The sequence below is a fragment of the Simochromis diagramma genome, unplaced genomic scaffold (assembly GCF_900408965.1).
Source record: "Simochromis diagramma unplaced genomic scaffold, fSimDia1.1 OVJJ01000685.1, whole genome shotgun sequence".
In the NCBI taxonomy this organism is placed as follows: domain Eukaryota; kingdom Metazoa; phylum Chordata; class Actinopteri; order Cichliformes; family Cichlidae; genus Simochromis; species Simochromis diagramma.
Window position 1 is genome coordinate 1,411,515 of NW_024387477.1, and position 1,087,621 is coordinate 2,499,135.

Sequence of the window (1,087,621 nt, forward strand, 5' to 3'; positions counted from 1 at the left end):
ATCCACAATTATAGAAGCGCCCGACCCTTTCGATAAAAACACCATTGTATTTAGCCTTAGGCTAATATTCTGCTTACAAATATGATATTTTTCATTCAAAGGAGCTGAGAGCATTCTCCTTTTGCTTGCATTTAATTCAGCAAGTCAAATAACTCCCACAGCCTGCAGTGCTGCCATCCATGACCTCTGACCTCACCGTGGAGTGCTCCTGCAGTCACCAGTGAAGAGCAACACTGATATATAATGTTTTTTTCCTCTGTTTGTTTTTCTGACTTGCAAACAACTGTGACAGGAGGGTTTACGTATTCTCAACAGTGATAATTTGTATGTATCATTTTTAAACAACCACTGTTCATTTTCTTTTTTCTCTACATATTTAATGGACATCTGCATTAAATAAATATGTCTATCAGATGCAGAACATGCCGAAGAGAGCGGCAATGATAAATTATTCACAGCAAACAGAAACCTCCATCCGAAAATTAGATGCGAGAGCGTTTTTGTTCTGGCTCTCCTCCTCTCTTTACCTCTCTTTTTCGCTCTAATGCTCTCTCGCTCTTTCGCTCTCTCGCTCTCTTCTGCTCTGCATTTCTCTCTCTCTCTCTCTCCCTGCCCACTCTCTATCTTTGGAGTACCTGCCAAATTCTCTATGATATTTCCCTTTGAGAGGGATAAAGAGAGATGAGAGGGAGGCAGGGAAGCAGAAAGGGATGGATGGATGGAGGGAGATTTGGGGAGTGAGGGAGAGAGCAGAGGGACCGAGGGAAGAAGGTGATGGAGGGAGTGGAGAAAGGAGGAGAGGGTGTAGGCAGGTAGAAGAGACAGACTGACTGGGGGAAATAGTAAATTAAGGAAGGAGTAAAGGGAGAGAGAGAGCGAGAGTAGTTCAGTATATCTGTCACTATGTTTTATTACCTGGAAGGGACCCACATAGAGGAGCAGGGAGTTTAGCTTAAGTTTTCAACAAGCCCACAGAAGTCCATCTCTTTGTCTCTCTACAGACCTCGTGCCCCCCCCCCCCCCAGCATTTACCTAATCTCAGAAATCACCGCTTGAATTAAAATGAAAAAGGTTCCCGTTCCCTACTTGCGACTGTACAGAAATTGTAACGTTGATCAAACAAAAAAAGTCTAATTGCTTTTCTCATTTAGGCTCTTTTCAGGGACAATATGAAGAAAACGAGAGCCAAATTTGGGAGGAATGGTGGGCGGTATGTCGTGGGCTACGAGAACACAGAACTGCAGACAGAGTCAGAGGTGAATAAACTTCAGGTGAACTTGTGTTCAGCTGCACTGAAACCTGTGATTAAAAGAGAAGTCACAAACTGCATAGTGCACTGTTTTTCTTTTTTGCTTCAGTGTCCAGGGCTTTCTTATATCATATATAATCTCAAAACTCATGATTTCCCCCCCAAAATAAATAAATAAATAGGAACAAAATTGAAAAAACAGCAAACAAAAAATATCAATTTTATTCCTTAAATGCCTAAAGTTTGGGTGTACGATTTGTAATTTGTGGCTGCCTTAGTTTTGGATGACCATCTTGCAATGTGCAAAAAAACAGAATAAATCAAGAATGCTCAAAATGAAATGTTTGGTAGTACAATAAGCAAAAGTGTAACTGAGTTGACCCAGTTGAAGTGTTTGGTACAGCATGTTCTCGAGCTATTTTCACCATGAGAAGAAACATTTCAGTCTACCTACATCAAACATACTCAACTGCTGTATACCCAACTGTTTACTTTCCAAAGCTTCCCAGCTGCTTTCTCATTAGCACGCTCTTTGGTCAACCCCTAGAAAACTAAATGAGGACACTTTGGTTAACAACACATTCCTTGTAGATGTGAGTTGCTAAGGACATGTTCTTTTTACAGTCTAGACTAACCTGCAGAGCTTTATGTCTGTGAAATTAGTCATACACAATGAGTACTTTCATACCGCAAAGGAGAGACTACTGGCATGCTACAGAAACCTTTCAGTCAAGCACACTAAATCTGGAAAACATTTATTTTAGCTTCAGGTTTTTTAAAATTTCATGCTTGCTAGGTGGTGCTCGGTGAGGTCATCTATCTGCAAAAGGCCTTGTTGCTTCAGTGTTCCTTTGAAAGTGGCTTGCGATAAATTCATACAGTTGTTGAAACATCAGTCTGTAGGCACCTTAAACACTGTTTGATTTCACCTCTTTAACAGAACAGATTCAGTCAGCCTTGGTCTGATATGAGAAGGCTAAAACTGAAAAAAGAACCTCACCTTTGATTAAATTGTGTGTTAAATATGATGTCCAGCTACACGGTTTCTCAACCTTTTTTTCTCTTATGACATAAAACTGGACTTCTTGATACTTAGTTACACTTAGTAGGTAATATTTGAAAAGTGGGCTTTGTGCCACTGCCGATTCAATCTTTGGTATATTAATATGATAGGGGAACTCCACCTTAGCACCACTTAAGTCACCTAGAGAAAACCCCCAAATGCTTAAGCTGAGCTGGAGATAGTAATTAGCAGATCTGTTTGTGGTCACAATGGTTTGCTTCCAGGTCTTAGTGTGGATAAGTGTCTCTGTGTTAGGATACTGACACATCATATGAGTTTATTCACTAAGCATCAGAGCCCAACAATGTTTCATCGACTTAAACAACAGTTTCACTAATGCTGACTAACAGCACCTAAATGAAACTAACAGCAGCTAACACCGGCAAAACTACACCGCTTACTGTCAGAAGAGTTACGGGTATCGTCGACAACTCACCTCAGTATCACTGTCATCCATCAGAAATGAGCTTCGCTGACTCTTCGACTCGTATTGTACTCCTTTCTCAGAGTTTTACAGCTTTGGCCAGAGTAACTAGATGAGTATGCTTTTCACCGCTTTTCAGATAGTGAAAAACTCCAGGGCAGATCATGTCTGGAGTCACTTTGCTATCTCTGTAAACTTGTTACTGATAGAAGACTTTTTAAGGTAATTTGGGAATAAAAACATAAAATACTGCAAAATATTTAATTGACATGTATCAATTTTTTATTCGTGGTGTATTGCATTTTTTTTTCCATAGTGTTCAAATATGTTAAAATGTAGTTTGCACATTTGTTTTTTTAAACAAACAGCTGTTATGGACTATGGCTGAATTTAATGGCCGCTTGCCCCTCCCTTTCTTCCCTCCCCATCCTCAGCTGCCTCCCTCTTCCCGCTCCACCACACCCACACACACTCACGCAGGGCTTGGGGTGCAGGTGTGTCACCAGGGTGCAGGGGAGGCACTCCCCCTCTGTCCCCTTCTGGTCGCCTGTGCCTCAATTTTGTATCGCAACCTAGACATCCACATTACTCACACTCTCATAACACATACATATAGGGCCTTGGGGGTGGGCACGTTACACAGCATCCAGAGGATGGTCTGTGTATTCAACCCACCTCTGGCGCTGGTGCCCTACCCTCAATTTTAAATGCATATAGAGACTAAGGGTTTTCGGGAGGAGCCGAGCTGCTCTCTGGCAGGAAGCACCATGCCCTCCTGTGTTTTATATGCACTTTAGAACAGCAGGCAGCATCACTACATATGAGCAGGCGGAGGGAGGTTTGGGGGTCTTCACTAACCCCCGTTCTGTTAACCGTCGGGGCTGGGAGGCTGGGAGGAGGTGCTGGCCGTCAGATTGGGGTCTGGGATCCGGGGCCTGCCTGCTACTGCAGATAAGGAGGCGGTCTGCTTTCCTCCACCCCAGAGAGAAGGGTTACATCTCCTGGGTCCGGGTTCAGTTTGCCCCTCTGGGGTCAGGGGTACCCGAACCTGGGATATAGAGTATGTTTGGGGAGTGTGATTGTCTGTGCAGTGTCTATTTGTGTCTGTCTCCACGTCGGGTGAGTGCTGAGTATTTGTTTATGTTTATGGGAGTGGGAATGCACATTTGTGTCTGTGTGCACCTGTTCGTCTGTGTCTATATGTCAGCTTGGGTCTTAGGCTCCACCTCTCTGGGAACATCTCAGGCTCTCCGAGGTATGGAGGCCTATCTCCCCTCACCACACTCCCTGCCGGTGGCTGATGTCCTCAGACGTTGGTGGGTTGGTGGTTCTTGGTGTCTGGGACTGGGCACTCATCTGGGCCTGGCGCCTGTGGCCCGACTGGGCCCCTTCCGAGGGGTGGGGTGCCCTCAGGCCTCTGGCCTCTGGGTCTGAGGTTCGGTCCTCTCTGGCACAGCTGGCTGCCAGCAGAGCCCGCAGGCGCGTCACTGCAAACCCCTCTGGCCTCTGCTCCGTGGTTGCTGGGTGACCTCTCGTTTGGGGCTCTCCTCCGCTCTTCCCAGGAGGGTGGCACTGTTGCCCCTGTGGTGATCCTCCTTGGGTCCTCATACTCTGGGGCCTCTGGATGTCTGCCAAAACCCCCAGAAAAAATAAATGAAAGCATACACAAGGTTTGAGCCGCATGTAGATGGAGCTGGGCGTTGCTTCAGCAATGGAACTAATAAACTGTGCCGGCCATTCAGTGTCGTACTTTCCCTTCAGTGTCCCATAAGAATGCAGCTCCGTATGAATCTGCACAGGTGCAGTTTCCACGTCAATTGTAAATGGGTTGTGAAGCAGCTCGAAATTCTCATTTTGTGCTTCAAAGTCACCAAAGCGCCGAACTCAGTGCGCTCCGTTTATCAGCAAAGTGCGCATTTGGGAACACTGTTGCGCTGACTTGGTTCAACATTACTTGGCAACAGGGAAAGTGAGGCAAGTTGCACTGGTGCATTTGTGACAGCTTCACTTGAAATGCCTTCACCGCATCATACATGCCATGTCCATGAACTGACAGATTTCCTTGCTGAGGTCAAAAGCCCTATTGAGAATTTTTGTGTGAGTGTGTGTGTGAATGGGTGGATGACTGGATGTGTAAAGGGCTTTGGGGTCCTTAGGGACTAGTAAAGCGCTGTACAAATACAGGCCATTTACCATTTACCATTTTTTCCCCAACCCAGACAACGGACCTCTGTATGATAAGGAATGTCGGCAAACTCTGAATCTATTTCCCACATAAAAGACTGAAATTGAAGGTGATTTAAACTTTTAGCTCAGATAAAATTTACGGTTTGCGTCACGGTGATCATTACATGCTCCATTTTTAGGACTTTACCACACAGCGTTTCCTGATGCAGTATGCTGTTAACTCACCGGTACAATTCTCCTGCATCTTTACTCTCATCCTGCTGACTAGTCCACTTTTTTTCACGACACAACACCGGTGTTCCATCTGTTGTAAGTCCAACAAGTTTGTCCCAGGGCAGTTTCATGTCAGCTACACTTTGGAATACGTTTCTGCTCAGGCTCACATTGCCAAAATCAGTTTTGTCTGGACACAAGGCGTCGCACGCCTTCATCATGCAGCTCTTCAGAGTGGTACCGGGCTGATTTGGCTCCTCTGCTGCAATAAAACTTGCTTTCACAACAGCGTCACTTTGTGATTTTGCTCTGGTGAAAAACGTCTGCTGAAATGTCAGATTCTTCTTTAGCTCTTCTACTTTCTGTAGTTTCTAATCTGCATTTAGGTTTTTCAGCTTATCCTGATGTTTTGTCTCGTAGTGCCGTCTTAAATTAAATTCCTTAATTACAGCCACATTAGCTCCACTAATAAGACACACGGGTTTACCAGCAATGTCTGTAAACATATATTCAGTCTCCCACTGGTGCTGAAAGCCTCTGCTTTCAGAATCAACTTTTCCCTCCACCATTGTGAGCAGCTAGCTTCTCAATAACAGAAGTTTGACTTGATTGACGTGGGAATGTTCTCAGCTAGCCTAGCATTCGGAAAGGAGGCTGCAGCGCTGCATTTTGGGATCTGTAGTTTGTGTGTTATTAGCGCCTCATTTCGCCAGGCCATTCATAACAATAAATAATAAATCTATATAAAATGATCTCACGGGCCAGATATAAATGTCGGGCCTTGAGTTTGACACATGTGCTCTAGCAGATCGTTACATGGAGAAACCTTTTGAATACAAGCGTGCTGATGCACACAGGTGTGCACATAGGTCTTCACAGACACCAACTACACCTTTCTTGGCTGCTACCTCAAAGCACATTGTGCGCTGTCGATCTTGCGTGCTGCACAATAACATGTTATATTTAGTATCAACTGTCATCTACTGTTAGCTAGTTTATTGTGATCGTGTTGTATTTATTATGTTGCTCTTTCTTGTTTGTTTTCTCTTCTGTTTTTTCTTATCTCCATACAGGTGATCCAGGTGTTTTGTTTGTTTTTCTTTTTTTCTTCTCCCCTTTCTCACCATCTCTTCTCCCCTCTATTTTTATTTTTCTCCCTCTCTTTCTTCATTCTTTCTCCCTGTCCTATCCCCCAGTCATGTCTGTCCTGTCTGTAACAACCGAAAATCAAATCAAATCAAGTTCCTTTCACTGTAACTAAGGGAGTTAGCCCAGCTCCTGAAAAACAACCCCACTGTTCTTGAGTTTTTGAAGGCCACATAAAGTTTGTAACTCTGTAGAGATAGACTGCAGAAAGTGGACAATCTCTGTGAAACTTGCACCTTGTTGACCCTGCTTTGTGATTTTATGTGGCCTTCCACTTGGTGTCTGAGCTGTTTTCATTTCCAATCGCTTCCACTTTGTTATAATTACACTTAACAGCTAACTCTGGAATATTTAGTAGACTCTCTGCACAGGCGATATCCTATCACGTTACCATGCTTGAATTCGCTGAGCTCCTGAGAGGGACCCATTCTTTTCGTAGAAGCAGTCTGCATGTCTAGGTGCTGGATTTTATACAGGTGTGAACATGTAAACAATTGGAACACCTAATTTAAATGATTTGCATACATGAGTGAATACTTCTGGCAACATAGTGTAGTTTGTAGCATGTGAAAAGGTTAATTATTATCACAAAAGTCTTGGACATGGGGCTAAAGTAAAAGTGCATACCTTCAGGCAGAATTTGCTCAAATTTCACCCCTTGTGGTAAATAATTACATTACATTAAGGTACACATAAGTCATCTGGTACAAGCTGTTATGTTTCTTTAGAAAGAACTTGATTTTCTGAGACTATGGGAGTGGGCTTGAACAGCCACAACGTTAACTGCTAGATGAACTCCAGAATGAAATGACATTACATTTGGCTCACATATCCAGCACATCAATTCAGGAAAAACTGGCCTCCATAGGATCATAAATGCTCCCCATTAAGGATTTCCCATGGGTACTGTGTGCTGAAAATGGTTTGTGTGTCTGTGTGAGTGCTGTACTCACTAATGATGAATGATTTTGAGTCTGGGACACTTTGCATTCATTGCTCATCATTTTGCTGCCCGCAAGGCTAAAAATGTTTTTTTTTTCCATAAACAAGAGAGAAATACTGATGTACAAACCAACGATGCCCAATGATCTATTCCCATTTTTATGGCTGTTCTCTGTTTAATTGGATAATATGCATTTGTGTGTCCAAGATAAAAAAAAAAAACCCAACAAAAAACAAAAACAAAACATCATCTTAGGGGACTTTGGGACTGCTGCACCACTTCAGAAGCATCAGTTTAGTCGTTTATAGAAGGTTTTAAGGTTTGCTTAAGATTCAGATCTTTTCCAAAGACAAAAGCCTCTTTTCAGTTTCAATTTCTAGACTGACTGCTTGACATTTGCATCCAGAAATTGTTGGTATTTAGTGGAATCCAGTCCCAGCTATTCATTTCATTAATCCTGCAGATTTCTAACTATATGCTTCACTATTCCAAAAGTGTTCTTTTAATCAACTGCTCCCCCCAAAAAAGAAAAAAGACAGAGTAAGAGAGCTCAATTCTGGCTTTATCTGCCCACAGCGCTTGTTTCCAAAATGACTTTGGTTTTCCAGATGTTGCTTTGCAGACTTCAAAGGCACACTTCACCTGCAACCGCTTCACCAGTGTCAATGTCTGATGACTAATGTAGACCCTGCTGTGCATCAGTGCTGCACAGAAATGTGCATCAACATTTCTGATAAACCTTCCAGTAGATCCTCTGGAGTCATATTTGGGCTTTGCTTGGCTTTCTGCCTGCTTTTACTGCTTTTAAAGCTCTTGCCACGACTCCCATAGCTGCCTTTAACTGCCATTTATTAATGTTATTTCACAATGTGGGAACTGAAAACTCTTTGATTTCTTTTTAGAGCTATGCTCTGGTTTTTCGGTCTAAATTAGCTTCATTTAAATCCTCAGCCAGTTGCTGAGATTACTACATAAATATTTTAGCTCAGAAACTGTCAAGAGGTGAGGATTTTCTGACCTGCTGTAATGAGTTAATGGACTACTAATACTTTACAAGCATATTTCACAATTACTGTTAAATACTGTATTTTTAATGTTTTAAGTCCATGAAAGAAAAAGTAAAAATGTATTACCATATGCAGAAATATGCATTTTTAATGCCCTCCATGTTTTTTTTTACAAGAAGTATATAGGTTTCAAAAATTACCAATTTGTAAAGTCTTAAAATATATATTCATATTTTAGATGCAATTCTTATGAACTTGTAAACTGTACTGTACTTTAATCATGTCTCAAATGTGTACATTTCACAAAGATTTTCCTACTACCTGGTAAAAAGTAAGAATATCCAGGTTTTCACCTGAATACGCAGGTTTTGTTGTTGCACATGGCATTGTTCGTTCTGCTGTACAGTGTGATTAACATCTATATATAAGAGCAGTGAAATGTACGCATATTCACACACATGGAGAACACATGAAATCCTGGACAGCTGGTTGAATGTAGTTGAAAAATTGTGCCAGAGGATTTTTTATAGACATGAATTACACAATGCACAAACAAGCAGTTATGTTTTCATGACTTCAGAACACATTATATTATATAATGAAGAAGACATTATTTATTATAACTACTGACTTTAAAAAATGCCTTTTGATCAAGTCATCAAGACTGCTTTGACACATGTGTCTTCTTCTGCTTGGGAGTACCAAATAGAGTGTCTGTCTCTCTCAAACACATTCATGCACTTTCACCAAAACAGAGCGCGTTTGATCACATTATGTAAATTTGGTAAAGCGTTTACTTGTGGCATTACAGTTCCACTGTTACATAAACAGCTTCATTTAAAGGAGGAGGTCGAGACGGAGAGTGAAACGGGAGTGGGAAGGATTGAGAGCCTGTGAGTGTAGAGAGAGAAGGACGGACACGTACCTAGAAAACAGGAGTCATTGGAGAGCTTCGAGAGAAATCCCAAACAAACAGAAAGCTGTTGGCTGTTCTTATTATTCATTTTATAATTTTTATTTACTAGAACCTCTATTTTACCAAAACCATAATTGGTTCAGGCGTACCTTTTTACTCAGTGTGGACAGTGAGGATTTTAAAATGACTTCTATTAACAATCAAAAAGACATGACAGTGTTACTTCAGAATTTCTTACTTAACTCACATCATCTGCCCGGCTATACCAAACATTTGAACATTACCTCCATCTGTCTGTCTGTGTTCTCACTGATATATTTTACATTTGTGATGACTTGGTCAGGCCTGGATGCCTTTGAAAACACCAAGATTGCTACATGATATGTACATTTAATGAATAATACAGAATTACTGTGGGCGTTTTACTTGTCACATGAATGTGGCACCATACTACAGTATAGATATATAGCATAATATAATGTAGTCTACTATAGTATATAGCTTATAATGTATAGTTAAGTAAATTTATAGGATTGTAGAATATTAAAATATTATAGAATATTATAGAAAGTTACAGGAAACAGGCCGGAGGAAAAAAGATGCAATCAAAGATGGGTTTGCTACTTCAGCACCATGGACAGCACCATGGATTTTTCAATACATAGCACAATTAGGCTACAGATATTTCTGAGCCATTGTTCGGGGTCATGGATTGTATCTTGTAAAAACCAAAAAGCCAAATGAAAGATCCATGAGTCAGACCTCTCAGACACAATGCGAAAACAGCAGTGCATGCTGAAATCCATTATTTCCAAAGGGTTGCGTCATGCAGCAACACTTCCTCACTGCACTGAGCTAAGTGTGCTACTCAGCAAACCCCATGTCTATGTTCAGAGTTCAAATTAATTTAACTTATTTAACACAAGTTTGAGTTTGTGTTTCTTCCAAGCAGGCATGTCAGATGATTTAGTGGTATTTTTTTTTTGTGTGTGTGTGTGGGGGGGGGGTAACGTGTAAGCTACATTTCTAATGAGTCAATAAAGTCTACAGTTTTGTAGAAAGCTGTTTGACCCCTTCCTGATTTCTTCTTTTTCCCGATTTTTTCACACTTGCATGTTTCAAATCACCAAACCTGCCAAAGCACATTCTGCTTGGCCTTCAGCTGCCTGCTGCAGGTTAACCACTCGGTTTCCACAATTTGCTTCAGTAATTACAACTATGACAGACACCAACCATCTTGCAGCTGCAGCCTCAACAATAGAGGAGTGGAACACGGTCCATTAGGAATCAGTGTCCTCAGTCTCCCTCAGACAGTTGGAGACATTCTGCCAAAGGTGTGAGTTGAAGATCTAGCAGACAGGGTCTTTTGCTAGGCATCCAAGGTGTCAGGGAAGGTGCAGGGAAAACAGCCCTCTAACAGCCTCTGCCCTTGGCTGTCTCGACTGTCCTGCTACATAACCCTTGTGTGCTTCCGCTTCAGAACGTGACCTGATGGCTGCACATTCTCCTTCAGGATTTTCTGGTGGAGAATAATTTATGGTTACATCAATTACAGCTATTTGTCCAGATCCAGATCCAGAAGCAGCAGACCGTCACACTACCACCACCATGTTTGACTCTATGATGTTTTAGTTTTGTTTTTGTTTTTTAAAATGAAATGCTGTGTTAGTTTTATGCCAAATGTAACGGGACTCAAAACTTCCAAAATCTTCAGCCTTTGTTTCATCATTCAACAGAATATTTTCCCCAAAGTCTTTGGGATCATCAAATGGCAGCTGTGAGCCGAGCCTTTGTTTTCTTTTTGGTCAGCAGTGGTTTTTTCCTTGGAACTGTCCCATGCTGACATTTTTGCCCAGTCTATTTCTTATTGTTGGATCATGAACACTGACCTTTCTGGGTTCTTTTTTCACCTCCTTGAGGAGTCATTGATTACTCTTGTAATAAATTTGATTGATTCCAAGTTTTCTCCATTTGTAGCTCTCACTGCAGTTCACTGGAGCCCTAAAACCTTAGAAATGGCTTTGTGGCCCTTTCCAGTCTGATAGATGCCAATAACTTTGCTTCTAGTCTGTTCTTGAGGTTTCATGTTTAAGCCTACCAAAATAGGCTAAAAACTTCAAATAGTTGATATTATGATAATAATGACATGAAACACATAGGTGGTTTGAGTAGCTGCATTCTGACTGAAAAGCCCATATCATATCTAACTAAACAACTCCTCAGCTCCTGCTGCTGCTTGTATAGATGGGGAATGGGAGGCTAACAAATGGGGATGATACCAGTTACATGTCTGCAACATTAAAAGGCATCACAAAATCTCTCTGTGACACCACAGTTGTGTCTTTCCAACCAATACCACTCTCTAATGCTCAGCTAATTTATACAAATTTCATTACATAAGAATCCTTGAAAATGAGCAGCAATTTGAGAGGAACCAGAAGCAACAGAGTAAAAATGAGCGGTCAGGATGAATTACAGGATATCAACAACAAGCATCAGTTTATCTGAGTGAAGATGTATACATTTTGAGGAGTTCAAATCTGAGCATTTGAGGTCAAGGGCATGGTTTTGAGGGAATGCACTGCATTATCTGATTGTGAAGAACCGAATCCAAGAACTGTTCCCAAAGACGACTTGAAGAAATTACAAGAAAGCTTCCTAAGAGAGTTCATGATGGGTTGAACAATAAAGACGGTCATGCCAAATACTGACTCATTCAAATTGTACACTGTGTAAACTATATACAGTATATGAAACAGACACCGTTTGTTTGCATTTTCCTAGCAGTATATGAAGAAAAGACGGGTCGCTTAAGATTTTGCTGTAATTGGTTAGAAATTCTACATTTGTAAGAGGAAAATGGTTGGCTTAAACTCTAAACCTACAGAAACACCATCTCACTTTAGTTTTACACATCCTTCTTTGACTTCAAACACAAACCAGTGTAGTGTTAAAGATTTGGTTTTTTAGGCTTGAATAGTTACACCATTAGTTTAACAGAAACCAGCAGAGTGAGGCTGTCAGCCTTGGAGGTCTGGGGGCTGGAGCAGTTAGGCCATTGTTTTTGAAACCTGGGTTCTCTGGCCATTCAGAGATGATTAAGTACACCCAGTTATTATAATCCTTTTGAATTTACAGTGCCACTTTTTTCCTTTCCTTTTTAATTTTCTGTTATTCAGTCACTGTCAATGCTTAAGTGATAGGTCAATGTTGGAGTCATTACAAACTCTTTCTGTCTACTATTTCTCAGCCCTGGAGAAAATAGTCCTTTAACAGGTTGACTTTTAAGCATTCATGGTATCAAAAGTCATGTAAACAGCTAAAGAATAACACTTTAACCAGAACGTGGCCTTGAGCCCAATTACTCACTGCAAGTCATCTTACGCTTAACTCAGCACTGTTATCACTCTGTGTACAGCACAGACAGTCTGTGTGCACCCCTGGGGAAAAGTATCTCCTCGAGCACGGGTCTAATACTGAGAATCAAGTGCTCAGATCCATGACATTAAGAAATGTTCACAACTAAAAGGCTTGTGAGAACATAAAGCACATTAAAAGAAATCCAACACTGTAAGTACAAAATGGCACAGACTGGTTACACAAGTGTACAGCTGCTAAGTGGCTGTGCAAGCGAGGCGGAGAAAATCAAACGGCTTTGGATCAAAAGACAAAATATAATTTTTCCTCTGTCTCAGATCTGTGTGTGTGTGTGTGTGTGTGTGTGTGTGTGTGTGTGTGTGTGTGTGTGTGTGTGTGTGTGTGTGTGCGCGTGTAGGTTTATCCACACACAGGAAACAGTGTGGGCTGCATGCACTCCGGGCGATTCCGTTTTTTTGTGTGAGTGTGTGTTTGTGTGTGTGTGTCTGTGTATGAGAGACAGAAAGTGAGCATGTAAGAGAAAAAGAGGAATTGGGAGTGGGTGTATGCAGTGTTTTGCAAGTGTGTATGTGCATGTGTGGGTGTGTGTCAGAGAGAGAGAGAGAGAAAGAGGGGGGGCGAGCAGGTCTTTTCTAAATGAGGGGGAGACTAAGAGATCAGTAGAGAATTAGTCACAGAGAGAGATCTCCTGCGCCTCCAATATCCAGTATTTCCTCCACTTTCTTTCTTCCCTTCTTCACGCCGTATCCTCTCCTCTTTTCTCCTCTCTGTGATTTTGCTGCACAGGCTTTATTTTCTCTTTTTATTGCACAAGAAATCAGGTTTGAAGTGTATATATGCGTGTTTATACATAGGCCTAATTATATACTCAAAACAATTTAGCTATATGAATATTCCATTTATGAGAAACCTGTTTAACATGCGTAGCTTTCATCCATATTTAGCCAGTCAACATAGGAATGTATACTATGCGGAGCATAGCAGCAGTTCCTATTAATCTCTTTCCGCTGCATTAAACATAAGCTACTGTTGCTGAGTCAAATAGGAAGAAGGAAATGTTGTGTTACATTAGCTGGTTTATTAATGACAGCTGGGACGGTCAGGAGCAGTGCGTCAGGGCTGCGTTGTGAACGTAATCTAAGGGAGATTTGAACTCTTGTATGAACACTTTGCATCTGAGCCCTCAAATCTTTCCCAGTCAAGTTTACTTTGCGGTGCTTATTTCATGAAGGAGTTACAGCTGTGCAGCACCGGAGCCAACAGGTAATCAGAGCATTGTTCAGCAGCTATGTTTGCAGTTTTAGAGTAGATTTGAACCAAAAGCTGCGGTAATAGTTGAAACATTGGTCATTGCTTGCACGGACTGTGATGTCAGCACAACCCATTTACATTTTCACTTGAGGCGCATTGGACTCGCCGCAGTCTTTTCCTAAACGATAGGTGTCCCAACTCAGAAAACTCATAGCATCAGCACCGGTACAGGAAGAATTTAAAACAGGAAATTAAATGATTGCTGAGGTTTTTCTATCTACAGTCTTTTTTTTTCTTTTAAATAGAAGGACTCATCTTTTCCAGCTGATGCAGCAATCTTCCTCCAGGAATCTCTGTGCTGCTACATTGATTTATATATTAGTGAAATGGCAGGAAAGACTGACCCACTCATACACTCATGTACACTCAAACCTGGCTGCACTGGCTCCATGTCCCGGGTTACAAAAGTCCAGAGGTGCACGAAGAGTCGAAATGATGCCAAAGTGTGCTGTGGGCTCGCAGCTTTGATGTCACTTTTGGCATACGCCTCCTTTCACAAAGGTGACAACAACGACCATATCTCTGAAAGTTGATTCTGTTCATGTGGACGTAGCGTTTTTGTGGGAGAAACGTTTTGTCATCATCCAAGTGACTTCTTCAGTCTCAGCTGACTGCAGGTTTCAATCTTATAAACAGTACATTTGCATAATGACTGAAACCAGCCCACTGAAGGAACAATGGGCTGGGAGGTCAGTTCCTTAATCTTAATTATGCAAATTCTCATGACTATTGATCAACAACCACTGACCAAAACCCACTGATCAAAGACCCACTGATCAATGTCCATGAGTCCCATTCACAGAGCTGGGGAATGGCTGCAATCACAGCATTGTAAGATGGTGACAGATGTACTCTTAGGCACCCTCCTCGATTCAGAGATGGTCTTTCCCTTTTCACGTAAATGGCCTCCTTGACTCCGCCCTCAAACCAGCGTTCCTCCCTGTCCAGGATGTGTACATCCTCATCTTTGAAAGAGTGTCCACTGGCCTGTAGGTGTAAATAGACTGCAGAGTCCTGACCTGATGAGGTAGCTCTTCTGTGTTGTGCCATCCTCTTAGTCAGAGGTTGTTTGGTTTCCCCGATGTATAAATCCTGCCAATCCTCCTGGCACTTAACTTAGGTTTGCGGTACACATCAGCTTTTAGATGTCCCCCATTACTGATGGTAATCTCACAGTCTAAGAAGGCTAACCTGCCACTTTTCATATCCTCCCTGGTGAACTTGATGTGTCGGTCCACTGAGTTAATGCGATCCGTGAAATGTGGAACGTCCTGAGATTTGATTTTCACCCAGGTGTCATCCACATACCTGAACCAATGACTTGGTGGTGTTCCAGGGTAGGATAACAAAGCCCTCTTTTCGAGAGAGAAGGATGCAACACCGAGGATGTGTACAAGTGGGTGAAGAATTTGTCTGACCCCATACCACAGGCTGTACCCAAGAGAACCTACACCAGGTCTGTATGGTTTACTGAAGATACATAAACAGGGTGCACCTTTAAGACCGATTGTCTGCATGATCAACTCGGTCACCTATAACATCTCCAAGTTTCTGGCTTCGATCCTCAACCCGCTGGTCTGAACACCACATCCAGAACACTTTGGATTTTGTTGAGAAGGTGAGAGGTGTCATTATGGAGGCAGATGAAACCATGGTCTCGTACGACGTTACATATCTCTTCACTTGCATCCCAGTCATGGAAGCGTTGGAGGTAGTGTGTAAGAGATTACAGGATGACCCCAACCTCAGCAACAGGACCACTCTCAGCACCGACCAAGTGTGTTTGAACTGTGTCTTTGCTATCCTACCCTGGATAACAAAGCCACCAAGTCATTGGTTTCAGACATGTGGATGACACCTGGGTGAAAATCAAATCTCAGGACGTTCCACATTTCACAGATCACAGTAACTCGGTGGACCGACACATCAAATTAACCAGGGAGGATATGAAAAGTGGCAGGTTAGCCTTCTTAGACTGTGAGATTTCCATCAGTAATAGGGGACATCTAAAAGCTGACGTGTACCGTAAACCTACACATACGGATCAATATTTAAGGTTTGACTCTCATCATCCACTGGAGCACAAACTGGGTGTCATTAGGACGCTACAACACAGAGCGAACACCATCCCCACTGACACAGCGGCCAGGGAGGCAGAAGAACAGCACATCAAGAAGGCCCTGAGTAAATGTGGTTATCCCAGCTGGACTTTTTCAAAGTTTGTCACACTCTTTCAAGATGAGGATGTACACATCCTGGACAGGGAGGAACGCTGGTTTGAGGGCGGAGTCAAGGAGGCCATTTACGTGAAAAGGGAAAGACCATCTCTGAATCGAGGAGGGGGCCTGAGGGTACATCTGTCACCATCTTACAATGCTGTGATTGCAGCCATTCCCCAGCTCTCTGTGAATGGGACTCATGGACATTGATCAGTGGGTTTTGGTCAGTGGTTGTTGATCAATGGTCATGAGAATTTGCATAATTAAGATTAAGGAACTGACCTCCCAGCCCATTGGTTTCAGTCATTATGCAAATGTACTGTTTATAAGATTGAAACCTGCAGTCAGCTGAGACTGAAGAAGTCACTTGGATGATGACGAAACGTTTCTCCCACAAAAACGCTACGTCTACATGAACATCAACTTTTGGAGATTTACTTACCTGGATGATTGAGAATGCATCAAACAACAACCATAAACTCAGTCTAAGGGTAACCTGTTTGTGTGTGTTATGTCAGATGATGCATTGTGTTCTGGCATATAAATAAGAGGCAGGAGACAGCACTGGATCTCTGGACTCTTTACTGTAAATCACTTAAATATCTGCAATATATAATACATATACAGAACCATGAGCTATGTGTGTTGTGCGTCTGCTAGGCCAGCCCTCCTGGGGGCCCTCCAGAGTCACAACACATAGCCAGGAGATTAAAACACAAAATGAAATATTTAATAAAAAGGGTGTTTTGGGGAAATTCAGATGCATTTAACACATATGCTACGTATGGCCTAATCAAGTCATCCATGGCTCCTTTAGTTCTATAATCCAAAACCTTTTGCTTATTTTAGAAGCACGTTTCACCAGACTGATATTAGACAGCAGGAATAGAAGACCTTGCAAAACGCAAGAAAAGCATTTATCCAGGCAGAGAAGCCACCTGCCAATCACAGACGGTGGTCATGTGCTAGACCACGTTAATGTCATCCATAACAGGTCTGAGACATGTTAACTGCATATTCTTCAGTCCAGCTTTGAACATGCCTGTAGGCTTATTACTGTCCACAACATCAGGAAGAGAAAATTATGTTCCAGTTAGAATTCTAAACTGTAACTTTGTGCATTAAAAGAACCCCCCCCCCCCCCACACCCACACACACACACTGCTTATTCTTCTCATAGCATATGACATATATCAGAATTTTCTGTCTGCAGCCCCAGCAACCACATGTAGGGTCTCAGGACATTTTAACAGATCTAGCCCCAAATTCTATATGTAACTTGTATGGAAGGAGTGTTGTCCTCACATCCTAGGCACGAAATTCAAACTATTTTCTGGTGTAATAAACAGAATAGAATAAGCTATGAGACTAAATTATCATCATCAGTGTATCTAATGACATTTCAAATCAACTTTCTGTGCTCCGGTGCTGTTGCAGTAAAATCCCTGAGTGAATTCAACTGATTAATTTAGTGTTTCTTTGCCGAGGAATTCATTCAAGTACAGTGTATCGTTTCATTTTCAAAAGTTAGTCTCTTGCTCGTACTCATTTAATTCAAGTACCACTTTAGTTGTGTCTCATGAAGAACAGGCAAACCTGGTTGTCTGATCTGCATGCAAAGTTTAACATGGCAAGGTGAGACCTGCGCCAGGACGCCCAAAAGTGGAAAGCGCATGATGAAATTACACGCAATCCAATTTGGTTGTGATGAGAATTTGTTTTGGTCCCTGTTGACTTGTTTCAACACTGTTAATGAATGCTAACAAGAGATTTTGCTACCTATGAATCAAATACCCGTCACACTGGCACTCAGAGTTTTGGAGCGCTTCTTTAAAGAGCCAAAGCCTACGATCAGTCTGCTGGACGTTTTAAAGATGTCGAGTCTGCCCTCATGTTCAGATGAAGCTTGCGGAAATCAGACAGATCAATTTAAGTGAGGACAGGAGATGGAAACCACAGAGGAATGCTTCAAAAGAAAATGAGGATTAGACAGACTTGAGGAGAACATTGAGGATGAGTGGACTTGAAAGAGGGCAATGAAGAGAAAACAGGAGATGGATATTTAGGAATGAATGGGAAGGATGTGGAAATAAACGATGAAAGCAATGAAATATGAAGAGACTAAAAAAAACGGGGTACAAGAATAGTGTAAACTGCCAACCTTTAGAAAATGAAACAGATAGGAGAAGAAGGATGACGAGAGAAATGCAAATCGAAAGAAGAGCCGAGCTGAGGACAAACAAGGGGGAAAACAGGCCGTATAAGAGAGGCAGTGGATTTGGAGTTGGATGGAGGGATGCATGCATGGAGAGTCTGTTGGCAGAGTTTAGGTTTTTGAGGTAAAGAAAAAGCCTTTAGAAGAGTTGTTAGGGGAGCTACAAAGAGATCCTTGCTAAGCAACGGAGGACGAATGAGTAGGAGAAGCATGTTGCACTTCAAAGTATCTACTCACCTGGGAGGTTTGTGAGTATGCGAATGTATGTAGCATATGTCATCAAAGGTGCCATTTGAAGTCAAGGGCATAAAGCTATAGCTCACTTAATTAGCATCGCCCCTGCATTAAAGGTGGTTGTAATGGTTGGTAGTCACACAATTAAAAGAAAGAAACAGGTCTGAGTGGCTTACATTCGTGGCAGATGGAATGGATTTTAATAGTACCCGAAAACACCGGTGTACCACAAGGCTGTGTGATGAGCCCTTTCCTCTACTCCCTCTTCACCCACGACTGCAGACCTGCTGATGGTTCCAACACCATCATTAAGTTTGCAGATGACACCACGGTGATTGGCCTCATCAGTGACAACGATGAGGCCGCCTACAGGGAGGAGGTGGATCGTCTGGCTGAGTGGTGCGACAGAAACAACCTGCTGCTTAACACAGAGAAGACCAAGGAGCTCATCGTGGACTACAGGAGGAATGCTGACCCACATCCACCCATCCACATTAAGGGGACGGCTGTGGAGCGTGTGAGCAGCTTCAAGTTCCTGGGAGTCCACATCTCCGAGGATCTCACCTGGACGACCAACTGCTCCAAGCTGGTCAAGAAGGCTCACCAGCGCCTCTTCTTCTTGAGGACTCTGAGGAAGAACCACCTGTCCTCAGACATCCTGGTGAACTTCTATCGCTGCACCATCGAGAGCATCCTGACCAACTGTATAACAGTCTGGTACGGGAACTGCTCTGCCTCGGACCGGAAGGCGTTGCAGAGGGTCGTGAAAACTGCCCAGCGCATCGCCGGAGCACCACTTCCTGCCATAAAAGACATCTACAGGAAGCGGTGTCTGAAAAGGGCTGGGAAAATCATCAAAGACCCCAGTCACCCATCACATGGACTCTTCACCCTCCTGCCCTCTGGGAGGCGCTACAGGAGCCTCCGGACTAAAACCACCAGGTACCGGAACAGCTTCTTCCCCACAGCTGTCAGACTCCTGAACTCTGCCTCCTGACATCTGACCCACGTTAAACTCATGGACTGAACATACACACACCCACAATGGACAACTGTACCCTCAAACACACAATAATAACATGGACTGAACCACCACTCACAACCACTAGCACTTTATATAGCCTCTGTAGAAACTATCTACACCCTCACTTATCTTAACTGCACTACTGTATAGCTCTGTGTAAATAATCATTCTGTACATTCGATAATCTTTAATCCTACAACTGTTTACAACTTGCATAGTTCCCATTTCTGTATAGCTGTATATCTCAGATTCTGTAAAGTTATTTATTTCATATTCTGTATAGTTTTTCATATTTATATCCTGTTCATATCCTGTACATAGCTTGTACTCACTACAGCCTGTACATACTTATAGTTATAGAATATTCACAACATACTTCATACCGTGTACATTATAACATACCATAATAGACCCATTTCTGTAATATACTCACATATCTATATTATTGCTAATATATATTGTAATATATCTATATCACTAAAGCACTTCTGGATGGATGCAAACTGCATTTCGTTGCCCTGTACCTGTGCATGTGCAATGACAATAAAGTTGAATTCTATTCTATTCTATTCTAAACACAATTTCATTTCAAATCTTCTTCTAATGTTCATTTGACAAAAAATCTGGTGGTTCATTCTGTTAAAGCGGAACATGCAAAACGTACTTAAGTGTAAATTGTACCTTTGGAGGACCTGTGGAAGGACCCCAGGCTATATCGTGGAGCACGTTGGTTAATGCAGTGAATTACCCTTGGTAAGCTGAGGACAAGGAACACAGCGCAGGTTAGGTTAAAGGTCCACAAACCACCGAACTGAAAGACTCAAAATGCAGAGATGTTCATTATTTAGTCAAGACATGTTTTTGCTACATATGTGTGTTTTTTTCTAAAGTTTTCTTTGTATACATTTTCTTTGCAATCAAGTAGCTTTTTCTTTTGTAATGATACAAACAGATGCACACATTCAGGCTGTGCAGGAATGCTGCTGTGCTACAAGTACAGGGAGTCATTTAGTCTGCTGGTTCAGGGCTGGATTAGAACATTGCTTAGCAGTGCTGTGACTTATTCTTGATGATAAAACCAAGAAAGCACAATTAACTTTATCTCTGGGTGTACGAAAAATGGAATCACCTGCTTCTAATCCACCCACATATCCCAACGAGATGCAATTAGTGTTCTACCAAATGCTCTTGTCACTGTGAATAAAAGGATGACAGAGGAGGTACATGGCATCCCAGATGGGTGGATATGTTTTATACTGAAGAACCAGCTCGACCTCAAAGTTAAGACATAAGCCAAAAAAACCAAACAAAAAACAAATGTAATAAATGCAAAATTATTAATAAAATTGTTTTCTGAAAAAAGGACTATGAAACATGTTACTGGTTTCATAATTCTCGAGGTATAATAAGTCTCTCAGCTCTCCTTTGTGCTGCTTTCATTTAGATCACCGGTGGCCCACACAGTGCTTGTGCTTCCTTGTTCTTCACCTGTGATCAAAGCCAGTGGAGAGCACATGTGGGTTTCAGCACTGCAGGCAGAGAGCAACAAAAGTTGACTGCCAACAAACTGAACAGGTTTTGATTATCTGCTTTGATCCTGTTTGGTCACAAGATTAACTTTCTAATGTTTAGAGAGATACCGATGTCAAATTTAGGACTACGGAAAGCAAAAAAAATAATAACTAAAAACCAAAAATCACAAACGTGAAAAAATTATTTACAGAAGTGTAATGAAGTGTGGTGTTTGCGTGTGGGTTCTCTATGTGATCTCCTGCAGATCATCTGCAGATTTTTTTCATAAAAAAATTCTTTAATTCAGAAAAAATGGGACACACTATTTAAAATAACTGTAAGTATTCAAGTGTCTTGCATAACCCTGATATTGACATCCTGTCCTCTTCAATGTTCATTCATTTGGTATTTTTGGCCTCAGACCAACTTTCTTTTCAGCTTTATTCTGTTCTCCACTATGCTGATAGTGCCTGTGATTTACTTGCTTGTTGGCTGGGTTGTTAAGATCTAAATGTCTTTTATTAAAGTTTTAACTCAGAGATATTATTTCACATCGTGGGTCACATATGGCTCACTTTGAATTTAAACTGGACCAGCGAAACTCTTCTTTTTGTCAGTGTAAATAAGAGAAAAAAGTCAGTTTTTCTGCATGATAAAGAGATGCTGCTGTAGTAACAGAGCAGGGCTCTTAAATTGTCCAAAGTCTTTGGACTTAAATTGTAAGAAATACATTTGTGAAATGACAGAAAAAGTTCTGGTATGCCATTACCAAAACCTGTTTTTTTATTTATTTATTGTGAAGCTACAGTATAAATGCACATCTTTATAGTCACATTGAAAAACAGGAACATTCTGTAATTTCATTGTTTATCTATTATGTATTTACTTTGGTGTGGTATGAATGGCCAAGAGAAAATGTCACAGAGTTTAGCCTCCTTCACATTTTCCAAATCTGCCCCTGCTTTAACTGTCAGCTTTATCTGTAATAATTTCCGTTATTTCACTTTTGTAAATACAACCTAATGATAAACTCTTTGAACCTTTTTACCTTTCTCAAAAATAATAATAATAAAAAAACTCTCTTTCTTTATAAGGTGCACTGTCTATTTCCATAAGAAATGGACTGAATGGATATTACTTATAATTATTATTAAGTTGTACACCCTTCACCCTCCTTATCCATCTCATGTTTCACACCAGCTCTCCAACATCTTCATACCTACAGCATAAAGAAACTACAGTACATAAGTACAGTATGTAAAATGCATTTTACAGACAAAAAGGGGGTGGGAGTGGGCGACGGGTAACTATAAAATAGCACATTTAATTAATATAGGAAATGCATAAAAAATGTGGAGCATCTCTATTTTGAGAAACCTAGACTAAATTCATATTAATAATAATTAGGAAATGCCCATAATGCTGAACTGATAGATCAAATATCCACTCGTTGACAGCTTCACATGGCTGAAATATTAAGACAGGAGTCCCTGACGGCATACCTGTTCACAGTATGAAAATGCTCCTCACTCAGCAAGCTAATTGTGACAACATGGCTCGTTTAGACTTGGCACATTAGTGCAGCGACACAGACAAATCTGCTTACTTTTTTATGTGTTGATGTTTCAAGCACAGCTGCTGTCACTGTGGCGGCAGATGAAATTGAACTAATTTACACACAGAGCGAGAACACAGAGTAGTTCTCGAGAACAGGTGGAGGCAGTTCGTGGTAATGTGCAATTAATTGTGAGAAAAGGTTTGAAGAAACTACGACTTTTGTAGGATAATCAGAGTCTGGATTTGAAAGTGAGCATAGAGGAGGAACACACCCGTTTTTTTGCACCATTTATAAAAATCTGAACCACACAGTACTATAAAATGTTTTATATTTTTTATATTTTTATATTTCAAAACACATGCACACTGAAAAAAATCCAATGAAAACACAACACAATGTACGGCTTTAGATGAAGATACATTAAGATATTGTCTGTATTTTTACAGATATTTTTCTGTATTATTTAACCAGGTATATATAAAATGTAATTTTTCAAAAGTGTGGGTGACCCACTGAGCCCTGTCCCATCTGAGCAGATTGCTTGGTGTGTAGCAGTGGTTTGTATTTGAAACATGGAGAGTAAATACTGAAGATTTAGGAATGAAACGCTGGTTTGTTGACGAGCTTTTTCAGAGCAAACTGAATAAGATTTTGTGAAAAGGTTTTGTGGATTATTACGGAGCCCCGCAGGGGACATGGGAGAAAAAAAAAATTAGGGAGAAAAAAAAAAAATTAAGACGGACTTTTGCGAGATCTCGCAAAACAAACTCGGGATCTCGCAAAAGTATTGCGAGATCTCGCAAAACAAACTCGGGATCTCGCAAAAGTATTGCGAGATCTCGCAAAACAAACTCGGGATCTCGCAAAAGTATTGCGAGATCTCGCAAAAGTTTTAGCCGCATTCTTCGGAGGCCGCCAGCTCGAAGCCGACTGGGAGGTCGAGGCACGATGTGCCGGGAAAGCGGTGTTCCTCCCGGCTGTAGTAGGTCTCGACCTCCCGTTAGCTTCGAGCTCCAAAAACGTCGGAGCACTTTTGCAAATATGTGATGTCTTGTAAACCGAGCAGGTATCTGACGTTTACACAACTACATTCACGCCTCAAAATATCTTAAAAGTGTATTTTGTGACCCAGAAAGAGTAATATTACAACTAAGTAGCTGCCGCCATTGTTGGAATTCAACTTTCGCGAGAAAGTTTTGCGAGATCCCGAGTTAGTTTTGCGAGATCCCGAGTTTGTTTTGCGAGATCTCGCAAAAGTCCGTCTTAATTTTTTTTTTCTCCCTAATTTTTTTTTCTCCCATGTCCCCTGCGGGGCTCCATAGATTATAACCTTTATTTTTGTGGGATTTATAGATGTGTGCTCAAAAGTCCAGTGGATTTAATCCATGGACAATGGCACCTGGGGGCGAACGACAGTGAAACAGCAAGAAGAACTCCACACAGTGGAGTGAACTGCAAACTCAGGATGATGTAATAGTTACAGATAAAACCGTCAGCTTCATGTACTGGTGAGCGACTTCACAGACAAACATAATAAAAAAGCTTTGACAACATTGCATTGGTGTCATTCTGACTGTTCATTCAGGAGATTTCTGCTCTTTTCCTTGACACCAACATGTGGGGAAAGATGATGTATATGATATAAAACATGACATTTGGAGACATGACGGAGTTAAATGCAAATAAAATGATGTCAGATTTTCATATCCCTGCACATTGAAAGGTCACTGCAAACTCCGTCTAGCTGCCTATGTCACGTAAAGGAAGAAGAAATGAGATGAGAATCTGATAATAGAACCATGAAAATTAGAGTGACAGACACACACAAAGAGGCCGAGTTATACAGCTATACAAATGAAATGTAGTTTCAGAATTACCATATTACATTTCCTCACATAGCCCTTAATAGCATGCTTCTCTTTACACATTTTACAAAAAGCTTTGCTTGGACAAACGTGGCAGAGGAAATGAGGAAAGTGCTGGACAATCAATCAAAAAAATGAGAGAAAGAACAGATCAGGAGTCAAAGTCTTACCAAGCTGCAGGAGTGTGTGGGGTAGGGAAATAGATTTTTTGAAATGCCTCCGAAAATGAATCAATGGCAGTCTGAATAGGAAGGAATTTAATAAAGCAGCTTCTTATCTATTGAAGTTAAAGGGAGAGGTTTAATAGGAGCCCCAGCTCACTATTGTAAGTGAAATATCACTGTGTGTGTGTGTGAGAGAGAGAGAAAATGAGTAGGAGAACGCTTTTCCTTTTGTGAAACACTATGTGTTCATCCCAAAATGTTGGCGTGCTAATACTTTTATTTCCCAATATATTTGAATATATTTGTAATCACCGACCAGTGTAGCTGCGTAAACTTCATCTGCACATGCAAGATGTGTGTTAGCACAAAGTTTCAGTACAATATAGATCCATTACTAATTTACTAACATGGCTGCTGCATTTGATTTAGATTATTTTAAATCTATACTGGTATAACACATCCTCACTTGGTGTTAGGTAATCATTTTCAGTCCAGTCCTTGTACCCGACCATTTTCCAAGTAATGTTACACAACTTAGCTAACAACCCATTTTAAATTGTCACCTTAGACACTTTGTTACTAGCAGCTTATTGAAAAAACAAAACACACTATTTGATCTTATCTGCTCCTGAAAAATGCCAAAAGTTTGTTTGACAGCAATAACATGGTAACACCAACGAAGGTGATTCCCAAAGTGCTATATGATGTGGATAAACTGCATCTGAAAGTCATTCCTCAAGAGATTCCAGAAAGAAAAAAATCCAGCACCTGATACAGAACCTGAGAGATGGATCTGGTCCTTTAGTTTACCAGGTCACTTTTCAGCATGACCATTATCACAAACACATATCCATCTGCCCATGCTATCAGTCACAAAATGATGTCTCCAGAGCTCAGGGTGCCACATTACCAACACTTGTCCGTCCATCCATCCATCCATCCATCCATCCATCCATCCATCCATCCATCTTCTTCTCCAGGGCCGGGTCGCGGGGGCAGCAGCCTAAGCAGAGAAGCCCAGACCTCCTTCTCCCCAGCCACCTCCTCCAGGTTGTAAGGGGAAACACCCAGGCGTTCCCAGGCCAGCTGAGAGATATAATCTCTCCAGGATGTCCTGGGTCTTCCCCGAGGCCTCCTCCCCATGCCTGGAAAACGTCACCCAGGAGGCGCCCAGGAGGCATCCTCGTCAGATGCCCGAACCACAAACGCTTGTTTTTAAATTAAAGGCTGTCGCAGCAAACACTGACTTTCAAGCTCATTCGACTTGTACAAACTCTGTTTTTATTTTTCATCCTGTCTTTCTGTTTGTATTTGTAGATGTTTTGTTAAATCGCCAACATTTTACTAACTGAAAAAAACGAACCACAAAAAATTCTCGACTGCTAGAAGCACAGTCAAGAGGTGAAGATCAGTGAGTTGAATCAGCTGTGGCGATGCCAACCACACAGCTATCTGAAACGCTTAAAGGAGACTGTAAACATTATTATTTCTGCCATAAAATTAGGTATTTTCACACAGGGATTTTTAAAGCCAGCCAAAGTAGACCAATAACTTCTTGGCAAACTAATGATTACTTTTTTCAACTTTGGGAAATGTCTGCTTATTTTATATCCACCTATTCTGGCTTTCTAGTACACCAAGCCACTTTACTGTCTGGCTGAAGTGAAATATATACACTTTCCCTTTAAAGGGAAGTCTGATTGTATAAATTCTGCATACTGTTAGCTCTTTCCAAAGAAGAGCCATTAATCTACAGATGTACCTCCTCGGGCACTTGATTATAAATGCAAAACCAGACCTATAGGACTCAGAAAGGTGTGTGTTAAACTAATACTGCATTTCTGTGCAGCACATGGAGCTAGTGAACATGTGAGTGAGTATTCTGTTTTAAATCACTTCAGATTAAGCATACATGTGCTACGTTAGTTGGTTTTTATATATAAGGGCTGAGGCATGGCAGGGTCATCAAATGACTTATACACTATGTGGCATGTCATGCATTTTTCTTTGAAGATTTTTTTCCCTAAAAATCTCAAACTCATTTACAGTTCTAAAGTGAATGCAACACGGGTCACCAAATATGGCTTTCATCACGCTCTCTTTGAGGTCAGCTTTAATCCCTTATGGAACCTCAAAGTAACACATGTCTAAATGGATTTGTCTGAATCTGATGATGGGTCTGGCCTGTGCAAGTTTTAACTCCTTCTGTGTGACAGCCAGAAAAAAAATGGCAAATACAAGCTTATGAAGTGAAGGCGATTTTTGCCATCAAGTAGAACATTATGAAATAAGTTAATCATTCTTCTGATTCCAGGTATGATGTCCACCAAGAATAGCTTAGAAAATAAAGCCAAATAAGTTCAGTATTTATTGAGTACTGTCAGTTATTTTGTATTATGACCCCCCCCCCCCCCCCTTCCCCCAAGATAAGTGTGCTCCAAACCTAGAAGCAGGTAGATCTTTATGTCCAAATTTATGTCCAAGTGGTTTTGTGCTTGCATGAAATTACTGGCAAATATTAAATGCCTGCAAAAGTTATATAACCTTTCAGGAAGTGCTGTGTGTATGAGCATGCCGAACAAAGTCTCAAAACACTTGCACCAAATATCCTTAACCTCAGAGTCTCAGGGTGTAAATGCTGTGATAGCATCAGTAGAATTTTTGCTATATATGTATTTAACATTATAAAAAACATACATACATAGCAGCTTTTTCATGTTCTTCCATTCACGGGTACAACAGAGCACTGGATAGTAATGTTATCCCATTGCATAAATCCCTGTAACGCGCCCCCCCCCAGTAGTTTAAAACATGCAAAACTGATTATGGAGGTTTTAATGACTTTGGTGCTCTTTTGGAACAAACTGGAACTTTGTGCTCCTTTCTGGAGTTTCCCCTTTTATTTAAGTCTTCTAATGGCTTGCTGTAAGGTGGACACACAGAGTTATCTCTAACCTCGCTGGTTAGCGCTGCAATTAAATGCTTGCTTAAGGTCAGTCAGGGAGCTTAATAAATATGAAAGGGGAGAAAACTAGAAAATGGATGACAAGGCAAAGTGAGGCGGTAGCTAAAACAGCAAGTCACCCTACTGGACAGCTGAGCTAGCACTGAAAAGAAAGACCGAGGCTCTGTAGAGAAAGAGAGAGATGGAATTGGAAGATTTCGGGTGAATGAAAGGGGGAAGGAAGAAACAGAGAGAGAGAGAGAGAGAGAGATGTAGGGAGAAAAATCAAGTGAGTGTGTCAGAGCAGAAGTGTGTGTGTGCGTGTGTGTGTGTGAGAAACAGAAATAGGTGTACCTAAAGATGCTGACTATGTAATAAAACTCCAGTTGATGGGTAAGTGGATTTCTGTACTTGACTATTCAGTAGAACATGGCTCACACACTGTAAAAAGTAACACACACCAGCCTGTTTTGCCCTGTGTCTAGAGCGATTGAGATTATTATAGTACTATTCTATATATCCGTTTGTATTCTACTACAGTCTGCTGTCTACTGAACCTGACAGTCTTCATGGGGATAAAGAACTATCTAGATCAAACACTGGACCACTCGAACCACCTGAATGCCACATAGTGTTGATGCAGAGTTTTACAACGCTTATAAACCGTTCAAGCAGCTTGTTTTTCTTTTCAAACGTTTTTGAATCAAATGTGTTTTATCTTCAAACTGACATTTCTGCTTTCAGGACCTTGAGACCTGATAGTATGATGATCACAACAGCAAGGCTTAGTTAGAGTGGATGGTGCTGCAAGTAAAAAACATTTCCAAAGTTTTCACTTTTTGCAGTGTGTGCTTTTAGCTGTAAGTGGTGCAGGGGGAACTATCCTCAAATCATCAACTTTCCTACATGAGAGGGTTAGGAGAGCTAATGCAGACATGAGCAAAAATATACCTACAAAAAGCTACAAATATGCAACTCCACAGTGGTTGATTTAATGACACTGAAAAAGTGTCAAGAGGAAACAAGTCACATGATTGAAGTCAGATTGAAGAGTAACTTGTGTTACATAAAAGGTAAAAAGGAAAAGTACTGTAAATTAATTTGGATCAGTAGAGTTGTGATTTGTGTTGTAATCACTGTGTCCACGCATCTGTCTGCTGAGTCAGGCTAGTGTACTCTTCGGGCCAGTCCTAAGCCCACTTATACGGGGAGGACTGCACCATGATGGGCATCAGGAGTAAAATCTTTTGCTAAATCAAACATTCAGATCTGATCAATCAGTTAATAATGACTCCTTCTGGTGCTGTTGGCCAACAGGGTGCTGATGGAAACTTATTGTTGGCTGAAGACACTCTAGGAGGCAGTGGAGAAATGGAGAGAGCTGGTTGATATGATGGAGGGAAGGAAGGCAGATATCTATTTGAAGGGAAGCAAGGCCAGGAGCACCGAAGGTGGATTCAAACTGTTCTACCCTGGTGCAGAAAGGAAGAGAAATGGAGCAGCAGAGTATGTGTATTGTTGGGGTGAAGAGAGCATCAGACAGGATCAAGATTTTGAAGCTGGTAATCAAAGGGCTGTTACTGAATGTTGTCAGTGCATACACCCCACAGGTTGACTGTCAGAATACAAAGTTGTATTGGAGTAATGGAGATGGTAGTGATTGGACTTTAATGGGCACGTAGGTGAAGAGCAAAGGGTGATGAGGAGGTACTGGGTGGGTATGGTGTTAATGAGAGAAATGGAGGATGGATGGTGGTAGATTTTATGGAAATGGCTGTGATGAGCGCAAATTTCAGGAAGACGCAGGAACACTGAATGTCGTATAAGAATGTAGGAAGGTGCACACAGGTGGACTACACTTTATGCAGACAGTGCAATCTCAAGGAGATTGCAAAACAGTGTTCTTTTTTTGGGGGGGGGGGTATTCTGTAGGATGACTTTGGAAAAAAAGTACAAGAAGTGAAGGCAGAGGCAAGGATTAAGGTGTGTAAATTAAAAAAGGAAGAATGTTGCACAGAGTTCAGGAAGGAGGTGAGACAGGCTCTGGCTGGTGGGAAAGAGATAGCAGATGAGTGGGAAAGTACAGCTGCAGTTGGTTTTTGCTTTATCACACTCTACACAGCATCAGATCTAAATACAAATAAATATGAATAACTATAATACTACAGTGCTTACCTCCAGAGTAATTCTATGACTGAGCTTAACCTTCTTGTGACCTGCTTGTGAGTCCTGGTGGAGTCATAGGAAGCTCTGGTGCAGAAGACGGAACTGTAACCTTCAAAGGAAAAGAATGAACCTCAGACTCACAGAGCTAACACACATACATAATGGCAGCATCATCTCAATGACTGCACACTGATTGTCCCATGGATCAGTGAACAAAGACACAGGACAAATGTTCATTGTGAGTACATACTATATCCAGCATAAAAGCTTTAAACTCAAAAGTTCTAAGAAGTCAGTCACATGAGGGGACTTTCTTCAACTGGTTGTAAAACATCAGCTTTGCTTTGGTTTAGTAAGCTACCACAAGTTTGTCTCTCATAGTTATAGTGGAGCTGGAGCTGATATACAGTTATGTAGTTTTCGCAGGAGTACGCCATTACTGCTTCCATAGGAGCTAAGGGAGTAAGTAGCAGTCATGTGTTGCTGATTAAATGTATTTGCAGCTTTGGCAACCACTCCTGGGAAGATTGTGGCTCTGTTCACATGCACGTGAATGCTGCAAACTAGCAAACAGCTAAAATTGCAAATTCATCCCAAGGTCAGACCATGCAATGCTTAGAGAACTTCTCTAAGAAAAATAATATAATAATAATAATAATAATTTTATTTATAAAGTGCTTTCAAACAAAGTGCTGTACAACTAAAGGGATAAATAAAATAAAAGTGATACATAGCAATACAGGTAAGAGACACAATACAAGTTAAAAACAATAAAAATTTAAAAACTAAAAGCCATAGAATTAAGACATGTAGGATAAGGTGAACAAATGTGTCTTCAACTTAGCTTTAAAAACCTCCACAGAGCATGCCTGCCAAACATCTTGAGGGAGATTGTTCCACAGAAACGGGGCATGAAAAGAAAAAGCACGCTCTCCAATTGTCTTTTTTCTGGCTCTAGGAACTTTTAGAAGGCCAGAGTCCTGAAATCGGAGAGCATGAGATGGAACATAAAGGTGTAAAAGGTCAGAGAGGTATGTAGGTGCCAATCCATTTAAAGCCTTGTAGGTGAGCAGCAGGACCTTAAAATCTGCTCGAACCTGACAAGGTAGCCAATGCAGAGATCTCAGAACAGGGGTAATGTAATCAAATTTCCCAGTTCTTGTTAAAATGCGAGCAGCTGCATTTTGTACCATCTGTAGACCTCTAAAACTTTTCTTTGGTAGGCCAGAAAGAAGAGCAGTGCAATAATCAATACGGGAAGACACAAATGCATGGACAAGAACCTCTGCAGTGTCGCTTGACAAAACTTGTCTGATTTTGGCTGATGTTCCTCTAATGATAAAAGGCGGTCTTTGTTATCTCTTTTACATGAGATTCAAAGGAGAGCACCATGTCGAACCACACACCCACGTTTTTTACCTTGTTCCTGCAATTTATGGCACTGTCATCAATTTTCAAGATGAAATTTGTGTGGCCATGATTACAATGACCATCAACTCTGTCTTATCAGTATTTAGGAGCAAGAAATTATCTGATAACCAGCCCTTAATTGCAGATAAACAACATTCTAGTTTAGAGACTTCAGCACAATTTCCAATGGTTAAAGGAACATAAAGCTGCAGGTCATCAGCGTAACAATGAAAGGTTACATTAAAAGAACGTAAAAGAACACCAAGAGGCAGCAGGTACATAGAAAACAGCAATGGTCCAAGTACGGAGCCCTGAGGGACCCCATGCCTCATTGCACAAGTCTCGGACAGATCATTTTTAAAACTAACAGTCTGAGATCTCCCAAGCAGGTAAGATCTCAGCCATGAGCCAGCCAACCCTAAGAGATACATCTCAGACTCTGCAGGCTTCATTCAGTGTGTCAAATGTTAACCCTTTATAGTGCTTGTCACACTTTGACTCTGTTTGCATAATGTAACATTGATCAGCTGTACGGTTCGGTTTCTCTGAGTTTCTTTTGGACTCGGCCTCTCTGAATTCGGATTCAGCTTGGCTCTGCAGTTGTGCTCTGGCCTCTCACTATGCAGTAGTTTAGACATCAAAGGAGCTGGTGAAGATTAAATTTACAATAGAAGACCATATGCTTTAGTTGGAAGGAAACAACCCTTTCACTTGTGATCATACCCACAGGCATGCCAGATGTATGAAATTCCATATTTGAATAACATCGGGGATAGTCTTCTCCCAGTTTGTGTCATTGTCATTTCAGACAGGTGTCCTGGAAACTCTTGTGTACATTCTTGACTCGGCTTGTTTACAACGTTGATTTTATGCCAAAATTAGTTACCAGGCTAATTAAGAGAGAGACCCTTTTTCATCACATTGATTTTAGCTCCATGTCGTTCTTGATTTTTATCAAATGTTACTTATAAATCTCATGGATTTATGTTTATTTGTACCACAAATATTAATGTCACATTTCAGATCTTCAAGGTTACTGAGTTCAGCTTTGCGCTTTGCCCTGATTCCCTTCATTCTAAATTGTCTTTTAGTTGGTCAACAAGTTTGTACAGATCTTAGGACTGATTTTGGCCCAATCCTCATTACAGACACTCCTTTAGGTTTTCTGACAACTCAAAACTTCAGATTCAGAATCATAGATTTTCTGTACGATTGAGGTCTGGAGACTGGCTCGGCCAATCCATGACTTTAATGTGCTTCTTCTTTTAGCCACTCCTTCATTGCTTTGCTGGTAGGTTTTGGGTCATTGTCATGCTGGAAGACCCATCCACAACCCGACTTCAGTGTTATGGCTGAGAAAAGGAAGCTCTCGTCCAAGATTGTACAGTAAATGGCTCCGCCCATTAGCCTCTCAGTGTACCCTTAGCAGAAAAAGAGCTTTAAAGCATAATGATTCCACCTTCTTGCTTAAGTGTGGGAATGATGCAGGATAATCCATTACAGTGTAGGGTGTTGCCAGTGGTGTTCTTGATTCCTGTGATCCAAACTGCTTTCAGATCATTAGGAAGCTTCTTCCATATAAGAAGCTCCTTCTTGCCTCATGAGGCAAGATCTTGCTTTTCACCAAACTTCTTGCTGATGATCTTGTAGCTCGTTCTAGCCTTGTGCAGGTCTTCAGTCCTGTCCCTTATGTACTTTGACAGCTCTTTGGTCTCACCCGTGGTGATGGAGCGGTTGGAATAAACTGATTCTGTGGACAAGTATATCTGTAATTGACTGATTGATTATAATCTGGGTACCACAATCATAATAAATTAACACCAGAATCAGAATCAGAATACTTTATTAATCCCTAGGGAAATTATGTGGGTTACGGTTACTCCCCCGGGGCAGACCCAGGACACGCTGGAGAGATTATATCTCTCGGCTGGCCTGGGAACGCCTGGGTGTTCCCCCGGATAAGCTGGAGGAGGTGGCTGGGGAGAGGGAGGTCTGGGCCTCTTTGCTTAGGCTGCTGCCCCCGCGACCCGGCCTCGGATAAAGCGGATGAAGATGGATGGACGGTTACTCCAGTCTATGATTCGATGAAGCACATCAAGCTACACTCCCGGTATTCCGTACCAGCGCTGTCAGATCATCGATTTTATTGGATAACGACCGAACATGTAGCATGTTACAGCAATGCAGTAACATATCTTATTATCTTTCTTGCTTTATTGTGGCCTTTGACATCCTATATAACTATTTCTTTGAGGGATTTCTTAAATTCAGGAGAGTATTATAAAATTTGAAAACATTTGCTGTACTGTAGCTTCTTTTTTCTCCTAAATTATGTTTCTTCCAAACAGGCTGGTGTTGTTACTCTTCCAGAGGTAAAATAAATCATTTACTGTGCTGCAGAGGATTTTCTAGGAAAAATGAACCACCTCATGGGTGTCTAAACAACAAACATGGCTTTCATGAAGTGGGTAAAGGTTAAATCACTATTGTATGGTATAAAGACAGAGCGAAGCAGCAGAAATTGCAGGTTATTACTTTAAGCTTCTCTCATAAAGAAGAAAAGTGAAAAAGTAATACGTTTGCCCTGCTGGCCCGTTTCTTAAAAAGCGATACTGTGTTTTACTTTTTATAAAGACTTCCATACCAATACACAGACCGCTGAGATGGAAGCATCAATGTGAAAACAGCTCACACAGCAGACGAACAAGAGCAAGATCTCTTGATATATGAGGGCTATCAGGGTTGATGAAATCAGCCATGCAGGTTAGTGAAGTCAGAACAAAGACAGGGTTACTGTAAAGACACAAGGACACACACGCACGCTGTAAGATAAGGGTATTTCCTAAATCCTTTCCCAAAGGTACTTGAACGTCCCTCAAATACAGAGTATGCTCCCTAAACGGATTACATCGGTTTGGAGACAGTGTGTGTGCGTGCGCGGGCGTGCGTGTTATCCTCCATTAGATTGACTGAGATCACTATCTCTCAATTCTCCGGCATCTCGGAATAACCTCCTAGCAGGACACACAAACACACTCATGCACAACACTCACCTGCACATGACTTATTGCCCGTGTGATGACAAGGACAAAGATAGACAGGAAGTGAAAGGGAGCGCAATAAGAAATGACAGTATGGCAAAAGGGAGGCAGAGGAGAGTCACCAAACACTGCAGACCCACATGGTGATATAACCATATCCCGAGTTTATGGTGTGTGATATCCAGGTTATCTCGCCTCCTCAGTATATCTGTGCTATCTGTGCATTTAGTTGTATTTGTATGTCTGTGTGGCTGTGTTTGCATGCTTGTGTGTTGATAGTGCAGTAATGGGTTTTAGCGCAGTGCTGAAGAGGGTTTTTAAATGGAATCAGAAAGAAGCAGGGAGGACAGGACAGACTGCTGATGTCAACACGGAGAGATGAGATAAAGTCAGTTTAGAGGTAAAAGGCGGGGGGTGGTAACAGCGCAGGACTGGACCCACAGGAGAGGCTGTTGATGCCAACGATAAGACTGAACTGGAGATGCTCAAATCCCATCAGCATCAGGAAGAGGCTGAATACCAGCTGACGGGCTCACAGAGCGAACAACTGTGTGGCTGCCCGGTTTCCTGAATACTAATGGAGATATTTGAGTCACCCACATGGTGATTGGCTTTCTGTCAAATAGTAACTAAGTAACAAAACACAGGAAACAAAGAAGATGTGATTTGTTGAATTTGCAGTAGTTCGGTGTAGACATTTGATATTTATTGTTTATTTCTAAGCAGACATGAAGTAATCCAAAGGTAGATTAACACCATTTGAAAAGGCAAATCAGCTTTCAGGCCCCTCTTCTGTGGAACCAGGTCCCAGTTTGGATTCTGGAGGCAGACACTATCTCTACTTCTAAGATTAGGCTTCAAACTTTTCTTTTTGATAAAGCTTATAGTCTGTTTGTGGATACATCATTCTCATATTTATCATTAGTTATTAATATCCAGCTCTCTTCCACAATTTGTCTGTGGAAGTTTCTCTGTTTCCTGTCAAAAAAAGGACGTTTCTTCTTCCCACTGTTGCCAAGTGTTTGCTCATGGGGGAGTCGTCTGATAGTTGGGGTTTCCCTTTATTATTGTAGGGTTTTTTGGTTAATATGCTTAATTATTTTATTTTAAAATATGTAATTTTTTAAAACCATTGTTGGTTTTAATCAAGTTTAAACCAAACCAATCCACTGGATTTAGCTACATTCTGGACTGTGTTTCTGGAATGCAGTAGCTAGCGAGCTGATTGGAGACCGTATTAGCCAATCAAAATTTTTGCATCCAAGTCTGTGATTGGTTGGTTTTGTGGCACAGTTATAACGACGTACAGAAAGAGTTGAGCGTGCACGGAGCAGAGATGTTGAGAGCGCGAGTGACACACTGAGAGCAGGTCTGCAGATGTCTGTGAGCGCACAGAGCAGAGATCTGAGTGAGAGGGGCTGTTGTTGTGTGTGTATTTGGATATTAGCAAACACTGAAATAGACTTCCTGAATGCAGCAATGAATTTTATTTGCTCAAATTAAACTTTTCTTAGCTCAAAATAACTTTCTCCTCAAAATGCAACATTTGCACTTGCAAATATTTTTATGTGCGCTCAGAATAGAGGCACTAAAATAACGCCATAGTTTCTAGGAACAATGCTGTGAAGCATGTTCTCTTCTTTTTTAGAAAAAAAAACAACAGGAGGGCAAACTAGCGTTAGGTGGCATATCTTCTATCGAGGGAAACCACTTGGAAAGGCTGTGTCATCCTGAAGTCATCTGTCCCTGCACAACCTTTTGAGATACTCACTGTACTTGCCCTTTCTCCCTCTCGGTCACAGTACCCTGCCTATCTCTTCTCTCTATCATTCTGTCCCACTCTCTATTATCTTGCTCCTATTCTACACCCTCTGTCCATCTCTCTCCTGCTATCTGTTCTCAATTTCACCCTCCCTCTCCACTTTTTTTCCCCATCCTCTTCTATATCGCTTGTTCTGTCACCCGCCACTTCTCTGCTATGTGCTCCTGTGTCTTTATATCTACAGGGAGATGGTTAAATGCTCAAAAATAGGGTGTTTTGATGCTGACTGTGTTATTCAAAACAGACTGATATCTACCATTTAATGTCCCTCCACCTCTGAAATTTGGTGTGAGCTTAAGATGCCACCTCTGCCGCTCTGTCTCCTGAAACACCACTCGTGTTTCATTGTGTGGGTGGAAGGTCGACCGTCTATTACGTGTAATCGAGCAACCTGATATGAAGCTGTTTTCTCTGTTTAGGTCTACAGCGGACTGTCTGTACATTTCAGTGAGTAAAATTCAAAGATGTAATAACCCTGTGAGATGGCCGCAGTAGTAAATATTTTTAAAAGTGGCATTTGAAAGTTCACCCAGCGGTTGGTGACTGTGAGAAGCTTTGCAGAGTGTTTTGATCTGAATGACTTTCTCATATTTTTTATCCTTTAATGCAGAGCAGATCTTTTGGAATCATAAATTAAAGGCCAATTCGCTTTTTATTTTACACTTTAAACAAACATGCTCCTCTATTTAGTTTGGAGTCTTCTCTCACCCCCGTTCTCTGCGACCTGCTGGAGCGGGGGGGCTAGGAGGAGTTGGCCGTCCGACTGCGGTCTGGAGTGTGGGGCCTCCCTGCTGCTACGGAGTCGGGGCGGTCTGCCTCTCCCCACCGCAGGGAAAAGGGTAACACCACCTGGGTCTGGGTGCAGTTCCCCCCTCCAGGGGCAAGGGTACCTAGACCCGGTTCGTAGAGTACGCTTGGGGAGTGTGATTGTGTGTACAGCGTCTCTGTCTCCACGTTGGTTGAGTGTGGAGTAAGTGCATATGAGAGCATGAGGGTGGGAATGGATGTTTGTGTCTGTGTGTGCCTGTATGTCTGTGTCTATATGTCAGGTTGGGTATCAGGCGCCACCTCTCTGGGGACATCTCAGGCCCTCCAAGGTTTGGAGGCCTATCTCCACCCACCACCACTTCCCCTGCCAGTGGCGGACTCCCTCAGGTGTCGGTGCGTTGGTGGTTCTTTGTGTCTGGGGGTGGGCGTCCGGGTACACACCGGCTCACTCCTTGGCGGCCGCTTATCGGGGCCTGGAGCCTGGGGCTCGCTCGGGCCACTTCGGACGTGGGGTGCCCCCGGCCTCTCGGCCTGGGGCTCGGTCACTCAGGCACAGCTGGCTGCCGGCGGAGCTCACGGGCGCGTCACTGCAACCAGGGGGGGTTGCTTCTGCTCCGCGGCTGCTGAGTGAGCCCTCATCTGGGACTCTCCTCAGCTCTTACTGGGACAGTGGCGCGGCTGCCCCTCTGTTGGTCTTCCTTGGTCTCTTGTGTTCTGGGGGCCTCTGGATGTCTGGAGTTTTGATCTCCTCCATACCTGCTTCATACCCTGGAGGACGGGGCTGTGGCCCCCCCACACCCTCTAGCAGATCGTTACATGGAGAAACCTTTGGAATGCAAGCATGCTGATCCACACAGGTATGCACACAGGTGTACACACAGGTATTCACAGACGCGGACTACAGCTTTCTTGGCTGCTGCCTCAAAGCACATTGTGCGCTGTCTATCTTGCGTGCTGCACAATATCGTTTATTATTTAGTATCTACTGATATCTACTGCTAGCTAGTTTATTGTGATGGTGCTGTTTTTTTTTTTATTATGTTGCTCTTTGTTGTTTGCTTTCTCTTCTGTTTTTTTTCTCCATACAGGTGACCCAGGTGTTTTGTTTGTTTGTTTGTTTTTTTTCTTTCTTCCCCCCCTTCTCACCGTCTCTTCTCCCCTTTGGTTTTCTCTCTCTCCCTCTCTTTCTTTCATTCTTTCTCCCTGTCCTATCCCCCAGTCATGTCTGTCCCGTTTGTAGCAACTGAAAATAAAATAAATTCATAATTATAATAAAGGTCAATCAAATGGACCAATATGGCAAGGCCATGATGATCCACTTGGTAAAATAAATCCGCTTGGCATCTTTCTTGGCCTTAAGACAACAATTCTGATGGCTAAAGATCCAAACGGGACAAAAAAAAAAAAAACATGCTCCTCTATGCATGCTAGCAATCTGTCCAGTGTCCATAATCAACAGCTGTATAAACTAATGTCATAATACCCTTTAAAATCAGGAGTGTTGAACATGAGGCCCGATGCCTACAATCAGCCCCACAAAGACTCCAATCTGGCCCATCTGGGTTTTTTTACGGCTGAAGATCTCTGCTGAAGATGGCTGTTCTTACCGTACCAAAGTAATTAAGTTACATTTTAACAATTCAATGACAGAAAGTTCCTGTTTTTTGGACAGTGGCATGCCAGTACTTTTTCTTGGATCTTACACATTTATTTCTTACTACTTAAGCCCAAAGAGTCATGCCACCAGTGGCGGCTCCTGAAAAAAATCTCAGGGGGGGCAATTTTTATGATATCGACTAAAATGACCCATTTAATGAGTACATCAAACAACACAATTTTAATTTGTTGCTAGGTGATTAACTCATACAGTGATACCTCATGCCCACTAGATGGCAACACACAACAGAAAGCTTTCCTCTAGCTACATAAGTTACAGGTAGAAAGCGAAAGAAATTAGCATCCAGTAGCCTTTAAGCAAAAATGAATGTGTCCACTTACTCATTACTTAGGCTACATCAATCCAATGTTGTGTGGTGTAATCAAGCAACAATATAAAGCCGGCTGCATCATATAAATCAATATGCAACAGCCTGTCAGCCACGACTTGCGCTGGAACCAACTCCGACAAAAAGTCCTGTTGTATGCTTTTGACTTCTCCTTCGTTGCCTGGGTTAGTTGAATTTCGGGCTTGTCAGGTCCCAACTCTTTAACTTGCAGTTTTTCTGCCATTGTCCTTCTGGCAAAAGGGTAGGTTAGAAGCGATCTAACCGAATTTGGGGGAGGCTGTGCCTCAACCGTTAACAATACCGCTGCCATCGTCTCTCTCTGACCTTATAGCTCACTTAGGCTACTGACTGAGGTAAAATTCTAGAACAGCAAATCTTCGCGCGTTTTCTGCAGGGGCGCAATTTTAAGCGCCCCCAAACCATTTAATTCAGCGACGCTGATAGGTCAATATTTATTATTTTCCCCTGGCAACCATTTAATGATAGGCTATTTCGCTGCATATCAAGGGCGCTTTGACGAGCGCCCCAGAAGAAGAAAAACACCGTTTGTTGGTTGAACTTTAATGAGTCAGCTGGTGAAAATGTTAAAATACGCCTGGCTGTATATGGGCACACACATAGTAAAACTATCATTGATGAATTTTTTAAAAATATATATTTTTACTCCTCCACATTTGGGGGGGCGGAGCCCGAGCGCCCCCTATGGGCCAGCCGCCACTGTCATGCCACAGATTTCTTTCATTTAGTACAGCAGCATTTGTTTATCATGTACAAAAACTGAGACATACTGAAAACAGAGACCTCTTTTACTTCTCTTAAAATATCTCTGAAAAGGATTATATGTGTAGTTAAACTTCTTTACACTGACAGAAAGGGGGGTTCCACCAGCCCAGCCCACTGAAGATTAAAGTGGGATGTGTGTGGTTTGACATTTCAGCTAAAGGTCCATCAGTAGTGGACTCATGTATTAAAGATGCCATTTGGAGTCACAGCGTGTTTACGCGGACTATTAAAAAGAAAAAAATGTCTGACTATTGAGTCAGTTTCCTAAGTGAATACAGAAGTCCACGCAGGATGTTTCACTTCTGATCTTGTGCCTTTTCTAAACATCTACAGTGACAGTATTTACTCCTCATTAGATACTGTAGGCAGCTCATCTCTTACACATGTACTAAACTGTGTATATAAAGAAGATGTAGCGTGAACATCAACTCCATGTGCATCAGGTACAGGTGGTCAGGTACACAGTCACTGTGATTATGCACATCAAAGTAGACTTGAAGTGTGAAAAACACACTGTGAGCCTTAACAAGTGATAGACAGAAAAGGTGCTTCAAAGGGCATCTCCAACACTTTCTGTGTAGATTTATTTATTTATTAACCTTTATTTAACCAGGAAGATCCCATTGAGATTAAAAACCTCTTTTTCAAGGGAGACCTGGCCAAGATAGGCAGCAGCAAGTGTCTCACAGTTACAGAAATGCAGCTTCTCGATGCAGCTTGTGCTTTCTTCTAGTTCCTAGTATGTGGTGCTATATCTGGCTAAGCATTATATTAAATGGGTCGTATTTTGCTAATTTCCTGCTTCATAACATTGCTACTGTAAAAGATTACAAGGTGGCAAAGGTAGTACAAGAAAAACAGTGGCGGTGTCTGGAAGATATCACATCAAAGGTCACTCTCTCCTGCATGTATGACCATCATAATTTAACTTGTTACCGTGAACACGCCCTGATCACTTCTTAATGTTCACAGTCATTAGCACTGTTAGTGTGGCTAATCAGTTAGCTGTATCCCAGATGTTCTGTGGATCCAGGGGTCATTCTGGCTCCAAGCTGCTTTAGTCTGTCTGTTTCCTCTTAAACAGCTCCAAAACTGGCCCACTTCAAGTGTGTTAAATAGATTTTAAAGAGGCAGGTGTGTGTGTGCTTCTCTGGGTTCAGAAATAATAGAGAGAGAAAAACCAGTCTGTGTGTTTGTGTCTATGTGTGTATACATTAAAAATGTATGTAGCAAAATGTAGGTGGATCAATATTAACTAAAAGGTCAGTGATTGGCCATCTGCTCTTCAGTACTTTTGGGGCACAGCCAGCTGCTCGGTGTCTCTCCAGAAAGCAATGGGCCAGATGAGTTGTTGTTTGACCTGACAGTTACTTAATAGTAGGAAATTACTTGGAAACCCACCAACGCCTCAGTTCAACAAGCAGTTGGTGAAGCAGCAAAACTCTTCTGACAGTAAAAAGGAAATTTCTGCCACTGCAAATCACCACAAAGGTATTCCAGTGAGTGTTTGACAGATGGTAGCATGCAGGAGATGGCCAAGTTCCACTCAAAGGCATCCACTCAAATGAGCACAAAACTTTCCCAAAATGAGATTATGTCACAGCATTGCTTTAGTTTAGTTTAAAAAGAATCGTGTGCAAGCTGTGATCATCTTCTACAGCAACCTCTGTAGCTCAGACACATGTGTTTTCTCACGTGGACTCTTCAGAAAGTGGTAAAAATCTCTCAGACACGGTCAAAGTTGGGGTGTATTCAGCAGACTTCTTGAAACAGACAATGAATCTCAGTTTTTGAAAATGCTTACTTATAAATTGCTGGCACATTTGCATCACATTATGAAGTGCAAATCACTAAACAGCTTTAAAAAAATGTGTACAAACAATTTGTGTTGCCACATAAACAAGCTCAGGCTCAGATCCTCTACATTCACATGCAGAGGCCCAATAAAGCAGAGTCAGTGATTTTCTCTGACACGAGGATGCCTTTGAACCCTTTTGTATTTAAAGTATGATGTCTGTCAGTAATTGTACTGTACATAGGTTTCCTATAATGGGTACTACAGCAACATATAGCTGGGCAGTGAGGTAAAAGGGCTTTTATTGTTCATAACCAGCAAATATATTTGATACCTCTGTGCTGTTGCTATCCAAAGCTAATGCCATTTAGATGTTGAAAAAACATTCTTGTGTGAATGAGACATGGGATCTAAAGCTCTTTGAAGCAGAAAGTAGAAGTGTGCAATACAAGAACCAGTCCATTTACAACACAAAGCAGCATAGGGTGCTGCTGCTAATATGTTGCTAAAACCCAAAGTATTTGGCATCTTTGGACCAAATAGTGATCTGACCCATTGATAACGCCTGTAAGGGGGCTGCAGGTGTGATGGAGGAAACACACTTGGAGGCAGGAGCTCTCTTCACCAGACGTGCAGTTCATTTCCAAAATACCAATAACCAGGCAGCTCAGGTTGGTGGAATGAACAACAAAAGAAGAAACTTGTGCAAACTCCCCAAAATGGTTAAAAAAACAAAACAAAAGGAAACAAAGGAAACTTATAATCAAACCCCCCCAAAGAGGATTGGAATTTGCTGTTTCCTGTTTGGAGTCTGGACTTCCAAAATGGTGGCAACATGGAAAAGCGCAACTTTCAAACATTCTGGTAATACTGATAATTTCACTTTAAAACAATTACCCAGGAGACCCACACATTCAAAACCATTTATTGCATAGTATGAAAATGATGACTTAGGACAATTACCAGAAATATATATTTTATTTAAGCTAAAACTAACCAGTGAAGTATTGGTCCACAGCAACAATAGCCTCACATTCACAACTAAGATAATAAATATATAATAAAACAATAGAAATGACCATTCTAGTGTGCTGCGGGTCAGATAAACTCTTAGTCCTCCAGAGGGCACGGCTTACCCTGTAACAATGCCATAATAATATATTATGATTTCTTGTTCACTGTCCGGTGCTTTTTGAGTGATGCCTGTCTGTTATTGTAAAGATCCTATCCCAGCCTTCATTCTGAAGTCTGAATAACGACTTAAATGACAAGCTGGAACCAACAGCTGACCTATAACATGCATAGATGGAATGTATTGTATTCATGCAAACAGAGGAACTATCCTACCTACTTAAATAATGTGAGAGCAAGCTGTAGTTTGACTCAACCACATGACAATTAGACAAATTTTACAAAAGGTTAAGTTAGTTACTGCCCACCATAGAACCATTTCTGCATGTTCTAATGTTCTCCAACATGTGTTATGGTCAGGAGCCGGACTGGGCCAGGGAAAACAACAGACAGTGTTCTCACACGCCTAAATGCCTCAAACACAAAAACAAAGAGAGAACTGTGTGTACAAAGCCACACAAAACACGTAAAAAACCCAACACATGCACACTCAGACAATCCTGCTCCCTAGCAAAGCAGAAGTGACGCCTCCGCCTGTGCATGCCAGGAACATGCAGAGAGTGCGCAGGAGAGTGAGAGAGGAGGATTGGGAGAGAGACACTGTGTCTGTACAGGATGTGACATGCCTGCCAGTGCATGCCAAGATCATATGGTGCCAATCCCAAGCGCAAAAGCACATAAAGAGAAATGGGATTCAAGCAGCAGCGAGTCCAAGTGAGTGGGATACTGGAGCAAGATATAGAGCATTTATTCACATTAAACGTGCATGTGTTTCCACTGCGACACACCAAGTGATGCTCTCACAGGTGTAAGAGAGCGCTATTGCACACAGAACGTGCAGACAAATCCTCTTACAGGGAGTACAGAATTATTAGGCAAGTTGTATTTTTGAGGAATAATTTTATTATTGAACAACAACCATGTTGTCAATGAACCCAAAAAACTCATTAATATCAAAGCTGAATGTTTTTGGAAGTAGTTTTTAGTTTGTTTTTAGTTTTAGCTATTTTAGGGGGATATCTGTGTGTGCAGGTGACTATTACTGTGCATAATTATTAGGCAACTTAACAAAAAACAAATATATACCCATTTCAATTATTTATTTTTACCAGTGAAACCAATATAACATCTCCACATTCACAAATATACATTTCTGACATTCAAAAACAAAACAAAAACAAATCAGCGACCAATATAGCCACCTTTCTTTGCAAGGACACTCAAAAGCCTGCCATCCATGGATTCTGTCAGTGTTTTGATCTGTTCACCATCAACATTGCATGCAGCAGCAACCACAGCCTCCCAGACACTGTTCAGAGAGGTGTACTGTTTTCCCTCCTTGTAAATCTCACATTTGATGATGGACCACAGGTTCTCAATGGGGTTCAGATCAGGTGAACAAGGTAGGCCATGTCATTAGTTTTTCTTCTTTTATACCCTTTCTTGCCAGCCACGCTGTGGAGTACTTGGACGCGTGTGATGGAGCATTGTCCTGCATGAAAATCATGTTTTTCTTGAAGGATGCAGACTTCTTCCTGTACCACTGCTTGAAGAAGGTGTCTTCCAGAAACTGGCAGTAGGACTGGGAGTTGAGCTTGACTCCATCCTCAACCCGAAAAGGCCCCACAAGCTCATCTTTGATGATACCAGCCCAAACCAGTACTCCACCTCCACCTTGCTGGCGTCTGAGTCGGACTGGAGCTCTCTGCCCTTTACCAATCCAGCCACGGGCCCATCCATCTGGCCCATCAAGACTCACTCTCATTTCATCAGTCCATAAAACCTTAGAAAAATCAGTCTTGAGATACTTCTTGGCCCAGTCTTGACGTTTCAGCTTGTGTGTCTTGTTCAGTGGTGGTCGTCTTTCAGCCTTTCTTACCTTGGCCATGTCTCTGAGTATTGCACACCTTGTGCTTTTGGGCACTCCAGTGATGTTGCAGCTCTGAAATATGGCCAAACTGGTGGCAAGTGGCATCTTGGCAGCTGCACGCTTGACTTTTCTCAGTTCATGGGCAGTTATTTTGCTCCTTGGTTTTTCCACACGCTTCTTGCGACCCTGTTGACTATCTTGAATGAAACGCTTGATTGTTCGATGATCACACTTCAGAAGCTTTGCAATTTTGAGACTGCTGCATCCCTCTGCAAGATATCTCACTATTTTTGACTTTTCTGAGCCTGTCAAGTCCTTCTTTTGACCCATTTTGCCAAAGGAAAGGAAGTTGCCTAATAATTATGCACACCTGATATAGGGTGTTGATGTCATTAGACCACACCCCTTCTCATTACAGAGATGCACATAACCTAATATGCTTAATTGGTAGTAGGCTTTCGAGCCTATACAGCTTGGAGTAAGACAACATGCATGAAGAGGATGATGTGGACAAAATACTCATTTGCCTAATAATTCTGCACTCCCTGTAATGACGGAACTACACATTTATTTGACAAAAGTCATTATCAGAGAAGATGAAACAGAGAAGCAAAGGGAGGAGATTTCAGGGAGATTCTCACGTTCATGTAATCCACGACAACTTTTCAATCTTTAACTGTTAAAAAGAAATGAGTGTATACATGGAAAGCGGGCTTCCACGGATTGTGTTTTTGTTCGCATGTGCTTGTTCACGCAGGCGATCGTGTCATTGTTCATGCATCCTCAAAAGAAGTGCTAACTGAAGCGTAAAGAAACTGGAATATGAGTAATAACTGTAGCATAAACACTGAGGAATTTTAGGAGCTCCCAGGCTTAAATGTCACTATCTGTGAGTCAAAGCTTTACTTAACTGCTTATTAGGTGTAGTAGAAACTATAAGGTGGCTTTGTAGTGAGTCAAAATTACCTCAAGCAATAACCCGAGCAGACAAAAGCACTCCAGCATCATTCCCTGTGGGCCAGTCATACGTGTTTAATCAGAAATCAAACACAGGCCGAGGCTGAATTAGAAAGGCTCTACAGCAGTAATATATTTTGCTTTCAGAAGAACAAGGGTTTTTGTTTCTCGAACAGGTAATGCTGAATTTCCATTTAGCAAAGCAACACTGTGTATTCCAACTGAAGATAGCTGTCATCAAGTAAATTGCTCGAGTTCCTGCAGCTTAACAGCAGTTTTTCATTCCATTTCATGGAAAATGCTTTTGTAGGAAGCTTTATGAGTCCAGGTATCTCCAGATTTGTCATAAATGTGTCACTATATTCAAAACACTGCAGGTATTAGCATCTCAGCATCTCAAAACCCATTTCAGAGACATACATTTACTGAAAAATTGCCTTCATGATGTCTCACTATTGCTTCTTCACGATATAGCTGTTCAGATGAAAGTCCTAATGCAGGTAAAGTGAAGGGAACATTTTGTTTCTTTCCAGCAGCTCATGGTGGACTAATATATCGTATTGCTACCTGCAGAACAGGAGTGAACATCGGTCAAAGTATTTCAAAAATACACCTGCATAGACACGGGAAATATAATCATCAGAAATAGGAAAAGAATAAAAATGTAAAAAAACTAAATGCACTGATTTAATCTCAACTTGACTAAACACATTTTCACAATTAGATTTAATGGGGCAGTTGCATCAAGTTACTCCGAAGAAAGAGATCCTAAAATGATGACTTAAAAAAGAGTTATTAGGAAAATCAGCTGAAAACAAGAAGCCCTCAGTTACATTCAGATATACCGTGAGGCCTTGGGTCTAAGGGAACCAAGAGCCTTACAGTGTGGTTAGATTTATGACGACTAGAATAAATCCAGCTGAATTATTTGTTACCCATCAACACAGATATGAGACTTAACACTGAAATGCAAATAAGAATGGCGATGGTGGCAGGATGTAAACGGTGTGGAAGTGAGCGCTTACTGACTGGCTAACAATGCTAGACGATCAGTCTCAGCTTTTCCAGCAGTGCCCACTACTCTGGAAAAGTGAAAGCCGAATGGCTTTTATCTACTATGCTGCCCACTGCTAGAAGGATACTACTACTACTACTATTATTACTATTACTACTAAAACAACTGGTACTTCTACAACTAGTACTGCTAGAGGAGAAAATGAGCTTGCTTCTTTCTGCTAACCTCATGCTGGAGTAGACTTTTCAGTCCTCACCTGGTTGTGATTCTGGAGGGTTTCTACAGTCAGACATGACGTGTCAATCAGGCATAACATCATGACCACTGAGAGGAGACGTAGGTAACACTGATTATTTCTTCATCGTGCCACCTGTTAATAGGTGGGATACTTTTAGGAGAACTTGAACATTTTGTCCTCAAAACTGATGTTTGAAACAGGAAAAATGTACAAGGGTAAGGATCTGAGTGAGTTTGACAAAAGCCAAATTGTGATGGCTGGATGACTGGGTCAGAGCATCTCCAACACTGCAGCTCTCGTGGGCTATTCCCAGTCTGCAGTGGTCACACTGCTCTGATAGAAAGATGTCAGAATACGTAGTGCATCACAGACCAACACAGAGCTGTTGAGCTAATCAGAGTAGCTTCACCTGTTGTTTCCAAAGGAGACACAAAGAATATCTTGAGGGCCAAAGACTGTTGCAATATTCAGACTTTTACACCAAAAATCTAACTGATGAAACAGTTGTGATAAATCCACCTGCGCGGATTCATCTAAGCAAAACTGACAGCAGTGCAGTGGTATTTAAAGAAAAGTGACCCAAGGTGGCTCAAGGACTTTTTAGATAGAATCTAAATATGTATAGTAATGTTGAAATGAGTTAAATTTTCACGAAAGAGCAAGAAGGAAGCGACAAAGAAAACAGCAGCAAGTCAGAGTAGGAAAAGTCTATTGACTCAGAAAAGAGGCGGGACAATAGGGGACAAAATCAGCCTGAGAACAATGGTGTAAGCTTCACTTTCTGTATGTTTGATCTTCTTTGTTTAATCAGTACAGAAACAGATGATGATGATAGCAATTTCTTGGCAAACAGTTGGCAACAGTGTATTATTACGGGCTTGTTGTCATAGTAATAACACAAAGATCTTCACAAAAATGGTGCCAACCAACTGCATCTTACAACCCTACACTCCAGACAGTGAGCCTATTTTAGACAAGCTGTTGTTCACTGAGAAATAGTTGTCACATGACGCTAGTTAGAAGAAGTTTGAAATAAATAAATAAATAGATGAATAAATAAGATGGAGCTTTAAGTTGTTTGGAAAGATGGCTGGTTTCTGTAACCTCTCTGGGTCCATACTCATTGTACAGGTGAACAGTAAGAGGACAGGATGCTCTGTAATCAACAAACTCACGTATTCTACAACAATTTTAGTGTCTAGTGTGTGATAATCTCTCAGTTATGTACCAGAATGATTACCTGGAACCATATGCAAATATTTCCTTTATACAAGTAAAGCCAAATGGAAGTGACTTTGGTGGGCATCAGAGAGATCGTCTGCATGCCGATACTTAAACGACAGAGAAAGAGGAACATTTTTAGTGTTTGTGGGATATTGACTGAAATTTGCTCCGTCAGCTGCTGACTACAGTGGGAACGCACACAGATGGATGTTCACACACCTTCCTACGCATGCACACACACAGCTACACACACAACCCGCACACAGACAAAAAACACACAGTGTTCAGCGTAGAGCTAATCAGCTGTCTAATCGTCTGTCAGTTCTCATATTCATCATCAGGTTCCGGACATATGGCTCTGCTTTGATCAGGAGACTGTGTGTATTTTTGTATGCGTGTGTGTAGATTCTGATACTAGACTCCATGGAGGGAAATAATCAAGAGGTAAAACATAAATAAATAAATAAATAAATAAATAAATAAATAAATTGATCTGTCTGGTTAAATATGCCCAGTGGCAAGATTAAGTGTTTTCTGATCTGTGTGCCAGATTAGCAGGAAGATTTTTTTTAAACAGACCATTTCTAGTTATTTATTCTTTAAATAATGCAGTTAGTGTGTACGTATCTATGATGCTCATTTTCAGTTCCATTTTTTAAGCTCTGCTAAAGTAGATTTGCATAATTAACAGTTCAAAATATTTGCTCCTTTACATTATACTGGTCTTGGTGCACACTATCAGTTTATTATAAGCGTCCACCGTAATTCAAAATATATGCAAAATATATGCAGAAAAGCCCCATAAGAGTTTTTTAAGACAGAGAAAACATCTAAATCAATTTGGGCTAAAAATATATCCATGGGACCTTTGCAAAGTTTTAAAAAACACCATTAAATCATATGTGGAATAAGAAAATAACAAAAAACTTCTCTTGCTGAGTGTTTTATAAACTTTAACTTCTATAGTAACATTATTTGGCTTTTCTTTTTTGCCAATAGAATTATAAGGCAAATTAAACCTGGCTGAAACTGCTTTTTCCAAAAATCTATAGTATAAAGATAGAGCAATGACAAACAACATAGTAAGCCTAGGTAAACTCTACAGTTAAACCACTGTTGGTAAGAATGCTCAGCGATCCCACACTGCCACATAAAAGATCATCATCAACACAAACAGAGGAGGAGCTTCAAATAGTTGACGATCACTGACACAAAGACGCTCAGGTTAATATCCTACACTGTAGGATAGGATTGTGTAGGACCTACACAATCTAATTGCCCTATAAGGTGGCGTACATGGAAGCAGTCCAGGATATGTCAAATATAACACAGCGTTAGGATGTTAGTCAAACGTAATAGGAAGAATTTCAGTTTTGCATTACGACAAATCTATCGTGGTTACCTTAAAGGAAGTTCCTCATTCACAATACTGATAATCAATACTCAAACACATCTTGTCTGCATAAACTGGGATTTCATTTTGTGTATTTAAACATTTTTACAGATTCTTGCTTTCCATCTATGAATCCAGACCCTAACCATGGATGAGCAGCTGGTGAATCTTAAGAGGTAAGGCTGGTAAAAACTGAGTCTTGGTGAACTTGCTTTAACAGGGAAGCTCAAAGGAACCAGAGCCACTGCCCCTGTAGAGGTGATTTAGACACCCCATGAGGATGAACACCAGCTGCCTTCCTCTGGAGGTTCTCCTGGTACGTCTACCTGGTAGGAGATTCTTGAGCAGACCTACCACACTGGGGAGATTATATATCTAATCCACACCTTGGGAGCTGGAAGATGTTACTGTGGAGAGGGACATCTGGACTTCCTTGCTTAGCCTGCTGTCTGCACAGCATGACAACATGATTAGACAATGATCATGAATCTGCTGCACCGTTCAAATCTGTTGTGACAGTCATGGTCTGTGACCGAGTTAGGGGAACGTTCTGCCATCAGTGCTGATGGGTGGATCAGTTTAACAGTGAATTTGTCAGAACGTTTCTGTTTGACTGTAGCATTTGTTTTAAATGATGCCCACGATATTATATTGTATTTATAGATGCAAACAAAGACGCGCATACACAGCTTTTATGCTTCTAAGCCCCACACCAGCCTGCAAAAAACAGTCAGTGTCGTGAACATATGAACTCATATGTTATACTTTTCATACTGAATCCATCTGTGTGACAAATCTTACAGATCTCAAAGTGCGCATGTGTGTCTGTGTGTGTGTGGGGTGGAGGGTGGGGGGATCACTGTTCAAGGGAGCAATTAAAGTCTTTCAAAATGTGTATCTTTCTTGTCATGTTCCTTCCTCTTCCCCCTAAAACCCCCAATCCCCTTCATTTTTAACAGTTTCTTTGAATACTAATTGGACAGCCATCTTTAGAAATCTAATTACAATGTTTTCAAAATATAGACAGCAAGTGTGCATATTTAGTATTTGTAGTCCTACAGTCTTTGAGCAGCCTCAAAAACTGTAGATTGAGATTTTTGAAGTATCAGGATACTTTATGATTAACAAATGCCAACAAAAAGATTGTTTTGACTTACTAGAGCTAACTTTCCAAAAGAATAATGTGGACTGAGACATTCTGAGACATTCAACAACTGGACACCATTTTTTTAATATTTAACATTTTGAGCTGCGTTTACTGGGTTAGGCTTCAGGTGTCTGTTCTGTATGCTGCACGTACACTGCTACTATTCGTTCTCTGTCCTGTAGAGCGTGGAAAACATAATGAAAGAGCAAGTATCACTTTTTTACTGACTTATTTTAACAACCTTATTAGAATTATTTATTAGTTTGCAGTATTCTTTATGCACTTTTATTTGCTTAAATTATAGTTATGTATGAACGGTGATTAAGGAGAACAGCAGTGAACTATGCAGTCTCTCTCTGGTGTTTTAATAAAAAGTGAATGGGTCATTATGTTTTTACATTCATGGCCAGCAGTACATGTCATTCTACTTTTCACTCGCTGGGCCCACGTCCTCATTTTAGGTCTGACAGTGTTTTAGTAGATAAAGGTGAAAGGCTTGGACGTGAATTGAGCTGCGGTTTGGGGAAGGCCTCAAAGGGGACTGGCAGCAGCTCCCAGGCCCGTCAGATCCCTGTGTACTAAATAGAAGTGAAGAAGTGAAAGAACTGAAAAGGGAGGGAGGGTGGGGCACATAAACAGGAACGAACAGCTTGTAGAACTGGGGGGACATATGTAGATGAAGGAGCGTGTTTGGAGTCGTGGTCCCGCTCCTGAAACTCTGATACTTTATCTCCAATTGTGGCTCGTTGTCTGCGATTCTCTGGTTATAAAGAGATGGACATGGTCAGCAACAATACTCAGGTGGGCTGTGCTGTTTACGCAATACTCAGTTGGTACTACTGGGCCCAAAATGTGCCAAGAAAATGCTCTTGCACCACCATCACCTTGAACTGTTGATATAAGAAAGGATGGCTCTGTTTGGTTGTTTAAACCAAATTCTCACCCTACCATATGAATGATGCAGCAGAAATCGAGACTCATTAGACTGGGCAACATTTTTCCAATATTTTACAATCTTACTTTGCAAAATGTATCCTCAGTTTCCTGTCATTAGCTGAGAGGCATACAGTTTGGTCTTCTGCTGCTGCAGCCCATTTGTTTCAAGGTTGAACGGTTGTTACAAGTAGTACAACTGTTTTTTGAGTTACTGTTGGCCTCCTATCTAACCTCTAACATCAATGAGGAATCTTTGCCCAGAGAACTGCTGCTCACTGGATATTTTCTCTTTTTCATGCCCTGCAATTGGTTGATAACATATTTCCATTAGCAAGAAACTGAAGAGGTGTACCTAATAAAATGTCTGTTGAGTATATGTTATATGTCCTTTTAAAAGACCAAAGTACCCTGTATAAGCAAAACAACTGGGGATCACAAACATTTCATGCTAATGAAACCATCACTGCTGCTTGGGTTCAATTAAATGTACACGAGCGTGGAGCCAGTCTTTAAAACTGTACCAGAAAGACAGTTAAGCTGAACTGAAACCACATTGTACGGTTAAACATTTTTAAGAAACACAACTAGTTCCAAGAATGCAAAACCTTTTCTCGTCTGTTTCCTCCGTTAACTTCACCATCTTGGTCTTGGTCTACCAATTTCTTGCCTGTGAGTTACAGTTTTCTTCTTCCTGAATACTAGTTCACACTCTGCCTGGTGGCTTTTATCCATACTTCTGAGCTCTCCCTTGGACATATTAACCAACAGCTGCTGATGATATGCAGATTCCTTCCCCCAGCTCTGAATAATTGGAGCCTTGAGAAAGAGAAAACATAGTGAAGTGCATCACTGCTGAAGGAGACAAAGGTTCCTGTGCTGTCTTTCCTCGAGTATGCTCTCCACACAAAATGGATAAAATAGCAGTGCTGACCAGGACTAATAATAGCATCACTTGAGCAGTTTAGTTTTGGGGAAAACTGGTTCTCCCTTAAGCCTGAGCTGTGGAAGTTTATGCTGATTCAGATGAACTGTGGTACACAAGTCAGGACCAAAACAAAAAGGAGGAGATGCTGTTTTAATATCAGAAACAAATGGTGCACAGTTGTGCCTCAAATCAAGACTCGGCTATCTCATACAGGAAACGCTCCTTCTTCTCTGAGTTTGCTTCAGTCGTTTTTACCTCTGGGCACAAAGCAAAGGGCATGGCCTGCCTTCTATCAGAACAGATGATAAAAATGAAAGCCAAACATCCCAACTCTGCAGTCTTGATTCATGGCAAGCGGAGGAATGAATTCCCCTCACTTCTACGGGAGAGAATTCAAAATACAGAGGAGCCTCATTTACTCAACCAATAAAGGTTCAGACCCTTCACTTGTTGCAGCCCTTCATGGCTTTTATTCAAGGCCCAGATGGTTGCAACATACTGATGCTGAAGACAGATCTACACTTCAGTTTGAAAGTAGGCCCTAGACACTGTCTGAGAGTGCAGTGACTGCATCATCACTACAGAGTGGGTGTCTCTTTGGTATTTGCCAAAGACTGTCTTTGGAGCCCAACTGCTAAGCACTCAAATCTTGGAGCCGATTTGTGTGTGAAGCCACAGGTCTGCTCACATTCCCTGAGAGACCAAGAGCTCAACTGTCGAGCCGATTGAGCCATAGCAATTTTCAAAGAAAGCCTTCACTGACAACTTTAAGTGGGATGAAAACATTTCCCACAGAGTCATTCTTCTAAGTGAACGTCTGTATTCATGACTTCCTTTGTCTCAAATGTGCCTCGAAGTCAATAGAGCCATTAAACACATATTGTACCAGGCAATATTTTACTCAATGTGTGTGTATTTTCTGTATTTTCCTCACACAAACATTAACAAAAAACAAAAAAAACATCAAACCATGAAACATAAACATTCCATTATTTGTAAGTTTATTGTGGTGTTTTTAGTCATTCGTTGAATTTTCACTAGGAATGGGAACTGATAGGAATTAAGCACCATCACTTATCCATTCGATTCCTCATCGATTCTCATTGGCTCCACTTTGAGACTCACCACCATCTCTAAGCAGAATATCAAATACATTACATTCATGCAAATTTATTACATGCTGCTGGTCAAATGTTTGTGTATGTTAGAGGTCTTTCTCCTCTTTGTTGTGATCATTTCTGGGATCATTACTCACAAAAAGTAATGTATTACACATACTACACACAACACGTTTCTTAAAAGTAACAAAGTAGGTTATTTAATTACACACAGGAGAAACACATTCGTTATATTACTCATAACATCACTTTCATGTTACTCTGTAAAATTATCTGAAATAAACTGTCTCATAATTACCAGTTAACAATATAAACCTGCAGACTACAGCCCCACACACCAGCACAAATCACATCCTAGCGATTTTTCTCTTAGTATTTAGATATGAACACAAAGCCGACAGCACAAATTAAAAATGAAAACCAGCACAAAAGGACTTTTTTGATTCTACTGCAGAAACATGAGCAGGTAGAAACACGCAGCCTGACTGCTTGTCAGTTTGTGACCTGTTGAATTTCAGCAGTGGCTCACTTTAACACGGTGCTGGTCTGGGGTCAGCATCCACTCAGCTTTATTCCATAATAAAGCTCAACATGCTAATGCAAATGTATGCTATCGCTAAGCTAGCCAAAAACCCAAAGTTGTGTTAACTGTATAACTGAGTTGTTTCTGTCCTGGAGCAGTCTCCACTTTACCATCGCGCTCTCATCCTTTAACACAATACAAATAAAAGTAATGTTCATATCCACACTGGATACTGCGCCACTATTTTCCTAATCCGACACACAAACTGAAATCAGCTGATCATAGTGAGAGTGCAAGAACCGATTAGCAGGATCAACAGGCAGGCAGGCTAATGATCCCAAAAACTGGACCACTCGATTCCCATCTCTAATTTTCACCCCATTTAAATTCTTGATTTTTGCTACCAGAAACATCTGCTGATGTTTGCACGGCACAGGATTGTCTCCAGTTTTCTAAATCATAATGGGTAGTGTCTTTTTGGGGCTGCAAGAAATCAGCTAAAACTAACCCATTCTTATAAATCTCAATAAACTAATAAGGAATCTCTGTATGTGTGTGAGTTCTCTGAGATTAGCTTTAATCTACTTCAAAAACAGTGTATTTGGGGGACTTGAGTAAGTGCAGTTCTTGACTTAAAAAAAAGTCTCATCCTCGGGGCTTTCTTCCTGTAGCTACGTGAATAATGGTTGGAGCCCGTTGCCTTCACTTACTGGGACAACTGTGCCTATAACACCAAGCAATGAATAAAAAGTGAATAGAAAAGAGAATTCACTGGAAAGCCCTTTTTTTTTTACGCTTCACAGGTAAAATATATTTTACAGATTATTAGCCAATCCAAAATTGAAAGTACTCTTTTCTACTTTAAATATTACTGAGAATGAAGTGTATTTAAAATCTTCAAAAGACTACAAAAGCATAATAAAATATCTAAAGTAGGGCTAAAGCAGTAATCAACCCAGCCTCATATATATTTTAACAGTTTTTAGAGAAAGTCCACACAGACTAAGACGTGTAGTGCATAAAAAAAAGAAGTGCATAAATGATTTTTTTATTCTGGTTTGAATTTTTCCTGGAGGGTAGAGCATGATTGTATCCCTAACTGTGGCCACATATGATGTCTCTTTACCCAATTTTAGGCATCCCTTGTTGACACGATCCTCGCATCGTACACCAAAGCTAAAACAGGCAGTCTCCTTTCCAGGGACAAGGTCCAGCATATTTTCCGCACTGGTAGGTGCCTTGCTGGCTGTCTGCTCCGCTCCATCTAGGAACCGCATGACACTAGGGTGAGGAAAAGGGCAGCTAGGATTGCCAGTGACCCTAAACATCTAGTTAACCATCTGTTCCAAAGCTTTGCATTCTGAGATGGTTCGCAGTACCCCGACTCACCTGTCCGTACCTCCAGCCTCTATGCACAAGCTATCAGTCAACATAATATGTTTTAGCAAGACTCAACTCTGTGCATGGAAGAATTGTCTCTCTTATGTCTATTAATATTTAAGCATTTTAAATTTGCATGATAATCACAATATTTACTGTCTGTATAACCCGGTGTGAGTGCATGCTATGGCACATTTTAGCCTCATAGTCTCCGATGGGGATAATTCACTCCGTGTATCTCTCTCTCTTCAGTGTAACTTATTCTGGACTTACCTTGAAATAATGCATTCTCATTACACTCGCTCCCAAAGCTACAACTGCACTGTTTGTAAGAGTTCCCAAATGTACATTTGTAAGAGTTTCTCATTGTATATGTTGTCCCATGTTTTCTTTTTGAATGTCTCTCCTCTCTGTTTCACGTGCATTCTGTTGCCACATCCTGTTCACATTGTTTCTGTATGTAATTGTACTCAACTTAAACAGGTGAGGCATAAGGATCCAGAGACTCCTCCCCTCTCACCTCTGTAATTTCTGCCTAAGATCATGGGCCAATTAGCCAGGCAGCATGTGGAGGTTTAACTGCAGTCACAGTTTCTCATTTAGCCATGAAACTTTCAGTCCCTGACCAGAGGAAAATGGTCATTGGTGACTGAAGCATGAACTTAATGATATAGTTTCTGTTTTAACTGATATTGTTTCTCAGAATTGAACTCGTGCTGTACTCTCTGGAAAAGCATTACAGATAAGAAAAACACTACCGCCCCCCCCGGATTTTAAAATAGAAGTGTAACAACAGTGTTTCCCCTCCTCAAATTAAAGCCTATAGACCCTGTTTAAAAAAGAAAAAAAAATCTAATTCCTGATAATTCTACTAAGCATCCTTCCTTCACCATTAAATGTTTTTTCCCCATTTCGCCCCCTCAGATATTTTCCCTTAGTGGCCAAAAGGGGGCAACAATGTGGCACTGTTCACCCTCCTGACGCAACAAAACCCCAGCAGCAACACTTGACTATCCTCGCTGTCTCCTTCGCACGCACTCCCTCTGTTACGAGCCTCCCTTATATATTTTTTCTTCTAAAACTTTCTCTTTTTACCCCTTTGTGTTTTTCCCTCTAAAAATAAAGATCTGTAGCGTTAAAATGCAGGTAAGATGATATGAACACGCCAACTCACAAACACCAAGAGGGAAAAATAAAACAAAAACTAACTAACTACATAAAAAGTCCAGTTTAATGTAAGAAAATCGCATCTGTGCACCTTCACCTCGTTTCTTTCTGTTCGCCACTCTGGCTGTGTTTGTGTGTTTGTGTGTCTGTGTAGTGCTGAAGGAACAGCGCCGTTCGCGTGGGGAGCGAGAGCAGCCCGGTGCAGTCTGTCCCAGTCATTTCTATCAATTTCTCATCTCAACAACACAAACCCTCCGTGTTACCCACGACAGTAAACCAGCTGACATGGGCACGGGTTTAAACATCAGCACACGCAAAAACACAGAAACAAGAAGAAGGATATTCCTTTAATTTCTTTTTTTCTTTTTTTTTCTTTTTTTTCTGCCCAAAGCTCTCTCTCTCTCTCTCTCTCTCTCTCTCTCTCTCTCTGGCTTCTCTGCGCTCTCTTGTGGACTCTCTTAAGGCACTTTGGATAAAAGCCTCCGCGAGAAATGGCAGATTTCATGTCTCTTATCTGCCTTTCTGTGGGCAGGTGGTAAAGTATCTGAGGGAAACGGATGAGCAGGGTAAGTATTTCTGGAAGAGAGGGGGGAAAAGAGGCGCTGTTTCAGCCACCGAATCAAAAGTGGTGTTCCTCCTTTGTGGTTTAATCAGAGGAGCAGACACTTTCCTCCTTCCAGTCTCCTCTTCTTCTGGTCCCTTCATCGTTCTGCCCATTCCCGTAGCTTAAAAAAGGGAGGAGATACTGCTCCCCCTGTTCCTCCTCCCCATCTCCTCATTCCTCTTCATCGGGTTGGTGGACGACCCAGAAGAAGCGGCTGAAGGCTTCGCGCTCTCCCCTCCTCTCCCTTTTCTCCCAGCGCTACGAGAAGGATTTCCAAAAGTCATTTCAAGTGGACTTTTTTTGTGATTTTGGCAGCAAAGCACATTCCGGGATTGTGTCCAGGAAAGAAAAAAGGTTGGTTTAACACTCTGACCTGTAAGGGACACATTCCTGGAGAGGAAGAAAAGTAAGAAAAAGGGGAGAGCAAAGAGGAGACAGCAGAGAGAAATGGAGAACACGCGCAAGCTATTATTTCCAAAAAGGTCTTTTGGGGAAAATTAGGGGAAAGCGGAAGCCTGTTCCTGAATTACTGCGCTGTAAGTAATCGACCGCTGATTGAGTATGGACTCATTGTTTTTATGAGCTGATAGACTGGCTGATTGACTTCTGGAGATTTTTAACGGACAAACTTTGAGCTGTTGGAGTGGATGTGAGGAGAAAGGTGAACGGTGCACTGCAGCTTGATTCTCATGCCTCTCCAGCAGCCCCTCTGGATCTACTTATTGATGAATCGATATACTGACGATATCAACCCACAAAGCTGGAACCTGCAGATTATTACTTGGTCATTAAGGACACATTTCCTGTCATTCCCTTCAGCTGTCTTGCAAGCAGTGAAACTTGGAATGAACCTTATATAAAGGAATTATACATGACTTTTAGAGAGATCATAAATCATAAAATATTAAGTACCTCAACATTTCTGTGGGCACACATTGACTGCTGCTGGCGCGTTAAATCCCCTGTAGAAATATTATAGGGACAGAGAAAAACCTCCACAAAGTGCAACAAGGACGAACATAAAGGCGTCATTTCTACTACAGCGCCACAGTATGAATATTGTAAGAATTTAATAGAGATTATTTGAGTGCCAGCGCTTCTCGGGATTCCAGTTTGGAGATTGGAAGTTATTTTTGGCTGCGCAAAGTAGAGCGACTCTTCCACACCATTGCCCGGACAGAGTCAGAGAAAAGACTGAACACAGAGGTCTGTACCTGCTTTTTCTTTGTCTTCCTACCCGTCCTGGAAGAAAGGAGCGGGATACACGGAGGGCGGAGGAAAGGAAAGGAAAGCTAGAGAGAAAGAGAGGGAGAGCGGGGGAGATGCCTAACTGCGGTTAATTGGTGGAGACTTTATCCTACCAACATCTCGGAGAAAGAAGGAGAGAAGAGGAAAAGGGATTTTATTCCTTTTTATAGCCAGAGAGGCTGTCTGTCTGAGGGTCTACATCTCATTTTTGGGGGGCAGAGGAGAGAAGAAAACAACCTTCTTCGGCTGTTTATTTACGCTTATATCGTCCCGTCACTTTGGAGAGGAGGAAAGAAAAGAGAGCCAGTGCTGGGATTATTTTTTAACATTTGTGTCTGGTCAAGATTCCGTTATCTGCTTGGATTCAGGATTAGTTCCTCTGAAACACCAGGTAAGAGGATGTCACGCTCCGATGTAACGCCTATGTGCGCGTGATGAGTGCGGGTGATGAGTTTACTTCTCGAGCTGAGTGTGTGTGTGTGCGCGCGCTGGCCGAGTGTACGAGATAGCGAGGGCACGAGTCACAGAGAGAGAAAGAGCGAGAGAGCAGGGAGTGCGCCTGATCCTCGCGTGTGTGTGTTTGTCAGAGGTGAGAGACTCAGGTGAAGAAGAGCATTTTTACGCGCGAGGAAAGGGGGAGAGAACACGGGTGTCGTTTATTTAGGACGTGCGTCCATTCGTTAGTTACAATCGTTTTGATTGGATACAAATTCAGGCTTTGACACTTTGATTGGACAGTTTTGGTTTTTAAACTCACTGCAAGGCCAACAGGCTGTCTGCTATTCATGCATCAGCGTACACGTGGGCGGATAAAATAACACGAGTGTGCTAAAAGCTGGACATCGCGGGTGAATCGCATTTCCTCCAGGGAAGCTCAGGGACTCTCAGCCAGAGTTGTAGTGCGATATAAAGAGTCGGCATCCACGCAGGAAATATTGTTCATTCTGAACTCACATCCGTGTCTCTGAGGTTGCAGAGGACTCAGCGGTCTCTTTGCGGTCGTTATTCTGCGTCGCTTGTCTCCTTCTTTCCTTCCCACCTCAGTCTTGTTGCACACGCGCTTGTCATTTGTGTCCCTTTCTTTGTATGTTTGCGTGACCTGGCAGTTTGTCTCGCTCTGGTCCCTTTGGGGTCATTTTTTTATGTCTTATGATCTTTAAGTTTTGCATCTTATTGTGTCTCTCTGGTTATTTCACTTCTTTAGCAGCTCCAGTACGTATTTCTGAAGTCCTAGTTTATTTACCTTCTGTTGCTTCTGCTCAGGTATACTCATCATATGCTCTTAACAAATACAGGCATTAAATGTCTCCTCGGCTGCATCTTTGGGTGAAAGAGTGTCGTTTAGGTTCCACTGTATAATTTTCCCATTTGTTCAAGTCTTCCCAAACACAGACGACCGTTTGTCTGAGTGCTTTACAACCAAGCAGGTGCTCTCTCACTCCCCATTCCCTCTCTCTCTCTCTCTGTGAGGATGAACAGAGAGAGACTGTGTGCGTGTGCGTGTGTAAGTGTATGTAAAAAAGATGTGTAGTGCCAGAAGGCAGTGGCAGAAAGTGTGAGTTTATAGTTTTAACACTTTGTGTGAGAGGAAAAAGGAAGAACCGATGTGTATTCAAATTGTGCATGTGAGTGCATTACAATGCACCAGCAGGACACACACACACACACACACACACACACACACACACACACACACACACACACGTGCGCGCACACACACGGGGTGGGATGTTGGGAGTTTAATTATATTGGGCGTTTAGCAATAAGGTGCGCATCAATCGTCAGAATGGACGGAGGCCGTGCACCCACCAGAAACTGCAGGTGTGTGCGCGCTGATTTATTGTGTGAAGCTGATGTCATATAGATCTGATCAGCAGGTAGATGAACCGGCGGCAGGACGACTCTGTCACACTGACCAGCATCAGCCATCTATTACTAAGATGGAGAAGGGGGTGGGAGTAATTTACAGCAGGGGCGCAGAGATGGGAGATTGAAGGTACTGGAAAAACATCGGGGCAACAGAAGAGCAGTGGTGAGAATGTTCAGATCCATTACAGCGATGTGTCAGAACAGTCCTGCAAGCGAAGCTGTCAAAGTAAAAGAACTCATTACGCAGTAAATGGCCCTCGTGATTATTAATGTTAGTAATGTTATTGAGACTTTTCTCTTGTGATATTTTAGATTATTTGAGCCGTGTAACCCTCAAACTGTTCCAGCTGCAACAACAACTACCCTGTCCCTGCACACTTTCACTCTGTTTGTGTGTTGGTGTGGAGCCTCTGACACATTAAGTGGTATTCCAAACCATCTTGCATTAAGTGGACGTAACTTGGCCTTAATAGATCCATCCAATGGTAGCAGAATAAATGCTGATTGGAGTATTATGTTTCCATCAGAGAAAGGTGAAAACATAATAAAAAGTCCCATATTTTCCATCTCACTCAACGCCTGACTGTGCTCAGTCTATTGGCCTGTCGTAGAAAATACCCTTAAAAAGTTGGAAGTGTGTAGACATGCCCGAAGCTGGAAGGTATTTATAAAGATTTTCATCACATGTAAATTTTCCGTCTGAATAAAACATTCCCACATTTGGCAACAGCTTCACAGCTGTAAAGCCGAACGACCGTGGGCTATATGGATTAGAAAGACTTGGGAGAATTTTCAAAAGCGTCATGTATCCTTATCCTCATCAGCAGGTCACAGCCCGATTAGAGAAACTTTCTGCTTTGTTTTATCTCACCATAACTGCAAACTTGAGATCCTGGAGAAAATATAAGTCAGAAATTGATTTATTTGAACCTGTTGAGTCCAATTAAACTGCAACTTTACCAAGTTTGACACCAAACAATGCTGGATACATTTGAAATATGTAAATGTTGAACCGCACACTTCTATGTACATGCGTAAAAATGATCAAGATACCTGAAAAGTGCGCTTTTCTGCGACGCTTCATTCAGTGCGTTTAGCTGCCCTCAGATTCTAGAGACAGCAGTGAGAGAAGACTTAGACACAGAAAAGAGAAAAAAAGGATGAAACTAAAGATCAGTAGCAAGAAGTACAACGCGCTCACAGCGGGCGGAACCACGGAAAGTTGGAAGAGGAGCAGAAAAGAGGGGCAATGAGGAAGAAGGGGAGAGGAGGAGTATAGCGCAGAGGGAATTGCTGCTGTTTCTTCCATTATAATTGTTTCGAGGCAAAGCTAATTCAGTTCAGCACCTGTTATATATTGAATCCTTGTTAAAACGATGCAATAAACTGTACAAACTGAAAAAAGACTTTTAACGTCAACATTGAGCTATAATAGCTCTGCACTTACAAAAAAGAGAAGTTTTGCCATAAGGGAAAAAATGATTTGCAAAAGAGCTGAGGAGGAAGGAGACCCGTACAAGGAGGGAAGAGGAGATAAAGTGAAATAAGAAGAGAGAACAGATTTAAAGACATGAAGCAAGAAGAGAAGAGAGAGAGAGAGTCATAAATTGTGGAGGGGATGATGAGGCACGAAGAGATGCTGGAAATATATGGGAGGAGGAAGATTGGCTGGAACGACAGCGGGATGAATGAGAGCGAGTGTGAGACAGATATACAGAGGATGAGGTTGAGGACACTATATATTCTATGCTATACATTTATGCATTATCTTCTCAGATTTAAGTTGGAAAAGATGTTGATTTCAAACTTCATAACTTCTTTCCAGGCACTTTCCTAAACAGCAGTGAGGAAGGATTTCCTTTAAGACAAAGACAGTGTCACTTACCATCACTTTAGGCCTGTTGTCCCGCTGTGAAGCATTAGACTCTCTAACACATAGGTGTCAAACTCTGGCCCGCGGGCCAAATTTGGCCCGCAGCCTAATTACATTTGGCCCGCGAAGCCATACCAAATTACTATTCGAGCTGGCCTACTGGTATTATACAGCTAATATATATATTGTTTAGTATTAAGCTTTGCTTGTTCCATATTCACTTTTTCAGCAAAACGTGTTTGAGTCCATAAGAAGCTATAGCTATAAGATTCATTCTTATATCTGGAGGAATAAATATATTTCAATAAATATTAACGTTAGCCCGCGACTTTGTTCCAGTTTTGAATTTTGGCCCACTGTGTATTTGAGTTTGACACCCCTGCTCTAACATAAACAAAAGTCACCTCAAGCTATTGCTGTGGGAGCACTACAGTGCAAAAATGAAAACTCACAACATGCGTTGAAGGTTAAGACATTTTTTATACTAGAATATCCACTTTTTTTATATTTGTACACACCTGATGATTCCATGCCTGTTTTTATATCTGTGTTTAAGCATTAACCCGGGGACGTGGAAACATTTATTGTCTGATTTAAAACCGGAAAACGTGATCTTTCCCCAACCTTAAGCAAAGGTCTTGTGCTGCCTGAACCTACATGTGAACCCAGCCTTGGGTGTGAGCCGAGCAGTTTGAAGCCGCTCACAAGTGTTACCTCTGCAATTACACAACATTTAAAGATAACTTGGAAAGCCACTATATAGAAATGCCTTTTATTTTTACAGGCAAGCTTGGTATACAGCATATTGTATATGCTGGATTTATTACATCTTAATCAGGCAGTTTCAAATAAGTAAAATTCTCCTTTATGAGGGAGACTCGAGAACAAGAAACAAAACATTTTAGGACAGTTTGGAGTCCTTACCATTTGTATGTGTAGACTACATCAAGCCACTTCTAGCAAGCTTTGTATGTACATATGAAATATGTAAAGTTAGGGTTTTACTGGATCTTGAATTTCATTTTCAAGATTTAAATGGGAGATGCAATGCTTTAGAAGCTTAAGCAGAGACGTTTTATATATGAATACTGTTAGAGTTCTTCTTGACTGTAAAGCCTGTTCATATAGAGAACTGGGGGGGGGTGTTGTGCACAATGCAGGGCAACCTTCATAACTCAGTCATTCTCTACACAAAGCCTAGCTTAAGTTTACAATATAAATGTTAAATGAAAGTCTGCTGCATATATACTTCTAAGACATTGTGTGTGCTGGTCAGCTTTAATTGCAGGAAAGGCACAGGCACATATGCAGGATACCATGAACCCACTCTTTTCTGTATTCAGAACGAGTGTGGGATTAGGGACCGCTAGCTGAATGGTGTTTAAATGAGAATGAGTGTGAGCCAGGGCCTTGGCTGGGGTGGGTGCGCTGGACCTACTGCTGCGGACGACGTTTCCAGTGTGAAGAATGAAATTTAGATTTCAGCAATTAAAAGTTGATGTTTATTCATGTGTAACATGTACGCAATGACGAACTCTTCTAATCCAGAAAGGTCCCAGTACAAGAACCAGGCTATATCAGTTACTAATATGCAACTCACTGAAAAGGCTGTGACTTGAACAGGTATAGCATTGTAGCATATAGCATAGTATAGAAGCTTCTCGGAGGTAAGAAGGTTTATAAAACTTCTGAAAAACAATTGTTATCAGGTTGATTAATCAGGTTGCAAACTCGTCGTTTAGATCTCACCTTTCGTGGGAACGCAGCTACACCTACGAATGTTCACTTTTGACCTTAAAGTTGTGAATTTAGGATGCTCAACCTCTTCAGGGGGAAATTAAAAATCAGTCAAAGACTTAAAGGGTTCATCTAAAATCGAATTATTTGTTTAACTCTTCTTTCTCTTTACCCGCTTCACGGAGCTTGATTTATTTGGAGCTCTGCTCTTCTCCACTCTGGATTTGTCTCTTCTGTTTTACATCGAACCCTCTGATCAGTCGTATGCCGCATGGCATGTGCGATATTATTATGACTTGTGTATTGCAACATTTCAAAGAGCAGCTTTGATCAAAGTATTGTCATACAATGTGGGAATCCTTATTCTTCAGTGAAAATCTGGCATAATTTAATCTCATGCAAGATAAAATGATCAAGGAGCCTATTTTGTGTCATATGAAAGAACTCGTTCAGTGGCAAGAAGCAGTTATACATCAGACTCGTGGTTAATTCTTTATTGAATATATGAAAAACATTAGAACACTTTTTTGCGATAAAAGAAGTGGAAACTCCCATGTAGCATGTGTATACTTGCATATTCTGTGTATTGCAGTTCTACTTAAAAATAGCTCACCTTTTCTGAGTTTTTGTAATGTTTTTTCAGAGACAGCCATCTTGTCTAAATAAAATGCTTTTGGATTGTATTACAAGAAAACTCAGGGAGTTTAATCTGCAGTGGTCATCTCCACTGCCTGAATGATCAGACTTAGGCTACATTCACTCTGCAGGTCTTAATGCTCAATTCCGATTTTTTGATCAAATCCAATTTTTTTGTCTGCTTGTTCACACTACAAATAAAATGTGACAGCAAACGCGCTCTAGTGTGAACGCTCAAAGCGGCCGCATGCACAAAAGACGACGTCACACACAACGCGCTCTGTTTAGACCCAGAGCAAACAGTATTGTTTGACTGATGGCCTTAATATAAAGACTTGTTTCGGATTTTACATTTCCCAATTTTGCTTTAAGTTATAAAGTTATTTTGTTATTTACATAATAATGTAGATAACCTAATAATTATCCTTATTGCTGTTTTAGAGGAGCGGTGCTTCAAAGGATAGTTGCAGATTTGTCAGAATCTGTAGATTATACTTTACAAAATAAACTGTTGTCTTCCCAACAGTTTCACTGGATGTCCAGGAAGCGTTCGTGATGTCTTCTCCGGCGCTGATAATTGGCGTCTGTCTTGTGTCAGTGACGTAAAAGACGGATTTAATGCGACTTGACCATTCAAACAGCAGTCGCTTTCTAAAACATCAGATATGTATCAGATTCAGGACCACATACGAAAGTAACCCAGATCGGATTTGAAAATATCGGATTTGTGCTGTTCACACTGTCATACCATGATCGGATATGGGTCGCATAGGGTCAGAAAAGTCGGATTTGATGCGCTTTCGCCTGCAGTGTGAACGTAGCCTAAAAGAACATTTCAACATATGAGTTACATTTTTCTGCTTTATAAAAACAGTGATTAAAACTTTCAGGGTAACCGAAATGAAGAGTTTACAGATTTGAGTAATATTCTATTTGCAGAAATGTTAGACAAGGAGATCAATGCTACTCTCATATGTCTAAATATAAAGCTTTAAAAATGTAAAATGTTTCTGTGTCTTTACTCTGGCCTGGCATGTTAGCCAACTCTACAGTGAGTAGCGGGTAGAAGAGAGAGACACTGCTGTAATTTTGCTGTTGCTAGTTTGCTCTGGTTTTGCCTTTCCCCTGGCAAACATCATTCAAATCAAACAGCTAAATAAAAGTGATAGACTAGAATAGTTCTTCAAAAGTTCAAACTGTGGGTGTGTATTTATGCTAGCCTAGTTTGCTAGCCAGCAATCTTTAGTGCTTGGACCAGCTCTGCAGTGAGACGTAGGAGAAACATCTCATCTCAGACTGCACAAGTAAAAACCAACTTACATAGCACCACCGAGTTTCTGCCATAGTCCCCTACTCTAAAGTCTATTTGCATGTAACCTATGTAAACCCAGTTTCTAATGAGCTACCACAGAGCCCATCCTTACAGCGGGAATAATGATGCATTTCTGCAAACCGAGTTATCAGTAAAATCTGCTTCAGAAACAGGAACGTCACATTTTCAGGATTATTACACCCACCACCAGAGATGGAAGGCGCTAAGTATTAAAGTGGACTCCAGCTACATAGCACATGGTCTGTTCTCATTTCTTTTCTTAGGAAAACACCTACAGAGCATCAGAGCTAAGACTAGCCACCTCAAAGTTTTTACCCCCAGGCAGGAGCATTTTACATAACCCATCCTCTCTCTATATATCTATGTATCCCCTACAAATGTTTTTACCTACTTCTGCTGCTGTAGCTCATCTGCCTCCAGGTTTAACAATGCATACCTCGACTGGTTACTTAGTAGTTATTTGAGTTACTTACTTTTGGATCAAAACAGTCTGGCCATTCTTATCTAACCTCTGACATCATCTGGATATTCTCTGTTTTTCTCTGTAAACCCTAGAAATGGTTGTGGAGCAACCAGCCACATTCAAATTTGCCTATTTTTTCTTTCTTCCCAAATGTAATGCTCGGGTTGAGCTTCAGCAGGCCACTTTGACCATGTTAACATGACTAAATGCATTGGGTTGCTGCCATGTGATTGGCTGATTAGACATTTGCTTTAACAAGTTTTTTAAGCAAAGTTAAGTTTAATTCTGAAAATTTCAGCAAATGTTTTAAAGAAGTAAAAAACTCTTCCTGTATCAGACAAATATCTAATAGCCAGCATATCCATCTGACTCTGAAGTACTTTCATGCCATGCCAAAGTACTATCCCAGAACAACATGGTCATAGCCTTGGGCAGGCGAGAAACCAGCAAGCACTGGTCATTTGAAATATCCCTGTTTCAGCGCACAGCTTGATAGCAATCGACAACAGCTTGACAGCTGTTTTAATCCTACTCATGGTGCTAATGGCTAATTGTTAGTCTTCCCACTGTGTTTATTAGACCATTTTTTTTAAGTTCGAACACACTGTTTCAGAGAAATTATTGGAGTGGGTAGATTTCAAGTGTGGATCCAGGCAAGCGCTGGCAAACTACTCTACACTTCTGCTGTATTTAAGATGTAACAATTTGCTGCTCATCAGGCCTTTTAGTTCATTAGACATATTTTTTCACATTTGTCTTTAAATAATAAATGTGCAATATCAATTTAAACCTACTTTATGTGTTTCCTCATTAATTTGTAAATTTATACAGCGAGGTCCTCCAAAATCTAATCAGATCATTTCTCCACCCGTGGTGTAACTTTAAGATATCATGCGTACAGAATCACAGATGCCAGCATGATGCATGATGGTTCACTTCCCATGTGCCACGCGAGGAGGGTTTGGGTGAGATTAAATTGAACTTCTCCTCATTCTGGCTTTCAGAGAGGAGTCAACCTCTGCCCATAGGGACAAACTGCAAAACATTCAGACTAAGCTCTCAAAGCGGCCACCTCTAGCACTACATCCACTTCTGCTACTATGAATAATAGTAAAGCACATTGTTATGAAACTATTATGTTGCCGGCAGGCCATTTCACATGTCTCTGGAGGTCAGCCTCAGCTCAGACTGGCGCCCTACAGTTGATAAAGATTCGGTGACTCAGAGTCTTACTCATCATTGACAGGGTGGGGGCCTGCTGACGTGAAGGTTTAAATCAAGATGATCCAGTTGAATGTTGGTGTGCTCTACGTGATGACCTCAAAGTGCTGTTGAAGTGAGAGCGCTGACTTTCACTAACTAACCTCAGCAGAAAGACTGACATAGATATTTGTGGGGCAACGTACGTTCTGTCCATCAGGGTTAGAAAGCAGAAATACCTTTTGCTGGTGTAGAAAGTTGAGTGTTTCCAGAAAGTACACACAGTTATTAACTCTCTTTGTGGAAGACATTCTGGTCACCGGCCTCTTTCTGGCACGGAGTCACTTGATAAAAGAGGCATTATGCTTTAATGAGACTGGATCCCAGAGTGAGACTGCATTTTTCTTCTTTGTCCTAAGTGGAGAAAAAAGGTTGAAGACACCTTGGCACCAGAGCAACAGCAGAGTATTTTATTTTGCTGCTGTGCTGTTTCACGTTACATTTGTTCTGGTAGAAGATAAACGACATCCTGCATTTAAACCCCTCTGTCTAAACAAGCAATAGACTTTAACCGTAAATGATCAGTATAAAGGAGATTTAGTTGTCACAATGAGTACGGTATAAGTTTTCCATTTTTTTGTGTGTGTACGTGTTGACGAGTTTATAGTTAAGCCTTAAATGTACGAATCCCAAGCAAGCAGCAAGTGCTTTAGAAATCATGAAATAAATGTAGGGAATTCCAAGAAACTCCATGTATGGCTTAAAGGCATTTACTCTAAAGAACTGGGACACAAATGATTGTTTTTATTCACGTTACATCATTCCCTGTCTCCAAGAAATAGGGATATGGTTAAATAGGGTTTCTGTAGAAATAGAAAGTGTGCGTGTGTGTGTTCACTTCATGAATTTCTAATGTTTCTCTTCTGTGTAAATGAAAAGAGATCCATTGGGGTTAAACAGAGCTGATTACACAAAACCCTAATCTGTAATAATAATTAATTCGATGTTTGTTTGCTGTGTGTGTGTGTGTGTTCGCTGAATGATGGTGATGATGTTGGTGGGCTTGTAGTGGTAAAGCATCCAGAGGTAAATCTGCTAAACCTCAGTGCTAGCCGGTCTGGGTTGTAGACGCCCCTCCCTACAAATAAAGCCACAGGTTTTGGCTGAATAGTCAAAAACACGACATCCTTCTTAAACACAGTCTTGACCTTATAGCAAATGTCAGTGAAAGAACTAAAGGAGAATTCATTAGGAGTTAGGAAACGACAATCACAACGGAATCTAACCGCACTTAGATAATCTGTCCTGTAGAAGTGGATAACCATGTCAGAAGTATTTAATGAAAGAATAAAAACTGTTAGTGAAATTATTGCTCACCCACCTGTTTAGTTATATTTTCTCCCAACATTTTGATGGGAGCCAGATATTTTCTTTTTTAAAGCCTGAACCATGAAAAAATTGCCAAAAAATTCAAAGAGTTTTAAAAAATTGTTTTTATTGAACCTCCTGACAATTTTTTTACTCTTAAAAATGTGTGATTTAGAATTCATTTTGGTTTTTCAGGGAGACTAAAAATCACACTGATGATGTAGAAGTCTCGAAAAGTCATGTATTGAAAATGATATGCTTGGTTTTAAAGGGTGAAGGCTTTCAGCACTCATGATGATGATGATAGTGCGTAATATCGTTTTCCAACAAACAGGCACATTGTCATAAACCTAATTAATCCAGAGTGGGCGCAAGATTACTCCTGAAGACAGTGGCCAGGATGGACATCGGCATTCTACCCAGTTACGTTTTATGTATGTTGCTAGAGTACATAGTACACCTCATAAGTTACTTTTAGTTATAGATCACAAATAGCTCTTTCAAACTGTGTATGATTATCTGATATTTCTACGTGTACATTTTCATTAGGTCTTTGTCCTTCTCCACCACTGCTCTCATTTCCACACCATCCTCCTCAAACCTCATCTCCTGAAATGAAGTCAGGGCTCTAACACATGAAAACGTGCATAAACATGCTTATTTATTTACAACTATGTCGCACTTGACTGACAACACATCAGTTAAACAGCAACAACAGCTGGTTACAAGCTAATGTTAGGCTTGAAAGTTCTAAAAATCCCCTGTTAAATGACATTCTCACATCATGAGAGCTGTTTTTGCTGTGTGTCCCACAGTGTTAGATAAATTTCGAAGATGATTTTATTAATGCCAGCTAACAGCAGCTATCAGCGCCAACGTTTTACAGCCTCCTGTAAACTCCTCCTACTCCTAGAGAGTAAATAGAAGTGGACGCCCAGTATGCACAATTATTAGGCAAAAGAGTATTTTGGCCATATCATAATTTTTATGCATATTTTCCAACTTCAAGCTGTATAAACTTGAGTGCTTATTGGATTTAAGCATATCAGGTGATGTGTATTTGCATGATGAATGAGGGTGTGGCCTAAGGAGATGAACACTCTATATATACTCTCTTCCTCAGGCAAAATGTTATTGAAAAAAAGGGTTTGCGATATTGGTCACTGATGTCAGAAATGTTAATATGTACATTATGAGTATTTTTATTATTCTCATTTTCACAGATGAAAATAAACTAGTGAGATGGGAAAATGTTTGTTTTTTCAGTTTGTTGCATAAAACTTCTGCACATTAATAGTTGCCTAATAATTGTGCTCATATATACATTCTCTTAAGAAAGACAAAACCTCACTTTTACTTTCCTAAACATTCAGGTTTAGGTTCATTAACATTTTGGATTGACCGAGAGCACTGGAGTTGTTCAATAATAAAAATAATCCTCAAAAATACAACTTGATTAGTATTTTTGAGGATTACACTGTGTGCACAATTATTTGTGCACACAGTGTATGGACACCCAAGTTAAACAGCAGACTGGCAGCCTACAGTCACTACAGGTGAACGGCAGCCAGAGCTGTTTGTCCTACAGGAGCCACCATAGCTAGGACTGAATTGGGAGGGGTAAACAGAATTTAGTTGACCACAGTATACAATCTACTGACATATAGTGGTGATTTTACTCTGTAATTTATCATTTATGATGATGTGCACAAGTTATCTTATGATGATCATTTAATTTCATGGCCAGTAATATGGTGCACTGCTCTGATTTATAGCATTACCTCCTTTCACCAAGCATGATCTATTGTATCCTGTATGCTATAGGAGGTAATTTGCATTTAAATTCAATTAGATTCAAACTGCCCTTATCAAGGCTGCCTCTCAGATAATTCTGGGTCAATTGATTTACTTCGTAAGGAAGGTAAATATCACTGAGGTGTTGATCAAATATGACAATCTTACCAGAACCATAGTAAACGTGAGCTCCACTCAATAACGAATGGTTGGTGCGATGCACGCCACCATCACAGCATTCACAGGAGCATTATACAGAGAGCTGAAGATTGAAAAGGTGTTAAAAAACAAGGACATTCGGCACTGGTAAATTTATCTTGTGAGTTAAATGCGTTTGGCTAATTTGGTAGTTTTTAAGGTCAATGATCTGCATTGATTTTATAATTAATTTTATTGTGCAATAAGATGACCTAACCCAATCCTTTTTTGTACATTTAAATGCCTGCACATTTGTTAAAATTAGTGACAGCTTTCTGTATAACTGTATTTGAGTGAGCTGACTGCCATAATAAACAGATGAACTTATTTTAAAGGGAAACACATCACTTTTACGAAGATCACTTTGAAGACTGGAGGTTATGTTGACACAATTCTACAAGTGTTCACTGCTGCTTTTCTCACCCTCCTACCTCTGCTCTATTTTATCTTTGCTGTCAGCATCATCTTCTCCCCCTCAGTCAGTATTTCTACTATTCACTTGCCTCCACCCTGGTACGTGTCAAATCTCTGAGTTCAGCTGAATCTGAATGCTGTATAGGGGTTGTAAATGCTGCATATGTAAGTGAAATAATATTAAAAATATAAAGGATAGGAAATGGAACTATTTCATAGCCCTTTCATCCCTTTATGTGTTATTTCATTTGCCTTATCATCTAGACCCTCACTCCTCCTCCTCCTCCTTCTCACTGTGACTCTCCAGTTCAGCCTTCAGCACATCTACTAGTGTGTGTAGCCTCCCCTTAGTTGACTTAACATGGTCTGACAGGCCAATCCCTATGGATTCTGATCAAATAGAGGAATAGTGTACACAGCAGCAACAGTGCAGCTCCAGCCTGCTAAAGCAGCAGCCATAATATGGCAAAGATCAGCGTCGTGCAGAACTGATTCGACATGTTTATCTGCTGATTCTACTTTGTTGCACACGCAATTTTAAAGGCTGTTATTAAGCTCATGGCATCTGTTTGAGCACACTGCAGAGCTTTCCTTGGTCTCCAGTCAATTACTGTACTTTACATATTTTACCTGTGCTTCAGATGTTTGATACTGCTGTCATTCATGTTCCAACAATTTGCAGAATTCATTGGTGCCTGAGCTTTTATGCAGAAAGTGTAATCGCTCAACTGGTGTGTTAAGCTTAATGCAGCTGTAAGTGAATGGTGCAGTCAAAGGTGTCCGGGCATAGGAGAGCTCCAACTTGTTGATATCCGGTTGTTCAGTCTGACGTCACTAGCCGTGTCTGGACCTAAACTCTGCTGCAGGTCCATATATCAAACGATCACTATGGCATTACTGAGAGTTGAAAAACTGTCTAAAGTCTTTCATCTTTAATAAAATGATCAGCGTTCTGCTCTACCAGGTGTAACAATTGAGTTTAAGATCCAGGCATCCATAAAAACGGAATTTATGACATTTAACGGAGTTAGAAGTTAGCAGGGAGTTAGCTCGCTAGCTTCTATCTAAATAGAATAGAATAGAATAGAATTCAACTTTATTGTCATTGCACATGCACAGGTACAGGGCAACGAAATGCAGTTTGCATCCATCCAGAAGTGCTTTAGTGATACAATACAATAAATACAAAACAAATACAATATAGCATGTCCTGACTGCGGGGTTTTGGAAACAAATTCAAACGTACAAATCTGTTATCACTTCCAGCATAAATGAAGACAGGAAACTAAACAGCAGTGACGTTTGTAGGGTTACTGAAGTTTGGATAGCTGTAGCTAATGATGTGCTACGTGACCGCTAGCGACATAGCTATGTTAGCATAATATAAACAAGCTAACTTTTTTCCACTCGATAAAAGTTAACGTGAGTGTTCTCGGTGGTCAGGAACAAATGTAATCACATGGCAGGATGCTGTAAAAGGACCAAACTTCAGCCAGGAGAACAACTGAGATAATCCATCCACAATATGAGGTTAGTCATTCATATACTGCTGCATGGGCTGGGCTGTAGTTACATCCTAAGGTTTTAAAAACTGAGCTTAAATAAATGATTAGCGGTAATAAAAGCCGAGGTAGGTCAACAGTGATCACTGACTGTTTTAGGAGCTTTTTGAGATTAAATAGAAGAAAATACAAAACATTAAACATGTTAACAACACAAAGGCCATATTAAACGCAGACTACTTTAGGCCCGGAAGTAGGATTCGTCACGTCATCACTTAACAATCGGATTGCTACTACTGCATACGGCTCTGTGAGATGAAATACAGGAAAATGTGTTATTTTAAGAATTTAAAGAAGATCTCATCCTTTCCCAAATTCTTAGCCTTAACCTTATCATTCCCCTACTACTACTGCTTCTATAAGTAAAATCACATAGTTTTGTGATAATGTAAAAAATAGAAATAAATACAGTGCTTGCTGGACATGTACAGCAAACACAGACAGTTAAAAATAATTTAGCCAAAAATAATATGAAAAAATGTTAAAAAAAAAAAAAGTAAAATATTGAAAAGTTACAAAATAGCTTACAATGTAGCAAATCAATGTTGCCTTGTAATTTGTTCCAGTGGCTCAGTGGTGCAGTCATTTACATATTTGCCCATCAAGCAAAATGTCTCTGGTTAGATTCCTTTGCATCAGGAAGGACGCAAAAGAATCAAAGTGGTTTATTTTTTGTTTTTTACCAAACTAACTTTCAAATATCATTTATATATAATGTTTTACTGCCCTAGAAAAGACATCCATCTGTGCTTCTAACATCAGAATAAATCACTGCAGATGCTGGCTGCACAGTCCTGTGTTTTCTGGACTAACTTGAGGGCTTTTTAAAAGTGTGCTGAAGTAATATAGCCTTGGGATGAACTCTTCCCAGTGACTAATGCTGTCATGTAGTGGGAGAGTGGAGGTGATTGAATTGTGAAAGTGTCTCAAACCAAATTTATTTGAAAGTGGATTTTCTCACTGTGAGCTTTTCTATAATTTTATGTAAAATGTTGTAAAATGGGCTAAAATGTGCAGCACCACAGATGTGGGCTCTGCTTCCTCGTAAGTGAAGGACAGTAAGTTATCCGAGTTTTTACGCCCTGGTTTCACTGGTTGGAATACAAAGTCAACCCCGTTTTAGAATCTGACATGAATCATGTTTTCTAAAGAAACCACTGTACATTCAAAAATCCCAAATGAAGACGGGCCTCTGGTGTTCTTATCTTTCAGCAGCTGAACTGGTTGCTTTAAGCATGATGGGCTGCACAACTTCAGCAGTCTTCTCATCCTGCACCAACAGCGGTTTTCATGTGCTGATAATGATGATCACCTGGATTGAACCGGGCTAAGTTAGCATGTGAACCTTAGACAAGGTTAAATATATACTTCTTAGCAGTTTCAAACGAAAGTGTCAAGGCCTGGCTGTGATCAAAGAGAGCTACAACTAAATTTAAATCAGCAGGGATTATAGATGTCACAGCCAGTTTGAAAAGCTTCAAATCAACAGTGGAGCAATTGAAGCTAACAGGCACGACACAGTCACAGCCTGCTAAGTGCCAGCGTTAGTACATTTACTTATTCAGAAATCAAGCCCCACATTTAACTTTATCATTGCATTTGGATGCAGGTTCTCAGGTTTTTATTTGATTTTTTATTTAGTTTAGAGAGCTTATTTACATATTAGCTACTGTAAATATATAGAAAATCTTTAAAATTCCTACATATTTTATCCTCACAACGATTCACAAGATGTTCAGTAGAGTACTAGCCTGAGTATAAATGTGTACGAGTGCATGCAGACTTTAAAACGACAGGTTAACCTTGCTGTCCTCTGGGACTCTTGGTTTTCATTCCTCTCAGCTTACCAGAAAATAGAAACGGAGTATGTGCACCAGCGAAAATAACAAACAATGGATGCTTCTTCCATCCCCAAGTGTCCTGCTCTTGAGCTCTCTTTTCTTTCCCTCCCTCGCACTTTCCTTCTTCTCACCCTCCATTTATCTCCGTCAGCCTCTCTTCATAGCAGCCATGGCTTTATTAATGGAGAGAAGGAGGGAGACGCAACACATTTCTAGTTTCACTTGGCTAGATTGCAGACTATCAGAAGGATTTATGAGTGTTATGGTTTTAGACAACTTCAAAAAATATGGATCTCTGAATTTAAGTTTAGGTAGAAGCGGCTGCAACTGGTAGTCTGGAGGGAGATACGATTTGAAAAAAGCTGCGTGGCCACACTGTGTTGACTGCAGCTGGAACATTATAATGCTAAGCTGCACCTCCTCCTTGGCCAGTGGGTCCACACTGGCATGAGCTCTGGTGAGTCAGACGGTCTGAATGAAGCTATACAGTTCAAATTGTCTCTTTTTATGCCAAGAGCTGCTCTTTGTCTTTTTCGTTTTGTTTTTTGGTAGATTCTGATTTTTTGGGTTAACATTTCTCAGATCAGATTATAGAATTGAATGTATGCCTCGTACCGTGCAAAATGCGATTAAAGGGCTTTTAAAACAAAAGACTGACTCTACAGTCAATGTTATCAGAGCAGGATGCGTATAACATCACGTTTACTGGAATAGTTGGAGTGTCAAGTGACTCTTTTAGGTCTTTTAAAGCTAATACAGTCAACATTTTGGTTTCCAGCAGGCAGGAAACTGACTGAATGTCTTGGTCTGGTAACTTCATCCATTAAGAACCACAGTCGACTCGTCTCACAGAAAGGAGCATGTCACACACGGCCTTTATGTAAGGTTTACATGGTTAAAAGCTCCACTTTCCTCCCACAGTGCAGACAAGAAGATTTGGTTAGTAAACGATGTAGGTGGTATAGCCCTGTGAGCAGTATGCAGTAGGACAGCCTGTAGTCACCAGCATCCCTGCAAAAGATAAGCAGGTGTAGGTTGTAGCACACTAATGCAGAAATGCACTGCCATAAATTTGACTAATCTTTCTAAAAGTTCTCAGTATTGTGAGAAGATCTTTATTAATGAGGTCATGTTGTGGGTGGTGTAGTTGGCTGCATTAAACCGAAATTCCTGTGTGCTGACACAGAGGACAAAATGTTGAAATGTATTAATATGATGCCATCAGAAACTAGGAGGAAAAGTAGAACTTTTTATGCTATCTGTATAAAAAGAGGGACGTTTTCTGAAAGTGATTATGTTGGATAACAATAAAAATAATAAGAAACAATAAATAAACAATGAATACTGTGTTGAAGGCCAGACTAACCAAATTAATGTTCAGAATCTGGTTGAAAAATGTGATGCCACCTCTAAATTATTATCAAAAAACATAATTATAAAACATGAATTAGTTTTTAAAATTAAGCCGGTAAATTCTAAATGAATTTTGATATGAAGTTGACTAAGTCAAGTGGAATAAATAAAGAGGATGTACCGACCTTAACCCAAACAATGGAGCAACATTGTTCTAGTAGAACTAAAGCAGTCATGTAAAACGTAACATAAGTATTTGGACAAAGAAATGTTTTCAGTAATCTCTGGCCTGGGTGTTTAAACAATGAACCTGACTTGGTTAATTGTTGTGAGGAAACACAGCAAAGTTTTACAAATAACAGCACATGCATGTTTTTTTTCTTCAGCCATCCATATAATCAAACTAAGTGTGCAATGAACTTTAACTAAAGAGAGAGCTGGGCATAGCAGAAAAATCAATGCAACACTTTTTCCCACTCTTTCAGGACTTTTTTGTCAGAAATTCTGCTTGAGCAGAGCCACCAGCATTATCAGAGAGGCCTTACACCCCTCACACAGACTATTCACCCGTCTGCCCTCAGCAAACAATACAGTGCTGCCAGGATCTGTAAGGGCTTTTTTCCCACGGGCTATTAAACTCCTCAACTCCCTTTAAATACACCACTTCTACACTATCGGAGATTCATTTACTTTATTTTTCCTTCTCACTCAAACTCATCTAGGAAGCAAGATACCTATGAGTGTGTGTGTGTGTGAGATTGACACACACTGAAACAAAAGCATCCTGGAAGTGATGACAAGGAGAAAGAGAGAGAGACTTAAGAAAGAGAAACTGGCAACTGAGCCCAAACCTGTTTATGTAAACATTCATCTTGGCTAAACTGCAGATAGATTGGCTTTACAAACACATGCACAGCAGTGCGAGGTAATAGCTTCAATCTCACCTTTCTCAGTAGATACACTCCCGTGAATACAACACACAGAAAGAAACGAGGCCGCTTGTAATTAAGTTCTACATGTGCAAATCCAGTTGTGAAGCATTGCTTATGAGATCGGCTGTATAATCGCATCGCCCCAAAAGGGAGAGACCGCTTACTTAGCATTTAAATAGCTTCCTTTGCCCCTGCAACCGTGTACGCGCGTGTGTGTGTATATGACACTAATATTGCACTACACTGTATTCCCCTGTGTGTGTGTGTGTGTGTGTGTGTGTGTGTGTGTGTGTGTGTTTGTCCCTGCGTGAAACGGGAAAGAGCGTACATATGATCGAGAGAGGTTTTGTCTGCATGATAAGCACTGCTAGGTATGTGTGTGTGTGTGTGTGTGTGTGTGTGTGCAAATCTTGCCTTTAGATTATTTCCTAGCAGTCCCAGTGGAGCATTGTAGTGTCAATAGAGCAGGTTTTAAATGGCATGTAGTGGGAATATCAGAGAAAATTAACTGCGTGTGTATTAAATCTTTGTAAGGTTGCGTGCTTATGTTAAATTCATGCTAGGGGTTTTATGATTTACGGTTGGGGAATTAATTCCTGTTGATTAACTATGCATAAAAGCAAAGAGACCCATCGTGTTGTTTGTTTTAGCGTGTATGTGTGTGTGTTTTCCATTGGGAGATATTGCCAAGGCAGTCGACTTTGCAGAGGCATTGTTATTGAAATAAAACATAATGTCAAGTTGTGTCCTGAAGCTCATCTAGTCTGCTCATGCTCAGGGATTTGGCCTTGTGAAATGCAACAGTTGTTCTATTTTCTTCTGTCTCTCTTTATTTCACTGAGTCTGCAGCACAAAATGAGTTGGCACCGTTCCCTTCTGAAGAGGGGCGAGCTTTAGAAATGGATTACTTAATGGGTTTTACACTGTTGCACAGTGCTTAGTCTTGTCAAAAAGTTAAACGTGTCCTGTTGGATATTCTTAAAGTGGATTGCAGTCAGAACAGTCCATGTTATTTTGCAGCATGATGACCTCAGTGGAAGCACCACTCACTGGCCTCTAAAGCATCCAATGATGTCTCTATAAATTCATCCTTAAAAAAGAAAAAAGAATAAACTCTGAAAATGTCTGTTAGAATCAAAGACGTTATATGAATTTGCTTGAGTAAAATCATCTCCAAGTAAAAGCTGAACTTTCTTGTATCATGTAAGTGTATCTCCAGCAACTCTGCAAACACTGAAATGTCTTTTAATCATAGGACCCATTTTGTTTGTGTTAGATTGTCATGGGCAGTGTTCAACAACATAGCAATGTTTTATTGCTTAAAATGAATGGATTTAGTATTGTTATAATTTTGTGTTCTGTTATTTTTACCTCCTGTGTTTCCTCAGTCTCCACTGTTTCATCTGGATTTGTTTTTCATATCGCTTTCAGGTCACTTCCTGTTTTATTTTGAAGATCAGGTCCTTCCTTAGCTTTCTATATTTTTCTTGTTATCTTTCCTGCTCCAGTTATTGTCTTGATTGGGTCTCTGCCATTGTGTGCATTTGTTACAGGTTTTATTTAGATACTAAAAAAATCTCTCTCCTGTTGTCAAGCCTCTCTTTTTGTTTTTTGGGGTTTTTTTGGCAATTTTTTTAAAAATAATTTTACCATCAGTTTGTACAGTACCTTTTTTTAAAAACCCACTTTACCCACAACCAGTCAAATTAGTGTCTGGATATCGTAACTTCAACTGGCAACAGCCAGTGGTACCCCTCAGCCTCCTAGTAGATGCAGGTATTGTATGAACTCTGATCTTAAGATCAAGGTCAGTCAGAGTCAAAACCTTTAGTAGATACAGCTATGTTATCAATTATCAGATACACCAATACTCCTGCGTTGCGTCCACCTGTCTGCCCAGAAGGGTGACGACTATACTGAATCAACCTTTAACAGCTGAAGAGTAAAAAGTAAGAAATATTTGTCAGATCTCAAGTGTAGAATGACATTTGTGATACATAATGTCGTCATAATGTGGTCAACAAACAGAGGTGTCAGTTAGATGTTAAAAAAAAAACCCTGCTTTTCATATGAAACTGGGTCTTGGTTGGTTGTAGTACAGGACACTGTGTGAGAGGCGTCAGGAGATTGTCTCCCAAATGATAAATAATCCCTCCGTGATGTCAGGTTAGCTCAAAAAACAGAAATCAACCCTTCACCTCATTGTAAAGGTGTCATCACATCATTAAAAGGTAGCACCACCATCATCAACAGCATCATGGAAGAAAACCTCACAGTCTTTTCTCTTTCTTTTTTTTTTTTTTTTTTTTTTTTTTTTTTGTGCTGCAGGTTAAGATGCACTCACACAGAAAACTGACCACTGTTCATTTTCAGCAACATTTAGCAGCAGCTGACAGGTGATGACTGGAGTGCCGCAGGTTCACTGATAGAGCTGATCAGATCTAAATGAGCTCTTGTGAGTCTCGACTGATGCTGTGTTCCTCTAAAGTTGGGATGTCAGACATGGGGGTGATGTGACTCCCCGGTTCAGCGTGTTCCAGTAATAAAGTCAGAAGTTTGCTCATTAGCAAGGTAGAGCCATTCACGCATCATTAGCAATCTAGCACAGTGCTTAAAAACAGCTCAGTCATAGCCTGGTCAGTGGTATTTTTGAAAACGCAAATTTTTCTGTGCGTATACACCTTTCGTCCACACGTAAACGCCGTTTTTGGTCACTGAAAAGGGAGATTTTTAAGAACTCCGGTCAGGGTGGATATTTTTGAAAACTCAGCGTCAAAGGTGTGCGCATTTTTTGACGTCACACTGTGCGCCACGTTATTGTTTCGGTGAAATGAATTTTTACAATACTATTACTGTTAATTGTACTTTCTGCAGTGTTTAAATGCTTACATATACACACACAGTTACTGTCCCTCCACACATACGACTGGGTTCTGCTTATGCCCCAGCTTTGTTTACTTTTTCCCACCGAGGCTTCTAGACTTCTGATTGGCCAACATTTCTGCACGGTTAGGAATATATCGCCACCTGTTGCTTTGGCATGTTCCTAGCAGCGTTTTCCTTCATTTCTGCCTTTACGTGTTGACGGGATTATTTTTTAAAACGAAAACGGAAAATCTCCGTTTTCAAAAATACCCGTGTACGTGTGGACGTAGCCTTAGTGAGTCACAAATACACAGCAGGGTATTACAAAGTGATGTCAGCTCTCAGTGACATCACTTTGCAGCTTTATGTGGTAGGCCACTTTGTAGCTAACTTGTTGTAGTTCCAAAAGTCTTTGACTCTGTACAGTAATAGCATGAAATGCACAAATTTAAACAGTAGTCACAGCAAGTCAGTACTACTCTTAAATTCAATGAGCTCTTTAACCTCCTAGGACCTGGCGTCCCCATATGTGGACATCACATTTTGGGTTATTTAGACCAAAATAATCAATTCTACTCTACAAGGGCCTGATATCCACTTACGAGGACATTATACTGCTACTGTTCTATCAAAATTTTAAACGAATATCCTCATATGTGGCTCTTATTTTTCTTAAAAACAAAAATAAGGTAAAAAAAAAAATCTTTGTTTTTACATTAATTGGGCCCCAATATGCCCAAATGTCAAAGAGAAATTAAAAATGCATACTGTGGAAGAGTTCGGGTCTTAGGAGGTTAAAATGATCTATACAGAATCGAAAGTTTTATGACGACTCTGTGGTGGTTGGATGCATCCATGTGGGTGATGAGACAGTATCAGGCTTTGGTCACGTGGTGCGAGCAGAATCATCTGCAGCTCAATGTGACAAGGAAATGATTTTGGACTTCAGGAGGACCAGGAAACCTGTGACCCCTGTTTCAATCCAGTGGGTCAACGTGGACATACTGAAGGACTATGACTAACTCGGAACCTGCATTAACAATAAGTTAGACCGAGTTAAAAACACCACTGCACTCTACAGGAAGAGTCGTCTTTATTTCCTGAGGCGGCTGAGGTCTTTTGACGTCTGTCGGACAATGCTCAGGATTTTCTGTCTGTTGTGGCCAGTGCCATCCTCTGTGCTGTTGCATCCTGGGGCAGCAGGTTGTGGATGCAACAGCCTCCATGAACCGATCTGCAAGACCAGCGACACTGTGGGGATGAAGCTGGTCTCTCTAAAGGTGGTGTTTGAGAGGCGGACGTTGCCTTAGTTAAGCACAATGCTGGACAGCACCTCCCACCCACTCAATGACGTGCTGGCCACTCACAGGGAAAAAAAAAGAAAAGATAAACCATTCATGTCAAATCAAACTATATTAGATTAGATTAGAAGTCTTTGTGTCTAAAACATCTTAATACTAAAGCTACTAAAATCATAATTATTGAATAGTCATTTTAGTTCTAGACAATTTTTAAACAGGTTCGATGTGCTTCACATTTTAAATGTAATTTGATTCATTTCTGAAAAATATAATTTCCTCTCAATTTGTTTTATTATTCCACAGCTTCTGGATACCAAGTGGCAACTGACATTTATACACTTTGTACAAAACTGGAATGATGCGGCAATTTACTAAACCTACAAATACTGTGACCATTTAAAACCTCGAGCTAAGGTCATTCATTGTCATTCATTCATTATTAAACTCAGTGTAATCATAATTTTAAATGACAATTTGACAAATGAGAATTTGATCAGTGGATAAAAATAGATTACTGAGGGTCAGAAACTGGGAAAAGAGAATATTAACAGGTAATAAGTCATTGATGACAACCCACATGCCCTTATATAGTATCTGACACCCTCACTGCAATGATGATAAAAATAAATAATATTATCATAACATTCCTTTCATTACACATGTCTGTGTTCTTGGAACAATGTATGTTTGTTCTCTATGAATTGTGCTGAGAAGCATATTGTTAAATGAAAGAAGAGTTTAAGGGACAAATCAGCTATTACTATTGAAACATAATATACCATATTGTTCATACACGCTCAGCTGTTTAAAATAACTTATTCCTGTTTCTACAAAACAAGCTAGAGAAAATCTACAGTTAGTGCTGGAATAGAAACCTCCCAGCTTGCTTTGAAAATAAAACAAACGCACACTTACGAAAGGGGAATACGATATGATCGCACCAAACACCCTGCCAGGGCTTTTTATCCCCTTCATTTATTCCAGTATGACATAAGATGTCAATAAGTAATAGGGAGAGGGAGCACATGCATTTATTATTCATAAATGTCTTGTGTTATCAGAGAAACATGCTGGGACGTTGATTTACGACAGCTTAACATTGTACGAGAACAGAGGAAGAGACAAAGGGAGCACATGACAGGGGAGTAAAGGGTGGGGAAGCGAGTTGGGGGGACATGCTGAAATCAGTGTGATTACAAATAGCATTCTTTATAAGGTCTGGAAAGAACAACAAAAAAGAAAGTTTAAGGTAACAGGGGAAAGGACACAAAGAAAATAAAGGGAAAAAGGCCGTGGAGTTATTTTCTTAAACTACAAAACAGAATTTAGTGCAATGGTCATTTACAGTAAAGTAACAGTGATGTGAATATACAGTGGGGCAAAAAAGTATTTAGTCAGCCATTGTGCAAGTTCCCCCACCTAAAATGATGACAGAGGTCAGTAATTTGCACCAGAGGTACACTTCAACTGTGAGAGACAGAATGTGAAAAAAAAAATCCATGAATTCACATGGTAGGATTTGTAAAGAATTTATTCGTAAATCATGGTGGAAAATAAGTATTTGGTCAATAACAAAAATACAACTCAATACTTTGTAACATAACCTTTGTTGGCAATAACAGAGGTCAAACGTTTACTATAGGTCTTTACCAGGTTTGCACACACAGTAGCTGGTATTTTGGCCCATTCCTCCATACAGATCTTCTCGAGAGCAGTGATGTTTTGGGGCTGTCGCCGAGCAACACGGACTTTCAACTCCCGCCACAGATTTTCTATGGGGTTGAGGTCTGGAGACTGGCTAGGCCACTCCAGGACTTTCAAATGCTTCTTACGGAGCCACTCCTTTGTTGCCCGGGCGGTGTGTTTTGGATCATTGTCATGTTGGAAGACCCAGCCTCGTTTCATCTTCAAAGTTCTCACTGATGGAAGGAGGTTTTGGCTCAAAATCTCACGATACATGGCCCCATTCATTCTGTCCTTAACACGGATCAGTCGTCCTGTCCCCTTGGCAGAAAAACAGCCCCATAGCATGATGTTTCCACCCCCATGCTTCACAGTAGGTATGGTGTTCTTGGGATGCAACTCAGTATTCTTCTTCCTCCAAACACGACGAGTTGAGTTTATACCAAAAAGTTCTACTTTGGTTTCATCTGACCACATGACATTCTCCCAATCCTCTGCTGTATCATCCATGTGCTCTCTGGCAAACTTCAGACGGGCCTGGACATGCACTGGCTTCAGCAGCGGAACACGTCTGGCACTGCAGGATTTGATTCCCTGCCGTTGTAGTGTGTTACTGATGGTGACCTTTGTTACTTTGGTCCCAGCTCTCTGCAGGTCATTCACCAGGTCCCCCCGTGTGGTTCTGGGATCTTTGCTCACCGTTCTCATGATCATTTTGACCCCACGGGATGAGATCTTGCGTGGAGCCTCAGATCGAGGGAGATTATCATTGGTCTTGTATGTCTTCCATTTTCTGATGATTGCTCCCACAGTTGATTTTTTCACACCAAGCTGCTTGCCTATTGTAGATTCACTCTTCCCAGTCTGGTGCAGGTCTACAATACTTTTCCTGGTGTCCTTCGAAAGCTCTTTGGTCTTGGCCATGGCGGAGTTTGGAGTCTGACTGTTTGAGGCTGTGGACAGGTGTCTTTTATACAGATGATGAGTTCAAACAGGTGCCATTCATACAGGCAACGAGTGGGGGACAGAAAAGCTTCTTACAGAAGACGTTACAGGTCTGTGAGAGCCAGAGATTTTCCTTGTTTGAGGTGACCAAATACTTATTTTCCACCCTAATTTACGAATAAATTCTTTACAAATCCTACCATGTGAATTCATGGATTTTTTTTTCACATTCTGTCTCTCACAGTTGAAGTGTACCTCTGGTGCAAATTACTGACCTCTGTCATCATTTTAAGTGGGGGAACTTGCACAATCGGTGGCTGACTAAATACTTTTTTGCCCCACTGTAACTGCACATGTCAAACTATGACAATCTAGGTTAAAAAGTCTGTATCTGTCTGGTCATGGCAGATGGCCCCGCCCCTCACTGAGCCTGGTCCTGTCGGAGGTTTCTTCCTGCTAAAAGGGAGTTTTTACTTCCTACTGTTGCCAAGTGCCTGCTTATAGGGAATCGTCTGACTGTTGGGGTTTTCTTTCTTCTTGTAGGTTCTTTCCCTGGTGGATATCACGTGCCTGGCGGTGACAGTTTCTGTAATTTCTATCTATAAAAATGAAACTGGATTAAATTGAAATGAATCCACATCTTTCCTTGAAGGTTTAGGTTTAGGGTGGCCAATAATGGACTATTCATATGTCATATTTAACAAAGATCTATGACATTACCATAAGTCTGACCAGTTTGAACCTCAACAGCCTCAGTCTGCTGGAGTCGGCAGGATGAGCCATTAATTTATGGTTGCCTGTAAATGCTTTTCTGTGGTGCTTTACTTTCTTCATTTTATTATTTTCGAATTACCTCAGAAAAAAAGCTTAAAAAGCAATCTGAGTTTTCTAACATATTTTCGACGCTCTCTACCTCGTCCTCCTCCTTCACACCACCCTCAGGGCAACCTTCATTTTCCTGTCTCTTCGCTTCCATCATCTTCTACCACATTCACTATCTGTGACACAGACAAGCTCCTCCACAAGCATGAAGCACGCAGCCTGTAATATACTGGTTCTCAATCTTTCTGTTGCCAAGCCACATCAGAGGCTAAAATCATGAAATATCTTTATATTTGTTAAAATTTAAATATGTGTCCAGCTGTTTAACACTAAAATGATAGTAATGCATTAGAAAAAATAGGTTTATGCTATGTGCAATGATCATACTGCTCAGTTTCTTTTGATGTTATCAAACACAGATGTCATATATAGTACATGTTGCGGATGTACTGGGTGGTTACATGAAAACATTCGTGAGTGTAGGCACATGTGTTTGTGTGTTGCCAGATGGTGCTTCATTAGAACTAGCAAAAGTTAAATAAATACATACGTTGCCATGTAAGTGATGGCCTGCAAATGTTTTTCTTTTCTTTTTGTTTTCTAACAATTAAGAAGCAGTGTCATCATAGGAAGTCAATGCTTCTTGCATTTAGTTGCCACTGTGCAGCTATTATGTGATTATGTATAAAACCTGCTTCCTGGTCCAAGCTGTCTTTAAAAAGGCTTTTGTCTTTTTAACGAGTTGTAATGTGTTGTATCTTGTTTTGTTATAAACGAGCCCCCCAAGATAATAGCCACTCATTGTGAGCCTCTCTGGCTTCTTATTAGCACGATCCATGTGCAGCACACGTTTCAGTTTTTAAAACCTTTCAATGTAACTACAACCCACAGACTTCCAGTTTGCCAGACACCAAATACTTCAGAAAATAATCACTCTAAGGCGAACTACGATTTGAATGGATACATGATGATCCGAACTATGCAGCAGCATATCAATGACTAACCTCGTGTTGTCATTTCAGGTCTTCTTCTCAGTTTGATCCTCTTTCATCGCCTTTTCCCTGCCATATGATTTCATTTGTCTCTGCCCATCAGGGACCCTCATATTAACTTTTACTGAGGGGGAAAAAGCTAACCTTTATCCTCCATCTTCACTGTGCTGATGTGTTTATAATCATCAAAAACCATAGCTATGTAGGCAGCCGCCAGGTCGATCCACCCCCGTCATTTGTTTATAACTCTCAGGAATGACACAGTCTTTGTTTGAGTTTGGGAACCAAATAAGTTTGGACCCAGAAATGGCTAATGACATCAGCTTAGATATAAGCTTACCTTGTGTCTCATCAATTAAAACAATAATAAAAATTAATAAATAAATAAAAAGCAACTTTTAAGACCCCTTCCACCACTCAGGTCTTGGGTAGTGAGTTCCACTTTCCCAACATTACACTCATAAAAGTTATTGTGTGTTTCATTGTAAATCCTGGTGTAAATTGATTAAAAAAGGTTGCTCTGTATCATACTGTATTACTAAGTGAGAGAACTGTGAGCAGCAACTTTTCCCACGAATGGCTCATCGGCTTTAAGATAAAGACTGACACGATGGGAGAAGAGACAAAGTAAATGTTATACAGGAGATGAAGTGAACATAGCATCCGTGACAACAGCATTACTCAAGCCACTGTGGATATTTAGCCCTGAAGAAGAAACTACTCAAAAAGGAGGGATATGAAACAAATGCAAATTTAAAACTGAGTCTTCAGTGCTGTGAGTTTTAAATGAGGGTTTAAAGGGCAAGGTAGATTTTAAAGTATGCGAACTGTAAAATGCAAAATGAGAATCATGAATTCGCACAACTTTAACACCGATTAAATGAATTGTTATTCACGAAGAGTTGAGTGTTGTTCTCTTGTTAAAGGTAATTTCGACTTTTTCGTGAAGATTTGTCTTAACATTTACAGTTCAGATATATTTGAAGGGAGGAAACAGGACTGTTTGAAGTGATGCCGTCAGAGAGACTGAGAGAGGATCAGTGCTACTACCAGTGTGTGTGTGCAGGCGATAAATCATATCACCATTCAGCTTCTTTTACCCAACTCTTATTTCATTGCTCTTTTCCTTTCGGTTCACTCTTACCTGACCCTGATCTTTTCCACTTTTTTTCCCCTGTCTTCCATTCTTTACCTCCTATTTTTCACTCCTACCGTCTCATTCTCATTATTGCCAGTGTGCGACCTTAGCTGACATCTAGTTGAAAGTTCAAGCAGGTCCAAAGGTCTAGAAGGTAGAGCACAGGCACACCATCCCACATCAGCACATACACTCAGCGTTGCTTAAGCTCTGGCGTGTTACTTTTAAAGTTACTCATGTGTGTTTGTGTGCATGTGTGTATTTGTGTGAAAACAGGTGCACATTTATTTGTAGGCTGACAACTTGATTGCTTGCCAGCTTCTTGGTCCCTGTATGTCTGAATGTGTCGTGCCAGGGTCAAAGTACAGCTTACACAATGATGCCAATTAAGAGTGCATTTAGTGTAGCATTGCCTTTTGACCTCAGTGCAGTTTAAACTACGTGCAGCAACTTCACGCAGTACTGCTGCACACAGGCACCATCAGTGGCAGCTCAAACTGGTTTCTTGAACATGACAATGACTTTATTATCCTCAGATGGTCTCCTCAGTCAACCAGATCTCAATGTGAGCACATTTGGGATGTGACAGAACTGGACATTGGCATGATGGATGTGTGAAGCAACTATGTGACGCTATTATGTCAATATGGACCAGAATCTCTGAGGAATGTTTCCAGCGCCCGTTTGAATCTATGCCAAGACGAATTCAAGGCTGTGGGATCCAGTACTAGCAAGGCACACTATACATAATAAAGTGGTCAGTGGGCGTATTTTGATACACTAAGCCATTTTATTTTATTTTATTCTATTCTATTGTTTACAGTATCTATCTAGTGTTGGTATCTTATTCCAGTGTTTTTCTCTAATTTTTCTATGCAACTTTACACTGACCACTGCTGTAACAAAACAAATTTCCTACGCGTGGGGCTAATAACGGTTATCTTATCTTATCTTATTATTTTAATATCCATACCTTTGAAAACATTCAGTATTTTAAGAACATTAAAATCAGTATTTTCACACTGACATCACCACTATGTCATTTTAAAATACAATGTGCACGTCATTCCAGACAAAACAACACACTTTTGTGCCTGATTTCCGGGTTACAACTCCATTTTCCAGGTGAAACTACACGACTCACTATGATAGACAAACAGAACTGTAAATTATAATGGCAGCGCAGACTTGTGGTAATAATAATGTTCTCGCCTTAGCAGTAGTTACATATGCTTTATCATTTATTAAAGGTATCTTTTCCCTGCTCACCTGCTGGATACACATTGCTCATACAGTATGTTCTTTACGTTTTTATTTGTTGTAATGATGAAAATGAAACCAGGAGCCTGATCTCTCAGCATGAAGTCGCCATCATTCTCTTCAGACCGGCTCCTGTTTGACAGTGACACAGCAGAAAGTACAGGCTGTCATCGCCTGATCATCCCTCAAGAAGAGCAAGAAGGGAAAATATACAAGCAACATGACTGAAAAGATAATGCAGGAAGATGTTTTCGCTTGTTGTAAAGGTGCTTATTATTATTATTATTATTATTATTTTGATTAGAATTTACTTCTTTAAACACTGATGCAACAATGGCAGATACTGAAAAAAATAAACGAAGCTGCTTCTGCGTATGCCAGTGTTAAGCAGATAGTGACGAGAGAGGAGAATGGGAGGAGAGAGAGACATGACAACACTGCACTGGAACAGGATAGGCGTAGGATAGGGTGTAAGTGCTAAAGAGGATCTGGCCTCCCCTGTTTGCTCACTGTGTCAGGGAGAAAATTACTAACATCCCTACTACAAGTCTTCATTTGCTAAACAGATGCTGCTCAATGCCAAATGGGTCATTACACCAACTAAACTGTGTGTGAGTGTGCTTATGTGTGCATGCAGTGCATGTGTCTGTGTGTGTCTGTGTGTGTGTTACAGTTGTCTGCTGCTTGTGTCATTTTGCAGAAAGTGTCTGCGTATGTATTATGAATTTGTATGTTACTGATGAGAACATATGGTGTTTCCATATGGAAATGTGATGGTTTATGAAGTCATAGTACAGAGTGACCGCTAGTCACGCTGTTTCATCTCCTGTCTATATTAAACTCCACATCATAGATTGTTGTTTTCTTATTACTTCAGAGGATAATAGGATCTTAAATTTAACGTTAAATTCACCTTTGTTATCTGAGAATAACTGCGATCAGTTTTCTTTCTTATTCATCTTTTTTTATTTATGTCAGTGCAGATACAAAGTTTTTTTTTCTGAGTGGTGACTGCTTTTGATCAGGAGAATAGTGCAACTACTTCTAACATTCTTCCACTAGGTGTTAGTGGAAGAATGTCCCAAGAAAAGGGACGCTATTGTGGAAAAAGTTAATGCAATACGAGGTAAGTCACGTTCACGTGAGTTACGTATTGACAGGGACAAACTCAAACAAATTTATGATGCTGTCTTTGGAGACAGTGATGACTTTGATTGCCTTTCACAGCTCTTCAACAGCTCTGGGAGAACAGTATGTGCAAACTGCTACTGTAAGATAAACACTGTCCAACTTGCACAGATGAACTTGGGGCCAAATCTGCATATGGACACCCCGCATAGGTCGCCAGTCAGTCAGAGGGCTAATACAGAGAGACAGACAACCAATCACATTAGGGTCACACTACCAATTTTAATCACCAGTTAACCTAATCCCATGTATTTCATTAGACCGTCGGAGAAAGCTAGGTACAGGTACAAAGGACTAACGAGGGAAAAAACAACTTTATTTAATACATACTCTATTTTTGATGTTTCCATATTGTTTCTAATTAGGATTAAGTAATTCTTATGACTCAGTTGTCAGCTGCAAACATTTTGACGCTGCTGGTGATCGAGCTGTTTCATCAGCCTCTTTTATTTTCCTGAAACAAGCCGTCAGTTATGAAGCTACAGTCATGTGGACATCACAAATAAGGATGCACGTCATCCTAAAAATGTGAGAAACATGCTGTTTAACTAGGAGTCTTATGTCCTGCAATGTAAATGTTAAAAAAATATGTATATGGTTTATATTTATGAAACATGAAATGCACAGTGCCGCTCCATTACCTATTTGATGTATAGTTTTTTTCAATTCCTTGTTCTTAAAAGAAGAATAGAAAGAGAACAGGATAGAGAAGGTTAAACATGTGCATTTGAAATCTTGTAAATACAGCTGCATGTGTTTCTTTCATTAAATCATTTATTTTTTTCTGCATTATTTCTGGAGTTGGGATGAAAACAGACAGAACATTACAAAGCTAACTTCTGGCAGATTATATCTAAAACAGGTTTGTGACTGATGAGATCACTCCCCTTGTTAATGAAGGTAATTTCCTGATGCCAGTTTTAAATTTTAATTTCTGGGATCAGGTTAAACTCATTTGACTGTTTTGTCAGCTCAGACATTTCTTTATCATTTCACAGCTTTGTGACGTGCTCACACCCGCAGGACCAGAACAGACTTTTAATGAGAAAGGGAACATTTCATTTTGCTAACCCTAACCCTCATTAACTCCTATTATGTGCTACCCTTAAGGAGAAAACAGATTTGTTACCAACCTGAAATAAAGTTATTTCTTCAATTTCAAAACCTGCTCATTCTTTTTTTTTTTATTTGATTTTTTTTTAGCCCTTCGAGTTGATGCTCTTAAACTAAAGTTCAAGATAAGAAAGTTCAGGCCTAGAAATTAAATTCTTAATAACAGGTCTTCTTGTCAAAGCCATAATCATAAACAGGAGTGCTGTTATAGGACATAATGGATAGAAAGGATATAAACATGAAGAAGGAAACATAATGACAAATATTCCATGAAGGTTCTTGAAGTCTCTTGAAATAGTTTGTGTCCAGGGTGCACTCGGGAATAAAAGCACAGTTCTGGCCAAATGTCAAATTGATACATTTGTATATATCTTAATAGAGATTTATGTCGTGTAACTTATTCGGTACTTTAATGCTACTAAATAGGAACAGAAGCTATACTAATACAGGTCTGCTGTATATCTGTACTCAGTGCACCGATACAGAAACTTTACACTTCATATAAATCTTGTGTAAATCACAGCATAATGTCCACAAACCCACTCACACACATGAAGGAATAAAGGAAAACCAAGTGTACTAACATACAGGCATGGATCACATACCGTACATATTGACCTGCAGCAAGGCGCAGCTACAACACACACCTACACAAAGGCATTTACAAGATGAAGCTGCATACACAAAATCATTAAGCCAGGCATGCACAGGGACCACTGTGGTCTTGGAGGCTCCATGCTGAATGTGATGTTATTAGAAGTGGCTTAATGGTGCCATATTGTGTCCCTTCGCAGCCACTCACACACACGTGCATGCACACACACAGACTCAAGACACAGACCATACACTTTCCTGTGACCACGAGTGTACTCATACAGACACTGCAGGGGTTCAGTGGCGTCGATGTCTTTCTGCTCGCTTTTGTTCATATATTTCCCAATAGAATTACATGTTCATAAGCATCATGACGTAAACTGTACTCCCATCACAGTTTTTACATTTTAATTTGCTGCTCCCGGTTACTTTAGCTCTAAGAAGTTTAAAAAAATGTTTTTAAAAAATCTACATTTTTATGAATATATTTTTAATATTGCATGCAGTTTTGTAACAACATGGAATAAACGATCATGTATAATGTGAAACAGTAGACTTTTCATTTTGTCATCCCATACAGATGGTCATATTGCCCAGAGTCCTAATGATCCTATTTATTTATTTAAGTTGGTGGTTGAAAATCAGTGTATATCTCTAAAATGATTGCATGATACAGTCAGGTCTCTGTCAATTAAAACCAAATGAATGAACTAGCAGAACTACAAAGTAACACAGTAGAGAACTCTGACTAGGTCAGCTCTGTGACTTAGTATCTAACTAGCGGATAGTTGGCTGACTTGTTGACAAGACTACGAGTCTTAAGTTACCGGTTCATGTGACGATGACTCAAGGTAACCAAATGACTGGAGAACAAGGTCACTAGTTGGGTAATTTCTATACATTCATGTATCCATCCTGTAGGAGCCATAATTGAATGTATTGAATTTTGATGATCACTGGGTTTTTTATTTGTTTGGTTGTTATGGGAGTCACGTGGGTGCTAGCGGTGACATAAATGGGCGTTGTCAGTCTGTCATTCACTGGTTTTGATTTTGACAGCGAGGAGGGCTGGGTAGCCGTAGTTTTTGTTGACCGCTGCATTATATGTTCGCTTCGTTATATTAGAGCCTGTGATGTTGTAAGTAAAAATCGCAAAGCACTTTAATTAAACGAGCAAACAATTCCATCTCTCGCATTATTGCGTAACTTTGTCAGCGCGTCAGGCAAACAGGCAGGCTCCATCCCCGGCCTGTAGCGACTGTGGAAGTCGCTACATCTTTAGTCAACAAAAAACGGCATTCTGGAGAAGCCAGCCGCAAGCAGGATCAAAGAAATCAGATCAAGGAACCTGAAAGACGCCAAGTAAGTGCAGCGCATCTGAATGAGTGAGCCCAGCAGCACCGACACACCTGACGCAATTCTGAGGAGCGCAGGTAAGAATACCTGTGCATGTCTGGTTGTGGAAAAGGAAGCCACATTGGATTAGCGCTGAGATGTTTCAAGAAGAGACACTGAATGGAATGAATGTTGGTTAAATGTGCAACGTTTTTGGCTGCGCTCTTGGAATGATGTCTGCGCTGCGTCTTATTAATTATGCTGCTTGGATGACGTTCAAATGGACAATTAAAGTGCCGTTACGTTGAAAGGATTTTATGGTCAAAGTCTATTGTGGATTCCAGTGGATATATGTTTTAATGGATGATCACTGAAGATTAAAATAAATAAAAAATCGAACAAACAAACGGGAAAATCATGAGTCAAACAGGTGGTGATGATTGTTCCTCTAATCATTTGGGGGGAAAGAGAGAAAGAAAAATGACTGGAAAGGCATTGTTGAATAAAATCGAAAAATTACAAAATGAATGCAAAATATATGTCAATAAAATGAAAGGACTAATACAAAAAATGAAAGCGCTCATGCAACACAATGAAAATCTTTCTCAAATTAAGCAGTATTTGGTGGATTTAAAGGCACTGTGTGAAAAGGCTTCAAGTTCACATGTTGAGGTGTTGTCTTTGGTGCCAGAGGAAGAAGTAATAAAACAAGAGGAATGGTTTTCAAGTATCATGAAATACACCAATGTGTTTTTAAATGAAATTCAGAACTGGATAAATCAAAGAGAACAAAATCCTGCTGTTTGTCCAAAGCAAATCAATTTATTGGAAAACAATGTTGCATCAAATACTGAGACAGAAGTGGAGGATGATATCAAGCCAAGTGATAGTGTTTCAAATGTTGAAAGCCACAAAACTTCTTCATCAAGATCTTCAACTTCATCTGTTCGTATGAAAGTTGAGGCAGAGTTGGCAGCTTTAATGATAAAGCAGAAATTATTGGATGAGAAACATGTACTGGAAGAAGAGGAGGAACGTCTTCGTAAAAGAAAGGAAAGGCTAAAATTGGACACTGAAATTGCTGAAAAAATGGCTACAATAAATGTCCTTAAAGCTCAAAGTATAACAAGCAAAAAAGGATCTTTAAAAGTTTCAGATGGAATGAATTCATACATTTCCCATGAAAGATCTAAACAAACCTTTAATGTTGATGCATTGGAATTTAGACCTCACATTTCTGCAAAACAAAATTCATTGACTAATGCTGAAACTCAAAACAGGAGAAAAGATCAAACCCAGGAATGTGTCATGCAACAAGCCGTGCTGACTGAATCTTCTCAAAATAAGCATCCTCGACAATATTCAGTTATTCTTTCAAACCCATCTGATGCAAATGGACAAAATGACTGTCATACAAATGGTATGGTGGAACTGGAACCACAAAATGATGTTATTGGAATAATGACTAAACAAAATGAAATAACAACACTCTTAATCCAACAACAAAGCCTCTTTTCTTTACCAAAGAGAGAAATACCTCATTTTGATGGAGATCCACTTCAATATTATTCATTTATTAAAGCATTTGAGAATGCAGTTGAGTGCAATACGAAAAATAACAGCGATCGTTTATATTTTTTGGAACAGTACACAAGAGGCCATGCAAAGGAATTGGTGAGAAGCTGTCAACAAATGAACTCAGATCGTGGTTATCGCAAGGCAAAATCACTGTTAAAGGAGCACTATGGCGATGAACAGAAGGTCGCAGCTGCATATCTGGACAAGGCACTTTCATGGCCATCAATTAAAACAGAGGAAGTAAAAGCTCTTCAGAACTACAGTTTGTTCCTCAGGGGATGCTGTAATGCAATGGAGGAGGTGCAGCATCTGAGTGATTTGGACATGCCTTCTAGTATGGTGAACATTATTAAAAAATTGCCGTATAAATTTAGGGACAAATGGAGAAGCCATGTTTGTGACCTGCAAGAAAGGCATAAAAGAAGAGCCAAATTTATGGATATTGCAGACTTTTTGGAGAAACAAATAAGAATATTAACTGATCCTGTATTCGGTAATATTCAAGATTCTCCGCTTTCTTTACCAACAAAAGGAATGAGTAAAGCCAAGTATCAAGGCAGACCTGGAAATAAAGGAACAAGCTTTGCCACCACTATGCAAGTTGTGGAGAGTACACCTAAGCCTGCGGAAATGGAAATGAAAAATAATCAGGTTGGAAGGAACGTCTGTATTTGTTGTGGAGGAAGACACATGTTGGACGTCTGTGCACAGTTGGGAAAAATGGCTCATGAGAAGAAGATAACCTTCTTAAAGGAAAATGGCATCTGTTTTGGCTGCTTGTGTATAGGACACATCAGTAAAGATTGCCGTAAGAGGATTTCCTGTTCCAAATGCAGCCGGAAACATCCCACCATCCTGCACAAAGAAAGTTCACCTTCTGAAAGGACCGATAGGAACATGCAGCCGCATGTGAGCACACTGGTGTCGAGTGGTCTTACAGGGGCTGGAGACCAGGACTGTAAACTGCCCATTGTGCCTGTCCAAGTAAAGTCAAAGAAAGGAAGCAACATTATTACAACGTATGCTTTTTTGGACCAAGGGAGCACAGCAGTTTTCTGCACTGAGAGTCTGATGCGCAGACTTCACCTTGAGGGAAGGAAAGGAAACATCCTCCTCAGAACCATGGGCCAGGAAAGAGTTGTTAGCAGCAACACTTTATCAGGACTGGAGGTTGCCGCTCTTTGTGGTGACGAATTTCTGGAACTGCCAAAAGTGTACACACAGGAGTCCATGCCTGTACATAAAGGAAATATTACAACACCAAGAGATATTGAAGGATGGGCACATTTAAAACGCATAACCTTGCCTCAAATAAATGCAGGAATCGAACTTCTGATTGGAACAAACATTCCCAAAGCCTTGGAACCTCTGGAAGTGGTGTGTAGTGTTGATGGAGGACCGTATGCCGTAAGAACAAGGCTTGGCTGGACCATCAATGGACCACTTTCAGGAAACTGTGAAGCTACAGGTGATCAGAAGCATCCACAAGTTACAGTCAACAGAATTTCTGTTGTCACGCTGGAGGAGCTTTGGCAGCAACAGTTCAAGAATGACTTTCCTGAGAGCAAAGTTGATGAGCAGGTTGGATTGTCAAGAGAGGATCAGAGATTTCTGGAAATAGTGACTAACTCTGCCAAATATGTGGGTGGTCATATCCAGATAGCATTACCTTTTCGGAATGCCAGTATCAGTATGCCAAACAATAAGAAAGTTGTTCAACAACGTCTGCGCTTTCTACAAAAGAGATTTGAGAGAGACACAGTGTTTCATACTGAGTACAAAGTCTTCATGAATGAGCTTCTGGCTAAAGGTTATGCTGAAAAGGTCCCGGAAGAGGAGATCAATCGCAATGATGGCAAGCTGTGGTATATACCACACCATGGTGTTTACCATCCGACCAAGAAGAAACTCAGAGTTGTGTTTGACTGTGGAGTGAGTTATCATGGAACATCTTTAAACTCCCAACTCTTACAAGGCCCTGATCTTACAAGCTCTTTAATAGGAGTGATCACAAGATTCAGGAAGGAGCCAGTTGTAATTATGGGAGATATTGAATCCATGTTCCATCAAGTCATGGTTCCAGCTGAAGATAAAGATCTATTGAGATTTCTCTGGTGGCCTAAAGGTGATCTGGAACAACCAACATCTGAATACAGGATGAATGTACATCTCTTCGGGGCAACTTCGTCACCAAGTTGTGCCAAGTTTGCACTCAGAAAGTGTGCGGATGACTTTGGACATCTCTACAGTGAGGAAGCTGTGAAGAAGTTGTTGCACTGTTTTTATGTGGACGATTGTCTTGTGTCCGTTGAAACTGATGAGGAAGCAGTGTTAATGTACCACGAGTTGGTTTCTTTGTGTGCCAAAGGAGGATTTCAGCTCAAAAAGTGGATCACCAACAAGCCTGGAGTGCTGGAATCAATTCCTGAAAGTCACAGAGCCACAGGAATGAAAGAGTTGAACATGGAATTGGATTCCTCAATGACAGAGCGAGTTTTGGGCGTGGAGTGGTGCATAAAATCAGACTCTTTTAAGTTCAAGATTGTGCTCAAGGACAGACCACTCACCAGAAGAGGAATCCTTTCAATTGTCAGTTCTATCTATGATCCTCTTGGAATGCTAAGTCCTGTGGTCTTAACTGCTAAGAAAATCCTAAGAGATCTATGCCAGGAAGGAATCGGCTGGGACGATAATGTACTAGAGCTGTTTTCCAAGAGATGGTTAACATGGCTCCAGCACCTCCAGCTATTGAGCAAGTTTGAAGTGAGTCGTTGTCTGAAACCTGATGGATTTGGAGAAATCACGAGTGCTCAGTTGCACCATTTCTGTGATGCCAGTGAGGATGGGTATGGAACAGTGACCTACCTGCTGATTGAAAACATTTGTTCAGAACGACACTGTGCGTTTGTTATGGGGAAAGCTCGTGTCGCTCCTCTTAAATCCTTTACCGTCCCGAGGATGGAGCTCATTGCAGCAACCATGGCCAGTCGATTGGATGTACTCTGGAGGAAAGAGCTGCAGATGGAACTTCTGGATTCTGTGTTTTGGACAGACAGTGCTTCTGTTCTTAAATACATCAGGAGTGAGACTTCAAGATTCAAGGTTTTTGTGGCCAACAGAGTTTCACAAATCTTAAGAGTTTCATCTTCCTCGCAATGGAGATATGTGGACACTGCCAGTAATCCAGCAGATATGGCCTCAAGAGGAGTGAAAGTCGATGTTTTTATGAAGAATACAAAATGGTTGTCTGGGCCTCAGTATCTTCTACAATCTAGAAGTGAATGGCCTGTCTACCCAGATGACATCAGTCTGCTTGCATCTGATGATCCTGAGGTAAAAACAGTTGCCACAGTGAGTGTTGAGCAAGCTGGAGAAAATTCTGTTACTCGCATGTTTAAACATTTTTCCACCTGGACACGTCTTAAGAAGTCAGTGGCATGGCTGTTAAAATTTAAGGACTTGCTTCTGTCCTTTGCGAAGAAAAGGAGAGAATTGTGTTCAAGCTTACCACAGTCAGAGGTCACCAAAGAGCAACAGAAATCATTTGTGGAAGAAAGGCTGAGGAACTTTAAGAGGACATCTGTGATTAAGAATCTTACAGTGGAAGATCTGGACAAAGCTGAGGTTGTCATTATCAAGTTCTGTCAGAGGAGGAGATTTTCCTTGGAGCTTGTGAATCTGGAGAAGGGACAACCCATTATAAAATCAAGTCCTCTAAGAAGACTCTGCCCACAGCTGCAAGATGGAATTCTCAGTGAATCAACAGATGGCGGATTTGCCCAATGAAAGAATCATTCCAGATGAACCTCCATTCACGCGGGTGGGAGTGGATTACTTCGGACCCTTCAGTGTAAAAAGTAGGAGGAGCGTGGTGAAGAGATACGGTGTTATGTTCACCTGCCTTGCTATCCGTGCTGTTCACATTGAGGTTGCTCCATCATTGGATACTGACTCTTTCATTAATGCGTTCAGACGTTTCAATGCAAGAAGAGGTCAGGTTCGAGAACTGCGTTCTGACAACGGAACCAATTTTGTAGGTGCTGAACGTGAACTTAGAACTGCCATTGAACATTGGAACCAGGTAAAAATCAATGACGTCTTTCTGCAAAAGGGAGTTAAATGGACCTTTAATCCACCTGGAGGTTCACATCACGGAGGAACCTGGGAGCGACTGATAAGACTGGTTCGCAAAGTACTTAATTCCATAATGAAAGTACAAAACCTGGATGAAGAAGGTCTTCATACAGTACTTTGTGAGGTTGAAGCCATCATTAACAGCCGCCCAATTACCAAAGCCGCAATGGATCCTAACGACCTGGAAGCTTTGACCCCTAATCATCTTCTTCTGTTAAAGACCTCACCGATATTACCACCAGGAGTATTCCATTCCACTGATATGTACACACACAGAAGATGGAAACAAGTCCAATACATGTCTGACTTGTTTTGGAAAAGATGGGTGAAGGAATACCTACTACAGCAACAGGAACGTCAGCGATGGATTGGAGTAAAAAGGAACCTCATCGTGGGAGATCTGGTTCTCATCATGGACAGTTCGGCACCTCGAAACTCTTGGCCAATGGGACGTGTGATAAAGACTTTTCCTGACCGAAGAGGATTCGTTCGTCAAGTTCGGATTAAAACTCAGACTAGTTGCCTGGATCTACCTATTACCAAACTGTGTCTACTGCTGGAAGCAGATCACAGTTAAAGACTTCTGGGTCCAATTATCAGACTTTGATTGTATTTGGATATAAAATGTCTCTCATTTTTCTTTATAGATAGACTTTAAGATTACCTATAGGATTCCTGCGGGTAATATTGAAATACAGTAAATGCTTGACTTTTTTCTGCATGTTTTATGTCTCCTACTTGGTTAATTATGGGTAATTATTAGAAGGGATCCTAATAATTAGGGGCTGGTGTGTAGGAGCCATAATTGAATGTATTGAATTTTGATGATCACTGGGTTTTTTATTTGTTTGGTTGTTATGGGAGTCACGTGGGTGCTAGCGGTGACATAAATGGGCGTTGTCAGTCTGTCATTCACTGGGTTTGATTTTGACAGAGAGGAGGGCTGGGTAGCCGTAGTTTTTGTTGACCGCTGCATTATATGTTCGCTTCGTTATATTAGAGCCTGTGATGTTGTAAGTAAAAATCGCAAAGCACTTTAATTAAACGAGCAAACTATTCCATCTCTCGCATTATTGCGTAACTTTGTCAGCGCGTCAGGCAAACAGGCAGGCTCCATCCCCGGCCTGTAGCGACTGTGGAAGTCGCTACACATCCTCTTCCACTTATCCTTATCAGGGTGGTGGGGGGCTGGAGCTTATCTCAGCTCCCGTAGGGCAAGAGTTTCACCCTAAAACAGGGGCTAAGACAGAATAAGCACCGATGAGGAAGCTGGAGGAAGCAGGAGCAAACCCACTCAAACAGGAGAGAACATGCGTGTGAACTCCACACGGGAAGGTCAGACTTTGATTTCTTGCAAGTAAACAGTCTGAGTCGATTGTAAATGAACGATTCCTCCAATGCAATCTAAAAGCCAGCGGCTATGACAGTGATTTAGCTTGTATTAGCATGTTTTTCAATTTTATTTGCATTTATAATCATGTTCCTCAGCACAAAGAACAGAAAGGATTCTATCTATTATCTGTATATCCTGGCTACACTGCAAGCCTAGAAATAAAATGAGCAAGAGAGTCATGTGATTGCGAGCAGCAGCCAAGCAAGGAACTCCAACGCTTGCTCAGTGACAGCTGCCTCCGTGAAAATTGCAGCATTAAAACAACCAACAAATCTATAAGGCACGTGAGAGGGCAGCGCGTGACTGCTTCCAAAAACTGTCGCAATTAAGCCGCAAAATGCATGAAATCATGAAAATGATTATACTTGTGATTTTCAAATGCATGTTTGTGCATAAAGAAAGCAAAAGTAAGCAGTGAGAGTGGCATTGAGATGCTGCTGAGACATGCTGAAGCATTCTCGAGCTTGGATCATTAGACACAGCGAGAGTACAGGCCGGTAGGGGAGGGTGGACGGTCGTGCTTGGGCACGGTTACAGCAGCAATGCCCAGTGTGAATACACCCAAAGACACGTGGGCCTGGATGACAGAATGGCTGTCTCAGTAACTGCCTGGCCTTTGCTTCAGGTAAATAGCTGATGTTAAAATGGCTACTACTCCAGGTGACTGTGTCTGAGTAGATTAACTTGATGCTAATAAGACAACCTAACGTCAAAAAAGGGAATGATGAAATCTGATGATTGGAACAACACTGCAAGAAGTGACTCACCATCTCGGTGTGTGTGTGTGTGTGTGTGTACTTGTGTTTACGTGTGCATCCAGTTTGGTCTATAGTGAAATAATTGTAAACTTGTTCCTGTAATCTGTACTGACTAGCAATCAAGTGACTAATGCTGTGGTGAATGCTGAGAAATAGCCATTGATTTGTGCCTGCCTCCCCCCAGCGTGGGTCTAACTATGTCCCAGTCTCTGGCCTTGTAGGTCTTTTCTCCACTCCCTCTCTTCCATTCCTCTCCCTCCATATCTCTGTGTCCTTTTTGCGTTGCCTCCCATACGCACAAATCCTTTTTCTTTCGTTTTTCTGATGCTCTGCCTCCTCCTCTGTCTTTCACCACCCCTCACAGAGCCATGAGCATTTTAAGGAAAAATCCATTTCTCTTTACCCAGATTATCACATTGCTCCTCTTAGTAATAGAACCGGCCTGCCTAGTCAATAGGATTGTATTGGAATACAATACCCTGCTGAATGGAGCAGGGGTGGATCACGGATAGCCACTAAAACTGTCTCGGTGTTGTCCTGTGCAGTAAAAGAAACATTCCTCAATTTTCTTTAAACAAAGTCTCAATAGAAAGTAATTACTTTCCAAAGGCAAGTTTCCCTGATTTTCTTGCCTGTTTAAGCTTTTACCTTCTCTTCAATTAGCCTGAAATGTGTGGCCCTGCTATAGAAGCCATATTATTTTGCATGCATTGTTTTCCTAAAACACAAATCTGAGTTTTAATAATAGCTCTGTGACAAGTTAAAGCGCTCGTGTTCCAAGTGAAACTGCAGCAGAAATAGTAAAAGTCAGCCATGAGTTTTACAACAAAGTCATAGCTGTTTCTGCAATTGGCTGCTTGACTGGAAAAGGTTTTTTTTTTCACACCTATTTTGCTAAATGCAGTGTTTATTACACAACAAATCTTTGCTCGCCTCTCGGCGGTGGTAAACCCGTTAGCCAGGGGACTGTTGTTTGTCTTTTTAGCTGTTTTTCTTCACATTTTTAGACTTTTGTCCTTCTCGCAAGGAGATGGAGAGAATGTTTAGTTGTTTTGTGCTCGCTGGCGACTTCTATCCTTAGTTTATGTCAGCCATGGTGTGTCTGTACCCCAGATGCTGGGAAACAAGTAGCTGAAAATCATCTAGGGGAGACACCGACTGGGGTACAGAGCACAAAAAATTTGGCATCTGTCTGCCTGGTTTTGCCACAGATGGTGTGTGTGTGTGTGTGTGTGTGTGTGTGTGTGTGTGTGTGTGTGTGTGTGTGTCTTACCCTGGACTTTCGACCAGCTCAGCAGCTGCTGATTACACCGACAGAAAAATCTCTCTGTTTCTTCTCCCATCAATACTCACCTTCTTTCTCTTTATTTGACTTTCTCTCTGTCAGAGCTTGTTCTTCTCCTTCCTCTATTTCATTATTTTACCCTCATCACTCATTTCCATTATCCCTCCAACTTTTTTCTGTCTTTGTCCTTTCGACATTCCTGTATAATACCTACAGCTTCTTTCTCCGTGTGTCTTTTCTTCTCTCTTTTTCATTCAGCGGTAGATATCAGCACTATTTGGAATGGAAGCACACCTCTTTCTGTCCACCTCTAAACACGCCTTCGGCTCCATTTACTATTTGTACTCTTTTTTTTTTTTTTTGGACATCATTCCCTCCCATTACTCCCATTTGTTTCGGCTTTTTCTCTGAACCTTTAGGTCCATTTTGTTGCTATCTGCAGAAATTAAAAATGCATGCAGGGGAATTTTCAGGCACAAGAGTGAAAGTGCACATGACCAAAAACAAACCACTCATTGCTTTCCTGCTGCTCCTCTTCCTGTGTCTGTCAGGCTGTAGTTTTCTTACCTTCTCTCACGCCATCCCCTCCTTTGTCGATCTGATATGTGACATCATATTTAGAATCAAACTATAATGTGATATTTAAAAATCCCCATATACCAGTTTCTTTTCCTAAATGTTGCCAATACAAACACAGGCAGTAGAACTTTAAGCAAAGTTTTAAAGATACAATACATTTTATGAAATTTTGACCTTATTTGACCTTGAAGGAGAGGTTAGAGGTCAAATCCCACATGTATTGTAAATCTTAATACGGTACTTTCTACATGTTGACAACACACATGTAGGATCATAGCTTCAAAGTTCTTTTTTGTTTAAAGTCAGAATGACACCCAGACTAAACGCTACCAGAACCAGAACCTCCTTAGGGCAGGTAATTGAATAGAGGGTGTGTCTTGATGCATTCTTGATCATCCAGGTAAGGAAATCCCAGAAAGCTGATTCTGTTCAATAGATAACACTGTGGCTATTTTGGAGCCAGAGGTGATCATATTTGGCTGACAGGGTGGCTTTGTGTGGCCATCACAGACATACAGATCCCTGCTGATTAGAGTTAACATATGAATAAAATGATAAAAGTGTAATCACTGAATAAAATGGAGCATAGACTTCTTGGACAGGCTTTTAGTACAAATAATCAAACATCAGCTCATAATATTTGACAGAAAATTGCCTAAAAATGTTTAATAGGACATCAACACTATAAACACTATCTAGCAAAAATCCTACAGCTGCAGGAGCCTGACACTCAAAGAGGCCAAATATTGAAAATGGTAAAAATAATAATAATGATATTAATAGTCTGAATTAATTAGATCTTTATTGACTCTGACTCCTTAACTAAATGTTTTCAGCTTTTGCTTTCTGTCTAACAGCAGTCTAAGCTCATCTTTCACATGAGATAAGAAGCCTGGAACTTTGAGACAAAGCCTAATTAATGTTCACAACCTGCAGCTGGAAGCAGCATGAGATACAAAACACTGATTAAATATGTATATTACACTAAGGCCACAGTGAAGACAAATCAAAGAGTTTATTTTACCTCTGGCTTTTTTAGAAAACAGAAAATAACTATTTTACAAGGAGGGGTGAAAACTAAATGCTCCTTTTCTGCTCAGAGCTACAACTTCAATGCTGACTACTACGGACGCTACAGGCCTTTGTAATGTTTGACTTACAGTAAATGCAAATACCATCAGTCTTAGAGGTTTAAGTGACACATTAAGCTGTTTATTGAGAAACAATCAGAGTAGTAAAGAGTGAACTGAATCTCACACTCACTGCTGACCTATAGCTTAAAATAGCAGCTAAGAAACATGTCAAAAACACTAGTTTCCTCAGAGTTCCCTCATGTTACCCCCCAAAGGCTATGTCTTTACAGGGAATATGTATACTCATTCTGCTCGATGTTCCCATGAACTCATCATGACCTTCAATTTAAGACTACAGAAGTAGTAGGAAATTATATCTTACTTATATGTATCCCATGCCCCTACAATCAGATACGATAGATCACTATCTGCAGATGCTGGATTGTTATGTCCAGTGAGATGCTGCCATGTTATCCCTATAATGTTGTTTTGTTTAAACCCAGTATTCTTTTTTAGCTCTACTTTGGTCTCCACCATCTCCTCTAGCTTTATATCGGCTAAATCCTTTACTGCATTAACCAGCTAGTTGCTAACTTCACCTGCTCTTATGTGTTTAGTGCGTAGAATTGGGCTTTAAAAACCCTTTAAAATGGCTGCATTCTAAGACAACCAAAACAGCACCGTTCAGGTCCGTGAAAGCCCAAACATTTGGCTAAAACATGCTAAAACACAAAGAGCTCCCAGAAAATGATTCAGTTCATTTCATTGAGAGAAATGGATTATCGCTCATCCAAGTGACTTCTTTAGTATCAGTAGACCTCAGATTCGTGAAAACGACCAGTGGCATTGCATAACAACAGGCTACTTAGCTGACAGCAACTTGCAGTCAGCTAAGACTGACAAAGTTTCTCCCACTGAAAATATTACATCCAGAAGAACTGAATTAACTTTCTGGGATTTCTGGGAATTATTGAGCACGCATCAGGACACTTTGTATATTTTAGTCGACTGCTGTCAGATGGGACCGTAGCAACACATTTTAATTTACATACATGTATTTGTCTTCACAATGTTTTTCACCAATGTAATGAAGAAATGACAGGCGTTAGAGGAAATTCTTTTAAAGGCTGTTGTAAATCAGGTCATATTAAGTAAACAAAATAGAAGAAGAGTTGAGACACATTAGCTCCAGAGATTTTGTACTAGCACTCAAAACTTCCAGCCTCCAAATGGTTTTGTCATCTGTCACCAATTTTTTTTTTTTATCATAGTGTCATGTTGAGGCTATATTCAGGATCTGTAGCTCAATCTTGGATATCACATTAACCCAAAGTCTAGGTGCAGTTGCCTCTTATACACTGTTATGCATCAAATACACACTGAGCCCTATCCTCATCTTTTCTGAATCCAGATGAAGAAGCGATTTGCCAACTGCTTCTCAGATAGAACCTCAGAAAAAGGAGGTGAGAGTGAGGAGGAGGCGTGATATGCAGGCAGAGTCTTCTCTCTGTTCTTTCACCCTTGTGGGGGGAGAAGGGGGGGGGGGGTCCAATGTTCCGCTCTATTCTCCTCCTTTGACGCAACAGGAGTACGAAGAGAAATGAAGGGAAGGAGCAAGAGGAGGTGCCGTCTTGGCACACACTCACCCCCTCTCCTCTCCTCTCCTCCTGGCAGACAAGCTATCTGACACTACTGATTACTCATCTCATTACAGTCTGCACTTAACCTCTAAGTGTACGTGTATGTGTGTGTGTTTATGAATCACCTCGTAGCCACACTCGATTGTGTAAACATGCATCCACGCCTGCTCCCGTGTGACCTTTTTTATACATTTGAACGTGGCCCCAGTCGACTAAACAGACTCCAGGAAATACTTGAGGATGCCGTTTGATCAAATAGCATTTGATCTGATACATGTGCGTTTAGTGTGTTCAAGCGTGTGCTTACCAGCTGTGTTTGGCATGTGTCATATGATCATGTCATGCTAGCAGGAATACCTCAGGCTTATCAGTACTGTGAACTCAGCGGTACTTGTGTGTTTTTAGAGTTCATTTCTTTAGCATGGTGAGTTGAATGTCCTCAAGCTCTTGGCAGCAATAGTAAAAGAAACCCACTATCTGAATTTGGTGGGTAAACACCTCCAGGTCTTCTTGAGGAAACAGTGGAGTGTTTCCATGATAAAGGCTTAAGTCAGTAGGTTATGTTGTCTGTTCATATACACTGTGAAAAAGTCTTGAGCCACATCTTATGTCTTTATGTTTTGGTTTTAAGAAGTTAGACTTTGAAAGACCCTCTATGCCCAAGCAACTGTTTCTCAAAACTACTTTAAATAAACACTAGCAAGAAAGTCTGTCTTTGGACATTGGCTGCTTTTTCACTCGCTAGCAGTTCAGTCCTTGTACCCGACTGTTTTCAGAGGAATGTTTTGCTTCTTTAGTCAATTAATATTGATCTTTGAATCATCCCACATAGCACACAGGTCTGGCCCGGATCTGGTGTCAAGCCGGGACTTCTGACTGACTGGTGTCATGGCAGAGTGTATGTCAACCAGATGTGGGCCAGGTCTGGCAATAACAGCACTGTCTATTTTCCTATTTTAGTTAGAAGACCCAAATGCCATTTTGCAACACTATACTGCTATGGTAGCCAACGTTTCAAATGCAGGTTTGACAGGTTTGTGAGTGTACACTTTATCCAAAGCCTAGTGACGGTTTACTCATGTTTACCACTGGGTGGCTGTAGCTCAGGAGGTAGAGCAGGTCACCTACTGATCGGAAGATTAGCGATTCGATCCCTGGCTCCTCTAGTCTGCATGGCAAGAGTGTGAATGTGTATGAATGCAGTTAGGAAGCACTCAGTGTGTGATTGGGTGAATGTGGCATGTTGTACAGAGCACTGTGAGTGATTTGGGAGAGTAGAAAAGCGCTGTATAAGAATCTGTCCAGTCACTGTCTGAACAGAGATTCGCCATGTTAGTTTTGCACTATTATGTTCCGGCACATGTTGTTATTACATGGCTTGATTAGGGTACACATTAGGCTGACATCTGGGGCCAGAGCTGAAACTATTCTGGGCCAGCACAGGACCAGCAGTGTATCTGCAACTGGCCTTGTGCTGGCCCATGTGTGGGCCACCTCTGGCAAACCAGATCTGGGCCAGAACAGGGCCGTCATTCTTTGCGATATGTGGGCCATGTGTAAGCACATTGTGTGGGCCAGATCCGGGCCATACCAATTTTGCTATGTGGGATTCAGCATGAAAATTAGCCAAGTAGTGTGGTTTTAAATGATCCCAAATACTGTTAATGCTGTAAAAGCATAACTGAATAGAAAAACACCAGTGAAATGCTATCAGCCATAGACAGAGCCCGAACCTCAACAGTGTGGGAGCACGATCAGATATCAACAGAGAATGGAAGAAAAGTCAGCCAACATCCAAAGAACAGCTTTGAATATCCTTCAAGAAGCCTGGAACACCGGAGAGTTCAGGCTGTGTGGAAAACTAAAAGTGATCATACTTAACGTCGACTTTTAAGCTTGTTAAAATTTTACTATCTCTGTTTTTACATTCCAAATTTATATTAACTACATTGGACTATAAATTATATAGATTTGTATTAAATATTCTTATATATTTTTGTATACTCCAACTTTGTGGAAAACCCATGTTATCCCAGTGTGAACTGATTGTTTCAAAGAGCTCCTTATCATGTCCGGTGTTGTTTGCTCTTTTACATCCATCATTACTGTTCAAATAGATTGTGGTCAGTTTATTCTGATGTTTGGGGAATTTTATTTGGTTTTCAAATAGTTCTTGATACTTCTTCTTGTTAGGTAAACTTAATTTGGTCTAAATGTCCAACTTAGGTGTTAGGAAAACATTGTGAGATTTTAATATCCAACCGCTGTGTCTGATATAATCCGGTAGCATTATATTTACTGTCCATCCACTGACATTCTTCTGTTCTGAAATCAATCTAATTTTGGATTAATACTTGGGACAAAGACTTTATGATCTATTCAGTGAGTATATGGTCACTTTATAGCTGTCAAAATAATAAAATAAGTATGCTTGCAACATTATGAATGGTGGTTATGTAAACTTTGAAAAACAACCATGTCCCTATATGAATTGAAGGTCCACTTCAATTCGTTAACAGAAGTGACTCCTCTCCTGCTATCACCCTACTGTAAATGAGACATTTTCTATGTTTTGGGTAACACTGCCCAGTCAAATTACCAAACCCAAAAGAAAAACAATATTCTGTCGACCTGGTTGCACAAATTCTCTGTATGTGGACATGATATTTTGTCCTTCAGCTGAACTAGAATCTCGCCATCCCTCTCATCGTCAGCCAGAAGGTCACTTTCTACCTGCAGCCAGACAACATAATAATCTGAATCTGACATAGAAGCCTTGTGTGTGGATTTCTGAGTTTGTGTCTCTTTTGCACTACTTGTATGTTTGCATTTGTGTGCGCAGCTCGCAAAATTCAATTCAGGGAACCTAGATGGCCTGAATCTTGTTCAAACCAAATGTGAGTTTCCTCTTAGCCTTCGGTAGTAGATACCTCGGATTTGGCACTGGGAGCAGAAGCTGGTCTTTTTTGGCTCTAGCTGTCATTACAATGTTCCCTGATCCCCCCTAAATCCCCATGGGTTCTTCCATACAGTCGGCTCCACCATCTTTTCCAGTCCCATCACTAGGAGGCTGTACACTGACGTGACATTACAGATAAAGGGACGAGGCAAAACTCTCCTTTTGTTCGTGGCCAGGGGACACAATGTTAAATGTTCAGTTTTATCAAATCTGACTGCTGCAGTCATGTAGCGAGTGGCTGTAAAACACCTGCTAAATGCACAGCTCGTACTGCATTGTTGATTTGTATGTTAATGCCATAACTGGGGGTTAGGCTGATGGGAGAGGGAATAGGTGGATGCACAATAGCAGTGAATTGATATAAAGAGGCAAATGGATACAAGTGAACATTTTGTCCTTAAAATTGATGTGTTAGAAGTAGGAAAAATAGGCAAGCTTAAGGACTTGAGTAAGTCTGACTTGGCCTCGAAAGTTCAATCCAATGAGGCTCTGTTTTTAACATCTTGGTCCCAGATACCACAGCACAACTTCAGAGGTGCAAGCCTGGACCGATCAGGGTGTTTTGGCAGTAAAATTAGTCACAATATTCGTCAGCTGGTCAAAACTTTTCAGCCTGTGCTGTTTTGTTAGTCTAAATGAGCTAATTCTCAAACTTAGCTTTGGCACCTTCACAGGTCCTTTAGGTATTCAGTTTATTTGTGCTACTGCTGTTTAGAATAACTTTGTTTTTTACAGGATAATAGTAACATTAAACACAAAACACTATAGATGAGTCATCATTGGCTTCCACTTTTTTTTTTCTTAAGCCATTCATATGAATATTTTCTTATATGTGGCTGTACTGGTGAAAGGAGACAGACACCAAGTGAAAGACATCCACCACCTTTACACCCTACAGCCTTAACTGTGCTCCAAAATAGTCCCCCAGCAAATGCACATCTTTCAGCAAATCACTTGGCCTTTTATTTCAAAATCACATTTCCATGGCCCATCACAACCAAATGACCTGAGACTGAACACATTTTTACTGGATTTGTTGATATACTCATCAGGTTCACCTTCAAATAGTGTAATGAACGGAACTGAAATCTCTGTTTACATTGTTTGCATCTGTTTTTACTATATCCAGTCTTGGGGCTTCACCTTAACTAAGGCTAAAAACACTCAGGGATGGAAAAAGTGCCACCTCCTTTTAGATGGATGTGTTGAATCTTTAAACAACAAACCTTGGTTGCATGCAGGTAAAAGGTTTGTGCAAAGAGCAGTGGAGGGACTGAATCTGATAAAATACAGCCTTTTAACCATCGGCAATAGTCTGATGATGACTTCACTTTTCATGAGCTTTTCTTAAACTTTATTTAACAGAACAGGAAACCTTGGCTCACTACGGCATGTGTGTTCCCCGAATCTGTGATGCATAACTTTAATTATCTAACTATGGACCTAAATGTGAGTTTAAAGAAGAGTGAATTTATAATTTATCAAGCTCTTCACAAGTATTTTGGAAAGTAGGTCTGTGTGTTTAGTAAAAAATAGATGTGTGAATGAATACCTTGCATCAATTAGTTCCCCTCACTGTTTAAAACCACACTGGTGCTTGACTAATTTTCATTATTTAGAGTCTCAAAGCTATTTTAATGTGATTGTAATTCACTGTTGGAGCCTGCTGGGACATGGCTACTTTCTCTTTCCTGTGGCTGGACGGTTCAATGGCTGGTTGGCTCTGTGTTTCCGCTGTTGCTCATGTGTGGTGAAGTCTCACTTGGGACTTCTCAGCTACTTTCCGGAGGGTGGTTTTGGAGTTTGGAAAGCTAACTCTGCGTGGCTTAGAGCTATAACAGTAATTGAGTTGTTCTAAGGCACAGGAAAGACATATTAGAGAGCTGGAATTGTGTGGCATTCTCCTTTTGAGTTCTGCATGAACAGCCCTTTGCCATCATTTCTTTATTGATCGTCTTTTAACGCTCTAAGGAAGAATATTGACTGCTGAGTTAGCCTCTGATTTGTGTAACTCGGAACATAATGCGCCTGTGTGTGGGTGTGTGTATTAGTTGTGATTGCATCTCTGCCTGTGGCCACGCTGCATCCTAAATAAGACCAAATACATACAAAAAATGACTGCCTCAAAATTGTGTTGAATATAAAAGCTGCAGGTCTGCATAGGAATCAGTAAGATAGCGCGAGAACACGGAGAACGGGCTCGCCTGGAAATGCTTCAGAGCACACTTTTGTCTGCTTGGTACCTACACAACAAGTCAAACTCAGCAGTTCACAAGAGGTAACGTGTTCCTCTGTTGTGATTTCACTCTCCATTCTTCTCTCAGGTGTTTGAAAAATGTCTCAGATAAATATTAGATGAGCAAACATCAGCACAACAACTTCAAATGATTGGAAAGGGGTATTCAAACAAGCAACTGTGGCATTTTGGGTTGTTTCTGTTTCCCCATTTAAAAGCAGTAAATGGGGCTTGCCCCTAAAAGTACACTCCTGTTTTAGCTTTCGGAGCACTTGAAAGAAAATGCGAGCACTTCTATTTATTGTCACACACTCTGTTTTGTCCTTTGAATTTTGCAGTATTCACAGAGAGGGCTTTTTCCAGCAAAAAGTTTGTTTCACTGTTGACAGGAGAATGTGAAAGAAAGGCATGATGAAGCTTTCTCTCTGCTCTCATTAATTCACTTTAACTGTATGCACATTTGAAAGGCAAAGGAGGAAAAAGCTGAAGCTATAAAAACAGACAGGATAGGAACACTCAAAGAGAGAATTATTGTACAGCTGTTCTGAGTTCTCCCCTGTGCAAAGTACAACTATGGCAGCTTTGAAGCTGGACTTAAGCAGCAATATGTCTAAAAAACAAGTGTAGAGACTTGCTTGTCTCAGTTTACAAGGATGCCCAGTAGAAGTATCTGCAAATATCGGGGTTTTAAGCCAACAAAAGATTTGTTGAGACTGTGATTTTTCAACAGAAAAAAAAGAGATCTTAGGTCATAGTTATAACAGTATACGTCGACCAGGTGTAAAATTATGACCACCTGCCTAATATTGTGTTGGTCCCACTTTTACTGCCAAAACAGCCCTGACCCATCAAAGCTTGGACACCACTAGACCACAGCCATGAGGGAGTACTGTTTCGAAGAAAGGGTGTCCATGTCTGCAACAATGCTTATGTAGATGGTACGTGTCAAAGGAACATCCACATGGATGGAAAGACCCAAAGTTTCATCAGAACATTTCCCAAAGCATCACACTTCCTCTGCCGGCTTGCCTTTTTTTTTTTTTCTCATAATGCATCCTGGTAGCAGTTGTTCCCCAGGCAAGTGGCACAGACTCACCCAGCCATCCACAGGATGTAGAAGCAAAGATAATTCCTCAGACCAGGTCACCTTCTTCCATTGCTCCATGGTCCAGTTCTGATGCTGCTGGGTTCACTGTTGGTGCTTTCGGTGGTGGACATGGATCACCATGGGGACCCTGACTGGTCTGCAGCACCGAACACAACAAACTGTGATGCTCTGTGTATTCTGACACCTTTCTATCAGAACCAGCATTAACCTTTTCAGCAATTTGAGCTACAGTAGCTGGTCTGGATTGAACCACACAGGCCAGCCTTTGTTCGTCATGTGTCTTGGTTGTCCGTGAGGATGGTACAGTGGCTGGTTCACCAATGTTTCTTCCTTGGATCACTTTTGATACATACTGACTGCTACAGACTGGGAATACCACACAAAAGCTGCAGCTTGGAAATGTTCAGACCCAGCTGTCTGGTCGTTGCAGTTTGGCCCTTGTCAAACACGTCCGTATCCGTATGCTTGCATTTTTTACTTCCTTCTAACACATAAACTTTGACAACAAAATGTTCTTGCTCCCTTATATATCCGACCCACTGCAGGTGCCATGATGAAGAGATAATCCTTGTTATTCACTTAACTCCTCAGTGCTCATAATGTTGTGTCTGATCATTCTTTCTAAATCTGATAAGTTCTGAAAAAAAGATGCTGATAGTAAAAAAACAAAAAAAAAAGTTATTTATGATTTGAGCCTGTTTTCTTTGTTTCTTATGTTCTTTTTGAAAACAGTAACCTTTTACTCAGCACACATGTCAGCACATCAGCTTCTCATGCTGGTAGAAACTAGCTGGACCGATCGATATTCGATCGGTACGTCGATATGACCTAAATATGATCGGCTATCGAGAAAATAAAAATGTAATCCGATCATTAATATCACGAAACACTCACAAAACTTGCAACACGCCGTAACTCACTCAGCTAGCACGTCGAGAGTATGCATCACGGGATAGAGCGGCGTGGCATGGGGCTGTCGTGTTGGATGAGTGAGCTTGCTAGCACCCGCATTTCATCTCCGACAAAGTTATCCCGAGAGAAGTAAAGCAAGTGTGTAAGTCCATCTCTGAATGTTTGTAAAGCATTCCTGCGTTAAGCTTAACAAGCGACTGCCTCTTCTCGCTGCTACTTCAATCATGAAACTGCTTAACGATCAGCTGATCGGCTTTTCTGTCGGGACTCCGTCTCTCTTCTTTGCTTTTGGCCCACTTTGCACCAGAAAGAGGAAACCAGCGGCTGAACAACAGCAGCACGTTTAAGCTTGATCAGCTGTTGTTAGAATTTATTTAATATTACTTTCTACTCGAGGATCTTTTTCTACGTAGCTGACGGCTGGTAACTGTGCAGGGGCGGATCTAGCAAAGTTTAGCCAGGGGGGCCGATAGGGCATGAACAGGGAAAAGGGGGCACAAAGACATACTTTTCTTTCTTATTCTCATTTAAAATGTCTAGCTTTTAATAAATAATTATCCAAATCTTACACCCAAAGTTTTAATCTGATGTAAAATGAATAGAAGTCAATTACTGTATATAGTGACTATTAAGTCTAATATACCCTAGTAAGCTATAGTACTTTTTCCTTTGGGAAGGTACCATCTGTGCAGTCTGCAATTTTGTTGAAGAAAGATGTTGAGTCTATTTAATATTTCTTGAAAAATAATTGATTTCTGTGCATTTTTTTTCACACTGCATCAAATTAAGGTTGATTACGTCGATTAAGCATCATGAGGTGGAGCGTGAGGGGTGGTTCCCTATTTTTTATTTATTTATTTTTATTGTTGCTGGGAGTTGGAACCCTATTAGTTAGGTTGCTTAATATTTACGCTAAGTACTCTTTAAAATACCAGAATAGGGAGGATGGTGTAGGTTTAAGTTTATTAGATTGATCAGTATTGCTGAACTATGAAATTTTTTTTTTGCATACAGGTTTAAGAGAATAGCTTTAGTGTAGTTGTTGTTTTAAACTTGAGTATGAACTTATACAAAATGCAGCAAGATATTTAAAAAAACAGTTAACTGATGATGGATCTGTAAAAGTCCCTTACACTGCATGATTTTTGGCTGAGATGAAAGTTAACAGTCGTGACTGAAACATGGTAAAATCTTTAGGCATCATCCCAAAACAGTGGTCCTATGAGACTGTGAGACACATTATCAGAGACTTTAGAGCTTTGGTGACCAGCAGCAACATTCAAACACAAATTTAGGAATAAATTCTAACAATGTAACAACCAAGTAGAAAGAAAATGACAACATGTTCATATATAAAATGCATCTTGTGGAGGTGCATTGCCAAAACATACTAGTGACATGTCTAATGATGGACCTCTATACAACTACACTGTACCACCTTTAAAGACCTGAAGGAAAAGGCACTCCACTGCAGGTGCAGGTTTTTGATTGTGTGTATGAATCAATTTTATATTACACTATCTTCATCCATTTTCTTGGAACAGAAGCTACTGCAGAACCAGGACTGCCATTCAGCTCAAACTGCATCAATTTCTGATTGTTTAAAAGAGAACAGTGAAGCAAATGTAAGAACACAAAAAATCCAGACATTTCTTTGGGAGTGATTGATGCTTCTGGTTATTGTATCCTCTATCTGAGACAAAGGTAAATGCAGCATAATGAATATGAACACCATATATATACTGTTATTATCCTGTTATTGCGTGTCTGTCTTTGGCATGACTCTCACCACATTAACACAGCGTGTGCGGAAATGTGTGAGTGTGTCAGTTTGTCATGTTGAAGACTGAATACATAGTTTCTTTGATCACATCATATTGGCTTATGCAAATATTTGAAGCACAAAATCACACTCGTAATGAATAATTTCCCCTGGCGTCAGTGTGAAGTTTCTCATTCATATTTGTTTTGTTATTTCATCTTGGTATGAAGGCAAAGGGGAAGATTTTTGTGTCAAGAGGGTTGCTTTCATTTGTTGTGTATGGTTTCATTTCAGCGACTTGTTTTACATGTCTAATCATCAACAGGCAGACTCAGAGAGGCAGAAGCTGAGAGAAATGTACCGATGGTTCATTAATTCTATTGCAATAATGACAGTGGAGCATTAATAGGTTCAACACTCTAACATAGATGGGTACAACCTGACTACATCACCAGGTAAAAGCTCAATTAGCAGGTGTATAGCCACCAACACTCACACCACTCTCATGAGATTCTGCTCCGTGTTCACATGATTACATGACATAATTTCTTCTGATTAAATGCTGTCAATTGACTGTTCTACCATTTCCCAAAGGTCTTCTAATGGATTCAGCTGAACCAGTTTGAGCATCAGAGTCATTATAAGATGTTAAATGACCATAAAGACATGAACATTCACAGCAGCAACTCTCATGTTGCTGCATTCAAAGCACTGTTAAGAGCCCAAAATTGATCACAATAAAAAAACAGAAACATACTTTACAGCTTTACACCACTACTTACACTCTGGATATTAAATATAAGGCAGGTTAGGTCCATGGATGCATGCTGTTGAATCCAAGATCCTACCATCTACAGAAAATTTCATTTGTTAGGAAATATTATTCTAGTTTACCGTGTCCAGTTTTGTTGAGGCTGTCCTCAAACGTTTCTGCTTTTTCTTTGGAAGGAGTGGAAGATGGTACACACCATCAACTTGGTTGTTATAAATGTTTTGCATTGTGAGACACTTTTGTTCTTACTATAGTTGTAAAAAGTGATTATGTTGCAGATTCTAGTCTAGTTCAACTGAAACTGTTCTCTGTGACGATCCAATATCAAAGTTGGTGGGATTACATTGTAACTTAATGCTGTTGCAGTATCGGTTGTCCTGATTGAGATTGTGGGAATTTGTGTATTTACAAAGGACACCTACTTTAAAGTCAGATGATAATTTCTTTTTCATATTTGTCACACTTAAATGTTTCAGATCATAAACAGATTTTAATATTAAACAAATATGACTGTAGTAAATACAAAAGGAGATCCAAACCTGCCATACTCTTTGTGAAGAATCTGGTCTTAAAGCTGATTGAGATGCTGTGGCATGACCTTAAACAGGCCGGCGATGCTTGAAAACTCTCCACTATGGCTGAATTACAATAAATTTGCAAGAAGAGTTGGTCAAAAATTCCTCCACCTCTTGCTGCCAAGTGTGGCAGGAGCAGTTATTCGGTTTAGGAATAACTTAATTTAAAGTTATATTTTATATTTACTCAGGTTATCTTTGTCTAATATTGAAATTTGTTTAATGATCTGAGACAAAATCTGAAAAAAGGATGGGGGCACTTTATGTATATCCCTCAGGAAGTAAAAGGGAACAAAAAAAACACACACACAGAAAAAACGAATTGCACATTGATATCAAACAACATAGATTCAAGAGTAAGCTAACTATGGTAAAAGCCACGCATAGCTGTTGTGGGAGGTTTTTTGAAAAAAAAAAATTACAGTACAAGTTTTGGAATGTCTTAAACTTATAGCCGAGGCTGAGAAAAATCAATTGGCACACATACAGTATACAAGGCTTTCAGCTTTTAAGAGAGAAACCCCTTTGATCTCTGATTTCTTTTATGGCAGATGCTTCACATCTGCCTACACAAACACAGCACTGGATGTGTCTTCTGTATATTCATACAGTGTTTTCAGAAGACTGTATCTGTGCTTAAAGTGTGTTTCCTTGCCTGTTCCTTTGTATGATGTGTGTAGCGTGTATGCATGTGTGTGTGATTGTCAGTGGTGGGTCGAATCAGCGTGGCTGGTGCTTTGTGTGGGCGGACAGGCAGACAGCACCCTACTTCCAACCTGACAGCGAGTATCTAGAGAGAGAAGGAGAGCGATATGGAGGAGGTTGGGTTGGAGAAAGGTTCTCAAAATACTACAAAAAATCTTTAATGTAGTGTAAATTGTTTCATTCTAAATCAATCTGTAAATCTAATCAATATTTATCATTTTTCTTTCCTTCTTCTCTTCATCGTGTTTACTACAAGTGTTTGCAATCGACCTTTAATTACTACTACATGAAAACTTAACATTCCCTTGCACAATTATTTCACAATAACAGTCTCATTGACACATAAAGAGACCTTATTGGCCAGGCTTTTAATGTGACAGCTGAAGACTACAAATGGATTAAACATCTTTTTATACAATATCATCTGCAAATTATAGTCACTCATGCAGACGTGAGAGAGCATTATCACTATTATAACTATTAATAATAACTACAACTATTTATTATTACTAACTAACAACTATTATAATATTAAATTATTAGATGGCCATCTGCTGGTCACCGCAGATGGCCCCGCCCCTCCCTGAGCCTGGTTCTGTTGGAGGTTTCTTCCTGTTAAAAGGGAGTTTTTCCTTCCAACTGTCGCCAAAGAGCTTGCTCATAGGGGGTCATATGATTGTTGGGTTTTTCTCTGTATGTATTATTGTAGGGTCTACCTTATAATATAAAGCGCCTTGAGGCGACTGCTGTTGTGATTTGGCGCTGTATAAATAAAACTGAGTTGAACTGAATTGAATAGATGTAATATTACCAAAGCGGTTATGGTTACATTTTATATATTTTATTATATGCATTTTAATCCAGACTATATTAGACTTTTTAGCTTGAGTTTGATTTAATAACCTTTAAAGTGTAAGTATTGTGAAGTTCAAATAATTGTTTAAAAGCTCATTTTGAACTGGTGGAAAAAAAGTGCACTGATAGTCAGTAATAGAGTGAAGTGGTCTTCTGTGTTATTGCTTACTGTTACTATTATACTGCCTTTTTACACTGTTGGTGATTTTTTTTTTGTCTGGATGTGGTGATGTGACCCATGGAAGAAAAACAGGGATAAAAGGAGAGTGCATGGTTTCCTGGAGAGAGAAAGACAGTAGGAGGGAAAAATGGACGATGAAAATATTAAAGATGAAATGAGAGACCGAGCCAGAGAGAGAGGGGGGCTGCATTCGGCTTTGACAGCCCATATTGTATCACTCTGATCCCGGCTTGGCTCTGATTGATGGCATAATTACAATATGGATATGAGATATTTACATAAGGCAGCCACAGTTATTCACAGCCAAATACTTTTCGCTGAACACATGACCCCACAGCTCTACATAAACCATGTTGTCGGAACAAGAACGCTGTAAAGAGGCACTTGGTGTTAACATCAAAACACTTCCACTGAAAATATATGCTGTGCTTCTGTATAAGAGAGTATACAGGATCCTGTATACTCGCTACAGTACGTGTACATGTGATAAACACATGGAATTTTTCCTTGACTTCATGGCAACACTGTTTGGCATTTCCAAGATCATTGGCATTTTGCTGAGACGTTTTATGTCAAAACATGGAAAGATGCTGGGTATCCTGATTTGTATGTTTTTATATGCTGTCAGTGTGTCAACCTGGTTTTCGCTTTGAAGGAAGAATCTGGTAATAGCCACACTGGGGAAATACTGCAGCACCTTCTCAAAGCAACATTTTCATGTCTTAAAAGTGAGAGGATATTGTTTTATAACTTGATATCTTTTAACATGTTTCTTTAAAAAAGCAGTAGACAGGCAGTAATGACAAGTATTGGCAAATATCTACATGCTGACAGAAAATGCTAAGTTTATATGCCAAATATTAGAACAACTGTGCATTTTGGAAATTGCGCCGAATTGTTTTTGATCCATGATAACAAGACACCCTGCATACAAAGGGCTGTGTGCTTTCAGTTTGAGTATAAAGTGAAAAATGTCAAATATCCAAATGTCAGAGTTATCAGGGAAGGTTAGCAAGGAGCAGCAGCATGTTATTCCTACAGTCTTGGACAGGTCCAGTGGTATTTGTGTACATGAAGAAGCCTATCTTGGCCCGGTGCTATTTCAGGGAAGGTACCATGACAATAACTACTTATTTCTGTCATTTTACATTCTACAGACCTTCCTCCCGAGTCACACATTAGGAAAAAGGAATTGATGTGTCCGTAAAATAACACCCTGCTGCTGAACCTGACTAATATAGCCCCTAATTGTCCCACTGTTGCATCACTCATCATATTTCAGGAATGTAAAATGTTACCAATTACTCATCTTTAGTCATCCATCCATTTTTAAATGCTTTCTTAGCTGCTTCCAACTAGAGCTGAAACCTGGAAATGTATGTGTGTTAAGGCCTTTATACTGAACTCCAACGGCCAGGAGGCTGAAGAATATAGAATATACTCTGGCACTAGAGAGCAGCGTGTTTATCCGGTATCCCAGGTAGCTGAAATGGCAGCAGATATTGTCATCTCCTGGCCTTAATGAGGAGCTTTGAGTTGCCCAAGAAACTAGGGACATGGACACTGATATGTCCATGTCCCTATATGGCCATGTCACTGATATAATTAATTAAGTTAATTGCTCTTGCTCTTGACAAAGGCGGTCACACTTTTTCTCCTCCCCTCCTCCTCCTCTCCCTTAGCTTCCCTGCTTAGCCCTTGTCTAGTCTCGTGTTTTTTGTATTACTTTTCCCTGGAACACTCTCTCACAGTCTGTTCTCTAAAACCTAAAAGAGGAATTGTGGATTTGATCAACTGGTCCCTAAATGCAATTGACACCCTTTTCTCAACGAGAAGTCTGGGCTTGGGTGAGCCTGAGTGCTGAAGACATCTACCTATTCGGAACCATGATAACAGGGTTCTGGCTGATCGCAGCTGGCTTGGCCCTGGCTTATCGAAGATTTAAGGAAGCGGAACCGGCTGTTCAAACCCCCACAAGGCTGCCCGCTGGGATTGAAATGATGGGACGAGGCGTGAGTTTCTCAAAATGGGCTCATTGAGTGTAGCACGGAGAAGATCTTGGAGAAGCTTGCGGCTGCTGTGAATACTCAGAATAAGACCTCTGAGTGCAAACTGGATACATCTTGGAAGGGCTCGCTCGGAATAACACCTTTGAGCGCAAATTGATGACATCTTGGAGAAGCTCACTGCGGTCATGAGTTCTCAGAAATCGGCTCTTTGAGCACAAGAAGGACAACATCACAGAGCGCAAGTTTGATAACATCATGGAGAAGCTCACTGCTCTCCAACGGGAGATTGAGAGACCAGTGTCAGAACAGCTTTGAAATTCATATGAGTTGTTTGCACTAAAGTAAAAAACCACCATCCCTTCATGCGGATACCCCGTTTGGCGCCAGCTGCGGTCTCAAGGCTGGAGCTGAACAACAACACCCTGATAACGACTGTGTTTAGTCTGTTCTTCCCATTCTATGCAAGGCCACCTGGGTTGGCTGGAAGACTGTTTACTTAGCCTGGCAGGGCGAAGGACACTGTCTCAGCTGAACTCTGGACACACACACACACGCACACACAGACATATATACACATGCAGACATACACTCATCCCCCCTCCCTTTCCAAACGCCCTCGACGCTTATTCCCTTCTGATGCTGACAGTGGATCAAAGAGACCAGCGCACAGGCTGCAGGCCCGGATGTACTGTCTAAATTGGCTGTCTCTCACCCTTTACCCACCCCTGTTGCTTGTCATGTGTTTCTTTGGTGTATTAAGAGTTTTTGCAGAGGTGTTTTTTTTTCTGTTCTCAAACTGATCTCCCTGTTGGAGCTCAGTCTGGGGGGAGTTATTTTTTTCTCCTTATCTTTCCTCATGTGGTGCATTTTCCATTGTTATACCTCTCTGACCTGTCTTCCCCATGTGATGTTTGTGTCATGTATGTATGGTCGGAGGGTAAGATGGCGCCGCCATTGCGTGCAATAGGTCAGCAGCCTTATGAAATTTCCCCTTGTGGGACTAATAAAGGTATATCAAATCAAATCAAATCAAAGTTCAACTGATTTTAGCACTGTATAGTGCAGCGGTAGCACACATGCATGTGAAAAGGAAAGTATTCACACCCTAGATCAGCCTCAGCACAGCCTTACTGCTTCCAAAGAAATTAAGATGGTAAGTAGCAGTCAGGTGCTGACAATCAAACACCATTTAATTAACTGGTAATCAGTAAATGCAAGCACCTCTATAAAAGCAGAACTTTTGGGAGTTTGCTGATCTGGAGCATTTAGTTCAGGAGCTCTCCCAGACTCCACAGGCCTCAGTTAGCATGGTAACGGTTACAGTTCAAGATAGTAAAATTAGAAAAAGACTGGTTTGTTTAACAACTTTGGCTAGTTTGGAAGGGTTGCCAGATAAAAAAGCCTTTTCATTCCAAAAAGAACGTGGCAGCACAGCTTCGTTTTGCAAAGACGAATCTGAACAAACTGCAAGACTTCTGGAACAATCTCCTTTGGACAGACAAGATGTTTAGCAATAATTCACAGTGGCACCTCATACCAGCTATCAAGCATAGTGGTTTATGGACGATGATTTGGGCTTGTTTTGCAGCCACGGGACCGGGACACCTTGGAGTCATTGGCTCGACCGTGAACTACTCTTTATACCAAAATATTCTGGAGACAAATGTGAGGCCATCTGTCCCACAGCTAAAGCTTGGCTCAAATTCAGTTCTGTGATAAGAAAATGATCCCAAGCACAGCAGCAAATCTACAGCAGAATGGCTAAAAAAAATAAGAAGAGACACAACGTGTTGCAGTGGCTTAGTCAAAGTCCAGACTTCAACGCAACTCCAATATAGAGAGCTGTGCTTAAATAAATGCCCAGAAACCTGAATGAGCTAAAGCAACTTCCTAAAGAAGACTGGGACAGAATTCTTCCACAGTGATGCACAGTGTTGGGAAGGTTACTTTTAAAATGTATTCCACTACAGATTACAGATTACATGCCCCAAAATGTATTTTGTAACGTATTCCGTTACGTTACTCAATGAGAGTAACGTATTCTGAATACTTTGGATTAATTAATATATTTTCATGCTTTTTACAACTACATGAATGTACTATTGCTGTGTGATTTATTACTATTACTGAAGATCCACAGCTCCGAACCGTAGTAAAGGGACCTCTGTCTAATACGTCGGGTTCGTGTCGGGCTCGTAGCTGAAAACTATCTTTACTTGGTTGTCTGGGTCGACTTTGCTAGCGAGAGACAGAGAGAGGCGCTGAAAGGCTGCTCCAACGGAACTTATTGAAAACACGAACACGGTGTACAGTCGAGTCTTAATAGCTTACTTACAACTGGGCTCGTCAGGCACTCTTCTTGGCTGCAGTGGTTATTATTATATTTACATGCTTCCAGCTCCCATTTCTGCTCAATGACAACTCGTACTTTTCCACTCTCCTTTTTCTCCCTCCTCGCGCTCACAGACCCATAACGTGTATGGCAGTCCATTCTCCCTGCAGCACGGACTACACTGCCAATGAGGCTACATTCTTTAGGGCTATGCTTGTAGCATTCTGCCTATTAGCTTAGCACAACAACAACAACAAAATGGCGCTCTCTCACCCAGGAAACACACAGTCGCAGAGAGCGTCACCCTGTAACCATGGCAACCGTAACGCTGCCACCTGGAACAACAGAACGTAGCTGTCAAACAAAACCCAAGCAGTCCTGACCCGCCACAATATGAAACAGGAAAATACCGCCGTGTAATCCATTTATTTCAACAAAGTAACTGTATTCTAAATACCACCTTTTTAAACAGTAACTGTAACGGAATACAGTTACTCATATTTTGTATTTTAAATACGTAACGGTGGTACATGTATTCCGTTACTCCCCAACACTGGTGATGCAAGAGACTGTTAAAATCATACAGAAAATGATTATTTCAAGTTTTTGTTGTAAACGTGGTGCTACAAGTTCTACAAGAACTATACTTGACTTCACATAGCGCAGTGACACAATTAACTTTACGTTTCTTTATCCTATGGATTTTACTAACAAGTATGTTTTTGTGTATCCAAATTCTTCATCTCCATTACATCATTAACATCATTTTTTTTCTCATAGTTATACACAATGCAGCTCTATGGCAAATCAGTCAAAGTTTGAATACACCAACAATTCTTGTCATGCTGATGTTTTTGGGATTTATTGATAAGAAAAATATTATAGAAATATTTTTCAATTAAAAATGTAATTTATGGACCTTCGTTCTCATGCTGCATGTAGCTTGCCTGTGCATCCACCTTCGCCGTATTTTCTTTGATATATTTTATTTTCCCTCATACCTTTTTAGTTTCATTTTTCTACATTTCTTATCCACGTACTTCCTACCCCATGTGAAAGAGCAGCCGGTGCCCTCTGATGCGATGGGAGGTGCTGCTAAATGGCAAATCGGTAGTGTAATGGTGAGGGTGCCTCTCTGCAGCAACCTTTCTTACCTGCTAAATGGTGCTGTTAAACAGCGCAATAGTGAGGAAATGGGGATCTGCTGAGAGCAATTAGATCATTCACTGAACAGGTGGTGCTGCATTCATTAGCACACACCCTGTGCTGTGCATGTGTGGGTGCGTGCAGTCAGGCGTATGTGTTTCTGTCCTGCAACCTTACGATCAGGCATCACAACAGACATTGATTTATTTTTATTTATTTATTTTTTTGCATTTCTAAAAATCCTCCAGACAAACCAAAAACTCTGCTCTACTTCCCCACTCAAATAATTTGTAAATATTTATACTAATTTATTATTAAGTGTCCCTTTCCCACTAAAACTGGCCGCCACAGGAGACTCTTGTTCCCAGTGTGTTGACTAGAAGGCAGCTGCCTCCTCTGGTACCATCAGCATCGTATTAATAACCATGAGAAGTGGATTGAGCCTCATCTTTACATAAATTGTAGGCAAAAGTCAGTTGGAATCAATTCATAAAGATCTCGAGTTACTCCCGACGCAATTTATTCACCAATTTAAATTACAAAATGTGCTGTAGTAGTTACACATGCAAAAAAGTAACTAATATCCAAATGTGGAGTTTATTCATCGTATCATTCATTCATTCATGAGACTCATGTGGCTCAAAAGGATTAGTTTGCAAGCCGATGTGCATTTTTATTTCAAAGGGAAAGAACATAGACTACATAGCTGTCATGTACAGTGTCCAGTCACTTGTTACTAAATCAGTAATTTTATTAGTAAGCATAACAGTAAGTTGATTTTAAACTACATCTCACTGTTGGTGAAACATTTTAAAACTGTGTGACTGCAGTTCCTCTTTAGCTTTTCACATGGTTGATGTCATTCAGCCTGATGCATGGTTTTCACATGTTTTAAAAGCTTTGCATGCATATGAAGTACATGCTTTGCAAAAATGATGATGATGTTTAGAACATTTAAAACTGACACTTAAAATAGCTCCCAGTTTTTGTTTTATTAACACTTGAATGTTTGAGACATGGTTTTTCACAGAGGTGCTTTGTGATACGTGAGTTTTTTGCACTTATGAAGTTTATATGCATGCAATGCCATCAAAGAGGTCTCTGATTAGTCCCGAATTCATTCTGCATCATGACAATACGATATACAGTACGGAAGAACAAAGAACTTCATCGCTTTTCACTTGGGACAATTTCTTTGAAGCAGCTTTCTGTACCCAAAACACAGCAGCGAACACAAGGAACAAACAAGTAAGCTCAGTTTAAAATAAATCTAAATGTGGAATAAATTCCCTAACAGTCTGTTCATGCACATTTATTGGCAAATGGTAAGATCAAATAATAACATGTCAAGTGTCCTTGAGTGTTTTGAAAGGTGCTTTTAAATAAAATGTATTATTATTATTATTATTATTATTATTATTATTATTATTGTTGTTAAGAAGATAAAGTTCAGTACTGAAAACTTTTTATGCAGCCTGGAGTCAAAGTAGAGAGGGAATTATTAAACTAAATTAAAAATAACTAAATAAAAAAATCGTTAAAAAGAAGGTAAGACATGGTGACATCCTAATGGCAACACCAAGTATTCTAACAGGAAGTTAGAATACTTGGTGATTTCTGGGGGATTTGTTGGTTGCAAAAAGAATTCATATCTTTTCGCTTTACTCTGATGATCTTTAACAATGCAGATCAGACTGCTTTTAACTGTAAGGCTGTGGAACCAGCAGCTCAACAACAACAACAAAAAGCTCGGGAGACTTAATAAAAGATTGATAAACGTGAGAGAGGATGACAGAACTGACAGAAAAGGAATTTGCCAAGGAAGTGAATTCTCTTTTGCATCTGCTTAAAAAATAATCTCAGATTTCACATTAAATTCTCATCAGAGGTGATCACAGAAAAAAAAAGTATTTGTATGATCTAACCTTTTCCACCTTTGCATTATATGTGACGTACTTTGACCATTCAGCTCTTTGGTTTCAGATGCATTTTAGATACAGAAGAATTTTGTGGTCTGAATCCAGAGAAGGGTCATTAAGTGGTGGACAATCAGCTCAGTCACCCAGTCACAGTCAAAGAGACCTACCCCCACAGAGCCTTTCACCATCATGGATTTAGGCTGAAGTTACCGTACATGAACAGAGAGAAGACCCTGAAACAGCCAAAGATAATGGCTGCTGATTTAAATGCAAATGGACTCTCAAAGGATGTTTACTGCAGCTTTTATTTAACAGACCAATAAAAACCTGACATTTTGAAAGCATTTTCATTTTATGTTTATGTCAGGTGAATCAGAGAAAAAACATCCCCCAAAAATAAGCTGAGTAACAGTTTACTGTCATATTTTACAGTAAGACAGTGTCCTCGCAGATTACAGCAGGTGCGCCGTAAAAGAACGGCATCATCCTGGCAAATCTAATCTGCCAAAAACTGGCAGATTTTTGGCAGATAGCAGGTGCGACAGGTGCTGCAAGGTTCTTCATCTACCAACGCATTCACCCAGCAGCCTCACCCTTATCTACATAATTCCCGGTGTGATAAAATCAACCACACTTAAACCAGGTTTTTTCTTCTATAAACCATCGATGGCAGGTTACGTCCTCTGCCCCTCCATCAGAGTGAGAAGTTTAATTTACTAAGGAATCTAACTTCCCTGATTCTGAAGGCCATTTCTGGTGTCAGACATGCCAGTGTGAGGATATCAGAAATAGCTGCCGTTCTTGCTCTGCAATGTTTGGAATTTCCAGGGACTGGCGTGATAAGCATTTGCAGGCCTGAGGGCACAACTTGCTATGCTGATAAAGTAGAGAGAGTGACAAGAGCGAGAGAGTACAAATAAAACAACCCAACAGTGATGAGCAAAAACCGCAGCTGTCAGACCTCGAAGCGAACAGGTTCCAGCAGTAAAACATGATGCCGGCCTCTGGTCCTGTTAGTTTGATACAGACGACTACATGATCCTCATCCATTGAGAACAGACTGGAACGGGCTGCCTGGTCTTCCTGTAGCTACAGCTGATGATGAGGTTAGAAACTGGCATAAACTGCATAAATGATTCCAACCTTCCTGCTGTCAAACTCACAGGTTAATATTCTGGATCTATGTTTTAGGTAGTTCTTTACATCACTAACATTGGATATGTACTGCATTTAGTTCAAGACAATGGTATATATTATCGTAGTTTTTGGTATTGATGACCATAGATGACAAAATGCCATCTATGGTCTGTCTACAGAGGCTGGTAAGGAGGGAGCTGATGTAGAGTTTACATTTTTAAAGGCAGCCTGCAGAGTTTGTGACCATTGGTGGTGCTGTAGAGTAATGAGTGGATTTTTGTTTTGTATTACACACAATTACTGATAGATATTTGTCCAACATAACATCATTGCTGTGATTCACTTGATGGCAGTAATACACCAGAAGCTGCAGGCTTTAAGAAAGAATTTATAAAATGTATTTAATTTTTAAAAATGGTTTAATTTGAAAGAAAAGTCCATCATCCATCCATTCATCTTTTTCTGCTTTATCCGGGGCCGGGTCGCGGGGGCAGCAGCCTAAGCAGACGTGTCAGTGGGATTAAGGAGGTCCTCAAGTATTCCTTCCTTCCAGACCCTCGCCCTCGAGCACCCTTCCCGGGCCTGGCTCCAGGGCGGGGCCCCGGTAACCCTATCCCAGGCAGGGTAAACTTTTCCCTTGATGTTTTCCTCATAAGGGTCTTCTGAATCGCTCTTTGTCTGGTCCCTCACCCAGGACCAATTTGCCATGGGAGACCCTACCAGAGGGCAAAAGCCCTCGGACAACATAGCCCCTGGGATCCCTGGGACACACAAACCCCTCCACCACGATAAGGTAGTGATTCATGTAGTCATTCAGCGTAATTATTAAACCTCAAGTCATGTTCTCTTTGATTTCAAAGAATATCAACAGATTGCTGTAGTGTGATTATACACTTAAAGCTGGTCCACATATTCTGAACTACTATGTAAATACATAAGTCGGATTAGTCTTTAAAACTAGCTAGTCAAAAGCGTACTGAAGTACTGATGTCATACCAGCATGGTGAGTTATGTGCGTAAAATCTTTAGTGTCCATCTGTTAATTTTATCCTGTTCTAAGTTTAGAAAAAGCTTGCCGAGTTATAAACAACCAGCTTGCAGCACACACAAGCCACAGATGTTCCTGTGCTTTTTGTGTGTCAGAGCCTAGTGCTGCTTGTGCAAGATTTAATCAAGGTACTCACATTAGAAGAGGCGTGCATAATTGCACGGGGCTTGATGACTGTGCACCACATCTCTCAAATTAGGGACTGCAGATGGAACGGTCATACCTTTCACGCCTCATCCCGCTGCAGTTGAATGGATGTAGAGAGTTTTTCAACTAGAATGTATCCTAAAAGCATTTGTGAGTGGCAGATGGTGGTCAGAAGCAGTACCTGAGCTTGTTCTGTGGAGACTGTGGTTCATTTCTAGCTCCATGTAGCGTTCGAAAATGAATGCAGTCTGTGAGTGTATGTATATAGAGAAGCGTAGTGAATGTAAAAACTTGTGTGAAGTATATGTTTATAATTATGATACGCAGCAGTTGTAATATAATTAAACTTTTCATCACATTAACATAATGACAGCATCGTGTTTTCATGGCCCCTGCTCTAATCACAGTTTTAATTATAATCAAATAGTTTTTTACATGCATTTAAATATTGCAACAACTTCAGTTTGCACCATCTAAGCACGCGTCATCATGAAAAGCTAATGTTTATCATTTTAGATCTATTCTGCTCAGCTCTTTTCCTCAGACCGCTCAGAGTTTCTGTTCTGTTAGGAAATCGATTTATCTTTGGTATTTCAAATGTTACATTGTTGATAAGAGATGGCGATAGCAATTAAAAGGAAACAAATTTGTATTCATTTGCCTTCCATGACAGCATGTAGTGACAGACAGTGACAAGACAATTTGCTCCAGTGGCTTTGGATGAGAGTGGCACTTAGGCTGCAGTGGTTATCACTGTGGCCTCACCTGGCTGGCTGAGACCTTTCGATCTCCAGTCTGTGTTCTCTCGGAGAATATAAAAAACATCAGAGTCCATCAATCCAAATACAGGCTTGTTAGGTTAGCTGTTAATCCTAACTTGGCTGTAGGCAGGAATTTGGCCATAAATGTAACCATAAATGATTGTCTGTCTCCATGTGTTGGTTCTATGACGGATCCACCTCTCAACAAATGACAGCTGGGATGGGCTACAGGCCTAGTGCCAGTTCTGAATGGGTGCTAGATAGCCTCCCAGTTTTTAACATCTGGAGTTGTTGGAATGAATTGGCGCACATTCCACATATTGACCAAAATGCTTCCTGCTCCTGACCTTAAATGACTTCTTCCTCCTTGGAAGTTGCAAACTCTTCCACTGCAGTTAGTTTTTTTTCTCAGGGCTATAGTTAGTCATCAGTCCAACTCCAGTAACCAGTGATGGTTCTTAGCATGAAGGTTAGGTCATCCTGGTCTCATACACCGAGATTCTACCTTCATGACACAAATTAGGTGGACCTGCAAGTCGTTCCAAAGCTGTACATTTCATGGGAATCCTGACTAAAAAAGATACCAACACCTGATAATGTGTACTGATTGTGGACATACGTTTTAAATGGTTTACTGCACATATCCAATATTTTATGAGCTTGTCACCAAAAAGAAAGACGTTATTCATTATTACTGTTAGCTTTTATGGGGCTCTCACTAGACTTAAAAAAAGCTCTATTATATGGAGGAACTAAAACTCCAGGCAGAGTGGCTGCAGTTGTTATTAAATGGGAAATGGCTTTAAAAGTCAGTGCAAATCTGGTTTAGTGTGCACGGTTTCAAACAAAACAACAACATCAGTTGCTTTAAAAGAACCAGATCTGATCTGCAGACATATACTAACATTCATCACTGGAATGCAATAACAGTGGTGAGTCATTGGCTTGTTCTGTCTTCACATTTATTCACATTCCTTTTGTTTCTTTGTGCCATTCCTGTTTTCAGTGATTTCAGGACTGCCACAAAATTTGAGTTGAGGTCACACTCAACAGCTGAAACGCTTTTGTGTCACAGAATAAACTGCTTTGCTCAAGAATACTTTGGTGAAATGGGTACTTGACACAAAGATAAAGAACATGTTAAAAAAAAAAGTGTGTGTATATATATATATATATAATGTTCTAGTGTGTTTTGTGTGATTGCTGTAGAATGTTTTCTTTCACACATGCAATTATTTTCTCATATTATAAGAATTTTTTGGAAGCTGTATGAAAGAAAAACCCTGAAAAAAAGTGTAACAGACTCCAATAAGAGTGCACGACACCAGACTGAAACCAATTACACCTCCTCTAGCAGAGATTAAAAGGACGGATATCAAATCTTTCATAATGATGACGAGGCGGCTTATGTTTCCATGTAAAACACAGACTGCCTCTGTAACCAAACAGCATGACTCATGCACTTTGGGAGAGAGAGATAGTGTGACAGAATAGAGCTGCAGGCTGTCTTTAATATTGGATGTGTGGCTGAAGCGGCCTAATGGCTTAACACTAGCCTGTTTGGGACAAGAATAACCTCTTATCGGTGTGTGTGTGTATGTGGGCTGGGCTTAGCGGTGGAGGTCTGCAGTGTGTTTGTGTGTATTTTCATGCCTGTCCATCTAGTACTTTTAAGTTAATTAGGATTTGCATGTTGTTTACAATTAGACAAATACACAAAAAATGGACAAAATCTTGTCCGGATGAGATTATTATAATGACACACCTCTTGGTTTTGCAGGCATCACCTTTAAGCAAACGGAATATGGGCTCTACATTAAGAGCAGTATGTTTTTGGGACCTTTGGGTTGAAAGTTAAACACTTCTATCGCACACGTTTTATCCCCACAAAAGCACTTTAATATGCAACCTGCCTGAGTGCCGTGCAATGTGTGCCTCTGCATTATACACACACACTGACCCTGCTGAGAGCTCCCCGGGCTCCCGTGTTCGGATATCATTATCAGAGACAGACAGACAGAAAAGCAAAGCGACAGAGAGGATGAAAGATACGAGTAATGCTTTAATAGTGTTTGTTCTGCGCTGCACCCTCTCCTCTCTGTTTGTGCATTGATAGAGCTCACATTCACTTAACCCATCGCTGATGACAACTTTTTTTTTAAACAATTTCTTTTTTTCTCTCCCTCTCTGTCTTTTCATTTGCTTATTTATGGTCTAATTGTTTTCTTGATCACTGGGGCTTTGTTTAAATATCCTTACCTTCTTATCCTTGCTACCGTGCACACATGCATGGCATCAGCTTCCAGTGATGTGCTTGCATTCACGATGGATCAGACCTGAAAACGAGCTGCTGCCGTTCCTGCCTGAACAAATGTGTCAGGGTTCATGTGTGAAAGAGCAGAGAGACAGAAATTGACCTTGGTGAGGCAGTGTGTGTGTGTGTGTGTGTGTGTGTGTGTGTGTGTGTGTGTGTTTGTGTGTGAGAGATGGAGAGAGTGTTTGGTGATTGGGGGGTGGGGGGTTGGGTATGTGAGAAAAGGAGTGTTAGGCGAAGACTGCACCCTCTATGAGTCAAAGAAGGTTAGCTATGACGCGCTACCTTCTGGGGTAAGCAAGGCATCAAGTTATGAAATTATGCATGATAAGATTAAAACAGCTGTTTCTAAATTTTGAACTTCTTGATCAAAGCCTGATGGACTACAAACTGGAAATCAATCAATAAATAAATTGGATAATATTTGTTGTTTGTAATTCTTTATAAATACTGTGGTACCGTTTAGCCTCCTCGTAGATACAATGGTGTGAAAACATTTTGCCCCCTGCCTGATTTCCTAATGAGGTACCAGGATTCAATGGTACTCCAAAAGTCAGAAATGTGATGTCCATTTCAAGTTTACCAGGAACTGCTTCCTGAACATCCACACAGAATAAGGTATAAGGTATAAAAACACTGCGTGTGTAAATATGAATATATGAAGTTGATGATTGTTAAGATAGAACATTTTAATCCATTTCGTGTTTTCTCCCAAATCAACGCTATGACTATATACAGAAAAGCTTGACATGGTGCAGGGACAAGCAGTAAGGCATAGAGGACACAGGTGTTTAATTCAACAATTGGGTTTTATTGACCCCAAAATATGAAAGATAATTAACAAAGCCAAAATACTTAAACAGGCAGACCAATAAAAGAGGTCAGCTCAATAAACTAAATTCAAAATAACAACTAAAAAAACCTCAGACAAACAGACCTCCTGAAATGACACATGAGGAACTGGCTTAGCCAAACCAAATGACACACAAGGGGGACAATTTCAACCACCCCCCAGCTAATCAAGCATGTGGTTTAGTCCAATGAGGTTGTCAGCAGTATTTCAGATCCCCCAGCCCTTTGTCACACCTTTTGCCAACCAGGAAGGAGAAGCCAACCCCCAGGTAACTCAAACAAAGAAAGATGTATTCATATAACATAAAACAGAACTTTGACCTTGTAGTGTTGTTATGTGTGCACGCCATATAAACACTGGAAGGTGTGATGGAAAAAAGAATGAAAGTAGTGACTGCAAAGTAAAGTGAAGCAACTAGTGGTGAGGTGTGGAGCTTGCAAGAAAAGTATGCAAAATAAAAAATAAATGACTACACAAACAAAAAGTTTTCATCTAATTGCACAAATCTATTTTCCAGTATTTACTTATTTATCAGTATAGACTGTGTTATTGATATTAGCTTCCCTACTCTGAAGTTTAATGTGGTATTAACACAAAATATAATAGGCTGTACAACCCAGGGGGAATTGCCCAGATATTTTGAAAATTTAAGACTAGCATCATTTTTAAGCAACATTCATCATTATTCCAATACTCCTCTAGGACTCAGTGCTAGATTTCTCAGGTTTTTTAAGTCACGAGCGTTATACCCAGCACTCACAGGACTTATCTAAGTTTGTGTGGATTTTGATGTAGGTTTATAATCTAGATAACACCGTAGAAAATAATGCCTAATCAATTTGTCAGAATGTTGCCTTTTAGGTTTAAACTTGTCAAAGACTAAAAACACACAAAATCCAAAGCGTGGGTTTAACACTGGGACTATTTTGCATTCCTAAACTATGAGTAATTAATTAATTAATTTGTTTCATATTAAAAGTAGGTGTTCCCACATCTGAGAAAACGCAGCACGCTTCTGTTTTAAGTAAAAAAGCTGTCACAGTTTACTCTTCCATATTGTTAATGCTACGATGTCGGCGTGTTGGTGATGTAAAAGTCTTCAACATCTTTTATATCCATATCTTGTTGCAATAACATAAATTGTGAACAATAATAATGTAATGCCTAAATGTAAAATGAGTGCTATTGGTCATGAATTTCAGAATATATTTTATGGTTTGTCATCTTTAAATATTATAACAAACTCTTGAAATGTTGTCTTAAACTCTCAGTTAGGCTTTGGCAACAGTTTTGTCTGCTGAATTGTCCTGTAGCAGGACTGAGTAGCTTCAGGTTTTTTGCGTAGCTGATTCTCTAATCTTCCTCCTCTGGAAGGCAAAGGTAAAAGCTATCCTACAACTATTTGTTGAAGTTTATGTCTCAACAGTGTAATGCCTTGATGCCAGGCTCTATTGGGATTCCTCGTCTCCTTCTTTTTATGTTTTTTCTTTATCAGATAAAACTCACAAATACGTCTCACTTGTCAGCGCATGCCTTCTCTTCTCTGTCTTTACCTGAAGACAACAGCTCAATTTAGCTTCTCTGTTATAATAGAACATAACCTTCCAAACTATCTTCTTCAGGCTATGTTGCCTCTTCTTCACCCTAACAGGGTCAGGAAGAGACAGATTTATTCCATAAGTCCTGCTTGGTCTGTTCCTCACGTGTGCATGTAAATTTTAACGTTATGAGTTGAATGCTTTTGATTAAAAAAAAAAACACAAATAAGGATTCAACTTTATTGTCTTTTACACGTGTATAAATATGGGTAATGAAATACAGATTGCATCTCATCAGAAGTGCAAGAGCAGTAAGTGCAGTAGGAGCAGATAAGGAACATATAAGGGTAGTATAAAAGGTGAGAATAGTTATGAACAGATTATATGCAAGTAAGTTGAGAATACAGATGTTTATATTGATATACAGACAGCAAATATACAGATGTACTGATGTATACATATGTACAGATATACAGATATTCTATATTGCTGTACAGACGGGTAGATGTACAAATGTGCTATGAACAAATATACAGATGTGCTGCACATATACAGATGTATCGACATGTGGTAAACAGATCTACAGAGTGCTATAAATATATCTACAGTAGTGGAGGCGTAGCGCTTTGAACAGACTATAATAGTGAACAGTGTACGTTGTATTACAGAGACTATGCTATGTCAGTGTCCTTAACTATAGCAGTAACAAGTATCAATCACTTTAAAATGTCACCGTGAACTTGAGAAGTTCTCTGTGCAAGGTCACCGTAGTTTTGGTTGTGCTGTGGACTCTAGCATGACCAAAGCATAATAGAACATATATCACGTAGTGGAAAAAATGAAAGAATTTAAGACATGCAGTGTAATTGGACACAAAAAATAAAATGTTAAAATAAAGAACAAGTTTGCATTCGTACGGTGTGAGGAGAATTGGTGCTTTCATTATTTATTAGCACCACACTTTATATTTGCATAAATTGAAAATGTTCATTAAGTTTATTTTGGGCTTTTAAATAAATAACTGAATTAATTTGTTCCCCCAAGCAGTACAGCGTTGGACTAGAAGTCAGACAACATGGTTACAGAAGCAGCCACTCTGACTTGTTCAGCACAGGTGCACCCAGTGTTCATAATAATGGTACCACTCCAATTAGCTGTTTCAGTAGCTTGCCCTGGTACTGTTTGTGCTGGCTTATTGGAGCACTCCATATAACGTAGCCATCATTAGCATTATTAGATGCACCTGTGCTCTTCTTAGTGTGACAAATGTGTCAAAATGTTTGCTGTGAGAAACAATTATTGTATGTTGTTGTGTCCTTTTTAGACCTTCTTCTTTTCTAAAGTCAAAAAACAAAATTATGCTAGAGAGACTTTGTAATATCATGATAACTCCTTGAAATAAAGTAGAGCTGAGGAATTTCTAATTTACACACACACACACACACACACACACACACACACACACACACACACACACACACTCTTCATCTTATATGTGTTCACTTGGATTTGTTCCCATGGCTTTAGAGCTCATATGATATGACACACACATATCAGCAATATTCACGTGTCTCCTCAGCAGCTGCTTCATTGTTCAGGTGATTTCAAACTACAGTCATGATTCAGTTAATTCCAGCATCAAATGGATGAAAAGCACAACAGAATGAGTGCTGGTTTAGCTAATCTTCTATTTCAGTCTTACCCTCATTTACTCTGTATGTGGTAGGCACTGCAGTTTATGGGGGAAAAAAGAAATAAATAAATGTAAGAATTAAATATTGAAGTGATCTGAGCCCATATCTAAATCTAAATCAGTCTCAGTATTTTGAAATTGATATTTTGATTGATTTTTTTTATCATTTTTCATCAATAGAACATTTCATGAAGAAATTCATTCATCCAGCTCACAGTCACAACAATTTGCCTCTTTATATTGTAATGGAAAGACCTCACAATAATACAGAGAAAACTCCAACAACCAGACGAGCCCCTTTGAGCATGCACTTGGGGACAATGAAGGAAAAACTTTTAAGAAACCTCTGGCAGAACCGGGGCAGCCATCTGTTGATTGGTCCACACACGTCGTTTTTGTTGTTACTTTAACCCTAAATACATTCAAAATGTTGTCATGTAGCCTATAGAAGAAAGAGTAGACTAGAAACAGCATTTCTTTTCACTGTTGCTCTCTATAGATGTGGCAGATAAATCTAAAAACACTATTTGACTATTTACCGTTGTTTGAATCGACCTGTGACCAACATGCTTTTGATGATGATGGAATGGGAAACATTTTGAAAATCTGGAAATGTTTGTATTTTTGTAAATGGCCTTGCTGATTTCAATTCATTGTTGCGTGTGATTTTGATCAAAACACCAGTATTATTGATGAGAAACATGCTGGCCTGCAGGTTACTAACCAGTAACCCAAACCTCAGCACGGTGCTCACTCCCGCACAAAGTATGAACTTGTTCTGACGGTCTCTCTTTCTCACATTCCAAACAAATTAACACTCCTAGTGTCAAGTGTCGTACAGCACACCAGGAGCAACATTTTGCATAATTTGGTGTAAATTACTGTAAATTAGTATGATGCATTTAATTACTCTCCTCCCAAAATGTTGCACTTTGAAAATGCCCACCAATACATGTCTCGAGGGCAGCTGCAGAAATACCTGCGTGCACGCTTTTAGACACTGCAACGCTTTGATGAATCCCAGCAGTCTATTTCTAACCTCAAATTAGGATTTTGCACTTGTGCAGGCTGTTTGTAAAAACTACAGGCGTTTCTTATTTCCATACTCCATACTGTTTCCCACCTTGTCTTTCTCCATACTCCTGGTTGTGAACCAGAAATCAGTTTCAGTATGTCTGCTGTCCTCCACGTGCATTTCAGGAACTGAGACGTCCTACATCATGGCAGAGCACAGGACACAACACGTGACTTTGCAATTACACTGGGTGCTTGTTAGTGCCGGGTTTTAATGACAATGTTGCCTCCTGCGCTGTCTCTTACTCTTTCTCTCTGTCCTGTTTCCCAAAGGTGCCAGTGGAGAACAGAGAGATGAAGACTTTATCTCTCCTCTTCCTCCTCCTCCTCGCCTCGGGAGCCTGTGACGACGTCAAGTACATCTCCAAGAGGAACTCAGGTAGGATGAAGAGCCTCGGTGTTTGTTGTCTTGTGGCGTACTCTGCTTTGTTGAAAACGAGCCTTTCTCTCTTGAACATTCTCAGGCTTTTTATTTTTGGAGCTTATTGTTGCTTTGTTTTTCTTGCTTTGTTTCACTGCCAGCACTCTACAGTCTTCTCGCGATAATGCTAACTCTTGTCTTTTGTCATTATACTCCACCTCACTCTTATTCTCCTTTTTGCTGTCAAATATAGGGTGTCTCTCAATGTTCCCTTGCAATCTGCTCTGCTCTCATCCTTTATGATGTATTGACATCTCTTAAGTTGATGCAACGGACACTCACTCCCACAGCTTTTCCCCCTCATCCACAATCACCACCTCTGCCTTTCTTAGATAACACTCCTCTCCAAACTCTATCTCAAAGCTCAGAATGGCTGTCTCTCCATTTCTATCCCTCTCCTTTTTCTGCTGAGGGGGTGTAATGATCAGCCTGTCTGACTGCAGCTGTCATTGTTGCTGCTGCTGTGCTCATTTGTGTATCGGCAGGCCCGGTGATGACAGATCTGCTGATAGTCTTTTATTCATAATCGATTTGTTGTGTCACGCTAATCGTCTTGACAGAAGGAGCTTGATTGGGATATTGATGTATGGCATCAATAGTTTTGTGTGATACTATTCGGTGATCTTGGTACAGTGCCTTGCAGAAGTCTTGAGTAATGCCCCATTTCTTTATATTTTGCTCCCAAGGAGCCAGACTCTCTTATCATTTTTAAAATGGAGCAAAAGTTCTGCAGGTTTTCTCAAAGTTTTTCTTAGACAGCATTTGTTACCATTTCTTTAGCTGAATATAAAAGAAAGTGCCCAAAACTTGGCATATCTCACTTTCCAGTGTGTTCCTAAAAACAATTTCAGGAAACTGGACACGTTGAGGACAAACAAGTGGCAGGTCTTAAAACTATCTAAAGCAAATGAACAGTATCTGAAAGTAAAGGAAAAAAAATCCAGCAAATACCTGACCCCGATCCTGAAAGACATGCATCTGATCCTTCAACCGATCCATCTACTGTACACTAAAGCTTCATCAGACAGGGCCTCAGTGGAAGAGTGGCTGCCAAATGCCATTTTTAAGGAAGGAAAACTGGGAGAAAACGCTGAGGTATGTCCGATTACACAGGAACTGGACTGAAAATCAGTCCTAACAAGTTTGAACATTTTGGTTCAAATTATCATCAATATTTACAGATGAGCTCAGGAGATAGTCAAAACAGCGAGTGTCTGCAGGCATCTGTAAAATCATATCAGCTGGTGGTGTTTGAGATTTTGTCATAACTGAATGCAAAAAAGTAAGGTCAGATTTTGCATCCATAACATCTGGAAAGCATCAATGATCCCAAAGTAAAATCACACCTGGACTGAAAAACACACAGTTGAACACTATCAGTCATGGATTGGCCTCCCCAGAGCCGGACCTCAAATGTATTGATACTGTGTGGGATCATCTTGAACAGAACAACAACAGCCAAAGAAGAGCTTTGAACGTCTGCAGAAATAATCCTGAAGCAGCCTGAGAGAGAAGAAAGCGGTCTGAGAGAGTTCAGACTGTGCTGAAGAATAAAAGACTAACTAACTGTACAAACTCTGTTTTTGCCTTCCATACTATGTTTCTATTTATGTTTCCAAGTTTCCTAGTAACATATAAAGAAATGAGGAGTAACTCAAGACTTTTGCAGTATTGTATGTGTGACATAGAGGTGAGCTGTTTAGCATTTTGATTCACTTTCATGTTGCCTTCATACTTGAATGGAGCATTTCACCTGCGGTGTTACACTCAGAGAATCTTTCATTATAAATATTACCTACAGCATCTGTAATTTTATTCTCACACGCTCCTGCCAGATCCTGAAAGTGATAAAAACACAGAAAATTACCCAGCGATTTTTAGCAAGCTCAGGTCATCTAATTATAACAATCCAGTTAGAATTGATTCCCCTTTAATGTAATCCTGTCTCACTGTTTTGCTTGCTTATAAGTGAGTGTGTTGGTCCTGGTGCTTTAATCGAGGGGATACGAGGGCAAGCATAACAATACTTCAGAGATTCTTTGTAATTACACACACTCAGCATCTGAGAATTGCATTACAGCACTTCACCCAACCACTGTAAGAATAACACAATTGTGGTTTGTGTCTGCTTGCTATACTTGATGGAATATTGCAGGCAACACACTTCAATCATTTTCCTGGGAGACTTCATACCTGGTGGAGGACAGAACTGCATGGTGAAAGCATATGGTTTATGAGGTGCTGTTACACTACTATTATTACACACTGTGCATGCAACATTTACTTATATAAACAAAAAAAATCATATGACTATCAAATAGCTATTTTTGCCTTGGTTGCATAGTTTAACATAATTAAGCTGAAATGAAATCTGGGCAGAAAAATGCAGGACATGACAAAACTTGCAGGGAAACCCCAACCCCACCCTTACCCACTTTCTTCATCTGAGGTTGACTTTCTCTAAAAGGAGCTCAAAGGTCGAGGTCACCCACAGAACAGACCCTGCAGCTGGCAGCCAGTCACTGAGAGTTAACCTGAAAAGACGCTTGCCAAAATGCTTTCCAGCCCACCCTGAGATCCGCATAAAGTGCTTCTTCCTGGATACAATTTTATGGAATAAAAAAATAATCAAAAGCTTTTTGACAACAGCAACAAAAGAAATATCACAGTTTCTCAACGTTTGCTTCTTCGCGAGAATCAAACTTGGTGAAGATGTTTTTAAAACTAGTTAAATTGTTTTCTCTCCACGTCTGTCTTTGGCACGCTCGCCCCTCAGCCTGCTGACTGTGTGTGGGTAGGTGAGTTGGTGGGAGTCTTTGTTTGGTGTTTGCCATGTATGTGAGCGTGTGCGCGTGAATAGACCACTTCTTGACATACCAAACTGTGACTGTGTGTGTGCTGTATATATCCAGGTTCTAAGTGTATGTGTGTACAAACTCCCCGAGTGTGCTTCAGTGTATCCTTTCTGGATGTGTGCTCTACTTCTGTGCATGTGTGTGAGTGGGAGAGGTGTGCACAGAGCAATTATGTGATCAGAGCAGAGCCAAGCGGACATTTATGTGGGCGAGCGCTACAGTTGGCCAAAGATAGTCTGTTAGATTTTGTTTCTCTTTTGTTGTGTGTGTGTGTGTGTGTGTGTGTGTGTGCGTGTGCGTGTGTGTGTGTGCGTGTGTATAACTGGACACCATATGGATGGGAACTACCGTTTCCTTGTATCAGTCTCTGCATTGCTCTGATGCAGCACCTGCTGCAGTTAGAAGAGACACAATGTGATTGGAGAAAGCTCTACATCAAGGTTGTTTTTATACAAATCAACACATTCATGTAAAAATGGCAGTGTGAGACTTTATGATCCTTACACAGAAATCCTTGCCTAATTGTGCATAATGACAGGACATTAAATCATCCTCATTATTCCCATGAATCAGCTGATGGTGCCGCTGATTCATCTCTACTCACTGACTTGGTAAATCTCACACAGGGTGCACATTTAAACTGCTTTAGCCTGCACGAAGTTCTTGCAATTCTGCAAGCCACTCTGCAGCCCAGTCCACTGCAGTTCCTCTTTCATCGTGTAAACAATTTAGCCAGTGTCATGCATGTTGTTACTGCCTGCTCTGTTCTGATGGCTGATGCTCTCAGAGCTCATAAAAGCCAAATATAAATCACTACAGCTGGAAATAACAATCATCGTTTGATTATATTGGTCCTGACTGAACTGCAGTTAAATCCTCATGTACAGAAGCTGACACCTGACTGCCACTCAGAGGTCAGGTGTCAGCTAGTATATGCATCATCAGCGCTCAAGGTGCTCAGGTTCGGTCCTTGGCTGAGAACGCTTCAACGGGTCTGATATTTGCTGACAAGAAGATTTTTCACTCCAATATTATATAAATAGAAAAGTACAGGAGAGACTGACGGACATCTTTCTGCCCGCCGAGAGAGCTCAAATATGTTGGCAACCATCCATATGGGCAACTCTTTGAATGGAAGCTGCATTTTAAAGAATGATTATTACAATTTGGAGTAAATAAGCTGAAATACAATATGAGGAAAATGAGACTGAAATACAGAGAAGCTAAACAAGGAATCCTCATGTGAAGGGACAAACCTGACATACTTTGGCTCTACCAAGATTTAAAATGTCCTTTGTAACCTGTTACAGAGCCTGTTTAGAAATAACACAAATTTAGAATTCATATATTTTTTTTCTCAGTCTAGACTTGTTTTCACTGAGTCAGAACAGCAATTTCTAATTACAGCCACTTCTTTGGGTTATTGCACAGCTGAATGACAACGTTCGCCATGAAGGAGGTTGATTTGAAGTTTTTGGTAATAAGAAACTAAACCATTTGGGCACTTTTTGGAGCTGAGTCAATGCAGGCTAGCGAATGTGAATCCCTTACTAGCGGTAACTTCTATGGCTGTCAGCTGAGTGTATTTGACCTCTGTGCTTTTAAATGACCCGATTCATGAATATCAATGAGAACTATTCACCAAAGAAGATGCTGATCTGAATGAAAACTACTATAACAAACAGCTAAACAGAAAAACTGTCTGATTTTAGACAGACACTGAGACAACACTGCCACAATGCGGTCAAATAAAAATGACAACATTGCCGTCTGCAACATTGTTACAAGTATCTAATCATGAAATCACCAAAAAACAGTAATAATTTCGCACCACGAGACTGTTTACAAAACAGTTTAAGGAAGCTAAGTGAATATTTGAGGCAAAAAGGTAATTGTAGGGCTGCTCTTCACTTACTAACAGCTTGAGGTGTGCATGCAGATTCAAATCTTCCCTCGTAAGCTTTTCTGTAATCTTGTTTATTCTGCTGTACAGACTGTATGCACTTTGTGAAGCGGTGTACATTTAATATATCATCAGATGAAATCTTTCAGCACTTTGCTCTGGCTCCTCAGTCATTTCAGTATTTGATCTTACAATTCAATCATTCCTTATTTATCTGAAAGGCTATGCTATGAAAATCTATAAATCTGATAAAAGTTCTGTCTACAGCTCTGTTCACTTTGAAAAGTTTGAATTAGCTGCACATCTTCAAAGCTCTGTATGACTGAATCTGGGGGATAAATGCACTCGCAAAGTTACCTAAAAAGATCTTACATAATTTCATATGTTAGAGTTAGACCCAAAAAATATTTTATGTATAAATTAAACTTTATAATTTATATATTTTTTAATTATAATGTCAAATCTAGTTTATATTAATTGGTGAGTCAGTCGTTTCAAGCTTTAATTATGTTACATGTGCAGTTATTACTTTTTCAGAGGTTTAATGTTTTGTTAATTCGATTTTTTTCTAGATTTCATCTGAGCACCTGAAATTAAAATTAAACTGAGAGGTTCCAAACTAAATTTGCCTGTGATGTCACGTTCTATTAATAAGATAAGCACCTCGTGACTCAGAGATGGTTGGATCAAAACCTGAATATCTAAACAAGCTAACTACATACAGTATGTGATGCTATGTAGTTACTTATAGCACTTTTCATAGAGTCACAGCCAGTTTATCGTATACATCAGTGGAAATTAAACAATACAAAACCCTAAAAAGTAATGAGAACAAAAAGATTTGTATAAATACCATTTATAATTTCTAAGAATGAAAATAACAACACAGAACAACAATGAACCAAATGCAAATGTAAGGACTTTATGATTTAATGCTCTAAGCACAGATGCATAGATGGATGGGTTTATGCATCCATGGATACATTAAATATTAGGAGTGCGTATAAAAATGTGGATAATCTCAGAATGAAAACCTGTGAAGTAAAGTTGAAAGCAAAGTTCAAAATCAATCAAATATTGATTGTGGTGGTGAAATGAAGGAACTTTACAAAAAAATGTGTCATCATCCAAAATCTTTAAAACTGTATGCTTTACGTTTTTTACCAGCTCACCTAAAAGCTACGGTACCAGTGTTTTTGCATTTTAATACCTTCATTAGTAACACTTTAAAAATATATATATTTAAGTCTCTACCTTTCTAAATGATCTGTTCCTTACTTTTACTCCTAAGCTCTTTCTCTGCTGGGCTCATTCTGGCAGAGCCTCAGGAGTACCGCATGCATGTATGATTCATTTTCATATTCAACTTTTCAGTGACCTTGCTTTTTCATCTACCTGCACTTTTATTTCTAAAAATACATATTCAGGTACAGGACAGCTTTCCTTTACACAGCAGACATGCTGAATTGTTAAGGGAAATATCAGAGTGCAGCTAATGATGTTGAAGTAACTGCATTTATACACAGGCAGAAGTGCTTCTTAGATTAGCCCGTTTTGCTGAAAGTGCTAATGAGCTCGACAGTTGCTGCACAGGCATGACAATGCTGGAAACAATGCCTGGAAGTCATGAAGGCAGCTGCATAAACACACACGCAGTCACATGCACTGTTTTCATTCAAGCAGAATTTTGCATATAGCACGAGCCAAAACCACAGAACACACACACACAGCAGGAATGTCTACACAATAACACACTCACACAATAACACACATTATGTGCTTTAATGTGTTAAGCTGAATGCTGATCATTAACATCCTCCTCTCTTCATCATCCACATGTTATTTTAGGAAAACCCCACCAAACCAAGGGTAAACTATTAACCCAGATGGCGAACGGAAATACGATTACAACTCTATACATATTTTTATCCTACCTTTCTTATTTTGGAATTAGATGGAATGTATATGTCAAATCCAGGAAAGAAAAAGAAACCTTGCTTATACTGTTTATGCCTTACACTCTATATTCTACATCCATTCTCATTTACATGATACTCTTTAAAGACTCTTCATGGCTGGCCCCTTTATGAAGTGCAGTTACAGATGTTTTGCAGTGTTGCAGTGAGTGAATGTTTGTTTGTGTGTGTAGAGGTGACTGAATGCCCTTGTGTGCTTGCGTGTGTGTGTGTGTGTGTGTGTGTATGTGCGCCTGACGCAGCTAAAAGCTGAGATCAAAGAGTGATTAGATCTCAGAATGGTCTAATCTCAAATCATCTCCCATGCATGCAAAGCAGAGCAAAGACATTTTAGATGTGTGCTGGTGTGTGAGACAGACGATGCTTACTTCACTTTGGTGTGTAACATATCTGCATTGTACAGATTCAAAACACATGCTGCCCTTTGCTCTGAGAGCGCACTGCAGCTGATTTTGCACTAGGAAGCATCTGAAGTTGAGCAGAGTTTTAACTTCTGCTGCAGACAATTTTTCCACAGTGAAATGTTGACGCACGTGGTTTTCACACTTGGCTGTGATCGACTTTGCTGCACAATGAAGATGAATGTCAAACTCTGTAAAACAGCAACTTCTATGAAAAGAGACGTTGCCAGAAAAACAAAACGATACCACTTACTGATATTGTCCCATTTGCTTTATTAGCTCAAATGAATGGGTTTGTTTGCGGCAAATAAATCATTTATGGATGCTTTAAACATCTGCTGTGCAGTATTAAGAACTGGCATTGGCTCGTCAGAAAAGTCCTCCTCTAGTGCACCTACATTTAATAAAATAAAAAAGTTCAGTGAGCTGTTGATGTGATTGTTGTTGTTTCAGTTCCAGCCAGTCACACAAATCCGTTGGGCTTGTTTCAGGAATGGCACAAACCATTGGATGACATGAATGGCATCTAATAGCTTTCTTTGTTGTGAAGAGGCAGGCCACTATTAAACAGCAGCTACTGTATGTGTAGCTCAGGAGTATGTGTGAGCTGGGGAAATGCTGCAGGGCCCACGAGGCACAGTAGGAGGTGTCCAGCTCACGTGACATCATACCAGAGGTGTCAAACATAAGGCCTGGTGGCCAGAAAAAACCACCAAAGACTCCAATTTGGCCCACTGGACAGCTCCTGAAAGTGTCCAGTGTTGGTGAAGGAAGGCATCAATTTTGGACTTTTAACTGTTTGTCTCAGAAACAAAACTTAGGTAAAAAAAAAAAAAAATCTGGTAATTCTTTGTTTTTACATTCCTCAGGTCCCAATCAACCCAAATAGCAAAGAAAATTTTAAAATGCATGCCATGAAAGAGTTCGGGTCTTAGGAGGTTAAGGCTAACTGGGAGCCAATGCAAAGGAACCAGTGAAATGCGGTCTTGTGTGTGTGTGCCAGTTACAATGTGGAATAGAGATCATCAATGGACTGTTCTGGGAAAGAGCTGTGAAGACATGCATAAACAATTTAGAAAATTTAGAAAGAACTCAGAAAGTTGTGGAGAGTGTAACATCCACATCACAGTGCCTGGTAGAAGCCTAATCTTCTCCTGTGTGGTTGTTTAAGAAGCACTGTGAACGTCATTGCCACTTGTGTAGGCAGAAAAAATTCAAATGACTTATTCACCACTCTGGAGAGTGCAGACAGACAAAGAGAACAGGAGACGGAGCAATATTCAACATTTATTACATATTCTACTATAAGAGCTGGAGAGAGCCAAAAACAATGCTGTTAGCTCGAGACGCAAATATGAGACGAGTAACAAAATATCGTGATATCATTGCTGTTTTAGCTCCATCTCAGTTAGCAGACAAATGAATGCGTTTCACTAATCATCTGAAGTATTGACAGTGTCGACAACAGCAGGATAAAGGTTTAAAAGGCTGCATTTCAATGTTCAGACTTTCTCAGCTTCACATATTTTGGAATGATTAAATGAAAAGAAATGACATAACAGCTCGCTGCAAACATCTAATGAGGAGCAAAATGAACAGTAGCGGCTCATTTTCCACTGTGATCTGTCAGTGAAGGCCAGGTATTATAATATAGCAGAATATGTAGAAATTGTCTGTTTTTATAGAACGCTGCAACATCAGTTACCGTGTGCAGCCATGGCAAGCTGCAGCACAAAAGACACAGGTAATTACTGGTTGGCCAGTTTCCTTCCCTGACTTAAATGCCACATGCTCAGTTTATAAACTGTACATCTTGGGCGTTCAAGAAGCACCAGAAAGGGACTGAAATTCTATTGGTCAAACACCTTTGGGAGATGGATCCTGATGCTTTCTTGCCAAATGTAACAAAAAAAAAAAGTAATATGAAAATGAGTTCTCCAAAGTGTAACTAAGTCAGTCAGCATCCTGTAAAAGCTAAAGAATCTGAAGCCTGGTTAAACCAAGACAGATGCAAACTTTAACGGAGACGAGGAAGATGGACTAAGCTACATATAAAGCGACTTGAAGTGCAAATCAAGTATTCTGAAAAGTCTGCAGGTTCTCATGTGGATATGAAACACAGTGACTGTGTAAGATTTGAGTGATATTTAAACTTGTAAGATCGGCTCTTACAATGTGCTGATTGGGCATGCAGTACTTTTTAATAATCACAGAGATTGGGATATTTTTTTTAAATGTCAAATAACTCTTCAACCTGAATAAACATAAAGTGAAAAATATAAAATGTAAGGTTTATGTATCGAATTAATGAATAACTAAGGAAGTGTTTCCAAGTAAATTTCACTTGACCAGATTCCATCAAAAGTAACATTTTACATTATACTTACTGTATGTAACAAAATTATATGAAAAATTTTACATGTAATTAAATTAGTTAAAGTTAAGATTGGGCAGATTTTTATTTTATTTTATTTTTATTGGAAGAATGCAGAACTGGCAACAAATACGAAGAAAAGAAAAAAAATACAAGTAACAGTTTTTCAATCATCATTCTTAATATAAAGTATAAATCATGGATGAAGTTCTATGCCCTCATAAATATGAAGCAATATTTTTTAGTAAAATGCTACTGAAAAACTGAATGTATAACAATCATCATTAAATTGTATATTTTATATTATACTCATGTAGCAAATTACATGGAATATGCACATGTAATCAAATGACTTAAAATCAGTATTTTGGGTATAAATATTTTGTAAGTGTAAATCTGTTTGGTTAAATCAGTGGTTCCCAAACTTTTTTTGCTGCCCCCCCCCCCCCCGCGCACGCACACGCACAAACACATCCTCCAACCACACGCACCCATATTTTGCTCCATTGCGGTTTATTTCACACCTCAAACATTTAGTAAACAATTAGGCAAATACAAGTAATCTGCAATAAATTACAGGTAGTAAGAAAATAAACTACTAACTTTTTTATGCTACGTCCACACCTACACGGGTATTTTTGAAAACACAGCTGTTTCTATGTGTTTGGGCCTTTTGTCCACACGTAAACGGCGTTTCGAATCACCGAAAATGGAGTTTTTTTAAAACTCCTTTTTTGCATTTACATGTGGACAAGGAATACAGAGTTCGTCACACAATGTCAAAGATATGTGCCTTTTATCACGTTACGCTGTGCGCCACGTTATTGTTTACATGAGATGAATAGCAGAATGGCAGATAGAGACAAAATACTGTTAATCTGACTATCTGCAGTATTTACAGGCTTACACACACACACACACAGTTACTGTCTCTCCATTTACAAAGGCAGAGGCATCACGGTGTAATTATTTTACATGTAGTTGTTTTTTTCCTGTGTAATAATATTCAACATTGCTATCAATACATTTTTCAAAAAATGTCTCTCTGTGCAAAATGGGTTTAAAAACATAAACAGCTGTGGGATCCTGTTTGTCCGTGATTTGAACCGGGGGAACAAATCGTGGCAGGATCAGCCTGATGTTATTTGTATCCCACTGTAACTTTACTGTATAAAGAGCTAATATCTCCAAAATGTCAGGAGTAGTTAGTCATTACAACAAGTGTTTGTGAACTAAAAATCAAGAATGTGGGATCCTGTTTGTCCGTGATTTGAAGAGCCCGGCGCTGCTCCCGACGAAGGGAAAACCAATTCTGCAGGGAGACCTACCTTGGCACTTGTGCAGGTGAAGCCAAAGGGAAGATATGCTTCACCATATTTTCTAGTCTTTGGCTTAGAATGAAGTTGGTTTGGAAACATATTCAGCGATGCTTCATCTCCTGCTTTGCGTTTGTGTGGGAGCCCTGTGCTAGCAGTGTCCAAGTGTTGTTTTGTTTTTTCCCTTTTCATACCGCGTCCCCCCTGCAATGGCTCTGCGCCCCCCCTAGTGGGCGGGCCCCACACTTTGGGAAGGTCTGGGTTAAATGGGTAGAAGAGGTCCTGCGACAGTCTGCCTTCAGTTTTCACATTGCTCCCTTAGCTTTGGTTCATGTGAAGTAAAAGGCTCAAGTATTAACGGATTAGTTAATAAACAAAAATCTCAATTTTTACATATAGAAATGCAACAGGACATTTTGGGAACACAGCCCAAAAAGTATTAGTAACTACTTTGACCTTTACTCTTGTTACTGTGGAATTACTGAAGTGTGCAGTGTTAAATAAGTGCAGTGTGTATGTAAATATGTGTAGTTACCACTGGTTAAGTATAGATATGAAACAGAACATAATTGTCTTGTATGTGATTAAAAACATGATATTTAGTATAAAATGTTTTTACCTCAACACTGCTACCTAACATCTCTCCACAGCATGACTAATTAAGACGAGTGGCTTTGTCAGAGAAACGCGTCCACTTGACTTTTCTCCACTTTGCTTTCAGCTCTGCCTGTGTGTGTGTGTTTCTGCTCACACAATAACCACAATACTCTCTTCATGTCCTCTCACTACTTTCTCTCCCTCAGTTTCAGACGCACACAGACGCACACAGACACACACAGACACACACTCACACGAATTTGCCTCATATTTGCCCTTCTTAAATTAAAGATATCACACTCTTTGTGTGGCTTTTGTGTCATCGTGTGTGGCTTCTCTCTCTGTAGTGTCTCTGTCTACAGTCTACATTCATTTTAACTCAAATATATAACAATTAAGAACTGTACTTAACATCTGTCTCTGTTTCTAACATCGGTTTTGTTTCTCTGCCGTACTTGAATTCTAACTGCATCATATGTGTTTGACAACAGGTCTTCTTAGACCGGAGCAATATGATAACCAAATGTGTTCTGTCTTCCCACAATGGAGCTGGTGCTGTTTTCACACTGTTCCTGAACAAGGGCATGGGTTTTCTCTCAGGAGAAGCTTTTATTGCAAAGCCTGTCTGCCTGTGTGCTCTGGAGCACAGGAGAGGGAAAAAAGCTGCTTTGATTGGTGACTGACTCTAACCCCCTCCACATCCACACATAATGTGTTTCCAAACTTTTTTCTATTTGTACCAGAGGTATAAAAAGCCCAAAATATAACCAAAAGCCATCCCCACAGCCTGCTGTAACACTTCGTACCACTAAACTAGATGTCAAAACTTCTCTGGATATAACAGTAGTGGTTATATATACATAGTTAATTTAAGAAAAAATTAACATCTTGATACTGGTGAAAAAAAATGAAAATATTAAGACTCGTGGAAAGTACATTGACTAAGTGTTGGTACAATACTAAATACAATTCAATTAACTTTTATTTATACAGCGCCAAATCACAATAACAGTCGCCTCAAGGTGCTTTATGTTGTAAGGTAGACCCTACAATGATACATACAGAGAAAAACCCAACAATCATATGACCCCCTATGAACAAGCACATTGACGACAGTGAGAAGGAAAAACTCCCTTTTAACAGGAAGAAACCTCCAACAGAACCAGGCTCACGGAGGGGCGTGGCCATCTGCTGCGATTGGTAAATTATACTGTGCAGTCAATTATCAATCATAACATCCTAATCCAGAGATTCAGAAACTTTACATTTTTCCCAGTCTTCCCAATTATACCTTAAGGATTTCTGTCATCTTTGTCTCTCTCTGTTTATTATATTTTATTCCAGCATAGTTGGTGTGGAGCACCCACAATTTTGTTGTACATGTACAATGTCAACATAGAGCTATTTGATTCTATTCGATTCTATTTGATTCTATTTGATTCTATTCTTTCTTTGTCATTGTGTCACCGTCACAGTGAGAAACATGAGGTCCTCCTCATTGGTACAAAACCAGCACTATCCAAAATTGAAAGCTTTTCCTTAGTCATTGACAGTTCCTCTGTCAGCTCCTGCTCACAGGTTAAGATTCTGGGTGTCATCCCATTCCCAATTTAATAATATTTCCAGGTCAGCATATTTCTATTTCTATCTCTATCTTCTATTTCCATCTACATAAATTCAACCACCTTCCCCCTCACTCCCCATGCCACTGCTATCCTTGTTCATAGCCTTGTTACTTCTCAATGGATTATTGTAACTTCCTCCTCTTTGGTCTTCTTCACAAATCCCTTCTTCCCTTCTCAAGCTTCAGCTGATCCAGGATTCAGCTGCCCCTATTATACTTTCTACAGGCCACATCACTCCTTTTCTGCAACAGCTTCACTGACTCCCAGTTAAATTCCGAATTAACTTCAACACCATCTATGACCTCGTCCCCCCACATCTGTCTGATATCAGAAATACTGATTCACTGTCACTTTTCAAATCTAAGCTCATGATCACATTTGCACTAATTACAACTTTTTTGTTCTCTTTTACTTGTTTTTTGTTCATTTATTATACAAATATTATCATTATTGTCTGATTGGCTTCTTTGGGTCATTTAGTAACTGATAAGTAAAATTGTGAAAATAAAGTTCAGTTAGAATGATGAGAGCCTTTGTGGCTTTTCTCCCCACCCGACCCCACTGCATCCTCCGTATCTTCACCATGTCTTTGTTGTGCTCCAAGGTCATATTAAAGATTCATCCATTCGCTGGATCCACAGTCAAATATTGATAAAGGCTGACACCACTTTGACTCTGTACACCTAACGGTTCCCATTCTGCATGCACACCTATATTTGTATGCACATACAGACACACACAGCCTTGAATGTACTTATAGGGCACACAAATAGCAAAATGACTGCTACTGAAACAGGAGAGGCTAGTGTGATACCCCAACCTTTGCTGAATATATCATACATTAACACCCATTTTGCCCATTTCCTGCATCATAAAATGCTTTCATTTAGACCTTATCCACACTTGAGGATAATGTCACATTATAATGTAGGCAGAAATACAAACAAACAGCCAGAGAATAGGACGAACGTGAGCAATGGCTCAACACATTATCGAACAACTTGATAACACTGACCTGACACAAGTTTAAAGGCTGTTCTTAGAATCATTTTCAAGCAAAAAGCGTAATCCTTGCAAAACAACAAAATCCTCAAATTGAAGGCACCAGAAATGAAGTGCAATGATGCTACACTAATTTTAGCAATAGTGCATATTGCAAAAACTCTATATTGTATTTGTATTGTGGTGTTCTGCTACCACATCTGCAGTTGAATTCAGCATATTTTCATTCTATAAGTCTTTCTTAAGAGTGAAGTGCCCAGTCCAGGTCAGGGACCAGTTCCTGCCCCAAGTGCAGGAGTTTAAGTATCTCGTGGTCATGAGTGATGGGAGAAGGGAGGTTGATAGACGGATTGGTACTGTTGCTGCAGTGAAACCTGCGCTGTACTGGTCCATTGTGGTCAAGAGAGAGCTGAGTGTAAAAGCGAAGCTCTCAATTTCCCGGTTGAGCAATGTTCCTACCCTCACCTATGGTCACAAGGTTTGGGTAGTGACCGAAAGAACAAGATCACGGATACAAGCAGCAGAAATGAGCTTCCTCCGCAGGGTGGCTGGCCTCTCCCTTAGAGACAGGGTGAGAAGTTTGGCCATTCGGGAGGGGCTCAGAGTAGAACTGCTGCTCCTCCACATTGAAAGGAGCCAGTTGAGGTGGTTCGGGCATCTGACACGGATGGAATAACACCTGGGTGAGGTGTTCCTGGCATGTCCCACAGGGTGGAGGTCCCAGGCCAGACCGAGGACACTCTGGAGAGATTATGTCTCTCGGCTGGCCTGGGAACACCTTGGTAGCTGGGGAAAGGGAGGTCTCTTAGGCTCCTGCCCCCACGACCCGGCCCTGGATAACTGGAAGAAAATGGATGGATGGAGTCTTTATGTGTCTGGTCTACAAAGTCTTCAGACCCATGTTCCACACTCACAAAACTTATGATCTTGTTCCAGTATTTCTAAATAAGAAATGAGGTTCGTATGGAAGGTTTTAAAGGATAAACAAGTGTGACATCACAAGTATGGGAATTCAGTCAGTGAATGGAGACTTGGGGCAGGTAGAATATGTGCTGTATAGGCTATTTGGATCAGTAGTTTACTGAACTCTTTAGTTGGGAAACAATGGTTTTACAGTTTTCAGCTGTCCATGTTGTCCTTTTCTGGGACAAGAATACTAAACTTTGAATGACGTTATGATAATTTTCCTTTTTCATTTTGTGGCTCAGTTAAATAAAGCTACTACAATTCATGATAGATTTATTAGACGACCGCTTTATGTAAGGTTTATATCAAACCTGAAGCCCCCACACAGTCTGACCTGGCAACACTGTAAATGTTAAAGGAATGTTAACAGCCAGCTGACAGTTTGGCCATACTTGCATCATCATGCAATCTAGTTTTCTATTCAGCTTATCTGCCTCTTCTGTACTCTTCGCCCCTCTCGTCTCTTCCATACTTTTCCTTCTCCTCTCTCCCTTCTGTTTCTGTCACCTCTGCTCACATTTTAGTGTTTTTCTGTTTCTACTCCCCCTCCTCACCCATTCCTTCACCTTTTTCTTGCTAATTTCTCTTGAGTCATCTCCCCCGATAAAACTTCTAGCCCATCTCCTCTTCTTCCACCCTCACCGCGTTTCCTTCACTCTCTCCCTCCCCTCTTCTGTCCTGCTGTCCCTGCTCTCCCCTCCTCTGATCTGCTCTCCTGGCTCAGGCCCAGCTAAATTACCAGTTCTACAGAGCGATGGTGACAGAGTGCAGAACTTAATTACACACTGGCTGACAGCAAGGACTACGTGTTAGATTTTCTCTGTCTCCTTCTTCTCTCCTTTGTGCTCTTCCCCACCCCCACTGCCTCATCTCTTCCTTTCTCTTTGTGTCTTGTGTTTCCATTTTATTTCCATACTTGTTTTTTTTCTTTGCTTGACTCTTTTTTGTCTCTTCCGCTTATTAATTGCTGGTTAAGGCACTGTGCTCCATGTTGTCTCAGTGTGCTTATTATTGTGCGGCAGCCTTTGGGGGGAAACCAGCTAGCAGCATCTAGAATATGTGAGTAATAGTGTAATACGTGGTAATAGTCTAAGTTTCTATCTAAGATTTTGACGCTGAAACACAAAAGTTGCTTTATTTGAGTTTTTTTACTCTTTAAAATTTGACACCAAATTTTTTTTATATGAAACACACATATTTTTTTTCAGAATTAAAGAAAGAAGCAATCATTTTCACTTGGTGGAAGAATTTGCAGATGCTCTTAAGCAGACCTTCCTCCTGGGCGTGGAGTTAACATCACCCAGATCATGAGGCCTAATTTCAGCTGCAGCTTCACGCTCAACCAGCACCAGCTGAAGCTCTTCATGCATATAGAGAAGTGCCAATCAGCAAAACAGTAATTTCTGTGTTTCCAAAATTGGAAGCATCTGACCTTTCATGGTTAACCGTCACTGTTTTTGGTTCATCAGCAAGACAGCGGTAAATAAACCAACATCTTTATGTGACAATCCTGAATACAAATCCAAGGGAGAATTGCGTGATAATAGAGATGGCAGATGTCACCCCCACGCCTGCCTCCATAAAGCCAACCACGAAACATATGAGCAAATCCCAGAAAGTTGATTCTGTTCATCTGGATGTAGCGTTGTCACTCATCCAAGTGACTTCTTCAGTCTCAGCTGACTACAGGCTTCCCCAGCCTTATAAACCGTACATTTGCATAACAACTGAAACTACCACCATTGACTAACAATGAGCCATGGGCTCCATTTCATGATTGTTAATATGCAAATTGTCACAACCATGAGAAAATCACGTTGTTGCATTACTTTGTGCACAGCAGATGTTCACCACAGTTTCAACTGTGTGGTTGCAGCCACAGCAACTCATTGTTGTAGTACCATACCATACCATACCATACCACCTTTATTTATAAAGCACTTTAACATAAAACCAGAGTTCACAAAGTGCTGTACATGCTAAAAGCATAAGTAAAGAAAATTAAAATGAGATAAGATAAAATAAATAACTAAAAAACTAAAATAAATTGAAACATGTTAAAACAAATTGAGTCAACCCCTCTAATCAATGCCAAAGGCTTCAGCGAATAAATATGTTTTAAGAAGACTTTTAAATTCAGAGAGAGAAGAGGCCTGCCTAACATGCAAGGGTAGATCATTCCACAACTTTGGAGCAACTACAGCAAAAGCACGATCACCTTTAGATTTATACTTAGTTTTCGGTACCTTAAGGAGCTGCTGATTGGCGGACCTAAGGGAACGGGCAGGTGTATATGGTTGTAGTAGCTCCGAGAGGTAGGGGGGGGGCCAGGCCATTAAGAGATTTAAAAGCAAATAAGAGAATTTTAAAAACAATCCTAAAATGTACAGGTAGCCAGTGGAGTGAAATTAAAATTGGGGTAATGTGCTCAAACTTTTTTGTTCCAGTTAAAAGACGTGCTGCAGCATTTTGCACAACCTGCAGGCGCCTAATGGACGCATCACTAACCCCAAAATAAAGTGCGTTACAATAATCCAGCCTAGAAGTAACAAAGGCATGGATTACTGTCTCAAAATGCTGTTTCGATAAGATAGGCTTTATTTTGGCTAATTCCCTCAAATGAAAAAAGCTAGCTCTTACAACAGCTCTGACCTGGCTTTCAAGTTTAAGATTTGCCTGTATTTTAACTCCCAGATTAGTGATGACTGGTTTAACATACTGTGCCAGTGAACCAAGATCTATAATAGTGGCCTCAGAAGCGCCACCAAAAAACAGCACTTCTGTTTTCTGTTCATTAAAATGTAAAAAGTTCAAAGCCATCCAGGCCCTTATTTCATCAAGGCATCTGAGCAGCGGGTCTACTGAGAAGCCATTTATCTTTTTAAGTGGGAAATAAATCTGGGAGTCATCGGCGTAGCAGTGGAAAGAAATCCCATGTTTCCTGAAAATAGACCCAAGGGGTAGGAGATATAGAGAGAAAAGAAGCGGGCCTAAAACTGAACCCTGTGGGACCCCACATTGAAGAGAAGCAGCAGAGGATACAAACTCCCCTAGTTTCACAGAGAAAGTTTGCTCTGCCAAATAGGATCTGAGCCACTGCAGTGCGGTACTCCGCATACCCACCAACTGCTCTAAACGGGAAATTTATATATTATGATCCACTGTATCAAAAGCAGCAGTTAAATCTAACAGCACGATAATAACACAGTCACCTGAGTCATTTGCCAAAAATACATCATTAAAAACTCTTAAAAGGGCAGGTACTATGTAAAGCTTTAAAACCAGATTGGAAAACTTCTAAAATACCGTGTTCTTCTAGGAAGGACATTAATTGCTTGTAAACTACCCTTTCAAGAATCTTTGAGATAAAAGGCAGTTTGGAAATAGGTCTGTAATTCGCAATAATATCAGTAGTAGTAGTACAGATGTAGATGAGTGTATCTATGAAATCAGTTTTCCTCAATGCAAACGCAAAAGAAAGGCCTGAAGCCTCTAACTTCCCCCCAATGCATCCGTGTGTGTGTCTGTGTGAATGTTAGATACAAGTGTTTAGGTATAGATAAAAGCTCTGTGTGTGTGTGTGTGTGTTGTTGGCGGAATGAAATGTGTGGTAGAAAACACTTTGAGTGTTCAAATTAGAGGTGAAAGGTGCTATAAGTACCAATCTATTCACCAAATAGAACTATTATTATATTAAAGAACATTTTTTAAGTCATCCAACATAAACTTAAAGGTGATTCCGTACGTGTACTTTTATGACCTGAATTAACATCTCTTACATATTCAGTCACACTAAGGAAAACTGCAGTTGGAGACCTCAGAATAACCAAACTGTGCACAATGGATTTAGGAACTTGTTGCCTTTGAAATGGTTGCTTCACAGGCTGGGACCATATATGCAACCATATATGGGTGCATTGTCATAAAACAGTAATAAGAGGAAGTCAGTCTGCTATCAATCGCCATAAAATGTGGTCAAGCTGGCAATTACATGTAATCTATTTGGGAGAATAAAGCTATAAACTAGAAAGATTGGGAAAATTCACAACTCTGTAGTTTATTGCAAATATGTTTCTATTTACATGCACAGAGATTCATATTAAAAAGAAATTAACATTTACATTCAGAGTCCAGTTAGGTCACTAATTATAAACAAAAATTTAGAAATTCTTCCACAATAGTGACGTAGTCGCTGCAGGACTACATCATGTCTTGTGGAGACATAGGCACTTTGTTTTATATAGACATACAACCACAATACAACTAACAGAGTGGAGTTCCCTATTGCAAAGAGCTGCACTGCAGTTGTGTTGTGCTCACTGACAACAACTCAGATTGGTTGTAGTAATCATTGCAATAATTTGCAACTGGTCACCACATGGGAAAAAAATTCAGTCACTGGGCATTAACCAGTTTATATCAGTGAAAAGGGTGTTCTCATCCTATTTTTACTGTAGTGTAACGGAGAAATTAAATAAAGCCTTCATGGTAACTTCCCAAACAACTGCCCAAAGATACCAAGATGACTGCCAAGTGGCAAGATTTTCTTATATGTAGACTTTAATGCAAATATTACAGTGTGCAATGAGCACGATCAGAATTCAAGAATAGAATAGTTAGCAGCCTGATTTCAAGCAAAACAGAAGAAACCAAAGACATCAGCAATCAGAAAAGCTGAAGGATAGGAGAGCGATGTTTTAACTTAAGAAAACATAGAGAGAGAGAAATTAATAATCTTTCTCTGTGTGTGTGTGTATTTGTACTGGTATCTGTGGGTGTGACATTGTGAGAGTGTTTTTGGACATACTTGCATCTTTCTGCACATCTTAGCTGCGTGTGCGAGTTATGCTGGTAATTAATGGGGGCTGCGTATAGTCTGTTTCCCTTGGGCATCCTGTCAAAATTAATCATTGTCAAACGCATGCACACACACGCACACACACACACACACACATTCCAAGTGTTTCCTAAAATAGTCTTTATCCTAATTTTATGTGTGTTCTGCACATAAATACACAAAGATTCCCGTGTACGTTATATCATGATGTCAGCCTATAATCAGCCTGTGAGAAAGAATTACACACAGTGTTCACATAGTGCACACACAAACACACACACACGCACATGCACACACGCGTTTTCATATCTTAGTGAGGACATCTCATTGACATAATGCCTTCCCTAGCTGCTAACCCTAACTCTCAGCCTAAACCTAACCAAAACCTAATTGTTACCCTGACACCAAAACTTGTGGGGACGGGCATTTTGTCCACATAGGTGACTGCTGTTCCCCACAGGAATAGTAGCCTACCAATTTTCTGTCCTCACAAAGATGTCTAAATATGTGAATGCAGAGATCTTCCAGGTACAAGTTGGGATACAATCAAATGTTTATCCATACATTGAAAGTTAAATTAAAAACAAGTTAAAAACAGTTCTGCGTTCTCTTGCATTTAAAATTCTGAATTGTCTTGAATGTGCTCGTACATATTGTAGTTTTACACTTCAATTGTAAGGCTTTAATCATCTTTAGTTTAAGATATGGATGATTTATGACTTCAGAATGTGTGAGCCCTGGGACTGATTGTTGACCTGCTCATGGTACACCCTGCCTTTCGCCTTATGGCATCTGGGATAGACTCCAGGTTCAGATAAATATCATGATTTGAGTTATAATACAACTGTTGCCACGCCTCTTGAAACTTTGTTTTTTGTTTGCCATGTTGATGCATCCCCACTAGACAAAGTACTGGCTGTGCATGTGAAATATACCTCGATTAGGCATCACATACTGACCACTGACAGGTGAAGTGAGTAGCACTGATTATGTCCTCATCGTGGTACCTGTTTAGTACCATGGCACCCTGCCCACTGGCAAAAGTGTGGACCATGAAGCAGGGGATAAAGGTGGCCCAGTTTGTCTGCGTTTCTTACGTGGGAGCACCTGGCACTACAATGCACTATGGGAAGAAGGCACGCTGGCACAAGCAGTGTGATGCTTTGGGCAATGTTATTCTGGGAGAACATTGCAGACAACATATACCCTTTTAATGGAAACAGTTTTCACTGATCGCTGTGGCCTCTTTCAGCAAAATAATGTGATATTCCACAAAGTGGAATGGTTTGAGGAGCACAACAAGAAGTTTGAGGTGTTGACTTCTTCAAATTCTCCAGATCTCAATCCAATCGAGTATCCTATGGGATGTGCTGAACAAACAGGTCCGATTCATGGAGGCCGCACCTCGCAGCTTACAGAACTTAAAGGGTCTGTTGCTTACATCTTGGTGCCAGATACCACAGCACTAGTGATGTGTGGATCGATCCTGAAATATCGATTCCTCCGATACCAGTCATTTATGTTCTAGAATCGATTCTCACATTAAAATATCGATATTTTTAGTAATTTAGGGTTAATTTGTAGTTTATCATTAACAGCAACACAGTGGAAAGAAACTATAACATTCGGATTGTCTACATTCAAAGGAACTACTTCTTCTTCCGCCTTTCATAGTCATGTGCGAAATACGGCTGTATAAATGTCTCGCAGCCCCTTGGCGCGCGCACTCACAACAATGGCTGAGCGTAATTGTGCGGACGTATTTTACCTCCACAAACAGCTGAGACATGGTTTACGATACATGTGGCAAAAAAGTGAGGTGTTGTGGCCATACTTTCCCAACCTTGAGACCTCAGAATTAGGGAGACATTCAAAAGGGCTGTTGGAGGGGGGGGGGGTCATAAATACATTTTACAGTGTTTATTTATCGGATAAAATACGTTAAATGTCACCGTTATTATTAGCCGGTCCGGAAACAGCGGGGGTGTCCAAATTCAGAGGCTGCTTCCACCTGAGGACCCGGCCTTCACGGTCTAAACAAAGCCGGGTAGTACGGCACGAGCTCCCTCAGTGTAGTGAAACTTAGCCGTCTGCTCCTTGCTATCTAAAATATAACTGGGCGCTGGCGTAAACTCTCGACCGTCTCACACTTTCTTTAATTAGTTTTCTGTTTGATGTTTATTCAGCTGTGTGAAAACCCCGGAGGAACCCACCCGAGGGATTAATAAAGTTAAATTTCATTTAATCTAATCTAATAACTTTAATCTCAGCCAAACCGATTTACTCACGAACAAATAAAACACTGAAAAAGCCAAACAATAACATTTTTAAGTTATCAAAGTGACTTATATATCATGTTTAACCCGAGTAGCGAAAGGCAGCGGGGGTTTGAAAACGATGTGTCGATCGGCTCAGATATTTGAAGTTTACACAGCTACATTCTCACCTGAAAACATGTTAGAATAGAATAGAATAGAATTCAACTTTATTGTCATTGCACATGCACAGGTACAGGGCAACGAAATGCAGTTTGCATCCATCCAGAAGTGCTTTAGTGATATAGATATATTACAATATATATTAGCAATAATATAGATATGTGAGTATATTACAGAAATGGGTCTATTATGGTATGTTATAATGTACACGGTATGAAGTATGTTGTGAATATTCTATAACTATAAGTATGTACAGGCTGTAGTGAGTACAAGCTATGTACAGGCTATGAACAGGATATAAATATGAAAAACTATACAGAATATGAAATAAATAACTTTACAGAATCTGAGATATACAGCTATATAGAAATGGGAACTATGCAAGTTGTAAACAGTTGTAGGGTTAAAGATTATCGAATGTACAGAATGATTATTTACACAGAGCTATACAGTAGTGCAGTTAAGATAAGTGAGGGTGTAGATAGTTTCTACAGAGGCTAGCTTAGTGCTAGTGGTTGTGAGTGGTGGTTCAGTCCATGTTATTATTGTGTGTTTGAGGGTACAGTTGTCCATTGTGGGTGTGTGTATGTTCAGTCCATGAGTTAACGTGGGTCAGATGTCAGGAGGCAGAGTTCAGGAGTCTGACAGCTGTGGGGAAGAAGCTGTTCCGGTATGTTAAAAGTTGTTGTTGTTTTTTTGCGACCCAGAAAGAGAAATAAGAGTAATATTAAAACTAAGTAGCTGCCGCCATTGTTGGAAACTGGAATTGGCTCGGCTGCGCTATGAATTCTGCAATATGGTTTTTCAATTTTGTTGTCCGGGTGGAAATTCGGGAGAATGGTGGCTCCGGGATTCTCCCTGAGAAATCGCGAGGGTTGGCATGTATGGTTGTGGCAACATCACTAACCTTGTCAAACACCTCAGAGTAAATCATATCACAGAATATGAGGCGCGTATGTTGAGACGAACTGAAGAGGAGGATAGGGACAGGTGCTGCTAGGGCGAGACACACCTCTCTCATGGAGTCCTTTAGTGCTGCAGGCAGGCAAGGTGTTCAAATAGCGCACAACTTCAGTTTTTTTTATTTCTATATGATGAACTCTGCATTATTAAGTGATAAGAACAAGTAATCTGATGTCCTGTAATCATTATGACGCTATAATTTGAGATACAATAAATAAAATACGTTTTTGTATAAAGTATCGTATCAGATCAGTATCGTCGATACCACCCTGAATATTACTTGGTATCGGATCGGAAAGGAAATCAGTGGTATTTTTTGTGCCACTTATTCAAACTCTTTCTTTTCTTTTCTTCTGGTCTGCTTTCACTGCTCTGAAATCAGTTACAATCTATGTGGAAAGGTGTTTTTATATTTTTTTATTCTTTCTTTTCCTAAAGGAATGATTTGATAAATTAATCTACCAATTCTCATTTTCATCTAATAACAAGTTTTTTGTAATGTAGTAAATGTTTATTTAACTATAGTAGTATAAATGTTTTACAGTGTGCAGAAAGGTGAAGATGTTCGTGTAGAGTAAAGGCAAGCAGCACAAATGGTATGTTTTAAAATGCAACTTGTTGAACTGGTGGAGGAAGATGTTTTTGTTTGTGTGGCATCGTCTCTGCTTGCCTTTCTGTAAAAGTCACTGCATTAGATGCATGAACAACATAATTGGTCATGCATCAGTAACAGAATACATTTACAGTTACAGAACAAAAGAACATAAAATGCGACATTGTGCAGAACAACTAGCCGTTCCCCTGACACCACAATAAGTACAGCGCCTATCTCAGTTTAAATTAGACAGAATGAAGAACAAATAGCACATAATAGCCTGTAGCACATATTCACGCCTCTATGTTTTAGTCCCATTTGTCTCCATTCCATTGCTAATTTCATTGTCCTCGTGTTTCTTTAATGGGTTAAATCGCAGAGAAGTGATTACTGTAATAGACTGTCCAGAGAGTGAAGTCAGATGGCACATTAGAGCCAGCATGGTCAATGGCATCAAAAAGCAAAGGATAAGGAAAAATGAAGATGATAAACAGAAGGCAGGGAGAGAGCAGCAACCAGCAAGAAAGCGTGAATAAAGATCAGAGTAAGAGCTGTAGTTAAATGGTCGAGTAAATGACTTTTCAATGTGAGAGTCTCCAAGGACGAGACAGAGAACGATGTGAGATAATAATGAACTCTCAACAAAGCCTGTGACCTTGCGTGCAAGCCTATATGTACATGTGTGTGTGCTGGTGTGTTTCAAAAACACAGTACGAGGGTGGCAAGAGTATGGCAGATTGACTCCATAGGGAGTCTGAATGGACGAATGCACAAGTGGGACTGTGTGTGTGAAAGTAAGTGCTAAAGCATTTGAATGAAGGGCAATTAAAGGTTGGCGTAAAAGTCCCTGTTTAAATGATGGCTGTAGTGTGAGGCCACACTGCTGTGTAGCTCTGTATTGACATTGTAATTACCAGTGAATAATGTGGGTCTTATGTGTGCATTAATGCATGTGTGTGTTAGCATGTGTATCAAGTATATTCACTTGGGGAAGCCTGCTATTGGCATTCTAATTAGACTGAATGATATACTCTCCCTCTTAACACCAACGCAGAGCTGTAGATAGTGCTGGTTAGGCTGTATTGCAGAGCCATTTGGTTCCAATGCAATGCCTATGGCTGTTACTGGATTATTATATAAAAGAGTAAACTACTCTTATACCTTTACAAATTCTTTTTCGCAGTGAACTGTAAAAAAGCCAAACGTTCTCTCTCTAAGTTATCACTTTACTTTATTATTGCACTTTATCATGAATGCACTTGATACCCATTATGTAAAATTTTTAAATGTTTCAGGTAGTCAGATATGTCATTTGTTGTGTCAGTATCTTAAATGCAACATCAATTAAAAAAATGGGACACTTAGCAAATATGTTTAAATATAACCATTAGCACTGTGGTTAGCACTGTCTGGTTAGCACTGCAGTTGCCGCAATTCCACCATCAGGCCGAGGCATTTCTGTGTGGAGTTTGCACGTTCTCCCGCTTTGCGTGGGTTCTCTCCGGGTACTTCGGCTTCCTCCCACAGTCCAAACACATGCAGTTTGTTGGGTTAGGTTAATTGATTCATCTAAATTGTCCATAGGTGTGAATGTGAGCGCAAATGGTTGTCTGTCTCTGTGTGTTGGCCCTGCGACAGCCTGGCGACCTGTCCAGGGTGTACCCTGCCTCTCGCCCTATGCCAGCTGGGATAGGCTCCAGCAACCCCCGCGACCCTGAAAAGGATAAGTGGAAGCGAATGGATGGACGGATGGATATAAACATATTTCTGTTTAAATATAAACAGAAAGCAAAAATTTGCCCATTCAAAAAATCCATATTTCATTCACAATGGAAAATAGAAAACATATCAAATGTTTAAACGGTGAAAACGCAGCTTTTTAAGAAAAAGAAAGGTAATTTTGAATTTGATGGCAGCAACTTGTCTCAGAGAAGTTGGGATAGACCCATGTTTACCATCTTCTTTTCACTACAGTCCATAAAAGGCAGGCAGACTCAACCGTTTTAATACTTGCAGTATGAGGTTTAGCCTCATCTCTCTGAAATATGCAAAGCCTTCTCTGAAAAAGGCATGGGAGGACAGAAAAATATGTCGCTTTAAAAGCGATACATATCTTTCAGCATTCATAGTGCTTTTCCAGATGTGCAAACTGCCAGTTCTGTAGGCACTAATCAGCCCCCGTACCGTCAGAGGTGGAGGTTTTTGAACTGAGCGCTGATAACAAGCTGGATGGTCCCTCTTCCCTTAAGTTTGGGGGACGTGGTGTCCATGTTTTCCAAAAAAGAATGTCAAATTTTGATTCATCTGACCATAGAACAGTTTTCCTTTGGCCCAGAGAAGACAGAAATGTTTCTAGATCATGCTCATGGCTTCTTCTTCATGCATTTGTGGAGGTTACAGTGAACTGTGTTCACACCAAATTATTTTGTGTGGGTTTATGAAATTTGCAAATCATTCCATTTTATTTTTATTTGCATTTTATACAGGATCCCAGCTTTTTGAGAACTTGGGTTATAGTTGCCACAAGACTGCATGCAAATTTTCTGTGCTCGTTATGCCACTGTCATGGGAGTGAAGTTTCTTGCACACAGCCAAAATAATGTGTAAAATGCTTATGCCTTCTTCGACAGAAATCTGGATATGAACTCCCAGGTTACATTCCAAACGGAAGAAAATGCAATGCAAAAACCAAATCCAAATTACTAATGCAAGTTACCAGAGACCCTGAGAGACTTTAGTGTTGGTTATAGATGCCTAGAAATGTGACATAAGGATTTTGTTGAGCTTGTGCAGCTTTTGACTGAAACTCATCGGCAACAAAATGAAACATTCTGTTTCTTCCCCTCTGCTGTTGAACACATGAACAATAACCGTATGACTGTTCCCACCACTAACACATGACCCTACGCTGTGTTCACTGCATCATTCCATGTTTGCACTGATCACCACCTGCACTCATGTATATATCATGTATATATCTATCTACTTAGCACTTTTAATTCTTATTCTCATTTTTATTTTCATGTCTATTTAAGCTTAATTTATAACAGTATGTTTGCACTGAAGCACCGCAGCAATTTCCTAATGTTGTAAACCCGCTCAACATTTGGCAATAAAACCCTTTCTGATTCTGATTCTGAAATTCAAATTCAAATTTGGAAAAGCAAATGCTGGTCTTTTGGGTTCTTTAATTCAGAAAAGTTGTATGGATTAACCAGGACACAGTTACACCTTCATCTTGGAAGTGAGCCTGTATCCTTTTATTTGCTCTTTCCACTATTTGAACCTTTCTTCTTAATCTTGGTTCAGAGTTGGCTTTGGTCCCGTGGACTTTAACCTTGTTGATAAGGTTAACAACTATGGTGAAAGGAGCATCAGGCTGTTTGTGGGTCGTCCTCTAGCATTTATGTTGATAAAGCTTTGCAATAGTTTTTCTTTCTTATTTGCTGCGCACATTGATACCAGATGGCACTTATCTCTGTTTATAAAAGCTGAATGACATTTTTGAAACATCACCACTTCTCTAATTTTGTCCAGGAAAGATGAAAAGAATCCAACTCGACTCAAAGCATCTTTGCTTCATGTTTTGGCAAACAACCAAGCATGCAGGTACAACTGACAATATTGCTTTTAATTTCAACATTTTTCCAAATAGATGTGAGTCTTGGATTGTAAGGGCGCTGAATACTTTTGCTCATGTTTTTGATGTTATCTTCCTCGCGCACCCTCTTTCTCTGTCTCTCCTTTGTGTCTTCCCGTCTCTGCCCTCCCACTCTCTTTCTTTGCCCCTCGTTCATTTTCAATAGAACTTGACAGGGAATCATTAGCTGCATAATGAAAAGCAGCAGACCAGTAATATATACCGTCACTGTCTATTACAGCCTCCTTAGCCTAAAGACCCTGACTGTTAATGAGGCTATATTATGGTCTTTTAAAGTCAGAGTGGAGGGTATAAGTATCTCAGAAATGCTTTTAGATTGGAACACAGACAGTAATTGTTGTTGCCTAGAAAGTGATGAAAAAGCTGTGTGATATATGCAGCAATGTGCTGGCTCCTGAAAATGGTTTAATAATTATTGTCCCCTTTGTACGCTAATGAATGGATTGGTAATGCAGGTTTGGGTGAGTCAAGGAAAAAGTTCTATTAAGGTAAAAGCACTTCATTTAATCACAAATTCAATCAAATAGATCTGTGCACTTTATTTCAACCCAGCTTTTAAATATCTAAATAATTTAAGTACAAATCTCTTAACTTTGTCCCTTTTCAAAGCTCACATAAATGAAATACTCTCAACCTGTTTAGCTAAAGCTCAAAATGTGAATTTTTTTTTTTTACCTGTGCTGTTTTATAGTTTTCCAAAAACTTCCCAAACAAGTCCCCGGTGTTTGCTTGATAATGTTGGGAGGTTCTGTTAGCGCATGCATCCATATGAGTGCAATGCATAGAAATAATTACCTGCTAATGAATACCAAAAGGACCAACACCACAAACACTGGTCAGTAAAAGTGTCCTAAAAAGTTTAAGCCTAAAAAAATTCCCAAAAATATTCACATAATCCAAATCAGCTTTAATGCCTAATTTTTGTACTTAGCTGGAAACATGCTCATTTATTTGCTAAAGCTGGTCATTTTAACTTAACAGTCTGGGAGTCTGCATTGTTAAACACAAGAAAACAAGCTTATTTTTCTTTGTCACTAAGATGCAATAACATGTGACATTTTATACCATAATGTGTAAAAATGAACGATAACAGCGCTGTATCTTGAAAGCATGCTTTGCCTTGCTAGCAGGGTGTTTTCATTTGCATAGTACACTGTTTTCATCCTACCAGAAAAAAAGCAAACCACAGTTCTTTTTGCACCTAAACATAAGGGGACACATGCACCATAAATCCACTGACAGTTACACAAAATCTCCAAGAAGCCTCAAATCTTAGCTTTAAGTCCTCAATCAAAATACAAGTCACATAACGGGCCACAGGTTAAGTTGAATGTCTGTTTGTGCAAAATGTTCCTCTCCAAACAATTTCACAATCTCTAGCATAATATCAGTGTGCATGGGTCCAGTTGCATTAAAAAAAATTAAACTGTTTCCATTTCTGTGTCCATTTGGATTTATTCTTCAGTAATTCACCAAAATTGAAAGATAACCAAAATTCAAAGACCCGAGTACAATCTGTACTTTTCCTTGGCTGAGTGAATGGTAAAGTCCAAGTAAAGTCACAAGCTGCTGGTACTGAATTTAGTGTCCAGTTTTCGAAAGTCACCACATTCATGACTCAAGTCTAGGTCATGTGATTACTGGTAGGAATTCTGCAAAAACAAGGGTAGAAGTTATTAAAAGGAAGTCAGATTTTCTACTTATAGAACAATGTTTGCCTGTTAGCCAAGTTAGAACCACCAGCTTTTACCACCCACGGTATTTCCAGTTCCACCTGCTGAGTCTATATCTTCTTGCCAATTCTGCTTGGAACAAAACTTTAAGGCAAAGTTCAGATTAACTTAAAAAGCAATTGTTTAAAATTAAACTTGCGCATTTAGGACGCCCCACACCACCAACTGTTCTTTCAAGATTTAGACTGTGTAAATTTACAGCATCTTTGAATTATGTAAAGGATCATGTTGTTACATGTAGCCAAATGTGTGCCTGATTAGCTCCAGAAAGAACTAAAAATGTCCTTACATGCAAACCGTAGTCAAGATCTTGGTGTATATAGTCTTATTTGTACAGATGCCTATGTGTGTGAAGAAGATACACACTGGACCCAGAAAAGTGGGGACGGAGGAACAGATAACTTTTCACAGCTGACAACAGTTGGAGATTGGAAACGTAATAGAGATATCAGCAAAAGCTATCATGTTCACTGTAGTGGAATACACATTCACATAGATGCATGGACTGCTATATTGCATGTGTGTGTGCAGATACACATTGAGTGGACTGAACTGGTGCCGGAGAAAGAAAGATTGGAAAACTATTAGCTGAAATGTGATTTTAGTGTCTCCAAACGCATTGCAATCTTTTTCTCTGTGGTTCTGCACTCCCTCTTGCAATCTTTCTGCATGCACACATATGTTCACATTGACATACACACTCACACGTGTGCACAAACAAATTCTTTTTTCTTCCTCTGAACATCCCCGTATTACAGGGCTGCTATTGAGATGCCAACGGCCTTGGGGAAAGTGAGACTGAAGAGGTTGGTGGGTTGAGAGAGGTGGCGATCACATTTAACAGAGAGCAGAGTGTGACAGGTTTTTGATTTGGGACTTTCATACAGATGTAACATTACATCTAGGGCCTGGGAACAGAAAACAGCAGCCAACATGTACCCATCTGTTTGCTGAGGACTCAGGTCAATAGACGATAACTTCTCAGGAATCACAGTTGCTCCAGAAACAGCCACTGAAAAATCATTTTGTATGGGGAAAAAAATCCTAAGAGGCATCAGTAGAGTGTTTGGTGTTCACTTTAGAGAGTGTTTATGGCTTATATGGAGGGAACTATTCTTGGGGTAGGTATAAGAGTCAAGTTTAAGAGCTAAATTCAGCTTGAGCAACTGGAAGTGAGACTCTTCACTCCTCCATACTTGGTTGTTATGAAACCTCATCATTGTGTAATAGACTAAAAATAGTTTTGTATAAAACTCTGTCTGCATATGGCAGCTTTGAAATATCTAAACAAAAAATGTATCTGAAAAGTTTAGCTTGTAGAGCTGGAGCGCTGATTATTTCTGAGAAACCCAAGCTAAGCACATTCACCACTGGGTCCAGACTGAGGGTTAAAAAACATTTTAAGACACACATTCCGAGATATACAGTTAAAGGAGACCATTATCAGATATTGCCTAGAACCCAGGTGCCACAGGGTTTTAAACATTTTACGGTGACACATTTTAATACCCAGATAACAGGATGTCTCTGTTTAGTTTTTGTCATACTATAACAGAACAGCTGTACTCCTGCCTTTGCTACTGAAAAGCCATTATTATTATTATTGGCATTGCTGTAAATCACATTTCTTTGGACTTTGGACTGAGCTGTGTCACGTTCAGTTTCACTGATGACCACACTGGGAAAAAAGAGTCACATGGAGGATCAGAACCTATACTGTGTAGTGGCATGGCAATGCAAAATAAATGCCTCTCAGAGCTTTGTCAAGTATAATTGGGCCTACAATACAGCCAGCTCAAAACATCCTAGGCCACATATTCAAACAGCTGACAGCTAAAGGTAGTGAGGAGCAGTGTTGGGACTAACGCGTTATTAAGTAACGCGTTACAGTAACTACGTTATTATTGTGGTAACGAGCACGGTAACTAGTTATTATGCCAAAACCGGGAACGCGTTACTCGTTACTGGGATTTAGATAGGCTCGTTATTCGTTACTTCGTGTGGTGGCCTATCGCGGAGCTTCTACAGATTCAATAACATTAGCAAGTGGTGGAAGCCAGCAGGTGGATGAAGGAAAAGGGAGGCAAGAGGAGAGACCCGAAGCGGCTGCTGGTCCGAGAGTGTCAGGTGAACTGAACTTCAGGTAAGAAGTTATAACCTGCAGTCCATCTGGGTCAGATATGAACCAAGTTTAGGTGGAGTTTATTCTCGTTATGCTGACTTTTTCGTACTGCGTGCTAGCTAGCATGACAGAGTTTCTATACAGCTGGGTGGTGCTATGTTACTGATGTTGAACTTTATTTTGTTCATAAGGTTAATTATTAGAGTTGCCAACCGTCCCGTAAAAAACGGAATCGTCTCGTATTCAGAGGTTTCGTATTGAGGTGAAAAGAAACACAGTTTGTCCCAGACTTCAACTAGAATGGAAAAAGACACAAAGCTGGAGTTTTTCTGCGTCTTTACGCTATCAGCTGCCTCTTCTCCTCTCATCCTCTCCTCCCTCTCCCGTTTCTACTTCAATCATGAAACTGATCAATGATCAGCTGATTGGCTTTTCTCTCTCATTTATTTATCGCCCACTTTGCGCCAGAAAGAGGAAACCAGCGGATGTCGCGCTAAACAACAGCAGCACTTTTAAGCTTGATCAGCTGTTGTTAGAATTTATTTAATATTAATTTCTAGTACAGCTGATGTTGGCTGGAGCCACAGCTGTAAAGCTGCTGGTCATGATGTCGGTTTGGTTATGTGGTGAGAGGGAAACATGAAGATGAAACCAGGAGATGTCCTTACTGAATCATCAGAGCTGTGATGGAGAAACAGGTTTACCTTTTAGGTGACATGAATGAGTTGAAGGGAAGTTATGAACTGTTTCTGAGAGACAAATAACACCAGGATCCTTTTCTAAGTAGCTGACAGCTGGTAACTGTGCAGGGGCGGGTCTAGCAAAGTGTTGCCAGGGGTCCATGTAGGGCATTAAAAGGGAAAGGGGGGCACAAGGAAATACTTTGTTATTCTCATTTAAAATGTCTCACTTTTAAAAAAATAATTATCTGAGTCTTACGACAAACAATTGATAGATTGATACATATATACCATCAGAACAGTGTACATCACTGTCACAACAGTGTTTATTTTCATTCAAAGGCTTTATGATTTTTCCTATAATGGTGGGCCGGTCTCTAGTCAAAATGCCCGGGACGATTTTTTTGTCCCAGTCCAGCTCTGCATGCAGCTCATCTGCAGTCTGGTGTTACCTACATCTTCCTATTCAGAAGGCAGAATTTCCGAGTTCTGAGTACAATCGAAAGCACCACGACTGCAGTTTTTGTGTTGGATGTAAAAAGCAGGCTAGGATAGAATCAGGCGTGGGATTTCTCTTGTGGAAATGTGCACATTATTTTTTCCTTTCTATAGGTGGCACAGTGCACTTGTGGCAAGTAAGCAAGCTAGAAGACTAGCACTCTTGCTGGGTATCCAGTTACGGAAGCAACACATTAAAATTCTGAGTAAAACCAAAGATACTTTCCCTCGTAACTAGTTACTCTGAAAGTAACGAGTAACTTGAAGTAACTGAGTTACTTTTGATAGAAGTAACTAGTAATGTAACTAAGTTACTAATTTAAAGTAACTTACCCAACACTGGTGAGGAGCAAAATAAATCCTCATGTTTGTTCTTCTCACGTGAGTCTCAAATAACCAGTGTTACACCCTCAACATCACAACACAGTGGCATGAATGACAGTGAAAAGTTGATCACATGAAACAAAAAAAGAAACAAATATTTCTGTCTCTGTTTCCTGTCACTGTCATTTTAGAGTTTTGATGGTTTTGTGGATTCAAAATTATGATGCGAATTATTACTTCTTTACAACAATTACCATCTCATGTGCAAATGGATACACAGGCCTGTCTTTATGATCCATAAAGGCATCATCATCATTGTTAGGTTGCTTTCTAGCTTGTATGTACAATGAAGGTTGGAATTTTGAATTTAGCACATGCACTGGGCAAACCTTGATGCACTTGGCTAGCCAAACTAAACTAGGTGGATCAAACTTCATGAAAACCTACAATAACAGGGATAAGGGTGTGGTAATAATATTTGCACAACAGTCAAAGTCAACAGGACACTGTCAAAGTTCAAGATTTCATTAACATCAGCATCTCTTTGAACCCGTCAAACAAGTCGGATAAATGACAAACAAACAAAAAGTTTCTATGCAGTTTAGACGTTTACTGATCAGTTTTAAATATTAGCAGGACACTATTTTTCTCTGCCTTTCAAAATTGTTATTTTGGCAACAAAAATGATGAAATTAGAGATATCCCCTTGAAGTGGTGATGTTTCAAATGGTTAAGTTTTGTTGTTACATTTACATTTTTGTTGTTTACACACTCCTCACATTTACAAGAAAATAATGAATTGTGCTCTAATTTTAGGTAAGCACTGAGTGAAAGTTGTATCAAAAGGATAATGCTAACATTATTTTGGTTGTAATGAACACTGGGGCATTTTTTAAATTTTCAACCTCTTCAGCTCAAAAAAATGTCAACATTCACGTTACACTGGTCCCTCAGTTCAAGCTCAGCTTCGTCCAGTGGCCATGCTCATTTCCAGCTCGTCAGCTTCTGAAAACTGTCCTTCTACGGATGTAACGGTGTTCCAGAGCAAGCATGTGTTGAGAAGGACTGGATATCTAACTTAAAAATTTCTCAGGCTTACCTGAATAAAAGTTGTCCATCTGGCATATGAGCGCCAAAACAGTTTTCTAGCCCCAGGTTTTCTTCCATCTTGTACAAGCGAATGCACTGTGAAGGATCTTTTTGTAAGATGGAATCTAAAGGGGTCTGTGCTGGGGTCCCACAGAGGCCACTTGCTAGTGTGACTCACCAGTGTTCCTTACCTTTAGAGTGTATGCAAGGATGACTCAGCATCAGTCTGTGTACGTGGCACTGAACACGAACTATTTTAAGCTATCTAAGCATTGTTGTACGTGCTGTGTTTAAACCTTATGGCTACACGAGTACAGATTGAGAATTAACACACTTTGCTAGAATGGGAGAGGGGTTTATGTCAGCTCGTATTGCTGTTTTGTATCCCTCTTGGGTGAGCTTATCTTGCACATGCTGACTCGGTCACACTGAAATGGCATCATATTTTAGAAGCACTGGAGAAATTTTTTAAACATAAAACCTTCCTTGTTTTTAGTTGGGGTCATCTTGTCTCATTTGATAATCGTATTACAAGATAAAAAAAAAATTACTTTGGAGTAAAAATGATAATTCCTCTGCCATTCATTCATCTGGGCTTCAACAGCTTGAAAGCTAACAAAATAGTTGCTACCTTACCGTTGCCTCTTGGAAATCAACATTTAATCAAAATATCGACTTTACGATAAATTTACATGTTTATGTTGAAAAGCTTCCTTAACACTCTTGGGAGAAATGCTAGCAACAACGGCTAAAAGGGAAGTTTAGCTAACACTGAAACTGTGGCTGTAAAATCAGGCTGGAACCGAGGTTTGAACTTGCAAACAGAATTTTTAAATATGTTCACCTCAAGCTTTGGAATACTAATAAAGTAAAATGTGCATGTACAGACAGTGAACGTCATTATTAGTTTGTGATCAATTTGGATTGTTTTTCAAAGTGATTTCTTACCATTAGATTGGTCAGTTATTCTGTTTTGTTTCTCAGTTCATCAAGTTCTCCTGGTTTTGTGTAGCAAACAAGAAGCCTGATAGATTCATTTATATTTAAAAACCTTTGTAAGTAACCTTTAGTCCATTTCAAGTTGGTGGTTGAACATGTCACAGCAATATATCATGACAGTGACACAAAAGTAAGGACTCTCTGTCAGCCTCTGTTAATATGTTTTTACTTTTTTTTTCTGGTCAATGTTTTAAAACAATCTGTTTGATGATGAAGCATTATCTTCTTAAGACCTAAAGGTCCATGGGTCACACGGAGCTGAATATCTTTTAGTTGTTTTGCTCTTCTATTATTATGGAAACACAGTGGAATAAACTCGCATCATTAGAAGACTAGGCAGCCATGTTTCTGCTGAAACTTGCATATGGTGTCTGTATTTTGGCTTTTGGTTGTCCAACCAGTCCAGTCCTGTTAAAGGAGGAAACACTTTGATGACTGCACAGTTAAATCTTCTACGATCGCTCAAGTAGAGGTTTATAAGAATTATTGCTATGAGGTGATGCTCTGAGGTGGCTATGCTTCACTGTGTGTGTGTTTATTAAGCTGTTTCCTGGCTATTTTCTCCTTCTTTGTGTCAGGGCCTCCCAGGCAGCATCAGACTGTTGCTGGTCTTCAGTTCTGATTACACACTTCCTTAATCAAGGCTTCACATGCTCTTTGAACCACTTCTTTCTTCCTTGGGCATCACACACTCATCGACAAACAGTCGGTGAGGCCATTTTTAGCTAGATACCTTGCACTTTAAGAGAAAAGTAGAAAACGCACATTCCTATTTCCCATGTAGAAATGAAAGATGCGCACAAAATGATGTTGATAGAACATATTATACTGGCAAGACCCCACCAGAGCCACGATGCTGGTGTTGCCGGTGATAACCACCAAAAACGTACATGTGTAAGCTGTCATTTTAAAAAGAGAGATAGGAACATTTAAGGGACATCGTACATGTAGTGATTTCTATGGTTAATAACACATTTTGATTTACATTGTATCCAGTTGGATTCACATCTTGACTAATGATCCAATTTACCAGCGGTAACAGCTGACTTCTTAGTACTTAATTGAGAGAGATCTTCACAACATCTATAAGCCTAGGATATTTAATTTGAGATTGGGTTAAAGAGGAAATCGAGTACATAAAGACATTTATTCATACAAATCAATATAGTAAGATTAACAATGGAATAGAATAGACACATAGGTGGGAAATAATAGGGGTGATCAAGCTTTAGCTTTTTTTAAATTTAAGCTGGGCATATGTCGAACCTGTGGTTGCTGCAAACCAACAAATGCTAGCTTTACAAGTGCAACAACTTTAGAAGAACAATCGTAGTAAACCTTCACGTTTTACCATAGGTTGAAACCTTGTCCTGAAAATTACATTGATATACAGTAATATTCCCACTAGCTTATGAAATTTAGTGATAAATGTAATGCTGTTCAGATCATATACTGAACATAACAGCTTGTATAAACAGGTGGTGTTTGTGCTCATGACGGTTTTATATTTCACTCTTGCTTTATGTGGATAAACATATCCAAGAGCACTCCAGTCTATTTTCTTCCATTGTAGGCATACACTTTTAATTATTTTGTTTTGGTATCTAAGTGCTGCCAAAACACAGGTGACCTATGCAGCGATACTGCTCCTGAATGCATATTGTGTTGACACTGACAGAGGGGCTGCTGCTTCTGCACTGCTTTCACTTCGCAGCATGTGTCTGTGTCTTTGTTAACAAATCAGCAAAGCAAATAATCTTAAGATATTTTCTTTGTTTTCTTTACAGTGTCCACGCCTGGCAACTAAAGCATAATTGACATTCATGTAGTTTAGGCAACACAGCACATGGTAAAGTCAGCCTCTTGAATGCATATGAACAGAAGGATAGATGCATTGTCAAGGACTCTAAACTGTCAGCCAACGATAAAGTAAATTAAAACTGAGGCATGAACTTAGTTTCATTGTGATTCAGTATGTTATCAGTAGCCCTGTGCAGTGTGTGTAATTGTTCTGTCTCCTAATACTTGCAGTTAATACATCTAATATATGTCCTGATTTGAATTGTATATCTGGATAAATAGTGTTTACCCCTTTGTGTACTTTGTGTGTGGGTGTGTGCAAATGCTCTGTCTTGCTTTTCCCTTCTGACCATTTTTCAATTAAAAAACACTAATATCCCCAAGACTGCTCTGCCCTAGTTATTAGACAGATGCGCACACACACACACACACACACACACACACACACACACACACACACACACACACACACACACACACACACACACACACACACACACACTTTCCAGTTTTTCTGAGTCCTGCCTACAGCATCATCCCCCACTCATCTTGATTGTATAAGAGCACTAAGTCTGTGTTTGTATGTCCCTGTCTGTGTGTGTGTGTTTTCATTTTTTGTTTGATATATTTCCACCTGTGTGCATTTGCTACATAGTAACTTGATGATTTTGAACTCCTGAACCCTGCAGTCAGGATCTAGTAGCTCTTGTATCATGTGTGGAGGGTTTTGCTTGCATGGTTTTTATCCACTTGTTACCTTAGACATAAGGGTCACTGCAAATCCAAATAAAATTGTTACGATGAGCTTTATCCTATGATGAAACGTTTTTATCCTGATAAAAATGGTCTATTCCATCCATGAGGGATGGTGTACTGAGAATTTTCTGGTTGTATTTGATAGCCCATCACCCGTCAAGAGAAAGCTAGAGACAGAGTGATGTCTGTATGTTGCCTGAATATGTTTCATTGCAGGTTCCTTGCATTTACTGGGACACGAATCTCAAAATGTTCCTGAAGTCAGACTTGTTCTTAAATTGTAGCTCTCTAAATGAGAAAGGCCCTATGAAAGATCTTAACTATATACTGAACCTCAGCATTTTTTCACTGCTATGCAGATGACACCCAGCTCTTCCTGTCCATGAAGCCAGATAACACACACCAATTAGTTAAACTGCAGGAATGTCTTAAAGACATAAAGACCTGGATGGCCGCTAACTTTCTGCTTCTAAATTCAGATCAAACTGACGTTATTGTACTCAGTGCTAAAAATCTTAGAAATATGGTATCTAACCAGATTCTCACTCTGGATGGCATTACCTTGGCCTCCAGTAACACTGTGAGGAACCTTGGAGTCATTTTTGACCAGGACATGTCCTTCAATGCACATATTATTGTCCTTCAATATTCAAATTCAGGTAATATTTTAAATAGTAGAATTGCTTAGTTATAACATCTGATATGTTTACTATGTTCTATGGAAAAATGGATTACGAGATTTCCAAATCACTGCTTTATAGTTTGATTTAAGTTCTACACTATAACCTAGATACCAAGAAAATAGTGTTTGAACACTTAGTGAAACAATTGCTCAATTGTAGGTAGTACTTGATAATGAGAAGAATAAAGATGGATGCATAGTATCGGTGGTAGGAGCATCCTTTTTCTAAAGATGTTAGAGTTTCATAAAGTGCCTCCTACTTCTACTCTCTGCAATATTACAAAGCAGTTATGGTGTCCTTAAAAACACCAAGTTCCATTGGCTTGAACCCTTTTTGTTTGTTTTCAAAGGAAATTTAACAAAAACTGAAACCCCACAGTTAGAACAAGTTACAAATAGTAAAACAAAATAACTTTATCAAGTATAAAGAATATTCATGCAATGAAAAGCAAATAAGTTCTTGTCACCTTTTCGCTCCCAGTACTGCTGCCTGGTCAGGTATCAGAAAAAAATAAGATAAGAGCAAAATATAAATGGTTAATGCAAAGCTTATACGAGGACACTTACAAACACCAACCCAGTCCCATTCACTATCAGTCAACAGTCATCTACATATGAGTCACAACCTCTTTTATTGAGTAAAGTGACAAATTCCGATTGAGTGAAACTAACTAACTCCAAGTCTGCCCCTGCTGTTTTCATTTCTGAGCGGGTGCTGTTTGGCAGATGAAAAGGAAAACAAAATCCCACACTTTTGAAAAAGACTGATTGACTGGGAAGGAGGATTATTAATCTTTTCAAGTGCCAAACTGGATTCAGAACATTATGTCTTTTCTGCCAAACGATCTGCTCAAATCTAATTAGCATCACAGAACCAGACAGCACTTGGGATTTCTTTTTTTTCCCCTGCCTTTCAAAGTGTTTACGAGAAATAAACTGATGGTTTTCTGTCCAGATGAGTGATAAAGTAGACAGCAGAAAACAGTTTATTTCTCGATCTCCCCATCGCTCTCTCTGTCTTTCTCAGTAATGAGGTTCTCCTTAATTACATTTTAATGGGCTGGAAACAGCTGCTGCTGGTTTATATCTCCACTCACTCCTCGCTCCTCCTTCATCTCTCGCTCTTCTTCATCCCTTTGCTCAGTCATCTCCACCTTCTGTCAGCTTCCTTGCTCACCTCTGCCTTTGCTCGATGTCACTTTGTGTTTGTACACTCAGATCCAGGCAGATTAAAAGTCTAAGTGTTTGGAAACACTCTTTAACTTTTATATTATCTACAAACACTACATTAGAATAAACAAAAAGATATTAGGTTTTAGCAGCATTGGGTCTCAAATACTGAATGAGTAAATCCTCTAAGCTAATTTGATTGGGAGGGAAAAAAAACAACAATCAAAGGTAAAATTGGATCAAATGAGTGACTCATAAGCTAAGCACGGTGAGTGAAAAAGAGACTAATTATTTTAAAGGTCTTTAAAAAAAAGCTCTTTGGAAACTATTTAATTATTTTTCCAATACAATTTAGTGGAGTTAAAAAAATGAAAGGCCTAAACACTCCACTGCTGACAGACACACACAAACTCTGTGTTCGATGAATGTAAGAAGTGAGGGAATATTCAGAAACTGTGGGCATCAGCTACAGTTTGGATTCCTGATACACGAGCATTAGTAAGTGTTTCCTCGGGCTACTGGTGAATAATTGGACATTTAGGCTGTACTGACACCACTAATAATACTGCTCCTTATGAAATGTGTCAAAAGCTTTGATGTTTTTAACAGATGACATCCTAGCAGTGACTTGAGCTCTTGACATGGATGACTTTTTAATGTTCCAGTCGGTTATCTCTTAGTTTTCTAACTGAACAGAGTGGAGGATTGGGGAGAACAACAAGAGGTCGCAGATTGTGACTGAAGGTTATGTTTGGATCCTTGAAAGAAAGACTTTTGTCTTGTTCATACCATGATTCAGTAGCTTGTGGAACCGCCTTTAGCAGCAAGAGCTTGAATTAATTGCTTTCTGTATGGTTTTATCAGTCACATCGTTGTAAAGGGTTAGAGTTATAATCATTTTCCTGTTGTATGACCCAATTTACCATTGGCTGTCAGAAAGATGGCCTTATATTTGTCTCTAGAATACCATCATCGCCCTTCACGACCCACTCCACTCGTGCCCACCCACCTCACCAATTTGAGCCAGCGTGTGAGTACCTTCATCAGTCAGGCCACACACATACAGACTTTATATTCAGCCCAAGTCCTTTTGCACTGCTTCCAAGCACTTTGCTCTCCAATGTGTTCTGTTGTTTTGAATATATTCCACTAGAATGTATATATTTCTTTTGCTTGCTATTTATTGCTGATGTCTTTGCTATTTATATTTTTTTTACTCGTGCACAGCTGGTGTGCAGGACCCATAATTTCATTATACATGTACAATAACAATAAAGAGCTTTTCCATTCACGTTAAGATTGTGAGTCACGTGGACATGATTACATCACAACATGTATCAGCTATGCTTTCACCCTTCCACATCCCAGTGGCCTTCCTTTGGCTGAACTGCACAGCAAATCCAGCATATCCAAATTAACACTGTCAGATTTGATTTCAACACTATTAAAGTGTCTATAGGGCTTTGGAGTTGACGTCACGCCGCAATGCATTGTGGGAGCGCAGCGCCATTTTCGGGGTCTACGAATCAAAACAAACACACTGTGTTGGAACGATGACTACAAGAAAGATGCTTAAAAGCAGCTCAAAAGAGAATGAACTGTATAGAGACCGATTGCGTCCAGAGGCGAAGCAGCTGTACTTGCAGAAAATAGCATGCATTGGAAATGTGGACCTGTATGAAATACGGCCGTGGAGTAGAAACCCTGAAGACCAACCGCTATTGACGTAGCCTGACATATTTTCGTACCTTGTCTGTGGAGTCAGCGCGTACAAGTCGTCATTCAAACAAAGGTAAGTCAGCTCGAGTACTGCGAGTGAAATGCGTTTGATTTCCCTGCAAACATTCAGATTAGTGCAGCATAAATTCATTCATGAGGGGAAATTACAGTGAGAACATGTGGAGGCTGTTAGGTGGATAACATAGTGAGTTCAGTGCATTGATGTGACATTGTCCTGAAGGATTTAGTTATTCTTTATGGTTAAAGAAATTGCACTAATTTATTCATATTTATTATAAATAATCCTAATTATACATCTTGCTTCTATGTTTGTATCTTGTGTCACTAAAAATACATTTTATTTTAGTTTTATACATTGATTAATGACCTGCAGAATCTCCTTATCATATTAAGTGATTCATAATTGTCACTTTATGCTTTCTCCATCTTGAAAGTGATGACATCCTTGCATTACATACTTTAGGTTCATTTTCTGCAGGCATGTTTCTAACAGAACAGACAGATTTAGAATATAACATGCAGCGTTCTATAGATGGACACATAAAGGAATGAAAAATTACATGTATATGCTAACTTTCTAAACACTTTGTTACATTTATGATAAAGTAGATAAAACACATTTACGTCGGCCTTGGCTCATAGTTCTTGTCTTTAAATTAACTTTGTCTGTGTGTGTTTCAGGTACTGCACTCTCAAAGACTGAATGAACCAGCATTGCAGCCATGAGTCACTGTGAGCATCACAGGGAAGGTTGAAGCCGCCCACTGCACCTATATGGCCGGAGTCGCAGAGACCTGCAGCCATGTCGCTGCTCTTCTGTTTAATGTAGAAGCAACAGTGTTGATCTGTGGCACAAGGACTGTTACAGATGAACCTGCATACTGGGTTTTGCTGGGTAATATGACCAAGATACAGCCAGAGGTTGGCCATAAGATAGACTTCTCCTCTTCAGCTGCCCAAAAAAAGGCTCTTGATCAAAACATAAACAGACCATACATATTGCAAGGTAAAAGGAGCCGTCCTCAAAACAGAAAAATCCCACCTGCTACATCGGAGGAGTTGTCACTGCTATTGGATACTTTGCTGGAACACAGTAAAGCTGTGGGTTGTGGGAATGACCCATAATGTTTTATCTAGGGGTCTAGATTTATGCCTGTTGTGCACTGCCATGTAAATAATTTGCATTTACTGAATATGTACTGACTGAGTACCACTGTTCAAAAGTTGAATAAAGAAACAAACTAATTTTTGCCTCTTTTGTTTTTTTTATTAAAACCACCTTATAGAACATCACATCAGTTACAATGTAGAATCCATATCAGTTTACAAATGACAAAATGTTTACACAAAATCATGAGTGTTTACATGATATCACCCACTACTAACATTACTTTATTTACTGTATCTTTTGAAAAAATACAGCAATTTTAACAGCACAAGACTTAAGAATATTTAACAAGAGCAGGTTTCATTCTTCCCTGGTTTTATTATCACACTGTTCACCAAAACGCAGCAAACCTTCACCATCTTATCCAGGAGGGTCACCTCTTCACCCTCACATGGAAGAAGTATTCTGATTGGCATGGTGGTATGTTTGAAGCAGGTCCCTTGTGTAGCGCTGGAACTCAGTCACGATGTGTTTCATCCATTTCATAGGCTGGTTTGCTGCAATAATGCCAAATAATTAGCAACTCTATAAATAGAAGGTAGTTCTGCAAAATCAGTCAGTAGGATGTTTGTTCTAATTTGCTATGAGCTCAGAGCGCATAGAAAATAAAACTAATAGGCTATAAAGAGTGATAGGAACATATTTAGAACTTACCGGAATGAAAATGTCTGGAGCACCAACAGATATCTGGAGATGGAAGAGAACTGCAGGTCAGCTCGTCTCACAGCTGCTATCCAGGCTAGACGCCTTCGTTTGGTAACATCCGATACACGAGCTGCCTCATGTCGCTTCCAGGTTGGGAAAGAATGAAAAGACAAACAATTTTCAAGCTTATTCTGTTGCCGGTTGTGTGATCGAACATTGCAGCCGACCACACGTCAAATACGAACCATGGCTGTTGTGTGTGCCTTCGCTCCCTTTTCACTTGCGCTAGACCCCCAAAATGGCGGATCGGGCCAAAATCCTTTCCACGCCCACCCCCGTGACATCACGCTCCAAAGCGCTATATGGGTCCACACCAGAGAGTGTTAATTTAACTCTTTTTGGAGAGTTGGTACGTTAACTCTGATTTAGTGTTAAACACCAAATCTGTCTGGAGTTGATAATTTAACACTTACTAATGCTAACTAGGTGTTAAGAGTAGGGATGGGTACCGGTGTCCGGTGCCATGATGGCACCGGTTCTGACATAAACGGTAGTAACCAGACCGAAAAGCAGCACACATTTCGGTGCTTTTTTTTCCTGAGCTGTGATACACTTTAGATTCTAGCCAATCATTTTATGTTTCCGAGGATAGTAGGCGGGTCCAGGTACGTACGTTCTTTCAGAGCAGAGCTACAGATTAAAAATGCCCAAGGCGAAGCGGTCAAAAGTCTGGCTGTACTTCACAGCAAAAGATGAAAACTCAGCAGCAACAAGTGCTTTAAGGTGATACTGTCAAAGGAGGTAACACCTCAATTCCGATGAAACACCTGGCGACGCATAGCGTTTTTTTTTAAAAGCCGAGAAATGCACCGTATTTGATAGCTTGCTGCGAGACCTCACACCGAGCGCATCTACTGCGGGTGGGTTGCCTGTTATCTGACCCGGAGCAACATCCCCCAAAAACCCGAAGAGGAGAGTCCTGGCCCCTAGCCCTGCCAGTGTAGCAGAAATGATGACGGATGGTGATGGCAGCAGCAGCCGTTCTTCTCTGCGTGAGTAGCTTAATGTTGTTCGTGTGTAATTTACGTTTAGTAGGCTAACCACGTTATTACATTAATGCATGTAAGGTGAACTAGCAAACATCATCATAGCTGCATGCGGCTGTCCTCTTGTTTGATGGCAGATACTCCCTTCACCCTGGCTAAAAAGGCTAAAATGACCAAAGAAGAAGTGGAAAACAGTTAAACATGAGAGGTTTTTGGACAAAGTTTGTGTTTTTTCCATTGTTTAAGCACTGCTTCCAGCCAAGAGTGATGCCATATATGACCCATAGCTGCAGAAAAGGCTAACATTGTTATCTTTTTACAAAAAAACAGCTGAACATGAGAGGTTTTTGGACCAATTTTGTGTTCTCCATTCTTTAAGCACCGGTTTGAGCACCGTTTAAGCACCGGCACCGTTTCAAAAGTACCGGTTTGGCACCGGTATCGGATAAAACCTAAACGATACCCATCCCTAGTTAAGAGTTTATATATTAACTCTCAAAGAGTATTTTAGTTTAACTACGTAAGAGTTATCTTCTACTTAATTCTAAAAAGCGGGAATTTTCCTGTTCTGAACTTCTAGAAATTTCTTTTGGAAATAAACATTTACTAAAAAGACGCAATGGTTTTTGAAAAACATTTATTCTGAACTGTGCACCACAATTTCAAAACATTTTCTGAAAGATGTAACAGTGTACATGTTCTCACTTTCATTGGAATTTTGTTTATCAAAAGGTCTGACATAGGTGAGCTGGTAAATGCAAATAACAGCATTCTCATCACTTATTTCTTCAATACAATATGCATGTCCTTCATTCATCACTTTGTGGAACTTCAACGCACTTCTGCTCTCCCCCATATTCCATCTTCATATTCACAGCATATTCTGTGTGGAGATTGATTAAAAATTGATTAAAAATTAGTTGACACTAATTAATTGCACAAATAATCTGGTAATCAATTGCAGCACAGTAAAAAAAAAAAGGAAACATTTTTGAGCCATTACTTGTGTAAAGTATTTTCCCAAAAGACAAAGACACAGGCAACAGGTAATACTGAACTAAATGTAAAACCTCAACCTTTTTCATTTTTACCTAAACCATGTGCACAAAACTCTGGAGGGATCTAAATACTAACGTAGAACCCAGTCAGGACATCTGCTACTGCTGTTTGCTCGTTTGTTTTTTAATGGGAGATCATTTTCAGGCTTCAAGTATAGCACCATTATACCAACATTTCACATTCTAGACATTGTTTTAGGTGTATTTGACCAAAAATTTGACTGAAAATTCACATGCAAGCTTTTTTTCAAGGCTGTGGTATTTGCCCGCAAACAATACCTTTCAGCTAGCTAAAACAGAATATTATGCTATCACCGAGCAACATGGCTAATGCCTTTCACACAGCTTTGTCTCAACTCCAAAGAGCCACAGGAGTAAAAGCTCATAATAATAATTGAAACAATCTTTGAAAAAATGACTTACCAAGCATGGCAAACAACTCAAATATGTAGAGCAAAATGTTCTGAAACGGCTTCACTTCAGCTTCGATTGGAGCCTATGGTGCTGGGGGCGGAGTCTGTGAATTTACTCTATTGGTGTCATAGCCCCTGTAGGAGTTCAGAGTTGAGTGGTCAAGAGTTAATGTTTCCATTGTAACACCTCCAGATTTGACATAGAAACACTCATTTTTAACGCTCGGTTTTAACTACTATCATTTTACACCTCAGAGTTACATTAAAAGAATGTGACTCTGCTTAGAGTAAAATTAACTCTACTTTTGCAAGAAGACTACTAACACCAAAACATTTAACACTTTTGAATTTGCTGTGTGGATATGGTCTTTTGCTGTAGCAACAAATCCGTCCCTATGTTCAACAAGTGCTCACCACAGTTGCAAAAAATGATTATGTGTGTAACTGTAACACTGTAACCTTTAATGTCAGCTCCTACTAGTCTGACCTTTCTCATCTGACTTCTTGAGTTTGTTCTTATTGAACACAGACAGTGAAAAATACCAAGGAATACAGCGGCAAGTTGAAGAAAGGACCAGAGTGTCTCCCCAACAAAAACGGCATATAGTATAATCACTCAAATCCTTTTCAGTAACTGAAACCAATTTGACTCCCATGAAAGTTTTTATTTTATTTTATCCTACTTATTTACTTATATTGATTGACAACTTCTGTACATTCATTAATAGTGACTTTCTGGCTTGTCTCTCTAATTATCTGGTGAGAAAATTAGAAGACTTATGTACTGTATATACACCATATATATAATTTTGAAAGGGTTGTGATGTCTCAAAACAAACACAGCAAACTGTGCAGTTATCGGAAGTGGTGATTTAAGGATTTGACTGTGATTATCACACTTGATCCACTGTTTTGTGAAAATTTTTAACTTGTACAGAAATGCTTTCTTCAATTCAACACACATGACAACCAACCAACATTTAATCCAGAGCCTAAAAATAACCTTCAGCTGGTTGCTAGCTATAATTCACATTACTCTTGGTGATGGTGATGTTTTTTTAACCTATCCGAGATGCTGTCCAGCAGGTGTGAGAACTTTCATAAAATCATTGACTGTTGTGGATACTCCATCATTGTAGAGCTCTTTATGTCAGTGTGAATGAACTTTTAATTCAAAATAGCAAATGTGGTATGGAGTTAGTCTCTACATAATTTATTTAGAGACTAACTCCATACATAAGTAAAAAAATAGCAGTAATAGGGGATGACCCATTTTCCCGGACACATAGTAAAATATAAAATAAACAAGACTTCACCCAGTCGATGATTTTGCTATTCATTTATAACTGGGACATTTTTTGGCAATAAAATGCTAAATGGGTGTACTTAGGAGGTAAGTACTAAAATTCTGCATCTTCTGACTCTCCCTTTGTCCCAACACACACACACTGGAGCAGTTTTTCTAACTTCTTAAACTTTTTTTTTTTTTTTGTAGTTGCATGTTTATGGGTGATGGTCAGGCAAAAGAAGACCAATAGTAGGAACAGGGGGAAACTGTAGTGGGATACATACAAGATTATGAGCAAAAGCTAAATAAGAAAAGACACTCAACATGTTTATTCCTTAATGAAGAGAAAACTTCAGCCTGTTGTGATTAAATGGATGCATTTCTGGTCCAAAAAAACCCTAAAAAACCCAAAACAAAAAAGGGTGTATACACACACACAGACACACACACACACACACACACACACACACACACACACACACACACACACACACAAAGCAGGAAGAGCAAGTTTGATGGTCTTAATTAGGGACTCCAGGGAAAAGAAGACAGAAGTCTCTGATGCTCCGTAGCAATTAGCCTGTATCGATCTACCAAAGGAGAGAGAAAGGGTTGGAAAAGTGACAAATCAGGAAGAAGACTACATAAATGCTCATTTGAGATAAATGACAAACAACTAAAGAGAAAGGAAAGGGGATAATAGGTGGTACAGAATAAATGAAAAGGAGGGAAAGGGGAAAAAATGCCACATAAAGACACTCAGTAGTCCATAGACATTAACATCGTCAGCTCTTACTGTCTCTTTCAGCAGATTAGCTGATTAGCTTCATGATAACAACTATGAACTGCATCAAATCGTCTCATATCCACACACACACAAACAAATCAAGTGAAAATCCCTTTTTCTTTTTAATTGTCCAACTCTACAAACTTTTCTCCAGCTCATATCTCATAAAGTGACTCTCCACTTTAGAAACTCTTCACTTTTATCTTGTTGTTCTTCAAGTATTAAGAGACGATTTTGCCCAATTAGATTTAATTATGCTCTTAATCCATCCCCACTATGTGCGTGTCTTCCCTGTTCCTTTGAAATGGACCGTACAGAAACATCACAGACAGAATAATTTTCCCTCGGCAATGATGTGATAACCTTTAAGTGTCACTTTAAATGGACTAATCTGAACTAAGCTGCTAATCTTAAAATGAGGGGATAATCTCTGACTGTCTGATAATCCAATATTAGGATTAGCACTTCGTGCCAATTCAAGTGGAGGCCTGGGTCACAGTGGACTGATAAATATGGTGTGTGTGTCTGAGAGCGTTTGTAGAGGAGGTGAGCGTGTGTGCACGCATACGAATGGGTCACTTCTTTTTCCGTGTGTGTGGGTGTGCCAGTGTTTCTTTGTGTGCGAGAGGGAGTGAGTCAAGGTGACTGTCTGGGGGTTAATAACTACTGACCCATAGATGGGACCAGAATGAGGGGCTTAAAATACACACGCTCAGAAAGTCTTGCTTAATTCCTGTATTTTGTGTTTCTCCTCAGTCGTATCGTCATGGCCTGTCCAAATTGACTTGACAATATTCTCACCAGGAATTAACACAGATGTGTGTGATTTAAGGGGCATCAACACAGAAAGTGGTGTGACGGCCAGAGATGATAGAAAGGCAGTGGCAATCAGCAACTACAACTGGTGATGGGGGAAATAACCACAAGGAATATAATGTGGGCGGGCAACCTGTCAAACTTTTCTCAACCTTGTCCTGAGTGATTAAAGTGAAAGATAACAGTGAAAGATATTGCTGATTGACATATGAGAAGAGACCAAATGGAGGCCACTCGCCCATCGGTCACCAACAGGTGTTTAGGCCTGCACGCATCGGGCTTTAGGAGGTGATTTCACATCTACTCTCAGCAGCCTCTGACAACCATTCGCAACCAGTTTGGGAATACATTTTTCCTTTGAGACCATTTGTTGCCAGATGGTTGCCAGCTCCTCCAGCTTATCCGGGGGAACACCAAGGCGTTCCCAGGCCAGCCGAGAGATATAATCTCTCCAGAGTGTCCTGGGTCTGCCCCGGGGCCTCCTCCCGGTGGGACATGCCCGGAACACCTCACCCAGGAGGCATCCATGTCAGATGCCCGAACCACCTCAACTGGCTCCTTTCGATGTAGAGGAGCAGCGGCTCTACTCTGAGCCCCTCCTGGATGGCTGAACTTCTCACCCTATCTCTAAGGGAGGAAGCTCATTTCTGTCGCTTGTATTCGTGATCTCGTTCTTTCGGTCACTACCCACAGCTTGTGGCCATAGGTGAGGGTAGGGACGTAGATCAAGGTTCAAGGTTCTTTATTTGTCACATGCATAGTTATACAAGTATAACACACAGTGAAATGTAGCCTGACACGCTCCTCGACGTGTGCAAAAATGGGGGAGGGGGGGGGGGGTAGAGGAAGAACATTATATATATATGTATATGTAGTATATACATTGGGTGAATGTGCAGTAGTAGCAGCAAGCAGGTGAATTCTGTACATTAATATGAATATACATCTGACTATTTTACAGAATAGACAATATAAACATATTTAAAATTAAAGGAATTTGGAATGTACATTGTGCCTGGGTTTAGAGTGTCTGGAAGTCAATTATAGATGATGTGAGAGGGCGGGTGTGTGTGTTTAGGGCCCGGATGGCTTAGGGATAGAAGCTCCTCTTGAGTCTCTCTGTCCTTGCCCGGATGATGCGGAACCTTCTACCAGATTGCAGAAGTTGGAACAGTTTGTTGCCAGGATGGGACGGGTCCTTCAGTATCTGCGCTGCTCTAGTCCGGCATCTTCTGGTGTAGGTGTCCTGAAGCGGGGGGAGAGCAATCCTGCAGCAGCGTTCTGCTGTACGGATCACTCTCTGGAGAGCTTTTTGGTCCTTCACACAGCTGTTCCCAAACCACGATGTCATGTTCTGTGTGAGGATGCTCTCCACAGCGCCTGTATAGAAAATCCTGAGGATCTTTGGAGAGACCCTGAACTTCCTCAGTTGTCGTAGGTGATACAGGCGCTGCATAGCCTTTTTGGTCTGGACATGAATGTGGGCAGCCCATGTCAGGTCTGAGGAGATGTGGACACCAAGATACTTGAAGGACTGCACCCTCTCCACTGGAGCTCCATTGATGATAATGGGCTTGTAGTCTCTCTGCTGACTCCTTCTGAAGTCCACCACCAGCTCCTTGGTCTTGCCGACGTTCAGCTGGAGGTGGTCGACCGGTAAATTGAGAGCTTTGCTTTTGCACTCAGCGTCTGCATCACTGCGGCCGCTGCACCAATCCGTCTGTCGATCTCCAGTCCCAGGAGATTTTTTTCTCCACTTTTTTTAAACATGGGAAATCAGTATTGTATGTTATCGTGGACCTTGATGTGTGTGTGTGTGTGTGTGTGTGTGTGTGTGTGTGTGTTGAGAGGGGGTTTGCACCATGAAAAGCATACACACATGCGCACAGAAGCAGTGCAATTAGGTACATGCCATAGTACAAGCTTTTTCATCAGAAACCCCAGAGTCCATTTAACACTGGAAAACGCTGCAGGTTACAGAGCTAAAACATGAGCTTAGATGTGTGGGTTTGTGTATATTTGTGTGCTTTTGTGAGTGTGTGTTGGTAGGTTCTGCCCCCCAGTCTAATTGAGTTTTCAAGGAGCTCTTATCCTTTAAAAGAATAGTGGTGTGTGCTTGTTTGTGTGAGTGGGGCATGGTTGGAGGTTATCATTTTCATGGTGTATGTGTTTGTGTGTCCGTCTTTCCATACAAATATGCCATTGTGTGTATTTGTACCCTATATAATTTTGTACCCATAGCTCATAATCTTAATGACTTACATAGTTACTTTAAATCAAATTGTCACGCGTTACCATTTTGCTTTTTCTCTCTTCATATCTCTGCAGTGTCTTTTACTCAAAATGGTTCAAATACCTCATTGCAAACCTGTATGTTTATAAAAACGCACAATTCAAATCTTAATTATGATCACAATCTTACAATCCTGGGGTGTTTTGGTGTAGCTATCCTAAAGAGTCATATGTTTAGTGTTTGAGGAGAATGTGCGATTTTTGTAGCACCGTGGTTTGAATGTCATTCTTGCTATGACTTGGCCACGGGCACCTGCTAAACTGAGTGTCCTGTGTGGATGACTGTAGCAGACCCGCACGCACAAACTCTTAGACACTCAAAGGTCATTGTCTACCCCCAATTGTTCTACTGGCAAACACTCCTCCCACTGTTTTCTAGTATCATCTTGTGGCCCCTCTGAATAGTAACTGACACTAAAGCAGACTCCATTTGCTCGTCACCGTCCTCGGCTACCAAATAAGCACCTCAAATTTCAAGAAAAACTCTGGAAGCCATACTACATTTGGTCTAGATTTCATTTTGTAAAGTTATACAAACAAAAGTTTTGTGAGACTAAACACTGACACAGCGAAAAAAGCTATAAAACTATGAATAAAATTGTAGAAATGCTTTCATGAAAATGATGATGATCATCATCATCTCTTAAAATATTTTCTCTTCAACAGCCATATATAATATGACCAGTGAGTGCAACATGGTATATTCTAATCTTTGCCTAAATAAAATCCATCCATCCATCTTCTTCCTCTTATTAGGGGCCGGGTCGTAGGGACAGCAGCCTAAGCAGAGAAGCCCAGACCTTGCCCTCTTCAGAGCCACCTCCTCTAGCTTGTATAGGGTGAACGCCAAGGCGTTCCCAGGCCAACCGAGAGATATAATCTTTCCACCGTGTCCTGGGTCTGCCCTGGGGCCTGCTACCTGTAAGATATGCCCAGAACACCTCACCCAGGAGGCATCCTTATCAGATGCCTGAACCACCTTAAGTGGTTCCTTTCATTGTGAAGGAGCAGCGGTTCTACTCTGAGCCCCTCCCGGATGGCTGAATTCTTCACCCTATCCTATCTCCAAGGGAGAGGCCTCTTTCTTTCGGTCACTACCCACAGCTCGTGACTGTAGGCGAGGATGGGGACATAGATCGACTGATAAATTGACACCACGACGGAGCAGTACAGTGTTCGCATCACTGCACCCGCAGCACCAATCCGTCTCTCAATCTCCTGCTTCCTTCTCCAATCACTCGTGAATAGGGATGGGTATTGATAAGATTTTCACGATTCCGATTCCATTTTTGATTCTGTTTAACGATCCGATTCTTTATCGATTCTCTTATCGATTCTTTTTAAAAAAGGAGAACACTAAAGTCGATTAGCTTAGAACTTTGTTTTATATCTTCTCTTTGAACAAGATAGAAATTTAGGAGTAACATGGCCTTACAAACCCAACAGTGAGATCTTAAGAGATCCACAGCCTACGGCTCTTCAATGGGGTGTCACAGGGTCCCCGGGGAAAAAAAATTGTAAATGTAAAATAATAAAATAAATATTCTTCTGTTGCAATAACAAAGTATAACATAAATTATTCTGTAGCAATTACACAAGAATATCCAGTAATGTCCCTGCCTACAATTAAACACATTCACTTACCGAAAATCGGGGGCATCTGCTGTGGCAAATGGGTGCAAGCCTTTGACCACAAACTTAGTCACTGCTCGGTGACATTCGTCTATCCTGGCCTGAAAGGAGATGCTACCGGTAGACTGCAGCGAGAACTGCCAGCATCTGAGCCAGACTCTGTCTGTCTCTCTCATCATGGTCACCTAAATGCACAGTAATGGCAGGTTTTGTAATAAGGCAGATCGCGCTAACATAATATGCACTGTTAGTTGATTATTTACCTGCCGCATTAACGGGAGAGGACGTGCAAACGTTACCGCTGCTGCTGGGTTGAGATTCACGAGTCCGGAGCGGAATTAAAAACACGACATTCATTTAAGGTCATCGTGTGTTTTGTGAGCAAATGCTTTTGCATATTCGTAGTGTTTCCTCCCTTAAATGAAATATCTACTTTGCAAGTATTGCAAGTTGCCCTGTTGTCATCAGTTCTCGTAAAGTATAACCAAACTTTTGAGCGTTTGATCCGCCATGTTTCCTGCCAGGTAAATGACGCTCCGCAACGTGGTGATGTCATTCGGGGCGACTGGAATCGATAAGGGAATCGTTTGCAAAAATGGCAAACAATTCCAAGGAATTGAAACAGTGGGAACCGGTTCTCAACAAGAACCGGTTTTCGATACCCATCCCTACTTGTGAACAAGTAAAATTCATTTTTAAAATTATATTTTCCATAAGGAACACTTTTGTTTAAAAAATAGAGCTGCTGTGTTATTTTAAAAATGAAATATAATCAGAAGGTACCAAGAAAATGCCCTTGATTAACTGATCACCAGTAAGTGTGAGCACCTCTGTAACAACAGGGATGTTGGCAGTTTGCTGGTTTGGAGCATCCTGGTGTGTGTTAACACAATGCCACCATCTTCCCAGTAGTTGATGTCTCAGAAAATTCACACCAACCATCAGACCGTGCAAAAACAAAACAAAAACAGAAGCTAGAGTTAGCCATCTAAACGAGCACGACACTGAACAAACGTGTCTTGCTTGAAATGTCCCGTCTCTTCCCTCTAAGAAGAACATTGTGGAGCAACTTAGGTTCATACAGTTGAATCTGAACACACCACACAATTTCCTTTGGACATACAAGACCAAAGTGGAGAAGCATGACCGTAATGCAGAGAACCATGGCACCAGGACAAACACTGCACATTAACTTTCAAGCACGGTGGGGGAAGGCTAATGATTTGAGCTCTTTTTGCAGCCACAGGACCTGGATACCAAGTCAAATATGAGGCCATCTGTCATCCAAAATGATCCAAATTGATCAGAAAATTTACGGAAGAATCACAGCGCTGCAACAACCCAGTCAAAGTCCAGACCTCAGCCGAGTCCAGGCTTTAAAAGAGCTCTACATAAAAAAAATGTTCAGCGCTTCTCCACACCAACGTGAGAAACTGATAAAGTCATACAGAAAATCTTTATGCCAAGTTATTGCTTCTTAAAGGTGTTCTACAAGGTACTGAATCGTGGGGTGTAATTAGTTGTTCACATGGCTGCATACAGTCTTGTATAAAGTTTCATTTTCATAGGGCTGTATTTTGTCCTCCTGGATGTAGCTTTGGGTGGGTCGGGGGGAGGAGAAGAAAGGAGAGCAGGCATTTTCTGGGATGATTCATTACCATGCTGGATTACTGTTTTATCAAATCAAAGTCCTTTCTAAGCCCCTTTTATTCACCCATTATTTAGCTCACATTAAATCACCCCTGCTGTAAGTCCGGTTGATGGGAAACATATTAACTTACTAGCTTCTACACCCCTGTTGGCTATTGATCAACAGCATTCAATTAATCTGATTAATTAGACCGCCGTGGCAACACAGAGGAGCGGTCAGCAAGTCTTTATGTCTGCTCAGAGGGTCGTTAAGATACACACCTGTGCACATAATTGGAGCTGGTTTAGATTTTGCTCAGCATGCAAATATCCAACACAAAAGCACAGTCCACATAAAAACAGAGCACACACACACACACACACACACACACACACACACACACACACACAAAGAGAACCAATCACACATAGCAAGAGAAAACATATTTAGAAGTTAAATAATGACTGGAAACTACTTTGATTCAGGATTTGAGAAGAAAAAAGCGAGCTCTCAGTGCAGCCGTTTGTTTTATGGCTTTGACACTACTAATAATCTGACACCATTAACAAGATGTGGATGAGCTGCTAAGTGCCTCCTGACATCTGCTGACATCTAACTCTGCCTCCTGACATCTGACCCACGTTAAACTCATGGACTGAACATACACACACCCACAATGGACAACTGTACCCTCAAACACACAATAATAACATGGACTGAACCACCACTCACACCACCAGCACTTTATAGCCTCTGTAGAAACTATCTACACCCTCACTTATCTTAACTGCACTACTGTATAGCTCTGTGTAAATAATCATTCTGTACATTCGATAATCTTTAATCCTACAACTGTTTACAACTTGCATAGTTCCCATTTCTGTATAGCTGTATATCTCAGATTCTGTAAAGTTATTTATTTCATATTCTGTATAGTTTTTCATATTTATATCCTGTTCATATCCGTACATAGCTTGTACTCACTACAGCCTGTACATACTTATAGTTATAGAATATTCACAACATACTTCATACCGTGTACATTTAACATACCATAATAGACCCATTTCTGTATATACTCACATATCTATATTATTGCTAATATATATTGTAATATATCTATATCACTAAAGCACTTCTGGATGGATGCAAACTGCATTTCGTTGCCCTGTACCTGTGCATGTGCAATGACAATAAAGTTGAATTCTATTCTATTCTAAGTGTTTGGGGGAGTGAGGTTAACTGAACTAATAAGCTGAAGTCTTTGATTTTGTAATACTCGTGCTAATGCTATGCCCTCCCCAGCTTTAAGTCGTTGTAGATATGTTCATCAGTAAATTGTGCCAAATAATGAAAGCTTTCCAAAAAGTTTGGATTATTAAAGTAAAATAAATCTTATTTCACTAACTTTTAACGAAGCTTTTGATTTGCCTTAGTAGAAGCAGCTGTCAGATAGTCTGTTAGGTTTTATATTTCATCTGTATGTTCAGTTTTGGGGGATTTGAGCAAATTTCATTGTCATTGTTTTCAAGGAAACTGTGAGAAAACTCTGGAGGGAAGCACAATTAGAGCATCATTTAAATGAGTTCATCTAATAATACAATCAAAAGGAACAAACAAAGAAAACAAAAATACTTGAAAAAAAAAATAAATCAGTTGATATTACCACCATAAACTGAAAGTGAAGTAAAATGTGCTTTTAACCGATAGAGCCCAAAGTAAAAGAACAAAAAATAAACCAAGGCCAAAATCTAATCAGGAGAACTTAAAGGCAAAATGCAAAAACAAAAATTTTAAATACATAACATCAAAAAAAAAACCCCAAAACAAACAAACCCAAAAAGTAATAAAAGAAAGGATTATCAATAAACTGGGAGCTGTTTTATTATCACACTGGGAAATACTGTACATGTTTTAATGAAAGAATACAGAGAAGGATAAATAACTTGGGGTTAAAATTGGTTAGTTTAGTTACATTAAACATGGCATGGAAGTCAAAACTGGAACACTGAACATATCAAGAACAAAAAGGAAACAAATAAAAAGAAATGACAATTGACTGAGAAGTACAGAAAGAGTTCAGGAACATCAAAGAAAACTGCATGAACAAAGACTCACAATGTAACAAAATAAAGATGTGAGGATTCAGACAAACAAATGGAAGCAACAAAGAAGTAAGAGCAGATTCCCACAGTGGAGTCACAATAATCAGTCTAGGACTACACATTTACTTGGTTTCTCACTGTTTAATGGGCTGTTGTATTTACCAGAAGAGTTACACTGTAACTGCCTTTTTCTTTGTACATATGGAATTAACTGTCACTCCTGTCCACTGAAAACAAGAAGCTGAGGCTACAGTTTGCATTGGCTCACCAAAAGTAGACAGTAGAAGTTTGGTCACCACTACTCCGAGGTTTTGTAAGGATTTTTGTAAGGATGTAACCTGTCCTTACACACCATGTCACAAAGCTCAAATCATACCGGTTTCTTGAACAAGACAATGGATTCATTGTGCTCAATAGGTCCCCACAGTCACCAGATCACTTGGATTTGGTGAAAATGGAGATTCTCAACATGGAATCCGGAGTAGCTAAAAGTTATACTGTCAACGCGGACCAAAATATTTGAAGATTGTGTTAAAGATTTAACAAGTTGCTGTGAACAAAGGATTAACATGGTTAATCATGGTTAACATGATTAACATTTTGAATCCTCTGAATTATTATTGTTTCAATGAGAAACTGAGTCATCATAGTTCCTCCACACCTCTCACATCTTCAAAACATGGGCTGACTAAACCATATAAACTTTTATCTGGTTGCCATTATTAACACTTGCATGTTTGGGGTTGTTCTGTCGAGTCGGTGCTTTGAGTGACTGATTATTTCATCTCCTGTTTCCTTTCAAGACACTGCCTTGATCATTTTGGCTGCTGTCACTTCTCTTACAGTTTCCTATTTGAATCTCAGTGGCGCTCCACATTAGTGTACCATCACTGTACAGTTTTCTGGGAAAAAGCAACAACCCTGCGCAGGTATAGACCTTAATGGATTTCAAAGGGGTTTTTTTCTTACCTGTATTATTTCATTTTCAAACTACAGAGGTAACCGAGCGCAGCAGGAATGCTTGTTGCTATAAAATGAAATGTCACACTGTGGCATCAAAAGAGCTTTGGACATAGTGCCATCTACAAAAATCTAAGAAAGATCAGAAGTCTGAAGAACATGCAGTGAGCTGTGTGACACAGTCACCACACAGGTACAAGAAGTCATTAAAAGAGCAATCGTGTTCCGTGTCAGAGGGATGAGTGCACGCACACACACACACGCACACACACACACACACAGGAAGTTATAATGAGGGCAGGAGATTGTGTGTGCAGAAAACTCCCACTAACACACATGCTGCAAAGTGGCGCACACATGTAAATGCCTAAAAACTATTTACATTTTGGCTACGCCACATGACCACCACCATGTCATTCATATGCTTGCACACAGGCACTGATGCATGGCGGGTTTTGAAATGCAGCCTCCAGCTATGAGACGGGAATACGAGTCAGACATCGCTGAAAACTGTGAACAGAGTTTAACCCCCTGCTGTTAATAGAGAGAAAGCCAAAGAAATAGAAACATTGCTCCAGCTGGGAGAGGTAAGAAAGTGAGACAAGAACTCAAACTCCGGGAAGGGGAAATAAAATGAAGAAAATTAGAAAGAAGGAAAGTTGCAGGCAGTGTCTGACAGGTGTGATGTCATTGATTGAGAGAAATGAATGGAAAAAGAAGAAGAGGCACAGAAAGAGAGAGAGGGCCAAAGGGAGTAGGTGTTCTTTTGGCGGCAAATATTTCTCATGAACACACACACACACACACACCTACAGTACACACATGCACACAAGACCACTTAAAGACACATACAAACCTTGGGTCATTCTGACACCCAGCGAGGTGTTATTTTGGCATCTAAATCTTGGTCAGAGAAAAGAGATAAAAAGATTAAGGTCACATTTGTGCCTCCCTCAGGTGTTTTAGAGGGAAAAGTTACAGTAAGACCAGTTCAGACATGCATTCTATTCTGTTAATCTGAGGGAATCTGAGTGTGTCGCCTTCATGTTTGAATGCACCCTGATCACGCTTCCTCACAAGCCAGGTTGGGAGTCTTACTATCTGGGTTAAACCCAGTCACAGGGCAAGAACAGCAGCAAAAAACGGAATATTTGGGGACTCAAACTGGGATTGAAAACTGTTTTCAAAATGTTATATATCACTGATATCATTATTATCATTATTTACATATTATCATCAAATTGTTAAAATCAATGACCAATTAATACAAGCTACTGTGCAAAAGTCTTTATGAAAGTCTTTCAAAGTTTTGCTTTGGACACGGGGTGTCAAGTGTTAGCTGAAAACTTGTCATATCTCATAAATTCTGACCAGGACAGATGGACTACAAAAAAGGGAAGTGTGGCAGGCCTATGAACAGCAGCATCAGTAACAGAAACAGTATTTGAAAGTCATGTCCTTAAGAAATAGAAAAGAAGGACCTTACACAGGGCGTGAGAAATGCATCTCATCCTTCAGTTGATCTAGCAAATGTTCTCTGTGGCTATCAAGAAGCCATTTTTAAGGAAGGGAACCAATAAGAGAGTATGCCAAGTTAAAGACAAACTGAACTGATAACCAGCAGAGACTAGTCTTATGGATCAACAATACAAATGTGATTTTTCTGGCTCGAAAAACACCTGCATTCATATGTACATCAAAACTGATGTACTGTCACAGCGGCCACAGGCCGATAACAAAACTGGACTCAAACACACTCAAGACCCACAACAGAGACAGTACGTCCATTTAACAGTTTTTTATTGAGAAAACAGCTCAATAGCAGGGTGGTGGGTGAAGGACTCTTAGGAAGGGTGAGTATGACTGATATTGCTTACTGGTAGCCAGGATGAGCTTGGCTTTGAAGGAGAGGATCCGGGTGAGTAATGGCAAAGACTGGCTGACCTGAGTTCCACTGTGTCCGAGATGGTGAGAGATAGCTGGAGGGCAGGCAGGTGAGTTATTTGTATTTTCCAGAATGTAGCGATAATCGTTGAAGTTGAAGGTAAGTGGCAAGGAAGGTCCAAGGGAACTGTGGTACAGGAAAGGAGAGTCTGAGTGGAGATTAAATCCTCAACCTGCTTACCCAGGATCAGCTTCAGGTGTGCAGGACTGCAGGATAGATGATGGCTCCGCCCGGGGGTGGAGACCAAGGGAACTCAGGTGCCTGGTGGAATTTTCCAGTCATACCTCCAGATGTATATATGCAGTATAGTAGTGTCATATTTTGATCCACCATACGATATCATCTGGAAAGCATCTGATTGGCAGCAGCTCCATTTTTCGGGATGAAAATGTTCCCAAACATACTTCCAATGCAGTAAAAGCATACTTGGACAGAAGAGCATGCAGTGGAACACTATAAACGATGGACTGGCCTCCCCAGACCCCAGGACTTAACATTATTGAAGCTGTGTGGGATCAAGTTGATAGGGAAGAGAGCAAAAGGAGGCAACATCCAAAGAAGAACTTTGAATGTTCTTCAAGAAGCCGTGAGAGCTATTCCTGAAAACCAGATCTGTAATTAATATAAGATTTTAATAAGATTTTCTCCCCATGATGGAGCAAAACAGTTTGACTTGTTTTAAAACTCAACAATTTTTAGATGCTAAATGTTGTAACTATTGTTTTAGTTTAGTTAACTGCAATCTTAGCTTCTTTTCAACATGCATTATTCAGAGTATTCACTTGGAAAATTCAGTAGTTTTGAGTTTTTAAAGAAAAAGCACCTACGATCAAAGACAGGTTTATGTTAAGGCTCACAATATAACATCCGCCCACTGAATGCAGCTGTGATTTAACAGGTCAAACAAGTTCCTCCAGCTGGAGGAAAATCACCAGTTACCACTAGCTACCAAAGCACTCACATGTATGCTTTTGTTCTTTCGCCAGAATCACTCCCGGGATGTGTAATTTAACAGAAAATTTATTTTGATATAAAATGTCATTACTAAGAGAACCATTTAAACCATTTAAAAGGGCAGCCTCAACACCCACTACATCAGTTTAGCTTCTGTATGCCTGAGGCTAAATGAGATTGTCAAACTGGAGGCAGATTGTGGCCACAAATTGTTGGAGTTAAGAGGCCAGCAGCCACAGATGATATGGGAGGTGGTGCGTGGCAGCAAATGAAAGAGGCAAAATCACAGCCGAAGGGCTGAAAAAGTGACAACACTGTAGCATTTTTACATTTTAAGCAGCTTTCATATATTCACATTGTTTGTTATAACAAGTAAAATTAGCATAAACCATGTTAAAAGGAGGGCTGCTACTACATAAAATCATGGCTGTAATCACAAATATGCATAATATTGTTTCAGTTTAGACACATGTGTTTTTCCTTTCTTTCCTTTTTTGCAGATCTTACATGAGCGACACATTTTTGGAAAACTGCTGGAGAAACTACTGTTGTTTTTTTGTTTTGTTTTTTTACAGCTTTATCGTTTATATCTGCAGATATGGCTTTTAAACATCAAACTGTATAAGATTTCAACTTAAATTTAGGCTGAGGCTAAAAATAACTTTTATCAGAAGAACCCTCTTTGACATGAGCTCGAAGGACTACAGTGTATCTGTCACTGTACGTCTGTGTTTGTTGGTGAAAAAGTTAAGCGTGCATGTTTGAGTGAACAACGTAATCACTAAAAACTGAAGAATTTTAATCTAGATACGAATTCTCGGGCGCGAGGGCTGCATTTGAAGGCACGAGTAGTGCTATGAGTAGTCCTAGCAGAGAGTCAGCGACGGAGCAGACTCTGAGTTAAAAATGGAAGCTGTTCATTCCTGTGAGACCTTATATACTGTATGTGCGTGTAGTCATCCACGGTATCAGTGTGAAGTACACCTCTACAGATCCATTAGAGAACTGAGGAGTATATTTTCAACCTCTCTTGCATACAGTATATGGTCAGCACTGAGAGTGTATACACATATACATATAGGTTATCAGTGAGTGCGCTTACAGCTGCAAGCTAGTCCTACTTGCTGCTCTTACACAGCATCCTTCACAAGCAAAAACACTGATATAAAACACAATACATTACATAATAATTCAATGTGATAAACAAACTTGAGTGGAAAATGTTGGGATCAATAAAGAAAAAATGGGGCAAAAGCTCAGCAGTCGAACTTACATACATGTTAGGCCAACTTTAACTCTAAAGCTACAAACAGATATCACTGACAATGGCTGACATCGTGGCAAACTCGACTGATTGTTAATGCGTTCATGAAAATATTGACATATTGCATTTTAACTAACATTACCTTACAATCTGTTCAGAACAAATACAAAGTATTTCTACAGCACCATTACACACAGTGTCTATGCAAACCAGCAGAATGTTGTGCCATGCACCTCGAAGAGTGAACTCGCATCAGTTTGAGTCGTAACATGTTTCACTTTCAACAAATGCTTTTGACACCTCATCAGCTGACCTTCTCCTACACTGCCTCCTAAGCTCCTGTACTGTAGGTGACAGAAATAGAAGACTAGTGTATTGGAGAGACGTGTGAACAGCTGGAGGTGTATTAATAAACTCTCCATAAGGCCTTGGAGAAAATTAATCAAAGTCACTTCATAGGTAAGTAATAAAAGCATTGTAGTGTTAGTTCCATCTATTGGAAGTTGATGTTGGGGGTGAATGATCCAAGTACATTCCAACAACTGAAGTCCATATTTTAGAGATCCATTGCTGTAATCTTTGGATGAAGTTAGCGTCTTTCTTGATGTCGAGTCTAGGACTTCATAGAAGCTTTTTATGTTAATGCTGAATTGAAAAATGTGTGTATGTTAATATGTTTTCAGATTATGTCTCATAGTGTTTCTCTGTCTGCTCATATTTCTCCCACAAAAATGCAAATATGAAACAAACAACAGCATGACAAGAGCAACAAGAGCATCAACAGCCAAGCAAATTTACAAATGTGTGCACTGTAATAATTGTATTGGAAACAGAAGACTCTCTGAATGACAGCTGGTTTGTTCTAAATAAAAGACTAGACTGTATTGATTTCTGAAAAACACTTGATAAAGCATTGAAGTTAGACAAAAGCACAGCCATGGGCTAATGTTGCATGTCTGTGGCATTCAATTATACTACAGCCAGTGGATATTTATTCTGAGCATCTTCCAGAAAAACCTCTAATACCCCGCCTGCTTCAGCGTATCAGCCAGTGTTGTGTGCAGAGTTGGCAGTTTTCTGTACAAAACCAACACGATGCCTTTAAGAGACCAAGCTGTAGGAAGTAAGTTATCAGCAGTGTGTACAGGGTTGGAGGAAGAATTGTATTTTATTTGGAGTCCAGTGACTGATGGAGCTCCTGCAAAAATAACTGATTTATATAGATTTTTTTTATACGGATACTGAAAGGAAGAAGGCTGATAATTTGTCATTATTATCAGAATGTGTTGGCATCCATGCAAAGGTACAATCAGACACTTAATGGACACAGCTAAGAGACGGGAAGATATGCTGGGAAGTATTGAACAGTATTTTGATGCCTTTACATATCTCACAACCTCAACTTGGATCACACAGGCAGAGAGTGGAAGGTGGGTGGACAAATTACACTACTCAAGATTCAATGTTGCTACTCAAAGTGTAGCAACACACTAACACGTGGCTAAAAGAAACTTTGATGTTGAATTCAATTGGCTGTTTTGTGCTAATAATTTAAAAAATTCTGTTCAATTTTACCACAGTACAATGCACTCACCACACCTAATTTGTATCCCTACTTTATTTCACTTAGGGAAGCAAAGTGCTCTGTGTGGAGGTAACCTAATTCATCTGCAGTTTAACATATGCCAGTAGCTTATCCCTCTCTCACACACACACACACACACACACACACACACACACACACACACACACACACACACACACACACACACACACACACACATATGCACAAGCTCCAGTAAAAGATAAATTGGATGCATATAAATTTATGGGGAAGACAATAAGTCTTTGTTTCACAATATTCTGGCATGGGCTACACATGCACACAAATACCCACAGAGCAGCATTAAAGCCCTGATGCTTACACACACACACACACACACACACACACACATATATACATCCACATGTACGCAGAATGATTTGTCTACTGCCAGATTCACATTCAAAGTTAATTTGTTACAAGGGAAATCCTGATCCCTAATGCGCGTGTTTGTCTGATTTAAACATTTGATGGACGCGTTTCAAAGCAACCTCTGACCTCAAACTTCCCCACACATGCAACGTGTGTTTTTCAAAATTAAAACTGCAATTGCATGTGTTTTAACAGTAGTAATACAACTCTTGTTACTAGCATTTTAAAGTTGGATTTAATTTACTCTTTGCTACCATGGCAATTTCATGGAACTGTGTATGGACAAGCTAGTGGAAAGAAATCAACACGTTCCACAAAACATAATCAGGAATAAGAGGATGTGTAGCTAAAAATGAGAGAGTGGCTCATCTGCCCAACACGTTGTAACAGACGTTTGAGTCACGCACGTTTTTGTGCAAATTTAACTTTCTTTAAATTTGCAGTTGTTGATCAGATGTTTCCATGGTAGTCACAAGCATTCAAACACTCAAAGCAGATGTTTAAATTGAGGTCATTGGTTAGCTGCTCTACTCATATTTCATAAAGAAGTAATAGCTCCAGAGAGTTCAGGGTGTAAAATTTAAGCAGCTATCTTCAGGGATGAGCTCGTCTGATGGCTTTTCTGCCAATTTGGAGCAGCCTGAGAAATCTCAACATCTCTTGGATGGATTAATATGAAGGCCTGTACAGAAATTCATGGTCTCTGGATGATTTATCTTAATGGCTGAAGCCTTTGTCCTTTTGTCCAGCAGGCAATTTAGCAAAAGGAAGACAAATTTAAGTCTAAACATGTAGATAGATTGGAAAAAGATGGCGACTGTCACAGTTATTTATTTCACCTTAGTGATGAATTCTGGTCAGTTTTCTGTCTAGCAGTAGTTACCAGACATTTACCATTTCATCTGTTTATCTGTCCATCCATCCATCCATCCATCCATCTTCATCTGCTTTATCCGGGGCCGGGTCGCGGGGGCAGCAGCCTAAGCAAAGAGGCCCAGACCTCCCTCTCCCCAGCCACCTCCTCCAGCTTATCCGGGGGAATACCAAGACGTTCCCAGGCCAGCCGAGAGATATAATCTCTCCAGCGTGTCCTGGGTCTGCCCCGGGGCCTCCTCCCGGTGGGACATGCCTGGAACACCTCACCCAGGAGGCGCCCAGGGGGCATCTTTGTCAGATGCCCGAACCACCTCAGCTGGCTCCTTTCGATGTGGAGCAGCAGCTGCTCTACTCTGAGCCCCTCCCGGATGGCCGAACTTCTCACCCTATCTCTAAGGGAGAGGCCAGCCACCCTTCGGAGGAAGCTCATTTCTGCCGCTTGTATCCGCGATCTCGTTCTTTCGGTCACTACCCACAGCTCGTGGCCATAGGTGAGGGTAGGGACGTAGATCGACCGGTAAATTGAGAGCTTCGCTTTTACACTCAGCTCCCTCTTCACCACGACAGACCGGTGCAGCGTCCGCATTACTGCAGCTGCAGCCCCAATCCGTCTTTCGATCTCCGGCTCCCTTCTCCCATCACTCGCGAACAAGACCCCGAGATACTTGAACTCCTCCACTTGGGGCAGGAACTCATCCCCGACCCGGAGTGGGCACTCCACCCTTTTCCGGCTGAGAACCATGGCCTCAGATTTGGAGGTGCTGATCCTCATTCCCGCTGCTTCACACTCGGCTGCGAACCGTTCCAGTGCGAGCTGGAGGCCCTCACCCGATGAAGCCAACAGAACCACATCATCTGCAAAAATCAGAGATGAGATTCTGAGGCCACCAAAGCGAAAGCCCTCCGCCACTTGGCTGCGCCTAGAAATTCTGTCCATAAAAATTATGAACAGAACCGGAGACAAAGGGCAGCCCTGTCCATCCATATTTTCAAATGATCTAATTCAGGGCCACGGGGACGCAGCTGCCATGGGGTGAGAGGCGGGGTAGACCCTAGTCAAGTCTATGAGGCTAAAGGCTAACAAAGTGGGACAGACAACCATTCATATTTATATTTACACCTACATCCAATTTAGAATAAGAAGTTAACCAAACCCTGTGAATGTCTTTAGACTGGAAGTACTCAGAGTAGCCCACACAGATAAGCTCCATACAGAAAAGCCCCAGGCTTGATTCAAACCCTGGGTCTTCTTGCTGTGAGGTGATCATCAGTGGCGGCTGGCCCATAGGGGGCGCTCGGGCTCCGCCCCCCCAAATGTGGAGGAGTAAAAATATATATTTTTAAAAAATTCATCAATGATAGTTTTACTATGTGTGTGCCCATATACAGCCAGGCGTATTTTAACATTTTCACCAGCTGACTCATTAAAGTTCAACCAACAAACGGTGTTTTTCTTCTTCTGGGGCGCTCGTCAAAGCGCCCTTGATATGCAGCGAAATAGCCTATCATTAAATGGTTGCCAGGGGAAAATAATAAATATTTGACCTATCAGCGTCGCTGAATTAAATGGTTTGGGGGCGCTTAAAATTGCGCCCCTGCAGAAAACGCGCGAAGATTTGCTGTTCTAGAATTTTACCTCAGTCAGTAGCCTAAGTGAGCTATAAGGTCAGAGAGAGACGATGGCAGCGGTATTGTTAACGGTTGAGGCACAGCCTCCCCCAAATTCGGTTAGATCGCTTCTAACCTACCCTTTTGCCAGAAGGACAATGGCAGAAAAACTGCAAGTTAAAGAGTTGGGACCTGACAAGCCCGAAATTCAACTAACCCAGGCAACGAAGGAGAAGTCAAAAGCATACAACAGGACTTTTTGTCGGAGTTGGTTCCAGCGCAAGTCGTGGCTGACAGGCTGTGCATATTGATTTATATGATGCAGCCGGCTTTATATTGTTGCTTGATTACACCACACAACATTGGATTGATGTAGCCTAAGTAATGAGTAAGTGGACACATTCATTTTTGCTTAAAGGCTACTGGATGCTAATTTCTTTCGCTTTCTACCTGTAACTTATGTAGCTAGAGGAAAGCTTTCTGTTGTGTGTTGCCATCTAGTGGGCATGAGGTATCACTGTATGAGTTAATCACCTAGCAACAAATTAAAATTGTGTTGTTTGATGTACTCATTAAATGGGTCATTTTAGTCGATATCATAAAAATTGCCCCCCCTGAGATTTTTTTCAGGAGCCGCCACTGGTGATCATGCTAGTTTTTCTCTTTTGTTCCATTATTCATGAGGCCTTTTTGACTCAAACTGAGATTTATATATTTGTAGGACTTTTTTTCATTCAGTTATAGCATCACCAGAATCTGTAGGTAAGAATTCTGACCATAATTATTAACCTTACAGTGTAAACTGAACTATCAGCTTGTTAGAACTGTTAATGTGAGCCTGCTAGTACCCAACTCAAAGCACTGCTGTGCAACTTAACAGCAGCACTAGCATGGCTCAAGACTTGAATTTGAATGTTATTTACTTTTTGTCACAAATTAAGAGAAAAACAAGACACAACATGACCGCTGCTTTTCTGAATAAGGCTATCCGTTCATCTCTATCATATTATGTGCATTAATACTGGTATTAAATATGATGTGATATAAAATTGTCACGGCAAAACATCAGTGATATACTGATGCCATGCATTGGGTTAGACAGCCAGCGATAGCCATGTCAGGGAATGATGATCATTTACAGTAGTACAAAGAGAGCTCTGTCATTTACCTACAATGCTTTGCAAAATATAGAAGAAAAAAATATTTTCCTGCTAAAGATGGAAAATACCAACTTGTTTCATAACTTGAGGCACAAGCACACCATCGAGTATAGCCAGGCCATGAAGGCAGTGGAAGGAGGGGACACTAGCAGCTGGTGATGTGGGATGCAGAACTAAACAAATGACTCCACTGAGCATCGCTGGAACACTCGTTAGTTGAACTCCATATGACAGGAAGAGGAAGCGATAAATGAAAATTACTGATGCAGTTACATGGTGGAAAAGCAGGCCTTTAAGCAGCTGGTTAAAAATGCTCAACCCCAGTTACAACATCCCATTTTGAAAATATGTTTCACTTTTACTGTGCAGGCTCCTGGTGAAGTCATTATTGTTGTTAAAGTGTCACGCAGCTATGTTATAGCTTCACTTCAAATTCCTGGGGAAAATACAGCCCAGGTTACTTGTGTGCTGTGACTTGTGCTGTGTCACTGGATACATTGCTGTGTCACTACTATTGCACTGTATTGCCACTTCTGCTGGCCTGGCAGCAGCATTGTGACAACAGAGTCACACTTTGAATTAGGTGATCTGTCATCAGTGACAGTTGCTCATTGGAAAAGAAGGCTGGGAAATGTTCTTGATTTTTTTTGCACTAATAAATGCTGCTGTCTGCACGCTGCAATCACAGATAACATGTTGTTTAGTATTATTTTTTCCTATATTGTCAGAAATGTTATTTTCCAAATTTCCAAGAGATATTGTGATACAACTTTAGAGCCCTATCGCCCACCTTTTTTCTTCACAGTGGTTTTGTTCTTCTGCCTTAAAATTCCCTTAAATCATAAATAAGGCATAACTGGAATAATATGATTGCATGCACTTTATGTACATCTAGTGGCAGCAAGAGGTGATTTGTGTGAGTGTGTGTGCGTGCATGCATGCGTGTGTGTGTGTGTGTGTGTGTTCATTGCATCTGAAGTTGTAAACATAAACAGGGAACCTGCCAAAAAAGAACTTCATTACAAAAAACAGTCTGGGTGGGGAGGTCAAAACATTGCTAATATCTCAAAAAAATTGCTTTAAAAGTTACTATTTAGTTTCTGCTTGAAGTCACAGAAGTGAAAAAATGATCCTTTCCAAGTTTTCTTGGAAGTTTTTTTTCTTTTTCACAGAATAAAGAGTGCAGAGTGAGTCGTCGCTGCTAGTGGAAGCCAACTGCTTTGCTAACGTTCTATACGTTTTCAGCAGCCAACTTTTCCTGTGAAACCAAACACAAAGATACTTTTGGATCTGTGTGTGTGTGAGTGCATGTTTAATACTTCAAAGGCTTCTGTGGCTGCATTTTTGAGTGCTGGGTGTGTAGCATATGAGTGTGCGTGCACGCTTGGACGCAGCATGGAAACAATGACGTCAGCTCAATTAGCTGTATCTCTTTCAGCCCTTACACACGTGTGTGTTAAAGCATGGATATGGAGGTAACACACCGTGCAGTGAGAGAATTGCAAAGTCAGGCAGGTGTGCGTTCCCTCTCACACTTTCACACACGCACAATGTGCGCTCAGTCACCCTCGGTTACATTTGGTCAGAGCTGAGTACATCTAACAGCCGAATGGAAGATTTTTTGTGAGGTGTGTGTGCATGTGAGTGTGTTTGATTATGTCTGGTGTGAAACACAATGTTTGGCCCACGGCCTGGCAGATTTTAGCGGAAGCCTTGGATCCAGATCACACTCACGCTGGGAGTGAGAACAATTCTATGAGGACACACCCACACAAACACACATAGACTACACACATGCACATGTAACAGTGTGGGAGGAACACTTTTGTCTTTGTCTTACCCTTTCCTACTCATACCGCAAAGCATTGTCCTTCCTTCCTTCCTTCCTTCCTTCCTTCCTTGTCTCCAATTTAACTCTACTTTTTCATGCACATCTGTAAAACTAAATCCTTTGCCAATCTGAGAATATTAGAAGGAACCTTTGTGTTAATTAAAATGAGGACTCAGGCTACACAGCAATTTAAAGAACTAACAAACTACCAGTGGTCATTTTTATATCCCAGAGTATGCATCCAATTAAAAACAACCTCAATATCAATGACAGAAAATGCATACACACTCATTAGGTGAAAAGAAATGTTGTATTTAAGCCACACATAAACTGGAAATTCTGCATTCAAACATTGCAGTTAAATGCCTGGAAAGGTCATGACAGAGAGAGGAAAATGGTTTCACGTGCCTGTGTCTGTAGGAGGAGGATATTCAATGACCACATCAACAAATAATTAAGCTCCTTAAGTGTTAGATGCCTTAGTCTTTGAAGACTGACTGCGTGGTTGCCACTTGGATGAAGCTTTGAAACATTAAGAGGGTTTATTTGAAAATACTGGTGCACGTGCATCTTCATGCATGCCTTTGATTTCAGTCTCACTGTACTGTAATGACTGGTACACTCCTGCTGCTGTCTTTTAAAACAGTGATTGGTAGGAACTTGTGGTTTTTCCAATAGTGGTCCCAACAGTTCGCTACAGTGTTTTCTACAAGCTTCAGCATTGCATTAGTATGCACTTCAGTAAAACCCATTAGTACTGAGAAAATTTCCACTGAAAAATTCACAGATTGGTCTCTAAGGTCCATCTTTGTGTCAAAGTTTCATGCCAGGAATGTGCCAGGGAATGTCAGCCCATCTATTAGTTTGGTGCAGGTCTTTTTTTACTTCTGTTTTTCTTTAAAACTTCTGTTGTTTTGGGCAACACCTAAAAAAAATCTTTACCTGATTTAAATTTGGCCAAACTTACATTAATTGTTATGGTCTTGGCAACACTATTGTATCACCATCTAAGGCTACATTCACACTGCAGGTGAAAGCGCATCAAATCTGATTTTTTTGACCCTATGCGACCCATATTCGATCATGGTATGACAGTGTAAACGGCACAAATCCGATATTTTCAAATCCGATCTGGGTCACTTTCGTATGTGGTACTGAATCCGATACATATCCGATGTTTCAGAAAGCGACTGCTGTTTGAATGGTCAAGTCGCATTAAATCCGTCTTTTACGTCACTGACACAAGACAGACGCCAATTATCAGCGCCGGAGAAGCTCCCGAGAAGACATCGCGAACGCTTCCTGGCCATCCAGCGTAGATGTCAGTGAAACTGTTGGGAAGACAACGTTGGAGAAACGTGAACATTTTATTTGTACTGTATAATCTGCAGATTCTGACAGAAATCTGCAACTATCCTTTGACGCACCGCTCCCCTAAAACAGCAATGAGGATAATTATTAGGTTATCTACATTATTATGTAAATAACAAAATAACTTAAAGCAAAAATTGGGAAACGTGAAGTCCGAAGTCTTTATATTAACAGCCATCAGTCAAACAATATTGTTTGCTCTGGGTCTAAACAGAGCGCGTTGTGTGTGACATCTTCTTTTGCGCATGCGGGCCGCTTTGAGCGTTCACACTAGAGCGGCGTTTGCTGTCGCATTTTATTTGTAGTGTGAACGAGCAGACAAAAAAATCGGATTTGATCAAAAAATCGGAATCGGTCACACATTAAGACCTGCAGTGTGAACGTAGCCTAAAAGTTCTGTTGGAACCACGTTCTCATGTTCTCTGCAGTGTCTCAGTATTTTCAAGCACAAAGTACTTTCCACAGGGAGAATGACTGTCATTGCTGTATTCCTTTCAGTGAGTTGATTTAAGGCATTAACATTTAGATGTGTCTAGGAGAGAACATTCAGAGGAACTATAGTGAGTGCCAGTGTACCATCTTTTCAGAGCACAATCACAATGTGGCACAATTTTGTGCCACAAAATTTAAAAAGTGTATAGATCTTTTCTCACTATCTGGGCCACTCGCCAGATTTGCCTCATTGCAAGTAGAAGATCACTATTTTGATACACTGCAAAGACACAAGTTCATGGGGACATAACACGACTTCCACTAAGGGATCTACACCAGTCAGGATGTCCATCATAACCCTTGTCCACTGCTGAAAGCACCAACACATAAGCAGAACTGGACCATGGAACAATGGAAGAAGGTGAGCTGATCTGATGAATCATACTTTCTTTTACTTCACATGGAAGAGGGTGTGCATCTCTTACCTGAGGAACACCTAGCACACCTGGATAACATCTTGGTGCCAGATACAAAGCACATCTTCAGGGGTCTAGTGGAGGTCAGGGCTGTGGGACCAACACAATATTAGACAGGTTCTCCTGTTATATCTGATCAGTGTGGGTTAGTTTTAGTCCATATGTTGGTCCCCAATAAAATGACTGTAATGAGTCTTTAATGCCTTTAATGCCATGACAATGGATTATCATGGCTTTTTTTTTTTTTGCTCATGTTGGCCAGAGGCTCTATCGTAATGATGCTGTCTGAAGAAAAACTGATTAACTTTTGTAGTTAGTCTTTCACCATGAGGTCCGTCCACTGACTTTCACAGTGGTTGCCAGGCTCTACACAACCTTTCCTGTCTTCCACACACAAGTTTTTTCCTTCAGTATACATCCAGGCAAGCATGTCAGTGTCTTGGTCTACATGTGTCTGTGTGCGTGCGGAATGAGCCGCTGCTGTTAGTAGCAGCCAACTGCTTTGCTAATGTTCTATATGTTTTCTGCAGCCAACTTTTGCTGTGAAACCATACACAAAGACACGTTTGTATATGCGTGTGCGTGTGTGTGTCTGTGTGTGTGCAGAGCTGTCTTTTCCTTTGCAGACAGGTGCACCAATTATCTCACTATCTTTCTCTTCCTCAGTCTTCCTCTCTCGCTTTCTCCCTCTGCCGCTTCCTGCCCGATACCCTCTATTCACACCTGCTAATTATCCCTGCACGGCTATGGGTATGTGTGCGTTTGCATGTGCACATGCGTGACATTCTGCCTCCCGCTGAAGCAACCTGTTAGGTCCAGCAGTAACAATATATCCACTGCCACATCCACACGTGCACGCGTGCATATACCAGATACATTTATTCTTCTGGTGTCACCGCAGGATCGATGCAAGATGTTAATTAGGAAAAGCTGTTTTCACACCACTGGTAGCTCGAAGCTCATACCCTCCTGATTGCAGCGCACAAACATTTACCAGCATATTCATTGCAAATTAAACAAGAGAAAACACTGCAAAGGGTCATGCCGCTCGCCACACAGTGACAAACATCTCTCAGTGAAGAAGTACATCAAAGACAGCCTGTTTGAGTTCTCTAGAAAGGAGCGGCTTGATTCATTTGTTTTTGCAATGGGTTAGTGTTTTCTGTCAGTTGTGGCTGGGGTCAGGTTCACACACTCTATATGTTATTCTTGATGGTGGGGTGTTTTGTGCCGGAGAAACAGAAAAACACCATCTGATGTTGTTCACTTTGTCACGAGCTGAGCAGATGGACAAACAGAACAGTCAACTAGTGTTTTTTCAGACACTTGAAATATCGAGCACACGGACGTGGGTGACAAATTAAATACAAGCGCTGGATAAGTAAGGTAGAGAGGCGCAGAAGAAGCTACTTTCAGCTGCTCCCTTACTCAGTGAATGTAATTTAAAGATAACAAAACTGTTATCCTTTTATACAGATAACGGGGAAACAGTTACAAGACCTCAAGCAAAAGAGTCGTGTGCTCAGACTGCGAGCGTGTACGAACTAACCAGCACCACCATTTTTAATGATTAAGTGTTTGCACCGTTGTGTGATGGCTGAAGGCCTTTAGACGTTTTAAATATTGTGTATTATCTGTGCCTACACCTTCACTTTTTTACAACTATAAATAGCCACATATCTGAAGCTGAAGCAAGGCTTTTAATTCATCACCACCTCCGCCTCCCGAAAAATCCTGACAATAGGTTGGAGCTTCTGTACAGGTGTTCACCTTCCCTCAAAAGGTTGTCCTTCCTTTTGGGTGGGAATTCATTTACAGCCCCACCCTCCTCCCATTATCAAGTGCAGTTTCAGCATTATAATTAGAGGGTTTTGAATTAATTTCTGAGCACTGTCGTACAGCAGGTTGCCTGTACTGCAAAATAATGTCCCTGAAAGCATCTCTGTGCAGATACGGCTGCTAACAGGCTGCTAACAGGCTGCTTGTGCTGCGCCGTTAGTACCAATAAATAAATCATTCTTTTTTTAAGAGATGTATATTTCATTCAACAAAATAGAGTATTAAAGTTCTTGTATTGTGGGATTAGATTTGACTCATAGGAGAAATAATTGATAAATAAATGTGTCAGCACTGCGACAAACAGGAGACCTGTCCATGCTGTACTCTCTCTTTCCCTAAGACTGCTGGGAATTGAATCTTGGATAAGTGAAAGAGAGTGGATGGATGCATTGTAACTGAGGAACAAATAGTTAATTCCCTAAAATAATTTAAAGAGAAAAACTTCATCAGTCGGGGTGCTATCAGCGATCCAGGAGTGTGATATCTCTGAAGTAGGCAGAGTTAAACCGAATGTGACGGTCAGTTTGAAAACTAAATGTCAGCGACTGAAAATGTGTTGAATGACATACAAAAACACACACAAGTCATACCATCTCCTCTCGCCCTCTTCATCTTTTCCCTCCATCTCCGAGGTGCCACCTTGTCCTCCTCATTAGATCATCACTGTCTTTTTCTCTCATTAAAGGTCACTGTGAATAAGAGCGGTTGGTAAATAAGTTCAGTCTTTGCTGACTGCGAGCAAATGCTTACAAGTCTGAATGTTTTCTGCAAAAAGAAGAAAGAAGGATTAGAAAAGTGGTGTGTGTGTGTGTGTGTGTGTGTGTGTGTGTGTGTGTGTGTGTGTGTGTGTGTGTGTGTGTGTGTGTGTGTGTTTGGGGGGGTAATGAAATAAAAAAAAAGATTGGCATTTTCATTTTCTTGCAGAGACATACGGGGGACAGAAAGACGCAATTACAGACAACAACCAGACCGTGTGTGTGTGCACGCAGACACACACACACCCTTAGTCACAGAGAGATATGGCATTTAGCAGCCATTGTCTTTTATAAGCAGAGTAAATCTAATTCATGGACTGGAGTGCGACGCCGAGCAATGTTAGTTTGTCATCCAAATGTCAGCTGTTGGAACGCAGTATGCAAATTCTGAAGATCGGAAGATAGACAGAAAGGCAGAAAGCAGTTTAAGTCTCTTAAGGTCTGTCCCACTCCCAGCTGGGGGTGGGGAAGGGAGGAAAATGAGGGGCTTGGTTACCGCAGTACACCGAGCCTCATGTTTATGTCCAACCCTTCCCAAACCCGGCGTGGAGCAGGAGGGCCAAAGAGCGTCACAAATCAAACCTGCAGCGGCGGCGAGACGGAGAGACGGAGCGGGTCACAAATCAAACGCGCTCTATTGCGGGGACAGAGGGTCAGTGCACGTTACAAATCAAAGCAGCTCCGTCAGTGGGATGGCGGGTGAAACAAATCACGGTGACCCCATCTCGTCTGCTGCTTGTCCGAGTGTGAGAAGGGAAAAAATAAAAAGTTGGGCCGTCGTTGAGCCTGACATTAAAAAGACAGAACGAAAGATCAAATGACAGACAGCGAGAGTCGAGTGTAGCGTGACTGCTGACAGTAACAGAGAGGAAGAGCTCAGAGACACACATGCTTAGTCTTGTTACCGTTATTACAGACATGTTTGTCATTTTCTGTGTATGGGCTGATGTCGGTGTGTGCACCTCCATGCGTGAGGTTGACTGTAATAGTATTCCAATTGGGGGGCAGTCATGCAGAGCCGGCACATAACTGTGTGGAGATTCTCAACCCAACGAGCTGTCGATTACCCAAAGAAAGCGTTTGTTGATTTTTACATGCGGACGAAATTCTTCCACCCGCTTCCCTTTCTCGCTCACCCTTCACATTTCCCTCGAGGCTCAGTGTGTGTGTGTGTGTGTGTGTGTGTGTGTGTGTGTGTGTGTGTGTGTGTGTGTGTGTGTGTGTGTGTGTGTGTGTGTGTTTGTTTGAGAGTGTATTCACCTGTGAAATACCTTCTATGTACCCACCACCATGCTTGACATGCTGCAGAGATAGCACAGCCCTGCTGACCCCTTCATCCATGCTGGTTTGTGCTTCTCCAGCACACACAGAGAAGTTAAATCATCTTTATATGGAGACGGGGATCGTTAACAAGAATAAATCTTTCCTGAAAAGAAAAAATATTAAAAAGGATGATAGAAGGTAGAAATAGCTGTAAAGTTCATGAATTTCAATTTTAGTCGTGGTAAATGTAGGAATCTTTATTGTTGACATAATGGACTGTAATTTTTCACTTGTCTTCAGCGGGACAAACGCAGGTGAATCAAATTTCAGTTTAACAATGGCCCTATTCCATCACATGTCTCACTGAGCCATAACAGAAAGTGAACATACGCCAGGAACGAGGATTGCTGGCCTTAATGGAATCCATTAGATTTTAGTTCAATCATTTGAAGTGGAAAGGCTCTATCGGACTGAAAGAACAGAGATCTAAAGGGGCCAAAATGGATACACAAATCCTATGACTATAAACCCTTAAGAAAAGAGGGAAGGCAGACTAAAGTAGGAGATACAAATGTATATTTGAAAAGCAAAAATCATTATTATTACTTCATTGGGTAACCAAATAATAAGCACACTTGCTGAATAGCTTGGTCTAAGTGCTCTGTTTTTAAAATATCGTATTGTAGAATAATAAGTGCCAAACCTTCAAGTTTGACCAGCAGACTGCTTAAATATGGCAGACAAATGTCAATGTTGGGTTGAAACAATTTTTTTTTTTTTTTTTTTTTTTTTTTTTTTTTGTGCAGATGTAGCAGGTATTCTCCATGTGTGAGTACCACTAACATGTTTCTGGCCTTGATCCCAAAGCAGAACAAGATAATCCCACATGAAATGAATAAATGAAAGGGTAGGGATAACATGATGAGATTATCAAGCTTACCAGTCTACTCTGAGTGGACCACCAGATGACCATATGTCCAAGAGTGCTGAGGCTTATCAGCTGCCTGTTAAGTCTACGGAAATTGTAACAGTGCAGATTTGATATCTAAGAAGGAATCGCTGAATGGACGTTTTCATTACTCCTATCTATAGAAAAGAAGTGTGTGTGCATGTGTGTCTTTGGTTTGGAGCCATGCCTTAACAAATCCCCCGTCATTACATCCAGTCAATACAGCAGATAATTGGGCCAAATCATATCCATATAAAAGCTTGAATCAGAATTGTTGCATCACTGACACTAACCAGGGTGCTGGACTCTATTTTATTCTTTCTCTATTTATTTTTTATCTGCTTGTGACCCAAAAGAGAATTTTCTCGTCTCCGTGGTTGGGCATTTCAATTTCGTTCTAATATACTATATATCTGACTGTGCACTGGACTCACTTATTTACGAGGATCCAAATTAGTTTGAATGTAGTTCATGCTTTCTTTGAACACATTTTAAACGGTCTTTCAAAGCTAAGCTCATGCTGCTACTCAGATCTCAACCTAATAAGCGGTGACATGAATGTGGTGGAAATTAATTCAGCTTACTCCTCTTTTTAAGAACATTTACTCATCAGTTTTGTTTGAAATGCACCCTATTAGTACAAAGTCATAATAAACAGAGTGAAACTCATCGAAATTAAAGGAGTTCGGGCTCTTGATGAGCACCAACTTCTGATTTATTTCCAAGCTGATTTTGTAGCAGAGCTTGATGTTCTCTTCTATTGGAGTGCAGTTTAGTCCAAAACAAACAATCAGGGCAGTCAGTTAGTTTTTGAGTTTATTTAATAGAAAAAAATATTATACTTATAAATCAAATCAAATCAAATCAAATCACTTTTATTGTCACATCACATGTGCAGGTACATTGGTACAGCACATGTGAGTGAAATTCTTGTGTGCGAGCTTCACAAGCAACAGAGTTGTGCAAAATACAATAATGTAAACAAGCAAAATACAAGAATGGCTACATCTGAAACTAATAAATATATGTACAATATATAATAGTATATGCATTTCTGGATGTGTATACTAAATATTTTTCTACGTGTGTGTGTGTACACATATTTTACAAATTAAATAGAGTAAACAATAAATAAAATATATAAAAATATACAGAGTTGAGACATGTGCAAAACAGTGGCATTACTGTACAGTATGGAGTGCATAATGTTAAAGTTCCAGTAGTGAAGCTGAGGTGTCTATGACGTGTTCAGCAGTCTGATGGCCTGATGGAAGAAGCTGTCTCTCAGTCTGCTGGTACGGGACCGGATGCTGCAGAACCTCCTTCCTGATGGAAGTAGTCTGAACAGTTTATGGCTGGGGTGACTGGAGTCCTTGATGATCCTCCCCGCTTTCCTCAGGCACCGCTTCCTGTAGATGTCTTGGAGGGAGGGAAGCTCACCTCCAATTATCCGTTCAGAGCACCGCACTACTCGCTGGAGAGCTTTGCAGTTGTAGGCGGTGCTGTTGCCATACCAGGTGGTGATGCATCCAGTGAGGATGCTCTCAATGGCACAGTGATAGAAGGTCCTGAGGATGCTGGGGCTCATGCCGAATCTTTTCAGTCTCCTGAGAAAGAAGAGGCGCTGCTGCGCCTTCTTCACTGTTTTGTTTGTGTGTACTGACCACGTAAGATCCTCAGCCAGATGTACACCAAGGAACCGGAAGCTGCTCACTCTCTCCACAGCAGCGCCGTTGATGGTGATGGGGGTGTGTACTTCTCTGCACCTCCGGAAGTCCACTATCAACTCCTTTGTCTTTGCGACGTTGAGGGTGAGATGGTTGTCTTGACACCAGTGGGTCAGGGCGCTGACCTCCTCCCTGTAAGCTGTCTCATCACTGTTGGTGATAAGACCCACCACTGTAGTGTCGTCCGCAAACTTCACAATGATGTTGGAGTTGTTAGTGGCCGTGCAGTCGTAGGTGTAGAGTGAGTACAGGAGAGGGCTCAGTACACACCCCTGTGGAGCACCAGTGTTCAGTGTGATGGGGGATGAGGTGATGCTGCCCAGTCTGACCACTTGGCGTCTGTCAGACAGGAAGCTAAGGATCCAGCTGCAGAGGGAGCTGCTCAGTCCTAGATCCTGCAGTTTCCTGTCCAGCTTCGAGGGAACGATGGTATTGAATGCTGAGCTGTAATCTACAAACAGCATTCTCACATACGTGTCTCTCTTCTCCAGGTGTGACAGGGCAGTGTGTAGTGTCAGGGCTATGGCATCATCAGTGGACCTGTTGTGGTGGTATGCGAACTGTAGAGGGTCCAGTGAGTCGGGTAGTGCAGAGCAGATGAAGTCCCTGACCAGCTTCTCGAAGCATTTGCTTACGATGGGGGTCAGGGCTACAGGTCGCCAGTCGTTCAATGAGGAGATGGTGGAGGATTTGGGTACAGGGACGATGGTGGCCATTTTGAAGCAGGCTGGGACTACAGACAGAGAGAGGGAAAGGTTGAAGATGTGCGTGAACACTCCAGCCAGCTGAGCCGCGCATGATTTGAGGACGCGGCCGGGAATCCCGTCCGGACCAGTAGCTTTGCGTGCATTCACCTTCCTGAAGCACCTCCGCACATCCTCCTCAGACACAGTGTGCGCACTGACGTCATCCGCGGTGCGCACACTGTCCGGTCTCATGGTGTTTGCTGTGTCGAATCTAGCGTAGAATACGTTTAGATCCTCACACAGAGAGGCCGTGGTCTGCGGTGTGCTGGTTTTCCCTCTAAAGTCTGTGATCGTGTTTAGTCCCTGCCACATACTCCGAGGGTTGTCAAACTGTTGCTCCACCCTGTCCCTGTACTCACGTTTGGCTGCTTTGATCGTCTTCCGGAGTTGGTAATGTGCGTGTTTGTAGTCCAATGTGTTCGCGGAGGCAAAGGCGGTGCTCCGTGCCGCGCGAACATCTCCGTTAATCCAGGGTTTTTGATTTGGGAAGGATTTAACTGTTCTGGATGGGACGACATCTTCCACGCATTTCCTGATAAATCCACAGACTGAGTCTGTGTACTCGTCAATGTCCCTAGCAGCCACGTGAAACATTTCCCAGTCCGCGTGATCAAAACAGTCCCGCAGCGCAGACTCCGATTGGTCCGTCCAACAGTGCACCGCCCTCCGGGTTGGAGCTTCCTGTTTCAGCTTCTGCCTGTAGGCGGGCAGGAGCAGGATGGAGCGGTGATCTGATTGGCCGAATGGGGCGCGGGGGAGGGCTTTGTACGCATCCCGGAAAGAGGTGTAGCAGTGGTCGAGTAGCCGATCTCCACGCGTGTTAAAATGGATGTGTTGGTGGAGTTTGGGTGAGACTTTCTTCAGGTTTCCCTTATTAAAGTCTCCGGCTGTGATAAACGCTGCCTCTGGGTGTGCGGTTTCCTCGCTGCTGATCGCGCTGTACAGTTCCCTGAGTGCTCGGTCAGTGTCGGCTTGTGGGGGAATGTAAACAGCCGTAATAATCACTGCTGTAAATTCCCTCGGTAGCCAGAATGGCCGGCACTTAATCATCAGGTACTCCAGGTCCGGTGAGCAGAAGGATTTGACCGGGTGCACGTTCGCATAATCACACCAGCTGTTGTTGATCATGAAACACACACCACCGCCTCTGCTTTTCCCAGTAAGATCCTGTGACCTGTCCGCGCGATGCACGGAGAACCCCGGTAGTTGTATTGCGGAGTCCGGTACCTTGTCCGATAGCCAGGTTTCTGTGAGGCAGATCACGCAGCAGTCCCGCATCTCTCACTGGAATGAGATCCGTGCCCGAAGCTCGCACAGCTTGTTCTCCAGAGACTGCACATTAGCCAGTAATAAACTGGGTAACGGTGGTCTGTTAGTGCGCCGTCTCAGTCGAACCAGAACGCCAGATCTTCTCCCTCTGCGTCGGCGTTTGCGGCCTCCAGGGCCAGAGAACAAAGGTGTCTCAGGTGAGATGAATGGGGGGTCTGCAAACGGAGCGTCCGTGTTGCAAAACTTGAACTCCGGAAAGTTATAAGAAAGACCGTCTTTTATGTCCAGTAAGGTTTGTCGGTCGTACACAAGGAGACATGTGCTACTCGCGAAAAAATGAAGGAAAAGTAAAATTAAACACAGAAAAAAGCTGTTGCTTGGGGGAGCTCGCGACGAGGCTGCCATACTCGGCGCCATCTTGAGGTCATGCCAAATATACATATGTTATTATTTAATAGTGTGTTTGATTACATCTTTCAAAAATGTATTCATTCTCATAAATGAATAACAAGTTATTAAAAGAAATATAGAAGCAGGTGTGAGTTTCTGAAAACTGCCATGTTCTCCCACCTTGTTTCAATACAATCACTGTGAAGGACGTCTCCCTTCTGACTAATGTAGTTTTATATTACTCACTATGTGCAGCCAGATACGGGCATATATGTAGTACACCAAATGTGGGGGAGAGGTGATTTTGTAGGTGTTTTTGTCCATGGGGGGACATTGAAATTCATGCTTTCACCTTCATAAGCAAGACACAGTATGAAGGTTCATACCTATGTTTTATCACCGGAGAAGGAGTGCTCTTTACTAAAAAACAATGCAATGGAAAGGACAGACACAACACGACCGACATCTTAATAAGATGTCATTCTCTTCCTAGCTAGAGAACACTTACAGCTGATCAAGTTCAGCTGCTAAAGAATTATGAAACTTTCAGTGTGAGCAAATAAAATATCTGCATTATCGCAGAGAATTATGCTTAATTTATAATTTATACCTATAATTTGACATTTTTTATGTATATTTATCTGAAATATGGCAAAATTTACTACCAGGAACTTTGTGGAAGTGGTTTTGGGCTTTAGGAGCCAATTACTCAACCTTAAAAGAAACTTAGTAATGCTGCTTGGTTCAGCTGGTACTGAACTTAGTGGGATAAATGCACTTTAATAGTTGTACCAACAGCAGAGATAGTAATAACTAGAGGATTATTTGCAATTTGTAAATCAGTAAAGCACACGTGAGCCATATTACATAACTCTGATGTAAGCGTCGTGCTTAACTCTCTGAACCTTCTTAAACTGTTTCTCATGGACAGATGGACACAAACGGCACACACCGGCCAACATCAGTCACAGTGAGGTGTACATGTGCACATGGTTAGCTGCCATGGCTAAACTATTACTGAATAAAGAGGGCCGCTATGCCTCTTACTCTTCTGCATTACACACCCAGTCCATCACTGAGTGCAATAAATAACATCTTTGAACAGAGGCGGTGGTTTACGACACCAACTCTCTGCCATCTATAATCCAGTTTTGAGATCCCTTCCCAGACGCCTTAACGCCCACTCACATCCTGGGCCATCTGATCTCAGGAATTCGCATGATAAGGTGGGGCCAGGTTTCATAATGAACTCACCCGAAACTCTGGCTGACTGGGACCCACACCCAGTTTCACACCTTGGCTCAGGCGATTAGAGGATCATCAGGGGTCCTTTTGTCCCTCTGTGGGGGGTTACTCCCACTAGGTTTATATCTGGGACTCTCCACCATTTAACCTTAGAACTGAAGAAGCTTCTCGGATGAGAGGTGAAACGTCTTCAAGCAACTTAAAGAAGTCCAGACGCTTTTCTTTGCAAGCTCCTTTGACTACGATGACCTGGATGACTGAGAACCTTCACAGACAAATAAATAACATGTTCACCAATTGGGATATTATGCGCCTACTAGGGGTGCAACAATACTCGTATCGATATTGAACCGTTCGATACAGTGCTTTCGGTTCGGTACGCATATGTATCGAACAATACAAATTTTTAAATTTATTTTATCAACTTTCCTTCTGACGATGCTGTCTGTGTTGAGTGCTCAGTGGATCTGCGCTCGACAGTGCAGCCTAGGCGGAGTAGTTGAACGCAGATTCACTGAGCGCAGGGCAAGCTAGCGAGACAGAAGTTAAGCTCTCCTTGCAACATGGCAAATTGAACCTCCCCCACCCTAATTCAGATCTGGCGTTTGGAACTATTTTGGTTTTCATGTGACGTATGACCCTGAAGGTAAGCGCGTCATGGACAAAAGTAAAACAGTATGTTGGATTTGCCACGCAATGCTCAATTACATTGGTGGGAACTAGTGCGTTAGCTTAGTTTGCTCATTAACGTGTTGGCCGTCCAGCCCCACGCATGGGGGGATCCGCGGTAGCTCGTTAACGGAGATATGCCGTGTTGTGGCGTTAACGTCATTTCAGATTAACGCTGACAGCACTAGTGGGAACAAAATGAATATGACTGCACATTTACTCCGACATCATCCTAGTGCAAAGACAAGTGGAAGCAGACAAAAACAACAAGCACGCATGCTACAAACTTTACCCGACTCATTTAGACAGCCGTTAGCACATGATTCTCCTCATGGGGACCTGATATGTTTAATAAGCTGCTGAGAATATAGCCCAGAAGAAGCGTATAGTATAGCTTTTAGTTTGGAAAGAGACATTTCTCTGTAATAAACTCTTTTCCAAAGATGAGTGATTTCTCCATCAGATTAATTTTTTTTATTACTTTGTTGTTTCAGCAACATTACATTTAAAAATTGTACGTTTGAGTTAAAATATATATTTATAATTTTAATAAATGACAAATTAAAAAAGCATGAAAAATTTTTTTTGTATCGAAAAAATATCGAACCGTGAATTTTGTGTATCGTTGCACCCCTAGCGCCTACTGTTAATTACTTTGTACCCTCAATATAAAGTTTGGACCATTTAATTGAATTTACCGGGCCATAATCTTAATGCCTCTTTCCTCCCATTCAGTCATTCATTCATCCGTCTTCTAGTCACTTATCTTGGCCTGTGTGAAAACAGCAAGCAGAGCATAAAAACTGAGATAGGAGACGTAAGCCCTCCAGCATATCCAGGGTCTGCCCTCAGCCGTTCCTGCCTGTAACACAGAACCACCTATATGACTCCTCTCAACATGATGTAGCTGCGGCTCGATAACTAAGCTTCTCCCAAATTGCTGAGCTATTCAGCCTTTTCCACAGAGCGTGACCAGCTGCCCCATGGAGTATCCTCATCCCTGCTGCTTGTTTCTGCCATCAGATTTGTTTATGATTACTAAAATCCTGTGTTCCACAGAAAAGTGTTGGAGCTACAGATTCTAAATCCTCTCTTACCTTTTGTGTTTTGTGTGCGCAAAGACAAAGATGTGTCTGATGCTACAGTAAATATTCCATCCACCCATTTTTTTTCACTTATGCTAACCTCACTAATTGCATGTGCTTAAGAGTACCTGGTGAGAACCTGCAAACTACACACAGGAAGGTCCTGGCCAGATTTGAACCTATAGGACCTTGTTGATGTGAAGCAGCAGTGCTAATCACTGCATCACTGTGCATGCTATGCAGCATTTAATACCAATGAAAGAAGAAAAATGCTATACTTGAACCTTTAAGTTTAGCTTTTGTTTCTTAGTCGATCAGCATTACACTTTGCTTATAAAGTTCAATCTTTAGAAAAGTTCATGATTTATTTTCTGAGGGCTAGGTGAAACTTGACTCTGGAGGTGATCAGAAGGAGTAGAGCTCAGAGGGAAAAACTTACTCTATCAAGAAACTACAAACTGTGCCTGCCAGTGCCTTTAGAGCTTACTAAGTAGTTGACTTATTCATTGTTCCTGCAAAGAGCTGCAGGTGCCAGTAACGTCTGTCAGCTTTGATTATACTGTGATATGAATATTGCCCTCCCACTAGTGGACAAAACACGATACATTTTCTAAAAGGAAATGGATATCGAGACTGCTATCTGCTGACTTGACTGATTCAGATGAAAAATACATTTCATTTGCTATATGGTGTGTACCATAAAGCTGTATGCAGTATGACAACTTAACAGTGGCAAATTCATGAAAGTTTAAATGAAGAGGGACTAATCTTTTACTTTTATACTTTTAGGATCAATAATTTGTGGTGACATTGTCATAAGAAATGAAAGAAATATGCGTACCATATTGCATAAAACATGTTCTCCCCGTGTTTGCGTGGGTTCCCTCCGGGTACTCCGGCTTCCTCCCACCGTCCAAAGACATGCAGCTTGTGGGGATAGGTTAATTGGAAAATCCAAATTGTCACTAGGTGTGAATGTGAGTATGAATGGTTGTCTGTCCTTGTGTGTTAGCCCTGTGACAGACTGGCGACCTGTCCAGGGTGTATATGCATAAAACAAACTATGGGTCAGACATCTGCTTACCTTCAGATTGGACAGGCTGCCTGTTACTTAATAAATGATGAGATATGACAAATAATACATGTACTGTAATTGTTGGCGTGAGATGACTGGCACAATATAAATGTGCTCATTATTCCTCAAGACACAGTTGTGATAGAGTTGAATTAGCATGTGCATCTCACCTCTCCCTGTGTGCTTCATCTTCCTGTTTCCATTCATGTCCGCTTTTGTCTCTCCCTCCCTCCATCCCTTTATTTTACCACCACTCTACCTCACTCCCATCACTTCTTCTCAGCCCCTCTCTCTCATCCCTGCTGTTTGGTAAAGATGACTGAGTGTGAAGATATGATGAAATATTTCCTGTCATCATTATGAATTAGCCTTTGCACGAACCAGCACGCACACACTCCTGCAGATGTGCATACACGCATGTATGCACACACACAGCAAGGCCCATGTATCATATCAAGGTCTCTTGAGACAGTTTAACAGTGATGTCATTGATCTCAGCTGGCTATCATCACAGAAGCTGACACATACTGCAACAAAGCACAGCCAGGATACTTTCATGAGGCCATATCTGGGTCTAAGAACATACATTTGAGCTGAAGTGAAGAAACTGATGACTAATGCAAATGGCTTAAACACCTGCTGCATATATAAGCTATGGCTGACATGTAGTACAGAAGACGTATTTTTTTTTTCTTCTTTTAAAAAAAAGCTATTTATACTGTAGTACCTTTGTGCCATTGCTGGAAGAACTAGATAGCCTGTCTCTGTAGGTTTGTGATATTGATGTAAACCTACACAGAGGCTCAGGAGGTGGAGCAGGTCATCTACTGATTGGAAGGTTGGTGGTTTGATCCCTGGCTCCTCCATTGCTGTCTCCAACACGCTCTCATCCCAAAACGTAACATATTACGCTATGTGACAAATCATCAGTATGTTACGCTTTCAGCCACTCCACACATCTCTATGTTATGCGTTCGGAAACATGAGAACCGTTTGGACTTAATCTACACATGTACATTTATTTTACTATCATGAATCGCTTTGGAAAACACTAACTAACACGATTAAGGTTGAGGCTGGAACGTGTGTTACTGCTGAGAGCGTCATTCTATTGGATTCCAACCACAATCCGGCACATATCACGTGGACGTGGAAGGTTACCTTTCACGTTCTACTTGAATACAAATAATCTGAACATTTAAACCTTGAACCTTTCACTTTGCATTTGTTCATACTTAAAATTTATATTTTAATCATTGAAGTTAAAAATGGAAAAGAAAATTTGACACATAATCTGCTGCTAGAAAATAAATGCCTTTTAAAATATCAAAATATAATAAAACAGGTTTGATTAAATCTGGGAGTCTGTAATCATTTGCCCCTTAAGTGCAAACAGGCGTGGATGGTTCGGATGGTTCAAGGTAACCTGGACAACAGTTAGTCTTCACAAGCCAGGGCATGTATCGTGTGTTACATGAAACTGATCTAGGCACTGTTATCTGTACAAGTTTAACCAACAACTGGCAAATGAATAATACCAGATAGCACACAATAACACAATATAACAATAACACAATATTCTTATCTAAAAGCCTTAAACATCTCAGGGCAGAATTTCAATGTGATTCTGGTTCGACGGTCAAGTCAAAGTAAACATAGCTGAGACGTCTCCATAGCTGACACAGGGAAGCGGGCTACTTCAGAACCCTCTGAAAGAGTAATACACTCTGACTTGTACCATCTGCTGCTGTCTACCAGCCCCCCGCCAAAGCTGAGCACACTGCAATGAAGGAAAGTGGAGCAACTCAAGAGAAAAGCAATCGTCATGATGGAGAAAATGTCTTTCTGGTTACTATGCTGTTATTTTACTTCAGTGCTGAGCAATGCTCCTCTCATTTCCAAATGAAGAGGCTGTGTTGTGTTATCCTTAAATATAGATGAGAAAAAAAACTATAATAGCCTCACAAATCAATATTATTTTGTCATTTTGGAGAATAATGGATATATTAATATGGATCCCGAACAGAACTGGACACAAATCCAGCTACAGGCAGAGGCAGATTCTTTATAAACTCCAAAGCAAAAACTCAAATTATTCAGGCCACTCTAGAGGCTGGCTCTAAAAGCCACAACACAATAGCTCATTCACTCATGCATGCTTTGTTAGCCACAACATGCAACGCCTTTGGCATGCAACAACTGCTGCACTGCAATACACACAGTTGTGATTTTGAAGCAGAGGCCTTAGTTTTCGACAAGAAAACAGGATCTTGTCATGCAACGTCTGGGCGTTTGCTCGGGGTCGATTGAGTTTAGACTGGAAATGGAGGGAATAAAAAAATGGGAATAATAAATGCTTTGTTTTGTGTGATTAGAACTTCTTTTGCACTGAGCGTTGACTTAAATGTTAAATCTAGATCTCTTGAGGCAAAGTGATACAAACCTGCTGCATTGTAAATTAGATTGTTAACTGTAATGTCATTTCGGGTGGTTACTATGCAGTCCTCTTTGTCTGCCAAACCAAGTCAACATGAGAGAAATGTCTACATTTGCAATGTAACAAAAATATACTACGTGAATGACCAATAATAAATGAGTAATATGTGAATAAGTCAATAATGTGGAACTTAAACTGGGCTTTTGTTTAAGCACTGACAGACTGTTAACTTCAGTGTTAGCAGCAAGTATGACTGAAATAAATCCCATTTCTTGTTTATAGATATTTGTTATTTCATTGCAACACTTTCTAAAACTAACATTTCTCTGTTAGTTATGGACGAACTCATATTCATTGCAAATGATATCATATCATTACATAACAAAGCTTTCCTATAGGACAGTAGCACATAGAGGAAGTCTATACTGTCTCTGCAGGTGTTGTGTACTACTTTCAACATGACCTGACAATTGGTTCTTATCACATATACAGGGAGTGCAGAATTATTAGGCAAATGAGTATTTTGTCCACATCATCCTCTTCATGCATGTTGTCTTACTCCAAGCTGTATAGGCTCGAAAGCCTACTACCAATTAAGCATATTAGGTGATGTGCATCTCTGTAATGAGAAGGGGTGTGGTCTAATGACATCAACACCCTATATCAGGTGTGCATAATTATTAGGCAACGTCCTTTCCTTTGGCAAAATGGGTCAAAAGAAGGACTTGACAGGCTCAGAAAAGTCAAAAATAGTGAGATATCTTGCAGAGGGATGCAGCAGTCTCAAAATTGCAAAGCTTCTGAAGCGTGATCATCGAACAATCAAGCGTTTCATTCAAAATAGTCAACAGGGTTGCAAGAAGCGTGTGGAAAAACCAAGGCGCAAAATGACTGCCCATGAACTGAGAAAAGTCAAGCGTGCAGCTGCCAAGATGCCACTTGCCACCAGTTTGGCCATATTTCAGAGCTGCAACATCACTGGAGTGCCCAAAAGCACAAGGTGTGCAATACTCAGAGACATGGCCAAGGTAAGAAAGGCTGAAAGACGACCACCACTGAACAAGACACACAAGCTGAAACGTCAAGACTGGGCCAAGAAATATCTCAAGACTGATTTTTCTAAGGTTTTATGGACTGATGAAATGAGAGTGAGTCTTGATGGGCCAGATGGATGGGCCCGTGGCTGGATTGGTAAAGGGCAGAGACTGGACCCCATTGAGAACCTGTGGTCCATCATCAAATGTGAGATTTACAAGGAGGGAAAACAGTACACCTCTCTGAACAGTGTCTGGGAGGCTGTGGTTGCTGCTGCACGCAATGTTGATGGTGAACAGATCAAAACACTGACAGAATCCATGGATGGCAGGCTTTTGAGTGTCCTTGCAAAGAAAGGTGGCTATATTGGTCGCTGATTTGTTTTTGTTTTGTTTTTGAATGTCAGAAATGTATATTTGTGAATGTGGAGATGTTATATTGGTGTCACTGGTAAAAATAAATAATTGAAATGGGTATATATTTGTTTTTTGTTAAGTTGCCAAATAATTATGCACAGTAATAGTCACCTGCACACACAGATATCCCCCTAAAATAGCTAAAACTAAAAACTACTTCCAAAAACATTCAGCTTTGATATTAATGAGTTTTTTGGGTTCATTGAGAACATGGTTGTTGTTCAATAATAAAATTATTCCTCAAAAATACAACTTGCCTAATAATTCTGCACTCCCTGTACGGTCTTATGTTACAATATTTTATGAAGTCACACCATTTACAGTCTTTAACCGAGTGAGTTCACTGACCTATACATGGACTATTAGCCTCTACAGAAGAAATGTCAGAATTTCTAACCTTAGGCATACAACAGAGCAACAATTTTCACACAGTTCATTGGATAAACATTGTCCTTTGCATATATCCATATATTGAACTTTTTTGAAGACGTCTTTCTGACTAAATTTCCTTCCTATACTTGTACATTTTTATGAAAATGGGCATCTTTCAACACATCTTTTCTAAACAGCTGCTCAACACTGGTAGGATCTCATGTGATGTTCAGCATTGTTTTGTGCTGAAAAAAATATCTCATTACTTTCAGAGAGTCGAAAGATGAGTTTAAACTCTGAATCTTAGAACACATGACTGAGCATCACCAGAATCTCTGCACGACCCCGTTTTCCACATCACTTGGTTATAAAACAGAAGTTAAAAGTCAGCGCTATCGATGGACACGGCTCCACAAAACAAGAAAAAGTTTTAAAAAAATCCCAACAGATTAGATAATAGAAATGCACGAGAGCTAGAAAGCTCTTAGGGTCAGTGGTTATGTTAATGTCAGCTGTCAGAACCAATCCATATGTCTGTCCGATAAGCAGTGATGTTGATGGAGGGTATGCATGTGACATACCCAGATAGCAAAAATTATGACAACGCTTCACTGCCTTATTCCTAGAAACTGAAAGCTTGTATACATATAGTCAATACATGCTGCAGGATAATCTGCAGCATATGCTGTTTTTTAAGCAATGGTAGATTTGCAACAATATTTGGAAGTACACATCCTGGTTCAATATAAAAGCACCAGTTTGAGTTGTGTGGTTTTTTTGTTCTGTTTTTTTGTTTTGTTATTGGCATTAACAGATCAATTCTAATTTGTCAATGCTTAGAAGCCTAAAAGGCTTTGTTCCAGTAGGGAACTGCAAAACTGTGACTACGTCCAATGAGGTCAATCAGATAATAAGCTGTCTAAGGTGAACTTTCATTTTTAACTCGGTATTTGTTTCAAGATGAGTTGGTTGGATGATGGGTTAGAGCATGGCTATTCAACTACGAAGTTAGTTGGGCCAGATTTTCAAACCGAGGAATTTATCTGGGCCAGATATTTTTTTTGAAGCCAGTAAGCAGCAGATCATGATCAATTTCAAACCCACACAACTGTATTGAAAAACAAGTAATTTTTTTATTCCTTTTCCCCTGTAAATCTGGTGACCTCTCACAAATGCACACCAAAAGGTCCATTTAAAAAAAGGGAGCTATAACTAAACTATTTTTTGCACATTTGAAATAATAATAATAATAACAAAAAACAGTTTGATCATTCCCTTTCAAATTAAAATAAATATTTTGCTGACCACTCACTTTTCCTGCCATGGATGGAGCCCCATCCGTCACAAGTATACAGACACGCTTCATATCCAGACCATTTTCCTCAAAAAGAGCTTAAATCTTCTCAAACATTATTTTGCCAGCTGTGTGTCCCTCTAACGGTAGTAAACCGAGCAATTTCCCATCCAAAAAACGGACATATACGCACAACTGTGCATTATCAGTTCTGTCTGTGATCTCCTGCTATAGACATTACATCAGTTTTCTTCAGGTCATCTAACAGCATTTCAAACTCGTCTGACGCCAGAACTTCAACTCTACGAATATTTGAACTGTCCTACAGGGGTACGTTTTTAATAGCAGATGTCACACTCACTTTTCCCCGCATCCACCACGGCCAGCATGCAGTATTTCATTGTTTCAGAATCTGTGAAAGGCCTTTTCTTCTTCGCCAAGAAGCAAACACGAAGGGAAGATGCTGCAGCTCTCTCTTGGGCTGTACAGGACCCTCACCATGGTAGTACAACTCCGGTTGTAAGATTATTAAACTCGGTAAAATGAATAAGTATTTGTCAGTCCAGGCAGGGTTAAACCGACAGTTTTCATTGTCAATTTTGCGCTTTTGGAGTGAGAAAGACTTGCTGTTGTCGCATCATATATTACTATGATTGTTTAATATGTTTACATCACGGTGCATTGTGGGTTAAATATTGCTAGCCTACTAGGAGTGTTCCATTCACAGTCTACACTACGCTGTAGGAATTTTTAATTTTTTTTAAATTAATGAATGAATCAATTTTTTGCTTTTTCTCTGTGTTTCTGCCAGGACCACAGGCAGGGCCACTCGCAGGTTGCTTCTGGGCCGCATTTGGCCCGCAGGCCGCCATTTGAATAGGCTTGGGTTAGAGTATCTTCTCTCTGATAAAGCGTAGTATAATAACAGCAAACATCCTCACATGAAGGCCTTGCATGAAGACCAAGTCATTTATCTATAAGACACTAAAGTTTAGAACCGCTGACATAGAGCCGCTCACATGAGCAAGTTTGGCTATGTCTCGGTGCTTTCTATTTACCATTCACCGTCCAATGAGTGCATCAGGAGCAACTTGAGGGTCAATATCTTACCTACATATACTTGGACTTAGACTCTGGAGGAGCCAGGGATTGAACCTCCAACCGTCTGATTAGTAGATTCAATTCAATTCAATTCAATTTTATTTATATAGCGCCAAATCACAACAAAAGTTGCCTCAAGGCGCTTCATAGGTACAGAGAAAAACCCAACAATCATATGACCCCCTATGAGCAAGCACTTTGGCGACAGTGGGAAGGAAAAACTCCCTTTTAACAGGAAGAAACCTCCAGCAGAACCAGGCTCAGGGAGGGGCGGGGCCATCTGCTGCGACCAGTTGGGGTGAGAGAAGGAAGACAGGATAAAAGACATGCTGTGGAAGAGAGACAGAGATTAATAACAGATATGATTCGATGCAGAGAGGTCTGTTAACACATAGTGAGTGAGAAAGGTGACTGGAAAGGAAAAACTCAATGCATCATGGGAATCCCCAGCAGCCTACGTCTATTGCAGCATAACTAAGGGAGGATTCAGGGTCACCTGGTCCAGCCCTAACTATATGCTTTAGCAAAAAGGAAAGTTTGAAGCCTAATCTTAAAAGTAGAGATAGTGTCTGTCTCCTGAGTCCAAACTGGAAGCTGGTTCCACAGAAGAGGGGCCTGAAAACTGAAGGCTCTGCCTCCCATTCTACTTTTAAATACTCTAGGAACAACAAGTAAGCCTGCAGTGTGAGAGCGACCTAGATGACCTGTTTGACCTACTAAGCCCTCTTCAAGATACTTGACCTGAAGACAATAGTTTGAGACATGACTGGGGCAGTGTTTTGTTTATTTTTATATTGATGATAAGCTGGCTCTGCTCAGTGGTTAGCACTGTCACTTTACAGTAAGAAGGTTATTCAGTCAAACCTTCTGGTTTGTTTGGTCCTTTTTTGGAGGGAGTTTGCATCTTCCCCCATAACCTGCCGTGGTTTCCTCCAGGTTCTCCAGTTTATTCACACAGTCAAAAGGTTTGTTTGAGTGATTTGACTTTAAGTTGGTTATGGACATGAATATGAACATCTAATGTTGTCCGTGTAAACTTTTTGATGAACTGGTGACCTGTCCATGTTTAAGAACAATGCACATTAAGGTTTCTCCCACACGAGCACAGCAGATGTCCCAGATGTTGAAGGAACCCTGCTGAAATGACTAAGGTGCAGTTGCACTAAAATGGTACTCAACACATGATAATGTGAAGTTTATCTGACCTGATGTGTCAGTTTGTATGGACTGTCAGCGTCCTGAGATTCCCTATAGAAAATCTGTCAAGCTAAGGAGAATTTATTTAAGAAAGACTGGAAGCTCAACACACTACCAATACAACCCATTTTCAAAAGACTTTTATCCTGGTTTGAGTCTTAATAACACTAAAATGTTTTCTTGATTGCTGTAATATAACAAGTGAAGCATTCTACCAAATTATACTTTGTTTATACAACAGCTGCCAAAATGTGGTTGATTTTTCAAGTTCCAAAAAGATGGAGTACCATATTGTAATGACTAAAGTACCTTGTAATAATAAATCAAGCCTCTGTCTTCTTTCTAGTTCCTATTTTGCTGGATGAAATTGTCAAAACACAGAAGGTTTCTCTGGGAGGAAACTCTAAGCAAAGTGACACAGTATGTTTTGACGTCACTGAGGGTGTGTGACCTAGCCTGACCTGAAGGTATGGGGCTTAAAATTAGAGCAGGAAGCAGATGATCTGTATTTCAGGCTGACCCCACGAGAGCTACACAATCTGCCACTACAGGAGAGTTTGTCATTTCAGCTATCATTTGTACCTGATTTGGACTTTTGCATGGCATCGTGACTGTTTCTGAATTTAATAACGTACTCACAAACAATGTGCAGAAAGTAGCGGGTCACAGCGACATTTTGATTCACCACTAAGAGTAATACTGTAGGTACAGCCGTTTACTACAGCGCCACCCAGAGTTTGGACTGAAAAGCACCAAATGTAGAGCAAGCATCTGAATGTGCAAAGTGACTATACCTTGAAAGTGGATATATCAGAGGCTATGCTCTTGGTGCAGCAAAATGTATACATGTTTTTTCCAGTGGTTGATTGTCCATTTTAGTCATATTTTTATTATTTAAAAGAAATATAAAAATATAAAAATCCTTTCCTATGTGCAGCTGAGCTGAATCAGTTGTCTTTGTTGTCCTGCATTTATAAGAAAAAAACCCATTACAATATTTTATGTATCAAAATGTCTACACACTCCTAATAGTGACCTGCACTGTAACAGTGAATCACCTTTTAGCCGTTCTTTATTTATGTAGCTTCATAACTCCTCCTCCTCATCATCACCGAGGTATTTTCAGAGATAAGGCACCACTGCCAACGTTCCTCTGACTCTTTCTAATGACTTTGTAGTTGTTGCCGTTTTCCGCAAACTTTGAAAGACTTTGAAAGACCAAACAACACGTACGTCCAAACTTGAATTTAATTAGGGTCACAAACGCTCTATTGAACCATGTAATTTTTCAAGCGTTGTGTGACAGGACCAAAAGACAAACAGAAGTTATTGTGAGGGCAAAGCATCACAGAGATGGCTCTTTTTTCATACAACCCTGACTACTTGTTTTACGAATGTCAAACATGTATTTTTATTCCAACTGTCCACTCATCTGCAGTTGATACAGATGTTGTCTGTATTATTGTAGGGTTTTACAGTGCAGTATAACGACTGTGAGGTGGCTGTTGTTGTAATTTGGCACTATATGAATAAGACTGGATTGAATTGAATTATGTGTATATCTTGGGTTTTTTAAATTTGCAGAGTGAGTTTTTGCTTTCATCTTCAGTGGTGCTGTTTCTGACAAATGGACACAACAATGGAGCCATTTTGGTCAAGAGTAGCTCCCGTGGCTTGCGTCCCATCTCTTTTAAGCCTCAGGCAGAAATCTAAAAGCTGTTGTACCGTGGTTTGATAACCTACCAGGGAGCAAGTGGGCTGAAGGTGGGTGAGGTAGAAAAAACACTGTCACACTGTCATCAGCAGGCCAGCTTGGCTCTTTTGCAGAAATCTGAATGCTTTCTCATAATACCAGACAACACACCAACACATACAGTGAAAAGTTCCTTAGTGTTGCTGATCATAAGGAGCAGTCACATGCTGCTGTATGATCTGTGATTTATGCTCTCATCTGATTTGCTCCAAGCAGAGTCAGCAGATACAGAATGAAGCACACGTTCAGGTACCACACTTCTTTGATATGACAGCAGAAACAACACGTATGTGACTGGACAACTGGAAATAGATAGGAAAGAGAAAATGTACAATATCATTCAGAGGTTTAAGGAACTTTATAAGTTCATATATTTATTCATCATTGTGTCTTATTGGGCAGCACGGTGGTTAGCACTGTTGCCGCACAGCAAGAAGGTCCTGAGTTCAATTCCACCATCAGGCCGGGGTCTTTCTGTGAGGAGTTTGCATGTTCTCCCCGTGTTTGCGTGGGTTCCCTCCGGGTACTCCGGCTTCCTCCCACCGTCCAAAGACATGCAGCTTGTGGGGATAGGTTAATTGGATAATCCAAATTGTCACTAGGTGTGAATGTGCGAATGAATGTGAGTGCGAATGGTTGTCTGTCCCTGTGTGTTGGCCCTGCGACAGACTGGCGACCTGTCCAGGGTGTACCCCGCCTCTCGCCCTATGACAGCTGGGATAGGCTCCAGCGCCCCCCGCGACCCTGAAAAGGATAAGCGGAAGCGAATGGATGGATGGTGTCTTATTGGTTGAAAACTCAACTTTTTCATAACCCTTGGAGACCAAACTAAAAAGAAGTGAAAGTTCTAATTTCCATAGGTGTGTCCCAGATTGAGGTTTTTTTTGGATGAGCCCTTCCTACTAATATAAGGACACGGAGGTCACATACAGTTTCTTTGCACTCACACTGTCACAGACCCACACCATGCCATGCCCTTTCAGAGAGATTAATGTTTACCTGCACACATCTAGATCAAGTTTAGACACACACACACAACAATCACTAAACACTTACTCTGGTTTTACTTTACCTATTTTTATTGTGTCTCATGTTTATTTTTTCTTTCTTTGTTCTTTTTGAAGAATGCATTGACCTTCCTACCTACCCATCTCCTCCGTCTGACTAAAAGAGATCTTTTTCTTTTTGGCTGTCATCTACGAATAAAGCTCTTAGCTGTATTTCATGATGTGTTTACATGAATATAATAAATTCCCCATTTGACACGTCTTCCCAGATTATCTGTTGTTTGCTAGAGGCTTATCAGAAGTGACACAGGAGGGTTGGTGACTGTGGCAATCAAGCCCAGAACCCTGGCAGCATGAATATCGAGCAGTGTGTGCTGAAATGCACCTCTAAGCGTTACAGTGTGGCTCTCCACTCTTTCACTTCTTTTGTTTTCGCTGTGAACTGATGAGTTGTGTCAAAGTCCAGTTTGTGTTGTTTATTTTGTCATGTGTGACGCTGAGTAGCATTGACTGCTGTCTGTCTGTGGGCGACTCTTGTCCAGACCTCATGACGTCCTCGCTAATGGACCCCTATCAGCTTCGGTCACATCACAGCAGACTGGCTGTGCACTTCAGCATTCAGCTTTTCCTCTCTCTGCTCCTCCAGGGGAGAGTAGGTTTGGATTTAGCAGTGGTACGTGGATAAACTCACATGTACAGACGAACCTCGTGACAGAATGCCTAATGACATTATAACCATGCCCCTGTTTTAATCACAGCACTGTAATATATGAACCTACTTGTTGCATATGTAAAAGAATAGAAGCAGAACCGCTGACTTTTTCAAATCACTAATTGTGTTCACTCTGTTTTTTAACATTCACTATATAATTGGCACTTAATTAAGAGATTTCTGGCTTTTTGTCATTATTTTGCAACACTGCTATCAGCTGACTCATATTTTTTTTTTCTTCATCAGTAATTACACACCTGGCTTTTGGAGTCTGGTAGCTTGAAAGCAGTGTACTTGCCATGCACACTTTCAGTCACTTTGACTTGCAATTAAAAGCATCGGGTACTCCAGAGTCTGTTTAATCTAATGTGTACGGGGGCTGTATTTAACACAAGTCACAGTCTTCTCCAAAAACCTGAGTGTAAAACTCAAAGTTTCCACCAAGCAACATTTGGGGCTAAAAAAATGAAGCCAATGATTGGCCATCAAGTTGATGCCATTAAAGGCAACTCAAGGCAGTCCCCATAGGGTCCAAATGTCCAAACGACTTTAAATAATTAACAGCATGTTTACAGCCTGGTACCAAAAACAATTGCATGTTTAGATAGTTTTCTCATTCATAACACAACACAACCAAGTCATTACAATTGTAGTTCATTACTCAGAATGAACAAGCAGATATACTGTTTATATGTCTGTGCATTGCACCTGTTCAGCCTTTCAATGCAGCTTGCTAACCAACCTTTGCTTTCTCTATTAACCAAATATAGTAACTTCTGCCACCGAGAAACCAGTGTGGTGGATGGAGTTCAATATGTTAATGTGTAGACTTCAAAATGTAAAATCCAGAAACTAATGGGTGGTGTTTAGACAGGACATGAGTCCATGTTCTGACTTGTCATTTCTGCCTGCTGCTTCTGCCTTCATATGCAGATGCAGATCTTTAAAAAGGGACAGTTAGCAACTACATGCAACTTTTCCACAGAGAGCACACTGTTGTACCAACTCCAAAAAACAACTTCAGATGTTTCTGTGACGCCAGGGACTTTTAGCAAATTGTTAGTTTAAACTTTTGATGCACCTAACATCCACTATAATGTTTTATTTAATCTGAAGTAAAAGATGGAATGTTTAGTTTTGCTGTTAGATTTCTGGTTTCCTGCAAAAGAAAAAAAAAACCCGGAGATCCAAATTTTAAAGGAAATGACAGCACTTACCTGCAGGATAATAGCATGTGTTGAAGTCATTTACAGTGAACACCTAGGTGATGGCTTTAAAACCTAATGCTCTCAGTTATACTGTATTGCTTATATAGCTAGCTGAACCTTTATTGAAGGCCAAAGGAAATGAAAAGTTGAAGGAAGAAATTTAGGTTTGATTTGCTGATGAAAGCAGCAAGTCCTTACTGGCATAAGGATGATTTTTTTTATAGACAAACTGTTGGTAGAAGAAAGTAGAGCATATAAAAGTAACAATTTCTCACTTTATTTTCATTGTTCGCTGGGTGTTCGATTGATGATATGTGCTGTGAATATCGTTTAGTCCGTCAGTCTCCTGAAGTGGGTTATTACTTTTTTTTACTCCAATTGTAAAACACGCACAAAAGGTGTATCAGTCATTTTTGCCACAGTTTGTCATTTTGTCTTTCATGCTCATCAAATGTCTTATGATCTTTAGATGCTTCGAAGTGGAAAAAATGCCGTCCCAGTAATGTTATGCAGCTCTATATGCTTTTCTTCCTGAGAGGCTGTAATAAAATTTGCAGTCAGGCTGTGAAAACGTCTGACTGAAGTCATTTTCCAAACGCTGGTTCATATTTTTCTTAAGCCTTGTTGTACTGCAAAGTTTTGAGAGAACAGTAAGAAGACGTTGGTGGGGCTGCATTTTGATTCTGATTCAGGGAGTTAATGAATCAGAGTGGATTGATTGGGTGCATGTTAGACGAGAATGGTTTTGACACCAGGGTTTTCAATGGAGGTGATTTGTAAGATGCTACTCTGTTTCCATAACTCTGGTATAACACATAAAATAAAAAAAATTAAAAAAAAGCACCAATTAGTGCACTTTGTTGAAGCCGGGTGTCTTTTGGTGTCTGTGCCCAGAGGCACTGGAGTACAGTATCAGTGAAAGGAATCTATCACTCCTAATGTGTCATTTGTCACTGAGCAGGGTTATCCTTGTGATGTTTGAACCCAAACCACAATCTTTTCCTAAACCCAGCCGAGTATCCTAGTTTTCAGCACCTCAACCTAAAAAGCAGCTGAAGCGAAATTCAAAATTGATTCCACAGCAAAACAAATCAGCAAGTGGGGAAAAAAAGAGTCAAACTGTGAAACACAAACGTCTCAACTGCATGCAACCCACCTGCTCCCACCTGAAAAACTGGTAGTTTATGCCTCTGGCACTCCATCCCTACTAATGCAGACTTTGGGGTCTCTAAAAAGAAGCTTTTATCTTGTGGCAGCTGATGTTGCAACTGCTGCAGCCTCAGTGAGATACTGTACTGGACCTATAATGGGGGATGCAGGGTGAGAATGCTGTGGGATAAACAGTGGATGTATCAAAGTACTAGAATGCTATGTGTGGTCAGCACTGCTAACAGTTACTGTATCAAGTAATTAGGCTGAACAAAAATATCTTCTTTGTGTGGATGTAAGACCTCTGAATTGAGATTATTTAGCTGGGAAAGTTTCACAAGTGGTGCAGTTATTGTTATCCCTGATTTTTACAATGTGTAATTCTTCATGAGTAATTGATTACATTTTTTTATTACCCTCATCGGTACACAGCAAAATCTCCAGTGTTAAATTAACACTGGAGAGTGTCTATATGGGTCCACACCTCTGAGTGTTAAATACAACACTGTTGAGTGTTAAATTAACACTTTTGACAGTGTTATATGTTTAAAAGTAACCTAGTCAGTTTTGAAGATTAACAATGGCTAACACTGAGCAGTGCTGATTTTCTAACACTGGAATATTTCTAACATTTTGAGTTATTTTCCAGTGTTAGAAAATCAGCACTGCTCAGTGTTAGCCATTGTTAATCTTCAAAACTGACTAGGTTACTTTTAAACATATAACACTGTCAAAAGTGTTAATTTAACACTCAACAGTGTTGTATTTAACACTCAGAGGTGTGGACCCATATAGACACTCTCCAGTGTTAATTTAACACTGGAGATTTTGCTGTGTAGTGTTTGCATTTAAAAAGGATCTTTCTACATATTCTACTCTATCCTACATCAGTTTCACAACAAGGACTCAAATCATTTCACATTCGTTTAATGTGCAGTCATTGTAAGGCAGCTCCTCACTCAGATCACGGGCTGGAACCCACTAAGAGGTTACCCTGTGATCTGACATATCGTATACATGTGTGGAGCATATTATCAGGTTATTATGCATATGAATCCGTTTCATACATGAACCAATTACCCACCAAGCTGTCACTGGGAAAGGAAGAAAAAAGAAGACTGGGGAAGAGAGGAGGAAAAAAGGTAAGATGAAGGAAAGCAGGAAAATGTGCTGTTGGCTAAGCGAGCATATAGAGGAAAAGTGGCAGAAGAGGAAGCAATATATGAGAAAAAGGCAAGAGTAGGCAAAAGAGGAGAGAACTATAGTAAATGGGAAGAAAGGTAAAAAGAGTACAGGGATTAAAAGACGGAGATGGAATAGAGGGAACAGGGAATGAAGAAGGGCATGAAGATGGACAGTGAAGGAGAAATGGAAAGTGGAGCGTGCACAATTTCTTGTCTGCTCCACATTATTTAAATAACAGCATTGATCTGCTGAGACCACAGCACCCCTATGTTAGCTTCATATGAACACACACACACAAACATTTACACGGGAGGACAGATGTGATCAGTGGAGTGCACTCGTGGCCGTGTCAAACCAATGAGCACAGCAGTGTATTTGTGTGTTTGTGTGTGACCCCAGAGGAAGAGGGCAGCCTCAGGGCAAACTGATATCCATCTAATGAATGATACAGACCTGTGTCAGCATTTAGACAGGGGCACACAGACACGACAAGCACATGTAGGGCAGCGTTTGTGTTTTGAAGCACATGTGGGATGGAATGAGGAGTGTATTTGTAACTGTGTCAGTGTTACTGCTCATTCATCAAGACCTATTAGAAGCACCAGGATGAAATGTGCAGACAATCATGCCCCCCAAAATCCTTACAGTGACTTTTAATCCCGCACCATGAGCAGATCAATTGTTTCATTCATTTGGAATTTTTTTTTTTTTATTAAAAAATAAAAAATATAAATAAATACATGTGATAAGTAGTTTGGACTGTACTCTGGATAAATACTGGATGGATTGTCTCAATTTTGACACAGAAATCTTCCTCTTGCTGTGAATGTTGATGACATTAGTACTGTAACTTTTCAGATTCTGCCATCATAATGCTGGTTTACGAAAATAGCTCCAGCAAAGAATTGCACTGCAGTTGCCCCGTCCAAGCCAGGGTAATCCAGCCACTGAGGAGGCTAGGACTAGGATGTGTGTGTGCGAGGCCCCGGGTAGACCCAGGAGATACTAGAAAGATGACATCTTTTGGATGTTAACATCTCGGTGAGCTGGAGGAGGTGGCTGGGGGATTGGCTTCGCTGTTTAGGCCACTGAGCCCACATCACAGCCTTGAGTAAGCAGAAGGAAATGCACGGATGGATCCATTCATTCGTTTTTGATGACTGGATTAGCTTTAGTTGGTCATTGTGTCTTTGTAAGTTCCATTTCAATTTAACTGTGAAAGCAAAAAACACATGTAAAACATTTTTGTTATTCATTTTTTAGGAAGTAATTATTCAGCAGCGTCTATAGGGCCTACATCTTCAGTTATATAAAACTATAACTGGGCAAAAATAACCATTGCAACATTCAGGGTGAACTTCTGTTGAGCAGAGAAGTCATGGGTTCGTAACATGCGTGAAGGCTGATTGGAACATGTTGTACAAGTTGACACACAGTGCAAAAATAATAAAAACAGACAAAAGAGAACCTTGAAAAGACAGCCGCAGGCTGGTAAGCATGGCTTAGATGTGTAATTCAGTCTTTATTACAGTTTAAAGGTGATGCGTGTAACAGAATTCCTTTATAAATGCGTCCCTTTCCTTTTGTTCTTTGTTTGGTTCAATTTCTCCTTAATTGCTTGTTAATGTATTATATATTCTTTATGAATGTAAAAACTTAAAAACAAGCGCTCTGGATACAGTAGAGACTTGATCGTTGGTTACTTATTGCGTGAATGTAGTTATGATTTTATTCTGAAAAGTGAAAATTGGAACTTGCATTGAAATGTTTCAACATGTTGTGATTTAGAAATGTCTACTTGTTCCACTCTGTTAAAAAAATAAAGGCAAAAAAACTCAACAACAGTAGAGGTTTCTGGACCGAGCCAATATCTTGCGAGTGTGTGCTTTTGTCACAGAGAGACAGTGTCAATCTTACGGGAAGATAGCGTCTCCCTAAAAGATTGACACAATCTCTTGTCAAAATATATCTGGCTCTCTTCTGTGTCAGTTTTGGTTTATCTCCCCCAAACACAGAGTGTGCTTCTGCACAGAAATGAAGAGCTCCATGTCAGACATCTTTCCACTGTTCATCAGTTTAACCTCCATTACTGTGATATGACCAAGACATGCAAGATACACACAGACACACACGCACCAACAACCAGAAAGCTACTGAAAGACACATGCATCCACTCTGAAACATTATCTTTCTTTTGTCTCTGCTGCACACACACACACACACACACACACACACACACACAACACACACACACACACACACACACACAGAGAGAGAGAGAGAGAGATATGAACCCACTAAGTCTAGTGGGAGGCTGGTTGACTGGTAGAGATTCTGTCAGGGCTGTCTTTACCAATCAGGATCAAACTCCGCCCCCAAACCTCTGACCTCATCATCTTCGTGGGGCTGTCAGACAAGTCTGCTGAGACAGCAACTTTACTGAGGCGTGGACTTGTGGGTGTGGGTGTTTGCATTTATGCGTATTTGTGTGTGTGAATAAAAGTACGAGTGTGAACCAGGAAAAAAGCTAAATATATGTATTTATCTCAGTATTGTCTCTAAATGGTTTTAAGAACTGCAGTGGTGTAATTTGTGATCATGAATCATTCGGACTCAAGTTTTTTTCTTAGTTTTGTTCAATCAAGCGTGTCATTTCAGCATTTAACCTGTCTTGATTTGAAGTATGTCGCTCTACAGAAAGTTAATCTCACACAGTGTCCATCCAAGTTTTTATTGGCAAGTGTGCTGTTGTAAATTCTTAACAGTCTAACTTGAAAACATTGGCAGAATGCTAGGTTGGTTTTTTTTTTTAGCAAAACACTATTTCATTACAATTTGAATACATTATTGTATCAACGACAAGACAAAGAGAAAACAATGTGTTGGAATTTTTGGCTATAAGGTAGAAATAATTACTGTAGAATAAGATTAACATAAAGTAGAATTGCTCTTCTCTTGTTTTCAGGTAGTCAAAGATTATCCCTGAATCAGGAGATACTTATGTTGAAAAGATGAGCATTTTCTTATATAATTAAAAAACCAAGCTGCCTGACACATGTGTGCCGTAGCTGTCCTCAGTTCTGTGACCTACTGTACCTCACTGCAGTATTTCAGTGGGTCTTTAGAACTGTTCCAGTAGCATTCAGGTTTTGCAAAAAAAAAAAAAAAAATGCAAATAATTTGTCTCGTGTTGTTGTCAAGTTGGTCTCAGGCTCTGAGTGACCTTTGAATTGGCCCCGTGCACCACTGCTATCTCTGCCTTAGTATGAAAAACAATAATTAAAGGGGTATTTCTCGTATTTCCTGGGAGCTTTGGCACTACATTACCCAGACATGTCATGTTATGCAATCAGCACTTTTGCAACACCGCGTATTTTGTTCTCTTTGTCTTTGTACATTTCTCCTGTTGTCTTCAAATTAGATTTTCTATCTTCTTCTTTTTGTTGTAAGATCTGTTGTATTTTGTCTTTTGCCTCCTTTTTTATTATTTCCTACATCGCTCTGAGCTCACCTATTAAAATACATGATGGCACCATTGCAGATCACATTGTCTTCTCACGTGTTTACTCTGAATAACCTTAGGCCAGATAGCTGTGTTTGAACCACCATGTGACCTACAGTATTTTTAGCACTACTAAGTTTTTTACATATGAATAGCTAATGTGATGCTGTTAATCTGTGCTTATGCCTCTTGTTGACTGGTTGTTTCATGTTAACGGGCTAGCATGCTCCCTCTTTATATTTGTGTGGCAGGAAAGCAAGCTGTGTTTTCAATGCTAGCATGAAACAGAAACACAAAACTGGGCCTGGTTTTCTGTTGAGCCCCCTAGGCAAAAACTCTGAGTCAGTGTGAGCCCTTTTTTTTTTCTTCCTCCAAACATCTTTGCATCAAATACCATCATGCTTCTTTTAAATGTTGCGCTTAACGAGCATGCCAAATTCTTATGTACCCTGACGGTGTTAGAACAATTGAAAACAACATGTCATGTGTGGTGATCTTAGGCTTCTTTTGTTCCACTTTGTCTTCAGATAGGTTAAATGAGCTACCCTATTTCATAATTCAGTGCTCCAAAGGCCAAATTATGAGTAACTCCTTCAACCTAGTTTCTAAAAGCATCACAGCCCTAAAGGCCTTGTTACACCGGCAGTTTTATCCTGTTCAATGAAACTGCTCAGTAGCCAACAGCAGAGGAGTGTGACTGTGGAGCTTTGATTAGACAACAGTAAAAGACTAGCTAGCCACTTACTGTCTCCCATGGATGAATTAATGCATATGACTGTGAGGCAGGATGCTGTATTTGTCACCTATATGGGGCATTTTCTTGAACAAGCTGGGTGGAAAATAAAGTTTTGATAGCAATGTGGAAATCCATAGATGTGTGGGTCAATTTTACTTTGATAGGGGTTTTGATGCAGTGAGTATTTGGTATTCCATTTGAATCCATTTCTACTTTGAATGCCAAGAAATCTGATGGGGTTAGTATGAGATCAGCTATGACAAGGGAGATGAGTTCTAGATGCTGGCAATGCTTTATCTCAGCTTAACAAAATGGGCAAGCAACCAGATCTGAGTTAAATCAAATTACCAAGTGACAAAGCTGACCTGTAATACTCCAGCTGCCATGTGGAATCTACTCAGTGTACCGAACGTACTGAGTTTCTTGAAGGTGAAATGGTGCATACAAAAGACTGTGTGTTCAGTAGGGGCCTGTAGTTCATTTCTGGCTTACCATGCCCTCATGAGTTAATCCTGCCACGTTCACTAGAGAGCGTCTGGCCTGTTAGATACAGTTTGTCTTGGAGCGGAAAGCCACAGGGGACACAGCAGCATCACACCCAGACACTCTTTACATGCTTAACTTAAGATTAATTTAAGAGGTAATCTTATTTTGACGTTAATATAAAAATCTGCACGGCTTAACATTGTACCTCCTATTATTCATCTTAATAGCCACTAGATGTAATTAGTTAATTGATGTGTTTATTTGTGATTGTAATGAAAGTCAAAGACTTTGTGGTAAATCAGTGACCTACACTGTAAAAGGAAGCCTGCTCAGAATACTAACACATAAACACACCACAGTCCAGGCTGTGGGAATGACTGTATGTACTACACCTGTTTGCTTATCTTGCTAAATTTTACCATTGACCACAAGCGATATGGTTGAAGTCTCGGTGCACGCTCAATCATCCAGGTATGTAAATCCCAAAAAGGTTGATTCTGTTCATCTGGATGATTTCAGTGGCAGAAACGTTTCGTCACTCATCCCAGTGACGTCTCAGCTGACTGCAGGTCTTTGATGAGCTTTGATCAGTGGTTGCTGATCAATAGTCATGACAATTTGTATATTAATGATCAAGGAAGTGAGGAAATTGTTCATTCAGTGGGCTGGTTTCAGTTATTGTGCAAATGTACTGTTTATGAGGTTGGAAACCTGCAGTCAGCTGAGACTGAAGACGTCGCTGGGTTTCCTTACATTTGTAATGTCTTAGTAATTTACCTTTTTATTTGTTACACATTGCAAGTATTTACTCAGCTATCTGTTTGTCTAACAAATGTTTTTCTGAAATTCGTACATGGTACAGCCGGGTACCAAACGTAGTCGTTTGGCACCGGGCCGCATGAGTTGAGGCTCGGGTGTGAAATTTATGGTTTTCAGGGTTTTTATCGTTATTTTTTTAATCGTTTTTATTGTTAACTTGGTTTCCCTGGGTCTTTTCCTGTGTGTTACTAATGAATCTTATATTCTTTGGTACCAGTACTGGTTTTATTTTGTTGTATTTATCCGCGACACCTTAAAGGCTGGTCCGTGAAAATATTGTCGGACATAAACTGGTCTGTGGCGCAAAAAAGTTTGGGGACCGCTGGTCTAGCCCATATACCTGTCTCACACATTTCCATGTGAACATTACGCTCAACGTCTTATGACGCAATTTACAACGCTCAGGCCATAGCTGAACCTCGCAGATGTGGAGGATAATCAATCCTTAAGGAAACAGTGCGCTTGAATCTTGTCTACACTTTTGCAAAGATACTCAGATTCAACAGCACTGACTTCATACATTATAGATTAACTATTCTGGTAGTCTTGACACTTGCTTCCTTTCTTTAATGACCTTTCTCGCTGCACAAGGGATTGTACCTAACTTTTTAGAGTTGTGCTATATATATTCTTCACTTCACTTGCTTACACAGTCACGTACACATGCATGTGTATGTGTACGCACACACAAACATAACATACAGTTAGCTCTGTGTCTACCCTCTCATCCTCATGTTTCCCAAAAGGCAGAGTTGAGTAAAACTGAAAAATCCCACAGATGCAGTGGTGTGCCAGGCTGGATGGTAGACACTCCAGGGATATGTACGCACACACACACACACACACGCACACACACACACATCAACCCAGAGTGCCGAGGTAAGCGGGTATTTGACAGTAGACCTTCAGGGAGATGGAAGAGCTTTCACTGTCCGGAGGGAGGAAGCGATGGTGAGGGGGAAAGATAAAGATGAGGGAAAGAAAATGACAGAGAAGCAGGAAGTGAAAGGATGAAAGCTGTACAATTAAGAGGAGAGTTACAGTGACTCAGTGAAACAGTTGCCCTGTTTTACGCAAATTTTCATCATACCCAGAGAGAGGCTTTTTTTTTTTTTAGATTTTTACCATGTTTCTGTCCCAGTGTAACAGTACTGTTGGTTACATTCTCTTGTTTGTCTTCAGTACTACGTCAAGCAAAAGCTCAGGAAATGATTTGATTGACGAGTGTTCTGTGTTGTATTTTTTGTCTGGGACCATGTGTTCAGAAACATACTTAACAAGCTGAACACTTCGAATGTTAAAGAGTCCTTGAGGCAAAGTGTGGAGTAGTTACCAAAATGAATGAAACAGATTGGGTATGTTATTTGTTCTCAAGGTTTTACAATCACTACTATTGTACCATCACTGCCTGAAGTTATGATTATATTTCATTAATGAACCAGTGAAAAACTCTTTTCCTGTTAGATTCACATTTTAAAACAGATCAGATTTATTTTTATATTTGAATTTAAAAAAAGAACATCATCATCATTTTAACTTACCACATCCAGACCTGATTGCTGCAGACCTGAAGGACCCAAAAATCACCTTAATGACAAAGTGAAAAAGGCTAAAAGATCTCAAGGAGAAACACATCATGCCATGATTTAAAGAAACTTAAGAGTAGATGAGAAACACATCTATCAGTCAAAGACGTTCCAGTCTGGAAAGGTTTAAAAAGCCATTTCTAAGGTTTGATCAGTGAACCACAGTAAAAAGCCACAAATGGAGAAAACTTGGAAAATGGGGGAAGCTTCCCATGAGTGGGTACTTCAACCAAAACAACTCATCCATGTGGTCTCAAAAGAACCCAGAACAACATCTAAAGAACTCACATGACTCAGTTAAGGTCAGAGTTCATAATTCAACAATAAGAAAGATGCCTGGCATGGTGGTGGCAGTGTGCTGGTGCTTCAAGACCTGGGCGGCCTGGCATGAATTTTGAAGTACAATCTCTGGCCGTCATTCGTGTCTTGAAGCTCAAACACATTTGGGTTATGCAGCAGAACAATGATTCGAAACACATCAGCAAATCCACCTCTGAGTGGCTCAAAGAGAGAGAGAGTCAGAATACTGTACTGAAAACAAGCTGAAACTGTACTGAAAAACCATGAGAGCTGCTACTGTTGTGTTGATGAAAGCGGGACTTAGAAATGGGGTTCAAGGAGGAAGCGAGTCATAGTGTGTGTGTGTCTGTGTGTGTGCGCTTTACACCCCCACAGTGTCAGGCTTCTGTCCTCCACCTGTGTCCTGAATATAAATGAGAAGCTGAGCGCTGACTCTGTCTGGGTTGTTGATTTGGCTCTTTTTTTAATGATGTTCTTTCTAGTTTTTGTGTTTGAGCCACTGAATCAGGAGCCAGGTGATGGTTGAAACGTGTCATCAGTAACTAAAACCACACAATCTACTTTATACAAGTGGCAAATTAAATGACTGACAATTTCTTTATTTTCAGGTTTCATTCGTGCAGACATCCACTTTCACTATTTGGAAAGTAATTTGACCAAACATTCATGCTACCATGCTTATGTTTTTTTAATTAGTTACATGTTATTCAAACATGTCTAAAAATTTGTTATTTATTCTCTGGTTTTTGGTTGCTTTCCAAATGTAAATATGCACAAGGAGTCCTTTGATATCTGCGTCTATGCAGTGATGTCCAGCTTAGCATGAAGTCTACATGAGGAGGCTTTTTTTAAAATTTACATTAAATGTATTACACAAGTCTGGTCTGCTGTAGCATTTTTTAATGTAGAAAAATGTATACCTGTGGAATGTAGTTTGTTGCAAACATACAAAGAAAAAATTCTCATATGCCAGCACATAAAAAATCATTATCGACATGGTGAATAAGCACAGAAATAAATACATGTTTTTTGATCTGGGCACAGTGGAGTGGTATTTAACACTCATAACAGGAAGGTCCTGGTCCTCTCTTTAATTAGCCCTGTGAGCTTTCCAGGGTCTGCGCCGCCTCTTGCCCCACAGCAGCTGGGATAGGCTCCAGCCCTCTCAAGATAAGTGGAAGACGATGAATGGATTTTATGGTCTCCCCCTTAAAATATGATGCTGTACCACCCATAGTGACAATTGTTGTGTAAAAATATATATGCTTGTTGTGACCATTTCAATTTCAGTCCCTTGAATGTTTACTAATCTCAGGCTGTTTAGATGACAACGCTGTCCTATTTGAGAATGACGTGAATTTGGATTTCCCTGCATTTAACACAATCTAACAACGTGAGGACCCCTAACCTTGACATGACAGGCTTAAGACAAAAAATCTAAGATAGATAGTTGGTTACTGAGTGATGTTAAAGCCTGTAGGGGTAACAAAGCATTTAGAACAGGAGCCCTCAAACCAATTGACTCTGTTACCACCATGATCAATCCAAAAGCTGAATGCTTACATTATTATTGTGACTACAGCATATAGTTGGCCTAAACACTGCCTGAACCGAAAAGTAAATCCCTCACAGATAAGCAGGAGTTGGTCATTACATAAGAACATTTAAGAAATAGATGGAGGAACAGGCTTTTAACCAAAGTTGAAACAAAAGCAAAAAAAAGTCTGGAGAGAGGGAGAGAGAGAGGGTGAGACTCCATCCTGTCTTTATGAACCTCGTAGCTTTTCTTTCCCTCCTTCCTCTCCTTCTTCTCCTTCCGCTCCTTCTTTCCGTTTGCCATTTAACCTTGCAGTATTGTGTGACTTTTATCCCCGGAAACTTTATAGGTTCATAAACTCTGTCCGACCATGTGAAGTGAACACACACGCACACACCCCACCAACTGCCAAGTTGAGACGCACACATACACACAAACAAATACACACACATTGGTCTGGGCTGAAAATCTCTGTCTTTATGGAGCTATCTATCGGTCTGTCCAGTGGCAATAAAAGACTCTACATCTCTCATCTCTGTGAGGAATGGATAGGAAGTTAACTTCCAGTGGGTGGAGGTGTTAGAGAGGCCAGTCAGACTGGCATGTTGTTACAATTTACTACTTCATCACGCATTACTCTTGCAAAGTGTGGCCCTGCTACTATTGAGTAGGAGAGCAGAAGAACAGTGAGGACAATCCATTCTGAGATTTTGTCAGAGCAGTTACTGCTAGCGTGTGATACGCTGACTCTCAACGTCACATCTGCCATTTATTTGATTGTAGAATTTACTTGCTTTGCAATTCTCAAAACTTGTGATGTGATGAACTGAAATTTAGCCTAAACAGTAGCAAACAGTCATTTGTCAGCATATTATATGCGCACATAAGATAAGATAAGATAAGATAACCTTTATTAGTCCCACACGTGGGAAATTTGTTTTGTCACAGCAGGAAGTGGACAGTGCAAAAGTTATGAGGCAAAAATTAGAATACAATAAGAATAAATACAGTACACAACTGTACAGAATAGAATAAAATACTATATACAGTAGAATAAAATAAAATAAATATACAATAAGATAAAAATAGAATACAAATACAAATACTATATACAACTGAGTAAAAAATACAACGATGACAGAAAGGATTATTGCACTTAGTATTATTGCATATGTATGGATGTGTGTGCTTGATCAGTTAAAGTCTTTATTATGGAGTCTGACAGCAGTGGGGAGGAAAGACCTGCGAAATCTCTCCGTCCCACACCGTGGGTGCCGCAGCCTGCCACTGAAGGAGCTGCTCAGTGCTGTCACAGTCTGCTGCATGGGGTGGGAGATGTTGTCCAACAGGGATGACAGCTTAGCCGCCGTTCTCCTGTCACTCACCACCTCCACTGGGTCCAGAGGGCATCCTAGAACAGAGCTGGCCCTTCGGATCACCCTGTTCAGTCTCTTCCTGTCCCCAGCAGAGATGCTGCCGCCCCAGCAGACCACGCCATAAAAGATAGCAGAAGCCACAACAGAGTCATAGAAGGTCTTCAGGAGTGGGCCCTCCACTCCAAACGACCTGAGTCTCCGCAGCAGGTACAGCCTGCTCTGCCCTTTCCTGTAGAGGGCGTCTGAGTTATGAGTCCAGTCCACATGTTGTTCTAAATCCATATGCTTCTATAACTTGCACTGCAAGAGTCCAAATTACAAAGAATCATATTTACTCTCCTGCCTCTTGTGGATCTATCTGTGCAAATATCCATCTCTCCACTCACAGGAAATAATGTCAATATTGGGAAATTGTGCAAACACAGAATTATGTTCACCATGCTGAATGAACAAAGAGGTTTTTTTTCCCCTCCAGCACTTACTGCTGTCATAACCCTATTATGTAATTATGCCTTTAAATGATGATAGTTGTGGTTGCTCGTGGCAGGGCTCAATATTCTTCTGCTTGGTTCAAATTGACTCTGGATTCAGAGGAAAGTTTGTGACGATAAAATTTTAGTCACTGGCAACCTCATGTGGTCTGTCACTAACTGAATCTCCAAAAGTTGATTCTGTTCATCTGGACGTAACGTTTTCAGTGGGAGAAACATTTCGTCACTCATCCAAGTGACTTCTTCAATCATAAGCAGCAATAGATGTTTGATGCGTCTTCAGCTTCAAATATATTTGTTATGGTTGTAGGACAGACAACAGTAACCACTGTGGCTGCTCAATCCATCACAATAAAATCACAAATTACAATATATGTTTAAATGCATGAATAGTGGTCAAACTGCAATGTATACAGCAGTACAAATGTTGACAAAGATGAATAAAGGAAACATTACAGAAATATCATGATTTTTCTGTTTCTAAGCAACATTTCAAATTCAGTATTGTTCTCATTAATAGAATACAAAATCTTTTCCCTGGGCACCAACAAAAACAAACAATCTCGGCACTGAATGAAACTTTTACAATCAGATTGTTCCCTGGACCAAAGGACATTTTATTTTCTTAATATGAGTTGCTCGCACATTTAACACTATCTGCTGTGGCTTGATGATAAAATCATGCCAGACCACAGAATTGTCTTTTTTTTCTCATGTGCTGTTTGTGTCCAGTTGGTTTGTTAAAGCCTCACAGTGAGTTGTCTGGTCCAAGCAGCCCGTGTGTGTTTGTGTGTTTGTGTGTGTTTTGGCGGCAGCCATTAGACCACTCTGAAACAAGAACTAGAAGAGGCCAGAGGCTCTCTCACTATCCTTTGTTTCTATCTTTGCTCTCCCCTGTCCCTCTCTTCCATGTTTTATTTATGCTTGCTCTCTCCCCCTTTCCCTCTCTTTCTGTATTCCCTCCCACTTCTCATTCACATATCCATCCGCTCCCTACATCAACTCGCTCTTCCCCGCTCCACCCTTCAAGCTATTTCCAGAAGAGTGACACAAGACAAAAGTGCCTCGCCGAGTTCATGTATTTTTAGAGCACGCACACAAGCACGAGTCAATTGTGGTGCCGGAACAGGACTTATGAGAAGCCTTTCACTTAGTTTGACATGATTTCACCTCAAAGCCTCATAAACCTCTCTCTCACACACGTTGCATTCAGGTGCTGCGGGATAGGTGACAATTACATAGGCATTACATGAAACTGAAGAATAATGGGGTGTAATAATTTACAGTGAAACATCCTCTGCATGAATCCTGCATCACAGCATTCCGGAGCATTTGGATTTCCAATGGATAATGGCTTCCTGCACATATGTCCATCACAGGAGGAGAAAATAAATAAATGAATAAATAGAAGCTCTACTGGTGGCCGGGACCTTCAGTTGGGATTATGTTGTGAAGCTTCACAAATGCTGTTTTATTAATTTCAGGTGTTTTTAGCTGTCAGGAGGAAACCACACATGCAAACGTTGCCTTCTTTATTTAAATAACCTGCACACGCTTCAGTCTGCAGTGGTTGACCTCACTGACTGTAGGGCGGCTTCCAAAGTCAAGACAGATTATTTCTACTAAATGCATTTTAGCACACCTCCCCCCATCCCGTAACAACCTTCCTAATTCTGATGAACCTGTGAACCTGAACAAGAGAGTGGGAAGAGCTGCTTACGTCTCCTCCCATTTGTTGTTTGTTCTCACCACCGGGTTAAGCCTTGTTAGCATTGTAATAATATTTAGTGTATTTATGCATAACTGGGATATGGAAATTCATATGTAAACAGATTAGCTTGTGCAGGACTCTAGAGGAATATTAGCTTTTATGTGAAAGTGTGCGCTCGCTGAAACTAACTGCATGCTAATGTTTTACAGACGTTTGTTGTTGTGGGAAAAGCCATTTCCTTAGTGACTATAACGAAGTCTGCTGTATATCCTCTGGCCTATCACTATATGTAATCCAACCCCCCCACCCCCTGCACAAACCGGCCCACAGCCATCCGAAGTTAAAGCCTTACTGGTTGTTGGGGCCGTCAGATAGCATTATGTACTGAGTCCTTTATACCGGATGTTTTATTCACTAAAGGTGTTTTTAGCTGTCAGAGAAAACACGGCCGAGAGAGGAGGTCACACACATCTACGTGCCTACACTTAAAACCACAAAGGTAGACAAGATGTTCTTACCTTTATCAAATTATTAGTACACACACACACACACACACACACACACACAAGAGAACAAGCTGCTCGATCACTTTAAAAATCATTTAAAATGCAGGCGAAGAGTGGACCCCATTTCAAATGGAGCAAGCTGAAAAGCGGAGGATGCCAAGTTGAAAGAAGCAAACGCACATACGTACACACAAATCATAAAAGCAGCAGCAGCATGAGAACAACTTCACAGTCAAGTGCAGAGCATGATGTTATTTGGCTGTCAGGGAAATGTGTGATGTAGAAGTAAATATTAGCTGATTTAAGAGAATTCCACTCTGGTTGCAACATATTTAGAATAAATGCCTGTTTTCATATAGGAGTCTGATCTTGTTTGCTTTCAGAAAACTTTGTAGTTGCAAAGTTGGCAACAAAAATCAGATGGAAATAGTTTGTAACAGTGGTCTAACAGCATTAGGTCTCTGGTTCAGTTCTAACTTGACTGCTCTCTTTGGCCACATTTCCCCTCTGTGTGCATTGCACTGTCTGAATAAGATGCAACATAAATGCCAAATAATAAACTTCAGTGTTAGAGGACGGATTATTTGGGAAGGCTCACTGACAATAAGCTTAGAATAAGGTGCTGTGGCTTTGTGCCACTGGGGAATGGATCTTTGCAGCTGTGATCATTCTGTCAGAATCAACCATTTCAGCAGCGGCACTGTAAATAAAACCTGCTTTATTGCTTGCTCAGCACTTCCTTTATTGGAACCAAAGCTGACTAGAAGTTTTATTTGAACTTAATCACCCTCCTCCGCCCTTTGTTTGGACGTTGCTTGGTAGGATATCGCAGCTTTATTGTAACTGATGGAATTTAATGAAGGTGCTCCGTTACTGTTTGTTACGTGTTTATTCAATTTAGATGACAGCCTTTGTATAAGATTCAAGAGTGTGCTCCTATTATAGATGAATCCCCATTTCACTCATATCATGGAAATATCACTTATACAGACTTACAGACAGGGGACATACAGTTGTGTAAAAAGCTAACTTTTATTCTGTTAGGTTTAATCAAAAATCTACCTGAGATTAAAAAAAATCAAATATGACACAGAATTTGTTTTTTTTTCTTCAGTTTAGTCAAAGTGCATACTTTTCCTCTACAACATTATATTAGGGGATATTCTTCTAGCCTCCCAACGTTACCTGAGGCACTAGCTTTCCTTTCAAAATATCACCAGCTTGTTGTCTCACTGGATTTGTGGGGACCTATAGATAAAGGTAAATGACCTTTAGTGTGGCTCTTAGCTGGTAACCAGTTTTTCTGTCAACAATTAGATTAAGCGACTAATACATCTGGTACCAAGTAGTGAGAATAGCGACAATTAGTTGTCTAGCTGCACACATCCCTGATCGTTGTTCCTTTGTAGAAGTGGTCAGTAACTGCCTCAGTAATAACTGGACTATCCAGACACATTTTCAGCTGCTGTAGTTACTCATGTTGGCATACACTTCCACAGGGCTCAGACGACATGCTGCTACTGTTGCTCTCACTCACACACCAAACAGGGGGGCATCCCTCACTTCTACAACAGTGGACCTATGTCTCACACATGTTTTCCATCAGGGTACTTTCACAAAGAAAAAGACTCTGCCCGAAGTAAAAAAGTACTAAACACTGAATATAATTTTTGTTTTAAATGTAACTGAGAATGTGTTTTTCTTTAAGTGTGCGTACTTGAGGAAATAATTGATTTTTTGCCACACGAGGTTTATATGGAGTACCTCTCAGTACTTCTTTCACTGCTTTGAGCAGCACCTGTTAAAACCACCACCTTCCATGTGCACAAACAGGCACCATACACTTTGAATATTTAAGGCTGTCTTTCCCGTCAAAGCCACACTTCATTACTCCTATTCTTTTCCTGAGGCAAACTGATAAGGCATCCCTCTGCTAATGGATTAGGGTTTAGAAAGTATGCGTGCAGGTATTTGCCGAGCAGACGCTTGTGGACATACTGACCAATACAACCTAATGATGTATTCAAATTAAACCTTTGGTCTGTGGGCTTGGTATTGAGTATGTGCAAATTACAGAGGGGATCTGCTGTATATACATGCATTCTGAGCCATGGATATGTCTAAGGAAAGCGGAAAAGGGGTGTACTCTGTCAAGAGGTTGGGGTTTATATGCAGAGCCTGTCAGGATTAAATTTATGGGACTCTGTTCTTTTAATTGATTCATGTTTGCTTTCAGGTGAAGCCCTTACCTCTTGTGTTGTGTTTAAACTTTAGCTTTAGTCTGGACCTTTGCATTGCCCAAAGGCCCATGAACCTATGTAAAACCTGTGTAAAAGCTCTTGCGCGTCTAGGCCGTATTTGTGTTGATGCTTATTTTTGTGCGTCAGAATACTTTAAGTTGATTGTAGTGGCGTGCAGGACCTCTCTCATAATAATTAGCATTGCAAATCTCTGAGCTTGTTTAGGAAAATCAGCTCATTTTGTTGCTTTTAATTTGATGTGTCATGCTCTCTACCCCTTCCTCCCCGCCTCATCTTCCTCTTCCTCCTCCTCCATTACCACTTCTGCTTTTGAATTAGCTGGTGTCCAATTCCAAAGGCAGGGTTTGTTTAGCTAATCGGATCATTTAGCTGTTTTAATTTCAAACCTCAAAACGAATTTACCCACTCCTCTCCATTCTTTTCTTTTATCCGGGGCTGTCTTCTTCCCTCTGGGCATTCAGTTACTCCCTCTCCCCTCACTCTGTGTTTTCCTCTCAAATTTCAAAGCTTATTTATATAATCAGCTCATTTAGCTGGTTTTATTTTAACAGCATTTGGAGACCTTTTTTTTTTTCGCTCTCTATCTGGATGTTTCCTCAGTCTTTTCCTTTCATGAGTCACAATGTAGTAGCCATTTTCTGTTCCTCTATTTCTGTCCTCTCTGCTTTCTTGTTTTCCCTGCTTCTCCTCTCTTTGCATCTGTGGGTCTCTTGTCATATTGAATAATGCACCAAAGGATCCGCATCGTTACGACAGTCTGTTTAGCTTCGATAGGGTCTAATTACGTACATTACATACGTAACACTCATCTCTGATGTCGCTTTTAAGCTGTCAGATGTGTTTCATCTCGGGGCAGTGAGAGATGCTTTTTGTGGTTAGGATTATGTTGTCATCAAGGGAGAGAGACTGCATGGAACAAATCCCAATCATGACAAAGTAATGCTTTTACCCAAGCGAAAGAAGATTAACAGGTATAAAGACGACTTTTAGAATTTCGAACATCGGGATCATTTTACTGATCGTAGAAAGTACTAAACAGGCAACAAAATTAGTTGTGTCACAACTTTTGTTAGCTGTCGAGATTTCCTGAAAAAAGAACTCCAGCGATATCACAGAGATGCCATCATGACTCTGGGATTCATTTAGAAAAAAAATCCTGCCTTACAAAAGCAGGGGCATGAAATTTTGAAAAGTTTGGACATTTGGAGGCAGAGATGTTTTAACAAAAGTCCACAGACTGTATGTAAAAGAGAAATGTATCCCCTGTGACGCCATCAGATTGTTGTCTTCTGTTTTTGAAGCATCGGCTTTTGTTGTTCTGACACATTTGTGTCATTCTGGTTCTTGACAACTGGAAAAGACAAAACTAAAGAAGCAAGGACAATGCACAGTCTCAATTACAAAATAACCACGCCCTGAAGGACACATGACTGTGACTGTCTCAACCCAGTCCCCAATGTCTTAAGAGGAAAAGAGCAGCACATGAACCAGCTCTCAGCCAGCGTCAGGTTCTGGTTGGACTCACAGATGAGTCTCATAACACCCGATGAGTTCTGTTCATGTTCTGTTGGTTTTCTATACAGTCTGAGGTCTTTTTGCAATTTGCCCCCTGCTGGCTATTCAAAAGAATACAGCTTTAAGCTACAAGCATCGGCTGGACTTTTCATACCCAGAGGCTACATACATCTTTTATGTACAGCCTGTGGAAAATTCTGAAATATTGAATTGTATCTTGGGAAGTGCAGTATCCAGGCACTTTGGAAGTCATTCTAGATTAGGTTAGGGTAAAAATGCAGATATTCTGGCTTGTGTTATGTTGATATTCTCCATTCTTTTGCTAATCCATGTGGACACTATCACAATCTTAACACACACATACACAATCTTTTCAGGAAGTTAATATGAATGTAAATCAAATTCAGTCTTATCATCTAAAGCTGAGGAGATTTGCAGTTTGCATTTCTTAATATACTGAGACTACTGAAAAATACTTCAAGACCACTTACACGGGCAATTTCAGGAACTATGAACAAGCTCTTATTCCGTTGGAGGGCTTACTGGTCAGTCATCATCAGCTGTATTTTACTGGCAGTTTGAAACATCTGTTTCAGTTACAAAGAATTATTCTAATGAGCTCTGCCTATAAGAGCCTTGAGAAAACTAAGTGCCATGGATAGTTCCCTCTTGTTCAGCACCTTGGACAGCAGCCCTTACACACTTTGTACAGCTGTGCTGCACTTTTTCTACATTCGCTAACAGAGTGTTGTACTTCTTGATCCTTGTGAGGATGAAAAAAAACAGAGATGTCCTAATGCCATTATCTGTAATTTAATTTAAAAATATTGGAAGTCATTCACATTAAACTTAATAGTTAAAATCTCTACAGGAATCTCTGATGGAGAGGAGGAGCTGCTCTAGCTCAGCCTAAAAGCTTGCATGATTTCAACAGGCCTTTATATGCATTCATAATTAGTATTTGTTTCTGGTTCACAGAATTTAGCACAACACACACACTCACGCAGCTCTAGATGTTTTGTTGTTACAGAGCCAGAAGTGTATTTTATTCTGTCTGCTGCTTGTAAAAAGCCTAGCTCATCCACAGGGTCGAAACCATCTATGAGGCTATAGAATTTGATCTGACCCACTGCCCGTTCCTCACTTTTATTTTTGTGACATACAAACACGCTTTTGAGGGTCTAAATACTCTTTACCATTAAGAAAACTACATTTTCTTAAGATTCCACATGCAGCTGCTTTACTATGGGCATCTAATAGGAACAAGATGGTACAAAATAATACACTGCCAGTATCCTAATCCCTCCAATCTGTGGATGTAGCCCAGACTGCCAAGTATGACAAATTCTGTCCAAGCTGTGACACAGTATTTAGCTCCCAATGCTGTCCAGTGTAGCTAAGACTGAGAATTCATGCTGGCTTTTCTTCAAGATTTCTATTACATATCTGTTCTCTAAGTCTTAAGCCCTGCTGTATTTCCACACACACACGCACACACACACACACACACACACACACCTTATTGCATCTTAGGTCACAGTAGCTATGCACATGCTGAGGTCATGCAAGTGGCTGAGGTCAGGGTCATACTTGGCCTTAAGCAATTCAAACGCGCACACACTCAGTCTGTCTACATATGGCATACACACAGAAATACACACATTGTCTGTCTCATGCACACACACACACCTATTGTCTGCATCCATTAGCTTTGCTTTGCTGCACTGACCTAGCACAGGCTAGACCTACTTTGTTTTTTGTGTGTGTGTGTGTGTGTATGTGTGTGTGTGTCTCCTTTGGTCTGCTTCCCAAGTGGAGCATATCTGAAGGTATAAGGCACTGTTACTTCCTGCACATGCACAGACCCACCTCTCCTGGTTAGATAATTGTCTGTTTCGATAAAGAAATGCTGTACCTGAAGGGAAGCATCGCTCTGTGTGTGTGTGTGTGTGTGTGTGTGTGTGTGTGTGTGTGTGTGTGTGTGTGTGTGTGTTGTTGGTGAAGTGGCTTTGAGAGCGGAGAAACTTGCTCTAGTTAAAAGCTTTTCTTAACCTCTGATGCTGTTGTTTAACTGTGGTGAGAACACATGAGCTGATTAAAAGATGTCTGTAAGTCTGATTAGCCAAAGGTGCCAAAGGTGGACAGGTTGTATTTTGCCTCCATGTTCCTCCAGCCCGTGTATGCACACACTAAATGTAGCTGCAGCTATCAGGAGGCTCTTAACAAGCAGCTATTATTTTTTTATTGCAACAGCTTTGGGAGCTTTTGTGCAGGAAAAGCTGCAAAGAGATCCTCAATAGAATACACTTGTGTCACTTAAGTGTTTGCTGTTTGAAGTTTTAGCATCTTGGCAAGCTGTAAATATCTTTAGATTGCATATCTGTGGCATTTTGAATGCCTGTGCTAAGCCGGATTAGATCTTTTGATGCAAATGGTTTTCACATGAACTGTCAGGCATGGGGAAAGTTTTGCTGTTTTGGATGGCGACTAATTCCTGGTTCTAGCCAGCTTCCTGTGGGAGCCTAAACCTAATATGTCTACAGAGTTCACTGGATCTTACATTGTAAATAAGCTGTACATTTCATCTTCAATAGTCAATATGTATATCTTCATAATAGATGTTCTATTATTCAATTGTCCTTTTATGTTACCAATATAAATGTGATAAGGACTGTTCTCGCTTACCAATTTACAAGAAGAAGAAACCAAATACCAAATACCTTATAGTGATGGAGCCAAGTCTAAATTGTTTTTTTTTTCTTTTTAAAGTCACTGTTTAAATATAACTTTCAAAATTATTGTACAGGAAAAGAATGTCTGCTTCCTTGTAAAGTGCCTGAAAATTAGGCAAGGTTAATAGACTCCAAAATGTAGCCCGCACCCCAAAAGGTACTTACAGTATAAGATGGGGAAATCTTTGTTTTTCTGTAAAATTACCAAGTAAATAAAATTACTTATAGTATAATTTGTGTCTCCTTTCATCTAAAATATATGAAGTTATCCATTTCTTAAAATTAGTCATAAACTACCTAAAATTACTTAGATGCTATTTAACTTTACTGACAGTTTAATTGTTACCGCTCGTTATTCTTGTTATTCTAGTGGACCTAAGTATTTGTACATACATTTATCTGCATATATTTACGTTGTACTTCCAAATAAAATACACTGAAATTTCACTCGATTCATTATGCCCTTAGTCGTGTTACCAAAAAGTCATTCTTGTGTCACTCCTGTCGTGTTGTGCGACAAATTCAATTTACAGATTATCCTCCTAACAAACAGTCGGTGTTCCAATGGCTGCTTCACCTGTCAAGCATCCCAACGTTTCCACAGGGGCAAAGCAGAGGAAGCAATCATGAATCATTTTGGTTATTCAAAATCACTCCATTCACTTCTCTTCAAAGATTCATAATTGCTTATTAAGTTGTTCATTCACTTCTTCCCCTGAGCTAAGCCTTTACAGCACTGTTTAAACGCACTTCAGTGAACACATCGGTGCTCACATGGTCCTAACACTGATTCACAATGTCTTCAAATCCTTTGGTGTGGTGCTAGTTGCAGTTATCTTCATTCAAGTACAAAAATCTAGCAGCCAGAGATCCAGTAGTATATGTACTAAACACTGAGCTTCACTGAAAAAGCAGAATGAGATATCGCTATCTGGTATGTTATCATTTTTTTTTGTATTGTGGAAGAAGACAGCTTTGACCGAGCATGAGACCTGTTTGTCCTTCCTTATCAGACACAATGCAATGCACACTGTCACAGCCTCTGATTCAGATCCAACACTTGATCAAAGTTTCCTCTTAGAAGTGATGTTTGGTTCAGGTGTTCAAGACAGGAAACACTCACCAAACTGTTCCTCCCGTGTACAGGCTGTGGGTCATCATTTCCCCTCACACTGTCTCATAATTCCTTCAATACGGCACTTTATTCTTTCATTTATCGTCCCCGATAAAGAACAGCTACACGATGTCTGCCCCCCCTCCCCCCTCCCGTGGTTAGTGACACGTTAGGGACAAAATGATACACACACCTTCACTTTATTCATCAATGCTGCGGTTAATGCAACACTGCTCTGAGGTGAGTCTCATCTCCAGAGATCATACACTCGTTGATTGGATTATTAATGGTATAGATTAGTTTATAGCTGTAATCTGAATGCAGGATTGATTCCAAAATAACTTTAATGGGAATAGCATTATTGATTACTTAATAACCCTGACTGTCCCCACGGGAGGAATGCATTGATTGTGCATACATTGGAAGAAGCACTGTGTTCCAGCCACCGGACAGAAGAAGACGAATATCACCGTTTTGCATGCCTGATCCAGCTGATTTCTGCAGATCGAGTAATGTCTTTAGTGCCACCGATTACGCGGGTTAAAGCTAAAGGAAACGCGACACAGGCTGAACGAAGCAGCTCTCACAGGAGCTTGTGGTCTTTCCCCAAATGAGCCACAGTAAGCCAGGGCCTGAGAGTGAGGAATGAAACCTGGGATGTTTTACGGGGTCTAACATTTTAGCGTGAATTAATGTTCGACTTTCACACTAGCGCTGTTTCAGGGCGCCACTGAAATGCGGAGCGGGACTTTGCGAATGCAATTAAAGTCAAGGAAGTTAAGAGCTGTGAACCTCTTCTGCTCCCCTGAGAGAACAAGACAACAATACCCAGTGAGCTAGCAGACAGACAGAAATTTACACACACAGGCTCAACGTGCCATAAAAGTATTATTGTTCTTTGGTTTATTGTTACTTTGACATTTATCTCTTCACTTTGCTCTCTTACCTTTTTTCTGTCCTACCTTACTTATTGTTGGCTTTACTTCTGCATTCCTAGTACTGACATTACACATACCATTACATTTACTTCTGCTGTAGAAAAAAGGCTTCCTTGAATGACACCGAGGTGAAATGAAGGAAGCAAGAAAACTGAGAGAGGAGAAAGGCAAGGCAGGCTGAATGAGACATAATAGGAAATAGATGGGGTATGGCAACAGACACAAGGGTAAGGGAAGAAAGCTTCAAGGAGAAAATGGGAAATGAAGTATAAAAGAAGAGGAAAAAAGTTTTAATATTGGTGCCTATATCTATCCGGCCCTGGGAGGAGAGGAAGGATCGGCACTTCAGAGAGTTACGAAGGTAAATGAGGAGCTGCTGTCGATACAGTCGATATAGTTAAATCCTTTTAAATAACATACACTGAGTCAAGCCAAGAATTTGGGGAGCATCAAATACTCCTTGCACAGCTAGTTTGTTAGAAATACACTATAAAATTAACACAGCTGGTGTATCTGCGTATGCTAGGCAGTTAAGGTATTAGAACAAAACAAAAGTCTCCTGACTGTTCCAATAACTATTCTGTTCATTTTATTTTCTGTATCCATAATGTGGATAAACAACAACTGTCCACTTTGCCCTTGATGACAAAGTCCCAGTTGCATTGTCACAAAATAGTAAGGGTGATACAAACAATGACACTTGTTTATGTAAAGGTTATCTGCAGCACGGGGTGAGAATAGTATGTTACTATTCGTTAAACAAATCCACAGAACAATTATTGTCCAAACATTTCATGAACATCATGTTTTTACCTTACAGCAAGACATCTGTTTATATAAGTTGGTGGTCAAGTTTTTCTTTCAGGCGTCTTCAGGATTTCTCTTCATTGCAAACGGTATTGAAAAAAAAGATGCAATGCTTGGATCCAGACAGACACACCCTGTGAGCTCGTGCACTTCTGTGGAGACGTAAAAAAAGAGAAATGCTCTTATTAAACTGAAATGAGAAGATGCCAACTTTCCTCAGCTTTAACGTTTTCCTTTCACTTAACAGCTTAAATTAATCAGGATACTTTACACACCTTTTCATGCTGTAGACTTTTTATTATTTTACTACTGAATTGAAATGAATAATGTTACCTTTTCTTTGTGTTTCCTGCAGATATAGCCAGAATGATTGAAATGTTCTGTTATTCAGCCGGTTTGATTCTTGTCTGTAAAATTACACCAACTCCCAAAGACAAAACTAAATAAGAGGAAGAACTAAGTGCTTTAAGCTCTTCTAAAAAACTAATTAGTCGGTCATTCTGAAAAGCTTTTGACATTTAAAATTGAGTTGGATTTGTGTTAGTCAGCATCTGCAGTCAAGATGAAATAAATTGTTGGAAATGGTTGAGTAACATGCACGTCCACAGAACTTTAGTCCCTAACTAGTTAAACCAAATGTGGCATAAATAGTGTTTGAGCCAGAGGACCACAGTCACTACCCTCATCTGAGAACACTCCTCTGATCCCTTTCTCTCTAATATCAAACTATTATTTAAAAAAAAACTACAAAACTCACAAACACACTATTCCTAATTAAATTATTTGATTTAATGGAACCGAAAACAATGTAAATGCTTTTAGCAAGACTCCATATGTACTTTTAATCAAGAAAAAAAGTCTAGCAAATTTGAAAACATAGCTGTATGTTATAGTAAAAATGTATTATATAGTATTATATTATATTTTGTTTATATTATATATAGTTTCAGTATATATTGTAATATATAGTATTATACCAGAAATGCTAGCATGGATAGCCCTTTAGCTGAAGTTAAATAGCAATTAGTGTCTCTTTGTCTTTGCTGGTTTAGCGTTAGCTAACTGCACCTATGTGTGATTAACACCCTTATTAGTAGGTACATAATTAATTAGTTAGTTTTTTACATTATTTTAATTCTTAACTTGGATTGGTGAAAATCACAGATCACCTTGTAAAGTCCATCTGTGTAACTTCAGCTATCTTCTTCTTCTTCTTTTTTCTTTTTTTTTTTAGCTCAGCAGTAAAAAAAGACCTAGTCCTCCCAGCCACGCCTCCTTAATTAACACTTACTGGTCTGAATGCAGGCTCAGTGAAAATTGTTGTCTTGTAGTTTGTCTTCAAATTTAAAAACATAAAACTGAACAATTCAAATGAGGCAAGTTTAAATAGCATTCACAAAAGCCACAACAACAATAGCAGGAACAATAGTTCTAGCTACTTGTTTCACATCCAGTGAACAAAATGCTTTTCAGCTAAAAGCATGTTGAATGCTATATGCTATACATGAATTACCAAAAGGTAAAGTAACAAGAAAAGTGTTCAAGATAAAGTTGTTTACATCCCCCATCAAACTTAGTTTGATATTTATTTACCTTATTTGGTTAAAGAGTTTATAATTTTCTAAAGTGTGTTAGTGCCATCAAACATCAATCTTCCTTCCTTTTACCACTTTTATTGCAGTCAGTGGGCACAGTAGTGACTCTCTGGAAAAGGCCAACTGGGCTAATTTGACCTTGCTCCTGGTCAGTCCTGGCTCAGAAATTGTCTGTTTCTTATTGCCAATGTTATTTGGAAAATAACAATCTTGATTGGAATTTGAAGTTTGCCTTTATGAATCTGAGAATACTTTGCTGCATATCCAGACCTCAGGGCTCTGCGGCTGTTTAAAAAATAGACTCATAGCTCTGTTTGGAGAAGTGTAAGTGACAGTAGCCTTGAAACTTTAGGACTTACATGTTTGCTTGGATTGGCTTGTGTTACTGATCTTATATTGCTGCTCTCGCTGTTTTTGTCACTGTGACACACACAAAACGACACAAATAACAGAGGTTGTCTCTTTTTCAACCCCCCTGCTCTCTGGCTCATTATCACTCTCTCTCTCTCTCTCTGCTTTGCTTTGGATAGAAATCGTTGTGTCTTTCCTGTCAATACGTTGTCTACCCACGCTCACCGCTATATATAGGAGCTGCCATCTTCCCACAGTCCCCACATCCTCTCCTCCTCCACCTCTTCTATTCAGCTTCCCATCAAACACACTCATTTCACTTCAAAACAAACGTGGAGTGATAAGGAAAAATGAAGGGAAAGAGAAAAAGAAGGAAGAAAAGGAGAAGGATTTGAGAAGAGAGATGAAATGGAACAATATGTAATAAAACTGAAGAGACAAGGTGAAAATGAGAGCGACTTAATGAGATTTTTATGGAAAGGGTTAAAATAGTGAGTTACCTGGAGTGAACAAAAGCAAACGCTCTGACAGGATCATACCACAGTCACCTCAGGCCTTCCAGCTTTTGACTGCCTGCACTGTTGCTGATCAAGGAGCTAAAACATAGCCGACTCGTATGTGTGTTGTAACTGTATCTGCATGTGCAGCACCATGTGAATGACTTCAGAAGACGACAGAGCAGAGCTGTTAGCTGTTAGATGCTGGGAGATTGCTGAAGCGCAGGAGCGTAGCATGTAATTAAGAACCTCGGTTCAAACCCTGGTGCTGGCAAACATCTGACTTGCTGAAGTGTCCTTGAGCAACAATCTCTCGCCTCTCCAGGGTGCTGTTCTGTAGCTCAGTGGTTCCTAAATGGTGGGCTGTGAAACAAGTCCAGATGTGACATTTTTACATATCATTATGATGTACAACTGCACAAAGAGGTGATTTCAGTCCCTCATTTTCTTCTTGCTAATACAGGATGGTTTGAATTAGAAGAGCTTGACATATGACAGAAGTCCCTGGGAACTTTCTTCAACTACTACCGACACAAAATCTACCCAGATTTTGGGTTTGTGCAGACCTAGTATGTCAGCTGTGCTAAGCAAACGAAACAGGTGCTTGGAAACAGAGCATCCCTTCTGAGAGACATTTGCTTCAGCAGGTTGCATATTTGGAGTAGGCATTGTAATACAGCAGTAGAGTTGCAACATTTTTACATAAACTTAATCGCAGGTGCTTCAAATGGAGCATCCAATAAAAAGAAACACTTTTGATTGCATGAATGAAAGCAGACATGCCTTTTGATTTTAGCTTACCTCTTTTTTTAAATCCACAGTTATAACTGAAGCCAAACTCCTCCTGTGCTTTTAATTAGTGAGATCCCTGCAGAAGCTATCATGGATCAGATGTGACTGTGGCTATTTTAGCTTGTGGTGTCTCAAAGGCACCAGGGCTTCAACTTCTGCATTGTACAACAACCTAATTATGAAAGAAAGAAATAAAATAATTGCATGAACAGGACAGCTTGGTTGTGCATTGGTTAACACTGTTGTCTCACAACAAGAAGGTCCTGGGTTTGAGTCACTAGCTTGTTGCTTCTGTCCTGCCTGTGCTTTCATGGGTTCTTTCTGAGTACTCCAACTTTCTTCCTTAGTCCAAAGACATGCATGTCTATTAGGGGTGCAACGATACTCGTATTGAACCGTTTGATACAGTGCTTTCGGTTCGGTACGCATATGTATCGAACAATACAAAATTTTTAATTTATTTTATCAACTTTCCTTCTGATGATGCTGACTGTGTTGAGAGCTCAGTGGATCTGCGCTCGACAGTGCAGCCTAGGCGGAGTAGTCGAACGCAGATTCACTGAGCGCAGGGCAAGCTAGCGAGACAGAAGTTAAGCTCTCCTTGCAACATGGCAAATTGAGCCTCCCCCACCCTCATTCAGATCTGGCGTTTGGAACTATTTTGGTTTTCATGTGACGTATGACCCTGAAGGTAAGCGCATCATGGACAAAAGTAAAACAGTATGTTGGATGTGCCACGCAATGCTCAGTTACATTGGTGGGAACTAGTGTGTTAGCGCAGTAAGCTCGTTAACGTGTTGGCCGTCCAGCTCCACGCACGGGGCGATCCGCAGTAGCTCGTTAACGGAGATTTGCGTATAGTATAGCTTTTATTTTGGAAAGAGCCATTTCTCTGTAATAAACTCTCTTTTCCAAAGATGAGTGATTTCTCCATCAGATAGATTTATTTTTTTTATTACTTTGTTGTATCAGCAAGTTAAATTTAAAAACTGTACTTTTGAGTTAAAATAGATATTTATAATTTTAATAAATGACAAATTAAAAAGGAATGAACATTTTTTTGTATCGGAAAAATATCGAACCGTGACACCAAAGTATCGTACCGAACCGTGAATTTTGTGTATCGTTGCACCCCTAATGTCTATCTCTCTGTGTCAGCTCTATGTGTACCCCGCCTTTCGCCTTATGACAGCAGGGGTAACTTGACAAGCAAATGAAAATAGAATCACAAAATAGAATCACTTTGCAGCGTTCTTTGCAGGAACTCTCTGTTGCTTCGGCACTAACTTTATTTTATATTAGAATCAGGTTGATTGGCCACGAACATGTTCTGTTCCATTCCTTTCAAGTGTTCATATATTATATAAGTATGTGCGTCATCTGAAACATCGGTGGTTGGACGAGGTACCAGAAGGTGCCAAATCTTCATTACGTCAGCCCAGTGCTGGGATCCCTGCAGAAAGACATAATAAGACAAGGAGGATTAAGAGACAAGGAGTGGGAAGTGAGGAAAGGAATCAAGGATGTACAAACTAAGATATAAGAAGAAGTAAAATCTGGTGCATAAAATGATATTTGGCCACAGTGTGTCACATTTAGTCTTTTTGGTTAACCAGTCTATTGGAAGAGATTAAAATAAAAGGTCAGTGTATGAGACTGTTTAAATAAACCACTCGTGGATGTGGATCAAGATGTATTTGCATATATAAAACAAATCTACTGAAAAATACAGAAAAAAAAGAATTGTAAATGTGCACCAGAGCTGAAGAAATCCAAATGGACATGTAAATGCATTTCAGGAGAAGAATAAACATAACAATGACAGCCATATGCTCGACTGGATAACAGGAGTTAAATGTCAGGACAGGAAAAAAGATGCGGCACAATGCAAAACTGTTAGAACGCGGCATGTAGTGGTGGTATAGTTTATGCTTGAGTGAAATATTCAGCGATTTTTTAAATCCTTCTTTTACCGAAGCAGCTGTGTGGGACACTGGGCTCAATGTGGGAGTGCTTTTTATTCCCGGTGATTTTTTCTAGTGTAGAACCAGAGAAAACTTCTAGAGTGTGATTTCTATAATTAACGTGGGAGGTTAAAGTAACCCTGGAAGTACAGTGTGTTAACCTCTCTCAATAATGAACACACCAAGACCGGTGTCTGCTGCTGTTTGTGTGTGGAGCCATGTGCAGGCTCGAACACTCTGTGTTCTTATGTTTATTCTTAGGTCACAAACGCCACTCTGTTACCGGGGTGTAGCTGCTCGTCCACCACATGTTTCTGTAAATGAGAGGAGCAGGGATGATGTTAGGGCGGAAAACTTGTACACACAGTAACACATGCACCTGCTTTCTGTACTGACATACTGAAACTGCTTCCACTAACTTTGGTATAAAAACAGCTGCTTTTTCGTATCCACTGTATTACATAACTTTAATATTCATAATGTGTCCGGAGCTCTTGGCTTTGTGTTGTGAATCTAAAGCAAGAACATGTTGCTATTTTTAAGCAAGGTCTGGTAATTTAATATAGAGTTGTAACATCAGTTCACTGACCAAGTGATCACAGAACCTGAAAGGATAAAAAAAGATTAAAAAGATAACGTTTTTCTGATTGCAATGCATTTAACAAGTTTAAATTAGCAATATTTGAACTTACTGCATTCATTTTTCAAAAAGCGCTACACGTCTTTGTTCGATTGCTCTTTAAATTATTTGTATTTTTTGTTGCCACATTCTGTTTCTTCATGTATCACACGCAGCATCTCAGCTTTTCTAGAAACTGGGTTTTACTCTGAGGGGAAAATTGATATTTTCGGTGGGTTTACAGAGACGCCCACAACATTTAATGCACCACACACTTTTATGGCACTTTGAAATGTGTGTATGACATGCCAGTCTCACAAATACAATCACACAAAAGCTTATATTAACTAAATAGTGACTCAGTAAACCACTTGTCTGAACAGTCTGTGCGTAGCTGAAACGTGCAAGCTATAACCTGTATCATGTTAGCTCTAGCTAACTAGCTGTTTTTTTTGTACAATCTGAAGCAAAAATGTACTCATTGAGTTTCTTTATGGAGAAATATATTTTTATATTTCGATTTATTTTATTTATTTATTTTAAATAAGAAAACACCTCCTAAGATTTGTTTTAACTAGTTCTAAAATTGTCCCGTATCATGCTGGACATGGAAACAGGAACAATTTGAGTTGACATGAATACTGTTTACATATGACCTTAGTTAATATTAAATCTATCAGAACCTATGAAACATGTATGCAGCGTTCACTTTAATAAAACAGAAGAGGGGTCAGTACGGTGCACTTGAATACTCACCTACATATATGTGTGGAAAAGCTGAGAGTGATGCTAAAGTGGTTAAATATTGAGAGGGAAGCCTCTAAGAAACAGCCTTGTTTCTCCACTTGAATCTCAATAAGCAGCGGAGCTCCTTGAAAGGATTTTGCTCTCTGATATTTTCTTTTTACACCACGTAACACTTGAACCAGTCTGAGTGATATACCAGATCCCTAATGATACATCTCTATAATTAGTGGAGCTTAAGCGATTCTAAATGACATAATGATAAACGTTTTCACCTGAATCATGTGATGAACACACTTATGATCAATTCTAGATGTTGAGGGAAACTCAATATAGGATGGCTGAAGTAATTCAGCACGTCAGAATATGTATGACGGACCAAACTGTCATGATGTGTGTGAGACAAGATTTCTGTATAAACCAATCACATCAAGGGCAAAATCTCTTTTGAATGACAATACAGCAGAAAAATAAAGGAACCAAAGGAATCCACTCAGGCACAGGTAGACTTAAAGTCAGTTTCAATTAACTGGGAAGGACAATTTCTCAAATAACAGCATATCTTTGATATGGACACTTTGTAAGAACTATTTGAAACAAGGTGATCACAAAAATGACACAGAGCTCTGAGCTCAGCTAGAGACTTGCTTTGACTTTTGCTGTTTTCTACCTAAAGAGCTCACTACAAAACAGAGGGCAAAGTGAATGAAAACCAGCTCTGAGGAGATAGCAGGCCTCACAGGCAAGTGACATTTAAACACAGACTAGACTGTCTGTGTTTTAGTTTAATATTCACGACTGAGATTTGTTTCTTGGACATAACGTTCATGAACTCAACCCTGAGGTGAACGGATGACCCAGAAAACCTGACCAGATGCACAGTCAGCTCTCCACTCAGCCTGAAGATGTGATGTGAGTGATGTACATTCAAAAAGGTAATGCTTCCTAAAAGGTCTCCAGTGGTACTGCATGATATTTAAAGGGCCTGAAACATTTACCAAGTGCTGTACATGACAAACATCTGGGATTTATTCAAGCATGGATCCATATTTAACTATAAGCTCACGTCAAAGCCTCTGGTTATCTTTTCTAATCTGCCTTTTATTTTGATAGTGGGTTATGATTGAAAAGTCTTTACCCTTACAGCTAAAGCTATTTAACTGGGTCACAGAGAAAGACGGCTAGGAAAATGAAGAAAGTAAAAGAAATCCCACTGTATTTCTAACTTTTTTCCTGGGTGCCAGTTGTTTAGCGTATTTCCTCTTTTTTTCTGCAGTGACGTGCAAGTGCACTTTGGGTTGTGGCAGCTGTTGCATCACTGTTGGTTAAAGGGGGGCATCGTTCTGACCATGACAAGCCTACCTGGAGGTGCAACACATTGGAAAGAATTGTCTAAATAGCTAAAGTTGCATTTCTTATCTTTTTTTTTTTTTTTTGTAGCTTCCAGCTTCAAGTGTGTTTCTCTCAGACAGTATGCTGTACATGTGCAATCTTCTGCTGTTAAATACTTCACTACATTCACTGGCTGTTTGCTAACTTACGGTAGATCAACAGTTAAACAGAACAGAGCTTGTGGAGGAGGCGATAACCTGCACACTGCAGACATTTAGCTGAGGGTTTCAGTGAATATTTACTGGTTACCAATTGGATCCACTGCTAAAGACAGATAAGTTGAGCTATCTATGCTAAGATAGTTCTAGACTAGTAGATTCGACACTTAGTTGCATCTGACTCTGCAACCTTAAAGATAACACCACTTGTATTATCTCAGCTTTAGCTACCTTTTTTGCTAGGACTGAGTGTATACTAAAATATGTGTTGAAGGACATATATAAAGTCCAAATCTAGGCCATCTGTGATATCAGCACAGCTCACCTATTGGTTTGAAGATGCATAGACAGATGCGGATTTTGATTCCCTGGAAGGCATCTACTTAAAGTTATTGAAGAGCAGTCACTGGACTTGCAGTTTGTAGCAGAGCACAACCCAGTGAGTGCTTTCCATTTCAAGCTTGACTTTGCTGACATGACACATTGCTAAATTACCCACTAGCTTGTTAGCATGCATAACCCTCCCAGCTAAAAAAAATGTTATAGCTTGAATATTATTAGCCACAGAAGCTGGGATGAAATGACCCACAGGAGAATTTTGGTTCTCGTTCGTTTCTTAAGGACTGTGCTCAAAGCAGTTGCAATATTAAGAAGCTGAAACATTGTTCGGTTTATTAAAACGTGTCCAGAAAATAATTCTGCAAGTCACAATATGGTATCTCTGCAGATTTAAAATCACTGCAGAGCTGCAGGCTGGCGCAGGGTAGAGTGGAAGTAAATATGACACAAAAATGCTTTTGTGTGTTTTAAAGAGACGATGCTCGAGTCGACACCTTATTACATCATGAAAGTGTGAACTTGTGTATGACGATGTCAAAATGTTCAAATGTTTCCACAGCTTTTTGCCTCGACGGTGGAAACGGGTTCATCCGAGGATTTCATACACAGATTGTTCCAGCGTAGATTTCTGAGAGTGATCACCAATATGTGTGTGTGTGTGCGCACCCACACACACACACACACTCACGCTGTGTAAAACAATAGAAAACATAATGCCTCAGTGGAGGGGAGAGTGAAATGAATAGAGAAAATAGATTGGGGTTGAACAGGGATAACATTTCTCTCTCTGTGTGTGTGTGTGTGTGTGTGTGTGTGTGTGTGTGCGCGCGCATGTGTGTGCGTGTGTGTGTGTGTGCACAGTCCTGCTGGATGGGCTGATATATTTATTTAAAATAGACCAGCTAGTTGTTAGATTCCTTTGGAGCTTAATGACATCAAATGAGCAAAACATATTGACCAAGCCTTTCCTCCCTCTCTCTGTTTCTCCATCTGTTAGTTGTTTTTCCTCTCCTTTAATAGTATCTCTCTACAAATCCCTGGCTGCCTCTCTTATTATCTTTTCCCTCCTTGTCTCATGCCCTTTCACTCGAGGTTTCCTCTTCTTGTGTCCCTGCTGCCGTCCAGTGTTGCTTAAAAGAAAGCAGCTTCTTGAAAAGCAGCGACTATTTCTTTTTTGTGTAAATGCTGAACAAATATTGACCTCTTCTGTGATTTTTTTTAGTCATCCTTCTTTGAGTATGCACACGTGAGGTAGAGTGAATGTGTGTTACTCTGCATAAGTGTTAGCTCCCCTGTGTTTGTGTGTCTGTGTATTCTTTCACTTGTTGTGTGGGTGTATGCACATCTGAATCTGTGTGCAAATGTGTGTGCCTGCTTCGATTGCTGGGGAGAATCACTCCTTGGAAACAGAGACAGTAATCACTCGCACACACACACACACACACGCACACACAGACAAGCCTATTCTCTCTGTTCACAGTGTAATGAGGCAGAAATCAGAGTCAAGCTGTGAACTTATGAAAAAAGATGTAGATGAATGGAGGCCTTGCCAAGACTAGAAGGCCATCAAGCTGTTCTGTTTATTGCTGTCTCATCCCACTCACATATACACGACTGTATTGTCAGTGAAATGGCTGTTAGTCTTTAAAGGCGCAATCTGGAGAGCCTTTGGATTGAAGTATTTCCCACTTGGATTTCTTCATTTTGGGTTGCACTCAGAAAATGAGCTTTTGGAAACTTTCCTGTCCATTGTGACTGAAGCTGTCAGTTTAATCCATACTGCAAGCACAAGGGAACATTTCTCAGCCACAGGATGAGTGAACAGTGAAAATGTCTCGCAGCGTGGATGAATGATGAGCTGTATATGTGGCCATCATCATAACGCATCATAAGAAATAGCTAATTGTAGAGCAGTGGTTCTCAAACTGTGGAGTAGGCCCTCTAGTGGGGCGTTGAGTCAATGTGGTTCTTCTGGTATTACAATTTTATTTGAATACCATAGGAAGGATATGGACGGAGCATGGGTGTGTGAAGCAGGAGTTGCTCCACTATCCTCAGGCAAGGAAAAGATGAAGAAGAAAGAGGCACCTCATGAAGACACAAAGGCTGTGAGGATAAGCATGTTCATGGTCCAATACTGAATGAATCGCACATCGGTGTGACGGAGGACCGTGATGATTCTGAGCTGTGACAATCTGAGCTATCGATAGAGTGTGAAGCTTGAACTTGCAGTCTCCCCATCACAGGGAGTCCTGTGCAACCATATATACAAACCATATGAGAAAGTGAGTGTAGACTGGTGGAGCTCCTACGGGCGTCGTAGTTCGGTCCCTCTCACAAAATAAAGCAGGGTTAGAATAACATGCAAACTCCTGTGAGTGAAGAGTCCCAGTCAGCAAAATTAAAAATGAGGAATTTCACATGCTGGATATTAAATGCATTAATGATATAAACTCATCATTATACTAACAAATCTACACGAATAAATTACATTTAAAAAACATCTCCAGTACCAGCACAATGAGGTCCATGTAATTATACTGATAATAATACAACAAGTACAGCAAACAGAAACTTTGTTTTACTGTGAATATTATAGCCTAACTATACTGGTTACACTAAATCTGATTATATTTACATAAACATTACAAACTTAACACAAAAAGGAAGGAAATTTGTGTTTGGTCAATTAATTCTTTTTTGTAACAATGCTTCTTCGCAATAAATCTTATACTGGTGGAAAGCCTGTTTATTGCACCTTAAATGGTGCCACATTTGTAAAGAAAAGACATTTGTGGGTTGAGCAGCAGAGTTCAGTTTGTGGGCTGAACTGCTTGTTCCACTATTGACTCTGACAATCAGGAGCATGATTAGCAGGAAATGGTTGGCGTCTGTTCCAAGCATGCCACATTTGACCGAGCAGGATACGGCAATGCAGCAACTTCAAGCTGATGCTCCACACAACCAAGTTGCAGTGTTATGTGGAGTGAGCCCTTGTACTATCTCCAAATTGAAGGCCAGGTTCCATATAATATATAACAGCAGATGTCAAAGACAGTCTTCTTGTGGTGTCGTCCTCTTGGGAGGCCCATTTTGCAGCCTGTTTTCCTCACCTTCTCAGAACTTAGGAGCTGTATGTAGTCTTCTACAGATTTGCAGGACAATATGGCTGATGGCTTTCCACCTAGACAATCCAGAACAGAGTGCACACACCAATTTCTTGTCTGACAGGGCTGCCAGGAGGCCTGCAAACTTCATGCTTCAATCATCCAATCCAACAAAAAAAAAAAAACACCCAACAAGAGTCAATAGCATAGTAAGCTGTTTGGCAATGGCAGAACTGATTTGTTTTTTCATGGGTGCAACCCACATACTCAACTTTGCTGCTCAACCCACAAATGCATTTTTCTTACAAACGTGGTTCCATTTAAGGGGGAATTACAGGCTTTCCAACAATATAAGATTTACTGTCAAGAAGCATTGCTACATGTAATGGACCAAGCACAAATTTCCTTACTTCATTATGCTAAGTTTATATAAAAGTCCAACCCTATACAATCAAACTACAAGAACAATAGTGTCTTGTGTTTTCTTTTTTTCTTTAAGTTGGAGATTAACACTGCTTTTAACTGCATGAGCAGTTTTTTTTGTTTGTTTTTGCATAAGGAAAAAGAATGATTCAAAAAGGAAAATCAAGCAAAAAGTTTTAGATTATAATACTCTGTAGACTTGCTGTTATTTTGCACGTGAAGCCTAAATGTGTGTTGTTTCAGCCTGCCCATTTTTTCTCTTTATTCCTTTTAGAATTTCTGCAACACGCACACTGTAAATCAAGTAAAGGCTAAATGCCAAGGTAAATAAATAAATAATCAAAAAAACAAGAAAAAGCAAAAAATCAAAAAACTTTCAGCCAGTCAATTTCAACTACCACTGTGCTATCTGAGTAAAAAAATAACAGAAACTGTAAACAGCTAGCCTCTGAGGTATAAACTCTTGAAATTATACACTGCAGACTCATCTCCCCCACTGTTCTCACCATGGCTACTTATGTGAGCAACATGACTAGTGCCTGTCAAAGTGAGTCATAATGATTAGTTCTCTGCTTCCAGCTTCAGTGGTAACAGGAGCTGTTAAAACACAGAGATGATTAAAACATTTCTACAGAACTATATGAGGCATTTATTTGGTGTTTAGGAGGACAGGAGATCCATATCTAGTTACATTTTTAAGAAAATAATATATAATAAAAAAATAATATGTATAATCCATAATGAGTTTCACAGTTACATGTATCCCATCTTTACAAATATGCACTGTTGTACTCATTTAAAAAAAAAAACTCAAATTGGACATTTTTAGGTACCTTAAACGAGGTCAATGAATCACTACTTGTCGATGATGCTTAAACTATGTTATTAATATCTAATAACTAATAACTGATAACTTATGTTATTTAAAAATTCTGTTAATGTCTCTCTTTTGGTGATGTTTCTTCAGTACACAGGATTTAAAATTCCACTGCAGGTTCCTCAGCTAAAGGTCCTCATGTATGGTTGTAGAATCATTTATACAACATATACTAGGCAATAACTAAAAAGGCTTTCCTTCTCTCTACGCCTCTGTTTTCCCGCGCCTCCAGAGCAAGTGTTTCATGACCCTCTAGCAGACTGCAAAGCTGGATCAATGCTCACAGCGTGTGTGCGCTCAATAGCCAATCTGATTATAATTAATGTGTGACTGAGTGGGGTTCGAGTATACACATATATGTATATATATGCAGGATAGTGTAAAATATGATTTGGTAAGAAAGAAGGAGGGGGTGCAAGCTATGAGCAAATCTATATCTTTCCTTTCATCCCTCTTCTGATGCTGGTTGTGGGCAGATCTCACACAGTTCTTTATTTTTTTAAATTTTTTATTTAAGCCACAAATACGTATACAGCACATTTACCCTCCCTACACCTGCCTTGTTCACCAAGCGAGAAATAGGAACTCATCATAATGATGAAACAATTGTGCAATAATTTCCCAAATTGCCCTCATGAAACTCCACAGTTTTGCTGGACAGCTAACTTGTTCAATATGTATCATCTTTATTTGCAACACTGCAAAGCAAATGACACATTTCACTTCGTTCCATAACTAAAAGAAGATTGCAATCTCATGAGTTATATTTATATTCAGGGAGCTCTACGAATGTACACGTGTGCCCATGAAAAGGATAATAGCTTTCCTCTTGAGGTGTGCAGCAGGGAATGATAGCAAAGGGGTGTAAGTGAATAGATCATCCATGACAGCAGATATATTCTTCATGCATCAACGGGACTGAGGTGAAGGTGGATTGCAAAGCAGCTTGCAGAGGAGGCAGCGAGTGCAGAACAAGCTAAAGCTACTTAAAAGCATGCCCTATATCAAACTGAGATCAGCTGGTCTGCAAAAATAACACCCAGCTGATGTAAAGTGGCATTTTCTTATATACAAAACATAAAAAGAAGTGTTAAATTATGTTCCTGCTCGCAGTTTATAGTAAGCGTAGTAAATTGTCCTTTTTCAAACAATATTACAGTTGCATGACTTACTAAGTTACAGAGTTGAGAGGCCACAGTTACTGCACAGGAAAATGGGAAAGCCTGAACCCAGAGCTATGGGAGTCGTGATAGTTGAGGGTTCATAACTGGTTTAAATGGTTAATGTATTTTATACTTCTGGGAGAAGAGAAAAGGTCACGACTGATTAAAGAATCATAGGACTGATCAATAAAGCATGGAGGGGAGAGAGGGGAAGAATTAAAAAAGGAATGGTGAAGATGAGAAGTAGAGGTCATAATTTAATCCTTAGGGAAGGATGGACTTCTGTTGAACGTTACAGGACATGAGTGTGTGTGTGTGTGAGAGAGAGATGGAGGGAGGGAGAGATTTACCAAACATGGGTTAAACATGTGCATCTTTCCTTAATGTTGCAGAATTTCATGATAACACTCACACAAGCGCTTCCACACAGTCAAAGTCAGCAAAGCAGCCTGTGAAACGGTCGCTTTTCTAGTTTTTTTTTTTACTTCCATTTTCTTCCCCTTTGCTTTTAATCCATCTTTTTTCTTTCTTTTTTTTGGTGAGTGTTCATTCTTTCTCATCTTCATTTTTTCTTCTTTTTGTCCCCCAGAGGCTTTTCCCCATTTCCTTCTCACCTCTTTTTTTCCCCCTCAACAGACATAAAGTATTTCTTTTCTCTTGCTTTTCTTGTGCCAGTCTGTCTCATATTGCCAGAGAAAAGTATGTTAGAAAAGAACCGACAGCCTATAAGATATTTTCTGTACTCAGAGCCAAATCCAGCCCATGTCGGTACTTATGTTAACATTTCCTTCAGGTCACAGCTAAGACAGCTGAAGTCTTCTAAGGAAATGTTAATATTATACGGAAGAGAAACAAAGACCTTTCCTTGTTAAATACTAAAGATCAAATAATTCCAGATTTCTCAGATGTTTCTCATATGTCATACATGTTTGCAAATTCTTTCCCACCATCTCTTCTTTGAGGGATGACGTTTTTATTTGGATGCACAACAATGGAGGACACAAGAAGAACTGGTAAGTCTAAAAACCATCTACAGCAGATGGACATTGTGTGAAAGTTTGTCCTTAAGAAACAGGAAAACACCCAGCAAAGACCAGACAGAGTTTCAGTATCGATATATCAATATAGAAGACGGGCGTATCTTCTGACCACCCATTGGTTTGGGGACTGGCATTCTGAAGGAGTTAAGCATTTTCTATTTCTATCATATGGAAAGTAGCACTATGGCATCACGGATTGGTTTTGAATCTTCACCATTACTATTATACAAAAACATCTGTCACGTGTTAATCGATTTAGGAGTTAATGACCAGATGATTTTCCACTTTTAACAAAACTGACTGACTTTAGGAAGATTACAGTAAAACACATGGATAATGTAGAGTAAGCATTCAGAAACAAAAATGAAATGTGAAGGATTTATTTGATACTTAACACAACATATCCCAAAAGTTGATTCTGTTCATCTGGGCGCTTTCACTGAGAGAAACTTGTCGTGACTTCTTCAGTCTCCGCTGACTGCAGGTTTCCCCAACCTCATAAACCGTACATTTGCACAATGTCAGAAACCTGCACCACTGAATGAACAATGGCTGACCTTTGGATACCCTGGCTGAGGCTGAAATATTGTTTCATGCATCTTTAAGCTGACATCTTCAAATTGCTGCTCATGTAAGACACGAAGGATCTTTGTGATGTTTATGTTTTAATTTCAGCCGTTGGATCGTGTCATGTGGCTGACAAATAACATACATTCAATCAAATCTTATCAAACCTATTTACATTCTCTGAATATTCCTCATAACTCACCATTAACTTAAAATTGGGGACTATTTTCTTTTTGATTTGTGAGAACAGACCATTTTGATGATGTGATAGTTTCTCTTGTCATCTTTCTCATTACTTTCTTTCTTTTGTCTGTTATGTGCAGCACTTTCTGTCTGAGAACAAACAACCTCCTTCATCACGTTTGCCTCGCAATCTGTCAGCAGGTCATTTATCTAAGTGTGTGTGTGTGTGTGTGTGTGTGTGTGGTAGTTTTTGTGTCCCAGCATTTGTGTGCCCTTGCTGCTGATATAGGTGAGACATTTTTTGGTCCTTACAGTGTCTGGGGATACGATATGTGTTATCACCTATAAAAATGTACAAATGTTTAGTTTAATGTGTTTGTTATCTCTTAGCATGTTATTGCAGTACGCTCTTGACATAACTCCAGAAATTCCGCTCGCCCCTCTTTTTCCAGAGCAAGTTTAAAATTAAGCACCATTGGATTCAATTACAAGGCAGATCGCACACAAAGCTTGTGAGAATAAATATGCTAACTTTCACATACTGACACACGGGCACAAAAACCACACACACATGCACTGACATATGCTCTTAACAATAAAGAGCACATCTTTGCAGCTGGGGTAAAAATAAACACACACTGTTTGAGTGTGTGGTGCATATCTTAAAATATATTTTGTGTTCCAAGTGAAAAGCTTCCAAACACCAGTTTCAGCACAACACATATAAACAGCTTCCAAATGCATATGTATGTGTTTGTGTCATACCACTATGTGAATATGTTTACCCCTCCAATCCTTTAAAATCTGCAGAAATCTTTTTCTGTTGCATAATTATTTCTTTATTTTTGGAAGATTTTCTATCAGCACTAAGACTCTAAAATCAATGAGAATGATTTAATTATTGATGTTTATGCAAAATAACTGGTTTGTCCCAGTAGCCGAGGTTTCCTCTGAGCAGCGAAACCAACATAACGATAACAACATTTATCTAAATAAACAACAAATGAAGATAGTGGTGGGACTTCATAAAATATCTGTGCACATGGGGTTAAATGGCTATAAGGTATAAGAAAAAAACTGACTTTTAAATGCTATTAATGGGGATGTTAAATAATAAAATACAACAATCCCGAGTATCTTAAGAGGTTTCCACTCTCAAATGGAAATGATATATTTCCTACCAACAAGCTGGGAGAATTCATCATGGTTTCTTCATAGCTGAATATCAGTCCTGCCAACGGGCATCCTAGTTAGATGTAACTAATTGGCTGTTCCACTTTAATCTCCTCCCCACTGCTCGAGCTTCTCACCCTGTCCTTGAGGGTAAATGAAGGAAACTCCTTCCTTACACATATATCTTATAATCTTATTCTTTCTGGACTGAACAGCCTGTGCAAACGTGCCCAGGTGTCCTTTAGCATCAGTTTCTGTTACACACCAGGTTATGGCAATAATACAATGACTTTCACTCCCAATTCATTACATACGGAGCTTTGTCAGGACTACTTTGCTTCATAAGGAGCTGGGAAAGAAAACGATTGGAGATGTTTCATCTCTCATCCAAGAGGTTTCTTCTGTTCAACCTAAAGCTGGAGGAGATTGCCGGGTATTTAAACATAGTAGGATTTGTCCCTTAAGAAGGTCATTGACCCACTATTAATCATGTGGCTTGAAACGAAGTGGTTTTTAAAAAAAAAAAAAAAAAAAAATAGTTAGGGCATGTATCATTACCACCAGAGATTTCATGTGGAGTCACAGAGAGATCTCGTCCCACCCTGTCATGTGACATGTTTCTCTGACAAGTTTCTCCCTAGTTGGTGTCTAACTTTCTCTCCTTTGCATCTTCACTGATCTGATGAAGACCTAGCAAATAGCAACCAGATAATGCTTGTTTTTAGTATCACTTATGTGTTGATAGAAGACCGGTGTATCCCTTGAGTTAGCCTTTTTTATTTAATGCTTTAATGATGATACATAGCTGAAAAAAACACATTCCTGTGAAAATGATCTGATTGGTGGACTGAACTTAGGATGAATGATGAAGCAGAATACCTTCAGAAAGCCTTGATCAAAGACATTGAAGAAGACACCTTAAAATGACAAAGGGCTCCTAGAAGCTTCATTTCTTGTCTTCTAGGAAGCCAAGAAATGAGGAGTGGCTCAAGACTTTAGTTTGGTACTTTATGAAGCCTTTATCCAACCTGTGTCCTAATGTAGAGTTCTCTGAAAATGGATATCTCTTGGCATAAGGCACTGGATGATGTGTCGAGCCACTGACAGTAAAGGACACCTTGTGTGTATCTTTGTGCAGCAGCATCTGAAATTAAGTCTGACGTCTAAGTAGGAACGTATCCCCCCAAAAATTCATAAACATATTGCTCCTGGTGTTCTCCTCTATTATAGGACCACTCAGTGCCTCTGCTCCTACACTGGAAGATATTTTTCATGGGAACTAACTTTGAGCTACCTTAGTTTTTTTTATTCCACTTACATGTCTCTCTGCTGTCTAACATTTTCTTTGACATTCAGTCTCCTCTGGCCTGCTGTTATTAAATGCCTGTCTGAACTAGACTGTTACATCTTCAACCTAAGACTGAGACCACTCACTGCAGAAGTATAGTCCACCACCTGCATTAGCTGAATTTAAGTAGGTTTCAAATTATGTGTGTCTGCACAGTGACAAAGATTGTGCAAGAACAACTAAAATGAGCGTGAAAGCGTGAAAGTCTGAACAAAGAATAAAAATAAACTTCTCAGAAATCTGCTGTCTTTGTTCATGGTGGACGTTTGGGCTGAAGAGAACTGGAAGCAAAGGTTTTCTTCAGGCCAGTGGTGTTTCTTTTTGTCAGTTACACAAGCAGCAGCTGCCAGATTTAGCCCCCAGTTTGTCTGCTGCTCACTTGAGAAGCAGTGTTGTTGTATAACCACAGCTAGGCCTTTTCAACTATTTAAGTGTATTTCTAGTGTACGTACACACTCAACTGTACCTCCATAAGGCAACTACCCAAGTCAAGGGCCTTTTTCACCTGCATGGCCACTGTTCTCCCCTCTTCTTCTTCTCACCAACCTACACTTTGTAGCACAAGGGACTATAACAATCCTTACAGGAAACACAAAAGTCCACACTTTATGTTTAGATGCAGGTTTGTTTTTCTTCTCATTTCTAATTCAAGAGCATTATGATGTACTGTGGTGGATGCACCATGCTAGAACTTTTGTTTGCTGCACTTGGGGTAAGATTCAAAGTAGAACTGCGAAAGGATACCAGATGGCCACAGGGTACAAGTGAGAGGTGTCACTTTATTCAATGGTTTTTATGTCTCAATTTGTGAATATTAAAACTTCAGTAGCATAGAATAATACATTCAACATGATCTTTAGCCATCACAAATGCATAGTTCCAGATTTATAACTGAGGAGTTTTGCTATCATGATCCCTCACGAGTGATGTCAGGAAAACAGTGAATGAATCTCAGATAAAAAAAGAGAAGAGGGAAAGAAATGAGAGTCATCCACAGTAATTTTGTCCCCTGAGAGGCCAGCGTCTTCTTTGTGAAAAGATGAGTCAAGGGTTTAAACAGTGGAGGCTGTGAAAAAAGAGCGGTCGGCAAGTGGAGAAAGAAATTTGAGTGGAGCCATAACGTGAGTCAGAGATGGATGATATGTGGGTCATGACTCCATGGTTTTCTGTGAATCTGTCTCTTCCTCTTCATTACTCACATGACCTGATCCGACTGGTTGTTTCAACCAGACTCGGCACTCGCTGACTGGATGGATGGATGGCTAATTGACTGGCTAACTGATGAATGGATGACCGATCCAGTGTCTGAATGAGTTTATTCTGGGTGGATGGATGATGATGATGGATGATAGACTGATGAATAATCAGGGATGCACAGATTAATGGTTAATGAAGAACTTAGCATAAGGTCAACACACATCAATAAATGAATCACCAGATAGTCTCTGCTGATATCCAGCATCATCCAGCATCTAGTGTTGTAATTTGTCTCTTGTTTAGTCAAAGATAAACATTTTGTGTTAATTCAATTACAAACTTCTCTCATTAATTTGCTACAGCTTCATCTGCAATACCCTTCACACCAGTGATTTTAAGGATGAAAAGTAATATTTTCAGGTAACACCTTTTCCTAATAGGACAAAAGTCATTGCCTACACAAATTCGCTCCAGTCACAGTACTCTGATCTAACTGATCTAACTGTCCATGCAGACAGTTTAAATAGTTAAACAGCTAAAGGTCTATATTAATTTTGTTCTGTAGCAGTTTCACTGATACAATGAACTCTATGAAAAAGATGGAAGTAGTCAGTTTCTTCACTTCATATTGTAAGACCTTAATGTTAGCATTTTGATTTAGTTCATCTTAGCATGTTAGCTAATGTTAATTTTAGCTGCTGCTGGCATGTTGATTAGCAAGCTGCATCCATGAAATAAAATAAGACAGATTTTCACTCACCAAGTCAAGGATTTTAAAATTGTGTTAAATTCAGAAAGTGCGGATCCTGGCAAATTTCCTTTTTCCCTGATTAGATGGAGTGGTAATTTTTTTCAAACAAGTTAAAGCCAAAACACATAACTCCTGAGAACCACGACAAACCACGACAAATGATTTTGCTCCGTTAGACCCAAAGTGCACTTTGGGTCTAACGGAGCAAAATCATTTGTTTATATTATATTTATTTGTTACCTGTAAAGTTGGCATTTTTAATATGGGGGTTGATTAGGATTCACTTGTGGGTCTAGCTTCACCTGGGACTTTGGGGAGCTGCTTTTCATACTTGGCCTTGGCCTCATATTTCAGCATCAGATGTTGCTGCGTTAGAACCCAATCCTCAGACTGAACAATCAAACTGATTAACATGTTGGATAAAGTTCAGTCTCTACATGCTATAACATTCCCATTCCCACCTGAATCCCATTATAATATAATTGTTTCTATAATAATGGTGCATTACTTTTATGGTAAAGTTATTGTTAAAAGATTACGATTATCAGCTGAATCACCTGAGCATCAAAGACAGAAGCCTTTAAAGCCCAGGAGTCTCTCTCTGTGACCAGTTTTTTATGAAATCTTACGTATATAAAGGGTTCTTATTTTAATACCTAATCTTGTGGCTTCATTTTGGGATTATATGATAAGATATGCATTGTACCTGTGTCGATAGCACATACTGTTAGAAAAGGAAAGTATCGTTTGGAGTACTGGCTGAATTCTGCATCTTTGTATAAAGTTCCCGTGACGTGTGGTTAATGGGTACTTGGCTATAGCAGGCCCCTAATTGTCACCATTAATGCGGCCATAATGGCTAATGACTGAAAAGTATGGTTATGATATAGCTAGGGTATGGGAATTACTGGGGTCGTGGTTATAAAATTAGACCTCAACCCTCCAGTCTACATAGAGGATTCTCAATGAAAAATCTTATTATAGTATAGTACTTATAGTACTTGGCAGTAGCTACAAAGTGGAGAATATCACTTCTGTTCAAATAAAAACATGCTGTAGTGCATCAGCTTTTTACAGAGGAACAGAGGTAAATGCCAAATTACAAAGTGCTGTGATTTCCCTTTCTATTTGTTGATGTGCTCTCTTTTGCTTGCTTAAGATAAATAATTTCCCTCCAGTCAAGCCTTTCCTGCTACAGGAGTTTACTCAGGTATTGTAATGATTCAATCTGTGCCGTATTTCTCAGCAGTACTACGATACCTCACCGCACAGTCTGTTGGGGCTTCCATCCAAGTGTTAATGTAAATGCCACGAATTGGCAGAATGAAAAACAAATTTCAACTGCAAAACAAAAAACATTTGCTTCAGTTTCAAATGTTTGGTGTTTTTGTTAAATAAAGTCAGAGACATAGGCTACTGTAAGACTTGCCCATCATACCTTCCTAAGATGATGGCTGTTCATCTCTACCATTGCTTGTATCATATTTCTTGTGTGCATTAGACTGTAAGCAGTGTCAGAGTTCACTTCAAGTCTGCCTGGCAGTTGGATGGAAACTTGCTTTGTGCCAGTTTGCTGCAATGGCTAAAGGGGGGGGGGGGATTAGTGGGCTGCTGTCCCTGGCTGTGAGGCCCTGACCTGTGTGAGGACAGCAGCCCTGTCCCCTCTCTGCCCTTCACCATGAAAGAAAACAGGCTACTAAAGAGGTAGAGGGATAGCTCATTAGCAAGGCACTGCACACATTTCTCTTTATTCCCTATCTTCCTACATCGCTCCCTCGTTTGCCTCTGGCCCCACATTTCTCTGGGCATCTCCTGATCCTGGCCTATTATCAGACACCCGCGATCAGTAAGTTCATCCAGACAGGTAGCCACAAGTGTATCAATTTCTCATCAGGGAAATAAACACTATGATTTGTCCACATGTGGCACTCAGGCGGGTACAAACACCTGAACCCAGGGTGACTAAAGCGGCCGTCTCTGTGTGGCTGTGAAACAGTAAAGTGAAAACACTGTGGCAGGATGGTTGGCATTGCTGGAGATCAGTCAACCGCATCAGCAAATTGCTTTCTATTTGCCTGAAGGTGATTTTGATACACAAGGGCAAGAAGAAGGACAAAATAATGGGGGAAATGTTTTGAGCAGTAAAGGTGGGACATTTGGTTGAGGAGTAAATGACAATGGTAAAATACATGCTGACAGCACAGTCAAGATGTTTTTAGGAACCTTTTTTTAAAACTCAATTAGACTTTGTTTGTGTTAGCTTATTTATAGCCACGTAGTCCTCAGAGTATTTAGTTAACACAGAGATGGCAGCAGAGATTTTAGCTTCTATAAGTTGCAAGTTGGAGTCATTGTGGATCAGTTTTGATCCAAAACAACTCCCATCATCCCAGCTGATGTGAGTCCTCTTTAACTGATAAGGACTGAATTGTACTGATGGTGCTCTTTCCCAGTCATTTGGTGTGAAAGTATTAGTTACTGCTATTTTTTCATGCTTACACTGCTACTTTAAAACTTGATATTCATAAAACTGATAGCTACATGGTACTAGAGATTTAAGGGTATAAGAGTTTATTTGCTAACAACGCTAGATCCGCTTTACAGAAGTTTTCTGGATGAAGTTAGTTTCACTGACTCATCGACTCGTATTGGATTACTTTTAAGTTTTACAGTTTTCAACAGAGGAAATAGACATGGACACATTGACAGAAGAGGTAAATAACGGACTAACAGCCTAAATTTATTGCATATGAACAGCAGCCAGTTGTTTGTCCTACAGCAGCCACCGTGGCTTGAATTATGCACTCGAATTGAGCTGGTAAGAAAACAGAAGTTGGCTGTAATCTACTGACATGAAAGTCATGAGATTTTACACACTGTACCTTTGAGTCCAAGCTTGTGGTAACTGGTTTTTCTAAATTTTGTATTTACTGAGATCCCCCTGTTGTCACTGGTCATGTTTTTCTTCAATGAGACAATTAGGACATTTTTTTAGTTGCTCAAAAATCTACCCAAAGCAGATTTAAGCAGACTCTGTTTTCATTTTCACACATGAGTTACAGCATTAACTTTGGTCACCGACTTTTCTACTCTGCATTTAGTGCAAAAATTGTGGTCCACCCCTGAATTAATTTAGGTTGTGCACCAAACAGAACAAGCAAACATTATGCTGTTAGCTCAATAATGGCTAAAAAGGATGCAGTATGTAAAATTCAAAGTCATATCCCTCACTCGTACTCATTGGATCACCTAAACTTTCGGACTGAATCTACCCAACAAGTCTTATTTCTTAAATAATAAAAACAAGAAATTATGTAGCATTAGTTTATCATACTTAAAGTCATATTTAAAGTTGGCATGTATTTTTAAATCTATTCCTTTAACCCTGAGGTTTCTAATGCAATCATTTCAAAACATTTCAAATAAGACTTCCTCCGTCTTCCCCAGTGTATTGTGTATTTCTTCTCCGGTCTCTCCTAGTTTCATCCCATTTTTACACAAATCCTTTTGTAAAAGGCCCATTGAAGCCGTGTCATCAGCATATTTAAAAAGACTGTACTGAGACTTTTAATCTAGAGTTCATTAAGCTACAGGGGAAATAAAGCTGTAGATAACGGGGATCCCCGCGGAGCTCCTTCTGCTAACGAGGCTTTGTTCAGACATACTGTAGATCCGCTGAAACAGACACTTTGTGCTCAGTTTAACAGAAGATCTGTGATCTACACAATGAAGCATCTGTTAAAAGCCAGGTGTGCAAAATGTCACTTTTTTAATTTAAGAATGAAACTTGTGGGTGTTAACAGGTAAACATTGTCACAGCTGCATAATTTGTAACATGATGAGAAATACTCACATGCCATGGGGAATACTTAAGTATCTGGTTACATTTAGGTTGAAGGTTTTTTTGAGGTTTTTCAGGATAAACCTGATAAACTGAAATGATCAGAGAAAGAGGAAAAAAGGAGAGATTGTTCAGCCTGTCGGACACAGACACTTTTTATCTTTACTTGCAAAAATGAAAACTGTTATCTTGTTTGCTTTTTTCTTATTATTTAAATCTTGGTTGTTTTACCTCTGCAAAGTCTCCATTACACCATTTCAAATGAATTACTGGAAAAAAGAGAGATGGAAATAAATAGATAGCAACGCAAAGGGATATAATAAAGGTAGCAACGCAGTCAGAAAAAGGCAGGAAATGAAGGCAATATTTTCCCTTCCTGGACGACATAATGATGTTGTATTAAATCTGAAGGCAGAAGCCAGAAATTTCCAACCTGTTTTTTTTTTTCCAGAGGAGAAACAGTATTGCACCGTTTATCACACTGCTTAGAGTTTTTGTTGATTACTAGAGTAATAAAATGACAGTAACAATTAATACTGAAGCATTTTCAAAGCCAAAATAATCAGCGATGTGTTGGGTTTATTTTGGTTTTTATTTTGCAGAGACACAAAATGCCAAACGCAGAGTGCATCGTGCACAATGAAGAAGTGTGGGATGTTCATTCACAAGATACAGCGAATGAACATAGCTGGTAAATAGCTGGTATTTTGTTTGAATAATAATAAATCAGCATTTGCACTGAGAACAGATGTCAGAAGCACATTTGTTTCTGTCACAGTGTCGATCTGCTGCCATCTAATAATTTCCTCAACAAACAGAATGCATAAAAGCTCGTACACAGTAATAACAGCAATGCTTAGGGAGATAAATTAATGCTCTCAAATGCACGGCTACAAATTTAAATGATGATCAACTAGTTTTCTTGTGGCCAAAGCAATAACACCAGCAAATCAGTCTCTCAGAGCCATAAAATCTAATAGAAAAAAACAATTCAGTGAATCTGATTAGAAATCAATACAATATGACATATTTTTAAAGATCACAAACAGTAATTTCTTATACAATTTAGATCTATTAATTGTTATAAGTGATTGGAAAGGCACAGTTTATTCTTCTGGTTTCTTTCTTTGTGAAGTCCTACTTTCAAACTTCACTGTTTTGCAGCTATAGTAATTAACTGTGATATAATTTAAGTTTTTGGTTGTTAAAAATGGCAATAGGTGCAAAACTGTTGCTAATATTACTGCAGCACATTCAAAGCAACAAGTCAGAAAATTTAAGCAGCCACAAATTTTACATCTGCACCATTTGTTGTCTTCATCGTCGATAAAACGCACACAGAGGACATCAAGCTGCTACAAACAAGACCAAGCTCATCAAATCTGTGCCACACAGTCTGGTGCAGTTTAAACGCCCATGTATTCTGTATGTTTTTTTGATTTTGATTTTTTTGATTTTGATTGTATGTTTTGGATGGGGAGACACATATTTCGGATTAAATACCTCTCTTTTATAACACTAAAGCTTAAATTCCATTTGTTGAAGCCTAATACTGTAAAATGTTATGTAACATTTAGGCTAGAGATCTTCTCTCACTACATTTGGGTTGATTGGCAATTATGCTGCACATTAGGAAGAAGCTAAAACGAATTGCCATCCAAAAAAAAAAAAACTTTTACATTTCTTGCCCTCACTCTCCAGCCCCCTGTTCCCCCTTTCACACAGAAATAGCTGAAATTTAATTAAAGGTCCAGGTGAACATTTGTGTTTATAATACTGCGTTAGCTTCTGCCTGTCTGGCCCGCCAGCAAAAATTCCATTAATTTGGCGACTTCTTATCCCCAGCTTGCATATTATATGCACGCATACACACACACACACACACACACACACACATACACACACACATATCCAGTATCACTTCCGAAAGGACAGAAGGTACGATTATTTTAGGGTAATCATGCACATTAAAGGATTCATGCATGAAAACTGTTTTCACATAAACTAAAAACCGTCATCTTTCATAAACTCTTGTGAGACTTACATGAGTCTGAACTGAAGAGCAGACTTTGAAATATTTGGATACCAGAATGTGACTCAACTCAGCAAATAATATAGATATAAGAGTTTACTCTGTGAGACGTTTCTTTTAAATATAGAATCAGGTAATGTGCTGCTGCTACAGTGCCTAAAGATAACACATTTAAAAAGATATGAAGTAGCTTATTGGGAAACATGTAGACCTGCTTTCTGTCCGAGCAAAGATTTTCCTCAGATGGTAATTTAGTTTCCTTTAGCCTTTCCACGTTGTCAGTCAGAGTTTTGCACTAAAAAGAGCAGAAATAATAACGTCATCCTGGTGACCTGGTGAAAGCTGAACAGATGAAGACCAGAAGTTTGGGAAAACCAGATTCAATGTTCATTGAAACTGGGCCCACTGTTCCTTGTTTCCAGCACTTTGGGGTGGTCACCTGATGTCCCCAACCAATGAATCCTATCCTCTCCCCACATCCTTTTTATGTTAGCAGTGCAAAGGTGTAGTTGTGAAGTTTTGAGGGCATAAATAAGTGATATCTGCTCATCTATTGAAGAAGCCTGCCATTGTCGGAAGTGAGGGTTATTCACCTGCGTCTGTGTGAGTGTCCTTAGGCACTTAAAGAACCACCATGTGGAAAGTAATTACAGACACAGAGAAATAAAAGGTAGGAAGGAGATAAAGAGAGAATAAACGATGTTGTGGCAGAGAAAATTTTCAAGGATGATGCATAAAAGAAAAAAAGCTAAATAAAAGAAACAATTGAAGTAAAGAGCAGGAGATACAAATGAGCTGAATGACACATCACAGAGAGAGCGTGTGATTCTCTGCCTGCACATTAAACTGTAATGCATGTAAATGATTTTGCAGCATTATGATCAGGAGATTGTGTAGAACCTTTTGCAAGATGTTACATTATCATCTAAAACAGCTTTAAATGATCAAAATCACCTTAATTATAAGCCTTGCAAGTCTTAGCTCATGTTCTTCCTCCTACAACAAAATCATCAGCAAGTGTTTCTGCTGTCTTTGTTCCACTTTCCACGTTTCCTCTCCAAAATCTGAAATATTCATGGATTTTGAATTTCCCGCAAGCTCACAAAGTAGCTACCAATGCTGCTGAGGGTTTGTCAGCATTGTCAAAAACCTGTTGTAAATGTTTGAGAAAAAAATATTTAAGCCTGTGTCATAACCAATTTCACCCCTGCCCTCTGAGAGTGAATGATTTCCACATTCAGATATGCTACCTTCATCTGCTGCGAGAGGCGACTGCTGACCGTAATCAACCCGACAATCGCTGCTCTCACCGTCAGTGCAAATGTGTTCTGTTGAACTTTGACACCTGCTGTAATGGCAAAATCAGACAATACATCAGTATTACACAGTGACTGTTGTATAAATGGTGCTTTGCTTGTTGACTTTATATCAGTAAAATATAAACACATTCATCATAGATTCATTATAGAGTGGATGGAGTTCTTAAAAAGGCAGAAATAGTCTCACTTTAAGGCTTTAAATGGGATGACTGAGTCTTAAAAATCCCCATTATCCAAGTTATTGTCATAAATTTCCAATTTGGTTTCTTCCTGGTTTACTCTCAGATGAAGACAGAGTTGGTTGCATTACACACCCTGTTTGTCTTGTGGTGCCTCAATTTTGTCCCAGGATTTTGAACTTTGTTAGATGTTGGACGTTTAGTCTGTTAGTGTTTCATAGAGTTTGGTATTTATACTTACCGGGCATTTTATTGGCTACATCTTTCTAAAGGTTGGAGCCCCTTCAGAACCACATTAATTCTTGTGGCTGAAACATGTCTCTGAGATTTTAGTCTGTATTGACATGATAGCATCACACAGCTGTACATTCCAAAAGCTTTACCACATCCCAAAAGTGCCCTGTTGGATTGAAATCTGGTTTCAGTACAATGAACTGTCATGTCCAAGAAACCTGGTAAGCAACAATACTCAAACAGGTTGCTCAGTTGGTACTAAGGGGTCCAAAGTGTGCAAGAAAATGTTCACTTATCATTACCTGAACACCTGCAGCATGAACCAATCACACAAGGCAGGACAGATCCCTGCTTTCATGTTTTCGTTCAGAAATCGAGATTTTTCTCGTCTCCAGTTTTGGTGATTCTGTGTAAATCCTCTGTTTCCTATTCTAAGCTGACAGGAGTGACACTTACTGGGATCTTCTGCTGCTATAAACCATCCACTTAGAAGGATTATGTGTTGTTCATTGAGAGGCTGCTGATTTTAACTGCTTTTTGAGCTTTTTAGCAGTCATTCATGTCTGCCCTCCGCTCACTGTATATTTTGTCTTTTTTGGACCATTCTCTTGGTCCTACAGATGATTGTGTGGGGAAATCCCAGTAGATCAGCAGTTTCTGAAATACAAGCCTGTCCTCCAAATTCAAATTCACTTTTGGACCATGGCTGCATGACTGCATTGAGTTGCTGCCATGCGATTGATTAGATATTTGCATTAACAGCTGAACAGGTATATCTGATTGTGTGTTGTTTCTTATTTCCTTATATCCCTATGATATTATTTCATATATGTGTTTCCTTGCTGGTGTAGCCCGTGTGTCCCTAATTTTGTGCTTTCTGTATTTTGTTAATTGTGCTTTCCTCAGGAGAAAAATGTTGGACTTTGTGACAACAACCAGCCGAAAACGCTAAACGGTCGTCAAAAAAGAACCGCACTCCACGCAGCAGATTGTGACACAGTTTGTTTCACTGCAGAAACTTCATCTCCAGAAAAGTTTGTTTCTTTGTGTCTTTTAACACAAATTTAATTAGCTAAGCTCAGAGGGGAAAAAAGTGTTTTCTATTTACAAAACGTATTTTCATATAAAAATGGACTAATTAAAATTTAAGAAATGATTAATGCGATTTATAAAAGTTTTGAAAATGGCATTCTAGCTCAGACTCGGCGTTGGGACGTGAACAAAGTAAAAAAAGAGACGACCTGACTGATCTGCTTTCTTTTGTCTATGTACACCTTAAATATTTCAGCTGGCATGAACTACACATGCTGACAGAACAACAGTCTTCAATTTCTAGTTGAAATTTATACATGATATTGAATTCATTACATCATCAGTCAAGATAACCAGAGATTGATGAAGAAGCGTGTCAAAGCTCAGAGCAAACCCCCTGAGCTCTAATGAGTTTTCCATACCATTGAACCCTGCAGATGTGAGTTTGCGTTGATGTGAGATTAGTGTGTTTAATTTCAGAACCAGCAGAGAAGAAAACATGAAGAAATGAGCAATTAATCAAATCTATTATTTTGCCTTTTATTCATCTGCTGATGTGAAATCCATATTTGACTGAAAACAAGCAGCCAGAAAAGACAGACGGCAAAAATACTGATGTGAAAAGTTTGTGCGTATCATTACACAACTTCAGACGTTTCTTATAAGATGGATAATAATCGAGTGTTACGCATGCAGATAGAAGTGCATTATCAGTTTGTGTATCTAAAGGACTGAAGGCACAGTAGATCTGAGTATTTAAACTACATTTTGACAAGTTCGCACTAAATGTCTGAGTCCCCTTCTAAAACATACATTTCATTTCTTTAATATCTGTGTTTAGTGATGCACATTACTAAACATAACTAGCTAATCAAACAGTTATCAGCACATAAACAACACAGGACTTTGGGGACCTTTGTGATAAGCAGTGTTGGTCAAGTTACTTGAAAAAAGTAATCAGTAACTAATTACTAATTACTTCCCCAAAAAAGTAATCCCGTTACTTTACTGATTACTTATTTTCAAAAGTAATTAATTACTTAGTTACTTAGTTACTTTTTAAAAACACGATTTACAACCTGAATAGGTGATAAAGTGATAGATCTTTCAGCCCAATTCTACTTTTCCTACATAATCCATCATACAAAATGTAATCAAATGGAAAAGTCTCTTTTTAAAACTTGTTTTATTAGTTTTAATCTTTTAACTTTATGCATCAAGCAAAAATTAAATTATATGCAACATTCTCTGACTGGAAGAAATTTGTTTAACATTTAAACCTATTTTCTGCACATTCCAGCACATAAAATAAAATATTTTTTGTGTTTACACTCAGTCTTTCAAATAGATGCAAGTAAAACACAGCAGAAAATAAATTAAGTCAAAGACTAGCGGTCCTTTTGCTCTATTTTCACCTGTAAAGCAGGAGTGGGGTAGGCGGAGGTTTACCCTGGTGCAGGTGTGCCGCAGCGCTCAGTGGAAGAATCCGTGAGTTTCTCTGTGAATTCCCCATTACGTCGTTGCGCACTCGGTGCTTGCTTGGAAGTTTAGGGTTTTTTTTCGCTGTAAAAAGAAGTTTTCTTCCCACGCACAACGGACACTAATGTTTTTGTCACTTTTTATGGAATCAAACTCAAAGTAAGGTCAGTACTTCCACGCTTTAAACGCTGCACGCTCATACTCTCTCCTGCACTCGATATATGATCCACTGTTGATCTGCACACAGCTGTTGTCACGAACGTCGCACTCGCCTACGTCACTGTCATCAAATCACGGTTTTAGTAACGCAATAACGCAGCGTTCCTACGGGAAAGTAACGGTAATCTAATTACCGTTTTTGCAATAGTAATCCCTTACTTTACTAGTTACTTGGAAAAAGTAATCAGATTACAGTAACGCGTTACAAGTAACGCGTTACTGCCCATCTCTGGTGATAAGGTGGGCTGGCTTGCATTGTGTGGTTCCCTGATTAAGGCCTGAAACAATGAATGTTTTATACTCACAATAAATCAAAACCAAGAGGCTGATGCTTGTTGTGATGAATCTGCAAATAATTATCACCTTAGCATTGTAGCGCTTTCAACATTTAGAGCAAAGGCATGGCCCATAAAACCAGAACGCAAGCTAACTGTTTTCATCAGCACCGTTTCTGCCTGCGTCCTGGAGCTATTTACAATGAGAACACACTGATGAGCCAACTCTGCACTGCCTCAGCCCCAAATGGGAGAAAGACAAAGTTAGCCTCTAGATGTTAAACGTGTTTCCTTAACTTCTTTCCTCATGAAGACGACATGTGATGACCTCCCCTGTACCCTTAATGATACATTTTGATACCTGAGTGTATATTAAATAAAGATGCAGTGTGACAACCATCACAATCCTTTCCAAAGATCACTGCTTAGGCAGAGACCACCCTCACTAACTTGTGGTGCAAACCAGTCCTTTTCTTCTATAAGCAGGCCTGAAATATGACAGAAATCACTCAGTTCAGAAAAAAAGTTCAAGAGTTGATCCTAGTAGACTGTCAAGCTGTAAAGAGTTAAAGAATAGGTGACAGCTGAAAACAGGGCAACTGCATCGGATCTAAAATCAGATATGTCAGGTTTAAATACTGACGGCTGATGATGACGTCTTTAGTAATGGTGAATTAATTGGTTCTGTAAATCCTTTGAAGTTGTTGACATGGTTACTACATTGCATATGTTTTGCAAACCTCAGAGGTGGGAAGTAACAAAGTACAAATACTTTGTTACTGCGCTTAGTAGAATTTTCACGTAACTGTACTTTACAGTTATTTTTCTGACAAGGTTTTACTTTTTCTCCCTACATTTTTAAACCAATATCAATACTTTCTACTTTTAAATCATATTTGTTACTTTTGGTTCAAGATGTTTTAGGACATTAAGACATTAGCATTCCTAGTCACCACAGGTGGAAAGATTGGTGAAACTATAAGTTATTGCAGCTGCTTAGTCTCTGTGGGCTGAACTATTTTGTTATCATTTCTTTAAGCTAAAGACAGTTGTGCATTCACGTGTCAGGACACCAGCAGTTTTAGGAATACCCAGATAATGCATTAACAACCATGCCACAATCAAAGTCAGTCGAGCTGCACACCTGCATCTGCAGGATTTTATGCATTGGACTGCAGCCGTGTGATTTGCTGATTGGATAATTGCGTGAATAAGAAGGTGTACAGGTGTGCAATCTAAAGTTCTTGGTGATGTTTTTTGCAGTGAAACAATCAATGAGTTCCCAGTGTTAACATTGCAGTGGACGAGCAGTTGTAGCCTTACGGTTGGAGAAAAAAGCGACAGATTTAGACACGATACAGACAGGCAGTCAAAAAGATAGACAGGAAGTTAAAGAGACGAAAAAGCTCACCGCCTCTGAGTGATTTTCACTCTCTCCTCAGCTGTATAATTTAGGCCATCTGCCACAGCCACACAGACACAAACACCTCAAAGACACCACGTGTGTGTGTGTGTGTGTGTGTGGTGTGTGTGTGTGTGTGTGTGTGTGTGTGTACCTGGATAATGATGGCAACAATGGTTTTTTTTTTCTGTTGCATCTGTGTCCTACACATACACCTGTGTGACTCAGTATTCTTTGCTAATGATGACTCTGATGTGCTGTGAACAGACACACACACACACACACACACACACACACACACACACACACACACAGATTTTCGTTGTATTTGTTTGGTGAAGGCATTTTAATTTTACTGTGATTTAATTTCACAAGTGTAGCCAGCTCTAACAAGCAACGGATTATTAACTCAGCTCATCTTATTCCAGGTTTTTTTATAGGGATTTTTGTGATGAACACCTGCCGCTGGATTCTTATTGACACATGAAGCAAAGTGAAAGCCTGTGAACTGTAAATATGTGTCAAAAATACCACAGCAATGCAGCCAAATAAGTTTTACTTGCTCTGGTTTTGAAACACACTCAGTAATGAATGCCTCTGGAGCTCAGCTATTGATTCTAGTGTGAATCTTTTAAGTTGTTATTTACAGGACTCTTTTTTTTCATAGCATAAAATTTGCAGGTTGGACCTGCATACACTTTAAAAGACAACTCTAGCAAAATGCTTCAGACATCACCAGTATCTCACTTTGAGGTTTACTAGCAAACAATTTTAGCTATTTTTCACATTAGGCACCAAAATGAAGAAAATTCTTTAGCACACATCTCCTGTCCAATGCAGCAAAAAATGCTGGAAGTAAGCATCAGGAACTATCAGAGTAAGAACATGCAGCACATGAATTTCAGGTTGCAAGGATGTGAGTTTTTGTTCCACACATACGTTTGCTTATACATTTGGAATGGCTGTAGCTCAGGAGATAGAGAAGGTCATCTTGGTGCTACAGTTTACATGCCAGAGCAACATAATGAACCCAAAGTTGCTCTCTGGTGTGCTCATCAGAGTCAATGTAGGCAGGAAACACTAGAAAACAGGGCTTGTATGAACTGGTGAATGAGGTGTGTTGTATAAAGTGCTCTACATGCACAAGCTGGGTTGAAAAGTGCTATGCAAGAACCCGTTCATTACCCATTTAGTGTAGACAATGTCTTAGCTCTTTAACTGTACTATGCTATGTTATACATATTATTTACTATGAAATAGCAGTGTAATTGACAAGGAAGGATCCAGGACTGTGCGAAAAGGTCATTTTGCCAGGAAGGGGATGGCTTTTCAAGGAAAATGGGAAACAGATGCACTGATTCATTGAATATGTGCAAGCATACATGGAAATACAGCATGTAAGGCATGGTATCTTTACTCTTCAACACAGCATGAACTCTCTTACTCCAAAGTAGTCTTCTGGAGAAGTTCTCTAGGCTTCTTGAACAACATTCAAAGCTTTTCATTGGATGTTGCTGCTTTTTGTTTTGTTCTCTGTCAAGTTGATCCCACACTGCTTCAAGGTTGCAATGAGAGATCCAGGGAGGCCTATCTATGGCTAATAGTGTTTTGGCAGTGTGCTTACTGAAACATGAAGCCAATGCAAAACAGATGCTGTTTACATCTGTCTGTTCAAAGTTCCACAGTGAACAGATTCATGTCAGTCCACTAAAAATTGTTTTTTGATTTGGACACAGGAAAGCAAGTTAGAGTAGAAAAAGTAAAATGTAATTTCTGGAGTTTCAACATAAACACATAAAAACATCCATCATGCATTTTCCTAAGTACATTGTGTGTATCATTTTGATCAGCATTTTCAAACTATGTTTACATGTCTGTTCATCAGCTTGCTATCTTCTGCCTGTGCAGGAACACTGCAGAGCTTCCTTGTGAGTTCCCACCACCTGCAGATCAATGGAATGAGGTGAAATCATTAGTGTAAAATGGGAGCTCCACATTGTGAATACAGTTGTGATGTGGGGGTCAAGTGGTGACATGTGATGTGAAAACAGTGTCCTGTTTTGCCTTTTTTGTAATGTTTAGGTGCAGCCAGATTCACACAGACTGCTGGAATTACTAGCTCTGCCTTATAAGATTTATGAGTTATGGACTCGCTTTAATCTCAGTAACCTCTTTTTTGCTTTGCACGGCTCACAATTACCGAGTGCATCTTGAGAATCATTCAGTTAAATTATGCATCAATAACTACGATGGGAGTAATTACCTTAAGCTAATTCATGCTTTCAGGCTTGAATTTTGCAAATACACGGGTCACTTAACACATCAGCGTTTCTCAAAGAAGAGTTGTTTTTTTTAATTGGTGTCTGAGGGAACGGCTTGCAAAAGAAAGAATGAATTACTAAACCTTACTTAGAGCTTAGACATCAGCACCTTATGATTACAATAAAAGTCATTTCAGTGTGCTCACTATGGCCAACTTGATTCACACCTGTCCAAACACACAAAAACATACATGAACACAGCATATCTTTGTCACTCTATGTCATGTCTCACGTGCACACACACACACACACACACACACACACACACACACACACACACACACACACACGTGCATTCAGGCAGTGGTGGTTAAGTAGATAGTGCAGTGTCAGCAGTAGTGACATGTTATTAGCTGGAAGAGGAGTGCCTTTTGACATGTGGCTGTGTGTGTGCTTTTCATTTGTTTGGGTTCCATTGCAAGCAGACTGCTGACACTTCATTAGGGCTCCACTACAGTGTGTGTGTGTGTGTGTGTGTGTGTGTGTGTGTGTGTGTGTGTGTGTGTGTGTGTGTGTGTGTGGTTGGCTGTGAGAGAGAGAGACTGACAACTGCAGGCTCTGTAATCACAATATAATGGCAAAGCTGCACAGAATCAATGATTACACATAATTAAAATGGACAGAAGAAGAGGGCAGGCAGGTATACAAGTAAGAAAGATGGAGAATAAAAGAAGCCTGTGAGGAAGCAGTCACAGCCAGAGAGAGAGAGAGAGAGAGAAATAATGGATGCTGAGCGATCATTACTGCTTCCATAAATGTAAAGTACTACAGTTAGACTAGTGGGCTATCACCCATACTGATGTAAATTCTAAGTGCTTCAGTCATGCTAATTTGATTGCACTGACAGCCATGACAGAGACGCAGATGCAGAGAACATTATCCATATGATAACCGACTTGGCTGACACCCTGTGGGCTTATTAAAGTGCTCCCCGTACAATTAGCAGCGATAGGCGGCGAATGGCAGGTTGATATTTGCTGCAGAGCCCCAACATGGCTGCCACACAGTTTCATTAAGGTTGTGACAATCAGTGTTATACATGTCGTTTGCATAGACAGCCAGTGTCAGCGATAATGTTACTGTTAAGTGGTGCTGCAACGTGCAGGTTATCAACGCGATGGTCATGTCAGTGGCTGATGCTCAGGCCATTAGGACGGTGCTTTACAGAATTAGACGATGCAACAGGCAGCTTGTTACGGTGAGCGCAGGCACTTGTAGCAGGTCGAAGAGGAAGAGATGCGAGCTATGGTACTATTCATGTTTAGAGTGAAAAAACTGACACATTGACATCTGAAAAGGTGAAGATAGAGTGGGCGTTTCAAATCTTTGGCTTATCCAACATGTCAACCCAAAGTCAAAAAAAAAAAAAAGTAACGGTACATTTCAATTAAATGAGAACAAAACTATGCACTGATTTCACCTTGGTTTGAGTAAGACTGGTAAACCTAAAATATCTAATTATTGATGATCTGATGAACACAGACTTTTCTCCCACCTGCTCCAGGATGGCGAGAGAGGCCTTGGTGTCCTTCTATAATCTGTTCTGTGAAACCAGCTCCCAGTTTGGATTCAGGAAACAGACACTCTTTCTGAGATTATGTCACAGTGGTGGGTCTGCGACCTGGTATTTCTGTTTCAGGGTTTGAATTAATATTCTTTGATTATTGTTATTCATGGTTTTGGCTTTTAAACTCTCAGTGATCTTAGTTCTCCCTCCTTCAGTGTTAATCTGTGTTTTAGTCTCTGTTCCCATGTCTACTCTGTGCCTTTCCTCCATGTTTCATGCCTCTATGTTCCTGATGTCTCTGCAGTCACTGTGTTAAGCTTGAGTGTCTTGAATCTGGGTTTTGGTCTTTGTGTTTCCTGTTTTATTTTGATAGGGCCTTTTCCTGTGTTCAGTGTATTCAATTTTGCTTCCTCCTGGTCTCGTTATGTCAGATCAGTCCCAGCTGTGTTTCCGTCCTGTTTCCCATTTCCTCGTTACTCCCTTGTGTATTTAAGCCCTGTGTTTTCCTCTGTCCGTTGTCCCATTGTACCCTCTCAATGCTGTGTGGTTTCCTCTGTGCTCCTGACAAATTCCTAGTTCCCTGTTCCTGGTTATTTTTCTAGTTTGAGTTTCATGTTTCTATTGGTGTTTTTTTGTATTCAGTGTTAAAGTCTTTCCCAGCATATAAAGCCGTCGCTCTAAGTTTACCTTTCCGTCTATGGGTCCTACATTTGGGTCCCTCATCCTGCCTGCCACAGCACAGACCTTGACAGATTAGGCTTAAAACTTTCCTTTTTGCTAAATCTTATAGTTAGGGCTGGATCAGGTGACCCTGCTACCTTAGTTATGTTGCAAAGGGACTAGGCTGCTGGAGAAGTTCCCATGTTTCTTCTTCACTCTGGCTCTCTTCCGCAGTGTGTCTTTTGTCCTGTCTCCCACCCCTCACCCCCAACCAGTCATGCTGGCCCCTCCCTGAGCCTGGATCTACTGGAGGTTTCTTCCTGTTAAAAGGGAGTTTTTCCTTCCCACTGTCACCAAGTGTTTGCGCATAGTGGGTCATGTGATTGTTGGCTTTTTTTTTTCTTTTTTCTTTTTTTTATAATAGTAGGGCCTAACCTTACAATAATGGAGCGGAGTGAATTGAAGTGAAATGGAGCTCCCACAGTTAACTTGCACTAGAAATTAAACCCACAAATGTAGCCTATGTGTACTATGAGTGTAGAATTTGTGTTGTTATTTAGTGTTTAGAGCTTTGGAGCTTTCAGGATTTATCGTCTGTTATTGCTACAACAAATACCATACACAACAGTTTATATAGCAGTCAAGCTGACCGTATTTATTCATTTATTTTTACATTAAATAATTAAATAGGGTGTGCAGCAGAGTGGTGCCGTGGTTAACACTGTCACCTCACAGAAAGAGGCTCTTTAGCTTGAATTCACAGCTGTATGTTGTGAACATTGTGACGTCCTCCCACTGTCCAAAGATGTGTGCGTTATGGTGATTCTGAAACAGCTGTAGGTGTGAATGGTTATCTGTCTGTGTTAGAGTTACTACAGACTGACGATCTGTCCAGAGTGTACCTGGACTCTTGCTAAACGACAGCTAGGAATTTAATTTTCATTCATTTTAGTTTCACGTGGCTACCAAATAAGGACTTGTAATGCAGAGTTACAGTTGTGTCATTTCAGTCACTGTAACCTGACACTTCAACCACAGCAGAGGTTTTAAGCACATTTGCATTTGCTCACAAGGTGCAAAAGAACAGGGAAAAGCCTGTAAGGCCACAACTAAACCAACATGTGTTTTGTGTTCTTCAAGGTCCAGACAACATTTTAAATGGGTGTAAGTTATATGTGGATGGGTCTTTCATAAAATGTCTTTCAAAATGTGCTTGAGGATTATAAATATCAAAATTATAATTTGCATCCAAATACCATCTCACATTTAACTTCTTACATTGCTTTTACATTTCACATCTGCCTTTCTTTCAAGTTGACCCCAAATTGTGTTAGTTAGTTAGAAATATGCATATATAAGCTTCCATTTGATTGATTTATGGCATGCAGCTTAAAAACTTGTTGTTAGACTAGAAGAAATATTGTTAAAGATTTTACCACCAGTGGATTTTTCTTAAGCTTTTCTCATGCAGTCTGAGCTGTAAGCTGCCTTGTTAAATCAGACGGGCGTGAATTTGCTCAGTCTCGTGCCTTTTCATGTGTCGTTGTTGTGTTTTTCTTGTTTGCGAAAGAATGATGCTCCCTTCTTTGAAAGTGCTGCATGAATACAGAACATTTCCAATGAATGTACTTTAATGTTTTGTTGTAAGAGAGCAGAATGCTGTTTGTAGTTCTCGGGTTTGGTTTGGAAACAAAAAATACAATTTTTGATGCTTGATGCTGATGTGTGTGGTGTGTCAGTGAAATGCAGTCCAGGAAGAGGGAGCAGTCGTCTTCTTCTTTAGTGTCGCCATGAGGGATCATCGGCCTCCATATCAATATATCCCCAGTATCCTACTCCTGTACCAACCATGTCTTAACCTCTTGAAGTCTTCCACCTCTTCTTGTTATTCCCACAGTCTCCAAATTATCTTGCCTGCACGCTCTTCTTCACGTCTCCTGTGTAGTTTCAGTTTCATTAACCAGGTATTTGAACACATCCACCTTCACTACATCGGTTCCTTGTGGCTTCACTCAGGAACTGGACAGAGTGATGAGATCCCTGAAGGTTAAACCTTGATCCAGCGTTTCCTTCCGTTTTTTGCTTTTGGTTTTTTTTTTTTTGGTTTTTTGGAGTGGTGTATCCCAGAGTCAGCCTGTGGCAATTCATAAGCAGCAAACAGGACTTAATCATTAACATGTATTCCAAAAAATCCCAGTTCCTCTTTCACAGAGGATGTGCTTGTGCTTTTATTTTTTATGCTTTTGGATTGGGGTGGCTTCATTAAAAACTCTGTTAAACATGAAAAAAAAAAAAAGAAATATGCAGTTATATAATGAGCTCAAGTTATTCAGCTTCTCACCTGTTGTCCAGGACCTAGACCTACATCATCTTTACTTATGAAAAAACAATACTATTCCCTTCAAACTAAATACTGAGCTGCCACGGTGAAGGTTTGCACTCGCAGAGTACTTCTCGTTTCCCACATCACTGTTACAGACATTTTATCTTCCATTGTTAACCAGTAGAAATACATTGGGAATACAGTGTCAGTACAGCAACAGCAACATAGTCATTCAACAGGGCTCTTTTGCCATGACTCAATCTGAACTTCCGTGTGACGTCACATTCAGTTGAAACAAAGAGCCTCCTCCACAAGCTCCTTCAAACAGGTATTTTCCTACAACCATAGACTAGAAATGGCTCGTTCTTCGATGCAAGTGCCATTAAAAAGGAATTGTTGACACATGGGCTAATGTACCATTATACAGCCGTTCAGTTTGCAGTGCACAGATGAGTATTGTACAAAGAAGCAAGTAGACATTATATGACTGTCTCGCTTACCTTGCTGTCCTCAAGTATGACCGGGCTGCCTTGTTTGTTGCTATGAAAATGCTCAGAGCGTCTAACACGACACAATTTCAAACTGCAGACAGAACAATCGCTCCTCAGTCACAATTCATTATCTTACCATTACTTGAAGCCACTGTCAACACCAGTGGGGTTTACTCTCTTTTGTTTTATTTTTGTTATTGCAGTATGTGAAACCTTGTATCACTGAAAGTAATATCTTAATGGTGCTTTTATGACAGTTTTAGTGTGTACATGATGTTTACTGCTGTACTACTGCAGCAGCCTGAGGCCACAGGGCCATACGCATTAGGCCAGCAAACAGGTGTTTAATGGAGTCTGGACAAATACACTAAGACCTCTGCACTCACACGTATCTATCACACATACACCAAGACACACACACACTCAGTAAACAGAGGGGAATGAGAAAGAGAGGTCTGCCTGTTACATGTATCAATCATTTCTTACAGATGCGCACACCTCAGCGAGTGACTGCTGAACACACACATGCAGGCCTGCACACAGACTTGCCAGTCAGTGTTTGTGTGTGCATGTCTCACAGAGGGAGGTCCCGTAATGAACAACAATATGTTCCGTCCCAAATTATCTCCCCTGTTCACTCCATTAAAATGTCATAGGTCCAAATGTTAATCTCTTCCCCTTGCGGTTTAGCAGAGTGACATTTCACAACTGTCCCCTAATTTGTTCTTCAAGTGCACACAAATTACCGTCTTTTCTGTTCTAATTCTTTAAAGTCCTCCTATTTAGAAATATCTTTTTTTAAATGTAGCACTTCTTTCAACTTTTTTTTCTTTCAAGATTTTTTTCGCATATTCAACCACTAGAAGCCATTAAATCCCATGTGCTGGTCCTTTAGATCTAAGAAATTTCACAGGGAAATCCTTTATTTCCAACGGAATCAAAACAATCACAGGCTTTACCTGGAAGGGGGGACTAAATCACTTTTACTTTGGCTAATTTTGACATATAAATTTTGACAAAGGCTGTCTCCAAGGAAACAGAGTCCATGACAAGGAGCACCACTCACTTTTGTTTAACCTCCTCAGTTGAATTACTCAAGAGGAAAGGTTGGCGTACAAAGGCAAAGATAATGTCGAGTCAGAAGAAGGCCCTCTTTCTTTGATGAAAAAAATATGTGGATCAAACAGGCTTTCTGTGCTTATAGGATATAATCAAGCATGACACATCCTGTGTGACTTTACTTGACAGACTTGGCAATGCAAAATTTGTTTTCAGTACTCTGTCACTAGAGTTCTGCATCATTTCTTTTCCTCCACAGTTGTGTCACTCTTTCAGAGATGTCAATTTCTTGTATTAAAAACACAACTGCACACAACAGATGAGATTAAAAAGACACATCCATAATGAATTTAGCCTGTGACCATTCGTTATTAGTACCCACTTACTGCCTAAAACGTTTAATTAGAAATGAATGAAGTGAAATTATTACACATCTGCGATGTTCATACAAATCAGCCATCCTCAAGTTGTGTCCTGTGAGTCCTGCATTTGGGTCTTTCATCCTGCGTTTCACCTCAACAGTGAAATATAGAACTGAAGGGTGAACTAAAAGAGGCAGTTTTATTGCACTGTAGCAAAAAAACATACTAGGAACCAAAAACCCAAAAACAGAAAACTAGAAACTAATGACGAGGAACTAAGACACTGGGAAGCTAGACAACTAAACTGGGACCAGAGCTAGAAAAGTACGATGACCACAGAGGAGGGGGGGGGAGACACACAGCATGGTGAGAGTACGACAACAACAAGGAAAACACAGGGCTTAAAAACACTGAGGGATAACGAGGGAATGAGACAAGGGAGGAGAACACAGCTGGGAGTAATCCAACATGACGGGACCGAGGGGAAGCAAAACTAAAAACACTGACATGAGACAAGGGAACGTCAAAGTAAAACAGGAAGTATGACACAGAGACGTGGACTTGACATTGAACAAAGGGAACACGGAGCACAGAGACTGGAGTGACATAACACACGATTGACTGGGGAACAAAATAATAAACATGAACCTGAACCTAAACACGAGGACAAAGGAACAAAACCTAAGAACAGAATTTAAAGAGCAGAGAAGAATCTGAGAACTAGAAACACAAACCAAAACACTAGAAGTCATAAACATGATGAATTCACAGATTAACATCAACAACAACATCAAAACACTGGGTCACCGACCCAGGACCGTGACATTCACAGCCATTGGTATCATATGGATGCCAGTATTTGGTGATTTAAAAGTCTGATGTATCCTCTATTTTTTCACAAATGAAACATAAACAGAACTTTGGTTATGTGCAATTATTTATGATAACTTATTAAGACAATCTGACAATGCAGCTGTCTCAAAACCTGAGTTGCCAACAAGGAACTCGCAGCATGCCCTCTGGTGGAAAACATATGCAACATCAACACTACTAAAGGGTGTTTCTTACATTTTAATGTTTTGATTTATCGGCCATTATAAACAGCAATAACAAAATATCTGCAAATAGTGAATATTGGCCAATGTATCGGTCCGGTTTTCGTTGAAATATTTTTCTATCTCTGTTTAGCAGGAGCCACTTATCTGTTATACTGAATGTATTATCGTAGAGATTTTTCCTGTTTACAACCTCAGAGCAAGTTGATTTACAATATGAAATTATTTTGTGTATGGATGTATTCGGGAAAGTATGAAAATAAGGCTAGAGGTTGCCTAGCAACAACAGGAAAATTATGGAATCATAAGTTGTTATAGTTAGATTATTTGTTATTCAATGTGAGATTTTAAAAATATAAATAAATTAAAATATGCTGTCAGGTACACATTCAGCAGCTATTAGTGTTAATTATTTATTGAGAATATTAGTGCATTATGAAACCTCATGGGGGATGTTTTCCTGTTAAGTATACCATAGCTCCTCTTTTAATGAATGTAAAGAGTGTGCTTACCCAAATTGCTGTTAGTTTACTATTAGTACTTAAGTAAAAGTCTTTATCACCAAGCTTCCAGAACTAAATATTTTGCAGTGAAGCCTGGGCAAATGTTGCTGTGCCTCTTACTGGTGTACTGAGGCCTTTTCGGCTGATTTATTTGCAGTCTGAACTACAGAACTGTATGCTACAGATAAAGTAGCAAAATACCAGCACAGCGTGTGTCGAGGGGTGCAGAAGAAACTCCTTTCATGCCAGCTGTGGTAGCAGCGCTTTCTAAAGACTGACCTAAATATTTTTCAGAGGAGAGATTGTGTTTTTGAAGAACCAATTTGCGTTTCTGAATAAACATGTAGTCGCATAACGAGAGGGTGAGATTATGAGGGGGAAAAAAGAGAGGAATGATAAGTGTGAGGTCTGAGCTTAAGATACTGAGGAGTGTATTTGCACATGCAACATTTTGATACTATGAGAGAAATCATTACAGATTAAGCACTGTGGGATCTTTGATTTTGTAGTGTATGGATTGGAATGGGGATAAAATACAAGGTTTGAAGGAACATTAGCAGAAGCCAAAAACACAATAACATAAAGTGTAATGGAGGAGAAAATGTTCCATCTTTGAGTTCAAAGGAGGACTATGTGAAGTAATAGGCTGGAATCAGGACCTGAAATGAACACTAAGCTGCGACTCTATTGCTGGGTGAAAAGATGGGTTACAAAAGTGCCTTCACACCACCATGCTACAGTTTTGAAGAACATTTATTTATTACTTCAATTCAAATCAGTGATGATGAATGGCTTATGTATACGAGTAGAGTCAGTGGTTGTTTTTCAGGAGTTGAGTTCTGCCTCTTAGTTCCAACTTTGCTTCAGATACAAAGACATTTTGGATAATTTCATGCTCCCAACTTTGTGGGACCATTTTGGGGATGGCCCCTTCCTGTTCTAACATGACTGCACAACAGGGCACAATGCAAGGTCTATCAAGACAAGGATGAGCAGCTTGGTGTGGAAGAACTTGACTGGTCAGGCCTTCTCATTCAACATCAGTGTCTGACCTCAAAAACGCACTTCTAAAAGAACAGTCAAAAATTCCCATAAACAGACTCCTGAACCTTGTTTAGTTGAAGCTGTTATAGCTGCAAATGATGACATCATATTAAATAAACCCTGTAGATTAAGAATGGAAAATCACTCATTGTTATATGTGTGTGAAGGTAGTTACTTGTGGCAATATGCTGTATGACCAGTGTAGGGTTATTGCTTTTTTTTTTCATCATCGTCAGTTTAAAAGTGAAATGTAACAGTTACTGGGGCTGTGAAGTCAAAGTTAACTGCATCATTGTCACTTTTATGACATTTTCCCTTCTGCCACTGTTTTACCTCCATAACCTCAATCACAAAAACCCTTTTTAATTTCACTTGATTTGCAATTTCCCCAAAAAACTCAATATAATCAATCGAAATTTTCATGTGTACCTAATGCACTTGTATGTTGGTTTTGAAGTGTTTGCAGGTCCAGTTAAGGAATAGAGACCAATAATGTACATTATTATTATTGGAAATAAAAAGTAAATTTCACAAGATAGAAAATACCTTTCAATTTAAATACTTAACGCTGTTTTTTCTTTGGGGTCAAAAGTTAAAAATATGGGCTTTGTTTCATGAAGCAGTAGCAGTAGAAACGTTAACAGTTACACTCTAAGAGTAACTTAAGTATAAAATACCTGCTCTGACAATTCAAAGATACAGATGAGGACTGATGTTTTATGTTTCCAGTAAAATAGGTGCTGTTTTCATAGTTCCATATATCAACGGAAAATGAATGTTAACACAGTTATTTTAGTTATTTATCAAATAATTAGAAACACAATAATACATTATTATTCTGTATATATTATATTATTATAAAAGGGTTAGATGTCATGATTATGTAAGTAATAATATCAATCAAGGCAGCTGCTCTGAAATCAATAAACGGCTGTCGCAATAAATCAACTAAAATGAAAAGGGAAAAAAAATCATTATATTTGCCCCAGGGTTAGCTTAAGAGATAAACATCACCAGCACATTATAATGTAATTCTCTGGAAATTGTCTTTGTCCATTCTAACAATGACAATGTTAATTAACTAAATGCATTTAGTGAAAGAAATCTTGCACTCTTCTCTGTTTCAGTGTTGCCAACTCCTCAGTAAGGAAAATCGCTATTGGTTGTCCTAAAAGTCGCTAGAAGTTGCTAAATGACGTCATCGCCTAATTTGCATAATTGGTCATGCTAATCTAATTGTAACCTATGTTGTTGGAGAGAGAAATAACATCGTGGAAGATACATAAAGTGAGTAAAAAACGTCCTAAATGCATTTAGAGTTTATTTAGAACTACAAATTAAATTTCTTTTAGCAATTATTGTTTTTTTTAATGTCACAATTCCAACCCTGCTCCTTTACCCGGGCTTGGACCGGCAAAAGTGACCCGAAATAGGCACTCTGGTGGAGTTACTTTGTGTGTGTGTGTTTATAAGTAGTTTTAAACCTTGTGATACACAAAACAGAGTAAAAGAGTAAAAGAAGAACTGACTGCGTTACAGCACCTGCTGCTTGTTGAGAGTAAAAGCAATACACGCTTTCACGTCTTTTTTTAGCGAATTTTTTTAGAAAAAAAGTCGCTAAGGGGTCTGAAAACTCGCTAAATATAGCGACAAAGTCGCTAAGTTGGCAACACTGCTCTGTTTGCTTCTCTTTCTCTCTCTACTTTTGATGTGCGTTTAAGAAAGGACTAAACTGACTTTTAACACTTTTAACATAAACTAACTCCTGATCTAGCAAAAAGAAAAAAGTGAAAGAATTTGAAAAAAAGACTGTGTAATATTAAGGTACAGGTACACTCTTAATTTTCAGACAGTTTGAATGGAACACAAATCTTCTCAAACACAGGAGGAACTGGCTTTAAATATTCTGTTATACATAACATATTACCTTGGAAATAAGTTTCAGTACTCTTTTACACAAAACAGGAAATATATATGCTTCTTGACATGGCTTCTTAATGATAAACCAGTGTTTTCTTATGGATTATTAATTCATCTATGAAGCTTTAGTACAGGGGTCAGCAACCTTTAACACCCAAAGAGCCATTTGGACCCGGTTTCCACGCAAAAGAAAACACTGGGAGCCGCAAATACTTTTTGACATCTAAAATGAAGATAACACTGTATATATTGTTTTTTACCTTTATGCTTTGTGTGAACAACTAAGGTGTGTTGCTTATGAAATCCATGTGTGATCCAAGTGCTACAGAGAAAATTACATTTTATTTATGTAATAAACACATTTTGAACTCTTAAAGAAATATAACAAAAGGAAAGACACCCAGCTGAACTAAAATGATCCAACAAACAAAAACTGTTGTGAGCCACGACCCTTATATCGCCTTTGGGCTTTTGGAGCCTTGACCTGACTTTTAAAAAATAACTGGGAAAAAAGCACTATGCTGCTAAAAAATGAAAAATAGATATTTGCTAAATTCTGCCTAAATATGTATTTTACCTGGTTAAGGTGTGTGGCGGGGCGTGGTCTGTAGCGCCACTGCAGGGGAGGCGGGCACACCTGACCGGGACCCGCAATCACACCTCGCCGCCTTTACGTCTGTGCTATCTATGCTGTTGTGTTGGTATGTGTCGGGCTGTGAGCTGAAAAGCTACAGCCGGCTGTATGCGTACAGCAACCGTGTGTGAAAAGTGGTCAATAAAGAGATGCTGAAAAGCGTTTTCATACAAACATCGTCGGGTCTGCTGTAATATGTTTACAATGGAACTTCTGCTCCTGAACCTCTGCGCACAGCGTCTGCAAATCGGGGCTGTACGAAGTCACTTTCATCTTTACGCAGGACTGTAAGCTGTCGTCTGTGAGGCGTGAGCGGGGTTTGTTTTTAACATAGTTTACGGTGGAGAACAGCTGCTGACATAATGTGGATCCGAAGATCCATAATTGACCTACCTGGGGTTAAAAGTCTCGCACGGCGTTTCGGCGGGTACACCGGCTTCCGCGAGTGTTACGCTTATTTTGAGCGATGAAAAAATAATAGAATATAATTTTATTTTTATATTTCAATATCACAATAATCTTCCAATTTAGAACTGCAAGTTAAAAAAAAAACTAACATAAATAAAATACACTTCAACTAAATACTTATAATTTATTTTCCCAAACCACGCGGAGCCACACTATAAGGACTAAAGAGCCGCATGCGGCTCCGGAGCCGCAGGTTGCCAACCCCTGCATTAGTAGAAGTCACAAAGTACAGACCTGTTGTAAATGAACACTTCTTGGGTTTTCAAAGTCATGCTAACAGCTTTTTATTTTTAGGAATCCATTGGCTCGTGGCTTTATGACGGATATGAGTATTTGTCAATGTTAATGGAGTTTTCAGTTATATTTCGTTACAACTGCAATGTTTAACAGTTAATGATAGCATGCTAAACCTCTGAGCCACTTACTGAGTATAACAGTTCCCTCATTTGAGGCACCATCTCAAGGTTTGCTTTTTGTTTCATAAGTAAATTGTGACCTTGTTTTGTGTACAAACCTGTTCTCCTGTTCTCTTTATTTACTGTTAAATTTCCAAGATGGCGGCGCGTGAACAACGCGAGGCTCAGTGTCTCTCCAGAATCTGCTATTTAGCGGTTTTTTATCTACTTTTAACCGGATTATTCGTCCAGAATTGCTGTGCGTTGCTGACCTACAGCAGACAAGAGCTTCTGGACATCTGGACTCACAACTCCAACAGTTTTATCGCCGATCTCCGACTCATCCCAGAGATCTCCAGAACACCGGAGGCTGCCCACTCTCCCCGGCTGGGCGGAAGTGCACGCAGACGGCGCCGAGATCGTAAACAAAGGCGAGGTAGGCGCGGAGGGCTACGGGCTAAGCTAAAGCTAACACCACACCGGCTGCCTTTACCCAGTATTTTTCTCGCCAATGTCCGTTCTCTGGCAAACAAAATGGATGAGATACGGCTCTCCATCACTAACAACAGATGGATTATGGACTCAAATGTCATGTTTTTCACCGAAACATGGCTGAACAACAGCTGCCCGGACAATGCTATCGAGTTAGCAGGACGCCACACACACCGAGCCGACAGGCTAGCAGATGACTCCGGCAAGACCAGAGGTGGAGGTTTGTGCATTTATATTAACAATGCTTGGTGCATGAACTCCACTACTACTGAGAGTCACTGCTCACCTAATGCGGAGTTTTTAATGGTCAAATGCAGACCTTATTATCTCCCCAGAGAACTCACTTCGATCATACTCACTGCCGTGTATATCCCCCCCGACGCTAATGCTAGGTTGGCCATGAAAGAACTTTCTGCAGCCATTAACAAACACCAGAATAAACAACCCGAGGCTGCTTTTATTGTTGCTGGCGACTTCAACCACACCAACTTAAAGACAGTCCTCCCCAGATTCCACCAACATGTCTCCTGCCACACCAGAGGAGACAAGACTTTAGACCATGTGTATTCCAACCTGGCTGGAGCCTACAAAGCCACACCCCTCCCCCACATTGGACAATCGGACCATCTCTCCCTGTTCCTCACACTTCGGTATTCACCACTCATCCAACGTGTGAAACCTGCTGTGAGGACAATTAAAGTGTGGCCAGAGGGGACAGACGCAGTGCTCCAGGACAGATTTAAAAACACAGACTGGAATATGTTCACCCACACAGACCTGGACCAGTACGCCTCATCTGTACTGGATTACATCTCCGAAACCACAGACAGTGTCACCACCCAGAAACTGGATCACCATGTACCCCAACCAGAAGCCTTGGATGAACCGGGATGTTCGTCTCCTCCTGAAGGCCCGCAACACCGCCTTTAGGTCAGGAGATGCACACGCCTACAGCACAGCCAGGGCTAATCTAAAGAAGGGCATCAAAAAAGCCAAACACCATTACAAAAAGAAGGTAGAAGAACACTTCTCCAACTCCAACCCCCAACGCATGTGGCAAGGACTCCAGACCATTACAGACTACAGGACCACCAAACCCTCCCCCGCATCCTCTGATGTCTCCTTCCTCAACGAGCTCAACAATTTTTATGCTCGTTTTGAGCGAGGGAACCCCACAACCACAACCAAAGCAGACATGACACCAGACCACCAACCTCTGACTCTCTCCCCTACCGATGTAAGAGCGGTGCTGAGCAGGATCAATGTCCACAAGGCTGCAGGCCCTGATGGCATCCCCGGGCGTGTTCTCAGAGCGTGTTCTGGGGAGCTTGCAGGAGTGCTCACAGACATATTCAATCTGTCCTTGGCCCACGCTGTGGTACCGGCCTGCTTCAAATCCACCTCCATCGTCCCGATACCCAAAAACTCCAACCCATCTTGCCTCAATGATTACCGCCCAGTAGCACTCACCCCCATCATCACTAAGTGCTTAGAGCAGCTGGTCCTAGCACACTTCAAATCCTGTCTCCCCCCCACCCTGGACCCCCACCAATTCGCATACCGCCAGAGCAGGAGCACAGAGGATGCAGTCTCCATCGCACTGCACTCTGTCCTCTCACACCTGGACAACAACAACACCTACGCCAGAATGCTGTTTATAGACTTCAGTTCAGCGTTCAATACAATCCACCCCTCACAACTCATCAGGAAACTGACAGACCTGGGCATCAGCTCCCTCATCTGCAAATGGTTACTGGACTTCCTGACCAACCGCCCCCAACATGTCCGGCTGGATAACCGCTGCTCATCTACAATCACGATGAACACCGGTGTACCACAAGGCTGTGTGATGAGCCCTTTCCTCTACTCCCTCTTCACCCACGACTGCAGACCTGCGATGGTTCCAACACCATCATTAAGTTTGCAGATGACACCACGGTGATTGGCCTCATCAGTGACAACGATGAGGCCGCCTACAGGGAGGAGGTGGATCGTCTGGCTGAGTGGTGCGACAGAAACAACCTGCTGCTTAACACTGAGAAGACCAAGGAGCTCATCGTGGACTACAGGAGGAATGCTGACCCACATCCACCCATCCACATTAAGGGGACGGCTGTGGAGCGTGTGAGCAGCTTCAAGTTCCTGGGAGTCCACATCTCCGAGGATCTCACCTGGACGACCAACTGCTCCAAGCTGGTCAAGAAGGCTCACCAGCGCCTCTCTTCTTGAGGACTCTGAGGAAGAACCACCTGTCCTCAGACATCCTGGTGAACTTCTATCGTTGCACCATCGAGAGCATCCTGACCAACTGTATAACAGTCTGGTACGGGAACTGCTCTGCCTCAGACCGGAAGGCGCAGCGCATCACCGGAGCACCACTTCCTGCCATAAAGGACATCTACAGGAAGCGGTGTCTGAAAAGGGCTGGGAAAATCATCAAAGACCCCAGTCACCCATCACATGGACTCTTCACCCTCCTGCCCTCTGGGAGGCGCTACAGGAGCCTCCGGACTAAGACCACCAGGTACCGGAACAGCTTCTTCCCCACAGCTGTCAGACTCCTGAACTCTGCCTCCTGACATCTGACCCACGTTAAACTCATGGACTGAACATACACACACCCACAATGGACAACTGTACCCTCAAACACACAATAATAACATGGACTGAACCACCACTCACAACCACTAGCACTTTATATAGCCTCTGTAGAAACTATCTACACCCTCACTTATCTTAACTGCACTACTGTATAGCTCTGTGTAAATAATCATTCTGTACATACGATAATTTTTAACCCTACAACTGTTTACAACTTGCATAGTTCCCATTTCTGTATAGCTGTATATCTCAGATTCTGTAAAGTTATTTATTTCATATTCTGTATAGTTTTTCATATTTATATCCTGTTCATAGCCTGTACATAGCTTGTACTCACTACAGCCTGTACATACTTATAGTTATAGAATATTCACAACATACTTCATACCGTGTACATTATAACATACCATAATAGACCCATTTCTGTAATATACTCACGAACTATTCTATTCTATTCTATTCTAAACAGCAAGAGTTAGCATGCTAGCACACCAAAGGTAGTAACCTCAGCAAACCGTATATCTGCTCAATGTGAAACTGTCACAATGTCACAGTGAATAAATCAGTTACTGTATGCTAAAGCTGCTTATTAATGTTTACAGAATACTGCTACATATTAGTATTTGTTGAGGCAAATCAACAAACTTTTACAACAAGCTAATAAAGTCATGCAGCGCTTCGTGAAATTGCCTCTTTGTTAGATTAACGGCTACTTTGGGATCCTCTTCCAAAAGGAATTATGATTCTGTATGTATGCAAAGCCACCGTGGATAATAAAAGGAAGAGAAGTACCATGAAAACTTTTGGTATGATAGATGCTGAGAATATTGCCAATCTGACGAGTCTCAAAGTGCGCCAGTGTGTTGGGACCCAAAAATCCAGCTGATAAATCTCAGCACAATGGAGAAATGTTGACAGGCAAACAGAGGAGCATTCTCTTCCACAGCTGGATGTACTGGAGCTGTTATGGGACTGACAAATTTTGAGTTTCTGCTTTGCGTGTGCGTCAGCTGGGCTTTAGCAGTGTAAGCCAGGTTTTGAGGCTGTCAATGTCTCTATAGCCTCTAATCCATGTGTGGAGTGAAGGGTGACCATCTCTCCTTGCTTTCTCTCTCTCTCACTCAGTCTCTATAGCGCTACCTAAGCCTCTTTTCACCCCAATTTAACACCAATCGTCCTTTTCACAATGCTGCCCATAGCCCTAACATAACCTCTACATGCATGCACGCACACCCACACACATACTGCAGCTTCCCCCCGTCATTCCTTACAATTGTAGAAGCATCATTCTCCTTCACTATAATCTCCTTTTCTACCATTTTCTCTAGCTGTTAGTATCTCTCCATCACTAGAAATTTATCTCAGTCTTTCGTTCCGCGTCAATCATAGTTGGTCTTTTATTTGTCTTTCTATCAGAGAAATGATGAAGGTATGACTGAAGTAAGAGTTAAGAGGAAAGGTAGGAGATTTAAGGATAGAGCCAATTTAGATGAATTTCAAAGTCTTTGTAGGAATTTAGACTCAGGCCATTCTCATTAGAAGAAGCCAAATTGGAGAAATCAGGTACCCAAAGTTAGTTTGATTTTATCTTTAATAAACTTGGCAAACCTCCTGGGCTTATATAGCTCGTATCAGGTTTGACTCTATTAATGAAAAAAAAAAATGTCTGTGTCCTGCGGTGCATCCAAATGGCAAAAGCAAAGTCTGTGTTTAGCTTGCTGAGATTTCTAGTCACCGGCTACAGACCCAACATTTCTATTTATAGACTGTGACAAAACTGTTGAACATGCTAAAAGACAGCAAAGTGTTCTGTACTGAATGCTGGTCTTTATCCATCCCACTATCCTTTGAGATTTCGATCTTGTGGTGGATTTCACCTTGCTCTCTGCAGATGGAGCTCCGTGCTGTATAGCAAAATGCACGCAACACTCATTTATAATCGGAAGAAAAGAAGCACGAGAAAGGTGCAGATATAACAGAAGCCCTGCAAAGATTTGCATGGGATTCAATCACAGACCGATGATGGATGCATAAAGGATTAAGAGCACAGACAACATGTGACATAAATACAATTCACTAGAGATTCACATATAATAACAGACCTGTGCAAAATGGGTTTTGGTTAACACGGCTTGGCAATGCTCAGAGCTCTTCCAAAATATAGAACTTTGAGAGGTGAACAAAGAACTTATTGGAAGTCTGAGTGTCAGAATTTTCTGGATTTGTTGATACAGTAGAGTGTGTGTCCCTGATAAGACATGAAAGCATTTTACAACAGATTTTTGCACAGCGCTGTCTACTGGAAATACAACGAAATGCAAATAAACAGTGAACCTCACATTTACAAACAAGGAAATCAGATTATTATTCAAATGTTCCAGTGTAATAAATCTATACAGTAAGTAAAATTCCACTTTAAAAGACTAATCATAATTCCAAGTATATAGAAAAGCCTGTTTTTAAATGAATTGTACCTAAATTATTCAAAGATCACGTTGAGGTTAATGTAAGAAGGAACCTTTAGCTTGGTGCATGCACAGAGTTTTGAGAAGCTATGAAACACTACAAATGCAGATTATGCAAAGACCACTTTAATGTGTCTCTGTAGAATACTTCACATATTTCACCTCCCAGAATGCCTGAGCAGAGAGAGGTCCCAGGTTCGATGAAAAATGCAGACAGTGTTGACCTTCCTACAGAATGCATGAATTGGAAAAGGAGGAGACGAGGTGAAAAGAGCATGACTGGAGGTTGTGCAGAAATGTTTTCTTCTATTTCAGACCCTCGTCTCTTTCTCCTTCAGGTTGCTGGGAGGAGGTATCTTTGGCGGCTCAGAGAGAGGAGTATTTAAAAAAATAGTGTACTGACGCAAATAAGGGGGAAAAAAGGTGTACAGATTAAGAAAGCGAGACAGCAAGAGGTACCACAGAACAAATATGCAGGATGTAAGGGAAGATGTTTTATATTTCAAAGCTGGCCTCTGTGTGCAGTTAGGAGGAAGAAACTCTGATGCCTCCCACTCAGTTTGGCCTCAAGCCTCAGTATCCATGTGAACATGCCTCTGTTCTAACTCAGTCAGATCTGCCCCGGTGCTGCAAAGGATTGCAGTCTCTGGCTGGAGACGCTGGGTGGGTGAGAACATCTCTCTGTGCTTGAAGTATGTATGAGACACTCCTGTACAGGCTCTCTGGATGGAGCCCAAATGGAACTTTTCACTCAGTTAGTCATACTCTGTTGTGGTATAACATGAATGTGCATGGATACACAGAGGAGATTTAGGGCACTCACGGGGAGATGCTTTTGTGACTACACACCAGGTATATTAACTTACAAATGTGGCTACAGCTGAATCCATCTTTTTAAAGCAGCAGGGCTCTTGGAATCCAGTTTTCACTTGGTTAGGCAAGATTCCTTCTAGCATAAGAAGATACTTGGACAAAAAGAATGTGTCGGTCGCAGAAAACTAAAAGGTCTTCCCTGGTGCTTCTCAGCTTATTAGAGACATGAGGCGAGTCGTAATTTGGCATGTATGAAGCTCCAGATGTTAGAAGAGGGGGAACTGAAATCATCCATTGATATCAGTTCTTCTGCTGCTCTGGGGGCAAAACATTGTAGCAACAAATGGTTATCAAATATGGGATTAAATGTTACAATTCAGAAGCATGCAAAGGGTTCATCAACAAAGCATTCAGAGGGAGGAACCATGCAACGCTGCTGAGGAGGCATGTGCTTAAAGGAAAACAACTCTTTCATGGCCAGTAGGAGAAAGCAGACCAAGCTACAAACACAGCAATAAAAACTATATAAAATACGCCCTAAAGTTCAACAGTTAAACACTTCGACAGAACCTCTGGTTTAACATGATCATGCCATTATAATAAAAACAGGTTCACGGATTTTTTCTTTCTAGTGGTGGCAGTTGGATGAGGGTACTTTAGTGTGTGGAGGATATTTTGGCACTGAGCGACAAAGGTAGTGTACTCTGATTGTTGGGGTTTGCTCTGTATTATTGCAGGGTCGCTGTCTTTCAATATAAAGGCAACATTTCATGCTATATAAATAAGACTGAATAAATTTGGGGCGCAGGGCTAATAAAGATAAGCAGAGGAGAATGGATATATAAATCAAATTGAATTGTACAAAATATTTGACAAACTAAAGTAAATGGCTAAAAGCGAGCATGTATCTTCAGTATTATATGACTCATGCAATTAAAACACACATTACCCTGCATCTTTTTCTACCTCCCAAATGCAAATCCCAAATCAGTTTCTCAGTGCAAACCTTCACACGTCTTGGTTTCTGTCACAGTCACAGCTGGTCCGTCCCATTATCGTCTCCCCAAACTCACTTTCATTGTGTTTTGTGAGATTTTGAGGTTTTATTTCTACTTTCATTGTGTTTCATACAGATTTCATTGGATTCTGTGTGCTTCTGCAGAGTTTTTCTACTTGCTGGCGTTTTCTTAAGTAGTCCATTTGACCTGTCAGGGCGACCATAAATTTGACCCCCATGAGACCTTAGATTGATCAGGTCCTATAGGCAGCAGACAGGAAGGAAGGAGCATGAAGACCCCCGGATGGTAATTGGATCCTCACAGTCTGGAAAATCAAGAAACAAAGGGTGCAAGACGGACAAACAGTATAGATTAAAAAAAAAAGAGGAAATGCCATGAAATAGATTGTTGAATGAAAAATGTTGTTTTGATGGTCACATATTGGCCAGACATTAGTTGCAAAGCCCACTAATAGCGAATGTGTGTATGTGGCGAGCATCCGTGTGTGGCCTCTAATTGGTGGCTGTAACTGGGTTTCCTGCAGTGATTCAAGCTGACTGCGGGGACAGCGATACACATTTGCGCGTGCACGTACGCGTGCAGAATCACAGACGGGGCTACAATTAATGATGGCAATAATGTCAACACAGAGCTGAGGCCAGTGACAGAAAATGGGAGGGAAACGAGATGAGATGGGGAAAGAGGAAAACAACGGCAGAAAGAATCTAATGATTTGCTACTGTATCTTAAAGCGTCTCTCCCTCAAACTTTTTATTTGAGCAGACAGGAAAGAACACAGGAAATGGGAGACGAGATCACAAATTAATGCTTTGAAATAACCAGTGACATTTTAAGGGACACTAAAACCTGAGTAAATCCATTAATGATCATTGATTTTGAGAAGTGCCTCTTATAATGTGCTGACACAATCCTTTATCAATAAAACTGAAGTGTCTACTTCACCAATCGACACTGCAATCTATATCCACTGTAGAACTGCAAGTCCTCATATTTTGCCTAATAATAAGGGCTGCTGTCAGTGAGTGGCTTTACAAAATAAAAGCACACTTATTTCTTAAAAAGTTAAATAAAAAGTCCAAAAACCTTGGACTTTGGAATCCTTAAGAAACACCAAATCCACTGAAGCGCCAATAAATGTGATTGGTCGATTAATACCATCATACAGTGTGAGTTCTTGTTTTGTGCGCTGCATCCTGGAGTTGCTTCCAGCCGACAGCATGAAGATGCTTTCCTCAGCAATAAGGAAATAACATCCCAAAGTCTGACTTACATCCTAAATGCGTCCCTTTTTTTCCTTCCCTGTAATGCATTCATGGTGCAGGTTTCAAATGTGCATTTGCTGAACTTTAGCATCTTGCTAGCGCCACAGAAGAGGAGTGAGCATAAATGGTGTAATGATTTTTAAATGGCAGGTCATTTCAGATGTAACTTTTCAATCAGCTCAACAAACATCAGCAAAAACAAAGTGTCGCTGTGTCTGCTGGGTAAATGTGCAGCTGCTGTACTTCCCAGGCAGAGGAAAATAAACTTTAACATGTTAATATGTGGCACTCAGAGATGGAGAATTATGTAAAGAGAGGACAGGAGAGACAGATTAGAGATTATTTTTAAAGTTAAGAACTGTTCAGAAGGAAAAGGGAGCTTTCTAAAGCAGAATGCAATAACTTGCAAATCTCACAAACCCAAATTTTATTCACAATTAAACACAGAAACCACGTCAAATGTTTAAGCTGAGACATTTTACTATTTCATGATAAATATTAGCTCATTTTCAATTTGATGACAGAAACGTTTCCCCAAAAAGTTAGGACAACCCATTTTAAAACATCTGGCACATCATGGTACAAGAACAAGAACACCTGCCTAGAACTGATATTGTCCAGATGTAAAGGTGTCCAATCAGAGTCTATTTTTCTTTTGCAAAGTTCGCTCCAGGTTTTTAAAGTTAACAATTGAGTCCAGTCTTGCCTCATTTATTTAGGCTTTATCATCCACTAGTACTAGGATTTGGATAACATTTGGCTCAGACGTTAATGTTTCCCAGGCATTTCATGTAACACTGTTACCTGTAAAAGTTTATTTGTTTAGCAAATACTAACAAACTGACACCATCAGAGTTCGTAGAACTGCTGAGTCTCAAAGCTGGCTCCTGACGACTGTCGCTTTTAGCATATGGGGAAAACATTCCTGCTTATTTCCTTTTTTTTTTTTTAAACCATCACAATGTTCTTGTCACAAAGTCATAAATTCCTGGATACAGCAGCAGTGTCCCTGTAAAGTTGTGTAAGGGGAACCTAGTCGCCACATATAGACTATGTATGAGCCTACCACTGGCTCTTTCATGCAACACTTTCACTGAAACATTTGTTACCATTTTTAAAATCCAGGAAACGACCACAATGAAACAAAGGGGATTTTGAAAACGGTAACATGTTGCCAATGGCGAAGCTTATACAAGCACATCACATCCAGTGAGTCAGACTAGGTTGGCTGAAGACTTGTGGGCTTTACCCAGTTAAAGTCAACACTATTTCTTCAACTGTTTTACAATGATTCCTCGTGTAATGATTTTCTGATACAAACTCTAATGTGCTCTGCTCCCCTGTGAGATCAACAGGGCAGAGGAATCAAAACCGTGTTCCTTATGGAGGATAAACCTCTGCTGCAGTAATGCAGCATCCTGCGGTATTAGAATTTCCTCGTGTCTGCAATCCTTTACATAACTCATTTTTTGGCCTTACATCCAAACAAAGACACACAAAGTACATGCTCATTCATGAACACGAGCGTCCTCAGCCGACCTATTTGCCTGATTAAAACAAATCCTGCTGACGAGTGAGGGTTTATAGTGCACCTGAGGATTCAGTGAGTGTGTTGTTGTGGTCAGGGTGAGTGAGCACTACAGTAACTCAGAGTTCACTCCTAATTTAGAAAGTCGGGGAACTCTTCCTGTGTATGTATTTGTACATGTGCTGCTCAATAGCTGTACTTACAGATGTAGGTGTGTGTGTGTGTGTGTGTGTGTTGGTACCTGGTATTTAATTCTCTCCCTCAGCAAAGTTACATTTGCTCCCAGGAAACAAGATTTGGTTTTAAGCTGTAGGTCTATGTTCAAACCTGTGTGTGTGTGTGTGTGTGTGTGTGTAGTACATGTGGTACCGGTGTAAAGACGTGACTTTTTCGATGTACACTGTTGTCGTCAGTCTTTAGCATTTCATGGGACTGAGGAGATTTTCTGCTCCTCATAAACCAATTAAGAGTGTAAATGGGAAGTCTTCTTCTTCTTCCTGTTCTTCTTCTTCTGCTCTTTTCTTGTCTTCTCTTCTCCTCCCTCTTTCTTGTTTGTTTCACTGTCTTTTTTTTAATCACCTAGCAGTCTTTATCTTCATTTCTTTTCTGCTTTCCATCTTTCCTCTCCACTTTTGTCCTGCTTCCCTCTGTCCACCTCTCCTTGAATCCCCCTTTATTCTCCCCTCCACTTTATCCCCCTCCCCATCCCTCACTTCCTCCCTCTTCTCTCTGTTTTAGATTAATTTGATCTTCTCTGTATTATGTTGTAGCCATAGGGGAGAGTGTGTGCGATAGTAATCTCAGCTGTCCGATTATATCTTGTTGCTCTGGTGCTGAACCATGAGATGGTTTATTGATATTTTGTACGGGAAGATATTTTCTGAAGATGAGTGTGTCTTGGTTTTTATCCCTGATCTAACTAGGCAACTTGGGGATTAAAAGCTCCTTTCAACTAAAACATGCTTCAGGGCTCTTTGTTCAAAAAAATTCAAACACTTAAACTACAAGTGGGTTTTCATTTTCTGAATTATTTGTGGATCACATACCAAAAGCTCTCAGGATGCATTAACGTTGGAAAGATAAAGATTATAATAGTTTCTAGTGTGATCAAGTTAATCCAAAAGGCAGGCAGGATATAGATGAGTGTATAGTGAATTGCATATTTAAGGATTCACAAGGACCCAGAAAGAGAGGAGTAGCCTTGTAATTAGCACCTTTTATATGTCAGCAACATAAGCTAAGCAGCTGTTGCGTTGCCATTTAGCTCAAAGCTTTACAAAGCACAGCCTGACTCGTTGATGGAGAAGACAGACTTTTACTATAAAGTTATCTCATATTTTCAATGAAAAGTGTCCTTATCTTGCAAAAGACTATCTTGAAAATCGAATGGCACGTGTGTATATTTGCCTCACGCGTTGTCTAAATGGACTTTTACACAGGATATAACATGAGTGGTGTTTCACTGCGCTGCTTCACAGATCTGCCAAGGTCAGAGCAAAAAAAGTGTTTTTCAAAACTAACCCAAGAAAAATGTTTGTTTCTCAAGTAATCAAGAATCTGTAAAAACCTGGAAAAAAAACATTTTTCACTTTTTGTTAACTCTGTGGTGTAAAAATAAAGCCACCTCTGAGAGACGTATAATATTGTGTACTTTGTTTGGGACCAATGGAAAGACAGCTTTGGTGTAAAGAAGTAAAAAAATGAACTGAATGAATAAAAATGTATTAGAAAACTCCACCAAGCTATATCGTCTGCCAACAGCAAGCTTAAAATACAAAGCTGACATTTCAACTTGGATAGAAACTGGTTTTCAAGAAAGGAATAAAAGAACTCACCAGTTCTCAGTACAAATGCAGATGTGTGTGGTATAATTCAGGGATTTTAAATACACAATACTACCGTAGTCTTTGTTTTCTCTTCTGTATTTGCTGGATAGCTTTTTTTCTGTTGGCTGAACAGACAGAAAGTGCACAGCAAACTTTAACCAAACAGAACAAGTTTCAGAAATATTGTGCAGCGATGCCATTATTGTGCCCTCTGTCACGGCCCCTTAAGTTCAATTTGAAATCTCAGTGTCTCAGAGATTGCAGCTTATTTTTAAGGACTTTTTCACTTTTTATTAACTCTGGGAGGAAAAGTAAACCCACCTCTGACAGAAGTATAATATAGTGTACTTTTGGGGGGCCTAATGCAAAACTTTGGCATGAAGAAGTTGGAAATGAGCAGACTGAAAAACTGTAGTAAAACACACTACAAGTACTATGGCATACCATCTTGAAGTAAATGTAAAGTTGTCTCACATTGAGTGTTTTGGCGATCACCATGAGTGATGATGGTGTGAAAGTGTTTGTGTGTCTCTCTGAGATACACTCTCCAGTCTGTGCCACGCCTTTGTAGCAGCTGGGATGGGTTCTCGGATTGGTCCTACATACAGTAAATATCTGGGTGACAACCAGGCTGACTGAAAAACTACTGATGTAAAGATGCATTTTTAATACATCTCCTCTTGATTGTGTGTTTCCTACGCACAAAAGCATAAATCTGTTTCTCGTCTTCTAAAATCTTAAATTCTAATGTGCTGAAAAAAATAATCCCTAAGTTACTTAGGCTGCATTTGATTGTGTGTGTCCCACCCCGCCACCTGGAACCAGTGGGTTTGTTCCCAAATGTCTTTCCATCCACCTGGTGTGCAGCAAGGAGTAAATGAGGCGCTCCCAAAGTGAGGGAGTTTTTTAAAAAAGTTATCATATTTTGACCTCAGAACTCACATCCCCTTAATGCCCAGCTTTCTCTCTGTGGCCTGAGCCCACTGTTTCAGTCTGCTCATTCTTGGTTTCTTTCCTCTCGCTGTCAACACGCACGCAGACATACACGCTGGGGAAGACATGTCAGTCAAGATGGATGTTTAAGTTGGACCAACATCCCATATGGCAGCGTGTCGTTTATGTGCGTGCGTGCATGTGTGTGTGGAGAGCTCGTCCCATGGGCTGTGCCATAGAATTTGGCACCGTTCAGCTCTGCTGCATCCAGTCTGCTGTTGAGATGGTTAAAATATTCTCTCTCACACACACAAACACACACACACTCACTCAGTCAAACATCTCCATCTCGCTGCTCAACAGCTCTGAAACTTTTTCAGACACTGTGCAGGATGTTCATGACTCAGAATTGTGATTGAAGATGTTTACTTGCTGAAAAGCTGCCATAACTGTTGAAGAATACTGACTTTAATATTATCATTTGCCTCAATAAGATTATTAGAAATACTGAGCAAGACGAGCCCGCCTCTCATAAATGCTGAACAAAGCAGTGCATGCGCTTTTAAGATGTGAGTTCATCACAGCTATGAGAAATAAATGAAGAGTGAGCCTTTTTCGCTCGCTTCCACCCATTTCCTGTTCATACCTGAAATAATAATGGCACTTACTTTAACCTGACATCCGACATGGTTGCACTTCGCATCCTATTAGTTCATCCAAGTATGTTTCCCCTGACCTTGACAGCATCTCGGAGTTGAACATGTTCCAGACTCCTGGTTTGTTCTCTAATTTCGCTGCAGAATCCGTCATTTTGCAGATCTGATCTTACACATTCATAAATTATTCAAAATATGCTTGCTGTGTGTCAGCACTGATTCGACAGCTTCCATCTTACACACATAGCACACGTGCTAAAGCATCCACATCGGAGCAGAATGACATCCTACACATCCAGAAGTAGGGCCGCCCTGCACAGACTGTACTCGTACACATACTCACACATTTCTTTCCTTGTGAATGCGCACACACACACACACACACACACACACACACACACACACACACACACACACACACACATGCATTGAGTCTAAACCTTGATGACTGGGTCTTTTCCTATCTGATTGGAAGTGCAGTGTCTGCAACTCTTCCTCTGTCCTTCACAAGCAGAGAGAAAGAATCACTCCTGCTCCTTTCCTTCCTTTTCTCTCTCTCTCGATATATTTTCTTCAGCTCTTTTACTCCTCGTATTTCCACTGCATTTTCCTCCACCAACAGTGACTTTTCCCCATATTTAGACCTGAGCCAGGCAAAGGAAAAGTAGCAGAGTTCTACTTGAAATGTCATGCTGTCTCTTTAATATAGAAGTTGGTAGCTTGTGAGGAAACTGTCATCTGAAAGCGTTTTTTCCCTGATGCATCATACTGGCACCTAATGATGCGTGGAAAAACACATCGTTACTAAAGTGAACTACTGTGAATTTGGTTGAAGAAGGCAATTTTTAGGTGACAATGAACAAGTGAGGTTAAAGGTCGGAGTCTTAACGAGAGGAGGGACACCCTACTGTGTAAAAGTTTTGAGCTACCCCTCTTTTCTTTATATATTCCTTCGGAGAAGCCAGACTTGAAATATTTCAGAGGTCTTGAGAAACAGGGTTTTTGAAGGTCTTTCAGGGTTTTTCTTTGGATTAAATGCTTTTCACTCATTTTTAGTTAAGCTGCTGTACCTCATGTAACAACACTTACTTGTTACTTTTTTTAGAAGGAATGTATTACCTTACTTTATTATTCACTGGAGAAAGGAATTTGTTACACTAATTACGTTACTTTTGCGTTATTCTGTGAAATGATCTGAAAGGCATGTGTAAATAGCAGTAAACAATATGAACCTCAGACTACAGTTTAAGACACCAACACAAATCTTCATCCTAATGAAAACACACAAATTTCTAGTTTTTAATTAGAAAAATTGACAAAATAACACTACACTGAACATTGAAGCAATATTAAAAAATGGTCCAAAGAGACAGTAATGCTATTGCACAAACATGCACAGGCAGAAATGAAGGCCACACATTATCTCTTTTCCCACTTCGTCGAACAAAAATGACAACAAGTTGAGAGGCAACAATGAGCTATTGACCTACAACTTGGTATATTTCAACAAAGTGTACAGTATGTATCTAAAAACTTGAGGAAACTGGACAAGAAGCTGGATATTATCAAAGTCTGTACTTAAGAAGGAATTAAGAAAAAAAAAATCCAGCTAAGATCTGACACAGCACCTAAGAGGCACCTCTAGTCCTTCAATTGATTCATCAGATGTTTGCAGAAGACTGAAGCCTCATCACGAATGATCCTACTGGAAGGTGGTGGTCAAGGCGGTGGATACTGGGAAATAGCAAAATATAAAAAAATAAGGGGAAACTCTCTTTCTTTGCATAGTTCTGTAAATTCACAGAACACGGTGGAACCACTAAAGAGCAAGAAACATCCACTAGGTTGAAGAGGGAAAAACTAAGAGTAAAAGTTGTTGGCTCAGAGTTGTACAACCAACAAAGTTCAAAGTAGCAGTTTGCAAGTCTTCCATGCAAACTAACCCAGAAACCTGCTAGGTTGGCAGCACTACTGTATGTACCTCTATACTGTAGCAGCAACCTCCAGCAGCCACACTCCAACTGGTTGCAGAATAAACACCATTTGCTAGTGACTGGGGGTTACTGGGAGTCACTGGCTAATCTCTAGGCCTGTGTGACTGGGTGTGAGTGCTTACTGCCAGTCACTGTGAAATTGACTGCTAAAATCCCAATCATGAAAATCACATTTTTCCATCCTTACATCTGCACTTTACATCCAGCACGTGCTCAGAGGGACTTCAACTTACTGATAATGTTACTCCATAAACTGTTTGATGTGTGCAAATGGGGAACAGTTATTAGTTACCTAAAAGCAGTAACTGATATTAATAGCTTAATTCGCTCTTCTTTTAATGTGTTTTTTACTACTATATCACTATTAAATCACAGCTCTGTGCTCGCAAAGGTATTATCTTGATTTTTACATAAGGATATAATAATGTGACCTATGTCATCTCACACATGATGGTTAAATTTAATGTGCCTAAATTATATGACATTACCACAAAACAGGCATTCGTTCCTGAGACCGCTTGACATTTGTGTCCCGAATCACTTTTTTTTTTGTCGTGTCGCTCAGAGCTGAGATCCTCAAATATAACTATCGGCCCTCGACAACTTGGCAAAATAACATGTTTTCAGCAAACAATCTGCACCAAAAATCTCTGATTGCACCTTATACCATGTCACATGGAGAAAAACACAATTTTAATGTAGGGGAAAGTGCTTTTTCAGTGTCTCGCTAAGACTGCTAGTGTCTAAAAGCACCGTGGCTGTCTAAAAAAGAAAAGGACGATGTGTTTTCCCCTGACAGGCATCATTTCAGGAGCAATCTGAGCATCATTTTTGTGGTTAAAATTTTACCAAAATGCAAAGGTAATGCTTTGTTGTTCATCACTTTCACTTTATCTGCAAGTTAAATTCTGAAAGAATGATAGAAAGCGCTTTTGTTGAATCACAGCTAATAAATACAAGTACAAATAAAATGAGTGCTAATTACAGACTTGATGAAGACGATTTCAATTTTTTAACAGCCTCTGTGAACCTTTTTGTGCTCTGGAGTATAAATGTCCTTGGACAACTTGCTACTTTTCACAGCTCACCGTTAAGACAAGCTGTCGCTCCCTCTCTGTCTTGCTTCTTTCTCACTCCTCTTCCTCCTGCCACTCTTCTCTATCTTCTCATCTGTCTTTCTACCAAGCGCCCCTGTCTGTCATCTCCCATTTCCTCTCCTCACTCCCCACCCTCCTCTTTGCTGAGAAGTCATACATCTCTCAACCTCTATTTAGCCCCCTCCATTTTCATTGCTTTCTGTCTCTTTTTCTTTGCTTACTGTGCGGGACACTTTGTCTGTCTCTGACACATGCTGTCTGTTAATCAGCAGCGTATTGGACACCCATTCACTTGGCCATTATAAAAGCCTATTTCTGACCAGCGTGACACACAATATTATAAACTCTCTCAGCTGTCTGGCTAGTTCTGCCTCCCTCTTTGCATTATTAAGATTGACACACACAGTGACAGCCATTTACAGCTGTGGAGCCAGATTCGAGGCTGAAGGTGCCAAAAATTGCTGAAAAATACTGAACACTTCTCGGATGAGAGGTGAAACGTCTTCTAGCAACTTAAAGAAGTCCAGACGCCTTTCTTTGCAAGCTCCTTTGACTACGATGACCTGGATGACTGAAAACCTTCACAGACACTGAACACTTCTGCTCAAACCTCAAAGTAATCGGGGGTTTTAAATGCTTTTTGGACCTCAGCCTGATTAGCATAATTATGATATTTCATTACATGCCTTTTCACAGCTTCCCACAGATCATCTGTCAATCAAACAGTGTGTGTACCACAGAGACACTTTCCCTTGGACAGCTCAGTATGGCATGCATTTGTGGCACTCTTTTCTGTATTTGATGATTTGTTCAGCCTTGAGGTCCATCACTGACCATGTTTACAACGCTTTATTCGTTTATTGGTCAGGACGAAGCCTCTTGGTGTTCATCAGCTCCTGAAAGGTCTGTGATGGGTCCGACCTGTAGTACAAACAGGGGCTAGATGACGCAGTAAGATGTGTCCATTTACTGCTGCTAATGCATTTCCCTGAACACCTAAAAAGCACCAGTGCTGCTTTTCCAAGGAAATAATTCTGCCTACAACCACAAACACATCACCTTGTAAGTGCCAGAACACAGAATGTGCTCAAAATTTGCTCTGCTCTTTTTCCCTTTTTGCTGTTTTCTATGTAAAGGCTGGAGGAATGCTAAAACAGAGCATTGAACTACTTGGGACATTTTTTCCAGATGAAACTATAGGATCTCTCTATAATCTCACCCACTTTTTATTGATGTGTTGAAGCTTTTTACCCCCATTGTTTATTTTAACAGCACATTTTGATTTAGTTTTAGTCACAGTCACAGATTGAAACATCATTTAGTTTTACTTATAATTTAGTCATCTTAAGTGTTTTAGTTTCAGTCGACTTAATATAAGATTATCATAGAATAAATCTAAAATTGATTCAGTTCAATTTAGTTTTATTTATACAGCGCCAAATCACAGCAAAAGTCAACAATAATAAATACAGAGAAAAAACAACAATCATATGACCCCCTATGAGCAAGCACTTTGGCGACAGTGGGAAGGAAAAACTCCCTTTTAACAGGAAGAAACTTTGACTAAACTTTGACATTGTGACAACAATACTTTCAGAGGAAAACACACTGAGATGGAAAATACAAAATAATATATATAAAATAAAATCCCCACTTGCCCTGCAGGTGGTTTTTATCCTTCAAGATCAGGTCCTCTACCAGAGGCCTGGGAGCTTGAGGCTCCTGGTCAGTATCTTAGCTGTTCCTAGGACTGCGCTCTTCTGGACAGAGATCTCGAGTGTTATTCCTGGGATCTGCTAGAGCCACTCGTCCAGCTTGGGGTCACTGCACTATGTGCTCCGATTACCACTGGGACATCTGTTACCTTCATCCTTCACAACTTCTTTTTGCTCTTCTGGCAGGAACTTCCATTTGATACTGAGCAGCTGATTGCATGGGACTAGTCCCTGCTGTGGATCTTTGGGGGGTCAGGACTGTCCGACCTTCAGCTAGCCATTCTGGGTGTATCTCATCTAATAGTAGTAATAGTAATAGTAGTAATTTGCACTGCCAGACGCTCAACTTCTTCAGCCAGTATGCGTGAAACATGTCCGGGCATGGTGCTGTCCATCTCTTTATACTGCAGACCTGTTCTTGGATGTCTGCCACTGTGATGGTTACTGAATCCTGTTCAGGGAGGTTGCTGTGGTCTGCTCTTAGATCCAGTAACTACTGAGAATTGGTGTTATGGGTTGCATCCTCCTTCCAGATGCTCTTCCAGTATTGCCCCATCTCCAGTCTTAGTGGGGCTGTCCTCATATTGCCCCCCTGCCACTGAGAGTACACCTTGGGTGGTTAAGAGAATTACAGCTGTTTTGCTCTCCTGCCTTCTGTCTCTCTCGTGTACCTCTTCAATCGACTGGCCAGGCTATGAATCTGTGCTTGGTTTTCTAAGTTTATAAGGCCTCAGGTATGGAAAGCTTGGTGTAGTTCTTAGGCACCCTATTCTTCATCGCACCTTTCAGTCTCGGGCAACTGCTCTGTCTACCAGCTCTGATAGTGCAGAGGGAAGTTGGCCAGCTGATCTTGGCCTCTAGGCCCGTTTTCCATGGAGGGTACTGCTCCTTGTGGCTGTTCAGCTTGTAGTCAAGCATTACAGCAATTGTGGTTCAGATCAGCTCATTTGTTTTGGTGATAGTCGCAGTAGGGATTGTCTGTAATGCTGCATTCAAATCTTCTAGTAGACCTTCAGAGAGTACTTCAAGTAATCTTGATAATCAGCCACGGAGGGTCCAGGTTTCCAGCTTCACCATGATCCTTTGTCTTAGGTCAGCAGAAACCCAAGAAAGAAGAGGAAGGACATTGAAGGACAGGCCCCTGCATGCATGGTATGTACCACCGGTAGATGTAGAGGAAGTGGCTGACATCCAGAAATCATACTAGTAGCTGGACAAAGCTGGACAGAATGACGGCACAGAGGAACTAATCATGGCAACACAGGAACAAGCTCTGAGTACAATATCTATAGCAGCGGCGACCAGGCAAGACCCCAGGTACAGGCTGTGTAAAGAGAATCAAGCATGTAACAGCAGGCAGGGCATACATGGAACACCATTTCCAAGTAACTGGCATAGTATATATGGAAAAATCTGGGCCGAGTATGGCCTGGAAGTAGGAAGAAGGAACGTGAGAAGCTGGAGAAGTACCAAGGACTCCAAGAAGACCTCAAGAAGATGTGGAAGGTGAAGGTAACAGTGGTCCCGGTGGTAATCGGCGCACTCGGTGCAATGACCCCCAAACTAGGTGAGTGGCTCCAGCAGATCCCAGGAACGACATCGGGGATGTCTGTCCAGAAGAGTGCAGTCCTAGGAACAGCTAAGATACTGCACAGGGCCCTCAAGCTGCCAGGCCTCTGGTAGAGGACCTGATCTTTAAGGAAACTTCTAAATAAATATTTTTTTGTTAGACAGTGTTTTCAGGGGACATGATACAAGTTAATAACCTGTCCTGAAAGTGTGCCCTTAAAAATAATTTGAAACAGTCCTAAGCAAAATTAGCTGTACTCTCACATCCTAGTCGATATGTCTCCTAAGAGTTTGAAATCATAGAAGATTATTAACTTTGACAAGAAGTGTTAAGTTTTGATTTAAAGAGATAGGGATGAGACCAGAAAGCCAAGGCCAGTAAATTAATCAGACTGACTGCAATTATGTCTAACCCTTTATTTATTTATTGGCAAGCTCCTCAAATCCTGGTTCTTTTATCATAGAAATTCAAGGTAGTTTCATTGAGATATCCTTAAGACATTATCGAACTCATGGCTCCTGCTGTATCACACATCCCTCACCCAGCCCCTTTAAATGGTAAATGGTAAATGGTCTGTATTTGTATAGCGCTTTTACTTAGTCGCTAAGGACCCCTAAGCGCTTTACACATCCAGTCATCCACCCATTCACACACACACCTTTAATTACATCACTTGTCATAGTAATTATATCAAAAACACATGCAGACAAACAAACACAGTCTATAATGAGCACATGAGTTATTAAATATTTGCACTGTTAATTACATGCACCTCATTAACTAACAATGATAATTTGTGCAACAATTCACTGAACAAAACGCTTGTGACAGCAACTCTGCTATTTATGGAACAGTTTGATGATTTTATCTAAATGTGGGATAAATTGTCAGTGCTGAATGCAGAGTGATTTTCCCATTTGATGGCATGACAGTGAGCAGTGGTAGAAAGTAATTACAGATCGTTTCCATAATTAGGCTAAAAATGCATTTATATGAACTCCATTATAACACAAAAGACCTGCAAACAAAATACTGCATATTTCAAAGTACTTTGAAGAAATGGGGGCTTTCGAGCTACCCCTCCTGTTTTTATATTTTGCTGGGAAAATGGGAAATAGGCGCCGCGATTTATTGAAGCATCTGCAAACATAAATGGAAATACAGTATATTAGGTGAAAATTGAGTACTATCACCTTTATTCTTCAAAACAGCCTGACCACACGTCACACTTGGCCACACTTCTTCAATAATTCAATTATATTCGATTTGAAAAGCCAGATTTCAAAGGTGTGTTTTAGGAGTTTTTCAAAATTGCTTGTAGTTTGCTTCCCTAATATCTTCAGTCTGGTTTTTTAGTAATTTGTCGTTCATCCGCGTATTTTTCCTTTTCCTGAGGATGGCTTCTTAACAGTAACCCTTCCACTGAGACCCTGTCTGATGAAGCTCTGACCAACAGCACACGGCCCAACTGAAAATCCAGATGTATCTTTCAGGCCCCCTGCCAGGTCTTTGCAAGATTTTTATTTCACTAATTTAAGGAAAGACTTCAAAATACTGTCCATCTGCTGCTGATAGCTTTTTGGTCTGCAACCTCTTCTTTTGTCTCCAGTTGTCCATTTTCTTCATGGGACAGAGTATAAAGAGATATGCCATGTTTTCAGCTAATAGCTCTTCTTGAATCACCTTCTTGGTGCAAATACTATTTTATGTCTGTCAAACTGTATTATCCTTTCTCCCATTTCCTTAGTTGAATCTACAAAAAAGCCCAAATGCATTATTCACATACTGCTAGTAACAAAGGGCCCAAATGTCTGTGAAGGTTCTCAGTCATCCAGGTCATCGTAGTCTAAGGAGCTTGGAACGACCCTCTTTGAAGAGAGGCGGTGGCTTACAACACCAACTGTCTGCCATCTATAATCTGGTTCTGAGATCCCTTCCCAGACACCTTAATGCCCACTCACATCCTGGGCCATCTGACCTCAGGAAATCACATGATAGGGTGGGGCTAGGTTTAACAGCGGGTTTACCCAAAACCCTGGCTGATTGTGACCTACAACCGTTTTTACACCTTGGTTCATGTGATTAGGTAGAGGATCATCAGTGGGTCCTTTGTCCCTCTTAAGGGGGATACTCCCACAGGGCTTAACTTCTTGGGTGAGAGGTGAAACATCTTCAAGCAACTTAATTCCAGTCCAGACTGGACTTAAGTTGCTTGAAGATGTCCAGATGCTTTTCTTTCCAAGCTCCTTAGACAAAGGCCCAAATATTACATTTAAAATTGGTTCTTTGCTAAGTTTCCTGTTATGCACAGACAGTGTTGGGGAGTAACGGAATACATGTACCGCCGTTACGTATTTAAAATACAAAATATGAGTAACTGTATTCCGTTACAGTTACCGTTTAAAAAGGTGGTATTTAGAATACAGTTACTTTGTTGAAATAAATGGATTACACGGCGGTACTTCCCTGTTTCATATTGTGGCGGGTCAGGACTGTTTGGGTTTTGTTTGACAGCTACGTTCTGTTGTTCCAGGCGGCAGCGTTACGGTTGCCATGGTTACAGGGTGACGCTCTCTCTCTGCGTGTTTCCTGGGTGAGAGAGCGCCTTTTTGTTGTTGTTATGCTAAGCTAATAAGCAGAATGCTCTAAAGAATGTAGCATCATAGGCAGTGTAGTCCGTGCTGCAGGGAGAATGGACTGTCATACCCGTTATGTGTCTGTGAGCGAGGGAGGGAGAAAAAGGAAAAGTACGAGTTGTCATCGAGCAAAAACGGGAGCTGGAAGCATGTAAATATAATAATAACCACTGCAGCCAAGAAGAGTGCCTGACGAGCCCAGTTGTAAGTAAGCTATTAAGACTCGACAGTACGCTGTGTTCGTGTTTTCCTCCGAAACAATAAGCTCCATTGGAGCAGTCTTTCAACGGCTCTCTCTGTCTCTTGCAAGCAAAGTTGACCCAGACAACAAAGTAAAGCTATTTTTCAGCTACGAGCCCGACACGAACCCCACGTATTAGCCAGAGGTCCCTTTACTACGGTTCGGTAACAGTAATAAATCACAGCAATAGTACAGTTCACGTAGTTGTAAACAGCATGATAATATATTAAGTAATCCAAAGTATTCAGAATACGTTACTCTCACGTAACGGAATACGTTACAGAATACATTTTGGGGCATGTATTCTGTAATCTGTAATGGAATACATTTTAAAAGTAACCTTCCCAACACTGTGCATAGACTCAATACAACAATTCTTGAATCATACATAGGTCAGTATTGTGGTTTAAAAAAACAACAAAAAATAAAAACCCTCTAAAAGTGATCAGGTGGAACTGGACTGAGAATTCGTGAAAAACTGTTCAAAGAAAAACTTTGAAAGGCGTTCAGAGAGAAAAAAAAGTCTGGCTCCTTGGAAGAAAAACATAAAGAAAAGAGCAGTGACTCAAGATTTTTGCACAGTACTCAATGCTTTTAAAGTCAAATGTTACCCAAAGTAACCAGTAATAACAGCTGTTGTACAATAATGTGAACTTTATTTGAGTACATATTTCATTTTTTTTACACCGATGTCGTCTATCTGTCGGTGTGCGTGTGTGTGTGTATTGGGGGTGGGGCGTGGGTTCTTAGTACAAGGGGTGACTGTTGGGGTAGCAGCAGGTAAGCAAGGTGACCCTGGACAAGGGTTAGGGTGCCAGGTTTGGTGACAGTATCCCACTCCTGTACATTCTCTTCAGAAGGACTGGCATAAACATACTTGCACAGGAATCCCACAGTCAGCTGATGCTGCCAAATTTGTCTTTAGGCAGAGTAAGTTTTCTGCACTCGTGTTTTTTTCTCTGCTGTTTTCAAATAGCTTGTTCAAATGAGTATTTTTAAATTCACTGACAGAATTTGTTTTGCAGAATTTCAGTATCTTGCAAAGACACTCGGTTAGAAGCACACACACCGAAGTCACCACAGTCGTTTCCAACTTCACAAAAAGACCTTGATGTGTTTTAGGTCCTGCTCAACTAACCTCTGTTCCTCTTTCTCTTTCTCACAATATTTCCATCCAATATCTCTTTCCTACACTCTTCACCTCTTTCTGTCCAGGAAAATAAACCCTGTGGCCTTTACGGACACAACACACCATCCCTGTGGTTATTCCACAGTTTTCAGAGTTTTGTCTACTTCAACCTTAAATTTGATCTCACACTTTCAAGAACAATTTGCCTCCTTCGACTCCGATTTTGTTTAGATGTTTATTTAAAGGTGCTGACAGCTGATATGTGCTGTACTGTTGCATCAGATTAAGATATGCACTGAACCTGTTTCTGCTGCTGTTCAGCAGTTTCACCATCAAACTGCGCAGCTCCACCGTGCTTCGTTTAAAATATTCAGCACAGTTGCTGGGTGACACACAGAGAGATGGGAATACAAAGTGATTTTGGAGAATGAGAGATAGGTGGGTAAAGTAGGTGGAGTGCGGGGAAGATACAGTGAACAGATTTGGAAACTGAAAGAAGAACAGAAAGGTAGAGGGAGGTGGGAAGTGCCAGAAAAGAGATTTTTTTATTTGATGTTGTTTTTTACTGTACTGGTTTTCATGAAGTGTCATTTTCTCCACATGGCCCATTGCCCACTTGTGTTGCCTTCATGCGTGTGTTAGTGAGTCTTTTTTCTCTCTTTGGCTAAAGGTTGCTAATTCCTCCTTTCAGCCATAACCTCTGTCCGCTCCTAAGACATCATTTATGACTGCAATGCAAACAGTCTTGCAGACACAGTGTAGAAGCTTCATATGAGACTCATATTAAAGATCAGAATGGGGAAAATGTTGCCTCGGGCTGATTTTGGATGTCACATGATTGTTGGTTTCATGCAGAGTTCTTTTAATATTTGTAACTGCTCATTTGTGTCTGACTTGTATCCACAAAGCTGGAGCTTTGTTTGTTTTGTTTTTAGTGCACATTGGGGGAAATGTGATAGTGATTTTCAGCTTTTTTTAAGTTTACAATGCACTGACGTAGCTTTTCATAATTACATATGTTATACTAGTCCTTGGTCCACCCCTTCAGTTCCCCTGTAGGTCAGCTGATTGGTTTCCCCTTTAGAAGCAAAGGGTGTTCAAACATCTGGTGGGTGGGGCTACTGTAGTCAGTCAGACCTGTGTGGCTGACATGATTGTATATCTGCAGGCAAGCACTGAGAACAGAGCATAGAAGAAAACTGACTAAGCCAAGCTTTGAAGCCCAAAACTGACTTTAGACTGGTCTAAAAGTTTGACACTTGGCAATATTTAACATGAAAATCCACCACTGAGTACATGCATGACAGAAAATAGTAATAATTTCAAAACTGAATTTAAACCAATCAGTGGTCCCAGTGCCAGAACATATCTGAGTATAGTTGATTTGCATCTCTTTATGACCACAGTTCACCACCGTCACCATGATAACGTAGAATACCACAAAGCTAAATTATCATGAACACACTGAGATCAGACTCTGAAAGAACACAGTTAGAATACTGTAAAAATAAAAAGAGTTTAGGTTCCACTGCTATAGTGAGCGCCGTGGTGCAACTGTTGTTGTGATTTGGCCCTATATAAATAAAATAAAATTGAATAGTGGCATGCAATGATCTGTGGAGAACATTATTTATTATATCTACTACACAGCTGTGCTTTTTGCTCTCTTTTAGTCTCCACTACCTCCACAGTGAAATATCCTCTTCTTTAGCCTCTACGATCACCAACAACAGCTGCTAATTTGTCTCCTGGGTTGCTGCTGGGAAGATAGCAGTATCGTATCGTACTGTATAGCTTACTCTGAGGTCACCCTTTAAACTAGTGTATTATGACCTGGCTCAAAAGTCACAACCTAAAGAGAAGAATGATGTGGGAGCACGATGAGGTCTGGCAAGAAAAGGCATTTTCCCCATGCTGACCGCAGGTGTGCCTTTTTCCACACCTCATTAGATGTAGATAATCCACAATCAAGCCCAAGCAACACCCCGAGACTCTTACAATGTCAATGCAAAGAGGGGGTAGGGGTTATAGGGGGCATAACAGAGGGGCTTGGGCAAGATGTGGACCTGGGACCTTTCATGAGCTATCAAATATCAAGAACATACCTGCTTACAATGACTTTTCACATTTTCTATTATTGTTTGAATATGAAAGGTCAGCCAAAGGGGGGAAAACAAAATCTTGCATAATTAATGCACAAATAGCTCTTAAACCCATATTCCATTTCCCTAGTAACTGCATTCCTTGGTTGCATTTGGACTATTTACTTCTTTTTTTTTTTTTTTAATGGACACGCTAGTTGTTTTCAGAATCAAGGATTACCAGTGAAAATGAAGAGGTACAGAGCACATTTCATTTGTGAAACTGCAGGACTAAGTGCAGCTCGTATGAGAGGAAAAACCAAGGGAAAAGGTCTAAAGGTCATCTTTCCAAGCACACAGTGAGAGCTCTACTCAACTCGGAAATACTAGAAAAATAATCAAAAAATGTTAATAATATGTATGAATTCTTCCCACTGGTGTGAAATCTCCAATAAAACATAAAATAAAGTGGTTGAAGACAGATGGTTTCATTGTGAGAGAACATGCATGTGCAGTGAACGTGGAGCCCAAGTAATAATGTCTGAAACTGATGGAGTCGGAGCCAGCAAGTTCAAGACTAATGCAGAGCTGTGCATCATTGAGAAAGACAGAGTCAGGGGAAAAAGAGATTATATTTTCAAAGCAAAGCTAGGTCTGACTTTGGAAGCCAGGGCTAAAGACAAGCATGCAGCGCCTGAGCTGTGGTCAAGCAGTGAACTATTGAATGTGCGATGGATTCATTGTTTTAATAAGTGCTTTTAAACAAAGAAAAGAAGAGGTCTGAAACTCACTGAAACCGACCCTCCTTTCCCTTTTTTAAAATCCTTGTCACACTTTTGCCCATCTCCCCCTCTGTCACTCTGTAGGGTGCTGTCAGTGAACAGGTGTGCAGCTACTTCTTTTTATTAATGACGGGCAGGAGGAGAGCAAAGGGGACCCTGTGTGTGTGGAGGTGTGTGTTAACACACAAGAGAGCTGACAAATACGGGAGTGACTGTGCTGCACGCTCCATCGACACAGTGATAAATTGGACGGGCTGCAGACGTGTATATATAAATTCACACAACAACACAAAGAAGCAATTTGATGGAGGACAGTGCTTTTAGAGCTTCTTGTCGTTTGGTTCACACACTTCACAAAAATTTACCGAAAGCTTAATTTTCCAGTGTCTTTGTTAACCTGGCAAGTAATGCTGGAAAGTTCCTTAAAGAAACGTTGCTTTTTAAATCCTCATTTTTTAAACAGAACCCTCACATAGGATGTGCCTAAAACACTACAGCCTCCCCCACCAACAGGCTGGGGAGGGTAATCAGAAACAAAGGAGTGTCTTTGATCATGCTGCTTGAACTAAGACTTACAAATTTAAGTAACACAATGACAACATTTAACAATTTGACTCCAACAGCGTGTGTGTCAGTCTTACTGTCTATAAACATAAGTGCTTCTTGTTGTTTGAAAATGTTACATTTTTATTAGTTTCCATCTTTTTAATTATTAATATTGTATCGAGGGTATATGTCTGAGGCAAGACTTCAAGAAATCAGTAAATCAGGTATTACAACGATAGAATCACAGAAGGTTTTGAAAGTAGTTGACTCACAGTCTTGTTGGCATCCAGTCTCAATAAAAATGTCAATCAATGCCTCATCAGGCAAGCTGCAATCAAATTTTAACTTTAATTTCAAACTAAAAAATACAAAAACTAAATGTTTTACACATCTAGTTTTAGTTAACTATAACAACATTAGTCTGTGGCTTTAATTCACAGAGCAGCCTGCAGTTTCTGTGGATCACAATTGTATCCAAGCACATATTATAATTACCACACCTTCCTTTCTGTAATGCTGAGTAACCAATGGTTCTCAAATCTGTAGAAATGAAGGCAGATCTGCCTCTTAAGGCACTATATTGGTAGAAAGAGATATCTGCATGTATATATGCTAAATCCCAAAGCAGGGTGAGATTTTTGATACCCAGAAGATTTCTGGTTTCTGTTTGTAGTCTGCTTTAGTCTGAATCTTACTGAAGGGTTACTTTGGAGGTTTTGGTTGCATGAAGCTAAAGAGTGCATGTAGAGATTAAAAGAGGGAGCGCACTGCCCAAGCATGTTGTGTGACTGACACTGATATCCACTGGCTATACTAGGAATCACACATTATTATCTAGTCACCAGAGGCTAAGTTGTTGGCAGTGAGTGGGTTGCCAGATTGAGGAAAAAGAGATCCCGATATAATGAATGAAAGCATTAGATGATTAACAGAGTATGCATCAGTTTAAGTGTGGGTGGTTTTACTAAAAGGTAGTCAGAGCAAAGGTCACGTTGACCTGTATTTTTTAGGAATAGATTGTATGGCTGAATTTAAAAGCTCGATTCCAGAATGCACATTAAGGGGATAAGTGTAAAAAGTAAAAATAAGACTGTGCATTTTACAAGCACACAGATCACCTCCTTTATCCCGCTGCTTTAAAAAGATAATAAACCCGATAAAGACACTGGGGACTTTTCATTAACCCTGAGATTCACCAGTGAGATCAAAAAGTAATAAAAGCAATCATTTTCTGAATAAACATGAAATATATCACTGTTTTATGCTCACGAGCCTGCACAGCCAGGCGAGATTAGATTTTAATGATCAACAAGGGGAAAGTGGGCTGTTGTGGAACCAAATAATGAAATGATACAGCAAACAGAAATGTGATGCAAGCAACGCTGTGGTAAACACAGAGAGATGCATAAAGTGGAAGCAGATGAAATCTGAACATTGTAACTTGGATGCAGGTAGCTGATGACTTCCAACATGCTGCTTTTATTTTCATTGCCCCCTTTTTTTTCTCTTCTTACATCACCTCCCGCTTTTTCATCCCCACTTTGCCTTTTTTCATCTTGCACAAAAAAGTCTTTTGTATCATTTTCTATTGATCTGATCTCCCAGGTGTCGTCCAGTTGGTTGGGTCTGTTTACATTTCTGTTTTTCTAGTTTTTCCGTTCTGTCTCTGTTCTCCATCTAATCCTTTGAAGGACTTTTTTCAATTACCCAACAGGTTCCCCACCCTAAAAAAGATTTCCTGTCATTTTCACCATTAATGATTTGGGAATCTAATTTCCACTCCACTAAGCATGAGATCGAACACTGAGTCCGGAATTCCTACTATGGCATCCTGGCACGTTCCTTTCTTCAGATTTTCCATTTTATAAGGGTAGATTTCTACACACACCAACAAGAGGGTAATGATTTTCCTGGGTAATAGCCTCCATGCATAGCAGATGGAGTGGCTGACTGTAGGATATCAAGAGTGAGTGGCTGTTTGGTTGAGTGGGAAATATGGTCTTAGTATTCAGCAAACACTAACATTAGCTCTAGTGTGAGATATGTCATCAATCATCCCAACCCTGATCACATTTATTGGTGTAATTATACCAGGCTACCACGTGTAATTTGGCATTGATTTATCTATGTTGCAGATGCTACAAACTATCTTCTGTTTCTCATCTTCCTCTTTTTTTACCTTTTGTTTCTGCTGTCATTACTCATTGAGGAGTAGCCTGATAGGGAAACATTATCTACCTTCTTATTATCTTTCCTGATAAGATCCTTTATCTGTCATCCACAGGTGCTTCCTTTGTGTTTCCTCTCCATCTTCCCTCTATGTTTCCACTTCTCCTTTCCTTCATCTATCCATATATACCTCTTCGAGAGTCATTATAGTTAATAGGAAGGCCAATGTGTTGTACTTCCCAGGGAAATGGGACTCATTGTTTCTCATTAAGTACTTCCTATCAAAACTACTCCTTCATCCTCAATCTTTCCCTCTGCCGCCCATCCTTTTTTTTTTGTTTTCTTTTCAGCGTTTTCTCAAATTATTTGGGCCTACTTCTCTTTCTGGTTCATGACCTGATTTGCAAAACTCAAGTCAACATTTTGAAGATATTTCAGACTGCGCTATGCTTTATTTCCAAGAATCAGTTGCACATGGCACAAGCAGTGGCTGAGTCAACAAGCCCGTGGCAGAACTGTAACTCAGCTGGAAATGTTAAAGAGTCTTGCCTCCAGCCTGACCAATCAAATCACATTTTCCCTCCTCTTTAAGATAGCGCAATCTGTTACAGGGCACTCTGACCATTTGGTGATAGGAAAGTCCAAAGCAGTTCAAAAGCAAAAGCTCCTTCTGGGAGAAAACAGATGTTGTCAGTTTACTAATGGAAGGCTCATTTTCACTGAGATGGGAAAGTCGTTTCTGTTTAATAAACCAGTCAGTTTATAATTGTAGTAGAAGTGTACAGCACTGTATTTTGTTAGTACCTATAAACCTTGTACTGTCCTATGAAGGCTTTCATCCAGGAAAAAAAAAAAGCAAAGTGGGGCACAGTGTGTGTCCGTGTGTGTGTGTGTAGAGGACTAAACACACTTTCAAGTGGTTTGACCTGTTTCTGGTTAACCAAATTACCAAACTGGAAAAGGAAGGAAGGAAGACGTCCACAGCAATTCAGGGCGATCTAACACTTGGATCAGTACCTTCAGTAAATATGTTACCTGGATGATATGGGTCTTTGCATTCACATTGGTAGAAAAATAAAATGTGACAACAATGTGATCCCCTGGACAGGTCGCCAGTCTGTCGCAGGGCTAACACATAGACACAGACAACTGTTCGCACCTACGGACAATTAAAAGTTTTCCAATTAACCTATCCCCACTAACTGCATGTCTTTGGACTGTGAGAGGAAGCCGGAGTACCTGGGGAGAACCCACGCAAACACAGGGAGAACATGCAAACTCCACACAGAAATTGAATGGAATTGAACTCAGGACCTTCTTGCTGTGAGGCAATAGTGCTAACCATGCTGCCTGATCTGATCTCAACATGTAAGATCTACCATATTGCACAGAAACTTGAGGCAACGTAGGGAAATTCAGTCTGGACATGTCCAAAGCTGCCTTTTCGCACAAAAATACACAAGTGAGTTTTTTCCTGTTAGACATTGGTTGGACACATGCATTTCTCTCATTCAGAAAAAAAGTTATCTGGATACAGATCATGAAGGTTTAAATAGTGTCATTTTTTATCTTCATTCAGCCTGATTTCAGCAGAGGCGATAGCGCCTTCTCAGTGGTGCCTCAGCTAATCTTTGGAACAACTTACCTTTTCACATAAGAGCTGCCCAGTCTCTCGATCATCCCCAATCAACATTTTTAAAATCCTATTTGTCCCAGTAGAGTACCCTGGCTTCTAATATGCAAACACAGTCATGTTCACTTGTTCTATTTGATTGTTGGTGTGTACTTCTCGTTGGTTTAGTCAGTGTTATGCATATTTCATGTAACTTCTACAACACCTTTGCCAGCTGTTTAAAATGTACCATAGAAATAAACTTTGACTAGACTTGGGTTCACCAAGCAGTCACAGAAATCTGGCTTTACTTTGAAATAAGATCAGACTAAGAGGCACATCAAATATAATCATCCTCCAATCATCACCCACCCAGCCTTTTAGGATAAATTTAGGTGTCAGCCATACTTTGTATCCAAGGTGGACAAATTTGTGCAGTCATAATAGATCTCTGACTACATTATCTCTGAATGTACTCCATACCCCGCATTTCTGATCCACGTTTAACCTGAAAACCAATTTTAACAAAATATGCAATTTCTATTCTTATCTCTTTTTCTCGTGCACTTTCATCACAGGCTAGTCTTTGAACAATAAGACTAGCCTAAACACAGGAGTATTCTTATAGAATTTTATTTTCATTGAAATTCACAGCTTATAATGGCTTTATTGATTAACAGTGACATTAATGATGACGGTGCTCTACTACAGTCTGTTTTAGGTCAAATAACACTAAATGCAGGCTTTGGTGTCTGATTTGTTTACATCTTCTTCAAGTAATGTAGAAATAAATGTGTCAGTGTGCAGACGTACTGCTCCAAGTATTAATTGTTCTTTCTAGTGCCAGAATAACTAATCCACTTTCTAGGCGAATGTAGACGAGCTTAAACAGATTTATAAAGACAACTTAAGAGGTTTTTTACCTACAAGCTAAATAAGCCAGCTAGATCTTAGAAATATATTATTTATTTATATTTTATGACACTGTTATTCTGCCAGTCACATCAGGGTTTCTTATTATCTTTATTAGTGATAGTTCAACTCAGTCCACTCAAACATGCACTCATTCATCAGTAGAATCCACAGGTTAACTCAGATGATGCTTTCAGTTTTCACAGCTGCAGTTTTCTTATCAGTACATGTCACTTTTTTCCCTTTGTTTTTTGTGGGCATGTGCGTCCCTGTGTGTGCTTTCTCCTGTGAGAGTGAATAAATTTCAGTCTGTTCGGTAGCATTAGACAGAGGGCAGATTGTGGTCAACTCCATTTATTCAGCCCGATGCATGTGCGTGAAAATGTGTGTGTCTGTTAATATGAGGTTGAGTGTTTTACTGTGTGTCTTGGTTGTAATATGTGTGTGTACGTGTATGTGCGTGTGTGTGTGTGCTGTAGCACTACAAGCCTCGTATGCTGATAGATGCTGTTGTAACTCCGTTGCAATGAATGAAGGCTATAACCCAGACATGTATTACCATATTCATACGGCTCACAAAATAGATTGCTTTGGTTTGTGTGTGTATGGATGTGCGTGTGGGTTGTTGCCCAGCTAACACTGTGAGAATCAGTTTGAGTCTTTAGTCCACTGGAGTGGGAACGATTTTGAGGATACCTTTAAAGGGTTAAAATTTGAATTGGGTTTAAGTTACAGCTTGGGTGAGGGCTGTTGTTAGGCCCTTAGTTTTGATGGCTGAGTTGAAGGTAAGTGGCTAGGAATGGATTATGTATGTGAATGCCCTCACAGTTACACCCATACATAAATCTATGCGAGTGTGTGTGTGTGTGTGTGTGGCATAGATTCACAATTTGAGCCGGAGTGCAACTTATTCTGAGAGTCATTTTGAAAATGGCAAACACGCGCAATGTCACGCTTCTCCTCGCTCTGCGGTGCCCGCACACAAATGCAGCATGTCCTCGAGGCGTACATATAAAGCTCTATCTAGGCTAAAGCCTATTCTCATAAAATGTGTTCAGAGAAAATAAGTAACCATCAAGTTGGCCGTGCGCTGAAATTGAACATCAGCAAAAACCACTGGGCCAAATGGCAGGTACACTCTGTCTCTCTCCCCCTCGCTCTTTCGCCTTCTAATCTTGCTCTCTCTCTCTCTCTCTCTGTCTCTCTCTCCTTTCTTTTCTCTTTCTCTCTTTCCTCACCCATGGTGTAAATTGCCCTCCAGTGGTGATAGACTGTTGTGTGTGTGTGTGTGTGTGTGTGTGTGACTTCATACTGCTTTTTTGTGTGTGTGTTTGTCCCTGTTTGTGAATATGGGGATCATTACCTGTGTGTGCGTGCGTGCGTGCGTGCGTGCGTGTGGGTGGGTCAGGTCAAGCTATTATTATGGCAGCAGCTGTAGTGGTATTGCAGGGGATTGTGGGAGGCGTGCAGACAGCCTGGAGGCTCTGAGGGGCTTTACGTTTGAGTGACAGGCCTGGACTGAATATTCGGCTCCCAGCACAAACTACATAACTTGCATAGCTCTTAAATTAAATAAAGCATACATGCCCAGTATTGTCAGTGTTATTGTTAAACTATAGTCATGTTGTCTAATGTGTGCTCTCTAAGGAAGACTGAAACTTATGGAGTAAATTTAAAGTTTAAACTTGCGGGCAGCTTATTGAAGCACTTTTATAGTCTTCTCTGGTGTCTAGTAGAAACAACCCATCAGGATCACCAGTATAAGATGACTACTGCAGGTATAGCTAAAAACCGCCAGAGTAAAAGGTACCTCCATGCACACATTTATATGGGCTGTGATAGTGTAGCTGGTATTGTGTTCGTGTTGTGTGTGTGTTATGGTGAAAAAATCTGGCAGGTGTTTCAATATTTCGCCATCTGTCTGTAGACAGATATTGTCAAAACTCAAGATCTCATAGGCATGCAAAACACCATCATTAATCTTTGCAGTACACGGTGGTCTCTAATGGCCTCAAAACAAAAAGACGAAAGGATTTTTTAAAGATTTGTCCAGGAAGCGTGCCTCACCAAACTATGTACTCATGGCACATCAGCAAAGAGTCGTTAGCTCAAAGAGATAATAATAATAATGGATTGGATTTATATAGCGCTTTTCAAGGCACCCAAAGCGCTTTACAATACCACTATTCATTCACTCACTGGTGGAAGCAGCTACAGTTGTAGCCACAGCTGCCGTTGTAGTGTGTTACTGATGGTGACCTTTGTTACTTTGGTCCCAGCTCTCTGCAGGTCATTCACCAGGTCCCCCCGTGTGGTTCTGGGATCTTTGCTCACCGTTCTCATGATCATTTTGACCCCACGGGATGAGATCTTGCGTGGAGCCCCAGATCGAGGGAGATTATCAGTGGTCTTGTATGTCTTCCATTTTCTGATGATTGCTCCCACAGTTGATTTTTTCACACCAAGCTGCTTGCCTATTGTAGATTCACTCTTCCCAGTCTGGTGCAGGTCTACAATACTTTTCCTGGTGTCCTTCGAAAGCTCTTTGGTCTTGGCCATGGTGGAGTTTGGAGTCTGACTGTTTGAGGCTGTGGACAGGTGTCTTTTATACAGATGATGAGTTCAAACAGGTGCCATTCATACAGGTAACGAGTGGGGGACAGAAAAGCTTCTTACAGAAGACGTTACAGGTCTGTGAGAGCCAGAGATTTTCCTTGTTTGAGGTGACCAAATACTTATTTTCCACCCTGATTTACGAATAAATTCTTTACAAATCCTACCATGTGAATTCATGGATTTTTTTTCACATTCTGTCTCTCACAGTTGAAGTGTACCTCTGGTGCAAATTACTGACCTCTGTCATCATTTTAAGTGGGGGAACTTCCACAATCGGTGGCTGACTAAATACTTTTTTGCCCCACTGTATTTATGGTAAATTACCCTGTTGCAGTTTAGTTCAGTGGGAAATATATTTGATGTTTTGTATTTTTTGTTGTTGAACATGATTGTTTCTGCCAAAGGGAAAAAAGTGCAGCCTGTATATAGGTTTGTGTCACGGTTCTGGGTCGGTTCAACCCAGTATTTTGAGTTCTGATGTTTTGGTTATTTTTGAATGATTGTTGTGTTTTTCGGATGCTATTATTATTATTATTATTATTAGAGTTCCATGTTTCTGTTTATTCGTGTTTCAGGATTTGTGTCTCATGTTTAGCATTGAGTTCCGTGTGTTATATTCTGTCTGTCTCTCAGTGTCGGGTCTGCGTCCTTGTGTAGTGAGCTCTTGTTTCCTGTTTTATTGTGAAGGTCTGCGTCTCATGTGAGTGTATTCAGTTTTACCTCCCTTGTCTCGTCTCGTTAATTACTCCCACCTGTGCGTAATCTCCCTGTGTTTCTCTGAGTGTATTTAAGTTGTGTCTTCTGTTGTTGTAGTCGCTGGTCCGTTTGTGTATCCATCGTATGTCATCCGTGTGTTCTTCCTGCTGTCTGCCATCACTTACCTCCGCCCATCCTTCTTCATGTTCATGTCCTGGTTCGTGTTTTGTAGTTTAGTTGTTCCCAGTTCAGTCCAGTTTACCGTTTTTCTATTTTGTACTTTACTTTCAATAAACCACCTTCACACCTTTACAAGTGCCTGCGTTTGGATCCTACTTCATTATCTCCACACGGCTCACTTCACTCGCCATGACAGTTTGGGACTCTGTCCATGCGTGTGTGTGTGTGTGTGCGTGTGTGTCTATGTGAGTATATTTGCCCAAAACTCTCTCCACTTTTCCAGACTCTGAAACTTTGCCATTTATTCAGGGTTATTTTCATTCTGCCGTTTGGGAGCATCCGTATGCAGATACAACTGACGGGAATGATATATCTGCCCATGCTAACACCTCGCCCACACATTTAATATGTCTACAGACACACACAGCTGCACTCCCCCATTCACACACACACACTCTCTCTTCTGGCTTTTATATATATATATATATATATATATATATATACACACACCCACACATGCACATATACACACAGACACATATTAACACATATGCATAAGCACATGTACACGCTAAGATAAATGGATTATTGGAATTTTTCTTTGGTTATGACCTGAAACACAGGTCTCACCTTTCTCATGTGTTAGTGTGTGTGTGTGTGTGTGTGTGTCTGACCTGTGTTAAACATTGTCTCAAACAAAAGGCATTAGTCCAGCCGACCAAACTAATGTGATTTTTCTATTAATGTGATGCCCTGGGTGCATCCTGTGTGTGTGTTAGGTGTTGAGTGGACTACACTAACATCTTCAGTTCGTGTCAGCTCATTAATTTACAACCACCAAGTCTGACTGGCCAATTCATTACTTAATTCTTTTACACACACATTTGCGCAGACACACACACACACACACTCGCACAGAATTTCAGGCCTTTTTACCTTTCTCATGAAAAAAATGTTGTTTTAGTCTGTGAAGCTGTGTGTTTCATGACAGATTGGCACAGTTTTTATGATTATCTGTCAAGCTTGTCACTGATTAAATGACTGCTGTTGGTGCATGTGTAGTGGGAGATGAGGACGAGCACTAATTTGAGAAGGTGAATGAGTGATCGTGTGTGTAATAAATCTGCCGTGTGTCTGTACATGAGTGTGTGTGCAGCGATGCTGAATCTCTCCTGCCACAGTATGACTTAATGCATATTGCTAAATCTATAAATGTACCAATTAAGTATGTGGCTGTAATTTTAAACCGCAAACTGGTGCAAATAAAGTCGTTAAATCTTTGGTAGTGACTTAACTCAACACAAATTACACCTGACACATCATACAGAGTGCTAAAACATGTTTACATTGACTTATAGAGCTAGCCAATGTAACGATCCACAACCTGTATCCTGTGTCCAAAAAGCACAGACCCGGCAAATTTTGCCAACAATGGCCCAATGCCAGCGAATATGCTACTGAGCCATGATTATATATATTCCTGTTATGACAAGCTGCTGGGACAGACATGTGTTTGTATTTGATTCAGTTGTATTTTTGACGTGGGATACTTTGTATCACAAGTAAGTTGGAGTTAGACCAGACCAGTGGTTCCCAAACTTTTTTTGCTAGGCTTACCTTTGTTTTACAAGAAAATCTTCGCAGGTGAAGTCAAAGGCAAGATATCATCATATCTTCTAGTCTTTGGCTTGGAAGGAAGTTGGTTTGGAAGCACATTTGACGATGCTTTTGTGTGGGAGGTGGGAGCCCCATCAAAAACCTGTCCATTATGCTAGCAGTGTTAGCTAAGCTAAAGCCAAACCTTAAACCCAGATGTGCATATTAACATATACCCACATAATAAAATTGGTAAGACTTGGATCAGGCCCACTCAATGTGCTTACACATGGCCCACATACCGCAAAGAATGATGACCCTTTGGTGGCCCAGATTTGGTTTGCCAGAGGTGGCCCACACATGGGCCAGCACAAGGCAAGTTGCAGACACACTGGTGGTCCTGTCCTGGCCCATGTGTGGATTACCTCTGGCAAACCTGATCTGGGCCACCAAAGGGCCGTCATTCTTTGCAGTATGTGGGCCATGTGTAAGTTGTGTGCAGCCACGGGCCAGTTGTAGACACACTGCTGGCCCTGTGCTGGCCCAGAACAGTTTCAGCTCTGGCCCCAGATGTCAGCCTAATGTGTACCTTAATCAAGCCATGTAATAACAACATAATAGTGCAAAAGTAACATGACGAAACTCTGTTTAGACAGTGAATGGACTGACTCTTATACAGCGCTTTTCTACTCTCCCAGATTACTTAAAGTGCTATACACAACACATTCACAATATCACACACTTTCTCTAAACTGAGTGCTTCCTAGCTACATTCATACACATTGACACTCTTGACATGCAGACTGGAAGAGCCAGGGATCGAACTACTAACCTTGCGATCAGTAGGTGACTTGCTCCAACTCCTGAGCTACAGTCACCCACTGGCAACGATGAGTAAACCGTCACTAGGCTTTGGATAAAGTGTACACTCACAAACCTGCATTTGAAACATTGGCTACCATAGCAGTATAGTATTCCAACATGGCATTTGGGTCTTCTAACTAAAATAGGAAAACAGGAACATAAATAGTGCTTGCCAGACCTGGTACACATATGGTTGACATACACCCTGCCATGACACCAGTCAGTCAGAAGTGCCAGCTTGATGCCAGATCCGGGCCAGACCTCCTTGGTATGTGGGTAGAGGACATGTTCATCTGAACAACTTTCCTCCAGATTCCATTTTCCTTACTTAAGTCATGCTGTGATATTGTGGTCAACGGTATCGTTCCACTGCTGGGGGGGAAAAAGATGATATCACAGCCAAATTTTAGATGCCATTCAGAGCTTATGGTCTGTTCTAATCCAACTAGCATACATACGCTATTTATGACAACACTAATAAACAAGAGGGGGAGAGTACAGATGAGAGACAGAAGAGGTATTTTGAAGTGGATGACAGAACCAGAGGCTTTATTGCTACAGGCTGTAATTCAGAGGGAAGGCCTTGTGGCAAGTGCCCGAGGGTGACAGTTAAAACAGAGCACAGCTATCTGAGGCTCAGACCACAAGGAAAACTAAAAGAAGTGAGAGGAATGAGGGACAAAGAGGAAAGGAAAAAAACAGAAGGGCAAGCTTTTTGTCTTTTTTTTCGACCTCTAACATCTCGCCATCTCAAACTTGTCTCACATCTACAAGTTGTTTTCTGTTTGTTCTTGTTGACCTGGACTCACCCCAACACTACCCCAGCACACTTCCTCTTTCATCTGTTCCTTTGGTCATGACCTCTCCCTCCATGTTTCATTTTCTGAATTTCTGTCTTTTTATCTCACACACATTTTCTCCAATTACTAAAGCAATACTTAGTAAGCAGTCCATACTTTTTTTTTCATACTTGGTGTATGAAAAAAAACTCCATACAAATAACAGTGAAGAGAAACATTTGGTCGTAGGGATGAAATCAAAAGAAAATAGAATGAACTTTGTTCGTCTGTTCTCACAAGAAGTTTATTTCTGACACCCTCCTGTGTTTGTACCTTCAACATTTAAGAAAAAAATGCTACACTTTTTTTTTGTAACTCGTTTAATCTCCCACTATGTTGCCCCCCCTCCCTCCCCTGAAACAAAAGAACAGACTAACTGTTAAAAAATTTACATTCAATGTTCTATTGCTTTGAAGGTAAAGAATAATATTACCAAAGAAATGAGATAAAACAATATCCCTGTCACTCACACTCTCTGGCTCTCTCACATCCTCGTTTCTTTCTCCTGTCAAGCATTTTTCTTTATGTTTTTACTTATACATATCTTATATAAACCCTTGGCTGAGTGAGGATTTTTGTTTTTGCTGTTTATGTTCGTGTTTCGCTTCCTGTGTTGTTTGAGTTTTAATCAGTGTTTCTCTCTCCTGCAGTATTTGGTGTATAATGGTGTATGTCCTCAATATTTCTCTTCTCTGTGTTCCCCCTCGCAGTGGATGGATGCATTGACTGGTCTGTGGATCTGAAGGAGTACCACGTATTGGCTGGTGAGCCTGTTCGAGTTAAATGTGCCTTGTTCTACAGCTACATCCGAACCAACTACACCATGGCCACAAACGCCAAGCTGCGCCTCATCTGGTACAAGAACAAAGGCGATGCAGAGGTGAGCGTCACTGGTCTGAACTACAACTGATGTGGAAGGAAAGATGAGGCAGGGAAGAAGAGTCATGAATTTCAAGGAAGACACCATGAAATGGAAATTTAAAAAGTTAATTACCAAAAAGCATTAATTTAACCTAACCATAACCTGAGCAGCCCTGAGACTGCTTAGAACACGGATGTGACCTCTGGGTCGTTGGTTTTTGGAGTCTGCAATTTTGAAGCCTCGGTATTAGCGATTTTTTGTTTTGTTTTTTTAACACCACGTGCCATGGGTTATCAAATAATGCCAGTAAGCTCGGTTAGCGTGCTGTTGCCATAAACTTTATTGGTGCAGCTCACACAAATATCTGCTCATTAGTGCTACATACAAGAATTTTACACTTCAAACCTTCATGTTTGGTCTGTACCACGCAGCAACAGATTTTCAGTCAGCACCTGAATTTGCAAAGTTAACAAACCAAGACCATGATTTTTTTTTTTTTTTTTTTTTTTTTTATTACACCAACTGGAATAAATAAAAAGATTTTCCCCCCATTAACCATCTGGTTGAGTGGAAACGCTCCACAAATTGAAGTGTAGTTTTTCATGTTTAAATTTCTTTCCAAAAAGGTAACAGAGGTCCTTCAAGCTGTAAAAAACTCAAAAACATTCAAGCATTATTTTTAAAGAATAATTTGCTTTCTCTAATTATTATAATAACTGTAATTATTATATAAGTATAGGTATATGTAAGCATAAATTTGAAAGTACAGGTATATTTCTTACTTATCTTTTATTTTATTTATATAGCACCGAATCACAATCAAACAACTCCCTATGAGCAAGCACTTGGCCACAGTGGGAAAGAGAGACTCCCTTATAACAGGAAGAAACCTCCCGGAGAAACAGGTTCAGGGAGGGGCGGCCAATCTGCTGCGACGAGTTGGGAGTGAGGGAAGGAGACAGGACAAAGATTAATAACAACTAATGATTAAATGCAGAGTGGTGTATAAACATGTAGTGAGGGACAAATGTGAGTGAAGAAGAAATCAAAGAAGTGCACTCATTTGTGTTTATCACTAACTTCCTTAAGCCTGTGTATATTAAAATGTCTCAAATTATGAACAGCATATCTGAGTAGCAAGGTAATACTTGGTATATTATTAAAATGTATAACATTTTTTCATAGCAACCACATTACCGTTGTCAATTCTTGGTCAAGAGGAAGTCGTTACAGATTATAGATACATGCTCTGTATCGTTGATTCCATTAATACATATTATAAGAGTCCTGTTATATTAGATTGGATAATCTTCTACTTATTGTATCTTTTAGGAGCCCATCATCTTCTCGGGTCACAGGCTGAGTAAAGAAGATGACTCCATCTGGTTCAGATCTGCTGAATTGGAAGACAGTGGATTCTACACATGCGTTTTAAGGTAATGTGGATGCATGTCAGTGCACAGGCCTGTCTGACTCCATTCTGACCAGTATCCTGGCACTGTAATGCATCAACCCTGAAGTAAAATAACTACAACCTAGTTTCTCTTACAAAGTAGGATTCAGAATTATTTCTGGTTCAGATGGGTGCATTGTTTGTGAGAATCACATAAACACAGCTCTTCTCCCCAGACGGGAGCTGGGTCAACGTGAACACACTCAACAAAACACAGGCTTTATTTTGAAGTTTCACTTGCAGCCCCAGCACATTTGTTTCATAAGACTAAATAAACAGAGTAAGGATTTCAGCAGCATGCAAACAAAATATCGTTGGCCCGACTCTGACCTGCAGCAGGGTTCACGAGGTTGCCGCTGCATTGTGGATTTCATGGGAACAAACTGGGAATAAATTTCTGACTGACTCTCTCTACACATGTGGTCCATTTGCATAGCGAGGGCAAGAAGCAGCACTGTTTCCTGTCTGAATGAAAAAAAATAAACACTATTTTATTTTATGATTAAAAGCCCCCTGTTCTTACTAATCAATCAATCAATATTCAAAACACAGATGACCGATGGATTACAAAACGTTTCATCATATCTTAAGCTGCTATTTTATTATTTGACAATTAGTCAATTAGTAGGAAATTAGCATTTTTTGAGGTGTGTTTGCAGTATCAGAACATTAGTTTTATGCCTTGCAGGTGAGTGTGTGCGCCTGTGTGGACATTTGGTGTGAGATGGTGCACCTGTGCTTGCCAGTTGAGTGGCATGCTGCCAGTTTATTCAATTGAAAATGTAGAATATGACAGTTGGCACTACATCAGAAACTGAGCCCTGTAAGGCCCTCTAAAAATATGTGTTTATGTGTAAATTTGTAATGACAGCGTAGTATAGTGGAGCGGGAGGAAACAAACAGAAACAAATCTACACAACTGCTTCAGTTATTGTAGCATAAATTCAAATTCAAATTTTTATTTGTCACACACACACAACCATACACAGTATGACATGGGGGTGAAATGCTTGTAGCTGTGCAATGCCCGACCATTAAATGACAGTGGTTTTGCAGTATTTACAATTTACAGGTTACTACAAAAATTTACAAATTAACTTATAAATTTACAGTAAAAAAATGTGCAAATAGCAGAAAGAGATTATAAAGATTATAAATTATAGGAAGCGTTCATAAAGAAAAAACAGCGTGCGTGTGGTGATGTGATGTGTGTGTGAGAGTCCAGTCTTATAGTGACGTGTGTGTGAGAGTCCAGTCCTACACCTGGTTCAGGGCCCGAATAGCCTGGGGGAAGAAGCTCCTCCTCATTCTCTCTGTTTTGGCCTTAAGCCAAAGCCTTAAGCGCTTCCCAGACCTCAACAGTGAGAAGAGTCCATTGTTGGGATGGGACAGGTCCATCATAATCTTCCTAGCTTTGGTCTTGCACCGCTTGGTGTAGATGGACAGCAGGTCAGGGAGCTCTGATTGAATGATGCGTTCGGCCGAGCGCACCACTCTTTGCAGATCTCGTCTGTCGTGTTTGGTGCTGTTCCCAAACCAGGTGCAGATGTTTGCCGTCAGGACGCTCTCGATGGTGCAGGAGTAAAAGTTCTTGAGCACCTTCAGTGGCAGATGGAAGTCTCTAAGTCTTCTGAGGAAGAAAAGACGCTGACGAGCTTTCTTAACCAGGGTGTTGATGTGACAAGACCATGACAGGTCCTGAGTGATGTGGACACCCAGGTATCGGATATATATACATTATATATATATTACACTTATAAACTGTAAAATGTATTAATAAAGACGTTTTGTGGAAAAAGTTAATTATATTACACTAATATCTATTTTTCCTACAATATTTTTCCCAAGGTGGTGCAAAGATAGCTCGACACTGCAGATAACCAAAATAAACACACTTATGAACACAGAATGACACCTAAAGATTACAAAAGATTTTTCTTCCTTGATGTCATTTAATAGACCAAACTTAGAGCACGCTGGAATTCTTATGGAAGTAGCTCACAATGAGAGGAAGTGACACGCAGCATTGTTTAAGTAAAGACGGATCAACTGGAATGGTATCACAGTATTTGTTGAAATTAGTGAGGAAAAAAACAAAACAGTAAAAAAAAAAGGTTAATGGCAGTCAGGCTTCCATCAGTGAACACAGAACTTCAATATCAGAATGTCATGCAGAGTTAAATGTTGGAAGTAGCCTCGGAAGAAGGTTCTTCATCGAGAATGTCCTGGAGGCCTTACAGTGGCACAATCACAGGGTAGCTCTTATAGCTTTTGTAGAGAACCAACAAGATGGTCTGACGTCAGAGCTGCAAATATAGGGACTTTGACAGCGTGGAAAAGTGGAAGCGACAGAGAAAAACAGAAGTGGAAGAAAATCATGACTTCAACCATATCTGGCAGAAGATGAGAGCAACCACAGATTCTAAAGCTTTGAAACACATATCGTATATAATGACAGCTTAACTTAATCTGCCGATGTGGACCATGAGATGTGGTCGTATTTATTTTTTTATCTTTTCCCACAAAGAAGAATTAACTGGATTGATTAAATAAACATGCATTCAGATGTTTGGGGTTTTCTGTAACAGCTTTTTATTACTTCCATATTTTTTAACACAACAATGTTGCAAACGAAGGGTGACAAGGTGAGAAAGTGAAGCAGGCAGACAACATGAAAGAAACTCTACATTTCTAAGTGGAAATTGAGGTAAACAGTAACATATTGACCAACTGTCATTGCCATTTCAGATTTAACGTTACCATACGGTGGTTAGTTAAATGCTGTCACGTTTGGTTTAACCTCCAAAAGCTACACTGTGATGGATTTTTTTTTTACCACCCTTTGAAAAATCTGACTTGCCATGTGCTTATATCCCAGTTAGCCACAATTAGCCAGTGTTTCATTTGGAAAAAAGGAAGCTTTGGTTGCACCAGCAGCACTGCTCTCCTCTTGTTTTATTCCATAAATCACTCGACCTGCTTTGTGCTTGATCCTGTTTGTCTTCCTTCTCTGCATCTGATACCTTCTCTACCTCAGCTTTCTCCTTTCTGTTTCCATCTTTTCCCCTTCCTCTTCCTAGCTGTTTTTATTCCCTCCTACACCTCCTCTTCCCTTCATCCTGCCAGCAGCTTCTGTCCTCTACACCTGAACCACCTGTTTCTCTTTCCTCACTCCTACATACCATGTTCCATTGTTTCCCATTCCCACTCCTTTTCTTTCCCCACATCAGCGTCCGATTCCTTCTACCCCTTCATTGCCCTCATCCTCCCCCTTATTTGCTCTCCTCCCACCTCTTTTTTTCTGCCAGAACTTGACACCTATCCTCCTTAATAAGCTCTCTCTCCCCCTCTCTCTCTCTCTTCCTGTCTTTCCCTTGCTCTCTCAGCATGACAACCTAATTAGGGCTTGGTGTCTGTCATTGTCTCAGGGTTTCTTATTAGCAAGCACACATATACACGCACACATTCACACACATAGACACATACACACAAAGAGGCACAGTCCCCCCTATCCTAATGGTGAGCCACCAACTGGATCCTATTATACTGCTGAAGGTTGTATCTAGAATTTGTAACCATGTACAGAAACTGCAACACAGGAGCAAGACAAACTCTACTTTCAAATGTGCTTATTGCCCTCTTACACATGTTTTTGTTGCTATAATAAAGAACAGGCGATATGTGGCCTGTTGCATACAGTCAAAAAAAACATTTTCATGATTAATTTAAATTTTACTCTTGGAATTCAATCCTGGCATTAAGTGCAGTTCAGTTTACAAAAGTGAAATTAAATTTGATTTGATATTTGATTATTTTCAGCTGGATTGACATAAAAAACCAATAAAACTGTGTAATAGCTGACATATCTTCGTACGATAACATGAATCCTCTTTCCAGTATATCAGCGTTTCAGGATACTGGGATATCTTTTGCAGATGGTTGCACATTGTTTGCCATGGTAACATGAATTTATTTATTTATTTTGAACAAATATGGATAAGTATATGAACATATAACAGTTTTCAGTGTAGTTTTCATGTAGTGTGTTCCTGTAATGTGTGCCCATTTAAATAATCTTTGAAGAATATTTAATGTATTAAAGAAATCTTAGTGTTAGCACAAAATAACTAATGCAAAGAGCTAAAGGTTAAGCTATTAATTATCCAGTAAGAGCATGGACTGTTTGTAAAAAAGAGTATATACAGCGGTGCCTCATTTATCGCGGGAGTTACGTTCTAAAAATAATCCGTGATAGGTTTATTTTTTACAATTTTCATAGATGTTTTAAGGCTGTAACACCCCTCACTACACGCTTTGAACACTTCTCAGACAGGCATGAACATTTTCACACTTCTCTCATTTAAACACTCTCAAACCTTCATAGAAAAATAAGTCCATATTGAATGAAACCAAAGATCAAATCCTGTTTTCAGGTCCACAACATGGGAATAGAGCAGCTGCCAGAGAATTCAACATTAGTGAATCAATGGTACGGAAGTAGAGGAAGCAAGAAGAATGAGCTGAGGAATGTTTGACTTATCTGACTGTTTTGTTTCACTTAATGCACCTTTTTATCCGAAAAATACAGTCACTTCTACCTTCCTTTAGCATGTCCAGAATTCCAACATTTTGTGCGATGGTTAGCATCTTCCTCTGCCTTCTGGGAGCTACCACAGGTTTCTTTGATGGTGCAAAACGTTTCGTCGACATTGTTGTGTTTGTTGGGGCGAAAACTTACAAACAAACAGTACAGCACTTCAGAGTCACTGTTACGCCCCTAGTCTAAGCGTGTAGGGACGCACATAAGGTTGGAGGAGAGAGAGACAAATCCCCGCCCTGGTTCCCAAGCCAAACATCCAAACCAGTTGTGAGTAAAAAGGTGATTTTATTTAAGGAAAAGAAGCATAGCTCCAGGGTGAGCCCAGGCCAAAATAATAAACAAAACCAACTAAGTCCCACCAGAGAAAAACTAACTAAACCCTAGGAAAGAAACAGAACAAACAAATGACAGAGCTATCCCTCGCTCCCTACCCGGAAAACAGGAGAAAACGGTTCCAAAAGAAAAGGCGGCTCACCCCTTCCGCTTCAGCCCAAGAGTGCCTACTGGGAAAACCAGGGTCAGGGCCGCGTCAGCTGTCAAGCTACTCGCTCGCTCCACTCTCTCTCCCTCTCTCTGTGGATCTGTCAGAGCGGCTATATGAAGGAAGTCACCTGCTCCATGGTCCAATCAGCCGCTCACTACTCTTCATTAGGGGAGGGACCTGGAAAGAGTCTTAAGCACAGTACAGAAACACAGACAGAAAACAGCCCACACAATGGACATTAAATTTCTTGGAGAAATAGCCGATTGGGTGGTCCACACCATGATGGTCTTCCTGTAGCAGTATGGCACCTGCCCCGTTTGCACTAGCATCAACCTCTAATTTAAAAGGGCGTGCAAAATCAGGGGCAGCCAGCACTGGCGCACTGCACAGGAGAGTCTTAACGGACAGAAACGCACTCTGACACGCAGAGGACCACACAAAGGGTTTCAACACACTAGTGAGGCTAGTGAGGGGTGCGACCACTTCCGCGAAATTTTGACAGAAACCCCGGTAGTAGCCCACCATGCCGAGGAAACGGCGAAGCTCACGCCTAGTCTGAGGGGCAGGAAAGTCCAGTATGGCCTGGATTTTGGCCGAGATAGGGCGCACTTGCCCCTGACCCACCTGCTTTCCTAAGTACGTCACCATGGCTTTACCAAAATCACACTTGGCGAGGTTGAGGGTGAGGGATGCCCTTTCCAAGCGATGGAACACATCAGTGAGTGTCTCCATATGCTCTGACCAGGTGTCTGAATAGACGACAATGTCATCCAAATACACTTCACACTTGCAGACGCCGCCCAGCACGATATTCATGAGCCATTGAAATGTGGCGGGAGCGTTGCGCAACCCGAAAGGCATGACAGTGTACTGGAGAAAATGGTCAGGAGTAACAAAAGCAGAGATTTCGGCCGTACGTGATGTTAGGGGAACTTGCCAATAGCCCTTTAACAAGTCCAGCTTAGTAACGAACGTCGCAGAACCGACCCTATCGACACAATCCTCCATTCTGGGAAGAGGATAGGAGTCAGGTTTGGTCACGCTGTTCACCTTCCGAAAATCTGTACAGAACCGTGGGCTCTTATCCGCTTTAGGCACTAGGAGACACGGGGAACTCCACGCACTAGAGCTAGGGACAGCAAGACAATTCTCCAACAGATAAGAGACATCTGTCTGGAAAAGAGCACGCTTAGTGGGATTCACCCGGTAGGCATGCTGTTTGATTGGAGGATGGTCCCCCACATCGATATCATGCTCCAACACGGTGGTACAGGATGGAGTGTCCGAGAAAAGATTAGGATGGTTCTCAATCAACCGACACACGTCATTTCGGACATCATCGTCTACCCCAGTTAAATGTGACCTTAAATCACGTAGAATTTCAGAATTCCTAAGTTGTGCGCAGCCCACAGCACAACCGAAAACCAAATCGTCACCTGCTGGGTCATACCGAGTTTCAAAAACTGGCACCACAGTCGCAACTGTTGACACACCACCAGCAAAGTAGGGCTTCATCATATTAATATGACACACACGACACTTTTTCCTTCGCTCTGGGGTGTCGATGACATAATCCGTGTCACTCAATTTCGCCTGCACTGTATACGGACCACTGAACTTGGCCTGGAGGGAAGATCCAGGGACCGGTAAAAGTGTTAAAACTTTATTACCAACCTCAAATTTTCGCTGCACAGCCTTCACATCAAACTTCCTCTTCATCCTACCTTGTGTTGCAATGAGAGCATCACGTGCAATTGCGCATGCTTCATGCAAACGCTCTCTGAAAGAGCTCACATAGTCTAACACATTTTCCTTAGGAGCAACAGTGTCGGACAGGAAGTTCTCCTTAAGCAATCGCAACGGGCCACGCACTGTGTGACCGAACACCAGCTCAGCAGGGCTAAATCCTAACGACTCCTGCACACTTTCCCTCACTGCTAAAAGAAGCAGCGGCAACCCCTCATCCCACTCCTTTTGAGACTCAAGGCAAAATTTCCGCATCATCGATTTCAATGTCTGATGAAACCGCTCGAGCGCACCTTGCGACTCCGGATGGTAGGCACTAGATTTCCGATGTTTAATGCCAAGTGACTGCAAAACCTGAGCAAAAATCCTAGACATGAAATTAGAGCCCTGGTCGGTTTGAACAACTTTTGGTAACCCAAAAATAGAGAAGAAGTTCACCAACGCCTTAACAACTGGTTTAACCTTAAGGGTGCGCAATGGAATTGCCTCGGGAAAACGGGTAGCAACACACATCAGAGTCAAGAGGTACTGGTGACCCGATTTTGTTTTAGGGAGTGGACCAACGCAGTCGATGAGTATGTGTTCAAAAGGATCCCATAAAACTGGAATAGGGTGTAAGGGAACGGGTGGAATGACTTGGTTAGGCTTACCACTAATCTGACAGGTGTGACAAGAACGACAATACTTAGCAACGTCATTCTTCAATCCTGGCCAAAAGAAATGGCGCAGATTGCGGTGATAGGTTTTCCTAATACCTAAATGTCCAGAAAAACTGTCATGGGCAAGACTAAGAACGTTGGGTCGGTACTGTTGAGGCACCAGAACCTGTTTAAACACATTCCAACCCAAATCACCAGCTGTAGGCGGATACCAAGTACGCATCAACACATCATCCTCGACACTATAAACACGAGGGTACTGGTCGCTAGAGTTGGCAGCGAAAAAACAACTCACAAGAGTCGGGTCACTCTGCTGTGCCAAAACCAAATCCTTTTTGTTGATTCCCAAAGACAGTTGAGGTGTCACTGATGGGCTAACAGGCAGCATCGCCTCAGAGTCGCCCGTCAGCGGGACACGGGTTTCAGATTCAGACTCCGGCCCACCACCAGCACAGAGAAAAGAATCAGATAAGTCCACGTCATCGTACTTGCGCCTATGCGTACGAGTTACAGCGCAAGCAGGAAAAACAGAGGAGGAACGCTCCTCAGCGACAGGGTTAGGTAATGAAGTATCAGGCACCGGCATCTCAACCACCCTCGGGGTAGAAAACACTTTTCCGTTAGCCAAATCATTCCCCAGAATCATCGCAACTCCGGGCACTGGCAACTGGTCGCGCACGCCAACCGGTACCGAACCCGAAACGAGCGGTGATTGAAGAAACACATTGTGCAGTGGCACACACAGTACATCCATTTTTACTCCCCAGACAAGAGCATCCGAACCACAAAAAGAGTCATCAGAAAAAGGTAGAATACCCTTCAAAATAAGAGTCTGCGCGGCCCCAGTGTCACGCAGAATCATGATCGGCACCCGATCCTCCTCTTTTTCATTCAACGAAACAAACCCCTCCGACACAAAAGGGCGGTAGCTCTCATCAAAACTTTCACTTCCCACTCCATTGCTAGGTGAAGTGGAAGCAGACATAGAGCGAACGAAACCCACACTTTTCGGCTTCCTCACCGTGTTGGCCTGCTCCCTGCGCTGTAGTGATGGGCAAACAGCAACGAGGTGCCCGATTTCATGACAATAAAAACATTTGCGATCCGACACAGGAATAGCAGCAGAACGTATCTGGCGCTTAGGGGAAACCCTATAACTTCTGACAGGACGAGGTGAGGAAGTGTACTCACGGCGCTCTGTCGAAAGTGCAGCACGATGAGTTAACACAAACTCGTCGGCAAGGACCGCGGCTTTAGACAGTAACCCCACCTTCTGCTCATTAAGATACACCACAATGTTTTCAGGGAGACATGTCTTGAACTCTTCCAGCAGGATCAACTCCTTTAGCTGAGTAAAGTCCTCCGCGTGACTGGCAGCCAACCACTTGTCAAATAAGACAGTTTTCTCACGTGCAAATTCCACAAACGTTTGACTATCAAACTTGCGACAGGCACGGAACTTCTGTCGATACGCCTCCGGGACTAGTTCATAAGCCCGCAAAATAGTGGATTTGACAACCTCATAATCCAAGCTGTCAGCAATGGAAAGACTCGCACAGACCTCCTGCGCTCTTCCTATAAATTTGCATTGCAGCAACAGACTCCAGACGTCCTTTGGCCATTTTAAAGTGGTTGCGATGCGCTCAAAAGCAGTGAAATATGAGTCAACCTCCCCCTCCCTAAAAGGAGGTACCAAAACAATCTGTTTGCTAGCGTTAAACTGGTCTATAGTGGGAGTGTCGGGGAGTGTACTTACAGGAACGGGAGCAGCGTCTCTCACTCGAGAATGATCAAGCTCCATAGCACGTATGCGGAGATGCATGAGCTCGACTTCCTTAGCCTTAGCTGCCAGCTCCACCTCCTTCAAGCAAAGGGCAAGCCTGAGATCCTCCGTCACCAAACCCGCCTCACCCTGGCCAGCCGGGTCAAATTCAGGAGACTGAACGGCGACAGGAGCTTCCGCCCCCGACGGCATCCGCCCCTTGGAAGGCTTCGGGACGGCCCCAGCAGCTTCCGCCCCCACTGCCGTCTCCAAACTCCCAGACCCACTCGGCGAGGTTTTCTGCCCCCCAAACACTCCCCTGTCCACCAGTCTCTCCACCAAACATTGTTTAATTTCCGCCTTCTTAGCATGCAACGGAACATCCACCCTGAATAAGTTAGCCACTACCAACAAATCCGCTTTGGTGCACCGCTCCAACTTTTCAATGGAGGGACGTTGCGCAAAATCATCCATGTCAAACGACATCACGAGCAAAGCAGCAAAGAAAAACACAACTCTGCAGACAACCAACCACATCCGCGCACCGCAGAGCCGCAAAACTCGCACCCACCACACAGACAAACGAAACTCTCCGCCGGTCCACACCCACCACGACGTTTCCCCCCACCGCAAAGTCAAAAAGGAAACGAACCAATCACACGAACGAAAAGGGACGAGCCCCCATTTATGTTACGCCCCTAGTCTAGGCGTGTAGGGACGCACATAAGGTTGGAGGAGAGAGAGACAAATCCCCGCCCTGGTTCCCAAGCCAAACATCCAAACCAGTTGTGAGTAAAAAGGTGATTTTATTTAAGGAAAAGAAGCATAGCTCCAGGGTGAGCCCAGGCCAAAATAATAAACAAAACCAATTAAGTCCCACCAGAGAAAAACGAACTAAACCCTAGGAAAGAAACAGAACAAACAAATGACAGAGCTATCCCTCGCTCCCTACCCGGAAAACAGGAGAAAACGGTTCCAAAAGAAAAGGCGGCTCACCCCTTCCGCTTCAGCCCAAGAGTGCCTACGCTCTCAGCTAATGCACTAGGAGCGGCTTTCACAATTCACGCTCACACAAATACACAATAAAAATACAGGCTGGGAAAACCAGGGTCAGGGCCGCGTCGGCTGTCAAGCTACTCGCTCGCTCCACTCTCTCTCCCTCTTTCTGTGGATCTGTCAGAGCGGCTTTTTGAAGGAAGTCACCTGCTCCATGGTCCAATCAGCCGCTCACTACTCTTCATTAGGGGAGGGACCTGGAAAGAGTCTTAAACACAGTACAGAAACACAGACAGAAAACAGCCCACACAGTCTTCTCATGGCCACAGCCGTAACAGTCACTCTGCTAGCGATCCAAGATTTATGTAAATTTGAAAAGCTGGACGCTTTCTGTACTGTACAGGAGACACGGAGGAGATTGATTGACACTGGTCTACAGCCAAACAGGACGCAGAAGATAATGCGCTGTTAAAAAAAAAAGCGGAAGGTGAACCGCGTTATAGCGAGGGATCACTGCATAGGTTTTGTGCTCTGCATTTTAACATCTTGGTGTTAGTATTTTGGCCACCCACCACATTTGGACATGCTGACAAATCGCCTAACCCTAACCTGTATACACACGACTTTTCACCTACCTTAATTTTTTAACCTACCTTAATGTTGTTTTGTAGGGGAAACCAACTGACGTAGGCCAAAGCCTTTCTTGACTCGAAGTTAAACATTTAAACATGTGAGTCTGCAGAAACTTTGAACATTTGAATTCAGTCTTCTGGGTAGTCTCATAAATGTTTTGTGATAATGTACAGATGATAAATAATAATTACACAATTAAAAGCTATTTAATCAGTATTTAGTGTGAACACTAACCTAAAATGTGGCAGATATTCTATGTTTTAAAAATGTTATAGAAAATTAAACATGCATAATGTGCTTTGCACGTCTGTGTCGGCTTTATTACAGTTTCTAATTGCTGCTTCGTACTCGTCTTGTTCGTCAGAGCTGACAAATGTATCGAGTGGATTATATAAGGTTTAGAAATGCAAAGGTAAACCATTAATCATCTTAATATTAAAATCTCGTATCACTAGCTTCAAGCAGTTTAAAAAAATCTTTGAAAACAGAACATATTTAAGCTGAGACCATGGCATTACAACATCTATGTTTTAGCAATGTATCGTATATAAATAAGAAACCTGTTTAGTCTCTGTCTCCTGCATATTTGACCATTCATCTATACCCCTCCCTTCTCTCAACAATCCACCCCTCCATTAATCTTTCTAAACCCTGGGCTTGTCAGCAGTGATAGATGTGTGTGATAAGATATCTATATCATCTTTAGTGAATTAACAAGCCGTGACAGAGAGGGTCAAGGGGAAAATGGGGAGCTTTTCTAGGAAACTTTTTTGTTTTCCTTTTGGGTTTCTCTATTCTAACCCTGCTGCTGCGGTGCGGCACAGTGCACCGTATATGCAGACTGGTAACAAATTAAAGAAAAAGAAAACCTGAACTCTTAATCTCTACAGTGAGGGGGATCCTGTGGGTTGTGAAAATATGTTTTCGAATAGCAGACCTAATGGCGTTGTGCTTGTTCGTAGCAAAAGGGTGTCTCTTCTTTCCCAGTCAATTCTCACTGGTGTAATGTGATCTTCTCATGAGTTCACACAGGAGCTGGTCCAAATACAAGCTACAAGAAAAGAAAAAAATCAAACTACTTGTCCTGTCTTGTTTTAAAAAGTGAAAACTAAGTTGAATTCTCAAATACAAGATAACATTCTGTTGGCCTAAGGCAAAATAATTGGGATTCAAAGTCCACAGTGATCCTTTTGATAACCTTTTCAAAGAGGCTGGCCTTCTTTAATTCATGGAGTACGTCCTGAGCCTGCACCGCGCTTTACAGCCGGCTGCATTATGTGTTCATACTTGTTGTTGAAAGACCTCAAATTATTTTAGCAATTTATTAAATGAATGCGAGGAAACAATGTGACAGTGTGAATGATTCATCTGTTGTGAACTGTCACCAAAGTGTGCTGCTTCTGTAGCTTCACTTTCAGTACAGTCAGACTCTCAGCTTCAGCTGTAATGCTTTGGTTCATTCTCACAGCTGCTGCAGAGAGAAAAAACAAAACACAAAAAGAGGAAAATCCACTGTTTTAGTACCTCGTCATCAAGGTACAAGTCAGTGACATCGTGCTGAACGGGGAGGAGGATTTATCTGCTGTAAGTATTTTCCTGATACTGAAATATTGGGAAAAACTACACTGAATCTAAGTGTTGCCTCCAAAGGGAGGAAGTATGTCATTGGCTCTGTTTGGTTATTTGCGGTCTAGTATCCACAGATATCATTTTCAAATGTTGTGTGATGGTAGACAGAAATAAAAGATCAAGTTAATTTGATTATTTAAGTTTGGTAAAAATTCGAATCAAGGTCACACCAAATGACTATATACACTATATGTTAGCCGTATTCTATGGATCATCAAACTTCACAATAATATACAGTATACTAGTTTTTATTGACAGTTTAATTCTTTTTTGTAAAATTCATTTTCAATTTGAAGTATTTATTAAAGGATTAATAATTCATTTTGAAATATTGATTTATAAATAGTGTTTTTGTCTTAAATTAAATAAATAATAAATTACTTTAGTAATTAAAAAATAAGCGAATAATTATAAGAGAATTCATAAATGAATTTACAAATGCATATTTTATTGCACAATTCATTATTTATGTGCAGAATCCTTTATTTCGATGCGTGTGACTCTTAGGACATGAGTACGTTGGTCGGCAAAGCATTTGACCTTGACATTCACTGCTGGTGCCCAAGGTCAAATCAGACCTTGAAAAATAATCTTCAAGAAACCGTATGTAGTGATATATCATTTGAAAGGGCATAGAGAGAGCTCTACAATACGTTTTTATTTTTTCCAATACAATGCCCTGCAGCAACACAACACGCTGACGTCATCATTTTGTAATAAAAACATCATAAAGCATCCAAGTTTTAGTACAGCCTCTGCCCTTTGGGGAAAGCTGTGCTCTGTGAGCACTGTTGTTCGATGTCTGCGTTAATAAGCTTGCCATATGAATGTAAAAGGCTATATGTCAGTATAAAAAGCATTTGATATATTATTTTGCAACTTTTTTTCACTTTGCTTACAATAAATGGAACAAAGTACATGAGTAATTACACCAGTTTCACTCAGGTCTCCCTGAATTTGTGTTGCTCTCTGCTGCAAGTGACAAGCCAAACAAATCCAATTACAAATGAAATTAGTTTCTTTTGATGTGATGACTGGTTATCGTGGTTATACCTTACAGAAAAATATTTCTGTATTAATACATAAATATGGCCTAAACACCACTGAGTTTTGTGAAACCCAGTTAAACAAGTTCAGTTAAACTAAACTGTGCTGAACGTCTTCTGAAGGCTCTCCTTCAGAGATGGCTAATACTCCACATATCAAGGATCAAGTTAAGGTAGTTAACTGGGACGCCTCCTGGATGCCTGCTACGTGAGTCGTTTAAGCATGTCAAAGGTCAAATGTGTAGAGATTTAAAATGTTCCAGTGTTTGTGCAGGTCTAATATTTAGAGGCAGACTAATCCAGAGTCTGGAACCTGCAACAGACAAGGCCACCATGAGATTTAAGCTTAGACCTTGGAACGGATATGAATCATTTTGAACCAGACTTCATGTTTTTTTTCTGGAGAATGAAGAGATAAGAGCTCAGATGGGTAGGAAGGGGCTCCACCGTTTAATGATTTAAAATCAAAAAGTAACATTTTAAATTGGATCCTGTAAGTAACATGAAATCGGTGTGAAGGATTTCCATGTGATTAAATTGTTTTACTTTAGCATTATGCAAGTTTTTTATTCCAACTTAATTTAATTGAGTTGATCTATGATTACATAGTCCAGCTACTTAATGCTAACAGAAAGTAATTTATTAATATGGAAATCTGTTCTATGATTATTTTAACTTCATTTAAAGAGTTGTTGGAGTGTTCAACAACGTCTAGAGTCCGGTTAACATAAAACTTGAATGGATATTTAACAACTTTCACACAGCTGTCACTCCATCCATCCTCTTTCGCTTATACTCATTAGGGTTGTGGGGGGACTGGAGCCTGTCCCAATTATTATCATTGTTTCAAGTACATCCATGATATTTCTTAAAACAGGCCCATATTTCACAGATCGGATGAGCTGCTAATGCTGGATTGTAGTGGTGTTCCTTCAGGAGAGCAATGGTTGTTGGTCAGCATCCTCTTGGCAAATTTCTGAACACAAACATCAGCAGATGTATGTGGCCTCTCACAATATTACATGCTTTACTCTTGGAGTGATCTTTGTTGGTCGACCTCCTCTGTGGAGGGTGATGAATTTCTTTCACGATATGTCTGACTGACTGATGAAGTCAACACTCTTTAGAAATGGTTCTCTAACCTTTGCCAGCCTGGACAAGTCTTTTTTGTGAAGCTCTCAGAAATGTTGTCATCACATACGTCCAGCTGTTCTATCATTCGATTATCCAATTCTAGGTTGTGGGAAGCTGGAGCCCCAGTTGTCATATATAGGGCAAGAAGTGGCATCTGGTCAGAATGCCCAAGTAACACACACAGGCATGCAATCATCCACGCTCACATTTACAACTACACGTTCCGTCCCACTGATAGAAATTCTGAGTAATTTCACCCCTGAATTAACTGCTATTATTGGTCACATTTATACAGAAATTTAGAAAACCTCAAAGGGTTTACACACATTTAAAGGTTTAGTAAAGTCCCTTGTGTGTGTTGTAGTGGGTGGGTTTGCGAGAGGGGTGCAGCCTAAAGACACTGTTAAAAAAAGTCTAGGTGAACAAAAGTAGAGTGACATTCCTTCTCAGGAGACCGTAACTGGAAAATAACATTGTCCAAGTGAAGCAGAGAAACAGAGATGTGCACAGGGAGGGAGCAGAAGAAATGGAGGCAGGTGGGTGGGAAGGAGAGAGAGAGAGAGAGAGAAAAGAAGGTTAAAAAAAAAAAGAGTCAAGGAGAAAGTAGTTAAATTGGAGGGGTGGGGAGAGAGGGCAAATACACGGAGAGAAAAACACAGGACAGTTGATAGAGAGAAGATGGAATTATACAGAGAGATGAAGGAGAGAGTTGGAAGAGATGGAGAAATGAGTAGAGGAGAAAAGAAAAGCAAAATCCATTTTCTCTGCAGGTATAAGGACCTCAGTAGGGAGAGAGAGCATGCGGCGACTGCCCAAGACCCTCCATACGCACACTATGATTAGGACTATGGCACACACACACACATATACACACAGACATCATGTAGAAAGAAATTGATACACCCAGCAAGAGGTCTCACTTTACTTTTGAGGCTGTAGCGCTGCAGGAAAGACATTGCACCAAACTTCTATCCTGCAACACTCGGTTTTCTCTCAGACTGAAGCAGAAAAGGAATCAAAAAGTAGATGGAGACACACACACTCACACACACAGATGAAGGTGAAGAATGAGAATGGCGGAGGACAAAATGATGGAGAGGACGACTCCGAATGAACAAAATAAGTGTTAGATAGTGAACGAGGTAGCATGAGATGAAAGATTTCATGCCTCTGGCTTTTCCCATTCTTCACTTCAACACGGCACATTAGATGGAAATGCAACGTGTTCTCTGGGAAAATGAGTAACTAGACTGGTTGAAATGCTGGCTGGCTGCTCTCTAAGGTTAAAAAAGAGAATTGTGGTTGGCTAGCTGAGCAGTTAGGCGGATGAAAGGTTGTTTCAATTGGTGACATCTTGGCAGGACAGGCCATTTGGCTAGGTAGGGTCATTGGTGGGTCAGTCGGGTGGCACAGTGACAGGCTGATCGGCTAGCTGGTGTTTTAGCCGACTGACTGAGAACTCTGTCCAGTGCTCTGAGTTTCTGATTGCGTGGTTAAATGCTGGATTGGCTGTAGGGACACTTGATTTGATGGCCAACATGCTGGCCGTCTTTGGCTGTTAACTGTCTGTCTGTCTGCTGATCAGGCATTGTTCTTGGTGTCCAGAAGTCCATTCTGTAGAACTTCCTGATGACTCAAAAACTAGCACGATTGCAATGTTGTAGATTGATAATTGATCAAACACAGAACTCGAGGTTACTGGAGCCCACGTACCACCACACAAAAAGCCAACAGTGGTTCCCCTTTAGAGTGAAGAGTGGGTATTTTTTGCTAAGACTGACTACAGACAGTGAAATCGCTGTGTGGATAGAAATTTATATTCAAATCAGTTCCGTTTTATTTATACTGTATAGTGCCAAATCACAACAGTTGCCTCGAGGTGCTTTATATTGTAAGGTCCTAGAATAATACAGAGTAACCTCTCTGGTAGGACCAGACTCAGGGAGGTGCAGCCACAAGACGGGGAACAGACACAGGTTGCATGCAAATGTATGTGCAAGTTCCCAGGACCGTAGTTTCTGGGTTAGTTTTTACCAATACTGCCATCCATCAAATCAAGAGTTGCAGTGTGGCTGACATCTATCACAGCTGCCATCGGAATGATTGCACCAAATAATGCTGTTAATGAAATCCCACTTTCATTGCCACGGGTGATTAGATATACATCGCAACAGTGAATATTTTTGGACAGCAGTTGAAATGTGAAACATAACACTGACATTTCAAGTTGTCAGTGAATATTTTGCTCAAATCATATGAGCATAATCTGAAGAAGGCAGGGTTGAACTATCGAGACAAAAAGGGCCCAGGTTGACATTTCTCCTGACAGACGACTTTTTGTGGTCTCCAAACCAAAAAACAAAAAAACAACAACCCAACAACCCCAAAACCCTTAGAGAGGAGTTCAGGGTGAGTAACTGGGCATGCAATCTGTTTGATTTTAACAATGCAGCCCTCAGCCTGAAACCCCTCTGTGACCAAACGAATGTGTACGTTTTTCTTAACCATGGCAACTTTCTTTAACTCTTTAACAAACTTTAATACAGGTGGCAGATCAATAAACACTTAGACTTGTAATTTTGGAAGGCAGTAAGTAATTCTGTGTATCTTTTTTGACATATTTTTCCTGATGCCATAGTTAATGGCTGCACAAAATAAATTGCTGTTTTTCTGCTGAAATTTCACCGCCATTACCCTACCTCACATCCCATCAAGCGCTATCACCTATCTGCGGTTGCTGGTGAAGTCAAATAAAAGACCAGATTCTCATTTGCAATTTCATTTTTAAATTTCTGTCTTTATGCGCACCTCTCCCTGCCACACTTTCTCTCTCAGCTATTTCCCTGTGGTAAGGCACACACACAAGAAATACACACAACATTGTCACAAGGGTGTTTTCTAATGCCAGCCAAATGTTTAACCTTTCTCTTCATCAGATTACCAGACTCCAAGCAGGAGATAAAGACAGTGAGTGGAAGAGGAAGAAACAAAGAGATGGAGAGAGACAGAGAGGGAGGTAAAACAACGATGGCAGTAACAAAGTAAAACAGAGAGGAGTGGGGAGTGAAATAGGTGCAGAGAAGGAGAGAACGGTCATTTGAAGTTTCTTTGGCAGTCCTCAGTGACTTGGCAGCCACTGAGTCGGCACCAGTCATTTGCCAATATGGGCTAATGTGTGCCAGTGCATGCCACGTTGAGCCAATGCCTGCTGCCCTGGCCAGTTTTTTGAAAAAAAAGAAGAAAAAAAACGAAGTAAAGCCTTGGTTTTGACACTTTGATGTTCAAGGGGTTTTAAGGATGCTCTGAAATACGATGTGACTCAGTAGATTTAGAGAGGAAGGGGCTAAAGCAGGGTGAAAGGAAGGGCAGAGGAGAAATTGTGAAAACCAAGCCACCGCTCCAATGTTAGCAACACAACTCTGTAAAGTCTGATCCTCACAGATTCTACAACTCTTGCTTGAGTGTCCTTCAAGTACACTTAGACTGTGATCTGCAAAGTCACTCGTTTAAGCCTTATTGAAATGATTTCAGGTCGTGGAAGTGGAAGTTTTCCTAAGATGGTACATCTGAATTATCCATTGTGCTGTGTGAGTTTAAATTTAACATGCAAAGTAAAAAGGAAGCACAATCAGGACCTCGCCTTATACATGTGATCACACAGAACTACCTCGCACAAACTGTACATGAAGTGCACATGTGTAAACTACCCTTTTATTCCATCTATTATGTATTTTTATGTTCCTATTTAGTTATATAATAATAATAATAATAATAATGAATTGCATTTATATAGCGCTTTTCAAGGCCCTCAAAGCACTTTACAATTCCACTATTCATTCACTCTCACATTCATACACTGGTGGAGGCAGCTACAGTTGTAGCCACAGCTGCCCTGGGGCAGACTGACAGAAGTGAGGCTGCCATATCGCGTCATCGGCCTCTCTGGCCATCACCAGTAGGCAGTAGGTAAAGTGTCTTGCCCAAGGACACAACGACTGAGACTGTCCGAGCCAATTACAAGACGAACACCCAACTCTTGAGCCACGATCGCCCATATATATGATTTACCTCTAGACCTCTGGAGCTCAGCCCAGTTAAGGACAGTTTCATGCATAAGTCACTTCAAATCAGCACTGGACACAAATTTAATGGTACTTTAGCTCGTTTTGAGACCCTACAGAACACCAAAGTCCGTATGGTATGGCACAATTTAATTACTGTCAACATGAAGTGCACCAGTGTACAGTATTAAAAGCAAAAATTCCCTAAAATATTTGCCCAAAGCCCTGCAGTCTCTTTGATCAGCAGGTTTTTTGTACAAATGGGAACAATAAGTACTCCAAGAGTCCAAACCTCCTCCGGGTAATTAATTTGGAAGGAATAGTTTTTTATTTACATATATTCAGTTTTGTTCTTTTAAGTGTGCTTTAAGTTTGTAGTGCAGTAAAAATAAGAGAAGAGTAGTGTGAAAGACGCTTACTGTGATTATACCAACATGTAGGAGTAGGTCATGGATAACAGGCACTGATGTGTAAACAACAGACATGAATAACTTGAGCTTATTACATAATATTATACTACAGTATATTTCTAACTAACCAAACAGCTCATTCTCTTAACAATGTAAAAGTAAAAAGCGTAAAAGTGAGGTCAGAGGTCAACTGTGACATAATATTTGGATCCAAACTATAATGTGATATTTAGAATTCCCTATACGCTTACATGTTATTACAAGCAATGGCAGTTAAATAGCTCTATATAGCATTACTCTATTGACCTTGAAGGAGAGGTCAGAGGTCAAATGTGAGGTCAGAAGTTAAATGTGACATATTTACTTTCTATATGTTCACAGACTGCACTTGTAAGTTTTAAAACTTTTAGCCCATTTTTAACCAATAAATCACTGAGTTGACCTTGAACGCCTGAGTGGATGTAAGCCAGATTTGAATGGATCATTAACATGAGGCCACTCTGCACCCCTACAAAGCTGAACGACAATTCATTTAAAACTTTTCAAGCTATCGTGTCTACAGACAGAACGTCATGCAAACGCTACCAGAAACACAACCTCCTTGATGGACCCACCTGACATTTAACTGGGTGAGAAGATGAAGAAAAAATATTTTCTTAGCTCATGGCAAAAAAAAAAATAGTATGGTTAAATATTTGAGTCATTGTTTCCATTTAAATCCCACAAAAGACCAACATGCTGCCCTGAGATGTCCAACAACCAACAGCTTGTTGATTTATTGGGAATCTAAAAAGTCTTTACCGATCATGAGCGTTAACCCGGCCTAAATTAACACTATATTTCATTGGCTGACATTGCTGCAAGTAAAGCCTCACAGTAAAGTTTGGTTCAGCAAGAGTGACTGTGTATATCATGAAGAATGCATTACTGCCACCTGTTGATCACTGAAAACAATGTAAAAAAACGTGTTAATAAAGTTTTTTTAAAGATGCATACAAACTACACGTACATAAGAATCGAGTGCAGTATTCTGTAAATGACAGTGGAAGCGTATACACATCCAGATACTGTGTATTTACATCATGTTCACATAAACATGAACATGAACCTGAATGTGACCAGGATCAGTACATCACATGAATAATTAGAACATCATGCTTGCATAACAAACTCATTTCACAAACATGCCGAGGGATAAAAGGACTTAGTTCTGCACACAAATAATGTACATAAGCACACACACACACACACACTCAGTGGAGTCACCTTGCCTAGGAGACTGCAGACACTGTTCAAACACACATCAGCTCTCATGCTGGGTCTATAACACAAGCTAATCCCCACACTACAGTAATAGTAGTTGTACTTTTTACTTCCTCACTTATTTAATAACATGAAAGAACTGCAACATTTGGAACATTCAGGGGAAAAAAGGGAGACAATCGTTTTTAGGCACACAAAATTTCCTCCCTTTCTGTTTGTAAGTGAAAACGTTGCACATGTGAACCTATAATCCAACGTTGTTGTTAAAGCTTTATTGGTATTTCAGCGCACAGTGGACTTGTGTTTATGATGAATTTGGCAAAATAAATCTGTAATAAAAAAAAAAATTGCAACATTACAGAACACAAAAATCAAAAGATGTTTTTCATGGGTTAGTGCAAGTGTAAAAATCCACTGGGAAAAAACCCAAAACAATGAAACATTACAATTATGTACCTTGTTTGTTATGTTTTTTTTGGTTTTTTTTATCTAGATTGGAAAACAGTGCAGTGATGATTTCAATCAGTATTTTTTCCTCTCATATACATTGTGTGAACAAAGGCAAGATTGTTGCTTATCAGCAGTGACAGGTATTGATCTGTGCTTCACAAGTTGGGGTTGCTGACCTTTCATATCAAAGAATATTAGCGCTCCAGTGAAACACACAGATGCGCACATGCTAACACAAAAATGATGGAGAGCATAAAAAGGTGCAGCTTTACTTTACAAATCACACAGCAGCCGACACGGGTACAGCGCACACACAAAGCCAGCATGGAGCAAACACTGTACCTCAAACAATTTCTGTGTGTCAGCAAGCCGACAGAGGCTGCTGCGCATCTCTGGCAGCGTGTTTGTGTCTTCTGTTTAGCAAGTGCTATCAGAGTGAAATGAGTTTTTAATGAGGTTCCAGTTTGTTTTGATGCATTGCAGATTTTTTTTAAAATCATAAAATGTCCTAAAAGGTCTTAAGAACATGTAATGGTTAAAAATGACTCACATTTGCATCTATTCTTATTAATGAAAAGCTGTGGCTTAAAAAATTATAATTTTCTTACAGTGTCATTAAAAAAATCTGCGTTAAACACTTTCTACACACAGTATTTAAGACCTCATTAAAATATAGCTTGTTGTGGCGTATGGATCCATATATAACCATATGAGATGCACAGAAATGTGTCGGCCCATGCGTGTGTATGTGTGACTGTCTCAGCGTGCAGCAGTGTCCACGCTTCCTCTCTCTCGGCCTGTTCGTTAGATTGATAGTCAAATTAATCTGCAGCTCCGTGCAGGTATAAACACGCTGCCTGCTGGCCAGGATACATCCCCCTCTATTAGCTCCATAATTCAAAGCACCCTCCAGCAGCCTGCCCTGATCATAGGAGGGTAATTGCAGGAAGGGTGCGCCTGATTTATTGACGAGTTGGATATGGTGGATTACAATTTGATTTGGAGATTCATTAACGGCTCATTTAGCATTTTGTGGAACTGGAATTTGTGTCTTTTTGGGGGGGGTTCGAGACTGCTCCACAACAAGAACAAAACACAAATTCTGCACAAATATGAAATATTAGCGGTCAGCCAAAGTGCAGTATGCCTGCAATTGTTGTAGAAGTGATGCTGCCTTGCTTGAGGACACTCAAGCAAGTCGCTTCAAATTAAGATCAGCGTGACAATTAAGAAAAAAAGAAAAATCATTGTAGCCTAAGAACGTGCTGTCTCTTTGCCAGTATCATAGCCTCAAACCAGCATGAACATTAAGTCTTACTGTAACTGCGACTCTACTACTTGGTAGTGTGTTGTAAAATAAAGGAAAAAACAAGCAGTATAGATTTCAGTGCATAATTTTGATTTTGAACGATCATTTTTCAAGCAGTCTGAAGTGCTTTTATTTGCAGCTGATTTGTCAGCTGTGTTTCAAGTTGAAAGAGGTTTTCAGCTCACACCTGGTATCTGTTTCATCATGACAGCACATTCCTCATTTGCTTTAATAAATGCACATAGGCACTCATAAAACCACACATCCCCACATGTGTAAAAGTGAAATCCTATGCTTTATTCATAGCAACTGTACACTTTCCTTTGCCATGTGACAAAATAACAAGCCGCACTCAGCAGACGGTGAACACGTACACATACACACACATGCAGGCACATATGCAGATGCTGTGTGTTACGTGAGCTTAATGCAAAAAATTGCTGATAACCAAAGTGTTATGAATGTCGGCTAATCACATTAGATGCAAAATGGCAGCCACAAATCTTTCCTTTCACCTTTGAAATCTCTTTTTTCACCTCATTCACTGCCAGTAAGACAAGAGGCAGCTTTGCTGGACAGATTTTGCTGGCATTAAATTGTCGGGTCGAGCCTAATTTATTTGTAAGCCATGTTTGCTGAAACAGGTTTGCTGCGAAAAGGCCTACACAGAGCAGCAAAGGACACACTTTTAGAAAATCAGAGATGAAACTGTAGTTAAAGGGACCTATTATGTGTTTCCTTATTATCTGTCATATGCATGCTGTATAGTGGCTGCATAGTGTAGTGGTTTGCACATCCACCTAGCATGTAAAATACTCCACAGTGCACTCCAGAGACTCGGATCACTTGGGCGGTGTGTCAGGAATCCAGTGTAAAAGTTCAGGAGCGAATGTTTTAAATAATGAGATCCGTGAATGTAGGTGGGTTTTTTGTTGGTTGGAATAACAAAGAGAGTGGGTACCCCCTAATATGGCCATCACAGCCACACACAACTATGGCTGTAACACATCCTTCTATTCACAAATTGTGTTTGGCTTTAAGAGAGAAAGAGGGGGTGTTTTACGGACAAATGATGAACTTCAGTGCTCCCGGGTTCCTGTAAGATAGATAATAAGGATTTTGAACTGTTAATCCAAGATTAAAATGTATGGCATTGGAAAAGAGCAGAACAGGTCACCTTTCATTTCACAGTATAAAGCATGTATGTCATAAAGTCACCCAGAGATATATTCTATAAAAAAATAATGAGATGATGTGTTTGCTGCCCTCCTGATGTATATTTCCAACAGGACCAAACTTGTGGTTAAAAATATTTAACTTTTATTTTAAAAATTAAATAGACTTAACTGCCATCTTACTGAGAATGACATGGGAAGGTGTTACATGCTGAATGTTAAGCTTATCAGCTATGGTTTGAACTTTTGGTCCATATCCACATATAAAAGTGCCTCTGAGTATAAACTCTGATCCAGCTAAGCAGGACTATTTATGACAGCTCTGGAAATACAAGTGTGTAAATATGGAAATAACGACGCTAAAATTATAAAGCTGTTTGTTGATTAATGCAGAAAAATGTTTTGCGAAAGCAGACCATTCACCTTAGTGTTAAGCCTGGAAATGGTGGAAAAACAGCACCTTCATGAAAAAAATAAGTATTCCAAGATATCAGAGACATTGTCAGACAGTTTGTTTAATTACACTTCATCCTGATCACAGTACAATGCAAACTGTACTAAAAACACATCAAATTATTGAGCGATTTTTGTTTTGCTGACTCTTTAATGTCTCCTATTCTTACAGGCTAAGAAGTAATGTCTTTATTTGTTTAGATAAAATAATTCTGTCAGTAACGCCAAATTGCACACTGAGACTAGCACGTACAGCACAGGTATGGTTAATACGTCAAAAACAAATTGGGCTGCCAACATCGTGATCACTCATCCCAAAAATGATCCCAATAAACACCAGTGGTCTTATTGCTGCTTTGTCGGCCTGGAGCATGTGCACATCTCATAAAAATGAAATGACCTAAGGCTATGAAATGCAAACATATCTCTAATAAGATCTAGATGAACCTTAAATACCATCTCTGGAATCTAATCTGTAGCACTCTATTGCCTCTGTTACTCAGTGTTTCAAAATCTTTTCTCATTTCTGTGTCTGAAAGCAATTTTCTTGTCTCCTTAATAAAGTCAGAAATGTTCTTAACTCTTGACACATACTCACATTAGCAGCTATCTATAGGGCTGAGATGTGCCATTAACATCAATTATTTAGTAATATTTAGTGTGTGTAATGGGTAGAAAGAAGCTTTCTACACAATGGTAAAGAGCTTTAGTGTACACTAGGAAATATATTTTATTATAATGTGTTTGCATTTATTTGGATATTTTCTGTCTCACTATGGCAAGGTCTGCTATGGAGGAAATGCTAGATAGATAGAAAGAGAGGTCTATCTATCTATCAACTACTGGTCATGTGATAAAAAATTGTAAATACATTAAAAAATGTATTTCTGGCCAGTGGTGAAAGCCTGCTTGTGACTGATTTGGTTAGTTGTTTGCCAGGAACACACTGACTGTTCTGCAAACACTTGCCAGCTATTCTCTTAACTGTAATAAACTAAAACAGTGAAACACAAACTGGAAATGGAGAGTGGTAATTATGGTAATTATGTTGTTCTTGTCCTCCTTGACCTAACAGCTGCTTTTGTAGACCATAACATTTTACTGTCTCGCTTGCACCATCTTGCAGGCATTCGTGGTACTGCTTTGAAATGGTTTAGGGCTTATGTTTCTGACAGAACTTTTAGTGTTAACTTTTTAGGGTATGAGTCCTCCTCTGCCGCTTTTCAGTTTGGGGTCCTGCAGGGCTCAATTTTAGGGCCTCTGCTCTTTTTCATTATATCTACAGCCCCTGGGAACCATCCTCAGAAAGCATGGAATATCCTTCCACTGCTATGCTGACGAATGTCAGATTTATCTGCCTCTGAAGCAGAAAGATGCCTTCTCTATTAAACCACTTCTAACATAAATTGCTTGCTTGCTTGAGTGTCATCTGTCAAACAACAGGGGTGGCTGTAGCTCAGGTGGAGCACGTCACCTACTAACCGGAAGGTTGTTGGTTCAATCCTAGTCTGTTCCAGTCTGCATGCCAAATATCCTTTGACAAGATACTAACCCCAGGTTGCTCTCCGATGCATCCATCAGAGTGTGAATGTGTGTATGAATGTTAGATAACAATAAAAACTTAGAAAAATAGCTTGTGTGATTGGGTAAATGAATGAGTTGTGTAAAGCACTTTGAGTGCTAAGAGTAGAAAAGCGCTATATAAGAACGAGTCCATTTACCATTCAAGCAGAAGAACTTTCACCTTACAGCAAGATGATTTGGGTTTGGACCTCCTGGTCAGTCTTCCTTATTCCTGTGTGACCACACGTTGGATAACCAGTTAAGAAAATGGATGAAGTTCTGGTATGTTCACACACTGGTAGCATGACATTTGCTGGAAATTCTTAATAAAGAAATTTGTTTTAGTAATTTTAGGTGATTTGCTTTGTTTGCCACTGATCTGTGATGTGCGAACCTTTGCAAAGTTTATGTCAATGTTCAAACAGAATGCAGGCATATGTGTGGCTTCTTCGATCTGGGTAGTTTGGAGCTGCCTTTGAACAGTTTGTCCTATACTGGATATTTTGGCAATAACACTATTTTACCATTACCTGAAATAACGGATCATTCCTGGGAAGCTAGTGATGTAGTCTTTTCTTTGTAAAAGTATCATTACTGAGAATTTAATCAGATGAAACCGGAAAATCAAATAGCAGACGCTGATAATATCCCTTATGTTCTGTATGTATATTTAGGAAGAAAAAGTATTAAATTGATCTGAAGGATGTTTGATTTCCAGGTTCTTGGAATTCTTTTTGAAAGAATACAATTAATTGACACAAGAAATGACTATACCTGTTCACGAATATACGCTATTATTTTATCTTTTTTTGGTTCATCCCTCTATTTTTTCTACTTCATCTCCTTCTGCTTTAATTTGTAATTTCCTAGACATCTTGTAATTTCTTGAACAAAGGCCATGGACACATTTTAATTAGATGTGGATTATAATGAGGTTTTCCTGAACGTGTTGGATATTCATTTCATATAGTAGAGCATGTTCGTTCTCCTCTAATAATCCCAAATACAGTATATTCACGGTTGGTTATTACTTATTTGCCCTGCAGGTAAATGGCAATGGAAAAAAAAAACCTACCCCCTGAATATCTAATTATGATAACTTCATCATTCCAGCTGCAGTGACTTTTTTTTTTGTTGGTACAGCAAACCAAAAACGTGTACGACTCTAACTTGTAGCACATTAAATAGACAAATGTCTTTAACTTCAGGGGCATTTTTACTAACAAAGCAATTTAAATGTATTCACATAGCGCCAGATATGAACACACACCCACACACGTACCAACAATTTGCATTTATAAGAGGCGCACAGCATGTGCTAAATGCTTCTGACACAGCGTTTGCATTGCGGTCTAATTGAATCATCATGTTTACAGTGCGATATGCATAATACATTCTTCTTTACATAGTTGTTGTTTTCACAGTTTAGTGCCAGGCTTCCGGTGTTCAGGTTGAAAGGGGAATGGGGGAGAGCTTTTGACAAAGCCCGATAGAAAAACAAAAAACAGGGAAATGTGGAAAGACAGCAAAGAGAGACAGAGGACAGTTCTGCTTCAGTTCATCTCAATCCAATATGCATTACTGGCATGAATGTATAGAACCAAATCATCAAAGCTACAAGGTTAAAACATGTTTTTAACATAAAATCCATTTGTGGGAAGTGTTTATAAAAGTATATATGTGAGGAAGAGCGTGTGTGTGTGTGTGTGTGTATATATATATATACATATAGATATTTAATTCAAGTATTTTGCCACACATTGATATTGCCCTTGGTAATAATGGATTGCATTTATATACCGCTTTTCTAGGCACCCAAAGCGCTTTACAATTCCACTATTCATTCACACACTGGTGCAGACAAACCACAGTTGTAGCCACAGCTGCCCTGGGGAAGACTGACAGAAGCGAGGCTGCCATCGGGCCCTCTGGCCAACACCAGTAGGCGGTAGGGATAAAGTGTTTTGCCCAAGGACACAACGACCAGGACAGAGAGAGCTTGGGAATCAAACCGGCAACCTTCCAGTTACAAATCAGCTTCCCAACCCCTGAACCACGGTCGCCCTGGTAGTGCACATGAGCCGCAATCCTCGTTTGTTGTGCAATTATGTACAATAAATGAGGATTGCGGCTCGTGCGCACTACCACAGGCTGGGACATAGCGACAGAGAGTTATCGATGATGCAAGAAGGCAGCAAACAGTGCCGTTTTGCTAGCAGCAGCTGGCAACACAGAAACGTACGAGGTGTTTTTGATGTCAGTGCTGTGACATTCCAGCTCCATATTCGCCCCGCTTTTCGGGATCTCTATGACATCATATTTAAATGTACTGGGTGACATTATGCATCGTGACTGAGAGTCATCAACATCAACGTTTGTGTTGATGACTCTAAGCTACGATGCACGGGTGTATTTTAAAGGGAACCTGTTATGCTCATTTCCAGCTCGGTATTTTGCTTCTTCGACTCTTGGCAGATTATCCTCTGTCGGAAGTTTTAACCCCACATCTCTAAAACTGTAATTTCTTCATTTTGGTTGTCTCAAGGCCATCAAACAGAACACTTTAATCAGTTCAGCTGTCTAAACAGTTGGTCAACAGCTCACATTTTTCTCAAGCTGTACTCCTGTAAAGACAGTCTGAAACATGTGTTTACACTTCAAGTCTATTTCTGTCATGTATGGGCTCAAATACAGGTGACCTGGAGCTTGCCTTGCCGGAAACGCATCCTTTTTAGGGACATATGGAGCTCTGGGATTACTGCTGCTCTCCTACTGACGTGCTCCTGTCTTGCACCTGTTGATACAGTGCTGGTGTGGAAATCATTTGGGCTGATACGGTCCATATCTTTCTTTCTATTTAGCTATTTGGTCTTTTTTTATTTATGCATAAAGGGTGATTAAGTAGCTAATATGAAAGTGAAAACAAATCCCAAAAAATAAGAAGGGTTAGTAAAAGACTGAATTATATCTGATTGAGAGAAAAAGACAGAGAGGGACAGAAAAGTCAGAGAAGCGTATAGGATAAGGTAACCAAATCACTGGAGGAGAAAACAAGATGCTGTAGGCTGGAGATAGATTGATGAGGAGTAGAAAAAACTGGGGGATGGATGGATAAAAAGCTTTCCAGGCCTCTAGTTCAATGCTCAGTGGTCTTGGTAAGGTCAATGACAAAAATCCAGGGTACCCTGTAAGACACACACACACACACACACACACACACACACACAGAGCATTGATGGGATAAGTGGTTTAGATCCACTTAGATGAGAGGTTAAGGGACAATGGGTGTGTGTGTGTGTGTGTGTGTTGGGCGGGGTATGTGCATGAGGGAGTAAGACTAAGAGATCAATGCGCTGTTTTGTGTTTGGAGGTGAACTTGGGAGAGCACACATAGCAAAGTCTGCCCACACACAACCACAAAACCACACACACACCAACAATTACAATCACCTTGAGCAGATATTAAGACTTCAAATCGAAAACGATGTTGAAAGCGTGTTGCATCATGCACATGAAAGCAAACTTCAAAGTTTGCTTGTTTTGTTTCATTAGAAAAATTTGGCTCAAGGACACGCTGTCACACATGGCGTTATGACGGCAGCATGTAACTGTGAGCTGTAACCTCCGATGTCTCGCTAGCACAAATAACAACACCCATTTTATCAACACAGTCCACAGAGCCTACCTGTCTTCGAGGTAATTGCTTCGGCTCTGTTTTTGCACATCTGCTGCAACAGGGAGCTGCATGCTAATTGCAGCAGATGCAAAAAGGCAGGGCAGGGGTAAACCTTATTTAGTGGACGGGCTTCTGGACTGAGCTGAGAAACATTTTATGTGTCTTGAAACTACTGTACGAAGTGGGCTGAGGTTTATCCCTTTGGGGCAGAGCAGCAAGCTTTTGCAGTCCCTCTGGCTTCTATTACTTTTCACTTGTTTCTAATGTTATTCTCTTCTTCCCTTCCTCTTACTTTTGTGTCCCCCTGTATCTTACATTCTAGTCTAACGCTGGTCTTTATCTCTTTGTCTAACTTACTTCTATTTTGGTTAATTCCTGTTTTACTCTGACAGTTAGTTTTCTCATATCTTCTTTTTGCTTTAGTTCCCTTACCTCATTGTTATTGTTTGCTGTCCTCATTAGCTTCACCTGTGTTTGACTGCTTTCACCTCCACCCAACCAGGCCCCTGTGTAGTCTTGCGTTTCCCTTTGTCCTTGGCAGATTGTATATTTTCCTCCCACGTGCTTCAGTGTTTCTCATCTTAATCTTCAGTCACGTGGACCATCTGGATTTTAGTTTATCAGCTTTTTATTAAAACTTGCACTATCTATGTCCACAAAGCCTGCGTCTAAAACTCCTTTACAATTACTTTAGGCACTAGTAGACTGTCAATTTTAGTTGTACCGGCACAAGTTCTACTTTGAAGGTGAACGGAGATTACATCGAAGGCATTAACTTGCAAACTGTGGCAATCTGGTAACAACCAAAGCAACTGCAAGGAGGTTATTAGTGTAGTACTGTATAACTGTCTGTAACTATTGTTACACTGTTAACCTTTTGGAACGTCACAGAGTGCACACTCTTCTCTAGCAACCAGTGTTTATCAGGCTGACACAATTCACTCTCTAGATCAACATTAAAGGGCTTTAGTAGTTGATTTCACAGTAACTACTAGCTTCTAGCAATTTCCAGTGACTAATCACATCATACTTATAAAAATGACCAGTGCCTGATTGTCAGCAACTCGTCTCTATGCCTGTGTCAGTATGACCTCACTTGTCCTTTAGGTGTTTTGTATTGAAACAAGTAACATGCTGCTTTTGGAAATGAAGGCATTCGAGGTTTTAAAACCCCAAACGAGTATCAGCAATGCTAAATGCTAATAGCTATTCTCTGTGCTCGCTTTTAAACAACGTCTTTTGCGTGCTAACCAAAATGTAGCTTCTAGAGAGGCTGTTCCCTGATATTGTTGCCATAAAGATAAAAGTTAATATGTGCAGGAGTGCTCTGGATCCGATTAATATCTTTGTACAAACACCCCAAGCAGTCAGTTTTGATTCAGTTTCATAAATACACGCAGTGGTACATTTTTACATATTCATTGCCAGTTTTGTCCACTGTGCAGTGGTATTATGGGCTATTTGTTAATAATAATTTTAAAAAAAAGGATTTATGTAATTCAAACTCATTAGTCATGTAAAATGCCACGTCAGGAGAAGGAAATTCAACATAATCATCATTAATCACAGGCTCTGGTCACTTATCGTACCTTATTGAAATATTAATGTGGAGAACAGCTACAGGTGTGAATATCGTGCTGCTTCAGGCCTCTGAACAATAATCCACTTGTGGGCTCTAAATGCAGCTCTGTCTCTGCGCTACTCATCAGTTGTTGTGTGAAGTGACTGACGTGACAGTTTTCTTTAAAAGCAAAGCTGTTGCAGTTCGCTTGTTTTGCTCCTTGGTTGACAGTAGAATGCCAGTAACCACAAAGACTGATACTTTGTTTCTTAGTGACTCTATTTGTCATTCAGTAGCACTAAACATTACCATTTACCCTTTGTTGTCAAGGATGGATCCTAACAGTTTAATCTCATAATTGGTTTATATAATTAAGTCAAATTTTTCTAATTTCTTTCCTTTAAAATGTTTGATTTCAATCAAAGTGTATTTTATTTTTAGAGCACCAGTTCTCAAGTACAGTTATCTTTGCTCACTGCGATCTGCAAGAATGAAGCCAATGTATAGCAATGCTTTTTATGAAATCTTTTGTTTATGATGGCGTTTGTAAAACCTCTTATTTATTGCCAGTTCCTTGAATGGTGTCAGTGAAAAGCTGGGATGTCAATGGGCCTATAATTTCACCAGAAATAACCAGAACAGAGCCAAAGGGTCCACCCTGCATTTTCACCAGAAAATAGCTCTGTTTGACACAGATTATAAGACTTTGACAGTTTGAGTCTCGGTGTTGAACAAATGGTTGAATAACTCATGTCACTGTTGTAGCTAACTTTTGAATGGATAAACAAATCAGCTAAAAACAAACCCACTCAGACTGATTTCAGGGTGCTTGAATTGGCTTAGAAACAACTGCATAGATGGGTTATATTTGTGATGTCAAGTGGTTTCTTTTCTCAACAACTCCGAGAAAGATGTCAACATGCAGTGATACAGAATACCTTTTTATGTATATTTTTAATCTGTTTAGGAACTCCACATACTGCATGAAAGTGTCCATGTCGATGACCGTGGAAGAGAGCGACGAGGGAAAATGCTTCAGTAGCAAAATCCGCCATCTGGAGAAAGCTGAGATAACCCACAGCAAAATGATCCACTGTCCTGATATAGAAGACTATTTGGCTCCATATAAACAACCGCAGATGACCTGGTACAAGGTATGGCATGAACGCAGAAAAGTTTTTATGAGTCTTCTGTTTAAGGTTGCGACTGATCTATTCTGCCTATGTCTCCTGTTAGGAGTGTGAGCTGGTTGAATGGAGAAGCTCCATCATTGTTAATACCACACATATTTGGATACCTGAGATAGAGGAGGGAGACGGGGGAAATTACACCTGTGAATTGCAGTATGGATCCAGATTGGTGCGAAGGACAACGCAACTCAAAGTCACAGGTAGGAGATAATGAATGGATGGAGATGGGATACAGTCCAAGAGACTGGTCACTAGTCCACTGGCAACGTTCGGTTGCTTTTGGTGTATTGCCAAGCAGTTGGCACTTGATTTCTAGAGGTTGCTGTTGTTGAGGATACTGCACTTAAAACTGTTATTCTGTTATTGCTTTGCTAACACATAGCTGCGGTTGCCTGTATTTTCCATAGAAGACCACGCACTAACTGCTGAGCAACGGGAAAACTGAAAAAGTGCAACACAAACTGGAAAAGGAGAATGTTCATAAAAATGGCGCCTTACTCTGAAACCAACATAGTTTAAAAGACACACCTTTTACTTTAAAGGCAAGGGTCTCCATTTCAGGTTTGCATTGCTCTTTTCATAGTTTCACTACAACTAGGGGCAATGGCAGCCATGGACCCCCAGAAACTACTTGTCAATGGGTCAGGAAATAAACTGATTTGTAATTACAAGAGAGTCACTGACTGACCTCAGGTGTACTTGGCTAGGGCTTTAGCAACTGAGGCACTGCCAACAACCTCCAGCATCCACTGACAACATTCACTCATTTTTCCCTTGTGACCAGTGGCTGTCTGGCAATCACCAGTTAGCCTCTAGGCTTTAGGGTTAGGCCTCTAGCTCTAAAGGCCTGGGCATATATAGGGAGTGCAGAATTATTAGGCAAGTTGTATTTTTGAGGAATAATTTTATTATTGAACAACAACCATGTTCTCAATGAACCCAAAAAACTCATTAATAGCAAAGCTGAATGTTTTTGGAAGTAGTTTTTAGTTTGTTTTTAGTTTTAGCTATTTTAGGGGGATATCTGTGTGTGCAGGTGACTATTACTGTGCATAATTATTAGGCAACTTAACAAAAAACAAATATATACCCATTTCAATTATTTATTTTTACCAGTGACACCAATATAACATCTCCACATTCACAAATATACATTTCTGACATTCAAAAACAAAACAAAAACAAATCAGCGACCAATATAGCCACCTTTCTTTGCAAGGACACTCAAAAGCCTGCCATCCATGGATTCTGTCAGTGTTTTGATCTGTTCACCATCAACATTGCGTGCAGCAGCAACCACAGCCTTCCAGACACTGTTCAGAGAGGTGTACTGTTTTCCCTCCTTGTAAATCTCACATTTGATGATGGACCACAGGTTCTCAATGGGGTTCAGATCAGGTGAACAAGGTGGCCATGTCATTAGTTTTTCTTCTTTTATACCCTTTCTTGCCAGCCACGCTGTGGAGTACTTGGACGCGTGTGATGGAGCATTGTCCTGCATGAAAATCATGTTTTTCTTGAAGGATGCAGACTTCTTCCTGTACCACTGCTTGAAGAAGGTGTCTTCCAGAAACTGGCAGTAGGACTGGGAGTTGAGCTTGACTCCATCCTCAACCCGAAAAGGCCCCACAAGCTCATCTTTGATGATACCAGCCCAAACCAGTACTCCACCTCCACCTTGCTGGCGTCTGAGTCGGACTGGAGCTCTCTGCCCTTTACCAATCCAGCCACGGGCCCATCCATCTGGCCCACCAAGACTCACTCTCATTTCATCAGTCCATAAAACCTTAGAATAATCAGTCTTGAGATATTTCTTGGCCCAGTCTTGACGTTTCAGCTTGTGTGTCTTGTTCAGTGGTGGTCGTCTTTCAGCCTTTCTTACCTTGGCCATGTCTCTGAGTATTGCACACCTTGTGCTTTTGGGCACTCCAGTGATGTTGCAGCTCTGAAATATGGCCAAACTGGTGGCAAGTGGCATCTTGGCAGCTGCACGCTTGACTTTTCTCAGTTCATGGGCAGTTATTTTGCGCCTTGGTTTTTCCACATGCTTCTTGCAACCCTGTTGACTATTTTGAATGAAATGCTTGATTGTTCGATGATCACGCTTCAGAAGCTTTGCAATTTTGAGACTGCTGCATCCCTCTGCAAGATATCTCACTATTTTTGACTTTTCTGAGCCTGTCAAGTCCTTCTTTTGACCCATTTTGCCAAAGGAAAGGACGTTGCCTAATAATTATGCACACCTGATATAGGGTGTTGATGTCATTAGACCACACCCCTTCTCATTACAGAGATGCACATCACCTAATATGCTTAATTGGTAGTAGGCTTTCGAGCCTATACAGCTTGGAGTAAGACAACATGCATGAAGAGGATGATGTGGACAAAATACTCATTTGCCTAATAATTCTGCACTCCCTGTAGAGTTAAGAATATGCATCAAATTCTGTCAAGAAGACTCCTGCCTGGAACGACTGCAATGAGAGAATGGACAAGAGTCAAGAACGCAGCTACTGGGTATCACAATCATTTTCCAACCTCTAACAAGTATAAAGCTGATTTGTTAAGTGTATCCTCCTGAATATGTTCTCCTGACTGAAGTTTGGTCCGTTTACAGCATCCTGCCATTGATTGCATTTGTCCCTAACCATCAGGAACCCTCACGTTAACTTTTATCGAGTAAAAAAGATGAGGGTTCATCCTCCAGCTTCAATGTGTTTATGTAGTGCTGACATAGCTGTGTCGCTAGTGATCACGTAGCACATCATTATATACCAGCTAGCCCAACTTCAGTAACCCTACAAATGTTGGAAGTGATAGCAGAGCTGTACGTTTGAATTCCATTCAGAAATCTCTCAGTCAGAACATGCTATATCATGTTTAGGTGGAAACTAGCGAGCTAACTTCCTGCTAACGTCTAACTCCGTTAAATTTAATAAATTCTGTTTTCATGGATGCCTGGATGTTAAACTTAATTGTTACTAGAACTGAGCATGGTAGAGCATCACACATTAAATGAGCAACAGTGGGTGAGAAATAATCAAAAGCAATATGGACTATTGAATTTGGTTGTAGAGAATATAACGGATGGAACAGGCAGGGATATATATCACTAAAGCTTTGCCAGCTACTGCTTTGCAGTGCCAACATGTGACTGGAAAGGCACCGTGTGCCCGTTGGGTCAGGAATACATAGTATTTGGTATTCTACTGGACATATTTTCTATTGCATTTTTTTTTTAAGAATTGTAGAATTGATGAATTACCGTTCCATGGATTAGGGGTCAGCTGACTACCATCAGAGAAAGCAAGTGGACTTAAAATATGGTCAGAATATGTACTCTGCTTCCTTTTAATATACAATGGATCCCTCAGTGACTCCAGAGCATCCATTACTTTGACAGATCCCTCGACTCAGCAATACATCATTCATCATTACTACAGCACTTTTAAAGTTTCTTTGAATGCACATTTCAGATCTACGCTAAAACAACGGGGTACATTCCTGGTATCATTTTGTATATTTGCATTAAACTTTGAATATTTAAAGCTTCAGTGGCTTTTGACTTAACTTTCACTCAGCAGAAACATCTGCTCCGTGCTGTTATGTCTTTAAGCTTACTTCCATCTGTGCTTTTGTTATGTTTGTGTGTGTGTGTGTGTGTGTGTGAGCGAGTGTTTTGGGAGGAGGGTTGCAGTCCTGCTTGTGTTTTGCTGTTGTGTCATGTACCATGTGCAGTCGGTCTTTATGAGCGACACACTGTGCTACTTTTGTCCTAGCACACATTCTTAAACGTGCGCCTTGATTTGCTTCGTACATTGTGATATTATTTGCATTCTGACACTCGTATACACACGAAGGAAACAGTCTAGAACACTTACTGCTCCATTTTACTCATATTTTGAATCCCAGAACCAAATTCAGTGTCCTTCTCAACTCGCACTTCTTGCTATAGTTCAGATGCACAGCTTCCTCTTGCAGTGTAGGGCTGAACAGGCAGTACTACATTTCTTGTGTTTGGTGTTGTTGAACGGGTTAGTTTCTATTGCACCCCCTTGTTGAATTGTCACATTGGACCATATCTTAGGTTTTGACAAACAGAGTTTAAAGGTGAAATCAGATACGAGCCTTTTACTCCAGCTTGAAGAAAAAGAGTCATATCTGTGTTGCAAGACCTCAACATATGTTAAACAAAGGAAGTTAAAATTTCATATTTTTGATGTGTTGTCTGAAACCCAAATAAAACATACAAGAAGAAGGATGTTAAAAATGATGCTAGTGAGTATTTTTCACTGTATTAAAATTACAGAGCCATGGCGAAAGATTTCTTTCAAAACTATCTATACTTTCCCAAAACATTATGATGCTTTTTTTTAATTAGCTCACAGTAAATGAAGTTTGGTGCACATTGGTAAGATATTTCGCGTTCCCCGATACACATTAGAGTAGTCATCAAAGGAATCGGACTTTCTTTGTATACTGGCTGTTTTCACTGTCATTTTCAGTCCAGTTCCTGCACTTGATATTTGTTTGCTAAGCCTTTTAACACTATCCTATGAATAATTCAAGCATAAAAAGGTAACTTAAGGGATGAACCAATGTTGTGTCTACACATAACATACAACCAATCACTCTGTCAGAGAACCAATTTTAGGTTGTACATTTAGATAATTTGTTATTAGCATCCTGTTAGAAAAATAATTCTTTAGTTGAAACTTTGAAAATTTCCAAAGATAACACAGTCTGACATAAAATATTATGTTTTGGATCAACAAGATGATTACCAAAGAGCTATTAGCTAGAAACATGTCTTTATGATGTGCAGTGTGTAATTACAAAATTAATGAAACTGGACAAAAGAGAAACTGTCTACAGCACATGAACAACATCTGATGGTCATGTCCTTTAGAAATAAGAATGAATCCAGCAAAGACCCGACACAGGACCTGAGAGATGCATCTGGCACTTCAGTTGATCCATCTAATGTTCACAAAATTGGTCGTAACTTAAAATATTGATAAAACTGAAAAACTCTTGTTGGCTTATATAATGTATTTAACTATATTTTTACATGTTTCAGTAAATCTCTGCATCTATTTGCAAATTTTTCTAGCAAAGCATAAAAATAAATGAGGGTTGGCCAAAGGCGTTCTCGTATATCCTGGTTACACAGTGTAGACAGAAAGGTAAAACAGCTTTGATTATTTCCCCCAGATTCTGATCGAGCAGACGTGAGACAGCCTCGTGTGAGAGTGGTCTGACTGTGGCCATAACCAGGGATGGCCTATATAAGATATACTACTATATTGTTGTGGTAAAAGCAGGCTCACTCATGCAGAAAGAGCATTCAGGAGACATCTTGCGTAGAAGCATTTATTGCAGCATGCTCAGCCGAGGAGAACAGAATGCAGTATTATGGGTTGATGTAAAGGACCTGTCCACTGTAGGAGCTATCCTGATAAAAGGGCGCATGTACTTTCATTTTTATTTATTCACTTCTTGACACAGACAGTGCCCATTGATAAACTGAAAAAAATCACATATAATAAAAATGAGTTAGTAGTCCTATAACCTCGACTTCATTGTCCCTGGCCAGTTCTTCAAACTGCAACCTGAAATTGGAATAAATTTGGGTGCATTGCTCAGTCCTCTCTGCCTTTGTCACTCTCACAGACGCAGCTATGTGGCAGAGAAGACATGCTAACGCCAGGTTTTTTTTCCTAACAGGCTCTTTGGTGTCTCCAGACAGATGCTGAGTCATTACACCGTTCCTCTATAACCCTGCCTGAGAGATCATTTCTCCACATATACCATAAGACAGCTCAGGTTTTCTCTATGGATGAAAGTAAATACAAAGCTTACTGTGAAGTTTTCAAATATTTCAAGGAAACGTAAAGTAAGTTCTGAAAAAGAAACCTATTGCTAACACAACACAGTTTATGAAGAATATCAGAGAATTCCAGCTTGACTGAAGTTTAGTTAGAATGAACGACGTGTTTATTTGTTTATTTGTTTATTTATAAGGAACCCCATTAGCTTCCACAACAGTGGTTGCTAGTCTTCCTGGGGCCCAAACCATCAAATACCACCAAATAAAATGTTACACAATGAGTTGGATGCAAATTGTCCACATAATTTGGCTCTTAGATCCACAATAAGGTTTTACAATTCTGAAAATGTAAACATGTGAATATTAAAAATTATATAAAAAAGCAAAAAAACCCAAAACAAAACACTCAAACAAAATACACAATTTCCATTACAAGTGACATTACCCTCTACAATTTTTACAAATAAATTAAAAACTGCCTAAATAGGCTTTTAGGTGATTTTTAAAATTATGAATAGAAGCCAATTCTCTAATTGCATAAGGCAACTTATTCCACTGAAAAGATGCTCTAAATATAACAGAGTTTTTCAAAAAGTTACTTTTAACTCGAGGAATTACTAAATTGTGGTTAGTTGAGAATCGTGTAGCATGATTATGTATTTCATCTGGATACTGCAACTGAGCATAAAAAAAAAAGTGTGGTGTGTTTACCAGTATTGCTTTCTTTAAAAATACAAGTAAGCCATAGTATAATTTAGCTTGTACAGAAAGCCAAGAAAGTTTATCGTGCATTTTATCAATACTTGTATAATATGAACACCTTAACACTAATCTGGCCGCCCTATTTTGGACTAACTGAAGTCTGTTCAGATCTGTCTTATTAGCTGCTGACCAAATGATTGAGCAGTACTCTAGATGAGATAATACTAGTGCATTAATGACATCTTTCATAATTGAAGAAGTGATATAAAAAGAGCATTTCCTAGCTATAGCTATGCCCCGTCCCATTTTCTTAATAACAGAGTTGATGTGCTGAGACCATGAAAGGTGGTGGTTTATGGTAACACCAAGTAAATTAATCTGGGTGACCTGTTCTAATACCGATCCAGCTATGGAAAGATTTAGTTGTGGGCTGTTGACTAAGCGTACTCTACTTCCTATTAACATGGATTTGGATTTAGACACGTTTAAAATCATGTTGTTTTTACTTATCCAATCAAACACGTTCAGCAAATCTAGTTGTAATACGCTTGTCAATTCAGAGTGGCTACTGGCTGAATAAAACATGGTGGAATCATCAGCCAGTCTTGGCAGCCGGGGGTCAGTCCGCCAGGGCCTCCGCTCCTGGCCGCCACCCGGCACACAAGTTCCTGCCCCAAGTGGAGGAGTTCAAGTATCTCGGGGTCTTGTTCGCGAGTGATGGGAGAAGGGAGCCGGAGATCGACAGACGGATTGGGGCTGCAGCTGCAGTAATGCAGACGCTGCACCGGTCCGTCGTGGTGAAGAGGGAGCTGAGTGTAAAAGCGAAGCTCTCAATTTACCGGTCGATCTACGTCCCTACCCTCACCTATGGCCACGAGCTGTGGGTAGTGACTGAAAGAACGAGATTGCGGATACAAGCGGCAGAAATGAGCTTCCTCCGAAGGGTGGCTGGCCTCTCCCTTAGAGATAGGGTGAGAAGTTCGGCCATCCGGGAGGGGCTCAGAGTAGAGCAGCTGCTGCTCCACATCGAAAGGAGCCAGCTGAGGTGGTTCGGGCATCTGACAAGGATGCCCCCTGGGCGCCTCCTGGGTGAGGTGTTCCAGGCATGTCCCACCGGGAGGAGGCCCCGGGGCAGACCCAGGACACACTGGAGAGATTATATCTCTCGGCTGGCCTGGGAACGCCTTGGTATTCCCCCGGATAAGCTGGAGGAGGTGGCTGGGGAGAGGGAGGTCTGGGCCTCTTTGCTTAGGCTGCTGCCCCCGCGACCCGGCCTCGGATAAAGCGGATGAAGATGGATGGATGGATGGAATCATCAGCATACATTACAAGATGAGATTTCTCCAGGACATACGGCAAATCATTTGTAAAGACTGAGTAGAGAAGTGGACCGAGGCAGCTGCCTTGGGGTAGACCACAGTTCATTTCACAGCCCTCCGAGAAATAACCATTATAATAAACCTTTTGCCTTCTTCCAGACAAATAACTTTCCATCCAGCACAAAGCAGCTGGTGAAAATCCATAACATTTTAGTTTATCTATCAAAAGATCATGATTTATCAAATCAAATGCAGCACTAAAATCCAAAAATACCACCCCGGCCAAATTCCCATTATCTAGATATTTGTACCAGTTATCTGTCATGTGAATGAGAGCTGAACTGGTGGAATAACCAGGTTTGTAGGCATGTTGAAACTGAGTGAGTAACTGATTTTCTGTTAGGTAATGTTGAATTTGTTCATAGACAATCCTCTCCATAATTTTACTTAGAACGGGGAGTAGACTAATAGGTCTGCTATTGACACCATTAAAAACGTCATTCTGACCACAATCGGCCTGGCTCGTCCATTTTCCTTGTGTGGACCGACTCTGTGAGCGCGTTCAATTTGAATGCTGTCACTATCCAGGCCCAGCTTGTTCTTCAGCATATGTCGGACTTTCTCCTCTGACCCTTCCCACGTTTCTGCTTTTTCATCTGTTAATCCATCCACCACAATGTTGTTCCTTCTCGATTGATTTTCTAAATAATCCATCTTGGTTGTTAATTCTCTGTGTTCCTCGCGTATGCTGCTGACCGCCGATTCAAACTCTTTTAGTTTGCTTTTAATGCACCTCTCTTCAGTTTGCAGCTCGGTGACAACCCCATCCGTGAATTGCAGGCTGGATTTAACATCCTGTACATCCCTTAGAATGCTGTCCAACCTTTTGTTAGTTCCATCCATGATTAATTGGACAAATGTCTTAAAGTTATCTTGCTGTTGATGAATCAGATCTTTGTAAAATTCCCGTTGCTGTTCCAGCATAGCTTTCAGCGTGCTAACACTGACATAGCTGTCATCCTCTGCCGGTAGCGCCTTGACGGCCTTCGGGGGCATATCGACCAAATCGTTTTGCCCCCCCACCCGTGAAGATCGCTTCGTGTACAATGGAGTTCACAAAAACGCTCCAAGTTGTGTTCTCTGAGGAAAGTGTTCTCTGAGGAAAGCGTCACCACCTTTCCTCTGTCTGGGTGTGTAAAGGAAAATTGAGACCTACCACTGTTGCAAGGGATTTTTTTAAAATATAAATGGTGAGATTTAGTTAATTAGCTAATATATAAACAATCAAATAACAGTGAGTCCACAGGAGCAAAACAAAAAAAATTACCAGAACGTTTGCTGTAAGTAACATCATGTAGTTTCACTGCTCTGGGACAATAAAGGTCAAAATGGGCTTTATGTGGCCCACGATGTAAAAACAATCGTAAATATGTAAATATGTTGTTTTGTGTCACTAATTTAACACAGTTTCCTAAAAGAGGATGAGGCTACAGCTCGTGTAAATATATGCAAAACATGTCATTTCATTATTCTGAAAGCACATAGTGAGGTACATTATTATTATTTAATAACTGTGACATTTCTCATAAGAAATATGACAGGTCCTGCTGGAAGAATTGTTCATAAAGAATTTTTCTTTATTACGTTTCATGCCAGCTAAGGCTGCATGCTGTTTAGATTTTACCAGCTGTTTGGTTTTATTTTTGCCTGCATCAGATAAGTTACCTAAATGAGCAGGGAGGCAGACTAACGTATGGGGATAGACAAACTCAGTGATGCAATGTGAGCATGAAGCTTTGTGGGTTTATATATGTGTCAGCTGCATGCTGCACATGCCAACTGCTATCAGGCCAATTTATCTTGCCCCATTTAGGAGGTTAGAGTAACTCTTTGACACTTATTTCATTTTATTCATCTGCTTATATCTATGACTATTTCTCACTGCCTCCAGGGCTTAGGGACACATTTCTGGCCTTTCCAAGCCGATGCCCATGACCTACTGCAAGTTTGTGCACTTAAATTCATACTCTATCTTGTATTATGTAATGAAAATTCAACATTTGAGAAGTAGTATTCAACAACACTGTAATGATCTGGTTTTCGAGGATTCTTGGAAATCAGCATCTGCAGTGGACACTTACATTAATGTTCAGACGTGTGCTGATGTGTGCCCGGGCCTCATCTAAACGTCTCTGTCCTTGATCCTGTAGGTGGGTCTGTGTCTCTTGGCAACAGGCTTTCTCATCATCCTTTCCACATGAAATTGAGATTAAAGTAAAGAGTCGGGCAGAGCCGGCAGATCGACTTTTCCCTTCGATGTTGAATCCAGGTATTGGAAAAAAATGCAATAAGAAGAAACATTTTAAATGTCACACTCTCAGCAACTCGTTTAAAGCGCCTTTCTGTTACTGCTCTCGTTTAAATATTTAAATAGTGTGATTAATTGCTGTCTCTAAGAAAAGTGTACATTTTATAAAGGAAGAGAATGTCTTGTGTTAAAGACGCGATTCTCTTATTGGAAACTGGAATATTTTTCCAGACTGTAACATTTGGGATTACTTTGCATTATAGCCGTTACCAACTACTTGCTTGTCAATCCAGTTTCCTAGAAATGACGTTTGTAAGCATTCATATTGTTTTCCCAGTTTATCTACCCCAACTCATCGCCCCCAACCAGTCACAGCCGATGGTGGCCCCTCCCCTAAACCTGGTTCGGTCAGAGGTTTCTTCCTGTTAAAAATGAGTGTTTTGTTCCCACTGTTTCCAAGTGCTTGCTCAAAGTTGTTGGGTTTTACTCTGTCTGTATTATTGTAGGGTCGACCTTGCAATATACAGATTATAAATAAAACTGAAATGAATTGAATTAAATTGAAATAACAGGGGACAGTGTTATTGCTGGATGGAAGATCTTTGAAATAATGCTTTTTGCATGGAGATGTTTAGAAGAGTAGGTCGGTTTTCTTCAAATCAACTCAACTAATGTTTATATTTCAGTTTATTATACAAGTGCATATTTGGATGTTAAGAAGTGAATGGAAAATTGTGGGTGAGGAGGCAGAAAGAAACTGTCCATGAACAGAAAGTGCAGCATGGTGTACAGACATAAAGCCCTTTGAGGAACTCTAGGTTTTGTGACAGTGGGCTATATAAATAAGACTTTTCTTACATAAGCAGGGCCCAATTATGAAGAAATACTGTCTGTGAGCATGAGAAATATATCAGAATATACCGCTGCTCTGACATGAGCGGCGCCTGCAGTTGAGGAGAAAAAAAAATCCAAATGCAAACATTGCCTCTCTGCGCCTGTGACACCCTTTCAGAGGGAGATTCTTCATCTTAAGAGTTTCACTTCTTCTTTAAGTGCAGGATAATAATCATTATTGTTGGAAGAAGAACAGGTATGCTATAGCAGAGCATATTTTGTGTACAACTAAATGTGACAAAAAGCTGTTAATATGGTCTATCCAAGCAGCTGAACGGCAAAATTTGCACAGTTGGTGTAAATACATTACTTAATATGCATTTTCTGCAGATGTATTGTGGCTTATACAAAGCATATTCTTACCCTGCCTAAATACAACAGGCATCACAGGCAGTTAGCTGAATAGCATTACTAATGATGGCATGCATGTGCTATCTGCTGCACATACTGAAGCTGTGTGCTGTATGTCAGTAGCCTCTGGTTACACTTTGGGGCTGAGGATCAAGGTTTGTTTTTAGTTCCTTTAGTTCTGTGTTCCTAAAGTATTGTGCATGTGTGTGTATGTGTGTGTCTGTCTACATATCACAGAGTCCAGAGTCATATAGCATTACAATTGTTGTCTAAGGACCCTGCATACACACAAATGCTTAAGGAAATATGTACCCACAGAGAAACAGATGAAGCAAATCCATGGTCCGCTGGGTAGAACAAATCTGACCTGGTCACATCAGAGATAATTCAGGGTCAATGGAGCATTCAGAGAGAGGAAAGATAAATAACAAGGAGAAAGTGAATTACAAGAAGAGGGAAAGAGCAACAAAAAATAATAACAGTAATGACCTGTCTGATCAATGCAGTCATTGCAGCAAATTGTAACAAGAAAATAGACTCAATCGCTTGAAATTAGCATATTTGATGTAAAACCACAGGATAAATGTGTAATAGAGCACACTGTGATGTCTAAAATAAAAACATTTATTAATAAAGATGTAAAATGCAGCCAAAACTATACTTTCGTTATAAAGACATAATGGATTTAAGTAAGTAGAGTGACAGCTTGGCCATGCTGTGCCCTCTGTTCTGTTGGGATTTTTTTCTTTATTTCGAGCATTTAAGTATTCTGATGTTGGCGTTTGTGCGTAGTTGTGCTTTGAACTAATCTAGAGCACCATCTGACATAAAGCTGTTTACAATTCAATCGCTCTACATGATCATCCAAAGGATTTTTTGTTAGTTGCTGAAATGACAAAGTGAGTGATTCTTGGAGGAAGTGAAACACATTTTTGAAAGGATGTTTCTGCAGGCAGACAGAGGCAAAGCTATAGCAGGCTGAACTCTCTAATTTGTTTTTGTATCTGTCGAGTCCCACGGTGAAGAGCTCCAACAGCCCTGAGCTGCCTTCAAGGGCAATCTGCTAGCTAGCACAGCATAGCTGTGTGTGTGTGTGTGTGTGTGTGTGTGTGTGTGTGTGCGTGCGTGGGTGCGCGTGTGTGTGTTCTGGCCTGTGAGTAAGCACAAACAAAGAAAAGTAGTATATCTGATGCAGCCTGTGCTCTATTTTCATGTGTGTGATACGGAGAGAAAATCAATAAATGTGGACACCTGCTCTGAAATTGGCAATAAAAGCAAATCAAGGGAAACATTATCAGATATGTGACAGATCACAACTATTTCCCATCACATAATTACCAGCGCTGTGTTTCTTTAATATTTACACATTGCTGATTTGAAATGAACACTGCCATTACAGAGATTATAGGATTTTGCTGACAGCTCCACAATCACATTAGTATTACATGATGTCAAAATAAAGAAAGAAGTGAAGACATATTAATATTGCTGTGGTGACTGACCACATATAGTTCTAATGATTTACTTAAATTATGTACAGTGTAAGGTCAAAAACCAAACAAAAACAAAAATCACCATCTATCTATTTTTTACCTCATGTGGGGTCGGGTAACTTTGGCAGCTGCCCACGCAGAGATAAGAAACCAGCCTGCCCACTGTGTTTCATCGAGGGTGTCTCCTTTTTGGAACAGAGTCCAGAAAATGAAACTAAGAAAGTCTTCCAAAGAAATGACTCTCGTCGTTCCAGAGCTCACTGAGGCAAGCCCGACTATATCTAGTCGGTATCTCTACACCTCACAAATCAACACCCCCTGCAGGTGGTGATCCCACAGGAGTGAGGGCCTATGACTCCTCTTTGGTCTGTGCCCAGCTGGGCTCAACGGGCTAAGGCCCAGGCACCAGGCCTCCCATGAGCGCCCTCCTCAGGGCCCTGATAACCCTTTTCTGGACAGGGTAAACTGGCCTATTGATCTTTCCTCGTTCATTGGCGTCATAAAAGAAAACCTCAGACTCTAATATTTTGTTTGAGTTTAGTGTTGATGACGTAGCATCGCTTTATGTCACAACACTTACTTTGATCCCGTGTTGTCGGGCTGGTTCCTATCCCAGCTGCCACAGGACGAGAGGTGGGGTACACTGTGGTCAGCCTATCACAGTGTTTCTTATTATTTGATTGTGCCGGCCGTAGCATTTCTGTAACCCATCTTTTCTTTTTGTTTCATGCTCTGAGCTAATCTGTTAACATTTGCTCAAATAAACAACTTCTACATTTTTAAGCCGCCCTCTCACTGTTTTCGGCTTTTCCTCACGCTCTTCCCATGCATAGCCGTTTTTCAAGAAAAAAACTCATCCATATTTCAGAGGCAAAGTAAAATGTGTGTTAGCAAAGTACACAGCATTCAGGCTAAATTTAACTGCAGAGGATTTCTCCATTGAGGTGCGTCTTATGTGTGTGTGAGAGCAGGACAGAAGCAGCGAGAGCAACAAAGAGTCAGAGACAGAGAGGTAATTTATTGTGGCGCAAAAATATTTGGAACCTCACTGGAATAATGTCAAGACTAACGCAAAATTATTTCCCCTGCATCCCAGTTTTTCTCTTCCACACACACTCACACACTCACAGAGACAGAGATGCTTTTAAAAGTCTCTCTTCTGTTAAACCCACTCTGTGCACATCTATTACTCTTACACATATAACACACATGTACTGTGTGAACGTTTTGTTCATGCATGCATGTCTGTTTTCCTCTGTGTGGCGAACAGGCTCGTGACCTAGTTAGATACTCACCTTCTAATTCATTGTGAAATTGACTGTGTTCTCCAAAGACAGAAGGCGAAATTGAAGTAGAGACAGGCTGCAATAGATACAAGGAAAAGGCATAAGAACATGTCATTCCACCGTTCTTTTGGGCTGATTTTGAGGGGGAATTCATTATTTAAAAGTTAGAGCTCACGGCTTGTTTGCTGTAATATTAAAAAAGATAGATGAAGCCAATTTGAGCCTCCATCTTCTGTTCACTGTAACCAGTTCACAGTATTTAGGCTCAGGGCACAGTTGTATTTGTCAAAATGTTACATCAAGGTGCCTTTGGCTTTCCTCTCCAGCCAGTGATGTGGATGACTGAGCCTTGCTTACTGTAAATGAAACTACTCTCCACAATAAAAAAAATGACTCTGTGGGATTTGAAAGATCATTTTATAAAAACAATTTATTTAACATACCTTTGATTTAATTCCAAGTCTTGTTTTAGAAACATATCATGATGAGCGGTAATTTTAGCAGTTGCACAGCTTGAGGAAATCAGAACACTAATATCTAACTAGGAGATATCAGACATGTGGATACTAGAAAAACTATTTGTTTTAGTGTAATTAACAAGTTGAAAACAGAGCTATTGAATGTTTTCCACAGGAAACGTCATCGTGATTATTGGAAAATGGTAATAGGGCTGTGTGAAAATTCACACTGAAGGTGCGAAGGCGGTTAAAGTTGAGTTTTAGAGAAAACAAATTCTGAAATGCTGCACACTGTAATGAAGTTTGATGGATACAGACGAGTAATTTTTAAAAATCAAACATGTGGAATGAGTCCGCTACAAAACGTAACCACTGCCTCTTAATGAAGGGTTCAGTTTTTAATGAAGTGGTCTTTGCATCCAGCAAATAATTGAAGGTCACTCAGCAAAAATACGCACATATAACACTTCTGGTGTTTGTGATGTGTGTGCTGACTGGAAACGCTGTATGTTGGTACATAATTGTCCTTTTCTGTGTTTAATTGTTGTTCAACCATCTAAACTGCACAGTGGTGGGCAGGTTTCGTCTGTGGTGACAATTAGAGAGTGTTGGACTAAAGATGATGGTGCATGCATCAGACCAAGTTAGTTCATAAGAACAACAGAGCTCCTGCACACCATCTCACTTTAATATCTGGAACATGCAGCTACAGCCTGCTCCCTATTGACTTGTGTGTCTGTCCCACTGTGCCTTCTGCTTTACTGGGATAAATGACTTCTATCCAAATATTGGCCATTTTAAGGCATGTGCTAGACTGAATTGTTTTTCTTTGGAAGACTTTCTTAGTTTGAAAAAAGTAAACAAGATTTTTGCCCTGTGTTACATCAAATTCATGTGTTTTTATAAAAAAGCAGAGCAGTGGTTATGCTTGAATGTATCTGTTTTTCTTCACAGTAGGTTTATATTACCTAGACAATTGCTTTATTATAAAACATAATCATTCAGTTGTGGGTTTTGCATCTGCTGCCAGGGTTACAGCCCACATCTTCAGTACATGCAGAGCAGCTGTGGGTGTTTTATACAAACTGTATAAAATATGATTTACTCTCGTTCACTCTTTAAAAATATTATTATAACTGAAAAATCCTTGTTGAAAAGACACACACATAGTGTCATATTTGTGTAGTAATTAATGTCAATGTGTTTAAAAACTGTCTTCAAACTACCTACAATATTAATTCCATAATGATGCTAATTTATGCTAGCAATACCAAAATCACAGAGTGCTTTTATTACATAAAAACAGCTTAATGATAAAATTGTAAACAAAATTCCAGCAGGCTTCAACAAACTTGTTTTTTCAGTACTGTTTTTCAAGACCGTATTAAAAATATTTTTATGTCTATTTTCTTTTAAAAAATAAAACCATGTAGATAATTATTTACATCTCAGGCTCCAGTGGTGTGGCGACTGACGCATGTGCTTGGTAAGTTAAAAGACACAAATCCCAAGCAAACATCGGTGGACTACCTGCTGTAGTGCCCCCTTGTGCCAAGGAAGCAGCCAAAAGTAAAACCAACTGATATTTGGTTGGGTTTTTTTTGTTACTTTTATGGTCTTTTTCAGGTTAGTCTTTTGAGGTTGATGTTACCCTATTAACTATCAAAATACCAACTGTCATAGTTGATGTTTACTTTATGTTGAATAATAGTTTTTCACATCAAATGGTATCACTTTAATCATTAAGATCTGTTAGCTTAGCTACACAGATGGTGTTTTATGACAGAACAGTTTTCATGCAACAACATCAACGCAATGTTTAGAGAAGAAAAGCCAGAGAATTCCTTCAGTCAGTAGAATTCATTAAAGAGGAATAACAGATTGTCAGTTTCCTCCAAATCCATCTGAAAGATGTTGACTGATGACTGAAATACTGCACCATGAGCTAGCCAGCTAACCTGCTTATTTGTAGCTGGAACTTTCCTGTGATAGGTGCATACTGCAAACATCCCAAAGAGATAAGTGAGTAGTATACTCTTGATCTATTTTTTGATCACTTTTCAGTTTATATCACTAGGTATAATATTTCTCTTGCACTCTCCTTGCCCTGCTAACAGTAAGAAGTCAACCTGATAATGTTTAGTTAGTTATTAGTTTATTAGTTAATTTCAGCCGAAAAAACTTACTTTGACTTGTGATTTCTATTTTTGTAGTGATTTAATTCAGATGTTAGACTTAAATGTATCTTTTGGAGACATTTTTTTATACCCTGCTTTTGGTGTGTACATAATAATGCATGTGTGTGCATTTTGCTTTAGTGATTTAATATCCTTTGTTCTTTTCCACTTGAAACAAGATTCAACATGATTCAATCACTGGTCTGGAAAATAAGGGAGTGAGGAGCTCTATCATGTATACACATATAGTTGCACGTACAAGATTAATTTGTCCACTGTTGCTGAAGGAAGGCAAAAACACATGTTCTTTACCTACACACACAGTTCCTTGGAAAAAGGACACAAAACACCGTGGATGTTAACTTTGTCTCCGAGTGTCTGCTTTTCCCTCTCTCACAAACACACATAAGATAACCCAGTGGTCAAGTTAATTGCATTAGACCACCTTAAGATGCAGACCCTTCTGTGTCTCACACATCGATACCTCTGACAGAGGAAAACAACAAAACAACAAAAAGGAAAAAACAGGAAAAAAAGCACATGAAAAATGCAAAAAAAAAAAAAAGAAGATAAAAAAAACCTATTTGAAGAGGGAACAAGTGGAACAATTATGCTAATTGGTTTACACCAGGTTACCCACTCCAGGACATCTGTAGCAAACTTTGTTTGGCCTCCGTTGGTTTGACAAATATTATCCGTTGCATTATTATCTGTGAGCTTTGGAAAACGGCATCTCATCTGTTTCCTCTCTCAGAAAAGCAATCTGCGCTAAAATAAAATCTGTGATAATTAACATTTGTTTACCAAGCAGAGAGCTCTCTGAAACTACTTTTAAAAACAAGTCTTATATCAAGTAGGCTCAACCTATTGCAACTGAGGTAGATCCTGTTCTGTGAGATTTTGCTCTGTGATTCTGCGATGAACATGTCTGCGTAAACATGTTTTGTTTTCTGTATAGCATTAGCATAAGAGTGCAAATGAAATATTTTAAGACTCACTTCAGTTTTATTTATACAGAATCATAAATCACAACAACAGTCGCGTCAAGGCGCTTTATATTGTAAGGCAGACCCTACAATAAGACAAAAACAAAAGCACTTTGGCGAGTCAAGTCGGTGCTCCTGTTAATTTTGCTGACCAATAAACTTCGTCATAGTTTTCATCAGTGACCAGGACAAAGTTATGAGCCAAGATTAGCTAACTTTGTTAGCAAGATTCAGCCATAAAGAAGGTGAAGTTCAACAAAGTGGTAACCTCCAGGACTGCTAAAAACACAGCTTGCAGCAATTGTGTGATCTGCTTTATGGGATAAAATTATAGACTTTTATGAGTTTGTCACTTAGCAATAATGAGCTTAACTAAGCTAGCTAGCAGTAGCTGACAACTTAGCTTATCTTTCATCCACATGTCGATACTTCTGCTTTCAAAAAAACAAACTTAGTAGCTAAACGTTAATGATTTGAATCTGGCGTCTAAATCCAGGTTAACACATGGTGGCCAGCTTTTACACTGAAGAGGGTCTAACTATTTATATGAGCTAACCATAAACTTAAATAAATAAATGAGCACATTTCCTTGAATTTTATGTTAATAAATATGTTAATATGTTAATATTTAACCTCATTTCTTTGAAATGAGGTTAAATATTAACATATTGAAAGATCGCCCTGTAAATGCATGAGCACACTGTACATCAGAGAAAAGTGAACACAGTGAAAAGTGGAGAGGACATTTAGGAATATGTCTTCAAAGTGAGTTGGTCAAAAAATGATGTCTGAAACTGTCTGCTGACTTTACAGTACCGCTCCTCTGTGATAGCAGCCGGTGTACACTGACCTCAGGTAGGAGGAAGAAATGAGGAGCATATGGGCCTTCTATGCTGCACATCTTTGACACACATACCAGAAAAAAGGACAGGTCTAATGGAGAGCATTTATTATTTGCAGTCCATTCGTTTAGATGCTCCAGGTCACTTACTTCTCTGCTTTATTTAAAACAGAGATAATGTTAATGAAATTATATCAATTTGTGTGTGTGTGTGTGTGTGTGTGTGTGTGTGTGTGTGTGTGTGTGTGTGTGTGTGTGTGTTTGTTTGTTTCTTGTAAAAAATAGTAGGAAACATTATTTTTATAATAAGTCATTTCCTATCACATCTCTGGCCTTGTTTGAGCAGAAGAGTGATGCTACTGTCTCCATATACAGTAACAGTATCACATAACATATTTTCATTACTAAGTGATGGTTTGTAGTACTTTTTAAGAGCCCACCAGTGGGTTATAGTCACAGCATAAGCGCACAAGCCAGTCACCCACCTTCACACCATAGTTCTTACCAAGGTTATTATCGTTAACGAAAACTAACGAAATAACAAAAACTAGAAGTGAAAAAACATTTTCATTAACGTAAATAAAAATAAAAACAGAAAAAGGAAAACTAACTAAAACTGTAATGAGTGTTCACAAAACTAACTAAAATTAACTGAATTTATAGCAAAAATGTGTTTAGTTTTCATTGATGTGTGCGTGTCATACAATAGTCAAAGGTGAAAATGAAGTTTAGTTTCCAGATTTTTTTCTTGCTGTCTAATTATGCCAGCAGGTGGCAGTACGTTAGTCGAGTCGTCTGTGTCGCTGCTCCGTCCACGCGCAGAATCATGTCAGGAAAAGTCGGGAGAAAGCGCCAGAGTCCAATTTGGGATTACTTTGAATATGACTGTGTTTTGGATAAAGCAAGTGTCTTGTAGTGGCAAGAGACAAATTATGAGAGACATTTCTAAAGGGAAAAAAATCCCACAAACCTTAAAGTGCACTTGAAAAGCTCACACAAGAAGGCTAACCTAGCTTACCTTGAGAAGGTAAGGGAGCACACTCAACCCTCATCCCCAGAAAACAGAAGCTAACCCCAGGCAAGGCAGCGTGATGCATCCCGAGACAACAGGACTGGGATATCTACACAACTGTGTGAGTCAATTGCCTTCAAAACGTTTATCAATTCACTTGAACCAAAATTACGAACACCCGGTGCTGCAAGAGTTAATAGTCTCATTGGGGCCAAGATATACATTTTATAGTTGCCTGGTATCAATGGTTGTTCATCTGCCTTTATTTATTTATTTATTTATTTATTTAAAGAACCCATAGGTGGGAATGTGAGTTGTCTGTCTCTGCGTGTTAGCTCTGCGACAGACAGGCGACCTGTGCAGGGTGCAGGGTATGGTAGCTGGAATAGCAACATACCCAAGGATAAGCAGAAGAGAATGACTGATATGATGAAACTGGGATTTTGTTACACTTAATTATTGCAAACACAACTAAAACTATAACTGAAACTAATCAAAACTAAACCGAAACTAAGGATTTTCAAAAAAAATAAAAACTAAACTAGCAAACAATTGGTAAAAACTAATTAAAACTGATATAAAATTGAAAATCTGAAGTCAAAACTAAATAAAAATAAAAACTAATGAAAATTGCAAAACTATTAAAACCCTGGTTCTTACTAAGAATGTAGTGACTATTGTCAGAATCATTAAGTGCATTCATAAACTAAATAGCCTAATATTAAATCCATCAAGTCTTCCAAAACATTCATTCCATGTTTTCTTTTTAAATTCATTACCCAAAACCCAGAAACAATTATTGATAAAAAGTGGAAATGCAGGGAGACTGAAGTGCTTCTTTTCAGAGCTTCTAACTCACAGCAGTTTATTATTTCTCCTTTTATCTGACATTCACATCATTTTATTTAATCAGTTAGTTGTCCTTTTTTTGTTCTTTCAGTTCCTTCCCATCTTTTTTCTGCACGTTGAAACATTTCCCCTGCTTTTCCAACCTCATGGCAAAAATGAATCTCTTAGTTCTCTCTCCTGTGGCTCATTTTGTGGCCTTTTTCTTTACTATCGTACTACTTACTTATTGCTTCTTCTGTATCTTCATCACTGCTTCTGTTCTCTTTCCACCAGCTCTTTCCTGTCCTTCATTTCTTTTTACTCTTACATTCAATGCATTCAGAAACAGGGATAGTATTTAATAAGGCTTAACACTAGGGATGCAACGATACCGATACTGGTATCGGGTATCGGGGCCGATACTGTAAAATGTGTGTGTCCTCATACTCGTAAAAGTTAACCGATACCATGAACCGATACTAACTTATTTCATTAATCAGAGGGTGGTATGTCATTTCTGTTGTAGTTTTTTAGATTGGCCACTAGGGGGACATTCCGCGCTAAACAGGCACAGGGTTAGGCGAGTGAGACTGGCGGCTCCAGATAAAAAAGAGAAACTGGAGGCTGCTCTAGCTAGGCTAAACAAAATGTCAACTTTAACTCAGGTTTTGGAAAAGCGATGAAAAATGTCAAGAGAAAATCCACGGGCAGTTAAAATAACAGAGACTCTGATTCATTTTATCGCTCTGGATGACCAGCTAATGCCGGTCGTGGAAAACAGAGGATTGCACCGTCTTCTCAGCATACTCGAGCTGCGATATGAAATTGCGATAATGGTGCCAAAACTTTCTGAAGAGGTAAAGACAAGTAGTGTGTGCGCGATGTCAGTCCTTGGTTTAACGGCACAGTGGACTGATGATCCACGTGCAGATGGGGAGTTCGTTCGTCAATGCCAAATACTTTCGTTATTTTGTTTGTTTGTTTACAATATGGACACATAAAGTTTATTTTATTTTCAAACCTAATTTGTATTTATTTTATTCCAAACAGAAGTGTTCATTTATTATTCTGACAGCTTGAGTTAGTGCCAATAGTTCAGTGATATTTTGTTAAATTACAATGTGGAGACTCTGCAATAATTTAACAGAAGTGCTTATTTTTCACTTGAAATTTTTTTGTGGTCATTTTTAATAAGATTTTATTTTTTATCAGCAGAGAATAAAATAAAACCTGTCTTCCAATTCATTGCATTTGTGTGTGTGTGTGTGTGTGTGTGTGTGTGTGTGTGTGTGTGTGTGTGTGTGTGGTAGAAGTAACGGTTTTTGTACTCTGTATCAGCAAGTACTCAGATCCAAGTATCGGTATCGTATCGGTTTGAAAAAATTGGTATCGTTGCATCCCTACTTAACACTGACCATTATAATAATGAGAAGAAGAGAAAAAAAGAGTTCTCATAAATGATGTCATAAAAAGAGAGAAAGATGCATAAAGGTTGGAAAAGGACGAGGTAATGGCAAGAAAAGTGGAACTAAATTTATTATAAAGCATGTCAGCGTAACCTTTTAGTGACCTGAATCTCCTTTGTGCTGTATGTAATCTGACTCAGAGTAATTTGTATCTTTGTAACAAGGGAAACAGGACAGGAGAATCTCTCTGAGAAGGTTATTTCCACCTCAGCCAGACAAATTCATCATGTGTGCTCTGGCTCTGTGTATGTGGGTTGCCTTTTTGGAGATATGCACACATAGCGCGCACTCACCTCTGTGTGTTTCCTGTCGTTGTTGTGTGATTGTGAGCATCAGATCTGATTTGGCCAGACAGTCTGACCTCCGGTGACTTCCCTCTCTGTGAATATTTATGTAGTCCTTTGCCTACAAATCCTTCTGCATCACCCTCATTGTGTGATTCACTAAAATTGCTTTATTTGCTAATGTACTTGCAAATGTTTCAGGTGGAATAATTTTACATGTCTTTATAGGAGTTTCAATTAAAAGTTTATCTGAAGATTACAGTTTGCAATTTGGTTGCAACTTATTATCTTTACTATTTCAAACACATGATTCTTGCTAATATTGTGTTGGTCCCTCTTTTGCTGACAAAACAGCCGTGACCAGTCGAGGCTTGGACTTCACAGCTGAAGGTGCTCTCTGGTATTTGGCACCATGTTGATGTTAACAGCAGATCCTTTAAGTCCTGCAAACTGCAAGGTGGGGCTCCATAGATCGGACTTGTTTGTCCAGTACATCCCACAGATGCTCGCCTGGATTGAGATCTGGGGAATTTGGAGGTCAAGTCTACACTTCAAATTCATTGATGCGCTCCTCAAACCATTCCTAAACCATTCCAGCTTTGTGAGAGGATCATTTACCCTCTTGGAAGAGGCTACAGCTATCATGGAATACCGTTTCTATGAAAGCGCCCACATGATCTGCAGCTTACATCCACACAGACCCTTGTCCAAAACATCACACTGCCTCTACTGGCTTGTTCTCATAGTGCATCCTGGTGCCAGGTGTTCACCGGCTAAGCAACACACACGCATCGAGCCATGCGTGCCACGTGTGGTAAAGGAAAACATGATTCATTTGACCAGGCCACCTCCTCCTGATGCTCACGTCCCCTTTATTGACCCTTTCTGTTATTTAGAGGGGCCAGCATGGGCACCCCGACTGGTCTGAGTCTATGCAGCCCGATACACAACAACATGTCAGGCACTGTGTGTTCTTACACGTTTCTCTTTTCAGCAGTTTGAGTTAAAGTAGCTCATCTGTTGGATCAGAGCACATGGGCTAACCTTCATGCCCCACCGCCGTTCCTTCCTTGGACCACTTTTGATAGATACTGACCTCTGCACACTGAGAAAAGTCCACAAGAGCTGCAGTTTTGGAGATGCTCTGACACAGTCGTCTAGCCATCGCAATATGGACCTTGTCAAAGTAGCTCAAATCCCACTTTTCCTACTTCCAGCATCTTTGAGGACAAAATGTTCGCTTATTCCCTAATATATCCCATGCACTAACATGTCCCATGATGAACAGATAATGGTTCATCAATACTGTCCAACAGTGCATGCCTGCATCTTAGATATATTCAACTGCCGTGTCTTGCTGTTATTTTGTATGATGCAGGAGAAAATAATTAGCAACAGATAGATAATAGCATAGATATAAAGGTCTGAACAAATTCTGATGAGGGCCGTGTTGTCTTCACCAGAGAATTGGTTTAGAGATGTCCAAAAGGCAGGAGATGTTCCTGATCAGCAGTGTTGAGGACCAGTGGTGCGAGCAGGGGCAAACAACAAACTGGCAACAAGGTGTTAAGGGATGTGCTGGGAGAACATCCCTCTAGCCTCGCAGGTATCCTGTAGCACCTACGCATCGTTGAATTGGAGCTTTTTTGGTGACCGACATCGTATTAGGCAGGTGGTTATAATGTTTTGGCTCATCAGTGTATAATCAGCTCTGGAGAGCTGATGAGGTGTTTTTGATGTCTTCTGTTTCCACAGTTTGAAAGCAGAAGTAGCCCGCTGACATCATGTAAACATATCTTCACTAAAAAAGCGTTTTTACACAAAAAGGCTGTAATATTTTAAGACGGTATATTCTCTTTTCCACGACAGTTTCCTCAGAGGGAGAACTGCACCAAATGTAATTTCAGTGTAATTTTCCTTTACGTACTGTGTGCTAAGTGGAAGGAAGGACAGAGAAAGAGAGCCAAGAGACACAGAGAGAGAGCGAGGATGAGATGAAATGTGACACAGGTCATTACACTGGACTTAATGAACCCTGTTTGCCTTGATAACCACCCTTTTCATTAACTGCTGCTACACAACACCCTGTTTGCTCGTGACATACACCCTCCACTCACTGCCTGCCCATTGTCTGGGACTACAGAGTGAGACATTGGGTTAGATGAGAATGTGATTAATGAGACATCAATTAATTAGAGACAATTACAAGTAGCTCTCACTCCCTTTGCCTCGTCTTTCTCTTTTGAGCCTCAGGTTGCTTTTATTTATGTTCAACAAAGCTACGTGACCTTAACAAACCAACATTATTCCAGATATTCTGGTCTCATAGAAAAATACTCAGCGTACTGACTCTTGTAGCATTTATTCCACTGACAATAAAAGATGTGCTTGAGGAGGTGCAGCTGAAGGATATCGTCATGTGTGTCTTTTCCATTACTTACTGACCACACGTAAGTAATGCTTGATTTCCTTCACATACAGTATAAATTACAGACAAAGGGCCGCTGATCAAACTCAATGAAGGGAAATATTATCTTTTTATTTGCTCGTGTGATTTTTGTGTACCCGGGCAGGATCTGGAATGAAGCAGACATACTGTAAATTTACTGGACAAGGTCACTAATTATTATGACTATTTACAGTCAGCACTCTCAGACTGTGAAATGCTTTTAATACTTGCTTTGATTTTGTATAACAACGCTGTTTGTACTTCTGTTGTGATTTGACTTCCCAGTGCATGACTCAGACCCTGTTATTTCAATAGGGTACTCGTTTTCATCATGGCCATCTCTCTCCTTCTCTCTTTCTATTATTTTTCAATCTACCTTTCCACCCTCCCCAGTGCTTGTTATTTAACAGGCTGTTGCATGACTCAGAGCACACTGTTACAACAAGGCTGGTGCTATTTTTTACTAGGATGAGGTTCCTCACCGCATAAATCATTCAACCAAGAGACACAGACAGTGTCTACCTCTTGTCTTTCTTCTCCTTTTCTTGCTGCTCACTGCTTCACTACATTCATGTTTTCTTTTTCTTTCCTTCCATCCCTCTATCTCCTCTCCAGCCTAATCAGAGGCAGAGGTAAATGAAGAGTAGATGAGCAGAATGGGATATTGGGAAGAGAATGGAGCTGCAATTAAGGGTGTCTCCAGCAACAGAACATCATCAGAAAATCAAAAGACCTGATTGGATCCTTCAAACTGCTTTAACTGAACTGAAGAAGTTTGATGCTGTATTCAGTGCATACTTTCTTAGGAGGAAAAGTCACGGTTAATTTATCAGGGAGTCATGTTGATTTACGCAATTGATGAAGCTGATGTAAATGAAGCTTGCCTGGTAATGTCTTCATTTAACAGCAGTACTGCTGAAGACTCACTGATGCACGTGGACAGCGAATGTTGGCCAATTTGGTTCAGTCCAACAGATGAGTTGCTGCAGCGTAAACTGCTGAAAAAGGTTCTGAGAGAAAGGTGTCAGAATACACAGTGCATCACAGTTTGCTTTGTGTGGGACTGTGTCGCCTATACTGACCCCTCTGTACTGCCAACAAAGGGCACTTGAGCATCAGAACTGGACCATGGAGCAATGGAAAAAGATTACCTGGTCTGATGAATCACCTTTTCTTTTAGATCACGTGGGTGACCAGATGCATGTGGTTTGGTTACCTGGGGAACACTTGGTACTATGAGAAGAAGGCAAATCAGTAGAAGCAGTCTGTTTTGTGCAGTGTTCTGCTTAGAAACCTTGGGTCCTGCCATTGCTGCAGATCATGTGCACCCTTTCATAGAAACAGTATTCCCTGATGCCTGTAGCCTATTCCAGAAGGATAAAGCGCCCTGCCACAAAGCAGAAATGGTTCAAGAATGCTTTGAGGAGCACAACAAGTTTGATGTGTAGACTTGGCCTTCAAGTCCCCCAAATCTAAATCCAGTTGAGCATCTGTGGGATGTACTGGACAAACAAGTCCGATCCATGGAGGCCCCACCTTGTAACTTACCAGTCAGTTGTTAACATCTTGGTGCTAAATACCAGAGCACGCCTTCAGAGGTCCCGTGAAGTCATATAAGACATAAAACAAGCAAGCTGCTGATCCTAAATTCTGACAGGGTGATATGATACACAGTGGTCCTTCACTGCAACGTCTACTCTGCCAACACTGTTTGAATGAACATAAAGTTACATAAAAGGTAACAATGTAACATGTCTGCGGAGAAACACCTGCAGCTTAACAGCTGGCAGCAGCCCACAGTACAACTTTCTTGCATCCCGGCATTTTTAAAAGGATTTTAGTGGTCACATCTGCTGCTGCTCTGTAAATTATTTATAGGATAATATTTATTATTTTAGTTATTTTACTGTGACTCCCACCACTGATGTATACAACTTAAACGTTTTATGTGGGCGTGTGTGTCTTATCAGTGTTTCTTATTTCTCTTTGTCACTTCTCAGCATGTATTGATCCGTGCTGCTCAGATTCAAGAGAGAAAGAATAATAAGAGTGGAAGAAAACAAGAGGCCCACACTGAAAAACAGACTGAAAGAGAGCGAGTCCACGTGTGTGTCTGCGGACGGTCTTTTCACCTGCACTCATCCACGTGTTGTTTCCCATCATTATCCCAGACACAGCCAGCGAGAAATTCTGACATCTATTCAATAAACTGTCAGCACAATCAGCATCGATATGTTAGAAGTTTGACGAGCAATACTGCAAACACAGCAGAGACAGAGGCAGCTGTTTATCTGACACAACCCCTGAAATATTCCACTACAGTGTACAGAGCGCTGAACTGGCTGCAGCTTTCCCTGCAGACAGTTTCATTTCTCCAAGGTTTCTTTTTTCTCCTCTTCTTATTCTCTTTTTTTAATCAATCATATCATCTGATGCTGAACCAAACTTTACTCTCAGTTTTATTCTAGTAATTTAACATTAAGGAAAAAGATTAGTTAGGAGTCTCAGTGCTCTTTTTCTTTGTCAGATACAATTAATCTGTACATTTTCTACTTACCCAGCATGCTTTTTTTGGTCAGAGGATAAACGTTAAAGCTTAGATTGAGCAGTCACAAGGTGTATTCAAAGTAACTGCTATGAGCTACGTAATTGAGCGTAATTGGTCCCATGCTCTTGCAGCATAAACCCAAACATGACTTTATCAGTCTTATAAATAACTAAATTCGAGTTGACAGCATCTATAAAAACTAGAGAACAGAGGAGAAAGGAAACCAAATTAAATCTACGCTAATGTGGGACTAAATCCATCCTCCCTGTGTTATCATTTCAGCTGTGGTGAAAATGTTAAGGGTCCACATTTAGAAATTTGGCATATTTGTTCATGTCTCCAGAATGTCTTATGCTCAGTAGGGCCAGGCTTTCTAAATCAAGTTGCATCTTTAGTAAATAAGGTATTTATTTGTTTTTAAACAGTAAAGGAAAAAGTTTAACAATGCAAGGATACAAAATACACAAAACAAGCGGGAGAGGAATAAAACACATAATAATAAGAATAAAACAATCAAATTAAAAATGCACAAGTCAAAGGTAAATAAATTATAAATAAACCTTATCAGTAAAGTTAAAGATGAATAAATTTCAATTAATGCATTGTGACAGGAAACAAGAAACCAAGTTATAACTAACAGACAAGAGATGGTGAAACTAAGACTAAAGGAAAAAAATATGAATATGAATAAAAGAAACTGAGTGGAATACGAAATAAAAATAAAAAAATCATGAGCTGAGGAAAAAACATGCGGAAAACGTCAAAAATACAAAAACAGTGAACTTGACAAAAACAGTGAGGCAGTAGCTTTGCATACTGTTGTTTCTCTTCTGCCATCAGCGTCAGAGCTGGATCATTTTCACTGCAATCACCAGGCTTGGACAATGGCTAATACCCGGGTGTCTCGGGGTTTTTTTTCTACATCACGGATTGCTGTAACACATCCTCAGGGCTCATGTGTAATGATCTTTTCACTTACTCTCAGGTGAAATGTAAAAAGAAAATGTGGAAGAGTGAGTAAAGTTTTAACAGACTTTGCCATTAGTGCTCAGTCTTCTGTCTGTGGTTGCTGTGGCCACCCCTGGCCAGCTCTTGGCTCCGCCCCTGCATATGAACATCTTCTAAACATGTGAATAAGTTTCACATCTAGTTTTCACTGAGTGCAGCTGCACCTCAGCCTCCTTCACAGATTCTCTTGTAAAAATCTTTTTTTCATTTTCAAAATATTCCAATCCTGTATCTGTAACTGGTTTGATGAATTGTGGATGACTAGAAATGTTTTACCACATTTATTCTATCTTTCTTCCATCTGGAAGTCAGGAAGAATAAAGTACAAACCTGCTGTGTGAAGTGAGGATCCAATGGTCTGTGACTGATCCAAAGCTTACATTTCACTTCAAACAATAAAAAGAAAACGAACGAAAAGCTGAAACTGAGATCTTATTTGTCTTGTGCTTCTCTGCATCTAGACATAGGTGATAGATAGGTGTTTCATGATTTGGTTCAGTGTATGAGCTACCACTAAGTATTTCCCTGTATATTAGCCTGAAATGTACAAGTGAAGATAAAGGCAGATGGGACAGGACTTGCTCTCCACCAGACTTATAGTCATGTGAAAAAGAAAGTTTGTTTCAAAGGAAACTGTGCAGTCTTGTGTTTTGGCAGTTTCCTGGTCTGGAGTGTTCAGGTGTGTGTACACACAATGCCACAATCTTCCCAGGTGTGGAAATCCTTGCACAGCCACATATTGTTGTTTGAGCAGTAATGGGCACTGTGTAGTAGCGGTATGATTCAGCTATCTCTCACTCATGTTAAGAAGCATGGGTAGGATTTGTTCATTTAATATATGTCAGGGACTTCATGAGTGGCTACACAGAAGGTCCGGGCTTTTAAATAACAGCTGGTAACACAAATAATTAAGAAAATATGGCAATTTATTGGTTAATTATATAAATCTGTCCCACACACAAAATAAGCTCGTGACCAGTGTTGGTCAAGTAACTAATTACTGATTACTTCCCCCAAAAAGTAATCCCGTTACTTTACTGATTACTTATTTTCAAAAGTAATTAATTACTTAGTTACTTAGTTACTTTTTAAAAACATGATTTACAACATGAATAGGTGATAAAGCGATAGATCTTTCAGCCCAATTCTACTTTTTCCTACATAATCCATCATACAAAATGTAATCAAATGGAAAAGTCCCTTTTTAAAACTTGTTTTATTAGTTTTAATCTTTTAACTTTATGCATCAAGCAAAAATGTAATTATATGCAACATTCTCTGACTGGAAGAAATTTGTTTAATATTTAAACCTATTTTCTGCACATTCCAGCACATAAAATATATTTTTTGTGTGTGTGTTTACACTCAGTCTTTCAAATAGATGCAAGTAAAACACAGCAGAAAATAAATAACTTCAAAGACTAGCGGTCCTTTTGCTCTATTTTCACCTGTAAAGCAGGAGTAGGGTAGGCGGAGGTTTACCCTGGTGCACGTGTGCCGCAGCGGTCAGTGGAAGAATCCGCGAGTTTCTCTGTGTGTTTCCCATTACGTCGTTGCGCACTCGGTGCTTGCTTGGAAGTTTAGGGGTTTTTTTCGCTGTAAAAAGAAGTTTTCTTCCCACGCACAACGGACACTAATGTTTTTGTCATCTTTTATGGAATCAAACTTAAAGTAAGGTCAGTACCTCCACGCTTTAAACGCTGCATGCTCATACTCTCTCCCGCACTCGATATATGATCCATTGTTAATCTGCACACAGCTGTTGTCACAAACGTCGCACTCGCTTACGTCACTGTCATGAGACATTCTCGCAAAAAAATCACGGTTTTAGTAACGCAGTAACACAGCGTTCCTACGGGAAAGTAACGGTAATCTAATTACCGTTTTTGCAATAGTAATCCCTTACTTTACTCGTTACTTGAAAAAAGTAATCGGATTACAGTAACGCTCGTGACATATTGAGTAAGTGATGAGAGAAAATAGTGTCACATTACAGATATACACACACTAATGCAAACAAAAAGTCACACAAGCTTGTGACATTTCAGAGACTGGCCTTTCTGACCGTGTGTGATATACAAAGTGTCATGAGTGTTTAAGAGTGTGCTAAATCCAGGGTAGCATATTGCATTAATAAGTGTCAGCATAAAGAGCTAGTCGGGCCTCTGGCTTGGTTTTACTATTCGTTCTGAAAGAGAAAACAGTCTTCAAAGGTTACACTCAGACAGCTGAACTCGTATGAGCATTATTACAGCATTTTCAGCTGTATTTGTGAGGATTTCTATGAATGTGGGTGGGCAGCACAGAACTTTCTCATGTTTTTATTTGAGGAAAGGTGCATGAATGCTTCAACACATACAGAAACTTATTTACACAACCACTTTAACTGCTTATATTAATCATGGATCAAAGAATATCCATACTGCTTGGCACTGACAGAAGGCAATAACTCGAATAACCACTTGTTGTAACTAAGATGAGCAGGTGAGCCTCTGTGAATCCAAAACATCCTGCAGATGGGCTACAGCAGCAGAAGAGCACACCTAGTGCTGATCCTGTCAGATAAGAAAGGAAACAGAGGCTAAAGTTCACACAGACTCACCAACATCGGGCAATGGAAGATTAAGAAAAAGTTGCCTGAAATGATGAATCTTGATTTATGCTGTGACGTCATATTCATAGGGTCAGATTGATGCAGAAGACTTCTATGCGTAGCCAAGTGGCAGAAGCCTTTCACTTGGGTGGTCTCAGAATCTCATCTCTGCTTTTCACGGATGATGTGGTTCTGTTGGCTTCATTGGGTGATGGCCTCCAGCTTACACTGGAACGGTTCACAGTGGAGTGTGAAGCAGTGGGAATGAGAATCAGCACTGTCCCCACTCTGGGTCAGGGACGAGTTCCTGCCTCAAGTGGAGGAGTTTAAGTATCTCGGGGTCTTGAGCAGGAGATTGACAGACAGATTGGTGCTGCAGCCACAGCGATGCAGACGCTGTACCGGTCTGTTGTGGTGAAGAGAGAGCTGAGTGTAAAAGTAAAGCTCTCAATTTACTGGTTGATCTACGCCCCTACCCTCACCTATGGTCATGAGCTGTGGGTATTGACCAAAAGAATGAAATTGCGGAAACAAGCAGCGGAAATGAGCTTCCTCCAAAGGGTGGCTGGCCTCTCCCTTAGAGATAGGGTGAGAAGTTCAGCCATCTGGGAGGGGCTCAGAGTAGAGCCGCTGCTCCTCCACATCAAATGGAGCCAGTTGAGGTGGTTTGGGCATCTGACAAGGATGCTCCCTGGGCGCCTCTCGGGTGAGGTGTCCCAGGCATGTCCCCCCGGGAGGAGGCCCCGGGGCAGACCCAGGACACGCTGGAGAGATTATATCTCTCGATTGGCCTGGGAACGCATTGGTTCCCCCGGACAAGCTGGAGGAGGTGGCTGGGGAAAGGGAGGTCTGGGCTTCTCCGCTTGGGCTGCTGCCCCCGCGACCCGGCCCCGGACACAAGAAAGAAAATGGACGGATAGATTTGTCTCTTTTAATTGTCAGTTTCAGCTGACAACGTCTGGACTTTGGGTTATATGTGTTAGCTTTATTCCTTTCACATGGCTACTCTTCTCTCATCCTGTCCTAGAAGCCAGAGGGAAAGATGTTAATTCATTCATATAGCATAATTGGAAGATCTGAGCAATCACATGCTTGTGTTCATGTTTAAGGAATGTGTGTATGAACTCACAAAGAAGTTCACTAAACAGCCAAGATTTTCCCGAAGCATTCGATTTTAAAGACCATAAGCAAACAAGCCTTCCCACAGACTGCTTAACATCCGCACAAGCAGATTATTAATTCATCACAGTAACCCCTTAGCAGTCGGACGTACCGCCCACGGTACGTCCGACTCCTAACCCTTTTAGGCAAAATTTGTAGGACTGCTAAGGGGTTAATGTCATAATATTCACTTCTTTTTCCAACCTTGGCACTAGCGCAGCGGCCTTCATGTTTTGAGGCAGTTTACCAACAATCCTACAATCCTTCTGTCCAAACGAGCTGTGCGAAGTGTCACAGATGATTGACTGTTTTCACTGAGCCTTTCTATAAAGAGCAGACCTGAAAGAAATAACTTCATAACATCCTCCCTTAATCCTTCAAGGTGAAGTTACTGTAAACTCTACTGCAAATAATGAGACAAATCAGAGGAAAACTAAGAAAAAATACTCTTTTGTTAAAAAATGGAGTAAACCTCTCGGAAAATGTAGGGATCCAGGAATTCATATAAAAAATAAAAAGCTTGTTTCCAAACTAGCAGAGCAAGAAATTCATTATTTGAGGGAGAAATTGGCTCCAAGAGTACAGCCAGTTTTATAGTTTCTTAACCAAATCTCACAATAGTCTCAATTTCTTTCATTTTTATGCCTTTTTTTTTACCCTGTTTCCCATCTTATGTCCTGAACTTTTACTTCCTTCTTTTTCTCTCTTATCATTCTTTTTATTCTTTTTTTCCTATCATCCACCCTTCTCTCTCTTCTTCCATCATTTCCTTCACCCTTTCTCCTCACCCGCATCCTTTGTGTATTTTCCTCCATCCTCATTTTCCTCTTCCTCTCTCCCCTCCTCCTCCATCTCATCTGTCTCTTGCTGAGAGTCTGCGTCAGGGCAGATAAATGTTGGACAGATGTTATGTAGAAGTCTCGCCCTAGGTGGCTTTACTAAATAAGAGTGTGTGTGTGTGTGTGTGTGTGTGTGTGTGTGTGTCGCCTTGGTTGTCCTCAGCTAAATAAGAGGAGAAAAAAAATGCCTCGAGTTGTTTCCAGTACATCCCCCATGCCAGCCTCAGCGCTGTGTGTCTGTGACACTTAGAGGCTGTTTTCTAGTCTTTAGCGGTGTGATGCTCAGATTTAAAAAAAAAAAAAAAAAAGCATTACCTTCAGAGTTCACAACAGATTTCCTAATGCTCTTCTGACATTGCATACATTTGGGAACAGGAACATTTGGGGTTTGTTTTGTTTTTTCTTTCTTCGATTGCTTCACTTGATTTCTTTTTACTTTTTATGTTTCTTCCCCCGTGGACAGCAGGACAGAAAAAAAGAGAAAAACAATGAATGAAGAGGAAGATGGGTTTTCCTTCCTGCTCCAGCTCTGCTGGTGGTCAACTTTTCGCACTCTCTTTTTATCTGTTAGAGCAACATTTAGCACTTTGGTATGATTAGCATTGCTAAGGACAAACATCCATGTAGAGTAATGGAAATGGATTTGGTAAGTGGACTGGCTGATTGAATGGCTCGGTCAGTGACTGACAAGCTGAGAAAATGAGAGACTGACTAATTGAGTAAATTGCTAAATGACTGAGTCACTGACCAGCTGTTTGTTTACTTACTGACTAAGAGGCTGAGTAACCGATAGACTGACTAAAGCTTCCATCCAGCACTGCCTGCTGCAGAAGAGTGGGAAGATTTCAGTATCTGGGATTGACACATGCTTATTGACAGTAGAGTAAATCGTTATTCACAAGCACCTTTCTAACCTTACTGAGCACTTCAATCAATGTTACACTGCAGTTGTCATTCAGCCTTTTGCTCTATTTTCTGAAAAAGCTAATAGTTAATTACATATGAAGTTCTGTACACACACACACACACACACACACACACACACACACACACACACACACACACACACACACACACACACTCTATTCATATAGAATTTTATTTCGAACATGCAAATATAATTTAAATAACAAGAGAAAAAAACAAAACTTAAAAATCATCAAGTTTTCATGTATATATCTATGTCAACAGCATGTGTGTGCTCGAAAGGATGAAGTTTACATTTTTCCTGTTCCTACCACCTTATTTCAAATTTCATTGCTTACAAATCCATATCCAGAATTTAACATTATTTGCTTCATATATGTTTAACTATGTACAGGTTTAACACACTGAACATACACAAATAAAACTAATAAATAAAATTTTCAGCACGTAAACCAAAACAACAACAAACTACATTTTTACATAAACTAATCACCCTGTGTTTAACACCCGTTTAATCTCTGAGCTTATTTAATATCTATGTAAACACCTTAATGAACACTTAAGCTTGGGTTACTCTGGCCTTGATATTATTGTGGGGACATCTCAGCGACATAATGCTTTCCCTAGCCGCTTACCCTAATCAAAAACGAACGCCTAACCCTAACCTAAACCTAACCATAACCATAACTAAAACCACATTTTGAGTCTCAGAAATGCCTTCAAACTTCTGGGGAACAGGATTTTTGTCCCCATAAGGGCTGTTGGTCCCCACAAGGATAGTAAACCACTACAGCAGTCCCCAACCTTTTTTGCGCCATGGACCAGTTTATGGCCGATGATATTTTCACAGACTGGCCTTTAAGGTGTCGTAGATAAATACAACAAATCAAAACCAGTACTGGTCCCCCCAAAAAAGAAGATGTATTCATAGCGCACGGGAAAAGACCCAGGGAAACAGAGTTAACGATAAAAACGATTTAAAAAAACGATAAAAACCGACAAACCAACCGCTGAACTACTATACAAAAATATTAATACATGTACACACAACACACCAAATCCATATCACTCTAAATCTAAAAAAAATTTAAATTACCAGTTACCTTGAACCTCGATGAAGTCGACCCACCTTCTAATTAGTTGATGAAGCCTCTGTGTTTGCTATTCAGAGAGACAGCCTTGCTTTATGTTGATTGATTGTATTTAATGAATAAGTGAGCTGTTATTTTGTATTATTTATGAACTGAAGCAAATGATTGGCTGATAGAAGAACTGGAAAGTGTAAGGATGTTATTTTGATGCATACCACCTACCTAAGCATTTTTTGCAGACCATGTACACCTTTTCTTGGAAACAGTATTCCCTGATAGCTGTGCTCGCTTTCAGGAATGCTTTGAAGAGCGTAACAATAAATTTGAGGTGCAGACTTGGCCTCTGAATTCCCCAAATCTCAATCTAATGGAGCATCTGTTGAATGTGATGGATAAACAAGTCCAATCCATGGAGGCCCCACCTCTGAACTTACAGGACTGTCGCTAACATCTCGGTGGCAGATACCACAGCACACCTGCAGGGGTCTAGTGGAGTCCAAGCCTCGATGGGTCAGGGGGGACTAACACCATATTAGACTGGTGGTCTTATTCATGCACCCACTTTTGGCCTGTTTTATCATTTCCTTCACATCGTATCTTTTCTTGAATACCTTTCACATCAGTCTGCATTAACCCCTGGGTGAAAACAGTCCCCGGCAAATGCACAGTTGTTCCCTGTTTAATTGTTTACTCATGGTTCTCAGCTGTTTAAGCACATCCCCCCCCCAATAAATCAGGACAACACTTGGAGAAGAACAAGCGTGTTGCTGGGATTTTCATGGGATTTACCCACACTGACAGAAGCATCTGAGTTCTGCAGGTGTTTTTGATCACCATGTTAAATTACTGGGTGTTACTGCACAGAATTGCAAGATGCATATGACTTACTGCATGACTACATGAAGGAGTAAGAAGCTGAACATGTCTACTTCTTATTAGGTTTAGTTTTCACATCTTCATGAAGCAGATGATGATGATTTTATGGCTAGATTTGACAGTACTGAAATTATAAACATCTCTTTTCCTCCACCTGTTTCCTGATAATAAAATGTGATCGTGTTAAAGAAAAATTGGAGATAGAACGACTTTAAATTTGCTCTCTCTAGTGATTTTCTAGTAGCTCCTCTTTAGAAGTAAAGTCTGGTAGAGGCCTATTTTCTTGCAAAAATATGCACCGCAATATCAATACCTTTTTGAAATTCATTCCAGCACTATCTTTATATGGCCTTCACACAGCCTTGAGTTTCTGCCGGTAATGCAAAACACCGCTGTTTGATTGATGAACTCTGGACAGTGTGTAAGCCTGCCTCTTTTTCCTGTCTCCATGTCTGCCATCACTGCAGTGCACAGAAAAATAAGCTGTTGTGTTTGGGAAAAAGTGAGTGACAGCAGGCAGCAAACAGCCAGACACCAGCTGAGATCTGATTCACTGAGATCAACAAACTCTGCCTCTGCTGCTGTAATGTGCTCTGTTTCACACTGTCAGAGAGTGACAGCTTTACTGACTGACTGGCTGACAGATTGGCTGAGTGACCGTTTAACTTTCTTTTCTTTACTTTGCTCTCTTTTTCTTTCTTTGAGCAACATTTAGCCTTACTGGCCTGCATAAACACAACCAGGCTGTCTATACTCAAACAGCGTTAAGTAATAGTAGAAAAAAGGCCTTTAGGGCTATCATACGTAATATTGTAACACTAATTTCCCCAAACACCCCGACTTTAAAAAAAAGGTAATTCATTTGCCCACAAACACACATACAGAGAGAACTCGCAGAGGAAGACCCGCCCCCACAAACTAACAGTGTATGAACAGAGAATACACGCTTCTATACATACACATAGACACAGCAATATGAGCATGGAAACACACATATGCAATAAGGGCTATTATGAGTTAATTACTTTCCTTAACCTAAATCAATCACTCCTAAAGAAGTAGTGCGTGTGCTTGTGTGCCTGCAAGCTATTAGAGCCAAGACACGAGAATCTGAGCATCTATGTGTGCACCTTCCCTGTGGCACAGCAGCATTGACCCTTATTAAAGTGTATTAATAGGCAAGCTAACTGTTCAGCATTAGAATCTAAGAACTTATAGCCAAGATAATATTGTATTAAGACTGCATGTTTGTGTATATGTACACATTTGCACAGGCAAGGTTATCTGAGCTAGCTTCAGGCTGAAATGGAGATTTCCTTGTCAAGAATTCGTGATTCATTTTCTTTCTCATTACCCTGCACTGTAACGCTGTTATGCAGATGGAGTTACCTTCTGGGTCCAACATTTGAAAGTTTTTACTTTAAGTTTCCTGTATATTATAAAGCATCACACAAATTTGCTCGTGTTTTACATCACCAGCTTTTACTGATACACAGCTAACCCGTGGAAGAGGGTCTGCTATTTTACCTCTATTTGAAAAAAGGCAAAAACACTGAGCCTGTACCTGAAGCTAGTAGACATGTCATTTTACAAAACACCCAACACCTCTGCAGGTGGACAGGTTCATTATGTCAGTGGAAACTTATTACAAAGCTGTCAAAAGATCGGAACAAGAACAAAAAGTACCCTTTAGTGTGTATATATATATATGTATATATATATATATATATAATGTCAGTATGGACCATGAATAATTGAGGGGCAGTTCTAAAGGCAAAAGAATCAACCCAGCACTGGCCACGTGTACCTAATTATGTGGCAGGTGCGAATGCTAAAGTAGGTTAGGATAGTGAACATACAAAATATGACACCTGCAGATTCCACAAACACACATTTATATCCAAACCAGAACTGGGGCATGGAATAGGTCATTGATCACAGACTATGAGACTTCAGCATTACATACTGTGTTTATTGCACCACAGAACATGCAGCGTTTAATAGTCTGATGAAGAGCAGGTGTTCTCGAAGCATTATACTTTGAGCAGTGCAGTAGATGAGCAGCATGCAGCCGCAGGGTTTGGGATTTTTTTGCATAACATTTTTATTGCAAACCAGGTAAAAATATCAATCCTTTAAATTGAATCTTTTTCACATTTTGTAGGAAAACAAAGAGAAACTACAGTTTATCATAGAGACGAAATTACAGCTACAGCCATTAAATATACTTAATGGGGACTCACTTTACTGACTAGGCAATACATTTTATATATATAACAGTAGTAATAAATGCCTATTATTTATTTTGTTGCATACATTTGTCACCCTTCCAGTTTTACAGGGTGAAAATATGCCTGCAATCTGGGAAAATCCATCTCGCTTTTAAAGTAATGCAATTATTAGGTTTCTCCTAATTCAAAAAATTGAGGTTGTTCTTAGATTACCAGAAACCCAACAAATTGTGCAGTATTTGTGTCGTGTACATGTAATAATTTACCAGCATGTTTTCATTGTTTGCCAGCATGCTGAAACAGTGTTTCACTCTCCAGGTCAAAGTGACACAAAAACCATGAAAAATAGACAATATATAGTGTGTTGGCACGGTAACATTTTTACCTAGGTATTTATTTATTATTAGCTACAATGGCACCTACTCAGATTATTAATATAATTAATGTTTGAATATCAACTTTTATATTTTCTGTCAATAAGTCACATTTCATTCAGTGTCACAAACTTTGAATCTGCATATTGAAATGCACAATATTCTATTTATTTTATTATGTTTCTTGCTTCTGGTGTGGACTAAGCATGGCCTGAATTGCCGTTGCTCCAAGTAATATATTAGGAATGTAGATAAGTGATTAATCTTTAATCATAAATCACAATATCAGTTTTTAATTATCAAAATTGAGAATAAAATCTTTATATGATCTTTATATTTTACTGATACTGCTGAAGTTCTTTTCTGTTCTGCCATTTTTTCATTTATCATATTACCTTAAATATTTCCACTAAATTTATGATCAATAGTCATTAATAGTGAAAGGAATCTCAGGCGTGTTATTACTTAGACCAAAAACACTGGAAGCCAAATTACACATCCACAAGAATCAACATGTAAACACAACGCATCTGAAATAATGAGCACAACAACGCTGAATGAGGAATTTGAAGGTGAACAGCGAGACTCAGACGCTTGCTCTGTCAAACTCTGAGCTACGAGTTAGTCTTTTACTTTTTCTTTCTTTTCTTGTGAGCTGAACGTCTTTGTTATCCGTCCCCCAGTGGCGATGGAGGCACATTGTTGCCAAATGATCGCTTAGGCCCCCTCCACCTCCCTAATCTGCAATATGTTCAGTTTGGCATGTCTGCTAATATTTGATACCTCTGGGGCACCTCAAAGACACACACACGTACACACGTACACACAGATCTGCAATATGCTCCATTTGGCAGATTGCCTCATAATTGGTACCTTTTGCACTTGTCGCTCGTACGCACAAACAAATGCAGACACACAGGTGTATGAGGAACGCTGTGAATTTCATTCATAAAAAAGAAGTAGCATGTAAGGATCGTTATATTGGTGGAAAACCAAATTCCGTTTCTGAGCTTTGATGAGAATTTGCTTCATTCAAATTTGATCTTGGGGACAGGGACGATCCCTCACATCGACACAAACACCTCGGCTTTCTGCTTGGCAGAGCGAGACACAGGCAGGCGGGCAGGCGGGCGGGCAGGTGTAATGTGCCATATGTTGACTTGGTTAAAAGTGCAGCCCTCTTGTGGTCTCATTATAGTATCCAGGTAGATTTTCTTAGAGTCTTGCTGTTTCTCACACACATTAATACACACATTATTTGTATCAACACAATGTGTGTCAGGAGGCGTTTAGCTGCATATCACCACTGAAAGACTGACTGGAAACAGAGCGTGCAAGCAACATCGGGGATGCAGTCTGTGAGTTGTATTTCTCATTGACAGGATCTGTAAAGTGCAACTTTGCTGCTGAGTCAGCACACACACACACACACACACACAAGTACACACTGCATCTTTTGGGTGAGCAGACAAGTATGCACATAAGCGCATACACATTAAAACAGTGCAACTCGGGTTTTCTTTTTGATTATCTTTAAATGAATTCAACAAGCATCCACAGCTACACGATATCCTTTGTCAAAGTAACTTTCATATTTTTGAGAAGGCAATAAAACAGGCAGGACATGTTTGGCTCCCATTAGGTGAGTTCACTCTGGCAGGTTAGCTGTTTGATGGTCAGGTTTGGTTTGGATACCCATTGATCCAAACCAGCCAGCAGCAGGATCTGAAAATAATGAGACCACTAACGCTGTGACATTATTTTTCCAGTATTTAGTTTCTCACAGCACTAGTTTTAATATACTAGACGGCACAGAATATATAGAATGTGAAAGCCACACTGTCAGCGCTTAGTTGATAAGGATGAAAATGTGAATTCAGACATGGCATGAATGGGGCCCTGCATAATTGTTAAAGAGAGAAATGGTCCCCTCATTATCTGATGAGGCTGTGGTTAGCTTTGACCAGACTGTGCATGACTTTGGCTCTGTTACACTCAGCCAGGTTTGGCCTCTGTGTAAAGACAATACAAACACTGGTGGGAAGCCAGCAGCTCAAAAGACTGTGTCTCAGTGCCACTTGTATATTAGGCCATGGCAAAGTTTTACCTGTTTTCCAGCCAGTAAAGTCAACTCAAACTTTGTGTGGCACAATTACAAGTCAACATTGTAAAAGGCAGATAAGCGAGACACAATGTGACGCCTGAAACCAACAACACACAAACTTTTGGAAACTGGCAAACCTCAGTATGAGGATGTAGACACGCTCTCTGTGGTGGAATAAGGCAAAAGTATTTTGCACTGTAGCTGTAAATGTCACTTCCTCTGCTTTTGTTAACCAAAACAAAACGAGGTCAACAAGAAACCCTGTAACGCTGATTTGACTTTTCAGTCGTGCTGAGATAAGCAAAAAATCACTGTAATTTGGATTAGTCTCGCAATACATCATCATTCAAACTATATGATATCTGACATGTTGCACAATGTTTTATTTAAATGAATTAATTAATTTAAAGTTAAACAACAAAGAGAAACTGCCTCCCATTGTCATGCTTCTGAGTCTTTGACCCAGTATTTTGTGTTTATTGGTTAATTTATATTCTCAGCAAAAAAAAAATTTCTGGCACAACTTCACCTGCTTCCAAGGTGCACGAAGAGGATGAAGGAATTCACAAAGCAGGAACTCCAGCAACACTTGAGGGAAGATGAACAACTTTAATAACTTTAATAATTCTCATGGCCCTGATGAAGGCCACAAGCCGAAACGCGTTGGTCAATTATTAAAGTTGTTCATCTTCCCTCAAGTGTTGCTGGAGTTCCTGCTTTGTTAATTTATATTCTTGCAGTGTTGTCATTCGTGGGTTTCTGCTCGTGTTTATTCTTAGTTAGTTTAGGTTTCTGTTACTTTGCCTTCCCTGTGTTCCTCGTCTAATCACTCTTGTCTCCATGTACCCTCTGTCTCCTCGGTCAGTTATGTCTCATGTCTCAGTGTCAAGTCTGCGTCTTTGTGAATGTCTCCTGTTTCACTTCAACGGTCCCTGTGCCAGTGTATCTAGTTTTGCCTCCCTTATCTCATTATGTCTTGATTAGTTCCAGCTGTGTTTCCCTTTTCCTCATTACTTCCTTGTGTATTTAAGCCCCGTGTCTTCCTTTGCCCTTTGTCACTTACATTGCATAAAATTGTTTATATAATCTGCACAGTAATATAGCATTTTTTTCATATAATAGCCCAGCAGAACTTATTCAAATAGATCATCTTGAAGTAGTGAAAAAACCATACACTGACTTTTTTAAAAGCAAGTTTTCCCATTATTGTATGCAGTGGAAGAGTGGTGAACCTTCCCAGGATTGGCCAGCTAATCAAAAATAATGATTGGACGATCCCCACGACTTTTGTGAAAAAGTTCTCTGGACTGACAACTTTTTGGATGGTTTCTGTCCCGTTACATCTGGTGTAAAACTAACACTAGATTTCATATAAAGAACATCATATCATATCATGCAAAGAGGAGTGATCCAAAGTTCTTCCACAGTGATGTGAAAGACTCATTGGCAATAATCACCAACACTTGATTGCAGTAGTTTCCGCCAACGGTGGCTCAAGCAGTTATTAGGTTTAGGGGGCAATTATTTTTCACATAGGGCCGCTGAAATGCACTTCATTAATTGAATTGAATCATTTTATAGAAGTTTGTCTGGCTTGTTGTTCCGGAAGATTAAGAAGTGTGTGTGGATAAAATATTTCCAGGAGTGGGCGCCCGAGTACGGAGCCTCGCAAGGGACATGGGAGAAAAAAAAATTAAGATGAACTTTTGCGAGATCTCGCAAAATAGACTGCAACCTTCGCAGATCGCATTTGAAGGCCGAGTCGGTGTATCCTTCGTGACGCGACCTATCCCAGAATTCATAGTGCAGCCCAGCCGATTCGTTTCCAACAATGGCGGCAGCGACTTAATTTTAATATTACTCTTTCTGGGTCACAAAATGAACTTTTAAGACATTTTCAGCCGTGAATGTAGCTGTGTAAACTTCAAATATCTGCTTGGTTTATCAAGACATCACATATTTGCAAAAGTGCTCTGACGTTTTCTGAAAAGTCTGTTACCCACCATCTCGAAGCTAACAACAACAACAACAACAAACATTATTTATATAGCACATTTAAAAACCAGTGGTGTAACAAATTGCTTAACATGCAAGAGAGTAGGATGAAGTAACAGGGAAGGATGAGGGCTATGGCAAGGTACCAAAACATGCTAGCAGGTTGAATGGCATTAAAACACAAAAGCAAAAGAATTGCATATAAAAGCATAAAAGAAAACTAAGTGTAAAGGATAAAACAGCCAAAAAATGAAAAATGATTAAAAGTAATTAAGACTAATCCGAGATAAGAATAAGCATTAAGCTAACTAACAAGCAAGCGTTAACTGCTAGAAAAGGCGAGGCTAAATAAGTGGGTTTTTAACTGCGATTTGAAGGATTGAATGGAGTCGATGGGGAGGTTATTCCATAAATCCGGTGCAGCCAAGGCAAACGCGCAGTCACCTCTAGTCTTCAGCCGAGATCTCGGCAGTACCAAGAGTGACTGGGAAGATGATCTTAATGCTCTAGTAGGGGTGTATGATCTAAGCAGCTCAATGGGGTAGCTTGGCGCTATATTGTTAATAATTCGGAAGGTAAGCAGCAGGATTTTGAATTGAATGTGATAATTAAAGGGAAGCCAGTGCAGATCAGCAAGGACAGGGGTAATAGAGACACGGCGCCCACTACCAGTAAGGAGACGAGCAGCCACGTTCTGAACAATTTGGAGTCTATGGAGAAGAGTAGAGTTAAGACCGAAGTAAAGGGAGTTGCAATAATCCAACCTAGATGTCACAAAGGCGTTGATAAGCTTTTTAAGGTCCCTATGCGGGACATAATGTCTGGCCTTGCTAATAAGACGCAATTGATGGAAGCAAGATTTAACAACAGAAGACACTTGTTTGTTGAATTTAAAAGAGCTATCCAAAAATACACCCAGGTCACTAACAGTGTCGGTGAGGAAACTGTTAAAGGAACCGAGGGCGTCACGGAGTTGGCCACTGGAGGTCCAGGCTCACTACAGCCCGGGGGGAACGCCGCACTCCCGGCACATTGTACCTTGACCTCCCAGTTTGATATTCCCACCAGGTGGCCTCCGAAGGATGCGGCCAAAACATTTGCAAGATCTCGCAAAACTTTTGCCTCAATTAGCATGCTTAATATTGAAGTTCATGACAGTAAAATTTGAAAAAATTGAACAAATATGTTTTTTTGGGGGGAAAGGATGCCGAGAGAAAGCATCTTTGCTCTGAAAAGGGCGCGTGAGAGAGAGAGATATTATTTTAATATTATTATTTATTTTGCACATAAATATCTGAAATCAGAGTGTCAGTCAGAGTGATGCTTCATTAGTTTATTTGCTCACGGCTTCATAGCTAGTAAACACACTGCAGCAGTCCTGAGGGCAGCAGCCACACAAAGCCTGAACAAACAAGTCCTACATCTCCTGCTAAGTACCAGCGTCTCTCTCAGGCATCGCAGTGGTCCTCAGACCTCCTTGTCCTGGAGCTGTGGAGCAATACGGGGACTGAGCCCTAGAGAAGAGGCTCACTTTAGAGCTAATCCACTGAGGCAAAATCCAGTGGGGAGGTTTCTCTGGTGCTAATGGGATGTTGGAACGATGAGCGTGCTGCCTGTCACTTCATTTCCTCAGCAACATCATCATCTGTGTTCACTGGAGCATGGTGAAAATTGGCACCCTAAAGGCAGAATATAAAGCTTGACAGAGAGTCATCTTTTGTCCTTCTCGTATTGTTTAAGGGCAAAACATAATCTCAAGTGTCTTTACCTCAGAGGCAGTTGAGATTAGTCCTAAACAGACAATCTTGCTTTTGTTGTTTGTTTGTTTTACTTCAATCACGGCGTTGTGGTTCGCCAGTTTAGGACTGACCAGCAAACAAATGGACAAAGAAAGAGTAAAGCAGTACTGGGTCCAGGAAGCTTTGTGTTAGAGCGTGTGGAAGATCTTTTTGAAGTGTGTGCCGTGCAGCGATTCCTTCTTTGTGTGTCTGCTGCTTCCAGCATCACAGTTACAAAAAACTGCAAAAACTGCTTTCACAGTGTCACATGTGTATGCAAAGATGTGTGTCTGATACAGTGTGAGGATGGGACGCTATTACTTCCAGTATAACATGCTAACCAGTCATATGCCTCCCTTAGAACATTTTTAACTGGAATAACTCCCACTGTTGGAACTTCAGGTTCAGGTGATGGTTATGATACCATGTTCTCGACTGCAGTGATCGGGTTTTCTGTCAGAAGTTCAGCTTCAAATTAACATAAATTATCAAATTAAACAATCACATGGACTCAATGCAGTTAGGCATGTACAAATGTCAGGATGAGCTGCTGACGTTCAAAGTGAGCATCACTTTGGTAGCACTTTGGTGCTACATGCAACTACATTTGTTGCATGTAGCACCTTGGTCCTGGAGGAACATTGTTTCGCTTCACTGTGTACTAACTGTATATGGTTGAAGTGACAATAAAGCCGACTTGACTTGACTTGAGAATGTGGAAGAAAGGTGACCATTTTCAACATGATTTGGTTTTTGGAACCAGAGTATTTCAGAAACTGCTGATCTGCTGGGATTTTCCTGCAGAACCATATTTAGAGTTTACAGAGAGCAGTCTTAAACTGAGAAAACACTGAGTGAGCAGCACTTCTCTGGGGGGAAATGACATGTTGATGCAGAGGTCAGAGGAGAATGACCCGTCTGCTTCCAGCTGATAGGGAGCCAATTATTCAAACAACCACTCATTATACCCAAGGTATGCAGAAGATCAGATGAGATAGAACTGCAGGAGACCTAAATGGAGGAAATTGAGGATACTTGTGCTCAGAAAAATCTGAGATAAGTGGAAAAACATTCCCATGGTCTGGTTTTCTGCTGCTACATTCAGATGGTAAGGTCTGAATTTGGTGCAAGTAAATATGAAAGACTGCATTCATCATGGCTTCTATCAATGGTTCAGACTGCTGTTGGTGGTGCAATGGTGGCCTTAGTACCAACTTAGCATCATCTTTATGCTACAGCCTAACAAAGTGTTGGTGCAATCCAATGGAACACCGTGAGGATGTGATGGGACAGGAGATTTTCATCATATTGTAGATTTGCAGCTGACTAACCTGTGTGGTGCTATCATCTCAATATGAACCAAAACTTCTGAGGATTGTTTCTATCAGCTTGTTGAAGCTATTAAAATGAAACCAGTTCTGGAGGTACAAGCAGGTCCAACCTGGTACTAACAAAGTGTGACGACAGATCTAAGACCCCTGTCATTGTGTCCTTAGTGGTCTTTTCATGGAGTTAAAGCTATCCAATAAAGCTGCCAGAATCTATGTTACACCACCTTAGAGCCTTTTAATAAAACTCTTTCATAATTTCTGTCTGCTTGTAATGAATATTGTTAGATTATTTGCCCATGTCTTGCCTCTGTCTATTCTTTTTTTTTTACATAACTGCTTTCTTTCTCCCTGTAGCATCTTTCTCCATTTCTTTCTTTCTCTGAGCATACAGATAAGTGAATATGAAACAGACATCATTATATTTCCCAGTCCTTTGCAAACACAAATCTTACACCCCTCGGCTAAGCAATGAATATTTTCTCTGTGTTTTACACTTCTTGTTTTTGAGCACACACACACACATCTACACACACACACACACACACACACACACACACACACACACACACACACACACACACACACACACACACACATCTATGCACTATTCAATTCCATTACAAAGAGCACTGTCATCAGTTCTCACTTTCGCAGTAGTGATTCCTTCATATTGTTTTAGGAGCATTATTTAGATTTTTTATAAACATCTTCAGAAAACTTCTCTTTTGCACCTCAGCTACTTCTTACTTGAAGTTGTTTGTAATGTTTAGCACTTTTTGCCACGCAGATGCTGGAGGATCTGGGATGTACTGTAATGACTCTAAGGTTAAACAGTTTGTAGAAAGTACTGTGCAAGCTCATTTACATTACAGGTGCTGTAGTCAGCACACACTGGCTTAGCTACTGACTACACATGCTAATTATCCAGAGATTTCTATTAACAATTCCTGTGAATCAACTCTGAGTCATGACCTCCTCTTTAACATGTTTGTTGTTCCAAGCTGCACAAAACTCTCCAAGGGATTTTTCTTCAGTCAGTACTGACAAACTGGACAAACTAGTAGATTTCTTTTTAAAGGCAAAACATGTTTTTTATTAAATATTTCAACCAGTTAATCAGCTTTCTTGAAATTTGATTCATATGTCCAGGGGCTAAGGTGATAATGTGTGAAGTATTTCTGCTGGTGAGGTTCCCCAGTCTGCCATTCAATCCAGTGTATGCCGTGGAGATAAACACTCAGCATGTCAGGTAGTAATATTACCACATGGCCCTGCCCCCACAAATTAATGCTTGTCCATTCAAAGAAACATGATCCTGCGTGGTCCAAAAGAGAAGAATTACTAGTTTTAAACAGAGAGATCTGAGTTCTTTGTGAAACTTCATGAGCATACTGAAGCAATAATTACATGGGCAGCAGTACAGCAGTAACAGTAACAAGATCCTGGGTTTGAATCCATCAACTGGCTCGGCCTTCCAACGTGGAGTTTGCATGTTCTCCCCGTGTTTGCGTTGGTTCCCTCTGGGTACTCCACAGTCCAAACACATGCAGTTAGTGTGGTTAGGTAAGCTGGTGATTCTAAATTGCCCACAGGTGCGAATGGTTGGATGTCTTTCTGTTCCAGCCCTGTGACAAACTGTAACCTGAAAGAAAGAAGGAAAGACTGACCGTTTTAGCTGCCTATTCTCAAACTGCCAACTTTCACAATCTATTCATTGGAGCCATTGGAACAGAAAAACACTGCTTGTTTTTTTAACAAAGTTAAAAGGACTGTCACTTAAGTAGCAGTGCTCATGTGAATAAATGCATGTAAAGTATCTGTCGTTTTCATCAGTGTTGATCCTTTTGATGCTGCAGGACTTTTTGTAGACGCTCATCTATTGAACACCATGCATAAGCACGCACTGTATGTGTGGTAAGGTTTTTTAACTGATCATCAGCAAATGGGTGTACACAACATGTTTCACAGAACTGAGAAAATAAGAGCCAAACAGTAAAAACATACTGCAAGTTACTTCAGTGCTGATACTTTACTTAGTTTAGAATACAAGCGAACAAACTGCAGATACAGTAATAATACATCAATAGCAAATTATGGACTTAGCTAAACTGAACGGGAGCCACACAAAGTCCCAGATTCATATCACACGATTAAATGTAGGTAGTCATCAGAATAAACTATTTATGCTCCAAAATAATAACTTTAATTCATTTCAGTATTTATATTTTTCCATTTTGTGACATGGAAAATTTACATTGTAAAATGTCAGATTTGATTAAATTTGGTCCAATGACATATACATGATTGATATACATTCAGTTTATACCAAGCAAAATTTCCTTAATGAATAATTATTTGAAATAATGAAAATAAAATACATTTTCATATATTTCACTTACATTTCACTCCAAATTATTGCTTCATGTTTACGAGTGCAAATGCATTTTTTTCAGTGTATGGAGCATTAAAGTAGTTTTAGTTCAATCTTAATAAATATTGCAGGACTTTAAACTTAATACTAAAAAACTAAGCAAAGCTCGAGTTCCATAAATACAAAGAAATTTCTCATGCTTTATTATTTACCCTGAAAAGGTGTAGTGTTGCAATAATGAAAAAATATTGTGTATATATTATCGCCTGTATCTCTTAACCTCTCTAAATTTGTCTCTTTTAGATGAGTCATAAATAAATGTAAAAAGAAGGCGATTAAGTAGAATTAGAAGCAGCAAAACAGGAAAAACAGTTTAGTGAACAAAATGAAATTTTATAAAAGACATGCACGAATATAATTCCCAGGAAAAGGTTTGATTTTAAAGCAGAGATTATGATGGTGACAAGTAATTTAATTTGATATTATTTGACATGGATTAATTGGGTCAATATTACAAAGAGCTGCTAAACGTTAAACTGTGGCTACACGTCTCTCTTTGTACGTCCCTCTCATGGGTTACAGGTCTGGTTAAATGACTCTGAAATGACAGAACCAATTAATTTAAAGAATTTATACACGGACAACCATAATGAAAGGCTCTCCTATAACTCTTATCTAATTTGTGCATGTGGAAACAGCTACCATACAAGATGAACGCAACTGTCACACCTGTGAGAAACAACAGACGTTGTTGCCTTTGTTTTATTAGACCATTTATAGTGCTGAGAAAATAAGGCAGAAGTATGACTCTTACATGGCACTCAGTTCTTCTGGAGTGTGAACACGACACTTTCCTGAATATTTCATGCAGCACTTTTATACCTGTGTAAGCACTCCTCGAGATGTGTCTTTGAGTGTCTGTGACTCATCTGCTGTATGATGTGAAGATGAAACCCAAGAGGAGCTGGTCTCCACTCAGGAAGTATCTGTACTGTGCAGACACGGTGTAGCCTCAGTTATTGTTGTTGGTCTGTGATGCCCTGTGTTCCATGGCCCTTAAGTGGCTGAGACGAGCACAATGAGTGCATGGTTGTGTCAAAAAACACACAGCAATCCACGAACAGTGTTTACACAATTTCCAGGAAAGGCAAACTCGCAATGAAAAGAATCAACCGGCAGTTTTCCGTTAAATCTCTGCTGCTCATTTAGCATTTCATTTCACCCTCTGCAAATCTGACTGCATGAGAGTCTTTTGGCTGCTCTTTTATCTTTTCCTTATGGCACAGGATCACTGCTAGTAACACTTCTCATTTTAGATTACCCGAGCCTTCAAAGCCACGAGCTTCAACCTTGCTTGTCAGCGTGGCGACTCCCACGTGGATCTCCTCGTTTGATGGCATAACCACTCATTTAAACAATTTGTTGTTGGCGTTAGCTCAAGGCTAAATAAAAAGGGTCTGTTGGTGCCACAGTGCTGGTATGAATTTGCACAAGGTAACACACAAACATTTAATGAAAGGTATTCAGACATCAGCAGCAGTAAACACAGCTAGAACCACTTGGACACAGTTCAAACCCCCCTCTGTACCGAGCATGTGTGTGTGCTATCAGCAGATGGGGACAGCGGCAGGTTGTATGTGCGGCTGTGCCCACATATGTGTGTTGTAGGAGGTCCTCAGTGCTTCCTCAGTGCTCTTCATAAAATGACCTCGGGAGTTGTGGGTGTTGACATTTTGGAGCCTAGCCAGCCTAAGAGCTCTCTAAACAGACATAACATATCGCTGCAAAAGCCCTTTGTGACCTGTAAGGTATCCATGTGTGGGTGGGGGAGTTTCCATTCAAGCATCCCCTGAGAGCCTTTGAGCTTCTTCTAAAAACTTTTCAAGCTTCAGGTTAGTGAACTTACTGGAGCAACGTAGTTGTTAAAATGTAGCATGTTCCTCGTAGGAGTTTGTGGAGCGCCAAAAGGGGCTGAAAGACTGGATGTAGTCAAAGGAAGGGGGGGAAAAGCTTGAGATGAATAGCATTATCACGTCATGGCTTGCTAAAAGTTTGACATTTTGTGTACAGCTTGCTCTACAACGCCCAAGTGGCCACTTGGCCTTCTCAGTATTACAGATAACTGTGGTCACTAAAAACAAACAGTCAAAGTGAGAAAACTTGGGAACTTTTGTTCTCAGAATTTGTCTCAATAGTCTGACTATCCAGTTGTTAAGTGATGATGTATGAAACCTGCTTCCAGGTCCGAACTACTCTGTGTTTATTAAGGGTGTTGTGTTTTTAACATGTTTTAATGCTTTGTATCTTGTTCTATTTAATCTCAACAAGCCCCTAAAAACAGTCAGTGATCACTGTCGGCCTCTCTCGGTTTTTATCATCACTGTTCATTTTAAAGCTCAGTCTTTAACTACAGCCCAGCCCATGCAGCAGTATATTAATGACTAACCTCGTATTGTGGATGGATTATCTCAGTTGTTCTCCTGACTGAAGTTTGGTCCGTTTACAGCATCCTGCCATGCAATTGCATTTGTCCCTAACCATCAGGAACCCTCACGTTAACTTTTATCAAGTGTGGAAAAAAAGTCACAACACTGATGAATCCTTGTCTCAGTGCAATTCTTCACATCCTTTGGTTTCTATCACTTCTGCAGCTGTTGTCATTGCTAATGTATTTGCTTAGATTTTGTGTTTAAAATATTGCATTTTTCTATTTGGTGATGTTTTTAAGCTGTAGCATGTTTGACATCTCAGGCTCACCAGAGAATTCTGGTAGAAAGAAAAAACAAAGTCATGACCTAAAAGCATTTTTCAGTGGCACTAACCCCTCTATACAATATTGATACATCACAACTTTCATTAAAACTGAATAACGTGTAGCACTGCTTGAATAAAAATACATGCTACAGACACATTTATATACACAATAAAAGTTGCCTGGTTGCTGTAGCTAAAGACTAAAAGACAAAGTTATTTAAATCCTCTACACTAGTGTCATTGATTTTCATAGATAATGGTATTCATTCTCCTGGTCTGCCCAGGTGGCATCAATAGTGACTTAACAATATTCAGCTTTTATATTCAGATCAATACATCCTAATCCCCAACATTGATTTTACATGCTGAATATGTATGCCAGTGAAATGTGCCCCTTGTCACTTTCTGTTTGTTGTCCATTTGTTCCCTGTGCATGTGGAACACACAGAAGATTATACCAGATCAATACATGAGCATTTATTGGTATGGATGTGGGAGGCATGATACTGGGGTAGGACACACATTCTAAGTGTTAAGTGTGTTTACATTGTTCTTTGGTACCCAGTCTTGTGTGTGGTGCGAACAAAAAACCCTCTGTAATAACTTTGGATGGTGAACAAACATAAGTTAGAATAAATCAAGAAATGTCAGGGTTCAGATTCCCGGTCATAGAAAGTCCTCTGACGGGATAGAACCGCGACTATGTGTCTCTGTTAGGCAGCACCTACATGTTATCTCCCAAACTGCTCGTCGACCTCCTGCCTCAGTCGCCCTCTCGGGCTCGCAGCTTATGTACCAAACCTGAGGAAGACGTTAAACTGAGCTGGATTAAAATGACTTTTGTTCAAATCACAAATGCATTGTGAGTCATCAGGATTCTGCATTTACGAGCTTATCAAGCTTGTTTTTTATTTTTCCACTTGAAAGACACAAGCTGAAGATTCATATAATTTTTTGTAAATGATGACATATGTGTGCACGTGATGTATGTAGACGTATAGTTAAAGGTTAGGTATGACCTCTCTGCTGACAAAATATGTGAGTGAGAGACAGAGAAAAGGAGATTTTGTCACTGTCTGGACCCCACTCACCACTCTCACTGTTCATTGGCTCTCTCCCCTCCTGTTAATGTCTATGTGTATAAAAATGAAAAATGCATTAATGGCTGAATACGGCCTAGAGAGTGACAGTGCATTGACTGATGACGGAATGAACAAGCTCATTATTAAAGGTCTTATCACCCCTCTGCAGATGCACTTACACACATGCGCACACACACATGCGCACACACACATGCGCTCACACAGAGTGTGAGAGAGAGACCTCAGTTGTTCAATGTCATGAATGCGTTTGTCATCATAATCAACACTTTGGCCTAAAATCACCTTTTTGAAAAGTTTTAAAAGGACCTTTTGTAGGTCAGTGTTGTCCAAAGTACAAAAGCTCAGACGTTATTTCTCTGTAAACACGTAGAGACACACATAATGGTGCGAGTGGTCCAGTGTTGGCGCTGCTAGTTTAAGCGAAAAAGACGTGGAAAGACAGTCGAGGAAGTCATCTTAATGACTGAATGTTGAAAAACTAAATGTGCTTGATGTATTTTCATCAGCTGTAATCAGTGTTGGGTAAGTTACTTTAAATTAGTAACTTAGTTACATTACTAGTTACTTCTATCAAAAGTAACTCCATTACTTCAAGTTACTCGTTACTTTCAGAGTAACTAGTTACTAGGGAAAGTAACTTTTACTCAGAATTCTCTTGTTAATGTGTTGCTTCCGTAACTGGATACCCAGCAAGACTGCCAGTCTTCTAGCTTGCTTACTTGCCACAAGTGCACTGTGCCACCTACCAATAGAAAGGAAAAAAATAATGTGCACATTTCCACGAGAGAAATCCCACGCCTGATTCTATCCTAGCCTGCTTTTTACATCCAACACAAAAACTGCAGTCGTGGTGCTTTCGACTGTACTCAGAACTCGGAAATTCTGCCTTCTGAATAGGAAGATGTAGGTAACACCAGACTGCAGATGAGCTGCATACAGGGCTGGACTGGGACAAAAAAATCAGCCCAGTCATTTTGACTAGAGACTGGCCCACCATTATAGGAAAAATCATAAAGCCTTTGAATGAAAATAAACACTGTTGTGACAGTGATGTACACTGTTCTGATGGTATATATGTATCAATCTATCAATTGTTTGTTGCAAGATTCAGATAATTATTTTTTTTAAAAGTGAGACATTTTAAATGAGAATAAGAAAGTGTTTCCTTGTGCCCCCCTTTCCCTTTTAATGCCCTACATGGACCCCTGGCAACACTTTGCTAGACCCGCCCCTGCACAGTTACCAGCTGTCAGCTACTTAGAAAAGGATCCTGGTGTTATTTGTCTCTCAGAAACAGTTCATAACTTCCCTTCAACTCATTCATGTCACCTAAAAGGTAAACCTGTTTCTCCATCACAGCTCTGATGATTCAGTAAGGACATCTCCTGGTTTCATCTTCATGTTTCCCTCTCACCACATATTCAAACCGATATCATGGCCAGCAGGTTTACAGCTGTGGCTCCAGCAAACATCAGCTGATACTAGAAATTAATATTAAATAAATTCTAACAACAGCTGATCAAGCTTAAAAGTGCTGCTGTTGTTTACCGCGACATCCGCTGGTTTCCTCTTTCTGGCGCAAAGTGGGCGATAAATAAACAAGAGAGAAAAGCCGATCAGCTGATCATTGATCAGTTTCATGATTGAGTAGATACAGGAGAGAGATGGTGAGAGGATGAGAGAAGAAGAGGCAGCTGTGCAGCGTAAACACAGAATAACTCCAGCTTTGTGTCTTTTTCATTGTAGCTGAAGTCCGGGACAAACTGTTCCTTTTCACCTCAATACGAAACGCGTAATATTTTCACTGAATATGAGACGATTCCGTTTTTTACGGGACGGTTGGCAACTCTAATAATTAACCTTATGAACAAAATAAAGTTCAACATCAGTAACATAGCACCACCCAGCTGTATAGAAACTCCTTCATGCTAGCTAGCACGCAGTACGAAAAAGTCAGCATAACGAAAATAAACTCCACCTAAACTTGGTTCATATCTGACCCAGATGGACTGCAGGTTATAACTTCTTACCTGAAGTTCAGTTCACCTGACACTCTCGGACCAGCGGCCGCTTCGGGTCTCTCCTCCTGCCTCCCTTTTCCTTCATCCACCTGCTGGCCTCCACCACTTGCTAATGTTATTGAATCTGTGGAAGCTCCGCGATAGCCACCACACGAAGTAACGAATAACGAGCCTATCTAAATCCCAGTAACGAGTAACGCGTTCCCGGTTTTGGCATAATAACTAGTTACCGTGCTCGTTACCACAATAATAACGTAGTTATTGTAACGCGTTACTTAATAATGCGTTAGTCCCAACACTGGCTGTAATACAAACAAACAATCATACGTTCATCTGCGATTATCAGAATCATCATTCAGGGTGTTACATTTTCGAACACCATCATGCTTTCCCAGTTTACAGAAAGATGAATCTGCCAGCTCATACCAAACCTTCATGACAAACTTTATAGTCAGAGGCTGTTTATCTGTTTTTAAGGTGGTTACATCCTCGTATCCCTTAAACATTCATGATGTTGTGATTATATAACCTGTAGGTAACTCAGAGTCATGTAGAAAATGGCAATTTAGATATTTATCTAATTACCAGGAAAATGGACACAGTCTAACAAGGTGCATGGATACAACACTAATGCAGCAGATATGAGGATAATTCTGCTCCATTTAAATTCAGACCTTCACATAGTTTTTCCAATTATTAATAATCAGTATTGACTGGTAATTATATATAACAGCTGGGGGAACTGCTTCCATAACAGTAATGGTATTAGCCAGACTCATTCATTATGATGCGCATAAAGTATAAATAAATATAACCAAATGCAGCTTAGTCTGTTTTTTTTTTTTTCTTACCAAGCAGAGGGACCAAACTAGACTGGACCCAAAATGCAATAGAAAATTATACATTTTTAATACATTTTGAAGCAGTTACAGTAATGAAAATACATCAAAGGTGTCACTTTAGCTCATCGTGCTATTTATTCCCCCCCCCCTTTTTTTCTTTTTTTTACCACGATTAACCAGATTGGACCAAAGATGTACGATGTAAATGTCTAAAATATAATATATTAGTTTTCTTTTTAATTTGTACCATCCTGAATGTTTTCAGAAAACACATATTGCCAGCCAGACACCAGATAATCAATTTTGCACATCCTTAAAGTTCGTTTTAGTGTCATTATTTAACTGTGGTAATGTTACTGATTGTCATTTTGTTAGCTAATGCTATAGTGAAATCAGAAAACAGGAATATAAAAGTAAGAATTTATAATAATGGAAAATGGAAAAGCTTTAGGGCGCCGGCCCTTTGAGATGCCTGCACTAGACTTACCGCTCAATCTTTATCCCCACCCTCACCTGCGATCACGAGCTTTGGGCAGTGGCTGCTCCTCCCTTAAAGAGGCTGAGGAGTTCAGCCACATGTTTTTAAAGAAGTGGAAAACTTTGTTACTGATAGCAAAGCAAATAGTAAATCCTCCCTTTTTATGCTTCCCTTAACTTTATTTTATCGAGCTACCTTCCACCAACCGATTTCTGATTTCCTTATATAAACTGTTCAGTCATTATGTTTTTTTATTTTCTTCTACTTAATCGATTGCTACTTGACTTGCTTTTATTGTGTGTCTAATAGGTGAAAATAATTCAAGAAGCTGATGCTTTACTTTCCACTTCAGCATCTTGACGGTTATTCAACCTGTTTAATACGAGCCATTGTGAGAGATTGAGAGCACTTTAGCGTACAGATAGCAGAAAGATAATTAGCTTAATCTCCATGGGTGGCTGAGTCCCCTTCAGCCACTATGATGGAAATAGTGTGCGTTCCCATCCATGCTGTCGGTGGGACCAGCGGCAGTTAGGTAACAGTCCCTTAACTGATTTGAATCAACTAATTAGAATCACTAACTACACTTCCTCCCTCCCTCTCTCTATCACACACAGATACACATGTCTGTGTTTCAAACTGGAGCTGCAGCAGCCAGCTGTGCTCGTCGATAGCTTCTCGTTATTCATATGCCGCTTATTATCTGTATAGTGTTCAGCTCTAAGTCATCGCGATTCTTTCTCTTTCAATAATTGTCTTATATTTCCTGCTCTCGCAGTTCTTAGGTATCATTTTTTGCAACTAGCCACAAGAGATCAAAAATCTCTGGGGGTCACAGTCTAATTGGTCTTCGTTGTGATCCTCAGAAGAGAATTTTACCTTCGACTGAGGCTCATCGGCAGGCTTCAGTCACAGTTCCTGCATTAACGCCTGTTACAATTACATTTTAAATAAAAGGATGTATTTCATGGTATTTCTAAACCTTCCCAGAGAGATGATGTGTTAGTGAAAATGTGAATATAAGTTTTAAAGTTCCCTGAAAAGGTTTTGTAAAAAGTCGTTTTTACAGTTCACTGTATGTTTTTGTGTCGGGTGGCAATTCTAACACTGCAAAACAAACTATTTGAATAAAATGGAATTGAAATGAAATGTTCAATTTCCTTTCTGCAAAATGCAAAAGACAAAACGCCTAACCAGTCGGTTTTATAAGATGGAGAAAAGTAAAGTGACACTCTCTACACTTTCTGCCAGTTAAAACTGTTCACCTTGTACCTGTCATATCCAAGCTCGTCTGTGTTTTTCTTTTCATCTGCAAACCTCTCTCTCCCCTCCAGAGCCCTTCATTTTTAATTTATGCCTTTAATCATTCAGCTCAATGTGCAGCGTTAAGGGAGAGCGCTTGTTTCCTCCATCAGGGTGTCCCTCCAGTGTGGCACTGCTCCTGAGCAGATGGTATCTGTGATAAGGACCTACAATGAATATGCATCCCTCACCTCGGCACTTGCACCAGGGTCACATTAAAGCCCATCGATCTCACACACACACTTGCTTTACACTGCGTCCTCCACCTTCGGGCCCCCTCCAAAGAGTGCTTGTTGCGTCAGAAATTGGCCTGGGTATATTTCACACAGCAGCAGATCATCACACTGACATTACAATAAAGCTAAACTTGCTGAGAGGTAGTTTTCTGTTACTACAAGGCTTTTTTTTTCCTTGCTCCTGATGATGATTCACGCTTCACATTTTCTTGGAAGATCTTAAAAAGGTCTAAGAATGTGTATGTTTGGAACAACACTTAAAGCAGTGCAACACACTTAAGCAAACCAGATAGTTTGTTTATAAAAACATGTTTTTTATTTAGCCGTCCCTCTGATATACCGTAATTCCCGGACTACAGAGCGCACCTGATTAAAAGCCGCATGCTCTAATTTTAGAAAGAAAATCAATTTTGTACTTGTACAGGCCGCACCGGATTTTAAGCCGTATGCGTTTCATTTGTAATATGAGATATTTACACAGAAATATTACACGTGAGGATTTTTAACGTTTAATTTAATCCGTAAGGTAACATAAACATGGTAACATAAACATTATGGTAACATACAAAAATGCATACTGCAAATGCTTCTTTTCCTCGAACAGCGGCTGTAACACGGCTACCTGTAAGTATACGTACGTATCAGTAACACAACAATTACGTTGCTTATGGTTTTTTTACGTAACAGTGCACAAACAACATTACAACTCTTAACAACCGGTAAAAATATATACCGTGCACAAAAAAATGCATTAGCCGCACGTCAGTATAAGCCGCAGCGTTCACAGTGTGGGAAAAAAGTAGCGGCTTATGACCCGAAAACTACAGTAGTCATTTCAAATCCCGTCCATCCTGGTCAGTCTGTTGCTTTAGATCAGGGCTGTCCAACTCCAGCCTCTGCCTGACCAATTGATATATGTCCTCTTCGTCTCAGCCACCTCTCTCAGCACTCCTGTCTGCTTTCTTCATCTCATTTCACCATCTCATTTTTCTTTGCTAACCTCTGTATCTGAAAAAAAGCCTATCCTTCCTCATTCCACCACCAAGTCTCATCTTCTTGGCGCTGTCCCTCACCAAACTCTGAACTAGTTATCTGGAATCTCTTCTCTACCACCAGGAGCCTGATTCAACTCTGTGCAACATTGTTTCATCTTCAACTAACACCATTTAATCCTTGCAGCTTTCTCAATTTACCAGTCATAGTCCCTACATTAACATTTAACGTCCCTACTCTCACCTCTGCTTTCCGGGCTTTCCTTCATTCCTGCTGCTTCTGAACACCCTGTCATAGAACCACGGCCGACCCGGCGGCATTTCCATGCTTTCCAGGATCTTTTATTCTTTCCAGTTGCTGTACAAACACTCGGCTGCAGCTTTGCAGCTCCCAGCCGGACACATACCACCAACAACAACCACCATTCAGGAGCTGGCTCACCCTTTAAGCCGGTGAGGCGTGATTGCGGATGCCGCGAAAAAAGTGATCTGAGTAACTCTGAATGCTACCAGTCAGGCTGCTCTGAGTATTTCACAAACTGCTGATCTGCTGGGATTTTCCAACACAACTATCTCTCGGGTTTATAGAGAATGATTCGAGGAAGAGAAAAACAGATATAGAAAAGTGAAAATATCCAGTGAACAGCAAAGAAAATGCCTTGATGATTTTAGAGGTCAGTAGAGAATAACCAGACTGCTTTGAACTGACAGGAAGGCGACATTAACTCAAATAACCACCGATTACATCCAATGAATGCAGACACGCATCAGATGTCTCAATTTCTACTGAGACATTCTTGTGGTAGGGTCAGACTTGGATCCATCCGTCCTCGTATCAATGGTTCACGCTGCTGCTGCTGTAATAGTGTGGGGGATATTTTCTTGGTACACTTGGCTCCTTAGTACCAACTGAACATCGTTTTAATGGCACAGCCTGCTCGGGTATTGCTGCTAATCATGTCCATCCCTTTATGAGACAGTGTGCCCATTTTTAAGGCGTTTTCTATCAGGATAACACAACAACGGCAACTGTGTGATCCTGATACGTCAATTCAGACCAAAATCTTTGAGTAATGTTACCCACACTTGTAGTTTAATTTATGCAACAAAGTATTATGGGAGTTCTAAAGGATAAAGGGGTCCAACCCACTTCTAGCAACGTCTATCTAATGAAGTGTCCAATGACTGTACATCAACTGTTTCTGCTGACTGACTAAGGCAACTCTTTATCAAATCTAACTGATTGTAAAGTTAAAGATTTTAAACACCAGTAAGTACATTTTCTCTTTGGTACGGTCACCTCGAGTTTTGGCAGCTTGTAATGAAAACACCAGCGTCAGTACGTCATTATGAATCTGATGTCTTTGTTTGTGTTCAATATCTCTGTCAAATGAACAAACTTGCAAACATTGCTGACGTAAATTGACATCATTTCTGAAAGGTACCAGCTGACTCACAAGTCACACTCAAAGTATCCCAGCATAAAATGAATATGCATGTGTGACTCATGTACACACAGACACACTAGCAAATAAATAAATGCTCATGCATGCTCATGCATGGAAATTCACACTCATTTTTCACTAACATGTTCACACACCCACACAAGCTTATTTGCATATCAGTGGGTACGTTCGTGTCTGGCCTACATTCACAACAGTAACGCTGAATGCAAAGCTTACACGCATATATGAACACACAAGTGCACACACTCTCTTTCTCGCTGAAAGTGTTCACTCCATCCACTGAGACAACACGGATAATTCACAGATAAACATGCATACATTTGTTGCAGTTGTGCACAGGTGGCAGTTTTATTTTTACTTGGTTTATAATTATTTTCACGCACGTCTCTGGAGGAACCCCAGCCTGTCCTTCTCTGGCAAACCTCTCCAGATCCTCCAGATTTAACTGCCTTCTAGCGAGGACCCCGGTCTTTGGTTCACCCGACAGATTTTAAAGTCAGGACGTTGTGCAGGCCAGTCAGCAACGCTCACTTTGAACTTCTGGAGGTCGTTCTTCACCAGGACGTGTGTTTTGGGTCATTGTCATGGAAGACGACAAAGCTATGTGCCACGCCCAGTTTTGCTGCTGACCGCTTTTGGTTTTCTTTCAGAATCTTCACACATCCTTCATGGTTTCTTCCACCTTGATGAGATTCCCAGTTCCAGACACACTGAAGTGTTCCCACAGCATAATACTCCCACCACCGTGCTTCCCTGTGGTCTCTCTCTTCCTGCTTTCTCCAAACATCTTAGTTTAGTCTTATCGGACCAAAGGACACTTTGAGTGCAGAATCTTTCTCCAGGTTGTTCTTAGTGTACTTCACACGTGTTTGTTGTGATTGTAGAGCTCTTTTTCATCCCTGTTGTTGTTTTTATGGTACTCTACTCCAGTCTGGCTCTAAGATGTTTTTCTTGGTCTGCAGCATCACAGTCATTCCTGTGCACAGTTCTAGTGACTGTTAACTTTGATACTACATTTCCTGACTTGGCTAAGTTAATCTCTTGTGTCTAAGCAGTTGTTCTGAGCTCTTTAGAAACATCTCTCACTATTTGTCTTTGAAATCTTTCTCATCCTACCTCAGTCAGGCGTGTTCTGTCCTGGGAGTCTCTCTTTGAATTTCTTAATGATACTTCTCACTCCATTTCTTGGCATTTGGAAACATTATGATGACTTTGTATACAAATAATTGATGCTCTCCAAAGAAAACTCATCCTTAGAACATCTACTTGGCCTTTAATCCTTTTCTGCTTTATATTTCACAGGGGCTAATAATTTAATCCTCAACCATGCTTTTGAAATGAAGTGGAAGAGAAGTACAAGAAGTATGTCTGTGTCCCTCTTTGTAAAGCTTTGCTAACATCTGGTTAAAAAAAATCCCAGTAATGTTTCACTTTACTGTGAATAGGGCATGACATACATCCTCGATGTATCCACACCCAGCATAAATGTCTCCCGTGTCTCTGCCCATTCCCTGCTTGGACATTTTACAATTTCCCAAAAGGTCAAATCAATTTGATATACAGAATGTAGAATCTGATTATGCACACTTAACAGCACAAAATGTGCGCCTTTTTTTCTGTTGCCTTTTGAGAAGAGGAGGAATGACAGAGTGGATCGGTCCACAGCAAGCGCTTTGGCTGAGATTACATTAACAGTCATTCACAGCCAGTTAATATACAGTCAACCAGGCCAAAGGTAGACAAAAGCGCTTTTGTCTACCTTCTGGCCTGAACATATGATAATTCATTATTTGATGTTTCCGAGCATTTACCGCCCACAGAATATTTAATGAGGAATGAAAATTAAACATTTATTGGATCTCAAATCTTTAATTTTGAGAATCACCGAATGTAAACCTAGTATGTGTGCAAGAACAGGGTGCCTTTTTTCAACCAGTTGGTTTCAGTTTTTTTCTTATTCTTTTTCTTTGCAGAAGAAAAAAAACAACATTACTGTGGACATGAACATTCAAAAGGTCAAAAATCAAGCAACCCTTGAAATGCTGAAGCAATTCCATTTGCAGTCCCAAATATTACGGGCGAGGCAGCAGGAATAATGATCATTATGTTGAGAAAATGGCACTGATTTGTAATATTGTTTTTAATGCTAACAGGAGAGCTATGTCTCAAAAATTTCAAATTCGAGTAGAAGTTCACATTAAGTTTGATGACATAAACAGTTTTTCTTCCATCCAAGATTCAAGCTGAAGGAAAGCAATGGTTTAATCTATGTGAGCACCTGCAGAGCTAAAATGATCAGAGCTGGGTGATTCTTATTGACAGACATGTTGCTCAAATTACTTGGAAATGCTCTAAGGTTCTGACCCTCAGGCACAGTAATATATGACAACAGGGATGTGCACGCATTTACAGCTTCCTTGAATTGAACAAAAATGCCAAAGTTTATACAGCATCCTCTGTAAAAACTGCTCTAAAATAAACTTTGTCTACTTTATGTGGGGTCTAGCACGTGATTATTACTGTGCTCTGCTGAATGTGCCACACTGCAGTGAACTGTGTAACTATAAAAGGTCTTATTTGAAACCCAAAGTGCAGCAGAAACAGCACACCACTGAGACAGATGCCATTTGTGTCCTTGTGATTTCTTCTTGGTAATTAGTTTTTTTAGTTACAGTGCTGGCTAATAAAAAAGAAGAGAAAAGTCATATATGCATACAGAAATATACTAAAACTGCTATAATAATATTAGCAACCATAATGAAATATTATGACAGATGTCTGCTTTGATCACACAAACATTATGTTCAAGTAAGTAAAGAATCATTTTCAATTCAGTCCTATTTTATTTATACAGCACCAAATCACAACAACAGTCGTCTCGAGGTGCTTCATATTGTAAGGTCGACCCTACAATACTACATACAGAGAAAAACAACAATCATATGACCCCCTATGAGCAAGCTCTTTGGTGACAGTGGGAAGGAAAAACTCCCTTTTAACAGGAAGAAACCTCCAGCGGTCAGTAATACATTCAATTTTCTACAGTATATTTCTAACTAGGCGGCTCATTTTCTTTCTCTTGATGATACTTTCTTTAAAGTCACAACACATTTTGGGGTCAAGTTGAAAGGAAGGCAGATGTAAAAGTGAGGTCAGAGGTCAAATGCGATGCAGTGCGGTATTTTGAATCTTTGTATGGTACATTCAACGTGTCGATAATACACACCACACATGTAAGAGTCGTGGTTTCTAAGTTTAAGGGTTTTTGGCAGTTTTTGACTGATAAATCATTAAGTCGGCCTTGAAAACCTCAAAGGATGTTCAGTCAAAACTTGTCAACTTCCCGTGCTTACAGACAGAAGGACATGCAAATATGACCACAAACATAATCTCCTTGGTGGAGGAAAGAAGAAGAAGAATTAGTTGTAGGTATGTCAGCAGTTAAACTGCACCATGTGTCTAACTTCTAGAGCAGTCCTAATGAAAACAAGCAGCAATTTGTGCAGTCAGCAGAGTCACCTCACAGCATGCAGACTCTGGGTTTGAACCTCCTAACCTCCCGGCCTTTGGTAGTGCCTGCAGGGCTTTTCTCTGAGTGCCTCTGTTTCCTACCACAATCCAAACAGAAGCGTGTCAGGTTCAGTGGTGAGTCTAAATTGGTTATGGTTGTGAATAAAAGGTCAATTAAGTGTATAGAATAAAGTGCTTTATGAATAAATGAGTCAAATTAGACCAAATGTGGCTAAAAAGCTCTTTGAGTTGTCAGTAAGTGCGAAGTAGATGGCAAACCATTTCACGCCACTTATTCCACAATCAGTTTTCACCCAGTAGATCAAATTGCTGCTGTCCTCCATCGTCAAACTCAGACTGAAAAGTGTTGGAATTCAATTTTCTATCTTTGATTGTTGTTTAGTTTTAGTTCAGCCCCAGTCCTGTTCTCAACAACCTCATTTCCAGCAGCAACTGTTTTTAGTTTTGATAAACCAAATGTTTGCTACTACTTCTCGCTGATGACTGAAATTTACATTTATTTTCTACACAGTACAGCCAAAAAAACAAATCCCAAGCATATTCATTCAGCAGGTCCTCTTTGCTTTCATTTTCTGGTATTTTCAGTCTCCATTTGTGTCCTCACACCTCTCCATTTCATCATCGATTTAAACAATTACACAACCGCAAAGCAGCGAGTTACAATGAATTGTGGAAACACAGTGTTGTTGTTCTGTCCTATGAATTTTTTATGCGTTCATCGCTTCTTAGATGGTAAAGAAGTACAAAAACAAAGACTGAAATTAGCCATTGTGGATCACTGCTGCGTGGTGGAAATTAATCATGTGACGCATCTGTTGGCGCCGTCCTAGCACGCACGTAGGCACCGACAAAACACAACCTCTGCATCACTGGTGTCCTGTAATTTTCAACACAAGCAACCATTTTCAAAAGTTCAGCGATCTCTAATTCCTGCTGCTGCGTTTCTATGAGCCTGGCTGATACACGTAAACAGCAACCCCATCATTAACATCTATTTGAAGCAGACCTTTGATTTTAATTCAAGTTAGCACAGACTCAGAACACTCACATACACAATTTTTAGTCTTTTTCATAGAGAACTGACACATGCATGTACTGTTGATTTTCTAACCACATGACACATGGAAGCAAAGTCCAAACTCAAAATGGGAGATTATGGAAATATTATATTCAAAAGGACAGTTTACCGCACATAAAGATATATAGACGATTAAAACATGGATACAGCACCATTGTTTTTTCACAAAGCGACACATGAGCTCCCAAATGAAATTGTGAGCCATGAAATTTGAAACACAATAAGCCAGAAAGACTTACAACTGTAAATGGGGGAGGATCTGTGCAGCGGTCGTATAGATGTGTATAGCGAAATTATGGGAAGATTGTGAAAAGAGGAGAGGAAAGTAAAAGAGGAGTGGAGCACAGAAGAGAGGAGAACAAGAGTAGGTCTAGGTGAAGGGTTGTCTCATTAATCTTAAAAGGGCACAGCGGCACCTTCAGAATGCAAATGAAACTATCAGTCTTGTCACAGAAACACGAGGATGGAGCGATGGAGAGATTGACAGTGTTACTGAAGGGAAAGGAAGAAGTAGAGGAAGAAGTAGAGAAAGAAAAGAAAGAAGAAAAAGAGACGGAAAGAGAAACCCGTGTTGAGTGCTTCTGCCATGCTGCAAAAGTCACATAAAGAGCATTTAATCCAACGTGGGAAACTATCTGTTTCCTAAAAGTCAAAGTAATTAAGGCGTCGTAGGTGAGCGAGTGCTTTTCGACTCTATATTTACTCCTGATATTAAGCCTCAGCTTTGTTCTTGCGCTTGTTTGTGTCTAATGGATGCTGAAAAAAATGTATCAAATGAACCAAGTGTTGATTTTCACACATAACACTTACAATCTTTATTTTTCTGCTCGAGCAAATCTCGCACCACCAAACATTTGGCAATAAAATAAAGTTGGATAAAGCTAGAAAAGAACCAAACCACTATAATCTGAAAAATATATATCGCTCTGCTGTAATGCACGTGTGCATATGATCATATGGATTAAAATCTACGTTTGTTTGGCTTCATGCAGGATTGTAACCCCACACTTCCTGGTAGAAGTTCAGTGATGTGCTTGTGATATTGTACCATTGTGCCTAATCGCCTATGCTGCACCAGATCTGGTCTGAAAGACACGTAATTGGCCAAAGTCTCTTGTCATGGCCTAGATTTTGTAAAGCTTAAAAACAGAGCTCACAGGTGGTGCAGGAGTCTGGTCTCCTCTGAGGCTGTTTGAATTACAATCTGCTGAACAGCTCTTAAATGTAAGAAGCTTTAATAGCTCTACAACCCAGCTGACTGATGGTTGATGTTAATTCTCACCTCCTCCTGTATGACAGGGCATTTTATGCAAGACACTGAACCCTGAATTGTTTCCAGTATAAGCCAAGACTTTGAATAGTAACTCATTTTTAATGGTCACAATATGAGTTAATCATGGGGCTCAGGGGGTTGGGAAGCGCATCTGTAACAGGAAGGTCGCCGGTTCGATCCCCAGGCTCTCTGTCCTGGTCGTTGTGTCCTTGGGCAAGACACTTCACCTACCGCCTACTGGTGTTGGCCAGAGGGGCCGATGGCGCGATATGGCAGCCTCGCTTCTGTCAGTCTGCCCCAGGGCAGCTGTGGCTACAACTGTAGCTGCCTCCACCAGTGTGTGAATGTGAGAGTGAATGAATAGTGGCATTGTAAAGCGCTTTGGGTGCCTTGAAAAGCGCTATATAAATCCAATCCATTATTATTATTATAATCAGCTGGTGCTTAGTTAACTCCGGAAACCACCTTCATGTGCTCAGACACAGAATAAATTACGTGTGGAATAGGACAGGCTTTTAAGGGAGGACAGCAGTATTGAGGATTGTTAGACACTTGGAGGTGGTGAGGGGGGGGAAGGTGTCGGGCAGCATGGCGCGCTGGCTTTTCAGAGTCAGTGAGGTAAAATGGGAAGGTGGTAGGAGTGGAAGCAGAGAGCGCTGCTGGTCATCAGAGGACAAAGGCAGATCATCAACAGGTTCACCTGCACAGGGACAAGAAGGAATCATTAGGTGAGAAAAGTTGTGTTGTGAGCTGTCTCTGTGACTGAGGCAGCATCTAGTTGGTGTGACAGCTGGGTAGCTCCATTCTCTTTATATTTGGCTTTGTGATACTGCAGGCCGTTAATCAATTGATGGGGGCAAAGGTCAGCTCTCCCTCGGGGCTCTTCCTGACAAAACACTGCACTTTCGGGCTCTACGCCTGCAGTACAGCTGTGGTTTTCCATTGTTTTTCTATCAACAGCATAATGTTGTAAAATGAATGTTTCTTTCTAAAAATGGCAACTCTGTAAAGTGATAATATATGTTATGTCCAAAGCCCAGCACACTTCTAATGATGATCTCCTTCCTCTCTTTTCTCTCTTTCAGCTCTCCAGACCACACAACCTCCCAAGGTCCTTTTCCCCCCAGACAGACAAGACACAGTGATAGAAGTCACACCTGGTGAGGAACAGCAATTCCTCTCTATTTCTTTATCCTTGGTTTCGGGTGATGATCCTCTAGGTCCGTATTTTTAGAATGGCATCTCCATTCTGGGTGCAAAGTGCTCATCACTTTGGTGTCTCTTCGTGGAATGGCGTGCTCCATCAGGGCGTTTCCACGAACACTTTGGTTTCAGCCTGTGGCAGCGCATGTGATCCGTTTCACTTTACTGTGGCCTTTCAGGCATGCGTGAACTTTAGCGATGGAAGTCTACTTGAATGTGTTAACGGTTCTGCATCTTGATGATGAAAGATGCAGCTAAGCGTACAAACAGCTGATTGATTGATTCTGCAGATCTGTCATTTACATTTAGCAGTCATTGTCTTTTTTTAACTACTGCAAATAAAATAGTTAGGGTCGCCTCACAGGAGTTAAGTTAGTGGAGATTATTAGCTGTGTCCCAAAACCTAGGCCGCATCCTTCTGAGGACCCGGCCTTCGCGGTCTACGTGGGCCAAAGACCGAGAAGACTGAGAAGGCCGGAAGTGCGAGGCTGTGAAATTGGACGGTCTAGCCTTCAGATTTGCGTCACTGCTGTCTCGGTGGAGTTTAATAAACTCGGTGTAAATTCTCGATGTCTCACACTTCTGTTTAATCAGTTTTTTGTTTGACGTTTATTCAGCGGTGTGAAAAAAAACGGAGGAACCCACCCGATGGATTAATAAAGTTTTATTTAATCTAATCTAATAATTTTAATCTCAGCCAAACTGATTTACTCACAAACAAATAAAATACAGAAAAAAGCCAAACAATAAGATTTTTAGGTTATCTAACTGATTAACCTGAGTAGTGAAAGACCGCGGGGATCTGAAAACATTTTGTGGCGAGAGTCCGGTGTTCTCGCCGGCTCTGGTGGGTAACAGACGTCTCCGAAAATGTCGGAGCACTTTTGTAAATATGTGGTGTCTTGATAAACCGAGCAGATATTTGAAGTTTACACAGCTACATTCTCGCCTGAAAATATGTTAAAAGTTTATTTTGTGACCCAGAAAGAGTAATAAGAGTAATATTAAAACTTAGTAGCTGCCACCATTGTTGGTCCGTTTATCGTTGGGGTTTTCTCTGTATTATTATGGGGTCTTTACCTTATAATACAAAGTGCTTTCTGGTGACTGTTGTTGTGATTTGGCATTTGGATATGATTGGCAGTACTGTGATGGGATCCTGCCCAAAACCACATCCATGACCTTGACTTCTACTCTTTCTTCCTGTACATGTATGTGAAGGGAACACTACTTCAGCATTTGAATTTCTCCATTGTCATAAATCATGACTTGAGAAATTTCCCATATACATTTCAGTCAGTGTGTTTTTATATGAGCAAACTTCTTCTAAGTTTAGCCTGGTTTGTGAATCAGACTGAAGCCAATTGGCCAAAATAATCACATCAGCTGGTATAGCTCCTAGGGGCTTTGTAAAAGGATACTTTACTGAACCCTGAAGGGTCATTGGCTCCATCGGTTAGAAAGCTAGAGGTCAGCTTTGACCACTGAACAGCAGGCCGAGATTTAGAGTCTCGTGTGAGATAATGCAGAGACGGTGGCTCGGTGAGCCTGTCAGCGTGCACTTTATCCATTGCAGTCCCGTCGCGTCTGTGTTCTTTTATCTCCTCCAGTCAATGACTAACAATGACTTATGTGCAGATATGTTCTCAAACCAATTTACTCTGCGCTTAAATATTTGCAGCACCCACACGGCACTCGCCGCAGAGCTGTCTTATCTACTGATGCGACCTGGCAGAGAGTCAAAACCGTGACATTTAAAAAATTCCCGTCCTTTCACTTCGACTCATCTTCAGTAGATGATTTTCAGATGAGAGTAAGTTTGTTTGGATTGGCAAATTATATCAACCTCAAAAAAAATGACATTTAAGTGCCGTCGCCGTAGCAATATAACGAAAGCAACAGGAAACGTGACGTCTAACGGGAAGGTGAAGGAAAAATCTATAAGCTGCTCATGAAAAAACAAGACAGGTGAGGTGAAGAATCTATGAGAGAAACATGAAAAATTCAGCGCTGAAAGGATCTCATTAAGATTTGCTTGTGTACCAATCAGTGTGCGCTGTGCTCTGAGGATGGCCCAGTTGGCTGCCTTCATTCCCAGCTGCACGTGTGTTGTGTATGTTTAAGTGTATAAACCCGTCATGCATGCGCGTGTGTGTGTGTCTGCCCTGCTGTTTGGCGGTCTTTCTGACAATGTTAGCACTGTAGGCAGAAATGTGTTTGGATGTGTGCACAAGTCTGCGCATTTGTGTGTTTCCATTAACTCCAGATTGATGTAGTAACAAATAGGCCCTAAGGCCTCTGTACACTGATTGCAGCAGGGACACCTTTTAATGGGCACTGCATTCTCACCCCTACCAAACACAAACATACACACACACACACACACGGCCACAGTGTGACCCTGTGGTACATTTTTAATTATCATCTTGTTTTAACCTGGGGGAGATTTACATCAGCAACCACAGTTATGTTCTTCATTTTCCTCCACCCCCCTCTCTCCTCCACTCGTCTGCTCCACTCTTCTTCTTTATATTTACACTTTCACTCATTTTTTTCCTCTTCTTTCCATCCTTTTATTCTTTCTGTCTCATTTCATCTTCGGTACCTTCACTTTCTATTTCCTTTAATATCGGTTTTATTTACTTTTTCCTTCTCTCTGCCGTCCTGCTCGCCACCGCTTTTGTCATTATTCCATAATGCCTTGGGTTATACATGCGATTTGTTTCACTTCCTGTTACTATGCCGACATGGTCTAGAGGCAACAAACAGACAAAAATAACTATTAAACATAAATTTGTGATATTTGTGTTAAAAGAAATCAAAAGTAAAATCAGAAAAGCTAACAGTGTTTGAGGAGTTCTACACACGTCCCGGATATCCTGGAAATTCATCCTTACTCTGAATGTGCAGCTTTGTGATAAATGTTAAGTACTACTGCTAAGGATGAGCAACTTAAATATGTGAAAGAGATGAGAATAAATGAGTTATTGGAAGACTTGCTGTGTTTTTATCTAATCAATAGTAATACTTTGGATGGAGTCCAAAGAATAAAATATGTTTTCTGCCTCTTTAAACACATTCAGAGTTTCCATCTCTTAATACATTTTTGTTGCCAATTAAACTCTTTGATTGTTACCAAACTGTCACAGTCAGAAATATATTCAAATTGGAAGTCAAAAACAAACATTTCCAAAACTGGGCATGTTTAACTGAGTATTCAGGAAACGATCAGTTCCCATTATTTTTCCCAGCATAACAGAGAAATGGAAGTGACAACGCAGCCTGACAAACGGAGCATAAAGATTGAGAACCAATGTGAGTATAAGATCAGTGTTGCTGAAATTATGAGACACCGCGATATGACTCGCAGTTTAATTTAACACTGTAAAATGTGCTTTCTGCTCATCAAATTAAGGCTCATCATTTAATTCAATAATCATTGTTCTCAGATCGATATTTAAAACCGGTGAAGCTCAGCTAATTGTTGGACTGTCACACGCCTCTGACGTCTGTCCATCCATCTTTCTCAGACATCCACCCTAACGGCCTCCAACTCTTTGATTCCTGTTTCCATCTATCTGTCAACTCCTCACAGCAAAGTGTTGCTATTCTGATGACCAAGCTGGATCTATGATCCAAACACAACCTGCCAGCTCATTTCAAATCTATCGCATGTGACGCATTTGGTGCAGAGGGTGCCGCTGTAACGCTGTCATGCTTCATGTCTTTGGCATCAGTTTGGGATTAGTTGTTGTTGGGATACTTTGGAACCATTTCATTGATTTAAGGCTGTTATTTATTGCCTGATTTGCATTGAATGGGCAGAGGAAGAACTAAACAGTTCAAAATCTCTCTGCGGGCTGGTGACTGGGACGGTCATTTTGAAAGTAGTCGCAGTTCTACAACTTTTCCTGAGTAACAGCCCCATCGGAGATTTTAACATGCACTCATTCACGCGACCACTAGAGGTCTACTACACAATCAAACTCAGCCATTCATAAAATTCAGAGCAAGCTTTTTAAGGTATCTAAATGCTTCACTTCTTTTTCAGTTTTCTCCTTTATTGAGATTCTTTTAAGTGATTCTCTGTTTTATGGATGTTTTTCTTGTTTTTGGCTGCTGTGAGACAAAAATAACATAATAGCAAAATAATATCTAAATAAAGTACATCTGACCTTATATTTAGATTTTATAACACAACGAAATTAATTTGCTTCCAAACTTTTTGTTTTAAGACAGAAATATTGCTAACATCCAGATTATAAAACAACCAAAGTTGGCTTAAAGTTGGTCCATCTCCCCTTAGCTGTGCTGCTGCTGCTTTTAAATCCCCACTTTGTGTTAGACTCACCCAACCTTCATGTCAGGGACCGTCACCGAAGATGAGAGTCGGGTCTCCAGCTGTGACCCAGAGACCAAAAAGCAGTGTTTAGTAGTAACGTGTCCAAGCCCGAAGGTGGCCGATCTGACCGGCAGCGTTTTTTGTGTTTTTTACTGACACTCTCTGTGTTTTGTTCCATAAATTATCCTTCAATTAGACCTCAGCTGCTGATGTTCATTTCCCAATGACACGCCAAGCACTCTGGGAAATTAAATAGCCTTCATGGAAATCACCTAAGCACACACAGGCACACAACCTGTGCTTTTTAGCATTATGCAGATGAATTAGCCACGTGGACGTCAGGCGCACATTCGCCAAATTTATTCTTGATTTTGATAAACATTTGAAGTCGTTGCACAGATTGATGTTTTCATTTCAGTTTCATTAGCTGCTGCCTGAGTTTAGACACCACACAAACAAGTCACGCTCTCTGATACTTTCACACATAGAGCAGTATTAGATGCTGCTGTGAGGTTTGCTGTGAAAGGCAGAGGAAGATAAGGAGGTAAGCTTTCTTCTCTTTACTGCCCCCCCCCCCCCCCCTTGTCTTCTCTTTCTCCGTCTGTCTCTGTCTTTTTCGTATTTATCTCTCTACGTCTGTCTCCCTCTGTGCTGTGTCTGCCTCTATCTCACCTTCCTTCCATCTGTATATCTTCCCTCCATCACACTCTCTATATCTCTGACTGTCCTTTTGTCTTTCTCTTTAAGGCTCATTCAGCCTTTTATTTTTTCTTCAAATGCTTTAAAACTGTGAGGCGCTATATCAATATTCCCCTTCAACCTGTCACAGACAGATAATGTGAGGTAAGAGCGGGATAAAATGAATGCAAGAAAGGTCTTAATGTTTCTGACATCCATCCTTCAGAGAGACTCTGGAGTCACCATGCTGCATCATTCTGCACCGAATTCCATCAAATGATCGGCAGCAGAAACATACAGTGGCAAAACAGGAATGTTATTGCTGTAGTACCACCTAAAAAGTAAAGGACAGAAGGTGAGGAAGGAAAAAATGCATGAAAAGGAAGGATAGAAGGAAGCAAGGAAAAACAAAGTACATAGGAATGAGGGTAAAAGCTTCTGACAACTGACAATAACAATACGTAAAGCAGTTTTATGTGCAATAGTGCATAGCGCATAGTTGATTGAACAAATTATGAAAAAATGGGGGGTTGATAACTTGTCAGGATGGATGCACAAAAAAGTTGGAAAGAGGGGCATAAAAACAGCTCAGAAATTAAAGAAAAGTAAAGCAAAAATTGGCAAGAGAAGAAAAAAAAAGTTTAAAAAGGCAGCCGAGATATAAAAAAAGGAAAGAAAATGAGGACGCGATAGAAACAATGGAACAACAACGGAGGAGATGGGAAGTGATAAAATAAGAAGTGCAGTATGTAGATAGAATCAAAGGGAAGAAGTGAGGAGCAAACAATGATGAAAAGGAAATAAGGAAAGGAGAAATGTAACTCTATGAATGTTCAAAAGACTCTCGTGTTTCCATTACAGATTCAGAAGAAGAAGCCGATCACAGTAAGATCAGTGGGAGTCAAGTTTATTTGTGCAGTGCAGTTTACTTAAATATAATCAGTGTGCTTCAGGTTGAACTGCATTAAAATTAAAACAATTATGTAAGCTAATCGATTAGACCTGTTGATTAGGTATTTGCTTGACTGACCTTCTCAACGTGTCCTTGCCATGTTCTGACTTTTTCATATGGATGCTGAGAAAAAGATAAAAGTGTCTTTGCAGGCAGTTCAAAGGGAGGACACAACTGTACAATAACAACGAGGCAGAGAGGCAGGGTCCAAAAAGAAGGTGTTACAGCTGTGGAAGAGTAACGGAAGGAAATTTGTAGACTGAGTTGAACTAAAGTCCAAAACACACACACACACATACTAAAGAAGTCCTTTAAACACAGAAAAACAGGAACAACAGGAGTAAACTCAAAATGCAGACATGCGACAATATAGAGTCCAAAGGTTTTTGGACGGAGGTGCAGTTTTTGTATTTCTTCTGCATCACAGTGGATTTGAAATGAAACAATTAAGATGTGATTAAAGTGCAAACTTTCAGCTTCAATTCAAAGGTTATGACAAAAAAATATGAACAATAAATGTTACATTACAGACAGCTTTACACACAGTCCCAATTTTAATTAAACAATTCTAAGAATTGTTTTTAATTCTGTATAGACATGACAAAATAGTGAGAGCACGAGGACACAATCAGTAAATTATAGTGAGGGACAGAACGCAGACAAGGTGAGAGGGAGCAGGAACAAAAGCAGGCAGGAAATACAGTGGAAACCCGGCTTACTAAGTCCCCATTTAACCAAAACAGTTACAAAGGCACTTAACGGCAATATGTCTGCCCGTGGTACGGCAAAATGCCCACGTAAATAGATAAAATAGAAAATTTAAAAAAATTAAATTCCATAATGTTATGTACATGTACATGTACATATGTATGTATGCATACGCATGCTTTCTTCAACCTCCGCCACATCCTCCTCCACCAAGAACTTCATCTTCAGCCAGCATCGCCTCACTCAAAAGACGATGGAAAAAGGTGCTTCGACTTACGAAAATTTTGACTTACAAAAGACCCTCTGGAATGAATTAATTGCGTAAGTCGGGGTTCCACTGTAAAACCAAAGTGAAAGAGGACGACAAGAGAAGCTCATGCAGAGAGGAAGATGCTGATGGCCGATATGGGAGAAGGTAATAATACATTAAAAAACACACTCAAACTGAATACTGTGGCCTAGTTAGCTGAAGGAATTCAGGCTCTACATGTGGACAAATCCAGAACTTGTCAGACTTGTGGCCTGTACTCCAAAGCAGGATTTGGCAGATAATTTAGGGGTAACTGGGTTTTCAGTATCACAGAGACGGTGCTTACAGGGGAGGTATACAAAACCACTGATAACCACACAATTCTTCAGAAACGAGACTCACCATTTCCAAAAGACTCTGCGGACCTCTGTGCATGTAAGAAAGTTTAAAGTTTTTAGAGACTATCAAGTTTTCATTATTCCCTTACAAGCATCAATAGGAAATACAGTTATTCGGGAGCAAACAAGCCTTAATATGGAGATCTTGTAAAACAGAGAACCTCATACTTAATGGAATCATAAAAATTTCCAGGTAGGCTAAATATACTTGGCAGTTTGAATTCTGTTTTCATATTTGTTTGTTATTTGCTCACGCACCATTTAACTGCGATGCTGATTGAGGCTGATTACACACAGTTGGCATTTTTTAGTGGCTTTCTCTCCTGGCGTCAATTACACTTTCCTACAAAGCACTTCTCCACTTTGATAAACAGTACACACACACACACACACACACACACATATATATATATATATTTTTTTGTTTTATTTTTTTTAAATCCTTTTCCACACACTCACACGCTTTAGCTATAGCAAGTGCTTGTGCAGTGCATTGTGTTTTTAATCTCTCTGTATTCTTTCGAACTCCTTTTTTGGTAATATCAGTTAACCCCTCCTGTTTCTGATTGGTCACCACTCTTGTCATGTGAAAGCCTCATAGCTAATTTGGAGAACCCTGGCTCGACTTAGGGAGCTGCGCTGCTGCGACCTCTTGACTGATTGCCAACGTTCTTGTAAGCAATGCCAGAGCATCAAAAGGATTTCCTGGATATGTTGAACTCGCTTCATAATCAGTGTTACACATTACCCATTACTTTTCTTAAAGTAATGCAGTGCATTACTTAATTACTCACCAGAGAAAGTAATTCAGGACACTACTCATTGTATTACTTTCTCATTACTCCAACAAATGACCTGAAACACACTGTCTCATAATTACCAGTTAACAACAGAAACCTACAGGCTACAGTCCCACACACCAACACAAATCCCAATCCTAATCAGGACAAATGTGATCTCTTACTGTTTAGGTGTGAAAACAAAGCTGAGGACATGAAGCAAAAATGAAAACCAGCTCTAAGAGTCTTCAAAGCCATCGTCACAGCGATTCTACTTTAGAAACATGAACAGGTAGAAACAAAGGGTGCAAGCCTGACTGCTCATCACTCACTTCAGGCTCTGACTGTTGGACTGGGGTCAGCATACAGTCGGCTTTAGCATCACTCTGGCTCTTTGGAAGCATCTGCACAGACAGCATGCTAACACAAATCTAGCAAAAAACCCAAAGTTCTGTAAGCAGTATAATGTGGAGTAATGTTTTTGTTCTGTACTGTAGTGTACTTGTATTGTTTTTTTAATGAAAATATCTCCACTACTGCTCGCCGCTCCACCATTGTCCTCCTCTAGCAGCTAAACAGCTAATGTTAGCGCTAGCAAGCAGGAGGAAAAAAGGACGTTTGATTGATTTTTTCCCCCCTCTCTATCACACGTAGGACACACGGTACATCGCATTACATAAGCTAGTACAAGGTGTTTAGCCTTTCCATCAGCGTCATAATGTTCACATGGACAGTTCTCTCCCTCGATCTAAACGGGCTTTTGACAGACAGGAGAGCGAAAATAGAGTGAAAATCAAAGTTGTGAGGGTGGAGTAAGAGCATCAAAGGGATTGAGAAAATAATTGCAGTTGAAAGGATGATCAATATGCGATGGACAGGCAATAAAGAATGGGTTTTGTTCTTTCTTTTACTCCTGCTTTCATTTGTCATCGGGGGGCTCATGAATATGGTAATCGGCTTTTGTTTGCTACCTTGATGGAGAAGGAGGGACTTGCAGAGAGAGAAAGAGAGATAGAAAACAAAGAGGGTGAGAAATGTCTGCAGTGGAGCTGAGATGGTGAAAACACCTGTATCCATCTGTTTTTACAGGAAAAAAATAACGGCAAGAAAAGAAAGAAGTGGGCTCCAAGGTCACAGGTGTCTGTCGCTGGGACAGAGGATAGTTAGGAAGAAAAGTGAACCATTTGTAGCCCAAGGTCAAATAGTGGTTAAGCCTGTCTACGTGTATGTGTAAGGCTTACTGTGTTGGGCGTACGAGGCAAATTGCTGCATTTGAACAGAATACGATAAAAAAGCATTAAACCATCTTCCATGTCATGTTTCAAAAATGAATGAAAGACTCAGGTTTCAACCTGCAAGCCTGCAATATTATAATTACATGATGCAGGAAATGAGGCCATTACTGGGTAATAATTACATGTTTTTCAGTGCAATGACAATGAAAATACAGCATTAGATACTGTATATAAGAGGTAAGAAATTTACATTGAAACCACATATCATTCACAGGTTTTTTCACCAGTGGATGCCGGCTAGGCTCAGAATGTTTCATCACAGTTTGACAATAGATTTCTTTCTTTCTTTTTTATTTGGACAGTATAAGAATCAGTTATCACACAATAATGCCACATTATTAGCTTTTAAAGTGGTTGTAGAAGTCATTCTAGGAAACAGATAACTTTTAATAATTCATCCAGGCAGTAAGGGAAACTGTATACCTTCAAAGTAAAGGTTGTGCTTTACCACTGCAAATAATCAAAAGGCTCACTTCATACTTTGGAGGTGGATTGTCTAACTTTTCCAGATTGCATGTCACTGTATGCACACACATGTATGCACATCTTCTGTACAAACTATGGTTGACCATGGAAACATGCAAACCTCTTTGTGATCAAGGCGATTACAAGTGTTTTGGTGTAACATTGTATATCTCTTTTCGATTAATTTCATGCAGTGCCTACAAGCAACCTCTTGAAACCCAGCTGGAGAATACACGTTTTTCCCTAACACCTGTGGTTGTCAGATACTGACCAGTCTCTAGGCTTATGTGGTCGGGGCCTTAAATAGTCATTTGAACACCTGTTAATACTAGGATTGTATTTAATGCAACTTTAAAGTACGATTTGGACGTTAAAAGCTGTATTTTGCACATATGAGGGAGGAGTGTTTTTGCACTGGTGACATTTGTATAATTATTAATTAGTCTAGATTACACTGGGTGCTAAAGTAGTTCTCCAAATCTGCAAATCATCAGATGTTGTACTTCCATAATTTTGAAGCTGGGGTGAGTACTATGTGTGTTTGATGTAGCATCAACATACAGCTGAGAAGTGGATCATGTCGGAGATGTTTAAAAATGTTTCTAAGGACAGAAAGGTAAATCACATTGCTGTGAAGTCACATGTCTTCCCTAATGGGGAGAGCCTCCAACTTTAAAGAACCACCTGTCAAGCTTCAGGGATGAGGATTTGAAACCCAAACGACATCATCGGAATCTTCCTTTTTTCTCTTGGTTGGCACACTGACTTGAGTCAGTTGATGTGACTTCAAAGCTGCATTTTAGAAAGCAAATACCTTAAAGCCTCAGACCCCGAAGCTATAGCTCAGCGTTTAAGTGTGTTCCTTGATCTCCGGTGTGAGACAGACTCTGATTGATTGAAAATCAAGTGCCCTGGTTATTTAACATCATTACACAGAAAGGCAACAGTGTGGCATTAACCTCGATTAATTATTGCATAATTTGATGCCTGGAGGCTGTAAATATTTATTATTCACAACAACATTCATTCTTTCAAGTTAGTTTGTCTGTTTAGTGAATTACATAAATATCACTTCATGCCTTTAGCAGGCAAATAACTTTACAAGGAGGTAAGATTATATAGAAAAACATATCTACAGCATGAATTTGGTAGGTTATATATTTTTTTCTGTTATTTAAACCAGATGTGTCAGAAAAATCCGAAAAGATTTGGCTTTTGTTAAAAAGTCATATTTTACATGTCTTTGGTTTTATGATTTCAAAAACCTACCACTGAAACTCAAACCTCAGTGAGTTCGTTTTTGGAGTCAAGACAAACAACCTGGTAATAATACACGTAGTCCAGTAGTTTGTCCATCAAATGGACTAAAAGTTGTCAATAAAATCAATGCAAAAACAAGCATGCAGGCATACAAGTGAGGATTTGGAGGGACACAGTTTTCCTTGTAAGTTTGCCTCTGTGCAGCATCACAGTGAATTTTAAATAAAACAATCTTGATGTGATTGAAGCACAGCTTTAATTTGATAAAGTTGGCACTTCAATTATGTCTTGATTCTTTGTACACAACCACAATGGATTGTAAATCAGAGGATGTTTTATTTTTTTAACTTATGTCGTTGCCCAAGGGCGGCAGGGTGGTGCAGTGGTTAGAAATGTCTCCTCACAGCAACTGGTCCTGCGTCCTGCTCGTGTCTTCGTGGATTCTCTCTGGGTACAGTCCAAAGACATGGGGGTTAGGTTAACTGGTGATTCTAAATTGGTTGTAGGTGTGAATGGTTTTCTGTCTCTACACTGTAAAATATAACTTGTTGTTTCAACTTAAAAATACCAGGTAAAGGGCTGCCTTAAAATTTTAAGTTAAGTCAAGAAATAGAGTTTGTTCTTGTAACACAACCAAATGTTATGTTGATGAAAAATCACATTGTCTAAACTTTCATCTTAGTTTAGTTGACTGAGATTTGTTAGTCAGTTCAACTCCTTTAACTGTCATTTTTACTTGGGAAAACCCTTTCAGCTAAATTAAAATAATCTATTGTTTAAACTCTTGTCCTAGTTCAGTTGACTTGGGTTTTTTAGTTAATTCAAATACTTTAGTAGTTCTTTTAACTTAGGAATCTATTTTAGCTTAACTAACATAATCTGTTAGCTAAATTGATTTAAGTTTATTAATTAACTGAGCTCCTTAAGGTAGCTGAGTGAACTAAATCAGTTTCATTTTAATTATCAGAGTTGATTGACTGGATGTAAAGAAAAATGTGTATTGAACATCTTAAGTTTTTTTTTAAGCTTTCTAACATCCATTTCAGCAAAACTACCTGTTAGGTTTATCTTAGATCTCAGGTTTAAATATCTACATTCCTTTAAATTAATTTTCTGTTGTTTACAGAAAAAAAATAAAAACTCACAGATTCCATTAAAGTGTATCTGTTCATTTCAGGCAGAAAGTTTATTTTAAGAACATGACAAGACAATTACTCATGAGCACCCAACATTCACCATTTATTGTGCCATCTTAGTCATCTGAGAAACAGAAAAATCAGTGACGTAGCTCATCAGGCTCACAATCCATCAAAACTCAAAAGTTGCTCCCTGTGAAACAATAAATTTGAACTTGGTCTTGAGCCCAGTTTGGGTGAAGATTAAATTCTGACCAATACTCTAGGAGCAGTAGTGATTCTTGCGAAGTAACAACATAAAGTCTGCATTAATGTAATGTATCAAAGAGAGACTTGCTATTTTAGAAAAGTTATTCTTTACATTTGCAAAATTTTTAAACTTCATTGTGCTCAGTCACACCTGTTAGCATAAAACTTGAAATATTAAAATAGTACAAAACCTTTGATAAGTGACAGTAAAGATCAGTTTATAACAACTAAGACATCAAACTCTTGTATTTGTCTTCGTTTACAATTGCAACAAATTCCACAGAACCAATATCTCTGAAAATGAGTGCATGCTTCTGAAACATTTGATAATATGAATATTTCAGAAACATTAGTTTGAGTCTGCTCAATTGCAAAACAAAGGAAAAACTACTGACTTGCATGAGATAAGCATCTGCAGAGTCCACCATTATATTGTTGTTCACATAAGTTTCTTAAACCATGAACAAATGAGTAATTGTCTAATCTGGAATGTAAAGTGTAGTCATTTAGTGACATACAAAAGTGAGAATGAGAACTTGCAAGAATAAAAACAAACAAACAGTAAAATAAAAACTGTCCTTAACACTAAGGCAATTGTATGCTGTGAGCATACTATTACAGTTCTGCTTGGCGTTCTGCAAGAGTCTGTTTCTTAGACCATGCACTAGTGAGATGCACTGCCTTCCACCAATGTTCATTAGGACGTTCTGAATGACTTCAAAGATGCCCTTAAGTTCCTTTGGATAGTCTATGCTGAGGGCAAAAAGAAGGCCCATCAGCATGGAAATGGCACTTGAGACATCCCTCAGATTAGACAGGATTACTGCCGCCTCAAGGACAACCAACACATCGATGATGTCTTCTTCTTTCACCATCACAATGCCAACTTTCATCCCCTTAGAAAACGTGTCTTCAATACCTGTCGGCTATAAAAGGGTTCAAAGACAAAAATAAATAAAATTACACAATTACACAATATCCCTCGTGCTTAAGAATTCATGTCTTTCCAAAGAAGAGCCATACTGATGCCTTGGATGATGGTGATTGGCTTTGAGTAACACTTATTAGTTGTTAAAGTTTTTTCAGAATGAGATATGCACCAACATGTTACAAATCAATTTCTTGCGTTAAACAAAGACCATGTTGATAAATAACTGAGCATGTCTTCAATTGCAGAATTCAAACAAAATTTTCAATTTAAATGGTAAATGGCCTGTATTTGTATAGCGCTTTTATTAGTACCCCAAGGACTCCAAAGCGCTTTATACATTCAGTCATTCACACACATGGGCAGATGACTGAATCGTGACTCAAGAGTTGACAGTTCGTCTTATAATCGGAAGGTTGCCGGTTCGAGCCCCGGCTCCGACAGTTTCAGTCATTGTGTCCTTGGGAAAGACACTTCACCTGTTGCCTACTGGTGGTGGTCAGAGGGCCCGGTGGTGCCAGTGTCCGGCAGCCTCGCCTCTGTCAGTGCGCCCCAGGGTGGCTGTGGCTACAATGTAGCTGCCATCATCAGTGTGTGTAAATTTAAATCTACTTATGCTAAATATTGGCTGTGCTCTGAACCAAATCTGGCTGAGAATACATGAAATGTGCAAACTGCAGCTACACTACAGGATCAGATTGTGGCTCCATCAACAATGCTTCTTTAATCAGTTTATTGATTAAAGTTTATTCCCCCCCCCCTATATTAACAGCATAAAAAAGAGCATATAGACATGGCTGAACAGGTTGCATAATTGGCATTGAATATCAACATCCACCTTTACCCAGCTGCCCAATGACTCTGGGCCAGTAACCTTTAATTGCTTACCCAGTCTACACAGTCTCTTTCCCAGGGTCCAAGACATTTCACCAAAGTATTGCCCCCCACAGCTGTAGCAGCCACTGCAGGCCCTTAAATATCCTAATATCTCTGCCATTACAATATACAATGTGAGAAATCAAACGTAAAGCTGAAGTGAACAGTACAGCAGCGAAATGTCAAAGACCCTGGTGAAGACATGAATAAACACAAGACACTAATAATATCAATGCTAGCTTGCCAATTAGTTTCTCTGAAACCTAGACCAAATCCAGTGTCAAAGATTTTGTAATAATACATTTGGTGAGGAAAAAGTACACATGTTATCATGTGGCGTCTATTGTTTCATATATGCCACATGTTTAATTTAAAATCCACTGTGGTGCTGTCATTATTAAATGTACTAAAAGAAACAATGCTAACCTTCACAGTCTTGAAAGTGTGTGAGGGATCTTCCTTTAGAAAATGAGGTCCTCTGTCCTCTTCCTTTGTGTAGGGCTCTGGTCAAAGAAGTCAAAAAGAAAATAAAACCACTTTTTAAACAGTGTTTATGAAGCATGTAGACAGCTCCAAATTCACAGCTTTTTGATACATAATTCCATCAATATATGATTATCATTGGAGATTTTGAATCAGGCTTATCAGGACATTCAAGTAGAATATGATATCCAACCTACCACCAATATACACAGTAAAAGTTACCACACTAAATGTCCAGTTGTGAAATATGATGACAGACTTCACTTATCAGCTTTCTTTCAATGAGTTCATCAGTTGAACTGGATAACCTAAAACTTAAACAAAGGATTAGATTTCGCAGTTGAACACTTACATCATCACCGAAGCATTTTATGAGCCTAGTTAGCCCTCCTATGCCGCTCTTAATTTTGTACAGCTCCACGAACCTCTCCATAATGGTCAAGCACAGCAAAAAGGAACCCTTTCAGGTCAACAGATGTAAGACGGGCAAATTCTGCTTCAACCTGAGCAACAGAAGAAGAGGGGTGGAGAGTAAAGGGCAGAATAAAAAAAAAAAGATTCTTTGAGACCCAAATTTAAGCAAACCGTCATCTGAGGCCCATTAGAGAAAACACAAACACACAAAAGCAAACAAACAAAAAGATGCACTTTACCTGAAAGGAAAGGAAGTTCAGAGAACAATAAGCTCTGTCTTGAAATCTTTTAAAGTAGAATGATTGTGTGATGTAAAACTTTAGTAAACGTGCGATTAAAAGAACACTGAGTAAAAGGACAAGTAACAATTTCCTTATTCCTCAGATGTTTAGCTTGATGAGCAATACTGTTTTAGTCCAACTGCCTCATTAAAGTTACACAACAGGCTTTTTACATTAAAGCCAGCAAGTCCATTACATACTCCCTTTTTATATCTGAAATACTGTGCACATTCTGTGTATATGTAGTGGACAGCAATTTACCCAAAAGAGTGCAAAGTTTGCAAGTCCACCTCATTTAAATGACAAAGTCAGATGTGATCATCTAGACCTGTGAAAATAAATTAATGACAAAACTGCAGGTATGGATGTTATTACAACCACAAGAACCTAAACGGTCTGCTCCATTGCTTTTGTTAATGAATCATTTGTTGGTAGCACGTCTGAATATTTAGTTTATGCCACCTGCATGCGATCATCAATAGTGCCATATTACTTCTTAAGAAGTACCCTGACACTACAATCTTTATATCATTTGTTCTACAGAGCTATTAAGTTACAATATAATCTGTGGTGTTTCCAATATGACAAAATGCACAAATTGTAACTTACCATTTGACTCCACTGACAAAAATAAATCCCCAGCATCAAGTTTGGCTTCACAGACCTAAAATAAGTAAAATAAAAATATAAGTTATAATTATATTGTTTTCGCCATTTATTCATGTTTGCTAATTTTCTGATATATTAACAATGTTAGTTTTGTTACAATACAGGGAATTGCAGTTAAATTAAAAGGTAAATTATGCAAAAAAAACAAACATAAATAACTTCTGCAGTATACCATGCCAAAAATCAGTGTCTCTCATGCCAATTATTTTATCACTACAGCTCTTTTAGTATGGAAACTCACACAATCTAGTCATACTGATCACAAGAGTTCAAAAATAAGTTAAAATAGTGAGCTGTTGTTAAGCATAAAGTATTTCAGGGTAACAAATAACTGCACAAAGCAAAAACTGGAGGACTATCTGATAAAAACTAATATAATGCTGGTTTGTAGACCATATTTTGTCTCAATCCTCAGTGCACTCTTGCAGCTTAGCATGCAGCAGTTAATAACAACTTAAGTGATTACATAGGGGTAAACAGATGACAACAAGCATGCCAAAAAGTTCTTTTTGAACCCAGTCAGTTATTGGAAATATTGCCAAAATGAACTTCCACCAAAATACAACAGCCTGTGAACTTGAAAGAAATTTACAAGTACAGAGACAATATGAAATAAGCTTTATTAATTAGCTGAGTTAGCTTGCTAATATCGCAACAGTGGTTGAGTGCACAACCTTAAAGCTAGCGGCACAATACTTGTGATTTGGTCAGTGCCACATTAAACCCATAAAAAAGGCCATATATCAGTTTATTAGGTCAAGTTTGGTCCTGACACACAAGCTGGATCTTGTCGGCTAAAGTTACATTAGCTAAAGCAAACATTTCGGTAAAAGAGAAAACCCACGTTATGCCATAAATTCAAAACATGTTCCAACTTTTGTAGCTCTCTTTCCTTATAGTTATAACCAATGTTACTCACCTTGAAAGCATATTCCAAAGAAGACGATTAGAAAACGTCCAAGTAAAGTGAGCATGTCGTTAACCGCCAATTCCCCATGATGCACCTCGATAGCAGTCACGTGGGACAGTTTTGAATCCTGCTGTGCTCAACTTACCCACATTGTCAAGTTCACATAAGTTGCTGATTTAGCTGGACATGAGTTTTCAAGTTAGCTTTTTTTGGTGTAATTGGGACGTTTTTAACTTGTAATTCTATGTTATAACAACAACTTCAGTCATCTATCATCAAACTGATATAGAATAATATGTTGAAATAACAAACATCTAGAATTACATTTTACAGTGTACGTGTTAATCTGGTGACAGATTGACGACCTGCCCGGGACGTATCCTGCCTCCCGTCCTGTGACAGCTGAGATAAATTCCTGCAACTCTAAAGTGGATACGTTGAAGAGAACGGATGAATGGATGGCATTATCCAAATACTGATGGGCCTAAATTTATGGAGATACAGATTCCCTCTGTCATAGTTAGATTTGTAGAGAGTGTGTACCTTTTTCTAGTGAGTCCAGATTTTGACCAGTGTTAATTTTGTTTCTTGAAGTCTGACTTTTTGTCACACAGACATATTTTTACCATAACCACACAGTGTTATACTTTATCCATCATCCAATGCATGCTGATCTGCTGAATAATGTGTATAATGGTTGTGTACAGAGTTTCTTACAGCCAGTAAGATGAAGTTTTCTAGTTAAATGGACTATTTTTGCCTTTCTGGTTTCACCAGGCAGTGACCTTCAGCCCTCACTGAGAAAGATGGTGCTAGGTGGCTACATATGAGAATTAACGCACACATAGGTCTGAGATTAACCTTCCATTTCAGTAAAGGGTGGGCCATCCACTCTGGGTTAGGGCTACGTTGCTTCCCCAAGTGGAAGGGTTTAAGTATCTGGAGGTATTGCTCCTGAGTGAGGGAGGAAAGCAGTGAGAGCTTGACAGATGGATTGGTGCGTCTGTAGAGATGTAGAAATTGTACTGGGATGTTGTGGGGAGGAGAGACTTGGGCATGGAGCTGAAAATATTGATTTATTGGTCAGTGTTCCTACTTTCATTTATGGTGAGCTGTGTCTAGTGACTGAAAGAGTAGGATCATCAATACAAGAGGCAGAAATGAGCATCCCCTAAAGGTGTCTGAGGTTAGCCTTAACGGATTAGGTACAAGTCTAAGCCACCTTTGCTACACTGCTGGGTACAATATGAGTTTTCATTCCGTAACAAAAGCCCACCCTTATCTTATTAGCTGGGTGGGTTAAGTCAAGGTTCGGGAGGAGCAGTTGTCCTCGGAGTGCCTTCTACTTCGGGTGATTCAAACATGTTTGACTGGGGTGGATGGATTAATGCAACACAGTTTACAGTAAGCTAATTAAAGTGCCTTAAATTATAACTCAATAGTTAGGAAGCTGCTGTCTTAAAAAAAAAAGAGAGAGAGAGATCCTGGCTGTTGTTGTACAGTCTTTTCTGTGTTTCCATCACTGTCCGTTTAATTCTGCTGCAGTATTCCCACTCCTCCTCTGTCTTCTTCAAACCCCCACTCTCTCAGCGGGATAAGGATCCTGTGGAGTCAGAATTGGATTTTTATTAAGAACAAATCCCCTTTGAAAATCCACATAAAGTACACCACTGAGTGTGTGTGCATGATATGTGTGAATGAAACTGAAAGGATTAATGACTGGAGTGAGACTGGATTTCCACCATGCAGTATCTGCAGTACCTACAGTGTCTGTTGCTTTACAATATCAGAGGTGTGCTGACACATAATATGGTTTCATGAACTTAAGATGTTTCTTTTTTTAATCTTAAAGCAACCAATGTATCAAATTGTGGTTCATATCTGTCATTGTTCAAAATGTTACCACATTTAATAGTAACAAACCAAACAGAATGTGGGTAAAAGGTTATTTCTATTTGCTAGCCAATTTGAAAAACGTTTATCAATAAACTTCTATCTGTATCTGATCTGTCCACCCATAATGGACTTACCATTATATAGCTGGTACTGGTTGTCAGATGCTGTGAAGTAAACAGCTACAATTTGGACGTTTAGCAGTGATGGTTATATTTCTTTTGGTAATGGTTCTTTTTGGCATCAATCAACAATCAATCAGTACAACTGACCTCCTTCTATTGGTCTAATTTGATAGAAAATAATAATTATATCCATCCATCCATCTTCTTACGCTTATCCGGGGCCGGGTCGCGGGGGCAGCAGCCTAAGCAGAGAGGCCCAGACCTCCCTCTCCCCAGCCACCTCCTCCAGCTTGTCCGAGGGAACACCAAGGCGTTCCCAGGCCAGCCGAGAGATATAATCTCTCCAGCATGTCCTGGGTCCGCCCCGGGGCCTCCTCCCGGTGGGACATGCCTGGAACACCTCACCCGGGAGGCGCCCAGGAGGCATCCTTGTCAGATACCCGAACCACCTCAACTGGCTCCTTTCGATGTGGAGGGGCAGCGACTCTACTCTGAGCCCCTCCTGGATGGCTGAACTTCTCACCCTATCTCTGAGGGAGAGGCCAGTCACCCTTCGGAAGAATCCCATTTCCACCACTTCCGCCACAGGGAAGGTGATCTCGTTCTTTCGGTCACTTCCCACAGCTCGTAACCATAGGTGAGGGTAGCGACGTAGACTGGTAAATTGAGAGCTTCTCTTTTACATTCAGCTCTCTCTTCACCATGACGAACCGGTACAGTGTCCGCATCAGTACAGCTGCAGCACCAATCCGTCTGTCGATCTCCCACTCCCTTCTCCCATCACTCGTGAACAAGACCCCGAGATACTTAAACTATAACCCAAATGTTTCAGGAGTGACATCTCGTCTACATAGTTTCAGTCCACTCAACATCAAAGATAGTCTTTGAGATTACATGTTAATGTTCTATGTCATATATGTTGTTCTATCCACCGGACACCCAAGCTCTTTTCTTAGGATGCAGCAGATCTATGATGAGCAGAAGATTCAAATCTAAGGACCAGCACCTACACTCTCTGTACTTACCCATTTCTACCACAGACTTTTAAGCTGTTGATTTACTGAGCTGAACATTTGATGGTTATTTTACTCAAAGATAGTAATGGATCTTTAAAACTGCCATGTATAGGTATTAAAATAACAAATTCCATCAGAAATAACAGAATAATTGATGCATGTTACCATTACATATTCCTCTACAAATTTATTGTGTTTACAGACGTAGCCTGACGGCCATAAACTAAACTAAAGTGCTCTGCAGACCTGAAATGTGCTTCAGGCTTTCTGGGGGACTCTTCTGGATTACAGTTTTTAGAGAAAACTGATATTTCTTTGCAATGTTTATTCAGCTGTAGAGAAAACAATTGCAAGTCAGTCAGTCCAATGAATGTATAAACAAAGCTTTAAACATATCGTGTGGTGTATTTGTTACTTATTTGCATTATCTTCAACTTCCCCTTGAGAGTTTCTCAAATATGTTGACTTGCATTGGTTCTGGGTGAATTCTTACCCCATAGGTCCTGATCATGAAAGAGCATTCATTCAAACAATTGTTTGTTAATTTAGGAAAAAGCACTTGTTTACAACATGAGTTTTCATTCCCTAACAAAAGCCCGCACTTATCTAATTAAATTTGGTTTGTTGTTGTTCTTACTGGGGGGGAAAGATGTGTTCCCTATAGCTAATTTTACAACAGGGAAAGAAATCATTGTATGCTAGACACAGAGAGTAGAATGAAAGATGACAGCAGTGCTTGTTTTACATGACAAATATGCGTTTTCTCATTTATTGTAGAAAAAAATCATGGATTCTTCAGTCTCCATGTCGGTGCATTGATTTATTACATTACATGCATGTCTGTGGCTTCATTTTGTTTGCCCGTGTGTGTGCATGCTCTCACAGGGCACCACTCTTTTTTCCCTTTTTTTTTAATCCCTCTTAACATTTTCACACCTTTAACAGCTGTGGGAGCAAGAGCAAGAGGAGAGAAATCATAGAGGAATCTTAAGTGGAATAGTTTGTTTCTATCACTTTTAGATGTGTAATGGGGGTCAAAGGGTCTCTTACGCTCACTCTCCCGCCACAATAGGCACAGCTGCTCATCTCACTAGCCGTAAAATGGGTTTTTATGACCTCAAGATAGTGATACACAGTATGTTTTTGACAACTTTGAAGGACAGTAATGCTCATAGCGTTTCAAAACAAGGCATTTCAAACCCTCAGTATTTTTGTCTGTGGTGCTTTTTCATTTTTTTGGAGCCGCACATGAAAATATTAAGATAAGAGGGTGGAAAAAAGATGGGTGAGGATAGTACCAGACTTTATAACAATAACATTCTTGGATAGCAAGCTACATTCATTGTAACTCTATAGATGCAACGATAAAAACATACATGCCTGCTACTTATTGCTAAACAGAGATGGGCAGTAACGCGTAATCTGATTACTTTTTTCAAGTAACGAGTAATGTAAGGGATTACTATTGAAAAATAAGTAATTAGATTACTGTTACTTTCCCGTATGTACGCTGCATAACTGCGTTACTAAACCGTCGTGATTTTGTTTGTGAGAGTGTCTCATGACAATGACGTAAGCGTGTGCGACGCCCGTGGCAGTCACAGACGTGTGCAGATCAAAAGTGGATAATATGGAGTGAGAGAGAGCACGACCATGCAGCGTTTAAAGTGTGGAAGTAATCACATTACTTTAATTTTTAGTCCGTAAAAAGTGACAAAAACATTAGCGTCTGCTGTCCACTCTGTGTGAGAAGAAAACTTCTTTCTAGAGCGAAAAATTTAACTTCAAATCTGAGCGAGCAGCGAGCACGCTGCCACGGGAATGTGACATTCACAGAGAAACCCCCGGATCCCCCCACTGACATGACTGCTGTGGGCAAACCTCCACCCGCCCCACTCCTGATAAACAGGTGACAATAGATTTAAGAGCTGCTGAGTCTTTGATTTTATTTATTTTCCGCTGTGTTTTACTTGCATCTATTTGAAAAAGCGTAAACACAAAACATTATTTTATATGCTGGAATATGCAGACAGTAGATTTAAATGTTAAACAATTTCTTCATGTCAGAGAATCTTGCATATAATTAAATTTTTGCTTGATACAACGTGCATAAAGTTAAAAGATTAAAACAACGATTAAAACAATTTTTAAAAAGAGACTTTTCCATTTGATTCAATTTTATATGATGGATTATGGATAAAAAATAAAATAGGGCCTAAAAGTCTGTTGCTTTATTATGTATTCAGGTGTGTATCATGTTTTTTTTAAAGTAACTAAATAATAAGTAACTAATTACTTTTGAAAATAAGTAATCAGTAATGTAACGGGATTACTTCTTTGGAGAAGTAATCAGTAATAAGTAACTAATTACTTTTTTCATGTAACTTGAACAACACTGTTGCTAAATAACACTGCAATCTTTCAATCACCAAAACAAGCTTGTTGTACCATTTCCACTACCACAGTGGTTGTGTTGGCTAGTGGCTCGTTGTCATTAGCTGTCTGCTATGCCTCAACATACCAGAACGCTAGCATCTAAAACCACCTGTGTTGATATATAACTGTCAAATCAGCGTGGCCATCTGTGTAAATAACTGTGTTATTTACATGACAAAACTTTTCAACATGTAAATCTATAAGGACTGACTCTCTTCTGGAGGTTCTCTCTGCCATTGCTTCACATTTGTAATGCTGGGATCTTACAACAGCAGTCATTTAAAAACTTGCAAATTTCTACTGGCCCAGAGCATTAAACAAATAAAAAAAAACACAAAAATACAGAGCACTCTACTTTTGTTTTTGTTTTTTCTTTTTATTTCTAGTCAAAATGACCGAGGGAATTCACAGCATTTCTGTCCATAAGAAAAGAGAAAGCAGTTTGAAGGTAATTTCCAAAAGTCCTACGACTATTTTCTTTGCACTCCTCTCCTGATGTAGCTGATGTATTAAGTTGAATAAAAGAGCTCACAAATGTGGCTAGTTATAAATATGAGTAAAACCAAATGACATGCCTACAATTTTCTCCTACAAGGAGTGTAAATGCCCTTGGATATTGAGTTAAAATTGCTTTGAGAATACAGTAAAGACTGCTCTCCTGGTAGACCATCAACTGACTTTCATGGCGGCTGCCAACTCACAAATAGCTTAGATTGATTCTGTTTTAGCATTTTTAACCACTGCATGCTTGTTATTGTCCTCAAAAATTTAACAGAGGTTGCAAGCGATTCTGAATGTGAGGTGTCAGAATACACGGTGCATCACAGTTGTTTGGTTTTGGCAACAAAAAGCAGATGGTCACATTGTTCTGTACATATGCATACATTTATTGCATGCTACTTTGAGTCTTAATTTTGTTATTCATTCAAATAATGGGCTGATCTCACAACCATGCACTCTCATAATTTGGTTTGCAGCTGAATAATGACTAAGGCAACAGTTGGAGCTCAGATGACACTGTTTTCTTTTTGCACTGCTTGTACTCTGAATCTGGCTCTCAGATAGTGCTGGCAGTTCATTTGAGCCCAACATCCGCCAATAAGAGAATGTGACAAGAGTGAACATTAGGTCAGTACAGACACTGCCACAGCAGACTGCTTTGACACTGAGCTGATGATAAAACTGTCTTTGTTGGGATAATGCTAACGAGTCTGATCTGACTCATGTAACGTTTATTTATTTGTGTAATGTTTAGCTTTCTTTGTACTGCTTTGTGTCTAACCTACTTCTCAACAGGAGCTAAACCGACAAATCAGGTTGATTGACATTCAGACCGGCACAGCATGTTCCTAAGACTATGTAGTGTCATCATCCTCGCTGTAGGATGCCAAGGTGTATCTAGAGATGCAGAGATAATTCCAGCATTAGTGGTAGGTAATAATATCCAAACAGCCCTTTTCCAAATCACCCAAGATTGTTTTTGCTAAAACTAACAAATGTTTAACCGTGACTCAGGTTTCAACTGAGGATATTCAGTACAGATGAATAAATCATTTTAGAGGCTTGATGAGTGATAAATTAAGTCAACTGTGAACGCTTTAGAGTGTTTAGAGAAAACAACACACTCACAGAAACACACCAGCACCTAATTGAAAGTCACCAGTTAACCTAGGAAAGCTGAACCTGTTATCCATCCGTTCATCTTATTCTGCTTGTCTAAATTGGGATTTTGGGGCCTCAGGGAAGGTGAAGCCCCACCCGACTATCATAGGGTGAGAAGAAGGGTATACCATAGACATTTTGCCAGTCCATTACAATGAACCTTCAGTACCTTTGTTTACTACTACTCAGTCTCTCTCTCTCTCTCTCTCTCTCTATATATATATATATATATATATATATATGTATATATACTTTTATATTGGAGCATGCCCTTATTGAACATTTCAGATATTGAAACCATTGAATGTAATAGTATTGCCTGCACTGTAGTCCCTGCTGTTCACACCTTTTTGAAACCAGGTAATACGAGGAAATTGAAGTTTGGCCAAAAAGAGATAAGAACTCAATAGTTTTTGTTTGTTTGTTATTATTCAAAACAAGGCTGTGTATGATCTGAATGTGTATTATTTTGAAGTAAATAATGTGTAATATATATTTTACATGTATATCTACTTTAGTTCGAGGATTAAAGTTGGACTGAAGGAACAGGTCTCCTTTAAACGACAAACCAAACTTTCTCTCTAGTCTATGAGGATCTGCTCAACTGGGAATGCTGCAATAGCTGCAGCCTAAAACTATTTACAAAATTAAATCTGTCCAGTCATTTGAAGGCCTACAGCTGTTCAAACCACAAATGACTCACACAAATCAGGGACCAAATTTAATTTTCAGCGCTATCCTGTTTTAGTTTACTTTGTTCACCATTGGCTCTAAGCTAGAGAAGTAGAACACTCTTGGATGATTTGGGACTCTCGGGTAACAGCTGTCAGTCAGCCATCACCTCCCACCCAGTTCTGTCATGAAAACCCCTCAACACACACACAGTTTCACCACTGAGACCAAAACTATTAGTACTCCTAACCTCATGTGGGTTTTCTTGATTTTTCTTTTCTTCATCCTTTATTTTACTTCCCCTCCTGATTCCTGTTTCTTTATTCAGCTCACAGCCAACCACCCCAAAGGCTAAAACCATCTGTTCATTCCTATTATCATTTTTATTCATCTTTTCTGTCCTTATTTCCAGTGGTGGCTTGGGACATACCTGGGTTGGACTGCAGGCTTACACACATCTTCTGGCTTAATATGAAGCAAAATTGTCCAAACTCTAGACATTGATGTTTATTTATTAAGATGGACAAATTGTTCAAAATCCCTCAGTATGTCTCCCCCAACTTCCAGACAGACCTCTCCCAGAAGCAGTATAGAAATCCCTCCTGCCTTACAAGAAAACTCTATTGCTTCCATAACCTTGTCAGCAATTGATAAGAAACTGAAAAGCATGGGGGATTTTTTTTTTTTAAAAATTGATCATTTTAAATGGGACATGTTTGTTACAGTGTTGCAGTTCAGTCTTTAAGTCATTAGCCGTTTCCGGGTCCAAACTCCGCTTCAGTCAAACGAACACTGCGGCCTCACTGAGAGTTAAAACCTGTCTAAATTCTTTCATCTGTAATAAAATGATCAGCATTGCTGCTTTACCAGGTGTAACAATTAAGTTTAACATCCAGGCATCCATGAAAACAGAATTTATTCAATTAACAGAGTTAGAAGTTAGCAGGAAGTTAGCTCGCTAGTTTCCACCTAAACATGATATACCATGTTCTGACTGAGAGATTTCTGAAAAAATTCAAACGTACAGCTCTGCTATCACTTCCAACATAAATGAAGACAGAAAACTAAACAGCAGTGATGTTTGTAGGGTTACTGAATTTGGACTAGCTGGTATATATGATGTGCTTCGTGGTGGCTAGCTACACAGCTGTGTTAGCATAACATAAACACAATGAAGTTGGAGGATGAACGCTAACTTTTTTCCACTCAATAAAAGTTAACGTGAGGGTTCCCGATGGTTAGGGACAAATGCAATTGCATGGCAGGATGCTGTAAACGGACCAAACTTCAGTCAGGAGAACAACTGAGATAATCCATCCACAATACGAGGTTAGTCATTAATATACTGCTGGATGTGCTGGGCTGTAGTTACATTGTAAGGTTTTAAAAACTGAGCTTTAAAATGACAAGGTCACAAGGTCATCTGCTAAACAAAGGTTAGCCTGTTCGATCGCTAGCTGCTCCAGTCTACATGGCAAAGTATCCTTAGGCAGGATACTGAACCCCACGTTGCCCCTGGTGCGTTCATGTGAATAGAACACACTTAGACATATGAAAATGGGGTTGTATAAAGCTCTTTGAGTAGAAAGTTGAGTAGAAAAACACTATATATAAACCAGTCCATTTACCGTTCCAGTTTGGCGTGTCTTGCCCTATTGAAACTGCAACTAATATAGCTCACAAACCATACCATTAACCACCAATGATGCCTTCACCCATGTGCAGTTGTGTGTACTCATACCATCAAGTTGCTACCCTTTGAAATTCACGCTGGATACAGTGACCACTTCGGTTTCCTGATAGTAATTTTCAGAAGTGTTCCTCAGCCCATACCACTGAGCCCAGTCCATTTTAGGACCACATTCCAGATACTTGGAGTCTGTCAATATTATAAACTATCCACCATTTGCTGTTTGCATTAACTTTTCCAGTCCTAAAGTATCATTAATCTGTATAGCTGTTTTATTTATATTTGACAGTGTCTTAACTTTTTGTACTTTGCTGTAATTTAGAATCAGGAACGAAACTATATCAGTTCTGAATCTGTTGGAGATGTTGGATTTAACACACTCCCCTTGTGGCTGGTCATTTAATTAACCTTGTCAAGCATATCTGATGTAATCTCCAATCTAATTTCATCTGTTAATTTAAAAGCGTTCTTAACGAGGCCAGCCCCCCAGCTAATCAAGTGTCAGGTATAGATGCATTAAGGACTTGGTTAATTAGAGCTGTCAGAAAATGGCCAAATATGGACAGAGAAGGAGGCTGGATTTCCCTTTATTACTTTCCTGGGAGAGTTATTATTTTCATGGGAATCACCTCACGTGGTATCACTGTGTGACTGGGAGTGTTTGTTTGTGGGGATGAATCGAGACGAAGAGGACGATGAAGGAAGAGTGATAAAGTCAGATATGAAGAAATATTTAGTTTATTCACAATAATCAAATATGACTCTTTCCAACTTTGTGGCAGCTTCATTTCCTGTTAGACAGGAAATTGGGCCTTTGCATTTCAAGGAATGATTCCCCATCTCATATTTATCAAATAATATGCAGTTTCTCTCGAAGGAGTGTAATGTCAAATTATATTGAAAATCTGCAGGAGGCTTTCAAACAGTTCCATATCACTGGAAACATGTTAAAAATGGACTTCTGTGAAATTACTCGCAATACTTTCATTAACTTTTGAACTTTTGGATTCATTTTCTTTTTTTTATCCAACTTTCTCTGATTTTCCATCAGTATTAAAAATGTTTAATTGCAATGATAATTTAAAAATAAACCATTTGTTTTTTAATTGCCAGCTACCTTATTAAACTGTCTGTGTGAGTGTGTATACATGTGCATGAGTATTTCAGTACATAAAAGGGGTTTAATAGGCTCAAATCCCCATCAGAACCAGCTCATAATGGTTAGTGATGGAACCTCGTTTATGGGTTCTAAAACTGTATGGCTGATCAAAACTAAATTAGCTTGGCCTCTGCACTCTAACACCATCTGTTGAAGATACTATGTTAATGTGTTAATTAAACATAAATTTTACATCTAAAAACAACACCGTTGCATATTATAGTATTTTACTTCTGTCTCTGTTCTTTTATTGTAATTTAGAATCAATAAAATTGTAACTATTCAAGTTCAGGGATGCTAGAAAAATGTTACTGTAGAACTTGTAGAGCAGTTCAAGTGGTCAGCTCATTAATGCAAATGTCTAATTAGCCAGTCACATTGGCAGCAACTAAGTGCATTTAGGCATGTAGACATGGTCTTGACGACAGTCTGAAGTTCAAAGAGTGAGCCAGAACTGTCAAGAAAGGTGATTTTAGTGGCTTTGTATGCTGCATGGTTGTTGGTGCTAGGCCGGCCTGTCTTGAGTATTCAGAAACTTTTCTCACACAACCTTCTCTGGGGTTTAGAGAGAATGTTCTGAAAAAGAGAACATATCCAGTAAGCAGTAGCTCTCTGGGTAAAAATGTCTTTTTGGTCCCAGAAGTCAAAGGAGAAGGACCAGATTGCTGAAAGAGTTGAGTTGATTAGCTTAGTGTGAATTAGCTTAGCAAAAAGACTGGAAGCACTGGGAAATACAGATAGCTCAAACTATTCTAAAACAACAAACACTCATTTTAAATTCTATTTTGTGCAGAATTTAAAGATATGGACAGAAATGTATTTTAACTTTGGACGAGCAATAGCTGTGGCAACCATAGCTGCTCCCACTGTTAAGCTAATCGAAACAGAGCTCCTGCTCCAGTGCACAGACATAGGGCTGTTTGATATAACGATTTATATCAGATGACGATATTAAAACGTCTATTGGTTCATATTACGCTGTCGTTTGTTTCGTGGTGTCGTAAAATAAACTGTTTAGGGCAATATTTTTTCATCGTGTTGATGGTCACCGTAGTGGCTATATTAATTTCTTAGTTCTCTCTTTCTCTAATATATTTAATATAACCACACTACAGTCGGACAAGCAACTGTTTTTTGTCGTTAGCAACAACGACAGTAAAACCAGCGTGTGGCTCCGCCGTCCACTTGTTTATTTTCCACATATTCCTTTCACAATAAAGCTGAAGATCCTGTTGAGGTTTTCAAAATAAACTGAATTTATGACAAAATACATTATTCTCAAACATCAAATTTCAGAAAATGGTGGCTGTTAAAACTTATATCTAAAATATATAGTTTAATGCATTGGTCAAAACACTAGCCATCACAAAACACAGCTGAAAACACTTATGGAAATTCAAGTTAGGGAGAAGGAAATGCAGCATATAATAAAAGAAATAGAGAAATTACAGCATTGACCGCTTGGCAACAAACAACAGTGACTTTCCCCTAAAAATGTATCTGGCACAAAGGATGGCGTTTCTGAGCAGAGTCGGTGCGGCGTAGAGCCTCCCTAAAAATAGAAAGGATTGAAAATTAAAATGGAATAATTTGTTAGAGGCAGGATGTCTGGAAATAGAAGAAATGAAAGCATGAACAGCCTCCCAGGTTACAGCTGAGCTGCCCACTTACTTACACGTGGCTGTGTGTGTGTGTTTGTGTGTGTTTGTGTGTGTATGTGCGCTTGGCCTAAGTGTGTGAACATGCATTTCTGTATGTGAGCATTCAGCTTGTGTGTGTGTGTGTGTGTGTGTGTGTGCGCGTGCCTGTGTCTGAGGCACCATCTGTGTTGCCATGTGCAGCTGCGTTCCCTTGGAGCCCAAGACCCGAAACTCAGCTGTTACCAAGACAACCCCCACACACCCCATACCTGGTCTACACACAGACACACGTACACACACCCACAGCATTTCAAAATCACCTTAAGGTCTTACACTGTGTGTGCTTTTAAATGAACAGATGGACTGAGATGGATCATTCCTCAGAAAGTGTGTGTGCGCGTGTCTAAGAGGGAGACAGAAACACGCAGTGGCAAGCAGATGGGAAGTCTATGTTTCGTTTCTGGATGACTTTCTCTTTTACTTGAGAACGTGCGACATGTGTGATGTGAGGCTGATCTTAGTCTGTCTCTGGCTAAAATATATATATATACAAGACTTTTGTTTTGGAAAGAATTTCATCATGTTCATCTTTTTCTGTTTGTTAGGTCTATTCTGCTCGGAGCATTTAGAAAGTTCCTGTAGTAGCTTTTGCTTTGAGAATATTGAGTCATCGGCAGGGCTGTGTGCACAAAGAGCTCCCCTTTCTGAACAAAGTGCATAAAATCTGAGCAAGTGTCTTGGAATATAAAGTCACGGGTGTACCCATGTAATGTCAAGACCATTAAGTGTACCATAAACTGTTAAGAGAAACATAAAGTATATATAAACTTATAATAATGACTTGTGCTCTGGAACATATTATCACCAAGGTTCAGCTGCCGCGATTCATCCATGCACCTAACTGCATTCCCTTCAGCACTTCCCTTCTTTCCTTTAGACGGATAATTTAATTTTATGCTGCGTGTTATCAGGGCCCCTAACCTGGGAATAGACATGATAATTAACCTCTTAGCCACAGTGCATAATCCCTATAGATTATGCAACGTTCCCATCAAATATACAAGTACACTATTTGTAAATCCAGTATTTATGTTCTTCCTGTCACTGGAGTCTTTTCACTGCTTCACAAATCCAGGCTATTTAGCAAGCCCCTGAAGGTCCAGACCTCTACGATGAGAACCAGTGGTATGTGACAAGAGTTTTTAGCAATATTTGACAATTGGTGCTCCTAAATTAAGGCCAGAGTACAATCTGGCTCCAGAGGAGCTGTCTGGACTTGTTAAGAGTATGAGTGTTTTTCCAGCCGTGTGCAGTTCTTGCAGATTTTTTTTTAACTCTCTAGCACAGAGGCAAGATTTATGTGGAAAGGATCAGTGCGTTGGTTAAATCAGTGTCACTGAAGCATGCTGCTGCCAGAATTAAACAATGTGCTTATGCAAGCCTTGTCTAACTGTGGCTAGCTGTCAGAAGTGGCTAGGGTCTTTGCTGCAACATCTGCTGGGTCCTAAAAAGGCAGCATGCAGAGGGCGGACAGAGAGGCAGAGAAATATGTTTACTGTCTACCTGGAATAAGATATAATGGCTCTCCATATTTCAAGCTGGCATATAAATAGTACAATATCGTCAATATCATCATGTCGTATTCAATATGACATGAAAATTAGTGACTGAGGCTGTAATCACACAGTAAAGTCAATGATATCAAAGACACCTCTGTGTGCACTTCACTTTACAAACTGAGAGGCCACCTCCATCTTTTAGATACAGTCTATGACTGCAACCTGTCTAAACACAGTCAAAATAACTAAAAGCCAAACTGGACTGTGTCATGCTACTCCTCAAATAAATGTGCCACCTTAAGATTGTTCTAACCTACTGAGGAAACTAAGGGAAGATTATTACACCCCCTTACAGTCCAGAGGTCAAATAAGCTAGCTATGTGACACAGGATGACACAGGGGTACAACAGATCAAATCCAGGCAGTTTTTTGAAAGCCTCTATTAAAATCAATAGGGAGAGAGCAATAACAATAGGGTTTTTAAACACATATGAACAGTTGCTGTTCTAAGTTGGTTTTATTTACTGGCTCACAGGAGCTTCACAGTTCTCCCACAGAGTTCTGTTCGGTCCTTCATATCCACCAGAACTCGTATTGGTCCAATATAATTTTATTGAATCATTCGGTCTGTCTTCACTCTTAGAAACCTGCCAGAGTAGAAACAGTTGAATCAATCATTGGATAAAAACCATCCAGTAATTCAGTGGAATGACTTAATTGAAACTTAAGTATGTGCTCTGAAACACAGCCAGGTTTCCCCTGACAACCATAAATATCCAGGGGAGAAGGGACAATTCAATCCAATAATATGTATTTAACATTAATCTTGGTGTTAAGTAGGCCAAGGTTTAATAAAAAGGGTGAATCGCAGATGATGGGGGAATATAAAAATATATGACAGTCAAAGTAATTCTGGGTCTGTTAAGTGATTTTTTTTCTTTTTTTACCATACTTGTCAAGTCAAGTGATGGAGGATTCTCTCAGTGTGTGTGTGTGTGTGTGTGTGTGTGTGTGTGTGTGTGTGTGTGTGTGTGTGTGTGAAGGTAGTTTTCAATGATTCATTTCCCTCGTTAAGAGTTGTCCTACTTCTCTCCTACAATCCTTTACCTGAATGTTTTCTGCTCTTTTGTCATTTCCTTTAGACACATGCACACACACACACACACACGTGTTTTGTATGCTGTCCAGAAAAATAATCTCATTGACATGTACTGTTTCAGAAGTACTTTGATTATTCTGCCTGTCGTACTCTTTGCAACAGTTCTCATGTAAGGTGCATAAAATCACCTGGATTTGCAAAATAAAATATGCATTTGTCCGCACATAGAAAGCACGCTGCAGGTGAAAGATTTCTATAAAAGGAAAGAGGGAGAGCAAGCAAATGAAAAGACAGACGAGGGACAGCATGACGACAAAAACATCCTGACGCACAGAGGGAAAAGGCTGGGAGGCGAGGAGATTTGAGCGAGGATCTATTTTAGTGATAAAATGTGAAAAGCAAAGAACAGGGAACCCCAAAGAGTGACAAGTGAAACAGACTAATGATGCGAATACCAGCTATAAGATTTACAGGAAGTGAGTAAGACAGACACCAGATTTATATGAATCTCCCATCTAATCGTGTCCCTTTTCCTCACTTTTCATCTATATGAAATATTGCTGGCATCGCAATTCAGTTCATCCTGGAATTTGGGATATTGCTGTCAAAACAAATGACATAATTCAGAACAGGCGGGTGTTCAGTGACTCTGCTGTTCATTTGAGACCGATTTTAAATGTCAATTTTAAAACAAACAAGAGCTGATTTGTACATCCACCAAATATGGGGTAACAGTAAGATTCATATTAAATGTAATATTGCATGCCACTATGTGCCTATGTGTAGTGGTTTGCTCATTTACTTGACAAGCCAAAGCCCGCTAGTTCAATTCCCGCAGGAGATGCAAACCTCCTTTGGGGTTATGTCACTACATCACCACTGCTACCTGGTTTTAGACAAAGATATCCTGAGAAAATACAAAATTCTTTCTTTTTAAAGACAGATTGTCATCATCCACACTGAGGGGTTTAAGTGTGGACACCTGTTTAATGTTTTGGCAAAGCCAATCTGCAGTCACTTGCCGTCTTCGGAACAGCTTTGGTGCATCGAGGAGGCAATAAAACGGCAACAAAACAGATTCAGTCTGCTGTCGGTTAGTGATTCACAAATCTGTTGCCATTTACATGCACAGAGATTCACATTAACTTCTTACTTTCAGAGTTCAGCGAGAATCTCATAGATTTGAAACTGAAAGTTCGTCCACTCGATGTAACTAGAATACAACCAGTTGACAACCACCTGAGTCGAGCCGTTTGTTGCATATTGACACAAAGCAGATGAGTTGTCCTGATTGGTGCAACCTGACTTTCATTGATTACAATGTGTTAGCAATCTGTCAGCATTCATAAATTAGTTGGTAATTATTTGCAAACTCTCACCAATCTGGCTGAGAGTGACTGCAATCAGTCTGAGTCACAGTGCAAGTGTTTGCAGGCAGATTGCCTCCCACCAAGCAACCTGTGCATCTGCCTTTGAAAGAGGTCCGTCAGCGATTGGTCAACTACTTGCAATGGGTCTCGGACAGAAAAATAAATCAATGCAATCACGGAGGAACCATTGATGTTTACTAGTTGCAAGGAGGTTGGCATCCTATTATTACTCTAGTTTGAGCAATAATGGGTCAACATACAAATTTGTCCACACAGGCTGTACACTAAAGTTCAACAGTTACACATCTTGATTGCAAATTTTTAATGGCTTGTGTTGCTAGAAACATTTGTCTGCTTTGGTAGTTTTAGTGATCTAAAACAAAATTATGTGGAGCTGAAACTGAAACTGTGAAAGGCAACAAAGTGCTCTAAACTGCGAAGGACAGCAGCACTGCTCACTGCGTGAACCACCAGGATAAAATCCAGGTTTTGCATTAACACCTCTGAGTTTGTGAAAGTTCTCTGTGTTGCCTACAGTTTACTGTGGACACTCATTAACCTGCACTTCGATAGCAGTTTACAGTGCTGCTTACTTCACACACAGACGCTATCCTGATGAGGATGCTAAGTGCATTCCCACAACCTTCAAATTCAGAGTGGTTTCCTTCAGTTCAAGATTAAATTAATTTGTTCATTTCTTTAGATGTATCTGAAATGAATAAACCCAGTGTAATAAATGAACAGCAATGAGAACTTTTCACTGTTAGAATGCAGTACGAGCCTTTGACAGGAAAGGACCTCAAAACGCACAAGACGGGCCGAAGGAAACAGATGTTGATGTCTGATACCAGCAGCTCCTTTTGCTTGGATAAAAAATGAATTTAAAAAACTAAACCAAGGGCAAAGCAAAGTCTGGACCGATTCTCATATTCAGCTGCTTCTTTATGTGCATCTCTAAATGCCAGCGACGCTACACTGAGGAGTACAGACAAGGCTGTCGGGCTACAATAACGATACAAAGAGGTGGAATCAGATTGAATTTGACTTTGTGGTCACATGACTTCTGTTTGCAAACTCACTTGTGATCGGGGAGAGTGAGTCCTTCCTCTGTTTGTCACACCAAAGAAAACAGAACATAGTTGTGATCACACAGAGGAGCAGTGTGAAACGGTGATGCACCAACTTGAGAAAATTCCTGTCAGTCTTTCTTATTAATGACAACAATACAGCACCAGCCCTCATTTTTCCTCAGCTTCTCACAAATATCCTGCCGCTACAGCCACAAATAGGAACGATGACTCGACTCAGCTGTATTAAATGCAGGCTGCGTTTCTATTTACTGGAGAGATACGCACACACAAACTCACTCGCCCACACTGACACACACCCTCACGCCACACAAGTGCAAACAAAGTTGATGATTTTAATCACCATAGCATGCTGAGAACACAAACACACCCTCAGGGTGCTAATCAATTACTGCAGAGCTCAAATACACACACCTACTTACTCGCACAAACACACACACACACACACACACACACACACAATCAAGCTAAACTAATTTCACTCCAAGCCAGATTTTTTTTTCTTTTTTAACTGATTTCTAAAGTGTGTTTGTATTTTTACGCCTGTACTGCAGGATGATGTCTGACTAGGCTCAAAGGTAAAAAAAGAAAAATCCCACCGCAAGCCCACCAACACACACACACACACACAAGACATGTGAGGCTTCAGTGGGCACTTTTTCTCTGAGTTTGTTAGAAATTCTAATTTCGAGACTGGCAGAAGTCAAAGCCTCCTCGTCCTTTTCCATCAATCAAAATAAGCAGCGCAGTGACACCAAACATAAAGACATTTCCATATGAAAACAGTTGCGTTTTGGCATTGACCAACTGAAGGAAACCTCATGTTTATTCAACCTGTAACCAGTTTGTGAAGATTTTTACTTTTGCTGCTCTAAATGTTTTGAATTTCTTCTGAAAAAGATAATTACCCCCCAAAGCTTGAAAGGAAGAAGCTGCTTTTCCCACTCATGGAAAAACAACACCTTAAGTGTTAACTTTAAGTCAAAACTGACAACAAACACACAGACATACACCGAATGTTAACATTCACTGTTGGTTCATGACTGTGCTGACAGAGCTATCATTATGATAATACCAAGGTCTATCATAATTATCTGCTAATTGACTGCCTAACGAGGTAGCGCTCATTAGAATGCTCATTAATACTCCATCATCACCACTGATAGCTGTAATCATAGAGTGATGGGGGTTTCAAGGTCTTACATGAGTGTGTGTGGATACTGTCTGCCCATAGATGTGTATTTACATGTGATTTCATAGTATTGCTGATTGATTCTTCCAGCAGTAATACATTAAAGGTACACATCTGTTGAATATGGAGCTCTGCAGAATCAAAGCTTCATGGCTCAAACTAATTAAGCTGCAAGAACACTATGCAACTGAATTTAATGAAATACTTTTGTTAAACCCCTTGAATTAAAGCTGAAAATTTGCACTTCAGTCGCAATTCGGTTTTATTTATATAGCTCCAAATCACCGTCACCTCAAGGCACTTTACACTGGAATGTAAAAATCATACAATACAGAGAAAACCCCAACAATCAGACAGCCTCCTCTGAGCTAGCCCTCTGTGAAAGTGGGAAGGAAAAACACGCTTTTAACAGGAAAACCAGAGGCTCAGGGAGGGGGGGCCATCTGCCACAAGCGGCATATTAGTGAATATGAATCGACTCGAAACATTTTCTGTTCTGTCAGTAAATGTGTGGCTAATTTAAACTTTAATATCATGGCGCTATAAACCTGAAATGATGAAGTTATCAATGCGATCAATCAATGCGATATTTGATGGGATAAGTTAGCGAGGACAGGGGTGATGTGCTCATGCCTTCTAGTGCCGGTTAAGAGGTGTGCTGCCACATAATGTGAATGTGAATATAAACAATAGTTGTTGTTTTTTACAGTAATTACATAAACAAACACAATTGTGTCTGAGAGTCAAATTGAGTCACTTAAAATCCAGTGAACTGTTCAAGTTTGTCAGAAAACTTGTCCAAGCATACAGTTAGCTCTATAAACAAATAACTTCTTGTAACAGCCCCTTTCATTGAGTACAGAGCTGCCAGGTATGTAGTGGTCTGTGTCACATCGCTCTCCTCCAGAGCTGCTGAGAAAAAGAAAACTGTTCACTTTGCTTTTCAACAAAAGCTCCAGATTCATTTGAAAAGTGACTGTTTTACAGTTCAAGCACATTCTTCTTTTTTCTCAGGTCATATTAGGAGTCCATCGACATTCTTTCTTACTCACTATCACAGAAAATTTCACAGTTTTTGTGATTTGGAGGAAAATCATCCCTGAATTTGTAAAGCTTGAAAACAGTCCTCATTGCTTTTGCAGCTTTGCTAGCAAAGGTTCTGATGTCCAATCCCACTTTGCATCAGTCAGTTTCTCGTATTTCTCTCTGTGTTTAGTTTCATAATGATGATTCAAATTTTAACCCTTAAACATACCAATCTGCTCTCCACAAACTAAGCACACAGCTTTTCCTTTGACTTCAGGAAATAAGCACTTGAAGGTCCAGGTCTTGGACTCTGCATTCATATTTTGGGGCTAGCAAAATCAAGGGGACTGTACAGGAGGATCTTATGAAGTAGATTTGTAGATCCTTAGGAAAATCATATATTTACCATGTAAAATAAAAAGAAATCCACTGGTGCTGACACGTGTTTGCCTCACTAACACTACATTTCCTGTGTATGCCACCTGTTGCCACAGACACATTTGCTCAGGTGAAAGGTTGGCAGTGCTGCAGCTTATGATACACAGCAGTATTTTACCTAGTGTGATTTTTTTTTTCCTCTCATGATTTCAGAAATGTGTTTGCACACTTCTCTTTAAAGTGATATTACTGTCACCAGGAGGAGGCAGCAATTATTTCAGGTTCTCATTTCAAAGGGACCCTGCAGGCACCCAGCTACACACCTCGAATAGTTTTCTGCACTGGCTCCCTGTGGTGGCAGCCTTCCTACTATCATCCGGACACCTCTTTGGAGAAATGAGAAAGGATATAAACCAAAATGTGCCAGATTTGTTTAATGACTCCTTCTGTGCTCAACTTTCAGTGTGGTGTCATCTTTAATGTGTGTTTTACCTTCAGCCTGGACTGCAGCTGGTTTAAAGATTCAGCTGCAAAACAGTGCAAATTCATCCTCCGTGTGGCACCGTGTGGCGTCTAACATTGCTGTGCTGTGTGTTGCAGGTATGCCTCTCAGTCTGGACTGCAAGGCATTTTTTGGCTACAGTGGAGAAAACAGAAAGCCCATCATCTACTGGATGAAAGGAGAAAAATTTGTTGAAGAACTTGCAGGGCATATTAAGGAAACTGAAATGAAGTAAGTAAACTATTTTCTAGAGAAGCACTGATTCAGTAACATACTCAAAATGATCCTGAAATCAGTGTCCTGAGGGTGGGGGGCAAGTAAATTCTAAGTACATCTACTGCAAGACAGTATCAATTACATTCTCTCAAGTTTACAGGTTTCTATTGTTAATTAATTTCTGAATAGGCTCGACTCCAGCTGCTCTCCTCACACTGTCAGGATCTAATTTGGTCTCTCGTGATTTATGACTCATTGAGGGTTTTCTGACAGCTTTCTTCTCAACTTTTCTAAAAAAAAAAAAATTATGAATACTAATAATAAAGTTAAATTGAATTCATTTTCTCCCCTATTGGGACCAATTACATTGGAGTCTATTGGGAAAAGCCTGATTGTCTGCGGGGCATCAAATATCATTAGAACAACCTGCTGGATCGCTATGGTAACCATCAGAGAATTTACATTGTCTCACACATGTGCACACACACACACACACTCGATGTGAGTTAAGAGAATTATGTCTAACATCTATTAATTACACATAAAACAGTTTATCGTCAAAATCTATAAAAGATGAAGTTGAAAGCAAAAAATGTTATTTAATTAATCTCCGTTGTTCAGTCGGGAGGCGGGAATGATGGCGGTCTTGTTGCTTTCTCCAGTGGGTCAATGCAAAAGGTGTAAAATGAGGTAGAGACTTGACTTGCTACACCCCTGCGTGTTGCACTGAAACAGTCCTCAAGTCTGTGAGTCCTAAACCTGTCCCAAAAGAACCAATCAACAACTGAAACCGGAGACATATTAGCCAATCACGTTGCAGTGCATGTGCACAGTACAGGGGGAAAATGTTTTAGCTTAATTCAGGTAAAGTTTGCTGACTTTGCTTAAAATCTTTTTTCCCTGTATGTTGTATTTGTATACATTAATATGGCTTCATATTTCAAGTATATCCCACCAGAGCACAGAGAACAAATGATCAGAGTTATCCAACATAGATTTTTGGTTTTTATACTTACTGAGATAACAAGTAGAGCAATACGCCTGACGTCACACACCTGAAACAGTCAGGACCTGAAGTATGCACACGCATCAGTGCGAATACTTGATTTGTTAATCTGTTACAGTTACAGCTACTGATTAGATCTTTAGGGGCGGGACCAGGACAACCACAGATATCAGAGTATACCTGAAATTTAGAGTGCTATAAAACACCACACTGCTTTTCTGTGTTTTTTCTTTTTTCAGTGGGTGATCTCATATAACTCGCCTCATTTCAAAGCATTTGCCCTTTTTCACTCTGCAAAGTGAAGAAGCTAGAAAGTTACTTCAAATCTTAGTGGAGATCACAAGAAGTTCAGACAGACTTTCCCAGCGCATCTAAGACAGCAAAGTATTTCAAACAGCCTGCAGCATGGTGGTCGTCTTTTCTGTAAATAAATGAGCCCGTGAAAGGCCTCTGGAAGTGGTCTTTGAAAGTAAGATGGGATAAGGTAGGCAGGATTAGACCAGACAAATCCAGCCTGACTCTTAACTCACCTGTTAATACTCATGTGCATGAGTGCTGCAGACTCATGAATCATAATATTTAATTTGTGTATGGATTTAGCTACTTCAGTTATAGCTACAGCTGCATCATCTCCTCTAAGCAACAGTAGTCAAGCTAAATGATGTGCTACTACCTGAGTTCATGTTGGAGACGTAACTGCAAAGTTTAGGTCCGATGGGGTTCAATGTTTAGTAGATGAGCACTAAATGCTACTGACTGCTGTTGCAAATTCAGCACCTGTGTTTTAACTGAGCAAAACATTTAGTCCATGGGTCATTCCAACTACACATCGTGCCAACTCCAATCTGAAGGTCCAAAGTTTGAACATATATATTGAGTGCTGGGAAGTTTTAGCTTCACATATCAAATAGTTTTTAAGATACACTTTTTTGAAAAATAATCCATCGGCCCACTACCATGCACTGAAATATGAGTCAACATTTGAACATGAATATGTCAAAGACTATTAAAGATAAAAGCCTGAAATTTGCACCGGTCTTTCTTAACATCAAAATAAATCAGGATCTTTAATGTGGACCAGATATATTTCAAATGGTCTGAAAATTTTACATTTAAAAAAAAATCACACACTAACAAAGAAACTTTACATTGCAAAAGACAACCAGTAACAATTTCTGAATGGTGTGTTGTTGAATTTTACAGTAATACAAAAAGAAAGCTGGATTTTCACGATGGTACTGTAACTGTAACTCACAGGTCCTGGAAATGAAAAATATGAAAATATTTCACAATATTTCACACAGCAAAGGGTGACGGGTTGGACTCAAACCCGAGCCTTTGCGGGAGTATTCTTGATGATCAGGCAGAGTGCATGTGGTGATTTGAGATGGACAAACGTTTCATTCAGTTCACACAGGTAGGGCTGTGGTGGTCTGCAGTTTTGCTTCTACCTTCATTATATCTTTAAAATGATTTAAACTGACAAATATTTGGTTTGGTTTTCATCCTGCACTGTGACCTGGCCAATCATGGCCTCTTTAGATTATCACATCAGCTTATTAATTTTAGACATAATAAGCAGTCGTATGAGAAGCAAAGGCCTGTTTTGTTTTCTTTAAGCGCACTACTTAAACTCAGTTAATAGCAGGTTGGAAAGATCCTGGCAATGATTAATGTACCATCTACACTGTGTGTGTCATTGTTTTTCCCCTATTCAGGTTAATGCTGCTCCCTTTTGAGCAATACTTCAGCACCATCACGTTAAAGAAAAAGTGCAACGTAGTAATGTAATCTAAATGTTCAAACTGCAGCACGTGGGCATTAGTGTGTTTAACTGACACACTAAGAGCTGTAATCAAAGCTTTAATATTAGAAAGTAAAATGCTCACTTCTGCTCAAAGAGCCTTCACAGATCATGTTATCAGCCGAGCACAGCAATACTGATATGAATGTTTATCTCCCCTAAAGGGAAATCCTCTTGCCCTCCTCCCTTCAAGGGGGAGGTCACAGGTCAGAGTCAGCATAGCAACAGTGGCTCTGAAGCCAGGTGACCTTCAGTGTCTTGCTGGAGGACACTCCAGCAGCAGAGCTGTTTACCAATCCAAGACTGGAACCTCAAGAATGTATCTGCGACTGCTAATCCACCTCCTGCCCTCTGAAAATGTTCTCTCCCGGGAAAATGATGTTGTAGAGAGCAGCACGGTACATGAGTAGGAGTGTTTAAAGTTGAAACTAATCATGCCCCGTAGTATTAAATTAACCTTTGCCTGATGAGTTCTCAATCTTTCAGTCCAGTCCTCTGGCCACCTCTGATCCAATCATACTGCTATTCCAAGTTCCACAATCGCACTCCAGCAGGTCGACTCCTGCTGTGATGCCCATTAATCTGTCCACTTTAAGCTCCCTTCCCCACGTCCTGCAGCACTGGCCCGAGAACTTTGTCTATGTCTGTTTGCATAGTGTCAAACACAGTCTCGTAGCCTCTGTGATAATGGGAATACCTGTAATTACCAAGGCTTGCTCTCTTACTGACACACTCACACCCTGCAGCACCCAAGAGGATGTGATAAAGCTGCGAGTATGTGGAGAAAAAACTCCTGCCGACAAGTGCCTCTCTTTGTGAAACCTTACTTCTTTTTCTAGAAAATGTAAATCCATAGTCTAAGTAGTTTAAGTATGTTGGGTTAAAATAGCAGGCGAGACAATATATATGAGCAGTATCATCAGTTTTACTCCAGCTGTTGGCTGAGCTCAGCTTCACCGCTGTCCAGCTTCTTCACGTTTCTGCAACTCAGCTATCACAGTCCGCAGCTCGTTCATGTGCAATGAATTGGTAATTACAGTATTTCCACTTGGGCCAGTGCTTGCTTCATATTTTCACTTGAAGGCAGCCCATATGTCTACTGATGCAGAGAGGCCTTTTTTTACCTGCTTGAAATTCACATCTGTTGTCCAGTCCAACTGCTGTCAAAGCCTCACTGCTTCACTGTTCACAACCTCATCATCAACCATTATTTTACCTTATATTTTCTTTGTCATGAAGCATGGTAGTAAGCCCGTTCTAGGTGCTAAAGTAGGAGGGAAGCAGGGTTTTTATGTTAAAAAGTTGAGGTCTGCATTGCAATTGGGAACACCTTGAAACAGAAAGGTTTATTTTATGCTTCCTGTCGGCAGTGACAAGTACAACGGTCTGAGGAGACAAAGCATCAATAATACAGAAACGAGTTGTTTGATCCACGATGGGTCCAGCTCGCAGCTTAGAAGACTGAATGATGTACTGCAAACATCTTGCTACTACATACTGTACAACAGGGTACCTTCAGAGGTCTGACCTGTGTTATCGCTACACTCCAGTGGAGAAGTTCAGGGAGGTACAGAAGGAGGAGAAGGGCACTGTTGACATGAAGTGAAGAGTTGTAGGATTGGAAACCTGGGAATCTGTTTGAGGAGGAGAGTAGTACCAGATTTTTGGGATAGTGGGAAAATAGGATAAGGCCACAAACAGACTGTCAAATATTGCCAGCCCATTCCTCTGGTGGATCTGCTATCAATAATATTCCATAGCTGACTTGATTTCTTGATTTATAAGCTGTGAGACCTTCTACTCTGGGCTTATTCCTTCTTGCAGCTACCTGGATTCAATTCTGCCCTAGGCCCTTTGCTGCATGTCATCCCACCCATCTATCCTTCTGGCTGTCCTCAGTATCTGTGTCAAAGAGAATGCTAAAAAACCACACACACACACACACACACACACACACACACACACACACACACACACACACACACATATATATATATATATATATATATATATATATATATATATACTACTGTAGTTGGGTCTGGGTGTATCTAAGGTATCAGTTTCAATAACAAAGACTGATTTATTGTTTAAAGAAAAGTGCAATTGTTGTGATGTGTTTTATTTTCAAATCAAAGTTGCACATCCATCAAAGCCTTCGGACATGAGCGGAGAAAGAGAAGAGCAGAGATGATAGATATGATAGAAGAGCACAGTGTGTGATTTTTGTTCGACTTTTGGGACCAGCGACGATGACCTTCTTAGATCTAAGTTCAGTTAAGCAAACTTGGCCTGATTCCATTTGGTGAGTCAGTTCATTTGGTTGAAGTGAGCTGTGTGGTCACATCCACAACAGCAGTCATCTCAAGGCACTTCATATTTGAGAGGGAACCCAGCTGATCAGACAACCACCCCTATGAGCAAGCACTTCACATTGGCAGGGAGGAACAACTCCTTTTCAGCAAGAAGAGACCTGGGGAGGGGAAGCCATCTGCTGGGACTGGCTGTGGGTGATTGGAAAGCCACAACAAGAGATGTAGGCCTTGATATCATCAGAACAGCAACACAAGTGGAGGCAAAGATGATACAAATGATGAGCATGCACACAGTGCTGACCTTTGAGATACAGCTTGGCACATACATGCAGCTGAACTCAGGGAGGAAGGATACTTTGGCTGATGGTGTCACGTTCATCAAGATGTGCAGATTATGAGGAGAAAAACTTGTGCTTTTAACAGTGACTTTTATTTTGAAATGTACCCATTTAATCACCGGAGGACAGAAAGAGGAGAAGGAAAGGAGATGTAGGATATAGATAGCTAATGGCTAGAAGGTGAGAAAAAGGGAGAGGAGTGATGTGTTTTAAACTAAGCATTTTAGCAAGTCTCATCTTTTGACAGCAACCCCTGATGCACTGTCCTAGGAGACTTCAAAGTGATGCACACACTGAAAATCTCTGACACGGAGCAAGGAAAAAAAAGACGTACATGCAGAGATGGTGGTAGTCATTTTGCTGTATGTCTTCCGGCACATTTGACATTTTGAGTCTCATAACCCTTTCTGTAATGTTATCCATCATTATTAACCTGCATTGAGACTTCACTGCTCTTTCTGTGCCTCTGGTGCCACGAGGGAAGAGGAAAGCATGAATATTTAGGAGGTTAGAAGTTCAATTCCCAATGGGAATGCCTGTGCTGAAAGTTTGCGTGTCAATTTTCTTTGCATGCAGCCACTTGGATACAAGCCTCAAGTGACAGATACAGCGCATTTCTGTGGTGAATTACAAACAGAGCTGCAGGAAAATGACTACACGGTGTCTCATCGCTGCTTGTCATGGTTGGACTGTGCCAACTCCCATGTGGTTCAACCCCTGTGTGTATTACAATGTGGCCAGTCTGGATTACTGTACTGTATGCTGAGTCAATGCAGCACATACTGTACAGAAGAAGGATAACAAAATCCTGTGGACCATCTCGCCTGTTTCTGACAAGAGTGCTGATTCTGCACTGAAAACGCTCATTATTTCCAAAATCCTGCTGCCTGCTTGTGTGGTTGAACCAATTACTAGAAATCCAAACCAACCCACCCCAACATGCAACTAAACCAAGACAGGCTAAACATCAACAATATTACTTTTAATTTATTTTTCATTTTTTTTAAGTAATCTGATGCTGCATTGCGGTAAAATTTGTTTTCTACACTTAACATTGTATTGTCTTTATTTTTCATATAAAAGAGCTCATAACACTCATGAAGTATAACTCACCACATAGTAAAGATGTTCCTGGACTGTGATCACAGCTTAATGTAAAAATAATGACTTTTTAAAGACTTCTAGTGTCATTACCCATGTGAAACTTTGAAAGCTTGTTTAGGTGCGACTTAACACTTCTGGTGCTGTCCCAGTCCCAGATAATTTGCTCTGAGGTTCAATTACTCAAGTATTAAAAGCTGACTGAGGGTTCAGTTCACAGCATGTTTGTTACATAATTATCTTCCTCCTGAAACGCTGAAAGATTTCGTTAATAGATCTGCTGGGGCACGTAAAAATGTCAGTTTGATAAAATCCTCATTCATACAATCACAGCTTCCACAGTTTTCTAGGGTCTATGATTTAACAACTGGACAATCAAGCTTTGGGTTTTTCTACATCAAGAGGTGAAGAAGTGCACATGGACGCCAAAGCATCTGGAAGGGTTTTTGTTTGTTTGTTTGTTTGTTTGTTTGTTTGTTTTTGCTTTGTTTTCTTGTATTGACTTTCCAAAAAATGATAAGCTATTTATGCACAACATGTTTATTTGATGTCAGCCATTAATGTGAGTAAGCCAGGATAATTAGTTTTCTGCTTTCAAGTCCAAGAATAAGCAGTCGTTAGCTACATGTTGTTTTGGGGGTTTTCCACATAACAACATTAGCTAGCTAATGAATCGCTAGATTCCTCACTCTGAATTTAGTGGTGACTCGAATAAAAGCTTCTGCTTCAAATTTTTGAGGATGCTGACTTTTTGATTTGCACCTTCTCCTTTCACCCTCTTTCCCGTCTTTTCCAACGACTCCAGCAGAAACATTGAACAGATATCAGCCAGCCAGTTCTTCTTAATGAGCTAACTCTACCACAATTGTGACTGTAAACGTCATAATGTCTTGGAATTAAAAGACAGGCATACCTGCAATAACATACAACAGCTGTGAACAGAAATGAATAGAATAAATAAATGCAATAAATGCATAACGGTGTCAATTACATGAAACTAGCTTTTATTAAATAAATGTTCAAATGTACCCAACCTATGTGGCTGAACCATCTGTGCCACTGCTCTGAATCTGCCACCTGAGCTAAGATCTCACTGGTTATGGCTGAACCTCACCAGGTTTAAAGGTGCACTCTGTGACCCTGACATCAGTTCAGTCTCCTCCTCCAGCCCCTCTTCCTCACAGCCTCACAGGCTTAAAAGGAGTATGACCTCACCATAAGGAGAGAGCTTTTTCCAGCTGTCGCCAGTGTTTTCCAGACATGGCTCCTTGCTTCTTCTGCCCTCATTTTTTTTTCTTTTCGCTCTCTCTTTCTTTTAAAATCTGCCCTATATACTGTGCTCTATAGCGCCATGTTCCTTGTGCTTCTTCATCTTTAATGGAACAGATTAAGAGGCAAGGAGATTCTCTCATCTTTAAAATTTACATGTGTTTACTTCCCTCCTGATGCAATTTGCACAAGTAGAAATTCCAAGTTAAAGTCTTGAGTGTATTACAGTAAATCACAATAAAAGATTTAATATCACTGCTTTGTGAATCCACTTCTTGCATGTTTCTTTTCCAGGGTGGTGAGGGAGCATTTAGGAGAGAAGGAAGTGCAGCTGTCCCTAACATTTGATGCCGTGGAGGACGGAGATTTGGCCAACTATACCTGTTACGTGGAGAACCACATAGGGAGGCGCAGCGGTAGCGCTATACTGCAAAAGAAAGGTAGAGCTTTCCCTTTTCTTCGCTCCTGATTTACTGGTTTCTGTTAAACTTGTTAGGCAAAAAAGAAATCGACAAATATTGGCCTCTAGTGTCTTTAAGAATGACAAATGATCACATGCTGGTCCATTCACTATCAAAGCAAAAATGTGTTATCTATACAATCTGCTTCCTTCTATCAAACTATTAAAAAGTAACACAAATAATTACCTTGCATTATAAAACAACACAGTTTTTGTTATATGAAAGAGGACATAGGATGTTTGATGGTGACACGGACCGAGCGCTGAGCCACCAGAAACCAGCTTTCTGTCACAAAACAAGTTACGATGCAGATGATTTTGTTGGTAACACCAAGATTTCTGAAGTAACATTAATGCTTCACAAAGGAGGACACAGACATCTTAGATGGTGCTTAGGATGGAACCTTGAGGCACCCAAAAATATGTTTTCGATTACAAAACATGCTGAGGAAACATAGATTCTATTGAATAGAACAAGTTTACCCAGAGTAAGGTTGTGGATTTTAAATGTATTTTAATATGAAGTCAGGTTAGTGAAGCAGCATTGAAGCAGAGTGCAACAATGAGCGAGGTAATCGAGTTCTGTCGTCTGATACATACCCATCAACTCATTGTTTGTTTGTTAACAGAAATGCAAAAACCTTTAACATTTCAGTCAGTGCTAAAATCTGATAGGGACATTTCCTTCTCTGGGATGTTACATGTGACATTAGTAAACATGGTCACCCCTCCCTGAGCCTGGTTCTGCCAGTTTTCTTCCTGTTAAAAAGGGAGTTTTTTCTTCCCACCATCACTGAGTGCTTGCTCATAGGAGGTCGACCTAAATGAATTAAATTGATTGAAATAAATTTTCAAGCTGTTGGTAATATTTTCCATAATTACAGGAATGGGATGACATTGGCCTTAACCGTCAGTAAGAAAACAAACATGTGAGATTCTCTAAAGATCAGAAGATTTCATTAAGTGCATTTAATCCTTAAGCAATGTTTGTTTTAAATGACGGGTTTCTGAGGTGCATTCATTCAAAGAAGCATCATTTTTTGCTTCCACGTTAGTTTTACGTTGTTTTTTGTACTCTGGCTTGCTAAATATAAGACCATGTCTGCTCCAGTTACCTGGGACTATTCCAGTCTCTTGTTATGATTCTGTTAACAAGGAAAACCCATCCTGCTCAGTATTTTCATTGGGTAATAAATATTTGTGGATGTGAACAGCTTCTGAGATAATTAAGACTTAAGCCCATGGCGCAGCCATGTTTTTGTCTGTAGAAACCCTCGTTGTATTTGAAATATGTAGTGGTGAGACATATTTGAAATATGTCCATGGGCTCCCCCGTGTCACCTATTGTAGCCAACCTTTACATGGAGGAAGTGGAAAGGAAGGCTCTTGGCTCTTTCAAAGGAAGAGTACCCAGCCACTGGTACAGATATGTAGACGACACCTGGGTCAAAATCAAGACACATGAAGTGGAATCTTTCACTGCGCACATTAACGCTGTGGATAAAAACATCAAGTTCACCAGGGAAGACACAAAGGACAACTGTTTGCCTTTCCTGGACTGCGCTGTGCACATTGAAGAGAATGGCAACCTCAACATTGAAGTTTACCAGAAGCCCAAACACACGGACCAGTACCTCCTCTTTGACTCCCATCACCCTCTAGGACACAAACTTGGAGTAATTAGGAACCTACACCACCGGGCAGAACATGTTCCCTCTAAGCCTGAAGGGAAAAAGAAGGAACACACACATGTAAAGGAAGCACTCAAAACATGCGGTTATCCTAATTGGGCGTTTATAAAGTCAGCAAAGAGGCACAGAAAAGAAGATCAGAGACCAGCGAGGGAGGATAAGAAAGACAGACGCAACAACATTGTCATCCCCTATGTAGCCGGTGTATCAGAGAAACTCAGGAGAGTTTTCTCCAAGCACGACATCCCAGTGTACTTCAGACCCAGCAACACGCTCAGACAGAAACTGGTTCATCCCAAAGACAAAACTCCTAAACACAAACTTAACAATGTGGTGTATGCTGTACAGTGCAGTGAGGCATGCCCAGACCTCTACATCGGAGAGACCAAACAGCCACTTCACAAGTGCATGGCACAACATAGAAGAGCCACCTCCACAGGACAAGACTCAGCAGTCCATCTGCATCTGAAGGACAAAGGTCACTCTTTCGAGGATGCCAACGTTCACATTTTCGACAGAGAGGACAGATGGTTTGAAAGAGTGAAAGAAGCCATTTACGTCCACTGTGAGCGACCATCTTTGAACAGAGGCGGTGGTTTACGACACCAACTGTCTGCCATCTATAATCCAGTTTTGAGATCCCTTCCCAGACGCCTTAACACCCACTCACATCCTGGGCCATCTGACCTCAGGAAATCACATGATAGGGTGGGTCCAGGTTTCACAATGAGCTCACCCGAAACCCTGGCTGATTGTGACCCACACCCGCTTTCACACCTTGGCTCATGTGATTAGGTAGAGGATCATCAGGGGGTCCTTTTGTCCCTCTTTGGGGGGAAACTCCCACTGGGTTTAAATCTGGGACTCTCTACCATTTGACCCTTAGAACTGAAGAAGCTTCTCGGATGAGAGATGAAACGTCTTCGAGCAACTTAAAGAAGTCCAGACGCTTTTCTTTCCAAGCTCCTTAGACTACCCTACAATAATACACACAGAGAAAAACCCAACAATCATATGAGTAAGCCTGCAGTGTGAGAGCGAAATGCTCTAATAGGGTGATATGGTACTACAAGGTCATTAAGATAAGATGGGGCCTGATTATTTAAGACCTTGTATGTGAGGAGCAGGATTTTGAATTCAATTCTGGATTTAACAGGAAGCCAATGAAGGGAAGCCAAAACAGGAGAAACATCCCGCCTCTTTCTGGCGACAGAGGCCAAAGCCCAGAGAAAAAAAAGGAAGAACCTAAAGAGACATTAAGACATAGAAAAGCACCCCTGAAGGAGCAGATGAATTGTCTGTCTTACCCCAGCTATCAGCAGAAACTAGTTTCCCCGAATGCCCACTATATGAAACCAATGTATGTAATGCAAGAAAGCAAGGACAGGCAGAATTGGAGAAATGTGAAAAGAGATAAACAGGCAGGGAAACGCAGCGGGAGGCCGAACGGGGCAAGAAAATAGAGAATAGGGCCGAGGTAATAGATGCAGACAGAGAGATAAAGATTAGGAAGGTGAGGGGTGACTGAGAGGATTGGGAGAGATGAAGAGAGGAGAGAGACACAGAGAGGGTGGTGGACTAAAAACAGGCCTTTCTCTCTCCCCGGCTGACTCCTGCTGGATGCCTTAGGTGTTAAATCTATCTTACTATACTTAACTAGCACCCCAGGGACTCACACACACACACACACACACACACATGAACACACACACACAGGATCACACAGACACACACCTCGAGAGGAGGTCAGAATGAGAACTGTAGGGCCCTCATGACTTAACACTGTAATTACCTACAGGAAGCTCTGTTTGTGTGTGTGTGTGTGTGTGTGTGTGTGTGTGTGTGTGTGTGTGTGTGTGTGTGTGTGTGTGTGTTCAGGGCTGCTGCATATACAAAAAACGTATACACATATACTTTCCCCTCATGGGAGGCATTAAGTTGAATGGGATTGTTTTGTCAGTGTGTGTTCTCTCGACACACACACACACACGGGCGTGTGCATCAGCACAGCATGAAACCTGAAGTAGGTGTATGTACATGTTGAAAGCGTTCTTGTCAGCTCTGCCTACAGGAGCAACCGCACAAGCAGCTGCAAATGAAATCGAGGTATTCGATATGTTGGCGTGCTCTGTTCCACAGCACGCTCACACTGTCTTGTCTGTTTGTTTTCTTTATTTCCTCTTTAACCCCTGGCTCCAAACAGTATGGCACAAAAAATGGTATGCAGCCATTTTTTGCACTTTCCACATCTTAGTTGTCCCAGAGCTCAAAACTCTTTCTTTCTCAGCTTCTCCTCGTTCAGAACTCCCGCTCTGTAAGCATCTAGACTGAAAGAAAATGAACAAAAGATAACAGGTTTAACCTAGATTTAGCTCACTACGTACTTCAAGAAAGAAGCTTTTCCTTATAGCTCATCACCTGTTGGGAAGTTTTTAACTCGGGCTTTAAACCAGGTTTGTCAAAGTCATTTTACATCTCAGGCCACATGTAGTTTGATCTGAAGTGGGCTGGACCAGAGAAACGTACCTTTTACTGAAGTAGTTTACTTGCACATTTAATTCCTGGGATATCCTAATATAAGAAAAAGAAGTGAAATTTAAACAGCACTTCTTGCTTTTCTCTGCATTATAAAGAAAAGCTGCAGGTAATGAAAGAAATCTGTCAGCACAATTCTTTGGGCTTAAATTATAAGAACCTAATGACCAGAATGTCTTTGTGAATACACAGAAAATATCCTGTTTTATTTATTTTACAGTGGAAACCATATATGCAAAAAGACATTTCTATAGCAGTGGGAAAAAAATGGAATTTTTCTGTCGTTAATTTTTTTATCTATTACTTCATTGGTTCATACAATATGAATTATTGTTGGGGAGGTTGTTATAACTAGGGCAAGTTATGAAATGTATGAAAATACAGTTAAAAGTCCTAAATTTATGTCCTCCTTCACATTTTCCGAAGATATCAAGTGGACCGGATTGTCTTTATTGGGCCACTTCTGTTCCCCGGGCCTTATGTTTGACTCCCCTGCTTTAGACAATGTCCCAAACAGCTAAAATAAGGTCTCAGTTCCTGACCTCCATCATCTCCTCTGTCATGATAGTTCTCCATATTTAATTGCAGAATGGTTATGAAGGTTATAACTGTTTAAATGAAACTGCGTGTCCGTGTGCCGCTCCATGATAAACGAGGACAGCACTGAAACCCGAGCAGCTGGCCTCAAAAGTAGCTGAGACTTGCTGTTTAACAATATGCGGAAATTAAGTCCGAGTCTCGGGGTTGACTTGTATAGCAATTAAACTAATAACCACTTCTGAGTAAAAAGAGTGTTTAAAAATGACCAGTGCCTTTCTTTGAGCAGACAGATCACTGCAGCGCTCTTTTTCTCGGTCTCTCGAAAACAACAACTATAGATTTGAGTTTATTTAAAACTCTGCAGCTCAGCTATTAACCACAACCAGAAACAGAGAGAACGTTAGTCTATTTTCTGCTGCTCTGTGTTGGCTTCCTGTATGGTTTTGGGTTTATTTTGAGGATTTTCTCCTATATGCAAAACCCCCAGTGGGCTACAGCAAAGCAACAACATCCCTTGTTTACACTTCCATCTTTTAGGAAACCACAGTAAAGCTTTTTTTAACTTCTTGTACGCTCTGTTGCACTTTAAAAAAATGTTATTATTTATTGGGTTCATTCCACCTTTTAAAAAAGAATTTAAATATGAGAACTCTGTTTGATTACATCCTCTCTCAGAGGTCTTTGAGGTCGAATTAGTTTTTAGCCCACTTTTATCAGTATTAATGTTGAGGTTTCTATTCTTTGGTAACGTCCTGCGTAGGGATGGGTATTGATAAGATTTTAACGATTCCGATTCCATTTTCGATTCTGTTTAACGATTCGATTCTTTATCGATTCTCTTATCGATTCTTATTTTTAAAAAAGGAGAACACTAAAGTCGATTAGCTTAGAACTTTGTTTTATATCTTCTCTTTGAACAAGGTAGAAATTTAGGAGTAACATGGCCTTACAAACCCAACAGTGAGATCTTAAGAGATCCACAGCCTACGGCTCTTCAATGGGGTGTCACAGGGTCCCCGGGGAAAAAAAATGTAAATGTAAAATAATAAAATAAATATTCTCCTGTAGCAATAACAAAGTGTAACATAAATTATTCTGTAACAATTACACAAGAATATCCAGTAATGTCCCTGCTTTTGAGCATTTCAGCCGCTTAGGTACCGTGTTTCCTGCCAGGTAAATGACGCTCCGCAACGTGGTGACGTCATTTAGGGCGACTGGAATCGATAAGGGAATCGTTTGCAAAAATGGCAAACAATTCCAAGGAATTGAAACAGTGGGAACCGGTTCTCAACAAGAACCGGGTTTCGATACCCATCCCTAGTCCTGCGTTTATTCCCCTGTTGGAGTCATAAAAACAAACTATGCATAAGTAAATAGTTACTAGTTTGAGCCAGAACCACCAGAGATTTGCCAATAAATGGTTAGTGCTGAACCAGTCCTGTATCCTCAGCATTTATTGTAACAAACTATGAACTGGAACGTTGTAACCAGCTGGATGTTTGTGTAAAAATGAATTGGGTTTCAGTTCTAAGCAAATACAGCTTTAACCTAAATTAATTTGATTTTGTTTGCTCTTTATTCTTTTTTCTTCCTGGTAAAAGTGAGTTTTTCTTTCTCACTTTCGCTTGCTCATGGGGGTATCCTCTGATTGTTGGGGTTTTTGCTGTATTACATCCCCAATCAAAAATTTAAGACGGCTTGAAAAATGGCAAAAAAATCATATTTTCATGGTTGGATCTTAAAAAGATTCCAAGTCGAGCTTCAACATGTAACAAGAAGAACTGGGAGTGAGACAAAACTTTTTATTGAAAATAACACTTAAACTGAAACAGGCTGTTTTACAGCTGATCCAAAGTTTAGGACCACACCTCCAAAATATTTCGTAAACCCCCCAAAACAGAAATCAAAGTTCAGACATGAACTCAGTGATGAGGAGCTTCATTGTTATTGTTGATCACTTCAAAAATTCGTTGCGGCATGCTTGATGTAAGCGTTTCCATGAGGTGAGCGAAGTTTCTCCAAGTGGTGAAGACGGCCGCACGAAGGGCGTCTGCTGTCTGGAACTGTCGTCCGTTTCTGTAAACTTGCCATCCATCCCCAAAGGTTCTCAGTTGGATTTAGATCAGAGGAACACGCAGGATGGTCCAAAAGAGTGATGTTACTCTCCTGAAAGAACATTGTGTACTGTAGCGTTGTCCTGTTGAAAAACCCAGGCGTTACCACACAGGCGAGGGTCACATAAGAGAAGAAAACTCTCTGCCACCTTTCAGTGTTGCATGTTTGGTCCAAACGGTTGATTCTGTGGCGTCCAAGGAGACGAGGCCTTTGAAGACGTTTGTTTTTGAAGCCTTTCGGTCTCAGATGCCATCTGATGGTTATAGGGCTGCAGTCGGCACCAGTAACGGCCTTAATCTGGGTCGAGGATCGTCCAGTGTCTTGATGGACAGCCAATTGGATCGTCCGGCTCAGTGCTGGTGAATTTTTTTGGGGTCTTCCACTTGACGTTTGTTGTTCCATAACCCTCAGGATCATTTAAGAAACTCCAAATGACTGTCTTACTGCGTCCGACCTCAGCAGTGATCACGTGCTGTGAGAGACCCTGCTCATGTAGTTCAACAACCCGACCACGTTCAAAAAGGGAACGTTTTTTTCCCGTTGCCATCAGAACGTCATGACAGTGTGACTACTGACAGAAAATGACAATGAATCCACATTTTTGCGCAGATTTGGCCTTTTTAAGGCATGTGGTCCTAAACTTTGGATCAGCTGTAAAACAGCCTGTTTTAGTTTGTTTTCAGTAAAATGTTTTGTCTCGCTCCCATTTCTCCTTGTTACATGTTGAAGCTCTACTTGGAACCTTGTTAAGATCCAATCATGCAAAATAGGATTTTTTTTTTGCCATTTTTCAAGTGGTCTTAAACTTTTGATGGGGACTGTATTGTAGGGTCTTAACCTCTCCTCCTTAACCTAAAAAGCTTGTTTGTGATTTGTGCTGTATGAATAAAATTGAATTGAACTAAATATTTTCGTCTGACACAGACTTAATTTTAATTATTATAATAAAGGTTTTCAGGTCTATGTTACATTGTTACATACACTGTCCTCTGCTGTAAAGCACTTGACATTTCTCATATGAAAGGCATGAAATAAGTAGTAGCTCTTAGGGATTTTCTTGTACTGAAAATTCATTGACATTAACTATATTCCTTTTGCACACACTGTGACTTACTCACTCACTGGTGCCAGTTCAAAGATAGCTCCATCTGTAGTGTCATTATTTTATTTAACTTGGGGAAGTTATAACATAATAAATCGCTTGATTCCATTTTTGGATTTTACATCTAAAGGCACTATACTTTCTGATTATAATAAGAGATAGAGAAACTGCTGACCAAAGGTTAATCATAACTAAAATGAAATTAAGGTCTCTAAGGGAATATTTAAGCCTTTTAGCAATAAATCACAGCGCTCGGTCTTTTAAGAAACATGTCACACTGGATGAGGTCATCTCTGCACATCAGATGCCAAGTTCAGCACAAAACACGAATATCACTTCAGTTTGCCCAAAGAATATATAATATGTGTTTATGCATAAAACACTTATATTACACTGAGCCATTGTAATCAGGAAACCTGCTGATTAGCTGGACATGGATGTTTTTGCAGACATCTTTGTGGAGTGTATCTGCTGCAACACTGGAGCATCTTTAGACTCCCTGGTTTGGTTTTACAAATTCATGCACTGCATCAGCTTTATTTTTTTATTTTTGTTGGCTTGCACAAAATTTCTTTGGATGCTCATTTTTACAGGCGCACAGGAGGCAAAGGTGCCAGGCTCTGACTGAACAGAGGTTGCACACAGAATTCGAAGCAGAGTCACAAATTGATTCAGTTGCTTTTAGAATTGGTACACCTCTCATTGCTGGGCCTTAAAAGCCTATTAAAAGACTACAAAGGTCACAGACACAATCAAGATGTCATATCTTTCCCTAAACGTTTAACCAAATGCAGTAAACAGGTGTAGTGATGCACTAGATACAGTGTAGGAAATTCTTATTTTGTCAGTTTATAACTTTTATGTAATGTGTTTTTTGGGGAGTATGATGATGTTCCATCTCTCACCATTAAAATAAAACCAGCATAAAAATTAGAGACTGTTCAGTCCATTGTAAGTGAGCGAGCTGACAAATTCAGCAGGGGATCAAATAATTATTCCCCCCCCCCCCATGTGCTCAGCTGAACTACAGTTAAAAGAAGAAAAACAGCCACAAAAACAGAACTGTTTGTACAGTCAGTAACTATCATCCTTAGTCCGACTAAGCAGACTTATTTATAATTCCCACTTCAAGTCAGGGCTATTTAAAAGTTCACTAACAGAGCTGACTGTTCCAGAGCCTCCTGCCCGAAGCCTCGGAGCTCATAAGGTCACATTTGGGTGCCAGAACTCGACATGACAGCCTAAACAAAGCACAAGTTATCTTAAGTTAGCGCAAGTTATCAAAGCTTGATTTCCTGCACTGAGTGTGTGTGATTGAATTAGGGTGTGCTCTCACTCTGCAGTGACCCAAGGTAATGGGTTGATGCATCTATGTTGCACGCATGCACTCACATGGACACGCGCACCTACAGTACACACACCATCCACATCTGCTTATTGCAACTGACAGAGCATAAAGAGCTGCCTTCAGCACCGTGACGAGAGGCTTACTAGAAAGAAAAAAATGGAGGCAAGGAGGGAGATGGCCGGAAAGATCGGGAGGAGGATTGAGAGAAATGACAAACTGGAGGACAGATGGGGAAAGACATGGACTTAGTTTCTCAAATGTCACTCAAGGGTTTGTTCAGGGGTTGTAAGGCTTTGAGTTTGGGCTCACCACAGGCTCCGGTTTGACAGGATTGAACATGGATTTATGGATGAGGAAGGGCAACAAACTCTCCAGACTTTCCCTTCAATCGCCTTTCCAAATTTGATATCATACTGTGTCCCTTTCCTTTTGTAGAACACACTTTTTTCTTTACAGTAGGCCCATTTATTCTGAAGCTTGTTTACGTGTTCATCAGATACTGTCCACTCCACCTTCATGCCATTATACATCTTTATTTGTTCTGTGCACTAGCTGCTCTGGCTATTTACAGCTATTGTCAGGATATTTCAACTCAGAATGAGACTGACGTTGCATTGGGATGGTAGCCAAACTCCATGAATATGACTAATGAGCAAGAATTGAAGTTGTCTTAATCTAACAGCCAAAGCAGCAACGCTCAGGTTTAAAAAATGAAGCCAAAGTGAACAAACACAAATTGCAGTTCCTGAAGTGGCCACTTGAGTTTGGATCATGCATTTCTATCCGATCTTTAAGTGATGATGTGATGGATTCTGCTTCCGGGTCCAAACTACTGTGTTTATTAAGACTGTTGTGTTTTTAACATGTTTTAATGTTTTGTATCTTGTTCTATTTAATCTCAACAAGCCCCTAAAAACAGTCAGTGATCACTGTCAGCCTCTGTTGGTTTTTATTGCTGCTGTTCATTTTAAAGCTCAGTTTTTAAAACCTTATGATGTAACTCCGTCCGTCTGGTCCATTTACAGCATCCTGCCATGCGATCGCATTTGTCCTTGACCACCGAGAACACTCACGTTAACTTTTATCGAGTGGAAAAAAGTTAGTGTTCATCCTCCAGCTTCACTGTGTTTATGCTAACCATAGCTGTGTCGCTAGCGAGCACGTAGCACATCATTATATACCAGCTAGTCCAACTTCAGTAACCCTACAAACGTCACTGCTGTTTAGTTTTCTGTCTTCATTTATGTTGGAAGTGATAGCAGAGCTGTACGTTTGAATTCTTTCAGAAATCTCTGTCAGAACATGCTATATCATGTTTAGGTGGAAGCTAGTGAGCTAACTTCTAACTCTGTTAATTTAATTCTGTAATAATCCTGTTTTCATGGATGCCTGGACGTTAAACTTAATTGTTACACCTGGTAAAGCAGCAACACTGATCATTTTATTAAAGATGAAAGAATTTAGACAGGTTTTAACTCTCAGTGATGCCGCAGTGTTCATTTGACTTAAAGACCTGAAGCGGAGTTTGGACCCGGAAACGGCTAATGACGTCAGACTTAAAGACCGATTGTAGCACATGGGGGTGTAGCTGATCTCTGTCTATGTGCCCTTTGTTGATTTGGTTAGCCCCTTTTTTCTTTCTTATTTTTTTGTTATCTTTTATATACAGTCTGTGCAGTCTTTATACATTGGAACCACTGTATATAGACTGTATATAGACCACTGTTTCTGAGGCAGAATACAGTATCTGACCTGTCTGCACAGAGAGCCTTTAAAAACCTGCCTACTAGATAGAATATTACTATAGGCTGTACTAATTCCAGAGGCAACACAAGGTTTGAGTCTTTAAACACTTCATGGGTCCAAACTGAACAATGGTGTGACAGATGGTGTGTTTGGAGACCAACATTCAGATTATTTTTTGCTATTAATAATTGTTGTTTTAGACATAATACTTTAGCAGCAAATGCAAAAAGCATTCCTGTCAAAGCCAGATGAATGAGATAAAAAACAAACGGGGAGAAAGAAAGCAAAGGCGGTGGATGTGAATGAGCTTTCAGTGCAATAGCATTGGGCTGTAAAGCCCGAGGTAGAGAACGAGTGTCTGAAAACTTATGTTAAAAAAAGAAAATCTTTTATCATATTCTTTCCTTTACATGCAGACACTGTCACCATTACAATTCCCAATTCTTTTTATGCCTAATAAGTAAAAAGCATGCTTAAAAATCCAACTTCAAAATTCTGCACCCATTTTCCTGTGTGCTGATATCAGGAGACAGCAGCAAGTGACTCATTACTAATGGAAAATATCTGAGAAAGATAGATGAAGGGGAGCCAGTGGTGACAGAGTGGGTGTGGGGGGGGTGCAAACTGAGAGAGGAAACAAGAGGGAGGAGATAGGGATAGATATGGATGAAGGCAGGAGACAGAAGCAGAGGTTTCTAAATGTGACTCATTACTAATGGAAGCAATGTGAGTTAACTTTACTGTAGAGCAAATATTTGGCAATTACTGGAATTTCACTATTTTTCTTCCCGCTCTCAGACCACCACCCCTCTACTCCGTCCCCCACTCACTGCTGTCCCTGCTCTGTCTGCTGTTAGGCGTATCTAGTGAAGGTAGTGTTTGGCTGATGGGAGCAGAAGGGTTGGAGAGACGTCTACTGGTGAAATGTGGTAACTTCAGCTGGTTTATTAACTGTAGTGGTGAATAAAAACAAAGCTGCATGGTGGAAGACTTTAGAGATGAACTGCACCAGTATGTCAACAATATTTTGGAGCAGATCTTGTGTTTTATAAATTTATCCTTAAAAATAGCCTTTATTTTGTCATGCAATTGAAAAAAAGCATGACTTGGCCATAAAATCAAGAAAGCAAAAGAACTCAAATTGAAAAAAGAACTGAAAATCGTGCGATAAATACATTCCAGTTACAGCTAGTGAGGAAAATACAGAACTGCCTAAGCTGGAATTTAACGTCTGAATCCAAACGAACATTTGCAAAGAGTTATTCGAAATCTGGGAAATTATGCAAATTATTAACACATCTAGGATGACATGTTTAGTAAATTTGACTAAAAAGGCATCACAAATATATGCAAAATAACATTAAATTCATTAAAGATTAATGCATCTTACAAATCAGTGTAGAAAGCATCTACAAACAAGCGCTCTCATTTTATGCTCTTAACAAGAGTTTTAACCCTTTCAGCATAGTGGTCACTACAGTGGACAGCTATTCAAAGGCTGTTTTCTTGTATTGGGGTCAGTGTTGATGGGATACTTGGTCATAAAACACTACCTTGGACACTGATGCGTCACTCCATACCTGCCACCCACTGGTCAGCCAGTGGACATGTAAAAAAAACCTCTTATGTTTAAGAAAAACATCCTGATTGAGGTTGTCATAATTCATGCATGAAAGGGTTAAATGTGATATTGTGTGGTTATATTAAGCTTCCAGGGTTTCCTGCAAAGACACTGCTTACAACTGAAATCAAAAGATCTTGAACGTTGTATTTTTTTATACAATTATTATTTCTTCTTGAAAATTCTCAAGCGCTGCTATTTCTTGACATTTTAATCATGTCAGTATTATACAGTATCCCAGATGTTCAGCACAGGAATGCATCCTGCAGGGTCACACAGATCTTATTGAACATTAGGTAGAAAGTTTAGACGACTTACTGATGAAGTACATTTTGCTCGTGGCACTTTATCTTTGCATTATGATGATCCCACATTGCTTCCATTTCTATTATAAATGACCTCAGTGTGTTTTTATTACAGTCAAGGATTTTTCTCAAGTTCTCAATTTCTGATCACATAACTAAGAAAAATGTACTACTCTATTGTTTACAAAAGGCACAATAGTACAGTACCCTGTAAAGGTCTTACTAAGGTTATTAAAACATGTGCAAACACAGAGACAGTTCTAACAAGCTTAAGTCTTAGATAGTCTTCAGGAATCGTTCTCCAGGCTTCTTGAAGGACATTCAAAGCTCTTCTTTGGATGTTTCTGCCTTTTGCTCTGTTCCCTGTCCAAAGGATCCCACACTGCTTCAATCATTTTGGGATCCGGGCTCTGTGGAGGCCGATCCATGAGTGACAGTGCTCCATGGTCTGTTTCTCTGTCCAGTTATGCTTTTACTGTATTGGCAGTGTGTTATGGATCACTGTCATGTTGAAAAAATGAAGCTGGTGTCATTGCATGGTGGATCAAAATCTGACAGTATTTTTCTGCATTCATAATTGCATCAGTTTTAAGAAGCTCCCCAACACCACTTACTGAGATACAGCCCGAAAGACAAAGGCAGAGTCTCCACCATGGCTGTAGGCATTCACTGGTGTACATCTTTCCTGATCTCCATACATACTCATAATGATTTTAATCAAAAATTTCCCCATTTGGAGTCATCACTACATTATACCTACTGTCTGATTTTCAGTCCAGTTCTTGTGTAAGTCAGCCTCAGAGTTTCCTCCCTGTTTCCCTTCCTGAAGAAGCGCTCCTTGACAGCCACCCATCCACTGAGACCATTTCTGATGAAGCTTCAGTGAACAGTAGATGGATCAGCTAAAGGGTCAGATGCATCTCTCAGGTCCTGTGTCAGGTTTTTGCTGGATTTCTTCCTGTTTTTTAAGAACATGACATTCGCATGCTGTCTGTCTGCTGTGAATAGCTTTTCAGACCTGCCACATCTTCTTTTGTCCTCCTCTTGTCCAGTTTCCTCATTATTTTGACTGCACATCATGTCGAGATGTGCCAGAGCTGAGAGCTCTTTGGGAATCGTGTTGTTTGTGAAAAGATTTTGTTTTATATCTGTTAACTTAACTCTCTGGTTTGTCAAACCATCAATATTTTTTATAGATTCAGCTGAAGAAAATGGTAAATGGCCTGTATTTATATAGCGCTTTACTAATCCCTAAGGACCCCAAAGCGCTTTACATATCCAGTCATCCACCCATTCACATACTGGTGATGGCAAGCTACATTGTAGCCACAGCCACCCTGGGGCGCACTGACAGAGGCGAGGCTGCCGGACACTGGCGCCACCAGGCCCTCTGACCACCACCAGTAGGCAACGGGTGAAGTGTCTTGCCCAAGGACACAACAACCGAGACTGTCCAAGCCGGGGCTCGAACCGGCAACCTTCTGATTACAAGGCGAACTCCCAACTCTTGAGCCACGATTGCCCCAGTTGGGTTTTTGCAACAGCCTAAAGATACTATTTAATACTATCTTTTGATAAGTTTTATATTATGTGCAGAAACAACCGACGCTAGTTTATCCCTAGTTTGTCCCTAGTTTGTGTTTGTGTTTAATATCCTGATTACTGTATTAACCCAAACACAAAAAGGTCAGAGAAGAAGACAAAGACGACAACATATTAACTGTTAAATGTTCTGTTTAAATCTTGTTGTTGTAGAGTTGTTAAGAATAAAACGTCGAGCATGTGCATCACAGATATGATCACAGGGTCATGTTGTTCTTCATTTAGCCAATTATATCTGACAGTTTGGAAAAACAGGTAGTGTTGTGTCGCCAGGCAGTTTCTGATATGTTGGCTTAATAGTTATAATGACAGACTAATACTGTATCGTCAAAACCAAGAGCCGCTTACTGAGAGACACCAGAAAATATTAATTAGGGACTTTAGTTTAGTTCAGACAAAACTACGTGTGCTGCAGTTATTACTGGGTGCAATTGTTAATGTACTTTATGTTGAATTTTAACAATGGACTCACTTACCCTCTACTACAGTGTGTGCTATTCCTTACCATGACTTGATAAATCCATCCAAAAAACTGTGTGTGTGTGTGTGTGTGTGTGTGTGTGTGTGTGTGTGTGTGTGTGTGTGTGTGTGTGTGTGTGTGTGTGTGTGGCGGGTACACTAATGGATCATATTTCCCACGGTGTCATTCACCGGCCGTGTTCCATTAATCTTCCATGCACTCATATTGCCTTGATAGTACTACCATCCATTCACACAACACAATCTCAGCTCACACAGGTGTGTGCCCGACACGCTGCTGTAATTTCACCTGTTTCTCTTTATCTGAGCGGTGGACTTACTTTGTAGTCTGCAGTTTGGTGAAACACAGCATTACTGCACGTTCAGTATGGTGACCCTAAAAAATTAACTAACTGCAACCAGTGAAAACATGCACGCAAACTGTAAAACGTGCAGTGATGACTACTTACCAGAGGTGGGACCAAGTCATTGTTTTGCAAGTCTCAAGTAAGTCTCAAGTCTTTATCCTCAAGTCTCAAGTCAAGTCTCAAGTAATGTCAGGCAAGTCAGAGTCGAGTCTCAAGTCACTGGTGTAAAAGTCCAAGTAAAGTCACAAGTCTGAAATTTTGAATTTCAAGTCCTTTCAAGTCTTTAAAAAAAAAAACGAAAAAAAAGCATGTTGCAGTTATATGCTAAATGTAAATATTAGACCATGTAATTTTTAAATCTGTGTTTTTCTCAACACATGACAAAATAGTGAACTTAGAAAATATACACAAATTGTGAAATTGCACCTCTTTAAAATGCAGCTCAATTAAACCTAGCTCCAAGAATAATTTTCACCGACAGTTCTGAGATAAGCTGCATGTTATTCTTGGATGCGGTTGTAGGACTGGCTTTAAAATCGCATGACAAAAATATCATACATAAATAAATGATATTTTTTTTAAAATATCATTTAAAAAAAAAAAACTGCATCACCAACGTAGCCTGGAAAACATTTGCTAGTTAGATGAAGTCAGCTATCTCATCGTAGCATATTTATATGCATATTTATAATTATACGGTTCTTGGAGTGAGTGCATACACTCATGAAGTTTAGTAACTTCCGGTCACTGCAACAAGCCCAGGTACAGTTTACCGACGGATGGGTACAGGACCTTGAAATGCACCGTGTAGAACGAAAGACCATCGTACGTATCATAAGTTTACCAGTCTCACAAATCGTCGTCATAAATACACATTCGTTAACCGTTTATTAATAGGACCTTTGAGCTCAACGGTAATTAATTAGCAGTGGAAATAATTTCTGGTAGCATCACAGAAATGTAGCAGTGACAATAATACTGTATGCTGTAATCGCACTGGACAATTAGTGATACAAAACAACTGTTTTATCCTGTGAATAAAAGTATATGTTTTTGTCACTGTACCATAATAACAGAAGCGAAACGCAATATTGTGTCAGGACAATTCACTATTTATGCACAATAAACACAATAAATAAAGGAGCATAGCGCGACAATTTCTGTTCAGCGCCAGACTTGCTTGTAACCTATATCACCAATTATGTTAAGAAAAATGACGCATTAACTACAAAACACTGACCTTTGTGGAAATGCTTGGAGCAGACTAACCTGTGAGCTGGAGTGTTCTGGGACGTTATATTTGATCTTTGAATGGCTGCAATCCAGGCCATCCGTCGCCTCTTTGTTACTTCGGAAACATGGCTCGAACAATTTCTCTTCAACGACGTAATCCGATAACAACCGATCTCTTTACCCGTCGGCTTCCCGTGGCTGTCATGCGACCGGCTATTGCAGTTAATAATACAACAGCTTCTTGACATTTTTGTGTTTCTTTTTATCGCTGTGTGACTGATTTCAATTGAAAGCCTGCGTGCGCTAGTACCGCTTGCCACGAGTTCCCAGAATCCTTTGCGGTTCTATCCGTGAATGACGTCACATTTTCAATCTCTATATAATATGCATGTTAAATTTTATATTTGGGGTAAAATATCAAGTCTTTTCAAGTAAACCGGTTCAAGTCCAATTCAAGTCCCAGGTCATTGGTGTAAAAGTCCAAGTCAAGTCACAAGTCTTAGAATATTTTTTCAAGTCAAGTCTAAAGTCATAAAATTAATGACTCGAGTCTGACTCGAGTCCAAGTCATGTGACCCGAGTCCACACCTCTGCTACTTACAACTATCAAACCTGCAAAAGTGTGGCAGTGCGAGTGTTCTCTCGTGTGTACCGAAGGTGGGATTATTGTCTCTCTAGCCTTGTGAGCCTTTACTCTTAAACAAGGGAAAATCTTTATCTGAAAACGTGTTTTTAGTTTGCTGTTAGCACAAATTCAATATTTTTCCTTCACTGCTTTGTCAGACTGGCTCAAATGTGGTTCATGTGTTTGGAAAACTCGACCTTTTCTTAAACCTAACCAAGCAGGTTTAAGTAAGCAAACTGCAAATAAAAGCTAAAAAGGAAAAAGACCTTCTGAAAGAAAGCTTCTCTAGTCGATGCATGTTGTGAAAAAAAAAACTATTTTAAGCTACAACTACGAAAGCAGCAGCAGTAGTTCCTACTTCTGTGTAAGTTTATACACAGTGGATTGTAGTAGCTAACATTTCCATCACCTGAAAGTAGCCATATTTGAATCACTACATGCTGCACACAGCTTTTTTACCATTTCCAAAGAGCAAAATGCTTCACAACTTTTCATCTGTTGCTGGGAACACTGGGTGGATGTAAAGTGGTTACATGATAATTCACTATGAACCTGCCAAAAGTCAAAGACTGAGTGCTTAGAGAATGTGCCACTCAACTGGGGAAGTCATTGTTGTGAAAGTCTTAACTTTGACCCAATGCAAGGACTTCTGCATTAAATAAAACTCAAAGGCTGACGTCTGTCTGCTAACATAAGTGTTAACATCTGCATGTGTGTGCTATGGACAAGTCTCTACCTCGTCCCTACCCCAGCTGCATGAATGCATTGAATGAGCTACTGAAGTGCTGTAGACGACTCTGTTTTGAGAAATGTAAAGCCAGAGATATCAACAACCTTGCCCTACCTTCAACACCAACCAGTGGCAGAAGATGGCCCCGCCCCTCCCTGTACCTGGTTCTGCTAGAGGTTACTTCCTGTTAAAAGGGAGTTTTTCCTTCCCACTCTGGCCAAGTGCTTGCTCGTGGAGGGGTCATCTGATTGTTGGAGTTTTCTCTCTATTGTAGGGTCTTTGTTAATTTATTAGCTTCTAATTAAATAGACAGCCAGATGATTTTGTGACTCTCATGTTAGCGCATCTGGTCCAGTGTGTTTCTGTGTGCACTTGTCTTTTTCTGGGCTTCATTGGTGTGGTTTTCTGCGCTTTTTTTTGCAGGCCGTTAATAACGCCTCTAAATGCAGCTGCGAGTTATCAAAAAACACATTCAAATGAAAAGCTGATATCAGCATTCTGCATGTTTGTGTGTGTTTGTGTATTTTGTGTGAGTGAATGAGTTTCCAGCTTCACTGCCAATTTGGAAAAATGTGCCAATCTGAAGATAATTGAAGTAAGATTGTTGTCAAAGCAGTCAGATGTGAGCAGTTTATTTTAAAAAAAGCATTATCTAAATATGTTTTGAAAAGCTCTGAGTTATTGGGGGGGGAGATTTAATTCTTACATCAGTTAGTATTCCTCCAAGCAGACTGATCACTGATATAAATTTGTTGCTGTGTATCTCTGGCAGATATGTACCGTCTGGAGTTAGCTGGAGGCCTCGGGGTCATATTGCTGCTGCTGGGAGTCCTAACCGCACTTTATAAATGTTACAACCTGGAGATCATGCTCTGCTACAGGAGACACTTTGGGAGTGATGAAACTGAAGATGGTAAGCTATTTTGAGTGCTCCCTTTTTCTTCAGCACACTGCAGAAGGGGTCAGACAGGTATCAGAGCGCTGAGCGGTATCAGCATTGATAGGAAGATCAGAGAACTACAAACATGGAGCAAAATGAGAGTTAGACTGTTGCTGCGAATGAAACAAAGTAATGCAAAGGAATTATGCTATTGAAGTAGGATTTTCCTGTAGGGCTTCTACACATAGCATAACACAGACTGGAGGATGAGTCTCACAGTACAACACTGTACAGCACATAAGATGCACAAGCCTGTAGTGAAGTCAAAGAAGGCAATTAATAGAAACAACAGCAGAGTAAATGAAAATGTGTTTTTCTTTTTTTCATCTATTGATGGAATAAGGAGCTATTTGTGCAGCACTTTTAAAAAGTTACACTGACAAAGCAATGCAAGATCACTCCCCGAACAAAACAGCGAAACCGCCAAAAGGAAAATTATAAAGATGTAAGTTTGTAGTATTGATTTAAAGTATTGATTTCAAGTTTAGGTCCTAAAGCAGCTGGATTTTCTTAGCCGTGCATTCACAAGTCCAAAACATGAATTACGGTTTTCTCATCAAGTCTACATGTATTGATGATCAGGAGCTGTCTACTGTCTTTTAGTGCAATAATTACACAGAAACTGCTAATATATATATACTGTATGAAGCACTTTACTCACAGAAAGACGGGGAAGCCTTGTTGATTGATTTGTCAAATCTTCCAAATACTCTTATTTACTGTCCCATGCTCTCTCTGTCTCTCTCCACAGATAATAAGGAGTATGATGCCTATCTGTCCTATACTAAAGTGGACCTCGACTCATTGGGCAGGTCAGGTTTCTTGGATGTTTTTGTGCAGTGCTGTGTAAACAGATTAGGCGCTAAACTTAAAGTGAGGATTGATACAAATGAAACAAATATCATGTTCAGTTCCTTCAAATAGCAGCAAACACAAAATACTTGAAATCAAATCAGCATTGCCCCCTTTGACCTGCAGAAAAGCTCTGATTGTCTCTGATGCATAGATACATAGAGAAAGCGAAGCTGATGCAATAGCGCCTTTATCCTGCAGGGGGATCTGTGAAAAGACGCATAACAAAGGGATTACCTTTGCTGAGGAGTTCATGGGCTCAGTGCCTTTGTTTAAGTCATATTTAAAACATTACATTCATTTCATAAATTATGTTCTCTTTTGGAGTCAAAGATGATGATGAACTGTTGTCATATAAGCTGTCCTCAATTTCTCAGTCATATCTTTCCTCTCTGGTTTCAAAAAGCTAAGAAAAAGCCACAGGTAAGGCTTCAGTAACCCCTAGATGTTGCCATGGTGGCTCAAACTAGCTTTCATATATATATATATATATATATATATACACTTCCTGTGAGCATAGTTCTTTGCTTCTGTGGTTGAAACGGTTTAGACAAACCTCCCTTTTATATCGAAGCGTGGCAGCCACATGAAAAGGACTTGCTAGCCACAATTCTGTCTGGGCTACAGACATGTTTATTAAAATACTACTTGTTGTATTGTTAGCAGTAAGCCTGGTCATGTTAAAAATCAAAAAATGAATAAATAAATTCATAAAATGTGCAGATGTTTGATATTGACCAAATTAAATGCAAAAAACTAAACCTGAGAGCCCTACAGTGAGGGGATCGAGAGGCTCCGTTACTTTGAGGAAAGCATTCTGTTGGCATAGCTTCAGTTTACTTGTCACCTCAGAAGGAAGGCTCACCGTGAATCAATACAAATTTGCTCAAAGCGTTCACCTTTACACTCTGATTAAACATCTCTGTCCTGATGGAAGTGGCTCCTTCCCGGATGACAATGCAGTGATCTGCATGCTGAGAAGAAAATGATGTAATCACGTGCTACAGCCTTTGTACTCACAAGATCAGCCACGAAGATGCAACACGTGCTCGTCTGCACATCAAATGAGGGAATATCTTCTGGAATGTAGTGCTCCATCTCTCCTGTGGACTTTAACAGAGCAGGGCAGCCCACATCTTTACGATGGGTTCCCCTCTAATTTTCCACCTGTGTGCAGGCATTTGTAGTTAAGTGCATTCGCTGATTGATTTGTCTGTTATCTGATTTTGAATTTGGAGCCATGTTTGTTATTCCCTCTCCCAGCAGGACGAGCAGCGACGAGGAAACATTTGCTTTGGAGATCTTGCCGGATGTTTTGGAGAAACATTATGGATACAAGCTGTTTATACCAGACAGAGATTTAATACCCAGCAGTAGTAAGTATAAATCTGTGTATCTACCTACACACATGCACACACACACTCTCTCTCTGTGTAACTCCAATCCCCGCTACCCAGAATTCATCTCTCTGTCAGAATAAATAAGAACATATGTGGATCTTCATCATAACACACTTACAGCCACACACGTATCTATGTCAGCTCTCAGATGTACGCCACATGTACCACATGCCTTACCACAATTTCATTTATTTGTTCACAAACACACACGTACGCACACACGTGCATGCATGCTTGTACCCTCTCACAATTTGTCATCATTTCTTGGCTCCTGTGTCACTCTGTCCAACTGGAGGGGAAAATATGATTGTTATTACTATAATCTGTCACTGGTCAAACCTGGCACATTCACACACACACACATATATACTGTATTTATATATACAGTATATATATATATATATATATATATGTGTGTGTGTGTGTGTGTGTGTGTGTGTGTGTGTGTGTGTGTGTGTGTGTGTGTGTGTGTGTGCGTGTGTGTGTGTGTGTGTGTGTGTGTGTATAGGAATTTCTTTTACTTATGTATTAATCACATTCTTTTATTGTATAATGCCTTGGTGCTAGGGATGGGTATTGATAAGATTTTAACGATTCCGATTCCATTTTCGATTCTGTTTAACGATTCTATTCTTTATCGATTCTCTTATCGATTCTTTTTAAAAAAGGAGAACACTAAAGTCGATTAGCTTAGAACTTCATTTTATATCTTCTCTTTGAACAAGATAGAAATTTAGGAGTAACATGGCCTTACAAACCCAACAGTGAGATCTTAAGAGATCCACAGCCTACGGCTCTTCAATGGGGTGTCACAGGGTCCCCAGGAAAAAAAAATTGTAAATGTAAAATAATAAAATAAATATTCTTCTGTAGCAATAACAAAGTATAACATAAATTATTCTGTAGCAATTACACAAGAATATCCAGTAATGTCCCTGCCTACAATTAAACACATTCACTTACCAAAAATCGGGCATCTCCTGTGGTAAATGGGTGCAAACATTTGACCACAAACTTAGTCACTGCTCGGTGACATTCGTCTATCCTGGCCTGAAAGGAGACGCTACCGGTAGACTGCAGCGAGAACTGCCAGCATCTGAGCCAGACTCTGTCTGTCTCTCTCATCATGGTCACCTAAATGCACAGTAATGGCAGGTTTTGTAATAAGGCAGATCACGCTAACATAATATGCACTGTTAGTTGATTATTTACCTGCCACATTAACGGGAGAGGACGTGCAAACGTTACCGCTGCTGCTGGGTTGAGATTCACGAATCCGGAGCGGAATTAAAAACATGACATTCATTTAAGGTCATCGTGTGTTTTGTGAGCAAATGCTTTTGCATATTCGTAGTGTTTCCTCCCTTAAATGAAATATCTACTTTGCAAGTATTGCAAGTTGCCCTGTTGTCATCCGTTCTCGTAAAGTATGACCAAACTTTTGAGCGTTTGAGCGCTCTACGCGCCGTGTTTCCTGCCAGGTAAATGACGCTCCGCAACGTGGTGACATCATTCGGGGCAACTGGAATCGATAAGGGAATCGTTTGCAAAAATGGCAAACAATTCCAAGGAATTGAAACAGTGGGAACCGGTTCTCAACAAGAACCGGTTTTCGATACCCATCCCTACTTGGTGCCACTGGATTTTAACATGTCTGACACCCATACAGTAAGACAAATGGTGGGGGTGTAGTAAGGAAGTTGGGGGAAGCAGACCAGAGTCTTTTGTCTCCTCGAGGACTCTGGGAAGTAGCAAGGGAGTGTGAACCTTAAGGTGTGAAACAGCTGTGTACTGCCTTTTGTTCCTGAAGAAGGTATTTAACTGAGAGCCATGCTAGACTCAGAGAACTCTGCTGACCGTCTGTCCCGCGGACATGCAGGGGCTCCATCAGGCTTGATTGTCTGCTGTCTTTGTGTGTTTGGATTAAAGAATGTTATCTACCGCTCACTGCTCATTTGCAGGCTTTATTTAAGTGGAAAATTTCCACAACAATATATATATATATATCTCTATATATAGAGATAGATAGATATAGATATAGACACCTCATACAATGTGGTAACATGGCACTAAATACAATTGACGTCTTTTGTAGCAAAGATGTGACTGTCATCAAACCAGGATGTGGTGCTCACACAGGTATTGTTAATAATGTCTGGTGCAAAGCCCATAAAAACATTTGTGTCATTTTGGGTAGCATGTGTGAAATCAATCTTGCACTTCCAACACTCTGACCTCTCTTATGAACTTGAGGGATATCCCATTGTTAATCTAGATGTCAGCCCGCCTTTGCAGATATAACAGCTTCACCTCCTCTGGGAAGTCTTTCCACAAGGTTTAGGAGTGTGTTTATGGGATTATCTGATTGTTCTCCCAGAAGTGTATTTGGGAGGTCAGACTGGTGTTGGACGAGAAGGCCTGGCTCGCAGTCTCATCCCAAAGGTGTTTTTTCTGGTTGACCACAGAGGTCTGGACTCTGTGCAGGCCAGTCAAGGCTTCCACACCAAACTCACTCATCCATGTCTTTATGGACCTTTCTTTGTGCACAGTTGTGCAGTCTTGTTGGAACAGGAAGGGGGCATCACCAAACCGTTTCGTCAAAGTTGAGAGCATGAAGTTGTCCAATATGTTTATATTAGCTTGTAGTTAGGGCTGCATCAGCTGACCCCGAATCGACCCTTAGATACGTTGGAATAGGCCTAAGCTGCTGGGGGCTTCCCCTCTGTGTTTATACACCCCTCTGCACTTAATCACTAGTTCACTAGCTGGGACAACATCCTTATTTTAGGTTTGACAGCATTTTTATTAGATAATGGTAGATGGTTGAGCATGAAATGAGGCTGCAGTTTGGAGAGTGAATACATTCAAAGAAAGAGGGCGAGTGGGGCACGAAAACAAAAAATGAACAATGTGTAGTGTTGGGTGGGTCATATAGAACCAGAAGTGTTCAATATGTGTCCTTAGACATTTTCAGCCCAGAAAGTTCACTCAGTCATTCAAGGAAACCGAGCACTAAGTCAGAAGGAGAGCAGAGTAAGTATTGACTTCACCAAGTGGCCAAAAACATGGTTACAAATATTACGATCATAGTCTGTGTTCGTATGTCTCTTCTATATCTCCGCCTAGACTCCTAAAGTAATCTGGATAATTAAAAATATATTATCAACATTTTTTTATGTATAGAATGTTACATATAGCAATATAACACTCAAATTCATACAAATGATATCTCAAAAAAACATCAACATTAAACATGTACACTGTGGTTTGTTAACACATTATGCTAAATAATTTTTATTGCTGTGGTACTTTGAGGAATGTGTCATTCTAATTATTTTAATAATACATTTTTAAATAAGTATTTATTAAACAGTGTCCCTAACACTGCCTCAAACTGACTGCTTTGTCTTATATAATGAATATGTAGCTTTCAAAGAAAAACATAAAAGAGCACATCCTGCAAAGGCCTCTCTAGACCAGTATGGAAGCAAACTGGACAGTCCAATTAAAGGTAGTATAAAAATAAATAAATCTAAATAAATAGGATATTAATTCGAATTAGTAATGTCTGAGGTCTCTGAGGTCTAATGCGTGTAATAAAGTAATACAGCTATCATTTCCTGTGTATTAGCATTTTGGTACCAAAATCCCACGTCTCCTTGTCCTCAAAACATCAAACCAAAAAATATACACCGACTGAAATAACCGTATAATGTGGCACAAAAGACACATGCTAATATGTGCTCTTTGAATCATTTAACATTTTCTCCTAAAATACATAAATATGTTTACTTAAGTATGGTTCATAATGAAAAGCCACACTTTACGTGACCTTAGCTAAAATTATGCCCCTTCCCGACGCACCCGGCAGACGAAAAAGTCATATTTCCTGTGTTTGCCCTGAAAACATCCGAAAAACAAATATCCCCTGTGCATATCTTCACATGTAACTTTTTCCAGGTTTAATTATGCCTACACTGAACAAGAGTCTTTTCTTTGGTAACCAAAGCTGCTGAAAGAGCAGCATAGCAATGCGACCCAAAACACACCATTCAATTATTCACTCCACTTAACCCTCTGAAATGAACAGGAGAGCGAGAAATAAATAACAAGGAACAGAAAGCAGTGGGTACAGGGTCACTGGTTATTTTATTAATTGATTTACATAATCCTCACAAATGGGGGAGCAGGAAGCAGTCAAGGGCAAGAGAGAGGCAAGGAGGTGTTAATGTGAGAGGGAAAATGTAAAAAAAGAGGCAGAATAGGAAAACCAAGAGAAACAGAAAAGAAAGAGAATGAATTTGGGGATGTACTGTACTATTTGTGCCCCTCAAATTGAGCGTGAAATTGCAATGTGTTGTTGGAGAGTCTGTCATTAATTTAGTTAGCAGAGATTGAGAAAGAGAGAGGTATTTAGACGGGGGGTGGGGGGAGCCGTGGTTCAATGAACACAAAGTTTTCATACTTTTTCTGTAACTACAAATTTTAGAAATAATGAGCAATGTGTTCCAAGAAAACACACACACACACACACACAGTTGCAAAAAAGTAATTGGGTCGTTTGTTAAGACAGGTTTTCACTGGGTTTGGCGTGGAGGCTACTCTAATGCTGAAGCATAGTAGCTTCACCTCATATTAACTCACCGTCCACATCCCATCACCTGCCACTTCTCCTCGTCAACTTCACATATTCCTCACTTAGTTATAAGTAACAACCGGCGATGGTGGCTCAGCACAACTCTGATCCCCATTTAAGAGCTGACTGCATCGTGCTGTGTCAGAGCCAAAGTTCTTGCACAAACATTTCTGTCACTCCGTTATATCCGCCCGTCACTCACCCCAGGCATGTATGGACGAATGAACTTGACACATGCAGGAAGCGGGGGCAAGTGTTGCTGTGCGAGATGTTTCCCTTACATACTGTGATGATAATTCACTTCTTGCCTCCTGCTTTGTCTTCGTCAAAGCTGCTGGAGCTTTCCGTGTAATCCAACAAGAATTAAAACCTCTCAGTAATTCTGGAGAAAGAAATGCACGACTGTTACAGGATTAGTTCAGCACTGACAATATTAAGAGCAAAAGCTTATTAACCTGCTTTTTTGTCACTTCTGTTTTGGCTCACAACAAAATCTGGAGACACAGGAAACTTGGTATTGCACCATCATGTGGATATTCATGGAAACTTTTTAGTAATAACAGAATGAAAGGAAAAGTTTTCTTTTTCAATTTCAATTCAGTTTTATTTGTACAGCGCCAAATCACAGAAACAGTTGCCTCAAGGCCCTTTATATTGTAAGGTAGACCCTACAATAATGCATACAGAGAAAAACCCAACAATCATATGACCCCCTGTGAGCAAGCACTGTCAAGTCAAACCGAGTAGGAGGTGGAGAGCCCCGAGGCAAAAAAGTAAAAAAGACAGACTGGAGGGCGGAACTAATCTTGTGTCTGGGTTTCTGTCGGGAAGGAAAAAGAAGGCGAACTGGGGAGCAACAGGAAGTTGCCACTTTTGGGAAAAGCCCAGCATAATTCTTTCAATAAGTTGTCGCCAACATGAATATCGTGTGGAACTGAAGTATCTACAAAGCCAGGGAGGCAGCCGGTAAGGGAATGGTTGCTGACTATGGTAAAAGACTTTGAAGCGAGTTGCTAAAGAATCGCGGCTGCCGCTAGCTTACGTAGCATTAGCACTGTGCCGTGAGTCGGTCGCCTGTTTACGAGCGGCACCATTGTTTATTGTTGGTCTGCATATGGAAGACTGTTGATGCTTGCATATGGTTAAGAGAAGCTGGTTATAAATACTATTGTTACTGCTCAAGTTCTAATGCAGATTGATTATTTAATTTAGCACTTTAATAGAAAGCAGTATTTCTCAAGGTGTATGTACAATTGTTAGTGAATTACATAATTTGAGCATTTAAAAATACTCAAGTAAATATTGTACTACAAAGCTTACGCACTGCATTGATGTGTTTAAAAAAGAAAATGTGTTTGGGATTGTTTACAATATTTGCAGATGTGTGATAACAAACATAATTTGTATTTTGGTTTTTTTTGGTTTGTATTTGAAGGTTTTTCACCTATGGCTGACTATGGCCGAAAAGAAGATTAAAGAAAAAGGAAAACAAAAGATCTGCCTGGTCATTGAGTGAAATCCAGTTAAACACCTGTGGTAGATGCATCAATCCCTTTCAAGCGGGGAAGCTGCACAAACTTAAAGAGCTTGACAGTGAAAAACCGGGAAATCAAATCTGGGAAAAATGACCTGGAGTCCTGGGATAAGGGAATAATTGATGCAAAGAGGAAATTCGGAGAATCCCTCAAGTTGCATGTGCCATTCCCATTAGTAAATAAACCCCAGTTCAAGCCTGAGCACACAAAAATGGCAGACCAAGCTGCTGGAAAGTCAGTTGAACAACTCAAAGGAGTGAGGGCAACAGCCAAGAGATCATTCTCTCGTCTGGTTAATAGCATTACGAGGATGCATGAGGATATGACTGAAGAAGAACTCAAAGACAGTTTCAATAGACTGACGATGGAAGCAGAGAAAGTCATGGAGGCCAATGATGATCTAGAGGCCGGTTTCATCACGGAGCTAGGGGCAAAGCCTGACACAAGTGAAGCAGCTGTGCTGACAGAACAGCAGAGAGCCGACTTAGCAAAGACTGCAAGTGAATGTGAGTTAAAACTGAAGGAAATAAAAACCCTAGTCAGAGAGGCTCTCTGGGCCAACTTTGGAAGTGCAGAATTGTCCACAGCACTAGAGGCAGCAGAGGCTGAGTGTGAACATGTTGCTGCCATTGCGCCTGACGGTAATTATGAAGTGTATGATTTCGTTCTTGGCCACCTGAAAGAACTGGTGGGAGTGGCAAAGGAGAGGTATAGCAAGTGGAAGCATTGGATCCCATCAGGTATTCGGAGAGATCTTCAAAGCAATATACAGAAGCTGGAACTCTGCGTCCCCAGGCTGGTTTCCAGAAAAGCTGACTTTCTGGAGATGAGAATAAAGGAGGATGCTGATCACCTGTCATCATTGCCAGTTACCTCCAGCTGCCCCATGCCAATCATCAAGCTGAAACCAACAGCACTTCCTAAGTTTCTTGGAAATAAACGAGACTTCCACAGATGGAAGAAGGAATGGGAGGTTCTTCAGGGGCAGGCGGAGCCATCTGGTTCGAAAGAGATCAAAAAGTTTCAGCTACTTGATAGTGTGGATGAGAAAATAACGAGAGAACTTCGACTCACCACTTACAACACTGCAGACGACATCTTTCGTGTTTTGGAGAATCGGTTCGGCAATCAAACATCAATTGCTATTGAAATAGTGGAGGAGTTACAGAGAATGCCAGCTGTCAAGAGCCACCAGCCAAGAAAAGTAGTGGAATTAATTCAAGCTGTGGAGAAGGCACTTCAAGACCTGGTTGACCTTGGTGACACGGGGGCTATAAAAAACCCATTGGTGACAAAGTCAATCGAAAGTAAACTTCCAGAAACACTCAAAAAGGAGTGGCTTATTTATGTTGCTGACAGTAGAAACATGGTCACCCCAGAAAAACGATTTGATAGTCTTCTGGAATTCCTCAAAGAGCAAGAAACCATATATGAACAGCTTGATCATCTGAGAGAGGAAGAGCCAAGTAAGCGAGAAAGAGTGGAGCTGAAACATTCCAGAACCGAATTCACCAAATTAGGTAGCGATGAAGGGTGTGTGGTCTGCGGTGATGGAAAGCATAAAAAGAAACTCTACTTCTGCAGGCAATTTAAAACATTAAAGCTTGCAGAAAAGAAAGCCGCAATTAAGAAACTAGGCGCATGCTGGAGTTGTCTCGAAGTTCATGACAATGGGTCATACTGCAAACCCACTTATCTGTGCAAAAACCCAGGCTGCAAAGAAGCACACGCTGTGGAGCACCATTACTACTTATGCCCTAATGCTGAGGTGAGGAAGGGAAGTGCAGCAGGGAGGCAAAATAGATCTGATCCAGAGGGAGGAAAGGTCAGCAGGAAATGTACGGAGGATCAGGAGGAGTTCCTCAGAAAACTGTCACCTGAACTGGCAAGAGAATGCAGGGATGCGTTTTCAAACACTGCATCTAGGGCATGCAGCACCACCAAGGAGCAGCCAAGCCTCCTATTTGAAGGTGGGCTTCGAGAGCTGCCAGTAATCATGATGCTCCTTGAGGTCACAGCTAATGCTGGGCAAAAGATTGGGACATTAATTGACCTGGCTTCTGACACCAACTATATAACCCACAGGGCTGCAAGCAGTCTTAACCTAAGAAGTGAAGAAATCACTCTGGTTGTTCATGGAGTAGGGGCGATGAAAACGCACGTGAGAACAAGGCAGTATCTTTTAAAGATCCGAGTCAGAACGCCTAGAGGCACCCTTAGGTCACACCAACTGGTCTGCTATGGACTCGACAGCATAGCAGAAGTCCACAAACATGTCACACCGAGTCAGCTACAAAGGTTCTTTCCGGATATACCACTCAACGATCTTGTAAGACCGAAAGACATTCATCTGCTTATAAGTCATAAAGAAGGTCGGCTAGCGCCTCAGAGGAGCAGAGTCATCGGTGACCTTGTGTTATGGGATGGGCCACTTGGAAAGACAGTTGGGGGAACTCACCCTGAGCTCTTTGAGGAGCTTACTGTCTCTGCCCACATGTCCAAGACACACTTTGCCAGGTCAATGAGAGCAGCAGCTGTCAAGTATGAGGAGCTCATTGGCGAGGCCTCAGACCAGTCTTCAACAAGGAAGCATGTTCCTGCTAAGCTTCAGAGGTCAAGCACCTCAACCACCAGTCGAGAATTCTTAGAGTGGTGGAAGTGGGATAGTATTGGTGCTGCATGTGAGCCAAAGTGTGGGGGTTGCCGTTGCGGAAATTGCCAGCCAGGTGGGAAAGAAATGACACTGGCCGAGGAGAGAGAGCTTGAAATAATAAGAGAAGGACTCACCTATGTCACGGGTGATGGCCACAGCGACGAGCCACACTGGCATGCCGAATACCCTTGGGCTGAAGATCCAGCATCCTTACCAGATAACAAAAAAGGAGTTGAGAGCACATTCCTCCGGACAGAGAAGCAATTGGCGAAGGAGCCTGAATGGAAAGCCGCTTATGCCGCTCAGGTGCATGGCATGGTGGAGCGTGGAGCTGCAGTCAAGTTGTCCAAGGGCATGATCAGTAACTGGGATGGGCCAGTGTGGTACGTGAGTCACCTCATTGCTCCGAATCCCCACTCTGTTACAACTCCAGTGAGGCTTGTGTGGAATAGCAGCCAGAGGTTTAGAGGTGTGAGCTTGAACGACCTGCTAATAAAGGGTCCAGATGTCCTCAACCAGATTCGAGCAGTTCTCCTCAGATTCAGGGGCGGAGTGTACGGAGCCCTTGGTGACATAAAAAAGATGTACAATTCAGTTTGGTTGGAAGACAAAGAGATGCACCTGCATAGGTTCCTCTGGTGGGACTCTGAGGATGACGAGCTAGAGGAATATGCCATCACAAGGGTGAATATTGGAGATAAACCGGCAGGATGCATTGCACAGCTGGCAATGCGTGAAACTGCCAGCCTTTCTACCTTTTCCCACCTCAAGGAGGAACGTCGTGTACTCCAGCAAGACAGCTATGTCGATGACATCCTTACCTCTCACAATGACATGAGCCAACTAGAAGTCATTACAGAGAACATTGGGCGAATTCTAAAGGCTGGAGGATTTGAGCTGAAACCTTGGGTCTTATCTGGTCAAAGTGGGAGGAAGAAGCGCGATGACAAGGGTGAGAAGACAAGAATGAAAACTATAGTCCTACCAAACCAAATGCGTGACGAAGAAAACAAAGCTCTTGGTCTGGGTTATATAGTGGAAGAAGACAAGCTTCATGTCATGGTAGCAATCAACTTCTCCAAGAGGAAGAAAAAGATGCGAGCTGGCCAAGACCTTGTCCAGGAGCAGATTAAGACCCACACGCCAAACCCACTGACACGAAGAGAGCTTCTCAGTCAAGTGTCAGGGTTGTATGATCCAGTCGGTTTGGTCACTCCTGCAAAGCAAAAAGGAGCAATCTTAGTTCGCAGAGCATTCAAAGAGACAAAAGTAGAAAGCTGCTTGGTCAAGGACACTTGGGACATGGCGCTCTCAGATGCCCTGAGGGAGGACGCCATTAGGCTTTTTGAGGAGTATGCCCAGCTCAGCAAAGTCACATTTGCAAGGGCGCTAACCCCCCCATGCTTCACCGAAGAACCCTGGGCAATTACTTTCTCCGATGGAAGTGAGCAAGCCTATGGGGCAGTGTTGTACTTAAGGTGGAATTCAGGTCAGGGCCCAATCATCAGGTTGGTGGAGTCCAAAGCTAAGTTAACACCATTGGACCACAAAGGGGATGTTGTCAAAGCAGAGCTGTGTGGGGCAGTGTTTGGCTCACGCCTAAAGAAATACTTTGAGGCGCAAAGCCGGATTCAGGTTGAGAGGTGGTATCACTTTGTCGACAGCCAAACCGTCATTGGGGCAATACAGCGGGAGAGCTATGGGTATCAGACCTTTTTTGCAAATAGGATTGGAGAAATACAGAGCAGCACAAGGATTCAAGATTGGTGGTGGATCCCTGGCCCTCAGAACATTGCGGATGTAGTCACAAGAGGAGCTAGTCCTAGAGATCTAGATGAAGACTCAGAATGGCAAAATGGTCCAAAGTTCTTGAGTTTGCCTGTGTGCGAGTGGCCAGTTAGGTCAGCTAAAGAGTTAGCCGCCACTGCCAAAGAAAACGTCAATAAGCTGCAAAGAAAGGCGTTTGTCGCTGCCTTGACAAGGGCCGAGATAAGAGGGCAAGAAGAAAAGCGAAGTCGGGCTGAGGCCCAGAGAGAGCAGCGAAGACCACCTGCGGGGTCAGTCATCAAGAACCTTTTAGATGTCAAGCGGTTCAGTGACCTAACTCGATTAGTTAGATCAGTTGCTTGGACTTGGAGAGCAGCTAGAAAGTTTCTTGGGGGACATCCAGCTGCTAATGACCCAAAGTGGGAGGCAGTCCCGTTGGCAGGAGTAATTTCGGTGAAGGAACGTGAGGATGCCCTAAGAGACATCTTCCTTGCAGCGCAAGACAGCGCTGTCTTCCCAAGCACTACTACAGATAGACTGGTAGTATACAAAGACCCAAGCTCTGGGCTCTTTGTTTGTGGCGGCCGAGTGCAAGCTTTTAAGAAAGACCAGTTTAGTGTTCCCATCTTGGCTTATGATGCTTGGGTGTCTACACTGTTAGCCCGGGAGGCCCACAATGAGAGTCATGAGGGAGTTGCTGGGACCCTGCTCAGAATGAGGAAGAAAGCGTGGATCATAAGAGGGAGAAAGATTGCTCAAAAAGTTGTGGATGGTTGTGTGGTTTGCCGGAAAGCAAAAGCACAGAGTTGCCGGCAAATAATGGGCGACTTACCTCCGGAAAGAACTCAACCTGCTTTACCTTTTGAGTTCACAACAGTGGATCTCTTTGGACCCTACCAAGTGAAGGATGACATCAAGAAAAGAGTCATGATAAAGGTTTGGGGGGTTGTATTCTGTTGTATGGCCAGCAGGGCGATTCACACAGAGTTAGTAAACTCCTTGTCGACTGAAGGCTTCTTGATGGCTTACCAGAGATTTACAGCAATTAGAGGACATCCAAGAAAGATCTGGTCAGACCCAGGTACTAATTTCATAGGAGCAAAGTCTGTCTTGAAGGAACTTTACGGATTCTTGGAAAGCCAGAATAAGTTTGTCTTGGAGGAGACTGCGGCAAAGAATGGAACAGAGTGGATGTGGAAAGTAAATCCGGCTGATTCCCCACATAGAAATGGAGCTGCTGAGGCTGCTGTGCGCATTGTGAAGAGAGCACTCCAGAGTCTTGGAAGGGAGTCTGGGCTAAGTTACAGTGAGTTCCAGACAGCTCTTCATGTGGCAGCTAACCTTGCAAATGAGCGCCCGATTGATGCTAGAGTACAGAGTCGGGAAGGTTGCATTCATTACGTCACACCCAACAGTCTTTTGCTTGGTCGAGCATCTCAAAGTGGGGACTTCAAGATGTTTGACTTTTCTGTTTACCCCTATAAGAGACTCCAAGCAATTCGGGCAGAGGTGAGCAAGTTTTGGAGGTCCTGGAGCCAACTTGCTGGCCCCAATTTGTTTGTAAGGAGCAAGTGGCACACTGCACACAGAAATGTCACTGTTGGAGATGTCGTCTGGTTAAGTGATCAGAATGCGCTGAGAGGACACTTCAAAATGGGCATAGTTGTCAGCACTAATCCAGACAAAAAGGGAATTGTGAGGGACGTCAATGTCCGGGTATGCCCAAGTTACAGCGGTTCTGTGGCTAAGTCCTTGAGAGCGGAGGACTTAAGCTCTGGTTCAAGGGGAGCGACTCCGGTGGCTCAAGCTACCATCCTTCATAGAGACGTCAGACGTCTAGTTGTTCTGTTACCTGTGGAGGAGCAAAATGGGACCAAGCCGTCAGCATCATGCTTCAATGGGATGAGTTAAACTGCGGTTTGCTTGTGAACTTGGCGATCTCCTGTGTTCCAAGGGAAGATCGAGTGGGAGGTGTCAAGTCAAACCGAGTAGGAGGTGGAGAGCCCCGAGGCAAAAAAGTAAAAAAGACAGACTGGAGGGCGGAACTAATCTTGTGTCTGGGTTTCTGTCGGGAAGGAAAAAGAAGGCGAACTGGGGAGCAACAGGAAGTTGCCACTTTTGGGAAAAGCCCAGCATAATTCTTTCAATAAGTTGTCGCCAACATGAATATCGTGTGGAACTGAAGTATCTACAAAGCCAGGGAGGCAGCCGGTAAGGGAATGGTTGCTGACTATGGTAAAAGACTTTGAAGCGAGTTGCTAAAGAATCGCGGCTGCCGCTAGCTTACGTAGCATTAGCACTGTGCCGTGAGTCGGTCGCCTGTTTACGAGCGGCACCATTGTTTATTGTTGGTCTGCATATGGAAGACTGTTGATGCTTGCATATGGTTAAGAGAAGCTGGTTATAAATACTATTGTTACTGCTCAAGTTCTAATGCAGATTGATTATTTAATTTAGCACTTTAATAGAAAGCAGTATTTCTCAAGGTGTATGTACAATTGTTAGTGAATTACATAATTTGAGCATTTAAAAATACTCAAGTAAATATTGTACTACAAAGCTTACGCACTGCATTGATGTGTTTAAAAAAGAAAATGTGTTTGGGATTGTTTACAATATTTGCAGATGTGTGATAACAAACATAATTTGTATTTTGGTTTTTTGGTTTGTATTTGAAGGTTTTTCACCTATGGCTGACTATGGCCGAAAAGAAGATTAAAGAAAAAGGAAAACAAAAGATCTGCCTGGTCATTGAGTGAAATCCAGTTAAACACCTGTGGTAGATGCATCAATCCCTTTCAAGCGGGGAAGCTGCACAAACTTAAAGAGCTTGACAAGCACTTTGGCGACAGTGGGAAGGAAAAACTCCCTTTTAACAGGAAGAAACCTCGGGCAGAACCAGGCTCAGGAGGGGGCGGGGCCATCTGCCGAGTTGTCCCTTCTCTATTCATTATTCTTACTCTCCATGTGTCTCTCCCAGCCTACATTGAGGACTTGGCTCGTAGCGTGGAGCAGAGCAGACGTCTGATCATCGTTTTAACGCCAGAGTTTGTCGCCAAAAGAGGCTGGAGCATCTTCCAGATAGAGACACGCCTCCACTCCATGCTTGTTACTGGGGAGATCAAGGTATGGATTCAGAGGTCAAAGGTAAAAATCTAGAGGACAGACATTTTTCCAACTTGATTGCATTATTATTCTTAACAGTTTGAAAAAAGAAGGCAAGAAGACTTCTTTAGGTTTGTGAAGACCTTTGACCTCACAAGAGGTTTCTTTAGTTAAGGTGGAGAGTCCCAGGTATTTAAACGCTAGCTGTGGTTGTTGGCCCACTATTGATCATGTGAGTCATCAGATGAATTAAAACCAAAAATAAGGATAAAACCACTGTCACCCCATCATGTGACCTATTGAGGTCGTCTGAGTATGATTTGGGTGTTTAAGCATCTGGATCTCAAAACTTCATTGCAGGTGGCTGATAACTGAGAGACGACCTCTACTAGGGGTTAAATACCTAGAGCTGCCCACCTTTTGTTTTTAGAACTAAAGAAGCCGCTTGAATAAGAGGTGAAATATCTTTACAAATTTAAAGAAGTTCATTCACCTTCTGTGTTCAAGCTCTTACTACTACCATAACCTGGATTACTGAGAACCTACCCGGACATTGCATTATTACATATGGAGAGTTTTGATGGGGAAGGTCTTCTGCTTAGAAATCTCTTCGTGTTCTAGGTGATCATGATAGAGTGTGCAGACCTGAAGAATGTCATCAACTACCAAGAGGTGGAGGCACTTAAACATACCATCAAGGTATATAGAAAGGGCGGATGAATGAAAGGATGGAGAGTTTATGGGGTGACCTGAAGAGTTATCACCGGCCAGAATGGCAAAATCGTTTTTTTTGTAATTTGTCTTCTTCTCTTCAGGTTTTATCCATCATCAAGTGGAGGGGTCCTAAGAGCAATGAGCTGTCATCTAAGTTTTGGAAACAGGTGGTCTACGATATGCCCGCTAAACGCAGAGAGACACTGTCCAGACGTCAGGTACACTGCGTCTTTTTTCATGTATTCTCGATATACTTTATCTTTCTACAGTGGTATAGCCTCCACTCTGGGACTGATTTATGACCTCTGAAAAGAAATGTCAAAAAAAAAAGCAAGTCTACAATACATGTGATACTATAAGTGATAAAAACACATTGGATAGCATATGAATTTGTTCATGTATCATTATAGAAACCCTTAAACTCAGACATCTTGATCCATACCTATATTAATAATGTCCATTTCATGCATGGGAGCCAAAAAATTCTACTGAGATGTACTCTTTCCTTGGGCGCATTCAAACAGGCAGATGGCCTTTAAAATGTCTGCAAAACACAGGTAATGTATTAAAATTGGAATCACAGCAAAGCAAAATGTGTAGATGTTTACCACGCCTCAGGTTGTGTATGCCCTGATTAGCAAATAAATGTTTCCTGCTGCTTTCTTTCCTGAAGAATGATGCTACACAGAGAATATTAACAACAACTGCAACAGCGTGGTGATATCATTCTAATGTCTTCTTCTACTCTAATAATTGATGTCATGGAATCTAGATGGTGTTTAAGTGTGTAAAAGTGTGTCAAATTATTTTATGCACCAGGGCTTAGATTATGCTACTCACCCATAGGTGGAAACTCTGAATAAAGTTGTTGAATGATTGTATGTCTCTCTGCGTTGACCTTGCAAAAGACTGTCAGCAAAGAAAGACTCCAGCACCCCATAACCTCCAACAGAGGGAGGGAGGATGGATGGATGGAATCGATGGATCGAATTTTCACTCACTGTTGGAGGAATCTCTGTGTTAACAGGTAATGGATTCTGGTGAACAGGGCCTCTTTGGTGACCTACAGACCACAGTCTCCACTATTGCCATGACAACCACTTCTGCCTCCCTGGTGCCCCCTAATGAGAGTCGGCATGGACACCATCAGGTCAGCACATGTCTTTTAGTTCGAACTTTTATTAATTAGTAGATGGTTTTTCTCAAATCAGTATATTTTGACCTTGGCACTGCACTATGACAACATTAATCTTAAAAACACAGACTTAGTTGACCGTTGTTACACCTGTAAATAAATTTTTTCCTGAACTTTGGGCTACCTTGTGAGAGCAGATGATCAGGAACAATGCATTGTTACCTGTTTGATAGGACAGGAAAGAAGGAATGTTGAGCTCCAGCATCTGGGGGAGGCCATGCAATGACTGATAGTGCTTCATTGTGCATTTTTCTATCCAGGTACACTTTTACTGGACTTTTACAGTGTGTTTGGGATCAGTGTCATACTGAAAAAGCCAGTGCCAGTCAAATGCTTTCAAGATGGTTTTTACATGGTGGATCAAAATCTGACTGTACTTTTCTGCATTTGTAATTCCATCAATTTTAAAAAAGCTCTCCAACATCACTGGCTGATATGCAGCCTCAAACCATGACGGAGCCTCCACCAGGTTTTACCGGTGACTGTAGCCACTCACTTTTGTACATACTGATAACAATTTGAACCATTTCACATTTGAATTCAAGTCCTCTTGCCAGTGATTTGTAGTCCAATTTTGGGTAATTTGCCATACCTCAATTTTTCTCCCTGTCTCCATCCCTTACCAATGATTTTCTTAGAGCCATCCTTCCACTAAGACCATTTCTGATGAGGCTTTGGCTTTGGTCACCAGGACATTAAAACTGCATGTATATAACCACCAGTCAACTCTAATAAAAACTGAATAAAAAGTTTTCTGACTTTGTCCCATGATAAAGTTTTAAAAGTTTTTCTGCCACCAGTTCAGTTCAGAATTCTTTGACTGCCATGGATCTCTCTTTAATGTTTGTGACTATGTTCTGACTGTTTCTGTACTTCTTATGTTTCCACTGCTGTGTTTTCAAATGTACAGTTTGGACTAGAAAGTTTGTTTCAGTTGTTTAAAACTTGCCCTTGAATTCATATCAGACAGAATTCGGGGATTTCACGTTTTCCTGTGTTTAGCTCTATTTTGAAAAATAAGTGAAACTTGAGCTTGAATTATTTTAACACATTCCACTTAAGTTCATTTACATTTATTTCATTAATTTACAATTATCTTGTTTTCATAGTTCACCCAGAAGCTAACAGAAGTCTACAAACAGCATTTTCATGATGAATGCTTCATATTTAGTTGCCTCTTGCAATAATGCTGAAGCTAATGAAAGTTACTAGAAAGTCATGTCTTTTACACACAGGTCGCCTTGGCAACAGAGATCCCTGACTACAACCAGATGACCTTGCCATTAGGAGGGGGTCACAGTGCTACAGCAGCTCAAATGCGGCATTTCTGCCGCAGCTATGAGTTTCAGCTTCCCCCACAGCCCTCACCCCCACTTCCACCTCCCTCCACGGTGCAGTTCTCCACTCTGGGCCCTGGGGGGCGCCATGTCTATTGCAATATCCCTATGACACTGCTGAATGGACAGGTGGGAGAAAAGACTAAGCCACTTATACGTATGATGTTCTTAGTTAGTCCCCAGCACCCAACATCAGCACAGTGTATCCTTTTCTAAAGTTTGCTTGCTGTTATCTGTTTGCATGTACTCAGAGCTTAAACACAATAAAAATAAATCCTCTCTTCTCCCCAGGGGTTCAGAGCAGTTCACTGGGGAACAAGAGGTCTGTTTGAATAAAAGAGAATATAGAAAGAAAACAATATCTTCATATCATCTAGCCTGAAAACATGCTTATTCTAACAGACTGGGAAACGAAATGCAGTACAGTTCTTATGTTTAAGTCAAGGCACAGTATTGGCATGCAATATTTTGTCATACCATAAAATGAAGCACCATTATATGGCAAGGTTAGTGCTAATCATGGTGGTGCTGTGTGTTTCCCAGGTGCAACAGAGCAATACCCTTGGGAAGAAGCCAGAACTCCACCTGAACAGCACCTTTGTACCCCTCACCAGCAGAGAACTAAGCTCTGACATCTGGTAGTTGGACTTCTCAGCTGATACTGGAATACAGACTGCTTTTCACTGGATTCGTGTAGACTGGCGGGTCGTCTGGTTTTCATCAGGTTTTTGGACTGTGTGCAGACTTGGCGTTGGACTGCCCATCGACTGCTTTTGGGCTACTCCTTCCCAGCTGTGAATAAAAGACTACCGAAAGACCGCAGAAGGCTTGGTGTCACACTTATTAGGAGAGTGGTTGTAAACTGTTTACAGAAAGACTGGGATTATACAAAGGATTGCACTCTGATTTTGGGCCTGTTACCTGGTAACAGGCTGATGCCAGCTGGAATGTACACCGCTGGCATGACCATGTGTCCTTGACATACTGGCAAAAAGTTCCTGACTGGTCATGCTGAGTTTGTGGAAAGGAATTAGGAAACTTAAGAACTAGAGAAGTTAACGAAGGCATCCTGAGTACTTCAATCGTGGGTATCCACCGTCTGTAGTACTCTATTTGTTCAACAGGCAGGCAGGTTGGATCTTGGAGCACTAAAACAGCATCTTTTAAGTCTGCTCACAAACCAGCTGCTGTGAAAACCAGTTGACTTGTCAGCTCAGACAAACAAGACGTAGCGTAATCTAAGAATGCCAATTGATCTACTTATGCGAGTTCTCATCTACCTGTTGACTAGGTGGCTTGTCGGGCAGACAAAGCAGACATCAAGCAATGATTTTGGAATACCAGACCACCTTAAATCAACTAGTCAACCTCTTGAAATATTGCTCTACAGCAAGCTAGCTACCTGGTTTGGCTCTCAGGAGCTGAACTAGACTTGAGAAATGTTTTTCAGCAAGAAAAACAAGAGGGGGTGACACATAAAGCGAAGGCTGAAGCTGCTTAATGACTGAGAAAGCACAGTTAGGCAGAAACTAGCTAGTTGCATAGACTAGTTGGCTGAAAGAATAGCTAGTACTTGAGGTAAGTGTGTTTAAGGGCACAGCAAGACTGGAAACCAGCCAGTCCATCACCAACAGATGAACTGTCAGATTTAACACCAAGCTAAAAGCATAAAGGACTTGGCTTTTTCCTATTTGCATGACCACCCATTTAGATTAAAAAAAAAAAGGATAATAATCAAACAAACATAGATAAAAGAGTAAATGACACAATCATTTGTCGAAGCCTCTTTTAATATGGAGGGTATAAACATCCTATGTTGATACAGTATATTTGTTTTCTGTCTGGCCATGATTCAATGATAAAAACTGATAAAGGAAAAAAAGGAGGTGTCCCTCCAAAAACATTTGGGTTATTTATTTTGTCACGTTTTATTTAAGGGTTTTATCCTTTTAGAAGGTTGTTGAGAATTTTTACCAGGCTTTGTTTTTACTGTCTGTTTGTTACAATAATCTTTGTACAGCTTCCATAACCTCTGTATAGACCTATACATGACAGTGATTTGTTCCCTACAGTTTTTGTTAACACTCACATTAAGTGTTCTCTGATGGCTCCACAGCCACTTTTTTTGTTGCCTTTGTTGTGTTTCTCTTTTCATCGATGGATGGATATCTTACGGCAGTACGACCCTGCTAACGGACTGATATTTTGAACCTTACCACTACCAGTCAGCCAAAAGGGGGCTTCACTGTATAAAAAGCTGTACTCCGAGCTGAATCAGACCACATTCTTCTTTGTGAGCTTTAAAAAAGAAAAACAAGATTATTAAGATAATATTTAAGAAAAGTGGGTAATGTTTTGAATTTACACAGAGCTACTGTCATTGTCTTATTAGAACCAATGAATTCTGGATATTTGAGATTGTTTGATACAATAATTAATTATTTCAGTTGTTATATTCAATGGCAATATACAGTCTAGTGGTTGTCCTTTAATTTCTGACTATTTCTTTGACTATTCTTTGGATATATTGGTTGAATAATTTAACTGCGAGCAAATAAAACTTATATGAGTTGTTTTATAGATTTTGGATTCACTGTTGTCTGACATGGTCAACTTTTTTCCTCTTTTTTTTCCCCAGACAACTATTTTTTCTCATTTTCTGTTTATTGCTTAACCAGATGTGATTTCGCAAGCTGTCTGGCATTTCCTCCAACTGTCAGCTTACTTTGCTTCACCCCTGTCACGAATCCTTTTCTTCGAATTGCACTTCTCATGGCTTTATCCTCTTCTCCAATGGTCACTTAAATTTCCTTGTAAGCTGTTAGCTTACTCAGTGACACATAGTTCTTTGCCCAGTGTCGAAAGGCATGAACTAAAACATTTGCCTTATCCAAATTTTCAAGATGCGCTGCATGGAGTTGAGCACAAGGAGTGAAGCTGTCCAACAGGCCTGGAGCAAGCAGGTTTTTAGAGCGCCTGAGACGCACTGAGATGGTGTTTTCGCGGAAGGAAAATGCAGCATTTTCAAAACGCTCTCGAAAACACATACATTTGGGTGCTGTCATGTGACCAATTATACTAAGATAGTGGAGGGCAGCAGTTGTTTTGTTTGCTCTCAATTTTGACAGCCCTGTTAAAGATTAATATCAGTCTGTACATGCTCCAGATAGCATTTCTTCAAATTCTTTAATTCTCACTTGCTTTTGCAACTTTGTACTTTTGTGTTACTCGCAGCAACAACTCCACCTCATTGTTAGTCCATTTAAAAAACTCGGTGCTTTTCCTCGACCTTTTGCCGCAACGGTTCAAAGAGCCGGAAAGTAAATAAACGACAGACAGAAATGAGGCAGGTCGAATCTTCTTGCGTTTCACACATGCGCAGTACTGGGACATAGGCGTTTTCGTCCGTTTCAATGTGGACACACAACTCTGTGAAAACGACTGAAAACACTAGTGTGGATGTGGAGTGTTTTCAGACGGAAACGCAGTTTTCAAATCTATCCGGGCTAGTGTGGATGTAGCCTCAGGCTGCAATTGCGGCACTTCACCAGGATCAACACTATCAACAGTAGCTCCCCACCTTTTCAAGGGACCAAGTGAGTATTGCAAAGGACCCATGGCTACACCACATATTTGGCGCACCAAAACGTACAGTGAGGGTGTGCTGGGAACATCTAGCAGAGGCCCCGGTCCGCAAGATCTTCAACTCACACCTCCAGCAGAGCTTCAACAGTATTCCGAGGGAGACTGGGGACATTGAGTCCTGTTCAGCTCCTCCATTGCAGAAGCCGCAGCACTGAGCTGCAGCCGCAAGGTAGTTGGTGCCTGTCGTGGTGGTAACCAAGCCACCAAGCTGAAGAAGGAGTCCTACTGGGCTTGGTTAGCCTGTGGGATTCCGGTAGCTGATAGGTAGATAGATAGGCCAAGCGGGCGGTGGCGGAAGCAAAAACTCGGGTGTGGGAGGAGTTCGGAGAGGCCATGGAAAAAGACTTTCGGACTGCCTCGAAGAGATTCTGGCAAACGGTCAGGCAACTAAGGAGGGGAAAGCGGTGTTCAACCTGCACTGTGTGTAGTGCGGGTGGAGTGCTGTTGACTGAGAAAATTGTCAGGCGGTGGAAGGAATACTTCGAGGACCTCCTTAATCCCACTGACACATCTTCCGAGGAGGAAGCAGAGTCTGGGTATGAGGGGAATGACCCGCCAATTTCTGGAGGCGAGGTCACTGAGGCAGTTAAACAATTCCTTGGTGGCAGAGCCCCTGGTGTTGATGAGGTGCGCCCTGAGTTCCTGAAGGCTCTGGAGGTTGTAAGGCTGTCCTGGTTGACACGCCTCTACAATGTTGCGTGGAGATCAGGGGCGGTACCCCTGGACTGGCAGACCGAGGTGGTGGTCCCCATCTTTAAAAAAGGGGACCGGAGGGTGTGTTCCAACTACAGGGGAATCACACTCCTCAGCCTCCCTGGGAAAGTCTATGCCAGGGTGCTGGAGAGGAGAGTCCGTCCGTTAGTCGAACCTCGGATACAGGACAGGGCTCTAGAGTGCGACCAATTTGGTCGCAAATGCGACCAAATTTTTCAGTGGTGCGACTAAAAAAAAATATTAAAAAAAAATACCTGTGCGACCAACTGCTCGGGTAGCAAAAAAAAAAAAAAAAAATCTGCAACCTTCCCTGTGGTCAACAACAGACACACATTTTGCCCCTATCGTGGACTAAACCAATCAGAGATAGTCAGGGGCGGGACCTCTCTGATTGGCCGTGGTCCAGTTGAAAGTGCAGGTGGAAGTGGGAGGTGGGTAGCTTGAATAAAGCGATATCAATTCATTAAATCCTGAATCAACTTTTAAATATAACTGTGTTTTGCCAGAAACGCCAGATTCTCAGATTAAAGCTCACAAAACCATTTCAACAACAACCAAACAGCAAATGAGAGCAGGTACACGGATTCCACACAAAGACGTAAACACAGAACGGACCGACGCATCAGTATCAACTTTGTCTTTCTCGGCTTTCTCACCCGACGGCCGTAGACGGACACGCTGTCGGAGCTTAGCGATCCTGATGCGTCCGGTCCGCGCTGTGTTTACGTCTTTTTGCGCTGATTCTGAGCTGCAGGTTTTGTCTCTCTCCAACCAAAATCCACCGAGCCAGCAGCAAAAGAAGCAGCAAACTGCGCTTCACATTTGATCAATGTCGTCATGAATTTTGCTGTTTTGCTTCCACAACTATTAAAATCACACTTCATGCACAGCTAGCTCTCTCTCTCTGTACTTCAACAGTTTCCCGTCTCCAATCTCTGTTTTCTGTATTATTAATTCGCTTATTACCCACTGATAGGTTTGTAGCTTGAACCTATCCGCTGGAACGTTGAGGACAATATAATTACACTGCAAAGCAAGACACAAGTAGGCAAAGTTCTTCATGTTTCTCGTGCACGGGAGAGAACCGGACAGGCGCCGTTCCTTCGCTTGACCCCAGTTGCTCTCGTCCGTTCTCCCGTACCACTGTTCTTTTATTGAGGTTACATGAATATGCATAGGTTCATTAACATATGACGTCTACATTCACACAAAGAGTACCTTGCCTGTGTGTGTGTGTGTGTGTGTGTGTGTGTGTGTGTGTGTGTGTGTATGAGGTCCAGATGTGACCCTGTGAAGACTCCCCAAAGCTGGTGCCAGGAGTCTAGCGGTCCATCTGAACAAAAGGCTCTTATACTTAAACAGATATACGTGTGCTTGCTATACCATAAATCAATAAGAAAAGATACGACCTCTCCTAGGAGAGGTGATCTACGCCGGAACACTCTGTAGAGGGAGTGAACGCACTCCCCCTTCATGCTACACAGAGCTGTTACAGACCTCCTAGGATGAGACATTCTTTCAATCTACAAATGATTATACACCTCTAAGCATATATGGTTAAATATTTCTAAGCATAAATGACAATCAACAATACAAATCTAACACCCACCAGTCTACCGTGGTTTACAGCGCTGTGGCTGCTGTCTTTTTCTTTTCTTTTTTTCCACTTAAATGACCTCGGATAAGAAAGGCTATTTTTTCTGTTATTCAATACTGAAGAAATTTAAACTTTATATGCAGAACATTGTAGAATATTTTTAAGGTTATCTGCTATAAAAAGCCAGACCAGGGAAAATCTCCTTCATGTTTTTCTGTGTTTTATTCTCAGTTACTTTCACACAAAGGCATCTGCTGTGATGTTCACAATTCTGAAGAAGTCAGTACTGATAAATGATCAGAATTATAATATTTCTGACTGTCTGAGGCTAAGTTGAATCGAATCGGGACTTTGAAAACCGGAATCAAATGGATTATAGAAATCAGTGATGATACCCAGCCCTAGTGAGCAGCCTAGGCACGACAGAAGTGGATGTAGCTGTAATAGGAAAAGAACCATTGCTAACTTTTCTGTTAAGTTAAGGCCTGATCCTTCTGAAATTCATAGCCAGTGCTCGGACACGGTGTCATCAATCTTTGAATGCTGAAAAAGCACAGTGTATCCAGAAAAACACATTATATTATATAAATTATTATAAAATTTGTGTACGCCTAACTTTTGTGCCGGTACGCCTAACTTTTAAAAAGTTAGGCGTACCGGTATGCCCATGGCAAAAAGTTAGTCTAGAGCCCTGGATACAGGAGGAACAATGCGGTTTTCATCCTGATCGTGGAACACTTGACCAGCTCTTTATCCCCCCCAAGGATATTTGAGGGTGCATGACGGTTCTGGCTCCGTTCCTCTTCACCATCTACACTGCAGACTTCTCCCACAATTCCACCCAGTGCTTCCTGCAGAAGTTCTCTGATGACTCTGCAATAGTCGGCCTCATCACTGATGGGGACGACAAGGAGTACAGAGGTCTGACCCAAGACTTTGTGGACTGGTGCCAGCTGAACTACCTCCAGATCAACGCCAGTAAAACCAAGGAACTGGTGGTAGACTTCCGCAGGCACAAGCATTCTCCACTGCAACCACTGAACATCCAAGGTATGGACATTGAGGCTGTGGACAGCTACAGGTACCTTGGTGTTCATCTGAACAAGAGACTGGACTGGACTCATAACTCAGACGCCCTCTACAGGAAAGGGCAGAGCAGGCTGTACCTGCTGCGGAGACTCAGGTCGTTTGGAGTGGAGGGCCCACTCCTGAAGACCTTCTATGACTCTGTTGTGGCTTCTGCTATCTTTTATGGCGTGGTCTGCTGGGGCGGCAGCATCTCTGCTGGGGACAGGAAGAGACTGAACAGGCTGATCCGCAGGGCCAGCTCTGTTCTAGGATGCCCTCTGGACCCAGTGGAGGTGGTGAGTGACAGGAGAACGGCGGCTAAGCTGTCATCCCTGTTGGACAACATCTCCCACCCCATGCAGCAGACTGTGACAGCACTGAGCAGCTCCTTCAGTGGCAGGCTGCGGCACCCACGGTGTGGGACGGAGAGATTTCGCAGGTCTTTCCTCCCCACTGCTGTCAGACTCCATAATAAAGACTTTAACTGATCAAGCACACACATCCATACATGTGCAATAACACTAATGTGCAATAACACTAAGTGCAATAATCCTTTCTGTCATCGTTGTATTTTTTACTCAGTTGTATATAGTATTTGTATTTGTATTCTATTTTTATCTTATTGTATATTTATTTTATTTTATTCTACTGTATATAGTATTTTATTCTATTCTGTACAGTTGTGTACTGTATTTATTCTTATTGTATTCTAATTTTTGCCTCATAACTTTTGCACTGTCCACTTCCTGCTGTGACAAAACAAATTTCCCACGTGTGGGACTAATAAAGGTTATCTTATCTTATCTTATCTTATCTTTGCCCAACCAGTCTACATGTGCTTTGTGGACTTGGAGAAGGCATTCGTCCGCGTCCTTCAGGGGGGTCCTGTGGGGGGTGCTCTGGGAGTATGGGGTGTCTGGCCCATTGCTACGGTCCACATAGCTGGCAATAAGTCAGACTCGTTCCTGGTGGATGATGGGCTCCGCCAGGGCTGCCCTTTGTCACTGATTCTGTTCATAATTTTTATGGTTCTCAGCCGGAAAAGGGTGGAGTGCCCACTCCGGGTCAGGGACAAGACCCTGCCCCAAGTGGAGGAGTTTAATATCTTGGGGTCTTGTTCATGAGAGATTGGAGAAGGGAGTGGGAGATCGACAGACGGATTGGTGCAGCGGCTGCAGTGATGCAGAAGCTCTCAATTTACCGGTCAATCCCCTATCCTCACTTATGGCCACGAGCTGTGGGTAGTGACCGAAGGAACAAGATTGCGAATACAAGTGGCAGAAATGGGCTTCCTCCGAAGGGTGACTGGCCTCTCCCTTAGTGATAGGGTGAGAAGTTCAGCCATCTGGGAGGGGCTCAGAGTAGAGCCGCTGCTCCTCCACATCAAAAGGAGCCAGCTGAGGTGGTTCGGGCATCTGACAAGGATGCCCCCCGGGCGCCTCCTGGGTGAGGTTTTCCGGACATGCCCCACCGGGAGGAGGCCCCGGGGCAGACCCAGGACACGCTGGAGAGATTATATGTCTCGGCTGGCCTGGGAACGCCTTGGTGTTCACCCGGATAAGCTGGAGGGGGTGGCTGGGGAGAGGGAGGTCTGGGCTTCTCTGCTTGGGATGCTGCCCCCGCGACTCGGCCCCGGATAAGGAAGAAAATGGATAGATAAACAACATTATAGCACTTATTAAATAGTTACATCAGTTACATGTGACATTTATACATTGTTTTTTTTTATACAAACAGCATTAACAGCATGTTACAGGTTTTACTTGAGCTTGAATGTGAAAACTTATTGCAAAACCATATACAGCAAGACTGAGTCATCAGCTGAGCCCGTGTGTTAGAAAATAAAAACACTTCAAATATACTGAATACATTCCCAGTTTTTAAGCAGCTTGGGAAATCTGTAAAGACAGTTTCATAAAAACTGATGACTTCTACACTACAGTCAATTACCACAGCAGAAATAGATCCCACGAGACAAAACAAATGATAGTTTTCTCAGGCAGTCGTCCGTCTTGACTGTGGCTGACAAGTTTCCACTTCCTGTGTTATGAAATCCAGCTGAGTTTAAAAATGCAAGAACTTTTGAATCTTTGCAATGTTCACACACTCAAAAGGTAGGTTAAACCCTTCCGCTAAAGACTGTGGTTACAGGGTAGACAAAAAAACAACAACTTAAAAAAAAAAAAAAAAAAGTATGTGATGCTGTTAAAAATTATGTTAAAATCAATCGACCTTAGTCAGTAACATTAATCTAGTGCATACTAACGGATGTTGTAATAACAGAGCATTTTGTTTTATGTAGTTTACTTGCACTCAAGTTTCTGCAAAAATAAAAATAAAGGTAAAAGCACAGTTCAAAGTACAGTTTCTCTCCAAACAGCTGACACTACTCATCTCAAAATGCAACTGAAACCAGTAGCAGTCACAGTGAGATCAGTATGACAGTTCCACATGACATTTTCTGGTAACATCATTAGATCATTAGATAAAGCCCAAATACTACAAAACAATTTTAGTCTGCCAAGTTGGCTCTTCCCTTTAGAGGTCATCACTGTCACACCCACCTCCAGCATATTCCCCTTCGCTACATGAACATGAACCTTCTCTGTGGTCTTCCTCTGTTCCTCTTGCCTGAAAGATCAATTTTCAACACCTCTGAGGTGCTATGTTTTGCTCCATCAGTGCGACCAGGTTGCACCTCAGACTGTCCAGAAGCTCAGTGATGCACTGTTTCAGATCTGGTAGGAAATCCCCCAGGACACCATCCTTCATCTCATTAGGAGCATGCCCTGAAGTTGTCTAGCATACATATAATCACTTGGGGGCTAAGAGGTATCATAATTGGAAGTGAATAAAACCCGCAAATCAAAAGGAAATTTCACCACAACTCTGTTCCCCTTTGAAATGCAACAGTAAAAACGTACCAGTGTTGGAGACTGTGGAATACACCAGGCACAAATACACGCACACGCAGGTATGTACTGCCAATTTCCACATTTATTGATTTGTTTGTTTTGACAGCTGACTCAGTCGCACAGCCTGACAGCTCACGAGCCCAGCTGATCTCCTCGCCGCTCCTCCCCGTCTCACTATAAACACAGCGGAGGGAGACCATCATCAGTACATAAACACCATCAGCTGTTCTTACCGGCCTCGCAGCGCCGCCCTGTTGAGCCTTCTGCTCCACTCCTCCCCGGCAGCTGCGCCCGGGGCCACGCCTCCGCCACAGAGACATTATGGAGGTCATCACTCCGAAGAACAAGGAGGCCTCCCAGAACAATGATGCACATTCCTGTCACATCTGGAACAACGCAAACAAAATAAAATGCAATATTAAGAGACAAAGACAATAAAAATACTACCTTGTTTGACATGACAGCTAACAGTAAGAAGTCACAGTTATTATTTATTATCAACAGCAATAAAGTTCAACACAGAAATTGTTTCAGAAGTCAGATTTGAGTCAGGATTCAAACCTTAGTTTCAAATATGATACTTTATTTATCATACTTTACTTTATTTAGATACTTTATTTACAGTTTCGGCTGGAGTGCAGAGGAGTTATATGCATGGAGTTTACCTCTTGTAAACAGGATTCAAATGTATTGACTTTTCACTCAAAATGGCACAAACAATATGTTTCACAGCTCTCTCTGAGTATCTGTAAGGATAGCTAGTCTTTACTGTCAAGCCAGACTCAAAACATTGATCTAGGTGAGCATTCGAATTTGATTCAAGTTTGAAGTGGGCTACAGTGCACGCTCACACACAAGTGGCTACTTCTTTCAGCAGACTCAGCACAATTTGGTGCACTGTTCTTCATACTGGTGACATTCCATTGTTTCCTTTGTTGTTATTCACCTGCTTTCACTCTGACAATAACTAAGCTTTTATTTTCTCCATGTAGTAACCAACAGTAAAAGCTAGCAAATGCTAGCAAACAAAGCTAGTAAAAAGTATATATTCTTAATTTCTACCTAAAGCTAACTTACTTATGTAAGTCAGAAATCAGCACCGTGAACTGCTGGAATTGAATGTACATAAGAGCAGTAATGTATCAGCTTTATTTAGTATAGGCAGGAACTTGTCTGGCAAATTTACATACTTCCTTATTTTTCAAGCTGACTGAGTTACAAATCTATTTCTCAAACATCACACATTGCAGACAACCTCAGATATTATCATCGCTGTTAAAGGAAATGCATTTTGGACACGCTTTAGCATATCAGTAAAACTGCTTCTGAATTTTGGCTTCATTTCTGTCTGATAAATGACACAGCGTATAAACTCTATGTTGTTGTTCAGCTAAGGTTCCGTTTTTAGTAACTGCCAAGAAACAGACGACATTACTATTTATTTGTCCTGATACATAAAAACTTAGAACTGAAAGAGGTTGCACTTTTTTTATCATGACTGCACACATCACTGAAACTGTAACGGACAGTGTGATTGCAGAATTAGAAAGCATGACAATTCTCTTTTAATAATGCTGCTAAAATCCCAGGCAGTATTAAATATGTGACCCTCCTTCATACTCGTACTTAAAAAGAATTACAGTCTAAAATTTGAAGCTGCTATCAGCTTCTAATTAATAGAAATGTGAGCATCAGTTTTTCTCACGCATTAGTTCCTTTCATGTACTGAAGCTGAAACCCAGCTGTGGCCTTTCTGTGTGTACTTTACACTAATCGTTGTGCCTGTGCGGCTTTCTTCAGGTATTCAGCTTCCTCCCCAGATGCACAGAATGGCACGTTAGATTAAAATGTTGTTCTAAATCAGTCATGAGCACGAGCCAATTGTATGTGCATAGAATACAGTGCTGCATGAAAGTATAGCTAAATATGGATTCTATGGTGAAGCACTATGAGTTTTTTTATCTTTTAGTTTAATTGTTGATTTAAATGGGGGGTGGGGGTGCACTTAATCTTATGAGCTAGCTAGCTTTTTCTTTTGTTTGCAATAAAGTTTTTTCACATTAAAAGTCTCGTCGAGTCTAATCAGTGGGACAAACTCTTATTGTGAAACACTGCTCAACTCACAGAAAGATGATTCTGTTCATTTGTTCAGTCTCACCAGAAAACAGAAGAAGTCACTACTACTGAAATGCAACAGCCAGATGAACAGAATCAGCTTTCTGGGATTTCCTTCCTTGGATTTATCTGATTGAACTTACATCAATTCAGCAATTGCAGAACAAAAAAAAGTCGGAGGGTTGGGAGGTAGGTATTCCATCGATTCCACTGTTTATTTAATTAAGAGCTTTTATTTGTGACTGTTTATGAAGCAGTTTTAAAGGTTTTATTATTGTTGTATTTTTCTTCACGATGTATCTTCCATATTTGCTTTAGATAGCAATGAGTCAAAATTTAAAAAAAGACAAGGTGTCTGTAAATCTATGTAAAAAGAAATGCTCCAGCTCGTATCCAGACATATCTGGTAAAGTTGATCTTTACAGCTCATTACAATCCCACTGATATTTCTTCACAGTGGTCTGTGGCTGGTCTGAGCCTCTGGTCTCAATGAGGAAGTATGTCTGGTCTGAGCCTCTACAAGCGCAATGCTACAGAATAAAAAGAAATCATTCCGATCTTGTCTTGTACCAAAGCTTATACCAGAAATCATTCTTCACCTGCTGAAAATGCCGGAGAACACAGTTTCCAAAGGGTAGGTCTAATTTTTCCTTTAATTTCAAACATGCTAATGTGAAAGTATAACACAGGCTGAAGGCTCACTGTGGTTTTTAAATGGAAAGCTTGTCTGGATGATTCACTCCATAGCAGGGCATATTACAGCCAGTTAATGGGTTGAGTAGCAGTGCACAAATATAATACCCCCTTATATAGTGACCGTAATATTTACTCGGATATGCTATGATGCCTACAAACCCTTCATTTTACAACAAAGTAATAATATTAGTAAAACTACTGACTTATGTGCCTTTATTTTTGACTTCAAATAGATCTACTTAATGTTTTTTTTTCTTGTTGCGAACTATTTGTGTAATAACATTTCTTTTAAATGTATTTTAATGTAATGTTTGTATGTAAATGTATGTAATACTGTGTAAGTATCTGACATTAAGTGACAACAACTTATGGACCTAAGGGTACAAATAATATGTATCCGTTTCCATTCTGGGTTACATGTGAAGAGTAGTTTGGGTTTCACTTTATTGAATAAGGCTACATATTCTGTCTCATTACAGTAATACTTATTCAGTTTGTGGTAACATTCCTAACAGAAGCTTATTTTCTTGGTAATCTTATGACTCCATTATTACAAGTACGTCCACATTATCCTGAGATAGGAAGAGGCTAAATGTTTCTCAGTTGATCCAGCAGTGGACAGCTAAGTGCTATTTAGAAGATCAATAACACTTTAACTCATTTGCAGTAAAAAATAAATAAATAAATAAAAAGACACTCAGTCTGAGTGTCTGACAGTCAGTTAAGATTTTGCATGTGACGCCATGTGCAAATCCCTCAAGAGCTGTTCGCTATATTGAACAAGATAATCAGTAACAGTCACATCCAATAATTGATACATAGTTTACATCGAAATGATCACTGCTTTTTTCCCCCACAACACCTATGCTGTGCTGCTGGGTGCTGCAATCATCAAGACTGAAAGATCATCTTTCTTTTTATCACTTCTCTGCTGATTTGGATAGAAGAAAGTGGGGGGAAAAGATAAGCAGTAGTATCAGCTATCAGTTATATTTTTATTTTCTCTTTCACGTTTTTTCCTTTCTCGTGTTCTCTATTTACCTCCACCACCACTACTCTCCCCTGCTCATCTCCACCTTGTAAGGGTTTAAAAACTGAGCTTTAAAATGAACAATGGTGATAAAAACCGAGAGAGGCCGACAGTGATCACTGACTGTTTTTAGGGGCTTGTTCAGATTAAATAGAACAAGATACAAAGTATTAAAACATGTTAAAAACACAACAGCCTTAATAAACATTTATTTTACTTGCAGGGAAGCAATGGCATAAACACTGAACGTCTGCGCGAGTGCTTGCCAAGGCAACATTGCCAGTTTCGCTTTTTCCAATGTTATCCTTGAAACAGATATGTGTGTGATACTCTTACTGAGAAACAATTAACTACATGATGTACTAGTTAGTACATGATTTTAACTGTGCTTTGGATAACTGATCCCATATGGAAAAGATATATATAAATCTTATATAAATCTTATATAAAGATATATATAAAGTTTGTATCTGTCTTGTGTGAAACTTGTATGAAAAGCATACAAGAGTGAAAACAGATATAAGATCCCTAGAAAAATTATATAAATGAAACTTGTATGTTTTGGATACTAAAACAATATATGAAAGTGGCCACTTCCATGAGTAAATCATATGAGCCTTATATGATTCACTATATGAAGTAGGCCACATCTGATGCAAGTCTTTTATAAGTTTTTTCTATTTCTTTTCCATATGGGATAGCAGAGGAGCCACAACAAGGTCTGAGGACAGATGAGGACAGGTTAGAGCGAGAGAGAGATTTCTTCAGATTACTGAAAAGTGTTGAATAGCTTACATTTCAGAATGTGTTTATTGATCCTTTCTATAATTTCCCTCCTGTTTATGCTACACTACCACATTGTAGTTTACAAAATGCTTTATTTTTCTGCTAATACATCAGGCTTATCTCTTATCTGTCTGGGTTTTTCAATGTGGGACTGTGGGACTTCCATATACAGACGGACAAACTGATGATGGCTAACCAGCCAGACATTGTAGTGGTGGACAAGCAGAGGAAGACGGTTGTGGTGAGAGATGTAGCGATACTGAATGACAGCAATATCAGAAAGAAGGAACACGGGAAGCTAGACAAGTACCAAGGCCTCAGAGAAGAGCTCGAGAAGATGTGGAGGGTGAAGGTAGCAGTGGTCCCAGTGGTAATCGGAGCCCTCGGTGCAGTGACCCCCAAGCTAGGCGAGTGGCTCCAGCAGATCCCAGGAATAACACTCGAGATCTCTGTCCAGAAGAGTGCAGTCCTAGGAATAGCACATATATTGCGCAGGACCCTCTACCAGAGCTCCCAGGCCTCTGGTAGAGGACCTGAACTTGAAGGATAAAGACCAAGAGTGCGGATGTTATAGATATTATTTTGTTGTTATCCATCTCAGTGTGTTTTCCTCTGAAAGTATTGTTGTCACAAGAGGATCTGAACTTAAAGACCGCTCCCAGGGGCGAGAGGGGAATTTCTTCTATACTAGCTTCTAGTTTTGCTTGACAGTGTGTAGAATAAACCTGATGGCACAAGCTCCTAGAGAACTTAATTAACCGAACGATTTTTAGGGCAGTGAGCAAAACCAAAGCTAGCTGAGCCCGAAGTAGCTGGAAACCTGTGTGCTTATTCCAATAAACATAGCAATATTTTCTCAGTATGTTTTACTTCATAAATTGATTTATTGCGAGCAACAGAACTGTAATCAGGGTTAGATAACAGAGATTTACAGAAAAATACTTTTGGTGACAAATAAATAATATAAAGGTGTGTTGGTTTGACACACGCTCAGGGAAGAACCGCCTTATTTACTGAGGATTTCTGGGATTTCAGCAAGTACCCTCTGCCCCGGTTAGCGTAACTTTAAAAGGTTGTCAGTTTTGGTTTTGCCCCGTTAAGTGTGCTGCTTTTGTTGCCAGGGTTGTACAGTTTAGCAAAGACACATATGACCCCAGCAATGGTAAACACTGTATACCAGTGCAGCCTGGGAATGGCTCCCAGTCTGTGTCACACTTAACTGCAAATTGCCCAAAGGCCCCCATTTCCCTGTGTGTGGTTTAGCCACTGAAATATGTGGGGTGACCAGTCCTTTGTAAAATGGTTTATCAGGGTCGCCAAGTTTGTAGGTTGAGACCGCATGACCTGTTTCAACCCAATAAAAATGTTTGAGCAGCAATGTTGTGGATTTTTTTGTCAAAATTTGCCTTTCATACATTGTGTCAGGCCCCAGTGAGTTTTATAATACATGGTGCATGCATTCCTGTCTCTGTAGGTACAGGAGCAATTTGCAATTTTGCCATTTAGTCCTGCCTGAGGAGGTTTATGGCGCACAACTGCAAACACACCACCTTGTTTTTATTGGGGGTTTTTCTTTCCTTTCAGTGCAGTCTCACGCTCAGTGTGCAACCCTGCTGCAGTTGTATCAGTTTCCACCGCTATCCTTGCTTTGTCCTGACCTGCCTCTGTCTCTGATTTTCCTGTTTGACATCTAAAAAAATGGACGGGGGAGGTGAAAATGTTGGCTTGACAGAGCAGATGGCGTGTGTGTGGCTGTGTCAACTGAGAAATAGATGCAATGGGGGAGGAGCTGTTTGTTCCTCTGTTGTTAACAGGGGTGCTGCAGCTTTTTTAACCAGTTCTTCTCCCCCCTGATGTTCCAGGTTTCATGTTTCGGCTTTCACGTTCCATGCTCCTAGTGTTTAGTGTCTAGCATTTAGTTTTGCCTAACAGTTTCATACAAACAATCATGACACTTCTATGATGTAAGAAAGACTGCAGCTGCTGAAAACCACTTTCTCCAGTCCTTTAGATAGAAATTGAAGGGTAGAGATTAGTCAGAGCTTTGAAGGATCTGTCTTACTATTGTATGTTTAAAGTAGACTGGCACTGTCCCTGTGAATAATTTTTGTTTTTAAATCAACTTTCATTTGCTTGAGAAACCTATTTAAAGATCTCATTTGTTTTGCTTTTGCAGTGGGGCAATATGTACTCAAACTGGTAGGAATGCACAGCATGTTAAGTCATGTTGTGCCTAAACACGCACAAACACTAAAAGCATATCCACAGATAATCAAGAGTTGTCAGGACATGACATCAGAGCAGAATCTGTCTAAGGGTGCTCACAGCATGTCATGACCCATTTGTGCAGCACAAGCCACACAGGCAGATCAACACGAAGAGCTCATTTGCCAACTTCTGCATTTACATTAAGTTACTGAAGTTGATCAAATAATCCATTCTTCACCTCCCGAAAATGTCAGAGCTCCCCATTTCCAAAGGGTAAGTCTAATTCTTTGTTTTACTTCAAATATATTGACATAAAAATGTGAAACAGACTGTAGGCACACTGTGGTCCTAAAATGGAAAATGTTTTACTTATAGGAAATTATGTCCAGCTATGACATGGATTAGTTAGACTTATTACATCTTGAGTAGCAATGTATAAATATATCATTTTTAATTACTGACTGTAATCTTTACTGAGGCTTTGATAGCAAACAGCAGCAAAGGCAAAAGTCATTCTGTAGCTGCTGTTGCTTCAATGCCTTGAAACTCTTTTTATAATAATATTCTAGTAATAATGTTATTTAAAACTACTGCATTATGTTTATTTACTTTTAACATTTATCGAATTTGTCTTTTTTTCATTTTGTTACCTTTTTTATTTTTATAAAAAAAATATAAAATATGTTTTTTACCTGTTTTGTGATATATTTAAACATGTTTTTAAACATTTGCTCCCCAGTTAATTTTGTCATGCACAAGCTGTCCAAAGACTGTAATACAAACACTGTAAACCAAATATTGTAAAAGAACACTGTACCATGTCTCTAGTTGTCTTTATAATATGCAGATTAATGATTCGAATGGAAAGGCTAGAACGCGTTTACAAACGATCCCTTCAAATTGTGTTTAGCTGTTATAATTTCTCATTTGAAGGAGCCACACGACATGTAACAGAAATGCTGTATTGTCTGTTGCTGTGTACTTGTTTGTTTTTGTTGCTAGTTATATGAAAAGACATAAGTGATAAAGATGATAAACGATATACAGTTGTTAACCTTTTCTGGATTTTAGCAAATACGTTTTCTTTAACTGAGCAGTGGTTCTATGTAGGAATGAATTCTTGTTTTCATAAATATGTACTCGTCCAGTACTTGTCAGCAATGAGGTGTGACAGTGAGACACTGCTAAACCACGTAACCTTAGTTTCAGTTATAAACTAAAAATGACTAGCCTGAAAAGTCCAAAATACATCTGCAGATGACTTTTTGTTTCTATCCACTTCTATTCAGAGCTAAATGTGAGGAGTAGTCAGGGTGTCACATTAGTCTTTTTACATTGCTTTCATTCTGCTGATTAACTACTGAATAAATCCCTTTAGGGACATTAGCAGGTGGCACATACCTATATATTTTGTACACTTACAGTAACTTCCTCAATTTTTGGTTGTTGTAACTCTGCTACTGCAAGCTTGTTGATGTTCCCCATACCCTAAATAGTACACTAAACCTGGTAGTTATCAAGATTTTATAGCCTAAAACTCATAAGACTGTTTGAGCTGCTGTTGATGACTTCTTGCAAACTCCCAAATAATATAAGTTATTCTTGAGACACACTGGGGCTTCATATAACATTAAAGAATTATATTCAGAAATGTATAGATAACTTTCAAATGAAAATATGTTGATGTATCATCTGGTTCTACTTTACAAACAGGAAACTTTCAAATACTTGTGGTCACAAAACACAAGTCTACAAGGAAGTTGCAAGTGTTGTGGGTATCTGACTGCCATACACAGAAAAGACTAACAAATGACAAGGACTTCACTCAGTGCTTAAAGGATAACTTTTAGTTATATCATGCAATTAAAGGAAGCATCCTAAAATTGATGTCCCAATAAATAAGACAGTTTTTTTCTTTTTTTAAATGTAATTACAATATTTCTTAATTTGCACAAAAGAAATTCATCTGAATCTAGACACAATTTGATTATGCTTGAAGCTACAGTGTGTAAAATCTCACTGTCAGATGTCAGTGGATTACAGATTGCAGTCAGATCTGTTTTCTTAGCCTTTCCAACTGCATTGCATAATCTTAGCTTTGGTGACCACTGTAAGAGAAACACAGTTTAGTCAGCCAACAGATATCAAACAAATAAAATATTATGTTTGCAAGACACACTGTCTTTATACATATTGACTGTTATGGGGTGCCGTCTAAATTTAAACATATTTGAATGATATCAACATTTGGAAATAAATCAGGAGTAAAAGCAGGATATGTGTCAGTTAAATAATATTTTGATATTTTTACCTCAAAATCGCCCTATGACCTGTTGTGAGTGTAGGCTGTCAATCACCTGTTTACCTCAGCTGTCAATATGCAGGGTGTCCAAGTCTATCTACTCTAGAGGAGGATGTAAAACGACATCAAAGTCAATGAGTCTGTTAAACTGACTTGGACTTGGACACTTTGTGAATAAACTCTCATGAAATGAGAATACAATTAAAATGTTTGTCGAAGGGGAAGTCTCATTTTTAGGACATTCGATACTGAAATTAGCTGCATTAATGTTAGCTTACGACCAGATATTATTTAGGTGGCTTGTTGTCAGCAGTCTGGAGATGGGTTGGTCACATGTCTAATCTGCTGACAAAAAGTAATTGTGAGAATGAAAATGGAGTTATGATTCTGGGGTTGCCGTTTTATAGGCTATAACATCAGAGAAAGTTTTGGTTCCTGCCTTAAAAAGTTGGGTTTCTTTTCTGTTCTGCCCTTAGCAATGTAGAAACCTCTGTTTTGTCAGTATTTATTGTTGTGTCTGGTTTTGGTTCTTCCTTTACAGGTCCTAATTAAGTGAAATGACTATGCATTATGTACATTTGGTATACCGATTTTCACAAACTGCATAAATACCCAAGTCAAATCTGCATGAGAAAGGATTAACTTTTCTTTTTTTTGTTGTTTTTTTTGTTTGTTTCTTTATTTTTTTTGAAAAATCCCTAACAATATATATATATCAATATTTTATCTCTAAATCTGAAACTATAAAATTCAAGTAAAAAAAAAAATAGTGTAATTAGTTTATGTGGCTTGTTGTCAGCTGTGTGGTGACGGGTGGGTCACATGTGAATTGTGTACAATTGTGTCGTTGTAACAATATTGGGAATAGGTAAACATGTATATGCATATTTCCATGTGTTAGAGCCCTGACTTGAGAACAGGAATTGAGGATTTTTTTAAGTACCACACACTCTGTTAAATAACCTGAAAAAAAAAACTTAAGGTACGTTTAAGCTTTTTTCTCAATTCAGTTCAATTATTGTAATTTGTAGAATTTGATAGAGTTTAGCAGAAATTCTTAGTTAACTCGTGTTAAGTCCACAATAAAGCGCACACAGCAGTGCCACAGAGTGGAAAAACATTGTGACTCTTAGAGTGGTGGCAGGTGTCTGATGTGAAAGCAAAAGTCAAAGTGCTTTCTCATTTCAGCCCAGCAACAGTGAGCTTCACCGCAGCCCTTCACTTGTTCCACATTGTGTCAGCCTTATTCCAAAATGGATGGAATTCATGTTTCACCTCAAAATTGTGCACACAGTACCCCAAGTACAAGCAAATTTATTAAAAAATCAAAAACATAAATGAATGTAATTCATTTTGGAATACAGCTGGAACATGACAAAATGCAGAACAAATGAACTGCCCTGGATACTCTTAAGTGCTTCTGCAGTGCTGATAAATACTAATCACTTTAACTTCTTTGCAGTGAAAGGACTCCGTGGATAAAATTTAGAAGATGCTTGTGGTATGTGGCGGCTTTGATCATGGTCGGGACTTTAGTGATCTACAGCTCCGTTTTCCAAGGATCATGGTCTTTAAACCCAAGGACATCCACCCCAAACTCAAGTACCTCTCACGACAGTGTACCTCCTCTAGTTGACGAGGTAAGTATATTCACTGGCCTCCATATAATCTGTGCAAAGGCAACACTAACAATATTATCTCTACAAATTAGTCACAAAAGTGATCAGTTGGTTGTTCGATGTTTTTCTGAACTGAAACTAGTTAACTAGTTAAGTTAAAGTCATCATGATGTAGTCGTGTTACCGTGATGTTCTTCATCTCATTTTATCCATTTATATTTAAAATATGTGAAGAAATACATGTTCATAATTATTATGACTGTGACGTATCAAAGATTTCTTTTAGCTAATTAGACACATAGTATATGTTTTATTAATGGCAGCTCAGGGTTCTCTAATTTTCTGAAATGGGGTGGTCAAACAAAATTTATAGCATGGAAGATGGAAGAGCACCTGTCTGCTAGGAAAGGATCCTGCACTAGAGTTTGAGAAGTACAAGCTCTATGCTGAGGTCGGCCTCGCCTCAGTCACAACTTCTTAGTTTCCTCGTCACTTCAGAAGAACTGAGGTGACAAAATTGAAGCTGAACAAGAGAACAGAGAAGAAATATGGGAGGTTTGTAATGAAGGGTTGTCATTTTATTCAGCTGTAACATCAGAGACTTTTCAACATAGAGTGGGTTTTGTCAGTATTGGTTTGTGGCCCTGGTTTGGTTTGATTTCCTGCTTTACATGACCTATTTTAACAGCTCCTCCCATCTAATAAAGAAAACTTAAATAACACTGACTGTGTTATGTACATTTGCTATACTAGTTTTCACAGATGGCACAAACAGCCAAGTCAGATCTGGACAAGAGAAGATTAACTTTAATTTTTTTCTTTCTTTTTTAAAAACATACATATTTTATCTCTCATTCTGAAGCCCATTTTAGAAAAGATGCAAAATTCAAATAGAAAATATGAATCTAGTATTATCAAGTACAATGCACAAAAATCACCAGCCTTCTCTGCTTGCACAGATCTCAGTCTCATTATTCCTTGCAGTACACTGTGGCGTACCCACACGAGTACCATTTCATATTGGATGAACTGAACAGATGTCGGGAGGAAAGCCCATTCCTGGTTCTAATGATCCCGGTTGCACCCCACAACAGAGAGGTTCGTCACATGATCCGCAGCACGTGGGGGAATGTAACAACGGTGCAGGGCAAAGTGGTCAGCCACTACTTCATACTGGGACAGTCCAGAGAGGAAAATGGAGCAGAGACCATTGAAGAACAAGTGAGTGGCTTCAGTCCATTGTAGTAAACTTTCCACACATTTCCCTTCTTGTTATTATCAGGAATACATAGTACAGGGTGAATGAGCTACACCAGATGATTTAGAAAAGTCACAAGAGAGTCGGAGCAGAGGAAGGAAAGAAGGATCAGATTCCAAGCAGCCAAAGAAAATCCAGTACAAACACAACTTCCTTTACTTATAAGATTTCGATGTGGCTTGATCTGATTTAGTCTTTTCAGACCACTCTACCAAACATGTATCATGTTTGCTGTATCAATGAGTGAGTTAACTGAAGAACCATTACTAATTATTAATTTATTAAATGATGCTTTCAATTTCACTTTCTCAGCTGTTACGTGAAAGCCGGGACCATCGTGACATTCTCCAGAGTGACTTCTTGGACAGCTACCATAACCTCACCATCAAAACAATGCTTATGTTTGAATGGCTCAGCACCCATTGCCCCCAGACCTCCTATGCCATGAAGGTTGATAGCGACACGTTCCTCAATGTGCACAACCTTGTCGGGATGCTTTTAAAGGCCCCTCAACATCTCTACATGACAGGAAACGTGATAAGGTTTGCTCCTGTTCTTCGAGACCAAAACTCTAAATGGTTTTTGCCGTTTTCCACCTTCCCCGAGTCAGTCTATCCAACTTATGCCATTGGACTGGGCTATGTGTTCTCTCTGGATTTAACCAGGAAGATACTGGAGGCTGCTCAGCATGTCAGAGCTCTTTACATTGAAGATGTGTATGTGGGACTGTGCATGAAACATCTGGGTATTCCACTGACAGATCCTCCTCGTAATAATATGTTTATGATTTGGATGCCATCAGACACGGGCAACTGTTACTGGACTTCTGTCATAACAACATTGCTGCACAGCTCTAACCAGCTTTTGGACGTATGGAAATCTTATCAAATTCAAGCACAAAGTGGATGTTAAACACCTGCTTCTTACTACACTGCGATAAAGAGTTTTTCTATTTTAATAATTTTAATGATTCAATATGATCTTTATGTCCTCTGTTAGCTTACTGGTCCACAATGAAGAATGTAAATTTTACAAAAGCACAGGGAGGGATTAAGATGTTTACACTGTCCCCATTCAATTACTCTGCACATTTTGATACATGCTGAGGTTTTATTCACCTCATAATTCTTTTTCCAAAAACATTTACTGTAGTAGGATATACATTATTAGAACAATGCTGTTTGTGTTTCAGTGGATTAAACACCCTGAGACAATTTGTCATATGCAGGGCAACTCACACAGTATTAATAATGATAATGTTGCTGTGAGGCAGCAGCGCTAAACACCATATTAAATTTTTCCAATTTGGCCTGTGCACACAACCACGGCAGACTCTAAATCTGAGAAACCTGATATGATTGAAGTACCCACTTCAACTTAAGTTAAAGCTGAAAGTTTGTGCTTCAATCACACCTCGACTGATTTATTTAAAACGCACTGTGGTGCTGTACAGAGGCAGAATTACAAACTGTATCTGTGTTTCTGGAATGGGCACTTTATGGGTCAAAATTACAGTCAGTCTGATCGGTACTAAACCTGGTATAGGCAGGTCCGTCCTGGTACCGAAGCCACTCCCGTAATATTTGATTGATTTTTACTCAGGTCACACACACTAACCTCACATTATAAAAAGGGCAAATTTTTTACATTGACGTGTCATTTGTTCCATGACTACGTAGTACTCAGTTGTCGCCAACTGACAACTAAGGATAGAAACCTATTTAGGCGCACATCTGTAAATAAAGTCTTATTTATATAAAGCGGCAGTGACGATGATGCTGTCACAGTTTGTTGCATTTGTATTTGTTTTATTGTCGTGTTCAGGTCAAATCTGATTGATTTACAAACTAAACACTGATAAATATTGTGTTTTACATCTGATTGCCTCAAGGCCTTACAACATCCTCCACACTATGCACTTGAACATATAAAAGCGATGAGCACCGCTTTCGTTGAATTTTGAGTGTTTTAATCAGCTATGTTACATCTGTGGCGTTCCCGGTCAAAAGTGACTGCCATAGAAAATGAATGGGAATCCACCCCTCACCCCTCTTGGCCTCTGACCCCCTGAAAAACCCACTGAATGACCACCAGTGTTGGGCAAGTTACTTTGAAAAAGTAATTAATTATAGTTACTAGTTACTTCTTCAAAAAAGTAACTGAGTTAGTAACTGAGTTACAGTATTCTAAAGTCATTAATTACTTGAAAAGTAACTATTGCGTTACTTTAAAAATAACGTTTAACCCTCTGGGGTCCAGGGTATAATCGGCCACTTTTAACTACTTTTGATTTTCCCTCCACATTTCACCTTTAAAAACGATTTACTTTGCCTTGTTTGGCATCAGTCTTTTCAGCACATCCTCACGTGTCTGAATTTACAATTATGTTTTCATTTTGACATACTGTATTAACACAATTGATCTAAAATCAGACAAAAAACAATATTTATAAACTGGTATATATCGCTTTGTGTCTTTGTCTTTAAGTGGTCATGTGATTGGCTTACCACAACTACTTTATTCTTCCTCAGTCAAACAGCAGCACTCATGCGATTGTTTTGCCCCCTTAGCTCCAGGTGTTGTGCTATCGTGATGTGTCGGTCGCAAACGAAACGGCTCTTAGAGCCGTGAATGACGTGAGCCGGCTCCTTATCGCGAGCTGTGGGTTTTGTTTTTTTCTTTCGCTCACCCTCTCTGTCGCACGTTTTTTCCGCTTCACTCTGCACACCATTGCGCTGGGAAGAGGGGGGAGGGGCGGTAGTTACACTGGCAGTAGCACAGGAACAGAGCGGGAGGGAGAGAGAGAGGCAGGGACAACAACGTCACATTAGAAAGGTATAGTAATCATCCACAACTATTATCAGTTGTGGATTATAAAGGATTCAGAAAGTTTATTCATGCAGACCCATATGACAGAGAATGTGCATCTTCTTTTTGTTTTCATATTTGAATTTATATTTAATTGTGTTGTGGTTTGCAGTGTTTTGTGTTGTTTCACTTTAAATTTGTTTAAAAGGAAAAAGCTGAAAATTTAAATAGTTAAAAGTTGAAATGTGAATAGTTGTTTTTTGTATTATATAATTTATTTATTATTTTATGTGGAGTGAATAAATAAAAGTATATTTATGATGGCCCCTACAGACAAAGCACGTACAAATTTCAAAACACGTAAAAACTCCAAAACACGTACAAAAGACAACAGAAGTGCTCCAGGATGCTAGGGGCAGTGTTGAGCTTTTGTTACGTAGTGCCTACACAAGCCAGGAAGTACCAACGACCGGATTTGGTGTGTCATAACAGGTAAATTAACTTTTTTTTTTTTAATTATTTGAATATATATGAGTGCTTGTGTATAAATACACAAACAACACAAACAACACACATATGCTTTCAATTGTGTAATTTAAGTGATCTAGGTCAGCGGTCCCCAACCTTTTTTATAACAAAATGACGCTGAAAACCGATGAAAAACCCTGAAAACCATACATTTCACACCTGAGCCTCTACTCTCGCGGCCCGGAACCAAACGACTCACGGACCGGTACTGGTCCGAGGCCTGGGGGTTGGGGACCGCTGATCTAGGTAGCTCTGTTTTGGAAGTTCAGTTCAGGCTAGAAATGTGTTTTGGAGTTTGTACTTGTTTTGTCTCTAGGGGCCACCATAAATATTTATATATAGACATATATAAATGAAACCACTTTTTTTTGCATTAGTAATTCCTTTTGTGCATAATTTTATATTTTTGTTAATAATAAATTAATTAAAGCAACAAAACAACCTGAAGAGCCGGTTCGGAGCCGAAAGAGCCGGTTCTCTAAAAAGAGCCTGAAATCCCATCACTATTGTGCTCGACCAGGGGTGTCAAATTCATTTTAGTTCAGGGGCCACATGGAGAAAAATCTATTCTCAAGTGGGCCGGACTGGTAAAATCATTGTATATATAACTTAAAAACAACAACTTCAGATTGTTTTCTTTGTTTTAATACGATCAACATAAAAATAAATCTAGAGCCCGTGGACAGTATGTTCAAAATAGTACAGGCACCACATAGCTATTGATCATAAAACATCTCAAGTTATTTGAAAATTCTGAGGACAAAGAACACACAAACACACAGTGCTTTAGTGATTCACAGCAGTATATCACAGATCACAGAACTACATCAGGGTGTCTCATGCAACACTTTCAGTGGGGTTGCATAGTTTATTTGACTCCTGATACCTGGCATCTTTTAGCTTTCACCAGCTCATCAATATCAGGCTTCACATCCTGAGCAGCAGCTAACTTCAGGATGTGATTCAAGTGCCTGTGCGTGAGCCTTGAGCGCAGTTTTGTTTTATTTATGCTCATTACAGAGAAAACTTGCTCACAAAGATACGTGGTTACGAACATGCACAACAGTTTTGCTGCGAGGGCTGTCAAGTTGGGGTAACCTGATAAGAGATTCTGATAGAATGTGTTCAAGCCAGCTGCGGCAAATTTGAAATATATCCATGGGGAAAACCCCCGAGCTGCTGTCCTGGGGCCTTTGGGTTGGAGAGTGAATTTGTTTATTATTATTCATTCATTACTAACATCTACACCATCAGAGTGACTGTTTTCTGCAGCAGGAAACATCGCGTCAAAGCTTAAAATCTGAGAAAGTTGATTAATTCAGGATTCTTGTATTTACCACATCCTCCTCTAAACACATGCACACCCACCCACACTCAGACCACTGTCACACCAAATCTAACTCATCCGGTAGATATAACGCTGTCGGAATTTGTTTAACCTCCTACTAATATCAACTAAAGCCTTAAGCTGCGCACTGAAAGCGACTGCTCGTTGCACGTCAGTGTAGCAGAGTAGGCGGCTGTAAGTGACTACTCTGACCGACGACTGGGCGCTCGCGGGCGTTCCGAGGTCTGGTTACCTAGGTAATCCTCTAACGTATTTACCGCCAGGTCACATGTCAATCACCGTTATTCCTCACAGTAGTCGCTCACCTGGAAGCTGAAAAAAGTTTGACTCGGGTCCTGCCCACTTGCTCCGACGTTAATTCGCCTGTAGTCTTTCTCTGGGCTCACTGCCGCGACCAGCGTGTACGCAGCTCTTTTTAAAGTTATGTTTTCGACATTACATCTATTTAATAAATTCACTAAAACCGCTTATTTCTCTTAGACTAATGTATGCAGTTAAACAATTACAAATACTGCAGTCTCTAAAATAATAAACGACGAGCAGTTCATTTTAAAAGACTTATTTTTTGCCTTCTGTTGAACATTTACTGTTGCTCATGAATAAGAGCATTTAAAAAATATCTGATTATTCAATGATCTCATAGAATAATCGACATACTACTGAAATACTAAAATAATTTAATTAGCAGATATTTTTTACAGGGGGCCTTATAACATGTGTATTTGTAGCAGTTTACATTTTAGAGTACAAGATTTCAGGAGGACAGTTTTTAAATGAATCACTGACTCGTGATTTAGTAAGGTCTGATTCATGCAGTGTACTCTAAATTTCCTGCAGAAACAAAGCCTCATTATGCACCTGATGAATACTTACCAGTAGGAGTGTTTAGTTCTTTGGAGTGACATAAAGATCTCAATTCCAAGAATATGTAAAGTAGTGCCAAAAAAGTTGTTGTCGGGTGGGGTAAAGAGTCTTTATCCCAATTGACAACATGGAGAAAAGGGTGTGTCTGGTTGATTATTACAAGGAGCCAAGCTATGGTTACGCTGGTGTGATTGGTGAGTTTTCTCACTACAGGATTGAAATCAAGACTTTGATGTTGCCGTTCTAATACATTAATTTTATTTTTTCCTTAATCATTACAATACTTGAGTTAGTTTCAACTTCCCCTCATATGCTTGGCAATCTGCTGACTTCTTCAACTAGACATATGTCTGTACAGGAAACCACAACCACATTCTGTCTGGTGTGTGTGAGAGAGTGTGTGGGAGAGAGAGAGAGAGAGAGAACGTGTGTATGTATGTCTGTACACAAATAAATGGTAAATGGCCTGTATTTGTATAGCACTTTATACTTGTCCCTAAGGACCCCAAAGCGCTTTACACATCCAGTCATCCACCCACACATTCACACACTGGTGATGGCAGCAACATTGTAGCCACAGCCACCCTGGGGCGCACTGACAGAGGCGAGGCTGCCGGACACTGGCGCCACTGGGCCCTCTGACCACCACCAGCAGGCAACGGGTGAAGTGTCTCGCCCAAGGACACCACGACCGAGACTGTCCGAGCCGGGGCTCGAACCGGCAACCTTCCGATTACAAGGCAAACTCCCAACTCTTGAGCCATGATTGCCCCTATTAATAACACCCTGACACCCAAAATGAAGACCAAAATGAATGACGATGCTTTCAATTTGGAGTAAATCTCCAACAGTGTCACCAGCGAAGCACACCCACAGCATCACACCTCCTCCGTGCTTCATGGTGGCAACCATGCATGTAGAGACCATCTTCACCTTTTCTGTGTTGCAAAAAGACACAGCAGGTGGAACCAAAGATCTCAAAATTTGGACTCATTGTTTATCTGGGCTCTAATCTGAGCTGTTGTTAACTTGAGATTTCTGAGGCTGGTGACTCGGATGAATTTATCCTCTTGGTGACTCTTGGTCTTCCTTTCCTGGGGCGTCCTCATGTGAGCCAGTTTCCTCATAGCACTTGATGGTTTTTGCGACTGCATTGGTGGACACATTTAAAGTTTTAGCAATTTTCTGACTGACCGTCAGTTCCTTCTTTCCAACCTTCCTGTCATGTTCAGGTCAAATCTGACTGATTTACAATTTAAAACGATGATAAATATTGTGTTTTACATCTAATTGCCTCAAGGCCTTATGGCATCCTCCACACTATGCACTCGAACATATAAAAGTGATGATCACCTCTCTCATTCATCATGGTGCCCTCGAGGCAAATGTGTTTGCTTGCTCGGCTCAATGTCGACTTCCCTAACTGGGCATTGGTGTGTAGCAGCAAAGAAAGAATTTCATTGCACAAAGAAATTACTTTTTTTCCTTTGTGCATATGACAATAAACACTTTGAATTGAATTGAATTGAATTGAACAGAATTGAATTTTAAGTGTTTTAATCAACCTTGTTACATCTGTGTTCCTGTCAAAAGGGCCATTTGAAATGAATGGGAATCCATAAATTTATATTTATGTAATTATTATAAAGTATAGAAACAAATTACTTTGTAATGAACTGAAAACATGTGTCCTGTATATTGTGTACTCAGTACAGAGTACTCGGTAGGGTTGTTTTCTTGGTTAGCCATGCTTCTTGAAGAAACAGCGCTCTCTTGTGGTAATTGAGTGAACAAAATGTAGTTTGGAGTAAAAAATGTATTTGATTGGTTTAACTGATTGATTCACTTTTAATAAACACATGAAAACATACATTTTGAAGGGTTAAAAATGTAAATTATCTATTGTCTTATGTAGTCTGGAAGATGAGTGGATGGTGAGGTGGGTGCAGTTTTCTCTGTGGTGGGGTTGGGTGGACTGTCCCGGGCTCTGTGGGGCCATGCGGCGCTGCTGCACTGGGCCCTTGTCTGGATGGGCCTGGGCCCCCTTTCCCTGGCGGGTCGCGGAGTATGGGGGTGCCTACTGGGGTCAGCGGGGGAGCTGGCCCCAAGGAGGGGTCACTTGCCCCTCCCTTCCTTCCCTCCCCATCTCCAGCTGCCTCCCTCTTCCCGCTCCACCACAACCACCCACACATGCAGGGCCTTGGAGTAGGGGTGTGTCACCAGGGTGCAGGGGAGGCTACCCCAGTCGGACCCGTCCGACTGCGGTCTGGAGTGTGGGGCCTCCCTGCTGCTGCGGAGTCGGGGCGGTCTGCCTCTCCCCACCGCAGGGAAAAGGGTAATACCACCTGGGTCTGGGTGCAGTTCCCCCCTCCAGGGACAAAGGTACCTAGACCCGGTTCTTAGAGTACGCTTGGGGAGTGTGATTGTGTGTACAGCGTCTCTTTATGTCTGTCTCCACGTTGGTTGAGTGTTGAGTAATTGCATATGAGAGCATGAGGGTGGGAATGGATGTTTGTATCTGTGTGTGCCTGTATGTCTGTGTCTATATGTCAGGTCGGGTATCAGACGCCACCTCTCTGGGGACATCTCAGGCCCTCTAAGGTATGGAGGCCTATCTCCCCCCACCACCACTTCCCCTGCCGGTGGCGGACTCCCTCAGACATCGGTGCGTTGGTGGTTCTTTGTGTCTGGGGGTGGGCGCCCGGGTACACACCGGCTCACTCCTTGGCGGCTGCTTATCGGGGCCTGGAGCCTGGGGCTCGTTCGGGCCACTTCGGAGGTGGGGTGCCCCCAGCCTCTCGGCCTGGGGCTCGGTCACTCAGGCACAGCTGGCTGCCGGCGGAGCTCACGGGCGCGTCACTGCAACTCCCCCTGGCTTCTGCTCCGCGGCTGCTGAGTGAGCCCTCATCTGGGACTCTCCTCAGCTCTTTCTGGGACAGTGGCGCGGCTGCCCCTCTGTTGGTCTTCCTTGGTCTCTTGTGTTCTGGGGGCCTCTGGATGTCTGGAGTCTTGATCTCCTCCATACCTGCTTCATGCCCTGGAGGACGGGGCAGTGGCCCCCCCACACCCTCTAGCAGATCATTACATGAAAGAACCTTTTAAAAACAAACGCGTCCATGCTCACAGGTGTACACACGGGTGCTCACACACACAAACTACACCCTTTTTGGCTCCTACCTCAAAGCACACTGTGCGCTGTCGATCTTATGTGCTGCACAATAATGTTTAATATTTAGTATTTACTGTCATATTCCCATATATCATTGTGATGTTGTTTATTCTATTACTCTTGTTGTCTTCTGCTTGTTTTCTTTTTTCTTTCTCAACAGGTGATCCAGGTGATCGATATATGCATTTTTTTTTTTTTTGCTGCCCATTCTGTTGGTTTTTGTTTTTTGCCCTTCTCCCCCGTCCCTCTTCTCAGCTGTTTCTCTTTCCCTCTTTCTTTCTCCCCTTCTTTCCCCCAGTCAAGTCTGTCCCGTATTCAGCAAGTGAAAATAAAATAAACAATAAAAGGTGAATCAAATGGACCATTACGGCAAGGCTGGGATGGTCAATTTGGTAAAGTAAATCCGTTGGGCATCTTTCTTCGCCTTTAGACAATAATTCTGATGGCAAAAGAGCCAAAGAGGACAGGCAAAAAAAAAAAAAAAAAAAAAAAGTAAATTATCCTATACACAAAGGCCTAAGACTCCTGTCTTTGAAAAATGCAAATAACTTGTGTATCTGTGTGTGCTTGTATATTATTATAAGGCTGTGGTGGTAGAACGATATATAGACTAAAAACCAGCACAGGTAGCTGCAATCAGGAAGATCCAGCAGGGAAAATAAGCATTATTCCAAGTTAATACAGAGGCAAGCCAACCTGACTTGCAGGTCTCAGAGTTACTTATCCTCACTTTCCAGGGCTGCATGTCTCCACATGTCCACGTCCTCACACTCTGGCTGGAGTTCCCTCACTTCTCTCATCTTTTGACACAGTAACAACTGTTGACATTAATTTTGTGCTGGCTGACATGAAAAGCTCAAGACTTTACAGGTTAGTTCTTTTTTTTTTTTACCATGAAAATATATTTTCTTCATCCAAAGGGAAAATGGCTAATGAGTAAAACAAAATAAACAAACAAAAAACTGATTTCAGTTACCAGGAAATTTGTTATTTAAAACACTTTTTAAAATAAGTATTGAACACATTGCCAATTTTCCACATGTTAAGGTCATATTTCCATGAAATTCTCACCAGATGTCTGTAACAACCCATCCAATCATCTCAAATAGTGCACATAAATAATGAAAGTATGCCCTTAGTGGTATATAATGAGACTGAGCCTTTCTAAAGTTCCTCTCCTGGTCCTGATTCAACTGCTAAAACCTGATGTGTCAATCAAAAATGCATGTTTCCATGGGTGTTACTGTTATTTAGACCTTTATCTTCCTATTTATACTAATACACAAGTCCCTAAATCTGAGACACTGCATGTCCCTGGTAAAAAAAATCCGAGATGACCCGGTGGCTTGGTTGCACCATAGATGGTAAACAAACCGGGTTTCATTTTTTTCCTCACCAAATCATCCTCTGTTTGCCTGCAGCTTAACATATATCTAAGGGCTGGCAAATGGAAAGTAAGGCATTACTGTAATTGTATTGCATTTGTATCTAACAGATAACTGTAATCACATTATATTTTAACTGTCATGGACTGGTTTAATTAAGCATAAGCTTTAGGCATGCTTTAAAGTAGGGTATGTTTTAGGGAATGAGCCTAAAGCATATACTCGGTATATAATTGGTAAATGAAGGAAGTGCCTTTGAAACAGCACAGATGTAGAGATAATGCTGTGTAAGTTATATTTGACAGAAATGCTGCTTCTGTAAAATGACACTTTTGTGAAAAGTTTGCACTCTTAATCTTCCTCATCCATGCTACAGTAATGATACTACACTGCACAAAGACTACTGTCTGAATGAAGCTTAATCCACCTATTTTTGACTTTAGTGAAGAGGTCAGGTTATTGCTTCAGGTTATTGGAGCTTGGTGTGCATTTGATTATGCACAGCTCTTTTATTGTCCCTCCACAGTATTTTAATAATTAGCTTTGACTGGTTCATTGCAACACATTGATTATATAATTTTTCTGCCATTCTGTTGGTGGTATGCTTGGGTTAATTGTCCTGACCCAATTTCAACCAAGCTCCAGGTTCTGGACAGACAGCCTCTTAGTTGACTCTAGAATATTTTTGTATACAGAGACGTTCAGGGTCGACTGCAAGGCCTGCAGCTGCCGTACAAGCTCCACCATCATGTTTGACAGTTGATATGAGGTGTTAGTGCTGATATTCTGTGTTTAGTTGTTGTCAGGTGGCGTTGTGCATTATGGTCAAACACCTTCACTTTGGTTTCATCTGTCCACAGGACATTGTTCCAGATACCTTGTGTTTTGTTCAGATTCAACTTTGCAAAGCTAAGCTGTGCTGCCTGGGAAACCTTCCAAACATGTCATACTTGTTCATTCTTTGTCTAATTGTACAGTCATGAACTTTAACATGTAACATGCTAACTGAGGTGTTTGAGATGTCACGTTTGAGTTTTCTGCAGTTTCTCTGAGCATTGCACCGTCTGTGTTATGAAAAATACCGGTGAACTCAGGGAGCAGAACTCACAGAGGCACAGAGTTGCGGTGAAACAATATATTTACAGTGAAGGAGATGAATTTTCAAGGACAGCGTATATACAATAAAATGTGAATGGAGACGCGAAGCCTGGGACGTGCAGGTAAGGAGACGCAAACTGGTAGGGCACTCGATCTAAGGGAAGAGGAGCAGGAGAATTAGGAGGGTCTTGCCCAAAACCGAGAAAAGCATAAAAGAGACTTTACCGAGAGTTGGAGAGGTTACTTGGTACTGTTTGCCAAAAACCTCCAGAAGGGAAGCAAACCAAATAAGGCGACCCGGAGAAACCGAGAGATGAGAGTCCAGGGGAGGAAACAAAACTCCGTACAGTCACCAGCGAAAATAATCTACAGGTTCCAGTAGGCAGGCTGGCAGATCTTCAGGCACTCCAGAAAAGTCAATACTCCGACACTAGTCCTCTGTCAGGCAGCTCCTGAAGAACGCTTCAGAAGAAAGCGTTTGACAGGTAACAGGTGTGCCAGGTTCATTGAACAACCGCCCCGCCTACCTATGCCAAAAAAGGAAACACACAAACAAAAACACCGGGCAGCCATAACCCGGCTCCTAACAGTCTGCCCTTTGCCGAGACATCCACTCCAGGGAAGACTGGGGAATGTCTTCATGTTTTCCACTTGTAATGGAGTTGTTCTTTGTTTCAGAGTGTGTTTTTGTTTAGTTGTTTCTTCTATACATAAGTATATTTACTTAGGAAAATGAAGAAAGGTTAATTGTATTTCAGTAAGTGCAAGTACTGTGTTGTTTTCTTTTTTCAATAAAAATATTTGCAAAACAACAAAAACATCCTTATAGATCCCCCTTGGGGGTCCCTGATGATCACACAGCTCCATCATATAACTGACATGAATATCATGCATTGGCCTACAATAACAAAATGGTCTGATCTGGTAGAATACAGTGAAACTGTCAAATATCACTACTTTTCTTCAAAATGAAATGCTGATATTACAAATTGCATGGTTTTATAGTGCAGTGGCAGAGAGAATAAAAAAATGTGGTTTCAGTGGAAGTGAATGGGGCAATTTTGTCCGCAAAGGTGTCGAGAGGCACTACACAAAAAATAATAATGCAATCAAATCAATTTTGTTGTCCAAGACTCTACCAATGTCCCACTCCCACAGCATTTATTGTTATTTCATTTCATTTATTTATTTATTTCACACTTGGTACAACAATTCAAACAAACCAACCACACTTTCTATCAAAAAGCACTACAACCATGTGTGAAAAGGAGCAGGAAGAAGAAAATATTCTTATTAAACCCTGCCCCCTATCTGCAATCCAATTTATATTCCAAGTGGGCACCAAAAATCAGGGAACAAACTAACATTAACATTTATCTCCGGTCCTAACCCAACCAAACGACAAATTTACAATCAGAATGTACCACTCCACATAGTAACACGGAGAAAAATAAAATTAAAATAAATAAAACAAAAAATTATAATGGATCCTTTTTCAATGAACTCCAATTTCATTCACATTCTTCATATTGAGTTATCATTTTAAGCATGTAACACTTTTTAAAACAATGTAAATTTATACAATTCTTTAAATTATAATGAAGTGAGTTCCACAGTCGTATACTCCTAACCATTGGACTCATTAATCTTTGTGTAGTCCTAGCTAACTGATGCTTAAAATAAAATTTCCTTCTGCTATCTTCTCCCCTTGAGCACAATAAAAATACTCTTTTTAACTTAAAAGGGCAAAATATTATTTTTAGCCTTAAACATAATTAATAGTGTCCAGAATTTCACTAAATCTCCTAATTTTAATAATTTCGATTTTATAAATAATTTATTTGTATGTTCTCTATATTTAACATTATGAATCATTCGTATCACTTTATTGGGAAAATATTGAGTTTTTTGTGATTTATTTCAATAAATGCTTCAGATGTTTAATCTGGCATTTAAAGGGTTAAAATCCTGAAAACAATTTCAAAAATTGTTCAAAAATCGTTTTTACTCAGCCGTTCTTTCAAATATCTAAAAATTTAAAAAATCTAAAAATTAAAAAAAAAAAAAAGATTTCCTGCAAAAATCCACACCTCAGGCTATCACACGTGCCTGAGGTGGGCATAAGGGTTAAAGAATCATTGTACGTGTCCTGGGCAATATCAGACAAGTAGAAAAAAGCTGAGATGCATTAAAATAACATTAAGGATATTGGGCCGACTTGCTGCTGTCCTCTCAACACACGTTTCTGTCATCCACACTCACAACGACTGCTCTGCCTGCTTTTGCCTGCAGATGTCGCAACTGAGGCACCGAAATCTGAATTTCAATCAGGAACACTGTAACAAATGTCAGCGTCACTTAAACTCAAATTTCTGTTTTTCTTTGAAAATACTTGTTTAAAGTTTTTCTTTATATTTTAATAACATTCTTGTCTCTCGAGAGACAATCTGCTCTGCCTCAAAGGACCAGGCAACAGAAATCTCATGTCGTGTTCAGCAGTAACACATAAAGTAAAGTAACAAGCAATGTAACATATTACATGCTTCAGGAAGTGCATTTAAATCTTACAGCTGGTATTGTATTAAAGAAAAAGGTTAAAAAAAAAATGAAATGATGTGTATCGCACTAATTTATCTGAATACATGCAAGGTTTTATATCATTCTCCACAGCTTCAGATCAGAATGTAATGTAAGAGAGAACACGAGCATTGATACAAAGTTGATCATATATTGCAGACTTTATAAAGCCCATAAGTTCATATGATTGATTCCTTTGCTATGTTGCGTAGAGAACATTGCTCATCCAAACGTGCAACAGAAACTAAAGAAGAAAAAAGCAATGAAAATATGTTCGCTGGTTCTAAACAGAAAGGACACAGTGGTGTGCCAGTAGCTCCCATCCCGACAGTCATTGATTATCCACGTGCACAGTGTACAGCCTGAACTGAACTGTTGTTTGGTTGAAAATGAAATGCTGTTAATCATTAACTGCATAAAATATCATTGTAATTACATGCCATTAAAAAAAATCTTACTTTTTTAAAGAAAACAATTTCTTACATGCAAGAATAAATAAATTGTCACAAGTACAATAATCTCAAATAAAAATAAGTCATAGATACAGCCCAAACTAAGGCATAAAATAAACCTTTAATAAGCCTTTACTCTGCCTTCTTGGAATGTGTTCTTGCATGAGCAGATAAGAAATAGATAGAAAGCCGCTGATCACAGTATGTTGACATATTATAGCAAATATGTTAACTGTTTTCAAATATGCAGCAACACAGACACACACAGAAGAGAGAGACAGACAATCAGCCTCTATCACTCTGGAATTTTCTTATTCAGTTGTTTCACAGAATGTCTTGTTTAAGTTGGATGCACGTCCAGAAATCTGTGTGTGTGTGTGTGTGTGTGTGTGTGTGTGTGTGTGTGTGTGTGTGTGTGTGTGTGTGTGTGTGTGTGTGCCCGTGCAGGCAGCTGACCCTGGCATGAAGAGGGCCACTGTGTGAAACCACAGAGAAACCATTCTTCACTGCGACACACACATTACACACTCGCAGCCATCCACTCCCTCCCCCTTCTCTAACTCCTTAATTTGTCACATTCACCGAGATACACAAGCGCACAGCACAGAGGGAGCAAGAGAGTCACTTGCCATCTCTCATTCTTTTACACAGAAGTCTAGCGTAGTCTTTCTGTTTCTCCCCAGCACATACACATACACAGTGACTGTGTCCCACCAAGTAATGACCCTTATTTCACCATCCTGACTCAATCGCTGCTTTGGTCAAGAGACTAAAATGTAAAGCACAATTCCTCCAATACATTTTACACTTAGAAAAACAATTATGTGTGTTAATTAACTAAATAGAGTTCAGGGATACATTTTTTGTGATGAATCATCCTCAGCACTCATATTTAAGCATATAGAACTGTGCACAAGTCTTGAGCCACCCCTAATTTCTTTATATTTGAAGCTAATGCTGTTTTATATTGTTACTGTTTTCTTGCCTCTTTTTCCTCTTTGTTATGCCACTATTGTCACATTGTTACTAAGCTGTAATAAAAAGTGCAACAGCCATTTCTTTAGCTAAAACTATGAAAAGTACCAAAGATGACACAGTTTGATAGCAGCAGTTATAGTAGTAACGCAGCAGCAAGGCGATTCCAAAGAACTGCTGATAGCTGAGAGCTTAGCATCGTGATGTGTCACAAACTCTAAGAAACTCACTACCTTCACCAAAGCCTCATCAGAAAAGTAAGGTATGCCAAATGACACAAGTAATGACTGAAAAATATGTATCAACAGCTAACTAAGTGGTGGTTCCTAATTTGAAATATTTATGTAAAACTGTAGTTCTTATGTATGGAAGGAGATCAGGAGCCATCTGTAAACCACAGTGTCGGCTCTCATGGTTTGGGGTGGCATTTCAGTCAGTGGTTGTTGGGCATCTTGTCAAAACCGATGAAAACTACAAAAAATGTCGTTTTGATCCACCGTGCAACTCCATCTGGAAAGTGTCTGATTTGCAACAGCTTCATTTTTACTTTTTAAAGAAATGACAAGTTTGCATGAAGCTGAATCCACACTGGAAGCGATTCGCTCCTCACCCGTGGCTTTGAAGCTGACAGCTGCTTACCTGCACATAGTGAAGGTTTACCTGCCCACATTGCCTGGCAGCAGTTGCACGTAATTCCTTGAAGACGCTAGAGGTTTTTATTCACTGCCAGTGCTGAAGTAGCTTAAGAGAGTAATTGTAGTTATTTGATATATTATTTAATCCTATTTTACCTATACCAATTATGAACCTAGGTTTTATCACTAGAACCTTAAATTGGACAGTAGGTCTTGACATAGAAATGTGGATATATTACATTACACTACATGTTAATTTAGGCTTTATTATAACAGCATTTGTTAATCACAGGTTGAGTCTTTAGTCATGACACTGTGTGGTAAATCAGCCATTCAGGTGTATAAGGATCACCACCCTCATCCATGGAAAACCTGCTGCATATACTTTAAAGACACATTCCTTACCAGTTTTCCCATTTTTGTAGCAGCATTAAGAAATCAAATTACTTGGTATTAATTAGAATTATTACTTACAAATGTGCTACTCTCATAATTACATCTTAAAGTACGTGCTATGGAAATGGTCTGTTGCTACTAGCAACAGAGCTACTGCTAGTTGTATCAAACTTTCAAGGTTCAAGTGTGAGTTAACCTACTAATGCATTACATCCTAATCTGTATAGCAAAATGAATAATAATATGCAGCAAACTCAACATGTCCCTTAGAGTAAAGAGTAGAGTAGTATAGAGTAGGTATGTATGTATTTATTTAAAAACTGTGAGTGTAAGCAAAAGTTCCTTCTCACAGACAAGGTCTTGTTGAGTGACTTTTTTACTCTGCCGTTCTTTAGATTAAAACAAAAAAACAAAAAACAAAAAAACCCTCCTCGGTAGAAAAACTAAATGGTGCTGGCAACATTGCGACAGTGTATAACCACAAAAACGCCATGGTTGTCAGAGTAAGATTTATGCCATATACTGAAATATAAATTGCTATAAATTTAGTATATTGTAAATAACATATATTCATAACATATTTATGATATGTTTTATCTGTCTCAAAAAGTAACAATAAAGACTTTACACAAAGAAAAATCGCAGTCTGGAAAGACAGAATAAGAAAGACACTTATTCTGAAAGGTGCACCCGGATGTTGCGTGTTTTCGGCGACTAGCTTGGTGAAGCTAAACTTCAGAATGGACCCGACTAGAGAAAAGCCCGTTAGTGCGTAGCGTTGGGAGACAAACTCTGACCGTCCATGTCTTGTTTACACATATCAGCACACTGACAAAGTTTCTGACAGCAATGTCGAGAGAAAACACCACGCGAAGTTTGGACAGCATAGACCTCGCTGCTTTGAGAGTAAGTAAAGAAACCTTGCTTCTTTTTTCTGTATATACATATAAAAGGTAATGTTAAACAGTGCGGGATGTGGTGGGTGTTGCTTGAAAACTTAACGGTACTTTCAAGCTGCAGCTGAGTAATCAAACAGTGATTGTTTTTTTGTGCCTCGTCTAACGGTCGGTACTCGCTACTATTCTTCACTGTTACACAAACTCAGTGTGCTTTAACTTGGCGTGTAAATATAGCGTGTCGTGTGCCACGGTGCCTCCTGTCTGCTCTGTGTCCTGTTTGGTGTTAACTTTACAAGCTGCACTGTTTACACAAGGTTTCTCCCGGTGTAGACTTGCCGAAAAGTTAGTGTGCAACAAGTGACCACTGAAATAAACAGAGTTTGTTTAATGTTTAAGATGCAGTCCAAGTAGCGCATGGCGTGTTTTTTCCCAACTGCAATGTTTAGTTGCTACTTTATTGTGGCCTCATGCTGCTTAGTCGTTTGCCTGTGTGACTACAAACATTTGATATGACATTAGGTGTGATGATGTTTCTGTAGCCACTCAGGCCGTGACCTAAACATAAGCCGTATTTAGCCAGTGTCACTGTTCTGTTTTTGTTCTGTATTTATTCGTCATTTTTGCGTAGGGAAACAAAGAAATGTAACTTAAGTGTTTTACAGCCTTCATCAAACTGTAAAATTAACGCACCATCCTCCACTAACAGCCAAACTGATTTTGTTCTGATACAAACTGGTGCAGTCTCATCTTCAGCTCAAACTCTCATCTACATTTGCAGTCCCAATTCTTCAGTCCCCATCCAAGTATAACTTTGAGTTGTACCCTCAGCTCTGAGCAATGAAACTGTTTGTCATAGTTTTGCTTGGCACTAGCCTGTTGCATTTTGACTTTGCTGTAATGTCGCATTTCCTATACACTATGTTGCTTCACTCGAGAACAAACATGCTTGGATTTCTCAGCATGTTGCTGTTATTTTTAATAACGATTTATTTATTTGTATTTTTTTAGGATCCAGCTGGCATCTTTGAGCTAGTTGAAGTAGTTGGCAATGGGACCTACGGTCAGGTGTACAAGGTGAGTACTGCCGTGATGCGTTGCTGCACTGCTGCACATTGTAACATCTACAGGCACATGAAAGTATCATATGTAGTGCTTTAAATCTAAACATTGTTTAAATGGCAGCAATAGTAGCTTCCTGTTGTCGTCTTTACCTTACAAGCTAATGCAAAGCTAAACATGTAGCAGCTGCTGGCATATGCAGACTCATGGTGTTACGGTTGTAAAACGTCATTTCTGGTAAAAGTTGCAACAGCTACTTCCAGTTAATTAGGAGGGAGAAAAAAAGATACTTTTTGTTTACTGAAATATCCTTTAGCGCACACACACACACACACACACACACACACACACACACACACACACACACACACACACACACACGTGCAACTAGAGCATCTTTTAAAGGCCCTGGGTGGGGCTCACTTCCTTATCGCAGTATCTGTTTATATATGTGTGAGTGAGTGGTTTGTGGTTGTAGAAGGTGTTTAGTGTTATTTAGGCTCCTGCAGCTGGTTGTGCCCTATTTTCACACGAGTTTGCTAAACCACTAAAGCTGATGCTTTACCAGCTGCACTGTTTGCTACACCTTTGTGGGTTAGTTTCATCTTTGAGCAACTGAGAGCTTCCTGGGTGTATTGTGGTTGAGGCCGTTTAGGAGGGGTCAAGTCATGAATGCCTATCTACCTGCCCTATAACAAACAGAAATGTTTGCATGATTTCAGATTAGACATAAGCAGTGTTTCCACTATTTAGACCTTGTGTGGGAGGAGCTGGGTAGATTTTTATTGTTTTGTTGTCATCAATCTAGGAGAATAACACCAGTCAGCTCGCTCCAACTTCAGTCCTATGTCTTGTTTCCTCACCAGTGAGCTTAGCTGACAGATTATTGTGGAGGCTGTTCTCAGCATCATTCTGATGCTTCTGCAGAGTGGTAAGATGAACTCCAGCTCCACTTACTTGCTCTAGAATAATAACTACAGTTGCCAGTTTTAAAGATCCACCGTGAGCTAGAAAACCTGTAGCAGGCGGAGATTACTACACAGAACTCACCAAGAACTAACAGGTGTGATTCAGAACCACTGGGTTGGTGTGTGGATATGGGACGAGAGACTGTGTGGACAGATGTTTGAAACAACATTTTTTTTTTTTTTTATTCCACTGTGAATTATGGAAAAGGAACAATGTTGTACATGAAGGGCAGGATACATGTACAACAGGTGTAACTGTTTTGGAAGAAGCAGGCTTTAGGTTCTCCCAAAAGTTTTAAAGTAAGAGGTTTATTTAAGGAAGAGGTTAAAAGTTAAGGGCTGAAGGATGCACATAGCCAATGATGCGTTCTCAGAGTTGTCCATGTCTGCGTGGGATTAGGTGACACAGAAAGTAGGGTGTGTGTGCCATTTGATTTCCTGAAAGAGGATATGTTGCAAGCGATGGACAGGACAGTCAGGCCTTACAGGGTTCTTTCAAACAGGGGAGGAAAATCACAAATTTCATGCTTGGTAAAGATTTTTTTTTTCAGGGCTAAAGCATTAACAAATGTGAGTAACATTTAGTAGAGCATTAACAAGGGAAGAAAAACAAAAACTGATAAACCGTGAGCTGAATCACAGCAGTGATTCTAATGACTGAAGGCGGTACCATGTCTGATACCGTTTTCTTCCCGTGTACTGTATTCTCTAATGATGCTTGACCCCGCTTGAAAAATTACTTGTGTAGAATAGTTTAAAAAGTTAATTGGCTGGCCCTCTATGTGTTTTTAACTTTCTTAAAGAAATGTTATTTGGGGCATTTTCCTGCCTGCATCAGTACAAATAATGGAGCCGCAGTCTGCCAGCACTCTGCTGTGGTTTAAAAGCCTCGCTATGGGTAAAGTAATAATGATGGTGTGTAGCTCTAACAGGCAATCAATCAGACCTTAATGAGGCTGAGCAAATCTGGTTTCCCATGTACACGGTCTTATAATGAGAGTGAGCCTCAACCTGGGAAACCATGAATGCCGCATGGCCTGGAGAACAATAACTGGCACTGCACACACGCTCTCCTCACCCCGTACAAAAACACTTGTGGATTGATGTGAGTGCTGACATTGCATCTGGGCTCTTCCTTTGTTTATTTCTTCATGCCTCTGCATTAAATGACAGGTGTGTAGTATTGTTGGATGAATAAGAAACCAAGCAACAGGCTGATTTTGAGCTCTTTGATTACCTAAAGGTGAGCACCACGGATTAAAATGCCACCATTATAATTTTAATTCAGATCATTTAAGGTAGTATTAGAGGTATAAAACTAACAATCACACAATGCCGTATGAGCTGCACATGGTTGTGCTGAAGGTCTCTTCTATTTAATAGGAAGAAAATCTGTGAGTACAATAATCATACAGCAATTCCTGTTACCCACAGTGAAACTGCTCTTGCAATACAGCGATTCTTACTTTTAAAAGACAAATGTCGTGCATTACTAATTTCACACATGAACACTGAGCAGTGGCAGGAGAATCTGGTGCAAGCATTGCCTGAAGTTGCCCTTTGTTACACGTAGCACACAGCAGGAGATGGTGCCTGCTTGCAACTGCAGATTCCCCATTCGAGGTGCTACCTGAGCATGCAGGAGGCATATTGCATCACCTCACCCAGTGTGAATATACCTCCTCAATCCTCATGTGGATTCAAGTCAAGAAATCTCATACTTACATTCGCTGATTTACGTGTATTCACGTGATCTGAGAGACCATTCCTGTCTACCTGAAAGGAAACGTTTTTGGAGACAGAAATGCAATCAGTGTTGGAACAAATGTAACTAGTGAAGCAGTCGATCTGTATAGAAGGAAAACTAAATGAGGGCATGTTAGCTGTGATAGGATGTGAAGAATCCTACAATAAGTACTGCCAAAAGGGAGAGGCAGAAGATGAAGGTGGAACAGGATCCACCAGGATGGTGTTTTTTTTTTTTGTTTTGTTTTGTTTTTTTTTATGTGCAGGTTGCTGTTGCTGTCAGTCACAGTGATCCTCTGCTTGATGAAAATGTTTGTATTCCAACTTAGGTTATGTTCCCAATCAGTTCTGCTCTAAATTGAGGCCTCAGAGTTGATGTGCATCAGGAATTGATTGTAGTGATTATGAAATTTTCCCATGACTCATGTACACATTTGATTTTTGATCCAGCAATTGTCAGTTAGACATCTGATCCCGTGTCAATCAAACCCCAGTGTCCACTGGAACAGACACCGGAGCAAAGTGTGCCCAAATTATCCTCATTTTCATCTTAATTGAGTGGAAGAGCCTCCTGGTCAGCAGATGGGATTTTCTGACATGCAAAGACAGACACAATTAGACGGCATAGAGAGCAGAGAGGCCTGGAGACAATCAGGCCTTTTCTTTGAAATTACCCCAGAAACAGAGGCCAGGAACTACTCAGGGAATCAAAGAAGCTTTAGTGCTTTTGTGTTCAACCTCATCTAAGGACGTGACAATTAGAGAACTTAGTGATAACAGATTCAATAAACCAGTACACCAATATAAAAAGTCCAGTGTGTTCACTTATAAGTGTAGATTTCGAGATGTTTGAAAATTAAAAGATGAAACCCATTTGCACGATACAAATAATAGTAAGAGTGGTTATTCCATATAATTAAATCTGACACCGTGCTGCACAGTGCACCCCGACAGTTTTTGGCACATCAAAGAACAATACCTTGCAGCGACCCAAGTTCCCACAGTATAAATGCAGATACAGTTTTAAACATTTTACTGTACATCTTTGATCATTTGCCCCGTCTTAAAGTATAAAAAAACAAAAGAAAATATAAAGAGACTGCAGAAGTTTTAGTGCTTAGAAGCAAGGAGGTGCTCGACAGAAGAAATGGGTGACACATGCATATGTGTCATGCACATAAATATAAATATATTAAAATGCTGTGTTGGACATTCGTAGTGCATGGTGCGTGCTTGTCTTATTCACCATATACACATCATTCACACGCACACACACACACACACACACACACACACACACACACACACACACACGCACACAGGGCGTTTCCCTGTTTGCAAAAGGAACTTCCCTTCTGCGAGCCACTGCTATAGAGTCATCTGTGTGTGTGTGGGGGTATGTGTGTGTGTCACACTGTGAAAAAGCCAAACTCTACTAAAGCACAGACCTCTGAGCACTGCTGACGCAACACAATTTTCCTTAGTAACACTGACTAAAGTGACTGCAGTATCTTAAGCATAATATTGTAGCTTTATAATTTACAATGATGCCACTATGATAATTAGTGTGACTAATTTACAGGAGCTGGAATTTTTTTTTTTTAACTATTTGTGTGTCACTGACCTGCGTGGCTGAGTTGTGGTAATCACATGAATAACAAAAATCAAGAATATCAATGTAAAATGATCCGTAAATGAATGTGAATTACATTTGTGATGGGTCAAAGAAAGTTTCACTCGAGCATCTGTGCAAACTTTGACTCGGTGTTGAAACCATACAACAGCTGGCTGTAGTACCACTCTGACTGAATCACTTGCAGTTCCTCTTTCAAGTTTCAGTTGCATTGCTTCCCTTTCTGTTATTCACATATCATCATTCCTGTGTTGCTCATGAGGAGATCTGCTGACCAAAATCATGTCCAAATGTGGACTTGGACATTCACAGACTGATCAACTGTCAGTCTGTGTTGACAGCACAGACTGACTCCTTCCCCCAGCTCAACACTTTCTGCTGCCACACAACTAAGAGCTTCCTTACATTAAAAATGTAGTCACCTAATGCTTCTTTATTAGATGTAACTGAAATGAGTAATAGCTTTCAAAGTTAAAGTTTTAGTTTCTTAGGTAAGTGTTTGTGGGGGAAGGTGTGAGCTGGAGCAGAGATGGGTAGTATTAGAAATACTGTTGTTTGTTAACAGTGAAACAGAGAGAGCAGAGAGAGAGAGAGAGAGAGCGAGACAAAGGGTAAAAATGGAGAGGAAAGTGAGTGAGGGCAACGGAAGGAAGGCAGAGGTGAAAGCCAGAGAGACAGAGCGGAGGGGAGGAAGGAAGAGGGAGAGAGACCTATTAAAGAGAGAGAAGAGGAAAGCGGCCCCCCATGAGGGTTAGAGCTGCAGTTTGTGCTGATTACCCATGTGTCCCAGAGCTGTGAGTCCAATTGTTAGAACATTCATAAAAGTATCTGGCCTCCTTACTTTACTTTCTAAATGCCAAAACTATAATTAAAAGTACTCGAGTGATTCAGCGCTGAACTCGGTACAATAGTAGAACTTGTTTAAAAACCAGAGAAATCAGTATTTGACACTCTGATAGAGTCAGACAGTATGAAGCCAACCGCACAGTTTCTCAATCTTAGAATTCCCATAATGCATTTGGCTTGCCTGGTCATTACCTTTCACCCACCTCCTAAGTTTGTGATGCAGGCTCTGAGTGTGTAATGACTATTGCTTTCAGTTAGGGCTGTTTTCCCAGACTGTAAAAAATTATTAGGATTCTTTTTCATTAGCTCTTTGTTTTTATTGTGCATTCCTTTTATTTCTTTTGTGGTAATAAAATAAGAGAGTATGTGGTGAGAGCCCACAGATTGGCCAAGCTGCTATTCATCTGACTGCTTGTACATGTAACATGCATAGAAAGCAAAAAAGGAGCTGCTTGATTTTTCCCAGTTCTCCTCTGATGACGGTGTGGTGAGTTTACCTTTGTGGAGTTTGCACCCATGTAATGAAAACACTGCAGCTTTGAAACTGTAGTTCCAGCTAATGAAGGTTACATGTGAATGGAAAGGTAGAAAAAAAAGTTTTTAAAAAGCTTTAATGTGCAAAATAAAGATAATTATGCTAATTCAGCCCTCATCACTTCACAGGATATTACCTGGCCTGGTAATAGACATAGCCCAGCTCCTACCACAAACATTCCCACCAATACAGCTCATCATTGAAACTGTGACATTTGATTGACTTTTTGACTTTGGTCAAAAACTCCCCACATCCCATTGTGATCAAACATGTGAAATGCATCTGAAGGTCCCACCCCAGCTAAAGCCCAGTGGATGTGGGACTGATTTCCTCGTATGAGATACCAAAACCATTTTCACTCGTAGGCCAAGCAAAGCCTTCAGATCTGAGCTGTCATATTTAATAGTTTTAGTAATTGTTCTCTGCTGCTGCTGTTTCTCATTTCTCAGTGAACGCTCACGTGTCCCGGGATTGAAACTGCCTCTCTGAATTTCATGTGGTGAACTTTAGTAATGCAGCCTCCACATGTGCAAGCACAGCTAAGCTGCTATTGATGTTGAAATAAAGTGAATCTTTTGTTTGGGTGTACACTTTTTATCATGCACCTTATCAACATCACTGAATAAGAAATAACCATTCATGTAATATTATCACTGGAGGTTCATGTTAATGATAGTGTTACTTAACTGCGGCAACTTAAAATTGACTCGTATGAGGGGAAAAAGGACTTGGACTATCGGTGTGGAAAATGATCAGTGTGTGCCAGCAGTGCTCCAGACAAGTGAAAATCGCAGGCCAAGTGTTCTGGTTCCTTGTGGTTCTGAGCGGTGGTTACTGATAACTGATGGTTTCTAGAAACCTTTTCAGCAAGTTTGTTCTTATTCTCTCCGCCCAGAGTTTTCAACTGCTAAAAGTCAAAGTCGCCTCAAACACGACTTGTCTGCACTGCAGTGTCGTCACAAAAGACTCCAAACAACAGACCCCACAGAGCCAGTATCGAAAATCTATTCTGCATATTCATGTGGAGATATCTGTCAATAGATATTACTCCCATCCTAACTTCAACCGTGACCCAAAGTCTTCAAAACTGAAGGTGAAGTGAAAAATGTCCTCATTAGGGCTGTGCGATATGAGGACATGTATCGGATGATGAAATTAAAACATCTGTCGTTTCATATTATACACTGTTGTTTGTTTTGTGGTGTCGCAAAATAAACAGTTTGCAGCAATATTTTTTTTTCATTGTTTGGATGGTCAGCACATGGATGCAGGCACAGAGAGTCCCAGCATGGCCAGTGAAGATGAGGCAGAACCAGGTAGCTCCAAACAAATCGAGGACCAGCATGGACATGGTTTGGTTCTGAAAAGTCTGACACTGGCCAGAAAACTGTACTATGCAAATTATGCAGGAAACAGGTCTCCACCACAGACTCAAACCTGACAAACCTCTACCACCGACGCAAGAATCACCTGAAAGAGTGTGGAGAGAGTTTACAGATGAGAAGCAAAAACAGCCGTCAAGTGCTCAAAATAAATCGTAGACTCAAACGTTAGAACAGGCTCTTCCCCGCAGCACGCCGTGTAATAAATACTCACAAAGAAAATGGCGGGGTTACACCTCCTGTCTAAAAATACATAGTTTCATGCATCTGTCAAAACACTCGACTCCAGGTGCACCACGCCCAGCTGAAAACACTCCACACAAGTCAAGTTGCCCGAAAGTCACAGAATTTACAGAAATGTCTTATATGGATATGAGATTTTGGTCATATCGCACAGTCCCCATTCTATTCTCACAAAGCTATATGAACACAAACACATGCAGTTACTGCCACAGACTGTATAGCAGATAGACGTAACCACCATGATGTCACCCCTTCGTTAGTGAAGTCCTGTTATGGAGCCTTGAGCATTTTTTCCCCCGATTGCCTCGTCACACCTCCTTTCATGGCTCAGCCGATATAACAATTAGAAAAGTAGCTGCTGAAGTTTCAGAGCAAGGAAGCTGAGACACCTGAAGCTAACCACGGGAGTCGCCCCCTGCTGGCCATGTGAAAGAATGCAGGTTAAAGGCACTTCAGCAACGGCTTCACTTTTATGTGAACTGGAAGCTACATCCATCTTTTATACTGACTAAGGTTACAACCGTATAGGCTTTAAGTGGCACAGTTTCCACACTCAGTTTCTTCAGGAGAATTAATCTTTCACATATCCACGTATGTAACCAACATATTGATCTTGAAGGGGACAGATACAGCGGGTGGCGAGACTGACACTGAAACAAGAGCAGGACAGAAAGAGAGACTAGCAGAGAGATGCAGTGAGACTGTTTCTCTCGTTTGTCTCCGTGCTGTCTGTGTTATAAATGTCTCGCTTGTATCTGATTAGCATATGCATGAATATATTATAGTAACCTTTTCACTGAAACGATATTTGTAGTGTTCCCTTATTGTGTGTGTGTGTGTGTGTGTGTGTGTGTGTGATTCATGGACTTCAGGATGCAAAATAAGAGCAACATTTTTCTCCAATTAATTCTGATGGAGAGACCAGACCCCTGTTAGTGTGTGCATGTGCGTTAGTGTGTGCATGCGCGTTAGTGTGTGCATGCGCGTTAGTGCGGCGTATTTTTAATGAGTAACTAGATCAGCTGAGTGGAGAACATTTCACACTGGTTTGCTGTGGCGGCAGCAAGCAGACACCATCAAGTGTGATGGGACAGGAAGGCCATTTCCTTATTTATTATAGCCAGGCTAGTGGATGACTCCATGCCACAATTCTTTGCAATTATGGAGACACTGTCCTCTACTTCAGGACACAATCAAGGCCAGGATGAAGAGACAGCTTCACATCACAGCTCATACTCAGTGAAATGTGTGTGAAGAATGCCAGCTGAAAAGGGTTTGGACTGGCTGAGGAACACTTCAACCGACTGTGAACCAAGTCTGCATGCCACTGGTCAAGATGTTTAGTTTCACTGTAGTGACCAAAACACTGACATGCTTTATATCAAAGAACACGTGGCGTGATAAATAAAACTTTTCAAGGATTCAGGCTCCAGCTGCAGCTCACTCTCTGGGCACTGTTCACTTTTTATTTTTAATATCTTTTGATTTGTTTCTTCTTTTTAAGAGTTTGAAGTCCCATCAATATCAGACTAGAGCTACATGACAGATGTTTACTTTGATGTTTTGTTGAATGATGTTTACATGAATAGCTTGAGCTCATTGGATAATATTCTACTGCAGTATATTTCTAACTAACCAGGCAGCTCCTCTTCTTTCTCTTGACAACACTTTCTTTAAAGATGTCACATCTTCATGGATCTATTTCTAAAATAAATTGTCTGTGCTGAGTATCCCTGAAGCCTACAACAGGTTTTGCCAGCACATTGTTAGCTGTTTCTCACCATCTTTCTGTTCTTGAACAGTACAGTCTATTTGCTGTGATAATAGATATTCTCCAAACTTCCCATTTGTTATTTCCCACAATCAGCCAAGAACTCCCGCCTTGTCCCATGATTGAATTCTGTTTTCTTGAGACATTATCAAAAAACATGTTGACACAAAAGGATGGATGCTGGTTTTGTTAGCCAGTAAAAGTAAACTCGGTGCTCGTTGTAAAAAAACAACAACACTCTTTCACATAAAAACTGCACATTTGTAAATCTTTAGTTCAGTTTAACTTGGTGACTTTCCATTCATGCCACTGCAGTTGAATGACTTGTCTTCTATTCATACAGAGGAACAGGTTAACTATAACAGGACACGGAGCTACAAAATATGCCACCCACCATTCAGCTGGATTACGACAGACGTGTGTATGCCGTCAAGCTTGTTGCAAACTCCTGAAAACTCCTCAGATGTGGAAATGGTCGATGTAGACACACATGTTTCGACACCCTGCTGTCCTCCAAGTCCAAGCTGTATAGCTACGGGACCAATTGTTCATATCAGCAATATTTCTTTGGAAATAGCCGCGAGCGTTTCTAAGAGTTGGCTGCTGAGGGGGAAAAAGATGAATAGGCAGATATTTGTTACTTTTAAACTCGCCCCTCATTTCAGTGTCTGTGTTTGTCTGACTTTGTCTCTCTATATGAATCCTGACTGCTGACTGATTGAATAATGGCGAGTTTGTCATGTCTGGTGGTCTGTTTCAGACACATACACTATACACTCCCACAGAACTGTCATACATCACAGCTTAAAGGCTTATAGAGTAGCTACTCTAGTATCTTGTCAGCTTTCTGAGTCGTGACATGGTTTTCAATTTTCCCTTTTTCACCTGACTGCACTTTACAGCTCTGCTCCTCCATCCTGACTTAGTCTCTCGCGCTCTCTCTCTCGTGTCATGTCCTGTTCTTTCTGTCTGCGTCTTTCAAGAGAAAATGAAATTAGGTGGACTTGCCCGAGTCCATGAATATTGAGAATTATATCACAGTCCAAGTATTCACTCAGAAGAGTTACAGGGAGAGCGGGAACACTTTGTGAGCGTTCGTCTGTTTACAGACTCCAGCGTGGGACAGTTGTTGTAGTCCTCGTCAAACATTTAGAGGCTAATCTTTTATATTACAATCCAGTTGCTGCCTGTCTTTCCAAGATGCACAGCTGCACTTGTGATTTAAGAAATTTGAACTGGTGCAGAATATTTAACAGAATCTCTACAGTGACCGTATCTCATTGTGTGCGTTTTCCAACAGGGCCGTCATGTCAAGACAGGTCAGCTGGCAGCTATCAAAGTCATGGAGGTCACAGAGGTAAGGGTTCATTACCTCACTACTCTCAGAGTGTACCTGTGTCATCATGTGTCGTGTTTGAGGCAACGCTGTCTCCTGCTCAAAAATAATCCTTATTTATCTCTATTTTATTTCGACATCCTTTTTATGCTCCACCTGTTCTTTACCTGGAATGTCAACTTCTCAAATGCATCCTTTCATGTTCAAACAGCCTGAGCAACACCATAAACACCAAACACTATTTGTGCCATCGCATGAACTACCTGACGTCAGTTTGATTGAGAAATGAGGGTAACTCTGCTAATGAGCCATTGAGAGCAGGCTGAAGCCTGACTGTTAGCTTGTACAAACATACTTACAGGAGTCTGCAGATGGATGGCAGACTGCGTTACACAGTATATAACTGACAGAACATCATAAGATGCGTAACGACCAAAGTGGAACGTTAGTGTAATTAAATCCAACACCACCGTGATAATCATCCTGTTAACATAAATCATACATGACAGCCTTTAATACATGACTCCTGTTTGAGGGTTTTGCATCAAGATGACCTGCTTTTCTTCAGCTCCTGGATTAAATTTACACATACTGTAGTGCAAGAGTTTCTTGCAACTTATTACACATACAGTTGAGTTTTCTCGGTACTGGGAATCGCTGAATATACAGCTGATAAAATAAGCATTGAACATGTGACCAATATAGTTCTAGATTATCACCAGATGTTGGCAACAACCCATCCAATCCATGTGTTCGATATTTACTTTAACCGCTATGGTTGTACCCTCTAAAGAAAAACAATCCCTTGTACTATTATAGCATGATGATAGTATTTCTCTCCAGAGACCCTGCTCTCGGCCTACATCCTAGTCCTAAGTCCCCATAGCAGTGCGCGTTGTGTGAACGTATGGCTCTGTAATAACCTCCACACACTGTTTTTATGGTTTATGATGTCAACCACTGGCTTCTAGATTCCTCGCTTTGGAGTTTGCTCTTTAACTTCGTGGCCATCTTGATCTTAAGGTGTCAGGTAACAATAGGAGTGTAGGTTAGCCAGCTGCATTTCTGAACTGTGTAGGTATAACACACAGAGTTACCTACTTGGGGAGGCAAAGTACCAGACTAATGATCAGAATTTCACTAACCAGAGCTGTGAAAATGCTTCAAAAGGGCACCAATATAACAAATACAGTCAAGAGGTGAAGCCTAGCGAGCAGCTAGAGCTTTTTTTGTAAACAGCTTATGTTTGCTGTTAGAATGAGTGAGTTATTATTCCTATGTTAGCATTTAGCTAGGTACCGCTCCACAGACAGGCTTGCATGGCTTTGGATTTATATCTGTGTGAAGTAAAATAAAATGTTAAAATATCACTAAATCCAACACGCTCCATCTTCTGTCTTGATAAGATTTGCTTTATGTGATAGGAGAGGGAATATCTTTGGGTTTTGGTTTCTTGTTCAGTAATGCAGCCAAACTGGAGAGTTTAGCACAGACCTTGTCATTTTTCTCTGTTTCTTACATTTTATGTAGCAGATAATTATGTGATTAATGGAGAGAATAATCAGACAACTAGATGACGTGTTAAGAACTCGTTAGAGCATCCCCCAGAAAAAGAAGTCAAATACAAATTATAGAGTGCCTGAATAAATTATATTACAGATTGTTCTGACATCTAAACGTCGTAGTTTCTTTGTGTGGATGTGACAGCAGGAAATGCTTGGCTATTATCTGTCTTCTCGCAGACACACACACACAACCTCGTCGTAGGCAGAAGCCTGTGTGTTTCAAACGGAAGTGAAAGTTCAAACTGTGCCTTGTCATTTTTCTCTCCTCCTGTGAAGATTTAAGGGAGGGCAGCGACTGTGAGAAGCTCTCTGTTGTTTCCACTTTCCTGATTAACAACCACAGCCAGCTTCTCCAGCTCTCCTCCTTTCTTCTGCCCTCGTTTCCAGATCCAGAGTAGATTTAGGAGTCCAGTGAATTGGAGAAGTCACAAGTCATTTCCAGGATTTATACTAGGAAAACAAAAAGTGCCGCACACAGTTTCCTCTGCTTTCTTTTTGTCCTCTGTCACGTAAAGTCGACCAGGCAGCCCCATTTTCAATCACCTGTGAACGGTCACATGACCATGACTAATAATGAAATTCCAGTTAATACATGGCAGTAATATTTTTGTCACTTGTTTGATTCCTTATGTTTTTGTTCTTGTGTTTAGGAGGAAGAAGAGGAGATAAAGCTGGAGATCAACATGTTAAAAAGTTATTCCCACCATAGAAATATTGCTACTTATTACGGTGCCTTCATTAAGAAAGGCCCTGCTGGACAGGACCACCAACTCTGGGTGTGTAAACTCGTCACATTTGTTTGTTCTTCAGCACAAACTGTGGATTATCATAGTTTTTATTAAACAGCTGCTGTTCTTTTGGGTTACCTGTGTCAAGCACCACATGTTTCCACTATTTATTTCCCATATAGTTAGTGATGGAGTACTGTGGCGCTGGCTCTGTGACAGACTTGGTGAAGAAGACCAAAGGAAACTGTTTGAAAGAAGACTGGATTGCTTACATCTGCCGGGAGGTGCTCAGGGTAAGATCAAGCACACAACGTAAAAGTTTTTTTTTTTTTACCTTTATAAGTGACCATTTTAAATAAGTATAGAAGATGTGAGCTTTCTGGGTAATGCAACGATGCTGTTTGTGTCAAACCCTCCATCGTCAGCTAACTCTGTGTGATCTAATAAGACAAACAAACACTCAGCAGGGACCTCTCTCTGCCTGCGGTGCTGTTTTAGTGTTGGTTAAAAAAACGCAGGTAGTAACTTGTTTGTGGATGTAAAGCGTGGTTCAGTGTCTGGTGTTGTAAAGAAACACGATGGCTGCTTTTAGTGATTCTTTGCCAAAACATCAAAGAGCAGCCAAACTGACACTGATACTTCCTCATGTTCAGGGATTTATTCTCTCGTATGTTTCTCACTGTGACTCAGGGGGATTTCTTCTTTTAGTTATATACTTAAAAGGCCAGTTTAAAGCACATCTCTGTAAAATGTTATGGTTATCATTATGAGAGATCACGAGGTCCTGAGAAAGGCTCCGGGATGTTTGCTTCGCTTTCTGTGCTGGTGTTTGTGGCTCAGAGACATACACAGTAACATATCAGCTTATATCAGCCCCCGGTGTCCTTGATGTTGCCGTTATCTGCAACAAAAATGGAACTGAGCTCATTTTTTAATTTTTTTGTTTTTGTAGTTGTAAAAAAACTTGAGAGACAAAGGGCTCTGGACTGTCGCCAGAGTTTTCTCCACTGCTGTCAGCCATGCTGTCTCCCCATTGTTTTAACATCACAACACACGCACGCACAAATACACACAGACACCATGGTGAAGTCATTGTCTGAAATAAGACTTACTTCCTCTGTTTATTTAACCCACTTTGAAGAAGCGAGAATGCAAATACACATACACACACATGCGCACACACACACTAAAACTGTGCTTGAGTTACTCGGCCACTCAGTAACTGCCTAAAGTAAGGATGTCTACTGATGGACTTGAAGCTAAAAGCTAAATCCTGCTCTCTGTTCAGTAATACTTCAGACACGTGATCTAAATGCTCTCCGAGGGCAGCGTTTGCCCCTTCGTATTTATAGCGGCGGTCATCTGACCGTGTGTGCACGGGAGTGTTTATATGTATTCATATTTGTCTTCCAGGGCCTTTCCCATCTTCACTCCCACCATGTGATTCACCGAGACATTAAGGGACAAAATGTTTTGCTCACAGAGAACGCCGAAGTCAAACTGGGTATGACACACTGACACATGCGCTGTGGTTCCTCAAGCAGACGTAACCCCTGGGAGAACAACAGAACAATCACACAGTCATATTCAAACACATAAATCTCACGACCACAAAGACGCTTCTGAAAGTAGCAAAGGTTGTGGCTGTTTTTTCACACATGAAACCTTTATTTTTATTTATTTTTATTTTTTTGCAGTTGACTTTGGCGTGTCAGCCCAGCTCGATAAGACGATCGGTCGGAGGAACACCTTCATCGGTACTCCTTATTGGATGGCCCCGGAGGTCATTGCCTGTGATGAGAACCCTGAGGCTACATATGACTACAGGGTACCTAATTTCAAAGACACAGCCTTGTTTCATTTTTGTTTTTTTAAGTGAGAATTAAGGCAGTTCCCAGCTGCTTACGGTGGTTTATTTGTTATCTAACATGGTGCAGACTATGCTGTGGACAAAGTGGAAGTGGCTATATTTTAATATTGAAGTTATTCAACCACACATACATGGAAATGACTGATAAAGATGAACTATTTTACACTTTTACAGTTTCAGTCATCTCACAGCTCATGAAATCCAGATGCAGGGAAAGCAGCATTTGTGTAACTGTGGTTGTTTTGTACTGTAATGCTGAGGCATTATGCTGAGTGTGGGTCACCAACCACAAGTCATATTTGTTGTGCCACACGTATGTGAGACACACAACCAAGATTCAAACATCTGCTCTTATTATTGCTTTTGCTTTGAGCTCAGTTTAGTTTCACTTGGTTTCCAGAACTCATTGCAGTGTTTCACTCTAGTTTTTATTAGTTTCAGTCTTAGTTACTTTAATGTTTTTGGATTTATCCATTTATGATTGAGGAAGTTCAAAATAGGTAATACAAAATAAACACAAAGCTTCCTGTTATGTAGACACTGCAGCCATGAAAACCCTCCTGAGTTGACAAATTTGACCAGCGTGACGAAGAGCAAGTCTGCAGACGTTTCCTGTGTGTTGTCTGTTTTAGTTATTTTTGAAAGTGCGCAATATAATTTTTTCTTCTTGTTTAGAAGTTTTAGATGTGAGTTTATGTTTCATCAACTCTATTACCTTTTACGTGAGGGTGTCAGTAAAGCACTTTAAGCTGTTTGTTGCTGTGTAAGGCAAAACTCACTTGGAGGTCACAGGTTTGCTTTAGTCCTGTTAGCTGAAACAACGTTGTGTTGAAGTCCAGGATCAGTTTCTTCTTCAACATTGTTGAGGGGATAAAAAGTCCAGTCGTCGCCTTCAGTTTGACTGGCTGCTGAGGAACACGTGGTTCTGGATGTTATTGCTACTTCGCTGCCTTCCTCATGTTTTCCAGCTGACACTGTTGAACCATGTTAGTCTGCCATGGCTGTGTTTGGTCCTGACAGCCTGACACTTTTAATTATTGTTCTGAAACAGAAAAAAATCATTCTTAGTCAGACTTTATCTTGTGTTTTCATCTGTAATGTCTGTCACTAACAAACACGTGTCGATTCGCAATATTGAGCCAGTTCAACACATATCACCACATGCAAGAAGTTCATTGTCTGCGAGATGGCTTGCAAATCGCGTCGACCATGATTTAATTCCAGCGACGCCAACTTCTGTGACGTAAAGTCGTGTAGCGCTCGCTTCTCCTGCCTGTCAGATGTGGGCTGAGAAACAGCCCCGGTCTCATAGCAGCACTCAGAAATAAGTCTGCATAAACATATATTCAACAGACAGCTTCCATAAATATAAGAAATTCACCAGAGTGACAACATCTTTCAAACACAGGCCAAAATCTTTTTGCTGTGTTCTTTTTTTTTTTTTTTTTTTTTTTTTTTTTTAATGATGTAAACCTCATCCAAAATCTTCATGATAAAGTTTGAGTTCACTGAGTGACTGATTAATTTTATCGTATTTCGCAGAAACAACCTGAGACTGTTTTTGAAGAAATTTTATATTAATCAGATCTCACACCCACGATTGAAAGAAATCTGTGAACTCTGGAAACTGTTTCTGTGATTCCCACACCTCAATGCACTACACTGCTTTTACTAATTACATACAGTCATTTTAAAATGGTATCCAAGGTTATTAGCTACACTATAACCTTTAACCCGCCTGTCTTGTTTTTAGAGTGACCTCTGGTCTTTAGGCATCACGGCCCTAGAGATGGCAGAAGGAGCCCCCCGTAAGTTAAAAACACATCTACACACATGCACATGACTAACTGATATGCTGAAGTGTTTTACACTACATCGTATGTATTTCCCTTTTCATTTGTTCATTTATTTTTATTTTTATTTTTTCCACATCTGTGACTCTGCTGCTCTCTGCCTGTGCCCTCCATAGCTCTGTGTGACATGCATCCAATGAGAGCGCTGTTTCTGATTCCTCGAAACCCTCCACCAAAACTTAAGTCAAAGAAATGGTAAGCCCTAAACACACACACACACACACACACACACACACACACACACACACACACACACACACACACATGCAGCAGGATGCAAACAGCAGTGTTTGGGATTTCTCTTCTAAAAACAGGGCCTCTGAGGGGTCTTTGTTGTGGGTTTCATGCATCTGATAAAATATCTTCCAGCACTCTCGTCTTGAGAAGAAAAGGTTGAAAGTAATGGGCATGTCTAGATATATCAAGATAAATAAAGTTTTTTTTGTTTTGTTTTTTTTTGTTTTGTTTTTTTAAAGAAGTCCAGTCATCCAGATTAAAAACCCACTGGTGGGTGTGTGTTCTGGATTGAATCCTATTTAGGGTTTGATTATCAGCCTCTTTCCTTTCTCTCTCCATATTTTCTGTGGATAATTGATAGGCACTTGTTGAACTCATGGTGGAACTCTCATGCTGTCTTTCATTCAGTATTAATGTCATCTGAAAAATGCTTTCTATTGGTGCTTTTAATAGCGTCAATGATTTGGGGTGAACTGCTTTCCCATTTCGCTCCAGGCCCCCTTGAGGCAGAAAAATAAAGCAGCCCCACATTTTCCTTCCCAGTTTTCTATGACTTTACACACGGCGCATGTCACTGATTGTAGAGTGCTTCTGTAGGTAGATATCATCGTAAAAGTTGGACTCGTTATTTTGGATTTGCTTTTCCTCGGTAGAGTAGCGCTGGGAGAGGCGATTCTAGCTTTTATACTGTGGGTGAGTGGAAATACTTATTTAAGAATTATGTGGAGTGTTATGCGGTTCAGTGAATTAGATATTTATTTAATGTTGTCTTCTCTTCTGATTTGTTGAGTTTTATGGTTGGAACTACAATTTGTTGCTGGTTTTAACCCTACAAAAGCATTTTTATCATATTTGCTACATGAGTTTCTGAGACCTCCATCTCATCAACATAATCAATACTTGCCTAAAAAAAACCTTAAAGTCTTGTTTGTTTTTTGTCTAAAATTAACATTGTTGCTAACAAAAAGTTGCCAAAAGCGCCGAATGTATCAAATGTGATACAAAAAACTATATATCATCAGCAACATGATATAGCAAAAAAAAAAAAGTGGATTTTAAAAAATGAGTCTTTAAATTAGTGATTCGGTTTAGAGAATTTAGTGTATTCACAGAAATGTGGAGGAGGTTAAGTGATACTTTGTTACATTAGTGTGTCTGTTGTTAAACCTGCTTGTAATGCTTTCACATTTGTCTGTATTTTGTCTGCAGGTCGAAGCGTTTCTTGTCGTTCGTTGATAGTTGCCTGATCAAGAACCATCTACATCGACCCACCACAGATGTCCTACTGAGACACGCCTTCATCAAAGACCTGGCTAACGAGAGACAAGTTCGCATCATGCTTAAAGATCATCTGGACCGAACCAGAAAGAAGCGAGAGAAAGGTCAGGGCAAATAAAGGCAGTAAATTTAAACCATAAACGAGCTATGGGCTGTTTTCCTGCTGTCTGTATACAGGGTGGTTTACAGTGACAGAAGTTAGGGCTATTTTTCTGCTCATAGGCTGCTTCACATTTTCCAAAGTCATCCAGCGAGCCAGATCAGAGTCTTTGCTGGACCACTTGTGTCCCCTGGGCCTTGGGTTTGACACCACTTCTCTACAGGGTTCACAGTTTAATTCCACGTAAAACAAAGGCTGTCATATCTGCACTACGCTGTTAGAATCTGAAAATCCTTTCAGGTGTGTCTAAGTGTCAGGGGTTTTTCAAAGTAAAATGTCAGGTTGAATTTATCACCATGTTTTAAAAATTGACAGTATCTTCTGGCTTTGAGCCCAGCTGTGGTGGATAACGCCGCACACTTGAGCTGAGAGTGGACCAGCTGCTCTCACGGCAGCAGCAGCTGTTTCGCTCAGGCTGCTCAGACAAACACAGCATTTTGCCTCATTTCTTGCCTGCTGTTTATGGAAATGATTCATTTGGTTGCCATTTGGTACTTTTGCATATATTCTGCTTTGTTGTATCTTCATTCATTTTGTCAAAGCTTATGAAAACATATTCTGATGCTAACAGCGCCGGCGAGGCAGACGAGGAGAGCGCAGCAGCGGGAGAATGTTAGGTCAGGCCGAAGGGAAGTCTCGGGCTGACCTTTGCTTTCCTTTTTCTGCTGCATTCTTTTATAACAATGTCTCGCTCACAAAGATGGACGAATGAAGCGAGGACGAAGGGAACAAAAGGCATAGAAACAGACAAAAGAACAACAAATTAGGAATGTGTAACACGAGGAAGCAAGCTGTGAGACGTATAGTGTGAACGTAATTTATCCTCCGCTTACTCTGGATGAGCTGCATGTGCTGAGTCACTGATGCCAAAATGTGCAGTCAGACAGTGAGAAAAACAGTCAGGACGGAGATATTTATGACTCGTCTCTTTGCTTTGTTCTCATGTCAGTATTCACAGTGTAAGTAATCCTCATAATGTCTATTAGCTTTATTTTTCTTCATTTGCAAAAGTGAGAGAGAGAGAGACGCTGAGGGGAAGTAAGGAGGAAACGAATCACCATCTGGTTCTAATCTTCTGTTGGCTTATAACAACACTCTAATGACTGGTAGGCTTTCTGCTGTATGCGCTGTGTGTATGCAGTGTGTATAAGGCCATATTTGTGATTTAGTGTGTGTTTCTGTTCCCCTGTGCCCCTCCACAGTAATGAAATGTTGGTAGTGTTACTGTGAAGAAAAAAAACTTTGCAAGTTCTGCAAGAAAGGAAAAAAAGAAAAGAAAATCAGTGCGTCCGGATGTGATGCAAAAACGGATGTGTCATTCATCATACCCAAGAGTGTAGTTTGGACAAAGATGTCTGTGTTTTGGAAGATGAGTCACTCCAAAAAGAAATGATTAAAGTCCCACTTTTCAGTCAGGAAAAACTAGGCCGTCCCCTCCAGTCCTTCCCGTGTCTTTCAGCTCCTTTGGAGCCCTTCAAGCATGACATCACCACCATATAAAATATGCTTTTGCCCTGTTTGTTAACGAAAGTCTTCTTTTCTGCTTCGAACAAATCCACCTGTGTTGCGTTACCTTTTTGGCTTCTTAATGGCAACATATGGTGTGTCAAGTTGATGTTCAACTTACCCCAAGCTCCTATCACACCATATGGTGGCCAAATGTTGTTATAGGAAGCTGACTGGACCCATCTTCATGTACCCCCTTGGAAGAGTGATTGATTTTAGTGCAGTGTTCATGAAGGCGGTCCTGGTTAAAAATGACACTGGGATAGTAGCATTTTTAAACATTTCCTACCTGTGCTAACACATGCTTGCATGCATTGTGTTGCCATGTGTCCCTTGATAAAAGGTGTATGTGGAAACGAGAGACACCTTTTAGATGGGGAAGCACTGCTGTCCTGAAATCTACTACAGCATAAAACTCTGCTCCTTTAGGCTTCCATAAAAGAAGCCTCTTTCATTTTTTGCTGAATAACTTTGCCCACACTAGACTTTTGTGTGGCTTTGATAATGACAAAATTGCTACTGGCAGCAGACGATGAAGGGGGAAGAGGGTAGGGCATGGAGGAAATTTTAATGAAATAGCGGCTTGCTCACAAAGCCAGAAACACAGATGAGAATTCCCACTGCGGTGCTGACACATCAGAAGCGTTCACCCAAGACACCACCCGTGAGCGCATCGCATTTCTAACGCGTCAATTTACAGTAGAGCGTGCAGTGCAGCGTGTGGATGGTGCGACTCGTCAGAGAGTCTTCACTTTCTCTGCATCTGGGGCCAGATGCATGAAGGCCTGGTGACTGATGTCATACAGTGGCTGTTTGTGCATCAAGTTATTTGAAATGTCAGTGAAAGGAAAGACAAAGAAGAAGCAAAAGTGAAAGTAATGCACTCGCTCGAAGTAGAGAAAAGAAACTGTTTCAGTTCTGGAATAATAAAAAGAATAATCTGTAGAAAAAGAGAACGAGAGCATTGGTGCTGCAAGGCAAAAAGGAGAAATGGTGTAACCACTCACAGCACAAACGGGCAGATTATTACTACAGCAATTTATTTAAGCACCTACAATTACCAAAGAGAAGAAAAAGTTTCACGAGGTTCAGTACCCATTAAATTATGTGCCAGATGACTTAAACTGGAGATATTCATACAGATGTGCGTCTGTGCGCTTCTGTAAACAGGACAAAATGTTCTGTGATATCAGCTGTTTGCCTAAAGGTGAGATTGTGTCTCAGCTTATTTTTCATCGGCATCATTTTGGGTTTGACTCTGAAAAAGTGTGAAGTATCAGGACCAGTGTCCATGTGGGAAAAGGAGTAAGTGTATTTAAATATCCCCATGTTGGGTGCTGCATAGTAACATTTTACTGTATCCACTCCTCCTCGCTTTCTCTTCTCTCTCCTTTTTACTCTCTCAGAGGGCCCAGAGTATGAATACAGTGGCAGTGAGGAAGAGGATGATGAGGTCACAGAAGAGGAAGGAGAACCCAGGTAAAGCTTTGTCACGTCAGGCAAAATATTATTCACCAGAAATTAAAGCAGGACTCAGTTACTACATGATCCTTTGTGAAGTAATAATCACACTAAGCAACAAGCTGTCAAGCACACATCATGCGTCTGCCATATAAACATCTAAATGATTTTTTTTTATTGTTATTAGGTCTTAAGTGATCATTGCTACTGAATCACTACAGGTTATGCTTTATTATAAGTCCACAGACAGATGTTGCTGTCCCTGGATGTCAAATAGCAGATGGTGCCGTGCACAGAGCTCACTCACTCCTAGAGTGAGATTAATGTGTGTGTTTTTGTTGCTGTGACCACTTTCCCTTCGTCCTCACGTTAACTCGAGCACGTCACTCGCACTTGACTTAATGCCGCTCACGTGTCTCTCTCCATCAGCTCCATAGTCAATGTTCCCGGCGAATGGACGCTGAGGCGGGAGTTTCTTCGACTGCAGACAGAAGATCACGAAGGCGGCAGAGACGTAGGGCGCGGAGGAGGTGGTGGAGGTCAGCGGGGACAACAGGTAGTTTGTTTTGTTCTGTGCAGTTTTGTCTACATGCATATAAATTTTAGTAAGATGCAGAGAATTACATGTGATACATTTATTATGAGCAGCAGGTTATTTTACTGAACTATTTCACATTTAGCAGTTAGCTTTCAGTATTATGTCAGGGTTAGACAGCACTCCGCTCAACGGTGGATGAAGTCAAACATGAATCGGTTTTCTTAGTTGTATTTTAAGTGTGGTCATGTTGTATTTGACATCCAGGCGTTGCAGCAGCACAGGCAGCAGCTGGAAGAACAGGAGCGATACAAGCAGCAGATCCTGGCTGACAGACAGAGGAGGATCCAGCAGCAGCAAGAGCAACGGCAAAAGTTAGAGGATGTAAGTGCTGTTATTTACAGTGGTTTCCATAGGATTCACTCAGCATTGACACATTAATAATAAAACGTTAAGAGCGAATATGATATTTTATTGTGTGTGCTTAACTTCCTTTTTCACCTTCCTCATATCGAGTCTTTAAACTGCGACCGTTGTGACTTTATGTAGTTTTACTGCAGGGAACAATGTCAGCATAAATCCTTAATGTTTGTTTAATACTTACATTTGTTAGGTTGATTAAAACAGTTCCCTTTGTTGTTGCCTGCAGCAGAGGCGACAGCTGACAGACTGTGCCTTTCAGTGGGGAGAGCTGCAGGAGGTCTTCCTTGGGGAGGAGTCTGAGCTCCACGACAGCAGGATCTTAGTGGATGAGGGAAACAAGAGGAGCGACAGGAGACAGGTGAAGATGAACTTTTGACTTGGTAGCAGTTGGAGGATCTTTTTATACATGCATACTGAGTCCACTGTAGGTGTAGTGGTGAATTTCCAAAGCTTAGGTTTTACAGCAGTGTTATGATAACCTTACAGGAGACCTGTTACGTTTATTTGCAACTTTACCTGAAACGAGCCCTTTTTGTCACGTCCTGAGCTCAAGATGGTTCAGTTTTCTCTATGCGCAGATAATATTAGCAAAGCTAATATGGTAGATAACCACAACTTAATGAAACTTCTTAATATATTTATCTTAAACAGTTACCATTGTTGTTGGTGCTTTCCAAAAAAGCTTGTTTGGTTTGTTAATATGATGTCGCTTGAGGAGAGGACAAAAGCTGAACTGCGTGAAGGTGGACAGTGATTGGTTTAAAAACGTCAGATGTAAGCACTGATTCTTAGCTGACCAAACAGCTGTTGGATGAGCTGTAACATGTGTCCCAGGCTCTCCCACCGTGTTCATGTCTTTACCACCTTCTTCACCTGACAAGTTTTCCACTTGTGATGGTTTCCCAGGGTTTCAGATGAGTTTTTAAAAAATGATCAGAAGCATCAAGCAGACACGCAGCAACTTTGTCACTTTGTTTCTTTCATATTCACGTGCTCGGTTGTTTAATTAATTAAAAAAAGCTTCTGAGGGGAAGATCAGGCTCCATAGCTGCTTAATGCTCCGCTGTGTTCGTCACCTGGCTGCTAACTTTGTCTGCTGCCTGGTGCTGGATAAGTAGTCTACAGTGCATTAAACAGAGCCTTTTTTGCCAAAAACAGCTGCCTACTGAGATGGAAATGACGCTGATGAGGACTGTCGGGATGGAACAAATGTGAAGACGTGCATAGTGATAAGTTACTTCTTGCTGAAATGTCTTCCCAGTAGGCTGACTGCTGCACGTCCTTAATAACCCCTGTGTTTGAGACATAAAAGCCAACACAACAGCTGAACGTGTATATGTGAGTGATAGGAGCCCCTGAGAGTCTGACCTGGGTACCAAAACTGCTCTGACCTCCAACAGCTAATCACTAAAACATCTCATGTCTTTAGATTATAGTTTGAGCAAAGTTATATAATGTCTGTGAAGTAGCTGTCAGAGGAGTTACTTTGTGACAGGTGACTGAAACACTGTGTGTGTGTGTGTGCGTGCATGTGCCATCTACATTTGGTTCAAGCTTCAGAAACTAAAGCTGTGATGATGATGATGTGCACGGCACTGATAGCGGGTGCACCTGTCAGGCTTTGTCACCTGGGTGATAAAAACACACCTTCAATGTAACAGAGTGATGAGGGACCTGGTGTAGTCTTCTCAGTTTTTGAGGACTTAACCGGTGCAGGTTAAGAATAAAGTAAAAGAGGAGGTCTGTATTTGGACATTTTTTTCATATTTCACTGTACCGCTGAAAGTTTTCTGAATTATTTGGAGTTTGAATAAGTTTTTTTTTTCCCCATCAAGACTGTTTTTCCCCCCCACAAAGCTACAACATGAATATGTTTTACTTCATTAAAACTCCGTTTATTGCATCACAGAAACCTGAGACCATGAGAATGACCTTTTCTGTGAGGCAGTGTTACAAAGTAACTGTAGCTATGTGTGTGTCTGTATGCACACATTTAACAAAGTATGCTGAGACAGTGAACTGTCTGTATCAATTTCAATCATTTTGAGCAAAGACACAAAGACACTCTTTTTACTGTTTTAGAAATTCATTTTTTACTCATTAATTTTGACACATGTGTAATGAATCTATTCCATACACCAGTGGGTTTCAATAGGTTTATATTAACACTGCAGAGCAGGTTAGTGACTGGGGATTCTTCTTGTTGAAGATGCTGTATTTAAATGCTATTAATATCGGTCTTATTTTACTGTGTGTGTGTGTGTGTGTGTGTGTGTGTGTGTGTGTGTGGTATCTGTACGTGTTAGTCTGATTACACAGATTACCTCAAAGTCATTAAGGTCAGCATGTGTAATGGATCTATCTGATGCTTCATTAACTTTCACTGTATCTGTGTTTAATTATGCGACAGGTTCAGTGAGCACATGATGTGATCTTGTATTATGTCAGATGAATAACACGTCTGCTGCTCCCAATCATCGCACACATCGATTGATTTAGCAAGTATTGCGTGATGTAGTTCAGTTCACTGTCAGCGGCTTCAGACTGTAGAGGTCGCCTCTCCAACTGGACAGGGAATACTCATTACACAACCTTACTTGTTACAAATCTAAATGATTTGTAACAAGTAAGGTCTGATTTCCCTTTAAAGAGTTGCAGTGTGACATTTCTTACAGTACTGGTCAGGATGGGTTCCAGTTCTCACTGGATTAGTGGTGACGGTCACTTAAAAGGAGCTACAGCTGCAGCATGGCTCTGCTTTAATCGTGATGTCATGCTTTGAATCCTCCTGTATCGTCACAAAAACTTGGCATAGTTGTTTTTGGCCTTTTTTAACTTTTATTGACAGATACAGTGAAGAAATGACAGGAAAGCAGAGGGAGAGAGAGACAGGAGAAGGCATACGGCAAAGGGCTGTGGGCCGGACGCGTATGCCACGTGGTCGCCTGCTCAACGCACTGAGCTAAACTGGGCCTGTGTGTTTGACTGGATCTTAAATCATCATTCTGACTGGCACACATTAAATACTATTCATTTATTTATTTATTTATTTATTTCTGAAAAAGACAATTTTCATGGCTTAAACCTGAGTATAAAATGGTTTTCTGGCGAAATGTAGAACAAATCAGCACAATATCCTTTATTTCTATTGATTGGTGACTTTCATCTAATACCACCAGAAGGTCATAAACCACACGGTCCAGATGACACATGTGAACAATACATCGAGTCGGTCACTTGAAGCTGGTTATAAAAGTGATCCGGTGCACACGCAGTTTTATCTTCTATCACTTTTACAGCAGCACGCTTGTCTGTAGGCTGCTACAAAACTGTGTTGGTGCCTAAAACTAAAATTATCTTTCTATCAGTTGAACAGGAGATGATTTTATTGTGCAAATTACCAGTAATTTACCAGTTTAAATCAGATTAAGGTTTAAAATGTGCGTGACTGTGGTTGTGACCAGTTTGAGTGACAGCTGCGAGCGGTCTCTAAGGGTTCACCTCAGAACTGAACCTCGTGATCATGTTTGTGGTTTTAGTTGGACTTTTAACACATCCTTTCAATCTAAATACAAACTCATTTGTAATGTCACTGTGGCTTTGTTCTTGTTTTTCTGTTGTCACGTGTATCACTGTAGAGTTCAGTGTAGCATGATTCCTGTCTCAGGTGTTAGTGCTTCCTTGTTAACAAAGCTGTAATTAGTTTGTAGACTCAAGGCCTCGGTTCTCACCCTGCAACAGTTTTGTCCTTGCGCGTCCTCACAGTGGCATCATCGATTGCTCGCAGATGAGGTGAGCTTCACCTTGGATCACTGCTCAGAGGGCGCTTACGTTTGTCCTGCAGACATTTGATTTGTAATCAGGTTAAGCTGCCGTTTCAGCTTAAACCCTGTTGAGTGTGACCCTTCACATCAAAGCCCAGTGAACACAATTTGAAGCCAATGGTGCAATCACTGAAAATATTTACATAGATTAGATTTGATTAACCAGTGTAAATGCAAAAAAAATTCAGTTTGTGCTACTTAGTTTTTTCTCTTTTTTCAGAGAAATTCAAATGAGGTTATAATGAAATATTTAAAGTTGAGTGTGGCGGCTAAAAGCTTCGTGCCATCTTGCACACTCTGAATATTTTAGTTCCCACCTCCTCAAAACCTCAGAACATCTTAATTAAAGTGTGTGTGTGTGTCCTGAACAGGATCAGGCAGGCAGACAGTGGAGTGCCGATGTGTCAGTGAGGCCTCTGGACTCTGTGGCGGAGCAGGTAACAATCCTTCACTTCATATTTGTTCATATATTTGCTTGTTTACCTGTCACTCACATACGAGTGACAGCAGGTGAATTTTCTCTTGAAATATTCCAAATGTGAGCCGATCCTTCATGTGGTCGATGAAAGCAAACAGCGTGGGAGTGTCCAGACTGCACCTTGTGTCTCTTTTTCTCTTGCTTTCTTTCACCATCTCTGTATGTTCTTATGAATGTGTTGCATGTTGTTAGATGTGTTATAAACCTGGATTCTCTTTTATTTTTAACACTTCATGAACAGCATCAGTGTAAACTGTTAACTTCTCTTATTTCTTATGGTTACAGCTTTTTTTTTTTTTTTTTCTTGTAGCCTGACAGTAAAATTGAAACTATTCAAAGACTTGTATTTGTTTAAATCTTTAAGTAGAAATTTTCTGACATGTGAGGTGAGAAAAAGTGTGTTGCTGACAAGAGAATAAGGTTTAACCCAAAGACTGAAATGCAGACAGAGAGACAGCAGCTGGCTGTTGTTTGTGTCTCGGGTGGATGGAAGATGAAAAGATGTGCGAGTGAAGGTAGATGAAGAGTCACAGAGGTGAAGCAGGGGACGGTGGTGGTAATTGATCGTCTGCGTTTCATGTTTGAAGTGAAGTTTACGGAGGGTGACAGACCTGTTTGTTCTGGTGAAGTTTATTATTTAAAGTTCTCAGTCAGAGATTAGAGGTTTGTAATTTTCAGTGTGAGACTACTGCAGGAATTCAGAGAAGTCTCTGAGAAATCTCTGACTTACACTTTACTGTACCGATAGCATCAGTTCTTAGTTTAAAGCCAAACCTTATCACAGCTTGGCATCTCTTTTTGTTTTAAAAGGCTTTCCTCTCCATCTCTCTCTCCACTGATCCCAGCACGCCTCCCATCCTCAGTTGGGTCCTCCTTCCATCCATCCCTCTGCTCGCAGCATGGGACCTCTTTCACTTCCAGCAGCTCTCTTTTAACTTGTCTTGGGATGATACTATCTAACCTCAGTAGATGTTTCAACATAAAAATTTGCAAAACATGGTTATATTTCTAATGCTCATACTCTTCATCTCCTTCTTTAGTTCTGAAGACGCACATCTCTGTATTGTTATGATTTTGTGGTGTGATTAGACTTCTTCTTAATTTGTACTCCACCGCCTGCACTGACTGTTAAATGGTAAATGGCCTGTATTTGTATAGCGCTTTTACTAGTCCCCCCTAGGGACCCAAAAGCGCTTTACACACCCAGTCATCCACCCATTGACTCACACATTCACACACTGGTGGAGGCAAGCTACAGTTGTAGCCACAGCTGCCCTGGGGCAGACTGACAGAATAATTACATTATACATGATCTTTTCTGATGTGAGAAGTACACATGTATTGTGTGTTTGAGTCGATCATTTTTCCTTCTTCAACAGTTCAGTCTGGTTTGGTGTTCGGTGACTTTTTAGACTCTACAAACGGAATAACAGACCTTACCATGACACTGAGTCAGGAAAGACTGCGTTTCGAGTGATCGTGGAGTCGGGTGTGGGTGAGATGGTTAGGTTGGCGAGGCAAGAGTGGACAAACTGTGCTTGTGGGCAGGCAGATAGAAACGCAGACTGATGGTGGAGGCAGAGTGAGAGCAGGCAGGTGAAGGCTGCTTTTGTGCTGCAGGAGGGTGGAGGCTGAGCTGGGCACACGAGAGAAGTGAAGAGCTGACAGTCAACTGAGTATAAGAGACTAGAAGCACTAAGGTGACTAAAGTGGGCAGCTACTAAGTTAAGTTAATTGCAGTTTTGAGCCCCAAATGTTCATCTGAGTGAAGAAATCTGATTATTTATTATTTTATTTTATTTAGAAAGAGGGGCAATACATATTAATGAACATTTTAACAAATGTAAATATGCCAGATTATAGCCTTGGGCTAATTTCCATCTGCAGACCCTCTGACAGGTTGGTGTTAAACACAAGTTAGTAAAAACATACAGAGACAATATTTACAGATCATGTGACAAGGACAAAAACAGTGATCACATTATATTAGAACAAACAATGACAAGAAGAGTGGACAACAGAGGACAATATAGATTTCAATAACGGAAACACATCAATTATATTGCACAAACCCCAGTATTGCACATGCGCTGACTGTCCTGATATAGACCCTGTGCACCAGAAAATGCTAACTTCCTGTTTTAAGACCGGATGTAGGGTTGTACATTTCCGGTAGCTTTACTTTGAGGCCAATCGCTACTGTGAAGATGGATTCCTAAATTATGCCCAAAATTGCGTAAAGTTACAAAGAGCAGAGGTGGGAACACTCACCACTGCTGTGTCATAAAAAAATCAAATGATCAATTTTGACGTTTGAAGAGTGCAGATCGATTGGTTGTTTACATCACTCAACACAAGCAGAACTGCATTACTGCATGCAGAAGACACATCGTCCACATCTCTGTATAGTGACAGTTCTTATGATTGAAACTGGGAAATGTTCAGCATTCAAACTACAGGTGAACATTAGTCAAAGGTTTTCCCGTTATGTCAATATGCACAGGGCAGCAGCAGAGTATGGCAGTCTGAGTTTTACTCATTTCCATCACTGTGACAGAACACATGGATTTCCTCTGTTCTCTGTTTTGGTTCTATTTTCTCTGTTCAGATGTTTATCTTGATTTGAGGTTTATGTTTTAGCTGGAAGAAAAACAAGCTCTGGTTTGAGATTATATATAGATCTGAAATTAGTGATAGTGATTCTCTATTTTGTTTCCGTCTCACAGTGTTGGACAGCAGACGGTGTGTTTGTAATGTTTCTGTGTGTAGGCCTTGTGTTCAGGCGCAGTTTAGTTAAACAGGATTAGGAAACTATGCTGTGCATTCTGACTGCGGCTTCCATGTTGTTTCCTCATTCTGAAGAAAACTGCATTAAAGTGATTTAAAGCCGTTTTCCCTCGATGGCAGCAAATACCTGAGCTGCTGTAGTTGTTGTCTTAAGCACAGACTGGACGTCGTTGTTAAATTGTTCTCACAAATCCTGAAGCGATTTTTTTTTTTTAACCTACTTACTTTCCCCGTGTTTCTGTTGTCTAATAAACCACTATAACAGTTCATGCTTTAATATGTCATATTTATTGTCATGTGACTCTGGGCAAATCAGACCATAAAGCAGAGTGTGCAGTTTTAACAGATCTGATACTGTGTGCTGAAGGCTGATCTGCTTTAAATATTGCCAGGATACATAATTCATCCATGTTTTTGTAAAAAAAAAAAAAATCATTTTAATTCATGTTCCAGACAATATAAAATTCCTGTTGGATGTGTTTAAGAAATGAATACATTTATAGTTAAATACTGATGTGCAGACGACACCATTGGCTGATTTATTTACAGCTTCATTCCTGTCAGTGTTTGCTGTTTAATGAATGTTTCTCCTGTTTGTTGCTTTACCAGTTTGTGTTGTTGAAACTAGCTTAATAGGCCAGTGTGTGTTATATTTCTGTGCTATATCTGTGGGCTGAGCCTGGGGGTGTCCTTTTCATTGGGGATGCACAGCTAACATTTAACACAAATGACCTTTGTTACCCTCATAGTCGGCATATAGTTATATACTGTATTTGATACAGATGTACAGAGTTAGTTGTACATGAGTTGGAGTGGACCAAACCATGTAGCAGTTAGTTAGCAATGTGCATGGACAAATTTGGTGCCATATAAAATGGGATGTCGGCACTAGATTGCTAAAATAAAGCTTAAAACTAAATTTTGTTAGCAAAGAAAATCAATAGCCACGTCTTTAGTTTTTTCTACTACAATTGATTGCTAAGCATGACCATTTAAATTGACGACTTAAAAGTGACCGCTGTACAGTTAAAACACTTATTTTAAGTGTGCATATTAAGCCATTAGGCCATTTAAAAAACCACTCTATCAAAAAAAGGGTTATTCCACATAAACTATACGTACATTTAGCTGAAGTCCATTTGTCCCGCCATAATTGACATTTGAGTAAAATCACATTTTCATGTTCATGGGGCATCTGCCACTTAAATCACGTTGACACTACTACTAGTAGTTAAATGAGCAAAGATGGTGGGAAACGTTTCAGTTTGTCTTTGTTCATGTGATTGTGTTACATTTGAATCTTGTGAGTAGCTTTGTAAACTGTTTGGGTGTTACTTTGTAACACAGTATACACACCGTTTAAGAAGGACGCTTCCAGGCTTTGTCAGTTTGTATTTCTGCTCTTCATGTTTGCTACATAGAGAGCAGTGGCTCCAAACCAGCTGCTTCAGCGTAAGGCCCAGCATTCGCAGTCTCGGCTTCAGTCGCAAGCCAAGTCCCAGCCCCTGGCCCAGCATCAGCAGCCCTCAGCGGGCAGGAGATCCCACCGCACCCTGCCCAAGGACCAAACCCAACTCCTGTCCCTGCAACACGACCACAGACACAGGGAGAAAGAGCAGCAGAGGAAAAGAGAAATGCCTGTGGCATCACCCCACAAGCTAACGGCTAATAGCGGGAATGCTGCTGCTGCCGCCGCCGCCTCTCCCAGGCGCTCTCCAGTCAGTCAGAGCTCAGCGGTAAACCCTGCCCCCCTCAGCCTGCTAGCATCTTCATTTCTTCTACATCCTACCTGGTCTTTTTGTACTTTCTCTTCTTGCTCACTGGTGCGAATATCATGCACTTTTTTTATTTGTTGTCAAAGTGCAAACATTTCATTTTTGCAACGCTGTGATGATTTAATCAGCTTTGACTTTGTTGCTTTTCATGTAAATGCATGATGACAGATGAAAGACTGTCTGTGGGGGGTGGAGGCTGAGGGTGCATGTGGTTTCTGGCCTCTATTCATATCATCGAAGCTAAACCACACAAGGAACATGAACATGACCCACTGGTGTTATTCACAGAAATATGTTGAGACAGTCACATGATCGTGGTGATTGAAAAACATTTGTTTCTGCTCCTGATGTTATATTAGACACTCTCCAAACCACAAAATGAATTTCTGAACATGTGAAAATGTTTAAGCCTGAGCGCCTCGAAAGGAGAACAGGTTGAAACACAGTCAGGGCTTCATAGAGTCCGCCTTTAGGACTTTAATGTCAGGGAAGCAGAGCTGTGTCACAAATATAATATGCTTTTCATTATTTTTCAAAGCTATACTGTACAATAGTTTATATTAAACATTAGGGCAGCTCAGCTCAGTCTTCAGACTAGTCTAAATGCACAGTTTCATGGCAGCTCTGTTTAGATTTCCTTTATTTTAGCCTTTGGTTCCATGTAATAAGAGACTATCCATAATATGCTCTTCTCAGAAACACACTCGCCTGCCATCTCCTCTTTAAATGTTTTGCTTGTGAGGGGCAGCGAATCACAGGAAAGTTTTATTAAAATAGGGTTGGCTTAAAGGGAAAGCTGTATATGTTAAACCAAGACGCAGGTATAAGATAGATGAGGATTATTTTGAACCAAGAATCTGACAAGACGACTCTAGAGTCCAAGAATGAAAAGATGGTGCAAAGATCAGCATAAAAAGTTGCCTTTGAGGTTTTATATTTTCATATGTCGTTACATGCTTGTTGAGAGATTAAAGGCACATTATTACATAAACTAGACCCCCCGATAGTTATGTGGACAATTTCAGTGTATAAACTGTTAAAGAAAATAAACTTTGAAGTAAATCAAGACTATTTTTTCAACCACGACACTTAAGAATCGGTTTAATTTGCCCTTCTTCTTCCTGCACAGGCTGTTTTTGTCTCTTTAGTCACTTCTCATTAGAAACATTTTCACAGTCTCAGAAATGGCATCTTTCAAAATGTCATACACCTCGATGATAAAATTCAAAACTCATTCCAACCTTCATTCTAACCTCATTTAGATTAGCTCCTAACCAGACGACTGTGTCAGTTTGTTTATGTCTATTTAAAAACAGACATAAACAAACTTAATGGTTTGTTTTATATTTTAGATGGACTTCCACGAATCAAACTTAGCCAAATTGCTTTTAGCTGCTGGTCTTCCTGGCCAGATGCACTCGAGGCTGGGCTCCGGAAGCAGCTCTAGTCCTTGTACCCCAGCCATGCAGAGAGCTCACTTCATCCAGGTATACAACAGATGTGTCACATAGCTCATGCATGCAATTATGCAATTCTAACACTTTGGGTAAGGCTACAGTCCCACTAGAGAAAACGATGAATGGAGACCACTGTGTGACCAAAATTATTGCAGTTAACTTTGAAAGGATCACTTCAACGATGGGGACCAAGTCTGGGGACCACTCAGGCAGTTGCTGTCTTCAAACTTTGGCGCATTAAGTTAGTGATGAAATGGCAACAAGGCAGCTTTCAGTTTTGAGTAGGAAAGGGCATTAGTGCAGTTGATTAAGTCTGTTCCCATCAGACTTGTATTGTTGTATCTGAACCAGGGTGGACTCACACAGCCAACAATGCACAATCTGCAGATCAAACGTGACCGTCTTAGACTGGGCCAGATCTAAACGTGGCAAATGTACCAACAAGCAGACATAGCTTGTTCATTTCTTTAATCACCTGCATTTTATTAAGAGCAAGTTTGCTCATCAAAAATGAGGACATGAATAATGCGTGCAGGGTTTCTGTTTTTCTCTCTGAAACGTGGCATTTAGAATAAATGTTTATAAGGGTGAACTCTTCTGTTACACGTTGCTGTAACAGAATGTGTGTGTGGTCCTGAGAAGAGAGACTCGGGTAGAGCGAAGTTACAAACTATTCCTCCATGCAACCTCGAATCTGTGTCCAGCAGCTTAATGAAGATGCTGTTATTGTGCTGTGTGCATAAATGCTTGCATTTATGTTTTTCTGCAGTATGTGAAACTGAGCTTTGCACCAGGGCCTTGCTCTCTGAAGAAATGTTATGTGCGTAGTTTGTTGGCTTTGCTACTGATGGTGCAGCTGTGATGAGCTGATAGAGAGGAACAGGAACACTCCTGAGTGATAAGATCAACCCTAACTTGACTGTCATTCATTGCGTCATTCACAGAACCTGCAGATCATGATGCTGTAAAACATGATACAGAGCCAAAGAATTTAACGTGTATAATAACTTACAGATGGAAGTTTTAAAAACAGCGTTTTGTCCCGTTGCATTTGGACATTATTTCTTATTAATAATAGCATAGCCAGTCAAATATCAAAGTCCAATTAATAGCTGGATTTTAAGAAAGAAGAAGCTAAGAAATAAATATTGCTGCTCCTCTGTGTGTGCGCACTGCTGAGAAACAACAAGGAGATTGTGTACGGATGTAGTAACGTGAATAAAAGCCTGAAACATTGGAAGCTGCTCTGCTCACTGGAAAGAAGGAAACGACATGGACTGGATCTGGATTCTCCGTCTCCTCACTTTGACACTTCAGTTCTGCTCCGTTTCAATAAAATCAGTCTTATTGCAGAGGAGGAATATGTGGAGCAACAGGACAAAGCCAAAGTTTTGGCACTGGACACAGTTTTGACACATCCAGCCGTGACAATTACGCACCCTTTCTGATCGCAACTCTAATTCCAAATAAATGAGCATTCCTAGCAGCAACTATCGTGCATGTTGGATGAAGATATGCTTTTCACTGTTAAATTTCAGCAGTGTTCAGTAAATAACCTGCCACAAACCTTTGTAACTTGGGTTTTGATGGTGCAGATAAGTTGCACTAGTTGCAACATGTTGACAATCTGTCTACATTTATAAATGACATAGCAATTAATCACAACCCTTTGCCAACCTACTAGAAAGTGACTGCCCTCAGTCCAAGTCAGACCAAGATTTGTTGCCTTATGTTGAAAAGTGGTCAACCAGAGGTTGAGGCTGCTGCACGCTCGTGCCACAACTACTTGCAATTAGCCCCAGACAACAAAAACAAAATCACCATCCAACTATTCATTCTCCTTGTGGGGGTGTTGGAGCCTGTCCCAGCTTCCAGGGGGCGAGATGTGGGGTACACCCCGAACAGGTCCCCAGAATGTCACAGGGCCTATTTACTCACAAACCTCTGGTGTTTCTTGGTCCCTCGGAGGTTGCCGTCCTGTTTTTACTCCAGTGTGACTGAAGCCTAATATGCTCATTTCGTATAAATGCTAAGTGCTGTCACGAGGTACTATTTAATAACTTTTTACATTTTTTTTCCCAGAATGAAAATCTTCGCTCAAGTCGGGATGCCCCACACAGCAGCTCTATGTCAGACATGGCCATCTCCCCTTTGTCCCTATTTTCTCCCGTGTCCCCAACTGACAGTGTCTTCTGGGACTCTGTGGAGACTCCACCCAAAGTGAGTATCATCTGTTTTTAGTTTCCAGCTCCTTACTGGATCACGGTGCAGATTTGATGATTGGCGTGAACGAGACATAAATTCAAGTGATGCATTTTGTTCTTCTGGCTCCCACCAAAAGAGGAAGTCTTTGTTGTGTCCTGCATCACATGAGCACAGGATAGTGTGTGTGTGTGTGTGTGTGTGTGTGTGTGTGTGTGTGTGTGTGTGTGTGTGTGTGTGTTTGGCATCTTGTATTCTGATCAGTTGCCCAGCTAAGGAAGTGGTGCATTGAGCACGAGGTTGTTATGCTGCTGGCGTGTTTGTCGTCAGTCTTTTGTGTGTGCAGCAGATAGGAGGGGAGGAGGGGAGGAAGGGACTGTGTTTTACCTCGAGGTGTGTTGTGAAATGCCCCCAACTAAAATCATCTTTCTCACATTTACCTCGTCTCACCTGCTAATATCGCGGCTCTCCCTGCTAAGTGATGTACAGAGTCGGTGTATTTACCAACAGAACACCATATGGGGTTGATGAAACAACTTATAAGTACTACAGAGACAGCAGGGGGGTGCAGTAAAGCTGTCTATTTGCTGTGTTATGTTGTTGATCTAACAGGAGGCCATATGGTGCTTATAGAGAGAGCAGCTAATAAGTCAGTACACTTTCTTGCAGTGTGGTGACTTAAACAAAGGAGTGGCTGTGAAAACACTGGGTTAAACAACAGTACATTGTGAGTTATGAGGCAGACATTAATGACTTTTCCTGTTGCCTGAATTCACATAACTTACCATCTGAATAGTATTATGATGAAACTTAGAGGGCATTTTTATAAATCCCTACTAAAGGTTTAGAAATGCTCTTAAAAAATGTTTTAAAAGCCTTAAATTTGACGTGTCTAGCACAGTTGACGGGAAGCGATAGACACTGGTGCAGCTCAGTGTCTCTGTGGGTGTCTGCGCTTGTGCAGATGCAGGATGTGGGCAACTCGTGAGAAGGACGATAGGTATTTCCACAGCTCTCTTCCTGCATTCCTGGGTGTGTCTTCCTCTCTGTGACTTTGTCACTTGACCCAAGAGATGAGAGGTTAAAAGGCTGCCAGCTGCTTGACCGAAAAACACACACACACACACACACACACACACACACACACACACACACACACACACACACACACACACACACACACACACACACACACACACACACAGATCTGAAAAGAGAAATTGCTCCGAGTCAGATAATATTTCCACACTCTATGATTTGGACGTGGCTTTGATGTGTTAAGAGGGGCAACATTGAAATGTTATGAAATAGCAAAGCCAAATGGTCTCATTAGTTTCTCAGTAATAAATGTCTCCCTGAGGGTTATTAAAGATTTTATTGCACTCTGCTCTGCAGCCTTTCAGGCATTGTAAATATAAAGGTTTCATAACCACATAAACCTTTTTTAGAATTAGCTCTAACATACTTTGACTCGACAGAATATTTAGTTTGAAAACAAAAAGTGAAATAATCAGGCGGGAGCTTTGTGTCCACGTGGTTTTATTAAATCTGTTTTGCTTTGATCTTTCAGGTCCCGGAGCGCACCACCTCAAAGTATTACTGCAGGGAACCGATGATAGGACACAAGAGGGCCGCCTCAAGGTAGAGCACTAATACATGATGTCCATACAAGAACCAGCGCTTGGTTCACCAAGTCGGTGCCAAACGTGGCTGCTAATGCAAGAGGGCTAACACGCGTAGGCTACACTGAGCTAGGTCCTGTTCATAATGTTAGCAGGTTGTCATTACAGTTCAGTCTGTACCAACACAACGAGTCTGGTGTGTGTGCAAAATTTGATTTGTCTGAGGCATTTTTTTGGATCAATTTTTGTATTAAAGTGTGTAATGTGATTGCCATTAGTAGAGACCATCACATGGGTTTGTGACAGAGCAGAAGTGTGTTTAAATGTTACAGGTTGCTCATTTTTCACACATAACAATATCAAAAACTCAGCAAGTGTCACTTGCAGTGACAAACCCACTAATAACTTTTAGCAGCACTTCAGTTTCCTCTTGCTTGAAGCGCACTTAAGTGCAGTTTTTTGTTTTCCAGAAACCCACTGCACACCACATCTGAAGTATTAGACAATAGCAACTAGCTAGTGACCGAATGGGAGCATGCAGCATCTAAATGACTAAACTTTACCTCAGAAGAGAGCAAAAAAAGATCAAATACAAAAACAAAGAGGGAAACTTGAGACTCTTACATGATGACTGTTGGTTTAACAACCATGTTACTCATTGTTTGTGGTGCAAGCAGCCATAAACCTCACCTGGGTTCTTCTTCTGCTGAGAAATGAACTCTTGGAGCAGTCAGCACAGACACAGTGTTTGTTTTTTAAAACGCACACGCCAATGCACGGGAATCAAACTCGATAATTAATGAGTTTTAATGCAGTTTCCAGAATCACAGTGAGAATAATTAGCTTCAGATGCAAAGCGTTGTTCAGCACCTCATTTGTCTACCAGCTCTTCACATTATCACATTATTTTACTGGTGTATATATCATATTTAGTATAAAATATTAATTGATATGAAGTTAAACATTTTATTTTAGTTGTAGTAAACTCTAGTAAACTGTCTTTTAAGCTGGCGAGTCATTTTTCTTTTAATGCCTCATTAGAATAAAATGTCTCTTTACCACAGTGTTGTTGGGCCCGATTTATTGTTGGCGTTTGTGTGGCGCTCTAAGTCAGCATGTCGGCATCCACCTCGGGAGAACAGCAGATCAGATTCATTTAGCCTGGATGATTATTTTTGATGAGATGAAAATAATGGTGGGAAAACTGTCACTGCAGTGACGGCGTGAAGGACGTTCTCAGATCAGGACAGAGAGATGTATAGTGTTGATCACAATTCAGCTCACTTCCTGTCTTTAACTGTCTTTAACTCTGCGTCTGTAATGCTGTCTGTGTGTCTCTCTCGCCATCTAGTGGCAGTCCAGTGTCTGCAGCAGATAAGAGTGGGAGGTGTGCGTCCCATGGAGGCTCCTCTTTAAGCAGCAACCATCCAGGTGTGTGACACCTAAACACAGCTCACCTCACTAACCTCAGTCCTGTGCTGTTGGAGTAACAGAGCACAGTGTCCTTGCCTTAGGGTTCAGTTTATATTGTGAACTAATAATCTTGGTTCTGCCATCTTTGAACAGCTAAAAGCACTCGTGTTATTTTAGTAATGACATGCGTTTGCAGTGTGTTTGTTTTTGACTGCTGTTCTCAGCAGCGCTTCACATTTACACCTTACTTGCCCATGTGTGTGACACTAGTGTGAACAGCGTATGTGGGTGTGATCTCATGGGTGCCTGGCGTGGGTTGGGGGAGGGGTGTACGCATGCAGAGTACACTGCAACAGAAAGCACAACAACAGAGCGATGTATTCAAAGCCTGCCCTCTCCACCCGCGTCTCCGGCGAGAAAGAAACAACCAAGTCATCTTTTTCAAAGTTCTGCTTGGTGTGTCCTCTGTGGTCGGCAGCAAGGAAGCTGCACTTCTGCTGGGATAGACAGAGGGGAGAATATGTTTAGGATTTCAAAGTTGCCCTCTGCGTGTAGTTGGAAGGAAACACCGTTTGATGCCTCCCACTCAGTTTGGCTGCTGGCCTCAGCCTCCTTTGTTCGAAGCCACAGATCAGACATTGTTCTTGACAGTCGTGTAGCTCCTCTGTGGTTAGACGAAACCTTTATCTACTCATGCTACAACTGAGAGAAAGCCGCTTACTGCTTTGTAAATAGTAAAAGGAGCGTTTGATGTCTCGATTTATTGAATGTGTGATACTTAGGCTTACTTGGGTGCCCCGATGTTATTTCCACGAACACTTTTGATTCCAGCAGCACAGAAAGACGTTCTTCTCTCTCATGCTTGATGGAAACACAACAAACAGGAGTTGTTTCCTGTTTTGTTCCATAAAACAAACTCTTTATAAACACAGTCGTTCTTTGGGTATTTAATTACCTTCTTGAACGACTTGATAACCAACCCTAATGTAACTGTCCTGTAAGTCTCTACTTCATGATTACAATGCATCACATGAATCTGTGGAAAATATAAAGGGAGTGTTTGAAGTGACAGCGTGACAAAGGCTTTATTTTTAGTCCATTGTTTTTGTTTTACAGGCTAAATCTTTACTGTATTGATTTAGTTTCTATTGTTAAAGTTTGAGCTGCAGTATTGTGCAGTTTTCAGGGAAATGGCTCTAAAACCCAACAGTAAACTACCAACCGGCACCAAGAGCAGTTAGACACCAAGTGGTGAGCCAGATACTTCTGTCATGTGGAGATAAAAAAATAGAAAGAAAATAGAGCCCATTTGGACAGAGCGCAGCAGAAATGCTAGTGTATAAGTTTAAGTACACTGTGGGCTGGACTTTTAAAAGGTGGATTGTAAATCACTTTTCTTCAAATACACTATGAACAACATGCCTCTGTCTTATGGAAACTTAAATATATTTTTATTTTAAATCACCTGGGCAGTTTAGGGAGTCATTATTAAACATTCCCCTGGAAGCTGCAGGTGGATGCTGGAGTTTAAACAGCACACAGTAATGCAGTGACGTGAAGCTGAGATTGTGGTTCACACATTTGCCTAACGAGCTACAGATTGTCCGTTCGATCCCGGGAGGAGATCCAAGTCATTTCAGGCTTTTCCCAGAGAGGGCATCCAACATTTAAAAAAATCTGTCAAATCAAACATACCGAGCTGCCCACTGTGGTGACCCTTTGTGAATAAGGGAGCATTTTTTAGATTCAGAAGTGTTGCTGTAGACAATGAGGACAGTACAGCTCGAGTAACCTGCCTGAACTAGCTCACAGCCTTGGGTCCATTTACTGTCTTTAAAGCAATCTGGCAAGAAACAGGTATATTTACACATGAGATTCCACATGTAACTCTCACACTGATTACTGCTGCTAACATGTGTGTGTCTTAGGTTACTTCAAGCTGGAAAGTCCCCTCCTGCAGCACCACCCGCACAGGAAGCTGGATAACATAAGCAGTGGACACACACAGGTAAGTGTTGTTGGAGCATGTGTGCAGTCTCACTGGTTTATAGATTTAAATTGTTTCAGTATATCATAGTATCAGTACAAAGCACGCATGCACATGTCATCTAGATCCCTCTTCCTCATTGATTTGAAACTTGCTTCATCACATTAACATCTATGATTTTTCTCTCTGTCCAACTCATTTTTCCGGCTACTTCCTTTTCCTCTCGCAGGGAATAAAACCCGCTCTGGGTCGGCTTAACAAGGCCGCAGAATACTCTTCTTCTAGCGATGAAGTCGGCAGCAGTGATGACGAGGAGCGAAGCGGGTAACCAAACACATCCTCAGTGTATTTATGATGCTGTATTCTTATTGTTAGAGGTTATTGTTTAAGAAATGTTCCCATCAAGCTCATCATGTGTTTGACCTGCTCGATAGTTTCTTTTAGCAAAAAACAAAGTGTCCTGCTGCACATGAAGGAGTGAAGCAACTCTTTTAGTTTCCAAACAGCACTGTGACGAAACATGTGTTGCAAGATTTTTTTTTTTAACTGATATTTATCTAGTAAAAAGTCACAAAATTAGTAATTCTGCTGCATCTACTGGGAGAAATGAGCACTGAAATATTTCTGCTAAGTATGAAGAGCAAATGAAATCCAAGTCTGTTTATTGTGATTTCAATTCCTGTGGCAGTAAACCTGGGAGAAGCCAAGTATCTCATTGGTTTAACAGTCCTGAAAGCAAATTAGTGTTACTATAGTGTTGTTTGTGAGTTAGTCACAGTCTGAAACAGCAGGTGTCATTAGGATCCAGTGTGTTGCTTTTATTGCTGAAGGATGCATCAGTCTTGTTTCTAACTATGAAATGTGACATCTGCAGTCGGTCTCTAGTCTAAAATCTCGAGCGGTATGTTTCAAGGTCTGGCATGTCCAATGGAAAAGGGAAATACTTCAGAGGAATACCCGACGGCATCGTCCTGCAGCCTCACCACAATCTCAACCAGGTACTGAGCAAACACAACCACAGAGCACACGTGACTGTCTGCTCTGTGGTCGGTTGTGTAAAAAAAGCTGACTTCCTAAAGCTTTAACATTCATTCATGTGACGCCTCACAGTTACTCAAGTTACATCCTTTCCTGGTATTGCTCTATAGATTTCGCAGTTGGGTTCAGATGACACCTACTTGCTACCAGACCTTCTGCAAAAAATTTCTTCCTCTAGTCCTACCCACAATGCATTCATCCAGCAGCAGCGAGCACGGGAACTCGGCTATTTGAGATCGCCCACATCTCCCGGATCCCCCACACTCCAGGATCTACATGTAAGTAGAAAATCAGCACAGATTTCTCAGAGCTTTGCTGCTTTACTTCTTCTGGTCATTGTCATCATCAGCATCCCTGTTTATCATTCAGTGTACACTACAGCGGCGTTCAGCAGTGTTGTTTATAATGAAAACAGTATATCATGCTCTTTATTATGTTGCTGTCATACTGTCAGTTTGTTTCAGTGGTGGATGTTCACGTTGAACACTGTCAAAGTAACTGCTGTGAGCCAAAAGCTCTAAACACTCGATGTCTTTTTACTCTTGAGATCAAATTGCATTGCTTTTGAGGGGCAACCAATCACTCAAAAGTTATCTTATATGATGAGGGCCTTAAAGAAAGACAGAGGATGAATTGATCGGCAGCATCAAAACCCAGTATAACATAAATATGGATTATTTTGAACTATGAATGAAAGCTACTCTAGTAGCATCCAAGAACAAAAGAATTAGATTGTAAATGAGAATAATAGTTGTTTGTTTTTTGTTTGTTTGTTTTTAAGACAAAGTGCTGATTAAGTTCAGATGGACTTACAGTTGTATCAGTATTAATGTCCTTGTGTTAATAAATGTCAACAGACTACTTGATATAAACCTCATTATCATAGCCAAGGTTTAAATAAAGTGACAGACTGCATTAGTTATAAATGTCCACCAGAGGGAGGTAGTGGCACAGGCTGGGAGCTCAGTCTTCCTGGGTTTCAGTTTGGATTTCGAGTTAACGTAATTGTTGTTACTGATTTATGAAACCACAATTTGTAACTGGTAAATGATTATATAAATGGTTTATGGTTTCATAACTGTAACTGCCTGTTGTGTTGTTTTTTTTGTTCGTGTTTTATTAAAGTATAAAATCTCTTCCCTTGTCATTGTGCTCATCAGGATATCGGCAGTCCTACTGGTAAAAGCCCGACATCATCATCTTCCTCCTTCCTGCCCTTCATTGATCCACGATTGATCCCCATCTCATCACCACCACAGAGCCCGAGTGAGTTTTCTACCAGAGAGCCGAGCTACAGTTTGCTTTGTGAGCATAGTTTAGTTTTATTTTTTAAACTTTTATCTTGAATCATTTTTGCATTCAGCGGGCATTAAGGGCGAGCCACTGAAGAGAGAGAACCACAGGAAGGGCTCCGTGGTTAACGTGAACCCAACCAACATTCGACCACAGAGCGACACGCCAGAGATCCGAAAGTACAAAAAGAAGTTCAACGCGGAGGTTCTGTGTGCTGGATTATGGGGTATGTAGTTTTTATGTGTTTTATGTTGTTTGTGTTTTTAAATGAAGTAGATTTTTTCAGAAAATGATACAAACTGTGTCAGTGTTGATATTTTCTGTTTTGACGTGCAGGTGTGAATCTGCTGGTGGGCACAGAAAACGGTCTGTGGCTGCTGGATCGAAGTGGTCAGGGAAAGGTGTACCCGCTCATCAGCAGGCGACGGTTTCAACAAATGGATGTACTTGAAGGACTCAATGTGTTGATTACTATATCAGGTATATGTGCTGCATGTTCAAATGTTCAGAGCTACAGAAACAGTGACACAGAGTGCAGCACTCTGCCCTGCATAATGATTAAACTCTGCTTATAAGTTTTGCACAGTAGTTCAAAGAGACCACATTCAAACTGTAACTGTTTAACAGGTTTCTTCAGGTAAAACTGACACTTGTGTGTGGATGACTGCTCGATATTCATGCTCTGTTCTGGTTTGCTCCGTCACCTCAAAGAAACTGATTGAAACTTTGTCACACTGAAGCAGGAGTCGTTTGCATCCTTCCCTCTCTGTCTGTAGGAAAAAAGAACAAGCTACGTCTCTACTACTTGTCCTGGTTAAGGAATAAAATCCTGCGTAATGACCCGGAGGTGGAGAAGAGACAGGGCTGGACGTCAGTGGGTGATTTAGAGGGCTGTGTCCACTATAAAGTGGGTAGGTACACTAAATAAAAACAGAATGATCTTTTATAGAGCTTCAAACTTACAAATAATGCAGGTTACAGATGTTGTGTATGTAGTGATCTTTAGGAGCTACGTGTAGAATATGTGGTCTCAGATTTTTCACGCTCCTTACCGCTTGTTTTGTTTCTGTTTTTCTGTTTTCTAGTGCGTTATGAGAAGATAAAGTTCTTGGTGATTGCCTTGAAGAATGCTGTGGAGGTGTACGCTTGGGCCCCAAAACCCTACCACAAATTCATGGCCTTTAAGGTTGGTAACAAATTAATGAAATGCAATAAAAATAAGAGATACTGAAGATAGAAGTTCATCAGTCTGTGGAGCTGTGAAATACTAATATCATGGAAAGTACTGCTTATTCTACTTATTAGAAGGTTTTTTTAAGATGTTTGTAGTAATCGTAAAGTCACACAGTAGTTTATCTCAGACTTTTCTTCTAGTTGAAAACTTGAAGCACCTGCCTTTTTACTAACCTGTGTGTAGTCATGTAAACAGGCTGACATGCTGGTTTTAGCATGCTAACTAACAGCACTACAGACAAAGTGAAGCTAAGTTTAACATCGCGGTGTAACACCTAAGAACATCAGCCTGCTCAGCTTTCCTTTCCATTGATCGAGTCATTGATTAAGTGGGTTATTGCTGTGTTATTTCCACAGTCGAACACTTGCATGTACACAGACAGGACACATCAGGTTCTGGGTCTCATAACCACAGACTCTCAGCAGAGATGTGTCCCATTTCTGTTTGTCCTCTGAGGCCTGAACTACTTTCTCTTCCATACTGTGTCACAGGCCAAAAATGGAAGAATTGGGTGGACTATCTTAGGATGGCAGCTTTTGTGACACTGCATTATTATTAATGGAGCAGTTTCACTTTAGATTATGTAATTAGGCTAATGTGCAAACTTATGTAACTTAATCATCGTGTCTGTGTGTCTGCCCAGTCCTTCAGAACTCTGCCTCAAAAGCCCCTTTCTGTTGACCTGACAGTGGAGGAAGGTCAAAGGTTAAAGGTCATCTACGGCTCCGTGTCTGGTTTCCACGCCATTGACGTAGACTCTGGGACACCATATGACCTCTACTTGCCGACACATGTAAGCATCTGCTCCGTTCTTCGTACTCTTTGAGGATCGTGTCATCACTTCGACTCAGGAGGTTGTGCGTGTCTGTTTGCATGTTTTGTTGGCACTGTTTTTGCCATAAAGGTGTGTGTCAAGTCTGTGATGTGGGATAGTTTGAGGGTTTCCCTGCTCTGCTCCATCACTGTGGCTCAACCTGTAGTTGTCATCGTGAGAGTTTTACATCTTTAAAGACTAAACCGATGTCTGATCTCTGTACCTGCAGCTTTCTGTTAAAGCAGCTTATTAAGTCATTTTCTTTCATTTATCAGCTCTCCAGTCGACCATATCACCTCACTCTTCATCTCTTAGTATACATCTCAGTATAGCCCTCCTCCCACTCACAGTCATGTCAGTCATTACTTTCCTGCATTTCTGCTGTGTTCCCCCCACTCTCCTCCAACACAGTCGATGGCTGTCAGAAACTATTCTTCCATCCGCTTCCTTTTCTCCCTCCCACTGTCACTCTATCATTCAAGGTACCACTGTTCATTTTCTCTTAATTTCATCGTCTCTCTTTCTGCATTTATCAAAATATCATTGCTTGCCCTCACTCCGTCTGTGGGAACTAATATCAAACTGTTGTGACTCACGTTCATATGTGGTGTTTGAACTTTCATTAAATCTGCAGACACTGACTGAGTGAAGCTGCTGTCACAGATCTTTTATGCGTGTATGCTGATTTTTCAGCTGATATTGAAATGTGGATGTTTTGACGAGGCACTGGAGCGTTTTATCATTTCCTGTGTGGCTGTGGAGGAGTTTGATTTGTGATGTTCTCTAGAATTAGCACAGCTTGACCCAACAGATTCATCACAGACTCGACACCGCCTCCTGAAAATGAGACCGACACGAGCAATGACACTAAAGGAGTCACATGCTTTAGTGTCATTGATGCAGGTGGCTGTAGCTCAGGTGGGAGAGTAGGTCACCTACTAACAGTGGCTGGTGGTTCGATCCCAGTCTGCTCCAGTCTGCATGCCAAATATCCTTGGGCGAGATACTAACCCCATGTTGAAGCCGTCTGTTTACCATTTACATGTAGAAGGTGCTGTTCTCAAACTGTAACGAACCACAGCAGACCCGGTGACATTTTCAAGCTTTTCAGCTTTATTTACACCTGCACAGCAACAACCAATACAGGACCTGGTGATCCGGTATAAGCTGGCGAGGCGTGATTGTAGATGCCACTCAGGCGGATCCATCTCACCTGCAGTGGCATCGCAAGCCACACCCTGCCACATAAACCTTATAAACTGAGACTCACAGTCCAGTCAAGTCACCACCCTCCTTAGAGGGCCTTTAAATTAGGCAATAACACATTGTACACCATGACAAACTAAGCACACCCTTACTACACACTACTGCTGCATTCAGGCTTAATTTTTTCTAATGATGTCTTCATTATTTCCTGATATGTAAAACCTTAGAATTGAATGAGGAACCGTGACTGTATATGCTATAGCCTCAGTATCTGCATCAGATTCATTTCAGTTTATAGGTCACATACAAAGAGATTTAATCTCAAGTGGGTTGTCCCAGTTAAACTTTGCATAATAACCTCACTTTCACCTTAAAGTACACTCTGAAAACATTCACGGTTAACGACACAGTCACAGCACTGATGAACTGGAGCATCTTAGGTGTGTTTTCAACACCTGTGGCTACAAAGAAACTCTGCATGATCTCTTTGGTGAAAGTAAACGACTGCATTTGGTGGCTGGATTCAGCACGGCCAGTATTTCTTTGTTTTGTCCTTGTTGGGAACATGTAAATCTGATTTGTTTAGTGTTTAATATTTAGAAAGGTTACGCTGTAAATGTATTTGTGTCTTTAACTGTGACCAATCGCCCACTGCTGGTACAATTGGAGCAGTTATTATTCTTCCTCTGCTGTATGTGGGCATGTAAAGCTCGCTGTAGCTTGAGTGAGTCATATTCACATTCTGACACATCCTGTTAAATATGTTCTTAGCAACAACTGGAGAGGCCCGAGGCTCAGTTTATATTAAAGTTGTTCAACTTTACGCTGGAAACATTTTGGCTTGAGCCTTTATTTAATCAGTCTTTCCAGAGTCTGAAGGTAATCTGATTCCATCGGTTGATTTACTGTGCAAACTATACAGCACTACATGTGGTGTGGAGTGTGAGTGGGTGGCTGGTTGTTCTAGTTTAATGGTTTATTTAAAGATGTTCTTTATATTTGTCCGCCTAGCATCCATACGAGGAACGTTTAATCATTTTGTGAGTCATTCTGAAAGGACTCGTGTCACATTTCGTTTTTTCGGTCACAAATTGCTGCGTGGAGTTAAAGCGATTATAAACTTTCTTTCTGTGAGGTTGTTTTTTTGTTTTGTTTTGTTTTTTTTTTACACTCAAACAAACACAGCACCCCTGCCACCGCTAAACTGTGCTACTTTCTGTAAGCAAGGAGGAGTTGGAGACACATGAAGAGAGAAATTAGCTCTAAAAATACACCCCTTCTGTCCTCCTTCTCTTACCATCATTAACTCGGTGTGTGTGTGTGTGTGTGTGTGTGTGTGTGTGTGTGTGATAGAGAGAGAGAGAGAAAGTGAGTGTGTGTCCTGACCTGCTCCCCCTCCCCTCCATCCTGTGTATATTAAGCGAGCCTGCTCACAGCTGTCTACTACACCGGTGCCTTATGCTGCTGCTGCTGCTGCTTCGATATCATTTCTGCTCTCCTTCCCGTGCTTTCCTCTTTTCTTGTCTCTCTTACATACACACTGGAGCTTTCTGCCAGACACACTCAGCTGCAGCACTCCTTTAAACCCACTCACTTTCTCTTTCTTCGCGCACACTGGAGGAACCTTCACACTGCTGGGGCTTTTCCCAGTAGCTGTTATCTGATACACACTCATTCTTGTCTTAGGTGCATACCCACCCACACACACACACAATCAGTTAAAGACGTCAAAACAGTGATTTCTGTTACTGTTAAAATCAGTTCACCTGTAAGCAAAGCCTAACCCTCAAACGTTTTCTCTCACACACACACACACACACACACAATGTGCCCACCCACTTAAAGAAGTATACACACGCACACACACACGCGTGCAGCCATCTCCTGTTGTTGCCTGCAAACTATGTAACAATGCTGATTCCGAGGCAGAGGATTAAGATTGCGTTGCGGCTGTGGATGCCTGTTCTCATGCTCAGGATTGTGGTGGCTCACACTCTGGTAAGGTGTTCGGTGTGAAGCGCAGTGTTTGTGTCGGGCACAGAGCTCAGCCCAACATTTTCTTCTTTTATTGTAGGACTTTTGCTTCGGTGGAATCTGTTAAAGGATTCATTGACGTTGCAGTGTTTGTCCTAATATTTGTAGTTTGTCTGATATTCATGTTTAGAAAGTTGCAATGATTTATTTTCATAGTTAAATCTTGTCAGACCTGCTGCAGTGAACGCTTGGTTGGTTGGAATATTTCATAACTAGTTTGCTAAAAGTGTCTGAACAGATATTTCAGAGTTTCTCGATTAAATGAGGCTTGCAACAAACAAACACCTCTCCTTCGCATTTATGGACTTTAAGGTTGTGCGATATGTAAAAATGTTCCAACCGACAGTCCACTAACCGATGATAGGAGAAAAAGTCGTGCAGCTGCAGACTTTTTGATGGGCGGAGCAATGCAATCATGCACGGACTGATTTGCGCATTTTAAATTTCTACGTTTTGTTTGGAGGGAATATTTTAGCTTCTTTTCTTGTTTGTTTCAGTATTATTATAGATACTTTTTGGATTATTCATTTATTTACTTGAGATGCGCCAAATCAAACAAAAGACTTAACTTTACATCAGAGGGTTTTATGTTCACTGGAAGAGACATTTTGATTTTTAACTTACTTCTTGTTTAATTTGTATTTGTTGTTCGGTCGAGTGTGTCAGACAGATAAACACTGGAACAGCCTGTAAACACGTTACAGTGGGAAAAAGAAGCTCGTTCCTCTTTGTTTCCAACATTGTGTTTTTTTTTAATTTTAAATAAAATGCTGTTGTTCGTTAAAACAGCGCTGTTATTTTTGACTGCCTCTCTTAGCTTCAACCAACATTATTAACAAATGTACTCACGGGCAAAAAAAATAAAAACGATCAGCGAAAGGCTCCGCCTATCGTCGATAGTCGATGTATTTGTCCAATCACCGATGGACCCTTTGATTTATTAGAAACCTGTCTCTGAAGCGTTGGGTTCATCCTTCTGCTGGATAAGTAAATGGATCTTATCTGGTTAGATAAGAGCTGAGCTGTTGTGAACATGTGTCTGAACTGTTAAATATATTCTTAGGTAACTACTTTGAAGATGTTCTCAGTGAAATAATGTAATAACACTTTTCTGAATGGATTTAAATAAAGTTAAAGTTAGATAAACTTAACTGAGCAGTGAAATGTGTCTTCGAATAAAATCGAATCTATAACTTGTTTTTTTTTACTTCCTCCTGGAATTTGATCTTAAATACAGGCTGCTGTGTTCAATCTCTGTTAAACTGTTTTATTAAATTAAGAATCTGAGTATCTGGTCAGTTCTGATACAATGCCGCCATATTTAGTCAAGGACTTTAGTTTCATCATGAAATCTAGTCTTTGAAATAAAGTTGTGACTATGGATTTGTTACATTTGATTGTTGCAATGGTTGTGCATTTAGACCTGAACCTTAGTCTTTGGATCACCAGTGACTGTAAGATAACATTTAAATAGCATGAAGGAACAGCCTTCATGTTTTCTGCAATCCATATAGATGATAGTATTTTCTGGGGTTTTTAATTTGGGTTTTTCTTTCCAAACAATAATTTTAAAAAAAAGAGTGTTCATGTTGTGTTTGTGTGTGCGTTACTCTGCAGATCCCAGGTCCCATCCGTCCCCATGCAATCATCATTTTGCCAAACAAAGCTGGAACAGAGGTCCTGGTTTGCTATGAAGACGAGGGCGTCTACATTGACACCTATGGCCGTATCACCAAGGATACAGTGCTGCAGTGGGGGGAAATGCCTACATCTGTCGGTAATGTTGGAGCACACATCTTTATGCAAATGCTATATACACCCATAAAGGTCTATTTTTGTACACAGTGCATCTTTGTGCAGGTACCACTAACAACAACCCAATTGCGATGATTAGTCAGGCACTGCTTAACATCACTGTAGATTTTTCCAGTTCGACTCACTAGATCTGGATGAGCAGCTGTCCTGCCACTGAGAACTTAACCTGAACCACATTCAGTGGAGACAGATCGGGGACAGTGTGGGCTAAAAATAAGATGGTAGTCAATCTGTGTGTGTGTGTTTTTGGGGCATGGAGATGAGGCAGTATTCAAGTATAAGGAGTAAAAATGTAGGAGACATATTTAGACTGTTTTCTCATACTCGTCTGTTTCTCTCCAATCCAGCCTACCTGCAGTCTAACCAGGTGATGGGTTGGGGAGAAAAGGCCATAGAGCTGAGGTCAGCGAACACGGGGAACCTGGAGGGAGTGTTCATGCATAAAAAGGCTCAAAAGCTGAAGTTCCTGTGTGAAAGGAATGACAAGGTAGGAGGGACCTACGACAAAAAACAGCCTCACTCGCTTTATTTATGCACCATTTGTTTGATTTCAGTTCCTAAAAGCACCGTCTTGTTGCAGGTTTTCTTTGCGTCGGTGCAGTCGGGCGGCAGCAGTCAGATTTACTTCATGACTCTCGGACAGAACTCGCTGTTCAACTGGTAACACCGAGACCAGTTACCTCTGGGATCGACTGGTGGGCATCTGCCTTCATTGTTCTGGGTTATCCTGGTGATGCTTTGTTGTGTGTTTTTTGGCTTTGTGCTGACCTGCGTTGACCTCCGTGAAGTGGTGGATACCATTGCAAGAGTCTGCTCGATTCCTCTATCCGTCCCTCAGCCTTGTGCAGTCGCCATATTAAACCATTATGATCAACGATTGAGCTGGTCAAAAATCCGCCTGCAGGAAAAAAGCTTGAATTCATCGCTCCATCCTCGACTACTGACGCGTGGATCACAGCACTGACCCCTCGACATGATTTTCAGCACAAACACACATCCACAGAAATGTTCAAAGGTACAAGCAGCTGTGCCAGCGTCTTTTTTCCTTTATTTTACGTGACGCTTCACCAAAACCGAGGGCTTCACGTGGACGGTTGTTCTGGGATTTCACATGAACACCTGGCTGTTTGTTCAGCGCCTGGATTTTTTTTTTTTTTTTTTTTTTTTTTCAAGAATCAATTATGACTTAATTATGTGCTTAACAAGTATTTGATTGTGTGCGTTTTAAAATGCCCAGCTCTGATGCATTTCTGGATCATCAGCATCCTCACACCTGGATCACAGTTGTTGCTGCACACACCAGAGAGTAATCATCACTTAATTTGTGTTTGTCTGTCAGTAGCTTTGTTCACTCTGTACATCACCTGGGCATTTAATGAAATGTGGGCTGCTTCATATCATTCCATCTTTGTTGCTCGTGCCATGATTACGTCCTTGGAGCAGTTTTAGATCCACAGTGTTCGCTGCCTGTCTGCAATACCTCAAAACTGTTCCGGTATTTATGAAGTCCTTGAATTGATAGAATTGCTTTTATCAGAGTGGTAGAACCCAAACAAACTATCATATTACTGTACTGACTCATGTTCTAGTTTATTAAATACATATCACTATTTTATTTAATATATAGCACTATCAAATGTTAGATAGGAATTATTTTCTCACGCAACTAATCTGCAAATTCGTTATGAAGTGTGGAAAAAAAAAATACTGATGGGTATATTTGCTGCGTTGCATAGTTTGAATTAGTTTAATATATGTTGCTAGCACAGCCCCTCCCCTCGGCTCTAAGTGTGAGAGGTCAGCCTACCACAGAACTGGACCACGTCATTTAAATCACATTTCTTTTTGCAAAGGACCTTAAAAGCCATTTACCATAAAAGGAGCAATTTAAATGTGCAGCATAAATAGTGTAAATAAATAGAGATATAAAGCAAGTATAACTCGCTCTTTTTTTGTATAGCTTGTATATAATCCTGTAAGATGCACTGTTTTCTAAATATTTTATTACACGCCATCTTTACATATATGTACAGAATTGCAGGCTTACGAATGTGAAATTCAATCTTAAAACCGAGTCGTGCATGCCCCCCACGGTCTTTGATTGTGAATGTGAGCTGCTCACAGGTCTCACAAACTTGGCTGAATCGTCTAAAATCAAATGTGAATTCTGTTTGTTTGATTTTCTTGTTGCGTGTATAAGAAAGGTGTTTTGCACAGTTGCCCTCTTATACGCGTTACATCAAAAGCCATCCTGTCGTCAGTATTGAAGAGATCACTGCTAACCTTTGGATCAGTATTTGTTACACTACCCACTGTGGGACCAGTTTTTGATGGGGCAACATGTTGAAAATATAAAATATAGGATATGTAGTGAGTTGGGCCTCTTTGTCTTTTATTCAATGAGCTTCAAAGCAAGAAACCAAAGATGAAAGCTTTGATGTATTTGCTTCCTTGATTCTAACAGATGATTCACAAGTGACAACTGATCTCATTTATGAATCAAGTTATTAATTTGATAAACTCTTAGATCACCTTGGAAACTCACCCAGGCCCAAAGTGTTGCAACAAAATACATACAAGTCAATGTTACGAGTGTTTATGTATTAAATATCACAGATGTATGCATTAAGTATTATTTGCTTTGGTAAAGGTAAAGAAATCATTGCGGTTTTCTTACCTTCAAATGTGAATCTGCGTATTTATCCATTTTATTATTCTGTTTCTCCTCTATGAGATTTTGCTTTAACGGCTAACTTTGTTTCTTACATTATCCTGCACACTCTTGAATTTTGTCGTTATCATAATTGTGCCAAATGTTTTTATATACATTGATACTTTAATTTTACTTTTATTATAGACTTATGACTTGTGAGAAATATTACAGCTGGTTCTGTGAGAATATTTTGAACTGGAAAATGAAATTTTTGTCTTATTGCTAAGTTTTAATCACGTCTTACAACGATTCTTTCGGGGACAGAAGGTGTTTGATTGTCTGACGTACTTAACAAATAGCTTAACGCGGCTATTGTGCATTAACATAGTGGATTGTCACCTAATATTACCAGACTAAGAGGTGCTCGCTAACAGGGCCAAAATATGCCGTAACTATTAGCTAACTTGCAGCTCCTAGCTAATGCTGTTAGCTGTTATATGAAAGCAAAGCTTGGCTAGCAGTACCGAAATGAGTCACTTTTCTCATAAACAAAAGGACTTGTACACACGTAGCATACTTTGCGCTAATATTTACATAGATTCAGATTGTAAGGCACCTTAAAACTGTTATCCTTGTTTGAAGTGGATAACAACTGAAATTAAATTTGGTTAGATTAAATTCTGGCGAGCATGTCACGAGTAAATACACCTTACCTAGCTTGCTTTTTTTAAATTAACTTTTTACCAATAATGTTAACATTTTTTAAAAACCTGTAGGCTACTGTATATGTGGGGTTTTGTTTTAAGTATGGAATAGGACAAGTACATAGAGACTGTTGCTGTGCTAGCTTGTGGTCAGGCCTACAGGGAAAGGTGACAGTGTAGAACCGACAGCTTTGGTCAGGTTCCTGAGCAGGACCGGGGCCAGACTAGACAGGAGAGCAGACCAAAACCTAGTGCTCCACAGTTCTTATAGTTTTTGTTCAGCTGTAACTTTCAGTTATTGAACAGCCTGTATCTGCTCATCCTGCTTCCACACTCTGTCATACACCTTTAGGGTATATGCTGGGAAATAAACCAGCTCTAAAATATGAGTTCTGACTCCATAATTCTCATTTGTCTTCAAAACTGATTAAATTGCAGAGTTCATTATGAAATTCTGTTACAATAACCACTTTTCTTTTACATGGTCTAACATTGGAATAATTGAGAGTATCCGTCTTGTTCTCTGGACTGCTTTAAGTAACAGCATATGAAATCAGCTCATCTGCAAGCTGACCAGTTTGACACCTAATAACAGTTTCCTTTTTATCAGGGTTTATCCATTTATGATCTTAAGCTACTCTTTTAGAGAATGAGGATATTTTTCTGGTTTATTTGAAGCAAAGTGTCTGCTGCTGCCACTCTTTGCTCCCTGTTGCTTAGCACTGGACGATCGCTGTATCACTAATGAGAGAGCGAGGGAACAGCGCACTTCCTCCTACACCTTCCACTGGTTAAAAACGTGATAGATTCTGTATCAGGCCTGTGGTGACTCACATCCTTAACTCTCCCACAAACTCTTTTTCTCTCACTTTTCACAACACGTTTCCTCTTGCTGCCACTTTTCATCCCCTCGGCATCTTTTCCCCATCTTCAGCTTCATGCTCCCACCCCTGGCTGTCTCTTTAGCTTCCCACGCCCGCTTTCTTTTATTTCAGTTCGGTTCACGGAGACCCTGTCGCATCAGATTGCACATCTTTATTGCACCAAGTAGATTTGCACAGCTTTTCAGATTAAAATTAAGGTTTAATTGATGGAGATGGACCCAAACATTTAGCCCAACCTCGTTATTTCTCCGGATTGTGTTGCAAAGTGGGATGAAGCATGATACAGGACGAAAAAAAATGAATACAAAGCAGCTTGCGTTTTTGCAGTGTTCACTTAAGTGTCAGCTGTTGTTTTCCACCCTGTGGATGTGATGTGTGGGAGAGTGTGATGAAAACTGGTGTTTTAAAAAGGCAGAATTCAGTCTTCAAGGAAAGGAAGGACAGAGTTGGAGGAGGTAGTTAGGAGGTTTTAGTCAAGTGTCAATAGGAGGAATGAGGAAGAGGCTTCAAGAGGCTTAATTTCTTTAAATAATACCTAGAACATATGTTTAGATATCTATATAGCTTTGGTTGTGATGAAGAGGAGGAGGAGGAAGAGGATGTGAAAGGGGTGGTGACTGTATACATTAGCCTTTTAAGATTAAATATTGACATTTATTGCGTCATTCATCAATAAGCAAAATGATTTTCCTGGTGAATTTGGGGGTGGGGGGTATTTTCCAAAATCCAACTAATTACATGTTACATACATGGTAGTCTGACTTTATTCTTTAGTTGGAAGTTTTTGGTGTTATTTGACCCACAGAACCGTTGTTTTGAGATTATATAAGACCAAATATTATATGGCTAAATATCTGAAAATATATCTGTCTGCTCCTGTATCATTTATAAGATAATTCTTTTGATACTTTGGTATATTTTTGCACTGGACCTTTGTTTTATGCATTGTACACTGTACCCCTCATGCTTTGATACGAACGCACACTAACTCGTGTTTCCATGTAAAATGGTAAAAAATGGTGAGGCCACAATAAATATGTTGAATCAAGTATCGTCTCGGTGCTTTCTTTCTAGTTTTCACTGATAGGACGACTTTATTTAATCCACTGATGGGTTGATTTGCATGCTGATATTTCTGATCACGCTGCATCTGTCAAAGTGACAAAATATGTTGTTTGTCCTTGTTGGCATCAACAGAAACATTCTGTCACTCATTTTCTAATGATGACTCTAATATACTGAAAAGAAAAAGAATATCACATATATGTTTTTAATGCATTTCCCATTTAGAAAGGATCATTTTATTAGACTCTTATTAGATTTCTGTTGGCCAAAACTGAAGTGGGGATAGAAGCCACTAACATCAAGACATGCAAGCTCCTTACCATGCATGGACGGTTTCACCCCAAATCCAGCACTTTGACACTGTGCGCCAAGTGGAACGAAGAAAGCAGAGGACCAGTGAGAGTCAGAACAACTGTCCAGGATGAGACGACGAACATCCATGATTTCATCAGGCCACAACTGACCTTGTGCTTGGAGCTTATCTCAAGCAGCAGAAACCTGAGAAAGAAGAGGACCAAGGAGAAGAACCATCGTGGAAGGACAGGCCCCTGCACGGTATGTACCACTGGCAGATAGAGGAAGTTGCTGACATCCAGAAGTCCTACCAGTGGCTGGACAAAGCTGGACTGAAAGACAGCACAGAGGCACTAATCATGGCAGCACAGGAACAAGCTCTAAGCACAAGATCCATAGAGGCTGGGGTCTATCACAGCAGACAAGACCCCAGGTGCAGGCTGTGTAAAGATGCCCCTGAGACAATCCAGCACATAACAGCAGGGTGCAAGATGCTAGCAGGCAAGGCATACATGGAACGCCATAACCAAGTGGCCGGCATAGTGTACAGCAACATCTGTGCCAAGTATAACCTGGAAGTCTTGAAGTCAAAATGGAAGACGCCACCTAGGGTGGTGGAGAATAACCGAGCTACGATCCTGTGGGACTTCGTAATTCAGACGGGCAAAGTGGTCATGGCTAACCAACAGGACATAGTAGTGGTGGACAAGCAGAGGAAGACAGCCGTAGTGATACCGAATGACAGCAACATCAGGAAGAAGGAACACAAGAAGCTGGAGAAGTACCAAGGGCTCAGAGAAGAGCTCGAGAAGATGTGGAGGGTGAAGGTAGCAGTGGTCCCAGCAGAGCACTAGTTATAGTGACAGGGGGCGATAGTGACAGGGAACAACATTGAAAATCTCTGTCCAGAAGAGCAAGAGCGCAGTCGTAGAAACAGCAAAGATGCTGTACAAAGCGTGTGAGCTCCCAGACCCCTCGCAGAGGACCTGTAGGGATCCTGTATGGATCAATGTAGGTTTTGCATATTCAGGCATGTATTTTAAACTATCCCAGAAGCTTCTATGTCCATTACTTTAATAAGTGAAGCCTTTTGGAATGAGATGATTCTGTTTGATGTACTCAGTATATTGCATCAGTTAGATCTATGTGAAATATGATTAATAAAGCCCTGATGAGCTGAGCTTGAGTGTGATCTGTTTTCCAAGGTTGTGTATTCACGTCTCCCTCCGTCTGTCCGACTCTCTCTGGTTCTCAGGTTTCTACCCAAAGACTCACTGGCACCGGTTGCAGGTTTTCTGGCCCCTGTCTCTCACACTTGGATGAAGTTTGGTCCGGTCATGATGCCTCCGCCACTTTTTGTAATTTCAGATGGAACAATATATCTTTATAGTTTGTGCAGCAACGTGCAACAAGCTAGCTCTGTGTCAGCTATCCATGGTCATTTGGATTTGGCATTAGCTGTGCGCATTAGCACAAAGGCATGAGGCACCGGCTGGGGCAGACTTGAGCTTCCCTATTCTCTTTGACCATTAATTAACACTTCACTCTGCTCTAAATTTGCTCCTTCCGTACCCCTCTAACCGAACCCCACATGGCTTCCTCTCACCCCCCTCTCCTCAGCCTCAGATTCCCCCCTAACCCCATCCCACACCCCAACCTCTTCAACACACACACACACAAGCTCCTGCTTGTGTGTGTCAGCTCACCCAAAGCAGGAGCGTCCAGTAACCAAGCCATGACTGGCAGCCACACAGTCATATAGCAGTTTTGGTTTTAACATTTGGATTTTCTGCTTGTTGGATCAATATATTTGTTGTTATTCTTGGTTTTGTGGCCTGCTGGGGATAAAGCAGACAGGTAAGGATGGGGATATTTTTGCGGAAGTTCACTTCAGATGGGTTAAAGATTGTGTTGAGGATGCAGAGCTGCCCGTTGCTTGTCTAAATTAAGCTAGAAGCATATGACACACAATTACAGCATGGAGGAACTTGTGCAACCCAGCTTGCATTTCAAATCATTAGCTTTTCGGTAGAGACATTCAGAAAGTTTCGCAAAAGTGAAAGTCCAGCATGTGTGGCATGCTTCAAGCCCTGCTCCTTGTCACGATTCAAAGAAAAGAGAAAGCAAAAGTCAAGTTAATCAGATAATCAAATGGTGTAATTCATTTGGTCCATGGCCAATGAGATCCTGATACTGCAGGCAGTACTGGAGTGACTGAGTTTGCAGCCAGAAGGAAGAGGACAGCTGGAATGATCTGTCTAAAGTTATTTATAATTTATATGCTGCGTCATGTGCTATCTAGCTATATTTCATTGACAATAGTTACCTCGACACGCTATTATTCTAACTACCAACCTTTGTAGCTATGTAACTTCCTACCTACATGCTTATCTAATAACCTACCTTTCTACTCGCCTATCCAGCTGTTGATCTACCTACTTACTTTCCCCTGGCTGCCTTCAGCTTCTAGTGACACCACTAAAGATTCTTTGTAGTTACTGTTACAAAACGGCATATATCAAAAGAGAACATCCCAATGCACATCTTTAAATTAGCACAATGATAGTCTTTGAAAAATATATAGGCACACTCAAAGACATTGGTGCAAACTATCCACATAGGATATCCAGTGCAGCAAATGAAGAGGGGAATTTAAAGGGTATAAATAAAAAAAGGAACTGTGTCAGTTACATGTCCTGCAGTGTGAGGCAACATAAGACATACCAGCCAAATTTGAGCTGTGTGTGTGTACAAGCCTGGCATGCCTGTGTGACACTGTGTTCAGCCACTGGGTTCTGGTTGGCCAAAAGAGAGATCAGGTGACCCAGTCTGCGCTAAATTGGTCCTGTGCACAGCCAAGCTGAGGAGGTAGGAGAATTGGAGAGTCATAGGTTGAGGACTAGGACGGTTTCTGGAGTGATGCAACTGAGAAAATTCAAAATGTAATTTCTCTTTGTTATCAGTAGTCCCTTTACAAAGAGTTGGCCTTTGAAATCACCTCTTCACTAAAAAGTTAAGTCACTTATTGATAAATGGCTGAATAAGAAAGAAGAGCATGTGCAAAAAGGGTGTAGCTATTGCAGTATACAGTGTGTTAAGTAGATGAGTTGTACAGGGAGCAACAGGCAGGAATGATTTCCTGTGTCGTTCAGTGGTGATTTTTGGTAATTATTTGGTGTTATCCAACATTGTCTTTATCTTGGACAACATCCGCCTCTCCAACACCACTTTAAGGGAGTCCAGCTCCATCCCCACAACATTACAGACCAACATACCCAACAACTATGTTGGGTATGTTGGTCTGCTCTGACTTTCTGCTCTGAATTCCGCAAAAAATTTCCAACTGGGAATTTCAAATTTCCGAATTCTGACTTATTTTGGAACGCACCAAAACAACCATTGTTACCAATATTAGCATTTAGCTTAAATTACTACTGTATCTGAACAGTCTCAGAGAAACGCTGGAGTGAACCAAGATTCATGCTGTTAGAGAAGATACAATTTAATTCCTTATCATATCCTGCTGCTATCACAAAACATCATACCATATACAGTATAAACTGACACTAATGCTACATTCACTTACTTAAGAGTCTTCTATCTATTAATTACAAAGATATTTCCTGGAAAGACCCATGTATTAAATATATTTCTTAGTGTACAACAATGAATAGTACTAGATTTATAATTTCAGTTTTTCATAAATAACTAATAATAGCTGTGTGCAGTAGGCATCACGTAATGCTACTTTTATCATTACAGCTGAGTAAAGCAACAGTGTGTGCCTTTTTGTATCTTTTCTCTTTGCTGGTGTGCTCTTGGTCTGGTCACAGAGATGTATGGAAAAAGTTTAACATGATGTTTGTGCATTTTGCTTAGCCTGTTATAAACCTCCTACATTCAGTGGTTAATACATTACTCTAGATTTTTGGAGGGTACTTTTCAAAGCCCACAGGTTTATATAAAGGTTGCTTTGTTAGCTAATTTTAACACGGTCCACTTCATTCTGGATTTCTGCTCTAATGTGCCATTCCTGTCCACAGCTGAGAGCTGCTAGTGGCTGAAAGCTTCATGGTGTTGTGTACAGCAATGAGGGATCTGTTTAAATGAGCAAGGCTGACTGTTTCTTCCTGTTTGTCAGAATCTCCTCGTCGACTGCAGGACAGCTCAGTTTTCTTTGATAACTGTAAATGACACATCTATACATGCTGTTAGTGTATAAAATAGATCATTTATGCTAATAACACAGGTTGGAGGATACGTTTGTGGCACCTGTTAACTATCACCACTTACCGTTTTTAATAGCAAACCAAATGACAAACAGTCATCACCATGACTCATCTCCAAAGGCTGGCTTTCTCCTGTCAGGTGAGAACAGGTGCACTGGAAATGCACTTACTGGAATACTGAACTCAGACAGAGTGCAGCCATCTTTCTCTTTCCCCGTGTTACAGAATCAGTGGGCTCAACATGCTGTTAAAAATACCAGCCATGATTCTTCATTGACACATCAGTGAGCAACACGGAGTCGTGTGCCATACGCATGAGCAAGCCATATTGACAAATTACATGCAAATGTTCAGAGTAGCAGTCTGCAGTAATAGGGACCTACGATTGGTCTAAAGATATGTGATTTTATATATGCATTATACTGTATTAATGCTTCTCACCACACAGACAAATACAACCCTGCAGGCAGGTGTGTGTGGAGATATTTGTGGTAGGACAACGTGATTCTTAGACCATAGATCCAAAAACAGGTTGAAGCTAGAGGCAGAACAGTCAGGGGCTGGTATACTCTCACTTATGACAGGAGCAGAGCAGGCTCGAACGTAAACTCAGGTATAAATGTGTGAGTGGAACAGCAGAAAAAGAAGAATCAATTTGGAAGTTATGGTTTTGTGGTTCTTTGTAGCAGTTTGGTCTGGTCTGCTTTTGTGTGTTTTGTGTTCTTTTAGATTTGGTGTGTCTTTTTGTTCTTCAGATCCTTTGTGTACAGTACAACAATTACTTCAAATGACTTTGAAACAAAAAATGTTCCAGTCACTGTATTCAGAGCTCTGGTGCAGGAGCCCACCGAACTCCTGGCCATGTTTTACTGGGTATGGCTTCAGGGAAACAGGAGGTCTGAGATGGGTAGCATCTTTCCTCTTTGAGGACTGCTAAAGGCCAACTGGCAATAAGCTTCTGGACGATCTAGTGATGATGTTTGCTCTCCTTTGGATTCATGTTTTAACATCTTCTGTCAGTCTGGACGTCCTTTCGTCTCACTTTAAACTTTAGGCACTTAGAAAAACGTAATAATCTGAAGGCATGACAGTCGACATCGGACACCCAGGGAGGGAGGTTGTACTGAGAAGCCTCCAGCAAGTTGCATTATGGGAAATGTAGGGTCTAATACTGCTCAGTCTTCACCTACACTAAAGCAAAAAGGATGCCACTGTCACCCGTGTCTTTAATTTGCCTGTCGTCGGATAATATCAATGTTACATCCTTGTTTGGGACGTCACTGAACTTGGCTGTCACTGCTTGTGTGCCTCTGTCCATCTGTTGCTTGCCAGGTAGTGGATTTGTTGCACTGCATGAATGTGTCCTGTTGTTGCTGCCACAAATTCTGCAGTTATATAAGAGAGACAACTGATACAAAGGGTTTAGCAACAGTTGCTGTTGTATCAGCAGTGGGCTTTAGTACGCGCACACACAGCTGTTTGGAGTGATTATGTGAGGGGAAAACTGGATGTACACACGGATGTCATACATGCCTTAGTTGTTTCTTCTTTCTTAAGCTGTGATCCTCTCATTTAGACAATGTTTAGGCTGTGTTTATTTGACTGCTGTGACCCCATGTAGCACAACTAGTACAAATAGTAACCCAGCTAAGATGTACTGTTAAATAGTAGATTAAATGTATATGACACATAATTCTAGAGTAAAGACTTTTCTTTACCTCTGCGACTTTGACATGGAGACGCTTTGATTTATCACAGCTCAGTCTGTGCAGTGCTTAGGAGGTGACAAAGTTTAATTTAGCCCAGAAACCTGAACCTCAGGCAGCTCCTTCTCTGAAACCAAGACAGACCTCCCAAGGCCGGAAGGCTGAGATCTGAGGGAGTCTTTTGGGTGTATGAGTCTCCTTATGCCTTCAGTTAGCTCAGATATGGCCATGCTGTTGCCAAACAGTGACCTGTTACAAGAGTGATTTGGTGCCCTGTTTGAGGAATCCAGTGTGTGAGCTCATGCGTTTAAGCTTATTTGTTTCCACGTCTAACTTTGAGTCTGCATAAGCGTGCGTGACCATTCATTTGTTTGGGGATGATAAATAGTAATACAAAACATTACTGTGTTTGTATATCACCACCTGAAAGAAACAACAGATCAATAGAAATGCATGTAATCAAGCTTGAATTTAGCTGTATTAAATATAACTGCTGGAGGTTTCTTCCTGTTAAAAGGGAGTTTTTTCTTCCCACTGTTGCCAAGGTCTTCCTCAGAGGGGATTGTCTGATTGTTGGGTTTTCTCTCTAAGGTCTTTACCGTACAATATAATTTGCGTTGAGGCAAATGTGGCTGTAAAATTTAATTCAAGGCAAACAAAGTGTTGTGTGTTAATTAGTTGTGAAATTCTGTTTTGAAGCTTTCAGTTCAGTATTATAAATGAGGGGTGGAAGTGACTGTGAAACGAACAGCTCGTCAGTTACAAAGTAGCTCCGTCCTGCCTTATTATCTGTTTTACCATCATTTGGACAAAACTTCTTCTTGTTGCAGTAAGATAGTTCTCTCCATTCTGGCCATTTGGAAGAATGCAGATATAAGGCACATCTTTTTTATACAGTCTATAAATTAAACCTGTCTAAAGATTCACTAGACGTGAAATCTCATAATTACATAGGCTTTGTGCACGTTCATTGATCCAAACGTGACGTACAGTCCTGCCAAGATGTTGTTTTAATCAACACCCAACTCTGTGTCTTTTTTAAACAGGGGCTCATCCAGCTTTAATCTCAAGCATTTGTCTGAGGCGTTTTCTGGCCAGGGATGCTCTCAGAACTTTTAAGATTTTACTGATACCAGTGCCGACATCAGTTTTGTTTATAGGCCTACACATGTTCAGCATTAATCCAAAAATGTGTTACTTATTTGATGGTTTACACAAAACAGAAAGACAGAAAGGAGGCTTACAATCCAGGAAATAATTATTTGATCTCTGGCTGAATTTTTAAGTCTGCTCACGTACAAGGAAATGAATAGTTTTTAAATTTTATGCTTGTTGCAATTTAATGGAAAGAGACAGGTTATCGATCAAAGACAGAAAGAAGTATTTCATCCCCTAAAATGCAGTCAGAACAAGCTCCCACAGATTGGCTCAATCAACCTACCAGTCGATCAGTTACAGATTCGCTTGATCTCAACTCGTATGTATAAAGCACACCCGTCCACATGATCAGTTTCTTCCATTCCAACCTCTCCATCACCACGGGCAACACCAGAGAGCTGCCCAAGGACGTCAGGGACAAGGCTGTAGACCTGCACAAGGCTGGACTGGACTAAAAGACCATCAGTGTGCTATAATGAATTGAAATCTTGCGATGCAAAGTCACCCTGCTCAAGAAGGCACATATACAGGCCCGTTTTAAGTTTGCCAGTGAACATATAAATGATTCAGTGAAGGGTTGGCAGAAATCAAAAATGTGAGAATGTGTGTGACCCAAAGAACACCATCCCAACACTCCAGCACACCTGTTTGAACCTGTTTTTCTGCTAAGGGTACAGGACAGCTTGACTAACATTAAGCCCCATTAAGAGGTCAATGGATGGAGCAATGAACCATAAAACCAACAGCCAGAACATTGAAGATGGGTCATGGATGGGTCTTCCAGCCTGATACTGACCCAAAACATACCGCCATGTCATGGAGTGGCTGAGCCCGTCTCCAGAGCTCAGTCTGACAGAAAATCTATGGAGGAACGTGAAGCTTTGAGTTGCTGAGCAGCAGCCAAGAAATCTAAAGGATTTAGAGAGTTTCTGTAAAGAGGAGTGGAACAAAATCCGTCCTGAGACGTGTGCAAACCTGCTGAACAACTACATGAAACGCCTCACCACTGTGCTCGCCAGCAAGGGTTTCTAAGCCAAGTATTAAGTCATGTTTATTAAATGAAATGAAACTACCTTCAAATTAGAGACTGTTCACATCTTTGTGAGTAAACTCACAAATTCAGCAGGAGATCACATAATTACTTCCCCACTGCACATGTGACTCGTGTGCAGAAGCAAACAAAAACTGAACCGTGTTTCGAACTGTTGGAAAAAACATTGAATTAATATGATTTAATGGGTTGGAATCTAATTCTTGATTAACATCTTATTAGTGGCTAAAAGTCTGTGCTGGTGCTTTGTAAAATGAAATGTATGTGTTCAGTCATACCTGCAGACACTCATTTCTACAACACTGTAGCACAGCATGTTTGAGAGTGTCCCTTTGTCTTTGCAGGACCTCTGTCACTGCAGCCTGGAACATGGAACAGTAAGTTAGACCTGCACACAAACACACGTTTCCTTTTCATGAACCATAAGTAATACTTGACACAATTTAACCTAATTTTATCCTAAATCTTTACTTTACATTTCTAATGATTGTAAGATGGAGACTTACTTTTTGTCCTTAACAATAAGGAAAGAATCCCCACAGTGTGACTCTGTATACAGACTTATGTCCTCACAACCCGAGGAAGCATCCAAACACAGATTTATTCATTTCATTATTGGTGATTAGAGTCCAGAAGGTGCAGAAGAAGACGAGCACCATGTCTCTGACCATCTCCTCCTCCTCTGCTGCTGCATCCTCCACTCGTGAGCTCTCCTCCTCCTCCTCCACCATCTCCTCCTCCTCCTCCTCCACTCTCCTCGGTCAGAGACACTCCAGCCTGGTGCAGCCGCTGTGTGTCAGCCCTCAGAGGGTAATTACAGCCATTTAAAATGAGTCATTTCACCTCATTAGATAAAACACACGAGTATGTTTCATTATGGGGATAAACTGGTTAAATAGCTAAATGTCATTTTAATGTCCTGTAATGTTGAAAGCAACCTTTTTGTAAATAAAGAAATAGACATGGCAAATGATTTTCAAACAAATTAGGTGATTTATATTATTCCATTTCCCCAGACTCAGAGTCCCATCTACAACCAGCAGCATTCAAGCAGCGCAGTGGCTCCCACATTTGTTAAGGTGAAATAAATGTGCACTCTTGTATTTGTTCATGAAAGTGCACAAAGAAAATCAGAAACCATACTCATATGAACCTGTTGTCATACCTTCTCTTGATCATGGTCATCATTGCTCCCTCTGCCAGTGTCTCCACGACGTGTCTACGGTGAAGGGTCAGCTGGTGGTCCTGGAGTGCAGACTGAGGGGGACTCCGCCCCTGCAGGTTATGTGGTACAGAGAGGATGAGCAAATACTGGACTCCGATGATTTTAGGATACTCCGCAAGAGTGAGTGTTTTCATACTTGCTCTGATTTTCCTAAATCTTGGTTCTAACATGTGCCCTCCATACCATTATAAGAGACAGTAATTAAAACTAGACAGCGGAAATTTCTTCAGAAATTTTGAGTCTGCCCATGCTACTGCCAGGTCAGTTGACAGAAGACATCAGGATCTACATGACTGGAGCAAAGAACTGCTGAGTTTTAAACAGGCTCATCAGTCATCTGCAGTCATCAGTGCACAGCTGTGAGGACCGGTTACTATAGTAACTCCTCTGAGTGGCAGGAGGAGGAGGAGGGGGCGGGTGATGGAATACACACTCTTCTGCACCTTAGGGTCAGACACACAGGGCAAACAGGATTTAAGCTCTGAAACAAATGTTTTCCTAGAGAAAACTATAATTTGTATCGCAAAGATTTCTTCACCATGACCAAAAGCCACTTCCAGTCTACAAAATATTCAATTTTCATATCTGTAGAGTTTATTATATTGATGTGGTGACAGTGTAAAATCTTATGTACGCAAACACGCATTGCAACTTCTTATCTTGTGCGCGTTTTTTATTTTGACAGCGAATGCGCACCTGCGGACCACTTATGTGCAGCCCTGGTTATTTAGCTCGTCATATTGCAGCCACAGAAATTATTTTGTCCACGAAACCATAAAGCTGCACTTTCTTTTTGCCTTATAGTCTGATTTGTCATAACTTTTCCGTTTTGTGGTAAGCTTTTCTTTGGCTGTCACTTCTTCACCCTGACCTGTCTTATTTGGCTCAGCAGAACTAAAATATATATCCTGCTGCTTTTACACACGCACTCACATAACGCTAAGCGATTCTCTGCGCGATCAACCTCTCACATGTTTAAGCTTGCTGCGGGAGAGTTCACTTGTCATGCTTGCATAGTAAGCTAACGATTGATAAGACGATGTCAGAGGAATTGGTGCGCAAATTATCATCACTCACCAATCAGTGCTGTCGCTCTCTATACACAGTTCGCGCGATTGCAAAGTGAAAGCAAAAAAACAAGCGCAAATTCAAACGCGATTTCAATATGTCACATATTGACAGTGGCTCACCGATGCCAATGACATAATTACCCAGCTACATTTCCGAAAGAATGCAAAAGCATTGACATATATTTTTCCTTCCTACGATAGGCCGACGGGCAGCGATTTTGCAAGCCCTGTATCTGATTGAGAAATCACTCATCTTTGGAAAAGAGAGTTTATTACAGAGAAATGACTCTTTCCAAACTAAAAGCTATACTATACGCTTCTTCTGGGCTATATTCTCAGCAGCATATTAAACATATCAGGTCCCCATAAGGAGAATCATGTGCTAACGGCTGTCTAAATGACTCGGGTAAAGTTTGTAGCATGCGTGCTAGTGATGTGCGATACCACTGATTTCCTTTCCGATCCGATACCAAGTAATATTCAGGATGGTATCGACAATACTGATCTGATACAGATACTTTGTACAAAAACGTATTTTATTTATTGTATCTCAAATTATAGCATCATAATGATTACAAGACATCAGATTACTTGTTCTTATCACTTAATAATGCAGAGTTCATCATATAGAAATAAAAAACCTGAAGTTGTGCGCTATTTGCACACCTTGCCTGCCAGCAGCACTAAAGGACTCTGTGAGAGACGTCTGTCTCGCCCTAGCAGCACCTGTCCCTCTCCTCCTCTTCAGTTCGCCTCAACATACACTCGTCATATTCTGTGATATGATTTACTCTGAGGTGTTTGACTAGGTTAGTGATGTTGCCACAACCATACATGCCACAACCATACATGCCAACCCTCCCGATTTTTCCGGGAGAATCTTGAATTTCAGTGCCCCTCTTGAAAATCTCCTGGAGCCACCATTTTTTCCACCCGAACAACAAAATTGAAAAACCATATTGCAGAATTCATAGCGCGGCCCAGCCAATTCCAGTTTCCAACAATGGCGCAAGCTACTTAGTTTTAATATTACTCTTATTTCACTTTCTGGGTTGCAAAAAACTTTTAACATATTTTCAGGTGAGAATGTAGCTGTGTAAACTTCAAATATCTGAGCCGATCGACACATCGTCTTCAAACCCCCGCTGCCTTTCGCTACTCGGGTTAAACATGATATATAAGTCACTTTGATAACCTAAAAATGTTATTGTTTGGCTTTTTTCAGTGTTTTATTTGTTCGTGAGTAAATCGGTTTGGCTGAGATTAAAGTTATTAGATTAGATTAAATTAAATTTAACTTTATTAATCCCTCGGGTGGGTTCCTCCGGGTTTTTACACAGCTCAATAAACGTCAAACAGAAAACTGATTAAACAGAAGTGTGAGACGGTTGAGAGTTTACGCCAGCGCCCGGGTTATATTTTAGATAGCAAGGAGCAGACGGCAGAGTTTCACTCCACCGAGGGAGCTCGTGCCGTATTACCCGGCTTTCTTTAGACCGTGAAGGCCCGGGTCCTGAGGTGGAAGCAGCCTCTGAATTTGGACATCCCCGCTGTTTCCGGCCTGGCCAATAATAATGGTGACATGTAACGTATTTTATCTGATAAATAAACACTGTAAAATGTATTTAACATCCTAAATTACTAAAATATCGATATTTTAATGTGAGAATCGATTCTAGAACATAAATGATTGGTATCGGAGGAATCGATATTTCAGGATCGATCCGCACATCACTAATGCGTGCTTGTTGTTTTTGTCTGCTTCCACTTGTCTTTGCACTAGGATGATGTCGGCGTAAATATGCAGTCATATTCGTTGTGTTCCCACTAGTGCTGTCAGCGTTAATCTCGTTGAAATGACGCTAACGCCACAACAAATCTCCGTTAACGAGATACCGCGGATTGCCCCGTGCGTGGGGCTGGACGGCCAACACATTAACAAGCTAACTGCGCTAACACACTAGTTCCCACCAATTGAGCATTGCGTGGCACATCCAACATACTGTTTTACTTTAGTCCATGACGCGCTTACCTTCAGGGTCATACGTCACATGAAAACCAAAATAGTTCCAAACACCAGATCTGAATGAGGGTGGGGGAGGTTCAATTTGCCATGTTGCAAGAAGAGCTTAACTTCTGTCTCGCTAGCTTGCCCTGCGCTCAGTGAATCTGCGTTCGACTACTCCGCCTAGGCTGCACTGTCGAGCGCAGATCCACTGAGCGCTCAACACAGACAGCATCGTCAGAAGGAAAGTTGATAAAATAAATTAAAATTTTTGTATTGTTCGATACATATGCGTACCGAACCGAAAGCACTGTATCGAACGGTTCAATATCGATACGAGTATCGTTGCACCCCCTAATATGTATATATTAGACATGTAGGCCAAAAGGTTTGAGTAGCAAAGATATTTTTTTTTTATTATTCTCCACACTCTGCTTTTAGAGCAGGTCACATGACATTTCTCCCACTGAAAACACTACGTCCAGATGAACAGATTCAACCTTTTGGAATATAGAATGCAAATGATGGTTGATAAATAGCTGGGTATGGAATATGACCACTGGCTAATTAAGGCCAATTCATAGCCAGTCGCCTCAAGGGACTTTATATTGCATGGTAAAGACCCTACACTGTAAAAGAAAACCCCAACAACAACCCCTATGAGCAAGCACTTGGCGACAGTGGGAAGGAGAAACTCCCTTTTAACAGGAAGAAACCTTCAGAAGAACCAGGCTCAGAAAGGGGCAGTCATTTTCCGCGACCGGTTGGGCATAGACAGCATAAAACATGGACATAGCTTGTTTGTTGGAAACATGAAGCCAATACAGAAGAACCCTAAATGTACATTCGGTCTGAAGTCTACCAGATGGCAACAGCTAGCCTGATGGAAACCTATAGAAATCTATAGGAAAACAGCTTTCTGTCTTGACCCACCCCACCTTAGCACATCTGGTTTTTGCAATCAAGATGGCAACGGTGATAATGCTCATCTTGATGCTACAAAATGGGACTTCAGAGACCAATGGCTGATGTTACTGTAGCTATATCAATGTTTTATACAGTCTATATTCTATACTGTCTATGGGGGTTGAGGGGACAGAGTTGTAGTGGTGTATACAAATGGGAAGTCGAAAGATGTGAGTGGAGAAGAAATGCTCAGTTCCCAAGCAGCCTGAGCCTTACTGTGAACTGTGGGGGTGTCCGTGACTGTTCATGAAATGCTGGGCTTCTCCATCTTCTGGGGCGGGCCTACGGTGGAGCTCTGAAGATGAGGGAGCTGCTGCTGAAGATCATGAGTCCTCCTGATCCTGAATGAATTTCAGTCCAAAGTCTTGTGACTCGTATAAAGTTTAAATGAAGTACGGCCGAGCGATAGGGTCCCACAGTGACCTGGGTTGGTGCCTTTTTTTTCGGGTGCTTTCCCATTCAAATGAATGGGGGAAAATTCTGAAGTTTTTTGGGAATTTCGCAGAAACCGTGTGACAAATCGGTACCCAAAGTCATAACTCACCATGCCCAATCGAGCCGCACAAAATGATATAACATGTGGGGGTTGTCTCAAAGCTGCGGGGTGAGTTTCGCAGCAAGATTTCACATGATCAGATGTTTCGCAGCAGAAGAAATTTCAGACTGGGGCTGGGAAGAATAAATCCGACGAATAATAAGTGTGCTACTGCATAGGCGACCTTAATAATCATTAAAAAAAAAAAAAGACTGAAACTAGTAGAAACAAAATTAAACATTTTCAAACAATAAAAACTAAATTGACGTAGGAAAAGCTACTCTGGAAACGAACTGCAACTAAACTGGATACAAAAAAATCAAAATCAAAGCTAATTAGAAAATACTAAACTATAATAGCTGGTTTGGATGAAGGATTAAGCAGAAATACACTCCTCGATCTCACCTCTGAAGAGTGTGTAAAGATCCACACCCTGCACTCAAACATCTTTTTATCCCACGGTTAAGAGATCACACGGGTCAGATTAGAGGCGCTTAGATGTTTTCTATCCAGAAACAGAATTCAATATATACAACTCTGAAAATATTATTACCGTGTAAATTCTCCAGAAATGATCTCATCTCTTTTATTATTCTTCCAGAGGCCAGTTCTGCATCAGTGCCGGGTGAGTACCTGATGTTAATTACATTCAAACTCAAAGAGAAGCCATTTCCCCAAAGTGTCAAACCTACTCGACATTGTAAGATACAAAAAACAAAAAAACAAAGTCTCTGAAATTACTAAAAGTGATGTTTCTGTGTTGTTATTTTAATTTTCTTTGTTTTGTTTTGTTTTTTATTCGTGACTGGGAAATGTGGATGAGTAGAAGTTGTTGTCTTGAGTAAGAGTGAGAACACTCAGCACTTCAGCACACTGGTGGCTCCAAGTGGATAAAAGATGTAAAAGCTGGAGAAATGTTCATTTTCACAATCAGCACACCCAGCTGTGTAGTTACTTATGTGTCGAGAGAATCCATGTTCCCCTCTGCAGGTGAATAACTTTCCAAAGCCTGTAAGATCAGAGAAGAAACATGTGCCCTGGATGGTTTATGGTATCGCGCTTATAGAGGGATAAAACTGCAAAGAAGAAGGCAAATTGTATTAAGCCTGGTTCTTCCTGGTGCTTATGTTACAAGTTGCTAAGCATGGATCACATGACCAGAGTCACTGAACTATTAATTTGAGCCTCATGTCTGAATCATCAGTTTTTAAGTCTTCTTAATGGTAAAGTCAGGGCTTCCTGTACTGATCGAAGTGAGGTAGTTAAACCAAAGAGGCGTCTTGCGATCGCAGTAGCTCTCTGTGATGAGAGGGGAAAGTTCTTTCCACTAAAAGAAAGTGAAACACTGACAATTTTACATGTTGTTATACAACAGTGCTACTGGTCTAAGACCGTAAAAGGCCTCCATCTTTAATTGATATGGTCCGTTTGATTTGATAATAGGGGTGTGTTTCTATAACAACCAGGAGCAGTGCGTCTTTGATCATGTGTGAAACTGCAGCCCTGGCGTCTTGATTACCGATGCTGTGTTAACCCCTGCAGAGGAGCTGTGTACGCTGGTGATCACTGAGGCCTTTCCCGAAGACTCTGGCCTGTTTAAGTGTGTGGTCCACAACGCTTTCGGCACTGTCTCCTGCTCAGCCATGCTGGAAGTTTATGACGGTGGGAAGTCCAGTTGTACATACCACAATGTTTTCCAGTTAAAAGTTCACATAGTGACTCTGTTACTTTACACCCCACACGCAGACCTGGACGAGCAGTTGGAGGCCGAGGCCATTCATCAGGAAGCTGTTTCTATCAGGCAAGATAAAGAGGCCATGTCCCAACAAGAGACTTTGTCCTGCAGAGCAAGCAGCGGAGACTTTCCTCCAGGGCTGTCAGACAGTATCAACCTCCCTCCTCCTGAGTGGCCTGACAGCGCTGTAGAAGATGACATCCCTGTTGCAGAGTGAGTGCATGATGGTCTCATGAACATCCAACAGTATCTACAGTGCAGTGCAGTGCTTTTGCATGTTTATCACGCTTACATGTTTCAGATCATCAAAGAATTTTAAATATTAGGCAAGGATAACCTGAGTAAATACAAAATGCACTTACTTTTTCTGTGTGAACAAATAATTGCCTCCTGAAGCTAATAACAGCTTGTGCCACCACTGACAGTAAAAACTGCAATCAAGCTTTTGTGATAACTCACAATGAGTCTCACCGAGGATACATTTTGGCCCACTCTTCTATGCAGAGTTGTTTTAATTTGGCTTCACGGGAGGGTGTTTGATGATGAATGGACTATTTAAGCTCATCTTGAAGTTTAAGGTACAAACTGACATCCTGAAGGATTACAGCAAGTCTCAAAAGCAGCAGAGCAGCCCCAGACCATCTCACCATGTTTGACTGTTGGATCATCATTTTATGAAATGCTGTGTTAGATTTATTCCAGATGTAACAGAACTCACACTGTTGCAAAATGTCATTCTACTGCTGCAGTCCCAAAATCTTAGAAATGGCCTTTTAACCATTTCCAGGCAAATATTCAAAAACCTAAGAAATCAGGAAGTGGGCAAACACTTTTCACAGCACAGTACAAATATTACATAACTCTGCTGTCACTGTTTATGCACACTGATATGTATTTGTGTTTTTATGGCACTATTCGATGTGTATGACTCTACATCCCTGTTTTGTATAAAAAAATACCCTTTTTTATTTACGAACTTTAGTTTGTTTTATACTGTATGGTATTGGATATTTCCTTTACGCATTTGTAGTTCTACTTTTATCCAGATGAGGTCGCTGTTATATTATTGCATTATCTCTCTCACCTGACACCGTACAGTCGATACTCCATACTTCTAAGAACAAGCCAGAAGTATGTTTGATAATTGATCAGAAAACAATTTCTACTTTCGGGGGAAACATATTTAAATTTACGCAGTAAATAGAAATAACATGTGTGTACTACGTGTAACGATGCTGAGCTTTCGGAAAAACTAAACCAATCTGCCAGACGTGCGCGGTCACGTCACTCCGCGTGCTGCTCGTGAGCGCGCGGTGTCACCTGTTGCAGTCTTGCCTCGCGCTTCTTCTCCTCAGTGGAGTTTCGGGGGTCGCGCTCTTCCCGCTTCAGTGAGTCCTCTCTCAGGTTTAAGGACAGTGGTGTGGAAACGTTTACCGAGGTAAGAAAGCCCCCACATGTGTCTGCACCGGTAGCGGCAATACGCATGTTTTTACTACCTGCTGTTAACTTTGGCTGTTTGGACTCCAGCTCGTTTAACTCCGTACTATCGCCGCTTTTTAATCTTCCAACAGGATAATTTTCCTTCCTTGTTTATATCGTGGAAACCTGATATGCTATGTCCTCCTTAAAAGGTCAAACTATGTTTAGAGCGCTTGGAAAGTGAACTTTGGTCTATTTAGGGGGTCTGTGTCATTTGGTTGGTGCCGTTTGACCCAGGCTGTGGGGTAGACGTCATAACTGAAATTAAGCCAATTAAGACATTTACGACGCCGTCAGGTGCGAAACGGTCATTCATCGCTTTTCTGGAGTAGCTTTCAGGCTCTCCTTTCTGTGTATACCATAAATATGTGGCTTTATTTAGCTGTTTAGCTGTGTTTGGTGAGCACAGTCCCCGCTGAGGTACCACCCAAGTGGTACCTCAGAATGGGCTATGAGCTCATCAGTACAGTGGCAACTCTACCCTTCAAGCCACCGGCGGTCAAACAAAATGCTGAAATTCTCCAGCTGCTGATCATCTGGTTTTGCACTACACCGATATTTCTCTCTCTGTGTGTGTCTGTGTGTGTGTGTGTGTGTGTGTGTGTGTGTGTGTGTGTGTGTAAATTCCATCCAAAAGAAGACTTCTCCATTCTGATGTGTTACTATGATGGGTTTAAGCAGAACCACAATGGATCATGAACCACAAATTCTCAGTAAAATAAATATAATATATAAGTTTAGTAATAGGCTGCAGATAAAAATAACATCACTTCACTGATGCTGTTCAGTAAGTTGGTTTTTAGTGTGTTGCTTTGATTGTCCTCATTCTTCGGTTCACATTCAGCTAGAGCGAGTGTTTGACGGTGTGAAATATGTTTGGCTGTCCAGCCTATATGAGCGTTCAGAGCTATGATCTCATCTGTAATGTGAAGAGCAGACATGGCGTTGGTGTCCTTCAGAAACCCCCCCCCCTCACCCCGGTCTTCCTCTGTGTTACACACAACAACAGTTGTTCAGAAACTGTTGGCAGCAGTCTGGCAATTAAGGTCAAGTTGAGGTTCTTTGGCCGCCATCAAGTTGATCTGATTATCGATTACATTATTTGATCAGGAAGAGGAAATTATCTGAGGCTGGCAAGGCATCTGTTGGTTTTTCCTACAGTAAAAATAACAGCCCAGATAAATGATGGTGCAGTGTGCCTATTATGGCCGGTGTTCTGAGAAACCATCCTACTCTGACAAAACGTCCTACCCGTATTATAATTTGACGGTGATTTGCGACTAACCATAACCTTAACCCTAAACATAACCTTAAGAAGTATTCCGGATGGGTGAGAGAAAAAGAAGTTATTTCGGCATTGGTGTTGTGCGCATGCGCCGCGTCTGCGCAGAAACATTGGGTAGGATGTTTTTTTTGGTTTTTTTTTTAGGTAGGATTGATTCCCAGAACACTTGTTAAAGAGCACTTTAAAATCTGAAAATGAATGGGTTTGTTTTCTTTTAGGCACTTTGTGTGACCCAGCTGGCACATATAGGAGTGACTTTGTTTTCCATTTTCTTCCTTTTTTCTTTTATTAAGTACCCACAACCACTCACCCCCACCTCAAGTTCCATGGCTGTTACCAAGATATAAAGGGAAATGATAGAATCAAAGAATAGATTCATATTATATCGTTACTGTGTTGCAGTCAGTGATGTTCCATGCAAGTCTTTTTGTGTGTGTGTGCGCGCGCGTTAAACGGGTTGGGTCACCAGTAAAGTGTCTGCACCTGCCAGCCGATGTCCGAATACCAAGATTAATATAGCTTTGCCCACTTAATCACACAAACACACACACTTTCACAGGATTAGATCACAGACACACACGGGCACATATATCATGTATTCAGACAGTAGCATTTAAAACACACACAAAAAAAAATCCCACGCATGGATCAACACATTGAATGCACTGTCATTAATTAACTGAGCCTCTGGCAGGTTAATATCCACTTACACAAAGCAGGAGCATTTAACCAGTAGGCCTGAGCAGGGTCTGTTTTTTCAGGCCTTCCTCATATTTCACCAGGCTTGTAGGTATATGACACTATTTGTGTGGATATGAGGAATTAACCAATCAGATCTGAGAAAAATTAATCAGAATCAGCTGATTTCTTTGTACAGTGACTTTAGGATATTTAACAAAACCATGCAATGCAGTACATGGGCGTTTGCTGAAAGGCATTAGCTTTTTAAAAAAATTGTGTTGTTTTTTTTCCCCAGAAAATTTCAGCTGTGTACAAAAGTGTATAGGGGGACAGTCGGTGCTGAAAAACACATATAATCTCTGTCAGTGTTGGGGAGTAACGGAATACATGTACCGCCGTTACGTATTTAAAATGCAAAATATGAGTAACTGTATTCCGTTACAGTTACCGTTTAAAAAGGTGGTATTTAGAATACAGTTACTTTGTTGAAATAAATGGATTACACGGCGGTACTTCCCTGTTTCATATTGTGGTGGGTCAGGACTGTTTGGGTTTTGTTTGACAGCTACGTTCTGTAGTTCCAGGCGGCAGCGTTGCGGTTGCCATGGTTACAGGGTGACGCTCTCTCTCTGCGTGTTTCCTGGGTGAGAGAGCGCCTTTTTGTTGTTGTTGTTGTGCTAAGCTAATAGGCAGAATGCAGAATGTAGCATCGTGGACAGTGTAGTCCGTGCTGCAGGGAGAATGGACTGCCATACTCGTTATGGTGGGAGAAAAAGGAGAGTCGAAAGTACGAGTTGTCATCGAGCAAAAACAGGAGCTGGAAGCATGTAAATATAATAATAACCACTGCAGCCAAGAAGAGTGCCTGATGAGCCCAGCTGTAAGTAAGCTATTAAAACTCGACAGTACGCTGTGTTCGTGTTTTCCTCCGAAACAATAAGTTCCGTTGGAGCAGCCTTTCAACGCCTCTCTCTGTCTCTCGCAAGCAGAGTTGACCCAGACAACAAAGTAAAGCTATTTTTCGGCTAAGAGCCTGACACGAACCCGTATTAGTCAGAGGTCCCTTTACTACGGTTCGGAGCCGCGGACCTTCAGTAATAGTAATAAATCACACAGCAATAGTACATTCACATAGTTGTAAAATGCATGATAATATGTTAAGTAATCCAAAGTATTCAGAATACGTTACTCTCATTGAGTAACGTAACGGAATACGTTACAGAATACATTTTAGGGCATGTATTCTGTAATCTGTAATGGAATACATTTTAAAAGTAACCTTCCCAACACTGATCTCTGTTAAAAGCTGCAAAGAAATCATCTTTATGCCCGAGTCCCTACTTCCGGCGCCGCTCCGAGCTGGCAGCCAGTATCAGCAGCTCCAACCTGACAGAGTCCTTTTTTCTCTTCAATATATGTTCCTCTGTTGTTTTGTGTTTATTGTTTTTGTTTTTCTATTGTGGACTGCTGTCCCCCACAATGGAGCTCAGAATTCTATGGACAATGGTGTTCTTTATTACATTTTTTTACGGCATCTTTGTCCGGAGAGCGCGTGGAGGTCCGACCTCCCATTGTTTACAGCAGGGATCAGCTGTTAGCCCTCGGAGCCTCCGCTGCCCTGCCTACCGCCGAGCAAGCTAACATCCCCCGCGAGGTGATGCAGCCTGATGTGCTTCACAGAGTCGTGGCTAACAGCGCTAACTCCGGACTCACACGTAAACATGGATGGTTTTCATCTGATCCGGGCCGACAGAACAACGGAGAGTGGTAAGAAGAGAGGAGGGGGTCTGGCTGTGTTTGTGAACGATAGATGGTGTAACTCTGGGCATTTATCTATCAAAGAGACGCTATGCTGTAAGGACATTGAGCTGCTAGCGGTTAGCATGAGACGGTACTATCTACCGCGAGAGTTTACACACGTGATTATGATAGCTGTGTATGTCCCACCCTCTGCTAATGCTGCAGCTGCCTGTGAGGTCGTGCACACTGTAACCAGCAGACTCCAAACACAGCACCCTCAGGCCCTTTTCCTGATCTCTGGGGACTTTAATCACATCTCCCTGTCCTCCACTCTCCCCACCTTCACCCAGTATGTCACCTGCTACACCAGAGACAATAAAACATTGGACTTGTTGTATGCCAACACCAAGGAGGCATACAGCTCATCACCTCTTCCTCCCCTGGGGGGCTCAGATCACAATCTGGTTCATCTCCAGCCTGTGTATAAACCTCTAGTACACAGAGAACCAGTAGTGAAACGCACAGTAAGGAAATGGTCAGCAGAGACTGAAGAGGCCCTGAGGGACTGTTTCCGTTCTACTGTGTGGGACAACCTCTGCAGCCCCCTGGAGGATGACGTCAACAGCATCACAGACTGCATTACGGATTACATGAACTTCTGTGTGGACAACACCGTACCCATCATAAAGGTACGGTGTTTTTCTAACAACAAGCCATGGATAAATCCTGAAATTAAGGCTCTCCTCAAGGAGAAGAAGAGAGTCTTTAGATCTGGAGACAAACAGGAGCTGAGAGTTGTTCAGAAGAAGCTGAAATGGAAGATAAGGCAAGGAAAGGAAAACTACAGGAGGAAGATGGAAGAGCAGCTGCAACAGGATAACATCAGAGGGGTTTGGAACAGCCTGAAGACAATCTCAGGACAAAAACCAACCCCGCAGGCTGCAGGAGACTTGGGGTGGGTGAATGACCTAAATAAATATTTTAATAGGTTTGATCAAACACCCACCCCTCCCACAGCATCGTCCCCCCCTGCTGCAATCTCCTTCATCTTCAGGGACTGCCTGTCCTTCATCTCAGGACTTCACACCTCTCAGCTTCACACCTCCCAGCTCCCAGTCATTACACCCACCCCCGGCTTCTGTGGACTCCAACATACACATCCCTCCCCCAAAATCCACTCTTTCTATCTCAGCACTTCAAGTGAGGAATGAGCTTCGCAAGATCAAGGTGCGGAAGGCTGCAGGTCCAGATGGCGTCAGCTCCAGGCTCCTGAGATGCTGCGCAGATGAACTGTGTGGCATCCTAGGATATCTGTTCAACCTGAGCCTGTCACTGGGGAAAGTATCACAGCTGTGGAAGACATCCCGCGTGGTACCGGTACCAAAGACCTCCCATCCCAAGGACCTCAGCAGCTACAGGCCGGTAGCCCTGACATCGCATCTGATGAAGACCCTCGAGAGGTTGGTTCTAAACCATCTGCGCCCCCTGGTGAGGTCTTCATTGGATCCGCTGCAGTTTGCTTACCAGACTGGCATTGGGGTGGAGGACGCCATCATCTCCTGCACCAGGAGATGATGGCGTCCTCCAAGCTCCAAGCTCTCCAGGTGAGTCAGAGCCTGCACCAAGCTCTGACTCACCTGGAGAAGCCTGGAAGCACTGTGAGGATCATGTTCTTTGATTTCTCCAGTGCTTTTAACACCATCCAGCCACGACTTCTGAGAGACAAGCTGGAGCTATCGGGAGTGGACCAACACATGTCCCAGTGGATACTGGACTACCTCACAGAACGTCCACAGTATGTGAGGTCACAGGGCTGTGTCTCTGACACGCTGGTCTGCAGTACGGGGGCCCCACAGGGAACTGTGCTGGCACCGTTCCTCTTCACCCTCTACACTGCAGACTTCTCCATCAACTCCCCACGCTGCCACCTACAGAAGTTCTCTGACGACTCTGTCATAGTCGGCCTCATCACAGGTGAGGACGACTCAGAGTACAGACAGTGGACTCTGGACTTTGTTGACTGGTGTCAGCAGAACCACCTGCTGATCAACGCCGGGAAAACCAAGGAGTTGGTGGTGGACTTCCGGAGACGCAGACCCACCACACTGACACCGGTGAACATCCAGGGAGTGGACATTGAGATAGTGGACTCTTATAGGTACCTGGCTGTTCACCTGAATAATAAACTGGACTGGAGCCACAACACTGATGCTCTTTACAGGAAGGGTCAGAGCAGACTCTACCTGCTGAGGCGGCTGAGGTCATTTGGAGTCCAGGGAGCACTTTTAAAGACCTTCTATGACTCTGTGGTGGCATCTGTCATTTTTTTACAGTGTTGTATGTTGGAGCAGCGGTTTATCGGCAGCTGAGAGGAAGAGGTTGGATAAACTCATCAGGAAAGCCAGCTCTGTTCTGGGATGCACTCTGGACCCAGTGCAGGTGGTGGGAGACAGAAGGACCCTGGCCAAAATAACATCTCTGATGGACAGAGTCTCCCACCCCATGCATGTAAATGTTGCTGAACTGCAGAGCTCCTTCAGTGACAGACTGCTGCATCCTAGATGCATGAAGGAGCGTTTCCGCAGGTCCTTCCTCCCTGCAGCTGTCAGACTGTACAATCAGAACTGCTCCCAACGAACATAGATGTTTACATCTGCGCTGTAACTGCAATAAGCTAATCAACCGATTCGCACTACAACCTGCTTTGCCTCTTATCTGTAGCTATTTTTATTTAATTTAATAACTGTACAATACTCTCTGTATATAGTAACCACTGTCCTTGATGTAAATATGTAAAAATTGTGTATGTTTCTGTTCCATGTCCTGTGCACTGTTTGTTTGTATATCTGTCTTTTTGGCTGCTGTTACAACCAAATTTCCCCTTGTGGGACAATTAAAGGATTATTCTATTCTATTCTATAATTTAAAGACTGGATCATGACTTTGTTCAACAGAGTTCTGACTATTTCAGTTCTTCTGAGCTCGATGGAATACTCATGAATGTAGTTCACAATGTTTATTATGAAGTTTATTATAGAAGTTGTTTGTTTTTTGCAGCAGTAAGCTACAGTGTTGCACATTTAAGGCCTGACAGCTCCTAACACTGCTTTTTTTTTTTTTTTTTTTTTTTTTTACATGACCGGATTTCATATGCATGTTACATGGACGATAGACACACTAAAGCTTTTACAGCAGTCTATACTTAAAATTCTGTTTACCTGTATGTGTATTAAACTGAGAAAGGTTAAACAGAGCGAGGGAAACAAACCGATAAGTGTACTGAGCAGAGATGTTGGCAATTTAAAGTGTTACACTCTTCACACAGAAGTTTTCAGGCAGCCAGTGTGCGCTATTTACTGATCTGCTGGTGTTTGCATTTATAACTGCCAATAAATGGAAATGGGAAGAAATGGGAGAAGCGACCTTCAACTGTGTTATGAGTTTGTTCATTAGAAGGCACTTTGTAAGAGTTGGTGATGAGACAAACAACCAGCTGATCTGAGCAGAGTAACTACACATAACAAATGTCTGATTGGTCTGTATCAGATTTTTAAATCCCCAAATATCAGTACTTGTCTTAATAAATCCTGGATCAGTCGGACTCTACTTTCAAGAAGCAGAAAGTCCATACAGATGCATCCATGTCTGTTAAAACATGCCAAATATTCCCAAACTGTAGTTAATTTGGTTCTTACTTATAGATTGAAACTCATGCTGTCAGAATTTTGAAACCCCCTCAGATAACACAGTACTGTCCAAAGCTATAAACCAACCGCTTGGGTAGAAGGAACATCACTGATCTTTAAATCCACAATCCAATCATGCTAACCTGAAACCGTTAAATGACTGAAATGTGCGTATTCAGAGTTCTCTGCTAATATGTACACATCACAGATATAGTACCAAGAACATTTCTCCTGCTTAGCATGTCTAGCAAAGATCATCGACACATTAAGTTTTCACCTGTAAAAAGTCCTGATTACATATATCTAGGGGCCCATTTCTTTAAAAAAATAAATAAAATGAAAGCCATGCAGCTCGTTTTGTTTGTTTTCATTAGACTCCAAGCTTTACCATTCTCCAAAGACAGTTTTATATCCTTATTACAAACTCTTTGTAATGAGGATATAAAAGGAGATATAAAATAGGCCAGAGATTACACACACCTCCACTTACAGAACACTTTAGACTTGTCTTTTGTGCTTACACCACTAAGTCTAACATGCTTCAGAATCTCCCAATAAGCATCTATCAGACGGCGTTGATTCAGATCCAAGGTTTTAGACTCTGGGTCAGCTGATGCTGGCTAGTCATCTTGTGCCCCCAGGAGAAGTGCAGAACAAGTGTGTGGATGCAAGGAAGTGTGTGAGAGCGCGTAAAGAGAGGGAGACTGCTATTGTCATTACTGCTCCTGCGTAGCCCAGACTTCGTGGTAGCCATGGGAACAACATTCTTTCCTAGTAGAAAAATAGAGGTCGAGCCAGGCTCGGTATTACAGGAGGAAAACCAGCGAGTGGGCTGAAATGGGAGTAGATATCTGTTACTTTCATTAAACAGCCTCACTGGTACCGTTTCAGTTATTTTGAAATATACTGTAATCTTTTTTTTTTTTTTTTTAAACAATACAAATACACTTTTTATCATATGGATCGCACACATGAGTATTTCAGTCACTACTTCAAAGACATCCCTCCCACCTCAAATGACTGTATAGCTGTGGGAAACTTGTGTATCCCGTAAAATGTGTACAACACCAGACTCCACATTTTGGAACCAGAAGTTGGTAAACGAAGAACGTGGACACATTGGGGATTATTGAGAGAAAAATCCTTTAACTTTGAGGGACTTGTAGTAATATATTTTAAATCTACAGCTAACACACTTGTCTTTATGGCAGTTTCCCTGAACCTCAGCTGGCCAACCAGTACTCTGACGAAATCTTTGGGCGGAGCGAGGACGAGATCGCCCTGAGCTCAGAGGGCCAGAGATCCCCAGAGGTTACCGCCCAAACTTGTACGTCTAGCCCAACCCCACCACCCTCACCCTCACCACCGCCAGAAGTCAAGGAGAAAGCCCAGGCGCCCAAGCTGTTCACCCCAAGCAAGCTCAGTTTCACAGTAAGAGTATTTCTGTTGTCAAATGTAAAAAGCTCAGAATTTTTTATTTAATCATTGCACTGAGATGTTGCATGATCCAGTCTTATTCCATGGTGCAAATTTGGTTTTCCTCTTCATTCCAGTCCTCCCAGTCAGGAGGCAACAACATGAACCTGTCCGACCTGCCTACGTTCACTCCCAGCACGTTCCCTCCCAGCGCCTTCAACTATGAGCGACCGAGGCATTTTATTCAGTCTCAGCCGGCCTTCCAGGCACCCAGCTACGACAGCGTGCTGAAGGAAGCCCAGGAAAACCAAAACAACTCCCAGCAGAACCTCAACAGTGCCCAGAAAAGTCCAAATGTCCTGGAGACGCAGATTCAAACTAAAGCCATGTCCACACAAAGTCAGTCATTTTCTCAGTCCGCGTCAAAGTCCTTGTCAGAGACCCAGTCACAGTTTCAGTCACTGAGCCTCAGTCAGAACCAATACCAGTCCGCCGCACCGCCACAGATCCACATCCAGGCCAACGGAACAGCCAAGAGTTCTCCGTCTTCATCCAGCCTCAGCTCCCCTGTCTCCACCCCGGCCTCCTCTGCTGTACCTGCTCTTTCCTCCGCCGGCCCTATGCTCAGTCACTCTCCCACCTCCTTCTCATCTCTCCCATCCTCATCTCTCCCCCGCACCACCATGCGCTCCACCATCACCCTCACCCCTAGCGTCCCCAGTGCTACTGGCCTTGGCAGCGCCACCTTACCTGCTAACCAGGACAGCATGTCGGCCTCTGCTGCTTACCTCTGCTCAGTGTTACCCTCCCAGTCCTCCTCCAAACTGTCTCCTAACACCAACCGCCCCCTCTCCTCCACCTCCCCCTCCCGCTCCCCGCTCGCACCCTCGAGCCCTCTCCTCCCTCTGAGAACCTCCTCTTCTTCATCTGCTCTCCCTCAACAACCTCCGCCAGTGTCTCCTTCCCTCCCACGCTCCCCTCTCTCTTCTTCTTCCTCACCCTCCTGTGTCCCACAGCAGCCTTTCACTCCCAGAACCCAGAACAGTGTACAGCCTGCTGTGGTCTCCTTACCTGCCAGCTATAAGGGGACGCCAAGCACGTGAGTTGCTCGATACCTCAGTTTACAATTTGGCATGCACATTATTACAGTCGGTACAAATTCAGTTTCTGATATTTTGACATTGAAAATAAACCAAAACACAGCATAACTCCACACAGCCTCCAAACTGATGATAAAATTGAAACATTTCTGTCAGAAAGTTTAAACAAAAACTTCATGAAGGAAGAATTTATCCCAGGCTGTACCGGTCGATCTACGTTCCTGTGGGTAGTGACCGAAAGAACGAGATCGCGCATTGAAGCTGTGGGCTTCCTCTGAAGGGTGGCTGGCCTCTCCCTTAGAGATAGGGTGAGAAATTCAGCCATCCAGGAGGGGCTCAGAGTAGAGCTGCTGCCCCTCCACATCAAAAGGCACCAGTTGAGGTGGTTCGGGCATCTGATAAGGATCCCTGCTGGGAGAGGTGTCCGACCGGGAGGAGGCCCCGGGGCAGACCCAGGACACGCTGGAGAAATAATATCTTTCAGCTGGCCTGGGAACGCCTGGCTGTTTCCCCGGACAAGCTGGAGGAGGTGGCCGGGGAGAGGGAGGTCTGGGCTTCTCTGCTTAGGCTGCTGCCCCTGCAACCTGGCCCTGGACAAGCGGAAGAAGATGGATGGATAGCTGTACCTAATAGATGGCTGCCTGAGTGTACACACTTTGAACAGATGTCAGGTTCTTCAGAGTTTAGAATAACTTTTAACCAGCCATGGAGCTTTGACAGGACTCTGTACAGTCCTGTGAAATCAGTTAAAGGAGATTCTACTTATTTCTCCGTGTTTTTAAGTGTTGAACTCAAAGTAATCTTTATTTTATAATAGGCACTCAGTCCAACCATTGTCTCAAAACTATTTAGCTCTCTCTCTCCCCAAACTATAATCCAGCTTTCCTGTTATTGGCTGCCTGTACAAATAAAAGATTTTACTAACAGGAGGCTGGAGCTGCTCACGGCCCGAGCTGTGTGCATAAGACGACCATAAGAAGAATATCCGCCCTTACCCGACGTTGAGATTCAAGAAAAAACAACCCAGCAGTCTGAAGCCTAAGCTTTTAGCTTTAGTCATGTTTAGTATGAGCATCCACCAGTACTTTATTATTGTAATATTTGTTGTAGTAAGTATGCATATAATCCTTTCAGTGCATACATTTGAGCTTTCTTTTATATATAAGAAAAAAGAAACGTCTAAATAAAGTAGGACACAGGAAGTAAGGAGAAGGGTTCAGTTCTCTCCCTCCTTCCTTTCTACTTCACAGCCTTCCCAAACCCATACTGAAGAAGGCTATAGCTCCTCGACCGTCCTCCGCCCGCTCCACAGATGAAGACATTCAAGGTTCCAAAGACGCTTTGATTCAGGATCTGGAAAAGAAGCTTCGCTCAAAGGAAGCCAGGAGGAGAAACAGCCAGGTGTGCCCCCCTCCTCCACCACACACACACACACACACACACACACACACACACAATGTCTGTTTGAAGAGAATGCAGTGCAGTAGTTTACCAGAAATATCAGTGACCCATTCTCTGTGTGTTGGTTAAAAATGATGTAATCAATTAAAACTTACCAACATGAAGCTTCATTTTTACAGAAGCTGTCTTACGAGGAGCGCATGGCTCGTAGGCTGTTGGGTCCAGACAACACTACCTACATGTTTGACCAAGACAATCTTTCAGACTCACAACTCGACCAGGTACAGCTTTGACTTTCTCCGTTATTATGAAAAAATTTCCAATCTCAAGAGAGCGTTTCAGAGTGCGCTGCAGGGCTGACGTTCATGCTGGCCCTGTTCCAAAACCCATTAGCTTTCATTTAGCCGTTAAGTGAAGACCTCGCATTAATACAGTCATTTGGGTTTGAATAGCAGAGCAGGGAGCCAGTTTCCCTCTCAGGGCCTCCTGATGGGCTCCCAAGCTCGAAGATGAGAAAGTGCAGCAGTATAATCAGCAGCCACAGCTAGCGGCTTCACACTGTCATTTTGACCACGTCACCGTGTGTGTGCGCGCGCACGTGGGATTGTTCTGTCAAAAAGCCTGTTGCTCACAGGGCTTTGCACCATCTAATTTCTCTCACACACACATCATCCTCTCAAGCCAACGAGGTTGTCAGCAGCTTTTTCTAGCTTGTTTCTGGGAAAGAACCTCTCAGTCGTGACAACAGCACCATTGTGTCAGCACACACACACACACACACACACACACACACACACACACACACACAGTTGCTGTCATTCCTGTTGACCTGTATGAGCTAGTTTTCAAAGCTGAAACCTACAGTGTGATTGTGTCAGTTTATCTCAGTCTTTCTGTTACAGCCAGATTCACCAGAAGGAAGACACACGGGTGGACTATGGTAAATACAACTTCTACATTTGCACAGAATGATTAATCCAGGTTTCATTTAATGTTTATCCAGCATCTGTGCACTTGTGCACTTCATCTGCAGGCTAAAAAACAAAATGGCAATTATTTATAAGTAGATTTGATATTTTTAATCTGTCTGCTTGCTGCAGGTAGCACTGCTAGAACAGAGAAGGCTGGCAGGTTGTAGTAATTTAATCTAAGCTAGCAGTTTGAGTACAAGGAGCTTGTGTTTGAGCTTGTTTTAAAATGACTTTGTAAACATGCCTCTGGTGCTGGGAGCAGCTGAAAATGCAGCTTTATTTAGGCTTAATCTTGTTCAACAGCAGGTTTGGTGCAAGATTTTTGCCCCCCCTAGGTTTGAAGGCAATGTAGCTAATGCTTGTTATAGTTGGCAGTTATCTTTCACTTTACCTGAGCTCACTGTCTGCATTTCCACCTCTCTGCGGCTGCTGTAGGTGTGTAACATCCCTGATCACTGTGTCATTATCACTGTTGTTATTACCCTGCTGGAAAGAAACCCTGGTTGCCCAAGCTAAATTCCTATTACTTCTGTTTAAATCTTATAGTTTTCCACAAAGACCTGCTCCTTTAATAATATCATATGCTTCCATAGAGGTGATGCATTTAGGCACAGTGAAGGATGTTGGGGCATCAAGGGTTCAGTTTAGACAGTTTAGAGTACGTCCTGACTTCCTGGCTCAAACAGTAGCTAACCATTCAACCTGTTCAGCATCCTTTTTTGTCTTAGTTTATTTTTTTTGAATTGGCTAAAACTGACTTTATATCTGCAGAGTCTGTGCTGCATCAAATGCAAATGTATACCATTCTAATAGCAGATCACTGAAGCAAGAGAAAAATGAAAACAAAGTTGTGAGATTATACAGTTTACCTCAATTAAAGCCTCAATTTAAAACAAAAGCCAAGCAATTAATCGTTGTGCAAACCAACCCCAGCTGCCTGCTGGTAAGGAGGCTTAAGTTCTTCATAGCATATTTGTGATGTCAGTGGACAGAAAAGGAAAAGCAGTCGGTGTTAGTGCATTTGCTTGCGTGCGTCTGTGTGTGGTCACTAGTGGCCTGTAAAGTTCAGTCATTGAAAGTGAGGTTATAAATAAGTAATGTCCTCTGCAGGGGGAGGCACCACTCGCGCACAGATGAGAGGGGTAACGAAGGATTGGCTATCCAGGAGAAATGTTACGCGCCTCGCTTCCTGCAGGTCCCCCCAGACCTCACAGTGGAGGAGGGGCGCTTCTGTAGGCTTGACTTCAAGGTGGCTCTCTTAAGACTGAATACTTCATATAAACTTTACCAGAAGCCTAACAAAATTAGGTTCAATAAGCTATTTTTCACTAGTGATGAATCATGAAAAACGTGTTAATTTCAGGTGGGAGGCCTCCCAACACCCGATGTCTCCTGGTATCTGGACGGTAAAGCCATTCGTCCAGATGACTACCATAAGATGCTGGTGTGTGAGAAAGGGATGCACTCATTCATCATAGAGATTGTGACGGTGCATCATGCTGGTGTGTACGAGTGTGTGGCCAGGAACCGAGCCGGGGAGAGCAGATTTACCATGAGGCTCAATGTAATCGGTAAATATTAGCATACTGTGCTCTTCGTCATGGCGACTGATTTAACGATACCGCCTTTCACCATGGGAGAGGACCTAATCACATGTATCCTCGTTTGTCTCTGCAGCTCAGGAAGCGCTCCGTCCTCCTACCTTTGTCCAGAAGATGGTGAACTCCAGAGCTCTAGAGGGTGACACGATCAGGTTAGAGTGCAAAGTGGATGCTTCCCCTCCACCGCAGCTTTTCTGGAAGAAGGATAAAGACATGCTGCGCATTGACCCCAACAGAATGAGGTACGTCAGCTTAAGTTCAGACTCCACTGTTCAGGTGATGATACCTGGCATCGACTCTGTGATTGTGACACTTTGGCCCGTATGTGTAACTTTGCAGTCTCTCTCACTGTTTCACTGCAGTCTGTACCAGGACGGGTCAGGCCGCCAGTGCTTGTTGATAGAGAGGGTGATGAAGTCAGATGCTGGCTGGTACACTCTGTCTGCCATCAACGAAGCTGGCATGTCCACATGCAACGCCAGGCTGGATGTAGGAAGTAAGTCTGTTCATTTTTATATGCAAATAAGCTCTGAGAGGCCGCCTCAGCTATCTGCTGCATGAGATACGACACGCTGCTCGTTACCATAGAAGCCCAGGCTGTAAAATCAAACACCAGATGGAAAACGCTGTGTGCCCGGTGTCTCCATGAATCCCGCTCTGTCTCTGGGAGCTCATCAAACAAATGGCGCGTTATGTGATCGAGCGGAAACTCGATGAACGCACGAGGCTCCGAACTGCCGAGGAATACGGTATAATCGCCGAGCGATAACTGTGAGGCAAATACAACACGGCTATTAGGTTTCTGCTTTCTCACATAACACCATCTGCTCCGTGGAGAGGTCCTCCATACACAGCAAACATGAAAGTGAGTTTAAAGCACTTTGTCTGAACCAGAGCTCAGAAACGGGAGCTCATCAGGAGGTTTTTAGAAGTGAAGACTATGGCGTTATTTTTGTGCCACTATTCTGAGCGCATGTAAAAAAAACATTGTGCAAGTGTTGCATTTTGAGGAGAAATTTATTTTGAGCGAAGAAAAGCTGAATTTGAGTGAACAAAATTAATTTCCTGTATTTCAGTGTTTGCTATTATCCACACACACACAACAGCAGCCCCTCTCGCTCAGTTTTTGCATTTGCGCTCGCTCGCAATGTGTTGCTCGTGCTCTCAACATTTCTGCCCGTGCACGCTCAACTCTTTCTGTACACCGTTATATTTGTGCCACAAAACCAGCCAATCACAGACTTGGATGCAAAAAAAAATTTGATTGGCTGTTTTGGTCTCCAATCAGCTCGAAATGACGAAATGCATAATCCCAGAATCCATTTCGTCCAAAACTCAAATGAGGCAGTGGCGGAGGAACACAGAGGGGCGGAGTTTGAAATATTACTCTTTCTGGGTCACAAAATAAACTTTTAAGATATTTTCATGCGAGAATGGTGCTGTGTAAACTTCAAATACCTGCTCGATTTATCAAGACATCACATATTTGCAAAAGTGCTCTAACGTTCTATCGGATTGTCACAATAGAGTAATGTTTTGCCCACCGAGGTGTTAAGTCGGTCATGTGACTGAATAGTGTGGATTGCACTGGGTTAGGATGTTACTCAGTGATGACAGAGTTCAGTGTGTGAAAATGCAGTTGAAAAGCACAGCGTCTGGATATGTCTCCTAACTCTTTCCATGTTTATTCATCTTAATTAAAATGAAAAACATTTGATGGTGCAGAGTTTAGTCCAAACGTTTTTAATCTGACACCTTAGTCAGTTGATAACATTTCAGGCTTAGACCAGAAGAGTAGAGGTTATCTGATCTTAACTTTAGGCCTTTATGCTTAATCATTTTTAAATTGTTCCTGTTTGTTTGTTTTTTTGTTTTTTTACATCATAGCCTTTGAGTGTTGAAAATATTTTTAAAAAGGAGGGAATAGTAATAGATACCATAGTTGTGTCTTCATACAATGCATTATTACAAGAACTTTACTAAAACAGTATTCAGTTAGGGCTCAGCAGCAGGGAAGGCTGATGGTGAACTGAAAGGAATGCTAAATGCACTTTAGCTTAACCTCCTAAGACCCGAACTCTTTCGTGGCATGCATTTTTAATTTCTCTTTGCTATTTGGGCTGATTGGGACCTCCATCCAAGCATCCATCTTCTTCCGCTTTAGCCGGGGCCGGGTCGCGGGGGCAGCAGCCTAAGCAGAGAAGCCCAGACCTCCCTCTCCCCAGCCACCTCCTCTAGATTATCCGGGGGAACACAAAGGTGTTCCCAGGCCAGCCGAGAGATATAATCTCTCCAGCGTGTCCTGGGTCCGCCCCGGGGCCTCCTCCTGGTGGGACATGCCTGGAAAACCTCACCCAGGAGGCATCCTTGTCAGATACCCGAACCACCTCAACTGGCTCCTTTCAATATGGAGGAGCAGCGGCTCTACTCTGAGCCCCTCCTGGATGGTTGAATTTCTCACCCTATCTCTAAGGGAGAGGCCAGCCACCCTTCGGAGGAAGGATCGGTGCAGCATCTGCATCACTGCGGCCGCTGCACCAATCCGTCTGTCGATCTCCGGCTCCCTTCTCCCATCACTCGCAAACAAGACCCCGAGATACTTGAACTCCTCCACTTGGGGCAGGAACTCATCCCCGACCCGGAGTGGGCACTCCACCCTTTTGCAGCTGAGAACCATGGCCTCAGATTTGGAGGTGCTGATCCTCATTCCCGCTGCTTCACACTCCGCTGTGAACTGTTCCAGTGCGAGCTGGAGGCCTTCACCCGATGAAGCCAACAGAACCACATCATTTGTGAAAAGCAGAGATGATTGGGACCTGATTAATGTAAAAACAAAGAATTACTTTGTTTTGTTTTTACCTGATTTTTTTTTTCTGAGAAAAATTAGATCCACATATGACATTTGCTTTAAATTTCAATGGAACAGTGGCAGTAAAACGTCCTCGTAAGTGGATATCAGGCCCTCGTAGAGCAAAATTTAGTATTTTGGTCTAGACAACCCAAAATGTGATGTCCACATATGTGGACGGCAGGTCCTAGAAGGTTAATAACAACATATATCAGTGAAGTTTAGCTGAACTAATTCTGTACCAGACAAGAGTCTGCAGCCTCGTCATTGAAGAGTAGAACGTTTGCTTTGAAAATATAAAAAGGTAAATTACATTAAGTGGTGAATTTCTATGTTTACTAAAGATGTTTTGTTTTTTTTAATTATCAAATTTTAATGGTGACATTATTGTATGTGGATATGATGAGTTGGTGTTGTGGGTTTGTCTCATTCAGGCTTGTGGAGGTGAACACATGTGCTGGTCACATATCTGGCTCTGAGCTATGCTGTACTGTGGCATGCAGGGTAGAAGAGTTATTTTCAGACACCTGGCATGAGAGGAATTTTTTCCCCTGAGTGTTAGTAAGATTTGATGAAAGGTGTTGCTCTGCTTTCTTTAAAAACTTTGATTATAAATCAAAGTTTAAATAAATAATCTGAAAACCCAGAACAATATATTAACCCATCGTCTCTCCGCCCCTACCAGCCCGCACAACTCCGGCCATGAAGACTGCTCCTGCTGGCTCCAAGACTCTGAAGCTGCTGTCCTCTCTGAGCCACGTCCCTGCTCTGACGGTGGAGAGCCCCGCCCAGCACACGGCGCCGTTGTACGAGAGCGAAGAGCTGTAGACCCACACGCTCCCACCCTCCACTAACCACCATGTCAGAACTGTAAAGAGAGGAGCCTCTGACTGTCGCGTCAGGGCCGAAACATGATTGCAGACTAATAATCATCGCAGCGCGCACAACTCACAGTAGTAACACATTCACTAAGCTTCATGCAACAGCAAAGCACATCTGCCATCTTTACAACACTTGGGTAAAATGATTATGATGCAGCATTGGAGACTTTTTACTGTGGGAGAGTTTAGGACTTGTTCTCGTCCATGTGCTGCTGTTTGTCACACTGTTTCTGCCCATCTGTCTGTCTGCTCTGCTTTTTCCTCTCAGTCTCTTCATGTGCCCGTCCTGGCTGCTCTCAGAAGAATGCGGCTCCTCGGTCATGGATGTATTAATAGAGCTGGGTATGTTGTGGCACAGGCTGCGCTGCTGTCAGGTTTGGTCCCAGTGGGCAGCCACATTACTGCAACACAATCTCCTCCAGTCCAGAAACCATTTTCAAAACGCACATTTCAAGCAATGATGACAGGACACCGGCCATATGTTACTACATGTACTGAATATTCAAAAGGTTCTTTAACATTTGCACATTTTAAGTTTTTTCCCATGTCTTATTGTAAAATCTGTGATTGGAGCAGGCCGAGTCAGACAAACTGGATGCTGCTGCACAGGGGAGGACAAACATCCTCTGCACAGCAGTGCATGTGTTGCAGTGCACCCTTCAGATAAACTCCTCTATGGTAGAGAGTAGAAAACAGAACCAAGTCTTCCCACAATCCCACACTGTCTCTACATATCACACTCACTCCACTTTAATCCTGACAGCTGTCTGCTTATCACTCCTCTGTCCATCCATCCATGTTCTTAACCACTTATCCAACTTGGGGTTGCGGGGGGGGGCTGGAACCTATCCCACCTGTCACGGGAACAGACAGTAAAAAAAAAAAAAGATGGACGTAGCCACTGTGATGTCACTGATTAGTGAAGACCCCTCTGAAGCCTCGAGCCGTTTCCGTCTTTGGTGTTTTGAAACAGGATGTGATAGGGGAGGGGCGACTCGGACTGTGAAACTGAGAACACCGCATGCTTGTGATTGACGCGTCGTTAGCCAATGAGAATATCCTGGACATTCCTCCTTTCTGGCTCTAATAATAACCGTAATTCCATTATTCAGTGTAACCTGAAACTAATCACGGAGTCATCAGTAAAGTGTTTACAGAGGTCACACAAGAAGAAAGCCTAGGGCTATTTTCCCCCATAGCTTCTATACAATCAAGTCTTTTTGCAACCATCGTTGCCCCCTGCTGTCCATTTAACAACAATGCAGCTTCAAAGCAAAGCGTCGGCTCCACTTTTTAGACCTGCTTAAAGTTACGTCCATCTTTTCTGTGCTGTCACAGGGTGAGAGGTGGGGACGCCGTGGACAGGTTGCCAGTGAGGAGAAAGAGTTCTGTACTCGTGAATTACTGCTAAGGATCATTTTGTGTGTCCTTGCATTAATGCTGCCTGTGGTGTGTCTGTAACGCTTTTTAAATGATCAGATTCTCTGCTGTTGTATGAATTTAATTGGGTTGAAATGTTCTGATACAGTTTATGTGACTGAAGCTTTTTATCAGTGTTGAGACTTTTCATGTGTGCAGCCTTTTGCTGCTAAACACAGGCTGCCATCCTGATACCTGAACCCAAAACGTGCTCTGAACTTTAAACGTTTACACTTGGTCACATCTGCAGTGCAGATACGTTTGAACTCCAGACAGAAAATGTTTTTTCCTGTTAAGCGTACAGGCGGGTATCAGCATGTCAGCCTCAGTCTGTCTTTGGGTGACTTTATCCAAATGGATTCATCAGATATGCTTAATTTGCGTGCTTACATTGAAACTGCTTGCTATTACCAGCCTGGAGCTCACGTCACAAAAACCAAGATGGAAACGTGTGTTCTGTGGCCATGAAAATCTGGCGTTGACCCCTGTGTGGCCACGGCCTCGCTGTGACGGTTGTTTGCTGAGGTCTGGATAAACTACATTTTCTGCCTTAATGTAGTCCCAGGTGTTACAATAAGTAGTGGGACTAACTTTACACCAGTGTCCTGCACTGGTCTAATCCACTGGTTTAGCTAGTTGATTTTCAGTTGGTCACTAAGACATGCGGCTCAAATGGGGTTAAATTTTATAAAGCACAGGACTAAGTCATAATTCAGAGATTTTAAACTGCAGTGTGTACTCTCCTGTTTGTTGTGACAAGAACTTCTAAATATCACTGGATGAATGAGGAATAAAGTCTACACGACCTTGACCTCCTGCATTTTTCTTTTTTTGATCGGCTTCAGTTCAATGTCACGATGGTGGCAGCAGAGGAAACGTACAGATAATGTGACACACACACACACACGGGTGAGTCAGTTTATTAAAAACAAGTTGAAGACGATATCAAAATTGACAAAAAAGCTGTTTATGACTAAAAGAGGGCAAAGTGTTTCTACTGTGGCTGCCAAGACCACAGACAGAACTGTTCATCTGCAAAAGCATGATCAGATAATTTACAGGCTTCATCAGCAGTCATCCCCAGTTTTGTGCAGAACAGCAACAGGTACCAGAAGAAACTGGAGCACGGGCAGTTCTTGGATCAGCTTCTGCTCGGTGGCCTTGCATACAGAGGCTGCCAGATCAGTGAGAGTTGAAATAGTGCCCTGCTCTGTGCTAGTGCTGGACTTCTCAGAGCTGTAAGGCACATGAATAATGAGTATATTTGAGATTGTGTCTTTGAAAACTTCAGCAACCATCTGAGCAGGCCTGTGTGTGACTAATGCCACCGAGCAGGCACTCCCACGTTTGTTTCTTGTTATGCCTTTTCCTTCCCACCTGGTGCTAACTTGGTGTTGCAGTTTTTTCGCCTAACGCGCCCAATGCGCTCTGCCCTCCAACCAGCTGCTCACAACTCCTGTGGACTGACTGGTGAATCTAAATCGTAGGCTGTGTGCAGCAGAAGTCTTTCAGAAGCCAAACATTTCATTAAGATAACATGAAGATCATGAGCAGAAAAAAAATGAAACAAAACATCTGGAGCACAAACGAGAAAAAGAGCAGCACGTCTGATGTATGTCACGTTTCTGTGTGTACACAAAGACCAGAACGCACAGGAGTCTGTTCTCAGTCTTTCGAGTCCTTCAAGAAATGCTTTCTTTGTTTCACCGCAGGGGATTTGAAAATACCGTCAAATTTCTACGTCGCTCTCTTTGTCGTTGTCATGGTCACCATCGTAGAACTCGTTTGCTGCCTCCGGCCTGTGGGAGTCACATCATGAACAGTGAGGATCGTGCACACCAATCTTTTATAAATACACGCGTGTTGCTGACTCGTGCTGACCTGGTGTAGTTCTCCTCAGCTCCCCTCTCATCGGGGTCGGGCTCGTCGTTGCGCTCGTAGCTCAGCATGTCGGACGGGACGTCGTGGATCTGAACGCTGGGCGCGTGGTTCAGCATTTTCAAGTTCTCAAACACCGTCTGACGGATTTGCTCCAAATACTGCAAACACGTGAACACAGCGAGAGGGTCGGCCGACTGCATGTTAGGATCTCTACTGTGCACTTTACACCAATGAAAAGAGGAATGACGCTTTTACCTGTCGGGAGTTCTGGTTTTCTATCCTGGTGCTGACATCAGGGTGCAACGTGAAGTCTGGAGCAAAGTACTCAAAATACTCTGCAGACGAACCAAATCAGACAAACAGGATGTTCCAAGTATTTCTGTTCACTTTCCTTCTTATTTCACCCGCAGTCCTCTGTAGTGTCACGTGTAGCGACTCGAAGAGTAACTACTAACTGGCTTTTAATTTGTTGTTTATGCATAAATCATTTTTCAGGCTCATTGTGACATCCTGGACAACAAGAACGCACAAAAACAATCCAACAAAGATATTAAAATCTCACTGAAACATGAAACATAGCTCACCGCTGTAAGGCAGCTCATCACTGATGGATTCATCCAACAACAGAGATGTCTCATAGGTCCTACAACACAGCACAGATTATTATTATTATTATCATCATCATCATCATCTTAAAGCTGTGTTCATGGAAAGTGCACATCAGACTGACCAACAGCGAGCCACGTTCCTCACTGTGTATCCTCCTCCTCCCAGAACCAGCAGAGGGATCTTAAAGCTCTTCACAAACTCCACACACTCACTGAAAACCACACACATGCACACACACACAGATTATGTTGCAACTATCAGTACTCATGTGCTGGCTGTTTAAAAATATTTGAGTTCAGCTGGAAAAAACTGTTTATGTCTCACCCGTGTCCTCGGATACTGAGGTTGAAGCAGCCCAGCCTGTCACAGCCCAGCGAGTCCGCTCCACACTGCAGACAGACACACACCAGGTGAGGCAATCGCACACACACACAGATTAAATCATACAGAAGCAAATGATAGGAGCTACTGACTGACCTGCAGGACGATGCAGGTCGGCTGGTAATAATCCACCACCTGTTTAATAACAGGCTGGAACAGCTGCCTGTAGCCTGAAAACAAAACATGCAAACACGTTGGTCGAATCTCATGTGATAGTCACAGAACAATAAGAAAGTGTGACCTCATGTGTTGTTGCTCTCACTCTGGTCATCGATCCCGTCTCTGAGAGGAACATTGAGGCAGTAGTACCGGCCGCTCTCTGCCCCGACCTCGTACATGTCACCTACAGGAAGCAGAGCGAAGAACAGATGACGAACTTCTGTTTTTGCTGGACTTTTAATTCCATTCAGTGTTTCCACAGTCAGAAAAACAAACACTACTTTAGAGTCTTATTTAAAAAGAAAATAAATAGCACTGCTAAACAGCTAACTCAGTGACAAAGGGCAGCCCGGACAGAGTCCAAGACAAACTTAATAGGGACCAAACGGCTCATAACAACAGGGTCAGATACACCCTGAGTCTACAGATAGAAACCCGCCTGGAATACACTTATCATTTATCTGCTGATACAGCTGACAGAGGACTACTTCAGTATTTCTATGTCTTTAAATTGGCCTTTTGGGGCTGAATATGCACGCAAGTAAAATAATAAATGATATAAACACCACTATGTGGACAGCAAACATTTGTTAGATAATTAAAGCTGCATTTACCTGTCCCTGGGAAAAAGTAGTTTCCATATTTGTGAAAGGACACGGTCATGACTCGGTCTGTGAGGTAAAAGGCTTCCTGGACGCCATCGCCATGGTGAATGTCTATGTCAATGTAAAGAACCCTGGGGTGGTACCTTGAACAAGCACAGAGCAGGAGATTTATGTCACAAACAGACACGGTAAAGATTCGAGGAAAGTTACTCAGGAGCGCCGTCTTACTTGAGGAGCTCCAGTATACTGATGACGATGTCATTGACATAGCAAAACCCAGAGGCCTACACCAACACAAGAACCAACAGAGACATTTAACTCAAATGAGCTGAACAGAGAAGACACACATCAATGCATGTGGCTTTGTTCTAACCTCAAACTTTTTGGCATGATGCAAACCTCCGGCCCAGTTTATAGCAATGTCACAAATCTGGAAAATAAAGCAGAGTCACACCTTTAACTGACCACGAAGCTGAAGACCATGACAGTTTTAAAGGATGGAAAGCAAAACAAGAAATCAGAAATGTCTTTGATGAGTAACGATTTTAGTTTTTAAACACAAACTAAAATATTCTCACAAAACTCCTCAAAGGCAGTGCTTCTCCTATCCTCCCTTTAAGTTCAATTTTTTCTGATTAGCTGCCCTTTACAAACAGAAAGGGGGTGTCCAAATTCATGGGCTGCATCCTTCTGAGGACCCGGCCTTCACGGTCTACGTGAGGATACAGCCCATGAATTTGGACACGACCAAAGACTGAACAGCAGGTCTACTGCTGCTGGGAGAGAGAGAGATACGTTCCCTCCAGCAAACATGAAGAGAGGCCTTTCTTCTTCTTTCTTACTTCAGCTAGAGAGCCTTGGTCACATAGAACAATCAATGACTCAACCTACTCCTCAAGGATATCACATAAATGAGTGTCTCTGTCGACACTTTAAGTTGTAATTCAAAATGAAACCAACAGATGCCACCCTAGGCTACCTCAGTCTTGTTTTGTTTTGTTTTTTCTCTGTAGCACCAAAACCATCAGCTGGGTTTATGTGTGCGTGTTACCTTGTGGTTGAGCTGTGTAGCCCCCTGTAAGGATGCTCCCGTGTATCTTGAGCAGAACTCAAACAGTCCTGGAAACACAGGACTAAAACACACAGACATGAAATATTTAGGTTATGGGTTTGTCAGCCATGATGATCAGAGAGGCTTTTATACTGAAACATTTACAATGCTGACAGATGAGATGCAAGAAAAGGAAGTTAGCTGCTTGAAAACTACAGTCCTTAGTTCCTATGGAAGCAGTAAAGGTGTACTTAGTTTTTCACAGGTCTTGTGAAAACTTCATTAAATCCTTCAGATTCTTTTGCTCGATAAAAAGACACTCACCAGTCATCTCCCACATTAAACGCGTTGAGACTTTTTGTGAAGCCCTGCATGTTATTGGGGCTGACCTTCTGTAGGAAGTCAATGTAGTCTTCAGAGTGGAAGCGACACATGTCATGCTGAGACGCTTTGTAGGGTTTAAACACCTGGTGGGAATAAGAACATTTGATAGAGTGCAGCATGAACTTGTTGTTTCTAATAAAAACCAAACAATCAAACACAAGATTTATCAAATGTTATTTCAGTGTGAAAAGCATCAACAGGTATGAACACGTGACAGTATCTGTCATTACTGCTCGCTCACCATCATTTTCTTGTAAAGTCCATAGTGCAACACCAGACTGTGAGTGAGAGACAACCGGTGAGGCTTCATCGGGTGGCCAGCACCTAACAGAAACACACAGTTCATGCATTACAGGGCTTATATCTGCATTTCACAGACATTAATCAGGTCAAAAAAAAAAGAATTAAGTGTACACATTATGGCTAATCACCTAAAAGAGAAACACGGTTGAAATTGGTACAATTTATGACGAAAGAGATTTGGCACGCTGAAACAGAGCCATCCATGCGCTGTTACAAAAGCGAAAATACTTGAGGTAATTCGCAAAATAAAAATAAAAAATAAGCACGGTAAGTATATCCTGTGAGCATGCGTATTGCAGCACTAAAGTTTGAATTTGTACAGTGTATCATTTCGTAAAAGCAGCATAAGCGTAGACAGACATATTACTTTATTTATCGTTACTGTTACACAACCGCCACGTTATCCATTCAGGACACCGTAGGAAGCACCGAGACATCCTAATAAAAGCTTTACAGGCAAATACTGAACACAGGGCTACAATACGCGTCAATAACGTTACATCTTAAGGTTAAAGGAGCAAGCAAAGCCCAACTGTAATATATAAACAAATCAAATTAAATATTAAAGTGTAGCAGTGACGCAAAACTAAATGTTAAAAAGAAAGAAAGAAAAGAACTGAGAAAATAAGAATAAAGCACAGTCTCGTACACATTAGCATGTAGCTAGCTTTCCTTAGCATCAGCTCCCTGAGTAGGCCGGTTCACTATGATAATTAAACTTACCGTAGTGGAAATTGCCCACGTCTGGGTCGTAAAAGTAAGATGTTCTATTGGTCATTCTGAAAGCAATGTCTCCCGACTTTCTACGAAAAACTGTTGTCGTCTTTGCAGCTACAAAACCCGCATTTTTCTTTCAATTAGCAGATAGCCGCCATAGTAAACACCGAGGCGTCTGCGTCATCACACGGAGACAGCAGCGACGGGGAGGGGAGGGGCCACGGAGCCGGAAAGAAAAACAACAAAACAGCCGCGACAGATGGAGAGAAAGCTACAGTAGCTTTCTGTATTTTTCATTACATGAAGGTAAAGAAGTGCAATTAAAAAAGAGTGGAAAGATACCTTGAGCAATGTGCTTAAGTTATACAGTACATATAATATACAGTTTACTTTAAGAAACTCATCCACACATAATTAAAACTTATATTTTTTACAAATCAGTGCATAATACAAATCCCCTGGTCAGGTCTTAAAATTAGGAAAATAAAATCTCAGACTGAACAGCATAACACGGCATATGATATACACTGTGTTATTTATTTATTTATTTTTAAATAGAAAATACAGAAGCAGTGTGTGAAAAGCCAATGCACTCTTAATGTTTCAACTGTGATTGAGAGAGTAACACACTTGATTAGTGTGAGTGTAAAAAGTTTTAGCAGTTGGCTAAAAGGGCATTTAAAAACAATTTGAATTGCATTATTCTGCAGTGAGAAACATTGTAGAATAATCCAGTCTGTTTTAGATCCCTCAAGCAGACGTTTGTTACTACCACACACAGAAAGCTCCGGGACCGGATAACATCCCAGGTCGTGCTCTCAAAGCATGCCTTCACGAACTGGCAGATGTCTTCTCAGAAATCTTCAACCTGTAGTGCCCTCATGCTTTAAGAGGACCACCATCATACCTGTCCCAAAGAATCTGAGCTGCCTCAATGACCCCAGTAGCATTCACCTCCATCGTTATGAAGTGCTTTGAGCATATAGTTCACATGACATCTTTACTGCCTGCTAAGACCTGCTAAGGATTTGTTTTCCTTTCTGTTTTCCTGTATAAATCCTATGTATACCCAATGTTACACAAACCTGAGAAAAAGAAAAGAAAACAAAGCTTATCCTAACCATTTGCAAACCAATTTTAATCAGTTTTAACCCTCTTTTTGATATATGTCATATGCAATTATTATTTTCTTTGCTCCCCAATAGCCACAACTTGGGCAAACAGTTCAATAAATCTGATCTGACACTGTTAGAATACTTTTCTGGTTAAAATCTGTTGCATGCTATCACTTGGCAGTGTCAGGTTTAAATGTAGTTCATGTTTACCTTTGAGCTATTTTTAGAGGATTATTTTGCTATTCAGGTGATTTTGACAGCATCTATTATTCATCCAAGACAGCATGTCTCTGCAAGCTTACTGACAAATTAGATGAGGACGAATTCAGAACAGCACCAAAGCACTAACAGTGGCACCGGTTTCATTCTTGAACACCTGCTCATTTAAAAATGATGAAGCGGAACTTGCTGGAGCTTCTCTGCATCATAAAATGCTTTTTTTTTTTTAAAGAAAAAAAGAAAAAAAAGGGCAGACTGTATACACGTGGCAATGAAAGGACGGTAACAGAGGTAGGAAACAAAGCAACCATGTTACTGTGTATCCACTTTATCCAGCATCAGTAAAAATCAGTAAACATGTGGTCGCACTGTGAAGCTTTAAAAGTTCAATGTCTTTCAAAGATGCTCCCACTGAAATTTCCTCTTCATCATTTCCTTCACCTCTTCGTGCCCGTCTGTATTCTTCTTGTCTTGTCCACATGTGTCCTCCTTTTTTTCTGCAGTAAAAAATAAAAAATCTGTGTGTGTGTGTGTGTGTGTGTATTCATATCCTTGTGGGGACTAAAAAATTGGAAGTTTACTATACTTGTGGGGACCAACAGCCCTTATGGCAGGGATGGGGAACTCCAGGCCTCAAAGGTTGGTGTCCTGCAGGTTTTAGATGTGTCCTTGATCCATCACAGCTGAATTAGATGGCTAAATGACCAAATTTCTGGTCCCCATGAGTTTGAAGGCATTTTTGAGACTAAAAATGTGGTTTTAGTGTCAGGGTTACAATTGGGTTATGGTTAGAATAGAATTCAACTTTATTGTCATTGCACATGCACAGGTACAGGGCAACGAAATGCAGGAAGGAAGTTAGGAAGTGAGGACTGAGCCTGTCTCCAGCCGGAAACAGGAATGGCACTGTCCATCCCCCCAACGGGTCGCCCCGTCCTACCCCGGAAAAGGTTCTGGGAAGTGCTCTTCCCCCTGCGGACCGTAGTCCACTGTGAGGCACTCATCTCCTCCCGATGAGTCCCGCTTATTCGTTAATAGTTGTCTTGTGTTACTATTTATTTGTGTAGAATTTTTGTCCCCGTGGGCTTTGTTATTATAGGTAAATAAAATGAATTTTTTATCAGATATGTTATTAATAAGTGTATGTTTTTTTGTGTGTATGTATAAAATGAAATAATTATTTATTTATTTATTAATGGAAAAAATTAACAATTAAAATCAAGAAAAAACAAAAAAATAAAATGAAACTCCTCAAATAAATGAATGAATCAATGAAGCGTGTACTTATGCCGCGACGTTTCGGCCAAGATCTGGCCTTCCTCAGGCGAGAAGCACACAGAAAGACAAAAAAAACGTGAGTTTGTGGCTGTAGAAGGACTCTGAATAGAGTTGTGCACTGTCCGAAGGTCTGAAACAGAGTGAGGCTGAAACAACCCTCCCCTGCATTTATAGCCTGCCCCTGCGTTCAAAACACTAAGTCTAAGTCACTAACCCTAAGTTTAGAGTGTTGTTTTTACGTGTGTTGGTAATTTCTCCTTGTTTGCTGTCAAAACTCTAGTTTTTCTCCATAGGTGTGCATTTTGTAAATACACATGAATTGTAGTTTTAATGGATTATGTTTTTTATCCCAAATATTGACCATTATATGTATTTATTTATATATGAATTTACTAAATTAGTTTTTAACACTGTGTGGAATTGTAAGTTGTCTGAATTTTAGAATATGTTTTTAGTAAAGGGGTTTCAAGTGATACTAAGGGTCAAAGGTCGAATATGAATTAATGTCAAAATTTATTTCAATATGAATTTAGGTGATATTCCAATTTTAGGCCTGATTCAGGTTTTGGGTGAGGCTAGGGTAGTACCTCCAGTTAGGGTTATGAGATTCTTACCAAGCCTGATGAACCAGGGTTGGGCCTGCGAGGGCTTTTTCCTTTTTAGGTGGTTGGGGGTGTCGAATGGTTAGGGTTGGGGATAGTATTGTGGGGGTTCTTTTTATATCTGTATGGGTGAACCGGGGTGATGGATGGTTAGGGTTAGGGCCAGATTCCCGGGTTGGGGCCAGAATCGGAGTAAGCGGTAGACCGTGATATGGGTTACAAATTGGGTATGCATGCCAAATCAAATTTTTTTATCATTGCCAAATATTTTTGTTTTCCATGAGCAAACTCCCTACAGTGTCTCATCCCCATCTAATATTCAGACCTCCGGGAACCAAGGTGTTCAGTAGTCGGATCCACTTCTTTTCACATTTTCTTCTTTCACCATCTGTCCAGAAGAAGTTTCCTTCAATACCCGTAATTTTGAGTGACTGGAAACCATGATGAATAAAATGTCTGACCAGAGGAGTATGGCCTTCTTTATTATGTGTGATGTTATATTTATGTTGCCACATACGGGTGGAAATAGAGTTTTTGGTTTCCCCAATGTACTGGATGTTGCATCTTGTACAGAAGATCATATACACGCAATTGGATGTCCTGGGAATAAAATTTTGTGAAAGTTTGTACATCCTGTTCGTTGTCCTGTTCTTAACGTACGCTAATTTAACAAATGGTATAGATGAATTTCTAGTTTTCTTTGGTTGTGCTGGGCTCAACCTTGCCCTCACTAAGTAATCCCTTAAGTTTTTGTTACGTCTATATGCCGAAATCACCTTGTGGTTTCCAAATATCCCGTGTTGCCCAATTATTTGTTCAAAATTAGTCTTTAATTGCTTATGTATCCGTAAACCAGCTGTGGAAAAGTTGGATATCAATGGGATTATATCCCTCTGGTCTTGAGGTTTGGACACTTGAAATGTTCTCCGACATCTCCTCAAGAAGGTACGGGAATATCCCCTTCTCCTGAGTGCCTTGAAGAGAACTCTTACTGCTTCTGAAAAGTCATCGTCTCCTGTGCATATCCTTTTGAATCGAATCAGTTGAGATTTAATTAAACCTTGATATGTATGTTTTGGATGAAAGCTACTCTTGTATAGCAGTGCATGGGTGTCCGTACTTTTATGTTTGCATATGATGGAGCAAACCTTTTCCCCATTGCTGTTCCCTTAATTTGTAAATAGTATTCCCCATTAAATTCAAAGTCATTACGTGTCAAATTTTTTTCCAGCAATTTTAGTATCTGTTCGTCCGGCCTTTCCGTGTCCGGGAATTTTTGGAAGAATCCCCTCACCATTGCCAAACCTGCCGGTATGTCGATATTCGTGTAAAGGCTCTCCACGTCTATTGTGAAAAACAAGGAATCCAATGGGACCGACAGATTTCTAACCAATTCAATAAAATGGTATGTGTCCTTGATGTACGCCGGATGTTTAATGGACAATGGGTAGAGGAAATGATCAATATATTCTGCCGTGCCATATGTGTCACTTCCACAATCCGACACAATTGGCCGTCCTGGAGGAATCTCCCCCGGTACGGTCCAGCTTCCAGGATCTTTATGTATCTTTGGAAGAATGTAAAATCGACGAGGTCTGGGTTCAGACTGACCTATAATGTATGTCTTCTGCTTGGCACTAATGAATTTTGTCCTGTGTAATTGGTCCATAATCAGTTTTACCGTCGGGATTGTTTGTGTAAATATGGGTGCCTCTAATTTTTTGTAATAAGTTTGATCACCGAGTTGCCGATTAACCTCAAAAATATATTGATCCCTGTTTAATATAACAATTGCACTACCCTTATCCGCGGGTTGTATAACAATATTTCTATTGTGCATTAAGTCCCGAAGTGCCCTGATTTCTTCCAGTTTTAAATTTGCCCTCTCTCTACATGGTCTGTAAATGTTTTTGAAATCCGTCGTGTCTTGCTCCATCAATCTGCGTACCTGTGGGGGTAACGAACCGGATGGTGGTAACCAAGTTGAGGCTGCTGTGAAAGGCTTAGGCTCCCATTTCGTTGTGTTTTTAAAATATGAAATCAATTGAATTTTTTGATGATATCTCTGAATGTCCAATGTCAATTGTTGTTTTTGATTTTTATAAACATTTATAGTCGGTACAAAGGTTAATCCCTTCTCTAACAGACTCTCCTGAGCTGGAGAGAGTTGAAAATTCTTGGCCAATACCACCACATTTTTGAACACCAAAGGCTGTGAGCCTTCATGCCCCTCCGGTTGTTGGCCTACTGGGGGCTCAAATCTAAAAACGAACTCCAATGTGTCAGCATAGCCTTCGCGGTTTCCCGTGTCCAATGGATCATGTCTGCCTCTGTGTGGAAAAGATACCTTGGGAGTGGGGGGATGTACGGCATATTTCGTCTAATGTGACTGTTGAGTAACTGCAAAGTGTTCTGCTCCTCCGTGGGCAAGAGATTGGAGTAATTGATGAGGGGAATCCAAATTTCCGAGTGGGGGAACTGCTTTTTCGTTTCCCTCACGGCCGCCTGGAGCTGTTTGATCGCAGTTTCTTTGGCCCTTTGTGCCCTGCAGTTTATCCCGAATGCCAATACTACCTTCTCCACCTGGGTGTCAATGAGAGCTTTAGCAAGTATAGCTTGGGCATGGCGAAAGTTCGCCCCGGGATAGCTATCAATTTGGAGGTCTGCTACTGAATGAGTTGGGAACCTGGCCACATTTGAATCTCCCAACACTAGCCATCTTCGGGACACCGTCACATCCCAATCCACCAATTTTCTCAGGGTAGAAATGTGTTTTTTTGCCCTAAAGATTGGCTTTGGAGTGGAAGTAGAAGCCCCGTCTTGTGCACTAAGATTAATCAGAGAATCGTCTTCACCCTGTGAGAACTCCCGAATTGGGGATGAGTCCTCCGTATGGAGCACCTGGACAGTCACCAAGTTGGCCCTCTGGTTCCCTGACTGGGGAACTGTGGTGGTGGAAGGGACCAGAGGTGGAGTACTGTCCACCCTCGCTTCCTGGTCTCCGTCTAACAGGGATCTTCCCTGTACCAGACCTCTACCGTGGGTTGGGGTAGGGGCCGGTTCTTCCTCCACAATGGCTAACAAACCATCATCAAGGGCCACACAACTGTTCATTCTGCCACGTCGCCTCTTGCTGGGTAGGGGAGTCTCCTCTGCCGGAGGTCGTTCTGGAGATTCAGCTCCCTGATCTCTGTCACCCTCATCTCCCCATTCTAGGTTCCCGTCTGTCATGGTGGCTACCGTGGCAGTGCTGGCCCTTAGATGTGTGCCCTGGTTCTGTTGAGTGAGGTGGATGGCATGAGTGTGTTGCACTCTCTCCGTCTGAGGGCGTGTGTGTGACGATAGCTGTGGTTGTGAGTGTATCGGTGGAGGAGGTGGAGGTCGTGGTGTGGGTTCGCGTCCCTCCCCCTGCTCCTCCTCCCGTGTCACCGCCTGGGCCACAGGCGGTGACACGGGAGGTTAAGGTTAGGCAATCATTTTTCATGGTTAGGTTTAGGGGTAAGGGGCTATGCCCCAGCAATATGCCACACCACACCACAAACACTGGTAAGGACCAAGCAACAACTTCTGGCACTGGAAGCTTAAAAACCTGGCTCCAAATCCCAGTCAGTCATTATAAAAGAGGCAACTTTACAGCATCATTACAACCTGTTCTAAAAACAGTTTGGTCCCTAAGGATTTTGGAGAAAGGTGTGAAAAATGGAGGGCAGGAGGGGAGGACGGGAGATATTATTAAAAGACAAGGACTGTTCAACGAGTAAAATTCAATCACTTTAAATGAGAGACTGGATCTATGCCTGTGTTGCTGCATGAAAGGTTATATGAAAATCCCAGGGGAGTTGATACAGTTTAGTGCAGGGTAAATGGGTTATTGTGCAGTATTGTGGTTAAGTTTATAGTAACACACTATGTTGGGCTGGTGTACAGGAGGGGAAGGACAGGTGGTCATCCATGAATTTTAAGGAGTGTGCTGGAGAGGCTGGCACAACTAAAGCCTTCACTCTGCAGTATGTGTGTTGGCTTGTCAGTCGTTTTGCGCTGGAATTTCTGTTTGATTTTTCTATCTGCTGCTGTTTGCTTCCTCTCACCCTGTCTCTGTTTCCCTCCCTGCTCCGTGTTTTTCTGCCTGGAGCTAAAAGGCAGTGCTGCTCTGGAATTGAATCGTTTATGTATTATTCATTGCTGAAGTTGCAAGTTACAGAGAGTTCAACACAGGTTAGCACAGGTGTATAATTTATATGTCTGTCTGTCTCCATCATTAAGAATTATAAGAATTTACCTGTAGGCACTATTTAAAGCTCCTTTTATTTCCCCAAAATAATATTGAACACAAATTGTTTTTACTGGGGTTTCATGTCTTGTGGGGGAAACAAATGTTTGCTAGAAGATTACATTTACAGTAAACAAGCTGTCCTTACCAGAGCTTGACTAACACAGAAATCATTAATAAAACTATTTTGAAAACTTAAAATAAGATAAGATAACTTTTATTAGTCCCACACGTGGGAAATTAGTTTTGTTACGGCAGAAAGTGGACAGTGCAAATTTACATAGAAAAATTAAGATACTGAACACAACTGTATAGAATAGAATAGAATAAAATACTATGTACAATAGAATAAAATAGAATACAAATGCTATATACAATTGAGTATAATACAACGATGCCAGAAAAGTATTGCACTTAGTGTTATTGCACATGTGTGGATGTGTGTGTTTGATCAGTTGAAGTCTTTGTTGTGGAGTCTGACAGCAGTGGGGAGAAAAGACCTGCGAAATCTCTCCGTCCCACATCGTGGGTGCTGCAGCCACTGAAGGAGCTGCTCAGTGCTGTCAGAGTCTCCTGCATGGGCTGGGAGATGTTGTCCAATAGGGATGACAGCTTAGCCACCATTCTCCTGTCACTCACCACGTCCACTGGGTCCAGAGGGCATCCTAGAACAGAGCTGGCCCTTCGGATCAGCCTATTCAGTCTCTTCCTGTCCCCGGCAGAGATGCTGCTGCCCCCCTCCCTCAGCAGATCACAATGTATAGAGTTAAACGTATTAATGTATAAATGTAACTTTTTATTTGCAATAATAATTTAATGTGTATAAAGGACTGAAGCCAATACCAAGATGCATAGTAATACTAATACTAATAATAATAAAATATTAATGACAGGTGCACAGTCATTACCACTATTCATGTTGGACAACCTTTTGTTCAGTTTGCAGCCAATCACAGAGCCAACTTTAATCAGTTTGTTCCGTCTGTTGCTGTCACAGGTTCTCCCATCAGACAGCACTTCCAACGATAGACTAATGACTAATAGAAAATCTGCATCGTTCTGCAACAGGAGCCTGCTCATCTCCTTTCTGTAGCCTCTGTCTTGGTCTCCCAGTTCAGCCGATGTGGACACCCAGGTACTCGTACTTCTCCACCACATCAATATCCTGTCCCAGGATAGATGCTGGTCACAGCATCGTCGTCCTTCTGAAGTCGATCCCCATCTTTCAGACAATTCCTCACAGACCTGCTGTCTTTGGTGTCTCTCAAGCACAGCAATGTAAAACACACAATTTATGAGCGACACAATGAACACTATAAATAAACCACAGTATAAACAGTCTAAATCCTTATATAAAAAATACAGGATTACAAAAATTAATACCACAGAATGTACATAAAGTGCAGCTGCAGTCTGGCAGTGTGAAGCAATGTGACAGTTCAACTGTTTAGAAGGGAGATGGTGAGGGGAAAGAAACTGTTCTGCAGGCTCTACCGTCTACCAGAAGGCAGCAGGTCAAAAAGTCTGTGTCCAGGGTGTGAGGGGTCTGTGATGATTTTCCCTGCCCGTTTCCTGGTTCTTGAGAGGTGCAGGTCCTGGATGGAGGGCATGGGGGTGGCGATGATCTTTTCTGCTGCCCGTACAGTCCGCTGCTGTCTGCACTTGTCCTGTTTAGTGGCTGTGATGGAGGACCACAGGACAGACTCAATGACTACAGTGTAGAACTGGATCAGCAGCTCCTGTGGAAACCTGTACTTCCCCGGTTGTCTCAGGAAGTACATCCTCTGCTGGGTCTTTTTGAGGATGGAGGAGCTGTTGGTCTCCTACTTCAGGTCCTGGGAGGTGGTGGTACCCAGGAGCTTGAAGATCTCCACAGTAGACACAGGGCTGTCTGATATGGTTGAGGGCTGTCTCCTGAAGTCCACTGTCATCTCTACAGTCTCAAGCATGTTCAGCTCCATATTGCGCTGACTGTACCAGAAATCCAGCCGCTCAACTTCCTGCCGGTACGCAGACTCATCACCATCCTAAATAAGGCCAATGACGGTGGTGTCATCTGCACAATACTATTTAAAGGCAAACTAAAGTCCACAAATAGGATCCTGGCATAAGTTCCCAGACAGTTGAGATGTTGCAGGATGTCCCATGTTCACTGCATCATCCACCGACTTGTTTGCCCAATAGGCAAACTGCAGGGGGTCCAGATGGTGTCCCATAAATCATCTGTTAGTGCTCTTTATCCTTCTCTTGCTGACACATCCAGCCACTGCAGAATTGTCTCTCTGTAGGTGGCATGACCCAAAGTTGTACTGAAAGTTTAAGGTGTACAAATTGAACTGGAATGGAAACAGCAGAGTCACCTGTGAAGCTCCTGTACTGCACATCTGCAAATCAAAACAAGTACTGCTCGCACTGCAGCCTGTCTGTTTGGTAGTCAGTAATCCATGATACACACGGTGGATACTGACAGATCCTCACTGTACAGTTGTCACGCTCTAGAAAGGAGTAAGCTCTCTGCAGATTTGATCATCCACTTCCACATTAGGTCTGTATGCAAACTGCAAAGGGTCAACAGATATTTTCATCTGTGGCCTTAGGTGGGAGAGCCCAGTCCCTCCAATAGCTGTGTCACATGTGATGTGAGGGCAGCTGGTCGCTCTGATGGTGGTGACTACTACAGTACAGGAAGTGGACGGGAGGTTTGCCTTAAGAAATAAATACACAAATGTGACTCACAATCGCAGACAGACCAAAATCACTGAAGGAAGGCCTGAGTGTGTGGTGGAAGAGGCACACGGGAATTGAATTAAAATACATTTTACTAATATTACCAACTGGTGACAGCAGCCTTTTCTGGATATATCCAGCGCTGAATATATAAATAACACTCAGTTATAACACAGTTATAACACACTGTTGATCCTGCAGCCTGTAAAACAGTCAACCTTGGACCTTTTAAACTTTAATAACTGCGTCACACTTGTCAGAGTTAGAAGCTTGTCAAGATTTTCATTTGTATAGCTATGAAGTCTGTCGTGTGTGTGTGTGTGTGTGAGTGTGGGCTTCCTCCTTAGCTGGCTTGTTTTGGCCCCAGGGTCCAAATCTGTTCTGTCAAGCATCTGTCTCTGCCGGCTTGTTAAGACCCACACAAACACACACTCTCTGATTTACACACACACACACACACACACACACACACACACACACACACACACACACACACACACAGGACAAGCGGCCTCTCCAACTCATACCTGTGTGTTATCGCCATGGCAATATAGACAACACACAGAGGTGCTGTCTGTGACATATATAAGTAGTAAGTATCATTTTAAAGTGCATAAAGTTTAACTGCAAAGAGACAGAAATCCACAAAAACTGACACTGATATTTCCAGTTACCTACTATCAAAGTATCTATGTCAAAGTTGAGGCCAGAAAAAAAAATGGCAAGTGAGCTAACAATAAAAAGTTTGCTTGTATTTTATCCAACAATGACAGGATTATATTAAGGTCAATATGAATAAATCCCAGATGTTTTTTTTTCGAATCAGGAGGAAAATCTCTCTTCCACGATTTTTCTTTCAGTTTGTACATGATGTTTTTTTCTTCCTTTGGTTTTCCTCTAGTGTGCAAAGGATGTCAGGGGAGGTGTTTCAAACTCCAGCATGTTTCAAGGTTGCCAGCAGAACTGAAAAGCTGGAATGGAAGAAGCGCTGTGTAATTTTCAGCTGTCAGCACCTTCCTGTACATGCGCTAATGTTGTGCATATTGCCTGGACAAATTTAATGCACTACATGTACACACATTTGCTTTTGATTCTTCATAATCCAGAAAGAAACTTTGAGGTTAAATTTGAAGAATGATGCTGTTGCTTAAGTATCTTATTTAGGCCCCAGTCATGCGGGCCGAGGCGGGCTGGCAACTACCTGCAACCAGTGATCACTGATGAAAAATGAATACCCTGACCGGTTAGGACTTTGAAACTGATTGCAAAGAGTCGAATGATGCTGCACCAAAAGCCTCTTTGCAATTGTTTTGGTCACTCGTGCATTGCTGTAGTTGACTGTAGTTTGAATGGATTTACTTGCTAAATGGTTGTGTCAGGGCGCCGGGTCTATGAGCCAGCATTTTGAGTTCATTTTGTAAGTCTGATTTTTTTATGATGTATTAGAGTAATGGTAAGTTCTAGTGTTATTATTAGCGTGTCTTTGTTAGGTTTTGTTTAGTTAAAGTTTCATCCATGCTTCCTTGTTTATGTGTCATATTCTTTCTCCTGTGTGAGTCTCTTGTCCTCTATGTAAGATTTTTAATTATGACTGTGCCTCGTTCCCCTTATCTGTTTTCCTGTTCCTCTCCTTGTGTATTATTCCATCTTCCCAGTCTGTTCTGTGTTTCATGTCTGCATTTTCCATGTCATATTGTCATCTCATTACTACTACTACTGCCCGTCTCCCCTCCGGGCCGCCAAAGATAGATCTCCAGAGATTTCTGTCCTAGGCCATTCTTTCTAGATGGGACCAGGTGTAGCCCATCATTTTTGCTTCTGCCTCAAGTTCCCATCACCGGGTGTTTCTTGGGCGGCCTCTCTTTCGCTTGCGTGGGGGTTCGATCTGAGAGTCTGATATTTAAAACCTTTTAGTTTCCACATAATAATAGCGTATTTGGTGGTTTGGTGGGCTGTGGATCTTCCAGTTTGCATGTCTAGTGTATCTTGTCTTGTGCCCAAAATCGTCTTATATCTTTTATATATAACTGCGAGTGCACAGTGAGAGAGGCTTAGAAAGAGTGTATGCCTGCAGGTGTATCCATCATCCTGAACTTGTGCATCAGGTGTTATTGTTCTTTAATTCTCATACAACATTCATCAGTTGCACCAGGACAGTTACCAAATGCCTCCAGGACAGTTTAGTGTGCAACGCTTTGGCTTAAACTTGTCAGCGGTGCTGCTTTCAGAGGGTGATGATTGACTTTGTTATGGAGGCTGAGTCACTGGACTGCGCAGAGCATCCTCATTCTGTTTCTCAGGACAAGAGAAAGAAGAACTCCAACTCCCCCAGTGTCAATTACACTTCAGTCTCCCCAAAGTTTGGCTTTGAAGCTTGAAATGATGGGTGTGTATTCCTGCAAATATGTTAGCATCTTTGAACAGGCCCATCACCAAAGCTACACGGAGAAAGGCAAATAATGCCTTAGGAAGAGTCAACAAGTTTTGGCAGTAAACAGTCCTCAGACAGTCTTAGTCATCAAGGGCTTATTAAAATGTTGCCCATGAGGAACATTAAGCTGGAATTAATTATGAGACATTCATTTAATATCTTCACCAAAGGATTAAGCAGACTGAGTAATGTGACTCTAATGTCTCTGATATAACTATTTCTACATATACACAGGATATGTTTAAAATACAAAGCAAAGCAAAATGCTGACAAGGTCGGGTTTGATCTTCCTGGAGCCTGGACAGCAGGAAACTTGAGTCTCGTCACTCAATCATTGAGTCTCTGAGGAATCCTAACTTAAAAGTTTTATGATCTCTCCAGATGACAAAAGGCTGTTCGGCCCCCTCCAACTAATGTTGTCTCTCTTATAGAGCCAGTTTCACTGCGAGTAACTCGCAGTCTCCCACATCATAGTTTTGCTTGGGTGGTGTTTGTCAGTGTGAAAAGAAGGGCCAAGGCTGCAGCTTACCTTGTGGGCCAGAGCGCTGAGCAAGTATTGCCTCCACCTCTGAGTCTGATTCATCTACGGATGCATATTGTAACAACCCTTATTGTGTTATAGCACCACTAGGGGGGTTGCCCTACTATTGTAGTAGTTGGGGGAGTCTCCTAGTGGGTGTGTGAGTATAGCGTGGCAGCCATTACATGCTGCTCGTGTTCTGTTCTCAGGATAGACCTCACCATTGTAACGGCCTGGCGCCGGCGACTACCGATCCCCGCACATGTATGTACGGACAGAGTAGAGCCGTGGAGACCTGGCTTGTACGGTCTTATGTTGCTGACAATGAATAAAGGTCTGTTGTTTAATTTAACTGACTGGCTTCGAGTTATCCGGCTAACCTCCCAGTGGGGCATGCCCAGAACACCTCACCCGGGAGCCACCCAGGAGGCATGCTTGTCAGATGCCCGAACCACCTCAACTGGCTCTTTTCAATGTGGAGGAGCAGCGGCTCTACTCTGAACCCCTCCTGGATGGCTGAACCGCTCACCCTATCTCTAAGAGACAGGCCAGCCATGCTTTGAAAGAAGCCCATTTATGCCGCTTATATCCACAGTCTCGTTCTTTCGATCACTGCCCACAGCTCGTGACCATATGTGAGAGTAGGGACATTGACTGAGGAGTATGATCCCCTGTAGTTTTAACACACCCTCAGGTCTCCCTTCTTAGAGATGGGAAGCACCATCCCAGTCTACCAATCCAGAGGTACCGCCCCTGAACTGTCGTGCGGCGCATAAGCACAGATGACAGTCGGGATCTATTCCCTGACCCAGAGGGAACAAACCCTCTTGTCCAGCAGGAAAAACCCCAATGTAAAAGCAGCAAACTGAGGGGATACTAGTCCGCCTCTCATGGATATTCCTTGTACTACAGAAATAATATTGCCAAGTATGCAACATAAATAAGATTCAATTGTAACAATCGGATTTTCCTTTCCAAGAAACATAAACCATTTCCTTATGACACAACATGATGAATACCTGGCTATCCCAGTGACAGTAAATCACTCACTGGATACAGGCAATAAAAACTTGAATCACTGTAACAGTACAACACACATATATGTGTATTTTTACTGACTGATAAATGAGCTGTGAAATGCTGACAACAGTCACCGTGCAAACAAAAGCCAAAAAATCAATTACAGATGTGCACATGGTGTTTTACAGCTGTGTGGCTTTGACAAAAGGGATTTAGAACTTTGTTAATATGCTCTTAAATTAAAGTTTGGCTGTGCAACAATAAAATATTTTAATTAAAATCAGCAGAGATCACAAACGTTAGAAAGAAAAAAAAATTGTGTTGTAGCTGTGGAGGCTGCAGGTTTGTCTGGTAAACCAAAAAGGGAAGTGAAAAGTAAACAGCAGTTCCCAGAACACTGAAAACGTGACCTCTGAGCAGTAAAACCCACTTTTATGTGACTTATGAAAATATTCTATGAGGCACACCAAAAAATTCTCCTGATCATTAAATTGCTAATAATTTTAGGAATACCACAAGACTGAGTAACATCAAGCTTCATGAAACAAACAGAAACCTGTTGAAGCAGGCACGGCTGAATTACAGTTCGCAAGTGTTCACAAATGTTGAGAAGCTCCACTTCCCTCAGGAGATTTTTATGAAAATGAATTCTTATCATGACCTTTACTTTTATGTAATTGATACAACTTTAATACTCATAATAATCGGCATTCCTTTGATGCACCTGGAAATTATGTAAATTCAACACAGCTCATAAAACCTAACAGAGGCAGGAGCATGTTTCCTAATAACAATTAGGAAATGATGTGAATGCGTTTTGTAATGTTTACTTCATTTTGTCCTCATGTAATGGAAGCTACGTGATAGCGTGTTCATGTAATTTTGTTTGAAGATCAATTTCATGCTTTCTGTCGACTTCCAGTGTTTCAATTCAATTCAGTTTTATTTATACAGTCCCAAATCACAACAACAGTCACCTCAAGCTGCTTTATATATATTAGACCCTACAACACGTTTTCAACTTCTGGATGTGGTTAGATGTGCAGCAGACCATATCCATCTTCAAGTTGGTGACTTGTCACTGAGCAGTTCTTTTCTTCTTCTTTTTTGTCCTTTTGTGGTGGACCACAGGAGGGCTCCACTCACACCCAGTTCTCAGGAAGTGTTGCTGTGTTTTGGAGGGAAAAGTATTCAGTTGTGTGGTGATGAGGAATAAACGAGGAGTGTTAATCGAGAGCTCTCGTGTCGTCTGTGTTTACCTCCACACTTTTTCTAATTTTTCTAAGGTATAAATACACTTGCTGCCCTGGAATCATGAGCTTTGGAGAGGGTTGGGATTTTTAAAGGGCAGCAATCACATATGCTGATGGCTCAGGGTAAGGGCAAGATACTTGTCAACAATAATGAGTTAGCCATCACAAGGTATACAAATATTTGACAGTGCAGAATATTTTAACTTACAAAATTCCTCCTAAAAATGATTATTATCATTATTTTTCTCAAAAAGCAGAAACTTGAGCTGCTGAAAATAAAACACATTTGCAACACACTGTAAATGCTTTATGGCCCGTTGGCTGATGGAATCTTGGCTCCGTGAAAAAGCTGGCGATGAAGAGAAGAGAGAAAGTGCGTGACAAGAGAGAAAAGATGGGAGACATACAGGTGCTTCACTTCCTGCAGATAAATCAACACAGCTGGGCTGGATAATAATGCGCAGAGTTGAAAGAAGAGAGTGGACAGGACTGGTACCAAAAATAAAGAATTAATGATAAAGAGAAATGAAGGAAGGAAACCAAACCCATGAGACACAAACATGTTCACAAACAGATCGACACCTGACAGGCACGACGAGGTATTTGCAGCTTTCAAACAAAGTCTGTTACTGTTCTTCTTTGTGTCACTGTCCCACCTTTGTACGGTTGACCTTTGTACGGTTGACCTTTGTGGAGCTGTGGCTGATCACGACCCTTTAGCTCTGACTAGTGCAAAAAAAAAAAACCCAATGCATGTTAGAAAATGCCAGACATGCCACAAGCAACTTCTTCTGCTTTTAGATTAAATTCAACAAGACTTATTGTTACTGACCTGTCTGAGACCTGTTTGACTCTTAAGTAACATATCGCAGCGCTTTCACTGTAATAGCGTCTGTTAAATGGTCAGTGGTGTGGAGGTGTCACAAGCAGGAGACAGCTTAAACTGTTTTCATTTACGGCGTTTATAGCATCAGGTATCACTACTTGTTTAGGGTAAAAATAATTATGCTGGATAATTTTACCTTAACCCTAAAAACACGTAAAATAACTTACTTTTTAAACTGACCATGGTAATGAGGTAACATACTTTACATGGTCTCAGTTCACTTTAGGTTTTTTCTGATAGCCCACAGTTGAGCTTAAATTCTAACATATTAAGTTGCTAATATATCAGTGTGAACAAGGTAAACATAGTTAGAATAATGTGTCCCAGGAATCCCAGGGGTTATTGTTGGGAGCTTTTTGTCTCCTGCTATGTCTCCCATGGCAAATTGGACCTGGGTGAGGAAGTAGACAAAGAGCGAGTTAACTGATCCTCGGCTACTGAGAATAGCAACTGGGACATGGAATGTCATGTCTCTGGTGGGGAAGGAGCCTGAGTTAATGCGTGAGGCTGAGAAATACCGGCTCGATACAGTCGTGCTCACCTCAACGCACGGCTTGGACTCAGAAACCAGTCTCCTGGGAGGGACTGGACTCCGTCTCAGCCTGAAGTTGCCCTTGGTCGAGGTGATGGCCTTGCGTGGGTATCTTAGTATCCCCTCGGCTTGCTGCCTTTATACTGGGGTTTTTCCCAGTGGATCAGAGGGTTTGTTCCCTGCACCTTCAGGTACAGGTCCTGATTGTCCTCTGCGCTTGTGCACTGAACAACAGTTCAGAGTACTCTGTCATCCGCTGAGAGACTTCAACGCTCATGTGGGCAATGGCAGTGAGACGTGGAGGGGTGTGATTGGGAGGAACCCGAGTGGTGTTCTGTTACTGGACTTCTGACCACAGTTTGTCCATGACAAACACCATGTTCGAAAATAAGGGTGTCCATAAGTGCACGTGGCACCAGGACACTCCAGGCCGCAGGTCGATGATTGATTTCGTAATCTTATTATCAGATCTTCAGTCTTATATTCTAGATACTCAGGTGAAGAGTGCTGCTGATATGTCATCTGATCATCACTAGCTGATGAGTTGAATCAGGTGCAGAGGAGGATGCTGGACAGACCTGGGGCACCTAAACATATAGTGAGGGTGCCCTGGGAAGGCCTGGCAGAGGCCCTGTGCGCAAGATCTCCAACTCCCACCAATTCAATTCAATTCAATTCAATTCAATTTTATTTATATAGCGCCAAATCACAACAAAAGTTGCCTCAAGGCGCTTCATCACCACCACCACCAGCAGAGCCTCAAGAGCATTCCAAAGGAGACTGGGGACATCGAGTCTGAATGGACCATGTTCAGCATCTCCAGTGCTGAAGCTGCTGAGCTGTGACCACAAGGTGGTTGAGGCCTGTGGTGGTGGTAACCCCCAAACCAGATGATGGCTCTACCTGCTGACTTCGACTGAGAACTTCATCAGGCCACCGCCATTGGGATCTCCTTAATCCCACTGGGTCGTCTTCCGTAGAGGAAGCAGAGTCTGGGGACGACTCATCTATCTCCAGCAATGAGGTCACTGAACAACTCGCTGGTGGTAGGGCTCCTGGGTCGCTCTAACTTCCTGAAGGCTCTGGATATTGTAGGGCTGTCTTGGTTGACACACCTCTACAATGTTACGTGGAGATCAGGGGCGTTACCTCTGGATGGGAACCACCATCCCGATCTGCCAATCTTTAAGAAGGGGGACCGCAGAGTGTGCTCCAACTTTACAGCCTTACTAAACTATGTTTATGTTTTATATTTTTGTGTTTAAAAATTGAATATTCTCATTCACCTACTTTATTGTACACCTGATATCACTTTGTCTCACCATATATGCTTATAGAGCCGGATTGCATCTGAGAGCACCTACTGACACTGTCATTGGACAATTCCACCTTCTCTGAAGCTGTAAAATTAAAATAATGATAATAAAAAAAAAAATATAAAAAAAACTGGTATGGAGCCCAGCAGCTGAATCACAGCATCAGCTAAACCACAGTCAACAAGTGAATAATCTACCTGATAATATGTAGAACAGAGCCTCCCCTCCACTAAAGCTATTACAAATACACTAGAGACTTCTTTTCAAATGTGTGTAATCACTTTCTTAGTCTACAGGAGTGTATTATAGGGCAAAGAGACAAAGAGAAAGGGAAAATGGCTTATAGAAATATAAGAGGTGTTTAGGTGAAGCACAAAGAAAGAGAACTTGAGAGCTTACGGGATTACTGCTCCAGGAACAGAGAGGAAGATCACCAGAACATCATACAAAAGTTAAGACAGAATAACAAAGCTTTAATCTGAAGTCTTTGGCCGAGAGTCTCAATAAACAAAGAAAACAAGTGAAATCCTACACCGAGGCAGAGAATGCTCCCAGTGATGGGAAAACAGTATTTTGCTGAAGGTCTTTTTCCATAGCGTTTTATGTGTGGGTGTGAGACGCATCACATTCAGACATGGTCAGACGAGTGTCTCCTAGGACATTCCTGCAACTGGTAAATAAGAAAAAAAAAGATTTTAAATGGCTGAAGATGAGCTGGAAAAAATAAAATCTCACACACATCTAAAAATTATTAAGAAAGAGGGAAAAAATAGAACGTCAAAAACGTTTTTTTATGTATTGATTAAAGAAAGTGACAGAACAATAATGGGGAGACTTGGCGGAATGAAACTGGCACCAGACACTATCATTAGTATGATAAGCTAACGAGTGAAATGTGTGTTTGCATGTGCAGTTGATAGAAAAATGAAGAAATTAAAGAGTGATGCAAAATTATAGCTATTTCTTGATTGGAGATACTCGAGGATTGGCAAAGTAGAAATGAATGTACTTACTCTGGGATGCATAGAAAAAAACCCAAACAACTAATTTAATAGTAATAATTTAAAAATACTGCAAATAGACACAAAAAGTTTACTTCATATTTTGGTATGCTCTATAGTTTGTCAAATATGGCTAAAATAATATAATATGGAAACTGGGACTGAGAATAAATATGTGCTAACATATAGTATTTTCCTGTTAGTTTTTTTTTTTTAACATATGTTACAATACCTAAGGTTAAAAAAATTATAGAAGAAGTGGGGAAACATTACAGCTTAACATTTTACATTTTACCCGTTTACTGTAGCTGATATCCATCCACTCGTGTTAACTAATTAAGGTAGGTTGAATCATTCAAGGCCATATTATGTAGCATTTTTTCACTGTGTTCTCTTGATACTGGAAGTCCCTGTACTTTTCTCTCTGAGCAGACACATATGTAGACCTACAGTTGTATGTCTGCGTGTGCACAGCTAAATGTTAACATTACCTGGCAACAACACACGCTTCAAGGACAACATTAAATTTCTGAGAATAACTTTATTGCCCAAATTATGTACTGGCTGTCACCATCTTGGATTTCTAGCAATAGAAATAAGCCTGATTAGATGAGACAACAGAGTGCATCTTGCTAACCAAACTTGCTAGCATTAGCACTCAATACCCGCTAATTCACGCTGCAATGCATGCAAAAAAAGAAGCAAATAAATTATAGAATTTTACTCACTGAAACATGTTAGTACAGTTAATTGCACAGAATGCTATAAACATAGTAAGAATGCACTAAAACTAAGAGAAAACCAAGGAGGCCTAGCTTAGTAACTAGATTTGGCTTAGATGTCAATTACCAGCCCGGGGCTGCAAACTTGCCAAAAAACTTTGTACCCAAACGGGCTGTACCCATACAATAACTTAATACTATGAAACAAACAAGTTGTACATCTGAGATGAAGAACTCTTTGCTATTATAAAACTAATGTCCTCAGAAGCTCATCATTCCAGCAGCGTTCCTGTTTGTTTGCTTCTTGAAATGTTTTTCAGTTTTTCCAAGAAGAAAAAAACTGATGAAAAAGCTGCACACAATATAAAGTCAAGACCCAGCCCCCTCGTAAATGTAATTATTTGTACTGTGTGGCTTCAGTTTTGGATTCTAAGTTCATGGACAGGAGAAATTTTGAGTATAATAAGAATAATATTCTCCAATGGAGGAATGTAGGGAGGTGGGGTGGAGAGAACAGAAAGCAAAATATTTCTCTGAGTGTTTTACAAGCTTTAGCTTGCACTTTTAAACCTCACATTATTGGCCTAAGCTAGGTGAAGTAAACTACATAAAAGTGAAATGATAGGAGGGGCTGGAGAACAAAAGAGCTCTGCAACAAAAGGCCTATTCATATTGACGTGTTTAGTTAGTTGCTTAAATCTTTCCAAATAGTAACAATAAGATCAAATCTATTACAGTTTACATAACACATCTAATATTCATGTTTAGCCAAGGTGTACCGCAGTCCAGACTTCATGTTTCTATGAGGTAAAAAGAAAATTCTGTCTTCAAGCCTGTAAAAACGGCTGTGTCAACAGAGCGCAGGTACTGTGCCACAGTGTTAGAACAGCAGGTATTTCATACAGCATCAGGGCTTAAGGCACAATTGAACAGCTCAAATGTCCCCATCTTGTTTAATTCATTGTAAATCTTATGTAGGCAGATCAAATGAATAACACTGAATACCTGCCAAGTTCTGCAAAGAGAGAGTCGGCGTGTGTAGCCGCAGGCTCGATATCTGTGGACAGGTTATGATAATTGGCTAATATGCATTCACACACTGTAATATACCTCAGGAGGGGGGGGAGCTAGAGAGGGAGCGTTGGAAAGGTGAAAGGGTGTAACGAGAAAAACAGGCAGAGACAACAGAGAAAGAATGTTGCGATAGAGAGACGAGTAAAAACTAAGACAGACGGAGGAGTGACAGAAAACAGCAAAAAGGAAAAGAAAGTGATCTGTTTCTACCAGGACAGTCTGCATGAAGTGGAAGTCGAGCCTCAAAGAGGGAATAGCGAGGAATAGTTAAAGACAGAGTGGAATAGGAGATGAATAAAGGAGGTGAAGGAGGGAGCGTAGGTGTAGAAGGGGATGGAGAAGCAGCATTCCTGACTGCACAGTTACAGAAAGGCACGGGAAAATGGAAAAGCAGTTAAACTGAAATCCAGATGCCTCAGAGACCAGCAGAGGGTCAAACTAATCCACACACACACAGACAGAGCGCTCCATCCCCTCTTTTACTGCCTCCTTCTCAGACCTCGGGACGTTGGTGGCTTTACAAATCAGCAAACATCATCAGGACTAGAACATCAACTGGATCCTTTTTTTCTTGTCTACACCTGGTTTTCTTGTAAAGCTTTGTATCCTGCAGCCAAAACAAAGGACTTTGTCTATTTTGTACTAAAGCTGTTTATGTTTTCCATCTTCTAGAGGAATTTTCAGGTGAGTCTCTGGTGGTTTTTCCTAATGAGAACTTGTTAAATGCTCCCAGATGCAGTTGTTTGAGTTGAAGTTTCAGGATGCCGTTTTCTACGTAGAACACTTTACAAGAACTGACTGTAATTTTCTCCAATTAAGAGGTTTGAAATGTGACTGTTGACTCTTAATTTCTATGTTTAACAATTGGACGTTGTCTAATAAGAGTCCAAAGACAGTAAACATGATCGTTTTAGAGCCGCTTTGGCCACCAGTGTCACAGTAATTCATCTGTTTGTTGGCTTGTATAGAATTAAATTTGCCATTCTTTTGTCCACAAGTCTTAATAAAGCTGTGAATTAGCTCTCACATAAATAATGTGACATGCATGCCCACAGCCCACCAAGGTGTCCAAAGAGCAAACGTTTATACATGATTTACTATGTGCGAGACAGACTTATGTGAGACCAAATCTTTGTTTACTATAACCGGGTCCTTTGGCAACATGCATTTTAATCATACTGGTACAAATGAGCACTTCAGGCAAACAGACGGTCAACATGAATACACAGTTTAGTATTTGTTAGAAACGGCTCTGTTTTAATGACTAATGAGGACCAGCTTTTCAGAAATAAGACTTCTACACTCTACAAAGACGCAACAACAGCATTTAGATTAGCTGTAAAGTCAGCTAAGCTTCCCTTCATCCACATGCTAAGCTAAAACTATAAGAGATTTACACCTAGTACTTGGAGGGAAACCAAAACAAAAACTTTCTTCTCAACCTTCATAGTAGCAAAACCAACATAGAGCCTTTTTGTGCAATACACACATTCAATTATCATTTTGCTGTAGCTCAAGAGGCAAAGCATCCATCGTGGTGTGAACTTGTGTGAATGTTAGACAGAAAAAGCATAGCAAACAGTGCCTGTGTGAATGAGGCAAGTTGCATAAAGTTCTTTGAGCGCTCAGGTAGAACAGAAAAGTGCTGCGTACGTTCTAGTCCATTTACCATTTCTTCCCTTATGAGCTGATTAGGCGTTAATAAAGAATCATAACCGCAACATCAATCAGTAAATGTAACCGTTATAATTGCTAGATGACCTTATGTAGACAGGGTTAGTATCTAATGGCAACACTCGGCACATAATGTTGAAAGAGATTTCTGAATGAGGATATATGGGCAGCACATGATCGCAGGCCTACAGACGTGCATGGAAAACATGTGGGAATCATATTGTAGTCCTCTCCTGACATGTGTTATCTTGAATAAAGCAGCTGTGACTTGGCTGACTGTCAGCATAATGCTTTTGACATAAAGATGTATTGGCTTTACTCCGGCATTCTTTTTTTCTTTTTTTTTATAATTCAAGTATTTATTAGATTTTGCATTTTATAACAGCAAATACAAAGATGCAGCAACCAAAAGCAAGAAGCAAACAAACAAAAACAAACAAACACAAAAAACCAAAAAACAACAACAAAACAAACAAAAACAGTGAGGTTTTAACATATGTTGTATTAAGATCAAATGTCCAAGTCATGGAGACATGTAGGTGCAAAAATGGTCCCACTGTTCCACCGCAGCTTCCGTCACATGATGTATTTTTCCCTACTCCGGCATTCTTAAAAGAATAATCAAAGTGAGAGGGATCTGACTTTTGATCAGTCTTCAGTGGCAGATCATTGGCTAACAGTACTTTTACCCTAACAACACAATTAAGGCTGGGTGATATAGTATGACAAGCTCTAAAGACTTGCTTGTAGTAGGAAACTGTAAACTACATTCAGTAGCTTACTTGCACTGAAAAGCAATGAGCCTACCCAACTCTGTTACTGTTGTCGCCACATCTGTTCAACTAAAACTCTAGCCTATCACGCCATAAGAAAAGCACCTCAAAGTACTTTTGCAATTGCACATCTTGGATATATAGTAACTACCTTGGAATGTATTGACTTTGAATACTGACTAAAGCTTAGTGTTGATGTCGAGAGTTGCTGATACCTTGATTCGATACATTCCACCAGTACACAGGAGAAGTCGCTAGCAAATATTTTGATGTTGAATGACCGCTGGCTTACCATCCTTTCTGCTCCATAAGGAAATATTCTATTGTCCCCTTTCTTAGCTCACCATCTGCTCTTTATGAATATTGTCTGGACCTCTATCCTGTACTTACTGGGAAGAAGATGTTTGTACACAAGAATGTGAATTCTGTTCAGTTAATATCTAAAGTCTAACAAAATAGAAACAGTCATTTGTTTTGTTTTAGTATTTACAAAACAAAACAAACTGTGTCAGAGTAACTGTGTTTTTTTAAAGGTTGCATGAAAATACTCTACAGCTTACTGCAGGATAAATAGGTTAGTTTGCTGTGCTGTGATGGGTTTAAAGTGTGTGTGAGAGTGCAGAGTGGCTGTGGTGTTCATGGTCAGAGTTAGGTTATATAAAGGGCAGAGATGAACTTGAAGTTAAGTTGGTTGTATAGCGTAAAATATAAAGACAGCATAAACAGTGGACTGTCAGTGTAGAGGATGGAAATCAGCCAGGACGACTCATAAAACATCTGCTAACATCTGGTTGAATTTAGACGTGTACACCCACAAAGAGCAGCAGGTCAGCTGATCACAGCCTGTACGTGATTCTTTTATTAGAATAAAATTTAGATTGAAATAAAGTTTGTATTCCCATCTACTAATATTATTTATTATTGCATTAATGTAGCACAAGGTTCAGTTAGATTGGCATAAAAATATGTGGTAGAATTGTCCTTCAAGGAGCTACTTTGTTACTTTGAGTACTTTTCAGAGGCTGCACTTTTTAACTTTTACTGGCGTAAAGAAGTTGAGTCAGTACTTCAACTTTTACTTTACTTTTCACAGTAGTATCTGTACTTCTACTTGAGTAGAGAATGTCTGCACTTTTGCCACCTCTGCTAAGCAGGAGCAGCAATCTGCTACAAACCAAAGCAATCACAAGGAGTGTTTTCCCACATTTCTCCCTTGTGACCAGTGTTTGCTGGGTGGTCTTGAAACAGTCTCTAGGCCTGTGTGACTGGGGCCGTACAGCTGTGATCTTACAAGTTAACATCACGTAGTTAGTGGTCACAAACCTCGTGTTTGAACAAACAAAAAAACTCTTTGTGTGATTCGGGAAAAATAACATCTCATAAAAGAAGCCAAGTGGCGTATTATATAGAGTTTCTTTGCGCACTCCACACAAGGATAATCCATGTGCCGAAGTGTAAAGTGTTAGCAAAACATACCATTGACCTAAATAGAAAACCAACTTTACAGGTTACAGTATAGTTTTCTTTGCTTCATTCACTCAAGGTGTTTAAAAGTGCAGTGGAGATGAAAAGAACTGAATGGCTATAAGACAGCATGACCATATACAAAGAAATAAAGGAAAGATTGATGTCTTTTGGCAGTGATATAAAGAAAAAAAACTTTTTCCAGGAAACACGTGAAATTGATAAGAAACAGAGTTTTGTACTCTGCCCCTTTCAGGAGGTATATGCATTTAATCTCTGTCGGGAGGAAGCCTGAAACAGGTGCTTTATGGTTGCATAGTTCAGGGAAACCCTTTTCTCATCTCCTCGTGTGTTTTCTCATGCCTCTGTTTTTTAATCTTCTTCTCTTTTGTATTTTTTTCCTTTCTTCGACCTCTTGCCCTCTCTCACTTTACACTTTAATTTCCAGCTTTTACTTTTTGTTTCCAGCATTTTCAGGCGGAGAAATGTTAAAGGTGTTAAAGAAAGGGTAAAACACTTCTTTACCCTTTCTTCTTTTCCTCTGTGATCAGCATATCCATTCACACTGGAGACTGAAACCAAACGGACACCTTTACTGGACTATAAAATCTATGCAGGAGCTGTCGATGAAACTGGCTCCTAGTTTTTAAGTTTTATGACATGAAGTTGCTGCTCAGGTATGTGTAACACCCAATAAACTGCAACAAAACTGCTTTTAACATGTCATTGAAAGCACAGAATGGATGTTTGAAGCTACGTGGACGTTTATTGTGAATACTGTGATATCATCCTTGACCCCAAAGCTCCAGAAATTATTTTCCTTAGCCCCTGAACTCTTCGTGGAGGACACATTTTTCCCTGTATGAACCCAAACTGCTGCTATCATACTCAGACTGAGCAGGATATTTCAGGGCTCATAAGCCTCATGGCAAGGTTGTAGACCAGGGGTGTCAAACATAAGGTCTGGGGGCCAGAATTGGCTCAGCAAAGACTCCAATCTGGCCCACTGGACAGATTTGAAAAATGAGAGGGAGGGCATAGAATAATTTGTTATAAAAAAGTAATTAAGTAACTGTTTTGTTAATAATCTAATATAGAAGTGTCTGTCTGTCACAATGGGTCTTCTATCTTTTTTGTTTCCTTTAGTTTTGCACATTTATTTCTTACAATTTAAACCAACAGCAGGATTTCTTTATCATGTAGAAAAACTCTAGAAGTACTGTTGAAAATGGCCTTCATGTTCTTATAGGGACATAGCTTAAGGATTAAATGTGTGGTTAGAAGTCTTTATGCTGACAGAACAGGGGGTTTCACGGGTCGGGCAGCTTAAGATCAAAGCGGACCGTATGTGACCCACCATGTAAAACGAGTTTGACATCCTTCCTCTAGACTCTTAAGTCCAATTCACGTTCCCACGGTTGTATCCGCTTTTTTGCAGGTCTTTGGCGACACAGAGGGAATGATTTAGAAAACTTAGCCAATGCAGAGGTCCATGAGATGTACTCGTGTGTGGTCTTTGAAAAAGTTTGTGTAGGTTAAATTGGTCAATAAGTCGCTTTGGACGGAAAGCAGAAGTCACCGCAAAGAGGAAGACGTGTGGAAAAAAGCAAAAACATGAAAGGCCAAGAAGCATAGATCAGAAGCACACAATGGCTGAAATGGAGTGTTTGGTGTTTAACACTCCATTTCACTCCGACTTGTGCATTCTTAGACACGTGGGCTAAACCGAGAGACCAGCAGCTACGCAGACATAAACAGGAGTAGCCCCCATGATCAGGCGAGACTGCCCCATCACAGCTACAACATGTAGACGTAGGTCTGTACAGCTTCTTCCCACTACGAGTGATATACTTTGCTGGATCCTTTAGTCTTGTTATTATGAAATTTAAACTATTCCTGGAACGTCAAAATCATGCAGAATGTTTTATTCTAACTACAAAAGGAGAAAAATATTGTTTTTGACACAGAACGGTCCATTTAGGTCTTTTTCCCGCTTGTGTGTGAACAGATTCTTTATTTTGATTAAAACTGTCATGACTAAATCCAGGTGATGATGACCTGACCTCTGTAGTAGCAAGAAAAATGAGAAGTGCACGATCGTAGATTTGTGTTGCAATGATAATAAAAAATCAAACTTCACGTTGTAGGACCTCCTGTCAAACACACACATGCACACACAACCAGCTGTTAGATAAATCAGCCTGCCTTTGAGGGACGAGAGCACAGAGACACACAAGGAAACTAGAAACCCTTAAATGGCCTCAAATGACTTAAAATATGCTCGTGATGTTTGGTTCTATCTGTTCTCTTCCTTTATTTGTATCTTGGCTAACTATGTAGCAATATCACGTGCACGTGGGATTCAGTGTGTGTGTGTTTTTATTGTGCTTGGTTGTATGTAATTGGCATGTATTGTTCTCAAAGGAGAACAATACATGGCACTGCAGCGAGCTACGGCTGACAAGTTTCCAGTGTTAAGTAGTTATTTTCCATTCCACTGTTTATTGTATTTCATTCTATCCTGTTCTATTTATTTGAGGTGACTTATTAAAATATTAAAACCAAGTGCAGCCATTGTTTTTACACGACTATGTTGGTTTTGAGAGGATTTACAGGCTACTGTAGTGACGGACAGGATTAAACCAAGTGCACTAACCTCTCCAGGATGTTTCGTCCACCTTGAGGCTGAATAGTTTGGCACGACAAGAACTACTGTCGACTTTTTCTCACGACTCTCATTTCCTTTCTCAGTGCTTCTCATGCTTTGAATGCTACCGGTGTTCTTTCCTCTGTCTCTTCCATCACCTTGGGCTTGTGGAAACGGTTACTGATGCGATTTAATTTGAGAGACATTATGGTCATTTACATTTTTACTTTCATCATAGCTCCTTAAATCTCAAATGAAATCTAAATGTAAAACGAGAAAGGGTGAGAAAGGATTCAAAAACTTAGAAGGCACTAAAAACTTCAAACGGCACTGTCATTAACTTTAACATTTAACATGCTAGCAGAGGCCTGCAGAGTCTGAGGTGAAGTTGTTGTAGTTTCTCTGAGCATTTCTCAGACCTTCAGGTGACTTTGCTGGGACATCCTCTCCAGATTCGGGCTTTGCATTAAGACAAACCCTGAATGGTCCAAACCAGCAAAATGCCAAAACTTCAGCTTTTATAGGGGATCAGTTAATGAAGTGCATTTGATTAGAGCAGCTGGCTGCTACTGCTACTTTCCTTCTGAACTCCTGTGCAAGCAACAGCACTGTACTTGGTGTGGGTGTGTGTGTGGGGGGTGGGGGGGGGGGGGGGTTCCTGTGAAATCTGTCTGTTTCACATGACTGTAGTTGGCCAAAGAATCTGCTGTATTGCATCCTTCATTATTTAAGGATTTATGCTCTGCAGCTGAACACACCTACGAAATAAAATAGTTTTTATCATTACATCTTTCCTAATAGTTCGACAGCTTCTATCAGCAGTCCATTCCAGCATGCGCTAAGCAAGAGTGTGGTAGTCTGATGGTTTCTGCTACAATATCATCTACTCCGCACACGGATCAATATAAAGAAAAGAGTGTGTTATGTGATCATGTTTGTAAGGTACACGGCACTGCGAGAGATCTTTTTGTTAACACAAATCTGCACCAACAGGTGTGTTCATGACGTGATCAGTCAAACAGCCATCCAGTCATGGCACTGTGGTGGTGCGCCAAGGTCGCCCGCAGCCTGGCTACGGCGTGGTTTTCCCTGCTCCTTTCATCACTGCTGTGGCAAATGGTAAAAAAATGTATAGAGGCCCATTTGTCTTCTGAATTTCTACATTTGCCTGATATCACTCCATGGATTTCTTCCTTTAAACTTCCTCTAGATCATTCCTGTCCACACCGTCCCATCCTGCCCCCGGAGCTGCAGCTGTCCAGGTGTCAGAGAGGTCCACTGTACGTTCAGACACCTCACCAGCATACCAAAAACTCTTCCTAAGGACACAGAGCGGCTGAACCTGGGGTAAGATCCCACACACACTAAGACACAATTACCAAATGTCAGTCCAAGGGGAAGAAAACTAAACACATGAAGCCGTGTGGAATGCCATGGTCTTGTTTTCTTTCTGTAACTAATGATCGAGCTGCCTCGCAAACCAAGTCATGATAAATATTTACAATTGTTTTAATGACATTAATCTTAAAGAGAGATTACAATCAAGAAGAAGGATTATTGCTTTCCATGCATCTTATCAACCTGCCATATCAACTAAAGAAACCCCAGGCAGCAAGTGGCCCTGGTGCATTTAATATGACAACATTTGCCTTAAGCCCAGAAGATAAGGGCTTAGCACCAGCATGTGGTACTAGAGTAAATCTCCTAATAGCTTCCATGTGGGAATTATGGATAGAGCTTTCACTGCCCTCCAGCACAGTAGGAAAAAAAATCACCAGCCACTGTTTTGTATGTAACACACAGCCTTGTCTAATTATCTTGGCTCCAAACAATACATATCCATCCATCAAAATGCTTGGCAAACAGCACTACTGTCCACAGGAGGGGTTTGGGTGTGAGGCTCTGTTTTGGGAAAAACTTTTCACTGCATTTCACGAGTGTAGTTTACTTACTTTTCATAGATTATTCTATTTATGATACTTTAACTCATTATATGCATCCTAATATAAGTACTTCAGGGGGTATGTGGTCCACTAAGCACCATGCAGTGCCAACCTGCAGTTCACAGGAGGCAAGCAGTTTCCATATGGGCTCCTGTTCTGTGTGAAAAGCTATCACGCCGCTGCAGCTGAATCAAAGCATAATGCATGTTTTACACTGCAGGGACAGTTACTGAATGAATTAGAGCAAGACAAATAAAAAATTAACATGAAGTTACACCCTTCAGCAAAAACATTTTCACATCTGCAACAATATTGCACATAATATAATGTTGTACAAGGTGCAATCAAAAGTGTCCAGGAAAATCTTACCCGATTCAACTGTAGCACAGCAGAGATGCTGGAACCATCTGTACTTTATCTGCTCTGAAATTAAACAAGCAGAGAGCAAACTTCAGCTCCTGTGAATCACTCCTGGGTAGGGATGGGTACCGGTGTCCGGTGCCATGATGGCACCGGTTCTGACATAAACGGTAGTAACCAGACCGAAAAGCAGCGCACATTTCGGTGCTTTATTTCGGTGCTTTTTTTTCCTGAGCTGTGATACACTTCTAGCCAATCATTTTACGTTTCCGAGGATAGTAGGCGGGGCCAGGTACGTACGTTCTGTTAGAGCAGAGCTACAGATTAAAAATGTCCAAGGCGAAGCGGTCAAAAGTCTGGCTGTACTTCACAGCAAAAGATGCAAACTCAGCAGCCTGCAACAAGTGCTTTAAGCTGATACTGTGATACTGTCAAAGGAGGTAACACCAAGAATCCGATTAAACAGCTGGCGACGCATAGCGTTTTTTTTAAAAGCCGAGAAATGCGCCTATTTGATAGCTTGCTGCGAGACCTCACACCGTGCACGTCGGGTGGGTTGCCAGTTATCGGACCCGGAGCAACATCCCCCAAAAACCCGAAGAATAGAGTCCTGGCCCCTAGCCCTGCCAGTGTAGCAGAAATGATGAGGATGATGATGCAGCAGCAGCCGTTCTTCTCTGCATGAGTAGCTTCATGTTGTTCGTGTGTAATTTACGTTGAGTAGGCTAACCACGTTATTACATTAATGCATGTAAGGTGAACTAGCAAACATCATCATAGCTACATGCGGCTGTCTTCTTGTTTGATGGCAGATACTCCCTTCACCCTGGCCAAAAAGGCTAAAATGACCAAAGAAAAAGTGGGAAACAGTTAAACATGAGAGGTTTTTGGACAAAGTTTGTGTTTTTTCCATTGTTTAAGCCCTGCTTCCAGCCAAGAGTGATGCCATATATGCCACATAGCTGCAGAAAAGGCTAACATTGTTATCTTTTTACAAAAAAACCCAGCTGAACATGAGAGGTTTTTGGACAAAGTTTGTGTTCTCCATTCTTTAAGCACCGGTTCGAGCACCGTTTAAGCACCGGCACCGTTTCAAAAGTACCGATTTGGCACCGGTATCGGATAAAACCTAAACGATACCCATCCCTACTCCTGGGTAGGGATGGATATCGTTTAGGTTTTATCCGATACCAGTACCAAACGGTACGTTTGAAACGGTGCCGGTGCTTTAACGGTGCTTTACCGGTGCTTAAAGAATGGAGAACACAAAATTGGTCCAAAACCTCTCATGTTCAGCTGTTGTTTGTAAAAGAGAACAAAGTGTTGCCTTTTTAGGCAGCTATGGGGGGCATATATGGTATAACTCTTGGCTGAAAGCAGTGCTTAACAATGGAAAAACACAAACTTTGTCCAAAAAACCTCTCATGTTTAGCTGTTTTCCACTTTTTCGTTGGTATTTTAGCCTTTTTGGCCAGGGTGAAGGGAGTATCTGCCATCAAACAAGAAGACAGCCGCATGTAACTACGACGGTGTTTGCTAGTTCACCTTACATGCATTAATGTAATAACGTGGTTAGCCTACTCAGCATAAATTACACACGAACAACATTAAGCGACGGCTGCTGCTGCCGTCATCATCCGTCATCATTTCTGCTACACTGGCAGGGCTAGGAGCCAGGACTCTCGTCTTCGGGTTTTTGGGGGATGTTGCTAACTCCGGGTCCGATAACAGGCACCACACCCGCAGTAGATGTGCACGGTGTGAGGTCTCGCAGCAAGCTATCAAATACGGCGCATTTCTCGGCTTTAAAAAATAAAAAGCTATGCGTCGCCAGGTGTTTCATCGGATTTGAGGTGTTACCTCAGTATCAGCTTAAAGCACTTGTTGCAGGCTGCTGAGTTTGCATCTTTTGCTGTGAAGTACAGCCAGACTTTTGACCGCTTTGCCTTGGTCACTTTTAATCTGTAGCTCTGCTCTAAAAGAACGTACGTACCTGGACCCGCCTACTATCCTCGGAAACGTAAAATGATTGGCTAGAAGTGTATCGCAGCTCAGGAAAAAAAAGCACCGAAATGTGCGCTGCTTTTCGGTCTGGTTACTACCGTTTATGTCAGAACCGGTGCCATCATGGCACCGGATACCGGTACCCATCCCTACTCCTGGGTCTAAGAGCTGTGTCTTTAGCTATGTACACCAAGGCAGTTTGTAGGTTTCCATGTTTTCTGTTTTGACAGAGAATCGTAGGTAAACACAGGTATTATAAATCACATTAATTAAGGCTTAGAAATGGACTTAACCTTGTTAATGTGATTGGTAACACCTGTGTTTGCCTATAATTTAAAGCAAAGGTTACATCATGTACGTAGCCATCAAGCCATTAAAAAGAAAAAAAAACTGCTGGAAAGAATAAAAACAGTTTTCTACAGAGTATCGGGCCTTCTGAGGCTCATGTTAGCTTAGTTTTATAAGCTGCTAGTCAACAACTAAAATTAAAAAGGCTTTTTTCATCTGCTGTATGTCCATCTGAAATGAACCCAGCGTTTCTGAAGTTCCCAAAAATCCTGTTTATCTTCTTTAAATGGTGATTATTTTATTAGTCATGCCTCAATTATTCTCCTCTGTGGATTAATTCATTCAGTCATTCCTCTTATACTTCTTTGAAGTCTGCCACTGGGTGGGTTATGCATACTTGATGCATTGTATGAAGGCCTGATTTTAAGACCCTTTCACATAGGGAACGGCATGCACTGAGCTGACCACTAGCTGGAGCGAACGGACCAAAAACTGTTGTGCGTTCTGCCTGAAAGCGTTGGCACTGTCTCTGCTAGTGAAGAGTGTGTTGTTTCTGCAACAGTCCTTTCCTCCCGAGGCCCTCGTGCCCAGGTGGACTTGATCTCAACAGCTCTGGACTGCACTGATCCGGTGTGTACTTACATTTCTACGGCGGTGCACGTCGGATTACATCGCATGTGTTTACTGTCTGATGATGAAATTTATGTTCCATAGAGTAAAGTGGACCCTAGGGGACTCGTAGTTTAATCAAGGCTTTAACCACTACGTGTTTGATGTTTCACTAGGAAGCTTAGTACGACCAGCAGCCATGCTTACACCTGAACTCTTGACAATAATGTCTACAGTCATTTGTCTGAACTGTTGTCACCATCGGACAAAGATGCAAACTGTCCCATTGGAAAATAAACTCCATTTAGTTTAAGAGACCATTTTAGGAGCTGCCTGGGTAGAGCATAGAGGCCACATGTCTTTCACTTGTTGATTGTAAAAGTTCAGAGGACAAATGACTTGTGCTTTTCTTACATGGGCTCAGTCAGACATTATAAGATGTACTCGGACGCTCGCATGGCAGCGTTTGTTTAACGTTCACTCAGACTAAATCGGACATGCGTGTTCCTACAGCTACAGCTCTCCAAAGTGAAGCCAAGAAACACTCAGGGCTACGATGCGAGAGCGAAGGCTTACGATTCCATATTGAATCCTGATGACTTTGTGTGTGGCGGCGGCGTCTATAGTATTAGGAACAAAGGGAATTTCGGCAGGACACTGCACAGAGAATACATTTGGAAGGGGACCACGAGCCTTTAGGGAACAAACAGATTTAAAACTTCCGATGACGGGACCACCCTGAAAATAGGGTGGAGGGATTTTAATTCTAAATGTTCACACCAGACATGTTTGGGTGTTTTATTTAGACTCTTGGGCCTGTTTCCTTTAGTGTAGGTTTAGAGACATGCAGTTTGAATTCAAAAGAAAACTGCGGGTTTACACTGTCTTTCAAAGGAACTGTTCAGTAAATGACCTGGAGGATGGTATGGACCGCCTACAGCACGGGGGACTGCTGTAGCACATGGAGATTTAAAGCTGTAAGGAGATGGAAGCTGACTTCTAAACACCAAGTAGTCTAACATACTTGAGACTCGTATAGTCAATGTGGGGCTGAGGATGTAGCTGTTTCTGATAAATGTTGACATGAATGAATGTATGGACAAAAGTGCATGGCCACATACACGCTACACTTAAAGGAGCTGCTTGGTCATGAAGCACCAGCGCAGTTTTTGTGTTGACGTTGATGCCAGAAGAGGTTTTGAGGAGGTTTGCAGAGTGGTTTTGCATGGCAAAGCTATATGAAAAGTTCATAACCAGTTACTGGAAATGCTGACATATCATGATCATTTTGTCTTTTTTTTTTTTTACTCTGGAACTGTTAGAAATAATAGAAATAATATCTTAGAAAACTGCGCCTACTTTCTGAACATGTTAGGCTACTTCCTGTTCCACATTGGTGCTGTTTTAGATCTTCTTTGTAAAGAAGATAAATCACTTGAATCTGCACATGCGTTTCCTCTGATTTAAAAATAGGAAAGCTTTAAGGAGGAAAAAACCATTGTGGGTCAAATTCTGTCTGAACACTCTCTGTCACCCTTCATTCTTTCCACTTGTCAGTCCTTCAAGCATTTTCCTTTTATCTGAAAGGTCACATTTACACACATAGATTGCTGAATATTGTTGCCTTCTTCGCCTTATGCCATAACAGTACCTGGTCCTGTTTGTTTTCTCTAACAGATATAACAGCCTGACGGAGGTGGAGGGGTCTGAATTCAGGTCACTGCGGCAGCTAGAAATGCTCATGTTGCATGGCAACGACATTAACACGGTTCATCCTGGAGCTTTTTACAGCCTGAGATCACTACAGGTACAGTTTGTCTCTTTGTATACATCACATTCATATCTTGACTCTGTTTATTACAGTTGGTATAAACAGAAGGAACTGCTGCTTTTATCAAAATAAAAAGTCAAAACTCACTGGACTCAAACTTGATTAGGTCATAAGTGGAAATTTCATTCAACAGCCAAGTTTACTTCTGCATCACACTCTGTAGATCAGATGGTTTTTCTCTTTCTACCAGTGATATTAAATGTTTTTTATGGAAACACAGATTACAATGAAGAAATGATAAGTGTAAAAGAAACGAACACCAATGGCATACAGTGTATGCACAGAGTTCAATCTTCTCCTGTGTAAACCACATATAAGCCAGTAATTAGCTGTTCTTTGATTGCTTGACTAAAGTTGCAATGAGTCCTGTTGGGTCCAGATGGATCTGATCAACGCCTAAATTAGCTTTTTAAACACACCAGTGATCCATGCAATTACATCAGAATTAAAAATGAGAGACTCTGGACTTTATTACGGCACATTAGACAGGTGGAATGAGGCTCAACTGCAACTGCCTGATTACTCTTGTGCTGTAGCAACATCACAGGCCAACTAAAGACTGCAGCAATCTTTGAAAATGTCTTTCTGTCTTTTCATAGTTCTCTCATTCACTATTTTACAGATCTTGAAGCTGAGTTACAACAAGCTAACGTCAATAAATCCTGGTTTGTTCGAGGGTCTTGTCGGTTTGATTCGTCTCCATTTGGACCACAACCTTATAGACTTTATAGAGCCATACTCCTTTTCTGGCCTGACCTCCCTAAAACTCCTGCAGCTGGAGGGGAACCTTCTCAAAGAGGTCCACCCGCATACCTTCATAACAGTGTCAGTACTAGGACACTTTTGGACCTCAGGACTCAAGTAAGACATCGAGAAATTTATCTGAAACTAACTTAAGGTTATTGAGTTTGTACCTAATTATCTATTTACATTATTTTGATTGGAAGTAAATATACGCAAGTAAGCCAAGCCGTTCAAAATATGGTTCACAGTGTAGCTCTCTACTAGGAAACCTTGTGCCCTGGCATTCATTTAGAAACTAGAATGGCTCAAAGAACCTGACAAACAAACGTAAACTCTGTGCGGTTCTCCTTTGAGCACTGCATACTTATGCTACAAGGCACCATAGCACAAAGGAAATTATTACAACCATGTGTAATGAATTTGCTATCTTGTTGCCTATTAAATGGTTGCCATGAAGACCGGGTCTGTAATCAGTTTAAGTCAGCTGCTGTCTTCATGATGCCTCAAGATGGCAATGAAATGAAAATTAATGGAGTCGGTCTGCTATCAGTTTGTACTGTAATGGACTTGAGTTTGTAATTCCATGCAGTCTGTTTCTGATAATATAGTGATTAGATGTAAATATAATTTTAAAATAAATAAATAAAAATAAATGACCATCTGCATTTGCAGAAATTTACATCAACTTGAATTCAAAGGCTGGAACTGGAACCATATTGATCTAAAACTGAAATTCTTCCAGAAGTAGTGACATAGCTGCTTTCATTTAACTGTAAAAGGATTTAGGTGTTTAGAAATCTTGAGTTAGGTCGCTTCTGACAGATGACCCGTGCAGTCACCTTCCATTAATAGTGGTCGGTCAGACCAGTTGGTCACCACAGCTACTGAAAACTGGCTGCTAAATATCAAAAAATCCAATGAAATCACCAGGCAACAACAGATTTCACCTGATTGTAAGGAGGCTCCCATCCTATTTTTTATTTATTTCTTTTTTGGTTTGCATGGTGCCGCCAATAGAAATGCTAATGTCCCATATTAGCCAGCTGATGGTTGTGAGAGCAAACCCAGACTCATGGCTTAACAAACTGGAGCTGTGTTTTTGTCGTGTGTTTTGGATTGCGTAATCCTGAAGTAAGCAACATAATGTCTGATTACAAGTGACATTTTCTGTGTTTTTATGTGTTGAATATAAGAAGACACTTTTTAGAGGACTTTAGCTCCCAGTGCAACTGATAATAGCCCCCAAAATGATTGTTTCAGTTAATGTATTCTTACTCTCAGACCAATCACATATGTGTTGCTCAGAAATTTCTCTTAGAGTGTAGCAACCTTCAAACAGAAGCTAAACAGGACCCCAAAAACAGTGTTTAAAGAGTTTCGATAGTTCCTAAAATTCTTGCATTGTGGATCTAGGATAGGATTGGATACACAGGTAATGTAATACATGTGTTTCCTTTCAATATGTGCAATGTACTCAACAATCTTTCCAGTCCCCATCACTCTGAAGACCCTTTAACAAAGACACCGTGTAAATGTTTTTGTCTCAGACACTTACATCTATCAGACAATCTGTTGGAGCAGTTACCTGCCGGAGCTCTGCAGACAGCTCCCAGACTTGAGCTCCTCTCGTTACATGGTAATCCTTGGACCTGCGACTGTCAGCTCCACTGGTTGATGGAATGGAACTCCACACATGAAGGTATGAAAGCATAACCCTAGCCCTATTTCATCACATGAGCACTTTAAAAGCCTGGAAACATAGCATGCTCTTTTATTATCATTAAATATGTTTTATGGTACATGCACTTTCTCTAATTCATTGTAATTTCACTATTTCACCTTGTTTTCCTATCATCTCTTATATTTTCCCTTATATCTTCTCAATGCCTTACTTTTCCCTCCAAACTTTTTTTCCCTCACATCCTTCCAGGAGTAATAAAGTGTAAGAAGGAACGTGGATCCAAAGACATATGCCCACAGTGTTCCTCACCTCAGCACCTGAATGGGACCCTTTTTCTTGGGTTAACTCCAGACAAGCTTACATGTGAACGACCGGCTCTTCGTTCCCCTCTCAAAAAGTGGGATAATCCAGTGTGGGCTGAATCAGAAGCAGAGCCTGACGCTCCATACACTCGGGACTTTGAAAAACCTTTAGGTCATTTGACCATTGTTCTCTCAGATAGCCATGGAAACAGTGCTCATGTGGCATGTGATGTTCGCCATCCTGGAGACAGTTCACCTATGACGTGGGCGGCAAATCCACGTTCACCTAGGGACTTATCTGTCAATGTGTCACTGGTGACTGCTATTGAATGCGAGATTGATCGAGAGAAATTGCAAAATCTGTGGCAACTGGTTGCGTATTACTACGAAAGCCCTGCAATTTTGGAGAGAGGTCATCAGAGGGGAAATGCAAGTAGAGTAACCTATCAGTACACACAAGCTGTGAATGAGAACTCTCCATATTTCACAGAACTAAAAGGGTATTTGGTAGCAGAACCCTCATGGCTGCTTCAACCCAGAGTCACTTTGAGGCTTAATAGAAAGCAGACAACGACCAAGAAACTGGTGATGGATTTCACTACTTTAATTACAAACATCAACATCCACAGGGCTGAAGATGACAGTGACTTTGCGTCTTCCTGGGCACTAATTCGCAGAGGGACAGCAGGACGCGTTCAGACTGCTCTTGAAGGATCAAAGGTTAACTTAGAGTGCAGTGTCATTGCATCTGATCCACAGGTGAAAATGGAGTGGATGCTTCCAGATTTGTCCGTTGTGGAGGATGTAACTGATAAAATACACATTTCTGAAAATGGGCAGCTTGTGATTTTGAATGCCACACTGTCTGACTCTGGTGTCTACCACTGTATTGTCAGAACTAAAGCCGGTGTGGACTTGATGCCTTTGAGACTAACCATCAAAGAGCGCTCACTGAGTCCAACAGCTTTCAATGGTGAGAAAATTACAGTTGAGAGAGGGACCACTTTCTCTCTTCCTTGTGAGGTGACCTCAGCTCATCCCAGTCACACTATATGGTATCTACCCAGAAATCAAGTTCTTCTCCCCACACAACAGACAAGAAGAGCAGAAGTGATGGAGAATGGGACGTTGGTTGTAAGAAGACTGACGCTAGAAGATGCAGGGGAATATAGCTGCTTGGCCTCCAATCTGTATGGAGCTGACATGCTGACTCACATAGTGGAAGTCAGGGGAGAAAAGGCTTCTGAAAGGACTAAAGTACAAACTGAGAAAGAGCATCCTATTTTGACAGTTGCTTTGGAAGAAGGAGAAGGCTCAGGGGGAGATTTTCAAGAAATTGTGCGTCCTTTTTCTACACAACTCCCTGAGAAGGTGGGATCGAGGCAAAGGAATCCTAACGGTTTTTCGAAAAGGATACGAATGAAAGATTCAAAGAGAAAACCTAATAAATCCATTAAGGAGTTGGATCCAAATCGTTGGGCAGAGATACTGGCAAAAGCTAATGCAAAACCAGGTGCTGCTCTGCCCACTGAGCAGACACTTGAGGAGCCAAGCACGGTAATCATCCAGCCAAGTACAGCCAAGCCTACAACTGCAGTTGCAACTATGGTTAATACTGCTGCTTACAACTTACATCACACCACTACACCTCAGACAGATTTTCCTATCAATGCGAAACTTAATCCTGAGGTACATTCAGACACAGGCCAGAAGGAGGATGAGAAAAAACACTCTGAAACATTAGAAAGTCAGATTCTTCAGACTGCTTCTCCCAGGACTACAGTTCCTTCTGGAGTTCGTCACCCAGTCGAACAGTCAGAAAATAAGCACTTAGGAGAGGGAGGAAGAAACGTTGACTTTGTTTCTGCTGGTTCAAACAGAAGAAGGCGCCCTTACAGACGTAGAAAACCCCCAGTGAGAAGAATCCACCCACATCTTAACCCCCTCTACCATTCATCAAACAAACCCCAAACAACTCTTCCCCCAACAACAACCACCACTCCAATGACAACAACGCCCATTACAACTACCACTACTACCACTACTACAACTACTACAACTACAACAACTGTTCCAACCACAGTGGAAAGCTATGAAACCTTATCTGCTGAGTATCAGACAGAGGAAGATGAGTACTATGATGAATATAATTACAAAACTGGTGACAGTTTGGGTGCTAAGGAAGATTTAAATAGTGAAATCCTTATTACAGCTCAGGAGCTTGCCATTAGCATTACCCCCTTTCCATCAGTTAAGGAGACCAATCCCCACGTAGGTCATTTGCCAGGTAGAAACCATTTACCTAATCCAAAGACAATCATCACTCCTAAAATAAATAATTCAGCTTTACAGCCTGTTGAAGAAAAGACGAAGGATGTTGTACACTTAAAGAAACCCGAGATAAATAAAGTAGAGATGACAAAACAAACTCAAGGAAATGGCATCAACAATAAAAACCTGCTTCTAAAAGCATTGGAGGAGCAAGAGAAATATCAAATAGAAACAGAAGGGAGAAAGAAAGACACAGAAAAGTTGGTTACAGAGAGCTACAATGCACGAGATATCTTGAGGTCAACAACACAACCGAGATTTTACACTCGACCTTCACCAGAGAAGAAAGCACTAATGCATGCAAAGTCTTCATCCTCCAACATCTTTACATCACATTCAGCAAGAGGTGGAACCAGAGATGAGGGCACACAAAGAGAAGACAAATGGATACACAAACCAACTGTAAAGCCTCAAATGAGCAATTTCCCCATAATGGAGCCCCTTCACCCCTGGCTTCATCAAACCAACCAGGGAAGAGGACAAACTACCACCCAGAGGGTTACATATGGAAACCAAGACAGAAACACAGGAAGGCACACTAATGTGAATCCAGGCAGGCATTTCCAGCCTCCCAGAGTCCCTCCAACCTCTAGCTGGTCTTTACACCATCATCGTCATCATCATTATCCCCTGTACCCTTCCTGGCCAGGACAAAGATCTTTACCTCATCAAAATCAAGGTAAATAAAGTAGTATGCTATAATTTCCTTTCTAAAAAATGTGGGTTGAACACACAACAATATTAGTTTTCTGTTATTTTCTGTAATTTTAAGCCTTATTGCAATTCATGGTTCTCATCCTAGGGTCACACCCTGCAGCTCTCCCGCACCCATGGGCTCATGGCGCATTTGTCACCAACAGACCAGAAATTACAGCTGAAACAGTCAAACCCACACCCACTGTTTCAGGAGCAGGGAATATCAGACTGACTTACTCAAACACCCACCTATCCCAGCATCATCGTCAGAATCATCATGTGGATGGCATGACCCAAACAAAAGACCAACTGTTTCTAACCAGGCTGAGGAACAGATACAGACAGGTATAATGGGGGGCTTGGGGCTGGTATAGAGTTCACATGGTTTGTTTTGTCTAATTTTGTACGTAAATACTCATAAGAAAATGTCTGGCAGAGCTCATATTGAACAACCTCACAAAACTAGCATAACTGTCTTAGAAGACCAAAAAATGGTACCATGCTCTTTCTGTTGCAAAGTTGTGAGGTATTGCAGGTCTATTGTCTTTTTTCACATCATTATGTTGTATTACACAAGATAAAATAATCTACCATCAAGAAAAATGTTCGTTTCCTACAGAGATGACCTTTGTTGACCAGTCTAAGGAGGTTTTTCTTTGATCATCCAAACTCCAAAGCTGAAGAGCTTTTTGCTTCTTTAAGCCCAGGGTAATGATCATATGGCTCGTAGGCTTGTAGGCTGGGAGTATGGTTCATGCTTCCTATTGCTTAATCTAATGTCTTCTGCAGCAAACAGGCCGTTGGAAATAAAATCTGTGTGAATAAATTCACCACAGACACAGACAGTTAGCATTAGCTCTTAAATAAAGCATTAACTACTGAAATCCGAGATTTGACTTTTTTAAACTGAAAACAAAGCTAAATGGAAATTTCATTTAGAAGTTGAATGTGTATTGAGTCCAATAGCACACATGTGGGATGATAAAGTTTCATGAAAAACTTTTTCAGTATCTGAGCTCAGTTTGGCTTCTTTCTTGTAATAGAAATTATGTTTATTTGATAAATGTTGACATTAAAACAAAGGATCATGCTTGGTTTTTTCCAGGCACAGCTTGATCGCATTGCTCAGCTGGGGAGAATGGTTACACCCAAACCCCTCCCTAGTTACTACAATACTCCACCCCCCTTACTGCCTAAACCCAACCTTCCATCCCAACATAGACCTTACACCCCCAAACCAGCAGTGCCTACTGCTTCTTACACAAGCAACCTTCAGCCTGCAAACTCTGCTAAGCCTTCATCATCATCATCATTTTCTGGTTTCATGCCGACTCCTCTTCCCTACCATCACACCACCGCTGGGGCTTTGCATGAAGGTTGGTGGCCTGTTGGAGGTATGGTCATTTGAAAGAGCTATATTATATTATATTATATTATATTATATTATATTATATTATATTATATTATATTACATGTTATGTTGTTTAGAAATTAATTCTGATTATACTGATGCTTTGATTAATTTAATACCAGGACGAATTAGCTCCCGCCGTCCTACAGCTGCACCTCCTTTCCGATGGATGTTTGAAGGTGGTGGTGGGGCTAAACCTCGCATTACCACAGTTACCACAGCAAGCGTGTCAGTGCTGGCAGAGAGTGATGTCCTCCTGCCGTGCAAAGCAACCGGGAATCCTGAACCCAATGTTGCTTGGACGAAAGTCTCAACAGGTAAGGCACAATTTACCATATGCTCGACTTTCAGCTCTGGTCTGGTATTAAATAGGTCTGCCATTTATTTTTTTTCTACTAGCAGAAATTCTTTGAAGTCTTTATGGTTTGGTCTCTCCTCAGGTGCCACTATCCCAGCTAACACCAAGCACGGTACCCGCTTTGAAGTCTTCAAAAATGGAACTTTTGTTATTAAAAACATCCAGCTTCAGGATCGAGGACAGTACCTTTGCACAGCCCAGAACAGGTTTGGATCAGATCGGATGGTCATCACCTTAGCTGTCCAAACGGAAGCACCCAAGATTCAACCACCCAAGTCCACAGAGATATCAGTCTACTTAGGAAAAAATGTGTTTCTGGACTGCCTGGCCTCTGGCAAACCACCAGCCCAGATTTCCTGGATTCTCCCAGACAAAACATTTGTTCGTGATGCCGGGACTCTTTCCACTATCCTCTCTCCAATGTCTCTGCTTCAGAATGGGACCCTTCACATTCATTCTGCTAATTTCTCCAGCAAAGGGAACTATAAATGTATCGCAAGCAATGCAGCAGGTGCAGATACAATTACTTATCATCTGCACGTAGCAGCTCTGCCTCCAAGCATAAGCGAAGAAGCACTGGATAGTGTGATCATTGCTCCAGGTATGATACAGAAGCAGAGATTTTCCAGTAATTTGAATTCACACAACAAAAAATATTGTCATCTACATTGAAAGTGTTTTTAAAGACATGGCTGAAACGTTCATAGAATCACAACCCTTCTAAACCAATCTCTATCCAACCAGGCAGAAGTGTCTATCTTCACTGCTCTGTGAAGGGTGAACCACCACCTGCTCTCAAGTGGACGCTCCCAGCAGGTGTCCAAGTCAAACCCTCACAGTTTCTGGGACGCAGGCTGTTTGTCTTCCCAAATGGGACACTGTTCATCAAGAATGTTCTGCCATCTGATGGTGGGAGGTAAGAGATGGCCATTTCTTTTAGACGGTTTCAAAATAATTAAATAATTGTATGTATGAATGCACCTACCTTGGCTCTATCTATTTTCATAAGTCATATAAATTGTATTAAATTCCCGTGACATAGGGATTGGCATGCAGTTTTCCTATTTATGTTCCATACAGGATTGTTTAAAATAACATTATTGATCAACCATTAGCAGGTTTTAAAAATCGTGCGTTCCAAGCAGCACAGATTTATGAGTAAATTCCAATATGGTTGTTCTTATGTTCTTCTGTGACAGCTGAGTTGTTTAAAAGATGTCACTAAGCTGTGATCAGTCTCTCACAGGTATGAGTGTTTGGCCAGTAACACTGTGGGAATTGCCAAAAGAACGATCCAGCTGGATGTGAGAGCAGATTCCTCTACCTTCTCTCGCCAACCTCCTCCTCCTCTTCCCATTCCTCCAACACACCGGCATGCTACCCCATCCCGTCAACACATCGTCTCAGCTATGTATGGTTCTGCTGTTTACCTCCATTGTCCGGAGTCTACTGACTCCACGAGAGGGACCATCTGGCAACTACCATCCAAAACGATCCTGGATCATCGATACAGGTAACTGAAATGTCCCATTTTGTGAAACAGTACAACACTAACAAAGAGATTACTCAAAATGTTTGGGTTGCCTTTAAACCAGACTGCTTTAATCTCAGTGCCTTTTCTCTCCCCCATCTGCCTCCAGTCCAGAGAGACCAATTAAAGTTTTCCATAATGGGACCCTAAGGATTCTTCAGTTAACTGAGCTGGATGGTGGAAGTTATCTGTGTGTCTTCCAGCGACCCAATGGAGAGGACATGGAGCTTTTCCAGGTAATAACAAGTCAGAGCAATATGGGGCCAGTTCATTTTGTTGCCAACTCCTTGGAAGCTCATTAGTATCGCTTCCTTGTTGATAACTATTAATGTTCGAAAACACTGTGCCTTCCATTAAAGGTGAGGTCTGTCCTCACTGTTTTGTTTTTTTAATGTGGGCTGAGTAAAGCTAAAGCAGCTGATGTGTCAGTGATGAATACTAAAAGTGGATTTTCATAACTTTCACCAATATGTAGCTGACTGATAAGAAATATGAACCAAGGTTTGCTGTTATTTACAATAACATACTTTATGCATTTGTTTTATTAGGTTGAGGTGTTAATGACCCCTCCGAAAATCGAACATGTGAGGATGGCACAGACCAGGGTCACTTTTGGGGAAAACTTCCAGGTATGTATCTGTGTGTGATAACTCTAGTATATGCCAAGTCATTGAGTCCAAAAACAGTAATTTACTTTACCAAATGGACCATCCCAGCTTTGCCGTAATGGTCTATTTGATTCACTTTTTTTATTGTTTATTTTATTTCATTTTCACTTGCTAAATACGAGACAGATTTGACTGGGGGAAAGAAAGAGGGAAAGAAAAACAGTGGGGAAGAGGGACGGGGATAAAGGGCAAAAAACAAAAACAAACAAAAAGTAAATCCGTTGGGTATCTTTCTTCGCCTTTAGACAATAATTCTGATGGCAAAAGAGCCAAACGGGACAGGCAAAAAGACAAACAACCCCCCCCCCCAAAAAAAAAACAAAAAACCAAAACAGTAATTTCAGGACGTTTGCCCCGGAAAGAACCCTGAACACTTGATTCCTAAAGTTAAGGCATCTGGTGCTCTGTTATGCTTTGAGTCCTCTTCTCCCATAAGTGCGAAGAGTCGCCGCAAATCTACATCTAAATCATTGTTAGCAACATATAGATGAATATCAGCTAATGTTACATTAATTCTATGGTGGAAAAGTCTAAGGAGACATTCACACAGGATGCATTGCAAATTGCTTTGTAGCTAATTGTTGGTCACTAGCAAACACCTAGATAATACCTGAAATATTTTCCACATTGTAATATGCCAATCACCAGTATCCTCACCTTAAGGTTGAGAAATGTTTAACTCAGGACTGACAACTTCAAGTTGCTAGTGAACTTTGTGAACATCATTGACTTTCTATGGGCTCACCATATCATTGCTAGTTGCTTCCTGTGTGGGCAGCCCTATTTTATATTTAATTATTAATAATTATTCATGATTATATTCATAATCATGAATAATTATTTATATGTATTATTTCTCTCATAGCAGAATCTATACTAATAAGTATATTAAGACCAACTTTCATGTTGGTCTTAAAACATCTTTGTATAGCAGAGCAACCAATCAATCGATGTCATGAGGTGTTTTTGGTTTTTTGAGGCACAATGTGACCTAACAGTTCACTTTACTATGTGCTAGTTTTTCCTTTATATGATTTAGTTCTACTTATAAAACCAATGGAAAGATTATCAAGCTGTTATTGAGCAGGGTCAGGATGGGTTGATGACTCAAACAGCAGACTTCATGTTTCTTTTAACCATGATTCTTCCATAATACATAATTCTTCATACCCAGTTGTATAGATCAGCTGTTTGGATTCATCGGTATACTTGCCTCTCCCCTACCTTCATTCTAGGTGGACTGTGTGGCAACTGGCCTACCCGATCCAGAAGTTTTCTGGAGTCTTCCAGATGGAACAATAATCAACAACGCCCTTCAGTCAGATGATAGCGGCCTTCGTAACCGCCGACATGTTATGTTTGGCAATGGAACTTTACTTCTACAGCAGATGGGCAAAAAAGATGAGGGTGACTACACTTGTTATGCCAAGAACAAACTGGGAAAAGATGAAAGAAAAGTGAGCGTCAAAGTGGGACCAAATGCTCCGAAAATTAGATTCAAATCACAATCACTAGTGACGATAAAACTGGGAGAATCAGCCAAACTGAGTTGTGAGGCAACTGGTGAACCTACACCTAGAATCACATGGATCTCACCACAAAAGGATGTCATACCAGCATCATCCGACAAATTTCAGATTATGGATGGTGGAATGTTACTCGTAAAGAAAGTGACACTGTCTAGTGAAGGAATATACACATGTTTGGCACGAAATTCAGCTGGTGATGATGTAAAGAACATAAAAGTTGAAGTTGAGCCCCAGGAACCCTTTATCAATGGTGTGAAAGGGAGGAGTACCACCAAGGTTTTGGGTGTATCGTACCAAACAGCACATCTGCATTGTAGAGTGGAAGGAAAACCCGAACCAAGAGTCTGGTGGGTTACTCCTTATGGCCTCTCACTCCCAGCACCCTACCTCGGAGGTCGCTTTCAAGTCCATCAAAATGGTACCTTGGAGCTGAGGGGGTTAAGGAAAACAGATGAAGGGAGGTATATGTGTCTAGCAAAAAACAACATGGGTGAAGCCTCACTTTTGGTTGAATTTGATGTAGCATCATTAGCAGAGAAACCTACTTTTTCTGTTCCCAATATTGAGATCTTACCAATAAAGCCAGATGGAGGGGAACTGATTCTTGAGTGCTCTGCCCGTGGCAAGCCAAACCCAGAGTTTTCATGGATACTACCCAATGGCACATTGTTGATGCCTGGTGCTAGACTCCAGCGGTTCAGCCATTATTTAGGCAATGGAACTCTGCGGATCTCTCGACCAGTTCCAGCTGATAAAGGAGTGTATCGGTGCCTAGCAAAAAATGTTGCAGGACAAGCAGAGAAACGTTATGCCCTGGAAGCTGGGAGGAAGCCAGTGATCAGAGGATCTACAGGTATGTTTGTGTTTTTTTTATCAGAAACAGAAATGTCTTTTTGTTATGTGTCATTCATATGTGAAAAAGAAAGAAATATATTTGTGTAATGCCCGCTGTCTTTGGACCAAGACCAGTTTTAATTATTTTCCCACTTTTTAATAGTGACTGCAAAATGTGTCTGTTTGACCAAGAGCACTTCCTCTTAACCCTTGGGTGAACCTGGGATCCCAGCGGTCCCCAACCCCCGGGCCATGGACCGGTACCGGGCCGTGAGTCGTTTGGTACCGGGCCACGAGAGTCTCGGGTGTGCAATTTATGGTTTTCAGGGTTTTTATCGTTAACTCGGTTTCCCTGGGTCTTTTCCCGTGTTGTAGTTGTGTCTTATTTTGAAAGAAATATTTACGTGTTACCATAGCAACCAGAGAGCATTAAGGGGCAGAGTTATTATATTTACAAAATCCCACAGTTTTTGTCTTGGTCGTATCATTTATTTTGTTTTATTTATCCACGACATCTTAAAGTCCGGTCCATGAAAATATTCTCTGACATTAAACCGGTCCGTGGCGCAAAAAAGGTTGGGGACCGCAGGTCTTAAAGGTTTTAGTTGTTTTGGTCTGCACCCAAGTATAATTTTTGTGTTCAGAGGTTCTGCCAAAGAGTCAACGCATGTTTGTGTTATCTCAGTTCTACCGTATCATTGTATTTATTGTGTCTATCGTTTTAGCAAGAGATTATCTTACTGTTACAATTTGCCTTTTCCAGGTGGGATGAAGATCACTTATGGCCTCAATCTGAACTTGCCTTGCACTGTGGATGGCTGGCCGCAGGCATCAATCACATGGATCCTGCCCAATGGTGTTGTTTTGGACAAACCTCAAACTATTGGCCGAATATCTTTCTTTCCCAATGGTACACTCCAGCTCAGGCAGATGGCTACCTTTGACAAAGGAACATACATTTGTAAAGCTTCCAACTCTTTCGGGTCGTCAGCACTATCCTACCCAGTCACTGTGATGGTGTTCCCTCCACAAATCACAAGTGCAATGACTTCCATCACCAGAGCGTACAGGGGATCGCCCGTCATGTTAAAGTGTGTCGCAACTGGTATTCCCAAGCCAGACATTTCATGGACATTACCTGGGCGCACCACACTGGTTCCCCACAGCCGGTACACAGTACAGGGAGGAATTCATATGACAGAGGAGGGCAGTCTGGTCATACAGAACCCTGTGCTTATGAACTCTGGTATTTACAAATGCAACGCAAAAAATGCCCTCGGAACAGATTTCAAATCGACGTACTTACAAGTTGTTTGAATTACTTTAACAATCATTTGTACTCAGAATATCTCACAGCAGTGGTCTGGATAGGATTTTTTTCCATTAGGATTTGAATATATCGTCAGTGACGAGGCAGATTTAAAGCTGGTTGACTAATGGCTTCGCTTGAGATTTCACGCACTGCAGTTTGAAAATGAACATTTATTATTTGTGAAGCGTAAATCACGTTTTTTGATTGTTTGTTTGTTTTTTGCAGACGTTTTGTTCAGTATACCTACTGACCCTACAGGTCTTTTGTCCTGTTGCAAGCACATCTTCTCAGCAATCCTCCCATAGATGTGATCTCACATTACCCTTATAACATTATAGTTTATTAAATTTTACTTCCCTAAATAAATTTTTGCCACTTAACAGCAAGTTCTGTCAGCTGACACACCTTCATGCTGTACTTTCTGTACCCACCATCTGCATACAGTATTGCAGTTTTTTGTTTTTGGCAGATTAAAGTGTTTTTATAAAGATTCAACAGTTCATGGTACAGAAGAGTAGAGCTTACTGCAGACATCTGTAAGTCGTAGCTGTGGAGCGATCATAAACTGCTTGTTTGCTAAGTACCGTAAAATATAAGCTTTCAGTGTCTCTTTTCTATGAGGATTCAATTACCTCTTATTACTACAGTGTGTTTGAGCAAATAATTTAGTGTATGTATCAATATCATTTATTCATGTTCATAATGGTGGGAAGGAGTAGTTCATAGCTGGTTGTGAACTATTAACAAAATATGTAAGTACATAATTTATAAGTTAGTAATAAAATATCCAGGTTTTTATTGTTTTTTGTTGTTTTTTATTGTTCTTTTCTTCTCTGTTTGTTTTTTGTGGGTTTGCATTGTGCGTTGAACTTGCTGCAGATGGTGATTTAAATGCAGAATGACAGAGCCCTTCTTCTATATAACAATATTGCCAGTTTGCAAGCAATTGACTCCTCTATCAAAGACATGCGTTGTGGGAGTTGTGGGAGTCGCCAATCTGTGTGAGATTGATTATAGTCAGTTCAAGTGGGACTTAGTTGTTTGGAGACAGGTTTCATCCCACCAGAAAACCTGTGCAATTACCTTGAAGTCAAAAGTGGTCACACAGAGGTTGCAGGTGTTGCACGCTGATCCTCTTTATGACCATCTGACCACCATTACTACTTGCAGTTAGTGGGCAACCTCCACACATGCCATAGTCCAGCACTGGTTGGTTGTTATTTTTGGAGTATGTGAAACTCTCTGAGTCCAGGATGAGCAGAGTAGATGTTTATGTCATCCTTGGGTTTGAGCCCAGACCTTCCCCGCCTCATTCTGACCATCAGTCATGTTCATCCCTTGCACTTCATACAGCACATTCAATTTAAATTCAATTCAATTCAATTTTATTTATGAAGCACCAAATCACAACAACAGCTGCTGAATGGTGCTTTATATTGTAAAGTAAAGATACAACAATAATACAAAGAACACAGAGAAAACCCCAACAATCGGAACAATCAGAACAATCAGCAAGTGTGGGCGACGGTGGGAAGAAAGGAAACTCCAGCAGAACCAGGCTCAGGGAGGGACAGTCATCTGTCATGACCAGTTTGGGGGTGAGAGGAGGAAACCAACACAAAGAGAGCCAGAGACTAATAATAACCATTGATTAAATGCAGAGAGGTGTATAAACATATAATGAGTGAAAAAATGTGACTGAAGAAGAAACAATCAGTGCATGACAGGAAGCACCCAGCAGCCTGCATCTGCTGCAGTGTAACTAAGGGAGGATTCAGGATCACCTGATCCAGCTCTGTGTGCTTTATCAAAAAGGAAAGCCTAATCTTAAAAGCAGGGTGCAACACATGCATCCAACATATGACCTCTTACTCTTGACAATGGGACTGGTGTGGCTTCTCACCAAGTATGTTTCATGACAAACACACACTCACTTTCACCTTGTTAAAGATGCAGCGCTTGATGACCGGTCATGATGAATGTTTGCTTTAACTTTTATTCTTATTTTTTCTCCCTTTTCCCCCCTTTTTTTATAATGTCTTCTCTTTTCTTTTGTCTGTCAGCTCTGGCATTGTTGAACAGCACACGAATAAAATTTACAGTAAAAGAAATTAGAATAAACTGTCCCAGAAGAGGAGCCTACACAGAGTTTATAGAGCTCCTTGTGGCAAAGCAAATGTATTTGGCATAATAGTGTATTCAGACCAGGAGAGGATGCCATGATAACAACCTCCACCTCATCAGCTTTTACTTAAAGGCAAGCTCAAGCACCCAGTCTCCTCCAGGTTGTCTGCCTCCTCAGGTTCCTTTATGTTAGTCCTATGAAAGTTATCACTCTCTCTGTTAACGTCTGTGTCTCCCATTTACCAGTGTCTTCACCAGTTTATCTGAAGGCCCGTTCTGGAACACTCCCCTCACTTACTGACCTGCTGGGTCACTCTTGATATGGATTCAAATATTGGGGATGGATACAAGAGGAAAACCAAAATAACAACACTGGTCCGGCCGGGTTGAGTCAAACGATGATTTTAATGATCACACGCGTGGGAGATGGACACCGTACGCAGACAGCATCAGATCTCAAAATGGTGGAGCATTGATCAAACTCTTATAGCCTCTAGTGGCCCCCACCTAATCATAAAAGCCTAAACATTCACATTCTTTCTCTCACACGGCGCCTAAGCTACGACCTTGGCTCCCTGTTTATCTTCTCCTGCTGAGATGAGGCAGAAAACCTCTCCGGTATGTTCTGTTCTCTTCTAATCAGACAAATAAGGCGATGACTTTCTGCGAACAGTATTTCTTATAACTCAGCAGTATAATGCATCATAAAACAATATCATTCATTCACAATAAATCAGCAGTCTAATGTAATGCAAATCAGTTTAACAAATGTAATAGTTATCACCTTCTTCTAATTCAGGAGAATAATGCAAACTAAAACTACATAATAATTCACAATCTTTAATTAGGAGTCTAACATGGCATAAAATAATATTATAATCCCACACTCTCCAATGATCTCTTTACCTGTGGACGAACAAACCAGTGGCCTCCGCTTCTGAAAATAAAGCTTGATTTAGACTTCTGTGGAAAAAAAATCTATGTCCTAACTGACATTGTAACCAGAAACTCCTTTAATTTCTACACTGCAACCTTCCACAACATTCAAGTCATCGTGGTATCCGTCGACCAGACGTGTAGTTACATTTCTCGAGGTGCATCAGGTTAAGTCAAAGGATGCAGCGTAGGGTTAAAATGGGATTAGTGTTATGGTGTCATTGATCTGACAGAGAATTATAAAATCACATGTAACTGTCACAGCTCAGAGTAAGCACTGCATTCACACTCACCCTCACTAACTGCGCTGCTCATGAGTGACACGACAAAACTTGAGGACATGGAGGACTGGAGTCCAGCTAAAGGCTGGTTGTGCCACCTAAAGACACATATAGGACAATAATGGTATGTGTAACAAAGCTTCAAGTTTGAACTTAATTTGATGCCATAGATGTGGAAACTGAGGCTGAAATTTCAAAGCTGCAGAGAATTTCACATGTATTAACTGTTATTTTCCTTCTTTTTTTTCCTCCTGAAGTTTTAGTGAGAGAGGAAAACAACTTAGACTGAGTAATCATAAAAAGTCATCTATGGATAACTACATGTTATTTTTGTAACACTGGGGTATTATTTTGTTTGTATACGTATATCCAAATGTGTGCTATATTTCACTGGGCTCACTAGAATGTGAATGTCCCACTGAGCATCGCTTTCAGACAAACAGGCCTTTTTCTGAGGATGAAGGGGAGCTTTGTCAGACAGAAACGTTGGGATTGTTTGACACTGGGAGTGATTTTTTTTTTTTTTTTGCGTGTGTGCGTGCGTGTGCGTGCAAGAAAAGGATTATGTTTGTCTCTTTGAGAGAGAGAAAATGTGCACGTCTGTGAGGAAGAGACTGCATCTGTGTCTTAACGGATTTGTTCAAACAGAGAGTGGCACGCCTGTTTGTCTGTGCAAGAAAAACAAGTGTTTGGTGATTCTGTCTGCATTTCAGTCTGATATCAGCAAACAGTGAGTGTGCATACACGTGAACAAGGCTGCGTGTTTCTCAGCTGTCACTTCTGCTGCGTTGAGTCAAGATGGAAACACAGCAGCTCAAACGTGCTGCAGCTTCTTCTTGTACAGCATCGTTTCAGACGGTGAGTGAAACAGACTCTGTCTCTTCCTTCTGTTTCTTTGTTTCAAAGCATCAGCTGTTGTGCATCACACTTTTTTTTATCTCAACTGCAACAAAAATAACTAAACTTTAAAATAATAATAATAATAATCCAGGAGACTGGGAGCTGAGGAAAACTTTTGCTGTGTACTGTGGCATGACTGGTTGGTCTACAACGTTGGTCCATGAAATGCTGTAAAATCTCCAGGATGATCGTTGCATTGACTTTGGACTCGATAAAACACAGTGGATGACAGCGGCTGGTGTGGCACCTCAAATTATCACAGACTGCAGACACGTGACGACAGGTTTCAAACACCTTCTAAATTTCTAAATGAAATGCAACCCTGGACCACTGAACAACAGTTCCGCTTATTCCCTGTAAGATGTTACTGATGTCGCTGTTTCAAAAGGGCTTTGTTTTAGGAATTTGCTGAAGAAATCTGTGCACGGTGGCTCTTGATGCACTGACACCAGCCTCTGTCCACTCCCTGTGAAGCTCTCCAAAGTTCTTGAAACACCTTGACTCGACAATCCTGCCAATGCTGCGGTCATCTCTGTTTCTTTTGCATCTTTTCCAACCCTGATTTTCCCTTCCTGCCAACTTTCAGTTCATATTCTTCAATTTAGCACTCTGTGAACAGCCAGTCCTGTCAGCAGTTACCTTCTGTGGCTAACTCCTCATGGAGTGTACTGACTGTCACCATCTGTGGCTGTGTTAACATGAATTGGAGTGCCTTAAAGAATCGCCTCATGACAATCTCATGTTGTGACAGCCTTCATTAGCATTAAGCTGTTTCACTCGCAGACAGAAAACTTTATGTTATCTTAAAATGGTTGTTCTCTGTATTGCTCTTTCTTTTTGTTCACTTAAATCGAGCGAGGAATCTGGGAACACTGCAATCCTTTGCATTATGAACTTCTTGGTTTATGGAATGTGACAGTGTGACAATCCGATCAGCTCATGTGACGACAGACAGTGTGAGAAAATCTTTCACTTTCTTTCTCTGTTACACCCTGAAAGGAAATGCTTGAATTATAGAAAAATCTTCTGTTTACTTCAGTACTTTAAGTGCATCACATTTTAAACTGTAATCTTTATATTATCTTGAATCTAGAAGGAAGTAATTATGACTAATGACAGTGGATGAAAAACAAGCTAATAGAGAGTTCTGCTCATGAACTGTAAACACAAGGTGAACATAAAGAGATGAACTGCTGACCATGACAAAGCCCTGTGGCCCTGGTGTAATTTATATTAACTTCCAATCCTAGTATTACAATATGATTACATTATAAATAAATAATATCACAATAATTAGGTTTGACTATGACTAAATAGTGTTTCTAGTGATGTGTAGGTGCCCTGCTTGGCGTGAGTCTTTTTTTCACATGTCTTTATAACAGTTTGGGTATTTTTTAGGTACTCGACAGATTTCAGAAAGAAGAGATAAAATTAGAAGTCTGGAAGTGAGATTGCTCTTTGGGTCTGGTAACATGAGCTGAATTTAGGCTATCGGCTGATTATATTTAATGGCCTTCATGGCATCAATGTTACAATGTTTTGTGGTTATAATGATGCAGTTCAGTAAATTTAAATTTAAATATCCTATGTTTCTGTAGATGGTGCATAAGTCATTACCACTCAGGGCTGCCGCTCCCCAAGCCTGGTTCTGAGGTTTCTTCCTTTTAAAGGAGTTTTTCCCTCCCACTGTCACCAAAGCGCTTGTTCACAGGGGGTCATCTGATTGTTGGGGTTTTCTCTGTATTACTGTAGGGTCTTACATTGCAATATAAAGCACCATGAGGCAAGTGCTCATTTACAACTTTTTAAACTGCATTTCATTGAATTGTCAATGATTTTTATTATTCATAAATTATTATTATTATTATTAGTCAATTGATTTTTTTTTTTATTGTATTCTTCTCCCTTTAAGGCCACAGTCAGCTGCTGAAAGGAGCATCGTTGGTATTGTTGCATCCCTCGTCTCCTCCTTCTTTTCTCCTTTCCCCTCCCTTCTCCCGTCTATCAATCCTCTTCTCGACACACGCACCCCGATTTCCGCATCGCCTCCTCCGGTATAATGACCAACGATAGCCCGGAGGAGGAGACCCGAGCTCCGGGCGGCGGAGGAGGTGGTTGTGGAAGAGCAATCGGTAGAAAACACCGAGCGGATGACAATGTGACGATCCTAACATCATCCATGGATTTACACAGAGCCAGCCGGAGCCGAGCCAGCAGCAGCAGCAACGATGCCGCCCCGAGCATCACGTCCTCCGTGGATCTGAGCACCTCCTCCCTGGAGCTGAGCATCCAGACGCGGATCTTTAAGATCATCGTCATCGGGGACTCCAACGTGGGGAAGACCTGCCTCACCTTCCGCTTCACGGGGGGCAGCTTCCCCGATAAGACCGAGGCCACCATCGGCGTGGATTTCAGGGAGAAGGTGGTGGAGATCGAAGGGGAGACTATCAAGGTAACAGGCAGCAGAGGAGCTGGATGCTGATCAGTGGTGTTCCCTCACTCCTACACCCTTCCTCCTCCTCTCGGCTGAGCTGATCAGCTGCCAGTGGACACACAGGGGGGCCGTTTCTTTCATTTTATCCTCACACTCGCAAAGGATGGGCAACATTTTAGAATATCTCTGGAGAAATGTAACATTTCAAAACATATTTTTAGTACATTCTAAAGAACTACAACTCCCTTTTTTCTTTGCATGCTCTGTAGTCAGTAACAGGCCACAGGAAGATAAAGGTAGCCTCTAATGAATTCTATTGTATGGCTCAGTAGGCTTTTTGTGGATTTCGAGTTTGAAACATAAACAGAAATGAATATATTTTTACAAATCTGACTATGAATGCAACATTTCTTAAGAGAATTTTAAAACTCTAAATGAAAAACAAAACATCAAAATCTGACTGTGGTGCTGCAGAATCTATAAATATGCGCTTGTCCACCTTCAGCACGTGCAAGCCATTCATTTACATGTATAATATAAAGCAGGTCTACAAGGTGATTGCAACAATTAAGCTGTTCAATCAACAAAAATAACCACATTCCCGTGTTTGCACGTGTGAGGCAAGCCCCTTAGCTGGGCTGTTATTGTAGTCACAAAGTAAAGACAGCAGCATCGTAAATGTAGGCCACACTGTCATGTGCCCTGATTGTGAAATTAAAATGTAATGACTTTGAAGATCATTTCTGGAGCAATGCGTACTGGCAGGCGTAACAAAACCAACATCAGACCACAGTGTAAAAACAGGTTCAAGATTTTAGCATGAATATGAAAGGTTAATAATTTACTTACTCATCTGGTTCGTCTGTAAGTTTGGGTTTTTTTAACTGTGATTCCTGACTCACACCTTGGCTGGTCACTCAGACCAGACGCTGTGATGTCAGTGAAGCTTACCTTTGTGTGCTCCCCTCCCTGCTTTCTCTCAGTGGATTATTCTGTGTGCATACTCCAGGTTCCCCCAGTGCTGACTCACAAACACAGTTGCACAGTCGCATTACGTAGTATTAGGTCATTGTATCTGAATCATCCAAATGCTCCCCAGACACACCTGCCACACTGTACAGTCATTGTTGTGAGACTGTGAAAATATCTGCTTTCTTGTTGCTGCTCTCTGTACTGCTGGTGGAGTACATGGAAATGGGACATTAAATTAAGATTAATCCTCATTGGTAATTAACTCCATTTGCATGAGCAGCTGTAAGAGGAGACAGCTGTGATCTATATGTCTTTAAAATACTTAAAGAGTGATCAAAACAGGCCCATCTATTGTTTTGTTTTTACATTCATTTTTCTGTTCAACTGGTAATCCCACTGATATTGACACGCTCTATTTCAACAGAGACCTTGTCAAGATGGCAGCAGTTTCTGATTGGATAATTCAAAGACAGGAAGCTGCCAACATTTATCTTAAAGAAGATGCTGTAAAGAGAATTTGCCCTTCAGTGAGCCCCCCACAAGTTTGCCTTCAGCACCAGAGCCAAGATGTCAATGTAAAATCCTGCCTTTTTATGTAAAAGTGAACTCTTCCATTGCTGAAGTAAAAACTAGGCCATTCTGTAGAAGTGGGGAAAAAATGTTGTCATACAAGTCAAAATTTCACTTGTACCTTTGATATAAGAGACTAATATATCATTAAAATTCAGAAGATTAAGTACAGAGGGATTAAACTGTGCAGCTCCTATGCTTTCTATTCCTCTGGCTGGTAAATATAAGTAAAATACAAATTTACAACTTCAAACGGCATAAACCTGCGTAGGACTATAAAAAGAAAAGCAGACTGATGTGTCAAAATAATGTCATTGATTCTCACGAGGGCATGAGATAACCTGAAAAAATATGTTTCGTAGCTTTTGACACTTATTTCAAATTGATGAAAACAATGCTATTTACATATTCTTTTTTTTTTTTTTTTTTTTTTTTTGTGCCCCGTTTGGATCTTTAGCCATCAGAATTGTTGTCTTAAGGCCAAGAAAGATGCCAAGCGGATTTATTTTACCAAGTGGATCATCATGGCCTTGCCATATTGGTCCATTTGATTGACCTTTATTATAATTATGAATTTATTTTATTTTCAGTTGCTACAAACGGGACAGACATGACTGGGGGATAGGACAGGGAGAAAGAATGAAAGAAAGAGAGGGAGAGAAAGAAAACCAAAGGGGAGAAGAGACGGGCTATTTACATATTCAGCGTTTCTTTTTAAACTGACGTTCCCTCTGAGTGCATACATAATGCCGTATCTCTTATATCCACTTTCATAATGTCCATTTGTAATCAGTTTAAATAGGATGCAATTTTCTCAACTTATCAAATCATGAGGGCCACGCGTTCGAAACGCTGAGCTTTGATGTTATGGTTGGCTCTGATGCAGCGTTCTGCCTCTAATGATAAATAGCTGCGCTAGTCCTTTCAAATGGTAATAGCAGATAATTCTCTGGCCCTTTTTACACTGCAGGCCTGTGCTAAGTGTTGGGAGAACTCCCTGCTGATGTAGAAAGTGCTACTGATCAGACAGAAAAAACCAAAACTGTTTTTGTGCATTAGTGAAAATAAATTCTGACCTCCGATTCATCCTAATGGCCTTAGTAAGGCTAAATCTGAAATCAGTAATTATTAAAAATTACTTCATTAAGCAGTGGTATGGTACAGTGCTGGGGCTAAATACTTCTCTTTTGCTCCCCTGTTGACTGAGGTAGTGAACAACATTCTAAACATTTGATGAACTTGGCTAACTAGCTTGAATACCCTAATTTAGTTTGAAAAAATAATATGTTAAATAACACTTAATGATTTGATCAATTCTCTTTTGAAGCCTCAAATTTGGTATATTGGCAGCAGATATTTTATATTTTTGAAATCTATCATAATCATGTTTTTTATGATATTCTAGTTCTAGCTGGAACTAGAATAGTTTTCAGCTAATGCTAGCACTAACATAGCATTCTAGCTAGTCTAGCTAGCTCACATGGTTAGAAAGGTAAAGGATGCTAATTTTGGTCAAAGTTTAAAATGAATAGAAGAAATAAACAAACTGGAAAAATAAAGAGCTGACTCATTGGAGTGTCTTTAAGTACAAACGTAGTACAAAAGTTAGACATAGCTACTGTGACTTCATGTTGTTGTTTGCTGTCTCATTGTTTGCAGTCTCATTTTAAAGCCTTGAGCATTTTCAAACAAAACCAAGGTGGGTCTTACTACGAAAATGCGTGCTCATTTACTCCTGCATACCTCAGGTAATACTCCACTTTGAAGGATAGTATGAACAGGATATACAAAACAGACTTCATTTTTAATCAATATGACTCAAACAAGTCACTGAGCCCATAAAGTCTTCAAGAAAGTGTTTACAGAAAGCTGTTTTCTGTAGACGTCTATAGGTCTAGGTAATAGTGGGTGAAGTCTTGCATTTTAACATATATACACTTATTATGGAAAAGTAATTGCGCTAAAGAGAATAAAACCATATTTTGTACTTAATTATGTAATTATGCTTATGTCTGCTGTAAAGCTGGACATTTAAATCTAGTCTTGACACACCTGTGGAGCCAGCAGGAAGTGTTTGTTTTGATGAAATGCAGATTCTGGGCTTTTCGAGTTTTGTTTTTCAAGGCCCAGAGATTGACACTTGCTTCTAACCCACATTACATTATTTTAGGATACATACTGTAGATATTGGCTGAACCTGCTGTTAATGATCAAGGAGAAAAACGCACTGTACTGTAGAACCATGCTCTCCTGAGACCCTGTAGCTAGGAATATATTTGCACTAGGGGTGGGTTTTTATAATCGATTTATCGATTAAAATCGATTCTGGCTTGGATAACGCAAAATCGATTCATTAAAATCCTGAGTCGATTTTTTAATATAAATTTATTTTGCCCGAAATGCCAGAATCTCAGGTGAAATCTCACAAAATTTCAACCACCACCAAACAGCTAAGACAGTAAATGAGAGCAGGAACACGGATTCTGCACAAAGACTTAAACACACAGAATCAGTTAGATGTCGCCTTTCTCACGGTCGGGGCTGAAAGCCGACAGCTCGCTGATTCTGATCTGTCGGCGGGTCCGCGCTTTGTGTTTACGCCCTTTATGCGCTGATTCTAAAGCTGTTAGTTTGATCTCTCTCCAAACAATATTGACCGAACCAGCAGCAAAAGAAGATCCAAACTATGCTTCACATAAACATCGTCATGTATTCACTCTTACTTTTACTGTTTTGCTTCGACCACGATGCACAGCTCTCTCTCTCTCTCTCTCTCTGTACTTCAAGAACAGTTTCCCGTCTAAAAATCTGTTTTCTTCATTATTCGCTTACTTGTTATGCACAAGACTACCGTTGTTTACAGCGCTGTCGGCCGACGTTTTTTTTTTTTTCGTTTTATATACTTCCGAAAAGAAAACCTAATTTCTGCCATTCAATACTGAACAAATTTAAACTTTTTAAAATTATGCAAAATGCAAAATGCTTAGCCGTGTCTCTAATAAAACCGCTGTAACTTCAGATTACAATCATGTGTTGATTAATGGTTTTCTTTCGTTTTTGATGTACTGCAGAATATTTTTATAAAATCCCAGGCCAGGAAAATCACCTTCATGTTTTTCTGTGTTTTATCCTCAGCTATTTTGACACAAAGGCATCTGCTGTGATGCTCACACCTTTGATAAAGTCTTGCGTGTGTCAGCTTCCTGATCTGAATTATAATATTTCTGTCAAAATTTCCCAGATTCAAATCGAATAGAATCGAATTAAATCGAATCGTGGATCGAATCGATTCGGGACCTTGTGAATCGGAATTGAATCGATTCTAGAAATCAGTGACGATACCCAGCCCTAATTTGCACTGTTTCCTGCTCACGTGGCAATGTTCTGATTTGCAAAGTTGCAAGCTTAGACAACTCATTGCAGCCTAATTCATATTCATTGTTATTTCATTTGTACAATTTTATCTCAAGTAATTGTATGCAACAAAAAAAGCTGTTGCTGTTACTTCTGATATTAAAATTGTCTTATATTTCATGATCTGCTGGATATTCTAAGCGAATACCATTTATCTTTTCCACTTCTGTCAGTGCTGTCTCTATGTGTAATGATCGGTTGTCTCTGTAATTTGTATATAAACCTAAGTCGTCTGTCTTTACAGGTGCAGGTATGGGACACAGCAGGCCAGGAGCGCTTTCGTAAATCCATGGTGGAGCACTACTACCGCAATGTCCATGCTGTGGTCTTTGTATATGATGTTACCAAGATGGCTTCCTTCCGCAACCTACAGACTTGGATAGAGGTTGGCATTACATTGTAAAAATCACTTGTCAGTGAACAACAGAGGAGGCTGACTTACAGCCGCTATGTAATGATCCCCCTTTGGTACCATAAGGACTCTGAGCATTGTTCAGTGTTCCCTCCTTCCCCAAGACTGTTTATTAGTCACCGTTTGACACTGTGCTGTTTCCATCACCAGATGTGGTTTGGTGCTGTCAGAGTCTGGTGCTGTTTGGACTCTGGAGTTTGACGACACAAGGAGACAGATGAATCCAAAAATACGTACTTTTACCAGCCATTCACCAAATCTGAAAAGGGAAGAAGGAAAAAAACAAATGGGAAAGTCAAATCATGTGCAGTCAGATTTTCTACACAGCAGTTCTCTTTCCAATACATAAGTTGTAAAACTGAAATGCAACTACAGTCATCTGAAAGTAAACACAAGAATCAGTGATAACGTCACTAGAGATGGTCATCCAACCAATATCGCATTTTTAAGACCAATATTTGATGATTTCAAAAGCCAGTATTCCATATGTCGGCCAATATTTTTCCCTCTTGACAACAAGTTGCAGAGCGCCCTCTAGTGGACAAACTATATACAATGTCAACACTCAACATGGTGGAAGGGTGTTTCTCCCTTCTCTTCTTTTTTCAGGTTTCCCTTAATTACCCATTATAAACAGTGCTTACTCAATGTGCACTACCACTGATTACACTGCACCTTAAATTGCACCTTACAGCTTATATATCTTTGTATCTTTTCTCTTTATTATTAGTAATTTTAATGTAAAAATCTACCTACTGCTAATGGGGAGATGTGAAACAGTAGTAACAGTGACAATACAGATCTATGTTTACATGTGTGACAATGTTACAACTGCTGTTGTTATACACACTGGCCAAAATCATTTCAATGTGTAACAGCAAACTGACACTGCTATAATAATGTTCATTATTTGCACTACTGACAATGTGGCCCCTACTACCCGCGAATAAGGACAGTAAAATGAACCTAAGCTCCTGTTTAAGCTCATTTTGACTAGCATTTGCAGCCCTTTAAAGACTAATGTGGCAGTGGCATGGCGGCACTGCAAGTGTAAAATTCACACAAGTAGAGTAATTTTGTGGGATGTTGTAAAGACAAAGACATTTCTAAGTGTTAATACAAGCTCTGTTTAGCTCTGTGTCTCACTGGCACAGCTTCCAGGGTCTCCTCTCAGTGAAAGTGAGTCATGGTTAATGTGCAGTAACCTGTTTTCCTGCCACAGCAATTTGTTGGAATGTCTAAAATGGAAATAATTTATAGCCAACACTCCCTTTTTAATTTAGTGTAGTTCTGTCAGCTTCTGCTAGAAAATAATTGTGGTTTTTTTTAAACACGATATTTATATCAGTGGTTTTGCATGACAGATGCTTTCCAGCTTGTTGTTATCCCTTCAGTACAGCTCACTGTGAAGTCCTGATATTCTAAGTATTATCAGTAGATATACTGTGGGTAATTTTTAGCAGCAGTAAAATAATTTGTAAATTATATATAATGTAATATCTTATTCAATATATGTACATATAATATATTTAATGTAATATATAAGGTTTTTTAATTACACGTGATTATTTATATATTATTTTATAGTGTCATTTATTTACACTGAATGGTGGGAACGGTGACTTCTTGCACATCCTGGCACCAGTGCGATGACATGGATGTATTTTAAATGTGAAAAAGTCCTTCTTTTGTTTTCACAGCCAAGAGACCAAATGTCTATGTTGTACTCTACATGGTTTTACAGACACACAGCCAAAGTTTATAAAGCGATATGCTTTTCACTTTCCAGGAGTGCAATGGTCATCGGGTGTCGGCATCAGTACCTCGAGTCCTGGTGGGGAACAAGTGCGACCTTGTGGACCAAATACAGGTTTGTGTGCACCGCCGAGGATCGCAGCGTGACTTCAGGGTTTATTCATCATCCACTTAACAACCGATCACTCGTGCTTTCCCAGGTGCCCTCCAACATGGCGCTGAAGTTCGCCGACGCCCACAACATGCTGCTATTCGAGACGTCGGCAAAGGACCCGAGAGAAAGTCAGAACGTCAACTCGATCTTTATGTCCTTGGCCTGCCGTCTGAAGGCTCAGAAGTCTCTGCTCTACAGAGACGTGGAGAGAGAGGACGGGCGAGTGCGACTCACACAAGAGACTGAGACAAAGAGTACTTGTCCTTGTTGAGGAAAAGGAGGAGCGGGAGGCATAATGGAAGGGAGGAGAGAAGAGTTTCTCTACATTTGAAGAAGGAAGAGGAAAAGGGATGATAGGGCGAAAGACAAGAGTTGTTTAAATTTGTAGTTTAGGAGAAGGATGGGGGTGTTAAAGCTGACACTACGAGGTGGACGGTAGAGGGGCTTAAAGCTTGTGCAAAGGACTGAAAAATCACCAACATCCTGGGAGTGATGCATCTGTCAACAATTCAGAAATAAGATGAAGCTGCCTTTTCAACTACAGTATAGTTTAGAAATTCTTCCACTTATTTGCACATATATACACAATCTGAGTAATCTGAAACCAGCCGTAGCTCGGTGTTTTCCAAGGTCATAATTAACCGCAGCAGCTTATTTTACTGGCTGTTTTTTGCTGTCAGAGCTTCACATTTGTCACATTTCACCCTTGTTGTGATTGCACCATTTCTACCGCCTTAAAAGCTAAACAGCTGGCTCTAAATTAGTTTTAATGACCCGAGGCAAAAACAGCAAAGATGTTTCAAGGATTTGAAAAAGCATTCAACAGATTCTTCTTTTGTTGAGAAATATTAGACTTTTATTGTCTCCCCCCTCCTTACATTTATGTTGCCTGATATCAAAAGCCCTCAAATGAAGGACTTAAAATCATTGTGAGATTTAAATGAATGGAAAAGATGACAGATTGCAGAATCTACAGAGGAAGACCTTGATGAGGTTTCCTGCAAATGGGCCATTTATAGGTTGCCAGAGAGCATGTCAGCTATTGATTTAGAAGCTGTGAGATCCTTTTACCCTTATGCAGGTGAAAGGCACTCTCCTACAAAGGGGAGGCAAGGCTCTTGTTTCTTATCCACTCCTCATGTAAATGTATCTTCTCCATGTTGTCCCAGTGGCCTAAGCCAGCTTTGCCACTGGATGTAAATTCAAAAACATCAAGTCTTTAAAATAGCTGCCCGGCTCTCTCCTGTTATGCAGCATCAATGCTCTAATAGGTATTTTTCAAGCTAGAGGCCTTCTAGCTGCCTTAGATGAAGCTTCACTGCCTCCAGTCTCTGAAAATGCAGGAGAGAAAACTGTGAACCCTGTGTAGGTGATGGAGAGGCCTTTGTGCTGCTGAACCCTTAAGCCTGGATTATTCGAGTCACTGGTGAAACTGACAGCATGAGACACTGTAGAAAGCCATATTTAATATTTCCTGCACACAGAGAGGCAGCTTGCTTTGCACTGAGGAAGCTCCCATGTAGGCTGTGGGTGAAGGAACACACTGTACATAAATCAGTGTTTAAGCAATGAAACCTCTGTGTCACAAGAAACCATCCAACATCCCAACTGTGATGTGTGTCAGTTTGATATAGTAGCACACTTAGCATATTTTACCACTGTAGCCTACTCTTGTGTGATTCTATTAATGTATCTGGATGCCATATGTAGAAAAATCAGATCAGCGAGCATTTAAGAGCGGCGTTCCCTCCAAGCTGACAGTCTGATGTCCTGCTTAAATTATTCACAGACTGAATCTGAACACTGTGCAAATCCAGAGAGCTTCTGCCTGAGGTGTGCCATGTTTTGGTGATCTTTCATACAGATTTACGAACGGTGCAAAAGTCTTCAGCCACAAATAGTTATAAAATAGTCCTAGTCATTTCATAGCAATAAAATAAAGTGCTATTTCAGCATGGTGTGCAGTCTGCCCTTAAAAAATATGAGGCAAATGGATGAATGGAGGACAGGAGAAGTGGCAGGCCTTAAAAGCTCTACAGCAGATATCTGAAAGTCATTTGCTTAAGAAATAAGCAAAATCGACCAAAGACCCGACACAGGATTTTCAGTTGATCCACCGACTGTTTGCCAAAGCCTCATCAGAAATGGTTTCAGTGGAAAGGCAGCTGTCAAGAAGCTTCCTAAAGAAAGGAAACAGGGACTAAAATGTGCCAAATGACACAAAAGCTGTAATAAAAATCAGTAGAGACAGGTCTTATTGACCAATGAATCCAAATGTAACATTTCTGGTGTAACTGACTGTCAGCAGGCACAGCGGAGGCCAGGAGAAATGGGCCCACTGTGCAAGACCATCTGGAAAACGCTGCTTGGCAACTGACCTTTTCATGTTTGAGCATGACAATGATCCAAACACACTGTCAATGCCATAAAATTAGAAATGATTAGAAAAACACATAGTCGTGGATTGGCCTCCCCAGAGCCCAGACTTCAACATTCCTGAAGCAGCGTGGGATCAGCTTAGTTAATGTATGTCCGTGTATGTGTGCACCTTTCAAGAAATTGCTACACCCATATTCCTACCAAAATATCAAAAAATGAGGGCCGGCTCGAGACTTTTGCGCAGTTCTAACAGCAGGATCGAACAGCTGTCACAAGTGAATCAAATGACATTACTGTAAAATATCAGGAAGAGCTCTGTTCATTTTCCTTATATGGGCTAATCTGTGACTTCTTTTGTTTGTTTGTTTGTTTGTTTGTTTGTTTTTAATCTCCATAAATGGCATCCACGGGTGCACCTCAGCCACAGCTGGGGAAACCACTATGTTCAGGATTGATGGAGTGGTCTCCCAGGACATAAAAGGAATTGTTCACCCTTTAAATTTTAATACATTAACATCGACAGCTTTGTCCATCAGTGGGTTATTGTAAGAATGCTAATTTAGTCAGTGTCATACAATTGGGATGACTGAACTGGACTAATGAGCAGAAAAACACATTGTGGAAAAAAGAAAAATGTGTCTGCATTTCTGTTAGCAGGTTTACTAACATGGTTTCAAATGAATAGAAAAGAAAATGAAGCTATAGTTAGGTTGTTTTCACTGTCATCAACCAAACATATATATCACTGTTTATGAAATTATTCAGCAGTTTATGTCATTTACTAGAAAATGTAACATCGCTTAACAAACGTTCAGATTTAACCATTTAAAACTGCAAAATGTGCATTTTTCCAGGTCGAAGAATTGCAAATATATGCTTGCCTTCCCTTTTCTCTATATCTCCAGTGTGTTTTCTAATATATTTGTACTTTTTTGCAGTTGATTTGTGTCATTTTTAATAACCCATGTTTGCTCTTGAAGGGTTGCCTTTGCATTTTGATATTTAGTCTGGTATTATTGTTTATCTGCAAAATGTCTGTATGTGGAAAATAATAAATATCGAATTCACTTTGAAGCATATATCGTTCATATATATCCATAAGAACACACAAACATCGATGGACAGCTTGAACAAGCCAAAATTAAACAAGTTAGTTTATCATCACAGTTCAGTATTTGATTTACTGTTTTAAGTGAATTAGGTTCTTTTTTTTTTTTTTTTAGAAAACATGTTTTTGTTATCTTTTAAATCCTTAAGCTGTATTAGCTTTAGCATTACAGTGAATGTTCAGATGAATGTGGTCTTTCTTCGCTTAAGAACTAAACTAAAGTTAGCTGCAGTCCTACAGAGTATCAGGATATTGGTTTTATACATTACCTACTTGCAGTGCTAACACAACTTAGCCCGTGGTAGCTTAAATCAAAGCGCTAGATTATTTGCTAGCTAGCCAGCTCATTATTAGCTAAACTCTCACTAATTTAAAGAATATTTTAACGATTTTTTAATGTTTAGGATTTCTCTGGTTTTATACAATAATACAAATTGTTATTTCGCTTTATCATCTAAAACAGCATTTGTCTTTGGTACTATCTACTATCTACAGCAGTGGTCCCCAACCTTTTTTGGGCCACGGACGGTTTGTGTCCGACAATATTTTCACGGACTGGTCTTTAAGGTGTCACGGATAAATACAACAAAATAAAACCAGTGCCGGTGTTGTGCCAAAAAGTGATTGCCTGCCAAAAACTGATTTCCAATGTTTCCATGTGTTTTTTATGTGTAATATCGTTACGTATGTTGCTAAATAGACTTTGGTGAACAGGTATTACAAATGGGTTATATATAAAATTAAAAAATGACCTGTTTCTCAAGTAGCTTTGTAACTGTGTTATTGTACTTACATTATAATCAATCAGCTCCCTATTGTCCACTTAAAATATCTTTACAGAACTATTTTTGCCTTTGTTGCAATTTCAGCTGTCCTCTTGGCCAGATTACGCTTAAAAGAGAATATTTTAAAGTCAACAATAATTTTTTTAACTGCATAAATAAAGGATACATAAAGGTCACTGCCAAAAACTGATTGCGGCTTCTACCTTGTTACAGGAATGTTGTTTGTTGCTCAAGATGATGTGATATCATTTATGAGGGATACATTTGACATATGTTTCACATATTATAGACCAACAAGTTATTTATAGCATTTTAAATACAAGCAATCAGTTTTTGGCAAATACCAGAAATCAGTTTTTGGCAGACAATCACTTTTTGGCACAACACCTGATAGGTTTGTAGCTTGAACCTATTCGCTGGAACGTTGAAGACAATATAATTACACAGCAAGCAAGACACGAAGTAGGCAAAGTTCTTCATGTTTCTTGTGCACGGGAGAGAACCGGACAAACGCTGTTCCTTCGCTTGACCCCAGTTGCTCTCGTCCGCTCCCCCGTAACACTGCTCTTTTATTGAGGTTACATGAATATACATAGCTTCATTAACATATGACGTCTACATACAAACAAAGAGTACCTTGCCTGTGCGTTGTGTAAGTGTGTGTGTGTGTGTGTGTGTGTGTGTGTGTGTGTGTGTGTGTGTGTGTGTGTGTGTGTGTGTGTGTGTGTGTGTGACCCCATAAATGACTTCCCTAAACCAGTCCAGCAGTTCATCTAAACAAAAGGCACTTAGGCTAAAACAGATATAGATACGTTTATCCTACCATAAAACAATGAGACAAGGTACAACCTCTCCCATGCTCCCAGAGTGCTCTGGAATACACACAAAGTTTGCAAACTATTAAGGATCAAACCTCTACCAATCTAAAACTAATTATAAAACTCTAAGCATATATAAGTAGATATTTCTAAGCATAAATGACAATCAACAATACAAAACCTAACAACACCGGTACCAAAAAAAGAAGATTTATTCATAACACACGCAAAAAGGCCCAGGGAAACTGAGTTAACAATAATAAACGATTAAAAACCCTGAAAACCATAAATTTCACACCTGAGCCTCAACTCCCGCGGCCGGGTAACAAACAACTCCGGTCCGTGGCCCGGGGGATGCTGCTGATCTACGGCATCTTTGACTGACACAAGGTCAAATCAGACCTGGGGACTCAAATCCATGTTTCTTCCATCTGTTCTTCTGTCATTCTACATAGTGTGGAGGCTAAAGCCTATCTCAGTTGCAACAGGGCAAGAGGAGAGATACACCCTGGACAGGGCTAATTCAATTTCTTTACACCCACTGGAGCTCAGTGTAAGTTAATAGAAGTCAGCGTTTCTTGTTTGATGACTCTTCAGATTGATGGACGTTGCTGACAGGGATTCGAATGCAATGCACCCCATTTAATCAATACTACAAAAACGTCAGACTAAAACCGAGAATACTGAATCGCTCTTTTTGAAAAAGCCTGAAGAGTCATGTTGGCTGATTTTATGGTATTGTAATTTTGTTAGATCCTGTAAATCTGTGGTGACTTTTGTTTTTGCCTGTCAGTTAACTCTGCTTTTTGGACTGTGTGTGATTCTCCTCTTCTGTTCATATGTTTCATATGTAACGCTGTATTGTTACAATCTCACCAAGAAACTTACGATAAAACTGCTGAAGAAGCATCGCTTGACTCTGAACCTTTTTCGTATCACTGCCCTTGAATTGGTTGCTTTAAAAACAGTGATCAGATATGCAAACACTCGCAGCCAGCTGCAACCTTTGGTGACTTTGATGCATCAAGACCATGATGAAAAGGCAATAAGATACAGTCAGTCTCTTATCAGTCTATTTTCGCTAATATGTTGATGAACTCTCAGCAAAAATTCACATTAGGCATTAATTCACATTAATTACTTACATTCAGAGTCCAGTCAGACCTTCATTTTTGAGACCTAATTTCAAAAATTAATCTGCAAAAAGTGAGGTAGTTGCTGCAAGACAGATATTTAAATGCATAATGACAGGAGTGCTTGGCAACCATGCTTTTGCACACAGATATAACCAGAATACAACTACGTTAGCTGAGCTGCATCGCAGACAGTTTACACTCATCAGTCCAAACTGACTCCGACTGATTGCAAAGTGCTGCCAGTCTGTTTCCTTTGCAAGGAAGCTGTCGTCCTATTACTTTGTAGAGTTTAGCTTATGTGCCCATGCCAACAGCATGGTGTCTTCAGTTTTCAGTGTTTCCCTCACACGCAGAACTCAGAATTTCACATCTGTTTATCCGTTCTCTTGCTCTCTGTCCTGTATCCCATTTCACCCTTCATGTGTGACCCTGTTTCTGCTGCACTCTCATTCTATTTCTGTCTTAATCTCGCTATAGATTATCCCTGTAAGTCACTCTATGGTCCTCTCATATGTCACTGTCAGCACTTCTTCATTTACCTCTGTCTGTAGTCTGTCTGCATCTTTCCCTTCTTTTTCTCTCCCTCTCTTAACATGTGGCCTGTTGCAGTTCCTTGTTTTTGCCTACAAAGTATAATTCTCAAGAAGGTCACATGTCCATAAATAGATGTAGCAGATGAGTGCTGCTGAGTGTTGAGAGAATGAGAGGTTTATAGAGGAAAAACATGAGGTTTTCACTGATCCTTAATACTGAATCTGCAGGCCTCTGTTTGAAGGAGCATTAAAATATTTAAGTGGCTAAATCTGTACATTTATTCATGCCATGCCTTGCAGTTAAATGTAACAAACGTATTTAAGCATAAAAAGGCATGTGCCCTGACTTTAAAACATAGTTATTATAGTTATGTTTTCGGTTTCCAGGCAAAACTATTTTGGAGTAGATGATGTGGTTTGGCATGTCAGCTTTCAAGAGACAGTCCTCAGAAACAACCAGCAGTAATGAGTAAGTCTGAGTCTAAATATATATTGTATATTACATTAGATTAGATTCATTGGATATTAATGGAACATTTAATGAGAACGCCTTGGTTGCTGTCCTAGGTTTTGAAATCTCTTATTTTAATTTCTTATTATATTAGATAGATATATAGATACTTTATTGTTACAACAGTGTGATAAAGAATAAAAATAGTACAGTGTACAATAAACATCAAATAAACAACACATGAGGAGCCAAAGTTCTTTGCCTACTGTTCTGGAATTGGGGTGGATGACGCTGTCATCTACCTGGTACACCGATCCCTCTCTCACTTAGAGCAGGCGGGGAGCACTGTGAGGATCATGTTTTTTGACTTCTCCAGTGCTTTCAACACCATCCAACCTGCACTACTGAGATTGAAGCTGGAGGGAGCCGGAGTAGGCAAACAGCTGACTGCATGGACCATCCTTACCAACAGACCACAGTATGTGAGGCTCCATGACTGTGTGTCCGAGGTGGTAATCTGCAGCATGGGGGCACCACAGGGCACGGTTCTCTCACCCTTCCTGTTCAGCCTTTACACTTCAGACTTCTGTTATAATTCGGACGATTGCCATATACAGAAGTTCTCAGATGATACAGCCATCATTGGATGCGTATCAGACGGGAATGATCAGGAATACAGGGGGGTCATCAGAGACTTTGCTGGCTGGTGTGGGACCAACGTACTCCAAATCAACGCTGGCAAGACAAAGGAGATGATCATAGACTTCAGGAGGAAGTCACCCCCTGCAACACCGGTGAACATCCAAGGGAAAGACATTGAGATAGTGGACTCTTATAAGTACCTGGGTGTTCACCTCAACAATAAACTGGACTGGACTACAAATACAGACGTCCTGTATAAGAAGGGCCAGAGTCGACTCCACCTGCTGAGGAGACTGAGGTCCTTCGGAGTCTGCAGGACTCTGTTAAGGAAATTCTATGACACTGTGGTAGCATCTGCCCTTTTCTATGCAGTGGCCTGCTGGGGGAGTGGATGCACGGACAGGGACAGGAGCAGGATTGACAAACTGGTGCGGAGGTCTAGCTCCGTGCTGGGATGTCCCCTGGAGTCTGTGGAGGTGGTTGGTGAGGGGAGGATGTTAGTAAAGCTGACATCCATCATGAACAACCCACATCACCCACTGCATGAGTATGTGAGTGGGCTGAGCAGCTCCTTTAGTCAGAGACTGAAACACCCTCGCTGCAGGAAGGAGCGCTTTCTCAGATCATTCATCCCAACAGCAGTTAGACTCTATAACTCCTCAATCACGATGTCATAAGTCACTGGACACTGTGAACATCCACGGTCACCACTTCATGCATAATGGACCTTCCATGTGTATAGACATGTGCAGGTATATATGTATGTATATGTATACATATGTATATTTAGTGTGTACGTGTGTGTGTGTACATGTCTATAAACAGGAATAGTAGTGGTACAATAGCTATATCAAGCTATATAGTTTATGTCTTCCATATTTCCAACCATATCCATAATCACATACTGTGTATGCTACCATTGTATATAGTGTATTATCTTACTTTTTTTTTCATTGATTGTACTTATTGTATTTTTGCATTTCCTTCTGATATCTGTACCTGAGCTGAGGTGACGCAAAAATTTCCCCATTGTGGGATCAATAAAGTCTTATCTTATCTCTTATCTTATCTTCTTTGCAACAGATTCCAGTAGTTAGTTAAAGATAGTCAGTATTATGTTTGTGAATGCACATTGTAAAAACAAGTGAGGAAAAAGAGCAAGGTGGAATAGTTGAAATGTGGCTTGATAAATATGGAGAGGGATAAATTTGCTGTTTTCCCGGTGGGACTGGCGGGCCGTGCTGTTGGGATAATATATTTTTTCATTTTTTCTTAGAGCTCAAATATGGTACACCATAGGATAAACACAGTGGTCATTTTTATTTTGATATATTTCCTGCTATATCAAATTGCATTCCTATTTATTACCCGTGGAGAGCAGCAACAGGCTCGGATGACAGTAAGCAGCCTCAGTTTTCAGTAGAGGAAGAAAGCGGAGACGTCACATGGAGAGATACAACAGCAGTAGCTGCTACACCACTAATCACACAACATTAACATAACTAGCTACTAAAAGCTAACCTGGCTAGCTAATTGTTTCGTCTTCTTCATGCAGTCGGATTTGCAAATTTGCAAGAAACAAAATTCATAGACGGTGCAAAACGGAAAACAATATTACGGTCACACACAGCTACCGTGGCCTCTTCTTGCATCCAGTAGGCAGGGTATTTAGGCTAGCTAGCGACTCTGCCTTGGCTAGCGTCAGGCTAGCCAGCTAGCTAGCTAGCTACTAACATCGCTATCGGTAGTTAGCTAGCTAGCGAGCTGTAGTAACTTACGTCATGGAGGAACTAGTCGTGGAAGTAAGAGGGACAAGTGGGGCTTTTTATAAGGTAAGTTGTTGACTTTTGTCGAGTTTAGTGACCACCGTTCACACACTATGTACCAAGTAAGCCTAACTAATATGAATTTGTGTCACGGGGCTAGCTCAGTGTTATATGTGGGCCTCGGTGCTTCTGCTCAACGTCTACCGGGACCTGAAACCTGTAAACAAAGCTAACGCTGCGGTGGGGCTCTAACATCAGCGGTAGTGGATAAATTGGTGAACTATTGGTGATAATGACGCTTAACCAGGGTAGCTGTTTTAGCGGTATCGGTAACGCTGATGTGACTGCTGTACGATGGTACCCCTAAAGTGATGTGCAAGGGTTGGTTGCAGACTCACAAACATCAGAATCAATCATGGGTTGGCTGTTTTTTGTTTTTTGCTTTGGTCAAAGTAAGTTAATTCAGAGCAGCACACAGGGGCGATGGTTTGGCTAACCTTTATTGTGCCCGTAGCTGCCAGGTGTTTTCTTGTTTTGTCAAGACTGCAGAGATTTTGGGGTCAGTCAGGCAACAAGTAGATCATAAATCCGATCCCGTGACCTGCGTGTATCACTGGGGTGGGGTGGGGGAGATAACATAAGCAGTACAATGGGATAACACGCTAATTAGCAATAATTACTTACATTTGAATATTGTTCAATTCAAGGACACAAGAATAAAATGAATGGTGAAGGATCTAAATAAAATGATACATTTATTATTTATTTATTTTAGCTGTCAGGTTTGTTGTAGGATAAATATAGGATGACATATATCTCAAGTAAAGTTCTGACAGATGTCTTTTTAAAACTAATAGTTTTGTTGTGGCCACATTAATGCGAGGTACATGAATGCTGTGAGTATGCTGTATAATCAGGGTAAATAGTAATTGGAATTAATCTTGATTCAGGTCACAGACTCTCATTAAGCTCAGCAGTTGCCATGTAAACCATAGACTTTCATGCTGTGCTCAAAACTTGTATGCTTTCCCAAATCAAGAGGCTTTTCCTTTGAATGTAGGAAAGTTGAAGTTGGCACTGTCAGCTGTACTTTGGCTTTTAGCTAGGTGTGGCACTAAACAGAAGCCCTTCTTTTAATAGTTGCAATCATATTGTTAGCAAGTACAGAACCATATGAATGGGTGGGTGTGTCCGAACATTTGACTGGTGCCATAGCTTGAATGATAAGTTTTACTGTCAAACAGCTATGAGAAAAGTTAGGCTAATTTTTGTTAGATAGTAGTCTGGTTTGAAAAAATCCAGTCCCACCAGGTAACTCTTAAGAATACTTTCATTAGCCATACATCTATCATAACCTACATGTATACCACCATTATATTTAATGTATTTTACCGTATGTAGATCAATCTAATAAGATGATGTAGGTGTGACTGCTTACAAGTATAAGCAGATACACAACAAGAGGGTGACTGTGGCAGATGTCTTTCTGTTCATCAGAAAATGCCCAGTGTGTTCACATAGGCTTATTCATAGTGCTTAAAACTTAGGCAGTTTGTTCTTCTCTTGGCCCAGTATGATGTCACTGAGAGCAAATATCCCTAATATTGTCATCTTAGGTACACAGTTCTGACTGAAACCCCACCCACCTGCTGTTCACACCTTGTGTTTGCCAGGGGTTGGCTGACAGACAGTTGGCCTAATAGGAGTAGAGCTAAAACGGTGTAAAGATGAATTGAGCTGCACCAGCAAGAGATAAATGTGGATTATTTTCAAATGTGAATCATGCAAAGCTAGTGTAGTAGACTGTAATCGAGTAAAAGGAATAGTGTAATTGGTCCACTTTAAAGGAGACTTATTTACGGAGCAGTTACCTTTGCTAGATGGCAGCATAACTCCAACACAGGGAGTTGCATCTTACTGCAGATCACTTGCATGAGTTCAATGTTAATAAGCATTCAAATTTTGGTTAGTGAATCAAGAGTTTTGAACGTAATCATTTTAGTTAGTTGTTGTGAGGATGTTGATTGACTAAATGTGTAGTTGGCAAATAATTTTTATAATGTTTTTGGTGATAGTTGAACTGAAAAATGACACCCTTGTCTCTGGCATTATAGCAAAACTTAAAATATGCTCTTGGCTGAAATGAACAGCCAAGAGAAATAATGAGAAATAATGAGTGCATTCATCTGCCAAGTAAGAATAATACTAAAGAAATAATTGTAGAAAATGGTTCTGCCATAAATCACTTGAGTGAGAAACTTAATTTTGCGGTTTTTAAATTGCACCTTATGCAGCATAGAAGTCATTCCTCTTTTTTTATTGTAATCTCAACAGCAGTACAACAATTGCAGTTTACTGCCAGTAGACTAAACTACATTATCTCCTAATGCACCCTCTGTGCTACCCTCATATTTTGTGTTTTGGTATTTTTCCAGTTTTAACAAGATTAATGTTCTTGCTAAAGTCTGAACTTCGTTTCTGAGCGAGACAGTTCAGTCAGTCACAATCCTAAACATGCTCACAGGTCAGTGAGGTCCTGTCAGAATTGGTTTATTTGTTTTTTTTAACCTTGGGAGTTTTGAGAATCTCTCCTTCTTGCTTCATTTCATCCACCACTGACTGCTAGCTTGCCAGGTTAATGCAACCCATTGGCAAGGCTCTCTAGCGCTCTCTTTTCCTTCTAGGCATCGCATGGCCTACTTGCAGTGTTTGACACACATGACACACACATCAGCTGTGTGTAGAAGCAGCGAGAGAGAGAGAGACTGAGCCAAACCTGACTCGAGCCCAAAGCTCAAACTCCAGAAAAGGAAATTATTTAGGTTGTTTCATTGCTAGGAGCATTAGGATAAGGTCCGGCTTAAGCAGTAGAACTGGTTCCTGTTTACATGGTCGATGCCAGTTTGACTTGCACACTGACTATTTCAAAGATATTTCAAAACTGAATTTACTTCTGTGACTCTTGCAGGGCTTTGTAAAGGATGTTCACGAAGGATCTGTCATGGTAGCATTTGAAAACAAGTGAGTAAAGTAAAATATAACATTGTGTAATATGTCATTTCTTTGCCAAACAATAAAATGAACTTTTTGTGTTTGTTCCTCTGTCCCAGCTGGCAGCCGGAGCGGCAGATCCCATTCCAGGATGTGCGCTTTCCTCCTCCAACAGGGTTCTGCAAGGAGATCAGTGAGAGCGATGAGGTCGAGGTGAGAAAGTGATTGTTGCCGTCAGACATGGTGGGTTTGGAAAGCAAAGTTGGTATAGCTGGGGAGCAGTTTGGAATAGCATGGAGCAGAGTGAGTAGAGTTGAATTTTCAGTGTAAAATAAGATTTAAAAAAAGAGGGTGATGCTCCTCAGATAGTCTTAGATTTTCTGTTCTATCATTGGTAAATTAGTCTGACTTGTTATTTTTATTAATAATATTATTCACAATGATTTCCTGTGTCAGTGTGTCCAGTTGTTTCTGTGCCAGTTTACTCTTATCAGCTTTGTTTAAAGGTGGGAATGATTTCTGAAATGAACTGTGTGTGTGTGTCTGCCAGGTGTATTCTAGGGCGAATGACAAAGAGCCATGTGGATGGTGGCTAGCCAAGGTTCGCATGGTCAAAGGGGAGGTAAGACATGCTCCAGTTCATCTGTTAGGCTCACCAAGCAGCACTGAAACAACATGGCTCTGATAAATTTGCCTAAAACGCAGCCCAGACACTTGCTCCATCCTAAATGCTTTAATATCACAACTTCCTTTATTAATACTAAATACAGCCATGTTTACTAACAACATTTTACACTCATGAAATGTTATGTACTCATAAAAAATCCTTTTTATCAAGCTCACTGCAGATATTTAACTTCAGTGTAACATCATTTCTCTGGTGACAGATGTCAGTGTGTGATTGAGTTTTACAATCCTGAACAACACATTAACTCAATGACTGATTGAATTCAGACTATATGCCCCAGATGTTCTTTATATCCTTGTATTTCCATTTTCCTCTGGATTTTTTGTGCATGTAAGCTCTTCCTCTGTTTGGCCTCCTGTTGTCTTACCCCCATCAGATGTACTTTCTTCAAAAGAAATTTTTAATAATAGTATGACTTATTTAAACTTTTGAAAAAAAGTGATGTTTTTTCTATTGGATCGCTCATACTTGATCTGTCTTTGTTTCCAGTTTTATGTAATAGAGTACGCCGCATGTGAAGCCACATTAAATGAGATAGTGACGCTGGAGAGGTTACGGCCGGTCAACCCGAATAAACCAGCCACCAAAAACACCTTCATTAAGATCCGACTGGATGTACCCGAAGATCTACGGCAAATGTGAGTTTGACTTGCATGAATAAAGACTGGTGCACAAGTTATTTGGATTTTCTGTAATCCACATGGGGCCAAAAGCATGCATACACTACCCACTAACTTGTGGTTAAATGTCCCTTAGCAAGGTGCGCCTCAACCAGACGCTTTTGGTAGCCATCACCAAGCTCCTAACATAATTATAGCTGGACTGCTCATCTTGGCAGAATTGGTCAAGTTCATTTAAATTGGTTGATTTTTTGGTAAAGTTTAGGAAGTCCATTCCAGAGCCATTTCTAAATAACTAAAAATTCCAGAAGCATCAATTTAATGTTACCACTTTGACGAGGTCTAGGAGAAGACCCCAACCGTCACCCTCAGATGAGAGGAATTTGGTTACATTGTTCAGAAACAGCCAAGGCTCAGCTGTGCCCTGAGATTGAGACTGCTGGAACATCAGCAGAGAAACTAGTTTTACATCAGTAAGAAAGAAGCCCCTACTCTATAATTGACGCCTTCAAGCATGATGGAAATTTGCACCTGTGCAGGTAGACAAGTCAGATGCCTTCTTTAAACTTTTGTTTTAAAGTTTTATGGTCAGAAGAGACAAAGACTGAGCTATTTGATCATAATGACAAGGTATATTTGGAGAAGTAAAGATCAGGCTTTTAGGGCTAAGACCTGTACCAGCTGTCAGACATGGTGGTGTCATCATGCTGTAGGGCGGTTTTACAGAGCTGGGATACTTGAAATTCTTCAACTTCAAAAGACATAGTTGGGTGTTCCTACAGGATAATGATCCCAAACACATCAAAACTAGTTCTGGGATGGATAAGACAAACGAACATTTAGTTGCAACTTGAATTGAGACAATTAACCGACTATTCGTCTGGGTGCATCTGTATATTTAATCCTATATACATATTTTTGACCCTGTGTGCATGAGAGAAAATCCAAAATAATTTCACATTTGCCATTAAAGTTGTATGCTGCACAATCTTTTTATCCTAGAATATTAATCGTTCAAAGAAATAATTAAAAGCTTAAGATTACTGTTACATTCTTGACCACAACTGTACGGTCAAAACTTGACTTACTCCAGCTTGTATATGAGCCTGTACTCCCAGAAGATTTTGCATGTGTACATGTATCCATAAGCTGTTATCACTGAGGACAAATTCATTTATTAAGCAACTTGTTTGCTGGTTTCACTATGATAAAGTGTACGTGTTCTTGTGTTCCCAGGTGCTCCAAGGAATCGGCACACAAAGACTTCAAAAAGGCTGTGGGAGGGTTCAGTGTCACCTACGACTCAGAGAAAAAGCAGCTGGTCATTTTGGTTGGTCAAACTGTTGTTTTTCTTCTTAATGTGCTACATTTTCACACAATCATATCTTCTATTGACCCTTGCATAGCATCACCTTGAAGTGAAGTGCATCCATAGGTGACTTAAAACATCAGAACCTCACTCGTGTATGATATTAATGAGCGTAATGTTTGATTGTTACAGTCGGTGAATGAGGTCACAACAAAGCGGGCCAATATGATGAGCGACATGCACTTCAGGAGCCTCCGCACCAAGCTGTCTCTAATGCTGAGGAACGAAGAGGCCAGCCGACAGCTGGAGGTAGGTTACGCACAGCTCCAGCCTGTATGTGACTGTTTGGATCATTTTGCAGCCTGGGATGGAGAGTTTTTAAAGGGTTTCTTTTCAGTAAACTTACACACCCTCTTTGCTCTTTTGTGGAATTTATTAAATGTTAATTAATGAATTTTTTTGATGTGCATTTCTTCAGAGCTCCAGACAGCTGGCGTCTCGGTTTCATGAACAGTTTGCTGTTCGGGACGATTTAATGGGTCTCGCCATCGGGACTCACGGGGCCAACATTCAGCAGGCGCGTAAAGTTCCTGGAGTCACTAACATAGACCTGGACGAAGAGACCTGCACCTTCCACATATACGGAGAGGTAGGAGGGCTTTACTTGTACACAAATGAGCTGAGACATAGATATGTAGAGCTTGCCCTCATTAATGTTAAGTGGGTACAAATTTAACAGACCAGCATGGGGTAAAAAAACACAAACAAAAGTAAGTATGCCTGTTTTGTATTTCATGGAAGGACCAGGATGCTGTCCGTATAGCCAGAAGTTTCCTGGAGTTTTCCGAAGATATCATCAAAGTTCCCCGGAACTTAGTAGGTGAGAAAGTCGCTCAACCAAGACAAAGAAATGAATCATCGGGTACCTTTATTTTACTTGATTTAATCCAGTTTCAAGTTCAGCCAGAGTGAGACTGATGTTTTTTCTCATGCAGGGAAGGTGATTGGCAAGAACGGCAAGCTGATTCAGGAGGTGGTTGACAAGTCCGGTGTGGTTCGGGTTCGTATTGAGCCTGAGAACGACAAAAAACCATCAGCGGCAGCAGCAGCAGCTGCTGATGAGGTCAGTAGGGAGAGAAAGTTGCGTCGTGTTGCTGCATTAAAAATCATCACAGTAAATACAGCAGTGTTAGAGCTCATTCACTAAGAGCATTCAAACTCTCCTGGTCCTCCTCTGTCACAGGGAATGGTGCCATTTGTGTTTGTGGGAACCAAGGAAAGCATCTCCAATGCAACAGTACTACTAGACTATCACCTCAACTACCTTAAGGTTTGTGTCCTCAGTGATGTCATCTTCTACCAACCAAACATCAAAACGGAGCTAAAGGATGTGGTCAGGCAGGGATAGAGTGGTGGCCCCAGTAGGTAGAGTGGTGGCCCCATGACCGGAAAGTCGGTGGTTCGAATCCACTGAACGGCTACCCTGAGGTACCCCTGAGCAAGGTACCGTGCCTACACGCTGCTCCCCGGGCGCCCAATGGCTGCCCACTGCTTCACTGAGTGAATGGGTTAAATGCAGAGAGGAATTTCCCCACAGGGATCAATAAAGTATACTTTCTTTCTTTCTTTTCATTGTTGACATTCTGTGACGTTTTCGTTCATGTCCACAGGAGGTGGACCAGTTGCGACTGGAGCGTCTGCAGATCGATGAGCAGCTGAGACAGATAGGCGGTGGAGGCGGAGGGGGGGGGACAGGGCCCCGAAACCCTAAAGACAAAACCTACGTGTTCGATAATGGAATGGGGCTCGGGATGGGCCGAGGAGGGGGAGGAGGAAAGCCCTATGGAGGAGGGGGAAGAGGTGGACGAGGGCGGAGAGGAGGAGGAGCTGCTTTTGCCTCAGGTTTGATATTACTGCTGATATTACTGCGGGTAAACTACAAGAGCTGATGTACTCTCAAGTCAGTCAGCTGCAGATGTTTCATGTAAAATTTGTTACGTTGTTACTACACTTAGTATTTTCAGGTATCTGTACTTGGGTATTTATTTTTATCACAACTTTTTACTCCCTACATGTTAGCATAAATATCTGTACTTTCTGCTCCTTGAATTTGGAAAACTGGCTCATTACTTTAGGTCTAACACATTTGAGGGAAGTAATTACTTTATGTCGCTGAGCACCTTTAAACATTCAATCAATCTGAACCTAAATAGAGGGAACAATAAAACATAGTCTGCATTAAAAGGAGTAATGTTTTTTTAAGTGGCAGCTGATTTCAGATGCAACATTTCAATCAGCTAATGCATAAACTGTTTATATGCAGTTTGTCACACAGTGTGTTGCTAGCTACAGGTCCAGCTGCTGTATTTCACAGGTAGATAAAAGAATTACAGTTAACTTCACTCAGAGAAAGATGAGAAAGACAGGAGAGGAAGAAGAACAGAGGTTATATTTAAAGGTGAGGACTTCTCACTGCCATTTGATAGACAGGACATTTAAATCAAGCATCAGCTAATATCTTGATGAATTCAGTTGTTTAAATCGACTCTGAGCAGCCTGCACACAAAGAAAATGTACTGGAGCTCTGAACAAAGACTATTGTTACTTATTTCTAAGTGATTCTTCTCCCTATGCTGCACCACTACAACCAACCTTAGGTTTCCTCACCAGACAAATCCCACTTGAGCCGCTGACTACACTAATTCTTCTGTTTAGGTATGGAGGTAAAGTCACCCATCAGCTGGTAACAGTATCCTCCAAAGAGCTACTTACTTTTATAAAAGTGTCAGAGCTTCTACTTTTTTAAAATAAAAAATTTTAATCAGTTTTTCACCTTTTACCAGATTTTTTTTTTTTTTAACAGAAGTACGTATAGGAGAAAGTCTCCTGTGATTGTTTGGTTTAGATGTAAAAGGCACAATGACAAAGCAAACGAGCAGATTCTCGGCCATAGATTTATGTTCTTGTGATTTCATTTCATATTGAAGTAAAGCGTTTGGACATCTGATATTTCAGTAAAAACGTTTCCCAGGCGATGATCTGATTATGAAACGACAATTAATCAAAGGTTGAGTCTGTGTTGTCTTTCCGAGGCAGCCGAAATGAGGTTGGACTTTGTCCTCGGTCCCCCAGGCACCAACTCTGAGGCATCCAACGCTTCAGAGACAGAGTCAGACCACAGAGACGAGCTCAGCGATTGGTCGCTGGCCCCCACGGAGGAGCTAATGACAGGAGGTGGGACCCTGCCCAGACGGACAGATGGGAGGAAGAGAGGAGGCGGCGGTGGGCTGAGGGGACGAGGAGGGAGAGGAAGAGGAGGGGGAGGATATAAAGGTGAGTGTTAATTATCATTGGCAGTCTTTGATCTTTTCACAGGACTCTTATCTCGTTCCATGATTTTTCTCAGCCTATTTTTGGAGCATTTACACTTTGTCTAAAAAATGATCAATGCAAAAGCTTGCTAAATGTTTCTATTAATCAGATGATAATGAATGGAATTTATTTTCATTTGAAAAAATGAAAATATGAAAACGATTAAAGAGAAAAAAGTTGGTGTGTAATGACTCAAAAGAAATAACATTTTGAGATGCTTTTCATCAAATTATGGCCTAAAGAATGGAAATAAATCACATCATGAGATCTCTGCAGACCTCCTGTGCAAATAAATTCTCATTATGAGTTTTCTTTTCAAAACGATCCATATTTATATTGAAAGAAACTATTTCTCCCAACTTTAATCTAATTAGGATGTACACGAATTTCACCCTATTTTTACCTGGCAAAAGGTAGGTCACCTAAGACTGAGTCTACTGAGCCATGCGAAGATTGTTTACATGACTGTGGCTAGCTTTGATTGCTAACTTGTTGTTGTTAATGTTGGTTTAGGTGAAGACATGCAGTGGAACGAGCCGAGAACTCGTCACATCAGAGACTCAAAGACAAGAGGCCAAGAAGACACTCTGCAGGTAACAGTCACAAACAGCTGCTGCTAAGTTATTTTCATGTCATTGTTTAAAGTCTAATGTCTTTGAAACGCTCCTCAAAATTTTGTAAACATGCTTTTCAGTGAGCATACCCTGATTGATCCTTCTTTCTGGCATTAAAAAAACGGCCAAAATGCAGAAAAAATTCAAGTATTCTAAATTCAGTATGACCTGAAATGAGTGTCTAAATCCAGTAAAGAATCAGGAAAGTGTTCAAGGATATTTTTCAGTCATCTGTAGGACCAGGGCTTTTTGTAGGCACATCTGTCACCCCTGGTGGTCATTAAAAGGAAAAAAACTACACCTGTCTTTATAGTTTTACACCTATAGTTTGTTTACTCCGGTTCAAATCAGATGTTTGGTTTGTTTTCACACAGAAAAAAGTGAAATAAAATGCGTCACTACAAACCATGTGACCATTCAGTCGGCTCATTGGTCAGATGTGTCTGGAGCGGGTGCATAAAAAAAAAAGTAAATACAGGAAGAAGGTGCTTTGCTCTGGACTACTGGAGAACGCAGAGTGTTTACGTTCATTTCACAGCTAGCTGCTGAACAGACCTTTGCGCATCTATAGTGCCTTCCCGAGATCAGCGTACATAGTTATGGGATGTTTTGTAGCTCAAACTTGTAACATACTCCTGTTAGCTGATTCATGTTGTGTTCATACCTGCACAAACAAACCACACAAAATGTGGGGAAACGAACAGAGTTAGAACTGACAACACGCCACAGGTGTGCAAACACCCTTCTACTCTTCATGGCTCCCTTTTAGAGCCACCCTCAAGTGGCCATTACAGGAACTGCAGTTTTTGACCACTAATTTTATTTTGCAGCTACAAAGTTTGGAAATTCTGTTTCAAGCAAGACATTTAAAGGAGGTGATGATTGTTTACAGTGAGATGATGTAGATCACTTACGATGATAAGATAATACAGCTGAATAATATTTGAGGCTGACTGTGTAACTATTTACGTTTATATTTTAAGCCATGCTTATTTAATGAATTCCCAGTGCTTTGCAAAGACAATCCAGCTACTTCAGCATACTGGCAAATATTATGAGACTGCTACTAATTTTTGAATCATTTCTTCTGCAAATATTGTTTACCCTTACACCACTGTCACAGTCAACAGTGCTATTTTCTGCATATCAAATGTTGCCTCTGTTTGACACTCCAAACCTCAGCTGTCAACAACACACTCTCTGTGTTGTCACACACTCAAAGTCCTGCCTGTTCTCACTGAACATCACTGTAGGACACTTTCTAAGATGGGGCTATATTTAGTCCTAACTTAACTTTCTGCTTGATTCGTGATTGCAGCAGGTTTGACATATGTAAAGGTGCACAGCACGGTGGGGTGATGGTTAGTACCACTGCCTTACAGCAAGAAGCTCCTGGATTTGATCCACCTGGGGCCTTTCTGTGTTTGCATGTCTTGCTCATGTCTGTGTGGGTTCTCTCCGGATACACCAGCTTCTTCCCAAAGTCCAAATACATGTGGGTTAGCTTAACTGGGGATTTTAAGGTGGCCGTTGGTGGTCCCTTTTGCCCCACAGGACCTCTGAGGTGATCTAAGGAACGTTGGCAGTGGACACTTTTGGTCTTTTTTTTTGGAGGAAACTTGTTCTATAATGAATTGTGATATGAAACACCTGAAGGCTGTGTTTTTGCACTATGGTGGACATCACCACACTGTGCTGTTTGGGACACTACAGCCCTTCAGGTGCTACTGCTATATAAGGGTTTGCCCGTTCTGCAGCAGTTTTTAGGTGGGTGGTGCATGTTAAATAACAGCTGCATGAACACAAGGACCAAAGCTCTTTTAGCAGATTTGTGCATCATAACAAGCTGATCATTGTTTTTCACGTCAGCTGAAAGAGGTACTGAAATTGTGGCGTATAGCATTGTTCCTGCTAATTAAAGTCAGATTTCCAGTACAGCTGTGAATGGACTGTACCAAATGCTTCAGATAAGCACTGACATCTGTGTGAATGGTCAGTGTATGCAGAGACAGGTGGAAGTCCGCCCTCTATCTATCACACAGTTTGTGTTGACAGCTGGTCAGCTAGCATTGACTCATACACAGTAACAGAGTATAAACCACTGTTTGTTTCTCAGCTTTGTCTCAGAGAAGAACTCGTTTTCTTTAGTCTGACCCTCCTAAACGCTCCTCCTCTGCTTCTAGTAGTGGATTTACTGAGATGCAAAATATTTTACAGGACAGGCAAAATATAATTTCTATTACTTTTATTTTATAATAACCTTTTTGTGAACGATGCATTTCTACAGTTTATTAACCAAATAAAACAAAAAACAGAATTGCCATACAAAAACCTAAAATAACCAGGCTGAAACCAAACGGATAAATAACCTGGTGCAGGGAAGACGGAGGCAGGTGCAGGTGCTGCCCCTCCCTAAGCCTGGTCCTGCTGATGGGTTTTTCCTGTTAAAAGGGAGTTTTTCTTTCCCACTGTTTCTACTGCTTGCTCATACGATTGTTGGGGTTCTCTCTCATAATACTGTTACAATATAAAGCACCTTGAGGTGACTGCTGTTGTTGTTTGGTGCCATATGAAAAGCACGCAGCAGGCTGCACCGAGGGTAAAGGGAAAGTTAGCTGTGCAGTGTGGGGCCAGACTCTTACGGATTTCTTTATTTTTCTACCCGCAGATTCGTGTGGACGGGAACAACGAGCGTAGCGTGCAGCACTCCTCAGGTGGCCGAGGCGGTCCGTCCTCATCCCAGGGCAGTCTCAGTGGCAGCGGCGAGGGACAGCCCCGCCATCATCATCAGAGACCTACTAGAGACAGAGGGATGAAGAAGGAGAAACAGGACGCTCCCGCGCTGGTGAACGGAGTGTCGTAGATACCCCACTGGAGGACCTTCTCACTTAGACACACACACACAGGCAACTCATCACAGAACATCGTAGAGTCTCAGTCTCTGCTTTTTCTTTTCTGTCTCTGTCTAACACAAGAATACACATATTTCCATCAGCATGGAAGTTTACAGTAGTGAAGTCTTAGGCTGGAGGTGATCTTGTATCTGCTGGTCTGGTCTGTTCTTGACTGGTGTTGTATCTCCTGCGCATTCTCTGGATGAAAGAAGAGGAGGAATTAGACTAAAGCTCATCTCACAAACAACCATTAACACCAAACATACTCCTGCCCCACTAAACCAACATAGAGTTTGTTTACTGATGCCCCATTTGGACTTACTAATGTGAGAGAGAAAAATGAGGCAAAAGAAATCATTGGCCGTCGGGAATCAAAGATTTGCAGCCACTGGAGAAAGCAGGATGGAATATGTGCCCTCGCTCCCTGAAAAGCACACTTTTAGGAGGTGGCTTCAGTTTTTTCGGCAGGTCTAAATTTTATTTTTGGTTGTGTGAAATCTCCAACACATCCTTTATAATGGAACTGTTTTGTCCAGAGAAGCGAGTCTCTGTGGGAAATCAGCTCTATTTTTCCACAGAGACTTTTGAGGTTAACTATCAATTTAAACACATCTTTTCAATAAGGGGCAGAAACGTTTCGGTGTCACCCAAATGACATGCAATCCTATGGGGATTCAGACTGGAAGATGATGTTTGTAGAGGGCACTTTATGGACTTTCTTTCTTTCTCTCTTTCTTTCTAACGTAGTTATTGTTTCTTTCTTCTTTTTCTTTTTTTTTCTTTTTTTTTCAACATTTAAAAGCATCCATGTTTCAGAATGAAATGCAAACGGGGATGCATGAGCTCTGAAGTCACCTGTGTTTTGTTTCCCGTTGCCTTGATATTCAGATTCAGTAAAACTTATCGAAACGTACAAATGGAGAGACATAAATCTGAGGCACACTGATGCACATAAACTGCTTAAACACAGCGACTCCCATGAGTTTGTGTCAGGGTACATATTGTTATGAACTGTTCTCCTTTCCAAAGGAAGGTTACACTCCTGTACAATGACCAGAAATGCATTATTCCTGCTTGTTTACAATTAGTCTACCATAAACACTCCACATGTGTGCAGTGGTGTTAGTCCACAGTGAGGGACTAAGCTCCCTGAATTCATTCATCTCATCTGTAAAGAGCTGTCAGCAGGAATCACCATCCTATACCAGACTCTTCATCCTCTTCAGTGAAGGGTGCAGACTGAAGCTAGGCGTATTTTGGTTAGGTCCACGTAAACCTGGCTTGATGCCTGTTAAAGTCATTTCTTTTGCTTTCAGACAAGCAGGATGCATTTAGAGCAGCTAACTCCTGTCGCACCACTTTGTTTTTCTTAATTTATGAAACTCTTTGTATTTAACTTTGCCATGACAAACTTATTTGAAGTGTAACTGTAGAGGACATGACAGACTGTTGAGTTTTTCCTTGACAAAATAAAAATTTGGCCTAAGTTTTATTCTTTTTGGTGATCTTATTCCTGACCCGTTCAGTTCACATATGTTTTCTTTTAGTTTTTTTTTTCTTCTTGTTTTTGAACAGTAGAGCAGTGTGATAGCAGTCATGCTCCATCCATTGATTTTCCATCCATCGATTTTCTGATTCAGGGTCTTGGGGACTAGGGCTGATCCCAGCTGACTTTGAGAGGCAGAGGTCCATCACAGAGCCATATCCATCCACACCCACTGAAGTGTGTGAAAAGTCTTTATCTCTGTGCCTTTGATTTATGCTCCTCCATTTCTCTGAATTTGGCCTGAACAGATTAGAACTTTTCATCCTGCCTGTTCAAACCCAGCGCTACACCCCTCCTTTAAAACATACTGCAGATGGATGTTTTGTAGAGTGGGTGGTTGTGTGACCCTGTTTACATTGGTTTCCATTGTTTTGAGGAGGCACAGCGGTGTAGCCTGCTGAGGTATTTTGTTCTAGGGTGAGACCAGTTTTCTGACCTTGCTCGATACTTTTCTGCTTCGAGTCAGAGCTCTTCGAGGCACTGACGTAAACAACCGGAGCAGCAGACGCTTCGTCTTCAAACAGCTCAGTAACTTTGTGTTACCAGTGCAGGCTTTCAGACAACAAAGGAGCAAGACTAAGCAGGACATCGCTTCAAGCTCTTGAGGTGTTCCAACCTGCTGTTCGGTTGACACCCCAGTTGATCACTGACTTCGTAAATATGTTGAATAGAAGGATCCTTAGGTTCACCGTAAACATCTAAATAGCGAGAGTTAAATGTAGGCTGCAGCGAGGCTGTTGGTCATTGACATTGTCAAGTTGTCCTAAAGTCAAAGCGACTGCTGTGCTGTATACAGGCTAGTGTAGAGAGTACCTGTGGACCTGTGGGTGATTATGATGAAAATAATACTCATTAGTTCGAATAAAGTGACGGTCAGTGTAAAAGACAAGCAACAAAAAGCTGTTCTTAAGGTTTCTCTGTGCATTTGTAGGCACATTTCAAAGGAACATCTCGCCACTAGTTTCTAGCACTGAATCTGGAGTAGCAGGTTGGCTGTGGGTTATCCAGCTTACATTTATTCCACTGGTTGTTACAGTAGCATAGGACTTTCCCAGGAAGAATCCACTGGATATAAAGTTAGATCACACAGCGTTAAAAGAAACCACGTCATCATGGGTGATCACGATACCCTAATCTTTTTTTGTTCCTTTAAAAAATTGTTCCACGAGTATTGGCAATCAAATTGTCCAAGGTCTGAGAAAATTTCAGTAAGAAAATTGGTGCCAATCTCTACTAAACAATGACGTTTGAGCCATTGCGTATTTAGATTAGCAGGGGCTCTAAACAGTTAGCCAAAGCTAACCAAACCTGGTGACCAGCACCTCCGAATGCCGGTCAGAGGACCAGCAAACCAGTCACATTCATTTAGGCTTTCTTTTTCTGATTTTGTTAAACTCATTTTTGCCTTCTTTCGATTGAAACTTTACTGTGAATTAAGGTGTACTGACCTGAATTTATTGGTGAGAAAAGCAGTAATGGTATTGCCCAACAGACTGCTTTTATTAAGAGCACCATCAATAAGCACTGCAGAAAATAAATTTACAGTATGTTCAATTAAATTCCAGAATGTCAGAAACAAGAGCTCTCTCCTCTTGGTAATCACCAGCTCACTGGTAACCCGTCCTCGGTTACGTTTTGAATCCTGTTCCTAACCCTACATTTGTCACCAATAACCTGGGGGATGGCCAGAGGTTAAAAGTCATGGCGAGCAAATCCATGTGAATGCTGTGAATGCTCAGGGAAACCTTAACTATATTTTGTGTAACATGTGCCTTTAATTGTGGCTAGCATCACAGCGTAGACTTGTAAATCAGGGATGATGAGATGTTACTAACGGACCAGATGAATAAAGACGGCAGCTCCTGTAGCGCAAATCCTCTTTGGTCGTCACTGACAATGCTGAGCATCTCGAGCTTCCTCTAAAAGTCTAAGGGCCGTTTATGAGATGGGTGATTTTTGGCACTTCAGGAAACTGCCTTGTTTAACCACCTGGTCTGGACACACTGAAGGTGTTGTAACCTTGTGCAGTTGACAAATGTAAGCTGTAGCTCGGGACCTGGTTCGACTTGTTTCTGAAATGGATTCGGTTACTTCTGTGGGAACATGCAGAGATCGACTCTGAGCGGCTACTTTCATGCCAAAGAGAGGCATGTTCTCTGTACTCACACCTTTTAAAGGGTTTTCAGTAAAGACGACCCAGTGCAGCGTCACTGCTGCTCTCACCGAACCGAGAAAGCAGCTGAAGAGATTTCAGAGGTTGAGCCAGGTCTTCTCTTTAACAGACATCGGTGTACTTTTTCAGTCTTGCGGTGCATGCATTTATTTATTTTGGATCTTAAAGACATTCAGTAGATTTGGACACATTCAAAAGATAAGTTTAAGTTTGTTTTCTTTTTTTTTTTTTGGATCAGTGTTGCTTTGTCTCAGTTCTTCTTGACCTGAGTTCGGCTAGCAAAGCCAGCGATGAATAACATCGTATGTGAATAGACAGTGATACCACTTTCACCTTTTTTAGGAAATGTCACAGGAAGTAACCAATCGTGAAAAAGGCTTTCTTTGAATTTCATTGTTTCCTTTTACAAAAAAGTATTATGGCTGTCGGCTTTACTAATCTGTTAGGACCTTTGCTTTTACTGCAGCCATGTTGCATTTTTTTTCCTCTGTAAGCGTTCTCAGCAGTGCATCGACAGATTGCTCGAGTGAAAGTAACCCATTTATTGTCAGTAGAGCTTCAATATTATGGAGTTTCTGTATTTAAAGAAAACTGTTAGAAAAAGAAGGGAGGATGGCATACTGTATATAATGATGTCATTATTTGTCTAAGAAAAGATGTTTCAAATGTGCACTTATCCTGATATATTCTTTTTCTTCTTTTTTTTCTGTTTAGTTTGCTAGAACTCTTGATAATAAACTTAACGTGTGGAAAAAATAGTGTTCTCCAAGCAGGATTGAGTCACATTCAGCTTTCATTAATAATGAGATGTCCATAATTTTGCACAACTTTACTGAAAGAGAGTTTTTTGTTTTTTTCTTTTGTTTTTGCCAGACGGGGAAAATCCACAATGAATGATTGAAATCACATACAGAAGGTTTGCTAAGACTGATTTTGACTAGTCTGTACGGTGTTTAGTTGATTCAGTGGCACTGTGTTACTTTTATAATGCGTCCACTAATTTTCTGAAACAGCAATTAAGTCCATCCAAATAACGCACCAAAGTTCATAGTGATACTCCATCCAAAATATATTATTTAGTATACCTGTCTGCTTGGGCATAATTTAATTTAAAAAATGTCCAGTGACATTTTTCAACTCAGGTCCTTGGTAATGATTGGCCATGTTTACCACTAGTTACCACTATCCACTAGTCCACCGACGGACCATGTAAGGTTAGGGCTGAGTTTTGTCTTAGCCATACGTACATTTTCAGCGTTAATCCATTGATTTCTTTTATTTGGGTGTTCCAAAGAGCCACCAGTTTTTTAAAGGGTTGAGGTTAAACTAGCTAGAACCTGACCAATATCAACAGATAGTCCTCAAATATGATGAGACCATCAACATTAGGCTCATGTCTATGTGCTAACAGATGCAGCTAAGAGGTGGTTAGCCTAGCTAAGCACAGGTTCTATCCAAAGTTTAAAGGCGCCTTTAGGGTTGCTGAAGATGCACTGAAATGTAAAAATGTGGTGATTTAAGCTTGTAATTGGTAATTAAAAAGCATTCATTTAACTTATTAGGTACAGCTTGTTATTGGGTGACCATAAGTCTGCTTAGCTGTTTACCCCATAGCATAATGCCATGATAAGCTAATCACCTCTTTGTTTATTTTTCTCCCATAAAGGATGCATTGGTCTACCTACAAGCATGTACTAGCTTTGGTAAAAGCTTGCCTCCTTCTGTAACTGAAGTAACTCATGTTTAATGTGGATTTTCCCTTTAATTTAAAGCCAGTAAATGTGTCTTATACCCTGGACTTGTCATCTTTTTATGTACAGAGACCCAAATGACTAATGAGAGTTTTGTTAGGATTCCCTTAACCTCTTTTTCTTTTAAAATATTGTAATGTTTTCATAAATTTACAGGTAAGACTTTTCTTGCAAGAGCTGATTCTCTTTGAAATGACAAAAAAAAAATTGTATTGAGTCTACAAATGTCCTACTTTCACACCGTCGCACCAGTGACAATGAAATTCTTTGGATTTTTGTGTGAGCTACAACCTGCTTGTTGGTGTATTTTATTGTGCCTCCTAACACAAAGTTCAGAGTAGAAGTTTTTAATTTCCAGACCGAAAACTACATTTGGGAGAGCTGAAGTTTGTTTTTTTCATGCTTTGGTTGCCTTTTTAGGGGCATTACTAACAAACTATAGTTTGAAACCAAGGCTTATATACTGTGGAAAATGTACATTTAAAAAAAAAAAAAAAAGCAGTAAAGGACTGTTGCATGCTGACCAGTTTGGGTCATTGGAAAAATGGTACTAAGGAAGCCTTTACGTTCAAGTTTCCACAACTTACTGGTTGTGGCCTTGTTATTCAGTTCTGTGGTTTTTGAGTGACTTGCATTGGAAACAACTCACTGTGAGTATCCTGATACTGATCTAGCCATGGGAAACACTGCACATGTGGTCACAAGGGATGAGGCATCAGAAATGTTTCCCTAGAAACAGATTTGCGTGATATGTGAAGTCCCTAAAGAACGTTTAAGACTAGAAACGCTTCACTGTGTCCACCTCAGTGGCACTGATTCCTAGAGATTAATCAAAAGAACCGTATAGGTTGTAAAGATGCGCTGTACATTGTTTGACACCCCAGTTTAAATTTCCGTGGTGGGGTTTAAAATGCCTCCCTAAAAAGCTGTTAACCCACATGAAGTTTCGAAATGTGAGCTAGTGGGTTTGGGATGGAGGTTTGTCTGCTTGTGACATTTTCAATCTTTTTAGCATTGTCATTGCAAATAGACTGTTAATAACTGAGTGCAGAAATAACTTTCACTGGAGGTTTCTGCTTTACAGGACAACAAAGAAACGGCATGATTGAAAGTTTACTGTCAGTTGACATAAATACAACAATACAAGTATTGGACAGTTTTTCTTATGAAACGTTGCTGTGTTGAGGATGTTTTCTGGCAGATTGTCTGGTGATACCTTGTTTTTTCTTGATAGAGAGGGGATCTGGATGATTTGATGTGCATTTGGTGTGGATTCCTACTCTTACAGCAACAGTTTAACGTACAAAGGCAATGACGTGACCAAAGTATGGACCCGTCACGTCGGGGTTGCAGCATGGTTTACGGGGAACCATCTAAAGAGATGAGACCTAAAATTGTCATTGTTGTTGGTTGCTATTCCACAGCACATGTCAGCAGACATTTATTTGCAGAATGTATATACATAAGCAAATACTATCTAGGCACATTGTTGGCTGTTCAACTATATTATGCCAGGAAGTGAAGACACACAGAGAATCTGTAGATACTTCAACCAGGGTAGAGAAAAAAAACCCGCTGTAAAACCTTGTGTGCACTTTTTGGGCATTTTTCTTTTCTTTTGTACATACTACTACTAGCATTTAAGATGTTTGGGTTGACATGTCTGGTTATAGTGCAATATATTTTGTATGCAAGCAGTTTCAATAAATAAAGGTCGATCTTCCTCAATTAGTGCTGGCTGTTTTTTTTTTATTTTACCTTAGCATGCGGGCAGTTTGATAACAGAACTATCCTCCAAGATCATTTGATTGTTGGTCCCTTGTTTTGCAGAGGAGTTCGTCTTTACTCCATTATTGCAAGGTGTCCTCCAAAACAAGCCCAAATCATCATCCTTCCACCACCGTGCAAACCTAAGCCTTACTACCATTTCTCTAGTGTAGGCGGTAGGTGGGAAAAAATTGTGGATGCAATGTAAAAGGACACACAATCCCATTCAACTGTAGCATTTAAAAAAAAATGTAAAAGCAACAACAGCAGTCAGAAATACCCTCCTGTTTTCACTGGTCCATACACACATTAATTTCAAAACAACACAGAAGTTGGGCCATGAACCTGTGTGTGTGCACCGGTTGTATGTGGAGATCCAACGTGAAACTATAGCACAGCAGATTCAATTTATTCTGAATCCCATAACGATGATAATTTAGCTTTATCAATGGGAAAATTAATTTTTAACAGAACTTCCTGAACTGGAGAGCCATTGCTGCTCACCTTGACCATCGGCAGGCTCTTGACAAACACAGGTCTTTGGACTTTTGTGGTCTGATCTTTGGACAGATTTGCTGGGACATTCACTCCTGGAAGAATGTGGTGTTAAAACATACCTGAATGCTTCAAAGCATTCTCTGTCCCCTACTCAGCCTACTTCTCCAACAGGCTTCTTCCTGTTAGAAGTGCGTTCTTCCTTCCCACTGTGGTCAAGTGCTGCCCATAGGGATCATCTGATAATTGGGGTTTTCTCTCTAATAGTGTGGGGTCGTTACCTTAAAACGTAATGCACCTTTAGCTGTTGGTGACTGTTGTTGTGAATTGGTACTATATTAAAAATAAATTGCATTAGGTTGAGTATAGACATCATCAGCATTTTGAGGCCTTCGGTGAAATGACCACTTAAATGCAGCCTGAATGAAAAGAGGTTGTTACGAAAGTGAAGCTATTGAGCTGAGGGACAATCAAGAGTCAAGGCCAAACCGCTCTACTCTGCTGCTGCCTCTAAAATTGGACAACGACAAACTCTCGAAAATCATTTAGACACAATTCAAGTGGAAATTAGAATAAGTGTCCTAAACGACTAAATACTTACAATCAGCACTCACCATAGTCCTCTGAAGCTTTCTCATGAAAATCCACTGAAAGCAAATAAAAGAAAATCAGATTAAGCATTTATAACTGCTTATTAACAAGGTGATTATGTTTTACTTATCCCGAGAGCGTCGACTGTGTGAGAGTTACTGCTTGTTTCTTCTCAGGCTTTAGAACTTTTCTAATATTCCTGTTTATAAAAGAACTGAACTGCACTGAAGAGCAGCCAAACATTAGAAAAGACTCCTTATTGGATGTGTCCTTAGATTTGAAAAGATTATAAAAAGATTATATTTACATGTAAATTAGTGATGAGATTGCTTTTAGTTTCAGTGAATGTTAACTTCACTTGCACTGTAAAAGTAATAATCACAGCAGTATTTATTAAAAAGCATCTGGACACGATGTTGCCTTTTGTTCTGAAACTTTGAATCGAGTCTGTGTTTGTTGACTTTGTTGAATCAGTTCATTGAGCTTCAGGTAAATACCGACATACTGAACTACTAGATGTTAAAAGGAATTTGCGTTATTATTTCATTAACTTTGCCAAATTGAATTATAAGTATTTAAATACATACATATTTGTTTGCTTTTTGGAAATTAAGATAAACGTATTTATTATTTAATAAAATAAACAATGAAACAAATCCATACATGAATTACATCCACAAAAATAAACAATTAAAATAATTGTACTCAAACTGATCTAAAGTAGATTAAAATGGGTTTCAGTGGGGCAAATAACAAAACCACTTTTCACACACAGAATGAATATATACAAAATATAATACTATTGTCTTAAAAGTAGGTCACTGGTGCCTGAGGCTGCAAAACAAGCCTGAATTATGACCCCTCCACCACCATGCTTTGGTTTGTAGACATGAGGCGTTTGGGTGTGGTTCGGTGCTGTCCATTATGGTCAGACATTTCCACTTTGGAAATTCCAGCAGTCCTGTGGTTTGTTGCGATGCAGCTTTCCAAGTAAGTTTTGCTGCTGTTTTCTTTTCAGAGAGAAAGTGTTTTTTGCACAGCCTGACATTGGGGTGAATTTCCTGGAACATCCACTCCTGTGAAGATTGGTGGTTGTGAATATTTTCCACTTCTGAATAATCTTTCTCACAAAAGATTGATGGACTTCAGACTGTCTGGAAACGACCTTATAACCTTTCCCAGGTTGTTGGGCAGTGAGAATTGTTTCTTTAAGATCACTGCTGATGGTTTTCCTCCTCCGCTGTTCTGAAGATGTACTTACCTCATTTAAATGGGCCAGGCGACTTGTTTTATTATGTCCTGACACCTTAAAAGGTGCACTTTCTTGTGCAAATCAATCATCTCAGCAACCTGCGGGTTACTCGTCAGCTGCTCAAACCTCCAGTTGTTTTCTCATCTAATTTGTCCACCTGTGCACAGCAGGCTAGATCCAGCTGGTTCCTTGATTGAGAAAAGCTACCTCTTGATTATGATATTGATTTGTATCGTCTCTAAAAATTTGTTTTTTTCCAAAGCTTTTAAAGCTTTTGTGTGAGCTGTGAGAGAATGAACAGTGTTTTATCGGCTTCCTCCTTCTGCAATTCTTACTTTGAGCCACATGGGGGAGCTGTAGCACTGTGTTGCCTCCCTGCTACCAGAGAGCAAGAGAGAGAGGCGCATGGGAAAAGGATAAAAAAAAAAAAAAAAGAGCCTGGGCTCATATTGAAAATTCATGACATGCACTTCTCAACTTCTGCAAGATACACAGCAAGTATAATGAGCTCAAAGCACAGAACTTGGTTCTTCCTGACTATTTTATCAGTTTGTATTTCTTTTCCAGCTCAGTGTGTGTGTGTGTGTGTGTGTGTGTGTGTGTGTGTGAGAAAGACTAACTCCCGTGCCATCATTTAAATATAAATTACTGGCACTGACTGTGGCTTCAAACAATATCACAAACGACGCAAACAAAAACAATTAAAAATCTGTAAACAAACAAAGAGACACTCCTCTGCGAAGGCTGCATAGCGTGGCATGAGCAGGAAAGGAAAGACAGATTTGGCCTTAATTACATTTTCCCTTCACGTTCATCCATCTCTCTTTATCATCTGATTCTTCATTAGCTCACCCCACAATTGCTTCTTTTTTTTCTTAAACTGTCCTCTGTCTTTTTTATCCTTCTCCTCTCCGTCGCCCCTGTCGTTCCCTGTCGTTCCCTGTCTCTCTGTCTGACCTAGTTTTGGGCGGCGTTTCTCTCACACGCACAAACCGGTGGTCCTTCAGGTGCTTTAAATCCTTGAGAAATGTTTGAATTTTGATGTGATGTTTTTAAGGTCTGGAGATATGCAGAGTTTTTTGAGGTTGAAATGTCTGGATTTGATCAAGGTCATGAAACTGTTTTCATTTGCACTGTTGCTAGAGGACAGCAATCTCGTCTTCCCATCATCCTCCATGGTTTCCATCTTTTCTCTTCTCTGCTATTGTTTTTCCAGTGTGATGCAGACTAGTGTTGGCATGTTGCCCCAGACCACACCGAAATATTCACACACATACACAAAGTGACACGCCAACGCACAGCCTGCAGAATCTCTTCAAATCTTATTCCCGATCCACTTGGACTTCCCCCTCTTCAAGCTTCTTTTTATTTCTTTATTTCTTTTAAAGGAGAGGACAGTGACGTCACAATGGAGCCTCAGTTACAGCTACAGCACATGCTGAGTGAGAAGTTTCAACCATCTGGTCAATCGTTATTCATAGCGAGGCGTAAACAGTAAAACGTGCCGCCGGGCATGTGTTGCAGAAAAAGAGCGCGAGGATGCTAAGCTGCTAGCTCGGCTCATCCGAAACAAAGGTGTGGTGGTTAAAAGAAGGCACACGGCTGCTTTGTGAGGGGTTCAAAGACCACCTGGACTTCATGGACAGAGGATTTCCTTCTTCTATGACATCCAATCCTCCGTTCAGGTAAAGTACAGAAACAGAATAACCACAGCTGCCTGAGCAGCCAATGTGCTGATCATCATCAAGCAAATGGCAATTTCCATCCACCCAGCGGTAAACTTGTTTGCACCGCCAGTGAAAGTTTTGCCTTTTGAAGTTCAGGTTTTCAGCGGCTTTATCGTTCGTCACAAAGTAACAAGGTTTCAGCGAGAAAGCCTCCAAATCAGACACTTTAATCATGCAGCACACAAAAATCCAAAAAACACTTAAAATGACTCTTTTAAATAATCCCAGTTTGCTCAAAAAGCAAAGAGGTTTTTATAGAAATCACAAACTCAGGAGCTTAGCATAACAAGACTCCACAGGATTCAGACTCTGCTGGCTACAAATATGCATTCAGGTGAAGACGTCCAAAAAAGTTTCGTTCCCTGCTCCCTTATCCACAAACAGGTCATCACAGCATGTAGCTTCACACGTTTGTTTTTAGCATGATTACACACCAGATGCCCCTCCTGAGGGATTTGTGTCTCCAGCTCATTGGTACAAATCATTTATCACAAAGACAGTGCCAGCCAGCCACGCCAGTGCTGTCTATCAGCTGTAGGCTGCTGTAGAAATCCAGTGTATTTCTACAGCATCGGCTGATATATTTTATATTTATTTACATACTTTGAAATCTCTGGTTGTAGCTTCACCGTGTGCACAGCTGTGATGCTGCTCTGCTACATGTGCTGCTAGGAGCTGAAGCAGATCTGCCATTATCAGCTGATATATTGTTCTAATGCTTACCAGTAAAGAGTGTTTGCTTCTTTGTAAGTTTAATTGCCTGTACACACACACACACACACACACACGTGTGTGTGTGTGTGTGTGTGTGTGTGTGTGTGTGTGTATTTTTTTTTCCAAAACTCCAATCTGGATCAAGCTGTTCTGAGATGCATAATCCAATATGTAGACACATTTAACCCCGAGGTCATCCTAACCTCAAATCTATGTTGTCAAAAAACTGGGAATCAGAAGACCGAGAACAGAGAAACTGTTTGTTTTCTCCAAAACATAGAGGTTAGGGTTGTTTTGTATCACGGACGAACATTTTTGCTACAACCCTTCTTGAGTCTTTGAAAAAGAGGTCTTGGGCAGGGTCGTAGTTGGTAAGAATTTGTTGTTTTTTCACAAAGAGGTCATGGGGTCATTAGGTTAAGCCCTCTGTATATTTGGGGGATTTGGGAATCAGCTTACAAGGATTTTTCACTCATCATAAAAGCACAAATCATGCTAGGTCCGTTGTGAAAGCCTAGTTTGAATTAACCTCAAGTTATACCAGCCTATTAGACATTAGGGTGCTGAGATCTACACAAAAAGGAATTGAATTAAAGTTAAATGCATGAACAGGTTCAGATCTTAGCTAACAACCTCTGTGTCTCTGAAAATCCTGGTTGTAGCATTTTATGGTGCACAGTGTATTTATGCATTGCTGTGTGCACAAAGGCTCTTAACAGAAGAAAGTCTAATGTAATTTTCTGTTTCAAGGAGTGTGAAAACACACAAAAAGAAATCTTTTGTGTTGTGTACACGGGGTGACTGTCAAGTTTAGAGGTATGGGGCACTTTGTGATCAGATCAGAGGTGTGGTGTCATATGTGTGGCTTCCTGCCTGATGAAGATTAAAAACCTCACATGTCAACACCTTGCACAATTACACGGCACTTTTTTTAAGGGCGGCATTTAAACCATTTTCCAGCTGCTGTCAAGGGACTGATTCACACATTTATTTTGGTCAAATGTGCAATATAAATAGCTCTGCTTGTTATGAAGAACATTTTTGCAGTGACTTGTCTCCCACAGCATGAGTGTGTGTGTCTGTGTGTGTGAGAGAGCGCTCCCTCCCTCCACCTCTGCCTGGCTGTCAGCTTGCCTCGACCACGTAGCAGCTTCCTGGCAGCGGCAGCAGCTTGTGTCTACTCTCCCTCGCTCTCTCTCTCTGACATACACACACACACACACTCAGTGTCAGTAGCCTATGTAGAACCACGTAGCACCACCTTTGGATTTTAACCACCAACAGCACCAGCCCAAGCGGCAATGGATCTCTTTGAATTCGACTTTTTCAGAGACTGGGAGCTTGAACAACCATGGTAAGTCCTGTGCGCGCAGCTTTAGATTCTTATGTGTGTGTGTGTTTATAAAATGCATGCATATGTGTGTTTATTGTGGAGGGATGGCCGGACATGCTTTCTGGGGTATAAATAAAGATTCTTGTATTTTTGTCTGGAGATGCAGCCAAACTGAGTCTCGGAGAAATCGCGCACACCGTCTTTCTTTGTCACCGTAAAGCTGCCGTTGTTGCTGGAGATGAACCGGGAGGCATGCACACACACACACACACACACACACTATAGGCAGCCAGTGCAACGCCGGCTTTTTACTGTTTCGTTGTGAAATTAAAAATAATAATAAATAAAAATAAAACGTTCGGCGTAAACGTGAGACCGGACACCGGGGAGTGTGGCGGAGCGCTGAGCAGGGAGGGATCGGCGTAAACGTGAATGAACTGCGTCCCCACAAGTTTGGGCAGTTTAGTGTTTGCTCCATTTCAGTCCCTAAAGAATCACGTGTCCTGGTGACATTTCAGTTCAGCTCACCTGGTACAGCGCAGGTGTAAAGGCGCAGCGTCACATCCATGGAGGCATAGCGATGGAGTGATGACGCTCAGTCAGTGTTTGGCCGTGTGTTGACTGAGCATCACTGCAAAGTGGTTGTTACTGTAAACGCTTAAAGTAGATCATCCCCATCTTTAAATCCAGTGCTGTTGACAGCATTGAGAGGTCTGTATCAGCCTCGTGTTGTTTGGCACACTTGGTCCTTTTTTTGTTGTTGTTGTTGATTCAGAGCTGAACTCATTAGTTGACAGTCAGGACGAACACTTGACTGTAATTTTAAAAGCAGTAAACATTCTTCTGGATCCATCCACTCTCACTGAAAATGATCCTCAGTGAAAATCAGCATATAAGTCAGCTGGTATCTGCTTGCTGTTTATATATCAGGACCTGATATCTATGGCAAGACATTAAATGGACTGGTTCTTATGTAGCACTCAAAGCACTTTGTTCTACATCTAAGTGCTTTCTTTCACATACACACACACACACTCTGATGAATGCATCAAGAGAAAGTATCTTGCCTGAGGAGAATTTGGCACATAGACCGGAGCAGCCAAGGATCGAACCGCCAACCTTCATGAATAATAGATGACCTGCTCTACCTCCTGCCATCCTGTTAAAGTGCAGCACACGAGTGGCACAGTGGTGAAGCGGTTAATACTGTTGTCTCACAACAGAAAGGTTCTGGGTTCGTCCCTTCCTGGGACCGTTCTGTTTGGAGTTTGCATGTACCGTCTGTGTGGGAGCTTCCAAAGGCTTAAATGTTAGGTCGAGACTAGAAAAGCGCATTGAGGTGATGCTTTCTAATTTGAATAGCTGCATAAAGTAGATTCATTTCAGGACATGTTGGGAAAATGTTATAGTTCACCAATAAAGAAAAACATTTAAGATGATGTTATTAATTATATCTCTGCTGGTCATAGGGCGAGAAAAGGTGGAAATCATGGACAGGTCACCCATCACAGGGTTAACAAGCGAAATTACAATTTACAACCTCCACCAGAACCTTCCTGCACTGAATCCCACACATTTATATTTTGAGGCTTATTTTTACTTTTTCATCCATCTAAGACCGTTGACTTACTTCTGGATGGTCCGGTTGCTTATTTTGAAAATCCAGTTGCTGCTCCAGGCTTTACAGTACAGTGTTTCCACATAGGCGGGCTGGTCTGGTTGTTGTCGTGACAGTCCTTGAATGTGTCCGATTCCTCCTGGTGTCTGGAGATGTGCTGTGACTTGGAAGGCCACATAAAGCAGATCTTGCTGGGTTCCCAAAGAGCACAAGGTCTACTGTCACCAGCTGTAGTCCAAGACACTGGAACTGAAGTCTCCTGTTGCTCTATTGGATACTGTCACAAAGTATATATGGTATTATTTATGCATTAAAAGGCATGGGTGTGCAGTGCAGTATAATTGTATGGGAGGCGACAGGCGCCGATCACTGCACCACCACGCTGCCCCTTTATAAAACTCTAAAATCTGTATGATACTATTAATCAGTATCAGTGGTACTATCATCTATAATGAAAGTCATTCTTGTGGATTCTGCTCCTCCTGCATGCCTCTGTGAAGTCATTTTCTATGCAGTAGAGGACATAAGAACAAAGAGCCACATGGGGAGAAGTGCTTTTTAAGGCTTTTAACACTATGGAGGCCTAAAAAGATGCTGGGGTTTTCAAAAAGATGATAGAGAGGCTGGAATCTGCAAGAAGTTAAACATAATTCAGTCTCTCAGCGTGATTTGGAATGTATTCTCGCACTCATTTGTGCAGAAACTGGGCGTGTGGAAAGTAATGGAGGGGCAATTTGAACCTTTCAGAACACTTTGTCAGGCTCTGGTTGTACTGGTGGGCAGCTTCCTGTTGAGGTCACAGCTTCAACTGCAATTCATATTACAATTTTTTTTTTAATTCAAAGTAATTAATTTTGCCTTTCAATCAGCCATTTATCATCAACCCTGGAATTTTTTTAAATTATTGCTCCACTTACCGATTCAGCAATCTGATGCAGAGTCATGTGCACGATCAGAAACAATGTAGGCAGAATGCTTCATACATGCCGTCATGTATGCATGTCATATCTATATAAATATATATATGATTTTATTCTTCTGGATTAACAGCATTTTTAAAATATCAGCTTTTATTAAAAGAGTATCAAGTGTCTCACTTCATGCTGCATATTTCTTGTCACTTGGTGGAAACATTCAGGAGGACTGTAGGAAGTAAGGTCAATATAACAGTCAGCCTTTCCAGTCTAACTGTGTATTACAGAGGGAGCACAATAACTTGGCAACCACGCTGCTGTTTTGAATGCGTATTCCAGCAGGGAGAGTCTGAGTGGGGAAAGTGACACACACTGCTGTCCCTCAGCAGCTACCGTGGAAGGGCCCTGGAGCAAGGTACTTAACCCCCCGCTGCTGGAGTGGAGCTGCTCAGGGCTCAACAACAAGCTCGGGGTGTCTACACATGTAACCCTCCCCCTGCCACCACTCCATCACGCCAGAGCTGTCAGGTGGTCCTGATGGGAAATTGGGCTCACACTGAAACGGCTTTTAGGCCAGAAAGAATATGAAGAAAATACAAGAAAATGTTTTTAGGAAACTGCAGAACAATGAAGGCAGCTTATGTGTGTCGATCAGCTTCTCCCTCATTTAGAATTAAACAGTCACAATCTGGAAACATCACGCCAGGTCTGTTTATGTAGCTGTCTGTGGGTGTATTACAGCCAGCAGGTGCCACCCTAGGGGTCTGGACTCATCCAAGTGCCCTTGAGGGAGTCACAAGAAGCTGGAAGAAAAATGCTTTCTTCTATAGCAAATCATATTAACGTGTCAGATGCGATCCTAATCTTTTATGTTTGTAGAAGAAGAAAAATGGAGCACTGGGGTCCACAGTGTAAGCAATGATTTTATTTATGAGAAGCCCTACGTAGGGTTGAAGCACCAGGATTTGCCAGTTTCCTTCGCAGTGCTGGTCATGTTGTTAAAGTGTGGCACTTTGGCAGGGCGTGTTAATTTCCTGCTTCTCACAGAAGTCAGTAGAGTTGGCTTATTTAAACCTGCAGATTGTCAGTATATTGAAGAATTTGAATCAAATCTTTATTTTGAACAATTTCTAATGAACATAAAAACTGAATGAACCTAAATAGAAAGGCGTCATATTCACATTTCCAATTCAAAAAGCAGCAGAAGGAAGCAAACAAAAATTCTCAGAGATTCTACATCAACAAATCGGTGGGAGCAGCACGCGCTATGCTAGCCCAGCATATTTAGCAGGGGCCAGCATGTTAGCTCAAGATTTTATCGGACAGGAAAACAGAGTCTTGTACACTTGCGTTTTTTTCCTGTAGTACTCGACATCAACTGCACAACAGGTCTCTGCCTCACTACATTCACTAGCTGTACTGATAAGAATCTCAGACACCATCAGTGTAGAAGTCTCAGCTGTAGCTCAACACAACAGGAAGGAGACTCTCCTCATGGAGCCGTTCAACCCTTTACAAGTACCAACTGTGATTCTCAAACAGGGAGGCCCCTAAATGATTAACATAAAAGCAAAATGTAATGATAAAAATGGTCCTATATGTTTGTTCAATCACATCAGCCATCATAGTCAACATATTGCAACAGAAAATATTCAGGCTAATTATTTTTCATCATAAGCAAAACAGGCAAAGTTTTCCAATCAGTAGAAGTGCACAATCCATCCTGGTGTCTTGAAAAAGCCAAATCCCTTCATGTGTTAAATGTATCTATTTAAAAATAAGAGTGCGTATGAAATGTACCTGACATTTCAATGATAATTCAAAATCAAGTTTAAAGGACTTAATCAATGTCAGATGGTCAGATTTAACAATACCCCACCCACGTGCTCTTAGTTTGTTAACTCTTCAATTTATGAACATATGACAGGTGGAAAACCATAGAAGACCTAAACCTGGTGAAGTCTAAGTCATCACAGGTGGTAACCATTATCCTTTATTTTGGAGATTTGGGGAAAAAAATGTGAATAGCTTTCGATGAGAATGATTCTTTCCCTGATTTACAAGCCTTGGAAGAACAGGTCAATACAAAAAGATTCAGCTAGCCCTGGGTTAGAATTAGGGTTAGGGTTGGAGAGGGCTCATCACCAATGACGGCTTAGACCTCAGAGGGTTAAGTAAAGACCATCCAAAAGCACCGTTACCCAAACAACCATAAATCAATAAAAACAGCTAAATGAATTCAGCTGAAATTCAATTGAAGCATATTTCAGTTGAGAATGGAGGCCAACTTTTTTATGCTTTTCCTGTCCGATATCGTCTCTTAACCATCGGCTTGTACCAACATCTCTAAAAGCCACTTTTGATGTTGCTGGCGACTCTGTGCTAATAAATGTTCAAATGGGCTCAGCTGTCCAAGATGATAACAAAGATAACGGCACCGCTGCAAGATGAGAACCAGAATGCAGCGAGTTATTTTCAAATAGATCTTCCTCCTGAAATTTTACAATGGATTTTACAGGCATAAAAGACGACACGCACCTTCAATAGAAACTACGAAAATCACTCAGATTGGAGTTAAAAGTCTGTCACGCACCATTGATGTGTGGCTGGTGTTTGACAGTAGATTTTCCCTTTAAGGAAAAAAAAAAGCTGAGAAAGAGAAAACAATCTTGAAGCTCCCCCCTTTGTTAAATCTGAACGAACACTGTAGGTCTCCTCCTCCTCCTGAAGAAATACCCTTTCATCTCTTCTCCTCTTTGTTGCTCTTTCTCCCTCCTCCTCCCATCTTGCCTCGTTTCGTTCTCTCGCTTGGAGATCTGAAGGCTTTTGTATGATTGTAATATGGCTTGCATTGAGCGTCGCATGCTCCTCACTGTAATTGCCCATCATGTAGCCAGCTAATCATGGCAGTGGAATCTGGGGGAGATCGCTTTGAATGTTAATTGATGCTGATGGTGATTGGTTGAACCATTTAAGTAGTTAATTAGAGAATTGATTACACATATCCTCAGCATGCAATGATAAGTTTCCAGCTGCGTGTTTTGGAGCCTAAAAGTTCACATCTGCGGGAAGAAACACCGATTATTATTCTTTTTTTTATTATTGTCTTCCAGCATTTAAACAACAAAGAAAAGATTGTTGTTCTAAGGTGTAATCAAAGCTCTCTTTTCAGAACAATCCGGGGGAAAATACACCATGGCTGTCCCAAATATCGTGTTTCTCGTTTTTTGTATTAACGACCAAATTATTGCGTCTTCAGCTGGGCGGGGGAGGGGGATGACTTTGTAAAGTAATTTGTCTTTTGCATTTAATAATTAAAGATATTTTTACAAATTTTATTTAAAATCATCATGCATGTAAAGTTAAATTAAACAGGTTTGCTCATAGTCAAACTGCGGGGCTGTAAAATGAAGCCAACACAAAAGAAAAGCAAGTCAGTCCACATAGGCTCGCCTGCTTAAATCCCCTCTTTACATCAGAATTAAACATGCTTATAATGTGATGGAAGTTGGATACTTCCCTGTTCCCTGTTTATGATAATAGTGTGTGTTTACGTCTCCATTTTAAGTTACATGAAGGTTTACGCCTGTTTGTCATCAACCACCTGTGCTGACTGACAAATGGTTATTGGTATAGACGAGTGGCCTGTGGTGACTTTTACACAGGGATTGAACATTTTAATGCCTTAATATTATTTAACTGCAGGTTAAACTCACTGGGCAAGCACTGCTTTCCTTGCTTGCCCAGTGAGATCCAGACTGATCCATTGAACACTGATGACAGAAATTATATGTTTATTCTATTTATTTGTTAAAAATAATTAGCAGGTTGTCTGTACCTATGTGATGCACCAACTGTATGGATGCACAATTCAGTTCACCAGCCTAATTAACATGAGCTGATTGCCTCCCCACTCCACCGTCTCATCCAAAATATCATTGCTTATTATTCCAAAACTTCTAAAACTTGAAAAGTGGCACAAATGCTGAACTCAAGGCTTTAAACCAGTTGTTTACAAACTAATGGGTGATGTCATGGTGGCCATGTCCATCTTTAATGTACAGTCTATGTTGTTATTTCAGCTATTTTATCACAAAGTGATATATTTGGTAATTTTATAGCACTTTTCTAGTCTTACTGACTATTGAAGGATTACAAAGATAATTAGTAGCATTCCTACAATCTCACACATACACATTCACGTGGCAGATTATTCTATGAACTTAAAACGCTTTATCTCTCACACATACATGCACAGAGAGACAGACTGAGGAGTGAATCAGAGACAATTTGGGGGTTTAATAACTTGGCCAAGGAGGCTGTGAGTAATTCCTTGTCCTTGTGTGTCGTAGTGGAGTAGTGGCAACTGTTTGTCCACAAAGGTGCTAGATTTGTGGATTCCAAAAAACTGAATCCCACAGTAGATGATTAAATACCCACCAAGCCATCAAATATTCAGAAAGTTGAATACTCAGGTCCGGCTCTTGAAAACCTACAAGAAGCGGTGATGGAATCTTTGGGGAAAGGAGGTGACAGAGTCAATGCATTCGATGTTCATTCTCACAGTCCGGTATTCAATCTGCCATCAATCCTCCCAAGCTCTCAGTCAGCTCACTCACACGTGCAAGCTCAATAAGCGCAAAATCATTCATCACACACTGAAATTTCCATCCTTGCTGTGTGATCGGCCTAGGCTTGCCAAACCAGCTCCACTTGATGATACTTCACACCCACATCATCAGCAACTCAGAGGCTGCGAAAGGAAGCTGTGTCTCATCCCAAACTGCCAAGAATTCACAAACAAATGCTTCAACCTGACAGCAGATAACACTGAAAGAAATCTTCTAACTGGGAAAAAAAAATCCATTTTATCCCATACTGGCAGTACAGTTATCCCACAGGGCTGTGAAGCGCCAGCTCTGTCAGCAGGTGTGAAGAAGCTGGTAAAAGTAGCCAGATCACCTGGACTCCATCTGGGAGGAAACAGTCACTGTCCGTGGTGCTGAAAAAACAAACAAACAAAGAAAAAAACACTCAAAGCATCAATTTTTTTAGCTTTATTATTTTTATTCAAAGCTACACAAAAAACCAAATACCCTCATGCAAGTCAAGATCAAATCAAAGGTTCACAACAAATCTGCTCTGATAATAAAAGCAGAGATGAAGAAAAAGGAAGCAACTCAAGGTTATAAAAGGAAACTTTGCTTTTTCAAAAGTGTTTTATAAATTTTACTCAAACCATAAATAAGGCAGCATTAATTTCATTAACCATCTACCAATCAAATAATCTTATATGGGATAATGTCAATGTCAGTTTTATTTCTACAGCACGTTTAAAATCAACAAAGACATCACAGTTAGTGAACAAGAGAAAACAACAGAAAGGTAAGAAACTGTCACTAGTACTTAATATTAACATTATTAATATTATTCAGAATTAATTATTATTAAAAAATATTGGCGATAAACAAGCACTCCCTCCTGACTGAAGACTTGTCAAATATTATTACTTCTATAGTTATTTATCAAAATATTTACCATGACCTGATACTGACGAGTGCTGGAGGACTCTGTAGAACACTTGAACACTGTGAAAACACACATAAAAGTGTATTACTGGCAAATGGTCCCTAAAATATTATAAAACATATTCTGCAAAAATGTTCCTCATCTGTGTTACATGGATCAATATTACTCCTGCAGATGTTTAAGGCTGAGCTAATCTTAAATACATTTTATTCTGTTGTAATTCTCCAGCATAGCAGCAGAAATAAAGGTTTGTGTCTTTAGAACTAACTTCTCTGTCATTAAAGTGTGTGTGTGTGTGTGTTAGTGTGTGTGTGTGTGTCTGTACGGGTATTAACATCTTCATGGGGACCAAAAATTGATAGTTTACTATACTTGTGGGGACAAACAGCCCTCGTAGGGACCAAAATCCCGGTCCCCATGAGTTTGAAAGCATTTTTGAGACTCAAAATGTGGTTTTAGTGTCAGAGTTACAATTAGGTTATGGTTAGGTTTAGGGTAAGGATCAGGGTTAGGCATTCATTTTTTAGGGTAAACGGCTAGGGAAAGCATTATGTCAATGAGATGTCCCCACAAGGATATAAATACACAAGTGTGTGTGTGTGTGTGTGTGTGTGTGTGTATTGGGGGTGAGCGGCACCTTTTATCAAAGCTTATCGGAGATAGTTGCTTAGACTGACAGGGGGAATCGCTAGGAGTTCAAAAACCTGCAGAAAAATCTTCAACAATACACGTGAAATGTTCCCAAAGCTTGCAACCATGTAGAACAATCTGCTCTTCTTTTAGCTATTTTTTGGTTTCCATCTCATAAACGCTGCAAATGAAACATGTGATTGACCAGAGGCTGAACCAAAAAGTTAAAACAACCCAAGAATGAGTTTAAAATGTTCTTCAAAGTTCTGCAGAAGTCATACTTCTTTGTGGGTCTCATGGAAACAATTGACATTTTTCACTATGCGCAGGGCCATTAAGAAGCACTGCTGATCAAATATGTTTGATTAGAGCTGTTGTAAGATATTGTTTCCAGATTTGAAAGAACTTGTCTGATTTGATGTACACCAGAAATCTTACTACATTTCTGCCAAAGAGTCAATTGAGAGGAGTTGATCCATTGGAGACTTTGATGTAAAATTATACAGATGTGTCTTTGTGGCTGTGTTTACATTTCATCAAGGAAGCAATGATCAGAGTCTCCAAATTAACTCGAAATATTGTCTTAGCTTAGCCTTTAGGATTTAGTGCTCCACACTGCGAGCTGTAAACAGATAATACAGCATATGTGATGTATAAGGATCCAAAATGATAAATTAAAGCTACATTAACTGAAGGGTTCAAGTGCTTTACTTATGTTTCAGATATTATTATCACTTACTACTCACAGTTTACACTCTGTTTTAGTCTTTAAAGATCTTACAGCCTTGAAAAACGACGCTGCTGTTTTTCATTGAAGTACTGAAAGAGAAAACTTAATTGCATTATTCTTAAGAAACATAATTAAGTTGATGAAGCCTTTGAATTAACAGTTTGACACACAATCCAATTATGTTATCACATTACAGAACTCGTACAAAGACAGAGGTCAGCTGTTGAAACTTTACTAGCAGGTAAACTGAGGCTCAGTTGAGGGTTGGAGTAAAGACATTGTAGGATTTGCACACGCTCCATATAAAGAGCTAAACCATCTGTTCACTTTCTTTGGTGCCTTATAAGAAAATTAAGAGTAACCATCTGGATGGGATATAAAAATCCTCAGCAGAACATTTATCTTTATCAGTGTAAGCATACTATTGGCCTCCCTCTACTGCTGCGCACTCTATTTTGTACGATGCCACAGAAAATTAGCCCAAAGGACGCCATACTCAGTAAGGTGCACAAACTTTTTTTTCAATTGCATCAAATCTTTGAATAAATCCAATAAGTGTTCAGTTGTGGAGTGAAAAATTGCATTGAGACCCCTCCAAACCTTTTTAGTCAGTTATCATAAATAAAGAGAGTTCACACAACAAATTACCACGACAAGCCTCAGATGGTAACACCCAAAAGGCACTGAGTGGCTCAATGAGGTGCGGTAAAGTCACTCATGAGTGCAGCCGAAGTACTTAGACGGAGATATCTCTCTCTGAGCGGCAATATTGTTATTTAAAAAAGCAAACAGTGTTAACACGTAGGTGAAGAGGCTTATGAAATAAACAGGTAGTTTCACATCGTTCTGTTAATGCTGCGCCAAAATCACAATTGCCAATACTAAAAGCCCTGTAACTGTTAATTAGACTATAAAGCTGAGCATAACTGTACAGAACTGAAACAAATCTCTCCCCTGGGATCAGATCTGTTGTGCTGTAGCTGCTCTTCTGTTATCGGCATAGTCATTGTCTTAGAGTGTTTCCCACCTCTTAATGCTCGTACTTACCTACGTTTCTATTGCCACGAGTCGTTTTTTATGTCTTTTTAAAGATGAGTTTTGTGGTAGTTTCTTTATCAGACAACGCACAGAGGAGAGATAAAGGAAGCATGAGCTGCGGCAGAATTTCTGAAACACATCTAAGCAGGGGAGCATAACTCATCAGGAAATAACCTGAGTGTTGCATATATCTGAAAACTGTGCCATAGCGCTTTCTGGTTCTATAAAGTGTACGTGTTTATTTAGTAATGACTTTATTTAATTAGCTCACTATTTGCTTAAGATAATATTCATTTTTTTTGGTGGAATGGGTCAGATTGGCTAGAAAGCTTGCTTGAAATTACATCCCCCAGTTTGTTGTTAAAGCTAATTAAGAATTTGTTTAATTAGTTGATCAAGTATTTGCTTGGAGTAACGTTCACTAATTTGTTGGGAAATTCTCATTAGCAATTATTGGAATTAGTAAGCAGTGTTTGCTCCGTAACACTAATTCAGGCAGGAGAATGATGTGTCATGATAGCAGGACAATATTGTTATTACGTTACATTATCAGGAATATGTGATAACATTAACTTATTAGTTACAACTTGGAGTACACGCTTAACCTGAGCTTAACATTTTATGTAGAGAGCGACGCATTCAGTGCTACAACAACAGTCACTGCTACTAATTAAATTCATTTATGCATTTTTTCCCGTCTGAACTGTTTTGGCAGGAGTTCCTTGTTTCAAAGGAATTTTGTAGATGTGTCTGGTTCTCAAAGTATCAATAATTCATTCATTCATTTATTCATGTTGTGAGCAGTTTTGTGTATGGTCATCAGAGTACTCCGTCTCTATGATGATGAAGAAGGAAGCAGGATGTAAGCGTTAGCTCGGTCCACAATCGCTCACTCATGCTTACTCCATATTTAATTCAGTTTATTTATATAGCGCCAAATTACAACAGTTGCCTCAAGGCTCTTTATATTGTTATGTAAAGACCCGACAATAATGCAGAGAAAACAGAGAAAGCCCCGACGATCCAATGACTCTTTATGTTAAAGTACTTGGTGACCGTGGGAAGGAAAAACTCCCTTTTAACAGGAAGAAACATCCAGCATAGTGGACTAAATAATGAGTTTGCCATTTTTTAGCACTGCCAAATGGATTTAATATATCCTGTACAGACTGTTCAGAGTATCCTACGTTACCTCTCACTGCTCAAGAACAGAAGACCTTCGGGCGTTTCACTAGAGTTTCAAAAAAGAGAAAATATGCTCAGTACAATATGTATTTGTTACAGAAATATTAAAAATAAATGTTCGTAGTGGTGGATGCTATGCTTAAAATTTTGTATCACAATATGTGACTGTATTATTATTTACTATTTATTATTTCTGTATTTATAAAATTTTCCTATAAATATTGATTTGCTCTCCTGATATTTAAACTGTAGTATTGATATTTTAACCTTTGCCTAAAATGTGTTATTTATTTACAAATAACACATTTTAATATTAAGGTTTTAAAAAGAAAAGAATAACATAAAACCAAAACAAACCCAAATAATTTTCTTAATTAAGCTCCGTTAATGTTTGACAGCAGAGATATGAAGTGTGGCTTTGAAACTGTCTTCATGTGTTTCATTCTTCTGCATGTGGTCAGAATATGTAAAAAAAAAAGTGAAACTTCCAATCTGCACATATGGCTTCTTAACTGAATAGCATCAGCAAGGATTTTTGTTTGTTTGAGCTCATAAAATAATCTTCTACACATAAATCCATCTACAGGTTTATCAGTCAGTGAGGGATTTCTGACACAATCACGGATTCTCCCTCTCAGTCGAGTTAGCTGTTAGCTAGCTGCACACTTCCATTGGTTAGACAAAAAGCATTGCAGACAAGGGAAAATCTACAAATGAGGTTTGTTGGTGAATTGTCCCTTTAATAATGCATAAAGAGGAAATTGTACTACCTCTGTCTACAGTATCTTTTACACAGTTTTCCATGGCTGGACCTTCTTAAAAACTAAATTCAACCACATATGCAATAAAAGTCGTGACTGGGCACGGCATTTTAGTAGAAGTGTGTGTGTGTGTGTGTGTGAGAGAGAGAGTTTGTAGGGTTTATAAAAAGAGAGAGCACAAGAGAACGAGAGACTTGGCAGTCAACACCAGGTAGCTTCTGCCCTTGTGCCCCCAAGATACCAAGACAATACACACACACACACGCCGTGTCCCGGGGTTGGCACAGCCATCTGCCAAGAGGAGCATGGTGCTGAGGAATGATAACACACACACGCACACACACACACACACACAGACACACTCTTTCTTTGCAGGCACACACTCAGTCTGCCTTGAACCCAGTGCTCTAGTAGTTCTCTGCTCTGCTGTAGTTGGCACTTGTGATACTGCTGATACCCATTTTGTGTCTGTCCAAAAGTCCGTGCGAGTATTTTATGGTGGCAGAAAGCCGACTTACATCCAGGTATGTGCAGATGTACTGGAATCCTGTCGGGCTGTGTGTTAGTGGTGCATTTTCACCCTCTGAACTTAAATGTTTCAGCAGGTTCATTTTGTTCAACATCATTAAGGTGAAAATGCCAAAATGTTGCGATGTTCCTGGCAGAAGTTTATTTCTGTAAACCCAAACCTGCTCTGCACCTGTAATGAGTAGGCCTATTATTTATTTAGGCAGAAAGTAGAGGGGGGGGGGGGGGGAATCCCCTCCGTGTTTTATCAATGTTTAGCTCAGGATTGTGTGGATGGTCAGGTTTTTAATTGGCTGATTTTAGTTAGTGCTAGTTCACCTACTGCTTTTCATCTAAACAAATAAAAAATAGATTAAAATCCATCCACCATGTTTACAGGCTGTTTATGGCCTTGGAGAGAAGGCTTGGAAACTCAGAAAAAATCCAGAAATCCAAAAAACATTTTAAAGATATTTTGATATGGTTTTGCATTTTTCAAAGGGCTAGGAATGCAAGTATCGGGAAGGCTACAATTTTTTATTTTGTTAAATTCTTTAGAGTAGCCCTGATGTCTACGATCATTAAATAAGTCTTTTGAATCTGTCAACAATCAGCAAAGACTGCTATTTAATTAATTTTTCTCTGCAAATGAAAGTTCTAAATTGTTTATGATTCTTATACATCGTGGCTAGCTAGATATTAGCTAGCTACATTATCATTTATGTGTGCTCTTTTTCCAGATATGCAATTGTATACTTTAACATATGTTTAATGTAGTTCAGCCAATATAATATTTGATTCATTTTACAGAAGGCCCACACAACTCTCAGACAAAATATCTTATTATGTGTCAATTTGACAATACACAATACAAGCAAAGTTGTAACTGTACAGTACACAATACAGACCAAAGCCTTTTTTGTAGTTTGCCTGATCTAGTGCAAGAGTGAATTTATAATACATTTGATGTATATTAAACAAACGAGAGAGTTAATATGACTTTAAAATGACCCACTGGCAGGGCTTTATGATTTGGTTTTATGTGTGTGACTGTGGGATATAGCGGAGAAAGAAAGACAGACAGAGAGAGCTAGTTAGCCTCACAGGACAGTAGATTAAACACTGACTTTTAAATTAAACAGAAGTAATAAAAGTGAATTTGAAAGCAGGGCGATATAGAGGAAGTGAGAGCGAGACAGAGACGGAGAGGGCTAATGACGTAGCTTTGCTAGCCGGGGCCAATTTACTGTGAGGTTTCGAAAGGTCATCTCCTACACGGAGGCCTGTCTGTGACAAATTACATTATTTACACTGGGTAGAAAGAGGCAGTGGGGCCCAGAGAAACTCAGAATTTAAAGAAAAAATAAAAAGCGGACAGAGAAATATAGGAAGACAGTCCTTGCATGTTTGATTTGATTGTAATTGGTCTGCAGTGTTAACACAAGAACCCTGAAGACATTCGCGAATGCCCCTAATGATGCTTTTATCAAGATGCAGTGTCCATGTTTCTGACACAGAACTGCTACACCCGATGTGATCAGATCTATCACTGTGCTATTTTAATTCTTTCATTTTGGATGCAGGTCGGACTTTATATTTAGAGCAGCCATGCACTGCTGTTGCGTTAAATTGATAATTTTCTGAAACTGCCTGAAGCATACCCAACTACCTCTTTCACTTTTCTTTTTTCAGATTCACAGCTTTACGCTGGTTGCCACTTTATTAAACCTGTTTTATTTACTGCTTTAAACACGAGGTCATGCAGACAAGCCTTCATTCGGGGAAAGCCCCTGTGGAGCTGAGGAAGCAGTATGTTTGATGTGTCCTATTATTTTAGCCTGAAGAGATAAAAAATTGGGTAATAATTAGCATCAGCTGCATGGATGGACAAAACTCACTCTAAGAGAACACCTGAAGAAAAAGATGCCACTTGCACTTTTTGATTGACAAGCAATGTCTGGAAAATGCTGTACAGAAACTGTGTGATTGGGAGGTTATGTCTGGCAAATGCCAAAGATGAGGAAGAAAAGGACAAACCCACAACGAACCCCAGAATTCCTCAGATGCTTCCAGAATCTGTTGTTGTATCATTATGCAGTGAGGACGATAAGGCGATGTATTAACTTGTACTACATAATGATAATTCCTTTTGTGTCATTATTTTTATTACGTTAAATAGAATAAGAAATTTTTCTTATTTCCCCTGAAGCGGCGGACTCAGCTCCCCAAAGACCAGCTTACTGTGTGTGTGTGTGTCAGGGTGTCCCTTGGGCTATCCAGAGAGGGAACCGCCAACGGGATTAGTAGTTAATGGTTTGGGATTTGGGTAAGAACAGAAATATTAATATTTAGATTTAAGTTTTTTTGTGTAAATATCTTGAATTAATACAGCATAATATTTAACAGCTCCTTAACTGCTTCTCGGAAGTGCCCACAAAAATGCACTTTGTATTTAATTTGTTTATGCATGGCAAGTTCCTTGAAATGATATAAATTGAACTGTGGATTGTTGTAGATTATTGTATTTGTATTGTTGATTATCACGTCCATCCCTTTATAACCACAGTGCATTTTCTGATATTGTCTTCCAGCAGGATAATGTGTTACATCACAGAGCCCAAATCATCTTTAACTGGTTTCTTGAACATGCCGTTATTTTCACTGCTTCCACAGTCATCAGATCTAAGTCCAATAGCCCCCCTTTGGGATGTGTTGGAATGGGAGATTCACATAATGAATGTGCAGCAACAGTGTTATGCTATAATGTCAATATGGCTAAAAATAGATGAGGAATGTTTAAAGCACCTTCTTGAATCAATGCCACCACTTAGGCATTTTCTAAAAATGGGTCACATGTCAGTGTGTAAAGTGCCGCTAGATGTCAGTAGACTGCATTTTGCGATCAACGAAATTCTGTTTTCATATCTGTCCCAATTCAAGGGCATAATGCTAGGTACAGTCGCTGTTTATATCGGCTGTCCACATCTATTTAGTCTGGAGGAGAGTATAAAACTTTATGAAAGGAGTCAAATACCTGTCAGCGATTCAGAGAAGCTCACTTCTGTCTGATGACAACAACTTTGAGGCGAGTTGATGAGGATATCCTAAACCTTTCTCTCAATAATCACTGCTTTTTTGCCTCTCTTAGCTGCTGTTAGCCTCTGTTAGCTGCTGTTAGTCTCTGTTAGCTGCTGTTAGCCTCTGTTAACTGCTGATAACACCTGTTAGCTGCTGACAGCATATGTTAGTCTCTGTTAGCCTCTGTTAGCTGCTGATAGCCTTTGTTAGCTGCTGTTAGCTGCTGATAGCATATGTTAGCCTCTGTTAGCTGCTGTTAGCCTCTGTTAGCTGCTGTTAGTGAAGGGGGGGAGTGGACTTAGAGTCTCATACATGTGAGAATATAATCAAACTGTTTATTAGAGGGGGAGTGTTTTTAGCTGGGATAATGTTAGCATATAACCAGTTGTTGTTTAGTCTACCTGTTTTCAGCTATCCAGACAGATGTCACATGTCTAATCAGTTAACAGTAAGCAATTGTTACAATACCAGGTATAAATTAGTATGTTTATGCACGTTTTGATGTTAGAGCCCTGACTCCAGTTCAGGCCTGAGATGAGGAGGAAGAGGATGAGGGGAAATAAGATAAGATAAGATAAGACTTTATTGATCCCACGACAGGGAAATTTTTTGCGTTACCTCAGCTCAGGTACAGATATCAGAAGGAAATACAAAAATACAAATAAGTACAATCAATGAAAAAAAAAGTAAGATAATACACTATATACAATGGTAGCATACACAGTATGTGATTATGGATATGGTTGGAAATATGCAAGACATAAACTATATAGCTTGACATAACTATTGTACCACCACTATTCCTATGTATACACATGTACACACACATGTACACACTAAATATACATATCTATACATATACATGCATATATACCTGCACATGTCCATACACATGGAAGGTCCATTATGCATGAAGTGGTGACCATGGATGTTCACAGTGTCCAGTGACTTATGACATCGTGATTGAGGCGTTATAGAGTCTAACTGCTGTTGGGATGAATGATCTGCGAAAGCGCTCCTTCCTGCAGCGAGGGTGAAGAGAAGAAAGAGCAGTGGTGGAGAAAAACATAATGAGAAATAGACGATGAAAAAATGTATGTACAAATGTTAAATCGTCATAAATAATTTGAAACAATTTGAAATTATGTATGTGGCCAGTCTCTCGCCACATCAATAAAATTAAGTGGAACACCAGTGTCCATTTATTCAATATGGCCGCTTCCACAAACCTCTCCTCTTGTGTATTTTTAATAGATTATGTTTATGAAAATGCATCAATTTGTTGGAAGATTTAATTAATTTAACACAATAATCGGTGTTTATTTATGAGTACAACAATCTTTTTCTTCTATTAAATAACCTCAAAAATTACATATTGTACCTTTAAAGTGTGCAATCTTTAAACAAACCTCAATAATAAGAGAACTTGTGGATATTTGCAGGAAGCATGTATCAGAATGCAGACAGTCAGAGGGTGACCCTGGTGACACACCCTCTTTTAGAAACCAGGAAAATCCGTTCATATTACTGCAATGAAAAAGAAGATGTCTGTTTGTTTATTACACTGACATTTGATTGACAACTTATACATACACACACATTGCCTGCTACACGTACAGGACTCCCTTTTTCTTAAAACTAATTTTTAACATTTATCTTTATCTAGATGTAAATTCTTTCTCACGATACGTTGCATGGTGAGCTTATATGTGCAGGGCTCTGGACTCTCACGATGCATAAAATTAGTTCCTCTATACTGCCATTGTAGGCAATATAAAGCCTGTAGAGTGTATATCAGTAATACATTCGCCAGTGTGTTCAGTGAGATAAGATTTGATGGTTAAGAATGAGAGGTCTGGGAACGATGTCTCTGTGTGAAGCATAAATTCTATTCTTCTTCCTCCCATGAGCTAGGTTCTTTTTTGCTTTGTCATGTTCTCAGTAATAAAAGCACACCATAGAAAAACTTGACTTTCATGAAGGACACGAACCATGCGGCTGAGAAATGTCACAGGCACGGGGACTTTCACTTTCGAGCTCTTTTTGAACTGAATGGATGACCAAGCAAATCTGGTTTAATATCAAAATATTTGCAAGGACATAATATTTAACTGAGTGAAATAGGTAGAAAAATGCTCCCATGAGGCTCTGCTGTGCTGTGGCCATTGAGTTGTGGTGCTAGGTGCTTCTGTTTTAGTGAAGAATGCCATCAAGGCGTTCCAAAGGGCACCCCTCTGCTTATTTCCCAGCAGGAAGTGTTATCCATCAAACTTAATAAATAAGCGAGGTAATAACTTTTCATTCAGCGCTCAAAGTTTATTATCAAACAGATCCCAGTCTTCATTTTCTCCTTCATTGCACTTCTGTGTCCTCTGTCACTCCTGCTCCCCTTCAGGACATTTATTACCTCTTTATCAACTAATTCATAATTATCCTGCGTCTCTCTGTGCCTTTCTCTTTGGTGTCTCCCCTCTCTTTCCTCTTTCTGTTAACCTTTTCCTATCTCTCTCACCCCGCTTCCTCTCCCTGCCTCTCCATATGCCTTCCCTCAGAGGCCCACTAATACATTTGTTATCAACCTAGTCCCTAATTAACATGCCCCCTCTCTGTCTGAGTCGCTCCTATCTCTATTACTCCGTCCAGATGTCTTCTTTTGCGCTCTCCTATTTCATTCTGACTTTTTCTTCGTCACGCATCTTCTTCAGTCTCGCTCTCTCTTTTTTTTAATATATGAATTTCAGGATGGCTCCTCATCCTCACTTCTGAGGCTCCATTATCTGCAGACAGACAATTTGTCTGTCTGAAAGCCAGCAGGACTCAGAGATCCATTTTCTGTGTGAAGGTGTGAGCTTGTGTATCTCATTTGCTCTGAGCTTCCTTTGCTTCAGCGTCGTGTCTCGGTATGCCTGCGCTGTGTGTGTGTAACCCTAGTGGTTTTCAAGCTGCGGTTTAGGAGTCCTTGGCAGGCTCCCATGCTGGGTTCACAGGGTGTCTGTGTGATAGCCATTAGCATTTACTTTCCGTGTTGCCCTGTAACATCTCCTCCTCAGCAGAGCTGCTCTGAAGGTGCTGCATCTATGCTTGAAAAGAAAGAAACAGCTCATTTGTTTTGTACATTTGACATGGGGCACATCTTACAGCAGACTTCATGTAACATTTGCTGCGCCTGATTTTTTTCTTCCTTTTTCAGCACTTCCAAATATGCCCACACACCCCTTCAATAGAAATTTCCCCTGCTTTTCAAGCACAGCGAACAGTGGTATAAAAAGTAATCTCATCTGTACGGCAGACTTGTTTGCGTTTGTCGTCGATTTCACCCCGAGCTAAATCTGAATGTTTCTGCCAAGACAATAAGTTCGAATGAAGCCATGCAGGGTCGCATTTGTTTTGTCTGTGGTCGTGAACTGGACTGCCGCTGTGTTGCGTAACGCTTTTTGTGCCAGCGAAAGTCAGGTTGGCCGCTCTAATTAACTCAGCTAAATGAAGTGGAAATATGACATGTCAGGAAAGGGTACAGGAAAACATTCAGACGGAGATGAGAGTTTTTAAAGAAATTTAACAGCACAAAATGGGTCCAGGAAAAAAAATAAAAAAATAAAAGAAATTCCACACACATATTTCTTTATTATACCTTTTTGTCGCTATTTCTTATAATTTATAATGTACATAATATTTATGAATGCATTTATTTTTATCACAGTTACAAATATTTTTCTCACAGGGTAAGGCTCTTACTATCCACCTGTGCCAATTTGACTTTAACAACAGGGTTTATTTTTTGTAGGCTGAACCATTTTTATTCTTTATCCTGCTGCTGTAACGCAGTGATTTCCCTTGTGGGATCAATACAGTATTCATCTATGTATCTGTTATCTAATTCAATTTCATCTCATATCGTCAAAGCAGACTTCCTCAACCATATGTCTTCTCACCAGTACCATTGGTACTGGTACCATTACACCCATCCCATGGATTTTTGGATTTTTTTTTTAACATTCTGCTGTTTCGGTCAATACGCTTGCTCAGCATAAAATCAAAGCTATCATGTTCAAAGCCACATTTGTGACACCAATAATAGCTATTACAGCTATAGAAACTTTATGTCACATGGTTCAATCTAGATCAAGAGATAGGACTATGAACTGTATATAAATGATGGACACAGATGATTAAAACAAATGTGTCTGCGTTTTGTTCCTAATAGCCAGCAGGGACAACTTATATAGATCCAAAATGAATCTCTCAGGGAAACAGTTCTTCAGCTCCATTGCTCTATGAGCTTTCCTAATGAGTTTATGGTGTCAGTAACTTGTCAACAGTGTTGGTCAAGTTACTTGAAAAAAGTAATCAGTAACTAATTACTGATTACTTCCCCAAAAAAGTAATCCCGTTACTTTACTGATTACTTATTTTCAAAAGTAATTAATTACTTAGTTACTTAGTTACTTTTTAAAAACACGATTTACAACCTGAAGAGGTGATAAAGCGATAGATCTTTCAGCCCAATTCTACTTTTTCTGCATAATCCATCATACAAAATGTAATCAAATGGAAAAGTCTCTTTTTTTAACTTGTTTTATTAGTTTTAATCTTTTAACTTTATGCATCAAGCAAAAATTTCATTATATGCAACATTCTCTGTGTTGAATAAATTAGTTTAACATTTAAACCTATTTTCTGCACATTCCAGCACATAAAATAAAATATTTTTTGTGTTTACACTCACTCTTTCAAATAGATGCAAGTAAAACACAGCAGAAAATAAATAAAGTCAAAGACTCAGCGGTCCTGTTGCTCTATTTTCACCTGTAAAGCAGGAGTAGGGTAGGCGGAGGTTTACCCTGGTGCAGGTGTGCCGCGGTCAGTTGAAGAATCCGCGAGTTTCTCTGTGTGTTCCCCATTACGTCGTTGCGCACTCGGTGCTTGCTTGGAAGTTTAGGGGGTTTTTTTCGCTGTAAAAAGAAGTTTTCTTCCCACGCACGATGGACGCTAATGTTTTTGTCACTTTTTATGGAATCAAACTCAAAGTAAGGTCAGTACTTCCACGCTTTAAACGCTGCACGCTCATACTCTCTCCCACAATCGATATGTGATCCATTGTTGATCTGCACACAGCTGTTGTCACTAACGGCGCACTCGCTTACGTCACTGTCATGAGACATTCTCGCAAAAAATCACAGTTTTAGTAACGCAGTAACGCAGCGTTCCTACGGGAAAGTAACGGTAATCTAATTACCGTTTTTGCAATAGTAATCCCTTACTTTATTCGTTACTCGAAAAAAGTAATCAGATTACAGTAACGCGTTACTGCCCATCTCTGCTTGTCAAGTCTTATCAATGATGATCTCCAATGTGTAAGTTATCGTCTCTGCTACTTATTCTTATGCATTAAATGTAGACGTCGTGACCGCAACCCTATGCCGCAATTTATGCCGTAACATAATGTCCACTCTCCTTCAGTAGTACTGGATCAACTCGAAGTGAGAAGCTCCAAATAGCGTGATCTACTGAAAATGCATAATGCAATGCAGGCACAACCCGCACAAGTAGAGGATTTAAAATACACACAGAAGTATCAATCACACATTACAGTAAAAAAAGAAGATAAAGCAGAGTATGCTTTACCCTCACAGGCAGTAAGAGAGATGGATGTAGTTTCCCAGTTGGAAAAATGAGCCAATGTGGAAGTGCTTTAAGCCTGCATTCTGTCTAAAAGCACCAGATGGCGATAACTGTAGATGCAGAAAGGTCCTATAGAAATCTGTGGGACTATTGCTTTCTGTGTTAACCTGTGTAAACAGTTTCCTGCTGAGTTCATGGTCTTTATTCACTCAGTTTATTTCATGCTGATTGAAAACTGTCTGATCAGCAAAGTTCAAGCAGAACAGAAATGATTGCTAACCAGTGGGTGACGTCGTGTTTGTTTCTATCGTTTATATACAGTCTACAGAGAGGATGGTGCATATTTAATTCTCGGTTTCATCTATTTGATCAGCAGTAATATCTGATGAATCTTGTAGCAGGCAAAGACTTTTCTTGCATATTGTGACTACGAAAGAAACTGAGTTTCCTACAGTGGGAACACATGCAGCAGTAAATTCTAATGAGAATGCTAAATGGCCTGTATTTGTATAGCGCTTTACTTAGTCCCTAAGGACCCAAAGCACTTTACACTACATTCAGTCATCCACACATTCACACACTGGTGATGGCAGCTACATTGTAGTCACAGCCACCCTGGGGCACATTGACAGAGGCGAGGCTGCCGGACACTGGTGCCACTGGGCCCTCTGACCACCACCAGCAGGCAACAGGTGAAGTGTCTTGCCCAAGGACACAACGACCGAGACTGTCCGAGCCGGGGCTCGAACCAGCAACCTTCGGATTACAAGACGACCTGCCAACTCCTGAGCCACGATCGCCCACGAAACACGTAGATTGTTTATGTATTTTTGCTAATTAATCTTTTAGAGCCTCACTCAGTGTCTGCAAGTCGTGCAACAGGAATATCTCAGTACATCCAATATGTATACTGTGTCTTAATCATGTTTTTATTTTATTTTGCAGTTGTCTAACGGTGTATACCCAGATTTGTATCACAAATAAACATTAGTTACATGTAGTTCTACCATCTCTTGGATATTTTTTATTATGTGTGTAATTCTGACGCTGCTGCTAAGCACAGTAAAGATGAGAGAAAAAAATAACCTTGGTTGAGCCTCATTAACCTGTAGATAGATGACAGTGGTTTAGTGGGAACAGACTGCAAGCTGTAACCCTTCAGTTTGCCCATACAGCCAGTGGAGAAAATGGCTAACAGGGAGCTCAATCAATAGGCTAAGTATGTGTGTGTGTGTGTGTGTGTGTCTGACTTCTACTAGAGCTCGTGTGTGCATTTGCATTATGGGTGTCCGCGCGTGCACATCTCTAACCACGCACAGGCTGTCTAAATGCATATCGATCCTGAGGTGTTGTTTTGTGTAATTGATGGTCTGCCTTGTTTTAGTTTCATTAAGTGCGACACACACACAAATGATGACTGATGAAGTCAGCTGAAGCTTGATTTATCAGCACGATTTTTAAAAGTAGCCTCAGGACATCTTTTAGCTGCCGGGAATTAGACCCTGATGCATTTTGGAGAGTGCGTGAGCAGTTCCTTAATCCCGGTCCTTGTCCCCTCTGAGCCTCACGACCTCACTCGCGCGACAAGGCAAAGAGAGAGAGAGAGACAGACGAAGCATCACAATATACATGCATTGGATGCTCGTATCCAACAGAGATTCACTTGCTTTATCCTTGAGCACATATACAAATATACACTCAGTTGGTCCTACTGTTTGTGTTTACTGTTGTCCATAATCCCGCATCTCTTCACTGCTGTTTCGACGTTTGCCTTTCAAATCATCTCTTTGATGTGCTCTCATCATTACTTTCCTCTCATGTAGCTTTTATTTTGCTATTCAAAAGATGATTGGACTAGAGGGAGGAAGTTTTTTAATGTTTGCTGTTTCAATGTTTTCATTTTCCCCTTGTTGGAAAACCATTTATAGATCTTTAAACTCAGTCTTCCGAGATAAGCTTGATATTTGGTGGTTACGCTTTCCTACTGACAAAAAGATTACAGAACAAAATCAATCGAATCGCTTGTTTTTACATATTTGGATAGGTTCTGTTTTTGTAAACGCTTTGTTGCTCACACCTTTTTTTCACACCTATCTTATCTTATCTTATCTCAGGCAGAATTGAGTGTACTATGGCAGGCAGCGATCTGCTAAGCAGTTTGTTATTAAAAGCAGGTCAGGTTGTGTTCAGGAACCAGGAAACTGTGCAGCTAGTTTGCATCTCCACCAGCCTGCAACAGCAACACTGTGTCCTCATACCAGTGGAGCAAGACAAACATCTGCATATTATTTGCCTACAATCTAAGTAGCATCTTACTGCAAATCTGTCCATCAGAGTTCAAGAGCCATGCAGACCATGTTTATGTTTGCAGAATATTAAATTGTTTTATATATTGTATTCAATGTTCCGTCTAAACTGCGCACGTGCGCAATTGCGCACTGCTGGCACGGTCTCTGTGCACAGAAAATCTGCGTTGCGCACAAAAAAATCTAACCTGAATTGAAATTAAAATGAAAACTTTAACAATTCTGTTTTGCAGTGTTAGTCAGTAAGTGACTGGCTGCTCCCGTATGGGATTAGAACGATGCCACCTTATCCCATAGTCCAGCCAATGATGCGATTCTCATTCGTATGTACGCAGCTAATCAACGTCGTTGTCAGGCTATGACAGCGTCCTTATGTGCCGACACCGGTGTTTTAGCTAGCAAGTGAAGCCACGTTAATGACAACGTGTACAACCATTGGAGATGTGAGCAGGACAGACGGAACAATTGACGGAAAAACTGTGGACTTTATACCAGTTTTTAAATTGTGTTGACCGGCCATGTAAAACCAGAGTTATGATACAAATATCTAAGAAACTGTAAAAAAGGCTCGAAAGCGCTCTCCGCCTGTGAGCAAAAACAAACCCCACCCCCCTGTCCCTTTCCTATTCGTCCAAAAAATGTACCATGTTGACCAATCAAAAGATTATATGGCAACGTGGCATCTAGTTGTTAAGAAACGGGGGGAAGTTTTAGGAGTGACGGCGGTGTTTGAGATGTGAGAGATTTGCGACGTTTAGCGCAAATCTTGTGTAGTTAGTGTGTAGTGTAGTCAATAGTTTTGTTGTGTGTATCAGAACAATGAGGCGACTGCTGAATGTTACAGGTGTTACAGCAGTGATACATCTGCTGTTGTCAGGCCTGCAGGTATCAGGCTGTTGTTCTCCTTTATCTCATAGTGGACAGAAATTATTTTTTGGAGTGGCACAAATAATTTGTGTGGCATCAGATTTGATGCAGAACAGCTGATTGTTCTGTAAATAGTTTGAAATGTTTATTTAAAAAACGTCTTGGCTGCATTTAAAAAAAAAATAGCTGCAAAAAACTTTGTTGTTTGCCAAACTGAGTTACTTTTTTGAAGAAGTAACTATATAATTAATTGCCCAACATTGGTCTTTATATACTATATTTTGCAGACAGGACTCTCTCCCAGGCCACAGACTCATAATACAAGTCAGAGCTTTATAAAAAAAAGAAGAAAAAAAAAGAAAGTTGTGTTTTCAAAATTGGAGTTCAAGTTATTTTTACTTTCAATAGTGTTAACATGCTACACAGGCCAATGACTAGATTTTTTTAATTTTCATTGTAAGTGGGCTAAAGCAGTTAATTAAAAGTAGTCTAACATAAATGTAAACGCTGTAATTTGATTATTTTAATAAACATGTAACTTGGTTGGATTAGATGCCGGCGTGACCACAGTGCACACGTCTGATGTCGCTCAGTTTGTGTGTTCGCTCAGACACATGAAAAATTAGGGGGAACATTGATTGTATTGTCACGAGGTGCGCTTAAGTTCCTTCTGCTGGTGGAAATATTCCCTCCAAAGCCTGTAAAAAAGCCTCTCAGGTCGTTTTTGCTTTATTTTAAGTTGCCACAAGCAAAGCAAGTTTGGAGAACACTGGCGTGGGTAACGTTCAGTCGATTTGTGGTCTTAGGATTTAGTGTTCTAGTTTTATTACTATTGTGTGTGGATGAGGGTTGAATCTCGTGTTTCCCGTGTTAATAAAGAAAGAGAAACCTCATCATCTCTTAGACTAAAACAAAGACTGTAGATTTCTGAAATGCTGCCACAAATTAAAATCAATAGTCCAGCTATAGTTTTACTAGAGTCCATCGACAGTTCCTGTGTCTGTTTGGTAACAGCTTGGTAATCTTTGGCACTTCATTTTCAGACATTAGCACAAAATGAAATACAATAAATTAGTATGTAAGGAGTTAACAGCAACGGCTGTTTATGGTGCTGGTGCTGGATATTATTTTTAGCGCCACCATTAGGCAAACAGAAGCACTGTTGTTATGAAGCATTTGCACATCATTAGATATGTTGTTAAACACAAGTTTACAGGTTCTCAGGGGGAGGCTGTGAAACAGCAGATGGAGAATAATAAAAATAATAAACCTGAGCAAAAAAAAAACAATAGTCGCAGACCCTGCAGGGCTGGAACCGCAAAAGATAGAAAGAAGTAAACCAGGTCAAATTGTTAATGTTACTGTAAATAACAGATAAACACAAAGCCTAATGCCAAGACCACCTCCCAATAGGTCTCGCACATAAACACATAATTCCCACTGTCCCTCCGTACGCTGCTAATTCAATCCTCCTTCCTTTGCTCTTTATCTTCGTTGACTCTTTTTTTCATTCCACCGTCTTAATATGTTTCTCTCAGGTTTTCTTCTTCTATCGCTCTCGTTCTCTGAGTATAATCACCATGTTATCTGAGTAAATCCTTCAGACTGAAGTCTTTTGGCTTCACGGGGATTTGTAATATTTTCCTAATTTATTTCACAATATCATGCTTTAGTTATTTTAGTCAGAGATAATGTTCGACTTTCCTATTTCTAGAGACTAAAGGGGATTTCTATAATGTTACAAAGCGCTCTGGTGAGACTGCAGCTGGATTTGCTTTCTGATTTTTTTTGTCTTTTTCGTCTTTGCAGATTTTTAGAAGTTGTAAGTAGATCCCTAAAAAAAGTAGAGTGCTATATATATTAACATGAAGCTTCATTTGGTGTAATTGGTGCTAAATTCACAATAAATAAAAATACATGTTGTCAGTGTTGCTCCTTCAGAAGCCTCGACTCATAGCCAGCTCCTTGAAAAGGCCAGCGCTGTTGTTTAGCAGCTGCCTGATTCACTGCAGCTTCGTAGCCCCTCGGTAACCCCTGAGATATGCGGAATACTTGCTTCTTTCCAGCTCACTTGTTGACTGGCTTGTCTGAGTGACATTTATTTGGGGCGGCTGTGCCCTGCGGCTCAGGTGATAGAGCAGGTCGAGCAATAATCGCAGGGTTGGCGGCCTGATCCCCTGCTCCTCCTGTCCGCATGTCAGAGTGTCCTTGGGCGAGACCTGATGGGTTACCTGCTGCTTGGCCCAAGAGATGTTAAAAATAGAATCAGACTATGTGTTCATTTACACCGCTACAACACTCATTAATGTCCTATTAGAAAGACATTGCAACTATTTTCTCTCTTTCTTAAGTGAAGATCAGAATGTTGATGCCAATGTTACATTTTTACATTAAATCTAAAGCTAGAGTGAAGCTAGATTAATCAGCTACACTGACTCTTGTCATAAATGAAAAGATAGCAGATCATTACAATCAAACTGAGTCAGTCTCAGCGGACTTGACTCAGGTGGTTCCATTCTGGTTATATAATCCTGTATAAAAGCAATGTTACCAAAGCCCTATGTCATGCTGCAGTAACATGAGTCCTACAGCAACTATGAAGTTCTTACTGGACTGAATGAATTTCTGTTTAATGTGAATTTGTGTGTATATAGATGGCAACAGAGTTTGTCAATTTATCGCAGTTAACTGTTATTGTTACCAACGGACTGCATGTCGTTGCCAGCTTGAATGCGTTCAGTTGTAAACTACTTAATGATTTTTTGTAGTTCCGCTGTTTTGCCCAGTGTCTGAAAGTGAAACTTAAATACCACAGCAATCGTATCGATCTTTGTCTTTTTTTGAAAGAAAGCAAACGGAGGTATTTTTCATATGGTTTAGTTATTCCTTAAAGTTCAAGAGCTTCCCTTGTAACTATGTCTGAATGGATTGTCAAGTAGGTTATTCCTTGACAATGCCCTCCTTGTAGCAGTATCCCAGCGTCTGGCCATTGTATTGACAAAGTGATCCCTCAGTCTGACTCTAGACTAGTGGATATTTTTTATATATATATCCCAGACCTCACTGTGTCAGTGTGTAACGCCACATCACCACGAGCCAGCCTGTGCCTGTGAAGGGATAACAACGGAAAACAGATTCCAGGTCCTGTCTGACGTTTTCACACTGACAGAACACAAAGTCCTTGTCTGTCTGAATCTGTTGAAGAACAAAGCTTCTTAAGACATCATATCCCCAGTGTAGCGACCAGGTACGTGGGTGGCCTTGATGGTCTGCCATGCAGGAAGAGCTGACCTAGAAAACAACGGCTGTCCTGTCAGGCCCTTTTCCCGGGGCCCACAGGTACGGCAGACAGGCGAAGAAAACAAAACAAAAGGAGATAAAAAATGGATGCTTACCCCCTGAGATTTATCATTTAAATGTTTTTGATGGGATGAGTCACATATCTAAGTTGACATGCCCTCAGCGCAGCTCATAGTCACATTTTTTTTTTATTGTTAGGGGTTTTTTAATGACACTATTGCTTAATGCCTTTTTCTTCAGGTCAATAAAACACATTTTGAGCTTCATACTGAGGCACTTTCTTCCAAACCTACCTCGCGTGGGAAGACTCTGAAATAAATTACAGTACACTACAACAGGCTTATATAATTGAAGCTATTTAATGCTATTGGCATGGCTACTGTATTTGTACTGCTTATATTTTTAGACATAGTAGTTAACTAATTAAAGAGACTGTAGTAAGTCTCTATTGTAGCAGTAGATCTCTCCAACAGAAAACTCTACCGACTTAATAGTTCTACTTTGCTTCCATGAGCTCATGGAGGCAGCAGTAAAGTCTGCAGATAAGACGGTGACAGACTGATGCAGAGACAAAGGTGTATAAACAGTAGCTTTATTGTACGTAGATGTGACTACGCTGCATCAACTTGATAATGGCCAGCTCAGTCTTGTGGCAGACCTGAAACAGTCACATCAAGCAATGGTTTTTTTTGTGTACATGGAAACAAATAGTCTTGTTTTCATTACAGGCACGACTACAAAAAAGTGAGTTTTGAACTTGGGGCAACCATATTTGAATCCAAACCATGATCTTTTATTGCCTGTGTGATGACGTATGAACTCTGCTTCTGGATCCAAACTACTCTGTGTTTATTAAGGCTGTTGTGTTTTTAACATGTTTTAATGTTTTGTATCTTGTCCTATTTAATCTAAACAAGCCCCTAAAAACAGTCAGTGATCACTGTCGGCCTCTCTCGGTTTTTATTACCACTTTTCATTTTAAAGCTCAGTTTTTAACTACAGCACAGCCCATGCAGCAGTATATTAATGACTAACCTCGTATTGTGGATGGATTATCTCAGTTGTTCTCCTGACTGAAGTTTGGTCCGTTTACAGCATCCTGCCATGTGATTGCATTTGTCCCTAACCATCAGGAACCCTCCCATGAATTTTTATTGAGTGGAAAAAAGTTAGTATTCATCCTCCAGCTTCACTGTGTTTATATTAAGCTAACATAGCTGTGTCGCTAGCGATCACGTAGCACATCATTATATACCAGCTAGTCCAACTTCAGTAACCCTACAAACGTCACTGCTGTTTAGTTTTCTGTCTTCATTTATGTTGGAAGTGACAGCAGAGCTGTACGTTTGAATTCGTTTCAGAAATCTCTCAGTCAGAACATGCTATATCATGCTTAGGTGGAAGCTAGCGAGCTAACTTCCTGCTAACTTCTAACTCGGTTAAATGTAATGAATTCTGTTTTCATGGATGCCTGGATGTTAAACTTAATTGTTACACCTGGTAAAGCAGCAACGCTGATCATTTTATTAAAGATGAAAGATTTTAGACAGTTTTTAACTCTCAGTGTTTGTTTGACTTTGGAACCTGAAACAGAGTTTAGACCTGGAAACGGCTAATGACTTAAAGACTGGATAGTTTCATTTTTTTTTAACTGAATCTTAAATGCAACCTTTTTTTCTTAGCCTAAACCTAAACAAATAAGATAGAGATAAGATATAATTTTTCTTAAGTTGGGAAATTCCTTTGTAGGTAACAATGAACTTAAACATAGCAAACATGTTGTAGGCTATTAATAAATGGGCTTATAGTTCTTGAGTTTTCCTTACACACCTCAGGTGTAAGGAACAAGGACAAGCAGCAGGACAACCTTTGATGGGTCAAGGTGTCCAGCATATAGTGTCCTGTGTCTGTTGACAGAGGATGTGAGATTGTGAGGGACTCTGCCAGGCCCTGTTGCAGCATTAGTTCTAAAAATCATGCCCCGCTGGCTCTAGTTTAAACCTAATGTGAAGCATGTGGTCTGAGTCTGCAGGTATTGTTCAGACTTTCCGAAGAGCCATTTCATGTAAATCATTGTGAAGCTGGGCAGATCTTGGATGATGGTTTTTCCACTAACAGCCCTGTTTGGGGCTCAGACACAGATCCAAACCAGGCTATGATCTCAAACCTCAACATTAACTCAGTAAAACATCTGTAAAAGGCCTGTGGCAGAGACTTTTGCAATAACAGACATCTTCATTTTCTCAAGAAGAGTCTCTTTTGGCATTTTAAGAGCATCTGTTCATCATTGCTCTTAAAAGTAGAGCCCGTAGACAGTTACACAGCTCAAGTACTCATACATATCTCTGCTGAATCGTCTTGCTTTCCACTGTCAAATTCGATGGGAGTGTAAGGTTACGCAGGAACTCAATAACCGTGCCTTTTGTTTTAGACACTTTGAGATTGAGGTGATTGCCTTTCCACCAGGAAGCCAAAGCACCACTGGCACTCAGGAGCCTCTTAAATGCGTTCAGGATTACGCTGTCATCACAGTCTTTCAGACGACATATCGGGCTCTGTGCTCCTGCAGTCATCTGTATGCAAAGTAAACAGTGGCGATGATAGTACAGAACCCTGAGGGTTTTTCTGTAGTGACAGATGTGATAGCGATACAGTGTGTAAAGTGCCCATTGAATCTGACCCGCTGTTAGAAAAGACTGAATCCACTGGATCAGCAGAGGGTTTACATTCAGCCTAAGAGCTGTAGGCACAATGGACTTCCACCACTTGAGAAGTCAACAAACGGCAGCCCGGCCCGGCTTTTATTTGAGTGAATGAGTGGGGGTGATACCTGTGTCACCTGCGCCTGTCTTAGCCGTAAGCACACTGAAGTGGGTTCATGAAGCCACCAGCTTTGTACTGTAGCCTCTTAAAGAAGTTCATACCTGCTGAAGGTAGAGCCATCGGGGATAAGATAAATGACAAAAAATTTCCATACACCTGCAGATTAACGTGCTCACAGAAGATCCCTGACAGCTGTCTGTATTAGACCCCCAGCAGCTGCCTGGTGAGCGTCGCTGGTCTGTGCGCTTCACCGTGGTTTTTGTGTTTGAAATGTCTCTGCACTTTCTCTATAAATTACACTCTGTGGTGTAGGGGATAAAATAAATAAATAAAAGTTCCCAGAAAGGTCATTTCTTTTATTTTGTGTCATTGAAATGACTCTAGTCCTGCCGCTCTGTTGAGCCCTCTACTTTTTTCTCCATTGCAGTGATGCATGGACTGCTTATATTGCTACACTGATTCAGGATGCACTAATTCAATTTGGCCTGCTGTGGTACTAACAGCCCTGTGTATGTCAACTGCAAACTATATTAATCTTACATTGCATTTAATTTATTTGCATATGATAAGTGTGAATGTTGCACATCACATCAGGTCTGTTTGGCAGATTCAGGTGCAGCACGCATCAGGTGGGAAATCAAAATTGCTGATGAGGCTACGTAAACACTGCTCAGCTGTCACCACTAGCACTGATATCAAACTGATTGCTTAAATACTTTTTAATAATTAGTTTTAATACTTGACTATGTAAACATACTCAAGTATTGAGTTATTGATTTGTGTGCATGGTGATCTGAGGGAAATTGGGAGGTCGGCAGTGGCAGGGTACAGATAAACGGTACTTAATCTGGAATTGCCTTTAAACAGTACATTAACATAATATAAGCAGAAAATACATTTCAACATTGTTTTATATACAGTGCAAATGTCTCAAACCTCGTCTCAGTGTTTTGTACTTTGGTTCAAGGAGCCCGACTTTCTTTCTTTTTGTACCTGACCATTTTCAAAGGAACAGTTTGAGTTTGTTGGGGAGCTAAGTCACTTAGCACTGATCTATGAATCGCTGAAGCGTAAAAGCGGCAACTAGGTCAAGGGATGAACCACTGTTTTGTCTCCAATAGCAGCCTGTCGAAAAAAACACATAATTTGTTCCCAATTTAAATGAATCTATGAAAGAGTCCAAAGATAAAACAGTTTTACAGGAAAAAAAATTATGTTTTTGCAACACCAAAGTGATGATGATGATGATTGCATCAAGTCTTTCGCACAGTACTGTATACACTGAATATGCAGTGCATATGAGAGTAAAACATGAGATGGAACCACAGTGAATTATGATGCTGCTCTGCAGTACCTCTAAGCTGTATGGAGCAATACTACAGCTAATGCTGCATGGGCTTCTTTCAGCTTCATTTGTTTTGTGTTGATGTTCTATGCCTTTATAATTTTCCTTCAGCATTAACTGCTTTAATCCATCGTGAAACAGCAGAAAGAGTTAGCATCTAGCCAGCTCAAAGACTGCATTTGTTGTTATGGCGATGACAGTGGAGCTTAAAGGTGAGAGAATATTTAAATTACAATTTTCAGGTGTCCAGAACATGTAACTCCAAATCACTGCTTACGGATGTGTAATTAAACATTTATACACAGCCTGCAGTATCACTAAGATCATATCATGTCAGTGTTTTCAGAGCTTGAAAAAAAAGGTTCACTCTGTTATGGCAATGCTATTTGAACATAGGGGAAACATACTTTTAAATGTTTATAGTATAACTGTGTTTAAGGTGTATAACTGTACATTGACATATAGATGATGCATTTTAACTATGGACCTTAACAGAATGTCTCTTACTTTAAGAGAAGTTAATCACGTCTGGTTTCTGTTGTGATGTGTAATACGATACAGCAGACTCCCTCCTGCTCAGCTTTGAATCCAAATTAAAACTGATGCATGGATCCTAGGGTAAAACACTGGCTGCTTGTAATGAGCAGGTAAATGTCTATTAAATGTCTATGTCTGTTAAGCCCATTGTATTTCAAATTAAAACAGTTCAGTAAGATCTTTGTAAAATGTTTTGCTCCAAAACTTGATCAGGATAATGTAATCGAGATAGTAAACGCTAGGGCCGGGCGACTGGACGAATATATCGACAAGGGCGATTTATTTATTTATTTGCCCATGAATGAATTTGTTAATAATGATGGAGAAGCAGTCAACAGAAAAAAAATAATAGCGTTGTTTTAACAGCACCCTCTTTCATCTGCGAGCAAACGCCCCCTCCTCAAAGTGCACCCAGATGTTTGTTGATGGAGCTGCAGAAGCTGCTGATAGCCTAGCATACTCAGCCGGATGGTGTACACGTGCATGCTCATGCAAGTTAGTCGTGTTTGAGTACTTTGCTCGCACTATAGGTCTGCACAAGCGGCACACCGCTTTGGTTACATCCTTAGGTTTCCCTCTTTCATCTGGTTTAAAGCCAAAGAAATCCCAAATTGGCAACTTTAGTGCTGTCAGCGTTAACGCGGCGTCATCGTGACTAACGTGATTAACAGTTAACCCATCTGGAGCGCAGACTGAGTCAAAATCCCTGACATGTCTCTGTCAACATATTTCGGGCAGTTTGTCCAAAGTTTGTTCATTCTGTGCTGCAGATGGGTTGAAAATGGGATGCCGCATTAAAGCGTTAACACTGACAGCTCTAATTTTGGGGGGGAAATTAGTTCGTCCATGTTTGGACTTATTCTGTGTTGTAAACGCACAAATCAGTCTGTGCATGATTACATTGCTCTGCCCATCAAAAAGTCTGTGCATGCGCGAATATATCGCCCATCGTTGATTATTGCACTGTCGATTGTCGGTTGGAAGATTTTTACATATCGCCCAACCTTAGTAAACACACTGTGTTTTTATCAGTTCAGTTAATTATAAAGTGCTTCTTTTGTTATTAGAACAGGATTCATCAAGAGATTTACCAGCTTACGAAAAACATCCTGCAAATAATCTAAGTAAAGTTACACACATACATTAATTTAAAGTCATCAGAAGTCCAGGATCACAGACGTCTATATTAGCCACAGCATGTTGTTTAGCCAGTGTATGTCGCAGCAGTTGATATGTTAGAGAGTGTGTTAATGGGTGTGTGTTTGTGGGGTTATTAACATTTCCCACAATGAGAGAATGCTGTTTCTCATAGCTGGCATACGTGTAACGCCACAGAATAGTGTGCAGCGATTACAGCCAAGACCAAATGGCTCGAGGTAAAATCTCTGTGGTACAGACACCGAGCAGCTGTTAACCCTTCATGTGCCGGGGACGGATAATTGGCTGGAAAAGCCTTTGTCTGAAAAAGAGGAGAGAGAGAAGAAGGTGGTGTGGAGGCATGTTTGCAGTGTGTGTGTGTGTGTGTGTGTGTGTGTGTGTGTGTGTGTGTGTGTGTGTGTGTCCTTGGGGGTCTCTCTATCCATCTTTCTCGCTCTCACTCTCTGGTCCGGAGCTTGTTACCATAGCAACATAGAAGAAGAGGTAATGCTGCCGGAGTCCCAAAAATTGTATTATCTTTTTCAGACACACACTTGCATGCACACACACACACACACACACACACACACACACAAACACATGCTGCTCCTTCGTCTATCTTGTGCATATACAAACTGGCAGGCAGTCGTGTGTGTGTGTGTGTGTGTGTTTATCTGTGTGTGTCCGGTACAGCTTGTTCATGCTGGCAGGCAAAAGCATGCAGACACACACACAGAGAAAGAGAGAGATCGGCTGAAGGAAAAGCAGGACAGGCGGAGTGTTGCAGCAGAGTAGACGAGGTCATGTAAGAACAGCATGATAGTTTATTTATGCCACTGTGGGGAGATAATTGGCTTTTACTCATTCATTATTTCTTGTGTTTTCTCAAGTTGTCAGCCTATTGTACAACAGGTAGATCTGACTCTGCAAGGCGCCATAAAGCAAGGTTAGCTGGCACTACAATAAAACAAGGAAAAGCACTCTGTGACTTTGTGATGTGGCTCATTAGTACATATTGATACTATACAGGAGACAATAATAGCCAACAGTAGCTGTGACTAAATATTTACACTCAAGCTGTTAGCTGATGATATTTAATACAACATATTAAGTATCTAGCTTTAGTTTTTTATTCAAAGAAATTTAGGTTTGATCAGCATTCAAATGAAACCAAACAGGAAAAAGTGATGATGACAGTTTGGGGAATTACAGAGAAGAGTACGGCTAGAAGAGCCACCACTTCAATCTCATTCAGTCTTGGTTTCAGATTGACAAATTTAGCATGTGGCTAGTTGACACAGTGAAGCATTTAGCAGCTAAACAAGCTATTTTCTTCCACAAGATGGTGAAGACCGAATCTGAGCCAAAAACTGGCTGCGTATTGGATGTCTGCCACCCATTGAGAGACATGGAGGGTGAATACAGGCAGCTGTTTCCCAACATGCTCACCATATCTGCAATAATGACTCCAAAGAGTTAACTTGTCGTTATTGTTATGGTGCACATAGGCGGAAACAGATTTTTATCTGATGTTTATCTATGACATGCCTAAACATGATGCAATGACTGAGATATCACGATTGTGAAATGCAGTTGTTGGTATCAGTAATAGTGGAAGCAATGAAATTGTATGTTTTTGCATATAATTAAACATAAATTTCGTTATTAAAAAGTCAGCTGTTGATTTAAAATACTATTATACATTGTTCAAAAGACACAGAATTAAATGTTAGTTTCTTAGTGTAGCCTGCTAACAGTATGAGGGACTGCATATTGTTAGCTAACTTATGTTAGCCTAAGTGTTAATATAGCATTAGCCATTGCAAACATTTTCATCTTTGACGGGTTGCTGATTTCACAATAACAATGAGAGCTATTTTAAAAATATGGTAATTTCACCATCTTCCAAATGTAATTTTTGCTTGAAGGCTTCCTTCTTGTTCTTCTTCGGCCTGTAATAGGTAAAACACTTGTAATCATATTCTGCCCCCATTAATTCTGGAAAAATTGGTACTTACCATGCCAAAAGTTTAAAAAAAAATTAATAAATATATATATACTATGGCACAATCCACTTTGTGTTGTCTCTGTCCTGTCTTTGTTTATCACACTGTTAGTATCGTATAATTATCATTATAGTATTGTATATTTAGTAATTAGTACCTTTTTATCCCTTAAATTTACAGAGTCTTAGCATGTTATTTATTTGTAATTCCTAGTTTTATATCTCTTGGAGATATATCCTTTATAGATTTATAAATGCACGATGGGGGGCTTGGGGTGAAACAGCATTTCGGTACACTGTATACTGTGTATACTGCTGTATTGACAATAAAGCTCATGAATCATGAATATACTCAGAATATTCAGAATTTTGGTATTGAAAGGTATTGTATAAATACTGGTTTTGGTGACAATCCTAATGACATAAAATCAGAGAAGAGTCACAGGTCCACTGACGACAGTGACAATTAGTGTCTGTTTAAGTTAGTTAACAATATTGGTCATACTGGTTATTGGTTACATACTACACAAAATCACACTTCGACTTCCTTTTTTGTAGTTTTAATTAGGGCCAACAGAACATATTACTCATATCATGAAATGGAAAAAAATAGGTGTTATAACAGGGAGCTAGTGTGTTGCTAATATTGCCGATGAACTGAAAGAAGACCATTAGTGGACCACACATAACATTTCAGGTACATTTGCAAACCTATTTGTAAAACTGCCAGAAGAGTTGACCTATTATGATGTTCTTGTTGGTTTTTCTGGAAACTACTCAGTCAGGTTTACAGTAGACAATAAAAGTTACTTAGTTATGTTTAGAAAGCTGCTCACTTGCTAGCTGCTAAAAACCTAAGGCGTGATAAAGCCTATATATAAAGATGAATATCGATATATAATAGAATATATTAGATCATAAAATGTACATATATATATATATATGATAACTAAACTGAAAGGCATAAATCAAAATGTATAGAACTGAGAATTGATTTTTTTAAAAACAAAAAACAATAACAGCACAAAACTGGTCTACAAAATACTGACTGACCACTGGGATTACATCTATCTATTATACACAGTATGTGTCTAAGAATATATACATTTCCATGTTTTTCTGCAAAGGAAATCTGCCAAAAGACAGGTATGGCCTGCTGTCACAGCTGTGGGGAATGCAGCTGTTTAGACTGACTGCTCTCCCTGTGGTAAAACACTGAAATGAAGAATTTGTTTCCATGAAAAGATGCTATTTTATTGTGCTTTCATGTAACCAAAAAAACTTAAAATATGTTTTTTTTTACCGTTGAAAATCTGAAACACACTTCACTGATGACCCAGCAGGTTGTGCCTGCCTGTAATCACCACGGGTGTGTTTCTCCGTACCTTTTTAAATTAAAGAGGGACCTGTTAGTCATCACTCTGAGTGACAGAAGTGAAACTGTGCTCTGTCACTGCAAAGGAAAATGCCTCTGAAATTAACATCTAATATGATTACAGCACAGAGTTTATGATTTTTAATATTAATAAGTTTTATACCAACAGATGTGCTATAGTACCATTTAAGAATGATATCAAAGCGTGCATATGTTCAGTAAAAGGTCAGTCTATGTCCTCATACACAAAAATACTGACAGTATTTCTATCAATGTGCATATATGAGCTAAAAACGTATGACATATTCAGAGCCCTGGCACACTCGTGTTTGCACATGTAAATGTGAAAGATGAAAGCGTGAGGATTACACGGCTGTCTTTTCAATTAAATTTCATGAATCGCATAATACCTTGACTCAGGAAGCTTAGGAAATGTCAGCGGCGTGCGAACGATCGATGCACTGTCGAAGTGCCTGAGACACAGTCAGAGGGTCCCAACGCCGCTGACAAGCATGTGACATCACATAATGTCTGAGACAGAGATCATAAGCGTGATAATGGCCGTGATTACATTAGTAAAGCTATTATGTTTTAGATGACAGATCTCATTAACATATAAACAGCGCTGTGGAAATTAACAGGCCCGCCCACACACACACACACACAACAGGGTGTATGTGTGCAGGCATGTAAGGGATTATAGGATACAGATATTAACAAACATAATGCCATTGGACATGGAGACACACACAAAACACACACACAGATATATATATATATATATGTAGTATATGTGTGTATTCTCGACAATTACACACACATATCTCTGAAGTTCATGTTAGCCTGATTAAATGTAATTTCCCCAAAATGCACCTGTTTCCCTCTGAGTCATTTTCTTGAAATCGTGACACACCCCCACCTACACACACACACAGACACACACACAGTGTTTATGTTCATGTGAATACGGGAATGGTCTGTAATCTTTCTCTGTCTCTTCCTGCCCTCATGATAAACTGCCTGTCTAACATTGTTTTCTTATCGCTGTGTGTGTGTGTGTGTGTGTGTGTCTTCGTGCATGTGTGCTTATAACACAAGTGTGTATGCCTCTTTTTTTTGGTTTGAGTGCATGAACACCTAATGAATGTTTTTGAGAAAGACGGCCAGGGATCCTGCATGCATGCGCGTGTGTGCGTGTTTATTTTAGCCACGCTGAGTCTCCAGAGCCGAGCTCTCGGAGCATTTGGAGGCAAACATTAACATCACCAGATGCCTCTGTCTGACTCTCTCTCTCTGTCTTTTCCTCTGTGTCTCAGTCTGCTCGCCCCATCTTTTGTCCTTCTCTCTAACCTGTTATCTGATCACTCGTTGTTTCTCTCACTCTGATTTTACAGAAGGCAGGATGTAGTTAACTGTGTTCAGTCATTATCTAATTAACTAATTTAGCAAACATTAATTCTTTCTCATCAGCTAAAAGTGTGCAGATTAAATATGGACGTATGTGTGTGAAAGGAGTGGTGATTTTTTTTCTTCGTTAAGTGAGTATTAAATTATTAACCCCTCATTATCAGGTGAAAATCAGGAGATAAAGGAAGCTCTAATCGTTGATCTGGCTAATCAGGGAACAATCAGTTTTCCTTTCAAGAGGCAACAGAGCAATCAGCATTTTCTTCACACTGTTATGTGTGATTTTTGTGTCTTTGAAAAATTGCACTGCCACGTTTGAATGTTTGGAGCTACGGTGTCATTGTTGCCGCTGCACACTCGTTTTTTCTTCCCCTTTCCGTTGATTTATGTCGTATTTTTAAAGAAGTCTGTGCGATTTGGAAGTCACTGGGTCTGCTCCCACATGGAAACATCCTTCAGGCAGACTTGGGAGTTGCACATCAAAGGCAGACCACAGAAAGAAATCTTGAAATCTTATGATGGGAAGTAGCCCTCTCTGTCGTGTCAAAACATTAGCGGATCTCTGTGTAATCAGAGTTCATTGTGCGCGTGCAGAAGACACAATGAAGGAGCCACTAATGACAATTGTGACACAATAAAGGACCCACGCACACAGCGGTGTAGGTTGAGTGCTTGCTGGGGAGATGATCAGATGATGGAGGTCAGCTGTGTGAGTCAGCTGACCCTGACACCACACTCTGAACCCTGTGCTTCACCCCTCCCACGCAGCTGAGCCACAAACCTTACCCAGCCACATACCCCCATCGCCCAACTTAGCCCTGGGAGCCATCCGGCCTAGCATAGAGAACCCTGCATGAACGCTGCCTGGCACTGCTCCATCCACTGGACCAGATCTGGTCAGATGTTTCAGATCAGATCAAGGGGCTGATTAGCTCCTCAAAGCTGGGCACAAAACAGTGGTAGTAACCAGCCAACCCCAAGAACCGCCTCACCTCTTTTTTGGTCTTGGGATGTGGAAAGGATGCAATGGCTGCTGTTTTACCCATCTGCCAGTAGCTCTTGGTTAAATCCAGTGTCGTGAAAAAACAAACTGGTCCAGAAGCTCGTCGACCGGGGCATGGCATAAGCATGAGACTGTGATACAGAATCCTATGGACCCGTCTTTCTTCACCACAAAACTATGGAGCCACACACACACTGCACTGTATGACTTTTCTATTAATCCCAGCTTTAGCATTTCAGCCAATTCCCACTGAACCATCTCTTATGCTCAGGTGACCGATAGGGTCGTGAATGCACCGTCACACAAGGGCACGTTTTGAAATGCTGCTCTATGAGATTGGTACGGCTGGGGGAGAACATATCTACAAAAACACTATTGCAATGTTCTCTGTGCCTGTGTGAGATGGTCATCACAATAGAGGGAGGCAGGAATGGTGGAACATGGCACCCAGGACTGATCTTTCACCTATACCAAGCTCACTAGATGAGCAGTTTCACCCTCTCTCCATGCTTTAAGGAGGTTGAGGTGATATAGCTGTGTGGCTCCCCGCCATCCGTCCACTTCATATTCTATGCCACCCACTCGCTGTGTGACCACAAAGTGTCCTTGCCACTTAGGGAGTATCTTTGAGCTGGAAGAAGGGAATTTTACAAGCACTTTGTCTCCTGGTGAAAATTGCCTGAGTCTAGCCCCACTGTTGTATAGGCGCTACTGGCGTTCCTGGGCCTGGAGCAAATTTTCTTGTGATAATCACCCCAAAATGTGCAGTTTTGCTCTCAGGTCCAGGACGTACTGAATTTCATTGTTACCTGGGCTTGGAGCTTCCTCCCAGTTTTCTTTAACTAGGTCCAACACCCCCAGCCTTTTTCAACAGTAATTCAAAGAGAGAAATCCAGTAGAGGCCTGGGACACCTCCCACACTGCAAACAACGGAGTGTCTAACCAGTGATCCCAATCAAGTTCATCCTTGTGAATCAACTTACGAATCATGGACTTTAAAGTCTTATTCAGCTGCTCCACCAACCCGTCAGCCTGAGGGTCGTAGACGCTGGTCCGACTCAGGAGGTGACTTGAAACAGCACCTGCACCACACTCTTTGCAGATATTGTGCACAGCAGCAAGGCTTTGGAGTAACACATTGCATAATCCACCAGAACGAAAACAAAGCAATATCCCTGTGCACACCCCATGAAATGACCCAATGAGGTCCATGCCAATGCACTCCAAGGGGACCTCAATTAATGGTAACGGACACAAAGGCGCTTTTGGAATTGATTTCTTCAATGGCCAGTCCAGGCAAGACATGCACCATCATCACACGAACCCACCCAAATGCCGGGCCAATAGAATCGGGCCATTGTTCGCTTCAGAGTTTTATCATATGCCATATGCTTCGCCTTGTGTTTATAACCTTAGGTACCAACAACTAGGTGTGCTCCTCTTCTGTGAGCGTCATGACTTACTCTATAAAGCCCATCTTTAATCGATACAGAATGCGGGTAGGCCAGCTCTGCTTCATGCACCATGTGACCATCAGTTCTTATGACAAAGACTGAGCATAGGGTGTCATCACAAGACTGCTCTAGTGGGAAATCTCCCATAGAGTGAATTACTGGAGCCAGTTGGGCTCAGGAGAAGGCCCTTGTATTTGATTTCCAGCTGCACTATAGGATATTTGTGCATGTATGCATTCATGCATCTAACTTCCAATCAATCAACCTTCAGCAATGCCCCGGGCCAAACCAGGGTCTGGTGGACCAGGGTCTGCATAGAGCCAGAGTCCACTATAGCCTGACGTATACTACCTTGGCTTGTTAAAGGTATGCTGCAATCTATGCTGAAATCGTTGGCCAGGGTCACGGTGGACTCCAGGCCAGGGGCAGTGGACCGACTTTACTCCTGATGCACAGATGCCAGCTCAGCCACCATCTGGGCAAACACCTTAGATGACGTGGCCACCAGGTCCGCCACACGTGGGTTTTGACGCCACTGTGACACGATAAAGGACCCACACACACAACGTTATAGGTTGAGTGTTTTTATTTTCAGACTGTCTTTGCGGCAGCTTACCTGTTGCCCTCCTACTGCTTCACGTCACGTACAGTTCTGTGTTCTGGTGCAACATACTCAAATGGGGAGATGTGATTAGATAACGGAGATCAGCTGTGTAAGGCAGCCTCCCCCGATGCCACACCCTGAACCCACTGCTCCACCCCTCCTGTGCAGCTGAGCCACAAACCACACCCCACCACTGGTAATTCAGCTAAATAAGAATGCAACTTGTGACTTTCTTCTGAATTTGACAACAAGGTGCTCAGGTCCTGTTGGTGCAAAGCAAAAGCCAAAATCCTCACCCTGCCACCACCGTGCTTTACAGCTGGTATGAGTCCTCCTCTACGGTGCCCTAACTACACGCGTAGGCAGCCTGCTTCACAGAAGTTTAACACGAATGACTACTTGACCGTCGGAGCTGTCCATTTCCGTAACCGTGTATAATCCAGGCTTTATCCTTCAGCTACTTACGCTTCAGTTTCTATGGAAGCAGTAAGGGTGTACTTAGTTTTTCCTAGTGAAAGTAAAGGCTTTCCTTTTGACATGACTGTATGTGAGGCTACAGCATCCTCTGATATTTAACATTAATGGATTTTACCCTTTGGAGTTTGTGGCCACTGTTACCACTACTGAATAATGTTTGTATCACTAGGTCACCATTTACTTTGCATCGTGCACGCACATGAGATGTACGTTCCTGGCGTGGGTTTTATTCAGTTTAACAACAGCTGTCAGTTGTAATTCACTTGCACAGGCAGCAGAGAAGCCATAGAAACAGTAGCTGGCAAGCTCTGCACTTATTTTACCGGGACACTTAAAAATCATTGTCAAGCAGTCCTTCAACAGTCAGTCACTAAGTAAAATTCAAATCATTTTCAGTCAGCCAATCAATTACTCAATTTTTGTCCACTTGTTAGATGTTTTTAGCAGAATAATTATGATTACTTTGTTAAAACTTTGTTAATTATTTGAAACTTTGTTGCTCACTTCTGGTGTAATCAGAAGGTTCAGGATATGAATGCAAACATGTTTGCTGTGAAGCCAAACAACCTCATTTGAGGTTTCAAGGAGAAAAGCATGGCGGCATATTCAGTTTAGACATGTGATCTACTGCATGTAACTGCAAAAGCACGACTGTGAAAGAGTGATAAAAGCGTCCTTTCATTGAGCTGTGATAGAAAAAAAAACAACAACCCTGCTTTCATTTAAAGTTATGTTAGTTAATTTGCTAACTTTGCCAATCATCTTCATACACCGGTGACACAACTGGCCGGTTGTATAAATTGGCATCACAATAATCGACAGGTAAAGTCTGGTTAATCACCCATATGGAAAAGAAATAGTAAAAACTTATATGTGATTACTCATGAAAGTGGCCACTTTCTCATTACTTTCATACATTGTTTTAGTAAGTATCCAAAAAATACAAGTTTCATTATATAATTTTTCAAGGGATCTTATATCTGTTTTCACTCTTATATGCTTTTCATACAAGTTTCACACAAGACAGATACAAACTTTATAAGATTTATATATATCTTTTCCATATGGGCAGTCTTGTTTAAAGACACCTCTCTCCAGTGCACCGAGCTGCATTTTTACAAAACCTGTGAAAATCCTTTCCAGTCTTTTATCTGGCCATTATTCAGCAGCACCCGATTAATAAGGAGTACATGTTCCATTATTAATGCAAACAGTAAGAATCTTCACAGCCGAGCTGTGAATTATCACACATCTTTGACAATGCTCCTCTTGTATTCTGAAAGAAGAATAGGTCATCATCACTGATGTGCACTTGGAAAAGAATGAAAAGACTCCGGAGAGAATCGAACCTTTTCAAAATCATCGCTTTCCGTGTTTTTAACACCGGAAAACTGTGAAAATATCTCTCGTGCAAATAAAGCCAGATAATTCAAATTGTTTTACATTGTAAAAGGCTGCGTTATCATGAATCTGATTATTGTACCGGGAGCGGCGAGAAGCCCCTTTCGGACATTTACAATGAATCCTGGGATGTGTCGGTCGGAGAGAGGTGAAATGAGATGGCGTGAGAATGGCCTGTAGAGTCACTAGAGTCTGTGTTTGCTCTGACAATGATTCTACTCAAAAGTGTTTGCACTCGGAAATGTGCCTGAGTGGCCTGTTTTCATTGTATCACACGCACTTCAACAGCTCGCTCTCGGCCTCTCTCCCATCCCCTCTCTCTCGCTTTAATCTTTTGTTTCACTGGGCTCCAGAAAGCCATTATGTTAGAGTACCTACAGTGATGGAGACACCATTTAATACCCAAGAACACACCTTTTTAGGTTCACGTTGGGGAAATGCTCATTTATTTTAAACAAGTTCACTGCTGGTTAGAAAACACAAAGATCCCAAATACACAGGCCCTGCAGTGACGGGCCACTATTAGTTGTGTTAAAGTGACAGCTCTGAGAACTAAATGGGAAACATCCTAACTAAAAACTCTGTTATTTCATTTAAAACTTGCCCTTTAAAAATATATTGTGATTCTCCAGAGAAAACAGAATTTAAACCTTTGCAGAAAGATTAAAATCCAGCATTCATTCAAAGCACAGCAGCTTTTGTTCCCAGTGATTTCCCAATAGGAATTTTAATTTATGTGCCCAAAAGCTCAGCTGCTGTTTGCTTGTAGAGAAGAATTTAAGAACATAAGACTATGTAAAATCAACATGACAGATCATAAAATAAGCAAATAATGAAGTAATCAGTCCCACAGATGTAGATTTTTTTCTGTTTCCACAGCTAAAGAGAAGGTAAAACACTATTTTTATTTTTTTAGTTTTTTAGTAATGCCAGTTTTTCCGTTAGATCAACTGCAGGTGGTTGGCAGGGGTGACACCACCCCCAGTGCGCACGATGAGAAGCTGTTAATGCACTTAAAGTAGACTAACGAGTTGTCATCAGCTCCTGTCGCTATCTTCTCCCCATTTTGCCTACACACACACACACACCTCGCCGCACACATACACAACACACAAAGCTTGACCATAAATGACTGGGAAATGCAGTAGAGACTTTTAGTTTTTGCTATAAAATCCACAAAATGCTGTTTTGAAAAGAGGGCACTAATGAAGAAACACTCACGTACATGTTAAAAAGTACTGTGAACATGCCATCACTGTCCTCTCATTACAAACTGACAGTAAAATAACCACCTTAGTAAAACAAGCAAAGTTGAACATCATATTTGTAATTTAATATTTTCTGACCCTGTTAACAGCAAGCAGGGACAGCCACACCACATAACCAATGGTGAAAGCATATCAAGCATTCTAACTAGCTTGTTTGCATAGCCAATTTAGATTCACCAATTAATCTAACGTGGACGTCTTTGTAACACGTGGGAGAAAGTTTAAGTTCCCAGAGAAAACCCCCACAGGTACAGGTTAAACATTCAAGCGCCACACACAAAAAAGGCCCAGGCAGCTTTCAAACCAGGAACCTTGTTATTGTGCACCAACAGTGCTAGCTACCACAGTAGCTAGTAGCCGCTAGTTTTTCTACCAGAACTTCTTTTTTCTTATTCATTTTGTCCTAACAAAGAGACATTTTGGTAGCAACAGAGCTAGGCTTCTAAAATGGCTAGCTGTGACGCAAAGTCTTGGGAATTGTAACTGATATTAACATAGTTTTACTTTCAGCCTCAGATGTCCCATTTGCTATTTCCGAAACAAACACGTGATTAGAATGGTTGATCTGATATCCTCGTGTTGGTGTTGTTCCCAGATCATCATACTAAATGTTGTTCCAGGATCAACATTGCAAGTGACCAATCAGAATGTTGTGACGTCATACTTTTGCGACTTCGGGAAAAACCGGCGTAAAACAAAAAACTGTACCTAAGCTGCGTGAAACCGCCTCTGTCCGCCGATCAACGGACCCTGACCCTAACCCTAACCATAAACCTTTAATAAACAGTAAGCAGAATAGATATTGTCCTTGCAACATTGGAATTTCATAAATGCACGAATGGCTTGGCGCGCAAAAGAATAACGTCACAACAATGTGATTGGTCACTTGCAATGTTGAACCTGGAACAACATTTTCATGATGGTCTGGGAACAACACCAACACGAGGATATCAGATCATCCTGATTAGAACATGCGAGTTGACGGCACTTTTTTTTCTACCCACACAACAAAAGAAAAGGAAGAAACGCTTTGAAAATGTGTACATATGTAAATAGGAGAACTCTTTGAGTTAATGTGTGATTTCTATACATTTGTGTGCCTGTGTGCACGAAAGAACAAAGCAGCAGGGTCCTCTGATGTTCCTGCTCTGTCCATCAGTGTCACGTACACGGGTTCGTGTGATGTGCATGAAAACAAACCCAGAAGGTAACAATGCATTTAAGGCTTTGTCTCATTAGAATACCTGCTCTCATATCAAACACACACAGAAACATGAAATAAAAACTGATTTCTGATATCGTCCTTCTTCCTGTCTGTCCACATACAGAAACCTGAAAGCTGTACATTTTTGCATTGATGGCATCCTGGATGTTCTTCTTCTCCTCTATTTATCCAGGAATGCCTGCTGATATTCCTCTGATGTCTAATGCCGTCTGAATGAGCACCCAAACCTGAAAACACACACACACATGCACACAAAAAAATGCGTCGTTGAACTGACACTTCAAACAAAGCTTTTGTCTGCTGCCTGACAGCTATTCCTCTCTCCTTCCCCCTCTCCTCCTCTTCCTCCTCCTCTCATTATCCCCCTCACTTCTCCCTGTCATTCCAAAACACTCGTTCTACCCCCTCATTCCCTCGCTGTCTCCCACACACACGCCACAAATGCATTGAAGGGTTTATTCCTAATTGAGCTGCCTGGTTAAATGCAGGTTAAATAAAATACAAAGAATAAAAATATGACGGGCATTTTACACCACCACTCGAGCTAAAGGTGTAATTATCGGCGGCATTTAATTTCTAGGAGCAATAGATTAATACGATGATTTATTTTAAAGCAAATTGTCGTAATGACTTCATTACTCGCAGAGGTGTCAATGATAAAAGCGTGGGTTAAAACTTTGAAGTAAAATGAAAACAGAATCCCTCGCCGGTTTTGCAGTCGTGTTCGACACTTTTGTGAACACAAACAAAGCTCCATTGTGTACAGTGACAGGGGGATTTTACACTCACTGGAACAAAAAAAATTCCAGCGCTCACTTCTGTTATAGAGTTCAGCTGAAGCTGAAGATGTCTTAGAGCTTGCACTGTTCGGTTTAACCAATCTGGGTGAAGCAATGAGAGTCGCTGGTTGTCGAGGAATCTGCCATTTACAGCGAATAGTTTTTGCAGGTTGGTTGGAATAAACTATCAAGTTGCTGTGATGATGCTGAGCGAGAAACTTCGGCCTAAAAACGTACATCAAAATTATTTCTCTGATGTCTACATGATTGGGATTGATGTCCCCACGTATCAGCTTAAAAACGCTACAAAGAACCAAGGATAGAGGAGGATTAGATCTGCCTAATTTTCACCAATACTTCTTAGCCAACAGGCTTCAGTTCATCTCAGAATGGTCAAAACATACCTTCTTAGATGAAACTTGGCTAGATGTTGAACAGGCACTATGCAAGGATCTAGAGATTTCAGACCTACCATTTATTAGCTCAAACATCAAAAGACATGAATGCTTTAAAAGTATCAACATCAGCTTCTCTCTGACAGCATGGTGGGAGTTTCTAAAAATAACGGAGTCTTCATTAATCCCATGCAAACGTACACCTATCTGGAATAACCCTGACATATTACAAAACAATAATATGATTAATTTCCCAGAATGGAGTTGTAAAGGAATTAAATACTTAGAACATATATTAGAGGGAACAGAATTTATTCCATTTGACAGACTAGTTGCACAATATGGGATCAACAAGAAAAGATTTTTAGAATATCAACAAATTAAATCCATAGTAAAAAAGAAATTTAACCTTAGTCAAGTTGAATTACAAACACCACCAAGTGCGGCACATTTCCTTACTCTTAAATCCCCCAAATTATTATCTAAAATATACAGAACACTTTCTAAATTAGATGAATCAATATCCCTTCCTATTGCAAAGTGGGAAGCAGATTTATCAGTCAGCTTAGACCAAAACTTCTGGTCTCAGGTATGCTTAAAAACCTTTAAATTGATTAAAAATCCCAGTCTGCAATTAATACAATACAAAATACTACATAGAGTGCACTATACAGGTCATCGGATGTTCAAGATGGGCTTTACATTTTCCAACAACTGCTCACACTGTCAAGGCAATACACCAGACAATTACATTCACGCTCTTTGGTTCTGTCCACCAGTGCAGAAGTTTTGGCGCGAGATATGTGAAGACTTATCAAAGTGTCTGAAATGTAACATTCCAACTTCCCCTTTAGTGTGTTTGTTGGGCAGCTTAGATAATGTCACTACAGATAAGAATATAGCCCATATGGTTTTCACTGCCCTATGCATAGCCAAGAAAACTGTCCTCATGAACTGGAAAAATAAAAACAATCTTAATTCTAACCAATATAGAAATTATCTATTAGATTACATTAGTCTTGATACAGCCTCTGCCACCACATCAGATCAATTGCTCTGGGCTCCTTTGATCAGCTCCATCACCTAGTGGGGGTGGGGGGTCATAGTTTGGTCCCGCCTTCACTGTTGTGATTGGTGTGGGGGTAGGGACAGGCTTAGGGCGTCGGGGGGTTCCCCGGAGGCATCTTCCTTGGGGGGCTCAACCCGGGGTAGCGGTCATGTCCGGGTGGGGGCTCTTTTGGCTCTCGGGTGACTGTTTCCTCGTGGCTGCGTGCAGCGGGGCTAGGGGAGGGTCTGTGCTGACGGACGTGGGTTACTGACCTGGTAGCCTGTCTGCCCCTGGGTGGGTCCGGGATGGGCGTGAGGTTCTGGGGGCGCTCCGTCTCTGGGCTGGGGCCCTGGCCGGGCCTCGGGGCCTTGGGTCCTGGTTTGTGTGTTGCCGGGGTTGTGGGCGGGTGGGTGCATGGGGGCCCATCCCTGGCGCAGGGTGCCGCCGGTGCGTCGAGCCGCCTGGGGGGCTCTTCAACTGGTGGGGGAGATTGTCACACCTTGCAGGAGCTTTCCTCTCCTCAGGAACTCTCTGCAGGAGGGGGAGATACAGGAGAGGTGGAGGAAGATCTCAGCCTGGGCGTCTATTGTCTCATGTAGTCTGGAAGATGAATGGATGGTGGGGTGGGTGCAGTTTTCTCTGTGGTGGGGTTGGGTGGACTGTCCCGGGCTCTGTGGGGCCGGGGGGCGCTGCTGCGCTGGGCCCCGGTCTGGATGGGCCTGGGCCCCCTTTCCCTGGTGGGTCGCGGAGTATGGGAGTGCCTACTGGGGTCAGCGGGGGAGCTGGCCCCAGGGAGGGGTCACCTGCCCCTCCCTTCCTTCCCTCCCCATCTCCAGCTGCCTCCCTCTTCCCGCTCCACCACAACCACCCACACATGCAGGGCCTTGGAGTAGGGGTATGTCACCAGGGTGCAGAGGAGGCTACCCCCCCTCTGTCCCCTTCTGGCTGCCTCTGCCTCAATTTTATCCCACAACTTAGACATTCACATTACTCACACTCTCATTACACATACATATAGGATCTTGGGGGTGGGCACGATACACGGAGTCCAAATTGCCATCAGGGTGTACACCTCACCCCTGGCGTCGTTGCCCACCTCTCAATTTTAAATACACGTAGACATTGAGGGCTAGCAGGAGGGACTATGCGCTTACCTGCTGCTCTCTGGCAGGTAGCTCCATGCCCTCCTGGGTTTTAATTGCACCTTAGAACACACATGCATCAACACTACAATGAGCGGGTGGAGGGAGGTTTGGAGTCTTCTCTCACCCCTGTTCTCTGCGGCCTGCTGGAGCGGGGGGGCTAGGAGGAGTTGGCCGTCCGACTGCGGTCTGGAGTGTGGGGCCTCCCTGCTGCTGCGGAGTCGGGGCGGTCTGCCTCTCCCCACCGCAGGGAAAAGGGTAACACCACCTGGGTCTGGGTGCAGTTCCCCCCTCCAGGGGCAAGGGTACCTAGACCTGGTTCGTAGAGTACGCTTGGGGAGTGTGATCGTGTGTACAGCGTCTCTTTATGTCTGTCTCCACGTTGGTTGAGTGTGGAGTAAGTGCATATGAGAGCATGAGGGTGGGAATGGATGTTTGTGTCTGTGTGTGCCTGTATGTCTGTGTCTATATGTCAGGTTGGGTATCAGACGCCACCTCTCTGGGGACATCTCAGGCCCTCCAAGGTTTGGAGGCCTATCTCCCCCCACCACCACTTCCCCTGCCAGTGGCGGACTCCCTCAGGTGTCGGTGCGTTGGTGGTTCTTTGTGTCTGGGGGTGGGCGTCCGGGTACACACTGGCTCACTCCTTGGCGGCCGCTTATCGGGGCCTGGAGCCTGGGGCTCGCTCGGGCCACTTCGGAGGTGGGGTGCCCCCGGCCTCTCGGCCTGGGGCTCGGTCACTCAGGCACAGCTGGCTGCCGGCGGAGCTCACGGGCGCGTCACTGCAACTCCCCCTGGCTTCTGCTCCGCGGCTGCTGAGTGAGCCCTCATCTGGGACTCTCCTCAGCTCTTACTGGGACAGTGGCGCGGCTGCCCCTCTGTTGGTCTTCCTTGGTCTCTTGTGTTCTGGGGGCCTCTGGATGTCTGGAGTTTTGATCTCCTCCATACCTGCTTCATACCCTGGAGGACGGGGCTGTGGCTCCCCACACTCCCTAGCAGATCGTTACATGGAGAAACCTTTGGAATGCAAGCATGCTGATCCACACAGGTATGCACACAGGTGTACACACGGGTATTCACAGACGCGGACTACAGCTTTCTTGGCTGCTGCCTCAAAGCACATTGTGCGCTGTCTATCTTGCGTGCTGCACAATATCGTTTATTATTTAGTATCTACTGATATCTACTGCTAGCTAGTTTATTGTGATGGTGCCGTTTTTTTTATTATGTTGCTCTTTGTTGTTTGCTTTCTCTTCTGTTTTTTTTCTCCATACAGGTGACCCAGGTGTTTGTTTGTTTGTTTTTTCTCTTTCTTCCCCCCCCTTCTCAACGTCTCTTCTCCCCTTTGGTTTTCTTTCTTTCATTCTTTCTCCCTGTCCTATCCCCCAGTCATGTCTGTCCCGTTTGTAGCAACTGAAAATAAAATAAATTCATAATTATAATAAAGGTCAATCAAATGGACCAATATGGCAAGGCCATGATGATCCACTTGGTAAATTAAATCCGCTTGGCATCTTTCTTGGCCTTAAGACAACAATTCTGATGGCTAAAGATCCAAACGGGACACCAAAAAAAAAAAAGGGATTGATGTCCCCAACCGTAGCCCTGATCCTGTGAGACAAAGAAAAATGTACTTTTGTGGACAAATGTTTACATTTACTTCAAATGACTATTTCTCTGTTCCCTGATTCCCATGAAGATTTTTAAAAGAGCGACAGAATGGGGTTAGAGTTGGGGTCGTCATTGATAAGTTAGACCAGCGGTCCCCAACCCTTTTTGCGCCATGGATCGTTTAATGTCAGACAATATTTTCATGGACCGGCCTTTAAGGTGTCGCGGATAAAGACAACAAAATAAAATGATACGACCAGACAAAAACTGCTATTTTGTAAATATAATAATAAACGTGAATTCACTGTGTAATTGTGTAACTTTATTAGCAGTGACCTCCTGAAATGCACCAACAACATTGAGAGTAACATCCTCCTCTCTGGTCGCTATGGTAACACGTAAATATTTCTTTTAAAATAAGACACACAACTGCAACACGGGAAACGGCACAGGGAAGCTGAGTTAACGAAAAAAACCCTGAAAACCATAAATTTGACACCCGAGACTCAACTCTTGCAGCCTGGTACCAAACGACTCACCGACGGCCCGGGGGTTGGGGACCGCTGAGTTAGACCTCAGAGAGTTAAATCAACAATGCTAAAAGTAACATGTGGAGCAAGTTTAACCAAGCTGCATCAGCTTGAACAAATCATTGTAACTATAATAGGGACTGTCAATTGTAGAAACAGCTTATAGACCATCGTTAACCCTCTGATGTCTACGTCATCGTCTGATGTTCCCAACGTTAGTCCTGGATCCCTAAACTATGTTTGGGAGACAATCAAGCAAAACGTAGTTTTTTGGAAGGATGTGTACGTTTCAATGCAGTCTAGTTATGTAATATTGTTTTTTATTTATTTATTAATTTTTGTCTCCTTATCCCCAAGACTTGAGAGAACATTTTTAAAAGAACTGTTATATATATTGTTAGCATGAGGTTAGCGTTACGGTCATCAGTGACGATAAGTTGGACCTCAGAGAGTTAAATCAGCAGTACCACAAATACCATGTGGAGAAGGTTTAAGCAGGCTGCGTGAACTTGAACAAATCAATGGAGAAATAATGTGTCAAGTGTAAAAGCCTATAGACGAGATCGAAGGCATCATCTGTAAAAACCCTAACTGTATGCTGCTGCTTTGAGTACTGTCCAGTACTGTGGCCGTTCTACACTTTGAGCTACACGAGACAATATTTAATGTAAAAAAACATAATTAAAGGAAGGAAGGATATGACGTAAACTATAAAATGCCACAGCATCTGCACAAAACTGACTGGAGAAAAGGCTGATTGCACATGACCGAAATGTACAGAGAGCTTTGCTCAAAATGTCTTGATGGCTTCGAATGAGTTAGAATATATTTCCAAATGGCTGCCTTGAACTGCTCTGACAGATATTCCCATAAGACGCAAATGCAGCATGAGTCCGCGAAGTCGGGCTCCAGTTGATTTTCAGTGAAGCAGCCCCAGAAAGTCTCTTGATGACATTCGCAGACTGGAGCTTTTCTTGCTACTGATGACAGAACGCAGAAACCTCAACCCCTGTTGAACTCAAACCACCGACCAGCTTCAGCTGCTGTGCCGTGTGTTGGAAATAGTGTTCAGTTTTTATTGGCATTTAAAGTATGGGTTCCACATTAAGTAATATAAGATGATAAATAAAGCCAAACATCTTTGTGCACATTTTCACATTCAGTAAAATTCAGTGTTACAGCAAATCTGTCAGCTTCATTCTTCATCTAATAAATTCTATTAGTGCTTACAGCTGCATATCCCCTTATGTCTGTGATAAACCCTGTGATTAACCTTCGTTTATCAAGGAGAGAAAGCACATTTCCACTGGGCAGCTGCCTGTGCCTACAGCCTGCTGAGTTGCAGGTTCAGTTCCTTGCTAAAGGGCACTGTGGCAAATTGCTGAAGAAGGGAGAGAGCGATACTGAAATTCTGTTCTGTAAAAGTAAATGAGAGGGTGATGAGCCTCAGTTAGAGACATTTGGTGTGTGTGTGTATGTTCAGTTATCAGGGGAGAACAGCATAGCTCTGCTGAGATTAAATTCCCAGAGCTTACTCTGACTATCAGCATTACTTCAGGACACATGCACACACACACACACACACACACTCACGCAAGGGAATCGGGAGTGTTTGGAAAGAAAGCTGGCGTCACTACATTTTCATTCACAGAAAATATCAACATCGACAGTATGCCCACTGCTGATATCTCCACCGCTAGTAATCCCCACCAATCCAATCAATCTCTACGTCCATCATCCATCTTTCTTTCTTCCAGTCTTCCTTTAATTTTTTGAAAAGTCTGTAGTTGACTGTTATTCATCTAAAGTGCAGACAACAGCAACAACAGAGCACTGACAACAGTGTTCTGATACGGTCAAAAAGCGAGCACGAAGATGCACAAAAAAATCTATTTGAATTTTCAGCAGCTTAAATTAGAGTAAATATAAAAGTGTGTGGATAAAACCGTTTTGGGCGTATTTATGAAAACATCATCACAGCCAATTTTCAAGAATAAATGTTTTTATGTGCAAGTTGGATTTATTTTATTTGGACGATTATTAGCTAGCACAAAATGCATTTCCACACGGAAAGTTAATAGACCTCTCTGCATTGAATCATATCTGTTATTAATCTCTAGCTGTGCCCAAATTCATGGGCTGCATCCTCCTGAGGACCCGGCCCATGTAGACTGCGAAGGCCGGGTCCTGAGAAGGTCGGGTAGGCCGGAAGTAAACGGCTGGGGAAATTGGACGGTCTAGCCTTCTGATTAGCATCACTGCTGTCTCGGTGGAGTTTAATAAACTCGTCCGTCTGCTCCTTGCTATCTAAAATATAACAGGACACTGGCGTAAATTCTCGACCATCTCACACTTCTGTTTAATCAGTTTTCTGTTTGACGTTTAGTCAGCTGTGTAAAAACCAAGGAGGAACCCACCCGGGGATTAATAAAGTTTTATTTAATGTAATCTAATCTAATAACTTTAATCTCAGCCAAACTGATTTACTCACGAACAAATAAAACACTGAAAAAAAGACAAACAATAAAATTTTTAGGTTGTCTAAGTGACACATATTACGTTTAACCTGAGTAGCAAAAGACCGCGGTGATCTGAAAATGATGTGCCGGGAGTTGTGCCGTTCTCGGCGGCTTCAGTGACCCTCGAGCTATCGGTTAGCTATCGAGCTGGTGGGTAACAGACGTCTCCGAAAACGTCAAAGCACTTTTGCAAATATGCGATATCTTGATAAACCGAGCAGATATTTGAAGTTTACACACCCACATTCTCGCCTGAAAATATGTTAAAAGTTTATTTTGTGACCCAGAAAGATTAATAAGAGTAATTTTAAAACTTAAAAGTAGCAGCCACCATTGTTGGAAACTGGAGTTTGAATTCTGGGATATGGTGGGCCACGAAGGACACACCCGACCCATCCTTCAAATTTGGGGAAAAGGAGGACGCATTTGTCGGCTGCATTCAGAGGAGTCTACGAATTTGGGCAGCCTTCGGTTCGTCGCTGTGACGTAATCGGTCTACAAATGCATCCCCAGGAGGATGCAGCCCATGAATTTGGACACAGCTTCTGTCTCTCTTCCACAGCATGTCTTTATCCTGTCTTCCTTCTCTCACCCCAACCAATCACAGCAGATGGCCCCGCCCCTCCCTGAGCCTGGTTCTGCCAGAGGTTTCTTCCTGTTAAAAGTAGTGATGTGCGATACCACTGATTTCCTTTCCGATCCGATACCAAGTAATATTCAGGGTGGTATCGACGATACTGATCCGATACCGATACTTTGTACAAATCTTGTTTTAATTACTGTATCTCAAATTATAGCATCATAATGATTACAAGACATCAGATTACTTGTTCTTATCACTTAATAAGGCAGAGTTCATCATATAGAAATAAAAAAAACTGAAGTTGTGCGCCATTTGAACACCTTGCCTGCCTGCAGCACTAAAGGACTCCATGAGAGAGGTGTGTCTCGCCCTAGCAGCACCTGTCCCTGTCCTCCTCTTCAGTTCGCCTCAACATACGCTCGTCATATTCTGTGATATGATTTACTCTGAGGTGTTTGACAAGGTTAGTGATGTTGCCACAACCATACTTGCCAACCCTCCTGATTTTTCCGGGAGAATCCCGAATTTCAGTGCCCCTCCCGAAAGTCTCCCGGAGTCACCATTCTCCCGAATTTCTCCCAATTTTCCACCTGTGACGTACGACCCAGCTTTCTTTAGACCACGAAGGCCGGGTCCTCAGGTGGAAGCAGCCTCTGAATTTGGACACCCCCGCTGTTTCCAGGCCGGCCAATAATAACGGGGACATTTAACGTATTTCATCCGATAAATAAACATTGTAAAATGTATTTATCCCCCCCACACACCCCCACCCCAACAGCCCTTTTGAATATCTCCCTAATTCTGAGGTCTCAAGGTTGGCAAGTATGGCCACAACACCTCACTCTTGGAGCACTTTTTTGCCACATGTATCGCAAACCACGTCTCAGCTGTTTGTGGAGGTAAAATACGTCCGCACATGACTCCAATTGCGCTCAGCCATTGTTGTGAGTGCGCACGCCAACAGGCTGCGAGACATTTATACAGCTGTATTTTGCACATAATTATGAAAGGCGGAAGAGGAAGTAGTTCCTTTGAATGTAGACAATCTGAATGTTATAGTTTCTTTCCACTGTGTTCCTGTTAATGATAAACTACAAATTTACTCTAAATTACTAAAATATCGATATTTTAATGTGAGAATCGATTCTAGAACATCAATGATTGGTATCGGAGGAATCGCTATTTCAGGATCGATCCGCACATCACTAGTTAAAAGGGAGTTTTTCCTTCCCACTGTTGCCAAAGTGCTTGCTCATAGGGGGTCATATGATTGTTGGGTTTTTCTCTGTATCTATTATTGTACAATCTACTGTACAATATAGGACGCCTTGAGGCGATTGTTGTTGTGATTTGGCACTATATAAATAAAATTGCATTGAATTGAATTGAATAGTTGTCACTATAGATTCTTCTGGCAGTTTTTCTTTCCTTTTTATCTTACTTATCCATGTCTTGCTCAAGCCCCATATACACTGAGTGTTTTGTGAAAAAGCAAAAGAAAATTTCAAATTCTCTCTGATCTGAATTTCCTGTGTAAATTATATATACACACTGAAACTCGTTTTTGTGGATATTTCAGCCTCAATGCATTGTGAAAAAAGTGAAGTCAACATCAGGAGATGTCTCAGTCCAGAGCTTAAGAGACTGCAAATTCACACGAGCAAAATTATGTGGCTGGTGTGAATGGCTACAATATTTGGAATTAAATATTTGCACAGATTTTACATGTCTGATGTTTTAAAGCCTTTGTGACTGAAGAGCACACGTCATTTTTATTCTTCTCTATACTTTGTAACTCAGATCGATGCCTCTCAGCTTGCTAGTTATAACATTAACTTGCTAAATAACGAAATACTTGAATGCACAGACTTACTCGAGAAAAAAACGAAGGTCTCCCCTGTTGATGTGAATATTGTCTAGCACAGTTTACTTGAGAACATTTTCTATTTAGCAAACAGTGATTCAAAGCTTTTACATCTAATTCCCCAAAACATCCACAGGTGCCTTGGCAACAAGCCTACTTTAGAGGTGACACATGCTAGCTACAAATGACTCACGAAAAACAAATTTGTTAGAAAAATAACAGTCGAACATGTATCACCTTGATCAGAACTTCTCAATATGACAGAAAACATACTTGGAAAAATTGCATTTGAGCTGTACTTGAAGGAAAGATGGGGGATTGTGACCTCTCGTGCAACCGGCCTGTAAGAAGGAAGGAAGGTGTGAGCCATAAAAGCCTCGGCTAACCCGTATGTGACAGGTAGCTCTGTAGCCCTGCCACATGCTGGGAAATAAATCCTGGATGTGTTAATTACCTCGTCTGACCCGATTCCCTTCGTGTGAATGTCTGGTGTGTGACAGACGGAGACAGCGATCTGTCACGTGGGGGCTGTGTGCTTCTGTGTGCGTGCTCCATACGTGTGTGTTTGTGGTCGTGACAGCTCTGTCAGTTATCTCTCTGCACTGACAGACAACGTACATGTCAACCAGCAGTGCTAGCTCACACAATGATCACATCTACGTACATTTCTGTCGCTGCATCCCCCCAATCCACTCACACACACCCCTACCTAACCTGTCAATCATTTCATCTGAAATTCCCACTGCTCTAGCTTCCTTTTTGCTCCTCCTTTCTTCCTATCTTACCTTCCTCTCCCCATCCCTCCGCTCTGTCTTTCATCATTCTCTTATTTTTCTTTCCTTTTAAAGAAACTGTCTGTTGCCCTGAAACTGGGTCTTTTTCTCTCCCCTGGGTCTCCAATTTTTTTTCTCCCTCTCTCTTTCCTCTCATTGCCTCTCTGCTCTTTCTCCCTCCCACTCACATCTTGCTGATAGATGAAATGTTGAAGGCAAGGCCTGGTAGTGGAAAAAAAAAGAGGAAAGTCTCTTTTAATTGTGTTGATCACTAATTAGCCAGCCTGTCTCATCTCTCTGCAGTGGATGTGGTAAAACAGGATGCCCTTTCCTGGGTCAGCAGGCCACGGGCTTATGCATAACATGTATTCACAAACACTCTCACACATTACTTTGTGCCTCTGGGATTCCAGTTTGGCTGCCAGCTTGTAGAATCCTCAGTGGGGGCTGGTGACTAAAGAAAGTTCAGGAGGGCAGAGTGAATTGGGAACTGTGCAGTAAAAGATTTTTTTCTAAAAATACATGGTTACGCAACGAAAATGTCCCAAAAACCTGAGGTTCACCGCCGCCCCCTTTGCTCCCCACAGACCAAACCCCTTTGATTCTAATCATTTCTGTCCCTGTTTACAGTCAGCTGTCTCCTTTTTAAATGTTTTCATACTTTAAATCACACGAATCCAGCAATCGTACGTTCTGTGGGAACGTTTGAAGATTAAAAGCTGATTTGATTGGGAGCCATCCAAAGATGCCGTAGCAGGAAATAAATGTATCCGTCCTTTCAAGTGCTTCAGTGGGTATAGCGTGTTGTAAACACTGCCTGGATTAGGAGCACAATCCCCACTGGGCTCACCTGTGTTAAAAATGAATGCACTCATGAATGAAACTAGCCAGCTAAAAGCATATGTTACATCACAGCATTAAACTCACTGGAAATAGAAATCTGAAAAAAAGGGTTGATACTGAGGAGGAAGCAGACTATTTATTGCTCATGCCTTCATTATTTGTGTCTGTGTGTGTGTTACGCCTTATGCCTGTATATAATGATCGTCACTCAGAATTTCATTTAATTGTATTATTTATTGTTGTTGACTCAGTCGTCCCTAAAGCTTTTCACAAAGATGACACAGGCTGTACAAAGGAGGAGTTAAATGTTTTTGGAAATACTGTTTGATTTCTTTGAAAGTATTAAGCTGGAGGCGGCCGGAGGTAATTGGATTAGCATAGCATCAGATGGACAGTCGGGGGAACATTTAGCTCTGTCCAAAGTTGGCAAATGTATCTTCCAGCACCTAATTATGTCTTTATTTTATCTATTTAAAAAAACAACGTGTAGTTTTAGGGTGACATAATTTCTTAGTGAGCATTCATGTAGAGTAACATGTCCAGCAGGGGTTTGGCTAAGGGTGGGTGGATGGAGTGGCTGAATCGTTTTTTTTAATTGGAAAAACAGGCCTGTCCTCCTCAAAGCATCATCGTAATTATCACTGACATGCAGTATGAACATATAAGCAAAGCAACAAACTGCGCGCACCATCTTCCCTCACTGCTTTACTTTGGAAACTTAGACAAAAACATGATAATCATTTGCTTCACGTTGTCACAAAGCAGCCATGAATCCTAATGAATTTTAAACCACTTTTAGATATGATTTATTTTTCTAATAGATTTGTCTGATTTTCCCTGAACCATCTCTGACTGCCCCTCCAGTGCCATCCAGTTAATGTTACATTAGTCTAACTTTCCTATATAGTCACGCTTGTTTAGAATATATATAATGTAAGTGTAGGTAGGCAAGCAGGTTGTAGGATTCCCTCCTAGCCCCACACTACTGGAGTTTGTAGTGTAGTTCTTTCAGATTTCAAAGTTTTGCAGTAAATATGAAGATATATAAATATGGACTTAAACGAAGAGAAAGAATTGCTGTGCTAGACCTGCCACACAACAGTTCTGGCATATATAACCTTGGCTGATCAGATGTTTTCCTTTTGAACCAAACGGTGCAGGTGAGTCAGGTTTGTTAGATTTTAGAGTTTGCAAAGCGACCCAAAGACTCCTGGAATTCATTCAGAAGTTAAGTAAAAATAACAATTTAAACCCCGTGAGCTGCTCAAAGAGGCAACGAACACACTCCTCAGTTTTAAAACTGCCAGTACAAACATTTCATCCACAACTGCTACGTGTTCATAGTTAGGTAAATCATAAACTGCGTTTCCCATGTCGACGTGGGAAACTGAGTTTTGAAAACCTTTTTCTTACAATTCTGAATGTTACATTTTTACTCTTACCTCAAGACTCATGTCAGGGTTTAGGTTTTTTATTTTCCTCCTCGTTTATCTGGAACTTGAGTCATTTTCACACGATATAATCACATGACTTAGCCTGCTATTTTCCTTTACCAGCTTCCCCGCTAGTCTGTTCAAAACAAAGAATTTCAGCCAATGCTCTTTGCAGCTCCAAATACTACTTGTAAGCAATACTCATTAAAAACCACTGTGGCAGGCCATGTGTCGCCTCAGAGGGGGGATGCTAACTAGCTTTTCTCTTTGTGCCTTTCCAGTCATCTGGAGTCAGAGCGCAGCGCTCTGAAGAGGAGAGAGTGGGAGAGGAGGAACCAGGAGGTCCAACAGGATGAGGACTTGTTCTCTACTGGATTCAACTTGTTTGGAGAACCCTATAAAGTAAGGTTAACTGATGGTTAACAAGTAGATAATTACTCATTTATGCTTTTTGGGATGTTATTTTAACCATTTTAGAATCACACACAAAGCTCAACAGCTTGGTTGACTGTTGAATTTTTCTCTGTGTTGTTGGGTGACAGGGTGTTGGGAAGTCTGGTCACAGAGAAACACAGAAAACAGTGTCTGTATTTAAGGTCATTTCTGTTGTTAAACACAGTTTTTCATGTTAAATGAGAGAAATTTCAGGGGGTTTTATGCAAGTAACACTTTTCCATAGGAAGTGTATTTAAAGATAAGATAACCTTTATTAGTCCCACACATGTGAAATTTGTTTTGTTACAGCAGAAAGTGGAGAGTGCAACGTTACAGTAGCAAAAATTAAGAAAAAAAACCCTGGAATAGAATAAAATAATAAGTATCAGATACTGTAAACAAAGGAATAGAATAAAATACTATATACAACATAATAAAATGCAATGTTGTCAGAAAACGATAATTGCACTTGTGTGTGTTTGGTCAGCTGCAAAGTCGTTGTTTTGAAGTCTGACAGCAGCAGGAAGGAAAGATACGGTGGCCCTGAGAGGCCAAACAGACTGCAACTTAAAGAAAACACCAGGAATAAGAAAAACGCTGGAAAAGCACAACGGAAATAGGGAAAACACAAACAGAAATAGGAAAAAACAGATTTGCAAAAGCACAAGTGTTTCTGGGGAGACAATAACCCGACGGACCAGTTGCAGGAACCAAAACCTGCCAGGTAAGTGTGTTTTAATCTCATGATTCATATAATACTGATGACAGATTTAGGCTAATAGTTAGGCTAACACACTTACCTCTCTTTCCTCACAAAACTGATAGATCCTCCACTTATTTCACGTGTCTCCCAGCGTAATTCTTAGCATATTGGTTCCTGCAACTGGTCCGTCGCGTTATTGTCTCCCCAGAAACACTTGTGCTTTTGGAAATCTGTTTTTTCCTATTTCTGTTTTCGTTCTTCCTATTCCCGTTGTGTTTTGCGTGATTTTGTAGCGTTTTTCTTATTGCTAGTTTTTTCTTAAATTGCAGTCCATTTGGACTCTCAGGGCCACCATAGAAAGACCTGCGGAGCCACTCCGTCCCACACCGTGGCTGCCGCAGCCACTGAAGGAGCTGCTCAGTGCTGTCAGAGTCTCCTGCATGGCGTGGGAGATGTTGTCCAACAGGGATGACAATTTCTATAATAAACATTTTTAAACTGTAAAGGTTTCTCTGTACAGGTGTTGCTAAATGAGACATTAGCATGGCTCCTGCAGTAGCTAGGCACGTGTGAGCTCCAGCTCTGCGTGTCACTTATTCTAAAGTGTGAAAAAAAATGTGAGAAAACATTAAAACTTCTGACTTTCTCAATTGTAAATTAAAAGGCAATATGGTTAAGATTTGTAGACTGAAAAACAAAACTAACGTAAGGCTCTGAGCTGCGGCTGAGCTGAGACTTCGCGCCGAGTGCTCCCTCATTGCTGTTCCGGAGACAGTTTTAATACTTCGCTGTTAAGTTTTTGATTGATCTCCATGGAAGGAGAAGTGGATGTACTGGACACCAGAAATTCATTTGGGCATGGAGTGAATTTACGACATCTTAATCATGAGGACGGGCGACTCCCCTCTACAGCAGCAGCACTGCTCTGTGATTTAGCGTCATATGAAACAATCAGTTGAAAGGAATTGATATGGCTAATTAGCAATTATCCAAAGATGTTTTGTACCATTCATTTTTAGTATAACCACGCTCTTCTCCAGTGGAATGAAGTTTAACGCCCTTGTGTTTAAGGTCTTGATCTTCTGAGGCGCTTCAGAGATTTTTGGGGTTTTTTTAGCAGAAAGTGAAGCAGCCACGCATGAAGTCCACGGCCACTCGAATGCCCCTGTGTATAAAATTGATTTTGGTTTGTTAACTCTCATTTGCTACCACCAAGCACTTCAACACTTGGTTATGCTGCCAAGTGTATCGACCTTGGGACAGACTGGCTTTGAATCCTGACAGAACGTGTTTAAGCGCTGCTGCGTCTGAACTCAGAGGACACAAGGTCTTCTCACTAAGACGCCGCTCGCGGTTCGGGGCCAGTGCAAAGCAAATGAGAGGTTGTTCTGATAATGAATCCAATCTTAACTGTCTTCACACTCCAACTAATTGTTTCCAGCTAATTAATGGTGCTGAGGTGAGGTCAAGATTCATGTGTGGGGAGAGTGCAAAGATCAGTGCGGGCTGGTCTGTGGGAAGGAAGGCAGAAATTTTAGACACCGCCTTGCTGTCTGCAATAAGTAGTTAAAAGTGTCGTGATTTGATTAATTTAATCAGTGCATTTGCTTGCTCTGCTTCCTGCTTGTATTTTTGCAGGTACTTTTAATTTTGCGGCCTGTTAAAAGGAAGCCTGTTTAATCTGAAATGTTTTTGTTTTAGATTTGGTAGATTTAAACTGTAGAAGAAGAGTGTAAGTCAGAACAGTAATCCGGTGGTTAAGTCTGACGTCACTAGCCGTGTCTGGGCCTAAACTCCGCTAGAATATAAGTAAATCTTTCTTTAAAAGAACTCTGTCCTGCTTAACTTAAAATTATATAAATTAATAGAAAACAATAGAACGAAAAATATTCTTGTAACAGTGCACATATAGTGCATTTAGTACAATCCGATTGTTCAGTCTGATGTCACTAGCCGTGTCTGGGCCTAAACTCCGCTGCAGGTTCATATATCAAACGATCACTATGGCATTACTGAGAGTTGAAAAACTGTCTAAAGTCTTTCATCTTTAATAAAATGATCAGCGTTCTGCTCTACCAGGTGTAACAATTGAGTTTAACATCCAGGCATCCATGAAAACGGAATTTATGACATTTAACGAAGTTAGAAGTTAGCAGGAAGTTAGCTCGCTAGCTTCTATCTAAATACAATATAGCATGTCCTGACTGCGGGGTTTTGGAAACAAATTAAAACGTACAGCTCTGTTATTACTTCCAACATAAATGAAGATAGAAAACTAAACAGCAGTGACGTTTGTAGGGTTACTGAAGTTTGGCTAGCTGGTATATAATGATGTGCTACGTGACCACTAGCGACACAGCTATGTTAGTATAATATAAACAAGCTAACTTTTTTTCCACTCGATAAAAGTTAATGTGAGTGTTCTCGGTGGTCAGGAACAAATGTAATCGCATGGCAGGATGCTGTAAAAGGACCAAACTTCAGCCAGGAGAACAACTGAGATAATCCATCCACAATACGAGGTTAGTCATTCATATACTGCTGCATGGGCTGGGCTGTAGTTACATCCTAAGGTTTTAAAAACAGCTTAAATAAATGATTAGCGGTAATAAAAGCCGAGGGAGGTCAACAGTGATCACTGACTGTTTTAGGAGCTTTTTGAGATTAAATAGAAGAAAATACAAAACATTAAACATGTTAACAACACAAAAGCCATATTAAACGCAGACTACTTTTGGCCCGGAAGTAGGATTCCTCACGTCATCACTTAATGACCGGATACCATACATTTCATCAGCTATATATAGTTCTTCACTTTAAAGGTCCCACAAGAATATGGCTTTGAAGTTTCAGTGCAAAATACTGCACAGATATCCCTGGATTTGACTCTTTTCCAAGATGTCTTGGTGTCTGTAGCTTTTCTTTCTTTCTTTTTTTATCTGTAGCTTTAAGCTAAATATGCAGCTTCTGCCTGTGGCCCTCTCCAGAACAGTGCCATTGTTGGCACTCTGTTCAGTGAGTGGCTGAGGCACAGCACATTCACTGCATGGTAGCTGACATAGATATGAATGAGACGTTCTTTCACTCCTAAACGGGCATTCACACTGTAAGCGACAAGCATCAATCAGAGACCACAGAAAGTCAATGAAACTGCAACTGACAATAGGTGACGGAGCGGGCGGGTTGTGAGTTAAACTTTTCTCAATTTCAAGCTAAAGAGATGACCAATGCGAGCAAAGGATACTGTTGATTAACATATCAGGTTAGGCTACCTAAGCAAATTGAGCCTGTAAGGTCTGCTAGTGACCAACCTTCATCTTCATGCTCGAGCATAGAAAAACTCTTAAAATTCAATTTTTAAGTATTAAAGTTCTTATAAATATTGTTTTTCTATAAATATTTCTCATGGTCCAGGGTCATTTGAGTTTTCTTGTATTTTAATATTATTTTGTATTATTTAGGCTTAAGTTCATTGAGTTAGCCTTGAGGTTATTCTATATTGCCTAGGTTCCCCTGTTATAGCTCATTGTTTATTAAATTCCCCTTGTGTCTCATTCTATGTCTTCCCCATCTGTCATGTGTGTTCTCCCCAGCCCGTCATGTCCTCTGTGTTTGTTTCTTAGTTATGTCCGTGTCCCATCTCCTGTTTCTATTTTCCCTGATGTTATGTTAAGCATGTGTGTCTTAGGTCTGTGCCTCTCTGCTGAAGTTGAAAATGGCTTTCCCACAGTTTGCTACTTTTTTCTTCTGATTTATTTAACACACAAACATTTCATTTTTTCAATGCTGGCTTTACTTCATACTGGCTTAACCAGCGCCAGCGCGACCTTGCTGCACTTCATCTGTGTGAATGTGCTGAACTGCAGCCTATAGATCAGTATCATCACTTTATGATCATCACGTATACAATTTGTAGAACTTTAGTAATTCCAGGCTCCACTCGCCTTCATTTTTACTTTTTTTTTGTCCACCACCGGTCTCTGTTTTCTCTCTGTACCTGCGTATCTCCCGTTTGTCCATCACTCTGCCTCTGTCTTTTCTCTCTCCCTCTCTCCAGTATTCATTCTCTCTGTCAGCTATTAGCTAATCCCTCTTCTAATCCTGTTAAAGAGTGTTATGCCGTTAGCAGCTATTTGGGATGATCTATTCATACACACACACACATTCATACGCACATAGGTATTCATTCTCTCCTTCTCCTCTGTTTTCCATTTTGCCTCTCTGTAAATGTGTTTTCTGTTCCTCTTCAGCCACCAGATCTTTTATTCATGAGCCCGAGATGGAGAAGAGATGGGCTAATTTATTCACAGCTAACTTCACGGTGTGTAGTGTTTGTGTGCCAGTGTGTGAGTGTGCGCACACAGAAATTACATCTGTTCAGATTATTTGAATGCAATTCTGTCCTTTTTTGCGTTAATCTTTTGTAAATAAGGCTTGATTCTTTGCCCTGTTTAATTTCGGTATTTCCATGGTTTTCCTGCTTTGTTAGAGTCTAAAACTGAAGGATACTGTGAAGTGATGAAGAGATGAATGGTCCTTCCACTCGCATAGGTTCGAGTTGACGTTTTTTGTGACACACACAATCATAAGAATCAGTTCTATTAACCTCTATATTAGTGTAACCAGAGATGTTCAGTAAAGATGGTTGGGTGCTGGTTATTCATTGGTCCTGTGTAGAGCTGTAGGAGTGTACCATGTGTGACACCAGGGGACAGTGTTAAAATATGTGCAACCACCATAAATGAGCTACTCTTGTTGCTGGTTAGCTTAGACTTTAAAGATGCTTAAATGTGCTCGCTTAGAGCCTGTGTTATCTGGAAAGATGGAAGTCACGTTTTTTCTTTTTCCTTTTCTGCCAATAGCTTTTCAACCAATGAGCATTTTACCTACCTACGGAGCACCATCCCCACTGGGCTACACATTGTTGGTATTTTGGTGAACTGCCAGTACAGCACATATAATTACTTCTGATCCAAGCTGTCCAATCAGGACATTTGGCTGAATCTGAGCAGAGTATAGCTCTGGCAGACATACATGCCCATGACAAAACATGGTCTCCACTGTGTTTGACACATGATGTGGGCCGCTTTCAGATTGTGAAGCGTTCCTTTCCTTCTCCATACTTTTTTTGTCCCATCATTAAGCTACAAGTTAGCATCAGTTTCATCTTTCCAAAGACTATTTTCAGAAATTGCTTGAAATGTATTTTTCACAAAAGTATAATCTGGTCTTGAGTGTTGCACCAACAGTTTGCACCTTGTTGTAAACTGTCTGTCTTTCCATTTATGACGGTGTGTCTACATTGTTGCCTTTGACAGTGATAAACCTACCTCTTTGAGGCTGTTCCTGGATATATTTGGTAAAGTTATCTTCTGTGGTCTTTAGTGCCTTTTGATGATGCTGACCTTCTTCATTTTCCAGAAGCCCAGCGTGATTTGGCTCCTCTTAGAGTTTGTTGGATGATCGGATTTTTAAGCCACTTTTGAGCCTCTCAAAAAAGTATAAAAATATCTATAATTCCTAAACAGCCCATGCAATACTTTTGTCAAACCCAAACAGTCTGCATTTCAATCATATATGTACAGTTTGATTTTACAAAAAATGTCATTGTCCAGATAATTATGGACTTCGCTGGGTTTTTACTTTTCCTGTTCTTGTTGGTGATTTTAGTTAGTAATAGTTTAGCCTGATGTTTGTGTAACTGGTCAGAATAAAAAAGGAGAAAGTTGGCTCTGCCTGCTTCATAAACTATTGTCAAACCAGTGATGATTAGAAAAAGGGGGGCACCACAGTATAGCAATTATTATCAAATGGTACTTACACGGCCCTCTATTAGAGCAAATACTGGGGTGGTGTTATACTAATTTGTAATGTTGTGAAGTGGCACACACACTTGCGCACGCATGCGCACAAGCACTTACAATTCCCTCTTCAGCAGTAAGACCTCTCCATGGATCATTGCATGTTATTACAGTATTATGTGGTTATTGACTGAAGCTGTTAGCATTGGAAAAACAAAACCACACAACATGTAGCCAAGAGTCTGACATTACTGAGGAGAATAAAGGATATAAGAAAACCTCACACAGATTATATATATATATATATATATATATATATATATATATATATATATATATATATATATATATATATATATATATATATATATATATATTAGATAGATAGATAGATACAGATACATACATATTTGTTTTGCACTCCAATACTGGTACTATGACCTTCACCTTACATATTCATTATTCACAAATTCATTAAGCTCTTCAAATAAAGCAGTTTCACCTTGGCTCAAAAATTAGAATAAGATTGTTTTCAACCTCACATTTATTTGACACTACCTTTTAATGTTAGCACAGGGCTGATTAGACGAGTGCAGGCTGTCAACTACCTGAGAAAATCTGTTGAGCAAACCTCAACACTGTTGTACAATAAAATTACAGGGCCACACTCGACATTGATCTCATTCAGTATTTCCATTGTTCATCATTCGTCTGCAGCTCATGATGAAATGTCACACGTAAATTATAGGCTGGAGATCTTGCATAATTCAGACTTGATTCATGATTAATATTTGCTACACAATTTGTAACTCTGGTAGAAAAAGGAAATGTCAATGGATAGGATAAAAATCTACTGGCCTTCACTTTTTCCCTGCTCCTCTTTCCTGACGTTTTGCAAGAATCCGGTTCCTAAAATAGAAGCGCTGAAACCGCTGCTGATTACCCGTGTCCTTTTTAAAATGCCAGATGATCAAATCGTGCAGTTTGATCATTAAAGAATCTGTCAATGACTGAAACCAAAGGTACTGCTGAGCTATTCTGAGGAACATCTCCATGTTACCAGGTAGAAGCTAAAGAGCTTTACCTTCATATATCAGTAAAACGTGCACTGTCCTCCAAACCATTAATGCCTGAGAATCTGGGGTCAGGCTAATAATGATTCCTGCCCCATTAATTTTACTACTCCAGCCTGGACTGGACCCTCTTAAGGGTGGCATGTATTTAATTAATCATCTCATCCTGATGTCTGGTCAGTGGTCACCCTATCTATCTCTCACTGTTCTTTTCCAGATGAGTAAAGAGGGCTTTTCATCAAACCTGTAAAAAAAGGAAGAATGGAAGGCTTAATTAATACTCTTCTGTATCTCCCTTCCCCCTTGTCTTTTTTGTCTTCCTTCTCTCCTCTCAGACTAATAAAGGTGATGCATTGGCCAATCGTGTCCAAAACACGCTGGGCTCGTATGAAGAAATGAAAGACCTGTTAACCAGCCATTCCAACCAGAGCCACTTGGTGGGAATCCCCAAAGGAACAACAGCGAACAGCAACCTGCAGCAAGCCCCGACCACGTCAGCGACAGAGAGACCCGCCATAGAGCCATCCCAGCTTTTTAACGAAGCCCTGAGAGGAGGAGCAGGTGGAGGAGGAGGAGGTGGAGGAGCAGGAGCAGAGACAGGTGGGGACAAGAAGACAGGGAATACACCCTCTTCCTCTACAGCTTCAATGCAACCACCCCCTTCAACCACATCCTCATCAACAGCAATCTCACATCAGAACTCCAAAAAGTCCCGGAGCTCCATGGACTGGTCAAGGGGAGGCCATGGACAGAGCACCCAGGGGACAGGCCTTGTTGTGGGGTTAGGACAGAATGGGCAGGGGCAGGTGACAGCAGGAGCTACCACCAGCAGAGGGAAAATGTCTTTGTTGGATGAGCAGCAAAGACATGACGAGCTGTTCAGCTCACTCAAAGATGAACTTGGTCTAAAAGAAGATTCAAGCCCTTCTTCTTCCTCATCATCTTCCTCTTCCTCTTCTTCTAGAAGGCACTCATCCCACCCAGCCAAAACCCACCCACTCACCGGTAAGTCGGCAAAAAAAAAAAAGCTGTAAAAGAAGACGTTTGGTTGTTTAACTTTCACATCTGTACTCTAAGAAAAATATCATGTAGACACGCTAGCATGTCTACATGATATCATGTGTAGCAGGGTTTCTAGCAGTGAAGGTGATAAGTATCCACCTGCTATAATGCTAGATGCTCAGTTAGTGGAAATTATACACAAGTCAAAGTTAGTTGATAAAAGGAGCGCAGGAATGCACATTTATAAAAATTGATGTCAACTGCTTAAACTGACTTTTGATGGACCGTCTGCGACATCCCTGCCTCGCTCTCTCTGCACTATAGTCAACGTATTTATTTAACATATTTATGTTTCTGCAGCAGCTCGTTCCCGTTCGGAGGAAAACACTCACCTTAATATGCGCTTGTGCTGAATGGGCGGCTGCAAAGGGTCACGGCCGCTTCACATTGCATCCAAAGTAGTTTAAGAGTATTGGTGCCATCACGTACATGCAAATGGCAACATTTACTTGATTCTTTAGTCTCTTTTTTAGCTTATTTACATTTGTTTCAAGCTGTGATTTTACATGCAAAAATGGCCAATGGGTAGGCTAATAAGATGCACGAGCTAATATTAGAGTTTATTTTTTTTAAATGGTTCGTTAACTTAGGCCCAGCAGGCCAATGGGTTTGTATTATTTGGTAAAAGTAGTGCTGAGAATTGTTAAAACACTTTGTTCAAATTCAGCCTAGTTGTCTCGCCCCCACTACAACCTTTATGCTAACCTCAGCTAATACAATCCTAGGTTTAGCTTTATCTTTGACTTAAATAGGAAAGTGGGATCACACCTCACCTACCCCTCAGAAAGTCCTTAATTCCAGGTGTCATCTGGTAAAAAGTCTCTTTAATCTGTTTCTTTGTTATTTGCTTGAGCCATGAGCACAGATGAATCATTTGAATGAATAATTTCAGCAACAAACACACTCGGTCACCTTTTTGGGGAATTCATGAAAATTGACATCTGCATTCTATGATAACCACATCTTGCATTTGATTTCAGAAGCACGTTGAACACATCATTTGCTTTGATTGTGATTGGTTACATCCATCTGGGAGAGGTTCAGCATTTCAACCTTCATTAAGTTTTGCCAGCAGAGAGTTAAGCAACGCTGTGTTATAACAGGTGTTTCTTTAGGTAGTCTTGACTTTTGATTGTTGTGTTCTTTTTTTTACAGATGGTGGCAACTTTCGATCTACTGCCATGGATGGTGGCCACTTTAAGTCTTCCACTAATGCAGAAAATGGTGGATATTTTAAATCCTCCCCATTTGAAAGTGAGACAGGCTCCCACCTCTGTACATCGTCCTCCCCGCTGGCTTCCACATCAGTTCTGACAACACCCACTCCAGGTCTAACCACGCCCACATCTGGATTGACCACGCCTACATTCCCACCTGGTAGCCTATCAGGGAAGCCGATAGCTGTACAGCAGAAGCCTACGGCGTATGTTCGACCAATGGATGGCCAAGACCAGGCACCTAGTGACTCTCCCCAACTTAAACCCCCTCTAGTGGCCACAGAGGGATTTAACAGCAGTCAGGCTTATGGAGGAAACTCTGGAAATGCGAAGAATAAACTGCCCAAGCTGAGTCTCAACCACACAGGAGAGGTAAGAGAAGAATTACTGGAACGTGTTTTCCATATCTATATTAAACCAGTGTGAAATAAATAGTCTTCACTGAATTAGTCTAAAACAGAAAATAAAATTTCAGTCCTTTAAATTATTCCTGATCATAGTATATAAGCCATCAGTTCACTTTACATAGAACTAGGAAATGTAACTGTGTACATATTCTGCAAATCCGTAGCATTTGGGGCTAGGTTACTTGAGGTTTAACCCATGTTAAGTTGGTTCAGTCCTCACCAGTGTTGGTCAAGTTACTTGAAAAAAGTAATCAGTAACTAATTACTTCCCCAAAAAAGTAATCCCATTACTTTACTGATTACTTATTTTCAAAAGTAATTAATTACTTAGTGACTTAGTTACTTTTTAAAAACACGATTTACAACCTGAATAGGTGATAAAGCAATAGATCTTTCAGCCCAATTCTACTTTTTACTTCCGGAGCAGGTTATGTTCAAGATAACAAACCAACACAAAAACCAGTTTTGTGGAAAAAAGTGTCAGTATTCCTAATTTCCTCCCTGAAGAGGATCCATGTGAAACGTAGGATCGTATAACAACTGTTTCCCCGTGTGGTCTTTAAGCAAGTTCAAGGAGTTTAACTGCTGTATAAAATAAACGCTTAGGACACCTAAGTATTGCTATTAACGTCATATAAAATTATGTTAGCCTCCTTACCAGTTTGAATTTCTTGCCGTTTAACTGCACCTCAAATAAAACAGGTGAAAGGTCTTAGTCACTACAGCACAACCTTAAACGTATCACTGATGCTCTAATAATGGTGTTAAAATTACAGTCAAACGTTATGTTGTCTTAATGACAACAAGATTAATTGAACAACAGTGATTCACAGCAACATGGTGACTATACAGCAGCATTAGGGCCACAGAAGGCAGAGAAAATAAATAAATACGTGTCTGAATGACAGATTCATGCCAAAGAATGGAAACATAGTTTTTTGCAGTCAGTGTCATATTGTTTCACTTTTCAAGGTTAAAATGGAAAGAAATTCCTATTTTTGAACTCAATAACTCATTTTTCTTAACTTACAATTGAATCTCGTACATTTCCCACTTTAAGCCATAAATGTCCACAGTTTCTGTCTTACATTTGCCGTTTTAATCAAACCTTTTTCTTTTAAAATGATCACTTTAACCTAATACATTTTCTCTTAAATGTGTCGATTTTTTAATGCAAATTTACAATTTTAATCTTGTAAATTTGAAATCAGTAAGTTTGCTAATATTTTTCTCATAAAATTGTCACTTTTTTTCCTCAGAAATTTTCATCTTTAATCTTTGAAATTTGCCCTGTATTTCTGGAAAATGTACAACTTTAATAACCACCTTTGTATAATCACTGTCAGGGCGACTGAAGCCAGCAGACCATATCCTGTTTATGCTGAACTTTGTAGCAACATACAAAAATTTTAAACTAGTAAATCACATGGATGCAATGCTGTTTAACAAGTTTTCATTTAATCAAGCCAAAGACTAGAAAATATGGTGAAGCAAATCTTCCCTTTGGCTTCACCGGCACAAGTGCCGAGGTACGTCTCCCTGCAGAATTGCTTTTCCCTGCGTCAGGAGCAGCGCCGGGCTCTTCAAATCACAGACAAACAGCATCCCACATTCTTGATTTTTAGTTCACAAACACTTGTTGTAATGACTAACTACTCCTGACATTTTGGAGATATTAGCTCTTTATACAGTAAAGTTACAGTGGGATACAAATAACATCAGGCTGATCCTGCCACGATTTGTCTAAATCACAGACAAACAGGATCCCACAGTTGTTTATGTTTTTAAACCCATTTTGCACAGAGAGACATTTTTGAAAAATGTATTGACAGCAATGTTGAATATTATTACACAGGAAAAAAACAACTACGTGTAAAATAATTACACCATGACGCCTCTGCCTTTGTAAATAGAGGGACAGTAACTGCGTGTTTATATGTAAGCCTGTAAATACTGCAGATAGAGACAAAATACTGTTAATCTGACAATCTGCCATTCTGCAATTCATCTCACGTAAACAATAACGTGGCGCACAGCGTGACATGAAAAAGGCACATACCTTTGGCGTTGCGTGACGAACTCTGTATTCCTCGTCCACACATAAATCCAAAAAAGGAGTTTTTAAAAATCTCCGTTTTCAGTGATTCGAAACGTCGTTTACGTGTGGACCAAACAGCTGCATTTTCAAAATAACTGTGTAGGTGCGGACGTAGCGTAAAAGAGTTAGTAGTTTATTTTCTTACTACCTGTAATTTATTGCAGATTACTTGTATTTGCTTAATTGTTTACTAAATGTTTGAGGTGTGAAATAAACCGCAATGGAGCAAAATATGGGTGTGTGTGGTTGGAGGATGTGTTCGTGCGGGGGGGGGTATTTTTCTTGTAAAACAAAGGGGGGCCCAGCAAAAAAAGTTTGGGAACCACTGTATTAGACAAATACTGATGCTAACTGTAAAATAAGTTATCACTCTAATGGCTCTATACCGCAGCACTACTTGTCCTGGAGAGTGTATAGTAAAATAGACCCCTCCTAACTTGACACATAAAATTATTCATGAGCATCTGTGTGAGACCGTTAACAGCGACACATACTGTCATTTTGCTTCTGATGTCATGAGCCTGAGTGCGTGTTTGCAATTTTTGATTACATTCCAGTCTCCTGTAATATTTCCTTAAATATTATCTCGGTGAATATTCACACTGGCTAATTGTCCCGACAAAACCAGAATCTCTCGCTCGCTCGCCTTCTCCAAACAGAACCGGGACTTGATGATGATGTGCATGTGTCTCTATGTATGTGTGTGTGTGTGTGTGTGTGTGTGTGCGCGTGCGTGTGCGTGCTATGTGAAACTAGTAGTTGACAGGCGAGTAGTCATCCATATCGAGCAAGCCAGCTGTTCCTCTGCTTTGATAGAGCTGGTGTGTGTCTGTGTGTGTGTGTGTGTGTGTGTGTGTGTGTGTGTGTGTGTGTGTGCAGCACTGCAAATGAGCCCAAGATGGAGCTTTGAGCATATGGCACAGAGAAGGAGAAAGCAGGGGGAGAGAAGGAGGGAATTAAAATATACTTTCGACACTTTCTTATGGCTGCTGAGAGAGAGCGAGCGAGAGAGAGAGAGTACATTCATGGCCATGAGTGTTTCTTTCACTTTGTTTTCTCCCACACATCCATGGATGCTCCGTTATCGCCTGCTTGCTGTTTAGTTTTTTCTTTTTGTTTTTTTTTTTGTTTTTCACTCCTCTCATATTTATCCTGACGAGAGTTTATTGGAAGCAGAATGCAAACTCAATACGAACCGAGAGGGGGGGTGAGGGGTGACACAAGAGGAAAAAAGGGGAGACTGATGATGTGAAGCGCGGGGCGGCGGAGGGAGGGAAGGAGGGTGGGCAGAAAGAGGAAAGAGGGGATAGAGAAAGACAATGACTGACTGATTACAGCACCTTATCATCGCTGTATTTGTTCTGGTTAGATGAGTTATTGGATGCGTTCTGCAGCTTAAACAGCAAAATAGCAGCAAATCAGAGGACTGAACCAAAAAGCAAATGAAAGACTCGAAGAATCCCGCTGCTCGTTTCATGCCAGCAAGCGAGGGGGGGAAAGATGTCCGTTTTGGTGCCTTTTGATCGGTGTACGAACCGAAACTTTGGCTACAGTGTAGCAGCAGAATCTTTAATGTGTTTCCAGTGAAAGAGATCCTTAAAGCTGATTTTTCATGGAACAGTTTTCAAATGAGTTCAGGTGTAATGAATGTGTTGGAAATCCTCGATATTAGAGTCATGGCTGTGTTGTTGAGTGTGTGCAATAAACCTTTAAACTGCTTTGGAAGTGTTCTGTTAGCACTATAGAGTTATCGATCAGCGCGCTTTATCTCCAAGTGCGCTCGGACGCGCACGCGTGTGTTTGTGAGCGAGCGAAAGATCGAGAGAGATAGAAAGAGAGAGAGCGAGAGTAAGCAGAGAGAGGGAGAGAGAGACAGAGAGAGTGATAACACTATTGATCTGTTCCTAACAGTTACAGTAGGCTTAAATCTACCTCTGGTCGCACACACACATGCTGTTAGTTGTTGTCAGCAGCTCACAGCGAGGCGCTGCATGGTTTCACTTTGGATTGATCCGCTTTGAGATATTGTTATGTTGAGTCATTACTGCTGTAGCCTCATCACGTAAACATGCAGCCAAATAACAGCCAACAATAACATAACAAACAACTCAGAGTTCAAGTTACGAAGTTACGATTCACACGACGTGACAGGTTTTCAAACATACATAGAAAGATTTTTACTAAGCATAAAGACTGCGGGCTACTCTGATGTCCCGTCTCACATGGAAATAAACTATGACAGAGGAGCCTGCGTTCAAACTGTCACCTGTGTCCATATATGTATATATTAAATATAGCTCTACACATTGGGCTACTTTCACAGGCTGCGAAGCAGTTTGCACAATTACAAGCATACTGTAAGCTCACAACGTGCTCGTTCAGAAATGCTGACACATCACCTGCTGCAGTCCCGAATGTTTGTGTCAGACTCTCTGGAGAGGCAGCTAAATGATACCAAAGACTGCTGCAATGGCGCCGTGTCGAGCCTGCCGGGAGGGGAAAGTTGAGATGAGAAGGGTTGGTGGCTGCGTAGCTGATTGGCTGTGACTGAACTTTTGAGATTGTGTGCTAGTAAACGGCTTTCTGTATGGACGCAGCTTTACTCTGCTGGGACAGATTTGACTTGTCCCAGGAGATAAGGAGGGAAATAAGAAGGTAATGGCTGCAAGCCCATTTGCCACCCACTTAGCTGCGCTAAAATTTGATTGAAACTTGTTAAATTTACACAAAAAACAGCTCGATAAACGCAGTAAAGTGATACACAGGGACACCTTTGCAGGGCTAAACACCCTATTTTAAACCACAAGCATCTGGTGGTTCACGCTCCAGTCACACAAAGAAAAACAGTGACTGGAGACAGCAGCACAACCAAAGTGACAAAGTGACTGTGTGCAGTGAACTCGCAGCCATATTTCCTTTGAACTGCTTGCTTCAAAGACGTGGAGCAGGTGTGCGAGCGCTCAGTCGGTTGTCTTCGAAGCAATTTGGTGCCTCAAGATGGCGACAAAACAGCCATCATAAAAGCTGTTTATTTTTATTTGTTTAAACCAACAGATTCTTCTTTGATAACACTAAACAGGAAAATTTATTGCACTGACTTTTCATTTGAAGGCACCTTTAAAACCTTCGTCCTTAATAATTCCCCTGCATGTGCAGTTTCCCGTTGGCTCACTATCCTTAAACAAAAACACTATCGTATTTAGGAAAGAATTGTCTTCTCTCCTCAAAAACCACTCAAGCTGTCACGGCGCTCTTAGTGACATTCAGCTGCTTCCAGTCTGCATTCTCGTTCGGGTAAACAATGTTCAAGTCAAGTGGATACACAAGTGCGTCTGTGAGGCCCTGCAAGCAAGACTGCAAGAAGGTAAACATGGAGGTGACAGGTGACATTTCCAACAGCACTGTGACAACTTTCATTTACATGTAGTTCAAAGTATGGCGCTGATGTAATTTCACACTGATTTGAAGGCCCGCTGTGGTGTTTCCGTGAGGCGCGTGTGGAGGTGCATGCGGCGCCTCGCCGCTAATGTAGCGGTAAATAAGAAGCAGGGTAGACTAAGACCTCCAGTCAGTAATCACTGCGAGGCTAACACCAACCAAATCAATTCGGCTCTCAGAGAATGCATTCATTTATGCCTTTTTGGATGAAAAGATTCTGCCTTTATATAACACAGTGGCTTGATAAAAGGAGCGTGGGAATGCACATTTCTAAAAATTGATGTCAGCCCGAGAAGCTGCTTAGACTGACTTTTGATGGACCGTCTGCGACATCCCTGCCTCGCTCTCTCTCTGCACTACAGTCAACGTTCTTTATGTTTCTGCAGCAGCTCGTTCCCAATCGGAGGAAAACACTCACCCTAATGTGCTCTCGTGCTGAATGGGCCACAGCAAAGGGTCACGGCCGCATCCAAAGCAGTTGAGGAGTGTGGGTGCCATCGAGTCCACATCGAGATGGGATACTCTGCGTTTAATAACAGAAATTTAATTTTTTAAAATTTTCAAATATCAATCTTCACAGCACAAGTGCAGGGAGTTTATGATTATCCTAAAAATGCTGTCACTCGTGCTTTCACGTATCAAAACTCTTGATAATCTTGAACAAAACGATATTTTTCAGCAAAGTGAAAAGAGTCAAATCATCCCCCGAGAGGTAACCTGGAACATTTAGACGCTGCATTTAGATCCTGCTGGTAACTTATCAAATCTACCACATTATGTAACCCTCACAGTCATAATTCATGACTGCTCCTAAAATGGGTTCATGTATCACATAGTGAACTTTGAGGTGTTGGCCAAAAAAACAAAAAAGAACTATGACTGTTTGAAAATGTTGACACCATCATTTCGACCCCATAGAGCAGCGGTGGGCAACTCCAGGCCTCGAGGGCCGGTGTCCTGCAGATTTTAGATCTATCCCCGATCCAACACAGCTGATTCAAATGTCTAAATGACCTCCTCAACATGTCCTGAAGTTCTCCAGAGGCCTGGTAACGAACTAATCATGTGATTCAGGTGTTTTGACCCAGGGTGAGATCTAAAACCTGCAGGACACCGGCCCTCGAGGCCTGGAGTTTCCCACCCCTACATTGAGATTAATGTAAATCCCTGTTTGCCAAAACATACAGCTTACACACATTTAGATACAAAGATGGCTACAGCATGAGCCAGAGAGGCCAGATGGGTGAAATTTGGAGTAGATCAGATGGACTGGACGGGTTTCAGGCTCGAACAGGAGAGTTCAGGAAAGTAAAGGAGGGCTGCAGACTGAGACAGAGCGGTGTGAATCGTGGATGAGAGAGGTCTGGCTGAAAGAGCAGGCAGATGTGGACGAAATTATAAAGTGTCGCTGTTGCGCTTTTGCAAGAATGAATGTATTAAATTAAATTAAATTAACATGTTTCTTATTTTGCTGTAGCCAACTGTGAAGTCGATTGTGAAATGTAGACACGTGACCGGCTCAATCTGTTTCACAGTGAGCGCTCTGTTTTTAATACCTTCTTTAATTTAGCTTAACTGAATATGACTCATTGTTTTAAAAGAACAACAATTCCATACTTTTCTTCTTCTACTAAAACTTAATTGTCTACATGTGTCAGGTACTGTTTTGTTTGTTTATGACTGAATTATAAACTATACATACCTCTACAATCAGTAATGAAATCATCTAAATCGTTTTAAAACTAATTAAATCCCTAAAATTTAAAACATTATTTACAAATCTTACTTATAATTATAGCAATTAGATGGAAATTAATAACTGAACTTCTTCAAGAATTGACATCTGTGCCGTCACTGCTGTTGCTGCAGGATGAGGTCAAAATGACCCCGCTGGTGGATCTCGTGTTGTAAAACTGGTGTGTGTTACTGTCATATGCCAATTTGCATATTAATTTGCTACGTTAAGCATCTTTGAGGAAGATAAGCCGGTGCGATTCAGCAGCAGCTGTGCTGATTTATTAGCAAGTGTTTGTGGAGTCATTGTACTAAAATCCCCCTGCTATGGGTAGAAATGGTTGTTGTGTCGACATTAAGCTTTAGCTGTGGTGGTTTACATGTAGCTTTTCTTACCAATCTGAACAGCACTTATCTGCCTCTCTAAAGCAAGGGGACATTTTTAAAGCTGCGCTTAACGATCTGACTGCCCTCATTAAGTTTCCACAATAAACCCACATTACTCGACTGTTCCAGTGTTTCAAACACAAGGACAACAGAGTCTGTGATTGGCTGCTGAATACAGTGGAGCTGTTAAAGGCCCCTAGTATTTTCTTCAGGAGTGGGTGGAGACCAAAACAGAGGTAAAAAAGAAAAAAGCAAGTTAAAGCGTGAACATAAAGGCAAATAGAGTATGCACGTGTGTGTATGTGGGAAGCAACTGGCATCCACAGACCAGAAAATGAGTGACATCTGGGCAACAAAGAGCAAAATAACTGCCAGCAATGTGAAGTAATTAGGTTGCTCATCTTTTAGTCGGCTGACTGAAGCGACTACAAGCGAGTGTGTAGGAGACCGTTGACTGAAACATGATGGGATAGTAAATACAGCGGTCCCTCATTTATTGCTGGAGTTATGCTCTAAAAATAACCCGCGATAGGTGAAATCTGTGAAGTAGCCAGCTTTATTTTTTACAATTTTAATAGATGTTTTAAGGCTGTAAAACCCCTCACTACACACTTTATACACTTTTCAAACCTTCGTAGAAAAATAAGTCCAGTATTATAGAATGAAACCAAAGATCAAACCCTGTTTTCGGGTCCAGAACATGAGAATAGAGCAGCTGCCAGAGAATTCAACATTAATGAATCAAAGGTACGGGAGCAGAGGAAGCAAGAAGAATGAGTTGGGTAATGTTTGACTTATCTGACTGTTTTATTTTGCTTAATGCGCCTTTTAATCTGAAAAACACAGTAACTTCTACCTTCCTTTAGCATCTCCAGAATTCCAACATTTTGTGCGATGGTTAGCATCGTCCTCTACCTTCTCGGAGCTACCACAGGTGTCTTTGATGGTGCAAAACCTTTCGTCAGCATTGTTGTGTTTGTTGGGGAGAAAACTTACAAACATACAGTACAGCACTTCAGAGTCACTCTGCTAGCGATCGAAGATTTATGTAAATTTGACAAGCTGAACGCTTTCTGTACTGTACAGGAGACACGGCACGAGATTGACTTACAATGGTCTACAGCCAATCAGGACACTGAACACAATGCGCTGTTAAAAAAAAAAAGAAGAAGCATGCAAAACTGCAAAAATTGCACACACACAAAAAATCTGTGAAACAGCGAGGCCGCGAAAGGTGAACGACTGTATATCAGGTTACTTATGCTGTGTGGTTGAGTGAGGGGTGTCCATATGTAAAATGTTTGAGGAATCTTGTTCTTGGATTGGATGAACAAAAAAAATTAAAACAGCAATAAAGATTCCGTCAATTATATTTTGGCACTTGTTAATATACCTTGGCAGTCTGCACATGTAAAGTCACACTTCAATCGCTCTGTGTACACACTGCTGTTAAAAGGTTGGGTTAAATTATAGGCTGCTGGACTGTTGAAAGTTTGGCTTCTTTAACCCTAAAGCCTTTTTGAGCGAATCCACCCTGCTGGGACAGAGTTTAACCCAAAGAGAGAGAGAGAAAACTTTTAAAGAAGAGTTGTTCCTGGAGATAAAGACAGAAATAATTGTCACACGTGGTCAAGTTAAAGGCTACGCGCCCGTCTGCCGCCCATCAAACATGAGAGAAGTGGAGCAGTTTCGCTCAAGACGAGTCAAGCTGAGAAGTCTCTCTGCAAGAAACACTTGATTGCTGTGATTGCCTCAACGGGGTGTGCTGCAAAAGACTCGTCCCACTATATTTGGCCATGACATTTTCATTAATGTTTTTTTTTAATCACGTCTTCCTCATCGAAAAGAAAGCAGCAAAGTGTCTCTTAAAGAGTAGAGAGCAGCTAGCAAGAATTTCACCTTATTTTAGAGAAAATTGTGCTTTTATCTTTTCTGTTGTGAGCAGAAAGGCACCACTTGTGTGTGAAGTGACACAAGAAGCAGCCATTAAAAACACTGTTTATTGTTTGTTTTTCAGTAAGCTATGTATTCCAAGCCACGGAGCAATTTACTTTACTTATACTGCAGAAGTCAACAAATGCTTAAGGAAGCCTTCCCTGTTTGTACATTCATTACTGTAACAGTGCAGATGGATGGCCGGGCAGACGCAGGGGAGTAATGGAGAAATGTGGGGAGAAGGGTGTGTATAAAATTACAGTCTATAGAAATACCTTCTCTGAGGAAATAAAGAGGAGGCAGGAGAAAGTGGCGGCGGGGGATAAAATATTTTCTCACTTGCAGCAGAACTAGAAGAGAGTTATGAGGAGTCTGCCAATGCAGCAAACAGCTGGCTTCATTTGCATAATACCCATCAGGCCCCTCTTTCCCCGAGGCTGCCTGTCAACTCGCGGCCGAGCGGTATGTACACACGAGCACGCACGCACACAACTTTTCAGTATATCAGTAGCTATATATTTGTCTTTTCTCCCTGCAAAGTAGCAATTGCGCATCACGTCATGTGATTTCAAAGCTTCCCTGTGACTCACTGGAAGCTTTTTAACGCTTTAATTTATTTGAGTTTCATAAAGCCGACTAATTGCCTCTGCAAAAAAAAAGAGGGAAGATGAAATGATTCAGCCTTTGTGCTGATAATAAAACGATCATAAAAATCATCTTCTAGAAACAAAGAGCACAGTTCCATGAATCAAACTCGCCTCGAGTGGCTGCAGGGATACGGAGAAGAGGGTGCTTGGGGAGAAATATACTTAAAGACGAATAGCATGGGAGAGGTCTCCCACCACGATGGCGCTGCCGGGGTGTCGGCACGGCAATAGTCGCCCCGTGATAAGAGAGATCACAGAGGAGAGAGGGCTGCAGCCCGGGCTCGCCACTGCGGCAAGATCTCAGAACAGCTGAGACCGCCGTCAGGTTTGTTACGAGGTAGCAGGTGCCGGGCCGGCGTCATGTTATGTGGAGATGTACAGGAACAGTCTAAAGTGCATGGCTGCAATGCTTAACATTGCACAGAGTGCTTTAATCTAAGAGAGAGCGCACACAGCGTATTGGGTGAATTAATGTGGATGCCACATGAGTAGTTAGTCATTTCAAGATGCTGTTTATAAGAGACGGAATATGATTTCAGATGAACTGTTTACCCCGAGGATTAACATTATAGCTCTGCTTACTGGATTAGCTGCAGTGATCTCTGCAGGCGCTATAATAGGCTGATGGTGTGTATTATGGCCCCTCAGAGTGCAGTCATCTCGCCCCTAAGTAAACCCCCCCTCCAACTCCCTCTCTCCTTCACACCATTTAAATTAGACACTTTTCAAGAGGCTGGTCAGATAAAAGTGCTGTTTTAATTCAAAAATGTTTCAAGCCACGCATGGCTGGTGAATCCGAGGTCCGCAGTTCAAGTCGGTGGAGGCTGGATCGCTCGACACGCACAGCGAACTCCTAGCGATCGTTGACCGGGGGGGGTCAGGCAGTCAATCCCTGCACTTTCACAGCCTCTGCTAGAGTGATTTAGGGGGTTTAGAGTGCCAGCGGTAGCATGTAGCCAGTGTCACGGGTTCACACAGTCAAAGAATGAAATTCATAGTCTAAAGCCAGAGTGTGTGACATTCTAATAAAATAATTATGGGCAGTGGTGGAAGACGTATTTGAGAAAGCAAAATAGACAGCGAGTCGCTTTAGACTGTAATTATCAATATTGACCTATTATTATTTTATTAAAACAGATTTTTCTCGTGGCTCGTGGCTCTAAACATTCAGGGGGATGCAGAGCCAATGTAAAGGTTACCTCATGTAAATCCACTGTGATCAGTAGAGCGATGTGGAATAAAACTGAATAATTACTGTTACTTTTGCTAATTTGATTGAGTACAGCCTTACTGAGAAATAGCAGCCATCAATAAAAGCTTTTTAAAAATAGTATTTGACATAACCCTGAGGTCATGCTGCTGCTTCATTTGTAATGCACTTGAATGGTGTGAATTCCCCGAGGTTCAATTAATCATTTCACCAAAAACTGACAGGCGGTGAACATGCAGGCTTAGTGGACCCGGGGGACTCGGGGCCGTTGCCTGTTTAGACCAGCTGGTAATCCAGACTTAAAGAGAATAATGTTAAGTTTTCTGTGAACAAATGCTAATCGTGTCCATGCAGCTTATATTACACTGCTGTGCTAGCTTTTGGTCTAAAACCTTATTTTAAAGCTTTCAAAAGTGATATTAACAATGCATTAAATTGCAGTATGAGGTGACTGTATGATATGAAAGGTGTCACAGGCATTTCTAACCTGACTCTGCAGTTTCCCTGGGCTTTACAGAGCATTTAACTGTCTTTCACCTCACTGGTGCAAGTTTACTGTTTTCCACTGCAGCAGGCAGTTCACATGGAAAGCTCAGGTGTACTGACTGTATAGCATCTTAATCATAAATAATTTGACAGAATAAAAAAAAACCTGATTGCTTTTGTCCCTGCTACCATCACAGGGTTTTTTTTTTAAGTTGATTAACTATTAACCTTCAAAATGAAATCAATAAGTCCACTATTTCCAGTTAATATGTTATACTGTAGCTATATACAGTTCTACTAAGATTATTATACCCATTATAACATAGTTATATTTAACTAATTTATAATATTTAACATATGAACTATTCATACATTATTTAAGTCAGCAGGTCAGTTTGACCCAGAACAGCAGAGATGTCACATCTTACTTTATCTACATCACTACATAAAAAAAAAATTAAATTATAAAATAAAATTTTAAAACATTTTTTATGCAAAACAAGTGAATTATCCCCAATGAGCCATGATCTGTGAGAGGTAAAGAAGACCATTACACCAAATATTGATTGAAATGGTTAGTAATGGAGTTAATAATGAGATATAAACAATGTTTATTGGGATTGTTTTCGTTTCTGACCCTTTTAGATAAGTAAACATGCCCTGGGTCAAGATCATTGGTGTTCCTGATAAACAAACGTAACAGGAAGGTTAATTATATTCAGCTCTCCAATGGAGTTAAGTTAACAATACGGCCACAAACTCAAATTGCACTTCTTTACTACAAAGCTGATATGTGAGTGGGCAAGCACAGCCTAAACCACAATCAATGGAAATTATACTTTTAAATACTTAGTTATCAAACAAGTTTACATGAATCAAAAACAATCAGTGTTAGCTTTAAGTAGAGGAGCCAGAGTTTCTGTACTGAGTCGATAGAGAAGATCCCTCCGATGTGGATATACCTCCAGGGCCGGTACATTAAAGCTGTTTCCACTACAGCTTACAGTTGAATAGTTTGTGGAGGTCAGAGGCTGAGAGAGCATCTGAAGCTGCTGCTGCACATCTGACATGTTAAACTAACGACGTCTCATATGTCTCACAGTCGTGATACACAGACTAGAAAAAAGTGAAAACCCACATTTCAGCTGACTAATGGCAGCACTTTCTGTTCATTATATCTCAGGATATTATTTCATCAGATTTAGTTGGAGCCACTGGTTCTGCAAGTACATTCATTCTTTTATGTGCCCACATGGTGCCAAATAAAGTGGATTGCCTGCTCGACTATAAAAAAAGAGCTATTTTATATTGCTGCAGTGGTAGTGCATGGATCACCCTTTATATCTATTATAGGTCTGTAGACAGCTCCTCATAATACCCTACAGAACTTTGTATTTGGTCCAAAGTACAGCTGAGATTTTTTTAAAAATTGGACTTATTTCCACTTCCTTCTTGTGCCAGACACATTCCTAACACGTTACTGAAAGCTGCTCTGTGTCTGTGCTCGAGCTATTTGGGTAAAAAACATTTTAGCTAATCTTTAAACATCTTTAATAGTAAAATATAATAAATTACAGAGCAACTTTCTTTGGTACAATAAAAAACTGATCCAAACAAGTAATAAAATATCTGACTGTTCCATAACAGCTCATGTCTGTTGCCCATAAAAATATGGTAATAAAAAAATCTTTATAGCTCTTCGCATTACAGAACAATACATGGAGAACCCCTACTGCTAGGTCTTTAGTATTATTCATTAGGTTCTGATACAGGCCAGTGGCTGTTCCTAACTTTGTGTGTCTGTGTGTGTGTCTGTGTGTGTGTCGTTGGGCCTTTTAATAAAAAATGCCCCGCTGGGCTCTGCATTGCCAGTTTGCCAATCAGAGCATAGCCACGATATGCAAATCTCACACACACACACGTAAACACACACACACAAGCTTACCCGCACAGACATATACACACAGTGGGAGAAAGAGTGTTTTGATCTACCAGGGCCATTACAGACATTTTAAAATCCTATGAATATAAAAAAGAGAGAGAGGGTGGAGGGTGGAAGAGGAGAGGAGGAAGATGAGAGAGATGGGCGAGAGAGCAGCGCAGATGGAGAGAGAGAGAGTGAGAGATATGAAAGTGAGAGGAAACATTTTCTGTTCTGTTTCTGTGCGCAACAGTTTGTTATTTAAGGAAGAGTGAACGGGAAAATGCATCAGAGAGACTACACAGAAGATCCGTCCCTCTCCCTCTGTCGCTGCCATTTGTTTAGCGTTTTCCTGTTCCTTCATATTACAGGCGTCACAAAGATTAATGGGAATGCTCAGTATCAATAAACATGAAGCGTGATTGGTTGATTGAACAAAAGGCATCCTGCAATCAGAGCAGAATGCCGAGTCCTTTTTTTCCTCCTTTTGCCCGTGCAGGCCGCTGCATCACTGATGATTTAAATGGACATTAATACAGGAAGAAACAAACGCTCAGAAAGTCAGTCAAACAACCATGACTGACTATTAACGAGGCAGCATTAGGCCACAAGGAAAAGAGGGGAGAGGAAGAGGAAGAGGCAGCTAATGGGGTGATTAGGGGGGAGGAGAGCTGCTGTTGAGAAAAAGACTTTGTGTTGGATTATTTTCTCCTCTTAGGAGCTTACAGAGAGCCAGCCGGTGTTTTACACCTCAGCTCTTAACACCCCCAAATCCCCTGATTTAGACTTAAACTGCATAGAGAGGCAAGAGAGACAAAGAATGTGGGATGAGGAGGAGAGGAAAAAGAAAATGAGGAGGAAAATATGACCGGGCTGGCCTGATGAGACAACAGGAAGACGTGTCGAGGTGGAAGAAAGAAGTGTTCGTTTACGGTTTACGCCGCTTTCACACTTTTTCTTCACAGCGAAGAATGTGTTTGTTGGGAATAAACACAAGAAACAGCCAAAGTGCTTTAAGCAAATAGGTGAGAGAGGAGTGAGAAATAGACACACCAAACTTTGAGGTGTTGTTATCTTCTGATTAAGCAAAGAGACCGACACCACTGTGGATTTTGTGTTTTTGCGTCACACGCTCGCTCGTCGTCGCCACCGCGGTGTGAAACACTGCAGCGGTGCTTTTGGCCGCAGTGTAAATGCACACAGCTTACCTGTGAAGTCACTTAGGTCTCTGCTCATTTTATAGCCCTGTGGTTGTCAGCGTCCGGGACGAAGGCCAGCACTGGCACCGGTGATGCTGCTGAGATATTTCTGCTGGGCGACCTGTGCAGATGCAGCTTATCCGTTAACACGTTTTATGGTAGCAGGCAGAGACAGACAGAGAGGAAGCGAGACAAGGAGCTATAACTAAGGATGTCATGTAGGACAGCGGTCCACAACCCCCGGGCCACGGACCGGTACTGGTACCGTGAATTGCTTGGTACGCGAGAGTTGAGGCTCGGCTGTGAAATTTATGGTTTTCAGGGGTTTTATCGTTAACTCGGTTTCCCTGGGTCTTTTCCCGTGTTGTAGTTGTGCGTCTTATTTTGAAAGAAATATTTAGGCATTACCATAGCAACCACAGAGCATTAAGTGGCAGAGGGGAGGATGTTACTGTCAGTGTTGTTGGCGCATTTCAGGAGGACGCTGCTAATGAAGTTACACAATTACACAGTGAATTCACATTTATTATTATATTTACAAAATAACACAGTTTTTGTCTCGGTTGTATCATTTTATTTGGTTGTATTTATCCGCGACACGTTAAAGGCCGGTCCGTGAAAATATTGTCTGACATTACAATGGCAGGACCGCTGATGTAGGACATCCAAAATAGTCTTCAAGCAGTAATCAGATTAGATTATGAACAAGTTATTAGCACTTCCCTCTCCACATCATTTTCTATTTGTCAATACAATCAAATTTAGTTTAAGCCAGATCAAAGCACGGAAAACAATATTATTATTTTTCTGATCGGAGAGCAACTTAGGGTTAGGATCTTGCCCAAGGATATTCGATCCAGGGGTTGAACCAACAACCTTCCGATCAGTAGATGCCCTGCTCTGCCTCAGTTTAACGTTGACCATGAAGACCACAGCCTGCGCTGCACCAGTCCATCAATATGAATTAATGTAAACTGTACAACAGTACTACAGACTAACCAGTTTAGCCTTCACTGAACTACATTAAACTGTATTTTCATACCATTCAAACTCCACAGGAACAGTTTGTGTGTTTATCAATATTTGTTGTGCTTTGTGAAACACTGCAAATGAAATTACCTTCTACTACAAAGTTACCCTGTACAGTCGATCCTGTTTTGCAGCACAACACCGAAACTTCATTGACATTTGTACCATGAACGAAAAAAGAAGCACACAACTTTGAATTTGTCAGGTTCAATTAGATAGATAGACAGCAGCATGATAAAGTGTAAAATAAATAACACAGTTAAAATAAAAGGGCCTTATACTATGACATGCATGAGTTGATAAAAGTGATAAAAAACAAAGAAAAGATAAAATGAAGTGAGTAAAAACAGTAAAAGTAAGATTGACTTTCTGTAAGAAATACAAAAGTTTCAAAGAATTAGAATTTTTTGGTAATTACTTCATGGTTCAGGTTAAAAAGGAGAAGAGACAGGAGAAACAGCCAGACTGATTCAGGCAGAAGGTAAACAAGTATATAAATAACACAGAACTAATGTTAAGGAAATCTGTTTGTTTCATATGTCTGAAAGAAAAAAATTATCAGGAGATAAATCTAAATGAGTGCTGTCAGCGTTAATCTCGTTAAAATGACGTTAACGCCATAACCGCATTCACGTGGCAAATTTCTGTTAGCGAGCTATCGCGGATTGCGTGGGGCGATCCGCAATAACTCGCTTAACGTCATTTAAAAGAGATAACGCTGACAGCACTGATCTAAATATCATATTTTTAAAGTGTATATCTATTACACTGATTTACATGTTTTTCATGTCCACCTTAAATAAAATACCTACACCAAATATTGGCACTGGTGTTGTCTTAAAAATCCTGTATTGGTCGGCCATAAAAAACTTTTTTTCTAATAAAATCTGTGGCTTTGAGGTTTTTATGAGATCACTTTGGGAGCAATAAATTTGAGTAAGATTGTGAAATAGAAGCTGAAAAGCATCTTGTGCCCAAAGTTGTTTTTTTCTGCTGTTTCTTCAAAACAATCATATTTTTTTAATGAGCTGAGCAGCTCAAAAGCAAAAGAGACCGATGTTAACGCTTTCGTTGTATTGAGTAATGTGTCACTCACAGCAGTCAGTTATTTAGTTACTTGTTCAATCAGATCATATTACTGGATTTCTTTTAGTGTAACACAAGACTGTACCATTTACATTTCTTGTGTACAAAGAAGCTCTGCTTAGCCAGCTTTAGCAATTTGACAGTTAACGTATTGCTGTGAGGAAATTAGACATGATCCTGGTTCTGTGATGGAGGAGATGCTGCCAGGATCAACTAGCAAAGCAGTGAGGCAAAGTCAATACATCAGAGGTTAATGTACAGTAGTGTGAGCAGCCTCTGAACAATGTAACCAGCAGGTGTAAGCTAATTGCAAAGGGGGGGTGATATTTTGTAACAAAAAGCATTCCAACAAGTTCCTTTTCTCAGTGGGTGCATCGTTAGAGACACATGCAGCTTCTGAGTGCCTTTCTGCTCTGTTACTCTGACTGCATACATGCCGACCTGTGCGCTGCTGAAACTGATACAGAAACGCCACCGCAGTGTTTTCATACACAAAGTCGACGCTTTGAGATGGATTTTAGAAAGAACTGAACACCTGATAGGGACCAGGTTGGTCTCCTGGTTCAAACAAACGGCTTTGTCTTTGTTCTCTACTGAAAATTAAACAATCTAAGGTGAACTTTTCACAGGTTGTGAAAATGCCATCAGTGCTTTTTAAAGCAAAGCCCCGTATCCAGCCTGCTGTCGTGCTTTCCCTAAAGCCAAAAACTCAAAACCTCCAAATTTAAGTCTTTATTAGAAGCCTGTAAGTATTCTTAAAAAAAACATCCCTTTAATGTTAGAACAAATGTTTAGCTGAAAAGATGCCATTTGTTTTCCCTGCAAAGAGGAATTTATTCAGTCGTCCAGGAATTATACGTGTGTTCACGGATAAACTCGAATGTATAGAGAAACACACACACATTCGATGCCCTATTGTACTGCCAAGGACCCCTCCACCTTCCACCCGCCGTCCCCTCCTCTCAAGAGGCACTTATTTAGTTAGCACGCAGACATCACGCTGAGAGCCCCACACAGACAGACCACACACACAGCGAGTGCAAACACACACACTCAAACACGTCCTGCCAACAGAACAAATCAAATATACTCAGCTTGAATTTTGCCTCCACACACGAACACACATACAGCTGTCAGTCATCCCCTTGTCCCCGCTACACTGCCGTCTCTGAGCGTGTGTGTGTTTCCTTTTTCCGCTAATTAAAACAGAGGTGCGTGTGTGGCTATATAAAGCCCTTTTCTTTCCGTTAATATAGCAGAGTGTGTGCATGTGTTGTGTGTGTGTGTGTATTTATAAAAGAGAGGGAGGGGGGGGATGTCTATGAGACAGAGAGAGAAAGAGAGAGTGTGGGGGTGTGTGTGGGAGGTGTTCTGTTCACAATTAATCACAGTTGTGAATCTCCCTCCCCTTATCGTATAATATAGATGTCATCCACAGCAGTAACTCCATACTGCAGCTACTGCACAAGGAGTTTTACCGTTATTATTTATTTTGTCTGCCATTCAGTTCAATGTTACAGTGGTTGTTGTTAAGCAGCTTTAGTTTACTTATACTCGTAGGGAGAGCTATGAGAGCTTCACAGCAGAGATAATAGGGGTTGCTGATAGACTAACAAAGGGCCAAGACCTTTGCTATAGGTCACCCACCAACACACGCCAAACTGAATGATGCTGTCAGCAGTTTTTTGGCTATTCAGGAAACAGAGCCCTGAAGTGACAGCATCAAAGTTCTGCCTAAGGACTGAAAAAGCCTTTTGTACCTTTTGTACAAATGCAAATGACTGAAAGTGCAGTCTCCACATCACCTGGCTCTAATTGTGGTTTACTCTGTATAGACTAGTCGTGGCTCTAGACATGGATGTAATCACAGCAGGACAGAGAGAAGAAAATGGCTGTTAAACAGCAGACATTTTGTACAGAAGCAGTAGTACAACAGCTCAAAGAGATGTTAGTAAAGTTAGTCAAACAGCGGCTCGTCTGTCGGGACCCTTTTATGAGCAAAGCAACACTGAGCTAGTGACAGGAGGCAACAAACTGGGAGCCACGTAATGTAGATGACTATTTAGAAGGATCGTGGATATGAAAAAACATGTTGAAGATGGAGTCGCCGGGCGGGAAGCAAAGAGGAAGACCACAGTGAAGGTTAATGGATGCAGAGGAACAGGATGTGAGGATGGCTGGTCTGACAGAGGAGGATACTGGGGATAGGCTGAGATGGATGATCCGCTGTGGCAGCCGCTAAAGGGAGGAGCCAAAAGAAAAAGAACGCAACTGACAAATTCAGATTGTAACTTTTTGGAAAAGAAACGCCTCAAGTTAATCTCATCTTTGATTTTTTTTATGTGTTTATCATTACACACACTGAATCAAAATGCCCCAGGTTTTTCAAGGACTTTCAAAAGATGTGTTTTTTTTTTCAAATTATGCAAGACTGCTTTAAATTATCTTTTTTTTATGTTACCATTAAATTCACATCAACTTCATTTCTGCATTTTATTAGCAGTAATTTTCCATCCATGCATCTGCTTATCCTTATCAGGGTCGTGGGGGCACTGGAGCCTACCCCAGCTACCATAAGGCGAGGGGTGGGCTACACTCTGACAGATTGGCAGGGGTAGCTAGGAGTAATTATTTTATTAGTAATTTTCTGTGTTTAACTTTATCACTTTGAAACCTACTTAATTTTTACATTTCAATATTCTGTTAGTGGTGTCCACATGTAACGTAACATACTGTATTTTCAAATGAGCACATTCACAGAAAATCAAAAGGGATCCTTACACGTGATTTTTATCTTTAACCAAACTACAGTGACAAACAGTGACTTAGCCCCGGCGGGGATGAGCAATGCAGAACTTCATTATGAACGGGCCTATTTGTGACATTGTGGTACCCACTGCACCCCTGGTGTCACAGCTGTGCTTATTAAATACAAAGACAAGTGAATTCTAAACCAAGATAATTGTAGTTTATTAAAACAAACAAACTACGAGTCAAACAAACATGTTAACTAAAATATTATTGTCTACTTAGGGAATAAAAGAAAAACAGGGAAAAAAGAAATGTTCTTATTTTTAGTTATGGTCAGTTTGGTTACCTTTGACACCATAACCACCATAATCTGATGAGGATTTAAAGGAAATGTTCATTAAGAATTAGAATGTCTACGTGATTGTGTGTTAACAAAGTGTTGCGTTTGTGTTATAACTTCTCTTTTTTTTTCCTCTGACAAAATACCCTCATATAAGCAACTTGAGGCGACTGTTCTTGTGATTTGGCGCCTTATAAATAAAATTGAATTAAATTGAATAACAAACTAATACTGAAAACAATAAAACCTGAACGGAAACTGCACATTTTCAAGCAATGAAAGTTGAACTGAAATGAGCAAAGTTACTGCCAAATACATGGAATTCAAAACAAACTAAACAAACCCCGCCCACTCCACCCAAAAAAGACAAAGACCTAATAGCAAAATGCAAAAGTGTAACAACTGTGCTGTAAACAGTATGGAACAAATACTCAGTGTGACAGGGAATTCTTTGTATTTGTTACATGCACATGTTGACACTGCCTGGGGCAGATAAAAGACAAAGTGTTTGGAATAAGTATTTGTTCCCTGTGGTTGCCATTAAATTAGATTTCTGTAATGTAGTTTGTTACATTTTAGCTAAACAAAACCAAATCACCAGAGATGATTTTCCAGCCTCCACATTTCTCCAAAACAGTTAGCCAGATTCGAGCACTCGTGTTCAGACCCTGTTTTAAGCCGTGTTAGCTTAAAAGTTAAGCTACATGGTAAGCTAACAGAGGAGTCATTTCCATGTCTGCTGAATTCCAAAAGCTTGACATTTATCAAACTTTGTAAAAACAGCGGTTCAGTGACTCCACCTACACAGGTCTTAAGTTTGGCATCAAATACACCTCTGCTCTTCTTTGTGGGCATGTACAACTACATTTTCTCCCTCTTTACACGTACTGTGAAGACTGAAAAATCAAAGAGGAATAAGATATGAAAAATTACAAAATGAAGCAAAACCATTGACAAGATTTTGACAGTTGTTTGTGCTCCTAAAACTTTTGTACCTAGTGTTATGGAAAACTTGGGTCCACTTGCTACATTTGCAAAACCGTCTATCAGGAACCTTGGTGTTAGTATTGACTCAGCTCTGACTTTGGATGCCCATGTAAAATCTTTGGTTCGCTCCTGTTTTTATCATTTGAGAAACATTGCTAAGCTGAGTCCCATTGTATCGCGCTCCGAATTAGAAATTGTCATTCATGCATTTGTTTCATCTCGTCTGGACTACTGTAATTCTTTGTTTACTTGTTTATGTAAAGCCTCTTTGGATCATCTGCAAGTTGTTCAGAATGCTGCTGCAAAGCTTCTGACCAAGTCCTCCAAGTTTTCCCATGTCACACCCCTGCTGATTCAGCTGCACTGGCTCCCCGTTAAATTCAGGATCCAGTTTAAGGTTTTGACCTTGACTTTCAGGGCCCTGCATGGACAAGCACCAACATATATAAGTGAACTTTTGCATCCATACATTCCCAGCAGGTCCCTGAGGTCATGTGACCAGGCTTGCTGCTGTCCAGCACACGAGGCTGAAAACAAAAGGCGACAAAGCTTTTGGAACTGTGGCCCCCAGATTGTGGAACTCTCTCCCTTGAGCCTGAGATCTGTGGACTCAGTGGTCCGCTTTTAAAAAACAGCTAAAAACCCATCTTTTTAAACTTGCTTTTATTGATTTTTATTTGTTTAGGTGTAAGCACTTAATGAAAGTGCTAGATAAATAAAGTTTTCTTATTATTACTACAGTTGTAGGTGTTAACGTGTAGTTTGTATTTTTCCTGGGAGTGCCCTTTGTAGCTGACTGTCAAAGGTATAGGATTGCGTGGACCTTTTAAAAAATGACTATGTGGGTGTAATTTTGCATAAAATATCGTTTTATGAAGTCCCACTATTAGTCTTATTGTAAGGGAATTAAAAAAGAAGAAGGATACCAGTTAGGAGTAATGGGAAGCCACTAAGAATATGTCACAGAAGGGAGAGATCCCATGGCCAGACCCTTCACATCCACAGGATACCCCCATCTAAGGCAGGCTGGCATCTTTGTCATGCTTACAATGTCTTTTCTTAAAAATATATTAATAAATTCTGATGTTTTCTAGCCTTTATTTAACAGTTTAATTGAAAGTAGAGTGGAAAGGAGGGAGAGAGTGGAGAAAACCACTATTCAGTTGTTGCATCACAGTGTGGGATAAATCCCATCACTGCCAGTAATACTCTGATCCATTTTCAATCAGTCTGATCAATAAGAATAATTAAAACACCTGTGTGAGAGTGTAGGGCCTTAAAGCACATGCAAATCAAAGTCAATAAATGCGAAGCCACAACACAGAGGAAGAGTGTGTGACAACGAAGAACAGGAAGTCAGTAAGACCACTGACACACCAAGTGGCCAGTTATGCAGTAGCACAATCTCCTGCTGAGGAAAAAGCAGTGTTTGAACGCGCGCTTCTAAGATAGTTTTCACAGTAGAGCTGGAAAATCTCCTTTTGGCACATGTGATGGTACAACAGGTGATTCAGTAGAAGGTTACTGCCTGTGATTGTTGCTGCTGAGGAGCTGATGTGAAAAGATCCCAGGAGGAGACACATGTATCTGATGAGACTACACGATATTGAACAAGTGTAAACTTGGTGTAATTTTCTTGAAAAAGGTCAAGAATAAAAAAAAGAGGCTAGATTCTAAGTATTTTAAAAAAAGTTAATAACAACCATCTGTTATTCTTTCTTCCAAAATGGCATTAGAGCGTTTTTTTGCTAGCAGCTCATCAACTGCAGAAAACTTGGGCTAATTTTAGTGGCGCGGCTCCTTAAGATGGATGACTCTGGGTTGTACTAATACAGATTGAAGCGTTTAGCTTGGCTAGCCGGCTCCAGGATGTGATCCATCAGAAAACAAGGCTAATGTTTTCAGCTAACCCACTCCTGGTGCAATTATATGGTCCACTGGCATTGATCATAGCTCCTCTTCTTCAATCTATTCTCCTCTCTTCCTCTCTCTCCCCCTTTAATGGCCAAGTCGGTGTTAAATGTTTGATAAATGAGTTTTGAGAGCACTTTGCCATGGATTTATTAAAATTCTATAAAACCTCTTTTTTATGTTAGAAAAAAAGAAAGGTGGACTTATTAAATGATATGTGTGTATAGACATCAAATACTTTAGTTAGAAGCAAACGTAACCATAGTTTAGAAGAACCGATAAACAGACGAATGGACAAGAAGCATCAACTATTATAATATTATACTATCTACCTGTTTTTAGAAACCAAGCAACAATTCCATTTATAAAAGTCATGTTGTGTTTTAACTATTCAACAAATAAATAAGCAATAAACATAAGTAATTGTCATATTAACTCTTTTTATCTTTATTTTTTATTTGTAGTTTCTGATCATGTAGCTTCTTAGCTGCTAGCCTGGTATTTGGCTTGGCACCAGCTAGTTGCTAACAATATTAGCAGCTGTTTGATGTTGAATTGACAGCAAATAATGACATATTGTTAACAGAATGAGTAAAACTGCAGCTGATGTTTGGAATGATGCAGATTTTCTCCCTGCAACACAAACATGCATCTACTTCAGTTCAAATGATAAGAACACAAGCGATAAATCGGCTTGACACTGTGTTGTAAAAAGCTCTCAGCAGAGATTGTCTGAAGGATGTGGTTTCTCCTGACCATGATGACAGTCAGAAAATCAGAAAATGAGAGAAAAAAAACGTAGAGAGCGTCTGGAATTAAAAATGTCTCCCATTATTCCCAAATGGAAAAGTTTTGTTGGTTAGGAAATTGTCTTAAAATTTCAGTGTTACTAACACGGTGCAAAACTTTGTGTTTTATAGTGTTTAAGTGATAACGTGACGAATCCTGCGAATCCTCTGCGAATCAGTTTACAGCATCCTGCCATGCGATTGCATTTGCCCCTGACCATCAAGAACCCTCACATTAACTTTTATCAAGTGGAAAAAAGTTAGCGTTCATCCTCCAGCTTCACCGTTTATATTATGCTAACATAGCTGTGTTGCTAGCGATCACGTAGCACATTGTTATATATCAGCTAGACTTCAGTAACCCTACAAACGTCACTGCTGTTTAGTTTTCTGTCTTCATTTATGAAGATAACAGAGCTGTACGACTTAATTTGTTTCAGAAATCTCTCAGTCAGAACTTGATATATTGTATTTAGATGGAAACTAGCGAGCTAACTTCCTGTTAACTTCTGAGTTAAATTTCATAAATGACGTTTTCATGGACGCCTGGATGTTAAACTTAATTGTTACACCTGGTCGAGCAGCAACATTGGTCATTTTATTACAGCTGAAAGAATTTAGACAGTTTTTTAACTCTCAGTGATGCTGCAGTGTTCATTTGACTTTGGCACCTGAAGCGGAATTTGGGCCCAGACACGGCTAATGACATCATACTTAAAGACCGGACAGACAACGATGACCCTTGAAACATAATATGGCTGAACTGTGTTTGTCACTTAGTGGCTGTTATTAAATGCCAGTTGATAAAACGGTCAGACTCAAATTAACTGTTTTGTGCATTTAGACATTTTTTGTGCCTTGCTAAAATTATTCAAAGAGAAATTTGTCATTCATTTTTAATCACTACTTGACTCAGTTGTTAACAACAGAGAGACTAAACCATCCTGTCATACTCTGTAGTCTGAACTTAAAATGACCCTCTTTAAAGTGAGGAACAGCTACAGCCTGAGTTTCCTTGTCTAAACACTGCACGGGGCACACAGAAAGACCAAACGCACACACAGCACTCAGAAGCTCACACATATCCAACACATGAACATGTTAGTGGAAGGCCAATTAGCGCGCGTGAAAACGTCAGGCTTATTTGAAGCAATGTTTCAATGACGACATTTAATTGGACGGTAAATCAACTCCTTATCAGCCTCTCCACAGCTTGGTGGGAGAGAGAGATGGCTGAGAGGAAGAGGAGGACGCAGAGAGCGAGCTAAAGAAAAACAAATGAAAAGAGCTGAGAGACACATGGTGGAGGTACGAGTGTATGTTTGTGCACAGCAGTTTAATGTAACCTTAGCGGGCTCCAGCGTGACGATGAAAACTCTGGGACGTCATAGTGGTGCCAGCTGATAAGAGGCAGTTAGTGTGGTAGACTTCAACACAGGAATGGAAGCAGCATGATGGATGTGCAGTGTAGAAAATCCAAATCAATAGCATAACACAGTGGTCAGCTGGTTTATTCTTCTCATTTAATAGTTTAAACGAAAAAGGCGCAGGGATAATAATTACGATGGCTCTGCTCTGCACATGTTTGCCAGTAAACTAAGCATGCCTGACACTAGGCTAACAGAATCACGTACTCGAAATGCAGCGCTCATTAATGTCAGTAATTACAGAGATGCTTTTACAGCAGTTTCCATTCACAGTGTCTGCTGTGAAAATGTGAGTTTTCTTTCAAAAAATGATTTTTTTGTGGTAAGAATATTATAAAATATCACCTTATATTTACAATCTATTTTTAGGATTAGTGAACAGATGTAGTTTTAATCAAGCGAACTCCTTATTTTGATTCTGAATTAACTTGAGCTTCCATCAGCTTTCAGCTTTTTTCAATTTCATTTAAAATATTATACTGTTCAAATGTCTTCATATCTCACTGGGAAAACATGCAAACGTGGAAATACAGTAAGGCAAAGCTTGAAAATGAGTATTTGGTCTTTGCTTTATCTCCACATTTCTGAATTCCCTCAGCTGACGAGACCACCTGAACACCACTGGCTGAATGACATGACTTTCAGATCCTGTTTATCTGCTGTAGGTAGTTTTGTACATCTGCCAAGGACTAAAAGACTTTGGGAATCACTTATAATACATTTTTATGCCTGTCAAACTGGATCTTTAGTGTTTTTCTTATATTCAGCCTAAGAACTCAGAACAAATGATGTGTTTTTATAAAAGGCTGCTAGTAACAAATTGCCTGATGATACCATTTAATGTTGGTTCTTTACCAAGTTGTCTTTTATGTGTAGGCACAACTCAGATTCACCCCTTGTATTAGGTCCATCTTTGTGCCTGGTTGACTCACAGGTCAGTGTGAAGTGGTTTAACAGACAAAAAGAACCTTTCCTCTAAAAAGATCAGGTACAAGGACTGGACTGAAAATGAAGCTAGTGTCAAAAAACCTTTGAAAGATCTTCAGAATTCCTGGAAAACAACTGCTCAAGACCACTTGAAATTACAAAAAGTGTCTATTTGGAAGAAAAATATAGAGAAATAAGGAGCGGCTGAATGATAACTAAACAATTCATTGCTAGATAAGACACCAGCCTGTGCCTCTGTGTCTGTGGTGGGGTATACCCTGCCTGTTGACCCATAACAGCTGAGATACTTCCAGCCTGGCTGTTAACCTGATTTGTACTTAAGAAAACAGATGGATGATGAAGTGAAAATCTAATATGGGGATAGCCCTACCCATATGGAAAAGATATATATCCACCCATCCATCCATTCGCTTCCACTTATCCTTCCCAGTTTGAACTGTGTAATTGCAAAGCAGTGACAATGATTCGTGAGGTGTATTTCAGGGTGAAATACAGTGAAACCATTAGCAGAATATACAGAAGTATCACATATGGAAAAGATATATATAAATCTTATACAGTTTTTATCTGTCTTGTGTGAAACTTGTATGAAAAGCACACAAGAGTCAAAACAGATATAAGATCCCTTGAAAAATTATATATTTGAAACTTGTATGTTTTGGATACTTACTAAAACAATATATGAAAGTAATGAGAAAGTGGCCACTTTCATGAGTAAATCATGTAAGCCTTGTGTGATCCTCTATATGAAGCAAGCCAAATCTGATGCCTTTTTTCTATTTCTTTTCCATATGGGAAGCTGCATCCAAATGAAGTTTAATTTTTGTTAACCTAGCGTACTTGTTTTCACAACATATGGCTCCTTAGCTGGAACATGCTAACTTTAACACTTGATTTTTCCTGCTTGAGGTTCTGATTCACAGTTATTGATTAATGAGTTCCAAATATTGATTTGCTGCCTTACTCCTGTCTTTTAAATCTGTCTCCAGAGAAAAATCTCCTTGCTTTTAAACATAAACACAGTTTACTTACTGTCACGGATTAAGTGTTAAATGATCTTTGTCAGTGGTCTGGAGGAAACAAGGTAACCAGCTACCATTTACTGCTCCACTGGTTAATGCAATAACTTAGAAGCAGCTGACATAGTCTACCTTAACAATAAGCTGGTTACTAACTGCTGAAATACTGAGAAATACTAAACCGTTAATATGAAATTCATTAGTATCTGGGCTTAACTAACAGGTGTAAGTGGTGCATAATTTATGGACATTTAATGCTTGATTATAGCTCACATTAAGTCGTTTATGTTCGTATATTAGCGCCATCCAGAGGGAAAAACTTGGACAAGGCAATAATATAAGAATTTCTTGGACAAAAACTCTGAATTTAGTAGTATTTTAGGCATCACTAGGAGAGGACACTTTCCAAACTTAAACGTTTGAAATGAAAAATAGGGGACTGCTGAGGTCTAAACAAAGATGCCCAGCTTAGACTGAGCATCTAATAAGAGATTGTAGATTTTTCAATGATGCAGTGGGAAAAGACACAATTTTGGGAATGTTTAATGGAGTAATTGAATGTCCTAGTGGGAAAACCAGAAACAAAACATTACATTATAATATTTATTATAGCATATATTATGTCTACTATATTTTTTAATTTGTGTACTTCCTATTTTGTAAGTATATATGTAAATTCATCATGTACATCAATCGAAATGTTTTTATTTCTGAATAACTCTAATCTGTTGCTGTACATGTTATATTATTAGACAATCATACAACAAACGTGTGTGTAGTCTGAACCTCGGCCAAATGTGATTAATCAAAATACACATTATTTCTTTACTTTAAATTTTTTTTTCTCCTGTAGTTATGAATGTCTGCATTGGCCTTGAAACTCTTGCATTGTTCCAGCTCTGCCTTTGAGTATCACTCCCTGCTGGCTCGAAAAGTGGTTGTAATAATTTACAACGGCAGCTTAAATTGATATGGTTTGCACCGGACTGAAATAATGACAGTTGTAATGAAGAAAAAGCATTTATAGAAACTTCAAACCATTTTTTCTTAGCAAAATCTTCTTTGTCCATCTGTACGCTCAGTATGTTCCCCGCAATTACAGCGTTAACAGGATATGGCCTCAAGGAGGCTGATAGCACAACACGAGGCAGTAATAGCTGTATTACTGGGACAGCGGAAAACGCTGCAGCAACAGAACAGGACATTTTGTGCAGCCGATAAAAATATCTGTTTTTATGAGAATACCAGACACTGCAACACCCAAAAAATACCCTGTTTTCTTATATGAGAGGTGAAGTAGGTATAAATGTGCAAAGAGGACACATGATGTGAAAGACCTACTTCACCAATCCTCGGATTATTAGGCAAGCTGACTCATACATAAACATGTACACGTTTCAGTGAATCACTCGCACACAACTGTTGAACAAACCAAAACACACACACGCACACATACATGTCTCCTCTGAGGGCAGTGCTTGTGATCTATCTAGCATGCTGGTAATCCCAGCGATGGCGGTCACTCCAGCTCTGTAAACAGCTGAAATATGGATGATAAAAGGAGCAGATGAAACTGAATAAACAAGAAGCCCACGGACCAAAAAAAGAAAATCCTTGAAGATTTTCCAAACCCTGTTGGACCTCAGCCTGAACTGTACACGACTCAGAAGTTCAATCGCGTCGACTGGATGATAGACAGCTTTCATTTGACTTTGGCATTTTTCATAACAGCAGCGCGATAGTTTTCCCTCCGTGGCACATTTCTGGCCTCGTAGAGCCGCCTCAAGGGATGAAGCGAGATACTTTGTGTAATTTAGCCAACGTAGAGAGCCTCTTTCTCGTCTTTCCGAGAAAATATCCTGAGAAAACAGTTCAGAAATAAAGCAGAAATATGCGGTGATGTGTTAATAGCCCTCTGAGGGCAGTGCAGGAAACCGTGTTTACATTAATCAGGCTCCAAATTTGATTCTGTTTGACTTCGTCTCTCTCTTCTCTCCTCGTTAGCCTTTCTTCTTTTCTCTCTTTCATCTTCTGTTTCTGCCAATCTCCAAGTCAAATGATACTGTCTCTCTGTTATTGTAAATATGAATAGACTGTGTGTGTTTTGGGGTGTTTTTTATTAATTCATAATTTGTCTTCCCACATGCATACACTGAGTCATTCATCTCTCTCACGCTCACACACACTAATGCAGAGAGGAAAGCCTGTTTGTTCAGTCTTAAACACATTACTGTAATTACCTCTTAATGATTTTTAATTCCAATATAAAAGAAACAAGACACTCTGGTGGATTTGAAACATGAAAAGACAGGCATATAAAAAGAAAATCATTTGAATGGAATCACACTAAATGTGTTTGTTGTGTAATTTTATAGGTGACTGCTTGTGGAGTGTAAATGGGCTCCTCGCTAATGTGACAAATTAATGTAATAAGCAGCCATTCAGCAGATCAGAATGAAGTATTGGGCCATAATTCATGTAATATTTAGGTTAAAACCAAGGATTTTTTTTTTTTAATTTAAAGATGCTGACAGAAAGTTAGCGTTTGTGGCATGTTGATATTTGATAGCCAGGGTGTTGTTGTGCTATCGTCCCGTGTCCATGTTGAACTCGGTGCTGTCACTGGTAAAAGACTAAAACGAACAGGAACTGAACAACCTGTAAAAACTTTATGCAAAAATAGGGTGGACCAGGAGCTAGTCATGAAAAGTCTGTTAGATCAGTGTGGTCGTCTGCCTCAAGGGGTTTTGATTATTTCCATCTTTTATTTACAGTATATGGGATTATTGTGTTTTTCCTGTATTAGCATTCAGTCAAAATACAGCATAAACTGGTATTAAATCCACCAGGTGATCAGACTGTGAAGAGAGCGATCTTATAAGGAATAATGGAGGGATAAGAGGCTGGGAAAATTTAATCCGTGTGTATTTGGTAGCAGTGGGAACACAAGAGAGCAGGGATTTCCCCTAATACATCAGGAAGTGAAGCGGAGGTGTGTGTATGTATTTTGGCACTTTTTCATTAAAACAAACAATAATGTAGCATAGCTACTAACCCCGAGCCCCACTTACAGCCTCCTCGATTTGATACTGTTTCTACATGTTTGTCATTATTTATTATACATCGCACAAGGCCCAGTTCCAGCTGGAACTAATTAATAATGCTCATTGTCAGCTCTTTCTTGTTGAGCTCTTTGTTGCACACAGCAGAGGCCTGACTGCCGGTGATGCCGTGACCCGAGCTGTCCGGTGAGCGAGCTGCCTGTCATCTTGTTTACTTTTATCTCTTTTTCTATTGGATATTTATGCTTGTGAGCTGAAACATGTTCAGGTTTTGGGCTGTTGGTGACTCAGAGTACAACATTTTGACAACATCTGAGACGACCTCGCAGGCTCAGATTTTTTTCTGTCTAAAAAAACCTGGTTACATTAAGGCAGTATTTATAATAGTAATGGATAATGATGTTTTAGTAACTGTGAGTGTGGTAATGTAAGTGTGTGTGCTCGTGTATCCACATGTACCTTTGTGATTGATGTGGGTATTCTGTGTGTGTGTGTCTATCTATCTGAGCAGCTATTTCAGAGAGAAAGGATTTCTGCCTCAGTAATTGCCTCGGCTATATTTTCCCCCTGAATCTCTCTCGCTCTCATTTTTCTTTGTATCTATTTTCTCTCTGAGTTTTGTCCTTCCTCTTCCTGCAGACTTGCTCTGTGGCTCTCACTCATCTTTCAGCTCTCTTTTATGTTCCCTCCATCTCTCAGTCCTTGACATCAACCGTGATCTCACAGTAAGATCAATTAGGGAAACACACACGCACACATTTACAAGTAAGTCACCTGTCCATTAAAATCCATTAAAGCCTGTTTCCATTCAGTAAACTCATAATAGACTTCCTTCAAATGATTAAGTGGTATATTTATGATAATACACAGTCTGTTTTAGAGGCCCATCCTGCAAAACAAACACCAAACCCTGGCAGTGTCAGTATTGTGCTTCGGTGAGCTACATCACAATGGTGATGGACAGGGATGGTTAAAGTGATGAAAGGCTCTCTCCTTTCAGATGTATAGAGAGATGGATGGAGACGGACGTAAACAGACGGGGCGGGCCTGAAATCATATGAGTGTTTCCATTTTTGCCTGTCAGTTGTGTTTTAGACCACTGTAGAAAATCACATTTAAATGCACTTGTTTGTATCCATCAGCTGTGACAAGTGTGGAAGTGTTGGGAAAATAACACAAGGGAGCATTGTTTGTTGCATAAGTGATGCACTTCTCTCAGAAATGGTATTGAAACGTGTCTCATACACCGACTTACTTTGTGTTTGTTACTTTGTTTAGGAAAGTAGCTTAAAGTTTAAGTAACGTATTTTCCGCACTATAAGGCGCACTTAAAATCCTTTAATTTTCTCAAAAATCGACAGTGCGTCTTATGTATGAATTCTGGTTGTGCTTACTGACCTCAAACCAATTTTATGTGGTACACGGCGCTCAAAAATCTGTCAAAAATGTTTTAGTACGACTTTTGTAAGTTGGATTGTTGGAGCACTACGGCTACCGTAGTCAGGAGCCTCGCGGAGGAATCTGGGTCCTAAACTCCGTCAGTTTCAGGTCCCAAAGTCAAACGAACACTGCAGCATCACTGAGAGTTAAAAAACTGTCTAAATTCTTTCATCTGTAATAAAATGATCAGCGTTGCTGCTCTACCAGGTGTAACAATTAAGTTTAACATCCAGGCATCCATGAAAACAGGATTCATAAAATTTAACAGAGTTAGAAGTTAGCAGGAAGTTAGCTCGCTAGCTTCCACCTAAACATGATATAGCATGTTCTGACTGAGAGATTTCTGAAGCAAATTCAAACGTACAGCTCTGCTGTCACTTCCAACATAAATGAAGACAGAAAACTAAACGTTTGTAGGGTTACTGAAGTTGGGCTAGCTAGTTTATAATGATGTGCTGCGTGATCGCTAGCTACACAGCTATGTTAGCATAGCATAAACACAGTGAAGCTGGAGGATGAATGCTAACTTTTTTCCACTCGATAAAAGTTAACATGAGGTAGGGTTGCCAACTCCCTGAAAAATAAATAAGGGACACCTCGTAGCCAGGGCCGGGCAACCCAGTTCACCCTTCCCAGTGTGGTGAATTTTGTAGATCTTTTTTTTTGTGTGTGAAATTATTTTTTAACCATTTGACTTGAATTTGATTTAAGCAGATGCATATTCTTTGTGATATGACCATATGGGAAACAAATGATCATTTAGCCATTTATTTTTAGCTCAAAATGACAACATTAACACAATAAAACAGGTCTCTTTCTTAAACAGAAGCCTGTCATGCTTAACTTTTGAGAATATAAGTAAATCTTTCTTTAAAGAACTCTGTCCTGCTTAACTTAAAATTATATAAATTAATAGAAAACAATAGAACAAAAAATATTCTTGTAACAGTGCACATATAGTGCATTTAGTACAATTGGCTTCAGTTGAGGTATCAGCTTTTCTAATGCTAATCAGCTGCTCCTGTTTGTAAACCCACTTGTTCCCATGATTATGCATCGTAACTCATCATCATTATTAATCTATGTATTACTTTTATGTATTAGTGATCTATTTGTTGTAATCATCTATCCTTGCAGTTGTTTATTACACAAAATAAATTATATTATTACACTTCTGGCCACATAGCGCTGATATTCACTGCACATGCCCATATTAACCTTAACCAGAGGGTTTAAAAAAAACAAACCAGTGTTTACATACCATATCTGCTTCTGCCGTGGCCTGGTGGTCAAAAAATTGGTTAAGGGTTCCCTGAGCTTTCACGCCCCTCATGTTCTTCATGTGCCCACCACTAGAAGCATGTCTATGGAAAAAGTGCACCGGCACACAGTGCAGTGCGCTTTAAAGGTGTTATCGTGCATTTTCCCAGCCAGGTGTTTTCCTTTTCCCATTCCTCCCTGTACTTTTGCAGCCTTTTTTTCTTTCTCTGAGGGGAACAGACATTGCTGCTCTAATGCTGGGCTTACACTGAGCGATTTTTGGCTCATTTTGAGACGATTTTTGAGTCGTGCGACCGATTTGGTGATCGGCCCGATTTTGGCTTTCATCGTGCATCGTGTAGTATACGTGGGGTAACGAGAAGTGATTAACACCTCACGACCAGCTCCCAATCATCAATCACTCGTGAGGGTGTCACCACAGCCGCTCACACTGCTCACGCGCAAACACGTAAACGTCGGTGAAAAAGATGGAGCAGCATGGCTGTGCAGCGTGTGATCTGGACACAAGCGATGGAGGCACAACTTGTAGAACTTTGGAAAGCTCATCCGAGCCTTTTCAATGTGGCCTCACAAAATTATCACGACCACAACAACCGTGAAAATAGTTGGATTTACATTGCTGCTTAATCACAGCTGCCTGATCAATGTTTTTCATTAGCAATTTAGCAAAGTTGATGGTGGTGGTGTGCGTGTCTGTGTGAGTGAAAGACAGAGAGAGAGAGAGAGCGACAGATTTTCTGTTATAACCTTCATTTTATGGAGGCACAGTGTGAGCACTCAGGTCGCATCAGAGCATCGGGCGGTATAGTGTGAGACCCTGCATCGTGACCTACCAACTTCTAACCCCTGCGAGTCAATCGTGCAGTTTGAGCAGGAGCTGAATAACGTGACTGAAAAAATCGCACAGTGTCTGCCCAGCTTTAGGTGTACTGTCGTCCGAGACTTGCACCGCAGTGTCGGCGTTTGTTTCCCTGTTGGCCATGCTTGTTGTTGTGGTCATCTGTTGTCTTCCGGTATTTTCTCCGTAAGCGACCTTTCCTCGACCAATGAGATGAGCGGTAATCTGAATTGTCATACTCGAATTGTCATAAGTGTGCTCTCAGCTCATTGGTCACAAAGCAGGAGAGGGGCTGGGAATTGTGTTTTCAAACAAAGCGTTAATTCCATAAACATTTATAGACTACTTTTGATTCTCACTGTATTACGGGACAAAGTGCGTCCCCTATTAGCTCAATACGGGACGTGTACTTTTGTTTCTAAATACAGGACGATTCCGTTTTTTAAGGGACGGTTGGCAACCCTAACGTGAGGGTTCCCGATGGTTAGGGACAAATGCAATTGCATGGCAGGATGCTGTAAACGGACCAAACTTCAGTCAGGAGAACAACTGAGATAATCCATCCAAAATACGAGGTTAGTCATTAATATACTGCAACAACATGAGAATAGAGCAGCTGCCAGAGAATTCAACATTAATGAATCAATTGTAGGGAAGTGGAGGAAGCAAGAAGAATGAGTTGAGTAAAGTTTGACTTATCTGACTGTGTTTTTTTCACTTAATGTGCCTTATAATCCGGTGCACCTTATGGTCCAAAAAATCCGGTATATGTGGCATCGCATTGTTGTGTTTTGTGTGTGTCTTGGATTCTGGTTTAAACCTTTAGTTTTTTGTGTTTTTTTGTATTTTGGCTCGTGTTTGTATTTTATTGCTGTTCTAGTTTTGTTGAAGTTTTTGAGTTATTGTAGTGACATGTTGCTGTTTTTTGTGATATTCTTGTTTCAGTGCTGTGTTGAAGATAAGATAATACTTTAGGGTTATAACACAGTAAGGTAAGCTAAGGTTAAAAAAATCATAAGTTGGGAAATTTCAGCGTTATAGGGTTAACTTAACTTAAAAGCATAAAGTATAACAAAACTAAATAAGAAAAAAAATAAAGTAATAGGACAATAAATCTAATATAACAACACAAATATCTTCTATTTAAATGACAATATTGTAATAATATGTGATAAAAACTAAAACTGAAAATATTTCATAGTCAGATAAGTAAAGACAGAATTGAAAGTATCGTACTGAAGGTTGTAAATCTGTGTTCCCTGTGTCTGTTTGTGTGTTTGTGCCCTCTGTGTATACTTGTCTTTTGTTTTGTAGTGACGGCTAATTTTTCTGTGCTTTGTCATTTACATTATATGCTGCGTCCAATTTCAAACGGGAAGTAGGAAATTCCAAGTTCCAAATCAGAATTTCCCCCGCAAACATTGCAATTTGTCATGGCAGCAGCCACCATGAGTAGTACTAAAATGACTAATTAAATGATATTTAATGATATCACCTTATAACCCAAGCACAACTGCTGTTAATGTAGCTCTATCCTTATAGTTGACAATGTGTGATTAGCAGTTTGAACTGTGTAATTGCAAAGCAGTCATTGATTCGTGAGGTGTATTTCAGGGTGAAATACAGTGAAACCATTAGCAGAATATACAGAAGTATCCCATATGGAAAAGATATATATAAATTTTATAAAGTTTGAATCTGTCTTGTGTGAAACTTGTATGAAAAGCATACAAGAGTCAAAACAGATATAAGATCCCTTGAAAAATTATATAAATGAAACTTGCATGTTTTGGATACTTACTAAAACAGTATATGAAAGTAATGAGAAAGTGGCCACTTTCATGAGTAAATCATGTAAGCCTTGTATGATCCACTATATGAAGCAAGCTAAAGCTGATGCAAGTCTTTTATAAGTTTTTCCTAGTTGTTTTCCATATGGGAAGCCAGGTACTGTCACACTAAACACACCACTGATCTTGAACAGCAAAGTAAAACTGTGGTTAAATCAATTCTTCCTAAACTATCAGGTTTTCTTTCTTTTAACCAGCCATCTTTTTCTTTGTTTTCTTTCTGTCTTTTTGTTTTGGGTTTTTTTGCTGGCAATTCTTTTTGAGTCATTAAACAAATTCAACCTGTGCTACCATTACTGCATTACACTCTGAGTATACTATTTTTATAATAACACCAAAAAAGGGGTCATTAATGCTGACAGTTATCAGTCACTGTGCTTTTCCTCTCATCTCTGCAAAGTGTTTTAGTGTTTTCCAGCTCGTTTTCTGAACTTTGAAACCCTCGACATTACTCTCTTGGTTCGCTTTCACAAATCTAATGAGCTTCATTTCCACGTTGCAGTTTGCAACTTTTGGCTGGCAATCAGCTCTAATCAACCATCTGTACATTACCTGAAGCTCACTGAAGAACACAAACTGTCATTTGGACATAAATTGAGCATTTGCAAGCTAGAGAAGCAGATATTTCCCTAAGGACTGATTGAAGACAAAATTGCATATTAAAATATTTAGAAAAACAAATTCTCAGTGTTTAAAGTTAATTAAACATTGAGTATCCTCAGCAACCTTGCTTTTATATGAACATAACCAACATACAAACGTTTGGCAGCCAGTTGAGTCGAGTCATGTGGCAGATGAGTTATGCTCATTGGCATAGACTCACTCATATTGAGTGCCGCATGCTGACAATCTGTCTGCATTTAAAAATTCGATTTTTCTGCCTCCCATCAGGTAACCAGTGCAAAGGCCTTGCAATCTAAAGCAGTCACAACTATTTGCAATCAGTTGCAGAATGCAAAAAATTTCAGTGCAATTTCACGTAGTTGCAAGGCGTCCATCCTGTGTGTGGCCTAGACCAGGGCTGTCCAACTCCAGGCCAGATATCACCCTGGGTCAAATAATTAGTTTGTTACCGGGCCCCTGGAGAATTTCAAGACATGTTGATGCTTCAGGTTTGTTGCACTGTGAGTGAAATCTCGTGCCTACTTTGTAATCTACAGTAAATCAAGACCTCGTGTGCTTGCCTTCTGATGGTAATGACGTTGTTTCATTAGCTAAATAATCCAGCTGTTGGCTTTTTATCGCATGATACAAATGTAGCACATCTGCTTCGTATTGTCTAGAAGTCTGTAAGATTTCTTTTAGTAAAAAGTGGCCTTGGGACTTTTGTTGGGGGAAAAACACATCTTCATCCTCCCACTCTGGTTTCCTCTTGACTCACTGTTGAATTAACATGTCGATGTAGATGAACAGCTCATGTCTAGAAAACATACAAATAAGCGGATACTTCGTTGGTGAGCTCAACCAGCCTGTCGGCCCAGAGTCCCTTTTGTTGTTTTAACAGTCAGTGATTTAAGGCAGAGTATGATGTCATCCTTCTCATCACGGTTATACTAAATTGCTCCTCGTTTCATGTTAGTGCTATTAGTAATGGTGTGTAACAGAGGTTATGTTGATGTAATATGTTAGAGCTCTGCAGTGAATTTGCCTCAGAGTTTCTGAGCTTTTCAGTCTTTCTGCCTTCATCTTGCTGTTCCTCACACTCTTTCTGCTTTAATGAGCCCGTCTGCTGGACTGATCTGAGCCCAGATCTGACCCAGACAGATTTTCTTTTCAATTACTGTTTGTGAGGCAATAATTTGGCAGTGGACTTTTTTTTTTCTTGTGTCTTTTTTAGCAAACAAAGTTGTGTTTTTCCAAAAGCGACAATAATAATTTGTTTGGAATGAGCAGGGAAAAAACCTCTTAGTAGGGCTGGCTTATCTGAAAAAGCAAAGACTTCTAGCTTCAGAAATGTTTGTGTGTGGTTTGACACAAACACTTTATTTAGGTTTTTAGGAGCGTTCTGAAATGCCAGACCTGTCTGCAGTGATATCCCAGGCATCTGCTGCAATGTTGCTTTAGTGCTCAGTGCAGATGACTCCTGTTAACAAAGGACGACTTTATTGACAAGGGCGCATGTTAACATAGATTAGCAGCGCGTAGCCACTGAACTGGTTAATCAGAGTGTGCGTATGTCTAAGCTCAAACAGCCTCTTTCTTTATCCTCAAACCTCAAAGCAGTCCAGTGAATTGTGGAGCTAAAATGGCCCCGTGGTTCACACGATGCAGGCCAAACCACAGCTATTTAATGGCTGTTTTTGAATTTTAAAACTGAAATAACTAATTTTTCAAAACATCTTCTCTCTACCCTCTGCACAAGTTAGTCGCTCATAACAAGGAGGGTGGACGACTACAGTGCATCACATTATTTTAGACAAACAGTGCACAAATGGTTTGACTTTATTAGGACTCATTGAAAATTACATCTGCAATGAGAGAATTTTAAATGAATGCTCCGAAAAGTATGAATGTTTTGAAAGCGATTGAACCACAGTGGGTGGAATAACCATAACCAGACACTGAAGGCATTTGTATACAATCATAAAAGCCCTTCTTGGAAGTTAAAAAGTCTGTTTATGGTGTCTACTCTAATTTTATTTCAAAAATATGTACTTACAAAAAGAACAAATAGTTTAAAAATGTTGATTTCAAACATAAGTAGCAAGCTTGTTAGCCAAATACGCTAATGACTGATTTTTCCATCCAAGACCAAAAAGAACATAATTAACCAGCTTGATTACTTACATACCAAAGCTGCATACCAGTTCACACGCTGGAAAGTAAGGCTGTACTCGGAGTCCTTCTGTGTTGTTTCCTCTGCTGCAGCAAGACTCAAACATCTTGCTTTTGATAAAATTCTAAATTTGATCTTGCCTAGCGTTTTGGCCAAAACCTTTTCTGTCTCTGGGGTCTCATTTTGCTCTTTTGCAGCCTTGTGCATATGTACAATAATGTTTTGGCCCACAGGTTGGCCTCTAGACTTTATGAATGCCAAGAGTCATAAATTCTATGCACTGGGGTGAGTTTGCAAATATTAAAACTCAGTGGTAGCTAGACATGTGCTGTCAACAGCTCTTTAAAAATCTATAGCACAAGTGCTGTTTGGACAATACCCAAATGATCACCTGGAAATCTGACAACAGCTCTTTAATTCATGTGTTTCCTGATTTTAGGTTTTAACACCTGAACCACCCACATACCAAATCCCCTTTAGAGTCACACTGTTAATGGAAAGTTAGGATGGATTTTAAATGCCTCGTATTAGTTACATTAAAATGAAGACGGTATAAAAACAAAGCACTCACTGTGAACAGGGCCACATAACTGCCTACAATAAAATAAACACATTCTTATAAACTCATTTTCTAAAAGTAGAACTGTGGAATTGTGTCACACCATCTGCCTTCTCATCCACCATCCACTCAGCTATACCCCACTCTCTGCCTTAGAGTCAAGATGTTTGTATTCAGTGGACTCAAACATTCACTAAATTAGGAATTTACCAATTTGAGGAAACCTCATAAAACAGGAGATGTTAAGGTTTTATTTTCACTGTGAGACTGACACTTATCTGAGCACTCAAAGCACTTTACACAACTTGCCTCATTCACACAAGAGCAACATGGGGTCAGCATCTTGCCCAATGATATTTGGCATGGAGATTGGAGAAGACTGGGATCAAACCACCAACCTTCCAGTTAGTAGGTGACCTGAGCTACCATGTGAGCGACAGGCAGTCTCAAGAGGTCAAACACATTGCAATTTAAGAAAACACCAGCAAATAGAAACACACACAGAAAAATGTTACAAGTGTTACTCGCAGTAATGACAGGGAACAGCTGCAGAAGTGACACGATAACAGCTAAACAGCTAACAAACATGCACCTACTGTGTTATATAAATCATGTGATTAAAACATACACTACCCTGCACCATGTTAGTCCTTCGCATGTTTAGTTTTCTGTCACTTCCACAGCTGCTCCATCCTGTTATTGTCTCCCCCAAAAACACTCCTGTGTTGTTTTTGTGTCCTTTGCAATGTTTTTCTATATTCTGGTGTTTTGTTACTGTAGTTTTATATATCAGGACATACTTTTTTTAAAAAACAAAAAAACTTCATTGACCCTCACATGAACACCAGTGTATGACATATTGCACCATTATTACTGAGTCGACAAAAGCCAATCAAAAATGAAGCAGCGTGTGAAAAACTGAGTCGACCCTTACTGCTTCTGAGGGAAAGCAGCCGCCAGCTGCTGCTGATCAAATAATCTGAAAACATCAATCCATCAGAGCACTCTTACACTTTGTCAACCAAGAATAATCATTTTCTAACAATTTACAGAGCGCTGAAGAAGCTGCAGTGAAAACGATACAGGATAATGATAACGAAGAATTTTCACTACAGTACAAACATTATGTACATTACTGAAGGTCGTGGGGAGACATGATGGCAACGTATAACCCTGCAAGAGTAATATTGCATTAACCAGTGAGGATAAATTATTTTCAAAATGTTAGCTAAATTGACTAACTAACAATAAAATCAAAACAATTAAAAAAACCCAACAGCATCTATTGCAGCTAGAAATGAGAATGCATTGTTTGTTTACATCTTTGTGAAAGCAGTGAGCTATTGTTTCAGAAGTCCTTCTCGTTGAGTTTGAATGGTAAATCGGCCACAGGTGTCATTGTAGCATGTGCCGTGCAAGTCCGCGGCGATTCGTAATTGCGCTGTGGATGGATCCGCTTTATTTGTTTTTGGTGCTTAAACCTCTGTACCCCCACTGTTTCCCGTGCAATGTAATGTCGCTATAAATAGTGCTGAAGTCAATCTCTCTGTCTTCCTTTGTTTTCTCCAGGTCAGCCTACCAAACGACTCCAGCTGTGTTGAAGAGATTCTGCGGGTACGTTGCTTGGGTACACACACAAACACACACACACACATGCACAGTAATTGCACTGATTATCAGCTGTTTTCTGTTTGTTCACAAGGAGCTTGGTCCCTCTCCAGAGTCTGATTTTGCAAAGGAAGGACAGGGAAAAGAAAGGGGACTACAAGGCAGGGAGGGAGAAGAGAAAGCAATCTGTTGGCTTAGGTCAATGATTACACAAGTCCTTTTTTTTGGATGACATCATACAGACATCTTTTCCACAGACCTATCATCTCCTTTACCCGTTCTTTCTTCCTCCTTTCTAGCTGCATGTAATCAAAATCACACAGCAATACATTTTCCCACAGTTTCTCTCTCCTGTCTCTTCCTGGGAGTGATGTCAAAACAAAAATGTTTCCCTCGCTAATCTTCCCTCACTGCCAGTCAGAAGATTAGGACGAGGACCGTCTTTGACTTCTTTATGTCAAGTTACCGCTTTCACTTCTCGCCGTCTCTCCTCTCTTGCACTTGGTGTGCCCTCTCTTTCTTCCTCAGTGTCTGTCTTCCTCCCTCTTCATTCCTCTCTGTCATTCAGCCCCCTCCCTCTCCTCCCCCTCCACAAATCAATAGGCTGGTCAACAGGCTGTGTGACAGATAGGCTGCTGTGAGCTGCATGAAATGCCTTTGTCGATAATATTGGTGCTCTATTGAATTCAGTCTGTGGTTTTTAGCTGTGTCAAGTGGAAAGATCAAGGAGTTCAAAATGTGAGGTGAGGTGAATCGGAGCACGGGGCCTGCACTTCATTTTTCTCTCTCTGTAATGACACGGCTACAAGATGTTTGTCACAGGAACATTGTTGTCGTGGATGTTTGCACAATTCAAGGTAACGGTGTGCATCAGAGATATTGTACAGCAAAGTCAATCCTTCTGAGGAGTATTGACTTTTTACAGTGTTTGAACCACTGGAGCACCAAGCTCTATGATATCCATGCTAATGTTTTAGCTTATGGTAAGTTCACTATAAACAAGAAGCATTATCTAAAGATACATCATTAATGAGCCAAAAGGGGACTGTAGGCAAACCGGCTATTCCTGCCATTAAAATGTTTAAATGAATTGTATAATGATTGCATTTGTCCCTAACCATCGGGAACCCTCACCTTAACTTTTATCAGTGGAAAAAAGTGCTAATGTGTTTATATTATGCTAACATAGCTGTGTAGCTAGCCACCACGTAGCACATCATTATAGACCAGCTAGCCAAACTTCAGTAACCCTACAAACGTCACTGCTGTTTAGTTTTCTGTCTTCATTTATGTTGGAAGTGATAGCAGAGCTGTACGTCTTCATTTCTTCGGAAATTCCTCTGTCAGAACATCATGTTTAGGGAGAAACTAGCGAGCTAACTTCAAACTTGGTTAAATTTAATAAATTCTGTTTTCATGGATACCTGGATGTTGAACTTAATTGTTACACCTGGTAGAGCAGAACGCTGATCATTTTATTACAGATGAAAGAATTTGGACAGTTTGTAACTCTCAGTGTTGCGCCAGTGTTCGTTTGACTTTGGGACCTGAAGCAGAGTTTGGACCCAGAAACGGCTAATGACGTCAGACTTAAAGACTGGATATTTGAGCTGTCTGATTTTAACATTAACCTAAACCTAGCCAATTAGAAAAGTAAACTAATATCAAGAAGCCATGATTATGACGATATATGTGTATGTAGATAATTACATTTTTACATTTAATGGCTGCATTTTCCCTCTTTGTTCCTACCATATCTACATTGCTACATGTGTACTGTGAGTCAGAAGCTAGCTAGCTAGCTTTACCTTGGAATGATGCAAGCCAAGAAAACTAGCTATCTTGTTGTAATTTACAGTTGGCATATTTTTGGACAAGAAACAAAGTTAACCAATTAGAGAAAACTTGGGAAAAATCAATTGATATGTGTATATATAATATGTTCTTAAAACGAAGGGCAGAGTAGGTCATCGACAGCAAAAGGCCTGAAAGACCACAGAAAACAACAAAAGTGATATTATCAAGGAGGTACATGCATAAAGTCTTCAATCAAGAGACGCCTTCATGAATGGAAATTTAAAAGATTTATACCAAGTTGCAAACCTCTGGTTACACCGAAGAATAAAAAGGTCAGATTAGAAAATGTTTGCCAGAAAACATCTAAAGAGGCTCTTTAGAAAGATGAATTTAAGAATAACTTGGAAGATTAACAGAAAGATGGGAAGAGAAAAAAAGGCAAAAGAGAGAAACAGCTGGTGATGTGAATCACACCACATTATCCATCTAACACGGAGCACGCAGCGTGCCCTGTTCTGCTTCTTTATTAAAAAACAGAGAAGGAGCGAAAGGAGAGAGCGAGGTCGGTCGTGTTTTCAGTGCACGGTGGTGGATAAATGTACATTTTGCATGTCTGTGTCGGGGCGTAATAGATGTAGATAATGGAGAATATGACAAATTGATAATAACTGGGAAACCATTTGCGTTTAACTATGACAGACTGAGTAACTCGCGCGCAGTGGCTGCACTATCACATTTACAGACACATGCAAACACAAATTCAGGAGAAAACAGCTGTCCTGTCTGTGAAAGCACAGGAACTCTTCAAGGATGGACTCAATGATGTTAATGATGTCAGAGAGCGGTTACCTAGCAACACACCATATGTCGTCAGGCCAAGTGCGTTACGATTATAAAGAGGGAAAACACAGCCACACACTCATGCTCAAGTATCGTCATTAATGTGTAGCTCAGTTATACACACAACCTTACCCACACACATACGTCCTCCCAGACTCATGTGTCATCTGATGAATAGCATTCATCTACCAAGGGGGGGTGAAGAGATGGATGATGGGAAAATTCAGGCCCTTTGACATCGTGACCTGCCGCACGGCGGCTGTGTGAGTGGAAATGAGCATGTAAAAAATGGATTTAATGACTTTACCAACCATTTTAAACACATGTCACAGAAAAAGAAGTTATTGGTCATTAAAACACATTTACCAAGAATTCAGTTTTCAGGTGATGCTGGTTACAAAGGACATCAAGGAGGGAATCAAAGCTTTAAGAAAATCTATCTGGTAATTTTCCATATTCAGCCTTCTATGTGCCTCCTTTCCAATGTTTGTGAGAAATAAAAACAGCCAGTACCTAACAGATTATAAAGCTCCAACACACCCACCCACTCATGCACATATGTTTATCTTGTTAACTAATTGATGCTTCTACATACTGAGATTGGAATTCAGCTGAGAAAACGGTGTGATTAGAATAATTGAAAGGGGATGCTGCTGCTTCTGCTGCTGCCTTGTGCAGCTCTGTTGAAATGCAGCCGACTGGAGTCAGCTTTTATTTTGGTAAATCACCAACTCTGCATTTGCACCAATCCCTGGTGGGTCACTAACTCCCTAAGCGCCTTCCAGTTTATACTAAAACTTATACTGAACCCACCCTGATTGGGTGCTGGTGCAGCACAACCTTGACTGAATGCTGACTCCACTCCACTGCACCAAAGATGTTGCATAAGCAAGCCCCTTTGTTCCAATGGGCTAAACTTTATCATGATTAGACACCAGGTAAAGGCAACACAAGTGCAAGCTGTGTATCCTTTATTTAGCTGGTTATAATGACAGAAATTCTGCTACTTATGAATATTTGTTTAAAATAATATGTTTAAAAATGTGTTTGTGTGTTCAGGAGATGACCCATTCCTGGCCTCCTCCACTAACAGCCATACACACTCCTGGGAAAGCTGATCAGACCAAATTTCCCATCCCAAACAAGGTTAGTATGCTTTTTCTTCTACTACACCCAAAACCTTTCATCACTAAATTCAAAGTGGCTCACATTAATCCGTAATAGTGTACATCCTCTCCGAATGACACGCCTGCTGATGCATGCTTCCTTCAAAGTTGTTATCATGTTCTTGGGCCTTGATCATTTTCACTTTACAGCGTGAGTCAGCGAGCGGTGGAAAAAGATGCGATACAGTCGTGAAAAACCTTTACTTATACTGTGACACTTATTGGAGGGGCGCAGTAACACTAACTGCAGTCTGTCACTGAAAATCTTCAGTCTGCTCATTAGCTCTGATTCACAAATTTACTGCAGCAGTGATGCTGGGATAGAATCACATTACTGTTGGCTCATTCTGCACAGTGGCACAAATGACAGCCAATGAAATTACTGTGTTAAGGTCTATTAACACATAGTGAGTGAAGGGGAAACTCCCAGTGCATCATGGGAATCCCCCAGCAGCCTACACCTGTTGCAGCATAACTAAGGGAGGATTCAGGGTCACCTGGTCCAGCCCTAACTATATACTTTATCAAAAAGGAAAGTTTGAAGCCTAATCTTAAAAGTAGAGATATTTATTTATTTATTTATTTATATTTAAAATCATCTATCAAGTTGTCAGATCAGCCATAAAACAAAAAAAGGTTTCCACATGTTAAACAACACCTTTGGTTGTTGTTGGTATAAATTGTAAGAATCATAGTTTCTCATTTTGTTCGGCTTTTTGTCAGATTTTTACCAATAAATCATTAAGTTGATGCACAAGTTGTGGATGAAAGGCAAATTTTAATGGATTGCTAACGTGACCCCGCTCTACACCCCTACAAAGTTTTATCATAATTAATTCAACAGTTTTGGAGCTATCATGTTTACAGACAGACTGAAACCCAAAGTCTACCAAAATCATCACCTCGTTGGCGGCAGTAATAAAAAAGTATTTTCAAGTAACGTCAGCAAATCAGGCGAATTTCAAAGTTTCCACCTAATCACTGGAATTAAACTTACTGACAGTTTAATGCAAAGTTATTCACTCGGCAACAAAATACTTTCTTATTAACTTAGCTATTACCGTCTATTCTTACTGTCCCTTAACATGTTTAATCGCTCAGTCAGAAAAAGGACAAAACAGTCTGAGAAGACTTTATTCCACCGCTGACATGGCGTTGTCTTCCTTACTTTGTGAAGCAGAGGACCGCAGGTGAACACCGCTAATAAGCACCAACGGCGTCCTCTGTGTTTGACTCACCAGTTCAATTATCTCTCAGAGCTCAAGACAGCCAGCCTGTAATCAACAGAACAAATTCATCCGTCGAATAAAAAAAGAAAAAAGTTGAGGATCTGCAGATCACTTAGACTTTAGAAATAAATAAATAAGATAAAAACTACTTCAAGTTGAACGCTTTTCCACTTTATCGTTTAATCGTTCATCAAAAACAAGAAAACTGAGTTTGTATTTAACAGGAACAGTGATAACAGCCACAGCTGAAGAGTCAAGGAAACAAAGATCACCTACAGAAATGTCATCAGCAAAATAACTCTGTATCCTCACTTGCACTGTTTGTCTGTCATGTTTGAAAAGTGACGTTCAGGCACAATAAAAGCAGACTGAAGAGTTCAGAAGATCGATGTTCAAAGTTTCACCTGCCGCTACAAAAAAGGGAAGATTTACGACGCCTTGTAATATAAATATCTAGAAGATTTGTCACATTAAAAGAAGCAGCAATGCTGTATTGAACATTTATCTCTGAGGTGACGATAACAATTCTCCCTGAAACAGCAGACTGATTTTTTTTGCCTCATGCTTTTATGAATTACTCTTAATATGCAAAGTGCCTCATTGGTGTTGGTGTGAGGTGAAGTAGGAATGTAAACACAGAGGCAGTAAGTCTGACTGAGTACTTAATGAATTAGGAAGGACTGTTGTGGCGCCTTCAGCCTCCAGCCTCACACTAATCCTGCGTCACAGTGAGTTTTAAGAATGAGGAGGAGCGTCGACGCGGGGAGATGAGAGGCTCTGAATTCTGTGTAATGGCATCCTTGTGCTGCTGTGAAATCAATAATGACATCTGTTGGTTTATTCATTCAACTCGTCTCCCTCTGGCTTTCTCTTTCCTTCTCTCCCGCTCTCTAGGAGTCACAGCATGTGACCTCGGGCTACAACACCCAGAGTAAGTTTTCCCAGCGTAAACACTCACGTATGAGCTCTGCGATAATTAATGCTGCCGAGGCCATTAAAGGCAACGCCACCCAGGAGGAATGTGAGAAAGGCAGCTGACGTTGAAATGAAATCATTGCCACGGGAGGAGGGTAGTCGGAAAAACCTTTGCTTTTAACTTCCTGGGTTCATCTGAACAAGTAATCTGACAAACGTGATTACGTGATGAGTGGAAATCGGGGGCTTGTGTTTAAACTGACAGCATCACATTAGAGTAGATTAATGAGGGTAAAAGGTTCTGTCACAGTGTATATTAATTCATGCATAACATTTAAAAAGTAGCTCTTTCTTGAAAATGCATGCACATGGCAGCAGTTGTATGATCTCCTGCGTTTTCTGTCATATAAATACTGTTAGAGGATTGATGTTAACCTCAACCGAAGTTTAGATAGTGAGGTCAACATATGCGCAAACAATCACGCTGCTTTAAAAGCTCTTCAGACTCACTTTAAATGCTGAGTTTGAGTTTTTTTCCCCTATTATTGGCTCTGTGTGATGTCAGGAAGCAGGGATGGCCTTATATGGTCATAGCACAGCTCTAGCTAACAAAACAGAAGCCCCACCCACCTGCTGCTTTGTCATTCATTTGTCAAATGAATGACTGAGCCAGTCAGAAGAAAGATGTTTTAAGTTAAGGTCATTCTTTTAGCCAGTGAGCTCAGTGACACAAACATGTTGACAAACCCCCCTGGCAACCACAGGTATTCTATAAGTGATTGGCAAGTGGTTGCTGGCTGTCACTCGCTTAAATCAGGCACTGTGAGAAGACTGTGCTGCTCCCAGATCCTCCACAGCAACTGCCAGCAACCTTCAACATCCACTCACAACCGTCTGGGGAATACGGAGGTCCCCTAGCGAGAGGTGGTTGTCAGTTGGCTGCTAACCAACCTGTGGGACCTGGGCAATCGGGCTGTTGTATAACATAAATATGGCTTATTTTAAACTGTGAATCATGTGAGTCCTCTAGTATGATTTAGGAAGAAAAATACAGAGCTGGAAATAAGAATAACAGGCCCCTATAAAGATGTTTATACAATTAGATATCTAAAAACCTGTGTTGGTGGTGGAAGTTGCACAAAGTAATGGATTAAATTGTTGATAAGTCAGCCAGGTGGGCCGGAGTAATTTACATATCTAGATCTGGGGCGATTGTGGCTCAAGAGTTGGGAGTTCGCCTTGTAATTGGAAGGTTGCTGTTTCGAGCCTCGGCTTGGACAGTCTCAGTCGTTGTGTCCTTGGGCAAGAAACTTCACCCGTTGCCTACTGGTAGTGGTCAGAGGGCCCGGTGGCGCCAGTGTCCGGAAGCCTCACCTCTGTCAGTGCGCCCCAGGGTGGCTGTGGCTACAATGTGTGAATGGGTGGATGACTGGATGTGTAAAGCGCTTTGGGGTCCATAGGGACTAGTATAAAGCGTTATACAAATACAGGCCATTTACCATTTTACCATATCTGATCACATTCCAGGCTGATTTGAGATAATGAGACAATAATTAAAACAAGGTGTTAATGCTAACAATCAGATGTGATTATGTAGATAATGCGTCCAAATGCAGATTGCATATCAGAACCAGGTGTAAAAAGCTTTGATTCCTAAGACCTTATGGATATACCGCATATTTACAGATAACACGTCTGGTTAATGGTGATGGTGTTAGAGGTTGAAAAACACCTTAAATACAGTTTTCTATTTCACCGGTGGCCTCTGGGCTCCTGTGTTTGTGTGTGTTCTTCCATTGGTTGAGACACCTCTGAAACCACAAAAGAGGTCATTATGAATCAGTCAGAATAAAGCAACACGCCATACCACTGTCAAAAAGCTCCATAGTTGAGTCTAGCTGGTCATCCATTGCATCCGTTTTTAACATACTATCAAGCAGAGAGGAAAAACTGTTTTGCCACAGGTTGATAAAGTCATACAAAAAGCGATTACTTCAGGTTATTGCTGGAAAAGGTGGAAAAGGTGGTTCTACAAGCTACTGAATCATGGGATGCATTTAGTTATTCACAGTCCTGTGGAAACTTTCCTTTTTCACAGGACTCTATGCTAACTTCACCCAGTACTGCATGTAGTACCTTACAGTATTTCCGACTCCCAGGGTTGATCAGATCATGAAAAGCTTTTCTGAGGTTGTTGCTCTTTGTTAAATCCATCTTGTAGTGTTTTGAGTTATTTGTGCCGTATATAAAGCTCAAGCATTTCCCCACTGGCAGGTTTTTCCTCTCTGTGTAAGAAATGAAGAAATACGACTGACTGGAATATGAAATACAGCAAAAAGGATTTTGTTCACAGACTCCTCTGTATATCCACTTGGAAAATAAATAATCTCCTCGTTTTTGTCAGAGTGTTTCAGTTTGACTTTTATTGCAAAAGGACATTTACTTACTGTTTTTACCCCACAATCCTGTTACCAAAGCAAACAGATACACACTGGAACAGAGTGTCATATTTTCCAATGTGACAGTACTGCTGGTCTACAGTGATGTGAGTTTGGCTTCCTGTCAAACACTAATCAACACACACAGACACAAGTCTTGACACATGCAAAACTGTGATACAGTGATTGAATGTCCTCTGTTGTGTTGCAGAGCGATGTACTGTATCAGCTAACAAGCCTGCTGCTAAACCACCAACTGCACCGCAGAAGTCGTGAGTATATCTCTCTCTTTTTCTCTGACACACACACACACACACAGAAACTGAGAATTTCTGACCTGCTGCTGCTGCTTCTGCTGCGTTTGCCTCAAGGTAAAATTAAACTTGACTCTTGGATGAAATTCACTGGTGGTAGGAGGAGAAAAAAAAGATTGTGTGGATCAGAGCGGGAAAGTGCAGCTACATTAATTTAACGTGAGCCAGGAGCATATTGCAACATCTCTGGCTGCAACCCACTCCACGCATCACTCACAGAGCTGTACGGCAGGATGAGAGTGGAAAGGCACAAATCTCGACTCGTAAGGCCGCGTTATGACCCCGGTTTGCACTGCACGTTTGCTCGCGACAAGCTTAACGAGTCAAAAACGCAAGAGCAAGTGAGAAAGGAAGGATAAAACTGAGTGTCATTACGCTAGCTAGCCAGCTTAGCTCCTGCAGTGGTAACTTAACCCAACTTACCCTGATCTGGATTTGAGGCGGTTCATATTTTAACAGTGTCAGTAAGATCAAACTGCTGCGTCTCTCAGCTCATCTCAAGCCAAGCGCTAACCTCTGGGCATGAAACATCAAGCTAACGTAAAGTGTAAAAAACGTCAGTTTCTCCAAACACCCCTTAGGCTCTCCAGAGGCAAATCAATCCCCAACTTCACAGATGAAACTGACATGTTTACAGCCTGGTACAAAAAAATCACTTTTTAACCTTGAAAGTGAATTTCCTCATTTCATGACAACTATATACGGGGTGACTTTTTCCCCTTTTATGACTGACGCTTTGAAAGGCTTGAAAGGTGCCCCAGATGGCAAAAACTGCAGTTCCACTAGGTGCTGCTTGAGGTTGGCTCCAGATAAGTCCCCACAGACTCCCATGTTAAAATGTCCAACATATTTACAGCTGGGTACAAAGATGGTTTTGACTTCTATGGAGAGTTTTTCCCCTGTCATATCAGCTGTGATTATATGATTTTTTTTTTAATAACTCATCCACTTGCTAGCACCTGCTCATCTGTTGCTTTGAGTCATTAAGCTGGACCTCTCTGCTGTGTTACTGGCTATTCCATGTCTGAAATTGTGTCAAGAAATTGGTGGAGAAGCTTGTTGCAAATAGCAGCGGTTTCCCTAACTCAAACTGAAAAGTGACACATAAGAAAGTCTGAAAACTGTGGAACCAGATAGGAGTCAGAAGTCATGTGACTTGTATACCAACTACCACCTTACCTGCCTCTCCATCCTCTCCATTGTTCTTTCAATCATGGAAAACGACACTAACTGGCAACCTAGTAACCTAAAATGTGAGAATAAGGGGTGGTCAGTAAATGAGTCAGCAATACATCTGCTAAATATACTTAGACTTTATCCTGAAAGTTGTTTCTTAACTAATTAAACAAGTTAAAATTAAACTCCTTCTATATATGTATCCATCTCTTCTCTTTTGCTTATTCATATCAGGGTTTCATAATTCTTTAAAATAGCTTGCATGTAATGTTTATCAGCAGCCACAAACTGTTTAATTACACAGAAATTTCTTTTTAAATAAGTCTTTATTATATACAGTATAATGCTGTAACAATGTAGCAAGCTGCTTTTTGCAGAACAAAGAACAAAGCTGTGGAATGTTTGTAGTTTTTTCAACACTTTTTACTGCAGTACACTTTAAATAAAGTTGTCTAACACTTAAAAATAATCACAGACACAGTTGAACGCCAGCTACGCTAACTTTAGCCATTTTGCCAAATACATTTTGAGCTAAGCTAGCTAGCTAAGCTAGCTAGCTAATTAGTTAGCGAGAGCTAATGAAAGCTTGTCATTTCAGCTTTACAAAGCCAGAGACATTAGAAAGGATAAACAAACCACTTGAAAAATCCCAAATAGGAGGAGGAACTCTGTAGTGCCAAAGATGATAATACTATGACCCATATTTTTTCTGTCCTATTCCCTAAAAATCTAATCTCTGCGGTGCTACTGTAACACCGGGAAAAACAGTGTTTGAAGACTGAGCCACAAATAAAATTATTGCAACAGTGTGCTCGCTGTCTCGTAGCCTTTGAAATAGTGGCTTTGAAGTCAGGGACCAGGTCTGCGACCGTGCTGACCTGTTGCTGTCTTTAATGGTTGCTGTCCTGCACACGCTAGTCTCCTTGTTAAAGATATTTCAGTATCTAAGGAAGAGGATTTTGATCTGCTGTCACACCATATCATATAAAGTAGTACAACTCTCGTGTTACTACATCTAATGAGAGTTTTTAAGTGTCAAGTGTGATGCATTATTTATACACTTTATTAAAAACCTCATTTAAGGGTTAGAGAGTATTTGGTGAGGATGGCGTCAAAAAGCACTCTCCTAAAAAAGACTTGATGGGTAGGAGATGATGCAAAAATCCTGCAACTTAAGAAAAAGTCAAGGCAGTCTTGTAAGTTAGCGGTAATTCAGCTGGATGGTTTGATTAAAGTCCCAGGTCAAAATGTAAGTTCTCATTTCCTTCACTTTAGATATGCAGTTAAATAGTTAATTATATCTCCATTAGGATGAAGTCTGTGGGAGCTGCAGTGCTTTCTGTGCCGTTTTATGCTAAGCTTTCAAAGCTGATAAGCCCTTTCCTGTTGATTACTCATGTATACCCCACAGTGCAATTTTTTCCCCAATCTTGTATTCAAACATAAATGCTGCTTTGTTTATTAGGGTGAAATAATTGTTATTGGTTAAAAAGAATGCCTAGTTTACTGCTGCCATTAGGCCATTCTCTGTTTTCACTGTGATGCTCAACAGGCGTAAAATGTTCTCGATAATGAATAGGCCTACCTCGTCTTATTCAACAGTAAATGAGCTGTTTAGGCTAATTGCTATATTCTTTGCTGAATGTTTACTATGTCTGGCTTTACAGAAAACTCATCCAGCTGTAATCCTTCTCCAGGCTCAGTACCTTAATGCCCAATAAGAAAAACACAGTGAATTCTGCTGTTTCATCATAGTCGATAGAGCAGTGAGTAAGAAGTTTTGTGACACTGTGATCCAATCACATGATATTCATTTAGGCAAATGCATGAAAAAGCCTCCTTTAGTGAACCAGTTTTTGAGCTTTGCTGGCTCAGAAACACAGATAACACCTTGGTTAGTGTCTGTGAAGGTTCTCAGTCATCCAGGTCATTGTAGTCAAAGGAGCTTTCAAAGAAAAGCGTCTGGACTTCTTTAAGTTGCTTGAAGACGTTTCACCTCTCATCCGAGAAGCTTCTTCAGTTCTAAGGTCAAATGGCGGAGAGTCCCAGATTTAAACCCACTGGGAGTTTCCCCCTTAAGAGGGACAAAGGACCCCCTGATCTCTCACCCGAAACCCTGGCTGATTGGGACCCACACCCGTTTTCACACCTTGGCTGATGTGATTAGAGGACCATCAGGGGGTCCTTTGTCCCTCTTTGGGGGGAAACTCCCACTGGGTTTAAATCTGGGAGTCTCCGCCATTTGACCTTAGAACTGAAGAGGCTTCTTGGATGAGAGGTGAAACGTCTTCAAGCAACTTAAAGAAGTCCAGACACTTTTCTTTGAAAGCTCCTTTGACCACCTTGGTTAGGGTGCATTTGTCAACAAAAAGCGCTTTGTATAAAATAAAATATAATGCTAAAAAACACTTAAAGACTTTTTACTGCAGTACACTTTAAGTAAAGTTGTCTGACACTTAAAAAATAAGTCACAGACACAGTTGAACCCCACTTATGCTAACTTTAGCCATTTTGCCAAATACATTTTGAGCTAAGCTAGCTAGCTAGTTAGCGAGAGCTAATGAAAGCTTGTCATTTCAGCTTTATAAAGCCAGAGACATTAGAAAGGATAAACAAACCACTTGAAGAATCCCAAATAGGAGGAGGAACTCTGAAATGCCAAATATGCCAGTTAAATAAGTTTACAAAAATCATTACCAGTTTCCTTACAGGTAGAACATAAACCCCTACATTATCATTGGAAAAGTGCTACCTTTGGTGTCCAGCAATCATTAACCATAAAACTGGGGTCCAGGTGATGGTATTACTACGCAGGTAAAGTCTAAAATAGCAGCCTGCCAAAACTTTCCTCAACATTTGTTTTTAAAATGCAGTTATTAATAATAATAAGAAGAAATACTTTATCGCAGTCAAAACATGAAAAACAAGATTAAAAACATATCTAATATCAATATCAGAAAACAAAATAGTTCAGAAAGATAAAAGATTATACCAAAGAAGAAACTCGATCAGATAGAAAATGCAAAAAAGTGAATTCATAAATCTAAACCTGATACAGGAAGTAGCTTAAAGCTAAAATGAAGCAGGTGTTGTTGCATTACGTGGTAGAGATTTTTTTTCTACCATGTACAGTAAGTAATCCCGGTGTTAATCATTCACAGCTAATGTTTTGCTTAAAAGACAACAAACTATGACCCAAATTAGTTTACAGTTTCAGTGATCAGCTGTATAAACCTCGGATTTTGAATCTCAGGGACCTCGACCTCCAGGTCAGAGGTCAAGTTTTCTGAAAGTCTTGCGAATGTGATGAAGAAGACGTAAACTTAGCTTAGCGTGGCTTTGATTGTGGCTCCTCCTCGAGTGATGGAGCTCTGGTAGCGCTGAACTTTTACCAATAAAAGGACTCAATTTTATAAAGGCAATTAAGAGCATCTGCACCTAGTAGAAATGTGATGTTCTGCTTTCTAAGCTCTGCATGTCATGGATGCTTTAGTCCATAACTCATTTATATCTGAGTGCGTCTGTCCTCCTTATTCTCTCTTGTGCATTTTATTCATTTCCCTGCCATGCTTCCCTTCCTCGCTCTCTCTCCCTCTCTCTCTATTCAGCCTACATCTCCCTCTCTTTCAGTCGCTGCCACCACCACTCTCTCCCCTTCACTTCCCCATCATTATCATCTCCATCTCACTCACTATCTCTCTCTCTCCATCTGTCCCTTCTTATGAAATAAAATATGAATCCATTATTCATTCATTCAAACATATCTATCATCGCCATGTGCAGTGCCGTGCCCCTTATCTGCAAAGCTTTTTCTTATTGTGCTTCGGTTATTCACGACTCATACAGCCCCATCTGAAAACACCACAACACTGGGGAGTATTTTTTAGCGGTGCAAGCACTGACAAGAGTGGTTCGTGAGGCAGTAAAAATCCCTTTAGGGGATTCTCCTGTCATAACAATAGCAGTGCAAGCTTAAAATAACAGTAGTTTGTGTGGAGGGTTTATATAAAGCAATAAAACATGGGAACTTGCCAATCCACAGCACATAAATACTGAATAATTTGTGTGGTAAGGAGCAGGTGATGCTGTGAGGGAGGTCATGTTATCGACTGCGCCTTATATATCTCTTTCATTGGAGCTGTATTGTTAGCAGTTGATCTCTCACACGGGGAGAGCAAAGCAAACACGAGAATAGGAGAAACGGGGCAGCAACCAGGTTCTTTTTCCAATTAGAAACCTCTTTAAAAAATCAGCGTGCAATCGTGATGAAGGGCCCGTGTCTGCCGAGCACCTCCTCTTTTGTTTCCAAGAAATTCTTGGCCGTAGGTCAGCAGTTGTCAGACAGAAAGTTTCCAGGTGAAAAAACAATCCCTGAGCTCTAAAAGCTGAACATCTGGTAGGTTTTTAGCTGTGAATGTCCGCTTCCTCATTCCCCAACATGAACCACCAGCTTGCTGCTTTTTTTTGCCGTGTAATTAATCCGTTGACCAAAAAAAAAGGCTCTTGAAAGGGAATCGCAGATCACAACTTGCCATAATCGAACTAATGCAAGCAGACAGGAGGTCACGGCCGCAATAACACGTGTCTCTGTGTCTCTGTGCAGAATGTTGGAGGATGACCTGAAGATCAGCAGCGACGAGGAAGAGGCCGAACAACAGGTGAGCTCCCTCTGCTGTCCGTCCTCTTATTCAGCTGCTGCATATGATCCCTCGCTCTGGCTTCTCCTCGATCTGTCCTTCAGCGTTTCATCTACTAGCATAGCACCCAGTAAATTCAGCTGTGGTTGTGTCACATTTGTTAATTCATTCATCTGGGAGTTGTCAGTGTTTCTGAAAGTATAATTCGTCCTCATTTTTCCTTCCATTTGTCACTTAATGTCTTGTATTACAGTAGCTTAAAAGATCGATACTTAGAAACTTGCATCAGCTTTGACTGTGGATTCCATATGAAGGATACTGAGCCCCCAAAGTGCCCACATACTCGAAGACTTACTTTAAGTAATAGGATCACATGTAAATCTTCCTATGAGTTACATGAGTACACTGTAAAATGTTAGATTTAATGGAATTGACTGGTTTGCATTCAGTTTATATCAAGCGCTTTTCTTTAACGATTCATTATATGGATAAATGAACCTTTGATTTTATATATTGCAGTTGCATTTTCCTCAAAATGATTGCTTCCTGTTTATGAAGCATTAAATAAAAATCAGAAGGAGTAACACTGTTTATAGGTGCTGGATGTCAGTGCCGTGCCCAAAGTTATTTTGTTCTTCATGAATGACACGGCAAAGTCGGGTCATGTCATCTGGACCAAGACACAGGACACGGAGGGAGACAAAACACAAGTTTAAACAAAGCACGAGCCGTTTATTGTAGCTGATTAGCATGAATACAAAAAAAAAGCAAAAGGAGAAGCGGGGCGAAAACTAAACTAAAACCTAAACTGGAAAAAAACTAAACTATGATGACTGTGACAAAAACATGAATATGACTAAGAGCAGGAAACTATGAGAATAAACACGAACACGAAACTTGAGCACGACCTGAACAGAATCACGAATGACCTGAAACTTGACATGAAGGGAAGAAAACAGACGACTTGACAAAGACTGAATGGACCACACAGACTAAATACACACAGGAGGTGATCAGGGAAAGTGGAAAGACCTGGGGACACAGCTGACACAAATCAACATAATGACACCGCAGGGGAAGTAAAACAAGAGACACCTGACTCTTCAAAATAAAACAGGAAACACTGAGAGACGCAGACATGACAACTCAGGCTTGACAGCATGAAACACGCAGACAAGAAACACACGACAACTAACACAGAAGGCCTGAGTGGAAACGTAACCCAAACTTAACATTATCTCATGAGCAGAGATGGGCAGTAACGTTTTACAATTAACTGTAATCTGATTACTTTTTTCAAGTAACAATTAATGTTATGGATTACTATTGCAAAATAAGTTAGATTACTGTTACTTTCCTGTAAGCACGCTACGTTACTAAACCGTGATTTTGTTCGTGAGAGCGTCTCATGATAATGACGTTCGAGTGTGCGACGTCCGTGGCAGCAACAGACGTGTGCAGATCAACAATGGATAATATGGAGTGCAGGAGAGAGTACGACCATGCAGCATTAAAAATGTGGACGGACTTATAGTACTTTACGGTTTATTGCGTAAAAAGTGATAAAAACATTAGTGTCCGCCGTACACAAACTTCTTTCTACAGTGAAAAATGTAACTTCAAATCTTATATGCTGGAATATGCAGAAAATAGGTTTAAATGTTAAAGAAATGTCAAAGACTGTTGCATATAATTCAATTTTTACATGATGCAATGTGCATAACATTAAAAATTTTTAAACTAATTAAACAATTTTAAAAAGAGAATTTTCCCTTTGATTCAATTTTATATGATGGATTATGCATAAAAAATAGAATTGGTCTGTTGGTTTATTACATATTCAGGTTGTGTATCATGTTTTTGAAAAATAACTAAGAAACTATGTAACTAATTACTTTTCAAAATAAGTAATCAGTAATGTAACAGGATTACTTTGTTGGAGAAGTAATCAGTTATAAGTAACTAATTACTTTTTCAAGTATCTTGAACAACACTGCTCATGACTATTACAAAATAACTTAACTCTACCCTTTCTTATGGAGAACACGTGATTTTAACATAATATTAACATAAGAAATCAACAATACACGAAACGCTGGGTCACAGATCTGACAGGCCAGGCTCAGGGACGAGGCGCTAAGGAAGACTAAATCTGATTGTAAGCTGCCCCCTCACTGTGATGTCACAAACAGCTGGAAATCAAAGTACAACAAAGCTGGCTACAGGTTTATACTGAAGTCATGCAGGGTGCAGGGGGAACGACTCAGGTTTTACAGTATAAATACTGGCTGACATTTACACTTTAGAAGAGTCAGTTGTTATTATTACATAATAACTGTAAGTTTAACCTGACATTTATCTCACACTACACATCAAGACTAACATTGTGCAACTTCATGCTGAAGAAAATGTGCAATATGATCAAAAGCTTCAGGAAAACTAATACATGTAATTTCTGGTGAGATTGTTTATTTTTTCCTATTAAAATGCAATAAACCAAACACAGACATGCAGGAAAGTGAGATGTTCCAGTAGCAGACATGGAGAAAAGAAAGTGAAAGCTCCTCCCGTACTTTATTTATTGACTTTATTGAGTGACTAATTACTGGCGATCTTTTGGTTTTTACTTTAAGTTTTGTAATGAATCATTTAGATGCTAATTTAATTCGTCATTCTGTAATAGCTTTTTAAATTGTTCAATTTATTAAGTGTTTGTAATTAAATACAGTAGGTCAGTTAGTGTTCTGGTGGCTCTGCATGCTAATTCTGGGGCTAAAAAACACCAAGCGTAGTCATTAAAGGTCAGAATGTCAGTATTGGTGGTAGCTTCTCCATCACTGGTCTGATGTTTACAAACCTTGGAGCGGTGATGTGTCCTGTTGTGGGGTGTATCAGCATTTTTTATCCACTATTCGCTGACTAAAGAGGTCGGCTTTGTCACTCTGGGAAACTTTGCATATTTGCGTGCAGTCGTCCTGCTCTTCCTGGCTTGTTTTTCAGTATGGAAATTGGCACGGTGGCCCTTTCTCCTCTAATCACTGTCATCACGCGCTAATGATGCCAGAGATGAGTTCAAAGCAGTCAGTGGGGGTCGTGCTGCTGCCCCCTCCCCACTGTGCACACAGATATCAGCGCTCATCAAAGAGTCTGTGAGATGTTTTCTGTTAATGAAGATACCGATTCCTCTCATCCCATTTTAACTGGCCTTCTGATTGTATAATAACCATGATGGTAGATATTATAATTATAAATGATGGCAGGTCATTTATAATGGTTTAAGTTTGTGTAATGTGTGCATTCAGGATTGCAGTGAGTGGCAGTATAATTAGAAAAATACTGAACAACTATGGCTTGTTTGGAAAGGTTTCCAGGAGAAAACGTCTTCTCTCTAAAAGAAAAAGAAATGGAATCGCAGCTTAGGTCTGCACACAAACTGTAAGACGTATGGAACAATGTCCTTTGGACAGACAAGACAGAAGTGGAGATGTTTGGCCATCTACGACAGTACAAACACCCCGTCGAGCACGGTGCTGGAGGGGTGATGATTTGGTCTTGTTTTGCAGCCACAGGACCTGGGCACCTTGTAATCATCATATTCTGGAGTCAAATGTGAGGTCGTCTGTCTGACAGTGATCCCAAACACAGCAACAAATCTACAATGATTCAGTCAAAGTCCAGAACTCAACCAAAATATTATAGCGAGACTATAAATAAGATATCCATGAACGATTGTCTGCAAACCTCAGAGTACTGTGAAAAACTTCCTTTTTCATATGATTGTATACATTTGATTGCTTGCATCGTTTGCACTGAGTTTGTATGCATATATTTATCCAATCGAATGAGATTTGGAACAACTAGCGAGTCCTACTTGTCATATAAGCCACCTTCAGCCAAAGCTGAAAAATGAAGCCAAGGTAGAAGCGCCAAAAACTGCCGTTCTGGTTGGCCACTCAGTCTCCATATGCACAGCTTTATCCATATAAAGAAATAAAGCCTGCTACAAAAACAGTTTGTTCTATAGCTGATTTCCTCCTTCATATTCTCATTCCTTTCTATATTCTTATGGGTTAAAATAAGATGTGTGGCCACTTTGACTGTGCTGACACAGGCGGCTCTACCCAGTCACTGTCTGCTAATTCTAATGAATGTGGCATCAGTCACACTGAGGCCTTAACTTACGGTGTCCTGAACCAATAAGTGACATCAGCATTTTGTCTTGTTGAACTAGATTCAATTATTTATTTTATCATCAATCTACACGTAAGACACCATCATTTAATTAATTTCTGAGAAATAACTAAGAAACACCATCTTTGAAAAAGTTTTCCGGTCCTTTAACATGACATTTGGTCTTTGTCAGCTGTTCTTGAGGTACTTCAATGACTTCACGTAAATGTGCCAAAATGACTGGATATAGCAGTCATAGCTGATAGTGTGTCAGAGTGAATAACAAGCCTTGGGAGTCATGAGCGAATTGACTTTAGACCTGCGAGAGAGAATTGTGTAAAGGCATGGATCTGGGGAAAATTGCAAGTATGTTTCTGCAGCGCTGAAAGTATGATGTTTGAAACAGAAGTTGTTTGGAACTATCAGCAGTTCCCTCGGTTTGAGGTACTAAAGGTACTAAAGAACCTCCTAGAAGCTCCTGACAGGACGTGGAGGTGGGAGAACATTATAGAAGGTCACAGACAGTCGTATAGAAGATTCCCAAAAGGCTCAAGAATTTCAATTAAATTAAATTAAATGTTATTTATATAGCGCCAAATAAAAGAAAATAAAGATTTCAAGATGCTTTGTAAGGCATAGACTCTACAACTGTACAGAGAAAACCCCAACAGTCAGTGGGAAGGAAAAACTCCCTTTTAACAGGATGAAACCTCCAGCCAGAGCCAGGGTCATGGAGGGGCGGGGCCATCTGCCGTGACCAGCCGGGGGTGATGGGAGGGAGACAGGATAAAAGAAACACCAGAAGAAATCTCAGATAACAAGAAGCGAAGATTTGAGGCTGGCGTTGCTGCTAAAGGTGATTTAACGAAGTGTCTGAATACCTTTACGTTAAAACTGGATTTTTCCATCTTTCTGTATTTAAGAAAAAATGAAAACCTGTTTTACTCAGAATTAATTGAACCATTTGAAGATGAAGCCAAGCGGCCAACACCTTGACAGGGGCTGGAAACATCCTCTATGGATTTTATTTATGCAGCAAAGTTTCAAACACAAATGGTTTTCCTCCAATCTCCCATTTGTGGCTGACATATTGTCAAGTCCCAGCAGAATTAAAAAGAGCGAGGGGAAAGGCAGCAGTGTATGAGGGACTTTTTGTTGTATTGTTTGTGTGCAGGTAACAAAAACTACAGGCTTCATTTGTCTGTGCAAATTTTATTTTTATGTGTGTTAGCAAAAGAGATATTTGACATTTTGATATAAAAACACAAAATATATGCAGTGTATGCAAAAAGGACACAGGATTAAGTCTAATTCGACTGTTTTCACCATACATTCAGTCGCTCTCTTTCTCTCTCACGCTCTGTATTTTTTATTTTGTTGTCAGCCTGTGTGCAAGACAGACACTGGGATTGATTTAGATAAACAGAGAGGGAGGTGCGAAAGAATGAAAGGAACTGAATAAGTTAGAGGGAGAGAGACCAAACAGAGTGAAAACAACACAGACAGGAGGAAAAGACGGAGAAAGAGGGAAAGAAAACCAGATGACAGCGAGGCTGAGATGTATTTGGTGGCATTTTTCCGTGCATGCTCTTAACAGGCTTATGGCAAATGAGTGCACGGTGTATTATCAAGCTCTCTTAGCCTGGAGTAAAACACAACATGCACACATTCATAACTGACACACACACATATATGCTTGCATGTACTACACATTTGCGCACATATACATAGGGAGATGCACATACAGTGTACTCATGCAGACGTTGCCTCACAAGCATTTACACCAGCAAACACATAAATATAAACACATGCTGACAGAGTGTGTGTGTGTAAGAGAGACACACACACAGATGCACAGTGTCATTAGTATGCCGTGGCACAACACTGTGAGGGCAGCAGAGGAGTATGATGAATATGTTTTTGGCACAGAGCAAAAGGAGATGGAGGAGAGGAGGGAATTGAAAGAAGGAGCAGAGGAAGGGGGAGATGAGGAAAGAGGAGAGGAAAGGAGTGAGGGCAGAAAAAAGAGAGATGTTCCTAATGACTTTAGAAACTGACAGAAAAACAGCAACCCAATTACCGCTGCAGGACCGTCCTTTGTCTCTATCTGCCTGTGTTTCTCTCTTTTTCTCTCTGCGAGCTCGTGATGACAGATCACCTTGGTCAGAGCAAAGTCGGGCTTAAAAGTTCCGTCTCTATATGAAGGCACAGTTGCAGCTGGGAAAAGTGTCTAGCAGAAAGGAAGCCTTAAACACATCACGCCTGCTGCACTGTGCCTTAGCTACAGTAATACTGAATGCAGACGAGTTTTGTTGTGCGTAGGCTGAGTAATGTTACACGACGCTATAATATTAAATTCAGGAAAATGCAGCTGGAGGAGATCAGTTTTAGCTGCGCAGCTTTCGGATGAATCTGTGGAGGAAATCAGGTCTAAAGAGATAAACATGCCAGCCTGACAGAGCTGGTTGGTAAAGGTTAAAAGAGCTGCATGCATGAACTAACTTGAGCTGCATGCACACTGCATGGAGCAGAGAGTTGGCTTTGTCTCCATGGGAAACTCACAGGTGTTGGTCGAAACATTAGCAATAGCTCTGCAGTGAATTAGCATGAAGAGTCTTGAAACTGGAACATTTAAATAGAATTAAGCTGATATCCTTTTTTTAGTTTGAAAAGTTGGTTTAGTTTAGTTTTCCCGACATTGGTTACCATTGTGATCTGTATTATTTTATCTATACCTTTACAGTCACCGGGGTTCATTGCCCAAGGATTAAGCCATTGGCGTTCCAATTGGCAGACAACCTGCTGAGGCCAATCAATGTTCAGCCAATAGTAATGGCAAACGTTTTGACTTCTGCTAGCAGGGAAAGTGCAGGAAATACAAATTTTATTACAAATTTCAGTTATACTATGATCGTAATAGGGACGAGAGGCTGAGGCACGACTACAATGACTGTGAGCATGTGCAATGAACTCTTTTAAGCAACTTTGATGCGTCGAGATAGCGATAAAGCAGCAGCCTACCAACCTGCTTTCAGTCCACTATCAGTTAGTGAACAGTGTTAGTGCATCAGTCAGTGATTTCATGGGGTTAATATAGTTTTTTTTTTTTTTGTATTAATACAGCAAATATCAAATTGGCATAAATCCCAAATCTACACAGGTCCAAATAAACTCTCACAGATTTGAAACATAATTTTTTTCACCAACAGTGATGTTGTTGCTGCAGGTTGGCAAAGCAAAATGACATACAGGGAGTGCAGAATTATTAGGCAAGTTGTATTTTTGAGGAATAATTTTATTATTGAACAACAACCATGTTCTCAATGAACCCAAAAAACTCATTAATATCAAAGCTGAATGTTTTTGGAAGTAGTTGTTAGTTTGTTTTTAGTTTTAGCTGTTTTAGGGGGATATCTGTGTGTGCATGTGACTATTACTGTGCATAATTATTAGGCAACTTAACAAAAAACAAATATATACCCATTTCAATTATTTATTTTTACCAGTGAAACCAATATAACATCTCCACATTCACAAATATACATTTCTGACATTCAAAAACAAAACAAAAACAAATCAGCGACCAATATAGCCACCTTTCTTTGCAAGGACACTCAAAAGCCTGCCATCCATGGATTCTGTCAGTGTTTTGATCTGTTCACCATCAACATTGCGTGCAGCAGACACTGTTCAGAGAGGTGTACTGTTTTCCCTCCTTGTAAATCTCACATTTGATGATGGACCACAGGTTCTCAATGGAGTTCAGATCAGGTGAACAAGGAGGCCATGTCATTAGTTTTTCTTCTTTTATACCCTTTCTTGCCAGCCACACTGTGGAGTACTTGGACGCGTGTGATGGAGCATTGTCCTGCATGAAAATCATGTTTTTCTTGAAGGATGCAGACTTCTTCCTGTACCACTGTTTGAAGAAGGTGTCTTCCAGAAACTGGCAGTAGGACTGGGAGTTGAGCTTGACTCCATCCTCAACCCGAAAAGGCCCCACAAGCTCATCTTTGATGATACCAGCCCAAACCAGTACTCCACCTCCACCTTGCTGGCGTCTGAGTCAGACTGGAGCTCTCTGCCCTTTACCAATCCAGCCACGGGCCCATCCATCTGGCCCATCAAGATTCACTCTCATTTCATCAGTCCATAAAACCTTAGAAAAATCAGTCTTGAGATATTTCTTGGCCCAGTCTTGACGTTTCAGCTTGTGTGTCTTGTTCAGTGGTGGTCGTCTTTCAGCCTTTCTTACCTTGGCCATGTCTCTGAGTATTGCACATCTTGTGCTTTTGGGCACTCCAGTGATGTTGCAGCTCTGAAATATGGCCAAACTGGTGGCAAGTGGCATCTTGGCAGCTGCACGCTTGACTTTTCTCAGTTCATGGGCAGTTATTTTGTGCCTTGGTTTTTCCACACGCTTCTTGCGACCCTGTTGACTATTTTGAATGAAACGCTTGATTGTTCGATGATCACGCTTCAGAAGCTTTGCAATTTTGAGACTGCTGCATCCCTCTGCAAGATATCTCACTATTTTTGACTTTTCTGAGCCTGTCAAGTCCTTCTTTTGACCCATTTTGCCAAAGGAAAGGACGTTGCCTAATAATTATGCACACCTGATATAGGGTGTTGATGTCATTAGACCACACCCCTTCTCATTACAGAGTTGCACATCACCTAATATGCTTAATTTGTAGTAGGCTTTCGAGCCTATACAGCTTGGAGTAAGACAACATGCATGAAGAGGATGATGTGGACAAAATACTCATTTGCCTAATAATTCTGCACTCCCTGTAAGTCCTCGTCAATCTACAACCAGTTGCGTCGAGTCCCCTATTGGAAAGTGACACGTTGCAAACAAGTCGCACTCATCCATTCAGACTGACTCAGGCTGATTGTTTATAAATTAGATGGTAGTTATTTTCTAACCTTTGCTAGTCTGTCTGAGAGTGATTGCAGCCAGTCTGAGTTGTACCATGATTGCTTGGAGACAGGTTGCCTCCCACCAGGTGACCTGTGGCGTCACTTTTATATCAAAGTTGCCCAGATGTTGAGGGTGTTGCACACTCAACCTCTGGGTGAATATTTCATTGTTGTAGCTACTTGCAATCAGTTGCATAAAACTAAGAAATATATAGAAATCGATCAGTCTGTCAGTGTAATCACCAGTTGCCAAATCATTTTTACTGTGACTGAGCCTTTACATGAAGAAAAAGGTCTACTATGTGACAGATATGACAGATATGATGACACACATCACCTCTTCCTATCAAAATAGTTTTAAAACACTTTACATTGGCTTCCTATATCATCTATATTCTGGACGGATCACAGATTGTAAGAAGGGAGCTAACAAGGAAGTAAAGCATTTGCTTCTAGTACTATGAAGCAGTATTTCTGTGAATGGCTTTCTGTTTAGCTTGGCACTTGGCGGGCACTGCAGAATGCAAATGAGCATGCAGACTACAAAATGCACAGAAAACACTTCAACTGCTGGAAATCCAGTACACATCATAGTGATGTACTCAAGGATTTGAATGTGCACTAGGTAGGAAACATGAAACCAGAGCATCAAAGGAAATCTGATTAGCGGAGCTTTACGACAAAAAGACCCACGCTGGTGTTCGGGGTGCCGTTAAGTCTGTGTAATCGACACGTGTAGAAAATATGTTATGTTGCACAAGTGAACAGCTCTGACCTTTTATCTATCCAGTGGCAACATCCTATTAATCATCTAAAGCACATAGTTACAGGGTGACCTCAAATCACAGTCCTGGGTGGTTTAATTGCGAAGCAGCCTCATAAATAAAGAAAAGCTGAAAGAAGTGAACGGTGGGTGTTTATGGAGAGAACAAGGACGACGGGACAAGTGTCAGGACACCGCTTTCACTACAACTTTAATTAAAGCTCAAAATTGGGTTTTTGAAATGAATATGTTTACTTTTAGCCTTGGTAGGTTTTTTTGTGCCTGTATAATCACCAGTTTTGCAACTAAATGCAATTGTTCATTTTTGGCGTAATGCTAGGTGATCTCAGAGTGCAGATCATGTCCACTGCTGTGACTTCCATCAGAGATTGGCAGACTTCCTGCAGAAGAGCAGCAGTTTAAAAAAAAAGAAAGGGCAGAGGCTACCAATGAACCTTGAAATAGAAATATCGCGTAACAACGAGTCAAAGCAAGCTAGACAGCATAAACAAATAGAAGTATAGAAAGGCATCGATCAGTGAGTTCAAAAGGCTGCCGAGTAAATGCAAAGTGTTAAAGTGACTACGTGGGCTTAAAGGCAGCTGAGTAAACAGAGTCCTTATCATGGCTAACACATCGCAAAGAAACACACTTGTTCATATGTTAGCTGTCTGTTGGACATGATTGAGATCACAGCCATCAAACCAAGCAGAAATGCTCGTGTATGTAACAGGACAGATTAAAGACTGATAATGTTCACGAACAGGAAAGTGTTCGGTGGACTTGCTGTGTCAAATCCAGCTGGCATCGGAGGGAAAGATGCTAAAATACAGTCTCTTTGTGTTCCACTTGTGAAAATCCAGCAGCTCCTGTATTTTCAGTAACGCAACCTCCTCGCAAGAGTTGCATCATAAATTCGAGAACTGAGTTCAGGTGTTAGAAATGCTTTTACAAAGTCTCTCACGTGAAAGTAAAGTGACACCGTACAAGACAAGCAAAGAATTCATTGTTCGCTTCCTGTTTAAATTGGTGTGGGGGTGTTTAAAGCCTTGTTAAGACCGTATTGCCGGCCCCACTGTGAAACATTGAGATGTCTCGCACCCACACGAGAAAGGCGAGCGAAGAGGGGATTTTAGAAATATAATCATATACGTCTGGAAAAGCTTTAAGGTCTGAATCGTGTTGCTTTTGGTAAAACAGCTTGTCCCTTTTTGTCGGGAACAATGCTCGCAGCCGTGTTATAACAGAGGAGATTGTGTGAATAAATGCTGGTTGGTTTGTTCTTTATTTAAATCCAAGTAAAGCCACCAGCCAGCTAAATATATTCACACATAGATCCTCTCCATGAGCCCTGCAAGCCTCCCAAAGCCAAAGATCTGAGGAGGTTTGTTGTTCTAGCCTGCAGCTCCGCATCGATCTATCAGAAACTTCACTGGTCCAGTTAATCACCTTATTCCTAGAGAGAGAGAGAGAGTGGGGGGGGAAACAACAACAAGCCGGAGGGAAGAAAAGGTCCTGTTTTTGTTTGAGTAATTCATTTTAATTGTTGGGTTACAGTGCTTGAAGAAAAATTAATGGCTGATATTTGCGGGAATTGAGTTTACTGTTTTTGTTTTGTCGCTCTAATTGATGTAGCCATGCGCAAAAATGACTGGGAGGCGTCAGAGGGAGGAAGAGAGGACGGGGGAGAAGGTGGAGGTTAGGAAAAGGCTTCACTGACATGCTTAATCATCCCCCACCCCAATCCCCCCCCCCCCCCTGTTCTTTTTGCTGAAAGGAGGAAAAGTATGAATAGAAATAAAGCAGAAGCTCGGAGTGAAGAGAGAGGGCAGGGAGGAAGCGCAGAGGAGGGGGTAAAGGAAGAGACGATAAGGAGAAAGTCGAGTTTACTGTCATTTTAATGACAAGAAGTTCTTCTTCTAATAGAGGAGAGCTGATCGAGGGAAGGTGAGGCTAAGAAGGTGAAAAGATAGTTTGTGTTTTCTGGAAAATAATTAAGAAAAGCAACACACACACATGGTTACACTGTCGTTCAGTATAGAGGGGTCGTATCACAAGCTCATCTACACTGAGTGCAGCAGCTGGAAAGGACAACTGTAATCTCAAAACTTTTCTCAAACTAGGATTTCAAATTTAATCTTAAAATACTCTGTCATACATTTGACCTTTGACCTCTGAACAATAATGCTCTATGTCGCTATTTAAAAGCATCGAATAGCATCGCCGTTGTTTGTATTGAAAACGTACAGACCAATAGGAAACAACATAGGGAGAGTCTTTGTTGTGTATGTTACAGGTTCTAATCATTCCCGACTAACTTTTTGTTGGAAAATAAAATAAACTTGTGATCAACAACTTTTTCCCCTGATGTTTATTATTAAATGTTTAAACAAATTTTACTAAACTATGAAAAAACTATGCAGTTAAACTATGCAACATATGTTTTATATCTACAAAAATAATCCTGTGCCAAGCCAGCACGCTCTCTGAGCAGCATTTACTTTTAAGGGAATGGTAAGACATCTGTAGTGCAGTATAACACGTGCATTTAAAGTATTTAAAAAGAACAAAGAAAGCGAAACAAAATAAGATACTATTGCCTTAAAGTAAATGCTGCCCTGAGAGCGAGCTGGGCTGTGATGTATTTTTTTGTGGGTTTTTTGTGCTCAATAAATGTAACGAATATTACCACCCTGTTTCTGATGTTTATTAAAAGATGTTTTAGAGATACATAGTCACACAGACTGTGACGATTTGGGTTGATTTTATTTCTCTTTTTTGACACAGTGTCTAGTATCATTTAAAATCCAACCAAATGAGCGCATTGATCAATTTATCAGCACTGTCTGGAATTGATTTGAATCGAACCATTAGGTGATCGATAGAGGCACGTCGCTCCTCGCTCGTCCTTGTGGAATAACTGCATCCGTCACACTCGGGTGTTTTAAAAAATGAACAAGCTTTCATTTGTTTCTTAATAAGAACATTAATCAGACGGCGAGTAAAGTCAGTGACGTTTATCACACGTCGTATTGTGTTCTCACCATCATCACTGTCTCGATAGTCTATAATCTATGAACATGACTTCTGATTTTTTCTTTTTGTTGTTTCTTTTTGCGACAGGTGTCCGACAAGCCTAAATCCAGAGCCGCAGCCCTGAGGTAAGACAAATAACCAAACGCTGCACTCTGCAGCCTCGTTTTTATCCTCACAGAAAATAGCACTCACAATAGAGCTGGCGTGCAAGCTGCTCTTCTGCCACCGAGAGCAACCTGGGCTAAGGAAGACCGCAGTCAGATGTCGTGTATTACTTGTTGTTTTGGCAGAGAGAAATAAGGCAGATCCACATATGGCCTGCATTAAGTCAAGTAGCCGGGGCATCATGCTTCTATATGGTGTGGCAGCCAGCGAGTCTTTGGCAGAGGGTGTGAGGTTAATGGAGTGTGTGACTTTCAATATCAGCCAAACAACAAGCTATAAATAACTGTTCTTGCCCTGAAACAGGCAATTGAGGTAGCTGTGGTCAGTGTTTCTCTTTCTGTACTTGTTTTTGAAAGCACGGTTTAGGAGTGCAGAGTCGGCTCACACAACCCTCAGCGTCTAACACGTCTCGCTTCAGTAAATATCCAACGTTTTAGCGGGACGTTATTTGATTTTTAGGGGTTTTTTGCTATATGAAGTTAATCGCAAATGCAGCCGCTATTAAGTCTTCTGCAGGTGTTGCGCCTCTAATTCACCGAAACATCTGCGGCGACAGGTGTCCGTTTGATAAGGAGAGTCAGCAGCCTGCACGCTTCAGCTCTAACATTCAGATTTAGGCAGCAGACTCGCTATTTGTATCGCAGGGAGACTTTGCAGGGGCTCTGCGTGTAGACTGTGGCTCTGAGGAGGAAACATAAAACCCTGCGTACATGCATGCATGCGTTATGTTTGAAGGTCAGCGAGTAACATTTCCTCAGGCTCTTTTTTAATAAATGTGGTCTCGTTACAGCTTAACACACATTTAACATTTAGATGCTTCTGTTGTTTGTTCGAGTGTAGGGCACCTTGTTATCGATGCTTTTTGAGTTTCCAGCGTTTCCTTTTTTGTTTATTATCCTGGGTTATGGGATGTAATGCATTGTGCATTAGCGTAATCTTATTTCTGCCAGTTGTTACTGTAGATCAAGCATCAGTAATAATCGTCCTGCGGTATGTTGTAGTAAATGAACAGCTTATTCTTGATTCAGCTGGTTAAGTGGCACATGTACAAATGATTTAAGACCTGCATAATTAATGAACACGTTGTTCCTGATTTGTTTTCTTTTCAATTCATTATTTTTTTCCCACCACATTGTTAATCATTACTCTGCAGCGAGGGACCTCCCAGCCTCAGCAGCTAAGGTTGTCATCCACTGGGGGTCGGGGTCTGGAGCATATCCCAGCAGCCTTAGGGTGAGAAGCTGGGGTCACTCTGGACAGGTTTTCTAGTCAAACAGGCAAACATTCACGGCCAATTTAGAATAGCTAGTTAACCGAACATGGATGTCTTTGGACTGTGGGAGGAAAAGATTCTTCTGTTGTGAGGTGAAAGAGCTAACCACTGCACCGCTGTGGCTCCGTTACCTCTGAGTGTATCAGAGTTTGGATACTTTCCTCCCATATAATAGGTTGTTAGTATCACAGTCACACTCTGGAAAACTGTGGTTGCATGATCAAATTATTGCGGCCATGTGCAATGTAGTCGTGATCTTCTTGCATCTTGTAATGGTGGCTTTGAAGACAGGGACCAGGTCTGCACTAGTCCACTGTTATCAGATTGACACTGGATGGGGTTAAATTAACAATTACATGCGACCTGTGTCTGTTAATTTGGTGATTAGCTGTAAGAAATTGGTAAAAATGTCAAATCTGTATGCATAAATTCACATTAAAGAGAAACTCAGCCGGTTACATTCAGTTTCCAACCAGCCTCGTAGATTTGAAACAGAAACTCCTCCATAAATAGTGACATAGTTGCTGCAGGATGGCAGTTTAACTGCAGAGTGACACGGCTGCTTCATATACGAATATAACCAAAGTACTACGAGTCGGCAACCAGCTGAGTTGTATCGCTTACTGCGAAAAGACACCGTAGACAAGTTGCATTTATTGCATTCATAGTGCAACAAACTGGGATAGCATTTATAAATTAGACAGAAATGATTAGCAAATCTTTGCCAGTCTGTCTGAGAATGATGAGTCCATTTCAGTCAAAACAGGTCGCCTCTCGCCACCTGTGTACTGGACTAACCGTCTAAAGTTCTCACCCACAGACTGAGGCTGAGGGTGTTGCATGTTCAGGGCAGCCATGAATTTTTCCAAGATGCACCGATGTTCCTGTACTGTTTTTACCCCAGTGTGACTGAGCAATTATGGAAGCAGTTGATTATAAAACATAGTTTTATTATAACAGCTGCAACCATCTATGGCTTGTATAATAACGGGAGCAAAGGAGAAGGTGAGAGATGATGTTGCCGAGCGATGCTCCACCATGGCAGGATGTTGGGGTGGATGGATGGGTCCAAAAACAATCTCTTGAAGACTGTCAGTGTTTTCAGTTTCCATTTCCGTGTTCACAGTTGAAGCCGTTTATTGGCCAGCAGTCATAAGGAGCATTGTGATATCAGAAGTACAGGTTTAGGGCTGATTAAACAAATGTTTTAGTCGCCGATGATGAGTCTAGCTTTCTCCAGAGGACTGCATATTTGTTGGTGTTGGTTTTTTTGTAATAATTAATGAATTCATTATTTTTTTGTAGTCTGTCATGTCTGGCAGCTTTTGCAATCAGAATTATGATCTGCACTGTTGTGCCAAACATATTTGCTTTTCCAAGACAAGCTCGGTAAGATCACCTGGTTCATCTTTTTTAATGTATTTAATTGTGCTTCTCTTGTTGCCACTAATTGGATTCTTCACTAAACATATATCTAATTGGCAGAGACACTGCGGATGTAACATTGTCATCAGTGATAAGTTTTCTGAAGGTGTTAAAGCCCATTTTCATTATTTTAAGACATGTTTCCATTTATCTTCCAGGGCTGTGTGGGCTCCCCGGTTTGTCTTCTTGCTAAGTGTTAACATCTTTGGGGGACATATCACCTACTTAATCATTAGAATAAAAAACAATGTTAGATGCATTTTTAACATCACAGAACATTGGAAAGAATCCATGTAAACAGCTGATTTTGGCACCGGGATCAATTTTTCATAAGTTCATCTTTTACTTGCAATGTGTTGTGAAGCCCAGACTGGTGCATTAGGATATAGGAATCTTTTATAAATGAGGCTCGTTGTGTTCACAATCTGAGGGCATTAGTATTCAAGTCTGGAGTGTGACTGTGTGTGTGTGTGTGTGTGTGTGTGTGTGTGTGTGTGTGTGTGTGTGTGTGTGTGTGTGTGTAGATGTGTGTGTGTGAGAGAGACAGACAGACAGCAAAGCAAGAGAGAAAGAGAGTGTGTGTCTGTGTGTGCCCCAGGCCATGTGTTACTCTGCTACCGCTAATGAGCCCATTCACTCTGCAGCCCAATCTACTGAACACCACACACACACACACACACACACACACACACACACACACACACACACACACACACACACACACACACACACACAGATATCTGTGGGGATGCTGGGACTAGAGATGCTGTGAGCGATCCACTGGCTATATCCCCCCGTGGAAAGCAACACTCGCTGTCTCACCCACACTCCTCACACCATCCATACAGACACGCATATTTTTTTAATGCTTGCTCTAACAGCGTTACCCACATACCATCGTTATTGTGCCACACACACAACCACCCACCTTATCATCCCACCACAGTGTATATTAGACTGTATCATTCTTTTATTACTTCTCTGTAATCTTCACAATCTCTGCTAGCTGCTTCTGTTTTGTGCGTTATATCCCGTTCACATCTTTCATCACACTGGTGAGGAAAATCGCCTCCAGTGATATGAACTGGTCTTTTTTTTTTGTGATTATTTTAATAGTAATAGCGTTCGAGTAGTTCTGGGTGGGTAGTCCTAGTGTTATTTTAGTTAGCGGTGTGAATGGTGTTGAATGGGTTTTACTGAGAGCTCTTTGATGTACAGGTCCTCTGTATTCATAACTGGGGACAGCAATAACTCAAAACCATTCAGACACGGGCAAATCAATATGCTGATATAGTAAAGCTCAACAATGATGGATGTGCTTGCATGAGCAGTAATGAAAACAGGCTGCTCGTTCAGGCTGTCGGGTCAGGAAGTTTAGCAGAATGCTTTGACACAGAAGAAGAACCTACTTTTAGTTCATGGGAAAGTTATTATTATTTAATGAGACCTTATTTCTCGAATAGCAGCTTTTCTTTCACTTGTTGTATCCTAAAGGTGTTCAGATTATATAGAAAGTCAGGATGGAGACGGACGTTAACCACGGGCGGTATATTTATGTAAACGTAGGACCGCACGAGCTTAAAAACTTCTGACATGAGCAAGAAATAATTATGGGAAACATTAACCAAATGAGAGAAGAATCCAAACTAAACACCTGCACACTTGAGACATGCAGACACACGGGAAGGTTAACACACATCAACATGGGACAACGGGAAACTGACACAACACATGGGAAACGCAGCAGGAATGAATTAGACGTGTCGAGACAGGGATAGGAAAACTGAACACACTGAACACAGGACGAGACGCTGTCAAAATAAAACAGGAGTACAACACTGAGACCGTGACGAAGATGTAGGAACTTGTGACACGTAGGGCGAGAGACATACACAGAGGACATGACAGACTCTCACAGGAGACATGGGGATGAGGCAAAGACAGAAATAAACTCAAGACTAAACTGTAAGTTATTAAATGTCATGATAACACAAAGAAAGAACCAAATACAGAATAACTCAAAACACTATCTCAAATACTCGGCACTCACTCACGTGATTGGCTGAATGTTACCAGGTAGCTCTGGTTACTTCACTGGTGACACCTGAGAGCAACAACGCTGTGATTGTGTTGGTACACTGTAGCCGGTGGCCGAGCTGTTAATAAGTCACCTGAAAACATTGTAGAGCTCGTCAGTCGAACAAGCTCATTAAGGGTGTCCTGCAGATATTAACACAGACGCTGCATCGCTCGCTGTTTGTCATCGTGCCGATGCTTGAACACAGCCACCATGTTGCTCACCAGCAGGCCGGCCTCTAGGGAGGCAGAGGTCTATACACTATCATAACTCATAATATCATTATAATCAAGTTTGATTTGTTACAAAGCCTACAACTATATGTATAATACATATGTGGATGCTTATGTAGCTACAACTCAAGTATATGTTTCAGTTAATTGTAGTAAAAGAGAATCCAGCACCCAGATAATTTAGGAGTATTTAACATAATAAGACGTTCAGCTACAGGGCCAATTAACCGTGGCACTTTCAGTGAAACATTACTTTAAAAAATTTACATAAAGCAGCATTAGCTGAGTTTAAAAGAAAGACTTAGTGCTTATTGTGATATATCAAATGAAACACACAGAAGAGGTTATTAAAAAGGCTGTAAAACCACTTGCACAGTCACATGCTCATATATTAATTTGTGTGCTGAAATAGATCATCTTAAAGTTAAGACTAGTGACTGAAGTTAGTGGGAGTAAAGAAATACCTCGACTGATGTGACAGGTAATACACTCACCAGCCACTTTGTTAGACACACCTGTTAAACTAAGATATCTACGTGATTACCTTAACTGTACTTTTAAGTAGTCGTGTTTCATTTCTGTTGTAATGTAACCAGACGTGAACGCACTGACGTTGGTGATAAATAATGCAATCATGTTGGCAAGTTAAACAGACAGGTTAAGCAGTATCGTGCAGCTTGGCGCAAGTTCAAATGTAAAAACACCTTTTCAAACAGTGTCACCCCTGCTGCCGCCAGGGAACATTATGCTACATATGTAGAAATGGAAACCTATTATAGCCTTCCCCACAGTAGCGCCCGGGGCAAACACACTCTCACACAAGCCACAAATACACAGATGCACATGCACGTATCGCTGAATCCTGGAGGCCGAGAGAAGCAACGTGAAGGTGAAAACAAAAGGTTTTCTTCTGCAGATTTTAGTTTTCATGCAGCCATGCTTAGTAAATGCTTAATAAATGCTGTATCTGATTTTGTTTGATTGAGTTTTATTGTTAGAATTTATTGATTTACTCACCCGACTAATAATCTTCTTACCAACAAGGACTTTGTATTTCCAGTAATTATTGATAGATGTGTACACTGGTGTCCCACAACAAAGTAACAGCAACAATTTCATAAATCATATCACATTTTCACTTTCTATCCTACACAGACATGCGTTAGGTAAACAAGCACACATGCTGGAGCGTGCACACACGCGTGATTGAGAGGGAGATGGAGAGAGATTATAAAGCCAGCTGTGCGGCAGGAAGCTCTGCCAAGTGAAGGGCAGAACCAGCGAGCTGAAGGCAGATGATAAGATGACAGATGAACTGAGCCCAGATGGCCTCCACATCTTCACTTCACAGTCCCATAATGCTGTTGTAATTGTGCATATTTTCACTCCCTTCTCCGGTTATTTGAAGAACCTGTAGTTACCTGTTCAGCATGATCACTTTTCCTGCAGCCTCTGTTGCATCGTGTCTCCGCTGGCAGCAGTTTATCTGAGCGGTGGCCTGTCTGGCTCAAAGCCATGTGCTCTCTTGTCTAAAGAGCCTGATCAATTCAGTTTAACAGCAGAGGCAAATGGAACATGAAAAAACAATATCAGCAGCTGTCTATTGTCTCTTGATTGTCCTCCTTGCGTTTAATACCTGCTGGTTAATTAATGGTGACCAAGTCCAGAGTGAACAGTACAGTGTAAAGCTGATGGACCCTGGAGAAAGACCAGAAAACAAAACCTTTCTGAAAATCAGATGTAAATATCACTATATACGATGAAAGTATAACTTAACCATATACAGGATTAACTATAGTTTTTACAGGGCTTTGTGCAGTCATGTGAAAAACTAAGTGCACCTTTACCGTTTCCAAAGGTATTACCTTGTTACCCTCTTAACCTTGTTACCCTCCTAACCTTGTTACCCTATTAACTTGTATGGAAGCTGTAAGGGTCGACTTTGTTTTCCATAGGACCGCAAGTCTATTCAGTTAAAGCACAGAATCAAACAACAGTTGCCTCCAGCTGCTTTATATTGATACAATAATACAGAAAACCCCAGGAATTAGTGATAGTGGGAAGGAAGAACTCCCTTTTTGTCAGGAAGAAAATTTCAGATGAACCAGGGTCAAGGAGGGGCATTATAGACAGCGTGCAGAGTTTGATATACAGTGGGGCAAAAAAGTATTTAGTCAGCCACCGATTGTGCAAGTTCCCCCACCTAAAATGATGACAGAGGTCAGTAATTTGCACCAGAGGTACACTTCAACTGTGAGAGACAGAAAGTGAAAAAAAAATCCATGAATCCACATGGTAGGATTTGTAAAAAATTTATTCGTAAATCAGGGTGGAAAATAAGTATTTGGTCAATAACAAAAGTACAACTCAATACTTTGTAACATAACCTTTGTTGGCAATAACAGAGGTCAAACGTTTACTATAGGTCTTTACCAGGTTTGCACACACAGTAGCTGGTATTTTGGCCCATTCCTCCATGCAGATCTTCTCGAGAGCAGTGATGTTTTGGGGCTGTCGCCGAGCAACACGGACTTTCAACTCCCGCCACAGATTTTCTATGGGGTTGAGGTCTGGAGACTGGCTAGGCCACTCCAGGACTTTCAAATGCTTCTTACGGAGCCACTCCTTTGTTGCCCGGGCGGTGTGTTTTGGATCATTGTCATGTTGGAAGACCCAGCCTCGTTTCATCTTCAAAGTTCTCACTGATGGAAGGAGGTTTTGGCTCAAAATCTCACGATACATGGCCCCATTCATTCTGTCCTTAACACGGATCAGTCGTCCTGTCCCCTTGGCAGAAAAACAGCCCCATAGCATGATGTTTCCACCCCCATGCTTCACAGTAGGTATGGTGTTCTTGGGATGCAACTCAGTATTCTTCTTCCTCCAAACACGACGAGTTGAGTTTATACCAAAAAGTTCTACTTTGGTTTCATCTGACCACATGACATTCTCCCAATCCTCTGCTGTATCATCCATGTGCTCTCTGGCAAACTTCAGACGGGCCTGGACATGCACTGGCTTCAGCAGCGGAACACGTCTGGCACTGCGGGATTTGATTCCCTGCCGTTGTAGTGTGTTACTGGTGGTGACCTTTGTTACTTTGGTCCCAGCTCTCTGCAGGTCATTCACCAGGTCCCCCCGTGTGGTTCTGGGATCTTTGCTCACCGTTCTCATGATCATTTTGACCCCACGGGATGAGATCTTGCGTGGAGCCCCAGATCGAGGGAAATTATCAGTGGTCTTGTATGTCTTCCATTTTCTGATGATTGCTCCCACAGTTGATTTTTTCACACCAAGCTGCTTGCCTATTGTAGATTCACTCTTCCCAGTCTGGTGCAGGTCTACAATACTTTTCCTGGTGTCCTTCGAAAGCTCTTTGGTCTTGGCCATGGTGGAGTTTGGAGTCTGACTGTTTGAGGCTGTGGACAGGTGTCTTTTATACAGATGATGAGTTCAAACAGGTGCCATTCATACAGGTAACGAGTGGGGGACAGAAAAGCTTCTTACAGAAGACCTTACAGGTCTGTGAGAGCCAGAGATTTTCCTTGTTTGAGGTGACCAAATACTTATTTTCCACCCTAATTTACGAATAAATTCTTTACAAATCCTACCATGTGAATTCATGGATTTTTTTTTTCACATTCTGTCTCTCACAGTTGAAGTGTACCTCTGGTGCAAATTACTGACCTCTGTCATCATTTTAAGTGGGGGAACTTGCACAATCGGTGGCTGACTAAATACTTTTTTGCCCCACTGTAGATATAGACTTTCAGCCTGTTCTCACAACAATATAGTGACGATTTGTCACGTCCGGAGGCGTTCCTGAGGAACGCGAAAGGTGACCTTCAGCATTCATATGCTACGCGCTGGGTTGTGGATGAAATCCAGCAAAATGATGCTCCTGCGGTCATACACGTTCCAGCCATGTATCCCTAACCCTGTAACCTTATCCCTAACCTTAACCAGCACTCTAATGACGTTAGATAGTGTTTTCCAAAGCAAATTAAGTAAAACGAACGTACATGTGTAGATTTATTCCAAACTCATGTTTCCTCATTTTCCGATCTGGTAATATAGGGACGTGCTGGGTGCCCGGAAGCGTAATATACTGACGTTTTGTCACCTGGTGTAAAATGTTACGCTTTGGGAGTGAGAACATGTCACTATTTTAACTAAAGTATTCTTAATTTAAGCACAAATCAATCTGAATGTAAAAGTAATCTTAAGCTTGTTTTTGAAAGGGGCTGCTTCAAATCATGATGAGTCATAAAGCAATTAAACAAAACCTGAGGTTGAACTATAATAATAATCATACAAGTCTAGTCAGATTTAGCTAAAAAACAGTATAGTTTAAGTTTAGGAGGAGACAATGACTTCAGTTTTTAAAAAAGGCCCTTTCACAATGTACACACCTCCTCATGTTTCTATAGTGACGCTTTCTTCCCCCGGTCAGACATTTTACATGCACTCAGACTACCAGATGTGTGTGGCTGTGTAAACACACTCTGTAACCACTGCTGTGTTTTTGTGGTCAGGCTGGACCCACAAACAATGAGGCATCATGACACTAAAAGACAGACATTCTGTACTTGAGTAGAAATACAGATACTAGTGTTAAAAAGACTCCAGTAAAAGTTGAAGTACTCATTCAACTTCTTTACTCCAGTAAAAGTGAAAAAGTACCGGCTCTGAAATGTACTCAGAGTAAAAAAGTAAAAGTAGCTGATTTTCTATCACCTATTTTTATGCAAAGCAGGCTGAACCTTGTGCTGCATTCATTTAACAATAAAATAAAATTAGTAGATGGGAATAAAAGTTACTCAGCTGGAATCAGGAAAGAGAAAAAGAAGGAAAAAAACATGTTTATTTTCTGAGGGTGACTTTGCCTCGAAATAGAAAACATGTGTAGGGAAGAGGTTCAAGTGGATTCAGCAGGTGGAGGAATCCTAGAAATCAGTAGTAGTGGCTCATTGTGTGGGAAAGAATCACAGCTCATGATCTTTTCTGTTCAGAGCTCCAGCAGATTTTTATAGCTCAGGCTGTGATCAGCTGACCTGCTGCTGCTCTGAGGTTTACTGCTCTTTGTGGATTTACCTGAATTTAACAGAAGTTTCATGAACTGATTTTCATCCTCGACACTGACACTACACGGTCTGTGCCGGCTTTGTATTAGACAGTATGGTCTATGGTATGAAGGTAGAATTCGGTCAGTGGATCTCAGCATCATCAGCTTAAAATCATATGAATCTCTGCTCCCCTCGATGTAACCAAACTCTGCCCATGAAACCAGAGCCGCTGTGCACCAGTCACACTGTTCTTTACTTTAAATCCATCACAGTGCAGCAAACTAACCTGTTTGTCCTGCACTGAACTGCAGCGGATTTTCATGCAACCTTAAATAACAACCTCAGTTTGGTTTGTAGCACATTTCACAATATGAAAAAAACCCCATAATGCCACATGTACTTTACATTTCCAGTTCATCAAACAGCGTCCTTACTATTAAATCTACCCTCTGTTCTTCCTCTCCTGCCTTTCTTATCTTTCTCCATCTCTGAGTGAAGTCAGCTCTCTTCCTTTTCTGTGAAATACAGCAGCTGGACCTTTAGTTGTTTGTTGAACTGATAGAAAGGTTACATTTGAAATTACCTGACACTTAAAAAAATGTAACTCCCTTTCTGCTCGCTCGTCTTCTGTATGGATAGAGGCTGAAGTACCGCAACTTACAGACACCTGCAGTTTTTCGGGTGTTGTACCAAAAAAATTAATAAATAAAAACACCCAATTTAACCCCTTCAACTATGCCACACAGGGTTTTGGGGTTTGTTTGTTTTTTGCATCTTTCATGTCTTTTTGTGCCACATCTCCTGGTAATAAATGCATTTCATGTGTTTCAGTTTGGGTTCAAATCACTTTGATGTTCGAAACCCGCCGTGATGTGAAATAAAAACCCCTCAAAGCGTTAAACCAAAAGTAACGAGCCTGTTTTGAAAATGTAAGGAATACAAAGTACAGACATTTGTTTGAACATTCAGGGAGTAAAAGTGAAAAGTTGTAAGAAAAAAAACTACTCAGGTAAAGTACAGAACTGAAAGCTCTACTTCAGTACAGTTACTTTGTTACCTCCCGACTCTGCTGAAGGACCAGCATTATGTGCAGCGTTGCAGCTTGCTGTAGCACAGGACTGTGACCCACACACACATTTTCCACACGTCTCACTGGTATGATAAAGAAAACAAAACCTCCAAAAACCAGGAATTACTTCTACTGAGCTCTCCCCCTTGACCCTGTTGATAGTTCCAACCACGAATACTTTGTTGAGTCACTATTTAAAAGGCTGCAGCCTTTAAATATGTGGGTGTCGTGTGGATCTTGTGAGGCCCACTGGACATATCAAACCAACGGATCACTTTGTCAAGGCTGTAAGGCTTTCATTTCCCCTGTTGTGCCTGTGATTTTATCACACAAATAAACAGACACCGAAGCTTCTGCTGGAGCCTGAAGATCTGACAAAGGCTATTTTGTGAGTCTTATCTGTGTTACTTATGCAACGTTGACACAGGAATACACAGGAAAAAACCCAGAGCGAAGCCTCTTTGTCCTAAATAAGCAAACAGGTTTGATGCTTACGACATAAACAAGGACAGAAACACTAATTGGAAGCACTGAAGAGGAAATTGTCTTTCGGGTAGTTTGTATACAGGAAACATATGTCCTGTCACTTCCTTTATATACAGCCTTATAACACAGACTGAGCTGAGTGATTATAAATACATGAACAAGGTAATATAAGATATTATGGGAGACAGGATATCAACAATAGGGATTTAATAATGAAATAAGAGCTAATATCTCAAGCTCACTCAGAGATAAGTGACATATGTTTCACCGTTTCTAACTGACAACAAGGGGAATGTGTTTGGAAAAACTAGTAACTCAGTGTCCATCAAGTCATCGGCTCAGACACACTAATGCACTCCTAGATGAAGTTTGTATGTCTTAACTTGAGCTAAACATCTGAGGCATGTACACGAAACGTCCACTTAAAAGCTGCTCCGTCAGTCTGCACCAGCTGGCGCCGCATTTTAATTTGGCAACGACGGCGGCATTAATTTATTTCTGACGGCTTGATGGCTGATTCCTGAGGAAAGAGGAGGAAAGCAAGCCAGATGTAATGCTTTCACACGCATACTCATCTCCTTTCATCTCCTTCCTTCAACACATACTGTTTATGTTGCCAGAATAAAATAGGCTAGAGAGCACTCAACTGAAAATCCCATTGAGAGTAAAAGACGCTCACGCTCCTCCTTTAACTTCACTCGGCGCTCTTTAAACAAAAACGAAACACATCAGAGCGGGAAACGTAAACTCGTGTCGGGCAGTTTTTGTCTTTTGACGAATGACGAGCTGAAACAAAAAAGCCTCCCATCAGATGCATTAAATGCCCTTTGCACCATTTGCCCATAATGTTTCTATTGTGGTGTGAAAAAATACATTTTATGTTGCAAACGTCTGATAGCAACACAATGAATAATTTAAAGAACTAACATCACCCAGGTCCACTTAAACAGTTCTGTAGAGGGAGCCCGGCACTCGTACAAGTCTTTCCAGCACTAATGACAAACAAGTGCAGCCTACTTCGATGCAGCAGATGCTCAGCTGATGTTTGTTCTCACCTTGATTTCTTGCCAGATGTCTTATCGGCACTGTGGGCTAGCTGCCCACCGAGGAGAGTTAGAAAGTAGACTCTCATTAAATAAGACGGTGCTTTATATGAAAGCAAGCTCCAGTTTTTCCTGGAGCAACAACAGAAGCAGATTGTAATCCGGCTTAAGAAAAAACTGCTGACCAAAAGACTTCTGCCTGCCATCGGGGTCACGTCAAGTCCAGTGTCATATTTTGGGATATTTGGGGGTGAACTTTGAACTTTGCCAGATCTTTTTGCACAGTAGTGGACAATCAGTTTGCTTTTGGAGCTTTATGTAAACTAAATGATAACTACTTAATAATTCTCTTGAAGAGATGCATCAGGTAACGTCCTCTTGTAGCACTGATTTAAGCCTCTTTTGTCCAAAAGTTATTCATTTGTTAGATGGAAAAGAAAGAGTGGCATACTGTAGTCGCGCCACAGTCTGGGTCTTTTGGACTTGAATCAATAATATTAATGAGCCTCCTCTGCAAGAGAGATCTGCTGCTGACTCACACACACTTGGTTCTCTTTGGTTACACATCAAAAGATCTTTAAAGGCAGTAAGGGACATAAAAACGTCGGCTTAGACTGAAGTCCAGGTTATGTCTGCTGTTACCATCTGTCTGGCATCTCAACTCATTTCTTCATTAATCTGAGCATAAGCAGGATCGTCACTAAAAAACTTGACAGTCCTTGTTTTCAGTTTCATGCTGAAACAATCCAGAAATGCAGTTTCTCAGTTAATGTTCACAACATTCGTCACATTGCCTCCCATTTCCTTATCAGGTATCTGACGGACACAACACTCACCACTCCAACATAAACACATACTAGACTTTAAACAGTGATATTGGGCCAAGCTGTATAACATCTCAGATTCTGACTAAAGAGAACTGAAGGAGCAACAAGTGTTTAAAAGATCATTGTCTGGGGATATAATCCATTATTTGTTTTAATCAGATTGACAGTGAACAGTAAAAAGCAGTCTTAAGAAACTAGAAACAGAAGTTATTTTTCATATGTACTGCAAATATGAAAAATAAATTAGTGGGGAAAAGCACTACAACTGTAGTCTGGAAACATTAATATAATTATAATCATTGTAAAAAATAAAGCTGACTACTGATTTCACCTACCGTGGATTATTTTTAGAACATAACTCTCGCGATAAACGAGGGGGCGCTGTATATCAAAGTAGCGGGTAAGGCCTAGCAGACTCAATCCGGTCCAGTCGCCTGTGCCGAGACACCGATCAGCCAGCGCTGACTCAGTTATCATGTTGAGTAGCCCTTCTCATTGTTGTCATGAACTGGATATCGTCTTTGTCCTGCCTTCCTCAAGAATCTAGTAAAAGTAAAAAGATAAAAGTTGCATTAATATTTCACTTAAATCTGTTAAATAATCAGAACTATGACTCAGAATTCTTGAATGAAGTTTCCCTCGTTCTGCTCGATGTGTTCAGATGACATATATTCACTATATCAGCTTTAGGGCGTCAGCATGTCAGTTTGTTTGTAGTGTATCATGGCGCCTCCCAGGGGTTAACAGAAGATGAATTAATACATCCGCTTCTCATCTGGATGCATTTGGCCTCATCAATAAATTTCCCCCAGGCATAGGAAAGGTTACCTAATGACATTTAAGCAGCACTGACATTAAGCAGTATATACATAACCATCACAGCACATGAAGAAAATCAAAGTCCCCTGTTACAGGAAAAAAAGAGAGAAATAATTGGGAATCATATCACTGACTCATTTCCTGTGTTACTGTGATGCTGATTCACCAGCCAGGCAAAGAAAACCAACACACATACATGAAGCTTTCCTGCGTTTCTTAAAAATACTTTCCGAGGGTGCCTTCGTTTGTCTTCCAAACACACAACTGGCAGAGACTGCACGATGTAGGGTATGCATAGGGGCGCACACAAACATGTATACGAGGGTTTAACACAGTGCTTTGCCAATATTGTTTCAACTGGTTTGCTATTTATTAATTTAATTTAATTGAAACTGAAAGAGAGGGAAGACAGAGAATAGATGAGTAATGATAGAAGAAAAACAGGACAGAGACTGCATTCATACAGTCTCTGTCACTGTGTGTGTGTGTGTGTGTTGCCCGAGGAACAGTTGATGGATTTGCTGCTTGACTGCTCACACAGATTGGTGCCTGCTGTGATGGCAGCCTTGAACTGAAATTACGTGCACACTCTCACATACACAAAGGGAACTACACATAATTGCAAAAAAACTGTGTGCGCGCACGAGTGTATTTGTGTGTATTCTTAAGTTGGGACGAGCGGGCGTGTTGCCTCCAGGAGGCCATTTAAAGCTCTGTGGAAGGATGGATGAACACAAGGCCAGCCGAAGCACCAGAGAAGATGAGACAGGTTCAAAATGCTGTGTTTATGCATTTATTAGTAGCTAGGCTTTTTTTTACCCACTGATAGGTGCGTAATTTTTTAGCAAAGCAGTCATAAAGCAGTCGACTCCTCTGATTATTATCTTTTGTTCAAAAAAGTGTGTGAAATGTTTTTGAAGTGAAGAGAAAACAGGGATTAGTTTAAACGTCCTGAAGGATCTCAGAGCTGCGTCCTGAGCTCAGTTTTCCAGTTACTCTGATGATAGGCTGAGATCATAGTTCATCCAGGTCTTGTTAACTCCTCCCTGATGACAAAAATGAGAGGTGGACAAATAGTTTGGTCTTGAAAGTTGTGAAGATTTGTGTTTTGTTCCGATGTTTGGGCTAAACAGGGATAGCAGGAAGAAAGAACGTTCAACGACACCATCTATTAATCCACCAATAACGACGGAGCCTGAGAAAAGATTCTGTCTTACACAAAAACTACTTTACCTCACACTCATTTCTCCCCAGTTCCATCAGGATATATGAGTTTTTATTAAATGCCACATACGATCATTAGCTGACATCAGGTGTTTGAAACAGGTACCTGTGAATTCCCTATGGAGACGCTGAGGACAATAAATTGTATGTAAAAATAGCTATATTGGACATATATGTTCAATTAAATTAAAGTGTGTCAATAATCTGTATATGTATGTCTCTTTATGTGATTCTTATTTCCTTCTGTGGCTCTTAGTGTGATTTAATTTGACACCCTTGATTAAAGAATGAAACACATTGGTTGAATGGGATCATCTCTAGTGGAAAGTTACTGAGACAGTGTTGTTTAGACTAGAATGAGAGAGCTTCTATAATAAAACTGTTAGAGGCACACCACCATTTTGAGATCCACGGCAGCGTGTCATGCAGGACGCATCTCCCTTTTAGAAGTAATAAAGTGTTAAATGGTCTACTGAGCAGTGTTTTGTCTTCCATCGGATGCCTCTGAGAAATCCAAAGAACTCGGTGAAGTGTTGATATTTACAATTGGGGGCTCGTCCGGGATTCCAATAGGAGGCTGAGGAAGATAGATTGGGCGATCTGGACACAAAAGAAGGTGTTGATATTTATACCTTCTTTTGTGTCTTTTTCTTCATTTTGAGTATAAAGCGATGAAATTAAATTGTCATACGTTGTACTTGGGTAGGGGTTGTGGTGACACGGAGATTTATTTATTCATTTTAAAAATGGAGGCAAGCCCAGAATTTGTAATAAAACATTGATAATGTAACGATATTGCAGATTATTTGAATGTTGCATACATACACACACAAAGGCAAATATAAACTGGAAAAAGGGATAAAATGCAAATCATTCAAATTTCCCGCCAAAACTGCTGGTAAGTTATCATAGCCATCATTTAGAGCAGATGTCCCCAAGCCCCACGGCACGGACCGTGGTCGTTTGGGCCACAAGACTTGAGGCTCGGGTGTGAAATTTATGGGTTTTATTGGTTTTTATCGTTAACTCGGTTTCCATGGGTCTTTTCCCGTGTGTTATGAATAAATCTTTTTTTTGGTACCAGTACTGGTTTTATTTTGTTGTATTTATCCGCAACACCTTAAAGGTCGGTGTGTGAAAATATTGTCGGACATAAACCGGTCTGTGGCGCAAAAAAGGTTGGGGACCGCTGCTTTAGCATCAGGGATTTTGGGACACGACCCTCAAAGTCAAACTTTTCTCAAACCTGAGGTAAGAATACCACTGATTGATGAATTAAATGGCTATCCAGGCAATCGAAACGTGGAAAGTCAACTACCTCTGCTTTTATTTAAATGAGAACCGTTGTTGGGTGCTGATTAAGCTCACATCCCACGAGGCCAGAGAGCAGCGGTCCGGGTTATAGTCTAACCCAGCGGTCCCCAACCCCCGGGCATCGGACCGGTACCGGTCCGATGCCCATAACTCTTCTATTTTTTGGTACCGGTACTAGTTTTATTTTGTTGTATTTTTCCGCGACACCTTAAAGTCCGGTCCGTGAAAATATTGTCGGGCATAAACAGGTCCATGGCGCAAAAAAGGTTGGGGACCGCTGGTCTAACCCACAGGCCTTTGCTACATGTCTTCCCCCTCTCTCTCCCCTCTTTGCTGTCTCTATCCAAAAAATGCAAAATGCCAAAAAAATAATAGAAAAAAAAAACATCCAACAGAACACCCCTGTTAGACTAATAAACAAACCTTTTGCTTTTCGAGGTAAAATGCATTTTTCTTCCTCTTTATTTTACATGAACATCGCACATATTCAAAATATAAATAACAGTCATCTAGAACCCCGCTCATCGCTTTAACGCAACAAACACGTTGGCTCATCTCATTCGAACCAGACTGATAGGGAGCTACGGTCTTGACACTAAAGCCAGAGAAGCAGTACAAGCAAGAGTGAAAGTCACGACCCAGCAGGTACTTTAAACAGCCCTGACACTGATTGAGACTAAGTGGCAGGATGAGTCAGTAAACACTGTAGGGCTTCATCCAGTAGCAGTGAACAAAGGCTGTTTGCACCCACACACGTCGTGCATAAATTAAAGTATATTTATATAAGAAGGGCACTTCTGATACGTTTTTAATGTGCTTGTTCAAATTCGTGTCCAGTTAAGGGTAATTTACTTCCTGAGTTTGAAAGTTGGATTTAAACAGACAAAAAGATTTGAGTTCAAGCCAGCAGAGAGGTGACTTTGGTGATAGAGTCCTCTTGGCTGTGCAACGTTTGAAATCAATAAAAGACATAATTGACTTGAGCTGGCGAATGAGAGGTCATGCCAGAATTTTAAAGTCTTTTATAGTGGATGTCATGTTGTTTAGAGAGAAAGGAAGAGGACATGCAGATGTTTAAGCCATGATTCTTTAAAAAGATCATTTCCTGTCCTAAATTTATGGATGATTGAAGATTAAGTATCATCTGGATAAAGACCATCTAACGTTCTGAAAGTGTAAACCTTTGTTTCTGACAGGCAGTGCTGACAGTCATAACAAAAGCAAAAAGCAAAGCAGCGAGTGGACATCCGTGTCATCCCGCAAAGTGTGAAACTTTGTGCTGAAACTTTTTGGTGTAACCTCATTAGCGGTGACAGTGTCCGTCGCTGTGCTTTCTCAGCATCCAGTGAAACTGATTTTGTTTTGTTCCATTGTGACATGTTGATCCCCCCCCCACACACACCCCCATCTACCCCCCATTCTGTCTGTCTTTCTTTTTTAGTGGTGCATCAGGGAGCAGCAGTGAATCAGAAAGCAGCTCAGAGTCTGACACCGACGAGTCTGAGAGCAGCTCCAGTGACAGCGAGTATAATCAGGCCTCCCGCACAAACACTCCAGAGGTAGGATGACAACTCGATCTGTGTGTGTGTGTGTGTGTGTGTGTGTGTGTGTGTGTGTGTGCGCTTGTATGTGTGTGTGTGCTTGTGTGTATTTATGCAGATTTCCTGGTAACTGTGTGCACACAGTGGGTACCAACTGGGTAAACACACAATTTATTGGGAGAAAATGCTAACCATTGTTAAAATGGTTAAATACAAATAAGTAAATATTATATTCCCTTATGTTTAATGTATTGTAAAATAAATGAAGAGTCATGAAAGGTGATCCTTTTTCTCAGCTGTTAGATCTCATTTAGCCAGTTTTTTTTCTGTATCACATGCAGTAATGTGTTAAAGTCTTGAGCCACCCTTCGATTCTTTAGATTTTTCTAGGAATGGTCCTGAGATTTATTGAAACATGCAAAAATAAATGGAAATACAGTACCTAAGGCAAAAGCAGAGTTTGTAGTTCTAATAGGTTAAAAAAGTCTGAAAGTCAGTTGATATGAGCGCCATCCGACCTCACAAATCACATGATAGGCTAGGTTTCACAATGAGTTCACCCGAAATCTTGGCTGATTGTGACCTACACCCGTCTTCACACCTTGGCTTGTGTGGTTAGGTAGAGGATCAATAGGGGGTCCATTGTCCCTCTTGGGGGGGACACTCCCACAGGGCTTAAATCTGCGACTCTCCAGTGTAAGGACGGAACTGAGTGAAAAAGCCGTTCTCAGAAAACTTGGAGAATTATTCCTTAAGACTAATTTAAAAGTGGTAAGATAGAAAGCTAGGCTCCTTATATATAAAGATAAAGAAATGAGGGGTCACTCGAGATTTTTACACAGTACTGTCAACAACGCACCAATACAAACACTGAGGCTGTGAATATCTTCAGCTCTGACAAATCTCTCCAATTTTATTTACATTTTATAAGAGACAGATCCCCTTTCACTGCTATTCTCCCGATTCACAGCTTCTCACTTTACTGTAAATCTTACTGTCTGTAAATTAAATGAACTCTTCCCACTCTGTCTTGTCAGTGCTCTGAAAGTCATAAAACTCCATCTGCAGAAAAAACAAATTACGACAATATTTATCGCATTATTTCAATGCCTCGACGCTGCTTGGGTTTATAGGCGTGTGTCGTGAAACACACTGGAAGAAACTGATGTAAAGAGACAAAGCAGTAAAAAAATCACAGCACAAACAAAATAAAAAGTTGTCTTTTTCCTCCTATTAGCCCGAGCCTCCGTCAACCAACAAGTGGCAGCTGGACAGCTGGTTGAATAAGGTCCAAGCTCAGACCAAACCCCTGGTTCCCCCACAACAAGAACATCATGGCACAGGTTGGTAGACATGGAAGGTTAAAGCCATTCTGTCCACGAAGAACTGCAGGATGTGCTAAATAGCCTAGATAAACATATCTTGGTTAGGTTACAATTACCTATTCTAGTCAAATGGTCCACTGCTTAGGCTCCATCAACCAGGGTCCAGAGACATTCTCCCCAGGCAATGAGGCACCGGGAGTGGGTACGGCTGCCAAGACCAAGCCCTGTGGATCGAGCAGTACGCCTGTTCCAGCTGCACCTACAGTGGAGCACAAGGACACGAGGGCAGCTTTCTGGTAGGTTTGTTTAGAATATTGCTAAAGTAGCTCTTCAAAATAGCATCTGCTGAATGAAAGACTGAATGAAAGACTAATTGTAGGTTGCAGCTGGCAAAAATGTGTCTTAACCATATATATATGAAAAAAATGTGTTTTGTTTTCTTCAGCCCGGGCAGAGAGAAGGCAAAGGCCAAGCTGAGCCAGAAGGCCTCGGGGGAGGGCCAGAGGTCTAAGATGAGGCTGTCGCTGGGCCTGTTGTCGGGGCCTGAGGTCACGACCCCAAGGAGGAACACCACGGGGAAGAAACAGCCCAGACGGACAGAGAGGTCAAACAGCGTGGAGGATAATCAGAACCAGACATGGAACAGAGCAAACCAGCACAGGTAAGAAATAAAGGAAATGATGATTGTGTTTGCTTGTGTTTTACTTCTAATATAGTAGAAGCTTTGTTGGAGTAGTAATTGTTTGTTGTTGTTAACAACGTTTTTTCATTGTAGACACAGAAAAGTAGTTCTTCAAAATAGATATGTAACACTGGCAGGACAGATTCATATAAGATAAATATAGTGCTGTAAAATCCTCACCATAGCATATATTCCCTCTAATGGCTGAATATAATATATATAATAATGTAATATAATATATAACCACTGAGTTCAGCTGGCATGCTCACATCTGTCACATCTGTCATGATATACTGTAGTGGACATGGATATAATTTTTTGAAGTCATAGTGAAGTGAGGTTCTAAATATATATATATATATACACACACACACACACATATATATATATATATATATATATATATATATATATATATATATGTGTATGTGTGTGTGTGTGTCTGTGTGTGTGTGTTAGGGGTGCAACGATACACAAAATTCACGGTTCGGTACGATACTTTGGTTTCACGGTTTGATATTTTTTCTATACAAAAAAATGTTCATGCCTTTTTACTTTGTCATTTATTAAAATTATAAATATATATTTTAACTCAAAAGTACAGTTTTTAAATTTAATGTTGCTGAAACAACAAAATAATCTGATCGAGAAATCACTCATCTTTGGTAAAGAGAGTTTATTACAGAGAAATGGCTCTTTCCAAAGTAAAAGCTATACTATACGCTTCTTCTGGGCTATATTCTCAGCAGCATATTAAACATATCAGGTCCCCATAAGGAGAATCATGTGCTAACGGCTGTCTAAATGACTCGGGTAAAGTTTGAAGCATGCGTGCTTGTTGTTTTTGTCTGCTTCCACTTGTCTTTGCACTAGGATGATGTCGGAGTAAATGTGCAGTCATATTCGTTGTGTTCCCACTAGTGCTGTCAGCGTTAATCTGAAATGACGTTAACGCCACAACACGGCAAATCTCCGTTAACGAGCTACCGCGGATCCCCCCATGCGTGGGGCTGGACGGCCAACACATTAACAAGCAAATTGCGCTAATGCACTAGTTCCCACCAATGTAATTGAGCATTGCGTACTGTTTTACTTTTGTCCATAACGCGCTTACCTTCAGGGTCATACGTCACATGAAAACCAAGATAGTTCCAAACGCCAGATCTGAATGAGGGTGGGGGAGGTTCAATTTGCCGTGTTGCAAGGAGAGCTTAACTTCTGTCTCGCTAGCTTGCCCTGCGCTCAGTGAATCTGCGTTCGACTACTCCGCCTAGGCTGCACTGTCGAGATCCACTGAGCGCTCAACACAGACAGCATCGTCAGAAGAAAAGTTGATAAAATAAATTTAAAAATTTGTATTGTTCAATACATATGCGTACCGAACAGAAAGCACTGTATCTAACGGTTCAATATCGATACGAGTATTATTGCACCCCTAATATATATATATATATATATATATACAGGGCTCTAGAGTGCGACCAATTTGGTCGCAAATGCGACCAAATTTTTCAGTGGTGCGACTAAAAAGAAATATTTGGTCGCACCTGTGCGGTAACAAAAAAAAAAAAATTCTCTGCAACTCTCCGTGTGGTCAACAACAGACACACATTATGCCCCTATCATGGACTAAACCAATCAGAGATAGTCAGGGGCGGGACCAGTTGAAAGTGCAGGTGGAAGAGAGAGGTGAGTAGCTTGAATAAAGCGATATCAATTCATTAACGGATTCCACACAAAGACGTAAACACAGAGCGGACCCGACGCATCAGAATCAGCTTTGTCTATCTCGGCTTTCTCATCCGACGGCCCGAACACGGACATGCTGTCGGAACTTAGCGATTCTGATGCGTCGGGTCCGCTCTGTGTCTACGTCTTTTTTGCGCTAGATTCTGAGCTGCAGGTTTTGTCTCTCTCCAACCAAAATTCGCCGAGCCAGCAGCAACAGAAGCAGCAAACTACGCTTCACATTTGATCAATGTCGTCATGAATTCCCTCTGACTTTTGCTGTTTTGCTTCCACCACGATAAAAATCACACTTCCTGCACAGCTCTCTCTCTGTGTGTACTTCAGGAACAGTTTCCCGTATCAAATCTCTTTTTTCTGCATTATTCATTCGCTTATTACCCACCAATCTACCGTTGTTTACAGCGCTGTCTTTTTCTTTTTTCACTTAAATGGCCTCGGACAAGAAAGCCTAATTTCTGCTGTTCAATCCTGAAAAAATTTAAACTTCTTAAAATTATGCAAAATTGCAGAATATTGCAGAATATTTTTAAGGTTATCTGCTATAAAAAGCCAGACCAGGAAAATCTCCTTCATGTTTTTCTGTGTTTTATTCTCAGTTACTTTCACACAAAGGCATCTGCTGTGAATTCTGATGAAGTCTCTCATGTATCAGTACTGACAAATGATCAGTGTATATATATATATATATATATATATATATATATATATATATATATATATATATATGTGTGTGTGTGTGTGTGTGTGTGTGACCCGAAGCGACCAAATATTTTTTTTTAGTCGCACCACTGAAAAATTTGGTCACCAAATTGGTCGCACTCTAGAGCCCTGTCTATATATATATATTAGGGGTGCAATAATACTCGTATCGATATTGAACCGTTCGATACAGTGCTTTCTGTTCGGTACGCATATGTATCGAACAATACAAATTTTTAAATTTATTTTATCAACTTTTCTTCTGACAATGTTGTCTGTGTTGAGCGCTCAGTGGATCTCGACAGTGCAGCCTAGGCGGAGTAGTCGAACGCAGATTCACTGAGCGCAGGGCAAGCTAGCGAGACAGAAGTTAAGCTCTCCTTGCCACATGGCAAATTGAACCTCCCCCACCCTCATTCAGATCTGGCGTTTGGAACTATCTTGGTTTTCACGTGACGTATGACCCTGAAGGTAAGCGCGTCATGGACAAAAGTAAAACAGTATGTTGGATGTGCCACACAATGCTCAATTGGTGGGAACTAGTGCGTTAGCGCAGTTAGTTTGTTAACGTGTTGACGCTGTCCAGCTCCCCCCGCACAGGGCGATCCGCGGTAGCTTGTTAACGGAGATTTGCCGCGTTATGGCGTCAACGTCATTTTAATGAGATTAATGCTGACAGCACTAGTGGGAACACAACGAATATGACTGTACATTTACTCCGACATCATCCTAGTGCAAAGACAAGTGGAAGCAGACAAAAACAACAAGCACGCATGCTACAAACTTTACCCGAGTCATTTAGACAGCCGTTAGCACATGATTCTCCTTATGGGGACCTGATATGTTTAATATGCTGCTGAGAATATAGCCCAGAAGAAGCGTATAGTATAGCTTTTATTTTGGAAAGAGCTATTTCTCTGTAATAAACTCTCTTTACCAAAGATGAGTGATTTCTCCATCAGATAGATTTATTATTTTATCCCTTTGTTGTTTCAGCAACATTAAATTTAAAAACTGTACTTTTGAGTTAAAATATATATTTATAATTTTAATAAATGACAAATTAAAAAAGCATGAACATTTTTTTTGTATCGAAAAAATATCGAACCGTGACACCAAAGTATCGTACTGAACGGTGAATTTTGTTGCACCCCTAATATGTATGTATGTATATATATATATATATATATACATATACATATATGTATATGTATATATATATATATATATATTAGGGGTGCAACGATACACAAAATTCACGGTTCGGTTCGGTTCGATACTTTGGTGTCACGGTTCGATATTTTTTCGATACAAAAAAATGTTCATGCCTTTTTAATTTGTCATTTATTAAAATTATAAATATATATTTTAACTCAAAAGTACAGTTTTTAAATTTAACCCTAACCCTTGTGCGTGTTTTTTATTTTGACAGCGAATGCGCACCTGCGGACCACTTATGTGCAGCCCTGGTTATTTAGCTCGTCATATTGCAGCCACAGAAATTCTTTTGTCCATGAAACCATAAAGCTGCACTTTCTTTTTGCCTTATAGTCTGATTTGTCATAACTTCTCCGTTTTGTGGTAAGCTTTTCTTTGGCTGTCACTTCTTCACCCTGACCTGTCTTATTTGGCTCAGCAGAACTAAAATATATATGCTGCTGCTTTTACACACGCACTCACATAAGCTCAGCGATTCTCTGCGCGATCAACCTCTCACATGTTTAAGCTTGCTGCGGGAGATTTCACTTGTCATGTTTGCATAGTAAGCTAACGATTAATAAGACGATGTCAGAGGAATTGGTGCACAAATTATCATCACTCACAGATCAGTGCTGTCGCTCTCTATACACAGTTTGCACGATTGCAAAGTGAAAGCAAAAAAACAAGCGCAAATTCAAACGCGACTTCAATATGTCACATATTGACAGTGGCTCACCGATGCCAATGACATAATTACCCAGCTACATTTCTGAAAGAATGCAAAAGCATTGACATATATTTTTCCTTCCTACAATAGCCCGACGGGCAGGGAAGAGATAGATTTTGGTAGCCCGACTGAAAAAATCGCTAGCCCCAGGACGTCGGGCTAGCGATATTGCAAGCCCTGTATCTGATTGAGGAATCACTCATCTTTGGAAAAGAGAGTTTATTACAGAGAAATGTCTCTTTCCAAAATAAAAGCTATACTATCCGCTTCTTCTGGGCTATATTCTCAGCAGCATAAGGAGAATCATGTGCTAACAGCTGTCTAAACGACTCGGCTAAAGTTAGTAGCATGCTTGTTGTTTTTGTCTTTGCACTAGGATGATGTCGGCGTAAATGTGCAGTCATATTCGTTGTGTTCCCACTAGTGCTTTCAGGTTAATCTCGTTGAAATGACCTTAACGCCACAACACGGCAAATCTCCGTTAACGAGCTACCGCCGATCGCCCCGTGCATGGGGCTAGACGGCCAACACGTTAACGAGCTAACTGCGCTAACACACTAGTTCCCACCCATGTAATTGAGCATTGTGTGGCACATCCAACATACTGTTTTACTTTAGTCCATGACTCGCTTACCTTCAGGGTCATACGTCACATGAAAACCAAAATAATTCCAAATGCCAGATCTGAATGAGGGTGGGGGAGGTGCCCTGCGCTCTTCCTTCTGACAATGCTGTCTGTGTTGAGCGCTCAGTGGATCTGCGCTCGACAGTGCAGCCTAGGCGGAGTAGTCGAACGCAGATTCACTGAGCGCTCAACACAGACAGCATCGTCAGAAGGAAAGTTGATAAAATAAATTACAAATTTTGTATTGTTCGATACATATGCGTACCGAACCGAAAGCACTGTATCGAACGGTTCAATATCGATACGAATATCGTTTCACCCCTAATATATATATATATATATATATATATATAAATTTTAAGCTAGAGCTACAAAAGTCTTATTTTCATCTCCCAGGTGAATGTCTCGAGCTCCTCTGAGAGTCAGTTACCTAAAAAGCAACAACTGTCTTAAGCCGTATTGACCTACTTGAGCTGAGCACATTCTACACTACACTTTGTTACTATGTGGGCTGTGCCATAATGTACAAGGGCAGGGTTTGTGTGCATCTGACTATAGTGATATCTCTTTTAATCAATAAAATTGAGCCAGATATTTCCATCTTAGCTGTCTCTGTAAAGCAGCACATGAAGAAGACACTGGTGCACTTTCATCATTTCAACATAAGCCTGACAGTTTGAGATAAAAATCCACAGCAGCCTATATTCTGATGTGTAACTGGCTCTATAACTGATACAGTGCTTGCTATTGACTAAACTATTACAATTACTGTTAGGAACTTTACCACCTGCTTCACACTGCAGCTTAGAGCTAACAGAGGTTCCCGTGGATCACTGAGCTGTCTGGCACATGGCCACTGAAGACTGTCACTCCCTCTGAGCTGAACAGTGCTGAGACTGAGTAGAAGCCATGTCAGACTCTGTGCGCAGCTTGACGTTGGCCTAATTAGGAAAAAAAATAACATTGATTGTTTTTCCTGTTTTTCATTTTCCTCTCCCTCAATCACCCTTTTCCTTTTCTTCGTTCCATTTTAAGCTTCCTACGTCCAAGTTTGACTGAATGCATGCTGTTTTCAATTATTTCATGCTGTCACAAGACCAAGCAATGGCAAGCATTACCTTCTATTGTTTATCATGTAGCTTGGGCTTCACTGCCTTGCTCAAGGGTGAATCTAGTTCCAGTAGTGAGCCTTCCTCTTATTGTTTCTCCCATTAGCCCCGCAGCGAGGGAGAAGGACCTGTTGCCTCCCCCCTCCCTGGAGCATCAGAACCCCCCGAGGCCGCGTAGTAAACCTCCCGGTGGGAAAACAGCCCCAAGGAAAGAACCTCGCAGTGCTACCAACTCAAACACTAACACAGCCACTCCACCAGCAGCGCTACAGCAAACCCCACTGCCAGTACCTGCTGTCAGTGTAAACCAGGTTAGTTTTAGATGTGTGTGTGTGTGTGTGTGTGTGTGTGTGTGTGTGTGTGTACTGCAGGAAGGTTGCAGACATTTGGAATAGGGCTGAACACCAAGTACAGATGTATCAGACTGTACCCTATACTTATCGCTTTATGCAACTCTACAGCAAATGTACTGACTCGTGGTTCCTTCCCTGAAAGGTTCCTGTTTGTAATCCAGTCTCAGCTGTGTGTGAATATATATGAATATATACAGCTATTGTATGCTCATTAATGAAAAAGGGAAATCAGTTTTTGTTAAATACATACACGTAATGCTACATATTTATATTAAAACACCAAAAGATGAACACTTTGTTAGGTACATCTGTTGAACTGCTCACTGGGCAGCAACTCAGTGAAATTAGGCATACATGCTCTATACATGATCAAAGTGAGCATCAGATTGGAGAAGAAAGGTGATCAAAGTGACTTTGAAATGCATGGTTGTTGGTGCCAGATGGGTTGCTCGGCTGAGTGTTTCTGCTGATCTACTGGGATTTCAGAGAATGGTCTCAAAAAGGATTTAGAAAATATCGAGAACAACAGTAACTCAAATAACTGCTCGTTACAACATATGAATGTAGAAGAGCATCCCTGACACCGCAGCACAACACAGCAAACCTCGCAGCAGCAGAAGACCACGCATGATGCCATTTCCTTCAGCTTAAAACAGCAAACTAAGGATATCATTTGCACAGACTCACTCAGATAGATGGTGGATGGTCAGGATGTCTCGTCAACAGTTCAGGCTGCTGGTGATGCAGTGGTGTGGAGGATATTTTCTTGGCACACATTGGGTACCAACAGCTGCAACCTTAGCAGGGCTGCAGCGACCCTAATATCACTGAAAAGCACAGAGACGCTGCTTTCAGGAAGCGTGGGAATTCTTTCAGTTTAGCAAAGGGTTAAGGAGTTTAGGAAGTTACAGATGTTTAGAAAAACATCTGTGTGACGCCAGCGACAGGTTAGCCTCCCTGAGCATCTCTTTATGACCACAGTGCACCCATCTGCTGATGACTGCATGCAGCAGGATAATGTTCAATATCACAAAAGCTCAAACCGCTTTCTTCATGACAGTGAGCTCACTGTAGATCTACAGCAACTGTGTGATTCCTTAAAGAATTAGGGCAAAAGGGGCGTCCAACCCGGTACTAGCAGGGGGTACCTAATGACGCTGGTGGTAGTGTTACATTGTAACTGAGTGTTTTTAACTCAAGTGGAAGAACAGGAGGATTTAAATGGTTAAACAGCAACAAACATTCAAAATGCTAAAAGGAAATCATGAAAATGTTGACCTAATGTAACTTTAACGCTGCAGTGCGGCTGAACAGTGAGTGAATAAGAAGCCCTAGAAAACGTGTAAACAAATAACGCTGATGATTTTCTTTTCAGATGTTTTCATGTTGGCTGATCTCTGTGATGCTGGTGTCTTTCGTCATTGCTTGTTTTGCTTTGAGAAGAAATTTCCCCTCCGTTGTTCTGCTGTCAGGTTGTGGAAATTGTTCTCGTAAAACTCATCTGCTGACAAATTAGCAACTAACATGTTATCAGCTGTCAGAGATGTTACAACAAGATTACACTGAGGAAAACTGCAGTAACCAGCAAACAGCAGCTCAGCTGTTACAGCCCACAGAGAAGACTTGAAGAAGTGACCCGGCAGCATGACGTGCCCGACTCTGACAACTGCCACCTCTGCGTCAGCAGCCGGAGCTACAGGCACCCCGACAGCCACCTCAGAGTTTAAGCAGTGTGCAGTGGTCATATTTGGAAAAACGAACATCTTACATCGTAAATTATTTTTTGGGACAGCGGTCGTACTGTGGAAGCTTACATTTTTAGGTCTTTATTTTTTTGCATCTTTATATCTTTATTTGATTTGTTGCTAATTCTGTTGTGTTCAATATTGTTTTTGATTATAAATAAAAGTCGATAAATTAAGTTAGACTTGGTTCCTCCATTACAAGGTCACACATGCCGGCCAGTTTTGATTTTCTCTACTTACAGTATCATTTGTGTCATCTTTGCTGTAAAACACATGAAGTGATGCTCTAAAATCAGTCCTCCACTACTTCAAATTCCTTACACAATTCCTTAAAATGACCTAAACACTACATACATTTACTTACAGTATAATTCTTTCTTTGTTTCCTGAGAAAGCTGACTCTTACCGACTTGTCCCAGTGTAGCTACATGTAAATATTTTACCTTGTAAGTTCAAAGTTTTCAATGTCATTTATTTACAGGTGAATTAATACGACGAAGCATTATGAAAAATATATATTACTGTTCATTTTGAGAATAAGATCGAAATTTCGAGATTAAACTTGAAATATTATTTAAAGAATGAAGTCAACTTTATTCTCAAAATGAGCAATAATATTTCTTTTTTAATGGGGCCCTAATACTGGTTACTGTTACACTTCCACAGCAGTTGTGTGAGGCTGCTGTGCTCACAGCCACAGCTGTGTGCCTGAAATGTCTGTCTCATTCACATCTAACGGATCCAAAAGTTTAATAAAAATCTACACGTGAGCATTTCAGTCTGAAGTCTGAGATTTTGGCTCTCTTGTACGTACACAGATCAAAGCTAACGATGCTATATAATTAAATCCAACGGGCTGTCGTTATATTTCATGGTATACATACAGATGTGCCTCTCCTGTCAAGTGTATGCAGGTGAAAATGTCCTTGTTTTACTAAAGAGATATAACCTTTCTTAAATTACCTGAGAATGGAGATGAACGCTAACGTGTGCAATCGGTGCCGTAAGTGCTGTTGCAACATTTGATCTTCTGCCTGTTTTAGTTGCGCAGAGCAGCTGGCAAGACGGCTAATGTCAACAGTGAGGAGAGGTGAACTATGGAGAAAACAGGCCAGAGGAGTTTTGTTCAAGAAAGGAAAAGCTTTTGCCGGCAGTGCAAATAAGCTCTGTGCAAGGCACAGTTTCCCCCTTTTTTCTATTTCAGCAAAACACTACATGGCATTTACTGAGAATGGATTTTGCAGATGGCAACACGCATTGGAAAGATTCCAGAGGGCTGCGTCTGCCAAGCGAGTGGGTTTATACTGACGACTGGGAACATTAGTGGTGTTTTCTTCTCTGCATCTGCCTCTGTAGTTGCTTTCTCGTGTTGCTGTTGCACACACATCGCTGCTCCTCGCTCGCCTTTGTTTCAGTTGAGGATAATTGATCAGTACATGTCTAAAATTAAGCATTCAACATCACAGGGTCAATTTTGATTGGGAACAAGACAAGGGCAGCGATGCAGGTGTAGCTACACAGCACTAAAAATGAAAATAAACTGAGTGGATTGTGGCTGCGTCTGCCAGCTGACACACCTTATTTACAGAAGAAGAAAGAAGGCTTGTCAGAAAGTTAAACTGATGATACACAAACAGCTAGAAGCCAGTTTTCGCTCGTATATATTTATATATACATTTATTTTCCTATTGTTAAAAAATAATCAAAAGAACAAAAACACTAATCAAACCTACAATAAGGCCAAAGCCCATATCCTTCACCTTTGTTATCCAAAAACATGGAATAGTTCGGCATGTCTGCTGCTGTAAATACTAACTACAACAGAAGACAGCCCACAACAAATTAACCATTTTAACCTGTTTAAGTAAAATTTGGTTAAAACGACCGTGCCCTGCGGTGCAGCTTCAGGCATAAACTGTGTAGATGTGACCTGTTTGCAAAGAGTTTGGTCTGTAGGAGATATAAACTAAGCTTGAGGCTGAGATCCACAGACAGAGTAAAGGAGCCAGGTTAACCAGTCACTGGTTTTCTTTATCCATCTGTAAAAACAGAATATTACACACTCATATTTAGGTAAGAAAACAGGAGAAAAACTATTAAAATTTAATTGGAAGTTATTCTGTCCTTTCACATTATTTCCATTTCAAATGTAGACTGCTTACAGAGTGTAAGCTAATGACTTTGATGATTTCTGGATTTCCCCAATTTAAATCAAAATTTCACATTATTGTGTCATCGTGTACTGTATGATTCCAAGGATTAAAGAAAGGACAAAATACTAAGTCTAATATCTACTAATACTAATGTTTATTCAGGTAACATCAGCATCATGTAACTAAAATCCATTTAACCAAACTGAAATTACAATGATGCTCCTGCTAGTAGATAAACAGAGTCTACAGGCAACAGTAAGGAAGCATCCACGTCCATGCTAGTGTCAGGTCATGCTAAATACAACATGTTTGTTTTGTAAATTATCACCATTAAATTAATAATAGCAGACTATGTAGCTGATGTACTAATGCAGCTTCACTACATGAAAGAAAATGAGCTAGATTTGGACAGCGTGTGCTCCCGAAGCAGGAGAAACTAATTCTGCCGGGGAGACCTACCTTGGCACCACCGTTGTGCAGGTGAAGCCAAAGGCAAGATATCCTTCATCATATGTTCAAGTCTTTGGCTTGGAATAAAGTTGGTTTGGAAGTACATGTGGCGATGCTTCATCTTCTGCTTTGCGTTTGTGTGGCAGCCCCGTTGAAAACCTGTCCATTATGCTAGCAGTGTTCAAGCGTTCTATTTTTTATTCATACCGTGCCCCCCTGCAATGGCTCTGCGCCCCCTCTGCAATGGTCCCAACTTTGGGAGCCACTGTGCTAGGCTATAAGCTAGCACTTACACCTGCACTGGTTAAACCTGCGTGTTCGTTTTCTGAGGTTTCAAACACTAACATGACAACAGCACAAACACTCAGTTTAAGTTTCACATCTGGATTCTGCTACTATGGAGGCTATGTCCATCTTTATATACAGTCTGTGAGAAAAACAGTAAGACAGTAAAGCTTTTCCAAACGATTTCTTCCTATTCTTCATGGATTTTAGATGCACTTGAATATGAAGCCACATATTTTAAAAACTTAAAAGAATTAATGATAATGCTATCAAGACTGAATATCACTGTTACCATCAAAGAGGATATTTCTTTAGTGGACACTCAATGATCTGCTATGTGAGTCACGACTCTAGAAACCTAAAGCTTCATGATGTTCATCTTCCAGACCACTTTATATGCATCGCTCCCCGGAAGAGCCGTTCTGTCACTTGCTGGTAATGCCTCCACAATGAGTGTTGGAGCTCCTTCACTATGTCAAAATGGTGATGCTTCAATCTGATTTTTCATTTTGGGGGAAGTGAAAAAAGTCGCAGGGTGCCAAATCATGTAAGTAGTGTGGTAGGAAGTGAATATTGTGTTTGCACAGCTAAAAAAAGAAAAAAAAAGTTCTGCGCCTCAACCTGGAAGACAAATTAACTGTGCACAAAGATGAAGAGAACGACGACGTGCTCCTATCAAATCTCTTTGGCTGAGAACTGTGCTCATCAAACACATTATTCCGTGTGAAATTTGGGACATTGAGAAGTTTTCTCTCTGGTCAAGTCTGAGGACCGCTAAGTGAAGGTGGTCAGGACACGGCTCCCAGGAAGCTCAGGAAAAATTCCTGCTTTACCAGAAGCAATCCAGAAGTGCATCGAAACGGGATCTTTAAAGAGAAAACTGGAAAAGTTTCTGTAATAAAGATGCACTTGTTTATGAAACTGTGCCCTCGCATCTTAGAAAGAACTCAACTAAGAAATGTGAGACGCATCTTTTAATTTGCATGTGACAAACAGACCGCCTGCGCTCAACTGTGTGACTTGTGTGCAGCGAATATCAGTGACATTCAAAACGAGACAGTCAAACATGTTTCTTTTTGCTTCACAGATTAGTGGAACAAGCTGGCAACTCGTGCTGCCTAATTTGCATGATATTATCACATTCAGTAATGTGCTGTATGTGCTTTGCTTTTGATTATAACGTTTGTCTACACCAGGTTTTTTTCTTCGTCGGGGTTTAAAAGTGCATTAGTGGACGGATATAAGAGATGGCTAAAGATCAGAAGCTTCCTTTGTGTGTGTTATATGTGCCGTTTTTTCTTGACTTGTATCTTGTATTTTGTTGCTCCTTTTCATACATTTACATATATTTTCATCAGGACAAGCGGAAACACAGAGGTCCCAGCACCAGGATCACACCCAAGTCCAGAGAATTCATCGAAACAGATTCCTCCTCCTCTTCGTCAGAATGCCAGTCGGATACGGAGGAAGCCATCAAAATCCCAGCTTTGCCGCCACAGACGACACGCTCTGCAATTAACACGCAGACTCTGTCCAACGCACACATGCACGCGCCTCTTCTCCCATGCCTTGGCTCTGCTGGCGGTGTGGGGAGTCTGGGAACATTTGGAGGGAAGGGACTTCGAGTCAAAGATGGTAGCAACGTGCCCACTAACGGTAGCAGCAGCAGTAGTAATGGTAGCATCGGCAGCAGTAGTAACGGCAGCAGTAGTAGCTGTAACTCCCTGAGCATTAGCAACATAAGTGGTTCATTTGGCACCTCTGTTCCCGATCCTGGAGGGTTAGGAGGGCAAAGCAAAGACCTGGAGCCCATGTCACCGCCTTCCAATCTGGGACACGAGGTGCCTCTCTCACCCTTGAGGGAATACCATGAGATCCAGAGTTTATGGGTAAAAATTGACCTGAGTCTGCTCAGCAGGGTCCCCGGCCAGGCCACGGGGGAAAGATCAAGGGTGGGAATTTCAGAAAGGGATGGGAGTGAGGGGAGAGACAGAGATAGACAAGGGGAGAGGGAGAGGATAGGTGTGGCAGAGAGGGAGAGACAGAAGCAGGAAGACAGAGAGTGGCCGGGGCTCAGAGAGAGACAGAAGCTGATGAAAGGGGAGAGACAGGAGGAAGAAAATGAGCGATTAGTGCAGGACAGAGAGAGGCAAGGTGACAGAGAGCGATTAACAGAGAGAGAGAGGCCGATGGACAGAGAGGACAGGGAAAGATTTGGACTCGGGGAGAGAGAGAGGACGGCAGTGAGGGACAGAGAAAAGATGTGCCAGGGTCTGGGGGTCCCGGACAACAACCCCGTGCAAGAGCAGACTAATCCCAGGCTGGCTGGGAGGACGGAGAGAGCAGAGAACGGAGGTAAACACAGAAGGCAGGCGGCTGCAAACATGGTGGTTCCACCCGAGAAACACGCAAGCAAGAGCAAGAGGAAACACAAGGTGTGAAGCAGCGTTTGTTCACATATACCGCCTTAACTGTTCTGCTGGCTGTTTACTTCACTCCTTCACATCTGTGAATTCTGATTTCTCTGTTCCTAGTCGGACCACGGAGACTCATCAGTGAACTGCAATAAGAAGCTGCGATTGGACAAAGACTGTCTGCTCCTCCCACCCTGCATCTCTCCAATACACAACCATAAGAGCAGCACGGCAGAGTAAGCATTAACAGTGCACACGAGCCACCCGGCAGATTAGCTCTGGGAAAGGACTCAGCGGGATGAGGAAGAGATTGTACTGTAATGAAAGCCCGAAACACTACATAGATCAAGTTTTGGCATCACTCCCTCATTATCAACGAGCCAGATGTCCAAGGGGTTTTTCACTAATTGTGCTGATACCAGTCCACAAACAGTAGCATCGATAGATCAGAATGCAGCACAGCCTGAAGACATGTTGTGCAAAGTGTCATCCTATTGTGCTGCTTCTTATTTTCTGTCATACATACATTGGTACAATGGTGGATGCCAGTGTAAACGTGGCCAAAGTGTCGAGTGATGAGATTAACGTATGTGCAAGTAGCTCTGAACCCTCTGTTCCTCTAGTTCTACTGGACTTTACTTACACCTGGTTATGATGTGGTCATCTCTGGCCCCGCCCACCTACTGTTCAGTGCTTCTGTTTACAAACGACAGCCAACCAAAAGAAGGTGGTGGATGAACCGAGAGGCTGAACAAAAGTCATCTGTGAATCATGCAAATCTGATCTATTAAGAGTCCGATCACTTTTTTAAAGGCAGATCTAACATCAGTTAGAGCTGTTCACACGTCCTCAGTCAATGTAGTAAAACATGCCCAACAAAAGAAAATTTTTTCTGCACTTAAAAAATGAAAAATGAAATACATAAGAGTCCTGCCGGAGGGCACGAGGTGCTCTCCTTTTTCATAGATTAGAGGTATTCCAGACAAACAGGCTGGTGCAAGATGACAAAGTGCTTTAAAGAACTATATTTGGTTCCTTAAATGGACTTAATTCTCCCAGCCAATGAGGTCATGTGACAGATAGTGATGCTATTGCATTTGACCAATCAGTAATGGCTTGGAGCATTTCAAACATCAGCGTTTTTTCAGGGAAATCAGGTTTTTCACTCAAACTGCCAAACTTATCGTAACATCAAAACTAGCTGTGGCAGGCCGATAAAACCCAGACATCATATATATCAAGAGTTGTTCTAAATGTTGAAACAGGTGTTGTTTGTCTTTGGCTTCTAAAAATTGGGGCCATAATATGAAGGCACCATATTTATTCATATACCCTGCTCATGTAAAACTAGTGCAAGTGATGGTAACTCCAGTTTTAGACATGCACCAGATATGTCTAGTGAGCAGCGATGAAAAAAACAATACTCTATCATAAATGTAGAACAACGGTAGTCAGTTTTATATTAATTGTTGCCCCAACTCCATATAACACTATATGGTGATCCAGTGAGAAATCTAACTCATTAATGTGGAACCATATATGATAACTTCATCGACCTTGACTTGCAACATGGATATCAGCTCATAGTGACATCATACAGAGCCAACAGTGGTAAAAAGTGTCTGAAACCAAAAGTTCAGGTCATTGCAAATACCCTTTCCAGAGCAGGTGAGGAAAAAAATTAAGAACCGTATGATGAAAAACAGTCAATGAAGCCTCGTTTCATTAGTAAATTATGTCTCAATCATCCCAAGAAACCTGTGAATGAAAATTTTAGATACTCTATTAAAATGAATTAAGAAATTCCAGAAACGTGGAAAAGGCTCAGCTTTCCCTCCACTGATTCATCCTTCCCTGAATCCCTGCTATGCTCCTCATCCTCATGTGACTGTCATAGACACTAGTAGAGATAATCAGGCAACTTTACTAGAGACTGGGTATTTTTAGGAAGGATTAAAAATTTGAATGTCGCGACGGAGCCACTAGACAGGCGAGTTCAATTCACATGGTGACACGGGAATGACAAACCATGAATCTCGGCTTTCCGTGTGAATTATTTAAAAACAGCCTAAGCGGGCTGTCGCTATAAATAAGCCTCAACGTGACAGCTACAGAGGAAATATTTTTATAGCATCTCGGCTTTATCGAAGCATGCACGGCAGCGAGAGGTGGCAGAGAAAAGAGGGAGTGACCTGGAGTTGAACCTGTGACGCTGGCGTAGTTGTCACAGCCCGTTTATCATCTGGGAGGCTTTTTACGGAAACTCTGAATTGGCTGATGTGATCATCTGCCTCAGATCCAGTTGGCAGTTTCCTGTGACTTTTGACAGTTATCATCCCACCTGTTTTAATCAGCTGGGTCATATTTTGATAGCAGATAATCAGCGATGACCACATGTCACTGAGATTTGACCCCAGATCAGCACAGAAATCACATTTAGTCTTGGTCAGCAAGTCACTGGATCCACATTGGCCCAGTTGTGGTCCATATAATACATTATTTTTACTGCAAGAGAAACAACAACACAAACACTGGGTCAGAACAGCCTTCTGGTGCTGAGTAAGGCAGGCTGAGCTCTGAGGGGAATCCTAAGTTCAGTGAAATAAAGTTTAACAGAACCAGGTTTTCTTTGGGTTGGCCGGTTTGACCCAAGTAAGACTTTACAGCTATCGCAGTGCTGGTTATCAGCTTTCTACGGTGGCCCTGAGAGGCCAAACGGACTGCAACTTCAGAAAACACTTGCAAAAGGAAAAATGCTGCAAAAAGAAAAACACTTGCAAAAAGAAAAACGCTGCAAAAGCACACACAACACAACGGAAATGTTTCTGGGGAGACAATAACCGGACGGACCAGTTGCACGAACCAAAACATGTATGTATGGCTGTATCCCAATTCAGGGACTGTTTCCCAATTCAGGGTCTGCAGCCTTAAAGTACGCAGCCTTAACGGTCCTCAAGGGCCGCATACTCAAAGACCGCTGAGGCCGGAAGTGCGAGGCTTGTAGGCTTGTGAGATGGGACGGTCTAGCCTCTGTTGCGCTGCCCAGGTTGCCTAGCAACCATGATACTAACAGCTGGAAACGTTTCATACAGCTTTGTTTGACAGAAATGAAGGAGAACATATTTTGTACATTTGTTTCTACATGAGCTTTGTGTGATTTGATAAGTATCTGAGGCTGAGACCACAGGACTGTAAAACACGATTGTTGGGCCTCATTTCTGTATTGAACAGTCATTTAAGATTAACTAGTAAATAACAATTAGCTAATGTTGTTCATGAGACTAAAGTCATCTCACTTTGGTAATGTGAATATAATATGGCCAATATTATATTAATCATTATTAGTTATTACAGCAGTGAACATGAACTCTGTGCCAAACACTGAGCTTCAGTAAAGATTCAAGTTGCATTTATTTATATTTCCTGTCACCTTAAATCTTCACTCAAAGACAAGTATCTTTGACAGTGTATATATAGATGTATTATATATGAGACAAATATTGTTCTTTTAATATGTTGGCATTACTAAATTTGGCTCAATGCTTACATATATGTGTAAAAAGCAAATGTACACGCTGTGATAACTGTTTCTGATAGAATGAAGAGTAGACTGATATATGAAATATTCCTTTATTGGGTGAGAAAATCAGACCATGTCATAACTGCTTTAAGTCATACAGAATAGATATCAGAGCCTTAAACAGGCTGACTTCTGCTAAATGGGTCAAACTGGGCAGAAAGTATCCAAACACATAACATCCTTATAGAATATGATGTAACACTATAGATCAACTTACCTCAGAATATATAAAGCATATAAACAATTACAGCAATATGATGCAACAAACACAGCAGTACTACTAATCCTCATACTCAATACTCAAAGCTTCATAGAACTGAAACAAACATTTATTTTTAGGTCCATGCTGCTGCTGATACATACTTTAGGTTTCTGAACATTAAACTTGTTGCTGCCTTTCATAGTGTGTAACTTGAAGGCCCTGAGTACTTTCTCCCACACTGAAAACACTGGAATGATAAAATTATTTGAACATTACCTAATAAGACTGATTCAGGACAGACAATTAGTTATTCTAAACTTTTCTAGCAGTCCTTCACAAACAGGGAACAGTCTGTCTATTCTCTCCATCTGTCAGCTGCTGCTGGCTCTTCCTCCTCCTCTTCCTCACACACTGCTGAGTTTGTCCTGGTGGATCATCAGGGGTGCAAAGCCTCACAGATGATGTGCAGCAGTGGGTCCCTCAGTCTGTCCTCATTCTGGACACTTTCAGTTGTCACGCATGGAAATCAAATGTGTGATAAGCTGCAGGATTCAAACACAAGTGTAACTTATAAATACATGTTCATACTTTTATTCCACAATCAGAGAGAAAGAAACAGAGAGAGAGTGCAGGACAGACAGACAGGTTACAGTCTCAGGTGTATACACTGCTACAAAACAGCACCAGAGAAGGAGGATTTAGTGTTTGTGTTATTACGAGTGCTAAACAAGAAGGGTTCCCAGATGGTACAGTGGACACATGTGTGACTCCTGTGATTAAAGCATCTTTCTTTCAGCTTAACGAGTGAACTGTCAGCTCGTTCAAACACACGTTAAAGTCCGTTTGGCTCGACACCACCGAACAGAGGCAGCAATATAACATTGTTAACATTAACAGTGCAGTGGATCCTGCTTGTGCCGTGATATTCAGGACTGTAAACCGAGCAGCATCACTGACTTTCAGCTTGTTGTGTTTGTGGATATATGACTGACTTTAATTATCCACAAAATCATCACAATCTCTGTAAGATTAAGGTCGACTATTGAACGGCGTATAAAGTAAAAGCTTTAAAACCAAGTAAACGCTGAAAGTACAAACATCGCTAATGTCACATAACTTTGCCGACGTGTGGCCAACAGTAATGTTTTAATGTTCTTCATTATTAAACATTTGCACATAAATAAGTGACATAATATTCAGAACTTACTTTTGAAAGTTTACTCTTTGGCCGCTCCGCTTCCACTTCTTTGAAGTGTGTCCCAGTCCCAGTGCACTTGTTAGTATGTTTTGGTTCGTGAAACTGGTCCGTTCGGTTATTGTCTCCCCAGAAACATTTCCGTTGTGTTGTGTGTGCTTTTGGAGCATTTTTCTTTTTGCAGCATATTTCTTTTTGCAAGTGTTTTTCTTTTTGCAAGTGTTTTTCTTTTTGCAGCATTTTTCTTTTTGCAGCATTTTTCTTTTTGCAGCATTTTTCTTTTTGCAAACATTTTTCTTTTTGCAGCATTTTTCTTTTTGCAACATTTTTCTTTTTGCAAGTGTTTTTCTTTTTGCAGCATTTTCCCTTTTGCAAGTGTTTTCTGAAGTTGCAGTCCGTTTGGCCTCTCAGGGCCACCGTAGCTTTCTCTTAAACCGGGCTTCCTGCGTCATGCCGCACCTGTCGCGTAACGTCTTCTGCAAAAAATGATCCCTATGAGGGCCCCCTACTGCAATTAGACACATATCAGATGTTCTTAAAGATAAAAAGGTGATTAAAAATCTGTAAAGAACCTAAAAATATAACAGAAAAATTGCAAACAGTTGCAAATAAGACAAGAAATTAATGCTGCAGAAAATCGTTAATCTGGTGATTTAGCGCACAGGGTGGTAAAATACATTTTTTAATTCCAGTTAATTATTTTATGGCTGAGTTGCTCCCAGTGCTGCTTTATTTCTGACAGCTGCACATTAGAGCTCTGAAACTTTAAACTGAATACATTTAAACATTAAAGGTTAACATCCCAGAACCTAATAAAGGACGCCTTGAAATTACTTTAGTTTGTTAGCAGATCAAAGTGAAATTAATTTTTTGATTGAACTGATATTCTTGGTGTGTGTTCTGTGTTCCAGTAGCTGCAGTTCCATCAGTGTGAAAGAGGATTAGCAGCAGATTAGAATCAAGTATAACATTTAAACATTTTCTGTATTAATGCATGTACATCCCTGTGTCATTGTGACACACAATTCATTCAGTGGTTTTAGTCAGGTAGGGCTTAACAACTTGGACATATAAAACCTATTCCCTCAGCAGAAAATCTATATTGCACTTAAAACTTTCAATAATAGGCTCAGTGAAAACACGGCGCTCACAGTCAATTTTAAACACAACCAATTCCTGACTCCCAGCCAGGTTATGTGTTCAGCATAAGTTACCGTGGTGGTTTAGCCATGTTTAGGAAAAAAACGTTTCTTACCATGGGGAATGTATTTTAATAGCCTCTTGGATTATTAGTGAGGCTCCGATCTGAATTTTTGTGGATGCACCTGCACAAACTTCAGTAAAACTTTTAATCAACATCATTTTCTGTTTGATCCTGACTGATCCCGTCTCAGTTTTATGGGTAATTTATCATAAGTTACTCATGAAGTGTTTTTGTCACTTTATGCTGTTGTTAGTGTGTCAGAAGCTTTGAGAGAAGACTTCTGGAAACAGCTGGAAGCAACCAGATGAATTTACCTTCTGTGAATATTTCATCTGCAATCTGACCCGTCACGGACTTTTATCTGCATTGTTCTAGGTGCTCTACAGTCAACTTGTACTTTCTGTAAATATTTCAGTCTGTTTTAGATGTAGAATTACAGAACGAAGTAAAATCTCAGAATATACAAAAGATGTTTAGTGATTTTGAAGAAGTTCTTGTCACAACTAAAGAAAAGTGGGATTGGCACCTACAGGAACTGCAGCTTTTGCTAGTTCTGTATCGGCTTCATTTTTCAGTTCCAGAAATCGCCCCTTGGTGTAACAGCATGTCATACTGAAAGTAATACATACCGTATTTTCCGCACTATAAGGTACACTTAAAATCCTTTAATTTTCTCAAAAATCGACAGTGCACCTTATAATCCAGTGCGCCTTATGTATGAATTCTGGTTGTGCTGACTGACCTCGAACCGATTTGATGTGCTACACGGCGCTCAAAACTCTTTAAAAAATATTTTAGTACGACTTTGGTAAGCTACGAAGTCGCACCGCTTGATGGATTGTTGGAGCATTACAGCTGCCGTAGTCAGGAGCCTCGTGGAGTAATCTGGGTCCTAAACTCTGTCTAGTTCAGGTCCCAAAGTCAAACAAACACTGCGGCATCACTGAGAGTTAAAAACTGTCTAAATTCTTTCATCTTTAATAAAATGATCAGCGTTGCTGCTTTACCAGGTGTGGTAATTAAGTTTAACATCCAGGCATCCATGAAAACAGAATTTATTACATTTAACCGAGTTAGAAGTTAGCAGGAAGTTAGCTCGCTAGCTTCCACCTAAACATGATATAGCATGTTCTGACTGAGAGATTTCTGAAAGAATTCAAAAGTACAGCTCTGCTATCACTTCCAACATAAATGAAGTAAGTAAAGTAAGTAAAGTTTATTTATTAAGCGCTTTTCATAGACAGGTAGTCACAAAGCGCTGCACACAGAGATTAAAATAAACGAAGACAGAAAACTAAACAGCAGTGACGTTTGTAGGGTTACGGAAGTTGGGCTAGCTGGTATATAATGATGTGCTGCGTGGTGGCTAGCGACACAGCTATGTTAGCATAATGCAAATTTTTTTTCCACTCGATAAAAGTTAACGTGTGGGTTCCCGATGGTTAGGGACAAATGCAGTCGCATGGTAGGATGCTGTAAACAGACCAAACTTCAGTCAGGAGAACAACTGAGATCATCCATTCACAATAGAAGGTTAGTCATTAATATACTGCAACAACATGGGAATAGAGCAGCTGTGAGAGAATTCAACATTAATGAATCCATGGTACGGAAGTAGAGGAAGCAAGAAGAATGAGTTGAGTAAAGTTTGACTTATCTGACGGTTTTGTTTCACTTAATGCGCCTTATAATCCCGTGTGCCTTATGTATGAAAAATATGGGAGTTGTCACAACGCCGACTTAAAAAGTAGCCAGCGTGCTCTTTTCTTACAAAAACCTGGCCAGATGCAGTCAAATGACCAAACAAGGAGTGTATGACTGAAAGGGGCTTAAGTCAGATAATACTTTTGATACGGTGCTGACATAGTTGTTTAATGCTGGGCTCCTACTCCCTCGTGTCTTGCTCTGTGTAGAAGAGACGGCTCCCGTCTGTGTCGACCCAACAAACCGGCAGGGTCACTGGAAAAAGTAAAACCGGAAAAAATCTCATAAGTGGCATTCTGCTGTTTGGTTCTTAATTCGTATGACAAAGCCGAACACACGACAAGTGATTTAAAGACTGATATGAATGCTGTAGTGTACCAAAAAAAGGAGAAATCTCATTTCAGTTGGAATATAAATCTTCTCACTGAGTCACTGCAAATGCATTACAGGAAATGATTTGGCAGATATACTGTGGTCATTTTATTCTAAGAGCCTCTCAATTTGTTAACTTATTATGCCTTTAAAAGAAGTCTGAGTGCTCTCACCTACTTCCCTGCACACACATCAGCGTCCACTTAAAGACAGACACACGCCACTACACGCAAATTAGCATATGCACGCACACAAACAGCCGCAGACACATCAATTATGCCGTGCGCAGACACAAAAGCACACACTCACGCTCCGCATGCACACACTCCACAGCAGCTAATTAGTCTTTGTCTCCATGATTTTGTCTATTATTGCTAATGTCGGTGCCTGGGGCCTTGTTCTGCGAGCTCAGCAACTTCCTCACCGCATCAAACCCCCAGAGTTTCCAGGGAGAGGAAAAACATAAAAATATTATCTGTTGTGCTGCAAACAATATGAGTCACAGGAGCTACAATAAGGCGGCTGAGGGAATAGTTGTCGAGGTGCTACGGGGGAAGGCAGAATTCCAATAATTTTACAGGGGGAAAAAATATCGTTCACAGATTTAAAAATAAGGTAAATTCATTCATTAGTCCCTAAATTCTGTCTTGTGTTTTTTTTTGCCACTAACAGTCCTGAACCCAGTAATAAACTGAATGTAGATACAAGAGGAGTCCTCAGTCATCGTGGGATTAGTTTCAGTATCACTCACTTAATTTTTAAAGGTAGCAAAAAGCCCCACATGAGGGCTTCAGGACACTTGCACTTGGTCTGTGTCTTTGGAGCAAAATTAACAGTGCCAGGACGAGCTACACTGAGACTCGCATACCATGAGTAACTCACGTATAGCACAGATACAACACAGAACAAAGTAAAAACATAGCATTCAGTGCCTCTGCATAAGTAAACAAATAATCTCACTTCTTTTCTGTCTCTGTGTGTGTGCGTGTATGTGCGTGTTTGTGCGTATGTGTGTGTCCGTGCGTGTTCAGTAGCTCTCTGAACAGGAAGCAGTCCCGACGGCACGATGAGAAGCTGCTCCCGCCGCTCCTGTCCCCTCTGTCTGATGATCCGCCTCGCAAACGGCCCTGCGACAGCAGCTCCTCTCTCAGCCAGGAGGCCAGCGCCGCTGGGATGCTGCCCTGCGCCGCCTCCGCTGCTTCCACCTCCTCTTCCTCACACAGACACCGGAGAGGTGAAGGAAAAACATCAGCGCATGTGAGAAATGGCAGTGTAAGTGCTTATATATATATATACAGTCCTGTGGACACAGACCTGGTGGTCAGCTTTTAATGATGAACACCGATGTGTCATAGTAGATTATGACGATGCTATATCTAAGGAAGACTGTAGGAAAGGGTGACCACATCTCATTCCTGCTCAATACAGCTGCTATCGGTAAATAGCAAAGTTTAAATCTGTCAGTGTGAATCAGATGCCAGTGCTCAAGTTTAAGTAGGTGGTCACTGAAAGCCACACAATATAAACTTAATTAAGACTGTTGGAAGCATATACTTCAAAAACCTCTCTACTACAGGAAATGGATTCCCATGGCGAGAAGCCCTGTGGAGACGGTTACCATACCAACGGTCATTCAGACTCGGAGGTTTGGTCAGAACCCCTGATGGACCCCGCAGAACCCCGCAGGCCCAAACTCTCATTCAGTGACACGTAAGTAAAAGCACACACCACGATGTGCACTTACAAACATTTGATTGTTTATACCGTTGGATACATATTTTTTTATTTTTTTAACATATTTTGTGTCATTTTAGCTGTTTTACAAAAAATATCCAAATTATAGTTTCTGATGAATATGAGCATAAAGTTTAGACTTTGACTGCTTCACTGAGTGAGTGGGTTAAATGCAGAGAGGAATTTCCCCATGCCAAATCACAACAACAGTCGCCTCAAGGTGCTTTATATTGTATGGTAGATCCTACAATAATACATACAGAGAAAAACCCAACAATCACATGACCCCCTATGAGCAAGCACTTTGGCGACAGTGGGAAGGAAAAACTCCCTTTTAATAGGAAGAAAACTCTGGCAGAACCAGGCTCAGGGAGGGGCGGGGCCATCTGCTGCGACCGGTTGGGGTGAGAGAAGGAAGACAGGATAAAGACATGCTGTGGAAGAGAGACAGAGATTAATAACAAGTATGATTCAGTGCAGAGAGGTCTATTAACACTGATTCCATGATCAGATGAGGAACAGGCTGTCTCCAAAAACAAAACTAATCCGTCTCAGAAATACCGGGAATACTAGGAGTGTTAAAATCAGGACGCACTGTGTTGTAGGTTCTGATAAAAAAGATAACGCACTCATGAGCTTGACGATATAAAAAGTGGACTGTGTGATTACAGGATTCTTTATATTGTAAAGAAAACAACACACATCCAAATGAAGAACGCTGCCTAGGAGGTAGGAGTGAGTAATATTATTCAAGTCTGTAATAAAGCAGAGACTTCACAAAAGCAAATACAGAGGGTTCATTACAAGGTGCAAACCATTCATAAGCCTCAGCAATAGAAAAGATAGATTGGACTGTGGAGGCAGTATGAGACATGAGCATGGCTCCAAATGGTACTGGGCCATGAGTGTTTGTGTTGATGAAGTGACAGAACACAGAAGCAGGCAGGTAAAGTTTTATTTTCAGCTCAGATTCTGCCAAATGAGGCACTGCTGACTAGATGGTGCTAAGCAGGACAAATGAGCAATAACCTGCCAGATACCAGCAACAAAGCAACCCAGTTTTAGAGTGTAAAGAAAGGCAAAGTTCAGTCCAGAAAAACAAAAACAACAGTTGAAGACAGCTGTAGTAAAAGCCAGACAAACCATTATTAAAGGAGGAAACACACTCTTTGGTGAGGACCATGGATTCTAGACATCAGGTTTCTTGCAAAGGTTTCTCAACAAAGCAAGGAGAACAAAGAAACATATTAAGTGTTTAAACTTAAACACCCCCAACTGCATCTATTACAACAGTATGATTTTATTGTAGTGAACTGGCCAGCCTCCAGTCCAGATATATCATCAACTGAAAACATCTGACACATCATGAAATGGCAAAAAGATCCAGGACTGTTGAACAGCAGGAAACTTATAACAGATAAGAATGGGATCACAAGGCGACAGCTGTTATTACATGTTTATAACAATTTTGTATTTAAACTGAAAGGCATTATAAAACTCCATAGGCCTAACTGTAAGTTATTGCTAGATCGTGTTAGCTGCTGTGCAGTTCTTAGCTGTGCTACTGGGGAAGTTCATGCCTGCATGCCAGAGGCAGCAGTTGCAGTCCTGCTCTCTGGTTCTCATGGCCTTGATGTCTCAGAAACACATTGAGGGAATTTCTTCCACTTTGGCCCAAACCTTCAGTTGCACCTATTAGTATTTCATGCTCAAGGGTTAAGGTCATAGTGACCTCACAAAAAAAATACTGGCAATAAATCAGGAGCGCTTTTCTGATCACTAATCAATGCCATACCTCAGGAACAGGAGGGGACATTGTGTTCTTTTTACACATTTACTTGGAGAGTCAGCTGGTAAATTTGTGATGATTGTATAAAAAGTTCATGAAGTTTCTGATAATTTTTTCATGTGTATTTTGTTTACCGTCATGGCTACGACCGAGTGTCCTGTCACAATCAACTTTATCGGCCATGCATAACTGCTCTTCATAGCTCTTTACAGAATATCTTCAGTCCTTGCTGCTCAACCCTGATTTGGTTCTCTGGTCGTGCGACCCTCTGTTGTAACAAAACTTGCCTTATTTACTACAACTTCAGCTAAAGGCTAGACACTCGCCTGTTAGTGTATGTGGATGGGGAAAGCTGTAGCAGCCTTATCATTTGTCCAGATGTGTGTTAACGTTGAAAGATGATACATCATCTTGGATATTCGTCCCAAAAGGCTTCTGCATTATTCATGAAACAACATGTCTTGTTGTTATACTAAGGTTACACTAAGCCTGAGGTATGTATACCTAAGTAGATGACTGTGTGTAGCTCACTGCGAGCTACTTGTAGTCCGTGATTATGCAAATCTGTCTCAGTGATGCAGGGTGTTGTTTTCAGGTTTTGTTAAACAACATGTCAGCGCACACATGCTCTTTATGGTCTGTATTATTTGTCACCATTATGTTTGCAGGGTCCACAGTGCTGACTTCTACATGCAGGAGGCCAAGAGACTGAAGCACAAGGCTGATGCTTTGGTAAGATGTTGCGTGACCCAGTTCAGGTAGACGCACACCTTCAGCCCTCTGTGCTAACGACACGAGGCAGACAGACAGTGAAAGCAGAAACACACAATGTTAACATCTACAGTCTAGACTGCAATTATGTGTGCACTGTAAGTCTCAGTAGAATGAAAATCTATTTGGTACCAAGGACCGTACTGTATAATTTGTGTTATTTATTGCACCATTTGTCTCTAAGGGGACATTGCATTCAAGGACTGATGATGTCTGCAAGATTATAGAATATCAAAAGAATTATCGGACCCCCCCCCCCACCCACCCCACACACACAAACAATGAAATGAGATTTATTTAACTTGGTATTTATCTTATGTTTACGAGTTGTTTCCTCAGATTTATCTAGGGATTTGCATCTTAGTGGGAGATTATTCAAAGAGGCTGCCGTGCTTCTGCCACAATGCCGTCAAGCCGTTGCTTATTCTACCGCTTATTCACATTTCCTTCCTCTCCCTCTCTGTTACATCTCCTTTCATTTCACATTTGTTTCCTGTTTTCTTTCCTTTCCTGTCCTCTGTCTGCAGATGGACAAATTTGGGAAAGCAGTGAACTACGCAGACGGCGCTCTGTCTTTCATAGAGTGTGGAAATGCTATGGAGCGAGATCCACTAGAGGCCAAATCACCATATACAATGTACTCTGAGACTGTGGAACTAATCAGGTAGGGATGGACAGAAAAACATCAATAAACGCTCTCTAGTTTCTTAACAGGTTAGTAGAACAGAATTGATCAGTGATTTTATTTTGAAAAGCTTCATTCAAAGCAGTGTAGCACCTGGTGAAACCCTGTGATTGGGAGAAAAGCGAGGACTGTTTGAGAAAAAATGTTACTAGTTTTTCACGTGTTTCAGTCAGTGATTATTTTCTTTGTCCCATGATTGCCAAGAGTAAGGAGAACAATTCTGAAACAAAAGTTACATATTCTGACACAATAGAGTAAAGAGTAGGGTTAGGGTCATCACCAGCTTTGACCTCACAGCATTATTATATAAAGAGGGGATGTTAAATATAAGGCTTGGGGGCTAGAATTGGCCCAGCAAAGACTCCAAAATGATTTTGACATCCCTGATGTAAAGCCACTGATGTGATAGGTGCTGAACGTAACTATAATTATATAATATAATTATAACGTAAACCATACCACAGCAGCTGTATGTTCTTATAAACTCTAACCTTAGATTTGACTATAGCTAGAGTTTATGACTATAAACTCTAAAAAATGTGGACTATAGGCTCGGTCTACTCTGAGGTACCTCGATTCACGGATACGTGATTTGTGAGTATATTGAAGGTGGTGTATCGTCGCCTTTTTGTCTGTCAAAAAGTCCAACATTTTTAAATAAAAACATCCACAGACGTATTATCTGTTGCCTTGCAGGATCTCTGCAGGTTTTCATCTTTGGAGAGCTGCTGAGTGTAACTATAAGAGAGCAAACTGAGAATAACTGATGACTGCTAAGTCTGAAGGTTGACTTGTTGTGAGGAGGATTGTGTAGTGGGACAGAGTCTTTTAACTCAAGTGCTCAGGTTCAAGATCTGCTTGCCTGCACTCATCTATTCTGCTGTAGGGTCCTTGAGCAAAACACAGACTTTTTAGCAGCTGCAGTCACTCTGACCTCTGAACTCCCTGAGAGAAGGAAAGGACGGAGTTTCCCTTCAGGGATCAATGAACTCTCATTCATGATGGCTGAATTTGATTTTGACTGATAAAGTGTTGTGCTGAACAGAAAGGGCTGGCCAAAGGAGCATTGTATCTCCCACAGCGTTAGAGAAAGTTAACTTTGTTTTGCCTACAAAAAATTCAGAGCGTTTCAGTTGGCTGCTGGTAAACTGGAAGAATTGATCACTAAGTGAAGAGCAGCACTTGGGTATATATGCATCTGCTTTTTGTAAAATTCAGAGTTCTGTTTTGACAATCGATGAGTAATGAGCATCTCTCCTCTGCAGGTATGCCATGAGGTTGAAGAACTTCACCAGCCATTTAGCCACCATCCCTGAGAAGAAACTCGCCGTGTTGTGGTACGATACACTTTCACTGTCTGTGCGTGTGTGTGTGTAATGAATCATGTAAAGTATGTCTGCTGTCTAAAATAAATATATTTAGAAAAGTGTTTAAAAAAATTACAGTTACCTGAAAAAGTATATACCGTATTTTTCAGACCATAAGGCACATTAAGCGGAACTAAACAGTATCAAAGCACCGTATCAAAAATATTATCTGACTTAAGCCCCTTTCAGTCATGCACTCCTTGTTTGGTCATTTGACTGCATCTGGCCATGTTTTTGTAAGAAAAGAGCACGCTGGCTACTTTTTAAGTCGGCGTTGTGACAACTACCGTATTTTTCAGACCATAAGATGCACCGGATTATAAGGCGCACTGTCAATTTTTGAGAAAATTTAAGGATTTTAAGTGCGCCTTATAGTGCAGAAAATACAGTACACTCAAAAAAATTAAGGGGACTGCACAATCAGTCTCATGTTAATCTCGATCACGTTCTATTGGTCAGTACTTGACCAATAGAATGCAAAAAGTAAAAGAAAATCAAGCGCTCCCCAAATCACTGCGTGATGGCGTGCCAATCACAGCTGTTCCCTGCAACACACAGCTTGGTGTTTTTTTTTTTAGATGTACTTATACTTTATTTGTCTGCAACAACGGTTTAACAAAGAGGAATGTCGCATATGCAAAAAGGTATTCAGTAGCAAGAATGTGTTACATCATGGACGTGAAAGTACTGTAATATTTACGTGACAATAAAAAAATATGGTGTCACTAAAATGAACAAACAATTGAGATTTAAATGATAACATTTTGGTGGACAGGCAGGAGTTTTTGTGGATTATGATGTTTGCAGACGACACTGATTCGTACTGAGAGTAGTGATCTACTGATCTTGCTGTGAGGCATCAGTGCTAGCTACTGCACCACATGTCACATGTATTTTCTAGGGGTGCAACGATACTCGTGTGGATATTGAACCGTTCGATACAGTGCTTTCGGTTCGGTACGCATATGTATCGAACAATACAAATTTTTTAAATTTATTCTATCAACTTTTCTTCTGACGATGCTCAGTGGATCTGCGTTCGACTACTCCGCTCCACTGAGCGCAGCGCAAGCTAGCAAGACAGAAGCTAAGCTCTCCTTGCAACATGGCAAATTGAGCCTCCCCCACCCTCATTCAGATCTGGCCTTTGGAACTATTTTGGTTTTCATGTGACGTATGACCCTGAAGGTAAGCGCGTCATGGACAAAAGTAAAACAGTATGTTGGATGTGCCACGCAGTGCTCAATTACATGGGTGGGAACTACTGTGTTAGCGCAGTTTGCTCGTTAATGTGTTGACGCCGTCCAGCCCCACGCACGGGGCGATCCCACAGTAGCTCGTTAACTGAGATTTGCTGTGTTGTGGCGTTAACGTCATTTCAGATTAATGCTGACAGCACTAGTGGGAACAAAATGAATATGACTGCACATTTACTCCGACATCATCCTAGTGCAAAGACAAGTGGAAGCAGAAAAAACAACAAGCATGCATGCTACAAACTTTACCCGACTCATTTAGACAGCCGTTAGCACATGATTCTCCTTATGGGGACCCGATATGTTTAATATGCTGCTGAGAATATAGCCCAGAAGAAGCGTATAGTATAGCTTTTATTTTGGAAAGAGCCATTTCTCTGTAATAAACTCTCTTTTCCAAAGATGAGTGATTTCTCGATCAGATAGATTTATTATTTTATCCCTTTGTTGTTTCAGCAACATTAAATTTAAAAACTGTACGTTTGAGTTAAAATATATATTTATAATTTTAATAAATGACAAATTAAAAAAGCATGAACATTTTTTTGTATCGAAAAAATATCGAACCGTGACACCAAAGTATCGAACCGAACCGTGAATTTTGTGTATCGTTGCACCCCTAGTATTTTCATGACAAATAAAATAAGATGTGGTATTTGACACATCCTACCACATTACACTAAATGTGTTCAGATTTGTTAGCCATGAGGCCCAGTGAATGTAGAGGCTGGATTTCCCCCCAAAAAATAGTGTTTTTTGCAGTGTTTTTTTGTATTTTTGTGACTGTGTGAGCTTCCCGTGACGCACAGCCGCTGTTTTGTTTTTTTTCTCCATTCACAGTATTATATATTTCCCACATTCCTTATTTCATTGAAGTTCTTCCTAATCCACAAGGATTTGAGGGGCACGTTTGAAGTCCGGGTGCATTCTGTGCGGATGACTTGAAAATAATATTGAGGATAGATCTTTAAAGGGAATTTGTACAGAGGACTCATCTGCCTTCTAATGCTTTTGTTTCCATAGTAACCGCTGTCTGTCTCTGCTATATCTGAGGATGTTCCATCTGAAGAAAGACCACGCTGTCAAGTACTCGCGGTCGCTCATGGAGTACTTCAAGGTAACACACACGCGCACACATACTTGGACACAGACTCCATTTCCCTCTTTGCTCTCTCTCTCTCTCTCTGTGGAAAACACACAAAGCCAATTACAATCCCTCAAATACATTTCATATTCATTTTCATGGTGCCTGTGCATTAATTTTGCATGGCGTTATTAAATTCCATTCTTTCTCTTTGATATTAATGTATTAATTAGCTCCATCAATCATCACCGTGGATTGTTAGGGTTTAATGTGCTTGTTTTGATTAATTATGTTTAGTTTAATTAATTACTGAGGATGTCATTATCACAGTGCTGCATTTGCAGTGATGGGATTGGATTTCTGGGAAGCGACCGACTGGGGGGTTTATCTGTGCATGTGTGCGCAGTCTGTGTACATTCAGTAAGTGTTGACATAAAGTTGGAGCAGTTCATTTTAAAAAGGAAATGCTACACAACAACAGTCTAACCGTTTCTGTAATACACTTATCTGCATGACACATTCATTTAGCATTTTCAAAATTCACTAACGTTACGACCTATTGTCCAGATGTTCAGCAGAGGCTCACATCGTTTTAGCATTGCTTTTGCCAGACTGAAGGGTTTTATTACAAAATACCTTTTACATGATTAGAAAATGTGATTTGATCTGATTAATTGCCTCAAACTTAATTCATTTAAGTCTAATACTTCAGTCTGGCAGCCTGTCATCTATCAAACTGAAGATTTTTATTCTTAATAAATAAATTAATATTTTTCTTGATCCATCGTCCTTCATCCATGAACTGAAAAGTTGACAAAAACAAAACTATATTGGATGCATAAAGTTAAAAAAAAATTATATTTGCTGGATTATTTACTAAAATAAGAAGAATGCAATATATAAGGTTTGTGTATTTTTAGTGCTAGTACGTGCTCATCCTGTTTGTGCTGTTAGCAAACTGATACAGCTACATACATTAACAACCCACCTTTCTGTGTGGAGTTTGTATGTTCTCCCCATGTTTGCGTGGGTTCTACCCGGGTACTTCCTATCACAGTCTAAAGACATGCAGTTAGAGGGGTCAGGTTAATTCATGACTCTAAATTGCCCAAAGGTGTGAAGGTGAGTGCGAATGGATAGAAAAATGTAAATGGATTAAGACAACATGTCAGTCAGTTATTGTATGAAAAAATAAGTATGATCTTATACTGATCAGCCACACACTGTTCACCCTGTAGTGTATAATAAAACATTGATATGCAAACTTCTGTTTGATTGAATACACAGCCACACATATCAACAGTTATTTATCTGATATTAAACTTTTGATATTATCTCAATGTAACTATAAATGTAATGTAAACATACTATAAATAAACAAACATAAATAAAATATAAATAAACATCACAATGTAGAGCTATCAAAAATGGGTATATTCAGTATTTGCTACATTTGATCTTTCTGTAACAAACTTAAAGTGATACAATGTTTAAAGTGTTACAGGTGTGTAAATGCTACAAATGGATCATTTTCGTATTGTGTTACAAATGTAACATTTAGCGATGTTATGTGGCTGCTAGGCAAAATGTTGGCATCATTTTATCTAATATAGTTAAGAGCAATGAGCGGGCTAAGCTGTGCCGCAGTACCGGGTCTAGCAGCTCAACTCCTGACTGTGTAGGAGGAGACTGCAGGCAAACTATTTGACTATTTTTTTGCATTATAGTCAAATGAACATATTTCTGTTGGGATCCATGTCTAAATGAATTGTGAGTAAAAAGTACATAATCCCCATGAAACCATTTTTTTTTTTTACACTCTCACTTTTGTGTGAATTAAATAAACAGGATATTGTGCAATAATTACTGAGCTGTAGGGGTTCTAGTTAACCTCCTAGGACCTGGCGTCCATATATGTGGACATCACATTTTGGGTTGTCTAGACCAAAATACTAAATTTTGCTCTACAAGAGCCTGATATCCACTTACGAGGACATTATACTGCCTCTGTTTTATCACAATTTAAAACAAATATCCTCATATGTGGATTTCATTTTTCTTAGAAACAAAAATTGGGTAAAAAAGAAATCTGGTGATTCTTTGTTTTTACATTCATCGGATCCCAATCAGCCCAAATATCAAAGAGAAATTAAAAATTCATGCCATGGAAGAGTTCGGGTCTTAGGAGGTTAAGCTGTACTGTTATTGTAGTACACAGAGACAAATGTGTTGTTTTTCTAATCCATGTTATCATTTTTCATTCTTCATGTCATAGTTTTTTGCTGTATGCAAAATGGCATTTTATTCTAACAGTGGAGGAACGTTTACTTAAAGTGCACTTCAGCACAAGTTTGTTTTTCCAGTCTGTTCCTAATCGCACAGCTGTGGCTACTCATTAGTTTACAATTAAAGATTTACATTTAAAAACTTGGAGTACAGATCTTCTAAGTTTATTTGCATAAAGAGGTCAAGTTGTTAACTATTTCACAAAAAAACAAAATATTGTTACTTTTTTTCTTCACGATCCTTTTATTTTTCTGTGAAACCAACTAATTTGAATTCTTAAAATTCACCAGCATTTTCCTCATATTATTAATAGTGCAGTGTTTTGGAGGTAGGACTGCACCTGCAATTTGTTTTGTTGTATTTACTGGAGTGAATGAGCTGACTCCTTCCTCTACAGCTGGAGAGCTGTAAACAACACTGTTTAATACATTTCTGTTTTTGTTATTCAGAATTCAGCCAAGAGTTCCCACCAAGCACCCTCTCCCTGGAGGACCAATGGAAAGTGAGTATACACACACACACACACGCAGTACCCCCCCCCCCCACCACCCCACCTTGATAATTGAAAATTTATAATTCACCGGAGCTCTGCTGCAGAATACCGTGTCGACCCTGACAGCCACTTGCTCAAACAAACCTTCAGGAAGCAAATAAAGGGACTGATTTGTTGTAGATGTGAGAAGGAGAAGACTGGAAGGGCTGCTGGGTGTTGGGTGAGAAGGAGTGATGGAGGGAGTGATGATGGATGGAGGAGGAGAGGCGTGGAGGAGCTGCGGATGTGAAGCTAATGAGTTTGGACAGCTATGACGCTGCACAGCAGCAGGACTGGGCTCAGTGTGTGTCTGTGTGTGAGTGGGGAGGGGCACTGAATCAGGCACAAGTTGTGGGTCAGCAATGGTCAAGGCCACATCACAGACATTACATCATGTCAGGAGCACACACACACACACACACACACACAGCTCTGTGTGTGTGTGTGTGTGTGTGGACAGGGAGCAGTTTGCACTAATGTATCCACGTCAAAGCTCTCTGTCACCATTTCTATAGTTTGCTGTAATGCCAATAACAAAACACTGTTAATCTAATTTCCTACACGGTCAATGTAATGAGTTGTTACTCTTTACTTTGACCGTGAGTCACAGGGGGGTAAAGAACCCACCTCCTTCGAGCATGCTAACAGCTCCACATGAAGAAAAAAGAAAAGATGACATCTCTCTATTTATGCTCACCCTCATATTTAAAACAAATAAAATACTGATATGATGTTGATAATACCGGTGCTACATTAAAATGGAAAAACAGAAGAAGGGGGGGGCGGCACAGGACACAAAGAGAGATTTGAACAGTAACATTGTGACAAGAAAATCTTTGTAGCTGGGAATGATTTCCAGACTGGGAAAAATAAATCCTTAAAAATTATGCTGATGTCTGGCTTTTAATATTTACATAGACAAAGTCCAAAGTCAGAATTCAAAACATGAACACACAGTATAAAAACAATTCTGAGAGCACAATAATTAACCTCGTTCTGACCACATTTGTATGTTGTATTTTTTTGTGTTTATTTTCTTTGGTGGATGTTTTAACAACCACGTACAGTTCGGTCCCACAGACAATCCTGATGTGACCAAAGTGCAGATGTTTTATAAACGTTTTGCACTGTTTTAGGAATTAAAGACATTTTTCTAATAAGTCCCACATTTTCAGAGGCTGAAAGTAAAAAGCTACTCTATTGTATCGAGCTGTCCAGTTTTTAAGCCTCTAAAATCAGGGATTGTTTATCCTTATCCAGGGTCACAGTTGAGTTAGCGTCTATCCTAGCTGTTATAAGATGTTAGGCAGGGACAGCCTGGACAGGTTGAGTATATCACAGTAACTCCTAAACAGTTTATGCAAAATCCTTGTAAAACAAGGTGTTTTACAAGGATTTAAGTCTGCACTTAAGTCCATCGTGGTGGATAAGTACAAAAATCCTGCTTTAACCTTCGTTTAGCTCCTTGCATCCGTCCCCTTATATGTTCGCGTCTGTCTCTCGTAAGCAAACGTGTCTGTGTGCTGAGGTCGGATATTTGATATGGATTTCTGTGTGTCTTGTTTTACTTACTCAGGAGGTCCATCAGCATCTTTCAGCTGATTGTTTTGGATGTGAGGCCGCACTTAACAAATGATTTGGTTCGGTCTCATCTGTTGCTGTTTTTGCCGTTCCAGCTGTAAACACACAACATTGGCAAACCACGGATAAAAAGTCAGACTTTCGCTTAGAGTCGTTGATGACAGAGCTAAAGGGAGAAAGAATTTTAGACCTACATTCATCTGGTGACCAGCAGCACAGCTGCAAATCAATTTTAATGCTGCTCTGCGGGCAGTGGAACAAGCTATAAACACCACACTGACAACAAATGGCCAGAAAAACATAATAAGAGCAGCTTTAAAAATCACATTGACAGTATTGTTGCAAATAGTTTCCTTCTTATTCCCTGCTGCCTTCTGTAATGTGACAATATTTGACTTTTCTTGCAAAACCTAGAGACGGTTTAAAAGATGGAAGTAGTTCCAGTCCAACAAGCGAAGTGCTTTTAATCTAATGTCCAGCAGGGGGCGCCTCCCCTGGTTACAAAAAGAAGACATCGTTGAGTTTAGTAAACACTTTCCTGATTTGGCTCATTCACTGGTTTCCAGTATTATAGTTAAGCTACTTTCAGCTGGTCCCTTTTCACACCACAGCAGGAAGCTCCACACCACATCCACTTCCTAAGACAACCCCAAAGAGGATTTGTGTGTCCTGCTGGAATCAAACCAGCAACCTTTTCCTTATCAAACAAATGTTCTAACCACTTCCTGGTATAATAGAATAAAAATGTATTAAGTAATTGTATAATTTCATTTTTAAAACCGTGGTCTTTATTAGAGTCTGAAGGCTGGATTATCCAGCATGCGTCTGTTAGTTGTGCCAATGGGCGCTCGCTGTCCTGGCTTTCAAAGTCAAACTCTCACTCATCACAGCTGGTTTTAAAGCAGCAAGAAGGCGAGGGGGAAAATCTCCAGCTCAAGCCTTCAAAACAGGACTTCTCCATGAGAGATGTCACGATGGAAACATTCATCTTTTATACTGTCTGTAGCAAAACTGCTCGACTGCAACTACAGCATCTATCACATCTAGCTTGAGTTAAGATCACAAGCCGGTCACTTGTTGACCGCCTGACATATAAATGATACAAACAGCACAGACATTGTAATAATTATTAAACTGAGGTAAAAACAGTGAACAGGTCTTTTTTATGGCATACAGGAGCTCCCTGTGATGTCACTGGGACTTATTGCATTTCCATATTTTCAGGGTCAACGGGACTCCGTCTCCTCTGTCGCTTAGCCCTTCTCCAGCCAGCAACGGAGGAGGAGCGGGAGGAGGATCCGGAGGTGCACCGGGGTCATCGGGCAGCGTGGCAATTCCCCAGCGGATTCACCACATGGCTGCCAGTCACGTTAACATCACAAACAACATCCTGCGGAGCTACGAACACTGGGAGACGTCTGACAGACTGGCCGCTGAGAGCCAAGGTAGGACGGCACAAGAGCGCGTACTGCTGGATGTATTTTCACATGGGCGCCAATACGCTGCTGAATATTTACTGTCACCACCGCAAGTTCATATCTCTAACATCTGGATACATGATGATTAACATGACAGGCATGCAAAGTATGCCATGTACATGTGACTCATACATGTGGTAAAGGAGTCAGTTTGAGTAAAACAGCTTCACTCACGTGTTGAAGATACTGAGAAAGACTGCTGAACACGTAAAAACTTTCAGCAGGAGTTTTTGTTTTTATTTTTATTTCTTATTTATTTCTTATTATTTATTTGATCCTCTCTGTGAGCTCTTTGCAGAGGTTTTAGCCATAGACTGTATATCAAAAATGGGTACCAACAGTGAAGCCAGTGTCGGCCAGCAGGGGGCGACTGCATGGTTGTAGGTGTGGTTCTATGAGAACACCCCCCTGCTTCTACTTGGTCTACGACCTCTGTAAAGACTTTGTGTAAATTATGGTTACACAAAGCAGAATATGTTATCAGTCACAAAGGTCAATGAAGGATCACAAACAGGCCGGCTAATCTTAAGATTTACAAGTTACTACCATGCTGAGTGGAAGTACTCATTTTTCATTTATATCCAACTTACTGTGGAGGTTTTCTTGTTGTATTTTTTAGACTAAAGGCCTTTACACACCGGAAACCTAAAACCTGTCCAAATATTTTATGTGTTAAAGTTGTTTTTCGGATTTGGCTATTCTTAATGGAGCCATTCACACCGAACGGTCGAACTTGCAGCATTTATTTTTTTAGACCAAGCTTGATTTTTCAGATTTGATTTTTAGGATGCGAGTAAACAGATCAGACCAATCAGGTCGCTGCGTTTGGTAACAAGTGCACTCGTAGCTCAGAACTTGCACCAGTACTAAATATACAAATAGTAAAATAATACTGTTTTATTCAGACACACAGCTAGATGCTGCTCCGGGCCAGTCGATTCTTAGAAATGACTTTTCTGCCCCATCAGATCAGCTCGGCTGCCCCACTGATATCCTGAAATATGAACCAAAGCACTCCTGGATCAAACCATGAAATCCTCCCCCTGCTGCCTTCTCTTGAGAATTAAATGAACCCAAAATCATCTCAGTTTCTTCCTTTTGTTTTTAGAAATATAAGGACCAGCTCATCATCGCTCGATGTCGACTTCATCTTTTGTTATAGTGCGGGTTTTTTTGGTTTTGGTTTTGAGGACAAAAATACAACGTGTTCAGTGTAATTCTGAATTTCTCCATTTGCAACGACCTTAAGACTAAAAGCTAGTCTACACTGGTGTCCACAAAAAACAACTTGAGCTGATGTTGTAAGCAGCAACCACAGAAAGTGACATTTGGTGATTTAAAGTGTTGACAGGCAAAATAATCCCAAATTAAATTTTCCTCAGCTCACAGACGTGTGTTTGAAGCAACTACCAATTAGAGTGAAGGATACCACTGATTGGCAAATGAGAGAGTGGTTAATATGTTAGGTTACCGTGGCAACCAGGGTCTGTAACGTCTACCAGTTACCAACCAACCAGCACCAAACCGATTTGTGATGAGTTGCTTCCTGTGTGGTCGCCCGTATAAACATGAGCTGTATGAAAGTGAATGTTAAAGCTCTTAAAACTTTTGCAGAGAAATGTTCACTAGTCGACTAGTGAAAACAGACGCCAGGCGTGGCTTGTAGGACCAGCAATGAAGAAAGAACGAGCCTGACTTTTGCCCCATGTTGCCCACAGCTCCACTGGAAAAACACCAGCTGTAGTTTGTGTGTTTCATTTAAGCACAGAGGCGCTCTCAGTAACACTGTCTGTCTCCCTCCTTCCCTCCCGTAGATTTCTTCCAGGAGCTGGACTCTGTGATGGAGCCGTTGAGTCAGCAGAGCAGCATGACAGAGCTGGTTCGCTACGTAAGGCAGGGACTGCACTGGCTCCGCATAGAGGCTCACCTGCTGTGAAGACTGGACTAGAGCCAACATTAAGAAAAAGAAGAAATGGGCTGGGAGCTAGAACTCAAGTGAGATGAGACCCAGAACGATGCTTCAGTTCCCACTGGGATCCTTTGAATGTCTTTACACCATGCATGGTAATATAATCGCTTACACCAGGTGGATTAATTGGGCTGAAATCACCTTTAATTAGGAGTGAACAGTAACTAAGTTTGGGAATTTCAGCTGTGAACCACAGAATACAAATGATCATATTAACAATTTGGCTGATGCTGCTTTTTTGGGGGGGAGCAACAGTATACAAGTGGATTGTAGCTTTAACGCCTGAAGGGAACGCACGTGTTCCCAACCTCATCTCCCAGTTTCACTGAGATGGGTTCATTCTCCAACAGACAAGTGTGAGGCTGAATGTAGGGAAAGAGCCTCAACAGAGGCTCACCTCCACCAGCAGTGGACCAGAAATGTGTCAATGATTAGGAAAGAATTAAAGCTTTAGGCTGATATTGATCCAAGTGGAAGAGTACCAGTCCAATCTATTAGTTAGGGACCACACTGGTAAAGAGGCTCAGCTACAACCACTAATGGAGGCTAAATTCATTGCACTTCTTTTATTTCACTTCAGTCTTTAAAGAGGGATCCTCAACAACCAACCAAAAGCTAGAACCTGCAGTTATTAGTTAGTACAGAGTTACTTTATTACATTTAAAGCCTCAGTCACACTAGAGAAAACAGGACAGCTATCTGTTTGTGACGGGGAGGATCAGCTGTTGATCTGCTGCACTGAACTTGTTCCACTTACAGTGAGTCGGTGCAATCAGCTGGTTGCCCAGAGATTGAGCAGCACTCAACCTCTGCTTCACCACTTTCAGTTGCAAGGCAGTTGCACAAGTTGACAGGTTGCCTGTTGAGCAGCAACCTGTCTCCAAACAGAGTGCAACTCAGACTGACTGCAGTCGCTCTCAGACAGATTCGATTATTGCAATCAGTCTGCACAGATGAGCACAACTTGATATTTGACAATATCGGGAACAATGACAATATTTGCGACAGGGAACTCGGCTCAAATGGTTGTTGCATTCTGGTTATATTCCTACATCAAAGCAAGACTGCCGAGCCCCCGCATCAGGAGCTACGTGACTTTTGCTGGAGGAATTTCTGAGTTCCTGTTTCCAGTCTATGATCTTCTGCAGTTCATGTCAATTTCTGTGCCTGTAGACGGCAACATATTTGTGACAGATGGCAACAGATTTGATATTTTCACCGATTTATTGCTATTAATCCATGTATTATCACAAACAGATTGCACATATTTGCCAGCTTGACCCTGTTCACAATCGCAAAGTGACTCCCTGTTTTTCACCATCGTATTCCACCAAAGTAGGAGACTGAGCAGTCGGACACCTGGTCGCCATTTTCAGAGCAACCGTTTCAGAGTTTCCCTAGTGTGACTGTAGTGTGACGTGATGACATTTCGGTTTAGTAAAAATATCTATTACTCTGGTTTAATTTGGGAGTAAAGAAGTTAAACTGTTACTCTCAACAATGGCAAAATTAACTTATTGGCAGTTCAGGAAGAACCTTTATGCCACATTTAATTTCTGAAAAGCACACAGTGCAGTTGGGTTTTGTGTTTCTCCTCAGTATCACACAGACAGTCTACCCCACTCCCACCCGGCAAAGCCCGAGATTCACACAGTTTAAACAAATGAGCACTAGCAAAAAAGCAATCCTTGCTAATGAGATTTTTGTATTTAAATGAGGATCTTTTGACCAAATAAAATTGTAAACTACATTACAGGTACAATAGGGCAAAGCTTCAAAAATATCTAAAGTCTTGTAGTATAAGGTGAAGTTTCAGTGTTGTGGGCTACCAGAACAAACATCCAGTTTGCTGGACCTACAAATAAGGGCTTTCTTCCATCACATAAAGCATCTGTCTGGTTCTTCTCTTGCTGGTTATGAGCGTTTGTGAAATTCCACTCAGTTCTAGTTCCCATAGTAACCCACCAACTAAGGCGTCAAACAGTTACTGGGGGGAAAAAACTACAAGATTCAGTATGATTTGGCTCTAATTAAGCCCCCACCCACATGCAGAGCAAGTAAACAGGGTGAAACTGTCACGTCGGCTTTTCTGCCCTGATGTCAGAAACAAAAACTATATCTGTGACTTTGTACAGCACGTAATGAGATCAAATCAACTGCCGGGTGTCTTATAGTCGTTTCCCCACATTTGTTGTGCTGTGTCGTTAGTGTGTATACGTGTACAGCTTATTGTGAAGTCTATTTAAAATCATTACCTGACCGAACAATAACGATGTTTGTGTACAATAATGTACAGACTGTGACTCCTGAAAACAGTGTTTCTTGTGTCTTGTGAATGATTCAATGTGAGCGAATGAGGAAGTGCTGCAGGTAAATGGGGCATCTACGTGTGTGTGCCAGCGCGCAGGCTATAGCTGCATTTACAAAGCGCCAAAGTGATTTTGAAGTCATCGTGGCGCATTAAAAACAAGAGACCACGCTATTTCTACGTTTTCACGTTCGCCATCAAGACTCCAAATCAGTTTATTATGGTCTTTGTAAATCCAGCACATTAAGCATGAATTTTTAAGTTTTGGATCATTTGACCATCGCTGAATGTGTATGGAAGACAATGCGGATGTGAAATGTAATTTTCACTTTGACAAAAACAAAAAAGGAAAAAAAAAAAAGGAAACTCAAGTGCCTCTATTTGTGTCCGGTGGGAATTGCTCTATTTATTTAAAACAAAGAATGAATCTAAATGATTTTCCATACCATATTGGTATAAATATGAGATTGTTTTTCGTAAAATCAAATGTTTCCATAAGCTTTTTACTGGCGTTTATGAAGACACCAGGGTTTGGCTTTAAAAAAAAAAAAGAAGAAAAAAGCAAACAAACAAACGTGATAATGTGCCAAATTAGCATCTGTTGCTGTGTTTTCTCTTTTTGACGGTTTGAGCAAGTATAGGTTTGTCTGAAATGCCTGAAATTTTTAAGTCATCGCATGCAATAAATGATAGCTTCAGACCAAGAACTACTTGTGTCCATTTTGACAAAGAAAAAAAAAGTATATTTCTTGTTACATAAGTCACATGCAGTGTTGCAAAGGTCGACGTCTCATGAAAATACACAGCCATTTAAATGCACAACGCTACAGCTAACAGTCTGAAACCTCAAGAACATTAAACCTTAAAGAAATAAGTGGACATTTTGGGAATATTTTTCTTACTTCTTTCTGAGAATAAAAACTCATATTTGTATATGAAATATAAAACCTATAACTAACAGCTAGTTTATGTAAATTAGTAAAAAATTTAAGCTCAGTGACATGTATATAAAAGATTGACGTAACCACCCAACAGTCTTCAAAAACTACAGTTTTGAAGCTTTATATCTTTCTTTGTTTTTGAATCAGATGTGACTGTTTTAAAAAAGAAGAGGCTAAGCTAGCTTGTCTAGTTACAAGCTAGCCTTTTTAGCGAGCTATATCGACAATTCACTGATATAACTGGGAAGCTAATACTAGCTATTGCTATTAGCTTAAAACAAAGTAGGCGAAAACCATATCAAACAAGTGGTTATGCCCCCTATACATAACTTGCTTTAATACAACAAATAAAATTCAAATGGTTTACATTTGAATAAAAGGCATCTCTATTTTGGTTGTACGCTAAATTTATGCTTTTTAAACGGTATAAAAAATGGACGTAGCTAACATGATATCCCATTTTAGATACTAAACATTACCATTTTCACAATTTTAGTTTCAAAATACCAGATGCCACAAGGACGGGTGGATTTAAACGTGAAACCACTTGCTCACTGGTGAACTACTTGTTAATCATAAATTAGTTAGCTAAGTAAGTTAGCTAAGGAACCAAATTATCCTACACATCCAAACGTAGTATAACCAAGACTTACAGTGTTGCCAACTCCTCAGTAAGGAAAATCGCTATTGGTTGTCCTAAAAGTCGCTAGAAGTCGCTAAATGATGTCATCGCCTAATTTGCATAATTGGTCATACTAATGTAATTGTAACCTAAGTTGTTGGAGAGAGAAACAACATCGTGGAAGAGACATAAAGTGAGTAAAAATTGCATTTAGAACTACAAATTAAATTTCTTTCAGCAATTATTGTTTTTTTTAATGTCACAATTCCAACCCTGCTCCTTTATCCGGGCTTGGACCGGCAAAAGTAACCCGAAAATGGCACTCTGGTGGAGTTACTTTGTGTGTGTTTATAAGTAGTTTTAAACCTTGTGATCCACAAAACAGCATAACAGTAAAAGACTAACTCCGTTACAGTCAGTGCGGGAGCAGCGGCTTCGCTCATGTGCGATTCATTTGCAGTCTGGACGCACAGGTGTGAACATCTGCTGCCCTGATAGCAGCGGGGGGAGGACTATCCTCCGCCTGTGAGCGCTTTGGCATGGGTGAGGTGCCCACGGCAGCACCGGTGCTTGTTGAGAATAAGAGCGATACGCGTTTTTAACGTCAAAAAGTCGTCATAAATAAGTCTCCAATAATACCAGAAAAAGTCGCCAGATTTGTCGCTAGTCGCTTTTTAGAAAAATAGTTGCTAAGGGAGTCTGAAAACTTGCTAAATATAGCGACAAAGTCACTAAGTTGGCAACACTGCTTACATAATGCACCATACAGTAACAGCAACCACAGCTAGTGCCATCTGGTGGCCTTCAGAGACAATGCAGGTTTAAGGCTTAATTTTTTGACCTAGAAGCTACGTTCATGTTTTATACGTGTATGCTGATGCTAGCTACATCTAGCGTTTTACTGTTTAAACATTGGAAATAAGACTATTTCCCAAAATGTCAAACTGTTCCTTTAAAATGGACTCATGGTTCTTCATCTGAACGACTAAAATGCTTACTAATCACCATTTAGACAGCTGTCCAAGCTCCACTTTCTGTTGCTTAACAATAACGCTTTTTACAGTTGTTTTTTGTATTTATTTGAGGTCTTGAAGCCAAATTAGGATTGTCCCAGCGAGCCACTGAACTTCTACAACAACCTGTAAACACTACCCGCAAACCGTTTCTCTCTGACCTCAGTCGTTTCAAGTCGATAGTTGGTCCGCAGTGTTGCTCAGTCCAATTCAATGATGTTTGGTGTTGTTTTGTTTTATGGTGAAACTGTGATGTTACTATATGGTTATTGTTAAGTTCACTTAATGGTCCCTTATTCTTCTTGTATGCAGCGGTACAATATACAATAATATGCTGTAAAAAGTCAGAAACATTGCATTTGTGACATGGGAAATATCAGTTTCATTCCACTATGCTACATGTCACATGACAGCTATGGTAAATGTTGAATTCATGCAACAGTTTATTTATATGCAATGTCAATATGTGGGTATATTCTGAAACATTTTGAAGACAGACTTTTCTCAGCATGGCCTTTTATTCTGCTGGCATCTTATTAAATATCCCATTAGCTCCTGTTGCATTATCACAGTTGTCAACTTGTTTATCGAAGGCAGAAACATCATCACTGCTGTTGTGATTACAATAGAGCTAAACACACTGATTTATTTTTTGACAGCAGATGGTAGCAAGCCGATAATACACTGATAATCTCTCCAGTAGTGACGAGTGTCTCTAATATTTGTTTGCATTTCACAAAATCACAGATTCGCTTTGATTGCCAAAACTGTCTCATACAATAAATGAACTAGCAGGATTTAAAAAAGGATAATAAAGGGTTTGATTTTTTTCTTCTCAAATTCCTGTAATCTACCAGAGAGATGTTTTCTTTTCTTTTGTGTTCGTCCTCATTCGTTCTACTGTCAGAGTCATGCAGCAGTGTTACAAATAAGAATTATCCAATAAATAAGAATTTGTTGAGGTTAGTGGAAGGAGACGTTAATATGCTCTTCACAAAAACAAGAAATATGATCGATAATCAAGAGATAACCAACAAGCATCTCTCTGACTGTTCTTTAGTAAAGAAAAGTTGGCATTTCTGGAAATGTTCTGATTTGCCTTACGAAGTGATGAATACATCAGCACCACTCTCACGTCAGTGTAAGTTAGCCTAGCTTGGCATTAAGCTAGAAAGCAGTGGAAAACTGCATCCCTATCTCTATTCAAAGTCTAAAAACTGCGCCTCTAAAACTAATACATACAGCTCTGCTATCACTTCCAACATAAATGAAGACAGAAAACTAAACAGCAGTGACGTTTGTAAGGTTACTGGAGTTGGGCTAGCTGGTATATAATGATGTGCTATGTTAGCATAATGCTAACTTATTTCCACTGGATAAAAGTTAACATGAGGGTTCCCGATGGTTAGGGACAAATACAATCGCATGGTAGGATGCTGTAAACGGACCAAACTTCAGTCAGAAGAACAACTGAGATAATCCCTCCGCAATGCGAGGTTAGTCATTAATATACTGCAACAACATGGGAATAGAGCAGCTGCCAGAGAATTCAACATTAATGAATCAATGGTACAGAAGTGCAGGAAGCAAAAGAATGAGTTGAGTAAAGTTTGACATATCTGACTGTTTTGTTTCGCTTAATGCGCCTTATAAACCAGTGCGCCTTATGGTCTGAAAAATACAATAAATTAATATCTTGGTACAATTTCTAAGTCATATACGAATACTGACATTCTGCACCATCTTGTGGTTCAGAATGGTACTACACCAGAATCTTAACAGCGACATACAACTCAAACTACAACATAATATTCACAATTAATATTATACAACACTAAAAGAAAAGGATTACATTTGAGGGGCCTTAAAGCCGCCTGCCTTGAGTTATGGGATGGGTAGTTCACCAATAAAAGTATTTATGTACACAGTCTGCTACTTCTGCATAGTCATGATTCATTTCATATCTGTGTTGCTTGGTTCAAGGCTTGAATAAACATTCAAGCCTTTTGTTCAAGGCTTGAATTTGTGGAAGTGGGAAAGTCATTTCTGGAGCCAGAGCCCTTAAAAACATGGGCGGCCACAAACATGCTGCGATTTCAGATAATATCTCTGCAGTACGATACTTAGCCACTTTCTGTTGATGGCAAAATATTTGAAAAATATAGAAGTAAAGAACGCGCCATCTCTTGGAGACACTCTGCAATTGAGTTAAAATTACTGTATTCATAGTGGAAAGTAGAGACACCCCAGGCGAGAGAGGGCGGAGTCTCTGTCCAGCAGTTTTAAGTGGCTGTATCGTTAGCCCATTTTAGAAGATTAACCCCACTTTTAACATTTTAGCTAGGCTAGGCTAGGCTAATGAGCTTATGGTTCTGAGCCGATATTAAACATCTGGCATGAAAGTAGTGTCCTGAAAAGAAAAGCAACAAGAACATTTCCTATAATGCCTATTGACGAGGATAGATAAAATATTGACTATTCTAAAATAAAAATTTCTATTAATAATCAGTACTTCAGTTGTATCATGTTCTCTATTTTACAGTAAATTGGAAAAGTGGAAAAAAGAAAAAGCAAGATCATATTTCCAAATAGTCCATGATATTCCTTCTACGATCACGTGACCTTCTACCATGAAGCCTTCACTGCCTTGTGTGTAGCATTTCTGTGATTGCTATTTTGCTTTTCTTCCTGGAACATAACAGTGTTAAATCATGTGGGAAATCAAAACGGTCCAAGTGTAACCGACCCATTTAACAGGAAGTTTCTTTAAGGTTTTCAGTCACTCTGTTCCCTGCGGTGAAAAACTGTTGCTCGAATAAGCTCGTTTCTGCTCCGCGACTCTTAATAATGTCCAAATTAATCTCGAGAAGGGCAGCAGCTTTTAAACTATAATAGTGTAATTGCTCAAGATTCATTGGTGAAAAATTGTCATCAGCTCGTCTAGCCTTTTTCTCTTTCATCTTTGTTGCGGTGGAAGAATAGCGCCATCTTCCTGATTAGTGCAATAAAGCACATGGCTGAATTCCCGCCGCATGAATACAGCGTACGCCACGTGTGGTATTCAGTGACATTAAACTGCTTAAATCCAAACTGTGACGTGTTAGTTAGGCAACCAAATAAGTTTAAGACTGTGTATCTGAAGCCTGACACTGGTGGTACAGCAGCAGCACAGTGCCTCTGATCCAGCCTGACTAATCTGTCTGTGAATCTGATGCACATCACTGGCATAACGAAACATAAAGAACAAAATAAAAGTTCTGTCCAACACGGATTGCATTGTATTTCTAAATGTGTTGCACAGTTTTTTTCTGTTTCTATCAGTGCTATCTTTTGGCCTTTTCTATGGTTCTTTTTATAATGAAGTTGTTCTATGTGATGATCAAAAGTTGTGATGCAGTTCCATTGTTTTTAAATATTTAATGTCTCTAAAATATGGATTAAAATCTGTTTGAAGCAGCCATCCTGCCGTACTCACTGTCTTCTTTCTGTCTTTTTTATTGCATTCGGGCTGAGGTCTTCAAAGTTGCCTTGCAAGGATGTGCTGAACCTCCCTTTGACATTGCACGTAGAGGCAACAGCAGAAGGCTGAGACATTTCCAAAGGTTCCAGCAAGTGTGTTTTTTTTCCCTAATGAACCAAATCAACCAAATTTTACACTCAAGATTCTTTTATAAATAAAAGAGCGGCTCTGACGTAGATTTTAAGAGCCAAGCTAGTCTTCTTATTAGCACTAATGAACTCTTACTCTACATCATAGCAACTATTAGCCTACTTCACCATGCATGATTAATTCATTGAATGTAGCCACGCATTAGAATTCAAGAGGGAATAAGCGGGCCGTGTGCGTGATGGCGGAAAAGAGAGATGGACCTCAGAGTGTGAGAGAGAAATGAAAAGAACCAAGGACAAAAAAAGTCTATTTTCTCAGAGACGTAAATCCCGTCTAATTCGGTGTTTCCATAAATGAATAAGGAGGTGGAAACTATTTTCAGGCCTTCAGATATCCTGCTCTCAGTGCATGTGCATGTCCTTGGTGCAGAGGCAAAACACTGACAGCTTAGATTTATAGCTTTAATTGCCACAGGTAACCATGCAGTCAAACAGGCTCTCAGATACGGCTTAGAAACAGACTTACATTTAAGAAGTATCCATGATTTGAATAGAAGACAAAAATGCATGATCGAACGAGCGCCACCAAGGATCACGATATCTTTAACACATCATTTATTAATTAGTTTAAGTAATGGAAGGCAGCACAAGTCCACCTCTGTGTTTACCAAAAGCTCCTTGGATTTATTCTCTGTGATGTTTCCGTAGGGTGTTGAGACAGTTTGTTAGAAACACAGCTAATGGGGCATGAGCACTGGAACCTTGATGCGCGCTGCTGCTATCGACTTTTACATGTGGACTGGCGCTGTGATCAAGATAGCCGATGTGCAAACCCACCCGCCTCCACCCCCTTTGTGAGCAGTCCCAAAGCACAGACGAAGTTGGGAAAGCTCATTATCCATTCTTATGTTATATTCTTACAGACTGAATAAAAGCCTGGCATCAAAGAATGCTAGACTTGACTTTGAGAAGCAGACGGCCCATTTTAAATGTATATTCAAATGCAGGCTTTTTGAAAAACAATGCCTAGATTTTAAGTGGAGAGAAGAATAAATATTAGTAGATGAGATCTGTACATTTCTGAAATAATTTTTTTTTCCTGTTTCTAACAGCAGTAATAGGCCAGCTCTGTGTGTTTACAGGAAACTTTCAGCTAAACAAGTCAAGGAAGAGTCTAGCAACAATTGAGCAACCAGACACCAGAAAAAGTGAAAGTCAGTGACCTGCTGTGACAGCAAGGTCGCTAATGGTTATTTCATGTGGGGATGTCCCACATGAAATAACCATGAAGTACCAATGGCAGTGAAGCATACCCCTGATAGAGAGATGACAGGATAGTAAAGACATACATACAGATATTTATAGTGAAAATATTCTGGAAATGTTTCACAGGACTCTGCAGCACTCTGAAAAACTGAGCACTTTCTTTCTACTTCCATAGGGATTAAGGAGCTAGGTAGCAGCCAGGTGCTGCTGATGACATGCACTTGACTAACTGATCATCAATAAGTGTTAGTGCCAGTTCAGGTGTGTGTTAACACAATACCACAATCTTCTGTCTGAGCACATTCACCCCAAGGTCAGACAGTCAGCCTCAGTTAGCATGTTAAATACTAAAGTTCATGCATAATTATAAAAACACTGAACAAGCTTGTTTGGAAGGGTCACAGGAGAAAGCCTCTTCTCTCTCTAAACAGAACCTGGCAGCACAGCTGAGGTTTCAAAGGGCTAACAGACTGAAGGACTCCTGAAACAATGTCCTTTGGACAGGCGATTACATAAGTAGAGAAAAACAAACACAGCATATCAGCTCACAAGCCCACTGGTGCAGGGGTGATGGTTTGGTTTGAAGCAACAGGACTTGGGCACCTTGCAGTTATTGAATTGACTACAAACTGGATTCTAGATTCAAATGTGAGGCCAACATTGATCCGAAGGACAGCAGCAGCACGTTGAAATGGCCCAAAGTCCAGACTTCAACCAATTAAAATGCTGCAGTGGGACCAGTGAGGGAGCTGTGCATAATCAAACGCCTGGAAACCTCAAACAACGTTGTAAAACAACATAAATCAATAAAATGAAAAAGTCCTCCAAAATGATGTGGAAGGCTTTTCCACAGGACTGCAGAGTCCAGATGAAACTTCACATTACTGCAAATAGCAGGGTGGTAAGACATACATACAAACAGGTACCTATGCAACTGAAGCCTAGAACATCTACTAGTGACCAACTTTATATGTAGAAAAGGTCGGAGTCTTATGTTTGCGTCATTAGTCTTCCTAATATCCATCTTCTTCCGCTTATCCGGGGCCGGGTCGCAGGGGCAGCAGCCTAAGCAGAGAAGCCCAGCCCTCCCTCTCCCCAGCTACCTCCTCCAGCTTATCCGGGGAAACACCAAGGCGTTTGCAGGCCAGCCAAGAGATATAATCTCTCCAGAGTTTCCTGGGTCTGCCCTGGGGCCTCCTCCCGGTCGGACACCTCACCCAGGAGGCATCCATGTCAGATGCCCAAACCACCTCAACTGGCTCCTTTCGATGTGGAGGACTCTCCACAGTAATCCGAGCCCCTCCCGGATGGTTGAACTTCTCACCCTAACTCTAAGGGAGAGACCAGCCACCCTTTGGAGGAAGCCTATTTCCGGCGCTTGTATCCGTGATCACTCGTGACCATAGGTGAGGGTAGGGACGTAGATAGACCGTTAAATTGAGAGCTTTGCTTTTACACTCAGTTTTCTCTTCACCACAACAGACCTTCTCCCGTCACTGGAGAACAAGACTCTGAGATACTTAAACTCTTCCACTTGGGGCATGAACTGGTCCCTGAACCAGAGTGGGCACTCCACCCTTTTCCCGCTGAGGACCATGACCTCCGATTTGAAGATGCTGATTCTCCCACCACTTCACACTCAGCTGCAAACCGTTCCAGTGTCAGCTGGAGGCCATCACCCAAAGAAGCCAACAGAGCCACATCATCCGCGAAAAGCAGAGATGAGATTCTGAGACCAAACAAGTGAAAGCCTTCCGCCACTTGGCTATGCCTAGAAATGCTGTTCATAAAAATTATGAACAGAATCGGTGACAAAAGGCAGCCCTGGTGGAGCCCATCACCCACCAGAATTCCTAATAATTCATCAAAAATGTTACTGTATGTGCCGCATAGCAACAGTAAGCTTTGATCTGCTGTATCACACCTCAGGGTTTGTTGGCCACTAGAATGACTCGGCACGTTCTTAAATTGCTGTTATGTGTTGATACGGCACCAACAGATACTGCAACTCCGCGGCTTCCTTACCAGCTGACAGACTTTCTAATGGTTATGCTGAACAAAGTGAACAACTGCTTTGAGTGATTTCATGCTAATGGGAATTCAACGTTTCGTAGAAATGACTAGTAGCCGCCTTTCTCTACCCACCCACCCTAACCCCGATCAAGAGAGAAGAAAGTAGCTTTTGTGCTATCAAAACATATTTTTTACCTTTTTCAATACCATAAATGAACAAACTCCTGCTGCATTCCTGAATCACTGATATAACATCTTGAATTCTTTTTTTCTCTCATATTTATTGATTTCATGTTCCAAACAACAGTCTGACATTGCTCTAACATCTTACTCAAAATATATTTTTCCCTTTTTGTTAAAGCCACCAACCAGTCACCACCAAAGAGCTGATTACAGCCATTCAGTTTCATTACAGAAACCCACTCACTAATCCATTCCCTCCGTCTCAATCTGCAGAGTGGCAGTTTTAATAGGCCGCCCCTCCCCCTCATTCTTTGCCAAGTGATTTTGTTAAAACTGAGTTTTTTTCTATTTAGCTCTGTGGTTCGCAGCTCCAGAGGCGCTAACGAGGTAAGAGCTCGTCAGCTGTAATTGAATGACTCCTGATTAAACTAGTTTCACACTGACAGGCAACATATTGCATCTTGTCCAACTTCTAATCAGCTGCTTCCGCAATACTCCATGCAGATGTCTGCGTTCAGGGTCAGGAAAGGCTGTGGTCCAGGATAATGCTTTGTTTATTTTAATGACGACACTGTTTAATTGACCAAAAGCCCCAAATAAGTGGAATGTCAAGAAAGAATTTCACTTTATTACTTTACATAGCTATAACATTTTGTGAGTCTAAAATCAACAATATAAGATTTCAGGCAAAATTCATTCAGGTTACTTATCTCATGACTGTCTTAGAAGAACAACTGAACAAGAAACCACATTTAAAGTGCTTGTCCTGCAGACCCCAGTTTCCTTGGTGAAAGTGTTCGTTACATTGCAACTGTTTACTTACTCTGGTCTGAAAAGATCTTCGGAAAACCGGTTAAAGTCTCACATTGCATGTTAGAAATGTTTTAAACCCTGAAATACAAACAGAGAAGTAGTAGCCTTTAAGGTGTCGCGGACAGTGTTGGTCAAGTTACTTGAAAAAAAGTAATCTCGTTACTTTACTGATTACTTATTTTCAAAAGTAATTAATTACTTAGTTACTTAGTTACTTTTTAAAAACACGATTTACAACCTGAAGAGGTGATAAAGCGATAGATCTTTCAGCCCAATTCTACTTTTTCTGCATAATCCATCATACAAAATGTAATCAAATGGAAGTCCCTTTTTTTTAAACTTGTTTAATCAGTTTTAATCTTTTAACTTTATGCATCAAGCAAAAATTTAATTATATGCAACATTCTCTGACTTGAATAAATTAGTTTAACATTTAAACCTATTTTCTGCACATTCCAGCACATAAAATAAAATATTTTTTGTGTTTACACTCACTCTTTCAAATAGATGCAAGTAAAACACAGCAGAAAATAAATAAAGTCAAAGACTAGCGGTCCTTTTGCTCTATTTTCACCTGTAAAGCAGGACTGCGGTAGGCGGAGGTTTACCCTGGTGCAGGTGTGCCGCGGTCAGTTGAAGAATCCGCGAGTTTCTCTGTGAGTTTCCTATTACGTTGTTGCGCACTCGGTGCTTGCTTGGAAGTTTAGGTGTTTTTTTCGCTGTAAAAAGTTTTCTTCCCACGCACAACGGACGCTAATGTAACGCAGCGTTCCTACGGGAAAGTAACGGTAATCTAATTACCGATTTTGCAATAGTAATCCCTTACTTTACTCGTTACTTGAAAAAAGTAATCAGATTACAGTAACGCGTTACTGCCCATCTCTGGTCGCGGATAAATACAACAAAATAAAACAAGTACTGATACCAAAAAAACCACACAGGGAAAAGACCCAGGGAAACAGAGTTAACGATAAAAATGATAAAAACTAACTTTTAAAAACCCGACAAAAAACCCCCTGTAAACCATAAATTTCACACCAAAGCCTCAACTCTTGCAGCCCGGTACTGGTCCGTGACCCAGGGGTTGGGGACCACTGGTCTATATAAACCCTGCCATATTTAAAAGGTAGCACAGCTCTGTTTAGTTATCCTGATACAAATTTTAGCTTGCTCAACAGGGCTGAAAAGTTTGCCTAATGGTAGATGCCCAAAAACTGCAGTTTTTTTGCAGTTTGCTGTTACCTGAATTCTGTTTTCTTACCCCTCCCAATTCAAGTGTATAATCCCAGCTACAGTGGCCGCTGTAGGACAAATAACTCCAGCCACCATTCACCTGTAGTGAGTGCAGGCCGTCAGTCTGCTGTTTACCTCAGTTATCAATATACTGTGTGTCCGCCTCTCTTACTCTGGACCAGGCTGTAAAACTTGTGATACTGAGGTGAGTTGTCGCAGATATCTTGTCAGTAGGCGCTGCTGTTTCTGTCTCTGTTAGCTTTTATTAGCTTCTCTAAGCCAACATTAGTCTTTGAATAAATTTGGCAATACATTTGGCAATAAAACCCTTTCTGATTCTGATTCTGATTGAAGTGCATCTAACACTGTTTTACACTTAGTGAACAAACTCTCATACAAAGTGAATATGTAATGAAGCCGCTTATCAGGCAGGATTTTAGGACACTTTAGCCTAGCATAACATTAGCATATAGCTAGCTGCTATTTACACACACTTTTGTGTGTTATAAGACAAGATAACCTTTATTAGTCCCACGCGTGGGAATTTTGTTTTGTTACAGCAGTGGACAGTGCAAAGTTGCATAGAAAAATTAGGAGAAAAAAAAACAAAAGACACTGGAATAATATAGCCATAAGATACTGTACACAACAGAATAGAATAAAATAAAATAAAAATACTATATACACACACAATCGAATAAAATAGAATACAAATGCTATATACAATATGAGTATAATAAATTATAATTAGACATAATAATTATAATAAAATTATAGTCAGCAGGGCTCTAGAGTGCGACCAATTTGGTCGCAAATGCGACCAAATTTTTCAGTGGTGCGACTAAAAAAAAAAAAATTTGGTTGCACCTGTACGACCAACTGTTCGGGTAGCAAAAAAAAAAAAAAAAAAAAAAAAAAAAAAAAAGATCTGCAACCTTCCCTGTGGGCAACAACAGACACACATTTTGCCCCTATCGTGGACTAAACCAATCAGAGATAGTCAGGGGCGGGACCTCTCTGATTGGCCGTGGTCCAGTTGAAAGTGCAGGTGGAAGTGGGAGGTGAGTAGCTTGAATAAAGCGATATCAATTCATTAAATCCTGAATCGACTTTTAAATATAACTGTGTTTTGCCAGAAACGCCAGATTCTCAGATTAAAGCTCACAAAACCATTTCAACAACAACCAAACAGCAAATGAGAGCAGGTACACGGACTCCACACAAAGACGTAAACACAGAACGGACCGACGCATCAGAATCAGCTTTGTCTTTCTCGGCTTTCTCACCCGACGGCCCGTAGACGGACACGCTGTCGGAGCTTAGCGATCCTGATGCGTCCGGTCCGCGCTGTGTTTATGTCTTTTTGCGCTGATTCTGAGCTGCAGGTTTTGTCTCTCTCCAACCAAAATTCACCGAGCCAGCAGCAAAAGAAGCAGCAAACTGCGCTTCACATTTGATCAATGTCGTCATGAATTTTGCCGTTTTGCTTCCACGACTATTAAAATCACACTTCATGCACAGCTAGCTCTCTCTCTCTCTGTACTTCAAGAACAGTTTCCCGTCTCCAATCTCTGTTTTCTGTATTATGACCTCGGATAAGAAAGGCTATTTTTTCTGTTGTTCAATACTGAAGAAATTTAAACTTTATATGCAGAACATTGTAGAATATTTTTAAGGTTATCTGCTATAAAAAGCCAGACCAGGTAAATCTCATTCATGTTTTTCTGTGTTTTATTCTCAGTTACTTTCACACAAAGGCATCTGCTGTGATGTTCACAATTCTGAAGAAGTCCGTACTGATAAATGATCAGAATTATAATATTTCTGACTGTCTGAGGCTAAGTTGAATCGAATCGGGACTTTGAAAACCAGAATCGAATGGATTATAGAAATCAGTGATGATACCCAGCCCTAGTGAGCAGCCTAGGCACGACAGAAGTGGATGTAGCTGTAATAGGAAAAGAACTATTGCTAACTTTTCTGTTAAGTTAAGGCCTGATCCTTCTGAAATTCATAGCCAGTGCTCGGACACGGTGTCATCAATCTTTGAATGCTGAAAACGCACAGTGTATCCAGAAAAACACATTATATTATATAAATTATTATAAAATTTGTGTACGCCTAACTTTTGTGCCGGTACGCCTAACTTTGCCCATGGCAAAAAGTTAGTCTAGAGCCCTGGTCAGTGTTAGTCAAGTTATTTGAAAAAAAGTAATTAGTAACTAATTACTTCTCCAAAAGGTAATCACATTGCTTTACTGATGACTTATTTTCAAATTAAGGAGTTAATTTTCAAAAACATGATACACAACCTGAATACATAATAAAGCAACACCTTTCAGCCCAATTCTAATTTTTATGCATAACCCATCATATAAAATTGAAACAAATGGAAAAGTATCTTTTTAAACAGTTTTTAGTTTTAATCATTTAACTTTATGCACATTGTATCAAGCAAAAATTAAATTATATGTAAGTCTTTGACTTGATGAAATTGTTTAACATTTAAATCTACTGTCTGCATATTCCAGCATATAAAATAAAATAATGTTTTGTGTTTAAACTCTTTCAAATAGATGAAAGTAAAACACAGCAGAAATAAATAAAATCAAAGACTCAGCAGCGCTTAAATCTATTGTCACCTGTTTAGCAGGAGTGGGACGGGTGGAGGTTTGCCCACAGCGGTCATGTCAGTGGGGGGGGGGATTCGGGGGTTTCTCTGTGAATGTCATGTTCCCGTGGCAGCGTGCTCGCTGCTCGCTCAGGTTAGAAGTTTAACTTTTCGCTGTAGAAAGAAGTTTTCTTCCCACGCAGAGTGAACAGCTGACGCTAATGTTTTTGTCACTTTTTACAGATTCAAACTCAAAGTAATGTGATTACGTCCACACTTTAAGTACGCAGCGTGCTTACGGGAAAGTAACAGTAATCCAATTACTTCTTTTACAACAGTAATCCCTTACATTACTCATTACTTGAAAAAAAAAAAAAAGCAATCTGATTACAGTAGCCCGTTACTGCCCATCTCTGGTTCTAGCAGAGTATTCAGCTATTTGTGATCTTTGATGTAAAAGTAACTTATGAGTCACGCTACAGATGTGGTCGTTCTCTAGATTACTACATAAAATGCAATTAGGCGACGTCTTTCTCAGCCATTGTATTCAAGATGGCGGCGCAGCGTGGCGGCTACCGGAAACCTGCTCCTGTGTGGTTTTAAATGGACAAATTAAGCACAAGAGAATGGAAGATATACACACTAACACATACAGCACCTTTTACGTGTTAAAACACCAAACATATTAAAGTGCCACAAAGGGTGTTGTGATTTATTTAAAATTAATCTTCGATATGAACAGAGGCAAAACATTTTGCTTCTGTTTCTTTTCCACATATTTAATGGCTTCACATTAATGTACAGGTGATGGGTGAACAGTGTCATTAGCAGTGGTACTGACCACTAAAGGACCAACATGTAAGTGACTCTGCAGTTAGTTTTAATTGCAGTATTGCATGCAGCAGCAGAGCAGCTAATTAGCAGGCAGTTCTGAAAAACAGCTCCTCTGACAAAGTACTCTTCAGGTCCACTTCATCATGTAATTGGGAGATTGAGTACAGTACAGTTTGTTTACGGTTCCTGGATTCATTCACACACCCTTGAGACGAACTCTTGTCTTAATGCAGCTGAGCTAAGCGCTTTCTGCACGCGTGCACACCTCTCCCTCTCGCTAATGTAATTGTGCATGTCGCCACCGTTAACAGAAAGGCAGTGTGACCTGCCAAAATACGAGCCCGTAGCGGTGATGCGATTACCAGCGTATGAAACATAATGATAGACGATGAGAGCGAGACAAAGACTGAGTGGATTGGAGAGAAAGAGCAGGTAAGACGGAGTGAGAGGGAATGAGGGCAGCGGGAGAGGGAGAGGAAAAATACCAAAACAAAGCACCAGGTAAACAGTGTAACTGCCATTAGATCAATTTGATGGTGGTCAGAGATCACCGCTTGTGATGATAAATATTGATCTGATAAAACCGCTGAGGCAGAAATATGAGCTGTGATGAATACAAAGAGTGGAGGAGAGCAGTTGCAGCTGCTCTCACTCACTCACACTTAATTCTTACGAGTATGAGCGTGAACCTCGTCATAGTGGAGAGTGGATAGTGAACTGCTGCTGAGCGAGGCACCAAAAATCAGACTCATTGATACGGGAAACAAAAGTGTTCAGAGTGCAACAATTAACTATCATTCAACAAGTGATCAGATGGAGGCTCATATAATGGGGGGGAGAGAGGAGAAAAAAAAAAAAAAAAACTCACCAGGTATGAAGAGAAGTAAATGAAATGAAAAGAGGAGTGGAAATGATCAGAGCATGTGTGAAATTGGCAGGGGATACATGTGAAGTGCCTTCCTGGCCTTCTTTGCAGAGTTTTTTGATTTTCATGTGTGGCGTACAGACTTCACTTCAAATCGAGTTCCACAAATTGTTCTGCATGATTGCTTGAAAATTGAAAACGGCAGGGGGAGGAAAAAAAAAAAAAAAAAAAAAAAAAAAAAAAAAAGGTCTGGGACTGAATTCACACGATATCTCAAAACACAATTACAAGGCTTTTAACCGTTTGTGTCACGCAGACAGATCGACTCTGTGGCATCACACACACAAGTTAGCAGAGGTTTGGCTCAAGCAAAAAAAAAACAAAAAAAACAACCCCAGTGCCAGAGAGCAGCGTTCATTCTGTAAAGAGAGCGAGCACACAGAATAGACTGGCAAGGTCCCCGAGGAGCTGCTTCACTACCCTGCAGCTTTACACTTCTGCTGTGAGTGAACACAAAACGCATTACAGAGCAGCGGGTCACGTGGACAGGCAGCAAAGTGTTTCTGCAGGACAAACACTCACAGGAGCTGTGATCACAAACTTTTAATTCTCATGCACAATTTTTTTTTATTATTTTTAATAATCAAAATAGACAAATATACACACAGTGTGTTCTTGCAAAACCTGAAATCTGGTTAATCCTGTGCCCCCGTCAGAAAGAACTCTTCAGGATGCTCTAATGCTAATGAGAGTCTGCACTGACAGATTACTGTTCCTGAGATTTGGCGTGTTACTGCACACAGGAAACCAGGACAGACGAATCACTGCAACCACCTTAAGATTTCTTCCACATCCTCACTCCTGTCAGAAGCCAGCTGATGATAAAAGATTCATTTAGATCTCATTAACATGACGCCGGTGCAGCCAACAATACAAGTCGACAGAGCAAATCCCTTCCATTCATTGTTGGACCTGAAGTTCAAGCTGAAATTGCTTTCTTCTAAATTATCACGGCACCGAGTGTTCACGCACTGGAACCACAGTAAATGTAGCTACAGTCTGTTTCATTTGCATTTAATTATGGGTGGCTTTTACTCCCTTCATTCCAGGTCTCTGAATTGATCTGAACTGACTGTTTACGAGGGAGGGGGCAAATAGCTGCAAGTAACATCAAGTGCAAATAGAAATGTCATATTGTTTAACACTACAGTACAAAAGTCCCTATCGGCTGCTATTCTGAGAGACTTCCCCTTAAAGCAGTTTACCAGTACACTGAAGTCAAACATGGGTGTCAACATTGATTAAAAGGAGTTCTGCAAGTTTCCTCAATATTCCTTTAAATGAAAAGACTTCCAGATGCCACGTTTATCTAGTCTGAGGTGGAGATTTCCACAGAAACCCGTCAGTGGTCCACCTGCACAGACACCTGTGGGTTTAATGGGACGTATTCAAGGAATGATGGTTTGTTTTAGTTTTTTCAGGGAAAACAGAGTTTGATTGAATAACCGGGACACTCTTAGTATGGTGACTATAAGTCAGCTCGAGCTCCAAAGGTTACAATTCCTCTACACAACTGTATGGGGGGGAAAAATGAAGCAAACAAGCAAATACCAAAAATGCACTTGTGGCCGGCTCCAAAGGTTGTGTCTGTTGCCACAGATTCCCGTGTTAAAATGCCCAACTTTAAATAAGAAAAAAAAAACATGTTCACACGCTGATACCAAAAAAGAAAAAAAGGTTTGGTAACCGGTGTCCCTGCTTCTGCCCACAGTATGGTGGTTCAATCCTAACGTGACTCACATGATGACATTTCATTAAGGCTTCAAACTGCAGCTTTGAGTCAAATGTTCATTTCTCCACTGAGTACATTTTGTTCTAAGCCCAGTTTTCCTCCAACCACACGTATCAGTGAATCATGTAAGGATGTACCTTACTAACCAAGCCAGCTCTGGGGTTAACTGGTAACACAAATATGGTGCGCTTGGTTAAAATAAAGTATCTGCATTCATATCATGTATGAATTACAAGTTTCTGCAAACAGGCGCGTTTCTTTTTGTTAGCGTCAAACTATTCTGCTCTGAAATGTTTTCTAAGTCAAAGCATGAGATCTGCCTACCAATGATTTCTCAAGCACAAACATCAGCCTGAAGAACCAAGTGCACACAAATTACATGTTCAAGCCTTTTTTTCCCTTTCACTCCATCGTCCCTTTTTACTCGTCCCCATCTGTTGTGCTTCTCATGGCTTCCCTCTGCTCGTTTTCATCCCCGCTGTGAGGTAGTGGAACTCCAGCTTCATTCTCATCTGCAAACCAACAGTCTGGACGACAACCACGGGTCAGGAAGTGAGTAAATGAATGTCTAAGAGGAGAAACGTCTATAAAACCCAATTTACCTGAGGAAGGCTGGCAGTCTTCCTCATTATCTCACTGTAATCAGAGTTATTGAAGATGTTCTTGTCCTGACCGGGGTCGTCTGCTGACATGTACAACTCCCCAGCATGGACGTCAGACACATTCACCTGGATGGAGAGCGGGATGGATGATACAGACAAATTTAATCTGCTTCTCTCCGTCTCCAACATATTGTGAGACAAGATGGATGGATCCATCACGTTCAACTCCCCAGGCTGAGCCTAACGCGCTCACTCGGGGGAGAATAAAGAGACCGATGCTGATGAAAGGAAGACGACCGTTATGCGGGATGAGTTTGTGGTTACCTACCTGAAATGTTTTGGGATTGAAGCCCAGCCACAGAGTGTACCTGTAGTCCCAGGTGCGCAGAGAGTAACCCATGATCTTTATGTCTTTGAGGTCAGGGAGGTCAGAGTTCTCCTAAGGGAAGAATTTGGAGTTTAAAGCATCTTTGAGCTGGAGAAATCTCATGCAGCGCTGTCAGATCTGCAGCTGCCAGCTCAAACTGCGAGCCAGCTGCAGACAGAGTGCCAAACTCCTGCATACAGAGATTAACCTACAGCAGGAGCAGCACTGGCCTGGATACTTTAATACAACGACTGTGCTTGATGGCGGCTCCAGTACACCACCCCCCACACACACACACACGTCAGTGGCTGACCTCTGCAAATTCAGACATTTAACTACAAATTCATAATCAACTTATTAAAGCAGCATCAAGACACGTCTGTATTAATAACATGCCTGCCTTCTGCTCTGCAATTACTTCCACACTGATACAAAACTAATGAGTTAACCTTAGCTGGCTAATGAGAGCTTTTTTTCCCCCTTTTTTGAAACAAACTACCTACCTGTGGTGCATCAGCAGGGCGAGGATATTGGCTGAAAGCTACATCTTCTCGAGTCCTCTCGCTTCGCCCTTGTGGCGCAGCGTAGTCACGGTTTTCTCCTTCAGTACACAACTCCACCTGAAGGCAAGAAAACGGGCTAAACAGGTGAAGGGAGTAGATGTCAGGGGTAGTTGGATCACATTCATGCCTGCTATCTTTGGGCTTCGTTTGGTTTACTTTGTCATATTAACGCAACGTCATTTGAACTCCGATCGCAATGACATTATGCTTTAAGCTGCAGATATTAGTTCAGGTACGGTGGGAGGCAAAGAGCTGCTTCACCACTAGAAGGTCCTGAGAAGGTGCTGTGCTTTCTCTTAAGACGAGCATGTTAGGCCCACTCATGGTTCTTAATTGGCTGCCTGATTATCTGTCTCTGTGTTAAGAGTCCAGATGGAACGGCGACCTATCCGAATGATAGGGCACACCCTGTCAGCTCCGAGAGCCTCCAGCCTTCTGCAGCCCTGCGTGGATAAGCAGTTAAGAAGATAGATGGATGGAGTTCTCTTCTGGTCTCGTTAGGCAGAGAGTGTAGTATGAACACAGTCTGAAGATCAATGAAAGCCGATTGTAGTAGTCCGGCATGTTCGTAGTGAGAGGCTGCTAATGGACTCGTGTGAACCATTTCAGCTGTTTCGCATATGTGCCGACGAACTGTACAGCCTGGGAGTGGGAACGCTGTCACTTTTGCAGTGCGCAACAACAATGGTGAGAAGAATCTGAGGCCATTTCAGTGATATGAATGCAGAAGCACAGATTATGCAGAGGGAGCTGCTGCAACCCGGAGAAAACAGAGTTCAGAGTTCTTCTATTGCAGCAGTAATGCAGAGGTTTGTCTGATTACAGCCACGCTTACTGCAACAATAGTAACATGTTAGCATTAAGCAGACATTCACAGCATCAATTTATTTTCAGTTTTAATAACCCTCAGAGTTTTTTTAAAGACTTATAGGCATCAGGAACTTCTACCAGCTGTGGTATTCTCTACTTTGAAGAAAAATCTAGCTCGACATGAACACTTCAGGCGCTCATATCCAACTAAAGTCTCATTGACAGCACAAAGGTGCTGTCCCGAGCACACTGGTCTTCAAGGCTGATGGGAATATCATCCGTTTTGCAGGTAACCAGGTCAAAGCTGCAGACAGATTACAATTTGTTCTTGTGATTAGAAACACAGATTGATGTTCATATCCTGATACCTGGAAAGAAATGTCAGGGCACTGCACGGGAACTTTGAGGCCGGCCAGGTAGGACACAGTAGGAAAGACATCCACCAGCTCCACCAGCCTACTTCTGACTTTGCCACCTAAGACAGATAAAAGTCACCCAATTACAGACGCCTTAAAAACGAAGCTAGTCAAGATCTCCACTACCATTTACTAAACATCCTCCACTTAAATTTCATGATTATTGCATCACTTGCATTTGAAGTAAAAGCTCTCTGGAGGCAAAATATCAAAGTGTATCCCTGTGTAAATCATTTTTAAGCTCTATATGGAAATCAAAGACTGTATTAATGTTAAACAAGCATATTATTAAATGCTTTTTTTTGGGGGGGTCTTACTTTTGATGCTGTGCACAGATTCCCTTAAGATGTCTATAAACGGGAAGGTTGATGTACCGGCTTCATTGCCACCAGGAACAAAGAAGATCAGAGGTACGCGTGTTGCAACATCAAAATTCGAGTATTTAGCCCATTCACCATGCTCACCCAGTGACCAACCTGCAGCAACAGAAGCCCAGTAGCACACAGTTCATTAAGACTCGGGCAAACAGGAGACAAAGAAATTGATCAGTCTCAGTCATACAAGTAATACTTTTCATTTAAGGCAACACATTTGACTGATGTTTGTCCCAGTCATGAAAATGATGGCATTTGACTGGGCTTTACGCAGTGATTCATCAAACAGTCACACAGAGGATTCAGTCTAGTGCTCTCAACTGAATGAGACATTAAAAGAGAACAGAGTTTTCCAGTCACAAAGCTGAAAAAAAAAAAAAAAAAAAAAAAAAAAAAAAAAAAAAAACCCAAAAACGGTAAGTGGTGCAGAGAAAGAGCTGAGGGTAGAGAGAGTAGAAAAAAAACCCTATGGGAACAAATCATGGCACAATTTGCTGTTACAACAGTGCCATCTGGTGGTGCAAGATAAACATGACAAGCTCAATAAACCATATTGTTTAATTTGCACAGAACACCTGATAAAAGATATTTTAGCAACTTATTTTTCTAAATGCTTAAAAAGAAAGAAACAAAACAAACTGATTAACATTAGCTGCCTACATCTCATCCAGCTACACGTCTCCTCACCATGATCAGAGGTGAACACCACCATAGTGTTGTCTGCCAGCCCCAGCTCTTCCAGTGCACTGAGCAGCCGACCAACTTGAGCATCCATATATGACACTGCAGCATAGTAGTGCTGACGGATACGCAGCTGGAACACAGGATATAAAACACTACAGTGTTGCTGTTCGCTTCAGGAGGAACAACCACGGTAACCAAACTGGAGGTGCTGAGAGCAGCTGGTTCATACCTGGAAGTCTTTCGGTATAGATCCGTAGGGGAAGCTAATGTTGAGTTTTTGCACATCCTCTCTCTTCCTTACATCGGTCCAGGGGTTGTAGGCCACAGTGGGAAGGCGTTCAGGGACATCTGGGTCGGGGGCCAGAGTCATTTGGTCTAGAGGATACAGGGTCAGGTATTCCTGTGGAAAAATCTCAGAATTATTTCTGATTCGGGTTTTCTGACACTCCCTGGCCTTTGACCCAACACAAGACATCGATCTCATTTGTTTTTATTGCGTTACAGCTGTACTTTATTGTTTTCAATATTCTTATAGGCTTCTTTTGTCCAAACGAACATTACTGTTAAGCAGCAGAACAATATCTTCCACTCTTCACACACTGAGCCACCTTTGTGCTAAGGACAGGCTGTTCCCTGAGGGGCTGAGGACTAACTGAATTGCATAGAGTATACCATCAGTGAGTTACTGTTTGTGGTGTGAATAACCCAGATTCCATCAGCAGTCGTTGAGTTTCTTTTCAGTGCTGCCAATCAGACTGAGTGCTCACTCCAGGACTGTGCAAACTCATAAATCAGTCAGTATGAGTGAAATATTCAACTGAATGCTTTCTGTAGTCAGGTCTTACAAAACTCCAAGACTTAGCAAGTATAGTAGAGTAATAAAATATTAAGCAACTGAAATAAAATTAGTAGTATCTTGTTAAAAACACTGCTCTGAGTCGAGGTTCACTACATCATGTTGATCTTGGTCAACTCATTCAAAGTTAGAGCTACAATAGTGATATAAAGTGCAATCAATAAGCTCCACACTTATTCAAAATGCTTCTGATGTCCCTTTTATCTTCTTCAGGGTTATCGTCTCGTGAAGCTATACAGCACTCCCAACTCTCCTGCTGCTACAGACCATATCTAACATATTTGTGACGTGCTCCTTCACTGTGTCAAGGACAGCAGCGAGATCCTTTGTTTGAACAGCAGGTTGCTACAGTTCAGGTCGTCTGCACAAACCTTTTCCCTTTGACAGCTTAGATCAGAATTGCCTGACCCTCGAGGGCGAATTCATGGTGCACAACCATGTGAATGTCAAAAACACCAGGCATGCTTCATGCTTCTCCTGAGCCGATGCATCATGTTTAAACACCACAGTGCAAAAATGAAAGCAGTGACCTGTTTATTTCACTTTGTGCAATTTTTTTATTTATATTTTCCTTCAGGGATTGACTGAATTTAGCATTTGCACATTAGCAGGAATGCAGCACAGCAACATTGTAAAAGTGCTATTTGTCACTAAAAATAAAAGAATCATAATAAATATTCAGGATCTCAATATAGATCAAAGTAATGGGGATAATCATGTTGGCCATAATGGTGCAGCTCTACTCCTCAGTGCTTAATATAAGAGGATTCATCTGACTTATAAAGTCTTAGTTCAAGTCAGAAACTGAGTTATGTGAAACCTGCAAGTATTAAGTGACTGGACTGAAGAAGAGTCACCGGGAAGTCATATCAATACTTTGTAACTGCAGTGATGTAGCTAACCAACATGTACAGTAGAGTTCAAGCAGTCCAGAGGAACAGTAGGAATGGATAATAAGTGACAAACCTGTGGAATCCTAAAAGGTATATGCGGCTTATGAAAACCCACGGCCAAGAAGAAAGGATCGTCATCGTTGACTCGACTCTTCAGTAACCTCACCGCCTCCTCTGTGCTCTCCAGGTCAGGGAGGGTTCCCCCAGGCTGCTCGCTCACATTCACAGCACAGAGCAAGTTGACGTGGAGTTTCCCATCCTTCCCTTTACACATCTGGAAACAACGTTTGTATGAAAATTATGTGACATCTGAAGTTGTGTTGTGGCCACAAAGACTCCAGAATCGACTTGCTTATGTACCAATGTCTTTGGGCTCTGCTGTACTTTAAGTAACATCTTTAGCTGCTAGAAGCAGTTTGATACCCAGTGTAGATGATGCGTTTAGAGGTTTTGTTGAAAACAGTTTTCAGTCATAAATAGAATCAAAGTTCTGCCACAGAAAAGAGTCACAAGGAAATGAGTTAGCACTTTATACTCCCAGTTCCTTTTTTTCTAAACCAATTTAGATTCTTGGAATTTTGGTTAGATGGATGAAATAAGGTCTGTGCTCAACACAGACTTTAGATATTTCCAGGTTTAAGTCGACAACAGAAAATAAGTAAATAACACGCTCGGGAATGCTAAAACTTCTCCAGCTGCCCCAGACAATGGGACATGACACTGCATGTGTAGCCCAGGAGGTAACTGGTTGGTAGCGTGTATTCTGACACAGGTGAATTATTCCCTGAGGGGGTACCTCTTGGAAACTGATGAATCACGGTGTGCTAAAGGATCATTAACATTGAGAAACAGGCTCTCCATTTGAAAGGCTCCTTTTATAATCAACACGGTGAAAGTCGTACCTTTTTTTTCTCATATGTGAATGAAGGTGGGTGATAGGCTGGGATGGACCAGCTGTAAGGATAGTCGTCAGTATTGTTGGAGGCAATGCCTACAGAGTGAAAAAAAACAACCATTATTTTCACAGCTATTCTACTGGAAAGTGGTGCATGTGCAGTTCTTTCTATTCAAAATGCACCTGGTTAAACCTACCTGGGTGAAACACCTTGCCCACAGACATAGTGAAGTACCCTTGAGATTTAAAGTACTGTGGCAGAGTCGTGTAGTTTCCAGAATGGACTCTCCAGTAGGAGTTGAAGTCATAGAGCCTGGTTGTGTCCGGTCTGCGACTGGTTAACATGGATACCCGACTGGGACCGCACACAGCTTGCTGAGAGAGGAAAAGAGAGATCCAGTGAAGTTAAACAATGCAGTTCAATTCACCACAGCTAACACGAACAATGCAACTGACCTGCGCAAAGGCATTGAGAAAGACTTGGCCTCTGGATGCCAGCTGGTCAATGTTGGGCGATTTAGCCACCGGATCCCCATAGCACCCCAGAGATGTCCGCAAATCATCTGCCATGATGAAAAGGACATTTTTCCTCTCTGAAAGCAAACACAATCACAGATTACTCACTTTCTCTCCATCCCTCAAATCAGCCACTGAGCGCTTTGCCACAGTTTCCAGGAAGAGTCACACTAATGTGGGGGTGTACCATTATTCTAGTAAACTTAAAGTAAGCGCATTTAAACATCCAAGAACAGAAACTTAAAAATTGAACCTGAAAATAAGCTGGACGCGTAAAACATACCAAACAAAGCGCCATTCAGTTGGTAAATTAAATTAAACTAACAGCCAACAGTAGCACCAGCCACTGAGTCAATAAATATTCTGCACTCATTACAGCCAATATAAGTTAACCAAGTTACAGTCATTAGAAAGTCTATGAAGTTTTGCTAACAGCAATCAGATTACACCTGAAGTCCAAACCCCACCTACCTCTCCCCGCGGCAGCAGGATACGTCGACGTGTGAAGGACCAGCAGGAAAAAACACTTCAGGACAAAGATGTCCATTTTAGAGGAGCCAAAAACGGCTATAGCGCGATATCCTGACGTTAGCCTCCTGCTGTTCAAACTTCCGCCCTGCGCACTCCCGTCAAAACAAAACAGCGTGCCCGTTTGAGTGATTTAATTACTTCCTGATTAACCAGCTGTCACTCTTCATTGGCTATTTCAGCTCGGCGCCCGCGGCTCATTTGACGAGTTCAGTCACGTGTCAGTCATATTAAATGTCCCGCTGAATACCAGCACCCAGTCTAATTAAAATGAGATGATAGCCGCAGTCTAATGAAACTTTTGCGTTGTAACAAATCAGTTACATCCCGAGTATCTGCCAGTCAGCCTGCGTGTAGCTTCATTTGTACAACAGGCTCAGAATAAAGAAAATGCAGTTTAATTACAGAGCCGTGAAAACAACTGAGGAGTAGGTAGCCCTAAAAGAGTTAAAAGAAATTCACAGCTTTCATTTTCATAGAATAAATAGGGGCGATGATCTCTATCCGTTAAATTTACATTAACGTAACTGAAGAATAGGAGGCGAGTGAGAGGTCTCACTCCGCACATTGTTGACTTCCGCAAATTAACCGAATTACCAACAATAAGAAAGAAACTGCTGTTGATGGTACCAGAGCCAAAGAAGAAAGATCTGCCTACAAACAGAACGAAAGCTGAAGTGTTTGGAGTGTTGCGGGAAAAAATAATTTCAAATATATTGATTGATTGATTTTGCAAAATCTATAGGGAACATTCCCTGAAAGCTACTGTTTGCTAAGTGTGAGAGAAAAAAAACGCCCAAAGTCATTGTTTTGACGTTACAGTTATTTAATTATTGAATAAACAACTCAAAAAACAAACAAACATGAGAGTTACTATAAAAAGTTGTAGCCACAGCTGCCCTGACTGTAGCTGCCTCCACCCGTGTGTGAATGTGAGAGTGAATGAATAGTGGAATTGTAAAGCGCTTTGAGGGTCTCGAAAAGCGCTATATAAATGCAATCCATTATTATTATCATTATTATTATTATTAAAAATAACCAGATCTATTTTTTTAATTTACATGTTTTTGTTTTGTTTGTTTTTGTTTTCAGATATATTAGCTAACCACCACTCGAATCACCTGAAGTCTGATGTTAAAAATACATAATAATAATCATAAATCCAAAATAATAAAACCACATAAATAAATAAACCAACTGGAAACTATATAAACAGGAGAATGAATACTAAAGTCAATAAGTACAAATACAAATATCAATTTATTACATTTTACAGATAATAAAATGAAAACAATGTTAATATACATTCTTAATGTTATCTTACATGCATTTAATAGCATATTTGTTATTTAATATTATTTATTTTTGAGTCGGGGTGAAAACATCGTGTACAATACACGATCTTCGAAGCAGCGATACTGAACATGGCGGACACGAGCGCCAAACGTCTACTCGACAACGATAAAACTGGTGAACCAGCTCCAGACGTCAAGAGGGGGAAAACTGACAATGAGAATGGGCGAGAAGATGGAAATGAGTCGGTCCAGGAAAATGTCCTGTCTGGGTTCAAAACCTCAAGCGTGTTGAGTGACTCCGCCCGAGAGAAAAACATCTTTATCCACGGAAAGGTAGCGTTGTTGTAAAGTTAGCTACCGTTGCTCAGTGTACAGACCATATGCAGCTATTTGTTACTTGTAACTATTGTTACAGAGTTGCAAGCGGCGTTTTAAAGGAAGCCGTTTTTGAAAGTGGTTTTTGAATGATTTGTAAGGAACTGTACGACACTAGCTTCCGGTTTGACTTTTCAAAATAATAGTCATTTGTTTTGTTTTTGTTTTTTGCAAACCAGGCCTGATAGGAACTTTGATCTTATGGTATCTTACTATGATCTTAAGGTTGCAGATCAGGATGCTGTGGTTATCCTTGAAAAGACCCCGATCAGAGAAGACTCACTGGCTGAGCTCTTTAGTGGTTCCACACTCAAACTGGAGATGAAAAACGACATCTACAGCACATATCGGCTCCAGGCTCCCCCTCATCTCAATGGTATGCTACCCCACTAGTAAACTGTCTGAATGTTATGTGATGTCAGTCAGATAACCTGCATGTTTCTGTTATACAGAGATTAAGACCACAGTGGTGTGTCCAGCCACTGAGAAGCATATAAAGAAATACCAGCGTAAGGAGAGTTTCCTGGTCGAGGAAACGGAGGAAGACTATAAGAATATTACTCTACCCCACATTGTGAAGCAGAGTTTTAGTGTGCAGGTCAGTCTCTTTGGAGTACCTCTTCTGCTCCAGTCTGCTCTTTGGAGTCCACACTGCTCACTTTTCCCTGATTTTTACCTTGCAGTGGGTTTACAACATCTTGGAGAAGAAGGCAGAGGCTGAACGGATCGTTTATGAAGATCCAGATCCTGACGTCGGCTTTGTCCTCCTTCCGGATTTCAAGTGGGACCAAAAACAGGTCAGAGGCCACTAATGTTGACACTGCTTCACTGACTTTAAAACCTCTTGATCAACCAGAATAAACTAGAACATGATTTTACACTAAAGCTCTGGCATGTTTTGCAGACCTCATTTCTATGCAGACAATCATATATTTACATTTACAGTGGCACAAACACTATTCTTCTGTACCTCTGTAATATTTCATTTAGCATTGCATGACAACTCCAGGCTGGAGCATTTTAACATTATAATATACATTTAGATGCAAAGTGGTAAGATTGGAAAGAATGTTCTTGAGCACAAAAGCCCAAAATGGAGTGCACCAATGTGCTTATGGAACACCTTCATGCAATATTCCCTTTATTGAAAAATAAGTAAATAAATCACAGTCTGCCATTATTTGTATGATTAACACAATTAGACTGATCGATCTACATTTTTCCTTAATGATTGTGATAAATGGTAATATCCCAAACCTGATGTGTCTTTTGAAAATGAAACTTTGGAGAAAGTAACTTATTTGTGTTTTATGATGAACTTGCCCTACGCTTGTTACGGTTCATGAAGAGGACATACAGTGTAACTGATATAGTAAGTCTTTTGGCTTAAGGCTTCATGTTAAGAGTGTAACTTGAACACAGTATATGTGCAGGTGTGATTAAACCTGCACATATACTGGCCTGCAGAGGGCAACTTCATAGAAATCTATGGAAAAATGGCCCTGAGTTCCCACTTCTGTGACCTCAGAAAAACCTTCCTAATGACATTTTTGGGCTGAGTCGCTTTTTTCAGGTCATAGTAACTAAACCATGGGACTCTGCTAACAATGGCACTAGCTAGCTTGGTTAGCAAGGCAAGTTTTGGCTAGTGAAAAACTTCCCTAGAATGTACTCGTACGTTACAGTTCAGCGAATATACTGGAAAAAGCATCTGCCTGTCAATTAAAGTTGCCACAGCACCAATACTGCATAACTTAATACAATCCTTAATGCAATTTAAACTGGTTAGCTATATAGAAATTCACTCCCTTGCTCTGAAATTGTATTCTCTAACATGGGGTGACTGTGGATTAACTCTTTAGTGAGCCAGCTTCAAGCAGCCATTCAAAGAACTATAAGCTTCATTTTTCAGCCCCTGGAGCTTTTTACTCAAAAGCTTACTGGATGGCGAGTTCTTGGATTTTTAGACCACTTAACAACCTCGGCACATCTGTCTTCTTTCAGGTGGATGATTTGTACCTCATTGCAATAGCACATCAGAGAGACATCAAGAGCCTTCGAGATCTGACATCAGAGCATGTCCCGCTGCTGCAGAACATCTTCCAGAAAGGAAAGGTGGGGTTAAAGTGATCCTCAGGTCTCAGTTAAAGAGAGCTATATGCATATCAATCATCTTTACTCAATGTGGCTTCATTCATTCTCTGCGATGATATCTGTGTAAATTAGGAAGCCATCCTCCAGCGCTACAACCTTCCAGCCAGTAAGCTGAGAGTCTACCTGCACTACCAGCCCTCCTATTACCACCTGCACGTCCACTTCACCAAGCTGGGCTATGACGCGCCGGGCTGCGGTGTGGAGCGAGCCCATCTCATCGCTGATGTCATCCAGAACCTCCAGTCAAACCCCCAGTATTACAAAACCCGGACACTCTACTTCCCCCTGAGGGCAGATGATGGACTGCTCAGTAAGTTCAAGGAGGCAGGGAGGCTGTAATGAACTAAACTCAGAGCACCATCCACCGCCTCTCTCTCTCCATCCAAACCGTGAGCTTTACAGCTTTTTTTTTTTGTTTTGTTTTTGAATGCTATCAGTTGGCTTGACATGCTAATGTTCACGCTACTCCAGCCCATAACTTTTAATCCATATCAAATATTGTCTCTGTAAACTGGATCATCCTTTAATGCCAGTTCACAGCTCTGTTCATCATGTTGTAGAACAACGTTATTGACACTCTGATCCGGTTTGTAGTCTGTTTTTATGACTTTTCTGTTTTTTCAAAAGTAATTTGTATATTTCTGATGTTTTTTTGTAGTCGTGTCAGAAATTGTTATTAGTCTTTTTGTGATTAAAAACACAACAGTAGATGAAGCATTTTTTAATCAGTGTGTTTGATGTGTTTTTTGACTGAATGTTGTCAACTAAATTAAAGTACGTTTGGTTTCTAACTCTTTAATAAAATGTATTAAGTTTGCAGTGTTGGTTTCAATAATCCCTCAAAGACATAATTGGTTTATTATAACCAGGCCTATTATTCTTGCCTTATTTTCTGACATAATGAACAGAGGGGGTTACACCAAGCTCCGGGATAAGATCTATACGGACAATTTTAAACTGTGAATCATGGAAAGCTAAACTGGTACAGTCCAAGAGCCCAACTAATACCAACAACCAAAATTAGCTTTTAGCTGCTGCATCTGTATCTGCATTTATAATGACTGATATGTCAAAAATTAAAATGCAAAGAAGCCTTTGAAGAAACCCATGCAAGCATGTTGTGATGGTTGATGTTGCACATTTTGTCCAACAGGGGGCACTCTATAGTGTCACTGTTGGCAGCGTGTTTGGACATGCTTCTTTATCATATCACTGGAATACATGTATAACAGCAGAGAATCCAAAGCCACAGTTCCTCAGCTGCTGCACTAGATGGTAGTATAAATCCTACGATGATAAGACATTCTTGTGCATGTGCTAGACTGTAAAACTAAATCTCCAGTCTGGGTAATATCATGAGTCTCACTTTTTTCTCACTTTGTCATAAAAGAAAGCAAATTATAAAAACTTCTTTTGCATATAAACACAACCACTTTTAACCAAAATACGCAATGAAGTTGCACTTCGTTCATTTTCTGTCATATATACACTTTAACAGTGTTGATGTCCATATTAAACAATGTTTCAAGTGGTGAGGTCAGTGCATTACAGTATAAGTAATCCTGAAGGTCAGGCTTCAGACTGCTCGAAACTCTCAGTTTAAAGCGACCGAACCTTCTGTTTGAGAGGAGCAGCCAGTTAGAGGAGGCTCCATGAACTGGGGGGGCGGGTCTACCAAGGCCCAATATGAGACAAATAAAGATTATATCGAATTGTCATACAAAGCTGCTGTAGCATTCCGAGAATAAAAATAATACACACACAATGAAAAATGGAGCTAGCAATAAGCATAGCAGGTTCTCTTTAACTTAACACCACATACATACTTTTGGATCTGAAGTACTGCGCTCATTTGAACCTGTGCCTCGTAGCTACACCTGTGTCTCCCCTTCAGCCCCGCTGACAGTCGGAGCTGTATAATGCGAGTTTGTACACACACACACCTCAGTTTGCCTCTGAGCTGCTGTGACTTTGTTAAAAGATCATTTCTTGCAGACATAATTTTCTTATCTGATCTAAAGTCAGCTGGGCGGTGTTCAGTTCGTGCTTAAGGTGCGTTCAAGTGTCCCTTGGAAAAATGCGAATTGATCAACAACAACGATACTACACCGTCCTGTGATTTGTTCCTTAGCCTAGCAACCAGTCTACTGGGACCCACGTCAAAGACCATTTAGTGGTTTGTTCAGCCTTAATAAGTTACAACCTGTGCTTAATAGAAACTTGAAGGGGAAGCTGTTTAATGTAACTTGATCCTAATCCTCTCATTATTGTCTAACTGTCTGTTTCGAAAGCTTTTCCAGGTTTTTTCTTTTAAGTATACTAATAGGATTCATGGGTTACATGCTTGAGTTGGTTTTAACGTTATTAACCACAGGCACGCTGGACTGTGTGTACTCTTGTTTTGTTCAGTAAACACTTATCCTGGAAAAAGCACAAGGATCGCTGCTGAATGGACGTATTACGACATATCCAGTAGAGTGCATGTTTTTGCTTTTGTGTAAGTGCAATTAGAGCATTTTCCACATTGAGAACACCCAGAGGAAATCTTCCACAAAGGCATCAAAACCCGCTAATTAAATACCCCGAGAACCGGTTAACGCCTCTTTATTTCCTGAACCCAACCTAGGATAGCATTAGCAGGAAGATATCACGGTAGTGTAGGTCGCTATTAAACTATATATATATTTATATATTAAAAAATAGGATTGGAGTGTAAACCTAAACACTAATGATTTGTTGGTGAGACGGGATTGCGGAGTTTCCGTGGTGTCTCCTGAACGCAGCATCACGGAGCTGAGGACGCCAGCCCACGACTGAGACAAATAATCCAATCATTAGTCCAGTGACGGCGCAGATGTCTTGGTTTCAGTATCTGAGGGATGACTTCACCCTGAGGCCGTTTGAGATTCAGCAGACACAGTGAGTATCCCCGCAACGGCTACAAGCTTTCCCGGCCAACTGTGCGTCATCTCTGGGACTCTTCAGCTTTGTTTTGCCCGGAGATGGAGATGTCTGATTGGTAGTAATCGATACATGTGCTTGTTACAGTGTGCCGGACACGCTGCTGTGCTTGTTTGTGTGTGAACTGAATTAGTTGAGGGGATAAAACGTTTTATTTTAGTTTTTCCTCTTTGGGCTCTGATTTGCAGACAGCACTGTAGGTGGGCTGTAATTATTCTTTGGAGTTCCTGAAGTCCTTTTACTTAGTTTTTATGTACTTTTTGTTTTTTGCTGGTGTTTCAACTACATTCTGTTTTGGATTAGTGTGTAACGTTGGCTAAACTGGAAGTAGGTTGGTGGTAATCCCCCTAAAAATCAACTTTGGTCAGGCACTTTTTCCATCACATGATTTAACACCAGCAAAGCTGTTCTGGTTCTTTCAAAGATTGCCACCTGTTGTTATCTATTGTGAAACATTCGGGGACCATTAAGATGCATTTGAGGTTTTAATCTATTCTCCAAGTAAGTTTTCAGTGAACTAGTTTTAATTGGCTAACCTGTCAAAAGGACCCTGGTTATAAGCAGCAGCTGATCTTTTCTCCTTCAGCAGCTCAGTGCCTGCTATTCATCCATGCACCGCCTCTCATGCAAGGTTTCCATATAATTCATTTACTGGAGCCTTTAAAGGCATATTAGGCCTATTGTCCTGATCAGTCACTCTCTACAACCCTGTAGACTTAGTGAGAACACACACACACACACAGTGCATGCGTGTGAGCTCAGTGTTTGGTGGAGGCAGGTCAAGGACGGTCCAGATTAAACAGTTATCTTTCGCTGCGTTTCACCACCGTAATCCTGAACACAGACACTGACTGATTCAGAACAGAGTCATGCTGTCTGTCAGTGTGACTGAATAAATGACACTATTGATCTGAGATCAGCTGATCTAATCCACAGGCTGACGTGCAGCAGAACGATGTTGACTTCTGACTGCGTTGTTTCTTTGTTCTGGAAGTGACGACAAAGCAGATTCCCATTACACGTCAAAGCGCTCTGAGATCTTGATGAATAATGACGTGGTATCACTCAGTACTTGGCAGTAAATCCAATTATCACACTGAATGAAGATGCACGAGTTTGTCTGCTGGTTGTCGGATTGAGAAGCTTGGAGAAATAGGCTTCTGTGAGAGTGTGTGTGGCCTGTCAACTGTCAAAGTCTTCTTTATTAAAGGTCTGATTAGGTCGTCCATCACTAGGTCACTTTAAAAAAAAAAAAAAAAAAAAAAAAAAATAGTTTTTCTTTGTGAGGGAGTGCTGTCATGACAATTCAGTCATTCATAATTTGACAGAACATGCTCCTGTGTGTCTGACTCGGAGTGTAACTGGATGGTCTTTAAAACCTAACTTCTTGCTTCCTGTGCAGCCTGAGTGAGCGTTATCTTTTCATATCGATTATACTTCGGAGGCAGGAAATCTTTTTGGATGGTTTCATCTGCCACCCTGCTCATCAAAGTCAGGAAAAACAAATCCGTGTCAGCTAAAGTCCTGGAAAACCTCTTTAGCATTGAGACAGCCTATTCAATCAAGCATTCACAGGACTTTGCTTGTTCCTCATTTCGTTGTGTTACAGCCTCCCAAAATAGATTAAATTCATTTATATATATATATATATATATATATATATATATATATATATATATATATAACATGCACATAAGTATTCACAGCCTTTACTCAGTACTTTACTGAAGCGATTGTGGCAGGAGTTAGCACGCCTATTTTTGAGCGGTTTTTCCCGTTTGTCTTTGCAGAACCTTTAAGCTCCATCAGGCTGGATGGAGAGCATCAGTGCACAGACATTTTCAGATCTCTGCAGGGATGTTCAGGTTCAATTCTGGGCTCTGGCTGAGACATTCAGAGTTGTCCTGAAGCCGGTCCTTTTGTTATCTTGGCTGTGGGTTTAGGGTTTGTGTCTTGTTGGAAGATGAATCTTCACCCAGTCCGAGGTCCAGAGCACTCTAGAGCAGGATGTCATCAGGGGTGTCTCTGTACATTGCTCCATTTAACTTTGGACCCTGACTAATCTCCCTGTCACAAAACATCCCTACAGCATGATGCTGCCACCACCATGCTTCACTGTAGGGACGGCATTGGGCAGGTGATGAGCAGTGCCTGGTTTTCTAAAGACATGATGCTTAGCATTCAGGCAAAAGAATTCAATATTTGTTTTATCAGACCGGAGAATTTTGTTTCTCGTGGTCTGGGAAACAACATTCAGGTATCTTTTTGCAAACTCCAGGCAGATTTTCTGGCTGTCTCCTCAGCATTGACTGAAGAGTGACTTCCATCTGGCCACTCCACCATACAGGCCTGATTGGTGGAGCACTGCAATAATGGTTGTCCTTCTGGGATGTTCGTCTAACGCCGACAGAGCAGTGCTGAAGCTGTGTCAGTGTTAGGCCCTTCTATCCCCGATCACTGAGACTGGCTGAGCGGCTAGCTATAGGAAGAGTCCTGGTGGTTCAAAACCTCTTCCATTTATCAATGATGAAGGCCTCTGTGCTCACTGGGAGTTTCAGTGATAAACTTTTCTGTACCCTGGGGATCGATCACTTTTAAAGCCAACCTCGAGTGGTCATTAGAGGAACTATAGTTGTTGAAACTTTCAGGTTGTTTTCGCACTGAATGCCGCTGCACACTGGGCTGGTGTCGTGTGGTGGGAATAGAAATGATGGAAATTTAAATGTCATCAGTCAAAACTTTGTATTAATGGACAGCTACACTATAAATAGCTCCATCGGTTGGATTTGGTAGGTATTTTACCGGCTTCTTTAACTTGTTGGGCGAATGTGTGAACCGCTACAGTATTGAGCGACTACATGAGCAGCTATCCCATAAAGCTTATTGAGATTGTGGAAGAATTTCTAAGTTCAATGTAATTTGTCTCTCAAACCGAATGGGATTCATTAAGTTTTTAGCTGATGAGCACAGTAGTTGCTAAATACCGATATCTTTGGCAGCATTTAGCAGTCTGTGTTCAATTAAAGTGTTGGTTACATACAGGCAGTAATGAGCAAACTTTGGTTTGGTCCTTTAAGAAAGTAAAACGTGTAGTGTTAATGATGGACTTGCCAGGTTTTGCTGGGAAACCAAGAAGCACTTCACTTTGCCATGACAACTGTACCCAAACAAAACCTTCTTTAACAGTTTTAGGGGGAAAACAGTGTGTTGTACCCCAAGAATAAACCCTCACTGCTTCAGTTAAACAAAGGTACCTTTGCTTCTCCTTGAGTTCAGTTTATGGAGCAATGAGATGACACTCTTAAAATCTTCACTCTCGGGTCATTAGGTCATCGGCATTCAGTTATATACTTTGTATTAGTGGCTAAGGGGCCTCCAGTTGCTTTAGTACTCAAAGACACACACGCATGCAATTGATGCAAATAGAGTTGAAGAATAGGGTTTTGTTTTTATCGCCCCATAAAGCTCAGCTGGGGCCTGAGATAGAGGGAAGGAAGACGGGGATCTCCGCTTGTTGGCGAAGTGTGTTCTGTGTAAGATTTCTCTCACACACACCACCACCCAGCACGGCGGGCTAAGGGCAGGAGTATGATTACAGGCCTATTTACATTACAGCATAGAGCAATGGAGAAGGGGGGAGAGAGACTGGCAAGAAAAGGGAAAAAAAGAGGGAGAGGAAGAAGATGGTTTCCAGATGTGAGGTGGAATTCAGAGCAATGTGATTCCCCTCCTCTTCCTCTATACAGGGAGAGATATCTAGATCAGCTTGTGTGCGTTGTGTTGGAGAGAATAGGCGACGCGCAGAAACCACAAACCGGAGGGGAAGGAGAATGCATTGTGCTGAGGGTGAGTGAGGAAGCAGAACCGGAGCCAGCCGAGGGAAAAGGAGCGGTGGAGATGAGGAAGGGGATGGAAAGAATAGAGAAGAGAAGCAAGGCCTCCGGGTTGACCACAAGTCCAGAGATCTAACTTGGGGCATTTCAGCCGAGTGGAGGCTTTTCTGGCATCACGGTAGGTAGGAGGGACAAGCACTGCATGAAAAACCATCAGTCATTTCAGAGAAGACGCCACAGCTGTGCAGAGGGTGGCTCCAGCTTAATGAATGGAGGTGTCCATCACTGATTATATTAAGTTTCATTAAATTAAAAAAGATTCGTTTTATTTTTAGACTTTTTGTTTGAAAACATGCTGAACTTATAATTTGCTCACTTCTATCAATGTATTTCATCCCCGATGGATCCAGATGACACATTTTCATATCTCTTAGTTGTTTCTTTGCGAGTCGTCCGTTCTCTCCGTCACTGTTTCAGTCTCTCTCTCAGTGGGTCCAGACTCAGGGTCGTTTCAGGAAATACCAGTATCCACTTTTTTCCCCCCTCTTCCAGGGGAAACTGACCGACATTCCTTGTGCCTCTATAAACAGAAAGCTGTCTGATTCACACATGCTTGTTCACATACGAACATGCGCAGCATACACTCGCCATGCCATGATGAGTTGCACTGAGAAATTTGTGTACACAGAGACTCTGGAAACCTACTCAAATGGATGTTATAAATCTCCTTTGGCTGGAGTCTATTTTTCCTCAGAGATTTAGTGAGTTGAGTTCATTTTAAAAGCTGCCTCAGTTGGATGTGTTACTGATACCTGAAAACAGACAGACCCCACATGTAGAGTTAAAGCTGCTCTCATTAATATTTTGGTTTTATGGCCTGTTGATCACTTTAATTGCCTTTATTCCAGTTTTGTTTATATTAATGTAACTTATAGACCTACTGTATACTAATAGTTTAGCACCAGACTTTAAATAAAAACTCAGCAGCTTCATACATCACAAAACCTGAACACGTTATCACTTTCAGGACCTGGTGGAAAACAACACAGAGCTAAAGGAAGAGTGAATATTGGACTTGGATACGTCAAATAGTCAGAGATGCATTTCTAAACAAGAAGCACTCAGAGTGCAAACCTCCAGCAAAGCGCCTCACTCAGGGCAGTATTTACTTTGAAGGGAATAGTATGTATGTATGTTGTATATATTAAGTTTGTTTTCTTTATTCTTCTTAAAGGTACTTTAAGAAGTTTGTAGTGCAGTAAAAATTAGATGAGGGTAACATGACCGATGTCTACTCTGGTTACACATAACAGGTGTTGATTTGTAAATAAGTGGACGTGAGTAACCTGAGCTTAGAAATATTATATAGTATTATTATAACTAACAATGCAGCTCTTTCTCTTGATGGTACTTTCTTTAAAAATGTAACACATTGTGGAGTTAACTTGAAAGACGGATTTGAAATGTAAATGACACAATGGCATCATATTTGGATGCAAACTGTAATGTGATAATTAGATAATATATAAATAATTATGTCTATATGCTGTCGATAAACACAATGGCAGTAAGTAACATAGATTTAAATAGTATTGTTATCACTGACTTTGAAAAAAGGTCGGAGCTCAAATGTGACATGATATTTCAAATCTTTATGCGTTACTTTCTATATGTTGTTACACTGCACTTGTAAGAATCACAGTTTCTAAATTTTAAGGCTTGTAATCAGCTTTCACCCAATAAATCATTAGGTTGAACTTGAGAGGCTACATTTGAATGGCTCGTTAACACGACCCCACTCTACACCTTGACAAAGTTTTATCAGAATCATTCAAAACTTTTTGATCTATTGTGTTTACAGACTGAATGACACACAGGCAAACGCTGCCAAACTTTAGCGGAGGTCATAAATGCTGATGTTGTTCTGTGACCGCTATAAAACTTCATGGGCCACATACAGCCCACTTTGGACTTAAGTGGGTTGAGTGAAGACATTTAACTAAACATTGAATTCCTGAGACGCAAACAACAAATTTCAACAGTAAATCTCAGTTTTTCTGCATGATAAATGTGTAAAATTACAGAAAAAGTCCTGACAGCTCATTGTTCAGACTGTCCTGTATTTGTAAAAGATAACGTTTTTGGTTATTCACAGAATTTTTAATTTCTTTCTAACCACAGACTGACTGTTTTTGCTTTTGTTTGTTCAAAAAGTTTTTAAAAAGGTCTTTATTGGCAGGAAAAGCTGTAGAAGTTCTAAAAATACAGATAAAGATTCACTCATTTACATTTTCCAAAGCCTTCCAGTGGACCTGATTGAAGTCTTTGTCGGGCCAATTTTGGCCCCTGTACCTTAAGTTTGACATCCTTGGATTACATGACTCATTAAAGCTAAAAGTAATGCACTGGTTGTTCCAACTAGGGCACTATGAAGGTTCAAATCTCAAATTGTTCATTGTTAACTTGGATGATTAGTAGTTTTATGGTTGTTGACACTCAGTATGGACATAATTTGGTTGTTACCCTAAAAATCACCGAGTTCGGCACCCAAGCCTAACGATAGCATCTCTAACCTTTGACCTTTCGGTGGTGCGAGACTCGAGGTACAGTCACGAAAACTGGTGAAATACACCAGGAGAGTATTACCAATAAGCGTGCTATTTTCTAAACTTTTGCTGTTTAGTTTGAGGGGCTATGAGTATGAATGGCCTGAAAAAGAGAAGATGAATAAGAAAACACATAAACATTGGGGCCCTACACAGCTTGATAGCCTCCTAATTACTACAGTGCTGTCTGTGCAGCGTTTGGTGTATTGCCTAATCAAAATTGTACATCACTTCCTTTCCTGCTGCCTGGCAGCCGAGCACCAACTTAACTTTTCTAATTGGTTTGACCCAGTTTTTTGTGACAGGAAGCAGACTTTAGATTTCTTTAAATTTTGAGCCTTTTCTTTCTATTTCACTACTGAATCATCCAACGGCACTTTAAAGTTCCTCGAAAGACTTAAAATATGAAAAAATGCAGGTGATAGAATTATTGTTCTACTAATTATGTTTTGTACAACAAATGTGTCAGGGAGAGACATGATTCAAAGAAAACAGACTAGAAATGAACAAATGCACAGACTATACCAGGATGGGAAATCCCAAGAGCCTGCTTCAGGCATTAATCTCAACTAAAGCCAATTCAGCAGTGAATTTATTGGTGGACACGCCGATTAACCCGTAGATTAAATCGGTGGAAATCCTCCGTCTACACAACTTCAGTCCTTGGTAGGACTTTATGCTAAGGGTGTGTACGCATGAGTAAAGACATTTCCCAACAATCCCAGCATGCTAAAACTGATCTGTGTGTTTGTGTATTATTGTGTTGAAATGGAGCTGTTGAGCTCTGGAACTGATACAGCGTTGCCCCACACACACACACACACACACACACACACACACACACACACACACACACACACACACACACACACACACACACAGAGAGAGACAGAGTGACTTTTAAAGCTTTGACATGTCTGAAGTGAATACTGAATCACACAGACAGTATTCAGTCTGGGCATGTTGGGATTGAGAAATCCGTTCCACTAACAGCATTACTATGTCAACACCATGATGATTCATGTGATTTGTGTGTTTGTGTCACTATAAGATCACTAAGATAAAAATGTCTGTAGTGTGACAAAGCAAGACTTTATACTTTCACTCTTATCACTCCGACAACATTTTTAACTGTTTAAACATGTAAACACATGCTCTGTTATAGATAACGGCATACAGCTCCTAGTTGTTTTGATATATAGTGATCTTCTAATGATCATTTTAAAAAATTGGCCTCTTAGCTAAAATTGACTCAGTGTTGTAGCAGGAAATCTCAGGATCAGCCCCTAGTCACTTCACAGCCACTCACACACAGTGTAAGCGCTCTGAGCTGTAGTGGCTGTTGGTGGTTAAGCTTCCTACTTATAGCGATTAGCTGCGACAGGCTGTTGCGCGACCGCTAGGCCTCCTACTGAGATGCAGAGAACATTGGGCTCTGTCCTTTTGTATTTGAAGGACACTGAAATGCTCCACTAATTTTTAAACCCTGACATGTGGTCAAATGTATTGTAACGGAGAGTTTATGGTTTAATTCCAGGTGATGCCAGACTGCTAGCATAACTTGGCATAAAAAATAGAAACAAATAGCTTAGTAAACATACCAGCACTAAAGTAGCCCAGGATATGAAGTCAGGACATCATCATTGTGTGTAAATGACCACAGATGATGTGTTAAACATGGGTGTACCTACTGTGATGGTACAGTTCTGTTTTGAAGGCTTTTTTAGGATTAGCAATGTCTCTGTGTTTAAGGTTAAGCAGCATTTTCATTCACTAAAGCAAGAAAACTAAAGCAAGCATTGGTCGTTTTTTTTTTGTTTTTTTTTAATTGAAATTAACTGTACTCCAAGTCTTCTTATTTGTCTGACTATTGTATTTAAATGGCTCTAAAGGTAGCAAACATGGTTGAAATTGGCATAGGTGAAGCCCCGTAGATAGCTAGCAGCTAAAGCTACTGCTGAAGAAGCCAAACCCTGCTAATTCAAAACACTGAGCCTTGATCTATTAGATGGTATTAAAGATGGATGCAATTTCTGTGACAGGTTTTAGTCGGGAAGTCCGGTTTTAAAGATGACCATTTTTTATTATTGCTGTCTTGATAAGAGACCGTGAACCTGCATCCTCACCAGCTAACAATTTGTCCGTCACAGCTAAATGGTAAATGGAAATGTAGCGCTTTTCTACTCTAGTATATTCAAGACGCTTTATACCTCATTTACAACTATTCATAGAAGCACTTTTTTTCTGTTCTAAGTGTCTTTATCTAGCATTCGCACACACACTAACTTCAGTATCTTGCCCAAAAAACTTTGGCATGGATCAGGGATCAAACCACCAACCTTCTGATTCGTAGATGCTCTACTTCTTGAGCTAGGGAAGTCTACTTTTCTGAAATGCAAAATGACAAAAAAAAAATACACAAAATCAACTTAATATTTTAATTAGTAAAATTGAATGGGTCACCAGGAAAGAGTTTACTGAAATCAAGTTTGAGGGCCAAAGTGTTTTTTGCAACCACCGCTATCATCTGTTGGTGGCTATTAAAAAGAATGCAGGTTAAGGCACTTACTTGTTTTAAATATATTTTTTATTATTTGTGGATATAATTACCAAAAAGAACCAAAACTGTTATAAAAAGGGAGTAAATCGGCCATTTACGAAACCACAGTTTCCATCACTTCCTCTTCAGATTGATTTCTGTTTTTCTTTTTCCAGTCCTGGAGCTTGCTGCTTGGAATTTACATGGTGACTAATGAGGTTCAGCGGTGAAGACTAGTAGATTTTCTTACTTTTTTACGAGAACTAGCTGGCTCCAGCTTCATATTGGACAGACAGGACAGTGGCATGTTTGTGCCCAGTTTAAACATTTCTTTAGGTTTGGTCTTAACCGGCTGTATCAATATAACAATTGACAGTGATTTGTAATCATTTGTCTTTAGGGTTAACTATAAAGGCTATATTGGATATAAAGTGTGCTGTTACTGCAAATAACAACACACTTTATACTTTTTTGCTCACTGTCTTTATGGGGAAACATCTGAGGTAATATTAGTAAAAGTAAACATTAACAATAAACCACTTGGCACTCACTGGTTAATTACATCTAAACAGTAGAAAGAGACAGTGAAGGATAAGGTCGTGGGGGGAGTATCTTGTTCACACATGCCTCTTCCCTCCCTCTCTCCTCCCTCTTTATCTTTCCTCCCTCTGTGCTTCAGCAGCATTACCAGTCGTGGTGACTGGGAGGAGAGGAGCAAAGCATGCAGCAGCCAGTCAGTCATTTATAGTTCATTGTTTTCATCACTGCATTGTACCACTCAAAGAATTTGTTCTTCTTTTGTGGGACGTGGTCGTTGGGGGAAGAGACGTTTTCCTCTCTCTCTGGTGAATTGTTCATTTTTAAAGGGCGATTCAGTTTTTCTAACTCTATTTTTGTGCTGCTTGCACGATATTATGATCGTCCCACTTTGGCTGCAGTTGAATGCGAGTCTTGGAGTGGTTTAGACTGGCTAGCTTTGGTGCTTTTCCTGCCAGATTTATGAAAGGAGAGAGGTCAGTATGAAATTTGACTTCAGTGGAACTCAAAAGTGGGAGGAACCTCAGAGGATGGTTTGACTTGGAGGAAGGCGATCTTCTCTTGTGGAGTGGCATCTTTTCTACTGCGAAGAGCGAGAAGTCTTCATTATACAGGGGGCAAAGGAAGACAAAAACCTCAAGTTTTTGGGTTTGAGAGCTTTAAATTCATAGACCAGAAGAAACGGGGCATCATCGGGAAAACGCACAAATCACGTTTTGGCTTCATCTCATCGTTATACCATGGCCGGGATGTACGGATGCTTTAAGGGTCGCAAGTAAGTTTCAGTTGTAAAATATTACCTGAAGATTGCAACACCTTGTTCTTGCATCACACGAGGAAAGAGAAAAAAACAAAAAACTGGATTGCTCACAGATATTGCTTCATCAAACTGCTCACTCAGGTCATCAACACAGTCTCTGCAAACCTGTGTCACAGGATATGGGTGGTGTCGGCCCTTTCCACGGGATTTGTCATTTTCAGTGTAAAACTCTATCATAATGCAGACCGCTGACTGCTGCTAGTACCACAAAATGTGTTTTCTTTGTTGCGCTCCACTCATTTTTTTTGCTTTCCACGGTATGACTACAAGTGCATGCAGCAAGAAAAATAAAAACTCTTAGAGTGCACTGACCTGCATTTGCATCCTGCACACAGTCTTTTAATGCAGTGGTCAAATCAGTCTGTATTCTTTTTGTCACCACAGTTAGTGACTCGCTTGGGAACAAACAGTCAACTGAGTAACTCGCAAGACGGGTTTTGACTGGAAGTCAGTGATTAGTCCGTAAATCTCTGAGTCAAACTCGCTTTTGTCATGTGTGCTGTACACTACAATCAGGTGGATGAGCATGATTTCCTGTATGTTTTCCTGGAACAGGATCAGTTCATGTTGTTGCTCATTAAGGTTTGATGCTGCATAGCTGTGGCCGTGTTAAGAGTTTTTTCCTCATTTAAATTTGGATGCATGTTTCTGTTCTTGCTGATTGAAGTCCTCTGTGATTTTAATGCTTTGAATTGGCTAAATATAGGACGCTGGGCTTGGCAGTGTGATTGGACCACAGAGGCTCAGCATAATGAGTGCCTTTAGCTTTTTGACTACAGTAAAGTGTCTTTTTTTGTAACAGAGCTGTGTAGATGTGGTGCTGGTTACACTGATACCCCCTTCAACTTTCTTTGTCTTTGTCCTCCCAGCCTCATGACAGTTGAACAGTGAAAGCTTTTACAGCCGCCTGAGTGGAGCTTGAACAAATAGAGAGTGTGTGTGTGTGTGTGTGTGTGTGTGTGTGTGTGTCACACACATACAACACTGAACAAAAGTCTTGAGTCTCTCCTCTTTTCTTGTTTTGCCAGGAAAATGTGAAATGAGTGCATCCAGCTTGATGAAAGGTGTGTAAACACCAGAGGTGGCAAAAGCATCCTGTAATTAAGTAGAAGTACAGATTCAACTTCATGTAAAAGTAAAAAGCACAGGCTCTGAAACGTACTCAAAGAAAGTAAAGGTAGCTCCTCGAAGAACGTTTCTACCTCTTATTTTTATGAAAAGCAAACTGAACCTTGGGCTATATTAAAGTATTAAATAAAATAAGTAGATGGGGAAACTAACTTTATTTCAGTCTAAATTCTCACTCAGGTAAGTAGAACATGAGCAGGGAAAAAGAAGGGAAACAGAACAAAAAGCTCTATTTTCTGTTGTCTCCATTGTAGAGGGTGACTTTGCCTCTCAACGTGAAAATGTGTAGGGAAGAGTTTACAGTGGATTCAGCAGGTGGAGGAACCCTAAAATCAATTGTACTGGCTCAGTATGGGGAGCCATTAGATTCTCATGTACAGGCTGTGGTCAGCTGACCTGCTGCTACTGCTGCGCTGAGTTTTACTTATCTTTGTGTCAAAAGCTGTTTCATGAGTTGTCCTGGCTGATTTCCATCCGATTTCCACCCTCTACACCAGAGGCGTCAAACTGCAGGCCTCGAGGGCCGGAGTCCTGCAGGTTTTAGATCTCACCCTGGGTCAACACACCTGGATGAAATGATTAGTTCATTACCAGGCCTCTGGAGAACTGCAAGACATTTTGAGGAGGTCATTTAGCCATTTGAATCAGCTGTGCCCTTGAGGCCTGGAGTTCCCCACCCCTGTTCTAGATGGTATAAGGTTCATATGAAGGTGGAATTCAGTAAATGAATCTAAGGATCATCAGTTTAACTTCAAATTCATCTCTGCAACCCTTTTATGTAACCTAACTCTGACCATCAGCACTACAGCCTCTGCATCACTCACATGCTTTAAATCCATCACAGTACAGCAAAGTAACCTGTTTATCCTGTACTAAACACAGTGTTTTCATGCAAACTTCAAATAACACAGTCTACCTCAGTCTGTTTTTTAGCAGGTAAAAACTGGTCAGAAAAATGACTACTCAAGTGAAGTAAAGTAACGAAGTAGAAATACTTTGTTACTTCCCACCTCGGGTAAACATACATTTAACAACAGTCTAAAAGGCAAAAACAGTGTTTGTACAATTTTAACAAGCTTGCCGATATTTAGTCTGGGTACCTTTTTTATTCTTCAACAACCTGAGCTCTCTTAGGCAAAGTTTCTTGTTATTTCTTTAAGTAGTCTTTGAAAATAGTTCTCCAGACTTCTTGAAGGACATTTAAAGCTCTTCTTTGGATGTTTCTGCCTTTTTGTTCTGTTCTTTGCTAACATGATGCCACGCTGCTGCAATAATGTTGAGGTCTGGGCTCTGGGGAGAAGCTTTTTGCTGTCAGGTATGCTTTTACTCCCTTGGCTGTGTGTTTGGAGTTCTTGTCATGTTGAAAACTGAAACCGTTGCCAATCAGACACTTTCTAGGTTGTATTACAGGATGATTAAATATTTTCTGTTTATAATCCCATCAATATCGCCACCACTGGCTGAACCACCAAACCATGACAGAGGCTCTATTGTGTTGTACAGATGACTGTAGATACTCACTTTGTCTCTCTTCTGACCTCCTTCATCCATATTGATGAATTTGTAGCTTTTCTTAAAGATCACTTACAACTTAGAAATGGGGAAAAATGAGAAAAGACTTTTGTACTATATTTTATTCAAGTGCATTTTGGCAGAATGCACTAAATTAAGGCTGAGCCTGCGTTTAAATTGAAGTCATGAGATTATTATTTCAGTCAGGGCAAACTGAAGCATTTGGTATTTAAGTGGCTACAACAGCATTATAGTTGGAGTACTATTGGATGCCCTGTATATTTTAAACATTTTAAATGTTTCCGACTTCTATGGGCTTTCAGCTCCCCCGCTGACCCCAGTAGGCACCCCCGTCCTTTGGCACCCACCAAGGCAAGGGAGCCCAGGCCCATCCAGACCGGGGCCTACGGGAGCGGGACTGCCAAGCCCCCACAGGACCTGGGGCAGCCCACCTGACCCCACCGCAGAGGAAACTGTACCCTAACATTCAATCATCTCCCAGACTGCACAAGACAGTAGACACCCAGGTTAAGTTTATTCTCCACCTCTCCTGTGACTCTTCCCCACCTGCAGAGTGGACTCCTGCAAGGATGGAACAAACTCCCTGTCAGTTGAAGAGCCCCCTAGTTAGGCTGATGCACCAGAGGCCCCCTGCGCCAGGGCTGAGCCCCCGTGCCCCCACCCGCCCACAACCTCGGCGACACACCAACAAGGACCTAAGCCCCCAAGGCCCAGCCAGAGCCCTAGCACGGAGGCGAAGCACCCTGTCTGTCAAACCAGAAATCTTTTTTGTGGTTAATATATGTCTGCGGTTAGTAAGTGAAGCAAAGCTAATGTTTAAATCTCCCTAACCCAGATAGTTTTTTGTTTAAATCTGATGTCATTTTCCAGTTTGGCTCAGCAGTAGAGTAGAACTCCACAATAAAAGTATCAAAGCTGATGATAAGGTATATTCTCATTTTCCCACCAGTCCCCACTGGGATTTTCTGGTCCAAGACTGATTATGCAACTACTGTAGGTTGAGTTTGTATAGAAGAAATGGTGATGCAGCTGGAAATGAATGTAGACTGTGTAGAGTGACTGAAAGTGTTTGGTCAGTTGCTGTCTTGAGTCCATGTAAGGCTTGTTGCTAAGAGCACTGACAGATGAGGAAAGGAGATGGAGGAGAGAATGTGGCAAAGAAAACGAGAGCCGGATGTTGACAGGAACCTCCAAATGCAAAGGAGTGATTTCTCAATTTGAACCAAACCTCAGGGTGAAAAACATTTTGCAGTTTGTTGTTTAAAAGGTTTTTGGTTTTTTTTGTTTGTTTTTTTTAAGTCTGAACCACTCAAACTCCAAGTTACATAAAATCAATATCCCTACATTTTATGCACCAGCCTTTAATTTGGTAACTTTCAGAGTTATGAAGTGACCTGGACGTGATCGCAGGTCCAGTTTATTTATTTTTTTACAAAGACTTGTGTTGCAGTTGTGGCAGTAGCAAAGCAGGGACGAGCATATATATGTTCTGTAGCAATAAATAACTGACCAACATTCAGCTGCCTTTTAGTGCCTGGTGAATGGATTCAAACACCAATGTCTTGTCACCAATGTTTATCTTCTGCTTGATCACTTTGTTTCAGATGAATGCAATGTTGGAATAAAAAGCTAAGCTGTCTTCTGACTTATCTGGGACTCTGAATTGCTTTGCAACAAGCAGTGTCTTGTTTTATTTCAGTCATTTCAAATGAAACCACATTTTGTAACTGCCACTTCATGCTTCATCTGCACTGTCTCCCAGTAACTTATTTTTCAGGCTCTATGTTTACATAAACTGAAGGCTTGGGAATATCAGACATTATGTTGGTGCTCCTCTGTGATATGAGCACGCAGAGCAGTGCAGCATCATATTGAGTGTTAAAGGTCATTGTAGTTCGACGGCTTGTTATAATGCTTGATGGGATTAAATCGTGACTACTTGAATACTAAATGCATTGCTGGGAATTTCAAGGTTTGTGTTTGGGGGCAGATAAAGTTAGACAGACTGTTTTCATTATCTTTAATAGGGTTTCCCACTGACAACCAACCAACAGCAATATTTTTTTTTTTTTTTGTCTATTTTGTGCTGGAGACCAGTCAAGATACTATTTAAAGCTGTTATTTTCTTAGTAGCTGACAGGCTAATACACGGCGGTATCAGCGTGTTAGCACTGGCTAGCTAATGTGGCATGGATTTCCAGTATTAAACAGCACTGTAACCTGAGACCATATGCATAGAGGTGTTGCAGTATACTGGTTTTGAACTTGATGAATAGTAAATGGTACACCGCTATGGTTAAAGGCATGGTTATTGTGGCTCTCTTCCCATTCACTGAGATGCTACTGAAAGCAATCTGTATGTTTAATGGCTAATGGATTCATTATACAGTAGCTGCATCTATTTCTAGAATCACTTTTCACAACAGTCCTGCCAAGTCACTCGGCAGGTGCAGTTGGACTGGAGACGGATAAACTCTTGAGGAATTTATTTTAATCAAGTTTGTTGAATTTTGTTTTGCTACTTTTCACAGCATGCCGAGCATTTGCATTAATGCTAGCTTCTTCATAAAAAGTGTAGGTACGTTGTTCAGTTTTGAGCTTGACTTTAATGAGTACTGAATAACTTTAACATCTGTCACCCAACACCTTTAAACCAGAAATTCAAATAATGCTGCCTTTCACGGCTCTGAAACATTCTCAAATTGTTTTGCATTGCAAGGGTAGGTCACAGCCACATTCTTTGGAGTTCAGGAGTAAAAATTCATGACTAATTTCCTTCACGGTCACCTTCTCCTGCTGATCGCGCAGGCGTGGACTGGCTGAATGGGTCAAGAGGAAATACCAAAGTTTTAAAGGCCATGTTCCCAGTTAGGTATGCGCAGCTGGACAAGAGACTGGGAATCGCACAAAGATGGAGAAAGGAAGGGATGGTGAGATAATGAGACGAGAGGTAAAAAGAATGAGGAGAAAGGAGGGGTAATGCATTGATGATGTGGAGCTGTGTTATCTGGATGCATTCTTTATACATTTTTCATGTCCTTTTATGGCCCTTTGGCTCGCATTGAGCGCCTTCGTGTAACAGAGATGGGTTAGACAATAACAAAAGTCATGTAAAAGCTCTTTAACATCTGGGAAGAGAGCAGTGGGAGAATGGAAGATGTTTATCCTGCGAGGACGTTGCCTTTTTTCCGTGCTGTTCCCCCATTAATCTTTTATTAAATAATGCAGACAAAGGCATGTGACAAGATGGCAGATCAAACCAGACTGTACCCTGTGCAGTGTTGGATGGGGCATCAGACCCAGGAAGAACTACTGCTTTATCTATCCCGTAAAGATATTAAAGTCTGAGCAGCACAAACACACCAGGCCTTCAGACACTTAATAAATTTAGTCCTTTCTGATAAATGAGAGTCCTTTAAGATAAATGAGAAAACTCTAGAATTGTAGAACCTGTAGACAGTAAGGTTATTGTAAGCATAAAGACTAGACTGACAACATGAGTTCATGTGGTCCCTGCCAAAAGACAAGATACAGCATGTTTCCTGGGCTTTAGAGGTGCTGGCAGGCTCATTTTCTAACCTTTTTTTTAGCGGTTCATCCATCTTTGCAGTCTTCATACTAAGCTGAGCTATCGTGTGTTGGCTGTTGCTTCGTGTTTACTGTACAGATATAAACATTCACTCAGTTCAATGAGCAGAGTGGCTGGGCCTTTGCTTTAGCACTTCCGTTTAAGTATTTAGATTAATTGCTGTTGTAAGCAGTGGACTTGACTTCGGTTTTGCTCCACAAGACTTTTGCATTAGGCTAAACATCATAATTTGCGTTTCATTTTCTATTTTGCTTCAGTTGCATTGTCTTCTACAAGTCATTGTCCTCAGTGAAAACACTTGCGTTGTTGAAACTGGTTCTGCTCAGTTACTGACGAGTGTATAGAGCTCAATGACAAAGCTTTGTGAGTACAGAGTTCTGTGTAAAACGACGTATTTTCTCCACAATGCTGGAACCCTCTCCAGCTGTTTCCAATAAAAGAACATTGTTTACTACAGTCTCTATAATTTGACCTCATCATTAGTTTTCATCTAAAGCAAAATGCTATGATTCTTCTTGCATGTGCACAGAAGAGAAAAATAAAGGAAAAGGCAGATTTAGCCACAGGCATTAGCCTGATTTAAACCTCAGATATTATAATTCTCCACAGTGAGTATGTGCATGTCTGTCTAAACCCCGTCAACACGATTACAGGTCATTATAACTCCGTGCTGATGACAGCCATGACCATTGCCATGGACCATTTATCTCTTTAGAAGCTGCAAGGACTCAAAAATGAACTGACTAGATTTTGGTGGTCAAAGGTTAAGATCACCATGACCTCAAGAAAACCACATTTTTAGCTGTAGGTTTAGGATAAAAAGAGCATAACATGATTAAGTGAAAACATCAGAAAGGTCAAAGGTCAAGTGAGGACAGACAGGGATGTAATATGCATCTTGTTGGTTAGCGTATAACCACAAGGCAGTAATTCTAGTTTTAAAAAAGCAGTAAATGTACACCACCACAGATTGCATGCTTTATTTTGTGCAAACACAGTGAAGTTCCCATGCTGCTTCTATCTGTGTATACAACATGGCAGTCTGCAACTTATCTGCGCAGAGCGCTTCATCCACTCGACCAAGTTTATCATTTCAGCTGCCTGGAAAGGAAAAAAAGTCCTTCTCTTCCCTCGCCGTTCTGCCTTGATTCATTCCTGCATCTGTCTTTTTTTTTTTTCTTTTTTTTTCCTCTTTGTGGAAATTGAAGGCTTTCGGCTCGTCACAGACCCACTAACATCTTATTCCCTCGGCCAGCTTCCTCCACTCAAGCCTTTCATCTTCTCCTAAGGCTCGCTTTGTGTCTCATACAGTATAGGGAATGTCGTTTTTTAGATTTGCTGGCTAAGCACCTAAAAATAGCTTTTTCTCTTTTTTTTTTTTTTTTTTTTTTTTTTTTTTTTTTTCTTCTTTCTTTTTTTCCTCTTTAGCTTTTCGTGACGGATTCCACGCTGTGTTGGGTCGGTGGTGATCCTGCTCAAGTCAGAAGCCTGAATATCGTGCTAAGAATCGATCACAGATATTGAAACTTGCTCCAAAAATCACTGCAATCATTTTGAGTCGTCTCTTTATCAATTTGAATTGTTATTTAAGAGTTGGTCTATATTGCCTTCCTTAAAAAATAAATAAAAAGAATTCAGAAATGCTGAATTCAGGAGGAAATACCAGCCCTCTGCTGATGCTCTGTGAATGAACGCGTCTACTTCAGGGGCTGGAATGTAAGGCAGAAAACAAATTTTCATTCATAGACACTGTTAACTCATTCAGCTCTAACAGCCGCCGCGTGACTCTGGTTTAGCTCTGCTTTTGCTACGTACAGCCGCACAGCTAAGGGGGTTGTTCTGTTTGAGGCTAATGGAAGTCCCTGCTTTAAGTCTGTGGAGACGGACCATTACAAGAGTCCCTCGAACAGACACAGTTGCAATGACAGAAGCCTGGTTTCAGTAGTGTTTAGCTTTGAAACGCTACACTTTGCTAAGCTTCTAGGCTCCGTCCCTTCACTATGCAGAGCCTAATTGCTGTTTGTAATGTAATCAGGCTGATATTCGCCAGTTTAACTGCTGATTCACAACAACTGGGCCCAGAGCAGGGTGGATTTGTTTTATGTAAGACCTACAGCAACTTACAGATTAGATTAGTCCTTTCAGATAAATGAGAGGCTGTAACACGGACAAACAACTTCGGAATCATGAGTGGGTTATTAATCACATCAGAAGCTTATTTTCTGAGTCGGTACCATTGAATGTCATTGTTGACAGTAGCCAATTAGTCAGCGCCATAAGCCTGTAGTGTAATGAGTCTCGTAACACTGGATCCATTGAGAGATTAAAGCTGGGCGATATTGGATTTGCGTTACGTCAGAAGGACAGAAGCCACATGGACAACACCCGGCTGGAGTCATCGGAGCTTACTGTTGAACTCTGTGGGCACCGCTCTCCACAGTTATCTATATTTAGTTACTTCTGTATAGCTTACAGTGACACCATGGTCTCCACACAGCTCCTAGATGAAGTGTTTTTGCTGTGTAATCTGGGCTCTGTTCAATCCCGTTGTCATGGCTGAATTTGGTCAGGGTTCGTCCACACCAGCAGTTTACAGTATGGCTTTAAAGTGTTCTTGTGTGTGTTTTTAGAAACAATCTAATGATGGACAAATGTGGACATGTTTACTGTGTGCGTGCTCACTCTATGTGGGTGCTAATAAGGTTATTTCAGGTGTCTAATAAAGGCAAACTCCCTGCTGGTCTGAATACCTCTTCGTGCTAATCCATTGTTATGTAATAAGGTGTACACACACACACACACACACACACACACACACACACACACACACACACACACACACACACACACACACAGTCCTTGTCAACCATCCATAGAGTCATGCACTTCCAAATAAAGCTAATTATATATTTGAGAGTGTTTGCACTGCATGAAAGTCAGGCTGCTGAAGGATAAGTATGAAACAAGAATAAGTTAATGAACAGCTGACAGAAGATTCTCATGAAGCAGTGCAACCTTGGGGGGGGAAAAAAGCCCGTAACATCTAACTAATCTGAAAAGAAACAAAGCCTGAAATACGGTAAACCAAAAGTAGTAATTAAGGCTTTATGATGGCTCCTGTGGCATTGCTGGCTAAATATTGCTGTGAAATATAAGTTTTGTGTTCTGAGATTACACTCTGCTTATACTCATAACAGTATTTATGCCCTCTTTAGTATAAAAGCTACACAGTTACCACCTCCAGCACGGCCCACTTCTTCCAAATAAGCACCTGCCTAACAGTCCAGCATTACCCCGTCGCTACAGCCTGTTTATCTTTTGCTCTACATGTCCCTGCTACGAGCCCGCTTGTTCCTCTCTGCGTGCACAGGAGTTTTGATGCTCTCCTGGCATCTGAGAAAGACCCAGCGGAGCACTCACATTTTTTGTTGTTATGCCAAAATCTTTAGCGTTAGCATGCCATGTGGCTAACATGACCGTTAGCTTCCAGAGCTAACTGTTCTAATCTAGTCAGAAACTCTGGAAATGTTAACACGGACTTTGACAGCAATAAACAAGGACAGGACCTAGATTGTTTGTTTTTTTTTGTTTGTTTTTTTGTTTTGTTTTGTTTTTTAAATAAATGGTCAGTTTAAAAATGGTAACTGTGTTTGCTGTTAAAACTTTAGCAGGAGTTTTTTCTTTGTTTGGTTGGTTTTTTTGTTTTTGAATATTTTTTTCCACTTATATTACTGGAGGAACCTCCAGTCACTATCCTTTTCCCTTCCTTATTTTCCAGTATTATATCCATGGCAACACAAGAAAAGCCACAGCACTCTTTGTTAAAAGGAGAGTGGGCAGAAGCAGCTCTTTTCATTTAAATCAGTGTACAGTGAAACAGCCTGTTGTGGAGAAAGAATCTTGATGGACATGTGAAGCCTGCATTATTGTTTTTTTGTTTTTTTTGTTGTTGTTTTTTTTTTAGGTGTATGGTGTGTATTAAGAAGTACTGGGTTATATTCTGAATCCACTGGTTGAAGCCCCAGAGATGATCTTAGCTGCACCATTGCCACCTCGGCTCTGTGTGCCACAGACTTGGCTTCAAAGTGAAATGCCATAAGTCAGTTACAATCATGTGGTTTTACTACAAACACAAAGCTGTCCCCAACAACTCTTTGACATAGACTGAAAAAAGTCCTTCATCGTAAACTCAAATTAAGGTTACATAAAGAACACAGGCAAGCTTCAGTGCAGACATAGTAGCCATGGAAAAAGTCCTGTTGTTTGTTCTGAATATGGTTGGATAAAAAGTTTTTGCATTAAGGTCGTGATCTCCTAGATTATCTGTTTAAAATTTAAGGCCCTTTGTTTATTTACCAAAATGTCTCTGTGAGGGAAAACTTTGTCCAGGGTCTTCTTACCATCTTTGGTTGCAAGTCTCAGTGTTTTGTTTCCACTGCGAAGCCTCTGTGTTTACTGTAAGTCTGTTTTCCCTTTTGTCTCTCTCTTCGTCCCAATATTCTTGTGTTTATCTAACAGACTCATCTTTCCTTTCATGCTGCTCTTTCCCACAGCCCCTTTCTCTGACCCCGTCCCCTCCCGCTTTCTTGTGTTTGTCCCTTCCTCTGGTTTTCTCGCTCTTTTCTCTCACTCCCTCTCGCTTTTTGTGTTCGTGTCATCTGCACTTTTCATTGAGTTTGCAAATCCATCCTTCTGTCTCGCCTGCCTTCGTCTACCTGTACTTCTAATGAAGCGGAGGATGTCACCATGGGGATCCGGCTTTGGAAATGGACACAGGTCAGTCACTGTGACTCCTGACCATTTGATCTTCATCCTAACACGTCTGCTTCACTGTAAAAGAGTTTTGTTTTTGTTTTTTTTACTTTGTTGGATCCGTCCCTTGGAGGTGCAGGATTTAAGCTCTGTTGCTCATTCTTTAAAATGAAAGTTGAGCTTTAACATATCAGGATTTATTATTTTTGGCAGATACTTTTTTTTTTTTTTTTTTTTTTTTTACTCTCCTGCCAGGAATTCAAAGATCCTATATAAATTTCTATGTTTTAAGTACACAGACTGTATAAAAAAGATGGCTTCCGCCACCATGACGCCATTCACTGGTTAAGAATGTCCTGTCATGAAGCCCTGAGCTGAGGGTTTTTGGCTACACTCTGCTCAGGAGGTACATTTTGGGATACAATACGTGCATTCATGAGAACGCATTCATTAGATATTCATGATGGTACTGTCTTTTGCAGAAAACAATGCTAGCTTTTTCTATGCTAACTACATGGTGGTTTCAGTTCTATTAAATGCTTAATACCCAGACATGAGAGCAGCAGTTTGGACCCCATAATTTAATTCTTAAACATCAATACTTTGGCCCTCACCTGTAAACATTGATGTTGTTTCTTACCTCTACCTGGTATTGATTTCATTCATATCACAACACTGTATGAGTGTCTATGCTCATTTCTGCTCGTGTAGCTGCTTTCTAGATACGCTTGAGTCTATGTAAGTGTTTATGCAGTTAACTCATGGTTGTACTGTGATCACCTGATAACAGCATTGGCATATACCAGTTTGTAACCATGGCATTTAAATAAAATACTTCAAGTATAAAAATAATGTATATAGCAAAACAATACAACCACCATGTGTTTAATACAAATCAGTGAGGTTCAGTCGTTTGTGGCTTTGAAATAAATTCTGATAAGAGAAGGTGTTAGACTCCAGAGTCTGTATAGGATGATGATGGTGATGATTCACACGACTTTAACAAACCAATAATAGCTTATGATTATATAATAGTAACACTGGTGAAAGGCCCTCAGTACGTCAATAGACCCTCTGGAATGTTCTCTGTTTCTTTAACACACAGCTCACTGTAAACACAGTTGACAAGAAGTTCTCCAGCTGCTTCCTTAACAGAGAGAGAGTCTTCTCACACTAACAACATGATTGGGGGAAAAAACAGTGGCGGTTTCTCCACCTTAAATTTTTTTTTTTTTTTTTTTTTAGCACAAACGATTCTATCACAGTGTTAACCTGTTAGCTCTTACCTGGAGCAGTCACGACACACCCTTCATAAGCAGATGGACATCGGTCAGTTGTAGTCATGGACATGGGTGCTGATAAAAAGAACTTGATGCCTATTGTGATTGTGTTTATAGTTCTTTAAGGACTTCTCTTCTTTGTTGGCTTGCTGTTAAGTAAACGGTGTTCATGGTTTGACTTTTCCCATGATCCTCGCTTACATAACGTGAGGTTTAAGATTAACTGCAATACTACAGGGAGTGCAGAATTATTAGGCAAGTTGTATTTTTGAGGAATAATTTTATTATTGAACAACAACCATGTTCTCAATGAACCCAAAAAACTCATTAATATCAAAGCTGAATGTTTTTGGAAGTAGTTTTCAGTTTGTTTTTAGTTTTAGCTATTTTAGGGGGATATCTGTGTGTGCAGGTGACTATTACTGTGCATAATTATTAGGCAACTTAACAAAAAACAAATATATACCCATTTCAATTATTTATTTTTACCAGTGAAACCAATATAACATCTCCACATTCACAAATATACATTTCTGACATTCAAAAACAAAACAAAAACAAATCAGCGACCAATATAGCCACCTTTCTTTGCAAGGACACTCAAAAGCCTGCCATCCATGGATTCTGTCAGTGTTTTGATCTGTTCACCATCAACATTGCGTGCAGCAGCAACCACAGCCTCCCAGACACTGTTCAGAGAGGTGTACTGTTTTCCCTCCTTGTAAATCTCACATTTGATGATGGACCACAGGTTCTCAATGGGGTTCAGATCAGGTGAACAAGGTGGTCATGTCATTAGGGTATAAAAGAAGAAAAACTTTCTTGCCAGCCACACTGTGGAGTACTTGGACGCGTGTGATGGAGCATTGTCCTGCATGAAAATCATGTTTTTCTTGAAGGATGCAGACTTCTTCCTGTACCACTGCTTGAAGAAGGTGTCTTCCAGAAACTGGCAGTAGGACTGGGAGTTGAGCTTGACTCCATCCTCAACCCGAAAAGGCCCCACAAGCTCATCTTTGATGATACCAGCCCAAACCAGTACTCCACCTCCACCTTGCCGGCGTCTGAGTCGGACTGGAGCTCTCTGCCCTTTACCAATCCAGCCACGGGCCCATCCATCTGGCCCATCAAGACTCACTCTCATTTCATCAGTCCATAAAACCTTAGAAAAACCAGTCTTGAGATATTTCTTGGCCCAGTCTTGACGTTTCAGCTTGTGTGTCTTGTTCAGTGGTGGTCGTCTTTCAGCCTTTCTTACCTTGGCCATGTCTCTGAGTATTGCACACCTTGTGCTTTTGGGCACTCGAGTGATGTTGCAGCTCTGAAATATGGCCAAACTGGTGGCAAGTGGCATCTTGGCAGCTGCACGCTTGACTTTTCTCAGTTCATGGGCAGTTATTTTGCGCCTTGGTTTTTCCACACGCTTTTTGCGACCCTGTTGACTATTTTGAATGAAACGCTTGATTGTTCGATGATCACGCTTCAGAAGCTTTGCAATTTTGAGACTGCTGCATCCCTCTGCAAGATATCTCACTATTTTTGACTTTTCTGAGCCTGTCAAGTCCTTCTTTTGACCCATTTTTCCAAAGGAAAGGAAGTTGCCTAATAATTATGCACACCTGATATAGGGTGTTGATGTCATTAGACCACACCCCTTCTCATTACAGAGATGCACATCACCTAATATGCTTAATTGGTAGTAGGCTTTCGAGCCTATACAGCTTGGAGTAAGACAACATGCATGAAGAGGATGATGTGGACAAAATACTCATTTGCCTAATAATTCTGCACTCCCTGTATTTATGGATATAGATTCTAAGTAGACCTTTCTAGTACCAGTTTTGACTCCCTTTTGACTTCAGAACTGCCTTAATTCTTTGTGCATAGAACAAGGCACTGTTTCAGAGATTTGGGGCCATACTGACAGAAGATCATCACATAGTTTCTGCAGATTTGTCAGCTACTGTGACGAGAATCTCCCGTTCCACCACATCCCAAAGCTGCTCTATTGCAGCGGTCTCCAACCTTTTTTGCGCTACGGACCGGTTTATGTTCAACAATATTTTCATGGACTGGCCTTTAAGGTGCCGCGGATAAATACAACAGATAAAACCAGTACCGGTACCAAAAAAAGGGAAGATTTATTTATAACACACGGGAGTAGACCCAGGGAAACTGAGTTAATGATAAAACCAATTAACAACCCTGAAAACCATAAATTTCACACCCGAGTCTCAACTCCCGCGGCCTGGTACCAACAGACTCATGGACTGGTGGGTTGAGGCCACTGCTCTATTGGGTTGAGATCCTGTGATTCTTGGGGCCATTTCAGTACAGTGAACTCAATTGTCATGTTCAAGAAACCAGTTTGAGATGATTGAGCTTTATGACATAACACGGTATCCTCCATCAGAAGGTGTGTACACTGTGGTGATTAAATGTTGCTCAGTTGGAACTAAGGACCCACAGTGTGCCACAAAATATCCTCTTCACTGTTATGTCAGCAGCAGCCTGAACTGTTGGTACAAAGCAGGATGGATCCATGCTTTCATGTTGTTTATGCAAAGTTTGGACCCTACCATCCTTATTTCACAACAGAAATCAAAAACCATCAGACCAGTCAGAGTTTGTCTAGTCTTGTATGCTCAGGTTTTGGTGAGCATGCGCAAACTGTAGCCTTAATTTCCTGTTCTTAGCATGTTGTAGCCTTTCAGCTTAAAGGTTCAGGCCGCTGTGCATTCAGAGATGCTGTTCTGTATCCTTTGGCTGTAACCATGGTAATTGTTAAGTCCCTTGAAGCAACTTTGTTGCTGGTTTGAACTTCAGCAGGTTGTCATGTCTATATAATCTAATTGCACTGAGTTGCTGCGATGTGATTGGCTGATTTAGATAGCTGTGTTAATGAGCAGTTTTACGAATGTGCCTCATAATTAAAATGAATAAACATTCAGTCTCTTTAATTTCCTGTTATTTATTTTATTTTTTATTTCATGGGTGCTTTTCATTGACACTGAGTCATCACACCAGGGATCAGGCATCAGTAACCATAATCCTTAAGTAAACTCTACGCTTTAGAGAAGCATAAAAGGACCATTTGAAAAGTACAAATAGGCTCTGAGTGTTTGTTGTTCGCTGATTGACGAGACTTAAAAAGGTGGTAAAGCCACGATTGGGACTGCAGTTTGAGCGTGGATCACCAGGGGGAAAACATCATGCTGACCTTTATTTTATTTGTGCAAAATTAAACTTGAATCTTTTTTATTGTTAGTGACCGATTTTAGAAATATTTGTGTGAGCCGTGGACTTCTGGGAATCTGAGTTGGAAAAAGCTTGAGGAATACGGACTTGGGAAAACTAATTTCAAAAGCCAGAAATCACACGTTTAGATAACATTAGTTTGGGGTAAAGGTTAAAGTTGATCCGTGATAAAATCCAACTATGTGACTTGTTTTTGATTTTGCTAAACTAAAAATTTGGAGGTTCTGGATGCACAAGAAATCAAGTTTAAGGTTTTATATGCATAATAAATAAAACTATTGTGATTAACAAAAAGGGGTTTTGAATAGTGCCCATTTCCCACCAATTCTGGGTTCAACCAAAACAACATATCACAGTTTCCATAGAAACCTTTAAACCAAAGGCGATTCGTTCATTTATTGTTATTTTACTTTGGTTAGACAACCTGCACTTGTTCACAATGAATACATCCATGTTAATGTAATTTATTCTGTATTGAGTCAGATCATGGGGTTAGCTGTCAAACAGCCAGGGGATCTCCAGAATCTTTGGGATTCATCTCTGGAAACTGCAAACATTATGAACCTTATGAAACCTTATGAAATTTCACGCTGATACATCATCGAGTTTCTGTTTTCATCCCAGTGATGCATTGACAAACTGACCTCCACAGATTCCGCAGACCTGAAATAAATGGTGGCACAGCTACAATTAGACATGTTTGCTGAAAACCATATCAGCAATGAGTCCACTTCCTGCCAAACGGCTCAGGAAATCCTCAACACACAGCACAGTGCACGGCTAATTAGATTTGACACTAGAGTAAAACTTTTATACAGGATGGTCTAACTGGTTCACCATGCTGGAACTGCACTCACGTGGCCTCAGACGTCCTGTGGGCTCGAGAGAGCTCTGTGCAGTGCAAAGAGTGATTTAAAATAATAATAATGATAAAATGATGACTTGCAAATGAACCTACTGTACTGTAGAGTGAAGGCTGACTCGCAGCCCGAATGTGAAGCCCTCAGTCCTGCTGCACACAGAGCCTTAACAAGGCACCCGCTCATAATGTGATTTCATATCTGTTTAAGGTTGTGTTCGGCGGTTGCCGGGCACCTGCTGTTGACGTGATGAACACTTGAGTTAACGGCGCAGGAGTACACTGGAAACATAGCAGGCGGGCCTCCGCTAGGACTGTTTGGATTGTGGAGACACATCAGATGGAGATTAAAGTTTAAATAGCAAAGAGAAGCACTTTTCACACGTTTCCACCTGTTTAATGAATGAACAACTACATCACCGTTAATGCATCCAGGAGTTGCATAATGAGCTTTGGGGGGGATTTTATAAGGTGGTGACTTGTTATGGATGTAATCCGCCCCAACAGTCTCCTGTCCATTCGGTCCGACCACGCCAAGCCACTTTTACCAGCAGTCTTGACACTTCTAAGTAGGACTTTAATCACTTTTTAATCTGATCACATTGCAACTAGGTAGCTGCCATATGAGTCAAATAAGAAGGCAGAAGCAGGTTTAGATAAATGCAGACATTTATTATTTTTCTATTTTTTTTCTACTGATTTATAGCAGCCAGCCTGATTCTGGTCTTGTTCATGAAACTTATGAAAGACTTTATAATCATCAAACTCATCATCTGTCTCCCTCCCAGCAGTGACAGTGCTGCTATGGCATCAGGAACTCCAGACGTGACGACCAATCAGGAGCCTGCTGAAGTCCAGGAAGAGTGTTCAGGTAACAGTTTGATGAAATGTTTTCTGTAAATGTTTGATTGGGAATCCAGGAATATTTAGTATTAATGTATGCTGAGTGGCTGTCTTCGCTGTAATCACATGAAAAGGTCGTGTCTGTAATTTGCATCATTTCGACCTTTTTTCTTTTCAGCTTCAACTCGGAGTTTGCAAGGTCATCGACACACAGGGAGAATGTGAAAATGACCTTTCAACTGTTTCTATTCGGCAGATGGTTCATACTTTCTGTGGATTGCACAGCTAATGAGTTACTGTCCATCCTGTAATCATTCAGGCTGTAGCTTTAATTTCACAGTACAGAGCAGTGAAAACCAGATAATCCAGGCACTTTGGCAGTTTTCTAGATGAAAGTCTTCTGCATGAAAAGATTGTGTTAATACAAACATTGTACTTTTTGCTTTTTTTTGTTTTTTTTGCTTAATTTTATTTTGAAAGTTTGCAACAACTGAAACAAAATACATGTTTTTTCCAAATCCGTAGAATCTTATCAGTGCATGTTTTGTAAATCTCTGAGGTCTCATTTAGTGGGAACACACGCAGAAACTTCTGGTGCTTTCAGCTCTGATGACAATAATAAATGTTGTTTCAGAGATGGTTGGATGCTGGTACTTGCCAACGATATCAGCAATGAGATTTTCTACTCACTCCCAGCAAAGATCCAATCAGCTCGAACGATCGCACACAAATATCTCCTTGCAGGTTGTGGCAGGAAATGGAGGAAAACACAAGGCTGTCGCACACAAACGTGCACACAGATTAACAACAAACAGAGTGGGAACCAGGATGTAGATGTGTGTCGATGTGGAAAGGTTAAGTTGTGAGCTTCTTGTGAACACAGTGACTTAAGCAGACGTGATGAAACTGGTCTTTCGTGCCCAGGCTTGAGGTCCAAGATAATGTGAGTGAATAACAGGCAGAAGTTTGTTTTCAGGAAGCTCTCAGTTCAGTTTTGAATCTTGGGCTAATGCTGGTGCAATAATCCTGCTGAATTTTCAAGTTTGCTCACTCGCTTTTCACAAGAAATGAACAGTCTCTAATTTTTCTGGTAGTTTTGTTTTTATGGAGAGAGATCCCAGCCCTGATATTGTTTCCCTTTCAAAGGTCACCATCCTCTCACAGTTCAGCTGAGTTGCCCCTAATTTTGAGCTCAGTACTGTGTATAGGTCCTGTTAGTCATAACAGAATGCATATGGAGAAACTATAATATCTCAGCTCTACGCTGACCTTCCACTGAATCAGCTGCCTTTTTCTAGGCAGACCTTTTGGCTTTAATAGAGTATTGTGCCTAAAATAGCACAATAAATGGTACTGTTGGGTGGTGCTTCCCCCTGATAGTTCATCTTGGCCATGCAGAAAGGCCTCTGAAGCTTCATCAAAAAGCAGGTTGGAACCTCCTCAAGTAACGACAGCACTTTGTGGACTGCAGTTATCCAACAATAACTTGTTCTGTGTGCGGTTTAATGGCATCTCATTAAGACGCTAAAATTGGTTTTCATTATATTTTGACAGACTTTTATTTTAGTGACGTCTTTGGGTTTCTGTGTTACACAAAAAATCCCAAAAGAAAATGCACCGCATGTGCTTAACATGATCTTGAGTGAGTGACCCAGAGATTTAAAGCATCTTGGCCTCAGCACCAGGTTTGGATTCCAAACATTTTTCAGTTGGGATTTAGCTCAAACCAGAAAGTGTATTTTTAGAAAAGAAGGAATGCTCAAGGATTCCCCACAGGGAGGAGGACGAAAATGACACAGCTCGTGGAACAAAAATGCATCTTATTTTGAAATCTCTACTGAAGAATGTCTGTGGATGGCTCAGGGGTGGGAGTCCTCAAAATAGTTTGACTACAGTTGTTCTGTTTGCTCCCAACTTCTTCTTTCTCATTGTTGTTTCTCTTTCTTGCAACTCAGCTTCTGTTTCCTTTCTCTGGGGATGTTTTAAGTGCCTCCTGTGGTGCGTGTAACAAATAGTCCACCCGATTTATAGGTTGGCCGATATTATCAGGTGATATTCGCTATTTGCCACTCCTATGGGAATCAGGATTTTAAAGGCCACAAAATGAAAATTTAAAAAGTAGAGTAGAAACATTAAAAAACATTGTTCAAACATTTTATAGGTCTTACTTAGTTTGCCAGCCAGAGGACTCTTCTCTGTTTGGGATGCTACAAACACAGCAGCCAGCTGATTGAGCAGAGTCGGGCTGAACGTGGACGAGTAAAGAAACTACATAAACTAAATGTTAGAAATCTGTTTATGTTTAGTGTGTCTGAAAGAAATATATTGGAAAATCGAAATCTCCAAATATTGTCACTGCTGTTAAAATCCTGTTTCTGTCTAGCTGTGAAAACAATGAAACATGTTGCACTTTGTGATGACTTTTGTCTGATTACAAGTGTTTCTATTTGATGGCTACTTCAGTTTACTCCAAATATACAACAATAATGCTTTTTGCTTTTTTTTTTTTTTTTTCTCCCCACCTTACAAAACCTACATTACCCACAATGCTCCTCAACCACTGACAGAGCTTGGAAAGCCTAGCTACATTCAGATTTTGTTTTTTTCCCATCATCCTCAGCTGTATACAGGTCGACACCTCTACCATTGCAATCAGTGCATTGCACACTGGTTTATGAACTGCTGTCTTACAACACGTTGTCATTCTGGCTTCTTTTTGAAACAAGAAGCGCTGCCCCCTGCTGGCCGTTAGAAACAATGTGCACTTCTATAATGGCTTTGTTTTTCAAAACCACAGGCTGTGTTCATCTTTTATATACAGTCTATGGTTTGACCCAGTAAATATTAGCTAAGCTAATGAACAAAGTAAACATTGTAAGTGCTATACATGTTACCATTGTTACTATGTAGATGAATAAAAAAAAAATTAAAAAAAGACCAACTCTGCACTACTCTTTATAATGATCATGTGGTTTGAAGACAAATGCGTAGTGTATAAGTGCTGAGCCAGCCCACATCCCTGTTGCATGTGAGATGGAGCGAGGACCATTTCAGGTTCTTGATGACAGCTGTTTAAGAAGTTATAAAAGAGCTGAGTTTTTCACTGTGGTGCTAATAGACACGGACCCACTGTGGGGGTAGGTTTACAAGCTTGAGTTGGTGTTTGTTTATGCATATGTGTATTTTCAGTTTTCATGTTGGGCTCTGCAAACACACGCACACATCGTTCGCTCTGTGTGGTTCCCTCTGGGCTGCCTACCTGTGTCTTTACAGCCACCGCAGGACTAATTGCTCTATAACTCGAGTTCACACTGGGGCAGTGTGTAAAGATGCCGTGTGTGTAATGTTCTCATCAGCATGTAACTGTGCACCACCATGCAATGACTCCTTATTCTGTCTTCTCAGGAAAGAAAAAGTCCAAGTTCCAAACGTTTAAAAGGTTCTTCGCCAGGAAGAAGAGAAAGGATCCATCAGCTGCAGGAGCGGACGCGAGCCTTAAAGCCAGCCAGTCGAGTGACAATGTCAGCAAAGCATCAGAGAGCAACACACTCACTCGAGCAGAGAAGGATAAAGGCTCTGGGTAAGATCGCACACGTGTGCTGAATGAAATGCTTTTATTTACAATCTGACGAAAGTACACAGAGCTCAACTAAAACCTGTCACGTCTCTACTTATTTATTATATGCTCATTTTGTCATATCTTCGTATTAAAGCTACAGTCGGTTGTAAATACTCGTAAATATACATTGAGTAGTGTGCATCATATATCTTCCAACAAATTGATAAACTTGGATTAATCTGTTCCGGATTCATGAACTTGATAAATTGTGCATAAATGTTCAGTGTTTTTTCAGGTTTGGATGGACGCATTTGTAAAATAGTTTTACGTGTCCTCAGACTGCTTCATATTTGTGTGTGGGTGTGAGTCCTTACACACAAATCATTGTACACATTTCTAAATCTTACTTTATGCTTGTGGATCATATCATAATCATCTGCAACCCTTTTGAGGCAAATTTCTCTCCATGAACTGGGAGAACTGGAAGGAGTAGGAAAATAAAATTCAGTTTTATTTATACAGCGCCAAATCACAACAGTCGCCTCAAGGTGCTTCGTATTGTAAGGTAGACCCTTCAATAATACATGCAGAAACAGAAAAACCCAACAATCATATGACCCCCTATGAGCAAGCACTTTGGCGACAGTGGGAAGGAAAAACTCCCTTTTAACAGGAAGGAACTTCCAACAGAACCAGGCTCAGGAAGGGGCGGGGCCATCTGCTGTGATTGGTTGGGGTGAGAGAAGGAAAACAGGATAAAGACAAAATTCAGTTGATTGCGATTTTTAGTCTAATGACATCCAATGGTGAGATTTTACACACTTTAAGCATGGACCAACATTTCAAATAATTAGGTCAACCTGAGTCTCAGTCTTGGGCAAGACACTTCACCCGTTGCCTACTGGTGGCGCCAGTGTCCGGCAGCCTCGCCTCTGTCAGTGCGCCCCAGCGTGGCTGTGGCTACAATGTAGCTTGCCATCACCAGTGTGTGAATGGGGGGATGACTGGTTGTGTAAAGCGCTTTGGGGTTCTTAGGGACTAGTAAAGCGCTATACAAATACAGACCATTTACCATTTAAAGTAAACCCTGTGAGCCAAAAGGCTTCAGAATGCTCCGAACACTCAGTTTTAGACAGTTTTTTCTACTCCTGGCTGATATGATATATTTCTGCTCACGTTGTTGGAGCTCATCCATCCATTCAGGTCAATAACGTCTCTCATGAGCGCATTTAAAAAAGGAAGGTTGTGTTTTAACATCCATCTCCTGCTCTGTCAAACTCACCTCAGCGAAGGCTCAGCGCTTCCTGTTTTTGTGACAATTAGAAGAATGTGTGTTTTCCTGTGGAAAAGTCCTGAATTTCTTTGTTTTCCTAAGCGGTGCCACTTCCTGCTTTGTCTCAGTCTGTCACAGGAAATATCTAGTTACATTTTACTGATTTCTCTGATCATCATCCTAATTACTGGGAGACAACAAACCATCACTTAAAAAACTACAAGTGTCTTTTCAGTTGATATATATTTTTATACGACACATTCCAAACACTCTGCATGGGTAGTTTATGGTATTTGTTGTATGTCGTGATCCGCCATCTGGTTCTTTTTTTTCTTCTACCTGTCTTGTTATAGAAGCTGTGAAACATCACTCTGTGCTGTGTTTATTTCTTCGTCTTCCTGTTTCCCAAAGGTCGAAGATCAGTCTGGGAGGCAAGGCTTTGTCACATGACTCCGTGTTTGTTTCTGACTCATCGGAGGCGAACGAGGCTCTGGGGGCATCGCAGGACAGCATTCATGGGAAGGTGAAATCACTCCAGGTATGCACACACAAACACAGTTACCGGATCAAAGATAAACATGTTAAAGTTAAAGTCCTCTCAGGTCTAGTACACCAGAGACCCCCGACCCCTTGACCTTTGACTACAGGGGTTATTAAGGAATAATAAACAAATAAAGATTCACAGTCTGACACATTTAAGTGTGTTTGGGAGTGAGCACTTCTATGCCCCAGGGCACTGAACAAAGTGCTGCCAGCAGATCTGCTATATATTAAGCCTGTGGGATTACGAGTAATAAGTGGCATTAAATAAGCTTTGACGTTTTACACACAAGTTTTGATCCATGTGTAATGTGATAAACGCAGCGGTTTGGACAGGCGGAACTGATGCATTTCACAAATAGAGATTAAAGTTCTGTCAAAGCAAAATGAAAGGACCGCGTGATGAGAAGAACTGCAGACAGATAGAAAGAGTATCTGTCACAATAGTGGGCTAAAAGGGGAAGACATGAGACTGATGCCAATGAAACGGCTCCGCTGAGCTACAGAGGAGTGAGACTCAAACAACTCCTTTAAGCGATTTTTGCTAAAAAGAAACGCTTTCTCCTGTAAGCTAAAATAAAACAGAGGAAGTGTTTGATTTGGGCTCCTTTGTAGATCAGAAAGTGTGTAACGGACACGGGCAGAGTGTCTGATAATCAAATCCAAGAGTTTTCAGGCAAAACAGCCACAGATATGTTGGCGAGATGCAAGTTGCTAATAGATTGATTTCCATAAAGTGAATTTACTGTGGAAAAACAATCTGATGGAGATTTCCTGACCTTAATCCTCGCTGTGAGCTGTGCTGCCTGTTTGATAAGCAGAATGAGGCCATTCCAGAGCCAAAAATAAACACATTATGTAAGGATCGATACACTACAAGGCCATTAACATGATGCACAGGAGAGTGACTGTCATGTAGTAACTCACTAAACAAGGGTGTTGCCGCTGTGACCGGTCCAGAAAGCTTCAGATAGAAAAAAATTCCATTTGATGGCGTTTTTGGGCCTGTGTTTGTTGTCCAGTAGTATAGCTCTTCAAGTATAGGAATTCAGACAATACAGAAGCTACAAAGATGCAATTGCATCCTGTCCTACCAAAAAAGCCACACAAAAACAGGACACTGGCCAACTGAGATGATATAAAAGACAGGTGTAGCTGCTGTGAGGTCAGCCACTGCTTTATGAAGTTGTGTTATGTTTCAACGTTGCCTTCTTTGGTGTTTTGAAGCTGGATGTTGCAGTCGAGGGGTAAATCTGACCAGGAAGCTCACAGGCTAGTAACATGTCTATCAGAAGTCATTAACGTTGGATCATCTTCCTTTCTGTCAGTGAGTTTAAAATTTTGCTCACTCTTACCCAAAACTAGTAACGTGGTCCAATAAACCTATGAGGAAATCGTTTCCTGTGGTCACGGCTGACAGCCGATTTCTCATTGGTGTATACAGGAGCAACCACAGCTATCACCCCCTGGTGGCCGTTAAAGAAAATGCAACTTTGCAGCTACAGTGTCTCCATCTTTTACACTGTCTGTGGCCCGACAAGTGGACAATTTTCACTCCACTACAAAGACTTTTGTCTTCTGTGGATTGTGGCTAAAGGGCAAACACTAACAACTGTAACACACTAACCACTGGTTCAACATATTTTTGATGCTGCCCCCTGGTGACAGTACACAGCTACTACATTCAGGTGGAGCTCTGCTGTGCTCTGTGTTGGACCTTTAGACTACCAGTGCACTATTACAATTACAGCGGAGCGGAGGATGAATTTGAGGATGTCCACCCTGTCACACCGCAGCTAGCATCATGAGCAGAGTGATATGATTGGCAGGTGCAGTTTAATAGAAGGGTAAATGCTCACGAGAATCTTTGTGCAAGTGTCAGTTAGTTCCATTATATTCAACAGGGAGCAGACATGTGTACAGCTGATATGGGCAAACCAGTGCTAAAAGGGAGAAATGCATGAATGTGGTTTTTGAGGTGAACCCTCCCTTTAAGCACATTTTCACGCACATTTAAATTAAAAAACTACATTTCAGATTAATTTTAGCTTCCACCCACAAACAGCTTCCAGTATATAAGCTGACGATGTTAAAATAGAAACATTTAGAACAGCAGATTCTTTGTGACTTTATCAAGAAACTTGTATTGTGTGTCCGTGTGTGTCTGTGTGTGTTGGTGCGTGTCAGTGTCCAGCCCTGCTACAGAAAAGCTGTATTGTCCTGTGCTGTGAAACTGAGTAAATGAGTCCTTGACTGACTGTTACAGGGAAGCACGCAGATAAAGACTGTTTGAGTTTCTGCGATACCAGCTACACACACAGATACACAATCACTTTCAAAGGGCTTTCGCTTCTCTGTCGAGTGCCCAGCTATGAGTCCTCACTGGTCATTCCCTGTTAGTCATATTCCACCACAGTAAAGATCTTTTCCCCCTGCAAACAGCTGTAATGCTCAATAAGCATGTACTCAAACACGCCATTGTTAGTCTTTCATACAGAGCTGTAGTTTATTAAACAGGGTCTCAGATATGGTGTTTCCCCAACTGTAAGTAATGATAAACACCTTCACTTCCTTATAAAACAAACAGGTGAGCACATGCCTGAAACGTGCACGCACTAACCCTGCTGTCATAAATGTGCTTTTTTTTCCCCCTCCTCTGTAGCTTCAGCTGAAGCAGGCCATCAAACTGGGCTCTCCACCGTCTCTGATGTGTGTGAAGAGGGCAGAAGATCCTGCGACCATGTCTGAGGATGACGGCCTACCCTGCAGCCCACCAGAATACACAACAGTTCACACGGTCTTGATAAAGACATGCTTTCAATGATGCCTTCCTTCTGTTAGTGCCCCTGAGTTTGGCTCCTAACATTCTTCTCCTTGTTCTTGGTGCGTCTCCCAGAATCAGGCTCAGGCGAACAGTTCCATCAGTCTGGAGGGAATAGACAGCGATGAGGACCGGGTAAGCGTCAGCGCAACGAAAACTAAGATACTGCATTGTTTATTTCATGCTTTGTTCCATTCACAACCGACACGTTTACCGACGAGTGAACTTCCACGCTGCGATGCTTTACGATCTGCACCGCGTCCTGCGTGTGGCATTACAACCAAAACAGCGATTCAAGTAAGATCGATGTGATTTGTAAAAGCCAGGAGGAATCTTTGTGGATGTGTTGGAGCTGTGTGCGATTGCTCCTCATGTGACTGTGGCGGAGAACAAATCTCATGATCCCGTCTAATCACTAAAACGCTGCTCTTGGTTCTAAATAAAAGCCCCTTCATGCAAAGTGACATCTTTCCCTATGTTCCCGCTCTTTGCCGCTCTTTTTTTCCCCTCTGTTGCTTTTAGTCTTTTTGTTTCAGCTTTCTCTTTTTTGTATCCTTAAATTGTCGTCCTCCTGACCCTGCGGTTTAACCAGTGTTACCCAGAATGCCTCATATTCTCCCTAACAATAATTTCAAATGAGTCCTTTTTATGGATCCAGAGAATCACAGTGCCAGTTCACGATAAGGCAAATGTCCCGAGAACATCAGCTATCCAATTAGTCTCACTGACTATAATATGGCCTAGAAGCACAGTCAGCAAACTATGACAAAGGAGCCTTTAATGATAGTGTACTTTTAGCAGTTTCAGGCGGGTTTTGGTCATTCTCCCACTGGAAAGAGCCACAAATGGCTGGCTACAATGACAGGCACACAAAACCCTGAAAATATCCCCTTTAAAGTCAATTCCACACACAGGAATGTGGTCAAGGATAGACTGCACTTACAGTGGCACTTTGTGCAGTTTATCCATCCACTGAGAATTCACTAAGACATCAATTGTTTACTTGATTGTGGGGTTTTTTGTTGTTTTTGTTTTCTTTTTTGTTTTTTTTTCCCCCAGGCTTTATTTAGAAAATGAATTTGATTTATTTGCAACAATCCAGGCTTTGACTCACACCATCGCTGTCAGCATACGTCACTGTGGAGACTTAGGTCTAGGTCAGCCAGTGTTAAATGCATTTACAGTAAATATAAAGAGTGCAGACTTTGTCATCTTTTCACACATACTTGTCTGTAGTTTGTGGATATAAGTTGGTCATTAGAGGAGTTCAGACTGCCTGTTTCTATTAGCAGTGGATGATCAAACTGTGTGTAAGACAAAGAACATCGTTTGAGAATGAGATGATCTGAGAATCATCTCCTGAGTTTATTGTTTCCATTGTGTTGTAAAGTGAAGCCGGCACACAAATGTCTGTAATACTTCCAGATCCCAGCAGGGGGCGACTCTGCTAGTTGCATAAAGAAGCCAGATTGTCCATAGATCAGACATAACATCATAATCACCTGTCTAATATTGTTTTGGTCCCCTGTTTTCTTCCAAAACAGTCCTAACCCATCGAGGAACCACTAGACCCCTGAAACTGTGCTGTGGTATCTGGCACCACGATGAACTTGTCTGGTCAGCACATCCCACAGATGCTTAAGTGGATTTAGAGGCAAAATCAACACCTCAAACTCGTCGTTGTGCTTCTTAAACCATTCCTGAACTATATTTGCTTCGTGGCAGGGTCCTTTATCCCGCTGGAAGGGCTCACAGCCATCAGGGAATACTGTTTGCATGAAAGGCTGCACATGGTCTGCAGCAGTGCTTAGTTAGGCGGTACGTGTCAAAGCAGGACCCAAGGTTTCCCAGCATCCTCAAAGGTTCCATTAGTGCCATGTATATGAAGCCACCTATTATGTAAGTGAACACTGACAGAGTTAGCAACCAGCTGATTAACAGTATAATCTTTATTGTTATTAGATGAGATCTACATGAATTAAAAGGAGAATCAATACTGGATATAACATCAGGTTGCCAATTGGAAACGAATGGATACTAACATATAAGGTTACAGTGTATCACTTATTGCAGGTTTAAGGAATCAGTGTTTTTTAATTGTGAGTCACTGTTTGAGACTCGGTGATGAAACGGTGCTTCAGACATAACATTGGCTCAGCATCCTTTCTCACCATGGAGACTGGAACGTGATTGGCTGTTTACTTCTTTCAGTGTCGTGTTTTTTAAATCCTGTACGGACATAAATGGAGAGGCTTATGTTCAACACATATCTGCAGCACAGGAAATAGTTGTCATGTGCCGTCTGTGATAGTGGAAGATGGGCTTGTGTGTGTGTGTGTGTGTGTGTGTGTGTGTGTGTGTGTGTGTGTGTGTGTGTGTTTGGGTGTGGTCATAACCAATCCTCCAGCTTCTCTTCAAACCTTAAATGGAAGTCTGCAGCTTGACCTCTTCTTCCTCTGTATGTTGCTTTCCCCCTTTCCTTCTCTCTGACCTTCTTTTTCTTTTCTCCAGCCACAGTACATGTTATTCCACTGACCGTGTGTGTGTGTGTGTGTGTGTGTGTGTGTGTGTGTGTGTGTGTGTGTGTTTTGAGTGTTCAGAGTGCATTCCAATGGTTTCTTTGGCAGTCAGCATGTCTGCTTGTAGTTAAAGCATTAAGAGTCTGCCTCTCCAACACACACACACACACACACACACACACACACACACACACACACACACACACACACACACACACACAGAGGGAAACCTATATATTGTTAAAGAAGTACTGTGTTATGCGATATTTCATGAATATGTTTTAAGGGTAATTTCAGTTAGATCATAAAACAAACCATGTGTTCATACAACACAGTTTTTGGTTTACATGCAGAATGAAAACTATGAAATGGTATTTTACAGTCTAACAGATGCAGACAGACATTAGCATGTAGCGTGTGTTGCAGTGTTAAACTGTGTGTGTGTGTGTGTGTGTGTTTAGTGGAAGAAGAGCAGTGTTTTTGTGGGTTTTGTGTTGAAATAAGTGAAAAGGTAAGTTTCTGTGATGACAGACTAATGTTGGTTCTGCAGATAAGGACTGCTCATGTTTGTACAGCTGGACTCCCCCTCTCTTGCTCAGTCTCTGGCTACTTGTTTGCATCCTTGGGGGATTTTTCAATGTTTGTGCTTTTAAGCTTCTTACAAGTGTGGCTGATGTCTGAGAGTTGACCACCTCTATTTGGAGCCGTCCCACTTGGGGGGATGGACAATTGGATGGATGGTCAAATTCTGTCCCCAGAGATCTCTCCTGGTTGAGTGTTGCTAAATGCTAAATGAGTGTTTCCTGTCTTCCCAGCTGTCCTGCGCAGCCTCCAGCAGAGCAGTGAGCCCCCTGGTGGTTCCAGGAGACTTCAGCCAGCCGGCCAGTCCTTTTGTCTGTCTGGATAACTCTGCAGCCAAGCACAAGCTGGCCCTGAGGCAAAAAGCCAGGAGGAGACCTGCCAGTGTAAGAGGGGGAACAAAAGCTCTAGCATGAATAAACACTAATACTCCCATTACTTTAAATGGATCTTTATAGCTTTTCATGGCGTGGCTCTCATTGCGTAGAGTCTCTGTTTTGTGATAAAACTGGACCTAACAAAGTAATTCCCCAACTATAAAAAAGAAACCTAAACAGTGGGACAATCAAAGTGATTAGTCAATAGTTTCCCCACATTATCTAAAAACCTTTTTATATGGAGGTTAAACTGAAAGTGAGTGCCGAAAAGTACAGCAGCCAGAGAACGGGTCAGGTGGTCCTGTCTGCACAGGCGTTCGTCCTTCTCAGTCATTCAAACTTTTCAAAGAAGTTACGCTGAGAAAAAAAGTGATTTTTACTGATACAAATTCATGAGAGCTGTTGCTGTATTGGATGTTATCACATGTATGCTGCTACAGTTTTCTAGGACTGCTTAGCTGACTGTTCATTGGCGATTGATGATGCTGATGTCACCACAAATGTCTCGTTTCTGTGCAGCGAACAGAGGGGAAAGCAGGGCAAGAGTCTGAGGTGGAGGCGAAGCTGACGACCTCCACACCGCTGCAAGACCAGCAGGAGGCAGAAGGTGTGCGCACAAAGCCCCTAGTTTGCCAGTACGGAAGCTTGTGAATGCCAATATTAAAACAAAAGTATTTAATCAAATAGAAGGGTTATAGTCCACATGAGTGCGAAAGATACATATATGTATTTGTTTAAGTTATTTTGGTAACACTGTAATTAAATGGAGTATCACTGTATTTTATGTGAAATTACAATGCAATTATATTTACGTACACTTAAACACAAGAATAAGGGGAGAACAAATCAGGTTTTTACAGGAAACAAAGATATAATTCTACTGTGAGTAATTTTAACTACTGTATAACCTTACAAGAAACCAGACACACATTTTAGTGAAAATAATTTTAATTGCAACAGTTGAATAATAGAAAATCAGTCATGAATATAACTTTACTTTTTTATTTCTTTTACAAAGTTATTTAATATTCATTATATTTATTTATAATTATTATTATTTTTTACAGATAATTCACACAAATAATAATGAAGTGGTTACGTTTTATATTGGCTGCTATCAGCTTCCATATACTTGTTACTTATAAGTCTGATGATAAGATGACACTTTTTTGTGTGTTTGATTCATAAGTGGCTGATGTTCTGCTGAAACCAGAAGTTGAGAGGGAGGAAAATGAGGAGGAGGAGGAGAGCGAGGAGAGCGAGGAGACGGATCAACCACAACATTCCATACAATCCCTGTTGGGAGATGAGGAGGAGGGAGAAGATGAGTCCGAAACCGAACAGGATGTTTCTCACGGCCCGGACACTTCCTGTCCTCCTGAGCCAAGTCACTCGGAGGAAGAAGACTCCGACAGCCAGCCCCTGCCCTCCTCCAAGCTCAGCTCGAGCGCCTCCTCTCTGGATAGTCCCAGGTGAATAGAAATGGTTTCCTTTTGGTTTTCCCCTCCCAGGAGTGTAGCTTGGTTTGTTTTATCTTATCTCTTGATTTCTGCTTCTAGGGCCACACCAGAGCCCCCTTCTGGCTTGACGGACACAAGCATGGCTTCCAGTGCAGCGGAGAGTAAGGATGTAAGTGACTCTGCATCTGAAAGTGAAGAAGATGGGGTCCAGAACCACGGGGAGGAGGAGAACTCCTTCTTACAGGAGGTGCTGAGCTCTTTGAAGACACCCCTCGTGTCTGCCTCGCTTGATATGAAAACTGAGGGCGCCGTCCTGGAGATGAAGGAGGAAGAGGTCAAAGAAAAGGAGGAAGAAGAGGTAGAAATGGAAGAAGGAGAGGAGGTTAAGGAAGAAGAGGAAGAGGTGGATGAGTCCCTCAGTTCTCAGGCTGCTCCCTCGTGCTCCATGCTGTCAGATCAGACCACGAAGGAAGAGGAGCAGGTTGTCACTTCCTTGTGGCAGGAAGAAGAAGGAGGAGGAGTGGATGCTGAGGAAGAAACAGAGGAGGAGGAAGAACCAGCTGTGGAGAGATTTATTCAATCTGATGTATGAATCTTTGGTTATTTGACATTTTAAATGGATTTTGTGTGGAAGATAAAAGGCCCCATGCCTTCCTCACTTACCCTAAACTCCTCTGACGCTGCTTCGTGAGTGTCTTCATATATTAGGCAGTTTATATGTCAGCCAACGCGCACTGTGGCAGGAACAAAGGGAAGCATATGATGTGAAGCTACAAATGCAGACATGGTCCAAAACTAGAATAAGACTCACATGAGATATGAATGTTCCACGGATGGAGAAAATGAGGGAACACAGATTTATAATAAAAAAAAAAAAAAAAGTTCATCCACTTTATTTTTAAAAATCTAAATAAGGTTAAATTGAATTTCGATTTTTAAAGAAATGAGAGATTAGCCTGATCCAGCATTAACTAAAAGCTTTATCAGAAAGACATTTGTCACTGAAAGCTCTTTCAGATATGATAGAGGCGTAGAGTTATTATTTTCTCATTTTTAGAACATTTTTATTTAATTGCAACTTTCGCTTTTTATTCAGTTTAGTTTCTCTCAGGAAATGGAAAAAAAAAAGGTAGATGCAAGAAAACAATTTAACATGATCATGGTTTTTTTGGGTTTTTTCTTGGGCAGCGCGGTGGTACAGTGGTTAGCACTGTTGCCTCACAGGTTCTGAGTTCAATTCCACCATCAGGCCAGGGTCTTTCTGTGCATGTTCTCCCTGTGTTTGCGTGGGTTCTCTCTGGGTCCTCTGGCTTCCTCCCACAGTCCAAAGACATGCAATTAGTTGGGATAGGTTAATTGGAAATTCTAAATTGCCCATAGGTATGAATGTGAGTGTAAATGGTTGTCTGTGTTTGTGTGTTAGCCCTGCGACAGACTGGCGACCTGTCCAGGGTGTATCCTGCCTCTCGCCCTAAGGCAGCTGGGATAGGCTCCCGCTCCCCTCGTGACCCTTAAAAAGGATAAGCGGAAGCGAATGGATGGATGTGATCATGTTTTCTTAAATCTCTTTCATGCCATTTAGCCACAGTCACATTCCCCTTTTTTTCCCCCCTTTTTTTTCACTTGCTAGGATGAGGAGGAAGGAGAAGAGCAGGCAGTAGAAGTCAAGCCTGAAGAGGACGACAGCGTGCTCTCATCCCAAACTATCAGCCAGGCAGGTGACGACAACGTGGAACAAGAAGATGGGGAGAGTGAGGGAGGGGACGAGGAGGAGGCAATCAAGCTGGAGAAGAAGTCTGAAATGGAGGAGGAGGAGGAAGGGCGGGAGATGAGGGAAGAGGATGAGGAAGTCGAGACGACTGAAAGGACAGAAGTGGAGGAGGCAGAGGAAGCAGTGGAAGGAGAGGAGAGAGGCGCAGAAGAGATGCCTGAGATGCTTCCGGATACGCCGGGTGAAGAAATTCAAGTGGTGACGCAGGAGGCGGATGAAGGTGTGGCGCTTGAAGGTGACGCCGTGTGCGCTGTAAAACTCAAAGATGATGATCAAATCCCAGCAGATATGAGCAATCAAGGACTCACCACGGAGCAGAAGGAGCAAGATTTCAACCAAAACTCTGGAGATGAGACTGAAGAGGGAGAAGACACAGTAGAGGAGGGGGCTGACCTCAGCGTGGGGTTAGACCAATCTGAGAAAGGCGTGGGAGCGAGCCAGAGTGATGCAGATCAAAGCGAACAGGAGCTGGAGAGCGAGGAAGCAACGCCGCAGTCAGACACCAAACAGATGGAGGAGGGTCCGAGTGAAGCCGCAGAACAAGATGACGGCTCCCCCGAGCCTTCTCCTTTGTCCCTGCAGTCACCAAAGAGCGAGGCCAGGAGTCCCACCAAGACCAGCACAGCGATCGTCCACATAAATCTAGTTTCTCCCAGCTCAGAAAAAGCTACGTCTTTATTCCAGCTGCCTCCAGCTGCTGCAGATTCCAGTGACAGCGCCAGTGAGGCGGCTTCATATGACACAGAGTCCACCTCTGCAGATAAAGAGGAAGCTAACGGTGTGGAGGAGGAAGAAGGAGAAGAAACGCATCAAGACGCTGCATCTCCTGCACCTGCTGAGGAAAAGACAAGCCAGCCGCCCTGCAGCCCCGATCAGACTAAAGTCCGCTTCACGATCGCTCCCGCCTGGCAGAGATCACAAAGTCTGAACCCTCCTCCTTCCCCACCCGCTTCTGTCTCCTCCCCCTTTGCTGTCGCACCATCCAGCTGCGAGGAGCTGGAGACTGTGACCGAGGATTCGGTCACGAAAGCAGAACCGGCGACTTCACCAAAGGTCGAGTTGGTGCTGAGCCCCAGTAGGGTAAAAACCGCCAAACCACAAAGCAGTGTGACAACGGCTCCACCCAAGATCTCTACTTCTGCGAGCATTGAAGGTAAGAGCGCTGAACGTGTGTGATGGTAGATGATGAAGCCGTTTTCTGCAGGGACAGGATCCACTTTGGTTGTGTTTAGACGAGGCTGATTTTACTGGACTAGCACGTGCATGCTGTGTATGCTTTAAAGTGAACCTTGCAAACACTGGATGTTTGCTGTCTGAAGTGTCCTAATCTGTATCACAGGAGGGTAAATTATAACCACTTTTTCCTACGCTGCCACCTGCAGAGAGCTCAGTGATTGTAGAGGGAAACCCGGACAATCCCTTCGGAGTTCGGCTGAGGAAGACTTCGGCTCTGCTGCGCTTCAGCTCAGAGGAGGAAAACACAGAGGTGATTGAAAAGCTTTTTAAGGGTTTCTAGGACACTCTGAACTTCTTACCTCTCAAACATGATGCTGGAAACCTGAAACTTTAAGCTTAAATTCATGTCAAATGTATTATTTGTGTTTTATTTATTATCCTTTAGCCTCCGACTGAGTCACAAACTCAGCCACCCAGCTCTAAAGTTGACTCCCCGCAGCCAGTCAGTGTTAAGCCCTCCATCTGTCCACCGGTCAGCATCAAACCTGCGCTGCCTAAGAAGCCAGAGGTTCAAGCTGACAGTGGAGGGAAACTGAAGCGCGTCTCAGGTGTGTGTCCACGTTCATCTTTACTTAAAGAGGAATTATCATGCTTCTTCTTTGCTTCTGTCATGTACACACTGTGTCAGTGGTGGATGTTCATTTTAAACATGGCCACGGCTCAGACTAAAGACCACTCGAACTGCTCACGGACAAGATCACAGGAGCGCTGCGCAGCCTCGCCGTATTAATCTGCTCGAGCGTAACAATCCTGAACTCGACAAGTGTAAGAAAGCAGCTCGCGAGCCAGCCTGTGGCGTAACAACTGTGTGTGTTGTTAATTTAGATTCAGTTGCGGGCCGCGCTGTTTCTATTGGATCTGATCCTCCCAGCTGGATCTCTGTGGCCAAACAGAAGCAGAAGATCTATAAGGAAAACTCACTGGAGGAGATCACTGTCAAGAAGGTAGACTTACAGAGACGCACAAAAACAGGATGCATGCGTGCAGAGTACGCCGCCACCACGTGATCTATATGTGACTGTTCTGCTGCTGCTCTTTCAGGAGGACCAAGAGAGAAAGTCTTCACTTCCAACATACGTCTGCTCAGCTGCAAGCAAGGAGCAAGGCACTAAAACAGCTGAAACCAAAGGCAAAGGTCTGCACGCACACACATGCAAACACACACACAGTCCATTCATTAGGCTCCTTTGTCATTTGTGCAGTACCTCAGCAAATGTCTGTTTCACTATGCACTGCTGCCCTCGTCTGGTCAGCCTCTGCTACTACACTAGATAAATAATTAACACTTTGTGTTGGAGGCTGATTGTAATGATTGTACATAACAACTTAGCGGAAATCCACATATAAACAATACAGTGTAGAAAACACTACACTATTTTGGCCTCACGTGGGTGGTGTAGGGTGAAAGGTGGTGTTGCACAACAGCCTGAAGTTAGTATTGAAGTTTTTCAGACTATTTACAGAGGTCAGAAGTAAATAGTCTGTGAGCTTTAACTTTAAAATACATTTCTGTCAGAGTCTCTCCTCGGGTTTATTGTTTACGTGTGTGTGTGTTTTCTCGCAGGGGCTCATTTGGAGATGAGCAAGCCGTCAGTGTCTCCAGACAAGGAGGCCAGAAGGCCTTTCTCTCCTCCAACTCCAGTGCCGCCTCAGCCTTTAAAATCCCAGCCCCTCCCCTGTGTTGCCCCCAAACCCTACGTCCCACCACCCCAAGCAAAGTATCCACCACAACCTAACCCTCCTCAGCGATGCCTGTCAACACCAGACGCTCCAAAATCTCCTGCTACTCCGTCATCTCCCTCTAAAACTCCGCCCCCGCTCACCTGCTCCCCATTTCCATCGAGGACCGCCTCGGAAAAGCCCGTCCTGAGAGCGCCGGGGCTTCCTGGACAGACGCCGCCCTCCCAGCGAAACCTGCCTCCCACAACTCTGGCCCAGGACGAGCCCCCCTGGATGGCGCTGGCCAAGAAGAAAGCCAAAGCCTGGAGCGAGATGCCCCAGATAGTCCAGTGACAGGCCAGGTCAGATTTAGAGAAACCACGCCCCCCGTGGGACCTGAAAGGCTCCAGGATGGAGCAGAACCGGTTTGCACACAAATATCTTTTAATCCTGAGCTTCAGGCTTTAGATTGGTGTAAAATGCCCAGCTCCACAGCTGAGGGCAGGCTCTTTTTTTACTCCTTCATTTCTGTTTTCTAAATGACACGGTAGGACCCCGAAAGTTAACGCGTCTTACTCGAGGAGGATATTTTTTTGTTTGTTTGTTTGGTTGCTTTTAAAGATTTGTAGTTTGGGATGAGGTGCCGGAATGAGACACCTGCAGCCTCACACCAGTACGTTTTAACTTTAACTCGGATGAATCCACTTCGCTAAACATTTCAGGAAAGGGAGCACAGAGATGTTATTTTATATGAGAACACTTCATTTACCCAGAACGATGATAAAGTAACAGAAAAAAATCTTCTGTTCGTTCTTAAGAATGGACCTACACGATGCTGCCGGACTGTGTGTGTGTGTGTCTGTGTGTGTTTATTATAAGGCAGGTATAAATGCTGATATATTTGAGGAAAATGGAATAGTCCGTGGTCTGAGAGTGAGATGAGGATTACATCCAGAGCTGTTCTTTGTTTTTAAATCTACTTTAAGAGAAGCACGTCCAATCAGGTCCGTGGACACTCCTGTTTCAGGCTCGTCCGTGTAAATTATATTTTTTCATTTTCACTTTTGATATTTTTGAATTCTCTTTTTGATATTTTGATCAACTCCAAGTATCCTGCAGAAATCTCCCAAACCCCGCCCCCAAAAAGCTGATAATCAGTGAGCGCTGCCGCTGCGTTCACAGTCATCTGTTTGAAATTGTTTAATACATCGCTGCGTTGTAGAGTGTTGTCGACTATGAATCCTTTTCCAGTGTAAATGAAACATAAGTATAAAGCTACTTAGGCACTTAGAGCTGGGTGTGCTGCTGGATGCGTCGTCTGTGTCGTTTCGGTGTGTCTGGCAGTAAGCATATGCAGATATGTGATACTCGTTTTGTATTGCCTTTTGAGAATTTGTCTTGTACATAATAATGCGCAGTAAAGAACAAATTATAAAGCATGTTTCTGTGTTTGTTTGTTTGTATCTCAGGAGTGGAGCACAGTCGGAAATGTGATGTCTTAACTGTGAAACTTTTAGTTTGATTTGAACCCTTTAAAACAAATATGACCGGTGTGTCCGACGCTCGCAGGCTGGACACACCGGTACAGCATTTTCATTCCCCGGACTTTGACATTATCGGGATTCCTTTCCACGGCCTGGTTGTGTTTTCACCTTCACATAATGTTTTTAGGCTTTAAAACAGACACCCTACCACCCCCACAGGCCTAATAGTGGTTTGGTCCACTGCTAATCCCTAACTGTTTAACTTTGCAGATTTGATCTTAAAACAAAGGATGTGTGACCTGTTGTTCTTTATTTCCTGTAGAATAAAACTTCAGTTTGGTTGTGTGTATTTTCTTAACATCCATCACATCCTCACATTTCACTATGGCAGCCATATAGTTGCGGATCAGCCACACCTCCTAATGGTTCTGGAAGCAGGAGGCGTCTTTGTGAGTTTCAGTAGTAGTTTTGGTAGCTTTTTTTTCTTCGTCTTCTTCTTCACTCTCTCCATGTGTCATCACATTTAAACCTTTTCAAGCAAAAACAAGAAGTGAATCATAAGAAGGCTTTAACTTCTTTGGCTGGTTTGTGTGTTTGTAGACAGATGATGGCATCTCAATAAAATCAGAACCGTGCATACGCACCAACGACGCCTTTACAGGTTTGTAGTCGAAGATAAAAAAACACACAATGAAGGTCAGGGTTAGCTGACAGTGTGGTCTCCGGACTCAAAGTCTTTAACTGGGATGTAAGTGCTGCTCAGGACTGACTGAGATCAAGCTCACAGTCGGTGTTTTGTCAGGTTGTTTGATGGATGTTTGATGGGATGCATGTTTACAGTGACTGCTTCCTTACTGAACTGCATCAGGAGCACTATCTCCGTGTCCCTTTAAGGCTCAAGATCACAGAAATTTAAAAAAAAGTGAAAAAAAAATTCATTTAATGTTTAAAATATGAATGAAAACCAACCAAGTATGAGTCTTAAAATATTGGCAACAAAACAGAGATAAAATGAGTCCTCACTGGTATAGAGTCTGCTGACCATATTAAGCCAGTTCTCATCCAGCTCCACATTCTCAACATATCCAATACAAGATTTTGCTCCTCTGCCTTTGAAAGCTCTCTGACTTGGCACAACGTCATCTTTCCTCCGCTCAGCTTCAGCTGCTCTCCTGACAGCGCCTCACTTCAGACTTGTTGGCTCATATCAGAAGCTCAAAACACATCTGTTTACATCAGCACGCCAGCTAAAAACATGTTTCACATATTTACAATCATTTTATTTTCAATTGCTTTTAATGCCGTTGTTATTGTTAATTTTTGCACACAGACGACTCGGATGTGCTTCTTGTAACAGACTGATGCCTTCCTAACTATCAATCCTCTTACTGTAAGCATCAAACAAGCAAAGAAATGGGATTAGATTCTAAACTAGTGGAATTATTGCAGATGGAAAATAGCTTAATGTGAAAATTAGTCCAGAAAACACAAGCGATCCCACTGTGGGTGATTTATGGCAGAGTGGACTGATCAAACACTGGAGACGTCGATCTGTACAGTAGGGTAACATATTTTTTTCCCTGCATTGTTTAAGTGAAACTTAGGCTCATTTTTCAAGCAAAAACTTTTCTTTAATTTCTCCCAAACGCGGCCTCATGGACTCACTTGACCGTCTTGGCGTGTACGCATGCCTGCAAACATGTGGCCTTTATTTGTTTGTGTGCCTTTCTCCTTGTGTGTGGCCAAAATGTGAGCCAAATGTTTGTGCGCGCCTGCTCTCATGAACGGGTGTGAGCGGGCCGCTTGCATGCGTATGATTGATGGTTGCCTTGTGTTTGCGCACAGGAAGCTGTAATCAACTCCCCAGATGTCTTTTCTGGGCGAGTTAGGTAACGCCGCGGCTGCCCTACTTCTGATACACACACTACAGCACACATGCAAAGTGGACCCGCCAAGATGTACAGTGCGTGTGTGAGTCCATGCCAGGTATCCATAGTGATGACAGCTGGGTGCTGATCTTCTCATTTACAGGTTATATAACCAACGGGGTTGGCAGGAGTCAGAGGCACAGAGGTGAGGAGGTGGGTGGAGGGGCAGTGGTATTGAGGTCGACTCGGGGAACTACAGTTTCTAAGAAGTCACCGAAAAATCCTCCTGCTCTGAAACTCTTACTGCTATAAAGATATCATCATAAATTTGGACGTTCACTTACACAGGAGTGATGAGTAGAACACAACAAAGCCTTTAGAAGTGTTTTATTGACTAGTGTAACTTTATATTGTGTGGCCAAGTTGATCTCTGGGCAACAGAGTGTGATGTAAGTTGGTCTGTTGAACTGGATCATAAAATTACTTCAAATATTATAAATGTGCAAAGATTTAAACATAAATATTTTCTGACTAAAAGTCTCACGTCGTAGTTCTCAGTAGGAAAAGGGTGGAGCGTCCACTCAGAGTTCCTGCTCCATGTGGAAGAGTTTAAGTATCTCATGGTCTGAGGGGACAGTGGAGTATGAGGCTGACAGACTGGTGTTGCATAATGGTTAATATCTGGTGCTGCGATTGTTCTTTTGTGTATGTATGTGCCTACAGAGAGACATGTTCAGCCAGTGTAAACATGCTTCCATGCAGTGCTCCATGATCCTGACTGCGCGATCCTCGACATGAGCGTCATTGTGCATCGATCCAATGCTGATTGGTGGACAGAGTGATCACTGCCCCCATCTGACAGCAGATGCTCTCTGCAGGTAGACATACAAGCCGTGGGCAGAGGTTTCCACTACTGAACCATCCTTTCCTGTGAACCAGTGATGGTGATGTTGTACTCGTTGTTGTAGTGATGAGAAAGCTGAACGTGAACATGAAATGAAGCTGTTGATCTACCTTCCTGTCCCCATCTATGCTGAAAATTATGTGTAGGGATTAAGTAGGGTCTCAAAGAGCAGCCACTTCTTCCCCACATTGAAAGGAGCCAGTGGAGGTTGTTTGGGTTTGAGATCAGGATGTTTTCTGGGAACCTTCTAGGTATGGCACTGTGGGCATGTACCACCAGGAGGAGGACCCAGGACAAGCTAGAGAGAGAACGTCCTTCAGGTGACTTGACTTTCATCTGGAAGAGCTGGAGAAGTTGGGTAGGGGATGTTTGGGTGCCCCTGTTTGGACAGCTGCACCAATGAACACCACTGGTAAAAGAGCTCAAAATGGATGGATGGCATTTTACAATATTGCAAAGCAGTGAAATAACCTGTGAACACAAGATTTCCCTTTCATTCTCTTATGACATTTGCAAATACAATGTTTCTGTCAAGGTACAGCTGTGTGGCAGGATGGGGGGCTCAAACAGGGGAAGCTGACTGAAAGCAGCAGCTTTATTGCTGAAAATAATTCTACACGTTTACAGGAAACCAAACTGAAAACTAGGAACTAGAAATAAGAAACTAAAAGCAAAAAACTAAGGAACTAAACAAGGAAATGGAGAACTAGGAATTTAGTAGGAGCCCGCAAGTTACACAAAGCAAAGAGGGTGTACGATGCAACAATGGACAGAGGAACGCTCAGGGCTAAAATACACAAGCGAGTAACGAGGGAATGGGAAACAGGAGGGAAACACAGCTGGGGCTAGTAAGACATAATGAGACATAGGGGAAGCAAAACACTGAACATGGGACACGAAACTATCAAAGTAAAACAGGAAACACAAGACGGGCATGGAGATGCAGGCATGGAGATGCAGGCATGTCAAGGAGGCGTGGCTGACTGGGGAGACAGGGACGACTAGACATGAAAAGTGGGACATGAGAACAGAAACGAAACACAGGCTAAGATGAACACTGAGGGAGGGAGAACTAAGATTACTGAGAGCTTGAGAAAAAGGATAAACAAAACCAAGAACAATAATAAACAAATAATATTAAACCAAAAACACCGTGACAGTTTCAGGTCCAGAACACTCAGGTTTGGTCTCCACCAGCCAAGTTCTTTATAGTTTTTCCTGATCAGGAGTCTGTTTTTGTTGTTGTTTTTTTCTTCTTAGTAACTGAAATTTTAATTTAATTAAATTTAATTAATCATGATATGTGCTATTGTCACATGGCTGTTTTAAGTGACAGTTAGATACTGTTTGCTTACCTTCAGTGTCTGTTATGCTAAAGATGCTGAGGAGCCAGCTGTTGACTCCTCTAGCACCATCCTACCCACGCAGCCTCAGCTGCCACCAGCAGGAGGAGCTGGCAAGCTGTTTGGGAACCTCTTTGTTGCGACCAGATCGAAAGCTGTTTACCATTGCAATTTTGGTTTAAGCCTGTTTTTCACTCGGCCCCTACCTCAGGTAATGTCACAGTTTTACAGATGAACCCTGCAAAGCAAGCTAGCTAACAGTACCATTAGCTAAAATAAACCAAATAACAAAGACTAAGACTGCCAGCTAAAGACTTAAAAAATTAGTTCACAGACCAGTGGGTGACATCACAATGCACAGTCTATGCTATTAAATCATGTTTATTGCTAACAGCTGCCTGATTTCAGTGAAATCATGCTAATGGAAGTGGTGATGTTAACCCAAAATGAAAACATTTGCAGAAAAGACGTGTAAACACCCTCCAGCGTTCTATACAAACCTTTGAGTAAAACTTTTATGAAGATTCATTGCTACAGGCACTTACGAGCTTTGAATTTATTGTTTGTCTAAAAATATTAAAGATTGCTGACTGCAGATGTATTAATACTGCTGTTTACAGTTTTAAATAAATCTGATATTACTCTGAGATCGTCACATATAAGCTGATACATATTTATAACGTGTGTTTGGATTTGTCAGACCGCTCTGACCTCGCTCAGACTTTTGTGTGCAAACTGTAATGAGCCCAGTTTGCATGAGGTCAAATTCTCTAGCTGTCATTTTTTCCAGTGACCTTATATCTGAGAATTTGATCACCACTGTGACTCTGAATTTCAATTAACACGAGTATGACAATCCTGGCTGGTTTAGGCTTACAGGGAAAGCTGACCTGTTCTCCTATCAGTGAACTCTTTGTTTCCACTCGTGGACCGAGGAGGTTAAATTATCTCCCCTCCTTCCAGTTTCTGTCTTTTTTTTCTTTTCTTTTTCTGATCATATTTCATCACAAAAAAGCTGGAACACTTACTCAGTCATTTATCCAGAGGGGCTAAATGAGCAGTTTTACATACTCTAGTGGACTTCAGAAGATGCTACTTATATTTATTCAGGTCTGTGTCATGCTCTGTTAGTGGCAAAATCTATGAGTGGAAGTGGAAACTGAAACCCTGCATTGATAGTAACTGATATTTATCTCTATGTGTAACAACTTTTAAATAACTTAGATCTTCAAACGAATTAAATGGACTTGGCACAAACAAGGTGGGAAGTGCTGGGACAAGTGGGATCTTCATTTTGGATCTTTTTCAATAAAAATAACAATTTTTATTCAAATTGTTTGATCTATTTAACCTCTTAGTCCGACATATTGATTTCTTTTTTTTATACACTGCTAATTTCATTTACAAAGATTTTGTTTTTGCGCTTTATTCAACTCCTGCTACATCTTGTGTGCTTTTGCAGTGTTTTTCTGTTTGTCGGTGTTTTCTTTAGTGTCTGTTCGTTTGACCTCTCAGGGCCACCGTAACATATAAGCAACAAATTGAATCTGTGGACTTTCATCCAGTTATGTTTGATGTCTGGAACAGACGCACAATCCTCCCCGCAGTATTGTACTGACGTAGCTAACAGTGTTGCGCAGCTTTTAACAGAAGGTCACATTTACAGAAATTTAATAACTTTCTCAGACTGCGAAGGAAGGCCTGCTGTTCTTTACTCCGATGATGAAAACACAGTAAATATTTATTAGAGGAATTAGATTTCTATTTAAGCTGGTTATTGTGAGAAATTCTTGACTCTGAGTTCTTGATGCCAGAATACATTGGAATCATTCCTTATGTGATTGCACTAAGCTGTCTGCAGTGTAATTATATTGAAGAGCTATCTCTTTTTAAGTTTGACTGTCTGACGTATATTTGCTTTGCTTGCATAAACAGTTGTTGTGTCTGCCCAGCTTCCCCTCTGTCTCCATCTTTCAGCTCAGTGTTAGCAGTTTGCATTATTCAAACATATCGGAGACTTGGTGTCACTTTCACAAAACCAAAAAATCTGGACTTTTTTTTTTCTCTCTAAAATCTCTACTGTCTCTTACATACAGTATATGTATATTGCATACATGTGTGTAGACATCTCTGCACTAGGGCTGTTCGATATAACGATATATATCGGATGACGATATAAAAACGTCTATCGTTTCATTTTATGCTATTGTTTGTTTCGTGGTGTCGCAAAATAAACTGTTTATAGCACAATTTTTTCATCGTTTTGATGGTCACTGTAGTGGCTATATTCATTTCTATATTCATTAAAGTTCTCTCTTTCTCTTATATTTTATATAACTCTCTTATATTTTATATAACCACACTACGGACGGACAAGCGCCTGTTTTTATGCATTGTCGTTAGCAACAACGACGGTAAAACCATCGCGTGTCCGCTTGTTTATTTTCCATATAAACCTTTCACAATAAAGCTCAAGATCCTGTTGAGACTTTTCAAAATAAACTGAATCACGTGAAAGAGTATGCAGAGTATTTACGGATGAGAAGTAAAAAAGAGCCATCAGGTGCTAAAACATAAATCTTAGACTCAAACGTTAGAACAGGCTTTTCCCCGCAGCACGCCGTGTAATAAATACTCGCAAAGGAAACGGCGGCCGTTACAACTTATGTCTAAAAATGTATCGTTTCATGCATCGGTTAAAACACTCGACTCCAGGTACACAACACCCAGCTGGAAACACTTCACGCAAGTCGAGCTGCCCGAGATTCACAGAAAATGTTAAATTTTTATGATTTATATCGTTATTGGGACGATGGATGTCTTATATCGGGATATGAGATTTTGGTCATATCGCACAGCCCTACTCTGCACCGAATCATACTTTTTATTAATCTCTGTCTCTCTTCCACAGCATGTCTTTATCCTGTCTTCTTTCTCTCACCCCAACCAATCACAGCGATGGCCCCGCCCCTTCCTGAGCCTGGTTCTGCCGGAGGTTTCTTCCTGTTAAAAAGGAGTTTTTCCTTCCCACTGTCGCCAAAGTGCTTGCTCATAAGGGGTCATATGACTGTTGGGTTTTTCTCAGTATGTATTATTGTAGGGTCTACCTAACGCTCCTTTACTGGATCAGCCATTTAGGTTTGACTCAGTTAACCTGATAACTTGAACTGCTGTTAAAGAGCGATTCAATTTACTAACTGTGTTACTGGTTAGCTAACTGATAATATATAACTGCATCTCTCTCACTCTTCCACTGACAGTGCAGTCTGCACAAATGTGGATCCGAGGTGTTCCACTGTGGAACTCCAAAGTGTTCAAAATTAAATAAATAAATAGGTCGAGATGAAATAAATAACTATGTGAATAAATAAGACACAGATATGTAATGTGAGAATGATAGGTGTTTGCCTATCATTAGACAGGGTTTGCCTGTTGGGTTTTTTTTTTTTTTTTTTAAATAACTTAAAAAAAAAAAAAGTTAACCTCAATAAAAGTTTTTAAATTTTACGCTTATTTCTGTTTGTTTTCATTGTCTGTAAGTTATTTGTTATTCAGTTTAAACTGTGGGTAAAAAATGCTGTGCTGTCATGTGACCTGCTCTCTCATGTGTGTATGTTTCTTGTTTTGCATATATTTCTCCCCAGCTACAGGAATTCATACTGATAACTGCAACATGTGGAACAAACATGTGGAACAAATCAAACTGTGAACACAGTTGGTCACATCTAAACGCAGGCGCCTCATTGGTCAGTTCTACACGTCTGCGTGTAAAGTGATCTCAGAGCAGCAAGCTCTGCACCCGCACTCAGACACCTCCAAAAACCCAGTGTTTTATTTTGTGCAACTACTTCCGGTAGTTGCACAAAATGACAGCAGTTGAAATTACTGCAGCCATGTGCAATAAATTTGCACTGTTGTTGCCTACTAAATAGTCATTTTAAAGAAGGGCTTGCTCCACCTCCTTCAGACAGCCTTCTCTTACTTGTAATTACTTGTAATCTGTTTACAATATTGTGGTAATTAACTGTGATAAATCTGTGAAAAATCACAAATCTTTTCCAGGATGAAATAGATCTGAAACAGAAATTTAGGAATTCCTCCACAAATGGTGACAGAGTTGCTGCAAGATGCCGAGTTTAACTTCAAATTTATATGAAAATGACTCAGGCGCTTAGCAACCCTTCTTATACAGTGGGGCAAAAAAGTATTTAGTCAGCCACCGATTGTGCAAGTTCCCCCACTTAAAATGATGACAGAGGTCAGTAATTTGCACCAGAGGTACACTTCAACTGTGAGAGACAGAATGTGAAAAAAAAATCCATGAATTCACATGGTAGGATTTGTAAAGAATTTATTCGTAAATTAGGGTGGAAAATAAGTATTTGGTCACCACAAACAAGGAAAATCTCTGGCTCTCACAGACCTGTAACGTCTTCTGTAAGAAGCTTTCCTGTCCCCCACTCGTTACCTGTATGAATGGCACCTGTTTGAACTCATCATCTGTATAAAAGACACCTGTCCACAGCCTCAAACAGTCAGACTCCAAACTCCGCCATGGCCAAGACCAAAGAGCTTTGGAAGGACACCAGGAAAAGTATTGTAGACCTGCACCAGACTGGGAAGAGTGAATCTACAATAGGCAAGCAGCTTGGTGTGAAAAAAATCAACTGTGGGAGCAATCATCAGAAAATGGAAGACATACAAGACCACTGTTAATCTCCCTCGATCTGGGGCTCCACGCAAGATCTCATCTCGTGGGGTCAAAATGATCATGAGAACGGTGAGCAAAGATCCCAGAACCACACGGGGGGACCTGGTGAATGACCTGCAGAGAGCTGGGACCAAAGTAACAAAGGTCACCATCAGTAACACACTACAACGGCAGGGAATCAAATCCCGCAGTGCCAGACGTGTTCCGCTGCTGAAGCCAGTGCATGTCCAGGCCCGTCTGAAGTTTGCCAGAGAGCACATGGATGATACAGCAGAGGATTGGGAGAATGTCATGTGGTCAGATGAAACCAAAGTAGAACTTTTTGGTATAAACTCAACTCGTCGTGTTTGGAGGAAGAAGAATACTGAGTTGCATCCCAAGAACACCATACCTACTGTGAAGCATGGGGGTGGAAACATCATGCTATGGGGCTGTTTTTCTGCCAAGGGGACAGGACGACTGATCCGTGTTAAGGACAGAATGAATGGGGCCATGTATGGTGAGATTTTGAGCCAAAACCTCCTTCCATCAGTGAGAACTTTGAAGATGAAACGAGGCTGGGTCTTCCAACATGACAATGATCCAAAACACACCGCCCGGGCAACAAAGGAGTGGCTCCGTAAGAAGCATTTGAAAGTCCTGGAGTGGCCTAGCCAGTCTCCAGACCTCAACCCCATAGAAAATCTGTGGCGGGAGTTGAAAGTCCGTGTTGCTCGGCGACAGCCCCAAAACATCACTGCTCTCGAGAAGATCTGCATGGAGGAATGGGCCAAAATACCAGCTACTGTGTGTGCAAACCTGGTAAAGACCTATAGTAAACGTTTGACCTCTGTTATTGCCAACAAAGGTTATGTTACAAAGTATTGAGTTGTATTTTTGTTATTGACCAAATACTTATTTTCCACCCTGATTTACGAATAAATTCTTTACAAATCCTACCATGTGGATTCATGGATTTTTTTTTTTTTTCACATTCTGTCTCTCACAGTTGAAGTGTACCTCTGGTGCAAATTACTGACCTCTGTCATCATTTTAGGTGGGGGAACTTGCACAATCGGTGGCTGACTAAATACTTTTTTGCCCCACTGTGTATATATACGAATTTAAACATGTGGTACCAGCCGAGTTGAATTCTGCTATTAAAAAGAGATGTATCGCGGGTGAGTTGAGATCATTGGTTCAAAGTGACTGATTGGAACAACTCAGTGCTGCCACTGGGCAACCAGTGACTTTTCCCAGTTGCAGGAAGGTTGCAATCATGTTTTTACTGTAGTGTGAGTGAGCTAGTAGGTAAACCAGACAGAGATGGAAATTTATTTAGTTGAAGTGCTACTTTGTTAGGTTAGCTGTTGCTCCTGCTCCCAAGCCTTGTTATAAGTTACTATTTCACACTAGCCAGACTCACCTCTCATTTATACTTAACAGATACTCGAGACTTAGCTCTCTAAAGAAACCAGAGGAGCTTATTTTTTCAAAAAGCATATTCTTTTAGAGGGACTGAAAGCTGGAATTGTATGTTTTATGTCCTTCCAAACGATCATGGTTTTAAAGCAAAGCTTCTTCTTTTTTTTTTTTTGTAAAAAATAACTTTTCCCTATAATTTGCTTGAGTCTGATCCTGCGGCCTTTGCTGTGTGTGCTCCTGCTCTGTCGCCCTCTCTTTCCTCCTGAACTGTTGACTAAAGGTGACAAGCCTCAGAACAAATCTTGCCATGTAACAAGTAAACTGAACTGCCATTGTCTAAGAATCACAGATGCGCACACACACACACACAAACACACACAAAATAAAGAGATGTCAGACTTGTTGTCCTCACCAGAGTTTGTTCAGAATCAAGAACAAAATCTTTTTTAGTTTATTCATGACTTCCTGCTTCAGACTGTACCTCTGCAAATTATTACATACTTTTTTTTACTATCAGTAACTGATGTGAACAGAAAACATCAAAGAAATGTCAAGACATACATACATTCATCTTGCTTCACCTGGACAAATTTAGAGGTTATGAAGTTCTAGTTTGATAACATTTGAAAGAAGCAGGCCATGAAGTAACTGAAGTCTGTTCGTACATTTGAAAAGCGAAGGAGGGCTTGAACATTTCTTGAGGTTAGCAACAGACAGGGCAGGATACCAAGACAATGATTTCCTTCCTGCCCTTTTTTTCTGGACACCGTCTGTGCTTTAGCTCACAAACAGCCTCAGTAGCCAGGTATTTTTCCAAGAAGCTTTCGATCCATTAGGGAAGACCAATTAGTTGCTACTTAAATCAGACCAAACATTTGGAACCACTTTTCAAATACATCACACAGAAACCTTTGATATTACAGCTTTGTAAGCTAACATGTTTCATGATCTGAAGACTGATGGGCACAAATAAAAAAAAGAGTAGACTACTGATTAAAGTCTCACAACTGTACATGGAAGAAACAACATTGTTAAGAAACTAGGAAGCATTTTTCTGCCTTTCTGGAAGTTCTCAAATAGGATGGCGGTTACACTTCCTTAATAAGTCAGTGTTTGAATTATGAAAGGTCAGGAAATCAGTGAGCAATAGACACATCCTGTTGCTGTTGCATAGCTGGATGGCTGGAAGATCTAAATTTGTATTTTCTTCTACATGTTGAGAACCATTTCTGAGCCTACAGGACAGGCCTGTCTGCTCTGCTAAACTAGTAAAAAAAAAGTTTTTATTTGACTGGTATGATCACAGTTTTTGGATTGCTACAATATATCAAAGTGATACAGTTAAACTCATCTTGACCTTTAAGGATTCAATCCCTGACAACGGGACAATGTAACCGGTGCTGTTCCATCTTTTCTCATTTCGCTTCTGTGAATGACTGAGCATACAGAATCTCCATGGTGACAAAACCATCATTCAATTTCAAAACCCACAAAAATTTGTAATAATTTGAGTACCTCTAGTTAAAGTTAATGTAGCCATGAGGAAGCTGTGTGCTTTAAAAATAATAAATTGGGCTGTAGCATTTAGCTACCACTGGCTAAGTCCCAACAATTACCCTATCACTGACGTTAACCTCATTTAGACATTTTTTAAATATATTTTATATTTGCTTTCTTGTCATGACTCGTTTGAAATGTTGTTTGTGCGTTAAAAGTTAAAGCTAGCAACAGGTCATCTTAGATTTGAATAAAAAGTAAATAGTGGGAATAAATTAATCAGGGACTGCTCAATTAATTGTTAAAATGTGTGTTTAACACAAAGTGTGAGGCATATCGGGGGGGTGTACTGCTAAGCTAACGGTTAACTTTATAAATAGCCGATTGCCAGAGGAAATTGTCTGGTTTCACTGAACACTCAGCAAGAAAGCCAAAATATACATTTGCCAAAGTATATAAAGAAAATAGAAACATAGCCCACATTAGTGGTTATTGGTAGTTGGTTGGTTTTTGTATGGACAGACAAGAAACGTTGGTATTACGTCACACTAAGTTCTACTAGATGCCAAAAATCAGCCGTGGAGCCAGTGGTTGGTTTGCAGAGCTTTTGACCTCCAGCCACCATCAGTGGGGCAGCCTGCTGAAGAGGCCAAGTGACCAAAAACACCAACAGAGATTTGCCCTACTCAGTGTACCGTCCCAAGGTAATGCTACAAACTGCCTTGGCCACTCTTCTTTGTTCTTTGTATGGGAATAAATTAGCACAGTGCATAGCGTTATTTCAAGTTAAATGCACCAGCTGTTGAAGGTTTTACTGCGAAGTGAAACTTCAGTTTTCAGGGTGATATTTGCAACAACATATGCTATGTTATCAAGAGAGACCCAGGTTATTGCACAACACATCACCATAGTTGCACCTGCAGTTTAAGTAAAAATGGAAGAATTCAAAGTTAAGGCACTAAAACTGCTGCCAGAATGAAAGACCGTTCAGAGATATCAAACCAAAGTCTATGTTTCTGTGATTTTTGTTTTAATGTTTTTTAAAGAACTGGCTCCTCATGCTGTTTTAGAATATGTGGCAAATTTCCCTTTATTTAAATATTCCAGACTGATTAATGTGAAAAGGTTCAAGCATGACACCTTCACACAAATGCATGATTATATGACGACTATTCCCTTTCCTGTCCAGTTTGAGCTATCATTTTTATTAGTAGTTACCATTCATAACAGAGGGTCAGTCATATAACATGACTATATGTTATATCTGTTTGTACAAATATCTGTTCAGGCAGTCTTCTGTAAGAATTAAACATAACATATTACAATGCCAGACACAATACACGGCCAATTATTGCTGTTTGACTCTGTCATATTGCAAGTGTATCAACGCCTTATCGACAAATTATTTATCAGCCACGTCGTATTAGCCTCATGACAGGGCTTAGGCCTTCCCAGTGCTCTCACACATGAAACGCAGAAACATCGGTAAGTGAAGAAAATCATCAAATACAACTGACGTAAAAACATGTAGAAATCAAAACACACGTATAGAAAACAAAAGAACCTAAAGGCAAAGCTCAACGGTCTCCGGCGTTTGTCAGAGACCGGCTTTTGCCGTGTAAAAACAGTCGCGTCACAGACATCAGCAAGGCCTCGATGTTAGTTTGTTTTTCAAACAACTTTTTTTCTCAAAAATATGATGGCAGGTTTCCAGACAAGCTTTTTGCTTTGTTTGTTTTTTTTATGCTGCTGTGAATTTATTATTTGGAAGCAACAACTTTCCATTAAAACTGGTTTAAATGGTATACAACTGGATCCACACCATCGTCTTTGTGTGCGGATGGAAGGCACCGGCCTTTACAAAAAACATCAGTTGTGTTTTGTTTTGTTGCGTCACCCTTTACCAAAGAAAAAATTAATTAAAAAAACAAAAACAGAGAACTTTGCTTTTTTCTGCCTGCAATGTTCGTTTCCCTTATTTGATGTGAAAGTGCAAATAAATACTGAATAAATACATTTAGCAGATAATGGCATCAAACTCCAAATATTGTTGGTAATGAGTCCATGATGCTGAATGATGCTTCTCACAGCAGGAGGATCCAAATATGTTCAAGTCAACACACATAATCAATGTGGATCACCAGCCATCATCTAGAAAAAGGTTTGGTTTGAGGGCGTGCCAGCTTCATGTTGGTGCCACATTTTGATTGTAAAAGCTGCGTATAGGTGGAGTTTTAAAAAATTAAATTAAAAAAAAAAGAGGAGGACTTTGGAACGTGAGCAGCTCTCTTTTTGTGAAATGTAAACAACGTCACTGCATGCATAAATAAAAACTGTGAATAAATAACGGAAATCAATGTCAAAACATACAAAAAAAAAAAAGAATAAAACAAGAACAAAAAGCTTTTAAAGCACACCAACGTAAAAGCTGATTCTCTTGTTATTCGTTTGAATGAGAGAGGAAGAAGGGAGGAGCCATGAAGGAAAGACGGAAGAGCTGATGGACTAATTACTGCAAGATACACTAAAGGTGGTAAGAGAGTAGATGAAGTAAACAGAGTATATTATGTACGGAGAGTACATTTTTCATATTCATACTAAGGTTTGATCTTTCTTCATTTGTACACTTAAAGACAAACATGGTCGGTTAAATGACTCGCCATGTCCAGCTATGATTTGATTTGCAGGCTGTTTCGTTGGGAGGATCATTTGTCTTTGCTCTGTAGGCGATGTTCAGACAGGAAGCACATATATGACATTCGTATTGGGTTTTTCTGACAAATCTTTTTAGAAGACGCTCTGACCAAACTGCAAAGTGTGGCAAAAGGAAGAGCAGAGAACTGCAAACATGGCAGACAGACAGAAAGGTGAGAGTAGCAATCTGGGCAGATTAAGAGATCGCAGCACAGCAGCTTTTTCTTATACACAAAAAAAAAAAAAAAAAAAGTACACCTAGCATGTGCATATGATCAACGAAATACAGTGATGTAACAGCGTGACAACTGATGGTTTCAAACAGACAATTGTGATGCCAGACTCCCCGACCTGTCTGAACACAGCTCGAGTTTGTGGGTCTGCCAGGACTGCTGCTCTGTGAAAGTGATGACGGAAGGCGTCTGTTATTCATTCAGATCCACGTTATCTCAACTGTTGCTTAGTTAAAGTTTGCTGTTGATGCTTGGATGACATCGGCGGGGAACGGGGAAGGTGCGACGCCATCAGCGTCAGTTCTTTGTGCATCAAAAAGGAAGAACAGCAGGTCAACTGCTGCTTTAGGGTCAGGCGCGCGCGTCACCGGCTCCTGTTCTGCGACATGAAGAGCAGCACCTTGCGGATGCCGCTGAGACGGTTTCTCAGAGACGTGAGGGCGAGGAACGGTAGCTGAGCTCGGCCCTCTAAAGGAAGAACTGCTAGTAACCACCAACACCACGAGGGACCGTTAGGGCTGGCCTGCAAGCAAAAAACACACAAGTGAGATGGTTTTAAAGGGCAAAATGAAGTAGAAGAAAAATTTGGATACTTTAGTCCCACTATATAAAAATAGAAGCTATAAAAGAAACAGACTGTGTGTACCTGAAGTTCAGAGTCTTTGTCAGGCATTGGTCCGAAGTGGCCTTCAATGCGAGCTTTCTGCTCAGCTTTCAGAGAGTTGACCCAATACACGGCCTGCTCGTACACCACGTCATGCAGGCACTGCAGCTCGCGCTCTGCTACGCCCTCCACCTGCGGACAACAACACCTCTGAGCTTTAACATCTTAGCAGCAGCTCACCATCCTTCTCTAAATAACTCTCCAGGTGGAAAACCTTTGCTGCATACATCTATAGACTAGTTCTTACAACCATAAAATCTTTTGAAAGCAGATGCAAAGCTTGACTTGTGCTTCTGGCTGAGTAACGGAGGGGCACTGCATGCTTGAATAATCCCAAAGTAGCCACAGCATACTGTATCCTGCTTTATCATTTCTTTTTTCTTCTAAATGAAATTATATTTTAATAAATGAGCATCACACTGGATTAAACAAGACTTGAAACTTGCAACTGGGGCTCTGAAATAATTGGAAAATGTTTACTCGGGTTATAAATCAATTATGAAATTGGCTTTTCTTTTTCAGTTGGTGTTGGTTTTGCAACAACATGGGTTGCCCCCTGCTGGCCATTAGAAAGAATGCTAGTTTCAGACACTTGTGCATCAACTTGTTTTCAGACCAGGATGTTAATAACACCTTATAAAGTCTAAGCTCATCCTGTCATCTCTCACTCTCCCAGCTCACAACCCCCACCATCTCATACCTTAACATCTTCCAGGTACTCTATGTCAGCTGTGTTGTAGCCATCCCTCTCGCTGTGCTGAATTACTTTAAACCTCCGTTTGCCTATCGTGTCCACAACAGAGCGGCCGTCGGAGAAGAACTTGACATCGCGGATCTCCAGTAGGCACCCGTAGTCGGCAAACCTGGAGGCCGAAGGAGAAAGCGCAGGGAGCAAGTTAACATTATGTGCATTCATAGTCCGACACCAACCCCACACAGCTGCAGTCAAAGTACTAACCCTTTGAGGTCATCTCCCAGACACATGCCAAAGCAGTTGGTACCCGTCTCCATGCATCGGCGAATCATCAGTCTGTAGCAGGGCTCGAAGATATGGAGAGGGCATGGCACAGTAGGGAAGGCCATGGTGCACACGAATATAGGCACATTCTTGTTAAGACTAAGGGGAGACACGGAAAAAAAAAGTCTTTTATTTTCATTAAGGAGGAGATATCGTGTAAAAAACAAAAACAAAACAAAACAACAACTTTCAATTAAAAATTCAACATGAATGAAAATCTTTTGTAAAAAAAACAACAAAAAAAGTTAACTTAAACTCCAGGTGAACTTTAGGCCAAATGTAAAAGACACTGGTTAACGTGAGAGTGAATTAATTTATGCATCGGCCGTCAGGAAAGTGACACTTGAAGCCTGAATGACCAACACTCAGAGCTCACTGTGTCGGACACGTGTGCCGTCAGTTGTAGGTCAGTAGGTCAAACAGCCGCGGATATTCTCAAAATGTTAATGTCACACGTAAGCTGCAATCCATCAAAAGACTTGCTGGGAGAAAGAAATATAAGCAGAGCCTGATAATAAGACAGTGGAGAAGAGCGGGAAATATGAACTTACTTGGAGAGCTCAGCCATTTCCTCCAGGTGGATTTTCTGTCTTTCCATGAGCTCAGAGGGAAGATACTTCGATATCAGGTTCTCAGTTATTACCGTCTTACAGTATTTCCTCTGGACCAGATACTGGAGACAGACACAATGAATATGTTAACAGCAGCAGAATGACACAATAAGGATGTCTCCTGTGGTTGTTGTCCCACAACCTTGTTAGTCTGACTGGTTTCAAGGGATCCACAAATCAAATATGCTCAAAGCCCTGACAATGACATTATTACTGGAGCATAAGAAATGAACCAAACTATATAAAACATGGTTTCTACAACAATATAAACAATATTGTAAAGACTCAACATTCATTAATATGCTAGGTTACCAACTCTGTAATCCACCTTAGATCAGTAATTTACAATAACCCCCAAAGACTTGTGGGATAAGTTGACACCACCTTCCCCAACATCAAATATCCTTAGCAGAACTTGTTTTAGACAAGATCTCGAGCTACTTTCAGCTTTAGCCTTAGCAATTATGTTTAGCGGACCGTTTATCAATTAGCATAACTGTCTTTTTTTTTTTTTAAACCCAAATACCTTAAGCATCCATCCTCTATTTTTCTTCATATATATATATATATATATATATATATATATATATACATACACACACACACACTGTTACATTTGCCATTCATCATGTGAAATGATCAGTTTCTGCAGTTTATTTTCAGCTGTGATCAGAAATGTTTATTCATTTACTAGCTAACCATTTCAATAGCTAGCCAAACGTCTACCAGTTTTCCAACTTTTTATTTCAGAATTTCAGCTAGCTAGTTTAAGCCACATTTTATTTATCATGTGTAGCTAATAATTACTTTTGTTTATGCCTACTGTTAACCCCCCCCCCCCCCACACACACACACAAAGCATATCTTTTAGCAAACTTTAACTGTTAGCCATACCTATAACAAGCTTTTTAAATTTTTCATTATTGCTTATCTATACAGTTACTTTAAATTCTTCACAAAACCTTTTCAGAGCTCATAAATTCTCTATAATTTCACTGTTTTTTCTCTTTATATTAGGTAATGTATCTTTCCACACAGCACCTTGCTACTGCAGAGGAATAATTATACCCCTGGCTGGTAATCATTGCTTCAGGCCTTATTGAATGTGGACGGTCAGTCTGAAGAGTTTATTGAATTCCCGTGCCACCTACCTCAGACATATCCTCTTTACAAAGGGGACACTTTGGGTTATGGTCCAGACATCTCTCCAAACACTGAAGACAGAAAGTGTGCCCACACGGTGTTGTCACTGGTTCATAGAACAGTCTAGATGGGAAACACACAAACAGTGAAAAACCACGGACAAACAAGGGTAAGATACACTACAACAGCAATAAAATGCCTTATTTAAAGCGTAAGATTCAGTGTGTTTGCATTCTGGCCCTACACAGCCTGCGTGTCCAGTGTCAGTTGCGTAAACCTAGCTGTAAATCAAACTGCTCTCACCTCATACAAAGAGGACACTCCAGATCTGCGGGGTCAAAGAGGTCGTCATCCACAGAGCTCAAATATTCCGGCTCCTCGTTTGGCTCTAAATGTAGAGGTAATCAACAATAAATACAATGCTGAAGTTGCTAATAGTATATGACAGCGTGTGATTGTGCAAAGCTGTATAATCACCAGATTTGGATCTCTTGTGATCGTTGTTCTTCCCCTGAAGTTCCACCTTTGCCTCCTCTTCTGAAATCCTTCGTTTCCGTTTGGTAAGGAAGCACTGGTCAAACCTCCTGACCTCTGTCCTCCCCTGACATTTGCTTTGATTCTCCTTTGGGGACCTCTCTGGTGCAGGGAGAGTCGAGGTAAGATAAGACTCTGGAGACAGTGATCCGGGACTAAGGGTCTGAGGATGGAGAGTAAAGATGCAGAGAAGAAGAAAATAAATTAAAGAGAAACTTCATGTGGACTTGATTTGGATGGGCTGACTTCCAGACGTGGAACATCTCTTACATGGAAGGGAGCACTGATGCTGTTTTTGATGTGTGCTCTGGAAGACAGTATATTGGTGTAGTCAGAGATGTGTTCAGGGACCTGATCTCTGACTGGAGCCAGCAGATCACTCAGGATCTGAAAGAGGAAAATAAGCCATTATGTCATTATTTTGATGACACTGCAAATACACACTTAATGTTTTCCCTTAAAACATTAAATGATTTGTTGTATTTAATGTGCAGTAGGGCAGGTCACAAGATAACAGTGGTCATATTTACCTTGTAAGCCTCAGTCTTAGCAAGTTTACAGTCAGGCTCTATGGACAGACACACTAGGTACTCTCTTAGAGCCTCCTCACTCCTGCCCAATGACACCAGGGCCTGGCCCTTGCGAACGTGACCCTGTACACAAAAGAAACATGCAGCATGTTGCAGCTTATTCACTTTGCTACTACACTAGGGCAAGTTTTTAATATAATGAACTAAAAGCTACAGTTTCTCTGCTGTACCTTGGACCAGTGAGGCATCAGTCTACAGGCCATCTCAGCGTCCATCAGAGCCTTTTCGTGTCGTTTCAGGCTCGAGTGGATCTGGGAGCGGTTACTAAACAGTATGTGGTCTGTTGGTGCTGGAGAGAAGAACCCGAGCAACCGTTAGTTGTAAAATTTTAGGAATGTTTTCCACTTTTTTTTTCTTCTTCTAATAAAATATTTTTTTTAAACTGTAAAAGAAAAGGAAACGTTTCCAGAGCCCAGAGTTATGAATTTAAATGGCCTTTCTGTTCAGCCAGCAATTAAAAACAGTAATGATTATTTGACAGTTATATGGAGGAGCAATCATTTAAGGAACAGACTACTGACCAGTTATACAATAATTTAAATAATTCTTCTGACAAGAACTCTATATATTCTAGTTTTAGCTTCTAAAATAATAAAATAAATTCTTTTAATCTCTTCTTTTAAAACCAACAGCCCGACCGATAGATTATTCTTAATACCCATATCTATATTTGGCAGTTTAAAAATCAGATATTCCGATACATCAGCCGATATTTTTTCATTCAGACACACAAAACATAAACAAAAACATGTTAACATGACAACATAACACACACAAACATCTTCAGACTGCTTGTTGACTGATATCAATTTACACTGAGGTGACACATACCGCATATATGAGCAGCCAGCATGCTTAATAAAAGGCTTGGATAATTAACTGTTTATTAATATACCCTTGTTCCCTGTAAGATCTGAGCCTAGTATAGAATAGAAATAAATAACGACCACTATTTTTTCCCTTTTCAAATGTCTTAAACAGTATCCGCTGGCATGTTATAACACTGAGTGAATGTTTAAAATGGGTTCGTTTCCACATTACAAAACGTGTTAAGAAAAAAAAAAAATGACTGCCTTACAAAACCATGCAGTACTATCAAGGTCACCCACATTGTAGGTTTCATAACGTGAAAAACTTATGCAAATACCACTGATAGCCTTATGGGAACCGGAAGGAGATATTTCCCCGACTTCGCTACGGGCACAGGCAGCAAATCACTCAAAGAAACCAACACAGGAGCCCCAAACATGACAGAACGAGCCAAAGTAGGGCCTGTAACTGCACAGGTGTCAGGCACAACACAAGCATCACAGAAGGAAGATTGATTAGCACTGTGGTTAACTGCAGGCAGCCTTGCTGAACATAGATGCTTACACACAAAGATACATATCACACAGACCTGCTCTAATTATAACTCTTTAGACTGGCATTCACTCTTTGGAGACCATCTCCAGGCTTAACTGCAGCATGCCTAAATGCAACTTTGGGCCTGATCTTCACCTCGAGCCAACATTACTCTGAAAGCATAACCCTAATTAAAAAAAAAAAAAAAAAAAAAAAAAAAAAAAAAAAAAGTCCATTTCCCAAAGGACTGACCTCCTTTTTTTTTTTTTTTTTTAAAAAAAAAACAAACCAGTGCTTGAAAACTTTGACCCCCACCACAGAGGATTTTGGCCTTCCACCCAAAAGGAATATTCTTCTATTTTTTTTTTTTTTTTTTAAGAGGTGGGGTTTAGTTTTGACAGAAAGCCAAAAATAATAACAGGAAAATGCACAGAAGTCATCCAGGATCCAGGAAAACCCAACATACATACATCTGTCTATGAATAAGGTGATGTGGAACTCAGTTTCTGCAACTGTGACAACTCCAACCTGAACTTTCTTTCAGTGAAAACCTTTGTTAATTGTGATCTGTCAGAACACCTTTAGGAAAACATGTTAGAACCACATTGAATCATCAAAAAGCCCAGTTGACAACTGTGGGTGCTCTCCAGCTAAACTCCTGCTTTGAGATAAATGTGGGAACCCAGTAGTCAGAAATGTTCGGTCCTTATGCAACGCAAAAATACTCTGCCTGTTAGCTGTCAGATAGTCAGCAATGGAAAATATGGCACACTTTTTAAAGGAGAAACACGTAGCTCCAAACTTACACAACTAGCCTATTAAGTGACTGAGCTACAGCTGCACACTGCTGTAAAGTCAAATGAGGACAGACTAAGGATCCAAGACTCAGAGGGCTGTAGTTTGATCTCTGTGTTAATCACTACATTTAACTGATGAAATAGGAAAACAATGAAGGGGCATATGGCTCTTTAAATGCTACTTAAATTAATGCATGTCAGCAAAATGTCAAATTGGGGACTGCCCCTAGCTCACTGCCAGTGATTCCTGTCTGAAGGTCACAGTTCACCTATGTTATCACCATCCAAGCTCTTCCCAATTAAAACAAAACAAAACACAAAAACAGAAACTGAGCGCTGGTGTGCCCAGCGGTGACCTGCAATAATACCCTTGACCTACATTTGCCTGATCCATTGTTTGACGTTACACAATGAGGGAGCGGGGGGGGGGGGGGAGTTACGTGCTTACGCAATGTTTGGTCCACTGGCCCAGCCCACATAACCCTGTTATCCAACACATGGCGATGTGACTCTTAGATGCCAGCAGAGAGGTGGCTAGCTGTGTCACCGCCACGATTATGACACTAATAAATGTGGAACAGCTCGACCTTGTTATTTTACTGTACTTTTCACATAAACACACCTGACATGCTGTTATGGAATAATAGGAAAGTTACAGAAGTAGGCTACAGCAGCCCTGTCACACACACACCCTTTCTTTTTGCTTCTTAGTAAGAATAAGAATAAGAAGCAGCAGCTCGGTGTCTTACCTGCGAGTATTGCTTGGTTATACTTCTCCAGGGCAGCTTCCATCTTTTTCTCGGCGTACAGTGCGTTGCCCTCCCGCCTCAGCTGGCCGGCCTGGTACTGGGTGGGGAACCACTTGGCCAGCAGGTTGCTGAGGACCACATTCACCCTGAGACCTAGGCTGTCGCTCACTGCTGAGACATTCTTACACTCCTTGCACACCACCGGTCGCTCTTTCTCTTTCCTCTCCCTCTCCAGACACTTTTTACAAAAGCAGTGACCGCACGTCAGAGTCACCGGCTCGAACAGAAAGCTCAGGCATATCCGGCAGGAGAAGTCTTCATACCCGCAACCTGTGGCACCCGCTCTCGGGCATACAGTCGCACCTGCCTCCTTTGCCCTACACGGGTTGCCCCGTTGCCTCTCACCCTCGTCTTGCCTCCGTATAGTACCCGACAGGTACTCTATGAGGTTGGCCAGGTGAGTGGGTCTCAGCCTCTCTATCTCCGAGGCTTGCCGGTACACATCAAACGCTTCCGTGAATTTCCCCCCGAACGCGAGCGCGTCAGCCCGCTTCACCATCAGCTCCCGCCGGCTCTGCGGATCTCCGAGACACGCCAGCTGGCACTCGTAGATGTCCGCGGCCAGGTCGAAGTTTTTCGACTTGAAAGCCTCTGCTGCGAGATGCAGCATGCTCTCACTCTCCGTCCCCATACAGAGCAGGCTGTCCGAAGCGTATCAGCTCATCTACGTGGTGCATGTCTGCACCCCAGCTGCTGCCATTCACGTCTGTCCCCTCCGCTGCAAACGACTGACAACTCTGCACGTTCATGCCCTAGTCCAGGAAGGACCGATATTATTCTCAATGGACCATGGCGAGGAGGTGAAAAAAAAACTGTTATGTAAAAGTTGTGTCACGTGACGCCGGCCAGCTGTTCTCATTGGACGAGTTTGGAAAACTGTTACAAAACAATCTGCCATGTAACAGTTTCAGTGTCGGGGCCATGGGGCGGGATGTCTGACCTGCATGCTGGTTTCTTGTAAACAGTGACCAGGGTTCCCAAAGAATGACACCATTTAGTGGGACGACATGTAATCGATCTCAATTGACCAAGAGTATGAAAATTTGTTGTAGTGTCACAGATTTGACATGGTTCAGCATGTATTTTAGTGTGTCTCATACTATCTCATACTAGTGACAATCTGAAAAGAGAGCATGTCAGGCTGTTTTTAAAATGTGCTTTAATTTGTTCAAGTTTTCAGTAACATTTTCTTATAGAAAAGATTTCTTCATTTAGGCATTCCAAAGTAAATAACCCATGTGTGCGGAATTTTATAGAACATTACTTCCTGTTCCAGTTGAGCTTACACAAGAAACTGTCAAATGCATGCCCTGCTAACAGCTGTTGTCAGCATCTTGTTATGTGTCTAACAAAACTGAGTTACATAAATATTCTTTTATTTAACTTCTGGGCAAAAAAGAAAAAAGAAATGCACATATTCCTTTTTTTTTCCCATTACAAAAATAAAGGAAAAACAAAATCCAAAATATTAAAAAAGAGAACAAAAGAAAACACAATATCTTAGCCATCACCTCCTTACTGCGTGATTTTAGTGGCTGCAATTACCCATCCCACACACTGCCACCATAAAACGGATAAGATATGGAGGTTTCCCACGTGTTACCAGCTTCAAGGTAACCATTGGTCATGGAATCGTAACTAAAAGGTACTGACCTCCATATTTTGCAAGAAATGCAGACGGTGAATGTATTTTTTGTGGTCTTTTGGAGGAAGGTAGGATTTTGCTTTGTAAATTTGATGTAAATGATCAAAACTGGTCTTAACAACTGTGGTCGGTTGTATTTCGAATGTAAAAGCCATTTAAAAAAAAAAACTACCAACACAGAGGAGCAATAAGAAACAAGGGGGGCAGGGACATCCATTAACCAGTCCAGATGAGGGACAATTTCCAGATACAATCATTTTGGTCTTGTTGACATTAAGGGGGGAAATTTAGTGTTAACCAGTGTTTGCTATCTTATAGACAATTAAACAGAAGCGTCAGTGGGATAGAGGCATCAAATCTAATAGGGAAATATATTTGGATGTCATCAGCAAAACAATGAAAGGGAATATTGTGTTTCCTGAAAATTGATTCTAGAAGCAGCATAACATCAGAACCACCTGCCTGTTATTGTGCCGGTCCCCCTTTTCTGCCAAAACAGCCCTGATCCATTGAAACATGGACTCCACTTGGTCCCTGAAACTGTGCCGTGGTATCTGGCATCAAAATGTCATCCACAGATCTTTTTAGTCCTGTAAGCTGCGAGGTGGGGACTCAGTGAATCAGACTTGTTTGTCCAGTACATCCCACAGATGCTCAATTAGACTACGATCCTGGGAATTTGGAGACTGCGTCAAAACCCCAAACACATTGTTGTGCTCCTCAAAGCATTCCTGAACCATTTCTGTTTTGTGGCAGGACACATTATCTTGCTGAAAGAGACCACAGCCATCAGGAAATCCTGCTTGCATGGTCTTTAGAAATGACATGTACAACCTTATGTAAGTTGTACGTGTCAAATTTACAGCCACATTGATGGAAGGGCCGAGGTTTCCCAGCAGAACATTGCCCATTGTCCAGTTCTGATGCTCAAGTCCCGATTATTGGTGGATAGGGGTCAGTACGGGATCCTTGAATGGTCTGTGGCTATGCAACCCCATACCCACTGTGTATTCTGACATCTTTCTGTCAGAACCAGCATCAACTTTTTCAGCAATTTGAGCTACAGTAAAATGTCTGTTGGATTGAACCACATGGGCATCTGTGAGCTTTGGCATTCCATGACCCTGTCGCTGGTTCACCTCTTTCGATAAATACTGACTGCTGCAGAATGAGAGCTGCAGTTTTGGAGATGGTCTGACCCCGCTGGACACTGTTACCACAGATTTGCATTGAAGGCCCTGTCACTTTATACTAAGTTGTAATTCCATCTCCTCTTCTAATTTTTCTTATCTTAAACTTGATAATGCTCCATACAGATTGGAAATTGGATACCTACTGTGACCTCTGACCTGAATCTTTATTAAGCACCTTTAGATAGGTGTACCCACATATTTAGACGCGTATTTAGAATGTTTTTATTCCCTAACACGTGGTATTTGTATAATATTTAATTGTAAAATCAAGATATCCATGACTTCTGTCACTGATCTGGAGGAGTTGGAGTAATTTTATCTAAACACAGAGTTCTGACAGAAGGCAGTCTGAGAAATATGTATCCTCTACATGTCCAACACACGGATCTCAGGGAGACTGGGAAATGAATGCTTTTGCTGAGAAGCACTTTGACTATGTGAGTGGACTCTGTCGGCTGGCACAGATGTGAAGCTCACAGCACAATAATTACTGCGGGGAAACCGCTCGGCTCTGACATCTGATGACAAAGCTGTTAATTATTATTACAACCCCATCACATCCTGTCATTGATCCTCAGATGGTGACACAAGGCGTAAAAGAGCAGATGTTAAGATATCAAACTGTGACACGGCCAAGATGGGTTGCTTTGATAACTGTGACAGCTCGCCAAAGCTTTGAAGATTAGCCAGAGATTGTTGCATAAAAGTGTTTGCACAAGGACAAAAACAAGGCTCAGTAGCACCTTAAAGTGTTTTTGTACTGATGCACATTATTAAAATGACATGTTAGCAGATAATATTCTACTACGGTATAGGTCTGAAGAGTATGGCAGGTTCTTTGTGACTGCAGGTGTGTAGTATTGTATCAGCTCACTCTTAATGACAGACTACATAACTTCTGATGGAGGAATAAAAGACACCTTTGGTTATTTCAGTCTACTAAAGGGCATTTGTCATCATCCTCTAATTATGACTTCTGGCCAGTGTGGGTGGTGTTCAGAGTTAACCATAATTAGAAGTAGGTTAAGGCTTGAATTTAAGGACTGTAGTTAAGGGATTGCCTTCTGCATGTTTTTGGATACAAGCCTACGTGGTATTATTAGCCTCACCTGAAGCCTATCAGCCGTATTTCCTGTAGGGTTGAAATAAAACTTGTGTGCTAAAAGGCGTTTAGAGTGTGTGTGAGCAGGGATTAGCGGCGAGCGAGCCAGTCGGTGTCGATCTCAGTAGGTCGGCCAGTCTGGCCTGTGAACTCAATCCCGCACACAGACAGAAACGCAGGCTGACGTGAGCCTGCACACCACAGCAGACACAGACACGCTGACACACATGCAGGAACAGACGTTCTGACATATATGCAAACCAGGACATGGGCAGAATATTATGCAAGCACGTGGACATATGCTTACTTTGCCCGGACACACACGCACACACAGTAGTGGGAGATTCTCTTGCTCCTTCTCACCTTGAACTGTCATTGGGTGCCTCTAAATAGGCCAATAGTCAACCCCAGTGCAGACCGTCTGGACGTTGGATAGCCTGCTCAGTTAGGACACAGTTATCCTCAAAGTCACCTCTTCAGACTTTTAAACAACGTCTTGCTCGGATAGAGAGATAGCTGGATATTTGCATGATGGCTGCCAAGTCTGCACTTTGAGAGTTTCTAAAAGAGTCACTGTTCATTTGTTGACAGTGAAAATATATTATGAGGTATTGGATCATTTGGGAAAGAATGCATAAACACAGACTAATGATACTGTAGGCATGAGAGGACCGCTTGTAGCAAACGTCTTTAATCTGATTTGATCTTGGAAATGTGAAGTTGAGGTACTGGATGTACTGAGACTTGTGACTATGAAAATAACATTTTTGATTTTTTTTTTCTTCTCAAAATGTTTTCCTAAGAAGAGAAATGACTTTTCAGTGGGTCTGTTTGTTGGTTAAAGATAGAATTGTGTTTGTAAGGATGAATTTGTGGTCTTTTTTTTTAAATTAGAAATCAGATGGGATTGTTAAGAACAAGCCTTGTTATAAAGAATATTCCCATCAAAATACTAAAAACATAACATCTGCATAGTATTTATTATTAACTGTAATTATTAAAGATGCTCTGTGTAGATCTTTTATTGGGACCTGTTATGCTCATTGTCAACTCCACATTTTTATTCAGTTCACCCACTCTTTGAAACAAGCCACTCTAGCTCCTCCCACTTTAAGCCAGCTTTCTTCTGATTGGCAGCCCCTCACAACCAGAAGGGTTGATGGGGCTACTGTGCTCAAAGTCAGAGCTGTCTGACTGAGGATATCTGCCCTCAGTGATGTCATACAGAGCCAAAAGATTTTTTAAAAGTTAATTAGTTGTGCACATGCTGACTTCATTATCTCAAACTTCAATATAATTCAATATTAGCATCCACCATCTTATTAGTATATATGTATACGGGGTGAAAGGGAAATTAAATCTCAATTTTTAACATTCATCACAGTGTGAGTTCATTCCCACAGGGTGTAACCGTCTACATGGTGTTAGGGCTCAGAGTGAGTGTAACAGTCACTCACCAGTTCCACTACTCAGCATATTTGCCTTCATTCAACTTTGTCTGTTTTAAGTTTTCACTCACCGGAGGAGATCGAGCAGGCGAGCAACTACTGGGTTTCCCTGTAGTTGCAAAGGCAACTACAGGGAAACCCAACAGGACTTCCAACAAAAGACCTAAAAATAGCATCTGCACTGAAAATGATACAGAGGCATTCAAGGAGATGAGCTTAAACGTACAAGTTTTCATTTAGCTCACCAATGGGATTAGTTTATCCCAACTGAAAAATAGTACATTACAAAGCATTTTTTCTTTATGTTGCTTAGACTTAACATCTGTTTTAATGTTGCCCTGAGGAGACAGCATGAAGTTCAGTCTGTAGGTCTGTTAAGCAGAGCATCACGCTAAACTTTGTGTTAGCATCATGATCCCGATCAATCCAGCAACTCATTCGTTTTATAGTCTAATATGAAGTTAAAAGGGCAGCACGGTGGCACGGTGGTTAGCACTACTGCCTCACAGCAAGAAGGTCCTGAGTTCAATTCCACCATCAGGCCGGGGTCTTTCTGTGTGGAGTTTGCATGTTCTCCCCGTGTTTGCGTGGGTACTGTAAAATTATGATATTATTTTATGCCATGTTAGACCCCGAAATAAAGATTGTGAATTATTATGTAGTTTTAGTTTGCATTATTCTCCTGAATTAGAAGAAGCTGATAACTATTACATTAGTTAAACTGATTTGCATTACATTAAATTGCTGACTTGTTGTGAATGAATGATATTGTTTATGATGCATTATACTGTTGAGTTATAAGGAATACTGTTCGCAGAAAGTCATCGCCTTATTTGTCTGATTAGAAGAGAACAGAACATACTGGAGTTTTCTGCCCCATCTCAGCAGGAGCAGATAAACAGGGAGCCAAGGTTGTAGCTTAGGCGCCATGTGAGAGAAAGCATGCGAATGTTTAGGCTTTTTATGATAAGGTGGAGGCACCAGGGGCTATAAAAGTTTGAGCAATGCTCCACCATTTTGAGATCAGAGGCTGTCTGCATCAGTGTCCATCTCCCACGCGTGTGATCATTAAAATCATCGTTTGACTCAACCCGACCGGACCAGTGTTGTTATTGTGGTGTTTCTCTTGTTTCCATCCCCAATTTTGAACTCGTAACAGTTCTCCGGCTTCCTCCCACTGTCCAAAGACATGCAACTTGTGGGGATAGGTTAATTGGATAATCCAAATTGCCACTAGGTGTGAATGTGCGAGTGAAAGTGAGTGCGAATGGTTGTCTGTCTCTGTGTGCTGGCCCTGCGACAGACTGGCGACCTGTCCAGGGTGTACCCTGCCTCTCGCCCTATGACAGCTGGGATAGGCTCCAGCGCCCCCCGCGACCCTGAAAAGGATAAGCGGAAACGAATGGATGGATGAAGTTAAATGATCAAACTTACAAAGCTAAAGCAACTCCATATGTTACATCACGCATAATATTTTAACCTAAATGCTTTGCTGCCTGCAGCAAACTTTAAAGACACGCCCACGCAGAACAACACCAAATTAACAGAAAAGCACAGACTAAAGCTGTACTTTCCTTCCTTCTGTGTTTCTTGATCGTGGTTAGTAATATTTTGTTTCCTTTTATAATACTTTCAAATTGGGACTATCCTATTATTCCCTCACCATACATTCGTTCACTTACATTCATGTTGTCATTGAAAGAATAGAAATAAGTAGAGTGAAATGATACCGAGTTCCATTTAATCTACAAAATAGCTGCAGTTAATCAAAAACATCAGTTTCATTCACGTAAAAAGATGTCACAAGAACACATACGATTTCTTTGTAATACATTTCAATGACTTTCAGCATTTGAAGTTTACAGTTTATCATCTAACTCTTATTTCTGTGACACAGTTTGAATCTGAACAGATCAAACATTCCTTACAAATTTAGTGACCGACAGATGTTATTACAGAAATGTGGTTCAACAGTGAGAAAAAAAAAATCTCAATGTTATTTTGGAAAACAAACACATAACAAGACAAACTTTTAGTTAAAAGAAAATTACTTTTTACACTTATGGTTGCGCTTTTAGCCAAAAGACTTCTAAATAATTTTTTCGACCTCTTGTCACATGGAGTCCCAGAGGTGAGGGAACAAAACGTTCTGCTTCAAAGAGGAGCGTGTATCACATGACCAGCGTGCACGAGCGCCCACTTGACTTTTTTTGTATTTTGGCACAGGTGTGGGATCGCAGGACTTTCAAATGTGACACAAACATCAAAGACTAATGCACAACGAGAACAAAAAACTTTATAGATTTTTAAATACACGGTAGGAGGTGAAGTGCTTGTCTCGAGTATGTTGGATGCCAACACCATCAGAGCATAAGATAATGACGTGCAGAGCGTTATCTTGCATAACATCGTATGAAAAAATGTAGAAAAGCTCCACTGAGTTTTAAAAACTGAGCAGAGATGAATTAGCATAAACATCAGCTCCGGATGGTGTATTAGTTTTGGATCTTAAGAATGCTCCTCTTCTCCAGATCATTCATCTCTTTGAGAATCAAAGCAACGTTGTAACGAAGCTCCTGGAATTTAGACACAGGTACCTGGAAAAGACCACAGAACATTTAGCACACCCACAAAGTGTTCAGCATTAAAAATAACCACACAGCCACATTCCACAGCTGTTTACTGTGTGTCTGAATGTCTAAAAATGCAAGAAATAGCCATTAAAGTCATTAAAAACCTGGATTTCTACCTAAAGGATGTAGATGGACTCCTTGCAAAATGCTGTGCTCTAATACTTAAGCCCAGAGTTTCATTTGCTGCCTCCCTAATTTCTGTCCCTGTCATCCCCTGTGTTTAAGTCTCAAGCTGCGTGTGAGTCACCATCTGTTTGCAGCGGTCAGACTGCAAACAGACACAAGTGCTAATTAAGAAGCGTGTGCTGAAGGAGGAAGAAGTCATCTCGTCTGTTTGCTATTCATCCTCCCTTCACTTCCAGAGAAGCATGCGTCAGGTGGAGATGAGCTGCACCCATAAAGAAAAACTGCACATCGAATGTTGCTGCTGCTTATCTTCTAATTCTGCTGTAATCTGATTACGTAATCGCTGCACATCCGTAGTAGGCGTCCTCGTCCCTGCTTCTGCTCCGACCACACTGGTAGTCAGCTTTGAAAGCAGTTGTGGATTCTAGTTTGTCATTTTGAGGCTGATGCGGAGTATGGCGCCCCCTGCTGAATAAGACGTACTATAGCATTACACCGTGGCAGTGAGGCTGCCGCACATCCTGGTGGAGTGCATCTATTTATTCTTCATTTTTTCCTGTTTTAAAAGTGACACTTTTGCATTTATGTGAATGGATATCAGGCTTTTTTTTTACTGTAGTTTTTTTTCTGTAAGCTGATAAAAGAAAAAAAATAAGACTCAGAAATGCAACTGTTGTTTTTTAGCATCTAACAAAACAATATCTGTAATAAGCACAAGCAAGCTGATTAGCACAGAAATAACACTGCAAACGTATCAGGGGCACTTGGTCAAGGACGGCTTGTAGGTTAGGCTGCCGTTAATAAAAGTTACTTCCTCTGTAATCCTGTTATGCAATAACTGAAACAGACCTACATTAGCCCACTGGCTTACAACCAACATGTTTAACACTCTGCTGTGATAATCCAGGAATAACTACTACAGTGCACAACCATCATCAGTCATGTGGAGAAAAGAAATCCATATGATGTTAACAGGTTTCTCAAAAGAAAATCTTTCAATGGTTAGCTCATGAGAATGAACTCATTTCCAATGCATACTTTAAGTGTAGCTTTGCATGATTTACATTTAAATGTAATCTTTATTTATCTGTGTACTAGGACTTTGTGCAACCCAGTTCCCCTCCACTGTCTGGCACAGGGTCTCCCCCGTTTCAGGCCACCCTCTTGTTTAACTGATATTCTGGCTTCACCTTCATCCACCTTTAGCAGCAGGTGTGTGGGGCTGTTATGCTCACAGCCAGAACTGTGTCTGAGATGACCATATTAAGGATATCCTCGCTCACTGACATTAAGAGCCAACAGTTTTTACAAGGCTCTATGCAGGTCCTTGAAAAACTAAGTACATCCCATGATTCACCCTCGGGAACAACCACTTAAAGTTTTTTTTTTGGGGGGGTGGGGGTGAATTTATCTATTTCAGCCCACTCTTGACAACACTGCTTCAGTTCATTGAGGTCTGTGAGCATTTGTTAATTCACAGCACTCTTAAGATCCCACTGAAGCATTTCAGTCATGCTCAGGTCTGGATGTTGGCTGGACCATTGCAACACCTTGACTCGTTTCTTTGTAGTTGTTCTGTTGGAGATTTGCTAATGCATAAGACATTTTCAGGAATTTAAAAGGTATTGTTAAATCCATCCATTTTCGTAAATACTTCAAGACAACCGCTCATACTCATAATTATCCCTACAGCGAAATTAGTACTACCACTTAACCTAACAAGCATGTCAGTGCTAAGAGAGAATCCATGCAGGCACTTTGTCTTCCCAACATCTGGATGATGTTGGGAAGACAAAGAGGCGAGGAAACCGTCAACGTCTTCTGAACAACTATTACTTTCAACAAGACTCTTAAAAGCCAAAAGACCAAGAGAAAAAAACCCTCTGAACTGTGGTTTTATGCACAGAAATTTGGCATGTAGATCTATACTGTGGTACTGGTATCGTCATTAAAAGTAAATAAAATGAGAATAAGAAGGGGACTGTGGGTCAGAATGTATTGTGTGTACAATCAGGAACAGGTTACTTGTTTAAATACCTCAAAGCGTTGAAACCTCCCATCTGAAAGTTTCATCTGCATGAGAACAGAAGGCTGCAGCGCTCGGGCTAAAGAGCTGTTTCGACACAGAAAAGCAAAAACATCATCACAAAGTCTAAAGAGTAGGACTTTAAAATGAGTGCAGTAGAATCTTTTGTAATCTTTCACTAAACCCTTCTTCCTGACTTATTTCTATATTGCAAGTAAGAGACGGTGGTAAGAGATGGTATTGTTCCAGGAAAGCTTTAAAACACTGTGTTAGTAGGCAGTTAACCATTAACAAAGATTTCTTGCACATATTGCCAATGTAAAGAGTTTTTGCAGTTTGTTTAGTATTTTACCTTGTAGAAATGGCAACATCCACTCTCCATTTCAATTCTTCAAGTGTGGGGAGATGAGGATCCTTCTGAGAGGCGGCCGCTTCTAGAGCTGCACGGCTGAAAACACAAACAGCACAGGAAATAGAACCTGATTGTAGCACTGCTCTGAGATACCGATCCTGGACATGCCTGAGGTTGTAAAATCAACATACCGATTTCCAAAAACCACACTGGAGAAATCTGTGATGAAGTCTTCGGGTATTCTAATAAAAGCAGAAAAAACACAATAGAAATAACCTCTTCAGAATCTGGGGGGTGGGGTTGCGGAGATAATAAATGAAAACAAAGAGAGGTGTGGAAAAAAAATGATTCCCTCACCTTAGCTCCTTCAAATCTTCCTTAAAGATCTAATCAATGCCCCATCAGGCACCACAGAAGAGGAATGAAGATGTTAGTTAAGAAGTCTGTTTCAGTGAATATAATTTCCAGTGCTTTAGCATCAGCTCACCTCCTGTTTAAGTAACGCTGTGGGGATGCGGATGGCCTCAGACAGTAGTCTGTGGATCCCAGCTACGATGTGACAGAGCCTCTCCTGCGGGATGACACTGCTCTCTGCTATGGACTTCATCCCCTCTGTGCAGTCCTTTCCCTCCAGGGCACTGACCACAGCTGGACAGGGAATCATTCACAGTCACATTAAATGCACTTATCCGGCATCTTCAACTGCTAACACTTGGTCCGAATATCAGCAGAAGATCTTATCACGACATAAACATCCTGGGAGGCTGAGGAGGTCACAACTCTACTGTGGATACTGTTATTGGTCCAGTTTCACAATAAACTTCACCAAAAGGCGTTCAGTTTTATTGTTTCAGGGTACGTATTCGAATAGACACAATATAATACGATTATTTAGTTCTTGCTATTTTTTTCTGTTTTAGACTTTATTTACCTTTCAGTATTTTTCGGAACAACTCTTGGTCCACATCCTTCAAGTTTTTTGACAATGACTCGACTTCCGGTGGTATTCTGCCTCCCAGAAAGCTCAAAGAGTCCTTTGAATGGCTGGAAGACATGCCTCGGTGTTCACTAACATACAGAATTAACAGATAAAAAGATGAGAAATTGGTGTTAGAGAGGGGTTTGTCTAGCTAGTTTTGTATTTGTGCGACAGCTTCCGCCTTCATGTCACATGACTCTCATTCCGCGGAGTCTCGCGGTGAGAGCTTAGCTCGTCGTTTAGAGGAAAAGGGATTTGCAAATGGAGACGATAGAAGTGGTCTCTTTTTGAACAACCAAAAGGTAGGATTTTTAATATCGATAGCTTCTTAGTTACAGCTTAGACCTGTTCACATAGCGTTCACACATGGTATTTGTTGGGAAATGGGAGTTTCAGATCGTTTTGTGTATTAGCAAACGCTACATAGATATTTCGGAGGATTAGCAGCAAGCTAAGGATGTTAGCTTGTGTTGTGATGTCAGAGGCTTATGCTCGCGTTTTCTAAACACGATACTGTTTATGTAAGTTCTGCTCAAGCTAATGGAGCTGGCTTTATCAAAGCTTTTATATATGTGTGCGAGCGCGCGCGCTTTTAACGCGTGGGGTTATGTTTACCGTAACTTGAAGTATTCAGGCTGTTTACCAGTTACTTTGAGTCTAAGCTGTGCCAAATAACAGAGCCAGCAGCTGATTATGAGCTTTTATTATTAGAACAGTTGCTAAGTAAAAAGCATTCATAGTAGGTAGCCTAACTAGTTTTTCCATTAAAGTAAATCGGTAGATGTTTCTTCTTACTGATGCTTGGACGAAAAACAGGTTTTCACCATTAGTGACTTTTTTTTAGTACCTGAACAATCAGTTAGATTTATTGACCAAGTACATGTACACATACAAGGGACAGAAGTCCGTTTTTTTTCTTTGATCCCAGTATAAACAGAATAGACATGCACAGTACAAACAATAAAAAAACGTGTGCAGTGGAGCAAATATGTATATATAATAATTTATTAACTCGAGAGATGAACCAGTATCATATCACAATTTGGCAAAGAAACAATTTTAAATTGTAGTCAAAGGAGCTTGCAAAGAAAAGCTCACCCGAAACTCTGGCTGATTGGGACCCACACCCAGTTTCACACCTTGGCTCAGACGATTAGAGGATCATCAGGGGGTCCTTTTGTCCCTCTGCGGGGGGATACTCCCACTAGGTTTTAATCTGGGACTCCCCACCATTTGGCCTCAGAACTGAAGAAGCTTCTCGGATGAGAGGTGAAACGTCTTCAAGTAACTTAAAGAAGTCCAGACGCTTTTCTTTGCAAGCTCCTTTGACTACGATGACCTGGATGACTGAGAACCTTCACAGACAATTTTAAATTGTATCTTCAGGCACTTTGTTACTAGCAGCCTGTTACAAAAACATGAGCAGAACGCTAGTCAAAAACCTGGCATATCTCACAGTGTTTTAAGTAGAGATGGCACGATACCACTTTTTTTTTTATGTCCGATACGATATCATAAATTTGGATATCTGCCGATACCGATATGAATCCGATATAGTGTGCTTTTTAATCAATAAAGCAGTTTTTTAATATCTTGCTGCATTTTGTATAAGTTCATACTCAAGTTCATACTAAAGCTATTTTGTTATACCTGTATGCAAAAAATACACTGCACCCAAAATATTTCATAGTTCAGCAGTACTGATCAATTTAATAAACTTAAATCCTCCATCCTTCCTATTCTGGTATTTTAAAGAGTACTTAGCAGAAATATTAAGCAACCTAACTAACAGGGTTGCCAACTCCCAGCAAAAAAAAAAAAGAAAAAGAAGAGATTTATTAGTTACTATATAAATAGTGGACTTCTATACATTTTACATCAGATTAACTTTGGGTGTAAGATTAAGATAATTATTTATTAAAAGCTAGACATTTTAAATGAGAATAAGAAAGAAAGGTATTTCTTTGTGCCCCCTTTTCCCTGATTCGTTGAAGAAGTCATAAATAAAAATATGTTGACGCGGAATTTTATCGTTGACGCCTCATATGCGAAAACGATGTAAACGTGTTTTTGTAACTACAATACACTACAGGAAGTTATGGGGGCAGTATCGCTTATATGGTCTGGCCAGACTGCACGCAATACTAACGAAGAAGAACGTAGCCGCGATCCGCAAAACAAGTTAGCTTACCTGTCGGAAGCTTCTAAGGATAATTCTTGCGAAGCCAACACCATTTCAGTTTTGTTAGCTAATGAATGAAATACGATAATAAAACATTAAACAGGAGTAACTATATTGTCTCTTAGTTTATTAGTATTAGCTGTTATTCTGAATTGTATACACCTTCCACCCAACATTAGGTAGTTAATGTAGGTTTGTGTATTTTTGATGAATGGAGTCCCCCCCCCCCCCCCCCAGCATAACGACCTTGCATAATGTATTTATTTGAAGGTGTATTGAAACATAGCCCTGCCTATTTATTACTCTCCTCCTTTATTTCAGATACAGATTTACCATGTCTGAATCTTTGTATGAGAAGTTTTTGGCCCCGGAGGAGCCTTTCCCTCTCCTCTCCCAAAGGGCCAACCTGAGTGATGTGGGAACTCTGGATGTCAGCGATTTTGGCTGTCAGCTATCATCGTGTCATCGAACGGATCCTCTGCATCGCTTTCACAGTAACAGGCAAGTACAGAATGACTGTATTTGTGTTTGTACATGTATCTACTGTGCCTGTATACCCCTATTTTGGAGCGAGTTCTGTAGTGGTGTGGAGCCTACAATGCTGAGGATACAGACCTGAATGACATCCCTGTTGCCTTTAACACTCTTGAGTTCAATTCGATTCAGTTTTATTTATACAACACCAAATCACAACAACAGTCCCCTCAAAGTGCTGCTACTGTAAAGTGCCTATTGTTAGCCCTCTATCTGTGTAAGAAGAGGAAATTCTAAGTGGCTTGCTAAGCTAGCAGTCAGTCTTGTTGCTGGGGGACTGGAGGAATCCCAGCAGTGAGAGGTTTCAGATTTTCACAGCTCATATTTACACCTCAGGGTTTTTTTTTTAAAACTACAAAAACCCTTAAAGAGTAGACACAGGATCTTTAATGTTACTGTGTAACAATGATGGGATTTCAGTAGAGTTTGGTAAATTACCACTCTTGGTGGTGCAAATTAATCCTTGGCTGATAGATGAAGTATCTGTTAGTTGTCGCTCTTTTGGGACTATCCAGATTCTTTTCTAAAGGAAGTAAATGCATCAGATAAACTCTGTGTGCCACAGATGTGCATGAGTGGTATGCCCTGTAAATGCAGAAGAACTTTAAATTGGAACATCCTGTTGCCTGTTTCCAGTCTGCTTGGCAAATTGGAAGAGTTTTGTAACCGTATGTGGGAAGTTACAGATTATACTCCTCTGCAGCCAAAATGCTTCCACATAAATGCAGTAAAACTTGACTCATTTACTAATGCTAAACTTGTTTAAATTATTCTAATTGTTTAATTTGGAGTAGCTGCTAATTTTCTGACAGCACCTCTTCATAAACTACAGAGTTCACATATTTTTTATGAAATTTGCTGATATGAAGCATAAAATGCAATTTTCAGATTTCACATCATATGATGTTCTCTTGGATTAGACACATTCCCAGTAACAGGAATTCTATAATGCTGCAAAGTAAAGTTAAATCTTTTTTATGCATATTAAAAATTCACACAAGTCATATATTTTTTTAATTTGCATTTCATTCCCAATATGTCATTGAAAGTACTGTGACTCATAATGTGCACCAGTAAAATGTGTATAACCTTTACATTTCCTCTACTGCTGTCCTGAATTGTTAAATGATGGAATAAGTCAATAGTCAGACATGTAGACATGTCATAAAACCAGAATGTCTACATATCATGACCTGCGCTCCATGTCAAAACTGATTCATGTGTTAGTGTGTTCTAGTACTAAAGTTGGAAAAGCACAAAAAACAGGATACTTGTAATTTTTTTTGTGCTTAAGAACACAGCAGCAGCACGTTCATTACTCTTTGTATGGTTTATTTAGTGAGTCGCAAATGCACAACAGTGACGAGACGCATCTAAAGTTTTACTGCTGTCCACTGCTTGGATGGTTAGTTCGGGGCTGGTGGGGCTGCTTTGACTTCAACGTTAAGTCTTCTCTATAATGAAGAAAGGTGAAATATCATATGAAGTGACCATAAACAGATGAAAAGACATAAGCTAACAGTTCATGATTAAAACTTATGTTAACAGTGTGCATAGGTATAAAATGTTAAACATAAAATATCTTGGAAATTGTAGCCAATCAATTATTTGAACTGTCATATTAGGATTTAGCAAATTAAACACAAACATAAGAAATAAAAGTGTTTTATCTCCAAATCAGACAATAGCTGAAACATTGTTGCCAAGTGTTACAGCCTGAAACTGTGCAAAATAGTTTAATTATCACCTAGCAGTGGCTGCCAAGTGAACAACTGTTGGAGCAACGTTTTATTATCTTAATTTGAAGGCACAGACGAACAAAGGTCCAGCTGTTCTGTAATCCTCCCCAAATCCTTCATCTGTGCTTTTCTTTTACCTTACTGGTCTAAAAAGAGAGAAGAGAACAACTTCTAGAAGTCACTTAAAAGATTAATTTTAATGTCCACTCTGTTCTCCTCAGGTGGAACCTTACTTCCTGTGGTACCAGTGTTGCCAGCTCTGAGTGTAGCGAGGAGCTCTTCTCCTCCGTCTCTGTGGGGGATCAAGACGACTGCTACTCCCTTCTAGACGACCAAGAACTCACATCGCTGGATTTGTTTCCTGAAGGCAGTGTTTGCAGTGACGTCTCCTCCTCTATCAGCACATACTGGGACTGGTCTGACAGTGAATTTGAGTGGCAGGTAGCTTATTAGTCGGTCTGATTTTTAATATTCTGTAGGTGCTCATGTTTAGTAGGAGTTGTAAGTCATTTGAACTTGTTGCTTTATCTGTATGAATGTGGAAAATGGCTTTCCTAAACAATCCCATCTTGTCATGTCCTAATCTAATTGTTTCCATTGTTGTTTTCCCAGTTACCAGGAAGTGACATTGCAAGTGGCAGTGATGTCCTCTCTGACATAATTCCAAGTGTGCCAAGTTCACCATGTTTGTTTTCCAAGAGGAAGCCGAAGCCCCACCCTCATCGCAACCTGGATGAGCTGCCTTGGAGTGCCATGACCAACGATGAACAAGTAAACAAAACAAGCTTGTTTTTGTGCTGAGTGCTCAGAATTAGCATTAAAGGTAATGAGCCAGGTGTTTTCTGTCTTGCGTGGTTTTGTTTGTTGCAGTGTGTCGTCTATTATTTATTCATTTGTTTGTCTATTTTTTACCTGTAATACATTTCGATATACAGTCAGTTGAACTGGTGTGTTATTCCCCCAACTGGTCGTGCAGATGGCCCCGCCCCTCCCTGAGCCTGGTTCTGCTGAAGGTTTCTTCCTGTTAAAAGGGAGTTTTTCCTTCTCACTGTTGCCAAGGCGCTTGCTCATGCAGAGTCGTATGATAGTTGGGGTTTTCTTTGTATTATTGTAGCATCTTTACCTTACAATGTAAAGTGCCTTGAAGCAGCCATCGTTGTGATTTGATGCCATTTAAATAGAGCTGAATTGAATTTCCACTTCTAGGTGGAGTACATTGAGTACCTGAGCCGGAAGGTCAGCACAGAGATGGGCCTGAGAGAGCAGCTCGACATCATCAAGATCATTGACCCCTGTGCTCAGATCTCTCCCACTGACAGCGAGTTCATCATCGAGCTCAACTGTCTCACCGATGAGAAGCTCAAACAGGTGAGCAGCAACAACAGCTTTGTAGCTGCTGCATATTGAGGAGCAGCGCTGTCGAGAGTTGTTCAGAAACTCCCCTTTTAATGGATCTGTGTGACGTCATCAGGTGCGTAACTACATCAGGGAGCACAGCCCCAGGCAGCGAGCCAGCAGCACCAGGGAGGGCTGGAAGAGGAGCAGCCACAGCAGTGCCAGTACAGGCGGCGTCAGCGGAGCCAGCAGCAGTAACGCCAGCATGGTCAGCTCTGCCAGCTCCTCCACTGGATCTACTGCCTCCAACTCTGTAGCAGGTACGATGCTGCCTGGTTTGACACCGCCACAGGAGTCTGTGCTTATGTTGGTACTTCCAGCTTTTGCCAAGATAAAATTGCTCCCCTGCATTCTGGTCTTGATGTTTCTAACAGTGTCTGTGCCTTGTGTTCCAGGGGGTACAGCCTCTGCCTGTAGTGGGAGCAGTGTTGCTAATATTAGCAGAGCTCACAGTGATGGAAATCTTTCCAGTGCTGCAGAACGCATACGAGACTCTAAAGTAAGAAAGATGAATGTTGAAAAATGAAAAACAGTTTTTATTTTCTTGCTCTGCAGAGTCCGGGCCAGTGGTTATAATATATATCTCTGAAACACTGGAAGAACAGTTGCAGATCTTGATTGTTCTATACAGAAGGACATTTGGCGTCGTGTTAATAATTGTTACACATTTTCTGCCCTTGAAACTTGAGTGAGAGTTTTCTATAGACGAACGCTTGCTTGGAAGCCTTTCTTGGACTTATAACAGATGACCAAGTTGTTATCAGCTCCAGTCTCCATCTTCTCTTTCCTCCGTCTGTCTCTCCCGGCGAGCTGCATGCACCGCTCCTCCCCTCACCCTCACACTGTGGTGTAGCAGCAGAGGAGACTGTGTGACTGTAATACCTGAGCGCAGAGGTGGGCAATTAATTTACCCAAGGGCCCACGTGAGAAACTGGGACTCTTGTGGAGGATCACTACAGGCGTATGAGTGTGGAGACTCTCACTGTGAATCTAAGGAAGTGAAGACTGTGGTTGGTGTGATTACGAGAAACCACTCAGCATTTCAGAACTAGACTTTTTTTCTTTTTCTTTTCATGAACTTTGTCAGACAGCAGAGTTTACATTTCTTTAAACTGCTGTTAATTGCGACTTTAAATATTGACATCCACTGTGATCTAAAATGATTATGATCTAATGTGAACTGCTGAGGAAAAATAATTGATTCAGTGATTTAATCAGTTTGGTGAACTTTACTGTGCTGTGTTAGAATAGAGCTCATCGCTTGTGTGATCTTTGATTGTTTTTTTCTTCAGACACAAACACCGGAAGTCTCAGAGTGCAGTCTGAGTGTAATCAGGGGGCAGCATGATGGAGATCACACAGTAAAGAGAGAATAGATTCTCAATGGTTAGATTTTAGCCTGGATCAGCTGTAAGTTGGCTCGTTAGGATCTGTTAAGTCACAAGATGTAGGAAAGCATCACAAGACCAACAAGAATGTCTTTGCAGCCTTGTCTCTAAGCTTTGATCCTGAGGTGAATTGTGTGTTTTGTCTTGCGTTGTGTAACTGATAATATTTTCCAGTGCCAGTTCTGTTGCTATACTATGATTCCCACAGTTGTTCTCAACCAAAGAAAGTCTCAGTTCAGATCATTGGTATGTGCTTTGTCTCTAGCTTAAATATCTCTTTCATTGTTTGTGGAGTACACGTGAGCCTTTTCAGGATTAACAAATTGTAGAATAAGGTTCAGTTAACAAGAAAACTATTTGTAAACTGCAATCATAAAACAGAAATCAGCCTTTTTTGGGGACATATGAGAGAGCAGGTTGTAGCTGACAGATGGTGGAGCTGGTGAAGCAGTGGCTGGATGTTCACAACAACAGCTGTGAGAATGTGCTTACACAGTTTTAGATGAAATGCTCTGATGGATTGTTGAGCTGTGAAATGCAAATTACTGAAAGGGTTGAAGTTGACTTGTATCCCTTTCTACAAAATGCTGTCACACTGCTGACGTCTGCTCATATCAGAGCATTTAGACCCACGATTTATTTATTGTTATTATTAACTCCTCTCTCCACACACCGTCTCTTCCAGAAACGTTCAAAGCAGCGAAAGCTTCAGCAGAAAGCCCTCCGCAAGCGACAGCTCAAAGAGCAGCGGCAGGCCCGAAAGGAGCGACTGAGCGGGCTGTTTCTGAACGAGGAGGTGCTGTCGCTACGGGTGACAGAGGAGGACGATCACGGAGACGACCTGGACATACTGATGTGACACCAGTGAATCAATCAGTGCTCCCTCTACGCCTGCTTTCACTCCACCTATTCACTAGCATAGAGCTTATAGAACGTGCTAATCCACATCGCTGCATGCGTTAGCTCCGCATATGCTAACATGCTTAGAATGCTTTTTGTAAGAACAATGTGATGGCCAGTAATAGCTTCTTGCAGCATATAACTTAGCTCGACATATTGTTTGCTAATACTAGTGTTACCTGCTGGTGTGTAAATTGCTAAGTGCTGCAGTCACTACTGCTCTAGTTAATGTAGCAGTGATAAAGCACTGCTAATGCTTTAATAGCCACAGTCTCTCCTGCTTACAGCCAGAGGTTAGCGCTGCAGCTCCTTAGAAGATTGCAAATGAATTCACACTACTAATGATGATTATGGCATCTTAATGCAGGTAATAAGAGGTTTGCTTATAGATGCTGTAAGAGGATATATTCACTACTACCTGGCAGAAGGACAGATCAGACGAGAGAGGTGGACTTTGGCTACATTTGCTTCAGTGGGAGCGATGGCAAAGGCTTTATTCCCCACAGGGAGCTGGATCCAAGCTTTGGAGGATGATGTAATTTGATCTGCTTACAAATATGTTCATAATCAGCAGGATGAATTGGTCTCGTCAGATTTAAAGTGCTCATACTTTTCTCCTTAACAGCCTCCTTTGAAGCTAATGTTAAAGTTAGCCATGTATGCGACACATTCTTTCACTTTTAAGTTCCTCTTAAATAGAAATATGGCCCAAATCCTGGAACAGCTGCAGTCTTGTGTGAAATACGTCGGATATCTTTGCTACTGGAACATCAGGATTTTCAGCAGTGCTCAGCTGAAAGATTCGGCTGGTTCACATTAGACTTTAATGTGCTCTATGGATTTTTTTTGGTTGTATTTAATGCTGCTTGGTGGAGCATTATATCGTTGTGTAACTGGAGTGAAGATTGGACTATAAACTAATCCTTTAAGGCAGCTGAGCAGCATTTTTCCTGGACTTTGATCTTTTATAGGTTTGAATAAAAGAAGGCAGATAACAGGCTAAAAGACGCAGAGATCCTTTAAGCATATTATGGGCAGTTTAACATGTCTGTAAACTTACTGTAAATATAATCCCTCTCACACTGTGTCGACACATTCTTGATGCTGAATGAACTGCACATCGATGCACCCATTGTTGCCTTTAGGGGAAAACATGAATCCAAACTACGATGGTTTAGGTGTGGAAAGTGCAGCGAGCTGGTCTGTCTTTCTCTCTGCTGAGCTTTGTGGTCCCATTTCACTTTTAAGGCTTAGAGGGAGCACTGAAACACTGCATGTTTCAATCGTTACCCACAGCGAATCCCCGCGTGGACCAGAAACTAACAACTTGCATCATTGTTTGCAAACACCTGTTGAAATAGCTTACCTGTGTTGTAAATAAGCGATCGGTACCATCATATTTACTGCTTGTTTTCAAGGTTTCCTCTGTGATAACGTTTCTTTCCTTTTGGGAGTGTATGTAAATGATGGACATGGCAAACTAACTGGTCATTGGGGCTTGAATGCGTTGCTAGGTTGCTGCCGATCCCTTCAGATATTTTCAGTCATATTTTGATGTGTTTTGTTGTTTTCATCACTTTTATTTGGTCTTTTTTTTTTTTTTGTTTTCTTGAACTCCTACTTGAATGTTTGACCCTCATTGTTTGTTTGAGTGATTTTGGGAATTGTGGACGTTTTATAGGATTTTAAAGACCACACTTTGCTCAGTGGCTGGTATGGTTTTGGAGCTATTCTTCAGCTTCTTATTTGAGCCGTCAACGTCGTTTCCAGAGATGTGCTCACTTTGCTCTGAAGATTCAAATCCCAGACAAAGTGCTGATGAAGCAGGACAGCGTTCTGTGGAACTACCGGGATGTTTTCGTTTTGCTCAGTTTTTTCTTTTTCTTGTTAACTTGTAGAAAAGATTTTTTTTCCACAGCTTCTCTGCTGTAACCTGATGAACCACTACAACTGTCGGCCTAAAAGCTGCCGTTTCTGATACTTGATGTGGACTGAGCCGTGGCTCTTGTTTCTGTCTTGTGTATAAAATAATTACAGCAGTCGGAGGAAAAACAGCTTTGTGTATTCTGTAGCAATGAATTAGTAAAACTCTATTTTGAAAAATGACATAATTTTGAAATAAAAATAAAATAAGTGATGCAACAGAGTAACTTCAGCAGATAAAATGCCATTAACTGCTGAAAATGAATGATATTAAACTTGCAAACCTACACAGGATGTTTTGAAAGGGAAGCCCACTGTGGTGGTGTTATATTATATTACGCAAGTGAAAATGTTTTCATTGGCTACTAAAGCAAAGAGTGGATTTACATGCGTTAACTCCTGATTAACAAATGATTCTGGAACAGTGTTGTTGTGTTTGAATAACAGGGTTGAAAGGAGACTGAGCAGTTCACTCGACGCTTCCTGTTTATTGTGAACTCGACAAATAAACATTCAGTGTTGCATCTTTTCTACACGTGTGCTTATTTTGACTTGCAACTTCTGTAGAGGAGAGCATGACTCATTAAGTTATTCATCAGTTTGCAAATTCCAAGCACTTTTTATTGAGCGCTAAATCACTGATTTTTATTTTCCACAATAATTAACAAAGGAAAGCACACTTTGGCTTTTCACAGCTCATCAGCTGCTCCTTTGTGTAGTAAGTTCAGGGTGGAGATTGAGATCTTTTGGAGGGAATCCCATCAAGAAGAGGGATCGATGGACTTCCCTGTTTTGCCCGGCCCCAGAGCTCACTGGAAGAAAACCTCTGCATTAAATTTTAATGCATATTTGTAATAAACAAATACCTTTTAATTAGGTTATTCCAAATAAACAAAATTTCATTATTCTGATCATGGTACAAAGTCAACCTATGAAAAGTTAAAAATGAAAACTAGTGTCTTTCAAATATTGTACGCTCAGACTGGATTTCATACAAGCAACAAATTTTTACCCCTCAGCCATGAAAGGCTCATGTTGTCACTCCGCCGGTGAGGTGGGTGTGTGGGAGGCGTGGACACTTAAGTTTGTGATAAGTTGCAAATGAGGCGTTTGAAATTAATACCATACATGTATCAACAAAAAAAAAAAAAAAAAAATCTCCAATGACTTCAAATGTCAGTGATGTCAGGTCAAAGTCAGAGGTCAGGTTTTCTGAAGATGTCAATGCGACGTCACATACATTCTGTCTGTGAAGTAGTCAGACTCGAACGTCAAGGAAGGTGGTAGGGAAGCAGACTATGCAGACATTTCAGGTTTCCAAGGTGAGCAATTTATTTACAGTGAACTTAATGTAACTTCCTCCCCAAATAAACTCTATTAACAAACCGCACCATAACATGGCTCTGGTAACACAGCTCACCTCTCCTGCATCTGGTAGAGACTGGCTTTAAATAGGGCCATCAATTTCCCTCCAATTGCCCAGCCAGTACCACTCACTCAACTGAGGGATCTAAAACTCTACACAGATGATCTAAAAACACAAAACTTCTAACATGCACATTTACACAACTAAATGGCAGTATTAACGAAAGGAAAAACATTCAACAAATCCCTTTAAACCATAACACAAACAAAAGGAAGCATCTCTATGGAAAAAGAAACCCCTCCACTTGGTTTGACCTGCTGATGTCATATGTGACATCATCAGGACTTTAAAATGATGAAATGCCAGACAGGCGTTCCCCCACACCTGACCCTCATGAAGACTGAAAAGCTAAGCAAAGTAAGTATGAACTAGTGATGGCCAAATGAAGCTTTCTGAAGCACTGAAGCTTGTATCGAAAAACGGTTCATTACTCGAAGCTTTTCAACACAGTCCTCTCTGGTGACATCTGGTGGCCAAAAATACGAAGAGCAGCTTGAATCCACAAAATAAAACCAACCGCTTCATTATGATTGCCCACTCGACAGAGTGGAATTCTGTCTGATATTGGGCAGCTGTTGTGTTGCTTTGAAAGTTTTTTTTTGGGAGGTTAAGAAAATGTGGTTTATTTGTTTAATAAATAATTTTGACCAGTAAACTCTCCTTGTTTAAACATGCGCCATGGTGTGGTCTTTCTTTGCTTGTGACTCCTTGATGTTGGTAAATACAATAATTGAAAAATACCACGTTACATATAATATATACAAATAATAATGTACAAAACATTATGGAGTATGCTTCTGCTGTGAGCATATATAATATATATAATATTATATATTGGGGAAATTTTCCTAGACATATTTTTGACCTGGGGGTAGAATTGATTGTGAAATGGAAAGGGAAAATGCTTATGAACAAAAACATGATGCATTTAAAGTAGCTCTTTTTCATTTTTATTTAAGAAGAGAATTTGTTCCACTGTGCAATGGCTGAACCTGTTCCTTTTCGTGGAGATCATTTCTCCTGCCTTAAGGCAAATCCCTTCACATGGCACAGAGGAGGCTGGAGTGCAGAGAAACTGGTAGAGATGCAGTTATACAGTCTACCTGGGCCCAACCAACTACCAGCTAAAGAGAATAAATAAATTAAATTGCTGCACATTTGGCAGACTAACATTTTCAGATTAACTAAACAATAAAATATATATTTTTATAACATTACATGTAAAGAGTCAAGTGGAAGTTTTTCTAAAGTTATTTAATGATATTTATACTATGAAAGCAGATTTGACATTTTAAGTTTTTTCCCATTATAAGATAAAATAAACACGCACAAAACAAAAGCAAACGGCCAGAACACAAAGCTGGAAAACCCACCCAACTGACCAAAATCAACGCAAAATTCTCCCACACAACAGAACCTCCTCTATTCCTCGCTGGCTCCAAATCTCTCAGTGGAATGATCAGTGGTTCGCTATCTGTCACCATCAAAACGCTCCACAAATCCCGCGAATGATTCGCTTCCTTATAAACCATTGAATCAGACACCGAAGCAGTTACGTTCTAAATGAAGCTTCGGACGTCACCGATCACGTGACTCTGGCCAAACGAATCAAGCTTCGACACAGTGCTTCTGAAGCAGTGTGTTGATTTTTTTGACACACGCACCGGGGCGTCAGCTTCAAGCGGGCCATCACTAGTATGAACAAATGACTTAATCTGTAACATAATAAAATATAAAGAAACATGTAACTGAGTATTTAGCTTAATTTGCAGAATGTTTGATTTGCCGGCAACAAAACGCTTACACAAAAAAACCCGGGATAGTGAATGAAGTAATGTTACTTGACAAATAGCAAAACATAGTAAATACATAGAAACAGAATAATGTGTACAATGCGCAAGAAAAAAGAAAAAGAAAAAGTAAACACATATGGGACAAATGGAGAGCATTGCAACTGCTCCTCCACTTTATCACACTGTCATCTACAGATCTGTATGCCCTAAATGCCCTAAAGTGCTTTTATGCTGATTGAGCCATGTTTATGATGCTAAAATGAAATTTTACTAAGTTGGTGCCATGCAGCAGATTGGTTTAATTACAAATGGGTAACTGATTTTACATGATTCAGTTAGATTTTATACATGTGAGACATATTAATCATCCCAGTTTACTTTGCATTTGTTTAACTCACTTAATGCTGCTGAGCAGCTTTTTTCCAGAGGCTGAACAGGTCTGCTAACATTGTTGCCATTGTTATTTGTCAGTCTGTATATCCTCAGTTCTTTTCCTTGCCTCCCCTCCGGCCAGTCTGAGTCTCTCCCACCAAAGACAGGAGCAGAGGAGGTGAGGAAGGAGGTCAGTCAGCATCGCTGTAGTGATGAGAGATGTTTACTTTGGAGCCTCATTTCAACGCGGTGTCAGTTAAAAGAAGTGCGGCACCTGGTATCTCTCATTGTTCCTTTTGAAAGGTTTACCATTCTGTAAAATGGAACGATATCCATTGGATTTTTGCCACACTTTCAAACGGTGAAGACCAGAAAGTTGGATCAGGATCATGATCTTTTTGCTTTTTGTTTCCCTCTATACAGCAAAGGTAACAACCACTACAGAAACACATACCTGTGTCCAGTGTTGGGAAGGTTACTTTTAAAATGTATTCCATTACAGAATACATGCACCAAAATGTATTCTGTAACTTATTCTGTTAAGTTACTCAATGACAGTAACGTATTCTGAATACTTTGGATTACTTAATATATTATCATGCTTTTTACAACTACGTGAATGTACTATTGCTGTGTGATGTCGGCTCGTAGCCGAAAAATAGCTTTACTTTGTTATCTGGGTCAACTTTTCTT

General features: G+C 40.7%; 15 protein-coding genes and 4 long non-coding RNA genes across 37 annotated transcripts; 14 read left to right on the forward strand and 5 right to left on the reverse strand.

The window, feature by feature from the left end:
• Positions 1-56,433: 56,433 nt before the first annotated feature.
• Positions 56,434-528,830, forward strand: il1rapl2 (interleukin 1 receptor accessory protein-like 2). 4 transcript variants are annotated; one of them, XM_040015740.1, is made up of 19 exons: positions 56,434-58,630; positions 134,798-134,903; positions 342,689-342,858; positions 344,173-344,276; positions 375,871-376,057; positions 376,140-376,293; positions 442,166-442,240; positions 479,962-480,094; positions 488,207-488,352; positions 507,168-507,308; positions 508,087-508,147; positions 509,451-509,563; positions 523,159-523,304; positions 523,905-523,982; positions 524,099-524,215; positions 525,025-525,147; positions 526,428-526,658; positions 526,821-526,851; positions 527,073-528,830. In XM_040015740.1, exons 2-19 carry the CDS (start codon positions 134,819-134,821, stop codon positions 527,159-527,161), a joined length of 2,184 nt encoding a protein of 727 aa, XP_039871674.1. In that variant the 5' UTR covers positions 56,434-58,630; positions 134,798-134,818; the 3' UTR covers positions 527,162-528,830. The 4 variants fall into 4 exon arrangements, with proteins under 4 accessions (XP_039871674.1, XP_039871675.1, XP_039871676.1 ...); XM_040015741.1 differs by having other exon boundaries at positions 56,435-58,630; positions 509,454-509,563; XM_040015742.1 differs by lacking the exon at positions 526,821-526,851 and having other exon boundaries at positions 56,437-58,630.
• On the forward strand, positions 451,522-477,715 carry LOC120723913. The gene is made up of 3 exons (XR_005693832.1): positions 451,522-451,533; positions 468,490-468,493; positions 470,918-477,715. It is a non-coding gene; the product is annotated as an uncharacterized LOC120723913 (long non-coding RNA).
• LOC120723914 lies at positions 454,030-459,678 on the reverse strand. The gene is made up of 5 exons (XR_005693833.1): positions 459,366-459,678; positions 458,387-458,441; positions 457,435-457,585; positions 457,026-457,102; positions 454,030-455,721 (listed from the first exon to the last, which is right to left on the reverse strand). It is a non-coding gene; the product is annotated as an uncharacterized LOC120723914 (long non-coding RNA).
• Positions 528,831-538,632: 9,802 nt separating the features above from the next.
• On the forward strand, positions 538,633-550,594 carry LOC120724082 (beta-1,3-galactosyltransferase 2-like). Of its 2 annotated transcripts, XM_040016050.1 has the most exons (5): positions 538,633-538,772; positions 539,041-539,217; positions 547,068-547,245; positions 548,209-548,445; positions 548,795-550,594. In XM_040016050.1, exons 2-5 carry the CDS (start codon positions 539,111-539,113, stop codon positions 549,392-549,394), a joined length of 1,122 nt encoding a protein of 373 aa, XP_039871984.1. In that variant the 5' UTR covers positions 538,633-538,772; positions 539,041-539,110; the 3' UTR covers positions 549,395-550,594. The 2 variants fall into 2 exon arrangements, with proteins under 2 accessions (XP_039871984.1, XP_039871985.1); XM_040016051.1 differs by lacking the exons at positions 538,633-538,772; positions 539,041-539,217 and adding an exon at positions 540,916-543,576.
• Positions 543,583-546,683, forward strand: LOC120724083. Its single transcript, XR_005693853.1, has 2 exons — positions 543,583-544,264; positions 544,306-546,683. It is a non-coding gene; the product is annotated as an uncharacterized LOC120724083 (long non-coding RNA).
• Positions 550,595-565,413: 14,819 nt separating the features above from the next.
• On the forward strand, positions 565,414-621,019 carry si:zfos-2326c3.2 (traf2 and NCK-interacting protein kinase). Of its 4 annotated transcripts, none has more exons than XM_040015211.1 (33): positions 565,414-565,623; positions 566,625-566,690; positions 577,100-577,156; positions 579,351-579,476; positions 579,611-579,721; positions 580,842-580,932; positions 581,126-581,256; positions 583,052-583,106; positions 583,268-583,346; positions 584,598-584,770; positions 587,739-587,811; positions 588,223-588,349; positions 588,596-588,712; positions 588,981-589,109; positions 592,947-593,012; positions 597,262-597,576; positions 598,968-599,102; positions 601,155-601,292; positions 602,845-602,915; positions 604,248-604,327; positions 606,238-606,317; positions 606,526-606,620; positions 607,210-607,294; positions 607,445-607,612; positions 608,495-608,600; positions 608,698-608,853; positions 608,964-609,107; positions 609,404-609,538; positions 609,713-609,813; positions 610,505-610,654; positions 615,533-615,692; positions 616,078-616,217; positions 616,311-621,019. In XM_040015211.1, the coding sequence occupies exons 1-33, from the start codon at positions 565,567-565,569 to the stop codon at positions 616,392-616,394; spliced, it is 3,801 nt and encodes a 1,266-aa protein (XP_039871145.1). In that variant the 5' UTR covers positions 565,414-565,566; the 3' UTR covers positions 616,395-621,019. The 4 variants fall into 4 exon arrangements, with proteins under 4 accessions (XP_039871145.1, XP_039871144.1, XP_039871146.1 ...); XM_040015210.1 differs by having other exon boundaries at positions 565,415-565,623; positions 588,978-589,109; XM_040015212.1 differs by lacking the exon at positions 597,262-597,576 and having other exon boundaries at positions 565,416-565,623; positions 588,978-589,109.
• A 2,013-nt stretch (positions 621,020-623,032) lies between these two features.
• Positions 623,033-658,118, forward strand: myot (myotilin). 2 transcript variants are annotated; one of them, XM_040015876.1, is made up of 18 exons: positions 623,033-623,187; positions 629,819-629,851; positions 630,101-630,284; positions 630,491-630,553; positions 630,678-630,819; positions 635,877-635,900; positions 636,818-636,937; positions 637,022-637,223; positions 647,090-647,312; positions 647,435-648,396; positions 649,648-649,798; positions 649,978-650,079; positions 650,701-650,738; positions 651,880-652,018; positions 652,133-652,340; positions 652,447-652,612; positions 652,733-652,866; positions 655,904-658,118. In XM_040015876.1, the coding sequence occupies exons 2-18, from the start codon at positions 629,844-629,846 to the stop codon at positions 656,044-656,046; spliced, it is 3,009 nt and encodes a 1,002-aa protein (XP_039871810.1). In that variant the 5' UTR covers positions 623,033-623,187; positions 629,819-629,843; the 3' UTR covers positions 656,047-658,118. The 2 variants fall into 2 exon arrangements, with proteins under 2 accessions (XP_039871810.1, XP_039871811.1); XM_040015877.1 differs by having other exon boundaries at positions 647,093-647,312.
• Positions 658,119-658,422: 304 nt separating this feature from the next.
• hdac3 (histone deacetylase 3) lies at positions 658,423-663,813 on the reverse strand. Its single transcript, XM_040015878.1, has 15 exons — positions 663,615-663,813; positions 662,830-662,912; positions 662,529-662,671; positions 662,205-662,286; positions 661,527-661,583; positions 661,382-661,437; positions 661,163-661,296; positions 660,652-660,732; positions 660,486-660,559; positions 660,333-660,397; positions 660,130-660,219; positions 659,984-660,042; positions 659,655-659,734; positions 659,400-659,557; positions 658,423-659,317 (listed from the first exon to the last, which is right to left on the reverse strand). Exons 1-15 carry the CDS (start codon positions 663,667-663,669, stop codon positions 659,248-659,250), a joined length of 1,287 nt encoding a protein of 428 aa, XP_039871812.1. The 5' UTR covers positions 663,670-663,813; the 3' UTR covers positions 658,423-659,247.
• Positions 663,814-684,624: 20,811 nt separating this feature from the next.
• si:ch211-159i8.4 (matrix-remodeling-associated protein 5) lies at positions 684,625-712,367 on the forward strand. Its single transcript, XM_040015948.1, has 17 exons — positions 684,625-685,258; positions 692,126-692,251; positions 692,343-692,479; positions 698,014-698,143; positions 698,790-699,028; positions 700,459-700,610; positions 700,842-703,904; positions 704,028-704,266; positions 705,027-705,315; positions 705,455-705,649; positions 705,773-706,291; positions 706,435-706,606; positions 706,937-707,203; positions 707,331-707,457; positions 707,770-707,850; positions 709,125-710,271; positions 711,016-712,367. Exons 2-17 carry the CDS (start codon positions 692,165-692,167, stop codon positions 711,567-711,569), a joined length of 7,398 nt encoding a protein of 2,465 aa, XP_039871882.1. The 5' UTR covers positions 684,625-685,258; positions 692,126-692,164; the 3' UTR covers positions 711,570-712,367.
• Positions 712,368-715,055: 2,688 nt separating this feature from the next.
• On the forward strand, positions 715,056-728,104 carry rab33a (RAB33A, member RAS oncogene family). The gene is made up of 5 exons (XM_040015949.1): positions 715,056-715,763; positions 717,718-718,257; positions 723,440-723,580; positions 725,397-725,477; positions 725,563-728,104. The coding sequence occupies exons 2-5, from the start codon at positions 717,865-717,867 to the stop codon at positions 725,785-725,787; spliced, it is 840 nt and encodes a 279-aa protein (XP_039871883.1). The 5' UTR covers positions 715,056-715,763; positions 717,718-717,864; the 3' UTR covers positions 725,788-728,104.
• A 6,649-nt stretch (positions 728,105-734,753) lies between these two features.
• On the forward strand, positions 734,754-754,820 carry fmr1 (FMRP translational regulator 1). Of its 2 annotated transcripts, none has more exons than XM_040015747.1 (15): positions 734,754-735,200; positions 738,103-738,155; positions 738,245-738,338; positions 738,676-738,747; positions 739,303-739,451; positions 740,670-740,763; positions 740,935-741,051; positions 741,221-741,391; positions 741,544-741,622; positions 741,738-741,865; positions 741,986-742,072; positions 742,413-742,644; positions 743,839-744,075; positions 744,628-744,707; positions 747,397-754,820. In XM_040015747.1, exons 1-15 carry the CDS (start codon positions 735,150-735,152, stop codon positions 747,589-747,591), a joined length of 1,839 nt encoding a protein of 612 aa, XP_039871681.1. In that variant the 5' UTR covers positions 734,754-735,149; the 3' UTR covers positions 747,592-754,820. The 2 variants fall into 2 exon arrangements, with proteins under 2 accessions (XP_039871681.1, XP_039871682.1); XM_040015748.1 differs by having other exon boundaries at positions 734,755-735,200; positions 743,875-744,075.
• Positions 754,821-760,665: 5,845 nt separating this feature from the next.
• aff2 (AF4/FMR2 family, member 2) lies at positions 760,666-958,549 on the forward strand. 2 transcript variants are annotated; one of them, XM_040016581.1, is made up of 26 exons: positions 760,666-760,992; positions 820,919-821,039; positions 828,985-829,654; positions 830,867-831,300; positions 872,052-872,096; positions 875,787-875,873; positions 878,017-878,053; positions 880,687-880,747; positions 886,569-886,623; positions 899,582-899,619; positions 917,957-918,074; positions 919,294-919,399; positions 919,527-919,677; positions 919,827-920,042; positions 926,279-926,483; positions 932,517-933,593; positions 933,693-933,808; positions 942,864-943,101; positions 943,406-943,539; positions 946,021-946,084; positions 946,651-946,787; positions 948,074-948,145; positions 950,455-950,548; positions 953,251-953,303; positions 956,139-956,359; positions 958,207-958,549. In XM_040016581.1, exons 1-26 carry the CDS (start codon positions 760,940-760,942, stop codon positions 958,326-958,328), a joined length of 4,725 nt encoding a protein of 1,574 aa, XP_039872515.1. In that variant the 5' UTR covers positions 760,666-760,939; the 3' UTR covers positions 958,329-958,549. The 2 variants fall into 2 exon arrangements, with proteins under 2 accessions (XP_039872515.1, XP_039872514.1); XM_040016580.1 differs by having other exon boundaries at positions 760,667-760,992; positions 942,861-943,101.
• Positions 790,550-803,678, forward strand: LOC120724388. The gene is made up of 3 exons (XR_005693900.1): positions 790,550-797,210; positions 799,791-799,795; positions 803,668-803,678. It is a non-coding gene; the product is annotated as an uncharacterized LOC120724388 (long non-coding RNA).
• An 18,594-nt stretch (positions 958,550-977,143) lies between the features above and the next one.
• ids (iduronate 2-sulfatase) lies at positions 977,144-986,152 on the reverse strand. Of its 2 annotated transcripts, XM_040016048.1 has the most exons (13): positions 985,912-986,143; positions 985,381-985,517; positions 985,122-985,299; positions 984,932-985,020; positions 984,103-984,303; positions 982,510-982,680; positions 982,284-982,410; positions 981,540-981,698; positions 981,175-981,281; positions 979,937-980,053; positions 979,395-979,505; positions 979,067-979,192; positions 977,144-978,991 (listed from the first exon to the last, which is right to left on the reverse strand). In XM_040016048.1, exons 1-13 carry the CDS (start codon positions 985,985-985,987, stop codon positions 978,911-978,913), a joined length of 1,680 nt encoding a protein of 559 aa, XP_039871982.1. In that variant the 5' UTR covers positions 985,988-986,143; the 3' UTR covers positions 977,144-978,910. The 2 variants fall into 2 exon arrangements, with proteins under 2 accessions (XP_039871982.1, XP_039871983.1); XM_040016049.1 differs by lacking the exon at positions 981,540-981,698 and having other exon boundaries at positions 985,912-986,152.
• A 1,201-nt stretch (positions 986,153-987,353) lies between these two features.
• Positions 987,354-990,611, forward strand: dcps (decapping enzyme, scavenger). The gene is made up of 6 exons (XM_040015182.1): positions 987,354-987,596; positions 987,864-988,014; positions 988,091-988,236; positions 988,322-988,435; positions 989,643-989,753; positions 989,865-990,611. The coding sequence occupies exons 1-6, from the start codon at positions 987,393-987,395 to the stop codon at positions 990,129-990,131; spliced, it is 993 nt and encodes a 330-aa protein (XP_039871116.1). The 5' UTR covers positions 987,354-987,392; the 3' UTR covers positions 990,132-990,611.
• A 1,913-nt stretch (positions 990,612-992,524) lies between these two features.
• Positions 992,525-1,039,948, forward strand: zgc:66433 (uncharacterized protein LOC321250 homolog). Of its 8 annotated transcripts, none has more exons than XM_040015175.1 (16): positions 992,525-992,711; positions 1,020,279-1,020,358; positions 1,023,736-1,023,910; positions 1,025,574-1,025,700; positions 1,028,365-1,028,499; positions 1,028,599-1,028,658; positions 1,031,858-1,032,007; positions 1,032,518-1,032,605; positions 1,033,185-1,033,470; positions 1,033,558-1,034,044; positions 1,035,089-1,036,382; positions 1,036,612-1,036,715; positions 1,036,851-1,037,013; positions 1,037,291-1,037,409; positions 1,037,507-1,037,600; positions 1,038,030-1,039,948. In XM_040015175.1, exons 1-16 carry the CDS (start codon positions 992,647-992,649, stop codon positions 1,038,476-1,038,478), a joined length of 3,876 nt encoding a protein of 1,291 aa, XP_039871109.1. In that variant the 5' UTR covers positions 992,525-992,646; the 3' UTR covers positions 1,038,479-1,039,948. The 8 variants fall into 8 exon arrangements, with proteins under 8 accessions (XP_039871109.1, XP_039871108.1, XP_039871113.1 ...); XM_040015174.1 differs by having other exon boundaries at positions 992,526-992,711; positions 1,020,276-1,020,358; XM_040015179.1 differs by lacking the exon at positions 992,525-992,711 and adding an exon at positions 992,780-992,811 and having other exon boundaries at positions 1,020,276-1,020,358.
• Positions 1,039,949-1,050,237: 10,289 nt separating this feature from the next.
• On the reverse strand, positions 1,050,238-1,062,577 carry LOC120724426 (LON peptidase N-terminal domain and RING finger protein 3-like). The gene is made up of 12 exons (XM_040016633.1): positions 1,061,713-1,062,577; positions 1,058,993-1,059,111; positions 1,058,763-1,058,885; positions 1,058,503-1,058,619; positions 1,058,176-1,058,395; positions 1,058,002-1,058,086; positions 1,057,707-1,057,821; positions 1,056,496-1,056,617; positions 1,055,885-1,056,043; positions 1,055,627-1,055,789; positions 1,054,909-1,055,058; positions 1,050,238-1,054,785 (listed from the first exon to the last, which is right to left on the reverse strand). The coding sequence occupies exons 1-12, from the start codon at positions 1,062,401-1,062,403 to the stop codon at positions 1,054,627-1,054,629; spliced, it is 2,223 nt and encodes a 740-aa protein (XP_039872567.1). The 5' UTR covers positions 1,062,404-1,062,577; the 3' UTR covers positions 1,050,238-1,054,626.
• Positions 1,062,578-1,068,874: 6,297 nt separating this feature from the next.
• On the reverse strand, positions 1,068,875-1,073,375 carry commd5 (COMM domain containing 5). The gene is made up of 7 exons (XM_040016637.1): positions 1,073,229-1,073,375; positions 1,072,785-1,072,945; positions 1,072,655-1,072,683; positions 1,072,489-1,072,539; positions 1,072,298-1,072,393; positions 1,071,957-1,072,032; positions 1,068,875-1,069,757 (listed from the first exon to the last, which is right to left on the reverse strand). The coding sequence occupies exons 1-7, from the start codon at positions 1,073,350-1,073,352 to the stop codon at positions 1,069,656-1,069,658; spliced, it is 639 nt and encodes a 212-aa protein (XP_039872571.1). The 5' UTR covers positions 1,073,353-1,073,375; the 3' UTR covers positions 1,068,875-1,069,655.
• An 89-nt stretch (positions 1,073,376-1,073,464) lies between these two features.
• fam199x (family with sequence similarity 199, X-linked) lies at positions 1,073,465-1,083,866 on the forward strand. The gene is made up of 8 exons (XM_040016635.1): positions 1,073,465-1,073,578; positions 1,075,780-1,075,959; positions 1,077,953-1,078,172; positions 1,078,344-1,078,502; positions 1,078,938-1,079,099; positions 1,079,203-1,079,386; positions 1,079,522-1,079,625; positions 1,081,200-1,083,866. Exons 2-8 carry the CDS (start codon positions 1,075,793-1,075,795, stop codon positions 1,081,371-1,081,373), a joined length of 1,170 nt encoding a protein of 389 aa, XP_039872569.1. The 5' UTR covers positions 1,073,465-1,073,578; positions 1,075,780-1,075,792; the 3' UTR covers positions 1,081,374-1,083,866.
• The last annotated feature ends 3,755 nt before the right edge of the window (positions 1,083,867-1,087,621 follow it).

Coding starts and splice junctions, on each gene's coding strand:
- aff2 (XM_040016580.1), top strand. CDS start 760,940: ATGGATCTCTTTGAATTCGACTTTTTCAGAGACTGGGAGCTTGAACAA. Junction 760,993..820,918: donor TGGGAGCTTGAACAACCATG/GTAAGTCCTGTG, acceptor GTGCCTTTCCAG/TCATCTGGAGTCAGAGCGCA. Junction 956,360..958,206: donor ACTGGCCGCTGAGAGCCAAG/GTAGGACGGCAC, acceptor TCCCTCCCGTAG/ATTTCTTCCAGGAGCTGGAC.
- hdac3 (XM_040015878.1), bottom strand. CDS start 663,669: ATGACCAATAGAACATCTTACTTTTACGACCCAGACGTGGGCAATTTC. Junction 660,733..661,162: donor CTACTTTTTCCCAGGGACAG/GTAAATGCAGCT, acceptor TGCTTCCTGTAG/GTGACATGTACGAGGTCGGG. Junction 659,558..659,654: donor AAAACCAGAACTCCCGACAG/GTAAAAGCGTCA, acceptor ACGTGTTTGCAG/TATTTGGAGCAAATCCGTCA.
- rab33a (XM_040015949.1), top strand. CDS start 717,865: ATGACCAACGATAGCCCGGAGGAGGAGACCCGAGCTCCGGGCGGCGGA. Junction 723,581..725,396: donor ACCTACAGACTTGGATAGAG/GTTGGCATTACA, acceptor TTCACTTTCCAG/GAGTGCAATGGTCATCGGGT. Junction 725,478..725,562: donor ACCTTGTGGACCAAATACAG/GTTTGTGTGCAC, acceptor GTGCTTTCCCAG/GTGCCCTCCAACATGGCGCT.
- fmr1 (XM_040015747.1), top strand. CDS start 735,150: ATGGAGGAACTAGTCGTGGAAGTAAGAGGGACAAGTGGGGCTTTTTAT. Junction 741,392..741,543: donor CCTTCCACATATACGGAGAG/GTAGGAGGGCTT, acceptor ATTTCATGGAAG/GACCAGGATGCTGTCCGTAT. Junction 741,623..741,737: donor AGTTCCCCGGAACTTAGTAG/GTGAGAAAGTCG, acceptor TTTCTCATGCAG/GGAAGGTGATTGGCAAGAAC.
- myot (XM_040015876.1), top strand. Junction 652,019..652,132: donor TCTGTAGGCTTGACTTCAAG/GTGGCTCTCTTA, acceptor TGTTAATTTCAG/GTGGGAGGCCTCCCAACACC. Junction 652,341..652,446: donor CATGAGGCTCAATGTAATCG/GTAAATATTAGC, acceptor TTGTCTCTGCAG/CTCAGGAAGCGCTCCGTCCT.
- LOC120724426 (XM_040016633.1), bottom strand. CDS start 1,062,403: ATGGGGACGGAGAGTGAGAGCATGCTGCATCTCGCAGCAGAGGCTTTC. Junction 1,058,396..1,058,502: donor GCATCAGTGCTCCCTTCCAT/GTAAGAGATGTT, acceptor CTCCATCCTCAG/ACCCTTAGTCCCGGATCACT. Junction 1,056,618..1,057,706: donor GTAAAGAGGATATGTCTGAG/GTAGGTGGCACG, acceptor GTCTGTCTCCAG/TATCTGGTCCAGAGGAAATA.
- dcps (XM_040015182.1), top strand. CDS start 987,393: ATGGCGGACACGAGCGCCAAACGTCTACTCGACAACGATAAAACTGGT. Junction 987,597..987,863: donor ACATCTTTATCCACGGAAAG/GTAGCGTTGTTG, acceptor TATGATCTTAAG/GTTGCAGATCAGGATGCTGT. Junction 988,237..988,321: donor AGCAGAGTTTTAGTGTGCAG/GTCAGTCTCTTT, acceptor TTTACCTTGCAG/TGGGTTTACAACATCTTGGA.
- si:zfos-2326c3.2 (XM_040015210.1), top strand. CDS start 565,567: ATGTCGAGAGAAAACACCACGCGAAGTTTGGACAGCATAGACCTCGCT. Junction 584,771..587,738: donor CAGAAAGAAGCGAGAGAAAG/GTCAGGGCAAAT, acceptor TTACTCTCTCAG/AGGGCCCAGAGTATGAATAC. Junction 608,854..608,963: donor TCTGTGTGCTGGATTATGGG/GTATGTAGTTTT, acceptor TTTGACGTGCAG/GTGTGAATCTGCTGGTGGGC.
- ids (XM_040016048.1), bottom strand. CDS start 985,987: ATGGACATCTTTGTCCTGAAGTGTTTTTTCCTGCTGGTCCTTCACACG. Junction 985,518..985,911: donor TCCTGCTGCCGCGGGGAGAG/GTAGGTGGGGTT, acceptor GTTTGCTTTCAG/AGAGGAAAAATGTCCTTTTC. Junction 981,699..982,283: donor GGTGTTCACCTCTGATCATG/GTGAGGAGACGT, acceptor CTGTTGCTGCAG/GTTGGTCACTGGGTGAGCAT.
- si:ch211-159i8.4 (XM_040015948.1), top strand. CDS start 692,165: ATGGCACTGTGGTGGTGCGCCAAGGTCGCCCGCAGCCTGGCTACGGCG. Junction 699,029..700,458: donor TTTTGGACCTCAGGACTCAA/GTAAGACATCGA, acceptor TTTTTGTCTCAG/ACACTTACATCTATCAGACA. Junction 710,272..711,015: donor AGTGATCAGAGGATCTACAG/GTATGTTTGTGT, acceptor TGCCTTTTCCAG/GTGGGATGAAGATCACTTAT.
- LOC120724082 (XM_040016050.1), top strand. CDS start 539,111: ATGCTACAGAATAAAAAGAAATCATTCCGATCTTGTCTTGTACCAAAG. Junction 547,246..548,208: donor TACCTCCTCTAGTTGACGAG/GTAAGTATATTC, acceptor TATTCCTTGCAG/TACACTGTGGCGTACCCACA. Junction 548,446..548,794: donor CAGAGACCATTGAAGAACAA/GTGAGTGGCTTC, acceptor TCACTTTCTCAG/CTGTTACGTGAAAGCCGGGA.
- zgc:66433 (XM_040015173.1), top strand. CDS start 1,013,873: ATGCTGCTCTTTCCCACAGCCCCTTTCTCTGACCCCGTCCCCTCCCGC. Junction 1,028,659..1,031,857: donor TAGACAGCGATGAGGACCGG/GTAAGCGTCAGC, acceptor CTGTCTTCCCAG/CTGTCCTGCGCAGCCTCCAG. Junction 1,036,383..1,036,611: donor TACTTCTGCGAGCATTGAAG/GTAAGAGCGCTG, acceptor TGCCACCTGCAG/AGAGCTCAGTGATTGTAGAG.
- il1rapl2 (XM_040015740.1), top strand. CDS start 134,819: ATGAAGACTTTATCTCTCCTCTTCCTCCTCCTCCTCGCCTCGGGAGCC. Junction 344,277..375,870: donor TTCTACACATGCGTTTTAAG/GTAATGTGGATG, acceptor TAATCTGTTTAG/GAACTCCACATACTGCATGA. Junction 442,241..479,961: donor AGTGATAGAAGTCACACCTG/GTGAGGAACAGC, acceptor TGTGTGTTGCAG/GTATGCCTCTCAGTCTGGAC.
- commd5 (XM_040016637.1), bottom strand. CDS start 1,073,352: ATGTCTTCCAGCCATTCAAAGGACTCTTTGAGCTTTCTGGGAGGCAGA. Junction 1,072,394..1,072,488: donor AGTGTGGTTTTTGGAAATCG/GTATGTTGATTT, acceptor TTGTGTTTTCAG/CCGTGCAGCTCTAGAAGCGG. Junction 1,072,033..1,072,297: donor GATGTTGCCATTTCTACAAG/GTAAAATACTAA, acceptor GTGTCGAAACAG/CTCTTTAGCCCGAGCGCTGC.
- fam199x (XM_040016635.1), top strand. CDS start 1,075,793: ATGTCTGAATCTTTGTATGAGAAGTTTTTGGCCCCGGAGGAGCCTTTC. Junction 1,078,173..1,078,343: donor ACAGTGAATTTGAGTGGCAG/GTAGCTTATTAG, acceptor TTGTTTTCCCAG/TTACCAGGAAGTGACATTGC. Junction 1,079,387..1,079,521: donor TGCCTCCAACTCTGTAGCAG/GTACGATGCTGC, acceptor CTTGTGTTCCAG/GGGGTACAGCCTCTGCCTGT.